The sequence below is a fragment of the Pleurodeles waltl genome, chromosome 5 (assembly GCF_031143425.1).
Source record: "Pleurodeles waltl isolate 20211129_DDA chromosome 5, aPleWal1.hap1.20221129, whole genome shotgun sequence".
NCBI classification, from domain to species: Eukaryota; Metazoa; Chordata; class Amphibia; order Caudata; family Salamandridae; genus Pleurodeles; species Pleurodeles waltl.
This window is the reverse complement of record NC_090444.1, coordinates 1355056126-1356209558: the sequence shown is the minus strand read 5'-3', so window position 1 is coordinate 1356209558 and position 1153433 is coordinate 1355056126. Positions and strand designations below refer to the sequence as shown.

Here is a 1153433-nt window from a genome sequence, read left to right as displayed (position 1 = left end):
CACAGAGCCTCCCCCCTCAGGAAACACCAGCACAGCAACCACCCAGCGGGCCCCTGCCACTGTCCCCAGGACACGTCAATCAGCAGTGTGTCCACCACTACAGGGTCCCCAGGCAACCCCACAAACCCAGGATGATCAGGGACCTGGGGTCAGTGGCAGTGGACACATGGTTCAGGGGACAGAGGCACAGGACAACAGGGAAGCTAGGAGGACTGCTGTGCGACAGGGGGAGGACAGGCCCAGGGAACCCACTCTCCAGGAGGCACTCACCAACATCCTGGGAGCATACCACCATTTCCGGGAGACCATGGGTCAGATACTGGCCAAGCTGCAGGAGACCCAGCGGCTGCAGGAGGGACAGTACCTGGGGATCAGGGAGGACCTCAAACTCATCTACACAACCCTGGTCACCATTGCAGGGGTGCTGGGTGACATGGCCAACACCATGAGGGAGGTAGTGGCACACCAATGGGCCCCTGACACTAGCCAAACAGATGAACAGCCTTCCATCTCTGCTCGCGCTAGTGGACAGAAGGCCCCGCCACAGGACCAACAAGCCACCAGCACCCCACCCCCTGCAGAAAGAGAACCACCCTGCAAACGGTACCTGCGATCCAGGCAGAAGCCAGAGAACATTGTCAAGACCCCTGCCAAGAAATAAGACTCTCCTGATTGTCACCCTTCTGTCCCACTCTGTCACCCTGTCCACCATGAACTGCCATTGCTCCCCTTCCTATGCCCCATTGGACAATGCACCTGTGATACCAAGAGACTGGAATCTACCCTCAACTGTCCTCCACCATCAGCCCAGCCCATTGCACATCCGCCTCTACTTATGAGCATGTAAATAAACACCCTTGGAACAAATACATATCTGGAGTCTGTCAAATGATTCAAATATGTATTAGTTCAACATAATCAAAGCATTGCAAGTTAGATGTACAGTCAAATATACTTTGAAATGAACTTTGGTGGGCTTTAAGTGGCCATAGACTTAGGGAAATCAGGCTGCCATGTACAATGTCCAACAGATAACTGATAACTTAAGTTAAGTTACAGTGTCTCACCGGAAATACTGCTGTATTATGTTGCTTCTGTTGTCAACATCTTCTTCCTCTGCCTCCTCTTCCTCACTGCCCACAGGCTCTGCCGCTGCCACATGCCCATCTCCAGACTCATCCTCCTGCAGAGATGGCACCTGCCGTCTCAAGGCCAGGTTGTGCAACATGCAACATGCAGCGATGATCTGGCACACCTTCTTGGGTAAGTAGTACAGGGATCCACCTGTCAGATGGAGGCACCAGAACCTGGCCTTCAGGAGGCCGAAGGTCCTTTCATTAATCCTCCTTGTATGCCCATGTGCCTCATTGTAACGTTCCTCTGCCCTTGTCCTGGCATTCCTCACTGGGGTCAGTAGCCATGAGAGGTTGGGGTAACCAGAGTCACCTGCCAATATCGAGGGGCAATTTTTAGACACATACTAACCCTTAGGGACAACCCCATATCGAGACACCAACTTATACTGTGTGGGGGCCTTGGGCTCACCTATTAGCCACACCCGGTGCCTCTGGAGTTGGCCCATCACATATGGGATGCTACTATTCCTCAAGATAAAGGCGTCATGCACAGAGCCAGGGTATTTGGCATTCACATGGGAGATGTACTGGTCCGCCAAACACACTATCTTCACATTCAAAGAGTGATAGCTTCTTCTATTCCTGAACACTTGTTCATTTCTCCCAGGGGTGGGGGGGGGGGAAATGCCACATGTGTACCATCAATGGCACCAAGGATGTTGGGGATATGTCCCAGGCCATAAAAGTCCCTGTGGTCAAATCCTTCACCTGACGGAATACGATGTAGCTGCGCATGTGTTTCAGCAAGGCAGACAACACTCTGGTCAACACGTTGGAGAACATTGGCTGAGACATCCCTGATGCCATGGCCACTGTTGTTTGGAAGGAAAATGAAAATGGAGCACTGACAGGACCTGCACTAGAGGGGGGATACCTTTGGGCTTGCAGATAGCTGACATCATGTCTGGCTCCATTTGGGCACACAGTTCTTGGATTGTGGCACGATCAAGTCTGTAGGTGATGATAATGTGTCAGTCCTCCATTGTCACAAGGTCTATCAGGGGTCTGTACACTGGAGGATGCCATCATCTCATATTCAGCCTCAGCGGTTGAAGCCTATGGAAGAAAACGGTGAGCAGACGGTCATATTCACACATCTATTGCACTAATTATGAATTTCGTCCCTTACAGAAACAGTATGTGAATCCGACAATCAGTTTCTGTGACAATGTCTGCTGTGACCCAGTTAGGTGCCATGGCCTGTGCCCCCCTGAAATGGCCTGCTGCCTGACCTGTGAGGAGGGACAAGTGGAAATGAGGTAATTCCGATGGCGTTGTGCGCCGTCGCGGTAGGCGGTCGATGACTGCCACGCAACCTCGCATTGGTTATCATTGGGCCCTATGGGTTCCAGGAGCCAATGGCGATGTACGCTGGCGGTGACAATACGCACTGCCGTGGACATCACTGCCATTTTGTCTCTGTTCACTCACTTGCTACCTGACCTTCAACAGGAGAGGACCTACACTGCAAGTGCTTCTGTGACCTGTGTCTGGAAGCAACAATGGCTCATGTGTCTGGGGAAAGGGCCCTTGCCTTCACTGCGGAGGAGTTGGAGAAACTGGTGGATGGGGTCCTACCCCAGTACACATTACTCTATGGTCCTCCAGACAAACAGGTGAGTACACTGTGTGCATGACGCGTGGGCCATAAATGTATGGAGTGCTGTGTTTGTAAGCCACATGTTGGAGGAGGCAGAGGCGTCCTGGCCAGAGTGCAGCATGTAAGGTGGTCAATGTATGTGCGTCAGGGGATGGGAGGGATCTGTTGGTCCATGAGTGTGACGGTCCGGACGGTTGACTAATTCACTTTTCTGCTGTATTTTCCATGCAGGTCAGCGCCCATCAGAAAAAGGGTATTTGGTGTGCCATCGCCAAGGAGGTGCGGACCCTGGCAGTCTTTGACAGGCGGAGCACCCACTGCCGCAAAAGGTGGGAGGACCTGCGTCACTTGGCAAAGAAGACAGCGGAGGCCCAGCTGGGGCTGGCCTACCAACGAGGAAGGGGTGCCCGTCGCACCATGACCCTCCTGATGTTCCACATCCTGGCGGTGGCCTATCCGGAGTTGGATGGGTGCTTGAGGGCATCAAGGCAGCCACAAGGGGGTGAGTACAGATTCAGAATCCAGACTTTGCGCGCGTTAAGAGTTACCTGGGTGGGGGATGTGGGCTATGGGTGCACCTAGGCCAGGGTGAAGATGCAGGGTAGGTCCCTTGTTGGGCAGGCTCTGAGGCACTCCTACCCCAATAGTGTTAGTAGACATCTATTACAGGGCAGGGTCCTGTGGGTTTCAGGTGTGCAGCTAATGGCGTTAGGCATTGTACACCATGGGCTGGTGACTATCTCAGTAACTGGTAGTGCATGGCCTAGTGCATAGGACTAATCCCTGTTTGTTGTGTACGCCAACGGTGGTGTTGTTGCTGGCATTGACCAAGTGTATCCTCTGTCTCTCCCCCCACTTTTTGTTTTGTTACCCTGTCCTTGTGTGCATTAGCATCATCTGGTAGAGGAGCAGAGGCACCTGAGATGGAGGGAGCTGCATCCCACATGGGCCTGTGTACTGTTGAGGAACCATCACCTGCTACTGTGCCATTGGAGCTTGAGGTATCTGCATTTGTTGCCGTTGTAGCATAATTTGCGTTTGTGGCTGCATTTGTTGTGGTTGCAGTACCTAGAAACATGGCACCTGCATCTGTTGTGGGGGAATTTGCATTTGCTGTGGAATCTGTATTTGATTATTCATGTTCTGGACATTTAAATTACGATTCTGAATCCTCTGTCCTTTCAAATTTGGAAAAGGATTGTTTTAATTCATCTGCACAACACCTTCCTGTATCATCATTGGACACTCCCATTTCCAATGCCCGAGGCCCCCACAATCGTGACAAGCTAACATCTTTTTCATTGTCTGCATAGCACCTGAATTAACATTAGTATTCAAATTGGCTCCGGCAACACGATTTCCATTTCCACTTCCATCACATTCTCTACCTCTCGCCTATCCCTAATTCTGAATCACCTGCATGTTTCCCTGTTGTGGGGAAATCCCCGGTATTCCTAATTGTGCTGCTTAAATCTGCATCGTCATTGCCTTTTCCTTCAATTGTTTTTGCTTCATTTCAATCACTACAATATGTAACAAACTGTAATACTTCATCAATTGGTTTTGCTTGCCAGCAAATCAATTGACTCTTAATCTTGTGACCAATGTCAGGTTTCAATCCTTCAATAAATCTGAATACAAAATGAATCATGTCTTTAGGTTCAATTGTTTCTCTGCCACTGTGATATTTGAATGCCTGTAGTAACCTATCATAGTATGCATGTATCAATTCTTTTGCTTCCTGTGCTGTCCTATCAATTCTCTGCCAATCAATGCTTTTAGGATAGATTCTCATTTTCAAAAATGCAATCACTTTGTAATAGCTTTTCATTAAATCAGAAGATGGAGCACCTGTAACTGGATCTCGTGGAGATCTTGTTGGCCAGTCAACACTTCTTTTACATTCAACCCATAAAATAGCTGAAACCACTATTTATTATTTAAATCCTCCCACAGGCATTTTGTGATTTTCACAAACCTATCTGTCTGCTGCTACCCTTCCACTGGTTTCTCTCTCAATCTTGGATACTCATTACTCCAAGGAACATGAATAGAAGTCCCTCCAGGAATTTCTCCCATTGGTCATATTTTTACTGGACTATCAGCCTGCTGTGTATCAGTACAGTTCAAATTTGCAGACTCTCTTTTCTTCTAATCTATTTTTTTTATCAATCTGCCTTCCCTTTTATAAAATGCTCCCCAAGTTTGAATATTTTGGATTAATTCTCTAATGTGAATTTTCATTCCAGTTGATATCATGTTCTCAATGTCTTTTTAATCAAATTCTAACCTGTAACCTGTAGCTCATTTTCAATGGTTTGAATTTGTCAATATCTACTTCATATTTCTGTGCAAGTTCTGATAATTTCTGATGTGCCAATTATGCACTATTGGTGACACATTTACACCTGAAGCCTAACTCATCTTCATTATATGAATCAATTCTAGTTAATTCAAGCGTTAACTCGATCATTTCATTTAAATCTAATTTTAATCTTGCTAGATTCAGTGTTCTCTCCCGCTCAGCAACTGTTTTCACTCCGGTCACTTTTCCCAACAATTCAGTTAAGTGTTGAGCTGTTAAGCCTTGTAATGGAACATTAGTTTTCACATTGGGCACACATTGTGGAGTAATACATGGAGTCTCAGGTGTCATCAGAATTGAGTTTGAATTTGAATTTGACTTCTCCAGGTCCTGGAATAAGTTAAGTCTACAAGTGGACCTGTTCTGTCAAAAATCTGATTAGTTGGAGACATAACTCTTGCAGTAGCATTGAGTTTCTTCCTTTCTGCATTTGTATTGAAAATATTCTGTACATTATTTGTATTAATACTCTGAGCATACAATGAAACAACTGGACTAATTGCAACAGGAACTGTCAGTGCTTCTGGACTTGATGGAGCATTCTTATTTCTCGAGTAAATTACTCCAGAGCTCTGACCTGTAAGTAGTGAGGAAGTCTATTGCGTTACTGTTACAGGAGTATACCTTGGCATTGTCTGAGCTTGACTAACAACTTGCACTGCAGTCGCAAACTTAGGTGTAGACTCCACCTGGGATATCACTGAATTTCTAACAATCTGTGGTGTCACTGGTACTGTAATACTTAGTGCAGAACTTGCAATAGGAATTGCAGAATAAACTACAGGTTAAGCTACTGTTTAAATCGCAGGAGTCTGAGTACGTATAATAGCAGGAACATTAGTTGCGACCTGTACTTGGCTTTGTGTTACCACAACTGGAGGTGGTGCACTTGGACTAATACAAGTACTTGGACTTGTCTCTTGTGCTGCATATGTAGGAGGACGATTTCTCAAAAACTGCATTATAAATTCAACAGCATCTGAGTCACTAGCATAAGTCAATGATTTTCTAGCTTCATCTGACTTTGACTCATTTTCCTCAGGCTCCTTATTCTTTTTATTTGTCTTTGGTCTGACATTGCTCTCCTTCTCATTCTCTTGTGTTATTTCAGGATACATTTTAATACCCTGTAAAGTTTCAGTTCTCCAAAATTTCTACTCATTGTCCCACTGTGCCTCTAGCAATGTTTTCTCCACTTGTCTCATTCGCCTTTCACATTTTAATTGTTCTTGTTGTTTGGCTACTAACTCCCATCTCAAATAGCTAAGGTTTCAAATTGTGCTGGTCTCGGAAGGGGCTTTCATTTGTAAAGTACTATTCTCAAATTTTCTGACATTCTCATATTAAAACTTCCATGAGCAGGAAATGCTAAGCTCCCTTCCTTCTCCGTTATTTGAACCACTGTTTTTACCAAATATATGCTGAGGGACCTCTCTTCAATTACTATGTATGCGGGTGTCCCTTCTGGCAGGGCAATCTGTCCTATTCTGACTTTAATAAAAGCATCTTCTCTTATCGCACTCTTTAACGCTTTCAAATTTTTCATTTTTACCTTTAATTGGCTTGAACCTATGAATTAAATTCAAAACAGGAAGTAATTCAATCCCAAAATCCTTTCCCCTTGCTTCTCTCAACCAATAATGAACAGCTAGTGTCCACTAATCCGTTTGCAGCTCCTTTTCAACAACCGACGAAATCTCAGCACAGACCTAGTGATGTCACACCCACTCACACAGCAGCTGTCAAAGCCTCGCGGACTCACCCTTCAAACTCGATTCACACAGAAAACTAAATGCAAAATATTGAGAGCACCAAAGAAAAAATCAACAAACTTACTTGTATGCTTACTACAGGTAGAGGCACAATCACTTTGGAAACTTTACAGTTATTTCAATTGTGGCTTTTAGCTCTAATAACTACTCATCCAATTTTAGCTTTCTCTCATTCGCAAGTAAAACTCGACAAGCAAATTTCACCCTTGACTAATACTAGATCCTCCTTGAGCTCTCAGGAAAAAAAAAACAACAGACAAATTATAACAACAACCAAGTGTCTCCTACACTTGTACAATACTCTGGAGTCTTAGACCAATGCAGGGTCCACATGCCAACAACCAGGTGGGCAATTTTTTAGCACAAAGCACTGCACTCATTTGAAGTAGGATGACTTCCCTACACTTATACTTTGAAGTAGGAAAACTCCCTAACAAACTACGTTGGAGTACTCAAACTCCCTATTTCTCTCATACATCACAATTCACATGCAATTTTCTAAAGCATTGCAAGCGCAAGTGATATTCAGAACTCAAACACTAGGAACACTGGGATTATACCAAAATTCATCTAAACAAGCATTGGGAAAACCACATTTCATCTGACCAAGCATTGGCAAAACCAAATCTCTCAATTCTCTCCTATTTAGATAGAACCATCAAAACGAGGATGCTTCCCTCTTATTGAGATGGAACCATCCTCTGCTATCAAATTCTGTGAGCGTGAAAGACCTTATGTTATCTTATTTATTTAAGACAAGGTATTGCATATAGGGTAAGTCAGCTATTACCCTAAGAGGTTGACTCGGATCTTTGGACTCAGACAGGAGTGAGAGAACATCCAATCACACACTGTGAACCAATAAAAATCAAATATATCATCCAATAATCAAAATATTCAATTTGGAGTCATTAATCTATACGCATCATGATCTATTTAGCCATGAATCATCACACCAATTTAGTAAGGTTTATACATTTATTGCCCTTTAGGTTAACAATGCTAAGATCACGTAAGTCATGTGCAAAACCAAATGATAAAAGTAAAAGTACAAAAACATCCCAGGCTGTCCAAAACATCTAAAGAATCTCAATCTGGCCAAAACATTTATCATTAGACACTTCAAAAGAACAATGCAACATAACAACAGAATCAAGTGTAAATAGATACAGTATACATTTAGGTTATGCAGTTGAATTAATCACAATAAATTAATAAACAATACAATTTAAACATTGGGTCAGACATCCCTAACTATTACTCTAATTGTAAAGCATGTGTGGGCTTTATATAAAAATAAAAATAAGACTAAAATTCATTTAGAAAACATCTAACTATGGCGCTAACCAAAAATATGCAGTTGTATTTTCTGAAAGGAAAAAATCTGCAAGAAAGACAAATGCACATTTGTTATACCTCTCCTAAATGGATCAGCAGGCAGCTATGTGTTCATCAATGGAACATCTGGTCTTCATTGAGCATCGTCAGTATTAGAAACATGAATGAGGAAACAGTTCAGTAAAGTTTGGGCCTAGTATAACTGGACTGTTAGAATCATAAGCAAAGAGCGCATCAAAAGAAACAAAGCTTTTTTTCAAACATTTCAGGGAGCCTGTGTGTGCACGGCAAAAACCTATGTGTTTCTTTTTCTACAGCGCCCACACACTTCCCAAAGCATTTTCAAAAAACGAAGTGGAGCAACTAAAAGTAAATAATAATAAAATGTGTATTTGCTTTTAAAATACATACCATAACAATTTGGGAGCAGTGTTTTCAAGCAAGTTGCAACTCCTATCCCTAATGGCCGGTGATGACCACAGAGAGATTTGGGATTCCGTGGCGGAAGCCAATGAGGTGCAGAGCCTCATTGCTTGCCAGCTGTCCTGTGAAGATATGGCCACAGAAGTATAATGAAGGAACAAAAACAAAACATTTTTTAAAGCATTTCAGGAAGCATGTGTGCACCTCGAAACCTATTTGTTTATTTTTCTAAAGCGCACACACGCTTCCTGAAGCATTTAAAAAAATTAAGCAGAGCGACTAAATGAAAACCACAAAGCTCAAAGCAGAGCAACTAAAAGAAAATAATAAAAAGTGTGTGTGTGCGTTTAAACTACATACAGCAGCCGCAACGATTCAAGCACAGCACCAAAAAAAATAGAGGTGGTCGAGCCGCGCCGTGCTGAACAAAAGAAAGGCACGCCCACCGAACTTAAAGATAAAGCGTGGCGTGCCATGCTGATCATGGGAAACAAAGGGGCATATTTATACTCTGTTTGCGCCGGAATTGCGTTGTTTTTTTTACGCAATTCCGACGCAAAACTAACTCCATATTTATACTTAGGCGTTAGACGCGTCTAGCGGCAAAGTCCATGGAGTTTGCGTCATTTTTTTGCGTGGACACCTACTTTGCGTTAATGAGGTGCAAGGTAGGCGTTCCCGTCTAAAAAATTTACTCCGAGGCATGTGCGCCGTAATTACACTCCCGGGCAAAATTCACGCCCGGGAGTGGGCGGGTCCAAAAAAATGACGTACTGCTGCTTTTGCGCCGTTTTTTAGCGCCTGGACAAGGCAGGCGTTAAGGGACCTGTGGGCTCTGAAGGAGTCAAGAGGTGCCCTCCCATGCCCCCAGGGACACCCCCTGTCACCCTTGCCCACCCCAGGAGGACACCCAAGGCTGGAGGGACCCATCCCAGGGACATTAAGGTAAGTTCCGGTAAGTACTTTTTTTTTTCTTTTTTTTGTGGCATAGGGGGGCCTGATTTGTGCCCCCCTACATGCCACTATGCCCAATGACCATGCCCAGGGGACAGAAGTCCCCTGGGCATGGCCATTGCACAAGGGGGCATGACTTCTGTCTTTGCTAAGACAGGAGTCATTTCTATGGGGGTTAGGAGTCGAAAAAAATGGCTCAAATCGGGTTGAGGCGAAAAATTTGCCTCAGCCTGACTTGCCCCATTTTTTGGGACGCCCAAGCTCCATATCCCCCTACGCCGGCGCTGCCTGGTGTACGTCGTTTTTTTTCATGCACACCAGGCAGCGCCGCGGCTAACGCCGGCTAACGTCATTGATTAAATACAGCGCCCTTAGCGCTTCAGAATGGCGTTAGCCGGCGCTAATTTTTTTGACGCAAAACTGCGTTAGCGCAGTTTTGCGTCAAAAAGTATAAATGTGGCCCAAAGACTTCAGACGGACAACAGCCAAAGTTGCAACCAGAGCTAAATAAACAAGTACCAAAGACACAAGCAGGAAACAATAACCGGGCTGGGAATGGGAGGGAGGAGAAGAAATAGGACCTCAGTCATACTGCGAACAGCAGACAGGCACTAATTAAGTTTAATTAATCTGTGCTTGGTCCCTGCCCACTGACAGAACCGGAAGTGAAGTTTGGCCAGCACTGGCCAATTACGAAGGCTGAAAAGAAGAGGGACTCTGCAACCAACAAATGGTGAGTCAGGGGCGAGCTCCAAGCCCTTTTCTAACTACAACTGTGTGTCACTAGCAATACGCATGCCCTAGCATATGCTATCGCAGGCTAGACCCTAAAAAAGACCAGGATTCCTTAAGAGAAATATTTGGTTTGATGGTAATTTATTTTAGGTTTTGACTGTTGCTCTAGGGCCTAATAGTTTGTATACTGGCTTGCTCACATGACTCCTAGGCACTGGAAAAGGTAGCTGTTTGCAGTGGGAAAAGATGAAGAAAACTGAATTTTATTGTGCTTTTAATACAACTGAGAAACCATCAACCAGGTTCTGGCTCCTCAGCAAACAGAATGTTGCATTAGTGGTGTGTAGTATTGTTTTTAAATGGAGGCTTGGGGGGAGAGAAGGGCTTGCCCGGTCTTATCGGCTTGCCCGGGCTTATCGGGCTGCTGTGGAATGGTCCACGCGCTCGAGGGGGACTGGAGGAGGTTCCGGATGGGGCAGTGTCTAGGGCAGGGGTATAAAAGGTAGGGGCTGGGTGTGGGCGGCCTCTTTGGCCATTGTCACACCCAGTGGGCGTTTGTCTTCGTGCCCTCCCTCCCTCCCGTGAATTTTTCTTCCTTTCCCTCTTTGTCTTTCCTTAGGTTGGGGTTGTCATTCCCGGTTCTTCCTGGTTTCTTCTTCCCCTTGGGCAGTAGTTAGCTATTTGAAGTTTTAACAGGGCAGGTCTGTTTTTGTCTGTTTTTGTTTGTGGTTGCCTACACTTTGATGGACTTTTGATGTTATGAAGGGGGTGGTTATGCCGCTGGTAGTCAGGTCTGGTGGGGCAGGGTGGGTTTTTTGTTTCACCAAGCCCTTTCGGGGGGGGAAGGGGTCAATCAGAAAAGATGAGAGGGCAGGGAGTTTTCACAGGCAAGGGTAACTGGAGATGGTGGACAGCAGGACAGATGGGTTAATGGGTTGGTCGGGTCAAGGTGGGGATGGGACAAGGGGTAGTGCGGAGGGGTCAGTTTGGAGGGAGGGGAGGGGTTAGGTGATGAATTTGTATTAGTGAGGTTTGGGTAGTTTTGTGAGGCTTTTATGCCAAGGTTGTATTTTATTGCCAGACCTGTTCTATTAAAGCGGCCTTTTATCCCTTTCAAATGAGTGTCGTGGTCATTTCACTGTTTCAGCCTGATAGTTACAGTTTTAAAGATCCCAACATGAAAAGTGGTGTTGCCTATTTAAAAAAAAAAACAAAGAAGACAGGACAGGCTGAAAACGTTACACACGAAATGGGGCCACTTGGTAATTGCATTTACAATTCTACAAAGCGGTCTAGTTAATTTCTAAAAATGACTGTTTCACACGCCATACTAAAATAAACTCTGTTGACATACTTTGTCAAAATTGGTTCTTTTAATTGCATTGCATTTAGTATTGGCAATGCCGCTAGTTTGACTTTAGCATAAACAGGTATACTCCAAGCATCATTAATGTTATTGTAAACACCCCCAACACAAACAACAGCTGTAAATCAGGTGGCAGCAGTAGGGGGAGATGGCGAAGGCAAAGGCTATTGTCTCACACACACACACATACCAGGGAAAACGCAGGCAGAAACGAAGCACGTTTTTCCACCAGTGAATAAATACACGACGGCAAATGAGCTGCAAGCAGGAAGATGAAGGAGGAGAAACAAAACAAGCTAAACTGGCGGGATATGAGGAAAGAAAGAGACAAGATGAATGGAGAGAATGGAGATGGGTGAAAAGAAGAGCTAAAGCGCTAAATGGAGATGGGAGATGGATAGAAGGCAAAAAAATTATGTTGAAGGGATGGTATCAGGGTAGGTTATGTTATGTTATGTTAAAGGAAGTTTTAAGACGCAATAAATGCCCAGAGGCGAAGCTTAAGGAAAAGGCTGCGAAGAGATGGTGAAATAATGGCTTTTCATGTACCATATAATTCACCACAAATTAACTAGCTAATCCTTGGTTCGTCAAGGGTCGCAATCCACAAATGTGGGCCACTGTCGCAGGGGCGTAGGAGGCAATACATTTCTGGGGGGGGACAGGGACTGCCTTGGGGACTTTCAATCAACCCTATACAAATCGCTTGTTGTTTGCCAACTGCGGGCTCCGATAAATATACACAATCATATATATTGGAATTGAAATAGGGAGAAAGGAAGGCATGTTTTCACAGTCTGAAAGTATCTTTTATTGTTATTTTCATTCACAAAGTAATTAGCTCAAATCTGAAAATAACATGTTGATTAACCTTGCATCTTCATGCACCAAGCTAATAAACGTAGGAGGGTAAAAAAGAAGAACATACACTTTGTGCCCCACACCCATCATGCCCTTCGCCTTATGCCAATTGGAACCGCACTGGAGATATCAAAAGCGATTAGGTACAAGAGTTGTAAACTCTGCTCAGAAACCATAGTTCTAATAACACGTCTACTCCTGTGTGCGATCTTGGGAAGCTCAGCTCCACATCAGTCATAACTAGAAGCATTTCAACTGAAGAAGCTCTTGGAGTTACAGGCTATATAAACATGGATTCTTCCATCTCTGTATAAACTGCAGTCACTAATTTCTTTAGAATCGGCTGTTTGTGATGCACCAAGTCACTGCGTATAAAGAAAAAGGCATTCACTGATTATAAAGAAAACATCAGAAAATGACCATGATAGGCTTATTACAGTCGAGTTCTGACATTACAGTGCCTTCTGCCAGAGCTAGCAGCCAAGGTGAAAGGCAGATCAGGTCACAGAGCATAATTAATGCAGCTGTTTAAAGCAAAAAATGGAATGTTGCTTTTCTTTCTTCTGCTCTACTTTAATAGCTTGGAATGACAGAATCTATGCTCTAAGGTTTTAAGTGGTTTGTGGGAAAGTTGGTGGTGTGACCATGTATTATATGGGGTAAAATGCCCCCTGCGTACATAAGGATATTACAAGTCACCTTGAAGTTCATACCTTATAAACAGGCATTGGCAAAGCCAATAGGTCTCGCCTATGCAAGTTCTATTGCCTTTGCCAATGTGTGTAAGCCATGCTGTACACTAGTAAGACTACTATTCAGCATGTCTCGAAGTTAATGGCATAAAGGAGAATGATGTGTCGTCGACAGGTGTGGCGTAGTGTCATGGAGTAAGTAGAGTGTTCTAGAATGGAGCAGTAAACTAACTTTAAAGGAACAGGGGTCCCTTGAATAAAATGCAACATGACTCCCATAAACAATGATATTAAAGTAGTATGCAAATGGAATGTTTCATGCTTTTATTCAATCAAAATATAAAAGATCAAATGTAGTGGGAAAACATCAACAGGGAAAATCGAGAAAGACTAGTATTCGGGCACTACATAAGTTATCTGGATGACCCAAAGTCACCAATTACAAGAAAAATGTAACAAGTAACCTATATAGTACAGTGGTTTGGAGGAGGCTGGCCTGGTTTGTAGTGGGTACCTATGGTACTTACACCTTATACCATGTCCAGTTATCCCGTATTAGTGAAATGTAGGCAGTTTCTAGAAGCCAGGCTCTCTAGGGGTAGCTGTAGCCAAGGCTCATCTAGGAGACATGCAAAGCTCATGCAATACCAGTGTAGTCACACTCACACACACATGAAAGAAAATACTCAGTGTTACAAAAATAAAGGTACTTTATGTTAGTGATACAAATGCCAAAAATACCATAGAGACTATACTCCCTTAGGAGGTAATACATCAATTATATACACTAGTAAGCAGAAATAGCTGTACAGTTAGAAAACAGTGCAATTAGTGAAAATCACAATGGTTAGAAATGGGCCTGGGGGAACACAAACCATATACTAAGAAAATGGAATGCGAATGCCGGTTTCCCACCTAGGAAAGTGTGATGTGTAGAGGGGCGCTGGGAGTGTTAGAAAACACCAAAGGTAAGTAATAGAACCCACCTCAGATCCTAGGAAAGCAGGAGTAAATCACAGTAACGTTCCTAGAACACACAAGAACACGAGAAAGAAGATAATGCAAGAACCAGAAGAGACTTCAAGACACAAAGGGTGGACTCCTGGACCTAAAGACCTGTTGAAGAATGGGACTAAGTCCAAGAAGCCCAGAAGAGTCCAGGGAGGACAGGAGCCCCTGCTAACCCAAATCAAGGTGCAAAAGAAGAACCACTGGTGAAGAACAACAGTCTGTACTGCACCCAAGAAGAGGAATGCCGGTTACTGGTTGGTGCAGATGATATCCCACACCGGATGGATGATTGCAGTGTGGTTTGTGTCGCTGGATTCCGATAACAAGCCTTGGCACACGCAAAGCTCACGGTTAGCAGAAAATGCCACGGCCCGGGACCAGGAGGAACCTGGTGGACTCTACCCAGGAGGGGAAGTCGGAGGGGGCTCTCAGCAACTCACAGAGCCCACATAAGACCAGGCAGCGCACATAGAAGTCCCCCAGCATGGGGACAAAGGAGTTGCAAAAGGAGGCCCACGCAGCACAAAAACAAAGGATCCCACGCCGCCAGAGAACCACTCAGGAAGCTGTGCATCACAGGAAGGAGTGCTGGGGACCGGAGCTACATTGTGCACAAAGAATTTCGTAGAAGGATGCCAACAAGCTTTGGCAACTGAAAAACACGTGGTGCACAGGGGTACTGTCTTGGATGGGAAGGCAAGCTCTTACCTCCATCAAAGTTGGACAGTAGGATGTCAGGACCATCAGGACCACTTCAGTCCACCACCCGTGATGCAGGATCCATGCAACTCGTCAGGAGAGGGGACCCACGCAGATGGTCGTCATTGCAGAGAGGTGCCTGCTGAAGCAGGGGAGTGACTCCTTTACTCCAAGGGAGATTCCTTCATTCTTCTGGTGCAGGCTGAAGACAGGTTGTCCTCTGAGGATGCACGACTGGGAAACAGTTGCATTTGCTGGCAAGAGCTGAAGATACAATGTTGCAGAAGTCGTCTTTGCTTCTTTGTTGCAGTTTGTGGGGTTCCTGGAGGGTCCAGATGCAATTTCTTCTGTGAGAAGGTGAAGTAAAGGATGCAGAGAATTCCTTCTGGAGTCTTGCAATCCGGATCTGAATAACCTCCCAAAGGAGAGACCCTAGGGGGATTGGTCAGCTAAACAGGCAAGCACCTATCAGGGGACGGCTCTGACACCACCTGCTGACACTGGCCACTCAGATGCTCCCAGAGTTCGCTGCCAACTTGGAATCCAAGGTGGCAAAACCCAGGGACCCTCTGGAGGAGCTCTGAGCACCACACCTGGGGTGGTGATGGACAGGGGAGTGGCCAGTCCCCTTTCCTTTGTCCAATTTTGTGCCAGAGCAGGGACATGGGGGTACCTGAACCGGTGTAGACTGGATTATGCGAGGAGGACACCAAATGTGCCCTTCAAAGCATTTCCAGTGGCCTGGGGAAGGAAGCTACCCCTCCCAAGCCTGTAACACTTATTTCCAAAGAGAGAAGGTGTAACACCCCTCTCCCAAAGGAAATCCTTTGTTCTGCCTTCCTGGGCTTGAGCTTCTCAAGCAACAGGAGGGCAGAAACCTGTCTGAGAGGTGGCAGCAGCTGGGGCTGCCTGGAAAACCTCAGAAGGCTGGAATGGCAATACTAGGGGTCCTCTAAGGAGCCCCCAGAGTGCATGAAATCATACAATCAATGCTTGCAAAACCCTTGGGGTATGATTCCAACATGTTTGATACCAAACATACCTATGTTCGGAGTTACCATTATTGTAGCTGGACATAGGTAGTGACCTATTTCCAGTACACGTGTAAAATGGCATCCCCGCACTCACAAAGTCTGGGACAATGGTCCTGGAGGTCATGGGGGCACCTATGCTAGTGCAGGGGTGCCCTCACACACAGGTGCTCTGCACCCTGCCCTCAGGGCTGGAGGACCTGCTATAGGGGTGACTTATAAGTGACCTGGTGCAGTGTAACTGGCAGTGAAAGGGTGCATGCACCTTTTCACACGGGCTGCAATGGAAGTCCTGCCGAAGCCTTTGCATGGGCTCCCTATGGGTGGCAAAAGAAATGCTGCAGCCCAAGGGATCTCCTGGAACCCCAATGCCCTGGGTACCTAAGTACCATATACTTGGGACTTATAAGGGGGCACCAGTATGCCAATTTTGGGTGAAATACTGGGTTACCAGTATGCAACAACCATAATTTCAGGGAGAGAGCATAACTATCGGGGTCCTGATTAGCAGGATCTCAGTAGACACACTCAAACCCACTGGCAAACAGGCCAAAAGTGGGGGTAACCAAGCTAGAAAGAGGCTACTTTCCTACAAGGTTAGCATCCACAATAATGATTTACAAGCTTTTATACACCGACTTTTACAAGAATGACTCAAATAGTGAATCAAGAAGTAATTAGCTCAAAGTGCCTATGCTTATGCCAACTTATGTACAATATCACAAATTCAAGTCAAGGTACTTTGGCAGACAATATTTCAATCCCCTAGACAAGTATCGGGATCATCCTAAGCCTTCGTTAAGCTTGAGCTAAAAGGATTACAGAGTGCTTGTAACCAAAATGGCGAAGATAAATCTGACTCACGTCTCATATGAGTGAGAAGGCAATCAACGGAGATCTGAATCTCTAATCAAGCGCCAATGCCATAAAGTAGAGTGGAGTAGTGTCAGAGTGTAATAGAGTGTCTCAGAGTGGAGTGGCAGAGTGTCGTAGAGTGGAAAGGCATAAAGAAGAGTGAACTGGAGTAGAGTGAAGTAAAGTAATGTGAAGTGGCAAAGAGAAAGTTGAGTAGAGTGTTACAGTGAGCATAGTACATTGTTGTATAGTGAAGTGGCACAGAGGGTTGTGCAGTGGCGTTGAGTAGAGTATCGTAGATTGAAGTGGCATAGAATGGTGTGGAGTGGCACAGAGTGGAGTAAAGTGGAATGGAGTGGCGTATAGGGAGTTGTGTAGGGAGTTACAGAGTGGAGAAAGTGTTAGAGTTTAATGGAATAGAGTGTCAGAGTCTAGTATCATGGAGTGTAATGTCAGAGTGGAGTTGGGTGGTCTAGAGTGAAGTGGCATAGAGTACAGTGGTGTTAAGTAGATTGGTGTAGAGTGTAGTGGTATAGAGTGCATTGGTTTTGAGTAAAGTGGTGTAGAGTGCATTGGCGAAGACTGCACTGGTTTAGCGTACAGTGCAGTAGCGCAGAGTGGTGAAGAGTCGAGGGGCGCAGGGTGGAGAGGCACAGCATGGATTGCAGTGGTTCAGAGTGCTGTGTCAGAGTGATGCGGTGCATGGTAGAGTGGAGTGGTGCAAGGTAGAGTAGACTGGTGTAGAGTGCAGTGGTGGAGTGCAGTGATGCAGAGTAGAGTGGCATAGAGTGTAGTGGCATATAGTACATTGGTGTAGAGTGCAGTAGAGTGGCATATAGTTGAGCGGTACAGAGTAGAGTGCCGTGGTGCAGAGTAGAGAGGAGTATAGTTTAATGGCAGAGTGCAGTGTTGCAGAGTAGAGTGTCATAAGGGCAGTGGTGTAGAGTAGGGTGGCATAGAATACACTGGTGTAGAGTGCAGTGATGTAGAGTGATGCAGAGTAGAGAAGAGTGGCTCAGAGTACAGTGGTGCAGAGTAGATTAGAGTTGCATAGAGTGCTGTGGCATAGAGTAGATTTCTGCAGAGTACAGTATAGTGGTGAAGAGTAGTTTGTTGCAGAGTGGAGTATAGTGATGTAGAGTGCAGTAGCATAGAGCGGTGCAGAGCAGATTGGAGTGGCGCAGGGTACATTGGAGTGGTAAAGGGTAGATTGGACTGGCATAACATAGAGTGGAGTTGCGTAGATTGCAGTGGCATAGAGGAGATGATTTCAAAGTAGAGTGAAGTGCCCTACAGTGGAGTGGTGTAGAGTAGATTAGAGTGCAGTGGTGCAGAAAAGAGTACAGTGGCATTGAGTGCAGTGGTGCAGAGTAGAGTGGCGTGGAGTTCAGTGGCAGAGAGTGCAAAGTTGCAGATTAGAGGGTCGCAGAGTACAGTGGTCTATTGTATAGTGGCATAGAGTGCAGTGGCATAGAGTTCATTGGTTTTGAGTAAAGTGGTGAAGAGTGTGCTGGTAGAGTGCAGGGGTGTAGTGTGCAATTGTTAGAGTAGAATAGCAGAGATTGCAGTGGCATAGTGTAGAGTGCTGAAGAGTAGAGTGGTGTAGAGTGGATGGTACAGCATAGATTGCAGTGGCGTGGTGTAGAGTGGAGTGGTACAGCATAGATTGCAGTGGCGTAGAGTAGCACAGAGTGGAGAAAAGAGGTATAGGGTGCAGTGACATAGGGTAGATTGTTTCAGAGTAGAGTGAAGAAAAGATAGAGAAAAGATAATATACTTCAATATGCTTAAGTATGAACGATAACAACATAAATAATAACGCTAGGCACAATGGCCCAAAATGAAATATGGCTTCTCCCTGTTAGCCACCCTATAATCAAGCCCTTCATTACCTAGATAACAAAACATTAAACATAAATGTTAGAAAAATATACCCTTCTAATAGCTAAATTGTTGTGTGAAAAGGTCAAATCTGGGCTCAATCTTGACTTCACTGTTTCACCAACTGGGGTGATCTTAATCAAATACAAATATTGTGTTTCACAGAATCTCCTTTCTAGCCTGCAGGCATCAGGGTGAGTGGGATTCTGTTTCCTCTTTAGATCTTCCTCATTGTCTTGCAGCTCCTCTTGAAGGCCTCCTGCAGTGCTCCTCTTCAAGGTGGCAGGTGATGCAGACAGTAATCATCCAAAACTCTCCTCCTCCTCGTGCGCTTTGTTCTTATGAGCACCCTTAATGCCCACAGCTGTGAACAGGACAAACAAAAGGGCAGAGGGCGCAGGGGGCCTCCTGGCTCACCTTCATTCTGTTCCCATCAGATTGGAGGATGGTCGGTACAGGGCTATTATAAGTAGCGCTTTTGTGCGCTAATGGCCCTCTGAATAATAGATGTGAGAGGGGAAATTAGTTTGTCCCCTTGTCCCCCCCACCTTCGTCCCCTGTGTCCCCCACCCTCCAAAATCTGGGGGGGATACATCCCCTGCGTCCCCCACACTTCCTACGCCCATGCACTGTGTGTAGTGCCACGCCCTATTTTAGATCTTGATACAACCCAGTTGACCATTTCGTTGCAACACCAGAATTCCAGTTGGACACGTTCGACATTATACGAGGAAAGCCTGTTATTATTCAAGCAACTAACCAGCATGTCTCTTTGAAATTCAGCCCACGCAAAATGAGCGGGCATCTGCAGTTTTTCCATATCCGGAGAGATCGGTACTTATTGCATTATTCCTTAATAATTATCGCCATTCCGGCATGGCTGCTGCATCACATTGGACACATCTACGTCAACAGTCAACATCTATAATTCACACAAGTGTCACAGGTCTCAGAGGGCCTATTATGCCTCTTTTGGAACACAGGCTGCTTAATTCTCTTCATTTTCCTTTGGTGTGGTGACTCATCCTCCGCGCTGCCTCTCAATATGACTCATTTTCGAGGGCTATTTTCTGTCTCGTCGCCTCCTTGGACTCTGCTTCTGGAAAGCACTTTGCCTCAGTTGCTAAATGTCACCGATTGCACAACCTCACCAGCTGGCAAAGCGCATGAAACGGTAGCTGTGTGCGGAAGTTTGTGTAACTGCTAGGAATACTAATTGTGAGTTAAATGCTGTACACGTGGGGACTGACAAACAGCTGCAAAAAACAACGAGGTAACATCCTCTAATTGCATTTCATATTAAGACCAAAAAGCAGAAGGCTAAATATTTTAGTCCCTTTCATAATCCCTTTTGCATAAAATCGAGATTTTACAGTATTTTTCAAATTTAGAGCAGCGGTGAGCATGGGAAAACAAGTGACTAATTTTGAGCCCAAAACAGCCTTTGATGCTTAGTTGAGGTACAATATTTATGTAATATTTCGTGCATTCGTGCAAAGGCCATGCTGTTAAACGCCTCCAGTGTGGGACACTTACAGAAATATTGTCATAGGTTTGTCAGAGACGGTAACCACACCCACCTAACGGCGAATCCAGCCAATACACGCTTAAAAAAGGATGGTATAACAGTGGGTCATTAACAGCACTGTCATTCTCCCTCGCAGCACCGGCTTATGAATTTTGTTGGCCTTAGGACTCTGTGCATTTTACCACTGCTAACCAGTGCCAAAGTACTCTTCTCAATATGGTAGAATTGGCTTATACCCCAATTGGCACATTTAGTTTACTTGTAAGTCCTAGTAAAGTGGTATTACATGTGCGCAGGGCCTCTAAATTAAATGTTACTAGTGGGCCTGCTGCACCCATTGTGCAACTCACCTAAGTAGCCTTTTAAAACATGTCTCAACCCTGCCATTGCAGACTGTGTGCAGTTTCAAATTGCCATTTCACCTGGCGAAATAAACCTTTCGCCAGGCCTAGACCATCTATTTTAATACATATGTCACCCCTAGGTTAGGCCCTAATTAGATTGAATTGGAAATTTGGTGTTTAGTCTATAATTATATATTAAAACATGATCTTTTTTTATAAATTGGTTTGGGATTTGTCTTGTGTTTTCACTTCAGTACTGTTGGTGTGCTGCATACAGTCTTTACACATTGCCTCCAAGTTAAGCCTGACTGCTTTTGTGTCAAGCCACCAAAAGGTTAAACACAGGTTAATTTAGTGAGCTTTGTGGTTCAACATGACAACGATGGTGGTTGTTGCCTGAGAAGGGTTTCACCCCCTCAACAAATAACCCAATTCCTCACAGCTGGCCTTTGAATCAACAGCACCCTAGGTGTAGGCCAGGTCAGCAGCATCAGGCTTCACTTCCAGGGTGATGTTGCTGGCCACCAAGCCAATGTGAAACAGGTCCCGCTGTTGCCACTCACAATTATTCATAAAACTCTTACTATTGTACATAAATTTGATATTACCCCATTGATAGATGTATTTATTCTATCGACCCTGAAAGGAAAGTCATCCTTGCAAGGATTGAATAAGTCCCAGGGACAAGTGCTCAACTTGCTGATCTATCTAACTGTCTGATTCTAGTTTTCAAATTTCCCCGAAATATGCCGAGCACAAATCCCAAGAAAAATATTTGGGGGGACTAATTAGCATATACAATCCACAATAACATCACTAGATGTGGTATCACTCCATTACTAGCACTCCGGACTTTGGACCTCATTTACAAGGCCCTCACAGCATACTGTGCGAACGGAGCATCATTTTTTGACACTCTGGTGGCTCAGTGTACCTGCCCTTGTTAGCAAGGCCACACAAAGACACCTTGCATGGCTTTCATGGCCTTGTAAATTTGCCCCTGTTTTACACATACCTCTGTGTGAAAGGGGCATTCCATGGTTGTTGCTGTGGGTGATCCTAAGCAACTCTTATGGAACCTGATGGAATCTGACGCATTCGCAGATTTACAAGGCTGGGAATGGATCAGATTCCCATGCCACCTCAGGGATGGTGTTAAAGTGGCACAACGGGGAGTAATAAAATTTGAAGCACACATAACGCCATTAATGATTGTTTATGTGGAGGAGGGACACCATGGAGCAAGGGTGCCAGCGTTGGCTCTAGGCAACGGTTTGTGCGCCAGTGCAGAGGAAAGAACAGGGATGCATCGTATTTATAGAAATATGACTCATCCCTGCACCTTCAAAATAATGTGGCGCAGCAAGCTGGCTTGCAGCACAACGCTGCATAGTTTCCTTGTAAATGAGGCTCTATGTTTGTTGCTGTCTCATCAGGGGAGTCCTAGAGCGCTCAGGCTGCATCTGTCCAAGAGGAAAGTAACGTTTCTGACCAGTGCTTTTAAGTGCTCTTGTTTACCACCACGAGGGACACCATTACCAGCACTACATGCATTGTTTGTTGCTGCCGCAGCAGGGGAGGACTGCAGCACCCAGCCTGCATCTGTCCAGGAGGAGGGACGGATTTTTGACCAGTGCTTTTAAGTACACATGTCCACCGCGGCGTTGGATGTGCCGGGGTGAAGACTGGGCCAAGAACGGGCCTATCTGCACCTGTCGGAGCCTGGAGGAGGCCAAGCCAGGCCTACTCTTTTGGTCCTTGACTCTGGGAGTAAGTGAAAGGAAAGTCTGAGAGTCCAGAAAGCCTAGGAAGAAAATGGTGCCAACTTAGGCCTCTTAGCCCGTGTCAAACTCAAATTGTGATATTACCTTCACTACCCTCCACAATCTTGCCAGTTATGGGAAAGAGGAAATTAACCCAAACCATAAGCAGAGGGGTCCTCTCTATACTCCCTCTATTAACTCTTACCTTTCTTCAGCTATGGGGACCATTACCACCAAACTCAAGCTAGTTGAGGATTGCATCAACGCCATGAAAAGACTGATGAAAGAAACATCAACACAATTTGAAACACAGCTCCCGAAAGACAGCATTGGCTCTACAGTCGTAGAAGCTGAAACTACCTTGGGGCCAGCTCCATCTACTAATACAACATTTCAGGGAATTAATATAGGCAGATTTGGAAATCCTTGTATAGTCCATGATCAACTGGATGATAACTCCCCTGCATGTCTCTGTCCCCCAAAAATTGAAGCCAACAAACCCCTCCATCTAAGAGGAAGCAAGAGGAAGGGAAAGTACAAACGGATCAGTTAGAGACAAAATATCAGAATCAAGTAACCTCGCTAGAGTCTGTAGAAGGATTCAAACTGCTGCTTCCCTGCAAGTTCTCAACTCCATTGGAAGGAATGAACACAATAAAGGCACACAAGACTGTCATAGCCCATCTGTCATAGCCCATTATTTGCATTTGTAGAGGTCATCTAGCGGAACTTCCATTGGGATATCAAAAGGCAGATCACGGGGCATATTTATGATCCCCTAGCGCCACCGGAGCATCACTTTTCATGACGCTCCAGTAGCCCTGCTCTGTATTTACAAGGTGGCGTTAAGTCACTTTTTGTGGTTTAACGCCACCTTGTATATACAACCCCTTCACACACAGCCCTTTGCGTGGAAGGGGCGTGTAATGGGTGTTACTGTGGGCGTGCCACAGCAACACCCATTGCATTTTGACACTGCCTTAGATTTATGAGTTTTCTTAAACCTGAGGCAGCACCAAAATAATCTAATGCCGCCAAGAGGTGGCATTAGCAAGGCGGAACAAGGAGGAACACTTTTATTCCTCCTCATTTTTTGCTTTTTCTGTGTGTGCTGCTTTCTGCAGCACACATGGAAAGAGCTAAATGCCAGAAATTATTGTTTATGTGTGGGAAGGTGTCCCTTCCTGCACATAAACAATCATTTGAAAATAACATATTGGCACGTCTGTGTGTGCTGCATTCTGCAGTACACACAGAAGTGCCAACTCGCCATTAATGATTGTTTATGTGCAGGAAGGAACATCTTCCCGCACGTAAATAATCACCCCTACCAACACAAACATCCATGCACAATGGTGCAAAGATACCTGCGTTGGCAGCTAATTTAAGCACACACACAGGGGACAACACAGGGGTGCGCCATATTCAATTCAATACTGTGCATCCCTGCATTGTGAAAATTACAGAGTACGGCACTGCCCATTTTGGCGCAGCGTCGCACTCTGTCATTTTCCTATAAATCTGGGCTCAAATCTTTGGCCTATAGAGTGCAAGCTCTGACTGAGTCACAGACTTAATTTGCGATGGGAAATGTTGGATCACAATGAGACAATCTCAGTGAGCGCCAGCCCTCATCCCATTTTTACATTCGCTTTCCCTCTCCTATCTGTATTAAACACCCCCAAAAGAATAAACTTTAAAGAGAAGAGCAATGCTAATTCGGATTATAGAGCAGTTTCTGCATGCCCCTCCCCTTTTGAAGTGCCCCACAGTCAGCTCCGACAAGTATATCATAGAGGCAGACAAACTGTGCATCTTCACCTCACCCCTGGGTGTACTCCACATGTCTTTGTTCTGGAGGGGGCCACTACTTTGCTGAAGATACACATGAAGATTATGAGGGCCTAAAAAACAAAGTATCCCATTGTTGCAGGAAAAGCACAGGGTGGCCAACAGACCTAGTGGATGTCATTATAATGGCATGTAAACTATATTGCCTGGGCCCATCACCAAAAGATTCTAAGGGAGATTGCGTAGTCATATATTTCAAGGACCCTCTTTTAGTGAGTTCCCTGCTGCGCCGTCTGGAGTATTTAATGAATAAGCAGGGCAGGATCTGTGCCCTTTCTTTGGGCTCCATCTATTGCCCACCTTCTACAAGGGCTTTTAATCCTATTAGGCCCAGGTCCCATAACAGCACATATACCCTTGGCAATCGCCTCTAATAATCATTTTATGCCATTATCTGAGCTTTCTGATATTGATTGACTAGCCCCAGCCTTAGTTTATCAATCAATTGAAACTGCACCTGTCACCACGCCTAATTCTGCAAGTCATACGATGGCCCTAACCCAAGTTCGCCAATCTAGTGGACCCTCACCTACAACTGCCCCTGATCCCACAAAACATCCAATGGAATAATTTAACCTGAACACAACACAGGAGGCAGAAGAAGGTTTATATGGTCTTAAATCATCATCCTGGAACTCAGTGAGGGCCTATCAGAAAATGGCAGCTGATGTTCAGCTACAACCAACTAATGATTTAAATATTATAACTTGTCATGAGCCACCGGTCACAGACAAGTTCTTTATGGATGGCTATCACTCTTTGCAGGAGAAGTTATTCTTGTCTATGAGGCAAGCAGCAGGGGCTGAGGTCGCAAAAGTGGATTCACCTGGGCCCATTATTTTTCCAGGCCAGGGAAAGGCTCCTCTGCACAAGGTATTGAAGTTGTTATTCTATTAGATGAGTCAAACTATTTGGAGGCTGATGAGGAGCCGTGTACAACCCAAGATCCTTCCTCTGCACAATGCAGTCTTAGTCTCATCTCCTAGAACACAATGGGAGCCCACTCCAAAACTGCAAATTCGGAGTGGATTGTGTTTATCAGTGCCTTTAGAATAATTTGCTGGCAAGAGACATGGATGATAGAAATCTTCTATACTGCTGGGTACCATGCTTTCTTTCAACCAGATTTTCCCTCAAAAGTAGGAAGAGCAAAGGGTGGCTTTGACATTTTTGTCTCAGTCAAAGTTATGGCATGTCAGGTTTAAAAACATTGGTCCCCCCCCCCGGTTTCTGATAACCCTTTTATCATTCTTAGTTAGCCCTGACATTATGTTAATTCATTTTTATTTTAATGTTTTTAATCGGAATGTGAAAGAAGCAATAGAGAATTTTGACTAGTTTTAGAAGGTTTTTATCAGGAAACAAATCGTACTGTTGCTTTGAGGATTTTAATATCACTTTATGTCATTACAGTGATATCACTGTGGGTTGGTCTTACAAATTCAAAGGATTAAATTGTCACTCATTTTAAGCATAGTATCTACAGTGAAGCCTAAATACTCTCATTCTGAAATATAACATAATCTTTGCCAGCTACATGTTTCTTGGGGAAAAAGCCTGCTTGCCAACTTTTCTGGGTATCCACTCTGGAAGCACCTTTGACTACATAGTGATATCGACTGAGCTTTCTCCCTTACTTACAGATTTTCGAGTGGTCCCTAAATGTACAAGGGATCACAACCCTATTACTGTCCTGCTGGTATCCCACACTATATCAAAAGGTCTTAGAATCAAGGATGGGCTAGGGTATTCTAAGAACAAAGGTTAGAGGATCAAATGGGATACCATCAATCCCATCTTTTGTAATGGTGACATTGTGTCCAGAAATTTGGCCTCTATTTTTACTTGTGTTTCGGAGGAGTGTCAGCCCGATTCCATTCAATGTGAGTTTAGGAACATATGCATATCTATATCGGGTAACCTGACCTCTGCAAAGTGCCCTAGTGAGCCTCCTTTTTTGATGGTTCAACGCAGCCTGTTCCGCGTCTAACAAAAAGCTGCAGGTGGCTCTTAAATCTTACCCACGCATCAAATAACAGGTTAAAGATACAAGAAGACTATATAAATCTGCCACAGAGGAGAAGAAAAAAAAAAAAGAAACAAGGTATGGGATTATTTTATAGTGGCAGGCAGAATTAGGTATAACTCAAAGTTCTGGGAAGTAGTAAATGGGCCTTTTTTTCCGCTTCAGATGTGCCAAAAACTGAATGCCTAATTCCAGCTGACTCATGGGTGTGTCACATATTGAAAATCTTTCAATCTGAAGCGATTTCTACTACCTCAGGAATTAGTCATAACTTGTTACCAACTAAGCCTAAGAGCCCCTATTGGTATCCCAGAAGTAATTATAGCAATTGAGAAGTGTGTCCCCAGGATGGCACTAGTTCCTGACGGTGCCCCAGTAGACGTATTCAAATCAAATATAAATTTGTGGGCCCCCTTATTAACAATCAGTGACAGGCTATATTCTAGATTCTTGGAAGACAGCTATAGTGGTCCCTATTTTTAGGTGACAGATCCCTTCCATCCTGTTGTAGACCCATCTCATTATTGGACTCCAGTGTTAAGAACCTGGGGCGCATACTCCTGATCCGTCTGGAGAGCTGGGCAAAGGAAAATAACATCTTAATGGAGGCTCAAAATGGTTTTAGGCCAGGCATTAGCACGGTTCATGAGTGCGTCATCTGCTATCTTATTGCAGGAAAATATTTCAGGGCAAAAGGGGGAATCGGTACATTTGGCCCTTCTTGATTTATCAAGTGATTTTATTTAGTGAACCGCTCGAAGTTATGGGATTTAATGAATAAGATGGTCATTGAAAATAACTTGTGATACTTATTAGGTGCATACATCAGCACATATCAGCACAGGTTTGTTACAGCCTCTTGGAGGAAATGTACCCCGCACATTAGTTCCACCAGGGGGATCAGATTGGGGTGCATTTTTCTGCTCTACATAAACAGGATAAACAAACACCTGGTGGACAAAGGGAAAGATATGCCTTGCAGGTAATGCAATAGATACCCATCTTATTATACACAGATGACGCAGTGTTTCTCATCCTTACTGCAAATGGCCTGCAGAGCTTTTTAGATAAGTTTTGTCTTATATGGACGAGTAGGACTTTTAGGTAAATCATTCAAAGTCGTACATTATGAACTGTGGTTGTTCAAGCTTGAAATTAAAGCGTTTTGTGATGGGGGCGCACCTTGCAAAGAATAAGGGCCTGATTTAGATGTTGTTGGTAACTGTCCCACCACTGACTTTTCAAATGAAACCCGTCCACCGCCATGACTGTCCGCCCACCGTATTAAGATGTTGGTGGTCCCATAGACAAAACCCCACATTCAAACCATCGTCTTCACCAAGAAACATCACCTGCATCAACAACTGTAGAGGGAAAAGTGGCTGCTGGTGGGACCCCAGCCACCCTTCCTGCCATGCAGATTTGGATGTGGCTTACCGCCAAGAAATACGTGGCGGACATACCTCCAATTCTGAGTTGGCAGATATGGAGGCAAAAGGGGTGAAAACTTACCTTTTTTCCCCATTCTACCTCAGTCTTTGAGTGGACAATATCCACCATCAGTGCTGCCACTGACCCACAGAGAAAACACAATGCCCCTGTCAACAGACTCAAAGGTAGGGACGCCACATTGCCAGTGTACCTTGGGTGGGAACTGCAGGGGAGGTCGGGACCCCCCCAAGGCATATACATGTCCCTGTGACATACATATGCTGAAGAGACAATTGTGTAACACATGGCTGAGGATACACTGGCACAACATGCATATCACACACATACACAACTGTCATTGTGGTGTTATCCTTCTTTGCAAAATGAATGCTGGTACTATAATGATGGCATACTCATACTGGACAACGGTGTCCATGTGTGCCCATTGCAAGGGGACCTGTACCAGTAGGTTTGTGCTATCAGTTGTGTATGTGATTCAGTATGATTGTGTGTGTGGATTGGCTGGTTGAGGTGGAGGGAGCTGGGGTGGGTGGTGTGGTTTTGTCTGTATGTGTGTCACTTGTGTTGCCATGGGACATTGTTGTTGTTGTGTGTTGGACATTGTTGTGATGTGTGTAGTTGTGTGTGTGTTTATGTAGCTGAGTGTGTAGTTGTGTTGGTTGTTGTAGTTGTGTTGTGTGGGGGTGCAGTGTCAATGGTGTATGTATGTTGTGTCATGGATATATGGCGATGTGTGTTTTTGGCATGTATGGGTTGTGTTGTTTTGAAATTGTAATGGATGATGGTGTGTTGTGTAGTGTGTAGAGCAGGGGGACACATATGGTGTGTCACCTCTATTCCATAACCATTTTATGAAATCCACTGGGTCCTGCCACCTTGTCCATCTGTCAGCATTTTGTTGCCGGTCCTCAGCTTGCAGAGCTGTAAAATTCAAATACTGCAGGTGGAACACCATCATCTTGACAGTCTTCTCGGGTGCGCAGCCGACGCAGCTTGGCGATAACACTGCCAAGATCTAAACCAGGCCCTAAATCTTTAAACTATCTGAGAATCATTTTTAGTTCATCTTTTATTTGAACCAACCTTAAGATCCCAACAATTATATAGGAATATTGAAGCCATATTTAGATTTGCACACAAACAGGCATAAACCAATTAAAGAGATGCTGTGTCTGTACAAAAGTAAATGCATTTTGGTTGGGGTCTTTGGCACAGCACTTTGTGGTTATTGTGATGTAGGGACTCTCCAGCGTGTGGAAAATCATGGTACTCACAGACTGTTATCAGCTGACAGGGCAACTGCCACTTTTATATGTCATGAGTAACTAGGATTAACGTATCTGGAGGACCAAATTGGGCTTGCTCCTCTATTACTCTGGATTAAGAGCTGGGGATCCCCTGAGGCATGTCACACAAGAATCTACTTATCCAACTGTCTGTGTCTTAATAGGGCAGATAAGATTCCTTGGCTCACTAATCGGAGGAAAACTTTCCAGTCCTTAGGTCCCATAGATCTATACAGTGACCCTTTTAAGATAACACTGAAACATAAAGAAATAGTAAACGAACAACACTTACACCTTTGCTCGAAGAAGCGTTTGGAGATCGCCCATAAAAAAGAAGTCTATAGGAAGATATGCACTGATTTCAACAACTAGGAATATAGAACTTTATCTAGCCTGGTTTCCGAATCACTCTGATCACTTTGACATTACTTTTTTTCAATTAGGTACATTGCACTTTAAGTTGGGTTTTCCTTTGCAAGGCCACTGGCAGCATAACACCTACATGCCATTGTGATAACACTTCCAAGTAAAGTACAAGTCACCTTATCTTGTTTTGCACTTTGTACACAGTACTGCAGTCCATTTTTCTGGTTCCCATCCTGGGTATCACCAATTTGAGACAATACAAAGAGGGGCTTCTGTTTCTGCAGTGCCTTGGTTCAATAGAGATCTGTATTGCAATTTTAAACTTCATAAGAGTGGCTTTTAACATTAGAAAACACTATGAATCGTTATGTTTATGATATTAATATGCTCTACATATTGCCTAAAATGTTTTTTTGTGTTTCTTGCGATAATTTTACATCAATGCAGCTTTAGATTCCACTGCATTTAATGTGTATGCTACTCTTATGGCTTAGGTTGAATAAAGATTAACTTGACATCGCAAAGTCATAGTTTACCCTTATAAAATCCCCGATTTAAAACTGAACTGACATATTTTGTAAGTCCTTGCTATATGGTTCAGAAAAGCTTCCATGGCATGAACAGTTAAACGTCACCTGTGGACTGCAACACTTATTGTGACATCCAATAGTGTAACAAAGGAACCATGCCACAAAGGAGGCAAATGCACCTGTTGCCAGGGAGGCTTTGTGCTCTTTCTTAGCGTTTGCCGAGCACTACACACAGTTTGTCTCTGGTTACTCAATTACAGTTGGGCTCTTGAAATCTCTGTTTAGGAAGGGGCAATGGTTTCAGTGGTCTGATGTAATGCAATCTGCTTTTGAAAAGGTGAAAGAGTTGATTGTAGAATCTCCAGCTCTCACTGCATTCTCTGAAAATTGCCCCTTAATAAACACAGTTGATGGCAGTCTGCAGGGTCTTAGGGCAGTCTTGAGTCAAATGGTGGGGTGTACAAAGAACAAACAATGGCATTTGCCTCCAGGTCATTGAGATAGTTCAAAGAGTAATACAGCACAATTGAACGTGGAGCCCTAGCATGTATCTGGCCAGTTCAAAATGTATGTGTGTTGGTGTTACACATAGACCATAAGCCATTAGTTTCCATGTTCACTGGGGAATGCACCACAATGTGTCTGCAAAGTTGACTAGGTTGGTGTCATAATTGCATGAATACTTTTTCACCATAAAACATTTCAGACGGTAAAAGTTTCCGAGCGGATTGCCTTTTTCGCACACCGCTACTTGAATTTGACAAAGAATGTGATGTAGACGATGTTGGTGTGTTGCTTCAGTTGATGCTGTGTATGAATGTGATTGCCATGATAAAGGCCGAAACGCGTCGACAATACAGACTTTGGAGGAATGCCCTTGGAATTTACAAACCAATGATTAGAAAAGAAATGGATGGTATCAAAAATATACAGGATGAATATCAACCTAACAAATTATACCCAAATACATTACCTCAATTACAAAAGACTGCTAGCTAGAAAAGAGAAGCAGCGTGCATAGAAAAAAGACTCAAGTGCCAAAACTTTCCTTTTTTTTTTTTTTTTTTTTTTTGTGATTGTTCTAAATTGGTGACAAAATTGGTGTTGTATGTTGTACATGTTGTATACGTGGAATATGTTTTTATTTTGTATTTTCTTATTATTTATGTCAAAATATATAAACATGTTCTGATCGGTGGTGGGGAAAGCTACAAAAGAACAGACTAAAAGTTTTGTGAATAAAATAGAAAATAAGGGGGTCATTTTGACCTTGGCGGACGGCGGAGGCCGTCCGCCAAGGTACCGCCGCTGAATGACCGCACCGCGGTCAAAAGACCGCGGCGGCCATTCAGACATTTCCTCTGGGCCGGCGGGCGCTCTCCAAAAGAGCGCCCGCCGGCCCAGAGGAAATGCCCCTGCAACGAGGACGCCGGCTCAGAATTGAGCCGGCGTAGTTGCAGGGGTGCGACGGGTGCAGTTGCACCCGTCGCGTATTTCAGTGTCTGCTTAGCAGACACTGAAATACTTTGCGGGGCCCTCTTACGGGGGCCCCAGCAGTGCCCATGCCATGGGCATGGGCACTGCAGGGGCCCCGCGGCACCCCCTACCGCCATCCTGTTCCTGGCGGGAGACCCGCCAGGAACAGGATGGCGGTAGGGGGTGTCAGAATCCCCATGGCTGCGGAGCGCGCTCCGCAGCCATGGAGGATTCAAAAGGGCAGTGGTAAACCGGCGGGAGACCGCCGGTTTACCCTTTCTGGCCGCGGCTGAACCGCCGCGGTCAGAATGCCCTCGGGAGCACCGCCAGCCTGTTGGCGGTGCTCCTGTGGTCGGTGACCCTGGCGGTCACCGGCCGCCAGGGTCAGAATGACCCCCTAAGTGTCTTCGAGTGAATAATTTATTTTTTCACTTAGGATTTATGTCATGAGATATATCTAACTTGCCTCTAATTGTTCAACCGTATTTCAGCCCAGATACATAGGCGTTACAGGGCTTCCCCTCCTAGGTTAACATTACCCTTGTGTAGAGATGAGGCACTGTTAGTTAGCCGGAGCAGAACCCGGATTGGAGCAGCAGGTGTCACCTGTAGTGGGTTAGACCCAGTCTCCCACACCACAACCAATTTTGCCACTCGAAATCCAGTAGTCTCATTAGAATAATGAGAGCATGCCCGACATGGCGCTGCCAATGTTTGGTCCGGGCTCTAATTTTTGGGTCCTCCTGAGTATCTCTGTCTCACTATATACAAAGACACCTCAGTACTCTATATACGGAGACATCTGTGGTATTGAGGATTTCCTCCTCTGCTAAGTAGGTCATCCTATCTGATGCTGAAGGTTGTTCAAGCTTGAACTCTAAAAGGATAATCCCCATTTGTTGTGCCTATCACTGAACAAACTTACCGTCATTATGGCGAATCCACAACAGGTAGTGATTGCAGTCAATATGAGACAACCCCTGAATTCACATTTATTGCCAAATGGCCTAACGGCCCAAGGGGGTCCAGTCACATTTGTTGTTGACACAGATGCAGCATATAGAACAGAACTTTTCTACTCTTGGGTCACATTTCCAGCAGTTGATGGGAACACAAACACAGTTCATCACTATTCACTTGCAAACGTACCTGGACAATACAGAGCATTTGCATATTTAGAAATACCTCTATCTTATCATGAACATAATAATTGGCCTGATGGTGCCCTACCCCACACGATCTTACAGTCAGGTTAGGTCCTCTAAGTAATGATGGTCCTACCTGGCCTTTATTGGCCACTTATACACCTCATTCTGCAGTAGCTGAGGTTTGTCACTTTTATACTGAACTGACAGCAATATACAGACGATTAGTACAGTTTGTAATGCAAACATTGAATACAAACCCAGTGCAACCACATGCTGTGACGCCAGGTATTAACCCTGCAACTGTACATTCAGCTATGGGTAAAGTACCCGCCAAACGAGAGGAAACTCCGTTCTGGTTAGCTCAAAAAATAAATGTACTGGAAGCGGTATTTCCCCATACGGCACTTCAAGATAAACATAGAATTCTAACGATGTGCTTGCCATTTGGGATGGTCCCCACAGTAGATAATTGTAATACTTTGGGCACAGTATTTGCCACGGTCTATACTACCGCACACGGTACACCGACACTTGACAATTTACCAGAAGTGTTGAAGCAAATTCAAGATGAATACAGGGATGCCCGTCCCTGGACTTGGGGATGCAATTATTGGGCAATTTTGACGCAGTATCCTCCATTATTTTGAGCAATCTTAAAGGTAAAGCAGTCGCACTAGTGGTGCGCATGTGGCTCTGTGATGTTCCTCAACAGGATCAGGAATGCGAGCTGCCCAAGATTATCACAGGGACATATTCTAGTATTAGTCAAGATAGTCTAGGGGCTAGACCAACTAAACCACAATTTCAGGGCAAATCTAATAAAGATTTTTCCAAGCAAGCTCCTGAGGGTAATAAGAAATGCTGGGATAGAAAACAACAAACGCCTAAAAAAGAGGGGGAGAATCTCCCCGTATGGAGACCTCGCAGAATAGATATAATCTCTGAAATAGAGATAATATAAAAACGCCTGATAGAGATCAATACACTGATGCACAACAATCTTGTTCCTTTCAGGACTCATTGGAGAAACGCAGTGAGAGAGGTGGGCGATCAGAGCGGAGAACAGAGTACGTGAAACTGAGAAAGGAATCACAGCGCTCATCAGAGGTTTCTGGAAAAAAGGAAGAGAAACCTCCCCTACAAAAACACCATTTTAAAAGAAAAAAGTGGCAGCAGTTGCACTACGACATGCCGCTCAAGAAGAGAGTCCTCTTGAAGAACAGGAAGTGGGCACTAGCACTGCTAGACAGCGCAACAGAGGTCACAATAGTTCGCCGGAGTCTTCTAGAGCATCTGGAGGTGAAAGCAGCTGATGACTTTCTACAAGTAGGAACTGCAGACTTGCGTGTCTCCACGCCTGATAGGGTCTATAAAGTAACATTACAGTTAGAAGGAGACATTGAGGGCCGTATTTATACTCCGTTTGCGCCGAATTTGCGTCGTTTTTTTCGACGCAAATTCGACGCTAAACTAACGCCAACTAACGCCATATTTATACTATGGCGTTAGAGGCGTATAGCGCCAAAGTTCCCGGAATGTGCGTCATTTTTTAGCGTGAACCCCTTCCTTGCGTTAATGATATGCAAGGGAGGCGTTCCCGTCTAAAAAATGACTCCCAGGCCTTTACGTGGTATTTATACTCCCGGGCAAAAGAGACGCCCGGGAGTGGGCGTGGCTAAAAACGGCACATTTGCGCCGCTTTTTAACGCCTGGGTCAGGCATGGCGTTAAGGGACAAGTGGGCTCAAAATGAGCCCAGAGTGCCCTCCCTTGCCCCCAGGGACCCCCCCTGCCACCCTTGCCCACCCCAGGAGGACACCCAAGGACGGAGGGACCCATCCCATGGACATTAAGGTAAGTTCAGGTAAGTATTTTTTTTTTTTTTTTGTGGCATAGGGGGGCCTGATTTGTGCCCCCCTACATGCCACTATGCCCAATGACCATGCCCAGGGGACAGAAGTCCCCTGGGCATGGCCATTGGGCAAGGGGGCATGACTCCTATCTTTACAATGATAGGAGTCATGTTGATGGGGGATGGGCGTCGAAAATAAATGGCGCAAGTCGGGTTACGATGATTTTTTCGACGTAACCTGACTTGCCCCATTTTAAGACGCCCATGCGCCATTTTCCCCCTACGCCGGCGCTGCCTGGTGTACGTGGTTTTTCTCGCGCACACCAGGCAGCGCCGGTCTGCTTGCGCCGGCTAACGCCATTCAATAAATACGGCGCCCGCATGGCGCTTCAGAATGGCGTTAGCCGGCGCAAAACTTTTTGACGCTAAACTGCGTTAGCGCAGTTTAGCGTCAAAAAGTATAAATATGGGCCTGAATGCGCAATGGACGCAATCTTTTGGGATCGCCTGGTAAATATATATGATATCTTATTGGTCGAACAAGATTGGCCACCTGAATTTGTCTGTACCTGCCCGTATATGTGGAAGAGATTATTAAACCTTCTTTCTCGCCCCTTGTTCTGGAGGAATTCGCAGAATCCTATGCCATCGACTGGGCATTGGCACAGGCCCCCGCGTTATATTGCAACCATGTAGGATGGGATAAGGAATCCCCTTACCACATAATACCTATAAAAAAATTAACCTCAACCTCAATATCCAATAAAATATGATGCGAAAGCACCTGTGAGAGAAATTCTCACACAACTAGAGTACCAGTTCTCAGATACTTGCAGACAGACATGCTTGCAGCACAACATTTACACACAAGGGACAACAAAGCACACTTGGTCATCAGAGTAATTGCTGGTGCCATCGGTTTTGCCTATGTACCTTTTAATGAGGGTGAGACCGTCCTGATAGCATATAGATCACATTTATACTCTGCAGCAGACCAACACTTTGCTCCCACTGAGAAAATTCTCACTGGTGTTCAGATGGCTGTCGATAAAGAAAGACCTCTAGCCCAGGGCAAACGCATTATTGTTGTTTCTCCCATCCCAGCCCTAGAGGCTGTCACAAAAGCCATTACATCCAATTTGGATCCAATGGGCCATTTCTTTGACAGCCACTGATGTAGATTACATTTTTGACCCAAAATTACAAACTCAAGAAATTTTGGAATACAAACTAGAATACCCAGTTCCAGCAGACACACTGCCTATTGAACAATATCAGAGTCATGTACATCAATCGCTCTGCAAAACCTGCAATTGGCACAAAGCACCAATACTCCGCTGCTTGCGCAGTCGTAAGTGGCTACATGGAGGATAATAAATGTTGTCCCCTACATACATTTACGCAAACCCTAGGGGATTGCACAGCACAACTAGCACTTGCTTCTGGTATGGATGTAAACTGATGTCTTAAACAGGGTTTGGAATATAACATGACACCACAGTGTACAATTGGGGTCACTCAGTTTTTGTTATTAAGAGGCAAAAGGGGACACTCTTCTTTGTTTCCTACCTGGTTAAAAGCATGATCAGGTATTAGAGACAAAGTGGTTGGAATTTTTTTTTACAAAGGAACAAGTTGCCTCCAGAGTGGCTAACAACAGAGGCGGTTTTCCCGTTAGGGCACAGGGGCTATGCGCCCCTGCTTTGTTATACCAAGAGTGAATCATATTCTTTTATTCACTCTTGGTATAAACAGAAAATGCTGTCTAGAAGCAGCCCAATGCAGCTCTGCTAGAGAGAATGTTTGACGTCTGGTGCAGGCACACAAAGGTGAAACCCCCCAGTCCTGGCCTCAGATCCCTGATAGGCCTCAGTTCCTCCTGATCTGTGAAGCATCACAGATAATGTTTAACACAGTTGTTGCAGCACTAAGCCTTGCAGTGCCCCAGGCCACAGGCTACATGTCACTCAGCCAGTCAGCCGACCCTTTCCTAACTCATTTCAGATGGCTGCAGAAAATGTGAGCGAACCCTCCAAGTAAGTGAGCCAGTCTTATTCACTGGAATCCAAGCGAAGGATTACGCCCCACCACTTTTAATGGTCACCAGCCACATCTGGCTAACAAACAAGCAAAACATGACACATTATTTTTGTAGGGGGCACAATAGTCACAATGATGTCATGGTTGGGGACTATTGTGGTATCTAGGATACGGTTGTATTTTGGATACCAGCTGCACACTCACAGTTTTGAGATTCAAGAATGTGGATTTTGCAATTGGCTACATCTCCGTGAGGTGCAGTTGTACATTCCTGTTCTCCAAACAAACCTCAACTTACACATCCTGTTTTGGAATGATTACTACAATTTGTCGGCGAGTTGGCTGAAGCTGTGGATGCTGGGGAACAGGAGAATCTAAGCATTGATTACTGGAATGAACAATGCTGATTTTACGTGGATTTAATTGGCTACGTTTCTTGACGTTCACATATGTGTCATTGCAGTGGGACGTGGACGTACATAGCAACGTGCCACCATTTTATTTTGTTTTTGTGTGATGAGTTCTGTGTGTCACACATTGCTGACATTTCACAAGGCCCATCGGTGATGCGCTCACCGTTTGCAGTTACTGCAGTATGCACACACATTGCTTACATCCTGGGAGACTGATTGGTGATGCGTACACAATTTGCATTTAATGCACTACATAAGGATTACATGAAACACATGGGAAAGCAATTGAAATTGAAGTAAGTGTATCAGTGATACATACACCTCGGTAATACAGCATTTTACACTTGGTACATTGGTAATGGGCATAAGTAATACGTGCACTGTTTGAAGTACTCATCTTCACATTCATACAAACAATTTGTATTGTTCTATAATACTAGAAATATATGTTCACAAAATGGCTATGCCGAACACTGGATGGACGCCTCCGGTACCATTTCTTTCAAGGGCTGGAGAACCTATGATGAAGTGGTCAAATTGGAATAACTACTTCCTTAATTACATCTCGGCAATTGAAGAGGAAAATGAGGAAGAATTTTCAGCAAAAACGAAGAAAAGAGTATCACTGCATAACCTAGGTCCAGAAGGTCAAAGAACTTACACTCTTATAGAGAAGAAAACAAGATTAGGGAGTGGAACTGATGAATTTACAGAAGCTATCGCAGATTTATACGCTTACTATAGGCCCACAGTTTGCGTAGCTATAGACAGATTCAATTTTTTCACCACAAACAACATAAGATGGAATCTATTGAAGATTATGTAGCTGAATTGAAAAGATTAGTGTTTACATATAAATTTGATAATCTACATGATGGCTTAATTAGAGATCAAATAGTCATGCACTGTAATAATAGTAGTATTCAAGAGAAGTTATGGGTATGTGGAGAAGCACCATTGAATGAAATAGTAGCAATAGTGAAGAAAGGGGAATTATCAAAAAGGTGAGCCACTACAGCACTTATAGGAACAGGTGAAATGTAATTGCTTTGCAAATTAAAAAATAGCAAGAGGAGTAATAAGAAAAATAGAAAGGAGGGAGGAAAGAAGCCTGATGAAAGGGGGCATGAATATGAAGACAAACACCTTGTATGCTTCAGATGTGGAAACAAAGGTCATATAGCAAGAGATAAAAAAATGTCTTGCCATCAAAATTAAATGTTCATTCTGTGGCATTATGGGTCATTTTGCTAAAGGTTGCAGGAAGAAAAAAGTAAAGGGGTCACTGTCAAGTTTATAATGGGGGATGAAGTTGAATAACTTGAGAGGGAGTGTGAATCACAAAGCGATGATAGTATCCTAAGTATTGATGATGCAGTAGTAGGTGTGGGTTGTACTATGTGGAATAAACCTGTATGTAATGTGACTATTGAGGGCATCAAATTACAAATTGTGGCAGACTTGGGTTGACCCTACACTATTATTTAAAGTTCAGTGTGGGAAGACAAATTCTCTGAAATATTTAAGGGAAAATTGAAACCCACTGATGTACACCTTGTTACATTCACAGGTAAAGAAATCCCTATGCTAGGGTACAGAGAAGTCAAGATTGGGTTCAAAGGAAGAGAGACACAATGGAAGTTATATATAACTGAGAGAGGTCCCTCAGTATTAGGGTGGATTGACCAAGGTAATATGGGAATTAAACTGGATCCTAATAATAAGGATCAGGTAATGTTGGGTAAGCTTATAATCTCTATGGAACGAGAGTTGAAGAGGCGTTTTCCTACTATATTTTTAGGTAAAATGAGAAAGTTGGAGGGATTTTGGCATAAAATAGTACTTAAACAAGGTGTGAAGCCCATTAACCATAAAGCAAGGAACATACCACTGAGCATCGAAGACAAAGTTATGGAACATTTGGATGATTTGGAAGACAAGGGTTAACCCCTTCTGTGCCCAGGACGTAATGGTTACGTCCTGAGGCACAGTGCTCGTGTGCCCAGGACGTAACCATTACGTCTTGGGCACAGAGCCCAGAGGGAGCACTAGGGCTCCCTCTGTGGGGTTCCTCCCTACCCCCCCAAGGCAGGGATGGAAGGGGAAGACCTTCCCGTTCCACCCCCAACCCACCACCACATGACGTCAGCGCAGGATCGCGCGCTGATTGTCACAGAAGGCCTCCTCCATGCAAAGCATTTCTCTTCTGATCACGTGGAGGAGCCCCGGAGAGGCTTCAAAGGGAAGGAAATTTATTTCCTTCCCTTTGAAGTCTCTCTGAGCATTTAAAGCCGGCTTTTGAAATGCCCACTAGACACCAGGGATGTTTTTAAAAAAATGGAAAATTGGCATAAGAGAGCGACCACTTGGGCAAGGGTCGCTCCTAGAGGGGGCATTTTTTTTAAAGGCCTTTTCTGCACCCCCTGGGGGCAGAAACCTCTAGACACCAGGGATATTTTATTTATTTATTTATTTTATTTTTTTGATGTTAGAGGTGGGGAGTGACCCCTTAGGCAAGGGTCGCTTCCATAGGGGGCAAATTATATTTAGGCCATTTCTGCCCCCCTTGGGGGCAGATTGGCCTATTTTTATGAGGCCAATCTGCCCCCAAGGGGGACAGAAACCACTAGACACCAGGGAGTTTTTTTTTTTTCGTGAATTTCACGCAAGGGGAGCGACCCCTTAGGCAAGGGTTGTTCCCCTGGGGGGAAAATTCATTTTAGGCCATTTCTGCCCTCTTGGGGGGCAGATCAGCCTATTTTATTTAGGCCAATCTGCCCCAAAGTGGGGCAGAAACCACTAGGCACCGGGGATTTTTGTTGTTGTTGTTGTTTTACAGAAGGGGAGCGACCCCTCAGGCAAAGGTCGCTACCCTGGAGGGGCAACTTGTATTTAGGCCATTCCTGCCCACTTTGGGGGCAGATCGGCCGATTTTAGGTCAATCTGCCCCCAAGGGGGGCAGAAACCACTAGGCACCAGGGATTTTTTCTTTTGCGCCAATGTCATGCAAGGGGAGCGACCCCGTAGGCAAGGGTCGCTCCCCGGGGAGGGATGGGGGGGCGGGGGCAAATTTATTTTAGGCCATTTCTGCCCCCCCAGGGGCAGATCGGCCTATTGTTATTTTTTTGTTTGTTTTTTTAGAGATGGGGAGCAACCCATTAGGCAAGGGTCGCTCCCCTGGGGGGCAAATTGTATTTAGACCATTTCTGCCCCCCTTGGGGGCAGATCGGCGGATTTTAGGTCAATCTGCCCCCAAGGGGGCAGAAACAACTAGGCACCGGGGATCTTTTTCTGGCGCCAATGTCACGCAGGGGGAGCGACCCCGTAGGCAAAGGTCGCTCCCCAGGGCGGTTAGGGGGCAAATTTATTTTAGGCCTTTTCTGCCCCCCCCCCGGGCAGGCTGAGCTAGAGGCCAAAATCCACAGGTAGGCACTTTGCAAAAAACACCTCTGTTTTATTTGAAAAAAATGTGATGTGTCCACGTTGAGTTTTGGGCCATTTCCTTTCGTGGGCGCTAGGCCTACCCACACAAGTGAAGTACCATTTTTATCGAGAGACTTGGGGGAACGCTGGGTGGAAGGAAATTTGTGGCTCCTCTCAGATTCCAGAACTTTCTGTCACCGAAATAAGAGGAAAAAGTGTTTTTTTTGTAAAATTTTGAGGTTTGCAAAGGATTCTGGGTAACAGAACCTGGTCAGAGCCCCACAAGTCACCCCATCCTGGATTCCCCCAGGTATCTAGTTTTCAAAAATGCCCTGGTTTGCTAGGTTTCCCCAGGTGCCGGCTGAGCTAGAGGCCAAAATCCACAGGTAGGCACTTTGTAAAAAACACCTCTGTTTTCTGTGAAACAATGTGATGTGTCCACGTTGTGTTTTGGGTCATTTCCTTTCGTGGGCGCTAGGCCTACCCACACAAGTGAGGTACCATTTTTATCGGGAGACTTGGGGGAATGCTGGGTGGAAGGAAAGTTGTGTCTCTTCTCAGATTCCGGAGCTTTCTGTCACCAAAATGAGAGGAAAAGGTTTTTTTTGGTCAAATTTTGAGTTTTGCAAAGGATTCTGGGTAACAAAACCTAGTCAGATCCCCACAAGTCACCCCATCTTGGATTCCCCTAGGTGTCTAGTTTTCAAAAATGTGCTGGTTTGCTAGGTTTCCCCAGGTGCCGGCTGAGCTAGAGGCCAAAATCCACAGGTAGACACTTTGTAAAAAACACCTCTGTTTTCTGTGAAAAAATGTGATGTGTCCACGTTGTGTTTTGGGCCATTTCCTTTCGTGGGCGCTAAGCCTACCCACACAAGTGAGGTACCATTTTTATCGGGAGACTTGTGGGGAACACAGACCAGCAGAACAAGTGTTATTGCCCTTTGTCTTTCTCTACATTTTTTCCTTCCAAATGTAAGGCAGTGTGTAAAAAAGACGTCTATTTGAGAAATGCCCTGTAATTCACATGCTAGTATGGGCACCCCGGAATTCAGAGATGTGCAAATAACCACTGCTGCTCAACACCTTATCTTGTGGCCATTTTGGAAATACAAAGGTTTTCTTGATACCTATTTTTCACTTTTTATATTTCAGCAAATGAATTGCTGTATACCCGGTATAGAATAAAAACCCATTGCAAGGTGCAGATCATTTATTGGCTCTGGGTACCTAGAGTTCTTGAGGAACCTACAAGCCCTATATATACCCGCAACCAGAAGAGTCCAGCTGACGTAACGGTATATTGCTTTCAAAAATCTGACATCGCAGGAAAAAGTTACAGAGTAAAACATGGAGAAAAATGGCTGTTTTGTTCACCTCAATTTCAATATTTTTTATTTCAGCTGTTATTTTATGTAGGAAACACACTTAGGATCTACACAAATGACCGTTTGCTGAATTCAGAATTTTGTCTACTTTCCAGAAATGTTTAGCTTTCTGAGATCCAGCATTGGTTACTCACCCATTTTGGTCACTAACTGGAAGGAGGCTGAAAGCACAAAAAAATAGTAAAAATGGGGTATGTCCCAGTAAAATGTCAAAATTGTGTTGAAAAATTGGGTTTTCCAATTCAAGTCTGCCTGTTCCAGAAAGCTGGGAAGATGGTGATCTTGCCACCACAAACCCTTTGTTGGTGCCATTTTCAGGGAAAAAAACACAAGCTGCCTTCTGCAGCCCTTTTTTCCCATTTATAAAAAAAAACACAATTTTCACTGTATTTTGGCTAATTTCTTGGTCTCCTTCAGGGGAACCCACAAAGTCTGGGCACCTCTAGAATCCCTAGGATGTTGGAAAAAAAAGGACGCAAATTTGGCGTGGGTAGCTTATGTGAACAAAAAGTTATGGGGGCCTAAGCGCGAACTGCCCCAAATAGCCGCAAAAAGGCTCGGCACAAGAGAGCGAAAGGGCCTGGCAGCGAAGGGGATAATTGACCCAATAGACAGTGCAAAGTGGCTAGCTCCACTGGTGATAGCTTGCAAGTCTAATGGAAATATAAGGTTATATGCTGACCTTAGAGATTTGAATAGAAACATTATAGTGGATAGTTCTCCTCTTCCTAGAATTGAGGAGCTTCTTTCTCATGCTAAAGGTTGTAAATGGCTCTCTACCATCAACCTCACTTCTGGTTACCACCAAATTATGTTACATCCCCCTAGTAGAGATTTGACATCGTTCTTCACCCCTTTTGGTTGCTACTGGTTTGTGCAAATACCATTTGGCTTGGCATTGGATGCTGCGGTCTTCCAGAGACTTATGCATAGGTTATTCAAAAACGTCAAGGAGGTAACATATTTTCAGGATGACATTTTTGTGATGGGTGAAAACAAGGAGGAGCATGATTTAAGGTTGGAAAGTGTAACGAAAAGATTGGCTGACAAAGAGCTTACAGCAGAAACAGGCAAATGCAAATTTGTGTTAAACTCACTATCATATTTGGGACATGAGGTAGGAGACGACGGTATAGCTCCTAAGAAGAACCTAATAGAAGCCATCAGTAAGTCTCCATCGCCAATTTCCAAAGATGACATTAGAGCATTTTTTGACTGTTAGACTTTTCATCCTTGGTGTGGTCTCCCTTAACTTTTTCCCTGTTTCCCAGGTTGTTATGTTATGTTATGTTATAATTGCTTATATAGCGCCTAAACTGCCCAGAGGCCTCGTAGCACTTATGCTGCAACACGGACATTATCACCGTCTATATTCGTATAGGGATTAAGCTTTAAATAACCAGGTTTTCAGGGCCTTCCTGAAAGGAATCTCTTGTGAATTGGATCTAATATTAAGAGGAAGGCTATTCCAGAGTATAGCCCCTTAATACGACAAAGATCTTCCTCCCCATCTTGCTTTCTTCACTGTTGGATCTGTGACCAGCATAGCCTTAGGAGGATCTAAGCGGTCTGTGCGGGATGTAAACAGATGTCAGGGTTTTGAGCATTTCAGGGCCATGATAGAATATAGCTCTATGAATGTGGCATAAAGCATTGAACTGAATCCTTTTATCCACTGGGGGCCAATGTAAGGATGAAATTCCGGCCTGTATGGAATGATGTTTAGGTGTATTTAGAAGTAAACGTACAGCTGGGTTTTGTACCCTCTGCAGTCTTTGTATCACATATCTTGGTGATCCTACAAACAGGGCATTGCCATAATCAAGACGGGAGCCTATCAGTGCCAGAATAACCAGTCTCCTGGCAAGTAAAGGCAGTATTGTTAAAACCTTCCTCAAAGTCCTAAGCAGAGCAAAGGAGGTTCCAGCTATTCTGTTGGCGTGTTGTGACATTGAAAGTTGGGGATCCAACCACACCCCAAGACTTTTAATGAGACATTTAGGGGGCGGGAGAGTGGGTACTCCTATTGATGTGCTTGGATTGATAGAGGGGGCTTTTGTTAGCCCAAAGAACATGACTTCCGTTTTTTCATCATTGAGTTTCAATTTACTTCCTGACATCCATGCAGCAACTTCTTCCAGACAGGGACCCAGTGCTGTCCCCATGTCCGGGTGAGTATTGGAAAGGGAGACAATCAGTTGAGTATCATCTGCATAGGACACCAAGTTCAGTCCAAATGGCTCAACAATCTCTGCTAAAGGTCGCATGTAGATATTAAAGAGTAGCGGGCTCAGAGCAGACCCCTGTGGAACACCACAGTTGCTGAGAGTACGTCAAGAAATACACGATCTATCCAGAACCTGGAAGGATCTTCCATGAATGAACGAAAGAATCCACTCCAAGGCGACTCCAGAGATACCACATCCTTGCAATCTATCTTTAAGGATATTCAGATCAACCGTATTGAACGCCGCACTCAAATCTAAGAGGATGATTGCTGTTTCAATTCCTTTATCCATCCTCTTTTTTGCTTCTTCTGTGATCGCAATCAGAGCGGTTTCAGTCCCATGCAGTGGCCTAAAACCCATCTGGGTGGGATGTAGAAGCTTTTTCTCTTCCAGAAGAGTAGATAACTGAGTATGTACATACGTTTCTGCAAGTTGTAGGTAGCAATGAAATCGGTCTGTAATTAGACAGTAATTTAGAATCCAAATTAGTTTTTTTTTGGAGAGGCTTGACAATGGCCTGTTTCCAGGAGTCTGGTACAGTACCAGAAGCTAGCGAGGTATTAATAAGATTTGTGATTACCGGACCTAACACTGGTATTCCCATACAGAGAATCTGCGGGAGCAGGATCCAGTGGGGAGCCTGATTTACTTGACTCCAGTAATTTAGTAACTTTATCCAGACCAATCGGAATAAAATTTGTTAAAATAATTTCTTCTCTAACCTCCTGGTTCATTACCACCTGATCTCTAGTAAGGGTGTTAGGGAAGGAAACATAAATATCCTGAATTTTATTTTTAAAAAAGCTTGCGAGATCCTCCACATGACGCTGCGGGGACTCCATAATTTCTGGCTCCTCCGTTGGGTGAATAAGGTCTTTTAAGGCATTAAAGATCTCCTTAGGAGAGTTAGCTGCTGCTTCAATTTTACCAGAGTAATATGTAGCCTGTACCTTTTTAATTTCTGAATGATATGCTTGGATCATATTCCTATATTCCTTTTTCCAGGAGTCATCTTGGGTGTGCCGGCATTACCTCTCTTGCTTCCTACATTCTCTTTTCATCTCAAGTAGGCTTGCGGTAAACCATGGAGCTGACTTCTTTCGTGGCAGTTTTCTAGCGGTAGAGAGGGGTATAATTTCCTCCAGGCTATCCTCTATCCACTTATTTAGGGAGTGAGTAAAAGTAGTTATATTATTTGTGTTTAGGTTTCCTGGTCTCTTCTTCTCCAATGAGTTAATAAACTCTGTGGCCTCTAGTTTGTGCCATTTCCTTCTATGTAGTGGGGTTCTGATAATCATGGTCTTATATCGAGAAAAGGTTAATTCTAGCTCTAGCAGAAAGTGATCTGACCATGCTAACGGACGGGATGATAGAAATTCTAAACCTGACACATTGGAGAATACCAGATCAAGTGTGTGATCTCTATCATGAGTAGGGCCCTGAATTAACTGGACTAGATCACAGGCCTTCATATCTGCTATTATCATCTTAGTCAAAGCTTTATCTTCATTTTCTGCATGTAAGTTGAAATCTCCCAGCAATAGCAAGTTTGATTTAGTACATACAAGTTGCGAGACAACAACAACATAGGTTGTTGATGTGTGCTGCACTCAGTTCTTGCTGTTTTTTTTTACTCTGGGCACTTTACCACTGCTAACCAGTGCTAAAGTGCAAGTGCTCCTACACAAAATGTGTATGTAATTGGTTTATCCATGATTGGCAAATTTAATTTACTAGTAAGTCCGGAATAAAGTGCACTAGAGGTGCCCAGGGCCTGTAAACCTAATGCTGCTAGTGGGCCTGCCACCGACCTAAGTAGCTCTGTAATCACATCTCAGACCTGCCACTGCAGTGTCTGTGTGTGCAGTTTTAACTGTAAATTCGACTTGGTAAGTGTACCTACTTGCCAGGCCTAAACCTTCCCTTTTCTTACAAGTAAGGCACCCCTAAGGTAGGCCCCAGGTAGCCCCAAGGGTAGGGTGCAGTGTATGGTTACGGTAGGACATACAGTAATGTGTTGTACATGTCCTGACAGTGATTAAAGTGTAGATTCCCTTTCGGAGTGGATAGACATGTGGAGTTTGGGGTCTCTGAGCTCACAATTTAAAAATACATCTTCTAGTAAAGTTGATTTCAAGATTGTGTGTTTGAAAATGCCACTTTTAGAAAGTGAGCATTTTCTTGCTTAAACTATTTTTGTGACTCTGCCTGTTTGTGGATTCCCTGTCTGGGTCAGTTTGACAGATGGGCTGGTTGCACCTTTCACTGGACAGTGACGCAAAGGGAGATGGGGTGTAGTCTGCATTTCCTGATGAGCCATCTGTGCTCGGAGGGAGGGGAAGAGTGGTCACTCACACCTGAAAGGGCTGTGCCTGCCCTCACACAATGCAGTCTCCAACCCGTGGTGTCTGTCTGGGGCCTGGCCTGGGCAAGGCAGGATTTCACAAACAAGAGAGACTTTGCTTTGAAGTAGGTCTACTTCAAAGGGGAAAATGGGTATAGGAGGGGCACCCAAAACCACAGACTTTAGAACATTTCTGGAAACAAAGAGGAGCCTTTGCCTGGAGAAGAGCTGAGGAAGAAGAGCTGTCCTGCCTGTGACTGTGCTTTGTGGAGCCCTCCAGCAGTTGCTGCTTCTGCCTGTGCAAGAGGACAAAGACTGGAATTTGTGTTGCCTTCCTTCTTGTGAAGAACTCTACAAGGGCTTGATTTAGAGCTTGCCTCCTGTTGTTTGAAGTCACAGGGACAGCAAAGATTTCTCTCTGCCAGCACCTGGAACTTCTGCTGAGACTCCTACTCTGCCAAGTGGTGCCCATCCAGTTCCTGGGACCCTGAAAGGAGAAGCTGGCAGCTCAAGAGTGAGAAATCCACGCACCGACCACTGTGTGGGGAAAAGATCATTGCAACTCCGATTTGTGGCTGAAAAATAGATGTGCGCCGGCTTTGCGGCTGTAAATCGACACTTGCCTTCAACGCGACCGGAAGATCAACGTCTGGAACTGGGGAAACAACGTGCAGCATCGCTGACGGAGGCTGGTGAGATCGCAACCCCCGCTGTGTGGTTTTTGGATCATCATGAGGCTGGATTTCCGACGCAAACACCTCTGGGCATGTAAAAACGATGCAAGGCCTGCCTGGACCCAAGAGTGCTGACCGGATTGACGCATCACTCTCCTGCAGAGAGAAGAAACGATGCACACCGATCCGACTAAAGGAGAAACAACGCATGTTCTCGCTCGTGAGTGAAAGCGGCGCATCGTAATCCCTTGTTGATGTACATTCGCCCGTGCTGGGTAATTTGTGACGCACCCAAGGTACATTTTCACGCTAACAGCGTTAGCGTTGTGTTTAAATTTACATGAAGACTTTTTTTTAATTCATAGTGATAACTTGACTTGTGTATTGTGTTTTTTTGTTGTTTTGGTCTTGCTTTGTTTAGATAAATATTCTCTATTTTTCTAAACCTGTGTTGTGTCATTTTGTAGTGTTTTCATTAAGTTGCTGTGTGTGTTGGTACAAATACTTTACACCTAGCACTATGAAGTTAAGCCTACTGCTTGTGTCAAGCTAACAAGGGGGTGAGCGGGGGTTAGCTGAGGGTGATTCTTTTTTACCCTGACTAGAGTTAGGGTCCTTGCTTGGACAGGGGGTAACCCGACTGCCAACCAAAGACCTAATTTCTAACATTGGCCTAGCAGAATTTTATTCTAAATTTGTGAAGAATTTTGCAACAAAACTCGCGGTTACGACAATTGTTGAAAGCCAAACAAGTTTTCAACTCGGATGGTGAACTGCAAAAAGATTTTGAAAATATCCAAAATTACATCTGTACAGCAAATCATTTGCAAGGGTTTGAATTGGGAGCACGTAGCACAGCAACTACTGATGCTAGTGTTAAGGGTGTAGGAGCAGTCTTAACACAAATTTCAGAAACTGGAAAGGAACATACCATTACAGATGCTTCTAGGTCTGCTTCAGTAATTGAGAGAGAGGTGTTGGCAGCAGTGTGGGCTCTAGAGAGGTTTAGGCAATATTTGTGGGGTACTAAATGTGTGATACTCACAGATCACAAGCCTCTAATTAAGGTGCTCACATCTAGTGGGATGTGAAAGCTACGCCATGCATAGCTAGGATGACACTTAGGCTACTAGATTTTGTTTATGATGTAGAGTACTTACCGGGAAATAGGAACAAGGTGGCAGATTATTTGAGTCAATCTCCTTTACCATGAATGAGCAAATTCATATGGCAATGGTTAATGAAGGAAGATTGGGTGATCAGTTACATGGAAGATGAGGATTTGGTCGCCATCAGGTCGTACATTGTTGAAGGATGGACAGAGAAGAGTAAGTTACAAGAGGAATGTAAAAGGTTTTGGGAGATTAGAGAGGAATTGTCTTTTAGTTATACAGGCCACATTCCTAGAGGTGAGAGAGTATTACCACGCAAGAGGTTGAGAGAGAAAGTTATGCATCTTTGTCATGAGGGACACTTAGGTATTGTGAAACTAAAAAAAAAGGTGAAATCATCATATTGGTGGCCTGGTATTGGCAAGGATGCAGAGAGGATTGCAAGAGATTGTGAATTCTGTTGTAATTCCGATAAAGCACAATTTATGTTTCGTCCACCATTAGGAAACAGGACATGTCCGGATAATTCCTAGGAGGACCTCAGTGTAGATATCTTAGGACGCATTCTTAATTTGTGGGGTGTGCCCAAGCACGTGTTTGGGGTTATAGATAATTACTCTAAATAGCCAGAATTTGACATTTCAGAAAGCATTGAAGTGAATGTCTTGATTGAATTTTTGGAGAAAGTATTTTTGCATGAAGGTATACCTAACAAGTGATAATGGACCACAATTTGTAGCAAGAATATTTCTTGATTTTCTTGCTAGGAATGGGGTTGAAGGTAAACGGACACCTAACTACCATCCAGCAGAGGGTATGACGTTGTGGAGAGGTTCAATAGAGTCATGATGAGAAGTCTGCAAGCTGCCATCAGTGCAGGTACAGACTGGGAGAAGGAGGTGGCTAAAACCATGGGCTTATAGAATTACACCCACAGTGACTGGGTATAGTCCCTTCCGTATACTAAGAGGAAGAGAACCTCTCACAAAAGATAATAAGGCGTGGATGAACTTGAAGTTGTTTAGCAGATGGTCTCCTTCAGTAGAAAGGAAGAATTTACACGGAATGCAAGAGATGTACAAAGAATATTATGATAAAAAACAAAGTATGAAGGATGTGCATCTGGAACCAGGTAACTGGGTCAGAGTGAAACCAGGGTGTAAAGTTAGAAAAGGGGATAATACATTTTTTAAACTATTGCAAGTAAAGGAAGTATATGCGAGATCTGCGTTGTTAATTGATGAGAATGTATGGCCTTTCAGCAGAATGTCAAGATGCAACAACATTTTAAATTGGGAACACGATAAAACAAACCGTGTTCTAACGCATGAGTGGATATGGGATGAAGGTAAAGGTACATCAAGAATATGAACAATTTACAAATTACAAGGAGGAGTTAGGTGGTAAACAATAGTAACCAGACAGTGAAGGGTGCTGATGATGCCAGTTCGGAAGTTAATGTTCCAAGAGATGATAGCAGTTGTAAATCTACACCGATTTGCATATAAGTTAAATTACCCAATCAGTTTGGTGATTTTGTATTGAACTTATAAGTAGTGATGTTTGTACGTTTTCTTCACACTGTATGACTAAGGCCATGAGAATGTAAACAATTTTTAATATGATTGCATTTCTTCATATGTTATGGTTGATCTTGTTTTGTTGAGAAGATGTGGTATGTAGGATACAGTTGTATCTTGGATACCAGCTGCACGGTCACGGGGATGAGATTTGAGAATGCAGATTTGGCAGGTTGCTAAATCTCCGTGAGCTGCGGTTTTACATTCCTGTTCCCCAAATAAACCTCAACTTACAGATCCTGTGTTGGAACGATTACTACAACTATGTCCTGATCAAGCGTCCTATCAAAGTCACAAACGGTGAGTCTGTGTTTTCATCCCCTACAAAGGTTTGCAAAGAGGCAGCTTTGCTGGAAGGTAAAAGTTGGTGGAATAAAAGACATTTAGGCCATCTTTATGACAGTGGCGATAAAAACCGCCTACCACTGCGGCGTCGGCTGCCAAAAGACCATCGCCATGGCTACCAGCCATCCGCCATATTATGACCGTAACCCGAATTCCACCAGAAGGATGGCGGAATTCCAGCTGCGGTCATGGTAGCGGATGGTGATAAGGTGGCACTGCTGCCAGCAGCAGCGCCACACCAGTAGACCACCGCAGACTGTATCATGGGCAATGAAACGGCCTGGCAGTGTTCTGCTGGCAGACCCCCTGAAATCAGGTAAGTTGGGTGCTCCAACAGGGGAGGAGGTGGGGGTGTTGTGTGGGGTGGTGTGTGTATGTTTGTGTGTGCATGAATGCAGGTGTGCATTGCATGTGGTATGTGTGTGCATGTGTGGACATGTGAGTGCGTGTGTTGTGTGAATGCGTGTGTGCTTGTATGTATGTCAGTGTGTTTGGATGTGTGTGTGAATGGATGTATGCATAAGTGGGTGCATGTGGAGATGAGTGTGTGTATGAGTGTGTGTGATGGTGTGTGAAAATGCGTGTATGTTGGGGGTGGGTCTGGAGAATGAGGGGGTGGGGTGGAAATCTGGAGAGGAGGCAGGGAAGACCCCTATCAGTGACAGGGAAGGAATTCCCTGTCACTGATAGTGCCTACCACCATGGTTTTTGTGGCGGTAAGGAGACCACAGAAACCATGGCGGTAGGCGGGGTCATAATCACCCGGGTGGGCTAGTGACGGCCACCTGGCTGAAGACTGAAGTCTCCAGCCTGACAGCTGTTACCACAGTGGCGGACGGAGTGGTACATTGGCGGTTTTGGCTTGAGCCAAACCACCAATGTCATATTATGGGGAAAAGTGCCACCAGCCTGTTGGCAGTACTTTTTTCCATAATACCGCTGTCCGCCAGGGTCATAATGAGGGCCTTGGTGAGATGGACACAGCAGCATGCCACCATCATTAGCAAAAAGAAATATTCTAGTATTGACATAGATTGGGCACAATAGTTAAAGCCCACAGGTGAACCTGCGAGAGAGACTGATGGAGGTTCTGCTAACTCTTTTGTAGCTGCTGGTACTAGATCATGTGAAGTAAGGATAACTCAGAGGTTTAATGATTTTGTTATGTATTAACGTTGATCTCTGTTTAGTCTTCTCACTATCTTGTAGCTGTGACAGGTTGTATTTGCATTATCTTCTTCACATATAGGTTGTGTTGGCATAGAATTACTTGGTAAAATGTACTACCCATTTATTTACGTATTAATTATTGTTTATTTGTTTATTCTTTCTTACTCCTCTTATTTTGGGAGGAAGGTGATGTGGTATTGTGATGAATATAATTGTGCCTTGTACATCTCTTGTGCAGTTGGAACAATGGGCATGGATTTCTGCACACCGTCAGTTCCTGCAAGAGTCCAAGCAAGCTGGTCCTTGCCTGTCATGGGGTCGCCTGTGAACTTCAATAAACTACCTTCAAGTTCCTTCCTGATGTCCGTTCACTTACCTTACGTACTTCACCACGCTTTGGTCAACAGTCAGGTTTGGTTGTATTAATGGGAGGAAAAACGCTGGAACACAACCACATTTTTCCAACTATTTCCCCCAACAATTCCGCTCTTTTAGAAGTGTAAATGAGGGCACCTTGGTTTAATCTTAAAGAAACCCAAATGTAAAAAAAAAAAAAACTCAGATGTAGACTGACAAAAACACAACACATTGTGCTAACTGAGCATCAGCATAGGGTTTGGTGAGTTTCCTTACCTTTTTTCATTTCGGGAAGATTGTTAGGCACAAGAAAAACTCTGCAGCCAGTGATGGATGGAAGGAGGGTCTAGTTGCTGCAGGGATCGAGTCCCGGTGTCCTGGGTCCTGAATGGCACAGGATTGACGGGGGCCCAGCTGCTGAGGGAATCAAATTCTTGCTTCCCTGGGTCCCGATGGGGCTGGATGCAGACATCTGGTCCTTGATCCCTGAATCGCCAAATGGAGAAATCTGGGACTTGCTTCAGATGGTCCTCCTTGCTTGGTTCTCAACCTGGCTGACACCTAATGGGAACCTGCACCCTCTTTGCTGCTGTACTGACAAAGAAGAAAGGGAAAGCCTTCTCAAACTGCACTTTTAAAGGACTTCTCTTCCTTCCCTCCACACGGCACCCTGAATTGCCGCCATGGCTTGTCACTGCTAGTGAGAAATGGTAATCAAGTGAGCACGCACAGCAGAATGGAAATACTGTTTATGCTCACATTCTTTTGAAATCCCAACATGCTTCATTGAGTTCCGGTACTCTTCTTGGTCACCGGGAAATTCCGGTACTCATGTGGGGGAAAAAAGTGTTAGTACCTGTGAGTACTGGCCCACTTCAACACTACAACTACCAGCTCATTAGTATTATAATTAGTGACTCTGTCTCTCATACTTATTTCCTCCATCACTCTGTTAGCTACTGCAATCCAAGACAAAATTAGAGTACCTCTCTGCCCACTCATGTATAACACAAAAAAGCTTCTGGTATAGGTCCATAACAACAAGTATAACAAACGCCCTTACAACAATGAATGTTCCTTCAGTGTGGCGTGCTACTAATCCAGCACTGCACTTCTGTGCCGCACGATGGGGTATGAAGCGCTTGATAAATGCTGTGCTACAATACAGTACACTAAAGCCTGCTTCACAGAGCTACACAGACACGCGACTTTCTCACCCTGTCTGTTAAAGATGCATCATATTTGAGCAATATGTCACACATCTCGTCTCTTTTTCTAATTCTTTTTGCTCGTCACTGCTATACTCTTCACAGTTGTGCCTCCACACCCGCCATGTCCATTCTATTTTGGCATGCTGCTCTCCCCCACCACCTCTTAGCTCAACTGTTGGTCAATCCCCGCTTATGTGTTTTTATTATTATTTTTTTAAAGTGCTGACTAGTTCCCAACACACCCCTGTGCGGAGGGTTTTTCTTTTTATATTTGGGGCAGGTCGGATTCAAGTCTTCAAACTATTTTTCTCCCCAGAAGATATCCAGGACAAATGTGACCGTTTTTACCACCACGTTTTGGACTGTAAAGGTACTCCGGTTAAGTGGTTTTCAACAAAATATACAAAAGGATGGCAAAATAAAATTTTACAAAATATGAGGAAGAAAGTACTCTGCAAAAAGTGTTTTTTTTTTTAAAAAAGGCATAATCAAAAGGTTTGCTAATGTACGATGGTCCTCTTGAATGCTTTCAGAAACAGGCTCAAATCATGTTTCTGCTACAGGTTTTGCAATTTTCTTTCAGTGCTGGTTAATATTTCCAATATTTTCGGATTCTAACTTCTTGTTTTTGGTAAATGAAAGAGGTGTGAAACACATGGGTCAACACAAAAAGATATGTATTTCTGAAAATAGACAGAATTCTAAATTTAGCAAGGAGTTACCTGTGTAGATTACACATTGATTTCCCCAAAAATTAATTGATGAAAAAATACAAATAGGTGGCAGTGTTCATCTTTATCTTGTATGCATTGGAAGCTGGTATTCAAAACTAATATACTGGTGCCGTCAGATCAGCCAACAATGCAAGTCTTCAATGCAAAACAGTCAGTAATTTCTTGTTCGAGAAGATGACCTGCTCCTTCCTTCCCAGTCCCTGACTCCAGGCATATTACTGGAATTGGAGAAACAAGTTAGCAGAAAGGAGAATCCTCCAGGCCCCTTTGTAGGGACAAATTAGTCCAGAAAAGCCTTCTAAAAATTCAGGCTGAATAAAGAAGAAAATGAAGCATCAATATACTGGGTCTTGTTTTTCAACGTTTAAAATCAAAATGATTCTAGTTTTAAATTATTCTCCTTGACTTGATCAAGAAACAAAAAAGCTGCTTACCTTTAGTAACACTTTTGCTGGCAGAGACGCTAACTAACTGCAGATTCCTCACCTTAGAATATTCCCCAGGCATCAGACTGGATCTGGAAAATCTTGAACAGAACCTCTTTGTGCTGGTAGGTGGCATTGTTCAGCTCTATTTCGTATTTATCAGAAGTGACACCTCAGTGACTACATAGGCGCCACACCAGCGCAGTGACATCAGTTTCTTTTGTGGCTAGTTGCATGCCACAAACACAGAGCCATGTAAAAAACAATCTCATTGTGTGACCAGTGTACAGTGTTTAAAGGGATCTTTTTGGGAAAAGAGCCCAGTTTGCAGATCAGAGAGAATGGGAGGGTCTGTGAGGGATCTGCAGTTGGATAGTCTCTCTACTAGATAAAGCTTTACTGAAGGTAAATGTAGGAAGCTGGCTCTGTATAGTACTCTGTAAAGTAAGATATAGTGTGCACAGAGTCCAGGGGTTCCCCAGAGGCTTAACAGAGGCTACAGTTGATAATACTAATGCTCTCTTTTGTGGTAGTGTGGTCGAGCAGTTAGGCTTATCAGAGGGTAATGCAAAGCATTTGTTCATACACACACACAGAAAATAGAAGAAGCACACACTGAATAACTTAACTCCAGACCAATGGTTTTTATATTATAAAAATATATTTTCTTAATTTATTTTTAGAACCACAAGATTCAAGTTGCAGGTAAGTACTTTAAAAGGTTGTATTTCACACAGTATCAACAGTACTTGGTTTGAAATAGGTAAGTATTACAGTTTTTGAATTATTGGCAATAAGCTATTTCAAAAATGGACACACTGCAATTTTCAAACAATTCCTGGGGGGAAGAAATGTTAGGTCGGTTTACAGGTAAGTACAACACTTACAGTTTCAGTCTCCGGGTTTTAGGAATTCCCCCGGTTGGGGTTCATGTTAACCCCATACGCCCACCACCAGCAATACGGGGTGCAGAGGTCAAAGTTGAGCAAACTTTACATGGGCTCCTAAGGCGATGGGGGTACTTGGAATTCAGTCAGCCAGCAGGTAAGTACCTGTGACTCAGAGGGCAGACCAGGGGGGATTAGAAGAGCACTGGAGGGACCACAATTAGGCACTAAACGCACACCCCCAGCGGCACAGGGGTGGCCAGGTGCAGGGTGCAAACAGGATGGCGGGTTCCCGATGCTAGTCTATGACCTCGGGGTCACTCAGAGCCTGCAGATGAGGTCCAGGGGGATGTCTCGGCCACACCACTGGTCCGACAGGGAGGAGGGTCACCTGCTGAATGTTGAGGCACTGGGGGTTGGTGTAAGGAAATGCCTCCTTGGCATGGTTGCCCCCTGACTTTTTGCCTTTGCTGATGCTAAGTTTACAATTGAAAGTGTGCTGAGGCCTGCTAACCAGGCCCCAGCACCAGTGTTCTTTCCCTAACCTGTACTTTTGTATCCACAATTGGCAGACCCTGGCATCCAGATAAGTCCCTTGTAACTGGTACTTCTAGTACCAAGGGCCCTGATGCCAAGGAAGGTCTCTAAGGGCTGCAGCATGTCTTATGCCACCCTGGAGACCTCTCACTCAGCACAGACACACTGCTTGCCAGCTTGTGTGTGCTAGTGAGAACAAAACGAGTAAGTCGACATGGCACTCCCCTCAGGGTGCCATGCCAGCCTCTCACTGCCTATGCAAGTATAGGTCACTCACCCCTCCAGCAGGCCTTACAGCCCTAAGGCAGGGTGCACTATACCATAGGTGAGGGTACCAGTGCATGAGCATGGTACCCCTACAGTGTCTAAACAAAACCTTAGACATTGTAAGTGCAGGGTAGCCATAAGAGTATATGGTCTGGGAGTTTGTCAAACACGAACTCCACAGCACCATAATGGCTACCCTGAAAACTGGGAAGTTTGGTATCAAACTTCTCAGCACAATAAATGCACACTGATGCCAGTGTACATTTTATTGCAAAATACACCCCAGAGGGCACCTTAGAGGTGCCCCCTGAAACTTAACCGACTATCTGTGTAGGCTGACTAGTTCCAGCAGCCTGCCACACTAGAGACATGTTGCTGGCCCCATGGGGAGAGTGCCTTTGTCACTCTGAGGCCAGTAACAAAGCCTGCACTGGGTGGAGATGCTAACACCTCCCCCAGGCAGGAGCTGTAACACCTGGCGGTGAGCCTCAAAGGCTCACCCCTTTGTCACAGCACCGCAGGACACTCCAGCTAGTGGAGTTGCCCGCCCCCTCCGGCCCCGGCCCCCACTTTTGGCGGCAAGGCCGGAGAAAATAATGAGAATAACAAGGAGGAGTCACTGGCCAGTCAGGACAGCCCCTAAGGTGTCCTGAGCTGAGGTGACTCTAACTTTTAGAAATCCTCCATCTTGCAGATGGAGGATTCCCCCAATAGGGTTAGGATTGTGACCCCCTCCCCTTGGGAGGAGGCACAAAGAGGGTGTACCCACCCTCAGGGCTAGTAGCCATTGGCTACTAACCCCCCAGACCTAAACACGCCCTTAAATTTAGTATTTAAGGGCTACCCTGAACCCTAGAAAATTAGATTCCTGCAACAACAAGAAGAAGGACTGCCTAGCTGAAAACCCCTGCAGAGGAAGACCAGAAGACAACAACTGCCTTGGCTCCAGAAACTCACCGGCCTGTCTCCTGCCTTCCAAAGAACTCTGCTCCAGCGACGCCTTCCAAAGGGACCAGCGACCTCTGAATCCTCTGAGGACTGCCCTGCTTCGACGACGACAAGAAAAAACAGAGGACACCGGACCTGCTCCAAAAAGACTGCAACTTTGTTTCAAGAAGCAGCTTTAAAGAACCCTGCAACTCCCCGCAAGAAGCGTGAGACTTGCAACACTGCACCCGGCGACCCCGACTCAGCTGGTGGAGAACCAACACCTCAGGGAGGACCCCTGGACTACTCTACGACTGTGAGTACCAAAACCTGTCCCCCCTGAGCCCCCACAGCGCCGCCTGCAGAGGGAATCCCGAGGCTTCCCCTGACCGCGACTCTCTGAAACCTAAGTCCCGACGCCTGGAAAAGACCCTGCACCCGCAGCCCCCAGGACCTGAAGGACCGGACTTTCACTGCAGAAGTGACCCCCAGGAGTCCCTCTCCCTTGCCCAAGTGGAGGTTTCCCCGAGGAAGCCCCCCCTTGCCTGCCTGCAGCGCTGAAGAGATCCCTTGATCTCTCATTGACTTCCATTGCGAACCCGACGCTTGTTCTAACACTGCACCCGGCCGCCCCCGCGCCGCTGAGGGTGAAATTTCTGTGTGGGCTTGTGTCCCCCCCGGTGCCCTACAAAACCCCCCTGGTCTGCCCTCCGAAGACGCGGGTACTTACCTGCAAGCAGACCGGAACCGGGGCACCCCCTTCTCTCCATTGAAGCCTATGCGTTTTGGGCACCACTTTGAACTCTGCACCTGACCGGCCCTGAGCTGCTGGTGTGGTAACTTTGGGGTTGCTCTGAACCCCCAACGGTGGGCTACCTTGGACCAAGAACTGAACCTTGTAAGTGTCTTACTTACCGGGTAAAACTAACAAAAACTTACCTCCCCCAGGAACTGTGAAAATTGCACTGTGTCCACTTTTAAAGTAGCTATTTGTGAATAACTTGAAAAGTATACATGCAATTGAAATGATTCAAAGTTCCTAATGTACTTACCTGCAATACCTTTCAAACAAGATATTACATGTTAAATTTGAACCTGTGGTTCTTAAAATAAACTAAGAAAAGATATTTTTCTATAACAAAACCTATTGGTTGGATTTGTCTCTGAGTGTGTGTACCTCATTTATTGTCTAGGTGTATGTACAACAAATGCTTAACACTACTCCTTGGATAAGCCTACTGCTCGACCACACTACCACAAGATAGAGCATTAGTATTATCTATTTTTACCACTATTTTACCTCTAAGGGGAACCCTTGGACTCTGTGCATGCTATTCCTTACTTTGAAATAGAACATACAGAGCCAACTTCCTACATTGGTGGATCAGCGGTGGGGTACAAGACTTTGCATTTGCTGGACTACTCAGCCAATACCTGATCACACGACAAATTCCAAAATTGTCATTAGAAATTGATTTTTGCAATTTGAAAAGTTTTCTAAATTCTTAAAAGACCTGCTAGGGCCTTGTGTTAGATCCTGTTTAGCATTTCTTTTAGAGTTTAAAAGTTTGTAAAAGTTTGAATTAGATTCTAGAACCAGTTTTAGATTCTTAAAAAGTATTCCAACTTTTAGAAGCAAAATGTCTAGCACAGATGTGACTGTGGTGGAACTCGACACCACACCTTACCTCCATCTACAGATGAGAGAGCTAAGGTCACTCTGTAAACTAAAGAAAATAGCAATGGGCCCCAAACCTACCAAAGTACAGCTCCAGGAGCTTTTGGCAGAGTTTGAAAAGGCCAACCCCTCTGAGGATGGCAACTCAGAGGATGAAGATAGTGACATGGAGGGAAATTCCCCCCCTCCAGTCCTACTTAGGGAGAGCAGGGCTTCTCAAGCCCTGACTCCACAAATAATAGTCAGAGATGCTGGGTCCCTCACAGGAGGGACCAACAACTCTGAAATCACTGAGGATAACCCCAGTGAAGAGGACATCCAGTTAGCCAGGATGGCCAAAAGATTGGCTTTGGAAAGACAGATCCTAGCCATAGAGAGGGAAAGACAAGAGATGGGCCTAGGACCCATCAATGGTGGCAGCAACATAAATAGGGTCAGAGATTCTCCTGACATGTTGAAAATCCCCAAAGGGATTGTAACTAAATATGAAGATGGTGATGACATCACCAAATGGTTCACAGCTTTTGAGAGGGCTTGTGTAACCAGAAAAGTGAACAAATCTCACTGGGGTGCTCTCCTTTGGGAAATGTTCACAGGAAAGTGTAGGGATAGACTCCTCACACTCTATGGAAAAGATGCAGAATCTTATGACCTCATGAAGGGTACCCTGATTGAGGGCTTTGGATTCTCCACTGAGGAGTATAGGATTAGATTCAGGGGGGCTCAAAAATCCTCGAGCCAGACCTGGGTTGACTTTGTAGACTACTCAGTAAAAACACTAGATGGTTGGATTCAAGGCAGTGGTGTAAGTAATTATGATGGGCTTTACAATTTATTTGTGAAAGAACACCTGTTAAGTAATTGTTTCAATGATAAACTGCATCAGCATCTGGTAGACCTAGGACCAATTTCTCCCCAAGAATTGGGAAAGAAGGCGGACCATTGGGTCAAGACAAGGGTGTCCAAAACTTCCACAGGGGGTGACCAAAAGAAAGGGGTCACAAAACCTCCCCAGGGGAAAGGTGGTGAGACAGCCAAAAATCAAAATAGTAAAGAGTCTTCTACAGGCCCCCAAAAACCTGCACAGGAGGGTGGGCCCAGAGCCTCTTCACAAAACAATCCTGGGTACAAGGGTAAAAACTTTGATCCCAAAAAGGCCTGGTGTCGAAACTGTAGTCAGTCTGGACACCAAACTGGAGACAAGGCCTGTCCCAAGAAAAGTTCCACTCCAAACTCCAATCCAGGTAACACTGGAATGGCTAGTCTCCAAGTGGGATCAACAGTGTGCCCAGAGCAAATCAGGGTCCACACTGAAGCTACTCTAGTCTCTGAGGGAGGGGTGGATTTAGCCACACTAGCTGCCTGGCCTCCTAACATGCAAAAATACAGGCAGCAGCTCTTTATTAATGGGACAAGTGTAGAGGGCCTGAGGGATACAGGTGCCAGTGTCACCATGGTGACAGAGAAACTGGTTTCCCCTGGCCAATACCTGACTGGAAAAACTTATACAGTCACCAACGCTGACAATCAGACTAAAGCACATCCCATGGCAATGGTAACTTTAGAATGGGGAGGGGTCAATGGCCTGAAACAGGTGGTGGTCTCCTCAAACATCCCAGTAGACTGTCTGCTTGGAAATGACCTGGAGTCCTCAGCATGGGCTGAGGTAGAACTAAAAACCCATGCAGCCATGTTGGGTATCCCTGAACTGGTGTGTGTAAAAACAAGAGCACAATGCAAGGCACAGGGTGAAAAAGTAGAGCTGGAGTCTGGAAAAATGGCCCAGCCTACCAAGAGAAAAGGAAAGTCAGTTGGGAAACCAACTGCAACACAGTCAGAAAAAGAGAACCTCTCTTCTCAGGAAGAAGTTCTGCCCTCTGAGGGAACTGAGCCTTTGGAGCTTGAACCTTATCAGGTTGAGCTCTTAGGCCCAGGGGGACCCTCAAGGGAAGAGCTGTGTAAGGGACAAGAAACCTGTCCCTCTCTTGAAGGCCTTAGGCAGCAAGCTGCTGAAGAGTCCAAGGGCAAGAAAAATGGAACACATAGGGTCTATTGGGAAGATGGACTCCTGTACACTGAGGCCAGAGACCCCAAACCTGGTGCCACTAGGAGAGTGGTAGTGCCTCGGTCGTTCAGAGAGTTTATTCTGACCTTAGCCCATGATATTCCCCTTGCTGGGCATTTGGGACAAACCAAGACGTGGGAGAGGTTAGTCAACCACTTCTACTGGCCCAATATGTCCCAGAAGGTTAAGGAGTTTTGCCTTCCTGCCCCACCTGTCAATCCAGTGGTAAGACAGGTGGGCACCCAAAGGCCCCCCTCATTCCACTTCCAGTGGTGGGGGTCCCCTTTGAAAGAGTGGGTGTGGACATAGTTGGTCCACTAGAACCTCCCACAGCCTCAGGAAATATGTACATCCTAGTAGTAGTGGATCATGCTACTAGGTATCCTGAAGCTATTCCCCTTAGGTCGACTACTGCCCCTGCAGTAGCCAAGGCCCTCATTGGTATCTTTACCAGAGTGGGTTTCCCTAAGGAGGTGGTGTCTGACAGAGGTACCAACTTCATGTCAGCATACCTAAAACACATATGGAATGAGTGTGGAGTGACTTACAAATTCACTACACCATACCATCCACAAACTAATGGCTTAGTTGAGAGATTCAACAAGACATTAAAAGGCATGATCATGGGGCTCCCAGAAAAACTCAAAAGGAGATGGGATGTCCTCTTGCCATGTCTGCTTTTTGCTTACAGAGAGGTGCCACAGAAGGGAGTAGGATTCTCACCCTTTGAACTTCTGTTTGGTCACCCTGTAAGGGGACCACTTGCTCTTGTTAAAGAAGGCTGGGAGAGACCTCTTCATGAGCCTAAACAAGACATAGTGGACTATGTACTTGGCCTTCGCTCTAGAATGGCAGAGTACATGGAAAAGGCAACCAAAAACCTTGAGGCCAGCCAACAGCTCCGGAAGTTTTGGTATGACCAAAAGGCTGCACTGGTTGAGTTCCAACCAGGGCAGAAAGTCTGGGTTCTGGAGCCTGTGGCTCCCAGGGCACTCCAGGACAAATGGAGTGGCCCTTACCCAGTGCTAGAAAGGAAGAGTCAGGTCACCTACCTGGTGGACCTGGGCACAAGCAGGAGCCCCAAGAGGGTGATCCATGTGAACCGCCTTAAGCTCTTCCATGACAGGGCTGATGTAAATCTGTTGATGGTAACAGATGAGGATCAGGAGGCAGAGAGTGAACCTCTCCCTGATCTTCTATCATCAGACCCAAAAGATGGCTCAGTAGATGGGGTGATCTACTCAGACACCCTCTCTGGCCAACAGCAAGCTGATTGTAGGAGAGTCCTACAACAGTTTCCTGAACTCTTCTCCTTAACCCCTGGTCAGACACACCTGTGTACCCATGATGTGGACACAGGAGACAGCATGCCTGTCAAAAACAAAATCTTTAGACAGTCTGACCATGTTAAGGAAAGCATCAAGGTGGAAGTCCACAAGATGCTGGAATTGGGAGTAATTGAGCGCTCTGACAGCCCCTGGGCTAGCCCAGTGGTCTTAGTCCCCAAACCTCACACCAAAGATGGAAGGAAAGAGATGAGGTTTTGTGTGGACTACAGAGGGCTCAACTCTGTCACCAAGACAGATGCTCATCCAATTCCTAGAGCTGATGAGCTCATAGACAAATTAGGTGCTCCCAAATTCTTAAGTACCTTTGACTTGACAGCAGGGTACTGGCAAATAAAAATGGCACCTGGAGCAAAAGAGAAAACAGCATTCTCCACACCTGATGGGCATTATCAGTTCACTGTTATGCCCTTTGGTTTAAAGAATGCCCCTGCCACCTTCCAAAGGTTGGTGAATCAAGTCCTTGCTGGCTTGGAGTCCTTTAGCACAGCTTATCTTGATGATATTGCTGTCTTTAGCTCCACCTGGCAGGATCACCTGGTCCACCTGAAGAAGGTTTTGAAGGCTCTGCAATCTGCAGGCCTCTCTATCAAGGCATCCAAATGCCAGATAGGGCAGGGAACTGTGGTTTACTTGAGCCACCTTGTAGGTGGAGGCCAAGTTCAGCCACTCCAACCCAAGATCCAGACTATTCTGGACTGGGTAGCTCCAAAAACCCAGACTCAAGTCAGGGCATTCCTTGGCTTGACTGGGTATTACAGGAGGTTTGTGAAGGGATATGGATCCATTGTGACAGCCCTCACTGAACTCACCTCCAAGAAAATGCCCAAGAAAGTGAACTGGACTGTGGAATGCCAACAGGCCTTTGACACCCTGAAACAAGCAATGTGCTCAGCACCAGTTCTAAAAGCTCCAGATTATTCTAAGCAGTTCATTGTGCAGACAGATGCCTCTGAACATGGGATAGGGGCAGTTTTGTCCCAAACAAATGATGATGGCCTTGACCAGCCTGTTGCTTTCATTAGCAGGAGGTTACTCCCCAGGGAGCGGCGTTGGAGTGCCATTGAGAGGGAGGCCTTTGCTGTGGTTTGGTCCCTGAAGAAGCTGAGACCATACCTCTTTGGGACTCACTTCCTAGTTCAAACTGATCACAGACCTCTCAAATGGCTGATGCAAATGAAAGGTGAAAATACTAAACTGTTGAGGTGGTCCATCTCCCTACAGGGAATGGACTTTATAGTGGAACACAGACCTGGGACTGCCCATGCCAATGCAGATGGCCTTTCCAGGTTCTTCCACTTAGAAAATGAAGACTCTCTTGGGAAAGGTTAGTCTCATCCTCTTTCGTTTGGGGGGGGGTTGTGTAAGGAAATGCCTCCTTGGCATGGTTGCCCCCTGACTTTTTGCCTTTGCTGATGCTATGTTTACAATTGAAAGTGTGCTGAGGCCTGCTAACCAGGCCGCAGCACCAGTGTTCTTTCCCTAACCTGTACTTTTGTATCCACAATTGGCAGACCCTGGCATCCAGATAAGTCCCTTGTAACTGGTACTTCTAGTACCAAGGGCCCTGATGCCAAGGAAGGTCTCTAAGGGCTGCAGCATGTCTTATGCCACCCTGGAGACCTCTCACTCAGCACAGACACACTGCTTGCCAGCTTGTGTGTGCTAGTGAGAACAAAACGAGTAAGTCGACATGGCACTCCCCTCAGGGTGCCATGCCAGCCTCTCACTGCCTATGCAAGTATAGGTCACTCACCCCTCTAGCAGGCCTTACAGCCCTAAGGCAGGGTGCACTATACCATAGGTGAGGGTACCAGTGCATGAGCATGGTACCCCTACAGTGTCTAAACAAAACCTTAGACATTGTAAGTGCAGGGTAGCCATAAGAGTATATGGTCTGGGAGTTTGTCAAACACGAACTCCACAGCACCATAATGGCTACCCTGAAAACTGGGAAGTTTGGTATCAAACTTCTCAGCACAATAAATGCACACTGATGCCAGTGTACATTTTATTGCAAAATACACCCCAGAGGGCACCTTAGAGGTGCCCCCTGAAACTTAACCGACTATCTGTGTAGGCTGACTAGTTCCAGCAGCCTGCCACACTAGAGACATGTTGCTGGCCCCATGGGGAGAGTGCCTTTGTCACTCTGAGGCCAGTAACAAAGCCTGCACTGGGTGGAGATGCTAACACCTCCCCCAGGCAGGAGCTGTAACACCTGGCGGTGAGCCTCAAAGGCTCACCCCTTTGTCACAGCACCGCAGGACACTCCAGCTAGTGGAGTTGCCCGCCCCCTCCGGCCCCGGCCCCCACTTTTGGCGGCAAGGCCGGAGAAAATAATGAGAATAACAAGGAGGAGTCACTGGCCAGTCAGGACAGCCCCTAAGGTGTCCTGAGCTGAGGTGACTCTAACTTTTAGAAATCCTCCATCTTGCAGATGGAGGATTCCCCCAATAGGGTTAGGATTGTGACCCCCTCCCCTTGGGAGGAGGCACAAAGAGGGTGTACCCACCCTCAGGGCTAGTAGCCATTGGCTACTAACCCCCCAGACCTAAACACGCCCTTAAATTTAGTATTTAAGGGCTACCCTGAACCCTAGAAAATTAGATTCCTGCAACAACAAGAAGAAGGACTGCCTAGCTGAAAACCCCTGCAGAGGAAGACCAGAAGACAACAACTGCCTTGGCTCCAGAAACTCACCGGCCTGTCTCCTGCCTTCCAAAGAACTCTGCTCCAGCGACGCCTTCCAAAGGGACCAGCGACCTCTGAATCCTCTGAGGACTGCCCTGCTTCTACGACGACAAGAAACTCCAGAGGACACCGGACCTGCTCCAAAAAGACTGCAACTTTGTTTCAAGAAGCAGCTTTAAAGAACCCTGCAACTCCCCGCAAGAAGCGTGAGACTTGCAACACTGCACCCGGCGACCCCGACTCGGCTGGTGGAGAACCAACACCTCAGGGAGGACCCCTGGACTACTCTACGACTGTGAGTACCAAAACCTGTCCCCCCTGAGCCCCCACAGCGCCGCCTGCAGAGGGAATCCCGAGGCTTCCCCTGACCGCGACTCTCTGAAACCTAAGTCCCGACGCCTGGAAAAGACCCTGCACCCGCAGCCCCCAGGACCTGAAGGACCGGACTTTCACTGCAGAAGTGACCCCCAGGAGTCCCTCTCCCTTGCCCAAGTGGAGGTTTCCCCGAGGAAGCCCCCCCTTGCCTGCCTGCAGCGCTGAAGAGATCCCTTGATCTCTCATTGACTTCCATTGCGAACCCGACGCTTGTTCTAACACTGCACCCGGCCGCCCCCGCGCCGCTGAGGGTGAAATTTCTGTGTGGGCTTGTGTCCCCCCCGGTGCCCTACAAAACCCCCCTGGTCTGCCCTCCGAAGACGCGGGTACTTACCTGCAAGCAGACCGGAACCGGAGCACCCCCTTCTCTCCATTGAAGCCTATGCGTTTTGGGCACCACTTTGAACTCTGCACCTGACCGGCCCTGAGCTGCTGGTGTGGTAACTTTGGGGTTGCTCTGAACCCCCAACGGTGGGCTACCTTGGACCAAGAACTGAACCCTGTAAGTGTCTTACTTACCGGGTAAAACTAACAAAAACTTACCTCCCCCAGGAACTGTGAAAATTGCACTGTGTCCACTTTTAAAGTAGCTATTTGTGAATAACTTGAAAAGTATACATGCAATTGAAATGATTCAAAGTTCCTAATGTACTTACCTGCAATACCTTTCAAACAAGATATTACATGTTAAATTTGAACCTGTGGTTCTTAAAATAAACTAAGAAAAGATATTTTTCTATAACAAAACCTATTGGTTGGATTTGTCTCTGAGTGTGTGTACCTCATTTATTGTCTAGGTGTATGTACAACAAATGCTTAACACTACTCCTTGGATAAGCCTACTGCTCGACCACACTACCACAAGATAGAGCATTAGTATTATCTATTTTTACCACTATTTTACCTCTAAGGGGAACCCTTGGACTCTGTGCATGCTATTCCTTACTTTGAAATAGCACATACAGAGCCAACTTCCTACAGTTGGTTTCTCCAAGGCCTGGGGGCTGTGGGTGCAGTGTGTTCTTAGGCATCGGATATCTTCGTCTGGAGCTTCGCAGTCGGGGGGGGTCCTTGGGATTCCCTCTGCAGGCGTCATTGTGAAGGGATGGAGAGGTCAAACCAGAGTGGGCACTTGCTCGCAATTGCCTGGAGACCTTCTCTTGCTGTGGCCCACTTTGACACGGGCCATGGGCGTCGGGTGCACAGGGGTCAAGACTCACACATCTGGAGTGAGGTGGGAGTCCTTGGTTGTTGGTTCCTTTGGACAGAGCCGCTGTCCTTGGGAGTTCTTGGTCCTTTTGGATGCAGGGCAGGCCTCTGGAGTTGGCAGAGGTCGCTGGGTCCACTGGCCACGTCACTGGACTTTTTGCAGGTTCTCTGAAGCAGGAGACAGGCCGGTATTGCTGGGCCAAAGCAGTTGTCATCTTTCTTCTTCTCTGTTGGGGGTTTCAGCTTAGCAGTCCTTCTTGTAGGTCGCCAGGTATCTGACAAGCTTGGTTCAGGGAAGCCCTTAATAACTAGATTTAGGGGGCATTTGTAGGGGTCAGAGGGCAGTAGCCAGTCTCCCTGAGGGTGGCTACACCCTTTCTGTGTCCACTCCCTTTGGGGAGGGGGGCACGAATCTAACCCTATTGGTCCCTGTCCTCCAAACCAAGATGGAAGATTCTGCAGGGAAAGGTCACTTTACCTCTGGGCACCCTAGGGGTGGTGCCAGCTGAAGTGGTCACTACTCCTTATTTTTCTTAAGTTTCCCGCCGGACTGGCCGCTAAGAGTGGGGCTTTGTCCGGGGTTCGGGCATCTCCACTAGCTGGAGTGCCCTGGGGCACTATAACATGAGGCCTGAGTCTTTGAGGCTCACCAATAGGTGTTACCGTTCCTGCAGAGGGTGGTGTAAAGCACCTCCACCCAGATCAGGCTTTGTTTCTGGCCTCAGAGGGCACAAATGCCTTCACCCCATGGGGTCAGAAACTTGTCTCTTAGTGGCAGGCTGCCACAGACCAGTCAGTCTTACACTAGAGGATTGGGTAAAATACAGGAGGCATCTCTAAGGTGCCCTCTGTGTGCATTTTTTAATAAATAGCACACTGGCATCAGTGGGGGTTTATTGTGCTGAGAACTTTGATACCAAACTTCCCAATGTTCAGTGAAGCCTTTACGGAACTGTGGAGTTTGTAATGACAAACTCTGAGACCATATACTTAATATGGCCACACTGTACTTACAATGTCTAAGAAATAGACTTAGAGGCTGTAGGGGCATAGTGCTCATGCAGCTATGAAATCACCTGTGGTATAGTGCACCCTGCCTTAAGTCTGTAAGGCCTGCTAGAGGGATGTCTTACCAATGCCATAGGCAGTATTTTGTGGGCATGACGCCATGAGGGGGATGCCATGTCGACTTTGCCTTTTTCTCCCCACCAGCACACACAACCTACAATGGCAGTGTGCATGTGTTTGGTGAGGGGTCCCTTAGGGTGGCACAGCCCATACTGCAGCCCTTAGGGACCCTCCCTGGTCACAGGGCCCTTGGTACCACTGGTACCGTTTACAGGGGACTTATCTGTGTGCCAGAGGTGTGCCAATTGTGGAAACAATGGTACATTTTTAGGGGAAGAACACTGGTGCTGGGGCCTGGTTAGCAGGATCCCAGCAAACACTCAGTCAAGTTAGCATCCATATCAGGCAAAAAATGTGGGGTAACTGCAACAAGCGCCAGTTTTCTTACAGTAAGTAAGTTATTTTTCGGATAGACACTTCTAGCCACAGATTTCTCACCTTAGAATAGATACCCAATCAATATCTTCCCAGAGATGGGTCTGTGAACTGGCTTAGATCGAAAAGTCCTGGAGGACCAAACGGGTGAAGTATCCATCAAAATGACCCTGACTGTCCAGGCAGTAGTGCTTTGTGAACGTATGGAAAGACAGCCATGTGGCAGCTTGACAGATGGCCAGGACAGGTTACCTGCAATCTAATGCAGTAGGGGCAGTTTTGGCCCTGATTAAGTGGGAACACAAGCCCTTAGGCTTCACAAGTGTGTAGCAGATTTTTATGCAGAGTACTACCCATCTGGAAATGGGTTTTGTTTGCACATCTTTGGATTTCTTTGCTCCAGTGAACCCAATGAAAAGATGATCATCCACCCAGTGATCTTGTTCCGAGCCCTTTTTGGGACAAATGATGGAGACTGCCCTCTTCTTTTGATGAAAAGGCAGGCAGAATAATGCTCTAGCCAATGTGTCAAGGGACGACCACCTTTGGAAGGAAAGAGGCATGCATTCAAAAGACGAGTTTGTCAGGGAAAACATTGGTGCATGAAGGCTGGACCAACAGAGCCTGAAACTCACTAACCCTCCTGGATGATGTAATGGCCGCCAGGAACAATGTTTTCAGAATCAGGGGAAACAGGGAGCAGCTATGCAGGGACTTCAAGGAAGAACACATAAGAAGAATATGGACAAAAAAAGAGGTCCCATAGGGGCATCACAAAAAGAGGAAGCAGGAACAGGTGTTGCAAACGGTTTAAAAAATGAGTCACAACTGGTGACTTTAATAGGGAGAGTATGTCCAGCAGCCACAAGAAAGCCAAGACTGATGACAATTAACCTCTAAGGGTGCCCGCAGCAAGGCCTTGACTGACTAAAGAAACAAGAAACAATAAAACCCCAAACACAGGTGTAGAAAGGGGACCCACATGGTGTGAGGAGCACCAAGTCACAAACTTACCCCAAAGTCAGAAATAGACAGTTGTAGTGGAAGGATGCCTGGTTGCCAAGATGACATCACAAAGTCCAGGAGATCAAAAAGTCATCACTCAATCTCCAAGCATGAAGGTGAACCATACGCAGGTTCGGATGCTGGATTATGCCCTATTGCAGTCTGGGCAGCCTGACTGGTGGAACAGATGTTCTAGCTCAGTCCTGGCTACCATACCCTCCATGGCAAACCGGAGCCACTAGGATGACTTAGGCCCGGTCGGTCCTGATCATCTTGAGAATTTGAGGCAAAAGTGGTATCAATGAAAAGGAGTACAGGAGCCCCAAGTCTCACTCAAGGTGGAAAGTGTCTCTAAGCAAGAGCCTCTTTGGAAACTCCAGGGCACAGAAGTGCTGACATGCACGTTCTCGGCAGTGGCAAAAAGACTTAACCAAGGTTCTCCCCAGTCTCAGAAGAAACCTTGCACCACAGGCATCAATGGCTAATTTCATCCACCCTGGATTTCTGAGATCCTGCCAGGTGCTGTACAACCAGGAAAATGTCCTAAAGCTCGAGCCAGGCCTTGGAGGCTCAGAGCCTGCTGGCACAGGGTTCATGCCCCATTGTGCCCTGTTTGTTGCAGTACCACATGACAGTGGTGTTGTCTATAAACACCTCAACCAGCCTTTCTCTGATGGATGGTGTTAGACCTGACAGCCTTAGGGTGGTCACCCCTTACTTTTTGCCTGCCTCCTTCCACTTTCTGGGCACTGTTTTTGATGGTTTTAGAACTCTGCACTGCTATCCAGTGCTAAAGTGCATGTGCTCTCTCCCTTCAAACATGGTTACAGTGGTTCACCCCCAATTGGCTTATTTAATCTATTTATAAGCCCCCAATAAAGTGCACTATATGTGCCAGGGCCTGTAGATTAAATGTTACTAGTGGGCCTGCAGCACTGATTGCGCCATCCACCTAAGTAGTCCCTTAACCATGCCTTAGGTTTGCCATTGCAAGGCCTGTGTGTGCAGTCTCACTGCCACTTCAACTTGGTATTTAAGAGTACTTGCCAAGCCTTAAACTCCCTTTTTTCTACATATGTCACCCCTAAGGTATGCCCTAGGTTGCCCGTAGGGCAGAGTGCTGTGTAGACAAAAGGCAGGTAGTGTGCATGTGTGGTATACATGTCCTGGTAATGTAAAACTCCTAAATTTGTTTTTGCACTGCTGTAAGGCCTGCTCCTTTCATAGGCTAACATTAGGGCTACACTCATATATTGTTTGAGTGGTAACTTCTGATCTAAAAGGAGTCGGAAGGTCATATTTAGTATGGCCAGAAGGGTAATATAAAATCCTGCTGACTGGTGAAGTTGGATTTAATATTACTATTTTACAAATGTCACTTTTAGAAAGTGGGCATTTCTCTGCACTCAAATCCTTCTGTGCCTTACAATCCACGTCTGGCTAGGTTCAGTGACAACTCCCTTGTGCATTCACTCAGAACAACCCCAAACACAGGATGCACAGACTCACTTGCATATATCTGCATATTGAATGGGTCTTCCTGGGCTGGGAGGGTTGAAGGCCTGACACTTACATGTCAAAGGACAGTAGTCTGCCCTCACACAAAGGACTGCCACATCCCATACTGGGACCCTGGCAGACAGGATGGAACTAAAAGGGGACCTTGTGCACTTCTAAGCCACTATTTGAAGTCTCCCCCATTTCAAAGGCGCATTTGGGTATTTAAACAGGGCCTCTGACCCTACCAAGACAGACACTACCTGGGAAAGAAACTCTGCACCAGAACCTGCAACCTGCCAAGAAGAACTAACTGGCTGCCAAAAGGACTCACCTGACTGCTTTCTGAGAAGGACTGCTGCCTTGCTGTTGTCATGTTACCTTGCTTCTCTCTTGCTGTGCTGATGGAGTGCTCCCCAAGGGCTTGGATAGAGCTTGCCTCCTGTTCCCTGAAGTCTCTGACCAAAGAGACTTCACTCCAGTAACTAGACTCCCCGTGCGGCGAAACTTCAATGCACCGCCTGCCAAAAACAATGCACAGCCCACATTGCGGTGAGAAATTCACTGCACGCCGAACCGGAACGATGCAGCCCGACTTTGTAACGAGAAGATCGACGCAGCACCAGCGTAGCTACTGGATCAACGCACAGCCGAGTCGGAACAACACAGCCCAAATTCCAGAGAGGAATCGTCACAGCGCCTGCTGTGTTGGAGAAATTTCCATACCCACCGAATCAACACAGTATCTGTGACTTTGCTCCGCAAGCCCAGGATTCCATGCATCGAACCCGGGATGTTCAAAAACCCAGCAACCCAAAGAGGAACCAAGTCTGCACTCCGGAAATCAACACAAAATCTTCCCATGTGTGAAAAATAACGACGCAAGTCTGTGTGCGAAGGGGCGAAACTGATGCACCGCTCCCAGTTTTCCACGCATCGACTCCTCTGCGGTCCCTTGCGGAGATTTTGAATGCAAGGCAGGTACTTTGTGCTTGCAAGAGACATTTATTGTTTTTAAGAGACTAAAGACACTTTATATCACTTTTAAAGTGATATCTCAAAATATACTTATTGCATTTTAATTGATTTGACCTGCATTGATCCAAATAAATATTATAGATTTTTCTAAACACTGTGTGGTATATTTTTGTGGTGCTATACTGTGTTATTGCATGATTTATTGCACAAATACTTTACACATTGCCTTCTAAGTTAAGCCTGACTGCTCAGTACTAAGCTACCAGAGGGTGGGCACAGGATAATTTGGATAGTGTATGATTTATCCTGACTAGAGTGAGGGCCCTTGCATGGACAGGGGGTAACCTGACTGCCAACTAAAGACCCTATTTCTAACAGATGGAATTAAGGTTTTCTATGCCAAGAAAAACACTCTCAACTCTACCAACAAACTGATGTGAAACAAACTCCACCAGAGACCAGAGTTCTCTGTTCTCCACCTTTTCCTAAATTGCTGTCCCTACCCAATAGTGATGCATCTGTCACCATGGTGAACTCTGGGTGGTGAAGGGCGGGGTGGTCTGCTACTGACCCACTCAAGGTTCATCAGCTACCACTGCAGATCATTTGAAATTTCTTTCAATAATTGGACCAGGTTGGTTAGATTCCCCTGATACCCCACCCACTGGGGCTTGAGGTCACACTGAAGAGCTGACAAATGCCAGCAGGAATGTTTTACATGCAGGAGGCCATGAGACCCAGCAGCCTCAGTGTCAGTCTCACCAAAATCCAGTAGGATAGACATGGAACTGCACTGTGTCCAGAATGGCTTCAATGAAGGGATCCTGAGAGGGAGTCAGGTGTGAGTTTTGCATGTTGATGGTGAACCCTAGTGAATGAAGAAAGTCCACCAAATTGAGGTGAGCCCACCCTTTCAACAGCCAGTCATGGATGGAGGGGAATACTGGAACCCCTAACCTCTGCAGATGGGCTGCAACCACCACCATCACTTTTGTGAATACCCGAGGGGCACTAGTGAGGCCAAAGAGGAGCAAAGAGAACTGGAAATGCACATTGCTCCACAGTGAATGGAAAGTAATGCCTGTGGGCCTGCAGGATGGGGATGTGAAAAGATGCATCCTGCAGGTCCAGCACTACCATCCAGTCTCCAGCATCCTGGTCAGACAGGACCGGAGTCAACATGGGCATCTTGAATTTCTATTTTTTTCCCGGAAGGAGTTGAGAGGACACAGGTCTAAGATAAGTGAGAGGCCTCCATCTTTCTTCAGCACCAGGAAGGAGCAGAAATAACAACCCTGCACCACTTCTGGTGCGGGCTCCCTCTCAATAGCTCTTTTGGCGAAAAGATCCTGCACTTACTGACAAAGCAAGAAGAGATGGTCCTCCATCAGCAGGGATGGTGTGAGGGGTGGAGATGTTGCAAAAAATGCGAGGGCTTACCCCTTTGGGGTCACCCGAAGAAACTACATGTCAGATGTAATCAGTGAACACTGGGGCAGCTAGCACCTGATTCTGCCGCCAATGGAAGGGCTTTGCTGGTTTGGGGACTGCACGCTGGACTGGCTCCCATGTTCCTTTCTGAGCTCCATTGACTTGTCATTAAAGGGGCTGGACAGGGTGCTTGACTGGGTGTGGCTTGTACTGGGGCCACTCAAAGTTTCCCATTCTAAGTCTGCAGTAGAAGGAAAAGGACTGCTGTTGTGGTTGGGTTGAGAGGAAATGGACAATGATTTTGACAGCGAGACTGCTCTTGCAAAAGCATTTGCATGTTGCACCAAATTTGTTGCCAAATAGGCAGGTGTCTTAGATGGGCATGTCAATAATTGAAGACTGGACTTCACCAGAGAACCCAGTGGATATTAACCATGTGTGGTGAAGTAGCGCCATAGCATTACCTAGGGAGTCTGGGGTATTCAGTCCACACCAGATGGCAAACTTTTCTGCATTCATCATGTCCACCAGAGGTTAGTTGAGGAATGCACTGCATGCCTCAGGCATCAAACGAAATATCTGCACAACCGAATCCCACAATGCATGGGACTATCAGCCCAAGAGGCATGTGGTGTTCACTGACTTCAGGGCAAGGCTGGTGGAAGAAAAATGCACTTCACAAAAAGGACCTTCATCTTGGATTCCCTATCCAGTGGTGTGGTAGGAAACACACTTGGGTTCACCTGTGCTGCTGAAGCCTGCTCCACCAGGCTCTTAGGGGAGTGGTGCTAAGAAAAGAAGGCTGGGTCTCCTGGGGCAGGACAGACAATTATGTTGTGCACAGGAGCCCCTGTGCAAAGTTTCACCCAATCCCCCAGAATCATGTCAATAAGGGCTTCATTTAAGGAGAGAATAGTTTCAGATGAGCCTGCTCCAAGATGAAGCACCTCTGTCAAGACATTTGCTCAAGATTTTCTGGACTCAGTCTAACATCTGGAGATTAATTCTACGGTGAGAAGCCAGCGGTTAGAAGCCTTGATCAAAAACATGTGAAGGTCAAAAAGGCCTTCCTAGGAATTGTCTTCTATCTAGAGAAGGAAAGATCTGTTTTAGGATATTCATGAGACATGCAATCTAATACAAACTTTTAGATTTCCAGAAAAGTAAGCAATTTTAAAATCATATCACTGGGTGAAAAGGTCCATCTAGCTTGCCAGCAATTTCAACATTTGGCTTGCAAGATAAATGTATATTCCACGGATCACTATATACAGTTAAGTGACATTTTGTTCCAAGTAAGAAATGCCACCATTCCCAAAAAGCTTCTTTAATAGCTAAAATGTCTTCTTCCACTACAGAATAATTTACTTCAGATGAAGTTCATTTTTTGAAGGAGAATTATAATGAATGTCCTTTTTCCTGATCGTTGAGCTGAGATGAACTTGATATCAAGGCTTTCAGAGGTATCTATCTCTACCACAAATTGTGTAGAAACACTTGATTGTTGTAAAATTGATACTTCAATTTAACTTAATTGGTTTAAAAGCATGATCAATTGCTTCAGTCCAATGGCAAGCCTAATCCCCTTTAATAATTTGAACAAGGGCGTAACAAAATCAGAATAGTGCTTGATTAATTTTCTTTATAATTTCCTAACCCTGAACAACACCGAGCCTCTCTCAAAGAGTAAGGAATCTTCCAATTTACTTTTCGATTGTCCAAAGCAAGTCAATTAGAACATATCACAAAGTTAAGAAATTCTATTGAGGTTTGGTGAAAGACATAGTTTTAGGTGTGGCCTAAAAACAGCTCTAGCTGTGTTGCCAGACTCATGTTTTCCAAAAAATATACAAAAATACATGTACATATATGAGCTCCACTCAACACTCTTTTACCATTGGTCTGTCCAAAGGTCACTCAAATTATGCTCCCTCCAACCACAGCACAAATTATTACTGAACCAGCCCAATTCAGTCACTGGATGCTTTAACCTTGAGTGACTGTAAATTGTCCTTGCACATGTTTACATACATGCATGGGTCCAAGAGTCCCCTGCCATTTCGCAGTTTTCAGCTTTAAAAAAACGGAGGTGGTATTTGTTTATTATTATTTCAAGTTTGTTCTAACTTTAGAAATGTGGACGGCGTGATCATTTTGTATATTTTGTAACCTAATGGCCACATTTGTTTTATCATGCAAACATGTTGTACATAGTAAAACATGTTTTGAAGCGATTTCAGCAAATCAGCTGGATGTGCCAGAAACCGAACACACGTGAGAATGAAATGCATCTCCGTCTGTTCTAGGCTCCTGCTCGCACTCGCTGCTTGCTTTATGAAATTATGTAATCTGGCTTTGTCTGCAGAGAGTGAAGGAGGCTTGGCTCCCTGCCACTGCCTTTCTTCTGCCCTTTCTTGTTCTACCTTTTACCAGGGATGGGGTCTTTTTGTCATAGGCAAAATGCAGTTTCTGCTTTAAGGACAATGAAGAGTGTATGGGCACGTTTTTAAGGCAGGGCCTCTCTACCCTGTTTATCTATGCTTCATACTACAACACGACAACAATAGCATTTGCAGACAATCCTTTATTTACAGGGGGCAGCTTTTACAAGGTCTTGATACAGGGCACTGCCACATGGATTCTTGCTGAGCTGTGCTGCTCTGCGTCAAAAGAAAAGGGCAGGAATGTGCTGCATCTATGAAAATTGGTGTTAAGTGGGAACACCCACTGTAATGCTCATGATGTGCCTCCCTATCGCAGTGTGAGGCAATGCAGCAACTTGCGCTGTGTTGCCTCAGTCCATATCTACAAGGCCATGTAAAGCCACGCAGTGTGGATTTACATGGCCTTGTAGATATGGCTCTGGAGTGTGCGCCACAGGAACATCAAAAAAATGACGCTCCTGTGGTGCACAAGGGCATGTAAATAAGCTCCATTGTATGCTGTAACACCTACTGAGTCACAAAGACGGCTCTGCAGGAAAACAAGCATTTGCAGTGTTGAAAAAATGCATAACGCATCACATATGGAGAAGAATACTAATTCATGAGTGTGAAAAATCATATTGACACTCAGCTGTGCAGTACATAAAAATGTGTCAGGTAGTAGCAGGAACATGTTCAAGCATATATGAGTAATTGTTCACATAGACAAAAGTAACATATCACTGCACAGGAACAAAATATACATTCATGCTTACTGTACCTGAAGGGTATGGAGTTAATATAAGGCAGAAAAATGAATTACTGCTATTTGGAAACATTTTTTTTTTTTTGCTGCAGATAGAGAAAAAAGGTATATGGAAGGGCTTTAGTTATATTCAGGGGCACTGGAATTATGTGCCAGGAAATGACCAAATTGTAAGGCAGGGTTCACCAAATGTATGAGGCAAGTAAAGTCCAATTAGGCATTTCCAGCACCATTAGCTCTAAGTCTTGCAAATGCGAGGCCAATTCACTGCAAATGCTTGTATTGTCTGGCCATAGAAAAAGCCTTAGCTGTCTCAAAAGACTACTGTTCGCACCCCAAAAATACGCACATAAGATACATATGCAGAAAAGTGTCCTTCATTGGTCTATTAAATCGTTGTTCACATTTTGCTTCTGCCCTTCAAACCACACAGCATGGAGCAATGAGGCTTTTCACTTTACCTGTGCCTGCACAAAGCTTGTATAGATTGTTAATATCCTCCTAGAAATAGTTGCTCTTTCGTCCGTAACAAAGCTGATTCAAAGTGCGTTTTGTAATGCAGTTTTATCTTAAGTATAAATACCTTCTTGCTTTCCCTGCACTTCTTTTTAATATTTATGTTACTAAGTGACTAAGTGATATTGTAGCTTCTTGCAATGTGAGTGGTTGGCAAGGTGATGATTTCTTCTTGTCTCCTTCACAAATAATAACACAAAGCAGAGTAGAACTAAAAGGTTTTTTTTTTACTTCACTAGTAAAGCAGCCGCATTGGTAAATGTTCATTGAATTTTAAAAATCACATACATAAGCCAGCCATGTTTAGATGATGGACTATTTTTTTCATGTTTATTTTTGCTTTTATGCTTGCACTAAAAATTAACTCCTGCACCAGCTTGCCAAAGGCCCCGCCGATGGTTTAACCAATGCTTATTCTGGTTTGGCTACTAATTTATGAGGACGATGGGAAACTACTAATTTATGAGGGGGTGCTACTAAATTATAAGGACGATGAGGAAGTTCTTTAACGTGTTCCTCATGTTTAGATAGAGCCTTAGGGAAAACAATTAAAATACCATCCCAAAAATCTACATAGGGCGATCTCGGAACCAAAATCAACCCCGGCAAAAATGTTCAAACTAGCCCTGCTCCCTTCCTCCTCTCTCCTCGACTTCTGTGCTCTCCCTCGTTTTCTCTATGATGGAGCAGCACCCCGCCCCCTTTTCTCCGCCACCTTTAATACTGGCCTAATATGGCTTCAGTCTACCAAGAAAATGTCCGATGAAAAACGGACAGTCTAGACCTGAATCTACAGTTGTATGAGAGAAAAGAGATGCAAATGTTGCATCCATGCACTGCTGAAAACCTGCTCGTCGATTACAGAGATAAAAGACAAACATTTTGACCAACACAAAGTTGCATTGGTTCCTGATCAGAGTCTGAGGATTTTACTGGCGAAGAGCTACAAGCCGACTGTATAGACAATTTACTAATGGCTTCGTTATTTCTTCTTTCCAGGCATCTTTCCTGGATTTGACTGTCAATATAAATTATTTAAGACAGAAGTCTGGAAAGATTTAGTTTTGAAGAATCCTGCTAATTTATCTATTAATCCATTTCAAAATAAGGTAAATATTGTAGACTCTGTCAAATGTCTCCTTATCTAAGGACATAACTTGGTGATGTCAAATTGCAACTACAGTGATCTTTGGGGCAACTGAGGCAGCGCTCCTTTTGTCGAATATTTTCAGTCTTGTCTCTCAAAAATCGTTTTACAGTTATCCAATAAAGGACTGTTGTCTGTTATCAAGGTCGTGGCCCAGGCCAAGGCATTGCAGGTTATACTACTAATGGTGAATCTCATCTTGGAATTATCTGCTGTACGTGCAAGCTGCTAGAAAGTAAAAGGAATAAGACAGGTATCTAAATATTCTGTACATCTACTTGAGTTTCCGCCACACTTGATTTCAGTGAAGTTCGTAAGTGGAGGCTCTACAGAATTTTGGTGAGGCTAAGCTAAAGATTGACAAAGTATTTTTCGTGGTACGAATTTGAGCACCTGTCAAATGTTCCTAACCTTTATTTATTAAAAACATCAATTGTTATTGGCATCACTTCTGTCAGATCAGTCAGCAAGCAAGCCTTCATTGCAACACAGTCACTAACTTCTTTTTCGAGAATATGGCCTACCATTTCCTTCACCACTCCTAAATCCAGGTCGATTACTGGAATTGGAATAACAAAGAAGAAGACTGCAGAATTCTCCAGAACCTCAGAAATTTAAAAAACGGATTACAGAAAGATCTTTTGAAGATTCCGTAGGAATAAAGAGCAGAAGAATGCAAAGACAGTCCTGGAGCTGAAATCTCCCCTGGAATGAGCAATAGCAAAGGCAAACCTGTAATGCATCAAGAAGAAACTCCGACCTCATTACAAAGTAGATGACCTGGCAGTAAAAAATAATGGCCCCTGAAAGTATTTCCACCATGATGGAATAGGTTGCTACAGAAGAAAGCAGAAGAGGAAAAATATATTCCCAGTGTAATCCCTGCCATGAAATTAGTCTCTATATTCTCCCAGAATTCAGAGTTATTTTGCCATAAAACACTAAGACTTGCCCATGGGGGACACAGTGAGGCCAATAGCCTCAATGGAGCCAACACAGGACTCCAAAAACCACAGTCAGCAGACGCAGTAGCACTTTCAGAGGTAACCATCCAATTATCAACAGCCTTTCTCTCCTCAGTGGATAGGCAACTCACCCAGGCGGACCACAACCAAGCACAGGCTCTCCACGGCGTCCGTGGACGACATTCCCCATCATGTGAGACCACATCGTCCCATACTAATGCTCTAGACGGCTCATGGAACTCAGGCAAATGCCAGTTAGTGCTGTCAGAAACTTCAGGTGACAGGGATATATCATGTTTGTCAGTTGTTTAAAAAACTGCAATAAAATAGGCATCAACCAAGCTGTCGCTAGTAATGATTTTTCATCGTGTTTTAACCATGCATAAATTCAAAAACTAACATTTAAAGATTAAAGCATTTGTGTGAAGGAAAGTTGTGCACTTTTGCAATGTACCTGGGAATATGAGTTTAGGAGTAGGGGTTATTCACAGTACTCTGATTTTGGAGTTGCCCATAATATCAGGTGATTGTGGGCCTTCCACAAAATGTGCTCTTTAGTGCACACTGACTTAGATTTGGAAGCCAAAGATGTATAGAAGTACAGTAGAAAATGACAAATGTTCTGTTTCCACACTTTTCACAGTAAAACGATATCCACAATTGTGAGTATTACTATTACTGAGGACAATAAATGTTTAAAAATACACCACTAAAACATCAAAATGTTTTATTTAAAATACATTGATTCTTGGGGAGCGGTAGCTGCAGCATTTGAGTCTGGGGTTGACTTGCACCCAAGGTAAATTACCAACCACATATATTTCTGTAAACTAAACTCTCAGGATATTCTGATAGCCTTGTGTGGATCCCAATTTGTTTTTCCAAAATACCCTGCAAACATTAAGCTTTGACTGCAACCACAGATTTCCCTCAAAGTTCTCTGAGGGAAAGTTCTGAAACTGGCATAGACCAGCAAAGATCCCACCACAGAGCATCCCCACACTTCTCCTAATACAAATGGTACCTCACTCGTAGATTTCTTCCTTGAATTTCAAAAATTGTGGGGAGGTGAGTGTTAGACTAGCCATTCTTGGCGTGGTCTCTCCTAACCTTTTGCCTCTGTTTCCCAGGTTGTTAATGTGTGCTGAACTCTGTTTTTGCTGTTGTTTGATACTCTGGGCACTTTACCACTGCTATCCAGTGCTATAGAGCAAGTGCTCCTATGTAAAATGTATCTGTAATTGGCTTTCCATGATTGACATATCTGATTTACTAGTAAGTCCCTGGTACTGTACACCAAAGGTGCCCAGGGCCTGTAAATCAAATGCTACTAGTGGGCCTGCAGCACTAGTTGTGCCACCCACATTAGTAGCCCTGTAAGCATGGATCAGACCTGCCACTGCAGTGTCTGTGTTTACAGTTATAAACTGCCAATTCGACTTGGCAAATGTACCCACTTGCCAGGCCTAAAACTTCCCTTTTTATACATGTAAGGCAACCCTAAGGTATGCCCTATTTAGCCTCATGGACAGGGTGCAGTGTATGTTAAAGCTGTGACATGTATTTATGTGTTTTACATGTCATGGCAGTAAAATACTGCTAAATTCTGTTTTAACTGTTGCAAGGGCTATCTCTCTCATGGGTTAACATGGGGGCTGCCTTTAAACATCATTAAAGCGAAGATTCCCTTTGGGAGCAGATAGAAATATGGAGTTTAGGGTCTCTGAACATACAGTTTAAAAAAACATCTTATAGTAAAGTTTGTTTTCAGATTGTGTGTTTGAAAATGCCAGTTTTAGAAAGTAAGCATTTTCTTGCTTAAACCATTCTGTGACTCAGCTTTTTTGTGGATTCCCTGTCTGGGTCAGTTTGACCGTTGGGTTGCTTGCACCTCTCTCTGGACAGTGACACAAAGGGAGCTGGGGTAAAGCCTGCATATCCTGATGAGCCAACTGTGCTAGGAGGGAGAGGAGTAGTGGTCATTCACACTTGAAAGGACTGTGCCTGCCCTCACACAAAGCAGTCTTCATCTCCCTGATGTGTGTCTGGGGCATGGCCTGAGCAAGGCAGGATCATGAAAACAACGGAGACTTTTATTTGAAGTAGGCCTACTTCAAAGGCAGAAAGATGTATACGAAGAGTCCCAAAACCCCTGAAAATTAGATCACTTCTGGAATCAAGAGGAACTTCTTGTAGGAGGTGTAGGAAAGTACCATCTTGCCTGGCATGTTACCCCCATTTTTACTTGTGTGTCAGTTTGTTTTTGCCTGTGTCACTGGGATCCTGCTAGCCAGGACCCCAGTGCTCATAGTTTGTGGCCTATCTGTGTTCCCTGTGTGGTGCCTAACTGTGTCATTGAGGCTCTGCTAACCAGAACCTCAGTGTTTATGCTCTCTCTGCCTTTAAAATTGTCACTGCAGGCTAGTGACCACTTTCACAAATTCTGATTGGCACACTGGAACACCATTATAATTCCTAAGTATATGGTACCTAGGTACCCAGGGTATTGGGGTTCCAGGAGATCCCTCTGGGCTGCAGCATTTCTTTTGCTACCCATAGGGAGCTCAGACAATTTTTACACAGTTCAGTCACTGCAGCCTGAGTGAAATAATGTCCACATTATTTCACAGCCATTTTACACTGCACTTAAGTAACTTATAAGTCACCTATATGTCTAAACCTCACTTGGTGCAGATTAGGCGCAAAGTTACTAAGTGTGAGGGCACCCTTGCACTAGCCAAGGTGCCCCCACATTGTTCAGGGCAATTTCCCCGGACTTTGTGAGTGCGGGGACACCATTGCACGTGTGCACTACATATAGGTCAATTCCATATATGTAGCTTCACAATGGTAACGGTGAACATGACCATGTAACATGTCTAAGATCATGGAATTGTGCCCCCATGCCCATTCTGGTATTAGGGTGCCAATCCCATGCATTCCCGGGGCTCCAGCATGGACCCCAGGTACTGCCAAACTAGCTCTCTGGGGTTTTCACTGCAGCTACCGCTGCTGCCAACCCTCAGACAGGTTTCTGCCCTCCTGGGGTCTGGGCAGCCCAGTCCCAAGAAGGCAGAACAAAGGATTTCCTCTGAGAGAAGGTGTTACACCCTCTCCCTTTGGAAATAGGTGTTAAGGGCCTGAGAGGAGTAGCCTCTCCTGGCCTCAGGGAAAGCTTTGAAAGGCACAGATGGTGCCATCCTTGCATAAACCAGTCTACACCGGTTCAGGGATCCCCCAGCCTCTGCTCTGGAGTGAAACTGGGCAAAGGAAGGGGGAGTGACCACTCCCCTGTCCATCACCACCCCAGGGGTGGTGCCCAGAGCTCCTCCAGTGTGTTCCAGACCTTTGCTATCTTGAATGCAGAGGTGTGAGGGCACAATGGAGGCCTCTGACTGGCCAGTGCCAGCAGGTGATGTCAAAGACCCCTCCTAATAGGCAGAAGCAGTCACCACCCGCAGAAGTACATGAACAGGCACTCCAGGCATCTGAGCACAGCAGTCGTCTCAACACTACAGAAGAGGGTCCCACGAAGTCGGTGGTCAACTCAGCAAGTTGAGCAATGCAGGACGGAGTGCTGGGGACCTGGGCTATGCTGTGCACGAAGGATTTCTTGCAAAAGTGCACAGAAGCCGTTTGCAGCTTGTTTTGCTTTCCTTATCTCATGACTGAGCTGACAAAACTTCTCTGGAATGGACTTCTTAGTTTAAATAAGACATTTATTATTATTACTTCACCACGAGGTTCCTGAGAGACGAGATTAGTAGGTTGGAAGCACACGTTTAAAAGTAGTCGCAGCAATGAAAGCAAAATATATCAAAAAAGTAGTCACAGCAATGAAAGCAAAATATATCAAAGTACTTCTCAATTGCAAAGTACACAGCAAATACATGTGATTATATTATAGCATAACTTCAAAGCAAAGAATAAAAGTCAAAATTCATCACCGTAGGGCCTATCGCTGCTTGTCATCTTTCTCATGCCTGCAAGTTGACGACTCCTGTTCAACTGAGAGAAAGAGATTTTCCACCCAAATGGGAGGTCAGGCAGCTGACGTCCGCTCCTGACTGAAGTCCTGGAAAATTCCCCTTTGCTGCTGCCCAGGGACACCGTTAAAAAGCCTGCTAACAGGCCCCTTAGTCGAAACATGCTGGCTCAATGGGGGAACCGAACAAGAGTTTGGAGAGTGGCCAAGACTTCAAACTTTGCTCGTTCACAGGCCGGATTGAGAAGTAAACACAAAATATACGCTCTTTTATCACGTTAAATACAGCTTGGTCTATCATGTGAAAAAACACAGCTCATCTGCAATGTCTCAACTGCAATGTCAAACTCCACGTTAAAGCCAATAGGTAGCTAAACTGAATACAAAATGTAATGTCTAATGCCATGTTAAAGCCAATAGACAGCTAACCTAAATATCAAATGTAATGTCTAATGCCACGTTAAAGCCAATAGGCAGCTAAACTCAATACAGAGTGTAATGTGCTACTGATGAACATTGAAAAACTAATATGCGCAGTGGTGAAACACTAAGGGCCTGATTCTAACTTTGGAGGACGGTGTTAAACCGTCCCAAAAGTGGCGGATATACCACCTACCGTATTACGAGTCCATTATATCCTATGGAACTCGTAATACGGTAGGTGGTATATCCGCCACTTTTGGGACGGTTTAACACCGTCCTCCAAAGTTAAAATCAGGCCCTAAGTCATTGGACAAACACAATTAATGGCATAACATCTCCACCCTATGACCAACGACTTCTGTTTACATTCCTCTTAATTCAAACAAAAAAACAAAAACATTAAAAAACATTATAAGGAAATCAGATTTGAATGATAAAAGCAATCACTGTAAAGCAATGGAAGTGGATTAACATATTGATCTCACAACCTTTCACATCAGATACACCTACAATGAAAAGACTGAAGCTTATATACTCTGACTGGGATACTAACTGATTGAATAGTGTCCCTAAAACAGCAAGTTGATGTAGCATGAGTTCTACTCATGTAAAGGTACAGGGTCCACCTGAAAGGTTTGCTGGAATGTAAGTGAAAGTCAGAGTTCCACATGAAAAAACAGACAGTTAACTGGCAATGTTGCTTAGTTCCAGTGGAAGAATGTAATCAAACAAGTTGACAAACTTTATATTGACCCCATGTAGAACTTGAACTGCAGGCGCCAGTTACGCAAAATGGATCCATGGGGTTGGTACTTTAATCAATCAGGTTCAGGTTGGGGGTGCGGTCCCTCCCCTGACCCCACACGCAAACACCCGAAGGGAGACCACGCAGCACACTCATGGTCACTGGTGAGTCGTGGCAGGATCTGCAAAAGAAAAAAGTATGACTTTTCTTGCAAATAACATTTGTCATCTGGAATGTGCCCTTCTTCCTTTCCTTGTTTTATAATCAGCAGGATGTTTTTGGGGCTCTTTGTTATAATTTCTGCAGGTTCTGGAGGGTCACCTGGGGATTCAACCCACACCTTAGCACTGAGGTTTTGATCTGCTGCACCACAGCTTCCCTTTCCTTGCACTGTCAGAAGGGCTGGCGCAGACTCCTTCCTTACCAAACCTCCATTCACTGCACTTATGACAAGATGGGCAATTCTGTCTCAAATCTGTATGAATGAATCAGATTCTCTTCTAGTTATTAGCATCATTTTGATTTCGACTTGGTAATCTGCAGCCATCACTCACCCTAAAACCTGATCAATTTGCCATATCTGTCCTGATACCTTTCATCTCCCCAACTGATCTTTGACTGTTTGTGGGACAGATCTCTGTTGTGCGTGCTGGCAAATAGGTCATTGCAAAAGCACAGTTTTTATCAAATCTAGGGGAATGTGCATCTCTCTAATCTCTGCCCACCTGTAAGTGGCTTTTTCTCCCAGATGTCCACATTTCTGGTGCACCCAGTTAGCCATCCCCACTACGTCAGAATTCTGGGTAGACACTTCTGATTTTGCACTTTTCTCTTTAACATCTGCAAGGGAATTGAACCAGTTATGTACAAGCCATGTGGAAAACCAAACGGCTAATCCATTGGCAGTGAACCAAGAATCAGTGTAAAAATGACACATCTCAAGCAGCTCTTACTTTAAAGTCTGACACACATTGTACAACTCTGCATATTAGTTACTTTTTCATTCTCCTGTGGTAGACAACAACTTTTCAGTAACTGGATTGTGTAACACTGCTTTCCATTGTCTTTTAGTACTCATGCATTTCAATGAATCATTATTCAAACAAACACGTTTTTTATCCTCAGGGGACAAGAATTCAAATGGTGCACTCAATTTCACTAGTGACTCTTTTACCTGTGATACCTCCTGCACTCTCTGCTGTTCCTGTAAAGGGACTTGTGACACCTGTTCATGTAGGGCTGCAGTGACTCGAGCCCTGTTTTGTATGTACCAGATCCAGTGTGTGATACTAGCCTCCTGTGCCTGTCCTATACTGTGAGATTTAGGTGAACTCATCACCCACTGCATGATTGATAGTTCAGGTTTCAGAATTACATTATAATTTAATGTCATTTGCTCAGTATTCACTAGAGCCCAATAACAAGTCAAAAGCAGTTTTTTAAAAGGAGTACAGCACTCCACAAAGTCAGATAGTTTTCCAATCCAAAGTTCCAGGGGCACCCTTGTCCTCCCTTGTTCCTGATTTACATGTAAATCACTGTTTCCCTCTTGCACTGCGCACAAATCTAAAGTCTGTTGAATTATTTCATTTGCCAAATCAAAAGCATGCAGCTGCTTCTCACTCCTTACAAAGTCATGTTTTTTCCTAGTTACTTTGTACCAAAGTGTTAAGATTTTACTCAGATGAGGGCTATACTGTTTCCAAAAATCAAACAAGCTCATAAAACTCAATGTCTCTTTCTTAGTGCAAATAGTAAGAGACTCTAACATCTTTTGTTTTACCTGTGAAAACATCTGTCTCTTTTCTGGATTCCACTGAATTCCCAGAAACTGTACATTAATTTTACACATTGTACTTTGCAAAAGCGGTCTGAATATAACATTCTCAACTTCATGCTCAGTGTAAACTTTTAAGGAATGCACTTGAACTCCCACATTTTTTAACCTCCTCATTACTGGAATGGGAAAAGCCAGATTCTCCTGCAACAGCTTTATAAATTTCAGTTTTATCTTGCAACAATTTGTTCTGGCTAATTTGCTCATGTAAATTCGTATTTTCATGTTCTAACTGCTTACATCTCTCATGCATTTTTCAGTAAGCAGACATAAGTATCCAAACCCCTCTGTCAAGAACAAAAGGGACATCATTTCTTTCAAAGAGCACATTTTCTAAATATGAAAACACTTTTGCTTTATCCAAGCACTCATCCCAAGACTCACAAAGTCCTGATAAACAAGAAAACATGTTTCTCACAGCACCATAAGGCAGTTTACCTTCACATGCATTTTCAAACATGGTCTGCCAGGCTTCTTTCATTCTCTAAACAACAAAAACAATTACACCTTTAAATCGTGCACCTCCAATCTCTAATTCGACTCCCAGACTGACGACTAATGCCAAAATGTTTTGCTTTCCTTATCTTATGACCGAGCTGACAAAACTTCTCTGGAATGCACTTCTTAGTTTAAAGAAGACATTTATTATTATTAATTCACCACAAGGTTCCGGAGAGATGAGATTAGTAGGTTGGAAGCACACGTTTAAAAGTAGTCACAGCAGTGAAAGCAAAATATATCAAAGTACTTCTCAATTGCAATGTACACAGCAAATACATGTGATTATATTATAGCATAACTTCAAAGCAAAGAATAAAAGTCAAAATTCATCACCGTAGGGCCTATCGCTGTTTGTCATCTTTCTCATGCCTGCAAGTTGACGACTCCTGTTCAACTGAGAGAAAGAGATTTTCCACCCAAATGGGAGGTCAGGCAGCTGACGTCCGCTCCTGACTGAAGTCCTGAAAAATTCCCCCTTTCTGCTGCCCAGGGACACCGTTATAAAGCCTGCTAACAGGCCCCTTAGTCGAAACATGCTGGCTCAGTGGGGGAACTGAACAAGAGTTTGGAGAGTGGCCAAGTCTTCAAACTTTGCTCGTTCACAGGCCGGATTGAGAGGTAAACACAAAATATACGCTCTCTTATCACGTTAAACACAGCTTGGTCTATCATGTGGAAAAACACAGCTCATCTGCAATGTTTCAACTGCAATGTCGAACTCCACGTTAAAGCCAATAGGTAGCTAAACTGAATACAAAATGTAATGTCTAATGCCATGTTAAAGCCAGTATGCAGCTAACCAAAATATAAATGTAATGTCTAATGCCACATTAAAGCCAATAGGCAGCTAAACTCAATACAGAATATAATGTGCTACTGATGAACATTGAACAACTAATATGCGCAGTGGTGAAACACAAAGTCATTGGTCAAACACAATTAATGACAAAACACAGCTGCAGATCACGCAGTACACAGGATTACTGTCTGGCGTGGGGAGGCAAGGACTTACCTCCACCAAATTTGGACAGAAGGACCACTGGACTGTCGGGGTCACTTGGATCCAGCTCCTGTGTTCCAGGGACCACGCTCGTCAAGATGAGAGGGGACCCAGAGGAACAGTGATGCAGAAGTTTGGTGCCAGTGTTAGCAGGGGGAAGATTCCGTCGACCCACAGGAGATTTCTTCTTGGCTTCCAGTGCAGGGTGAGGACAGACAGCCCTCAGAGCATGCACCACCAGGAAACAGTTGAGAAAGCCGGCAGGATCAGGCGCTGCAATGTTGCTGGTAGTCGTCTAGCTACTTTGTTGCGGTTTTGCAGGTGTCCTGGAGCAGTCAGCGGTCGCTCCTTGGCAGAAGTTGAAGAGAGAGATGCAGAGCAACTCTCGTGAGCTCTTGCATTCATTATCTGACGAGAAACCAGCAGGAGAGACCCTAAATAGCTCTCAGAGGAGGATTGGCCACCTAACCAGGTAAGCACCTATCAGGAGGTGTCTCTGACGTCACCTGCTGGCACTGGCCACTCAGAGTCCTCCATTGTGCCCTCACACCTCTGCATTCAAGGTGGCAGAGGTCTGGGACACACTGGTGGAGTTTTGGGCACCACCCCTGGGGTGGTGATGGACAGGGGAGTGGTCACTCCCCTTTCCTTTGTCCAGTTTCGCGCCAGAGCAGGGACTGGGGGATCCCTGAACCGGTGTAGACTGGCTTATGCAAAGAGGGCACCATCTGTGCTCTTCAAAGCATTTCCAGAGGTTGGGGGAGGCTACTTCTCCCCAGCCCTTAACACCTTTTTCCAAAGGGAGAGGGTGTAACACCCTCTCCAGAGGACATCCTTTGTTATGCCTTCCTGGGACTGGGCTACCCAGACCCCAGGAGGGCAGAAGCCTGTCTGTGGTTTGGCAGCAGCGATAGCTGCAGTGAAACCCCCAGAGAGCTAGTTTGGCAGTACCCAGGGTCCATGCTGGAGCCCCGAGGATGCCTGGGATTGGCACCTCAATACCAGATTTGGCATGGGGGGACAATCCATGATCTTAGACATGTTACATGGCCATATTCGGAGTTACCATTGTGAAGGTACATATAAGTATTGACCTACATGTAGTGCATACGTGTAATGGTGTCCCCGCATTCACAAAGTCCAGGGAAATTGCCCTGAACAATGTGGGGGCACTTTGGCTAGTGCCAGGGTGCCCTCACACTTAGTAACTTTGCACCCAACCTTCACTAAGTGAGGGTTAGACATATAGGACACTGATGAGTTACTTAAGTGCAGTGTAAAATGGCTGTGAAATAACGTGGACGTTATTTCACTCAGGCTGCAGCGGCAGTCCTATGGAAGAATTGTCTGATCTTCCTATGGGTGGCAAAAGATATTCTGCAGCCCATAGGGATCTCCTAGAATCCCAATACCCTGATGGAATGGTGAAAAATGGTCACTAGCCTGCAGTGACAATTTTAAAAGCAGAAAGAGCATAAGCACTGAGATTCTGGTTAGCAGAGTCTCAGTGACACAGTTAGGCACCACACAGGGAACCCATTTAGGCCACAAACTATGGCTAGCAGGATCCCAGTGAGACAGGCAAAAACAAACTGACACACAAGTAAAAATGGGGGTAACATGCCAGGCAAGATGGTACTTGCCTACACCTCTGCCAAGGAGAAGAGCTGAAGAGCGAAGGAGAAGTGTTGCCACTGTCTGTGACTGTGCTTTGTTGGGCTATCCTGCAGTTGCTGCTTCTGCCTGTGAAAGGGAATGAAGACTGGACTTTGTTGTGCATTCCTGCTTGAGAAGAATCTCCAAGGGTTTGAACTGAGCTTGTCTCCTGTTGTTGAAGTCTCAGGGCCATCAAAGACTTCCCCTGCCACCACCTGGACTCTCTGCTGAGACTCCTGTCCTGCCAAGTGGTGCCCTATCCAGTTCCTGGGCCCTTGAAAGGTGAAGTTGGCAGACAAGAACTGAAAATCCACACACAGACCTCTGTGCAGGGACATTTTTAACGAACCTTCCATGACGCAGCTGATAATGCGCCGCAGGCTTCACGGCTGAAATTAACACTCCACCTGCATCGCGGCTGGAAGATTGACGCAACACAGCTGGAGAGGCAATGCGCAACACCCGCTAACGGAGGCTGATAATGACGCAAACCCCACCCAGCGCAGTTTTGTGACACCGTGCGAATGGATTTTCAACGCAATATCTCTGGGTGCAGAAAATCAACGCAGAGCCAGCCCACACCCGAGGTTCCTGTCCGGATCGATGCATCGCTCTCTTGCGGGAGTGAAGAAATGACACACGCTGACTGACCAGAGGAGGAATTATGCACGATCCCGCTTGCTAGTGAGAAATCGACGCATCACTGACTTTTTCAACGCAAACTCACCCATCAAATCAAATCAAATCAAATCATTAACATTTATAAAGCGCGCTACTCACCCGTGCGGGTCTCAAGGCGCTAGGGCGGAAAGGGGGGGTTATCGCTGCTCGAACAGCCAAGTCTTTAGGAGTCTCCGGAAGGCGGAGTGGTCCTGGGTGGTCCTGAGGCTGGTGGGGAGGGAGTTCCAGGTCTTGGCCGCCAGGAAGGAGAAAGATCTCCCACCCGCCGTGGAGCGGCGGGTGCGAGGGACGGCAGCAAGTGCGAGGCCAGCGGAGCGGAGGGGGCGGGTGGGGACGTAGAAGCTGAGGCGTCTGTTGAGGTATTCCGGTCCCTTGTTGTGGAGGGCTTTGTGTGCGTGGGTGAGAAGACGGAAGGTGATCCTTTTGCTGACTGGGAGCCAATGCAGGTGTCTCAGGTGTGCGGAGATGTGGCTGTTGCGGGGTACGTCGAGGATGAGGCGTGCCGAGGCGTTTTGGATGCGTTGCAGGCGGTTTTGGAGTTTGGCGGTGGTCCCGGCGTAGAGGGTGTTGCCGTAGTCCAGGCGACTCGTGACAAGGGCGTGGGTCACGGTTTTTCTGGTGTCGGCGGGGATCCAGCGGAAGATCTTGCGGAGCATGCGGAGAGTGAGGAAGCAGGCGGAGGACACGGCGTTGACTTGCTTGGTCATGGTGAGAAGAGGGTCCAAGATGAAGCCGAGGTTGCGGGCGTGGTCTGCGGGGGTCGGTGCGGTGCCGAGGGCCGTGGGCCACCAGGAGTCGTCCCAGGCGGACGGGGTGTTGCCGAGGATGAGGACTTCCGTTTTTTCAGAGTTCAGCTTTAGGCGGCTGAGCCTCATCCAATCTGCGACGTCCTTCATACCCTCTTGTAGGTTGGTCTTGGCGCTGGCGGGGTCCTTGGTGAGGGAGAGTACAAGTTGGGTGTCGTCGGCGTAGGAGGTGATGATGATGTCGTGCTTGCGTACGATGTTGGCGAGGGGGCTCATGTAGACATTGAAGAGTGTCGGGCTGAGCGATGAGCCTTGAGGTACGCCGCAGATGATCTTGGTGGGTTCTGAGCGAAACGGAGGGAGGTAAACTCTTTGGGAGCGGTTAGCGAGGAAGGAGGCGATCCAGTCCAGGGCCTGGCCTTGGATCCCGGTGGAGCGTAGGCGGGTGATTAGGGTGCGGTGACAGACGGTGTCAAAGGCAGCCGAGAGGTCGAGGAGAATGAGGGCGACTGTTTCACCGTTGTCCATCAGGGTTCTGATGTCGTATGTGACTGAGATGAGGGCGGTTTCCGTGCTGTGGTTGGTTCGGAATCCGGTTTGTGAAGGGTCGAGCAGGTTGTTGTCTTCCAGGAAGGTGGTCAGCTGTTTGTTGACGGTCTTTTCTATTACCTTGGCTGGGAAAGGTAGAAGAGAGATGGGGCGGAAGTTTTTCAGGTCGCTTGGGTCAGCCGTAGGTTTCTTTAGTAGGGCGTTGACTTCAGCGTGCTTCCAGCATTCGGGGAAGGTAGCAGAAGAAAAAGAAGAGTTGATGACGGTCTGGAGGTGCGGGGCGATGATGTCGTCGGCTTTGTTAAAGATGAAGTGCGGGCAGGGGTCCGAAGGGGCGCCGGAGTGGATAGAGTTCATGATGGATTTGGTTTCTTCCGTGTTGATGTGGGTCCAGTTGTTGAGGGTGGTGTCCGGGGAAGCGGGTTCAGTGGTGTATGGTTGGGTCTGGTGTCCGAAGCTGTCGTGGAGGTCGCTGATCTTGCGATGGAAGAAAGTGGCGAGGGATTCGCACAAATCCTGTGAGGGCGTGACGGCGTTGGCGCTGGCGCTGGGGTTGGAGAACTCTTTGACGATGCTGAAGAGTTCTCTGCTGTTGTGGCTGTTTTTGTCTAGTCTGTCGGTGAAAAAGTTCCTTTTGGCAGTGCGGATCAGGTGGTGGTGTTCGCGTGTAGCGTTCTTGAGGGCGGTCATGTTGTCAGCGGTGTGGTCCTTGCGCCAGGCCTTCTCAAGGGCACGACAAGTTTTCTTTGATTCTTTGAGTGTGTCAGAGAACCAGAGAGGTTTTTTGGTGTTGGTCTGTCGATGCGTGCGTTTGAGGAGAGCAAGGTTGTCAGCGCAGTTGGAGATCCAGTTTGTGAGGTTGAGAGCTGCGTCGTTGGGGTCGGTGGTGAGGGTGGGTTGGTTGGCGGCGAGAGCGGAGAAGAGTTGCTCTTCAGGGATCTTGTTCCACTGTCGATGAGGGATGGGTTGAGTGCGGAGGTGGGAGGTCTCGCGTCGGAATGTGAAGTGGACGCAGCTGTGGTCGGTCCAGTGTAGGGCAGAGGTGTGGCTGAAGAAGACGTGTTTGCTGGCGGAGAAGATAGGGTCGAGCGTGTGTCCGGCGATGTGGGTGGCGGTGTTCACCAGTTGTTTGAGGCCGAGGTTGGCGAGGTTGTCGAGCAGGGTGGTGGTGTTGGGGTCGTTGTTTTGTTCCAGATGGAAGTTGAGGTCGCCTAGGAGGATGTAGTCCGGTGAGGCGAGGGCGTGCGGGGAGATGAAGTCGGCGATGGCGTCGCTGAAAGAGGCGCGAGGTCCGGGAGGACGGTAGACGAGGGATCCTCTGAGGGTGGTCCTTGGGTCGGTGCGAATCTGAAAATGCAGGTGTTCAGCGGCGAGGGGGGGGTCTTCGGTGGAGGTGGTGACGCTGATGGAGTCTTTGAAGATGATGCGACACCTCCTCCTACTTGGTTGGTGCGGTCTTTTCTGGAGATCTTGTAGCCTTCGGGGATGGCGGTAGCGATGTCTGGAGCAGAGGAGGCGTTCATCCATGTCTCCGTGATGAAGGCGACGTCCGGGGCTGTGGAGTCCAGGAGGTCCCAAAGTTCAACGGCGTGCTTGTGGACGGAACGAGCGTTGATCAGGATGCACTTGAGGTGGTTGATGGCGCGTGGGCTTGTGGTCGTGGTAGTTGCGTGGTGGAAGATGCGTTTGCAGGAGTTGCAGGCGAAGGGTCCATGGGTGCGTTTGGGGTGAGCTAGGAAGCAGGTTTTGGAGCGCCCTGGGTTGAGGGCGTGGAGGGTGGTGGGGTCGTAGCGGATCAGCGGGGCTTGGGGGAGCTGGGGACCAGGGGTCGTGGCGCTGGGCGCGGGCCAGGCGCGGACGGGCGCAGACGGGCTTGCCTCTGGCGCGCCTCCGGCGCGCCAGCGGCGTGCCCGCTGCGCGCGCCCGCTGCGCAGTCGCGCAGCGGCCTCCATAAGAGGTAGGAGGGGGGGGGAGGGGTCAGCTGGGGGCGAATGGGAGCTGGGGGGCGGGGGCGTGCAGGAGGTCGCGGCGGGAAAGCGCGAGGGAGGGGGGGGACAGGTAGAGTGAGAGGAGCTGGGGGAGGGGGTTTAGGGTGGAGGAGGGTGAGTGTTAGGAGGTTTGGAGATTAGGGAGAGAGATAGGAGTAGGGTTGTGAAGATAGGGGAGGGGGGGTTGTAGAGGTGGGTGAGGGAGAGAGGTAGAGTGAGAGGATAGGGAGATAGGTAGTAGAGGGGGTGGCGGGAGGGGGGGAGAGATAGAGAAAATAGATAGAGAAGTCGATAGATAGGGAAATAGATAGATAGACAGATAGGTAGGTAGGAGGAGGTGAGAGTGTGGGAGTTAGATAGTGAGATAGGGAGCTAGAGAGATAGGAAGATAGGAGGAGTGAGGGAGGTAGATAGCGAACGGGTTAGCTAGGGGTGAGAGAGGGGGAGGCGAGTGAGGGAGGGGGATGAGGAAGGAGCAGGAGGGCAGGCTCGGGGGAAGAAGACGGAGGAGGTAGAAGAGCCGAAGACAGGAGAACAGAAGACAGAAGAACAGAAGACAGAAGCACAGAAGATCGGAAGAGCAGAAGAACAGAGAAGAACAGAGAAGAACAGAGAAGAACTGAGAAGAAGAACACAGAAGCACCGAGAAGAACAGAGAAGAAGAACACGGAAGACCGGAAGAACACAGAAGAACAGAAGGGAAGAACAGAAGAACAGAAGAGAAGAACAGAAGAACACAGAAGAAGATTGCAGAGGGGGGGCGAGGAGGAAGAGACAGAGAGGAGGAAAAGAAGCAGGAGAGAAGGTGAGTGGCGCGGGGCAGGGCGAGGGGCTGGGAGGAGGGGGGTACTTACAGTTAGGTGGGTCTCAGGAACACAGGAACTCGGGAACTTGGAGGAGCTGCAGCGGCAGGGGGAGCGACCTACCCTTGGGTCAAGGGTCGCTACCACTGTCGCGCAGCGGCCTCCATAAGAGGTAGGAGGGGGGGGGGAGGGGTCAGCTGGGGGCGAATGGGAGCTGGGGGGCGGGGGCGTGCAGGAGGTCGCGGCGGGAAAGCGCGAGGGAGGGGGGGGGACAGGTAGAGTGAGAGGAGCTGGGGGAGGGGGTTTAGGGTGGAGGAGGGTGAGTGTTAGGAGGTTTGGAGATTAGGGAGAGAGATAGGAGTAGGGTTGTGAAGATAGGGGAGGGGGGGTTGTAGAGGTGGATGAGGGAGAGAGGTAGAGTGAGAGGATAGGGAGATAGGTAGTAGAGGGGGTGGCGGGAGGGGGGAGAGATAGAGAAAATAGATAGAGAAGTCGATAGATAGGGAAATAGATAGATAGACAGATAGGTAGGTAGGAGGAGGTGGAGAGTGGGGGAGTTAGATAGTGAGATAGGGAGCTAGAGAGATAGGAAGATAGGAGGAGTGAGGGAGGTAGATAGCGAACGGGTTAGCTAGGGGTGAGAGAGGGGGAGGCGAGTGAGGGAGGGGGATGAGGAAGGAGCAGGAGGGCAGGCTCGGGGGAAGAAGACGGAGGAGGTAGAAGAGCCGAAGACAGGAGAACAGAAAACAGAAGAACAGAAGACAGAAGCACAGAAGATCGGAAGAGCAGAAGAACAGAGAAGAACAGAGAAGAACCGAGAAGAACAGAGAAGAAGAACACAGAAGCACCGAGAAGAACAGAGAAGAAGAAGAACACAGAAGACCGGAAGAACACAGAAGAACAGAAGGGAAGAACAGAAGAACAGAAGAGAAGAACAGAAGAACACAGAAGAAGATTGCAGAGGGGGGGCGAGGAGGAAGAGACAGAGAGGAGGAAAAGAAGCAGGAGCAGGAGAGAAGGTGAGTGGCGCGGGGCAGGGCGAGGGGCTGGGAGGAGGGGGGTACTTACAGTTAGGTGGGTCTCAGGAACACAGGAACTCGGGAACTTGGAGGAGCTGCAGCGGCAGGGGGAGCGACCTACCCTTGGGTCAAGGGTCGCTACCACTGTCGCGCAGCGGCCTCCATAAGAGGTAGGAGGGGGGGGAGGGGTCAGCTGGGGGCGAATGGGAGCTGGGGGGCGGGGGCGTGCAGGAGGTCGCGGCGGGAAAGCGCGAGGGAGGGGGGGGACAGGTAGAGTGAGAGGAGCTGGGGGAGGGGGTTTAGGGTGGAGGAGGGTGAGTGTTAGGAGGTTTGGAGATTAGGGAGAGAGATAGGAGTAGGGTTGTGAAGATAGGGGAGGGGGGGTTGTAGAGGTGGGTGAGGGAGAGAGGTAGAGTGAGAGGATAGGGAGATAGGTAGTAGAGGGGGTGGCGGGAGGGGGGGAGAGATAGAGAAAATAGATAGAGAAGTCGATAGATAGGGAAATAGATAGATAGACAGATAGGTAGGTAGGAGGAGGTGGAGAGTGGGGGAGTTAGATAGTGAGATAGGGAGCTAGAGAGATAGGAAGATAGGAGGAGTGAGGGAGGTAGATAGCGAACGGGTTAGCTAGGGGTGAGAGAGGGGGAGGCGAGTGAGGGAGGGGGATGAGGAAGGAGCAGGAGGGCAGGCTCGGGGGAAGAAGACGGAGGAGGTAGAAGAGCCGAAGACAGGAGAACAGAAGACAGAAGAACAGAAGACAGAAGCACAGAAGATCGGAAGAGCAGAAGAACAGAGAAGAACAGAGAAGAACAGAGAAGAACCGAGAAGAACCGAGAAGAACCGAGAAGAACCGAGAAGAAGAACACAGAAGCACCGAGAAGAACAGAGAAGAAGAACACAGAAGACCGGAAGAACACAGAAGAACAGAAGGGAAGAACAGAAGAACAGAAGAGAAGAACAAAAGAACACAGAAGAAGATTGCAGAGGGGGGGCGAGGAGGAAGAGACAGAGAGGAGGAAAAGAAGCAGGAGAGAAGGTGAGTGGCGCGGGGCAGGGCGAGGGGCTGGGAGGAGGGGGGTACTTACAGTTAGGTGGGTCTCAGGAACACAGGAACTCGGGAACTTGGAGGAGCTGCAGCGGCAGGGGGAGCGACCTACCCATGCAGCTTTGTTTTGACGCTACCCAGGTACTTTTGTGCGCTAACAGCGTTCTCACTGTTTTCTAAGGATTAAGACTCTTAGGTGGTCATTCCAACCTCGGCGGGCAGCGGTAGCCGCCCGCCAGACGGGAACCGCCATTTGGGCGCTACGCGGTCAAAAGACCGCTGCCGGCATTCCAACCCTCCCGCTGGGCCGGCGGGCGCTAACCATGTTAGCGCCCGCCGGCCCAGCGGGAAGGAGGCCTGCAACACAGAAGCCGGCTCCGAATGAAGCCGGCGGTGTTGCGGGCGTGCGACAGGTGCAGTTGCACCCGTCGCGCTTTTCACTGTCTGCTAGGCAGACAGTGAAAAGTTTCATGGGGCCCTGTTAGGGGGCCCCTGCACTGCCCATGCCACTGCCCCAAGACACCTGTTACCGCCAGCCTCTTCCTGGCGGTGACAACCGCCAGAAACAGGCTGGCGGGAAGGGGGTCAGAATCCCCATGGCAGCGCTGCTTGCAGCGCTGCAATGACGGATTCGCCCAGCCGGGGCAAAAATGGCTGGAAACCGCCAGCCCCGGTTTTCTGACCGCGGCTTTAGCGCCGCGGTCAGAATGGGCAATGAAGCACCGCCAGCCTGTTGGCGGTGCTTCCGTCATCCGCGACCCTGACCGCCATGACCCCCTTATTCTTTGAAAATTCCTAATGTGACTTGTGTATGTTGGATTTTTTTTGTTTTGGTCTAGTTTTGTTTAGATGAAATTCCCTATTTTTCTAAACTTGTGTTGTGTAATTTTGAAGAGTTGTCACTGAATTACTATGTTGGTACAAATACTTTATACATTGATTCTGAAGTTATGCCTGCCTGCTCGTGCCAAGCTACCAAGGGGGCGAGTGGGGGTTAGCTGAGGGTGATTCTCCTTTACCCTGACTAGAGTGAGAGTCCTTGCTTGGACAGGGGGGGACCTGACTGCCAACCAAAGACCCCATTTCTAACATTGGTGATCAGCAGTTGGGATTGGAATTGTATTTATACTTGACATAAAGTGATTTAGTGTACACTGCTTTTTCAGTGCAGACCATTACGTGACCACATACAGCTTGATTTTGCTTTTTCTCTTAATGATTGTTTTTTCTACTTCCATATTTTTGTTGATCTTTTGATTGACTTTTGAACTTCATTGGGAACTCTTTTTTCTACTTTAGAACTTGCACTTTTGTTGATTCTTCATCATGGCTCAATCTGGAGATGCATCAGATAGAGCTGTTTTGATTTAGGGAAACTAGAGAGCTATACAGGTGCCCAGCTGAGGCAGTTCTGCAAAAATCTTGCTTGTTCCATTAAGGGTTCCACCAGGAAGGAGGAGCTGCAAAAAGCACTGAGGGCCTGGGTAACAGCCAAGGAAGCTAAGGGGCACACTGTAGGAAAGTACACTCTTTTTGGCATGTTCATCCCAATTTCTGCCTGATATCAGTGTGTTTGACTGTGCCACTGGGATCCTGCTAACCAGGACCCCAGTGCTTATGCTCTCTCTCCTCTCACATTTGTCACTACATACTGGTAACCCAGTATTTCATCTCAAATTGGCATACTGGTGCCTCCTTATGAGTCCCTAGTATCTGGTACTTTGGTACCCAGGGCATTGGGGTTCCAGGGGATGCTTATGGGCTGCAACATTACTTTTGCCACCCATAGGGAGCCCATGCAAAGACTTCTGCAGGATGACCATTGCAGTCTGTGTGAAAGGGTTTATGCATCCGTTCACAGCCATTTTCACTGCACCAGGTCACTTATAAGTTACCTATATGTCAGGCCTTCCAACCCTGAAGGCTAGGTGCAGAATACCTGTGTGTGAGGGCACCCCAGCAATAGCAGAGGTGCCCCAATGTTGTCCAGGACCATTTTCCTGGACTTCAAGAGTGTGGGTACCCCATTTGACAAGTGCACTGGACATAGGTCAATACCTATGTTTAGCTTCACAATGGTAACTCCCAATATGGCCATGTGTGGTGTCCAATACTTGGGAATTGTAGCCCAATACTGATTCTAGTATTGGTTTTACAATTCCATGCACTCTGGGGGCTCCACACTGGACCCCCAGTACTGCAATACCAGTCTTCTGAGGTGTTCCAGGCAGCCCCAGCTGCTGACACCTCATAGACAGGTTTCTGCCCTCCTGTTGCTCAACCAACTCGAGCTCAGGAAAGCATTTCCTTTAAGGGGGGGGTGTTGCACCCTCTACCTTTGCAAATAGGTGGTACAGTCATGGGAAGGGTAGCCTCCCAGAGCCTCAGGAAATGTTTTTAAGGGCACAGATGTTGCCCTCCTTGCATAATCCAGTCTACGTCAGTTCAGGGACCCCAGGTCTCTGCTCTGGCGAGAACCTGGGCAAAGATAAGGGGAGTGACCACTCCCCTGTCCATCACCAACCAGTGGAGGTGCCCAGAGCTCCTCCAGAGTGTCCCTGGGTTTTGCCATCTTGGATTCCAAGGTGGGGGGCACTCTGGGAGTATATGAGTGGCCAGTGCCAGCAGGTGATGTCAGACGTCTCCCCTGATGGGTGCTTACCTTTGTAGCTGACCAATCCCCCTTTCAGGGCTATTTAGGGTCTCTCTCCTGGGTGTTCCCTCAGATTCAGACTGCAAGACTCCAGCAGGAATCCTCTGCATCCTTTACTCCACCTTCTACAGACAAAACAGCTTATAGACCCTCCAGGAACCCAAGAAACTGCAACAAAGAAGCAACAATGACTTCTGCAACATTGTATCTTCAGCTCCTACCAGCAACTGCAAACGGTTTCCAGGTCATGCATCCTCCGAGGACTGCCTGTCTTCAGTCTGCACCAGAGGAACAAAGGAATCTCCCTTGAAGTGAAGGAGTCACTTATCTGCTTCAGCAGGCACCCCTCTGCAGCAACAACCGGTGGCGTGGGTCTCCTATCCTGACAAAGTGCGTGGATCCAGCAACACAGATTGTGGACTGAAGTTGTCCCGACGGTCTTAAGGTCCAGCTTTCCATCTTTGGCGGAGGTAAGAGCTTGCCTCCCCAGGCAAGACAGTACCCCTTTGCACCGTGTGATTTGCAGTTGCCAAGACTTGTGTACGACCTTCCATGAAATTCTTCATGCACAGCACCGCACAGCTCCGGCCCCCAGCACTCCTTCCTGTGATGCACAGCTTCCTGGGTGGTTCTCCGGTGGTGTGGGATCCCTTTGTGTCTGCTGCATGGGCCTTCATTTGCACCTTCTTTGTCCCCGTACTGTGGGACTCCTGTGCGTGCTGCTTGGTCTTCTGAGGGCTGTCTGAGTTGCTGAGAGCGCTCTCTGTCTCCCAATCCTGGGTAGAGGCCACCAGGTCCCTCCTGGTCCCAGGCAGCACCATTTTCGGCTAACCACAAGCTTTGCGTGAGCCAAGGCTTGTTGGCAGATTCCAGTAACACAAACCAGACTGCAATCATCCATTCTGGGTATCGGGTGGCATGGTCCACCAAGACCAGGATGAACCTGTTGCCCACGGCTGTCTTGGGATCCAGAGGCCCCACAATGTCAATACAAACCCTTTCAAAGCGGTACTAACTACAGGAAAAGGTTGGAGGGGAGTTTTACATTTACCCCCACTCTTGCCACTTGCCTGACAAGTTTGGCAAGACCTGCAATGAGCATCTGAGTGCCTGCGCATTAGGGGCCAATAAAAATGGGTGACAAGCTATTCAACGGTCTTGTCCTGCCCCAAATGTCCAGCTAAAGGCACATCATGAGCCAGACCCAGAAGGAAGGCTCTGAAGCACTGGGGTACCCAGGGTTACCAACCTTAGGCTCACTATACATGAGGCCGTCCTCCCAACAAATCAGGGGAGAACCTGGCTCCTTGCCAGCCACCTGGTCTGCAACCTGCTGCCGCAAACCCACTAGAGTAGGGCATGTTTTCTGTCCCTCACAGAATGCCTCCCTGGTGGGTACCCCTTCTTGCTGCTACTGTGACAGCGCAGGGACCTCCCCCAGCTCAGCCACCTGTTCCCTTGCAGGCTCTGGGGCATCACCATCAAGCTCCACCTCCTCCCGGACCGTAGGAACTTCTGGGGGCGGTTTCTCCCTCCACCTGCCCTTCCTCTTTTTGGCAGTCCCCTGGGCCACTGTTTCAGGCTCCAGGGGCTCCTGTCCACAATGACGGGCTGCCATTGACCTGGTGGATACGTATACCCACCTAGGCAGACCCAACATCTCTAAGTGTGACATGTGTTCCACCTCCTTCCAAGGGGAGTCCTCCAGGTCACTGCCAAACAAACAATTCACAGGCATGGCTTGACTCACAGCTACCTTCAAGGAACCTGAGACCCCTCCACATCATTTAAAGAGAACCTGCGCCACTCTGCACAGGTGCTCTGAGTTGTCCACTGCAACTACTTGGTGAAGTACATGGGGATCTATCTGCTCTTCAGACACCAGGTGACTCCTCACTGTAGTTACACTGGCTCCTGTGTTTCTCAGAGCCTCCAGCCTCTGTCCATTGTTGGTCACCCACGGCCTGTGCTTTTTGAGTGTTCTCAGGCAGAAGGGTTCTCTGGACCATTTCACTGTCCCCCAGTGAGACAAGGGTCATCTCAGCTTGCTCCCACCCCCCTGGAATCACCTCCTCCCCAAGTGCTACACTAGCCAAACCCTGGGACTGTGCACCAGTGGGTGCCAGTGTACTCTTGGGGCATTTGGGGTCCCCCCTCACATGACCCAGCTGGTCACATGCATAACACTTACATGGGGACCTCCTTCCACAGGTTTCCCTTTGGATAACCATGGCTTCTTTTTACTGGGAGCTGGGAATCCTTACCCTAGGAACTAGGTTGGGGCCTTTTAGAGAACTCCCCCGGTTTACCCTTACCCCCCCCCTTTTCTTCTGAGAGGGACCCTGCCCACCCACGGCGTGGTCTCCCCCATACCAGTTCTGGATCCTTGTGCTCTCCCAGTAGTCTGCTTCCTGCACAAGCTTTCTGGGGTCAGTCAGCTTGCTGTCAATTAGGTGCTGGTGCAGCTCTGGAAAACAAACTGTACAAGTGCTCCCAAGCAATTAAATTGTAAAGCCCCTGTCATAAAGAGGACCCTTAAGGGGATCCTGGGAGCCCGCAAATCCACCAGGTAGGTGATTTCACTCTTGCGCTCCACCACCTCAAATGGCCCAGTCCACTTGTCCTAGAGCACGCTGGGCTCCACTAGTGCCATTAACCACACTTTCTGTCCTGCCTGTGACTGTGCTTTGTTGGGCTATCCTGCAGTTGCTGCTTCTGCCTGTGAAAGGGGACACAGACTGGACTTTGTTGTGCATTCCTGCTTGAGAAGAATCTCCAAGGGCTTGCTTCCTGTTGTTGAAGTCTCAGGGCCATCAAAGACTTCCCCTGCTAGCACCTGAACTCTCTGCAAATACTCCTGCCCTGCCAAGTGGTGCCCTATCCAGTTCTTGGGCCCTTGAAAGGTGAAATTGGCAGACAAGAACTGAAAATCCATGCACAGACCGCCGAGTGGGAACATTTTCAATGCACTTTCAATGAAGCAGCTAATAAATAGCACACCACCGGCTTCGCAGCTGAAACCAAAGCTCCGCCTGCATCACGGCTGAAGATCAAGAGACAATGCGCAACACCCACAAATGGAGGTTAATAACAACGCAAACCCATTCAGCGTGGTTTGTGATACTGTGCAACCAGATTTCAACACAACATCGCTGGGTGCGGAAAGTCAACGCAAAGCCTTCCCACGCCTGAGGTGCCTGTCCGGATCGACGCATCGCTCTCTTGCGGGAGAGAAGAAACGATGGACACTGATGCGACCGGAGGAGGAACGACACAAGACCTCGCTTGCAAGTGAGAAATCAATGCATCGCTGGCTTTTCTCGACGCACACTCGCTCATGCGGCTCTATTTGACGCTACACAGGTAATTTCGTGTGCTAATAGCGCTCTCACTGTTTTCTAAGGATTAAGGGGGCCATTATGACCCTGGCATTCGGCGTGAATATGGATAAAAGTACTGCCAACAGGCTGGCAGTACTTTTCTCCATATTAAGACATTGGCAGTTTAGATAAAACCAAACTGCCAATGCACCACACCGACCGCCACGGCAGTAACGACCGCCGAGCTGGAGACTTCACTCTCCAGCCTGGCGGCCGTCACTCGGTCACCTGCGGAATTATGACCCCTCCTACCGCCATGGTTTTCGTAGCATCCACAAAAACCATGGCGGTAGGCACTATCAGTGACAGTTAATCCCTTACGTGTCACTGATAGGGGTCTTCCCCGCCCTCTCCCCTGGTTTCCCCATCCCCCTTCCATTCCAGATCCCCCACTCCCTACACGCCCCTCCCTTCATACACGCATACACACACCCATGCCAACACACATCCACGCATGCATACATCCATTCACAGACATACATACATACACGCACACTCGCATTCACACAACTCAACATACACGCACTCACACATCCATACATACACACACACACAACACGAAACACACGCCTGCCAACAGGCACGCACAGACATCCACACAAACACACAGCACTCCCTACCCCGTCCCCTGTCGAAGCACCGACTTACCTGTTGTCAGGGGGTCGTCCAGCAGGAAACAGGATGTGGCGCTGCTACCAGCAGCAGTGTCCGTCAACAGAACACCGCCAGGCCGTATTAATGTCATAATACGGCCTGCAGCGGTCTACTGGCGTGGCACTGCTGCTGGCAGCAGCGCCAACTTACCGCCATCCATAGGCATGGCCACAGACGGATTTCCGCCATCCTTCTGGCGGAAATCCGGCTGTGGTCATAATACGATTGATGGCTGGCAGTCGCGGCAACGGTCTTTTACCGTCAATGTTATGAGGGCCAAAGACTCTTATTCTTTGAAAATTGATAACTTGACTTGTGTATGTTGGATTTTTGTTGTTTTGGTCTTGTTTTGTTTAGATAAATATTCCCTATTCTTCTAAACCTGTGTTGTGTAATTTTGTAATGTTTTCACTGAATTACTTTGTGTGTTGATACAAATACTTTACACATTGCTTCTGAAGTTTAGCCTACCTGCTTTTGCCAAGCTACCAAGGGGGTGAGCGAGGGTTAGCTGAGGGGGATTCTCCTTTACCATGACTAGAGTTAGGACCTTGCTTGGACAGGGGTAACCTGACTGCCAACCAAAAACCCCATTTCTAACAGTGAGTAGCTGTGATATTTGGGCCTGAATTGGCTGGCACACAGGGAAACATATCAATCTTAGACATTTATTAAAACTAGACAGCCAGGAGAAGCCTGGAGATGTGGCTTGCAAGGATCCCATTACATTATCTTACTAAGAATGCCTTAATAATGTCAATGATTGGGTTAAAAAACTCAACTTCTTCAGTTATATGACAGAAAATTCCAAGAAATGCAGCCAAGAATAGAAACCTTTCTTTCCTGCCTTTTCACACTTCTTCTGTTGAAAATGTACTCCACATTTGTGGGTGGGGCTATCACACCTGACAGGAACCAGTCAAAACCTAGACCGTGTTTAGTTAATGCATTGTTAGTGTAGTCTACACATGGTTACAGTTGTCAGCCATTTCTACGATAAGTGTTAGGCCCTTCCACACGTGGGGTACCAGAAAACAGGATGCTTAGTTCTTTTGTCATGGGCTGGAAATGCACAAGACGTTTGTCACATAAATATGGGGAAAATTGTGGTTTTGTACCTTTCTCTCACATTTGCAGGGTAATTCTGCAGAAGAAATGTGTTGGGATTCATGGAAGCCACACCACCCTGGAGTCCCTGAGGTCGCTAATGTTCACAAATGCCCAGGTTTGGTAGGGTTCCCCAGGTGTCAGCCGCACCAGAACTGAATACTACAGCAGCCAGGACCCCAATCGCAAGCAAGAACAAACTCTAGTTTTGACTTTTGAGATTGCAGGGGGTGTTACTTCCCTCATTCTGCCTTCAGGAAGATTGGTGCCTCAGGGTATGGCCCAGTGCAAACACGGACTAGCGCTCCAAACCATTAATCTTTTCCCTTGTGGGCTAGTGGGTTTCCTGCCCTTTATGGATGGGCAGATTCATAGTTAACCTCTCAATCTGCCCACAAAAGACCAAAAAAACATCCAGGACCTGCAGAGTTGAATGGCCATCCAGTGGCAGTATGGAGTAGGCTACCTTTGTTTACATTTTGTCCCTGTTGTTCTAGTGGCCTTTCTGCTCCCTTGGTAGGAACACTGGGTGCTTCACCCCCTATCTGCCTATACCAGGGCTGCAGGAAGGCCACCAGACATCCTGGGTAAAATGAGTAATGGAATAGGCTGAGAGATTTCCATTCCCAGAACTGGACTGAGTCCTCCACCTCATGCTCTAGACAGGCTTTCATTCTGATTGGGAGCAGACTGAAAGGCTTACCTGCAATCTACCTCACCAGAACAGCAGAAAGCCCACAGGACACCAGAAATAGGTGTCACAAAAATTAATTGTGTGGTGCGACTGGCATGACTTGGCCTTGGGAACTGTTCCAGAACACAACCTTTTTTGCATTTCCACCTGCCCCCCCCCCCCAACCCCTGGAATGCAGAAGGGGGAGTTTACTCATATTGTAGTAGCCCATAGGTCCAACTTATGCCCAAAGAAACTAAATGTCCTCTGACATCCTATGAAGAATGGGTGCAGTGTTTGGGGTCAGAGCTCCAGGGGATGTGATGTGTTGAGCATTGGGATGCACGATAACCTACCCCATTCCTTTTCTTAAATTCCTTTCCCTGGTGCCTTGTGTGCTCTCTGCCCCTCTCTACCCCGGGGCTGGGTGCTTGGGTATAAACGCCAAATCAGCCTCCAAGTGCAGAAAGGCTGACTGGGCCCCGCGAACGGATGGCCCACCAGATCATATTAATTTATTCTTTGTCCATTGTCTAGTGGGCTTTCTGCCAACCTGAGGAGGAGAAGGTGGAACTCCCCCTGTCTGCCACATAAAGATATAAAGTCTGCCCTTTCACCAGGGGTAGAGGGACTGGCCTGATGGGCAGGAAGAGGTTGGCCACCAAGTCTAAACATTTTGAAATCCCTCCCATAGGAATCTAGTAGGCTTTTTGCCCCACCAATGACACCCGAGGGGGAAGGGTGCTCAAAGAGGTGGTGGGGAGGTCCCTTGCTAAAAACACAACTGGCAACACATTATATTACTTTCTTTATTCTATCTCTGGTGTCTAGATGGCTTTCTGTGTCCTGGGATGCAGATTTGGGATACACCCTCAAATCTGCCTACTGGGGAGCACAAATACTGTATTGGGCTCATGGTTGGTGGGTGGCCTGATGCCAGGATTGGCATACCACCAAATCAGCATCCCAGGAGGTCAAAGACTGGCTTGGACTTGGGAGGTGACAATGTCAGAAAAGACTACCCCCACTTTGTTACTTTTTACTCTATCACTGGAGTCTAGTGGGGTTTCTTCACCGAAGGTGCAAATTGAGTGTAAGCCTCCAAATCTAAAGAAGCAAAAAGACTGCCTTTGTCCCACAGGTCAGGGCCAGCCTGATGCGAGATGGATCATCTCCGCACCCTATTTCTTTTTAGGTCGGAGCCTACGAGACAACGCAGCTGTCTGGTTTGTTAAAGACATCTTGAAAACATTCAGAAACCTTACCTGGTAATGCATTCCGTTGATTACAATTGGCTTTGTAGTTTATAGTTATGGGCTGTGCAAATGTAATGGTCATTTCAGCTGAAAATGAGTTGTCAATAATGTCAGTGGGCTCCCACACCATGCATACTCCACTCAACGTCACTCTACTCTGCAGCACTCCACATTACACCACTCCACCCACTGCATTCTACTCCACACTGCACTACCACACTGTAAGCCACTAAATTCTGAACTGCTTCACTCTATACCCTTCCACTGTACTCTGTTCCAATGCACTCTTCACCACTGCACTCTACAGCACTCCAGTCTGTCACTCCAATCTACTCTGCACAACTCCACTCTGCACCACTCTACTCCTCTGCCAATGCAGTTCACTCTGTAACACTTAACTCTATGCCCCTGCACTATATGCTAGTTCACTGTATGCCATGCTAATCTACTCTATACCACTGCACTCTCTTCCGCTCTACTCTGAAACTATCTACCCTATGCCAAAGCACTCAATGCAACTGTACTCTACGACACTTCACTCTATTCTACTGAACTCTATGCCACTCTACCCTGCACTACTAGTGCACTCTGTCAATGCACTCTAAACCACTATACTCTGCATCACTGCTCTCTGCACCACTGCACTCTGTGTCACTCCACTCTCTGCCATGTTGTGCCACTCTACTCTACACCATTGCACACTACGCAACTGCACTCTATGAAACTCTTCTGTGCACCACTCCACTCTACACCACTGCGGTCTACTCTGCATTTGACAACACTGCTTTGTACCCCACTGCACTCTACTTCACTATACTCTGCAACACTCTATGCCAGTGCACTCTAAACCAGTTTATTGTATGCCACTCCACTCTACAGCACTCTGTTCTATGCCCCTGCACTATAATCTGCACCACTGTGCTCAACACCACTGCACTTTACTACATTATACTCAACACCACTCTACGCCACTGCACTCTAAGTCAATGCACTTTACTACGCTCTATGATGCAACACGTCACTCTATTCTGCACTACTGCATTCTATGCCAATGCATTCCATGTCACTCTACTATATATCACTATTCTACACCACTGCACTCTGCAGCACTCCACGCCACTTAACTCTGTCATTGCACTCTTCAACATTTTGTAGTACTCTGCACTACTCTACCCCACTGCACTCTGTTACTCTACACCATGCCACTCTACCCCACTGTACTCCATAATGCAGCACTCTAATCTACACCACTGCATTCTATGACGCTACATTGTACGCCACATTATTCTATGCTGTTGAACTCTACACACTCTGCTCTTTAACACTCTATGCAAATGCATTCCACACCATTACACTCTGCTCTATGCCACTCCACTGCATGCCACTCTACACAATTTTACTCTATGCTAGTCCACTCTACAAAACTCTACTCCACTCTGATGCCCCATGCTACTCTCCTCTATGCCAGTAACTTTTAGCCCTGCTGAGCAGTACCCACACTGTTGTACAACATGGCTAAAACACATTGGCAAAGTCAAAAGGTCTTGCATAGGTGAGGCCTATTAGCTTTGCTAATGTTTGTTCATAGAAAGCTTTTCCTTGGTGTCAAGTCGGTTTCTGGCCTTCTGTAGCAAGCAAATTGGGAATAAACTACCGAATATGTGCTCCACCACTGCTTCAATAACCTGTTAGGCTAAAGCTGCTTTCAATTCCATATTGAGTGACATCAGAGCACAAGAGCTGGAAAATATTGTGTGCTGAAATAGAAGTTCTCCTTTTGCAGCCCGAGATGAAGGTCAGAAAAGTGAATCCATCTTCTGCATGCACTAGGGGGAATCTCTGCCTTTAGCATGAGGACATGCATTCATGTTCCATGCAGTATTCTGTACTAAAGGGCTTAGGGCAACATGTACAAAGCTTTTTTCTCATTGCAAACGGCCCGATTCACAGACAATTTATGGAAAATCTGGAGATGCGTAATATGTAAGTACAAGGATCTTGCATTAAAACATTTGATTGTTGCTTCAGAGGCTTCAAAAAAAACTTTGCAAACGTGAAGACATCTGACCAATTTGTTGCTTTTGGAATGCTCTACCGATTTCCTTCCATTGTAATTTGTTTGGATGCCAAATCATCCTAAGAGTATATACTTCATAATGTGGTCACCATTATCCTTCATAGCTCATTTACACCATCTGGAAAACATGGGCGAAGAAACTGGTCTAAAAGATGTCATGAATGAAATAGACAACTGCCCTGCAGAGGGGGCGGTTCAGCGTTGATAGAGTGAGTTGTGTTCTCCATGCGCTCCTGACCAGTCTCTTAAATCTCCCATCATCCTGTTGCGACAGCTAGAACAAACAAACCTCACTTCCACCAAGAAGATGCGGGTAGTCGTCTTCGACACCCTCAACTGACCATTGGTGAACACAGCTGAGCAGAGGATGGGGCAACTTTGAAAATAGCAGTGGAGCTGAAAGTAAAGATGCCAGCTGTGAGGTTTACAGTGCTGCCGAGCAACCATCCTGAGTCTGATAGAGAAGAGGTGATGAAGTGCAGGATAGAGAAGAGAGACTGGATGTGGAGGTGTGTAGTGTGGTCAGTTTTACGTATCCTTTGCGCATTAGCTTCAGGCTTTAGGCCTTTGTGCATTTTGCCCTGGATGTATTTTATTCCTTTGCTCGCAGCTTAGAGCCTCTGTGCACTTTGCTCTAAATGCTTTTATTCGGCTTCGTACTATTATTTTTCAAATAACCAGTTCTACGGTCTTGTTTTATTTTTTATATCACACTGTTTATCCTACTTCAGCACTGGAGTTCTCCATAACACATTCCTGTTCACTCTGTGCTTGAGTCAAGTATACAGTCTGGTACATTGCCGATAGACGTGGTAGGAGTTTAGTCTTTGGCATTCCTGCGTAGGGCATTTTGTGATCACGCTGACATGTTAGTTATAAAAACACTTCCTTGTCCCAATACACGCGAGAGGGAGATTCCGACCAGGGAACCACAACTAGACGCTGACTGCCTCGTTGCAGATGCCGAAACCAGATCACAGGCCTTTGCTCAGGTATGAGGGCTGATGTCTCCCCAGGGATTCAGAAAGGCAAGTTAGAAGCTTAACATGCTGTGCTCGAAATAGAACTAGCTGAGAGAGAGTAGAAATTGTTAAACACCATGCTAGCGTTGTTCTTATGTTTCACTCTCCTCGTGACTATTTCAATCCTACTGTGTTGTATGGATCTGGTTATTGCGGCTCACGCCTTAATATCTAAAATGCAGTTGTTTTATTAAAACATTATATAAAACTTATACTGCCTTTGTCATTTGCATATGAGATCATATTGTAAATGAGAGAGTTGGTTTGGATCTGAGTGACCACAACTTTCCTGAGAAGTTCCAAAGATGTCATGTGCTCGGCTGCCCAATCATCTCTTCCCTTTTGGAGAAATGAGGCACTGCTAGTTAGCCGGAGCAAAACCGGGTTTAGGGTGACGGAGGTCCTTCCAAGTGGGTCCGACTCAGTCCCCCACACCGTGAACGATCCTGCTGCCTAGAAATCTAGTAGTCTCATTTGGGATAATGAGAGCCCACGCGACAGGTGGATCCTTTCCTCTGTGTTGGTGAGTGGTGTAGCATTGGGGGGGTTGGTGTGTTGCACTCCTCCCCCAAAAATGCATTCTGTAGTAAATAGTTGGGTACAAGTGCTTGCAGTCAGGTATGGTGAGGTGTAGATTTCACAGAGGATTTTTACCTATACACAGACAAAAACACACATGCACACACATTCTGTCTTGCTTCTGTTTTGTAGGTCTTAAAAATGTTGCTTGGTTTGAAAAATATTGTGTTTTAAGTACTCCTAACAACACTCACTGCCCCTTGAGCCCTCCTTGTGTTTTGATTCGCATATAATATATTTTCACAAGATATGCCAGTGTTAATGTCGGGAAATCCGAAGTTCACACCCCCTTAATCTTAATGACCACACTACGCCCCTTGTGTTGGTCATTAGGCAGAGAGAAGAGGGGGCTGTGCCTATCTCCGAGCCTAGATGATCAGGGTGAGGACCGAGTAGTGAATTGGAGATGAAAACAAGGAGAACAAACAGTGATTTCACATTGTCGGACAAGAGAGGGAAACTCAGTGCTTTGGCCCTCGGCATGGAGGTGAACAATAAAAGGTGTTTTAAGCAGTGTGTGTGAGTAGAGTAATAATTTGTATTAATTCGTATGAACATAGTATTACCATGTGATTCTGGAATGTAAGATAGATTTTTATATAGCATGTTAACATTTGTCACTATCAGTGTCTTTTAGTGTATGTACTGTATCATATATTCTTTACAGCTCTGATGAAGTTCCCTGTAGGGAGGATGCACGTTGGCTGGGCTTACATTGTGTGTTTCTTGTTGAGTAAAATTGAGAATAATCACATTTATTACCTTCCTAACCGATCATGCTCAAGTTTACTTGATAGATTCACATAACTTTTTGTCACGCCATTATAACACCACAGACGTTTGAAAAGATAGCATGACTCCTGAGTCTTTGAAGAGAATATTACTCCTGAACAGAATTTCTGACTATTGTATAATTTGGTGTGCCTCACTTTTGTGTGCTTACTTCACATAACTATGTTAGAGGATGAGGCATTTAAAGAGTATATTTCACAGAAAATCAGAGAACTGTTTGTGCTCTGCTGGTGGAATGGAAAGCTGTTAAAGTCATAGTGTGTGGGCATTGCATCCAATAGACTATAGCTATGAAGAGAAACTATAAAAACTGTTTCCAACAAGACACAGCATACAAGATTCTGCTGCAATGGCATTATACCCCTGCTCTCTTTCACACTATCTATCCTACAACTTCTTCCCTGTGCTGGCATTGTGGTACTCAAGAAGGTGGTTTTCAACATATTTGGTGGACTTGGCCCTTCCCCACCATATTTTGGAAGGCGATTTTGAGTCATATCAAGGGCACACTGGGTTACCCAATACAGTCAGACTATCAAACATTCATACTGGGGCTCTGCCCAACCTCTGTAGCGGACATGACATATGCAGACTGGAACCTTGAAAGCCACATGACCAGAACAGCTAAACAGCTCATACCCCACGCTTGGAAATTTCCCCCAGTTCCACCGGTAGCATCTTGGTTCAAGCAGCTTTGGCATACCATAGCCATAGAACAAATGACCCATAAACAAACTTTTTACCAATCAGACGTCCTGAGCCTGTGGACACCTGTGGCAGCTTTTTTGTTACTGGATTGTATGACACTGCCTTCCAATGTCTCTTGGCCCCCTCATACTTTGCTGAACCATCAGTGACCTATTCATGCTTCTTGTCCTCAGGGGACAAGGACTGAAATGGCTCACCCCACTTCACTGACAAAACTCTTGTGTCTGGCACCTCCTGCAATACCTCCTCATCCTCCCTGGGGGCCTGTGTCACTTTTTCATGTAAGGTCATAGTTACCACTGGTCTCACCCGGGTCCTGTCTTGTATGTACCATTTCCACTTAATGATACTTTCTTCTTGTGCATGCCCTATTCAGTGATTTTTGGGTGAACTCAACACCTACTGAATTATCAGAATCTCGGGCCTCAGAATCACATTGTGCCCTATTGTCATCTGTTCAGTATCCACCTGAGCCCAATAACACGCCAGTAACTGTTTTTCAAATGAAATATACCGCTCTCCAGCGTCTGGCAACCTTATGGCCCAGAAACCTAGTGGCAGAAACCTCTTCCTTCCCTGTTTTTGTCACACACGTCAGTTTGCATATTGCCCCTGAACTGTCACATGTAACTCAATATCTTCCTTCTGTACTGGCCACAAGTCCAAATCATGTTCTATGGCCTCCTTTGCCAGCTCGAAAGGACACTGCTGCTGCTCTTTCCAAACAAACTCATGTTTCTTCTGAGTCAGTGTGTACACAGACGTGAGCGATATGCTGCCTCCAGAAACCAATTAATCCAATTAACTGCTAGGTTTCCTCCTTATTATGGGGTGTAGCGTAGCAAATTCCAGTATCTTTTGTCTCACTTGTGGCAACACTTCCCAATGCACCTGATTCCTTTAAATTCCTAGGAATTTCACATTTAGGGAGGGTCCTTGTACATTTTTGAGATTTATCTCTCACCCCTTGCTTTGCAAATGTTACACAATTCTGTCCAACTGAGTCTGCTCCTGTTCTTATGTTTCTCCCTATGTAGGAGAGTACCCTCCTTCTGGCATGGTTACCCCCACATTTTGCCTGTTGTCAGCAAGTTGATTGTGTTCACTAGGATTGTGCAACATGTATTATGCCACTCATGGGGAGCCCATGCAAAGTGTGTCTGCAGGCCTGCTATTGCAGCCTGCGTGAAAGGGTACATGCCCCCTTTTCACTACAGGTTACTGCACCAGGTCACTGTAAGCTACTCCTATGGTAGACCCTCCTAACCCGGAGGCAGGGTGCAGGTACCTGTGTGTGAGGGTACCCCTGCATGAGCAGAAGTCTCCCCACAAACTCCAGCTCCATTTTCATGGACTTCATGAGTGCAGGGACACAATTGTACGTGTGTACTGGGCAAAGGTCACTACCTATGTCCAGCTACATAATGGTAACTCCAAACCTAGGCATGTTTGGTATCAAACATGTTGGAATCATACCCCAATACTGTTGCCAGTATTTTAAATATGATTCCATGCACTCTGGGGGCTCCTTAGAGGACCCCCTGCATTGCTCCTACCAGCTTTCTAGGGTTTTCCAGGCAGCCCAAGCTGCTACTACCCCTCAGAGAAGTTTCTGCCCTCCTGCTGCTTGATCAGCTCTAGCCCGGGAAGACAGAACAAAGGATTTCCTCTGGGACAGGGGGATAAGACCCTCTCCCTTTCGAAATAGCTGTTACATGGCTTGGGAGGGGTAGCCTCCCCAAGCCACAGGTATGCTTTGAAGGGCACATTTGGTGCCATCCTTGGATAAACCAGTCTGCACTGGTTCAGGGACCTCCAGTACCTGCTGTGGCACGAAACAGGCTAATGGAAAGGGGTGACCACTCCCCTGTCCATCACCACCCAGGTGTGGTGCCCAGAGCTCCTCCAGAGGGTCCCTTGATTCTGCCATCTTGAATCCTCCTTTGAAGGGCTATTTAGGGTCTCCCTCATGGGTGGGTCCTCAGATTTGGCTTACAAGATTCCAGCAGGACTCCTCTGCAGCCTTTACTTCAACTTCTGGCCACTGGAACTGCGACTGGAACCTCCAGGAACTGACAATCTGCATCCACGACACAGACTGTGCTTGCAACCTTGTTTCCATGACTCCTGCCAGCTCCTGCAACATTTTCCCATCCTCTGAGGGCAGCAAGTCTTCAGTCTGCATGAAAAGAAAGAAGGAATCTCCCTTTGAGTGAAGGAGTCGCTCCCCTGCATTCGCAGGCACCAACTGCAACAATGAGCGGCTGCGTGAATAGCCTCTCATTATGAGCTGCATGAATCCTGCATCATAGGTGGTAGTCTGGAGAAGTCCCCTTGATCTTCTATATCAGATGTCCAACTTTGGTGAAGGTAAGCCCTTGCTTTCCCATGCCTAACAGTACCCCCATGCACCGCATCTTTGCAGCTGCCAAGGCTTGTTGAGATCTCCTCCAAGGTATCTTCAGGCTCAATGTAGCCCCAACCCCAGCGCTCTTTCTTGTGATGCACAGTTCTCTGTGTGCTTCTCCTGCGGTGTGCGAACCTTCTTCAGTTATGCTGTGTGGGCTCCTCTGCAACTCCTGGATCCTCTTCCAGTGGGCCTCCTGTGGGGGCTGCTTTTTCATCTGTGGACTCTCTGTCTTGCTGAGGGCCCCCTGAAACCCCCTTCATGGGTTGAGTCCTCCTGGGCCTTGTTGGTCCCCAGCAGCTACACACAACTCTTGCCTTTGCCAAGGCTTGTTGGTGGCTTTTCCAAGCCACAGATAGATTGCAATCTTTCATCCATCGTGAGACGCGGACTGCATCCTCCACAAACGCTTCACTGACTCCAGGGCTGCATTGCTGACCATCTTCGTCTTACCGTCGATGAACTCCCGCAACTACAGACGGGTGGTAGTGGCTCCTGCCACCACCAGACACTTCTGCGACTTCTGGACTTGGTCCCCTTCTTTTTCAGGTCTTTCTCTTCGGGATTCCTCCACTGGTTTCTTGCAGTCTTGTCTGGGTGTTGCATTATTCTTCTTTTCAGTCCTTTTGGTGGTTTGGGGAAAATCAAAACTACCAAAAGACTGAAAAGAAGAATATCTAAGGGGAAAATCCAGTTGGGGGGCACTGTGGTACTTGCCTTTGGGGTTTCCTAGTTCCCCCAGCTTCCCTCTAAGGATTCCACCTACCTGGATGGGGGTTCTACATTCACATTCCATTTTTTTAGTATATGGTTTGGGCTCCCCCTAGGGTCACTATTTTCTATTGCTATTTATGCCTATTTATGATTACCAGTGTACATATTTAGTGTTTTACCTACTTCCTTTGGGGGTAACTGCCTACCTAGTATTTTTTGGTAATTGTGTCACTAAAATAAAGTGCCTTTATTTTGATACACTGAGTGGTTTATTTTATGTGTGTAAGTGCTGTGTAACTACAGTGGTATTGCATCATCTTTGCATGTCTCCTAGATCAGCCTTGGCTGCTCATCCACAGCTACCTCTAGAGACCCTGGCTTCTAGACATTGACTACATTACACTTATAAGGGATACCTGGACCTGGTATAAGGTGTAAGTACCATAGGCACCCACCACACACCAGGCCAGCCTCCAACATTGGTGGTGCTGCAGTGGGATAAGCACTTGCAATTGCCTTACCACTCTGTCACATGGTACTTTCCACAGGAAAGACCACTTACTGACTAGGGGTACACACTGTACTTAGTATCAGGGAATTAGGCACATATTTATAAGCCCCTAGCGCCACCTTGCCACACATTAGCGTACTTTGTGCTACATTATGCCAGAGCCAGGTAAAACGCATGCAAAGGGGGCACAGATGGGAGCACCCTGCCTTACACTCCAGCATGCAGTCAACCCCATTGCATCATGGTAAATGCAGTACAAGTTTGTTTTTACTCCATAAAGTAGTCTGAAGTTTTTCACCTTAGTGGGTGCAGCTAGTGCTGTATATCTCTGGACATGTGTTTCTGGTTTTAGCCCTTCATCAGCAGAGAGCTCTATGCAAAGTGTGCATTCCCCGTTTGGGGGGGGGGCTGAAAAAATAGCGCAATGAAATATAACAAATTTCCTTGCGTCATTTTTTATGAGAATTTTAATGCCTGCTCAGAGCAGGAGTTAAAAAGGGGCTTCCATTACTTATAATTGGCCCCTATGTACTCTGCGGGAGTAGCACCAATATTTTGACGCTACTCTTGCAGAATACATCAACAGTGTCATAAAAAATTACGCTATTGCCCCTTACCCTGCACCGTGGTGTACCGTATTTTAAATACACATGTTGGCGGTAGTGGGGCTAAAAAGGGCTCAAGAAAAGTGGCGCTGCTCACAGCGTAGCACCATTTTTCCTAAATATGCCCCACAGACTATTACGTTTTGGTAAGATAGGGGTTTAGGCATAGCCCTAGCTCCACACTTCTGTAGGGAAACTAAGAGTTTGGATAGTTAGGAACACCTACACCACTCTAACAACACATCATGGCCCTCATTACGACCCTGGCGGTTGGTGATAAAGTGGCGGTAATACCGTCAACAGGCCGGCAGTAATAAATATGAAATTAAGACCACGGCGGAAACTGCCCAGACAGACAGCCACTTTAACACACCGACCACCAGGGCGAAATCAACAGGCACTATGGCGACAACCACATACAGCAAGGCGGGAGACAATGTTCTGCCAACGGAATTATGAGACACCACACTGCCACCTTTTCTGGGGCGTTACCAACGACATCAAAAGCCTGGCAGAAACAGATTTCAGAAGGCAAAGGACTCACCTGTGGAGACTCAGGAAAGAACCATGCCGCCATGGAGCCCGAGTTGCATGTGTTCCCCAAGACCTTCTACCTTCTGCTCCATTATGAACACCAACGCCGGCGAAGATGACCACAGTGAGTACTGCCGCCTAGCGGTGAGGAAAAAGAGAGTGACACACACAAGCAACATGCCCACCCCCAATACCATACACACAAGCAGATGCAGTAACATAACATATTCACCCCGTACCCCTCAGGAATAATGCAAAGACAAAAGGAATTGATTAAAGTGAGTGTAATTAGATAAAATACTATAAATACGTGCATCAAAATCAACAAGTATACACATATTTACAAATGTGGGGACACTGCCCAGTTCTCAATGTCCGTGGGCCACAGGGCCATATCACACAGTCCAAGGCCCCACCTTACTCCTGCAACAACACAGAGAGAACACTGCAGGGGCATCAGGTCGAAAATAGACAGGCACCTCAGCTGGAAGATGGTACAATGCCACTGGTCCTGGAGGGACCAACTTGCCCTGAGCTTAGTCTTGGGGAGTGCAAGGCAACAGTCTCTCAAGTGGGCGATTTGCCCACTGCCTGGTCCTGGGGATTGCAAGGCCACAGTCTCTCAAGTGGGTGATGTGTCCACTGCCTGGACCTGGGAGTGCAAGGCCACAGCCTCTCAATTGGGTGACTTTTTCCATTGGTTCTGGAGGGGGCATTGTGCCCAGTGAGCTACTTCCTGTGGAGGATGGGGTGAGTGGATGGCTTTTTCCACTGGTTCTGGAGGGGGCATTGTGCCCAGTGAGCTACTTCCTGTGGAGGATGGGATGAGTGGATGGCTTCTCCACTGGTTCTGGAGGGGGCATTGTGCCCAGTGAGCTTCATCCTGTGGAGGATAGGTCGAGTGGATGGCTTCTTCCACTGGTTCTGGAGGGGGCATTGTGCCCTGTGATGCAGATCTTGGGGAGTGCAAGGTCACAGTCTCACACCTGGGTGTCAGACTCACGGGAACTGCTGGGGCCAGGCCGCACTACAGCCCATGGAGGCAGGACTACACGCTGTCTGCAGGTAGAGATGGCTGCTGAGTGGTGGTGCTGAGGGTGGAGCTGGCAGTGGTGGAGGGAGGCTCTAGCCCTTCCCATGCAGCCCGAGATGGCTGCCCACTGGGGCTGCTGCTGCTGGCAATGGTGCTGGAGATGGTGCTGGCAGTGGTGGGGGAGGCTCCAGCCCTTCCCCTACTGCCCTCTGGATCTGCTGCTGCTGGCAGTGGTGCTGGTGGCATTGCTAGTAGTGATGAGGGGAGGCTCCAGCCCTTCCTTGGCAGCCTCAGACGGCTGCCCACTGGGGCTGCTGTGGTGGCGGTGCTGGCAGTGGTGGGGGGAGGATCCTGCCCTTTCCTGCAGCCTCGGACGGCTGCCCACTGGGGCTGCTGCTGCTGGCAGTGGTGTTGGTGGCAGAGCTGGCAGTGGTGGGGGTAGGCTCCAGCCCTTCCCCTGCAGCCTCAGACGGCTGCCCACTGTGGCTGCTGCTGCTGGCAGTGGTGCTGGTGGCGGTGCTGGCAATGGTAGGGGGAGGCTCCAGCCCTTCCCCTGCAGCCTCGGACAGCTGCCCACTGGGGCTGCTGGCAGCGGTGCAGGTGGTAGTGCTTGTGGCGGTGCTGGCAGTGGTGGGGGGAGGCTCCAGCCCTTCCCCTGCAGCCTCGGACGGCTGAACCACCATGGTTGGTGGTGGGGGCTCCAACTGAGTCCCAGAACCAGGCCTCATGTCCTTCCTTTCAGCAGCCGGGGATTGCTCCTTGCCCTTCAGTTTAGCAGCTAGGGGTGTCTCCTTGCCCTTCCTTTCAGCAGCTAGGGGCACCTCCTTGCCCTTCCTTTTAGCAGCTGGGAGTGCCTCCTTGCCCTTCTTTGCAGCAGTTGGTGCAGGCACCCTTTCAGTGTGGCTGCCTGGTGCCCTGGATCCTCTCACATCTGAAGTAGCTGTGGACACTACTGTGCCCATGGATTGGGTGGCTGAGGTGTTTGCCTGGGTTTTGACTGCCCTGGCCTGATGTGAGGGATGGAATGGGGGAGGGAAGAGGTCAATGGTGGAGAGGAAAAGCTTATTAGGGTCATTGGGGTGGGAAGAGGGAGATGGTTTGGGAGTGGAGGAAGAGGGAGTGGTGGTAGGATGTGTCAGTCTGCTGTGTTTGGGTGCAGGTACATGGGCTGGATGCTGTTGTGAGGTGGATGGCTGTTGGGTGTCTGAGTGCTTGCGTTTGTGTACTTTGGGAGGAGGGGACACAGATACAGTGGGTGAGAACACAAGGGACGTGTGCATTGAAGTGGGGGTGGTGACTGCCAGTGAGGGGCGTGTGCTGTTAGGTGTGCTGGTGAGGGGGGTAGTGGATGAGGATGTAGTGCATGCAGGTGTGAGTGGAGACGCAACTGTGAGGGAGGTGGACGACGAGGAGAAGGGGGCCACAGTGGAGGCAGTGGATGTTGGTATGTCTGATTCTGGATGGTATTTGTGTGAGTGTCTGTGGGATGAAGTGTGGTGCTTGTGTTTGCCATGTCCGCTCTTGTGTGTTGTACTGGGTGCATGCCTGGGATAGGTTGGGGTTGAGGGGAACGGGATTGGATAGAGGAAGTTGGAGGGGGGAGGCTAGAAACAGGGACAATGTCTGCCATCAGAGAGGAGGCCAGAGCCTGGATTGATCTATGTTGGGCTGCCATGCCAGTGTGAATGCCCTCCAGGAAAGCATTTATCTGTTGTATTTGGGCTGCCAGCCCCTGGATGGCATTCACAGTGGTTGACTGCCCAACAGAGATGGATCTCAGGAGGTCAATGGCCTCCTCACTCAGGGCAGCAGGGCTCAATGGGGCAGAGCCTGAGTTGCCTGGAGCGAAGGAGATGGGCACGGGAAACTCGCTGAGGGGCTGCTGGGAGGGTGGTGCTGGTATGGGGGTGGCGGCTGTACCTGTATATGGGGTGGGCACAGAGGTGTCTTCCAACACCAGGGAGCTTCCATCGGAGGAGGAATCCGTGTCAGAACTGTCCCCTCCTGTCTCCGCTGTGGTGCTCCTCTCGCCCTCCATCCCACTGGTGCTCTCATCGTCGGTGGATTCGGCATCCTGGGTCCTGTAGGATGCAGCTCCCTCCGTCGCCGGTGCCTCTGCTCCTCCACCAGATGATGCTAATGAACATAAGGACAGGGTGACAAAACAAAAATGGGGAGGGAAGAGGCAATGGATACACTTGGTCAATGGCACCAACAACAGCACCGTTGGCGTACAGGAACCACTCACACACACAGAGAACAGCCCTATGCACTAGGCAATGCACTACTAGTCACAATGCTAGTCACCAGGCCATGGATAGGGACACCTATCACCAATTGCAGCATACCTGAGACCCCTGCCCAGTAGTGGATGCATACTAGCTTGGTTGGAGTACTTTCACATCAGAACCCTGCCCAACATGGAACCAACCCTGCTATACCAGGCCTGTCCTGGGGCACCCACAGGACCCATTCCCCCCCATGATCCCACTCCACCATGCGAAAGTTGTATATTGGGGCACTGTACTCACCCCCTTGTGGCTGCTGTGATGCCCCCAAGCGCCCATCCAGCTCCGGATAGGCCACTGCCAGTATGCAGGCCATCAGGGGAGTCAGGGTTCAACGAGCACCTCTTCCTGGTTGAGAGGCCATCCCCAGCTGGGCCTCTGCTATCTTCAGTGCCCAGTGTCACAGGTCCTCCCACCTTTTCCGACAGTGGGTGCTCCACCTGCCGTAGACCCCCAGGGTCCACACATCCTTGGCGATGGCACGCCATTTACCCTTCTTTTGATGGGCGCTGACCTGCAGGGAAATGGACACAGGTAAAGATATTAGTCCGACTGTCCTGCCTGTTACACTCATGGCCCACCATGCCCCTTCCCATCCCCAGTAGCACAGATATGGCCCACCATACATGCTGCACTCTGCCCAGGCCCCATCCACCACCCACCCCCTACATGAGGCCTTCACTCACAGCACTCCATGAATTCACGCACCATGCATCGTACTCACGGTGTACTCAGCTGTTGGTCTGGATGCCCAAACAGCATTCGCTACCCCATCCACCAGTCTCTCCAGCTCCACTGAGGTGAAGGCAGGGGCCCTTTCCCAAGTCACACGAGCCATGGTCAGTTCCAGACACAGGCCACAGCAGCACATGCAGTGTAGGTCCTCTACTGTTGAAGGTCAGGAAGCAAGTAAGTGAACATATAGAAAATGGCGGTGACGTCAGCGGCAGTGCATACCGCCACAGCCGGCGTACATCAACAGTGGCCACTGTACCCCATAGGGTCCAATGTTAACGAATGAGGAGTTGAACATCGGTTTTCGACCGCCTCCCACAACGGCGCACAACGTCAGTGGAATTGCCTCATATCCACCTGTCCCTCCATCCAGGACAGGCGGACGCCACTTCAAGGGGGGCAGGCCATGGATCCTGACTGTGTCACAGTACACAAATGCACCATTTGGACATCTCCAACAAATTAACGTTACAATCACAACATGCATTGAATTGTAGTGGTTGGAATTAAGAGATAATGACCAGCTGCCCACCATTTTGCCCCCTAGATCGCAGATGAATAGGAGATGGAGACATCCCCCGTGTACAGACCCCTGGTGGACTTGGCAACAATGGAGGACAGGCACATTATCCTCACCTATAGAGTGGACAGGGCCACAATCACCAAGCTGTGTGCCCAATTTGAGCCTGACCTAATCTCTGCTATCCGTCAGCCCACCGGGATCCCCCCTCTTCTGCAAGTGCTATCAGTGCTCCATTTCCTGGCAACTGGCTCCTTCCAAGTGACAGTGGGCTTGGCAACAGGAATGTCTCAGCCAATGTTCTCAAATGTGCCGACCAGAGTGTTGTCTGCCCTGATTAAACACATGTGCAGCTACATTGTTTTCCCCCAGGTGGAGGATTTGGCCACAGTGAAAGCTGATTTCTATGCAATGGGACATATCCCCAACATTATTGGGGCAATTGATGGAACACATATTGCATTTGTCACCCGCGAAATGAACAGGTGTTCAGAAATCAAAAGAGCTTTCACTCCATGAATGTGCAGATGGTGTGCCTGGCAGACCAGCACATCTCCCACATCAATGCTAAATATCCTGGGTCTGTGCATGACACCTTTATCCTGAGGAATTGCAGCATCCCAAATGTGATGGCTCAACTCCAGAGGCACAGGGTGTGGCTAATAAGTGAGCCCTGGTTCCCACCCAGTACATGTTGATGTATGGGTATGGTGTGGGCCCTAAGGGTTAGTGTGTGGCTAACAGTTCCCCTCGATATTTGCAGGTGACTCTGGTTACCCCAACCTCTCATGGCTCCTGACCCCTGTGAGGAATCCAAGGACAAGGGCAGAGGAACGTTACAATGAGGCACATGGGCGAACAAGAAGAATTATAGAGAGGACATTTGGCCTCCTGAAGGCCAAGTTTCATTGCCTCCATCTAACAGGTGGATCCCTGTGCTACTCACCCAAGAAGGTCTGTCAGAGCATCGTGGCATGCTGTCTGTTGCGCAACCTTGCCTTGCGTCGCCAGGTGCCTTTTCTGCAGGAGGAGGAGGCTGGAGATGGCCGTGTGGCAGCAGTGGACCCTGTGGACAATGAAGATGAGGAGGCAGAGGATGAGGACAACAGAAGAGCAATAATTCATCAATACTTCCAATGACACACAAGTAAGACAGTGTAAATTCACATTTAATTGATAGTTTTGTGTTTGACATTGTCACTGGCAGGCTGTTTTCCCACTTCTATGGCCACTCACTGTACCCTTTGGCATCTCTATTTGCAGATATTTGTGTCCCACTATCGCTCCTGGTGTGTTGCTTCAGCCAACTAGAGGTCTTTACTATGTATACATTACTGTACAGTTAAATTGCAATGTTTAAACCTTGTTAAACTAACTCCATACTTGTATTTTTTCAAAGGGTGTTTATTTAAGTGCTAAGAAGTAGTAGAATAGGCTGGGTTGATGATGGAGGAAAGTCCAGGGCAGAGTCCAGTCTATTTGTATCACAGCTGCATTGTCCAAGGTGGCATAATCAATCAATCAATCAATCATAGCATTTATAAAGAGCGCTATGTACCCGTCAGGGTTTCAAGGCGCTGAGGGGGGGGGGGGGGTAATGGCAGTTCAAGGTGGACAGGGTGACAGAGTGGGACACAAGAGTGACAATCAGGAGAGTGTTATTTCCTGGCGGGGTCTTGGCAATAGTCTTTGGCTGTATTGCAGGGACCAATTGTGGGGTGGTTCTCCTTCTGCAGGGGGAGGGGTGCTGGTGGCCTGTTGGTCCTGTGGCGGGGCCTCCTGTCCACTAGCGGCAGTGGAGGTGGAGGGCTGTTCATCAGTTTGGCTAGTGTCAGGGGCCCGGTGGTATGCCATTGCCTCCCTCATAGTGTTGGTCATGTCTCACAGCACCCCTGCGATGGAGACCAGGGTGGTGTTGATGTCCTCTAAGTCCTCCCTGATCCCCAGGTACTGTCCCTCCTGCAGCCACATGTTCTCCTGCAACTTGTCCAGTATCTGGCCCAGCGTATCCTGGGAATGGTGGTATGCTTCCAGGATCTCACTGAGTGCCTCCTGGAGAGTCGGTTCCCCGGGCCTGTCCTCCCCCTGTCGCACAGCAGTCCTCCCAGCGTTCCTGTTGTCCTGTGCCTGCCCACTGACCCCAGGTCCCGGATTTTCCTGTGTTTGTGGGGTGGCCTGGGGTCCCTGTAGAGGTGGACACACTGCTGATTGACGTGTCCTGGGGACAGAGGTATGGGCCCGCTGGGTGGGTGCTGTGGTGGTGTTTCCTGAGGGGGGAGGCTCTGTGGTGGTGTGAGTGTGCCTGGGTAACCGACTGTCCGGAGGTCCCTGATGGGCCAGGTTGGTCATCCCGATCCAGGCGAGCAGAGCTGCTGTCATCACTGTGGGCCTCTTCTGGAGGGGGACTGGATGTTGCTGGCACTTCTTCTCCGGTAACATTGGCTGGGGTACCTGTGGGGATGTGAATGCAAAGTTATTGTTTCTGTGTGTGACATATTATGCATGGGTGTGTTGCCTTCTATGGTTGTTGTTGTCCTGGCAGATTTGCCTTGTTTGAGTTGTTATTTGGTGGGCTATGTGATTCTCTCTAGTGTGCTAGCAGTGGTGATAGGTGTCCATGCAGGTCTGTGTGGGGTGTCCATGCATTGGTGTTGCATGCAGGTCTTGGTATTTAATGAGTGGGTTGTGATGGTGGGGTATGTTGGAGGGGGTTAAGTGATGGGAGTGAGGGTGGGGATTTGTGATGGCATGCAGGTGGAGGGGTGATAGTAATAGAGGTTTGACTTACTAGAGTCCAGTCCTCCTCCTACTCCTGCCAGGCCCTCGAGATGCAGTATTGCCAAGACTTGCTGCTCCCATGTTGTTAGTTGTGGGGTGGAGGTGGGGGTCCACCACCAGTCCTCTGTACAGCGAGTTGGTGTCTTGCTGCCACGGAACGCACCTTTACCGGAGGTCGTTCCACCTCTTCCTGATGTCATCCCTTGTCCTGGGGTGCTGTTCCACGTTGTTGACCCTGTCCAAGATTTTCCGCCATAGCTCCATCTTCCTAGCAATGGATAGCTGCTGCACCTGTGCTCCAAATAGCTGTGGCTCTACCTGGATGATTTCCTCCACCATGACCCTTAGCTCCTCCTCAGAAAACCTGGGGTGTTGTCCTGGTGCCATGGGTGTAGTGTGAGTGGTGTGGGTGAGGGTGTGTGGGTGATGTGTTGGGGTGCGTGATGTAAGGTGCGTGGATGATGTATAGGTGATGATGATGAGGCTCTTGGTTGTGTGGGTGTTCTTGCTGTATGTCTCTCTGGTGGAAATTCTTTCTAGTCATAAAGGGTTGTGGGTATTGTGGGTGTTTGTTTTATAGTAGTGTGGGTGTGTGTGTATTTGTGTCAGGTGTGTATAGTTTGAATTGTCCAATGTGGTGTAGTTTTGTCTGAGTGTGTGTATTTTGAGCGCAGCGGTATGTACCACCAATGGTTTACCGCCATTGAATGTCTGCCACAGTGATTTGTGCGTCATAATGTTGTGGGCGTAGTTCTGTTGGCATAACGGTGTGGGTTTGGATACCGCCAGTTTATCACTGACCTCTGTGCTGGCGGACTTGTGTGTGTGGCTGTATAGTGACGGATTGGTATGTGTGTGTCATAATATGCTTGGCGGTTATCCTCCGCCGCGGCGTTATGTTGGCGGCAGTCAGCATGGCGGTAAGTGGGTGTAGAGGACGTGGTATAGCGATACCGGAGGGGGGAAGTAAATAACTTTATCGGAGTCACAATAATTTGCAGTAATGGCCTTTTATTAATGTTTGGGGTTGTTTTAGAATCTTATATATCCACAGTAGTCATTATCATCTTCCCCTTTTTGTCCTTCTCCTTGTTATCTCTCTTCTTTCTCTTCTTCCTGTCATTCTTGTTTAGTCTTTTAGTGCCTCCACCTCTCTTTTCCTCTTTTAGGGTGTCTCTTTCCAGGATGGAGTCTCGTCGACGTCAGGATGGAGCAGCGGGGACCCGTCAGGCCAAAGGAAAATAAAGAAGACGAAGAAAACGGTAAGAGGTTTGTTCTGGTTCATATATGAAATGGTTAGAGAGTGAAAGTGCAGAGGAAACAAAACAGAAATGGTATGTGCCCAGTTTCTCACCACTGTGCCCTTTGTGCTCGTTGCTTTTAAGGAACAACAAACACGTTTGTACTCTATCTCTCACGAGTCCGTTGCTTTCACAGAGCTCGCCTTCCTAAATGCATGTTTTGTGTATGTTAGTAACAACGGGAAAAACAACTGAATATAAGATAATATGGCTAGAACTTGGGAAAAAATAAGGAAATAATGTTTTTACTGCAAAGGCCTTACTTAAATCTTCTTTCCCGACGTTCGCCCCACACAAAAAATATTTCCTGTTACAGTGGGATTTACCGCCAATGTCATATAGAGGGCCCATATCTTTAGTGGGGAATATATCCCAGGCCATGGACTCACCATATGTGGGTCTTATCTTCCAAGAGCTCAGGGAATTGTGCTCTGAAAGGAACCTAAAGACAGGTAGGAACTCTAATAAGAGTCTACTCCTAGGCCTCCTGCTTCAGGCTGACCAGGACAATGCTGGCAGTCAGGAGAAAGAGGATGCGGATTCTCAACCCCAGTTTTGGAAAGGCAGGATTTAGACACTAAAGAGGGTTGACAGGGTCCCTTAGGGGATCACAGAGTCCTTAGTTAACTCCCCAGTCCTGCTGAGAGCACTACTGGTAGTGGGAGGGAAAGCCATACAAGTAGGCCCCCCTTTGTGCCCAGAGGGTTGGTTGAGAGGGTAACTAAGAATAGGGATAGATCCTCCTCTGCTCATTCTCATGTTGTTCCAGTATCTGAGGGGACACACTGCTCAACTTCAGGTGAGGAGTCCATAGACAGGGAGCTCTGGCAAATGAGACTGGAGGAGGCCAAGCTAAGGCTGCAGCAGCAGCTAGCCCTAGATAGGGAGGCCTTGGCAGTGAATAGAAATAGGCAGGGTTTGGGGTTAGCACCCCATGGTGGCAGCAGTTTTAGTTTCAGTGAGTCTAAGGTCAGGTATGGCTCTTTTGACTCCAGAAACATGAGCTATGTGGTCTCCCCCACAAGGTGAGGGATGACATCTACAAGTGGTTCACTACTTTGGAGAGGGTCTGTGAGGTACACAGGGTCCCCCAAAGACAGTAGGCTGCTACTTTGTGGCTCTCCTTCTCTGACAAGGGTAGGGACAGACTCCTAACTCTCAGGGAAGAGAATGCAGAAAACTACTCACTGCCCAAAACAGCTCTTCTGGATAGGTTTGGCCTAACCACTCAACAATACAGGATCAAGTTCAGGGAGACCAGGAAAGAGTCCTCCCAAGATTGGGTAGATTTTGTGGCCGATCTGTGAAAGCTCTGGAAGGCTGGTTGCATGGGAGCAAAGTCAATGATTATCAGGGCTTGTACAACGTAATACTGAGAGAGCATATTTTGAACAACCGTGTGTCTGATTTGTTGCATCAGTACCTGGTGGACTCTGATCTAACCTCTGCTCAAGAATTGGGAAAGAAGGCAGACAAATGGGTCCGCACCAGGGTGAGTCTAAAAGCTCACACTGGGGGTGACCACAAAAATAAAGGTACATGTAAGCACCAGGAGAAAGGTAGGGACAAAACTGAAGAGTCTTCATCAGGCTCACACAATTCCTCTGGGGTTGGGGGCAAATCCTCTTTCTCTTCCTTCAGCTTCAAAAAGCCTGGTGTTATGTCTGTAAGAACAAAGGCCACAGGCCAGGAGACAGCCCCTGCCCTAAGAAAGGCACCAAGACAACCACCACTACCAACCCCACTCCTACTGCTTCTAATGCCCCTAGCAATAGCAATAGTGGTGGGACTACTAACAGTAGTCAGTCTAAGGGTATACCTGGGCTCACTTTATGGACTGTAGTGGGGTCTGGATTGGTTAGAGAGACAACTGAAGTAGTGTTAGTCTCTGATGGGGGCCAACCTTGCTGCCTGTCCCCTTAATATGGGTAGGTACAGGCAACATCCTCTGTTAAATGGTGTTGAGGTTGAGGCCTACAGGGACACAGGTGCCAGTGTCACTATAGTGACTGAAAAACTGGTGTCTCCTGAGCAATACCTACTTGGTCACCAAGACCAAGTGACTGATGCTCATAACAATAGTGTGTGCCACCCAATGGCAGTTGTGGATTTCATCTGGGGGGGTTACTGGTCCTACAAAAGTAGTGGTGTCCACATACCTACCAGTAGAGTGTCTACTAGGGAATGGCTTGGAGTCTTTAGCTTGGGCTGACGTGGAGTTAGAAGCCCATGTGGCAATGGAGGGCATGACAGGGCATATTTATGTTTTGACTAGAGCACAGGCCAAGAAGCAAAAAGATCAGGAAAACCTGGAGCCTGGTAAAATGGCCCAAGAACTTCCCACACCTAAGAGTAGGAAGGGCAAAAGAAGTGCCCCCTACTCCACTCTCCAGTGAGGATTCAACCCAAGAGGGGGAAGAATCCATTCCCTTTGTAGAACCTACTCCAGAAGAGCTACAGGCTGACACAGCTAAGCTCATGGGTGCAGGGGGGCCTGCCAGGGAAGAATTCGGTAGGGCACAAAAGACGTGTCCCACCCTGGAGGACTTGAGGCAGCAAGCTGTCAGCCAAGAGGCAGGGGATGTCAGTGGCACCCACAAGGTGTATTGGGAAGACAACCTCTTATATTCAGAGCCAAGGGAATCCAAACCTGGTGTCACCAGGAGGACAATGGTCCCTCTTCAGTACAGAGAATGTTCGTTAACCCTAGCACATGATATTCCCCTGGGGCAAAGCAAAACTTGTAACAGACTTGTCCCTCGCTTTCGCTGGCCCCATATGTCAGAAGAAACAAAGGAGTTTTGGCACTCCTGTGTTACCTGTCAAGCCAGTGGCAAGACAGGTGGCACTCCAAAGCCCCCTTAATTCCACTTTCAGTGGTTAGTGTACCCTTTGAAAGGGTTGGGTGGGTATTGTTGGCCCCTTAGACCCTCCCACAGCCTCTGGGAACAGATTCATTCTGGGGGTGGTGGCTATGCCACCACGTACCCAGAAGCTATTCCTCTGAAGATCTTTTCAAGAGTGGGTTTTCATAAAGAGGTAGTGTCAGACAAAGGTGCAAACTTCATGTCTGCATACCTGAAAGCCATGTGGAAGGAGTGTGGTGTTACTTATAAATTCATCACCCCTTACCACCCCCAAATCAATGATTTAGTAGAGAAGTTTAATAAAACTCTCAAAAGCATGATCATAGGACTATCTGGAAAACTCAGGAGGAGATGGGATGTCCTACTCCCATGCTTTATCTTCGCCCATAGGGGCTAAAGCCAATTTGAACCTCTGTTTGCGCACCCTGTTAGGGGTCCTCTTGCTCTTGTGATAGAAGGCTGGGAGCAACCTCTCAAGCTTCCTAAGCAAGACATAGTAGACCATGTACTTGGCCTCAGATCAAGGATGGCTGAGTATATGAAGAAGGCCACTAAAAACCATAACGCCAGCCAATAGTTGCAAAAGCAATGCCACGACAAGAAGACTGTACTGACTGTATACCAGCCAGGAGAGAAAGTGAGGGTCCTGGAGCCTGTGGCACTTAGGGCACTCTAGGACAAGTGGAGTGTTTCCCACACAGCAGGGGAGAAAAGGGTGAGATTACCTACCTGGTAGATCTAGGCACTCCCAGAGGCCCCCTCAGGGTGCTTCATGTGAACCACCTAAAGCCCTACTATGACAGAGCTTATATGACCCTGCTCATGGCCACTGATGAGTGACACGAAGAAAAGAGTGATGCTCTCCCTGACCTCTTCTATCACAGTGCAGCTGATGGCTCAGTTGATTCGTTAGTCCTTACTGACTGGCCCTCTGAGTCATAAAAAGTAGACTGCAGAAATCTCCTGGGGCAGCCCTCAGAACTGTTCTCATTGACACCTGGTCAAACCACTTGGTGTGAACACACCATTGATACAGGGGGACAGTTTGCTAATAAAATGTAAAATTTACAGGCAACCTGACCATGTCAGAGACTGCATAAAATCTGAGGTTCAGAAGATGCTAGATGTGGGAGTCATTGAGTACAGATTGCCCCTGGGTAGTCCAGTGGTTCTGGTCTTCAAAACTCACTCCCAAAACGGAAAGAGAGAAATAAGGTTTTGTGTGGACTATAGAGGCTCAACACTGTAACAAAAACAGATGATCATCCTATCCCTAGGTCAGATGAGCTAATAGAAACACTGGCATTTGCCAAGTATTTGAGCACATTTGATTTAACTGCTGGCTATTAGCAGATTAAATTATCAAATGATGCTATACTCAAAACAGCATTTCAAACATTCGAGGGCATTATTACGTTAAATGAATGCCCTTTGGTCTGAAAAATGCACCGGTCACATTTCAGAGGCTACTGAATAATATCCTCCAAGGATTGGAAGCCTATAGTGTAGCTTATCTTGATGATATAGCTGTCTTTAGTTCCACCTGGGAGGATCACCTGATCCACCTGTGGAATGTTTTGGAGGCTCTACTGAAAGCAGGCCTCACTATCAAGGCCTCTAATTGCCAGAAAGGGCAGGGGAGGGGAAGGTTGCATATCTAGGCTACCTGGTAGATGGGGGCCAGACTCAGCCACTGCAGGGGAAGATTCAAACCATTTTGGATTGGACTCCCCCTACTACTCAGACCTAGGTGAGACACTGTTTAGTCCTCGCTGGGTACTACAAGAGGTTCATTAAGAACTATGGCTCTATTGTAGCCCCTCTTAATGACCTCACCTCAAAGAGAATGCCCAAGAAAGTTATATGAACAGCTAGCCGTCAAAAAGCTTTTGAAGATCTCAAACAGATCATGTGCTCTGCACCTATTTTAAGAAGCCCTGACTACTCAAAGCAGTTGATAGTTCAGACAGATGCTTCTGAGGTAGGGGTTGGGGCAGTTTTGTCACAATTTAATACAGAGGGCCAGGATCAACCTGTAGCTTTTATAAGCAGAAGGTTGACCCCCAGGGAAAAGTGTTGGTCAGCCATAGAAAGGGAGGCCTTTGTTGGGTGTTAGGCTTTGAAGAAGCAGAGGCCATACTTATTTGGCACTCACTTCCTTATTCAGACAGACCACAGTCCCCTTACATGGTTAAAACAGATGAAAGGTGAAAATCCCAAACTGCTGAGGTGGTCCATATCCCTACAAGGAATGGACTATACAGTGGAACATAGACCTGGGAGTAACCACTCCAAAGCAGACGGACTCTCCAGATATTTTCACTTAGACAATGAAGATTAATCTGGCAAGGTTAGCCTTATTGTCCTTCATTTGGAGGGGGAGCAGTATAGGAAAGAACACTCTTTCTGGCATGGTTACCCCTACTTTTTGCCTGTTGTCAGTATTTTTTGACTGTTTACACTAGGATCTTGCTAACCAGGATCCCAGTGACTATGCTCTCTCCCTTTAAATTTGGTTGCTTGGACCACACACATCGCACATTTGGCATACTGGTGCACCTTTGTAAGTCCCTACTATGTGGTACCCAGGTATTCAAGGTATCGGGGCACCAAGATCCCCCATGGGCTGCAACATGTATTATGCAACTCATGGGAAGCCCATGCAAAGTATATCTGTAGGTCTGCCATTGGAGCCTGGGAGAAAGGGTGCATGCATCCTTTTCACTACAGGTCACTACACCAGGCCACTGTAAGTCACCCCCATGGTAGGCTCTTCCTAGCGCAGAGGGCAGGGTAAAGGTACCTGTGTGCGAGGGCACCCCCGCATTAGCGGAGGTGCCCCCACAAATTCCAACTCCATTTTCATGGACTTCTTGAGTGCAGGGATGCCATTTTAAGCGTGTACATGACATAGATCACTACCTATGTCTAGCTACATAATGGTAACACCGAACCTAGGCATGTGTCGTATCAAACAAGTCATAATCATACCCCAATGCTGTTGCCAGTATTGGAAGTATGATTCCATGCAATCTGGGGCTCCTTAGAGGACCCACAGCATTGCTCCTACCAGCTTTCTGGGGCCCAGGCTGCTGCCACCCCTCAGAAGGGTTTCTACCCTCCTGCTACTGCTTGATTAGCTCAGGACCAGGAAGGCAGGACAAAGGATTTCCTCTGGTAGAGTAGGGTAACAAAATAGGTGACACATGGCTTGGGAGGGGTATCCTCCCCAAGCTACTGGTATGCTTTGAAGGGCACTTTTGGTGTGGTCCTTGCATAAACCAGTCTGCACCGGTTCATGGACCTCTGGTCCCTGCTCCGGCATGAAACTGGAAATTGGAAAGGGGAGTGACCACTCCCCTGTCCATCACCACCACGGGGGTAGTGCCCAGAGCACCTCCAGAGGGTCCCTTGATTCTGCCATCTTGAACCCAAGGTGGGCAGAGGCCTCTGGGAGCAGCTGAGTGCCCAATACAGGCAGGAGACATCAGAGTCCCCTCCTGATAGATGGTCACCTGGCTAGGTGACCAAACCCCTTTCCAGGGCTATTTAGGGTCTTCCTCTTGGGTGGGTCCTCAGCTTCAGCTTACAGGATTCCAGCAGGACTCCTCTGTAACCTCTACTTTGAACTATGGCCACTGGAACTGCGATTGGACCCTCCAGGAACCGACAATCTGCATCCACGATGAAGGCTCTGCTTGCAATATTGTTTCCACGGCTCCTGCCAGCTTCTGCAACTTTTACCTGGCTGTGCATCCTCTGAGGGTGGCAAGTCTTCAGACTGCACGAGAAGGAAGAAGGAATCTCCATTGGAGTGAAGGAATCATTCCACTGCATCCACAGGCACCAACAGCATTGACAACTGGCTGCGTGGATCTCCTCTCATCCTGAGCCGCATGGATCCTGTATCACAGGTGGTGGTCTGGAATGGTACCCTTGGTCTTCTCTGCCAGCTGTCCAACTTTGGTGAAGGTAAGCTCTTGCCTTCCTAAGCAGCACAGTACCCCCATGCACCGTGTCTCTTGCAGCTACCAAGGCTTGTTGGCATCTCCGCCAAGAGATCTTCAGGCTGTGTGTAGTCCCAGGCCCCAGCACTCTTCCCTGTGACACACAGCCCTCTGCATGTTTCTCCTGCGGCGTGGGACCCTTCTCAATTGTGCTACATGGGCTCCTCTGCGACTCCTAGGTCCTCTTCCAGTGGGTCTCCCGTGGGGGCTGCCTTTTCTTCTCTGTCACCTGAGACTCCCTCCCATGGGTTAAGTCCTACTGGGCCTTGCTGGTCCCCGGCAGATCCACTTTTCCTTTACCACAGCTCTTGCCTTAGCCAAGGTGTTGGAAAATGGGTTATTGGTAAGGGCAGGTAGGTACCTACACCTAGCAACAAGCCACTAACCTCCACCTAGGTACAGTTAGGTCTCAGTAAATTAATCCCAGCTCAACCCTTGGTAGCTTGGCAACGAGCGTCAAGGCTTAACTTAGGAGACAGTGTGTAAAGCATTCAAATATCACAAAACAGTAATTAAATAAAACACAGGAAACAGTTTAAAAATCCAAAACCAATTTATAAAAATAGTTTATATTTTTATCTTTAAAATGACACAAAAACGATTAAAATCGGTTCAGGGGAACCGGAGATATGAATTTTTAAAGTATTATTATTTTTCTAGCGCTTAGAAACAAAAAGCGCCAATCGGGTCATCTGGTTGCACCAGGACCGGGGCAAAGTCAAAGTTTCAGGCCGACCGCGATGGAGCCCTGCTCGGCTACAAGTCGCGGGAGGCCTCGGTTAAAAAGTTACCTTCTGACTTAGTCTTTATTTTGAAGTTTTTCTTCACCGGGACGAACCTGCCAGTTGAATCCGACCTCCTGGAGCCCTTGTCCGTATACGCGATGTGGGTTTCCTCGGTGGTGATTTCTACCTTCGGACTCAGTCGTTTTTTCGAGATGAAAATCCTTCGACAGGGGTAAACCTGGATCTTGATCCGACGTCCGTGGAGCCCTTCTCGGATACGATGGCTGGGAGGTCCCGGTCAACTTTTTATGTTCGGACTTAGTCTCTTTTTCGGATGTTTTTCTTTACCGGGACGAACCACGAAGTCAGGCCGGGTCGCGGTTGAGGCAAGCCGGCTAGAATTTCCGCGGCGGGTCGGTCCCTCTCTGGAACTTTTTTACAAAATGTGTCAAATCTTCTCCAAACTTCTGGGGCTTCACCCAGATGTTCTTTTAAGGTTCTTTTGGGGTCCACAGCTCACCCCAAGGGTCCAGAAGTTCTGTGATGGTCCTTGGGGGGTGCGGACTTCAACTCCCAGAATGCACCTGGCGCAAACTCCTTTTTGGCCACTGGGCAGTGGTCAACTGGTCTCTTTTTTAGGAGTTGGTGCAGGGGACTCTGGATAGCAATTTTTCACCTGTAGCAAACAGGGAGTCCCTCCTTGAACCAGTTGAAGCCAGGCAAAGTCCTTCTTGTGGTGAAGCCCAAGTGTGCAGCTGGTGCAGTCCTTCTGAGTGCAGGGTCCAGGTGCAGGCCAGGGGTCCAGCAGGGCAGTCCTTCTTCTCCTTAAGTTCCTTCTTCTTGAAAGTTGGCGGGGATCTGAGGTGTGGGGGCAGGTCTGCCAGTTTTATTCTTGCTCCTGGGTGAAAAGCAGGGGGGCCCTGGTTCTCCAATCAGGTACAGGGTCGTCCCCCTGTGATGACCACTTCCTGGGAAGTGTGGCAAAAATCCATCCCAAAAGGCAACAGTCTCTAAAAATCCAACATGGCTGAATCTGATTTTTGGAGGTTACATCTGGCTGAGCCCACCCACTGGTGTGGCTAAAAATCATAAACACACCCCTCTCCTGCCCTCTCCTAATCTAATCAAGGGGGCACCTAGCTGTCTGGGGTTGCAGGATGTGGGGGTGTTGCTGGGTGCTCCAGATGTCCTTCTCTGCCTTTGAAGACCAGTTTGGCAGCCCTCCCCCTTCCTGCCTCACCATCTGCTGAGGGGAGATTCTCTCCCCCAAGCACATTCCTTTGTGTGAAGCCAGGCCACTTCACACCTCATCAAAGTAGCCTGGCAGAAGCTGCTGCAGGCTGGCCAATCAGAGCACAGCAGCAAAAACAATGCAGAGCTGAAATTGGCAACTTTTTAGGTAAAGTCTAAACTTTTTACCTGAACAAGTTATATTAAATCCAACAACTGGAAGTTGTGGGATTTATTACAACAATTAATTTGATACCAAATTCTTGGTATGTAACATTTAAGGAGACTTTAAAATTTAAAATAAAGTCTGCCCATTCTAGCCTATGAAGGCCATTTACTTCAATGAGGGAAAAACGAATTTGGCTGTTTTTACCTCACCAGGGCTTATAAATCTATTTTTATAAAGTCCCTGCTTATAGTTACATGGCACCCAGCCCTAGGGGCACATAGGGCACACCTTAGGGGTGACTTATATGTAAAAAGAAGGTAGTTTAAGACTTTGGAAGTACCTTTAATTCCAAAGTCGAATTTGCATATAACTAATTTAAAAGCAGCCAGCAAGGCAGGCTTGCTTTTAAAATGACACTGGGCACCTCAGCAGTGCACCTAGGTGTGCACCACCTATGCTGTGGTCCCTAAACCTACATGCCCTACCATATACTAGGGACTTATAGGTAGGTTAACTTAGCCAATTATAATTAGCCTAATTTGCATATCCATTTTACACAGAGCACAGGCCCTGGGACTGGTTAGCAGTACCCAGGGCACAGCCAAGAGTCAGTAACCACCAGTACCTATCCAAAAAGAGTGGGGGTGATCAGGCAAAAAAGGAGGACTTTCCTACACTGCCCCCCCCCCAGATGAAAGGTGATGGGTACTAACCTACACCCTGGTAGTCCTCATCAGCTAAGTGGAAAAACCTGGAAAGGCCATCTGCATTGGCATGGGCAGTCCCAGGTCTGTGCTCCACTGTGAAGTCCATCCCCTGTAGGGAAATGGACCACCTTAACAGTTTTGGGTTTTCCCCCCTCATCTGCATCAACCATCTGAGAGGTCTGTGGTCAGTTTGTACACGGAAGTGAGTGCCAAACAAGTAAGGCCTCAACTTCTTCACGGACCAGTCCACAGCAAAGGCCTCCCTCTCAATGGCACTCCATTTTTTCTCTCTGGGGAGTAGTCGCCTGCTGATGAAGGCAACTGGGTGATCATGGCCCTCTTCATTAACTTGTGCTAACACTGCCCCAATCCCTTCCTCTGAAGCATCTGTTTGCACTACAAACTCCTTGCTATAGTCAGGGGCCAGTAACACTGGTGCTGAACACATAGCCTGTTTTAGGGTGTCAAAAGCTTTCTGACACTCTGGGGTCCAAATGACCTTCTTGGGCTGTTTCTTGGAGGTAAGCTCAGTCAGAGGGGCCACTATGGTCCCAAAATTCTTAACAAACCTCCTGTAGTACCCAGTCAGGCCAAGAAAGGCCCTGACCTGAGTCTGGGTTTTTGGAGCCTCCCAATCCAGGATAGTCTGGATCTTGGGCTGGAGAGGTTGTACATGGCCTCCACCAACAAGGTGGCCCAGGTACACAACAGAGCTTTGCTCTATCTGGCACTTGCTTGCCTTGATAGTCAGGCCTGCTTGAAGCAGGGCCTGAGGCACTTCCTTCAGGTGGACCAGGTGGTCCTTCCAGGTGGAACTAAATACAGCTATATCATCCAGATAAGCTGCACTGAAAGATTCCAACCCAGATAGGACTCTGTTCACCAACCGTTGGAAGGTGGCAGGAGCATTTTTCATGCCAAAGGGCATCACCTTGAACTGAAAGTGGCCCTCTGGTGTGGAAAATGCTGACCTCTCCTTAGCTCTTGCACTTAAGGCAATCTGCCAATATCCTGAGGTCAGATCAAATGTGCTCAGGAATTTGGCAGCCCCCAACCTGTCAATGAGCTCATCAGCTCTAGGTATGGGGTGAGCATCAGTCCTAGTGACTGCGTTTAGACCTCTGTAGTCCACACAGAATCTCAATTCTTTCTTCCCACCTTGGGGATTAGCTTTGGGCACCAGTACCACTGGACTGGACCAAGGACTATCAGAGGGCTCAATTACCTTGAGGTCCAACATCTTAGCCACTTCAGCTTTGATGTTGGCCTTGACCTGGTCAGACAGCCTGTACAGCTTGTTCTTGACAGGCAAGCTGTCACCAGTGTCAACATCATGGACACACCAATTGGTGAGTCCTGGGGTCAGGGAGAACAGACTAGCAAACTGTCCCAAAACTTGCTTACAGTCTTTTTGTTGCTGGTCTGTCAATTTGGGAGAGAGTACCACTCCCTCCACTGACCCATCTTTTGCCTTTGAGGACAGGAGGTCTGTCAGAGGTTCACCCTCCTCCTCCTTCCCTTCATCAGTGACCATTAGCATGGTCATGTCTGCCCTGTCCTGGTGGGGTTTCATCCTGTTAACATGCAGGATCCTGTGAGGATTCCTGGGGGTGCCAAGGTCCACCAAGTATGTGACCTCACCTTTTTTCTCCAGAATTGGATAGGGCCCAGTCCACTTGGCCTGTAGTGCCCTAGGAGCCATGGGCTCCAAAACCCACACCAGCTGTCCTGGGTGATACTCAGGCTGGGTAGCCTTTTGATCATGCCAGAGCTTCATGAGCTCCTGGCTGGCTTCCAGGTTTCTGCTTGCCTTCTTCATATACTCAGCCATGCGTGACCGCAGGCCCAGTACATAATCTAGCACATTCTCCTTGGATTCTTTGAGAGGCTTTTCCCAAGACTCTCTCACCAAGCACAATGGGCCTCTTACAGAGTGCCCAAACAGTAACTCAAAGGGGCTGAATCCAACCCCCTTCTGTGGCACCTCTCTGTAGGCAAACAGCAGGCATGGGAGGAGGACATCCCACCTCCTCCTGAGTTTGTCAGACAAACCCATGATCATGCCCTTCAGGGTCTTATTAAATCTTTCCACGAGACCATTGGTCTGTGGGTGGTAGGGGGTGGTGAACTTATAAGTAACACCACACTCATCCCACATGGCTTTCAGATAGGCTGACATAAAGTTTGTGCCCCTATCTGAGACCACCTCCTTTGGGAATCCCACTCTGGTGAACACACCAAGTAGGGCCCTAGCCACTGTGGGAGCAGTGACTGTCCGGAGGGGTATTGCCTCAGGGTACCTGGTGGCATGGTCCACTACCACCACAATGTACCTGTTACCTGAAGCAGTTGGTGGGTCTAGGGGACCAACAATGTCAATCCCCACCCGCTCAAAGGGAGTCCCAACCACTGGCAGTGGTATCAGGGGAGCCTTTGATTTGCCTCCTGTCTTGCCACTGGCTTGACAGGTGACACAGGAGCTGCAAAACTCCCTGACTTTTTCTGACATTTGGGGCCAATACAAATGGTTGACCAGCCTGTTCCAGGTCTTGGTCTGTCCCAAATGACCAGCTAAGGGGATATCATGGCTTAAGGTAAGGAGGAATTCTCTATACTTCTGGGGGACCACTACTCTCCTAGTAGCCCCTGGTTTGAGGGCCCTTGCCTCAGTGTAGAGAACTCCATCCTCCCAGTAAACCTTGTGGGACCCACTGGTATCCCCTTGTTCTTGCCTGGCAGCAGTCTGCCTCAGGCCCTCAAGAGTGGGACACTCTCTTTGTCCCTGGCACAAATCTTCTCTGGTGGGCCCACCTGCCCCTTGCAGTACTGCCAAATCAGGCATAGTTTGCAGGGAAAGTGTCACTCCCTCAGAGTTCAGATCCTCCCCCTCAGGGTTGGATTCTTCCTGACCCTCTGTACTTGTTGGGGCTGGCAATCCAGACCCAGTGCCCTTTCTCTTTTTCCTGGAGGCTTGGCCCATTGTTCCAGGGTCCAAGTGTCCAGCACTTCCCTGTTGTGCTGCCTGTGACCTGGTCACAGCACACACCCATTCAGGGAGGTCCAGCATCTGTGCATGGACCCTTCTCTCCACTTCTGACCATTCAGATGCTTCAAGATCATTTCCCAGCAGACACTCTACTGGGAGGGCAGGAGCTACAGCTACCTTTTTAGGGCCAGTCACACCTCCCCATTCCAGACTCACCATAGCCATGGGATGGAGTTTGGTTCTGGTATCTGCATAAGTCACCTGGTGGAAGACACCAGGTAAGACCTGCTCTGGAGAAACCAGCTTTTCTGTGACCATTGTCACACTGGCTCCTGTATCTCTCAGAGCTTCCACTTCAGTCCCATTGACTTTAGGCCTCTGCCTATACCTCTCCATGATGGGAGGTAAGGTGGCCATAGTTGCAATGTCCACCCCACCCACGGATACTAAAGTGACCTCAGTGTACCCTGATTCCACCCCTGGGCCAACTTCCACCCCCAACCCTACACTAGCAATCCCCTGGGATTGCCCACCAGTGGGGGGCTTCTTGGAGCAGATAGCATCTCCTCTTTTGTGTCCAGGTTGATGACAATCAAAACACTTGCCGGCCTTAGCAAACTCCTGAAACCTTCCTGCTTCAGCAGGATCATAATTCTTTCCCTGATACCCTTTCCCTTTACAAGTGAATTGGCTCGGGGCTCCCCCTCCCTGAGAAGTTTTTGGGGACTCTTGTGAGGACTCTTTGGGCTTTTTATCATCTTTCCCCTGGTTCTTCCCCTGAGAAGAACCATGTCCTCCCTTTTTCTGATCACCCCCTGGGGGTTTCTGGTTAACCCTAGTTCTTAACCAGTCATCTGCTGCCTCCCCCAGCTCTCTGGGGTTGGTCAACCTAGAGTCTACAAGATACTGGCGGAGCCTCTCTTGGACACAATTAGTTAGAAGGTGCTCCCTCATAATCAAATTGTACAGCCCCTCAAAGGTACTTACCCTGTTGCCCTGTATCCAGCCCTCCAGTACCTTTACTGAAATGTCCACAAAGTCCACCCAGGACTGGGTGCTTGTCTTTTGGGTGTCCCTAAACTTGAGCCTATACTGCTCTGGGGTCAGACCAAACTTTTTAGTCAAGCAACTCTTCATACTGGGGTATGAGTCTGCATCCTCCCCACTCATGGTTAGGAGCCTATCCCTCCCAGAGTTGGGAACTAACTCCCAAAGAAGTGAACCCCAGTACTGAGGCTTGACTTTCCTCATCTGGAGGGCCCTCTCAAAGGCCCCCAGCCACTTATCTATGTCATCCCCCTCTACATAGGCAGGAACCACCCCTTTGGGTAATCTGGGGGCAAAACCCCCACCCTGGGACACCTCAGCCTCTTTATCGCTGCCACCATCTCTTTTCTCTTTGCTTGCCCACTTTTTCTTTTCTAGGGCCAGCTTCTCTGCTTCCAAAGCTATGTATGCTAGCTGGGCCTCCAGCTCTCTTTCTCTGATGGATGGGTTCTCTCCTCCTGAAGGGACCCCCTTCCTACCACTAGCTTTGGGTCTGCCCCTAGTGACTGTATCTACTGAGGACCGTTCTTCCTCTTCCTCACTTAGGCTCGGATGCCTTTCCTCCCCTGAGTGGTTAGAGTTAGCATCTTCCCCTTTTTCTTCCTCCTCTGGAGCTTCCTCTGTCTCTACCTCTTGGGCCTCAGCCCATGCTGTCAGGGATTTAATCAGGATTTGCTTCCTGAGATCAGTGGTTGCAGGCAACCCTCTCTCAATACACAACCCCCTAAGCTGGACTACTGTCAGTGTGGGTAGGTTAGCCAGATCAAGCTCCATGGTTCCCTAGTTTTGTGTCAACAAAAACTTTTTGCAAAAATTGGAAACAAGAATTTAGAAAAATTACAAAAATTCAATAATTGAAATTAATCCAAATTAATAATTAATAAAAAAAATTTAAAAAAAATTTGTTTCCACTAAGACAATTTAAAGGATTTTTTATTTGTTCTACTTAAACTGTAACGTGATACTGAACACAAGTACAGGATCCCACCGCTGCCACCAAAAATGTTGGAAAATGGGTTATTGGTAAGGGCAGGTAGGTACCTACACCTAGCAACAAGCCACTAACCTCCACCTAGGTACAGTTAGGTCTCAGTAAATTAATCCCAGCTCAACCCTTGGTAGCTTGGCAACGAGCGTCAAGGCTTAACTTAGGAGACAGTGTGTAAAGCATTCAAATATCACAAAACAGTAATTAAATAAAACACAGGAAACAGTTTAAAAATCCAAAACCAATTTATAAAAATAGTTTATATTTTTATCTTTAAAATGACACAAAAACGATTAAAATCGGTTTAGGGGAACCGGAGATATGAATTTTTAAAGTATTATTATTTTTCTAGCGCTTAGAAACAAAAAGCGCCAATCGGGTCATCTGGTTGCACCAGGACCGGGGCAAAGTCAAAGTTTCAGGCCGACCGCGATGGAGCCCTGCTCGGCTACAAGTCGCGGGAGGCCTCGGTTAAAAAGTTACCTTCTGACTTAGTCTTTATTTTGAAGTTTTTCTTCACCGGGACGAACCTGCCAGTTGAATCCGACCTCCTGGAGCCCTTGTCCGGATACGCGATGTGGGTTTCCTCAGTGGTGATTTCTACCTTCGGACGTAGTCGTTTTTTCGAGATGAAAATCCTTCGACAGGGGTAAACCTGGATCTTGATCCGACGTCCGTGGAGCCCTTCTCGGATACGATGGCTGGGAGGTCCCGGTCAACTTTTTACGTTCGGACTTAGTCTCTTTTTCGGATGTTTTTCTTTACCGGGATGCACCACGAAGTCAGGCCGGGTCGCGGTTGAGGCAAGCCGGCTAGAATTTCCGCGGCGGGTCGGTCCCTCTCTGGAGCTTTTTTACAAAATTTGTCAAATCTTCTCCAAACTTCTGGGGCTTCACCCAGATGTTCTTTTAAGGTTCTTTTGGGGTCCACAGCTCACCCCAAGGGTCCAGAAGTTCTGTGATGGTCCTTGGGGGGTGCGGACTTCAACTCCCAGAATGCACCTGGCGCAAACTCCTTTTTGGCCACTGGGCAGTGGTCAACTGGTCTCTTTTTTAGGAGTTGGTGCAGGGGACTCTGGATAGCAATTTTTCACCTGTAGCAAACAGGGAGTCCCTCCTTGAACCAGTTGAAGCCAGGCAAAGTCCTTCTTGTGGTGAAGCCCAAGTGTGCAGCTGGTGCAGTCCTTCTGAGTGCAGGGTCCAGGTGCAGGCCAGGGGTCCAGCAGGGCAGTCCTTCTTCTCCTTAAGTTCCTTCTTCTTGAAAGTTGGCGGGGATCTGAGGTGTGGGGGCAGGTCTGCCAGTTTTATTCTTGCCCCTGGGTGAAAAGCAGGGGGGCCCTGGTTCTCCAATCAGGTACAGGGTCGTCCCCCTGTGATGACCACTTCCTGGGAAGTGTGGCAAAAATCCATCCCAAAAGGCAACAGTCTCTAAAAATCCAACATGGCTGAATCTGATTTTTGGAGGTTACATCTGGCTGAGCCCACCCACTGGTGTGGCTAAAAATCATAAACACACCCCTCCCCTGCCCTCTCCTAATCTAATCAAGGGGGCCCCTAGCTGTCTGGGGTTGCAGGATGTGGGGGTGTTGCTGGGTGCTCCAGATGTCCTTCTCTGCCTTTGAAGACCAGTTTGGCAGCCCTCCCCCTTCCTGCCTCACCATCTGCTGAGGGGAGATTCTCTCCCCCAAGCACATTCCTTTGTGTGAAGCCAGGCCACTTCACACCTCATCAAAGTAGCCTGGCAGAAGCTGCTGCAGGCTGGCCAATCAGAGCACAGCAGCAAAAACAATGCAGAGCTGAAATTGGCAACTTTTTAGGTAAAGTCTAAACTTTTTACCTGAACAAGTTATATTAAATCCAACAACTAGAAGTTGTGGGATTTATTACAACAATTAATTTGATACCAAATTCTTGGTATGTAACATTTAAGGAGACTTTAAAATTTAAAATAAAGTCTGCCCATTCTAGCCTATGAAGGCCATTTACTTCAATGAGGGAAAAACGAATTTGGCTGTTTTTACCTCACCAGGGCTTATAAATCTATTTTTATAAAGTCCCTGCTTATAGTTACATGGCACCCAGCCCTAGGGGCACATAGGGCACACCTTAGGGGTGACTTATATGTAAAAATAAGGTAGTTTAAGACTTTGGAAGTACCTTTAATTCCAAAGTCGAATTTGCATATAACTTTAATTTAAAAGCAGCCAGCAAGGCAGGCTTGCTTTTAAAATGACACTGGGCACCTCAGCAGTGCACCTAGGTGTGCACCACCTATGCTGTGGTCCCTAAACCTACATGCCCTACCATATACTAGGGACTTATAGGTAGGTTAACTTAGCCAATTATAATTAGCCTAATTTGCATATCCATTTTACACAGAGCACAGGCCCTGGGACTGGTTAGCAGTACCCAGGGCACAGCCAAGAGTCAGTAACCACCAGTACCTATCCAAAAAGAGTGGGGGTGATCAGGCAAAAAAGGAGGACTTTCCTACACAAGGCATATTGGTGGCTTTTCTATGTACTCTTATCTGGCACAAAGTGTAAGTACCATAGGTACCCTCCACACACCAGGCCAGCTTCCTACACCCTGCACCATCACCTCATCAATGTAATGAGAAAGCTGCACCCCTGGAATCACAGGTACTTCATCCAGGTGTTCTGCCACCAGCCGGTGACAAATACAGCCATAGCCCATAGGAAGTTTTGAAAATGTAAATTATCTCCTGTTTTACGAGAAGGAGAATTGCTCTTGTTTCTCAGGCGCCAATAGTATAGTAAAGAAAGCATTGGCAATATCAATTGTTGCATGCTAGTCCTTTTATGTCTTTGTGTCATTTCAATTAAGGTAATGGTGTCTGGGACGGCAGCAGTCAAAGGGGGTGTACATGTATTCAATTCTCGTTAAGCAACTGTAACTCTCCAGCTACCATCCAGTTTGCACATGTGCAACACAGGTTTATTCCACTCTTTAGTGACCATGGCCACCACCCCTGCCTCTTCCAAATCTTGTATATTTTTACTGATCTACTCCGGAGATTCGGTGCTGTTTTAAATGAAACACTGTGGTGGCTGGGGGAACCTTTACCAGAGGTATATTTAAATGACCCACTGCTGTGGCTGAGATGTATCTTTTTGACCCAAATTGATAGCACCCATCATCCAAATATGGAGTCATCTCCTTCAGAATATCAATTCAGGGATGTATTCAAAGAGGTGCACAATCATGGCAGTGTACTCCCTTTTTGGTGTTTTCCCTATTTTCATTTGGATCTTGGTTTGCCCAGTAGGGGGTTTCTTTTCCACTTAACCCTGTAATCGTGTAAGGCTGTCCTTTGAACTTTTTTGAATTCCATATATCAAAGAGGCCTCCGCTCCTGTATCCACCAGGACTTGGACCTTTTGCACATTCCTTTTTTTCCAATGAATTTCTGTGTCAGCATGGGGTCTATTATCTTTACGAGCCCATCCCTGTACTGGAGCTTGGCGTACTTCCTAATCTGATTTCAACCTGTTGACTTTTGCAAAAGTCAGATCTGAATAAAGTTTTGATACTTACAGGGTGGCTCCTCTTCCCACCTATTTTCCTCAATTAACCAATCTGTGCCCAAGTCTTCCACTTCCCTTACCTGGTGGAGCTATTTCTCTCTCCCTCCTTTTCATCCTTCGCTTCTGACTTGCCCGGACTCATCTGCTTATTATCTTGCTTGTTCACTTTCCTGCTCCCCTCTTTCCTGTCCAGCCCTCACTTTTGATACATTTCCCATAGGCTCTTGGTATCTATTCCATCTGTCTGTTCTTTCTTCACACCATCCTTCAACAATGCCATGAACATATCTCTCCTAGTTACCCTATTGTTGTGTGTGCGGCCCTCAGATCGGGAGGCTGTTTCAGTCCTATCCACTCTCCCAACTCACAGACTGTTTCAAGTACATCTTTGAGCCCATGTCCTGTCTGATTAATTAGCAGAGTCATTATCACCTGCTTATAAGCTGAGGGAGCTAAATTAATTATTTTGTTTCATACGAACACAGTCAGTGGTGCCTCCAACAAATTGTGAGTCTCATTCAGGAGAACAGCAGTTTTCACACCTTCTTCCTTGAGTCTCTGCATAGCATCTCTCAATGTATACCAGAGTTTATCATTTGGTGGCCAGTCTGACTCTGTATGGTATTTTTGATTACACCCCACAACTGCTAATAGTAACAGGCTAATTTAATTGTCATCCAGATTACCCCTACATTCTGCCTCTACAGTGGGGTAAAACTGTAAACTTCGCACTTGTATAGGGCACTACTCACCTGTTAGGGTCTCAAGGTGCTGTACACATACCGCTGTGGAACCCCTCCTGGCTTTTCCCTATGAGGCACCCACTCCTGGACAGCTCCAGGGTGAAGACAGGCATCCAAGCGCTGTGAGGGCCGTTGTGGAGATTAAGCAAACTATTGCCCAGAGTTACAGATTGGGACCCATTAATTAGATTAGGCACCAAGGCGAGAATTAGCTGGTCCAAGGGAATTGAGCCCAAGACCCGCCGAGGTGGGAATTGGACCCTGGTCCCGGGTGAGATCTCTGCATCAGGGTCTGCCGCTCTAACCATTGTACCACACTTCTCCACATTGTGCTAGGTGTGCAAAACTTTGGTGTGTTTTCTACATCTGACATCACTTAATTGCGTTTCCATCTGCTCACGTTCCTGTTCTATCTGAACACATTTCTCATGTATTTTATGATAAGCACAATAGAGGATCAAGCCTCTCAGACCTAACGTGCTCTGTTCTTCTCCTTTTTCTATTGGCACTTTCTGCAAACAAGCCAACACATCGGTTGGCTCTGCATCTACCATAAGCGCATTCTAGTTTACACTCAAACCAGCACATTGAGATCACTCATGCATCCGCATACCATAAGGGGCTATTTCCCATGCCAGTATTTCATTTGGTATTTGGAAAACTGCCTTCGTCTTTTTGCCAAACATTTTTCACTTTAATCTTTTAGGGCCAGATGTATCATGCGATTTTGCATTTGCAAACGATGCGAATCGCAAAATTCATCCGTTTGCAAATGCAAAAATGCCTTTCAGAATGAATGAAAGGCATTCGCAGTGCAATTTTAAGGAATCGCTAAAATAGCGATTCCTTAAAATTGCGACCCCATTTAGAGAATCGCAAATTGCGATTCTCTAAATAGGAAATTGCAAATAAGGAATACTTATTTGCGATTTCTTAAGCACATGTATCAAGCATTTCCTAAATGCAAATTGGGCATTTAGGAAATGCAATTACCACCAACAAAAGTTTGGTGGTAACCATGTGCAAATTTTAAAAATGCATTTTAAATGCATTTTTAAAATTGACATGTAGCGCACACATGCCCCTAGGGCATGTGTGTGCTTCACATGTCCATAAAAACATTTTTGGGGTGCAGCAGAGGGGGCCTTAGGCCCCCAGCACCCTGGGATTTGCATTTCCTAAATTGGGAATTCCTAACTGGAATTCACAATTTAGGAAATGCTCAACAATTCGCAGCAGGCCCATAGGTGTAAATGGAGTTGGATTCTCTATTTGCGATTCGGTATTAGCATTTGCGAATTTTAAGAAATCGCTATTACCGAATCGCAAAAATCATACATACCATTTTGCATTTCTTAAATAGCGATTTCTTAAAATTCGCTATTTAAGAAATGCAATTTGGTTTTTTGATACATCTGGCCCTTACTTCCTATCTTGCAAGTGAACCACAATGTACTGCTTCTTACTCCAGATAAGTGGTCACAATGCCAAAATAATTCAGCACTCTTAGTATGAATAATGAATTTAAGGCACTTCCCAGATATCAAATAAAGACCATACAATTATATGAGAATATTCAAAGATAAATGCATATATTAAGTGGCCAAGACTTTAAAAGAAATGTGGAATGCATCAACAGAGCATGTATACATGGGCTAAATAATCAAAAAACTACTTCACCAATTGAGTTAGAGTCATCTTCCTCACCAGTGCTTCTAAGGGAGCCCTCAGATCAGTCAGGCAGGAGACCCGATCAGGATCACAAGTAGATCCGTGGCAACGAGTCCGTTCAACAGGCAAGCTCCTGTCTTAGCGCCAAGCCTCCCCATCTTTGATACCTTAAAACACCTCAAGAAGAGAGTTCTAGAACCCCTTACCCTCTATTATGAAACTAAAAGTGGGTTTACTTCATCTGTGCCGGGCTGTGTCCCCATAGAAGCTGGCCAGGCTCCCAATGTTTGTTCTGAGACAGATGTGTGCATTCCTCTGGTAAAAGCAGTCTCAACCTTGTGAACTCTTATTGAGTCCGCATCCCACATTGTATATAACAGCACTGTCGAACTCTGGGCAGGGGAAGAGAAAAACAACTTCTATGAGGAAAAAAAACCTGTGCTGCCCTGCAACTACCAAAGACACAAAATGGAATTACTCAAACAATATGGAGTTGATTGTCAAATGATGGTCAAATCTACATAGCATCACACCAGCTGCCTAGTACTGGTGTGCTGATGAGTTGCTCCAGTAACACCTGTGTCAGGTAGCATCGGCCTCAGAGACGGTGCTGTGGGTGTAGTTGCTCTGTTTGGATACTCTTGGAGACAGGTGGGTTCTTTGATGCTGGTACCACTGAACCCCATGATAGGAAGTTGTGGTGCCATGATGGGTGGGATTTATGTTAGCCCAAACCATCATGGCTTCCATTTCTTTGTTGTGGACTTTTCTTGCCCAGTCCAAGATGACGTTATTTTACTTCCTGATTTCAGGTTCTTTTCCAGGTTAGGGCATACTGTATAATCAGTGCAACACTACTCTGGTGTGCATGACAACGCTTCTGGGTAATTCTGTCTAGCTAGTCTCATGCCCCAATTTTTCTTGTACCACTTTTTCCTCCCTATTGTCCTGCCTTTGTCCATCCAGTTTTCTTATTCTAAGCCTTATTTTGCATTGAAATCTCATGTTGCATACTGCAGTAAGCTATTGTTTTAGGCATCTGTTTGGAGGTTTCTTTCTGCACTTGGTTTTTTTCTGCCTTTGGCATTTTCTTTAGAAGGGACCACTCCGCCCAATGTTTTTCAAGTCACTGCTTGTCACAGTGGCTTCTGCAGGTGATCACCACATTTACAAAGCCACAACATATTGATTGGTGAAGCATCCAGCATAGCTGGCACTTGAGAAATGGAGCTTGAGAGTGAGGTGAAGGAGGCAATAAAACAGATATGAAGGGGAAAGATGCCAGACACAGATGGCATGCCACTTGAATTCTACCTGACTAATAGTGATAACCTAGCTTCACACCTGACTAGAGCCCTTGAAAAAGAGGTACTCCCAGCTACATCTTGAGGGCACTGAGTGTCAATCTCCAAATTACTCCACAATGGAATAAAAAAGTGTCTCATGAGCCCAGTTCACACTTAACCTAAACTACAAAATTCCTAACTCAACAATTGCATGTATTCTTGTTGCCACAAATCCATAAAGAGTAAAATTATTTAGTTCCTATGAGAAAAGACACTTCAACTATCAGGAGGCTATTTAGGGCCCAGAAAGGAAACGGTGAGGAGCTTAGGTAGAACACAATTATATTGTCAATTTACTTGGAGAAAGCATTGGGCATGACGAGCTAGATCTTTTTTTCCTACAGACCTATGAAAGATGGGATTTGGAGATAATTGGCTAATATGGTATGAGATTGCTTTACTCTGAGTCAATAGCAAGGATACAAACTGGTAGACTGGTCGCACGTTTATTCAGTATTTATCAGGGTACTAGAAAGGTGTTCACTTTTTCCTCAATGTGCTTTTCCTTGGTAATAAAATGGTTTACAGATATAGGGGGTCATTACAACCTCGGCGGTCTTTTTACAAGACCGCCAAGGGACCGCCGTGCTGAAGACCGCAAGTGGTGGCGGTTTTCCGCTCGGCGTATTATGACTGTTGGCAGCTCTCCGTCGTTTTTCCGACGTAGAACCGCCAACAGCCATAGTGACAGGCGGCGGGCAGTGGAGGTTGCTCCACCTCCACCGCCATGCCAACAGAACACCGCCCACCGAATCACGTCCTGTGATTCGGCGCGGCGGTGTTCTGTTGGCGGTATGGTGTCGGCGGAGTTGCCCCCATGGCTCCTGTCCCCTCCCGGAGGATCGACGGAACAGGTAAGTCGATCGTCCGTTAGGGGAGGGGGTGGGGGGGCGTTGTGTGGGTGCATGGGGATGTGCGTGGGTGTATGTAGAGGGGGTGTGTGAGTGCGTGTACGCTTGCGGGGGTGTTGCATGTTGTGGGAATGAGTGCATGTATGCCTGTTGGTATGTCTGTATGGATGTGTGCGTGTATGTTTGAATGTGGGTGTGCGTGGATGTTGGCATGTATGTCGGTGTGTGTGCGTGTATGTGTGTTGGGGGTGCCTGCGTGCGTGTCGGGTGTGTATGTTTAAGGTAATGTCAGGGGTCGGGGAGGGGGGTCCTGCCACCTTTGGGGGGGTGGCAGGAGTGGTGGGGGGTGTAGGTGAGGGAGTCGGGGTGGAGGTTGGGGGTGGGGGAGACCCCTATCAGTGCCAGGGAAGTAATTCCCTGGCACTGATAGTGCTTACCGCCATGGATTTCATGGTGGTTCCTACCGCTGGAAATCTACGGCGGTAAGCCGGGTCAAAATACCGGCGGCGGTATTGTCACGGCCGCCGGGCTGGAGACCCTGGTCTCCAGCCCAGCAGTCGTCTCCACCCTGGTGGGCGGAACGGAGAAGCAGCAGATGACCATGGCGGTAACCGCCATGGTCATAATCCACAAAAAAAGACCGCCAGCCTGTTGGCGGTCTTACCGCCGCTTTAACACCGTCCGCCAGGGTTGTAATGACCCCCATAATGAGGTAGGAGAGAGGAGTCCAAAGAGAGACACACTACCTGTAGCCTTGCAGTATGCAGACAACAAGCTGCTTTGTTTGAAGGATTGTGATACAGGTATTGGTCAATGATAGAACTACAAAGAGTTTAGTACAATTTTGGACCTTAACATCAATTGGTCCAAGACAGGTGCGTTTACGGTATTAACAGGCAAGGAGACTTGGCCACGATTATTAGCAGATCGTATAATATAGTGGGAAAGTCACTCATTTATGTATATTTGAATTAAAATAGTTCATAGTGATGATGCTGTTAGGTTGTCATTGACGCTGCAGTGACCCCCTTAAGAGGGTGTGCATATTCTGGAAGACTGTTGGTAAAGAGTCATGTAGTCTTAACTACGTTAGTCATATTTCCTACACTCGGTTAATACCAATATCTACGTTTGTATATTGACAAACTAATGTTTGCCAATATACAAACGTAGATATTGTTGGACCTGGCATCCTTGGTGTGGTTTACACTCTCATTTTTGCTGATTTCGTTTTTGCTGGACACTGTGCACTTTACTACTGCTAACCAGTGCTAAAGTGCTTGTGCTCTCTCAAAACATGTTAAAATTGGCCTATACCCAATTGGCATATATAATTTAATTTTAAGTCCCTAGTAAAGTGTTGCTACTTCTGCCATGGCCTGTAAATTAAATGCTGTTAGTAGGCCTGCAGCACTGATTGCGCGCCCTCTTAAGTAGCACTTTAAACCTGCCTCAGGCCTCCCATTGCAACATTTGTGTGCAGTTTTAAACTGCCCCTTCAACTTGGCAAAATAAACCCTTTTGCCAGGCCCAAACCTTTCTTTTGAATACACATAAGTGACGTTAAGTTAAGGCCTGGAACAGCCAAGAGTGCAGGTGCAGTGTATTTTAAATGGTGGACATGCACTTTTAAGTTTTCATGTCATGGTAGTGAAAAAGTCATACATTTATTTGTCTCTTTTGTAAGGCCCACCTTTCTCATAAGATAGCATTGGAATTACCATATTTCATTTAATAAGCTGTAACTTCAAAATGGGAACAGGTACCTCATTCATGTTTGGTATCTTTGGAATTGTAATGAAAAATCCCAACTAATGATGAAGTTGGATTTTAAATTAAAATTTTGAAAGTGCCACTTTTAGAAAGTTGGCAGTTTGCTGCCTCAGTTAATTGGTGCCTGTAGCCTGTCTCTGGGTCACACAACTGGTTGTAGCTGACAGTTGGGCTTTGTGTATTCCTCCCAAACAACCATGCACAATAGTGAGCTTAGGTGTGCCTGGATCGGCCATCACTAGCAGGATGGGTAGAAGGAGCTGGACACAGCCCCACTTACACTTAAAAAGGCTGTGTTCTGCCTTCGCACAAAGTGCTGCCTACCCCTTGTAGTTAGTCTGGAGCCAGGGCACGGAAGGCCGGATTCCTGTGCACTTCAATAGCATGTCACCAGAAGCTTCTCACCACTTCTAAGACACAACTGGGTGTACAAATGGGACCTCAGACACCAACTCTTCAGTACACCTCTGGATTTGTGCATACTATGCCATGAAGATGGACTGGTGTGCTGCTGAAAGGACTGAAACTCTGCGGGACTGCTGCTCTACTGTGCTGGCCTGCTGCGCACTTGCCTAAGTGAGAAGGAATGGATATGCATCTGTTGAATCAAGGACCCAAGAGTGACTCTAAGGGCTAGTTGCCTGGCCTCCTGTCTTCAGCCTCAAGGGAAGAAGGCTCCAACAACTTAGACCCCAGCACCTGGGACTCTGCCATCTGTGAGTCTACCCTGCTAAGTGGTGCCACCCCAGTCTTGGACCCTTGGAAGTGGGTCTAAGATGCTCTGCTAGCCTCTGCGGATAAAATGGACCAAAGCATTTTCTCTTATATGTGGTGAAACCACGAGCAGAACTGACACATCAATGCTGCTGCATAGATCGATTCCATCACAAAGACCTGCATCACATCGCAGCCCATAGCCTCATCAGAACCGCCACTGTGTAACATGTTTGGCGCAGGTCCTTGCATCCCTCGTTTATGGCAGGATAGACAATGATGTAGGACCTTGCTCTGCAGCCTCACCTCATCTCGGAACCAATGCATTGCTTTGACTGCATGATACATCTTTGACAAGGACCCTCGCAATGCTCCACAAACCAGGATTTAAGGTACTTTGATCAGCAGGCCTAACTGGGTCCTTGTAGCCGGCCTGTGCTTCATAGAGGTTGGCCTGAACTATTTTCACTGAACTCTTTCAACTTCTATATCGCCAGTTCTACTGATCAGATTTTTGTTTAGTCTTTTTTTTTTATTTATTAAAAATAACTATTTTTCTATCTTGGTGTGGATTCTCTTTATGTTGTGTTTTTCACATTATCACTGTTTGAAGTGTGGAACACTATACACATTGACTCTAAATTAAGCCTGCCTGCTCTGTGACAATCTACTAGACGGTTGAGCACAGGTTAATTTAGGGTTGGATTGCACCTCACCATGACAAGGATTGTGGTTTCTGCTTGACCAGAGCTCACATCCCAGTCAACCAAGAACTCAGTTTCTCACAGATAACAAGTTGAAAGAAATTGTGGTGAATTAAATTGAGGTGTTGATAAGAAATCTAATTTGGGTGGAGGAGAGGTACATTGTGCCGCTTAAGGTGTTTAAACTACTAATAGCCTAAGGAGGGCTGAAAGTCCCTCATTTGGAGGCATATAGTTTACCAGCCCAGATAGGTTGGTTAGCAAGATGGATGTATGGACTGGGGAGCTAGGCAGATGGGAAACCATTGCACATATGAAAGCGTTGGTGTTATCCATTACTGGGCTCATGAGCAACCTAAACTGGAAAAGATGGTACTGAAGACCTGGAAATGCAGTGTCAGATTAGCTTTGCAGGTCCCACACAGTACATTAACGATATGGTTGGTGAGCCTCCCTAATAAGCAGGGATACTTCACTGCTGCCAAAATGGCACTTTGGTTTAGAGTGGCAAGAGGTACGGGGAGGAAACTGCTATGTGACAGTACACTTGAAGACGCTGGAGACATTACGAGAGGAGCATGATCTACAGGCAGACACATTTTTGGTGTCTGGAGCAGTGTGAAGTGTGTTTAAGAACAAACAGGGCACTGACAATACATGAAGTGCTGAATTAAATACCCACATTATGCAACAGTCATAACATAATTATGTGGTTGTACAGTGCCATTATGAAGGTGAGTGATTGTGAACTGGACAGTCTAAAAAAGGATTGGACATCTTACAACACAATGTCCAATGATTTCTAAACTACTGATATCACTTTTAAAATCGATGTTCTCATTCTTGTCGCATCTGAAACTTTCCTGAAGAATAACAAGCACAAAAGCATTGCCTTCTTGGTGAAGATTTTTTTCTTTTTTAATATTAAATTGTCATGCCAGTTCCAGAGAGTATGAGTCACGTGGCTATAGCCAGGATCCTCCTTGTGTGGCCGAGGTTTTCTATATAGGGACTAAGGCTGCGCCAGGCACAGCTCCAATATGATACCTCGAAGATCAGCCCACCTTTGCCAAATTATTTGATATTTTTGGAGCATACCCACACTTGGTATATTGATCTCTCCAGGACCATACAATGTCCCATGCCTTTAGCCCATTTTGTGGTGGATGGAGCCATCTCTGATGTCCACTCTTGTGCTATATCCCTTTTTGCTATCATCAGACCTAGCCACAAAAGCACCTTATGATATCTAATTCCTCCAATGCTTAGTGTCGCTAGGGGCAGTCCAAGTATCCCTCCCAAGGCACCCATGGCATGATACCAAAAGGTCTTGAGAACAGAGCAGTGCCAGAAAGTGTGCATCAGGCTCCCCTCGGAGTGGTTGCACTGCAAGCAATTGTTTGAGAAGAGTAGCCCCATCTTGCACAATAGAACCCCAATGAGGCGTGTGCCACGTAATCGTCTGAACTGTATATGATGGTACTGAGACGCGATCACAGCATCTGTGGCGCAGCCACTGCCTCTAACCAGTCCTCATCGTCTAATGGACCTAAATCAGTCTCCTAGGCCTCCCTCACCCCAGTCTTGTTGTCGGGCACATTTCTAAGAGCATGCCATATGTTTCAGACAGCTTATGTTCTTTGATGTTAGTCAAAAACCGTTTATCTCGCAGGGGGGATCATTCTGGGATAGCTGCCTCTGTTTGTAGGTAAGGTGTGAGCGCTGTCTAGCTGAAAACCATTGTGTTTAATGTATACTTAACAATACACACTGCGTCTTAAGCCTCTCCTCTCATTCGCCTCAAAATGCATTTCATGGTCTCATAATGTATTTTAGCAAGATATGCCAGCGTGATTGTTGGGATATGTGAAGTTTACACTCCACAAATCTTACTTGGCAAGCTACGACCCTGCTCCTGATGAAGGACTATGGCACCTGGTCTCGAGCCCAATAAATGCACTTTTGACATAGCATTACTTTGAACTTGATTTACCTACATGCGAAACTGAAGACATTTTGCTCTGCAGAAATTTCTTTTCACCAAAGGAAGAGTGTCTTTTGTACGGGGCAGGGAGTGACGATAGTTAAACTTCCAACCACACTAAAGTATCTTGTTATCGTTCACTGAAGTAATCAGTCAGGGAAGCTTAATCACTGAGTATCAGTTCCTAGAATTAACAAGTGTTACAGCTTTTACGTGGATGTTGCATGCAAGGCTTTTAACTTTTGTTCTAGGCACGTGCACTACACATTACGGCAATATTTAATCAGAATTAGTTTATTTTAACGTTTGCTGTTGTCCAAAGATATGATAGCTGCATCAAATAACATTGTTTGCTGCTCAGTAGTGATGGATTTGTTTTCCCTTTTACCGGAGTGTTATAGTTCAAAAGTCTGATTATGAAGAAACATAATGATTGTTATAGATTTTCTGAATTGGATGTTATATGAATCGTATGATGTGGAATGAAGATATATATTGTGAAATGGAGACAATTCAAGACAGTTTATTCGTTATCTACCACCGCCCCTGGCAGGTTATTTCCCTCCCCCGCCCAAGCGGGTGGTGTGACTGGTGCCAAAGGCTGGAAGTATGTAGTAGTAAAGCATTGCCGCAGTGAGACAAACTCTGGGAATGTCAAATCATTTCAGTGGCAGAGAAGTAATACCAAGATAACTGAAATGGTTTTACAAACAGTGGAGCGTGAGCCGCCCAACCCCACACATGTTAAAATAACACTTCACAGGAAAACTCTTTCTTTCTAATTCTTTTAGTTCCTGTACACAACAAAAGTATATTCCATGAGTCCATAGTACAGGTTTAATCCCATATCTTCCACTCAGAAGAAAATTCCATTCTCTGAGGTCTACTGGCAGCTGGTAGCCTCTGCTGTCACCCAGGCCCTCATAACTAGTAGACCTGACTACAGCAACACACTACATCAGCATCGCCAACTTTCTCACGCAAAGACTCCAGTCTAAACCCTCCAAAACACCACCACCAGACTCATCCTAGACATCCCCAGAGGCACTCACGTGACCCCTATATCACTAAATTACATTTGCTATCTATCCAGAAACATTGCCAATTCAAGCTGCTCCTGCATGCCTACAAAGCCTTCCACAACACCAGAAGGTCATACCTCAATAATCAACTTCAACTCTACCAACCTTCCCGACAGCTAAGCTCTACCTCTCTCTGGCTTTTCCTCGTGTGGGTCCCCCCACATCTGCAGAAGCAAGTCATGAGAGCACGCCTTCTCCCTCGTCACCGCTGTTGGACCTGGCCCTTTTTGCAGGATTACCTCAAAACGTTTGCCCTCGTCCTCCTATTTTTATGACCTTTTTGTTGGCCTTTTGTCTCTGGTCACCTTACCACAGCTCATCAGTGTTAAAGTGCATGTGCTCTCTCCTTTAACCATGATATAGTAGGTTTACACCTGTTTCTCCTATTTGATTTAATTATAAGTACCTTATAAAGTGGTATACCACATAACCAGGGCCTGTGCATTAAATGCTACTAGTGGGCCTACAGCACTGATTGTGCCATCCAAAGAAGAAGCCTGTCAAACCTGTCTCCGGCCTGCCACTGCAGTGCCTATGTGTGAAGTTACTTGTCACTTCGATTTGGCATCTAAAACTACTTGCCAAGCCTTAAACTCTCCTTTTATTGCACATAGGTCACCCCTAAGGTAGGCCCTAGGTAGCCCTATGGGCAGGGTGCTGTGTAAGTAAAAGGGAGGATGTGTACTTGTATGGTTTGCATGTTCTAGTAGTGACAAACAGCCTATTTCATTCTTCACTACTGTGAGGTTTGTTCCTCTCATAGGTAAGAATTGTGAATAACCTTATACCTTATTAAGGGGTAATTCCTGATCATAAAGGAGCAGATTTTTCATGTTTGTTATGGTTAAAATAGTAGTGATAATCCTGCTGGTGTAGTTGAATTTCACATTAATATTTTAGAAATGTCACTTTTAGAAAGTGGGCATTTCTCTGTGCTTATTACTCTGTGTGCTTTGCAGCCTGTCTCTTATCCACATCTGGGGCAGTGCCACTTGGTGCATACTTTCAGACAGCCACAATACAGGTAGAGCTGTGCGTGACAAGGGATACACCTGCATTTATCTGCATACTGATAAGTTTTCCTGGGCTCTAAGAGGTCGTTCACACTTTACATTTGTATAGGTTTAGTCCTGCCCTCACACAAAGGGCTGATTTACACCCTACCGATCGTGTAGAGCCTGGGCTGGACTAAAAGTAATTGTTGCGTGCTTCTAAGGGTTCTTTTGAAGTCACCCCTAGCATCAAAGACATTTTTGAGTATAAGTACAGGGCTCTGACCCCATGCTTTGTAACCAGATGCTGCTGGCTCTGCAAACTGCACATTGCCAGCAGACTGCTGTGCTGCCAGGAGGAACCACCATTGGGATTATTTACTTTGCTGTGCTGACCTGCTCGGCTACTAGAGGAACTGCCACTCTTCTACAGGTTCCTCTATGTGCTAACCTGCCTGCCACCCCCTGTTTGCTCCACCAAGTGTTCTTCAAGGAGTACAGCACATGTTGAGCACTCTTGGTTCTCTCCAGATTACCAGGGTGTGTCATCCAGGAGTTGTGAAAGACTGCTCCCTGTTTTCTTCCAGCACAGCACATGTGACACGCTTCATCAACTCAAAAACCTGAAGTGTGGGCATCCCTGTAAAGGAGCTATCCTCCAGAATGTGTGAGTGCTGCGTCTGCTCTGGCTCTGGTGGTAGTACATGGTGAGCGCTTTTCATATCCCCACTCGGAAAGAAGGAAGCTTTGTACAACATTTTTCCCCACTCGCACCGCTTAGGCAGAGCGTGCATGAGCCCACAAGCCGTATTTCTGATGGGTGCATTGCATCGATGACCAGGGCTTCCTCATGTCACCGCTTAGGCAGAGCGTGCATGAGCCCACAAGCCATATTTCTGATGAGTGCATTGCATCGATGACCAGGGCTTCCTCATGTCAATGCTGGCCTTCCCCGGAGAGGTGAAACCACCCTCAACGCTGACATCGACCACTTCAAGGAGAGGCCACAGCACTGGGAGAAGTCACCGCCTCTGGTCCTCCCAAGGTTCTGGGCACTGGCCGCTGCACTGTGCATTCACAGCCAACTGCATTTAGGCAAAGAAAGTGAGCGACCCAGCGAGATCTCAACATGCTCCCCATCTAGGTTAGTTTCGTCCAGGTCTTGAGAACACTTGTTCCGTTATGGCATTGTGGGGTTAACCCTAGAAGGAGGGCCCAGAGAGTGGCATAGGATCAATTCTAGGAACAATATTGGGTTACCATAATAAATGTAGTTGGCGTGCAGGTTCTCTGGTGCCCTACACTGTATCCTAAGTGCAATTGGGTCCACAGGGATTTACCATGTGAAATACAGTAGGAGCGCAGGGGTGCTAAAACCTATGTTTTAATATAATGTATGTGATTCATTCTAACAGCCTGCATTACCTTTAAAATATTCATAATGAATGTCGTGGCCACCTTGTTTTCTATAGTACAAACGAAGGATATACTTAAAAGTGCATTCACTGTGATACTTGACAATTTGCATAGCTTACAAAATTTTTATGACTCATTTCGCTTTGGCCCTACCTTTTGAATAATACAGAGATCTATTTTTTTTAAAAACCCTATGTGGAGTCTGTTTAGTCATCTATTCAATGTTGTTATTGTATGAGTGGGCTGTACAAACGCTTTACACATTGCCTCTGATGATAAGCCTGTCTTCTCTGCACCAAGCTACCAGAGGGTGAGCACAGGCTATCCTTAGTGTGTAATTTACTTGCCCTGACTAGAGTGGTGGGTTATGCCTGCCTTATGTGCATACTCTAGCCAACCAGAAACCCCATTTCTAACAACCGCCAAGAACTGGAATTAATTTCCTCAACTCATCAGGATCGCTACTTCACTCCTTAATTTCCGCAAGAAACTGAAGACCTGGCTGTTCAACACACCCAACCTAGGGTCCTAATCTACCACCCGGATACCCTCACGGGTGATAAACTGCACCATACACGTCAAGATCTTTCTTTTTTTAACAAACTGTTTTATTGTTTTGTCAGCAGGGTAAACAATACAAGGGCTGGACATATATCTGATTTCCATTATCTGTGTGCACAATCCCAAAAGAGACTAATCATATAAAATCGCAGTGGGTATTATAGCAGGAGGTATTGATTCAGAGTTACATAATCAACTAACCTTGTCATGAACATATAGAACTATAGCAAATCATTCTGGGAAGGCTCTCATCCTTTCGAAGGGGTATAGCAACCAAGGAGCGGCGGTTGTATTTGTCTGGGGAAAGAAGGAAACTGAGGCCTAGGATTCCTCAAAGAGTGTCTGCAATTCATGCAAGAGTGTGTCCCATGCCGGTGAAATGGGGATCTTGCGTAGCCCTCTAACCTCCTCCCTCCTGAGGGCTTGTGTATCTTCTTTACCCCATTTCAGTGTTTCTGCAGCCCAGAATGTTACGTAGGGGAGGTGTGTATCTTTTCACCTTATAGCGGTAGCTCTTCTGGTCATAAGTAGGGCTAAGTTAATAAATCTATTGTTGACGTTGTTTGACTTCTTACGCTTGAACAATCCTATGAGGCCTATTTCCATAGTACAGAGGTTCTCCCTTCCCGTGATTGCGGTCAGAGTGTCTGTTACCAACTTCCATAACGCCTGCACATTTGGACATGTCCAGAATATGTGTCCCATATCAGCGTGTTGCATCTTGGACAGTGGGATGAGCTACTGTAGATTCTATGTAAGCTATGACCTATGTAGAATTTATGCTGTAGGTATTGAAATCGAGCATTGTGGGTGACCGTACGCAGGTAGATGAGTATATAGCCCACTCTTTCTGCATGAAGTCTCAACCAATATCCCCTTCTCAGCATTGTCTAATGGGTTGTAGGATGTCATGTGGCGTTTTGGACAATCCACCCGTGAACCATGTGACTAGACGCCCTCCACTACCCATCACACGAAGGGCATGGACCAGGGGATGTGTTTCCGGTGTTGTGTCTACAATTTGCCAGTTTCTCTGTAGTTCAGCTATTAGAGTGTGATAAGCTAGGAAATGGCCTGTTGGTAGGCTGTGAGCGGTGCTGAGTTGTTCAAATGTAATGAGGACAGTGTCATGGAACATTGCACCCAGGGTATTTACTCCCTCCATTTCCCAAAGTTCTAATCCCTCTCTTCCCAAGAAGTTCCTGGGGGGGGGGACATATCGAGCTGATATGGATCTCAGGGGAGTACGGTGTTTGTGCCTGAGTGAGTTCGATGTTTCTGCTCTAGCTATTGTATGTAATGGGAGCTTCCTTGTAGGCAGCAGTAATTAATGTATCGAGCAGCATGCATAATCAGGCTCAGGAAAGCCTAATTCTACTGTGTTGACTTGCCAGCCATTGAGATGGCTACTGTAGCTGTGCAGCCAAATAATAATGCTTAAAATTAGGAACCTCCAATCCAACCCTGTCTACAGGAAGTTGGAGCTTCCGGAAGACACTGCACTGATGCCTGCCATTCTTAATGAAGGTTCCTAGAATGCTATGAAGCATATGAAATGTGGAACTTGGTATATGTAACAGCAGGTTGTGTAAATAATAAGGAAGCGAGGGAGCATCACCATTTTGGATGCGGCAACCTGGCCCTGCACCGTGAGTGGCAGGATGCTCTAGAACGTCAATTGTGGCTATAAGGAGGTGACAGCTTGGGTGAGATTGTCATCTAAGAAGTCCCAGGAATTGTGGTATATAAGAATACAAAGGTAGCAAAATGTTTACTGCTCCCATTTCAGAATATGGGGACCCACCATAAAATGTTGTGGTGGGGATGCCGAATGGATGGGGAACAAACATGTCTTCACCCAGTTCATTCCTAATCCCGAGCCTCGCAAAATTGGGTCAGGATAATTTCTTTGTTGCCCAACTCCTGGCGGATGTTGCAGATTATTATAAGGACATCGTCAGTATAAAGGGAGGTGATGTACAACATCTCCCAATTGGACACCCCAAGTTTCAACTTTTTGTCACAAACGTTGGGCCAGGGACTTCATCGACATTGCAAATAGTAGCGGTGACAAGGGATATCCCGGTTGCATACCGCTGCTTATCTCTATTGGTGTAGAGATGATCGGGCCGATCTTACCTCAGGCTGTCGAGGCAGTGTAGAGTAACTGGATGAGGTTTAATAAGCACCTCGGTAGACCGAATTGCAAGAGATTTGCATAGATACAGCTCCAGTCCATCGTGTCAAATGCATGTTCGAGGTCTATCACTAAGGAGGTAGCCTATGGCCTGAGTGATGGGGCTAGTTCCAGTATGCAGTACAGTCTATGGATGTTTAGTGTAGTGGAACGTCCGGGGATGAAACTGTTGTGGTTAGTGTACACCAGGTGGGGAATGTGTTCTGTGAGATGGTCAGTAGGAAATCAGTACCTTTCTGGGATAGTTACCTTCACTTTTTTACCTGGTGTCAGTATGTTTAGACTGTAGTACACTGAGATTCTGCTAACCGGGACCCCACTGTCAGTGTTCTCTACCCTAAATGTAGTTGCAAGTTAACTTTCACACCCACAGTTGACATACTAGTGCACCCATGTAAGTCCCTAGTATATGGTACTTAGGTACCCAGGGCATTCGTACACCAGGCACCCCCCCCATGGGCTGCAGCAAGTATTGTGCCACCCATGGGGGCCCATGCAAACTGCGACTACAGGCCTGCCATTGCAGCCTGCGTGAAATGGTGTATGCACCTTTCATTCCAGATATAAGGTTTACCTTATATCATGGTCAGTGCACTCTGATGTTGTAAACCACCCCTAAGGTAGACCCTTTAGCCAAGAGCAGGGTGCATGGTTTCAAGTGTAAGGGTACACCTGCATTAGCAGAGGTACCCCTACACACCCCAGACTCCATTCCCTGGGCTTTATAAGCGCAGGCAAGCCATCCTAAAGTATGTAGTGGACACTGGTAAACACAGGTGGTCCAACTACATAATCGCTTCACCGAACATAGGCATGTTTGGTATCAAACATGTAGGAATCATGCAACTACACTGATTCAAGTACTACTTGCATGATACCATGTACTCTGGAGGTTCACTTGGGATCCCCCAAAGTCAGCCTGTACAGCCTTGGAGGGTCTGCATGCCAGCAGATGCTGCTGCCGACCCCAGACACTGTTCTTCCTTCCTACTACTTAACTCAGGCTGGGAAGGCAGAACAAAGGATTTCCTCTAAGATGAAGGTGTGACCACCTCTTCTTTAAAAACAGATGTCTCTGGGCTGGGGTGAGGGTGCTATTGAGCAACACCAGACTGCTTTGAAGGGCACATTTGGTGCCATTCTTGCATAAATCAGTTTGCACCAGTGCAGGAACCCCCTGTTCATGCTCTGGCATGAACCCACACAAAAGGACAGGAGAGTGACCGTCCCCTGTTCAGCTCCTCACCTAGGGCGATGCACAGAGCTGTGCCAGATGACCACTTGATTCTTCCATCTTGAAAATAGATGTGCAGAGGCCCCTCAGAGCATCTGACTGGTTATTCCAGCTGGGTGACGTCCCTGACACCCTCTGGTAGGTGGATCATTGCTGTTAGTCTCCAACCCCCTCCCTGGGTTACTTACGGGCTCCCCTAAGTGTAGTACCCTAGATTCATCTGCACAACTTCAGGTTCCATCTGAAGTATCCTCTGCAAGACACTTCTGTAACCTAGACATTGGAACCGCTGCTGTTCTTTGCTGGAACCAGAAGCAAGACAATAACCAGTAAGAGGGCTCCTATTGCAACTTTGTTTCCGAATTCTGCAAAGACTTCTGCAACCCCGTGGCCGTGCATCCTCCAGAGTCACTGGGACTCTGCCTGCACTTAGGAAAGCAAGAAGGAATCTCCCTTGGAGAGAAGGAGTCACTCCTCTGCATCTGCAGGTACCTCCACGTCAACAGCCGGCTTGGGGATCCTACTGGCCTATGGAAAATGAAAGGCTCTAAAATACATGTGGTGGTTCTGTGGCTCTACAGAGAACCAGTAAGACCTATTTTTCTTGCAACTGGGAAGTTTGTGGTCTCTCGCTGGGGCTGCTTGGCTGGAAACCCTGTGCACTGCATCTGCTTGTCTTTGCCAAGGCTTGTTGGCTTGTTAGTCTAAAGACCTCCTAAATCCAAGACGCTCCAGCCTCCAGCACTCTCCAGCTCCAAGAACAATATCCCCTCTGCAACTCCTGCGACGCAGGCATCCCTCTTTGTTGTGCTGCTGAGGCCTCCCTCTGACTCCCTGTGCCTGCTGCCAGAGTATCCAGTTGGGGGCCACAACGTTTTCTGCTGGCTCTCTTGCTTGCTGAGGGCTGGTCCTGACCTACCTACCAAGGTTGGATCATCTAGAGTTTGGTGCTCCCCACAGATCCTGCAACTCTGTGCATTATTTCCCTGCATTTGCCAAGGCATGTTGGTGGTCCCGCTGACTACTGGCTCCTCTGAGGCTCGAAGACCGACATGGGACAGCTTGTGGACTACTTCTAGTATCTTCCTGCATCACCTGGATTCTGCAGCTGCACTCCTTCGTACACCCTTCTATAGGAAACCATTACCAAGAAGGGTAGGCATTGTCGTCCTGCACTGCCTGGGCACCTCTGGTTGGTCTGGACTCTGTCCCCTCTCTCCTTAAGTTCTCTTTTTCCAAAATTCATGCCTGGTTTCCACTGATCTGGTCCACGGGTCACGATAGCAGCTCGACAACTGAGATCCCAATTGACTTCCTTGGGAGGGTCCGACACAACTTCACCGTACGCACCTTGGCTCCCTGGATTAGGTACTCCACTGTTCTGGGTATCCATGGGTGGGGGCATTATCCAACCTCCATTGTCCCAACGGGTTTGTTCAGGGTTCTCTGAGAAGGGTCCTGAAACGCAAAATCTCCAATCGCGACTTCCCCAGGTTAGCCTATGGACACTGACCCGAGATTTCTACTCTCGCCTCGGGCGCCTGGGGAACCCTACCTACTTACCTTTGGGGTTTTAGTACTTACCCAGTCCTAAGGGTCCTTGGGTGGCAGTGTGGGCGAGCGTGCAAGCGCTCTGACCTGTTGTAAGTGTTGTGGGCTTTTAACCACCCCCATCTCAGGACCATCACTTTCACTCATTGGTAGGCTTGCCTTTCAAATATCATTTGACCTCATTGGTAAATGCTTTAGGATTGTCCCACCTTGAGGCTATTTTTCTCATGCCTTGCAGACTACCACTGTAACATGGATTATTGCATGATCACCAATATACTTTAGGGTAGGCGAGCAATTTTTTTTTTTTTGTCTCTCCCCTACCTGCAGCATGGCGGCCATGGCCCTCACAGCACAAACAGGCACATTAGCGTGAACTTGATAGGCGGTATTGAAGCAATGGTCACATTGTTTACAGTTACCTAATCAGAGTCACTTTTTATTGCTCTCCCTTTGTGCTTTACACAAAACAGAAATCCTGAAAGCCAACAGACTCTCCCGGCACAGAGGGAGAGCCAATACTAGAATATTCACTGCACTCTGAAAAATCGCCCCATAATGCTTTGCAGGGCATTACTTTTACAAACCATTTTTGCCCATAACTCAACCTGTGGTGGTCCTAGGGCAATGGGACCACCACCACAACATGTTCTTTTTGTCTATATCGTCTCTGGGTCCCCACACTAAGTTAGTGGGGACCACAAAATAATAACCCCTCCCACCATTCACTTTCTTTTTAAGTGCTCTAATGGCTGGAACTTTTGTTTTACAGCTGAGAGTAGTTTGTGTCTAAGAGCTTTGTTTGTAATATTATTGCTATAGGTATGCTACTCCTGAAAATGTGTAATCCACTATGTTCTCTAGGGGCTAAATATGTGGTTATGTTGCATTATTTAATGACATTTTCTTTTTGTGTGGTTATGTCATCTAGGGGTTAATTATATAGTTACATGACTATGTTTCTTACAAATGCTATTTTCATTTTGGTGTTCTCCAGGGCTGTTTTAAATATTACAGTCATATCAACATACTTAAATATTCCTGGCACATAGAAACTTGCCCCATAATGCTTTGCGTGGAATTACTTTGACAAAACATGTTTGTTCCAAGGACAGTGGGACCACCAACCAAAATGTTCAGCACAATGTGCTCTTTCTGTCTATGTCACGTGTGGGTTCCCATACTATGTTAGTGAGGGGGCCTTAATAATAACTCTCCCATCATTCAGTGTCTTTTTATGTGCTCTCATGACTGAAACTTTTGTTTTATAGCTGAGAGAAGTTGTTTTATGGGCCTGGTTTGTAATATCATTGTAATAGACCTGCTAACCTTGAAAATGTGTAATCTACTATGCCCTCTAATGGCTAAATATATGGTTATGCTGCATTACTTTCACATGGTTTTTACATTGGGTTAAGCCCTTTATGGGCTAACAATATGGTTACATGACCATGTTTCTTAGAAATGATATTTTTGTTATGGTGTTTTGAGCATTAAAGTCCAATGCCAAAAGTTTATTTCTGAGAAAGGTAATATATGTGTGTGTGTGTATATATATATATATATATATATATATATATATATATATATATATATATATATATATATATATATATATATATATATATATATATATATATATATATATAATATAAAGTATATATGTTTTACTAATCTCTCCTTATTACAATTATGATCATGATGCAGGCCATCTTGATATTCTTATTACACTATGATTGTTTGAACACTCTTGATATGTTTGGGTGACCCTTCTAGTTTATTTCTCCTCTGTGGCTGTCCTGTGTCTTTTTTGAGGAATTGTGTTAGCCAGCCAGCAACTCTGATGATGGGGTGGTGAAAGTGGAATTCTATTGGAATTAGCATGGCAGATTTAATTTTCATTTTTTGCTGCAGATAGAGGAAGAAGGTAAGTGGAAATGCTTTATTTATATGCAGGGCCCCTTGACTTATATGGCAGGAAAAGATGACATTATGAGGCAGGGTTGACCAATTAATGTGGCAAGAAAAGTCCAGTTATGAGTTTACAATGGCAATAGCTCTAACTTAAGAAAATGTGAGACCTATTGCATTGCAAATGTATGTTTTAGTACATGGTTTGTCCCCCCCCCCCCTTGGGGCCCATGGTATTTGATGCCTTTACTTACCTGTTGCTAAGTATATTTTTGTATAACCATACCTCCAGTTAGGAGACATACCAAAGTTAGTTCTAGAGTGTGTGTTATAACAAATATTGCATACTTTTTTAACACTGGACTCAGTACAGGGTGCTCACCTGCAGGTGCACACCATATACTGAGCCAGCCTCCTACAACCGCCAGCTAATGTTTTACTGAGTATTTTATAATCCGTGCTTAACATTGACAATGGGCAATATGAAGTTACCTCGACTGGGTTTCATCAGGGAAACTATAAGGGACTCAGTGTGGGTAGCAATCTCTCCTCTGTGAGGACTGTTTGGTACAGTTCTAGCAGCTTAGGCACCAGAATGTTGTCATAGGCTTTTTAAAACGCTACTGGTAGGCCATCTAAGCCTGGGGTTTTACCCTTAGCCAAACTGCTAATGGATGCTCTCGGCTCCTGTTCTGTGAGGGGCAATTGCAGTTCCTTACAGGCCATTTGATCAAGTGTTGGTAAGAAATCACTCAAAAGGTCTGTATAGCAGCAGACCAATCAATGAAAGGTGAGTTATCGAGTGCCTTGTAATAGGAGGCATGGATATCCAATTGGTTAGTGACTGGATGGGCCAGAGTTTGGTCAATCATACTGCTCAGTGCAGTGGAGGAGTGCACTACAGATTTGCCGACCTCTGCATGCATTTTGGCTTGATAGGCCCTGAAATAAATGCACAGCAGCAGAGTTATCAGTTGGGCATGGCGGTCCCTGATATTCCTAAGCATGCACCGAATCGCAGGGCTGTGCGTAAGTCCACTTCTAATTTGCCCAACGTCTGTTCAAGGGTTGTTAGTTCCCCCCTGTGGGGGTTTATCTCTGACACTCCACACTTTACCTTTCATAGGGGTAGAAACCTGAAAAATATTTTATGTCCTAGTTACCCTTCTAAGAAACCGAGTGAAAATTGGCTTACAACTCGCACAAGGGGTTTATACAAATGTGGTCATTGTGGGATGTGCAAATGGGCTCGCACTGGTGTTTGTACTTTCACCAGTAAAATTAGTGAAGAGTTTTGTATACTTTTGAACATTACTTGCAATAGTAACTTTGTAATCTACATTATTGCATGTAAATGTGAACTTATATACATGTAGGGAGTACGATCAGACCATTGAGAGGGAGGATAAGTGAAAATTACAGGGCCTTGAGACAGGATGACATCCGTTACCCTACTGTAGTGCATATGAGACAGTGTCCTGAGCAGGGACTCGTTAAAAGTTTCAAATTTTTTGGTTTTGAATATGTTCACAAAGATCCACATAGGGGTAATAGGGAACTATACCTTAGGAAGCACGAATGTACTTGGATTTTGAGACTGTGAGCAGTGGAGGAGGGTTTAAACACCATCATGAATTGGAATTATTTTTAGGCAAGTAATTATGATATGGTTACTTTATGTTTGGGTATGCATCTACTGTTTATATTCTACATTTTTCTTTCATGATTTAAATTGCACGATTTAAGATTATGATGCTAACCATTTTTTGCAATGTATGTTTATCAACCTCATCACGATTAGATATTATTACCTCTCCAGATGTTGATATATTTTCTACATTTCTCATGGTCCAACTGTGTGCGTTTTCATGTTGTAAAGTTTTCATTTCTTTGTGAAAGGGAGATATTCCTGGGCGTGCTGCTTTTCATCCTTGTGAAGGTGAAATTAATGGGAGCACATTGGTGCTGATTAGTTGGATTGTTGTTCGTTACTCAACACTTCTAAGATGGCGACCCGATTGCCGATTTTTAGTCCTTCATTTGTTTTCAGCCGCCGGTATTTAGCACGTGATTTGACATCAAATCGGTTACACAATTTAGCGGCGTACACGCCGTGCGGGAGCACCTTTGGGAAGGCTACTTAATTTTTTTTTTAAACTGTAGGATTGTTATGTTGTTATTTGACTGTTTTTTGGAGTGTTGTAGATTATTTAGTAAATAGAAGAGTACATGCCATCTGTCACGTTGTTTGAACTCATAATTGGAGGTTTAGCCTTGCCGATATGTGCAAGTAAGAGCTACTCGCTTCCATTAAAGATTCGCGTGTGTTTTATGTATGCTTAGCGGCTATGCTACGCTTTGTATGGGGTTGAATTTGATCTCATAAGTACATGGAAAAGTTTACAAAATAGGACATTATGGACTAATTTTGAATATTTTGGGTACTTTTTATTTCCTAATGACATTTGATTGGTATATGGTCATAGTGGGGTGATTTTGTTTGAATGCCAAGCTGATTTTATTTATTTTGTGACCCTTGCAGAAATAGAATTTGAATCTTGTGTTTTTCTGGAATGTGGTTATATGACACCCTTAATTAAAGCTGTATGAAGGCGATAGTGGATTTTGAGGTTTAGACTACTTTTTCATAGGTTTTTGTCTGTTGATCTCACGTTGGCATTATAACTGTTAAGACATTTTGGTTTCTCCTTTATGGATTCCACATCTTTTATTGGAACTTTGATTGATTGGTTTGTTCACTTCATTAATATGGTGGCAGCATGTTTTGTGGATATCTCTCTACACAAATTGGTGCTGTTTTGTATTACATTTTTTCACACTTGAACAATGATCTTTGTTCACTGCCCACCCCTATGATTTTTTATTTTGGGTTCATTTGTAGGTTCCATCACAGCTGTGGAGTTTTAATGTATTAATTTTCCACTACATATATTCTTATGTTATTGCTGATGTTGTTATCATAATGGTTATTTTTCGATGGTGATGGGTAACATTTAGTTGTGCATGCTAATTGGCATACAGTCAGAATTAAACTTCTAATTTTAGTTAATTGTATTGGTTGCAGCCCTGAGGAAGTCATTGTGAGTATTGTTCACACGACAAAACACGTGTTGGCTGTTTTGGATCTTCCAAAATTCTCAAGAATGATTTTGAATTAAATGAGAAGACTGGTTACATCACAAGATATGGACGATGTTTCTTTCTGTACATGTGTGCCTTGGAATTTGTCCTTTGCTTTATCTCTTTGAGAAGTTTGGAAGAGTGGGGTGGGTCCTCCATCCGAGAGCACAGTGAGAACATATTTTTTGTTTAGCAGCGACGAGTGGTGGAATAGCCGTGAGCGTCAGTCCTATTAAAACACCCACCTATTCTACAGTGTTTTGTCCCTATGTACATCCACCCTTACACCCACCACTGCATTTATACTGCAGCCCCGGAGGACCATTTTTAATGCTTCCCATCTATGGGTCTGGACTTTGTTGTGCCCCAATTCTCCGGGTCAGTGTGTCTTGAAAGTAGTTGTGAAAAGCACTATCTTGTAGGAGCACCGGTTGAAGATACCAGGTGTGGACAGGTGATCAAGTAGCTCCCCAGACTAAATGCAGCTGCAGGGGGTTATGGTCAGAAAACGTCCACCTAGATTTTACCCAGTTCGCATTAATGGCTTGGTGGCACAGTATGCTGTCAAGTCTCACTTGTAAATCATGGGATGGGAATAATATGAATAGTCCTTAGTGTCCCAGTAAAGGACGCACTAGCTGTCAAATAGCAAGCAGTGTATGAGCCTGTTAGAAATAGGGTCTCTAGTTGTCAGTCAGTTTACACCCTGTCCAAGTAGGGACACTTACTGTAGTGAGATTTAGTGAGATACATAGCTCAGATAACCCCTGCTCACACCTGTGGTAGCTTGGCACAAGCAGACTTATCTCAGAGGCTACGTGTAAACTATTTTCACAAACACAGAGTAACACAGTGAAAACACCACAAAAGGACTCCACAACAATTTATTAAAATAGCCAATATTTATATAAATTAAACAAGACTAAAACAACAAAAATCCAACATACACAAGTAAAGACCTCAAATTTTAGAGTACAAGGAGTCTTAATCCATAAGAATCAATAGACTTGTTCTAGTACAAAGTACCTGGTATGTGTCAAAAATAAATCCGCAGGGGTGAGTGTGTCTCGGAAAAGCAAGAGATGCATTGATACCTTACTCGCAAGTGAGACTGTGCGCTGATTCTTTCCCTGACGGGTAATCAATTCGTCGATTCTATGTTCGCATATCTGGACAAGCAACCTCGAGTCCATGCAGTGATGTTGAAGATTTTGAAGCCCCAGGATATTGTGTGGAAAATCTGGAAGCATGGCAACGGTGAAGCCACACTAAGCTGGCAATGTGTCGATTTCTGCAGCTGCCAGGCAGGCACTTCAATGATTTTACAGCTTCAAGGTGGGTGCTGCATCGATTTTTCTGCTGTTCGGCTACGGTGCGTGGATCTTCACTCAGGTTCTGCTAGCTTCTTCTTCCAGGGACTGGATGTGGCACCACTTGGCAAGTCAGGGGGTTGCAGCAAGAGAGCTCAGGTGCCGAAAGATTATATCCATAATCTCCCTGAGACTTCTTAGGAGGAGGCAAACTCAGTCCAAGCCCTTGGAGAAACGTTACAAGCAGGATACACAGCAAAGTCCAGTCTTTGTCCTCTCTACGGCAGAAGCAGCAACTGCAGGTCAAGTCAACAAAGCACACACAGCAAAGGGGCAGTACTCCTCCTCACAGCTCTTCAGCTGTTCACCTTGGCAGAGGTTCCTCTTGATCCAGGAATTTTCTAAAGTTGTGGGGTCAGCAGTCCAATACTTATATTAATTTCTGCCTTTTGAGCAGGAAAACATCAAAGGAAAGTCTTTGTAGTACACAAAACCCCACCTCTTCCTTGCCCTGCCCCAGACACACTAAGAGGTTTGAGACTGTATTCTGAGGGGAAAGGCACAGCCCTTTCAAGTGCAGGAGAAGGCTCCTCCCTCCCATTCTAGCCCATGAAGAATCATCATGATATGCAGAACACGCCTCAGCACCCTTTGTGTTACTGTCTAGAGTGAATTCACAAACGGCCCAACTGTCACTGACTCAGATGTGGATTCAGCAGCCAAGCAGAGGCACAGAATGACTAAGCAAGAAAATGCTCATTTTCTAAAAGTGGCATTTTCAAACAGACAACATAAAAACCAACTTTATCAAAAGATAGATTTTCAAATTGTGAGTTCAGAGACGCCAAACTACAGATCTCTAGCTGCCTCCAATGGGAAACTGCACTTAAATGATATTTCAAGGCGATTTCCATGCTAACCTAAGGGAGAGATAGGCATTGCAATAGCAGAAACCGAAATTGGCAGTATTTCACTACCAGGACATGTAAAACATCAGCACATGTCCTACCTTTTAAATGCACTGCACCCTACCCATGGGGCTACCTAGGGCCTACCTTAGGGGTGACGTACATGCACTAAAAGGGAAGGTTTGGGGTGGCAAGTGGGTGCAAAACTGCACACACAGACACTACAGTGGCAGGTCTGAGACCTGCTTACAGGGCTACTCATGTGGGTGGCATAATCAGTGCTGCAGGCGCATTAGTAGCATTTGATTTACTGGTCCTAGGTACCTCTACTGCACTTTACTAGGGACTTACTAATAAATCAAATATGCCAATCAGGGATAACCAATCATAATCACAATTTACACAGGGAGCACTTGCACTTTAGCACTGGTCACCAGTAGTAAAGTGCCCACAGTACCAAAAATCAGCAAAAACAACGTCCAGCATAGAGTCAAATATACAGGAAGCAGAGGCAAAAAGACAGGGGAGAACATGCCAAGGATGCCAGGTCTAACAGAGCCATTGTGTAAGGTTTGCTGCAGTCACTACGTCCCTGCGTATTAGCCACTGTGTATGTTCTCATTTTGTGAGGATCACCATGAGACGGGTGAGGAAGGTTTGTTGGGCCAGGTAAGGCGCATATATACTTCCCAGCAGGAGTGGGCAGCCATCAAGCAGGCCTGCCACAAACACATATCTGCCCTAGGGATCTGCTTCCATTGGAATGGATTTGAAGAGGACAGTAGGGCGCACCCAGATTAAACACTCTGTGCAAACCCAGAGTATGTAGTGCAAGATACATTGCCCACACCATCTTTTTTGTAATCGTACATCTTCGCCCCCTGCCACATGGGTTTCCTGAAGAAGGTAGATATGAGTCCTGAGGAGGCGCATGTACTGTTGGATTAAGTGTTGCTTGGGTGCTGATCCGATTCCCCGTACATTCCAGGTAAGTCCTTGTAGTTTAGTCATGACTTGTGGATGATTTGGAGGGGGTATATTCAACCGGTGCCGGTAGCCTGAGCAATATATGACCTGCAAACAAAAGAAACATTAACCCAATCCTAACTCCCCCCCACCCACTGGCAGCCGCAACTTCTTCAACGTGATGTGACAAGATGAGATCGCCAAGCAATGTGTCCAGGTGTCTAAAGAAGCTCCAGGGGGCTGAGGGGGGCTGCAAAGAAATAGAGGAGCTGGGTAAGATAACCATTTTGGAAAGAGCTATTTTTCCCAGTGGTGGCCAGGGGCAGACTTTTGCAAAACTGCACTTGCAATTTGAGGGCCGAGAGGGCCTTCCGTAGGTTACCCTCATAGGTCGGCAGTAGTATGGCAGAGATGAATGCCCAGGTAATAAACTGTGACTCCTCACCAGCCAAAGGGTTCCCCCAAGCTGCACCTTGAGTGGGGTTGCATCTGGGTGGAGCAGGTATACACAAGAATTGGTCTAGTTAACCCGGAGACCAGCTGCTTGTGAAAATGCTTGGAGTGTAGAATGGATGGTGGTAAGGTTAGAGCAAGTGTCACAAAGATATAAGAGCATATCGTCTGCATACATGAACACTACATGATTTCCGTCATCCAGGGGGATCTCCCATTCTTCATCGTCCCGGCGGAGCCTGATGGCGAGAGGCTCCATAGTAACCACAAAAAGCAGAGGGGACAGAGGACATCTCTGCCTAGTGCCTCCCCATGGTAAAGGACAGGTACATAAGAATGCCTAAGCAGATTCTGGAGTTGGGATTAGTCTACAGTAATGTTGTGTGCCCTAAAAGACACTCCTCTACAAATCAAAACTACCTAGCATTGTAACCAACAATGGAGGTCGTGGCCTTTTACTTCTCATGTCCCAAGACCCAAACTACTATAGATCCTGAGCAACTGGGCCAAGTGCCGCTTCTGCACTTGACTTTCAGGTTAGTGGTGTCCGAGCAGTCCAAGGCTCCTTCAGGGACGGGGGTTGATACATATTAATGAATATGACATTCACAAACAATTACATAGTCTCTCTGAGGTCAGGGCTCCCCACTGGACCTTGCTCACTCCAATGCTCTCCTCTTACTCTCAGGACACACTGGTGTTGGCAAGCTTGCAGGCAATGGTACTCCAAGCTCCAGAGCTGATGATCTTGGTTTCCCTGGGTGATGTCCTCTCACCCAGCCGGGACACTAGCAGGCCTTAGCCCCCTGTCCTGGCCACAGACAGAAGTCTTGCAGAGTTTCCCCTTCTCACACAGGCCATCTGGCTGCTTGGCAGATGACAACTTTTGCGGTCACAAACTTCCCTTTTTATAGTCCATTAACAGACGCCAAATGTGATTTAGGGTCCGAGGCACTGAAGTTTTATGTTGGGATTTTATTTCTTATGAAATATCTACTCTCTCACTCTCTCTCTTTAAAAGCATTCTACCACAGTAGGATCAACTCCAAAGCAGATAGACCCACATCACAGGCTATGGGAGTGACTACAGTTCACAGCTTCAGGTCATCCACAGTGATATGTGCATTAAAGGTTAGCCCAGGGATCCCAGCCCTATTATTTATAATTCTCTTATCAGCTCCATCTTCTTCCTGAGATGTGCCCAGGCCCCTTGTGGCCTCCCACTGTATCAAAGAGCACCCTTTGAAATCTAGAAGGCAAGCCTGGCTCTCCTCTACCCAGCGTGTTACCCATCCAACTTAAAGGAATGCAGTAATACACAAATCTGTCTGGGGGGATTTCACTATGAAGACCTGGTCTCCCTAAATGGAACTAGGAGTCCTCCGTGCAATGGACCATTTGCAGTTACAGATACATCCAGTGTATAAGTACAACATACACACAATGCACAGCTCTGTGTCCTCCATGTACCGTACTACTCGTAACCACACATAAAGCCAGCACATCCATTTAACATGAACACACTGCCTAGCACTGTATTCCTTGTGCATTGCACCACTCCCAGGTACACCTTTACCTCTTCATATGCATCCAGCATGCACACACTGCACAGCACTACATCCTTCTTGTATTGTAGCACACATACACCCAGCATATGTATTCAGCATACACACACAACACTTCATGAGCCTTGCACTGTATCTTTCCCAGGCACACATACACAACAGATATACCACTCCTGCATTGCACAGCACTGCAAACGGATGTTGGCCAAGGGATGAGTTAAGCACACAGCAGTATAACTTTAAAATTAGTGAGCCTATAGGCCTCACTCCAGTGACACAGGTTAACAAGGAGATGTTCACTCTTTCAGATCACTACACAGTATATTGCCACCACAGCGCTTGTGCCGCTTACCTCTTGGTGAAGGCAGTAGCCTTTCCCCATTATAAGGGTAGTGCATTGGGTGTCGACCCTGGTCAAGGAAGACTGTAATTCATGTGTACGTCATGGCTCACACTCATGCAAAATCCGTGTTTGCCTATGAAAACAAAAATCAGTATTAGGGATCCAGACATCAGTACAGTTGGGCACTCAGAGCAGAGGTGCACATCCATTACCAATGCAAAGGACTTTTCCATCCCAACAGGCATCAGAGATGGTATGGAGGGAATGTGTGCCAAACCTTTAATGAATTGCATAATAAGTGATGATTTAAGCAAGGATGGTTGGTCCAGCAAACTCAAAAAGGCTGAAAGAAATGATAAATACGCTTTTACAGTGCCCTCTGCAGGGCCTTGCTGGCTGAATAGAGAACAAATAAAAAAGGTTTGAAATTTGGCAACTCAAAGCAGTAAATATACCACTTGTGTTTGGGATGAGAAGAATGCATGAGGCCCGATGTCAAACAAGGGTCAGAGCCGTCCTCACCTAGACACAAAGGCCCTCCTGGCCTAAAATCGGGATCATATCCTAAATGTCCCTGCCTCACAATGGTGGTAAAAAGGCCTGTAACACCACTGGCAGCAGGCACAAAGGACCTCCACTCTTCACAAATTGCCAAAGATCTCCCTCCAGAGTGAAGTTATCATTCCACACCATCAAGGAGCCAAAGACCCAGCGAAGGCCATAGCTATGACCAGTTAAGGACGATCTGCAGACTGTACCAAATTTGTACTGGGAAAAAGGCCCCAGTTCAGTGAAGCTTAGGCTTCTGGTGGCCAGCATGAAATGGAAAAGATAACCCCACAGATTAATTAGAAGATAATGTATCTGGGGGAAAAGAAGCCCCTGTGGGAAGAGGGGATGAGGGTAGCTCTTCCACCCCAAGCACTAGTGCACCCAAAGAGGAGGGGACCTGGCATTAGCCAGGCTGACCAAATGATTGGCCTTAGAGAGTCAACTTTTGGAAATTGAGGAACAAAGAATAGAGTTGGGCCTCAGACCCATCTTTGGTGGCAGCATCCAGATATTGAAAGAGAAACCAACCTTTCAATATTAAACTCCCAAAAGGAGTTGTCCCCCCCTTTACAGAAAGGGATGGTATAGTGAAATGGTTTTCTGCCTTTGAAAGAGCCTTCATTGGATGGGAAATTGAGACAAAACACTGGGGCACACTGTTATGGGAGTTATTCTCAGGAAAGTGCAGGGATAGGCTCCTGACACTAAATGAGGCAGATCCTATGACCTCATGAAGGGTACCCTGGTTGAGGGGTTTGGATTGACAACTGAAGGGTACCACAATGTTCAGAGAGGCTTGAAAAACCCAGAACCAAACTTGGGTAGAGTTTGTGGACTATTCAGTAATAAGGTACAAGAGTATGATGGGCTGTACAACCTATCCATGAAAGAGGATCTCCTGAGTAATTAATACAACGAGAGGCTACATCCGTAGCTGGTAGACCAAGGTACACTTTCCTCTCAAGGGAAGGTAGACCACTAGGTCAAAACAAGGGTGACCAAAACTATCTCTGTTGGGTGAGCAAGCCCAAAAGAAAGAGGGCAAAAAGCCCCCACCAAAGGAACGATGGAAGCCAAAACAAAAATAAAGTGTCCCCAAAAACCTGCATAGGAGGGTGGGCCCAGAGACTCCTCACAGTCTAGGGGTGGATACAAAGGAAATAACTTTGATCCCAACAAGGCTTGGTGTTATGATTGCAGAAACAGAGGGCACCAAATTAGAATTCTTAGCTGTAAAAAAAAAAAAAAAAAAGAATGCCTCTGTTGTGTAGTCATTCTAGTTATAGCTCCATGCATGGTATTTTAGCATACTAGGCCTGCCGCTGTGCACTTTAACCTATATATATTTTATTCAGCTTCATTTTATTATCCTTACAATAGCCACTTTTGCGGTCTTGTTTTATTGCACTCTATCTAGCTGTTTTTGCCTAGGCCAGCACTGTGTTCTCAAACAAGACATTCTTGCTCATTCTGTGCTTCTTTCAAGGCTGTAGTAAGATAGGTTGCTGATGAACGTGATACAAGTTGTGTCTCTGACATTCATAGAAAAACACACATCCTGACGTATGGACATTTTCTCAGAACATCAGTTGTTTTTTTATCAAAACACTTCCCTGTCCCACGTTAGAGGGAGAGTCCAGCCAGAGAACCACGACTGTATGCTGATTGGCAAACGCTTCGCACAGCTGCTTATGCAGACTTCAGGCCTTTGCTCAGGTTTGGGGGATGACGTCTTGCAAGGGTAACCTGAAGGGCAGAATTAGAGCTTAACATGCTGTGCTCTATTATAGCCTAGGTAGAAAGTAGACTATTGACTCTAGTGACAAGATGGTAACGTTCTTTCTATGCTTTACTCTCCTTGTCACCATTTAAATTTTGTCATGCTGTATCGTCCTGATTATTGCAGCCCATGCTTTGCTATCTAAGATGCAGTCGCTTCATTAAAACGTTATTGAAACATATAATGCCTCTGTTTGTCATTGTGTATGGGAGACTAATGTAACTGAGAGAAACGGATGAGATGAGATCTGTAGGAAGTTGGCTCTGTATTTCAAAGTAAGAAATATCATGCACAGAGTCCAAGGGTTCCCCTTAGAGGTAAGATAGTGGCAAAAAATAATAATTCTAATGCTCTATTTTGTGGTAGTGTGGTCGAGCAGTAGGCTTATCAGAGGGTAGTGTTAAGCATTTGTTGTACACACACAGGCAATAAATGAGGAACACACACTCAAAGACAATTCCAGGCCAATAGGTTTTTGTATAGAAAAATATATTTTCTTAGTTTATTTTAAGAACCACAGGTTGAAGATTTACAGTCAATAATTCAAATGCACATCCCTAATCCTATTGGAGGAATCCTCCATCTGCAAGATGGAGGATTTCTAAAAGTCAGTCACCTCAGCTCAGGACAGGACACCTTAGGGGTTGTCCTGACTGGCCAGTGACTCCTCCTTGTTTTTCTCATTATCTCCTCCGGGCTTGCCACCAAAAGTGGGGCCGTGGCCAGAGGGGGCAGGCATCTCCACTAGCTGGAGTGCCCTGTGGCGCTGTAACAAAGGGGGTGAGCCTTTGAGGCTCACCACCAAGTGTTACAGTTCCTGCAGGGGGAGGTGAGAAGCACCTCCACCCAGTACAGGCTTTGTTACTAGCCACAGAGTGACAAAGGCACTCTCCCCATGTGGCCAGCAACATGTCTGATGTGTGGCAGGCTGGCAAAACTGGTCAGCCCACACTGCACACTGGAAGTCGGGTATGTTTTCAGGGGGCATCTCTAAGATGCCCTCTGGGGTGTATTTCACAATAAAATGTACACTGGCATCAGTGTGCATTTATTGTGCTGAGAAGTTTGATACCAAACTTCCCAGTTTTCAGTGTAGCCATTATGGTGCTGTGGAGTTCGTGTATGACAGACTCCCAGACCATATACTCTTATGGCTACCCTGCACTTACAATGTCCAAGGTTTTGCGTAGACACTGTAGGGGCATAGTGCTCATGCACCTATGCCCTCACCTATGGTATGGTGCACCCTGCCTTAGGGCTGTATGGCCTGCTAGAGGGGTGACTTATCTTTGCCATAGGCAGTGTGAGGTTGGCATGGCACCCTGACGGGAGTGCCATGTCGACTTAGTCATTTTCTCCCCACCAGCACACACAAGCTGGCAAGCAGTGTGTCTGTGCTGAGTGGGGGGTCCCCAGGGTGGCATAAGACATGCTGCAGCCCTTAGAGACCTTCCCTGGCATCAGGGCCCTTGGTACCAGGGGTACCAGTTACAAGGGACTTACCTGGATGCCAGGGTGTGCCAATTGTGGAAACAAAGGTACAGTTTTAGGGAAAGAACTTGGTGCTGGGGCCTGGTAGCAGGCCTCAGCACACTTTCAAATCATAACTTGGCATCAGCAAAGGCAAAAAGTCAGGGGGTAACCATGCCAAGGAGGCATTTCCTTACAAGACCTGAGTGACCACAGTTTCCCTGAGAAATCAATTATGTCTTGCACTCGGCTGCCCAATCATCCTTGCCCTTGGGAAGAGATGAGGCACTGCTAGTTAGCTGGAGCAAAACCCAGATTAGAGCGACAGGTGTCACCTGTAGAAGATCAGACTCAGTCTCCCACACCGCAGGCGATACTGCCGCTCAAATCCAGTAGTCTCATTAGAATAATGAGAGCCTACGCGACACCTCTAGTCAACCTGCAGTAATTGAAGTTACTACTAGGAACCCACTAAAACACCTATTCGATACAGTATTTAGTGAATATCTATAGACCAATAAATCAGATTCTAAGGACAAAAGAAGGCCAGCAACAAAGAAGACCAAAGGCTTGAGAACTGAAGACCTGCTGGACCAAGAAAAGGCACAAAATCCTGCCTGCTGCACCCAGGACTCGACAATCACAGGTGAGGGATTGTTTGGACATTGGAAAGACTATACAAACCCCCAGAGGACCTCCACTCTTCACAAATCATCAAAGCTCTCCCTCCAGAGTGAAGTTATCATGCCACACCATCAAGGAGCCAAAGACCCAGTTAAGGCCACTTCACTGACCGGGCAGCTAACCAAGGAACAGGAGACTGCAGCCTGATGCAACTTTGCCTGTTAGACTGTGAGGACAAACCCTGCCAGTGTGTCAAGTTTGGTGACACTGCACCCTCCAGTGGCCAGACCGTGCAATAGCCGTAGGTGCTGGTCACCGTACATCGGCCACCCAGAATGACCAGGAGGAAACCCCAGTCGAGGGACTTCAGGAACCACCTGTACCTCTCACGAGAGTACCCCTGCTGATCTGCAAATGACCCTCAAAGAGACCTACATCCTGCTTCCAAGGGGACCTTTATGCACAGCTCCTGGCTCACCAATTTGCTCTGCACCTGGCTGCCCTGCACCGAAGATCCAGCTGTGACCTAATGATCTCCCATTCCTTGCGGCTTCAACACACCTCAAGGGGATCCACCGGACATACCTTTAAGTCCACCTGTGCAGCGTTTTTTGAAGTGGTCCCCCACAGGGGTCTGGCACAAGTGCCAACAACTTTCTGCAGCTTCTCCCGCCAAAATTTCTCCAGCTAGTCCATAGGGCCCACTGATGACCTCAACTTGCCTGCAGTAGGAGAACTTGGTAAACGCACTGCCTGCTTTTATATGCATCTTTAAAGAATTTTCTCTGTTTATTCCTATGGTGCGTAATTATGCAAAAAAGACAATTTTGAATAAAACTTCAAAAATTCATGTTTAAAAAGTACTTACCTGATTTTGATGATATTGGTATTATTTTTTTTTATAAAAATCTGAAATATTTGTGTAAATTGGTTTCGAGTTAATCTTTTGAGTGTGTGGTCTCATATATTGATACTATGAGTAAAACAAATGCTTTGAACTTCTCCAAAATCAACCTAACTGCTTGAACAAGCTACCATAACAATTAGAGCATAGGTAGTATATTTTTACCTCTGTAAACCAATGTGTGGTTGCCTGGACCCACTGCACAGTGTGCCTAGCTTTGCACTCCACAGAGAGGGCCAACCTCCTACACTTTGCAAGCATGAACATTGTTTTCTGGGTCCCCTATTCTGACCCCAAGTGGACTGGGATGCCTGTTGTTGCACTGCTGAGCCTTGACACTGCCTGAAGGAAAAACACCCAGGGATTCATTGAAAGGGGAAGAACTGTTGAGGATACTGACTCACAGCTGTAGAGAGACCAGGTTTGCTCTAATCACTTTGAATTGCTCAAGCACACAGTTGGTCTTATCGCCAAAGAATTTAGATCCTTCAGAAGGTATATCCATGACTGATGCATGAATATCACTCGGGAAGCCCATGGATCTCATCCACGTGTGGCACTAGAGCACCACACTAGTACTCACCTTTCAGTCAATGCAGTCAGTTGTGCCCAGACTTACTTGGCTACATTCTGGCCACCTTGGATCATCTGCACCTAATTAGCGGGTGGGAGAAATGGGGTTGTTGGTTAACTGGAGTGTGGTCAAGCAACAGCCACAATCCCTTCCTGGGTGAACCACAAAAAGTCACTAATTTAACCTGTGCTTAACCCTGGGTAGCTTGGCACAAAAAGTATTTATACAGCACACAAACAGCAATACAGTGAAAACACAACACAATAACAAACCCAAACCAATTTAGAAAAATAGAGTACATGTTAATAAATTGTCACCAAAACCATCAAAACCCAATCAGCGGAACTGAAGCTACGAATTCTTAAAGCTTAGAAAATGGCCACCTGAGAATCTTCAGCACCACAAGCAACACAACAAGGGGGCCAGGAGTGGATGGAGATCTCTTGGGGGTTCAAGACTCACTCAGGCTGGCTCCAGTGCAGGCTCAAGATGGTGGGAGGCTGGTATGTCCCTATGGCTCTGAACAGGAGGCCAGATAAATTAGCCCTTGGAGTCACTACTGAAGTCCTGGGTGCAAGTGAAGATGTAGGGCCTCACAGCAGGACTGGCCTCTGAAGGATCAAGAAAAGCAGTTCTTCCAGGTACAGCAGCAGTCTTGTAGAGTGCACAGCAGGTCACAGCTGTAGGCAGTCCTCAGAGTCCTTCACAGGTCCAGTATTGAACAGATGAGTAAGTCTGGGAGCCCTATTTGTATACCCTCATGCTCTACTCCTAGAAGTTGGGAGGAGTTTCCAAAAGGGTTATGTGAAGTTCTAGAAGTTTTCTGCCTCCCCTACCCCGGCTCCTAGCTGACTGCACTGACAATACAGGGCCATTAAGCCTGTTGTGTGATGGCAGGGTCCAATCTATTCAGTTGCAAGTGGTGCTGTGCTTAGCTCTGCCCTCCCATCAAGTCAGTTGATGGCCCATTCAGGCTCTGCTAATCTCACTATTGTGTGACTGTCTGGGGTGAATTCACAAAGTTTCAACTGTCAGTTACACCCAGTTATGTGGCCCAAGGCAGGCTGCAGGCACAGAGGGCAGGAAAATGCCAACTTTATAAAAGTGGCATTTTTACACTTATAATGCTAAATCTGACTGTACCCTTAAACAGTGTTCATCATTACAAGTTCATAGATGCCAAACGTGATATATCTACCATCTCTGGTTTGGGAATTGCAGCTATGGGAGGGGTAAGCCTCACAGCAATGAAAAAATGACTGTGGAAGTTTTTCACTGTACGGACACGTAAAACTAAAAAGTACATATCCTACCTTTTAATTCCACAGCACCCTGCTGCATGGGCTACCTAGGGCCTACCTTAGGGGTGACATAGGAGTTTAGGGTTTGGCAAAGGCTTTTAAATGCCTTTCCTTAGTGGCAATATATGTATGTATGTATGTATTAAAAAGCAAGGTTTGGGCCTTGCAAAAGGGTTTGTTTTGCCAAGTCAAAAGGGCAGTGAGACACTGCTTTCAGGCTGCAGTGACAGGCCTGGGACATGTTTTAAGATGCTACTTAAGTGGGTGGCACAATAAGTGCTGCAAGCTCACAGGTAGAATTTAATTTACAGGCCCTGGTTATTTGGTATACCATTCTACAAGGGATTTGTATATAAATTATATATGCCAATCAGGGATACATCAATCAAACCTTGTTAGAGGTGTGAGCACAAACACTTTAACACTGGTTAGCAGTGGTAAAGCTGACAAAGTACTAAGGCCAGCAAGCAAAAATCCAGCAAAAAGTAGGAGGAGGAAGGCAAAAAGTTTGGGGTGACCCTGTTGAGAGGGCCATTTTTAACAGTGGGAAATTCTTCCAGGATTGCTGGTAGTATATAGCTCAATGGCTTCTTGTATGTCTATATAAAATTGTTATCATACTGAGGGGGAAATTCATCACCACCATCACCAAAAGCTGGTTGGCTCTGGTCAGAGTCTGATCAGAACAGCTGATGTGAGAAAAGAAGGGCATCTTTTAGGCAAAGGCACCAGAATGTATGGGGTGGCATAGGGACTGAGCTTCAATGCAGCTTTTGCTGAGGTTGAGACAGATTCACCTCAAAGACAACAGAACTATGGGATAGGCATACTCCTCTCCCATGGTTACGACTGTGAAATGTCAGGAACCACCACAGATCGTAGTGCTAGGTGCTGAACTCAAAATGGGTACAGGAGACACAGACGATGCAGGGAACAGACCCACCTGTAGTATCTTGACTAGAGGCACATCTGAAGGAGCTGGTAGGAAACTGAAGATGCAGAGCATGGCCCCCTTAAATGCTTTCATCTTTTGTAGTGTTGCTGAGGGAAAAGGGAATTTTGGAAGTGCATCAGAATCAGTGAAGGAATCACCTCCTTGGTAAGTAACCAGAAGTAAGCCCACTGGGCACCTTGATATCGTCTCAGCTTCTCAGTGGCAAAGTGGCAAGGCTGGGATGAGACCCACTTGGACTTCTTGTGCTTCTTTTTATATTTTGACTTACAAGAAGACTTCAATTACAGCAATGACCTGTCGTGGCACAGTTCAGAGAGCAGGAGTGAGTCTGTATCCTTAACTTTGAGAGGGAGCTGCTCTTACGCGAATTCCTTCGATGCTCACTGACGAGCATCTTGGCTTTGCATTTTGTAGCTCATGTTTGGGTGCATCAGGGCACACTATTCACAAAACTGCGTGTGGTCTGACCCTAAAAACCAGATAGACACCTTGTGGGGATCTGTCAGAGACATTTGTTTGCAACAGTACAGAGAAGACCTAAGCCTAATGTTTTAGGAGGGGATATATTGGCTTGTACACTGGAAATAATCTGTAGAGAAAGAAGCTGGTCAACGGAGGAGAAAAAGGAGCTAGCTTTGGATCTGTGTACAATGGCACAGAAAGAAAGGATCTGATGTCAGTGTGTTTTGGTGGCACCTATATGTGGCTCCAGTCATCATTTCTGGGATGGAGTGGAGTAGTCGCAGAGTCACTTGACACCACCGACTGGGGTGCAAGGGTTGTGGTGGAATTTATTCCAGATCCAGTATGTTAAATGGGGATATTCTAAAAGAGAGGAATCTTAGAGGAATCCGAGTTGGGTACAGGCAGCATTTCAGTTTGTTGATGGAAAACCTCAAAGATGTCAGGATTTCAACCGTTGTCCAGAGGTGGACTATGACTGAATGCAAGTAGTGTGCCTAGCGCTACAAGTCACTGAGGTATAGGAACAGAAGTTTCAATGACCTCCGAAGGTGGGCAGGAACCACAGCCATTCTTTTTTGCAAACACCCAAAGGGCTGAGGTAAGGCCGGAGGGGAACATGGCTAATTGGAAGCATTCTGACCCCACTATGAACTGCACATAATACTTATGGGGTTGCAGGAAGGATACATGAAAAAACATGTCTGGCAAGTCTAGGGGCACCATCCAGTTTCCTTGATCAAGAGCAGAAAGTATATGACAGGGTGTGAGCATTTTTAATTTGTCTCTCTGCAGAAAGACACTCACAAGGCAGAGGTCCAGTATAGGCCTGAGACCTCTGTCGTCCTTCTGTATGAGGAAGTCACATCAATCAAGGAAAATTGAAGAGAAATTAATAAAGGTGTGCGAATCACAGGCCTGTTATCTTTAACTAGATGGATTCCAGCCAACATCCCCACCGCATGGACAAGATCATCCGGAAAGACTCTATCGTACCTAGATTACACACTGGTTAATTCCACACTGTATAAACGGGTGAGTAATTTTAGAATCTTGGAGCAGGCAGAAAGCGGCCATAACCAGCAGACAATTCTGATATGGTCTATAGCATGTAAGCTGGATAAAGTGGTATGACTTATTGGGGAAGTTGAAAGTTAAAACCTTATAAGACTGAAATGGTCCTCCAACTCTATTAAAAGCCAAGCAGAAGAGGTTCTGTGGAGACAGGAGCTCGTGAATATGGGGATCACAAATTTGACATCAGACTGGGAGGTCTTCACCAAAGACCTCACGAGCTAGTGCCCCGTGGGTAAAACAAGAAAGGGAGTCAAACTGAGGCATTGTAAGGACGTACATTTGCCACGTGCAATCTGTATAAAGAAAGCAGCTGTAAGTAAGCTGCTAAAGCAACTTCGAAAAGACCCCGAGGATGGAGCACTACTTAGTACACTCCGGGAGCAAAAGAAACTTCTAAAAAAGGACAAATGGTGTTTTAGAAACCTTCAGCAGGAAATGCTATGGACCAAACTACACTATGCAGCAGGATTATCAGACTCAAAACGTTTCTGGAGATTGATTACCTACATCGAAAAAGGTCCAAAACCTGCTCATAACTCCATTATAACCGAGGAAGCCTGGGCTAGCTACTTGAAAATACATTTCAGGGGAAGCAACACCAGAAGAGAAATGCAAGCTCAATGGGAGAAAGATGACTCCAATACTCTGAAGATCACCGCGTCAGAGATAATAAAGATCATTGGGAAATCCTGAACTGACTGTGCGCCCTGTCTAAATGGACTACCACAAGCACGATTTTCCAGCCGCGATGTTTATTTATGTTTTGTCAACTGGAAACATTCTGGTCAGTTGAAAGGGCTCAATAATCCTCCCTGTATACAAGGGGGGAATGGCTGCCTCCCCAAATAACTATAGATTAAATGCCCTCCTAGATGTGGATCTTAAATACTTCTTTACATGCCTGTTGCAGCACGTAGAGTCATGGGCAGCTGATAATGGCAAACTCCCAATAAATCAAACTGGCTTTGTCAGAAACTAGGGTACAATAACTATTCTCCTGGTTCTGGGTCTGACCATCAAGAGAGCAAAGGCAACACAGACCCCATTATACATGTGCTTCATGGACTTTAAAACAGCTTTTGACTGTGTATCCAGCAGTAACTTATGGACACAATTACAGTTATGGGGGTTACCCTCAAATATTTTAAACAATATAAGATTATTGTATTTCGGGTACATGGGTAAAGTTTAACCTCGGAGTTGGCTCACATTTATCTAGGCCCGTTAAAACAACAGTTGGTCTAAAACAAGGTTGCGTCTTAGCCCCGATTCTCTTTAATCTTTACATTGTAGACCTCTCTACAAGGCTAAATAGTTCGGCTATAGGGGGATATCAGTTATCCAACATGCTCTGTGCAGATGATTTGCTCTTCCTAGGCAATTCCAGAATAGGAATACAAAAACTGATGAGTAGCCTGGGAGGGTATACAAAAATAAATGAGATGGATATAAATCAGAATAACACAAAAATGATGGCCCTCAATCGCAGGCCCTCATATCAACGTAAATGGTATCTAAACGGTAAGATAATAGAGGAAGTGGCCACCTATAGGTACCAAGGGGTCACAATAGACTCAAGAGGGAATTATGCATGTCACAGGGAAGGGATAATGAATAAAGCACAATCACTTATTTAAGCCTATGGAACTCTAGCTAAGACCATTTGTGAGCATACCCTTAAACTCCCAACAGCAGTAATGAGAGTAAAACTATTGCCAATGCTTGCATACAGCATGGAAATAATGAGGGGGGGAGGGAGGCAATACTCCTGGATAGACTCTTGGTAAAATCATATAAGCATGTCTTCCAACTACCCAAAGCCGCATCACCAGCCCAGGTTATTAGAATTCTCCCTAGTAAAGCAGACTTTAGCTAGACCAGCGGCGTTTATCAAATGCTGTCATAAGTTGCGCTTGCCTCAGATGGGATACTGGCTAAACTAGTATGGCAGGAAATCAACCTTGAAAGGGGCAATAGTAATTATAAGGAATACCTGAAAAAAAGCCCCAGGCAGCTGGAGCTGGTTGATGCATGGGATCAGTCACTGTCCTGCCCAGCATTGAAGAAAGTTGTGAATAAATTCAGTAAATTGCATAGCTAGCTAGAAGATAGGGAAGAACTGGCCAAGAAGTCCCATGGCTGGTTAGTCCTCAAATTGAATAAAAAAAACAGGGAAACACTATTGATGGCCGAACCCTATGCCTTAAAAATTAAACAACTTTTTTTTAATTGAGGCTGGGTGAGATGCCTACTCTTGACCTTATGTCTAAATGGAAGAATGAGACACAAAGCTTTATTCAGGAATGCCGTGTATGCCATCAGGCAGTAGAAACATTAGAACATATGGTTTTCATTTGCCTAGCCTTTGTGAGTCAAAGGAAAAAAATGTTGAAGAATGAATTTAATAACCTAGGAATCAGAACATGTAGACAGGCCTTGATTGAAGCGCTTGATCCCAGCGAAATACTGAATGTCAAGCTGGTTCAGTTTCTGGAAATTTTTACTTCATTCACTACACCATCCAGAACCTAGGAATGGCGTAGGGAATATGTCTTCGCATAGTTTTAATCACGTTTTACATGCCCATAGACATCCCCAGGGGGGTTTGTGGGCCTAAATCACATAATTCTGTGCTTAGTTGTGATTTTAACCATGTCTCACATTCGTTGATAGTCATATGAGGGGTTATGCGTCTATGGTACAGATTATGTTCCTATGTCTTTTAAAAATGATTTTAACCATGCATTATATTTGCAAATAGTCATATGAGCGGTTAATGCGTCCATTGCACAGATTATTTTCTTTGTCATTCAATCATGATTTTAACCATGTTTTACACTTGTCACTAGTCATATAGGGGGATTATGCGTCCTTTGTACAGACTATGGCCCTCATTACAACATTGGCGATAAAAGTCGCTTTATGCCGTGCAGAAGACCGCCAACACACTGCCGCGGCAGCGGAAATCCGCCACAGCTATTATGACCCACAGCTCGGAATCTGCCAAAATTCAGACACCCACACAAGTCCGCCATACCAAAGGTCAGTGATAAACTGGCGAAAACAAATCCTCCACCGTCACGCCAACAGAAATACACCCACACTATCACGACACGCGCTCAAAATACACACACATATACAAAACACAGCCACATTGGACAATTCAAAATACACACACCTGATACACATACACACACCAATCCCACACACCCATTACAATATAAAACACACACCCACATCACCCACAAACCCCTACGACAAAATTACCGAGAGAAGGCCAGAGAGAGACACCACAAAACTACCAAGCATCCACAGGCACACAATACCATCACCCACATAACTTCCATGCACCTCACACAACACACCACTAAATATCACCCCACTTATCACTACACACACCACCCCACACATCACCCACCCCACCCCATGGCACGGCAAAGACACCCCAGGTTCTCAGAGGAGGAGCTCAGGGTCATGGTGGAGGAAATCGTCCGGGTAGAGTCACAGTTATTCAGATCACAGATTCAGCACACCTCCATAGCTAGGAAGATGGAGCTATGGCGCAGAATAGTGGACAGGGTCAACGCAGTGGGACAGCACCCAAGAAATAGGGATGACATCAGGAAGAGGTGGAACGACCTACGGGGGAAGGTGCGTTCTGTGGTCTCAAGACACCACCTTGTGGTTCAGCAGACTGGCGGCGGACCCCACCTCCTCCCCCACAACTAACAACATGGGAGGAGCAAGTTTTGGCTATTCTGCATCCTGAGGGCCTCGCAGGAGTAGATGGAGGAATGGACTCTAGTAAGTCAAATCTTAACTATTACATCCCCCACCCTACTTGCATGCTATCACATACCCCCACCCTCAACCCCACCACTCCAACTCCTCACAAATGTCCCAACATCACAAACCACACATCCTAACACCAAGCCCTGCATGCAACAACAAAGCATTGACACCCATCACCAAACATGGCCACTGCACATACCCATACACCTCCCTAAAGCACCATCACACAAGGTCCCACACAGGAATGCAAGCACTTGGGTACACGGTCACCCACCCTTTGCACACCATGGCACACACAGATGTAATAAACATCCTTTTATACCCCTGCAGGACCCCTACCCAACGTCACCGGACAGGAGGGTCCACACATGTTCACACCACCAACAGAAGAGGCCCACATTGATGACAGCAGCTCTGTCCAACTGGATCTAGATGACCAGCCTGGCCCATCAGGGACCTCTGGACAGTTGGTTCCCCACACACTGGCACAGGCCAACACAGAGCTTCCCCCCTCTGGAAACACCAGCACAGCACCCACCCAGCGGGTCCATACCTCTGTCCCCAGGACACATCAAGCAGCAGTGTTTCCACCACTACAGGGAACCCAGGCTAACCCACCACCCCATCAACAACAGGGACCTGGGGGCAGTGGTAGTGGGCACACAGTCCAGGGGACGGAGGCCCAGGAACACAGGGGAACTGGGAGGGCTGCTGTGCGACAGGAGGAGGACAGGCCAAGGGAACCCACTCTCCACGAGGCCCTCTGCAACATCATGGGAGCCTACCACCACTCCCAGGAGACTATGGCAACGGTACTGGCCAAGTTTCAGGAGACCCAGCGCCTGCAGGAGGAACAGTTTTTGGGTTTCAGGGAGGAACTCAGATCCATCAATTCCACCCTGGGCACTATCGTAGGGGTGCTGAAGGAAGTATTCAACATCAGGAGGGACACTGTGGCACAACAAGGGGCCCCTGACACTAGCCTGGACGATGAACTGCCCACCACCTCCGCTGGTGCTAGTGGACAGGAGGCACTGTCACAGGACCACCACACCGGCACCCCACCCCCTGCAGAGGAAGAACCACCCCGCAAACGGTCCCTGAGATCCAGGTCAAAGACAGAGAACGATGTCAAGACCCCCGCCAAGAAATGAGACCGCCCTGAATGTCATCCTTTTGTCCCACTTTGTCACCCTGTCCGTCCTCAAACTGCCCCAGCTCCACTTCCTATGCCCATTTGGGCAATGCACCTGTGAGAATAATATACTGGACTCTGCCATGGACATTCCTCCACCATCACCCCTCACCATTATTTAGCACTTAAATAAACACCCTTAAAGCACAAAACAATCTGGAGTCTGTCTGTGATTTCGAAATAGTGTATTAGCAATTACAGTGTCAAAATGCTCTTTCAATTGTAATGTCAACATACCTATGTCACATAGCTCTAGTCCATGAGGAAACAAAGCAGATGTCACACAGTGGGACCCACATCTGTGAAATGGTAAGGGAAAGTGACAACTCAGTGACCATACACTGGGTGTAAACGACAGACAGTAGAGAGGTAGTAGTGTTAAAGTAAATGTAGTAGGCAGGGTTGTCTTCTTACCTGTGTCTCACTGGAAGTATTGCAGGATGACTGAGTTCCTGTTGTCAATGTCCTCTTCTTCTGCTTCCTCGTCTTCACTGTCCACAGGCTCCACAGTTGCCACAACATCGCCATCTGGACCATCCTCCTGCAGAAAAGGCACCTGTTGTCGCAAAGCCAAGTTGTGAAGCATACAGCAGGCCACGATGATCTGGCCCACCTTCTTTGGTGAGTAGAATAAGGATCCACCTGTCATATGGGGGCACCGGAACCTGGCCTTCAGGAGGCAGAAGGTCCACTCTATAATCCGCCGAGTTCGCCCATGGGCCTCATTGTAGCGTTCCTCTGCCCTTGTCCTGGGATTCCTCACTCGGGTCAGTAGCCATGACAGGTTGGGGTAACCAGAGTCACCTGCAAATGGCGAGGGCAACTGTTACACACACACACTAACCTATAGGGATATCCACAGACCCAGACAACCATTTGCACTGACTTGCTTCCAGATGCTCACCTAATAGCCACACACAGTGCCTCTGGAGTTGCCCCATCACATAAGGGATGCTGCTATTCCACAGGATGTAAGCGTCATGCACTGAGCCAGGGAATTTGGCATTGACATGGGAGATGTACTGGTCTGCCAAACACACCATCTGCACATTCATGGAATGATAACTCTTCCGGTGCCTGTACACCTGTTCACTCCTTTGGGGGGGGGGGGGGTACCAAAGCCACATGTGTCCAATCATTGGCACCTATGATGTTGGGGATATGTCCCAGGGCATAGAAGTCACCTTTCACTGTAGGCAAATCCTCCACCTCAGGGAAAGCGATGTAGCTCCGCATGTGTTTCAGCAGGGCAGACAACACTCTGGACAACACGTTGGAAAACATAGGCTGGGACATCCCTGAAGCTATGGCCACTGTTTGAAATGGCCCACTTGCAAGGAAATGGAGCTCTGACAGCACCTGCACTTGAGGGGGGATTCCTGTAGGATGGCCGATAGCTGACATCAGGTCTGGCTCCAGCTGGGCATACAGTTCCAGGATTGTGGCACGATCAAGTCTGTAGGTGATGATCACATGTCTTTCCTCCATTGTCGACAGGTCCACCAGCGGTCTGTACACCAGAGGATGCCGCCATCTCCTCACATGTCCCAGTGGACGGTGCCTATGAAGGACAACAGCGAGCACAGAGTCAACCAACTCAGAGGTACGTAGCCACAGCTTACACAGAACACAAATCATAATCCGAAATTTGGCCTGTATGAGTGTTGAGGCAAGGCCTATGTATGTGTGACGCAGTTAAAAATTAAGCCATGTGGGCCCCTGAAATGGCAGATGCCTGACCTGTAAAGATGGACAATGGGATGTGAGGTAACTGCGCTGGCGTTGTACACCGTCGCGGTAGGCGGTCGAAGACCGCGGCGCAATCCTGCATTGGTTAACATTGGACCCAATGACGATGTACGCCGGCGGTGACGGTACACACCGCCGCGGACGTGACCACCATTTTCTATCTGTTCAATCACTCGATACCTGATCTTCGACAGGAGAGGACCTACACTGCAAGTGCTGCTGTGACCTCGGTCTGGAAGAGACAATGGCTCATGCGTCTGGGGAAAGGGCCCCTGCCTTCACATCGGAGGAGTTGGAGAAACTCGTGGATGGGGTCCTCCCCCAGTACACGCTACTCTACGGTCCTCCAGACAAACAGGTGAGTACACTGTGAGCATGCTGTATGGGCTATGCCTGTGCGGAGTGCTGTGGATGAAAGATGGGGGGGGATTGAGGCATGCATGAAACGACGGTGAGTGCATGTGCCACATGTCAAGGGTAGGGAAGGGGGCCAATGACTGACAGTGCAGACGGTTATATCTTCTCCTTTTCCCTTCTACTATTCCTGTAGGTCAGCGCCCACCAGAAGGCGGCTATTTGGCGTACCATCGCCAAGGAAGTCCGGACCCTGGGGGTCCACCACGGACAGAGCACCCACTGTCGTAAAAGATGGGAGGACTTTCGCCGCTGGAGCAAGAAGACGGCGGAGGCCCAGCTGGGGATGGCCTCTCAACATGGGAGGGGTGCCCGTCGCACCATGACCCCCCTGATGTTCAGGATCCTGGTGGTGGCGTACCCAGAGTTGGATGGGTGCTTGAGGGCGTCACAGCAGCCATAAGGGGGTGAGTACACTCTCATTCTGCTGATTTTGCGCGCAGTGGAGGTGTCTGGGTGGGGGAGGTGGGCTGTGGGTTTCACGAGGCCAGTGCGAGTGTGCTAGTTAGGTCCCCTTGTTCTGGCAGACCCTGTGGCACCCCACCTGTGTACAGTGCCAAGTACACCTAGTCAGGCTCATGTGACATTCATGTGTGCAGATGTCGGCCATAGCCTTGTAGGCCATGTCCCAGGGATTGAAGAGTGGACCCCAAGTGCGTGGTGTAGTGCAGGGGGCTTCCGTGTCTGTTGTGTCCGCCAACGGTAGGCACCGGAGCAGGAGGGAGCTGCATCCCACATGGCCCTGGAGGGCGACAATACGGACACGGATTTCACCAGTGGGACAGAGGACGAGGGGAGCTCCACGGCGGGGACAGGAGCTGACACCAGTGATACAAACTCGTCCTCTGATGGGAGCTCCCGCATCTACAGGTACAGCCACCACCCCCCCCACCAGCACCGCCCTCCCAGCAGCCCCTCAGCCTTTGCCCCGTGCCCGCTTACCCAGGAGGGTGGGCATCACCTTCGCCCCAGGCACCTCAGCCCCTGCCCCAGCCACCCCTGCTGCCCTCAGTGAGGAGGCCATTGACCTCCTCAGGTCCCTCACTGTTGGGCAGTCTACCATTTTGAACGCCATCCAGGGTGTAGAAAGACAGTTGCAACAGACAAATGCATTCCTGGAGGGCATTCATTCTGGTCAGGCGGCCCTTCAGAGAGCTTTTCAGACTCTGGCCTTAGCACTGATGGCAGCTATTGTCCCTGTCTCTAGCCTCCCCCCCTCCAACTTCCTCCACCCAGACCCAATCCCCAGTACCTTAGCCTATCCCCAGCACACCTTCAGACCAGCATGCACACACCTTAACACACAAGGGAAGCTCAGGCAAACATAAGCACCACAAATCCCACAGGCACTCACGCAAGCATCACACACATTCAGACACACCAACATCCACTGCCTCCACTGTGTCCCCCTCCTCCTCGTCTCCCTCCTCCCTCCCAGTCTCGTCTCCACTCACACCTGCATGCACTACATCTACAGCCACTACTTCCATCACCAGCACACCCACAGTCACCACCCCCACTACCATTTACACGTCCCCTGTGTCCTCTCCCAGTGTGTCTGTGACGCCACCTCCCAAGATACACAAACGCAGCCACACACCCACCCAACAGCCATCCACCTCATGACAGCCTCCAGCGCATGCTCCTTCACCCAAAGTCACCAAACGAACACCTCCTACAACCACAACCTCTTCCTCCACTCCCAAACCCCCTCCAGCTACCCGTCCCAGTGTTCCCAAAAAACATTTCCTGTCCAGCCTTGACCTCTTTCCCTCACCTCCCCTACCCCGTCAGTTTCCTAGGGCCCGACTCTCCAGGTCCCAACCTAGCACCTCAGCCACATCTCAGGCACCAGTGGTGCCTGTAGTCACCGAAATCTGGAGTGCACCAGGAAGCCTAAAAATGTTTTTTTCCAAACTGACCTTTTGGACCCGCTTTGGTTCCCCCTCAATTTTGACATGTTTTTTGGCTCTTCCCTGCCACAGGCACTTGGCCCACCTACACAAGTGAGGTATCATTTTTACTGGGAGACTGAGGGAAACTTTGGGTGGTAGGAAATTTGTCCCAGTGTAGGCATTAGGCATTAGGAGGAGCTGTCACCGATATGTTTGTCTTTATTTCTTTTTTGACTCTTTTTTGATTGTTTGGGACACACTTTCTCTACTTTATATCTCATGTGAGGACATGCACGCGGATGTCATGACTATCTTAATGTTACTGTTCTTTCTTTTTTTTCTTCTTATTTTTCTTCTTTTATTAAATAATAGATGTCACCCTCCTTGTTAATCTCATTCACACGGTATCTCTCATGTTATTTTGCTTTGTGTTATGGAATATTAGCTTGTATTATGGTGGCCTTCTGTGTAATCTAATGTTTCTACTATTTATTATGTCACGCAAAGTCACGTATTTTGATAAGGTTTTCTCACAAAAGTCACGGCGTTAATGGTATTAGATGTTCAGTGGGACGAGTTCGATTATAATCATGGTTATCATTTATATTTCTTACAGCCCTGATGAAGTCTTTGAGAATATTAGTCTCATAGGACGAAACACGTGTTGGCTGTTGTTGAATTATGGATATTGGTTTCCAAGGATGGTTATTGTTGCTCTAATGGATTTTGCATCTCAAGATTAAATTGAACCTTTGCCTACTATCCCTGTCCGACTTTTATTTGATGGCTTATCAAGTCTTGACACATATGGAGGACTGAACTTTATTCATGAGTGCCCTGGTATCTGTTGATGTAGCTAGAGGCATCTGTATGAGGGGTGTGCCTCAAACATGTACCATGGTATATGTGTAATGCAAATCCCTAACTCTGATATGCCAAGGCACACAGAGCAGCTTTGGGTGGTTTTCAATGTCAAAACACTTCAGACTAACGCAACCCTGTGCATAATACTGTGCAGCATCACTGTGCGCAAGGGAGATGGCCCATGTGTGTTGTGTGGGTGTTTCCATTAAAACTGTCATGGTTGATGACATATGTCATGTATACCAAACAAAGGAAGCCTGGAAATGTGTCCCAAAAATAGTGCCCGCCAGCTGATGTACAAGAAGGATAAGTAACTGTAGTCCCCTGAAGTCACTTCTGCTTCCCAGGGCCTAAATGTGCTCTTTTGCCAAAATACTGTGCAACATTGCTCTTTCCCAGTGGCGCATTGCAGTGTAGACAGTTGACGATGTGCTACACTGTGCCACCTTCCTAATTTCCTAGCCCCCCCATCATGTGCACATAGTGGGAACAAAGTACAGCAACATATAGCTAATGATTTCACATACTGGCATTCCTACACTAATCCATCAATGTCAGAGGCTACAAAACATCTGTGAGCAATAATGTGTCACTTAGTTCTGTGTCCATGAACGGACCCACACCATCTGCACTGGTTAACAAATCATGTTGAAAACCATGTGCATGCCAGACAAGCCCATATTACTACAAAGGCTACACAGTAGATACGTGTGAGGCGAGTGTCTCCTCAATGGTATACCTACTCTTGGTATCAGTCAAAGGTCCACATTTTCAATGGTGCAATAACACATACTGTGGTAATGGATAAGTGTGTAACACATGCAAGTGCACCTGTATTTTGTCCAAAGTTACAGGACCAAGACTGGAAGAAGTATATGCAAAGTCCATGTGTGGACATGCAATTTAATTGTAGGCTCCTGAAAGGGTTAAATATAAATATTGTGTAACTTTGTGACATCAAGAGTACAAAACAGACATATGTCTCACCCATACTGACAGTGTAGGTGCATGCACATATACATAGGGATTAAGCCACATTGACATATGTAAGCAATGAGATAGTTCACCGGTTTTGTTGTGCAAGTCACCCAAATTAAAAGCATATCAATCCAGCAATGTGAAACTCAAAAAGTCTACGACAACACTATCAAAAATGTCATACATCAGTCATTAACATAGATTAAAAAGCAACCGGTAAAAGGCATTACAGTGTATTCGAGATACCAATGTCAACATTCAGTGGTCACAGCATTTCCCCTACAAGTTAGAGTCAAACACATATATATTAAAAACCAAAGTATTGTGCCTAGGTTTGTTATAGTACGTGAACCCGGGACCCTAGTCGCACCACGACAGGTACTTCCAATTCATGAAGTAGGGAGTGAGTGTTGTGGGAGAGGTATTTAGGAATTGTTTCTGGTTGTGCTTCGTCTACAGGTGCAAATACCGAGCGTGGTTACAAGTGGATTACACAAACTCATTAGATGCATCACATGGGGAATGGCTGACATTGCTCCTTCAAGAGACACCAAGGGCGGGTGTAGCCTTGAACACACTTACAGTCTTATCCTGGAATGTCAATTGGTTACTATACAAATTCAAAAGAGGGGCGGTGCTTAAAGCAGCCTTGTGGACCAATGCGGACATGGTAATGCTTCAGGAAACTCAACTCATGGGCAATACGTGCCCTTTTGTCCCCCAAAGGTGTTACAATAACATGTTTCACTCTGGTTTCCACCAGGGTTCTTGGGGAATGGCCATCTTGATTTGGAGTTGTGTCCGGCAAGGTGAGTGGGACGGTTGGGGTCATTAGGTGGGGTATCGGGCACTCTCCATGAAAGGACCTCTTGGTGATCTGCGTCTATGCCATGCCTCCTTTGGCCATAGATTTCTTGGCCATACTGGGGATCTCATTAGGAACTTGCCGGAGTCAGTGTGGGTGATGGGGGGAGATTTTAATGTGGTATGCCATGGGAACCTTGACCGTTCATCGACTGCCGGGGGAACTGGTAGAGATCCCACACTATTGGCAATCTTTGTACACAACTGGAACTTGATTGATGTGTGGAGGGCACATCATCCTAGCAAGCGGAGATATGCCTTTTACGCTGGGACCCATCGCTCTTTCTCTAGACTGGCCTATTTCTTCATGCATGGTTGGATGGGCCACCGGGTTCAAGATGTGAGAATATGGCCCAAGGACTATCGAATCACTCGCAGGTGGTGATGGAACTGACTTTGGGCTGTGAGAGGGTGGGCTTTAGATGGAGACTGGATTGCTGGTGCCTCCAACATGAGGAGGTCAGAAAGCTGTGCCAATAATCTTGTCAGCAATTCCCCGGTAGTGTAGCCATTTTTAATGTAGCTTTATGCACGTTTGATTAACGTGTTAGGCCTCTGTGCACTTTGCCCTAGATGCATTTTATTTAGCCTTGCACTGTTATTCTACTATAACCAGTTTCACGGTCTTGTTTTATTTCCTTCTAACACACTGTTTAGCTTACTTCAGCACTGAGTTCGCAAACAATACATTTTTTCTCACTGTGCTTCAGTCAAGGATACAGTCTGGTACATTGCCGATAGACGTGGTAGAAGTTTAGTCTTTGTGGTTCGTAGACGGTACACATTCTTACGCAGGAACATCGGGGTGTTAGTTCACATCAATAGTATAAAAACACTTTCTAGTCCCAGTACACGTAAGAGGGAGATTCCGACCAGGAACCCACAACTAGACGCTGACTGCCCTGTTGCAGATGCTGATCCCGATCACAGGCCCTTGCTCAGGAGAGACAACGTAATCTAGTTGCATTATGATAGCGTTATTCTTATGTTTTACTCTCCTCATTACTATTTCAATCCTACTGTGTTGTATGGTTCTGTTTATTGCGGCTCACGCCTTGTTATCTAAAATGCAGTCGTTTTATTAAACCAATCTTTAAAACTCAAACTGCCTTTGTCATTTTTATATGAGACCACACTGTGTATGAGAGAACTGGTTGGGATCTGAGTGACCACGACTTCCCTGGGAAGCACTAAGATGTCATGCGCTCGGCTGCAAAATTGTCTCTTCCCTTTGGGAGAGATGAGGCACTGCTAGTTAGCCGGAGCTCAACCCGGATTTGGGGTGACAAGGGTCCTCCGCCGTGGGTTAGACTTAGTCCCCCACACTGCGAACGATCTTGCCGCCCAAAAATCCAGTAGTCTCATTAGGATAATGAGAGCCTACGCGACACCATGAAGGCAATAAGGGATCCGTTACTTATAGCAGTACCCTCTGGGAGGCCGAGAAGACCATAGTGCGAGGTCGTCTTATTAGTTATTGTAAGGTCCAAAGCGACAGGGTTAGGCAGAAGGTGGAGTACCTGAAGGACCGCATACTCGCTCTGGAGAACCAATATTTGCTAACGCAGCAGCACTACTTCCTACTGCAAGACTTACTACACATCCAAACCGTGTTCTGTCAGGAGCTCACACAGGATGTGAGAGAGGCATGGATGGCAAACTGAAGTACAATTTACCAGTGATGAAGTAAGGCCAGCAAAATGCTACATTGGTTGTGTACTTCGCGAGAGCTGGGTGTTTCAGTGGCCTATTAACTAGTGGATGATGGATCTCGAATAACAGGGAGAGAGCATATTGCGGGGGCCTTTGCGGCTTACTACTGTTTGCTGTATAGTGTCAACCCACTGAGCCCCTATGGAGACTTATCTTGGTTTGTGGAGGAACTGACAATGCCGCGTTTGACCCCAGAGCAGAGCGAGGCTTTAGAGGCCGATATTACCGGTGGGGAATTATGAGCCACCCTAGCCCAAGTACATGCAGCTAAAGGGCAGGGCCCCAATGGTATCCCAGTCAAGTTCTGGTGCCTGGTATGGCAACAGGCTATCCTACTTTTATTGGAGACCTTAAGGGAGGCTCTGGAGAATGGGCGAGTTGCCCCCAGATTTCCGAACCGCTGAGATAGTAATTGTACCCAAACAAGGCACGGAAGTTACGCGCTTCGAGGACTTCAGGTCAATCTCACTTGTCAATGTGGAGGTGAAAATCTGGGCCAAGATGCTTTCTACCCACCTGGTGAGAGTTGTCACCCATCTAGCACACCCAGTTCAGTCAGGATCTATAGGTCAATAGGCCATGCAACACAATCTCAGAAGAGTATGTAATGGGATTGCCCTGAGCAAGGTCTTCCAGGGTAATAGAGCTCTTCTATCCATCACCTTTTGGAAGGCATTTGACTCGGTGGACTGGGTGTTTTTGTTTGCTCTTCTTGGGTTTGGTGCCAAATTTATACAATACATGCATCTCCTCTATACTGGCCTGGTGGCCAGGGTGTGGGTGAGGGGTGTGGTGTCAGATTGTTTCCCAGTAGTACAGGGTACCTGGCAGGGGCTCCCCCTATCACTTTTGCTTTTTGCTCTAGTGATAGAACCGCTGGCAGCATGGAAGAGAGTCGATGTGCTCTTTCGGGGTTTGGAGTGGTCTCAGGAGGTAGGCGATAGAATCTCCCTCTACGCTGATGACGTCCTGCTGTTTATGACCAATGTGGACATATCGGGTCCTAGGGCGCTCCAGATCATGGATGTTTTTGGGGCATACTCTGGCCTCCAGATGAATGCCCATAAATCTGCGATATATCCTATTGCCCCCTGCCTGACAGACATGTCGTGGGCGGTGGGAATACCGGTCCTCCCACTCAGCTTTAAATATCTGGGGGTCTATGTCACAGATGATGCAACTTGCTCATATGGCCAAAATCTGGCACCTCAGCTGGAGGTTCTTCAGCTGGATGTGAAGTTGTAGTCCACCCTTCCGCTGTCCCTATTGGGGTGCTCGCCATTTTTAAAATTGTTTCCCTTCCCTGTCTATTGTATTGATTACATAATCATCCATACCCAATTGTTAAGGCCTTTTTTGGATGGGTCAGTGCCCAGATCAGAGTCTTGTTATGGGGCAGTGGAAAGCCTCACATGGCCCTGAAGCAATGCTGCAGACACTCAGTTGAAGGAGGGATAGCTACCCCTGACATGCTCCTCTATTATTGGGCGGCCCACATGCTCATAATTAATGAGTGGTGGTTCCAGGGCTTTTGTGATCCAGCGTATGCAGTGGAGGGATGGGCAATGGGTGATCGGGATCTGCTACATATGTTTTATTGTGGAGGGGCACCGGAGGGGCTTCCGCCTGCCACCTGTGTGGTGTTTGGCATTTGGATAGAGGGGCCATGAAGGGCAAGGGGTGGGCAGATTGTCTCACCTTGGAGACGTCTTCCACAGGTGCAGCCCTTCAGGGTTTCTCAACATTGGACACTATCAGTGTCTCAAAATGGGGTGATGTGGACCACAATGGGACATTTGAGTCCTTTCAGTACAAGACAGGAGTATGACTTGAACCATACACAGTTTTACCTACAGCTTTGTAATGCTCTCCTTCCCTGATAAAAAAAGGAGGTTGACATGCCTGAATTTTTCCAAATGAAGGCTAGAATTCTCCTCACAAATTTCAAGGAGCACTAATTGTCCAAAATCTATAAAATGTTGCTACGTATGTTATGCCATTAATGGAGTTTGACCAATGACTTTGTGTTTCACCACTGCGCATATTAGTTGCTCAATGTTCATCAGTAGCACATTGTATGTTTTGTTCAGTTTAGCCGCCTATTGGCTTTGACATGGCATTAGCCATTACTTTCTGTATCCAGTTTAGCCGCCTATTGGCTTTTACATTGCATTAGCCATTACATTCTGTATTCTGCCTATTGGCTTTGACATGATGTATCCAGCTTAGCTGCCTATTGGCTTTGACATGCTATTAGATATTACATCCTGTATCCAGCTTAGCTGCCTATTGGCTTTGACATGATATTATACATTGCATTTTATATTCAGCTCAGCTGCCTATTGGCTTTGACATGATATTAGACATTGCATTTTGTATTCAGCTCAGCTGCCTATTGGCTTTGACATGACACTAGACATTGCATTTGATATCTAGGTTAGCTGCCTATTGCCATTAACGTGAAGTTAGACATTGCAGTTGAGAATCCAAGTTGTATTTTTCCAAGCTGTGTTTTTGCACAAGATGAACCAAGCTGTTTTCTTCTCACAGTAGACTAGACCTGATAAGCGAGGGTACATTGGGTGTTTTTCTCTCTGCTTGAGCTTGGGAAGAGGAGCAGTCTAGGAGATCTGGCCAGTCTCCAAAGGCTTGCGTAGTTTTCCCGAGTCTGAGAGGAGGGGGCACACCTTTGTAACAGATGTCACAGGCTTCAGAGAATTAGATTCAAATCTGCCTGACTTCGTGCTGGAACTTGGCGCCAGTTGCCAGCATCCCGTGTGGGTAGATAAATCTCTTTCTCGCAGCTGACAGGAGTCATCAGCTTGCAGACCCTAGAAAGATGAAGCTGTAAATAGTTTCTCACACGGTGAAGTATTTGTTTTGCTTTGCATTCAATATCTTATAAATATAACCTGCTGTGTATATTGCAAACTGTGTTTTCATTGAAAGTGTGCTTGAAATCTACTGGTTCGCCTCTTACGAAATTGCGGTTGGGGAAGAATTAACAACAATAAAAGTCTTCTTTGAACTCAGAAGTGCATTCTTGATATGTTATGTAAGTGCTGAAAACGTGAAAAGAACAGAAGCACTGCATTTGGTACCAGGAATGGGGTGGTTAAGGGGTTTGACGAATTGATAGATTTCTACGTGCACACTTTAAAAGTGTAATTGTTTTTGTTGTTTGGAGAATTTCAGAAATTGTTTTTTGTTGTTTGGAGAATCACAGAAGCACGGCAGACCATGTTTGAAAATGCATGTGTTGTTAAACTGCCAGATGGTGCTATGAAAAACTGTGAATTGTTTTCTGTTTGGAGAATTACAGACGCACGGCAGACCATGTTTGAAAATGCATGTGTAGCTAAACTGCCTGATAGTGCTTTGAGAAATAGTTTTTATTGTGATGAAGCATATTTAGAAAATGTGCCTTTTGGAAGCAATGATGACAGAAAGGTTTGGATACCTTTATCTGCTTACAGAGAAATGCAGGAGAAATGTAGGCAGTTGGAACATGAAAATGTGAATTTACGTGAGCAAATTAGCCAGAATACATTAATTCAAGATAATGCTGAAAGTTATAAAAATGCTGTTTTAGAAGAATCTTTCTTTTCCCATTCCAGTAATGAGGGGGTTAAGACAGCTTCGAGCTGCTCTGAGCCTTCGTGTGAGCCAGGGTTTTTGGCAGTCAAAGTGCATTCCTTAGCTGATAACACGGACGAGAACGAGAGAGCTCAGAATGTGATTTACGAGTTACCGTTGCAAAATGAAGTAAAAAGAAAGATTTTAGAGTTTCTTACTGTTTGCATTAAGCAAGAGACACCGAGTTTCATTAGCTTGTTTGATTTTTGGAAACAGAATAGCCCTCATTTGAGTGAAATCCTAACACTTTGGTATATGGTCACTGGGAAAAATAATATGCAGCTGCGCGCTTGTGATTTGGCAAATGAAATAATGCAGACTTCAGGTTTCTGCGCAGTGCAAGAGGCAAACACAGATTTATATGTAATTCAAGAACAAGGAAAGAAAAGAGTGCCCCTAGCTAGAATCATACATTGGATCTGGTACTTGCAAGACAGGGCTAGAGTACCACAGGTAAAAGAGTCACTAGTGAAATTGTGTGCACCATTTGAATTCGTGTCCACTGAAGATAAAAAGCATGTTTGTTTTACTAATGATTTATTGACTGAAATGTTGTTTTATGGCACAGGAGAAGGAACACCGTTGTACAATGTGTGTCAGATTTTAAAGCAAGAGCTACGTGAGATGTGTCATTTTTACGCTGATTTTTGGTTCATTGCCAATGGTTTAGCAGTTTGTTTTTCCACATGGCTTGCACCTAACTGGTTCAATTCCCTTGCAGATGTTAAAGAGAACAATTCTGAGAGAGAAGTGTACACCCAGAATTCTGCCTTAGTGGGGATGGCTATGTGGGTGCCCCAGAAATGTGAACAGCTGGGAGAAAAGGCCATTTAAAGGTGGGCAGAGATGAGAGAGATGCACATTCCCCTAGATTTGATAAAAACTGTGCAGCACGCACAAAAGCAATCTGTCATGCAAGCAGTCACAGAACAGTTGGGGAGAGTAAAGTTACCAGGACAGGAATGGCAAATTGATCAGGTTTTAGGGAGAGTGATTGCTGCAGATTACCAAGAAGAAATCGAAATTATGCTGATAACTAGAAAAGAACCTGATTAATTCATACAAATTGGAGACAGAATGGCCCAAATTGTCAAAAGTGCAGTGAATGGAGGTTTGGTAAAAAATGAGTTTGCCCCAGCCCTTCTGACAGTGCAAGAAAAGGGAAGCTGTGGTGCAGCAGATAAAAACCTCAGTGCTGAGGTGTGGGTTGAAGCCCCAAGTGATCCTCCAGAACCTGCAGAGAATATAATGAAGGGCCCCCAAAACGTCCTGCTGATTATAAACCAGGGAAAGAAAGAGGAAGGGTGCAGTTTAAATGACAAATGTTATTTGCAAGAAAAGTCATACTTTTTTCTTTTGCAGATCCTACCACGTTTCGCCACTGTCCCTGAGTGTGCTGTGTGGTCCCCCTTCGGGAGTGTGCGTGTGGGGTCGGGGAAGGGACCGAACCCCCAACCTGAACCTGGCTGAGTAAAGTGCCAGCACCATGGATCCATTTTGCGCAAATGGTGCCTTCAGTTCAAGTTCAACTTGTTTGATTGCATTCTTCCACTGGAACTAATCAACCTTAACAGCTAATTGTCTGTTTTTTCGTATGGAACTCTGACTTTCACTTATCTTCCAGCATACCTTTCAGATGGACCGTGCATCTTTACATGAGTAGTACTCATGCCACATCAAATTGCGAACACTGTTGAATTAGAGACACTATAATCTCATTCAGTCTTTTCTGTGTAGATGTATCGGAGGTGAAAGGTTACAGGGGTGTGGAATTTTTTAAAATATCTACTTGTCCAGGGGACAGGTTGCTTCTCAAATCTACTTGTCCTATAAAATGATCTACTTGTCCCTTTGGTGCCATGTAGTGTGGCGCCAAATTATGCCAGCAATCTCATTATGTAAGAGCTCTGATTATAACCTCTCTGATATGCCAGGGCTACTACCATAGTAGGGCTTGAATACTTGAAGTTTCAATCCCTACTGTAGCAATGTCCTTATTTTGCCACCTTTCTGCAGATCTGCATACTGGGGCTGGAGGAAGCAGTAAGCAATAGTTCCAGGGCTGGAATGCCTTTGAGTCTGCAAACCTACTAACCTGCACGTTTTAAAGATTTTCACCAGCTTCTCTCTAATATTTTCCCATAATAAGAAAGGTTGGACATTTACTCTTGCCAATGGCAGAATTAGAACTTCTTCCAGGCTTGGGAAGAAAGTGGCTAGAGGGAAAATGAACTTGCAAATGCTCAATAGATTTTCACATGAGGTAATCTACACATGCGTATTTACCCATGCTAAAATACAGTTCACAAATATTTTATAGGGGTACGACATATACCATGGGCGCACTTTTGTGACTTTCTTTAAGAATCTGGGGCCACATGTAGGTAGGTTCAGATTTGCGACCCGCAAATTGCAAGTCAGAGCGAGTCGCAAATCCGAATGTAGGATGGTGTCCCTGACACCATCTGTGATTCGCAAGGGCTTCGCAAATACCCACCTCATAAATAATCAATTTGCGACCCTCTTGCGAATGGCGGCCCTCACAGGGATGGTGGCCTGCTGGAGACAGCAGACCACCATGTCTGTGACTGCTTTTCAATAAAGCAGTTTTTTTTTTTTTTTTTTTTTTTGTAATGCAGCCCGTTTTCCTTAAAGGAAAACGAGATGCATTACAAAAACGAAAAATGAAACGTTTTCGTTTAATTTTTTCAGAGCAGGCAGTGGTCCATAGGACCACTGCCTGCTCTGAAAAAATGTTTACAGTGACATTCACAATGGGGAAGGGGTCCCATGGGGACCCCTTCCCTTTTGCGAAAGTGTTAGCACCCATTTGAAATGGGTGCAAACTGCGATTGGTTTGCGCCCGCGTTCGCAGAACAATCCTACATTGCACTGCGAGTCGCAATTAGGAAGGGAACACCCCTTCCTAATTGCAAGTCGCAAACCCGTTTTGCGATTCGGTAACCAGGTTACCGAATCGCAAAACTGTGTTTGTGCATCGCAATGTGCTTTTTGCACGTCGCACACAGCGAAAGTCGATGTTTGCGACATGCAAAAACCAGCCTACATATGGGTCTTGGCCCCTAATTAGGTCTGGTGTTAACAAAGACATTTTGTTTTTATTAAACTTCTATTTCTCTCTCTTTCGGCTGGCTTTGCTGTGAGTGATTGCATTCTGCCCTTCCACAAGGAGTAGTTTTGTTCAGTGTCAGGAACTACAGTGGCAATCAGTGACGTAACGAAACTGGAGGGTGCCCCTTTGCAAAGAACATGGAGGAGCCCCCTATCCAGACTCACTCAGGGCAGGTGCTGTGCTGAAGGGGCCCCCTGGAGGGCGGCTGCGGGGCCTTTGTTATGCCACTGGTGGCAACGTGTGCTTTTAGAGTTCAAAAACGTTTTGGGGAGTTTTTGCCAGTGTTTGTTACAATGTTGAGGGCCTGGTAGCTCCCTCAACAATAAAGTGTTACAAAAGCCATGTCAAAACAAGACATGCATTGATGAAACTAAAAGACTTATAAAAATATGTCAGATCAGTTGGCTTTGTCAGTGTTTGTTTATTTTCATGCTTCCCATAATCGTGTTGAAAATGGTTACACTGATTTTCCGTTAGAAATATTTTTGGGAAATACTAGCATGCCTCAAAACATTTTACTAAATGACACTTCATTTGCATCTAATCAGAGAGCATTCTGGGAGCATTATACTTAGCCTCATAGCCTAAACTTTTCAAACATGTGTATACACGTTTTTTTTTTTTGTACTGGAACCAACGTCAGTAGTGAAGTGTGACCTTAAAATATTTATTTACAGCACTCACCCTAATAATGAAGGTTTTCAAATAATGAACCATAAATACAAGTTCGAACAGCATTGTCTTTTGGAAACACTTTACCTCAACTGCAGAGAGTTCCACTCTCTTTAAACAGGCAGCCAGAGGGTTTGTGCTGCAGAGGGTTGGGCCTACTTGTCCCAAGGACAAAGTAAACATAAAAACTTGTTGCCCTTGACCCCAAACAAGATGTCCCGGGCGTCGGGCGATAGGAATTCCACATCCCTGGGTTATGAGATCTGTATGTTAATCCACTTCCATTGCTTTACAGGGATTGCTTTGATCATTCAAATCTGATTTGCTGATAATGTTTTTTTGTGCTAATGTTTTTTGTTTTTTTTGTTTTTGTTTGAAACAAGAGATATGTGAAACAAAAATTCATTGGTCAAAGGATGGAATGTTATGCCATTAATGGAGTTTGACCAATGACTTTGTGTTTCACCACTGCGCATATTAGTTGCTCAATGTTCATCAGTAGCACATTGTATGTTTTGTTCAGTTTAGCCGCCTATTGGCTTTGACATGGCATTAGCCATTACTTTCTGTATCCAGTTTAGCCGCCTATTGGCTTTGACATTGCATTAGCCATTACATTCTGTATTCTGCCTATTGGCTTTGACATGATGTATCCAGCTTAGCTGCCTATTGGCTTTGACATGATATTAGACATTGCATTTTGTATTCAGCTTAGCTGCCTATTGGCTTTGACATGCTATTAGATATTACATCCTGTATCCAGCTTAGCTGCCTATTGGCTTTGACATGACACTAGACATTGCATTTAATATCTAGGTTAGCTGCCTATTGCCTTTAACGTGAAGTTAGACATTGCAGTTGAGAATCCAAGCTGTATTTTTCCAAGCTGTGTTTTTGCACAAGATGAACCAAGCTGTTTTCTTCTCACAGTAGACTAGACCTGATAAGCGAGGGTACATTGGGTGTTTTTCTCTCTGCTTGAGCTTGGGAAGAGGAGCAGTTTAGGAGATCTGGCCAGTCTCCAAAGGCTTGCGTAGTTTTCCCGAGTCTGAGAGGAGGGGGCACACCTTTGTAACGGATGTCACAGGCTTCAGAGAATTAGATTCGAATCTGCCTGACTTCGTGCTGGAACTTGGTGCCAGTTGCCAGCATCCCGTGTGGGTAGATAAATCTCTTTCTCGCAGCTGACAGGAGTCATCAGCTTGCAGACCCTAGAAAGATGAAGCTGTAAATAGTTTCTCACACGGTGAAGTATTTGTTTTGCTTTGCATTCAATATCTTATAAATATAACCTGCTGTGTATATTGCCAACTGTGTTTTCATTGAAAGTGTGCTTGAAATCTACTGGTTCGCCTCTTACGAAATTGCGGTTGGGGAAGAATTAACAACAATAAAAGTCTTCTTTGAACTCAGAAGTGCATTCTTGATATGTTATGTAAGTGCTGAAAACGTGATAAGAACAGAAGCACTACATTGTAACTTACCGGACCCGATGGAGGGAGTCCAGAGAGCGTGGGAGGGGGAACTGGGACCTTTGGTGGGTAAAGATTGGAGGGAGGCAGTAGAGGCCCCTAGAGATGCAGTTATAGCCTCTCAGTTTTATTTGATACAATTGAAGATACTTCACAGGGTCTATTTCAAAAGGGCTAGTCTCCATCACATGGGTTTGATTCCTATGGGTACCTGCCTAAGGTGCGGAGATTAGCAGGGAGATATACCACATACATTATGGCATTGCGGAGGGTGGACTAATTTCTGGAGGGGCAGTGGAGAGACTTGAGGGGGGTTTCGGCTATGAAATTCCCCGCTATCGGAAACATATATTGCTTCACATCACAGAGAATCTGGTAGGGTACACAATACAAGAAGGCGCTTGTTTGGTTGGGGTTGGTAGTGGCCAAGAGAGACATTGCCAGGGCCTGGAAGGCGGCTGAGGACACTTCGGTGGAGTTGTGGGCCAAGAACATAGACCACTGCATGGGGCTGGAATGTCTGATATACCAGTCCTGTGGATGCCCCCAGAAACATTATAAGATATGGAAAGATTGGGTATATCACAGAGGGATACAGCTGGAGCCCTGAAAGGCACCCACATCTCGTCAGCTAGATCTAGGGCTCACCATGTTACAATCATGTCATCAGACCTGTTTAGTAACTTGGGGCAATACCTCTCATAAACCAATTACAAACAAATAGAAACACAATGTGGTGAAGTATGGTGCATTAAAGGGACAGGGAAGCCACATTTCCAAAACCAAATTGATCATTACTTTCCTCATACACTTAAGCAGCGCAGAGAGGCTCAGCTAGCAGTCTTGCTGTGGTCTGCATCAGCAAAGTGTGTTACAGATGGAACTCAATGACGTTTGGAATACAAACCAAGTTTCAAACCCGAGACAAACCTCACATTATAGAGTGCATTACCAATGTGGTAGCATTCAGAATGGCAGCATTTTGCCTGAACTAATGTTGTTGCAGATACCATCAGATATAATGAGTGACAGTGGTCGTGGACAAAGGCCTAGTGTCACGTGAATATGTAAAAGTTGTAAAGAACGAATACATGCAAGTGTGGCTTTCCTCAAACACAGCACATGTGACTCAGTTCCTGGCTACAGTGTCCCATATACGACAACATGCTACAATAGATGATGGCACTATGGCCATGTATTGCATAGCAATGCAATTAGGAACAAAGTCTAGTAAAAAAAACAAAAAAAACAAGATAAGCAAATTACATTGTACAGTGAGTAACTAGCCAGAGAGGCATGTACTTGGAGATGTTTATGCTAACATCTGAACACTTGAAGAATACTGAGATGTCAAGAATGTGATTTAACTATGTCAAAAGTCAGACACACTAACTCTTTGTACATAGACAGATGGAGGGATTTGGATATGAACTTAACTTTGCATGGCAAGAGTTGCTTACCTCTGACCTGAGTGTACAAGTATATAGCTGAGAGGATCACAAATCATGTATCATCCCAAAGGGGAAATGTAAGGTGAGTATGTGCCATTACATATGCCTGTGTCAGGGATTGAAATATCCTTGGACCAGGAGGTACACACAAAGGTCTGCCCTCAGAGTAGCTACTAACATTGACAGCAGTAAAACAGTGACCATGTGCACTTGGCAGCACTAAGGTAATTTAACATCACTAGTTAAATTGATCATTTGCCCATGCTTCACTGCAGTGATGCCTAATGGCTCCCTCACCTATTCCAAAGGTCTATTGCTATGTGTGTAGTGCTTTCCTCTTATTTAGTTTCTAAGCACTAACATAACACAACAGAAATGCACTTCTGAGGTCAAAGAAGACTTTTATTGTTATTTTATTCTTCCCCAACCACAATGTTTATGAATGAATGACGAATTAGTAGCTTTCAAGTCCGCGTTAATCAAACAAAATATATCAGTTTGCAATATACACAGCAGGTTATATTTATAAGATATTGAATGCAAAGCAAAACAAATACTTCACCGTGTAGGAACTATTTACAGCTACATCTTTCTAAGGTCTGCAAGCTGATGACCCCTGTCAGCCGCGAGAAAGAGTGATTCATCTACCCACACGGGATTGCTGGCAGCCTGCGCCAAGCTCCAGCACGAGGTCCGGCAGATTCGAATCTGACTCTCTGCAGCCTGTTACATTCGTTACAAAGGTGTGCCCCCTCCTCTCAGACCTGGGAAACTGAGCAAGCCTTTTGGAGACTGGCCAGGTCTCCAAGACTACTCCTGTTCCCAAGCTCAAGGGAAGAGAAACGACGCCCATGTACTCTCTCTTATCAGGTCTAGTCTACTGTGAGAGCAAAACATCTTGGTTCTCTGGTGCAAAAACACAGCTTGGAAAAATACAGAACTCCACGTTAAAGGCAATGGGCAGCTAACCTAAATATCAAATGCAATGTCATGTTAAAGGCAATAGGCAGCTAACCTAAATATCACTAGTGTCATGTCAAAGCCAATAGGCATCTAAGCTGAATACAAAATGCAATATATAATATCATGTCAAAGTCAATAGGCAGCGGAGCTGAATACAAAATGTAATATATGATATCATGTCAAAGCCAATAGGCAGCTGAGCTGAATATAAAATGCAATGTATAATATCATGTCAAAGCCAATAGGCAGCGGAGCTGAATATCATGTCAAAGTCAATAGGCAGAATACAGAATGTAATGGCTAATGCAATGTCAAAGCCCATAGGCGGCTCAACTGAATACAGAAAGTAATGGCTAATGCCATGTCAAAGCCAAAAGGCACAATACAGAATGTAATGACTAATGCAATGTCAAAGCCCATAGGCGGCTAAACTGAACAAAACATACCATGTGCTACTGGTGAACATTGAGCAACTAATATGCGCAGTGGTGAAACACAAAGTCATTGGTCAAAACAAACTTTATCAAATGGCAGGACATTCCGCCCTTTGACCAATGAATTTTTGTTTCACATATCTCATATTTCAAACAAAAAAAAAAACATCAGCACACAAAAAAACATTATGATCAAAGCAATCCCTGTAAAGCAATAGAAGTGAATTAACACATTGATTTCATAACCTTTCACATCAGATACATCTACATAGAAAAGACTGGGCAATTTTTTTTTCTGAATGAGTCTCTAATTCAACAGTGTTAGCAATTTGATGTGGCATGAGTTCTACTCATGTAAAGATGCACGGTCCACCTGAAAGGTTTTCTGGAAGGTAAGCAAAAGTCAGAGTTCCATACGAGAGGGGAAAAAAAAAAAAACACAGCAAACAAGTTGAACTTGAACTGAAGGCGCAGTTTGCGCAAAATGGATCCATGGTGCTGGCACTTTACTCAGCCAGGTTCAGGTTGGGGATTCGGTCCCTTCCCCGACCCCACACGCACACACCGGAAGGGGGACCACACAGCACACTCAGGGACAGTGGCGAAACGTGGTCGGATCTGCAAAAGAAACAAGTATGACTTTTCTTGCAAATAACATTTTTCATTTAAACTGCACCCTTCCTCTTTCTTTCCCTGTTTTATAATCAGCAGGACGTTTTTGGGGCCCTTTGTTATATTTTCTGCAGGTTCTGGAGGGTCACTTGGGGCTTCAGCCCACACATCAGTACTGAGGTTTTTATCTGCTGCGCCACAGCTTCCTTTTTCTTGCACTGTCAGAAGGGCTGGGGCAGACTCATTCTTTACCAAACCTCCATTCACTGCACTTTTGTCAATTTGGGCCATTCTGTCTCCAATTTGTATGAATGAATCAGATTCTTTTCTAGGTATCAGCATAATTTCGATTTTTCCTTGGTAATTTGCAGCAATCACTCTCCCTAAAACCTGATCAATTTGCCATTTCTGTTCTGGTAACTTTCCTCTCCCCAACTGCTCTGTGACTGCTTGCATGACAGATTGCTTTTGTGCGTGCTGCACAGTTTTTATCAAATCTAGGGGAATGTGCATCTCTCTCATCTCTGCCCACCTGTAAGTGGCCTTTTCACATTTCTGGGGCACCCACATAGCCATCCCCACTAAGGCAGAATTCTGGGTGAACACTTCTCTCTCTGCATTTTTCTCATTAACATCTGCAAGGTAATTGAACCAGTTAGGTGCTAAAACATTATCAAAGAACCAAAAATTAGCATAAAAATGACACATCTCACGTAGCTCTTGCTTTAAAATCTGACACACATTATACAACGCTGTTCCTTCTACGGTGCCAGAAAACAACATTTCAGTCAATGAATCATTAGTAAAACAAACATGCTTTTTATCTTCAGTGGACACGAATTCAAATGGTGCACACAGTTTCATCAGTAATTCTTTTATCTGTGGTACTCTAGCCCTGTCTTGCAAGTACCAGATCCATTGTATGATTCTAGCTAGGGGCACTATTTTCTTTCCTTGTTCTTGGTTTACATGTACATCAGTTTTTCCTTCTTGCACTGCGCAGAAACTTAATGTCTGCATTATTTCATTTGCCAAATCACAAGCGAGCAACTGCATATAATTTTTCACAGTGACCATATACAAAAGTGTTAGGATTTCACTCAAATGAGGGCTATTCTTTTTCCAAAAATCAAACAAGCTAATGAAACTCGGGGTGTCTTCCTCTAAAATCCTTCGTTTTACTTGTGCATTTTGCAACGGTAACTCGTAAATCACATTCTGGGCTCTCTCGTCCCTGTTATCAGTTAAGGAATGCATTTTGGCTGCCAAAAACCCTGGCTCACACGGAAACTCAGTGCAGCTCGGAGCTGTCTTAACCCCCTCATTACTGGAATGGGACAAGAAAGATTCTTCATTTTTATAACTTTCAGCATTATTTTGAATTATCGTATCCTGGCTAATTTGCTCACGTAAATTCCTATTTTCATGTTCCAACTTCCTACATTTCTCCTGCATTTCTCTGTAAGCAGATAAAGGTATCCAGACCTTTCTGTCATCATTACTTCCAAAACACACGTTTTCTACATATATACAACGGGAATTATTTCTCAAAACAACATCAGGCATTTTAGCTACACATGCATTTTCTTCTGTAATTCCCCAAACAGAAAACAATTCACAGTTTTTCTTAGCACCATCAGGCAGTTCATCAACACATGTATTCTCAGACATGGTCTGCCGTGCTACTGTGATTCTCCAAACAGAAAACAATTTCTGTAATTCTCCAAACAACAAAAAACAATTACACTTTTAAAGTGTGCACTTAGAAATCTACTAACTCGTCAAACCCCTTCTTAATCACCTCTTAATGACCGACCCCACGACTCCAGGTACCAATTGTAGTGCTTTCCTCTTATTTAGTTTCTAAGCACTAACATAACACAACAGAAATGCACTTCTGAGGTCAAAGAAGACTTTTATTGTTATTTTATTCTTCCCCAACCACAATGTTTATGAATGAATGACGAATTAGTAGCTTTCAAGTCCGCGTTAATCAAACAAAATATATCAGTTTGCAATATACACAGCAGGTTATATTTATAAGATATTGAATGCAAAGCAAAACAAATACTTCACCGTGTAGGAACTATTTACAGCTACATCTTTCTAAGGTCTGCAAGCTGATGACCCCTGTCAGCCGCGAGAAAGAGTGATTCATCTACCCACACGGGATTGCTGGCAGCCTGCGCCAAGCTCCAGCACGAGGTCCGGCAGATTCGAATCTGACTCTCTGCAGCCTGTTACATTCGTTACAAAGGTGTGCCCCCTCCTCTCAGACCTGGGAAACTGAGCAAGCCTTTTGGAGACTGGCCAGGTCTCCAAGACTACTCCTGTTCCCAAGCTCAAGGGAAGAGAAACGACGCCCATGTACTCTCTCTTATCAGGTCTAGTCTACTGTGAGAGCAAAACATCTTGGTTCTCTGGTGCAAAAACACAGCTTGGAAAAATACAGAACTCCACGTTAAAGGCAATGGGCAGCTAACCTAAATATCAAATGCAATGTCATGTTAAAGGCAATAGGCAGCTAACCTAAATATCACTAGTGTCATGTCAAAGCCAATAGGCATCTAAGCTGAATACAAAATGCAATATATAATATCATGTCAAAGTCAATAGGCAGCGGAGCTGAATACAAAATGTAATATATGATATCATGTCAAAGCCAATAGGCAGCTGAGCTGAATATAAAATGCAATGTATAATATCATGTCAAAGCCAATAGGCAGCGGAGCTGAATATCATGTCAAAGTCAATAGGCAGAATACAGAATGTAATGGCTAATGCAATGTCAAAGCCCATAGGCGGCTCAACTGAATACAGAAAGTAATGGCTAATGCCATGTCAAAGCCAAAAGGCACAATACAGAATGTAATGACTAATGCAATGTCAAAGCCCATAGGCGGCTAAACTGAACAAAACATACCATGTGCTACTGGTGAACATTGAGCAACTAATATGCGCAGTGGTGAAACACAAAGTCATTGGTCAAAACAAACTTTATCAAATGGCAGGACAATGTGACACAGTCACCCCAGACCTACACCATGTTTTCTGAAATATGTGTGCATAATAACACATCTGAGCCTGTGCAAGTGTAGGAGGCTGGCCTGGTGTGTTGTGGGTACCTATGGTACTTACACCTTATACCAGGTCCAGTTATCCCTTATTAGTGTAATGTATTCAGTGTCTCGAAGCCAGGCTCTCTAGAGGTAGCTGTGGATGAGCAGCCAAGGCTTATCTAGAAGACATGCAAAGCTCATGCAATACCACTGTACTCACACACATGAATGAAAATACTCAGTGTTACAAAAATAAATATATTTTATTTTGGTGAGACAAATACCAAAAATACCTTAGAGGCTATATTCCCTTAGGAGGTAAGTAATACGTCAATTATATTCATTAGTATGCAGAAATAGGCATCAAAACAGTTAGAAAACAGTGCAATTAGTGAAAATCACAATAGTTAAAAATGGGCCTAAGGGGAGCACAAACCATATACTAAGAAAGTGGACTTCGAGGGTGGGTCCCCAACCTAGGCAAGTGTAGTGTGTAGAGGGGAGCTGGGAGTACTTAGAAAGCCCAAAGGTAAGTACCAGAACCCACCCGAGCGACCAGGAAAGCAAGAGTAAATCACAGCAGGTTTCCTAGAACACACACAAAGACGAGAATAAGAATTATGTAAAGACTGCAAGACAACAACAGTGGATTCCTGGACAAGAAGCCCTGTGGAAGAAGGGGACCAAGTCCAATAAACACAAAAGAGTCCAGGAAGAGCAGGAGCCCCTGCTAATCTGGATGAAGGTGCAAAAGGAGAACCACCGGAGGAGAAGAAAAGTCAGTACTGCATCCAACAAGATGAAGTCTGGTTCCAGTGATGCAAGTTGGAGGGTGCAAGTGAGGTCCCACGCCTGATGGAGGATTGCAGTCGGATTTGTATCGTCGGAGTCCGCCAACAAACCTTGGCACACGCAAAGCTCGCGGTTAGCAGAAAATGGTGCTGCAGGGGGACTCTACCCAGAAGGGGAAGACAGAGGGGGCCCTCCGTGAGAAAGAGAGCCCACAGAACACCATGCAGCACACACAGGAGTCCCACAGGACGGGGACAAGAAAGTTGCAGAAGAGGCCTAAGCAGCACTACGACAAAGGTTCCCACGCCACTGGAGAACCACCCAGGAAGCTGTGCGTCGCAGGATAGAGTGCTGAGGGCTGGAGCTTTACGATGCAGAAAGATCTTGGAGGAAGGATGCCAACAAGCCTTGGCAGCTACAAAATATACTGTACACGGGGGTACTGTCTTGCGTGGAGAGAAAAGGTCTTAGCTCCACAAAAGTTGGATAGCTGGAAGAGAGGACCATCAGGACTACTTCCGTCCACCACCCAAGATGCAGGACCCAAGCAGTTCAGCAGGAGAGGGGATCCACTCAGCCGGTCGTCGTTGCAGTTGGTGCCTGCAGAAGCAGGGGAGTGACTCCTTCACCTCAAGGGAGATTCCTTCTTCTTTCTGATGCAGGCTGAAGATGGGCTGTCCTCAGAGGATGCACAATCAGGGAAATGTTGCAGTTGTTGGAAGGAGCCGGAGATACAATGTTGCAGAAGGCATCTTGCTTCTTTGCTGCAGCTTGTAGGGTCCTGAAGAGTCCAGATGCAGTTTTTTCAGTCAGAAGTCGAAGTGTAGAATGCGGAGGACTCCTGCTGGAGTCTTGCAGTCCAAATCTGAACAGCCACCCAAAGGAGAGACCCTAAATATCCCTGAATAGGGGATTGGTCACCTAACCAGGTAAGCACCTATCAGGGGAGGGCTCTGACGTCACCTGCTGGCACTAGCCACTTAGATGCTCTCAGAGATCTGTGCCAACCTTGAATCCAAGAGGGCAAAATCCAAGGACCTTCTGGAGGAGCTCTGAACACCACCCCTGGGGTGGTAAAGGACAGGGGAGTGGTCACTCCCCTACCCTTTGTCCAGTTTCCTGCCAGAGCAGGGACTGGGGGTCCCTGAACTGGTGTAGACTGGTTATGCAATGAGTGCACCAGAAGTGCCCTTCAAAGCATTTCCAATAGCTTGAGGAGGCTACCCCTCCCCAGCCTGTAACACCTATTTCCATAGGGAGAGGGTGTAACACCCCTCTCCAAAAGGAAATCCTTTGTTATGCCGACCTGGCCTTGAACCTTTCAAGCATCAGGAGGGCAGAAACCTGTCTTGGAGGTGGCAGCAGCTTGGGCTGCCTAGAAACCCTCAGAAGGGTGTAGTGGCAATACTGGGGGTCCTCTAAGGAGCCCCCAGAGTGCATGGAATCATACACCCAATGCTTGCAAAAGCCTTGGGGTATGAATATAACATGTTCGATACCAAACATGCCTATGTTCGGAGATACCATTATGTAGCTGGACATAGGTAGTGACCTATACAAAGTATTGGAAAATGGGCCTGGAGTTCGTGGGGGCACCTCTGCTAGTGCAGGGGTGCCCTCACACACAGATACTTGGCATCTTGAACCAGAAGGCCTACCATAGGGGTCACTTATAAGTAACCTGGTGTAGGCAAAAGTGGCAGTGAAAGGGTGCTTGCACCTTTTCATGCAGGCTGCAATGGCAATCCTGCAGAACCCTTTGCATGGGCTCCCTATGGGTGGCAAAATATATGCTGCAGCCCATAGGGATCGCCTGGAACCCCAATGCCCTGGGTACCTAGGTACCATATACTATGGACTCATAAGGGGGCACACAATTGTTGGTGAAATACAGATTTCTGGGAGAGAGCATAATCACTGAGGTCCTGGTTAACAGAATCCCAGTGAACAGAGTCAAACACACTGAAATCAGGCAGAAAAAGGGGGTAACCATGCCAAGAAAGAGGGTACTTTCCTACAGCAAGACAGACATAACAAAGTTTGCAATGTGGAAAAGTATGCCCATGCTGAATGTGTGTGTGCTGCTACACTGTGTTCATCTTCAGACACTTTAGCACAGTCCAAAGGGAATGTAGTTCCAAACAGTGTGTGATGACTGGGTATGTGTGCTACACATCATGATGTTTGTTTCCGTCATACATATGCGGATCACAGAATAGTCTCCATAATGTCCTGTGACTGTAAACAGAGGGGCATATAATGGGCATGCCCAAACAGTGCAGCACAGATAGTGGGGAATTTTATTTGGGGCATTATTATTTTTAAAGCTCTGAGAACTATTACATTTTTGCACATTTCTGTTGCAGGGCTGGAAAGGGCCCGTCACAGCCCGTACCTCAATTGTGGTGGCCATCTTAGGTGCCCTGCTGTTCCATTTTACACTGAGGGCAGGAGTCAAGTTATTTTGGGGACTTCCACAGCTTGCGATCTATAGGACGGCCACCGCCATTTAAACCAGTCAGGCCGCGGACGTGCAAGGGGTGAGTGGGGCAAGTGGCTTTGGGCTCTGACACTCTGGATGGCATAATGCAGCTTTTTATTGTTCTACTTTTTAATTGCATCTTATAATGGTCAGAGATCACTGCATGGTATTTTAGCCCTACCCAATTTAATTTTTATTGGGGCTTTTTGGCTGGGCCATTACTTTATTTAAAGCACTGATAGAGATTACATTTTTGCACATTTCTGTTGTGGTGCTGAAAAGGGCCCGTTTCCTCAATTGTGACAGCCATCTTATGTGCCCCCAGTTCTATTTTACACTGAGGGTGGGCTGTCTAGCTGCTCTGGGGACTCACAGCTTGCGATCCATGGGACGACCACCAGCATTTAAACGAGTTGGGTTGCGGACATGCACAGCGGGCACGCGGCGCACCTAAGGCAAACCTGTCTGTGCCCGGCCCAGAACAGGGGCTGGTGAGGCTGCCGATTTTAGCCCAGGGGAGACCCGTTTCTAGTACTCGAGACAATCCTTATTAGATCTGGCTCCCCAGGTGAGGTGTGACGGAGGGGGCTGTGCTACCCCATGTCAGCTGGTTGGTTGGACCTGATGGAACTACACCTGGATGCAGGAGGAGCTCAGGCCTGAAAGACCACAACCTCTCTCGGCCAATACCATCAGGGGTAGTGAGATAGAAGAAAGAGGGCGGAATGCAGGCACTTTGAGCAAGTATAGATGTGGGTTGATTAACGGTTGTTCCCTCATTAAACACAGTGTAGAAATCTGTGAGACCATTGTAGCAATGGAATTGAGAGGATTGTTTGTGACTGAGACATGGGCCAGGGAAGACTCTGGCCCTAATATTGTTACAGCCACTCCTCTAGAGTTGAGTCCACAGGCTTGATAGGTTTGGCCGGAGGGGAGGTGGTGTGGGGCTCTTTGCCCTATAGAAGTAATGTTAACCGCACATTAGAACTGCTTAACATGAGACTGGGGCTATGCCAAGGTGTCCTTTTTCAACTTCGATATAGAGATGCTACCTGGTTGGAGGGTATTTTGATTTACTGTCCTCCAGGTCCTAAACAACAATTCCTTCAGAATTGGGAGCTAGCAGTGTAATCGCTGATTACATCAAATAAATGCATTGTGCCAGGAGATTTTCATTTTCAATTACAGGACAAGTTGGACAACAATACTAATACCCTTCTCGATTTTATGACTAACTTTGGCTGCAATTTAGGGGGCAAGTCTGTCACCCACACAGCGGGCCACAGCTTGGATGGGATTTTCACCAGGCATGGGCATCTTACTTTTACTGGTAGTCAAGTACTTGATTGGACGGATCATAGTTTATTATCCTTTGAGTTTGGGGAAGGGGCAGAATAGAGCGTAGACCTTTGAGCTCTATGAAGGTCAGAAATTGGGGAAAAATTGGGGGACAGGCCTTCTCTCGCTCTTGAAAGACATTCGGTTTTGGAAGGAGGGCAACAAGGCACACTGGTAGAGAAATATAACCAATGGGTCAGGGCGGCGGAAGATATTGTCCCGAAGAGAGAGGATAGATTGGCTGGTAGCAGGAAAACTTTAGCCCCTTGGTACACACTAAGGTGCTTAAGGACCTTCAAAGATTGTACAGACATCAGGAACACAAATGGAAATTGGATCAGGATTTGACAGAAACAGCCAAGGTTAGGGGACTTCTATGCAATTATGAACAGACCATAAGGGGAGCTAAAGTAGACTTCTTTTCACAAAAGATTAAGGCTTCTGTTTATGTCACAAAATACATTTTTTAAAGTGGTACATTCTCTAGCATCCCCCTCTATTTTTCAGGATTTAGAGAACTTGCCAGTGTTCTGTGATAAGGTTACAGGGTTTTTTAAGAATAAAATCCTGCAGATTAATTCTGATTTCCCTCAACATTCCTCAAATCTCGCAAATAATGTTTCTGAGGAAGATGGAGTAGTGGACAGTGGGGCGTCGTTAGCTAGGTTCACTTTGCTTTCAGGTGTGAGGATCAAGTCTCTTATTGCGGGGATCACTTCTAGCTCTCTGGATGATGCCTGGCCTCCTAAGGTTTTATAATTGGCCCCTGGATCTTATTTCCAAGGTTCTGGAAGTGACCTTTGCAGAGGTGTTAAAGCTGAGGGTATTTCCTGCTACATGGAAAGAGGAGGTCTCTATACCACTAAAAACAAATCTGGGGATGACTCTGCTGATCTGAAAAAATTACACCTGATCTCTCTTCTGCCTGCTCCAGCTAAGATTCTAGAAAAGGACCTTTATTGTGAACTTGCTAACTATCTTGTCAAGCATAGTTGTCTTGATCCTTCCTACAATGGGTTCCAACAGTTCCACAGCACAGAATCTGCCCTATTTGCCACCTTTGATTCTTTACGCAGACAAGTGGACAGGGGGCAGTAGCCATCTTGCTACTTTTGGATCTGTCAACTGCATTTGACACCATCTCCCCTAAGTTGATAGTGCAGCAGTTACAACAGTCAGGGGTAAGAGATTCTGTACTAGATATATTTGAGTAGTTTTTGATTGAGAGATCTATTACAGTTAGCTGCAGAGACTATAGAGCTGCCCCTTTTCAGCTACCTTGTGGTGTTCCTCAAGGGTCGTCCCTCAGTCCAACCCTTTTTCAATCTGTATGTGGCACCCTTGGCGAAACTGGTTTGATCACATGGTTTCCAGGTCTCTTCGTATGCTGACGGCATACAGTTTATTGCGTCTATCAATGAGTACTGGGAAGAGGTTGCTGACAGGTGCCACATTTGTTATATGGAAGTAAATCGATGGATGAGCCAACACTGGCTGAAAATGAACGGGGAAAAGACAGAGATTCTGGAATTTGGTTTAGCTAGGTAGATTTGGTGCAGAGTAAGAGAATGCAGTGATTTGCTACATATTGTGGCACTCGCGATTAATATCACTTGTCTGGGCTACTTAAGCTGGACTGGTTATGCTCAAACAATAGGCTAACAGATTTTCTAAACACATTTACCATAGTGATTTTGTGCATGTGCCACACATATTGTTTCAGACATATAGCCCAGACTGCAGATGTGTCAGTACCACAACATCACATGGTGGATGTTGCCTAGTTTAGTTAGCAAACAAATGGTAGCCAGACAATCACAGGTGCCTTATTGGTCTTACACCATATCTTTCATATTCATCCAGTTAATCTGTAAGCTGGCTGCCACATATTCAGTAGACTGGCTTAACCAGCCAGTCTGTGTGCTTCACTGAGTGTGTGTTGTATTTGAAACACATCTTATGGCAGAAATCCAGACAGATAGTCTGAATGTAGATTTTGTGCACAATAGGGAATACAGTAGCGCTGCTCATAGGCATAGTGACGCTATACAGTTGACAGCAATCCACATATACTGCAGCTATCTGTGTTCACCCAAGCATACTACAAACCTCCAACAGAAAAAAAAAACTTCTAAATGTCTGTACTCATAATATTGACGTGTTTCACACATAAATAACTTGGCACTCAATATGTCACCACTAAGATGGTAAAAACGTAACAAATATGGGCGCTAAAGATTGACACAACAGCAAATATTAAACCTGCCAGGTTAAAAAAAGAGGAGTAGGGAAAGTGAACCCAAGGTGTGCTTTCCTGCATTGCACAATTCCCTACAGACAATAGGGCTATTGCGCGAGTCAGAACCCACACATCAACCCATTTGCCTGTTGCATTGCCACAATTGCGCGGGCTGCAAGCCATGCACTGATGCCAATACATTGAAAACAACTCATTGGTGCTAATGAGCAGTGCGTTGCTCATGCATTGTAAATTTTTGTTCCGATGCTTCGTAAAAAAACAACACATTTGTATAAAACGGGAAGGAAAAACCCAGGAAGTGATGCAATGGGTGTGGCCAGCTACAAACTAGGAAGTGTGAAGTTACTTTCATTTTCTCTTACTTTCTGTTAGTCTGTGCTTGGGATTGGAGGTGTTCAGAGAGTGTCTGAGAGATTATCTAGCATTTCAGTCTTGTCAGTGTGCGTTCTGTCCATATTTTGTCTCTATATCATACATATTTCATCCTGTGTCATTGTTTTGTGTAAATATTTGTCATCGTATTGTCTACAGTAAGTCATTTTGGGGTTTGTTTGTTGGGGTAGTTAGAGTTTATAGTGAGTTTATTATTGAATTTTGTGTTTTGGGGAGTGTTAGTAAGATGTCTGGGAGTGGTAGGAATTCTTCAGAGCCAGAGTTGGGAGGACGGATATGGCTGATAGTACATTATCTGTCAAGGATGCTGGCAGCTGGTGGGAGGGTGAGCCAGGACTACCCTGCAAAGGAGAAAAAGGATAGCTGGGAGCATGTGCACTGGTACCATTGGTAGACCATCAAAATTGCTAGAACCACCACACAGATGAAGCACAGATGGGCTGATGTAATATCATGGGAGGCCTATGTCATCAACCTCCTTGGACTTGAGATTGGTGGACCCTTAGGTATGTATGTAAGTTCAGTCTGCCTTTTGTGATGTCCTTTTGTCAGTAATACTAAACATAAACGTACTGTACTTCATTTGTGTTTTCTTCCATATTGCAACGTGCAAGATGTATATAATGATATATGTAGATAAGGAGATGATGTAAAGTAAGGGAACTTAACCTCAGGGTGCCTACACAAATCAAATGTAAAGTAAGCACAGATTGAATTGCAAGATTCCCATGCCCTGCCACAAGTGGCTCTTCAATGGTTCGTGGGTTGTACTTATAACTGAAATACCAAGATTTATGGGTATTTCCTAAGGTAACCTACAAATTCCTAGAACACTCAGGTGGTCATTAGGGGCCTGGCTATTTCCCATGACCCTATTACGAGGCTGCACACCACCAGGATTTCCGGGGTGGTCGCACAAAAAGTCTGGCGGAAAACAAATCACTGAAAAGGGAACACTCACCTTCAGGAACACAGGCACGTCTGCAGGGACCATGGCATGCGAATGGCAAGTCTTCCCAATGCTCCTGCTGGCCATTGAACTCCAGGACCAGCGTTGGTGACGAGGACACCAACCGCAAGTATAGCCACCTAGCACACTCTTGACGGAAGAACATTCGTACACACACACGACACGCCACGACCACACAAACACCTGTACCACAACACACACACAGCAAATCACATATTTACAACACATACATGTGGAAGGAAAGCCATGACAAGGTTGTTATCAATGACACCAAGGGTGCAGTGGTGCAGATATATTAAAAAAGTTAGAACTGCAAAGAATAACAATGTAGAAAAAGTCCAAAATGTCTATAGTGCTCCTAGCACACTGGGCACAGAGTAAGCCCCTAACTTTGCAACTGACTGCAAACTGCTGGCCTCCACTGGGCAGGGGCATCAACGGGGCATGCAGGTACCTCAGGAGTAAGGGGGAGCCAGGGGTGAGGGTTTGGGTTTGGAGGGGGGGTCCCTAGGCTCGGATTGGGGGGGGTTGGACTTTGAATTGGATTTTGGGGGAGTGGGCTTGGGTTTGGGAGGGGTGACTATGGACTTGGTGGGGGTAGAAGTCTTAGGTGGGGGAGGGGCATGGCGACAATCAGAGGAGGACTGGGAGGTCGAAGGCAGGGGTGTGGGGAGGGTAACAGGGCACTTGGGGGGTAGAGACTAGTTCACTGGTAGGGGACAGGGAAAATTCATGGCGGGAATGTTTCTTGGGTGCACGTGGACAGTCATGGCAGAAAGGTATGGGAGTTGAGGGAGTGGCTGAGAGGTGTGTACATGGAGGTGATTTGGGTGCAAGTGCGTGCGTGGATGCCATGTTTGTGCTGGTTGACGTTGGGTGGGTGACTGTGGGTGTTTAGATGTAGTGGGAGGAGGAGGGCAGGAGCTGCCAGGAGATGGCAGAGGGGATGTGTGAGTGAATGTTGTGGTGTCTGCAGGTAGGATGGGTGTGCTGCATGTGGGGGTGTTGACAGTTGTTCTGAGTGTGCATGATATGATATTGTGGTGACGGTGGCAGTGAGGGCACTTGTGACAGGATCTGGGGCTGATGAGGTAGTGACTGCAGGTGTGAGTGGTGTAGTGCCTGTGAAGGGGGAGGTGGTAGGGGAGTCGGTGTAGGGAGTGGATGTTGTCATGACTGCATCAGAATGTGTGTGTGCATGGCGGTGGTGGTATTTGTGGTGCTTATGTTTGTCCTTGCATACTGTGTCTGTTGATGTGGATGCATTTGGGTCAGAAAATGTGCCTTAGATGGGTGATGGGAGAGGGATGTGGGACTGGGAACAGGTAGCTGGAGGGAGGAAGGAAGAAGAAGGGACACTGGCTGCCTCTGCAGGCCAGCCAGGACACTGTGAATGCCTTCCAGGAACGCGGTGGTCTGCTGCATCAGCAATGCCAGTCCCTGGATGGCATTCACAATGGTTGACTGTTCCACAGAGATGGACCTCAGGAGGTCAAGAGTGACCTCATTGAGGGCAGTAAGGCTGACTGGGGCAAGGGCAGAGGTGCCTGGGGCAAAGGAGATGCCCACCCTCCTGGGTGAGTGGGCACGGGCAACTGGGTGGGGAGCTACAGGGAGGGTGGTGCTGGAAGGGGGGGGTGGCAGACAAGGATGTTACTGGAGTGGTCCCAGATGGGTCTGCCACCGCCAGGAAGCCAGGAGGAATCTGAAGATGGTGTGGTGTGGCTCCGTGGCACTCCCCTCACCCTCAGTCCCACTGGTCCCCTCGGCTCTGGTGGAATCAGCCTTCTGGGCCCCATGAGCTGCAGGTTCCCCACTCACTGGTTCCCCTTCTCCTTCACCAGATGATGCTGATGCACACAGAGAAGGAGAGGTAAGGAGGGTGGGAGAGAGACAGGGCGCAATGGGTCAATGCCAGCACAACAGTCACACAAAATAACACCATTATCTGCTGCCATGTCATGGCACGCCACACCCTCACCTATACATGCTACAACACGGGGACACTATGGAGGAAACTACAGCTATGGTGATGTAAACTGCTGATGATGGTACAATTGCACCCATATACTTGATGTGAGTCACACTTGCCTAGTCCTTGGCAACTCCACATAGCCATTTAGGAAAACAATTCCCATACTCCTGAATCAACTGAATCCTGCATGGGTAGGAAGCATGCCTCCTAAGCCACTGACAACTATGCCTCAACACACATACAGTATATGGCACCAGATTGAGGACTCACTTATCTCTTCTGGCACAGTGGTAGGCAAATACAGATAACAATGCCCTGACACCTCAGGGGTACTGATGATGTTGGCAGGAGCTGGGTTCCCAAACCTGATTTAGGGTGACCACACAAATTACACACTGGAAGTAATTGCCCTCATAAGACACTTTCTACATGGTATGGGCACATATTTGTGATACGAATCTTGCCAGGGTGGCTGATACCCATAGTGGACAGGCAACTTCCTAGTACCTACACTACAGCTTCCCACTAGTACTCAAACCAAACCCACCTAAGCAACACATTAATGAGGTGAGAGTGTGTACTTATCCACTTCTGGCTGCTGTTCTGCCCTCAAGCACCCATCAGTCTCAGGGTAGGCAACTGCCAAAATGCAGGCTATTAGGAGGGTCAGGGTCTGACGGCACCCCTCCCTCGTTGGGAGGACATCCCCAGCTGGACCTCCGCAGTCTTCCAGGCCCAGCGTCTCAGGTCTTTCCACCTCTGTTTGCAGTGGGTGCTCCGCGGGGCAAGGACCCCCAGGGTCTGCACTTGTTTGGCGATGGCCCGCCAAATCCCCTTCTTCTGATGGGTGCTGACCTGCATGGGAGACACAGACAGAAGGACAAAGTCACGTAGAGTGGCATCACAGGGACAGCAGTGGACAGAACACATCTCACGCCCACACTCATATGTCTTCCTGTCACTTATGCTCAGACTCCTCACCCATCTCCATGCATCCACTCTATCTGCTTAGTTCCAAAACCTTTCATCCAAATACACATCACTATCGGACAGGACTGTGACATTAGACTCACCTGCTGCACTGGTGCCCCATACAACCGTCCATAAAGGTGGAGGACCCCGTCCACAAACTTCTCCATTTCTTCCTGGGAGAAGGTTGGGGCCCTATCACCTGCAGGATGTGGCATCATGGCTACCAGAGTCAGAACACAGCAGCACACACAGCGGAGGTCTTGTGTACAGGAGTTTCAGAAGTCAAGTGAGCATTGGCACATGAAATGGTGGCCACATCCGCCGCGGACATCACAGTCACCAGGGATCATCACTGGTTCCAGTTTCCCATAGACAACCATATTATCCAATAAGGAGTTGCACAGTTGTTGCAACCGCTATGACGACTAACGCCGGTCTGTACGAGGTCACTTCCATCTGGTCTGTGCATGCAGGACAGGCGGCTGCCATTTTACATGTATTTACTGAATAGTGGCTGAATGTTAGGTGCATCACAGGTGACATTTGGTGACTATTTCACAGCTTTACTGTGTCCACACAGTTAATGCAGCTTCTTGCGACTTCTCCCCCTCCTATTCCCAGAAACAGTGCAATGTTGAGGATGAGACATGCTCCCGTGTACCGGCCCTAGTCAACCTTGCCACCCTGGAAGAGCTACACGTCATTCAGGCGTATCGTCTGAACTGTCAGACCATCATGGATCTGGTGACCCAGTTACAGCCTGATCTGTTGCCTGACATCTGACATCCCAATGCTATCCCTCCCACAGTACAGGTGTTGTCAGTCCTCCACTTTCTTGCCACAGGGTCATTCCAGAAGACAGTGGGCTTGGCAGCAGGGATGTCACAGCCAATGTTCAGTAACATTTTGAGGGATGTACTCTGTGCCCTAATAAGACATCTGCCCTGCTACATCAGGTTCCCAAAACGTGCTGATTTAGCCACTGTAAAAGCTGCCTTCTACTATTTGGCACATGTCCCTCATATGATAGGGGCCACATATGGAACACACATTGCCTTAGTGTCACCCATGAGAAATGATCAAGTGTTCAGGAACTGAAAAAACGTTTATTCTATCAACGTGCAGGTGGTGCATCTCGCTGACCGAAAAATATCTCCCAAGCGACAGCCAAGTTCAGTGGTTCTGTGCATGAGTCCTTGATTCTGCGGAAGAGCAACATCCCACACATAATGGCACCACTACAGAGGGACTGGGCCTGGCTCATCAGTATGTATACATTTGTATGTGTGCCCCCTATACACTCAACACTCTTTACACCCTGCTGTATCTCTCTCCCGATCTTGACATGGGTCCTACCTCTGTACACAAAGGTGACTCTGGCTACCACAACCTTCCCTGGCTACTGACACCTGTGAGACATCCGACTACAGATGCAGAAAACCGTTTCAAGGAGGCCCATGGTAGTACAAGGCATTTGATCAAGAGAACCTTTGGGCTACTGAAGTCCAGATTCCGGTGTCTACACATCTCCAGAGGTGCCCTACTCTACAAACCACTGAACGTATGCCAGATTGTTGTTGCCTGCTGCATGCTACACAATTTGGCCCTGATATGTCTATCAGTGGAGTTGTTACTGTGCACATTTCAGTGTAATTCTCACCCTACTGTTGTGTTGCTTACTTGTGACATGTCAGAGCATTTCCATTGTTACCTGAACTGCCATATCAACCACAATATATGTGCGAAACATTGTGGTGTCAATAGTATTGCTGCCTATCCTAAGAGTCCACATTGGGAGACAGTGCAACATTACTGTTTATGACTGTGGAACATGCCTTAAGTTTAGGTGTATCTGCTGGGATGGAAGGACCATTGGGGACATGGGTCTGACATGGGCATATGGTTAGAGCTGGCACTTGCCATCTCACCCTGGGGACATTGTAATTGCAGTGCATATGTGTGTTGTGTGGGCATATTTGACTACGATAGTGATTGTTATTCCTGTCTTGTTCTACTTGCAGGGAATTTGTGTGGTGTACTCTGGTTCCTGCATCACCTGTTGCCTCACTTGACATGTCTCCAGCCTCTGCCTACTCCACCATCATCCTTGCTGCATATTGCTCTCCCTCCTGTCACACTCACACACTTTTGCAGGACAATGGGTTGACAGTTAAAAATGTTATGCCACAGTAAATGGTACTTCTTACAATAAAGCATGTAGATAGTAGTGCTCAATAGTGTTGATTTGTGACTGACGCGTGCAAGGGGTGATGAGTGGGGTAATGGTGGGTGAAATCATCAATGTAGTTAGCCCAGCTGTGGGTAGTCCAGGTCCACTATAGGGGGCCATGGGAGAAGGGAGAGATGACAGTGGACAGTCAACAGGGTGTCTCTGTGGCACACAAGGGAGAATGTTCAGGAGAGGGTCACTTCCTGGCGGTGGTGTTGGTCTTGGCATCAGTTCCTACAGGATGTCTGCTTGGACGTCCTCGCTTGCGTGGGGGTCCCTCATGCTACAGGGGGAGGTATACTGGTGGTCTTGCAGGGCCTTCATTCCACTAGTTGCTTCTGTAGTGGAGGGCTCTGTTGGGATGTGGATAGTGGAAAGGGCCTGCTGGTGGGTGGAGGACTCACGTAGGATGCTGGTCAGTTCCTTCAGCATCCCTGCAATGTAGGCCATGGTGGCACTGAGTACCTGCCACTGCTGCATGGCCTCCTGATGGTGCTCCTTCTGCAGCCTCTGGTTCTCCCGGACGGTTGTGAAGATGTGGCCCACTGTATCCTGGGTTTGGTGGTATGCACCCAGGACTTGGGAGAGGGCTACCTGGGCAGTTTATTGTTGTGGCTGCCGCATCCTTTGGACCATAGGTCCCCTCCCGCTACCCCTGGCCCCGTGTACCTGTGCCCCTGGCATAGTGTGACCACTCCCAGAAGCATCAGGACATTCATTGTCTTGGGTGTGTGCCCTGGACTCTGGCACCTGTACTGTGGGGCACACTTTGATCGAGCAGTCCCTGGGCCACTGGTTTGGGGACGAAAGGCTGGCTGCGGTATAGTTGTCACATGGTAGGGAGAGTCCGGTGTGTCCAGGGTGGGGCTGCTTGGTATGGACTGACCAGTCAAGGCAAGTCATCATTGTCCAGACATCCACTGGGACCTTCACCCTGGGAGGGCTGTCTGATCTTGGCATTCGCTGGTGGTTGGCAGTGGCAGCGGGACCTCGGGATCCAAAGGGAGTGAGTTCAAATTTGGAGATGCACTTGTTGGCCACATCGTGTGATGCATGGTATAGCCTGACTTGCTTCCAAGTGATGGCAATGACAACTGCAGTATTGCAGACATTGTTTGGGGGGTGCAGATTGTGCCATTGTTTCCAAATACCATTGATGGTTGAGGATAGTCGATAACATTGCTGTCATTGCCATGTGTTGGAACACAGTTGAGGCAACCAGTTGGTGTGGCATGTGGTATGGTTTCCCATGCAGGTGTTCCACTGTGAATTGGGACTGTGATCCACTGATATGTAGGGAGTGATGCATTGTGGGAGTTGTGGTGCTTGGCATTGTAATTGGTACCCATGCCTTAGGGGGTGACTTTATGGGGATGGTGGCAGTAGGGTGGTGTGGCATTCAGGGGAGGGGTGTGGGGTGCCTGGAGGGTACAGAAGTGTGGGATGAGGTGGATTGGGGAGTGATGGTTGGTGGGGAAGCATGCTGGGCAGGAGTGGTTGGTGCCTGGGGGATGTTGTTGACTTACCAGAGTCAAGCCCTCTGATGATTCCAGTCAGGTCCTCAGGATGCATGATGTCCAAGACCTTCTCCCAGGATGTTAACTCAAGTGGGGGAGGTAGAGGCCTACCGTCAGTCTTGTTAAGGGTGATCTGGTGTCTGGATCCCATGGAACTCTGTTTTCCTTCCCAACCATGTTTGCTAAACCTGGGCTCCGAACAGGTGTGACTGTGCTGAGTGTGCAGGGTGAAGGTGCCTGTGGTGTATGGGATCTGTGTCCTGTTCATAGGCATCGCAAGGGATTGTGGGTGTGTGTTTGGGGGGGGGGGTGTTTTATAGTGCTGTGAGCAGGTGTGTGTGGTTTGTGTCTCAGGTGTGGGTGTTGCCTACGTTTGGTGGTACCTTTTTGAACAGCGGCAGTCCGCAGCGCCAATCGTGTTCCATGTGCATGGACCGCTGGGCAGGAAACTGACACGTAATAGGGTGGACGGAATGGTGTCGGCGGGGCTGGTGGTCGGACAGTCATTCTTTTGCCGTCGGTCGGCGTGGCAGTGTTGAAATTGTGGCTGTATTTGGGCGTTTTTCACTTTCTGACTCATAATACGGTGGTCACTGTACCATCAGCACTGTTGGTATAGTGGCGCTATTCTGCACAGCAGTCTTGCCTGGCAGCCGCTAAAGTCATAATGAGGTCCTCAGTGTTGAAGGCTGAGCTGGAGATCTATTTCCATAAAGCTTGTATGTGTACTCCGCAATGTGTGCTGCACATGTACACTGATTGCTCTGCCTCATGAAAATCTACATGTGCAGATTGTGCGTTTTTTCAGTGCAAACAAACAGCATTGTTCATGCTGCCAAGGCATGCAGCCTTACACAAAGATGGAAGGTACAACAACGTAATACTACTAAGCACTCTGTGCACCACTGCCAGTACACCCTTATATGGCCTATATTATGTTACATATAGTGTGTGCCTGTCCTTTTCCATCATAACACCACTCAGTTACTCCTAGGGTCAATCATGTCACCCATGTGTCATGGTACACAGGAATCTGACATAATGCTGCCCAGCATTACTAAATACATCACATCCTTGAGGCATGCTTCAGGCATGCCATGATGGGCACATCTGAACTTCAGCATCCAGCCAGCTGAGGTCTGCAAGTGGACTAGCTGCATGGAATTATCTGGTCATATTGACATATGTGTGTTTAAGCTATTCTGCACATCTGAAATACTGGAATAGCATAACTTGTTTTGAAATATGTAAACATTTGCAAAAGTGATGTTTACAATGCAAGGTCCTCATTCATGTCTTCTAGGTAGACATCTTCCATTTACAAGGGGAGAGGTGGACTCCTTCCAGGACCCCAGTGCTACCAGTAAGTGTTATAAGTACATGTATGTACCACTTTGATATCTGAGCGTGATCTATGTGATCACGCCCAGAACCTGCCCAGATTCTTTAAGAATGATCAAGCAGTATATAAGCAGGCCCACAGGAACTAAACAACTTGACATTATTTTTTATAGTGCCACATCTATAGTCATGTTGCTTTGGCCATAGTGAGCATCGTCCAGCACAAACTGCATGGGTTCCTCACAAACACATTATCTCAAAGACAAATGGCACAAGCCCAACAATTCTGTAGTCAACAAATCCTGTAGCACGGTGAATTGTGTGTTGCTAAGCAGGTCTGGGCAGGGTTCTGTTGTATATGTCCAAAATTGAGCATGATGCAGGGGTAGCTGATGTGAAATATTTATACACAGGCACTTTTACCAAACATGGATAGGATAGGTATCATGGAATCAGATCCACAGAGTGTGATTATACAACATATGTTCAATCAACATGCAGCATTACAGGATAAGACACACTGCATACTTTAGCGCTCTCCAGATAAGAAGACTCTTTAGTTTTACTAAACATAAGAGTGGGCAAACATAACTGCTGTGTTACAAATAATATGCTTGTAGAAAACATAACTGTCCCTGTAGCAGTATTTAAAAAAATTAATGCAGAAATGTGTAAACATGTATGACAGTGTTATCTGGGTTGCCATCACAGTCTAGCCAAATTTGAATATGGCAGTTGCAGTATCAGTTTTTGTGATGGGCCTACATCTTTATAAGTAATTTATTTTGGCCATGACAGACAACAAATGAAGTAGCTACATGTGTGTCTGTTCATGAGTTTGTTTATTATTGGATGGAATATAGATCTTAGATATCTTAGCCACCCACAAGTAATGTCTTGTAATCCTGCCTCAGTGGTACTTGAACCTCCCTTAGAGTCATGGTCCAAGGGTCCATGCATCATATCCGAAACATTTTTTGGTCAGATGAGTAGTCCGGCAAGCATACACACACTACTGAGATGCTATATACAATTTATAATGTATGCATCTGAATGCAGCCTTGGGATGATGTGTGTACATAAGCATGTTTAAGTATGACTCCCCATGATTTTCCTTATAAGTCTGAAGCAGGAGATAAATGTTACATTTCTGTACAATTGCCGAGGGTACATTTTAGTACTGTTGCCTAGTCTTGGTCTACATGAGATACATGACAACCTTCTATCCATTTATTAACTATCTGACACAGAACACGTGAAACAGCAATATGTGCAGCCTTGTGATACTTCAGAAGTGGTATTCTACTCCAAGCCACACTGCCGGGACTGGATCACTTTATCCACTTACACTTATGTTGATTATCAATGATGAGCACATTTGCATGACAACTCAAAATATCAAATTAGGAAAAACAGGCCTATGTGTTCAATTTTAGATATGGGCATCATCATGAGTGTGAATTTGTGTCATGTATAATCTGGTATTTATCTCATTGCGACTACTCTTACATTTTATGCACCTACACAGATGGCACATGACTCAGTTTTCCTGGTTCAAGTAGGGGATGCCTATGTAGTGATATTATATTGTCCATATATTCATCTATATTGCTGGTATTAGTCTGGCCAGAGGTACATGATTCTGGTACAAGATCAGACTATTTATCACAGATATCATGTATACGTACTGCATTTGCTAATTATTTTTTCCATTATCACCTTAGGCAACATGACAGCTGAAGAGACGAGAACATTTGCAATGTGCTGTGAATGATACCGCCACATTAAGAATGTCTCTAAGGCCTACCAGAAGAAGCACAAGCTCTATGAACGTGCAAAGATAGCAGTGTCTTGGAACGTCCCTCGACTGACTACACCTGCAATGGCAACTTCTGCCACAAGCCAGGACACAGCAAGAACACAGCAAGACCAAGCCAGCAACAGGCCCCCTAAACCCCAATACCACCAGCTATCCCAGCAGCCACACAGCAAATACCCACTTGGACCAGGAGGCCCAGAAGGAGAAGGGTACGCATCTTCCGCTACGCCATAATAAAGGAACTCAGGAAGGTGAACCAACTGGAGCAGGCCAGTTTACAGCAGAGAATGTCTAACATGGAGGACGTCATGGAGCAGCTCTCACAACTTTTTATAGACATTTTATTTTACAATGCTTTATAGTTTTTTTTTCTTATTGCAGTATATTAATAGCTAAAGTAATAGTTAATACGATGTTTCGAATAGTTCGTTTTTAGATTTTTATAGTGTTTTATATGTACAATTTTCTATCTTTTTCAATATTTATAAGGTTTTAGTGGGTGGGGTTTATGTTTAGGCTTTGTTAAAAAAAAATATGTATATGTCGAATTTTTTTTGTATTGTGGCATTATGTGTGTTAAGGGGGCTTGAGGTTTAACATGTTGTTTGTGCGTGGTATTTGAGTAACTGTAGGATAAGTTGAGTTAATTTTAGGCAGTGTTAAGGTTAGTTAGCTTAGGATGGGTAGATGTAGTTAGTTTAGGATAAGTTTATATAAGGTAAAGTTTAGGTTAGGTAGTGTAGTTTAGGTACTTTTTGCTTTCTTACATAGATATTTGATTAGTAAATCTATTTATGCTTTCACAACCTCATAATTACTGCATCATTGTGAGTTTCTATAATTGAGTATGTTGAGTTGAGTACATGGTACACCTATTGCCCTGCAGTCTTTAAAGCCGCATATTTTGTGAGAGGCCCATGGTCAACAGGTAGTGTATTTCACATATGAGTCAACTTAGGACTATTTGACAATCTTAATGCATTGTAAGTGGTCGTCTTCGTGTGATGTGACATACATGCCAACACAGATACCAATTGTAGCATTGTGTGTGAAAGAGATACACCATGTATAATTTAGATGGTTTTGTGACAACATACGGGCTGTGCTAGGACACACACTAGTGCCTGCCACTAACACACACACACTTGCACCATTCTGCATGTAGGTACTTGTTGTTAGGTGGTAACAAATCATGCATGTGCTCCCCTCCTGCCTGGAGTACATCAATAATCCTTGGCAATGAGTACTTGCCAAATGTGGCACTACATGCATATAGCTTTGTGCAAAGACTTGCAATATTTTGAACATAGAAGAATACTATTTCCTCTTAGCCTGGGGAGGTGTTGCTTTGTTACAGGATCTGTGATCTATCTCCAAATCAGTAATGTGTATGTATATTGTACAACTGATATAATGCATGGTTACACTGACACTTAATACATGTGAGGCCTCTCAGACAGAGAAACATTTGTCCTACATATCCCAGTCCACCTTTCTACACCATTTATCATTAGTAAATGGACCTCCCATAATATGGTTTTGCATTTCATGCATACAGACATGCAAGGTGTTGGACTGACCTTGTATGTACTTGTGCAGCATAGGTATGATGCTAATTCTGCAGAATGTTACCCATGGGTACCTGCATATTATCAGTGTAAGGATATTTAACGATCTTTAGGGTCTGTAGGGGTGGGTTCAGTGGTACAGAGGACTCAGACTCTGATTTAGGCCCTATGAGGGCGTAAACGCCATTTATTTATTATAGTAAGGTGATTGTAGAAATAACGGCTTTACTTCTTTATAGTCTCTCTCTGGTGTTGCTCTGTTGTTGGTTTGGGTTGACTTGTATGTTTCTTTAATGTTCTTTCTTTCTCTTTTAGGTGGCGAACTCCAGGTAACTTCTTCTTGGTTCCCGTGGGCTCTCGGAGAAACAAGAGGATATGTCTAGGTAAGTGGGATGGTAGTTTGTTATCTCTATTATCTGTTAGTAAAAAGGGAGGGGGTATGTGAGAGAAGGAACTATAGGAGATAGTGATGGCAGGGTTAAAAGAAGAGAAGTGAGGGTGGAGTGGACTATTATTGTGGCTATTGTATACTGGTGATAGGGTGGGAGAGGTGATCTGTGATGTCCCAAATCCCTGATACCCAAAACGACCCTCCCTGTTCCCTTCCTGCCCTCCCCGGTCTCCTGTTCCTTCCTTCCACCACCCCTGGCCCCTTTACTGACGGTGCCCCTTTAATATGGCCCGTGCCTTGTTCAGCCACGACCCTCCTGGGTCGTGGCAGGATTTCTCGCCTCCTCGCGGTTTCTTCTCAGCTCCACCGCTTGAGCTGGGGTTCCTTTCCTCGACACTCCGTTCGGTCACCGTGGCCTCTGGTTCTCGTGGTTCGTCCGTCTTCCTCTCTCCACCAGTGTCCTCGCGTTGCCCCTCGGTGTCCTCTCTTGTCTCGGCGTTTTGTTCTCTTCCCGCTGCGGCAACCCGGAAGTCCGGTGCCGGGCGAGAGCCCCGCCCCCACGTGTCTCCTTGACGACGTGGGTCGGGAACGGAGGAGGTGTGCGGCCGGCGCCATGACCTCGCGTCGGTAGGCGAGGTGGATGACACCCGCCTACAGGGTCTCTTCATTGTAAGCATTGAGGCTATCATATGTGCTTGTTGATGTAATCTACAGAGCTAGAAATATGTGGATGAGTGAAACATTTTCATTGGGTCACACGCCCGATTTTGACCATGTAGACATCTGGGTGTTTAATCTGGCCTTTTTACTGTGTGGCAGTCCAGTAACTGAAGCTTCTTTTCACACCATGACTTTCAATTGGTAGACAATACAGTGGCAGTGTATTATATGATGTGTGGGCATATACAACAACAGCAGATGAAAGTGCCTGTAGCTCAATCTCCTTGAAATGCTAAAAAGATGAGTGTGTATGTATACATAAACCATGGCACAAGTAGGCATTTCTGGAACAGACATCCAACACTCAGGGCTATAGCAGTGAATTTATTTACATGTGTGGGTTGGACACCATGAGCATTTTTACATGTTTTTGAAGCAACAACACAAAAATTGACAACCAGCTGGGGCAGCCAAATGCACAATGCAAACACAGCGTCAGGCTCCCAATGCTTTCCTATAGGGGGGTGCCGGGGGCCACAAACATGCTGCAGGTGAAGTCCAGGGGGTCGGTTCCGGGAAATCAAAAGCTAGATAAGGAAGGGAGCTGCCTGCTGGATGATGCTGCATCGAAGGTTGAATTCCCAAACGCCAGAGGGCTGTGGGTACAGGGGTACCTTTTGGCATTAGGAACCTTCGTCCAGTTCAGTAGTGGTCGGGGGGGGGGGGGGTCCTCTGGATTCAGGCTACAGACGTCATCCTGGTGGACAGAAGGGTTCATACCAGGGTGGGCACTTGCTCAGAATTGCCTGGGGACCAGCTCTAGTTGGTTGGGCACCTGGACACAGGCCATGGGTGCAGAGTGGACAGGACTCACGGATCTGGGGAGGCATTGGAGTTCTTGAATGGAGTTTCTTCTTGGACATGCGTGTGTCAATGGGAGCTCTTGGTCCTCTTGCAGGAGCTCCTCTGGAGGCTTTTCAGAGGTGCTGGTCCTACACAATGCATCGCCTTCTTTTTGCAGGGATTTAGAAGCTGGAGTCAGGCCGATAGGGCTGGGGCCAAGTCAGTTTGCGTATGCAGTCTTCTCTGCTGGGGAGTCAGCTAAGCAGTCCTCCTTCTTTCTTCCTGTGAGGTCACCAGGAATCTGATGAGCTAGGTTCAGGGGAGCCCTTAAATCCTGGATTTAAAGGCGTTTCTGGGGTCAGAGGGCAGTAGCCAATGGCAAGTGTCCCTGAGGGTGGCTACACCCTTCCCGTGTCTATTCCCCTTGGGGAGGGGGCACAGACAAAACCCTATTGGTCCCTGTTCACCAAACTAAGATGGAGGATTTTGCAAGGAGGGGGGTCACCTCAGCTCTGGACACCTTAGAGGTGGTCACTCCTCCTTGTTTTCCTTAATTTTCCCGCTGGACTTGCTGCCAAAAGTGGGGCTTTGACCGGGGGGGGGGTATCTCTACTAGCTGGAGTGCCCTGGGGGCACTGTAACAGGCCTGAGCCTTTGTGGCTCACCACCATGTGTCACAGTTCCTCCAGGGGGAGGTGTGAAGCACCTCCACCCAGTGCAGGCTTGGTTTCTGGCCACAGGGAGCACAAAGGCTCTCACCCCATGTGGTCAGAAATTCATGTGGAAGTGGCAGGCTGGCTCATACTGGTCAGTCCTGCTCTAGCAGTTTGGCTAACATAGAGGGGGCATCTCTACGATGCCCTCTGGGTGCATTCTCCAATGAATCCAACACTGGCATCAGTGTGGGTTTATTGTGCTGAGAAGTTTAATACCAACATTTCTAGTATTTAGTGAAGCAATTATGGAGCAGTGGAGTTCATAATGGCAAACTCTCAGCCCATTGACTCAGTATGGCCACACTGCATTTACAATGTCTCAGAATGGACTTAAACACTGTAGGGGCCTATTGCTTATGCAGCTATGCCCTCATCTGTGGTATAGTGCACCCTGCCGTAGGGCTGTTAGGCCTGCCAGAGGGGTGACACCTATGCCACAGGCAGTGGTTTGTGGGCCTGGTGCCATATCTACTTTCTCTTTTTCTCCCCACCAGCACACACAAGCTGAAATGGCAGTGTGGATGTGCTTGGTGAGGGGTCCACCAGGGTGGCATAATACATTCTGCAGCCCTTGCGGACCTTCTCTGCCCACAGGGCCCTTGGTGCCAGGGGTATGCCATTTGTGGGAACAATGGTTCAGTTTTTTGGAAAGAACACTTGTGCTGGGGCCTGGTTAGCAGGACCCCAGCACACTCTCAGTCAAGCTGGCATCAATATCAGGCAAAACGTGTGTGGGGGGTGACCATGAGACTAACCTTTCCTAAGAAAGTCTTCATTGTCTAAGTGGAAGAACCTGGAAAGGCCATCTGCATTGGCATGGGCAGTCCTAGGTCTGTGTACCACCGAAAAGTCAATTCCCTTTGGTGAGATGGACAACCTCAAAACTTTAGGGATCTCACCTTTCATTTGCATTAGCCATCTGAGAGGTCTGTGGTCAGTTTAAACAATAAAGTGAGTACCAAACAAGTATGCCACCTGAGAGGTCTATGGTCAGTTTGAACAATAAAGTGAGTATCAAACAAGTATGGTCTCAGCTTTTCCAGTGACCAAACCACAGCAAGGACCTCCCTCTCAATGGTACGCCAACGCTGCTCCCTGGGGAGTAACCTTCTGCTAATGAAAGCAACAGGCTGGTCATGGCCATCATCATTGATCATTGGTTTGGGACAGGACTGCTCCTATCCCATGTTCAGAGGCATCTTTCTGCACAATAAACTGCTTAGAATAAACTGGCGCTGAGCACATTGCCTCCTAGGTGTCATAGGCCTTTTCACAGTCAATAGTCCAGTGTACTTTTCTGGGCATTTTCTTTGATGTCAGTTCTGTGAGGTGGGGGGGTCACAGTGGATTCATACCCCTTCACAAACCTCCTATAATAACCAGTCAAGCCAAGGAATGCCCTGACTTGAGTCTGGGATTTTGGAGCTTCCCAGTACAGAATTGTCTGGATCTTGGGCTGTAAGGGTTGCACTTGGCCTCCACCTACAAGGAGGCCCAAATATACAACTGCGCCCTGCCCTATCTGCCACTTTGATGTCTTAGTAGTGAGGCCTACTGATTGCAAGGCTTGAAAACCTTCCCCCGGTGGATCAGGTGATCCTGCTAGTAGGAGCTAAAGACAGCACTATCATCTAGATATGCTGCACTAAAGGTCTTCAAGCCAGCAAGAACTTGATTCACCAACCTTGGAAAGGTGGCAGGGGCATTCTTTAAGCTGAAGGGCATAACAGTAAGCTGATAATGCCCATCAGATGTTGTATTTTCTTTTGCTTCAAGTGCCGTCCTAATTTTCCAATACCCTGCTTTTAAGTCAAAGGTACTATGGAATTTGGCTCCACCTGACCTGTCAATCAGTTAATTTGCTCTTGGTATAGGGTGAGCATCTTAGTGACAGAGCTGAGAGCCCTATAGTCCATCTTCAGAATGAGGTTTGGGGACTACGAGTACTGGGTTAGCCCAGGGACTGTCAGAGGCCTCAATAACCCCTAAAGTCAGCATCTTGTGGACTTCCGCTTTGATACTCTCTTTGACTTGTTCAGGCGGTCTGTATATTTTTGTGTTGACAGGTAAACTGTCTCCTCTGTCCACATCATGAGTACACAGGTGAGTCTGTCCAGGGGTCAAAGAGAAAAGCCCAGCATACTGCTACACGACTTAGCTGCAGTCAGCTTGCTGTTGGGCATCAAGGGTATCTGAATAGACAACTATATCAACTGATCCATCTTTAGGGTCATTTGAGAGGAGGTCAGGGAGAGGTTCACTATCTGCTTCCTGCTGCTCATCAGTAACCATATGCAGGGTTACATATGCCCAGTTACATATGCCCAGTCAGAATGGAGTTTGAGGCAGTTCACATGGATGACTCTTTTGGGTTTCCTGCTAAATTCCCATTTCTACCAAATAGGTGACCTCACTCTTTTTCTCTAGGATAAGGTAAGGGCCACTATCTGTCCTGAAGTGCTCTGGGAACCATAGGCCATACCTTCTGCCCTTTGTTTGAATTCTACCAGTGCAGCCTTTTGGTCATACCACTGCTTCTAGAGCCGTTGGCTGGCCTCAAGGTTTTGGATGCCTTTTCCATGTACTCAGCCATCCTTGAGAGGAGGCCAAGCATATAGTCCACCACATCTTGTATAGGCTCATGGAGAGGGCTCACCCAGCCTTCTTTTAGAAGTGGTCCCCTTACAGGGTGTCAATCATAAGTTCAAAGGGGGAAAACCCTAGTCCCTTTTGAGCAGACATGGCAGGAGGACATCCCATCTCCTCTTGAGTTTTCAGGAGCCCCATGATCATGCACTTCAGTGTCCTGTTGGATCTCTCAACAAGCCCATTGGTTTGTGGCTGGTATGGTGTGGTGAACTTGTAAGTCACCCCACACTTATTCCACATGTGTTTGAGGTAAGCTGACAAAGTTTGCATCTCTGTCAGAAACCAACTTCTTAGAAAACTCTACTCTGGTAAAGATACCAATCAGGGCCTTGGCTACTACAGGAGCTGTAGTAAACCTAAGGGGAATTGCGTCAGGGTATCTGGTAGCATGATCCACTACTATCAGTAGGTACTCATTCCCTGAGGCTGTGGGTGGCTCAAGTGGACCCAAAATGTCCACACCAACCCTTGCAAAGGAAACTCTCACCACAGGAAGCAGAAGGAGGGGGGCCTTTGGGTGGCCACCTACCTTACCAGTGGCTTGGCAGGTGACACAGGAGTAAGAAAACTGCTTTACCTTCTTGGACATATTGAGCCAACAGAAGTGGTTGACAAGGCTACTCCGTGTTTTTGTTTGTCCCAGATGCTCAGCTAGGGGGATGTCATGGGCCAAAGTTACAATAAACTGCTGAGGCACTACCACTCTCCTGGTTGCAACAGGTTTGGGGTCTCTGGCCTCAGTGTGAAGAAGTCCATCTTCCCAATAGACCCTGTGGGAGCCACTGACATCGCCCTTCTCATGTGCAGCTGCTTGCTGCCTCAGGTCTTCAAGAGTGAGACAAGTATTTTGTCCGTGGCACAGCTTTTCCCAGGAGGATCCCTCTGGGCCCATGAGCTCTACCTGGTAAGGATCCAATTCCATGGACTCGGTTCCTTCAGGGGATAAGGCATCTTTCGGAGAAGAGAGGTCTTGTTTCTTGTGCTGCTCAGAAGCTGGTCCCCCAGTCTTGCCTTTTCTCTTGGATGGTTGGGACATTATTCCAGGCTCCACCACTTCTTTTTCACTCTGTGCTCTGCTCTGTGCTCTTAGTTTTACACACACACAAGTTCAGGGGTTCCCAGCATGGCTGCATGGGTTTTTAGCTCTACCTCAGCCCATGCTGAGGACTCTGGTTCATTCCCTAGCAAGCATTTCACTGAGACTGCAGAAGAGACCACTACCTGTTTCAGGTCAGTAGCTTTGCCCAATTCTAAAGTCACCATAGCCATGGGATGGACTTTAGTTACATTGTTAGCACTGGTGACTGTTTGTTTGTCCAGCCAAAGACTGTCCTGGGGAAACCAGTTTCTCTGTCACCATGGTGACACTAGCACCTGTATCCCTCAGGGCTTCTACCTTTGTCCCATTAATTAAGAGGTGCTGCTTGTATTTTTGCATGTCGGGGGGTGGGGCGGCGAGACAGCAAGTGTGGCTACATCTACCTCAGAGACCAAAGTAGCTTTGGTGTGGATATCGATTTGATCTGGGCACACTGTTGATCTCACCTGAAGACTGGCTATACCAGTAATAATTGGAGCAGTACTGGGGGATTCTTTTTAAGACAGGCCAAGTCTCCAGTTTGGTGCCCATGCTGTTTACAACTGTGACACCAGGCCTTCTTGAGATCTCTTGTACCCACTTGTGGACTGTGAAGAGGCTCGGGCCCACCATACTGTGCAGGTTTTTGGGGCCCTTGTGAAGACTGTTTTTGTGCTTCAGTGTCTCACCACCCTTCTCTTGGGGAGGCTTCGTGACCCCTTTTTTTTTGGTCACCCCAGTAGAAGTCTTGGTCACCCTTGTCTTGACCCAATGGTCTGCCTTCTTTCCCAATTCTTGGGGAGAAATTGGACCTACGTCTACCAGATATTGATGCGTCTTGTCATTGAAGCAGTTAGTTAAAAGATGTTCTTTCATAAATAAATTATAGAGCCCATCATAGTCATGCAATCCACCACCAGTTATCCAACCATCTAGTGTTTTCACTAAAGAACAAGTTAATTACCTTCGGTAATGCCTTATTTGGTAGAGACACAGACTCCTGATCTTAGAGTTCTCATCCAGGTATGAGACTCGATATGGAAACGTTTCCTCAGTAGTACCTCTGCGCGTCGAAAGAGAGCATCCAGCGACTCTGCAGCGACATTGTCCACGGACATGATTTCAGCAGAGTGCATATATTCCCTCCTTCGATGTGCTGACGTCAGTTTCTTCAGTGACTTGAAGCCGCAGACCAACGCGGAGGCACAGAGAAACTGGCAATGGAACAGAAAAACAGTGCAATAGTGTATATGCCAACCAGAAGAAAAAGAGATGTCTTGAGACATAGCAGAACAGCAAAACACCCAAAACCACCGTAAGCGAGACTGAAGAGTACAGTTCGCAATCAGGGAGGATAGGTGGGTCGATAAGGAAACTGCGGCTAGTCTGTGTCTCTACCAGATACGGCGTTACCAAAGGTAAGTAACTTGTTCATCTGATAGAGACAACTAGCCGCAGAATACTTAGCAATCCCAACTCAAGGCAAGGACCACACCAGTCTTGCAAGAACAACCCAGTAACACAGAGGAAGAACCAGAATCGAGACAGAGTGTCGAGAGAAAAACATAAAGGACTTATACTAGACAAGTGAACTGCAATTCCTCTGGGGAAAAGCGAAGTTGTGGCTGGTAGCAAAAAACCTCAACCAGTGGCGAGGGAGCAACCACCCACTTAGTGGAGGGACACTGGGAACAAACCAGCAGGATGAGAAGATGGAACCCTGAGGTACAAGAAACACATACATTCAGGTGATATAAAACGTGTAAAAGAGCCAATGGTGAAAGACTAGCATAACTGTGACATATGAAAATCTCACAGGCAGAAGGAGAAAGGACTCCAGTCAGAGAAGCAAATGAAGACAGGATGGTGGGCTACGACAGAGCAGAGAAACAGCACAAGGCCCAAAAAGGACAAGAAATTGGGAAAGACTAGGAAGGCCTTGTGCAAGTGAAAAGTGTATAGACATACACCAGGAAGGGTAATGAGAGAAGAGGAAAGAGAGAGCACTGAAGGAAAACCGGAACAAGGTAAAAGGAGCAGACGCTGCAGTATGAGCTCAGAGCAAAAATGGAGGCCAGAAAACCAGACGTCAGGGAAACAGAAGAATCAAGGCAAAGAACTGTGCAGTAGGAAGCACAGAGTACAACGGAAGGAGCCTACTAAAATGTAAGAATGTTGGCAAGATGCGAACCCGTAGAGAGGGATAGCCTGCTACACCAAAACACAGACCTAGCCACCAAGCTAGAGCTCTTTAAAGTAAAGACACCTATTTATAGCACTGCGCAAGGAATATGAAGGGAGGAAGATATGGCATCTGAGACCCATAAAGAGAAAAAAGTACAAAAAGAGTGAGGGTCTGTGAACAGGTCCCAAAGGACAGAAAAAGACATTGGAAAACAACTAAGGCCCATGATAAGCACAAAAAAAAAGATAGGAAACATGCAAGGTGTCAAGAACACCAACAGTAAGAAAAATTCACAGAACCATCCCGGAGGCCGAAGGACAGAGGGTGGTGGAGAAATCAGACAGGAGAAATGGCAAGTAATAATGACCAATCGGTCAAAAACACTAGGGAAGAAACCCTAGAAGCATGCCCAGAAGGGGACCAGCTCATGTAGTCTACAAAATACCAAACAATGGAAGTAATATCGACAACAGGACTCAAAGGGTATAATACCTCCCAGGCCATCACTATGAACAAGGAAGGCGAGGGACTAAAAGGGCACCAAGAAAGTCGTAAAGCTAGAAGAAGACAGTAGTGGTGTTGTGTAGCCATTTTAGTTATAGCTCCATGCACATTATTTTAGCAAAACCAGGCCTGCCGCTGTGCACTTTAACCTAGATATATTTTATTCAGCTTTGTTTATAATTTTAACAATAGCCACATTTGCGGTCTTGTTTTATTTCTCTCTATCTTTGCCTAGGCCAGCACAGCTTTCTTAAGCAAGACATTTTGTTCACTCTGTGCTTTTCTCAAGGCTACAGTAGAATAGGTTGCTGGTAAACGTGGTAACGCTTTGTCTCTGGTATTCATAGAAATATACATATCCTTACGTAGGGACACTTTCTCAGAACATCAGCGGTTTTATTATAAAAACACTTCCCTGCCCCATACACATTAGAGGGAGATTCCAGCCAGATGACCACAACTGTATCCTGATTGCTGAATGCTTCACTACAGCTGCTTATGTAGACTTCAGGTCTTTTCTCAGGTATGGGGGATGATGTCTTCCTAGGAGAACCTGAAGGGCCGAACTAGAGCTTAACATGCTGTGCTCTAATATAACCTAGGTAGGAATTAGTATATGGACTCTAGTGACAATTTGGTAGTGTTATTTCTATGCTTTACTCTCCTTGTCACAATTTTAATCTTGTCATGATTTATCGTCCTGGTTATTGCAGTACATGCTTTAGTATCTAAGATTCAGTCGCTTCATTAAAAACCTTATTAAAACATATACTGCCTCTGCTTGTCCTTGTATATGTGTGAATAATGTAACTGAGAGAAACGGATGAGATTGGAGTGACCACAATTTTTCCTGAGGAGTCGGCTGCCCAATCATCCCTGCTCTTTGACAGAAATGAGGCACTGCTAGTTAGCCGGAGCACAACCCAGATTGGGGTGACAGGTGTCCCCTTTAGTGGGTTAAGACTCAGTCTCCCACGCCTCAGGCGATTCTGCCTCTCAAATCCAGTAGTCCCATTAGAATAATGAGAGCCTACGCGACAGTGGAAGTAGCACCATACCCCACCTAGTGAAGTGTGACATGGGGGGTGTGGTGATGAAAGAGAAAGCGTCTCCAGGAATGAAATCCAAAAATAAAGGAAACCATGTGAAGGCAAAAAAGAGGAACCACACTGCCTCAAGAAGAGGTAGTAGGAGAAAAGAACACACAACATCCTGCAGAAAAGAAAGCAAGAACCCGTGAACAATAGCACGGAGAGCCAGTGCCTCGAAAGGCAGAAAGCACAATCAGTGTGCTAAAGCAAAATGGCCTGGGGAGAAACGTGAGCTACAGCGAACACCAAATTCCTGCAGCCCCTGACAGCAGTGAAGTGAACCCCTGTCCTGGGGAGCCTGTAACACCAGAGACAGAAGACTGCACCACTGAGCCACAGCGCCCTGATCCCAAAAGACAGGGAGTGGAACCTGCAACAAGCACAATATGATCTTGTAGCAGGGTAAAAAACAGAAAATGTAATTTGGAAAAGAAACCTTCTCCTAGGAAGGAATCCAGAGATAGAGAACCTACCAAAAGTAGGCAAGAATTGGCTCCCAAAGGAGTACAACAATATATATCCACATGGGGAATAAAACAAGAGAAATGCATAAAACAGCATCCACTACTAAAAGCTCAAATAGCGAATGTCCAGCCCAATCTCTTAGCAACAAAGTCGAAGGGTAAAATGTCCATAGTAAATCAAAGGAGAGGCACTGGGGCAGGTACGCCCAACAGAAGAAACCCACAAACCGTGGTAGAAAAAGACCAAGCAAAGGGTGCCTTTCCGCCAGGAATCAGGCCAAATGAGAAAAGGGCACTCTGCCCTTCTCAAAAGTAGAGACACACCAATCATGGCAAAACCACGCCGAAGGTAAACAAAAGGGAGAGTAGAAACTCGCCAAGAAATCATAGAGGACCATACTGTTATTGCTGCAGAAGCAACCCAGTGGACAAAGGAGGCTGCACCAGCCGAGCACAAGATATGCTCTGGAACCACTGCTCCGCTGGAAGGAGCAGCAGAAAAGAAAAGCGCTGAGTGCACCAAAAACGTGGATGACCAAAGTGCAACCAAAATATGAGTCCGAAACAACTCAACTAACTTAATAAACACTAGCACAATAGAAAAGGGGTGGGAATACTCACACTTGAGAGGAACATGACAGTTCCCATAAAGTCGCAACAGATGAGGACGTGTGGTAGAAGAGGAAGGACACTAGTCCCCACCATGGGAATCACAGAAACGACGCAGACAGAATCTTCATGCGCCCCAAAAAGCGATTTGCTATCAAATGGCATATCAAGGAGAGCATCTCTCACTGGAGGCGGGAAATTGGAAGCCGCTAACCAAGCCCTGTGATGTATGGCAACAGAAGCAGCCATGATCCTTTCAGTGGAATCAGCAGAATACATACCGGAGCGAACTGCAAGTCGAGCAGCCTGTTGACCATCTCTAATCAAATATGTCAGAGAAGTGCAAACATCACAGAAAGCGATAGGAGTAAACATTCCACAGTGGGAAAAGCGAGCCAACACACAGGAACTGTTGAGGGAACGAAGAGCGGTACTAGAAGGGGCAAAAATACAACTGCCAGCAGCATCCAGCTGCCGAAGTCCCTGTGTGGCAGGGCAGGTGGAACTGTTCCAGAGCAGGAACACCGAAAGCAGTTTGAGTAACAAGCCCTGAGGGTTAGGATGGTGGCAAAGACATAAAGGGTCTGCTTGTGCTGGCCAATGCCTGTGTGAAACAGAACGATCCACCGAAAGACCAGAGACAGGCTAAGTCCAGACACCTAAAAGGATGTTGTGGTGAGCCTTGCAAAAACTCAGAACTGGTTCGGTGTCATAGTAATCCGGGTTAAAAAACAACAATGGATCAATAGATAACTGCACCATAGGAAGATGCAAGTCCAAAACATCAGAAACCTGCCTCAAAACATTGGGGAATACAGTGCTGGCTCCCGTCGCCAAGCCAGGGGACAAGAGCAGACTAGACACAGGGAGGAGTCTAGACCACTAGCATGTCCCAAATCAAGCACCCAATCCGAGGATGAACCTGGAATGAGCCCCAGAAGGGGAGCATGAGGAAGTGCAAGGGGGTCAGAAAGTGGGCCCAGCACAGAATCCCCATGTAAAGTCCCCGGCACCGCTCCCGGCATCGATTTTGACCGACAACGAGTGGGGGAAGCTTCCTCGGAAGTGGCATTGTCTGACTCCAGAGATATCCATATAGGTGCGTCGAGCAGAGTCGATGGGTCCAACGGCACCGTGTGGGTCATTGCGACAAGAGGATCAGGCGACGGAGGTCGTACGAGGCCGTACACGGATCCAACTCCAGAGTCAAATAAGAGTGTGTGAGCAGGCACCGGGGTGGAAACTGTTGGCGAAGACCCTGCCAAAACACTCACCATCTCCACAGGGCCGGAAGGCGCTCCAGAGGGAGGGGAAGGACCAAAGATAGAATGAAGGGACGTATAATAACGTTGCATTTGGTCCATAGTCACCCCGGCGCCGGGAAATGGCGAAAGGGATGGTTTCGACACAGGCGTGGACTCCACTGGAGGAGAACGAGACTGCGGAGACGATGAAGAGCGTGCAGGCACCTGGGAAGACCTACCTGGAGATGTCGAGGGTGCAACTGAGGTCGATGGAACCATCCGAGAACGACTTCTGGAGCGCTCCAGGACCACAGAGACGGACTGTGACCCGGGTGCGAAAAGAATGTGTCTGCCCACATCACAAGGAGCTTCATATGACACTTCCTCAAAGATTTTGGCTTCAGAAGATGGCAGGCGTCACAGTCATTGGCATCATGATGAGATCCCAGACACCCCAAACAGACAGAATGAGGATCCGTGTCCGACATCTGCTGGGAACAGGATCCACAGGGCTTGAATCCAGAAGGCATATACACTATATACTGGTAGAGATATGTATTTTTTTTTTTAAACCATCAGGTTGAAAAGGCAAAAAGGGTATGAAGTACTTCGATATACCGGATACGCATTGCTGCGCTTAAAAGAAGAAACTAACATCAGCGTATCAGAGGAGGGAATATATGGACTCCACTGACGTCATGTCCGGGGATGACGTCGCTGCAGAATCGCTGAAAGCCCTCTACCGAGGTGCAGAGTTCCAACTGGACACGGGCCGTGGGCATCGGGTGCAAAGTGGACAGGACTCACGGATCCGGGGAGGCTCTGAAGTCCTTGGATGAGGTTTCTTCTTAGTCAGGGCCGCTGTCCACAGGAGTTCTTGGTCCTCTGGGGTGCAGGTAGTCCTCTGGAGGCTTTTCAGAGGTTGCTGGTCCTGCAGGGTGCGTCACCTTCTTTTTGCAGGGCTTTAGAAGCTGGAGACAGGCTGGTAGGGCTGAGGCCAAGTCAGTTTGTATCTCCAGTCTTCCCAGTTGGGGATCAGATTAGCAGTCCTCCTTTCTGCTTCTAAGGTCACCAGGAATCTGATGAGCTAGGTTCAGGGAGCCCTTAAATTGTGGATATAGAGGCGTTACAGGGGTCAGAGGGTGGAAGCCAATGGATACTGTCCCGGAGGGTGGCTACACCCTTCCTGTGTCCACCCCCAGGACATAGCTGTTTGCTTCTGCTTGGTGGGAGCCGACAGCTCCTACCAAAGAAAAGGAAACAAACTATGCTTTTTGCTAGTGAGAGCTGTGAACAGCCCTCCCTTGCAGAAAGCGGAGTTTTCATCTATCTTCCCAGCCTTTAAAGCAGCTCTCTGATTGTGAGAGCAATGCCAGCTTCCGGGATGAAAGAGAGAGCAAGATTGATATTGCAATGGTCTCTCCATACAGTGACTTCACTGTAGCAAAATGTTTGGTTCGGATGTTACACCTAGTTTTGCAGCACGGAGACACTTGTGGCCCACTAGTAAAGCTCTTGGACTTTCAGCCAGTAGCCTTAAGGTTCCAATCCTGATATATCATGGTGGTATGTCTGTATAATTTCTTGTGTATTTAAATCGTAACATTCGTAGTGATGGAACATTTACGTCTTTTTGCCATCAAAATCTGTGGGTTGAATTTCAGTTACATCTGGGCACTGCAAAATAGAGTCACCTGTGGCCTAGTCACACTGAAGGTTGTGGGTTCCAGTATAGGTGTGACAAGCAAGTTACTATTTATCTGGTAGAGACATATTCTAGTTGCAGATTCCTTATCTTAGTACTTTCCCCAGGCATCAGACTGTATCTGTAGATTTTTCTTCGAACAGTATCCTTGTGTGCCGTCAGGTGGTGTTGTTCTACTCCGAATCTGTCGATGGTGTTGTGGTGACAGACTCATACATAGGCGCAGCCTCGCCACGGTGACATCAGTTTTATTTTCCACAACTTTCTTGCAAAAGCGCAGAGCCATGAAGAACACTGAAAATGGTGTGCTAAGGCCCTGAAAAGGGAATCCCTGTTCCTAAAGAACAAGTTACTTAGCTTTGGTAACAAAATATCTGATAGAGGCATATTCTAGTTGCAGATTCCTTACCTTAGAATTTCCCCCAGGCATCAGACTGGATCCAGAGATTTTTCTTCGCGCAATACCCTTGTTCGTCGGCAGATGGCGTCTGTCAACTCTGCGGGCGTCGTGATTGGTGTGATGACATCGGGAGTAGTATATAGAAGCCGCCCTCACGCAGTGACGTCAGTTTCTTTTAATGACTTTCCACGCCAAAGCGCAGAGCCGCTAAGCTCACTGAAAGCAGGAAATCCCTGCCATACACAGTTTTAGTTAAAATGACAATAAGCTATTTTAAAAGTGGACAGTGCAAAAATCAACAGTTCCTGGGGGAGGTAAGTAAAGGTTAGTTTTTCAGGTAAGTAAGGCACAAGGTCAAGCTCCTGGGTATAGGCAGCCCACCGTTGGGGTTCAAGGCAACCCCAAAGTTACCAGACCAGCAGCACAGGGCCGGTCAGGTGCAGAGGTCAAAGAGGAGCCCAAAACACATAGGCGCCTATGAAGAACAGGGGTGCTCCGGTTCCAGTTTGCCAGCAGGTAAGTACCTGCGTCCTCAGAGGGCAGACCAGGGGGATTTTGTAGAGCACTGGGGGGGGGGGGGAGACACAGGTAGGCACACAAAACACACCCTCAGCGGCACAGGGGCGGCCGGGTGCAGTGTGCAAAGTAGGTGTCAGGTTTTGTATTAGAATCAATGGCGGGACCCCAGGGGTCACTCTAGCGGTGCAGGCAGGGCACAGGGGGGCTTCTCGGGCCAGCCACCGAGTGGGCTAGGCAGAGGGTCACCTGGTGGTCACTCCTGCACTGAAGTTCGGTTCCTTCTGGTCCTGGGGGCTGCGGGTGCAGTGCTTGGTCCAGGCGTTGGGTTCCTTGTTACAGGCAGTCACAATCAGAGGGAGCCTCTGGATTCTCTCTGCATGCATCACTGTGGGGGTCAACGGGGGGCCGTCTCGGGTTACTCACAAAGGTTGTAGTCACCTGGGAGTCCTCCCTGTAGTGTTGGTTCTCTGGAGCTCGAGCCGAGGGCGTCGGGTAAAGTCTCAGGCTTCCAACGGGAAGAGTGAGTTCTTTGAAAGTTGCTTCTTTGTTGCAAAGATGTTGCTGTGGATGAACAGTGCCGCTGTTCTCTGGAGTTTCTTGGTCCTTTGGGTTTCAGGGCAGTCCTCTGAGACTTCAGAGGTCGCTGGTCCCTGTCGGATGCGTCCCTGTGTGGTTTTCTTTGAGTCAGGAGACAGGCCGGTAGGGCTGGGGCCAAAGCAGTTGTCTCCGTCGTCTCTGATGCGCTTTCAGGTCAGCAGTCCTTCTTGATTCAGGTTGCAGGAATCTGATTTCCTGAGTTCTGGGGTGCCCCTAAATACTAAATTTAGGAGTATGTTTAGGTCTGGGGGGCAGTAGCCAATGGCTACTGTCCTGGAAGGTGGCTACACTCTCTTTGTGCCTCCTCCTTGAGGGGAGGGGGGCACATCCCTAATCCTATTGGGGGAATCCTCCAATCTCAAGGTGTAGGATTTCTAAAGGCAGGGGTCACCTCAGCTCAAGACACCTTAAGGGCTGTCCTGACTGATGGGTGACTCCTTGTTTTTCTCATTATCTCCTCCAGCCTTGCCGCCAAAAGTGGGGGCAGTGGCCAGAGGGGCGGGCATCTCCACTAGCTGGGATGCCCTGGGGTGCTGTAACAAAAAGGTATGAGCCTTTGAGGCTCACTGCCAGGTATTACAGTTCCTGCAGGGATTACCCATTACAGGCTTTGTTCCTGGACACAGAGTGACAAAGACACTCTCTCGATGTAGCCAGCAACTTGTCTGGTTGTGGCAGGCTGGCAGAAACTGGTCAGCCTAGTACTAGGAGTCATACTGGTATTCAGGGGGCATTTCTAAGATGCCCTCTGGGTGCATTTTACAATAAATTCCGCACTGGCATCAGTGTGCATTTATTGTGCTGAGAAGTTTGATACCAAACTTCCCAGATGTCAGTGTAGCCATTATGGAACTGTGGAGTTTGTGTTTGACACACTCCCAGACCATATACTCTTTATGGCTACCCTGCACTTACAATGTCTAAGGTTTGGCTTAAACACTGTAGGGGCATAGTGCTCATGCACATATGCCCTCACCTGTGGTATAGTGCACCCTGCCTTAGGGATGTAAGGCCTGTTAGAGGGGTGACTTATCTATGCCACAGGCAATGTGAGGTTGGCTTGGCACTCTGAGGGGAGTGCCATGTCGACTTAGTCATTGTCTCCCCACTAGCACACACATGCTGTGAGGCAGTGTGCATGTGCTGAGTGAGGGGTCCCCCAGGGTGGCATAATATATGCTGCAGCCCTTAGAGACCTTTCCTGGCATCAGGGCACTTGGTACTAGTGGTACCAGTTACAAGGGACGTATCTGAGTGACAGGGCTGTGCCAATTGTGTAAGCAAAGGTAAAGTTTAGGGAAAGATCACTGGTGCTGGGGCCTGGTTAGCAGGGTCCCAGCACACTTTCAATCATCATCAAAGGCAAAAAGTCAGGGGTAACCATGCCATGGAGGCATTTCCTTACAGGCCAGAAGACTTTGAGGATGATGAACGGTGGTGACTCTGCAAGCTGTCTCAAGACTTTTCTCTCGAGTGAGACCGGGAGCGATGTGGAGTTGAACGCTGGGCCTCCGTGAGCTTTGAGGACTGAAGGAAAGTACCTTCTTTTTGGCATGGTTACCCCCACTTTGTGACTGCTGTCAGTGTGTTGTGACTGTTCACTGGGATCCTACTAACAAGGACACCAGTGACTGTGCTCTCCCTGTAAATTTGGCTGCTTAGGAATTTGCACACTCCACAATTGGCATACTGGTGCCCCCATATAAGCTCCTTGTATATGGTACTTAGGTACCCAGGGCAGCAGGGCACCAGCATGTATTATGCCACCTGTGAGAGGCCATGCAGAATGTGTCTACAGGTCTGTCTTTGCAGCCTGCGTGAAAAGGTGCATGCACCGTTTCACTACAGGTCACTGCAAGTCACCCCTGTGGCAGGCCCTTCTAGCCCATAAGGCAGGGTGAAGGTACCTGTGTGTGAGGGCACCCCTGCCTGAGCAGAGGTGCCCCTGCATACTCCAGGTGGCCACTTGATTCTGACATCTTGAATCCAAGGTGGGCAGAGGCCCCTGGGAGCATCTGAGGGGCCAGGTCAGGTAGGTGGCATCACAGCCATCTCCTGATAGGTAGTCACCCTGCCAGGTGACAAATCCACCTTCCAGGGCTATTTAGGGCCTCCTTCCAGGGTCGGTCTTCAGATTTGACGTGCAAGATTCCAGGAGGAGTCCTCTGCATTGTTCACTTCATCTTCTGGCCACCGGGACTGCAACTGGACCCTCCAGGAACCGACAATCTGCAACTCCAGCGACAACTTCACTCTGCAACATTGTTTCTCCAGCTCCTTCCAGCAACTGCAACATTTCCCTGGCCGTGCATCTTCTGAGGGTGAAGAGTCTTCAGCCTAAACAAGAAGTAAGAAGGAATCTCCCTTGGAATGAAGGAGTCACTCCCCTGCATCTGCAGGCACCAACTGCAACGACAACCGGATGTGTGGATCCTCTCTCCTGTGGAACGGCATGGATCCTGCATCACAGGTAGTGGTCTGGAGTGATCCCCTTGGTCCTCTACCAGATGTTCAACTTGAGCGACAGTAAGCCCTTGCCTCTCCTTGCAAGACAGTACCACCGTGACTCTTGTAGCTACCAAGGCTTGCTTGTTCCTCCTCCAAGGGATCTTCAGGCTCCGTGTAGCCCCGGCCTCCAGCACTCTGCCCTGCAAAGCACAGTCTCCTGCCTGCTGCTCCAGGTGTGCTGAGTGCACCTCACTGTGACTCCTATGCCTGCTGCCTGTGAGTTGCCTGTGGGGGCTGCATCCTTGTCTTCCAACTCTCCTCACTGCTGAGGGTCATCTGGGACTTCTCTCCTTCGGTTAAGTCCCCCCTGGACCTTGCTGGTCCCCGGCAGCTCTCCATCAGCAACTTTTGCCTTTGCCAAGGCTTGTAGGTGGTTTTCCAACACCACTGACTGACTACAACTCTTCTTCCTTTGCAGGGTATCACCTGCATCACCTCTGGAACTCTTCTACTGCTCTGGTGCTGGACAGCTGACTCCTTGTCTTCATTGTCTACCTGATCCTGCATCTCCAGAAGGGTGGGTAGTGGCTCCTGCCCCAACCAGACACTTCAACTTGAATTGTACTTGATCCCCTTCTTTTGCAGGTCCTCTTCTGTCAGGATCCACTGTTTGTTTCTTCCAGTCTTGCTTGGGTCTTGCACAGTCCTTTTCTAATGTTTACCTCTGGGTTTGGGGGAAAAAAACAGGCACTTACCTCTTCTCTTCTGGTCGCTGGGGGGCACACTGGTACTTACCTTTTGGGGTTCCTAGTTACTGAAGCTCCCCTCTACAGATTCCACTTTCTTGGGTGGGGGACTGCCTTTCACATTCCACTCAATATATGGTTTGGTCTTCCCCTAGGGCCTTCACTATTTTCTATTGGTTTTACTATTTGCTGTTGCTTTCTATGCTAATCACTGACTTCCAATGTATATATAATAGTGTGTTTACTCACCTCCTAGTGGCGCATTGGCTATACGGTATTTTAGTATTTGTGTTACCATAATAAAGTACCTTTATTTTTGTAACACTTGGTGGTTCTTTCATGTGTGTAAGTGCTGTCTGACTGTAGTGGTATAGCATAAGCTTTGCATGTCTCCTAGAAAAGACTTGGCTGCTCATCCACAGCTACCTCTAGAGAGCTCTGGCGTCCTAGATACTGTCTACACCTCACTAATAGGGGATACTTGGACCTGGTATAAGGTGTTAACACCATAGGTACTCATCACACACCAGGCCAGCTTCCTACAGGAACAGCTCCCTCAAAGCCTTCCGGTGCACAGCCCAGCACTCGGAGCACGACTTAGGGTCATGATCGCGCTTCAAACACCATAAACAGACCCAGCGTGGATCCGTTACCAACATCATGCAGTGACAGTCCTCACATGGTTTGAATCCGGTTTTCAGGGACATCACTCGACGCACCAAAAGTCACACAAAAAACACAAAAAAAATCAGTGCGTGGTGCAGAAAGAAAAGAACTGAGGTCACCGAGGCGGCGCCTATGTATGGCCCGATGTCATCAAAGTGACCATTACACCGATGACAGACGTAGAGTCGACTGACACAACCTGACGGTGCGCAAGGGTACTGCTCGAAGAAAAATCTCCAGATCCAGTCTGACAGCTTGCGGACATTCTAGGGTAAGGAATCTGCAACTAGAAGTCCCTATCAGAAAGCGTTTTTTCCCCTACTTTCATATCTAATTTAAATTTTGAGGTAAATACTGAAAGGTGATGTCACTATTTTTAAATGCTAAATACATTTTGCGTTTCATTTTCTCCAGAAATATCTCATTCTAAGTATATCATTCATCAAAACCTAAAAACTCTGTCTATCCCTCTTTCTCTCACTCTCTCTATTTCTTTCAACTCAAACACTGACACACCCACTCACAGACCCACTCAGACTGACGCACCCATTCACAGACCGACTCAGACACTGACCCACTGTCAGACCTACTCAGACACTAATGTACCCACTCACAAACCCACTCAGACCTTCACACACCCACTCAGAGACCCACTCTGACATTCATGCACCCACTCACAGACGCTCAAGCACACACTCAAATTCCTTATGCACCCACTCAGACCTTCTCAGAACCTCATGCACCCACTCAGACCCACACATACACACTTACACACCCACTCAGAATGTCACACATACACTCACAGAACCACTCAGACCCCATGCCCCCACTCCCACAACCAGATACTCTCACACCAAGAGAGACAGACACTTTGGTCACGTGCAGTGTGAAGTTGGGTGGTCATAGAGGATTGGCTGCAGGGCCTGGCCACAGGCCAAAGGCCATGCACGGCAGTGGTTCGATTAACATACAGTAATTAAAATTACTTTATGTTAAAAAAAAAAAAACTATAACAACTCACTGAAAAAAACAAAGGTTACAGGGACGTTATAGTCGGGAAACAGAATTAAAAAACTAAGAAATTCACTGAAAAAAACAAAGGTTACCGGGATGTTATAGTTAGGTTCGAAATTTACTTGTAGAAAAGTGTAGAAATTCAGCAGTTAGAGTTAACTGCAGTAATTATAACTTGCGCATTTGGCATGCACTGCTAATTACCTCAAATATTACAGCAGTCATGACAACTTGTAAAACATCACAGGAGACATTAGCAGTTCATTTTTTGAAGAAGAAACTGCATGGCGGAGGTGCAATTTATAGTTACCTCAGGGCGCGAGTTACTGTTACTTCAAATAACTATAACTGCTGAATTTCTATGCTATTCTATGAGTAATTCAGAACCAAACCATAACATCCCTGTAACCTTTGTTTTTTCAGTGAATTTCTTTGTTTTCTTAATTCTATTTCCTATGTCTCAGTAAACCTTTCTTTTTTTCAGTGAAAATATACATATAATATATACATATATCTATACATATATCTATATACCACAACAATGTAAGTTAAAGTTCCAATGTAATGCAACAGGTTGTAAAGGTCATCACGTGGTGTTACATGCATGGTAACATCCAACCGCATGGTCATACAGTCAGTAGATTGAAAGGTCTACTTTTCTCTGGGGTAGGATTTTTGTGCTAATAATCTCTGCACAGATAAAAGTATGAGCACCTGCAGCCAACAGAACATTTTTTGTTCTCTTGCCTGCACACCTTAAGTACTTACTTGAAGACATCGGCTTATGCTGTGTCTTAGGACCTGAGCAGGCCCAAACACCACACAGGCCACATCTCTTGAGAATTAACTAACTGCATGAAGCACTGCCTTCTTGGAGGAAAGGGTATACACACCTGAAAAGCCAGAAGCCACTTATGTGCCATCTGCTCTTGTTGGCTATGCACCACATTATCAGTGGCCTGCCACTGAAACGTACTGGATAATTAATTATTTTCCCCATACCACATAAAAAGGTCGACAGTCATTCCTACCTCATTGATTGCTTTCTGGGCCCCTGATGAGATTCATGGACTGCATGTTGAATCAATCCAGATTATTGCATTGGGATTTGCCTGGACTGCCATCATCATAATCTCAGCCCCACCCTCCCTCATGCATCTGATTTCAAGGGTTATTGTTTTTTGATGGTCCTTGCACCACTACGTTTTCCATGGACACTGAGCGTTGTCACAAGCTGAGTAACACACATTTGACCAACCTCCTAACTCTAGGACACCAGTGTTTTTAACAACGGCCCTAAACGTAATTACTAATTTAACTTGGTCCACCCTAACTTCCTCTTTTTGCATTGTTTCTACATGTTGGACACATCTTCTATTCTTACTTTGGCACAAACATTTAGGAAGTGGCTGTCAAAGCATTCGATAAAGCAGTGTGTTTGTTTAGAAGCAGTTAATAGACTACACTTGCATTTAGCTCAGTTTATATCCCTAGGAAGACAATACCTCAGATAAATAACGCCTTTAAGAAAGAACACATCACACTTCTGTTGTTGCATTTCTGTTTACTTCACCTTTGCATTGTTTTTTGGTACTGTTCAAACTAGGCCACTTACACAATGTACAAGAAATGTATTTATATGACGGCAATTCCAAGTTGGCATATACATTGTCTTGAGTACTAGCCTCTCTTGGGGACCCAGGCGCTAACAGTGTAAACATCGCTTAGCCTTGTGATTCTAGACGCTTCCTTAACATACACAACCAAACAAAAACCCCGCTTTAACATGACGGGTGAAGCAAAAAAATATAAAGAAAGAACAGAAAAGAAAATGAAGACGATGTGGGTCCAACCAAAACTCCTAACCAATACATATTAAATATTCATAGAACAATTTAGCATGCTGCATTTTGAAATAAATATAGGAACACAGGCACTCGGCAAACTTGGGCACAGGTCAGCAGACATTTTATCTAAACCACAGAATGCGTTTAATGTGTACGTACACAGTAAGGGCGCTATACCTCTGGGGAGAGGGTTAAGAAAGGTCCCCCAAAAATTCAACTAACAGCAGAAGCACTTTTGAAATTAGATCTGTGCTTCAGGGCTGAAGGTGACATGGACATTCCAGGCTCAAAATATCAATTAGCACATTTTTACACAGAAAGACAGTCTACAAAAAGAATTAGGACTGAAGGAATTCATGTACCTTTTTAAATCTGGTTGAATATCTATGATGATCTGTACGATTATTTTATTAAAGATCGAAAACCACAGGACTTCAAATATTGAAATGCATGGGCGATTATAAGTCTCTGTAGAATTCTTTCATTGGGTCATTCATTGATCGTGAATAATAAAAATTAAAAAAAAGTGCGGTATGCAAACGCGGCAATTTCAACTAGCCTTTACACCCGGTACATACTGGGTCGTATTCAACATGCACGAGATTGGAGAAACGTTTTTACTTCAGCAAGAATGAGCAATGGAACGCCAAAGGATTGCTAAATAAAAATAAAAAAATGCAGTATTGCTTGTGAGGATGTATGCATTTACTACTCCCGTCCTTTGTTTTCATAACAATCGCCGCATTTTTGTAGCCTAGTGAAATGTATAGATCATGACAAATATAGCCCGGTCGCAAGGCAGGAGTTTAACCTATTACTATGTCCAGCAGCTAATCACTCACACTGCTTGATCCAATTCTCAAACCCTTTTCTTTTCATGGTGATGAGATCATTCGTTACCTCGCAGGAGACGTACTACAAAATATGCCTTTTTTTCTAAGCTGGAGCCTGTCAATATTGCGCTTTGTTACTTTTCCAAAAATTGTTTACAATATTAATCGCCTTTCTGGTTGGTGTAAATCATTGATGACGATGGTATTGCTGCTGCAGTCTTTCTCCAGTCAATGCTTGTTCCACATTGGTCTGGCAACTGGCCCCTTTGTTGTTCTTTCAACTATGATAAACTCGTCAGGATTTCCCAGAGCTCTGTAGTGCATTAACAGATCCTGTACTGCGCACTCCTCTATCTGCAAGTTTGTTAAGAAAAAACATGTTATGCATTGACTTTATTTATATGATACGCAGACTGCAAAGCTATTCCCAATTAAACGAAGGTTACATACCTACCTGTCAGCTACATTGTTTTTAACATATATTTCTGCCACCTTCAATATTTTCAACACTTGTGATTTTTTAATATGATGGTTACAAAAACGTAAATATTTTTTTTTTCACTGTAATAGGTGATAAATTGAGAATACAATTAACAGTTCAACACTGAAATTTGCCAGTTATTTTAGTGAGCTCACTTTAACTGGTGCCTCTGTTATGCACTGGTTATGACCTCACGTTTCATCACTCTATTAAGTGTCATCAGTAATTACAGCGCTGATGACATAATTAAGTCATTGTGTCAGCCTCTGTTAGACCCGTCAGTCTTAGAGTGGTCTTCTCCAAAACGATCTGCCTGCTTGCCTCATATTTTTGAGGATTCTTTTTGTTGGCCTTAAGACTGAACATTTGACCACTGCTGATCAGTGCGAAAGTGCACGTGCGTCTCCCCTAAACATGTAATGTTTAAATAAACAATGGTCCCTAATTGAGAGATAAAAATATATATATACGCATACCGGAGAACAATCATACCCATATGAACAGTCCTATCAGCACAATATATATTTTATTAGCAATTAATTTACACAAAGAATTGTAAGTGGGAAAAAATGTTCAATAAGAACAGATTCAGGCAAACTTGTGGCAAAAATAATTACATGTGATAAGTCACAATTCAACAAAAACACAGCATAGCCCTTACACATGTAATGAGCAATTCACATGGGGTCAAGGTGTCAAAGCCGTTGCGAGCGTTTTAGCAAAACTAGGATCATCCTCAGGACTAAAGTAAAAATAAGCCTTAGGGCACTGAACATGGAAGAGAAACTACATTAATATGTACTGAGCAGTAAAGATGTCAAGCAGTAAAGATGTCAAAAAGCACAGTTACTATAAAAGTAGGACAGGACTAATAAACTTAATAGAAGGACAGCAGTGAAAATAACACTGTTGTGTCAATCCACGAGGAGAATCGGTATCGGGCAATGCTGATGTTAAGAGGCCAGATGTTCAGAACTCCCCCCGAAACACGGTAGCATTGGTGTTTATACAATTAGCATATTTAATTTACTCGTAAGTCCCTTGTACGGGGTTTAACATACACCTAGAGCTTGTAAACTGAAAGCTATTAAGTGAGCCTGCAGCACTTGCTGTGCCACCCTCTTAAGTAGCCCTGTAAACATGTCTCAGGTCTGCCACTGCAGAGCCTGTGTGTGCAGTCTGACTGCCACTTCGACTTGGCATTTAAAATCCCTTGGCAAGCCTTACCCTCACCTTTAAGTACATATAGGTCACCCCTATGGTGGGTCCTAGGTAGCCCATACAACAGGGTACTACATAACTACAAGGTAGGACATGTACTTTTACGTTTTTCGTGCCCTGGTAGTGAAAAACTCCCAAAGTAGTTTTTCAGTATTGTGAGTCCTGCCCCTCTCAAAGGTTAACATTGTGAATTCTTTAATACACTTTTAAGCTGTAATTCCTAATTGAGAAGGAGTAGCTATTTCATGTTTCACATAATTTGAATGGTGATGATAAATCCTCTTTACTGGGAAAATTGGATTTAACACTACAAATCTAGAAATGCCAATTTTAGAAGGTGGCTATTTCTCTTCCTCTGCAGCTCTGTGTGCCTGCAGCCTGTCTCCAATACACATCTGGGGTTGCCCCTTCACTTTGTGCATTCCCTCTAGACAGCCACAAGCACAGGAAGGGTTTGTGTGTTTGAGTGCTTATATACATTCGGATGACTCTTCGTGGGCAGGAAGGGAGTGGGGGATTGACACTCGCACCTGAATAGGCAGTGCCTGGCAGCACACAAAGGGCTGATTACTCCCTACCTATAGTCTGGAGCCAGAGCTGAGGATGAAAGGACACTTGCACACTTCAAAGACCATTCTTTGAAGTCACCCCCATTTCAAAGGCACAACTGAGTATAAATACTGGGTCTGTCAAAGCATCTAGAGTTTGTGACCAGGATCGAAGTACTCTGTTCCTTGGGCCAGTGTGGCTCCTGTATCCGGCCCGCACTCAATCGTGGTTGGTTTGCACTACCCACTTTGCCCCGGTCCAGCACGACCTCAAGTAACCCCTAAAGTACTATTTGCTTCTAAGCGCTATGTTTACACTTATTCTTTACAAATTCATATCTCAACTTCTACTATTTGGATTTTTATTGTTTTGATCCTGATTTATTTATAAAATCATAATCCTTTTTTCTAAACTTGTGTGGAGTCTTTTTGTGGTGTTTTCATTGTGTTACTGTGTGTGTGTTGCACAAATACTTTACACATTGCCCCTTTAGATAAGTCTGAGTGTTCTGAAGTCACCCACATGTGATTGATGTTACCCGCTTTTTACTGGTATTCATCAAGTTAACAAACAAAACGTCCTTATAGAATTTAAGAGAGTCAACTCCTATTTAAACCTTGAACATTCTATAAGAAGGAGTTTGTACTCTATTCACCTTAATGGGTTCACTCAAAGACGTCACATGGCCCACTAAGTCAGGAGATTGAGAGAAATGCATTTGCAACCATTCCTAGTTTGGTAAAATACAGTACCAACATTCTCGAGATTAAAACAATGGCACACACCCTTAAAGCCATGCTTACAATTTACAATTCCACCGTGAGTTAAGATACCTCTAAGTTCATCAAATCTGCATTCTACATTATTCAACATTCTGCAATGCCACAAAATCTTCATCAAAGTTCTGGAAATAAACATCCACACCTTATAAATGTCCTCATTACACAGAATCCATCAACACCACTGTGTTATCACAATTTACCACGTGCGCAACACCATTTTGTTAGAGTGCACTGACAAGTATGGGGGCTTTGAAGAAAGAGCTTGAAACTCAGTTACTCTGTGAGCAGAAGTGATGGCAACAAGAAAGACAGTCTTGAAAGTGAGGAGCTGTAGAGGACAATTGTGCATCGGCTCAAAGGGAAAACATATTAAGTAAGCAAGGACAAGACCGAGGTTCTACTGAGGAATGACAAATGGAGTGGGAGGAAATAAATGGGTGAGACCTTTGAGGAATTCATTGACAATAGGAGACTTAAAGAGTTAGGGCTGATCAGGTAACCTGAGAAAGGCTGAAATAGCCGATAAATACCCTTTAAGGCTGCCCAAAGCAGAGCCCTGCTGGGCTAAAGAAAGAATGAACAAAAGAACCTCAGATTTTTTGATACACCAGGCCACAAATGTATTCCAACGACAGGCGTATGCAGTTTTGGTGGAGGGACGGCTGGCTGCCAAGATAACGTCACAGACTTCGGGTGGAAGGTCAAAAGCTGTCAACTGCTGCCGCTCAATCTCCACGCATGAAGGCAGAGATTGGACAGGTTCCGGTGGAGAACCGTTCCCCCTGCTGCTGAGAGAGAAAATCCTCCTGAAGAGGCAGTCTGAGTGGAGGATCAGTGGCCATGCTCAATAGCTCTGGATACCATACTCTCCGTGCCCAGTCCAGAGCCGCCCAGAGAACTTGGGCCCGGTTGTTCCTGATCTTCTTGAGAACCCTGGGTAGAAGTGGTATAGGCAGAAAGGCGTAAAGGAGGCCGTAGTTCCACTCAAGACAAAAAGCGTCTCTGAGTGAGTGCCGTCTTGGAAACTCCAACACGCAAAACAGCTGACATTACACATTCTTTGCAGAGGCGAACAGATCTAACCAAGGCTCTCCCCACTGCTGAAGGAAACCTTGCGCCACCTCCGGATGGAGATGCCATTCGTGATTGGCTATGCATTCATGCCTGAGTTTGTCTGCTCTGGCATTCAGAGAGCCTGCCAGATGTTGAACCACCAGGGTAATGTCCTGATGTTCCAGCCATGTCCAGAGGTGCAGTGCCTCCTGACAAAGGGTCCAGGACCCTACTCCGCCATGTTTGTTGCAGTACCACATGGTGGTAGTGTTGTCCGTGAACACTTGCACTACTTTCCCTTTGAAAGAGGGAAGAAATGCTTTCAATGCAAGCCTGATCGCCGGACCTCCAGAAAGTTGATAGGGAGCCCAGACTCCACCGGAGACCAGGAGCCTCGGATCTCAGCCTCTTCCATGTGGCCGCCCCAACCAAGAAGTGACGCATCTGTCACTATGGATAGATCTAGCTGGGGAAGGGAGAGGGATCTACCGTGGACCCAATGAGGATTTGAAAGCCACCACTGCAGGTCTTTCGTAGTCCCCTCTGAGATCTAGACCATGTCAGTGAGATTTCCCTGATGCTCCGCCCACTGGAACTTCAAGTTCCACTGCAAAGCCTGCATATGCCATCTGGCATGTGTTACTAGCAGGATGCAGGAGGCTATGAGGCCCAGCAGTCTCAGAGTCAGTCTCACGGAAACCCAAGAAAGGAGCAGAAAGATCGGAATCATAGCCTGAATATCTTGGACTCGCTTTCCAGGAGGATAAGCCAGAAACTGCACTGTGTCCAGAACAGATCTGATGAAAGGGAGTGCCTGAGAGGGAGTCAGGCGTGACTTTGGCACGTTGATAGTGAACCCCAGCATGTGCAGGAGGCTCACTGTAGTCTCAAGGTGGGAGATGACTTTCTGAGGCGAGTCCGCCTTCAATAGCCAGTTGTCGAGGTTGGGGAAGACTGAAACCCCTAATCTGCGCAGATGAGCTGCAACCACGGTCATCACTTTCGTAAACACCCGAGAGGAGCTGGTAAGGCCGAAGGGGAGCACAATAAACTGACAGTGCTCGTGACCTAACACGAATCGCAGATAACATCTGTGGGCAGGCAGGATGGGAATGTGGAAATAAGCATCCTGCAAGTCCAACACTACCATCCAGTCTCCTTGTTCTAAGGCAGACAGGACCCGAGCCAGGCTGAGCATTTTGAATTTCTTCTTCTTGAGGAAGTCATTGAGGTCCAGAAGGTCTAGGATAGGACGTAAGCCCTTGTCCTTTTTCGGCACCAGAAAGTAGCGGGAATAACAACCACAACCTACTTCTGGCACAGGGACCTTCTCAATAACTCCCTTGACCTCTAGTTCCCTGTCCCACACCCACACCCACAAGGGATTCTGTGTCCCCGGCCACGCAGCGGCTGAGCAGCATGGGTGGCATGGTGGCTGGGTTGGGGATGCGACAGGGAGCCCCTTCTGTGGCCACGAAAGGGGCAAAAGGCGGACTGTTGGGGGCGAGGGGCAGTGGAAAGGCCAAGGGACCGAGTCGTAGCCCGAGAGTCCTTGAACCTCTCCAAGGCCGAGTCCACCTTGTCTCCAAAGAGATCGGAGCCATCAATGGGCATGTCCCTAAGAGACTACTGGACATCCCCTGCAAAACCAAATGTACGCAACCAGGTGTGGCGCCTCAAGGCCACCGTCATCACAACCTATCTGCCCAGAGAGTGGGTCGTGTCCAGCCCACATCGGATCGTGAACGTCGCTGCATCTCTCCCTTCTGTAACAGCCTGGGAAACAATAGCACGGGCCTCCTCCGGTATCTGCGGCAGAACTTGTGCAACCGAATCCCACAGAGAGTGGGTATAGAGGCCCAAAAGGCATGCAGTGTTCACGGACTGCACCGGGAGACTGGAGGAAACAAGCATGTTCTTCCCAAATTGTTCCAGCCTTTTTTATTCTCTATCCAGGGTGTGGAAGGGAATGCACCCGAGGAAGAGGAAGCCTCGATGACAAGACTCCCAGGCGTGGGGTTGTTGGGACAGGAATTTAGGGTCGTTTGGGGCGGGCTGAAGGCGGCACGCGCAAGTCCTGTTAACAGGCGTCCCTGTGTCGGGTTTGGACCATGTACCCAAGAGGACATTGGTGAGGGCTTCAATAAATGGCAGAAGGGACTCAGATGTGGAAGCCCCTGGCTGAAGCACCTCCATTAGGAGATTTGACCTGACCTGTACAGTAGGCAGCTCAAGGCCAAGGACCTCAGCCACCCTACTGGCCACCACAGATTAAGTCACTCCCTTCGCCGTAGCGACGGTAGGAGTAGACAGCATGCCAGCATCTGGTGAAGTGTCCAGGCCACTGGCCTCGCCCAACTCCTGTGTCCAGTCCACATTAGAGTCATCCTGGTATTCATAAGGGTCCATAGACTCCTCCAATCCTTCCCCGAATTCGTACCCATAAGAAAAAGGGCGCAAATCAGTCCTGGGGTGAGTAGGCCCCATCGAAGACAGAGATGGCGTCGGGTGACGCCGTTCCGACTCGGAGCCATTGGGGATGAGGATCGGGTCGACGTCAATGGTGGGTACCACCGAAGTAGGGAGCATCGACAATTGAACCGGCGCCGGAGTGGATCTGGAGGGGACCTTGGTGGCCAGAGCCGAAGCCGCTGGCGTGTAACCCAAAGGCCCCCGGACCAAACCCCTTGGGCCCGAAGGAGCCGTATCGGGGTTGGCCTGCCCAAAAATGAGGTGCATGGCCTCATAAAACTTTTTCAATTAGGCGGGGGTCGCTCTGGCTCCCGGAAATTCGGGGAAGCGCGGAGCGGATCCAGAAGCAGGCTCCGAAGATGGAAGCCTCCAGTGTTGATGCTCCTCCTGTGTCACATCAGCTGAGCGACGGGGTGAAGTCGAAGGGTAACGGGACCACTTTGACTTCTTCTTCTTCTTACCTGGGCCCGAAGACTTGGAGGATGAATAACGGTGGTGTCTCCGCAAGCGGTCTCAAGACCTTCCCCTCGAGCAAGGCCGGGACCTACGTAGAGTCTAGCGCCGGGCCACCATGAGCTTGAGGGACCGCTCCCTCAAGGCCTTCGGGTGCACAGCCCGGCACTCAGAGCATGACTTAGAGTCGTAGTCGCGCTCCAAGCACCACAAACAGACACTATGCGGATGCATCACCGACATCATGCGGTGACATTCCTCGCATGGTTTGAAACCGGTCTTCGGGGACATCTCGACGCACCAAAAACTCACCAAAAAACTCGACAAAAGGGTCGAAATCAGCCAAAAAGAGACCAAGGTAGCTCTCCGGATCAGCACATGGCCCAAAAAGAAAATAACTGACGTCACTATGCTGAGGCAGCATCTATGTACTACTGCCAACATCATCGACTACAACGCCAGCGATGCCTGCGGAGTCGTCCGAGGCCACCTACCGACACGCAAGGGTATTGCTCGAAGAAAAAATCTGACGCCTGGAGAAAATTCTAAGGTAAGGAATCTGCAACTAGAAGTCTTTATCAGATTGTTTGGTATACGTGCACAGAGATGCCGACCCTCTTGACACCATGCCCTGTTTGTTGCAGTACACACCTACATAAGTTATGAAATGCTAATGGGGCAGGTGATGGCGAAACCTGCTGCCAACCGGGTGCCCATGGTGGTACAGAGGCAGATTAAGAGGGTTTGGAGGCTGCTGCAAGGGGGTGGAGCAGACTTACCAGATCCCTGGCTACCTAACCCACAAGAGGAGCGAAACTACAGGGGTTCACTGCGAAACCCAAGGGCATGGCCGTAGCCTGCGAGTCTTTAAAGCGATTGAGTGCCAAATATGCCTGGCCTCTGAAGAGACGGATGCCAAAGGGCATGTCCATAAGGGAACTTGGACATCCTCTGAGAAGCCTCTGCACCACAATAGCATAGGAAGCTCCTTCCTCTTTAGCCACAGTAGGAGGAGAAAGCATACCAGTATTTGGTGAAGTATCCACTGGCTTCACTCAGATCCTCACGACAGTCCATTTCTTCCTTGTAAGGCTGATAGTGATCAAAGAAACTTTATTCGATTGTTTTTAGCAATCATAAAAGTCATTATACATAAAAAACAATTTTCAGAAGAAGAAGGAGGAAGGATGCAAAGAATAAAATACGTATAAATATAAACAGGTAAAAATTTAAAAAAATAAGAAAAAGTTAATAAACAATTTGATTAAGAGAAGTAACAAAAAAGACCTCAAATATAGTACTTGGAAGTTTCACCCATTTGCCTCAAGACATTTTCTGGCCTTAATCACTGAACACAGGAACAAGGCTAATCCATTACAAACCATAATAGATGGAAGGGATAAAAGATACAAGAAAGCTGGACGACATTGTTTAAAATGCATTAATTTTAAAAGTGGTATCACAAACATTTTCCTAAAAGTTGAATAATATTTGCAAAAGAGAAGTGTGTGCATTGTATTTTGGTCGGAGACATTATCACAGGGACATTTTTCCAATTGTGAAGACCAGTCATTGATCAGGGGGAAACCAACAAGGCGATGAAAGGACTCTAGTCTCAAACGCGTAAGGACAAACCGATGTCTTGGGTTTGTGACTTTGCATAAGTATGGTTCCATGCCATTCGTTTGCTGGTATCATATGGTTTCTCCTGACACTATATTTATTTGCCTCCGCGTCCCATCTCAATTCAGCCAGATGGGTGAGGCAAGTGTTTTTCAGGTCTTTCCTGGAAATTGTTTTCAATTCATCTGGGGTAAAAAACAGCTCAGGGTGGCCTAGTTTAATAAGAAAGTGCTTTATATAATTTAGCCATGGAATTTTGGACGGGTAAGTAAGTGCTAGGGCATCTACTATGATAGCCCTATTCAACCTCGCAGGATCTGAGGTCCATACTTTATGCTAAAGTAGGATTGGTTGAACACGAATGAGGTCTGTAAGGTATGTTACTCCCATTTCTGAATGGCATACTACTGTTGATGTTGATTGCGGGACACTTAGGACTGTTTTCAGGAGAGCGTTTTTGGTCAGCTGTAAAGTAGTGCAGTCTCGATATCCCCAAAGTCCAGCCCCGTACAGTGCTACTGAGACACATTTCGCATTGTAAAGAGTCATCATGTCTTTGGGAATTACTCTCCCCACCCTTTTAGAGAAGTTTTTTACCGCCATAACGGTTTTCGTAAATAACAATTTTCTCGCTTTTATGGCTTGTACCCATGTACCTTTATCATCGAACACAATGCCTAAGTACGAAAATGTCCCCGTGTTGACTAGTTTTGCACCTTTTAAGTCTGTATGGCAATTCTTTGTGCGGCGTCTGGGATATATCATAGAAAAAGTTTTAGTGTGATTAATTTTGAGGCCCAAACCGTCCATGCAGTTATCAAAGGTTGTAACTAATCTTTGCAAAGTAACTGGGGTGCGGGCCATCAGAACGGCATCATCCGCATACAAGAGGGCTGGGATCTTCCGAAAGCCTACTTGTGGAAGATCACTACAGGCATCAGAAAGGGTCCCCTCTAAGCCGTTAATATACAAAGCGAACAATAGGGGAGCTAACACGCAACCTTGACGCACCCCTCGTTTAATGGGGAAAGATGAAGTACATTCCCCTGGACGCCCATAGCGCACCTTGGCGTTAGCACCTGCGTACAATTCCCTGATAAAATGGACTATGGTGGTATCGACCCCCATGTCCAGCAAAATGGGCCACAATTGTGAATGCACCACACAGTCGAATGCGGAAGTTAAATCGACAAATGCAAGGTATAATGCTCCGGGCTTGGCCCTTGTATATTTACCAAGTATGATCTCTAAGTTAAGAGCCTGTTCCATTGTCCCTATGCCAGCCCTAAACCCGTATTGTAGATCAGAGAGGATGCGATTTTCCTCCATCTAATCTTGTAATCTATTTAAGATGATACGTCCCGCAATCTTTGCAAGTGTGTCAAGCAGTGAAATAGGACGATAAAATGCAGGATTATGGCGATCTCCCTTTTTATAGATTGGAATAAATTTAGACTCAGCCCAGGTCGAGATGAAAGTAGTTGAACAGCAGGCGCGTAGCACCTGCGTCAATAGTGGACCCTAAAGAGAAATATTAGATTTATAGATATCAACTGGGACTCCATCTGGGCCTGGGGCTTTTCCGCTTTTACTTGCGTTAATAGCGTCAGTGACCTCATTTAGAGTAAATGGTAAGATGAGGTCATAGGAGTCTAGTTTAGGGTGATTTATTTCTAGTACCAAATTTTCTGAGGAGTATATGGCGGAAAAGAAGGCAACCCACTCTTCTTCCGTGATGGCAATTTCAATTTTTGGTATTTCTTCATCACATAGGAGCGGGGAGTTCACAATTTTCCAGAATTTTACATTATCGTTCCGGATGCTCGCATCATAGAGGGATTGCCATGCCTCATTTTTTAAGTTCTGTTTTCTTTTCTTTATGGCATTTTTATACTCCTTCCTCTTTAAACTTAGTTGGCATTTATCCTGGTTTTGTGAATGTAAGTGGCATTTTAAATTCTTACGAGCTTGTGTGCATTCAGCATTGAACCAGCCTTTGCCCTCTTTCGCTTTCGATTTACTAAAAGTTGCCTTAAGAGACTGTTTTATACCAGCCGTAATTACCATGAAGGCGTTGATACGGTCTCGTGGACTCGTGTTGTCTGCAAGGCAAATATTAAATTTGTTAGCATAATTGGTCACTAGTCGGTTCATAAAACCTATAGGTTCAATGTCTGACCACCGGATGGTGTAACCATTTCTTGCTCCCATTTCAATATTTTCTACTATCTCTTCCGTGTCCCTATGTATAAAGGCGTGTTGGGGAAATGTAAGGCCTAGGATTTGAGGGTTATGGTCGCTGAATATGGTGTCTTGAATGTTGTAATCAAGTACATAAGGAAAGAGGTTATTGGAAAGTAGAATAAAATTAATTATCGTGTTGGCTTGCCTACCGTTAAAAGTGGGTTTCAATTGTGACCTACCCTGAGTGAGGCAGTTGCATAGGATGAGGTCAAGGCTAAATAAAACTTCATTCAACGAGTTGCCTGAATTGTTGTGTATGAAGTGTAATGAATCATCTTCACCATCAGGGGCGTGAGGGCAGTAGCCCTTAGTTGAGCTGGGGCACAGGTATATATTAAAATCGCCTCCCCACACAATATAAGATTGTTTATTTGAAGAGTCACATATTTGATCTATATCATCCTGGAGGAGGTTGAGTATTAATCGAAGATCTTGAAAAGATACATTATTATAAAAATTAATGACCACCAGTTGTGCAATATTTTTTAAATGACATGAAAACACTTGATAAAACATGTTAGATATTAGAGCAATGTCCTTAATTATATCACACTTGTTGGATATAAAAGTGCACAAACCACCCTTAGCCCTGCCCCGTGCAGAAGGACCGGCAGGAGTATGTAGTGTCCTATATCCATTTATGTGAATCGGATTCACAGACCAGGTCTCTTGGAGGCATACCCAGGGAAAAAGCTGAATGTATTTTAACCAGGCCTCATTCTCCACCTTAGATCGGAGGCCAGCCACACTCCAGAATAAAAATGAAAGATGGTCTTTATGCATTGTTTTAGCCTGGCCAGCAAAAGACTTATCAGTTATCTGAGTTTTCCCTGAAGTAGTAATGGTTTCTGTGCATACCAAAGGAGTCAAAGCACAGGTAGAAGTTTTTTTTGGTAGGGCTCTTAGAAAGAATTCGTCATTGACAGATTGCCTAGAAGAGGGTTCCATATTCAATCGTTCTTCTCCAGTGTCTGCTGCCGAATTGTCTGCAACCAGATGGGCGAGGTCCAGTATTTCTGTAAGGTGCTTGAGTCTGCAGGGTTCCTTGTCGGATAATAGTCAATCAGTATCTTCCATACTGAGCCCCCAAAATCTGTTCACGGTAGGAATCATATATTGCGACTCAGGCCTGGTTCTTTGATCCTCAAAACAAAGGCCAGGTCCATCATAGTTTTTGGTGCTCGTATTAAAGAAACCCAGAGGAAGCAGGGCAACACCATGGTCGGTAATCTGATGTGGACTTAAACTTCTTAAGATATCTTTAACCAGCGTAGGGGTTTTAAATGAAAGAACCACGCAATCGCCCTTGAATATTTTACGATTTCTACCCACCCATTTTACCCTTCTGACCATCTTGATGTCTTCAAAAAGTTTATTTGTCAGGCCAGGTTTCAGGCGAGTTGCAATCCAGTGCAGGGCCTTGTTCCTCAGAGCTGCCCATGATTCCCCCGTGCTCCAGATAAAGTGTGGACATTGGCAAGGACTGCCACATAGGGGGTTGCCGCAAGCGGGAGGTCAAGTATATCTCTCCCGGTTAAAGGGGCACCCTGATAAACTTTAGGAATAATTACGTGTTCCCCTCTTTTTGGCGATATTTTGTGGGATTGGGCATTGCCAGTTCTTTCGGGTGAGGCACAGGGGTCAACTTGTCTTTGGGTAATCTGTGAAGTGGGTGGTTGGGTCTGGTGCGTTAAAGGGGGCCTGGCGTTGAAATCAGTATAACAAAGCTGTCGTGCAGTTGAAGTTAAAGGGTTTATTAATTGTGGATTCAGTGTTTTAAGCAGATAATCCATTTTCCCCCTCCAGTTGGGTTAGACGTTCCATTACTTGATCAAAACGTGTACTAACTAATTGTTCTAGAGCAGTCAATGGCACTGCGGTACTAGTTTTCCCTTTCACTGTATGAGGTTTATTCTTATGGTCAGATTTTTGATTTTGAGTGCAAGTTTGAACATTTTGGATACATGCATTGGGTTGTACTTTCGAGGAGCCATGTCTAGGGTTCACAGGCGGCTCTTGTTTGGATGGTATATCCTTCCTTGCTAGTTGGGGTTTCCTCTTACGTTTTGGTGAGGGAGGATGGTCATCACCATCTGAAATAAAATCAATTGTATCTTGAATACAGCCATTAGTAGTTTTAGACTGGATTTCACTTCCGAAAGGCTTTGACGGATGTTCAGGAGTTGTTGTTAAAGGGGGAGGGTTAGGGGTTACTAATGACCTATTCTGGGTGAGTATTTTCCCCTCAACATTGGTGACCTGTTTGTCGATTTCTCCCATTGCTCCCGAGATGAATTTCAGAATTGACGTATGGTTTTTTTGAAGTGAAATATCATTTACACTGGGTTGTTTCCTTTTTCCCATTATTACTAGCTGCCTTAAGCACAAAAGTTCTATGATAATTGACTGCTAGGTAAAAGAAAACTTAAAAGGTGGAATAACAAGCTACTGCTTTTAGAAAGATGGAGGTGAAGAAAGGCGAGATGCAGGCTACAGAAATATAGTCACGGAGGGCCAAGGGAGAGAGACACTGTACCTGTTTTGGAGATATAGATACCAGGTCCTGAGCTCGCGGGGAAGATCTCAGGGGGGTGGCCCAGCCCAGCCTCTGCCGGGCAGAGGACGGGCACGCCCTTGGCCCGGGCGCCGCCCGCGCGCGTCCCGCAGAGCGGGAGCGCAAAGATTGATTTAAAGGGCTCCTGCCCTTCTGTTCACTGCTGCCGCCTCCTCCGCTTGCCAAACCATCTTCCAGCACAGCGGGAGCGCGAAGATTGATTTAAAGGGCTCCTGCCCTGCTGTTCACTGCTGCTGCCGCCTCCTCCGCTTGCCAAACCGCGCTTCCTGCAGAGCGGGAGCGCGAAGATTGATTTAAAGGGCTCCTGCCCTGCTGTTCACTGCTGCCACCTCCTCCGCTTGCCAAACTGCGCTTCCCGCAGAGCGGGAGCGCGAAGATTGATTTAAAGGGCTCCTGCCCTGCTGTTCACTGCTGCCGCCTCCTCCGCTTGCCAAACCGCGCTTCCAGCAGAGCAGGAGCTCAAAGATTGATTTAAAGGGCTCCTGCCCTGCTGTTCACTGCTGCCGCCTCCTCCGCTTGCCAAACCATCTTCCAGCAGAGCGGGAGCGCGAAGATTGATTTAAAGGGCTCCTGCCCTGCTGTTCACTGCTGCCGCCTTCTCCGATGCCAAACCGCGCTATTGTACAATCCTAGGGACCCAAATTTGTCCACATCATGAGACCGTAAGGCTGATATTCTAAAGGGTCCAGTGACCCCTCCCAGTACTTCCCAAGGCCTAACCTCAGGGAATAGGGCTCAGGATCCAATCTAGGAGGCAAAGCTCCTGCTGGAGTCTGCGCTGTGTGATGACCATCTGGCTCAGTGTCAGAGTCACTGATGACAATGGGTATAGCGTCGCAGACATCGGGGCTGGCGCCAGGGAAGGTCGCAATGGTACGACTGGTGCCAGCGTGGACGTTCGCCGTCGGTTGGACTCAACCCCGAACCCGAAGTAGGGGCGACTTCCTCCAAGCCCAGGATCCGGTTAGCCTCCGATATTGACTTTACCTGTCACAGTTGATCCTCCCAGCGAAAAACAAGGCGGAACGGATGGCCCCACGAGTAGGACACCGCCAGCTCGCGCAGGTGCTCTGTGATGGGCTTAAACTCACGCCGTCTTTGCAAAGTCCGAACCGAAAGGTCCTGGTATAATTGAAGCTGATGTCCTCTAAAAAGGACCTGTGGAAGATTGCGCGCCTTTTGCAGTATACTTTCTTTCAGCCCAAAATTATGGAAACATGCTAAGATATCTGGTGGGCGATCCCCAGCTCCTCCAGGTCGGCCCACGAAGTGGACTCTATCGAGGGTGATCTCCCGGGTCTCTTCAAGTTCTAGGACCGAGCGAAACAGCGCCACCACGAAGGCTCCAATGTCCTCCTTCTCCGTCCCGCGTGGCACTCTAATGCGGATGTTATGTCTGCGCGACCGGTTCTCTAGGTCCTCCACCGTCATCTGTAGGAGATCCTGCTGCTCTCGCAGACGCAGAACCTCCTGCTGCAGGTCCGCCACCTCCTCACCGCGGGTAATTTCACCATCCTCGACCTGCGTCAGCCGCTCACCCAGGGATGAAAGCTCAACTCTCAGCTCCTTCACCTCAAGGGATATGTCTTTGCGGAGTGCGTGGAGGTCACTCCTAAGTGATTGAAACAGGGAGGTAAGAAAGCCCTTGGTGACTGGAGCTGCCTTGTCCTCTCTCACTGTCTCTGGGGTCCTCGTGGTCGGCGGCTCCTCCAGAACCCCTTCTGGCACCAAGCGCCCACGCTTGGGCTTAGAGGTCGCCATCCCTTCCGCCCACTCACTGCCAGTAAGCCAGTCTCCGACAGCCCACTTCCCAGAGTCGCCACAGGCCACTTCCTCTAGGCCTCAATCCCTCCAGGACATCAACTCTCCAAGCTGCAGATAGTCCTTGGGCCTCCTCGTGGCCCTGCTCACCTCCGCTCCTACTATGGCCCTCACGTGCCGTCCGCTTCACTGGACTGCAGTCCTGGTCCTCTTCGGCGATCAGGGAGCTCAGCTCCAGGTCCAAATGTCAGGTGGACCCACCGATCCGCTCCCTCTCTCTTCTTTGGGATTCCTGGACAAGGCCCAAAATGGTCAGCCCGGTCGTCACCCGGGCCCTACTCCAGGCCCCCACCGGGCCTCTAACGCTGGTCTCTCCTCGCCGCGGGGGCGCAGCTCCCTCCAGGGCATCGCCGCACCCCCTCACCCAGTCAGCAGCCTATCAGGCTCGTGCTCGCGGCACAGACAAGCCCGCGGCCCCCTGGGCTCCACAGCCTCCGGCGCCGGTCCGGCACTCCCGGGTCCGCGTTCCTCGGGTGCGGCGACCTCGCACTCCACGAGGTCGCAGAGAGTCCCAAATGTCCCCGGGGTCCCAGGCTTCACATCGGGGCTCCTCCGGCCGGCCTGCCCCGCATTCAGACAGCAAATTTCGGGCCCGGGCGGCGGAGCTCGGACCGACACGTCCGCTCACGCCGCCATCTTGGCCACGCCCCCACAAATACTTTAATATGATCAAAACAAATCATTACACTGGGTGATGCAATTTCCACACACTTTCGTCTCTGCACTGTATAGTTTTATTCGTAAACTGTATGTCTGTGCAAATATAATGGTCATTTCAATTAATAATGTGTTGTCTGTAATTGAAGCGTATCACACCATGAATACTCCACTGTATGCTACTCTGCACCACTCCACCCCACTGCATTTTACTCTGCACAACTTCACTTTACACCGCTCCACACCACTACACTCTGCAACACTCCACTCTATGCCACTGCACTCCACGCCTCTCTACTCTACCCTGTACCACTCTACTCTATGTCCATGCACTTTTCGCCACTCTACTCCACACCACTGCACTCTACACCACTCCAGTCTAGGCCACACGAATCTACTCTGCACAACTCTACTGTACGCCACTGTACTCTACACTACTCTGCAACATTGCACTCTAAGCCACTGCACTCTATGGACTCAATGCACAAATAGATGAAGAGAGCTCACTTAAAGCCCCTGTGGGTATGTATGTTTATGTATTTTTGCAGACTAATAACGAAAAAAGGTCTTGGCAAACTCCACATCTAAAAACACTTAACGTGAGTCTACTACAGGAACTGTGACAACTTGACCTGGAAGAGTCCAGATTATTATCTGCATACCACACAAAAACATTGCTTCATCAGTGTAAGAAGATTCTGTGGAGGGGCAATGTACTGACAAAATGACGTCCACCACCCTGGTGGCAACTGAACGGACTCAGCTGCCCCCGCTCAATCTCCAAGCATGAAGGTGGAAGCCTTAAAGATTGGGTTTGAGAACAATTCCCCCCCAACTGAGAGACAAGGCCCAGCCTGAATGGTAGTCTCAGCAGAGGATATGTGGAAAAGCACAGAAGGTTTCCATACCACACTCTTATTCTCCAAACCATGGTGATCAGAATAACTTTTGTCCGCACTTGGATCTTCCTTAGAACCTGAGAAAATAAGGGTATTGGGGGAAAATGAGTAGTACAGCTGGGAGTTCCACCTCAACTGAAACGTGTCCCCAATGCTCCCTTCAATGGATACTGGAGGGTGCAGAACTGCTGGTACTCAGCATTTTCCAGGGTGTGAAAGAAGTTCACTCGAGCAGCGCTACACTAGGTGAAGATGTCCTGGACCACCTGAGGTAGAAGAAATAAATTGTGGATGGCAAGATAGCGCTGGCTGAGGCATTTGGCTCTGCCATTCAAAGACCATGCCCAGTGATTGGTGGGGAGTCAGATGTCATGGTGGTGTGTTCAAGACTATCATCTCAACGGTTTGTGGTAAGAGGAGTTAAGACCTTACTCCATCTTGCTAGTTGATGTACCACATCAATGTTCAGTTATCCATCAATATCTGGACGGAAGAAAACCTTGGATGGAGTGGAGGAAGGCCTTGAGAGTCAGCTAAATCACCCGCATTTTGCATCAAACTGTTGGTAGAACTTGTTCTTCTGGAGACCAGAGGCCTCTAATCGCCAGTTGGACCTCCCACTGTAAGGTGGAAGCATCAGTCACTAACTCTGTCCCAGTCAGATGGCAAGTAAAGACGATTCCACAGCTCAGGTTTGCCTCGTTTCTCCACCAAAACACTCTTGCTGCAGTGTTGGGGCAGATCATGATGGAATCCAGAGGCAGCACTGCAAGGTTCTCATGTGCCAACGTGCCTGCATGACTAGAAGAATGCAGGAAGCTAGAAGACCTCAGAATTGCATGACTCTCAGGACTGGGACTTGCGTGCCTTGCTGGAAGGGTAGGAGCACTCTTCGAAGCTGGTTCTGTATATACTATACCAAAGTAAGGTATAGTGTGCACAGAGTCCATTGGATCCCCAGAGGCCTTACAGAGGCTAAAGTAGATAATACTAATGCTCTCTTTTGTGGTAGTGTGGTCAAGCAGTTAGGCTTATCAGAGGGTATTGCTAAGCATTTGTTGTACACACACAGTGAAGGAATGGGCACAATCTCAATGACTAACTCCAGGCCAATGTTTTATGCATCACAAAATATACTTTGTTACTTTATTTCTAGAACCAAAATACAAGTTACTTACCTTCGGTAACAAAATATCTGGTAGAGACATATTCTAGTTGAAGATTCCTTAGCTCAATTTCCCCAGGCGTCACACTGGATCCAGAGATTTTTTTCTTTGAGCAGTACCCCTGCACGCCGTTAGGTGGGGTCGGTCGACTCCACGGGCATCGCTGGCGTCGTGGTCGTATATAGGCATCACCCCGGTGCACGGACATCAGTTTCTTTTCACAACTTTCCACGCCATTAATGCGGAGCCATGAAGAACACAGAGAATGGTGTATCAAAACTAGGGCCCTTAAAGGGAAGTACCTGTCCCTAGAAATCAGTTCGCAGTGCGGGGAGAATGGGCGGATCAGTAAGGAATCTGCAACTAGAATATGTCTCTACCAGATATATATGGTTACCGAAGGTAAGTAACTTGTACATCTGATAGAGACTTCTAGTTGCAGATTCCTTACCTTAGAATAGATACCCAAGCAATACCATCCCCAGTGGTGGGCTGCGAAAAGAAGATCACACCAAATAGTCCTGCAGGACCGAACGACCAAAACAGCCGTCCCTGCGGACCTGACTGTCAAGGCAGTAATGTTTGGTGAACGTATGTATGGACACCCAGGTTGCCGCCTGGCAGAAAACCAGGACTGGAACTCAGCGTGCTAATGCTGTGGTAGCAGCAGTTGCTCTGGTTAAATGAGCACGCAAACCCTCAGGGGGTTGGTTTTTCACCAAAGCGTAGCACGTCTTGATTTAGAGGACTACCCATCGCAAGATGGTCCTCTTCTGCACCGCCTTCCCTTTCCTCCCACCCACATAACCCAAAAAGAGTTGATCATCCACCTTGAAAGCTTTGGTACGATCTAGGTAGAACGCCAACGCTCTTTTTGGATCCAGATGGTGGAGTCTCTCCCCCTCATGAGTGGGATGTGGGGGTGCGTAAAAAGTAGGCGAGGTGATAGACTGGCCTATGTGAAAAGGCATTACCACTTTGGGAACAAAGGAAGCCCGGGTACGAAGCACACTTTGTCAGTGTGCACTGTTAGGAATGGTGGCTTCGAAGAAAGAGCCCGACGCTCACTCACTCTGCGAGCAGAGATGATGACAATCAAAAAAGCTGTTTTAAGGTTCAAGAGACAGAGGACAGTTGTGGAGCGGCTTGAAAGGGCCATACATAAGATATGTAAGGACCAAGTTAAAATCCAACTGGGACATGATGGACGGGAGGAAACATATGAGTGAGACCTTTAAGAAACCTCCCAACAATGGGAAATTTGAAAAGAAAAGGTTGGGCAGAAATGGCAGACAAATATCCCTTGAGGGTGCCCAGAGCAGAGCCCTACTGGGCAAGAGAGAGAATAAAGAGGAGAACCTCAGAGAGGTGCAGATTTGTTGATACGCCATGCCACAAATTTCTTTCAATGATAGGTGTAGGACAGCGCCACTGTTGGCATGGTTACACCACAACTTGTTGCCTAATGTTGATGCCAACTTTGATTGAAAGTGTGCTGGGACCCTGCTAACCAGGCCCCAGCACCAGTCTTCTTTCCCTAAAACCTTTGCTTCCACAATTTGCACAGCCCTGGCACACAGTTAAGTCCCTTGTAAAAGGTACCCATGGTACTAAGGGCCCTGTGGCCAGGGAAGGTTTCTAAGGGCTGCAGCATATATTATTCCACCCTAGGGGGCCCCTCACTCAGCACATGCACACTGCCTGGCAGCTTGTGTGTGCTGATGGGGAGAAAAATGCAAAGTCGACAGCACCTCTCTCAGGGTGCCATGCCCACACACCACTGCCTGTGGCATAGGTAAGTCACCCCTCTAGCAGGCCTTACAGCCGTAAGGCAGGGCACACTATACCACAGGTGAGGGCATAGCTGCATGAGCAATATGCCTCACAGCGTCTATGTCCATTCTTAGACATTGTAAGTGCAGGGTAGCCATATTGAGTATATGGTCTGGGAGTTTGCCATTACGAATTCCACAGCACCATAATGGCTTCACTGAATACTTGGAAGTTTGGTATCAAACTTCTCAGCACAATAAACCCACACTGATACCAGTGTGGGATTTATCGAAAAATGCACACATAGGGCATCTTAGAGGTACCCACCTGCTAGTTTAGGACTGTAGGACTGATCGGTCTGCGTCAGACTACCACTTTCAGATAAGTTTCCCGACCACATGGAATGAATGCCTTTGTGCACTCTGTAGCCAGAAACAAAGCCTGTCCTGGGTGGAAGTGCTTCATAACTTCCCCTGAAGGAACTGTAACACCTTGCAGTGAGCCTCAAAGGCTCAAGCCTCGGATTACAGTGCCCCAGGGCACTCCAGCTAGTAGATATGCCCGCCCGCCCCGCCCCCCACCCCCCTCCGGACAAAGTCCCACTTTTGGCAGCAAGTCCGCCGGGAAAATTAGGGAAAACAGGTAGGAGTGGCCACCCCAGCCAGGACCACCCCTAAGGTGTCCAGAGCTGAGGTGACCCCCTCCCTGCAGAATCCTCCAACTTGCTTTGGAGGACAGGGACCAATAAGGATAGGAATGCCCCCCTCACCAAAGGGAGTGGGCACAAGTAGGGTGTAGCCACCCTCAGGGACATTAGCCATTGGCTACTGCCCTCTGACACCTAAAACGCCCCCAAACCTACGATTTAAGCGCCTCCCTGAACCCAGCTCACCAGATTCCTGGCGACCTACAAGAAGAAGAAGGACTACTAAGCTGAAAGCCCCAGCAAAGCAGAAGGAAGACGACAACTGCTTTGGCCCCAGCTCTACCGGCCTGTCTCCTGCTTCAAAGAACCTGCAAAAAGAACAGCGTTGCATCCGGGACCAAGAGACCTCTGACAACTCCAGAGGACTGGACTGCACCCAAAAGGACCAAGAATTCCAGAGCACAGTGGCTCTGTCTAAAAGAAACCTACAAGGACTCCCACCTCACTCCAGATGCATGAGTCCTGTCCCCTGCGCACCCGACGGCCACGGCCCTTGCCCAGGTGGTCCACCCAGCAAGAAAGGGTCCCCAGGCCATTCGGAGCAAGAGCCCACCCTGGGTTGAGCCCTCCAAGCCTCCACAACGACACCGCCCTTTCCAATCTGTGGTTTGCGCAAGAAGTCCCCCCCGAACCTCGTCTGCAGCCTCAACCCCCGGGGTCCCCTCATGGAGTTGCATTGAAAACCCGACAGCCTGTTTGCACTCTGCACCGGGCCGCCCTAGTGCCACTGAGGGTGTGTGTTTGGTGCCTACCTGGGGTACCTTCAAGTGCTCTCTTGAACCTCCTGGTCTGCCCTCCGAGTCGCAGGTACTCATCTGCTGGCAGATGGATTCTGAGTACCCCCATCTCCATAGGAGCCCACGATAATTGGGTGCCTCTTTGACCTCTGCACCCGACCGGCCCCGTGTTGCTGGCAGTGGTGTTTGGGGTTAACTTGAACCCCCAACAACGGACTACCTAAAACCCGGAGATAAGAACTGTAAAATGAATACTTACCTGTAAAACTGTACAATCTTTTCTTACCCCAAGAACTGTTGAAAATTGTAGTGTCCAATTTTAAAATAGCTTTTTGCCATTTTAAAGAAAACTGTATATATTGTTGATGCCATTCAAAGTCCTGATTATATATATGCAAAGTACCTTTCATTTTATGTACTTACCTGTAAACGGAATCTTGTGGTTCTAGAAATAAATTAACAAAAGATATTTTTCTATATAAAATCCTGGAGTTTAGTCTGAGTGTGTTTCTTCTATTTGCTTGTGTGTGTACAACAAATGCTTAACACTACCTTCTGATAAGCCTAACTGCTCGACCACACTAGCACAAATAGAGCATTAGTATTATCTATTTTTGCCTCTGTCAAGCCTCTGGGGAACCCCTGGACTCTGTGCACACTATATCTCATTTTGATATAGTATATACAGAGCCAGCTTCCTACAACAGGTGTATACCATTTGGGTGGAGGGACACGTGGCTGCCAAGATGACATTACAGACTTCAGGTGGAAGGTCAAAAGCCGTCAACTGTCACCGCTCAATCTCCACGCAAGGCGGCGGACACTGGACAGGTTCAGGTGGATAATCGTTCCCTGCTGCTGCAACAGAAGATCCTCCAGAAGGGGCAGTCTGATCTGAGGATCGATGGCCAATAATCATTAGCTCCGGATACCAGACTCTTCATGCCCAGTCCAGAGCCACCAAGATTACTTGGGCCCGGTGTTGCCTGATCTTCTGCAGAACTCTGGACAGAAGTGGTATTGGCGAGAAGGCGTACGGGAGGCCTGAGTTCCACTCTTGACGAAAAGCGTCGCCAAGCGAGTGCCGCCTTGGAAACTCCAACGTACAAAACAGCCACCATTGTGCATTCTCTGTGGAGGCGAACACATCTAATCACGGCTCTCCCCACTGCTGAAAGAGACGTGGCGCCACCTCTGGATGGAGATGCCACTCAGTATCGACTATGCGTTGACGGCTGAGTTTGTCTGCTCTGATGTTTAGAGAGCCCACCAGATGTTGAACAACCAGGGAAATACCCTGGCGTTCCAGCCATGTCTAGAGGCAAAGAGCCTCTGGACAAAGGGTCCACGACCCCACTCCGCCTTGCTTGTTGCAATACCACATGGCGGTGGCGTTGTCAGTGAACACCTGCACCACTTTCCCTTTGAGAGAGGAAAGGAATGCTTTAAATGCAAGTCAGATTGCCAGGAGTTCCAAAAGGTTGATGTAGAGCCCAGACTCCGTCGGAGACCAGAGGCCTCTGATCTTCACCTCTTCCATGTGGCCGCCCCATCCCAGGAGCGATGCATCTATCACTAATTTGAGATCTGGTTGGGGAAGTGAGAGGGATCTGCCGTTGACTCAATCTGGATTTGTCAACCACCACTGAAGGTCTTTCGCAGTACCCTCCGAGATCTGAACCATGTCAGAGAGATTCCCCTGATGCTGCAACCAATGGAACTTCAGGTCCCACTGCAGAACCCGCGCATGTCATCTAGCATGTTGGACCAGCAGGATGGAGGAACCCATGAGGCCCAGCAGCATCAGAGTCATTCTCACCGAAATCCAGGATAGAGGCTGAAACATCGGTATCATAGCCCGAATATCCTGGACTCACTTTTCAGGAGGATAAGCCCGAAACTGCACTGTGTCCAGAACAGCTCAGATGATAGGGAGTGTCTAAGAGGGAGTCAGGTGTGACTTTGGCACGTTTATAGTGAACACCAGTGAATGCCGGAGGTTCGCTGCAGTCTGGAGGTTGGAGGTAACTTTCAGGGGCATGTTCGCCTTCAATAGCCAGTCGTCGAGGTAGGGGAAGACTGGAACCCCTAACCTGCGCAGATGAGGTGCAACCACTACCATCACTTTCGTCAACACCCGAGGGGCGCTGGTAAGGCCAAAGGGGAGCACGGTGAACTGAAAGTGCTTGTGACCTACTACGAATCGTAGGTAACATCTGTGGGCCAGCAGAACGGGAATATGGAAATAAGAGTCCTGCAAGTCCAACGCTACTATCCAGTCTCCAGGGTCCAGGGCAGAAAGTACCTGAGCTAGGGTTAAAATCTTGAACTTCTTTTTCTTGAGGAAGAGATTGAGGGACCGGAGGTCTAGGATAGGGAGAAGGCCCTTGTCCCTTTTGGGCACTGGAAAGTAGCGGGAATAGTAACTACGACCTACTTCTGGCTCTCTATGGGTCCCTTGGCCAAGAGAGCCTTGACCTCCTTGTGGAGAAGTGCTAAATGATCCTCCGATAGATGATCGAATGATGGTGGCATGGCTGGAGGAGAAGTCTCAAAGGGGAGGGAGCAGCCCCTTCAGACGATCTGTAAAACCCACCTGTCCGTGGTAAGCGATTCTCAGTGGGGCAGGTGATGGCGAATTCTGCCACCAACTGGTCCTGGATGTCCCAATGGACTAGGAAGGTTTATAGGCAGTGGAGGGGGTGGACTAGGCGTCCCACTGACTCCCAGAGCCACAAGCTCATTGGATCCCGCATCCACGCAGGGTCTGTCCAGCAAGAGCGGGTCAGTGGCCCGGTGGAAATGAACGCGGTTGGGTGCCCCTTCCATAGCCGCAAAAGGTGGGCTGGGGGGGGGGGGGGGGGGGGGCGAAGAGCAGCTGCGAAGCCAATGGACCGAGCCATAGCTCGGGAATCCTTAAAGCGCTTGAGCGCTGAGTCCGCCTTGTCTCCGAAGAGACGAGTGCCATCAAAGAGCATGTCCATCAAAGATTGCTGGACACCCCCCAAAAAGCCAGACGTCCTCAACCAGGCATGGCATCTCAATGCCACAGTCGATGCAACCTATCTGCCCAGTGAGTCGACCGTATCCAGTCCACAACATATCATGAACTTAGCTGCGTCTCTCCCATTTGTCATGGCTTGGGAGAGAACATTCCAGGCCTCTTCCGGAACTTGAGGCAGCACTTGTGTGACTGTACCCAGAGAGAATGGAAATAGCGCCCCAAAAGGAATGCAGCGTTCACGGACCACAGTGCTAGACTGGCAGAAGATAACATCATCTTCCCCAAATTGTCCAGTCTTTTTGATCCCCTCTCTGGGGAGTGGTAGGGAATGTGCCACAGCATGATGAAACCTGGATTACAAGGCTCTCAGGTGTTGGGCAAGGAAATTTGGGTCATTCGACTCAGGCCGGTGGCAGCAGGCAACCGTCCTATTCACAGGAGCCCCTGTGCTGGTTTTGGACCAGGTCCCCAGTAGGATGTCAGTAAGCGCTTCGCTGAAGGGCACAAGGGGTTCTGAGTTGGAGGCCCCAGGCTGAAGCACTTCAGTCAGGAGGTGAGGCCTGACCTCCACAGAAGGGAGCTCGAGGGGCAAAACTTCAGCAGCCCTTCTCACCACCACAGAACATGACGCTCCCTCCTCCGTAGCCACTGTACGTGAAGAAATCATGCCAGTGTGAGGGGAGGTGTCCAACCCACTGGCATCACCCAAATCCTGTACCCAGTCCATGTCATGGTAAAGCTGTTCTTCTAAAGGGTCCAGCGACCCCTCTACACTATCCCCGTATCCATACCCAAAGCAACAGGGTTCAGGGTCAACCCTGGGCACAGCAGAGCCCATGGAAAACGGAATCGGCGTCAAGTGACTTTGTTCCCTCGTCGGGGATAAGTGTAGGGTCAACGTTGATTTTGGGCTCAATCAGTGCAGGGAGCGTCGATGTCTGACCCAATGCCAGGGAAGGTCACGTGTCACAACTGGCATCGGGACAGATCTAGAAGTGGAGCCTGAGGTGCCCTCTGGAGTCTGGACCGAATCTGCCGACTTGGAAGCAGAGAGGGCCCTCACGAACTCTCCTGGGCCCGAAGATGGGTCAGGTTGCCCAAAAATGAGGCGCGTGGCCTCATAGAACTCTAAGTTGGGCAGGGGTAGCACCGGCTACCAGAAATTCGAGGAGGCGCGGAGCGGATCCAGACTGAGGCTCCATAGACGGAGGCCTAGAGCGTTGACACTCTTCTTGCATTGTGCGAGGGACAGGGCGAAGTTGAAGAACATTTTGCCTTCTTCAACTTCTTCTTATCCAAATGTCCAGATGACTTGGACATAGATGAATGGTGGTGACTCCGTGACTGGTCACCTGACCTTCCTTTCGAACGGGACCAGGAACGATGCAGAGTCAAGAGTTGGACCGCCATGACCTTCAGGGACCCCTCCCTCAAAGCTTTCAGGTTCATGCCCTGACACTCGGAGCACGAATGCAGGTCGTGGTCGCGCTCCAAACACTAGAGGCACACGAGGTGCGGATCCGTCACCGACATCATGCGGTGACAGGAGTCATTGGGCTTGAAACCAGTCCTTTTGGGACATCCCTCGACGCAAACCAAAACACATAAAAAACAAATTCAACAATATGTCATAGTTAGTAAAAAAACGACTGTGGTAGCTTTTCTCTGCATCTGCGCATAGGCTGGCACGGAAAGAAAAGAACTGACACTGGCGCGTCGTGGTGGCGCCTATATACAACAGTGATGTCATCATGGTGACCAGGATGCCAACGACGTCCGCAGAGTCGATCGACGCCACCTACCGGCACGCAAGGGTGCTGCTTGGAGAAAAAAAATCTCTGGATCCGGTCGGACACCTGGGGAAATTACAAGGTAAGGAATCTGCAACTAGAAGTCTCTATTAGATAGGATCTTTGTTACAGGTAAGTACAGTTTAAAGAACGTATCACTTTCAAGTATCAAATGCACTTTGTTTAGAATTCTCAGGTAAAACAGTTTACAAGTACGTAATACGTTTCAATTTTAAAAGTAGACACAGTGAAATTTCTCATAGGAAGCAATGCAATCCAAGGAGAAGTAATAACACAATTTGCAGGGTAAGTACTTGACTTAGGATCCCAATCTTCGGGGGTTAAGGTGCCCACAGGGTAAAGTTTAGGGGAACACCAAGGGTGCACCACCAGCAACACAGGGGTGCCTGGGTACAGAGGTCAAAGTTGGTGCTAGGCACCCAATGGAATCCTACGGGGACAGTGGGGCACTTAGAAAGAAACAGCTTGCAGATAGGTACCCGCGACTTCAGGGCACAGACCTGGGGGGCTTAGATCAGCACGGGGGAGGGGGCACAGGTCAGCACCAAATACACACCCACAGGGGCAGCCGGGTGCAGGGAGCAAACACAGCAATGGGCGTCCAATGCTTTTTAATGAGGGAACCCCAGAGGTCACAAAGATGCTGCAGGTGTTGTCCAGGGAGTCCACTGAAGAAAACCAACTGCTGGCAGGTAGGTAGAGAGCCCACTGGACATTGCTGGACCATTGGTTGGGTTCCCCAAGGTCAGGGGGTTGCGGGGTACCTTTAGGTGTCAGAAAATCTTCACTGGATCGGGTCGCGGTCAGAGGGGTCCTCTGGATTTAGGCCGCAGGCATCATCGTGTTGGTCAGGAGGGGTCAACCCAGGGTGGACTCGAGGTCAGACCTGCCTGGGGACCTTCTCTGGACCTGTGGGCCACCTGGACACGGGACGTGGCCGTCGGGTGCAGAGTGGGCAGGACTCATGGATCCGTGGCAGCTCCGGAGTCCTTCTTGGAGGTTTCTTTGTGGACAGGGCCGTCGTCCTTGGCAGATCTTGGTCCTTAGGTAGGCAGGCAGTCCTCTGGGGGTTGGTAGAGGTTGACAGTCATGCGGTATGAGTGGTCTGGTAGCAGGAATCTTGAAGCTCAGCCGGTAGGGGTGGGGCTAAGTCAGTTGTCATCTAGAGAGTTCTCTGTTGGTGCTGCTGGTGCAGCTCTTCAGTACTTCTTTTCAGGTTGCCAGTGATCTGAAGAGTAAGTTTCAGGGGGTGCCCCTAAATACTAGATTTAAGGGTGCTACAGGGGTCACAGGGCAGTAGCCAATGGCTACTGTCCCCGAGGGTGGCTACACCGTTCCTGTGCCCACTCCCTTTGGGGAGGGGGGGCACAGACCTAATCCTACTGGCTAACGCCCTCCAAAGCAAGATGGAGGATTCTGCCAGGAGGGGTTCTCCTCAGCTCTGGGCACCCTAGGTGTGGTCCCAGCTGGGGTGGACACTCCTGGTGCTTACTAATTTTACCGCCAGATCTGCCACTAAAAGTGGAGCCTGGACCGGGGGCGGTCATCTCCACTAGCTGGAGTGCCCTGGGGCAGTGTAACAGGAGGCAGGAGCCTTGAGGCTCACTGCCAAGTGTTGCAGTTCCTGCAAACAGGAGGTGTAGGAAAGTCACTCTTTTTGGCATGGTTACCCCCACTTTTTGCCTGCTGGTCGTATGCTTTGACTGTTTTCACTGGGATCCTGCTAACCAGGACCCCAGTGATTGTGCTTCCTCCCTCTAAATTTGGTTGCCCAGGACTTTCACACCCCACAATTGGCATACTGGTGCCCCCATATAAGCCCCCTAGTATATGGTACTTGGGTACCAAGGGCACTGGGGCACCAGGGGTTCCCCATGGGCTGCAGCATGTATTGTGCCACCCATGGGAGCCCATGCAAAATGTGTCTGCAGGCATGCCATTGCAGCCTGTGTGAAAAGGTGCATGCACCCTTTCACTACAGGTCACTGCACCAAGTCACTTTAAGTCACCCCTATGGTAGGCCCTCCTAGCACAGAGAGCGAGTACCTGTGTGTGAGGGCACCCCTGCATGAGCAGAGGTGCCCCTATGAACAGGAGCTCCGTTGCACTGGACTTCATAAGTGCAGAGAAGCCATATTACCTGTGTATTCGACACAGGTCACTATATGTGCCCAGCTACATAATGGTAACTCCGAATCTGGGCATGTTTGGTATCAACTGTTTGCCAGTATTGGTTGTATGATTCAATGCACTCTGGGGGCTCCTTAGAGGACCCCCAGCATTGCTCCTACCAGTCATCTGGGGTTTCTGGGCAGCCCACGCTGCTGCCATCCATCAGACAGGTTTCTGCCCTCCTGCTGCTTGACCAGCTCAAGCAGAGGAAGGCAGAACAAAGGATTTCCTGTGGGAGAGGGAGAGGGAGGTAACATCCTCTCCCTTGGAAATATGTGTTGCATGGCTTGGGAGGGGTAGCCTCCCCAAGCCACTGGTATGCTTTGAAGGGCACACGTGGTGCCCTCCTTGCATACGCCAGTTTGCACCAGGCCAGGGACCCCGGTCTATGCTCTGGTATGAAACTGGACAAAGGAAAGGGGAGTGACCACTCCCTTGTCCACCACCCTAGGGGTGGTGCCCACAGCTCTTCAGGTGGCCACTTGATTCTGCCATCTTGAATCTAAGGTGGGCAGAGGCCCCTGGGAGCATCTGAGTGGCCAGGTCAGGTAGGTGATGTCACAGCTCCCTTCTGAAAGGTAATCACCCTGCTAGGTGACCAATCCCCCTTCCTGGGCTATTTAGGGTATCCCTCTTGGATGGGTCCTCAGATTCAACGAGCAAAATTCCACCAAGAATCCTCTGTAACGTTTACTTCATCTTCTGGCCACTGGGACTGTAACTGGATCCTCCAGGAATCTTCAATCTGCAACTACAGTGATGACTACGCTCTGCAACATTGTTTCTCCAGCTCCTTCCAGCAACTGCAACATTTCCCCAGCTGTGCATCCTCTGAGGACAGCGAGTTTTCAGCCTGCACAAGAAGTAAGAAGGAATCTCTCTTGGAGTGACAGAGTCAATCCCCTGCATCTGCAGGAACCAACTGCAATGACGACAGGCTGCGTGGATCTGCTCTCCTCAGGAACTGCGTGGATCCTGCATCACAGGTGGTGGTCTGGAATAGTCCCCTTGGTACTCTCTACCAGCTGTCCAACGTGGGAGATGCTAAGCGTTTGCCTCTCCTTGCAGGACAGTACGCATGTCGTCCGCGATTCTAGCAACTACCAGGGCTTGTTTGCTCCTTGTCCAAGGGATCTTCAGGCTCCGTGTAGCCCTGGCCTCCAGCACTCCTTCCTGCAAAGCACTGTCTCCTGCCTGCTGCTCCAGTGACTCTTCAGGTGTGATGAGTGGGCCGCACTGTGACTCCTGTGCGTGCTTTCAGTGGGTTGCCTGTGCGGGATGCCTCCTTTTTTTGTGGCTCTCCCAGCTGCTGAGGGTCACCCCGGATTCTTCTCTTTAGGTCGAGTCCCCTGGACCTTGCTAGTCCTCTTCAGCCTTGCAAACCACCTTCTCCATCTCTTGTCTTTCCCAACGCTTGTTGGTGATTTTCCAGCACCACTGACTGCATCTCAACAGCCGACGTGGGATATCACATGCATCACTTCTGGGACTTCTCTTCATCTCCTGTGCTGCACTGCTGATCATCTTTGTCCACCGTCAACCTGGTCCTGCAGCTACCGAAGGGTGGGTAGTGGCTCCTGCCACGACCGGACACTCCATTACAAACTGGACTTGGTCCCCTTCCTTTGCAGGCCCTCTTCTGTCAGGACCCACCTTTGGGTTCTTCTGGTCTTGCATAATCCTTTTCCAAAGTTCTCCCATTTGTTTTGGGGAAAACCAGGTACTTACCTCTGCTCTCCTGGTCGTTGGGGTCACTCTGGTACTCACCTCTTGGGGTTCCTAGTTCCACCAGCTCCCTTCTCCTGATTCCACTTCCTTGGGTGGGGGAACGGACTTTCACATTCCATTTTTTTTTTGTATATGGGTTGGCCCTCCCCTAGAGCGGTCACTATTTGCTGTTGCTTTTGCCAATGCTTATTGCTTTCTATGCTATTTACTGATTGATAATGTGTATTTAATAGTTTGTTTACTTACCTCCAGTAGGGGATTGCCTATTCAGTATTCTAGTATGTGTGTAACCTTAATAAAGTACCTTTATTTTTGTAACTCTGTATGGTTCTTTTATGCGTGATAGTGCTGTGTAACTATAGTGGTATTGTATAGCTTTGCATGTCTCCTAGATAAGTCTTGGCTGCTCATCCACAGCTACCTTTAGAGAGCCCTGGCTTCCTAGACACTGCCTACACTTCACTAAGGTGATACGTGGACCTGGTATCAGGTGATAACACCATAGGTGTTCACCACACACCAGGACAGCTTCCTACACTCATCTGGAATCCAAGCCTGGGTTCCATCTACCTGGTCCACCTGGGTCTCTGTAGCAGCTGGACAGCCAAGGTCCCCATTTACTTTAACAAGGGGTTCCGACACACCTTCACCCCTATGCACCTGGGCTCCATAGTGTAGGAAATCCACTTCTCTGGACATCCACGGGTGGGGACAATCTTGAACCTCCCTTGTCCCTCGGGGTCTCTGGGAAGGGTCCTGACACACAAAAACTCTAACCACGACTTACCCCATGTTATCCTATGGTCACCTGACCCAGGGAAACATTTCTGTACACGGGCGCCTGGGCAAACCTAGTTACTTACCTCAGATGTTTTAGTACTTCTCCAGTCCTGAAAGGCCTTGGATGACAGTCTTGGTTAGTTGTGACTTTCTTATCCCATGGATTTCCTTCCCCATAGGGCCCTTTTTTATGCTTTTACTTACCTGTTTCTAAGTATATTTTTCTGTGTACATATATCTTCAGTTGGGAGATATACCAAAGATAGTTTATGGCCTTTTTTTAAAAAAAATAATACATTATTTCTCTCACACTGGTGTGGTTCTTTTTTGTGTGAACATTACTGACTGACTTTTTTTGGTAATTGCAATTGCTTTACACCATCTCCGATCAGCCTTGGCTGCTCTCTACAGCTACCCCATGAGAGCTTTGGTTATTGTGAACCACTAACACTATCACTAAGGGTTGCCTGGACTAGGTGCAGAGTGCCTCACCTGTAGGTGTACATCATAAACATAATTAACTTGAGCAACAAAGTTCTTACGGAAACCCAAAAGAAAGTAATCAATAAGAGCCTTGGGTTTGTGCCCACACCAAAAGATGAACCCTTCTGCCTATGACTTGAAATAGCGGAATTCTTTCGCAGGATTAGACTACAAGTATTCTTTTCCACAAGTGAGGGAACAGACCCAGAAAGAGATAGGGAAACCAACAGAGGGTTCCATAATAAATCCTCTTTCACCCCTGCTATCCAACAACTACCACATGAGGTGGCTACCTTTGAACAGGCAATAAACCTTGGCTTAAGATCTATATCACAGAATAGCCAGGGGATGTTCCAGAACTTCAGCAAAGCTGGGAGAGAGGCTCTAGAAGACCTGAAGGCAGATAATTCTGAAATCATCAAACCAGCAGATAAGTGGGAGAAACAGTTATCCTACCTAAGGAAATGTACCATACAGAGTGTAAAAAACTTCTGGAAAATACCTTGCACTATAAAAAACTGTCAAGAGATCTAACACCTGAGATCAGGGAAGAAATAACATTCTTAGTACGAGGGGGCACTGACAAAGGGTGGATAACGGAGAAGGAGGCATCCTTCACATTAAAAAATAACAAAAAGAAAAAAGCAACATATTTTTACATCCTGCCTAAGGTTCATAAGAATAAACTGCCCTCTCCGGGACGGCCCATAGTGTCAGGCATATGTTATAAACTGGAACCTCTTTCCAAGTTTGTGGATTTTGAAGCAAATTGTTAGCACAATGGGATCATACTTAAAAGACACAAAAGATATTCCCAACAAACGTGGCAATGTGATCTTTGACCCAGACAGAAAGATATTACTAACTCTGGAGGTCGAGTTCCTCTACACCAACATTCCCCAAGAGGAAACACTGAACGTTATTGAACAGCTCCTTATCCCCAGACAGGAGAACAAAACGATGCCAGCAGAATTCAAACTGGACTGTGCACACGTGGTTCTTACAAGAAACATGTTTGAATATGAGGGGGAATTCTTTCTACAGATACATGGGGCATCCATGGGCAGCACCTGTGCCCCCAGCCTGGCCTGCCTCCATGTACACAGTTTTAAAATAAAATTTGTATACTCGGAAGACAATCCATTCTTGAACCATATGTGATTATGGAAAAGATACAGCGGTGGTATCTTAGTTATCTGGCATGGCACAAGGAAAGAGGCTGTTGAATTCACTGACTGGCTGAACAGGATGGATCCATTTCTTAAATTCAGCATGAGTAACACTGAGATACCATTTTTGGATCTAAGAATTTATCACGAAAGTGGTGTCCTTAAGATAGAGGTGTAAAATAAACCAACTGACAGAAACAGTCTGTTACGGTACAATAGCTTTCACCCATGGGCCCTAAGGGAGGGCCTCCCTATAGGACAGTTCCTGAGTCTAAGGCACAACTGCACTGAACAAATGAAATATCAACAACATGTGGATAAGCTTTCTGCAAAATTCATAGAAAGGGGCTACCCAGTGAGGACCATTGATCGCAAGGAAACATGCCAAAAACAATGACAGAGAGGCCCTATTAAGCATGTACGAGCCACCCTGGAAACCAATACCTCTATGTGTAACTAGCTTCTGCCCTAACTCCAATGCGGTAACAAAGTTGATCAAAAAACACAGGGGCATCCTGAATTCTGGGAATCTAAGGATGGAACAACCTCTCTTTTCAGATGCAGTAAAAATCTCAGGGACGTGCCGGTACACACACAACCAAAGAAAAAGAGCATAATTACCCCCAAATGACACTATGGAACACCCCGACCCCAAAAGGACATCAACTTTGTGGGGGATGTGGGGTTTGTGGTCTAACAAAAAAATGCAAAACAGTGGATCTGGGTCTGCCCAGACCTTGAGTATCAAACCAGCTAACAAATTGTAATTCACGTGATGTGGTCTATGTGTTATGATGTCCTTATAATCTTCTTTACGTGGGTGTGACAACAAGGAAGGTAAAAACATGAATCACCGAACACAGGATTACAATCAGGTGCAAGAGGGACAAAATTAAGCTCACCAGACATTACACTGAAATGAATCATACACCAGACGACATCGAGTGGATTGTCATAGAGAAATTGGAGTACAGAAATAGTGATATGAGTAGGGCTCATTAAATATTAACAGAGGTGGGTCTTTAGATTACAAACAGACACACAGGGTCTCAATGATGACATCCAAGGAGTTTCTTTACTAACTGATGGACAAAACACTGCTGAGATCTTCCCTGTTGCCTATGGCAGGATGAAATCAGGGTCCTCATCATTGTATTGCGAAAAACAGGGATATATGGGGGTGACTCTGTGACACCCTTGGACTAGCAGAAACTACTATCATTGCACAATATATTGATTACACTTTAATAAATGGACACATAGCTCTGTGACTATCAAATGTCTCCAAGGGCGCTCCCCCCAATGTGGTATTGAAAAAATGGGGACATATGGGTTGACTCTATGACACCCTTTGACTAGGAGAAAATCAATATCATTGCACAACATATTGTTTATCCTTTAAAAAAACTTTAACTTTAGTCATTAATGTGGCTGAAAGGAGCCTTTATCACATCACCAGAAATTAATGTCTTCTCACTGCTTGACCATGCTGGTGTGTAAATGTCTCAAAGGGTGCTCTCCCACCATTTAGAGCAAGCGGAGACTACAATTCCCAGAAGGTACTGAGTCTCAGGAGCATCTTGTAAACCTAACTCTGGTGACCACGCTGGTAAAGAGTGATGGGCATGGTGCATAATTGCCCGCTAGGGCGTTCCCCCTTTCTTCAGTGCAAGCAGGAACTACAGTCACGAGAGGCCACTGTGGGCCCGGATGAGTCTTGTATTCCAAAACCCTCGCGACCATGTTGGTGAAGGAAGCATGGCAGGGTGCTGTTGTGGTATTATAGAAACTTGCAGCTAGTCTGCCCAGAGGTGGGCAGTTGGGGTTACAGAGGATTCACCATCAACCAATGAGCGTGAGGCAGCTTGCCCCAAACCACTGGCCAGTTTTTACGATAAATAGGTGACGGATGCTGCACTAATGAGAATATGGACCTTAAAATCAGTGACTGGTAGGATGACTGTACTATGGGACCTTAAAACCAGTGACTGATAAGATGACTGTACTATGGGTCGGCTATTCCAGGAGATAGGGCAGGCTACTAGTGGGTGCTTCTCCTTGACAAAGTGAGTACTACCTAATGATGGATGAGGGGGTGGGGAGCGACCGCACAGACAGTATGTTAGGCGCTTGGTACTGGGCACAGTAACCAAATTTTTAATAATTCAAGCTGGGCGCCCCATGACACCATGGTATTTAATGTTAAGACAGTTAAAACAAGTATGCTATTCACATGTACTTTGACCTTGTGTCTAGAGTGTGACTATAGGAGACGTCCCCCGGAACAGACCATGAGGCGAATGGGTCACGAAATATAGTTAACTTACCAGGGATCCACATACCCCAGATTTGTATGTTTTTGTTTTTTACTCACGTATACTCTGCCGACCAGGCCCTCGCCAAAGTCCCCCGCATCTGAAAAACCACAGCCGGACGTAGATCCTTCTCCAACATCGCTGCAAAGACCTGGAACACCCTCTCCATCCACCTCAGGCAATCTCCCACCCTGTCTCAGTTCAGGAAGGACCCCCCAACCTCACCCTTTTTCTCCTCCCCAGCGCATTGACACCCTAACAGGTGAATAGCCGCGCTCTACAAGTCCCTTATTGATTGATTACTTGTGCCTTGTATGTCAGTGTGCCTTTATTACATGTGCCATCACTCATTTTAAAAACAGAGAAATGTGCCTCCCAAAAGGAGACAATTCAAGAAAATCACACCAATAGCGGGTTAGTGATGATTTTAACTTATGTTTCCCATTTTTATATTTGACAGGGGGTTCTAACAGAAGTAAGAATGAAAGCAAGGTAGGTTCCACCACTTGTAATTATTTACAGGAAAGGAGAGCCTCATTGCTCTCCCTTCCTTAAAACAAACTGGGTGAAGGTCCTATATATAAGCCCTGAGGAATGCTCAAGACCTTTGCAGGCTAGTAGTATATGGCCATAAACATGTCGGCAGACAACATATAGGGGTATATATTGGGCATAAAACTCATGGACACCTCCTCATAATACTTTGATGGTGTCATTTTAATCATATCCAGGGTAACACCTTAATAAAAAACAACACTTGTGTGGATTACCCTGATATATGTTTAACTTTAACTGGACCAGAGTCTATTGTCCAGCTAGTTGATATCTGAGAACTCCCTCAAGATAGCTCCTCTTGAGGTCGAGTCCGCCCTGGTAGTATCCTACCAGCGTGGGACGAGGTGGGTGATGATGAAGCATGTGACATTACGTAAGTGAGCCCACCTCATCCAAATCTTTGCGATGTCAGGGAACTCCTGAGTAGGAAGGGTTATAATACACCAATAGCCTCTTAAAAGAAGAGATATAGGTCAGTTCATTATGAGTACCACACACTATGTTTGTTGATAGAACTGAGGCAAGCATGGCACTCCATCGAGCCTCTTTGCTCTCTCCCCTTGTATCTAACACCATAAATTGATCCAGCCTCCTACAGAAGTCATGCCTCCTGTCAGTGCAGGACGATGCCCCATCAGCTCTGAGTGGGAGTCGGGGTGAGAATGGCGCCACCTGCGTCAGCATCGGGACGGGCCCCGTGGAAGGTCGAGGTGGTGCGATGGTATGACCGGTGCTGGTCCAGATCCATCTGTGGATCCAAGGGGCCTGACTAGCACTGGGGGTGGACCCACAGGCAGGAAACTAGTAAGCACCCCTCGCAAACCTGCGGTGTCCAAAGGGATGCTGTCTGTCTCAAATGACAAAGCTCCCTTGTCTCGTCTGAAGACCATGACTGACGGGCCAAAGTCGAAGACCTCTTTGACTTCTTGTTCTTTTTTTGGGATTTACCAAAATGTCCAGCCAACTGACTGCGACCTTATCCTGGGACCTTCATCTCAACCATGATCGAGATGGTCATGGAATCGCATGTTGAGCAGCAAAGAGCTTCAGGAGCTGCTCCCTCAATGCGATGGGGTGCATGGTGTGGAAGTCGGCGTAGATTTACAAGTCACTGTCACGCTCCAGATGACCGTCTAAAAAGGTGCAAGTCGTTCACTGACCGGTGCCACAGGGCTTGAAGCTGGCCTTCCTACTGGACATCCCTGCCACACCACGAGAGGATTTCTAAAAAATAACTTCAACAAAAGTCAAAAACATCTCAGTCAAACATTGACTGATGGTAGCTCTCTCTGGATCTGCGCTAACTGGTGTTGAAAGAAAAGAACTGACATCAGCATGCTAGGGTGGCACCTAAATAGGCACCACGATTTTCACTTCTGGTACGGATGACGTCAACAATGCGAAACCGAGCTGAACAAGGGCACCTCCTGGCGTGTAGGGGTACTGCTCATCCAAATCCAGTCCGACGCCTGGGGATAATTCTAACGTAAGGAACCTGCAAGCTAGAAGTCTCTATCCGATTTTGCCAAACACACAAATCATAAAGGTGGATTTTTCTTATATGAAAATCCTAGTTGCAAAGGTTAAAGTCTGCCAATTCTAATTCTGCTAATCAGGACTTCATTTTGTTCTAGTAAATAAGGTAGCACACCCAGTTAGATGAACAAACGTGTTTGAGGCTTTGTCACACATTAAGGCCTACTTTAAGCAGAATGAAGGACGACAAGCATATGCTCATAACTACAGTAATCCAAGTGTTTTCTTTGTGCACGGTTCATTTAGATGGAGAAAGTCACAATATTATCAGTCGGAAGAGAGGAATCTGTTTAATCACAAAGTTGTTTTGTATTTTCAATAGCTTTGTAGAATGATTTTAATTTTGTTAAAATTGCAGTTCTATGTTACTTTATAATCCTTTACCCTAAACTAATATATTTCAACAAAATAACTGCAAATTATAATTAGCGTCTTTAATAACATTTTAATTCTACCATTGTTAATGCAGACTAATTAGTTGGTCACTTTTCATATTAATGATCTGTTGAATATTTTACCTGAATCAAAGCTAGAGGTTTCTCTCTGCTTCTGATTAGTGCCGCTTCTTGTTGTATCTCCTCTTCTACAATAGTTGCAAAAGTAACTGGCGCTGTTGGCGCAGGACTAGCCACTGAGGTCAAAAGCCAAGGACTACAAAAAGATAATACACTGTAAATATTTAAGGGAATTCTTATTAAAACTATTTTGGTTAAAAACATGCATTGAACCAAAGGTAAAAGTGCCTTACTTAAGAATATCTGGCTGTAGGACATGCGAGTTATGGTGTGCTTCTGAATCTGGACTTATGTTCATTGGGGATCTGAAAAATAAAAATTAGTGAATACTGATCAATAAAAATGTAAGCTTCGAAAACATCAGCAATATACATGCTTGCTGTCTTCCCAAAGGAAGAGACAGCTGGAGTAGATAAAAAATACACATTTTTGGGTGTACACGGCAGCATCTTCATCATCTCAACTGAAATTCAGCTGTGGTACCGAATATTTAAAAAATGCATATTTGGGGCAGCATATACGATTATAAAATCAACTGATGGGATAAAGAATATTTTGCAGTCTCCTTGGAATCTGGACATGACTGGAAAGATCCCTCTGGTAATGTGCCCCCTGAGACTTCAGATCCCACTGCAGAACTTGCATATGCCATCTGGTGTGCTTCACCAGCAGGATGCAGCAGGCCATTAGTCCCAGTAGACAATGAGACCTGAGCAGAGAGGCTGAAACATTGGAATCATAGCCCAAATGTCCTGGATTCTCTTTTCCGGGAGAAAGGCACAAAACTGTTCTGTGACCAGAATGGCTCTGATGACGGGGCTCATCTACAGTCAGGTGTGACTTCGGAACATTGATGGTGAAACCCAAGGATGTTAAGAGGTTCGCCATAGCCTGGAGGTGAGTGACGACTGCCTGGGGTGAGGTAGGGGAAGAATGGTATCCTCGAGCTCTGAAGATGAACTGCAACCATCACCATCCCTTTTGTGAAAACCCAAGGGGGGCTGGTAAGGCCAAAAGGGAGCACTGCAAAAGGAAAATGCTTGCAAACTACCGTGAACCGCATGCAACACCTTTGGGACTGCAGGACTAGGATGTGGAAATAAGTGTCCTCAGGTCCAGCGCTACCATCCAGTCTATAGGGTTGAGGGCAGACATAACTTGGGCCAGGGTGAGCATTTTGAAATTGTCTTTCTGCATAAAGGCACTGAGAGGGCAAATATCTAAAATGGGATGGGGCCCCATAATTTTTCAGAACCAGGAAGCAGCATGAATAACAACCAAACTAGGTTCAGGTGCCAGAAACCTCATGGCTCCTTTGGATAAAAGGGCATGCATTCCTGCTGTAAGAGAGACAGACAGTCATCCTTCAGCCATGTGAAAATGGGGAAGGTGTTCCGAGGAGTAAAGAAGTGGTAAGATGTAACCCTATGGAAAAATTTGCAGGACCCACTTTTCCAAAGTTATTGTCTGCCACCATGGCAGAAAATGACAGATTTTGCCTCCGACAGGGAGGATGTGCACATCAAGGCATGCTAAAGAGGATTACAGGGGGGTGTGGCAGAGAGATGCGTAGAAGACTGGGCTGTCCCTGTTGTCCTCTCCTGTGTGCACCGAAGCCCTGCAAAAGCTAGGGAAAGGCTGTGTCGAATGGGGTTCTTGGCAAAAGTGCTGAGGTGGCTGGCAGGTAGAGAGGCCCAGGGATCACTCTGTGGCCCTGCTATCTTTGAAGTACTTCACGACAATCTGGTTTGTCTCCAAAATGGCGGGAGCCATCAAATGACAAGTCCTTAAAACTGGTCGGGACGTCTCCTGAATATCCAGTGGACTGCATTCAGGTGATCCTACAAATGGCCACAGAGGTGCCATTAGTCATACCAGCGGGAGTCAGTGGTATCCAAACCACAATGGACAGGAAACTTGGCTGCCTCAAGACCATCCTGCATGACCTTGGAACGTATGGCCATCTTCCAGGCCCATGGGCAATACTTGGCTACTGAATCCCATAAGGTGTGAGACTAGCAGCCTCAGAGGCAGCTGGCGTTTACCAAGCTAAGGGGCAGACTTGTAGAGGAAAACGCATGTTTAAAAAAAAATTCTATCCTCTTTGATTCTTTGTCAGGGGTAGTAGTTGGAAACAAGTTTAAGTTTACTCTACTAGCTGAAGCCTGAACCTCAAAGCTCTGATGAGTGCGGTTTTGGGTGAGAAAGCCTGTGTGGCCACATGCCCCACAAAGAGTTGTTCATCCACCCAGAACTCTTTTGTGTGGTCAAGGTCAACACTCTTTTTGGGTCCAGTCAATGGAGTCGCTTCTCTTCCTTCGAGGGATGTGGTGGAGCAAAGAAGGTGGACAGGGAGATGTTCTGGCACAGCTGAAATAGGGTCACCACCTTAGGGAGGAAAGAGGCATGAGTGCAAAGCACTACCCTGTCTGAACACATGGTGAGATACAGAGGTTTCACCCTCCTGGCAGATGTTATTGCCACTATGAAGGCTGTCTTGATGGTGAGCTGCTAGAGAAAACAATTGTGTAAGGGCTTAAAGGGAGCACACATTAGAAATGTGAGAACCAAATTTAAGTCCCACTGAGGCATGATATAGGGCGTAGGAGGATACAAATGTACAAGCCCTTTAAGAAATGTGTTTACAATAGGAGATTTGAATAATGAAGGCTGATAAGGCAGCCGAAGAAAAGCAGATAAGGCACAAAGCTATCCCTTGAGAGTGCCTGTAGAAGTTGGCTCTGTATATACTATCTCGAAGTGAGAGATAGTGTGCACAGAGTCCAAGGGTTCCGCTTAGCGGTTGACAGTGGCAAAATTAGATAATTCTAATGCTCTGTTTTGTGGTAGTGTTGTCGAGCAGTAGGTTTATCAGAGGGTAGTGTTAAGCATTTGTTGTACAATATATAAATGAGGAACTCACACTCAAAGACTTAACTCCAGGTCAATAGTTTTTATATAGAAAAATATATTTTCTTCATTTATTTTAGAACCACAAGATTCAAGATTTAAGGTAAGTACATAAAATGCAAGGTACTTCACACAGGTGATTATAGAACTTTTATTCAAAGCAGTAGTACACACAGTTTTAGTTAAAATGGCAATAAGCTATTTTAAAAGTGGACACTGCAAGAATCAACAGTTCCTGGGGGAGGTAAGTTTGGTTATGTTTCTCAGGTAAGTAAAGCACTTACACAGTCAGTCTCCTGGGCATAGGCAGCCCACCATTGGGGGTTCAACGCAACCCCAAAGCCACAGCACCAGCAACACAGAGCCAGTCAGGTGCAGAGGTCAAAGCAGGGCCCAAAACACATAGGCGCCTATGGAGAACAGGGGTGCTCCAGTTGCAGTCTGCTAGCAGGTAAGTACCTGCGTCCTCGGGGAGCAGACCAGGGGGGTTTGTAGAGCACTCGGGACAGCCACCAACTGGGCTAGGAAAAGGGCCACCTGCTGGTTACTCCTGCACTGGAAGGTGCTGGGGGTCCTGGGGGGGGAAGTGCTTGGTCTAGGCGTTGGGTTCCTTGTTACCAGGCAGTCGCGGTCAGGGGGAGCCTCTGGATCCTCTCTGCAGGCGTCGCTGTGGGGGTCGACTCAGGGTACTCACGTCGTCATAGTTGCCTGGGAGTCCTCTCTGCAGTGTTTGTTCTCTGGAGCTCGAGCCGGAGCCGTCGGGTGCAGAGTGAGATGTCTCACGCTTCCGGCGGGAAGAGAGAGTTCTTTGGAAGTTGCTAAAAAGTTGCAAAGTTGTTGCTGTTTTTGAACAGTGCCGTTGTTCGCTGGAGTTTCTTGGTCCTTCGGGTTCAGGGTAGTCCTCTGAGTCCTCAGAGGTCACTGGTCCCTGTTGGATGCGTCGCTGGAGTCTGGAGACAAGCTGGTAGGGCTGGGGCCAGGTCAGTTGGTGTCTCCATCGTCTGCGGGGCTTTCAGGTCAGGAGTCCTTCTTCTTTGTGTAGGTTGCAGGAATCTGATTTCCTGGATTCAGGGTCGCCTCTAAATACTAAATTTAGGGGTGTGTTTAGGTCTGGGGGGCAGTAGCCAATGTCCTGGACGTTGGCTAAACCCTCTTTGTGCCACCTCCTCCCTGAGGGGATGGGGGGACATCCCTATTCCTATTGGGGGAATCCTTCAATCTCAAGATGGAGGATTTCAAAAGGCAGGAGTCACCTCAGCTCAGGGCACCTTAGAGGCTGTCCTGGCTGGTGGGTGGCTCCTCCTTGTTTTCCTCATTATCTCCTCCAGCCTTGCCGCCAAAAGTGGGGGCAGTGGCCGGAGGGGCGAGCATCTCCACTAGCTGGGATGCCCTGGGGTGCTGTAACAAAAGGCATGAGCCTTTGAGGTTCACCGCCAGGTGTTACAGTTCTTGCAGGGGGGAGGTGAGAAGCACCTCCACCCAGTACCGGCTTTGTTCCTGGCCACAGAGTGACAAAGGCACTCTCCCCATGTGGCCAGAAACTCCTCTGGTTGTGGCAGGCTGGCAGAAACTGGTCAGCCTAGCACTAGAAGTCAAACTTGTATTCAGGGGGCATCTCTAAGATGCCCTCTGGGTGTATTCTACAATACATCCCACACTGGCATCAGTGTGCATTTATTGTGCTGAGAAGTTTGATACCAAACTTCCCAGGTTTCTGTGTAGCCATTATGGAATGGTGGAGTTCGTATTTGACAAACTCCCAGACCATATACTCTTTATGGCTACTCTGCACTTACAATGTCTAATGTTTTGCTTAGACACTGTAGGGGCATAGTGCCCATGCACTTATGTCCTCACCTGTGGCATAGTGAACCCTGCCTTATGGCTGTAAGGACTGCTAGAGGGGTGACTTACCTATACCACATGCAGTGAGAGGTGGGCATGGCACTCTGAGGGGAGTGCCATGTTGACTTAGTCATTTTCTCCTCACCAGCACACGCAAGCTGTGAGGCAGTGTGCATGTGCTGCGTGAGGGGTCCCCAGGGTGGCATAAGACATGCTGCAGCCCTTAGAGAACTTCTCTGGCAACAGGGCCTCTGGTACCAGGGGTACCATTTACAAGGGACATATCTGTGTGCTAGGGCTGTGTCAATTGTGGGAACAAAGGTACAGTTTAGGGAAAGAACACTGGTGCTAGGGCATGGTTAGCAGGGTCCCGGGCATACTTTCAGTCATAACTGGCATCAACAAAAGGCAAAAAGTCAGGGGGTAACCATGCTAAGGAAGGCATTTCCTTACAGTGCCCAAAGCAGAGCCCTGCTGGGCAAGGGACAAGATAAACAGAAGAATGTCAGAGAGAGAAGCAGAAAGATCATCAATAGATCTTTCTGTACAATAATATGCAAAGTGTTTCCAATGGCAGGCGTAAACCATCTTGGTCGAGGGACGCCTGGCTGCCAGAACCACTGAAAAGACTTCAGGAGGAAGGTTGAAGGCTGTCAACTGCCGCCGTTCAATATCCACACATGAAGGTACAGAGTTGACCAGTCCGGGTGGAGAACTTTCCCCTGCTGCTGCAACAGAATATCTTCCATAAGGGGCAGCCTGATCAGAGGATCAATGCTCATTTTCAGAAGCTCAGGATACCACAGTCTCCGTGCCCAGTCTGGAGCCACCAGGATTTCTTTGGACCAGTCGTTCCTCATCTTCTTGAGAACTCTTGGCAGAAGTGGTATGGGCAGAAAGGCGTACAGAAGGCCTGAGCTCCACTTGCAACAAAAAGTGTTGCAGAGCGAGTGCCGCCTTGGAAATTCCAACATACAATACTGCTGACATTGTGCGTTCTCTTTGGAGGCCAACAGATCTACCAGGACTCTCCCCACAGCTGAAAGAGTCCTTGTGCCACCTACGGATAGAGACGCCACTCGTGATTGCTAGGCATTGAGGGCTGATTTCTTCTGTCCTGCCATTCAGAGAGCCAGCCAGGTGTGGAACCACCAGGGCTATGCCCTGGTGTTCCAGCCATATCTAGAGAAGCAGGGCCTCTTGACAAAGGGTCCACGACACCCTGTTTGTTGCAGTACCAAATTGTGGTGGTGTTGTCCGTGAACACCTGCACTATCTTCCCTTTGATAAATGGAAGAAATGCCTTAAATGCTAGCCGGATCGCCCAGAGCTCCAGTAAGTTGATATGGAGTCCGGATTCCATTGGAGATCTCGGATTTCCACCTTTTCCGTATGTCCGCCCCATCCCAGAAGTGACGTATCTGTCACCACTGGAAAATCTAGTAGGGGTACGCAAAGATGTCTGACACTGACCCAATTATGGTTCATTAACCAGCACTGCAGAGTTTTGCAGTTCCCGTCGAGATCTGAACTGTGTACCTGAGATTTCCCTGATGCTGCACCCACTGGAACCTCAGGTCCCACTGCAGAGCCCTCATAGCCAACTGGCATGTTTTACTAACAGGACGCAGGAGGCCATGAGGCTTCAGAGTCTGTCTCACTGAAATCCAGGGTTTAGGCCGAAATATTGGAATCATCACCTAGATATACTGGACTCGCTGCTTGCGGGAATAGGCCCGAAACTGCAGGGGTGGTCCTAGCTGCAGTGGTCACTCCTCCCTTTTTTACCTAATTTTTACCTGCTGCCAAAAGTGGGGCTTGGTACGAGGGGTAGGCATGTCCACTAGCTGGAGTGCCCTGGGGCACTGTAACAGGAGGCCTGAGCCTTGGAGGCTTACCGCCAGGTGTTACAGTTCCTTTGTTCCTGTCCCCAGAGAGCAAAAAGGCTCTCACCCAATGGGGTCAGAAACATGTCTTTCAGTGGCAGACTGGGACAGTCTGGTCAGCCTTACACTAAAGGGTTGGGTAAAATACAGGGGCATCTCTAAGATGCCCTTTGGGTGCATTTTGCATTAGATTAAACACTGGCATCAGCGTGGGTTTATTGTGCTGGGAAGTTTGATACAAAACCTAGGGAACCTCGGGAGGAGCTCTGAGCACCACCCCTGGGATGGTGATGGACAGGGGAGTGGTCACTCCCCTTTCCTTTGTCCAGTTTCGTGCCAGAGCAGGGACTGGTGGGTCCCTGAACTGGTGTAGACTAGTTTATGCAAGGGTGGCACCAAGTGTGCCCTTCAAAGCATTTCTAGTGGCTTGGGGAGGCTACCCCTTTCAAGCCTGTAACACCTATTTCCAAAGGGAGAAGGTACAACACCCCTCTCCCAAAGGAAATCCTTTGTTCTACCTTCCTGGGCTTGAGCTTTTCAAGCAACAGGAGGGTAGAAACCTGTCTCTGAGGTGCCAGCAGCTGGGGCTGCCTGGAAAACCTCAGAAGGTTGAAATGGCAATACTGGGGGTCCTCTAAGGAGCCCCCAGGGTGCATGGAATCATACAACCAATGCTTGCAAAAGCCTTAGGGTATGATTCCAATGTGTTTGATCCCAAACATGCCTATGTTCTGAGTTACCATTATGTAGCTGGACATAAGTAGTGACCTATGTCGTCCCCGCACTCACGAAGTCTGGGAAAATGGGCCTGGAGTTCATGGGGGCATCTCTGCTAGTGCAGGAGTGCCCTCACAAACAGAGGTAGTTAGCACCCTGCCCTCAGGGCTGAAGGGCCTGCTATAGTGGTGACTTATAAGTGACCTTGTGCAGTGAGAATGGCAGTTAAAGGGTGCTTGCACCTTTTCACGCAGGTTGCAATGGCAGTCATGTAGAAGCCTTTGCATGGGCTTCCTACAGGTGGCAAAATATATGCTGCAGCCCATAGGGATTCCCTGGAACCCCAAATCGCTGGGCACCTAGGTACCGTATACTAGGGACTTATAAGGGGGAACCAGTATGCCAATTATGAGTGAAATACAGACTTTTGGGAGAGAGAGCATAATCACTGAGGTCTCGGTAAGCAGGATCCCAGTGAACACAGTCAAACACACCGACATCAGACAGGTAAAGGGGGTAACCATGCCAAGAAAGAGGGTACTTCCCTACAACAGGCCTCTCTTAGTTCCCCTTACCAGTCCAATGGCTCCATGTGGGTTTCTAGAGGGTCCAAAGACCTCTCCCATTCCTCACCAGTGCCTGGCTTATCAAGTAAATGGTCAAACATAGATCTACAGCCTGTGGGCGCTGTCGGTGACAAAATCGGCATTGTGCGACGGTGTTCTGTCTGTGATGAGAATAGGGCTTGCGCCACCAGTGGGTGCCGGTGGTGCCGAGAGCTTCGACATCGGGAGGGGTGCTAGAAATGGTCCACTGTGTGCAGCCAGCGCTGTTCCAGATCCATGAGGCCCCATCGAAGCCGCCGCCGTAGAACCTGAAGGGGCCTTTGCCGACTAAGTGGGGCCTGAAGACGGTACGGTGGGGCCGGCCCGCTAAAACACGAGGCGCATTACATCATAAAACTCTAAGTTGAGCGGGGTTGCTCTGGCTTTCGTAAAGGGAGGAAGGCAAGGAGTCGGCCCTGGCATCAATTCTGCTGAACCGTGCCTGAAACGTTGATGTTCCAGAGATGCTTCGTCGGCCGACGGGCAAGTCGAAGTCTAAGTCCACTTGGATGATGACTTTTTCTTGCTCCTCTTCTCCGAGTGCCTGGAGGACCTTGAGTGGGACGAAGAGAACTTCAGGCTTCTGGAGCGGTCATGCAACCTTCTCCACGACTGGGTCCCCTGAGGAATCGTGCCGGCTGATATCAACTGCTGGATCATTAGTAGATTCAGGGACTGCTCCCTCAAAGCTTTCGGAGCCATGGCCTGGCAGTCTGAGCACAACTTCGAATCGTGGTCGCGCTCGAGACACCACAGATTTACCTGGTGTGGATGCATCACCAGCATGGCATGATGGCAGGTGCCACACAGCTTTAATGTAGTCTTTCTCTAGATCATTCTCACATGGACACAAATTCTCGACAAAAAGGTTAAAAAAAGACAGAGGGTAGCTCTGTTCCGGATCTGCACTTAACCGGTGCTGAAGGAAAAGAACTGACATACGCGTGCTTGGGTAGTGCCTTTATAGGCAACTGTGACGTCACAGACAGCTCCAACGACGCCACGCAGATCCGATGGACACCTCCCTAACGGCACCGCGCAAGGCTATTGCTCAACCAAAGTTCCAAATTCCAAGCCGACACCTAGAAATTCTAAAGGTAAGGAATCTGCAGCTAGAAGTCTCTATTAGATATTTTGCAAAGTTTAGAAACTTATCATATAGGGCACTTCAGAAAGATTATGTTTCTATCAGAAGTATCATAGTATATCAGAGTATTACCCTCCCAGGAGTGGGAATAATTAGTACTGACTGACCCAGGAAGTCATGCAGGACAGCCCTGACAAAGTATTTGTGAAACAGTGCTTGGGCTGTGAGATAGTTACGTTTAGTAAAGGTATGTATGGAGGGATGTTCATATGGCCGTCTAGCAGATGCTACCAGAACTCCTCAACTGAGAGCCACAGACGCATCTAATGGAGTTGGCACAAATTCCCTCCAGATGGCCATTCTTGGCCAAGCGATTGCAGATTGATATTTCTAATACCGTAAAGTGAAATGGTGTTTGGTCACTGCCCTGCCTTTCTTGGCTCTGACAGAGGCCAAAAAGAACTAATTGTGCATTCTGTCCTGTCAAGTGTGACTGATACATTCATAGAAAGCATGTCTGGGGTCCAACCTATCCAACACCTCTTCCTCCTTGGTGGGATGGGAAGGAAGGGTTATCGATTGGGACACATGAAAGGAAAAAATCACCTTGGGCAAGAAGTTTGAATGGGTACACAGGAACAGGTTTTCTGGCTGATAAACTGGGAAAGGGGTATGAACTGAGAGGCCCTGATGTTCTCAGACCGTGTGAGTTGAAATTATTGTTACAAACAACAGGGTTTTTATGAAAGAATTCGAAAGGACAACCGTGCTTCAGCTCAAAGGGGATACCATTAAAAAAAAGTCAACGCAAGATTCTGATCCCAATGAGGAAAAATTAACTGAGTAGGAAAAATAGGTGAAGCAAAAGTGTTACTAAGGGGAGGGGGGGTGAGGGGGGGGGGGGCACAATAATGGCCTATTTAACAGGAGTCAGGGTTTCTGACTTATACCACTGCCCAAGTTTGTTCCAACAACTTGCAAAAACGGATTTCTAAATGGGTTATCTGGAACCCAGGATACCATTTGCAATTTAGTCATGGAGACATCCTGAGACCAAACGCGCTCCCCATGGCACCATTCAGAGTGAAGTGTTTGACATAATGTAGGAGGCTGGCCTGGCTTATAGTGGGCACCTGATGGTACTTACACCTTGTGCCAGGTCCAGTTATCCCTTATTAGCAGATTAGCAGTGTTCTAGCAGCTTAGGCTGATAGCGGTAGCTATAGCAGAGCAGCTTAGGCTGAACTAGGAGACATGCAAAGCTCCTACTATACCACTTATATCATATAGCACTATATCATAAGAATCACAATACTCAGTTACAAAAAATTAAGGTACTTTATTATAGTGACAATGTGTCAAAATATACACACAAACTAAAATCTGGTAAGTAAACAGTTAGAAAAGTAGTGCAAACACTGTAGAATACAATAGGATGCAATAGGCCTAGGGGCAACACAAACCATACACTAAGAAAGAGGAATGCGAACCACTTAGGGACCCCAGGCCTATTGTAGTGTGTAGAGGGTAGCTGGGAGTGTAAGAAAACACTAAGTGTGTCCAAGATACCCCAACCCAAGACCCTGAAAAGTAGGAGTAAAGTTACCCTATTTCCCCAAAAACACACAAAAGTCGTGATAGAAGATTCTGCAAAGACCACAACTGACTGCACAGCACTGAAGACGGATTCCTGGACCTGAGGACCTGTAAAGGAAGGGGACCAAGTCCAAGAGTCACAAAAGTATTCAGGGTGGCCGGGGGGGGGGGGGGGGGGTGGAGGGAGGGTTCGAGCCCCAGATGAAGGTGGAAAATGGCTGCCTCCGGGTGGAAGAAGCTTTAGATTCTGCAACAACGGAAGATGCCAGGAACTTCTCCTTTCCACAGAAGATGTCCCACAGCATGCTGGAGGATGCAGAGTGGTTTCCACGCAGAAAGACCGCAAACAAGCCTTGCTAGCTGCTAAGGTCGCGGTTGCTGGGCCCAGGAAGGACCAGGAGGTCGCCCCTTGGAGAAGGAAACAGAGGGGGCGCTCAGCAAAACAGAGAGCCCATGCAGAAGCAGGCAGCACCCACAGAAGAACTTGAACACGGGTTCAAGAAAACTGAGCATGGCGGTCATCTCAACATTACAAAGTAGGGTCCCACGAAGTCGGTGTTCAACTCAGCGAGTTGAGCAATGCAGGACGGAGTGCTGGGGACCTGGGCTGTGCACCAAGGATTCCTTGCAAAAGTGCACAGAAGCCCTAGCAGCTGCAGTTCATGTAGTACACAGGATTACTGTCTGGCGTGGGGAGGCAAGGACTTACCTCCACCAAATTTGGACAGATGGACCACTGGACTGTCGGGGTCACTTGGATCCAGCTTTTTTTATTTTTAGAGACCACGCTCGTCACGATGAGGGGGGACCCAGAGGACTGGTGAAGCAGAAGTTTGGTGCCTGCGTTAGCAGGGGGAAGATTCCGTTGACCCACGGGAGATTTCTTCTTGGCTTCCAGTACAGGGTGAAGGAAGACAGCCCCCAGAGCATGCACCATCAGGAAACAATTGAGAAAGCTGGCAGGATTAGGCGCTACAATGTCACTGGTAGTCTTCTTGCTACTTTGTTGCAGTTTTGCAGGCGTCCTGGAGCAGTCAGCGGTCAATCCTTGGCAGAAGTCGAAGAGGGAGATGCAGAGAAACTGTGGTGAGCTCTTGCATTCGTTATCTGACAAGAAGCCCACAGTAGAGACCCTAAATAGCTCTCAGAGGAGGATTGGCCACCTAGTCAGGTAAGGACGTATCAGGAGGGGTCTCTGACGCCACCAGCTGGCACTGGCCACTCAGAGGCCTCCATTGTGCCCTCACACCTCTGCATTCAAGATGACAGAGGTCTGGGACACACTGGAAGAGCTCTGGGCATCACCCCTGGGGTGGTGATGGACAGGAGAGTGGTCACTCCCCTTTCCTTTGTCCAGTTTCGCGCCAGAGCAGGGGCTGGGGGATCCCTGAACCTGTGTAGACTGGTTTATGCAAGGAGGGCACCATCTGTGCCCTTCAAAGCATTTCCAGAGGCCAGGAAAGGCTACTCCTCTCAGGCCCTTAACACCTATTTCCAAAGGGAGAGGGTGTAACAGCCTCTCTCAGAGGAAATCCTTTGTTCTGTCTTCGTGAGACTGGGCTTCCCAGACCCCAGGAGGGCAGAAGCCTGTCTGTGGTTTGGCAGCCGCGGTAGCTGCAGTGAAAACCTCAGACAGCTGGTTTGACAGTACCCGGGGTCCATGCGGGAGCCCCGAGGATGCATGGGATTGGCACCCAAATACCAGATTTGGCATGGGGGAACAATTCCATGATCTTAGACATGTTACATTGCCATATTCGGAGTTACCATTGTGAAGCTACATATAGGTATTGACTATATGTAGTGCATGCGTGTAATGGTGTACCCACACTCACAAAGTCTGGGGAAATTGCCCAGAACTATGTGGGGGTACCTTGGCTAGTGCCAGGGTGCCCTCACACTTAGTAACTTTGCACCTAACCTTCACCAAGTGAGGGGTAGACATATAAGTAACTTTTAAGTTACTTAAGTGCAATGTAAAATGGCTGTGAAATAACAGATGCTTTTTCACTCAGGCTGCAGTGGCAGTCCTATGTAATATTGGTCTAAGCTCCCTATGGGTGGCAAAAAATGCTGCAGCCCATAGGGATCTCCTAGAACCTCAATACCCTGGGTACCTAGGTACCATATACTAGGGAATTATAAGGGTGTTCCAGTGTGCCAATCAGAATTGGCAAAAATGGTCACTAGGCTGTAGTGACAATTTTAAAGGCAGAGAGAGCATAAGCACTGAGGTTCTGATTAGCAGAGCCTCAGTGACACAGTTAGGCACCACAAAGGGAACAAATTCAGACCACAACTATGAGCACTGGGTCCTGGCTAGCAGGATCCCAGTGAGACAGGCAAAAACAAACAAGTAAAAAATGGGGGTAACATGCCAGGCAAGATGGTACTTTCCGTCACATAAAACTGACATTTTCCTGTTCGGGAATGTGGCGGAGAGATTCACAGATAGACAACCCAAGAAGATCATTTAGGGTCCACAGTTCCACACTGCCCTTCCTGTTTGATGAAAGAGAAGGTTATGGTGTTATCCGACAGGATCTGAAAAACAGGTTACTTACCTTCGGTAACGCCTTATCCGATAGAGGCAATATCTAGTTGCAGATTCCTTACCTTGCAATTTCCTACGGCGTCAGTCTGGATACGGGGATTTTTCTAGAGCAGTACCCCTGTGCACTGTTGGGTTGCATCGATCGGCTCTGCGTCCCACATGGGTTTTGTCCGCGCTGGATACGACGTCACAGGTCTTCTATAGGCACCACCCCGGAACCCCTATGTCAGTTTCTTTTTACAACTTTCTGTGCCAGAAGCGCGGATCCATGAAGAACACTGACCACTAATGGGTCAAAATCAGGGTCCTGAAAGGGAAGTCCCTGTCCTTAGAAATCAGTTCACAGAGCAGGGAGGATGGCTGGGTCAGTAAGGAATCTGTAACTAGATGTGGTGTCTACCAGATAAGGCGTTACTAAAGGTTTAGTAACTTGTACATCTGATAGCGACATCTAGTCCTTACCCTAGAATGGATACCTAAGCAATAACCATCCCCAGAGGCGGGTCTGCCAACTAAAATCATACTAGGAAGTGCTGCACAACCAAATGGGCAAAGTGCCCGTCCCTATGGACCTGACAGTCCTGGCAGTAGTGTTTGGAAAACGTGTGCAGAGATGCCCACGTTGCTGCCTGACAGATGTACAAGTCCAGAACTCCGTGTGCTAACACAGTGGTTGCAGCTTTAGATCGGGTAGAATAAGCATACAAGTCCTCAGGGGGTTGTTTCCTATCCAATGCGCAGCACATTTTAATGTAGAGTACAAACCATCTGGAAACGGTTCTCTTCTGCACTGGCCAACCTTTCTTTCCACTCACATAACCAACAAAGAGTTGATCATTCACTCTGAAATCTGGTACGATCAAGGTAAAACGTCAATGCTCTTTTTAGGACATAGTCTCTCCTTTTCCTTAGAAAGGTGTGGTGGTATGCAAATAGTAGGCAAAGTGGTAGTTTGGCCTACATGGAAAGGAGTGACCACTTTTGGAAGAAAGGAGGTCTGTGTGCGAAGCACCACTTCGTCAGGTAAGATGGAAAGGTAGGGTGGCATAGATGACAATGCTTGCAGCTCACTTACCCTGCGGTGAGAAGCCTGAGATGATAACTCTGGAAAGGCTCGAAAGGAGCGAACATCACGAATGTTAGAACCAATTTAAAATCACATTGGGGGCATAATGAATGAGGAAGGAGTAAATATATGAGTAAGGCCTTCATGGAACTTTTATACAATAGGAGATTTAAACAAAGAAGGCTGACCAGGCAGCTGTGAGAAAGCAGAAATACCAGACAAATAACCTTTCAGAGTGCCCAAAGCAGAGCTCTGTTGGGCCAACAACAGAATAAATAGTAGAACCTCAGAGAGAGGGGCATAGAGGTGGTCTACAGACTTGTCTGTGCATGACGCCACACATTTCTTCCAACAACAGGTGTAAACCATTTTGGTGGAGGGATGACTGGATGCCAAGATAACGTTACAGACTTCGGGGAGAAAAGTCACAAGCTGTCAACTGCCACCGCTCAATCTACAAGCGAGAAGGCGGAGACTCTACAGGTTCAGGTGGAGAACCCTCCCCTGCTACTGCAACAGAAGATCCCCATGAAGGAGCAGTCTAATTGATGATCATGTTCAGTAGCTTGGGATGCCAGACTCTTCTTCCCCCGTCTGGAGCCCTGGGGCCGGTCGTTCTTGATCTTCTTGAGAACTCTGGGCAGAAGTGGTATGGGTGGAAAGGCGCACAGGAGGCCAGAGCTCCACTTCGCTGAGCGAGTACCTCCTTGGAAACTCCAAGGCGCAATACTGCTGACATTGCATGTTCTGTGCAGTAGCGAACAGATCTAACCAAGTCTCTCCCCACTGCTGAAAGAGTACTTGCTCCACCTCTGGATGGAAATGCCATTCAAAGTCGACCAAGCATTGTCGGCAAGTTTGCCTGCTCTGACGTTCAAAGAGCCAGCCAGATGTTGAACCACCAGGGAAATGCCTAGTTCCAGCTATGTCCAGAGGCACAGAGACTCCTGATGAAAGTGTCCACGACCCCATCCCTCCCTGCTACTTGCAGTACCACATAGCAATGGTATTGTCCGTCAACACCTGCACTACCTTCCCTTTGACAGAGGGAAGAAATGCTTTCAATCCTAATCTGATCGACTGGAGCTCCAACAGGTTGATGTGGAGGCCAGACTCCACCAGAGATCAGATGCCTCTGATCTTTGCCTGTCCCAGGTGGCTGCCCCATCCCTGGAGTGATGCATCTGTTACTATTGTCACATCTGGATAGGGAAGGGAGAGGGATCTGCCTCTGATCCAATCGCGATTCATTAGCCACCACTGCAAGTCTCACTCAGCTCCCTCTGAGATCCGGACCATGTTGGAGAGATTCCTCGGATGCTGAGCCCATTGGAACTTCAGGTCCCACTACAGAACCTGCATATGCCATCTGGTATGTGTACCTAGTAGGATGCAGGAGGCCATGTGGGCCAGCAGCCCAATCTCATTCTCACTGAAATCCAGGACAGAGGCCAAAATATCAGTATTGTAGCCTAAATATACAGGACTCACTGCTCGGGACGATAAGCCGAAACTACACTGTGTCCAGAACAGCTGCGTTGACAGGGAGCATCTGAGAGGGAGTAAGGTGTGACTTCAGCATGTTTATAATGAACCCCAGTGAATGCAGGCAGTCTGCCATGGTCTGGAGGTGGGAGACCACAACCTGGGGCGAGACCGCCTCCAGCAGCTAGTTATCGAAATAGGGGGAAGACTGAAACCCCTGATCTGCGCAGACGAGCTTAGACCACTACCATCACCTTGGTGAACATCTGAGGGCAGCTGGTAAGGCCAAAGGGGAGAACAGTGAATTGAAAGTGCCTGCGGCCACCGTGAACCGGAAGTAACATCAGAGGATAAGCAGGATGGGAATGTGGAAGTAAGCATCCTGCAAGTCGAACACTATCATCCAGTCTCCTGGGTCCAGGGCAGATAGAACCTGAGCCACAGTGAGCATTTTGAACTTCTTCTTCGGGAAGAGACTGAGGGACCACAGGTCTAGGATAGGTTGGAGGCACTTGTCCTTTTTGGGCACCAGAAAGTAGTAGGAATAACAACCACAACCTACTTCTGGCACAGAGTCCCTCTCTGTGGTTCCCTTGGCCAAGAGAGGCAAAACCTGTTCGCAGAGAAGTGCCAAGTGATCCTCAGTCATCTGATTATAGGATGGTAGCATGGACAGAGGAGTAGTCTTGAAGGAGAGGGAGTAGCCTCTTCAGACTATCTGCAAAACCCACCTGTTTGACGAGATGTATTGCAAGTGGAGCAGGTGATGGAGAATCCTCACCTATTGTGGGGGAGAGTCAGACTAGGAAAATTTGGAGACAGCTATGGGAGGGTGAGGGTGGGGATGAATTGGCCAGAATGCTGGCACCCTTATCCACAAGGTCGGTGGATCCCACATCCCCGGCCTTGTAGGGGCTGGGTAGCATGTGCAGCATGGTGGATGGAGGGGAACAGACGTGGTGGGACGCCCCTTCCGTAGCCACAAAAGGGGTGAAAATAAGATTGAGGGGGCGAGGGGCAGCCACGAGACTCAAGAACCTAGTTGTAGCATCAGAATCCTTGAACCGCTCGAGCGTTGTCTGCTTTCTCTCTGAAGAGACAGGTGCATGTCTATAAGGTTAGCTTGGAAATCCCCGAAACGCCAGACTTCCTCAAGCAGGCGTGGGGCCTCAGGGCCATTGTCGATGCAACCATTCTGCCAGTGAGTCGGTCATGTCCAGTCTACATCTGATTGTGAACTTTGCTGAGTCTCTTTCATAAGCAAAAGCTTGAGAGAGTACAGCTCGGGCCTCTCCTGGGACCTGTGGTAGTACCCCCTGCCCAGCAGTATTCCACACCGTGTGGGAGTAACGACCCAAAGTGAATGCGATGTTCATGGATCGCAATGCCAGGCTGGAGGAAGAAAACATCTTTCCCATCTTTTTACCAGGTTGGTCCAGCCTCTTGGATTTCCTATCCGAGGGTACAGAAGGGAACGCACCGTGGGATGTAGAGGCTTGGATAACCAAGCTCCCAGGGGTGGGGTGTTGTGTCAGGAACGCTGAATCAGTTGGAGCAGGTCGATGGCAGCAGTTAATAGTCTTTTTCACAGGAGCCCTTGTGCTGGGTTTGGACCAGATACCCAACAAGACATTAGTAAGGGCTTCATTAGAGGCAAAAGGTTTTCACAGGATAAAGCCCCAAGCTGAAGCACCTCTGTCAGGAGGTTAGTCCTGACTGCCACTGAAGGCAGCTTGAGGCCCAGGACCTCAGCTGCTCTTCCCACCACCGAGGAATAGGATGCTCCCTCCTCCATAGCCGTGGTAGGGGGAGAAAGTGTGCCAGTGTCAGGGGAAGTATCTAGACCACTGGCTTCACCACGGTCCGTACGTCAGTCCAAAGGGTCTTGTAGCTGGTTTTCTAGTGGGTCCAGCAAACTCACATTCCTCATCAGACCCCAATCCAAGAGAATAAGGGTGGGGATCCGACATAGGGGGCAAGGCCTGTGTTGAAGTCTGAATTGGCGTCCGGCTCCCCGTTGGAGTGAACAGTGAGGAAGGGGGTTGATGCTGCCCAGGGGCACAGGCAGAGTCTGGAGTGCCAACGTTGGAATGGATCCATGGGGGCCCTCTGGAGCCAAAGACGACGGCACAGAACCCGAGGAGGCCCATTCTGACCTTGTGGGGCCCAAGGGTGCTGCAGCATCATTAGACTGCCCAAAACTGAGGAGCATGGCCTCATAAAACACTATGAGCTGGGTAGGGGTAGCTCCAGCTCCTGGAAACTCGGGGAGGCACAGAGCCGAACCAGACACAGACTCAGAGAACAACGCTCTTTTCCCCTTGTCACGTCGGCAGACGGACAGGGTGAAGTCAAAGAATGTTTGTTGTTCTTCGATTTCTTCTTGTGTCTCGACTTACCCGATCGTCCCAAGGTCTCAGAGTGGGACGACAATGAGGGGGGGCTCAACTAATGATCCAGGGGCCATCCTCTCAACCAGATCGGGACGTACATGGAGCACAGCACCTGGCCGCAAGGAGCTTTAGGGACTGCTCCTTGAAATTTTTCATATTTATGCCAGGCATTGGGAACACAACTTCAGGTTGTGGTCGAGCTCCAGACACCACAGGCACACGAGGTGCAGATCCGTTATGGACATCGCCCTATGGCAGGATCCACAGTGCTTGAACCCAGTTTTAGGGAAAGACATCCTCGACGCACCAGGAGTGTAGTCACTCAAAAACTTTCAACAAAAAGTTTAAAAAGACCAGTCAAAAACGTCTGAGGTGTAGCTTTTCTTCAGATGAGCGCTAGGCTGGCGCTGAAAGAAAAGAACTGACGTTAGAGCGACAGGGTGGCGCCTACGTAGGACCTGCTACATCATATCCAACGTAGAGCTGATTGATGCCAACTAACAGCGCGCAGGGGTACTGCTCGAGAAAAATCTCCAGATCCAGACTAATGTCTGGGGAAATTCTAAGGCAAGGAACCTGCAACTAGGTGTCTCTATCAGACTGGCGCTGCATGAGATAGAAAGTAGAAAAGCCTTCATAGCAAGGTGGAATGCCACATCTGTCACATTTATATGCAGATGCTGGTCCCAAAGAACAAAGGCCCCACACCATCGAGACACCCAAAACTGTGTCCCAGCGCAGCAGGGAGGCATAAATGACTAGAGTAGCAGAGGGCTGACGGGCGAGCCATCTGGAGATTGGGGTGGTCCACCCACACATGGAGGTCTTAGCAGCTAAAAGGGAATATCCATATCTGAGCAAAGAGGCTCCCATAGTGATGGGCCATCTGGTACTAACAGAACGCATGAGTCATAAAGGCCAAGCAAAATGAGGAACATGTTGGACTGGGAAATGCCTTTGAGTTAAAACACTGGACTTCATGTACAGCACTTGTCAATGAAGGTCAACCTCTGTTTTGGAGTGAGGAAGGACGTCTGCGTATGGAAATACATGAACTCCCAGCTGCCTCAGTAACCTGGCCAAATGTACCAGCAGTTTCATGAAAAAAAGAGGCTTAATTGTCAGCCCAAACAACATGACTGTGTAATAGTGGCATCAGGTAACATCTGTGAGCAGGGACAAGTGGAATATGGAAGCAGACACTCTGGAGATGCAGTGATGCCAACAAAGCCCCTATTTTCAGGAAGGGTGTGGCAAAGCCCTTGCAGATCAGATGGATGACCCAGCAGTCTCCCGAATGAGAAAGAATGTGAGATCCAGGAATCTGCAGGAAAATGTATCCATTAGAATGTGTTTTTAGAATAATTGCACAAGACATCTCAGAACAGAGCATTGTACGGTGCTGTTCAGGCTTCATCAAGGAAAGTGTCCTTGCCCATACCCGGGTTAAGTTTTATTTTAAATACTCAGACCCATTTTCTATTGAGCATTGGTGGAGACAATCCAGTGGCGTGGGTGAGACACTTTGAAGTCTCTGTCTTCAGGGATGATGCTGTCTTTGGCACCAACAGAAAATTCACCTCAACTGATAAAGGGTTTTTATGATTTCTGAAAAGTTAAAAGTCAAAATAAATGCCGTAAACTAATGATCTTTGGCAAAATTCTGCAGTTGTTGGCAAAATTTTAGTTGTAGTTGAGGGGTGGGGGGGATCTAAGATGTCAAACACCAAATTAGAAAAATAACACTTCTTTTTACATATACTTTGAAACCATGAACTTCGTCACAAGGTGTGCACGTTTTTAAGTATAAATTATTTTCACTTGCAAAAGTGGACACAGTGCAATTTCAGAGTTCTCCAATGTTATTCTAATGGAGGAAAAACAAGTTCAGCAAACAGGTACTGTATGGTGACTTATGAGACCAATCTCTGAGACTTAAGATGAGTATTAGGCAAGGGTCAGGACCACACCAACACGTCATTCCAGGCAGCACTGGGACAGCCAGTGCAGAGGTGTAGTACATTGTCGGGTGCCCATTGTATTTAAACAGGGATTGGTCTCTGTGGAAATAGGCTGCAGGATCTAGCTAGGAAGCCAGTCGGGGAAAACCAGTAGATAGGTAACATGTGGGGTGCTCTGGGATGAAGGTGCACCTTTGGTCCTCTTCACTAAGGCCCAGGGGCGACGGATGCAGGAGTGTACTTTGGTGTTGGGTTTCTGTCCCAGGAGCATTCGCGGATAAGGGGTCCTGTGGTCTGAGGCTGCACGCATTGATGTGGAATACTGGAGGGGAGAAACCACACGGGACTTGAGGTCAGATGAGCTGGGGGATGTCATGGACATCAGGGGCCCCACTTCAGCTCGCTGTGGGCGATGGGTGCGGTGGTTGCTTCAGGTATTGGGTTTCTCTTACCACAGAGGCTGCCAGAGAGGGGGCCTGCGTGTAGGGGCTGCTGGCGACTTCGGGAGTCCAAGAGGGGTGAAACTTGTTGGCACCGAAGCTTCACTCCAACTCAGGAGGGTGATGACGGGTGCAGTTGCGACTTCAAGTGTCAGGTCATTGTGGTTCTAGAGCCTGCAGAGTCCTTTCTTTAGAGTTTGTTGGGGAGCAAGTTCACTGCTTATGGAAGTCTTGAGTCTTTTTCCAAGTCAGCCGGTCTTTCCGGGCTTTTGAAGGATCAGCTGCAGGCCGAGCCATCTTTTGGTGCGGTGTCCTTTGAGGGTTGCAGATAGGCCGGCAGGGTTCCTACCAGGTCAGCCTCTTCTTTTCTCCTCTTCTGCTGGCGTGACTCTTTAGTGTCCTTGGGGTCCTTAGGTCATCAGTGTAGAAAAGTACCCTCTTCTTTGCATGGTTTCCCACATTTTTTGCCTGTTGTGAGTATGTTTTTAACTTTTTTCGCTGTGATCCTGCTAACCAGGAACCCAGTGACTTTGCTTAGGACTTTGCACAGCCCACAATTGGCATACTGGTGCCCCCTTATAAGTCCCTAGTACATAGTACCTAGGTACCCAGGGCATTGGTGCACCCAGGGTTTCCCATAGGCTACAGCATGTATTGTGCCACCCATGGAAGCCCATGTAAAATGTGTCTGTAGGCCTGCCATTTCAGCCTGTGTGAAAAGGTGCATGCACCCTTTCACTAAAGGTCACTGCACCAGGTCACTGCAAGTCACTCCTATGGCAGGCCCTCCTAGCGCAGACAGCAAAGTGCAGGCCCCTACGGACTCCAGCCCCTTTGAACTGGACCTCGTAAGTGCGGGGAAGCCATTTTACCCGTGTACTGGACACAGGTCACTCAATACCTGTGTCCAGCTACATAATGGAAACTCCAAACCTGGGCATCTTTTCCAGTATTGGTTGTATGATTCCATGCACACTGGCGGCTCCTTAGAGGACCCCTAGCATTGCTCCTACCAGTCTTCTGGGGTTTTCTGGGCATCTCAAGCTGCTGCCACCCCTCAGACAGGTTTCTGCCCTTCTGCTGCTTGACCAGCTCAGGAAGAGGAAGGCAGAACAAAGGATTTCCTGTGGGAGCGGGAGGTAACACCTTCTCCCTTGGAAATAGGTGTTATATGGCTTGGGAGAGGTAGCCTCCCCTCCTTCAATAAACGGGTTTGCACCAGCCGAAGGATCCCTAGTCCCCACTCTGGCGCAAAACTGGACAAAGGAAAGGGGAGTAACTACTCCCCTGTCCATCACCACCCTAAGGGTGGTGCCCAGAGCTCCTCCATGTGGCCACTTGATTCTGCCATCTTGAATCCAAGGTGGGTAGAGGCCCCTGGGGGCATCTGAGCAGCCAGGTAGGTGACGTCACAGCCTCCTCCTAATACGTGGTCACCATGCTAGGGGACCAATCCCCCTTTCTGGGCTATGTAGGGTCTCCCTCTTGGGTGGGTCCTCAGATTTGACGTGCAAGATTCCAGCAGGACTCATCTACATTGTTTACTTCATCTTCTGGCCACTGAGACAGCAACTGCACACTCCAGGATCCGACAATCTGCAACTTCAGCGACAACTCAGATTTGCAACATTGTTTCTCTGGCTCCTTCCAGTAACTGCAACATTTCCCTGGCAGTGGATCCTCTAAGGGTGGTGAGTCTTCAGCCTGCTCAAAAAGTAAGAAGGAATCTCCCTTGGAGTGCAGGAGTCACTCCCCTGCAACTGCAGGCACTAACTGCAATGACGACCGGCTGCATGGATCTTCTCTCCTCCAGAGCTCTGTGCATCCTGCATCACAGGTGGTGGTTTGGAGTGGTCCTGTTGGTCCTCTCTACCAGCTGTCCCACTTGTGAGAGGGTAAGCCCTTGCCTCTCCTTGCAGGACAGTACCCTTGTGCACAGCAACTTTTGCAGCTACCAAAGCTTGTTTGTTTCTCCTCCAAAAGATGTTCAGGCTCCGTGTAGCCCCAGCCTCCAGCACTCTTTACTGCAAAGCACAGTCTCCTGCCTGCTGCTCCAGCGACTTGCAACACTCCTTCAGGTGTACTGAGTGGGCTGCACTGCGACTACTGTGTCTGCAGCCCGTTGATTGCCTGTGGGAGCTCTTTCCTCTTCTTGTCACTCTCCCCCTCCCTGGGATGAGTCCCCTGAACCTTGCTGGTCCTCTTCAGCCTTGCAAACCTTCTTCTCCGACTCATGCATTTGCCAAGGGTTATTGGTGGTTTTCCAGTACCACTGACTGATTGACTGCATCTTGACCATCGACATGGGCTATCACTTGCATCACTTCTGGGACTCCTCTTCAGCTCTTGTGCTGCACTGCAGACCTTCTTCGTCTACTGCTGACCTGGTCCTGCATTCACAGAAGGGTGAGTAGTGGCTCCTGCCACCACCGGACACTCCATCACAAACTGGACTTGGTCTCCTTCCTTTGCAGGGCCTTTTCTATCAGGATCCACCTTTGGGTTCTTCCAGTCTTGGCTTGGCCTTGCACAATCTTTTTCCGAAGTCCTCCTGTTGGTTTTGGGGAAAACCAGGTAATTACCTCTGCTCTCCTGGTCGCTAGGGGTCACTCTGGTACCCACCTCTTGGGGTTCCTAGTTCCTCCAGCTCCCTTCTAACGATTCCACTTACGTGTGTGATGGACTGTCTTTCGCATTCCACTTTTTTAGTATATGATTTAGCCCTTCCCTAGGGTTCCCACTATTTGCTATTGCTTTTACCAATGCCTATTGCCTTCTATGCTATTTACTGATTGCTAATGTGTATATAATAGTGTGTTTACTTACCTCTAGTTGGGCGATTGCCTATTCAGTATTCTAGTGCTTGTGTTACTATAATAAAGTACCTTTATTTTATTAACAGCGTGTTTTTTGGTGCGTGTAAGTGCTGTGTTACTATAGTGGTATTCCATAAGCTTTGCATGTCTCCTAGATAAGTCTTGGCTGCTCATCCACAGCGACCTCTAGAGAGCCCTGGCCTCCTTGACTGTAGGAAACATGCTCCGTATTTATTATAACAAAATGAAATATAGTGTTTACAGAGTCAAGGGGTTGCCCAGAGGTTTAACAGAGGCTAAAGTAGATAATACTAATGCTGTCTTTTGTGGTAATGTGGTCGAGCAGTTAGGCTTATCAAGACACGCAGCCTGCAAAGGCAGCCTGTTATGTGTTTGGTCAGGGGCCCCTGATGGAGGCACAATTCGTGCTGCAGCCCTTGGGGACCCTCTTTAGTACTGCATGACCTAGGTACCAGGGGTACCATTTACTAAGGACTTATAGATGGTGCTAAAGGTTTTGCCAATTGGAGAAACAATGGTGCAGTTTTGGGAAAGAGATCTGGCACTAGGGACATGGTTAGCAGGAACCCTGTGAACTTTCAGCCGAAATTACATTAGATACCAGGCAAAAAGTGTGTGTAGGGAGGGGGGTAACTATGTCAAAAGAGGCACTTTCCTACAGGAAAGCAAAATCGGAACACTCTGTAATTCATAAGTGTGACGGAAATAGAAATATTATTAGTATCAAAACAAATCAATACACTTTAATTGGGGATGCACAAATGATACATAGTCACAGAAACCCGATTTCTACACATGATTTGTGTGCTATATAGTTTTATCAGCAACACTGTACTTCTGAGTAAAGTTAGGGACCATTTCAAAAGGAAAATATGCGGTCTGTAAATGTAAATGAGCTACCACACAATGCTTTAGTTACTTTCAAAATTTGTCTCACCCCATGCCCATTAAAGATAGGTGGGTTGCTAACGTTTTTCGCTCTAAAAAGTGGTTGTGGTTCTAAAAGGTAAAGGAAACACTGTTTTTAACAACGGATGCATTTTCAAATATTTTGTGTGATGGCTCTGGGTATGGAAATAAAGATTGACAAATAGAGATTTGTCAATGTGTCTTCTCGGATGCTGAGGTGGCACACCAACGTAATTTGACAGCCGTAGTCTGGCTATGAACAGGAAGAACAAGTTACTTACAGTTGAACACTCTTTTTGGTGGATACTTTTCCTAACCAGAGACTCCTCACTTTCTGAATATTCCCAGACACCAGACTGGATTCATAAGATGTACAACAATGCTACTGCTCACCAGGAGGTGGAGCCAGGTGATTTCTCATCAATGCCATTCTGCTCAAAATGTCATGGATGGAGACCTGTATAAGTTCATGCATGCGCACTGTCAGTTACGTTCATGAATTCTTCAGCGCCCAGAAGACTGAATAAACCAGTGTACAGATTCCTAGATTGGGATCTTTTTAGAAGGAAGAGCCCATACTACAGAATGGGGAGGTAGGAGGGTGGTAAGAAATCTGCAGTTAGATAAGGTATACAACATAAAGAGCATTACCAAAGGTAAGTCAGTTGTTCTTCTAATGTATACTTCTAAACACAGATTCATCATCTTGTGAATAGATACCAAAGCAGCACCTTCAAAGTTGGTGGGTCTGTGGAATGGCTCAAACTAGAAAGTCCAGCAGGAACTTTTGGGCAAATGGCCAACCTAGACAGACATAACTGTTGAGGCAGTAGTGCTTTGTGAATGTGTGCACTGATGAACACATAACATCCAGGACAGGTACTCTACTTGTTATTGCAGTGATAGCAGGCTTTGGATCTGGCGGACTGAGCCCACTGGCTTTCAAAAGGCTGCTTCTTAGCCAATGTATATCAGATCTTAATGCATAGGACTATCCATCATCAAGTGATGATCCATTTCTGCACAGCTATGACCTTCTTTGCCCTAGAGAAACCCACAAACAATTGACCGTCCACAAGATATCCAGGAGTAAAAACTTAACACTCTTAGGATCCAGACAATGGAATCTTTCTTTCTCTTTTGAGGCATGAGGCTGAACAAATGTGGTGGTCAGAGTGACTGCTTGTCCAATGTGAAAATATATTGCTAGCTTAGGTAGGAATACAGCTTGTGTCTTTAGCACCAGTTTGTCTGAGAAAAAGGTGGTAGAAAAAGGAGGTGGAATAAGAAGGCATAAGGAGGCTTGACCCAAAAGGCCTTAAGGTCACTTAGTTGATGTGCAGATATCGCCAAGAGGAAGACAGTTTTTAGGGTGAATAGGTGAAATGAACAAATGTGCATTTGTTGAAAAGGGGCACACATCAGAAAGGTGAGGGCTAAATTCAAACCCTACTCTAGCACTAACAAAGGCATTGGTGGAACATATGCTGCAAATCTATTATAAAATGTATCACAACCGGTCATTTCAATAAAGATGGTTGGTACGGCACATGTAAAATGACCCATGCCACCTCTGGGTGCAATCGCCGTCTGTGATCTGCTAAGCGTTGATGACTGAGTTTGTCCACCCTGGCGTTTAAAGATCCCGCCATGTAGTGTACCACCAGGGAAATCCCCTGATGAGCCAGTCAGCTCCAAAGACACAGAGCATTCTGGTACAGGACTCAGCAGTCCACCCCACCCTGTTTATTGCAGTACCACGTGACTGTGTTATAGCCTGTGAGAGTCAGCGCCAGCCTCCCTTTGATCATGGCCTGGAAGGCCTTCAACGCTCAGCTAATCGCTCGAACTCCAGTAAGTTGATGTGGATGAGCGTCAGAATCCTCTGATCTTCTCTACAAGATGACTTCCCCAACCCAGTAGCCACCGTTAACTCAGTGTGGGGCAGAGAGAAGAATCTGCCACTGGTCTAATTGCAGTTGAGCGGCCACCACTGCAGATCTTTTGCAGTCTCCTCTGACACCTACGTGGTATCGGACACCTTCCTCAGGGGCTAGGCCCATAGAGACATCAGGTCCCACTGCAAATCTTGCATGTGCCATTAGGCATGGCCAGTGAGCAGGATGCAGGAGGTTCGTATGCCAAGAAGCCTGAGAACCATCCTCAAAGACCCAGTACTGTGGACTTGTCATTCCAAAGGAAAGGCCCAAAAGTGCAATGTAACCAGGTATGGTTCCATCCTTCTTTGGCACAAGAAAGTGGCAGAAATAACACCCATTCCACACTTCCAAGCCAGTACCATCTCTATGGCTACTTTGGCCAAAACAACCTGCAATTCCTGGCTAAAGACGGATAGGTGGTTCTCTGACCATAGGTGGCAGGTGTGGTGGGTCAACAAGGAACAGCAGGGTGTGGTGACGCTGGACAAACCCCATGACCCGTTTGTCTGATGTGATTTGCCACCCCTCGGAGAAAAGGCTGATCCTGCCATCAGTTGTATAGCTGTGTGTCACTAAAGGCGTACTAACAAGTCTTTGCGGTTGTTACTGGAGCAGCAGAAGACTGGGAAAAATGTCTCTGATGACTGGGTTGATGTCTGCTAGACCCATGGCCTAACTTCAAAAGGGCTAGGAAGACTGTTGTTCTGGGTGGGAGGTCTGTTACTGATGATATAATAGGCTCCTAGCATATCCCCTCAAAGGACAAAATGGTTAAGGGGATTATCAGACTGGAGCTGGACCAATCCAGTGTCAGATGGGGTGACCAATCACTGATTTCATAAAATCCCACGTACCAGTTGTCTGCATTACAAGGAGGGGCAAGATCTTCCTCAATATCTGCTGTGCAGTAGTGGGACTACAGCTGAGTTCAATCGGTTCAGCATGAGCTGTGTAAAATAAAGATTTTCAAGTCACTTTGATCAAGCTGAAACCAGCTCAGTCACATAGAACAATTAGCTGGGTGTTCTCCTCTAGGGGTGGTGCCAGCACTGATGAACAAGCGGCTTGAATGGGTTTCAGCACTGAGCCAAAGGTGGGTTTGAGGATTCAAGATGGTGCGGAGTGCACACCTGCCAGCGTTAAGATGACTGGAGAGCCCTAATTATCCCTGAGGCCCAAAGGCACATCAGAATGAATTGGAAGCATGCCAAAGATGAGCAGCATAACCTCATAAAAAGCTTCAACTTGCTGAAAGTTCAGCGATGGGTCCAAAAACTCAGGAAGAATCAGGACCTGAGATGGAATCAGCACTTCAGTGGTAGAGGAGTAAGACTGAGAGGCACAGTGATGCTCTCAAGCCTTCTTCGAAGAGTGACGAAAACGGGAAGAGTCCCTGCATGGGCTTCTTCTGTTTCTTCTCTGTCTTACCCGAATACTTAAACCGTGAAGAAAATTGGCCTCAGGTATAACTACGGGAGCGAGATTGTGTTCAGAAGTGGGTCTTCACTCTCAATTTTGACTTGGAGCAGGGCGTGGGCAGAGCCTTACAGTGCTTTGTTGCATAGAGTGGCACCTCATGATCTTGGATGGGTCTGGGTTTCATCTGAGTGCAGTACTCACAAGCCTTGGAGTCATGCCACAAACCGAAGCACTAAAGATGCATGTTGTCACAAACATGTGATTGTGACAGTCACTATGAGGCTTAACCCCTGTAGCCTTAAGGGTGAAATCCCCTGCACACGGGAAAAATGTGAATGTAAACAAATCTCTTCACAAATGAAGAAAAAAGCTCAACCTTCTGAAAGAAAACAAATGAGGACACAGTAGGTATAACCTGATTCACTAGCCATGGTGCTGGGGTGCCCCTGGGGCCCCACCAGGCAAAAAACAAAAATAAACTTTTTGCCTCAAAATCGTGGCTGACCCGTGAATTTGTGCCAAGAATTAAATAAATAAATTAAAAAAAAACACCACATGTTCTCCAGTGCTTGTTAAAAATTTGGACCCCAGATGGGCCAGGTCCTGGGGGCAGAAGGTAGACAGGTAATGTAAGGGGTAATAAAGACCCCTTGCGACCCAAGCCCCCATTTGGAAGCTCTCAAACTTGTCCCCAAGTCCCCCTGTGCAGCCTATTTCTAGGTGGCCTTCCTTCACTGTAGCACACCCAGCTATAACTTTACCAGAACCCAAATCCAGGTGCCTCCCAACGATCTGCAGTGGTGCTTTAGACCTTGGGACCCCAGCTTCTCCAAACCCAGAAGGTGAACCCCTGAAACTGACAGTACTTACTGTATGCATTACTGACCTCCTTTTCCATAGGATTGCATTGTGCACAAAGGCGCACAAGTTTGAACATTTTACTTACCTGTAAGAATTAACACTGCAAACAGTACTCTTTAACAAAGTTCTTGGTGTTCAAACATTTATAAAAAGTAGTATTATTTTTCTAAATTGGCCTCGGATTTATTCTTTGAGTGTGTCTCATTTGATGCTTTTGTGAGCACAACAAATGCTTAGCACTGCTCTCTGATAAGCCTAACTGTACTACAACAAAAGAGAGCGCTTGTGTTATCTACTTTTGCCTCTTTCAACCAACTGGGGATCCATTGGACTCTGCATGGTGTATTTTTTTTTAGTGCACCATATAGAGAGCCAGCTTCGTACACATATATACACATTTGTATACATACACACACACACACACACATATATATATATATATATATATATATATACATATATACACACACACACACACTTATATTTTTGTTTGATAAACCAAATCTTCTGTCCATCCTAGATATATCGTTAACAACTTGATAACTTGTTCTTGAGACTCCTTTATTTATACAAGGAACAGGAAAGAATACAGAGAGAGCTGGTGGTCAGCATGACCAGAAGCAGATTGTCAGAAAAAGTCCTTATTTCCCTTAAGTGAGAGAAGTAAAGCAGATATTTGTTAAAATTCGCGAAGCCCTTAGCCGGATTAAATACTTCAGGTTATTCAGGTTACTTCAATCCAGAATGTCTACCTGAACCACAGCCAGGGATAAAGAGAAGAACCAAGAAGGCAAAACTCCTCTACCCGCAGACCTGAGAAAAGATGCCATAGTGAAGGTGCACACAGTGAAGACATTCACATAGCCACCTGGAAGATGCGTAACACTAGAAGACACCTGGAAAAATAAGGAATGGCGACTTTCCCTCTAGTGCATAAATCTGAAGACCCTCACAAGGCTTCTTCTTAGCAAAGGTATAGAATAACATGATATAAAGAACAATCCAATGCAGTATGTTTTTTTTGTTTTTTTGTAAACAGCCTTCCCCTTTTTGCATTGGTGAATAAATACAAAGAGAAGGCCATCCACCCAATGATCTTTATTCATATCAAAGTAGAAACTAAGGGACCACTTAGGATCCTACCAGTGTAGCGTCTTGCCCCCTAGACGGATGTGGCAGACAGAAAAACAAGAACAGTGTGATGTACTGCCTCACATGGGAAGCATGCCCTAGCCAACAATTTTTCAGGAAAGATGCGGTTAATGGCAGTTTAACACAAAGCCATTGGAGCGCATGGTCATGGTGTGCAGAAGTAACAGCAGTAAAAACAATAAGGAAGATTGTTTTCAGAAAAAATAACCTAAGGGAACAACAGTGAAAAATGCACAAAAGTGTGCCCATCAATCAATGTTAGCAGGGTCTGCTATATTTCTAAAGCAGCCATGTCTTCAACTCCCACACTACCTTAGAATGGAAGCAATATAATTCCAATGTCTGGGGGAGGCTCTACTTCAATGTCCATCTAGTGCTATGCTTCACCAGGAGGATCAAATAAAGTCTCCCACTGGTCTCTGCAGCCACACACTTACATACAAAATGAGTCCTACAACTAGTCACTAATCACACAATACACACAACAGAATATCAGTGTAGGGGTTGGGCAATATATTCAAAGGGACCTTTAACTGAGTGAGTTCTTCAGGAACTACAGTTATCCCCTGAAGAAAAAAAAACAGTCTGAACAGGACTATTAATTGGAAGAATAGTACACTGCTACTTCTGCTTAATGTATATTTACTAGGACATGGATAGTAGCCCAATGTCAGTTAGAGGGTACGGTTGATGAGCCTGCCAGACCACAGAGCTGCCTAGGCCTACGCGCATCAACCTGACTGCTGTGTGCTAGGCCACAAAGTTTTGAACCACCTGATAACCTACAGTTGGCAAAACTCCAGAAAGGGATGCAAGCCTGTAATACCACTCAGGGGACATTTCCAGCACAGCTTGAAGAGATAGATATGAGGTTCTGAGGTGATGACCATATTGCCCAGATGGGTGGGTGTTATTTCAGAAGCAAAATATGTAATTAGTCAATCTCCAAGTCAGTATAGCCGAAGTTGTTCAGGGGCTTTCATCAGTCCTCGTCCCTGCTCATGTTTGGAGAAAGAAAGACTTTGTGAGACAGCTTCTCCTAGAAATTGTTCAAATACAAATGGGAGCGTTAATCCAGGCACTGAATATTTAATGTTGTTTAGGGCACCTAAAAACACAACATGGCATCAGCACCAACCAAGCAAAAACGACAATGCAAGACATACTGGCTCTTAAGAGTACCTGTGTTTGACAAATGTATATCTGTCTTCAGGTTGAATATTGGTTCCCCGAGTCATGCCTAATGCTGATCCAAATAAAGGTTAATTAACAGACAGAGGTCAGAAAAACCTTCTCTACATTGAGAGAGAAATTCATTTAAGGACAATTGTTATCAACCCGTACGTCTGACTTCATAAGCTAACTGTCTAGGTAAGGAACAATCTGAATGTTTACCTCTCCTAGCAGCTGGAATCTCAGAGTAAAAACTATTAAGAAAGATCCAATGCTAAAAAGCAAACATCCAAACTTATCATATTCTCCGGCATCAATTCCTCTCAGAAGGGAACATCTTGTGTGGATGCAATAATGGATGAGCCATACATGAAGAAAACAGCTTATGTGGATGCCACGATAGGGGATCTGCACATCAAGAGAAGCCAATACATTTATTTACTAATCCAGTGACATTAAAATCTGTGAAAGATGAGCATTCTGAATTTTTCCTTTCTGGTAATATGCTGAGCAATCTTATGTCTAGAAAATGATGACATACTTCTTCTATCAGACATTTCAAATGAGGTGAAATAGGGGAGTTCATGAAAACAAATTCCTGGAAAATGGCAGGTTCCCATATGAATAGACCACCTATTCATGCCACTGGTCTCTGTTTATGGTTCTCAAATTCTTCAAGAAGCTTGGTACTCTTCCTTCCCTCTCCCACCCAATTTAGAAAAATATACATCAGGCAGAGAATCATGTAGCCGAAAATCAGTGGCCTGCTGACAGTCCCTTGGGAATGCTCTGCTTTCAACTGCCTGGTTATACTATTTATGCTGCTGGTGTTGACTTGGCAATCTTTGTTTTTGTCAGTAGGGAAAACTGTAGTGCTCAAACCTCCTACAAAGAAGCAATTGAAAACTGAAGTGCAGGCAGATAATAATGCATAACAGTAATAGCACATAAAATTAGCCACTTTAAGGCATGTGTCAAAGTACATTAGCAATTTGTTTCACTAACATAAGTTTGTTAGATTTTCTATTGAGAGCTAAAAGGGCTAGAGATCATACATTGGCCTAGTGTTTTGAAAATCTCAAATTCTTCAACTTAATCTCCACAATCCACACATCATCAAACAGCATATCAATCAACCAGATTTACTCATTAACTGAAAATCCCGTAGAGCACATCCATGCATGACGACCAAGCATAACATTTTGGTCCATAGATTGTGCAACAGTATTTACTATGTGAACTCCCATTCTGAATGTTTGATGTTTAAGCTTCTAAGTAGTAACTGAAAATCAGATCAAAAGTACTTTAAAAATGGTCAGGAAAATATACTGTGAAACAGCTAATTTGGATATTCCTCATAGTGATGCTTGTGTTTCGGCTGGAGGCAGAGACTGTGGATGGGTAAAACTGCTAGAGAGAAAATACTTATGACACAGTGAATCAAGTTTCTGATAACACAGAGGAAACAACATTAGGACAAGTGTTACTGTAGGATTAGCCTTCAGAAATGTAAATTCCCTATAGTCCCAGTCGACTACTCCTGACAATCTCGTTGCTGACCACCAGAGCACAAGGACAAGTTACTTTCATTCGGTAACGATTTATGCGGCAAAGACTATCTAACTGCAGATTCCTCACTTTAGAATACTCCATATTTGTTAGACTAAACCAGAAAAATCGTAAGCAGTTCCCCTGTGAGGGATCGGTGGAGTCAATTGGCTCTTCGTCGAACCTGTCCGTGTCTGAATTGACGTTGAAGTGCCCTCATAAGAGGAACCCCGGAACACGGACATTACCCAGCCACAATAAAAACCAATATACTCACAATCTTGCTGGATCTTTTGGGAAAGAGCCCTAATTTGCAGAGCAGGGGTGATGGGTCATGAATCGGCAGTTAGATAGACTCTCTACCAGATAAGGAGTTACCAAAGGTAAGTAACTTGCCCATACAATAGAACTTTCTAACTGCAGATGCCTCACCTTAATACCTATGCAATACCTCCCTGGACATGGGACTCTGAACAAAGGACCAAACTGGCAGAATGCCCGTCACACCAGACCGGACAGTCAAGGCAGTAGTGTATGGTAAGCGTGTGCAAAAACGCCCATGTGGATGCTTGACAAATGTCCAGGGAAGTGTCCCCGCAAACTAATGCAATGGTGACTGGCTTGCACCTGGTGGAATGAGCATGCAGCGCTTTAGGCGGTTGTTTTTAAGCCAGTGCATCAGAGATTTGGATACAAAGCACAATCCACAGCGAGATGGTGCACTTTTGAACAGCCTTGCCCTCCGTTGCCCTGCCAAACCCAATAAAGAGCTGATTGTACACCCAGTGGGAAAGAGTGCGATCAATGTGAAAAGAGAGAGCTCGTTTGGGGTCTAGGGGATGGAGTCTCTCCTCTTTCTTGGAGGGGTGAGGTGGGCATAGAAAGCAGATAGAGTGATACTCTGGTTAATATAGAAGGGAGTGACCACTTTTGGAAGAAAAGAGTCACACGTTCTGAGGACCAGTTTGTCAGGAAAAAAAAAAGCAATATGTCAGGGTCACGGAAAAATCTTGAAGCTTACTGACTCGCCTGGCTGATGGGATGGGCACATGAAAAGCAGTCTTGATTGTGAGGAGCCAGAAAGGACAAGAATGAGTCCATTCAAAAGGAGTACACATAAGAAATGTCTGAACAAGGTTGAGATCCTATTGGGGCATGATAAATGGGGCATGAGGAAAAAGATGCTGCAAGCCTTTATGGAAATGAGTTACAACAGTGACTTTAAAAGGGAAGGTTGAACCGTCACCTGCAAGAAGGCTGAGGTGCCCGACAAATAAACGTGGACAGTGCCAAAAGTTTTTTTCGGGCAATATAAAGAACAAATAGCAAAACCTATGACAGAGGTGCAGAAAGGTGATCCACCGGGTGGTGTACACCACCAAGCCACAAACTTCTCCCAACAGCAGGTGTAGATGAGTTTGGAAGGAGGACGCCTGGCTGTCAAAATAATATCACAGACTTCAGGAAGAAGATCAAACACTCTCAAATGTCACTGCTCAACCTCCACGTATGAAGTTGAAGAGTGTTGCTTCAACAGGAGGTCCTCCCAAAGAGACAGCCTGATGGGAGGAGCAATGCTCAAGCTCAGGACACTGGACAACACACTCTCCAATCCAAGCCCAGTCCGGGGCCCTTTCGGTCCAAGTCTTCTCAAGAGCTTGGGGTAGTAATGGTTTTGGCACAAAGGAGTATAGGAGTTCTGACTCCTCTAGTGACAAAATGCATCTCTGAACGAGAGTCGCTGTGGAAACTCCAACGTGGAGAAACAATAACACTGCGTGTTCTTGGAAATGGCGAACAAATCAAGCCAAGGATCATCCCACTGTAGTAAAAAGTGTGTGCCCCCTCCAGGAGCAAACAATTTGTGGCCTGCCAGGCACCACTGGCTGAGCTCATCTGCCCTGGTACTCAAGGAGCTCGCCAGGTGCTGAACAGCCAGGAAAATGTCCTGGTGCTCCAGTCAGGTCCGCAGATGTACAGCCTCTTGACACAGTGCCCACAAACCCACCCCACCCTGTTTGTTGCAATATAACATAGTGGGGGTGTTAGTTGTGAACACCTGAACAAGCCTCCCCCTGATGGACGGTAGAAAAGCCTTCAGTTCCAGACAGATGGTGCTCAGCTCCAACAAACTGATGTGGAACTGAAACTCTGCAGGATACCAGAGTTCTCCACCTCTCCCAGATGACTGCCCCAAGCCCGAAGTGACGTATCTGTCACCACTGTGAGATCTGGAAGGGGAAGGGAGAGGGGAAAGGGAGAGGGGTCTGTTGCTGACCTAATTGCGTTTTGTGAGCCACCACTTTAGATCTTTTGCAGTTTCCTCCAATATCTGGACCAGGTCAGAGGGATTCCTCCGATGCTTTGCCCACTAGGACTTCGGTTACCACTGCAGAGCTAGCATATGCATGCTTTACTAGCAGGACACAGGACGTCATGAAGCCCAGTACCCTCAGAGTTAGTCTAACTGAAATCCAGGCTAGAAGCTGAAATATCGTTATCATAGCCTAAATATGCTGGACTCGCCGCTCTGGAGGATACGCCCAAAACTGCACTGTTTCCAGAATGGCTCCGATGAAAGTGAGCGACTGCGAAGGAGTCGAGTACAACTCTGCCATATTGATGGAACACCCTCTCTAGCACTGGCACCACCTCAATGACCTCCTTGGCCAAGAGGGCCTCCATCTCCTGGTGGAGAAAAGCGAGAAGGTCCACTGTCAGCTGTTCTTGAGATGGTGATAAAGTTTGGGGGGCATCCACGATTGGTAGGATGTACCTCTTCCACACTATTTGCAGTACCCACCAGTCGATGTAATGCTGGACCATTGGGACAGGTGATGTTGGATCCTGCCTCCCACAGGGTGAGAGTGTGCCAGGTGGAAGGCATACTAAAAAGCCTTGGGAACTGGATAGGGTGGAGAAGTGCAGGACTGAGCAGCTTGCTGAGTATTGTTCCCGCATCCTTTTTGGGCTCTGTGGCCATTCCCTGAAGGGACTGGGACAGCTGTTGTACTTATTGACGCTCAAAATGTCCCCTTGCATGGCAGGGACAGAAGGGTTGTTGTTACGGCTGGGTCAAGAGGCCCAAAGATTGAGCTGTGACCCTGCTCTTGCGAAAGCATTTGATCACTGCGTCAGCCTTCGCACCAGACCATCAGAACCCATCAGGGGGCATGCCAATCAGGAATGGTGGAATATCCCCCAAAAACCCAGTGGACCATAATCAAGCATGGCGATGAAGAACATGTTACTTACCCTTGGTAATGCCATTTCTGGTAGAGAAAGGATCTAGCGGCAGATTACTTACCTTAGAATTCTTCCCCAGGCATCAGATTGGATCCAGATTTTTTTTCCCCAGCAATTCCTCTGCGCGTCGGTAGAGGGTGTTGTGCGACTCTGTAGCGTCGTCGTCCATCGGATGTGACCTCAATGGAGTCCAAATCTCCTCCCTAACGCGCTGACATCAGTTTCTTCTGTGACTGTTTTTCGTGCCAAAACGCTGAACCAAAGATACAGAAAATATGGAAACAGTGCGCTAAAAAAAAAAAAAAGAGATATCTCTGTCTTAATCAATTACGAGCTCACAATGAAGGCATCTTGATGCCAAGAAGGGATCTCTGAGATAAAAAGAGAACGTTTTCCCTGAAAGTTAAGTCCCTGTTTGTAGAAATCAGTCCACAGAGGGGAGGGAGTTTGGGTGGTTCGGTAAGGAATCTGCAGCTAGATCCAGTCTCTGACAGATAAGGCGTTACCAAAGGTAAGTAACTTGTTCATTTGATACAGATAGCTAACCGCAGACTCCGTACCTTAGAATTAGATACCCAAGTAATATCAGCCCTGGAGGAGGATCTGCGGACAGATTTGAGGCAAGGAAGCGCTGAAGGTCCAAAAGGGCAAATGCCCATCACAACAGACCTGACTTTTCAGACAGCAACGTAGGTAAACACTGCGGGTAAACCCATGCTGCTTTCAGGCATATATCCAGGACCGGAACGCCGCATTCTAATCCAGTGGTCGCGGACCTAACTCTGGTAGAATGAGCGCACAAGCCATCAGGAAGGTTCATCTTGGGCGATGCACAGCAGATTTTAATGCAAGCAACTAATTCTGTGAAAGGATACGGACTAGAACAAGGCGGTCAGAAGTTGAGGACAGATACCCAAAGACTTTTAATAACACCTATAAGGCATGTAGAAAATGCTCTACAAAGAGCAGGGTACATACCATACCATACCGGTACCATCTCTTGAGCATGAAGTCCGTCTCAAGAGAAAAAGAAAAAGAAAACCTGTGTCAACAAGTGCTAAACCCACTTAGGGTCACAAAGAATATACATCTCCCAGACAGCATACAACAGAAAGCAATCAGTAACAGAGAAACCATAGGAATACCTGCAGAGGCAGGAACACTGCAGCAGGTGCCACCAGCAGATGAAACGGTTCAGACTGAATGAAAAAAGGAAGCTGGAACTTGGCTCAACAGGAAGTATAGGACTCTACATTACAATATGTCCATCTGTAAGTCATATAACATACATATTTACAAATCTTTTCCATCCTGGCTGTCCCTGAGGTGTTGTAACGTGGAATCAGCATGAGTGCCGAACCAGCGGACTCCACCGAAGGGCATGTCAACAAAAGTGGATCGGACAGCCTTCGAAAAGTCAGAGTGGAGCAGCCAGGCATGATGGCACAGCGCTATAGAGTGAGCCATAGATTAGCCAACTGAGTTTGTGGTATCCATGCCACACTTTATGACAACCTGAGCTGCCTCTCGCCCATCCTGGAGTGTCTCAGCGAGTTCGCTCAGAGTACCCTCTGGAAGCAATGGTAGCAAGCACGCCACCGAATCCCACAATGCCTGGGAAAGACGACCCAGAATACAAGAGGTATTTATAAACTGCAGAGCTGAGCTGGTTGAGGAGAAATATTTTGTCCACAAGTTTCTAGCCATCTGGACTCCTTTTATGAAGGAACATTTCGGAGGATGCTGAGGTCCGAAGAAGCTGCAGCAGCCTTCACCACAAAACATTTCAGAGTCTGGTGCTGGAAAAGAAAAGCCAGGTCTTATGGGACACTTTGGTGGCTATGGGCTATAGATCAGTCCACAGGTACCCCCGTAGAGGGCTTAGCCCAGGCCCCTAAAAGAAGACATATTGTGCCTCAAAATATGGAAGCAAAGGCTCTATTCCTTTTGGGCGGCTCTGGTAAAGCACTGTTACCAGAGGGTCAGTGGTCACCTCTACAGAAGGAAGCTACAATTCTAGGACTGCAGCTACCCTCTTCAACACCTTGGCGAAGGAAGAGCTCACCTCGGTTACAAGGCTGAGAGGGGACAGGAGGTCCAAAGCCGGTGAGGACTCTAGGCGACTAGCCTCACCCAATTCTGTCAGCCAACTACCTTTCAGAGGAGGCTGGCCAGTCTCGTTTGCAGGGTTGCTAAACCTCATCTCCTCTTCTTCACCAACAAAAGTCTGTTCCTCTGAAGGGAAAACAGCAAGAAATTGATGAAAAGTAGGAGGAAAGGTACCCAAGCTGGGTGGCATCATTGGCGCTGCACCCAATGCCGTCCAGCATCAGATTGGCGGCATCTCAGCGTCAAAGGTAATCGGTTCGGCATCGACTGGTGCCACCGACAGATCATACTCCTGAGCAGTAGGTGGGAACCCTGAAAGGCCTGTACAGATCAGAGTACAGATCCAGAGGGTCTTTCTGACGCCGACGGCCAGTCTGCTGGCGTGGGATCAGGTAGGATACCTCCCACGTCCTTGGGGCTAGGAAGTGCACCAGAGGGAGGATGAGGTCCAAAGATGAGATGAAGGGAAGAATAACAATCCTGCATCTGGACCAGAGTTGCCCCAGCTGCAGGGAAATCAGAGAGGCCCAGGTGGACTCATGCACCGGCTACTCAATCGGTGATCTGGAGAGGGCATTGAAAACACCAGACTTACCCGATGAAGGCCGATGCCGTGACTCAGACTGCTTGCGTTTTACAGTCTGCTCCTTCAATATCGAGGGGGACGTACAATCGAAGGAACTGCTTCTGGAACAAATTTGCAGTCGCTCCCTGGACTTGGGGCGAGAGTGATGATGGTGCAGGGCCTCCACCACATGCGCCATCAAGATCTTCATATGTTGTTCAGGCAATGCCTTCGGATGAAGGCGACGACAGGAGCAACAATCCTCGGAATTGTGGTGTTCCCGGAAGCATCACAAGCAAATAGTTTGGGGGTCCGTGGCCAACATATGACTGTGACAGGACCCCAAAGGCTTAAACCCCGAGGACATGTAGAGAAAAAGGGGCACACTGTTCCCTCAACAAAATACGTTTTATCGGGCTAGGCCAACTTGGTCTGAGGAACTCCGGATCCGTGTTGAAGCACAGAAAAGAAGGAATTGACGTCAGCACGTCAGGGATTATATGGACTCAGTCAACATCACATCTGATGGGCGACGCCGCTACTGAGTCGAGCAACTACCTCTACTGAAGTGCAGAGGTATGGCTGGCAAAAAAAACTATCTGGATCCAGACTGGCACCTAGGGAAGAATTCTAAGGTAAGAAATATGCAGATAGATGTCTCTATCAGATGCATCACCGCAGAAACCATGGCCCTACCAAGGGAGTCCGTGATGTTCATTGTACACTGTATTGCAAAACTAGTCACATCCCCGACATCCAGTGAAGCTTGTTGGAGGTTAGTTTGGCCATCCTCAGGCAGCCTGTGAAGCAGGTGCACGACCGCATCCCACAACGCATGGAAATGGTGGCCCGAGGCATGCCGTCTTCATAGACCGCAGTGCAAGGCTGGTGGAAGAAAAGATGTGCTTCCAGATTCCTTATTTGATGGTGTGGTAGGGAACGCACTTAGGCTGATTTTGGGCATGGAGGCCTGGACCATCAGGCTCTCCAGGGAGGGGAGATGGGAAAGGAAGGCTGGGTCCCCTGTGCAAAATGTAGCACAGGCCTCTAGCTGAGTGTCGGTGAGCGCTTCTTAAAGGTGAGCAATGATTCTTGGACACCTGCCCTCAACTGACGCCATTCGACTTGACCTTAGCTGCACAAAGCTGAAGGTGATGGACCTCTGCAGCCCTGAGCATCACTGTGGCAAAGAATATGTCTTCCTCCGAAGCCTGGCCTGGTAAGGAAAAGCACGGCAGTGTCTGGGAAAGTGTCTACTCCACAGGCATCTCCCAGTTCCTCATACCAGTTTTCCTTATCAGCAGGGTATGGCCTGGTCGGCATCAGGCTCAGGAATCATGATAGGTGAGTCATCAAGCAGCACTGTATGGGACAGAGCCGGGGTAGGAGGTGGTACCCGAGAGATGGATGCTGTGGGCATGGCTGCTGTCCAGGGCGAAACTACCAACGCTAACCCAGATGGGGCACCTCTCTGCTCTGTGGGGCCTGAAGGTCAGTTTGTAGTAGATTTTAATACAGAGAATGACCCATCTGGAGGTGGTCTGCTTCTGCACTGCCTGACCTTACTTCGCACTCACATATCCGAGAAAGAGTTGGTCATCCATCCGGAATTATTTAGTATGATAAAGGTAGAACTCTTTTTGGGTGCAGGTGATGGAGTCTCTCCTCTTCCTCAGAACGATGTGGGGGTGCATAAAAAGTAGGCAAGGTGATAGACTGGTCTACATGAAAGCCGCCTGGGCCAGGAAAAGGATAAACAACAGGATGTCGGAGAGAGGGGCAGAAAGGGGGGGGGTCAACAGACTTCTGGGCACCATGCCATAAATTTGTTCCAACAATAGGCGTACACCGTTTTGGTGGAGAGATACCAGACTGCCAAGATTATGCTGCAGATTTCAGGAGGAAGGTCAAAAGCTGTCAACTGTCACCGCTCAATCTCCACGCAAGAAGGTGGAGCGTAGATAGGTTCGGGCTCAGAACTCTCCCCTCCTGCTGAGACATAAGATCCTACTGAAGGGGCAGAATGATCAGAGGATCGATGGACATGCTCAACAGCTCGGCATGTCAGACTCTCCTTGCCCAGTCCGGAGACACAAGGATTACTTGGGCCCGGATTTTCTTGATCTTCTTATGAACTCTGGGTAGAAGTGGGATGGGTGAAAATGGCGTACAGGAGGCCTGAGTTCCACTCGAGACGAAAAGCGTCTGAGCTATTGCCGCCTTGGAATTTCCAATGCGCAAAACTGCTGACATTGTGTGTTCTTTGCAGAGGTAAACAGATCTTATCAAGGCTCTCCCCACTGCTGAAAGAGCCCTTGCACCACCTCCGAATGGAGATAACATTTGTGATCCGACAGACATTTTTGGCTGAGTTTGTCTGCTCTGGCATTCAGAGATCCTGCCAGATGCTAAAACATCAGTGATATGCCCTGCTGTTCGAACCACGTCCAGATGAGCAGAGCCTCTCGACAAAGGGTCCATGACCACACCCCGCCCTGCTTGTTGCAGTACCACATGCCAGTGGCATTGTTCGTGAACATTTGCACCATCTTTTCCTTGATAGAGGGAAGAAATGCTTTTAAAGCTAGCCGGACCACACAGGGCTTCAACAGGATGATGTGGAGTCCGGATTCCGCAGGAGATCAGATGCCTCTGATCTCCACCTCTTCCAGATGGCTGCCCCATCCCAGGAGTGATGCATCTTTCACTACTGTCAGATCTGATGTGGAAGGGAGAAGAATCTGCCTCTGACCCAATGGCGAATTGTTAACCACCACTGCAGATCTTACACCGTTCCCTCCAAAATCTGGACCTTGTTGGTGAGATTCCCATGATTCTGTGCCCCACTGGAACTTCAGGTCCCACTGCAGAGTCCGCATATGCCATTGGGCATGTGTCACCAAGCAGGATGCAAGAAGCCGTTAGGCCCAGCAGCCTCAGCGGCGTGCTCACCGATATCCAGGATAGAAGCTGAAAAACCAGTATCATAGCCTGAATATGCTGGACTCACCGCTCGGGAGAATAAGCCTGAAACTGCCCTGTGTCCAGGACAGTTCAAATGCAAGGGAGCGTATGAGAGGGAGTAAGTTGTGACTTTGGCACGTTTATAGTGAACCCTAGCGAATGCAGGAGGTTCGTCGTAATTTGGAGGTGGAAGATGACAGCCTGGGGCGAGCCCACCTTCAACAACCAGTCATCGAGACAGGGGAAGAATGAAACCCCTGATCACCTTGGTGAACACCCAAGGGGCGCTATTAAGGCCAAAAGGGTGCACAGTGAACTCAATATGCTTGTGGCCTACTGTGAATCACAAGTAACGTCTGTGGGCAGGCAGGACGGGGATATAAAAATAAGCGTCCTGCAAGCCCAATGCTACCATCCAGTCTCCTGTGCCCAGGGCAGATAGAACCTGAGCCAAGGTGACCACCTTGAACTTCGTCTTGAGGAAGAGACTGAGGGATCAAAGGTCTAGGATAAGGCAGAGGCCCTTTTCCTTTTTAGAGACCAGAAAGGAGCGGGAATAGCAACCACACCTATTTCAGGCACAGGAACTCGAGGGGCACCTCAGGATCCAGTCCTGGATCCTGACCAGCGTCTGTCGTACCACCCAAACCTTCCACAATGTTGGTTCCAGCGCCATCCACTGGGGCACCTGACTTTGACATGGAGTTGGATAGACGCCAACAGGAGCCTTGCCTCCTAGATTCGATCCTGAGACCATTTACTATGGGTTAGGCCTCGGGATGAATTAGGGGGGTCGTTGGACCCTTTAGAATACTAGCCCCATGAAGCTATGGACTGGCCTGAAGACTTGGGTGAGGCCAGCGGGCTGGATACTTTTCCAGACACTGGCATGCTTTCTCTCCCTATTGTGGCTACAGAGGAGGGAGAGTCTTATGCTATGGTGGTGAGAAGAGCAGCTCAGGTTCTGGAACTTCAACTGCCTTCAGTGGCCATTAAGACTAATCTCTTGACAGAAGTGCTACAATGGGGAGCTTCCACCTCAGAACACCTGCTCCTGTTCAATGAGGCCCTTATGGATTTTCTACTGGGTACCTCATCCAAACCCAGCACAGAGCACATCCATCAAGGAAGCTTGTACATCCCTGAAAAGCTAGACGTCCTCAACCAGGAGCGGTGTCTCAGGGCCACTCACAATAAAACTGCTCCTCCCAGCAAGTCAATCATGTCCAGTTCACAACAGATAGTGAACTTCGCGGAGTCTCTACCATCGGTAACAGCCCAGGTCTCCTCCTGGACCTGTTATAGCACTTGTACAACCATGTCCCACAGAGTGTGGCAATAACGGCCAAAAAAGGCATGTGGTGTTCACTGACCACAATGCAAGGCTGGCAGATAAAAACACCATCTTTTCAAGTGAGTCCAACCTTTTCCCTCTCTAGTCCTAGCCTCTTGATATACCTCTGTAAAATAAAAATAAAATAAAAAATAAAAAAGTCCTGAGATTCTCATTTTTGATTTGTGTTTTTGGATCATTAGAGAAGTAATTTAGCTTGGTTAGACATTGTTAATCCAGTCCAATTTTTTCTGGACGAAATTTTTTAAAATGGCAGATGTGTTGCAGTGATGATGTAATATCTCGGGAACCAGGAGACCTATATACTTCATTTTGGTGTCAAAACATAGGTTTTGAGGGTCAAGCAGTGTTATAGAGACAGAAAATAACTTTTCAGAGCAACTCTTCCTTCATTTTCCAAAATGGTGGCTCTATAATGTGTTTTAGACATCATATTGTTAATTTATTTTAATATTGCTTTTGTTTCAGGTTTTCTGTTGAGTCCAGTTCCTAAACATGAGCGAAGCAGATGGCAGCAGAGGATCATTGCCTCCTGACAGAGTGATGCTAACTACAAAATCTGAGGATTCCTCATATGCCAAACTAATCTGAAAGAAAAGCTAAAATCAACTGCAGCTGGACAGAAGATAGTTTGAAATGCTGGAGAAATATGGCAAGACAAAGTTTACAAAAGACTGATAATGATGGGTGAATAGGATCAAATGTTTTATCACTGTAACAACAAGTGCTAAAAGTTGTATACAATGGAAAAAACCTGGGAAAACTGTCAAAAAATAGCAGAAACTAGTAAATCAAAAGAATCCGAGTCTTTTGAGAAAGCAACAACAACCAAACCCAGTGCCCATCCACTTTGAAGATCGATGGCTACCCTCCGTCCACCTCCAGCAACTGATCAGAAAGCAAAGGATCTTCAATGTGTTATCTGTGGTTTAGTCAGAACAAGGGCCAAAAGGACTGATGAAAGAACAAAGTACTGAGTATGTGAACATGTTATTATCTGCAGCTAGTTTGTTCAAAGACGAAGATTTCAGCCGAGTAGCTGACCCAAACAGTAAGGTGAATGTATTTGAAGCTGATTTGTATGCCCACCCGAACTGCATACATTCGAAAATATGAATATACAGCAGCACCGTAACAGCCAGCCTTCAGTTAAGTTTGCACTCTTTGAAAATCACACTAAGTTTTAAAGCCACTCTTGAGTGCTGGCTATGGAGTCACACAGTGAGAGCAGAGAAATAATGGTCACCATCGATGAAACTGTATTGATCCATAATAAATACAGTATATACAAATATTAAAAGAATATTAAAAATAATTAATAAAAAAGTTCCAGAACATCCACTAGGATGCCCATTATGAGGAAATCAGCATTTAAAAATGTACTCACATTTGCAATCACCCAAGTCCCAGGCAACATTTGTAAATATAGTAAGGCTGGTCTCACCTGCGTAAAACCTTGCCCTTTTAACAAAGGTACAATGTAGCGAGACCTTGGGTCCTGACAGTACTTGCAACTCAACAAAAAATGGAGCATGGGTGGAAGTGCCATCACATCTGCAAGGGCCTAACCAGCCAAAGCATCCCTTGGGAAGTGCCAGATACGAGTGCAGCTAATTTAACTTAAAACAGATTAGCAAACACATTTCCTTGTTATTTTTCACCAATAAAAGAAACAGATCAGTGTCCCATGTAGTAGTTATCTGGACATAGAGATGAACTGTAGGTCTCTTTAGCTCGCACTCTTCTCTAAGTAGTACGGAGCTCTCCCTGAAAGAATTTTTAACCCACTTAATGTCATTTTTGACTAGACATTCAGGATTGCGAAAGACACCTTCTCTGCCCAGTTTTGCAAAGGAATCCATAACATATTTGAACCAGGGGATTTTCATTGTGTGGGTTGTACGTAGACAATCTTGAGTGACTGAAAGATTTAACACAAGCTCCTCCTTATACCAAGACCTGAGCCAAGCCAGCAGTGGCCGTAATGCTATGGAGTCGCTCAGGTACTTAACCCCGGGCTCCTCATGAACGGCAAACGTTACAGCACATTGTGGTACACATGAGAAATGTTTTTAAAAATGAATTCTCTTCAATCTGAATTTCCTGTTCAGGTAGATGACCCCATAACACACTTCCGTACAAATCTTGGAAATACATTTCGAATCATAAACTTTCATTAGTCCCTTGAAAGGATGCTCTAATCTAGCCGCAAAGCTGAAAATAGCCTCTATTGACCTCCTAAACTCTGTTTTTTTGCCTCAATCAGAGGCTTCCAGTTTGAACTGGAATCAAACTCCACACCTAGACAGGGAAAGCTCTCAACCTTGGTAAGGGGGGCCGTTTAACAGAGAGGACTTATGTTTTAAAGGTCTTGGGCCCACCACCATATTATACAACTTTGACAAATTTGTAGAGAGGGCTACGTCCTTCAAAAGCATTAAGTAACTTCTACAAACCAATAGCAGTTCTTGTAATTAATATTAAATCACCTGCGTATAACAGCACTGGTAGAGGCTGGAAACTGATTAATGGGCAATCAGACTTGGTATCTACTAGCGCCTTCCCCAGCCCATTCAAATATAAACAGAATATAATAAAAGGGGCCAAGAAGCACCCCAGACTTACTCTAAGTCTCGTTTTAAAACTATGTGAGCATGTCAGTTCAGCCGAGTATCTTACCTTGGCCAGAGTGCCGGATTGAGATCGCGTAAAAAATAATAAAATATTTGGGTTGACCCCCACATGTAGCAGAATATTACATAACTTAGCCCTGTTTACCCAGTCGAAAGCAGACAAGGTAAATAGTCTCAGACCGGGAAACTGTATATTTGCTACTTACTAGGAAAAGATTTAAACACTGTTCTATCGTCGACTTGCCCTGCTGAAACCCATATTGACACCCAGCAATAATGCTTTTTTCTGCAGCCCAGGACTGCAACCTCTCCAGTAGCACCCTCCCCAAAACATTTACTAAAGAGTCGATTAGTGAGACAGACCTATAACATTCCAGCTTACTCTTGTCCCCTTTCTTAAATACCGGGGCAATGGTGGATAAGGACCAAGAGGATGGAGGACCCATCCTGACAGCCGCATTCAGCATTAATATTAATATCAGTGCCCACACCTCAACATACAAGACAAGCAAGTCGGGTATTCCATCGGGTCATGAGGAACAATTTTGGACTAAAGATGTAATAAAAGAGCCTGGGTCCACTAAGGACCATCTAGCCCGTATCCCTTGAGCCTGAGGCAGTAACTGAGGCACCTCTTGCTTAGGTGAAACTTCATTTATTGTTAATCTCGGGCCCCTCAAATTCAACTCAAGTGGGTTATGGTCACTACAAGGATGCCTCACAATTTAAAAGTTACTGATCAAGGGAAGTAATGTCACAGAAATAAAAGTATAATCAATGACAGAAGCACATCCCTTACCGCATCAAGAGGAATTGTTATCCTGTCCAAAGCATGCACCAAATTAAAATCATTCAGCAGGGTCATAATCTCAATCCCTCCCCGCATGTGTAGTAAATGAAGCACCTTTAACAAACAACCAGTGAAGCACAAACCAGCACAAGAACTCCAAAAAAAACCTTTCACCTGAAGAACTTAAATGAAAAAGGTGTCCTCACTGAAAACTGCTGCGTTGTGGACTATATGTAACAGCTGCGAAAGGTCAAGATTTTATCCGTGCAAAACTTTGGAGAGATCGTTCAGACTGTTCTACAGATATCAAAGTCAGTGTGCACATTGCAAGAACTGCACGTTGTCTTTGACAGTTAGCTTGAACTATCTGTCAAAGAATGTGAGAGAATCAGACAAATGTGTACAAGTGGAACAATTGACCTTGCCTGCATCAATAATTCGACACCTATACCTGTGCAACTTGATAAATGCTGGTCATCAACATTGAACAAGATGAACTTGGAGATGTTAACTCGTCAAAGCATTGCTGATGCATCAGTGAACAATGAATTTACAATTATTGCTAGTGGAATGGTTGTCAATGAGGAGTTGGTGCCTGTAGAGCTATATTTAAAAGGTACAGGCCATAATGTTCAAGAAACGAATAGCAAATTGGAGGATTTGCTTCGTGTTGTGCCACATGTTGAGCGGGCTGTTCGAAATGGTTCAAACAGAGTCATTGTACTGTCAAATGACACATACATTACTGTGCTACTTACATTTGTTACAATGTTTACAAGTCAAGGACTATCAGAGATTATGGATACGTTATAGAACAGGCGAGAAAAGACACTGAATCCTGTTTCACATTCTGTACAAGAAACCTGACCCAAAGAAGCCCAGTATCTTATCAAGGCACATATTCTTACAGGTGATGACACTATGAGCAAAACTGGAACAAAGCTTAGAGCTTTAACTGCTGAATCTTAAGTTTCAAAAAGGATTTGCAGAGGCAAAATAATGTGACTTTAAAGATGTAGAAAAATACCATGTGCATGTGTGGAAAATGAGTTCTGACTGTCACATTTGACGATCTTCGGTACAGCGAGTTCAAAAGGTCAGTCCCGCTAAGTGACCTTCCACGGACATAATATTTTGTGTGTGGACACATTAAAAGCGCATTCTATTGATCAGGAGATATTTAAATGTTTTGCATTTGGTTGGGAAGATAATAGTGGGGTGCTAAAACACAATTTCTGAAGCCTCTATCCACAGAACTTACAAGTGCATGTACTTGCAAACCCTATGCTACAAAAAGAGGTCCCTGTCGATAAGCTTTTCTCAAATGTTCAACAGTCTGCAAATGTTGCCGAAACAAATAAAGTGAACTATGAAAATGTGCCTAAACAGGAGTGAAACCTTATTTTTTCATATTCAGATCATAAACATTGTTTGGATTATACATAAAAGGATTAAAAAACATTATTATTGGTTTCATTTCTAGATATGTCTCTTCTTCCTCTATTATAGCTGCCATTTGGGAACATGGCAGAAGGCTTGCTCTGAAGAGTTATTTTCTGTCTCTAAAAGACTACTTGAGCCCTAAAACCTATGTTTTGACACCAAAATAAAGTATGTGTGTGTCATGGTTCCTGAAATATCACAGCACTGCAACACAGCCGCCATTTTTGAAAATGTCAGGCAGATTTAGGCCCGGATCAGCAATGTCTACCCAAGCTAAATTACTTCTCTAATGATCCAAAAATACAAATCAAAAATGAAAATCTCTGGACAATTTTTTTGACAGAAGTATATAAGGGAACTGGGATTAATCTAGAATAGAATAAGCAAACGTTAGATCCTTCTCTACTGCTTCACATTTTTAAGTTTCTTACATTAGCCGATTTTACTGTGTGGGCCAATGACTTACATTCACCAGCCACAAGCACATTGATGTAAAAGTGAGGAACCCTGTACCTTGTTCACAGCGTGTGCACACCAATGTACAAAGCAAGGCATATGAACAGCATGATCTTTATTATAAATTAATAAGTTACTTACCATTGGTACATACTTTCTGGTGGATACTACAACCACAAATTCCTCATCTCTAGAATATCCCCTGGCATCAGACTGGATTTGGAAGCTTCCAAAGCAGTGCTCTGTTACATTGCTAGGTGGTGCTGTGCAGCTTTCCACTAACTTTGCCCCCGGAAGTGACAAAGTGTAGCAGCATGTAAGCGCCACATCAGCACCAGTTTCTTTCTTGACTCCTCCTGCACTCTTGAATGTGGAGCACAAAACCTTTGGGGATACCAGTGCGCAGGTTTCTAACTTCAGAACTTTTCCGATGTTAAAAAGAGACCACTCCACACGAAGGGGAGCATGGAGGACAGTGAAGAATCTGTGCTTAAATAGAGTAGTCACCAAAAAGAAAGTTACCAAGGGTAAGCAACTTCTTCTTCTGATAAGTACTTATCACCCCAGATTCCTTATGTATAGAAAAGATACCACAACGGTACCTCCCAAGCTGGAAGGTCTGTGTAGTGGAAGTCCTGCAGGAGTGAACGGGCGAAATGCCTTCCTTATTGGAGACAGCTATCTGAGCAGTAGCGCTTTGTGAATGTGTGCACGGACTATCAAGTCATGGACTGACAGATGTCAAGGACAGCCAATCTTCATGTCAATTGAGTGGTGGCAAGCTTGGCCCTAACGGAATGGGCACTCAGACCTTCAGGAGGTTGTTTTTTGGCCATTTGCATAGCAGATCTCAATGCAAATGACTACCCACCTTGACAAAGTCCTCTTCTGCACCCCTTATAGTTTGTTACCCCAGGGTACCCAATAAAAAGCTGACCGTCCACCCAGATGGTCACCGGTCCGTTGATGAAAGCTTAAAGCTCCTTTGGGAGACAGACTAATTTGAGTCTCTCTTTTGAGGGGGCAACTGGGGCAAAGAATGTTGGGATGGTGTTGATTTCACTAACGTGAAAATGAGTCACTACTATTAGCAAGAAGGCCATCCTAGCCCTTCACCATGTTTTTCAGGAAAAAGGTGGTGAAAGGTGGTTGCACCAAAAGAGAGTGGAGCGCAATTACCTGACAAACTGAGGTGATCGTAATGATGAAGATGTTCTTTAGGGACAGAAAAAGCAACTGTGCAACGGCTCAAAGGGAGCACACATAAGAAAAGTTAGGATCAAATAAATGCCCCACTGTGACATCACAAACTGTTTGGGAGGAAATGTGTGTCAAATGGTCTACAAATCTCATCACAAGTGATTTAAACATGGATGGTTGGCCAGGTAAATGTAGAAAAGTCAAAATAACAGACAAATAAGCCCTAATGGTGCCCAATGAAAGCCTTTGCTGGGCCAAAACAAACAATAAATCTTCCAACAATTTGGTTCATGATGGGTCAGTGTTGCGGACTCCACACCAGCCCATAGATTTGTCCCTGTGTCCGATGTAAATGGACTTTGCAGAAGGATGCCACACAGCATGGATACCATACACAGCCTTAGGAGGTAGATTGAATGCAGCCAACTGCCACAGTTCTATCTCCTCGCTTGAAGGTGTAGGCTGTGCGGCCCAGGTGCAGGTCTCTGTCCTTTTGCGGTGACTGAAGATACTCCCAAAGAAGACATGCTCATGCCCATAGGTTCCTGGCACCACATTTCCTGTCCCAGTAGAGGACCACTAGGATGACTTGGGCCCCACTGTTGGAAAATGCCCTCTGCCACCCTATGGTGTAACCACCATTTGTGATCAGTCAGACGCTGCAGAATGAGCTCGTCCACCCTGGTGCTCAAAAATGGCACCAGATGTCTCCCTGTCAGTAAGATGCCTTGACACCCCAGCCAACTCCAGAGGCACAAAACCTCATGGCCAGGACCATTCTTGTTGCAATACCACATGTAGTTTTGTGGCCATGAGAACCTGTAACAGCCTCCCCTTCATAGAAGTTCACAAGGCATTCAACACTAGGCATATGGCCCCCAAAACCAAAAGCTTGCTATGGATTTGGCAAGAACTACAGTCCTCTGTTCTTTACCTCTCCCAGATGACCTACACAACGAAGCAGCAATGCGTCCATCACCACCATCAGCTGTCGGTGGGGATGGGAGAGGGATATGCTGCTGGTCCAATTGCATTCTATTAGCTACTGCTCCAAATCTTGTGCAATCTGTTTCAAAAACCCAGATGGACTATGACAGGTTCCTTTGGTGCTGGCCTACTGTGAGCCTTCAGATTTCACTGCAGAGCCCTCATATGCCACCTGGCATAGTCGATGAGCAGGACGACAATAGGGCAGAATCACTCTCCTTCCGAGGCTGAAACAGCTGGATGACAGCCTGAATGTAAAGGACACATTGTGACAGGGGAAAGACTGGAATTGCACCATATCCAAGACGTCACCTACGACGAAAAGCCTCTGTGAAGGAGTCAGGTGCGACTTCTGCACATGGATCATAAACCCCAATAATGTCAGGAGACTCGCTGCTGTCTGGAGATGGTGTGCCGTGACCACTGCCATCACTTTCATGAACACCAGAGGGGTATTGGAAATAAATCAGGGTCTACCTTGCTGGTGGAAAGCCTGAAACACCAGGCCAGACCTAAGGGAGTTTTGGGGAAGTTGGGGATCAACCCAGTATAAGAGGAAGTATCAAGGCCAGTAGTTTTCTCTTTGTTCAGGTACAAACTGTCATCAGTATAACAGAGGAAAGCCATCTCCATCATCTACGTTGTCATTTCCAAACTCTGATCAGAGTCTAAACTGAAATAGTGGACCTGAGCTCTGTGGTAGAGGCAGTGTTGTGTCTGAATTTCACTGTATGGCAACTAGGTGTGTCGGAGTGAAATTAGGGTTTAAGCTTGGTGGGGCAGAGATAGATTTGGCTCAGAATAGGGAAATTCCAAAGGGTCTCCCTTTTTACGCCGGTGGAATCAGGACAGGTGTCAACATTGAAGAAACTGGCACAAGATGTGGAGCAAGAGTGGAAGTCTGCACTGGAGTCAGTGTGGAACCCGAGGTGGATTTGAGAGGCACAGATAAAGCCCAGGACAAATTTGCCAACGATAAGCTCACTGGAGGCAAAGACCTTGATCTGCTGTGATGTCACCAATGACCCAGAGAACTCACCGTGCATCTAGATCAATTGTAGAATCAGCTCCACAACTGTCAATTAGAGATCAAGAGTGAAACAGAGTGGCAAGCTTAACACCCTTGCAACTTCTCTAAAAATAGCGAATGTCGGCATAGGGATGAGTCCTGCTTGGCCTTCTAGGGGTGCTTCCGCTTCGATTTGGACTCTACCATGCCAGAGACATACCATGGGAAGGGCATTGACAATGGGAACAGGTCTACGCCCTCTACTCCAAGCGGGACTTGCATGGCTTTTTCCAATGGCCTGCGGCTTATAGATTTGCTTCATGGCAGTTGGGTTCACAAGGTCACATTCTTCACATACCATGGAGTTGCCCTGCAACCTACATGTGTTTCCAATGGCCACTGCACTGTCTGAACACTGTTGTTTTAGGTGTGGACATCATTCCCTTGCACACTGAATTTCAATTGTTTTAAAGAAAATGGGCCAATCTGAAGAAAAGGGGAACAGAGCTCCAGATCCACAGTCGAAGGCGTGAAAAGAAAGGAACTGATGTCAGCTCGCAGGGGTATCGTTTATTTGCGGTTCATCATCATCACTTCTGGCACAGAAGAAATTCAACATAGAGCCTAATGGAACTAACTAGCAGCGCACCAAAGCGCAGCTGTGAAAGGTTCTGCATCCTGTCTGGCACCTGGGAATATTCTAAGGGTGAGTAATCTGTGGTCAGAAGTATACATCAGGATGATTAATTTCTAATCAGTTATACGTTTTGGTGTTCTAGTCAGATAATGTAGCTATTTTTCTAATTAAATTATTGTAAAACAATTATCAAAGTCAGACAGTTACCACTCCTTGGCCACCCCAGTTGTATTAAAACACAATTTCTCTGAGATCACTGGTACGTCTCTTTCTGCCCGCCAAGCATAGGCACCTCATTGGGCTCTATGGATGTCGAGAAATCAATGTTCCTTAAAACATATTTTTACGTACTGCATAATCTAACAGAGAAACAAAAGTGATCTGTGCTCAAGAGCTCTCATGGTGAAAATAAGGGTACAATGAGCAACACCTATGTACAAATTACAACTAAAGGCCAATAAGGAGCACATGTTTGTTAATACAGGATTATTCATATGTGTACCGAAGGCCTAATCGAAACAGCATTTTTGTTTTGTTTGTATTAATTACAAATATAGATCACAGCTTTTTCAGATTGGGTGTTACATAGTAGTTTGAAACTGACTACTAACAAAGTGGAGATGGCAATATAAGGGGGGCTGCCACAACCTGGACATCAAAATGGTGCCAAATAACTTGGGCCCTTGTCCACAAAGACTGTAAGGAATGTAGGTGTAGGTTCAGTTTTTTTTACTTCCAAATTCTTAAGAAAATCTTACCCTTTCGCCCACAACATATAAACTACCAAATTCTACAGACAGTTATAGGCTCATTTACTGACCATTCTAATGCTCTTTACCCTGAGACTTCCGTTCTACGGTCACCCACCAACTTGAGTTGGATCGAATTCCATAAGTTCGCCTTGTGCCCAAATTGCTATGGTGTACCCATATTTCCAGACATCTTCATAGTTTACACTGGCATGTGTCTATTTCAAGGCTCTGTGCAACAGAGATCAGATCCATCCATTAGCTGGCAACTCTCTTGCTTGGTACTTCCCAACACACACTGAAAAATCATAATGGGCCAATTTATTGAAGGTTCCCAAGATTACCAAAACAGCCTTCTCCTAACAGGCCACCTTAAGAGGTGGTTGCAGGCTTTACACATTCTATTAAAAAAAATACAAAAAGTAACTAAGTGAGAAATCTTTTAAGCAAGTTTAGGGATTCCTTGAATTGAAAAATAATTTATATTCCTGGATAAGCTCAAGAGGCATACTAGGTGCTAATGAATGACTAGGCAGTGATGCACGGACAGCTCATTTGCGGGGTCTGCTCTGAAGAATATAAAGGTAAAGAATAACAGCAAAATAACAATTCAGTTACGGTCAAAAGGCAAAATACTTCACCTTAATGATTTGTGAGCTTCCAAGTCTTCTATTCCTGTGAACCTAGCTTTACCATCTTGTGAAGGACTACTTGCAAGGACTGATGTCTGATCTTCCAACATAACATCACGAAAGGAATTGTGAAACAAAGAAGGTGATGTTGCCGCCCTATAAAACAAAAACATTTTATGTGGCAGTCAATCCTGTATTCAACATTTTATAATATGCCTTCAAAGAGTTGCAAATTTATCAAAACATCATCTGACAAATGCACTGAAGTTTCAAGGTGAGGTATTTGGATTGCACTATGCTGCTGACAAGAAATGAGGCTGTCGGATTAAAAAAAAAAAAAAAAAAAAAAAAAAAAAAAAAAGTACAACATCAGAAACATCCGTAGACACTGATTGGGCTAATGCCTTTCAGACACTGAAGACCTAATGAATAAAGATTACCTCTCAAATCGTCAAAGCAATCTGGATCAAAACAAGTAGGTTCCATATGTTTTAAAGAAAAACATAGCAGGTTCAGGTGCTTCATTGTATTATAATTCTATACGTAGTTACCCTCTTGTCTACCACATACAGCCCAAAAGTACCATTGCCATCTTCCTTTCTGGAGTTGTTTCTGACTGTGTGAAACATGCCAGTTAACACTCACCTTTCGAAAAACACCCATTGACCCAAACATGGTGGTAAACTGCTGCTAAATCTCGAACCTCCCTCTTTAAAGCAAAATTAAGGAAAAAAATATTCTTCAAGAGTATGTGGAACTAAACCTCCTTGTCTTGACCATAGCCCCAGGCGTAATCTTAAATTTCGCTCACGGACTTGGAAGAATTTGGTGACTCAGCGTTACTCTGTTAATGCAGAGTTCTGGCTAAATTCCACCAATCGCTGAGTGGTGGAATTTTTTTCCTGTTTGAGCAACACAATGACAACAGGAACAGCGCAAGCCTCCAGAAAATAAGCTGGTGAGCACACGCAAGATATGGCATCCCCTAGCATGATTTCTGGTCGCTAGGAAGCTTTCTGACATGATTTTCTAACGCAAGCAGTTTCGATCAGAGGGCTGCTTCTCGAGTAGATTTTCTCATCAAGAAGCAGCAAGAGCAACTCAAGATAGTTTCCAGAGTAGAAATTCTACCCGAATGGATAGTTCAGGTAGATTTTTATTTTGTGCAAAACAATTTTTTGTATTTCCCTTTTTTTTTACCTAACAGGAAGGAAGTGCAAAGGAGACTCCAACTTCTTCCTGTCCAGATGGCCCCTTCCACAGCTTTGCCCACTCCTCGGTCTCTTTTCATTTGTATTTGGAGGGGAAAGGATAACTCTCCCTATTTGCAATCCTTGCTGCATCCACCATTGGATTTGATGGATTTTTTCTGAAAAATTAATTAAGTTAAAGAACTTTTGCATAAGTTTGTTGTTTGATGGAGGGCATACAACAATATATATATATATATATTTTTTTTTTAACCTTTTGGGGTTTTTTCTTAAATTTTTAGCATTTGTTTGTGGCCTACAGTTGCAGTAGGGGCCTATATTGCATTCAACTTTTTAGGTTTTTTGTTCAAGGTGAAAAAGTTTGGGGGCTGGCAGCCTGGTTTAAAGTATTTTTTCTCCATTTTTTTCTTGTTGTTTGTGAATTTTACATTATTTTGTTCATATTACTGTCTTAGCCTAATCTACTCATGGTCGACAAAAAGCCAGCACTAGGCATTGGGAGTATATTAAAGAACTTTATCCGTGCTGTATTTAAAAAAAAAAAAAAAAAGATTTATTGATTTATGGATGGCTTTGCGTTAAAAATAAAATGTATTTTTTTGTATTTTACTTTTTTCTGCAAAGTGTTAATGCGTATTTCACTGGGGTAATTTTTGATGCCTTGGGGTGTTTATGGCTGTGGGATTTCTAAAGCTGACAATGTTTGTTTCTGAATTACTGGTAGTGTTTTCGTCTTCGTTTATCATGTCTCTTTTCTTTGCTTAAGGGTGGGTGGGAAGGGGGGTTGTTTGTTGCTATAGGCCAACAATGCGTCTTTGTTCTAGGCCTACTCTGTTCTCCACAGCCAATGTGCTGGGCTTTTGCCATAGGACTGCACATGTTTTTTGTTGTCCATGCCTTGCCATGTGGCAGGGCCATTTTGTGTAGCCAATGTGCTGTGCTTTTGTCATATACCTGCACATGCTCTTTGATGTCCATGACTTCATCTTGGTGGCCACGTGGCAGGGCAGTAATTGTTTTGTAGCTAGTGTGCTTTACTTTTGCCATAGGACTGCATGTGTTTTTTGTTGTCCATGCCTTTGTCCTTGGTGGTAATATGATGGGGGCATTATGTGGGACCAGTGTGCTGTGCTTTTGCCGTATGTCTGCATGTTTTCTTTGTTGTCCAGGACATCACCCTTGGTAGCCATATGACAGGGCAGCCATTTTGTGTAGCCAATGTGCTTTGATTTTCTGTTCTTTGATGCCCAAGCCTTCTTGCTCATTGTTCTGAACACGAGGCCAATGGCCATTTTGTATAGCCAGTGTGTAAGTTCTTCTCAAAGCCATTTTCTAGGGACATTAATAGAAGAGGCCTATGCCTTTTTGTTTTTATGTTCACCCCCCAAATATGAGTTTAGCATGTTTGAGAAGGATTTTAATACAGTGTTTTTATGCTTTTTTTCAATTTTTCCCTGTGCCTCCTTGCCTCCCACAGGATTTCTCATAGTCCCGAGGGAAACACCAGCATTTTTTGTTTAATTACTTAATTTTGCCCTGCCCGAAATAGGTCACAGGTGCACACTGTCCATAATGTTGTAAACATTATTAAATTTTCCTTTGCAGCACCTGGATACAATAGGCCATAGGCACATACCAGCAATAAATGTTTTAAGAATTAATCAATTTTCCCCTGTACCACTTGCCTGCCAAAGGAGTGTCATATGACTTAGAGGCACATACAGTAAGCGTTTCAATCTTAAGTTAACATAATAGTATGTTTTACGCACCATTTGGAATGGATACACTATAGTTAATTTTTTGTGATGGACTCACTAAATTATATTGTCTGTAGATTTAAACTACAAATGCCACATATCCCAAATTGTTTTTTCATCACACACAGTGCTGCCAGACAGGAGGTCGGCAGTGACACCACCTGAGCCCTCCTCTGCTTCCGGTTATGAGGCTAAGCGGCAACTGCCACCGCTAAGAAAGAACGTGAAGATGGGCCAAAAGAAGGGTGTTCCTACCAAGAAAATGGCCAGTGAGGAGGAGGAGGAGAAAGATTGCCACCACTGGCATGTCATCATCTACCCTTTTCACAAAACATGGTGTACCTGCTACGTCCTCCTCTAGGCAGCAAAAGGTGGGAGCAGCACTTCCCCATCAATGACACTACACCAACCTAAAGCTAAGCCCATGTCTCTCATTGATGCAGCCGCTAAAGTTATGGGGACGAGCAGTGAGACTGAAGCAATTGTAACACAAAAGTGGACAACGGAAGCTAGCAACAGTTCTTCCTGATGTCGGAGCAGAACAGGGCCCGTATTATGGAATGCAGTTTACTGTCCTTGTTTGTGCCAGGCACACCTTTCAAAAGGTTTGCTTGGCGCAAACAAGGAGAATGTGGCGTATTATATTAAACGTGCTGCCCCCAGGGCAGATGCAAATTCACGCTGCCCTGGAGGCAGTGCATTCAAGTGAAAAACAGAGTGGCTGCTTTAAAACCGCTCTGTGTTTCACTGGGCAGGCGGCCTGCACTTTTAAGAGGGATTAGAGATCCCCTTGCAGGCAGGTGCAGTGAGTGATTGCACCTGCCTGCACTGGGATGTTTGGAGGGGGTGCACAGAACCCCTTTTTCTTCCTCCAGAGAGTAGCCATCAGGGGCAAACAGTTCACCGCCTGACAGCTTCTTTGCTTCCGCTCATGCGCATATAAGACACAGAGCAAAGGGGTTCCCTCATTTACATGGGGCAATGCCCACCGGAAAATGAGGGAACACCAACTGGTGATAGAACTGCTGCTATATGTGCACCAGTGCAATCTGTGTTATAGAAAGGGCCACCCACTGCTCTTTCTGTAATACCAAATTGCCCTAGGGGACACAAAGCGGGTATACATAACCGTCGCTCCCCAGGGCACTTCTATAAAATGGCCCCAGGAGGTTGAGCATCCCGCTGAGTAAGATGTTGGTCTTTAACCATTGGCTTCACAATCTCCAGCAAGAAAAAGAAAGGGTACTCCGCTATCTTCTTGAAGTCCCTCTTCTGATGATCTGGACATAGATTGGACACCGGCCGAGTCTGAGACCCGCCATGACAGACAAGGGAAAAGTAAAGATCCAGTAAGCCTTAGAATTATGGAAAGAGATGAGCTAGTTATTGTCACTATGGTGGGCGTCTCAGAGGACACCAATATGATCTCTCCCATTCAACCTGCTCAGAGGGATGTGGTTCCACCACCACCAGCTTCCATATTTATAAAACCCCCACCAAGACCTGCACCCACCATTACCACAGATGAGGTATCCCCTACAAAGAGGCAAACTACACAGATACTTACCACCGGTTCTTCAGGCATTACCAGTGGCACACTACAAAAGTTATCTTCCCCAGTTTGGCAATTCTTTACTGTTAGCAAGCAGGAGGATAACATTGTAATATGCTCCACTTGCAAAGCGAGTGTTCCTCGAGGTAGGCCAGGTTCACACTATACAGGGAGTGCAGAATTATTAGGCAAATTAGTATTTTGACCACATCATCCTCTTTATGCATGTTGTCTTACTCCAAGCTGTATAGGCTCGAAAGCCTACTACCAATTAAGCATATTAGGTGATGTGCATCTCTGTAATGAGAAGGGGTGTGGTCTAATGACATCAACACCCTATGTCAGGTGTGCATAATTATTAAGCAACTTCCTTTCCTTTGGCAAAATGGGTCAAAAGAAGGACTTGACAGGCTCAGAAAAGTCAAAAATAGTGAGATATCTTGCAGAGGGATGCAGCACTCTTAAAATTGCAAAGCTTCTGAAGCGTGATCATCGAACAATCAAGCGTTTCATTCAAAATAGTCAACAGGGTCGCAAGAAGTGTGTGGAAAAACCAAGGCGCAAAATAACTGCCCATGAACTGAGAAAAGTCAAGCGTGCAGCTGCCACGATGCCACTTGCCACCAGTTTGGCCATATTTCAGAGCTGCAACATCACTGGAGTGCCCAAAAGCACAAGGTGTGCAATACTCAGAGACATGGCCAAGGTAAGAAAGGCTGAAAGACGACCACCACTGAACAAGACACACAAGCTGAAACGTCAAGACTGGGCCAAGAAATATCTCAAGACTGATTTTTCTAAGGTTTTATGGACTGATGAAATGAGAGTGAGTCTTGATGGGCCAGATGGATGGGCCCGTGGCTGGATTGGTAAAGGGCAGAGAGCTCCAGTCCGATTCAGACGGCAGGAAGGTGGAGGTGGAGTACTGGTTTGGGCTGGTATCATCAAAGATGAGCTTGTGGGGCCTTTTCGGGTTGAGGATGGGGTCAAGCTCAACTCCCAGTCCTACTGCCAGTACCTGGAAGACAACTTCTTCAAGCAGTGGTACAGGAAGAAGTCTGCATCCTTCAAGAAAAACATGATTTTCATGCAGGACAATGCTCCATCACACGCGTCCAAGTACTCCACAGCGTGGCTGGCAAGAAAGGGAATAAAAGAAGGATATCTAATGACATGGCCTCCTTGTTCACCTGATCTGAACCCCATTGAGAACCTGTGGTCCATCATCAAATGTGAGATTTACAAGGAGGGAAAACAGTACACCTCTCTGAACAGTGTCTGGGAGGCTGTGGTTGCTGCTGCACGTAATGTTGATGGTGAACAGATCAAAACACTGACAGAATCCATGGATGGCAGGCTTTTGAGTGTCCTTGCAAAGAAAGGTGGCTATATTGGTCACTGATTTGTTTTTGTTTTGTTTTTGAATGTCAGAAATGTATATTTGTGAATGTTGAGATGTTATATTGGTTTCACTGGTAATAATAAATAATTGAAATGGGTATATATTTGTTTTTTGTTAAGTTGCCTAATAATTATGCACAGTAATAGTCACCTGCACACACAGATATCCCCCTAACATAGCTAAAACTAAAAACAAACTAAAAACTACTTCCAAAAATATTCAGCTTTGATATTAATGAGTTTTTTGGGTTCATTGAGAACATGGTTGTTGTTCAATAATAAAATTAATCCTCAAAAATACAACTTGCCTAATAATTCTGCACTCCCTGTAGTACTGAAGACCAATCATCCCATCTTAGAAAGTGTCATACAATCTATCAGGAGGAGCACCTTAAAAAGAAAACTATTGGTGGCGATGATGAGAGGGGAAGCAGCTCAGTTCACAGTGATAGAAGAAAGTGATCATCGGGAAGAAGAGGATGACAGCTTTACACAAAGCAGCTGTCAGCTATAGTGTGCCAGCATCACCCACATCAGCATCCTCCAATGACACAGACACCGTCACCTATATTGATTCCCGCAAGACGCACATTGAATCTACCAAGCTCTGATTCTCTCCGGAAGTTCCTGTGTCAGTGGCACAACAAAAGAAAAACAAAATCCAAGCTACAGACATGTTTAGGAAGGAAGAGTACTATGAACGCAACCACCCAACAGCATGTTTGTACCACAGGAAGCTGGCTAAAATTTTAGTTGCGGACCTCCTCCCTTATCCTTTTGTGGAAGGAGTGGGATTTTTTTAATTTGTGGTGGCCATCTACCTGGAATAGAAGGTTTCCAGCTGGATCTATTTTGCCAGGGTTGCTGTGCCAGCGTTCCATTATGATGTACTGCAATTGGTTTGCCAAGCAGTGCAGCAGTGTGCTGTTCAGGCTATCTACCTGACAACAGACATGTGGACCAGCTGTCAAGCAACTGATTACATGTGTATTACTGCATTCTGCATCTTATTTTAAGGGGTTAGGCAACCGCTATCTGCACGTCTCAGCAATTAAGAAAGCTTTAAAAGCAATTGGCAGCATGCCACAATAGAGATGTTCACCATGGAGAAATCCCAGGCAGCTGCAGAGTTTAACAGCCAGGAGTTTGACCCAGAGGTCTCCGAATTGGATCTGTTGCCACGGACAATGACAGTATTATAGTCAAGGCCATGGCAGATGGTGGATATTTCAGGGTCCTGTGTTTGGCGCATTGCATCATGCCGTGAAGGATAATCTTCCTCAATAATCCTATAGTGTTAGCTCACCTCACACGCATCATTCGGAACAGGTGGGACCTCGTTTTGTGATGTCTTCCTTGTTAGTGGTAGCCCACCAACATTAAAAAGGTCCTTTGGGAAACCCTGCAATAAGTTTTTGAACACAGAGAGGAAGCAGACATTGCTTAATCTATTCAGGTAAGTAGTAATTAAGAACTTAATACTGAAGTTGTTCTTGAGAAGGACAGCATAGGATTTTTATGTACGTTGTACGACCCATTACTGGTCAACAATTACAGAGGGCAGGACAAGGGCAGTAACTAAATATTATAAAAGTATCACGGATAGGTGGCTTGGTGCTGCAAAACCTCCTCAAGCAATAAAGTCAAACATATAGTCAGTTTTCCATTCCCACTCTGGTAGCAGTGTTTACTGGCTGCAGGAAGAGGTAAGTAACCTACAGAAGAATCAATACATGGCAAGGGTCTTCGGGTAGGGAAAGTCTAGGGGAAAAATAGATGTATAGTACAATGTGTGACAATTTCAGAGGACCACTTCTTGAGCTTGTCACTAAACCACAATGCTATATTAACAATGCATAGACAGATAATAAAGATAAAGGCCCCTTTATTTAATTTTTTTTAACATAGGAAACCTACCCTCTCCACCCATAACAGGCCCAACCCCCTCCATGCAAAACCCCCAAATTTTCCCTAACTCCTCTTATCAACCTCCCCACCCCTAACAGGCCCATTCCCCTCCACCCCCAAGAAAACACCCCCAAAATATCCCTTTGCCCAAATCCCCTTTCCGCCCTCTCCACCCTCAACAAGCCTTCCCATTAAAAAAAAGTTCCATAAAGGAGGTCTTTGAGGACATCAGTTACTTCCCGGGCCACGTTCTGCAGGCAACGCCTAATGAGAACCAGCTTACGAAGGACGTGGTGGAGAGGGTGGGTGCCCAATAGTTTCCTATGGGAGTTTAGTTCTCTCGAGGACAGGCTGCAGGCTCGGACTAGGAGGCCAGTCAGGGACAACAAGGTAGGTAGGTAGTAGACTTGGGGGTGCTCGGGGACGTAGGTGCACCTTTCATACTTTTCTCCAAGCCTCCGGGGAAACAGATGCAGGGGCGTCCTTAGGCATCGGGTTTCTTCGTTCGAGAGCACTTATGGTCAGGGGGTCCTGCATGCTGCGGCTGGAGGCATCGCTGGGGAGTCCAGTGTGGGGCCAGGAGGGGCCCAGGTTGGAACTGAACTCAAGGGAGCCGGTGGAAGTTGTTGGCACCAGTGACCCAACTTAGATAGGGAAAGGGGCAATGGGTGCAGTGGTTGCTGGAGGTGTCAAGTTTTCTCTCAACACAAGGCTGCAGGAGAGGGGGCCTGCATGCAGGGGCTGCAGGCCACTTGGGGGAGCCCAAGATGGGGGAGACCACACTTGACCCGTATTCTGGATAGCTGGCAAAACTTGCCTGCACCGTTGGTTGTGGATGTCGAGTGCAGAGGTCACTTTGGGTGTTGGGTCTTTGCTGCTGAGTCTTTGTTGCAAAGCAGAGCTGCTGCTCATGGGAGTCCTGGGTCTTTATGGAAGGCAGACAGTCCTCCTGGGGGTGGGGGTGTTCAGCTGCAGGATGAGTCGTTTTTTGGGTACAGTCCATCGAGGTCAGCAGGCAGGCTGGTTCCAAGTCAGCTGCTGCTTCTTTTCCTCCTGTGCAGGTGCAATTCTTCTTTGTCCTAGGCTTCTTAGGTCATCTAGTTATGAGTTCTAGGGTGCCACCTAAATACTCAATTTAAGGACGTTACAGGGAGTGCCAGGCAGTAGCCAATGGACTGTCCACCTTTTGGGTGACTACACCCTTTCAATGACCACTTCTGCTGGGAAATGGTCATAACCCTAGTGGCCTAATTCCCTCCTAAAAAGTTGGAGGAATTTAAAAAGTAGTGACCACTTCAGCTCGTCTACCTTAGTGGTGGGACTGCCATGAAGTGTGCACATCACCTAATCTGCCTAATTTTCCACCTGTGCAGCCACAAAAAGTGGAATCAGGACAGGTGAGGATGTCATCATTTTTTTAGTTCAAAGCGTTAACGTTGTCACTGACATATTCACCTAACTAATAATATTACTTTTGTTTTTTTTACAGTGAATTTCTAAGGTTTTTAAAAAAATGTAAAGTAATATTTATATTTTATGAGCATACATAAAGCCAATCCCCCCCAGAGACAGCCAAAACTCACGCCTCTGGCCATGCACGGCAGGGCGTTGCCAACTGGGCCTGGCCTAGCCCACCCTGAGGCAGCCAAACCCACATCCCCAAAGGCAGCAAGCACCATGTTGCGCATAGCGTTTCGTCGTACGTGCCATGGGGTTGGCCACAGGGTTTGGCTTACAATCAGGCCTTGCGTCCAACTCTTTGCAAGCAGCCAACCCCACACTGCCCACAGCCTTTGGCCGTGTGCAGCAGTGGTTAGGACACAGGGCTTGGCCGGCCACCAAACCAAACCCTGTGGCCAAACCCCTAGCAGGGTGCCTAACCAACATCGCGCACAGCTTTTGGTGGGTACAGTGTAGGGTTGGCCTTCTGGCAACGGGGACCCCATCCGCTGGGGCCAAAACATATATATTAGGGGTGGAGTGTGCAGCCCCCGAACCATAATTGGCTCCGGAAACCCCATCTCCGAGGGCCCAGCTCCTGAACCATAACTGCCCCCCGAAACCCCATCTCTGAGGGCCAGCGCTAATAAAATGAGGGGGTACCCCCTCCCCAAGCCTTCAAAGGCATTGGGGACCCCACCTCCGGGCTAAAACCAACTGAACAGGGGAGGCGGGCAAGCAGCCCCCCTCCCAAAGCCTTCTTGGGCCCCAGGAACCACATCCCTAGGGCCAAAATCTGAGGGGAGAGGGTTGTGTAAACCCCCCCCCCCACCCCCCCCTCCCTGTCCCCTGGGCCCAAATATAATAGTATAAGGTTGGGGGGGGGAGACAAGTGACACCCCTTCCTAAGTTTTACTAGGCCATGGGGAGCCCATCACTTGGTGCCAAACCAAAAAAAAAAAGGAAAGGGAGGCCATGTGTCCCCCCGCCTCGAGTCTTCATAGACTCAAGGGACCCCATCCCTTGGGGCCTTTTTCTGATTAAAAAGGGAGGGGGGTGCACAGCTATTCTCTCCAAGCCTTATCAAGACCTGGGGACCCCATCCATTGAGCCAAAGTCAATAAACAAGGGGAAAGGTGCTATATGGCCCTCTCCCCATGCCTTCATGTGCCCCAGAGACCGCATCACCAGGGCCAAATTTAATAAGTAGGGGGAGGCAGGCATGCAACCTCCCTTCCCATGCCTTACTAGGCCCTAGGGCTGAATAAGTAATAAAGGGGGTGGGACACAAAGCCACTCTCCCTGAGCCTAATTAGGGCCCAGGGGCCCCATCTCCTGTGGCTGAAATGTATATGGGGGGCTGCAGGTAGTCTAATCTTTAGCGCCATCAGACCTTGCTTATTTTAAATAAACAGTGTATTTTTTTGCCAAGTTTTGTGTAGGGTATACACTGTTCCTAGGAGATACTTTTTAATGCTATATATTTCCCATGAGAGTTTCACTGTCTGCAAACAGATGGATACAGATTAAACTCTCCTCAGAGTGAATACTGTTTACAGTACCGTCTCCGCTATTCAATCAACTTAATTTCTCAATGTAAACTCAGTGGCTGACAGGGGTTTGATGCACATAAAAGCTGTCCGTAGTAGGGCATTCATTTTGGAACAGATGTTCAGTATTTGTGGGAACTTAGCTTTCTCAGAATAGTTGCATACAGATTGAACACATTATGCTACGAGGGTTTTCCATTTATCTGTAGTTGATTGTTAACGTGAACTATGCTACCCGTGAAGAGTATAGTGTAGGACCAATGTTGCACATGACCCATGCTTTCTACACTTACAGGAGTTGTATCCGTGATGGCATTAATGATGCCTCACATTCTTCTTAGCTAGTTTGAACTTACTTAATGCCATATTCATTTGTAGAGCAATATGTGCAAAAAGAAAGCCTGGATGGTGACATCACTGATGTTATAAAAGATGTCATAGTCCATGTAATGAATGATGTAATATGTGAGGTCATAAGCAGTGTATGGCAGGCGCGCAAATTCACCTAACTATAGCGTTAATCTTTGTTTTTTTTCAGTGCATATATATATAAATATATACACAAACACACATATATACATATAAATATATATCTGTATATAAACACAATTACTCAAATGGACAGGTTACTTGCCTTCGGTAACGCCTTATCTGGTAGAGACTATATCTAGCAAATTCCTTACCTTTTAATTCTCACCAGGTGTCAGGCTGGATTTTCGTGAGCAATACTCCTGCGTGCTGTTAAGTGGTGTCGTACAGCTCCGCGTCCGACTTTGTCTGTGCCAGAAATTACACTGCAATTCCTATATAGATGCATCTTAATGCAGAGTACAATCCATCTGGAGATGGTCCGCTTCTGCACTGCCCAACCATTCTTCGCATCTACATACCGTTCAAAGAGTTAGTTATCCAGCTGGAATTCTTTTCTACGATAAAGGTAGAATTATATCTCTCCTCTTCCTTGGGAGGATGTGGGGATGCGTAAAAAGTAGACAAGGTGATAGACTGGCCTACATAAAAAGGCGTGACCACTTTCAGCAGAAGAGAGGCCCTAGTGCGAAGCATCACTTTGTCAGCATAGACAGAGAGGCAGGGCAACTTGGATGGTAAGGCCTCCAGCTCGATCACCCTGTGGGCAGATTTAATTGGCACCAGGAATGCAGTTTTCAATGTGAGAAGCCTGAGGGGACATTTGTGAAGAGGCATGATGGGATCGCACATCCAAAAAGTCAAACACAAATTAAGATCCCACTGGGGCATAATGAATGGGGATGGGGGGGGAAGAGATGAGTAAGACCTTCCAGGAACTTGTGTACAATAGGGGACTTGCACAAAGAAAGTTGATCAGGCTAATGAAAGAAGGCAGAAACAACAGATAAATAGCCCTTAAAAATGTCCATAGCAGAGGCTTGCTGGGCAAGGGAATGAATCAACAGTGGAAGCTCGGAAAGAAGGACAAAAACAGACTTGTCCGTGCACCATGCCACAAATTTCTTCCAAGGACAGGCGGAGGAGGGACGACTGGCTGCCAAGATGACATTACAGACTTCAGGAGGAAAGTCAAAAGCTGTCAACTGTTGCTGCTCAATCTCCAGCAAGAAGGCTGAGAGTGGACATGTTCGGGTGAAGAACCCAACACTGCTGCTGTGACAGATCTTCCCAAAGGGGCAATCTGATCAGAGGATTGATGGACATGCTCAGCAGCTATGGGATACCAGACTCTCTGTGCCCAGTCCAGAGCTACAAGGCTTACTTGAGCCCGGTCATTCCTGACCTTCTTGAGAACTCTAGGCAAGAGTGGTATGGGTGGAAAGGGTTATAGGAGGCCTGAGTTCCATTGGAGACAAAAAGCATCTCCGAATGAGTGCCACCTTGGAAACTCCCGCGATCAAAACTGCTGACGTTGTGCGTTCGCGGCAGAGGCAAACCGATCTAACCAAGGCTCTCAACACTGCTGAAAGAGACCTTGCACCACCTCCGGATGGAGATGCCATTCGTTATCTGATAGGCATTTTTTTCTGGGTTTGCCAACCCTGACATTCAGAGAGACTTCCAGATGTTGAACAATTATGGATATGCCCTGTTCCAGCCGTGTCCAGAGGTGAACAGCCTCTTGACAAAGGGTATACAACCCCGCCCTGCTTGTCGCAGTACCACATGGCAGTGGTGCTGTCCGTGAATACCTGCACCATCTTTCCCTTGAGAGAGGGAAGAAAGGCTTCTAATGCTAGTCGGATCGCACGGGGCTCTAACAAGTTCATGTGGATGCTGGCTTCCGTCTGAGACCAAATTCTTCTGATCTCCAAGTCTCCCAGATTGCCTCCACATCCCAAGAGCGACACATATGTCACTACTGTCAGATCAGCGTGGGCAAGGGGGAAGGATCGGTCTCTGGCCCAATCGCGGTTCGTCAACCACCACTGTAATTCCTTTGCAGTTCCCTCTGAGATCTGGACCATGGCTGAGAGATTCCCCTGATGCTGCACCTAGGTCCCACTGTAGAGCCTGCATTTGTCATCTAGCATATGTCACCAGCAGAATGCAGGCGGCCATGAGGCCCAGAGCCTCAGAGTCAGTCTCACTGAAATCCAGAGTAGAGGGTGAAACAGTTATCATAGCCCGAATATCCTGGACTCTTCCCTCAGCAGGATAAGCCCAAAACCAGAACGTGTCCAGAACACCTCCGATGAAAGGGAGTATCTGAGAGGGAGTCAGGTGTGACTTTGGCACGTTTATAGTGAACACCAGTGAATACAGAAGGTTTGCACTAGTTTGAAGGTGGGAGCAACATTGTGTGGCAAGTTCACCTTCAAAAGCCAGTTGTCAAGATAGAAGTTTGAAACCCCTGATCTCCACAGATGAGCTGCAACCACCACCATCACCTTGGTGAACACTGGAGGGGCCCTGGTAAGGCCGAAGGGAAGCATGGTAAACTGAAAGTGCCCGAGGCCTACCGTAACTCGCAAGTAACTTCTATGGGCAGGAAGAACGGGAATGTGAAAATAAACGTTGTGCAAGTCCAACGCTACCATCTAGTCTCCTGCGTCCAGGGCAGACAAGATCTGAGCCAACGTGAGCATTTTGAACTTCTCCTTCTTGAGGAAGAGACTGAGGTCTTGTACGTCTAGAACAGGGCGAAGGAGCTTCCACGTTCCAGGCCACCATCAGCTTTAGGGACCACATACTCAAAGCCTTCAAATTTATGGACCGGCCCTTGAAGTACGACTTTGGGTCATGGTCGCACCCCAACAGCACAAGCACACTAGGTGTGGATCTCTCACGGACATGGTCTGGTGACTGGAACTGCAGGGCTTGAAAACTGTCTTACTAGACATCCCTCAACACACCAGGAGTGATCTGAAAAAAGGATTCAACAAAAAGTTGAACTAGGCCAGTCAAAAACGACAGAAGGGTAGCCCTCTTCGGATCAATGCTGGCTGATGCGGAAAGAAATGAAATGACGTCTGCAGCCTGGGTAGCACCTATATAGGAACCGCAATGTCATTTCTGGCGTGGATAACACCGACGACTGACTCAGAGCCGATCAAGCCTACCTACCAGCATGCAGGGGCACTGTTCACGAAAATCGCTCAGATAAAGTCTGATGCCTGGGGAGAATTCTAAGGGAAGAATTCAAAAGTAAGGAGCCTGCAGCTATAAGTCTCAATCAGATATACCTATGTAATTTCTAATTAATACACTCATATTCTACATTAATATATTATATTTCTATATAATACTATTGTGAATAATTAATGTGCACACATATAAAATGTAAAATGTATTTATTTTTATGAATACAAAACATAATATGCATTATATATATATATATATATATATATATATATATATATATATATATATATATATATATATATAAGGAAAATGTCACTTACCTAGTGTACAACTGTTCGTGGCATGGTCTGCTGCAGATTCACATGCTATGCATATTCTGCCATCTAGTGTTGGGCTCGGAGTGTTACAAGTTGTTTTTCTTCAAAGAAGTATTTTCAAGTCACAGGATCGAGTGACTTCTCCTCTTCGGCTCCATTGCGCATGAGCATTGACTACATGTTAGATTGTTTTCCCGCAGAGGGTAAGGTAGGACGGAGAGTATAAAGAAAACAGAGGTCCATGCAAATGGAATATATATGTATATATTTAGAAAAAAATGATTATTCACCAAGCTCCTCAACCTTGATGCCTAACAGGTCCTATTTTAGATCCTGATCCAGGATGTCCGCTCCAGTGATGCATCATCTGCTGTTGGGTGTGACGGATGCCGGTGGTGCCACACTCACCCCCAGGGCACCCGATGCTCTCACAGGGCTTAACAATCCCTTGGCCTGCCACCGACATGTAGAGAATGTGGTGCTGCACCCAGAAGGTGTGTACAGCTACCTCCGCCTCACCAAAGAAAGGGGAGGGCTGCACTCCTTCCCACCAGCATCCCCCACAGGGGATGCAGGTGGCAATGCCTGCATCCACCATCAGGAGTCAGACTGGGATGGGAATGGAAACAGGAGGATAGAGAGAAAAGGCTAGGAATAGAAAACAAAATCAAAGTACGAAAAAGTCATAATAAGTAGGAAAACTAATGTAATAAAATAAAGTAAAAAAAAGGATGAATTAAAAGAAGTGTGATCAGATGGGGTGCAATGGATGTGATTGGGGAAAAAGCAGAATACAAAACTATGCAGGAGTAGACCAGATAAGACAAAATGACTGACGGCTTGCATACCATGTGGTCCTCTTCACACTGTTTTTTCAATGCAGAATGCACTACTGGCACTAAATCGCAAGGCAAGCAGCGAGACATGTATTTTTCGGTCTACTGGCAGAACTCGGCTATATCTTGCAGAGTTCTGATGTAACTCCACAGAATTACACAGAGTGAAATTCCACAAGTTCCTCCTACCCCACTTGACCATCAGCCTGGTTTCAGATGAGTGAGCAGCAGTGAAAACACCTTTTCCAGCATTAGGCAAGATCTTCTACCAGTAAGCGATGACAAGAAAATAGGTCACAGTCCGACCTTTCCATTGCCTGCAACACTGATGACACTTCTTGGTCATATCTGGAGTCCGTTTGCAAAGGATCAAATTATTTCTAATCTACTTCAGCTATAGGTCATGACTGGGTCAAGTAAATAATGCATCTCAGACTGCCTTGCAGCATTCTTCAAGATCATTCTCCTGTCTCATGATGCTTAAAGTTCACTTAAGTGTATGGCCCAAGACACAGCTTTTTAAACAGTATTGGTCGATCTTCAAAAAAGTTTGACAAAGATAGAAAAATGTGTTTATGCCTGGGCAACAATCCTGTGAATCGAAGAACAAGTTACTTAATTTGTAATGCTTTTTCTGGTAGAGTCTCAATCTAACCGCAGATTCCTCACCTTAGAGTATTACCCAGGTGTTAGACTGGATTCTGAAACATCTAGTACATCTAGGCACAGGCAGGTGGCATTGCCAAGCTTTGAATAAGCGGTGTCAATGACATTGCGGTGCCTGTGCAGGCTCCACCCTAGCATGCGGACATCAGTTTCTCTCATGATTAGTTATTGCGGAGTCATGGAAAAACCAATATTACTTTCATGACCAGTGTGCAGTATCGAAAGTATTATTTTGAGCAAAGAGCCCAGAACGCAGTATAGGGAGGGAGGGAGAGTTGGTGAGGTATCTCAAGTAACTTCTTCTCCTGATAGACTTCAAACCGCAGATTCCACACTTTAGAAAATACCCAAGCAATAACTTCCCAAAGTGGATCTGAGAACTGGCTTAGTCTAAAAAGTCCTGGAGGACCAAACAGATGAAATGCCTAATATGACAAGCCTGACTGCCCGAGCAGTAGTGCTTTATGAACGTATGGATGGGCATCCATATTGCAGTTAGGCAGATGTTGAGGACTAGTACCGCTCGTGCTAATGCAGCAGTGGCTGCTCTGGCCCTAATGGAGCGAGCTCAGAAGCCCTCAGGGGGTTGCTTCTTCACCACTGGACAGCAAATTATTATGCAGAGTACTATCTATCTGGAGATGGTTCATTTCTATACAGTGTTGCACTTCTTCACTCCGTTAAACCCAGTGAAGAGCTGATCACCAACCCAATGATCTTTGGTGCGATCACTATAGAATGACACATCTTTCACAGTCTAAATGATGGAGTCTCTCCTTCTCCTTGGATGGATGAGGTGGAGCATAAAACACAGGCAGAGTAATGCTCTGGCCAATGTGAAAAGGGAGGATCACTTTCAGAAAGAAAGAGGTATGCTTTTAAAGGACCAGTTTGTCAGGGAATAAGTTGGTGTATGGAGGATGGACGACAAAACCTGAAACTCGCTCAGCCTCCTAGCTGATGTATTGGCCTCCAGGAACATCGTTTTCAGAGTTAAGAGCCACACAGAACAGCTATGCATGTGCTCATAAGGAGGAACATGTAAGAAAAGTAAGGACTAAATTAAGGTCCCATTGAGGCATCACAAAAAAATTAGAAAGGATCAAATGTTATAAACCTTTCACAATATGTGACTTAAAAAAGGGAGGGCTGATTCGGCACTCACAAGATAGTTGAAATGGCTGACAAATAACCCTTGAGGGTGCCCAGAGAGTGGTCTTGCTGGGCTAAAGAGAATACAAACAGCAAAACCTCTGCAAGAGGTGTACAAAGGGGGTCCACAAAGCATTAGGAAAACCAAGTCACATACTCATCCCAAAAGGCAGACAGACAGTTGGATCTGAATCTCTGTGCATGAAGGCGGAGCATGCACATGTTCGGTGAAGGACCGTGCTCTGTTGCTGTGACAGGCGGTCCTCCAGAAGGAGCAGCCTGACCAGAGGGCAGATGTTCATGCTCAGGAGTTCTAGTTTACGGTACTCTTGATGCCCAATCCAAAGCCACTATAAGACTTGGGCCCAGATGGACCTGATCTTCTTGAGAGCTCTGGGCATGAGAGGTATTGATGGAAAGGTGTACAGGACTCCTGAGTTCCACTTGAGGTGGGACATGTCTCCGATTGAAAGCCGTTTTGGAAATTCCAGTGCACATAAGTGCTGGCATTGTGCATTCTTTGTGGTGGTGAACAGATTGAGCCAAGGTTCTCCCCAAGTCTCAGAAAAGGACTTTCACCACCTGGATGAATACTTCATTTATGATCTGCAAAGCACTGATGGCTAAATTAGTCTGCCCTGCCATTCAGAGATTCTGCCAGGTGGTGTACGACCAGGAACATGTCCTGATGTTCCATCAATGTACAGAGGCAAACAGCTTCCTGGCAGAGGGTCTACAACTTCTCCCTCCCAATCTGTTGCAGTACCTCATTGCAGTGGTGTTGGCATAGAGTGCCAATGCTCTGGCACCAGGTCGAGGGATTTGGACTGGCACAGAGAAGAGAAGGACGACTTCGACTTCTTGTTGGAGTTACACAGTGATCGGGGTCAAGACGACGACCGTCTTGAGCAGCCTCTGCAAACGATCCTGGGACAGTCTCTGTGACTGGGATTGAGAGTGTTGTGGGGTTGACTGACACCAGGAGATCTGGCACTTGAGGTACCGTTCCCTCAGCACCCTTCGGATTTATGGCGCAGCAATCCTCACAAGTGTTAGAGTTGTGGTCACGCTCCAGACACCAAAGGCAAACCAAATGTGGGCCTGTCACAGACATCTGCCTAGAAAAAGGCAACATATGGTTTGAACTCGGTGGGCTTCTTGGGAGACATTCCTAGCACACCAGGAGAGGGAAATCTCAAAAGGCCTCAACAAAAGTCAAGAAAGAAGTCAGCCAAAAAAAGACTAGAGTTAGCTGCCTCTGGATCTGTGATAGCTGAAGCGGAAAGAAAAGAACTGATGTCAGCATGTGGGGTGGTGCCTATATAAGAACAATGTACATCACTTTCAGCATGGAGCCAAACACAACCACCTAGCAGGGCACAGGGGTACTGCTTGAAATTTCGAGATTCAGTCAGATGCCTGGGGAATATTCTAATGTAAAGAATCTGTAGCTAGAGGTCTTCATCAGGAATCTTCTTCTAATGGATACTTCAAAGCATAGATTCCTCACCTTTACAACTGGATCCACAGCAGTAACTCCCAAAAGCGGATGGTTCAGGGATTGGAACGAGATGAGGAAGTCTTGCAGGACTGAGCAGGCAAAATGGCCTGCACATCAGCTCTATCAAGCCAGTATAGTAGTGTTTTGTGAATGTGTGTTCGAATGCCCAAGTCACAATCAGTCAGGCATCAAGAATAGGCTCCTGCTTTTGTTAATGCTGTTGTAGAATGAGTCTCCAAGAAATTACATCTTTGTCAAGGTGGATAGTTCTGTTAGTCACCATCTGCTGCATGTTGTCTAAGCCCTTTTCTGCACCACCCTCCCATTTTTTTGCTTGCTAGATTCCCACGAACAACTGATGAACAAGTTACTTACCTTTGGTACTGCCCTGTCTGGTTATCTAGCTGCAGATTCATTACCTTGAACAGACTATCTAGCTGCAGATTCATTAACTTTGAATATCCCAAGGCGTCAGACTGAATCCAGAAGATTTACATAGACGCCACATTGGTGTGCTGACATTTACTTTTGCGACATTCCATGTCAGGAGGGTGGAGCCATGATAAGAACTGACCAGTGGTGTGGAAAAGACTAAGACCCTGAAAAGGTTGTACCTTAAACCTGAACTTGTTCGCAGAACGGGGAAGACAGGAGGATCAGTAAGTCTCTACCAGATAAGGATTTACCAAAGGAAAACTGTTCATGTAACAGAGACTTCTAGCTGCAGATTCCCTACATTTAAAAAGATACCCAACCAATATCTGCCCAGATGTGGTTGAACTCCATCAAACAAAAAAGTCCTGCAGGACCGAACGGGCGAAGTACCCATCACTAGGGACCAGACTATCCAGGCAGTAATATTTTTTTAATGTGAGCAGGGATGTCCATGGCGCTGCCGCATCGATATCCAGGAGAGGAACACAGTGGTTGCAGCTTTGGCTCTGGCAGAGTGAGCCTGCAAAGGGCAGTTATTTGGCCAGTGCCTAGTAGATCTTAATGAGCAGGACAATCTATTGTGTGATGGTTTTCGCCCGTACAGTTTTCCTTTTTTTATTCCCACATAGCCCATGGAATGGAGGCTTTCAGAAAACCAGGTTGTCTGGGTAAAAGGTAATATAAGGAGGGAGTGCAAAGAACACTAGCAATTGGCTGACCCTCTTGCCCAATGTAATGGCTATTAAAAAAGGCAGTTCTAATGGTCAGTACCCTAAACAGGTGACGGTGCAGAAATTCAAACAGTGCAAACATGAGAAAGGAGAAGACCAGGTTGCGGTCCCACTGAGGCATGATGAAGGGCATAGGTGAGAACATATGTTGGAAGCCTTTGAGAAACCTAGCCAGAACTGGTGACTTAATAAGAGAAGGTTGGTCTGGCAACCGCAAGAATGGCGAGATGGCAGACAGGTAACCCTTAACTGTGCCCACAGGAGAGCTCTGCTGGGCCAAAGACAATGCAAACAAGAGAACTCATGAGAGAGTTGAAGATAGGAGGTCAAGGGTGGGAAGAACAGCATGACACAAATTTCTCCCAACGGCAGGCGTGTATCGACGTGGTGAAGGGATGCTTGGCTGACAGAAAGAAATCACAGACTTTGGGAGGAAAGTTGAAAACTGTCATTTCCAGCTGCTGAATCTCGATGCATGTATGTGGAGGGTGCACAGGTTTGGATGCCGAACCCTGCCCTGTTGCTGCAACAGAAGAGCCTCCCAAAGAGGCAACCAGACCGGAGGACCGATGGTAATGCTCAACAGCTCGGGATACCAGACTCTCCATGCCCAGTCTGGAGCCACAAAAATGACTTCAGCTTGGTCATTTCTGATCTTCTTGAGAACTCTGGGCGGGAGTGGTATTGGCAGAAAGGCACATAGGAGGCTGAAGCTCCACTCAAGACAAAAAGAGTATCCAAGAGAGTCGTCTTGGAAAAACCAGCACACAGTACTGCTGACATTGCACATTCTTGGTGGTAGCAAACAGATCCAACCAAGACTCTATCCACTGCAGAAAGAGACCTTGCAAGACCTCTGGGTAAAGAACCCATCCATGACTTGCAAGGCATCTTTGGCTGAGATTGTCTGCTCTGGTGTTCAAAGATCCTGCCAGATGTTTGACCATCAGGGAAATGTCCTGACATTCCAGCTCGTCCAGGGCACAGTCTCTCGACACAGGGTCCACAACCCCTGCTCTCTTTGTTGCAGCACCAGTTGGTGGTGGTGTTGTCCATGAACTCCTACACCGGCCTTCCCTTGATCGAAGAGGCTTTTATCACCAAGCGAATTACATGAAGCAACATCAGGTTTATGTGAAGCTCAGGCTCCATCAGAGACCAGAGTCCTCTGTTTCCACCTCCCCCAGATGGCCACCCCAGCCCAGGAGAGATGCATCTGTCACCAATGTCAAATCTAGTTGGGTAAAGGAGAGGGGTATGGCACTGACCCAATCACGGTTCATCTTTTGCACTTCCCTCTGAGATATGGACCATGTCTGAGAGATTTCTCCGATGCATCGCCCACTGGGCCCTCAGGTTCCACTGAAGAGCCCTCATATGCCAGCGGGCATGTGTCACCAGCAGGATGCAGGCACCTATGAAGCCACACAGCCTCAGAGTCAGTCTCAGTGAAATCTAGGATAGAGGATGAAACATTGGCACCCTAGCCTGAATATCTTGGACTCTCTGTTAGGTAGGATAAGCCAGAAATTGCACTATGGCCCTCATTATGATTTTGGCTGCGGCCACCTGCCAAACTCGTATCCTCGTACTGCCACCTGACCAACAGTATGGCCAGAACCCCGCCAGCCCTATTACAAGTTCACCGCAGGGCCGGCCGTGAACAGGGTCTTAACATTGCCACCGGCTCGATTACAAGCCAGCGTCAATGTTGCGGTGCGGCAGGTGCAGCAGCACCTGTCGCACTTTCCACTGCCCGTAATTCGGACAGTGGAAACCACAACAGGGCTGTCAATGGTGGCCCCTGCACTGCCCATGCCAAGTGCATGGGCAGTGCAGGGGCCCCCAGCACCCCCATTCCACCAGCCTTTCCATGGCGCTCCAACCGCCATGAAAAGGCTGGCGGAGGTGGGAGTCATACTTCCCCAAGGCGGCACTGCAACCAGCGCCACTCTGGTGGATTACAACCGCCAGGCTGTTGACTGGCAGCAACCTGGCGGTGTTGGCAGTTGGACCGTGAAGGCTCTTCCACGGTCGTAATGTGGCGGTCAGAACGCCACAACCGCAGTGGTACGACAGTCACCGCAAGTCTGGCAGTCTTAAGACTGCCAGACTCTTAACGAGCGCCTATGCCTAAAACAGCTCCGGTTAAAGTAAGGGTCTGAGAGGGAGTCAGGTGTGACCTTGGAGTATTGATAGTTGTTAGAACTGACAGCCTTCCCCCAACTTTTTTCCTGCCTCCCTCCATTTTTCTAACCCTGTTTTTGGTGATGTTAGGACTCTGTGCACTTTACTAAGGCTGACCAGCGTTAAAGTACATGTGCTCTCTCCCCTAAACATGGTAACATTGGCTCCAACCCAATTGGTATATTTAATTGACCTGCAAGTCCCTAGTAAAGTGCACTAGGGGTGCCCAGGGCCTGTAAATTAAATGCTACTAGTCGACCTGCATTGACTGTGCCACCCACATAAGTAGTCCCTTAACCATGTCTGCCATTGCAAGGCCTGTGTGTGCAGTTTCACTGCCACTTCGACTTGGCATTCAAAACTACTTGCTAAGCCTTAAACTTATTTTTCTACATATAAGTCATCCCTAAGGTAGGCCCTAGGTAACCCATAGGGAAGGGTGCTATGTAAGTAAAAGGCCCGACATGTACTTATATGTTTTACATGTCCTGGTAGTGAAAAACTCACAAATGTGTTTCTCACTATTGTGAGGCCTGTTCCTCTCATAGGCCAGCATTAGAACTGCCCTTATGTACTTTTAAGTGGTAGATTCTGATCTAAAAGGAGTAGCCCTGTCGTCTTTAGTATGGCCAGAATGGTACTAGAAAATCCTGCTTATTGGTGAAGTTGAATTTAATATTACTATTTTAGAAATGCCACTTTTAGAAAGTGGGGATTTCTCTGGACTTACTGTCATCTTTGCCTCACAGGCTGTCTCCAATCCATGTCTATGCTGGTTGACCACCCAATCAGCCATAAACATATGACACTCAGTCACATCTGCATTCATCTGCATACTGAATGGGTCTCCCTGGGCAGGAAGGATGGAGGAGCTCTCACATTTCAAAGGCCAGTGGGCTGACCCCATTCAAAGGACGGATAACCCCCCCAATAAGGATCCTAGCAGACAGGGCTTGGCTGAAAGGGGAACTTGTGCACTTCAAAACCACCCTTGAAGTTCCCCCCATTTCAAAGGCATTTTTGGGTGTTAATTATATTAGGTCTCTGACCCCACCAAATCAGAAACTTTAGGATCTACCACTGGACTCTGTCAAAGGGACTGCCTGGCTGCCCAAAGGACTCATCTGGACTGCTGTACTGGAAGGACCGCTGCCCTGCTGTATGCTGGCCACTGACAGAGCAAGAAGAACTCTGGCTTCCTCCAAAAGTGCTCTCCAAGGGCTTGGATTGAGCTTTTCTCCTGTTCTGAAGTCCCAGGGCCAACAAAGATTTCATCTACTGGCTTCTAGCTAGTTCACCAACTTAAGTGACTCTGAAACCGGCAATGCTGCCCGAAGTGCACCGCTGCCTGCTCCAGTTTCCTCGCTGAACGCAAAGACTTCGGCCTACAACGTAAGTCTGACGTCACCGCGACGCAACTGAAGTCCCATGATGTGATCACAAAACTGCGAAGTCGATACATCACATCTTGACAAACTGGATTCAACGACCCCGCCGGGCCAAAAGAAACTGATGCCTTACTACTGATGCCGCATCAGCTCCCCTGCAACCAGACGGAACTGATGCCTCACCTCCCCTGCCTCGCAGTAAGGAACCAACGCCACACCTCCACACTAGCTGTAAGGAACTGACACCGCACCGGCTCCAGCATGTCTCACCTCCCCAACTCCATGCAACGTCTTGTTTAATCGTTATCAAAGGTACTGCACCTGGAGACTGTGAGCCGCACAGGCCCCAGCACCAGTGATCTTTCCATAAACTGTACCATTGTTATCACAATGGGCACACCCCTGGCACACAGCTATGCCCTTGTAAAAGGTACCAGTGGTACCAAGGGCTCTGTGACCAGGGTGGGTTCCTAAGGGCTGCAGCATGTATTGTGCCACCCTAAAGGGCTCCTCACCAAGCACATGCACACTGCCCTTGCAGACTGCGTGTGCTGGTGGGAAGAAAAAGGTAAAGTCGACATGGCACCCCTTCCAGGGTGCCATGACCACAAACCACTGCCTGTGGCACAGGTAAGTAACCTCTCTAGCAAGCCTTACAGCCCTAAGGCAGGGTACACTATACCACAGGTGAGGGCACTGCTGCATGAGCAATAAGGCCCTAAGGTGTCTAAGTCCATTCTTAGACATTGCAAGTGGAGTGTGGCCATATTAAGTACATGGGCTGGAAGTTTCATTAAAAACTCCACAGCTCCATGATGGCTCCACTGAAGTATGGGAAGTTTGGTACCACAAATCTCAGCACAATGAACTCACTCTGATGCCAGTGTTGGATTTATTGTAACATGCACCCACAGGGCATCTTAGACATGCCCCCTGTATTTTAACCAACCCTTAGTGTAAGGCTGACCCAGTCTGTGCCAGCCTGCCACCAATAGACAAGTTTCTGACCCCATTGAGCCTTTGTGCTCACAGGGGACAGGAACAAAGCCTGCTCTGGGTGGAGGTACTTCACCCCCCCCTCCCCCTCCCTTGCAGGAACTCTAACACTTAGTGGTGAGCCTCAAAGGCTCAGGCCTTAGGGCACTCCAACTAGTAAAGATGCCTGCCCCCAGACCAAACCCAACATTTGGAGGCATGTCCAGTGGGAAAATTAGGTAAAAAAGGGAGGAGTGAGCACTGCAGCTAAGAACAACCCTAACGTGTCCACAACTGAGGTGCCCACCTCCCTGCATAACCCTCCATCTTGTTTTGAAGGGTAAGGAACCAATAGGATTAGGAATGTGCCCCCCTCTCCAAAGGAAGTGGGCACCGGAAGGGTGTAGCCACCTTCAGGGACAGTAGCCCATTGACTACTGTCCTCTGACCCTTGTAACGCCCTGAAATCAAGTATTTAGGGGCTACCCTAAACCTAGCTCATCAGACTCCTGGTGTCCTCAAGAAGACGACAACAAGGACTACTAAGTTGACCCCAGCAGTGAAGACTCCAGATGACAACTGACTTGGCCCCAGCCCTACCGGCCTGTCTGCAGCTTTAAAGACCCCTGCTCCAAAAAGGTGATGCATCCTTCAGGACCAGCGACCTCTCCAAACCCCTAGAGGACTTTCCTGCCCAGCAGAGCTCCAAGAACTCCTGAGGACAGCGGCCCTGTCCAAAAGAACCCATCAAAAAGGACTCCAGACTCACCCTGTATCTGCTAGCTCTGCCTATTCTGCACCTGATGCCCACAGACCGAGTGGGGTCAAGGTAGCTCACCAGTCCAGATAAGGTCCCCAGGCGATTTCGACCTCGAATCCACCCTAGGTTGACCCCTCCTGACCAGCACTATGACACCTGCAGCCTGAATCCGGAAGGCCCCCCTAAGCAAAGTACATTTGATACATATGCTTGGTACCTATTGACAACTATACTTAACTGTAACAAAGATCTTTTTCTAGAAAAAGTGACAAACTATATTTTTGCTACATAAAAAGCAATTGGCCTTGAGGGAGTCATTGAGTGTGTGCCCAATTTCTTGACTGTGTGTGCGTGTACAACAAATGCTCTGCACTACCCTATGATAAGCCTAACTGCTCAACCACACTACCACAAAAAAGAGCATTAGTATTATCTACTTTAGACTCTGTTAAGCCTCTGGGGAACCAATGGACTCTGTACATACCATACCTCATTTTGGTAAAGTATATACAGAGCCAGCTTCCTACAAAAGGAACTAGCTAGAGCTCTGCTGTCCTTGAAGCACACTAGCGCTGAATCCACCTTGTCTCTAAAGATGCAAGAGCCATCAAAGGGCATGTCCTTGAAGGAAGCCTGGACATCACCATGAAAAAGCAGATGTTTTCAGCCAGTAGTGGCGCCGCAAGGCCACCATTGAACTCACTGTACCCAGCGAGTCGGTAGTGTCAAGTCCACATCTGATACAGAACTTAGCCACAGCTCTCCCATTGGCAACAGCCTGAGAGAGTATGGCCCCAGGTCTCCTCCGGGACCATAGGCAGCACTTGCGCAACGGAATCCCAATACGCACATGATGTTCACCGACCACAGGACCAGGCAGGCTTACCAAAGATGTCAAGCCTCTTGGGTTCCCCATTATGTGGGGTGGTAGTGAATGTGCCAGGGTGAATGCAGGATGAGGAGGCTTAGACCATTAAGCTCTCTAGCATGGGGTGCGGAGTATGAAAACTGGGATCCCCAGGTGTGGGCCAATGATGGGGGTTCAAGCATCCCATTCACATGAGCACTTGGACCAGGCCCCAAGTAGGATGCCCCTAAGAGCTGCATTGAATGGGATTAAGGGTTCTGAGGAGGTGATTCCCAGCTGAAGCAACTCTGTCAAGATAATAATCTTGACTGACACAAAGGGTGGGTTAAGGTCCAGGACCTCAGCCCTCTGTGCTCCATCACCGCAAAAGAGCTTCCTTCTTCTGTAGCCACAGCAGGAGAGGAAACCAGGCTAGTGTCACGTGAGGTGTCCAAGCCACGGGCCTCACCCAGTTCCTCATACCAGTTGTCCTCCTCAACTGGGTGTTCTCCATAAGTGTCCACAGACCCCTCACAAAAGTCTCCTTCACACGCCTATCCATCAAATAAGGCACTGGCTTTTGTCCAAAAAAGAATTTCCTCAGTCAGCACCAGATGTGGCACTGCACAATGCCCTCCTGGCTCCATGTCTGAGGCAGGAATGACAATGAGGATGGTGTTGCCTTGAGGCCTCTGTGGCACTGGCACTGGAGAGGTGTAGAGGAAGTCTTGATCTTCCTAGCAGCCTGCTCTAGATCTAGTGAGGGATCATCGGGGCTCGACCAGCACCAAGGGCGAAGCTGCCGGCATTGTCCCAGTAAGGACCCCTCCCGTGCCCATGGGGCCCAAAGGTGCTGCGGACGGGGCAGGCCACACAAATATGAGGTACAAGGCCTCATAAAACTCCTTCAGCTGGGTGAGGGTTGCTCCAGGGAAATCAGGTAAGTGCAGAGCAGACCCAGGCCCAGGCCCTGCTCAGTCCCCAAGCATGTAAGTAAAAGTTGCAGAGACTCAGAGGAAAGACCCCACCCTGTTGCTGAGGCAGGAGTTCTTGTAAAGTGGTAGCATGATTGGAAGACAAATATTCATGTTTAGAAGCTCTGGGTACCATACTTTACTGATCCAGCCTGCAGAATATTAATATGACCTGGACCCAGTCTGTCCTGACCTTCTTCAAAACTACTGGCAGCAGCAGAAACATGTACAAGAGACTCGTGTCCCATTTCAGTCTAAATGTATCTCACAGTGACTATACATGATGGAGATGCCAATAAGCACTGGTGCAGGCACTGGTCATTCTGGACAGTGGCAAACAGATCTAACAAAGGCATGTCCTATGGATCAAAGGTACCCTTGCCACCCTAGGGTGGAGATGCGACTTGTGATCCGTCAGCAGATGTCTGCTCAGCTCGTCTGCTCTTAGTTTCACAGACCCTGCAAGGTGCATGGTTACCAGAAAGTTGCACTGCTGGCCCAGCCACCTCCAGAGATAAAGGGTCTCCTGTCTCAGAATTTGGGACCCTGCTTCACCCTCCTTGTTGCAGTATCACATGGCGGTGGACTTGTCTGTGAAGACCTGCACCACTACCCAAAGGTCCAGAGGGCTAACTGGGAGCTGGTCTCAGCTAGTCACCTGAGGCATCTGATCTCCACCTCAACCAGGTGACCCCCCTCTGATCTCTTCTTCCATCAGGTGATGCCCCTGCTACCTCCCCCCAAAACCAGTAGTGAGGATGTAGCACAACAATGAAGTGTGGGTTGGGAAGTTAGAGTGCTCTGCGGCAAGTTAGGCTGGCGCTCGTCTGCCCCCACAATGTCCTCCATCGTTCTTAGGTAACAGCAAGTTGCATGAAAAGCACCACTCTCCTCTCTACACAGCCATCTATCTGACATTACTGGTCTCCTTCCAGAAAGGAAATGTAATACCCTGCCTCCTACTGGCTGAGCTTGGGTCTGTTAGGGCAAATTAACGCAGCATAGTAACCACTGCATCAGGGGAACAAGAGTTGTAGGACAGTTGCCCATGCTCGTGCAATCAGCTGCTGAAACTGCCTCTGCCTCAAAGGGCTGGGCCTGCTGTTGCTGCATAGGTAGCAAATGACGGCAATAGCTGTAAGTTATCCCTCTTGAAAAACCCCAACACTCCATGTAAGTAGTAGAACTGCTTGGCAGGAGAGGAGTCCCAATGATTGTGATGTGGCTCCAGTGTCCTTAAATCGCTTGTGTGCCAAATCAGCCTTCTCTCCAATCTACAGCCCAGCAAAGAGAATGTCAGTAAGAGATGCTTAGAAGTCCCCTGAAAACCGGGTTGAGATTGCAATATGGTGTGCCCTGTAAGCACTACGCTGGTACCACAGCTTTGAACACACAGTCTAAGGTGTCCAAGCATGTATGTAAAACAGACTTAGCCACATCCCAGACATCATGTTTCATTTGAGACAGAAAGGCCATGAGGCCTTTAAGGATGGTCAGCAGGATTTTGCTGGTTAAGTCGTATAAAGCATGGGTTTATCTGCCTAGAATGAATATTTGTTGAAGGATCTCAAGGCTGAACTAACCCTCACGCATTCTTACATGATTTGGGGTTTTGTGCTAGGCTTTTTTACGATGTTGGTGCGTTTCCGAGTGAGACCGAGACTTCAAGCATGATCGGCTCACTGAACTGCATACATGTTGGGGTCTGTAACTGACATCTGCTTCCTGAAATCAAGGCATGGTTTGAATTCCGTAGATTTTTTGGGGTAGACATTTTCTGGTACACTGTCTCGTGTTTTTGGAGGACAAACAAAATTGTTTGTGGAATTCTGGCTTCATGTCGAAGGGCACTGAAAGCAGGGAACAAACGCCAGTGTGCAGGAGTGGCATACATTTATGCCTCCGCTCCGTCACTTCTGGGGCAGTACAGAGCCACTGTGGAACCACACAGCGCCACCCCACTGGTTAATAGGAACATTGCTGAAAAATTCTCTAGATCCAGTCTGGAGCCTCAGGATGTTCTAAAGGTGAGGAATCAGTGGTTAGGAGTATGTACCAGAATTAATCTTCTACACGACTTAAACTGAAGTGTGTGAGCTATGCTAGTCAAAAGTGCAGGAGAGCATATGCAACAACCAGTTAGTTGTGTGGGGAGGAGATGTCCTGACCACCAATAACACAGAAATATTTTGATCCTTAGGTGCTACACTTCAGCAAGACCGCCCTGACAACGTCAACAGAATTATTCAATTCCATTGACAGATAACTTAATTTACAAAGCTGATTTCGAGAAAAAAATGTAAAAACGAATATTTTAAATAAAAATAACCTGTTTATCAGTATCCCAGGCAACCTGTGAGATTCGGTCAAATTGTGAATCATGTTTTGAAAAAAGTACGATCAAAGACACAATAATGGAAGATACACTGAATGGGACCTTTTTGATCACCTCTAACTTTTTACCCATTTCAAAAAAAAATTACGTAGAAATCCGCGGCCAGAAATTCTAATCTTGTTTCTAAAACTACACGTAATATTGCAGTTACACATTTACTTCGACCTCAAACAAACAATGCCAGAGGCACGTCACAAAAGATAGCGCCATAAGACAAAGGTGGTAAGCTCCTACTTCAAAATATCCTAGAGAGTGGCATGAGCCATAGGCAGTACAAAATCTGCATGGTAAGAATAAAGAATGCTGGCTTTATGCCAGTGTGCCTCAACTTTGTATGGTAAACAGTATGACCCAGCTGCATAATGAACACAAAACAGACGCTATATTCAAACTTCATACATTATGCATGCAACTACATTTTATCAATTCGGATACTAAATCTTAAGAATTTGCAATGAATTATGATCAATGTTTTTCTATTACAAAGCATTGCTATTGGAAAATGTAATGAAGAAAATACTGTTTTAAATGTTTTAATGAATTCTCAGTGGGGTAGCCAACGGTCTGGGGCGCTGCAGTCAGACAGTTTTATTAGGCTTTTGTTTAAATGTAAGTGAAAGAATGAAACTGGCATCAGAAAATACACTTTACTATTCAGTAAATTATATGCATGCCTAAATGTATGTAGGCTGAAAACATAGTGGTTTTACAGTACTTTTCTTGCAGTATGATAGTGCAAGATTCGATATGGTGCTCACTTGTTGCTGATGGAAGCTTTCTGATTTAGTAGGACGGTGTTATATTTCTTTCTCATACATACCATGTTTTTACTGGTTGTGAGGAGCTGGTGGATGCTGGCGGAGCAGATGTGACTGGCATGTTCTCAGAGTTGTTCACTACTACACTGCTATCCTTAGTAGACATTGCCATCATTTTCCTTTGTTTCTGAGAAAGCTTCGAACCATGTATAACAATCTTGCTTACCCTGAAAAACAATACGAAGATAACATTTTCAGCACACGTGAAGCAGGCATTTTCCAGCACCCATTCCTAAAGGACAAAGAGAAATAACGAAAGTTAATTATTGCTGTAACATGATCTAGACTACACACGACTGCTCGAGTCTTCATAAACTTGAGGGGTCGCTCCGAAATTGTTTGTTAATTTCTCTAAATTGGATGCAACTGTATTTATGTTCCCTTAAAAAACTGTAAAACGCCCCATTTGTCCAGGAAATGCTTAAAATCACACATAGCACGCAACCGGAGATAAAGACTTGCTTGGTTGACTAAATTAGGCCATAGTCGTTTTTAAATGCAACCTCTTTGAAATACCATTTTCAAGTAAGCGCTTTTCTATAAAATCCTGGAAAACTGGTGCAAATACTCCAAATGTTGATAAAATGCTGGAATCAAATGCCTTAGTTTTACAATACTTGGTGTTCAATATGCATTTACAGCCCCAGTCTTCTGTATCTTTCATGGGTCCTTAAGACCAGTGGTGGCTGGTGACATTTGAAAATGGTGGAGTGCAAAAGTTGGGTTTGACTTTATGTAGCGAGCAAGTCTAATGGACAAATGTGGGGTTCAGGGTGGGTTCTCCCCCCAAGAAAAAAATTAATAAAAGATGGACAAATGGTGCATTTGAAAGCACAGTTTATAAAGCAGTGTGAATATATAGCCTTGAAATGTTAAACACATTAAAAACTGCTTCATATCTTACTGCAACAACTTAAGACCCTTTAAAGTGTGTGCTTGCCCAGTGTCTTGCACTGCATGCGGCATCAACTTTGGGAGAAAATGTTCTAACCAGGAATCGGGAAGCACTCACAGCTGCTGGCTGCACTCAGTCACACAGAAATGTGTGCAGACAGGTCTTTAAGTGGAATGAACAAAGTGGGGGCTCTCTAAAAGGGACATGCCAAATACATTTCTACGATTTCCTTAGTGTGCCACCTGATCCATATTTTGGTTTCTCTCAGAGATGTTATTGCATCCAGAAATATAACATACCAACTGATATACACCTAAAACTTGTCAGTCCTATTGGCTTTGCCAATGGTTATCTGGTTAAGATAAATGAGGAACAACAATTATTTGTTATAAACATTTAACATTGGAAATGTTTCAATTCTGAAATTGTGAGATTACATCTCATCCATCTGCACGTTTTCAACCTCTTCTCTTTCCTCTTCAGCTCCCTTTTTTCACTCTCGCCTGAAAGCACTTCCTCGCATCTCCCTCATTTTCCCATCTCAAACCTACACTGCAATCATACACATTTGAGCACTTTATTTCCTTTTGCTTTCACCTTCTAACTATTTTGACTTCTTTGCACAACCTTCGCACACATTTACACTGAATTTAAATTGTAACTGGCATATATAGCCGTTCCTCTGTGTGCTCTGCCGAGGCGCCAACCCACTGACAGGCACTGTGCTTTGCCAGCTTCAGCATCAGCGCACTCAATCAAAGCCCTTCATAAACACCTGGCACAAGTCTAAGTATGCACTATTGAATAGTAATAAGATGCAGTAAAAAATAGAGACATTCAAATCATTCACAGAAATTCACTACATAACTACCTCAGCTCACTAGTCCACAAAAAATAACACACCAGCACATCAAAATATCACTTGCACAACTTCAGACTATTTTCCATCACAAAACAGAAACAAACTCCCACTCCCATCCCCAAGACTACACAGATAATACAGATTCTAAGCCATTTTTAATCCCAAATCTTCTATGTTCACCAACACCTACCAGAAATACCCCAACACAATAAGACCCATTTATCCGCCTCTCGGCAATTGCACAATTTATAACCTTAAAACATGGCCAACATGCTTCACTGCCAAACCTAACCTATACACCTTTCACCCTAATCAGACACAAATAAAATAAACAACATGCCACTCTTTACAACTTCCCATCACCAAGCCTATTACAAAACAAGGCTACCCTACAAAAACACAGCTCACAAACTCACTTTAAACAACCATCTCCAACACCTACACATGCAGACCAACAAAATGCCTTCTAAACCTGCCAGATGAGGGTTAAGATACAGACAACCAACATTATGGCTATCCTCATACAGTTAATACCAACACTAATAATACACTTGCTACAAGTTCAAAGAGTACTTACTCACGCCTCTAGCAAACAAAGTCACACCACCACTAAAACACTGTAGGAAACTACTATCTTGCCTGGCACGTTACCCCAATTTTTACTGTATGTATGTATAGTTTTGCCTGGGTCACTGGGATCCTGCTAGCCAGGACCCCAGAGCTCATAAAGTGTGCCCTGTATGTGTTCCCTGTTTGGTGCCTAACTGTATCACTGAGGCTCTGCTAACCAGAACCTCAGTGTTTATGCTCTCTCTGCTTTTACAATTGTCACTACAGGCTAGTGACTAATTTGACCAATTCTGATTAGCACACTGGGACACCCTTATAATTCCCTGGTATATGGTACCTAGGTACCCAGGGTATTGGGGTTCCAGGAGATCCTTATGGGCTGCAGCATTTCTTTTGCCACCCATAGGGAGCTCAGACAATTCTTACACAGGACTGCCACTGCAGCCTGAGTAAAATAACATCCACGTTATTTCACAGCCATCTTACACTGCACTTAAGTAACTTATAAGTCACCTATATGTCTAACCCTCACTTAGTGAAGGTTAGGTGCAAAGTTACTTAGTGTGAGCTGTTCAGGGCAAATTCCCCAGACTTTGTGAGTGCGGGGACACCATTACACATGTGAACTTCATATAGGTCAATACCTATATGTAGCGTCACAATGGTAACTCCGAACTTGGCCATGTAACATGTCTAGGATCATGGAATTGTCACCCCAATTCCATACATCCCGGGGGCTCCAGCATAGAGCCCGGGTACTGCCAAACTAACTCTCTGGGGTTTTCTATGCAGCTACCGCTGCTGCAAACCCTCACACTGGTTTCTGCCCCCCTGGGGCCTGGGCAGCCCAGTCCCAGGAAGGCAGAACAAAGGATTTCCTCTGAGAGAGGGTGTTACACCCTCTCCCTTTGGAAATAGGTGTGAAGGGCCTGGGAGAAGTAGCCTCTCCTGGCCTCTGGAAATGCTTTGAAGGGCACAGACCGTGCCCTCTTTGCATAAGCCAGTCTACACTGGTTCAGGGATCCCCCCAGCCCTGCTCTTGCAGGAAACTGGACAAAGGAAAGGGGAGTGACCACTCTCCCGATCAGCACCTCCCAAGGGGAGGTGCCCAGAGCTCCTCCAGTGTGTCCCAGACGTCTGCCATCTTGGATGCAGAGGTGTGAGGGCATAATGGAGACCTCTGAGCGGCCAGTGTCAGCATGTTACGCCAGAGACCCCTCCTGATAGGTGCTTACTTCTCTGCAGCCAATCCTCCTCTGAGGGCTATTTAGGGTCTCTCCTGTGGGTTTCTCTTCAGATAACAAATACTTCTCTTCGACTTCTGCCAAGGATAGACCACTGACTGCTCCAGGACGCCTGCAAAACTGCAACAAAGTAGCAAGAAGACTACCAGCAACATTGTAGTGCCTCAACCTGCCGGCTTTTTCGACTGTTTCCTGGTGGTGCATGCTCTGAGGGCTGTCTGCCTTCACCCTGCACTGGAAGCCAAGAAGAAATCTCCTGTGGGTCGACGGAATCTTGCCCCTGCCAACGCAGGCACCAAACTTCTGCATCACTGGTCCTCTGGGTGCCCTCTCATCCTGACGAGCGTGGTCCCCGGAACACAGGAGCTGGGTCCAAGTGTCCCAGACAGTCCAGTGGCCCTTTTGTCCAAGTTTGGTGGAGATAAGTCCTTTTGGAAGACTTCCTTTGTGCACAGCCTAGCCCAGGTCTCCAGCACTCAGTCCTGCATTGCCCAACTCGCTGAGTTGGACTCCAACTTTGTGGGACCATCTTTTGTTGTGCTAAGATGACCGCCGTGCTCAGATCTTCTGAACTCCTGGTCAGGTGCTTCTGCGGGTGCTGCCTGCTTATGCGTGGGCTTGCTGAGCGCCCCCTCAGTCTGCTTCTCCAAGGGGCGACATCCTGGTCCTTCCTGGGCCCTGGCAGCACCCAAAATCCTCAACCGCGACTCTTGCACCTTTCATTGTTGCAGAATCTTCAGCTTCTTCCACCAGGAGGCAGCCCTTTTGCACCTTCATCCGGGGTTTAGTGGGCTCCTGCCCCCCCTGGACACTTGAGTGACTCTTGGACTTGGTCCCCTTCCTTTGCAGGTCCTCAGGTCCAGGAACCCGTCTTCAGTGCTTTGCAGTCAGTTGTTGTCTTTGCAGAATCCCCTATCTCGACTTTACTGTCTTTCTGGGCTAGTAGGGTAACTTTACTCCTACTTTTCAGGGTCTTGGGGTGGGGTATCTTGGACACCCTTAGTGGTTTCTTACACTCCCAGTGACCCTCTACACACTACACTAGGCCTGGAGTCCATTCATGGTTCGCATACCACTTTTGGAGTATATGGTTTGTGTTGTCCAGAGGCTCCCCCTGACCGCGACTGCCTGCTTCTAAGAACCAGACGCCTGGTAAAGACACTGCACCCGCAGCCCCCAGGACCGAGGGATCTGACCTACAGTGCAGAAGCGACCCCCAGGTGGCCCTCTCCCTTGCCCAGGCGGTGGCTCCCCCCTCCCCCCCTTGCCTGCCTGCTTCGCTGCAGAGACACCTGTGTCTCCCATTGAAACCAATTGCAAACCAGACGCCAGTTTTCACTCTGCACCCGGCCGCCCCCGTGCCGCTGAGGGTGGCATCATATTATCACAAACAACAAAACTCCCTTTGGTACTGATTTTTGCTCTCAGGCTGGTGCACCGCAGGTGGGACTATTCCCCCTCGAAAACCTGCTCCCATTGAGAGCCCAGTCAACTCCATTAGATTCGTATTAAGTGACTTTTCATCAGATAAAGACCCGGATCCAGTCTGTCAAAACTCTGAACCGGTCATGTTTCCAATCTTCAAAGCTCGACCAAAGGCAAATATCTTGAGCAGTACCTAGGGTACCATAGTACAAACTCCAACATGTAAAAGTAAAAAAAAAGTAAAAAGGTCCAACAAATCAATACGGAAACATCCTAAAAAAAAGGTCAGAGAAAGATACGATTCTCTGAAGATCAATCTGGCCCGCAAGATCCCTAAACCCAGAAGGTTCCAGTTCTACATTCTCACCTTACACCTACCATTTCTCAGTCAATGCCCGAACCTCATCAACACATCAGCAACCCTGAAATGTTCGACGCAATTTTGGCTCAAGAGCCAACTGTTTTTCAACTAACTAGGTCATCCTTAAATCCCTCTGCACAATCCTTTGGAGCAACTTCAGGACTCATGCCTACCCAGGCTTGGTCGCAACCCATCAAAAGGGGACAGGGTTGTTACCCTGAGGACACCTTGACTTTAGACTTCATGCTCTTATTTGATAATGATATCTTTTTTTAACAGATCTCAATTGTTAAAATGCTTTTCTGACATTGAACCTCTTAGACTGATTGAAAGTAGGGATATTCACTTGGTCTCTCTAAGGGCCTCCGATTTTGGTTCCTTGTCTCAAGTATCCCTTTTCTCCAAATTGATTGTCAACAAAATCTTAATTAACTTAGAGTCTCTACAATGTAAAGGTATTGATGTAGTTCCTGTCTTGAGCGGGTTTAAGGTTAACTGAGTGGGACCTCCAGTTTCCTGATGGGGCGTGGAAACCTACCTTCCCAGTCATCCCTTTTGCTAACCCTGACACTATTTTTCAAACCTATCAGGACTTAAACGAATCACCTGAGGGCTCATGGCCGAGAAGTATTGTTTAGGGATTCCCCAGTTTGTCCGCCTCCTGATTCAAGCACTAATCCCCATTCTTAGAATGGGCTACTGGCAGTATTAAGCAGTTCTGCTACAACTTCCCGGCTAACAGCTCCATCAATGTAGCAATGAGCTTACCCTTATATCTTGGAATGCGGCAGGTGTAAAGTGTAAAGGGCAAGAAATTGACTTTCTGGACTCCTTAAATCCTGATATAATTTGCCTCCAAGAAACCTGGTCTATTGGGGAGTTGCAGTTTAAAAATTATTACTCTTTTTGCTGCAAGGCCACCCCCTCAACGAGGGGTTATGCCAAGGGAGGGGTTGCATGTTTGTTGTTGAAAAGGCTGCATTAGCAGCATGAATGTTTTAGAGACCCCAGTAACCTGTTTTTAGCTGTAACCTTACACTGCACTGGAGTTGGAGACAAGGTAACCTCCCTCACTTTGATTAACTCTTATGTCCCCCCTAGAGTCCCTTTTAACAATCTTCTAGTCAAGGTATTTTATTACATTAAGGAGCTTTGCACCAGGGATCCAGGAACCCAAGTCATTATGGTAGGAGATCGACATTGTAAGTTTTCTAACCTGGGGCTTGCATCCTTTTGGGATAAGGAAAAGGAGGAACCATTTGGACTACCTCCTTGTATTGTTCCTCACAAAATAAGGCCTGATAAGCGTGGGAAGCTCTTTCTTGAGAATCTGAGGGAGAATGATTGTATTGTTGCTAACGGTAGACTCCCATCTGACTCCTCAGACCATTTTACACAAGTCACCCAGGGGTGCTGCAATCCTGGACTACGTGGTATTGAGCTATCATTCTTTTTCTCTGTTAAAGGATATGATAGTATTACAGACTACCCTTAGTGATCATAATATTTTGGTTGCCTCTCTTGACTTGAAGGCGCAATATGCCGATTCATGGAGTTTGGCAGGGCAGCACCCCCAGCTTAATGTCAAAACTGGAAGTACATATTAGTCCCCGGGTAGTTTCAAGGGGCTCAAAGGTATCCTACAAAGTACCCTGAATGATCTCGGCAGATGGGTAGGAAAAGTAATGGAGGTTTTTACTGTTTTTCTGCAACTGTTTGTTTTGATTCCCCGCCAGAAGCCCTAGAATAATCATATAGCAAAACCCCGCTCCCTACTATTATTGAGTAGAAACATTAATGCTCTAATTCGTAAACAGTATTGTTGTGTAGCCATTTTAGTTATAGCTCCATGAACATTATTTTAACACACTAGGCCGCTGTGTACTTTAACCTAAATATATTTTATTCAGCTTTGTCTTATTATTGTTACAATAACCACTTTTACAGTCTTGTTTTATTTTCGTCTCTCTGTTTTTGCCTAGGCCAGCACTCTGTTCTCAAACAAGACATTCTTGATCACTCGGTGCTTCTTTCAAGGCTACAGCACGGTACATTACCGGTGAACGTGGTAGAAGTTTAGTCTCCAACATTCGTAGAAAATACACATCCTTATGTAGGGACACTTTCTCAGAATATCAGTTGTGTTATTATAAAGACATTTCCTTGTCCCTTACACGTTAGAGGGAGATTCCAGCCAGGGAACCACGACTGTATGCTGATTGCCGAATGCTTCGCTATAGATGCTAATGCAGCCCGCAGGCCTTTGCTCAGGTATGGGGGTTGATGTCTTCTCAGGGGGACTTGAAGGGCAGAATTAGAGCTTAACATGCTGTGCTCTAGCCTAGGTGGGGATTAGTCCACCGAAAATAGTGACAATATGATAGCGTTATTTTTATGCTTCACTCTTCTCGTCACAATTTTAATACTGTCATGTTGTGTTGTTCTGGTTATTGCAACTCATGCTTTGCTATCTAAGATGCCGTCATTTTATTAAACTCATTATTGAAACATATACTGCTTCTGTTTGTCACTTATATATGAGACTGAATTGTAAGTGAGAGAACCGGATGAGACCTGAGTGACCACGACTTCCCTGAGAAGCCAAGTATGTCATGCGCTCGGCTACCCAATCATCACTATACTTTTGATGGGGATGAGGCACTGCTAGTTAGATGGAGCAAAACCCGGATTGGAGTGACAGGTGTCACCCTCAGTGGGTTAGACTTAGTCTCCAACACAGCGGGCGATTCTGCTGCTCAAAATCCAGTAGTCTCATTAGAATAATGAGAACCTACGCAACAGTATAGGGATCATACAACTGTGAGGCCATCCCAGCTAGGCATCTTAAAAAGAAGGAGGAGGAGGTTAAAAGTGTGCCTAAAAAAGGATGCTACAGATAGATTCTGGGTTGCAGTAAGAGAAGCAGCCTCTTCCAACCACCCTAGGAGGTTTTGGTCTCTGATCGCAGAGGGGTGTGGTACCAGAACCAGGCCCCTCCCAACGTCCATCAACGAATTAAGCTGGTCGGCATTTCTATCTGACCTTTATGCTTCTAATGGGACTACAGTGGAATTCTCCCAAACCAGTTTAGATTCATCATATTCATATCCCACTATAAAAGAAATTGAGGCTGCTATAAGAAGAATGCGTAGTTCTGCCACAATGGGCCCAGATGAAATTTGAATACAGTTAATAAAACACAACATATCCTCCTGGTGTAGGATTTTATTCCCGGTCTATCAACTTTGCTACAAAGCCAGGAATGTCCCTCAATCCTGGAAGGGTAGCATCATTGTCCCTTTGAATAAAAAAAGAGGATCAAAGTTGCCCTGGCAATTACCGCCAGATTGCACTTCGTTAAAATCTTTACCAAATTTCTGCTGTCACAGATTAATGATTGGGCAGAAAGGTATAAAATTATCCCCTTGGAGCAGTCAGGCTTCAGGAGAAATCATGGCACAATTGAAAATGTCTCATAAGACAGAGAGCATATCTAGCACAACCAAAGGAAGTCCCAATCCGAAGCTAACGGTCTGAATGCCTTGTATAGGGCAACGGGGAGAAGGCACTTTAAACACCTCTTAGAGGTTTATCGGGGGAAGTTACCTCCATCTCTACTGTACAGTATAGAACATATTGCGGTATCAAAATGGGTCTTTCTCCATAAACTCGAGGGACGTGTCTTAAGGAATATCTTAACTGTAAACTCTGCCTTTTCAGCACCAATATTAAGACTTGTTTGGCTTGCCCAGTTCCTTTACTCAAGGCCTGGCTGCAGTAATTCGCTGGATGTGTAACCTGATGACGTGCAGTGATGGCTCTTTGCAGTCACTGCTAAAAAAATAAAATATTAGCTGGTCATAGAGCAAAATATACCATCTGCAGGAATTTTCTATATGCCATGTATCAACTACAATTAGATCCTTCTGCAATTTTTACTCTCTCCAGCACTGCTCAAATCCACACTCTGGAAAGCAACTTAGGTGGCTATTTTCCGCCAGGACAGCCAGGCCTACGCACACAGGCAGAGTTTTGACACAATATCCGATTCCTTAAGGCCATGGGTCACACAGCCCTACCTCATCTGGAACATGTCTCATGGTGTGAGAAGATTCTGGCTCCTGCTGCGACAGGGGCAGCTTCCCCTTTATACATTATATGCCAGATGATTTGGTTCCTCCGCTATTTGTAATTTTTGCCATAACAGTGTCCAAGATTTGAAACATGTTTTAATCTGCCCGGCCTTATTGCTTCATCGCCGCAGGTGGCTGCACTCTATCTGTTTGACTTTTTCCTTTATTACTGCTTCCAATTTATTACAAGCCCTCCTCATCCTGCCAAATGAAATGTTTTGTGCTAGAGTTTTTAACTATTTTAAGTGTTTCTTAACATTGTACTAGTTTAATCAACTTGTTTACTGAAGTTTAATCCTTTTTATTTTCATTACAAATAAGTGATGTTTTATGTGGACCTCCACCGGAGTTCCGTAACATGATAAATAAATAAACTATGCAGGGCGATGCACATATGTGGGTGTCTCTTGGAACATCTAATTGTGTCCACTGATACTTGATATGTGTATGGGTGATCAGGTGTGAGCAAAAACACGAGGATAAAACCTTATTTCCCTCACTTTGCAAAATGGTTGGAGTCATTTTCTACCATTAATCACCTCCTGTCCAAAGGCATAGGTGTGTAGATCCCTAGCTTTCTAAAGGACAGATGGCTGCTTTTAGAAAGAAAAAGAAAAAAAAGAAGAAAAAAAAAGAGCCCCCCTGTGTTGTCAAAGGGAAGGGGGTCAGGCTATCCCCACATTTCAGCTTTAGAGTTAGGGACTTCATTGTAGTTAGGCATGAGAAAAAAAAGATATTTGGAGTTAAGACAACTTTTTCAAGACTTGAAATTGATATGATCATTGCTGCATTCTCCAAAATAGTCACAGTCCTATTATACATAGATATTAGAGTAAGAGAAATATAACATAAGTTTTGGAAATGTTCTACCCTTAATACATTGAAGAAATGTTAGTTAAGTTGTTTGAATGTTATTATTAAAACAACCAGTAAACTTTAACAACCCACAGCTCTTATGCTCACTCAAGTCACACATATAGACATTAGTGTTCTACAATAGGGAAAACATGTTCAAATTGCTTAGATTTAAGAGTGATGTATCCTCTTACATTTATCATTTTTACAGCTTTTTTTTTTCTTTTTTTTTTTTACTAACCCAGGATTTGTCTTGAGTGTCCTTCCTTGCTTTTGCATACTCTCTTCAAGTTCCATGATGGCTCTTAGATCTATAGCTGGAGGGCTGGTTGGGCTGAAAAAAATGTACATTATTCAAAATGTGTTTTCAAAAGTACTCAATTGAATTGCCTTTATTCATACAAAGATTGTCAATAGTAGCATCTATATTATTTTTAACACATATCTTGGCAGATCTTTAAATGAAACCATTGAAGAAAGACTATTTACAGCAACATCAATGCTTGCTTCATTGTTTCAGTGCACAGCAGATCTTCTATTTCAATTCTTTATTAATTTTGTTAAACTGATTAAAAAATACAGCACAAATTTCACATATTTGTTACTATATAAGGCAATACATTGACAGCAACCAAAATGCAAACCTCTCTTCAAGGAGCATAACATGACACCCTAGAGGGGTTGATAGTGTTAAGTAGGTCATCAATAAGCATAAAGAGTATAAATTTCAGACTACGAAAATGGAAAATGACTGAACATCAAATAAGTGAGGAAGGGAAAACGCTAATGGGAATTAGAGTGGTCCCTCTCAGTGGGGAAACAAGGATAAGGACAATCCCACCGCCAAATGCAAAATTACGAAGTTCGCATTAGTAGTCCTTTCGGCAACCTTTAACACATGGCAGGCCTTTCCACTTAAGAAATCTATGGCGAAATATGGAGTGGGCGGGACGCCTGTCCAGCAGGGCTGAACAATGTTGCAGGTTGGTATCTAGGTATCCACTAGAAAAGCGAGGATGTCAAGTAGGAGGATCTCTTAGGTATCAGGGGTAAGGCAGAGGGTGTAGTGTACTCTTGGAGAGGGAAGAATTATAAGTGCTGTTAGCACTAAAGAAACAAGCACCAGACTTCCCCAAAGGTCTGCAACTTGTTATTTAACTTGTAGGTCATTCTCTCAAACAGTACCATGTCATTGATGCAGTCCAGCTAGGCCTGGAATAAGGGGATTTTTTTATTCGCCAGTGGTGCAACATCACCAGTATGGCCATGCCAAGGCTGTAGAGAGCCCTAACATGTTGCATCATCGAGGGGCGGTCAGAAGTAATGTGTCCGAGGACCAATCGGGCGGTTAACAGATAAGTCACCCGCAACTCCCTTTTCAGGTTGTTCTACATCTATGCTCAGAATTCACTTAGCCTGGTGTATTTCCATAATAAGTGGACTATTTCACAATCCCTTTCACCATATCTCCAACAGCAAGAATGTGTGCTGAGGTGGGCACTGCACAATTTTGCCAGGGACCAAAGCTATGGGTTCTGTGCCACGCGAATTGTGGGCATAGTGGATCTTACTGTAGTGGACTATCCATCTCAACTGTCCTAATCTGCACAGCCTTCACTTCAGAGAACTCTAGAAAAAGTTGTTTGTTGACTTGATAATCCTTAGTATGATCAATGTAAAAGTTCAAAGCGTTTGAGGTCCAACTGATGGAGCCTCTCCTCTTTTGAGTGGTGAGGGGGAGAATAGAACGCTGGTAGAGTGATGTACTGTCCAACAAGGAAGCGAGTTGCGGCTTACGGTAGAAAGACCGACTGAGTCCTCAGCACCAATCTGTGTGGAAGAAAGTGGTGAAGGGCAGTTGTACACAATGCCTGCAGTTCGCTCATACAATAAGTTAGCATGATTGTAAAGACAAGGGTCAAGGTCAGGAAATGCAATGAGCAGCTATACATAGGCAAAAAGGACGAACACATGAGCATAATCTCACCGCAGCATCACAAACGGCTTGGGAGGGCACGTGTCAAAACATTTATAAATCTCATCACAGAAGGTGATGTGAAAGAAGACGGTTGGTCCAGCAAGTGTAGAAAGACCAAGAGGGAGGACAAATAGACAAGCTACTTACCTTCAGGAATGCCTTAGCCGGTAGAGACTGTACCTAGCAGCAGATTCCTTACTTTAGAATTATCCCCAGACGTCAGACTAGTTCTGGAAAACTTTGGGTGAGCAGTACCTCTGAAGACAGGTAGGTAGCATCGATCGGCTCTGCATGTCTCGTCTGCGTCCTCTGCTACAGAAGGTAAGTAACTTGTCCATCTATTAGAGACTCCTAGCTGCAAATTCCTTACCTTAGAATAGATGCCCAAGCAATAACATCCCCAGAGTTGGGTCTGCAGACCAATTTCAAACCAGGAAGTCCTACCAACAAAGTGGCCATTACTTCAGACCTGACTGCCCAGGCAGCAGTGCTTTGCCAACATGTGCAAAGGGGCCCACCTTGCTGACTGGCTGATTTCCAGGACTGGAACTCCGCGTTTTAACACAGTGGTTACAGCTTTAGCTCTGGTTAAATGAGCTCGCAAACCCTCAGAATGTTGTTGTTTGACCATTGTATAGCAGATCTTAATGCAGAGTACGACCCAGCTGGAGATGGTCGGCTTCTGCATGGCCCGCCCTTTCTTCAGTCCAACATATCCCACAAAGAGTTGGTCTTCCACCCAGAACAACGCTCTTTTTGGGTCCAGACAGTGGAGTCACTCCTCCTCTTTAGAGGGATGTGGAGGAGTTTAAAAAGTATGCTGGACGAACGATTGGCCTACATAAAATGGAGTGACCACTTTCTGGTGAAAGGAGGCTTTTGTGAGGCTAGATGGTGAGGTGAGGAAGCTTGGATGACAAGGCCTGAAGCTCAGTCACTCATTTGGTAGATTTAATTACCATGAGGATGGCTTATTTAACTGCAAGGAGCTGAAGGGGATAGTTATGGAGATGCTTGGAGGAAGCACACATCAATAATGTTAATACAACATTAAGGATCGACTGAGGCATGGTAAATGGCGAAGGAGGAAAGGGATGGAGAAGACCTTTGGGAAACCTATTTACAATAGGGAACTTTAAGAGGGATGACTGGTCAGGCAACCACAAAAAAGGAGAAATAGCAGGTAGGTCTGAACAGTGCCCAGACTTCAGGAAGAACGTCAAAAGCTGTGAACTGCCTCTGCTCCATTTCCACGTAAGAAGGTGGAGACTGGATAGGTTTGGGTGGAGAAACTTCCCCTACTGCTGTACAAGAGCCTCCCAAAGGGGCAGTCTGATCGAAGGATTGATGGCCATGCTGAGTAGCTTTGGATACCAGACTCTCCGTTCCCAATCCTGCACCCACAAAAATAACTTGTGCCGTCGTTCTTAAGAACTCTGGGGAGAAGTGGCATGGGCCAGAAGGCGTACAGGAGGCCTTATCTCTACCCGAGATGAAGGGCATCTCCGAGTGAGAGTCGCCTTGGAAATTTCAGCATACTGCGCTACTGACATTGCATATTCTTGGCAGCAGTGAACAGATCTAACTAAGGCCCTCCCTACTGCTGAAAGAGGCCTTGCACCACCTCCTGTCGGAAATGCCATTTGTGATCCACTAGGCATCTTCAGCCAAGTTTGTCCTCCCTGGCATTCAGCAATCCTGCCAGGTCTTGAACACCAGGGGCAATGCCCTGATGTTCCACCCATGTCCAGAGATGCAGTGCCTCTTGATAAAGGATCCTAGTCAAAGTTGCTTTCCATTGTGGTACGAGCCTCATTCATTGGCTCCTCCCCTTCCCTCTTGGCACTCAATTGGTCTGGAGGCCCTGCTGCTCCACTAAAAACCACCCTACACCTTACTGCCCTGGAGGCACACTGCTTATCTGCTGGCCTATGAGTGAGGACCCACCTCCCCTCTGTACAACCTGCTGCCTGACTCCTACTGTACTTTTGCCACCATGTGCTGTTATTGCCCACACTGACCTGCCATCCACCACTGGCCCACCAATATGTTGCTTAACTATCAAGTAAGCATACTAGAGGGCTCACTGCGCTGACCCCCAGTGACCTATGACAGGGTGTGTGGGGCTGCTTGTCCTACACTTCAACGATTTCAGATGTGGAAGCAGGCCCCAACAAGTTGTTGCTTCTTCACTGTTCACTGACTGGGAACAACTTCCCTGGTTCCTATACCAGGCAGACCTCCTACTGCCTGTTGCTCTGCAACTGCTCAACAGTGCCGCAGACTGGACTGCTCGTGCTGCGTTGCCACACTTACCTTGCCTAGCACTCGCAAGAAGACCCAGTTCCTTCTCAGTGCATGGGTCCTCTCCACTAGCTGCAGAACCTATTGCTTAACATGGGATGCACACACTCTGGTATCCAAAGCACCCCTACACATGCTATGACCACATCCTCACAGGGGCCTGAGAGTACCAACCCTACAGACCGAAACACGGACTCTGTGCCCAGAGAAGGCAAACTGGATGCGGTTCTGGCGGTGATAGAGAACTCCTGTATCTCAAGGGAACACAAGATAGACACTGCTACAGCGGATCTCACCCTACTGCGTGCAGACCACAACTTGACAAAGTCTGAAATGTTGAGCAAACGATCTCCACGATGCAACCATAAGCCTGTGAGATGGACAAGTGACTGCATGCCCAGCAGGAGACAGCTGAAGATGCAAAGGACATCCCCTTAGGAACATGAGCGTTGTGGATTACCTGAAAACACTGAAGGACAAGATTTGTTCTCTCTTAAGGAACAATGGCTATGCAGTATTCTTCCACTGACTGCTCTGTCACCCTTCTTTTCGAATGAATGGGCTCACCAGGTTCAGCGAGACAGCCTCCACCTGAAGCGAACCCCAGGCCTATGATGATCCACCAACTGCACTATCAGGACTGCAATTTAATTCTACAGGAAGCTGCAAGCTACCAGACTTAACAGTAGACAAACTGCGGATCATGATATACCCAGATCATACCCTGGCGGTGCAGCACCAGCAGAACTCCTTTCATGCAGTTAAAAGGCACCTTGTGTGCTAGAAATCAGATACTCGCTCCTTTTCCCGGCAAGACTGCGTGCAATACATGATGGCTAGATGTAATTTTTCACAGACCCTAAAGAAGCTTGGAATGATGTCCCCCACTGGCTTGGAACTGCATCCGCCCTCATCGAGGGAGGACGCCGTCTTCACAGTTGCTGGGACCGCTCTCCGAGACCACTCAACACTCCAAAAAGATCGAACAGATGATTCATGAGAGATGTATGGCCTACAACGATCTGTGACCTACCACCCTTGTCTGACCTCGATGAAGAACTGTCTAAATCTTCCAGTGATGACAGCTCCTCTTTAGCCTGGCCTTCCAAGGTGGACTCGGTTACACCTTCCCAAGTAACACCACAAACTGCTGAGGACCTTAGGTGAGTTCTGTGAACTGTACAGTACACTTTTTACAACTGTGATACATTTTATAACGGTATATTGTGTCTATGTTTGGTGACATGGTTAATGCTTTCATTTGTCCCACTCCCTCTTTCCCCCTCCATCCCCTCTCTCTCCCTGCTCTCACTATTGTTACCCCCCTTCCTTTGCCCTCCCCCTTATTTTTCTTTTCCCCCCAGTTTTTTTTATCCAACAATATGTATTTAACTTGTATGGAATGTTCAATTTGTTACCATGAGTATGTTGCTGCACTTTGCTGTTCCCATTTTGTTGGTAAGTGACGTGTGGCTGGCTACACTGTGATTGACCTGAATAGCATGGAATATTCATGCACACCTTTCCCCCGCACACCCCATTTTTTTCCCATCACTTTGTCCTCTGTTCATCCAAAGATGCACATCTTGATTGTGAGGGGGGCACAAGATATTACCACAGACACACTATTGATTATCACTGATTGCTTGAATGTATGCATGGTTAGCTGCACTATGGCAAACCTGTATAGCAGTTTCTTCACCCTCCACCACTCTCACGCAAAGCCCACTCCCTTTGTCAGTTGACCAACAGATCTATTTACAAAGTTTGGGCAGATACATGTTGTCCCTCTGCCCTTATAGTATTTTTTGTTTGCTGTTAAGCTGTTATATTGGTTTCAGTCCTAGTTAGTTTCACTGTCTGTGCCTGCTCCTGTTAGGCACTGCAGAGTGGATACCACAATCCCCTCACAGATGCCCCCCCTACCACTCCCCCTTCATATGCAGCACCTAGAGCTATGGTTAATATGAACATACTCACTTGGAATGTCAGGGGAATGCCCACTCCCTTGTGAAGATATGCAGTTTATTCACATTTATGATGCCGCTCTACACATATTGCACTGCTGCTAGAATCTCACTTGACACTAGCTGAAGCCGCAAGATTGCGGAGGCGCTAGCATGGACCAGTGGTCTCCACAATCTACTCCACATATGCCAGGGGCACCCTGATGCAGATCAAGGCAAGCGTTTCCTTCAAAGTGACTCCATTGAATGTGAATACCAGAGGCTACTACATTCTAGTGGACGTGCATCTTGAGTGACACTGCATGCTTACTGGATCTATCTATGCACCCAACTCTGACCCATATGCGTTCCTCACCAAATTGACAGGGGTATTTTCACACTGGAATGGGATACAATTGCTCCTTGGCAGATATTTCAATAGTGAGCTGCTTTTACCCCTCCCTCCCCCACAGAGTCGTCCTGTCCAACGCCCAAGAGCTGCCCGCCTGGCTCGAACATTGGTGGCTATCTGGCATATGGAGGCTTCGCAATGTACGCACCAGGGTTTATTCCTTCTATAAAGCCCCCACAACATGCATATCTGCATAGACTACCTTGGTACATCAGACATCCTTTCCCACATCACATACATCAATTTTCTAGACCGCACCCACTCAGACCACAACCCCCAGCACTTTTGATTGAACTCTGATGCTAAGCACACCCCCTGATCCCCACATGGAGGCTGCATCTGATATTGCTGGAAGACCCACCTTTTAGGTCCTCACTGGGAGTGGCTATAGTGGCCCACTTTGACATTAATGCCAACACAGCCTTGGCCCGATTGCTTGAACTGGATACCTTTTAAGTTGCTAACATAGGCCACTGCTTAGGATACATGTTGAATGTGTAAGATGGACACTTGACAAGGATATAGCCCGTATTGAACAAGACCTGCTTGGCCATGAATCACTAGTTCTCCTTATCACAGAACATGGGAGGCGTCTACTTCTAGCGAAGCTGGAGCATGCTGTACTCCTGAGGCACCGCCGATGTCTCATTTACACTGTTCACACAGCCAAGAATCATTTGGAGGTAGACAAGGAGGGCTCACTTTCAGCGTGGCTTATCTACCAGGGATACCCAAGACACCCTATACTGGCTCCTTTCTCCGCACTCAGAAGGCCAGTCAGGTCAAAATGATGAGTTATTACACCTCCATGCATACCTCAGCTTGCCCTTTTGCCAGATGCTACTGACCCCTTCCTAACCGCCATACCCCTATCCAACATTTCCCCTGACCAGCGACTTGAACTGAATGGTGCTATTTCCCCATTCAAGATCCAGGAAGCCATATGTGCCCACACCACAGGAAAGACCCCAAGTCCGGATGGTCTGCTGACTGAATTTTATAAGGCCTATGCCCCACTGTTGGCCACCCCCTTTAGATGCTGTATGATGAAGCTCTTCAAGCTGCCTGTTTGCCACCCTCACTCCGCGAGCTACTGCTAACCTCCCTGCCCAAGCTGGACCCAGAGCTCACTGTCTTAGGTTCATACACCCCCTTGAGCTACTCAACAAGGATTACAAAATATTAGCCAAAATATTAGCTGATCATCTGCCCCACTCGTGCCCGCGCTTATACACCCAGCCCAGAATGGGTTTGTCCCAGCCAGGAACACGTCTCTTAACTCAGGAAGATTCTTTAGGATCCTGGAGCATATTCCCCCCAGTTGACCATGGTTTGGCTGCCTGTATGCTGGATCTTGAAAAGGCATTTGACTCCTTAGATTGGGAATACCTGTTTGCAGTCCTTCCCAGTTATGGCCTGGGCCCCATATGTATTCATCTGATGAAATTACACTACACCCACCCTCTAGTGAGAGTTAAAACTAGAATCCTGATCTCTGACCATATTACGATCCATAGGGGTACTTGACAGGGATGCCCATTGTCTCCCCTTCTCTTTTCTTTGGCCATTGAAGTGCTAGCAGCCGCCCTCCGTGCACATAGGCAGGCCTGGGAAATCCTGATGGGAGACGGGCTACACTCTGTTTCACTCTACACCGATGATTTACACTCATACGCTTGTACTACTTGTGCTTCTTTTATGGTTTACCAGACTTCGACCTCAATGAAGATCTACTGTAGAAAGGACTTCTAGGGTGGAAACAGGAGCTTTCCTTTGACTCTGGGTGGTCATGGCATGGACTCTTCTGGTGTTTGGCAAAGTCGCTACTGGCTTTGGATTTGAGGTCAAGCACCAAAGAGAAATCTGGTGGGGACCAGTCGCAGACATTTGCTTGCCACAGTCCCTACAAGGTTTGAACCTGGTGGTGTTAGGGTGATAGTCTCCCTTGCACACTGTTATTAGAATGTCAAAATGTTAAGATAAGGAGTCTCAAGAATACATGAGGGGTAGCTTAGATCGGCATCTGGTGGCGTGGAAAACAGGAAATAAAGTCAGTGCACTTGGGTGGTGCTTATAAACAGCATCATACACAATGTCACTAGCAAAACACTGGCATGCTTTAAGTTTTGTGGATCCAGTCTGACGCCTGGGGAATATTCACAAGTTAAAGAATCCGCAGTTAGAAGTATCCAACTGAATATTCATCTTTGAGTGGGTATTGAGACCACTTGCATTATTAAAATTAATGTAGAGGCCAGTTTCTATAGAACGGTGACAGGCACATCACTTACCTGGCTAGCTGAAAGTTTGAAACATGCATTTCAAATCCATCCGAATCCAATCTAAAAACGTTATCCATGCGCCTAAGCTTGTGCCCTCGGAGGTTGTTCAGCAAAGGTCGCTTGAACACGACGGGCTGATACCCTCTTTTTAGCAGAAGCAGGGACTTGCTCAGTTAAGACCACAGCCGTTACACAATTGGAGCAATTCTGCAGGTGGCATTGCCGAATTCCTCAGTGATGTAGTGATCGGATCACTGGCGGCATCACGAGCCTGAATGTGGTCGAGTTGAAGGCTGTGAAGGCAATGCTGCGACAGTTGTGCAAGTCTGTATGGGGTCAAAGAACATGAGGGCTGTAGCTGATTTGGAAGCAGATACAGAGCTTCTGAACTCACTGAGAGCCACAGGCCTACCCAAGGAGGAAAGAGATGTGAAGATGTCAAGCTTCAACTTACAGAAAGACACTACCTGAAAGGCACTGGCAGACAAAGAAGGAGCCTCAGCTTGGGGTAGAAATACAAAGACGACATTGGAGTCAGAACTGTGCAGCTGATTCTTGCATCAGTCCTAAGAACAAATGTGATGACGAAAGAAGGAGGGATGATCTCCTTCCTATGCATTTTTTGTGATGAGAGGACCCCTATGAGGAATGCGCCCTCTTAAGTGATTTGCTCTGGAAGGGAGCTCTAGTGTACTGGCTTATCACAATGACCCGGCATAAATAGCTTCACATTCTTCTTCCTTATAACCACTGGGTGTATGAAAGCATATTTGTGAGAGATTTACAGTCCATAATCTAATTCCAGGCAACACACAGATGAACGGCAAGTCAGAGAAAATGTATGGCCTTTTTGCAGCTCTTACAGGGCTTAAAACCCCAAAACTTAAGAGGTAACATTTTACCTACAAAGCACTTGGAGTTTAGAGGGAGCTCTGGGTGTGTTTGAAAGGCATGGATAAACGAAATTTATTCCAGTGAGCGTAGTGGTCCTTTAAACAGGCCCATGGTATTGCGTCCAGAAGTGGGATGTAGGCATGGCTGAAGCCATATTATACGTTATGGAGGCACTGGGAACCCGTGCTGTGTGAAGAATGTAACTATCCTGTCTGCTGCCTAGGGATATTCAAAAAGTGAAGAAGTCGTGGGAAGAAGTATTCATCAGAAATAAATCCTACTTTTAAATTAAATCAGTGATAATGCCTATCCCCTGAGACACAGTTGGATAAAACAGTCAGAAATATATTCACGTAATAAAGAATATGTTAGTTCCTTTATTTAAATGCTTTACCCATAGCACGTTTGGGTTTGTAAGCTAAGGAATGGCATAATATGAAAAAACAAATACCTGAATGAGGACGCTATCCAACTGCCAGAGTTTAGAGATCCACTTTGGTTGCCAGGTACAGATAGTGGGGTAGATCGTTTAGTTGTAGGTGTCTTTTCGTATAATTTCAGTTCCAAATTAGGATTTGCATTTTGTGGATTCGAGACACAAACTTTGCCTTTTGTCTGCACAGGTAAATACATTAAGCAAATTGTTCAAATAATTCAGAAGGCAAATGAGTAAATACAGCAAATGTAATAAGAATCACAAAAGGTTTACAATTAAAAGCTACCATTGATATTCAAGACGTAGAGCCAAATTAATCTCCATCATTAAAGCAAACAGCGAACAAGCAACTCTCTTGGACGGACAGTAAGAATGTGAATAACTTGCTTTTACAGACGTCAGTCTAAAGTAGGAGAGTATGGCCATGGTTTTAGCACACATACGCACACTTCTTTCTCATTTAGTACCGTGTACTGCATTAGAAATTGTGATCTATTGAGGGTTTGCATTCTACTTTACCATTCAAGAGGACCATGGAGGACTCGATGCACTTTCATGGCTCCTTTAAGTACAGAGATATACTTTATCATCATCAGCAATATCATCTCGGACCTCTTCCAAAGGGCACCCTGAGGATGGATGCACATTACCTGTATGCCATGACATAGTTACTGCACTCTTACTAAGTCCCTCCAAGGAATTCCTGTCCATGCACATGTAGCTATATATGGTGCAATCACTGGATCATGGTATTGATTCATTTACACATACATACAGATTTACACATATAAAGTAACGTTTTGTATTTCACAAGTACCAACTTTGCGCCTATTCCATGAGTATAACAGTAAGGGGTACACAGAAATGTGCGGCTCCTTCCGTCACACAGAAGTGTTATAGGACAAAAATATTGGAGACACTTCTTGCATTTCTCAGGGAAAACCCATCAAATCTCAATGTGTCTGTTATGCTTTATTAAGCATCGGATGTTTATAAAAAGCTATTTCCGTGCATTTCTTGCCGGTTACTACAGAGGACCAAAGCTGGTATATGTGCAAGATTTTGGATATTAACCTAATATTCTAGTTTTCTGAAACAGGTTTAATCGGATCCTGACCCACTGCTTAAGATCAGTGGCTTTCACCACCTAGAGCAAAGACGCCCAAAGGCATGCATGCCTGTCTAATCTAGGTGAAGTTTGTGGGTTCATCAAGTGTGGTGTCACCAAGGAAAGAGGATCTGCTAGTTATGTAATGGGGTGATACTTCTTGTGTATATTCCACCATTCTACAGCAGCACCTGCTATGCACAATGCTGAGAACTTTGATCTCAATTCTCACATTCACAGGGAGCCTGGTATACTCTTTCAAGGTGGACGTGTTTTAAGGCCATGAGTCACGCACATTCTGGTCATCTGGTTTTTAATTCTTTTTCAGTCTGTCAAGAAGATTCTGTCTGTGCACTTGTGTGCAGATGATGCTACAGAAATCTAAGTACGCCGTTCTCAGTGCCTGTTTGCTCTATTCAGTGGTTAGTAAGGTGGAGTGGAATCATCATTTAGCACCTCCCTCCTCATGAAAAATTGGTAGACCTCAAGGGGCTACAAAATTACAAGGGAATCCCAAACCCCTACTAACTAGCAACATCGTAGAACAAGAAAAAAATCAGATAACCTGAGGGAAATCTGAAATATATAGTCTATTCTGTAAGTATCAGCTATGACTCAGACCCTTAAAGAGTGGGACAAGCAGTATGGAAAACATCACATATCCCCGGATGAAGGTCATCTGGCACTTCTGATGCTCCTTAAATTAACTCTCTGCAGCCCCCCCGCACCCCCCCCCCCCCCAGCACTGCAGAGGATTAAACTTTGTTTGGAAAAACTGAACAGCAATTTCAGGAACAGCAACAAAAGTGATCACATCATCTCTTTAAAACGTCAGCCAACATATTAGGTGTGAGTGAGCAGAGCCATAATGGTTAAGGGATTTCAGGAAAAAATATGCTCCAAGGGTGATAAACTTCACCCATGCTAGTTAACATCTTTATGTGCCATTTGAATCCATAATGTATACTGACATGGAAAATGTTTGAGAAGACCAAGGCATTATCACTGATCACTGGTTCATGTCTGTTACATTATAAAGAAAACTACAGCTGTGCTAGCAGTACTTAGGTTCTAGGATTGAGTTGAATTGAGGAAACAGCAATTCTATCCTATAGGTCAAAAACTCTGGAAACTGCAGTACTATTGCAGAAGCTTGTACAGACCTATAGGTCAAGGGCAAACATTTCTCATATGTTGCTTACAAATCTTAGGATCGAAGAGTCCTTTTGTTGGAGTGTTTCAACTACGGCAATGTAATCTACACTATCCTTCAAAAACCATACCAGGCACCAATAAGTAGGAAAATTAATTAGATGGCCAATGTTTGTGACATCGATGTGTGAATAATCTGCAAAAGCAGTCCACTGGACACAAATCCAGTCTGAAATCAAATAAACACCCTCAACATCATACATTAGGCCTTCAGGAAAAACCTGCAAAAAAACCTGCACAAAAAAACCTTTCTATCTGGAACCTACTAGAACAAGATACTTAAGTAAGTGTTTGAAAAAAGAATGGCTTCAAAAGCACACAGCAATCACGTAACCGTGTTGGTTACCGCATATTGTCTGCTGGCTCGATTCTTACTGTTAAACCACAGTGTAGAGCCTAGGCTCCATCCATTCAATAACCATCGTCTCTGCCCTGCCACTATTATCCAGAATTGAAGCTAGGTTTCAACAGACTCCAATTTGAGGCACCTATCTCAAGTAATCACAATTCTTTTCAAGGTGAACCACAAAATTCACTAAATAAGCGTGCTTGACCGTCTGGTAGCTTGACATTAAGCAGTGAGGCTTAACTTAGAGGCAATTAGTAAAGTATTTAATGAGTACTCAAACAGTAATAAAGTAAAAACACAAGAACACAACATAAGAAAAAACAATACCAGTTTAGAACATTAGAGTAAATTCTATTAAATAAAATTATTATTTCTGTTAGAGACTATCTAGCAGCAGATTCCTCACATTTCAAATATTCCCCAGGCATCAGACTGGTTCTGGAAACTTTTCAGCAATACCTCTGCCTGCTGGTAGGTGGGGGCTCTGTGACTCCAGACTGAGGCCACTCCTGTGTGCTGATGTCAGTTGCTTAAAAGAATGTCCGCACCCCAGACACAGCCTCAAAAGCAAATTGGTGTGACAAGTTTGTAGATTCCTAGACTTGGGATCTTAATAATGGATAGAGTCAAACCACGGAATGACAAGGATGGGAGGTTTGGTTGGGAATCTGCAGTTTGATAGTTTTTCTACCAGAAAGAGTGTTACCAAGGTAAGTAATTTTTTCTGTGATAGACTTCTAGCTGCAAATTCCTCACCTTTTGAATAGATACCACAGCAGCACCTATTTAGAGGTGGGTCTGAGGATGGACTTAAATCAGAAAGTCTTGCAGGAAAAAGCAAGAAAAATACCCCTCTCAGCAAACCTGACTGTCCACCCAACAGTGCTTCCTGAATGTATGGGAGGACACCCACATAGCCACCTTACAAATGTCCAGGACAGACTCCTCGTGCAAAAACAGTGGTAGCAGCATAGGCCGTGGTAGAATGAGCACACAGTTTTTCCAGGGGCTGCTTTTTAGCCAGTGCGTAGTAGTTCTTAATGCAGATCTCTCCTTCTGCACAGCCTTGACTTTTTTCGTGCCAGAGAAATCCATAGAGCTTATCATGCACCCAATGTAAAAGCTCAGCACTTATCTGGGGTCCCAGCAATGGAGTCTCTCCTACTTCTTAAGAGTGGCGAGGTGGAGCTTAGATTGCAGGCATATTGGTGTTTTGACCGATGGCATCACAACTTTGGGCAAGAAAGGTGCCCTTGCCTGCAAAACTCACTTATCTGTGAAGAATGAGGCATACTTGGAGTTGGCACAGAGCTTGAAGTTCACTTACATGATGGACCAATTGGCACAGAGCTTGAAGTTCACTTACATGCTGCACCAATGTTGTTGTGACGTGGATACAGTCCCAAGGGTGAGAAGGAGTAAGAATCAGCCGTGAAGAGTATCAAAGAGAGTGCACATCAAACATAAGGACTAAGTTAAGGTCCTACTGTGGCATGACAAAGGCAGAGAGAGGAAACGCATGTAAAGCTTTCAAAAAGTAAAAAATTACTGGAGAAACACAATGAGGCTGATCTGCCAACCGCAAAAAAGATGAAAAAGCAGAAAGTTATCCTTTATCTGTGCTGGGCTAGGGCTAAAACAAATATCAAAACATCAGATAACTTTGCCTGGAGGGGGTCTGTTTCCCAAGTACAGCACCAAGCCACAAATGTGTCCCAACAAAAGGCATATACAGTTTTTGTCGAGGGATGCCTGGCTGACAAGATGACATTACCCACCTCCAGAGGAAGGTCGAAGGTGTTCAGTTTTTACTGCTCTATCTTCAAGCATGAAGGTGGAGACTGAAGGCACAGGTGCAGAACCCGGTCTTGCCCAACAAGTCCTCCTATAGGTGCAGCCTGATCATAAGACTGACACTCAAAACTAGGCGCCAGTGATGAATCCAGACTCACTTGGATGTCTTACTCCCAGTCATTCCTGATCACCTTAGAACTCGAAGCAGGAGTGTCAGTGGAGAGGCAGACAGAAGTCCAGAGTTTGAATTCAGATGGAACGGAGCAAGATTTGTCTTGTAAAATCCAACATGCAGAAGTGCTGCCACTGCACATCCTCAGCGGTGGCGAACAGATTGAATGAAGTTTCTCCCCATTTGCAGAAGGAATCTTGCACCACCTCTGGGTGTAACTACTACTTGTGATCCGCTAGGTACAGACAGATAAGCTCATCTGCCCTGGCATTCAATCAATTCAAAGGAAGAGGGTCACCTAGCACAAAGTCTGTGACCTCACCATACCCTGCTTGTTGCAATACCATAGCGGTGTGTTGTCCATGATCACCTGTACTAGCCTCCCCTTGATGGAAGGAAGGAACGCTTTCAATGCCAAGCGAATGGCCCTAAGCTTCAGAAAGTTGATATGAACCGGGGACTCCGATCTCCACCTCTCCCAGGTGGCCACCCAACTCAGAAAAAATACATCTGTCAGCTTTGGGTGGCGGAAAATAATCTGCTGCTGAACCAGTCTTGGTACTGTAACCAAAAACATTTTTTTGCAATCTCCTCTGAAATCTGAACGTTTTTGGACAAGTCCCCTTGATGTTAGGCCCACTGGCACTTCAGATCCTACTGCAGACTCAGCATACGCCACCTGGTGTACTCGACCAGCAGAATGCACAAGCTTATTTCACCCAACATCCTCAGAGTCCACCTCAATGAAATCCAGGACTGAGTCTGAAATATCATATCATAGCTTTAATGTCCTGGGCTCTCTTCCATGGATGGAAATCACAAAATCTAACTGTGTTCAGAAAGGCTCCAGGAAAAGGAAGCATCTGAGGAGTCAAGTGTGACTTTGGCACGTTGACAGTGAACCTCAACGATAACAAGTGGTTTTCTGTAATCTGGAGGTGGCTAACAACTTCCTGTGGCGAGCCTGCCTTCAAAAGCCAGCCGCTGAGTTAGGGAAAGACTGACATCCCTGACTTTGGAAGGTGTGTTGCCACCACTTTTGTTAACACCAGAAGGGCACTGGTGGGAACAAAGCTAATGAAAAATGCTCCTGTCCCACCATGAACTGCAGGTAGCATCGAAGGGCATGCAACATGGTGTATGGGACCAGGTGTCCTACAAGTCCAACACCAGCATCCAGTCTCCAAGATGGAGGACAGACAAGACCTTGGTCAGTGGCTGCTTGGTGGGTGGTGGACTGGGCAGCCCGTTGACCTTAATTGTTGGGGCGTCGAGCAACAGTGCATCAACAGCAAAACTGTTGGGGCCTTGTGGAGGTTGGGTTAGACTGGTGGTATGAGACACATCTGTCAGATCCGAGAAAGGAGTGGTAGCGTTGATGCAGTTGGTGAGGTGCGGCAGACAAGTCCAAGGATCGTGCAATGTCCTTGTTCTCTTTGAACCACTCAAGTAAGGAGTCTGGCTTGTCCCCAAACAGGTGAGTCATATTGAACGACATATCCACAAGGGACTGAACATCACCCAAAAAAACGGCAGAGAATGGCAACACTGGTGCCAGTGGCCCACCAGATGGAACTGGTGGTGTAAGCCACAACAAAGTGTGAACTTTCCCATGCCACAACCCTTGTGGAAGGCCTGAACAAGGACAGATCGAATATCTTTGGGGACCCCTGGAAGGAATTAAGCCACCGAAACCCAGAGGGCTAGGAAATAGCACCCCACTAGACAGCAGGCACTCACTGATATAAGCGACCGGCAGGTGGACGAGAAGACCTTTTACCCATATGTCTCCACCAGTTTTTTCTCCCCATCGGGGGAGTCATAGGGAATGTTTTGGAGTTAGTCTTACATGCATACGGCTGCACCACCAACCTTTCAGGGGAGAAGACCTGAGATAAAAATGCAGGGTATCCCAAAGCCTAAAGGTGGTATTGTGAAATATGGTATGGCCATGTCCCCAACAAAGTATCCATAAGGGCCTAGTTATAAGGCAAGAGGGGGGGTCAGTGGATGCTTGTTCCGGCTAAGGGACTTCTGTATGAACAATAGCTTTGACTGCCAAGGTGGGAAGCTGGCGGTCAAGGACTTTGGCCAAACTACACATAATACTATGTTGTAAGAGGCACTCTCTTCAGTGGCAGGAACAGGGGATGAGAGGAGCCCAGAATCAAGGAAGGTATCAAGAACAATTGCCTCCTTCAGGGAGTCATACAAATCCTCCTTGTGATAAGGGTGGCCAGTCTCATCACCCACATCGTACTCACTATCTGAATCCATGCAAAATAGGGTATGTAGTGTGTGTGTTCATCTTGGTGGAAGCACACCCAGCCAAGGAAGGGGGGCCTGCTAAGCGGTCGAACAGTGCTTCGGATGAGGTAGAACTGGGGACCAACTCAGCATCAGAGAAGACAAATCGGGCCTCGTCTTCTAGCATCTATGCAGTTAGCATCTGCAACAAAGTCATACTGGAGGCAGAGTCTAGACTTTGAATTGGAGTCGAGGCTGGAAATGAAGGCAGTCCTATAGGTGGCTCTGAGGATCCAGCTGGAGCCGAGGGAAAAAAATTAACCTGTCAACGTTAATCCAGGTGGAGAACCTCTTGCTTCTGTGGGGCCTGCAAGAGAAAGGATCCAAAGAATCAGAGGATGGCCTAGCAGGTCACCCCAATCTGTTTAAGAGTAGCAGATGGCCCTGAGAACTCTGGTTGTGCTGGAATAAGTTGTGGGATCACCTGTGAAGTCAAACAAGTTTGGGAGTTGGATCAAGAATGAGATGTATGGCACTGTACCCCGCACATTCTCAAAGAATCGTGAGTGGCAGGAAGAGGCGGAGTCCGGCTTAGATTTCTTGTGATTTTTCTCTGACTTAAGCAAAGATTTTTATTGAGATGAAGACCGACTCCTGGAACGAATCCTGTGACTTCTTGATCTTGAACAGGGCTGGGATCGGACTTTCTACTTGGACAAGCGTCATCGCAGAGTTTCCCCAGTGCTTGGGAAAGTAGAGTTTAGTATTGAGATCTCATATGGGGCCTTCGGGTTCATCAATGCGCAGTCACTGCAGGCCTTAGAGTCAAGACTTGTCCCTAGGCACCACAGGCAAAACAGTAGAGATTTTGACACAGATATTTGTTTGTGAAAAACCTTACAAGGTTTAGAACCTGTTTAGGAAGATGACATGTCCCTTGCACACTGTAAAACAATTTTTTGATTGAGATGAGGGTCTCAAAGTGACAAGAGGTAATTCCAGATCCGCGTCTGGTGGAGTGGAACAAAAGAACTGATGTCAGAATGCAGGAGTAGTACCTAAAGAGGTTTTGGATGCTATTTTCTAGAGCAGAACAGCATCAGGGTGGCAACTGCATGGGGATACCTATCGCCGTGCAGAGGTACGGCTGGAATATTTCCAGATTCAGTCTGACTCCTGGGGACTATTTAAACGGTGAGGTCTCTATCAGAAAGAGGGAGCTGAAGAGCAGGAAAAGAAAATGTAAGAAATGGGAAAGGTAAGAAATGGGACAAGATGAAATTAGACAGAGAGGATGGCTCTAGAGATAAAAAAATATTAGGATTGTAGCACAAACAGGTAAATATTTCACTACAAACTCTTTAGGAATGCTTGCCAAGGATCCAAAAAGAGCCTAGGCACATGTTGTAGGAGGACAAAATATTTTAGAATGGTTTTTGAGCTCTGAAATGGCTTGTGAGGATCAGGCTTTGACGAAGGCATCTAAGGCAGCAAATTACATGGGTTAGTTGCCTGTGTAAGGAACATCAATCACTGAAAGGGTGACTTCAGCTAATAATATAATGTGCGAGTGGATGAAGTACGCTCTGATTAAGCTTGGGCTGATGCCAACTCAATACCTGCTAAGGTTTATAGACAGTAAGCGAAGAGATGTTGTACCATCTGGGACTTGGATTCACTGAGTACTTCAAGATTGAAATGAGTGATTGAGAGGAATGAGGCTGAGAATTTTGATGTCTTGAATCAGTTGGTTGTTAAATAGAAACTCCCGGAAGAGCCCTCTCCCTCACGCCGGAAATATCTGTCAGATCTCACAGAGATATATCTAAATAAGTTTGCAGTGTTGGCTGACAAGTGATTAACCAATAGGATTACAAAAGGGCTGGGAGAAGCATATTACTGCCTGAGGGTGAGAAAACAATTCACAAACTAGTTCTAAACTGGAAGGTCCAGCGCAATTCCCAAAGTTTCAAAAGGAAGAAAGAGTCAAAAAAGGAACTGGGTTCTTGGTCAAGAAAAAAGGAAGGATATGTTAGGACATGAAAGTTCTTTCAAGTATAGGGTGAAGGAAAAGTTACTTAACTTGAGTAACACTCTTTCTGGTGGATACTTTAAGTATCTACAGATTTCCCGCCTTGTCAATATTCCCCCAGGTGTAAGACTGGATCTGGAAAAAACAAAAGTAGTACTTCTGTATGCCGGTAGATGGTGTCCTGTGACTCCACACCAACATCGTTCTGATGAAGAAGTGACAAGTGGGCCTCTTACAAGTGCCACATGGGGGGGGGGGGGGGGACTGACATCAGTTGCTATCACAATCATGTCATCTCTCATAGATGCAGAGCCTACAAGAATAATTACTTTACCGGTATAAAGATCACTAGTCTGGGACCATTCCAGGTGGAAAAAAATAATTTGTCAGAAAGGGGAGGTGAGAGGGTGGTGAAGAAGCTGGGGTTAGCTTAAATCTCTACCAAAAATAGTTTACTAAAGGTAACTTGTTCTCTGGATACCTCTAACCTCAGATTCCTCACCTTGTTTATAAATACCAAGACAGTACCTGTAGGAAAGTGCCATCTTTAAGGCATAGTTTTTGCCCGTTCAGTGCTTGGACTGTTGTTGACTGGGATCCTGCTAACCAGGACCACAATGACTTTACACCCACAATCGGCATACTGGTGCACCCCTGTAAATCCCTTGTATATGGTATCTCTGGTACCAAGGGCATTGGTGCACCAGGGGTCCCCTATAGACTGCAGCATGTATTATGCCACCCATAGAAGCCCACGCAAACTGACTGCAGGCCTGCCATTGCAGCCTGCTTGAAAGGGTGGAAGCACCCTTTGATCGCCAAACCTTACCACTGCACTTAGACATTGTACGTCACCCCTCTGATAGGCCCTTCAGCCCAAGGTCAGGGTGCATGTCTCTAAGTGTGAGGGTACCCCTGCATGAGAAACTGTCCTCTTTCGCACTGTCTTACTTTTTTTGCCCCTAGCGAACCCACTGAAAAGCTGATCATCCGCACGATGTTCCCTGGAAGGATAGATATAAGAGCTAACAGCTTTTTCAGGTTACAATCGATAAAGTCTCTCCTCCTCTTTCAAGGGGTGAGGTGGATAGAAGAATATCAGGACAAAAATACTTTGACTAACATGAACGGGAGTCACAACTTTCGAGAGATAGGAGGATTGGGTTCTCAGAAACAGTTTATCTAGGTACAATGTGTTGGTATGGCATGTTGTCGGCTAGGGCTTGCCATTCGCTCACCTGCTGCACCAACATTATAGCAATGAGAAAAACTGTCTCTAGGAAAAGGACTGCAGTGGACAGCTAAGCAGGGAGGACACATTAGGAATGTGAGGACCAAGTTGAAATCTCATTGAGGCATAATGAACGAATAGGGTGAAGACAGATTACAAACCTATCGAAAGACACATCACACTAGGTGATTTAAAACAAGAGGGCTTATCCTGCAACACCAGGAAAGCCAAAAGAGCTGATAAGTATCCTTTAACTATGCCCAAAGCAAGTCCTTGCTGGGCAAGGAACAACACAAAAAAGCAATACTTCAGAAGGTTTAGCTTGACATGGGTCAATCTGCAGAGTAGAGCACCAAGCTACAAACTTGTCCCAACAGCAGGTCTACACCAATTTGTTGAAGGGATGCCTGGCTTCCAAGACGATATTGACAACCTGGGGAGGAAGGTCAAACACAGTTAACTCATGCCACTTAAGCTCCAAGCATGGAGATGAAGATTGAGCAGACCTGGGTGTAGAACCCTGCCCTGTCCTGCCCTGCTGATGAGACGGAAGATCCTCCTGAAGTGGGATCCTAATCGGAGGGCAGATGCTCATGCCCTAGAGTTCGGGACACCACACTCTCCTTGCCCAGTCCTGAGTCACTAGGCTGCCTTGAGCTCGGTCATTCTTGATCTTCTTCATAACTCAATGCAGGAAAATGCAGTACTCTTAGATAATGAGTGGGTTGGAAGCATTCTATGGAATGCTATGAGGTCAGTTTTGGAATAGTTGTTTTTAGCACACCTAAGCTGACGTTCTGGCACTGAGATGCTGTGTTGTATGGAAGCTTCACACATAATAAATGTATACTTAAACATTCTATCATAAGCAATGTGTCTACTTGAAAGGTGACTGCCTCATCTTTTTGTCGGGGGATGAGGATCCAGTGGAGCTGCTAAAGCCCCACCGCTACATTTCGGGACAAACGAAAGAGTTACTTACCTTCAGTAACGACTTTTCTGGTGGATACATTAGCTACCTGTGGATGCCTCACCTATTGAATACTCACCTTGCGCCATCATCCAATGGAAATCTTCTTCCTAGCTTCTGCACGTCGACGAGGACGTCAAAATTGCCCACGCGACGCCGTCTGACGTCATACAGGCAATAAGAGGTTCTGGCCGACGTGCCAACGTCAGTACCAACATTTATTTACGTGCCTGAGACTAATAGGCCATTGAGACAATCAATCAATTAACAATATTTAATAACATTCAAGATAAAAACATCATTCCAAAAACTCAAGATATATATATTTTTTTAAATAAATAAATACATAAATAAATATATACAGTATATGTACAAGCCCTCAAATACCAAGAGGAGCACACCCAAGAATAACTTGGTTAGACCAGACAGGCAACGGGGAGGCGGGTGGGACCGTGAGGAATCCACAGGTAGCTAATGTATCCACCAGAAAAGTCGTTACCGAAGGTAAGTAACTTGTTCTTCTGATGGATACAACTACCTGTTGATTCCTCACCTATTGAACAGAGTCCCAAAGTAGTACCGCACTCTGTGGAGGGTGCCTGAATGGTCAAACCAAGAAATCCTGCAGCACTGACCGTGCAAAATGGCCATCCCTCCTAACCTCAGAATCCAAGCAATAATGTTTCGCAAAAGTGTGGAGGGATGACCAAGTTGCGGCCTTGCAGATGTCGACCACAGGAACACCCCTAGCCAAGGCCGAAGAGGCTGACTTAGCTCTGGTGGAATGAGCTCTTATTCCATCAGGGGGTTCTTTCTTTGCTAGAGAGTAACACAGTTTAATGCAAAGAAAGACCCACCTGGAGAGTGTTCTCTTGTGGACTGCCCTTCCTCTCCTCTTTCCCACGTACCCGATGAAGAGTTGATCCTCCAACCTGAAATCCTTCGTTCTGTTCACATAACAGCTCAGCGCACTCCTCGGGTCTAAGCGGTGTAGTCTTTCTTCTTCTTTCGAAGGATGAGGCGGAGGATAAAACGAGGAAAGAGTAATTGTTTGGGCCATATGAAAGGGTGAAACAACCTTCAGTAGGAAAGCAGCCTTGGTCCTCAACACCACCTTATCCCCATAAAAAGATGTAAAAGGGGGTTTAACAGATAGAGCCTGCAGCTCACTCACTCTTCTTGCGGAAGTAATTGCAACAAGGAAAACAGTCTTCAGAACCAATAACCTTAAGGGGCAAGAATGCATAGGCTCAAACGGTGAACCCATAAGGAAAGTCAAGACTAGGTTTAGATCCCACTGAGGCATAATGAAAGGAGTGGGAGGAAATTTGTTAATGAGACCTTTAAAAAATCTTAGCACTATAGGGGATTTAAATAGAGAAGGCTGGTCCGGAAGACATAGAAAGGCTGACAGGGCAGATAAATATCCCTTGACTGTAGCCACTGCACAACCCCTCTGTGCCAGGGATAACGCAAAAGACAAGAAATCCAATAAGTGGGCACGTAGGGGGTCAATTTGCTTCTCTCCACACCAATTCACAAATTTAGCCCACCTATTAGCGTAGATAGATTTAGTGGAGTGTCGCCTGGCCGATAAAATAACATCCACTACGTCAGGTGGGAGAGAAAAGGAACTCAGGTTGCCCTGTTCAATCTCCAGGCATGAAGGTGCAGGCTCTGGAGGTGGGGGTGTAAAACCTGCCCCTGCGACTGCGAGAGGAGGTCTGCCCTGAGAGGGAGACAGAGCGGTGGGCACAGAGAGAGTTGGAGAAGATCCGAATACCATACCCTCCTTGGCCAATCCGGAGCTATTAAGATGACTTGAGCCCGGTCTTGGCGAATTTTCCTCAAAACTCGAGGAATCAAAGGTAGGGGGGGAAACGCGTAAAGCAACTGGTCGCACCAGGACATCTGAAACGCGTCCCCCAACGCTCCTTGTACCGGATACTGGAGGCTGCAGAATAACGGGCAGTGCGAGTTCTCGCGAGTGGCAAACAGATCTATCCGAGGGATCCCCCACATCTGGAAGATTTGACGGACTTGATCCGGATGGAGCTGCCACTCGTGATCGGTCGAGAAATGACGACTGAGACTGTCCGCACGCACGTTCAAGACTCCGGCCAGATGATTTGCTACCAAGCAAATCTGATGGTCCCTTGCCCAGGACCAAACCCGTAGAGCTTCTCTGCAGAGAAGGTACGACCCTACTCCTCCCTGTTTGTTTATATACCACATCGTGGTAGTATTGTCCGTCAGGACCTGAACTGACTGACCGCGAAGGGATGGGAGGAAGGCTTTGAGTGCAAGACATATAGCCCGCAACTCCAACAGATTTATATGAAACATCTGTTCCACTGGAGACCAAAGACCTTTGATCTCCAGGTCCCCCAGATGAGCTCCCCACCCTAGAGTGGAAGCATCCGTTATTACTGTGGCCACCGGTGGAGTTTGCGAGAACGGCTTTCCCCGGGAAAGATTGCCGTCCGCAATCCACCATTTTAAATCCGCAGCAGCATCTCTGGAGATCTTCACCGAACCCTTGAGATCCCCTTTGTGTTGAGGCCACTGACTTCCGGAGGCACCACTGAAGAGCCCTCATGTGCCAGCGAGCGTGAGTGACCAACAGAATGCAAGAAGCAAACAGACCGAGCAGGCGTAGGACCTTGAGTACTGGAACGACCGCTCCACTTTGAAACATTGGAACCAACGCCTGAATGTCCTGAATCCGCTGAGGCGGAGGAAAGGCGCCTGGGGCCATCTGCTGAAAAATTGAGAACATCGCATTCAAGAATGCGGAACTGTCGGCTCCAGGGGCCGGGAAAGCTGGGTACTGAGGAGCCTGGGTCGGAGGCAACATCGACGCAGATCCCGGTGTCTGAAGTTGGAGAAAACTCTGGATGCCGAGGAACCTCGAATACCGAAGGAGGATTCACAGGCGATGTCGGCGAAGTCGGGGATGTCGGTGATGCAAACGGCGTCTGCGGCTGGGGAGAGACGGTGGGACTCACTTCCCATGTCTTCCGGCGTCGAGTCGAAGGCGACCTCGAACGCGATCTCTCCCTACTCGACTGGCGCCGAGATTCCCGACAGCGCCGGGAGTCACGATAACGCCAATGCGACTTCGGAGAAGATGACTTGCGATGCTGTTGCTTTTCTTTTTTCTTCGACTTCGCCAAAAAGAGCTTTGCTTTTCGCTCCTTTAAGGCTTTTGGATTCATCCATTGACAAGAATCGCATTTGTCAACGTCATGGTCGGAGCCAAGACACCACAGACAGTCAGTATGTGGGTCCGTAACCGACATTTTGCCACCGCACTCATTGCAGGGCTTGAATCCAGATTTGTTTTGCGACATTCTATCTTGTCTCAAAGAAGAAAAAGCAAAAATAACTGTAACTACGTTGAGTAGTAACAATAGCTCCCTCAAAGAATAACCGTTGTTCGAATGGTGCGGAAAAAAGGGAACTGACGTCGGCGAGGGCCTCTTATTGCCTGTATGACATCATACGGAGTCGCGTGGGCAATTGTGACATCCTCGTCGACGTGCAGAAGCTAGGAAGAAGATTTCCGTCGGATGCTGGCGCAAGGGGAGTATTCAATAGGTGAGGAATCCACAGGTAGTTGTATCCATCAGAAAGGACCATCGACTTGAAGGCTCACTTGGACAGATGAGAGCATTATTCTCGGTGTTTAATGAAACAATTTTTTTTTTAAAAGTTCACTCACCCGTGGAAGTACACCATCTTACAGCAGTGCCCTCGGTAAACTCCTCTTAGGTCTCTCACGGACCTAGAGGCCTAAGAAACTGTGCTAGCTTGCACATAAAATGTTTCATGAAGGCTATCTTGTGCATTCCAGGGCCAGCAATCGATGTGCTCCAAAGATGCTGCATGAGATTTACGGCATCTACATCATGCCATTTTGGCCGCCAAATGTGTTTGGGAAGCTCTGCAGAGTGAACGCAGCAAGTAAATAGCCACAGTCGTCCTACCAGGTATGCTGGACCACTTCATGCCATTTTGGACACCAGATTGGTTTGGGGGAAGTACTGTTTCATCACAACCACTACCATTTCATAATTTAAAGTTATGTTTCTAGATTTTCTGCAAAAGTGAGCAGTTGTATTAAGGAACACACTCAGTGACTTGCACACTTCATATTCCTAGCATATCAGTGTTGTCTGTGAATATATTTCAATGCAGTGACACAACACCTTCCTCAAATGTCTATACAGCTAATACTGAAGTTGTGTGAAGAGGAGAATGCTTAGTGATCCACACACTTTATTCCACAAGTGTCAGCCTTTTTGGTGCTAACTTTATGCAGCCTTGAGCAGTTAAAGACATCATCAGTTTGACAGTAGTCCTATTGAGGAATTTAAGATTGTTTAGTGTTTACATTGTTAATTTTCCTTCCAGTGCAGTGATGCACACTCAGTACAACTAAACTATTGTCAGTGATGTACACACTTGCCTTTCAGTGCATTGTCTTTGAATCTACAGTATCATTGACTCTCCTTTGGTAGTATTTTATTTCACATTTCCTAAAATATGCAATCAGTAATTTCATCTCCTCCATTCTTAGATTATCCTGAAGAACTCCCTGTAAATTGGAGGAACTGGGTTGATGCATTCCAAACCTACCTGTGTGCTATTGGGGCATCTAGCTTCCGTCCTAAAATATTTACTTTTGCACTCTATTGGTTTTGAGGGTTGTGCAATTTGTAAATATTTACCTGAAGTGGACAGAGGGGAAGGTGAAGTCATTGATGAATACATGAAAGCCATAAAGAAACTGGTGACAAGATTTGATGTTCAACCATGCATAGTTGAGTTACGCCATACATGTTTTTAGAAAACAACTTGTAGGCAAATAAGTAGAATTGTACAGTTCAATTGGTTTGTGACCCAAATTTATTAGTCACTGTTCCAACAAAATAACTCAACAAAAACTGTTATCGTCAGGCAAAACAAAACTTGACGATACATTAAAAGCAGAGAGACTTCTCAGATCTCAGTAAAAGAGTTGGAAGAAAAAACTGACAATGTTAAAGTGGTGAGACAAAAGGTGGTGCTTGTTAAAGGCATTAGAGTTAAAGATGTAAGGGAAGCAGTAAGCTTAAGTAAGAATTTTTTCAGTCAAAATAATTTCTGCTTTAGGTTTGGAAATCCCGCATATCTCAAGCGTGGTAGGCTTTGATCAGCAAAAGTTATCACAGGCAGAAACTGCAATAAAGTGGGACACTTTGCCCATGGTGTGTCAGGGGCAAAAGAAACATTCAAGTAAAGAAATCAATGTGGTCACTGAGGGTTCAGATGAAGTCAGTGACAATAGTTTTGACAAACTACAGAGCAACTTGAAAGATATGGTCCTTTTTATACTCTTCTTAGTCAGTCGTGTTATGCGCTGGTCTTGGTTGACTTTTACTCCAAATGGCCTGAGGTGAAATTTGTGTCTGAACACAATGCCAAGGTGGTGATTGAATTGAATCTTTGAAGAAGGTTTCTATGCAGGAAGGTTCTATAGAAATTTTAGTATCAGATAATGGTGCCCAATTTGCTAATTAAGAAGTAATGATTTATTTTTTTTAGGAACAGGGGATGTTAAACATTTGAGAACATCGCTGTGCAAAGGTCAAGTCGAGCGCAAACAGGTGTTGCGCACCATGCTGTGGTTTTTTCGTACTAGCCCACAGAGTTGTACTTTGGCATATCATTTTGAGTTGTTGAGCAGCAGAAAGCCTTCTACCAAGGTATACTTGAGCTGGATGGGAAAGTGGGAAAAATTTGGTGTGTACTGGAGGAATGTGACGTGAAAGTAAAAGAGAGGTCTGCTGAGACAAAAGCTAGGCAGAAGTTAGCCTACCACAGTTGTGGGTGAGTATGTGATGTTAAGTATGGAGTAGGCGATAAACAAGTTACTTACCTCTGTTAACGAATTATCTGGTAGAGACATATTCTAGTTGCAGATTCCTTACCTTAGAATTTCACTCAGGCATCCGACTGGATCTGGAGATTTTCTTTCGAGCAGTACCCTTGCGCGCCATCAGGTGGTGGTGTTCGAATCCGTTGTTGCTGTGTTCGCCATGATGACCCTGCGGTTGTATAGAAGCGCAACCCCGGCACGATGACGTAGATTTCCTTTCACAACCCTCCACTCCAGTAGCACGGAGCAATGAAGAACATTGAGAATGGTGTGCCAGAACAAGGACCCTGAAAAGGGGAATCTCTGTCCCAACAAATGAGTTCACAGTGCGGGGAGGATGGGTGGGTTTGTAAGAAATCTTCAACTAGAATATGTCTCTACCAGATAATTTGTTGCTGAATGTAAGTAACTTGTTCATCTGATAGACACTTCTAGTTTCAGATTCTTACCTTAGAATAGATACCCAAGCAATGCCATCTTCAGCATGGGCTGCGAGCCAAGATCATGCTAGAAAGTCCTGCAGGACCCAACGGCCAAAGTAGAAGTCTCTGCGGACCTGACTGTCCACGCAGTAAAGCTTTGTGAATATGTGCAAGATGAACTCGTTGCTGCCTGGCAGATATCCAGGACAGGGACTCCGTGTGCTGAAGCTGTCGTGGCAGTGGTTGCTCTGGTGGAATGAGCACACAAGCCCTCAGAGGGTTGCTTCTTTGCCAAAGTGTAGCACATCTTGATGCAGAGCAACACCCATCGCGAGATCGTCTGCTTCTGCACTGCCCACCCTTTCTTCTCACCCACATATTCTAAAAAGAGTTGATCGTCTACCTGGAAATCTTTGGTACGATTGAGGTAGAACGCCAATGTTCTTTTTGGACCAGAAGGTGGAGTCTCTACTCTCCTCAAGAGGTGTATGGGGGTGTGTAAAAATTAGGCAACATGATGGCTTGGCAAACATAAATGGCGTAACCACCTTAGGAAGGAAGGAGGCCCTGGTACGAGGTACAACTCTGTCAGGATGGACAGATAAAAATGGTGGCTCTGAAGAAAGAGCTTGAAGCTCACTCACTCTCTGAGCAGAGGTGATGGAAATGAGAAAATCAGTTTTTAGTGTGAGTTGTCGCAAAGGACAATTATGTAGAGGCTCAAAAGGGGCACACACACTGGGGCATTATGAATAGGGTCAGTGAGAACAAATGGGTGAGGCCCGTTAGGAACCTCCCAACAATGGGAGACTTGAACAAGGAAGGTTGATCTAGCAGTCTGAGAAAGGCCAAGATGGCAGAAAAGTAGCCCTTAAGGGTGCCCAAAGCAGATCCGTGCTGGGCAAGAGAGAGGATAAGCAGTAGAACCTCAGACAGAGGTGGAGAAAGGGGATCAACAGACCTATTGGTACACCATGCCATACATTTGTGCCAACGACAGGCGTATACCGTTTTGGTGGAGGGGCGCCTGGCTGCCAAGATAATATTACAGCCTTTTAATATTTCGGGTGGAAGGTCGAAGGCTGTCAACTGCTGCCACTCAATTTCCATGCAAGAATGCAGAGGCTGGACAGGTTCGGGTGGAGAACTGTCCCATGTTGCTGTGACAGAAGATTCTCCCGAAGGGCCGGCTGTTCGGAGGATCCGTGGCCATCGACGGCTGAGTTTGCCTGCTCTGGGGTTCAGAGAGCCCGCCAGTTGTTGAACCACCCTAGTGTTCCTGCCATGTCCATAGACGTAGAGCCACTTGACAAAAGGTCACCGATCCTACTCCACCCCACTTGTTACAGTACCCCATGGCGGTTTTGTTGTCAGTGAACACCTGCATCACTTTCAATTTGACAAAGGGAAGGCATCCATTCAATGCAAGTCTGATCACCCGGAGCTCCAAAAGACTGATGACCTCTGATCTCCGTCTCTCCCATGTGGCCGCCCACTCCCAGGAGTGACGCTGGTTGGAGAAAGGTCTCGATTCAAAAGCCACTCCTGCAGATAAAAGCAGTTCCCGCCGAGATCTGGACCATGTCGGAGAGGTTCCCCTGATAATGTGCCCACTGGAACTTCAGGTTCCAATGCAGAGACCCCATATGCCACCTGGTATGTGTCACCACCAGGATGCAAAGCCATTGAGGCCCAGCAGCCTCAGAGTCATTCTCACTAAAATCCTGGATAGAAGCTGAAAAATCAGTATCATAGCCTGAATATCCTGGACTCGCTTTTTGAGAGGATAGGCCCAAAACTGCACTGTGTTCAGAGCAGCTCTGATGAAAGCGAGCATCTGAGAGCGAATCAGATGTGACTTTGGCACATTTAGAGTGTAACCCAGTGAACGCAGGAGGTTCACTGTAGTCTGAAGGTGGAAGACTCCCGTCTGGGGCTTGCTTGCCTTTAACAGCCAGTTGTCGCGGTAGGGGAAGACTGAAATCCCTAACTGCGCAGATGAGCTCAAACCACCGCCATCACTTTTGTGAACACCTGAAGGGCGCTGGTAAGGCTGAAGGGAAGAAAGGTAAATTGAAAGTGCTCATGACCAACCGCAAATCGCAATTGGCATCTGTGGGCTGGCAGGATGGGTATATGGAAGTAAGTGTCCAGCAAGTCCAATGCTACTAATCCAGTCTCCAAGGTCCAAGACAGACAGGACCTAAGCAGGGTGAGCATTGTGAACTTCTCCTTCCTGAGGAAAAGAATGAGGGCCCGGAGGTCTAGGCCTGGTCTGTCCTTCATGGTCACCAGAAAGTAGCATGAATAACAACCACAACCTACTTCTGGAGCAGGGACCTTCTCCATGGCTCCCTTGCCCAAGAGACCTGTGACTTCCTTGTGTAGGAAGTGCCAAATAATCCTCCAGTAAGCGGTCATAAGACAGTGTCATGGGCGGAGATGTAGTCTCAAAGGCGAGGGAGTAGCCCCTTCAGACTATTTGCAAAACCCACCTGTCCGGCTTCACAGTGGAGCAGGTGATGGCGGATCCTGCCTCCAACTGGTCCGGGATGGTGCGACTGACTAGGAGGGTTTGGAGGCTGCAGCGGGGATGGACTGGGCAAACCTTTGCCTCGCTGACCCAAGAACTTGTGGGATTCCACGTCCACAAACCTTTACAGCATGCGCAGGCTCGGTGTCTGGCAGAGAAAGGAAGCGGGATGCATAGGCATGAAAGGGGGAAAGAAACTGACTCTGCTGGGAAGGGGCTGCTGCGAGGCCAAGGGACAGAGCCGTAGACCAGGACTCAACCAGGCATGGCGCCGTAAGACCACCATCAATGAAACGAACTGCCCAGTGAGTTGGTCATGTTTAGCCTACAACGTATCGTGAACGTGGCCACATCCCTCCCATCAGCAACTGCTTGGGAAATGACGTTGGGGGCTTGTCCGGGATCTGCGGCTGCACCTGTGTGACCGTATCCAATAAGGTATGGGTATAGCAGCCCAAAAGACAGGTGGTGTTCACGGACCGCAATGCCAGAATAGAGGAAGAAAACCTCTTCTCTCCAAGCTGATCCAGTCTTTTAGATTCCCAATCCGGAGGGGCAGATGGGAATGGGCTAGATGAGGAAGAAACATGGATGACAAGGCTCTCAGGTGTTGGAACAGGAATTCAAGGCCGTTCGGCGCAGGCCAATGCCCCTGTGCTGGGTCTGGACCAGGTACACAGAAGGACATCCGTGAGGGCTTCATTAAAGGATAACAGGGGTTCCGAATTGGAAGCTCCAGGATGAAGCACCTCAGTCAGCGGTTAGTCCTCACTGCCACAGAAGGAAGCTCAAGGCAGAGGACCTCAGCTGTCCTTCCCATCACCACAGAATGCCATGCCATGGAGAAGTATCCAGACCACGAGCCTTGCCCAATTCCAGTGCCCAGTCCATTTCAGGATACTCTAGTTGGTATTCTAGAGGGTCTAGCGACCCCTCCAAACTCTCCTCATACCGGTACCTTTAGTACAGAGGGTCAGGATCCAACCTGGGGTGAGTAGACTCCATCGAAGATGGATCCGGCGTAGAGAGACGCCGTTCCGACTACGGGTCGTCTGGGATAACTACTGGGTTGATATTGATTGTGGGTCTGACCGATGTCTGGAGTGTCAACGTCTTTGCGGGTGCCAGGGAAGGTCGCGATGGCATGACCGGCATCAGCACGGATCCAATAACTGATCTGGAGGGGTCCTCAGTAGACAGGGCCAAAGCTGCCATCACAGAACCCGAGGGACCCCCTTGTAACCTCACAGTGCCCAAAGGCACCAAAGGGGGGTCGGTCTGCCCAAAAATGAGGCACATGGCCTCATAAAACTCTCTCAGCTGGGGAGGGGTGGCTTCGGTTCCTAGAAACTATAGGAGGTGCGGAGCCAACACAGAAGTAGACTCCGTGGAAGTAGGCCTACAGCATCAACACTCTTCCCATGCATCATCCGAGCGATGGGGTGAAATCGAAGAACATTTGGCCTTCTTAGACTTCTTCTCCTTGTGACCCTAGTGTTCTGAGGGCTTGGAGTGGGACGAGGAGTGAGGGTGACTCTGCGAGCAGTCTCATGACCTTTCCTCTTGAACGATACCAAGAGCGATGAAGAGCCGAGGCCTGGGCCACAATAACCTTCAGGGCCAGCTCCCTCAAAGCCTTCGGGTTCATGGCCTAACACTCGAAGAACGACTTCGGGTCATGGTTGCACTCCAGGCCCCAGAAGTACACGAGGTGCTGGTTCGTCACCGACATCATTGGGTGACAGGAGTCACACGGATTAAACCAGATCTTCTGTGACATCCTTGACGCACCAAAAGATTAAAAAAATGTTGTCACAATGATTGAAGTTAGTGAAAAAATGACTAAGGTTAGCTCTCTCCGAAGTGCGCATAGGCTTCTGCGGAAATAAAAGAACTGACGTTATTGTGCCAGGGTCGTGCCTATATACAACGTCATCTCGGTGACAACGACGGATGCGAAGTCGACTGATGCCACCCGACAGCACACAAGGGTACATGGCTTGACATGGACAGGGCGGAATATGTGGCTCTCCGACTGCGGCAATCCTACTATGTGGGTGGCAACAGATGCGGCTGCCTTTTGGCAGCTAGACTTAAGACCCAGAGCCAGTCGGCGGCAGTGACAACGATTTGGATTCCGGAGAGATCGGTGGCAACGAGCGATACACAGATCGCCTTGGCCTTCCGCAGCTTCTATCAGGCCCTGTATTCATCCCATTGGGCCGACCCAGGGCCCTCGCTCTGTTATCTTGAACAGGCCCACACAACTAAATTGGCGCTGGCAGATGAGGCGCCTCTCGAGGCCCCCATCAGGCTGGAGGAGGTCATCTCAGCAATAGCTTGACTTGAAGCCTTGAAGTCCCGAGGGCCAGATGGCTTTCCTGGATCCTTCTACAAAACGTTCTGCAGTAGTCTGGCACTGATCCTGACCTGACTCTTTAACAACATCAAGGGCCCGGGGGACATGCCACCATCAATGATGGACGCAGGCATAGTGGTCATTCCGAAACCCGGGAAAGAACCAGGGGAGTGTAGCTCCTACTGACCTACATCATTACTAAACGTTGACTTCAAGCTGCTTATGGGTATCCTTGCAGCCCACCTGAACCCGCTGATGACTGGTCTGGTAGATCCCAACCAGGCGGGCTACATCCTGAGCCGACAATGTGGAGACAACACGAAGCAGCTACTGCACACAGTGGACAAGGCACAGCATGCAGGGCGGAACTTAATGCTGCTCAGCATAGATGCTGAGAAGGCCTTCGACCGTCCAATGGACACAACTCCACGCAACGCTTGGACACTTTGGCCTGGGGCCCTGGTTTCAGGCCTGGATAGCGGGTGCCTACAGCCAGCGGAGGGCCTCAGTTAGGGTTAACGGGGTGACCCTGTCTCAGAGGGTCGCGGGACTCGCCATGGATGTCCGCTGTCCCCTCTACTCTTCGCTCTATATATATGGAACCTTTCACGCAGAGAGTGAGGGATAGACCGGAAATTACAGGGATCAGATTTGGAGGGGAAGAGTACACTATTGCGCTTTGTGCAGGCGACATTGTGATGACACTCGACTACCCGTTTGTGACTTCGTTTACAAGAACAGGAAACTCCCTGCTGCATGAATGGGGGGCGGAAGCTATTGAGATCCCATTCTTAGTTCCACACCCGTTGACAATAAGCTAGCGCTCCTGTGGATGGAGGGGACGGTGGTGGGCAAGTTGGGGGGGGGAATGCAGGGGGATTGGGGGACCGGCCTGTTGCCTGTTTCTCCTCGGGGACTGTTGTGTGCTGTGATACCCGGCTGTGCCTTTGTCTTTTTTCCCTTTCTCCTTTCCTCATGTTTAAAATATTTAATAATGAAATTTGAAAAATAAAAACAAATACAGAATTATTTTTACTCTTACTCAATATTTATAATTTTGGTTTTGTTACTTTTATTGTATTCTTTATTTTAAAGAGTGGTGTTTTGAGGTAGATTTCTGGTATTCCAGGCAAGCAGGGTGTTACAGCAGTCAAGGTGGGCTGGACGATGTGTTCTGAAGTCATGTTCCGAAGATGCCCCTCCTTTGCAGAGACAGTCCCAGGCTAGCAGGATCTTATTAGCAATGTGGCGTCTTGAAGACTTGTCTGAAGAATGGGACTTGCACTACTTCTGAGTTGGTTTGTGAATCCATCATGGTTCATTACTTTGGAAGATTTGTGTATTTCAGCTTCCTTTTTTCACTAGCAATCAATATACTCTGTAATGAATGGGTCTCAGCTTTAACTAGGCCTCTGACGTCCAGATCTGGAATGCAGAAGGACAGTTATTTATGTGGTTGGTTTATCTGCTGGAAGATATCTTCAACCAAGCCACTTGTCCTCTGTGCACTGGATTATCTTTGTGCTCTCCTAGTGACGGGATGGCATGTAGAGATTGAAGATGAAAATTGACAGGATGGCACACAACAGGCTATCCCACAACAGGTCAATTGGAGGTGCTTTGAACTCAAAGCATTCATTGAGAACAACTGGTGTATGCATTACTAAGTGGTAAGAAAACTTTAAGGAAGGTGCCAAAGCAGGGCTAGGTGGTTGACTAATGAATGCAACAGGGGTCCAAAAGAATGAGGAGAGACAGGGTACCAATGACCTTGACAAAGAGGGTTTCTATAAACAATAAGAGGTCAGCTGTATCAGGGCAGGCTGTTTGTATCCTGATCAAATGTTAGTTCGGTAGGAGCGAACCGGTCTTGTTTTGCTTATGTAGTTCCTCTGTGACACGCTTCTCAATGGTTTTGAAGAGGAAGGCGAGGCAGCAGACTTGACAGTTTTTGAAGAGACTGTCAAGGTTAAAGTTGACATTCTACTACAGAGAAAGCGTCAATCTGATTTCAAGGGTGTCAAGGATGGTGCTTTATGTCAGGAAGCAGTATGTTTAGTAATGTCCTTGATGCTCCACCAGTGATTGATGTCAGTACTGAGGAATGGATAATGTTTTTGCATAGCAATTTTGCAAGAGGTGGCTTAAGGGAGTCGCGGAAGCAAACGAGGTCCTGCAAGGTAAGACAGTATTATGTAGTTGATTTGGGTGCATTCTAAGAAGGTACAGGAGGGTTACTTGTTGAATTCTTCAGTCTGTGAACTTCCCGATTTTGCTTATTTGCTTTTTGATAAAGTTGATCACATTTCACTTGTTAGACAAATGTTTCATTAAAGCAGTGGTTCTTAGCCTATAGTCTGGGGACACCTGAGGATCTGCAAAGCCTGATCAATGTATCAATACTGCTTAGACAAATAATATTAACCGATTAATAAAGTGTACATAAATAAGGAAGCAAAACTCACAATTGGATATTTTAAGTTGTTCTGTAAATGTTATTGAATTTGAAATTTGAGGCTAAAGATTAATTTAGTAACCTCAGAATGATTCATGGGAGCAGTAGGAGTGTATCAAATAGAATATAGTATGGACAGTGACTGCGCTCATTTGAATTTAAAAGCTCCATCCTTTGTCTTCAAATTGATTTTCTTTATATTTGTAAATTAAATTGAATATTTCATATTTGTTTGGTGATTGCTTGTTTCTGTATTTTTTGTGTATTGTTTTTGCAGTTCAAATCATAGAAAATGCTTAGGCCAAGGTTTTTAGCTTCCAGTAATGATTAAGTGGGAGTTCTTGGATTTCAATAATTATTGGGGGGGAGGGGGGCAGGTGCCTAAGAATGATTAATTGGGGGTCCACAGAAGTCCAAACGTTAAGAACCACTGCGTTAGAGGATTCACAGTGTGACTGACAAAGTGCTTGATGGCTTCAAAATCACTCACAATAATGAGTGAAATTCTTAAATCTGAACTACTTTCAGACCAGTTGGACTAGTCTTTGGAGCTGCAAAACTTTTATTGTAGGCATTGAAGTCAATGTATTGGCTGTACCACAATACCATGATGTGGGGCATCAAGCCATGAGACTTGATACAGTGAAGTTGTAAAAGATAAACAATAAGAGAGTAACTATATGGTTCACAATTAAAACAACCCAAAACAAGAACAGAAACCAAGAAAGGGCTATTTAAGCCATGAAATGAGCCTGTGACAATTCTGTTTTAGCTTAGAAAAGCACTTGTTTTTTTTGTGACTGTGTTCATGGTGTTTATTTTGTGTTATCTTTCTTGATGACTTTTCAGTTTATGGCCTTAGTAACATCATATTGTACCTTTCACTCATGAATTTGATCTCTGTGAACTCTTAGGTGTAGAAAGATGCCAATAGCTTAGGTTGTACAGAATGAGCCTTCATGGGAGCATACATTTCTAACTGCATGAAGACAAAGTTAACTTTGGTAATGCTCTTTCTGGTGGATACTATGTCTGCAGATTCCTTACTTTAAAATATTTCCCAAGTGCTAGAATGGATCTGGGTAACCTTTCTTCAGCAGTGCTCCTATGCAACAGAAGGTGCCACAGTACAGGTCCATGCTGGCTTCATACTGCTCCAGAAGAGACAGAGCAGAGGCACACATAAGTTCCATCCCTGCGCGTAGATGTTAGTTCCTTGTATTTCTCCTTTTACTCCTTAAGACGTGGAGCCTGAACAATATTTGGTACCTGTGTTCTAAATATTACTTGGCATCTTTTTAGATGTTAAAATTAGGCCACTGCATAGAACAAGGAGGTGGGAGAGTAGTGATGAATCATTAATCTGTGGATAGCTAGAATATCCACCAGAAAGAGCATTACTGAAGGTAATTCACTTGTTCTTCTAATTGATAATTCTCACTTCAGATTAATTACCATAGATAAGATACCAAATCAGTAACTCCCCTGGTAGATGGTCTGTGAATTGGACTCAGATAAAATGTGCTGCAGGACTTAGCACGCAAAGTACCTCTCCCATCAGGCCTGTCAGGGCGCTAGTGGTTCATGAACATGTGGACAGACTCCCATGGCCCAGCCTGGCAGATTTCAAGGACAGGTACTCCATGAGCCAAAGCAGTGATAGTAGCCTTCATCCATTCAAGAAAGGGATCACCAACATTACAGGGCAATTTCTTGTCAAGTGCATCAGCAGAACTTGAATTGAGACAGAGGACTATCCACCTCGACATGTCCTCTGCTGCACAGTCTATTCTTTCTTTGCCTCTTAGAACCACACAAAAAGCTGACCAGCCACATGGTATTCTTTGGTACAATCAATGTAAAAGTTCAAATCCCTTTTTTGGGTCAAGCCAATAGTGCCTCTAGTTCTCTTTTGTGGGGTGAGGGGGAACAGAGAACGCTGGCAGAGTGATGGACTGCCCAATATCGAAGGGACTGCTTTAGTCAAGAATGCTGCCCGAGTCCTCAGCACCATCTTGTCCATAAAAAAGGGTGAGTATGGTGGTTTCATTGAAAGTGCCAGTGGAACACTCATGTGACTGGTTGAGGTAATCACAAAGTCAGGAGGTGCAGTGAGCAACTGTGCATTGGCTAGAATGGTGTACACATGACAAATATCAAGACCAAGTTATGGTCTTATTGTGGCATAACAAACTATTTGTGCAGGAACATGTGTGCCAATCCCATCACAACAGGTAATTTAAAAAAGGAGGGTTAAGCTGGTAAATATAGAAAGCCTGCAATTCCAGTATATTTATATGGAACCAGGCTTCCATCAGACACAGGAGTCATCTGATATCCACCCCCTCAGATGATCTTCTCAGTTCAGCAAGAACTTGTCCATCACTACCATCAGCTATGGGTGAGAAGGAGTGCCCTTCCACTGGACCAACTAAATTCAAGTCACCACCGTTGTAGATCATGGCCAGTCTCCTCTGAGACCTGGATAACATATGTCAGATTTTCTTGTTAATGGCCCCAGTGGGATTTCGGATTCCATTACAGTGTCTACATGTGCCACCCAGTAAAGCTAACAAGGAGGTCACAGGAGACTAACAGACCAAGAAGACACAAAGCTGCTCTCACTGAGAGCCAGGACTGAGGCTGAAATATCAGGATCATAGCCTGCATGTCCTAAACACACTGCAGCAAGAGAAGCCTGTGAACTACACTGTCTCCAGGATAGCTCCAATGAATGGAAGCCCCTGCAAAGGAGTCAAGTGCAACTCTGTCTTGTTGATAGTGAACCCCAACAATCTGAGGAGGTTCGTCATCATCTGGAGGTGGCTTACGACAGTCTGTGGCCTTTAGCAGATATTTGTTGAGGTAGGTGAAAACAGGCAATCCTGACCACTGAAAAAGAGCAGTGACCACTGCCATCATTTACAAGAAAACCCGGGGCGCTGGTGAGGCTAATGGGAGCAGATCAAATGTTCCTGGCCCACCTTAAACTTCAGATAATGTCTGTAGGACAGGTATATGAAAATAACATCCTGCAGGTCCAAGGACACAATCCAGCCACCTGGGTCCAGGAAAGGATCTGGGACAGTGTGAGCATTTTGAATTTGTCTTTCTGTTGCAGGGCATTAGAGGTTGAAGGACCAGCATTGGCTTTGGGTCCCCAGTCCTACTTCAACACTAGAGAATAGCAAGAGTACCCCCTCAATAACACCCTTAAAAAGTAACAATCGCACCTCCTGCAGCAGAATGGACAGGTGCTCTTCTGAAATTCACTCTGATGTGGGGGGAATATTTGGCAAAATAAAACGGAAGGGCAGGTCCCAGCCATGTTGAACGACTTGTAAGACCCCTGAATTGGACATGATAGATCGCCACCCTAGGAGGAAATGATGAATCTTACCCACCCTGTATAGGTATGCACAAATAATGGCCAAATAAAGTGGGTTTTGTGGCTGCGGCAGCAGGCTAAGGGGAATGTGAGGACTGATGTGCCTTCTGGCCTGCACACTGCCTGCTAGATGCATGTCCACCGCCCTGAAAGGAATGGGGATGCTGCACATATTGGGGAGGCTGTCTCTGCCTCTCCGTCAGCCCTATGGAATATTCCCTGAACCTTTTCAATTAGTATAGAAACTGCTTGGCAGGTGTCAACAGACCCACAGAGTATGCCATGACTAGTTTCTTTAAAGTACTCCAGAACAGTGTCTGTCTTCTTATTGAAAAGCTGTAACGCATCTAAATGCACATCCATGAGGGAGGACTGTTTAATATTGGGAAATCCTATAGAGAGCATCCGCATGAGTTAACAAAGTACAACACTGGTGCCAAATGCCCGCCGCGAGGAATCAGTAGCATCTAGGCTAGTGAGGTTAAACAACTGGCCGAGGTTGTACATCATGAGCTGATTCAGCCAAAGAAGCCCTAGAATCTTCGGGACCACCTGCAAGACCTTGTTGGCCATGAGGAAAACGCAAGCTTGCCAAAAGCCTCCATCCTCTTGGATTCTCTATGCACAGAAGCTGCAGGAAATGGAGTGCGATTCACTTTACTAGTTGAGGCCTCAACCATACGGTCCTCTGAAGTAGGATGTTTGATAAGAAAATCTGAATCGCCAGAAGATAGCCTGTGAGGCCTGCCTATTTACTAGTGGTCAAGAAAAGGGTTTTGACAAAGTAGCTACCAATGTATCAGTGAGGGCCTTGTTTAAAGGAACCAAGGGCTCAAGCTGCAAGCCTTCTGCTGGGACATTTGTTTTGGTCTTAACTTAGGGTAGCTGCAAATCCAGAACCTCAGCTGCCCTCACAACCACCAATACAAAGGAAGCACGTTCTTATATTGGTGGCTCAAGTAGCGAGTCAAGCCCTGTCTCAGGAGAGGTGTCAGGCCCACTGACCTCTCACAAATCCATGCAAAAGGCAACATCTGTGTGGTGAGGGGCAAGAAAGCCAACCCTATTACCACCACCATCATCTAGACATCCTGGGTTATCCTAATCTAAATCAGAGCTAGAAAGATAAAGGAGTCTCTGCTAGTGTGTACATCCTTGTAGAAGCATTGGGATAGAGTCCAGGTCTATGAACACCAATTGTACTTTTATAATCTGATAATATGACATCAGCTGAGACTCAACCAAAGCTGGTTTGGTGTCTGACATCGGTATCAGTATCAGAGACTCTTCCAGAGCCAGAGGCATTGGTACTGACGTCTAAGTGGAAGGGTCGAGCCACAGTGGAAGCCGACATCGGCAGTGGTATGAGACCTAAAGTGGGTCTAAAAGAGAGCTCGGAGTATTGACTCGCCAGCAGTTATAAGGCTGGTAGCCCAATTGTTCACTGGAGTGCAACAGAGCACCAAAGGGAGCTGAAAGCACCAACAATCTGCAGGATCTTCTTCAAGGCTTCAATCTAACTCAATACTGCCAATGGCCCTGGAACGTTTGGCATTCCCGGAATCAGCAAGGAATCTGCTCTGTGGTGGGAAACCTAAAAAGTGAATGGCTCGCATCATGACGCCCTCACACCTTGTCTTAGGGTTCAGAATGGCAGGATAGGGTTGAGCCCAGCTTTGCTTACTTATGTTTGTGCTTGGACTTCCATTATGACTTACTTGAGAACTTTGAAAGCGGTGATAACAGCTGATTGGAACAACCTCAGAGTAGAATCGATTCAATGCTTGCAACTTAGAGTGGGCCTTTTTCTTGTGTTTGGAAATTTACAGCTTTGCCTCCTAGTCCTGGATTGTCTTTGCGTGCATGCTTCATTAATTTATGACTGCGTCCAGAGAACACGTGAGCGTCCATGGCCAATGTTTGTATTCTCAGTTGCAGCACGGTTTTAAACCTACAGTTTTTGGTGGGGGCACTGGGAGGGTGGGTTAACTAGCACACTGCATTTCGTATCTAGAAGTCATCGAAGGACTGAAAAAGTGGGTGGGGGCCTGAATGATAGGAAAGGACATCTGCGTTTGGGGTGGCTAAGCTCCATTAATTCTAAGGTGGTTCGGAGCCAATGTGAAGCCGTATGGTGCCACCAAGCAGCACACTGGAACACTGCTAAAGAAAAGTCTGGGCCTGAAGATTACTCTAAGGTGAGGTCAGGTTAGAAGTATCCATTAGAAGAAGAATAAGAGGGTGTTAAGTTAAGAGAACACATTTGTACAGAGATCTGATTAAGTAGTAATTGCAATCAGGTCTTGCTACAGAGCGGCTGTAGGAAGCTGGGTTCTGGTTGCATTAGCCCCCCACTTTTTGCCTGTTTTTTGACACAACTTTGTCTGGGGTACACTGGGTTCCTGCTAACCAGGTTCCAGTGTTCCTTCCGAAAAAACAACATCACTAGTCACTTCCCCACAGGATGGCCTGCAAATCTGCATTACAAGGCAGGGGAGCTTCAGAAAGGCCCATAATTTTTGGCATGCAGATCTGGTTTACCTCAGAAGAGAGATGCCCGACCCCCCCTGCCAGAGGGCCCATTTGGCACCTGGACAGGCGCCAAATGGGCCCTCTGGCAGGGGCCTGTCTCCAGACTCCTAGAACCTGCACAGCGACGCATCCAGCGGGACCAGCGACCTCTGAGGACTGACCTGCACCTAAAGGACCAAGAACCTCCCCCACCCACCCACAAGGACAGAGGCTCTGTCCAGAAACAATAGCAAAGAAAGCAACTTTTAAGAGACTCCAACGTCCCGCCAGAGATGTGAGTCTTCACACTCTGCATCCAACGCCCCTGGCTCGAGTTCAGGACAACCAACACCGCTGAGAGGACTCCCAGGCGACTCCAACCATGTGGACACCCTGAGTCGACCTCCCTGCACCCCCACAGCGACCCCTGCATAGAGGATCCAGAGGGTCCCCCTGACCGCAACTGCCTGGTAACAAAGGAACCCGACGCATGGACCAAGCACTGCACCCGCAGCTCCCAAGACCGAGAGGAACCACCTACCAGTGCAGGAGTGACCAGCAGGTGGCCCTCATCCTAGCCCAGTTGGTGGCTGGCCCGAGAAGCCCCCCCTGTGCCCTACCTGCACTGCCAGAGTGGCCCCCGGGTCCCTCCATTACATTCTACGACAAACCCGACACATACTTTGCACACTGCACCCGGCTGCCCCTGTGCCTCTGAGGGTGTGTTTTGTGTGCTTGTGTGTGTCCCCCACCCCAAGTGCTATACAAACCCCCCCCCCCCCTGGTCTGCTCCCCGAGAACACAGGTACTTACCTGCTAGCAGACTGGAACTGGAGCACCCCTGTTCTCCATAGGCACCTATGTTATTTGGTCCCTCCGTTGACCTCTGCACTTGACCGGCCCTGTGTTGCTAGTGCAGTGGCTTTGGGGTTGCCTTGAACCCCAAACTGTGGGCTGCCTATGCCCAGGAGACTGTGTAAGTGCTTTACTTACCTGAAGAATGAACCAAAACGTACCTCCCCCAGGAACTGTTGATTTTTTTTCAGTGTCCACTTTTAAAATAGCTTATTGCCATTTCAACCAAACCTGTGTGTACTACTGTTTTAAATCAAAGTTCTATACTTACCTGTGTGAAGTACCTTAAACTTTATGTACTTACCTAAAAATCTTGAATCTTGTGGTTCTAAAACAAATGTTTCTATATAAAAACATATTGGCCTGGAGTTAAGTCTTTGAGTGTGTGTGTTCTCATTTATTGCCTGTGTGTGTACAACGAATGCTTAACAGTACCCTCTGATAAGCCTACTGCTCTGCCACACTACCACAAAATAGAGCATTAGTATTACAGAATCTTGCCACTATCAACCTCTAAGGGGAACCCTTGGACTCTGTGCACACTATCTCTCACTCTGAGATAGTATATACAGAGCCAGATTCCTACAGAAAGTCTCTGTTGTTCACAAGATCCTGCTTTGCCCAGGCATGGCTCCAGACTCACACCAGGGGGTTGGAGACTGCACTGTGTGAGGGCAGGCTCAGCCTATTCAGGTGTAAGTGACCACTCCTCCTTCCACTCCAGCGCAGATGGCCTATCATAGTATGTAGGCTACACCCCAGCTCCCTTTATGTCACTGTCTAGAGGGGATTCACAAACAGCCCAACTGTCACACTGACCCAGACAGGGAATACACAAGCAGACAGATTCACAGAATGGCTTAAGCCAGAAAATTCACACTTTCTAAAACTGACAATTCAAAAACCAAGTTTACTAAAAGGTGTATTTTTAAATTGTGAGTTAAAAGACACCAAATTCCACATTTCGATCTGCCCTCAAAGGGAAACTGCACTTAAAAGTTATTTAAAAACAGCCCCATGTTAACCTATGAAAAGAGATAGGCCTTGCTACAGTGAAAAACTAATTTGGCAATATTTCACTGTTAGGGCATGTAAAACACATCAGTACATGTAACACCTTTAACATACACTGCACCCCTTATGGGTGGCTCACATATATTAAAAAAGGAAGGTTTGGGTCTGGCAAGTGGGTACACTTGTCAAGTCGAATCGGCAGGTTAAAACTGCAAACATACACTGCAGTGGCAGGTCTGAGCCATGTTTACAGGGCTACCCATGTGGATGGCACAATCAGTGCTACAGGCCCACTATTAGCATTTGATTTACAGGCCCTGGGCACCTATAGTGAACTTTACTAGGACTTACTAGTAAATCAAATATGCCAATCACAGAAAAGCCAATTACACATACATTTTACACATGGAACAATTGCACTTTAGCACTTGTCAACAGTGGTAAAGTGCCCAGAGTAGCAAAAACAGGGTCCAGCACAAAGTCAAAACATGGGAAGCAGAGGCAAAAAAAGACAGGGGAGACCATGCCAAGAATGCCGTCACTACCACAAAACAGAGCAATTGGGGTGTCATTTGGGACTCTGTAATTCCTCTGGGGTTTGCTGAACTCTTTACACTGTGCACCTCTTTTTGGTTCTCCTTATAGAGAGGCAGGGTCCTACAGTGGCCGTTAGCTAAATGTGAGTTACTTGTCTAGAAAGTTTTGGACTGATGGGGGCTGTACTATGGTCTGTCCACTCTATTGGTAGACTGGAAGGAAGCATGAAAATTAATAAGCAGGTAGGTTCTGCTTTTTGGTGTGGGTCTGAAGTAAGTTGTCTGATGTTGGACTGATGTTGGTTGTGTTCAGGGAGCAATGAATTGCTTCTTCCACAGCCTTGATTGTTGCATTCCGAGAGATGTTGCAACAGCTAAAAATGTTGCTGGAGTGGTTGAAAGAGTCTGAGGTTATAATATTGACGCTTTTAGCAGTGAATTTGTAGCTAGGTCTACCTTTTATGACAGCTGAATTGTGATAGAGACTACAGGTGTGGGTAGAGGTGGGGTTGAGAAAGATTTCAGTGAAGGAAGGTGTAGCCAGTTTCCATGCTGAAACAGTGCCTGCAGTTTCAGTTGCTTCATTCCAGTTAAGTAAATGGCTAAACTGCAGAAGCTCTCTTATCAGTCAGATTGTAGGAAAGTTCCACTGTTGGCATGGTTACTACCCCCACCGCACGTTTTGCCTAGTGTTGATGCCAACTTCGATTGAAAGTGTGCTGGGACCCTACTAACCAGGCCCCAGCAGCAGTGTTATTTCCCTAAAACTGCACCTTTGTTTCCACAATTGGCCAATTGGCACAGCCCTGGCACACAGTTAAGTCCCTTGTAAAAGGTGCCCATGGTAGGGCCCTGTGGCCAGGGAAGGTCTCTAAAGGCTGCAGCAGGTAATATGCCACCCTGGGGGGACCACTCAGCCCATGTACACCGCCTTGCAGCTTGTATGTGCTGGTGAGGAGAAAGACAAATTCGACACAGCACCCCTCTAATTTTCTGACCACATGAGGTGAGGGTCTCTGTGCACTCTGTGGCCAGAAACAAAGCCTGCCCTGGGTGGAGGTGCTTCTCACCTCCCTCCTACAGGAACTGTAACACCTGGCGGTGGGCTTAAAAGGTTCAACCCTCAAGTTACAGTGCCCCAGGGCACTCCAGCCAGTGGAGATGCACGCCCCCTGGAAAAAGCCCCACTTTTGCTGTCAAGTCAGGCGGGAAAATTAGGGAAAACAGGGAGGAGTGACCACCCCAGCCAGGACCACCCCTAAGGTGTCCAGAGCTGGCCCCCTCCCTGCAGAATCTTCCAACTTGGTTTGGAGGAAAGGGACCAGTAGGGATAGAAATGTGCTCCCATCCCCAAAGGGAGTGGACACACAGAGGGTGTAGCCACCCTCAGGGACAGTAACCATTGGCTACTGCCCTCTGACCCCTAACACTCCCCTAAATCTAGGATTTAAGGGCCTCCCTGAACGCAGCTCACCAGATTCCTGGCGACCTACAAGAAGGACTGCTAAGCTGAAACCCCCAGCAGAGAAGAAGGAAGACGACAAATGCTTTGGCCCAAGCCCTACCGATCTGTCTGCTTCAAAGAACCTGCAAAAAGACCAGTGACGTGTCCAGCGGGCCCAGCGACCTCTGCCAACTCCACAGGACTGCCCTGCACTCAAAAGGACCAAGAACTCCCGAGGACAGCGGCTCTGTCTGAAGAAACCTAAGGACTCCCACCTCACTCTGGATGCGGGAGTCTTGACCCCATGTTCAGGTGGTCCATCCAGCAAGAGTGGATCCTCAGGTGATTTCTAGCAGGTGCCCTGCCTGGGTTGACCTCTCCATCCCTCCACGACGATGCCTGCAGAATGAATACAGAGGACCCCCCCCCAGGGAGCTCCAAACGAAGATATCAGACACTTAAGAACACACTGCACCCACAGCCCCCAGGCCTTGGAGAAACAGTCCCCCGGAGCCTCAACGTTCAGCAGGCAGCCCTCCTCCCTGTCCGATCAGTGGTGTGCCTGACACACCCATCTGGACCTCACCTGCAGCCTCCTAGGATACCTAAGGATGTGTACTTACAAATGGATTACATAAAAAACAAAATAAAATTACAAAAATAAAGACACCACCACCCGCGCGCACGTATGTCAATTATTTTCCTTCTGCACTGGTTAAGTGCAGGTCTGGGATCGAGCTACACTCTGCCTTTCTCTCGACCTTTTTGTCAAAGAATTTTGGTATCTGTGTGAGGATGTCATCGAGGAAGAAGGTGTTCAAACCATGTGGTGCCTGCCATCGCGCCATGTCGGTAAAGGACCCCCACCAGGTATCTGGTGCCTCGACAGAGACCACAATGCGAAGTTGTGCTCCAACTGCTGGGCCATGGCCCCGAAAGCTTCAAGAGAGCGGTCTCTGAAGCTCATGACAGCCCGGCAGCTCGACTTCGGTTTGCGCAAATCCTAGGAGGTCATGGTCCCACTCGAGGAGGAAGTCCCGGGGCAGCTCCAGGACCCCCAAGTCCTCTTCTTCACACTTAAGGGCCTTGGGGCACTCGGGGAAGAGGCACAAGAAGAAGTCCAAACAGACTTCGACTTCACCACACCCGACGGCCGACGAGGCGTCACAGGAACTTTACGAGCAAGGTTTCGCAGAGCCGATGACAGGGCCAACTTCGCATCTCCCCCCTTATTCGGGAGCCGGAGCGGCCCCGCTTAAATTAAAGACTTCTACGAAGCCATGTGCCTCGTTTTTGAGCGGGCTGCCCCAGTGGGTATGTCTTCAGACACTGCAGTGTCAGCAAAAAACCCATCGGGTTCCATGTCGGTGGCTTTGGCGCCATTGGGGACCACGGGATCAGATATCGGATCCAGACCTGCACCAGTTCCACACAGTCTGCCTCCTCCGGCACCGGTCCTGATGTCGATGCTTTCCCCACGGCCAGCGCCCACCGTTTTAAGAGCCCCATCCTCATTCCAGATGATGCAGACATTGTACAACACCGATTTCAACTTCTACAGCACCGACACCGCCCATATCAGTGCCGGAGGCTTATTTTGAACAGCCAGGAAGAGGTGAGGAATGGGAGGGGTCTGAGGAACCTTTAGAGTATGGATTAGAGGAGCAGGACTGGTATGAGGACCTAAGGGAAACCAGTGGACTGGATACTTCTCCAGATGCTGGTATGCTCTCACCTCCTTCTGTGGCTATGGAGGAGGGAGCATTGTATGCCATTGTGGTGTGCAGAGCAGCTGAGGTCTTGGACCTTGACTTGCCTACGATGCCGGTCAGGACTAAACACCTGACAGAAGGGCTTCAGTCGGGGATTGCTACATCGGAGCCAATGTTACCCTTCAATGAGGCCCTTACTGATGTCCTGCTGGGTACGTGGTCCAAACCCAGCACGGGGTTCCCATAAATATTACAACTGGCCGCCGCCATCGACCACCTCCTACCGACAGTTTCCTCACCCAACACCCCACCCTGGAGAGCTTAGTGGTCCAAGCCGCCACTTCCCATGGTGCCTTCCCTTTCGCTCCCTCGGATGGGGAATCCAAGAGGCTAAACCAACTTGGGAAGAAGATGTTTTCTTCCTTCAGCCTGGCATTAAGGTCTGTAAACACCTCATGCCTATTGGGATGTTCTTCCCATACTTTATGGGATACAGTGGCACAGGTGCGGCCCCAGGTCCTGGAGGGCATACAGGACATTCTAACTCAGGCTATCAAGGATGGGAGAGATGCAGCCAAATTTACAATTCGGTGTGGTTTGGACACGATCGACTTGCTGGGCAGGGTGATTTCATCGACAGTGGTCCTTCGTCGCAATGCCTGGCTTCGTACCACTGGCTTTTCGGGGGATGTCCTGGCAAATCTGATGGACATGCCCTTCGATGGTTCACGCCCTTTTGGAGAAAAGACAGACTCGGCGTTTGAGAGGTTCAAGGACTCGAGCTATGGCCTGATCCTTGGGCCTCTTGGCACCCGCTCACCAGTGGTCTTCCTTTTGCCCCTTTCAAGGTTTCGGAAGGTGATAGGTACCACGCCACCCACAGGTCAGCTTCACAACATCCAGTGGGAGGACGAGGTCATGATGTCTTCAGACCCAGATGGTCTAGCCAGAGGTCAGCCACGACCCAGCCCCCCCTCTTCTGCAACACCGAAGCCCTCCTAGTATGGTTCTGCAAGACCATATTCGTTCAGTTTGAGGGAGGATTCAATTTCATCTCACTCTATGGTGGTCCAGAACTTCGGGCAAATGGGTCTTGCATATCATACAGAAGGGCTATTCCTCCCCTTCCAGTCTTTCCCTCCCTCTATCTCTCCATTGAAAGAACGGCTGATGGAGGATCATCTAATCTTGCTCAACGAGGAAGTTACGGCTCTCTTGGCCAAGGGAGCAAAAGAAAGGGTCCCGATGTCAGAAGTAGGCAGTGGTTGTTATTCCCACTACTTTCTGATTAAAAAAAAAAAAAAGGTCTTCACCCGATCTTGGATTTAAGGGATGTCAATCTCTTCCTCAAAAAGGAGAAATTCAAGATGCTCACTCTTGCTCAGGTCTTCCATGCCCTAGACTAAGGTGACTGGATGGTAACGTTGGACTTGCAGGCATGCATATTTTCACATCCCTATCCTGCCCGCCCACAGGCATTACTTGCGGTTCAAGGAGGGCCACGAGCACTTTCAGTTTACTGTGCTCCCCTTCGGTCTCACCAGTGGCCCTCAGGTGTTCACCAAGGTGAGAGCGGTGATAGCAGCTCATCTGTGCAGGTTAGGGAAATCAGTCTTCCCCTACCTCAACGCAATGACTGGCTGTTGAAGGCTCCTATGCCCCAGGCTCTCGTCACCCACCTTCAGACTACGGCTGACCTCCTGCATTCGCTGGGGTTCACTATAAAAGTGCCAAAGTCACATCTGACTCCCTCTTAGAAGCTCCCTTTTATCAGGGCTGTTCTGGAGACAGTGCAGTTTCGGGATTATCCTCCCGAACAGCAAGTTCAGGATATTCAGGTTATGATACCGATGTTTTGGCCTCTATCCTGGATTTCAGTGAGACAGACTTTGAGGATGTTGGGTCTCATGGTTTCCTGCATCCTGTTAGTCAAACATGCCAGATGGCATTTGAGGGTTCTACAGTGGGACCTGAAGTTCCAGTGGACACAGCGTCAGGGAAATCTTACTGACAGTTCAGATTTCGCAGGGAACTTCAAAAGACCTGCAGTGGTGGTTAGTGAACAGTAATTGGGTCAGAGGCAGACTCCTCTCTGTTCCCCAGCCAGATCTCACTGTAGTGACAGATGCATCACTTCTGGGATGGGGCGGACATCTGGAAGAGGCAGAGATCAGAGGCCTCTGGTCTTTGGCGGAATCCGGACTCCATATCAACTTGGTGGAGCTGCGGGCGATCCGACTGGCATTGAAAGCATTTCTCCCCGTTGTGAAAGGGAAGATGCAGGTGTTCATGGACAACACCACTGCGATGTGATACTGCAACAAAACAGGGCGGTGTGGGGTTGTGGATCCTTTGACAAGAAGCTCTGCCTCTCTGGGCATGGATGGAACAGCAGGGCATATCCCTGGTGGTTCAACACCTGGCAGGTTCTCTGAATGCCAGGGCGGATGAACTCAACTGACAATGCCTTGCTGTAGGAAGTTGGTTCTGTATATACTCTCTCAAAGTGAGAGACAGTGTGCACAGAGTGCAAGGATTCCCCTTAGAGGTTGATAGGTTCCCCTTAGAGGTTGATAGTGGCAAAATTAGATAATAGTAATGCTCTTTTTTTGTGGTAGTGTGGTCAAGCAGTAGGCTTATCAGAGGGTAGTGTTAAGCATTTGCTGTACACACACAGGCAAAATATTAAGAAACACACACTCATGACTTAACTCCAGGCCAGTAGGGTTTATATAGAAAAATATAATTTCTTAATTTATTTTAAGAACCACAAGATTCAAATTTGAGGTAAGTATATCAAATGCAAGGTACTTCACACAGGTAAGTATAGAACTTTGATTTAAAACAGTAGTACACACAGTTTTGGTTAAAATGGCGATAAGCTATTTTAAAAAGTGGACAAAGTGGAAAAATCAACAGTTCCTGGGGGAGGTAAGTTTGGTTAGTTTTCTCAGGTAAGTAAAGCCTTTACACAGTCAGTCTCCTGGGCATAGGCAGCCCACCACCAGCAACATAGGGCTGGTCAGGTGCAGAGGTCAAAGGAGTGCTCAAACAACATAAGCGCCATTGGAGAACTGGGGTGCTCCGGTTCCAGTCTGCTTGCAGGAAAGTACCTGCGTCCTCGGGGAGCAGAGCAGGGGAGTTTTGTAGAGCACTGGCGGGGGACAAACACAAGCATACAAAACCCCCCCACAGCGGCACATGGGCAGCCGGGTGCAGTGTGGAAAGCAGACGTCAGGTTTGCTATAGAAAGCAATGGAGGGACCCGGAGGTCACTTAGGCGATGCAGGCAGGGCACAGGGTGTCCACATCATTTGAGTCGCCTGGGAGTCCTCTCTGCATTGTTGGTTCTCCTGAACTTGAGCTGGGGGCGTCGGGTGCAGAGTGTGAAGACTCACTCTTCTGGCGGGAAGTGAGAGTCTCTAAGTTTGTTTCAAAGTTGCAAAGTTGTTGCAGTTTCTGAACAGTGCTGCTGTTCTCCAGAGCTTCTTGGTCCTTTAGGTGCAGGGCAGTCCTCTGAGTCCTCAGAGGGCACTGGTCCCGCGGGATGCATCGCAGTGCAGGTTCTTTGAGTCTGGAGACAGGCCAGTAGGGCTGGGTCCAAGTCAGTTGGTGTCTCCGTCATCTCTGCAGGGATTTTAGGTCAGCAGTCCTTCTTTCTTCAGGTTGCAGGAATCTGATTTCCTGGGTTCAGGGTTGCCCCTAAATACAGAATTTAGAGGTGTGTTTAGGGCTGGGGGGCAGTAGCCAATGGCTACTGTCTTTGAGGGTAGCTACACTCTCCTTGTGCATCCTCCCTGAGGGGAGGGGGGCACATCCCTATTCCAATTGGGGGAATCCTCCAAACTCAAGATGGAGGATTTCTAAAGGCAGGGGTCACCTCAGCTCAGGGCACCTTAGGGGCTGTCCTGACTGGTAGGTGACGACTCCTAGTTTTTCTCATTATCTCCTCCGGACTTGCTGCCAAAAGTGAGCGCTGTGTCCGGAAGGACGGCCATCTCCACTAGCTGGGATGCCCTGGGGCGCTGTAACAACAGGCATGAGCCTTTGAGGCTCACCGCCAAGTGTTACAGTTCCTGCAGAGGGAGGTGAGAGGCACCTCCACTCAGTGCAGGCTTTGTTCCTGGCCACAGAGTGACAAAGGCACTCACCCCATGTGGCCAGAAACTCATCTGGTTGTGGCAGGCTGGCAGGAACTGGTCAGCCTAACACTAGGAGGAGTCGGACTGGCATGCAGGGGGCATCTCTAAGATGCCCTCTGTATGCATTTTTCAATAAATCCCATGCTGGGATCAGAGTGGATATATTGTGCTGAGAAGTTTGATACCAAACTTCCCAGATTTCAGTGTAGCCATTATGGAACTGTGGAGTTCGTAACTGACAAACTCCCAGACCATATACTCTTTATGGCTACTCTGCACCTACAATGTCTAAGATTTGGCTTAGAAACTGTAGGGGCATATTGCTCATGCAACTATGCCCTCACCTGTGGTATAGTGCACCCAGCCTTAGGGCTGCAAGGCCTGCTAGAGGGGTGAGAGGGGTGACTTACCTATGCCACAGGCATTGAGAGGTGGGCATGGCACCCTGAGGGGAGTGCCATGCCAACTTAGACATTTTCTCTCCACCACCACACACAAGCTGTGAGGCAGTGTGCATGTGCTGAGTGAGGGGTCCCCAGGGTGGCATAACACATGCTGCAACACTTAGAGACCTTCCTTGGCTACAATGCCTTTGGTACTTGGGGTACCATTTACAAGGGAATCATCTGTGTGCCAGGGCTGTGTCAATTGTGGTAACAAAGGTACAGTTTAGGGAACGAACACTAGTGATGGGGCCTGGTTAGCAGGATCCCAGCACACTTTCAATCGTAACTGCCATCAACAAAAGGCAAAAGGTTAGGGGGTAACGATGCCAAGGCAGGCATTTCCTTACACTTGCAGATCACAAATGGTATCTCCATCCGGAGGTGGCGCAAGGACTCTTTCAGCAGTGGGGAGAGCCTTGGTCAGATCTGTTCACCTTCACAGAGAACGCGCTTTGTCAGCAGTATTACGTGTTGCAGTTTCCAAGGCAGCAATCGCTCAGTGACACTTTTGTCACTGGTGGAGTTCAGGCCTCCTGTACGGTTCTCCACCCATACCGCTCCTGCCTAGAGTTCTCAAGAAGATCAATAACGTCCGGTCGCAATTCATCCTAGTGGCTCCAGATTGGGCACAGAGAGTCTGGTATCTTGAGCTTCTCAAAATGAGCATCAGTCCTCCGATCAGGCTGATCCTTTGGGAGGATCATCTATCGCAGCAGCAGGGGAGGGTTCTCCACCCGAACCTGTCAACTCTGCACCTTCCTGAGTGGAGATTGAGCAGCGGCAGTTGATGGCTTTTGACCTTTCTCCGAAGTCTGTAAAGTTATTTTGACAGCCAGGCGTCCCTCCAATAAAACGGTATATGCCTGTCGTTGGAAACGCTTTGTATATTATTGTACAAAAAGGTCTATTGATCCTCCTTCTGCTTCTCTTTCTGATATCCTTCTCTTCATACTTTCCCTTGCCCTGCAGGGCTCTGCCTTGGGGACTCCTAGGGATATCTTTCGGCCTTATCAGCATTTCTTCTGCTGCCTGATCAGCCTTCTCTGTTCAAATCCCCCATTGTACATAGATTCCTCAAAGGGCTTGTGCATATGCTATCTCCTAAGCCCTTTGTTATGCCCCAATGGACTTAAATCTGGTCCTCACATTTCTGATGTGTGCTCCCTTTGAGCCTTTGCACAACTGCCCCTTCCGGCTGCTCACATCAAGACAACCTTCTTAGTGGTAATAACATCTGCCAGAAGAGTGAGTGAGATGCAAGCTCTTTCATCAAAGCCACTGTATCTCGCTATCTATGCAGACAAGGTGATACTCAGAATTCGTGCCTCTTTCCTCCCCGAAGTAGTGACCCCATTCCATCTGGGTCAGAAAATCACTCTGCCCAACTTCTTTGCTCCACTGCATCCCTCTAAGGAAAAGGAGCAACTCCACCGACTGGACCCAAAAAGAGCGTCATTGTTCTACCTTGACTGCACAGCAGAGTTCTGGGTGGATGACCAACTCTGTGGGGTACGCTGGAGCAAAGAAGGGTCTGGCAGTGCAGAAGCAAACCATTTAGTGCTGGGTCATTCTCTGCATCAAGATCTGCTACGCATTGGCCAGGAAGCAGCCTCCTGAGGGCTCATTCCACCAGGGTCAAAGCTGCTACCAAGGTGCTAGCTCGCATTCCAGCCCTCGTGATTTGTCAGGCGGCAACGTGGGCATCTTTGCACACGTTTGCAAAACATTACTGCCTACACAATCAGGTATGGAGAGATGGACACTTTGCCCGTTCGGTCCTTCAGGACTTTTTAGTGTAAGTAGAGGTATCCGCAGCCCACCACAAGGAGGTTATGGCTTGGGTATCTGTTCAAAGGTATTGAATCTGAAGCTAGAAGCCTCTATCTGAATAACAAGTTACTTACCTTTGGTAACGCATTATTTGGTAGAGACTCTACCTAGCTCCAGATTCCTTACACCCACCCATGCCTACCTGCTCTGCGGATATGTCTAGTAGGGTTAGGTTTTATCCCTTTCAGGGCCCTAGTTTTGCACAGACAAAATGTTGGTTCTAGCTATGACTCTGCGCTTCTGGCATGGAAGTTTTGTGGGTAAAAGAATTGACGTAAACACGCTGGGGTGGTGCCTTTATAGGCCACCCTGATATTGCAGACAGCTCCAACGACGCTGAGGAAGCCATGCAGAGCCAAACGACACACAAGGATCAGAATGACGCCACCCAACAGCACCCGCAGGGTATTGCTCAGGATAATATTCCAGCTTCAAAGCGGACACCAGGGAATTCAAAGGTATGGAATATGCAGCTAGAAGTCTCTATCAGATACATTATAAAGTCTCTTTGGGAAATAAATCTCCTAAAAGCTTACTAGCTTTTTTCAAACGTGAAGTTCCAGCACTAAAAAAAAATCTTTTATGTGTGTGTAATAAAATGCAGCAGATTACCAATTATTCACTAGAGGGCTGCAAACCGCCAAGAGAGCTCACATGATCCGTGGACCTCTGAGAAAGCCACTAACCTGATAAAGGCTCCCAACTGTAATGGTACAAGCAAGGAGAGGACGATTTGATAACTGTGCTAATTCATTGAAAAATGTGCTGTGAAACTTCATTTTAAAACTGAATCTCACTACTCTTACTTAAAAGGCACAAGTACTTACTGAACAAGTGGGGTGAAGCCCAAGTTGCTTTATACCAAATTCCACAATGGGAATCCTATTCGTAAGTGCGGAAATAGCTCTTCTACATAATCTAAACTCTTCCCGTGAGCCAATTTGTAATCTATGTTAATGCACAGCATAGCTCATCTTAAAGTCCAGTATTTATTTTTTAGCACTAGAGAAACTTAATAAAATGTCAATCAACACCATGTTCTTAAAAGGCAGAGCTAGTCAAAATGTGAAATAGCACAATAGAGCTCAGCACCAGCTGCACATATCCAGTGACTAGTAAGCCTAACATTTCATCCACCCAACCATTCTTAGCCCCAGCGATTGTGTACGGTTTGTGCACTAGAGATAAAGAATTGTCCTTTGTGAATCCATACCTTAGAGGTCATCCCCCTTGGAAGATAATTATTTAAGATGGCAGCATAGCAGACAGTTTAAGCAGCAGTACATGGAGTGATGCAAAATGACTGAAGTGGCCAAGTGCTGAACTGGTACAGTATGGTTCACCATGGATTCAGGAGGGGAAACCGCTCTTAAAGGAAGGGTGGCAGCAGAGCTCACAGAGCCTGCTGGGTGTCCAGAACTGAAAGACGGTGGACAAGTCTTCAGAAGGAGAAGGCCAGAGACAAAATTGAGAGCTGTTGACCTGGCGGGGCTAAGAGCTTAACTGTTACTGGCTTTGGGACTGAGGGATTGAGTAGGCGGGGGAAGAGTTGTTGAATAAATGCTAAGCAGGCATAAGGCAGCAGAAGGCAGCAGAAGGCAGCGATACAAGGCAGGAACAGGCACCATCCTCCAGCCACACAACACTGCAAGTATGCCCTTGGTAGTCATTCCCTTATAATGACGGACATAATGTAGCACGATTTGAATTCCTCTGTAAGAACTCTACCCGTAGTGTCCTTAAGGGACACAGGGATCAGACTGTGACTGGGAAGGTTTTTATTACTTTTTCGAATGACCGTCAACACCCATTACTTCTTTTGAATAACTATGGTTGCATTATGCTTGTGAAAGGACCTACATCAGTGTGTCTCTAGAAGAAACAAAATAAATAGGAACTGATATCACTGGAACGGTTTCTTAACTTTATTGTCCTGCTTCGTCACATCCAAGGTGACATCACCTTGACCTAAGACTGATGGTTAAGAGCACCACCTAGGAGAAAGTGTAGAGTTTTAAGAATCGTTTGAATCCACCTTGAAGATTGGATATGGTTCATAACTAGGAATCAGAGGCATGAACTACCATTAGAAACACATATTAATCTTACTTACAATTAACATACTTTAGAGACATATTTAATACATCATCAATGTGTTATTAGATTTCCAAGTTGAGTCAGACTTGTTATTTATTTCTGTTTAACTTTAACAAAGAGGAAAAGGCGAATTGATAATACACATATAAATAAAAATGAAAATATCAGACCTCCGTTTTTTCATGGTAAACTGTGCTCAGAAAGTCAGGTGACTGTAAGTCTCTGGGACTTGCAGCTCCAGCATAGCTGCCTTCAGAATCGGAGGTCTGTACTTCTTGAAGTGACTCTTCTGAAAAGGTTTTATCCAAATCCATCAAACCTAATACCAAAAAATACACATTAAATTAAATATACATGAAACAAAAAAACTGTGTGCTTGAATCTGAAAGACTGACTACACAAGGTCCCTTACCGTATGAATTATGTTATTTCTTTCCTGCACCAACAGCAGTTATTGACTTGAAATGATGTTTCTACAACACTTAACGGATGACACCTAAACTTAAACACGCTTTGGATGCCAATATGTCTGGGTTATTTTATAGGTTAAAGTGCATCTTAATTGATTGCACAGTTTGTGTGTGTATAGTCGTATGGATGGATGTGTGCGAGAACGAAACAGCAGTTGGATGTATGTTTGTAACTGTGCACTAATAATGGGTAAGAGTTGGTGGGTGGAGAGATAGGCGAGTGTATGTATGAATTTTTCAATAAATGGATACAGCGACTGACTACTGGATGAATGGGTGACTGTATGGATGGATGGATGGATGCAGACCGACCAGATCACCATTACCCTAGCTTAAACATTTCACATGAGTGGACACCATTGTTCCAAAACAGCTATATCATGTCAGCAGTACGCACGTTTATATTTGCCCCAATCTTACTAATCCTAAACACGTTTGTATTTGTCCCTTCACTCCTTAGTAAAACTTAGCACACGCTTAGCTGTGTCTCATTACTCATTCTCCCTGAATCTTAAGTTAAGATAAATTACATAATAAGTCGAATACTTTTTTTAAAAATGGACTTCATTAAGAGAGGGGCAGGAGTTAAGGGCCGGTGAGAATCTGCAGGTAGGTCAAGTATACATCAGAAAGATCATTACGAAGGTGAGCAATTTGCCCTTCAGGTGGATATTTCTATTCGCAGATTCCTGACCTTTGAGGTCTGTTTCCAAGCACTAAGAGAGGCGGTGGGTCTGAAAGGAAGGATTAACAAGGGAATCCTACAAAAGTGAACAGGTGAAGGACGCATCCGTGCACACCTAGCAGTCCAAACAATAGTGCGTGATGAAGGTGTGGAGGGGTGCCCACGCTACTGCTTTATATATGTCCGCCAACGGCACTCCTCTCGCTAGGACTGCTGTGGCAGACTTTGCTCTGGTAGACAGGCTCACCTTCTTTGCTAGAGCTTAGTAAATCTTTATGCACCACAGAAAACAACGAGAGGGGTTTCTTCTGGCCTCCCTTTACCTTCCTTTTGCCCATGTAGCCTATAAAAAGCTGACCTTCTATTCAAATCTCTTTTAGTGCGGCCAATGTAAAAGCTGATTACACATCTATGGTGTAGCCAGAGTAGCCTATTGCTCTTCTGCTTGACGTGGAGGGGGATAAAAGGTGGCAGAGTGCTAGGTTAGCTGAGATGGAAGAGAGACACCATCTTTGTTAGAAAAGCCAACTCAGTTCGGTGTTCTAACTTGTCTTGGAAGAAACATGCAAATGGTGGACAAACACTCAAGACCTGCAGCTAACTAAAGCGACAGGCCGAAATAACAGCAAGCAAAAGTACGTTCTGAAGGTTATGAACCCCCGCTGACAACTATGCAAAAAGCTCACAGGGAGCCCCTATTGAGAACGTTACACTAAGTTTAGGTCCTATTAAGGAAACCCAAAAGGAACAGGTGGAAATAAATGTCAGTACACTGGCGACAAACCGGGATAGTTGATCTGGGATGTACAAAAATGATGAAACAGCCACAATAAATCTTTTGACTATTTGAAAGACATTCCCCTCTTGGGATAAGGGCAATCAGAACTGCAATATAGTGGCCACATTTGTCTCCAGAGGGTCAATAGTTTTATTAGAACACAATAAATGTATTTGTCCTCTGTGCCAAAATAGACTGACATTCAATGGCAGACAAGCTGATAGGATAACCTCACCCACTTCCGGTGGGAGACAGAAAGCACTGTGATTGTCCCGCTCAATCTCCAGGCATAAAGTTGCAGGACTCTGGAGCCCGAGCTGCAAAATATGCGCCCCTCCCATTTCGGGAGTACCTCCACTCTGAGTAGAAGTCATAGCAGAGCAGATAGTGAGAGGTGAAGGTCTATGTGCCACACCCTTCAAGACTTCAACTGAAATGAGGCGCCCTACAATCGATGCTGGAGGGCACAGATCATAGAGCAGTGAGCGTTCCCATGAGAGGCAATGGTGCTCCACTGGGCGAAGAGACTCTGAACGACGTTTGGATGGAGACATCAACTGTGATCCATCTACATCGAATTCTACAGTATAGCCCACATTAAACCAGAATTTTCACAGAAAATTCAACTTCTAAATTAACGTCGCCAGCTGAGGTTGTTGTCCCTGATGTTTATCTGCCCATCTAGAGGGTTGGCAATCATCTGCTGCCCCTGTTGGCACTCCCATGAGCAAATTCTCAACACTTCTTGACAAAGGTGGGATCCATTACTATCATGAGCACTGCCGGAGGAGGAGGATAAAAGGACCTCGTTGTGAGGGCTTTTGTTCTGCTTCCCAATGTGCTAAATCCTTTGTAGTGCTCTTAAAGATCATGGCAGTATTTCTTACATCTCCCTGCTATTGCAACCACTGTCTTCAGAGGTACCACTGAAGAGCTCTCCTGGGCAAATGTGCATGAGTGACCAAGAGAATACAGAAGACCAACTGACCAAGCAGGCGCAGAACCATCAGTACTGAAAAACAAGCTCCCGGGTGAAACATCAGAATCGTGTTAAAAATGTCCTGAATCCTCTATGTATGAGTGAATGTAGAGAGCTAGGTAGTATCCAGTACTGTCCCTAAGAACTGGAGGCACTGTGAGGGTTCCAGGTGTGACTTGGGTATAATGATCAAAAATCCCAGGTCGAACAACAGAGAAGTCAACTTTTGCAAGCGGAATGACACCATATGCGGCAAACCGGCATTTAGCAGCCAGAAGTAGAGGTGCAAACAGGGATCTTTGCCTTAGAGTACCTAGGATAAAACTGTCTCGTCTACTCCCTCCAACTCCTAAGACTGTGTATCTGGGGGATCTGTGGGGAATGTCTCTTGGTATAGGTATAGTGGTAGACAAAGCCTAAATCACCAAGTTCTCAGGAGAGGGATGAAGAGAAAGAAAGGCTGGATCATTTAGAGCGGATTTCTATCTTCATGCAATAGCCTTGTTCATTGCTTGTATAGTGGTAGGGCGTGACCAGGGTTCCCGCCACTGGATGCATAGCCCTTATTAAACAAATTTCACAGTTTACTAGAGAACTCTAATTGGGACTTGATTAAGTTGGAGAAAAAAAAACTATTTAACAGAGAAAGGAGGGAGAGAGGGTTGGTGAGCAATCTGTGGTTAAATAGAGTATTCACCAGAAATAGCCTTATCAAAAGCTAGGAAACTTTCTTCTGATGGATAATTGTAACCAAAGATTCCTCACCTTGTGGATAGATACCAAAGCCGAGCTGACACAGGTGGTGAATTTGTGAAACGGCTCGGATCAAAAAGTCTTACAAGACAGAAGGGGGGAAAGTGCTCCTCCTATCAAACCTGGCAATCCACACAACAGTGTTTTGTGAATGTGGGAACTGATGTCCACATTGCAGCCTGGCAGATATTCAAGACAGACAACAGCACACACCATTGCAGTGGGAGTAGTCTTGGCTATGGTGGAATGGGCCTGCAGACATTCCAGGTGCTATTTCTGGGCCAAACAGTAGCAGATCGTTATGTGAAAGACAATCCAGCTGTCAATGGTCCTTTAATGCCGTGCCTTTCCTTACTTTCCTAGAAATGGAGTCTCTCTTCCTCCTTAGACAGATGAGGCAGGCTGATAGACTTCCTGATGTGGAAAGGTTCAACTGCTTTCAGGAGGAATGTCACCTTAGTCGCTAACATGAGCTTGTATGAAAAGAAAGTGGTGTATGGTTGCTGGACAAAGTGCTTGTAGCTCACTCACGCAAAGAGCTGATGTGATTTCTGTGAGGAACACGGTCTTCAAGGTCAGAAATCTTAGAGGGATCATGTGCATTAGTTCAAATGGGATACACAGGAGAAATGTGAGAGCTAGTATGAGATTCCATTGGGACATTACAAAAGGATTTGACAGAAATGTGTCTCAGAATCACAAAAGGCAATTTGAACTATAAACTGCAAAAAGACTGATAAGGCCGACAACTTTTAACCATGGCCACAAGAAAGTCTGGCTGAGATAATGATAGGGAGAAAAGAAGGACATAAGATAACTTGGCTTGCAGAGAATGAATGTGCTTAGAACACAACACAACACAACACAAACTTCTCCCAGTGTTCCGCGTAGTTCGTACAGCCTCGGGATGGCGATCAAACGCAATCAACTGTCAACGCTCTATCAGCATGGAGGTGTACGTTGTGTAGGCTTGGGTGCAGGATTCTGCCCTGCTACTGCAACAGAAGGACCTCCCGAAGAAGCAGTGGGATCAGAGGACAGATGCCTGTGGACAGACGTTTCTGTTACCACACTCTCCTGGCCCCACTGAGAGCTATTATGATGACTGGGACCGGTCATTCATGAACTTCTTCAGAACTTTAGACAGCAGCAGTAGAGTTGGAAAGGCGTACAGGAGTCCTGAGCTCCAGTCCAACTGAAAGACATCTCTGAGGAAGAACTTCCGTGGGATCTTTAATGTGCACAGCAGTAACGAAAAGTGCGTGCCAGGACTCTGCTCATAGATGGAAGATGCACTGCATCATCTATGAATGTAGCTGCCATTCATGATCCATTAGACAATGCAGGCTGAGTTTGTCCACCATAGGATTTAAAGGTCCTCCTAGGTGTTATACGACCAGATAGATACTCAGATGACTCAACCAATTCCAGAGGCACAGAGCCTCCTGGCACACGACCCAACTCAACCCTGCTTGCTGCAATACAACATGGCAGTGCTGTTGTCTGTCAAGGACCTTTCACTTGGTTTCCCCTTGATGGTTGGGAAGAAAGTTTTAAGTGCCAAGCAAATTGCCTGCAAAGCCAAAAGAATGAGGTGGAGGAAGGTCTCCGCCAGAGACAAAAGACCTCCGATCTCAACCTAGATCCCCAACTTAGAAACAATGCATCTGTCATGACTGTTAGTTCTAGGTAGGTGAGTGAGAGGGGTCTGCCATCCGTCCAGCAGCCACTACTGCAGATCTTTCGCAGTCTCCTCCAACACCTGGATTAAATCCTAGAGGTTCCCTTAGTGCTGAGCCCACTGAGACTTCAGATTCCACTGCAGAGCCTGCATGTGTCACCTGGCATGGGCAACTAGCAAGATGCAGGAGGCTGAAAGGCCAAGAAGCCTCAAAACCACTCTCACTGAGGCCCAGGTCAAAGGCTGAAATATCGGGATCATAGCAGGAATATGCTTGACTTGTTGAGGTGTAGAGAGATCTCAGAACAACATCCTTTCCAGGATGGCTCTGAAGAAGGGGAGCCTCTGCAAAGGAACTGGGTATGACTATCACACTGATGAAGAATCCACAATATTAAAGGGCTGGCTGTCGATTGGAGCCAATCATTGTGGTATGAGAAGACTGGTGTTTCCAATCTCCAAAGATGGGTAGCTACCACCACCATTGCTTTAATGAATATCCTAGTAGGTCCTGGTAACATGAAACGGAAGCACCGACAAATAAAAGTGCTTGTGGCCCACCTGAAACCCCAGGTAGCATCTGTGGGACTGCAGGACAATGCAAATAGGAGTCTTGCAAATCCAGCACCACCATCCAGTTGCCTGTATCCATGGCAAGCAAAACTTGGGCCAGAGCAAGTATCATGAACTTGTCTTTTTTAAGGAAGAAGTTCAGAGGGGAAAGGTCTAAAGTAGGACAAAATCTGCTGCTCTTTTTTTGGCACAGGAAAGTAAGAGGAATTGCAACCAGTCCTGATGTCTGATGCTGGAAACCTCCCTATAGCTCCCTTGTCGAAGAGAGCCTAGACTTCTTTCCAAAGGAAGGGCAAGTGGTCCTCTGGAAGTTTGTGTAGCATAAACAGCATGTTTGGGTTAATGAAACGTTTAAGGTTTATCTATCCTGGATAATTTGAAGAGCCCATCTGTCCGATATGATGCTTGGGCTGATTGAGCAAAAAATTATCAGTCCTCCAACTGAGTGGCAGTGCACATCTGACAGCAAATTAAAGGGGTTTGGCCGTGGCAGAAGGGGTGGGATTAGGCAGGGTTAAGGGGGTACTGAGTGGTGCATTGCCCCTGGGGGCCTGGATGCTGTTGTCCAGATTCCAGACCTCTACCACAAAAGTCTTGCAAGGTCTCTTGTTGTGGAGGCAGATGTCAACATCGACTTTGCTTAATGCTCCTTTCAAGTCTCAAAAGGGGCAACACCCATACGGACAGTGCAAGGCCAACTGAGTGTGCTGCGGCTTTACTCTTTTTAAAGAGCTCCAAGAGAGAGTCCGCTTGCCCCTGAAGATATGGGTGTCATCAAATGACATGTTCATTAATGAGGTGTGGACATCGCTTGAAAAGCCTTTAGATCTGATCCATATATGGTGTTGAAGCACCAAGCTGGTGCCAACTGCCTAACCCAAACAGTCAGTAGTACATAATTAGCCGCATCTGGGTCACCTTGTTTTAACTGTTGGAGACTGGCTCAAATGTCGCCCAGGACTATGAGCAAGATGTTGCTTATCATGTCTGTTGGAAAATGGGTTATTGGTAAGGGCAGGTAGGTACCTACACTTAGCAATAGGCCACTAACTTCCACCTAGGTCCAGTTAGGTCTCAGTAAATTAAACCCAGCTCAACCCTTGGTAGCTTGGCAACGAGCGACAAGGCTTAACTTAGGAGACAGGGTGTAAAGAGTTCAGATATCACAAAACAGTAATTAAATGAAACACGGGAAACAATTTAAAAATCCAAAACCAATTTAGAAAAATAGATTATATATTTTTATCTTTAAAATGACACAAAAACGAATAAAATCGGATAAGGGGAACCGGAGATATGAATTTTTTAAGTATTATTGTTTTTTTAGCGCCTAGAAACAAAAAGCACCAATCGGGTCATCTGGTTGCACCTTGACTGGGGCAAAGTCAAAGTTTAAGGCCGACCGCGATGGAGCCCTGCTCGGCTACAGGCCGCAGGAGGCCTCGGGCAAAAGTTTACCTTCGCACTAAGTCTCTTTTCTGAAGATTTTCTTCAGCGGGACGAACCTGCCAGTCCAATCTAACCTCCTGGAGCCCTTCTCTGGATACACGTCGCAGGAATCCTCAGTGGAGATTTTTACCTTCGGACTTAGTCGTTTTCTCGAGGTGAAAAGCCTTCGACCGGGGTAAACTTGGATCTTGATCCGACGTCCCTGGAGCCCTCCTCGGATACACTGGCTGGGAGGTCCCGGTCAACTTTTTACCTTCGGACTTAGTCTCTTTTTTGGAGATTTTCTTTACCAGGACGAGCCTGCAAATCAGGCCGGGTCGCGGTTGAGGCAAGCCGGCTAGAGTTGCTGCGGCGGGTCGGTCCCTCTATAGAGCTTTTTTTCAAAAGTTCTCAATACTTCTCCAAACTTCTGGGGCTTCACCCAGATGTTCTTTTAAGGTTCTTTTGGGGTCCACAGCTCACTCCAAGGATCCAGAAGCTCCGAGATGATCCTTGGGGGTGCGGACTACAACTCCCAGAATGCACTTGGTGCAAACTTCTTTTTGGCCACTGGGCAGTGATCAGCTGCTTGATTTCTTCAGGAGTTGGTGCAGGGGACTCTGGTTAGCAATTTTTCACCTGTAGCAAACATGGAGTCCCTCCTTGAACCAATTGAAGCCAGGCAAAGTCATTCTTGTGGTGAAGCCCAAGTGTGCAGCTGGTGCAGTCCTTCTGAGTGCAGGTTCCAGGTGCAGGCCAGGGGTCCAGCAGGGCAGTCCTTCTCCTTTGGTTCTTCCTTGTTGGAATCTGATGGGGATCTGAGGTGTGGGTGCAGGTCTGCCAGTTTTATCCTTGCTCCTGGTTGAAAAACAGGGTGTCCTGATTCTCCAATCAGGTGCAGGGTCCTTCCCCCTGTGATGACCACTTCCTGGGAAGTGTGGCAAAAATCAATCCCAGGAGGCAACATTCTTCAAAAATCCATCATGGCTGAATCTGATTTTTGGAGGTTACATCTGGCTGAGCCCACCCACTGGTGTGGCTAAAAATCATAAACACACCCCTCTCCTGCCCTCTCATAATCTAATCAAGGGGCACCTAGTTGTCTGGGGTTGCAGGATGTGGGGGTGTTGCTGGGTTGCTCCAAATGTCCTTCTCTGCCTTTGAAGACCAGTTTGGCAGCCCTCCGCCTTCCTGCCTCACCATCTGCTGAGGGGAAATTCCCTCCCACAGGCACATCTCTGTGTGAAGCCAGGCCACGTCACACCTCATCAAGGCAGCATCAGTGAGTTTAAAACTCTTTACCTGAACAAGTTATATTAAATCCAACAACTGGAAGTTGTGGGATTTATTATAACAATTAATTTGATACCAAACTATTGGTATCCATTACTTAAGGGGACTTTTAAAATTAAAATAAAGTCTCCCCATTCTAGCCTATGGATGCCATTCACTACAATGAGGGAAAAACGAATTTGGCTGTTTTTACCTCACCAGGGCTTATAAAACTATTTTTATAAGGTACCTGCTTATAGTTACATGGCACCAGGCCCTAGGGGCACATAGGGCACACCTTAGGGGTGACATATCTAAAAATTAGGTAGTTTAAGACTTTGGAACTACTTTTAATTCCAAAGTCGAATTTGCATATAACTAATTTAAAATGACAGTGGGTACCACAGCAATGCACTAATGGGTGCACTACCTATGCTGTGGTCCCTAAACCTACATGCCCTACCATATACTAGGGACGTATAGGTAGATTAACTTAGCCAATTATAATTAGCCTAATTTGCATATCCACTTTACACAGAGCACTGGCCCTGGGACTGGTAAGCAGTACCCAGGGCACAGCCAAGAGTCAGTAACCACCAGTACCTGTCAAAAAAGTGTGAGGGTGACCAGGAATACCTGCATGTGCTTGGACTTTCTGCCTGGAGGAGTAATGGGAAAAACTATTGAGGTTGGCCTACTTGTGATGGTTTGAATTAGGCTTGATGGTTCACATGGAGCTGGCCTGTGTTGTCTGGCAATTTTTTTTTTTTATTGACGGGGGGCTTCATTGATAGGAGTCTGCGGCTCTGAGTAGGCCTGCTATGGTTGCAGGACCTCTGCGAGGACACTGTTTTTAATCTCCCCAAAATGTAGCTGGAAGAAAAGGACCTCCTTCGGATTCCTGATGACCATTACAACAGATGCTGATTCCTCTGTGGAAGTACTAGGTGGACAGTTGAGGCCAGAGTCAGGAGAAGCATCTTGGCCACCGCCTTCCTGGAGATCCAAAAATAAATTCTCCCCATCATATAGTTGCTATTAGTCATCTCCATCATTCCTTGTTGCTTAGCTCTAGGACTGAGAAATGTTGTGGCAATGGAAGTGCTCCCTCCTAGTCGGACTGTGAGCAAAGCAGAGATAGGTGCAACTTTGACCAAGGTAGCGTGGTATTCACTTACGAGTCCAATAACACTGTAAGCTCTTTCCACAATCATTAGTGGGATTTGTGTCATTGCAGGTCTCCGCCCATAAGAGAAGTCAGTGTTGACCATGGCACCAGGACGGACAAGTCTGTGTTGAGGATGGATCCACCCGCTGTAACCCGAATGGAGGCCTCCTCTGATTGTGGGGCCAAAAACAAGCCAAAGAGATGTGGTAAGATACCACTAATCCAAAACATGTCCTCTTTGAAGGACTGATCTACTGCAACGTTGACAAAGGCCCCTGGGAACTCTGGCTTAATAGGGACTAGCTTGTTAATTATTCTATGTTCAGAGATGGAGACCGAGAGATACCCTTATGTCCATGTCAATTTTCCTGAAAAGAGCAGCATGAAAATCTTAAGTGTTTCTCCGATTCTGACTTACCTGAAGATTTTGAATGAGATGATGATCTCTCTTAGTAATGGCCTTAGAAACAAGAATACATCAGTGTCCTCGACTTTGAGCGGGATTGGGCCTTGTGAGCTTTCATGTGATGCTCAGCGAAGTACAACTTGGCCTTGTCGGCCCATATGTCCATAGATTCATTTGAGCGCCGTCGCACCGTGTTTTTGAGTCATGCGAGGAGCCCACACACCACAGATGAATCTTGTAGGGGGTCAGTCAACAACATGTTTGTAGCAATCCTTACAGGGTTTAAAACCTGTAGTTTTGGAAGCCGATAAGTACTTTGCAAACTGGAAAAAAATTGGGAAAAAATTTATTCTGTACGAAGAGCACTCACTCAAGGGAGGTATGGATCCAATGTGTTGTCATGTGATTACACCTACCAGCGCATGAGGTAACTACTGAGAAAAATCACCAGATTCAGTCTGGTGCCTGGAGGTATTCCCAAGGTGCATAATCTGCAGTTAGAAGTATCCATATTCTGTTTTAAGTTTAAGATGCCATATCTTTTCAGCATGCAGTTTTGCTAAACATTTTGCACTCCACTTTTTGAGCAACCTACAATTCCTATAACAAATAGCACCATGACAAAAGGACATGCTAAGAACCAATTCCCTTTTACCACAGCATTTGCAAACAGAATCACTTACATTTTCCAAACACTTTCCATTCCTCTTCCATAGATGGCCAACAAAACTTAAGTCAACATTTCAAGCAAAGTTGAGAGGTCAACTTCCATTTATATCTGAGTCTGGCATTGACCTTTCAGGAACCTATTTACAATAGGGCATTTGAAAAGGGTTGGCAGGTCTGGCAACTGCAGAGATGATGAAATGACAGGAAGATAACCTTTTAATGTGCCCAAAGCAGAGTCCTGCTGGGTCAATGAAAAAATAAACAGAAGAAACTGGGAAAGGGGTGCAGATATAGGATCAACATTTTTATCTGCACACCATGCCATAAACTTGCTTCAACGGTAGGTGTAACCCTTCTTGGAGGAGGGACGCCTAGCTGCCCAAATAAAATTTCAGACTTTGGGTGGAAGGTCGAAAGCTGTCAACTGTCAATGCTCAATCTCCATTTTCAGGCATGACGGCAAAGCATTTTCATGTTTGGGTAGACAATCCTGCCCTGTGGCTGTGACAGAAGATCCTCCTGAAGAGGCAACATAATCAGAGGACCGACGCCGACGCTCAACAGCTGGGGATACCAGACTATCTATACTCAATCCTCAGTCACAAGAATTACTTGGGTCAGGTTGTTCCTGATAATCTTGGGAACTCTGGGTAGGAGTGGTATTGGCTGAAAGGCGTACAGGAGGCTGGAGCTCTACTCGTTATGAAAAGCTTCTCTGAGCAACAGCTTTCCAGTGCCGACAACGTCATTTGGAGCTGAACGATGCCACCTACTGATGCGCAGGTGTACGATGCATCAAAAGTTTCCAGATCGAGTCTGATGCTTGGGGGTATTCTCAGTTAAGAAATCTGCAGCTAAAAGCCCCTATGAGAACATTAAAAGGAATTATAAGGAGCATTAAAACACATCCATTATAAGAAAAAGTAGCTTTTAACGAGCTGTATAGTTGGGTCTGGAGATGGGTAACTTGGATGCCAGCTCTACAAAAAAAGATCTAGATTGTCATATCCAATGATGCCATGGTAAATACTGCCACAATAGTAATCACCAAAATGAGCAGTCATGACACGATTTACGTTGCATTGTCTCAGTCTTTTGATTAAAGTCAGTAGTAAAATACAGATTTTGACTGTTTAATGCATGAACAATAATGTGTGTATGTTGATACATGGCACTTAAAAAGGCAAGCTGTTCTTCACCACAAAACAATGATATGAACCAACCCAGAATACATCCTAGACATATTCTGCAATGTTGGATGTGCTGCACTCCATCTCAAGCCACAAAATCCAAAACACTTTAACTAAGTCATGCACAACCCAAACTGGCTAAGTTATGCTCAACAGCACACTGCTCAGCTATTAGACTCAGGAACTTCTAGAATAAATTTTCAGGATAAATGAGTAAGTCATCCTCGCAAGCAGACCAAAAAAGCAAATTATTTCTTAAATATGCCCACCAACAAGAGAACCCACAATGAAAAACATTAAGCAAGGATTGGTTAAAAGCTGTTATGTCAGCAACAAAATATATCAAATTAGTGCATGTGACTCATGTCATTTCAACCGGATAACTAAAATCATGTGTTTAGTAACTCCAGTCTGAACTTTACGTACAGACTTGTCATCTACGTCTCGAAAATGAATCCAATTTGATTGGCTAATGTTGGTGAACAATACAAAATGTAAAAAAGTATACTTTTGCATTTCTTTGTAAGAAATCAGCATGATAAAGATAATGTACAATTAAATGCATAACTCATTGTATGAAGTTAAGTGAAAGAAAAAACATGAAGACTTGAAAAATGTAACGAAATACAGAAACCATATTAAAAAGCAAAAAAACGTACATATTAAAAACCTGTTTAACGTAAAACTGATTTTCTAAAACAAAAGAAAATCCTTAAAACATAAAATTGAAACAGAGTTAAGGGTAGCTAATGTTTTCATAGTAGCATTGTCATAAAACTGTTAAGTAATTCGAAAGTTAGGATCATGCTATACACTTCCAGTTCTGCCATACATGCATCTAAAATTGCACTTTTATCACAAACCTCTGGATGATGGGCTCTGTATGATGTCCGAAACAGTATATCCTCCAGAGCTGTCCGATCGCCTTCTCTGCTTCCTTTTTACCTTTGATTTGGCTTTCCTGAGAAGCATTTCCCTGAAAAACACCATAAGTCAATAGCTATCTCATATAAGAAATGTATTTGAAAGAGAAAAGTAGAGAATGTGTGGCAATTAGGCCCATGCACTCAGAACATGCTAATTCATGTTCCCTCTCTTCAATGCCTCTTAGTGTTATATATTGAGGTTAGAAAATAAATTAATTACTTATTTGTAAATCAACTTCCCCAGTGTAGGTATCTTACAGCTATCCACATGCTTGAATCTTTCCCTTTTCGTCAGGCTGGGAATCACCTGGAACTCTTAATTAGCAGTAAATTATTTCATAGCAAATCCAACTTATTTGAAGCAATCCAAACGTCAGCCAGTGAGGTGGAAGGTCTAGCGTCCCTTCTCTGACCTAGAAGTCCAGATAGCTCAGATTTCATAGCACAACGTGTGAGAACAGTAAATAATGAATAAGCCTCTGACCAGGGTAGAGGGAGGATTATGTGTGAATATGTGAAATATACAAATGCCTGGGAACTGAAATAACAGGGGCATTTCTTCTCCAACATTCTATCTTTCATAAATTCACATTCTTGCAATTCTTGCATCAGAATACTAAGCAGTGCATACCAATTATAATAAATATGATAGTGCACAAAGCAGGCTCACGTTCATTGAAAGAGGTTACTGAGGACAGTCTCAGATTTTGCGTTCACATCAAGTTAAGAGTGCTTTGAGTGTGTGTGCCTGCTTATCCAGATAGCTGCCCAGCAGATGTCTTGCAGTATCACATGAACGCAGAGTGCTGCAGTTGTCTCTGTGATGGAAAGCACCTCATTTGCCCCAGTAGTGGACCTTTCGCCTTGTTGTGGCATCCAATATGCTGTTTATTCCCTGTGTGGACTGGGGACAGTTGGTCAGAAAAGCAAATTACTTTTGCCTTGTTCATGTAAAATTTGATGCTCCTGTGCACATCAAGCAAGAGCAATGACGTTTCTGCTGACACTGTGGAATTTGGGAAGAGGGAGCACAAGATGACAGGCTCCTCCAGGGGGTCTGTAAGGACTGTAGGTATGAATTTAGGATTTGTTTGCCCTTGTTAGAAATGGGGTCTCCGTAACTGGCAGAGGTATACACCCTTGTCTAAGTAGGGATTACAATCCTAGTCAGGGTACGTCACACTCAATCTAAATTATCCTGTGTCCACCCCTCTGGTAGCTTGGCACTGAGCAGTCAGGCTTAACTTAGAAGGCAATATGTATTTATACAATAAATCATACAGTAACAGTGAAAACACCACAAAAATACACCACACAGTTAAAGAAAAATAGTTGATTTTTATCCGAATTAAAAAAAAGGTCAAAACGATAAAGATTCAATGAACACAAGTTGAAATATCACATTTGCAAGTTTAAAAAGTCTTACATCTTAGAAATCAACAGTTGTCTCTTGATTACACAAAGTACCTGGTTTGCGTCAACAATAACACACAAAGTGACCGCAGAGGAGGAAATGTGAAAGGTGCATTTCTTCTGCAACCTAATCGGCTCCCTGAGGTCCATAATAGGTCTTGACTGTGTTTCCATCCTTCTGGAAAGAATCTGGAATAAAACCCTTGATTTCTTTGTGCTTCTGGGGCCATCTCTAATGCTTTTTTGAGAAGGAGGAAGAGAATTCTCTGTTGCAGCTCCCTCAAATGACCATTATGTTTGTTCTTGGATGAAACTCTAAAATATGACCAGAGTGTACAATCTGCCCTAACCATTGATCCACTGTTCTAGATTCTCATCTGTGGGAATAACAGGAAATTCTCCCTCCTATCCGCTGGGGTTCAGATGCATAAAGGGGGGGGGATAATGGTGGTGGTGGTGGGGGGAGGAAGTGGGGCAGTCGCTGTTAGAAGACAAGCTTGTTTTTGGTTGTCTTGGGAGTACATTTGTGAAGCGCTCCTTTTTTGGCTGGAAGATCTACCATACCCTTGTCTGTGGTTCTAATGGGAGTATAACCCTGGCCTTAACATCCAAAATTATTGAAACCTCTTCTGTAGGTCTTGGATCTATTTGTGCCACATACATTTGAGAAGTCAGGATGATAATACTGGAGGGCTCCAATGTTCCTTTAAATATTTGTATCTGTTTTAATATTCTGTAAGGATTCAGCAACAGGTTTCCCAAACAGACTGATTCAATGAAATAGCATGTCCATTAGCTTTGCATGGAGCTTAGATGAAAATATGTGGATCACAGTCTTCTCAATACAGCTGCTCCTGTGAGCTGCCACAAGTCTGCACTGCATTTGAAACATCCATTCTGGCATCAATGATGGCCACTGAAGTTGTTGCAACCTCTTTACCTACAGCTCTAGCAATGTCCCTCTTATTTTCTGATATGAGGTCAATCAACAGTAAGATGTCATGTCACACACCATAGTAGCCTAAAATATCCAAGGTGTTAACAGCCTTGATTCATGCTATCACCATGGAACAAATCTACGGCCCAAGCGGTCTATGCATCTGCCTTCCCTATTATGGTGTGTAGTAGTAGTCATTGTCACGGAAACTATGACAGAGTCTGGTTTAGGATGGCCAGTAAGGAAGGCCAGGCTGTCTCTATGACCCTGTATTTCTTTGTCAAGTAGGACAACACTTCTGACATGGTGGCTGCTGTCTTCATCAATTTTAGGCCTTCTTACCAGACAAAGTCCAGTAAAGGTATTGATGTATTAGCTCTAAGTGGTTGCTCTTTAATGTCATATAGGAAGCATTGTTGCGCCATAGGGGTCTATGGTAGATTACATTTTTTAGTTGCTTAGATCATGGTAATGGGTTATATCATCAGGCAGTGAATCTGGCTGGACGGGTGATTTATCACCTTCTTTTTGTAAAATATAAACATCCCAGTCATAACTAACACAATTATATGGCAGTTTAATCAATCAGTCAATTTATAGAGCACTGTTTTTCACCTGTGAGGGTATCCAAGTGCTAGCAGGGTCCAGTGATTCAGTCAAACAGCCAGGTCTTAAGCAACTTTTGGAATTCCAGTAGATACAAGGACATTCAGAGATGTAAGGGGGAGGTCGTCCCACAACTTGACTGCGAGGTAAGAGAAGAAGCATCCTCTACTCCCACTTCAGCAGAGCTGGTAAAAATTCAGGTGGTGGCTGACGTAAGATCCCCTTCTTCCCCAAATTTGGAGTAATCTGTACAATTCTCATCTCCCATAGCCTTAGGAGTGGTTGTGACCAGTGTTGGTGTGACTGTCTTTGGAGGGTGGTCTGCCGGAGGTGAAGAGGGTGGAGATGGTATAGGAGGTGGTGGTAGTAGCAGAGTTGGTGATAGAGGCAATGGTGGAGGAGGAGTGAACATTCCAGAGGGCTGCTGAGGAATTCGCATTTGAAAGGTGTCCTTCAACAGTTGTAATGTTGTGAGAAATACAACAGGTATTTGTAACACTTTAGAACATGTTTAGGCACGATAAGATGAGTAGGGCTGAGTATGATCAGCTACAAATGCCTGTGACTGGAAGTCACGGTCCTGGTAAACCTAATCATTTTCTAAGACATCTACCTGAAACACCAGGTAATAGACATCAAGCTGCGTAAGGCTACAAGCAGTTTCAGAAACGCTGTAATCACTGATGTCCCCTTCTATTCAGAATCAAGAATCAAAGTGTGAAGGCTTGCTGTCACTTAAATAGTAAGGAAGTGACTGAGGTGCAAACAATTGCCATCAACGGGGTGAAGGTCGGGAGAAGACAGTCAGAGCCGCTGTTAACGATGGTCTCTACGTTGAAAGTGATATTGCCGACAGAGCGTCAGGCTGTCAACAGTGATCCAGACGTCAAGGAGGTTGCCATCGTCTACTCATGGACAGTGGTGTTTTGTTTTGTGTTGTCCACAGTGATGACATGGAGGTCGCTGGCAGAGGCTGAAGATCAGTGAGGAAATTCATGGGACTAGCTCTTCACACGGATTACTGAGCAAGACTGTTGTTCTTCCTGCTTGGAGCATTTTTCTGAAAGCATTTCAGTCTGTTTCTGTGGGGAGGTGGCTGCAGAAGTTTTAGGATTCAGGTCCAGCTCTGGGAAACCTACACTTTTACACCTTTGCGCCATCTTTGTGGATGACACAGAAACATGCCCAGTGAAGGGGGCACCCCCCTTAAGAGGGTATTTGTTTCTTTTCCAGGACTTATAGGGCCAACCTCCTCTATCCTTCAGAGTCTTTGAAGGAGAGAAAGAATGTCACAGTGTCAAGGCCTGTGTGCTGGGTAAAGGCGGTGAATACATTGTTTGTGGGTCATCAGTGTAGATGTTCTTCTGACTGTAGGTAGAGAAGGATTTGAAAAGAGATTTACTTTTCTCTCCCAGTCAAAATGACAGCTGGTGACTGAGGTTAGGTCTCCCTAGTCCAGAAAATTGGACAATTACCAGATATTTACCCCCAAAGCAACTCACAGACCACAGAAGGCTGAAGAATGGCTGGCTAAGCTCCCAGGCAAATCTGAAAGTATCAGGAATAACGTCAATAAATGTTTAGAGCAGAGCTCTTCACAGGGACTTCTGCATATGCAAGTGGCAGAAATCTGAGTTATGGTGGCCTCTAGTGGTAGTAGGAGAAGTAGCACTTTCACTTCACTGGCTGAAGTTTGAGTTGCTTTGAATGAGGTGGAGCTGCTACTAAACAAACCCTTAAGTTGAGGTATATGGCTACTTCAACACTGCAGGGATGATTCAAGCAGGTGAACATATGCAAGCTCCAATGCTCGAGAATTCCCAGATTTTTGCCTTTACCATGTGAACCCACTGTGACCTAGTAAGGGGATAAGAAGTACGACATAAGTATGAAGCGCATGTGTGTGTGGACTAGACACTTCACTATGTTCACCAGAAAAATCAAGAAACACCACTGGGATGATGAAATCATACCTTCAACCTCAATGGAGGACCTCATTGAGAAAAATCAAGGTTAGAGGAGTAGATCAATGTGGGTGGACAACTGTGCCCCAGTTAATGCACATCCTTTGGTGCACTTCAAAATGACTCTCACCAAAAGTTTAATGACCAAGACTAAAAAACCTAAACATGCTAAGCACTGTAAGTCATATACATTTGATTACAAATGAGAGGGAAGACTGGGTATAAAACATGCAGATTGCTTATATCAGTAGTAGGAGATACTATTTTTTGGCCAATATTTATTTATTTTAAAGATTCATAACGCACTTCATGTCACCTAGATATGTTTCAGATCATGCAGAAAATCAATACCACCATGAGTAACTTCTGACAAACTTGCAATGATTACAAATGATGTATGGCACAGAAGCACAGAAACTGTAACTCACTTATATGGAAAGGAAAGATAATGGAAATCAAGTATGCTCTTTTCCAGGAAAGAAGCTTTAGGTTACAAAGGCTAAATATTTAAACAGGTTTTGGCTTAAAGCAGAGAAGCAAATGAGGTGAAGTTTGATGTAGTCAGTCGAGCTGTTGGAGATGTCAGAAGAGAAGAGCTTTCAGACGCCAGGCGTTAACCTGACTTCCTGATAAGATCACATGAAGTAAAAAGTAAATCATGTCAACAACAGGGTACCGAGGGATATTTATTCCCTTGGCAGTGCCAAGTGGTACAAATGCAGCCAATTACTCCTAGACTCTGTGCTAGATGCTGAGGTTTTAGCAGTCTCCAGAATGTCCATGTAGTCAAGACATGCTTAGGCAAGCAATGGTTAATTTCCAGGCCCCACCACATCCCTGCTCTCTGGATTTAGAAAGAGAGCGGGAGGTGGGAGAGAATGTGGTAGCAGCACCCCAGCTCATTTCACCCTCTCTCTCACCTTTCCTACAATGTCACCACCAACAGAAATGAACTAAGAGATGGGGATTGGCAAGAGAAGAACAATGATTGTTCCTAGTCCATCCAATTCCAATCCCCACTTCCTGTTTAAATTTCACACGGCTCCTTTGCTTCACAATGTGTCTCTAATAAAAAAAAACATTTTGAACCAAATAAAGAAGCTCTGCGTGTCACACGGTGAGGATGCAGACACTGTTTGGAATTTTTTTTCTTGTCCTAAGAAAAAAATCTAGACGGCACCAGGGTTCTTTCTGTGGTACAGAAACACACTTGTACCCTAGCAGGAAGCCAGGCGTGGCTTGAATTGTTTGGAGTATTTCTTCCCCTCACAAAAAACCCATTAAGTGTCTGAAATGTGGTTGTGCCAAACAAACAACCAAATCCAAACTTGGTCTTGCTCCTTGCAGGGGAAGAGAATTAAAGGAAAAAAGAGCCATGAGTCACAATGTTTCCACCTGTAAATTTGTGCACAAACGACAGATCCTCACAAATAATATTCTATTATATCTGACAGACTGTTTAGGAGGCATGCATCATGTTTGTAGGCCACATCTGTGATCATGTGACATTAATATAGAATCAATGTGGTCTTCACAGTCACACTTTTTTGGCCTACTAGGCCTGTGCAATAGGTCAATCTGGTGGGATTCAGTTTCTTTCAGAATTGTGGGAATGCAGGATGTTAGGACTTTTGCCATTTGCATAAAGTTTTGGTGTTTATTCTCACAGAAAAGTGAAGAAATGACAACTTATTAATAACATAAGTTGACATTTGCAGGAAACTCTTAGAAATGAAAAACACATTTGAATTCATTAGCCACACAAACCTGGATACCCCTGTGCAAATGGTTTTCAGTCAAGGGTTGGTAAATTCTCCTATCAGCTGGCGAACTCGGGGCAAATATTTGCAGTCAACCCTCATCAAAAACATTTTCTGGTGTTTATTGGGTGGATCCCTGCTCAAACCAATAGATCTTTAATATTCCAACACTCAGGAAACACAGATTTTGGTCAAGTCTTTTGAGACATGCTACTATGCGAGTTGCACTCCAGGAATCTGCGATATATTAAGCAAAAAATGCTTACTAGTTGCCCAAGAGTCTTGTTTAGTGTCATCTCTCTGCCAGCCAATCAGATTGATATGTAGCTGTTTAACACATACTGCTGCAGTATGTTTCTGTTAAGGTCATGGGTAATACTTGTGACTGAAAGACAAGTATTCTAAACGGTCGTTTCACTCAATTATTTTCCAAATTTCCTAAATGTACTACACTAGTTTATTGTGTGTGGATATGATGACCTCACTCTCAGGACCCCCAAGGAACAAATTTGGGGATCAAGCCTGGGCAAGAATATGTTACCTTGGCAAAGGAGACTGAAAGAAAATATTCTTGTTTAACAAAAATGCTATCAAATCTGACAAACTTCATGTTCTGCATCATTTTCCAGCCAGCCAATCATGGTTAGAAAGGTCAGGCACAGAGAGAGTTTTAGAACCCTTAGGGTGCGTAGATTTTAAAAATATACAGTTGAGGTACGTTCCATACAGCCCATGTGTGATCCTGCAGTCAAAAGATAGATAGCCTGAACAAGCATTTCTCTTGCAGTTGCTTTCCAAGTGTTCAAAATGCACAGCCTCTAGTTTATTGACTTGGGCACCATGAACCCAAAGAAAACCCATACATGTCTAGGACCTCACGCTCAGAAGAACAAAACTGCGAGTCAAGGCTTGGCGGGGATACGTTCCTGTGCGAGGGAGACTGGACAGAATTTCCATTGTTTGCAAACAAATCACGATGAAAAATCTGACACACTTCATTTCCAATATCTTCCAACAGGTTGAGTACAGATTTACTTCTCCTAGAATTTTTTGGCAACAAGAAGACAATGTCATGGGTACAATCTAAAGCTGGCCATGATCATATTGGCAGCTTTAGTGAGTTCCCACTAGGACAAAGAAATTTCATCCATCTGTCCTTGCTGTTTTGAAAGTGTAATTAGAAACCCAGTCACTCCTTCATGCTTTTTATAAATAGTTCCATTCCAGTTATATTTACCTGATTTTCCATCACAGCACCAGTCTTTCTGACAGTGCATTTTCCAACGTACTTAAACAAGCAAAGTCTACATACAATATTTATATTTTATTAAGTAAATAAATATATAGTAGGAATAAATGTTATGTGACAAAATAAGAAAACGTCAACTTACTGAGAAGTTTGATCTGTAATGTCTTCTTCTTTTAGAAGGACAAAGTTCTCCATAGCTTCAGTGTCCAAGTTTCCAATGTCTGGTCCATCATTATAAGGTGTAATAATCCTCCTTTCCATTGCTGGAATCTACATTGCCAAACAAAATGCAGTATGTCAGTTTCCACCAGCAATGTACTATGATAAACAAGTTTGCTTTCTTATATCCTTATGACATTGTGTCTTGTGAACTTGTCATTTTTTTTTTTTTAACATCACCTTCGAAATTATTCTATAATAGTATGGGTGCTTCCTCGCTTAATTTTTTGACTTTACATAAATTGTGGATGCTTATATAAATCAGTGACTGACTACACAACCAAATAAAAAGACAAGTAGCTCTCCTTAGGCCACTCAATACATGTTTTGCATGTACATTTTTCACTGTGCCGCTCATAATTACTTTTGACACAAGTGGAAACAAAAGATTCATTTGAAGTTTCTGTTTGAAGGTAGGAACATACATTTATTTATACTTATACAACACATTTGTCCCACCCAAAAACAAATTAACAAATACTGTCTGCAAAACATATATGTTTAATCTTGAGCCGATATGGCTTTATTTGAGGAAGGCAGCATAACTGAAGCACACGTAAAAATACAAGTGAAATTACTAGTGGCAGGTGAAGCAAGATAGTTAATGGATTAAAGGTAAGAATGGATGGCTCATTTAGTTGAGTATGCTGCCCTCTTATGCATGTGCTACTGAGGTGGCAAGAAGAGTATCAGCTGACACATAGGAACCCATCAATATTTCATCTGCCCGTGCCATGTTACATAAAGTCTAACCTACTACAGCTTTAACTGCCTCGCCAACCTTGCTTAGTGAAAAAAAATTAAGTAAAACATACATAACTATATAGGCACTAGAAGAGGGACTTTAGCTTAGCTCTCTTTATCCAGTGGTCTGTTCCACTGTCATATATATCTTGCTTCCACGCACCACAGCATAAAGCAAGGAGGACTTTCTTATCCAACTTTAGTTATTGGCTCTCACGCCACTTCCATGAGGACATGAATCTAAAATGAAGTGCGCTTTTGTACCCTGGCAAGTGGGCGGGGGGCCCTCCTTTATGGCAGAAGAGCGTTGCCCCCCGCCAGCAGCAGAAGCTGCAAAAAGGCTATAGTAAAAACATAATAAACCCCATTTATTATGTTTTTACTATAAAGGGAGTGGGGCAACGGGCGTGACAGGTACAGAGGGGGAGAGCAGCACTTCCCCCCTCAGTGTACATGTATGTTTGGCCAGCCGTCTAGGGCGGCCACACACACATGCGCACTGTGCTCTCTACAGCCTGGCACAGCTGAGCACAGGCTCCCAGTCTGTGAGAGAGTGCCCCAGCTGGGCGCTCTCAGCCATCCTAACGCTGCTCTGAGCAGCGTCAGGATTGGCTGCAGGGCAGGCTGGGAGACTGTGCCTGCAATGCAAGATGGAGCTGAGCGCTGGCGGTGCAGAAAAAAGGTACGTTTTATTATTTTTATTAATAAATGTTGTTTTTGTTCTCTATTTCCCTCCCCCCTGCACTGCACCATCCCTTTTCTCTCCCGCAAGCCACGCCTGCAGGTGGGTCAATACTTCACCATGATTTTCATTGTTATTGACACGCATTTTATCTTTTCAGCCATATTTGTGTGTTTAAAATATCTCTACAGCTTACAGTAATTCAACACTAGTAGTCAGGGCCACTGGAATTACGTGGATAACTAAATCATGCAATAAGAAAAGTCAAATAATGTGACACATTTTGTGATAATATCATATCAATATTTTGTCAGTTTAACACGTTAACACTATCTGAGCAAAGGCTTCACCTGAATAGTACCAGTTGAAACCCAAACACAGTAATAAGCAACAGAAAAGTCAACCTCTGCGAAGGACCTTAAAAACTGTGCAGCAACACTTGTTCCTGCATTGAAGCAAACTTATTTTTGTGAGAATCTGTGGTGTGTGCAGCAGATGATGGATTATGCGCCAAAACCAAAATCCATAACTATGCAGAAAACACTACAGCCACAAAGACACATAATTCCAGTGGCCCTGTTAATAGTGTATTTCCTTTGCACCAATACAAATAATATTTTCCAGTGATGTGCATTTGAACTAAGAAGGGTTTATATGCCTGTAATACACTGCAATAAATCATTTTCTTTCCACTTCCGCCGCAACGAAGGGAGGTGGAAATTTTGCTGAGGAACCAACACTTCAACCTGTAATAATCAATGAGGTAATAGGCCAGGTGACAGGACTAGAATTTTAAGTGAGTTTATCGGAGACAGGTTTTTCTTAAATGTCCATCCTTCAATGTCCCAATTATTTGACTGCATTTGCAGGATCGTAGAAGCTTGCAATTCACATAGAATTGCCAGATTCTGCACCAAATGTTTACGTTCCAGGGAGTCCTAAAATAGGAGGTAAAGTTGCATTCTGAGAGAAAAGTGAGTAAAGAAAAGTAAGTAAAAGAAAAGTGAGTAAAGCAAACTCCACCTTCTATAACCTCTTGGAGGTTGTGAGTCAGCTGATCAGCATCATCATGTTTAGAATAAAAATAAAAAAAAATCAGTGTACCTTTGCATTGTTTAGGCTTGTGTTCTGTGAGCCAATGTAACTTTTGGAACTTCCCTAAAGTACTGTGCAGTTCGTACCAAGTGATTCACATGCTGCGTTCAGATGTAATTCTAGACCAGTTATTTGCTTTATATAATTAAGTTCTGCAACCAACGGAACACTCTACACAATTACGCTTCTCAATAAAATTCCTTAAAATTATGTGTTGGAAATGGCCCTTTTTGCACGGTTACCCAAGATTTGTGCCTTCCATCTATATTTCTGACCTTGCTTTTGTTAGCTTTAGGACTCTGGACACCTTTTCTTTGCTGAACAGTGCTAAAGTGCAGGTGCTTTGTACACTAAAAATCATATCCACAATTGGCATTTTTAATTTACTTAGAGGTCCATAGTAAAGTGCACTACATGTGCCCAGGGCCTGCAAATTAAATGCTACTAGTGGGCCTGCAGCACTGATTGTGCCAACCACATAGCTAGTCCCTTAAACATGTCTCAGGTATGCCATTGCTTGGCCTGTGGGTGTAGTTTCACTGCCACTTCGACTTGGCATTTAAAACTACTTGCCAAACCTTAAATTCCCCTTTTCTTCCCTATATGTCACCCCTAAAGTAGGTATCAGGGAGCAGTGTATTTGAAAGGTAAGGAATCTAAGTCTGAGTTTTACATGTCCTGGTAGTGAAAACTGCTAAATTCATTTTTAACTACTGCTTGGCCCACCTCCCCAACAGATTAACAATGGAATTGCCTGAAAAAATATTTTTAAGTGAAATTCACAATTGGGGGAAGGTAGAAATTTTAGGTCTGGTGGCATTTTCTTACTTTAAATATTGTGTGCCTCTGCCGGTCTCTGAATACACGTTTGGGTGGGGTGACAGATGGACTTCGTGCATTCCCTCTGGACAGTCACTCAAAGGGAACTGGGATGTGACATTTGCATCCTGATGGTCCATCACCAAGCTGATAGGCCTTTTTGTGGTAAATTGGGAGAGAGGAGTGGACATTTGCACCTGAATAGGGTTGTGCATGCCCCCACACAAAGAACTGCATACCCCCTGTAGTGTGCCTGGAGCCAGGGAAGGAAAGGCAGGGACCCTGTGATCTTCAAAGGCCTCTTTGCAGTCTTCCTCACTTCAAAGGCACACTTGGGTATAAGTACTGGACCTCTGACACACAAAATGAGTTCACGAAGTTAGTCCTGAGGAGAGACTGCCAAGAAGAGGAGCTGTGCTGCGAGGAGGGACTTTGCAACTTGCTCGGCTGTGTTGGCCTACTACCAGCTGCCTCTTGCCTGCCAGTGAGAAGGAATGAACCTACTATCAACAACCTTTTGAATCCTAAGTAACTCCAAGGGCATGCTGGCTTGACCCCTGTTCATGAGGTCTCAAGGCCAAAGACTTCACCTCCCTACCGCTGCTGTGGGACTCTGCAACCCGTGAGTCTGGCTGCTGAATGTCAACAAGAATCAACATGTGCCTGATTGGCAGCATATTTTGTGACAGATAGAGCACTTCGCTTTATTAGGACCAAGCGCTCTGTTTTGCCCAGGATCAGTGCGTGGCTGATCGCCAGGGTGTTTTGTGAAAGAACAGACATTTTCGTTCATCAAGAATAGCGCGCTCAGTTTCGCTAAGGACCCATGCTTCCTCTCCACCTTGTGCTTCAGGACAATACTGCAGGATAGTGGGTGCCAAGGAAGTTAGTCGCATTCCTTGCAGATGCATTGCCTGGGCAACAGAGATCGGCACCTCTGTGTTCCTTTTCTTGCCATCGGACTGCCAAGTCTGTCTCAACTACACGAGGACAACCCAGTGCTGCCACACCACCTTCTGGCCTGGAGAATAGGTACTCTGATGTGAATCAGACCTGCGAGGTCCCCGTGGCTGGCCTGGGCACTTGTGGGCAGCTGAGATTTCCTTAATACCCCAGTACCAAGGTCCGCAGGAAGTGACGCTCGCAGTGCCTATATAGATGCCACCCAGGTGCCCTGACATCAGTTTCTTTTCACGACTTTCTGCGCCAGAAGCACTGAGCCATGAGGAACACTGACCACTGGTATGGAAAACAAGGGCCCTGAAAGGTTAACAGCCCTGTCCCTAGAAACCTGTTCACAGTGTGGGGATGTTGAGAGGGTTGGCAAGGAATCTCCGGCTAGATAGAGTCTCACCCAGATAAGGCCTTACAAAAGTAAGTAATTTGTTCATCTGATAAAACCATAACCTCCTTACCATAGAATAGATAATCAAGAAAAATCAACCCCAGAGGTGGGTCTGTGTACCAATTTCAGAAAAGGAAGTCCTGCAGGACCGAACGGGTGAAGTGCCCATCCTGACAAACTCAACTGCCCAGACAGTAGTGCTTTGTGAATGTGTGCAAGGAGGAGGATATGTGAGGATATATGGGTGTGTTCCAATGACCTTAGTGCTGATGCTAGCCCTAACCTGGCATAGCACAAATTTTAAGACAACTTCCATAGACAGTGGAAATGTATTGTCTGCATTCCTGTGCATGGAAGGGGAGATCCAAGGTCACAATCCAGTCAGGTTGGTTCACAGTAGACAGGATCCAGGTAGCATGGGAATTATGAATTTGTCTTTCTACAGGAAGGCATGCAGAGGCCAGAGGTACAGAATAGACATAAGGGCCCCACCCTTCATCATAACGGCGAAATTTCAAGAGCAACACATCCCTCCTCTTTCTGAGACTGGTACAATCCAGTGTGGAGTAGCAGCATCCAGGGCAGAAAGAAAAGGTAGAGCACAGCCATTTTGAAGGTTTTGCAAGACATTTGTCTTACATAACAGCCAGCCAAAGAGGAAATGTTTAATCCTTCCACTCACCAGTTAGACATGCTCCACTAAGGGCAACCTAAAGTGATTTGGGGGCCGTAGTAGCAGAGGGAAAGGTACTGAAGGACTGATGCTGCTGCAGGCCTACATGCTATCTGCTAGAACCCTGCCCATGGCTTCAAAAAGACTAGAGAGCTGCTGCACTGGTGGGAAAGGCTGTCGGGATCTATATGCCAACCCTTTGTGATAGCATCTGAACTTTCTGTGACAATGCAGGAACGGTTTAGCATGGGCTCAAAGTCCCAAATAATGTACTGTAGCTCTACTATCCTTAAAATGCTCAAACACAGATTCTGCCTTCAAGGAGGCCAGTACATCAATGAAGAATCCTGTGGAAAGCATCTACACGTGGCAATGAAATACAACACTAGTACCGTCAGCTCTACCCAGGCAATCTGTAGTATTCAGACCCATAAAATAGTTGGCCTAGTCTTGTCCATCATGAACTGTCTGAGCCAAATAGGCCCTTAGGTGAATGTGAAATATCAAATGTAGATTTATATAGCGCAGCTTATCACCCCGGAGGGTCTCAAGGCGATGTTCCGTGGACACGGGGAGATTAAGTGATTTGCTCAGAATCACTGGACATTGCTCCGATGCCCGAACCCTTATCTCCAGCTCCTGAGGCAGTTGCTCTGACCGCTGCACTACATCCTCTCCAGGACTGCCAGCAAGATTCCATCGGCTATGTCCATGAAGGCATGTGTGTAGCACTCAGCAAACATAGCATTTTTGCTACCACAAAGCTAGGTTGGCAGAGAAAAACATACGCTTGCCAAACACCTCAGTCCTCCTGGACTCCCTTTCCGGCGTAGTTGGAAGAGTTAGGGCTCACCTTACGGGTTGAGGCTTGCATGATTAGGCTCTCTGCAGTGGAGTGCTTTTAGAGAAAATCCGTATCAACAGGTGTCAATCTGTGACACCTGTCTACCTGCCTATTCAGAGGGGAAAAAAACACAAGGCTTCCCCAAGTAGCCAAAGTATCAGTGAAGGCACTGCTCGGTAACAAAATAACTGGGAGAGACCTATTCTAGTTGCAGATTCCTTACAACTCACCCATCTTCCCCACTTGCGAACTGATTTCTAGGGACACAAATTCCCCTTTCAGGTCCAGAGCTCTGGCGATCTCAGTGTTCTTAAGCAGCTCTGTGCTTTGGCATGGAAAGTTGTTAAAAGAAACTGGCGTCACTGCGCTAAGGCAGAGTCTATGTACTACTTCCGACATCATCACGGCGACATCGATGCCAACGACGCCCGCAGAGTAAACCGACGCCACCTACCGATGTGCAAGGGCATTGCTTGAAGAAAAATCTCCACATCCAGTCTGACGCCTGGGGGAATTCTAAGGTAAGGAATCTGCAACTAGAAGTCTATATAAGATTTGGTCTGCCTTTGGGTGCATGAGGGCACACTTATCTCATGACTTGAATTTGGGGCCTGAGACAGATATAAAAGACATCTTGTGCAGTCTGTGACTGATGTGCGTCCTGCAGTCATGCTATGGTCTGAAAACTATAATTTTGAGTAGGGCATCGCTCACTCGCACACCGGTTTTAAATTTCTTGGAAGTCTTCTGAAAACCAAAAGAAAGGAACTGACTTCAGTGTGCAGGGGTGGTGCTTTTATGTCGCTCTGTTCATCACTTTCGAGGTGGTATAGAGACAGTGCGGAGCTACACAACGCCATCTACTAGAGTGCGGCAGCACTGTTTTCTGGATCTAGTCTTGTGCCTGGGGATTAATAAAAAGGCAAGGAAACTGAAGATAGAAGTATCCATTAGACTATGTTAATTATGTAAAATGTGGTTAGTGACCACTGGCAGGACAGATATCCAGGAGACATCAAGGGACGCGAGGGGGAGACAATGAAGTGATAGGACAGCAACTTCCTGGCTGCAGGAAGAAACAGGGAGGTCTGCATGGTAGAAGGGTCCTCATGAGCAAACTCAAAGAAACAGATGGCAGAGACAGTGAGGAAGAAGCAGTATAAGATTTCTAGTGTAGGTGAAGGGTGGAACAAGGAGCAGGCACAGATGTGCACTGATTCGAGGGCAGACTCTGTGACAGCTTGGCTGGTCATGCTGGCAAACCAGGAAATACGGGGTAGAGGAGATGGCAACAGCAGAGAACCAAGTGGAGGAGATAAGTGCTCAATGCTCAGCAAGACCCAGGGGAGGACACTGAGATCTAAACACCTTGGTTTCAGGACGAGCAGTGGTGAGCCATAAGTGAGAAGGGGTGGAAGACATAAAAGGGATACACAGTGATAAACGGGCACTGCTGCTGGCACCAGTGGAGACCAAGTGTGACAGAAACCTTTGGAAGGAATGTGTGAGGCAAGTGCTCAGGTGTAGCATTTAGTCACTATAGGAAAGGTGGTAGTTAAACCGAGGCAGGATCCAGTCTTACTTGAAGTAACTTAATATTTTGTGCCCTCCGACAAGGAACTCAGAACATTTTCCAGTCTGACATCTGACTGGAAGAGACCACAGAACAGGGGGGACTGAACCACCTAAAAAAAGGCTTACTGGAGGATTATTTGAGGATTGCATCAATCATGTGATATTGAGGACAAAAGAGACTCCAATGACCAACACTGTTGAAATAAAGTGATGTGGATATAACCCTGGCTGGTTCTGAGAGTTACTGATGTGGCAATTCTAAAATTACGTTACCATGTAACATTTTAATTGAAAACCACATCAGAATTACATGTGTACATCAGTTCGGGTAAAAACTTAACAGAAAAAAAGTTAAACTGCAAAGTTACACAATAAGAGATACTCACCATTTTTCTATACGCAACAGAGAGTTCCTTCAGTACATCATCACTTAGAACATCTAGAGTCCTTAAAAACAGACAAAAATGGGTTGATCTTATTAAACAAAGGTAGGAATTACGTAAAATGTAAGTGATTCTTAGTCTGAGCGTTATTATGTAAAATGAGAAGTACTATGATCACTTTCAGCCCTTTCAGCAGCAAAAAAGGCTTGTTGTTCAATTCAACTCGCTAAGCTATTGACTTTTTTGTTACAGGGCTTCTCTTCAGAGGTGTTGAGAGAAGAGGAAATGTACTAGAAATCATTGCATTTAAAAAAATACAAATAAGATAAAACCACAGAATATAACTATAATCACTTTAATTAACCTGAAAATCGTTGGCTGAAATGCAACTGCACTTGATTGGCAATGCTAGAGAAAAATTAACATGAATTCAAAGTGCAAAGAAACGACAAAAGCATCTTAACTGCATTCAGAATGAAAAATAGAATAAAATCCTGTGTGGTGACCCAAGATTGTATTATTCATGCACTACAGTAGCTCTCTCAGACTAAAGAATATTGCCAAAAACTGGTCTGGCAAGCGATGCCATAATGTCTTGAGCCTGGAAGCACCGCAAGCAATGTTTTGCAATAAGAAGGATATACCTTTTATGGAAAATAGTTTTGTTATCATACAATCTCTAAAGTAATACGTTTGTCAAAATCGTACCAACAACTTGATATAAAGACTAATGAAGAAATGGTGTGGTGTCTGCTCAAGACAATGACAGATGAACCCAGGAGCTGTAGGAGTACCTTATTTTTCAGGCTGTGTATAGATGCAAATACACTCTACAAAACAATAGGTCACTGGCCAACACTAAGGAAATGGCAACTTGGGATGTTCCAAGCCACCAAACTTGGTCACACACATGGCAAGTAAGTTCAGCATGTTAGCAGAGAAAGGTATTACGTTCAGTAATGTTCACAAAGTCTTTGGATGATCAATGCTATATTATTTCCAGATGCAAATTCAAGCAGTTGACTAATCATGTCTTTGGGATGTCCTAAGTAATGTGGATCCTGTAGCTTACTGGGCCATAGCACTCAATCTGTAACTCATTGATGAAGGTCAAGACAGATTAAATTGGTCTTGAGTTGTTTGTATTCCTGTTCACAGGGGATACCGCCTAGCAGTTTGGGCTCGATAATCCATTTTTGTCAGGACCAAAGTTGATTTACATATGGCTGCTACCTTCCTGGAGTAGCAGCATGAGATACAAATCATGGACTTGATGCAGTCAGCAATAATTCCCAGTGGGCGTAATTATTTTGAGCACCCTACCCCATCACCTTTTTGTTTACCCAGATGCAAATTTGTAAATGTTAGAACATTTTGACACATAGGCAATGAAAAGCTCTCCATTCCTACATCACAGAAAATGGGTAAGTCTACAGGTTTCAACTCATCTTTCATTAATACCATCTGCAACATGAACACCCCTGTTGTTAACAAACTTGGGATTTTGTTCAGAGAATATGCATCTCAGAATTGCTAAATACTGTTTAGTGTTGAGATACAATATCCAAGAACGGGCAGATCTTGGAAATCGCTACGGCCCTATATTTTCTGATACCTGCGTTACATGCATGTTGCTAGCATATCACTACTAGCTTTTCAAAAAGTCTTCAAGAAGACTAGGTGTATCACACCTTGTTACGAAGAACTAAGGTATGTTCTCTGTAGCAATAATCAAGATAAGTTGGGACAGTTAGAAAATGCCTTGGAAAAGCTTAACTTCTAAAATAAAATTAGTCTATCTGGGATCTAAAGAGCTACAGATGTATTTTAAGACCCAGTAATAGCACATAAGGAGAACTGAAACTCAATCCTATACATTAACTGCAGAAAAATGCATTTTGTAATTCACAATAACATCCATTTTTGACTGATGTTGCTGTTTTTTGACTCTGTACACTGAAATCCAGCTAACCAGACCTCAGTAAATGTGCTCTGACCCCAAAATATGTTGAAATTGGCTGTACTACTAATTGGCATATTCAACTGACCTATTAGTACCAAGTTTATGGTACAGCAGCTACCCATGGGCTGTAAGTTGAGTTTCACTAATGGACTGCAGCACACACTGTGCCACCACTAAAGTGACCATAAAACATGACTGAAGGCTTAAAACTGTAGCCTGTCTGTGCAGCTTTAAAATGCAAACCCGAATTGACAACATAATCCCTTCTGACAGGCCTAACTTCTACTATTAAATATTAATGTCACCCTTAATACCCAATAAGGCAGGTTACCTGATAGTTAAATGAAGGAAATGTAAAAGTTCAATGCCCTCACAGTGAGAAGGGCCCAAAGATACTTTCAATGTAACAGGGGTAACTGTTCCATAGGAAAGCACTGTGAATTAATATTAAAATAGCTCTGTCTAATAACCACCTAAAAAGTTAATTCCCTGACTTCTTAAAATATTTATTACAAATCCAATTCATTGGTAAAGTCTGGTTTGTAGTAATATTTTACAAAAGGTATTTTTAAAAAGTAATCTTTTGCCTGCCAAAGGCCTCTAGAAGGCCATTTGCATGAGCTTCCAAATGTCCCCCAGGAGTCAAATAGCTCAGTGATGAGATGGAAACTTGCTCCCAGAGCTGAGACAAAGACTTTGGATGTTGAAGGGTGTGCTGTTCCTTTGAGAGGATGACCATCTGGCCAGTGCTGAGGAACCTAATTATCTTCTTATAGGCCTACCATGTCACAAACAGATGTACTTAACACCTGAGCCGGTCCCCACTCCCGTCCTTCTAGCCCGCAGGCACCAATCATGGAGGGAGAGAAGCTGCTCCCGGAAGCAGTTTGGGGTGGCCACAGAGGAAGGGTTGCTCATTTCCCTGGATACACCTCTAGGGTTGGTATAGGAGTTATGCACATGGGAAATAAGGTTTTAGCATGTTGGATTTAGGTAGAGAGGGGCACATTTTTCCTATTCGTTAGGGAGGGGGCAGGACTCACCTCCACCCATGGGCTATTGCCAGGCTTATGCCCCTGGGTACCCTCTTCAAATCACTGCTGGACCTGTGGAAGACAGAAGAAGGACTGCACTTACTGTGGAGACCTAGGAGGAGAACCTTAATTACTACAACTGCTCCCATGTGTACTCTGCACTAAGAAGTGGACACTAGGGGCCAGTTGGCTGACCCCCTGTTAAGCTACATGGCCACAAAAGCTGAAAGATGCCCACTTTCCTGGAGGAACACAGCTGAGCACTTTCTTCTGGACCTGCCCTGGACGCTGCTGGTGGCTTCTGTTGGAGTGAGTCCTGATACTTAAGTGCTGTTCCTGAGCACACTTTTCCTGCCTAAAAGTAAGATATGGGCCTTAGAAACTTATTAAAGACTTTTAGCCTGGAGAATCAACAGATGACTGAGGACAACCTGATGGTGCATCGTCAGTGGGCATGACTTTGTCACAGTTCCTGTTACAGTGTTATCTGCAAATCAGTTTCAGTTGGCCTGGCGCCGTGCAGCATCCGAAGATGTGAAGCCTTCCGATTGGCAGAATCAGACTTCCAGAAATCCTCCAAGTCAAAATTTGTAAGGTCTGACCTGGCCCAACACAAAGCCGTAGCTGATGAATGACAAATTCCTGGCTGCAAAATCTGAAATATTCCAGCTGTAAGCTTTTCTCACCTTCGTTGACCACTTTGCTGAGACTTCAAACAGTGGCAACCCATTGACATCTACCCCATCTTCAGATCAAACCTGCTGCCTTGCCCAACTGGAGTGAAGACTCTACCTTCTCAGAAAATGCCTTATTACGAAGGTAACTCTATGACAAGAACCAACTTGGTCCTAGTATCCAACCCATGCTCCGTCATCGGCCTAAAATCGTGCCTAGCTACCAGGTCAAACGCAACTCACACAGAACCAACAGCAGAATGAGAGGTACGCAACAGTGAAAGGGGATGGAAAGCCAAACAACAGTTTTATCTAAGCTAGACTAATACTTGTGATGAAAACTGTTAAATATACAGAAATGTTATAGTTTACATGTTGAGCAGGAATCTTTCCCATGGGAGCCTTTATGTAGATGAACTGGGAACATATCTCAGTTCCCATCAATCTCGTTAACATAATTACCCAGCATTCAAAATCTTCAACAAGGGACCAACTAAATCAATCCACAACCTAATCAAAATAACCTAAACAATCAACAGGATCATGAAATTAAACAGCCGCCCCTAGCTAATATTGGGACAATGAATGCTCCTAGAATAGTTGCTGACATGACAAGGCCATATCGGAGGTACCAACCATTTCCATAAATACAAACTGCTTTTGTTGTGGGCCAGGGAGGGTTTTCTGTGCCCCTGGGACATCTCCCTGCTGCACTGATAGCTGAATCACAATTTAAATGTTGATACAGGAGCAGTTGTGTAATGTCCCGGTCATCATTCTGCTGCAAGGACTGGTAGTGGATAAAGTGACATTAAGCATGTGGGCAGGAAGTGGAACAGGATGTACAACTGATTCCACAGTCCTCCTGCTGCAAAACCTTGTGGAGGATGACTGAAACAGCTGTCAGCTGCCCAGTATAACATTTTTCAGAGGCACTCATCTCACATTTGGTCCAGTCAGGGTGGCAGAGTCAGACCAAAGGTCTTGAGCAAAGCCAAAGGGATTCAATGGCTCCCTGAAAGTGGCTAAATGAAGCCCTGAAGAGAAGCTGCTGCTAAATGAGAACCTGTGATAAATGTGTCCCATTACAGTCTACAGAGGTTTTATACTCTGAATCGTTGGTTCAGCTAGTAAGATTTTCCAGTTTTGCTCAATCAGTGAATTCCAAGTTGCCAACAGTCTATTCCAGTGCCATACACTCAGCAATGACTAACTGGGCCCTACTCTTTGGCCAATGTGGTATGCTTTCAGTGACTGGTGCCTTCCACCACATGAATACTGTACACTTGGTGAAGAACACTAGCAGCTCTATAAATTTAAATAGATTATTTGTTTATATTCTTTCGGTCATGGGAGTAAGCACACCTGTGGGTTATAAATGCCCTGTTCATCACCTCAATTCTGCTGGCATGTCACACTGGACTGGATCATCTGGCAGAATCAAAGACCATGAGAGATTTGCACTTACCAATCAGCATCTGAGTCTGGTTTACATTCATAAACGTTGAGTGGCATCAGTGTAAGAAAGATGTAGCACAGACACTTGAATTGCACCAACATGAAGTGAGTAGTATAGGATACTTTTGGTGGCTATGACAATACCGTATCCCATTCATTGTGCACAAGATCACTGTCTACGTCCACAGTCTGTTACACAGTTTCACTTGGAATCCTGCATTGTCATCTAAGCTCAGCACAAATGTGTAATTGTCCACCTTCCATTGTGAAAATGGGCCTGCCCTCTGTGTGCATCTTGAGTCTACTAATAAAAACTGTAGGGAAATCTGAAGGCATATTTCTTTCCAAGACAAACCACAGAAATCGGAGGCATACACAGCTCACCCCATGAGTGTAAAACCTCTGCAGTCCCACATGGGCACATCAGTTCGGAGGTCGTTTGTAGCAAAGAGGGGGAGTACCTATAGGGAGTAAGGTGGGTATGCTGATGTGTATTTAGGTCTCTCTAGTCCAATGCTCAAGCATTAATGTGCTTCTAACAATGAGGGAAGAGGAGAGCTGGGATTCTATTCACAGAAAAATGATGTCAGCGTCTCATCACATTAGTAAAAACAGTGCAACACTCAAGGCACACCTTTTTTCTCAACACAATCTTACCAATTTTCATAAACAATGTAATATTCACATTGATAGTATGCGACTGAGTAAACCCTCCTGTGCCAGAAATCAACAGTCTTTGGGGCTCTGGCCCTCCCTATAATCACACACTATGTCAGTGAGGACCTGGGCATCAATATAACTAACAACACTCCATGTTTGCAGGGAATTGAACCTAACTACTATCACACATCTCTTTGCAAGACCAGGGAAATACTATGACACATCATCTCTGTGGAGACCTGCACATTAATATGACCACAAGCTATCTCTGCTGGGACATGACCATCAATGTAATCAATCACACAGTATCTTTGCAGGGAATTGAACATGAGTATCATCACACGCTATCTCTGCAGGGACAGGGAATGTCTATAATCACACGCTATCTCTGTGAGGACCTTGACATCAATATAATCAAGCACTAATTCTGTGGAGACTTGAAAATTACTATCATCACATACTATCTCTGCAAAGACATCTAAATGTCTATCATACAAGACTGTCCCTACTGGGACTTGAACTTGACAGTCCTCAAACATTATCTACAAATCCATAATCACTATCTGGGCCTCCCTGTTATCACTCACTATCTAGTTGGAGTTTTGTTTTACTATAAGCACTCAATATCTCTGTAGGACTTGAGCATGACTATAATCACACATCTCTGCAGGCATTTGGCCATCACTGTTATCACATACCATCTCTGTACGGACATAAGCATGATTATTGTAATACACCACATCTCCTGGAACTTGCACATTTGTATCATAAAGCTCTTTATTTAGGGATCGGAATATGATTTTGATCACACACTATCTCTTAGGGGACTTGAACATAAATATAATCACACACTATCTCTAAACACTAGGGGATTATTTACAAACCACCGGAGCGTAATTTTTTTTTTTTTAATGCTCCTGTGGCACACAGTGCAGACCCATATCTACAAGACCACGTAAAGCCACCATGCAAGACCTTTCCAGGCTTTGTAGATATGGTGTTATGGGGATCATTATGAGTTTGGTGGACGGTTTTTACCATCCGCCCACTTCCGATGGGGAGGTTGCTGCCACACAGGCTATCTCCCCGCCGGCCCCATTAAGAGTTTCCCACTAGGTCAGCGGGCGGAAACATGCTACAGCATTGTCTACGGCTCATAATCGGCGGCAATGCTGTAGCCTCCAGGGTGCACCAGCACCCTCACAATGTTCACTGCTCACAAAGCAGACAGTGAACATTGTGATGGTGGTGGCCAGGGGAGCCCCTGTACTGACCATGCCAAGAGCATGGGCAGTGCAGGGCCCCCCGTGTGGCCCCCGCACCTGTTCTCGGTCATCATTTTCATGGTGGTGGTACCGCCATGAAACCGCTGGCGGAGGAGGGGGTCGTAATCCCAAGGGCAGCGCTGCCCTGGCGGATTAGGACTGCCACCACCTGCATACCACCGGAATCTCTGATCCTGGTGGAGTTGGCGGTTCCCTGGCGGTCTAGTGACCACCAGACTAGTAATGACCCCCTATTTGTGTGGCAACCTGGGCATAACTCTTAATCACACACTATCTCTGTGGGGACCTGAACATGTCTATAATCACACTATCACTGTGGGGACCTGGGACTTAGTATATGTTAGAACACAATTTCTGCATGGACTGCAGCATTACTATTATCGTACACTATCTCTAGGGAGACTTAAACATGACTACAACTAAACACTTAGGGCCTGATTAAGAGCTCGGCGGACTGTTTCCACTGTCCGCCAAACGTCCGACAGGGAGGTTGCTGCCAGACTGGCTACCTTCGCGCCAGGCCCATTAAGAGTTTCCTGATAGATCAGCGGGTTGAAATCAAAGTTTCCACCCATTGGCCTAGTGGGAAACAGCATACAGCATTGTCTCCTGGCCGTAATTGAGCCGGTGGCAACGCTGTAGGCTGCAGGGTGCACCAGCACCCTCGCAATGTTCACTGTCTGCTCGGCAGACAGTGAAAATTGCGAGGTTACTGTCCAGGGGGACCCTGCACTGCCCACGCCAAGTGAAACTGCGTCAGTTTTCCTAAAGCCTTTACATGGTGGTGCTAACGCCATGAAATGGCTGGCGGAGAAAGAGGTCATAATCCTCAGGGCAATGCTGCTCGCAGCGCTGCCCTGGCGGATTAGGATCGCCAGACCGCCGGAATCCCTGATCCTGGCGGAGCTGGTGGACCCCTGCGGCCCGACCACCAGGGCTGAAATATGGTGCTTGGGCCCCCGCATTGGTGCCAGACTTTTTGTAATGAGGGCCTATATCTCTAGGGACCTAGTCCTGACTATAGGAAGACCCTATGGTTTGGAGGGTTTGAACATAGCTATTATCCTTCACCATCTCTGTGGGGATTTGAACACAACTGCAACACTATCAGTGCGGCCACCTCTGCATCCCTCTAATGACACACTATCTCATGTGAATTTAACATAACTATAACCATACACTATCTCAGTGGGAACTTAAGTGTTAGATAAATCCCACACTATTTCTGTGGGGACTTGAACATGACTAAAATCACACTATCACTGGGGGGACCTGGGAATTACTGTAATAACACACTATTTCTGATTGATCTGCAGCATGAATATCATTGTACATTATCTCTAAGGGGACCTGAATATGACTATAACTAAACACTATAGCTCTTGGGGCCGGGGCATTACTATAATCAGCCCCTAACTTTTGGAGGGTTCAAACATCACTATCATCATACACTATCTCTGTGGGGATTTGAACATAACTATAATCGCACAATATCTGTGTGGCAACCTGGGCATCACTATAATGAGACACCATCTCATGTGGCGTCAACATATCTATCATCACACACTATCTCTGAGGGAACGCAAAGATAAATATAATCTCACACTATGGTTAGGGGGACTTGAGAGTGACTATAGTTAAACACTAGAGCACTCATTACGAGTGTGGTGGTCACTCGACCACCAGACTCGAGGATGGCGGTCGGTCCAAGCGCCATATTCTAACCCTGGCGGTCGGGCCACAGGGGACTGCCAGCTCCGCCAGGATCAGGGATCCAGACAGTCTAGCAGTAGGTGGTGATCCTAATCTCCCACTGCAGCGCTGCTCTGGGGATTACGACCTCGTTCTCTGCCATGGGGGAGAAGTGGGAGGGTTAAGGGAGTGAGACTGTCCAAACCGCTGTCCACCTGATCCACAATGTTGGTGGATCCTGTGCCATGCCCAACACAGTGTCTGGCCAGGAATAGGCAAGGTTGGAGGCTTCTTTCCTTGCCACGAAAGGGGCAAAAGGCAGACTGGTGGGGACGTGGAGCTGCAGCGAGGCTCAAGAACCTGGCTGTAGCTCGAGAGTCCTTAAAGCACTCAAGCGCCAAGTCTGCCTTGTCTCCCAATAGATGGGTGCCATTAAAGGGTATGTCAATCAAGGAAGCTTACACATTCCCTGAAAAGCTAGAAGTCCTCAACCAGGTGTGACGCCTCAGGGCCACAGTCGATTAAACCTCTCTGCCTAGGGAGTCAGTTGTGTCCAGTTAGCAATGGATAGTGAACTTCGCCTGAGAGAGTACATCCTGGGCCTCCTTCAGGACCTGTGGCAACACTTGTGCAATTACATCCCACAGCGTGAGGAAACAGAGGCCCAAAAGGCATGTGTTGTTCACAGACCACAATGCAGACTGAAGGAAGAAAACCTTCTTTGCAAGCGAGTCCAACCTTTTGGATTTCTTATAAGGGCGTGAAAGGGAACATGCCATGGGAGGTAGAAGCTTGGATAACCAAGCACTCAGAAGTGAGCTGTTGCATCACAAAACCTGGGTCCCCAGGAGAGGGATTATAGTGGCAGGCATTTGTCTTGTTCACAGGATCCCCTGTGCTGGGTTTGGACCACTTACCCGGTAGGACATCTGTGAGTGCCTAATTAAACAGGAGCAAGGGTTCTGAGGTGGAAGCTCCCGGTTGCACCACCTCTGTCAGGAGATTAGCCCCGATGGCCACCAAGGGTAACAAGGCACAGGACCTCACTGCCCTCCTCACCACCATAAACTAGGAAGCTCCCTCCTCCGAAGCAACCGTATGGGGAGAAAGCATGCCAGTATCTGGAGAAGTATCCAGTCCACTGACTTCAACCAAGTCTATACGCCAGTCCATAGGTTCTTCGTGGAGCTGGTATTCTAAAGGGCCCAGCGACCAATGCCATTTATCACCAAAAACAAACCCATAGGAAAAGGGCTCAGGAACTGACCTAGGAGGCAAAGGTCCTGCCAGCGTTGGAATCTGCGTTGTATGACACCCATCTGGCTCCGTGTTGGAGTCAGGGGATTACAATGGGGATGGGCCTGCCCATGGGTGCAGAGGGTGGTGGGATTGTCGGCGTCATGATCGTCGTGGAAGGTCTGGGTGGCATCAAAGCAGGTCTGGATCGAGGACTGGATCCTTGGATGTCCCTCTGCGCTGAGGCCAAAGCCAATAGAGGGGAACCCAAAGGGGCCCCCCTTCTGACTACGCGGACCTAAATGAGCACCAGCGGTGTCAAACTTCCCAAAAATGAGGCACATGGCCTCCTAAATCTCTAAGCTGGGCAGGGGTCGCTCCGGCTCCCAGAACCTTAGGGAGCAGGCCCAGGCACAGGCTCCTCAGAGCGAAGACTAGACCATCGACACTCCCTCGTCTTGTTGGCCGACAGACGAGGAGAAGCTGACTAATACTTTGACTTCTTAAATTTATTTTTGTGCCTTGAATTACTCAATCACCCTGAGGACTCTGGAGTGGGACGACAATGATGGAGAACTACGCGACCGATCCTGGGACTTTTGTTTCGACCGAAACCACGACTTGCACGGAATTGAGCGTCAGGCCACCGTCCACTTTGGGGAACACTCCCTCAAAGCCTTCGGATGCATGGTCAGATACTTGGAGCATGACTTTGGGTCATGGTAACTCTCCAGGCACCAAAGATACACGAGGAGCAGATCCTTCATGGACCTCACATGACAAGATCCACAGGGCTTGAAGTCAGTCTTTCTGGATAACATCCTCAATCCACCAGGAGTAGAATACTCAAAAAAATCTTTAATAAAAAGTTGAAAAAGCCAGTAAAAAAATGACTGAGGGGTGGCTCTCTTCAGATCAGCGCTTGGGGGCACAGAAACAAAAGAACCTACGTTAGAGCACCCTGGTAGCACCTATAAAGGAACCGCAACATCATGCCCGCCACAGATGATGACGGACATAGAGCCGATCAATGTTACCTAACGGGGCACAAGGGTAATGCTCATCAAAATCACCAGATCTAGTCTGACGATTGTGGGAAATTCAAAGGTAAATAATCTGCAACTGCAAGTCTCTATCAGATCAGTTTATCCATAGTGCATTGCCTTTGGATTGTGGGTGTTGAGGCCTGGAAGAGAAGCTTTGGCATTCTGCATTTTCTATGGTGGTGAATAGGTCTATTGTTGGTGCCCCCACCACTGAGACTATATATCTGTATGGTTTGTGTGTGTATTTCTAACTTGTGTACCTGTTGTGCTCTGCTTAGGAGGTCTGCTAGGGAGTTGTCTAGTTGTGCTACGTACTGTGCTAGAAGGTCAACTGTGTGCCTGATGGCCCATTTGCAAATCACTTGTTTTAGTTGAAATAGTTGTAATGAATGGGCCCCCCCTCCTTTTTGAATGTAGTACACTGCAGTCATGTTGTCTGTTCTAAGAAGGACAGTTTTCCCTGCTATGCTGGGTAAGAATGCTTTGCGAGCCACCTGAATGGCTAGTATCTCACAAATATTGATGTGTAGTATGCTTGTTGTGGAGTCCAGTGTCCCTGTATCACAATGTCCTTCATATGAAAACCCCAACACATGAGTGATGCGTCTGTTGTAATTGTCACTTGTGAAATTGGGTTCCTGAAATCTCTTCCCAGCTATATGTTCTGTGAGTTCCACCACTGTAGTGCCTGATGGACTCTGGGTGAAACCAACACTAGATCTTCCATGTTGCCCCTCGCTTGTGACCACTGTGATGCTAAGCACTGTCTTAGGGGTCTCATATGTGGTCTTGCATGTGGAACTATTGCTATGCAAGATGTCATCACACCCAGCAGGCACAACACGGTTTTGACTGGAAGGTGACAATGTGGCCAAAAAAAGAGCCAGTTGGTTCTGGAGACTGAGAACCCTCAGTGCAATGGCGTATGCTTTTGCTTTGATCAAATTGAGTATTGCTCAAAGATAAGGTTGTATTAGGAGTGGATTCAGATATGATTTGGTGGCACTGATTGTAAACCCCAATTTGTTTAACAAGTTGATTGTGGCTTGGGTAGCCTGTAGACATTTGCGCTTGCTGGAACTCTTGATCAGGCAATCATCAATTAAGACATGGAGATTTACACTTCTTAGATGTGCAGCTACTACTGCTACAAATTTTATGAACACTTGCTAGTTGGATTTACCCCAAATGGTAGTACTTTGATTTGATAATGATGTCCACTTCCCAAAAAGCATAGACATTTGCGATGTGCAGGGTAAGTTTGAATATGAAAATATGCTTCTTTCAGATCTAACACTCTCATGAAGTCGTCTTCGTGTAGCAATGGTATTACATCTTGAAGGGTTACCACGTGGAATTGTTTGGATATAATGAAGTGATTGAGGGGGCATAAGTCCAGCATTGGACACAGTAGGACATTGTTTGGGGTATTAGGAAATATAGTGAGTATACTCTCTTGTTGTGATGTTTGAGACGTTGTCCCATTTATCACTACCATTTGTAGTAAGGCTTTTATTTCTTCCTTTACCAAATCTAGATGCTATGGATTAAAAATTTGCCTCTTTGGTGGAATATTTGGTGATTGTTGTCTGAATTCTAGACAATATCCCTGGCTGATGATATCCAACACCATTCATCTGATGTCATGTCTGGCCACAACTGATCAGGTTGGGGGGTGATTCTTTCGAATTGTCAACTCCCGGTCCAAACAGATGTTCTCCATTCCAAAGGGTGCTAAGAATATGCTGTTGCACGTCTGGCTTGAATCTGGATATACGAATAATTCATTCCTCTTGCAGCAGTGTCTGCACTATCTGATGGTGGCGGTAGAAATTTGTCTGTCTTCAACCACTAAATCTTCTACTTTCTTTTTATATTGATCTAGGAGGTGTTGCATTTATTCTTGCATTTCATCCCAAGTTGCCCTATTATACCTTGACAGCCTTCGCACAGAATTTACAATCAGCCAGTGGTTGGTGTGTCCTGTAGCCGTTCTTTAGCCTGCTGTGTCTATGTACTCACCCTGCTCGTCAGGAGGTGGCGGTTACCCAGTGCCCTGGGATGCTGTTCTTTCTTGTTGTTGTGACTACTAGGGAGCCTGCTGAAGTATGGCCCCTGATGTACATTGAGTCAGAGGATGAAGGTCTGGATTTTCTTTTGATTCTTGGAGTAAATACACTGGATTTTAATGGGTCCTTAAATATTTATTTTGATATGTTTATCACTGACCCATTCAAAGGAAGATACTGTACTGTACATTCAATATGAGATAGTGTTTCAACTAAAAATCAGTTTCTTCCTCTGTCTGCATTGGAAGCTTGTGATATTCTGCAGCTCTCTATATGACAGTTTGATATGATGAAGTGTCGTGGTGAAGCGTTTGCAGGAACTGGTAGTTCTATATCCGCGTCAGGCATAACCATATCATAAATCAACCTCATGGGTCTGGACTGAGTTGTGTAGCTCCTTAAAACCTTGTGAATAAGAATCATATCCCTGTTGAGGTGTATTTCCACCCTCATCTTCATGTGTAGGTGAAGATGATGATGCAGGTTGTGGAGACAGAGACTGTTCAAATACAACAGAATGTATGGCCCTGTGTTTAATAGCCCCCCGCTTAGGGGGGGGGAATAGTGTCACTTCTACGTCCTGTGCATGTCTTTTGCCTGTGTCCGTGAACTGTTTTTTCTGCTATATTTATGCAGGCTCTCAAAAATACTGCCTTCCTCTTCTGTTGGCATTTGTGTTAGAGCTGTTTTCGCCTGTTTCCCTGGCACCCTTTTTACAGCAGAAGGTGGCGCCCTTGTTGTTCCCTCAATTGGAGTGAGGACTGGCCCAGACCTCGAACAGTGTCCTTTTGGTTTTTGCTTTATCGATGACCAGGGGTATCTAGATTCAGAGTAGCTTAATGCTGAACCTTTCGTCGGATCCAACGACTTCTCCGCCATCAAAGCCGGTTTTGTCTTCTTCGGCGTCGATATCAATATGGGTCTCGGTAGTGAAGTGGTGTTGGGTGCCATCCCCAGATTTTGGCCTTGATGCCCAATCAACAACATTCTTCTTTCTTCTCGGCTCGGGGGCATGCTTGCGGTGTTGACCGGACCTTGAGTGTTGTGTATTGTGGCCTAAAGGGGGAGGTGAGTATAATATTTTCTTAAGTTTGGGTGGGTTGATCGTGCTCACAGCCCTTGGAGTCAACTTTATCTTTGGTCCCAAACTGAGGACACCATTGAAAAACACTTTTCTCGCCTCCATTACCCAGAGATGAATATTCTCAACCAGTGTGCAAATCAGTTCCGTGTAGATTTGATGCATACACTCAATGTATACACCCTTTCCAGCGTGTATCAGATTCGTCAGTTTTCTTTTGTTTACATCTCCATAGGCCTCGTGGGCATCAAAACTGAAGAGATCAGACAGACTGTTCGAGTCAGATGGCAGAAAAAACAAATCTAACAAAGGAACCAATGAACATGCTAAATGCCTTGAGAAGGAGGAGATACAACACCAACCATAAAATCTCTTCAGGAAAAACAACTTGCCCAACACTAGATGGCAGGTGAGTGCATATCATGTGTATCCGTAACACATGCTACAAATATTGGCTTTCACCCTTGCCCACTTTGCCAGGTTTCTTTAGTTTAATCCAATCCCCTACCAAGATTTTCCCCAACTTTACTTTGTTTTGTTTTTTATCATAATGACTCTGCTTTATCCCAAGTGCCCGTCACTTTGTCTTACATTTTCCACAGTCCACTGCTCAATTTCTGAAACAATCATCCGAAGTTGCACTTAATTCTTGGACTGCGACCCTGCTTTCTAACAAATGGTCCAGTCGCCTCATTCATAGTAAGTCTTCAAGCCCTAACACAACCTTTGCTGCTTGCACTTCCCAATCCAGACCTTTTCGAATAGTTAGTTGAATGGCTCCTTTCAAAACCCTAGTAAATCTTTCCACAATACCAATTCTGCTTGGACTATATAAAGCTGTTGTATTATGCTTTAAAGCTAGTCTTTCAAAGAGCAAGTTAGGATTCTTTGACACAAACTGTAAACTATTATGATTTAACAGTACAGCAGAAATGCCCTCAAATGAAAATACCTGATGTAAAACTTGCAAAACAGTGCTCATATCTACCTTCTCCAAGATTCCTTCAAATGGCCACCTAGAGATCTTGAAAATGACAACATTGATATTCTTGGTTCAATGTCCATTTGGACCCATGATATCCACTGTCACAGATCCCCACAGGTTTTTGGGCATATCATCATTACACTATGGTAGCTTTAATGTTTTTAAGGTTCTATCGGCATCTGAACAGTCAATACGCTCTCTTACTATTTCTCTAAAAGAATATATTCATTCCAGGACACCAATATAATAGTTTGATTACCTGCTTTTTCCTCCAAATAGTAAAATGATCTTCTTGTCCCCGTTCAATTTGGAATAAGGGGGGGGTGGGGGGGGGGTGGAGGGGAATGGAGATGGGCATGTCAGCAAAAAATGATGGCTGCTTAGCATGAAGCTCCATTGCCATTCTTACATATTTAGGGATGGACACAGAGCTGGAGAGAGTTTCACATCAGTGAGATGGGACATGTGGGCGGAGGGTTTCACTAACAAATCTGGATCTGGTGAACCTTCCTTGTGGACCAGCCGACAATGCATTTCGGCAGTGGCAGGCTTCAGAAACCTGGTGACATCAGTTGCTGCTGGAGAGCCTGCGGCAACAATCGCAAACTTCCTGTGAAGACGGGTGGCAGCAGGGTATCCTGTGGCCTGGTGAGACTTCCGTTCCCCTAGTCCCCACAGGCAGGGCTGTGGATTTGGCTCCCGGCATGAAGTGCACTCCCTAAGTAGGGACAGCACACGGACACTACAAACGAATCATGTACATTCAACTTGATGTACAATGTAAGAGTTTATGGTTATTGATGACATGAAAGGCTGGTAAATGCTTAACTGATAAATGGGAGGACTGCTCATGGTCTATGCACGTATGGACCCTTGCTGCTATTAATAACTGGACCCCGGCTAGACTGTGTGACTGAGGAAGCTGCCATTAACTGGAAATATGCACCCCTTAAGGAGTGCTTTTGTGTGGATAGGTGAAACAAAGCAAGCTCCTATTTAACCAGAGGAAGCCGACACATCCTCCTTCTGACATGGGTGGCACAGATGGACGGGCCTCGAGACTCATAAGGAATCTGGGACAGCATACTGCTGGACCTGACGGTTGGGTTGTAGTCTATTGATAATAAGAGAGACTATGTCATCCAAATTGAACCAGATATCTAAACAACTGGATAAGCAGATCGCTAGGCTAAACAGTGTAGGAAGAAAATATCTGATTAAAAATATGACACAACATTGTCCAGCTGAATTAAATGGAAAAATTGCTTGTCACACCCACTGACAAAAATGATGACTTGGAGGTGAGTTTGCACAGCAACAATATTAGGATGTTGGGCTTGGCTGAATCCACAAAACATTGGTCACCCTGAGGGCTATGTTGAAGGATTGCCATCAGACATCTTTAACAGATAAAGCTTCACACATATATTCTTCTATGAATGAGCCTACCGGTATCCCTGGGCCTAAGCCCACATCAACCGCCTGTAACACCACCCAGGCTGATAATTGTCAGGCTCCTGAATTCTCGAGACCGGGATACGATATTATGCATAGCAAGGCCCTCAATGACATCAGAGTGCAGTACTGTCCATTTTCCCCGATTTTACACAATTATTCCAAGCTGCACAAAAGAAATACTCCATGGCAGAAGCATCAAGTGTGGATGCTACATCCACCAAGACTGAAGACTTGACTTTGAACATAAATCCCATGTGTTTGCCACTGCGGCCGAGGCTTTATCTTTCCAATCTGGGTGAGCGAGGAAGAAATTAATTTTTTCTACGCTCATCCTAGGTGTTCTCTTATTCCAAATTGAACTAGACATTTTCAAATTAAACGTAGTAAAAAAATGTAGCAGGTAATTACACCGGAATTGTAGAAAACAAAACATTCAGCTGAGGTACAATATGCATTTTCATCTTAGACACCCTGATTCTTGCAGCACAAAGATGGATTCATGCAGTGCTTAATTTATAAATAAAAACGTGCTGGTGCTCTAAGACCTCCTCTTAAACATGCGGCTGCTGCAATTAAATGTGTGCGTACGGAATACTGAGGCGGTGTAATCCTGAAGCCATCTCGGGCCTCTTCAATCCACATAAAGCCACTCCCTTCCCCCTCAGCTCACTCTTGCAGCTATCTACTTTCTCCCTTTGTAACACTTTTTCATTTTTCCGTTCCTCCGTCTTTCCCATGTGTGTCTTTTGCGTGCAGCAAATGCTTGATGGCAGAAGAATAAGCCCCGGCCCTAAAAAATAAGTGCCAGTGCTCAGCACCGGAAACAACAAGCACACATTAAGCACTGGGTTCATGCTGTTTAAGGTTAGGTAAACGCCTGGAATAAACAAACCATACCAATTGCCTCAAATTAGCTAAGGGATCAATCAACTTGCTAAGAAGCCATTACATCGTACAGTGATTTTGTAAGGTGGGCATAAGATCTAAATCTCCTGATACATACTCCATTTTACATCCGCTAAACCTGCAATGCACAAAATCATAAGGTTTGAAAGTGCAAAATAGTTTTTTTTGCCATGTATTAAACCCAATCTGAGTCGGAAATGCATTTCTCATTCAAAAAACTGGTTCTGCGACTAATTGGAAATGTCATTTTGGAGGGGACATAACATTTTTCATCACCTTCTAACTGTGATAAAGAATGCCATTTATCAGTTGTTTCCGGCTGCAATTGCAAACCATTGAAAAGTTCCTGACTCCTCAAAGGAGGTGGTAACAAACTAACAAAGGGGATGTTTTCCCTGTTAGACAGCTTCTCCCAGTAGGAATAGTGTTAGGTGACCCCAGGTGGAGCATGCGACAATTGCCCGCTCCCTCTGATATGTTCCTAAACAGAATATGTATTTTTTTAAGCTGAACCGGTACCTCGAAAAATGCAGCCTCTTTGAAAAAAAAAAAGAAATCTTGTTTGGGAAAGCAAACAACAGGATGGTGGACATCTGTTCTTTGTAGGACATGACCCCTATGCTTATAGCAATCACAGGGGATTGAAAAACACAACCTGTCTAATTAATATTCATTCAGCAGTTTAGTCAGTGATCTACTGCTACGAGATATTTTGCAAGGGTACCTATGAGCAAACAGATGGCACTGAAAAAAATCAAAGAGCAGCCACAGAAAAAGCTGGTCCACAATCTGCAATCACATTTTGCAGTCTGTCTTTTAGTACATCAGGCCCCAAGCATTTTATCTGTTGAAAAACTGACAAGAACTGTTCATGCCCTGCCCTGCACATTTGATTACCTTATGATGCTTTTTAGCCCATATAACTCACCCATGCCCAGCCAATCCTTTGTTTGGTAATATGTTCCGGGACATTGTTGGGATCTGTGCCATTATCTCTCAGAATGAACTTTTTTCTGACATGCTCGATGGATATTATACAACATGCACAAAACAAATCATCATGCATCTACTTTGAAGCTTGAGAAGTACCCAATGGACTTTTGTTGCCTGTGTAACACACATTAAGTTTGTAAGCATTTGATTTTGTACCCAGTTTTAAAACATGCCATTAAGGTTTTATTGGTCTGGTCCAAATGTATTATTACCTTGCTTCAAGCAAAGCAGCCATGTTTAAACTGATAAACTGCAAACAGGATAGCTTCAACTGCTCTGCATTATACATCGCTGCAAACTCCAGAAGCTCTGCAGCATTCTTTAGAGTAACTGTGAGGGTAAATATAAAATAACACTGTCAGAAACACAGGGAGCAAATAAATATAAAAGTAGAACTGATATAAGAATATATAAAAAGTGACTTAAAATAAAAACAACGTGAATGTTGTTTAAAAAGTGATTTCTCGTTTTGAAAAATACCACCAAGTATACTTCATGTTCAAGAAAATATTCATCAGCAGGCTTAAATCTATAAATATCTATAAATGAGAAATGTACTTAAGGCCCATTGGATTGGACATACCTCCTTGACTACAATCCCCTGGAAGATAAACTGAAAGTTGATTGCTTAGGCAGAGGAGGAATCTCAAGACTTTTTTTACACATTATCACCTAACACTTTGGGCCTCTTCTCCAGTTTGAGGTACAAATAGGAAGAATATTGGGGCCCTTTGGAGGATGTTGATAAAAGGGATGCCCCGATGACACCTCAGGAGTTAGCCAGGTCATCAAGACTGCACATTTGCAATGATGTGAGTTTTGACCACTGACTCCATGTTGCACGTAGCCTAGCAGCACACAGTCACATTAGGGACCACCAGCTTCATTTTGTCTATTGACTTTATTTTAGCATTAGCCACTGCCATGTTAAAAGCTGTAAGTAGTTTTCCACATTGTATAATGTGCACATGTTTTATTGTTCGTGTTCTCAGACAGCAGGGACAGTCTTGTTTTTAATTGGCACCTTGGGATTGTGGCAAAGCCCGACGTGTTTTTTTCAAAGCTGGCCTAAAGCAATCAGCATTTTTTGAATGAATAAACTTCTCCAGGGAGAGGGAGGTTCTAAACTTTTCCTCTCTTGTTTGTTCAAAGTATAAGAGGCCGAGACCAGATGGACCGGGGACAGAGAGTGTTTGCAGATCTCAGGCATATACAGGATGCTGGAGTGTGTCGTCCTTTCCGTGAGGATAATTGATCTCTCTCTCTCTCCTCGATCGATTCTGTGATCTGGCGATCTGATGCTGACTAAGAGAGAAATGAAGCAGTGATGCCCTTTCCTCATGGTGATGCATATTTTTTAATTCATTATTTGATTTGCATTATAATATAGATACATACATTTGCTGTGTATATTGCACTGGGGAATCATTTGTACATTCTTTCATTTCATTGCTGTGACCATTTTTAACCGTGTGCTTTCAGCACGGGAATCTCCTTTTAGGAACCTTGCTAGTGAAATAATAAATGTCCTCTTTGGACTAAGAAGCGCATTCCAGAGATTTTTGTCAGTGCATGAGTGTTTCAGCTTGGTTATTAGTGAAGCAAACAACGTTATATAACTTAAGTGCTTACACAAAGCATTGTCCGCTACAATGAGGCTTGCCTAAGACTGTTTCAACAATGCATTAGATGTCACACAGAGAGAAGCACCTTCTTTCACGTGATTCAGGGATGTCATTTGATACAGGCCTACTGTCGAACTACAATCCAATACTATCCAACGTGTCAGGTAGTCCACAGACATCTCACCTAATGAATACCACTGGAAATACTAGAAGATGTTGGGGGCCCCGGAGCGGAGTGAACATTGGTAGGGATGGGTGGTCTTTTAGCAACAAGACAGAGCGAAATATGTGATGCCCAAAACTCCTCCAACATTGCAAGTGGTTCAGAGGTATAGTCAGTTGCTGGCAGTTAGGGTAATCAATCTACCGAGCCAGAGGTTGGCCATATAAACATAAGAAAAATGGAGACCACAGTATTTCATACTTTTTCCCTAACTCAGCATTTATTTTCACAGTATTCAACCATCAAATGCTAAGATTTTTTAATCATGCCATTATAGTTGTTTCAGTTGTGAAGATGTGAAAGATGCGTCTTGGCAGTTTGCTCATCCTTAGAAACTTCCCAATGCGATGGGACAGAGTCAATGCAGAGGAAATGAGGAAAGTTGTAGATGACTTGTGCATGTGTTGATTTGACTAGCAGTACCTATAAGATTTGAAATGAGGCAACCTACATCATAGAAATATAGTGTGGATCTACAAGAGACACCTTTTTCAAGGCAATACATTTGAGAAAATTTTGACCAGTTCACGTAGCACATTTTTATGCAGAGGATTATCCATCCAAACAAGGTCCTCTTTTGTCTTGTCGTGCCTTTTCTCACACCAAAAAATACTACAAAGAGCTGACTGCCAACACAATATTACTTCATGAAGTGGATATAAAATTAAGGAAAATTAGTATCTCTTCCTCCTTGAAGAGATGAGGCAGTGTAAAGAACTCTGGCAGAGTGATTCATTGGCCACTGTGAAAGGGTGTCACAAGATTTAGAAGGAATGCTGCCAGAGTTCACAACTCCAATTTGACTGGTAAAAAGTGGTGAAGGATGACTGTACTGACAGCACACCTGCAGTTCACTCACTGTGCTGGTGTGATGGCAATAATGAATATGTTTTTCAGATTTAAGAGCCTCAAGGAACAGCTGTGTATCATTTCAACAGGTGTACACCTAAGAAATGTCCAGACCATATTAAGGTCTCAATGACGCAACACAAATGCCTTGAGAGTGGGAAATGTTTCTTAAAACTTTTAGAAAAAGCATCACAACTGGTATTTTAAACTCCAACCTTTGTCAGGTAAACCCAAGAATGCCTTGGAAGCCCAGGTTAGCCCAGGTATAACCAAAAAACAAACACAACATCAGAACATTTAGGATGTATAGGGTCTGAGTTTCAGGTACCACACCAAGTGACAAACGTGTCCCAGGTCCCTGCATTGACTGTGGATGGGCATCTGGCTACAAGGATGATATTTCACCACCTTGGTCGCAAGTCAAACGTAATTAGCTGCCACAGCTTAATATCCATGCATTTAAATGTAAATTCTGGGGACTTGGATATAGGACTGGTCAGAGAATAAATGCTCAGACATAGGAACAATGAATAATTACCATACTCTTCTGTCCCAGTTCAGGCCAATTAAAATGACTTAGCCCCAGTCCGACTTGATCTTTGTCAAAACCTGAGACAGGAGAGGTAGTGGAGGAATGGTGTACAGGAGTTCCTCCTTCGCTTGCAGCTGAAATGAGTTACTTAACAAGCACCTTGGAGGAAACTGCAATACACAGAATTGACACCAAGTTCTCAATGATTGCAAGTAGATCCAGCCAAGGCGTGCCCCATTGATCCAAGACTTAGAAATCTCTTGTGGTCCTCCAGAAGACACCTCCTCAATTCCACTTCTCTGGCACTCAGTGACTGCAGTCGGTTGCGGGCAACCAAGGAAATGTTCTGCTGTTCCAGCCACCTCCAGAAGCATACCACCACCTGGCAGAGAATACAGGATGCCACCCTACCCTGCTTGTTCAAAACTACTTGATCATATTGTCCGAGAGTACCTGCACCATCCTTCATCTGATGAACAGCAGGAAGGCTTTCAGGCCCAGAATAATAACTTGAAGCTCCAACAGGCTGATACAAAACTGGTGTTTTTCTGGTGACTACAAAAGCCTCTGATCTTTACCTCCCCAAGCCAGTAGAGACACATCTGTCACAACTGTAAGCCCTGTGTGGGGAAAAACAAATGGCGTGCAGCCGGTCAAGTTTAGATCTACCACTCACCACTGAAGATCCTGTGCAGTATCTATTGAGATCTGGTTGTAGTCAGGCAATGGACCAACTGGAGACCCCTGCTGCTTCTTAGTTACAGCAGACGTAGCCAAAAGTGCACTGAATATCCGCATTATGACCACTTTGAAGGCCACTATCTGTCACAGAGTTGACAGCAGCCTGAAGAACTCAAGACACACTGTGACCACCCCTAGAATTGGTTCAGATTATGAAGGGGTGCAGCCTCCATCCGCACACCCTAGAGCTTTCTCAACTGACTTAAAGTTACTGGATAAGGATGAGTCCCACTTAGTCTTTTGTGCTTATACTTGGACTTTTGACATGGACTTACCCGAATACTTAGAGTGTGAAGTGGTCTTCCACCAGGAACTGCCCAAAGAGCAGAGTTGGGACCTCTCGTTTTGCTGAGCAATGTAAAGTTTTGTGTCCTGGCTCCGGTGGCCTATGGGCACACAAGAGCACTCTTGTTGAACAACTTTGAGTCATGCTTTGAGACCAAACACTGGAAATGGACCTCATGTGAGTCTGTGACTGACATCAGTTTCCTGCAGTCTTGACAGGACTTGAATCTGGTAGTTTTCAGTGGGATAATGTTCTGTGACACACACTGACATAATCTGGAAATCCCCAGAAAACGGGCAAGCAAGCAGAGCTTCAGATCTGCATCAAACGGCACTGAAAGAAAGTAAGTGACATGAGCATGTAGGGGTGGCACTCATATTCAACTATGCTTCATCTCTTCAGGGAAATACAGAGTCATGCAGTTCCATTTATCAGTGTACAGGAGCTTTGTTGAAGAATTCTTAGCATCCAGTAGGACGACTAGCCATATTCTAAAGGTGACTAATCTGCGGTTAGAAGATTCCACCACACAGAAGTTTTGCTCTAGGGGAGGGACAAACTAAGAAGGGGAAGTAACACCATTGAAAAAGAAGGAAACAAATAAGAGACAAGAAAGCCAACCAAAGGAAAGCAATGGGTTGGCTCTAAGTGCACCCTAAATTCTGTAGATGAGACTTAAAAAGCCTATTTCAGCTATGTTAAAGCATCAATGGAGAATTTGTGCTCTTAAATTCATTTTGGAGAAGAGCTCAATACAAACAGAGCTTGCCACTAATTTTTTTTTAGATAGTTGGCCAAACAGACACACTTGTTCCTCATTGGTATTTGTGGAGTCTCATTCTAGGAGATGCAGAGTCTACATGTTGGGAGTGAATCTACAGATGATTTAAATCACTGGCACCTTCCATTGCTGCCTTTCCCCTTTATGTCTCACTATCCTACTTATTGCTTTCCATGCAATCAAGACCATATGATATTTGGTGATGATAGCAAACTGGGAAAAGCTCCCTCACACAATTTTACAATCCTCTTCCTGTCATGCCAAGCCTCAACCTGGGATCATATTTATAACAGAGAGAGATACACAGCTGACTCACAGGTCTAAGAGGGAGGGTGAAATAATTAGACAGACATTCTCTCAAGGCCCTGCTCTCATAAGGTATGAGCTAGGCCCATAGGTGTCTCTCTGTTTCACCTCTGCATTTCCTTTCCTAACCCGAAAGCTGTCTATTTCAAACTCAATGCTGCCTACCCTCTCTGGATAGCACTGATGAGGTATTGTTTTGTTCCACCAAACTAATTAATACTTAATCAACCATTTTATTTGATGCTGGGCACCCAAACCGAAACCCCCTGCATCAGATGTGTGGCACTGAATGACCCACAAATACATGTCTATAACAAGTAGACTGATTATTTGTTGACACTCACTCACTTCTGACAAATGGGTTCAAGCTATAAAGACTGATGAGGATTGAGATCTCATCCAACAGTTTGGTATACAGTTGCTTCTCCATAATGTTTTGAGTCTGTAATCAGGCGGTGGTCACTGGCCCAAGCCCCGGATGACTCTCTGCTGTCACTATGTATCATACAGAATGACTTACTCAGTCATAGACCAACGTCTTTGATGTACAGTGGCACTACAGACAAAGCTGAACATGATTCTCTAGCCTTCTGACCACAAAAGGTGTTTAAAATGCTCACTACTGTAACCTGTGTGAGCTGAACATGTTAATGGTGGTGTGCTGCACCCCAGCAAGTCTCTCTCAAAGAACAGGGTACATAGCATGAGGCATCAATGGCCGCACAAGCAAGTCACAGAACCTCAGAACTGACCAGCCACCACCACCAGCATGATCAAATTAGTGAACAGTGGCAGAAGTCCCTATGCAAAAAAGAAAATCCATGCTTCATATTTTAAGGTATCAATAATAATTAAAACAACTGTTTTTGTCATAGCGTGTAAGAAAGGACTCTTCCTGAGGGCCTTACATTTATGTAGCCACCGCCACCCTGTCTGGTCAGATAACTCAAGCAAGTTCCACAGAAATCAAAATAGCTATGTTTTCCAACTAGGAAGCCTCATGGGGATAAGTGATTGGTTCAACCGCAACATTCTCTCAATTATCGTGGAGGGCACACCAGTGTTTCCCTACATCACTGCCCAGTATAAGCTACACATTTCCCATAAATTTCTGATCCAATAATTCTTCATTTCCCCTGAAATATCCTTGCTCAGAGGATGCTACATTTTCCTCAAAGTCCTTGCACATAGCACAACGTTCTACTGTAAAACTGTAATCAGTCAGGGTGCACTAAACTTGATTTTGCGAGTGGTGAAGCTGGACAGATTTGCCCAAGGATAACTGATTTGTGTTTTTTTTTTTTCAGGAAAGAGTAGCAAAGAGCAGGTCTTCACTGCACAGCTAGCTGTGCCATCCATGTGAGTTTGGCTACAGTCACATCTAGTGCACTCCAAATGGGAACATCATGCTACTAAGTGACTCTTCCAGAATGAGAGGTTGAATGTTAACCAGGGGTACTCCAACTGTATAGGAGCAACTCAGCAGCAGTATTTCGGGAAGCACAGACAGACAGGAGGCTTAGAACAGCTAACAGGCCACTGTGAGTGTAAAACCAGACTAGTGTCAGCACTGGTGGGATATTTGGGTAGCATGGGGTTTTGGGGGGAGACGTTATAACAACCTAGGGAGCAGACCCCTTATTTAAATGATAAAAACTAAACTCTGAATGAATATCTATATGTGTGGAGTACTTTTAATGTAGTACAGAACTGCAAACTGCTATGGGTTGGTGTACTGACACTGTTGGACAACATCTACATCCAGTCCTGAAGCCAGCTGAAATACAGTAGGTAATAGCTGATTGGGTCTGTCCAAAAGCCCCTTTCTGTATGTAGGTAAATGGGTATGCTGTGTGTTGCTGTATATTTTGTGATGACATGATTTCTCACCAGATGTCTCACACAACCCGTAGTCTGATAGAGTCCACTCAGAACTGGGAGGACGAAGAGCAGTGAGGAATCTGAGGTTAGACAGAGTACGTACCAATAAAGAGCATTATCGAAGGCAAGACAATTGTTCTTTTGATGGATACTTTAACTGCAGATTCACTACCTTTAGAATATGTACCAAATCAGAACATTCCAAAAGGTAGAGGCTGCACTGAATGGACTTGAACCAAAACAGTCCTCTCTGTAGACCATCCTGTTGAGGCAGCAGTGCTTGGTAAATGTGTGCGAAGACACCAATGTTGCTGCCTGGCAAATGTCTAAGACAAGAGCACCCCTTGACTACATTGTTGAAGAAGCTTTGGCTCCTGTGGAACGAGAACCTAAGCCCTCAGAAGGCTCCTTCTTGGACAAGGCATAAAACAGTCTTAAAACCCCCAGGACAATTCAACTCCACTAAGTCTTTTTTTTGTACTGCATTCTACTTGTTCGCATCTGCAATGCCCACAAATATCTGGTTGTCCATTTGGTATTCATTCGTACATTGAAGTAAAATCGGAGGGCTTTTCCCAGACCAAGCTTGTGAAGCTTCTCACCTCTTCAAGGGATGTGATGGAGAAGAAAAAGCTGGAAGGGTGACTGACTGATCTCCATTCAAGGTCAATATAAACTTTGATAAAAAAGAAAGCCTGAGTTCTCAGCACCAATTCTGCCAGGAAAAAAGTTGTGTATGGAGGATCCACTGACCGTGGCTGCAGCTCACTGACATGGAAGTGACTGCAATACAAACACTGCCTAGATGGTGAGAAGTCAGAGAGCACCTGTGAATGGACTCAAACTGTGTACACATTAGAAACATGATGACTAAATTACAGTTCCAACTGAGGTGTGACAAAGGGCCATGATGGAAACCTGCGTCAAACCTTTTAAGAATCCCATCATAACCAGTGATATGAATAAATAGATCACAATGACAAAAAGGCCTAAAAAGTCAGCATATAACCTTCAGCTGTGCTCACCACAATGCCTGGTTGGGCTAAATATAATGCAAATATAGGAAAATCAGATAATTTGTGTAGAAGGTTACCTCTTTAGACCACGAGAACCTGTGAGTCTTGGTATGTGCATTTAACTTGTGTCACAGTTTACTAACCTTTTTGGCCTCAGTTGGGAACTTACTCTGCATGTGTTCTAGGGGTGATCCCATGGTGGTACCTGGGTAGTCTTTAGAGGGGACAATTACTCAACTAGGTTTTGCATTCTTTAGGAGATTTTTAAGTTACACGTTCTCTGTTATTTTCTGTGACTTTTCTGTTAAGTTGCTAGCTTTTCTTTTTTTAAAGACTTTTTCTCTCCCTGGCAACAGGAAGTATGTACAAAGGAACTACCGGATCTCTATATGGGAACTATATACACACACGAAGTTTACCAAACCCAGTCTGGTGGAGGAAGATATCCACCAGGGGATTCCTAGATCGAATGAGCTCAATGTTATTCACAGATGCATCACAAACAATTAAACAAGAGCATGAAGGGACACAATCCTAGGAAAAAGTGAAATTGTTAGATCACAACAGCCTGCAATTTGGGGACAAAATAGCAACCCTTACTTTGGCAGCAAACAACAAATTGTGCATATCAGCAATTTCTTCATGTATGCATTAAACATTGACAACAACACAACAACGATGGCAAAGCAAGCACCAACACCGTTGCTCTTCGAGGGTCATCGCATCACCTTTGTAACAAACTATTCACAGGCCACCAAAGCCAGGAGCAAGAAGTTTATTGCTCTCCGACCCCAGCTCTGCTGCTTTGTGAATTTGCAGGTCTTCCCATCCACAGTGACCCTCATGTGAGCTGGGTCTAGCAGACTTCACTTGAGATCAGACTCATGATAACTTGAGTCCTGCCTGGAAGACTTTGAGGACTCTTCCATTGACACGAGGGCCCCTTCAAGCACTTTCACCGTAATACCGCCAGTCAACAATGCCTGGTTCTCAGCCTTCGCTCCCAGGCGCCAGAGACGCTATTAAAACCCTCCCGACAGCACCAGGAATGCAACTGGTAGGGCCTTAACCAGGTGGTGTAGGCCCTGAGCAAAGGAGGGGGAAAGGGCAAGTCTTGTTCCCTCTCAAGCAGTCAAAGCGCTCTTCTGTGCGAACAACAACCTTCTCCTCCTCTCCGACCAGTCATGTCCATTGCAGATTCTTTCTCCTGCCACTCAGGAGTAAAATAAACTGGGAAAAGAGTGAGGCTTTGCAGCTATTGAGAAGAACCTTCAGGGAATATCTACAAGCTAGGGATACATGGTGGGTGCCCCAGGGCACTGATACCTAGGCATCCAAGTGGCTAGTAGCCTTAAGAGAATAGTAGAGGACAATCTCCTTAAAATGGCAACACATTAATCTTCCCCCCTCTAGGGCAGAGTGCAAACCGTAAAGATGACGGTAGTGTCCAGGTACAAATATGCCCTCATTAATAGAAACGGACACTTGATCATACATCTTGAGTGGCTGGTGCCCGATACTAATGGCTGCCAGACTGTGGGCCAACAAAGCAGCTGGTGGCCTCTGCCTACTGCACATCTCCTCTTATTTTCTGACCTTTCGACTTTTCCAGATCACACCTCACCTGGGTGACCCCACAAAGGCACCTGGTAACATATAAAATGCCACCTCACTGGCGGTCCACAGGCACATCTCTTCTGTGATATGTACAGCCGTCACACCCTCCTAGGTGGCCTAACACCATTCTCACAGCCACAGCTAGGGCACCCTCCGTACTGCCTGAGAGCAATTTTAATGTGCTAATTGGAATGTGCAATGGTGAAGCCCATCAATCACCTCCTCAACAAAGGCACTCTTAAACATTTCCCTGCACTCAGAGGAGAGTTTGACTTCACCCACGGGACTACTGGAAACATTACCAGCTATCTCACTGCCTCTGGTCCGTAATAGGCCTCTTCTACTAGAACTCCAAAACCTCCCCTCTCTTTTAATACCTCAGACTCTGGGGTGGATATAGGGGACTGGTCTTTAGTTTGTATGGAGTGCTTAACAGAGGTCCCCACTTGAACCCTACACTGGCCTAGACCCGCACTACGTGGCAGGTTGCCCTGGGCAGAGATTAAACTTCCGATGACTTGGCAAACCTGCTTCACTCCCAGGGAACCCTGCCTAAAATCTTTGTACATCAAAACATTACATAATTAAAACTAGTAAGTGAATAAATTACATTGGGCGAGCTTCCTTCCTCACAACAAATGTTGGATATGCACAGAGGAAGTGTGAGACTCATATATATACTTTAGAGTTGTGAGAGGATACAATCCTGCTGGGCGTCAATATGGGCTTGCATACAATGGTTCCACCCCCAGTATGTTCACCCCTCTACACACCAAGTCCTCCACAATGAAGTGGCTGATGCCCCTGAAGGGGTGGAGCCCTTTCTTCCCTTGAGATTAGGTGCTGTTTGTTGTGTTACTTCCGGCGTACAGAGGATTTTTGCCATTCCTGGAGTTAGTTTGTCTCCTTTGGGGGACGCAAAGACACTATGCTAACTATGTCCACCTCGAGTTGCTGGTTGACGCAGGCTGTCAGGCATACGGTTCTCTGGATTTGGTTCCCCCTTCTCTGCGCAAGGCAGGTCCACTAGATCAGTCTCGACTTCCTGGACAGAAGCAGGTGGTGTTTCCATTGAAGCAATTTATAGGGTGGCTACCTGGTCATCTTTTGACACATTTGTAAAGCATTATAGTTTGGATGTTGTTAACCTAGTAATTTTGGGGTTTGACCACTGCTCTGCAGAAATGTGTTGTTCTGCTAAAAATAAAGATAGGTCAGTCCAAACCTACTTTTGTCTCTGTTTTGTGATTTCCTCAAGTTGTTATGGCTGGGATGAGGAAGACCGTATGAAGGGGTAAAGACTTATTTTATTTACTGGGAATCTACATTATTCCAATTAGGTCCTCCTTGTCCCAGTCAACAACCCTCTCTTCCTTTCCTTGAGTTTTTTTTTAGCTTATGAACTTATAGGAGGAGAGAGGAAAGGGTGGAGCTTTTGTCCATGATATGGACACAGAAAAAGGACTAAGCATGGCAGGTCCCAAATCAGGGTGCTGTCCCACCACATCTCCCCGGGCCAAAGGACTAGTCAAGAAACCGGTTGATGATCCATGGCATGATGTTCCCGGACAGAGCTCCATGTTCGTTACCCCTAACCGTGCTGCTATCTACCACGCAGCTCGCCGTCACAGTTGTTTCTTGTGTTCCCACACTACATCACTGACCACGAAGCAACTACATCCCTATACAACCTACAATTCATTAGGCATTCTTTCTGATCCTATCTGACTCCCTTGCCTCATCCGTTCTCCCTCCATATCCCACATCAATTCCCATCCCACCCAACTGTTGCTCGGTTATTTGATTGTTACACTCCATGATTGCCACTCTCTACCATGAATGACTTTCCAAGAACCAGCAAAGCCTTGAAATACACACGTTCAAATTTTCAAGGAGTGACTGCTGCAGAGATAGCACCTCCTCAGCTAGCTTAGGGTTGAAATGGACTCCGTGCCTGGCCTGCTTGACTTCCTAAGCATTGTTGTCCCTGGAACGGGTCCGCTATGCTGGTCCTATGCTGTATTATCTTTGCAAATATACAAAAAGGTTGCAGAAAAATATACGTTCAAGGTGATTTATGCCTTCCAGAAACAGGTAAGATGCAAAACAAGGAGGCAGCACAGAAGAGAAAAACGTTTTTCATAAAGAGTTTTTTGTTACATTTCACATTTATATTACTTGTTACACTGGGCATGGATAACTCACGTTTTTCTGCAATAGCAACTTCACATATCTCCTTCAGTCGAGTAACAAGCAACTGATCAGCAACCACAAGGACATTACAAATAAATTCTACATTTTGAGACTCTGGAGAAAAAAAAATAAACATAGATCACCATAAATCAAAGACACATTTTCAAATGAATGAAGTAATATTTATTCCGCGTGCTCTTTTTCTTAAACAACTAACCGTCTCAGTTCAAACACAGGCGAGTAAAACCACTCAATAAAACTTACAGCACTGATTGGAGGAGATGGCAACAGTAAAGTGAAGAAAGCAAAGCTGTTAGTGTGATTTGAGGAAAGAGACTCGTAATAGCATTTAATTAAACAAAAACATTTCTCAAAGAACTTGAATATGATATCTTGTAATCAAAGACGACGTTACGGCTACTGATACAAAACCTATCACTGATTGGGTTCTTCCAATACTGTGAAGAGGATGAAAAAACTGGGAGACATCACATCTTACTGTCTTGTGACCTATTTTGTCAAATAAAGAAATATGTCTTTGAGGAAGTTCTTTTAGAGGAGGAGGATCAATATTCAGACTGATTTTGTACTGTTCTGAAAAGTCCGTTTTGAGTTCATTGTGGCAAGAATTGTTCTCTGCTACATTACCAATAATGGGAAATCCTGGCCTTTATAAACATACGCAATGTATTACCTGACTGCACACTAATTGAGAACAGACGATATGTTCAACAGTCTTATAAGACGACAGCAAGGCTGGGTATCATTATATGACAATATTTACTAAACTTGATTAATTTACATTTTTGATTATTTTAGAACTATTTTATTCAAGAAGCAGGCAATGGTCTGTTTAAATCGGCGGGAAGCTAGCCAATAAATGTAAGCACAATCCTCTCTTATGGAAAATATCAAGGGCATGCCATTTGTTATTAGTTGAGGAATGTTGGAATAAGTGAACAGTTAAACTTGATCACAGGAGTTTAAATCTACCGCATAAACGGGATCTCTTTTGGTCTAGGTATAAAGCATAGTTTTTAGAAACAGAATAAAAAAAGGTTTATGATTCACACAAAGTACTAACAAGTTCTGTGAACAACAGCTTGAAATATTTAGATGAAAGTCAGTGTATGGTTTGGAATGAATGCAAATGTTTGATTGTTATTTAGCTGAAACGACAAACATTTACAAAATACTTTCATTTTTCAAAAACTTAATTCTGTTTTTAGAAGAACATACCAGTGTTGTGAAATATGCTTATCTAAGCCTGATTTGCAGCCCCAACACTAACCTTGTCATATACTAATTCCATACCTTTTTAACTCGAGGTCTAGCGCCAACATTAAGCTTAACACAAACCCTAACCCATGCTCCTTGTTTTTATTCTTACCCTAAACCTAAACACAACAATAATCTTAAAACCAACTTCTATCTTTACCCATACCCTTGCTGTAATCTTCAACCTAAACAATTTCCCAAACTCTTATATTAACCTTAAACGTCATCCTGTCACTTGCTAACACCCTTTCTTTCACTACACAAAAACAAGAAGTAAACATTCTAAAGCGTAAAGTTCTGTAACATTATCAAAGCTTTCCCCACTTAATTAAACTCTTGATTTCAAACTATTTTTTTTTCAAATTAAATTTCAAACTGCGGGTCTTTTTAACAACATGACCCAAAGTTTATGACATGGCCCATGGTGAAATTATCACTTTTTTCTGGGTGCTGACATACACATTTAGGACACATCTGCGTTATCTCTCACTCCACAGTTCAGGACAGAGTTAGCCATTTCATCTACTACACTGTACCTGAATACAAAAGGATCTGTAAACTCAGATCCCCGCCCAACACCTGCCTGAGCAAGAATCAGAATTCCGAGTACAACACTTACCATCCTCTGCAATTTTACCATGCTAAATTTTGGAAGGTCAAGTAGAGACATTTACAAGGGGAAAAACTTACGGCAAATTCTGATACATGGCTAAATTAATTGATTTTCCAATTTGGAATATAATTTGTCTATTGCCAAAGGAAAACTAAGAATAAGAAATATGTACTGCACGATTAATTACTGCACCCCATGGTGCTGTTATTTATTGCAGCACCCTTACTTTCGCCACAAGGGTTTGTGGCCTTTGCGCTTAATCTAGCTAGTGTTACGACCAACGCTTTGCACACACTTCAGGAAACGCATTTGCATGAATGCCGGTTGATCCTGCCCAAAGCTTTTATTTGAAGCGGGTAAAGTAGATACATTGAACACAAACTGAATAAATCAACTGCAAAAGGCTCTGCCGTTAAACCTTTGAAATTGTAACTGTAACTGCATTTATGTAGTTCTTACTATCCCTGATGAGACATTGAAGTGCTTTATGATGAGTAGAACGCTACTCTGGAACCAAGCTGTAAAGCAAGTTATTGGGATTAGTTTTTGTCCTCTCAAGAAAAATAATCCATTCATTTTCTCCAGTTTCACTGAAGTAGATTAAAATGATTACCAATTAGATGTGATCATTAGTCAGGCTATGTAATTTCAGTCCATGGTTGCCGAGATAGATAAACAAGCTGGCGGAGGTCAAGTATTGTTAGGCTGCAGGGATAGGGTTTTTACAAAAGAGGGTTTGTGATCTATGAAATGAGGTGTGATCAATTTTCTGAACTACAACAACAGAGAGAAAGACAGAACGGAATGCCTAGAAGGCTACTCTCAAAATAGCAGGCATGCAGAGGATAGAATGTAAGGAGAGCGTCACTCTGAAGAAAGTAAGGACAAGAATCAAGCAGAAGTGAGTCAAGATCAATTTTCACACATGATTGTAGGAGTACAGTGGAAGAAGGCTTTTTGAGATAGCCAACAATCTGAAAATATAAACTGTAGAAAGAAACAACACTGTATATAGTGCTCTGTGTTGTGGCAGATAGATTAAACATGTGAGTCCAAGTGTACATATCATTTAAACAAAGGGCCAGATGTAGCAAAGGTTTTTACCCATTCTGGGTCTATGGGAAAAAGTGTTCGTACATATGCCCCAAAGAGCTGGAGCCTGCTTTGTGCCAAGCCTAGAAGAGACCTTTTAATCCACCTTGGCACAGGTTCTGGTTGATGCGCAAGGGGAGTTAGTGCAGAAAAAAGGTATTTCAGTTATGTATTAAAGGCTACTTCACTCACTCACTAAAAATACGTTATTCCATCAATGATAAATATAAATATGCTAACAACCAACAGGGTTGTGCTTCAACAGTGTTGCAATGGCTCCTACAGTTGTGGCATGCTCTATGAAAGGCAAAACTAATTTCACATTTTTATTTATGGACTTTTAGGGAAACCGTGGTCTAGGCTCTTATTAATAACCCTAAATTTTGCTCATCCCTCAATGAAAACATTACTTACCTTCGGTAACAATCGTTTTGATGGATGCTCTAACTGCGGATTCCTCACCTTTCAAATATGCCCAGGTGCCAGACTGGATCCAGAAGCTTTTAACAGCATTGCTCCCATGAGCCATTATGTGGCGCTGCGAAGTTCCATGTTGGCTTCATTCCACCCAGGAAGTGATGATGGAGCTGCATACAAGAGCCATCTCTCCATGCCAATGTCAGTTTCTTTCTTGTATCGTCCACATGCTCAGAAGGGGGGGGAGGTGCACTAACAATAATCAGAGGTACAATGCACAAATCTCTAGTTTGGCACCTTTTTATACGGAAATAAAGAGGAGGAGGGAGGACAGTGAGGAATGTGCAGTTAGATATCGACCAGAAATAGCATTACCCAAGGAAAGAAACTTACTCTTTTGATGGAAATCTTTACCTGAGATTCCTTTCCTTTAGTACAGATAACAAAGCAGTATTTCCTAAGGTGGTGGGTCTGTTGACTGGTTCAGGGCAGAATCTTTTGCAGGGCCAAATGGGTGAAATGTCCATCCAGTCAGACCTGGCTGTCAAGGAGGTAATGCTATGTGACGTGTGTGCCTACGCCCACATCAACACCTGACATATGCCAAGGACAGGCACTCCACATACCAGCTTAGACCTCAATCCCTCTGGTGGCAGAGATGCACAGAACTATCCACTGCAGCAGGGTACTTTTCTGCACTGTCCTAAATTTGTTTGCCCCTCAAACTCCCACAAAGAGCTGATCGTCCACCTGATAGTTTTCGGTGTGATCAATGTAAAAGCTTATAGCTCTTCTGGAAACCAGCAATAGAATGAGGCAGAGCAAAGATTGTTGGGGGAGGGATGGGACTCCATGGATCTCAACACCTCTTTATCCTGGAAAAAAATGGTGTATGATGGCTGTACTGAGTGCATGGAGTTCACTCATGTTGAAACCTAAAGGGACACACTCTTCAGCGTCAGGAGACAACACAGACTGCAAAGTATGGGTTCAAATGGTATGCATATATAGAAAGTGAGGGCCAAATTAAGATGGCATCACAAAGGGTGCTGGAAGAAACAAAAACCTCATAACAATGGGTTTTTTTGGACAAGGACAGTTACTCCGGTAAACATAAAAAGCCCAAAAGGGCAGAGAGATAAATTAACTGTGCCCAATATAAGTCCTTGCTGGCCAGAGATAAAAACACATAGGTTACCCAGCAGTTTAACCTGTAATAGGTCAGTATTCTAGGTCCCGAACCAGGCTACAAACATATCCCAGCACCTGGCCTAGACAGACTTTGCAGAAGGAAATGAGATTGCCAGGATGACATCTAAATCTTCAGGAGGAAGATCTAATGCAGTCAACAGCCAGTACTGAATCTCCAAACATGGAGGTGCAGATTAATCAGGTTTGAGTGTAGGTCCCTGCCCTGCTGCTGCCACAGGAGTTCCTCCTGAAGCAGAATTCTGACCGGACGATGGATACTCACGCTAAGAAGCAGCAACAGAAAGGCATACAGGAGTTCCATGTTTCACTATTTTGCGAATGAGTCTTCTTGGAATCTTCAGCACACACACTTTTTGCCGTTGCATGTTCAGTGATAGCAAAAAGTCCTAGCCAGAAACCTTCCTATTGCTGGAAGATGCCCTGTACCTCACCAGATGCTACTGGTTGAGTTCGTCCTATCTGGCTTTCAAAAATCTTCCTGGGTAATTACAACCAGGGATAATAACCTGACACTCCACAGACGACAGATCTTTGTGCCTGGGGGGTGAATGTTTGCCTTGTTCAGCATTCCGTCCATGGGAACAGTCCCATGGCATTCCATCAAGGGCTAGGGTATGCCCAGACATGGGTCCGTTGCTCACTGTGCCACGAGCTTCAAGCTAGCCTGGCTGATAATGGGTGATACCTCGAAACCGGTCCCAGGATGATGGTTTCCGGTCGAGGGAGGACCTGGCCTGGCAGTTCGGGTTGGACTGTTCGCATGGGGAGCAGGGTCAAGACTGATTGGCATATGGCTGGGTCCAAACTGGGGTGGCCTGGTGAACAAACGAATAGTGGATTAAACCCTGATCTTTGTGACTGGGTGCAATTGGTTACATTGTTCAGCATTCAATCCATCATCTGTTCTTTTTCTAGGGGGAAGGTAGCACAATTCAAAGACAAACCGCCACGGGCTCATGTAATACACACATTAGTCCATCAATGTGTTGGAATACACGTTGTAGGGAATAAACTGGCTGATGAAACAGTCAAGCAGCTGCTATTACTCATTATTATACAAGGGTGGATTATGAAAACTTGACTGTCGTGTATGCCTCAGCTGAAAGCAACCTCTTACACAAAGCATATCCAGCAAAATACTCCTACCACTTGAGTGGCCAAAACATTCCTTATGTAACAATGCCAGGGGGGTGATCGTGTTAGCCTCAATCAATTCTGTAGGCTAGAATTAATTCAAGCAGCGCATGAGATGTTGCTTCTGCCGATGCCGGTGAGGCGGCTACTATCTCATTACTACAAAAACACTATTTGTGGCCTGGTCTATACAAGCAGACCAAGCAATACGTCTTTAGTTGTGACATTTGGCAGTAATTTAAAGGTTCCACCGTTAACCACTCACCGCAGGCATAGACAAGCCTATGCAATGTGTGTTCCTAGACCACTGTGGTCCTTTAAATTTAGATGTTGCGGGAATCTAAGATGGCAGCCGGTTGTTCCGGCTGATTCGCCCCGACCGCTCCGGCCCACCCGTCGGAAGTAACGGCTCCTCCACACCTACCGCGCAACTGCAACACGGACCGCTGATGCAGGCGAACTGCGGTCGCTGGGCGGCGTGAGGCAGGACCGACGGCGCTTTAATAAGCGGCAGAGTGTGCCGCGGGAAGAACGGGGTGCTGCGCTCGCCCAGAACCGCACGACCCTGCTGGTGGGGAGCGCTCTTTTGTTTGATGATTGAGAGCGACCCCGTCGTTTTTTGGGGGCGGCCTTCGGCGCTTGGGGTTTCCTGATGGCACCGAAGCCCATTAGGACACCCCGGACTTCGTGGGCGCGCCAAAATCCAGACCCCACAGGGGGGGGGGGGGGGGTAAAAGGGACAAGAGACACCCGGCCCCCTGCTCCAAGGAACACACCAACCATCGTGGGAAAGGGGCCCAGCAAAGCATACCAGGGACGGAGAAAGCTGCAAGGAACTCTGTCTCGGTTCCAACGATGTTTGCCAATATGATGAAAACTAAACAGACACCTCTGGAGAAGGCAGCACCTGACATACAACTCAGCGTGGCAGGAGTCGGTGGAGGGCAGGTATCTGCATCAACTGCGCTATTTGAAGTACCTGTATCTGTATCTAGCGCAGGGGGCACAGAAGTAGTCAGCCCAGAGATTACTGGCATGGGTCCAAGAAACAGTAGGGAAGTGGGGGGGCTCCCCCCTGTTTGGGGATGAAAAGACATCTGAGCAGGAGTTAAAAGTGGGGCTTCATGAACCAAATCAGGGAGAAATTAATGTACAATCTCGCAGTTTAGCTAAGGACGTTTGCTCACAAGGAACGGAGGACAAGGTTAAACATCTAGCGATATCTGAGACCATCAGCCCAGGCCTAGCTCAGAGAAGAAAAGAGGTGAAACCAGTTGGGGCGAACAGTGATCAGGGACTGTTAGATAGGGCAGAAAGTTTTTTTTCCCTGTCCGATCAATCTAGGGACTCAGATCTAGACGAAGAAATCCCACTAACAGACTCTGACATTGAATGGAACTCCGCAGCAAGCATCTAGGGATCTAACCATCTGACATGCAGAAGGAAATCGTTGGAACAGACCAGCTCTAGGCGTAAGTTGGGGTCTAAGCTTAGGGGGGAGCAACCCAATCCTCAAGACGAAGTTTGTGAGATGCAGTGGGACTATACCGGTACCCAACAGGCCTTTCTGAAGGTAGATATGGTCGGCAATACTTCAATACCCCCTGCTATGGACGTCCCGGCTGAGACTCCTTCGCTGGAGCTTATTTAACGTACAATGGTCCATAACCTCGAGAAGGCCCAGAAGGAGAGTAGGAAAGTGAAATTGGCAAATAGACAGTTACATCTATCCATCAAAAAAGTGGTTAAATCCTGCCAGGACACTGGCACGCGTATTGCCTCAATGGAGGCTCGCACTGAGGAGCTGGAGTCTCGCACTGAGGAGCTGGAGACCGAAGTCAGAGCGACAACTCAGACAGCTTAGATGGTGACTCAGGGGCAACAAATCTCAGATATCCAGTGTAAACTTGAAGATGCTGAAAACCGCCAGCGGCGGAATAATCTGAGGGTTTTGGGCATAGCCGAGGGCCTTGAGGGGCAGGATACCAGGGCCTATGTAGTATCACTCTTTAAGAAAGCGTTCCGAGATCTTCTTGAGTGGATTTGGGAAATGGAGATTCAGAGAGCACATTGATTTCCGCTAATGAGAAAGAGACAGACATTGGACACTAGGAAAGACAGAGTTATCCAAGGGCCATCATTGTATATTTTGGTAATTTTTTACTGCAACAGGTGGTGTTTGAAAGGACTTGTCCCAACTCAAAGATGACTGTGGAAGGGGTATCTTTTTTTTTTTACTAGACCAGACTTCGCTCACGCCACAGTAGAGAGACGGTGGCGACTTAGGCAGATGATTGCTCTGTTTCATGAATTGGGGGCGGAAGCTTACCTGTTGAGCCCTGCGCATCTGAAAGTCATTTATAAATCAACTACACAATTGTTTCTCTCAGAAATCAAAGCAGGGGAATATGCACAGCAATTGAAAAGTGGTAAAACTTAGGGGGGGGGGAATTGTGTTTTTAGGTTGGGGGTATGATAGATGCAATACTTGAAGAAAAGAAAAAAAAAAGTGTATATCTTTCCCCCCCTGCACCCCATTGGTGACAAAGTGGTTGGGATGAGTACTGCCTTTCTCTCTTATCTTTTTCTTTCTTTGTATAGGGTAGGTGGGTGGTGAGAGGGGTACACTGTAAGGTGCAAATTTGTATAGGTGGTTTAGCACGGGTGGGTCGACGGGATGGGCGACTTCCATCTTACGGGCCTAGTAGCCTGGCGATTCCATTTGTAGGGGTGTGGGTGAGGGGGGGTGTCAGGGAAGGGTGGGGGGGGGTTTCGGGGGTTGGGTGGTAAAAGGAATAGAGGGGGTGATGGGACACACAGCAGGAAGAGTGGGGATGTTGATTATCAGCTCCAGGGTGTTCAGGTTGTGGAAGTATCAAAGTTGATTGGCTGGTCCAGGGTAGCCAGGAGGAACAAAATGTATAAAAATGGGGCAGGAGAGTGAATTACGCATAACCACGGTAAATGTTTGAGGGCTCAATAATAGTAAAAAGCGGCAGCTGGAAGGGGAGGTTTTTAAGTCTTGGAATGCCGACATTATTTGTATGCAGGAAACACACATTGCAGGTACACAAAAGCAGCTAATGGAGTTTTATGGGTGGAAATTAGTGGTATATATACGTCAAAATACAACCACTAGAGGGGTGGCTATTTTAACTTGAATCAGATCTCCGTTTATACATAAACAATTTGAGGATAAACTAGATAGGCTGGCCCTGCTGGAATGTTCTGTTAGAGGGCTGAAGGTAGCTATATGCTCCATTTATGGATCGAATGTAGATGATCCGGAAATTTTGGAGTTGCTCAATTTGGAACTTACTTCATGGGCAACTCCGGTCATAATGTGTGGAGATTTTAATATACATTTGGATAACAAAGAACCCATTCAGGAACAAATGTTATACTTGGGTAGAAAAAGCAAAGTCTTCATGGCACTTCAGACATTGGCTGTTAATCACGGTTTGATTGATGCTTGGCAGCGGTGCTGCCCGCAGGATCCAGGGTTCACCTTTTCCTCTCCACATAAGAAATTAGTTAGGTTAGATTACTTTTTTGTGTCAGCATCCCTGCAAGAGCGAATAAGGGTTGACAGATTACCCAGAATCATATCAGATCATAATCCATTGGTTTTAGCGATGGAGGTTGGGAAAGAGGGGCCGCAAGTTAGGCCCTGGACGTTTGATAGGGCACTATTAGTTGATCCAGGTTATATCCAAAAAATTAAAGAGTGGATTCCGGAATTGTTTTTAGATGAACCAGGGCTCTGCCCCCCGCCAGACAGTATGGGACACATTGAAAGCAGCTGTCAGAGGAGAAACTTTGAGGTATGCAATAAGAAAGGAGAAAATACGCACGGATCAATGAAAATTAATACAAAGTTGGTGATAGCAGAGCAACGATTAGGGGAGGCGATCTGGTGTGAAGTAGAGACCTCTGATATATTGTGTAGTTTAAATGTTATTAAGGCGGAGGCCACTAAGATTTTTATGGAAAGGGTTGCTACTAAATTTCTGGTGCATCAGCAGAATGTTATGAGTATAGTGGGAAAGTTGGGCAACAGTTAGCCTTAAAAATAAGACAGAAGCAGGTTTTTGGCAATATTAATAGCCTAGAGAATGAGGAGGGGCAGTTGGTCCACAGCGGCCCAGAGATTATAGAAGCACTTAGACGATTTTATCAACAATTATGGTGGGTGATCTAATTCCATTAGAATTCTACAAGTTATTTTTTCTTGGAGTTACGGAACGAGCTGTTCAGCTTATTTATTGAAATACAGGCAGGGGCCCCTCAACCGACCTCCGGGGAGGAGGCCAAGATTGTAGTTTTTCTGAAAAAGGATAAAGAACCTTGCCTCCCCGGCTCATATCGCCAGATCTCTCTAATTAACAGTGATGCCAAAATCTATGCTAAAATGCTGGCCAGCAGATTGAGCTCAGTGATTTCTGGTTTAGTATCTCCATGGCAGCACGGTTTCATCCCAGGGAAAAGCACGGCAGATAATGTAAGACAGGTTATTACGTTACTTGATGCTAGGGCCACGAGTAAGCTTCCAATGGCAGTAATACTGCTAGATGCAGAAAAAGCGTTTGATCGGGTTCATTGGCCCCTTCTATGGGCAGTGTTGCGTAAGAACAATATCGGTCCTGGTTTTGTTAAAGTAATCCAGCAGCTCTATCATAAACCAATTGCTATGTTACAAATTTCCGGGCTGAAATCAGCTCTAATCATTATTCAGAGAGGTACTTGGCAAGGCTGTCCGTGCTCACCATTCCTCTTCGCTTTATACATTGATCCCTTGATAAGGAAACTGATAAGAATTAATCAGATTACCCCAGTATTATTGAAAGGGGGAAGCAGAAAGATTCTAGCATATGCGGACGATATTGTTGTGGTTTCTTCTGATTCCATGACTGCTATATCGGAAATAGAGCAGGAAGCCGTGCAGTTTGGGAAAAGGTGTGTCTATCTATTGAATAAAAGTAAATGTCAAATATTAGTGAATGAATGGGCAGATTTTAAGGATGAGCGTATAAAGACTCGGTTCAGTATTTAGGTGTTAAGTTGACAGCAAATCTTGACGAATTAGTTAAAATAAACCTGGCCCCGGTCTTAACTAAGACTAGGAAAGATCTTTCCCGTATTAATAATCTACACCTATCACTCATGGGACGGCGCAATGTGATTAAAATGATTTTTTTTTTACCTAAAGTGCTTTCTTTTTTTTAGAACAATTCCGCCAGAGGTTGGGCAGGACTGGTTTAAACTAATGGAAGGATTAGCTAGCAGTTTTATATGGTCCTATACAAAACCACGCCGGGCCTTCCGTTTTATGACGCTTCCAAGAGAGAAAGGGGGGTGGGCACTCCCCAGTTTTAAACTTTACTATCTGGCGGCAGTATTGCAGTATGCACAGTCACTTTATGTCATGGATAGATCCAGGCAAGATACCCTCCCTTCGATTTATACCTTGACCTTGGGTAAAGAAGCAGACAGTTTTTTTTTTACGGATTTTGGAACCTAGTTTTTATAAAAAGGTTAAATTTAAGACAGTTTACTCTGCATTTAAAGTTTGGACTCAGGTCAAACGTAAGATAGGGATGGGACGAGTCTGTTACTATATTCCTTTGTGGAATACCCCAATGTTTCCTTCAATATTTAAAGACCACTATTGTTTGAGATGAGCTAGCCATGGTATCCACAAAGTCGGGGACCTTTTCCTTCCTGACTGATATTTTAAATCATTTGAAGATTTAAGTGCAGAATTTTCTCTAGATAAAAGAGATTTTTTTAAATTTCTAAAGACCAGGAATTTTCTATCAACTGTTATGACTCAAGGTCTTTGCATGGACAAGATCAAGCTGATGGAGGCTTGTGGTCAACCCACTAGATGTGGTATCCTGAATCTGTATCCACTTCTTTTAAATTTAATACAGGATGACATGGCTTTACTTGTTAAAAATTGGGAAGGGCGGGTTGGTGCTAAAGAGCTAGAGGTTTGTGAATCGATAGAAATGGCACAGACCATCTTATTGTCCGCAGGCCCTCAAGCTCAGCATTTTATCGTTCTGTACAATCTATACTATACACCGGCTAAGATTGCGAGCTGGGGGAAGACTGTTAGTATTACCTGCCCGCGATGTGGTAGCCTAAAAGCAGATCTTTGTCATATGTTTTTTTAGTGTGTAAAACTGTCAAACTTGATCGCCGCTATATCGGATATTTTGAAGAAAATATTGAAACAGGCAGTTTGTCATCTCAACTGGTTTTGCTGGGGGTTGACCATTCAGTGTGTAAAAATCAAGATAGATACCTCTTGTTTGTAGCAATGTCTGTATTACGCAGCTGTGTAGCATCTTACTGACAGGATATAGATCCCCCACGGTTTAATCAATAGTTTTCACGGTTCTTATCCACTTATCATTTGGAATACAGTCTGTATGAATTAAAAGGTGCTGCAGCAAGGAAAAAAAGGTGCCAGAATTTGGGCACTCCTGGCCTCATGGCTTCAGGGTCCTGAGAATGCTCTAGATAAAAAATTAACTATGTACGGGCTCTTAAGCGTTATAGATCGCAATAAGTGATTAGGGAGATTCTTGTATAAAACTAGGATACTGATGTATTCATGTATTTATGCGCCAATGATGTATCCTGCTGTGTGACCAAAAAAAAAATCAAAAAAATAAATAAATAAATAAAAATTAGATGTTGCATACAAATATATTCTACTTCTTGCTGTAGACTGCTTCTCCAGATTCCTTTGGGTGTGGCCACAACGATCAGCTGGCACTCGCACTATTATTGAAGATTTGAAGGTCTTCATCAGGACTTATGCAGTTGCTGCATTCCACTTGGACCAGGGCCCTGCTTGTGCTTCAAAAGCTTACAGATGACAGCCACCACATGGCTTGACCCTGGCCTTCTTGGACGACATCCTGCCATACCAGGAGGCAAACCTCAAAAAACTTCCACAAAACATTGAAAGAGGCACAGTGAAAAAAAAGACTGAAGTGGTAGCTTTTCCTGAATCTGCGTTGGCTGGTTCAGAAAGAAAAGCACTGAAGTTGGTGCGCCTGGGTGGCGCCAATATAGGTGTCGCATATGTCACTTCCAGTGTGGACCACGCAAGTGGAGCTGATCAATGCCACCTACTGCCAACGCAGGGGTAATGCTCACGAACCCTGTCTATAGTCCTTTGGCCAGAAGGGTCAGCACTTCCTACTAAAAAATGGAGAGAAGGTTCCCCCATCATTCATTGAGTAGATGTTGGAATGTGCAGAAGGGATGAAAGAAAGGGGAAGTTGGCATGGGGGGCATGCTGGCCTTGGGTCCGGGGGCGGTGAACACCACAGCCTCTACTGTTCAACTGCTGAGTTCCCCTGCTACAGTGGGGTAACTGACAGCATGGAATGCCTCTACTGAACCCACGAAAGGACTGGTGGAATTGCTGATGAGGTTGTTAGGCAGAGGGTGAAAGAGTGAGTGTTAGCCTTAATCTCCTTGAAGCATGCAGAGGCAGAGACGGCCTTTCTCTCCCCCCCCCCCCACAAACAAGCGAGTCCCATTGAAGAGCGCAGCCCTCGGCAAAAACTGGACTTTGGCAGAAAATCCGGTGGATTGAAGCAACGCATGGTGGCAAAAGTTGACACTTGTGCCTACTGGCCACCCAACAGAGTCAGCAGTGTCCAAATCACAACGAATCGTGCACACTGATGCATCACAATATTCCTGAATTGCCTGTGAGAGGACAGCTATAGAGTCTTTTGATACCCCACTGTGGACTTGTGCCACCGAGCTCCAAAGGGCATGGGTGTAGTGGCCTAGCAGAGAGGAGGCATGAATTGATCCAAGGGCCAAGCTGGCAAAGGAGAATGACCCCTTTCTGAATGTCTACACTCTTTTGGATTCCCAATCAGGGGGCGTGGTTGGGAAATTGTTGAGGTTATTCTGGCTAGTGGAAGCTTGCATCACAAGACTCTCAAGAGAGGGATGCCAGGACAAAAAGGTCAGATCACTCGATTCAGGAAGGTGGGCCATAGCAATCTGACACCTCACCGGAGGACTGGTTCAAAGCTTAGCCAAAGCCCCTAGGAAAGTATCTGTCAAGGCCACAATAAATGGGAGAAGAGGCTCATAAACAGTCTGGCCCATCTGCAGGACTTCAGTCAGTACATTTGCTTTCATCTCCATGATGGGGAGGTAGAGGTCAAGCTTATCTGCCGCTCAACGCATAACAATGGCGTAGGAGGACAATTCTTCTGTGGCTGGTACTGGAGGAGATAAAATGGCTTTTACCAGGGAGGTGTGCAGCCCAGTATCCTACCAGGTATAGGGCAGAACAAACTCATCATCCTGCTCATCATCATTGTCTGAATCTGTTCCAAAAAGGGAGGGAGTGAATGTTTGCCCTGAGGTAAAGCCAGCGCCAATACTTCAGTCAAAGTAGGACTGGTAGTAAAAAAGACAAAGGGAGACACTAATTTGGGTGGCAAATTAGGCATCAGCGTAGCTGAGCTTGGGGTGGTGATGGAATCCAAAGTTAACACAGTTACTGGAGCAGAGGGCAGAAGTGGCTGGGAGGGTCCTGCAGACACTCAGAGTGAACCCACTGGTCGTAATTCAGGAGAAGGGGCTTTCAGCGATGTGGGCCGGAATGCACGCCATAGGGAGTCAGCAAGATTTGAAGAGCTGTAGCACAGCTGTGTGGAACTATTAGATCCGGTACGAAGTGGAGGAAGGCCCCAGGAATTCTGGTAGGGCCGAAACCGGCTCTGAAGCTGTCTGACTTCAGGAACAGAACTGCTGGCACCACCCACTCACTTTGTCAGGGGAGTGGGAATGGAGAGAAGGAGCAGAACTCTGTGACAGCTTCTTATGTTTCTTGAGCTTCTAGAGCACCTACTGGCTCCAGGAACGGGAGCAGTACAGGATCGAGCCTTGGAGCAGTCCTGACATTGCATGTTTTTGTGATTGGTGACGTAACCTTTTGTCTCACGTTCATTGATGGCCTTCAGGTTCATTGATACGCAGTTCTTTGTGGCTCGATTCCATACACAACACGCACACCTGGTGGTGATCTGTCAGAGACACTGATTTGTGACCGTCCCTGAGTTAGGATGCAAGGTCATCCAGAGAAGGTCTATGACCACGTCACCTGTTTGTTTACAGTTGGGCAAGAAGCAAGGTTTAGCCCAAGTGCCCATGAAGGTGTCTGACAGAGTCTCATTTAAAGGCAGTAGGGGTTCAGACGAGGATTGTCCAATTTGCACCACTTTTGTGAGGATGTTTATTTTTTTCCTCTCAACGGAAGGCAAATGTAAGACTACAGCCGCCAGAATAATACCCTTGGTGAATGAAGCAGACTCTTCTGTGAAAGGGACAGTAGGGAAACCTATGTCAGCTCTATGTCAGGCGAAGTGTCAAGCCCACTGGCCTATTGTAGGTCTAGATAAAAACTGTCATCATACCGTGAAGAGAATTCATCCCCACCATCACCAAAACCTAGTTGGCTCTAGCCAGAGTGTGATCCAAAAAGTGGTTGGAGGGCTGTGTGTGGGTCATGGGGGGGGGGGGGGGTGGGGGGGGGGGGACGGGGGGGGAAGGTACAGGGGGATAGGGGACTGTTCCTAAGCAAAGGCGTAGCACTATCGGAGTCAGATTGTATGGGCACCAGGTGTGTAGGAACTGAGCCAGAATGCAAGTCCAGATGGATTCAGTTTGGAATCGTACAGAACAATGGGATCGCAGGAACCAGAATACATTGTGGTTTCTGGTCATGGAGATGAAGCAGCTTCAGGAGACATAGGCTGCATTGGCAATGGCCCTGATAGTGGTAACCCGACTGGAGGCCCCATGGACACAAATGGCCAAAAGGTATGCCAGAATGAACAAGTAGGATGCTAAACATGAGAAGTATGGCCTTCTTAAATTCCTAAATCTGCGGTAGTTTAGACCACAGGCACCCTGATGTCCTTGAGAATGGAGAGGGTGGGGAGAGAGCTGCTTGGTCTTCTTTACTTCTTTTTGGATTTTAACTTATCTGAAGGTTTGGATTGTGTGACTAGCCCTGAGAGGTGGTACGACTTTGTGTCACTGACTTCAAATGGAAGTGATTGTACAAAAAGGCCCAGTCCGAAGGAACTTCCGTAGGGATAAAAAAAAGGTTTTTTTTGTATGAAAAACCCTCATCCCCCAGGGTTACCCCTTGGTGACATGCTTCATCATTGTGTTTCCTCCTGTTCCGCAACAGAATGAGGCATGCTGCGACCGACAGAATACGTGGGAGCACTGCTGGTTTCAACAATGTGAATGCTAAAAGGGATAGGAGTGGTGGGGTCTTGGTGAGTTAAAAATACCGCCCTCTGGACGATATTACAAATTTAATACATCTCCCAGGGGTGGTATGGTTAAAAGGGGATGCTGGGAGGGGGGTATGTTATGTACCTTACCTCCTAAATGGTCTACATGTTTGGAGTCTACCCCTAGACTCCTCATCAGGACCAAGAGGAACTCCCTAGTGTCTCTCCTTGTACACCTACCACTAATGAAATTACTGTTACTACATGCTCTGTGGTGTGGTTAATATATACAACCAAATTAAATTAAATAATACCCATAGGTATCGATGTTCTGCTCGACAAACTTTTAGTGTCTACGCTATTTGCCTCTTAGATCCTCATGAGGGGTGTGTGCTTTTAGTCACACATTTATCAAAGTGACACTCCCGCTTACAGCCTAATTCTCACCTCAACAGGGTCCGAAAACACAAATGGAAGTGGCCTTTAAGTAACTACCTGCGGTGCTCAGCAAAATACAGCTTGGTTTTGTGTTCCTAGATTGCCTTCAAGTGCTTCAGGATACACTCTGCGCACAGCTGCAAAGTCATGGTCTGACTTCAAGCACCAGTTACGCACCTTGTGGGGATCCATCACAAACATTTGTTAGCACCAGTCTATACAAGCCTTAAACCTTGTAGTTTTGGGAGGGCATATGTTCCCTAGCAAAGTGGTAAAAAATTGAAGCTGAAAAGTTAATTATCGGACAAAGAAAAGAAGGAGGTCAGTCTGGATTCATGCATGAAGGCGCAAAAAGAAAGGAAATGAAATCAGCACGCTAGTGTGGCACCTCTGAAACCATAATTTCTACGGAAGGGCAGAGTTAATGCAGTGCCGCACAATGCCACCTGCTAGCATGCATGGGCTATCCCGAAAAATCTTCTGGGTCTAATTCAGCACCTGGGGATGTTCTAAAGGTGAGGAATCTGTGGTTAGACATGTACAAGTCAACGTCGTCTCTTCGTCATGCTTAAACACCTTCCAACTCCTGCGGAAGATTTTCAAATGGATTCCCCCTGACACGAAGTAGAGTCACACACACACACTCATAATTAGCAAACTGAACTATGGCAACGCACTCTATGCAGCATCACCAAGAAACTTCAATCAAGGCTACAGAGAGTATAGAATGCTGCAGCCAGACTCATCCTGGACATCCCCCGACACAGCCGCATCTCCTCCCACCTCAGAGACCTACACTGGCTCCCAGTCAACAAGCGCATCACATACAAACTCCTGATCCACACCTACAAGGCACTGCAAAACATAGGACCGGCATACCTCAACCACCATCTCACCTTATTTGTCCCCAACAGCTCGCCCTTGCAGCCGTCCCCAAGATCCAGAGAAGTACAGCAGGAGGAAGATCCTTCTCCCACCTAGCAGCCCAGATATAGAACACACTACCTCTCAAGCTCAGGCAGACCGCATTACTGAAGCAGTTCAGGAAGGAACTCCAGACCTGGCTCCTCAACTGAGCAGCACACCCACATACAGCGCCTTGAGACACTATGGGTTATTAGCCTCGCTCTACAAGCCCTTGACTGACAAATCCTTAATTGACAAGAGAAACTACTGAATAACTCTCAGGCAAGATTGACCAACGTGGACTAGCAATTATTGGGGTGAGGATTACAGTTGTCAAATTAACTTGGTCTTGAATATGCAAAGGCCCTACAAAATGACTTCTGTCACAAGCTACGGTTTACAAAACGTCTTATTAATATAAGCATAAAACACACCTACCATGCAACCTTTTGTCCTGCCTTCCAGAAACAGTAGAAATCCCAGGTGTTCACCATTTACCTCCCTCTAAAAGTGAGAAGTACTGTAAACATGCCAACTGTAATGTTACCTATATATGAGGTCACCTGTATCTCACTTCTTTTGTAAAGGCTCACACAAATGACACAAGCTTCCACTCCTCCCTAGGGGCTGGCCTGTTCTAAATAAATGCCCCCAATAAAATAAAGTAAATAAGCACAATAGACATGTTTTCACTGAATTGAAACAAATACAGTTTTCCAAAAGCAATGTTAATTAATATGAGAAGAAAATTAAATACCTCTGACACAGAGATCGCTGCATACATTTTTAACAAAACCTATTTAAACCCCATATAAGGGGTCAAGCTCTTAGAAACCTTTTGAAAATCCAAAGTGTATACCTTTTACAAACAGAGCATCATCTGTATAAATATAGTCCAGGATGACTCGCAGGATGTCAGAGTGTATGGGCATTTCCAAGGCTGCAGAGCAAGAAGCCTATTCAAATAGAGGATTTTTCAAGCATTAAATCTAAAAAAGAACTTTCTTTCTAAAAGCATCAACAAGTACTGTTAAAAGGATGGCTACACCAATATGATAAGCGTTTTATGCAAAACATTGGATTTCATTTATTAGAAAACAAAATGTAGACATTTTATCTGATTCATGCAATTTTTAATCAAATTCCTTTTAAAGTGTTGCTTACCTGAAAGTCTGCCTCTCTTCAGCTATAATTTGTCCTTAAATGATCTATATTTGTTTATTTCTCCCAAAAATAAATCTACAATAAGACTTTTGAGGGCCAGTATTTTTCCACCAGCAAGCCCAATAGCATCAGCGACATAAAAGCGGAACTTGGTAGATTGAGAATTAAATGGTTATTCCAGCCCCATCTTCCATGTGTTTAGAAGAGCAAAAATTAAAAATAAATACATTATAGGTAATTTAACATGGCTTAGACAGGTTTACTTAGCATCGGCGAGAAGCAAAAAATAAATAAAAAAAATAAAAAACACAGGAAGATCTTGGGATCCCTGCCCCCTTTATAAACATCATTAGGAGAGGGACACTTAAGGTTGGTGCAAGAGAGGCAGTGTAATAAGGCCAGCTTTTGGGTGTTGGGAGGCTTTCTAGATCATGGGGTATCTGGGAAGAGGTGGACCCACCTCAAATAGTACACAGGGGTGTGGATTTAATAAAATAGCTACTTGTCTATAGGACAGGTTGCTTCTTAGATCTACTGTGAAAAATCTACTTGTCCCTTTGGTTCCACATAGTGTGGCAACACATTCTGGCAGCAATCGCATTATGTAAGAGCTCTGATAATAGCTTTTCAGATTATGCCAGGGCTACTACTATAGTAGGGCTTGAATACTTGCAATTTCAATCCCTACTAGAGCAATTTCCTTATTTTGCCACCTTTCCGCAGATCTACATACTGGGGCTGGAGGAAGCAGTAAGCAATAGTTTCAGGGCTGGAATGCCTTAGACTCTGCAAACCTACTAACTTTCATGTTATAAGGATTTTCACCAGCTTTTCTCTAATCTTTTCCCATAATGAGAAAGGTTGGAAATTTACTCCTGACAATGGCGGAAGTAGAAGTTCTTCCAGGCTTGAGAAAAAAGTGGTTGGGGGGGAAAGTGAACTTGTAAATGCTCAAAAGATTTTCACATGACCAAATCTACACATGTATATTTGCTCATGTTAAAATACAGTTCACAAATATTTTCTAGGAATACGATTTCCTGGTCAACTTCTGTAGTTCTTGTGAATTCATGAAAGCCACTAATTCAAAGACATATACCATGGGTGCACTCTTGTGACTTTCTTTAAGAATTGGGTCTGTAATTAGGTCTGGCATTAACAAAAACATTTTGTTTTTATTAAACTTCTATTTCTCTCTCTATCTGCTGGCTTTACTGTGAGTGTTCTGCTCTTCCACAAGGAGGATATTGGCACACAACGTAACTTTGTTCGGTGCAAGGAACTACAGTGGCAATCAGTGGTGTAACAAAACTGGAGGAGGCCCCCCTGCAAAGAACATGGAGGAACCCCCCCCCAATCCAGACTCACTCAGGGAAGGTGCTGGTTCTGAGGGGTCCTGTGCGACCTTTGTTACACCACTGGTGGCAATTTGTGCTTTTTGAGACCAAAATCTTTTTTTTTTTTTTTCGCTTTACCACTGTTTATTACAATGGTGAGGGTCTGGTAGCTCCCACAAAAATAAAGTGTTACAAAAGCCATGCCAAAACATGACAAGCATTGACTAAACCAAAAGACTCTCAATTTTTTTCCGGATTGGTTGACTTTGCCAGCGCTTGTTTATTTTCTTGCTTCCCATAAACTTGTTGAAAATGGTTACACTGATCTTCCATTAGGAATATGTTTTTTGGAAATCCTAGCATGCATCAACACATTTTCCTAAATGACCCTTCAGGGAAATGGCACCTAAAATGTCATAGTGGCAAAACGTTTTTTTCTACTTGCATTGTTTTCTGAACATTTTATTTTGAAAGCAAATAATCACTTGCTTACAAGCTTCTACAAATATTTGCATCTAATCAGACAGCATTCTGGGAGAATTATACTTAGCCCTATACTGTTAAACTTTTCAAACATGTATACTCTTTTTTTATTTTATTTTTAACACTGGAACCACTGTCAGTAACGCAGTGTGGCCTTAAAACGTTTATTTACAGCGCTCACCCTAACAATGAGGCTTTCCATTAATGAACCATAAATACAAGTTTGAAGAGCATTAACATACGGACACACACATTACCTCAACTGTAGACAGTTCCCTTCCTTGTACACTGGCAGCCAAAGTATTTGTACTGCAGGGGGTTAGGCCTACTTGTCCCAAAGAAAAAATAAATATGAAAACATGTTGCCCATGACCCCAAACAATATGTCCCGGGCGTGAGGTGATAGGAATTCCACATCCCCGAGTACATAAGAGGAAGTAGAAGGACTGAGAAGAAGTAGTGTCTTGTGAACGTGTGCAAGGATGCCCACATTGCTGCCTGGCAGATGTCCAGGACAGGAACTCCGCGAGCAGTGGTAGCAGCAGTTGCACTGGTGGAGTGAGCACGCAAACCCTCTGGGGGTTGCTTCTTTGCTAAAGTGTAGCACAGTTTGATGCAGAGCAACACCCATAGCTAGATGGCACGCCTCTGCACCGCCTTCCCTTTCTTTGCACCCACATATCCGACAAAGAGTTGGTTGTCCACCCAGAAATCTTTAGTACGATTGAGGTAGAACGTCAATGCTCTTTTTTGATCCAGACAGTGGAGTCTCTCCTCTCCATGAAAGGTATGTGTGTGTAGATAAAAACTAGGCAAAGTGATGCCCTGGCCTACGTGAAAATGCGTGACAACCTTAGGAAGGAAGGAGGCACTTGTACAAAGGACCACTTTGTCAGGGTGGACAGACTAAAATGGTGGCTTGGAAGAAAGAGCTTGAATCTCACTTACTCTGCAAGCAGAGATGATGCAATGAGAAAAACAGTCTTGATTGTAAGGAGCCGCAAGGGCCAGTTGTGCAGCAGCTCAAATGGGGCACTCATAAGTTAAATTAGGACCAAGTTCAAGTCCCACTGGGACATAATAAACGGGTGAGGGTGAAAAAATGGGTGACTCCCTTAAGGAACCTTCCAACCTTCCCAATGGGAGACTTAAATATGGAAGGTTGGTCTGCCAATCTAAGGAACGAGGAAATGGCCTACAAGTAACCTTTAAGGATGCCCAAAGCAGAGCCCTGCTGAGCCAAAGAAAGGATGAACAAGAATACCTCAGAGAGAGGTGCAGGAAGGGGGATCAACAGACTTGTTGGTAAACCATGCCACAAATTTATGCCAACAACAGCAGTCTACTGTTTTGGTGGAGGTACACCTGGCTGCCAAGATAACATCACAGACTTTGGGCAGAAGGTCAAGAGCTATCAACTGCTGCCGCTCCATCTCCACGCAAGAAGGCTAAGACTGGAGAGGTTCGGGTGGAGAATGGTCCCCTGCTGCTGCAACAGAATATCCTCCCAAAAGGGCAGTCTGATCGGAGGACCTGTGGCCATGCTCAGTAGCTCTTGATACCATACTCTTCATCCCTGGTCCGGAGCCACAAGAATGACTTGGGCCTGGTCGCTCTTGATCTTCTTCAGAACTCTGGACAGAAGTGGTATTGGTGGGAAGGCGTAAAGGAGGACCGAGTTCCACTCTACACGAAAATTGTAGCCGGACGAGTGCCGCCTTGGAAACTCCAACACACAAAACAGTTGACATTGCGCATTCTCTGCAGAGGCAAACAGATCTAACCAAGGCTGTCTCCATTGCTGACAGAGGCCTTGTGCCACCTCCGGATGGAGAAGCCATTAGTGATTGACTATGCATCAACAGCTAAGTTTGCCTGCTCTGGCGTTCAGAGAGCCCGTCAGATGTTGAACCACCAGGATTATGCCCTGATGTTTTAGCCATGTCCAGAGGCGTATAGCCTCTTGACAAAGAGTACACAACCCTACTCCGCCCCGCTTAGGGGTAGTATTGTCTGAACATTTGCACAACTTTCCCTTTTAGAAAGGGGAGAAATACTTTCAATGCAAACATGATCACCCAGTGCTTCAAAAGACTGATGTGGAGCACGGACTCCGCCGGAGACCAGAGACCTCTGATCTCTGCTTCTCCCATGTGGCCACCCCACCCATGGAGTGTTGCATCTGTCACTACCATAACATCTAGTTTGGGAAGGAAGAGACATCTGCCGTTGACCCAATCGCAATTCAAAAGCCGCCACTGCAGGTCTTTCACAGTTCCCTCCGAGATCTGGACCATGTTGTAAAGACTCCCCTGATGCTGCACCCACTGGAACTGCAGGTTCCATTGCAGGGCCCGTATATGCCATCTGACATGTGTCACAGCAGGATGCAGGAGGCCATGAGACCCAGCAGCCTCAGAGTCAATTTCACGGAAATCCAGGATAGAGGCTGAAACATCGGATTCATAGCCTGAATATCCTGGACTTCCTTTTCGGGGGGATATGCCTGAAACTGCACTGTGTCTAGTACAGCTCTGGTGAAAGGGAGATTCTGAGAAGGAGCATAGTTCTAGTGAACCCCAGCAAGTGCAGATGGTTCATCATAGTCTGAAGTAGGACCCTAGAAGTAGGCTTCGTAGTCTGAAGGTGGGAGGCAACCTTCTGGGGTATGTTTGCCTTCAACAGCCAATCGTGAGGTAAAAGAAGACTGCAACACCTAACCGGCGCAGATGGGCTGCAACCACAGCCATCACTTTTGTGAACACCCGAGGGGTGCTGGGATCCCGGTAAATTTAAAGTGCTTGTGACCTAACGTGAATCGCAAGTAGCGCCTGTAGGCAGGCAAGACAGGTATATGGAACTAAGTGTCCTGCAAGTCTAACGCTACCATATAGTCTCCTGGGTACAAGGCGGGCAGAACCTGAGCCAGAGTGAGCATTTTGAACTTCTCCTCCTTAAGGAAGAGATTGAGGGCCCAAAGGTCTAGGATAGGACGTAGACCCTTGTCCTTTCTGGGCACCAGAAAGTAGTAGAAATAACAACCACAACCTACTTCTAGCGCAGGGACCCTCTCTGTGGCTCCCTTGGCCAAGGGCCAGATGATCCTCCTGTAAGCAGCTGTAGGATGGCGGCATGGCCAGAGGGGCAGTCCCGAAGAGGAGGAAGCAACACCTTTGGAGTATTTGCAAAACCCACCTGTCCGTCGTGATGGATTCCCAGTGGGGCAGGTGATGTTGGATCTTGTCTCCAACTGGTTTGAGATGGTGGGATGGACTATGAAGGCTTGGAGGCTGCAGCAGGGACAGGGGTGGACTGGGCAGACCTCTTGTTCCCTGTCCCACAGGCCCATGGGATTCCACGGCTGCACAGTGGCTGGATAGTATGAGCAGCTCTTTGGCTGGCATGGAAATGAGGCGATAGGGAGCCCCTTCCGTGGCCACGAAAGGGGCGAAAAGCAGACTGTTGGGTGAGGGGCAGCCGCTAGGCCAAGGGACTGAGCTGTAGCCCGTGACTCCTTGAACCTCTTGAATGCCAACTCCACTTAGTCTCTAAAGAGACGGATGCCATCGAAGGGCATGTCCATGAAAGAGTGTTGGACATCCCTCCAAAAAACACACGTCCTCAATCAGACATGGCATCTCAAGTCCACTGTCAACATAACCAGTCTGCCCAGTAAGTCGGTCATATACAGCCCACAACAAATTGGGAACTTAGCCGCATCCCTCCCACCACCAATGGCCTGGGAGATGATAACCCAGATGTCGTCCAGGACCTGCAGCAATACCTATGCAACCATATTCCACAATTAAAGGTGTAGCGGCACAAAAGGCATGCGGTGTTCACGGACCCCAATGCCAGACTGGAGGAAGAAAACATTTTCTTCCCAAGTTGATACAGTCTTTTTGATTTCCTATCTGGGGGGAGCAGATGGGAATGCGCCAGAGGAAGAAGAAGCCTGGATGACAAGGCTCTTAGGTGTAGGGAATTGGGACAGGAATTTAGGTTGTTGGGCGCAGGCCGATGGCGGCAGGCAACTGCCCTATTCATAGGAGCCCCTGTGCTGGGTCTGGACCAGGTACCCAGAAGGACATTCGTGAAAGCTTAATTCAAGGGCAAAAGTGGTACCGAAGTGAAAGCCCCACACTGAAGGACATCAGTCAGGAGGTTCATCTTGACTGCCACAGAAGGTGTTGTGTAGTCATTTTAGCTATAGTTTTATGCACGATATTTTAGCGTACTAGTCCTGTCGCTGTGCACTTTAACCTAGATATATTTTATTCAGCTTCATTTTTATTATTTTACCAATAGTTACATTTGTGGTCTTGTTTTATTTTCTCTATCTAGCTGTTCTTCGCCTAGGTTAGCACTACGTTCTTAAACAAGACATTTCTTTCGTTCTGTGCTTTTCTCAAGGCTGTAGTAAGATAGGTTGCCAGCAAAAGTGGTATGTTTAGCCTTTCTTGGAACATCAGCTGTTTTATTATAAAAACACTACTTTGACCCATGTACGTTAGAGGGAGATTCCAGGCAGATGACTACGTCTGTATGCTAATTGCTTCGCTGCAGCTGCTTATGTAAATACAGGCCTCTTGCTCAGATATGAGGGATGATGTGTTTCCATGGGAACCTGAAGGGCAGAGTTAGAGCTTAACATGCTGTGCTCTAACATAGTCTAGGTAGAAACTATTCTTAAAAATCGTAGTGACAACATGATAACGTTACTTTTGTGTTTTACTCTCCATGTCACAATTTTAATCCCGTCATGCTTCATTGTCATGGCTATTGCAATACATGCTGTATTATCTAAGATGCAGTTGCCTCAATAAAACCTTATTAAACTAAACTTTGCCTCAGATTGTCCCTGCATACATGAGACTAATGTAACTGAGATAAACAGATGAGATCTGAGTGACCACGATTTCCCAGAGTCATGTGTGTCATGCGCCCGGTTGTCCAATCATCGCTGCTCTTGGGTGGAGATGAAGCATTGCTAGTTAGCCGGAACAAAACCGGTGCAGGATCCCACTCAGTCCCTCGCAATACAAGTGATTCTGCCATCCGAATCCAGTAGTCTCATTAGGATAATGAGAACCTACGCAACATAGCGCTGCCAATGTTTGGTCAGGCACTTAATTTTCGGGTCCTCCTGATTATCTCTGTCTCACTACATGCAAAGAGACCTCAGTACTTTTTACGGAGACGTCCATGGTATTGAGGATTTTCATCCTCAGCTAAGTAGGGAGGACCTAATGAATGCTGTAGGTTGTTCAAACTTGAACCCTAAAAGGATAATCCCCTTTTGCTGTGCTTATCTCTGAACAAAATTTAGCAGTCATCATGGCGAACCCGCAACGGGTAGCAATTGCAGTCAATATGCGACCGCCCTTTACTGCACATTTATTGGCACATGGCCTAATGGCCCAGGAGGTCCAGTTACATTTATTATTGATTCTATGACGACGGAGTTGCAGTATTTTACTGTATTTGAAAGTAAGGATGTTTATCAATCCAAAGATAATTATGGTGACATGTTTTGCTATAACTATTATGGACATCATTTCATTCACAGAGCAATTACTCCGAAGACTGTTTTTAATTACACACAATGGGAACATTGTCCGACTCCACCACAAGGGAGTTCTAAAACATGTTCTGAAAAATTTACATAGTTCTCTAGGCACAATGTTAAAAATGCTGAGTCCTATTATTTCAAATTGCCAATGATGGAAAATGTACATATATTATTGACAGATACAAAATTCATTTATTCAGATTCCTTTGTTTCCCGGTTGGCTACGGAAGGCTATGAATATTGGTTAAAGTCGTTTGACTTAAAAAGTGTGTGGGGAACAAAAACTGGCAAATAAGAGGAAATGAAGCTTAGTTTAGAGCATGCCTGATACCTGTTCAAATGATATTTTTAAATGAGACTGTACAACAAACAAGTAGTTTAGGCTTAGCAAAAATTAAGGATTTGAATGCACCCAGTATTCCTGCCCCTGCAAAATTTTACAAATGGCAAACGTTTATCAATGCAACAGAAGATCAGCTCAATGAATGGGTCCAAAATGGCACGTTTAATGCTTCTCTTTCACGTCCTGGTGGGTGGTTATTGTGGCCAATAGATACCAATGGGTGTCATAAACCTTTTGAAAACTCCACTGGGGTTTTAGAACAAGTAGGCCTGACCCTCGCTATGTGTCATCTGAACATGCGGGTACCGTAACAACATACAGTGTAGGGAAGCTATGCCAGCAATGGTTGAACATTTCCTCACTAGATGCTGTTGGAGAACACCTCAGTCTCCTGTCTAATAATCATGATCTAAAGAGGGCGGGACGGCCCAAGCCCGGTTGAGAAGCCAATGAGTGCACTGCGGTGCGTGGAATCCAGTGCTCAAAAGCCATCAGAATAGCACATTTTTCTGTGGCTGCAGAAATGAGTAAAAAGTACAATGTGGCTGTGTTTCTGAAAATACCACCTCCATTTGACACCGTCAAAAAGCAAATTCTTGGTGCCAGGTGGACTGCATGTATCAAGGCGTTTAATGACCTCACAGATGCCCTAGAAGAAGTCGATGATAAGAAAATAATTAAGTATTTAAAGATCCTTGCCATTGATGTATAAAAAGTATAAAAAGTGCTGAAGAAAATCTTGCAGACTGGTAGGATATCATACTGTCAGATCAAAGAAGCATTGAGTTCTAATTTCAATCCAAAGCCAAATGTCGAATATGAAAAGTACACTTTCAATCAAGCAAGACAGCAAGCTGGTGAAACAATGGATAGGTTTGCTTGAAAGACTTGACATGCTCATCAAACACTGCAAGTTTAGTGAATTTAACGATACGCCTCAAAGTCATTGATGGCTGTCTTTCAGACTCTCTCAGAAGACCCATGTTGAGAGATGCTTAGTTTATCAAAAATACTAATGGTTGCAAGAGCCAATGAAAGAGGATGTTGACAAGCTGCTGCTCTGGAAGCTGAAACAGCGAAAAATGAATCCACTTTGGACATGAAAAGCAAGCACAAGTACAAGATAGATGCACACAAATCAAAATCTTCAAAGAAAAAAAACGTTCTGCTGGTTTTAATTTCCCCATGAAGGTAAATGTCTAGCCACAGGACATACCTGCAAAGGTTGCGGGAAAAAGAAAACACTTCATAATGATTTACAGAGCGAAAGAGAAATTAAATACATCAGAGCGAGAAGAGAAAATGGACACCAGAAGGCGCCAGATTCATTCTAGCCACACCCACAAGGCAAAGAAGTAGCACCAATTACGACAAGTAGGAATTAGACAAACTTGATCGTTGTCAAGCTCACCCTACAGAGGCTACTCAAAGTCATTGTCAAGCACAAGTGATGAAGATGCACGTGCAATGATTATTTCAACCCCATGTTGGTTTGGCGGCTTGCAAAGAAGAACAAAAAACAACTAAATTCAATTGGACACTGCCACAAGATTACAATAAAAGTTGCCCCATTTTTTTTATCATAGACAGTGGTGCATTGAATAACATCATGTCAGTCAAGGAGTCAATAGCCTGTCTCCTGTGCCAAGCCTCAACCCATCAAACACAAAGGTATACACGTGGGCTGCCTCTAAACTGTTGCAGAGTCAAGGGTCATTTATAGCGTCAATGAGACATAAAGAAGTGTCAGTGCAAGTGCCAATTCACGTTCTTCAAGAAACTTTGTCCAGTGCATGCTTACTCTGTTTTGCCACTGCTGCCGACATGGGACTGATATCTCTCAATTACAACCTTCGCACTCAATCTGAAATTGTGAGTCAGTTTCCATCCTCGTTTTGTGGCCTAGGAAGGCTCAAGACAATGAAAGTGTAACTTCACATTAACATTCACTCTGTTGCCCAGTAGCACCACAGTCACTTTTCACTTGCAGTAAGCTGTTGAGAAGGAAGTAGAAAAGCAGTTGAAGTATGACATAATTGAGCGCTCCACCAGTCCTTTGCCATGGGTTTTGTCCATAGGCCAATGAAGCTATTGAGAGAGAGAAAAAGACATCAAGGTCCACACATAGCGGACATGATCAGGCAACTGAATGGAGCCAAAGCTTTCTCCTCTCTTGACCTGAACAAGGGATATCATCAACTCGAGTTGGAAAATAACTGCAGGTATATCACAAATTTTTTGACTCATGATGGTTTGTTTAGATTCAAAAGGTTGTATTTTGGAGTGTCATCATCTTCAAAATATTTCAGCATGTTATCCGTCAAATAATTCATCCTGTCATGCATGCTTTTAATTACACTAATGGTAGACTGGTATTTGGAGCAATGCAAGAGGGGCATGACAAGGCTCTTAAACAAGCGTGCCAGTAACTTGCTAATGCAGCTCTCTCTCCGAACGCAGCAAAATGTGATTTTCACAAGACCAAACAAATTCTTTTGGCATATATTCTCTGATGTGAGAATACTTTTGGCCAGGATAAATTGCAAGCATTGTCAGCCACCTGTCCCCCTCCACCACAAGAAGTCATCATGCTGCTATAATTCATAGGCATGTCCAGTTATTGCTCAAGGTACATTTGTGACTTTGCTACAGTGAGTGCCCCATTGAGAAAGTTGACAGAACGAAATATCCCGTTCCATTGGTTTGCTGAACGTGGTGAATGCTTCAAAAGAATGAAACATGCAATTGAGAATGCAGCTGAGATGGCCTATTTTGACCCCAAGTTAGATACTGACATCACAGTCGATGAAAGCAAGGTGGGGATGGAGGCAATCCACGCTCAACATAATGATTATCCGAATGCTCTGTGATACACTGTGGCCTATGCCAGTCAAAGCCTGTCTGACATAGAACGTGCTTATTCTAAGCCTTAGAAAGAAAGTCTGGCTGTAGTGTGGGCCTGTGAACACTTTCAAGTGTTTCTATGTGAAAAACGTTTCACTATCATTACAGACCACCAAGAATTGCTCACTATTTTTGGAAACCCAAAAACCAAGATGCCCCCTCCCAACGAGAGGTGGGGGTTGTGACTGCAAGAGTACAACTATTCAACTGTCCGCAAGTCAGGTAAACATTAGAACCCTGCTGATCACTTTTCACGGCTACCACTGCACCATCACAGTGCACCATCCAAAATGGCAGAGAAGTTCAAAAACTTCATTGTGTGGTCCAGCACACCAGCAGCCTTACCCACTGACAGATTATTGCTGCTAATAATGCTGATAAGAACATGCTTATCCTCAAATACATCATTTCAGCTAAATCGTGGCAGAAGAGCACTCAGCATATTGCTGATTATGTTGAATAAAAAAAATACAAAAATCAAGAATGTACAGGATGAACTGTCTGTGTCCAGGAAAGTTATTGTATTTAGAGGCTAGAGAATCATCATACCTGAGGGCCTGACAGTAAGTCACTGAACTAGCCCATGAAAGACATTGCGGCCACCAAAAGAGCCTTAAGAGAGCCTCAAAGTGATGCAGCTTCGATTGACAATGTCTGACTGGGTCCTCTAAATTTGGGAAAGAGTTGCAGTTTATCTCTTTGGGGCCTTAGGAAACAGACATCTTGTGGCAGTCATTGATGAATATTCACATTTTCCTTTAGAAGACAAGTCATCATCAGCAACCCTGAGCGTCTTGATAATGTCTTTGCAGCTGAGGTATCCCTGCCATTCTTAAAGCGGACAATGGTCTGCCGTTCAACAGCAAAGAATTCAAGGAGTTTCTGGTCAGACTAGATATCATGCATCAAAAGAGTACACTTCTGTAACCTCAAGCCAATGGTGTCATGGGTACCCTCAAAAGGTTAATTCAACGAGCATCGGTGGAGGACATCAGGCCCTGTGTTAAGACTTCCATAGGTATCGTTCAACTCCTTACTCCACAACTGGTGAGAGTCCTGCCACCTTGATATTTGGGAGAGTCATTGGAACCAAACTGCCACAGTGGACAATGTACCGAATTTTGAATGTTGATAAGGTTCGTGTGACAGACACTTCTTGAAAGTGCAAAAAGAAAATATATGCCAACCGGCATCAGCAAACTCAGGAAGGCATCTTTGATGAAGGAGACTGGGATCTGGTCAAACTGTAACAAAAGTGGAAAAAACACTCTATTTGCTGTCTATCTTCTGTGGATGGTGATAAGCGCATTGTTCCGTACATTCCAACACACAGGACTCGTCACATTTTAAGCACCTACCTCAACATTTGTCAGCTCCTGCACTTATGAATGAGGAAATCCTGCCTAACAGTCCAGATCAAGCATGAGAACTAGTACTGGTGCCATCAGTGCATAATCAGAGTGCATCTCAACTACTTCATACCACTTGATCTGGCCGACTAGTGCGAGCATCTCAATGACGTACTGAAGAAATATATTGTGACTGCTGTTTATATATATATTTTTTTAATTTAACAAAGGGGAAGCTCTAGTGTCATTTTGGTTCTAGGTGGATTCAGTAGAGGAATTACATAACTTGCTGGGAAATGTTAAGGAGTAGTTATTAATAGTTATGACATGATCAGTGAGTGGTTTGTGATCATCTGCTGAGGAATAAAGACATCTATTACAGAGCTGTGTGTGTGGCATGATCCTTTGCATGCTCACGGGCTAGGGAAGACACAACACCGTTCACCATGGGAGAGGCAGTTCCTGAACCTCTGCAGCCTTTTTGATGCCCACAGTTAAGGAAGGTACCTTCTAGGGTGGTGGTCAGAGGGGTTTTTCATCTCTACCTGCAGAGATGTGTCAAAACCACTGGCATTTAGAACAGCCATGTAATCCACTCTGTCTTAGTCCGCAGGAGGAAACAACTTTCCTGATCAATGCTGTCATAGTCACATATGTGGAATGAATTGAGGCATATGAACGCTGTTGCAGTCCAACCCAAACCTCTAGCAGAAAAAACACTGAGCAAGGTCCTCAGGTGGGTGTCATTCCTGCACCGGGTCCCCTTTTACAGTTTATTGCACTCAACATTAATCTTAGTCATAGATTCCAGGTGTAGTGCAGGAGCTGGTGTTTGTTTTGCCGCTACTGGCTGAGTGTTGGGCTCTGGTGTTGATCTGAAGGAGTGCCCTGCAACACACATCTGAGGTAGACAGCTACCGCTACTAGAGGGAAGAGTAGAGGAGATCTAATTGTAAATTGCAAACAATATCTAGGCATAGAGTGCCTCTTCTTATGTTTCTTGTCTTTGCCCCCGGAAGATTTGGAAAAATGTGATGAGTGCAACTTTGATCTCAATATAAAGCACGACCTGCACAGAGCCCGGAATTTATCACTTGCAATAGAAGCAGGTTTGCCCTCCATTTTTTGATTACTTTTGAGTTAATGAGGCCATGCTGGCTGCATGACTTGGAGTCATGTTTCATCCCTAAACACCACAAACAGACGTTATCGGACATGGACATCTGACCATGATAGAGGCAGCAGCATTTAAACCCTGAACTTTTTGCAGGTGATATTTTCCCTACAACTGCAAAGAGACAGTTTTTTTTAATGAAATACTCAGACAGCAGCTGTGGATCTGCAACAAAGGGCATCGGGTGGCAATACAAAACTCCAGCGACATCCTGCCTCTGCAATAACCCAGGATAAGTCAGAGCAGGCACCATCTGCTGGGTGCATGAGAGCTATTGCAGATTTTTCTCTAACAAATGTTTCTTTATGGTTAAAGCTGTAGCTACCAGGTGAGTCTGAAAGAGGTGACTGGTATTAAGAGGTGACTTACTTTGACAAGCACTGGAGTTCCAAGGAGCAAAGCAGTTGAAGGGTTGCCCCATCAATTATGTGAGGATTACATCATTTAAGTTTGAAATGGGGCTCTGGCTCTTAAGAGGAACACCATTTTTAAGGCCTTCCACAAAAGCTTCAATTACATGGAATTTGAAGATGGATGTCTGTTCCCTACTATGCATGCATGCTACAACTGTAATCAAAAGTAGGCAGATGGCAGTGTATGCTGAGGCAGCCTTTTGGAAATGCAGCAGATGGGGGTCTGTTTATTGATGCAGTAGTGGACAAATCTTTTTCAGTATGCAGCATTAAAGGCATGCTTAAAGGCTTACATGCGTCGTGGAGATTCCAGAGTTCAAGCGACCCAAATTCCAGATCCTCAGGTGCCAAACTGCTAGGTTGACCATTTGGGTTCCTGTGATCTGGGTGTCTGAGCTGCTCCTGATGCTGCATGAGAAGGTCTAGCGACAGAGGTATTTTCTCCAGTGGGCAGATCGACATTTCCAGGACCATGGAGTACCAAGATTGTCTCGCCAAGTTGGCACCCTATGGGTTGAAGGCCATGGAAAGCAGTGTCATTTTGCTGGCCACATACACAACAAGTGTGACAGGAGGTAAACCCTGAGCAAATATTCCAAACCAGTTCATTCACAGTGCATTGCCCATAGACTGTGGGTACCTGGAGGCGAAGCTTTCACATTCCGAGTTTTCAAAGGTTCCAAAAAGTCAATGGTTGGTGTCCCCCATTAGTGCAAGTTTCTGTTGGGGACTTATATGTTCAGTTTCCCTTCGTGAATTTGTTGAAGCAGGTCCGCAAAATCATAGTCCACTCTCATTAAGTATTTACTAGCTAGCAGAGCAAGTTTTCAATGCCAAGTCTCCTAGGTCAGTGAACCCCTATTTCTGGATTTAGTACTTGACTGTCATTTGTCCATCATTATGAGGATTGCTCTGCCCTCAATGAGCTTTAGGAAAGCTGTGAAGTCTAAACAGATGGTCAAGAGTTCCAGGAAGTTGATGTGACAGCCTGGTATTGTGCAGTTTTGTTGCCCTGGTCACATGGTGGAGAAGAGCTCGCCACCCTGTGCATCAGGTTTAGATGGCAATTATTATGTGTGGAACGGAACTGAGAAAACGCCTGCAGAGCAACACATTGTTGCTGTTCCACCATAGGAGAGTATGCTGAGACTTAGCCTTTACCGCTGGATCCATGCACTGGTCTTCAGCTTGTGACCACTACCTCACAAGGCACTCACTCTTCTGGGCGCATATCCCGCTTGGCGTGTGGCACTATGGCACTGCACAATGATGATGATGCCATCGTTCCACAGGAGATGGGATATTTTCATATTGATGGTGAACCTTAGCCTGTGCAGTAAGGACACCACTGTGAATGTACACTAGGCATTGTTGTCTTCTGCTTTTTTTTTTGGTCAGCCAGTAGTTTAACTAGGGAAAGGCGTAACAGGCATTCCTGCACAGGTGATTGGCCTAAAAGCCAGAACCTTTCTGAGTACCATTTGGAACATAGCGACTTCAAAAGGCAGTAATTAACTGGACGTACAAAGGTAAAAATGAAGTTATAGTTAGATTTGGTTCCAACACCGTAAGATAAATTAAAAAAATAATGACATTCATTAAAAAAATACACCATTTCAGTACAGTTTTAATTACAAAATAAAACTGAAAAAAACACTAACATTTGTAAGTTAAGGTTAGCGCCACAATCCATTACAGCTGTCCGCACAACCCATAACACACACTCCAAATACAATGTTTTTACGCACCGAACAGTTATACCTATAATTAAGAACATCTAAAAACATATTCATTAACAATACATACTCAAATCAACAAATAGTACAATGATATACAATACACATTAGGAAGGGCTGCATAATTGCCTGAGTCATTAAAAAAATTTTGTTTAGGAGAACTGTAATGCATCTATCAATCAATATTTCAAAAACTAACTCGGGCAAATTGCTGAATCACCATACACTAACTGAACCAATATAACAAGTGCTTAGGCACTATGGACAAACATAAACCTGATATTATCAAGGTCTGTACCAGTTAAAAAACAGATATAATAGCTAAAACAAGCATTTGGCATTTGCAATGCAACGGGTCTCGCATTATGTCGAGTTAGAGCTATTACCGCTGCCAACTCCTAACCAGACTTTTCTTGTCACATTAAATGAAAAAGAAAAAAAAAAAAAAAAAACGAGCACTATTGCGCTGCGAAATAAAGTGAAAAAGTAGTCCAGAAACCATACAGCCTCGTATGTGTCCAGTAGTTTACCTTGCTCTTGAGGAGGACTAAACACAGGAAAAGGCATGACCTATGCATGCCTTTCACAAATGAAAACAAGCGGATTTTAAAAGGCAAGCCCACGAGCCAATGACAGTGACTCACGTAACATGGGCATGGTTAAAATCCCACTAAAGAGAGATTAGAAGAGGAATAGAGTGTTTTGCGCTCGCCCCTAAAAATAAAGCTACTACTCCAAATCAGTCTGATAGTTTACGTTTTCATGATAAATTCAAGGACACGGTTTTGTGACAATCTATTTACCTCAATCCATGTGCTGCTCAGCATGCTGTGAAAATATTCTACAATGAAAAAAATGTAGGTGTTAATTAGAGCAAAGAGAGAAGCCCCTTTAAATCCAGTTCAAAAATACATACCAAGTCTTGCACAGAGGACACACTTGTGGCACTGGAACTCCTTTCCATCTTGTGAATTAAGGGTGATATCGCAGAGAAACCCACTATAGCAAAATGTGGCAAATAGACAATTAAATTACTATTTGGATGCTGCATACATTTCTACTATAAAAGTAATCATGCCGCAAAAATATTACCGCACCTTCTCATTTCATTTAACGCATGAACATTCTAAATCAAATCTACACATTTGAAACTACTTGCCAAGCTTTAAATTCCACTTTTCTTACATACAAGTGACCCCTAAGGTAGACTCTAGGTAACCCATAGGGCAGGGTGCTATGTAAGTAAAAGGAAGACCATGTGCTTATACGTTTTACATGTCCTGGTAGTGCAAAACTCCCAAAGTCGTTTTTGACTACTGTGAAGCCTGCTCCTCTCATAGGCCAGCATTAGAGATTCCTCAACAGTTTCGCAGAAATATACTGATGAAACCATAGCAACAACATCAACAAAAACAACATTTCCAGTGGATGACATGTCATGGGCTGGCCCTCACTAGAAGTACAGGATACAACCATCAGGAACAGTACACAGCATGTGTATCTGCAGCTACATATGCCATCGCACACACACATATATATATTTTCCACATATATATATATATATATATATATATATATATATATGGAAAATGTCACTTACCCGGTGTACATCTGTTTGTGGAATGTAGTGCTGCAGATTCACATGCTATGCATAGCTCTTCCGACATCTAGTGTTGGGCTCAGTTTTACAAGTTGTTTTTCTTCGAAGATGTCTTCTCGGAGTCACGGGATCGAGGACTCATCCTCTCGGTTACAGTGCGCATGGGCATCGACTCCATTGTTAGATTGTTTTCCCGCAAAGGGTGAAGGAAGGAGTGATTGTATTCTTTTACTCAAAGAGATGTCCATGCAAATGTAAATGTATATACAGATGTACAAATGTTAAAACTTAAACGACTACAGGCTTCCGGGGAGGAGGGAGGGTGCATGTGAATCTGCAGCACTACCCGTCCTGCTTTTATGAGGGCCATAAATCATTATGTCATATTGTTGTTATGAGTGATTAAAATTGTGATGAACGCTATATCTCCCCTGAGATTAGCAGACCTTGGGTTTGTGATTCACATTGATACATTTGTGTCATATATCGATTTGTATCTTAACAACCTTATACTTGATGATAAATTTCCTGTTACATGCCGTTCACTCCTTTGCTTTCAATCAGTCTTGTGTTTTGGTCCTTTGCCGTTATTCCTTTTTTTAAGTAGGAGGGTACTCGTTTCCCTTTAGGCTTAACTCGCTACCTTGTTTAATCCTTGTGTCCAGCTCTCCGGCGGACCAGGGCTGCGAGTGCAGTGTTTCTGAGTACCTCCCCCGACTGCCTTACCCTGCCGTGAGACATCCCAAGGTAAGTAGCCCTGCCACCCGGCTGCATTGGGTGTGGCCTTTGTAGTTCTTTATCTCTCCTTTCCGCCACACCGCCTTTTGGGTTACCGCTCAAGGGCGGCTCCCCCTCGGAGTTATTTGCAGCCTGCTAGCTGTAAGGCGGCCCATAGGTTATTCCAGAAAACCTCTGTCCCTTGGTGGGACAGGTGTACCCAATACGTCGCAAAGTATTCTGGTCTCTGTAGGTTGATCAGCCCATGCCTAATGCTCTCCCAGCCGTTTTGGATGCAAAACTTTTTAGCTGCCACATTCAGTTTTTTCTGTGACCTATCCAATGCGCCCGCTGAAATGGCCCCCCTCCAATTCTTTCTGGGAATGATTTCTGACCAAATCAAAGTGGCATTGCCCAGGCGCCTTGCTGCTGACGCGAGGTTTGACCTAATGCTTTCCATCAGTCATCTCCTGCCAGGCTGCGGCAGTTCGTTTCCCCCCAGGTGTATTATCAGCACGTCGGGTTCCGGCTGTTGGGAAGTGTTCCCATTTCATGCCTGGGAAACTGAACCATTTTAAGTTTGTCCGCTGTGGGCGTTGACCGCACGTGGGGCCGCCCGACTCCCACCAGGTCTGGGTTCTGTGCACAAAAGAATGCCCGAATACCCATGCCGTTCTGTATTCACCAGCATGTGAAAAAGGACAATGTGGGTCTGGTTGTTGCGGATAGCACCGATCATCTCTACGCTGTCTCCTGATGTTAGCTTTGTAGGCATTGGAGCTCCATCTCCTGACTGCTTTTATGCCAGGCTCTGGCATGCCGTGACGCGCTGCTGTAGTTGCCGCCCCTATCCTGAAGGACTGGGTGCCAAATTTGTTAGCGGGGAGCCCCACGCTAGTCAGTGCCCTCCTGAGTACCGCTTTGAACTGGAATATACTCAAGCAGTTCCCATTCTTGTGTTTTAGGAGTGCCCCTTGCCCCTCTGGACTTAGCTGCAAGAGCTCCTGTGTGCTGCAGACTGGGCATACTTTGTGGTCATCTAGGCATTTCAGCTCTACTTTTGCCCCGGTTTAGTACGATTGAGGTAAAACGCCAACGCTCTTTTTGGGTCCAGACAGTTGAGTCTCTCCTCCTCATGGGAAGGATCTGGGGGAGTGTAGAAGGTAGGCAAAGTGATGGACTGGCCTACATGAATTGGTGTAACCAACTTAGGAAGGAAGGAAGCTCTAAAGTGTAACACTTCTTTGTCAGGGTGTACAGACAAATATGGAGGTTTTGAAGAAAGGGCCTGAAGCTCACTCACACTGCGAGCAGAGGTGATAGCGACCAGAAAGACAGTTTTGAAGGTGAGGAACCGCAAGGGACAATTATGCATTGGCTCAAAGGGGGTTCACATCAAATAAGTAAGTATAAGATTAAGATCCCACTGAGGCATGATAAATGGAGTGGGAGGAAATAAGTGGGTGAGCTCTTTTAGGAACCTACAAGAGGAGATTGAAAGAGTGAGGGCTGATCAGGTAGCCTAAGAAAGGCGGAAATGCAGATAAATACCTTTTAGGGGTGCCCAAAGCAGAGCCCTGCTGGGCTAAAGAAAGAATCAACTGAAGAACCTCTGACAGAGGGGCAGAAAGGGGATCAACAGATTTGTTGGTACACCATGCCACAAATGTATTCCAACGACAGGCGTATACAGTTTTAGTCAATGGACGCCCGGCTGCCAAGATAACATTGCAAACTTCGGGTGTAAGGGCAAAAGCCATTAACTGTTGCTGCTCAATCTCCACGCATGAAGGCGGAGGTTGGACAGGTTTGGGTGCAGAACCGTTCCCTGTTGCTGCGACCGAAGATCCGCCCGACGAGGCAGTCTGAGTGGAGGATCCATGAACATGCTCAATAGTTCTGGATACCACACTCTTCGAACCCAGTTCAGAGCCACCAAGATGTCCTAGGCCAGGTCGTTACTGATTTTCTGGAGAACTCTGGGCAGAAGAGGGATAGGCGAGGAGGCGTAAAGGAGTACGGAACGCCACTCGAGACGAAAAGCGTCTCTGAGCAAGTGACGCCTTGGAAACTGCTGACATTGCACGTTCTCTGCAGAGGCAAACAGATATAACCAGGGCTCTCCCCACTTGTGAAAGAGACCTTGCGCCACCTCCGGATGGAGACCCCATTCATGATCGTCTGTGCGTCGACGGCTGAGTTTGTCCGCTCTGGCATTGAGAGAGCCCGCCAGATGTTGAACCATCAGGGTAATGCCCCGATGTTCCAGCCATGTCCAGAGGCTCCTGAAAAAGGGTCCAGGACCCTACCCGCCCTGTTTGTTGCAGTACCACGTGGCAGTAATATTGTCCGTGAACACCTGTGCCACTTTCCCTTTGAGAGAGGGAAGGAATGCTTTCAACACAAGCCTGATTGCCCGGAGCACCAGCAGATTTATATGGAGCCTGACTCTGCCGGAGACCAGAGGCCTCTGATCTCCGCCTCTCCCATGTGGCTGCCCCAACCCAGAAGTGACGCATCTGTCATTATAGAGAGATCTGGTTGGGGAAGGGAGAGGAATCTGCCGTTAACCTAATTTGGATTCAAAAGCCACCACTGCAGGTCTTTTGCAGTCCCCTCCGAGATCTGGACCATGTCGGAGAGATTCCCCTGATGCTGCGCTCACTTAACTTCAGGTCCCACTGCAGAGCCCGCATATGCCATCTGGCATGTGTTACTAGCAGGATGCAGGAGGCCATGAGACCCAGCAGCCTCCGAGTCAGTCTCACTGAAACCCAAGACCGAGACTGAAAGATCGGAATCATAGCCTGAATGTCTTGAACTCGCTTTTCGGGAGGATAAGCCCGAAACTGCACTGTGTCCAGAACAGCTCCAATCAAAGGGAGTGTCTGAGAGGGAGTCAGGTGTGACTTAGGCACGTTTATAGTGAAGCCCAGCATGTGCAGGACGTTGCCCATAGTCTGAAGGTGGGAGACGAATGTCTGGGGGTGAGTCCGCCTTCAACAGCCAGTCATCGAGGTAGGGGGAAGACTGAGACCCCTAACCTGCGCAGATGAGCTGCAACCACCACCATCACTTTTGTGAATACCCAAGGGGCGCTGGTAAGGCCGAAGGGGAGCATGGTAAACTGAAAGTGCACGTGACCTAACTCGAACAGTAGGTAACGTCTATGGGCAGGCAGGATGGGGATGTAGAAATAAGCGTCCTGCAAGTCCAACGCTACCATCCAGTCTCCTGGGTCTAAGGCAGATAGAACCTGAGCCAGGGTGAGCATTTTGAATATCTCCAAGTAGTTCAGGTCCCGAAGGTCTAGGACAGGACGTAAGCCCTTGCCCTTCTTTGGTATCAGACAGTAGCGGGAATAACAACCACAACCTACTTCTGGCACAGGGACCCTTTCTATAGCTCCCTTGGCCAAGAGAGCCGCAACTTCCTGGCGGAGAAGCACCAAATGATCATCCTGAAGATGATGGAAGGATGGTGGCATGTGTGGTGGTGCAGATTCGAAAGGGAGGGAGTAGCCCTTCGGAATGATCTGCAAAACCCACCCGTCCGTGGTGATATGTTCCCAGTGGGGCAGGTGATGGCGGATCCTACCACCAACTGGGTGGGAGTGAGGGCACGACTAGGAGGGTTTGGAGGCTGCAGCGGGAGCAGAGGTGGACTGGACAGACCTCTGGTTCCCTGTACCACGGCCACGTGGGATTCCGCGTCCTTGGCCACACATAGGCCGGCCAGTGTGCGTGGCACAGTAGCTGGGTAGAGGACACAACAGGGCGCCCCTTCCGTGTCCACAAAAGCCACGAAAAGCGGACTGTGGTGGACGAGTGGCCGAGGAAAGAGCCGTAGCCCGGGAATCCTTGAATCTCTCCAAGGCCGAGTCCGCTGTGACATCAAAGGGCATGTCCATGAGTGACTGTCTGCCCAGAGAGTCGGTCATATCCAGCCCACAACGGATTGTGAACTTCGCTGCGTCTCTCCCATTGTTCAGTGCTTAGGAGACGATAGAACAGGCCTCCTACAGTATCTGCGGCAGGACTTGCGCAACGGTATCCCACAGGGAGTGGGTATAACGGCCTAAAAGGCATGCAGTGTTCACAGACTGCAGCGCTAGAATGGGGGAAGAAAACAACGTCTTGCCAAACTGTTCCAGCCTTTTGGATTCCCTATCCGGGGGTGCAGAAGGGAATGCACCTGAAGAAGAGGAAGCCTGGAAAACAAGATGCTCAGGCGTGGGGTGTTGGGACATGAATTTTGAGTCGTTCAGTGCGGGTCGATGGCGGCGAGCGATAGTCCTGTTCACAGGAGCCCCTGTGTTGGGTTTGGACCATGTACCCAAAAGGACATCGGTGATGGCCTCATTGAATAGTAAAAGAGGTTCTGAAGTAGAAGCCCCAGGCTGAAGTACCTCCGTCAGGAGATTAGACCTGACTTCTACAGTAGGTAGCTCAAGGCCGAGGACCTCAGCTGCCCTACTGACCACCATACCATAAGTTGCTCCCTCTGCTGTAGCCACGGTAGGAGGAGACCGCATTCTAGCATCTTGAGAAGTATCCAGACCACTGGTTTCGCTCAAATCCTGTGCCCAGTCTATAGCAGGGTCAGCCTGGTATTCATAAGGGTCCAGGGACCCCTCCAATTCCTCCCCATATTTGTACCCATAGGAAAGGGTCCGAATCCGACCTGGGGAGAATAGGCCCCACCGAAGCCAGCCGACGCCCCTCCGACTAAGTCGGCGGGGATAAGAATTGGGTTGACGTCGATAGTGGGCACTACCGATGTCGGGAGTGTCGATAATCGACCCGACACCGGGGAATGTCTTGAAGGTGCAACCGGCGCGGATCTGCGCACGGATCCAGAGGTGACCTCGGTGGATGGGGCCAAAGCTGCCGACGCAGAACCCAAAGGCCCCTCAGCCAAACCCCTTGGGCCCGAAGGCACCGTATCGGGGTAGGCCCGCCCAAAGATGAGGCTCCCGGCCTCGTAAAACTCTTTCAGTTGGGCGGGGGTCGGTCCGGCTCCGGGAAACGTGAGGTCGACCCAGACGCAGGCTCCAAGGACGGAGGCCTAGTGCGTGGACGCTCAGCCCACATCAGCCGAGCGACGGGGTGGAGTCGGAAAGCGATGGGACTTTTTAGACTTCTTCTTCTTCTTACCTTGACCCGAGGATTTCGAAGAAGACGAGTGGTGATGACTCCGTGACCGATCTCGAGACCTTCCACACAAGGCTTGAACCCTGTCTTCAGGGACATCTCGACACACCAAAGTCATACACAAAAAACTTTGACAAAAGGTCGGAGTCAGCCAAAAAATAGCCTATGGTAGCTCTTCTCCGGATCAGCAATTGCCGCGGAAAAAACTGGCGTCACAGCGCGAGGGCGGCATCTATGTACTACTCCCGACGTCATCACAGCAACCATGATGCCTACGGAGTCGGCCAACGCCACCTACTGACGCGCACGGGTATTGCTCGAAGAAAAATCTCCGGATCCAGTCGGACGCCTGGCGGAAAATTCTAAGGTAAGGAATCTGAAACTAGAAATCTCTATCAGATACACATGCTATGCGTAGACTACAAAGCAGTTAGTCCTCCCAAAAAAAGCGGTGGCTAGCCTGTAGGAGCTGAAGTTGTTTGAAATAGTGTTCTTAAGACAGCTCGGCCTACAGTGGCTTGTTGCTGTGAGAAAACATCAACACAGTAGTGTTTTGTAAATGTATGAGGAGTGGACCATGTAGCTGCTTTACATATATCAACCATTGGTACGTTTCATAAAAATGCCATTGACGCACCTTTCTCTCTTGTAGAATGTGCTCAAGGAGTGATCTTTTTGCTTTGATATAGCATGCTAAACCTTGTTTTGATATAGGATTACCTTTATGTGGTTGTTGGAAAGCAACAAAAAGTTGACTTGTTTTCCTAAAATCTTTGGTTCTAGCTATATAGTACATAAGAGCTCTTTTGAGATCTAGGGTATGAAGAGCTCTTTCTGCCACAGAGTCTGGCTGTGGAAAGAAGACTGGCAATTCCACTGTTTGGTTGATGTGAAACGGAGATACTACTTTTGGATTTGTTCTAAGTACAACTTCATATTTGTGCACTTGGAAAAAAGGTTCTTCAAGAGTGAACGCTTGTATCTCACTAATTCTCCTTAAAGAGGTAATAGCTACAAGGAAGGTGACTTTCCATGTTAAAAATTTATTATGACAAGAGTGCATGGGTTCAAAAGGTGGTCCCATGAGTCTGGTAAGTACAATATTTAAATTCCACGATGGAACAGGTGGTGTGCTAGGTGGAATAATGCATTTTAATCCTTCCATCAAGGCTTTAATAACTGGAACTCTGAACAGAGAAGTATGTTGAACAGTCTGCAAGTATGCAGTTATTGCAGGAAGGTGTATTTTGATGGATGAGAAAACCAAATAAAATTTTTGCAAATGAAGTAAATAGCATACAATATCTTGTATAGATAATGTAAGTGGATCAGTGTTTTTAGATTGACAGTAGTAAACAAATCTTTTCCACTTGTTTCCGTAGCATTGTCTAGTAGTAGGTCTACATGCTTGTTTAATTACTTCCATACATGCTGGTGGAAGTTTTAGGTAACCAAATTCTATGACTTCAGGAGCCAAATTGCTAGATTGAGAGCATTGGGGTTTGGATGCCTGATTTGACCTTTGTTCTGTGTCAACACACCGGGTCTGTTTGGGAGTTTGGAATGAGGTACTACAGACAGATATAGAAGTGTTGTGTACCAATGCTGGCGTGCCCATGTTGGTGCTATGAGAATCATGGTGAGCTTTGTTTGAACGTAGTTTGCTGACCAGAAAGGGAAAAAGTGGGAGAGGGGGAAAAGCGTAAGCAAATATCCCTGACCAATTGATCCATAGAGCACTGCCCTTGCATAGGCGATGTGGGTGTCTGTATTCAAAGTTTAGGCATTTTGCATTTTCGCTTGTTGCGAATAGATCTATCTCTGGTGTTCCCCACTTCTGAAAGTACTTTTGATGTACTTGGGAGTGAATCTCCCACTCGTGTGTTTGTTGGTGATTTTGGCTTAGGAGATCTGCCAGTTGATTATCTATCCCTGGAATGTATTGTGCTAATAGATTAATAAGATTGTGAACTGTCCATTTCCATATTGTTTGGGCTAGTAGGGACAGTTGAGATGAATGTGCCCCGCCCTGTTTATTTAGGTAATACAAGGTTGTCACATTGTCTGTTTTTATTAGAACATTCTTCTGTTTGAGAAAAGGTTGAAACGATTTTAGGGCAAGAAATACAGCTAATAATTCTAAGTGGTTTATGTGAAGCTGTTTCTGTTTGGCATCCCATTGCCCTTGAATGGTCTGATTGTTGAGGTGATCTCCCCAACCGATGATTGATGCGTCTGTTGTGATTATGGTCTGAGGCACAGGGTCTTGAATGACCGCTCCTTCATTAGATTGCTGCAATTCCACCACTGAAGGGACATATGTGTTTGGCGGTCCATCAACACTAGATCTTGAAGTTGACCGTGTGCCTGCGACCACTGTTGCGAGAGGCACTGTTTTAAGGGCCTCATATTTAGTCTTGCATATGGAACTATAGCTATGCAAGATGCCATCATTCCTAGAATCTTCATGATAAATCTTACAGTATATTGTCGATTTGGCTGTATGTGTGATATGAGATTTTGGAAAGCTTGTATCCTTTGTGTATTTGGGTAAGCTAGAGCTTTTTGAGTATTCAGGATAGCACCTAGGTAAGGTTATACCTGTGCTGGTTGAAGGTGTAATTTTTGGTAATTGAGAGTGAACCCTAGCGTATGCACGGTTTCGATCACATAATGAGTGTGTTGTTGACATTGGATAAATTTGCATCATTTTATTAGCCAATCGTCTAGATATGGAAAGACGTGGATGTGTTGTCTTTTTAAGTAGGCTGCTACTACAGCTAGACATTTTGTGAACACTCTTGGAGCTGTTATGCCGAATGGCAACACTTTGAACTGGTAATGTTTTCCTGCTATGACGACCCTGAGGTATTTTCTGTGAGCTGGATGGATGGGTACGTGGAAATACGCATCTGAGGTTTAGAGCAGTCATCTAGTCTTGTTTTTGTAGTAGTGGAATGACATCTTGCAGAGTTACCATGTGAAAATGTTCTGACAGGATGTATAGATTAAGGGGCCTGAGGTTCAAGATGGGCCCGAGTGTGTTGTCTTTTTTGGGAATGAGGAAGTAAAGTGAGGATACTCCTGTCCCTTTTTGAGAAGGTGGAACCAATTCTATTGTGTGTTTTAATAGTAGAGATTGTACCTCTTGTTGCAACAGAACGCTGTGTTCTGGGGACAACTTGTGGTATCGTGGTGGAATGGTTGGAGGGATGGAGATTAATTCCAGGCAATAGCCACTGCGGATAATTGATAACACCCAATTGTCTGTGGTGATATTTTGCCAATGAGAGAGGAATTGGTGTAGTCTTCCCCCCACAGGAGAAGCGTGGAGTGGAAGGGTGGGAAGGAAGTCACTGCTTAGGTTGTGTAGTGGTTTGTTTTGAGGTTTGGAATTTACCTCTGCTCCTAAAATATTGTCCTCTATAGGACCCTCTAAACCCCCCTCTTTGATATTGGGTTTGTTGTCCCCGCTTTGTTTGGGAGGTGGAAGCATCAGAGAACTGCGGCTTAAAACCCCCTCTACGAAAGGAGCCTCTAAAATGGTGTGGTGTATAAAGCCCCTATTGCTTTCGCAGTATCTGAGTCTTTTTCTCAGTTTCTCAATAGTGGTGTCTACTTTTGGGACAAATAGATGTTTCTTGTCAAAAGGAATATTAAGTATTGCCTGTTGAATTTCTGGTTTAAAACCAGAGGAGCGCAGCCATGCATGACTTCTAATTGTGATGGCAGTATCAGCAGCATCGAGGGCAGACCTTATCTGGTTATTGCTTATAGCTTGTCCCTCTTCCACAACCTGTTAGGCTCTCTTTTGATGCACCTTTGGTATGTGCTGTATAAGATCTTGCATCACGTTCCAATGGTCCTTGTCATATCTGGCTAAAAGTGCCTGAGAATTGGCAATTCTCCATTGGTTAGCCACTTGTGTGGTGACACTTTTCCCAGCTGCATCAAATTTCCGACTCTCTTTATCAGGAGGAGGTGCGTCTCTTGATGATTGGCTGTTTGCTCTTTTCCTTGGCGCACTGACTACCACTGAGTCTGGAGGGACCTGATGAGTGATATTGTCTGGGTCCGTAGGGGCAGGCTTATTTTCTTTTATCAATTCTAGGGGTGATGACCCTAGCTTTGACAGGCTCATTAAAAATGTGGTCAGCATGTTTAACCATTCAGTGCAACATCGGGAGACACTGGCCCCGGAATGAGTGGAAGTTAGGGGTTAAGAATGCATAAGTACTCCATGAAAAGCTGCTGCTCTAGAGATCACTTGAGTGGAGGCAGTGGTGTCTTCTGGAGGAAAAGGTTTAGATGGGTAGAGGTCCGGATCATTGTCTGGAATGGGATCAGGGTCATAGAGATCCCATGGGTCTACTGTATCTCCATGTGAACATAATTAATGTATTGGAGAAGGCAATGGTGGTGGACTATTGTGAGGTGAAAAAGAAAGCTGGGGAGAGTGAGGAGGAGAAGTAGGAAGAGGTACTGGTTTCTCCTTTTGTTTCTGCACCTTTGCAGGTGGTTGAACAGAATCTAACTCCTCTTGAAGGGCCAGCTTTCTTTCGGACTTTAAAGGAGGTGCAGTGACGATTAGTCCAGTCTACTTGTGTATATGGATTCTCGATTGTCTTTCAGCCATAACCTCTAAAATTGGCTCAATCTCAGTCTCTTCTTCAGAAGCTTTATGAGATTCCAGCATAGGCTTTGAAATTTGCTTTAATTTTCTCGAAAGTCCCTGTTCCTCTGTGTATGAGGATTTTTTCGTCTCCGAAGTTTGGATCTTTTTCAGCCCCGAAAAAGTAGTTTGCTGTTTCGGCTCTGAAACAGAGTGCCGAATTTTCAACTCTGAGGAATGTTTTTTTTTTTACTGGAGTCTGAAGCTTAAGTGGATTTACTCGACTCTGAGATGGACGGAGGAGTGGCCTTTTTCGACGCCGACCCGAAGGTCAATCGCCACAAGTCTGTTTTCGCGCCGAACTATTGCCTTTCGGCAGCGGTGTACCCAAGGCCTTTGGATGTTTTTTATGTAGGAGTGTAGGGGCAGACATACTCACATGCTGGCCAGCTGCGATGGGTCTATCATCTTCCAATTCCTGTTCGGAGTCAGTGTCTCGGATGGAGACTGCTGTCTGCGCCTGCTCTTCCTCAGTGACATCGAGATGTTCGGTGCTTTTCGGTGCCATTTCCAGTCTTCGGGCTCTGCGATCTCTCAGGGTCTTCTTTGGTCGAAACGATCGACAGGCCTCGTACTCTTCCTCCCGATGGTCTGGAGAAAGGCACAAATTACAAACCAGGTGTTGGTCTGTATAGGGGTACTTCACGTGGCACAGAGGGCAGAATCGGAATGGAGTCCAATCCATCAGGCTTTCCACGCGGTAGGCTCGAAGAGGCCAGAGTTGGGGTTGCACACGCCCAGAAGGGCAAGATGAAGGTTCCACCAGTACTACCCGGTCGATGCTAGATGGAAAACGCGATCGAAACAGTACCGGCAAATACGTTTTTTGAGGTTTTCTGATTCTAAATCTCAAAACGAAAGGAAACACATCCGAACCCGAGAGCGGAAAGAAAACAATATAACAATGGAGTCTATGCCCATGCGCACTGTAACCGAGAGGAGGAGTCACTTGATCCTGCGAGTCCGAGAAGACTTCTTTGAAGAAAAACAACTTGCAACACTCCGAACCCAACTCTAGATGTCAGAAGAGCTATGCTTAGCATGTGCTTCTGCAGCTACACATGCCATCGAACATATTTTATATATATATACACACACACACACACACACACACACACACACACACATTCATACACAGTAATAACTAGTAATTAGCATTAGTAAGAACTACAGGGGAGGGCCAAACCATTAACTAAAATCATGGAATGCAAAGGGAAGTCCCCCACCCAAGGATATGGAGTCATAAGAGGGGAACTGGGAGGACACGGGACCCAAGAGGTGAGTACGTAGGTGACCCACAGCGACTATGAGAGAAGAGCTAAGTACCTGGTCTTCCCAAGGACTAACAAGAGGACTTGTGCAAGAACAGCACCAGGCCAGAGGAACTAAAGGGTGCATTCATGAAGAAGACGACCAACAAAAGAAGGGGACAGAGTCCAGTCCACTATGGAGGATCCAGACGGGTCAGGAGCCACTACCCACTCTTCTGTGGATGAAGATCCTGGACTACGGGGGAAGAAAATCAGTTGTGGAGCTAAGGAGCTGCAGAGAAGTCCTTGGAGCCATGCAGACGATGCCCCACGTCGGTCACTGGATTGCAGTCGGTCAGTGGTCAGAAGGACCACCAACAAATCTTGGCAAATGCAAATTGGAGCAAAAGAGGAGTTGCAAGGCTGAAGAGGACCAACAAGGTCCAGGGAACTCAACCCTTGGAGGGGAGTCCTGGTTGACCCTCTCCGGTTGGGAGAGCCAGCAGAAGCATTCACAGCCCCCCCACAGGCAACCCACTGGAGCAGGCACATTAGGTTGCAGTAAGGCCCAACCAGCATCCCTGGAGAGGAGCCGCACGTCGCTGGAGCAGCAGAGGCGAGACTGTCTTTGCAAGGATAATGTGCTGGAGGTCATGGCGACTCGAAGCCTGAAGATCCCTTGGAGCAGAAGACAACAATCCTTGGTCGCTGCAAGAGTCATGGTGCACACGGGTACTGTCCTACAAGGAGAGGCAAGGGCTCACCATCTCCAAAAAATGGGCAGAGAAGACCAAGGGGGGTCACTGAAAGACCTTGTGTTGCAGGATCCAAGCAGTTTCAGAGGAGAGCAGATCCACGCAGCTGGTCGTCATTGCTATAGGTGCCTGAGATGCAAGGGAGTGACTGCTTCACTCCCAGAGAGATTCCTTTTTGCTTCCTGGTGCAGCTGAAGCTGTGCCGTTCCCAGAGGATGCACAGCCATGGAAATGTTGCAGTTGCTGGAAGGAGCCGGGAAAACAATGTTACAAGGCAATGTCGTCTCAGGAGTTGCAGTCTTGTCGGTTCCTGAAGTGTTCAGTTGCTGTTCTTGTGGCCAGGAGCTGAAGTAGACGCTGCACAGGAGTCCTGATGGAGTCTTGTATGCCGAGTCTGGGGACCCACCCGCAATGAGTCCCTAAATAGCCCTAAAAGGGGGCTTAGTCACTCTGCACAGTGACCACCCATCAGAGGGGTAACTGACATCACTGACCTGGCCACTCAGATGCTCCCAGGGGTCTCTGCACATCTTGTTTTCAAGATGGCAAAACCCAGTAGTCACCTGGAGGAGCTCTGGGCACCATCCCTAGGGTGATGGACAGGCAAGTGGTCACTCTCTTGGGGTCCCTGGCTGGGTCAAACTGGTTTACACCTGGTTTATGCATGGAGGGCACCAAATGTGCCCTTCAAATCAAACCGGTAGCTTGGAGAGGCTACTCCTCCCAAGCCTTGTGACACCTATTTCCAAGGGAGAGAGGGTGTTGGCTCCCCTCTCCCACAGGAAATACTTTGTTCTGACTTACCCTGCCTGAGCTGGTCAAGTAGGAGGGCAGATACCTGTCTGAGGGGCTGCAGAAGCTTGGGCTGCCTGCAAAAACCTTGAAGACCAGAAGGAGCAATAGTGGGACGTCCTCAAAGGAGTCCCCAGAGTGCATGTAATCATGCCACTACTACTGGCTTTAGTATTGGGGTATGAGTCTCGCATGTTTGACACCACACATGTCCAGGTTTGGAGTTACCATTATGTAGCTGGACACAGATCCCTTGGAGCCTGTGGCCAGTACATGGGTAAAATGGCTACCCCACACTTATGAAGTCAAATGCATTGGAACTGGAGTTCAGAGGGGGCACTTCTGCTCATGCAGGGATACCCTCTTACACAGGAACCTGCACCCTGCCCTTTGGGCTGGTACGGCCTACAGTAGGGTTGACTTACAGTGAGCTGGTGTAGAGACCATGCACCTTTTCACGCAGGCTGCAATGGCAGACCTGAAGAGACATTTTGCATGGGCTCCCGTGGGTAGCATAATACATGCTGCAGCCCATGGGGGTTCCCTGGTGTCCCAATGACCTGGGTACCTAAGTACTATATTCTAGGGATTTACAAGGGGACATCAGTATGCAATTGGTGAGTGAAAAAAGGTCCAAAGTAACCAAATTTGGGGGGAGAGGAGGAGGGTGGGGGAAGAGGGAGAGAGAGCGAGAGAGCGAGATTGAGATTAAATGAGTTCTCAGGAGGGGAAAACTGGCAATCAAGGTACAATCAGAACTTAGAAAGGACTGAACAGTCCTCAGCACTAGATCTAAATGTCATCACCCATCCAATTTTACACCATACATTCCTAACAAACACCCCACTTTTCACTCAGGCCACTCTATCAGGCCAAAATATCACAGTCAAAAGAGCCCCCATCCTCCAATGAGATAGCAAAATGAAACAGGCTCAAGGAAGGTAAGCATATACATCCTTCTCAGTATTAAGGTCGTTTTGCTGTGGAGTCTACTTTATGATTGAGCATGGTCAAGTCGTACCTGCTTTTCAGAGGTTGTCATCTATCCACAGTGTCATTTCCAGGAGCCACAACTTAAAACTTAACTTCTGCTCCACTGGGATGTAATACAACCAGAGGAACAGAGAGGAATTATCGGGTTCTACAGGGCTTTCCAGGAAAGAGTCATGGGCTTTTCACCAGGAGTAGAACAATTTGGAAACATTTACCTAGTCCCAGGAATACATTGTTTTTTAGGGAGCCATCTGGAATATACTGTTTCGGTCAAGTGTTGTGAATTTGGGTGAGGATCTGTTTAGCTTAGTTTGACAGGCTAACTCTGGCAACTGGTAGTAAGTATGTATATATTGGTATTTTGCAATTATTGTACGTTTTGCATCACAGATGTCATTTGTAAAGAAATCACATGCCCCTGATTTGTTTTTTTTATGATTAGTAGTTTTGTGCTTCTTAACAAAGGTGTATTAGAAAAGCTCATGAGTTATTTGCCATAGGACCTCAAATAGGGGTTCTGTAAGCATATGCATTCATCACTCAGGATACTCTACAATTCAGTAGTAGTCCACACAGCCTTTTCAGAATATGGAGAACACACATGGCTAGCATAAACTAGTTATGTTCAAGGAAAGACCAGAGGAATGGTTGGTAAGGACAGCATACATTTTGGGACGAAACAGGCATTCTAGTGCAGGCATTTCAACAGGAAGGATCTGCTCTTATAAACATCATGCCTGGCATAACCATAAATCTTTTTTTTTTTTTTTAAAAGCACATACCAAAACAGTATATAATGGATACATTTATCAATGTAAATTGGTACACCCGGGAGTTTAAATCCCAAAATAGTTTCATGTGTCTGTTCAACATCAGTTTTGCAAGATCTATTGGGCCCCATTACATTTTTACATATGCCACAGGTTCCCAAACACGCTTTTGATCTCATTTCCTGTAGTATATGGGTAAGGAAAAACCAGTGTTTCCCAAAATGTATTAATATTTGTATTACTTCTACTAAAATGTGGCTACTGAACTGGATTTGCTTGAAAACTGTCAATGCATCCAACTGCTAGATGTACTGGAATTAAATGAAAATCTACTGCATATTCAGTAATCAATATTTTATAAGTACCATTTATTCTGGTTCAGCTTCGGTCTGTTACCACTTTTCTTATTGACAACTTTTATTTTTCCATTTTCATATCTTACCCCATCCAGTCTGCAATGCAAAGATAGAACATACATGGTTAACAATGTAGTAAACTTGTTATATAATACAAAACAAAAACGTAATTCAATATTTCCTTTTAAAATGTATTTGAATGTAAATACATTGAAATGAATACTTAAATGCAACGTACAAGAGCGGTGAACAATAATGAAAGGGGAATTTCAGCATCAGTGAGGAAAGAGGTTTAAAAAGAACACTTGATTTAACTTGAGCTGGGCTGAATAATGTTGCTGGGAGTATTGAGTTGACCTTTCTTTGTAACCACAACTTTACTGGGATTAAGCAAAGAGCTTATTTAGAGTTTGACAGATGTGAGACATCCACCACAAAGTAGCAGAAGTCCCATGTGCCCTATTTAACATGCACATAGACTGTAAATAGATCAGACAGAACATGTCCAACTTTTTAATGGATTTCTTGCATCTGCCAAATTCTAAATAAAGCCCAAAAAGGCTTGTAAGAAGGGGCATGGTTAAGCACCAGACCAAGATTGCACACTAAATTTAAGGCCCTGCTGAGAAAGGCAAAAATGATATAACCCTGGCATACCATGGGCTGAACTAGACGCATTCACACCCATAATCTGCATAACAGGTTAAGTGTCCAGAAGTAAGTATGTCAGAGTGATTCAGGGGCACCGGCTGCTGCTCCTGTTATCCCAGTCTAGAGGTGGAGCAACAGATGACAGCGAGAGGGTGGCGAGGCTTGACGGGATGACACAGCAAATGCATATCAGCAGCATTCGACTGAGCCAAAGCATTGGTTTTCATTGGGAGTGAGCAACCAGGTCAGTTTTGGCAGTGACTGTAACAACGCGGACTAGGCTGGCGGAATGCTGGAACTAGTAAGCTCCATGTGATGGGCAGGGCCAGGGATGCGCGGATGCTGGGGGCCTACAGGCTATTCGGGGTAAGAAGCGCGAGCTGTGCATTGGGTGGGATTTTTTGGATCCTCAAGCAAATACTCCAGTGGCTCCAGGGAACATTGTGGACTGAGCCTCGACTGCCTTCGTTATTGCTAGATTGATGGTAGGTTGCTCTCTCAACTGGTGTGTCCACCTCACTCATACACCTAGCACCAGGAAGGCATGGTTGGGAAGCTTCTCACCTTCTATAAATACCAGGATGGCTCGTAATAAAAGCCCCAACACAGTGCCGCTCAACAGACTGGAGAAAAAGTCATTCCACATTGCCACACAGGGTGACTGCCCAGGAACGAGTGCTGCTCTACGCCCCAAAGCTACAGGTGGCCATAATCAATCCCTGAGAGTATTGATGCAAGAGGTCAGAGAGGCGAGATTAGTTCATTAGCATAAAATTGATATTGTGTCACTCAACATCAATCTCACATGTTCTGGCCTTTGAAAGATGTCAGCCAGAGTTGGGGTATACCTGAGTGCACTCTGGAAGAACATGTTTGTGCTATAAAACAACTTGAAACAGAAGTTTGTCAGCTTACTGATACCAGCCAGCACCTGCACACAAGGGTAGAAGATGCAGAAGATAGATCAAGGTGGAATCATGTACGCAAGGTAGGCCTACCTGAAAAAAATGAGTGCAGAAATGTTGAACAATAAATCGAGGGCTTGTTTGAAACTATACTGCAACCTAACCAGTTGTCTAACCACTTTGTGGTGAAAACAGCTCAGTGAGTGCCACCCAATCACAATGCGTGACCCAAGCCTGTGATTGTGAGACAAACAAGAACTACAGGGACCGCAATGCACTACTAAGCCCAACAAAAGTGAAGAGATACGGGGACACCTACTACCTTCCACGTGAGATCTCATGTCATCCCCATTATGTACTAGACTGAAGACTGTACAGGTCCTAAATGACTAGCATGGAGACTGGACCCATGGGATATTAGAGAATGGGACAAAAAAATACCTACTATAGGCAACAGAGGACTATTTTGAGAAGAATAATGGCTCAGTAAAACTGAAGACAACACTGTGGAAAGCATGTAAAATGGTAATTTGGGAACACCCCATATCCAAGATAGGTGGGAAGGGGAGGAGGACAGGAGGTGGGTGCAGGTGAGAAAATCCACCATCAGACAGATACTTGAAACCATACCCGAGACAGCACAGACGTTTGCAACCTACCTGGAACAAAAGTATTAGAAACACTAACTATATTCTTGAGATATGCAGGTATTGGCAAAACTGGCACAAAACAGTGGCATATTTAACCACTGGATGGACTAGAAGTGTCTGCTGCAGTGGTCTAGTTCGGATTTTAGATATCTGAGAATATTTATGACTAAGGAGTCCAAATATATATGAGCCAAAACCTGAATCGAATTGTCACTCAATACAAAGGAAGATGTCGCCCACTGGAGAAAGCTCCCGATGGGGATGGCTTCACAACATATGTTTTATCTATATTCCTTTATGTGCTACAGAACAAGCCACATGAGGTCCCATAAAGATTCTTTAAGACTGAACATGGACACATCATCGCTACAGGATGGTGTTGCATCAGATCTGAAGTTATAATATTGGGCAGCTCAGCTTTCGGTGGCTAATGAATGGGCATTTGGAGTACACACTTATGGTCACTGCTCTCCACAGGCATGGGATCTTGCAAATATTTCCCAGCACTCGTTAGCAATTACGTACCACCCCTAGATAAATTAAAAGACACAATATTTGTATTATTTATGACACTAACTGGAGAGAAACATGTAAATAAACAAGGAAGGGCGCTATCAGATCGGGCTTCCACCTCATCCAACTTAAGATATTACACCCTGCATTGTTGCCCTAGGACCAGACTATACAGAATTAACAGGCCCTCTAAAGATCGATGCTTGCGCAGGTGCAATAAATGAGGGAACATGATCCAAGACTAGCTGCAAAACTTTTAGGGAGGGGTAAATGGCTATCTAAAGGGGGTCGACAATTGATCTGAGCGCACAGGTGGAATGTCTGGGAATGTGGGACAGCAGATGATGCCCAAATATACACTTGTGTTATGCAATATTGCCCTAATGGTGGCTAGTAGAGAGATACTGTGCTGTTGTGAGGGTGTCAGACTATCTTAAGTGGTACACTAGGCACAGAATATGGACCGATGTATGCAGGTGTAGAAAACTCTGTACTAACCACAAGGATGCGGAAGGAAGTCTGAAAACAATCTGGAGCTCATGGAAGGGGTCCCAACAACACGAAGTATGAAATTGATAACCAACCTATGCTGTAAATCCCTACAAGGGAGGCGCAGGAGCAAAATATATGTTTGAGGACATGTGGAGCCCGGAACACCCCCAAGGATGCTGCTGGTCCATGTTGTATCTATGCATCTGGAGATGTAAACCAGTAAAATTTTCTTTTTCCTTACTGTTTATGTATGCATACTATTAAAAAATGAATAAAATGTATATAAAAATCAGTAAGGCTTGTAAGACATTACAAGTTTAAACTGAACCTACGCCTATTATATGATGATCCAGTGCTGTCCAATCCTGTCAGGATAATGGCAACTATAATACTGCGATGTTAGTTCTTGCTATAATGAAAGCAAAATGTAATGATCAGTTTGCCAGATCAAACGGCGACCTGGGTCAATACTAGATTACAAGACAACACAATGCATGTTATTACGCTACACACAATGGAAACTTAAGGATATATCACTTCAGTGAAGTAACCACTAGCTTTTATTGCCTTTGTATCCCTGTGTTCTGGAAGGGAATAATGAAGTGCCATATTAAAAAATAACCCACTCACAAAAAATATAGTCAAACTTCAAATTACAGACAATTCACACAAGCTTAAACCAGTAAAGAAGAATAACGCCTAGAGATCAGTTCTATGTGGGAGAAGGAAAAGTAATAAAAGGTGATAATACACATCACTCTCGATTGGGCTCCATGTTAAACCAAGGCTTGTAGGCAATGCAGAAAATAAGGTGAAACACTTGACTGAGCCTGGCTCTTCTCTCCATTCTACCGCATTCACTCACAGATCAGCCTCACATTTAACCATAGTTCCTGGTAAAAGGCACTTAAAGGGACAAGATCATGTTCTGGAAATGTTTACCTTTAGCCAAACAACAAAATTGGTTCAGTTGAGTTTCAGATGAACAGTTGACTCTGTTGGCTACTAATGTGAACGCATGATCAAATAATTTATACCACACTCCCATTTCACCAATTGATGTGCGTCTAAAGAAACCATGTGGCCAAGTTATTTACCTTCAGTTACTGTATCAAACTGCAGATTCCTTCTGAATTCCCCCATGTGCCAGACTGAATCTGGAACCTTTTTCAAAAAGTGCTCTCATGCGCCAATAGGTGGACAGCGCAAAGCCATATGTAGGTGATGTCTGAGCACACTGACATCAGTAAGCTATGTGTGCTATTAGACACAAAGCATCAGCAACAGATTAAAATCATGACAGTATGTAGAATCTACAAGGCATCTCAAACATCTAGCAGTTCACTCCACAGAACTTGGAGCAGTAGGGGTGGTGAAGAATTTGATGCAGTATCCAGCAGAAAAACTGTTCCAGAAGAGAAGTAACATGTTCTACTGATGGAAGCTTCCAACTCAAGATTTCTCTCATACTGAACAGATATCAACATATCAAAGCAGTCCTTACCAAATGATGTAGAGAATTGGAGAAGCGGAGTTCGCATCAGGAAATCCTGCAGAAACGAGTACCTTTTGGCGCCGGGTATCTTCGTCTCACGGGGGTCCTCTGGATTTAGTCTTTTTAGGCATGGCCGTGGTGGACAGGAGGGGTCACCAAGGGTGGACACTAGGTCAGAATCGCCTGGAGACCAGCTCTAGTCCATTGGGCCACCCAGACACAAGCTGTGGGCGACGGGCACAGAGTGGGCAGGGCTCTGGCGGTTTTGGAGTCCTTTGTTGGAGTTTCTTTCTGGACAGGGCCGCTGTCCACATGAGATCTTGGTCCTCTGGTGTTCAAGCAGTCCTCTTGAGGCTTTTAAGGTCATTGGTCCTGGAGGATGAGTTGCCTCTTTGTAGCAGAGGCTTCAGAAGCTGGAGACAGGCCGGTAGGGCTCGGACAAATCCGTTAGTTTCTTCAGTCTTCTCTGCTGGGGGTAAGCTTAGCAGTCCTTCTTGTCATCTTCTTGAGGTCACAGGGTCAGAGGGCCGTAGCCAATGGCTACTGTCACCGAGGGTGACTACACCCTTCCGGTGTCCACTCCTTTTGGGGAGGGAGACACAGACCTAACCTTATTGGTCCTTGTCCTCCAAACTAAGATGGAGGATTCTGCAAAGAGGGGGACACTTCCGCTCTGGACACCTTAGGGGTGGTCCTAGCTGAAATGGTCACTCCTCCTTGTTTTTCCTAATTTTCCCATCAGACTTGCCACCAAAAGTGGGGCTTTGTCTGAGGGGCGGGCATTCCCACTAGCTGAAGTGCTGTGGGGCACTGTAACAAGAGGTCTGAGCCTTTGAGGCTCACCACCAGGTGTTACAGTTCCTGAAGCGGGGAGGTGTGAAGCACCTCCACCCAGTGCAGGATTTGTTTCCGGCCACAGAGAGCACAAAGGCTCTCATCCGATGTAGTCAGAAAAGTGTCTGGAAGTGGCAGTCTGGCACAGACCGGTCAGTCCTGCATTAGAGGACTGGTTAAAATACAGGGGGCATTTCTAAGATGCTATCTGGGTGCATTTTCTAATAAATCCAACACTGGCATCTGTGTGGGTTTTTTGTGCTGAGAATGTTGATACCAAGCTTCCCTATCTTCAATGAAGCCATCATAGAGCTGTGGAGTTTGTAATGAAGAACTCCCAGCCCATCTACTCAGTATGGCCACACTGCACTTACAATGTCTAAGAATGGACTTAGACAACGTAGGGGCATATTGCTCATGCAGCTATGCCCTCGCCAGGGGTATAGTGCACCCTGCCTTAGGGCTGTAAGGCCTGCTAGAGGGGTGACTTACCTACGCCACAGGCAGTGGTTTGTGGGCATAGCACCCTGAGAGGTGTGCCATGTCGACTGTCTTTTTCTCCCCACCAACACACACAAGCTGCAATGGCAGTGTGCAGGTGCTTGGTGAGGGATCCCCCAGGATGGCATAATACATGCTGCAGCCCTTGGGGACATTCCCTAGCCACAAGGCCCGTGTTACCATGGATTCCTTTTACAGGGGACTTAACTGTGTGCCAGGGGTGTGCCAATTGTGGAGACAATGGTAGAGTTGTTGGGAAAGTACACTGGTGTTGGTTAGCAGGATCCCAGCACACTCTGTCAAGTCAGCATCAATATCAGGCAACAATTGTGGTGGGTGGGGTGAACCATGCCAAAAGGGGTACTTTTCTACAAGGAGCCTGATTAGTGAGTCACTATTTGGAAGGTTCTCCATCACTGTGCGCAAAACCACAACTCTAAGCTTTGCTGTCTGTCAGTATAAATTGTATTAGTGGTACTGCCCCACAGAATCTGCATGCTTCCCCTTGAGATGAATGCATGAAAAGCCTTCAAGTCACGATGGATCACCCACAGCTCAAGCACATTTATGTGTTGGCAGGGCTCCAACATAAATAAAAGTTTCCACGCCCTCATGTCGTTCAAATGAGCTACCAAGACCAGTGATGAGGCACAGAGGACCACAGCTACCTGAGCCTGTGGGGAGATGAATAAGCGACCCTCATTCACCTCCACCAACGTAGATCTTGAAGCACAGTACTCCTTGGAGTTGCTGCCATCGTCTCCTCAGACCCCAATAGAAAGTCATCATTTGTCATCTGGAGTGAGGCACCAATAGGATGCACAAGGCCATAAGGCCTAAAAGGCGCAAGTCCAGTAGAACCAGGAATCTGAGCTTCAATAAGACACTTTGGAATCATTGCCCAAATATTCTCAGTCCTCTGAGGAGGAAAGGCCTTCATAAGAGTTGTGGTGACCACAACTTTAATGAATGCCAGTCTCTGTGCAGGAGTGTAGTTAGACTTTTTAGAACTGATGAAAAAGTCAGGTCATGGAGAGGAGTATCTGCCCGCTGGAGATGTTCCTGCACTAGAGGCAGGGACTCCACGTTCACCAGCTAGTTTTCCACGTATGGAAGTGCATGTACACACACTGTACACACCCACCAACAGCACTATAAAACACACATAACCCACAAGTCTTTACAAACGCGAAAACCTAGCTACACGTTGCCAGCCTAAACATTTACAGAACTGTACACACAAACCACAAACACCTATACACCTGTCACGAATTGCACATCATACACTATACCTCAACACCTAACACACAACAACACTGGACACAAGCACTACTCCACAGCATCCCACATACACACACACACACACACACACACACACACACACACACACACACACACACACAGCATCCCGACAAAACATTCCACCCTCTGCACAACACACACACACTACACAATAGGCATGCCCCCACAAAAGAACCCTATCTAAACACAAGGGACGACATAATAAAGGGGTGGAACGGCCTAAGGGGGAAGGTGCATGCGATGGCATCCAGGCACCACATTGTCATCATAAAGACTGGCGGTGGACTCCCACCTCCTCCCATACAGTTGACAACATGGGAGGAGAAAGTCTTGGCTATCCTGCATCCAGAGGTCCTCAATGGAATCACTGGAGGGCTGGACACTGGTAAGTCACCATTACTACACCACTACCACTGATACATTCATGGCATGTCACCCTGACTTCCTTCATCCCACTCTATCCCAAACAGAGAACCACTCCCATAAACACCCTCAACTGTGTACCTCCGCATTCCCTACCCACTGCAAGCACACCCCTAAAAGCTCAGCATGCACACACAATAGTAATGTATGAGCAGCACGTAGCAGTACCAATCCCACAATCCTTCACCATACACAAACCAAAGGTGGACGAACAGCACCCATCCCAAAGGGAAAGCCAGAAATGCTGAATATGCAACTGACAATGGCTGTAACAAATCTCATACATGTCCACAGGTACCCTAGCCAATGTCAGCGGACATCATGTGCCACATCAACCCAGTTCTCCACCAGAAGAAGGCTCCAGTGATGACAACAACCCTGGATGTCTGGATCTAGAAGATCTCCCTGGCCCATCTGGGACCACTTGTAAGTCGAACACCACAGGCAACACCCAGTCCACCACAGGGCACCCCACATTGGACTCTAATACCACAACAGCCACCGAACATCCCCAAACCTCTGCCCCCAGGACACAGTGTGCCCACCTGTAAAGGGACCGGAGTCGACACCACACAGGCAAGACGATGAAGGTCCTGGTGTCAGTGGGAGCGCGCAGACAGTTCAGGGGACACAGGAACAGGGACCCAGAGCCAGTGGGAGAATAGCTCTGGGCCAAGGGGTGGGCCAAACCAGGGAACCAACTGCCCAGGAGGCACACTCGTATGTCCTGGGAGTGTACCAGAAATCGCAGGACAGGATGGGCCAGGTACTTACCATCTTGCAGAAGAACCAGAGGCTGCAGGGGGAACACCACCAGAAGGTCATGCAGCTGTTGCAGGCCTTAAATGGCAACCTGGCCCCCATTGCAAGGGTGCTGAGTGACATGGCTACCATCATGCATGACTACACAACACACCAGCGGGCCCCTTCCGCTAACCAGTGTACTGACCAGCCGTCCACATCTGCTGCAGCTAGTGGACAGGAGGAGCTGCCACAGGACTCACAGGCCACCAGCACCCCTCCATCTGCAGCAGAAGAGTCACCTAACAAACATTCCATGCGACCCAGACAGCCACCAGAGAATGTAGCCAAGACCCAAACCACTGCCAGGAAGTGAGCCTACATGTCTCTCTTGTGTGCCACTGAGACACCTTGTTTACTTTGGGCTGCCATTGCTCCTTTTCCTATGGCCCCCTGGATAATGGACCTTTGCTACAAACCAACTGGACCACTACACTTAAGATTCCGTCCACCATCACCCCACTACACTGCACTATCCCTTCCTTTTGACAATTCAATAAACACTTAAACACAACTGAATGTTTTGTGCTTTAATTGCAACAATATGCAATGTATTGACCTTTGTTATCCTGTGCAAATGTAACGTAATATTGCATGGTCCCGTGCTTGCTATGCCACCAGATTCAAGCTAGCCTGGCTGAAGAAGGGTGATACCCTGAAACCGGTCCCAGGATGCTTGTTTCTGATCCAGGGAGGACCTGGCCTGGCAGTTCGGGCTGGACTGTTCCCATGGGGAACAGGGTCAAGACTGGTTTGCATATGGCTGGGTCCAAACTGGAATGGCATGGCAAGCAAAAGAACAATGGATTAAGCCCAGATCTGTGACTGAGGGTGAGTGTTTGCATTGTTCAGCACTCTGTCCATCATCCTTTTGTTTTGCTAAAGGGCTCTTGAAGGCAGCACAGCAGGCACAAGGGAGTGAGTACACAACTGTGTTGAATTCTTTCCTGATGCCTGCCTCAGTGTTTCGGTGCAAGGTTCTAGTCAGTGTATGGCCCAATATGCCTGTGTAGCTACTCTTGTAGAGTTCTGCTTAGCAATGGTGAGTGGTATGTACATTTGGTATTGGCAATTAGCTTGTATTCCTTCTTCAGTAGAGCCCTACATCCTGACTCATCAGGGTTGTTGTGATGTGCTGATGTCCACTGCCAAGGTGGTGTGACCTGGCAATTGCACGTTGTGCAGTCATTTTGTCGGAATTGTGTAGCTGTGCCTTTGTCAACAGGCAGACATAGCTTGGTGAGTCCCAGTAAGTGTGCAGATGGTAGTGTCTGAGTTCAGTTCTGCTTTTGTTACCAGGCAATGGTTTGGTATTGTGGTTGTTACTACACAGTGTTAGTTCCAGAGAGTCATTGTGATGTGTATGCCATGTGCTGTTATTGCAGTAATTGACCCTGTGCTCCCTTTCTTCCTCCTCCACTCCGTGCCAGTACCACCCTCCCAGTAGCCCTCCACCCAGCTACCCATGTCCGCTCACCCAGGAGGGTGGGTGTGTCCTTTGCCACAGGCACCTCAGCTCCTGCCCCAGCCAGCCCTGCGGCCCACACCGAGGAGGCTATTGACCTCCTGAGATCCATCTCTGTAGGGCAGTCAACCATAGTGAATGCCATCCAGGGGCTGGCATCCCGGATACAGCAATGCAATGCCAACCTGGGGGGCATGCACGGTGGGTTGGCTGCCCTACAGCAATCGTTTCAAGCTCTAGCCTCCTCATTGATGGAAGCCAGTGCCCCTTGTTCTTCCATCCTCCATCCAACTACCTGTTCCCAGTCCCAGAGCCCTCTCGCCCCACCCATCCTAAGCACACAATCAGACTAGCATGCCCACAAGACAACAGACAGGACTCACAAAGACAAGCACAGGCACCACAGATTACACCACGAGTGCGTACACACACACACACAGCCAACACTCAGGTGCACACACAACAGCCACTGCCTCCGTTGTCTCCCCCTCCTCCTTCCTCAGTCACACCAGCACTCACACCTGAAAGCACTGCATCCTCAGTCCCAGATCCTGCCACCTGTAAGCCTTGCCCACAGTCACCACTACAGAAGACCCACAGACTAGCACCCCATTCACCACATACCCAGTCACCTCCACCACATGCAGCACACCCACCTCGCTTGCAGACACCACAACATACATGCACATGACCTGTTTCTCCTCTCCCACCCTGTCTGCCCACCCTCCAAAAACACATAAACGCTCCCACTCAGACACTCAACAGCATCCACCTCACACACGCACACTGTACATGCACCTGCAACCCAGTCCAGCACACCTACTCCTCCTACAACCACCCCCTCTACCTCTGCTCCCAAACCTCCTCCTACACTCCGCCCCACTGTACCTAAAAAACGTTTTCCTTGCCCGCCTTCACCTCTTCCCTCCTCCTGACCCACCAAGTGTTGTCTGGAAAAGGAAGGTCTCGCTGCCCAAGCCCAGTACCTCCAGCTCCCAGTCCTCTCATGGCCCCACTCGTGTTACATATGTCCCTCCCCCAGCTACAAAACCTCCCAACAAAGGGCACAGGACAGCCACTCTGACCCCCGCTCCAAGCACACTCCTCCACCCCCTAAACGGAGGAGAAAAGGCCCACTCCCTCCCAAATCCAAACCCAAGGACCCCCATTTCCAAGAAAAGCCACCCCACCCCCTGAGGTACCTGCCTTCCACATCGATGTCCCTGCCCAGTGGAGACACTTGAGCTATAAGGAGTCAAGTTGGGCCTCTCACATTGCCATGTGTAGTGGCATAGACACTCTTGGACTGGCCAATGGCTCTTTGTGTATATAGTTCAATGATTTTAATGTTATTGTTATTCCCAAAGGAATACAGTAGTTGGAACAAAGGTATTTGCCCTGGCTTTTTTTTCTTTTTTTTTTTTTTTACTTCTGGCTTCTATTGTGCTTTTCAGCGGATTGTTCTCTGTGTGTGGTATGTGTGCGTGGTGTGTGTATGGTGTGTGTTGGGTCTTGTGGGTGTGTCACTCTCCCCGCCCTCCTTTAGGTGCTAAGCGGCTGTACTCACTCACCGTCTTCGTAGGTACAGCATCAGCAGGGTTTCCAGTTCGGATTCCATGGCGGCCGCGGACTCCTCTGTGTACCTGGATGTGTCTCCTTTTACATGGGTTGTTTCCGCCAGGCTTTTCATGGCTGTGGTCCCGCCCCGGAAATCCTGGCGATCTGCTCTGTCGTAATATGGTGGGCGGTGAATGGTGCTCCGCCAGCCTGAAGATGGCAACCGCCATGGTCGGTGGCCAGACAGCACTGGCAGTTTACCGCCGTGGTCATAATATGGTGGTCTTCACCGCCAGCCTGACGGCAGTACTACCACCATCGCCGGTGTGCCTGCCAGCGGGCCTAAGTGTTACAAGAATATATTTGATTCTATTGCCAAATCCGATTAATTATATCTACATGAATGTTTTGTAAATTCAGGCGAATATTTATTGAAAGTTAGCGATGCCTTAGTGTCTTATTTTGACGCTAAAGAGGCGCTAACTTAACTCGATATTTATGTTCTGATGCTAGACCTGTCTAGCATAAAAATATCAGAATTAGTGCCATTTTCAGGAAGCACCAACCCACCTTGGGTCTCATTGCGACAATGAGATGCGAGATGAAAGGTAGGTGGTCCCTTCCTAAAAATTACTCTAGCCCCCAATCGCCATATTTACCTCTTGATGCTGAAATGACAGGCAGCATGGAGGCGGACCTAAAGAATGGTGCTAAGCCCGATTAGCGTCAGAATTTAACATCTGGTCAAACCAGGTGTTAAAGTGTTTGTAGGCCCATTTCCATGGGAAAACACCATAGAATGGGCACACAGATGCCCACCCCAACCCCCAGCATCATCACCACCACCCACACCAACAGGGACACTAATGGAGGAGGGAGCCCATCACAGGTAAGTGTATGTGTGTGGTGTGCCACTGGGGGCTCCTTACATGGACCCCCCGTTGACACTGGGTATGATGGGGTTGTTCTGGGGACACTGGTCCCCTGTGGTGGGCATTGGGGTTGTGGTAATGACTCCTGTCTATACTTATTCAGGAGTCATATTTTGGCTGCTGGTGCGTCAAAAAATTATGCTAGGCTGACTAGCGGCAGATATTTTGCCGCTAATCAGGCTACCATCATTTTTGACCCACTAGCAACATTTCCCGTAACGGCAACCATCACCGGCTAGCATCTTTTTTTTTGAGACATTAACCATTCTTTAGCACAATTGTATGTCATCTGTTAAACATGGCGCACGGATGGCGTTAGCTCATGTTAATAAAAATTACACACACCTGCGCCAGCGCAGTTGTGCTTAATTTTTCATAAATATAGGCCTTAATGTATAAAGCATATGTAAATCAAAAGTATACGAGAACACTATTTGGCAGGACTCCAAATTTGCAACAGTTGTATTTATTTGAGTACGGTTACAGGGACTATTTCTAATTTATCTGTGTGTCCCCCGGCAGCCTCTGTGACAATTCACAATTATCCATATTATATTCTATTCATTAGTCGATCCATTTAAAAAAAAAAAAAAGAATATACACCGGGTACCCTGTGGAGGCCCCACCATTTACTTAATTATTCCCCTCCATTTCAGTACCAAGCTCATTAGCTCAGCCCCATTTCATTTCACTTCACAACGTGAATGGTCATGTGTTAGAGGTTTCTGACCAATGTCAAGTTACACCGTTATTCTTTCAAATGGAAACTCAAAAGTAAAAACGAAAACCAGTTTCAGATATTAGTACGGCACCCCATACAGTAACCATTTTTCTCCCATTCTGTAGTTTGTTTTTCATACTGAGCAGCTTTCCCCTTCATTACAGATGCCACTTATTCTCTTCGGCGCATGCTCCGATTTTCACAGCAGTGGATCATGTAACCACAACTGAGCTTGCATGTCCTTTCAATTTTGGAGGCGTTTCTCTCCTGATGTATGCATTTACAATTCTTCCTTTCCAGTAACTATTTCATACGTAGCACGGGAAGAATTTTCAATTATGACCTCCACTTTCATCACTCAGTTATTGTTACCTGCCCTTTACTTTAGGTAATAGCCTTTCATCTACTTTAAGTGCTGCCATTGCCACTAATTCGAACATTGGCTCCACTTCACATTTTATTTATGTAACAATTCAATTTGCGCTCAAGCTCTTTATCCCGCTTATATGTATTTTTTTCACCAACTCATGGATGGCCTCTGCCTCTTTAAAGATGCACATACAATCTTGCGGAAGATCTTTATGAATGCAATGCATGAATTTAGCAGCCAACTGCTAAGTTCACTGATGATTGTTGGGGCTATAAGACGTGAAGTCCGAACTTGTAGAGAAAATCAAGTCTGCATGGCAGCTTCTTGTGTGGTCTCTCAGACATGTTAAGAAGATCTGTGAAACAATCAATCAGCAATTTGTATAGCGCTGTCTATCACCCATAGGGTTTCAAGGCACTGTCATGAGGGTGCTGATCAGTTGAAGAGCCAGGCCTTGAGGTCCTTCCTAAACGGATTCAGCAAGGGGGGCCTGCCTGAAGAGGATTAGTAGCTTGTCCCAGGTCTGCGCTGCAAGGTAGGAGAAGGATCTGCCTCCCATTGTGCTCTTCCAGATTCTAGGGGAGGCGGCGAGGGAAAGCTGAGAAAATCAGGGTGTAGAAAGATAGGCGGAGGTTGAGGTAGGCCGATCCACTGTTGTGCAGAGCCTTGTAGGCATGTGTCAGGAACTTGAAGGTGATGCATTTGTTGATGGGGAGGCAGTGCATGTCTCTAAGGTAGGCAGAGATGTGGCTGTGTCGGGGGATGTGAATCACCAGTCTGGGGCTAACAGAATGATTCTTGCTTTGGAACAACATAGTCTGAACAGCACTGTTGGAATCAGTTGGATGAGAGGGAACGTGCAACAAAATCTTTCCGACCAATTGATCAAAAGGGCATTCCCCATGGTTCCTGGTTGATAATATCTTAAGATGAAGTTTAGATATTTCAGGATAATGCCAGTCCTAGAAGCGGTTTTGCAGTACTTGGCCATTGAGGATTCAGTTGTGATTCTTTTGTGTCACAAGATTTAGGTTATCTCCTAGTACGTTCTGAATGCCTGGCTGATTGAATCATTCCATTCTTGCCGATAACCATTTCCACATGGTCTAAGACTCCATAGACAACTGTCTAAAGCATAATCCTCCCTGCATGTTCATGTAATTCATTTCAGTTGTAATGCCCTGATGAATAAGGGTTAAATATGTTATGAAAAAAGGGAGGAATGGTTTGAGAGCTATATAGACCGCTCTCAACTTCAAAAATGATAGGACTTCTCCTTCTCTGTCCATGCTGCCTGTACCTGTAGATGGTCCATATAAGCATCTCACCGTAGAAGGGATGGATCCGTTACTACAGTCTGAGAAATGTGGCGGACGTCTTAACAGAGAAGTAGTTGGCAAGGAAGATATTCACATCGTATTGTTAAGACGTTCCTTGAAACATGCCTGGTTTTGCCCAAAGAGGTTCTACTCAACCTAAGCTAAGGGCCTTGAATACCCATATTCCTTTTGTTCCTACCTTTTGTCCTTTAAGTAATCAGGTGGGCAAAATAATTAAGAGGAATTGGGGAATTCTACACAATTATTATATATTTACAGAACTCCCCTTTTTCTTACAAAAAGGTAGTACTCTGGGCGACTACAAGGTGCATGCTTTGACTTGGACTTCACTAATTAACATCAATCAGTCCATTACAACCCCCTGGGGCTTACCACCTATAGTTGGCCATTTTAAATGCAAGAACTGCACTGTTTGTCCCCAGACCATGAACACTAGAGAGTTTAGGGTGGGTACACAGTCATACCTTTTAAAACAGTTTAGTAGCTGTCGAACCAGTAATGTCATCTATGCTATTCGTTGTCCGTGTGATATACTCTACATAGGACAAACTATACAGATGGTCAAGACTCAGATCATACAGTACACACGAAGAATCCTATGCAAAGTGGAGAGGGCCCCTTCAGTTTCCCATTGCTTGACACAACCACTCAGAAACGGACGTGATTTGGCAACTTATTGACCAGCAAGTCCTCCCTCTGCATTGAGCGGCTCTGACAGTTACTGCAACGGTGTTAATGTCGCTGGATCGAACAATGTGACAGGGGAAATAATAGACTGAACACTCTTGACGGAAGAGGCATGAAAGGAGAGGAAAGACCTTTCCTGTCTCTCTCAGCATTCCTGCTGCCCGATCGCGATGCAATTGAGCAGCAGAAATGCCCACTAGACACCAGGGATTTTTGTTTTTCATATATATATTTCAATAAGGGGAGTGGCCCCTTGGGCAAGGGTCGCTCCCTAGGGGGACAATTATTTGTTGTTAGGCGATCTGCCCCCAGGGGGGGGCAGAAACCTCTAGACGCCAGAGATTATGCATTTTTGTTCTTTTTTTTTTTTTTGCAGGAGGGGAGCAACACCTTAGGCAAGGGGCGCTTCCCTGGGGGCAAAATATTTTTAGGTAATTTCTGCTCCCCCTTGAGGGCAGATCGGCCTATTTTTATTAGGCCGATCTGCCCCCAAGTGGGGAAGAAACCACTAGACACAAGGGATTTTTTTGTTTTTTATACTTGCGCATAAGGGGGCAAGGGCCGTTGCCCGGGGGGCAAAATATCTGTAGGCCTTTTCTGCCACCCGGGGGCACAGAAACCTCTAAATACCAGGGATATATATATTTTTTTAATTTACTTTATGTTTTATGTATGGGGAGCGACCCCTTAGGCAAGGGCAAATTGTATTTAGGCCATTTCTGCCCCACTTGGGGGCAGATCGGCTTATTTTTGGAAGGCCAGTCTGCCCCCAAGGGGGGAAGAAAGCCCACCATAGGCCAGGGAAGATTTATTTCTCAAAGTAAGAGGGTGAGTGTACGGCGATACCCCCACCCAAAATAAATGGGGCCAAAGTTGTTCTGTTAACTCCGATCCACACCCCGTGGAGGCAGAACGTCTACTAGATGACAGGGAATTAAAAAAAAAAAAAAAACAGTGGGGTAGTGGCTACCAACTAGTATGGGCCTTGTTATGCCCCCACCCAAACTGAAGGGGGTAACAGTCTTCCAGCTCTCCCCTCGCACATTCAAATATCTTATTCCCACGGCAAGCAAGAGGACATTTGATTATTCTGGGTTTTGGTTTTAGATTTGGGCCATGAGAGCTTGGCTAACTCTCAAAATCGTCCCACTTAGAATGGTGACGGCTGCACTTTTTTGACTTTGGGACGCAGCCATGTAGAAAAATCCACAAGACCTAGACGGATCTGAAAACAAAACATCTGGGTAACTCCAGGGTGGTGCGATTCACATGCACCCGCACCATTTTCTTACCCAGAATGCCCTGCAAACCTCCAACTTAGCTGGAAATCACACATTTTTGCAATGGAACCTTCTGGAATCTGCAGGAATCCACAAAATTCCTACCACCCAGCATTGTCTCATCTACACCGATAAAAATTCTGCTGCACTTGTGAACCTAACAATGTCCTTTTTCAAACTGCCCATTTGGACCCGCCTTGGTTCCCCCACAATTTGGATATGTTTTTGGCTCTTCCCTGTCACAGGCACTTAACCCACCTATACAAGTGAGGTCTCATTTTTACTGGAAGGCTGAGTGGAACATTGGGTGGTAGGATATTTGTCCTGGTGCGGTGATCCCACAAAGAATTGTGGGAAAAATGATTTTTGTTAGCTAAATTTGGGGTTTGCAAAGGATTCTGGGTAAGAAAACATTGGGGGATCCACGCAAGTCACAGCTCCCTGGGTGTCTAGTTTTCAGAAATATCTGGGTTTGGTAGGTTTCCCAAGATGGCTGCTGAGCCCAGGACCAAAAACACAGATGCCACTGCAAAAACAAGTAGTTTTGTATTTGATAATTTTGATGTGTCCAGATAGTGTTTTGGGGCATTTCCTTTCGTGGGCACTAGGCCTACCCACACAAGTGAGGTATCATTTTTATCAGGAGACTTGGGGGGACGCTGGGTGGAAGGAAATTTGTGGCTCCTCTCAGATTCTAGAACTTTCTCTCACCAAAATGTGAGGAAAAAGTGTTTTTTTGACCACATTTTGAGGTTTGCTAAGAATTGTGGGTAACAATCTGGTGAGAGCCCCACAAGTCACCCCATGTTGGATTCCCCAAGGTGTCTAGTTTAAAAAAATGCACAGGTTTCCCTAGGTGCCGGCTGAGCTAGAGGCCAAAATCCACAGCTAGGCAATATGCAAAAAACAGCTCTGTGTTTTTTGGGAAAATGTGATGTGCTCATGCTGTGTTTTGGGGCATTTCCTGTCGCAGGCGCTAGGCCTACCCACACAAGTGAGGTACCCTTTTTTATCGGGAGACTTGGGGGAACGCTGGGTGGAAGGAAATTTGTGGTTCATCTCAAATTCCAGAACTCTGTCACCAAAATGAGGAAAAAGTGTTTTTTGGGCCAAATGTTGAGGTTTGCAAAGGGTTCTGGGAAACACAACCTGGTGAGAGCCCCACAAGTCACCCCATCCTGGATTGCCCTTGGTGTCTAGTTTTCAACCATGTGCAGGTTTGGTAGGTTTCGCTAGGAGCCAGCTGAGCTAATGGCCAAAATCCACAGCTAGGCACTTTGCAAAAAACACGTCAGATTTCAATGTGAAAAATGTGATGTGTCCATGTTGCGTTTCCTGTTGCGAGCATTAGCAAGTGAGGTGCCATTTTTAACAGGAGACTTGGGGAAACACAAGTGTTATTGCCCCTTGTCTTTCGCTAAATTTTTCCCTTCCAAATATAAGACAGTGTGTAAAAAAGACGTCTATTTGAGAAATGCCCTGTGATTCACATGCTAGTATGGGTAGCCCGGAATTCAGATATGTGCAAATAACCACTGCTTCTCAACACCTTATCTTGTGCCCATTTTGAAAATACAAAGGTTTCCTTGATACCTATTTTTCAGTCTTTACATTTCACCAACTTAACTGCTGTATACCCAGTATAGAATGAAAACCCATTGCAAGGTGCAGCTCATTTATTGGCTCTGGGTACCTAGGGTTATTGATGAACCTACAAGCCCTATATATCCCGGCAACCAGAAGAGTCCAGCAGGCGTAACAGTATATTGCTTTAAAAAAAATCTGACATTGCAGGAAAAAGTTACAGAGTAAAACATTGAGAACAATGGCTATTTTTTCACCTCAATTTCAATATTGTTTCATTTCAGCTGGTATTTTCTGTAGGAAAACCTTGTAGGATATACACAAATGACCCCTTGCTAAATTCTGCATTTTGTCTACTTTTCAGTATTGTTTAGCTTTCTGGGATCCAGCATTGAATTCACACCCATTTCTGTCACGAAGTGGAAAGAGGCTGAAAGCTCAAAAAATTGTAAAAATAGAGTATCTACCAGTAAAATGACAAAACTGTGTTGAGAAATTGGGTTTTCTGATTCAAGTAAGCCTGTTCCTGAAAGCTGGTGATTGTAGCACTGAAAACCCTTTGTTGATGCCATTTTCAGGGAAAAAACATCAGCCTTCTTCTGCAGCCCTCTTCCCCCATTTTTTTGGGGAAAACATTTTTTTTGCTGTATTTTGGATAATTTCTTGGTCCCCTTCAGAGGAACCCACAAACGCTGGGTACCACTATAATCCATAGGATGTTGGAAATAAGGACGCAAATTTGGCATGGGTAGCTTATGTGGACAAAAAGTTATGAGGGCCTAAGTGCAAAGTGCCCCAAACAGCCAAAAAAATAAAAAATGGCCTGGCACCTGAGGGGGAAAAGGCCTGGCATCGAAGGGGTTAAGCCAGTAACAGTGACATAATATACGCTCTACACATTATGTGTTATTGGTTTCTTTAGGTGTTTATGATTTAATCATATTCTCTTTGGGGGATTGAGGGCATACTCTGAGGCAAGATTTGTTTTTGTTTTTTTAAATGACCGGCCTGCATTATAAATTTGTTACCATTTGCATGCAGGTAAACGTGATGAACTATTTTGGATCATTCAGCTAAGGGTGGTTTCCACACTTATTCAGTACATTTTTTAAGACTGATCTTTTTAATTTTTAGATACCTGTGATTTATTCGCTCGAGTCTGTAGTTATTGCCACATTCCTTTAAGCCTCACATAAGACATACTTGGGTTGGACCCCCTTGATTGGTTTTTGCTTTCTGGACCTCTACTGATTTATGTAGATTAGTGTTGCTTGAGAAATCCTGCAATAAACCATCCTATTAGTTAATGATACACTGCAGTTAATTAATTTATTTTTAATTCTTAGGTTTTTAGGACGATGTGTACTTTGTACAGAACGCCACAGTAATTATCTTCTGCTACAGTTCTCAGAAGCATGTTGGGGGATTGGTCCTGGCTGCTGCCTCGATTCATTTTCTTTAATGGGCTTCACTGCAACTCTCTCCAACTTATTTCTCAGGTCGGTGTTTGTTAGATATACCATCTTCTTTACACAGTCCCTGGACCTTGCTCTGCCATCTCTAATTCCCTTTCTTTTTTCTTGACAGCACTACATTATCTATGCATATTACTGCCCTGATGATGACTAATTAAAAATTGGGGTCAAAATGCCATCGACATCTTGTAAGGAGATGCCTCCTTGGCATGGTTAGCCCCTACTTTTTTGCCTTTACTGATGCTAAGTTGTGATTTGAAAGTGTGCTGGGACCCTGCTAACCAGGCCCTAGCACCAGTGTTCTTTCCCTAAACTGTATCTTTATCTCCACAATTGGCACAACCCTGGCACTCAGGTAAGTCCCTTGTAAATGGTACCCCTGGTACCAAGGGCCCTGATGCCAGGGAAGGTCTCTAAGGGCTGCAGCATGTCTTATGACACCCTGGGGACCCCTCACTCAGCACATGCACACTGCCTCTCAGCTTGTGTGTGCTGGTGGGGAGAAAATGACTAAGTCGACATGGCACTCCCCTCAGAGTGCCATTCCAACCTCACACTGCCTGTGGCATAGGTAAGTCACCCCTCTAGTAGGCCCTCACAGCCCTAAGGCAGGGTGCACTATACCACAGGTGAGGGCATATGTGCGTGAGCACTATGCCCCTACAGTGTCTAAGCAAAACATTAGAATTTGTAAGTGCAGGGTAGCCATAAGAGTATACGGTCTGGGAGTTTGTCAAACACGAACTCCACACTTCCATAATGGCTACACTGATGCCAGTGTGCAATTTATTGTAACATACACCCAGAGGGCATCTTAGAGATGCCCCCCTGAATACCTACCCGACTTCTAGTGTAGGCTGCCAGCTTGCCACACACCAGACATGTTGCTGGCCACATGGGGAGAGTGCCTTTGTCACTCTGTGGCCAGGAACAAAGCCTGTACTGGGTGGAGGTGCTTCTCACCTCCCCCTGCAGGAACTTTAACACCTGGCGGTGAGCCTCGGAGGCTCACCCCTTTTGTTACAGCGCCCCAGGGCATCCCAGCTAGTGGAGATGCCCGCCCCTCCGGCCATTGCCCCCACTTTTGGCGGCAAGGCTGGAGGAGATAATAAGAAAAACAAGGAGGAGTCACCCACCAGCCAGGACAGCCCCTAAGGCGTCCTGAGCTGAAGTGACCCCTTCCTTGAGAAATCCTCCATCTTGAGTTTGGAAGATTCCCCCAATAGGGTTAGGGATGTGCCCCCCTCCCCACAGGGAGGAGGCACAAAGAGGGTGTAGCCACCCTCAAGGACATTAGCCATTCGCTACTGTCCTCCCAGACCTAAACACACCCCTAAATTCAGTATTTAGGGGCTCCCCAGATCCCAGCAAATCAGATTCCTGCAACCTGAAGAAACAAGAAGGACTGCTGACCTACAAGCCTGCAGAAGGAGGAGGAAGACGACAACTGCTTTGGCCCCAGACCTACCGGCCTGTCTCCAACTTCAAAAACCTGCTCCAACGACACAAACAGGGACCAGCAACCTCTGAAGCCTCAGAGGACTGCCCTGGACTAAAGGACCAAGAAACTCCCGTGAACAGCGGCCCTATTCTAAACCAGCTACTTCTTTGCAGCAAAGAAGCAACTTTGAAAGACTGCACGTTTCCCCCCGGAAGCGTGAGACTTCACACTCTGCACCTGACGCCCCCGCTTGAGATCCAGAGAACAAACACCTCAGGGAGGACTCCCCAGCAACTGCGAGCCCTTGAGTAACCAGAGATGACCCCCCCCCCCAACTCCCACAGCGACGTCTGCAGAGAGAATCCAGAGGCTCCCCCTGACCGTGACTGCCTGTAACAAAGGGACCTGACGCCTGGAACCAACACTGCACCCAAAGCCCCCAGGACCTAAAGGAACCGAACTTCAATGCAGGAGTTACCCCCAGGCGCCCCTCTGCCTAGCCCAGGTGGTGGCTGTCCCGAGAAGCCCCCCCTGTGCCTGCCTGCACCGCCAGAGTGACCCCTGGGTCCCTCCATTGTTTCCTACCTGAAACCTGACGCCTGTTTACACAATGCACCCGGCCGCCCCTGTGCCACTGAGGGTGTGTTTTGTGTGCCTACTTGTGCCCCCCGTGCTCTACAAAACCCCCCTGGTCTGCCCCCCCAAGGACGCAGGTACTTACCCGCTGGCAGACTGGAACCGGAGAACCCCTATTCTCCATAAGCGCTTATGTGTTTTGGGCAAGATAGTGCTCATAGCCAAATAGTGGAATTATACACCTGTAAATCTACCACAGATTTCGAAAGCAAAGATAAAACCTACAATAACCATATTAATACACACATCTGTAAAAAAAAATAAAAAAAACAACAAGAAAAGGTCCAAGTCTGTAAAAAACTGTCAAGTATACACCACCTAAACCGTTTTGCAGTAACAATAATAAGGTGCAAATACAGGGTTATCTTGTAATGGGTGAAAAATATGCAACCCCTGAGCATTTTTAACCGACATCCATGTTGACGTGCCTGGAAGTATGTTCAGGAATGAGAAAAACATGTAAATTTAATGATAATACTAAGTGACATACCTGGAATTTAAGCTGCTGAGTCCAAACTTCTTTGCAATACCTTGCAGCATTTTTACTGGATTGGCATCTTCAACAATCCCTTTTCCCTTCTTGGTGGTCTTTTGCTTGCCTTTCTGTCTTTCGTAATCAGCCTGCACTTGGTTACTTTTAAACACTTCATATGCAGATTTTCCATGGCAGTCGTCAAGGAAACTTACTTTCTGCAGGTCTGAAATTAGGCAGTCTTGCTGATCCGTTGTTTTATCCCTTTGTATAACGTTAGGTTTGTACCCAGGGGTTAGAAGGTCGCAACTATCTGTATAAATGTATTGCAAAAGGTATGTAAACAGCTCAGGATTCACTTTCTCCACCACAAAAAGGTCACACCCAACAGCATCTTCAGACTTCTGATAAATATCCAAAGTATGATGATCAGTGCTTTCATTCGAAAGGAAAAGCTTTCTGAAGAAATCAGAACGCATTGCCAAGATATATTTGTGAACCGAGAACATTCTTGTACCGAGTTGAAATGTAACATCATGGATGCTGTCCATCTCATCCATTTCATTGAAAAAACTACCAAATTCCTCTGCAAACGTTGATGGAGACACAGAAGGAATTTCATAAAGGCTAAAGTAGAAACGAGAGTAAAAAACAGTTATGTAAAACTGAAAATTAAATTCTTTCACAAATATATGCTGGAATGAAACAGACAAGCCACTTATTATAATTCGTATTTATGTGAAGGTATAAGAATCACAAAGCTTTTCATAAGCTTGCATATGTATTGTAACTGCCACTGTAAAGTCTTTTTTGACTTGCTTGCATCGTTGGCACCGTTTAATGAATCTCCACAAAATGTTTCACAAAAAGTGTGTTGATGATTCTTGTCGCACAGAAAGTTTGGGAGTAATCCTTCAAGCCGGGGCAACAAAAAAAAAACCAGCAGAGGGGTGGTGGTCAAAAAGTCAAAAGGTTGCGTTTACCATGTTAATTCCCATAGGATCTTTGAACACAACTACAGCCCGAATCACTGGACAGAAATACACCAAATTTAGCAGAAAGCTAGCTTTCCGTACCCAGATTGAGGTTTCACTTATTTCGTGTAAATCTGTTTAATAGATTTGGAGACATTAAAGGGAAAATAAATTTGTATACCTAGGGCAGCCAATCCTTTGCGACTTCATGACTCACAAAGTGGCAAGGAATATAGTTTAAATATAGTTTGAGTCCTAACAAAACTGCACAACCTGTTTTTAACAGTGAAACGTCCACATACCTGATTAGGTCCTTACAAGCATAGACCTGTTTTAATTGGTGGCAACCTACGATCTACGTAATTAAGTCTGTGGAGAACGACACCTTGTACAATATTCATTTAAAACACCTCTAAGTCTTTTTTGCGCTGGCAGTCCAGGCAGTCCCCTTTGAGGATAATACATCTGTCCAACAGTGCGCAATTTGGTGAGGAGGCAACAGATCACCATTTGATACCCTAGAAACACCTTTAGTATTCTCTCCAGTTGATGGGTTAGTGTAGGGCACACAGATAATAAAAAGCACTAGGGTATGCGGTGATGTGTTCCTAGACCCCTGCCCGCGGGTGCCCTCAGCACGTCCCATCGTTTTGCACTCATTTTGAGAATCCAACATGTTTCCTCACTAGGAAATATATACATTCTTAAAATATATATTTAAAAAATGTACACGTTATCATGAGCTAACGAATAGTATTTCGTTTTCTGGTGCCTTACTTATACCTACAGGACTAATTCAGGCACACTGATTATTCAACTGTATTTCTTGGGAGTTGCCCACATTTTTCCTTTTGGTGTGGGACATGTGGAGGTAATTCTGTGTTTTTTCCCTTTCTCCTTTCTAAACACAGAAGAATTACGGTACTGTAGCTTTCTGAAAGGCTTTTCAAGTAGTTACTTTTGACTCAAGAAGGCCGTCTAGGAATGACGACGTACTACAGCTTTCAAAACAAATCCTCTAGAAAAGTCTTTGGGTAGCGCAAGTTTGTGAAATACATTTCAAGAAATCGTTTCTTAATTGTGAAACGTTCTTCAAGCTGTTACATTTGAACCTAAGAGAGACACACAGTAAATTGCTTTATAGAAAACATGCATATTGTGAGAGATCTGGAAGACCAGTATGGATGGGTAAATTTGTCTACATAACAATTGGCTACAGGTTTGTTAAAATAACGTTTAGCTGTACTTTATCTTTGTGAAAGAAGTTTCAAAGATCTGCATCCGACACAAGAGGGACATCTATTAGCTCCTTGCAGTGCTGTAACTTTGCAAAAAGCGAGACCTATTGACTTTTGCCAGTGAATGGCTAAACACGGTACAAAGCACTAAAGGCTGACATGCTCCTATTATGATCACTCAACAATTTATAACACAATCGCCAACAGTTTTAGGGAACAAAAAATGAGGATAACCATTTAAGATTTTCTTATTTACGTCAGATAACAAGTATAGAAATGTATTCCTTTATTTGAGTCTTTACTTGTGCCTCAGAGTTTGAGTGCGCGGGAAGCGCTGCGAGCAGGAAGGAGGGGGCAGGAGCCCTTTAAAACTTTTCCCGCGCTCCCGCCGTCGCGGGAAGCGCTGCGAGCAGGAAGGAGGGGGCAGGAGCCCTTTAAAGATTGATCGCGCTCCCGCCGTCGCGGGAAGCGCTGCGAGCAGGAAGGAGGGGGCAGGAGCCCTTTAAAACTTTTCCCGCGCTCCCGCCGTCGCGGGAAGCGCTGCGAGCAGGAAGGAGGGGGCAGGAGCCCTTTAAAACTTTTCCCGCGCTCCGCCGTCGCGGGACGCGCGCGTGTGGTGCCCGGGCCAAGGGCGGGCCCGTCCTTGCCAGGAAGAGGCAGGGCAGGGCCACCCCCCTAACATTCTCCCAAAGAAGTCTGGATCAGCTAGCCCAATTGGACAGGGCCGCCTAAAGGTACTGTGCCAGTGATTACTCTTTTTAAATAAAAGAGGGTCCGCGGGGAGTGCGCCTTTGGCGCTGCTGTGGAGGAGCACTAATTACTAGCTGAAGGACTCACCCCCCCCACGCAAGGATTGACTTAGGCGGTTCCCGCACAAGGTATAAATCAGGCCTATAACTCTATAACTGCAGTAGTTTTTGGTGTGGTTAAAGGCTCTGACTGGACACTTGAACCAACTAGGGTCTGACTATAATCTGGCTCTATTTTCTTTCCCCCAGACAAGGGACCTGAGTTTGATATATCTGTTAAAGTAATTTACAGTGACCTATCCTGGACATAGGGACTAGCCTGTCAAAATGGGAAAACGCAAGGGAGAAAATGGGGGAAGGCAAACCACCCAGGAGGCCCCCCCACCCAGGCTAATAACAAGCTACCTCACGTCTGTAATGGGTGCCATTGAGACAGAGATAGGGAGGGTAGAAGCTACCCTAGAGTCGTCTCTTGAGAAAGCAGGAAAGGCTGGGGAGGGGGGACGGAACCCGTCGGCAACACTGCTGCCAAGTAAGATTAAGGAAAGAAACCCCTGTGTAATAACTGCAACTGATTTAATCGATCTAATTACTCCTACAACCCCAGATAGTCCACCCTAAAAAAAAAGCAGGCAAATAATCCCCCCCCAAACGGCACTAACCCCCATACACCAAGGGGGACTTCCCGTAGATAAGGAAGGCTTTCGAGAGTCCTCGTCAGGAACTAAGAAGACCAAGAGCAAATGTCCCTCTAAAACCCAAAAAATAAAACAAACTATAGGGAAACAACCAAAAGATAGTAAAAATCTGGATTCAACTAAAACTTACCTTCTGGAAATTGAAGACCAACTCAGAGACATTAAAAAGCTATGCTCACTAGTTCTGGAGAAAGTGGCCGTCCTCGAACAGAAGGTTGAATCTATATCAAATATAAAACCCGAACCACCAAAGGCAGAATCTCAGAACATTCATTCCATTCCGGAATTTTTACCAGCCCCACCTACTCACCAACATCAGAACTTTAGAATATCTCCTATCCAGAACCCAATCCAAAAACCCTTGAATGCAGAGGCCCCACAACATTCTACAAACCCACAATATCAGCGGGACATAAATAAACGGGAAGGCCGCCGGGGCCAGGAAACTATAAGTATTCAGGCAGCCCGCCCAAGGATACCTTTCGCATGTACCCCGTATGTTTTAATCTTGGAAAATGCCCCCATACTGGAAAGCACCCACCCCGAATCCCATATGTCTCTATTGAATAAAGTGACGCATTGGGTAGAAAAACACACGGGAGGGCGGGTTGACTTCAATAGGGACATCTTAACTATAAGAAGGGTACCTTGGGTTGGCTCATCCACTAAAACATCACCCGGGGACTGTATTATAATAAATTTTAGGACCCCCCGGACTGTTAATGTTCTATATCACCATCTCTCATCTATGAGATCACCCGTAGGGCCTATAAGAGCCCAACTCCTGACAAAGTTTATCCATCCATTATCAAACCCATGTCATTCTGATTCAACCTATTCTGGATTTCAGAATCCCACTAACCCTGGTCTCTCTAACCCCTCTGATACCGCCCTGACACTATCTAATAGATATGAGACCCTGACCTCACTAGAGCAGTTAGATTGACAATCACTAACTGACCCATCCTTGCAAGACCCTCTGGAGACAAACATACTCTCACAGTCCCCCCTAGAATCTAAAGGAGTCCCTAACATAGGTGATATACAGGGTACGACACCCCTAGGGATTATTTCATGGAATGTTGCAGGTCTAAAATCAAAAATTGGAAACCCGGATTGGATAAATTTAGTGATGGGAAATCTTATTATTTGCTGCCAGGAGACCTGGCTCACAGAATCACCACATATAAATGGCTATACCACATACTATGTCCCTGCAACCAAGGCCCAGGCAGGCAGAGCTAAGGGCGGTCTGGCTATCTTTTTATCTGTGGAGGCTGGAAGGACGGAAGCATGTGTTGTAGGTAAATCGCCTTTTTTTCTGGCCCTATCTCTGAAACTAGAAGAATCATACGATATATTACTGATCAACTATTATAACAACACCTTTGATAACTCGGATACTAGCGTGGTCAGTAGCTTGGAGACCCTAATACATAAGGTAACAGTATCTAGTAAAAAGGACATAAGAATAGTCTGGGTTGGTGATTTTAATGCCCATCTCTGTGAGCCAGAACTCCTCGACTGCTGCGGACTCCTGGACGAGAATGACATTCCCATTCAACACTTCAAACACTCCCCGTACGGGAATGCCCTCAACTCTCTGATAACAGTAAACTCCCTTTCCTTTCCCACACCGGTTACTCGAGGAATACCAACTTTTGTAAGGGGGGACACTCACACCACTATTGATTATATTATTAATTCTAGAGAATTGTCCCCTATTACAGGTCAATTCAGGGTTACCCCGACCTGCTTTAGTGATCATAACCCCTTATCCATTATGATTAACTTAGATCTGACAAATGATCCAAGCAGAGGGAAGCGACACCCTCCCATGAAGCTCTCATCCCAAAAAGGGCTCACAATCAAATGGGGAAAGATAAACAACAAAAACATTTTTAGTGATGTTTTCTTGAACAAATGGCCAGATGTTATGACATCCCTGGACGACAATAAGGCCCCACACGAAATTATTCGGGCATTCTCCTCCCTAACAAATTACATGGCAGAGAAACTACAGCCTCAACGAGCCAATAAAGCCCGTGGCCCAAGATGGTTTAACCACGCATGTACCTCATCTTTAAGCAAGCTAAAAAAAACAATCAATGCATCCCCCAAAGATCTACAAGCAATTAAGATTGCCCGGAAAAACTATAAAGAAGTTCTTGCCAAAAGGAAAGTTGATCTAAGTGAATCTGCGTGGGAGGAACTGATGACTGCAAGCAAACTCACAGATACAACTGCATTCTGGAGATAGCACAGAGGGTCTGCCCTACCGCCCAATCTCTTTGCTGGATAGTTCAGTCAAAATTTTGGGCCGGGTAATTCTAAATAAGCTAGAAGAATGGGCGATTGATACCCACTCCCTCTCAGAGGTACAATTTGGCTTTCGCCCAGGGGTGGGCACAGTCCAGAAATATACTAAAGCCAAAAGGGGCTGTATACACTTAGCATTTATGGACCTCTCCTGCGCTTTTGATACAGTCAGCAGGGAGAAATTGTGGAAGGAAATGTTGGATTTGGGCGTGGATGAACACATAGTTATATTACTCAGTAAACTTCACGCCTGCACAGAGGCTCGGGTCCGTTACTCCCGGGAGGGAGGTCTGACAGAGAAATTCCCCTCACAAAAAGGGGTCAGACAGGGTTGTGTTCTTGCCCCTTTTCTCTTTCTCCTATATATAAATGGGCTGGAGAAATTTCTTTGCGATCTAGGAAAAGACTCCGCAGTTATTAATAACTCCCCAATCCCTGTACTTTTATATGCAGATGACGCAGTTTTAATTTCAAGGACAGCGAATGGCCTCCAGATTTTATTGAATGCTTTTAATACCTTTATGAGGAACCTTGGCCTTAAAGTTAATAGAACCAAGTCATTTGTCATGAAGTGTGGTCCTAAGTTAGCAAAAACGAAAAAATTTACTTTAAATGAGCATGAGATACTTAAGGTCCCACATTTTACGTATCTGGGGGTCCCTATTGATGTAGATTTTAACTGGAAGTTTTTAGTTAATACACGCTCAATACAATTCCAAAAAAACATTGAAGCTGTTTTTAGATTTGCAAGAAGACTACGACATAAACCTGTTAAGGAAATGATGACTGTCTACACTTCTAAATGCCTTTCCGTCGCGACATTTGGAGCTGGGGTCTGGGTGCATGCAGACTGCACAGGGCTCCAGATTATAGAAAACAAATTCTTAAGAAGGCTACTATCAGTCCCCCAATCTACACCAATAAAGTTCGGTCACAAAGAAGTAGGTCTAAGATACATATCCAGCTATATAAAACTTCAACCTCTCATATTGTCGATAAAAATCTGGACTAAGCCTGAAACGCTTCTATGTAGAAAGGTGATACAGGATTCCCTTCTTCTGTCACGATTTCTAGATATACCCTGGCTTAGATATGTTTACCTTACTCTCCTATCATTAGGACTAAGTGATTTTTTCCTTAAACCAGATACCTTAACAAGACAGGACATTAATAAGGTCAAAGACATATTCTGGCAGAAAAATCAGGACACTGACCCAGCCTCTTGCTTAATGAGCCAACGGACAAGATTAGAGACACAACAACTTCAACCGAAGCTGTACTTGACCATCATTAATCATGAGCAAAAAAGGTTTTTACTCACAAGACTACGCCTAAATACCCTACATTATCTGGTAGCATTCCCAGTTGCCGGAACCTGGTTTAAGATCCTCCCTCCCTGTTGCTGCGATGGAAAGACAACTCAAAGTACATTACATTTTATGCTTTTTTGCACTTTATACACTACGCCAAGAAAAAGGTTTCTACGTCCGTTATTTCAATCTAACAGTATCAGAACTAGCCAACTTGCTTACTCCCACTTACATGATTTGGGAACTATGGACATAATCCAGGCTGTGCAAAATTTTATACATGCTGCTTTTGGTGTTCGGAAAATGTATTAACAGTGTTTTTAGAAATTTTTATGATTGGAAATTCTGTATGTTATTTATTTATTTTATGTCTTTAATGGTCTTTTTGCACCGAATAAAGTAAAGAATGATGAATGAGTGCTACACAAAATGTAATAAGAAACATAAGAAGACGTGCCGTACAAACATGTATATATAACGCTTAATCCTGCAACAAGTCAAGAACATTTCCCCCAAACGGACACTAAAGCACCGGTGTCGCAAAAAGCAGAGAGAAAACCCATCTCCAGTGCTAGTTCTCTTTTACGGGTATCTTCAATAAGTGTATATATTCCTCGATATCCTCACCTATGTTTCAGCACCCCGAAATAATGGTTATGATTTTTGTTTATAAAAACACAAACATTTTTCCATAATATAGTCTTGCCACAAGCAGTAAATTGTTTCACATAGCGGCTAAGATTGTGGTGTGTCCTACAGAAGTGTTCAAGCTCACTTCTTCAAACACAGCACAAACAGTAATATTCTTTTGCAGGTGTCTGGAAATGTTAAAAACAAATTAATTGATTCCCAAAATGGATTAGCTCCATTTCATGCTCCATTCTGTAGCCTACTTGGCAAAACCAAAAGTTCATCATCCACAAAAAAATGCATCATTTGGGTTGCAGCAAAGATAACGGCAGGATTAGCCTCCGGATGCTTGCATTTAGGGCAGACATCCTCTTCTTGGGATTGTATGAAAGTCAAAGATATTTGACCATAAGATGCTGTAGACAATCCCAAATGTGTTCCAAGGAGACACATTTTAATGTCTGTGAGAAATTGGGCTTTTGGATGATTGGGCTGTGAGCCCTGATCAAGCAACAACCAGAATCCCTTCAAGGGTGAACCACAAAAACTCCCTACATAAACCTGCACTTAACCCTTTGTAGCTTGGCACCATAAGCAGGCAGGCTTTACTAAAAAGTAGTGTGTAAAGTATATATGTAGCACAAACAGAAATATAGTGAAAACACAACACAAGAAAAATCCCACGCCAATTTAGAAAGAGAGTACATTTTAATAGTTTTATCTCACACCAAAACAAAAAAGATCCAGTCAGTCGAACCACAGTTATAAAGTTTTAAATTTATTAGTAAAAACTAGTGCCTAAAAGATCAAAGCGCCAACCACAGACATCTAGTCACACGAGATCAGATCAAAGTAAAAAAATATAGCTGACCGAGATGGAGCAGTTTGCATAAAAGAAATGGACTGGGCCCGGTCAGCACTTACCTTCAGACTAAAAAGATATTTTGAGGAAAAAAATGCTCTGAGAAGGTAAAGTTTAGCCGGGCAAGGCTGCAGGAGGTGTCAAAGGAGGGAGTGTCAAAGGAGGGAGCTTCATAGTCAGGTAGCTTTGGGTTGAACCCGCAGTGTAGACTTCTACATTCACACTTAGGCCCTAATTATGACTTTGGCAGTCTTCCAGGAAGACTGCCAAAGCCACGGGCGCCAGGAGACCGCCAGTGCTGGCAGAGGGCTGTAGCTGTAGACAGTTTCACAAGGCCGGATACCCCTTTGGCAAAGAACCGCTGAACAGGATTTGCTGCTAGGGGATGAATGTAGCAGGAGACACCACAAATTCAATCTGACCAATGACGCAACTCAGGCGGATAGGCAATCAGGTTGGTCCTGATCTTCTCCCGCTTTTTAGCAGTTTTTGGCTAAAATGTGTCCCTGTGGCTCTGAAAAGCAGGCCCTGATAACTGTGTTCACAACAAGGAATTGGTAACAAGGAACATGTTATCATATGGGGATATGAGGTAAGGAAAAGAGCTTTGATGAGAATGATTTTGCCCAATTGTCAGACAAAATTAATTGATATGATAAACACAGAACTTGTCTTGAACTTCAGACTAATGAAAATGGAATAGGCCATATGAATAATGTGTGGTTCAGACATGAAAATCTATTCCTGGTCATAATATTTAGGAAAGTTCATCACTCAAGCAATCCCAAATCCATAATTTCCGCATTAAAGATCCAGAACCCTTATTCTGATCACATATTACCAAAAGGATCTAGCAATTGAATACCGCAAACAAGTCTAAACCGAATCTACAAGGCATGTCTCACAATGTAACAAATTAAAAGTTGACAATTCAAAGGTTAACTGCAAAGCAAAAAGCTGTTCACAAACTCAGATGAGAATGGAACTTTAAAAAAAAAAAAAAAAAAAACACCAATGATCGTTCTGTTTATTTTAAGGGTTGGTAATGTAGCCTAGGATTTCAGAGGCATATATTTCTTGATAGTTTGATTATCAGTGGGTAGCGGTTCTGAAAACAATTCTATTCACCACACTGAAAATAAAAAAATATTAACCTGAATATGGAATAGTATGGATCCCTCACTTTAATTTTATTTGAAAATATCATACTTACTTTGTTTTAGGATCAGACTGCAAAACAGCAAAGTTACATCCATTAGGATCTGTGGTTACACTAACAGCTCTGTGGACATGAGGCAGCCTCTCAAGTCTAATTCTTTCATGCACAGTGTTTAGATCGCAGTGTCCAAGTGAATCACATAATGATTTCTGTGGGGCTGGTATAACATCTGACAAATGAAAAACAGTAGATGCCAGAGATTAAGAGCAATACAGATTTTTTTTTTTTCAAAAGTCACACGAAGAAATTATTGATTTAATTTTCAAATCTATAATTAACAAAGAACATCATGAATGCAAAACACCCAACTATTCACATAATGGCAATCTACTTTTTTTAAATTTATTTAAAGAGCTACACTATTAATTTGGTTAATGGATTGGAACATTAGGAATAACTCGGTAATGATTCAAACAGTCTGGCTTAATACCCATCTTTTAATAAAGTTCTTCCATATGACAACCTGAGTAAATGGGAACAAGTGAGAGATGGAATGCTTCAATGAATACCAGTCACTGGTAATTGCTTTGTGTGACTTTCAAGTCAATTGTTTTCTTCCTCACTATGCCGCTACAGACATGGACCAACCTTACCAAAATTAGACTAGATCTTGCTTCAGCACAGACACCCCAGTCTTAAATGCCATTCCACACTCCCTGTGACCAGTAACAAAAGCAATTCTGTCTCGGTTTTTGTTCATGCTGGTTTTCATCAGAGAGGTGCAGCTAGGGTTCAATGGCATAGCAAGCACAGGACCCATGTCTAAGCACACTCATTTCATTTAGGATGTGTTGGACTTAGCCCTCTCTGCAGGGTCATCCCCAAACCTTTTCTTTTCACCCGTCTGCTTTCTTCACTTGCTTCTGTTGGTTTTTAAGACTCTGCGCACTTTACCACTGCTAACCAGTGCTAAAGTGCTTGGGCTCTCTCATTAAACATGGTTTAGTTGGCATACACCCAATTGGCACATTTAATTTACTTGTAAGTCCTTAGTAGTAATGCATGTATCCAAGGCTTGTAAATTAAATGTTACTAGTGGACCTGCAGCACTGATTGTACCATCCACTTAAGTAGCCTTTATAACATGTTTCATGCCACCACGTGCAGCATGAGAGTGCAGTTTTTAACTACCATTTCGACCTGGCAAAACAAACCTTTTTCCACGCCTAAATATTTGTTTTTCCTAATTATAAACCACTTTTAGGGTAGGCTCCAAACAGTCCAGATCGCACGGTGCAATGCAAGTTGGACATGCACTTTTAAGGTTTAAATGTCCTGATAGTGATGAAATACTCCTGAATTTGTTTTTGGACTACTCCAAGGCCTACCTCTCCCACAGGGTAACATTTGGTGAGTTTGGATCTGAAGAACTGGAAGCTCTTTTCAAGAGTGAAGTAAGCATTTAAGTCACAACTTTGAAAATAGTGCATTTAGAAAGTTGGCATTTTCTTGTCCTAACCATTTGGTGCATAGAGCCTGTAACCTGGGTCACATGATCGGATGTAGCTAGCAGTTAATCTTTGTGTATTGCTCCCAGACAGTGAGACAATGCGGGTACAGGTGATAGCGAGATGGGCCACCTCTGACTTGATATGGGGGGTGTGGCGCTATCAGCTTCCTGCGCATTACAAAGCATCTGTCCTAGCACACACTCAAAGGGTTTGACACAAGTCTGTTGTGCCTCCAGGCAAGCTGGTGCCAGGGCACAGCAGTTGGAAGTTCCAAGCACCTTTGAGGGTGGAAACCTCCAGAACCTTTTCCTACCACCAAATATAAATATTAGACCCTCAGACACAACTCCTAAATATACCTTTGGACCTGTGTAAAGACTCAAAAGGATTGTTGTGCGGCTCTGTTGCAAAAGGACTGTTACACTGCTGCCTGAATGAGAAGGACTAGACTTGTTTATTGAACCCAGGACCACCAGAGTGACTCCAAGGGCTAGCTGACTGGCATCCTGAACCTCAGGGACAGAAAAGACTATGGCCACCTTAAACCCAGTACCTGGACTGCTGTGATTTTTCCCACCCTACCCACAATGTGGTGTCAAACCAGTGCTGGACCCTTGGAGGTGGGTCTGCACGTACTCTGCCAGCCCAGCTGTGCTCCTTTGGGACGAACAGATGTAGCACAACGTATACCTTGAAGCTGATGTGCAACGCATCCCCAATGATGGACCCCACAGCTCGCCAGAACACCCCTGTGCGCCACATCCTCGATGCCAGACTTTGCAACGCAAGCCCTCGTCTATGGCATCCTTGACGACTATGCAGGACATTGCATCGCAGTCCACAGCTCCTCAGAACCACTAATGTGCAATTTAACCTCAATGCAGGGCCTCGCCAATGCACAACACTTCCTCGATATAGGATCTTGCAATGTTTTGCAATCAGGATTTAAGGTACTTTGATCAGCGGGATTAACTTGGGCCTGTATCCAGCCCAAACACCATTTCGGTCAGCCTGAGTTTGCGACTTTGTCCCGGTCCGGTACGACCAGATAACCACAGTTGCTACTTTATGCTTTTAGACACTAACTATACTTAAATGTTTAAAATTGCTTACCTCTGGGTCTACGGATTTTGGTCTCAAATAAGTTATTACATTTTACTCTATTTTTTTTAATTGTGTAAGTGGGCTGTTTCTTGTGTTTTCACTATATTTCGGTTTGAAGGGCTGCATAAGTATTTTACACATTGCCTCTAAGTTAAGCCTCATTGCTTTGAGCCAAGCTACCAGAAGATTAAGGTCAGACTAACTTGGTGTTTGGTTGTGTTTCAACCTGACAAGAATTGTTACTGCTGCTGGCGCTGGCTATGATTGGTTGTTACCCCTGACAGCCTTAGGGTGGTCTTCCCACACACTTTGCCTACCACCTCAATTATTCTGATCTTGTTTTTGCTGGCTTTAGAACTCTGCACTTTACTGTTACTAACCAGTGCTAAATTGCTTGTGCTTTCTCCACTATAACGTGATAATATTGGCTTAACCCCAACTGGCATATTTAATTTACTTATAAGTCCCTAGTAAAATGCACTACATGCACCCAGGGCCTGGAAATTAAATATTGTCTGTGGACCTGCAGCACTGACTGGCCACTTAAGTAGGTAGAAAACCATGTCTCATACCTGCCACTGCAGAGCCTGTGTGTGCAGTTTTACACTGCCATGTCGACCTGGAAAAATAACCCTTCTGCCAGGCAGAAACCTTTCTTTTTTATACTATTACCTCACCGCAAAGGTAGGCTCTGGACAACCCAGAGAGCAGGGTGCAATGCATTTAGAAGGCAGGACATATACTTTTAAGTTTTACATGTCCTGGTAGTAAAAAAACTCCCAAAGTGGGATTACCTTAATACATTTCATAATGTATAACTCACAATCTGGAAGAGATAAGTTTAAGTTTGGTGTTTCTGGATTTACAATCTAAAATCACAACTTATGGTGAAGCCGGATTTTAAATTGCAATTCTGAAAATGCCACTTTTAGAAAGTTGGCATGTCCTTACTTTACTTCAAAAACGAAAAGAGGACTGGGAGATTACTCGGTCCAGTGTACATACTCCCAATTCATGATGTATCAATCAACAGAGTACACTGTTCCAAAACAAGACAAGACAACGCAGAAAAACTTTAGGTGTCTCAGGTATGAGTAAAAGTAATTACTTTTTGGCCAGTCGCACCTTAGAGTGAAGGACCATTATTTCCATAACTCTAGTTGTGTTTTTAATCTTGACCAGCGCTTCCTCATACTAATAAAATTGGTTTTTAAGGGAACGTCAGAGCCAATGTAAACTTTTTTTCTTAAATTTTTTCTTTGACTCCAGCCTTGTTCTACCCTTTACCCTTTCTAAAATTCTGGCAAAGAGGCCCCCACAAGGGTCCCGTCAGACACTGTAGTGCGAGGCTGACGAGGCACAAGCCCAATGATGATACATGAGGGACTTTGCTTCTGAATGTACTCATACCTGAGACACCTAATGTTTTTCTGTGTTGTGTTATCTTGTTGTGGAACAGTGTACTCTGTTAATTGATACATGTCCTTACTTTAGCCATCTGGTGCCTTCTGACTTTCTGAATGCACCTCTGGGCTGGGAGACAGCTGGGCTTTATGCATTCCCTCTATGCAACCACACACAAAGGGAGCTTAGGTGTGAAGTGATGGGCCATCCACCTCCTGATGGGACATACTGGGCAGGATAGGAGGGAGAAGCAGGCCACAGCCTCACACCTACACCTGAATAGGCTGTGTTCTGTCTTCATCCTGTCTTGTAACCCAGACAGGCTGCAAGAACCAAGTGGCTAAGAAAAGAAAATGCCAACTTTCTAAAAGTGGTACTTTCAGAGTTGCAATTTAAAATCGGACTTCACCATAAATTGGGATTTAAAAATTCTGATTCCAGAGATACCAAACGTGAAGTGAACTCTTCCCTTTTGGAAACTGCATTTATAAAATGTAATAAGGCAACTCCATTGTTATCCTATGAGAGAGATCGGCCTTGCAGTAGTGAAAGACTAATTTAAGAGTTTTTCAATACCAGGATATGTAAAACGTACAAATACATGTATAACTCTTTAAATACATTTCACCGTGCCATCTGGGCTGGACAAGGCCTAAACTATGGGTGACTTGTATGTATTAAAAAGGAAGGTATAGCCCTGGCAAAAAGTTTACTTTGTCAGGTTGAAATGGCAGTTTAAAATTGCACACACAGGCTCTGGAAGAGCAGGCCTGAGACATGTTTAAAGGGCTACATAAACGAGTGGCATGATCAGTGCTGCAGGCCCACTAGTAGTATTTAATTTACAGGCCAGGCCAGGCCCAAGCCACATGTAGTGCCACTTTACAATTACAGACCAGGCCCTGCGCACATGTAATGCCAATTTACTAGGGACTTATAAGTAAATTAAATATGGCAATTGAGTATTAGCCAATGTTACCATGTTTTAAGCAGAGAGCACAAACACTTTAGCACTGCTTTGCAGTGGTAACTTTTACAGAGTCCTAAAGCCAGCAAAAAAATGAAATCAGCAAAAATAGGAGGTCTGAAGGCACAAAGGAAGGGGCAAACTATGCCAAGGATGCCAGATCTATCTAATACATGTTGTCTGCAAAACTGTCAAATTAGAGAAAGGTTGCATAGGTAATTGATGTCTGTGGGGAACATTTGATTATTCCACAGAACAGATGTTGAATATTTTACTGTAGAAAAAGTAGCATTTCGAATCTACAGAAAAATATGCAAAAATATGCGTAAATAGTTTTATATTATTACAAAAAGAGGAATACTTGTAGAATTTAACTAGAAATATTTTTTCTTACATCAGAGCCATAACAAATAATATAATATATCACACCACAGTGAACAGATTTATTTTCAACAATCACGAATGATAAGAACACAATGCTTCTGAAACGTGGAGTCTCTGTTCATTTCATGCACTGCTCTCTTCAGATGTACCTTATGAGGTATGATGTCTGGGTCTTAGTCTCTCCTAGCCCCTTTGCTAACCTCTCAGCAGCCTTTCTGTTCCCTGGTTGTAGGGGAACAGAAACAGCACCACCACCACATAAATTCTTTGCACTCTTTTTTGAATGCTTGCACACATACCAGTCAATGCAAGCAGATCTGCTGTGCTATGTTACCAAGGATAGAAGACACTGGGTGACTTACTGGCCTGGGCTTAGCAACTATCCTCCAAAGACTCTACACAGGTGGCACATGCAGCCTAGCTGAGCTACTAGTAAAATTAACGAATACCTCGGTCAGCGAGTGCAATATCGGTAGTTTGTATTAATAGCAGTCACTGCTGTTGAAAATCCTTATCCCCACTCATCCCACTTTCCTTTCCCGGACATCTCTGTAGCTTTCCTTTCTGGAATATTGGGTAGAATAGTTTAAGTATCCTTTGATCACACATTAAGTAGATACATTTAAATCTATGTAGGAGTTTAAAAAGACCAAGAACAAATCATTTTCTGATTTACGAGCTTAGGCATCTCCTACTGCAGTCTCTTTATAATGCAGCAATCTGATCACACCTTGTGCTCTGCAGTGGCCGAAAAAGGATATCAGCACATTGAATATTAATTTACCAGCTTTGTAATGTATATCTGTGTAATACCTTAGTAGCCATGATACAAAGAATGAAACAGAAATGGGCTGTAGGTAAAAATATTTATATATGTCCTCACCTTTACTTTCTGTTATTGCTTTGACTTCTCCATGCCACTTCCCTGAGAATCCTTCTCCATCATGTGTGACAAACATGAGTCCATTCTTATTTAAAGCTACGTCAGACATGAAAACTTGCCGTGAATAAACCCAGCGACACTGCTTCATGGTGCTACTTGGGGACCTCCAACAAAATACCTGAAAAAAAGGGCATAAGCTATCTCATTAATCTACTACATCTGCCACATTTCACCTGTTACACAATTAAGTGTTTTTACCCTCTGCTATGGGCATTCATGTCAATTAATTACAGCCTACAACTGCAGGCCAGAGTAGAAAGCTCAAAAACCTGATAGTGGAAAGTAATGACCAAGAATTACAAAAAACAAAAAGTCCCCCGAGCCTCACCCTGAGCCCACCCTATTCAAACACTAAACTCAACATTGAGGAATACATTTTCACTATACCAGACAACCCTAGAATGCAGCTAATATCAGTAACAATCTGCAATAATTAAGAGCGCCATCATGGCACTATAATATTTAAACCGTTGAAGAGAGAATGTGGAAATTCAAACTAGAGGTTGGAGATGTAAAAAGCTCAGTTTCATTCTAAACAGCTTCCAATATGCCACTTTTCCAAGATATATTAACTTAGCGTAAAGTCTTAAAAGTCATCTCTTTATACTCCAACTTAAAGACATGCCTCTCTCAAGCAATTCAAAGGTGAACCTATCAATGACTAGCATTGCATGTGAAAAAAAAAAACGCTGCCCTCCTTTCCACTCTTGGTGCTTCAATTCCAGTCTCAGATGTTATATATGTTGTAAGTAAATAATGTTCCTGTTTAAATGTTCCTACACTTCTTCTTCAACATTAGTTTGCTTGGGCTGCTCCCCTTTTTTCCCAGTGATATATTTCCCTTTTTTTATTTGTAGAGGACTTTATCTGCGTGATCCACTTTCTTAGATTTTTAAACTCTCCTTCCTGTTCTTGCATTTCCTAAGGCTTTTCACTGGTGCCCTACATGACTTCCTTGTAGGTGGTATATAGTTCTTATATGTAGTGGGTACTTCAAATGTTTTAAAATCAACATCGGAGGTTTAGAGATACAAACTGTTGAGTTGTCTTCACTTTTAGACGTAACCTCAGTGTCCACCACTATATTTCCTGTACTGTGGTTCCCTTATTTCCTACCACTGGTCTCACTAGGGTTGGCATGCAATCATTTATTGTTTTCTAATTCTGAATCAATATCACGCAGTTGTGTTTTCTGAGATTTTAGAATATCTTTATTTAGTACTATTGCTTCAAATATTCCTTGTAGGGGTTTCTGCATTATTAACATTATATTCAACATAAATGATGATGGGAAAGCTAATATCTCCAAGTTTAAACAGGAACGTTGAGATGATACTCTAGCTTCACGATTATCCATCATGATTCTTTGCCCCAAAGAACCACTAGCCTTACCCTTGTGTTGGGATTCCTACCTGTACTCTCCCAGTTTCCAGCCATATTCCATTATCCCTTCTTGTGGCATTACATTTGTCATTGGCAAGAGTAGATGAGGTGATGAAATCAGGGACTTATTACTGTACATAAGCTGTAATGCATTTATAAAACCAGATCTTGGCCTAGATCAAGATTCGCCATGGTCTAATGTCTCACTTCCGCTCTGCTTGAAATAGCTTCTTTAAAGACATCCATTGCTTTGTTTCTGCCTCTTTTAGTACATTTCACGTACTGACTTTGTTTGGGGGCATTCTTAGAGCTTGCAAACCACTTGCCTAGTTCTATTAACTACTCTCCTTCCTTTTGGTGTGATTAGTTAACAAGATGAGAACTTCTGCTAGTTCTAAAGACTCTTCACTCTCTTCCTCTTAGTCACTTGTCTCCCTTCTGAGTATTATTCTTGCATTTAGAAGAACTCCTGGGCCCCTTCAATTCACCAATGTTTGTTCCATTATACCAATACATCAATGATGTAAGGTGTGAGGCAAAGTTGGACAACTACTTCCACTTATAGTTCCAAACAAAGGCAGAATGAAGCAAACAATGGTGACAAGGCTTCACATACACTTACCTCCTCCCTCCTTACTAGCCTGCTATTTTGCTGCTGCCGTCTCACCTTGCTGCTTGTACAGCTCCGGCCAACTCCAGGCACGTCTCTAACCGTGGCATGTAAAGTCCAGTCCTCTGTACCTCAATATAAAGTTGTTAGCCTTTGCAGGTGGCGTGCACACTCTGCTGCATGCCAGGGAGCAGAGGAGCCTGCAATACAGAAGAGTGGTGCAGCAGAGCAGACACACTAGCGGTATCGCAGTCTTGCAAAGACTTCTGCTGAACTGAGGGCTTTGAGCTCTGCTATGCTCCTTTAGCCTTCGGTTGTTGTCATCGTTCTCTCAATTGGGAGAGCAAAAAGGAACACAGAAGTGGAGCTAGATGACCAGTAACCACGGCTGTTACTCCTGTGGCTGTGAGCATGGACGATTGGGCAGCATGTGAACAGCTGCCTAATTACTCACATGTAAGTTCTTAGAAGGAGGAGTCAACATTGTCATTCAAGAGTCATCACACGTGGAACCCTTCTGTCATTGCTGGGTCTTCTCCATCCATTCTGACTAGTGACGTATCTGGGATGTTGATTGGCATGACTTCTGATTTCTTAATTTTGAACTTACTCAGGCCCAGATGTTGAGGGGAGACTTTTTTCATGCATATGTTGGTATGTATGAGACAGCATGGAAAGGTCATCGGATAGTCAAGTACTCGAGTATAGAGAATAAGAGCGTTCTGATGCCTCTTACTTGATCTTCAGTTGTGTGTTGCCTCTCCCAAACGATGATTAGATTGAAGAGCACCGCTGACAACATGCACCCGTCTCACATCGGTCTTCACATCTAAGCTATACTCACTATCTCCCACATTGCAGGCAAAATTATCATAGAAGCTCTTGATGATAGCTATCTTTTGTGATATTCAGTGGGGTTTTGGTAAACACCACAGGCGGTCATCTTGGATACTGTCAAAAGCTTTCTCAAAATCATTGAAGATAATATATTGTAGTCTGCCACTCTTTACACTGCTCTCTGATGCTCATTGCATAGAGGAAGGATCTGATCCTCACCCCCTCTGCCCTTGTGGAACCCAGACTGTTATTTTCATAACTGTTTGCCCAAGTTACTCTGGACTGACAGAAGGATAATTCCACTCCAGTTGCTACAGTCGGTTAATGCTCCCTTCTGTGGGATTTTTGATGGCAATGTCTTGGTTACAGTCATCTGGCAGTTTCTTTCCCTCCCAAACCGATGGAAACAATGGTTGGAGAATCTTAGCTGATGTTTCACCAAAAGTATTGCTTGGTGGATGCACCAGGGCACGCATGCAAAAGGTGAAGAGGCCCAGGGATGGGATCTCCGATGCCTATTTAGGCTTGGGGAGGGTGCCGTGGAGTCCCTTGCGCTTTTGTAAGGTGTTCAGCCCTGGGGTGTGGGTCTGCATGGCCTACTAAGGCTCGGGGAAGGTGGGTGGGTGCATGCCCCCCCCTTGCCTTATCAATGGAATTCATCCCCAGGGAATTGACTCCACTGGCCCTTTAAGGCTCAGAGAAGGGGACAGCCTGAACCCTTCCAAAATAAATTCAGCCCAGGGGAATGGGATCCGCAGGGGCTATTAAGCCTTGGTAGCCTCGGGGAGAGGGGCTGCACACCCTCTCCTCCTACTAATGGAATTTAGCCCTGGGGCTGTGTGACCAATCCCCTTAGCTTAAAAAAAAAAAAAAAAAAAAAAAAAAAAAAGCCCTGGGAGATGGAGTCCCAGGAACCACTGTTGCCTTGGGAGGGAGGCATGTGCCTCCCCTCTTAAATAAAAGAGAAAAAACGAGAAAACAAACAGAAAAGGCCCCTGGAGATGGAAGTCCCTGAAGCGGCCCCTTAAAAAAAAAAAAAAAAAGGCTCCAGGAGATAGGGTCCTCAGGACTGAAGTGGCTTGGGGAGGGACACTGTGCCAATGGGTTGATCGGAGGGCCTTGCCGCAGCCCATGCGTTGCAGCTAATACTACAATGTCTGAGGCTTGAGGCCAAGAATCAGTTATGCACATCCAAAGGGTCATCACAACGGGGTGGGTTATGGGGAGGTGTACTTTACATATGGTAATAAAGCATTACTTCACTTAAAAAAAAACTAGAAATTCACTGAAAAAAGCAAAAAGTTAAAGTAATATTATATTTATGTGATAATTTCAATGACAATGTAACATTTTAAACTCAAAACACCACTGAAATTTACCAGTTAAAGGTTTAGTTATAGCAAGTAACTATAACTCATGCCTTTGGTAACTATAAAGCGCACCGACCTATTACATCTCTCATCACATCTCCTATGACATCACGGAAAATATTGCTGCAACATTTGCAGTGATATTACTGATGAGAAAACTATGCATGGTAGAAGCGTGACTTTTAGTTAGCTTAGGGTACAAGTTGTAGAGAACTATATCTGGTGAATTTCAGTGTATTTTTTTAATTTAAAACATTACATTGTCACTTAAATTATCACCCAACTATAACATGACTTTAACCTTCATTTTTTTTCTGTGAAAATATATAGGTTTCATGCTAAAACACATTCTGGTCCTGTTTTGGATTGAATAAAACATTCCCACAGAGTGCCTGCCTTCCTTGAACTGTTGGGAGAACGTATGGATTTTATATTTGGGAGAACGTATGGATTTTTTTAATATATATATATATATATATATATATATATATATATATATATATATATATATGTCACTTACCCAGTGTACATCTGTTCGTGGCATGAGACGCTGCAGATTCACATGCTGTGCACATCCCGCCATCTAGTGTTGGGCTCGGAGTGTTACAAGTTGTTTTCCTTCGAAGAAGTCTTTTCGAGTCACGAGATCTAGGGACTCCTCCCCTTTTGGCTCCATTGCGCATGGGCGTCGACTCCATCTTAGATTGTTTTCCCCGCAGAGGGTGAGTTAGGAGTTGTGTATATAGTAATAGTGCCCATGAAATGGAGTAAATATGTATGTACATAATATGGTTAAAAGTGATATATTTACAAATTTACAAATGTTCAAGACCTTTTCTCAACTTAAAACGGCTACAGGCTCCCGGGGAGGTGGTAGGGCGCATGTGAATCTGCAGCGTCTCATGCCACGAACAGATGTGCACCGGGTAAGTGACATTTTCCGTTCGATGGCATGTGTAGCTGCAGATACACATGCTGTGCATAGACTAGTAAGCAGTTATCTCCCCAAAAGCGGTGGTTCAGCCTGTAGGAGTTGAACTTGTTTGAAATAAAGTCCGTAATACTGCTTGTCCTACCGTGGCTTGCTGTGTTGTTAACACATCCACGCAGTAATGCTTGGTAAATGTATGAGGCGTAGACCATGTGTCTGCCTTAAAGATTTCCGTCATTGGTATGTTTCCTAGAAAGGTCATGGTAGCACCTTTCTTTCTAGTTGAGTGTGCCTTTGGTGTAATAGGCAGTTCTCTTTTTGCTTTTATATAACAGGTTTGAATACATTCAACTATCCATCTGGCAATGCCTTGTGTGGATATTGGATTCCCTGTATGAGGTTTTTGGAAAGCAACAAACAATTGTTTTGTTTTGCGAATTTGTTTTGTTCTATCAATGTAGTACATTAGTGCCCTTTTGATGTCTAATGTATGTAATGCTCTCTCAGCTACAGAATCTGGTTCTGGAAAGAACACTGGGAGTTCCACTGTTTGATTTAAGTGGAACGGTGATATGACCTTAGGTAAGAATTTTGGATTTGTTCGTAGAACTACTTTATGCTTGTGTATTTGAATAAAGGGTTCTTGTATAGTAAAGGCTTGTATTTCACTTACTCTTCTGAGAGATGTGATAGCTATTAGAAATGCTACTTTCCATGTTAAGTATTGTATCTCACATGAGTGCATGGGTTCAAAAGGTGGACCCATGAGCCGTGTTAATACAATGTTGAGGTTCCACAAAGGAACTGGTTGTGTTCTTGGTGGGATAATTATTTTCAGACCCTCCATAAATGATTTTATGACTGGGATTCTGAATAATGAAGTTGAGTGCGTAATTTGCAGATAAGCTGAAATTGCAGTGAGATGTATTTTTATGGATGAAAAAGCTAACTTTGACTTTTGTAAGTGAAGTAGATAGCTTACGATATTTTTAGCAGATGCATGTAATGGTTGAATTTGATTATGGCAGTAATAAACAAATCTTTTCCACTTATTTGCGTAGCAATGTCTTGTGGTTGGTTTTCTAGCTTGTTTTATGACCTCCATACATTCTTGTGTAAGGTCTAGGTGTCCAAATTCTAAGATTTCAGGAGCCAAATTGCTAGATTCAGCGATGCTGGATTTGGGTGTCTGATCTGTTTGTGTTGAGTTAACAGATCTGGTCTGTTTGGCAGTTTGATATGAGGCACTACTGAGAGGTCTAGTAGTGTTGTGTACCAAGGTTGTCGTGCCCAAGTTGTGCTATTAGTATGAGTTTGAGTTTGTTTTGACTCAATTTGTTTACTAGATATGGAAGGAGTGGGAGAGGGGGAAAAGCATATGCAAATATCCCTGACCAACTCATCCATAACGCATTGCCTTGAGAGTGAGCCTGTGGGTACCTGGGTGCGAAGTTTTGGCATTTTGCGTTTTCTTTTGTTGCAAATAAGTCTATTTGCGGTGTTCCCCATCTTTGAAAGTAAGTCTTTAGTATTTGGGGATGAATTTCCCATTCGTGGATCTGTTGGTGATCCCGAGAGAGATTGTTGGCTAACTGGTTTTGAATTCCTGGTATGAACTGTGCTATTAGGCGAATGTGGTTGTGAATCGCCCAATGCCATATCTCTTGTGCTAAGAGACACAACTGTGTCGAGTGTGTCCCTCCCGGTTTGTTCAGATAATACATTGTTGTCATGTTGTCTGTTTTGACAAGAATGTGTTTGTGGGTTATTATAGGTTGAAATGCTTTCAACGCTAGAAAAACTGCTAGTAGTTCTAAGTGATTTATATGAAGCTGTCTCTGCTGAGTGTCCCATTGTCCTTGGATGCTGTGTTGGTTGAGGTGTGCTCCCCACCCTATCATGGAAGCATCTGTTGTGATTACGTATTGAGGCACTGGGTCTTGAAAAGGCCGCCCTCTGTAAGTTTATAGTGTTCCACCATTGAAGCGAGGTGTATGTTTGGCGGTCTATCAACCCTAGATCTTGAAGTTGACCCTGTGCTTGTGACCATTGTGATGCTAGGCAAAGCTGTAAGGGTCGCATGGGTAATCTTGCGTTTGGGACAATGGCTATGCATGAGGACATCATGCCTAGTAACTTCATCACTAATTTTACCTGGCACTTTTGTTTTGGGTGCATGGCGTGTATTACGTTTTGGAATGCCTATACCCTTTGTGGACTTGGAGTGGCAATCCCTTTTGTTGTGTTGATTGTTGCTCCTAAGTACTGTTGTATCTGGCACGGCTGTAGGTGTGATTTGTTGTAGTTGAGTGAGAAACCTAGCTTGTGAAGGGTTTCTATGACATACTTTGTGTGTTGTGAACACCGTTCTTGCGTATTGGTTTTGATTAACCAATCGTCTAGGTACGGGAAGACATGTATCTGCTACCTTCTGATATGGGCTGCCACTACGGCCAGGCATTTTGTAAAAACTCTTGGCGCTGTTGTTATTCCGAATGGCAACACTTTGAACTGGTAATGTACACCTTGGATTACAAACCTTAAGCACTTTCTGTGAGAAGGATGTATAGGTATATGGAAATACGCATCCTTGAGGTCCAGTGTTGTCATGTAGTCTTGTTGTTTGAGCAATGGGATCACGTCTTGCAGTGTCACCATATGAAAGTGATCTGATTTGATGTAGATGTTTAATGTTCTGAGATCTAAGATGGGTCTTAGAGTTTTGTCTTTTTTGGGTATGAGAAAGTACAGGGAGTAAACTCCTGTTCCTTTCTGATGAATTGGTACTAGCTCTATTGCATCTTTTTGCAACAACGCTTGGACCTCTAGTTGTAATAAATCCATGTGTTGTTTGGACATGGTGTGTGTTTTCGGTGGGACATTTGGAAGGAATTGTAGAAATTCTATGCAATAACCCTGTTGGATAATGGCTAGGACCCACGTGTCTGTTGTTATTTCCTCCCAGTTTTTGTAAAAATTGGTTAGTCTCCCCCCCACTGGTGTTATGTGTTGGGGATTTGTGACGTTGAAGTCACTGTTTATTTTGTGGTGTTTTGGGACTCTGGAACTTCCCTCTAATTTTTGGGAATTGCCCCCCTCAGTATTGCCCCCGAAAACTTTGATATTGACTCTGGTAAGTGGGTCTTGTTTGTGAGGTTGAGGGTTCTGTGCTCTGTCCCCGAAACTCCCCTCTAAACTGTGATTTACGAAATGTGCCTCTGCTCTGTGGGGAGTAGAGTGCGCCCATGGCTTTGGCCGTATCTGTGTCCTTTTAAAGTTTTTCTATAGCAGTGTCCACCACCGGCCCAAACAACTGCTGTCCGTTAAAAGGCATATTCAGCACCGCTTGTTGAATTTCCGGCTTGAATCCTGAGGTGCGTAGCCATGCGTGTCTCCGTATGGTGACTGCTGTATTTACAGTCCTAGCAGCTGTGTATGCTGCATCCATTGCTGACCGTATCTGATTGTTAGAGATACTCTGGCCTTCTTCCACCACTTGTTGTGCTCTCTTTTGGAACTCTTTGGGTAGGTGTTCTATGAAATGTTGCATTTCGTCCCAATGAGCCCTATCATATCTAGCCAGCAAGGCCTGTGAGTTGGCAATGTGCCATTGGTTGGCTGCCTGTGCCGCGACCCTTTTCCCCGGTGCGTCGAACTTGCGACTTTCCTTGTCTGGTGGTGGTGCATCCCCCGAGGTGTGTGAGTTCGCCCTTTTGCGAGCTGCCCCTACAACCACTGAGTCTGGTGTTAATTGCTACGCGATGTACAGAGGGTCTGTTGGTGGTGGTTTGTACTTTTTCTCCACCCTTGGAGTAATGGCCCTGCCTTTCACAGGCTCCTGAAACACTTGTTTTGAGTGTTTCAGCATTCCCGGTAACATAGGGAGACTCTGGTACTGGCTATGTGTGCTCGACAGTGTATTAAACAGAAAGTCATCCACTATTGGTTCTGCGTGCAGGGTGGCATTGTGAAACGCAGCTGCTCTTGACACCACCTGTGTGTAGGCAGTACTGTCCTCAGGTGGTGACGGTCTCGCTGGATAACAGTCAGGACTGTTATCTGATACAGGCGCATCATAAAGATCCCATGCGTCAGGATCATCCTGACTCATTCCTGTATGAGTTGGAGACTGCATCATTGGTGGAGTGGCTACCGGTGATGGTTGTGGTGAGCGTTTTGGTGATAGTGGCGGAGTTATTTGTTTTGCCACCTTTGCTTGTGTTTGCTTGTCTTTATCTTGGAAGGCAAGTTTCCTTTTAATTCGTATTGGAGGGAGAGTACTGATCTTTCCTGTGTCCTTCTGAATACACAATACACACAAACATCCAAACATGCATACTCACACGCAAACATGCAGACACGCACTCACTTCAACATCCATTCACTCACATGATTACACCACAACACTCAAAATCACATTTACACACGCACACACATACATACATACATACACAAACGCAGACACCACACACACACACAAACAGCCCCCATACTCCCACCCTTCTCCCCTGTCGGACACCTGACTTACCTTGTCCGGCAAGGAGGTCGCCATCAGGGAACGAGAAGGGATCCATCCGCCAGCAGGACATCACCAGGCCGTACTAATACTCTTAATACGGCTGGCGGCGTCCTACTGGCGGGGCGGTGCAGGTGGTAGCAATGCCAGAGCACCATCGCCCTCCAGCATGGCTACTGACGGATATCCGAACACAGTGTGGCAGAAGTCTGGCAGTATCCATAATATGGTGGACGGATGTTTGCCTCTGCGGCAGTATGTTGGCAGCAGTCAGCACGGCAGTATCAGAAAAATACCGCCAATGTCATAATGAGGGCCATAATGTCTCCACCAGAATGGTACTGTGTATAAGAGACCAAATGGGCAATCTTCAGGAGGATTGAACAAGCGATAGCTCAAGCTTTTGCAGCCTTTTACAAGGACCTTCACAACACACCGTCCACTACCTCTGACGACTGTAGAGAGGTCCATTGTTTGGGAAATCCCCCTGCCCACCATCTCACCTTCCCTAACCCTCGACTTGAACCAATACTTGACGAAGGAAGAAATAGATGTAGCTATATCAGAACTCAAATCGGGGAAGACCTCAGGGTCTTGATCGACATCTGCAGATGGACAGGTCTGCCACTCAGCCCAATGGGCGCACCGCACTTCTCAAGATGTGGCTACCCCGTTACCTCTATGCATTAACAAATTTCCCATATTTTATATCCCGTGGATAGTTATGCTCCCTGACCTCCAATATCCCCTCCTTTATATGGGCTGGAGAACGACATAAGGTGGTCTTCAACTTGGCGAGGAAGTTCCCTCTCGATAGAGGGATGGGAATACCAGATTAGTATGCCTATTATTTAGTTACACAACTAGTGCCAATCAATGAATGGTTTACTTAAGGGTGGGACTCCAGCCTACCCACTAGAACTTTATTTACTGGAATTCGAAGGGCTTCTGGTTTACTTGCATGGAGACCCAGTGCCGTCAGAGACTCCGTCATGTACCCAGGGTGTGATACACTCTTAGAGAGTGGCTTTACGCCTGATAAGGTGGTATCAACGCCTAATAGGTCTGAGTCCTCCATGGCGGGGCACATGGTTGCAGCAGCTGTCAACCCTAACAGGGTTTTGACAACGGGACCACATAGGAATCACATACCTGCGAAATATTTACAAAGGAGACAAAGTGATGTCCTTCCAAGACTTACAAGAACAATACACCCTAGCAAACACACAATTCTTCTGTTTCCTACAACTAAGACCAGCCTTGAGGACACACCTCCCCTTAGACACTCAAATCCCAGAATACAGCCTTCTTGAAGCTAAAATATTAATGGGGTGTCTGGAACGGAAGATGATAACCCAAATGTATCGATCCCTACTCACTCATGCCTCGGATGCCTTTTGAATCCCTTAGGCAGAAATGGGTACACTGGATCGGCGACAAAATGACAACACCTGGAGGGAAGCTCCCAGAGAGCTAGCAATATCCATGCGATTGGGTATGATACAAATTACTTCCACGCTACCTACCTGTCCCCAGCACGCTTACAGTGAATGCTCCCAGGGACTTGTTCTATCTGTACAAGAGGCGGGATTGCCCAGGAGTCACGGGAGGGGTGGCTGGAGCTGGCTGGGGAGTGGTGGAGATGGGTACAGAGATATCAGAAGTCCTGGGATGCTCAATCGACCTAACTCCCAAGATAGCACTGACTGGAGGAATTAAGAGGCTCAGGAGCTGATTACATTTTTATAGGGGCGGCCTGCTTGATAGCCAAAAGAGATATAGCCTGCGCCTGGAAACAGTCTAAACTCTTTTCGATACCAACATGGCAGGCAGGGGTTGACTGGTGTGCTCACCTTGAAAAAACGAAACATGACAAAATTTGAGGGAAATGGTGGGCCTATCACAATTTGTCAATGTAGCATATTTACGTCATGTAGAGACTTTCACGCATTCAGAGTCAAAGATCTCATTGATTACTGCTTGTTCCCTGGAATGCAAGGAGGATGCAGACTGTTGTAAAAATAAATAAGTTGGTTATGAAAAAATACATATATTAGTCTCAGCATCACTCTGATTTTTTTCTGCTAATGATGACTTGGCAACACTTAAAATTAACATTTTACTATATGCTTGCAATAGAGTGTATATGTTTGTAAGCTGAATAGGATCAACATAAAAATAAAATAAAAGAAAAAAAAACAGTACTTACTCTTCCAGCTTGATCCAGTGCAAGTATACATATTTTCTGCCCACCGTTCTCTTTAAGATGCTGAGGATCAGATTTGTGTTCCAGAAATCCACCAGAAACAAGGATCTTTTTCAAATTCAATTGTCTAGCAAAATGGAACAAAATCCTTATGCTATGTTACACTGAAGTCAATCTGACAACAATAACAGTACCTTTATGAGGCAATTAAACAGATATTCTTTTAAGCCTAAACATGATGCCAACGTTGCTCATCTCAGAAGAACAATGTATACATTTATGATATACATTTTGAAGTTTAAATACTTACCTTAATTAGATTTTTCAGCTCATGAATCTCCCCAAACACCAGACTGGATCTGGAAAAGTTTTAAATCACTCTCCTTCACTAGTAGGTGGTGCTGTGGCTCAAACGTGAAATCAGTACCTCCCACATGTGATGGCTCATAGCAGTTCAAGGTGCTACCGAAACTCTGACATCAGAAGAGGATGAGGAAGAAAACGAATGCTTCTAGTCACGGTACCCCTCAAAGGCATTGTGCTCCAAATAGTCAGGGAAAGCCAATGATGGAGTCAAGAAAACAGATGATACTGTAAGACGGTAGCCTCAACGTTTCTGAACCTCCCAAGATGCTTACGGGCATACTCACAGCAGATTCCAGGTCTGGGCACTGTTGAGTCTTCACGAGAGGCAAGAAATCATGTTCGCCAAAAGGTGCGAACATCAAAGGCTACATACAGCACATTCATCAGAACACCTCCTTGAAGGTTCAAAGAGTGAAAACAAGTAGGCCCATAAAGGATCTCGGTATACCTGGCGACCAAGTCTATGAAAGTAAGAGAGGACGTAATAAGTTGTTTAGCCACAAACTGACCTTGGAACCTGGAATTTTTTGAACTTTATAATAATATTCATGTAATCCTTCAATCCACCTACTGATACAAAACAAAGCCGCCCCATATTACTTCAAAGTGTCCACCTCCACTCAAATGTGTAACGAAAGGGGATTTGTGATATTTTGTCTCATTGCACAATACTGTAATATTTGCAAGAACATCGACTATGCAGTGCTCCTTAACATGTATTAGTCGGAGTGGACATTCCAGGTTGAGTCAGTTGAAGTTGGAGCCAGGAGCTGTACTGGCAGTGGCTGGATTGTATAAAAGACTGAATTATCTAGCTCCAAACTTGAATGCTTCATCTTGGCAACAAGCAGGAAACTGTCTTCTGACACGTCAACACATCAACTCAAGAACTTTAAACAGCATTCCAACTGCTGCCAAACCAAAACCTTAAATTTCCAGAGTAAGCATCAAAACCCTGCCTGTGCCAGCTTTTCCTCTGATGGCCTCTTCACTCCGCTACTTTGGGCGGGAAAGCCTTAAGCATATTAGTTAAACAAGCAAATGCAGGTAACTGCACATAGCATTAAACTGATCTCACCTCATCCTGCGCATATGGAAATTAGACTGCATAGTATATAGCTGTGAAATTGCCTCTGTGGCAAATCCTCTTTTCTGAGTGGTGTTTGATATTCAATTCACCAATATTCTATCGAGCGATCCCTTCATTAGTTCGGGAGTGGGGGGCATGTGTAATCTATGAGATATTGTTATTCTCTGTTGGTTTAAGTGAACTCATATTCAAGAGGCGCTGAAAGGTAAATAGTGCAGAAACTACAAAAGTTATTGTCTTTCTCAACAGTATATCAGGAATTTTGGATTCCTTACTGACAATGGCCCTTAATGGGTGTCAAGGAAAAAGGAAGAATATTTAGCCTTTGAAGGTATTAAACACAAAACAAATGCTTTATAACATCTTGAAAGGGATGGAACACTAGGAAGATTTAGTTGTGTCAGTATACAATGCATAAAAAATGAAAGCTCTGTGGAAGAAACTGGAAAGGTGGATTGGTGACAATTTTTTATAAGCATACCAGTATACTCAGCAGTCGACAACGAGAAAGGTAACATTTTAATTCTTCAGAGGACGGAAATGCAATAGAAAATTGTCATCTAGTTTGGGGACATTGGGTAAGGGACACCAGGGTAAGGGAAGCAATATGAAGTGGGAATTCGACAATCATTTAGATAAAGACGAGGCAAGTAGGTATGATCACACAATTTATTTTGATTCTCATAAAGCAGTTTCAAAACAGAAAATAAAAGTGGGAGATGTAGTCAGTTATGACTCCTATTCACAGGCAACGTGGTTCAAACATTTGTGCACTTATGAAAGTTCTTAAATTACTTCACAATGCAGTAAAAGTTGATGATGAGAAGATATGGAATCTCATACTACTGTTTAAAGGGAGTGGAGGGTAATAGCTGCCTCTTTCTTTTACAGCGATCAGAGCATATGGAACATTGGTGTCTGGAGAGTGACTTTATTATAAGTTTAAGTTCCTAATCTCTGTATAATTTAACGATTACATGGTTTTATTCAGTTTTTGGTCTCTTTACAGTGTTGGGCATACGTTATGCTTTGCTTTCATTTGCTGGAAGGAAAGATCTGTGGCATTTTGTCTTGTTGCATAAAACTGCAGCGTTCCGTAGGAAGGGTTCATCTGAGTAGACATTCCATGTTGAGCAAGCGGAAGTTTGAGCCAGTAGCTGTTCTGGAGGTGGCTGGAGTTTTTTTAAATAAAGAATTGATTACCTACTCCAAACTCAAGAGTTTTTTTATCTTCAAAAGGAGCCACCATCTGTCTATCTGCCAAAGAGCATGAAAATACTGCTGCAACAAGCACATGGCACTGCAGGACTGAAGGGCCAGGTCCCCAAAGAAAACAACTTCTTCCCTACCTACTTAATCTTCAGTGATACTATGTTACATAGCAAGGAGAGACCGGGACCGGCTCCTGCAAAAACAGGATCCCAAAGCCCTAGCCTCTCAAATGCCAGATGAGAAGACATAAATGTTACGTCAGCAGGAGTCAGTCTGCTGGTGACAAGAAACTGGACAGCCTCCACAGAAAGTGACATAATCAAGCCAGACATAGTTAAGTCTAACAGTGCCTCATTGTTAAACCTGTTAGCCTTAGGGTGGTTCTTCCCTCATCCTTTTTCCCCATTTCACTCCATTTTTGAAGAAATTCGTTTTTGTAGGCCTTTAGACTCTGTGCTCTTTACCACTTCTAACCAGTTCTAAAGTGCTGTGCTCCCTACCCTAAACATGGTTGAATTGGTTTACACCTGATTGGCATCATTTAATTTAGTTCTAAGTCCCCTATAGAGTGGTATACCATATGTCCAGTGCCTGTAAATTAAAAGCTACTATTGGGCCTGCAGCACATAGGGGTACCCACGTAAGCAGTCCATGTCCTAGGTCTGCCATTGCAGCCTGAATGCAGTTTTAAACTGCCAAATTGACTTGGCAATATAACCCGTTTATGAAGCATAAGACTCCCATTTTATTGAATACAAGTACCTCAAAGGTAGGCCCTAGGTAGCCCAGAGGGCAGAGTGCTTTGCATTTAAAAAGATGGACATGCATGTTTAATTTCTACATGTCCTGGTAGTGAAAAATTCTTACATTTGTTTTCACTGGTGTGAGGCCTACCTGTCTCACCAGAGACAGGTAGCCTTTTCACAAGTGCAGACTTTTGACTGAATATTTATACCAATCTTCTTCTCCGACCAAGCACTGCATTGCTCCTCCCCTTTTCCCCTCTTACCAACTGCCAAAAACCCCTAATATTCCATGTTTTTATCACCTCCATCATTGCGTCCCAATTTATTTTAATGTATTCTCGTTTCCTCTGTCTTATCAGCATCTTATAATCCTGTTTTGCTTGTTGAAGCTTTTCTTCTTTAACAGCAGAGGGTCTTTTCTTATAATCCCTTAGTAATCTTTGCATCATATCTTTCGACACCTACATTTCTGATTAAACCATACTTTACTATTATTCATCATATATGGTTCTCCCTTCCTCTTTCCCTCTCAAGATATTTTTAATTTGCTTTTAAGGCAATTGACCATTAACACAATACCCTTATTATAACCTCTGAATATGTCATTTGGGTCTTCTTCCATATTAAGGATGGGATAGTTTACAAGCAAATTATTAAGTGCTTCTAGACTGCTATCTGTTAGTCGGGTCGTTACCCTACAGGGATACTCAACCAACGCTATCAGTGCCTTTTCTCTTTCTTTTTTAATTTTATCGGCTGAGCGTATTGTTATTTGGAGCGGCCAATGATCACTGCCCTCTATATGCCCAACCTCAAAATTTTGCACTTCTCAAAAAAAACAGGTGTTTACAAAAGCATAATCAATAGGGCATTCCTGATTACCTGTTCGAAAAGTCTTTTTGGCCAGACAATCGTTCTTCATACGCCCATTTAGGAAAAACATGCCCAAGGATCCTAATGTTCTTGCTAAGGACAAATCACGAGCGGAGCACCCAACGTTTGGAAAGATACTTCTAGGGATTTGTGCTGCTGCCAATAGCTCCTTATATAAATTGTCACTGCCATTAGGATCAAGTTTATGATTAAAGTCTCCCAACATTAAAATAAGATGGTCAGCGTTACCAGTGCATAATTATTTCCTGATCTTCCTCGAGCAGTCCTTGTTGTGTATTATAATCAAACACATTCCCCGGTTGAATATAAACGTTGAGAATCAGAAGCTGTTTAGCGCCACCTATTACATTGTAGAGATCTACCTGGCCTGCCAATAGCCAATGACATTTCGTTTTTATTTCTATGAACTTCTCCGCTATTCTGGTAGAGGCTAGGGTTATTAGTCCCCCTGATGCTCGTCCTGACCCTTGCCGAGTAGCTCCCCTAAACAGCCCCATGAAACCATCCACTGGTTCCCGATCATCACACATCCAGGTTTCTTGGAAACACATTACATCGTACTCTTCAAGCTCTCCTTTAAACCGCTTTTGTTTGTTATAACCTCCCAGATTCCAAGATAAAACCAAATGGCTGTGCGCGGGGCTTAATTCCTAATCCACATCACTCAACTCACCCCTACTATACTCATCACAGGGATTTACAAAGGGTTCAAAACAATCCCTCCATTGTGGGTCGTTACATTCCGAGGCTACAGTCACACTTAAACTAACATTGTTTCCATCCACACGCCTACTGCAATTTTTATTATATGACAGATTACATTGGAGTTGATTTGGGAGCATACCTGCATGTCATCTAAGGGCGCGCCTATCGTGCATCACTTCCTTTATCACGTTTCCCTGCACTACTCTTATACCTTCTTTCATCAGCTCCGCCTCTGCTTGTAATACCAATCGCCTAATGTAGTCAGAGTAAAAGAATGCTTTAGTCACCTCTACCCCCTCCGGACTTAATATAAATCCTATTTGTTTTATATCATTTGACTCGATCTCACATAGGCTTGGGCACGAGGCCATAACTTCTAAGAGACGGGAACGATTTAATGGTTTTAACTTCGTTAGGCGTTTCCTCCCAATTTCTCCTCTCCACTGCGCCAAATATATCCACCTTCCTTTACTCCCACCACAACTTTCCTGCTCTTTCTTATTCTCAATGCCTATACATGAAAATAGGGCCCCGCTTTTCGCTGGGCAGGTTGAGTTAGCTACTTCTCTGCTCCCCCTCCTTCTTTCTAATCTCTTGATAATGTTCTCTCCCCCCGATCCACTATTTTGCTCTCTTGATTTTTCTACTATTTACATATCCACTTCCACTCCTTGTCTACCCTACTTTCTTTCTCCTCGCCAGCTAACTTCTTTGGATATACTAGGCACTATTTGTAACGTGACCCCTTGCTTTGGGGATATGGCTCCCCTACCTGGCCTTGAGAGGTTGTCCTGAACAACCTGCCCTAACTTCCCCTTCCTGCTGTTTTACACCCAACATTACCTCGCTTGCTTTGCTTCCTATATTTAGATTGGTAGGGTAGCCTATACAAACTATTACCCTTTCTCCTCCATCTCCGATTCCTCCTTATCACTGACATTGGATGTTTGGAAACATATACTGGAGGGTCATTTAATGCCTGTAATGTGTGAGCTATAGCTATTTCTCTTTCTTCGTTATTTTGTTCTGGGGTATCTAGGGTATCTGTTTCGGTTTCTTGATCCCTCTTCTCCAAAATAGGTCGTACTAAAGCAGGCATACTACCATTAATACATTTCAACTCTTCAGTAATCCCTTGTAATTGACTTTTATGGGATTTCACCAGACTATTATTTGCCGTCAGTACCTCTAATATCGCTTACAGGGTCTTTTGCATTAGGAACATTACATCTAATAGTGACTCTGCGGGTACGGCGGTGGTAACTAACGCAGATACAGACTGTCTACCCAGGGGTAAGGATGGCAAAATTACATCCAGTTTACTCCCCTCTCCGACAGGCCCCCCCCCCCCACCTCTTAAGTTATCCTCCCTCTCATCCATTCTCTCAAAACCAAGGCTGGTGCTGGTGCGGGATGGGGGTCCCTCTTCTAATCTTATACTATCCATAACACGCAGCAGGGGGTATTGGGACGAGGATTGCCCGGGCTCCAGTGAGACCTTATGCCCATCTACCTCTTCGAACTCCTCCCCTAGGAACACTCCCCCTATCTGCGATAAGTCTGATGCTTGAAAATCATTTATCATAGGACAGCCTATTCTACTCGGATTAGAATTCAACATATTACCCTCGGACGCTAGTAACATGTGGTGCGTTTTTTTAAAGTACTTCCCAACAAACTCTCTGATCGATACCCCCAGAGGGGTCCCGGAGGGTTTTTCACCACTGTCCCCATTGTCTCTAGAATGGTCCTCCTGGTCCAGCAACTGTGGTACATTTCCTCAGCCATCTCCAAAGCCTTCTTCACAGTTTCCGTACAGTGTCTCCGAATGCTGGTGTTCCCCCAATGTTTATTTTGTTTTAAAACCTAACTTCTGCCCCTTCTTTGCGCCACGTACTCAGGATTTACTCACCGGCATTCTGAACACTACGCACTAAATACTATACTCTGTGTCCAGAAGATAGTAAATAAAAATAACAACATTTCCACAATGATCCAATGATCCAAAATTCGTCACAGTATTCCATGAAATTCCACTTTACTCCCTTACAATTTCAGCAGCTCATGAGGTTGTAAGGACCGTCGAGCACATGAGCAGTGGAGTAAAAAAGTAGAAGAATAAGACACAGGGTGAATAAGTAGGAGAATGGCGGCTTTTCCTCGAACACAAGCTGCCTTGGCCTCTGCTCGAGGGCACGAGTCCAATTCTGGTTGACTGCTGCACCCTGCGGTCTAAAACTGAGCTTCCACTCCGAATACTTTGGGTCGGGAGCAGTACTCTTGTTTAATTGATATATATCCTTTCTATCAATATCCTTGGGCGATACCCTTTGGCATCCTGGCTTCTTAGCTCTATCTCCCTCCTCTCCCTCCTTCAGCAGAGATAGACCCTCTCACCCCCTCACGACAGGGGAAGAGATTAGGCGCTGAGAGAGGTATAGTGGTATAGAGGGCTCCGATCTACGGGCAGGGAGTGACAATGCGAGGGGTGCGTAACACAGGGGGCACTGGGGGACCCTCCACGTAGGAAACAGCAAGAAGCAGCAGGAGAAACCGCGGCTCAAAACCCAGAGCTTAATACCTTGTTACCGGGCGTATAGTCAAGGATCGGGCTTGCCTCACTCCTTATGGTCCTCTAAACGCCCACTGGCCCTATGCGGGAGGCCACCCCCCTCCCCACTGCACAGGCCACTGGACTCAAAACAATTTTCAGTTTTTTTTATTTTTTTAAAGAGGTCTCTCCAAATGGTCTCTCCAAAAGCCACGGGCCCGGCTCTACACAGGGAGGCGGAAGGCGGAAAGCTGGAGGCACACCTACCGCAGGGCTACCGCTGGGCTGATGACTGCTAGCTGGCCGATGTAGCTTCAGGCAGGCGGGCAGAAGTGCCCTACAAGCAAGGATGGGCCGGGGACAAGGGTGATAGCAGCATGCCGGTCGAAACGCCGGTTGAAAACGCCTCCTAGCCGCTTCAACCGTCCCTGCACCCGCACCTCTCCTGTCGGCCAGATTGCGTTCTGCGCACTCCTCTCTGTGACCGCGAACCACCCGGCACGTCCAACGTCTGCAATGTCTGCCTCCGTCTCGTCTTGCGCGCACAGAATCTGCTCCCCGCGAGTGGCACAACTCTAATTCAAAGTCTCTTCTGCTTAAGATATCCAATGCTTCAAACACTGCTTGCGCATCATTCAGACCTCGATCCGCACCATTCATACCTCGATCCCCTGGGTCACATGACTGGGTGTAACTGACAGACTGACTTTGTGAATTTCGCCCAGACAGCCACACAAAAAGGATTAGGTGTGCCTGAATGGGCCAGCGGCTGGCAGGTTTGGGTTAAGCCCCACTAGCAACTTAACAGGCTGTGCTCTACCTTCACACAAAGGGTTTATTAAATCCATGTTGTCTCTGTGGCCATCTTGCAGCCAAGGCAGGGGAGTCGGAGATTCCACGCTTTTCAAAGAGAAACCTCTAGAAATGTCTTCCAACTTCAAAGAAGGAATCCGCTATAAACATAGGGCCCTCAGACTCACTATTGTGTTCACTTTCTGGACCTGAGGTAGAACTGTGAGGACTGCCCTGCTGCTGTGGGCTTCAGAAGACTGCTTTGCTGCCTGAAGCCTGGCTTGAATCCTCAGAGGCTAGCTCTGCTGTTTGAGCCCTGCATCTCCATCTGAACGGAGGACTACCAGAGTGACTCCACAGGCTAGTTTGCTGGTGTGCTGTTCAGAGCCACAACATCATAAAAAGTCTACAACCATCTTTAACCCACTCCTGGACCACTGGATGGCTCAGACAGCAATGCCGAACCCTCCCCCCACCCAGTGGTGTCCCTCCAATCTGGGACTTTTGGTTGTGGTGCAAAGGTGCCCAGCTAGCCGACATCTAAGACTTGGAACTTGGAATAATGTTGGCTAAAACTGCTCTGAGAACCGAGCGGAGACCGGGACCAAACAGATCGTTGATCTGGCGAAGGTGCATCATTGGTCGGCCTGACTTTGCGGCTGCTCCTGCTACATTCTTCTCCACAGCAGCAAATTCTGTTCAGCTGTTCTTTGCAAACGTTTAGACTCTTGGAACTTTCTTACGCTTTAGCCTCCAGCCTCATCTTGCTGGAGATTTAAAAAGTGACTAAGACTGAAAGTTGAAATCTTCACCTCAAATTTCTCGAGCTGCTCCCCGACAAAAATGTTCCTGCCTCAGTCAACACCTGTATCCTTGCCCCACTGATCATTACCTTCTCAGAATGTTTTACTTGAAAATTCTTCTAAGTCAGAAGGTAAGCACCCACCGGGCACAATCCACTTCTTGTATCCAACCAGCGCTCCATCACGGTCGCCCATATTTTTCCGCTTTGACTCTGTCTTATATGACTAAATGTCTGTGGTTGGCGCTTTGATCCTTTAAGCGCTAGTTTTTACTAAAAACATTTTAAAAATCACAATTCTGCTTCTACTTATTGGATTTTTGTTATTTTGGTGTCAAAACATTCAGTAAAATGTTCTCTGTTTCTAAATTGATGTGGGGATTTTTCCCTGTGTTGTGCTTTGATTTTATTATCTGTGTGCTACATAAATACTTTACACGTTGCCTCCAAGTTAAGCCTGACTGCTTTATGTGTCACGCTAGTCAGGGTTAAGCACAGGGTAATTTAGTGACATTTTGTAGTTCATCTTGCCAGGGATTGAGACTGTTGTTTGATCGGGGATCACACTCCAGTCAACCAACAACAATTTCTAACATTCATTAAAAGGCTACTCAGGCTCTCGTTTGGAGAGGTAAGAATGGAAGACGTGAGTAAAAACTGTTTGCCTTAAACACTGCAAATGGTAAAGACAATTACAGGCCCTCCGCTACTTTGCCCAAATCTGCCTTGAAAGACAGGCAATCCGCTGAAGTGAGCACAGACGGACAAGAAAGGACAACCTTAGAATAAATAATGAAGTCACTGGGGTTCTGAGTACCCAAAAAGGGGCCATCTTCAGAGTTAGAATAAGTGGTGATGTAACCTTCTAGACATGAAAGCCCTTAACTGAAACTTGATCAAGGCCATAGGATGTTCTGTTGTGTTCAAAACTAGTCCAAATCAAAACGGTTCAAAAAGGGGAACCAGAGCTTGTACTGCAGACAATGTCTACATCAGCACAGATGTCAAGGCATATGGTAAGGTGTCTGCAGCAGTAAAGGCTGTTGACGTTAGGACAGCACCAGAAGTGTCAATGGTGTTGACTGGCACTAGGAAGAACCCACTGGTAGAGACACAGTGAAAAGTCCCACTGTCACCTTGGAGCCTGAAAGTGCAACAGACTGAGCAGATGAGTGTGTGGAGTCCCTGTGTTATTCTTGGGGGCTTGGCACAAGCTACTATGCCTTTATCAGATAAAAGTACCTTTGGAACATGTGCAGCAACACCAACACAGTTAAGAAAAATTAGGTTAACATTTCTTTAGTTAAACAAAGACAAAGTTTATTAAGCAAATTGACTTAACTAAAGAAATTCAGATGTAGTAATCATGAATTATTAAACAAAAATCCATAGATAACAAATGGAGGGCAAGATACAATACATGTCACTGTGGTGAAGCTGACAAGAACCTAGGTGCCCTCTGAGACCTGTGTAGTATTGGAAGAGGATAGGTAAAGGCAGTTTGTAGACACAAGTCAATTGTTCTAGAGAACTGGGATTTAGGTACTGTGACTGGCCAGCAATTTATTAAGGTCAACAAATGATCTGTGGTTCCTCACAGTCACAGGTTTTCCCTTAGAACTGTGGTACTTTTCTGGAAGCTGGAATTCTGAAGCAGGGAAAAGCAAAACAGCAGTGGCCAAAGCAATGCTGAACACAGCCAGATACCTCTATTTGGAAACCCCCTGTAGCCTTGATCTTTGGAAATAAGCCAGGAAAATGTAGATGTAAGCATTTTGTTTTTGAGTAAGCCTGGCTACATCCACACACCTTATAGAGAGGAAATGTTGAAATTCTTCAGAATCCCTAAACTTTCCTTGAAGATTATCTGGAAAGCGGACTAAGTGTTCAAACAGTGAAAAGGCTTGTCACAATTTCCAGACCGGCCTACAGTCAAATGTCTACTTGATACAGGTTTTCTGGTTTTGTGCCAGAGGGACAGAGCTTTTGCGATCTCTTTTTCATTTTCTCAATTTTGAAAAGAAGATCTTTAAAGGAAGAAGGCACATATAGTGAATATATGTATCCCTTTTTAAAAGAGGTTTGGTCTATCCTCATTAGCCCTTGAAGCAGCTTTCAGTTCTAGACATTCAGGGTAAATTAGGAGACCTTCTCTACACATCCCTTAATCAGGGAAAATGAGAAGTTTGTGTCTTAGAATAGAACTCCAATATTTTCTGCTAGATTATCTATCCACTGAAACCAGTTCTGAATCATGTTTTAAAGGGCTAACCCAGCGGGATTAGCAATGACACATTTGCAAACCAAGGAAATGTTCTGCCACAAACCCTGCCTGGTTGACTATTTTGTGATCCAGTTACTGTCCCACAATGGTGTCGTGCTGTAAAGGCATTCCCACAGAACACTGCGGTAGATCTGAGCTTTTCTTAGATTTCTTTCTCTCTCTGCTACCAATCCTGCCCAAGGCAAGCCCATTGTTACCTCCAGGGGATAAAAGAAAAATGCCATCCCTTCAGGACATTTCTGTTCCCACACCATGTATAGAAGGGGTCCTCCAGTTCCACATAGCCACTTCCTCTCTAAAGAAAGGAGTATGAGAAGTCCTAATGACAGACAGATGTGGTGTGAATGCAGGCTAAACTGACAGGAAGGTCTTTGTGGAAAGAAGTATTTGAAGACTGCCTGATGCTCAACTTACTTCAGGAACGAAGTGTAGAAGACAGCAATTATCTTTCAGTCAAAGGATGATCTGATAGAGGGAAAGGAATAATCCATCTGGTTCACATTGGTGAAACTAACTGGCAGGTATCTAACAACTACACAGAATGGACACAATGGATTTATGTTATCTGCACATTGTGAAAACGGAGGAACCAAAAGGTTTATAAATATTACTTTAAAAATGTTATGTGCACATTACATGGATTCCAAAAGCCTGGATGACCAATTATGACGTGACTTAGACTATCCCCAAAATTGACAATCATGCTGGCAATCTTCAGTATAATACGTGCTAATCTCTCTCATGCCAGTCTTTATAACGTGAGGGGCTGTGAACTCCATGAAAAATCACCCCGCTGCATGACTGTTGTTTCCCGTAACCCTACCTCCTGCAAGAATGCACACACTGAATTCAATCACAGCTCCTGCTCTATGACTGAACAAGCACTATCATACAATGATCAGGGACCGCAAGACATGCACAGAATGGGTAGGGCTGGAACAGGAATGACATCCCGAAGAAAAGGGCTCAATGTCATGAAAATGATAACTGCACAACAGCCATTTAAAAAAAAAAAAAAAAAAAAAAGAGAAATGGCTACTTCCTCCCTCTTCCTCCTAACACAAAGTCCAAAGAAGCACCTTCTTGGATCTAATACCACAGAGACTCCAAAGGCCTTCTACAAAGTCACCAAAATATATTGAAACAAACATACCAATATGACAAAGAGGGAGCATGAAGCCTTGAAAGAATATCTTAATAGCCTCATTAATATCAAGGAGGAAACCTTTTATGTGAATTATGGACCGGGCCTCCAAAACGATCAATGTCTACCTGACACCAAGACAGCAACCAAAACATTGTCTTCCACATCAGGATTCTAGTTTTTTTCTAGATCTTCTATATCTATTTCTACTTCTCATTTAAGACACTCAATTGTTAGAACAGTTTTCTGGTGATCTAGTACCTCAGAGAATGTGAAAGTGCCTCGTTAATCCATGGTTGGATATTACTGACAGCTGATGAAATCCAAGTTTCTAACTACCCTAGGTTTCAAATTACTCTACCATTTTCATTGCAAAGTTAAATTTTCTCATTTCCTTCTGGATGTGATGGCTTTAACTAGGCCCTTAAAATTCACACCAGTGACAAGAGGCAATCTGCAGCTTTCCTAAATAAATTCTATATCACCATTGTTTAATGTGTTCGTCATGAGTTGATTCTGCTACACCTACAAAGTCTAAAAGGATTCATTGCTTAAAAGACATGCCACTTTTTGCAAATTACTTAATTGCTGCATCAGTGAAATATCAAACAACCCCTATTCTTGCATGGCTGCTTTAGTTCACAGAATTCATCTTACACTATTTAAGTTACATGTTTTGCTCTTTGTAGGCAGTCTTTTTCACATGACGAATTTGCTTTTCAAATGAAAATGCAGTGCAGACCATTTAGCTTTCCTTGACCACGGCCTCTCACAAAACCTCCTACTTTGCTTTCTAAGTCTCTAAACTATTCCCAGTAGAGAACAAGACACAGCCAGAGGACAGGGCATGAGCTTCTTAATGATTAGACTGGGTCGTTGAATGTGCTTGCTAGAAGTGCTGAATGTGGAGGCTAGAAAGGGAGGGGGCAGTTTGCCTCTGCACCATCAGTCTCATGATTCGAACTGAAAGCTCATACTCATGGGATTGTTTATCTCATGCAGCCTTCCTCATGGCCCATGTTCTTGGGAATCACAATACTTAGTTAAATGCTCCAGAATATTGGACGTGACCAGATAGTGCTTAGTGATCATTAGTGTTGTCGTTTAGTAGTGATTGTCTCCGTGCCACCAACAAGCCAAAGCCTCCTTCACAGATCCTTCTTAGATCCAATATTGCTTGCTACAGCTAATGTAAAGTTGTCTATGTTTTATTTACATTTTGAACATTAAGAGAAAAAACAAAACCTTGGTATTTTATGAAATAAAATGTGACAAAGAAGTAGAACTATAAACCTTGACAGTTATAGGACAAAGAGGAAGACACAGGTTACCATATCACTGAAACTAACACAAAAACAAAATGTGCTTACTTTTATTAAAAAAAAAAAAGACAGTTTAATAGAAAAACATTTATATATCAAAAATGTCATACATTATTTGTCAAAACAATAAATGTATTCGTATTAGCTTTATCTACAGCTGTATATTCTGGCAATAGCCGTACCTTGAGGCTAGCTTCTTGCACTGATAATCCGTAAGCAGGTAAACGTCTCCTCTTTCGCTGACACAAACTGTAGCACCATCACTTGCAGCAACCAGCGAGATAGAGATGTCCTTATGATGTAGGGCAGAGACTTGGCGAGGACTGATGACACATTTCTCCCCATTTGGATCCAGCAAATATCCTTTGAAATATAAATTTTAACATCCTTAGCTTACTTATTTTTTGAGGGGTTTAAAATAGTATCTCCTGTAAAGATGCCAGAAGTGCACAATAAGTACACTCTACAGTCATGGTAACTTCAAACAGAGCTGCAGAAGACTACTTCATAGTGAGGGGGAAGTATACAGCTTTTCAAAATCTGATGAATGTTATTTGACTTTCTTTTTTGCAAAGGAGTCTCCCTAGCCCAAACCATGCAGACCACCTAAAAAAGACCAGAAGAGCCCATACCAATAGGGAATCACCAATTGTGGCATACACGCAGATGGAAATTGGCAGTGTCTAGTATCAGAGATGAATCTACTGGAGTCTAAAATACTGGTAGACTAAAGGAGTTACTACTTCCGTACCTTGGGATCAACTTCCCTTAAGAGGGCAGATGGGATTTTCAAGAGGGAGGAAGATCTTTCCTCAAAGAGCTGTATCTCTGAAGACACCATTTGCAGTTGAGTTTTTTCGCTTCCACAGCTATGATAACATAGGTGGAAAAAAATTGCTCAACAAATCAGGGATTCAAATACTTACATCTCTGCAATAATGCAACAACTCTTGATTTGCAATGTTTAGATCAGTGAAGCCTCACCTAATTAGCTTTTTTTTAAAACTTTTTTTCATTTTTCATTTCATAACATCAGATAAAAACGTCTACACAACAAGCAGACTGAGGTCTAATACTGATAACAAGCCAGCAGTCAGGTTAATATCGCAAACAGTGTTTGCAAACATACGTAAATAGAAGGTGGTTGATCTTCAAGGGACATCTGGTGGTGGGCTACTCAGGAATTTGTCTGAGACTTCTCAAAGTCCTGTGTAGGCATCACAAACGGGAGCCAGGTGAGTGCAGGACCATATTTGGTACTTCTGTGGCTCAGTACCCTTGACGACTGTGTGACCACAGGGACGAGCCCTCCCGCCCCCTGATTAATGGGACTGTTACCCTAAGATGGGAACAGTGGCCTGTAAGGAGAAGAGTTAAATATACTCACTATGCATGCAAAGTAGGGTTGCACGTCAAACAAAAAAACTACAGTATACCTTACCGAGGCACTGTATGTACAGTATGTCCTGATGAAAGCCCTAGAACAAAGTAGACGTAGAATAGGGGCTATAACATGTAGACGATGAACAGAGGATCATAGGGCCATTATATCGAAAGGAACCCACAGAAGAGCAGTTTTTAATCTACATCCCTCCAGATCATCAATAAAGGGATACCTGGGTCTGCAGGAGGTATTTTTAGTTTTCTGTTTCCGCTGTCACAGGCTATATCCAAAAGCACTCTCTGGGATAGGTTGAGCCCATCCTAGCTTTTAGGGGCCAGGATGAGATCAGATGATGAAGCATGCAACTACTAGAGTGGGAGAGTCTACTATATATATTTAAAAAAATCTTTTGGAGGTGACAGGACATCTACATGGAATTAGGCTTTTGTCAGGCAAGGAATACCCTATAAGTTGTAGCTTACAAAACTTCAGCAAATATGGGATTCTCATACCTCCCTCAATAATTGTGTTGAATAACTCACCAACTACATACCGTCTTAACAAACTTGTTCAGACAAGAGCCAAGCTGGGGCAATCAAAGTTAAATACTCTAATACTAAATGTACAACTGTTCACACACAAAAAAAAATAATCTCTTGACCTTATATTAGCCCTATCAAACATCCCCAGTTACACGCCTCTAGCTTTGTATTAGAGTGATAATTTTATCACCCCATATAAGATCGCTCTACTTCATCCCCACCCCTTATCAGAGCCAGGCTACTTCCACTGTGCAAATGAAAATATCTATCAGCCATGTCTATGATGATCTACTTAATCCAACAATTTCTGAAGCATGGTCCAAACTAATCTAAAAAAGCCAATATCAACTTTAAATTCTACTTCCACTACACATTGTCTTTAGTGGTTAAACTTGCCCCCCCCCCCAAAAAAAAGATCTTTCAGAAACCAAGAACAAATCTAAACAACAAAACAAAACTACCCATGTCATTAACAAAAGTCAAAAAGATGTGACTAACCCTAAAGCTTATTCCAATCGAAATACAAAAGCTCTCGATTTCCTATCGAAAATACAAAAAGGACAAACCCAGTAATGGCATAAACTGAAGGGTCTCCAAGCCCTGATACTCACCCAAGGGCTCGACAATCTCTCCTTCCTACAACTGCCTTTGATATTCTTCCTCTTCCAAGAGACGCAAGGCCTTCCAGCGTGACCTCAATCGAGCCTCCAACCTAGACGTCGAAATGGAATTTGCCGATGTCGAAGACACCAGCTTCAACACCAGACGAGGCACCAGAGAGGAGGGTTGACTCTGCTGGAATCCATCACCCGGGTCCGGCACAGGTACGGATCCTAATGGCGCCGAAGATGCATTTGACTCCACCATCGGCGCCTGCTGATGGGGTGATGATATCGGCGCCATAGATCTAGTTGGCAAATTCATGGGATTCACAGCACCTCGAGGCAATGTCATCAGTGCCGGTCCGGTACCCTCTGCCGGACAGAACGGCATAAACGGCACCGCCCTTTACGGAGCTAGGGAGCCCAAAGAAAATGCCAATGGACTCGTGGGACCAGCCGATGCACCAGCAGGTGCCATGGCGTTGAACATAGTAAACATGGCATTCAAGAATGCCTCCGGATCTGCTCCCGGAGCCGGGAAGGCAGGATACCGCTGGTCTTGTTGCACCTGTACTTGCTGACCATCTGACTCCTGAGCAGCAGGTGAAAACCGTGGACTGTCCTGAGGTGCCACAACCTCAAAGACGGACGGTGCCGGAGAAGCCTCAGGACTCACCTCCCACGTCGCAAACGAGATGGAGACCTTGATCTTGATCGGCTCCAAGCTGAAAGGGGCCGAGAGTCATGACGGCGCAGTTTCCTATGCTTCTTCGAAGAAGCATGGGAAGAGGATCTTCTATGGCTCCTATGACCATTCTTTGCTTTTGCCAAAACGTTTGGCCTCCCTTTCCTTTAAAGCCTTAGGATTCATGCTCTGGCAAGACGCACACTCCTCGACGTCATGCTCAGAGCTAAGGCACCGAAGACAATCATCATGAGGATCAGTGACCGACATGCGACTGCCGCACTCTCTGCAAGGCTTGAAGTCAGACTTCCTCGGGGAGACATTGTAACTACAAAGAGCAACAAGAGGAAACCTCCAACAGAAGTGAGAGCTAGGAGAAAACTGTTAGCGTCGAAGGCACGGAAAAAAGGGAACTGACATCAGCACGCTGACGAGGGCTTCTTATTAGCACAGTGACGTCAGACAGAGTCACGTGGAGCCATGCAATTGTGACGTCCTCGTCGACGTGGAGAGCTGGGAAGAATATTTTCCATCAGATGCAGGCGCAAGGGTGAATTCATAAGGTGAGGAATCCACAGGTAGTTTGTATCAATCAGAAAGTACTAATCCTGGAATTACCAAGTTTATTGCCAACACTGCTGCTTTGTAATCCTTCTCTAGAAACCTATTTTCACTTTTAAAAAACCACCACTGAAGCAAGGCTGCAGGAACACCTACTCCAATTTCTCAGACAGATAAAAAATATTCCCTCCATCATCTACCTCCATTTACCCTCACACCATTGACAGCCAGGATCTTCGCTTACTAATCAATGTATTTGTACACTTTTCACACTGAATACCTTTGAACAACGGCAGTTTTGTTATCTTCTTTCAGTTTTATGCAAAAACCCTTATAATTATTGTTTCCTCATCTCTTATGTTTTATGGTTAACAAAATGTATTTTAAATGTATGTGAAAAATATTTTTTCAAGTATTTCTAATGAAACATGATGGCTACTTCCAAATACTACTCAAAATATGTTTTTTTTTTACAAATTCTCATTTTATGTAACATATTATTCACTTCTTAACTCAGACAATTATAACCACGTCTTCTATAACTTAGTAAAAGCTGCAGGCCCAATGACACTTTTATTACCTCTGAATAGATTTAATTTCAGTAAATTATGCCCTTCCAGAAATTTGGCTCTTACACCTAGGCACAATACTTTATACACGTTCTTAATGTTTGACACAGATAACATGTTCAACAAGGCAATATGCTAGTACCTACCTAGCTGGCCACCATTCAATCCCATTGTATATATGGCTTCTTTAGTCCAAAGAACAGTATGAAATCTTCCAGCAGCAACTCCAACCACTGATCTCCCTTTTAGATTTTTAGCAATAACCTGCGTGGGAAGGAGAAGTTCACCACATAAATGAAACAAACATAATATAATAAATAGGATTAAAAGTTACTTCCTACACTATAGGTAAACAGTGGAATAGTACAGATGAAAGATTATTTGCTCCAATTCCATGGAAGAAGTGTTCAGAATAACATATGGTTTGTAATTCTTCTTCAGACCTGCAAGTAGATGGTACTGTCCCAGCAAGGTGAATTGCTTTACTTCTTTCCTTCCACAAGATTAGAAATAATGGAAGCATCAAACTTAGTAGGTGAAGCTCTTCCTCAAAGCGGTCAGGTCCCTAAATATTACAGAAAGAACACCAAACATAGACCTTAAACTAATCAGAGTCATAAAGAACGGAACATAATGGGTTTATTTAGAATCCCAATTTTATTATGAAGCCTGTATTCTTTTAGAGCTCTTAAAAAGTAGTATTCAAGAGTTGTAAAATATTAGAGATTGTGATGGGGAAGTCTAAATGAACAGAAATACATTCACCAGGGACCAACAACTGAATACTATATATACTGATGCTGACATCTGAACAGATGACATGCTTGTGCTAAAACATCTCTGACTGGTGTCCAGGTATTGATGCTCTGCAGCTGCTTTCTTCTCCATAAAGGTATTTTTCTATTACTCTTTGAATGATTCAAGATAGCTCCACTGCTGCGTACCTCAACTTTTCTCAAAATCTGTAAAAGTGTGAAACTTAAGTAAAGAGATTGTTTACATGGAAGGTAATACTAACTTTAAATTGAGATAAAATGTGATGATAAAGGCTAAAAGTATCAGAATACCATGGGGTCTGTCTGGGCAAAAATACCTGAATACTTTAAAAGCTGAACTGTCTTTTCTGAGTAATAATGGACCACTTTCCCTTAGCGTATTCACCACTAAGCTAATGAACAAAGCAAATGGGTTAGACTACATTCCCAGTGCACTGGCTCACTGTTGAACTGACAACCTCTAAGCTATTAATTCACCTGAGGAGCTGAGAAAAGCTGGTGAGTTGGAAGATACTGCACAGCCTTTATGGAATTTACCGAGAGAAGTCTAAGTGATGAAAGGGCTGAAGAAAAGCTTGTGCCCAGAGAGAGCTGCTGAAGCACACCCTGAAGGGGGCTGTTAAAGGGGCTTGGTTCAGCGCTGACGAAACCTCCAACTTGCTAGGTTGGTTTCACAATCTATCGACTTTCAGGCCTAGCCAAGTAATTAAAGCTGCATTGAGCCACCAAGGTGCCTGCTCCAGGTCAAAGGTTTCAGCACAGCAGTTCTTTGCATTTTAAGTCTTTGAGCACATTCCATTCAAGATCAATTGTGTCTTAACCAACTGTTTCTCTTCAGGAGTAGTTACACTGAACCAAGCCCCTTTAACAGTGTCCCATAGCAGGTCTTTAGGCACAAGATCTTCTGACCCTCAGCCATCAGGATTCTCAGGGCAAGTTCCACCGTGGCAGGGCAGCACCATCAAACAGGGAGGATTGCAGCTCCTCGGAGCTGTGGCTTTAAAACCACAATTCTCTAACAGGAAAGCTCTTCTCATTTGAAATGTCTAAATATTACTGTGGACATGAGGCACAAAATTAATGTGCGCAGTTCTGAAGGCAAGTTCAGGAGATAACACTATTCAATATGCTGGGATTTTGCCTTCAAGTAAATTTGTACTTTTTTTGTGCTTCAACTTCAAAATACGTTCTGCCCTTACAATGGTTCAAGCAGAGAGTTTTATGGTAAATACATTTACTACCAGCAGTAATCCCGAAGGAGTTCAACAGAACTCTCATGTAAATTCTAAAGTTATAGTTATGTGTTAAATTGATTGTTTACGCACCACCTTCAAAACTCTCATGCAACACTCAGCTTTCACGCCATCCCAGCCCACAGGAAGACAATACCATTAAGTCAAGAAAGAATGAGTGCCCCTGTCAAGGACGGGAGCAACTCCTCTCTTACCCAAGCACCTTTTCAAGCACACATTTGTTAATTCACACCACATAACAAAAAGCAAGCTTTTGGAGTAAAGTCCTAACTTCTGCAAAATTTGGTGTAATCCTACTCAGTACTATTTTTTTTTTTTAATCAATTCCCAAAATTTCACATGGGAATTATAATCGAAAAATTAATGTTTTCGCCCTAATAAACTAAACAAAACATGTGAAAGGATGGGGAGAGGGGGAGGGGTGCAAAGAAAAATGAGGGGTCCCAAAAAAAGTGTAAAATCCAATGCATTTTCCACAGACTTTTGTATTTCGCTAGTGCGAAAAGCATCAGACGGATTTTGACAAAATGTTGCTGCATTACCTATTAGGGTATACCAATTATTTTGTGGGGTAAAGTAGGTAAGTAGAGTAAGTAATTATTAAGTTTTAAGGTTTTTTATCGTGGTGACATCTGTTGCTGTGGTAGTACAGCAATGTATAGCAAGTCATTAGGTGACTGGCTAATGACTGCCTTTACAAATGCTTAAGGCAGCCATGTTGTTTTGAGGTCGACTTTTAAAGTATTGAGTTTGGTATTTTTCCCATAGCAATTACCACTTCACTAAAGTGGTCATAGGTAGGGAAAAATATTTATAAGTTTCTTTATAGTTAAAGAAAAAAAAATACTAAATACTGTGATACCCAAAAATAATTTACAAATATTAAATATTGGAAACACACTGTAAGACACTATTTTAAAAAGATAGTGCGCTAAAGTATTTTCTATGTTTTTATATATTAAATATTCACAAAACTTTATGGGTTAGCATTTTAAATACTAACAATTACTACACTACTTAAAAATAAGATGCAGTTCACCACAGACTGCTATAAAAATGTATAGAAAATTACAAACAAAAATATTAACCTAAAAGTACCTAAAGATTACCACTTACAAAGGTGGTAACAGGTAGTGAACAACAATAAAACCTAATACTTACCTATATATAAGACCCTAACAGAAAACAGCAAAAATGAGATTGCAGAACAATGCAAATTTGTTATAAAATCTACATGGCTCTCTTCTACCTTTGGTAAACAGAGTCATTAACCAATCACATAATCCCTTTTTAGCCTTATTTACCATGGTTTCTGTGACCTTACCACAGTATACCGTGACATAATATATCATTACGTTTTGTACAACTTCTAAATTTAACATTTCTAACACTATTTACATATACTACCAAAAAGTAACATTTACACATTACAATATATATTTCGGCCATATAACACTGCATACTTTACCACACTTCAACTGCAGTTACACACTCCACTCTATTTTATTTACTGTATGCCACGCCACTTTACGACACTCAAGTATACAACACTACACTGTATGCGAATCCACTGTACATCACTACACTGTACTCCACACCACTCTAGTCTATGCTATTATACTCTTTATCACTCAATTGTATTACACTCCGCTGTATGCTACTTTACTCTACACCCATATACTGTACGCTTCCCAACTGTAAGCTACTGTCCTGTATGCAACTCCACTGTACTTGATGCTATTGAATTCTGCCACACTTTATGGTATGCTACTGCAGTCTATGCTATTCCACTGTATGCCACTTCTCTGTGCGCCACTCTACCATAACCAACAGTATGCTAATACACTTCACAAAAATTAATTCTACGTTACTCCAGTAAACTCCACTCCATCTCAGTATACTGTATGCTTCTACTGTTAATCCTATTGAACTCTACCCTACTTCACTGTATGCCACTCAACTGTAGGTCACTACATTTAACACCAGTAAACTGAACTTTAGTCCACTTAACAGTACTGCAGTATATGCTACTCCACAGTACGCTATTACGTCATATCCCACTCAACTGTATGCCACTCCACTACATGCCATTTCACTTTAACATGCTATACTGTACCTCACTCCACTCTACGAAAGTCCACTATCCACCACTTGACTGGACACCACCCCACATTATGCTACTCCAATCTACGCTAATTGAATTTACACCATTCCAGCGTACCACACTCCACTGGACGCAACTGCACTGTATGCTATTCCAGTATATGATATTTCAGTGTATGCCACTACACTGTACAACACTGAAATATATGTCACTCCACAACAGTACACTGTAATCCAAGCTATTCAACAATATTCCACAGTATGCAACTCCACTCTATGGCCTTCCACTGTACTCAGCTGCAGTATACACCAGTGAACTCTACCACAATCCACTGTAAGGTATTAAAGTTTACACCACTACATTGTGCCCCACTCCACTAAACGCCAATCCACACAATGTTACTACAATCTACTCTTCTACAGTTAACCCTATTCCATTATAAGACACTCTACACTACTCCACTATATTCCACTGTGCGCCTTAAGACTTAATTCCAATACACTGAGCGTTATTAGACTCAACACTACTCCACTCAATGTTACTGCAATTTATGCCAGTCAACTCTATGCTAGTCCACAACAGGCCACTTCACTGTACCCTATTAAACTCTGCCCCACTCCAGTGTACACTAGTCCCCTGTGCTGAATGCCACTGTAAACCATTCAAATCCCCACCATGCCACTGTACCCTATTTGACTTTAGGCTAGCACACTGTACCATACTCCACAGTAGTCCACTATTCACCATCTAACTGAATGCCACTCCAGTCTACGCTATTCCAGTTTACACAACTCCACTAAAACCACACTCTATTGTACACTATTGTACTATACAATATTACATAACATAGCCCTACACTGTAAAAGGCTGCAGTCTACGCCGCTCCACTATACACAAATACACCATACGTCAATCCACTCTATAATACCGAGAGGACGTACCTCCATTGCACCGCACGATATCCAACGCTATACCACTCCAGTGTATGCTACTCCAGTCTATGCCACTTTACTATATGCTCTTCATTTCTCCGCCACTCCACTATATGACATAGTCACTACTCAATCCCATTTGACTGTACGCCACTCCATGCAACTCCACTCTACGCCTCTTCACTGTATGCTATTCAAGTGTTTGCCATTCCAGTCTACTTCATTCCACTTGACTCCACTCTACAACACTATACTGTACCACAGTACACTTAACCACACTATCAGCCACTATGTTGAACCATGTGTCATTTCACATAACTGCACTGGAAAACAAACTGTACGATTAGTAAAACATTAACATTATAAAAAACCATCTAAGTTCACCCCCCAAAAAACAAGGATTTAAGATAAGTTATATTTAGAAGTTATGGTTAAAAAAAAAAGAAACTTTGTTTTGTATACAAACCCAACTAAAACTTACACAAATATAAGAATTCTGAAAGTTATACTTCTCTTAAATTTATGCACCACTTATGCACTTATTTCTTGTCACAAACACAAATTAAACAACACAAACATTATTCATTCTAAAGTTACAGTTGTGTCAAATTGATCGTTTATGCACCACCTTCAAATAACTAAGTAACACTCCGTACTCAGTTCTGTCACCTCACTTGTCACACTATATTAACTATATTTTGTCACTGTACTATGTACTGTACCATTAGCTATAACTTGTTACTGTACCATGCACTGCAAATCAGGTAACTTCAGATGCCAAAAGTATTGCTAATAATTCAATGATTTCATTTCCTAGAACTTATCTAATAAGCAGGGGTATAGGTAGTGCATGGAGAAGGGGTTAGTTACATTTAATGTAGTGTGGCGAGTGAGGTGACAAGACTATACAGAGGTTTCCAAACTAGAACATCTTTAAACTTTGGCTGTTTCTTTTGGTATGATATACGACATGAGACGTTAAATAACAATTGATAACGTTAAGTGATAACACCATAGTTATATAAAGCATGGAGTTACTGAGTGTACATGTGTGAGTTCATAACATTGAAATAGCTCAAGCCTGGGAGGCAAGTGTGATTAATAAAGTTTAGGGGGGCATGTATTACTACATGCTAAATAAGGTAAAGGCTAAGAACCCAATGTGGGTTGCTGAGGTATTTTTCAAAGTAGGTTGTGTTTGAAAAGCAAACACTGTTACAAACAAAATCTGAGAGAAAGGCCAAGGCTTCTATAGATAACAGATTATCCACCTGTTGCTATATAGGTTAATTCCCTATGGTAAATAGTTGCAATACAGTGCTACTGACAAATTCTACGCAGTGAAGGACGTTTAGTTCCAGCACTTTGCAGAAATTTTAAGACATTGCAGATTGTTGAATAATGTAGAATGTAGAGGTGTCTCACATAGAAAGGGTTTATCTCACACAAACAGAGACATGGCTCTATGGTTGTATGCCACCGTGCACAACTCAGGAATGTGTGTAGTGTATTTTACCAAATTACAGAGGGCTGTCCATAGGGCCAGAAAGGTGGTTTCTTTTCTGTGGCAAAATCATACCTGTCAATCTCCTGACTTAAAATTGCAGTTGATGGTACGTCTTTAAGAGGGTAATCCCATTAAGGAAAACAGAAAATTTGCCAAAAGTGTTGTGCTTTGACACAACCTATACATTTTACATATTCAACAATGTGCAATGCCTCAAAATGTTCAGTGAAACCCCAAGTAAACATCCACCCCTTACAAACATTCTTGATACAGAGAACTTGTCAATAGCACTGTATTACAACTATTTAATATGGGCATGTGCCCAGATATCCACTGGAGGATAATGAATTGCCAACAGCAGCTTTGGTCTTTCTCAAAGATTTTTTGTAACAGTCATTGTCTTTAAGCCGCAACCTATGTCCAAACATACATCTGCAACCTACATAAGGTTTTCTGAGCTTATGCCTTGTTTAATATGGAGCAACACATGAACCTCAAACTCTAGCGATTTGTAAAAAGAGCACTATATAACCCCTTCTCTGCCCAGGACGTAATGGTTCCGTCCTGTGGCACAGTGCTCGTGTGCCCAGGACGTAACCATTACGTCCTGGGCACAGAGCCCTGAGGGAGCGCTAGCGCTCCCTCTGTGGGGTTCTCCCAGATCCCAAGGCAGGGATGGAAGGGGAAGCCCTTCCCCTTCCACCCCGTCGCCCCGCCCCCCTCTGTGACTATCACAGAGGCTCCGTGATCGGAAGAGAAATGCACAGCATTTCTCTTCCGATCACGTGGAGGAGGCCGGAGAGGCTTCAAAGGGAAGGAAATGAATTTCCTTCACTTTGAAGTCTCTCTGAGCGTTTTAGCAGCCGGATTGTAAGCAATCCGGCTGCTAAAACGCCCACTAGACACCAGGGATTTATTTTTCTTTAGGAAATTGGCATGAGGGAGCGACCCCTTGGGCAAGGGTCGCTCCCGGGGGGGGGGGGGGGCATTTTTTGTGAAGGCCTTTTCTGCGCCCCTGGGGGCAGAAACCTCTAGGCACCAGGGATCATTCTTTTTGTAGAGGTGCGGAGCGACCCCTTAGGCAAGGGTCGCTCCCCTAGGGGGCAAATTATAAATTATATAAATATATAATATATAAAATATAAATAATTATTATATTTAGGCCATTTCTGCCCCCCTTGGGGGCAGATCAGCCTATTTTTATGAGGCCAATCTGCCCACAAGGGGGACAGAAACCACTAGACACCAGGGAGTTTTTTTTTTTGTGAATTTCACACAAGGGGAGCGACCCCTTAGGCATGGGTCGTTCCCCTGGGGGAAAAATTTATTTTAGTCCATTTCTGCCCCCCTCTAGGCGCCAGGGCAAATTTTTTGTTTGAGTTGTTTTTTTTTTGTTTGTTTGTTTTTTAGAAATGGGGAGCGACCCATTAGGCAAGGGTCGCTCCCCTGGGGTTAAATTGTATTGAGACCATTTCTGCCCCCTCAGGCGATTTTAGGTGAATGTGCCCCTGGGGGGGCAGAAACAACTAGGCACCAGGGATTGGTGTGTGTGAGTATGCATGTGTTTTCTTTAGGGGGGCAGCCCCTTGGATAAGGGTCGCACCCCAGGGGGGCACATTTCTGTTCGCATTATCTGCCCTATTTTTGGAAGGCCCATCAGCCACTGGGGGGGGAGGGAGGTTAGAAAGCCCAACAGAGGCCAGGGAAGTTTTTTTTTTTTCAAAAATAAGAGGGACCAAAGTTGTTCTGCCCACCAGTGGGCAGATGGGGCAATTACCCCAGATCCACACCCCGGGGGCCAGAAAGTCTACTAGATGCCAGGGAATTTTAAAAAAAACAAAAAATATTGGGGTGGTGGCTACCAACCAGTATGGGCCTGGATACGCCCTCACCTCAACTGAATGGGGTAACAGTCTTTCAGCTCTCCCCTGCACTCTAAAACATCTTATCCCACAGCAAGCAAGACATTTGATTATTTGGGGTTTTAGTTTTACATTTGGACCATGAGAACTTGGCTTACTCACAAAATCGTCCCACTTGGAATGGCGAGGGCTGCACTTTATGGACTTTGGGACGCTGCCATGTAGAAAAATCCACAAGACCTAGACATATCTGAAAACTAAACATCTGGGTGATTCCAGGGTGGTGTGTTTCACGTGCCCCTGCACCATTTTTGTACCCACAATCCCCTGCAAACCTCCAACTTTGCTGGAAATCACCCATTTTTCCCACGTTTTTGTGATGGAACCTTCCGGAATCTGCAGAATCCACAAAATTCCTACCACCCAGCATTGTCTCATTTATACCGATAAACATTCTGCTGCACTTGTCAGCCTATAAATACTTTTTGCAAACTGCCCTTTTGGACCCCCTTTGTTCCCCATCAATATAGACATGTTTTTGGCTCTTCCCTTTCACAAGCACTTGGCCCACCTACACAAATGAGGTATCATTTTTACTGGGAGACTGAGGGGAACAATGGGTGGTATGAAATGTGTCCCAGTCCTGTGATCCCACACAGAAATGTGGGAAAAATGTGATTATTTAGCTAAATTTGAGGTTTGCTGAGGATTCTTGGTAAGAAAACATTGGGAGATCTATGCAAGTCACACCTCACTGGACTCCCTCGGGTGTCTAGTTTTCAGAAATGTCTGGGTTTGGTAGGATTCCCTAGAAAGCTGCTGAGCCCAGGACCAAAAACGCAGGTGCCCCCCTGCAAAAACAGGTAGTTTTGTATTTGATAATTTTGATGTGTCCAGATAGTGTTTTGGGGCATTTCCTTTTGTGGGCGCTGTGTTTTTTTGGTCAAATTTTGAGGTTTGCAAAGGATTCTGGGTAACAGAACCTGGTCAGAGCCCCACAAGTCACCCCATCATGGATTCCCCTAGGTGTCTTGTTTTCACAAATGCGCTGGTTTGCTAGGTTTCCCCAGGTGCCGGCTGAGTTATAGGCCAAAATCCACAGGTAGTCACTTTGTAAAAAACACCTCTGTTTTCTGTGAAAAAATGTGATGTGTCCACGTTGTATTTTGAGCTATTTCCTTTCGTGGGCGCTAGGGCTACCCACACAAGTGAGGTACCATGTGTATCGGGAGACTTGGGGGAACACAGATTAGCAAAACAAGTGTTATTGCCCCTTGTCTTTCTCTACAGTTTTTCCTTCCAAATATAAGGCAGTGTGTAAAAAAGACGTCTATTTGAGAAATGCCCTGTAATTCACATGCTAGTATGGGCACCCTGGAATTCAAAGATGTGCAAATAACCACTGCTTCTCAACACCTTATCTTGTGACCATTTTGGAAATACAAAGGTTTTCTTGATACCTATTTTTCACTTTTTATATTTCAGCAAATTAATTGTTGTATACCCGGTATAGAATAAAAACCCATTGCAAGGTGCAGCTCATTTATTGGCTCTGGGTACCTAGGTTCCTGAGGAACCTACAAGCCCTATATATCCCCGCAACCAGAAGAGTCCAGCTGATGTAACGGTATATTGCTTTCAAAAATCTGACATCGCAGGAAAAAGTTACAGAGTAAAACGTGGAGACAAATGGCTGATTTTTTCACCTCAATTTCAATATTTTGTTATTTCAGCTGTTATTTTCTGTAGGAAACACTTGTAGGATCTAGACAACTGACCCCGTGCTGAATTCAGAATTATGTCTACTTTTCAGAAATGTTTAGCTTTCTGTGATCCAGCATTGGTTTCTCACCCATTTTGGTCACTAACTGGAAGGAGGCTGAAAGCACAAAAAATAGTAAAAATGGGGTATGTCCCAGTAAAAAGTCAAAATTGTATTGAAAAATAGGGTTTTCCAATTCAATTCTGCCTGTTCCTGAAAGCTGGGAAGATGGTGATCTTGCCACCGCAAACCCTTTGTTGATGCCATTTTCAGGGAAGAAACCACGAGCTGCCTTCTGCAGCCCTTTTTTTCAATTTTTTTAAAAAAATAACTAAATTTTCACTGTATTTTGGCTAATTTCATGGTCTCCTTCAGGGGAACCCACAAAGTCTGGGTACCTCTAGAATCCCTAGGATGTTGGGAAAAAAAAAAGGACTCAAATTTGGCGTGGGTAGCTTATGTGAACAAAAAGTTATGAGGGCCTAAGAGCGAACTGCCCCAAATAGCCAAAAAAAGGCTCGGCACAGGAGGTGGAAAAGGCCTGGCAGCGAAGGGGATAATTTTCAACAAGCACAATCACACTTGCCTCCAAGGACTTACAATATTTCCACGCTTATGAATTCAGACATGTACACTCAGTAATTCTAAGATGCGTATGATTATGGTGTTATCAGTAAGGTCATCAGTGATGTCATCAATGATTATATTTTATCATGTCAGGAGTGATGACAATTTGTATGGTCATAAGCAGTGCAAGGCGAGGGCACAAGTTACAGTTAGTTCGGAAAACTATAACTGGTTAATCTCAGTGTTTAGATTTTTTTTTAACATGTCATTTTTAAATTATTTCAACTCCCAACTAAAATATAACTAACCTTTAGGTGTTTTTCAATAGGGTTCTCAAATACAAAAGGTAGTTATAGTTTGGACTATGTTTCTAGAAGAAAAGCATTTTTTGGTTTGGTATTAACTTTGGCAGACTCTAAGTCCCCCCGCCCCCACCACCCCACCCCACCCCCGTCACCTCCCACCCAATACCACCCCCCCAACAAAAAAACAAAACAAAAAAAAAAAATCAATACCTCAACTTCTTCCAGGAAAGTTTTGGGGTGATTTATACAAGGGAGCCAAGAAAAAGGGTTAAGGCCCCAGAACATGTTTTCCCCATGCAATTTTCCACAGGAAAATTCAACAATACTTTAAAAACAGCTGACCAGAACTACAACAGAATGTTAGATTTATTTTATTTTACTACAGAGCTATGGATCGTCTGTAAATTTGTGTAATTGTTTTCTTAAAACTAGGTTTTGGCCCCGGACATCCATTTGGGGGCCCTCTACCAGGCACAGTGTGGGGAGGGCTTCCCTACCCTGCCTCCTATGTTTTTTTTATTTTTATTTTTAAACAAATTTTCATGACACCAGATTGAGTCCTAAAACGGCTGCCACCACATCTTTGTTGATGTGGAGGTAGCCAATCAGATCTGATCTCTAAATCTGCCCTCCTTTGATCCTCAGCGGCTTAAGATGTACAAATATTTGAACCTTAATTTCTCAAAAACTATTGAAAGTATTATTCCAAGAAGCACAGTTTCTGAGTAAAGATCTAGCTTTCTGCCAAATTTGGTCTAATTTCGTTCACTTGCTTTGGCACTGTTTAAAAATCCCTAGAAAAATTGCATGGGGAAAGTTTGCTTTGGGACTCCTTTTTCTCGTAGCCCTTGCTTCACAGGTCAACAAACCTTCAAGGAAGGAGCTGAGGTGGATGAAATTTTTGTGTGGAAGTTTTGTGCAGATCTGTCAAATGGCGCAAAGTTATTAGCAAACCAAAAAATACTTTTCCAACTTCAAGTAGTTCCTAACTATAAACTAAAAAGTATTTCAATAAATTAAGTCAGATTACTTTAGAGGTCAGTGGAACCATCAGGTAGCCATTTCAGAATTCTATTTTTTGCATTGTTGAAGGCAGTTATACCATTACAGGATGGCTACCATATTATGCCATCTTAGAAAACAAAAAAAGTAGAACAAAACAGACATCACATTGCATCATATTACGAGCAGAAGCAATGTCATGCACTGACTAGAAATAGACAAGAAAGCCATTTGGTAACATCTATCACACCTGGCAACCTTGGCATGGTTTCCCTTGACTTTTTGCCTTCGGACCTCCTACTTTGCTGGCCTTAGAACTCTCTGCACTTTACCAGTGCTAACCAGTGCTGAAGTACATGTGCTCTCTGGCTCAAACATGGTAACACTGGCATATCTGATTTACTTAAGTCTCTAGTAAAGTGCACTAACTGTGCCCAGGGCATGTACATTAAATGCTACTAGTGGGCCTGCAGCACTAATTGTGCCAAACACTTAAATAGCCCTTCCAACATGTCTCAGGCCGGCGGCTGCAGAGCTTGCGATTGCAGTTTTAAACTGCCATGTAGACCTGGCAAGTTAACTCTCTTGCCAAGCCCAAACCCTTTTCTCTAATACATATGTCCCATATGGACAGCCCAAGGGCAGGGGCAGTGTATTTAAAAGGTAGGACATATACTTTTAGGTTTTACATGTTCCATTAGTGAAACTCTCATGTTTGTTTTCACTACTGCAAGTCCTCTTTCTCCCACAGGATAACATTGGGATTACCTTATTACATTTTATTAGTGTAATTTCCGATTGGGAAGAGATGTGAAAGTTTGGTGTCTCTGGAATTGCTATGCAAAATCACAATTTAGGATGAAGATAGATTTTAAATTGTAATTCTGAAAATGCCACCATTAGAAAGTTGGCATTTTCTTATTTTATTCATCTGGTGCCTCCTGCCAGTCTCTGGATACACATCTGGGGTGGGTGACAGATGGTTTTTGTGCATTTACTCTAAACAGCCAGACAGAAAAGGAGCTTAGGTGTGATTGAGGGGCCATCAACACCCTGAACACCCTGATGGGCCATCAACACCCTGATGGGCCATCCTGGGCAGATTGGGAGGGAGGAGCTGACACACCTGAATAGGATGTGCCCTGTCCCCATGCAAAGGGCTGTAAACCCCCCCACCCCCTGTTGTGAATCTGGAGCCAGGCAAGGAAGGGTAGGGACTCTGTACACTTCAAAGGCCTCTCTTTGAAGTCTCTCCCACTTGAAAGGCACAACTGGGTATAAGTACTGAAACTCAGAATCCACCAACTCAGTACACTTCTGGACCTTTGGATACTCAATCAGGAAGAAGGCCTGCTGTGCTGAAAGGATGCCACTATGCTAGCCCCCTGTTCTGGTGATGTATCGCCGCTGATGTGGGGATCAAGGCCATCACATTGCTGACAGGGCAGTGCATCGCCTCCATTTCCAATGCACCCATGTCTGTGTGGCTCAGACCAACGCATCGCCTACATCTTAAAGGATCAATGATGAAGCATCATCTCCCCTGCTCCTTACATCTCCTTTGATGCAATAGCGGCCCAAGGCTGGTCCCTGTATCTGACCCGTGCTCCATCGAGGTCAGTCTGAACTTTCAGATTTGACCCAGTCTAGGGGAACCACCTAGCCCCAGTTCGACCTTTATGTTTTTAAGCACTACGTTTCAGTTTATTCTTTAAAACTTATTTCACGTTCTACTTATTGGATGTTTGTCATTTTGGGCTTGTTTTGTTAATTAAATTACGTTGATTTTTCTAACCAGGAGAGGGATCTTTATGTGGGTTTTTTTCACTGTTTTACTGTTTGATTGTTTTTCACAAATACTTGGCACATTGCCTCTTATGTTAAGCCTGACTTCTCTGTGCCAAGCTACCAGGGGGTGTAGACAAGATAATTTAGGGTGTGTTGTGACTCTTCCTGACTAGGATTGTGGTTCCTGTGTGACATAGTGCATACCTCTGTCAACCAGAAATACAATTTCTAACAAAATGAAAGAGCCAGACCCAGTTATAAAGCTCTCTTTTGTGACAATGCCATCTGGTGCCCTATATGCAGTGGGTTTTACTCGCCGGGCTCATGTCGCCTTTCCCTAGTGGCTTTGTTTGTTTTATTTAATCACATGGAAAGAGTATGGCCCTGGGCAAATCTTAAGTACCAGCTAGTAATGTTTATGCCCCTCGCCTGAGTCATTCATTTCATGCCTGTTATCCTGATAGACCACGCCCGGTGGGTCATTCATTGCGGAGTGGCTTCGGGGGGGGGGGGACAGACACCCCTATCATGACTCCATTTTGTGCCCTATGTGCCGTGGAGTTTACTCACCTGGCTCACGACACCCTTTCCTTGTGGCGCCTTCTTGCCCTGAGCACTCCCAATCAAGCTTCCCTAGTGGCGCCTTCTAGTCTTGACTCCCATAACTTCCCTCTCAGCAAGCCTGAACAATTGACCCTCCTATTCCATTGTTTTGCAAGCGTAGGCTAGTTTGCACCTACAGATATCACGTCAATCCAGGATAGTTACATTTCCAATATAAACCATAGAATTGCACCATCATGCACTTGATGTTCAGTTGCACTTGTTCTTTGTCAATTATCAACTGCACATGCCAATCGCCAGTCCTCATATCTGTTGCGTGTAACACATGATTTTCCTCAGGTTCATTGTAATATTCCACATGTCCATGTGAGACATGTGCCTTTCTTCAACCCTCCTTACTTCCTTTATAAATACAACCCCCACCGAAAATGCATAGGCTCTTGGCCTCATCCCAGTCCTGCGCAAGTCTCTTCCGCCACTCATTTCTCCAGTTGCCCGGATCTTACTTCGTTCCTGTCCAGCGCAAGCTACATCCCTGCACTCAGCCAGAGTCGCCCCGAACGCTTAGCACTCTAGTCTTCAAAGTCCTTCTGAAGATTCTGTGATCCAGGCATCTGCAATGCCTCCAGTGTCTTTCTTCGTGAAGATATGAGTCTGCCTCCCAAAGTCTACTGCATCAAGTTTCCTGTTGTCTTCGGATTCCTGTTCTAGTACTGTTTTGGCTAAGTACCTTACCCACAGGTTAGTGTGTACTAATCCGTAGGTTAAACCCAGTTGCCAAAGACTGCTACCTTTATACTTGTGTGCATGTGTTTGGAATTTCAACATTGAGGGTTCAGACCCCCTCCCTTGAGACGCAGCCCTCCAGACTCTCAATCCAGTAGTCTGAACTCTATTGCAACTGAACTGAAAGTTACTTATGTGTTTTCTTGACATGTTGTACCAAGTACTTCGGGAGAACCTTTTTTAGCTTTAAGTTGTATTGGAGTTTCAAGTAAGAATATGCATGTCCCGAAGAACCTTAAAATTTCAATTTTTTTCTTGAATTTGTTTTTTACTCTCTCTCAAGCCACATTTATGATGAATTTTTTAAGTGTTCAAATAGTGTAAATAGATAGATCAGCTAGAATTGGGAACCTATGGGTACTATTGTCTCTTGCTGTTTTAGTGCATCACACCTGCATTGAGGATATGAGGTACATCGAGTTCCAACCCTACTAGGCAGAGCACGAGACAGTCAAGCAGTTGTCACAGTGACACAAGATCCTCTTTTATTTTATCCCTTTCCCTCCATCCCCCAGAGGCAGGGGATGAAACAAAGGCAGACTTCCCCTTTGTACAGTCCCAGGTGAGTGTGTGATATCTGTAGTGAGACTGCAAACAGGTAGCAACATTTTACCTAATTTGAGCAGGGTAAAATCACACTTGTTTTTATCTGTGGCTTTGTTTATGTGCAGTGCTGCAAGAAGTAAGAATGCAATACCATATCATAGTGCTTAGTTTCAGTTTGTGCTTTACCTTGGATATCATTAGCACAAATCTAGAATACTCAACACGTCTTGAAAAACGGGTATTTTTAAGTTAGATGTATATTGGCCCGGTGGTTTTCTCCCTACTAAGAATATAGCTTATTTAACTGCAGCTGTTTTGATTCTTAAGAAAGGCTCTCAGTCCTTCACCTAGTATCCCATGCAGCAAATTAACAACACATTTCTCAACAACAAACAGGCTTTTTTTCAACTTTTAGCTGAACCATGGTATATACTGATCAAACGTTTACCTGTTTGGGCACACTGCAGTTGGACGGTGGTGGAAGGATACCAAGTTGATGGAAGGTATTTATACCAAAAGAGTAAACTAGTCCATCTTCTGTTAAAACCACTGTATGATCCTTTGCTGCTGCCACCTGGACGCATTTGTGGCCAGTCAGACCTTCCACCAGTTTTGGCACCTGAGACACACAGAGAATTGGCAGATCAATTACATTTGATTTACAATAGGTAACTGAAGCTGCACAAAATATAATCATCTATCACTATCCCCTATTGACATAAAATAAGTAAGCACAAAAAATGAAAAAAGGTGCGTGAGATCAGTCACCCTATATACCCCCTAACCAAAAATCAATCCTTGATTCTATGTTCAAATAAAATATTGTGTAGTTCATGGACAAGAGCACGCTTGCAAGCTGTCCGCCTCACAGGACAGATTAAATCTATACTTATGGATCAAATTTAATTGTTCTCTTTTGGTAAAGTTTGAAGCGTGAGGATGTCCTGTTCATAACCATATATTATGATATACGTCTATGAGGTACTGAAATGCTATTGAATCTCTTGCTACATGTGTGGTGTGATGAGCATCGAAGTGTGACTGCAATCACAGACTATAGTTTATAAACCCTGAAGAAGTCCAGAGCATATTAAATGCGTTTGCTTTGGCTGCAATCAAATTTGATTTTTTAAAGAAGATTGAGAAAATAAAGAAGGGATTATGAATCTCATTTTGGAATTTTTCCAATAAGAGTGAATAATGGACATTGCTTACCATTATGTGATTAGTAACGCACTCAGATTGTTACATAAACTGGAGCCTGACTGATCCTTTTGAGTGCTGAGAAATAATTTATTCAAACATTATGCTCTTATTTAAGCATCAGGACAATAGACAGCAAATTAAGTATATTGTTTAAAAAAATAAAAAAAATAAAAGATAATGTTCAAAGTGAACACAAAAACTACGTCTTTAAAAAACCACGATTGCTGCTTACCACGCTCACATACATGTGCAAAGAGACACCCACAATCCAAACTTTTGCAGTGGTACATTATCTGGCTTTCAATAATAGGTTAGCATTTGTCAGGGCCTCAGAAAGTAAAAGTGAGCTAACATTTGCGTTAAAGCATGTTTTAAGAATTTCTTTTTTAAAAACCTCTGAAAATAAACCTCAGCCTAAAGTTTACAGACACATAAGTCACAAATCCTCCAAATCGAAAACTGCAGCAAGCAAAGTGGCGAACAAGTTACTTATCTTCAGTAACACTTTTTCTGGTAGATACTCTAATCACCAATTTGCTCAGCTCTTAAATTCCCCGAGTCTACAGTCAGGATGTGGAAACTTTTCAATACATGATTAGGTGGTGCCTTTAGACTCTGCAGCGACCACATCCTACTTCTGGAAGTGACAGGGCAGAGCTACATAAAGGCAATGCAGATGCATGATGAGGTCTGTTTACAACTAAGTATTCTACTCCGACACGTGCAGAGTCAGTGACAGTGTGCCAGTGTGCAGAACCTAACCTGGGAGAACGTCACTGGAACAGGCCCTGGGAAAGATTGCAGTCACGTGAGAAGAGTACTTATGGATCCAGGACCAGATCGTGGTGGCCCAACTAGCACTGAGGGCAGACTCTATGACGGCAATTCAGTGGGGAACCCACCTATTACTTTGGGTCTGAAGGCATTCCAGAGGGGTTGGCTTGCCCAAAAATGAAGCGCATGGCCTCAAAAAATTAGTCGAATTGGGCAGGTGCTGCTCCGTCGCAAGCAAAGACAGGGAGGCAGGAAGGGGACACAGAGGCAGACTCCATGTGGGAACGGGGGCCCAGATTGACATCGTTCCCACACCTCAGCCAAGGATTTGGACCGGTGCCGCCGACATGTCACACCAGATCTGCCACCAACGCTGTAGAATTTCAAACTCAGTCTTCCTATAGAAAGGCCTGACTCCGACACTTTATAGAAATTCCATAGAATTATACCGATCAATAGTAAAACTTTTCAGAAATAAAAATGTCTTATTTCCTCTGCAGTGCAGTTTCTTCCACCCTAGACAGGGTATTTAGATGCCAAACTTACATTTGTAATGACAGGGTGCATTTTTCTCTAGTACTCAGGGGCCTAGTCACAAAGGTAAACTTGCACGAGTAAATCCTCTACTTTGGACTATTCACCATTTACTATTTAAAGCTACTCAAATTTGTAGATGTTTTCACTGGAGCCTAATTTGCGAGTATAAAGTAACCATAAAGGGGTATTAAGTCCAGCACCACACACGGCCAATCATTGATAATGCAACATCCTCCCATAAAAAATAAACGGAGGCAAGGACCTAGAATCCCTTAAGAAAAATGCTAATTACAATTAATAAAATTAAAATGTCGACTTTTTCAACATATACATAAATTAAATTGAATGTTAAAAAATGTATATACATTTAAAACATAGCACTTTTATTTCCACAGTGTGGGAAGGAGAGAACGCCTGCAAACACTGGCATCTGACAGGATGCAGTACTAGCCCCATGCACCATGGAAAGGAGAAACACTCAATGACAAAGTGAAACCGAGAAGTGTTGGCCAATGAAAAATACAGACACAAGAGTGACAATGAAGCCAACCAATGGCAAGTAATGGCCAGGCTATCACCCCGTTTTAGATTTTTTTTTTTAAAGGAACAAATTATCTCACAAGTTACAGCACATGCACTCTCAGGCAAGATCTAAAAAAAAAAAAACCTTTCAGTTGGCTTTTTGGTTGCAGGATGAGTTAACAGTGACCGTGAGTACATACTACAACTATGGAAAAATATTAATTATGAGACTGATAACTAAGTTAGTTACCCCATTTTCTCATGTATAAAACACAAAGATAATGTTACAGCTAAGTAAATTAAACTGCTGAAAGTGTAGTGTTTTTGATAAATGCAAAGTAATGGCAGTGAACTGAAAGCTATCACTAGTCATGGGGCAAACATCACGAGCTGCACCGCAAAAGCTTACCTTGTTTACAATTAGATCTGATGTTTCACATAAGTAGCTTAGGTTCTGCTGTTTAATTTGTCTGGAGTTTCATATATAATGGAAAGATACAATAATAATAATAAATCAACTCCGGAGCCGTGTGTGTCTCAATGAGCGAATAGCTGCTTCCCCGGTTCACAGACACAGTGGGAGGCCTCTGAGTTCAATGTGGTTTTAGGGTCAAGCGTGCTAGCTTTCTAGCCTTTGTTGTGCTGGTCTTAAATGCTTAATTTTTACTGGTGCATTTTGTGACGTGCCCCTCCTTTGTGTGCTGAGTTCCCTCCCCAATCATTTTAACTAAGTGAACATTTTTGTTGGCCATCACACTACGTCACACGTCCTCCTGTTACAGCGTGTGATGACCTCTCCTCTGGATTCAGTTTAGCTTTCATCCCAGTAGTGATCCTTTTTAGACATACATGCAGAGAGCCAATAACTCTTGCGCTCACGCTCATGATGGCAGTGGCACTTTCAATCAGCTTGGTTTTGTTGTAGTGAAAGGAAACAGGCTGAGAAGTGTAAGAAACTAGTTTTGAAAAGCAGCTCAAAGTATCTGTAGACATTGTGGCTGAAGAGCATAGCTGTGTGGGAGGCTCCTCCACTGCTGAAAGCCTGCCCGCCCAGGTGCTGGATTTGGGACACTGCAGAATGTGAAAATGCAGAGGATATTTTTCACTGTCACAGACTTTTGTCAAGTAAATTGAGGGACACTTATATGCCTAATAAACAGTTGAAACAACTAACAGCAGAATGTCGTTTCTGCCTGGTGTACTCGCAGAGCACGGCATATTGGGAGAGATCAGGCGCTAGAGGGCATGTATTTATTAACACTCATTTGGGTCAGCAAGTGTAACACCAGTAGCAGTACATAGAAAAGAAGTGCCAGCAGCAACTTTATTAGTGATGTCTGTTGAAAAGAAAGATTTTGCCTTATGGGCTGGTGCTCATTTCTTCTGTAGGCGGATGCAGAGTACACATACAAAACACAGTCATTGACAGTGAAGAGAACCAGTAGGTGAAGTGGACTGATCTAATGCCCCATGCTGCATGCTATGGTGGGAGGAAACAAAATGTGACCAAACCAACGGATGATGAGATAGCGCCCAAATGCCTATGTATGTATTTCTTATTACGACTTTTTATTTTTTTTATTTTAGACATGAGGCTGGAGAGAGAACTAAAGCTTTCTTGGTCAGACCGTAAAAACGTAATAAATAAAAGTATATGCAAACATAAATACATACATAAACAAAGAGGCTTTTTGTCACCCCTCTTCATCCACTAGACTCAAATTGGCACTCCTTTTTAGCTTCCACCCACCGAAGGATAAAGTATAGCCAAACGATTCAGCCCATTTCACACACTGGCTCTCTTGCACTGAAAGTGATGGAATTCTGTCTGTTCATTTGCACATATCTGCTTAAAAGTAGTGCTCTTCAGCGACAGGGATAATAAGTTGTTTTTTTCTGTTATGGCCCCACAGCTCTGCACAGGGATTTTTACTTTTAAGTTTTTTATTTTTATTGTATAAACTTGCATCCTTGCCTAGACCAGGACTACTGACTTTGCCCTAAACTTGTTTAATAAAGGATGTGTCTAAAAATAAAAATAACTGTTCACATAGCCAATCTCAAAACAGATCCTCAGTTATGTTCACCCTAGACAGCCAAACAAGCTATTTGCCAGCTCCTTAATGAGTCTGATTGCACCACTTTAGACTTTTATTGGCCTTGTATCCTGACAGCATGTAAAACTCCTATATAACTCCAGGGGCTTTGTTAAAAGACAGACTGTGGCAAAAGTACAATATTAAGCAGTCAGCATGAAACAGTTTAATGCTCAGTGTGTTAAAGAAAAGTATGTTAAAATTTGAGAGAAGAAAGGAATGATGACACCTTCCCTCCTCTAGTCATCAGAACTCCAGTATACCTGTTGAAGTCAATATGTATATCACCACTTTTACTTTCTGCTGTTTATATAAAAGAACAACAAGTTCAATAATCTGGTCAGGCAGGCTAAAATACATGGGTTTCCCTCAAGCACAACCTTCTACAGTCGAAAGCCTTGTTAGCAACCACATTCCTAATGGGAGATTCCATGGTTAAGCATTATCAACCGAGTGGATGGCAGAGTAGTTTAACAGGCACGTACCACTGCTGGACTGTGTAACTTAATGCCCTGAAGCACTACCCAACCTACAGAACAGAATCTTAGTATAAACCTTCATGTCACAGTCGAGCATGCATTCAGGGCGAGAGGACGCAAACAGATAGGTAAACTCCCCTATTTTTTTTTTATCATCTCCACCTGTGCTGCATACTAAAATCCAGGGGTTAGCCCTCCAAATCAATTTATTCAACAGTAGCTCAAACAATGACACAATTACCTCACTGTTACCCATTTAGGGCCTGCTTCCTTTCAAACAGCTGATTCTTCAAAACTACATATTTCAGCTCTAGGAGTCAGATTGGACAACTCAGGCTCTTTGAGTAGCAGCTGCTTGATAGTGGCCCCTCCATTCTGAATAGAGAGCATCATAAAATTACTGAAAGGCTCTAAAGGTCTTACTGGTATCAGAGAACACCAGACCAAAGGTCCAATCATTCACTTCAATAATCTTACTAACAGATTCTCACATTTTCAAATGCTGGATCAGCTCAGAAGTACAAACATTTCCCTGAATAAAGCTGCTTACTGTTATACAAATCCACATACTACATAAATGAGGAAAATCCATCATCTCAGTTTGCTTTTGCCTCTAATGCTGCATTGATGACTCATGTAGGAAGCACAATTTCAGTGCAGAATCATTTCCCTGGAATTTAGCTAGCACTCTTTTTATTTCTTGAGCAAATGACAAGAAATCACTCTCTGAGCCAAAGTTTCAAAGCAACCCCTAGGGACAATTTGCTGACCTAGAGCTACACTAAACACAGACTGCAATAATCTTGAATTATTATTCTCTAAATTAAGGATCCTACACATTCAGTCAATAAAGAATACCCAGAATAGGAGAATGACCTTTTTCATCCAAAACAATGGGCAAAAGATCACACATAGGCAGAGACCACTCTGCATCACAAACCCCAGGTTATCAAGCTAGAATAGATTTTTGAATAGTGATTATGCTTGGCCAAGTAGAACGCATAACCTTAGAAATAGTAATTTCGGAAGTCTATGTACATATCTCACCTTGGTAGGCAGCGATGGCTTTTTTATTGTATAATCTACTCTACTGAATACTGAAGACTTCCACAACTCTTGGGAAAGACATATCACCTCTTGTACATTTTGTTACATAGCTGTGAGATGTTTTAAACCACATACAATTATCAACAGTATTTAACATAAAATAGTGCAATGATGAAAACCAACAAATGTTACCAAGTATGTTTGCTCATCTCCATGACCAAGACGTCCACCTTGACCATGTCCACAAGTGTAAACCTGTCCTTTCTGGGACAGAAAAACAGAATGGAACTTGCAGAGAACCACCTACAGAATAAAAATTCAAAAATCAATATTAGTAGAAAATTAGGTTTGCCTGAAATCAATATATTCCTATCAATACCACAAATAAGCATTCTAGAAACATGTTTTACCACAGAAGATACTGCACACAGCTCTAGCTACATATTTAAAAATCACATCAGTTAAAAGTAAAAGATCCCTTTAAAAATTGCAAACATTCAAATTCTTGATTGACAGAAATCACAATTATACAATCACATAACAATGGTGTGAAAAGGAAAGTGCACAGCCTCAGTATTACACAAAGATAAGTCAAATAACTGTATAATAACACCATCACACAAACTAATAATCTTCAATTACATTTCTGCGACTGTTACCATTGGGGTTTTGAGTTAGACTCTGGATCCTAAAAGTGATCATGGTTGATGCAAAAAGCAAAAAAAAAGAAATGTATACATCAAAATTGGAAAGGGCCACATTCTGTTGACATCAATCACTGGGTAATGGAAACCTGCAAACTAGGTACTCTAGAAAGATTGACTTACTCATTCTTATTTAAAACTAATGTTTCTATATGCTATGCAGAAGGTAATATAACGCCTAAAGCTAAGATTTGCATTTAAATGTGTCTTCTTTGCCAAAGAAAAAAAATCAATATGTATAAATAAATTCTGCTACATAATGTATTTCCATTCTAGAGAAATGTATTCTTCTTTTGAAGTCTATGTATTCCACATGTAACAATCTTGTTCATGAGAGGAGACAACATTAATGTTCATGTATTAATATTAGTTTAAGCTCAAAGTCTTATGCTATCCTATATCACTTGTAAATTTGTCACGTCTATATAAAATCTAAAAGAAATATACAAAAAAAAACAAAAGAAAAAAAAAAAAAAAACACATTTTACATTGTCATTACTTATCGAATCCTTACAAAACCTACTGATCGCGAGCTTCAGTCAAGTCAAACGTTTGAAATGTTCTGCATAGTGAAAACAGACATAGCAAATGTTATTGAAGGTTCAAAAATCACATTAAGCATTGGGCTCCTAGCTTAACCATACCTGCAAAAATCCCTATGGGTAACTTTGTAACGAGTGTTACAGAGACAGTATTTTTGCATTTATATTTAAGGATGAAATGCAAATTTAGATTTTATCCAAATCAATAAAAGGCCTAGTCTCAATCTGATATCCTTCCCAAGACATTCCATTTAGATTTCAACAACAACAACAAAACATACTCCTGGACTTTACTATTACCCTTCTTTCAACCACATTTCTGTTGAGGAAAAACATAACTACAACTTTTATTTAGTTTTTTTACGGTACAGAAAACTGAACAGTATAGATCAGTATTTAACTAACTGTTTTAACACATCCAATTTGAAACAAAGTGTCATTTTAATGGTGTATGCGGTGGCACCCAAACTTAACTGTGGAGAAGATCAGCTGCGCATCCTGGTGCCCGGGTGGTTGACAGGAGAGAGGAGTGCTGGAGCTGCACAATGTCTGAACCGTGCTGCCTGAGTGCCTGTAGAGCCATTGGAGTCACATAGGCAGCCCGGGAGGATGGAGGAGAGTGACATGGAGCCCAGTTGGTGCAGAAAGCGGGAAGACCGTTTGGACTGCTGGCGCTGATGCATGAGTAAGTGAGAGGCTGGCAGTGCCATACCATCGGCAGCCCAGAGGGGCAGCTGCCAGCTGAACAAAGCTAGGTGGTAGGGGAGACTGCCACAAATCACAGCGGGGACATGCTGCAGGTAGGCCCCATCTCCCGGAGAGACTGCGATATCAGTAATACGGCAGGAGCCAAGAATAGCACAGACTTAGTTGTGTACTGAAAATTAACATGCAGCCATAATGAAGTCTTCAAACAGAGGCAGGATAAGACAGGGGTGGCTCCGACGGGGGTCAATGCAACAACAACCGAAAGCCTGAAAAACCCGGCTCCCTTCAAAGCTCCTCGCACCCACTACAAGCAAGTCACTGTGCCTTGGAAGGATCTGGCAGACTGGGGGGGAAGGGTCCACTTGGGACTGCCTGGCAGATACATGGTGAATCTTGGGCCTACCCCCACCCACCCATTTTCAAACCTTGGGACTCACTAGTAGTGCAACCTTACCTACCTGCCAGGGTGGGAAATACTGGTTTCCCTTTGCCCTGCCATTTTTTAACAAGATGGACAAAGATAAAGCACGGATAGACACACAAAAACAAAAGTAGACCCATGTACTGCCACAGGGATAGGTCGAAGAGGTGAGGACCCATCAGAATTTGAGAGAGAACTTACAACACAGGTGCTGGGGATCCCTACGGGTGCCCAAATCCTGGTGGCAACCGAAACCTAGCAATCAACATTGGAGACAAAAATAAACAAGATGTCAAGGCCAGTTAACCGGACAGGACAGCCTCCTGTGGCCACTGTAAGCTCGCTAACAGAGATTGCCAGAATGCTGACTGAGAGGGCCAAAAACACTGAGGGTTGCTCGAGCCACCACAATTTCTGCTTTGTAGGATTCCCGGGGGAAAGACCGGAGACCTGTTTCTGGAAAGATGGCTAAGACAGCGATTGACCCCTCTGCACTTTCTGGGTTTTTCATAGTGAAAATAGCTTATAAACATTTGGCCTCAGGACGCCCCAGGATGCACTGCCATAAACATTGATAGCAAAACTCCTCAACTACAGAGACCAGGATACAATTCTGCATGAAGTTAAAGAGTTCAGTGATCCGATCTTTGGTAAGCAGGCTACCTGCGTAGACCTGGATGACACACATCAGGGCCAATGCCTCCAATAATCCTTTACAGCCCTCAAACAAAAGTTGAAACCTATGAATACGAGATATATACTCCAGTTCCCTGCAAAGCTAAAAGTACTAAATAAGGACAAATTGCACTTTTCCACAACTCCTGAAGAGGCCTGGGAATAGGAAGAAGTACACAATGGAAGCGCCCCCACCTTTAGCCTCGATGAGTGGAGACTACCGTCCATGGACCCGAAGGAGATGAAGGACTCTGTCTGACGAACACCTGGGAGACAGGGTACACTCCGTCTGTTCTTGGTTGGCGATCTGTAAATATGGAATCCTGGGTACTGAAGGCTGACAGACAGGAAGAGAGGAGGCCAAAACATTGATGGAGACTGTCGCAGCAGCAACAGCACAGACTGAAATACTTACGGAAATGGTGGAAAATATATCAAACTCACTTGATGAGAATGACCCATGTATGAGTGGCTGACACTCCAGGGTGGAAAAGAGAACTGATTTTGATCAGGACAAGGAGAACCGAAAGACCCGGACCCCACAATGAGAATTGGACAATAATGGAACTGCGTTTGTGTCTGGCCTGCAAATACGGACACTTCTGCAATGTGCCCTTGGCCGGCCCCCTCCAAAGCAGTCCAGTTACCTGTGAACATTGGGGGATCTGTTGGCATCACCACATGCCTGCAACCAAAACTTCTGATCTGTTTTTTCTGTATTATTACTGAGTTACTAAGAGTTGTTTTTTCTTTCGGTTGTTAAAGTTCAAGTGTACACAGTACAGAACCCGGGGTGACACTTTCCTCTCGCCCGGAGGGGACAGTATACTTTCCCATAAGGTGGCAGGAAGTTGGATGTAACCCACATTTATAGACATAAATAACCATCAGGGAAGCAAACACTGTACATTATGTAGTTTTAGTGGGGGAGAGTAGTTAAGACACCTGTTATTTATAACTGGAAAGACAGTTTCTAGCAAGAAGTGTTTAACTTGTGGGTGGGGGTTTCTCTGTAGTTGGGAGAAAGTTTAGTTGGTTTAGTGAAATCGTAGTCTTATGCCCGAACAAAACATCTGGACAAGGGAGGCTGTGGGGAAAGGACTCGGAGATGGAGTGGAGCTGTACCTGGACAGGCCAGGACATTCCTGGAGGATGGTGGGTGAGATAGAATGACAACTTCAATTAATAAGCTCACTTGGAATGTCCAGGGACATTACACTTTTTATAAAAACACAGGGTGCAATTGTTCCTTCAATGGCAGGGGGTATGGATAGCATTCCTCCAATAGATGCACTTGTTGGATAGAGAGGAACAGAAGTTGCAGAAAAAATGGACGAGACTGTCACAATGCTCGACCTCCTCCAACTATGTACGGGGGCTCTCGATCTGGATTGTCCCAGGGGTCCCCTTCTAGATGAGATTTGTTAAAGCAGACATAGAAGGGTAGATACATGCTGCTGTATGGCATCCTTGATGGTAGTGACCGGTGCCTGCTTAATGTATACACCCCTAATGCAGATAACAGGGATTTTTATGTTGGCTTTGTGGAGAAACTGACCCCCTACCTAGATACACCATGCATATGAACAGGAAATTTTGGCTTTGTCCTGGATGAGGCAAGCAGATAGGCATACCCCCAAACAGAGAACAAAGCACGATATGACCGCTATACTTATGGAGATAATGACAAACTTTAATTGAGCAGATATTTGGAGGGAAACACACCCAAGTGGGAGGATGGATTCATGCTACACACCGGTTCATCAAATAGTAGAGATTACTCTTTTCTACTCATAAAGCCAATTGCATATTGGTTGGGAAGGATACGGTACCTTCTACTGGAATACAGCATGGGGAGAACAGGACACCGCGTCCCACTGTGGAGATTATACCCTGAAGATCCGCAGGACGACGCCTATAGGAAAAGGCTCAGGAAAGCACTGTCTAGCTATACAACGTAATTGAACAACCACAGCCACCAGAGAAAGGAGTTGGAGGCTCCTGAAGTGGACATGTGGGGAAAGTGTCTCACTGGAGTCTATGGTACATGGAAACAGTTGGCATGAGAAATGATGAACTGCGAACAGCAGCTAGGCAACATACAAGAAGTTGATACAGCAGGGGCTGCATGTTCTAGGTGTTAGATAGCCACTAGGTGTAGCCTCTGAACAGTGGGATCAATCAGATTGATTCACAAGACATGAGAATCAACAAAATCTTCACTCCGAAGAAGACCGGTTGTGCTGCTTATTGGCTTAGCTAATTGAAAGGGAAAGACCACCCCTGGTGATACTAGCCCTGATTCGGCCTGATGGTGAGGCTACAGCCACGCAGATGAGGATTAACAAGCTATTGAGGATGCATTAACAGGATCAATATCGAGAACCTGCATCGCACCAGCCATCTCAACTGATGCCGCCTGATGCTATATTTAAAGCCCCAAAAAAATGGGATGAGGCACGTCCGGAACCACTGCCAGATATAGAGAGCACGTCCAAAGTGCATAAGGTGGACAGTAATGGTAGGTTTAAGACCACACAGTTCTATTATTTGCACCAAGTCTACCTTACACCACACAGTCTACATAAAATCTCTCCCATAAAATCTGAAAACCACCCATGCTGACATTGCGCACCAGTGACATTAGTGCACATGACTTGGGGCTAAGCAGAACTACAAGTTCTCTGGAAGACAGTTGTGGGGAAACTCATGACAGTGCCAAACCTCTGGTTGACTCTTACAGATAAACACTGCATGTTTGGTTTGGTGGATCCATGGAAACAAGGGACAAAAATGCATATGTTTGCATTATTGTGATTGCTCCTGGCGAAAGCACGGACTGCCATATATTGGACTGCACTTGCAACCCATTCCTGGTGCAGTGGGTTGTTGCAGAGGAAAGATGATTGCACAAGGTGGGAAAAGATGAGAATGCAATAGGAGACCGGGGACTGTGGACAGAGATGTTAAGAGTAGGTGGGGGCGGCACCAGAATCAGAGGGATCTCAGCCTGCAAGGGCTGTGGAAAGATCCCCGGGAACATAGACACTCCTCAGGAAATTGAGACACAGGGTAGTGTCTGCAGGTGAGAGGAGGTAGGCTGAGGGGGATAAAGTCAGCCCCTCCCCACCCCGTAGCCCACAGGAACGGATACTTGGGTAGGCAGTCACCCTTGCCTATGACATGATCAAGCTGCAATAGTTATAAAGAAATGCCTCTTCTTATTTTGGAAATAAAAATGACAATGATCCAATGCCTCCAAGACTATACCCCATTATTAATGATTGCCATAATATAGAGCATGTGACTGATGATGCTGAGCCATTGACGTTTTTTGCTGCAGTCTGTATTATTATAAAAAAAGAAATGATAAAGAACTATTTACAAACCACTCTGCCATGTGACCAGAACCCCTTAATAACAATTTTAGACCAAGGTGAAAATTAACCCATTGTAGGAAAGTGCTTTCTTTGACCCAGTCACCCCCCCCCTTCTCAACTTTTTACCTGATTTCTGGTGAAATTTTGACTGAAAGTGCACTAGGTTCCTGCTAACCAGGACCTCAGTGACAGATTTTTTTTACACCAAAATGCACAGTTGTTTTTCCAAATTGGCAAAACCTTTAGCACTCACTATAAGCCTCAAGTAAATAGTGAAAACTTGTTGGCCCTGACCTTAAACAACATGTCCCTAGGTGTTGTGCATGCCCGGGGGTCATTCCCACCAAACAGCTCATGCAAGGTATAAATATGGCAACTGTAGGCACCAATTACAGAACGCTCCTGGATACCCAGGACAAAGACATGGAATCTAAAGGTCGTAAGGCTGACCTCCTGTTCAAGCTACTGGAAGACATCAAGCTAAAAGCGACCTAATCCTGGAAATACTCAGCAGCCTATTTGCAACCGGAACTAGACTGGACCCTTCTTTTGGCCTCTGACTGACACCCTGTAAGTTTTCAAGTGACTCCTCTTAGGTCCTGTGGCTTCCGGAGTGTAGTCAAGTGGTGAACTGGGACTTAAATGGCTAAGTCATAAGGCAATATCTTTCACCAAGACAAACCTGGTTGGTCTATCTGATCCACGCTCCATCGCGTCCAGCTTAAAATTATGCCAAGGTAGCCGTTTTCGGCAACCATTGACTATTATTGGTACTTTGTGCTATTTGGCACCATTCCTACTTAAAACATATAAAAATTCACTAGTTCCCCTTATTGGATTTTTATCATTTTGGGGTATTTGTTATACAGTCACAATAAATTACGTACGACTGTATCAGGTCAACAAACTTCAAGATACAGGGACTTAGTCCGTCTACACCATCAGGAAATACTGACAATTCCTATCTAGGTCACAGTGCCTCATCTGCACTTATAAACTTAACAGGGTACCAGATGGTATCTGCAACCTCAATCAAGACTACTCACATTCCCAAGGAATTGTGGAAACAGATCTGCCCTTTCATTGTCACTTTGTACACTTAAGGCAAGACACACGAAAGATATGAAAATGTCTTTTCAAACATTTATTACAGTAGTCTTAACACTTCAACCATGCTAATGTTACTGTGATGGTGCACTCCTATCTGTTACTATGTACTGTATTGAGAGCATAGTGGGAGTATGCTCTGTCGGATCAAACTGAATAGGCCATCCCAGACTCCTGGGTAAGATATGCCAAAAAGCCTGGGAGCCAGTATGGTGCGCTTGTAGGTAGGTTATTGTCCCTTGCAGGGTAGGGGTCAGAGTCAAAAGGGCTGCATCTCAGTCACAGTGCACCGTGTTCCAGGACAAGCCTAGAAGTGCTCCCTCTCACGAACGTAGCACAGAGACAGTTTTAATAAAGAAACATCTGTATAAAAAGGCTTCTTCTCCCCACAGAGGAGGAACAAATTTAGAATACTTTCTGAAACCTTATCGTAGTATCATAGATTGATCACTATTGCGCTTTCGTGAACACCAGGAGAGTATTAAAAAAATAGAACTCTTAACGGATGACTAGGTAAAAAAATGGGTGTCTAAATAGAGTTGTCTGGTCAGTGAGTTTTGACCACATGGGTGAGTTCTGAGCATGTGGGCGAGTGTAGCGAGTGAGGCAGGTGACGGAGGGTAAGCATATTGAGCTGAATAGCCTGGTGACGGTGTTGAGTATCTGAGTGAGGGAGTGATGTGAGAGGCTGCTGGATTGAGTGGTAAGGTTGGTAGACGTTCTGCGTTGGAGGTAGGGAGTGGATAAATTGGGTGGATATTTGGACAAACGGGTAAAGTGGATGGATGGTTGAGCTGGATGGAGTTCACGGATGAAACGTTTGCTAAGTGAATTGGGAGGGCGAGTGTCTAAGTAAACCAAATGGTCATTATGGGCTCTGCTGGCAGCTGAGTAGGAGTGATGTTGGTGAGTAAGGGAGATAAGTGAGTGAGTAAGTGGCCTTAATGGATTAGCTAAATGAGTGGATGTGTGTGTTGTGTAAGCAGGTGATTTACTTTAAGTGGTGTTGAAAGTTGAGGGTTAGGTGACAGCATGAAGGAAGGAGGTGTTAGACAAGCTGGGTGGTGTTGAAGAATTGCATAGTGAATTGAGTACGACGGCAAATATACGACTAGAGCTGGATGAGTGGGACAGCTGAATGAATGGGTAAGTCTAGGTGAGTGTGACAAGTGGGACAGTTCAGACCATGGGTGGTTGAGTGAATAGAAAGTGTGGGTGTGTCCAGCTCAGGCTGCTCATGTTAGGTGAACACAGTGGGTTAGACAGAATTAGACAACATCAGTGGGTGGTTAAATAAACTCAACGGCTGAGTTAAATAAGTGAGTGATGAACGAATAGGTTAAGTGGATGACACTGAGAATGTAGCATGTTTTGGTGAGTGACTTAGTTAACTGTGTGCATGGGTGGATACACGAGCTTATGGATCAGTTTGGGTTTTTAGATGAGTAGTCTGTGTGAATTTCGGGGGATGGCATTGGGTGGGTGAGAATTCGGTGGGTATTAAGAGACTGAATGAGTAAGGATGAGTTATTTGGTGACTGAGGGAATGCATGAAACATGCCTTAACTGACTTTACATGGCTAAACGGGTAGGCGAAGAGTTGTGGCAGATGTTCAGAAGGAGGAACTAGGATTATTTTTTCTATGGCTCGCCTTGAGCCTTTTTATATTGCACAACAGATAAGAGTATTCAAATTAAATTGGGGGGTAGGGGGCAAATAACATTGCATACAATAAAAGGTGTCATCCACTTCAGGATTCTTAGACAACTTGAACTTTGTTTTCTAAAACCATTTTATTGCAAAACAGCCATTATTAACATGTACCTATCTAATACCCAGAATTTTAAATACCTGTTTTATATACACTCCTGTCCGTGAAAAGAGATCCACCAATTCTGGGTGATGTTTGCTTTGGTGTCCACCATGACCAAGGGTGAAGTTGATGTTGTTTCCCCAAGTATATAGCTCAGTGAGATCTACAAGAAGCATTGTGATTATGCTGTTAATCTAAAAATATCAATGCCTTTTGTACAAGATAAATGTGTACATTTTCTTCTCTTACCACTGCTATTAAAGGTTATGTGGGTCGGTCTGTCCTTCATTACCAAGTCCAAGGGCGATAAACCTTCTTTATCATGAACACAAAGATTTCCACCATTCTGAAAAAAATTGATAAGAGTTGGATATGATCTACATTTGTTAGGTACACGTTATTGTTCGCTTCCAAACAGGCAATGTACTGGGAACCCCAGGGAGGTTTACAGTTAAATTGCTGGTTTAGCAATGCTGCGTGGCAGAAGAAAAGCATATTTAAAACAAATCGTTACAAAAGATAAGTAACTCGTTCATCTAATAGAGACTTCCAGTTGCAGATTACTTACCTTAGAATAGATACCCAAGCAATACTATCCTCTGTGGTGGGCTGTGAGCCAAGATTATACTAAAAAGTCCTGCAGGACCGAACAATCAAAGTAGCCGTTACTGTGGACCTGACTGTCCAGACAGTAATGTTTTGTGAACGTGTGCAGGGATGCCCATGTGGCTGCCTGGCAGATGTCCTGGGCAGGAACTTAGTGTGCTAACGCTGTGGAAGCAGCAGTTGCTCTGTGGAGTGAGCACACAAGCCCTCAGGGGTTTTCTTCTCTGCCAAAGCCTAACACACTTTGATGCAAAGTAGTACCCATCTTGAGATGATATGTGTAAGGAAATGCCTCCTTGGCATGGTTACCCCCTGACTTTTTGCCTTTGCTGATGCCAAGTTATGATTTGAAAGTGTGCTGGGACCGTGCTAACCAGGCCCCAGCACCAGTGTTCTTTCCCTAAACTGTACCTTTGTCTCCACAATTGGCACAACCCTGGCACCAATGGCCCTGATGCCAGGGAAGGTCTCCAAGGGCTGCAGCATGTCTTATGCCACCCTAGGGACCCCTCACTCAGCACATACACACTGCTTGCCAGCTTGTGTGTGCTGGTGGGGAGAAAATGACTAAGTCGACATGGAACTCCCCTCAGGGTGCCATGCGTACCTCACACTGCCTGTGGCATAGGTAAGTCACCCCTCTAGCAGGCCTTAAAGCCCTAAGGCAGGGTGCACTATACCACAGGTGAGGGCATAGGTGCATGAGCACTATGCCCCTACAGTGTCTAAACAAAACCTAAGACATTGTAAGTGCAGGTTAGCCATAAGAGTATATGGTCTGGGAGTCTGTCAAACACAAACTCCACAGCACCATAATGGCTACACTGAAAACTGTGAAGTTTGGTATCAAACGTCTCAGCACAATAAATGCACACTGATGCCAGTGTGCACTTTATTGTAAAAATACACCCAGAGGGCATCTTAGAGATGCCCCCTGAAAACATACCTGACTTCCAGTGTGGGCAGACTAGTTTTTGCCAGCCTGCCACACACCAGACATGTTGCTGGCCACATGTGGAGAGTGCCTTTGTCACTCGGTGGCCAGGAACAAAGCCTGTACTGGGTGGAGGTGCTTCTCACCTCCCCCCTGCAGGCACTGTAACACCTGGCGGTGAGCCTCAAAGGCTCACCCCCTTTGTTACAGCGCCACAGGGCATCCCAGCTAGTGGAGATGCCCGCCCCTCCGGACACTGCCCCCACTTTTGGCAGAAAGGCTGGAGGAGATAATGAGAAAAACAATGAGTCACTCCCCAGACAGGACAGCCCCTAAGGTGTCCTGAGCTGAGGTGACTCTTACTTTTAGAAATCCTCCATCTTGCAGATGGAGGATTCCCCCAATAGGATTAGGGACTTGCCCCCCTCCCCACAGGGAGGAGGCACAAAGAGGGTGTAGCCACCCTCAGGGCCAGTAGCCATTGGCTACTGCCCTCCCAGACCTAAACACACCCCTAAATTGAGTATTTAGGGGCTCCCAGAACCAAGAAAGAGAGATTCCTGCAACCTAAAGAAGAAGAAGGACTGCTGACCTGAAGCCATGCAGTGAAGACGGAGACGACAACTGATTTGGCCCCAGCCCCACCGGCCTGTCTCCCTACTTCGAAGAAAACTGCAACAGCGACGCATCCAACAGGGTCCAGCGACCTCTGAAGCCTCAGAGGACTACCCTGCATCTAAAGGACCAAGAAGCTCCTGAGAACAGCAGCCCTGTTCAAGAAACTGCAACTTTTTTTAAACAAAGAAGTAACTTGTAAAGACCACACGTTTTCCGCCGGAAGCGTGAGACTTTCCACTCTGCACCCGACACCCCCGGCTCGACCTGCGGAAAACTAACACTACAGGGAGGACTCCCCGGCGACTGCGAGCCCGTGAGTAGCCAGAGTTGACTCCCCTGAGCCCCCACAGCGACGACTGCAGAGGAAATCCAAAGGCTCCCCCTGACCGCAAATGCCTGCTTCAAGGAACCCGACGCCTGGAAAACACACTGCACCCGCAGCCCCCAGGACCTGAAGGAACCTAACTCCAGGCAGGAGTCGCAGGACGACGTGACTCAAAAGACGTCTTTGGGAAAAAACAAACAAGTTACACATGTCTGAGACAGACATTAGATGGCAAGAATATGAAGTGCAGGTGCATCTACAGCCATACATGCTACAAATAAGGTATATACATTAAGACAAGGTAAAAAGAGTACAGTGGTACTATTTTACTCAATATAAATAGATCTGTATATAAAAATAGATAGACATACGATTCACAGGTGCAGCAACGATTGAAGGAGACTCCAATCAATATCCTTGTGAACTGTGCCATGCACTACCCTTTGCTGGTAGGTGCCAAAGACAATGAATCTCATTTCTGAACGTAGATCAACTCATTCTACCCATAGGCAAGGCCACTGAAACCACATCACTTTAAAGGAGATGTATACAGCTGTTCAGACCTCGCTTCATAGTTTTGTGAAGCACCCCTTTGGGGATTCGGATGCCTGCCATGCAGCAGTTCATCAGTCATGGAAGAGGCATGCATTTTATTGCAGAACCCTACATAACATACTACTAAATTGACAACTACTCCTTGAAGATAAATAAACCTTCGGAATAAAAGTATGCCAAGAGCTTCTGACCAATATAAAACTGGGCCAGAAGAATTACAACTTCAATTGTTATACCTCTTACAGCTGGAATAAACAAGATGGTAAATCATAGAATTATTAAGTATTAGTAGTAGTAGTAGTAGTAGTAGTAGAGGTAAGAATAAAACCACATCTCATGTTATACATTTTTAGATCTAGTCTGATATACCAAAATATTAGTGGATTAGGAAATGTAAAACTATCAAGATAACTTAGATCAAATAGTTAACATGATATAAGTGACATGGCTATGATCGCCAGACCAATGCAATACCATTATTTTAAATTAATGTGTCTGGGAGCTCCTTAGTTTGAAAAGTACATTAGGTTGTCTGAGGCCTGAAAGAGCTACTTACGGAACAACAAGTAATTTAGATTCTTTGTTTGTGAATTAACACAGAAAGATATATTGGAGGTATGAATCAAGACACATGGAAAACAAAAACAAATTACCTTTAAGAGTGACATGGCGCAGTCAATGTGTCCATAGAAGATACTTCTATGCATGGGCGTCCATCCAGATTCTTTGTCTTTCACATGAGGATCTGATCCTTTGATTTCCAACAGCCAGTCCAGCACAACTTTCTTACCACAGGAAGCACAAATATGGAAGACATTTCGACCAAAGTTATCCTTCAGTGTGGTAGCATTCCAGCAAAATGTAGCCAGAAAGGCCTTTATCTGACTTTCACTTCCTCTGGTCACAACAGAAATAATATCTGTAGCATGCTGAAGGGAACGGCACTTTGGAGTGCACTCTGGCCCCAACGAGCCCATCCTCAAAAGACCTTCACACCCCGTACAACTCAAGAAATTAAGCCAGCGGGACACAGCATCCTCTACATGGATTACCCAGGTAACGGAGCTACTGAGTAGGAACCTCAGTTAACAAGTACTGCCTCCCATAGCAGCAACATTTATCAGCTTGCAATTCTTAGATTTGGCACGTAGTGATTGATTCAAATATTAAATATATACATATAAATCTTTAAGGTGTACAGTTCAGTTTTTAAAAAAATATAATGTATTACCATTCCAGGTTTATCAAAAATTATATTTCTAGGAGCTGGCAAAAAAAGTGATGGGGGTGGGGAGACCTCCTCCTCCACCCCCCACCAAACTGTCCTAATTTTAAACCTCCATGATTGCTTGGGACATCTGTAAAGAAAAGAAAATGAGAGAGATTAAAAAATAACCACCAAGATGCAAAGAGCATTGAGCAAATATAACTGAAGCATGTATGTTTGTAACACAGCCAATTTGCCACTTATCTATTACGCCGGTACAAGGCGCACACCCAACAAACTTGCAACGATCTAAGAAAGAAGCAAAATAGCTTTGAAGAAGCCTGTTCATGCTTCAAACTATTTACAATAGCAGCTAATGTTCACATATACCCACACTCAAAGTTATAACCTTACTCCATATTAAGAGCCCAATACTGATGTAATCATTATGGGGTCTGCTGCTTCCAAGTCCCCACTTTGGTCATCATGTGACCACTTTTCAAGCAAATCCTAATATGAGCGCTCAGTACGTCCAATCAATAATAGTTTAGCTTAATCCGTATCATCAGTATATCCAAAACAACAAGCATTCTTTTAAGATGCCATTCGGATTTTAAAAATGTTATGAATTTCACTTTACTCTTCTTATTTTTTCAAATTTGAAACACAAAACTAAGTTAATATATGTACTGCGGCACAATATGAATAAGCAGAACATCTGATTCAGAGGCTTAGTTCATTTACCAAATCATGTATGGTTTAAATAGTTTTCATATGTCTTTTATTATATAGCTATATTTTGTATGGTTATTTACAGCCTTGAGAAAGACCCTAAAGGGGACGAAACATGTCGGCTGTGTTTGCAAAAAAGACCCATGGTGAATAAAAATGTGTTCAATGGAATGTTTTAATTTTGGAAAATAAAAATACATTTTTAAAATCTGAATAGCATCTTCACTGGACACTTGTGTTTGGATATACTCATAATATGATATGAATGAAACTAAACTACTATTGATTGTACTTACCGAGTGCACATTACTTTAGAATCAGACTGTTCATACACACTAACTGAAGAATTGAACAGACATGTCGACATTCTATTGCACAAAAGTGAAAGTGATGGGGCTAAAATCAGTAAAGTAAGAAAGCAGCAATATGCTTCCAGAAGGAAGAGAACAGAGCCATAAAACCGAATTCCCATTGCAGGTAGAAATGCCTCAAGGATTTTTAGGTTGACAGTTAACAATGTCTGTCTTACCATTAAAAGAAGAAAACTATTAGCTGCAAAAGTAAAAGGACAACCAGAAAGCCAGATGGGAAATGGCAAGCTTAGCCAAAAAATTATGCATTTCGGCACCCACTGTGACTGCCCACGACACACATATTCCCAGCCATCAAAAAAAAAAAAAACGCAGAAAAAAAAAAAAAGTATGCGTGTTCCTATCCCAGAGGGGCATGTCAAATCTATCAGCCCGCTCTCTACCCCACAGATGTACACCAACATTTTCCACTGCCCCCAAGAGGCACAGCAGTCCTTTCAACACCATCTTCTGAGAGGAACAATAAGCTCCTACCATCATTCTGGAGTGCCGGGTGGCAACCTACAAGCCACCAGCAGCCTCCCACAGCAGAAGTCCAGCATTACAAAGTCTGTTGACGTTTGAGAATTCTAGGAACCAAGGTTGGACTGCTGCGGCACCCCAAAGCAGAAGCGGGGATACTAGCAGGCCTCAGGGGTCAGAAAGACAGCCTAGATGAAGGCAAGTTTATTAAAGAAAAAAAAAATTATGCGAATGGTGTGTGTTTGTGGTTGCTCATGTACATCTCACTGCTGTGTGAGCATGTCTGCGAGAGTGAGCAAAAGGCAAAATGCTAGCCCTGGTATAACGATGGTAATTCTTGACATGTAATGTGCATTCGAGGCACAATGGTGCCCCTTCCGGGTATAAATGTTGGCACTTATACAATAATGGTAATTTGGGTATAATACTATGAGCATGAACAGCATGACTCATCAATCTGGCATAATGCTGACCATGGCCTAATGGGGTAATTCCTGGAATATTAAGGGCATCCATGGTATGATGGCGGCAAAGCAGCAATGTAAATAATTATCACATGAACATCAAGCATGCCACGAGAAGAGGAGCACCAGAACACGTAAACATGTTATGTACATGCTTAGCAAACATTACAAAAATCAGGACACTTACGTGTTTGATGGTACCTTTGTTTTATAGGTAGACTCAATAAATGTTAAACCTGAAGCATTTGTAAATGCTAGTTGAAATAAGTGTCTCTTGTAGTTGTAGGGTTGTATATTTTAGGCCCTGTGCACTGTCTGGGTTAGCCTCAATTTGTGTTCTTCTCAAACTTGGGCTACATCAGGAAACCAGTGAATACAAATTAATCACTCCATTTAACAGAGTTTTAGAGTAGAGTTAGCTAACTTTGTTTAAAAAAATAAAAATAAACAGACTGTGATCTTGTTGGTGAGGTAGGGGAGCCCAAAGCGCTACTGTCCTAGTGATGAAAGACTACTGTCTTTTCCAGGCGTTAAGGAGCATGAGTGTGACGTGGCAGCAAAGTGTGTAGTTATCAATAAAAGTGAATAGGCCTCTTTACCCGTCACTGTAGTGAGTTCTACCAGCTCACTCATGTAAAGTGCAACTGCTGTGCGCTTAACTCACCCTTGGACTACATCAGGTTAGCATGTGCATAGTGTGCATGTGCTGGGTGTATGTATGCCTGTGAATGGTACAATACATGGAAGATTCTGTGTTCTGATCTGGAGGATTATGAGGAGTTAGATGAATCCCTGAATTGCTGCATTCCTGTGAGCTGGGTTGGACACACACTGGAAGAGTCAGACACATCAAGATACGCCAAAGGGTGGTCTTTAATTAAGAGAGAGATCACTGAAAAGGAGCTGAGCACATCTCAGGAAGGAGGCTCAACTATCAGAATACAATGAAATAACGAAAAAATAAATTCATTAGCTAGGGAAACATGCAAAAGCATGGTCTTTTGGCGAGGGAGAGTACCCCGGTAAGACATTAGCTAGTATCATCAGGCAGCCTTGGGCAGCCAATAGTACCATATGTATAGCAGAAGTAGACAGTGGCTCCAAATTTGGAATAGAAGAGATAATCGGGACATTTCTGAGCTATTACACTGCCCTGTACTCATCTCAATTCTGTAGTACGAATGCACAAATCAGCTCATATCTGGAGAAGACAGTCAAGGTGTGGCTGCTGGGCACTAGGAGAATTACACTAGGTGACATTAATGAGGTAATAAAGGAGTTACCTACTCGCAAAGCCCCAGGTATGTATAGATTTCATCCAAATTATACAAACAGTTTATAGATCTTTTGGCTCCATGCTTTGTTCGCATTCTAGCCAAACATATTGCTAAAAAGCCGCTCCCTCTGCTGCCTACCTAGTCATACCCAATCAACTGAGATTTGTATTGAGATGCTCAACTTCGCACAAATTGGTAACCTTATTTGTTATTTTACACTAGTTAGATCCACTGATGAATGTTGTGGCCATCTTTTTAGACTCCACAAAGCAGTGAGAGCACCTTTCGCTGTGCAGTGTTATATGGGCATGCAGAGATAGTTTGTAAACTGTTTGTAGGAAAGTACCATCTTGCGGGCATGTTACCGCCATTTTTACTTGTGTCTCAGTTGTTTTGGCCTGTCTCACTGGGATCCTGCTAGCCAGGACCCCAGTGCTCAGTTTGTGGCCTGAATGTGCTCCCTGTGTGGTGCCGAACTGTGTCACTAAGGCTCTGCTAACCAGAACCTCAGTGCTTATGCTCGCTCGGTCTTTAAAATGGTCACTGCAGGCTGGTGACCATTTTTACCAATTCTGATTGGCAAACTGGAACACCCTTATAATTCCCTAGTATATGGTACCTAGGTACCCAGGGTATTGGGGTTCCAGGAGATCCCTATGGGCTACAGCATTTCTTTTGCCACCCATAGGGAGCTCAGACAATTCTTACACAGGACTGCCACTGAAGCCTGAGTAAAATAACGTCCATGTTATTTCACAGCCATTTTACACTGCACTTAAGTAACTTTTAAGTCACCTATATGTTTAACCTTCACCTGGTGAAGGTTGGGTGCAAAGTTACTTAGTGTGTGGGAACCCTGGCACTAGCCAAGGTGCCCCCACACAGTTCAGGGCAATTTCCCTGGACTTTGAGAGTGCGGGACACCATTACAAGCGTGCACTACATATAGGTCAATACCTATATGTAGCTTTACAATGGTAACTCCGAATATGGCCATGTAACATGTCTAAGATCATGGAATTGTCCCCCCATGCCAAATCTGGTATTGGGGTGCCAATCCCATGCATCCCGGGGCTCCAGCATGGACCCCGGGCACTGCCAAACTATCTCTCTGGGGTTTTCACTTCAGCTGCCGCTGCTGCCAACCCACAGACAGGCTTCTGCCCTCCTGGGTTCTGGGCAGCCCAGTCCCAGGAAGGCAGAACAAAGGATTTCCTCATAGAGGGTGTTACACCCTCTCCCTTTGGAAATAGGTGTTAAGGGCTGGGGAGGAGTAGCCTCCCTCAGCCTCTGGAAACGCTTTGAAGGGCACAGATGGTGCCCTCCTTGCATAAACCAGTCTACACCGGTTCAGGGATCCCCCAGCCCCTGCTGTGGCATGAAACTGAACAAAGGAAAGGGGAGTGACCACTCCTCTGTCCATCACCACACCAGGAGTGGTGCCCAGAGCTCCTCCAGTGTGTCCCAGATCTCTGCCATCTTCAAAGAAGAGGTGTGAGGGAACGGTGGAGACCTCTGAGTGGCCAGTGCCAGAAGGTGACATCAGAGACCGCTCCTGATAGGTGCTTACCTGGTTAGGTGGCTAATCCTCCTCGGAGGGCTATTTAGGGTCTCTCCTGTGGGCTTCTCTTCAGATAACAAATGCAAGAGCTCACCAGAGTTCCTCTGCATCTCCCTCTTCGACTTCTGGCAAGGATCGACCGATGACTGCTCCAGGACGCCTGCAAATCCGCAACAAAGTAGCAAGACGACTACCAGCAACATAGTAGCGCCTAATCCTGCCGGCTTTCTCGACTGCTTCCTGGTGGTGCATTCTTTGAGGGCTGTCTGCCTTCACCCTGCACTGGAAGCCAAGAAGAAATCTCCTGTGGGTCGACAGAATCTACCCCTGCTAATGCAGGCACCAAACTTCTGCTTCACCGGTCCTCTGGGTCCCCTCATCTCGACGAGCGTGGTCCCTGGAATAAGGAGCTGGATCCAAGTGAACCAGACAGTCCAGTGGTCCTTCTGTCCAAATTTGGTGGAGGTAAGTCTTTGCCTCCCCACGCCAGACAGTAATCCGGTGTACTGCGTGAACTGCAGCTGCTAGGGCTTCTGTGCACTTTTGCAAGGAATCCTTCGTGCACAGCACAGCCCAGGTCCCCAGCACTCCATCCTGCATTGCTCAACTCGCTGAGTTAAACACAGGCTTCGTGGGACCCTCCTTTGTAGTGTTGAGACGACCGCTGTGCTCAGATTTCTCGAACCCCTGTTCTTCTGCGGGTGCTGCCTGCTTCTGTGTGGTCTCTCTGTGCTGCTGAGCACCCCCTTGGTCTTCTCCCCAAGGGGCGAACTCCTGGTCCTTCCTGTGCCCGGGCAGCATCCATTTTCTTCAACCGTGACCTTTGCCGCTAGCAAGGCTTGTTTGCGGTCTTTCTACGTGGAACAACTCTGCATCCTCCAGCATACCGTGGGACATCTTCTGTGCAAATGAGAAGTTCCTGGCATCTTCTGTTGCTGCAGAATCTTCAGCTTCTTCCACCCGGAGGCAGCCCTTTTGCACCTTCATCTGGGGTTTAGTGGGCTCCTGTCCCCCCTGGACACTTTCGTGACTCTTGGACTTGGTCCCCTTCCTTTACAGGTCCTCAGGTGCAGGAATCGGTCCTCACTGCTTTGCAGTCAGTTGTTGTCTTTGCAGAATCGCCTATCACAACTTTAGTGTGTTTCTGGGGAAGTAGGGTAACTTTACTTCTACTTTTTAGGGTCTTGGGGTGGGGTATCTTGGACACCCTTAGTGTTTTCCTACACTCCCAGAGACCCTCTACACACTACACTAGGCCTGGGGTCCCTAAGTGGTCCGCATTCCACTTTCTTAGTATATGGTTTGTGTTGCCCCTAGGCCAATTGCATCCTATCGTATTCTACAGTGTTTGCACTACTTTTGAATTGAGTATTGAGTAGTCTGTTTACCACAATCTTGATTGTCTCAGCACCCATAGCTAGCAGCTATGGAGGGGGGAAGGGTTAGGGCCCAGATCTATTGGAGAGCCACAATTAAGACTATGAATGGCTGCTAGAGAGTCTTTCAAGGAGACAGAACTGAAGGAGCGAGAGCAGCCAGACGCCTCTGTCGCTATCTAGTAAAGTACAAACAGTAGGAGGGTTGGGGGGGTCATGAATTTAGACATACTGGCAGCCGCTGCAATCTTGTCTTCATAAAAACTTTTTTTGCTATCTTAACTGAAGCATATTTTCCTAAAGTTGTCCAATAATCTGCTTTATCAGCCACTTGCAACCCCTTGCGTCATTTGCTTGCTACAATTGCCCAGAGACTTCTATAAGAGGCAAGCATGTCGGTGTACCGAGGGGCAGAGGGTCTATGTCTGCCAGATTTCCAGATCTTAACAGGGGCCAGTTCACGGACTGCTGTGCGGATCCATTTATCCATGATAATGTTGTCAGTTTCAATGTTTCCCACTAGCTTGGGAGTAGATTCTAAGAGGGAGTCATCTTGTTTAGCTTTCCTCTAAGGCCTGCATGCAAGGGGGACCTCCCCTACCTGTTCAGCTAGCCATGGTGTGGCAGGCAAGCTAAACTTAACTAAGAAGTGATCTGTCCACAATAAAAGGAAGAGGTATCTGCAATCTAGTATTGGAAAAAAGGTAAATCATGCTACTTGCCAGATGAGCGGGCTTCAAAACATATTGGGTCACATTAAAAGAGGACATTGCGCCCATCAAAGAGAGTGCTTCTCTGGTTGTTGGGCAGTCTATATGACTAAATCCCCAAGCAACAGGAAATGCATGAGCCTAAGAGCCAAATAGGAAAGCGCTTCCACTAACAAATTTAAAAAGGCTCCCGCCGGACAAAGAAGTCTGTAGATCAACACACTACCCACAGTTTGTTCAGAAGAAAGTGACAGATAAAAACGCAAAGGCTCAGCTCCTAACTCCTAAATTTGTTTTCCACTACTGCGAGGCTTGCTCCTTTCATAGGATAGCATTAGGGCTCATATTTAGTATGACCAGAATGGTAATACAAAATCCTGCTTATTGGCGAGGTTGGATTTTATATTACTATTTTAGAAATGCCACTTTTAGAAAGTGAGCACTTCTCTGCACTTAAAATCCATCTGTGCCTTACAACCTGTCAACGTCAGGGCTGGGCTTCCTTGTGCATTTCGCCCAGACAACCACAAACACAGGATACTCAGTCAGACCTGCACTCATTGCATACTGAATGGGTCTTCCTGGGCTGGAAGGGTTGAGGGCCTCACACTTACATTTCAAAGGCTAGTGGCCTGCACTCACACAATCGACTGCCAAACCCTCTACTGGGATCCTGACAGACAGACCTGTACTGAAAGGGGAACTTGTGCACTTGAAATAACTCTGAAGTCTCCCCCACTTCAAAGGCATTTTTGGGTATATAAACTGGGTCCCTGACCCCACCAGCTCAGACACCTCTGGACCTGAACCTGTAAAGAGGAACTGCTCGGCCGCCCAAAGAACTCATCTGGACTGCTTCGCTGTGATGGACTGCTGCCCTGCTGTTGCGCTGCTGCCCTCTGACTTTGCTGAGAAGTGCTCTCCAAGGGCTTGGATTGAGCCTGCCTCTGTTTTCTGATGTCTCAAGGCCAAAAAAGACAATCTCTTCAGGAAACTCCTCAGCGCCAAAAGGCGACGCACAGCCAGCCAGAAACGTTGCACAGTGGTTTTGAGACAGAGAATTTGCTGCACAGTTGAGCCGGAACAAAGCAGCCCAACTTCCAGAGTGAAGTATCAACGCAGCGCCTGCCTTGCGGTCAGAAATTCAACGCACAGCCTACCGGATAAACGCACAGCCGAACCAGAATGACTCAGCCCGACTTCCCGAGTGATGAATCGACACTGCGCCTGCTGTGAAATGGAAAATTTGATGCCTCGCCTACCAGATCGATGCAACGCCTGTGACTTCTTCCCGCACGCTAAGGATTTCCCTGCATCGTCCATGGGCATCAAAAAGATCCCCCCATCACAGTGAGGAACCAGGACTGCACGCCGGAAATCGACACAAAGCCCCTTGCAACGTGGAAAGAAACAACACATCGCCTGTGCTGGATTGGAAAATCCGACACACACCCTGTTTTTCCACGTATCTCCTCCTCTGCGGTCTCCATGCGTTACTTTTTACACAAACCAGGTACTTTATGTAAACAAGAGACAACTGTCGATTTCTAAGATTTAGGACTTTTTAATCTTGCTATAGTGATCTCAACTAGTGCCTTTTGAATCTGTATTGTTTTGACTTTAATTTAACCATATACATATTATATGTTTTTCTAAACATGTGTGGTGTATTTTTGTGGTGTTTTCACTGTGTTACTGTATGAATTATAGCAAAAATACTTTACACATTGCCTTCTAAGTTTTCTGACTGCTCAGTGTCAAGCTACCAGAGGGTGGGCACAGGGTAATTTGGGCTGTGTGTGACTTGCCGTGACTAGGTTCGTGGTCCCTATTTGGACAAGGGTGTATACCTCTGCGACCTGGAGACCCCACTTCTAACAAAGGGTCTGCCTCCAAGATCTGCTCAATGGTCTGTAGTTTTATAAGGCAGCTCGGACTGACATCTATCGGATAGCAATGCCAGACCAGGTCCCAAGGATGCTCTAATGGGTCATGATTAAGACACTTGTGTGCTACACTACACACCACTATAACACACAGTTACATACGGGAAACGCCACTGGCCTAATAAGGATAATTTAACTTAACATGGGCATTTAGAAAAATCCCTAACAGAGGAACCAGTGACTATCACAAATGATGTGCCAGGGTTACAAGATAATCCAACAACCTTACAAAACCTGATACAGAGAGCATACCTAGCAGGGCCACCAAAAATCTTTATATGGTGTACACCCCAATAAAAATTCCAGAAACACTAAAGATTATGTGAAACCCTTGAAAGCATTCTAACTCTTGTGGGATGAAGTTTGCCATTTCTGGGGACAGCGCTTTATACACCAAGAAAAATCAAGGGACAGCCCAAGCGCTTGAAGAAGTGTCATAGAATTATACATGATGACAAATACTTACCAGACTCAGATGAAGATCCACAACATAAGGAGGCTGGTTTGTGTGCTTCGGAAGGAGAGTAACTATGGGGAGAAAAATAGTACATTTAATAAAGCACATCATGTGTGCAGCATACCACTTTTTTGTAGCACAAATAGGTGAATATCAAGAGCATTTGGGGGCAATAGTTTTGCAACCACACTGTGAAGGGAATGGTGAGAATGCTGCAGTACATGGCATATCAAGGTAAACAGTGTGAACAACACAGGGTACCAGTGCAAAAGCTGCAAAACACAGCTTGAAGCACAACTAGAACATCACCTAAAATGACAAAACCTGGGTTTATACAGAGAACACCCAAGAAACTGCTCAAGGACAAAACCAGATTAATGACAACTAAAGAGACGGTCACAGTTTAAGTATCTTCACAAACATGCAGATTAATATGGCTGGGGAATAGAGCAGTGGCAGGAGATTTCTAGCCACCTTAATTTGGTCAATACTATCCTCTCCCCTTTAGGAGACCAGACAAACCTGAAGGAAGCTAGTGACATGCCAAATGATCTATGGCTAGCACAGCTGACCTGCACAATAACAAGTTTGTCATACAGAAAAATAGGAGCAAACAGCAATGTGACAATAAACATAGAGGTCGAAGAAGCTTCTCCTCTACAGAGCCGAAACATGTTCTTTCCTTCTTCCCATCTGACTAAGAGGGTTTGTCACTCAACCTGGTTTATTTCTCAGGCTCAGGAGAGGCCAAGGAGAGGCCCAGAAGGGAGATAGTAAGCAGTAAACGGAATCCTGAATGGCACTGCTGTAGTCACTACCTAAAAGCCTTAGACCCAACCATCTTAAATTATATGGGGAGTATAAGGATCGCTTTGCAGAAGGGGCTAGGGAACTCATGAGGAAATGTTTTTGTGGCTTGCACTTCGTCTGCTGGTCAACTGCTTTCCTCACACCAGAGTCTAGGGAGACCTTCATTATTCCCTATCAGAGAAGAGACACTGAAGTATGTTTTTTTCCATGGGTGATGGTACTTTACTCATAAATTGGACTATTTCAAGGAGAAGCTAGTAGAACAACTCATTAACAAACCAAGATACAGTTTATGGACAATGAGCTTCTTCAATTAAATAAGGGTAAAAAAAAGACACTAGCATATTTAACTCACTACAACACACAAGCAAGCAGTTGAAGGAAATGTTCACTGACATACTTCATCATTCAACTGATTGCGAGCAACGGATAGACTTGGTCTTTCAGCTAAACATCACAATAAAAGTTGACAGGGACACAACTAGTTCCCCCACAAGGCTGTGAAAAAGGTCGAGACAAACAATGACAATCATCTAAAGTCAAGAAAATAATGTACAATGGCTTTGCCCTCAGAAGAAAGAAAAGAGATATTCATAGAATATTTCTCTGTACTGTAATGGGTAGACGAGATGCAGTTACACATTTTGGAGAGGGCATACCACTACCAACTTAATAAATCAACTCTGGCTAGGTAAAACACAGTTGAGGGAATTTTTGCTTACATACTGGTTACTATAGCTCAAGGAGCAGGAACTAACACATACTTCTATATGTATTGCAAGTAGTGCCAACAACTTTAAAATAAAGACAATATCATAATAACATTTCCAAATCAATTTAGAAACAAGGAAGGTCAGGTCAGGCTTCTAAGTACTAGCTCGGGTGTCTAGGTACCACGCTGCTCTCTTTAGATAAGGTCTCCTGCAGGGTCCAGTGCTCTGCAGGTCAGTTATGCCCTCTTGGAATCAGAAACCTTTCTGCTTGGTTTGTCCATGAATCACGCAAGCAGGAGGCCACCCATTGACCCTTGAAGAGCAGTCCTAGTCCCTGCAGGAGTGATGAGCCCTTGACATCATGTGGAAGTCCTCTCTGTCCAGCAACAGGAAGGAGTCTTCTTCTAGTAAGGTCTTCTTTATGCAGTCTTCCTACATACAGCAATGTTCTCAGGAGGTGCCAGACATATTATATACACTAGCCAGTGATTGGAGAAACTCTACTACCCAGTCCTACCAATTTTCTTGCAGCCATCCTACCTTATGTTGCAGTACTTACTCTTGTGCTTACTATAAAATTACCCAGGAACCCTTTGTTTTAAGGTGGAAAAAGCCAACTGCCACAGGGCAGTTCTGTCTTCAGCGCCTCATCCACTCCTTTATTTAGGTGAGCTCTCGTCCTGTTTAACATGGCCAAAACTAAACCGGTCTCTCTCCCTTGCGGTTACTGTAGTATGCCAGCTCAAAATGATCTGAGAAATAAATGTGAGAAGTCCTCCCTGAAATCTCCAGTTAAAAACAGGTAGTGCAAAAGCAGCACTTTGTTCTGCCAACTGTTCCATAGCTAATCCCTGCTAAGTCTTCAACAGTGAACATCCATTTGCTCTGATTAGGTTCAGAGCCTTACCTTTGTCCTCAGAGACATTAACTCTCATTGCCAAGGATGTATATTCCAGATTTGAAAGTGTGATGAGAAGCAGCCCTGGTTTTAAGTCAGTTCTTACTCGGGCAGCCTATATAAAGTAGGAAACAAGTAATGCTGAATCTTTTTTAGCATTTACCGAAAGAAGAGGTAGGAAATAAAGGTTTTATTTACAGCTAGGCCCTTTCGGGAAACAACTATAGCAAGGCCTACACAGTGAACCAGCGGTTTGGGATTTTATTTCACTGCAAGAGAATACTAATCCAAATAAACAGTGTACTCTAGTTGTATATTTTGACACTCTCTAGGGTAGACTGACATCAATATATAAATAGGCTTTTCCTACATGGCACAGCTCTGTGGTGCATTTAAACTGTATTTGCACATCAGTCCGTATCTGGTCTTTCATTGTTAGTTTATAAAGGGACGTGTTAGAGGTTCGATGGACTCAAATTAGATGCAAATACATCCTCATAATCAATAAACATGATCAAACATTCTTTGGAGTCAGAAATCTTTACACAACATGAACCATAAGGTCACAAATAACCACACCTTTATGTAAAACTTAGAACGTTTATTTCCCTATATTAGCATTGCTAAAGTCACATAAATTAATCTCAAAACCAACTGATAAATGTATAAGAACACTGGTTGACCAAATCTTCTAAAGAGTCTCAATTTAGCTAACCCATTGACCATTAAATATTCAAGAGTTACAGTACAAATTTAAAGCAAGAATAGAAATAGCATGCATCTAGATTCTCAGTAAATGAAAAACATCAGCTCTTGCGATAATACTTTGAAAACAGTTCTGGGTCTCCCTAACTAACCTGATTAGAACAGCATGTTTGGACTTCATGCAAAATAATTTAGCCAAGGTTAATTTGGAAAATATCTAACTATGGCTCTATCAAAATTAGCAGCTGGTACCCAGAAACAAAGAACAAACTTACAACAAGAACAATAGCATTTTTTTATACTTCTCCTCATATGGATCAGCCAGCTGTGATTATCTTCGTCAGTTGGACATCAGTTCGGTCAGCATCAGCAACGGGCAGTGAAAGGTAATGGTTCAGAAACGGGGACTCTAAGCTATCTGAACCATTTAGGAAGCAACGTCTAAAGGATCAGCATTCAGCATTGGAATGTTAAGACATTTCCACAATTTTATTAAACAGTGCAGTTTAATATGAGGCTGTGCAGACTAGGCCCAAACCTCGCCAACTTAAGGCCTCTAATTAATAAAGCAAAACACATAGTGTAAAACCATTAATATAGCATACTACCACAAATGTCTAAATGCAGACACTCAATTAATATTATTATTCATTTAATAAAGACACCTCGTAATAAATGGCGGCCACCCAAGTGGGCACATTTTCCAAGTAACATATTAATTTCTATATTAGTCAAATTCCATGCAAATTCTTTATCCAAAATACATAAATTCACTAGTGAATAAATTCAGTGTTCACAATCCCTCCTCTGATGACTTAATATGTCATCACACTTTACATTATCCCATACAAATTTTTGTTCACCTAAAATTTGTTCTCCCTTTTATTTTTTTACATTTTCTAATTTTCTCTCAAAAGCCATTATAATTTCTTCCCTCCTCTGATCATTTCTCAGTTTCCCCATTTTAATCACATGAAACATTTTATAAATTCCCATGCTCCAATTATACAAATCACAATAAACAATATTATCTGTATTATTTTCAAAATTATCCCTTTCCCTAGATTGCCAAGCCAATTTCCCCCAGAAGTAAAAAAACGTTTGCCAACATTTTCCCAAACTCCAGCTTCCTTCAAATCATCAGTCAGATTGTTAATAAACCTTCTAATTTCTTTAATATTGTTAGGTATATTTGAGCAACAATGTTGCGAGTTCAGCATTTTACAAACTCCGTCCTCCTTTGCCAAAAAGGATGTCTAACGCAAGGAGGTTCTGAAGAGTTATTGATTTAACTGCAGTCATTTCTGTGTCCATTGGGATCATGGCTCCTGAAAAAATTGTCAGCATGTTATCCACAATAGTAGACAAGTTTCTAATTTTCAGAGAATTCAGAATAACTCCTATTGAAGGAGTTATTGCTCCTGATATGTCTCCGATTATGCCAGAATAAGATTGTCGCTTTTGTCCAACATGGTGTAATTCAGTCACTTTAGGTATCTTATTCAGGTTCTCAAGTTGATAAACCTTTGTGAATACTATCCCCAAATAACACGTGCCATGCCATCCTCTTGGAAGACTGTAATATGCATTTCATCCATAGATGTAATAGACTCCTGGAACGGCTGGATCTTGTCCATTTAACATGAACGTCCATTTACTCTCAAACAAAAACACATGTTTACATTTACTCATTCCCACAAAAACGTATCAGTTCTAGATTTGGGCCTATATACACACACAAAGCTTTCCTATGTGTTGTGCATCTAAAGCTAACCTTTCTTGTGTCTATGTCACTAAATGCATGATCATTTCTAAATGTCCTTTTCTCTAAGCCCTTCTCTAACTTCTCCTTCAAAGCCTTTCTCCTGTCATCAGTACGGTCCAAGAAACTATTTTCTAAAGCTGTAAGCAACCATGTGAGATTGTTCCTGTGAGCATAAGGCGTGCCAAATGTCAATGTAGGTTCAAAGAATCCTCTCACTAATTCTATGGCGTTTTCCTTAGCTACTCTGCTCAAATACTTAATTATAGAAACAAATTACAAGACTACATCATAGTTTGAATAGAAGTACTGAATGTACTCCTGGTTATAAAATCTTGTTAGTAAACGACTACAACTTATTCCAGAAGTAAGAGGCAAACTATGGTAAGTAACTCCTTCCTCAACTGATAAAGGAATCTGCATGCAGACATAATCTCTCGCATCCATCGTCTCAACATATTCACATAGTAAGGTGTGGCACTGGTCCCTCAGTCGGTGCCACCATGCCCTCTCCTGACCTGCCCTTCGGTTTTGGCCCTTCCCCACCTTTATGGTGGAGCAGCTGTCTTGCCAATATCCCCTTTCGTTTTCCCTGACCCCTTGGTGGCAGGTGTTTTCGGCTTCTCCCTCCAGGATGTGGGCACCTTTTTCACCTTGGCAGGTGGCGAAATGTCCATGCCCTTGCTCCGTGGCACACTGGCAGCCCTGATGGTTGGCGCACTCCATGACCCCGAAGTTGCTGGCACCACTGTGCCTGGGGATGTGGTGGCTGAGGTGCTGGGCTGGGACCTGGAAAGCCTGGCCCTAGGGGGAAGGAAGGGGGGGGGGAACGGGGGGGGGAGGGTAAGGTATAGGGAAGAGGTCAATGTTAGCCAGGAAATTTCTTTTAGACACACTGCGACGGGTAGATGGAGGGGGTTTGGGAGTGGAGGTAGAGGTAGTGGTTGTAGGAGGGATACGTCTGCTGAATTTGGGTGAAGGTGCATGGGCTGGAGGCTGTTGTAAGGTGGATGGCTGTTGGGTGGGGGTATGCCTGCGTTTGTGTAGTTTGGGAGGAGGGCTCACAGACACACTGGGAGAGGACACCTGGATGTGTGAATGGTAGTGGGGTGGTGAGTGCACATGAGCGGTGTGTGGTGATGGGCGTGCTGGTGATGGAGGTAGTGGCTGAGGATGTAGTGCATGCAGGTTTGAGTGGAGACAAGACAGGGAGGGAGGAGGGAGACGTGGAGGAGGGGGACACAGTGGAGGCAGTGGATGTTGGTATGTGTGCATGCGTATGATGCTTGTGTGAGTGCCTGTGAGATGTGTGGTGCTTATGTTTGCCTGAGCCACTCTTGTGTGTTGATGTGTGTGCATACTGGTCTGATGGTGTGCTTGGGACAGGCTGAGGTACAGGGGATTGGGTCTGGGTGAAGGAAGTTGGAGGGGGAGGCTGGACACAGGGACAACGGCTGCCATCAGTGCTGAGGCCAGAGCCTGAAATGCTCTTTTTTGGGCTGCCTGGCCAGAATGAATGCCCTCCAGGCATGCATTTGTTTGCTGCAAATGCCTCTCAACACCCTGGATGGCATTCAGAATGGTAGACTGCCCAACAGTGAGGAATCTCAGGAGGTCAATAGCCTCCTCACGGAGGGCAGCAGGGCTTACTGGGGCAGGGCCTGAGGTCAAGGAGATGCCCACCCTCCTGGGTGAGCGGGCAGGGGACACACGCTGAGGGGCTGCTGGGAGGGCGGTGCTGGTAGGGGGGGTGGTGACTGTACCTGTTGATGCAGTGGGCACAGAGGTGCCCGCCACCGCAAGGGAGCTCCCATCAGAGGAGTCGTCGCTGGTCTCTTCTCCTGTTCCCGCTGTGGAGCTCCCCTTGCCCCCTCCCACTGGTGGCTTCAGACTCTGTTTTTTCGCCCGCCAGGGCCAACTGGGATGCAGCTACCTCCTGCTCCGGTGCCAATGCTCCTCCGCTTGATGATGCTATTGCACACAAGAATAGGGAGACCACAAAAAGGGGGGGGTAGACAGGAGAAAGAAATGTTCAGTGCATGCAACACCACTCCCGATGGCGGACACAACAGACACAGCAGCCCTCTACACAACGCCATGCACTTATAGTTCCTAGATTTATCACATGCCCATGGGGTACAAGGCCTAAGCCCAATTGCTGTTCACCTGGAAGTCACAGGAGCCTGACTAGGTGTAGATGGCACTAACCACTAGTGAGGTTGGGGTGCCACAGAGCCTGCCTCACAAGGGAACTTGCCTACCAAGATCGCCCTGGCCTAGGGGAACCCACTGCCCACCTCCCCCATCCAGACACCTCGTAATGCGCGCAGAGTCAGCTGAATGAGAGTGTACTCACCCCCTTGTGGCTGCTGTGATACCCTCAAGCGCCCATCCAACTCCGGATACGCCACCGCTAGGATCCAGAACATCAGGGGGGTCATGGTGCGACGGGCACCCCTCCCACGTTGGGAGGCCATCCCCAGCTGGGCCTCCGCCGTCTTCTTACTCCAGCGGCGCAGGTCCTCCCATCTTTTACGGCAGTGGGTGCTCCGTGTGTGGTGGACCCCCGGGGTCCGGATGTCCTTGGCGATGACACGCCAAATAGCCTTCTTCTGGTGGGAGCTGACCTAGAGGAATAGTACAGGGGGAAAGGAAAATCATTACCCGTCCGGACCGTCATACTCTTTGACCCACGTTCCCCACCCTTGCCCTGATGCACATACACTCGCCGTCCGCACATGCAGGCTTCAGCCCCCCCCCCTCATTTATCTTCCATCCACACCACTCCAAACAGGTATTGCCCATGCAGCATGCTCACAGTATACTCACCTGTTTGTCTGGAAGACTGTACATTTGTGTGTACTGGGGGAGGACCCCATCCACTAGTTTCTCCAACTCCTCTGAAGTGAAGGCAGGGGCCCTTTCCCCAGACACATGAGCCATCGTCGCTTCCAGACGCAGGTCACAGCAGCACTTGCAGTGTAGGTCCTACCCTGTTGAAGGTCAGGTATCAAGTGAGTGAACAGACAGAAAATGTCGGTCACGTCCGCGGCGGTGCGTATCGTCACCGCTGGCGTACATAGTCATTGGCTCCACGGACCCAAGTTAACCAATGCTGGATTGTGCTGCGGTCTTCGACTGCCCACCACGACGGTGTACAACGCCAGCGCAGTTACCTCATATCCCCTTCTCCCACCTTACAGGTCAGGCAGCCGCCATTTCAGGGGGCCACATGGCATTAATATTAACTGTGTCACACCAATGTAGGCCTTGAATACACACTGTTACAGGCACATTGCGGATTAATAAATGTGTGCAAATTACATTTTGTGATACCTCAGTATTGGCTGACTCTCTGCTCGCTGTTCTCCTCCATAGGGCACGTCTGCTGGGGCAGGTGATGAGATGGCGGCATCTTCCGGTGTACAGACCGCTGGTGGACCGGTCAACAAATGGAAGAGAGACACATAATAGTCACCTACAGACTTGATCGTGCAACAATCCATGAACTGTGTGCCCAGTTGGAGCCAGACCTGATGTCAGCTATCCACCATCCCACAGGAATCCCCCTTCTAGTGCAGGTCCTGTCAGTACTCCATTTCCTGGCAAGTGGTTTCTTCCAAACAACAGTGGCCATTGCATCAGGGATGTCCCAGCCAATGTTCTCTAACGTGTTGTCCAGAGTGTTGTCTGCCCTGCTGAAACACATGCGCAGCTACATTGTGTTCCCTCAGGGGGAGGATTTGCCCACAGTGAAAGGTGACTTCTATGCCCTGGGACATATCCATAACATCATTGGTGCAATTGATGGGACACATGTGGCCTTGGTGCCCCCCACCCCCACAGGAGTGAACAGGTGTACAGAAACCGGAAGAGCTACCACTCTATGAATGTGCAGATGGTGTGTTTGGCAGACCAGTACATCTCCCATGTGAATGCCACATTTCCTGGCTCAGTGGATGACGCTTACATTTTGAGGAATAGCAGCATCCCTTATGTGATGGGGCAACTCCAGAGGCACTGTGTGTGGCTAATAGGTGAGGACAAGGACCCTATACAGTGTGAATAGGTGTCTGGGTATGGGGTTGTCCCTAAAGGTTAGTGTGTGTCTAACGGTTGTCCCTCCATATTTGCAGGTGACTCTGGTTACCCCAACCTGTCATGGCTACTGACCCCAGTGAGAAATCCCAGGACAAGGGCAGAGGAACGCTACAATGAGGCACATGGGCAAACTAGGAGGGTGATTGAACACACCTTCGGCCTCCTGAAGGCCAGATTCCGGTGCCTCCATATGACCGGTGGGTCTCTCTACTATTTAAAGAAGGTGTTCCAGATCATCGTGGCCTGCTGTATGCTGCACAACCTGGCTCTGCAACGCCAGGTGCCTTTTCTGCAGGAGGATGGCCAAGCTGGTGGTCTTGTGGCAGCTGTGGAGCCTGTGGACAGTGAAGAAGAGGAGGCAGAAGAAGAGGAGATCAACAACAGGGACAACATAATCATGCAATATTTCCAGTGAGACACAGGTAAGAAGATGTCACTGCCTCCAATATATCATACTATTATTGGAGCTAGCCTAAGTCTGTCATTTTCACTCAGTGTATGGACCCTGACTTGTCACTTTGCCTTTCCATTTCACAGATGTGGGTCCCACTGTGTGACCTCTGCTATATTTCCTCCTGGCCTACAGCTGTGTTACATCAATATGTGCACAAGTAAACGGACATTGCTATATTCCATGGTTATTGCAATTACACATTTGTGAAAGCACAGACTGACTCGATTGTTTTGTAATTGAAGTGTGTTTATTCCTGTGCAAATAAGTGGAGGGGGTTGTAAAATGGGCAGGGGGGATGGAGGAGGAATGTCCATGGCAGAGTCCAGTTTATTTGTTTCACAGGTGCATTGTCCAAAGGGGCATAGGAAGTGGAGCAATGGCAGTTGAAGGATGGACAGGGTGACAAAGTGGGACAAAAGGGTGACATTCAGGGGGGGGGGGGGTCTCATTTCCTGGCGGGGGTTTTGGCAATGTTCTCTGTCTTGTTCCTGGATCTCAGGGACTGTTTGCGGGGTGGTTCTCCATCTGCAGGGGGTGGGGTGCTGGTGTTGTGTTCCTGTGGCGGTGCCTCCTGTCCACTAGCGCGGGCGGAGGGCTGTTCATCGTCCAGGCTAGTGTCAAGGGCCCCTTGTTGTGCCACAGTGTCCCTCCTGGTGTTGACAAGGTCTTGCAGCACCCCTGCAATGGTGACCAGGGTGTTGTTTATGGACTTCAGGTCCTCCCTGATCCCCAGATAGTGTTCCTCCTGCAGCCGCTGGGTCTCCTGAAACTTGGCCAGTACCGCTGCCACCGTCTCCTGGGAATGATGGTAAGCTCCCATGATGTTGGAGAGGGCCTTGTGGAGAGTGGGTTCCTTGGGCCTGTCCTCCCCCTTTCGCACAGCAGTCCTCCCAGCTTCCCGGTTTTCCTGAGCCTCTGTCCCCTGAACCGTGTGCCCACAGCCACTGCTCCCTGGTCCCTGATTTTCTTGGGTTGGTGGGTTTGCCTGGGTTCCCTGTAGTGGTGGACACACTGCTGATTGACATGCCCTGGGGACAGAGGGATGGACCTGATGTGTGGGTGCTGTGCTGGTGTTTCCTGAGAGGAAAGGCTCTGTGGTGGCTTGTGCCAGTGTCAGGGGAACCGACTGTCTCGAGGTCCCCGATGGGCCGGGCTGGTCATCTTGATCCAGTTGTGCAGAGCTGCCATCATCACTGTGGGTCTCTTCTGTGGAGGGACTGGATATGTCTGGTACCTCCTGTCCGGTGATGTTGGGTTGGGGTCCTGCAGGGGTGTAAAGGCATGATTATTGCGTCTGTGTATGCCATTGTGTGCAATGGGTAAGTGACCCTGTACTCCAGTGCTTGCATTCTTGTCTTGGTCCTGGTGTGATATTTGGTTTGGGGTCTGTGTGTGTATCTGTAGTGGACATGCTTTGGTGATGGGTGTCCATGCTATGTGTTGAATGCAGGGCTTGGTATTGGGATGGGTGGGTTGTGATAGTGAGGCATATGTGAGATGCTGGAGTGGTGGGGGTGAGGGTGGGAGATTTGACTTACCGGATTCCAGTCCTCCTGCTACTCCTGCGAGGTCCTCAGGATGCAGTATTGTCAAGAACTGCTCCTCCCATGTTATTAGTTGTGGTGGAGGAGGTGGGGGGTTCACCGCCAGACCTCTGTACAGCAATCTGGTGTCTGGAGACCACGGAACGCACCTTCCCCAGTAGGTCGTTCCACCTCTTCCTGATGTCATCCCTAGTTCTTGGATGCTGTCCCACTGCGTTGACCCTGTCGACAATTCTGCGCCATAGCTCCATCTTCCTTGCAATGGAGGTGTGCTACACCTGAGATCCAAATAGCTGTGGCTGTACCCGGACGATTTCGTCCACCATGACCCCGAGCTCCTCCACATAGAACCTGGGGTGTTGTTGAGGTGCCATGATGTGGTGTGGGTGATGTGTGAGGTGGTGTGTGTTGTGATGTGTGAGGGGATGTGTTTGTGTGTGTTATTTGAGGTGCGTGGATGTTGTTTAAGTGATGGTGTTGTGTGTCTGTTGATGCTGGTGTTGTTTATGGTGTTGTCTCTCTCTGGTGTGGTTTCAGAAATCTGGTAGTAAGGGTTTGTGGGTGATGTGGGTGCGTGCTTTATATTGGACTGGGTGTGTGGGTGTGGTGTGTGTATGTGTGTCAGGTGCGTGTATTTTGAACTGTCCAATATTGTTGTGTTTTGTAAATGTGTGTATATTTTGAGCGCGGCGGTTTGTTCCGCCAATGGAATACCGCGGTTGATAGACCGCCGTGTGGATTCGTGATAGTGTGGGCGTATTCCTGTTGGCTTGACGGTGGAGGTTTTGTTATCGCCAGTTTATCACTGACCTTTGGTGTGGCGGACTTGTGTGGGTGCCTGGATTATGGCGGATTCCGAGCTGTGGGTCATAATAGCTGTAGCGGAATTCCGCAGCGGTATGTTAGCGGTCTTCTGCACGGCGGTAAGCGGCATTTACCGCCAGGGTTGTAATGAGGGCTGTAATCTTTTCACTTTTTAACATTGAATCTGATATCTTAAACTCTACCAGTTTCTCTAACGTATCTATGAATTATTTTGATCTCTTAAGGAGACTACCTATCCAATTATTTTAGCGCAATCAAAGGGAACAAAGACTCTATGGTGATATCTTAGGGAAACTAACCATCCTACTCGTTTACTTGTTTCTAAACTTTATGGTGGCCTCTTAAGGAGACGTAACCAGGCAAAGAACCTTATGATGGTCTCTTAAGGAGACAAATCAAATTTCATTGTTCCTGCCTGGGAGGTTCTCCGTCACCTCCAGCAGCCCCTGCACCCCGCAGTAGTCACCATGGGTAGTGACAATACAGGAGGTTAAGTGTTGTGTCTGATTCAATCATGAGTCTCCAGTAGAGGCCCCCTTCGCAAGTAGGACAATGTGTAAGTGAGCTGGCTCTTGTTGTATAGGCAGGAGAATGCGGTGTGGAGGTGTTATAGTGGTAAGGCTGAGCCGCAGAGCGGCACTCTGCTGCTCTTGCCCCTCCCCCACAAAAGTCACTCAGTCCCCCCCTGCACCTCCCCCTTCCCGGAACACCACTGAAGGTAAATAGGTAAGTGTAGAGGGTGAAAGGTCATGTTCTGTATTGTTCATGCAATACCAGGTGGGAAGGAGACACCAGTGGGGACTGGCACATCACTAACTGGCCCCACTATCTGCAGGTCAGGGCCCAATACACATAACTTTTGGCCTGACAACAGCACCCACTGTTCCAGACATTCAGGCATTAAGGATGAGGTCATACATTCTGGCATCAATTGGTGTGCCTCTCGGGAGGCAGCCCCGCTCCTAGAAGTGAGGTGTGGCAGTTTCTTGTCCCAGGAAAGGAGGCAGGGGACCAGCTCTAGAACATCAAGAAGGGAAGGAGAGAAGAAATATCCACCAGGGTCGTAGAGCTCACCAACCTTTGGGCCCAAGTTCTAATGAGGCCGTTGATAATGATCTGGGGGTGCGGGTGGTGATAGAGTCGGAGCGTGCCACAGTCTGTAACCTCCTGCACAGCTCCTCCTCAGATGGCAAGTGAGGAACCAGCAACAGTTCTTGGGAGGTGGAGTGTTACTCGCTCTGGTCAGTACCCTGAGGCAGCTGCACAACAGTCTCGAGGGTCGCACCTCCTATAGTAGGATTCCCAATCTCCAACAGGACCGCAGCAGGGTGGGGTGGATTGGATTGGAGTGGGTTGACTGGATGGATTGGAGATGGGGTGGAGAGTTATTGGATTGGAGTAGAGTGGGGTGGAATGGACTGAAATGGGGTGGTGTGAACTGGGGTAGGATAGGGTGGGCTGGAGGGGTGACTTGAATGGAGTGACGTACACTTGAGTGGGATGGACTGGATTGGGCTGAGGTAGACTTGATTGGCATGGGGTGAATTGGATTGGCTTGGGGTGGATTGGACTGGTGGGGTGGGATTGAAGTGGAGGGGATTGGGGTAAACTGAAGTGCAGGGGGGTGGAATGGACTGAGTGGGGTGGGTTGGATTGGCGAGGGGTGGAATGGATCCATGTGGGGTAGATTAAAGTGGTTTGGAGTGTGTTCAAGTGGAATGGCGTAGGGTGGATCACTGTGGACTGGAGTGGGGTGGATTAAAGTGGATTGTATTGGAGGGGGATGGACTGGGGTGGTGTGGGTGGATTAGACTGGAGTGAGATGGATTGGGTATCTTTGGACTTGACTGGAAAGGGGTGGATTGGATTAGAGTGGGTTGGGGTGGATTGGAATAGGGTAGGTTGGATTAGAGTGGGTTAGACTGGAGTGGGGTGGACTGGACCAGAATGGGGTGGATTAAACTGGAGTAGGATGAACTTAAATAGGGTGGATTAGATTGGGGTGAGATGTATTGTAAGGGAGTGGGGCAGATAGCTTTCTGCTGGAGTAGGTTATTTGGGATTGGAGTGGTGCAAGTTGGAAAGGGGCAGGTTGTTTTGAATTGAAGTGGGGAGATTGCTTTGGATTGGAGTGGGGCAGATTGCTCTGCATTGGAATGAGGCGGAATGCAGTGGGACAGATTGTTTTGGATTGGAGTAGGGCAATGTAAGGAAATGCCTCCTTGGCATGGTTACCCCCTGACTTTTTGCCTTTGCTGATGCCAAGTTATGATTTGAAAGTGTGCTGGGACCCTGCTAACCAGGCCCCAGCACCACTGTTCTTTCCCTAAACTATACCTTTGTCTCCACAATTGGCACAACCCTGGCACCCAGTTAAGTCCCTTGTAACTGGTACCCCTGGTACCAAGGGCCCTGATGCCAGGGAAGGTCTCTAAGGGCTGCAGCATGTCTTATGCCACCCTAGGGACCCCTCACTCAGCACATACACACTGCTTGCCAGCTTGTGTGTGCTGGTGGGGAAAAAATGACTAAGTCAACATGGCACTCCCGTCAGGGTGCCATGCCAACATCACACTGCCTGTGGCACAGGTAAGTCACCCCTCTAGCAGGCCTTAGAGCGCTAAGGCAGGGTGCACTATACCACAGGTGAGGGTATAGGTGCATGAGCACTATGCCCCTACAGTGTCTAAGCAAAACCTAAGACATTGTAAGTGCAGGTTAGCCATAAGAGTATATGGTCTGGGAGTCTGTCAAACACAAACTCCACAGCACCATAATGGCTACACTGAGAACTGTGAAGTTTGGTAACACACTTCTCAGCACAATAAATGCACACTGATGCCAGTGTGCACTTTATTGTAAAAATACACCCGACTTACAGTGTGGGCTGACTAGTTTTTGCCAGCCTGCCACACACCAGACACGTTGCTGGCCACATGGTGAGAGTGCCTTTGTCATTCTTTGGCCAGCAACAAAGCCTGTACAGGGTGGAGTTGCTTCTCACCTCCCCCAGCAGGAACTGTAACACCTGGTGGTGAGCCTCAAAGTCTCACCCCCTTTGTTACAGCGCCACCGGACATCCCAGCTAGTGGAGATGCCCGCCCCTCCGGACACTGCCCCCACTTTTGCCGGCAAGGCTGGAGGAGATAATGAGAAAAACAAGGAATCACCACTCTCCAGTCAGGAAAGCCCCTAAGGTGTCCTGAGCTGAGGTGACTCTTACTTTTAGAAATCCTCCATCTTGCAGATGTAGGATTCCCCCAATAGGATTAGGGATGTGCCCCCTCCCCACAGGGAGGAGGCACAAAGAGGGTGTAGCCACTGGCTATCCTCCCAGACCTAAACACACCCCTAAATTAAGTATTTAGGGGCCCCCAGAACCGAGAAAGATAGATTCCTGCAACCTAAAGAAGAAGAAGGGCTGCTGACCTGAAGCCCTGCAGTGAAGACGGAGACAACAACTGATTTGTCCCCAGCCCCACCGGACTGTCTCCCTACTTCGAAGAAAACTGCAACAGCGACGCATCCAACAGGGTCCAGCGACCTCTGAAGCCTCAGAGGTCTACCCTGCATCTAAAAGACCAAGAAGCTCCCCGAGAACAGCGGCCCGGTTCGAGAAACTGCAACTCTTTGCAACAAAGAAGCAACTTTTAAAGACCACACGTTTCCCGCCCGAAGCGTGAGACTTTCCACTCTGCACCCGACGCCCCCGGCTCGACCTGCGGAAAACTAACACTACAGGGAGGACTCCCCGGTGACTGCGAGCCTGTGAGTAGCCAGAGTTGACTCCCCTGAGCCCCCACAGCGACGCCTGCAGAGGAAATCCAGAGGCTCCCCCTGACCGCGACTGCCTGCTTCAAGGAACCTGACGCCTGGAAAATACACTGCACCCGCAGCCCCCAGGACCTGAAGGAACCGAACACCAGTGCAGGAGTGACCCCCAGGCGACCCTCTGCCTAGCCCAGGAGGTGGCTACCCCGAGGAGCCCCCCCTGTGCCTGCCTGCATCGTTGAAGAGACCCCCGGGTCTCCCCATTGATTCCTATTGAAAACCCGACGCCTGTTTGCACTCTGCACCCGGCCGCCCTTGTGCCGCTGAGGGTGTACTTTCTGTGCCTGCTCGTGTCCCTCCCCGGTGCCCTACAAAACCCCCTGGTCTGCCCTCCGAAGTCGCGGGTACTGACCTGCTGGCAGACTGGAACCAGGGCACCCCTATTTACATTGAAGCCTATGTGTTTTGGGCACCACTTTGACCTCTGCACCTGACCGGCCCGGAGCTGCTGGTGTGGTAACTTTGGGGTTGCCTTGAACCCCCAACTTTGAACCCTGTAAGTGTTTTACTTACCTGTGATCTTAACAATTACTTACCTCCCCCAGGAACTGTTGATTTTTGCAGTGTCCACTTTTAAAATAGCTTATTGCAATTTTTGCCAAAACTGTACATGCTATTGTGATAATTCAAACTTCCTAAAATATCTGAGTGAAATACCTTTCATTTAAAGTATTGTTTGTAAATCTTGAACCTGTGGTTCTTAAAATAAACTAAGAAAATATAGTTTTCTATATAAAAACCTATTGGCCTGGAATTTGTCTTTGAGTGTGTGTTCCTCATTTATTGCCTGTGTGTGTAAAACAAATGCTTAACACTACCCTCTGATAAGCCTACTGCTCGACCACACTACCACAAAATAGAGCATTAGAATTATCTCTTTTGCCACTATCTTACCTCTAAGGGGAACCCTTGGACTCTGTGCACACCATTTCTTACTTTGAAATAGTACATACAGAGCCAACTTCCTACAGGCAGATTGTATATGGGTGGATTGGAGTGGAGTGGACTGCAATCTGGGGTGGATTGGATTGGGTTAGAGTGGGGTGGGGAGGACTGGATGGAAGTGCGGTGAGTTGGATTGGTGTGGGGTGTATCGTTTTGGATTGGAGTGGGGAAGACTGGAGTGGGGAGAAATTGTTTTGGAGTGGGGTAGATTGTATTGGGGTGGACTGAAGTGGGTTGAATTAGATAGGAGTGGGGTGGATTGGGTTGGGGTGGGGTGTACTGGATGGGAGTAGGATGGATTGGAATGGGGTGAATGCGGATGAGTGGGATGAAGTGGGGTGGCTTCAACTGGGGTGAGGTGGATCGGATTGGAGTGGGGCATATAGTTTTGGACTGGAGTAGGGCAGATTGTCTTGAATTGGAGTGGGGTAGATTGGGGTGGGGCAGATTGTCCTGGATTAGAGGGGGGGCGATTGTTTTGGATTGGAGTGGGGCAGATTGTATTTGGGTCGATTGGAGTGGGGTGGATTGGAGTGTGGTGAATTGGATTGGAGTGAGGTGAACTGGATGGGAGTGGGGTATATTGGAGTGGGGTAAATTGAGATGGAGTGGGGTGTTTTCGATTGGGGTTAGATGGATTGGTGTGGGGCAGAGTGGAGTGGGACAGACTGTTTTGGATTAGAGTGGGGCGAATTGTAGTGGGGCAGATTAGACTGAGGTGGGTTGGGAAGAATGGATTGGGGCGGGCTCCAATGCCTTTACTGTGCACAACAGACTCACAAGTGAGACGCATGCGCTAGCTCGACCCTAAAAATGACAAGGGGCAACCTAGAGTTGTGCACCATATTCGAGGCATTGTGGCTCCTGGTGTGGCAGTGAGGGATACAATGTTGTATTGCTGATTAGATATTTTAAGGTGAGAGCACTTTGTGAGTTAGAGTTATCCGACCCTTTTGCATTAATCTTTAAGGAAATTTCAAATGGAAACTATACTTCAGGGAGCTCAAAGACTCAGTTTTCAGAATGTGGCAGATAGAATTCTTGAAGATGTGGAGCCACAGAGGTTATTTATCAGGACCATGGACAGGCTTTACCGAGTGGCCAATGAGCACTGCTGACTGAACTTGAACTTACTATTTAATGTTCTCTCAACCGTTTTATTCACTTTTATACAAGCACTTCTTTTGAGCACTCTATTCGAACACAAGGGCAGCAACCATTGTATTTCAAGCAATATGTATATATTACTGATTCTTAACAGATTTAGATTTTTTAGCATAAATTTGCCACGTTAATTATTTGTTAATGTTATGTTTTCTCTTCTGTTGTAGCATGATGTTTTATTTCTCACTGTGTGCGATCAAGGTATACAAATTGATATGTATACTTAATGCGTCGTATTTGTAGGACAATTCTGACATGTACTGCAGTATGCCCAGGTCCTTTGACTTTCTGAGTCACCCCATTGATTTGTAATGGCTTTCTATAGCGGGTCATATAGCACTCTCGAAAATGGTGATACCACCCCGTCTTCTGTATTATTTTGTTAACCTCTCTGTGCTCAACTCCTTACTTATTACCCTGGTGTCAGGGTCGGGGCAACGAAGAGTGGGCCTCCCTAAATTACAGCTTCCCCCATTGGAGGGTGAATGGGCGTCCCAGATCCCAGAGCCTATTGTTATGCAGGTTAACTGTAATGGTTGTCTTACTGGTTGGCTGGGTTCCATTTAGCAGAAATGAATTACACGCCACAAATGCTATAAATGGGCAAAGTACATACTTTACTACTAACAGGACCAAAGCGTCCCTTTAAGCTACCATTATTATTGAATAACACACATATTTTGGAAACAGGCCCTCAAATGTGCGGCTACTAATACACACTACTCTCCCAATATACCACTTAGAGGTATCCCCCACCACACTGGGCCTCTTACCGCCCACTGCTTAGAACATTGGGGATCGTCTGGAATACATACACTAGTAGATATGTTTAAGGAAGAGACACTCCTGAAACACCAAGACTTCATACTGCAATAAGGGCTATCGGACTCCTTATTTCTGACCCATGCTAGCATCTACCACTATATTCGAATACACTGGACATCAACAGGGGTGGAGTCCAATACACACTGCTTGATTCAGGCAGTCTATGAGATGGGGACAAGAAGACATCTAGTAAAATGGCTCCATAAAGGCTTGCGCACGCACTTGCACATTTCATTGGCGCCACTGCGTACTCGATGGGCGGAGGATCTTGGTCGAGCACTACATGATGAAGAATGGCAGTTTTATCTGTAACATCCCAGCTTAATTCCACGAAACCGCTGATTCAAAGTCACCCAGTTTTCATTACTCCACAGGGCGCACCCCACCCCTCCAAAACTACATAGGGTACACCCAGCGGTCTCCCTGCATTGCCCTAGATGTCGCTCTGCCCCCCGCTACCCTAATGCATATGCTCGGAGAGCATCCATCCCTGCGATCTTACTGGACAGCTGTCCACGATACCCTGTCAGACGTAACTGGTGTCCCTTACTGGAATTCTGCAGAACACTGTATACTGGGCCTCTATTCATGCCCGAAAACCTATAAAACTTTGCCATGATTAATAGACTTAGCACTCTTATTAGCCCAAGTGTTAAATAACCAGGCGCTGGAGGTCCACTAGGGAACCCCTCATTGACTGTTGGTGTGAGGAAGCATTGCACTGGGGGGCTGCAGACGGATGCCCACTGCATAGAGAGGAGCACTGGGGACTCAGTAAGCGGCCTATTGTTTCTGTGTGGGCTGGCTTCTTAAAAAGTCTTTGAATTTTATGCAGAATGCGACTAGTAGGTAATGAAAGAAAGTGAAGACCGGCCTACTGGAAGCAGTAATTGTTTTTCTTTTTTTTCCTCTCCAGGTTCCTCTCCCTCACTTCAGCTCCGAAGCGTAGACAAGGACATCCACGTAGACATTTGGTCAGACATGATTCAAGACTATTTGACATATCTTTAGCCTTTCTCCTTCTCCTGCGGGGGCCTGTGAATAGTTATTTCTCATCAAGAGACCCTATAGGCATTAGGATTGCTGGGGTTAAGGTGTTAACACTGTTAGTAACCGCTAATGTACAAATTCTTGTCTTGTCAGTACACATAGGTTACCAATTATATACTGTGTGGTGATAAAAGGATTTACTAATTTCTATGTTATATTATTGGACTGCTCGCCAACACTGTTTACAATGTGTGTCTCGAGACTGCCTCATGCCCGGCTAATTCATGCTCACTTCTGTGCTGTTTCCTAGAATGACATGAAAAGGCGTTATATGCTAGTTTGTTATAACAAAAAATACATAAATAGAGGAGTCTTGCTGGACTGAAGAAAATAGCCATTGCTAATGTTCATGAAGCAGATGTTATATTGTTTACATCACGGAAAAGCACATTACACTTTTCATGCTGGCATGCTTGAGAGGACATTTGGAAACAGACTTTTGTTCTGAGAGACAGTCCACAGTTCCAATTCACAATGGCCAACTAAGCATAACCCATGAATTAAATAAGGAACAGGTGTTATATCTTATATATCATTAACAATAGTGCACTATATGCATCTGTTAAGGACTACCAATAAGGCAAACACTAACCATGTTCTAGGATGATAAGCAAGTGCTGACAACTGATCTAAAAAAAAAAAAGCCAGAGGTTGTCATTGGGCTAAATATCATGCATTGCTTGGCACATTTAATAGGAAGGGCAAACAAAAATGCTGCCACACACATATTGCCTTATAGATCAAGAGCCAGGTGCACGCATTCCATGAAATCAAATCTATGCCTTAAAAAACAGGGAAATTAGTACCTGCAACTCTAATCAGATATGTATCGTGGCAGAACTTAATTTGCCATATGTAATGGCAAGTAGCATTCCTGCCCATCTTTGTACCTATAGATTTAATGAACAGTCAACTGGCCTACTCCCCGCACTATTCATGAAGTGCAAAATTTGTAGGCTTTGCTAATATCTACCAATGCATCAAAGATTTTTCAAAGGAAGTCATGCTCACCTTATGTCAAATGAAGAAAGGGGAGGTAAAGTGAAAAACCGGAGAACAATTTTACACAGCAACATTCTAAAAGGCACATTACCACAACAAATTTAGTTACAGGATAAAATGCTGTTATTAAGGTACAAGAGACATAGCAGCTACTCAAAGCTAATATAGGAGAATTACTAAATCTTAATGTGTGCACGCAAACAGATGCAGCTTGGGAAGTTGCAACATTCATGAACGTCTTATATGATACAGAAGACCATCCAACAACATACCACAGCATCCCTGCGATGAGGAAGAACTTCATACATTCTCGCTGGGTCAACAGAGACACTCAGAAGACTAGCCAGTAGCCCTATGAGACAATCCCAGACACTTAGGGAAGTTTCTATAACATCACAAGTGTTCTTATAGCACGATGTAGGTAGCCATGTTTGGGGCTTGCTATACAGTATAAACCCCACCCGTGCATGTGCTTATCATAAGCTTTCCAACAGAAGAAGTACAGAGATAATATATAATACAATTCTGAAGTTTAGAGACGATGCACAGGCTCACCTATTACAATACAGAAACTTACCCAAGTCATGTGAAGAACAGCAGCATCGGGTTTTGCCGATTTGTTTCTGAAAAGCAGTACCTACAAGAATAGAGCAAGTAAACAGTTCATTTCATGTGCAGAACATAATCCACGTATCTAACAAAAGGTTAAACACAAACATTTGGAGTTGATTGTTTTGAGTGCATACCGTACCATGAGTCAGAGGTGTGCACTGCGAAATGTACCAGGGCTAACAATGTGCAAGCAATCTGTGAATATCTCAGGGCACCGGTGTGTAAACCGCGAAAAGTGCAAACTAAATTACCCCGTAAGAATCTCAAAACAGTATGTGCGTTTCTTTGGCTCAATTCAAGCCCAGAAAAAAAGAACACAAAAAGGATTATCAAAGATTAAGTCTCTATTAGAAATATGAACTTTAGGCATTTGTAGGTGCTAATGCAATTCTCTTACTTTTATGCAACATGACAATCTTCAGGGAATGTGCATGCCTAAGTAAATCTGAGGCAGTGCAGATTTTATGCAGACATGGATTACTGTTCAAAGCAGCTAATAATATAAGTCAACCCTGCTTTTGGTGGTGACCTGCACAAATAATAAGCACCTGCAAAGCCAAAAGGTCTCTGCAGTGAAACCTAGTGGCTTTGTCAATACTTTTTTCTGGCTTAGGTAGCTACTCTGAATGTGTGCATATTCAAAGCATTCTAACTGTATTCAAGAGATGGTCACCACATATGCACAAGCATCCACAGCAGTCATCTTTAGGAGCACTTGTAATCTTTTAACAAATATAGCAGAAAGCGGACCTCTGTGGATGAGGGTGGAGGTGTTCGGTGGACATCCACAGTGCCATCTTTGAAGCCATTGATATATATATTTTTTTAAGCAAATGTGCGTGCATACATAACAGCAATGTTTGAGTGTATTGTGGTTTATTTGTATAAATACTGCCCAAGCTCACTACACAAGATGCGCATTTTGGTGGCAGCCATCTTGGACTGGATTTTGTTAAAACCCAACCATACTATACAAAGGTGCCCACCGCCAGCATATGCAAAAATGGGCAGCCATCCTGAAAAGTCCAAAAAGATATTAAGATGGGCGCCTGCTAATAGTGCAGTAGGAGGCAAACACTGTCACAAAAAAAGAAGATTCAGGGGGTAAGGGATTGCTGGTGAAGCAAGGAGAGGAGGGACATTGAGGGAGGGAAGGAAAGGAAAAATAAGGAACTGCCGAGGGCAGAAAAAAAAAAAAAAAAAAAAACAAAAAAAAAAACAGTTCCTCCAATGCACTGCAAAGCAAAGTCTTGACATCAGCAGCCGAAATATACCTGAACCAGTCAGAACTTTGTGAGGTTTGAATGCTCCTGGGAAAGAAACATAAGAATTGTGAGGGAAGCCATGAAATCAGAACAGAAGTGAGACAGCCAATAGAGACATCCAATTATGAGCAAAGACTGCTCTTTGTATATGTAATGTATTGGAAACAATAGGTCAGTTCAGCCAAAGCTGTCAGCAGGCAGGGCCTAAAAAGGAATTAAGAAAAAATGAGGCTCAACCAGAAATTATCTTCTTTTGATCTTCAATGCTTAGAGTCTTAGAAACGATCATAAATGAGACAGTACCGGCCAAGAGTTCAATAGCGTTACATGTTACATTTAATTCTATATGGATGGTCAACATAATCAAAAGGTATTTATTAATATATTGGGTCACCTGAAGAAAATATTTATTGAGACACACCTAAAGAGTAATTCTCCTTCAGGGGCGTGGCCACGGAGCTGAGCATGGCGCACGCTTAACCGCTCGGCTCCGGAGGGGCCGACTTCAAACGTATGCCTAGACGCGCTGGGGCGGGCAGTGTCGCGCTCAAAGTGGAGCGGAACGACTGCTGAAGACGTGGGGAGACGGTGGCGGCGCGGCTTGGCCCCCGGGGTGAGCGCCTGGGTTCCCGGGGCCGATCGGGGCTGCGGAGCGGCTGCGGCCTAGCTGACGGGCGGGGCCGCCCCGCGCTGAATTGAGGTGCCGCTGGCTCGGAGCGAAGGAGGAGGTGAGCGGCGATTGCGGGTGGGGCCACTGGCGAGGGGCCGTTGCCCCGGGGGTGGCCCCCTGCGGATTCGTGTGGCCCGGCGGGGATCGTGCCCGGGGGCCTGCTGGCGGGCTGTGGCCGCGGTCCTGGGACGTGCGGCGTGCCGCGCCGGGCGCGGAGGCTGTGCGCGGGCCCGCCCCGAGGTGTGAGGGGCAGATCGGAGTGCCGAGTGGGGACGCCGGACGGAGTGAAATTGGCCTCCCACCCGGGAGACGGGGCCTGGTGCTTCCCGGCTGCGGGGGCACGGACGGTGAGGAGACAAGGGGACAAGAGGCGCCCCGAGGAGGACTGATAGGGAGCCCGCTTCTCCTGTGCCCCCTGGGGGCCGTACGACTGCCGTTGCCCGGGTGCCCCCTGTATGGTGGCGGGGGGGCCCCCTGTGCCTAGGACGGTTCAAGTTGGACGCTGATCGCCCGTCGCGGGGTGTGGCGGCGAGGGTCCGCCCCGTGCTGATTGCTGTTATCATCCGAAATTTGAGACTGCGCACCATTGTTGCCCGGGGTTGGGGTCCCTCCTGGCTGCTGGAGACGGCGCGGCCTTGGGGGCCTGCCGCGGCTGCCCCTCCCGTGCAGGGCGGCGCGGTCTTGGGGGAGGCGCCACCCCTGACCCGATCCAAACCACCTTGTTTCCGACTGCGCCGCTGGTGGGGACGCTCGGCGGAGGCGAGCTACACGGCGACATCGAGGATCCTGGGCGCACCTGCTTACTGTGGCCCAACGAGCTGGAGATGACTGGCTTGGTGTCTGAGACTCCTCCTAGAGCGACCAGAACCTGAGATCTTGACGGCAACAGATTGGGTGAACGAGCAGGCCAACAGCAGGCAGCATAATTACCTGCGCAGCGCGCCGGCCTCGCTGAGACGCCCTCCTCTGCATATCCAATGCCCTCCAAGGGCAGACACAAGAACAAAGCCATGGAAACCATGACACTGATACCAATGGCGGACAACGAGCTGACCACACAGAGCCAGTCACAAACCAAGGTTCAGGACACCCTGGACAAGATACTGGGTGCCATTGAGGACACCAAATCCACTCTACAGCGTGACATTAATCAGGTGGCGATAGAGGTGGGGCTATTGAGAGCCGACCACCACAAATTGGCCGACAGAGTAAAGGAGGCAGAAGCAACACTAGAGGAAGTTGTTCCAAAACAAGCAGAAGTATCAGCGGAGGTGACCTCTCTGGCAGACAGAGTGGCGAAGCTCGAACGGCGAGCTGAGGACGCAGAGGGCAGAAACAGGAGAAACAATATTCGCGTGGTGGGTCTCCCTGAGGGGGTCGAGGGGACTAACATGGTGGAGTTTCTGGAGAAATGGCTAAGTACGGTTGTGGCACCAGGATGCCTGACCCCCTTTTATTCATTGGAACGTGCACACCGGGTGCCGGCTAGACCGCTTGCCCCTGGCAGACCGCCCCGGGCTGTAATTGCTAAACTCCTGCACTATAGTGACAGAGACATCCTTCTGCAGAAAGCCAGGGAATTGGGTCCGTTTAAAGTGGCCAATGGCGAAGCAACACTGTTCCCTGACTTCACCTTGGAGGTCCAAAACAAGCGTGCCTCCTTCCTGGCCGTTAAAAGAACTTTACGAGAAGAAGGGATACAGTACTCATTGCTCTATCCAGCAAGACTACGAGTGATTGTGGAGGGGAAAACCACTTTCCTCCAGACTCCGGAGGAGGCATGGGAGTGGCTTGAGAGCTCGGGGTCGGGCCCGGCGCGGCCTGCGCCGGGGGGCCGCGGTGGGGGGGGGTCCCGGCGGGCCCTGAGAGGGAGAAGGCCGGGGGGCGGCCGACGGCTAGCACCCACGCAGGCACAAAGGGAGACTGGAAAGAGAGAAGCCCTAAAAGCGGCAGCCAAGATGGGAGTGGAATCGTCTCCGCCGGCGGTCTCTGAAGAGGAATCAGAAGACATAGTGGTGTCCTCGCCCGAGGGCTCTGGGGGATCGACTAGTGCGCCGGAGGTAACCCCACAAACGGCTGATGAACTGATCTAAACAGAACCCGCACCGGCGCTGAAAGGCGAGTCAAGATAAGAAGTACGGTGGCCCCTCCGGACCTGGCCGCCCCCCCGGACCTGTTTCTCGCCTGTCAACCCTGACCGGCGAGTATTGACTTGATGTGTTTGTGTGATCTGCAGTGTTGTAGGACTTATTGGGCAGCCTACAGTTTTGGAGGCGCCCTGGGGAAGGGGAGTTGTTTTTTTTTGTTATTAGTTATACCGGCTATATGTGCGATGTGGGCTGATCATAATGAAGGTGCAAGCTTCTGGGGGGCTTGGCCGGGGCCGGGGGCGCGTAGACTCCATGTACAACGGGTTCTAAGAATACGATGGGGGGCTACAACACTATGACCTGGAACGTTAGGGGGATGGGCACTCCGAGTAAGCGACATAGAATTCTTTCCTTTTTAAAAAGAAGAGGGGTGCATATAGCTATGCTACAGGAGACTCACCTCGCGCCCGGAGAGGGGGAGAAATTACGGAGGAGATGGAGGGGTCAGGTATTTGCCACAGAATATTCAGCTTACGCAAGAGGAACCCTAATTTGGATTAGAGCGGGAGTTCCATTTGTGCTAGATTCCTCCAACATAGACAGGGAGGGAAGATTTGTCATTCTAGAAGGGAAACTACAGGGGCTCCAGTTGACCCTGAGTTGTATATACGCCCCCAACCAGGAACAAGCATTATTCATGACAGGCCTGTCTGGGCATCTCACTCGTCAATGCACGGGGGAAGTACTAATAGGAGGAGACTTTAACGCAGTGCTTGATATCGACCTAGATAGGTCTAACCCCCCACTGCAGGGAGCAACATCAATTAAAGCAGCAAAAAAACTAGCAGAGTGGCTGGACGCCTGGGGACTGGTGGATGCTTGGCGGCTACAACACCCTGTTGCCAGGGATTATTCGTTTTACTCGGGCCTCCACCAGGTACATACTAGAATCGACAGAATAGTTTGCACAGCAGGGCTGGCCCGAAATATGACCCACGCGGAGTACCTTGCCCGCACAATATCTGATCATAATCCTCTATTGATGACATTGAATGTATCTCGGGACAGACCTCCTATACCGGCATGGAGAATGCTTCCGTCGGCCTTGGAGGACCAAGCGTACAGGGAGGGGGTACAAAGCTACTTAGAGGAACACATAGAGGATAACCGGGGATCCACTTCCTCCAGAGGCATAGAGTGGGAGACACTCAAGGTGGGGACGCGGGGTCATTGTCTGGGACAGTCAGTGGGGATAAAACGTACACTTGAGAGAGAATTAAACGCACTGGAGAAGGTCATCCACGAGGGGGAGTTGAGACAGGGCCCCACAAGACAAGCGGATGAAGAGTACGAGAGTGCGCGTAGGGAGCACTCCCGAATAGAAGAGCGTCTTAGATGCCACAGTGTGCAAAGATACTTGGTATCCATGCAATCAGAGGAGGGGAGATCCGGTAGACTTTTGGCATGGCTAGTGCGCCCGAATGGTGATAGTGGTCCTATTGCAAGTGTATTGGACAGGGGCGGGACACGCAGAATTAGTCCAGAATCCATTAACGACGCATTCAAAGATTATTATACGTACTTGTATAGGAAGCCCACAGACTTGGAGGTGGGGATCCTTGATGGTTTCCTAACTCGGATGTCTCTGCCGGCTTTGAGCCCGGAGGACGGGGCCGGCCTGGGGGGTCCAGTGACTGCAGAAGAGATAAACGAAGCAATCACGCAGCTGGCTCCTGGGAAGACCCCGGGCACAGATGGTCTTCCGATGGATTTTTATAAAAAGTATAAATCCTTATTAACTCCCAGACTGAAGGAAATGTATATGGAGGCGGTAAAGAATGGGGTGCTCCCTTCCACGCTCCGTGAAGCATTGGTTGTGCCGCTCCCAAAAACAAACATTAGTGATCCATCGGTGACAGAATTTAGACCACTATCAATGCTAAATAGCGACTTTAAGATCTTGAGTAAGATACTAGCTAATCGGTTACTGCCCCTTATGCCGACCCTGGTGCACCCTGACCAGAACGGTTTTATTCCTGGTCGCAGCACCTCCTTGAATCTTAGGCGGATTTTCTCTATAATGCATATGCCTGATGAGGCGAAGCCACCAGCCGGGACCTTGCTAGCTGTGGACTTTGAAAAGGCCTTCGACTCGATCAGATGGGATTACTTGAGGGCGACAATGTTAAAAATGGGCCTGGGTGGTGGCTGGGTTGCCTGGGTGGACCTGTTATATTCGTCCCCATTGGCAAGGGTCAAGACGGGTAGGACGGTCTCAGCTGCTTACCCAGTGCATCGGGGAACTAGACAGGGATGCCCCCTGTCTCCATTGTTGTTCGCGTTGGCGATGGAACCCTTAGCGGCGTGGGTGCGAGGTGAAGGAGCGGGCAGAGGGATTCGGTGGGGACCAGGGGATCACATTATCTCGCTATATGCAGACGACATTTTGATATACCTTAGAGACGGGGCGAGTGGACTCCCCTGGGCCCTGAACGTACTTGAGGAATTTGGTTTAGTATCAGGATTAAGACTTAACCGTAATAAAACATATGTGTTCCCCCTGACGTCTGGATATGGTCGCCCCATAGCGTGCCCGGTGGACCTGAAATGGGCTCCGCGTACATTTAGATACTTGGGGATCCAGATCTACCATGGTATGGCTGACCTAAGAGAGGGTAACCTAGGTGGAGTGCTTCGTTCGCTGAGATCATCAGTAACATTCTGGCGCTCTTTAAAATTGTCAGTGATGGCTAGAGTGGCGCTATCCAAAATGATCATGCTCCCCCGACTGCTCTATTACTTTGCCAATTTACCGCTGCTAATACCCCGGGCATGGTTCCGTGATCTGAACACATTGCTTAGAGAACTAATTTGGGATAGTGGGCGAAGACGTACCACTCTCGTGACCATCTGCAGGCCTCCCCAAGCGGGAGGCCTGGGGGCACCTGACTTTGAGGCATATTACCTTGCATCCCAATTGCAGTGGATAGCCGGGTGGCTTACGGGTCGGGGCCAATTGGATTTATATACGGCCCAGGGAGTGATTGATACGGCGTGGATTGCGGCAAACATGGCAAACAGGAAGTTAACTCTCCCTGGGAACAACATAATGATAAAAGTGGCAATAGGATGTTGGAAAAGATGCACGAAAAGAGTAGGAGTTGGTCACCCGTATTCTCCAGCTCTGCCGCTGGCAGTACTTGCTATAGAACCCAGGGGGAGGGGGCCGGGAAGTATGGGACTCAGTCATTGGCTAGCAGCGGGAATAGAAGTAGTGGGAGGACTTTTCAAAGAGGGAGTCCTGAGGGGATTTGTTGACTTGATGGAGGAGGGTGTTCCCGGTGGACAGTTTCTACTGTACGGGAGACTGGTACATACCCTTAGGGCTCACTGGGACACGGCAAATGCGGAACCTGACACACACGGGGTCTTGCACTCACTGATGACATTAGGTGAGGAAACACGTCTCATCACCAAGATATATCGGTCCCAGGTTGAGGCAGCTTTAGACCCCCTACGTTCACTGAGAGGAGGCTGGGAGGGCACGGTTGGTCGAGAACTCACAGACTCAGAGTGGAAAAAGATACTGGCTTACCCCCGGATGGTGTCCCGTAATACACGCTTAAGGTACCTTCAATATAATTACCTGCATAGAACATACCTCACACCCCACAGGCTGTTCCGTATATACGGTGGATCTCCAGCGACCTGCCCGAGGTGCGGGGGGGGTGGGGCGAATTTCGACCACATGGTTTGGACTTGCCCGGTGATCCAGACTGGCTGGAAGGAAATGTTGACTACCTTAACTGAATTGCTTGAGGTTGAGTTAAGACCCAGCCCCGAGATATGCTTGCTGGGCCTTGGACCAACGGCACTCCGTGGAAAAGTGAAGGGGTGCTTTTTGGACCTCACCCTGGCACTATATAAGAGACTAATCTCGAGGGGCTGGAAAGCTGCGGGTTGTCCTTTACTGACTGTCTGGGAGAATGATACATTAACGTGGGCTAGAGCTGAATTACAGGTCCTAAAAGCAGAAGAAGCCAGGAGTATCCGCCGGGTTCCCATAGCTCCGGGGTGGGAGAACTTAGTGACGAATTGGGAGAGTATAACTAGGAGATTGGTGAACCCAGCAAGAGAAACCAGCGACTCCCAACCCACGCCGAGGTCGGAGCCAGGCGATTGTAGCACATAGATAGGCGCCCAGAACAAACCCGACCTCCACGTGGCTTTCATTAAGTGTAGAGGCCTGAAGGCAGCTGGGCCGTGGATCCCCACCTCGCCATCGAACATGATAGGCAGTGTGCGTGCCCCTCCGTCTACACGGCGCGTCCCTGCGCCCTGGGTCGATATCACCCCCTGCTTAAAATTAAAATAAAAAAATGGATCTGACATAGCACCTTCAGTTCAACAACTATAAAAATCATTTGCACATAGCCGCATGGTTGGCCCTGTGTGGCCTGTTCTTGTTTATTCCTGCCTCTTCCTCCTTCCTCCCACACCCAATTGGGTGGCACCTAACCCTCTATATCATTATTCCAAGTTACAAGGAAGAAGGGGTTTAAACCTGTTGCTTGACTATTGCTTATGCAGAACAAAGAGCTGTAACAAAGAAAAGTGATTGAATAAGTAAAAGAGTAACTGGTTGAATAAAGACAAATAAAACGACTGTTAATAAAGATTGAGCAATAAGCGAAAAAGTACAAAATAAGAAGCAGATATAAAAGTGCATGTGAAATGAATAAATATGTAACGTTGTAATAGCAAAATGTTAATAAAAATATATTCTAAAAAAAAAAAAAGAGTAATTCTCCTTCATAGAAAAAAGGTTATACATTTCACAAGTTAATATTTCACTCATAAACAAAGCAATTACCATCTCTCTGAGGAGTAATAAGCAGGAAAATAATTCATTTGTAAAATTGAAATCAGTGCAGATTGTCAAAAACCATCCTATAAAAGAAAGTCTGGAAAAGTAAATGGATATATGAGAGAAAATATTTCCTTTTTATAGAGATGTGGTTGTTCTGCTCCTTTTGTAGTCCAGGAAACTAAACAGGATAAAAAAAAAGACCGGAGCAGTCTCAGATCTGATGTTTTTAAAAAGGTTTACCAGCTTTTTAAGACTATTTAACCTCTTTTTTTATGTATAGAAAGCTCTCACACTCTTTCAATGTACTATCCAAGTATACCTCATATCTGCCTTCACAAACCTTCCAAACACCTCTGCTGGTCCGGACTCCTACTTGCACAAATCCCACGCTTCAGAAAACCAGATCCAGTGGTTAAGTCTTCTCCTACAATGCTCCTTACACATGGAATGACATGCAGCTACACACAAGAGTCTCCTCCTCACTTCTTGAATTCTGCAAGAAGATGAAAACTTGGCTTTTCAAGTAGTCCCACTAGGTCCTCAGGGTGCCTAGACTCGAACCTGCTCAGAGCCAGGAAACCCTCCTGGTGATAATGCGCTCTAAATATCTGTATTACATCACAACAGAAGATGTGTTGTTTAGGTAGAGACCTAAAATGTGGGCCTATGGCAGTAATAACATAGAAATAAAGGCAATTTCTTTGATCTTGTGCAAATCAATTTTTCTGTGACAAAACTTTGACTTCTAAATACGGAGGATTATCAATTAATTCATTATTTTAAAAGGGTTGCTTTCCACATAGAAGAAAATTATTGAATGGAGCACATAATTAGAGCTTATGCACATCCAGAACCCTGCTGTATAGTTTTTACTACAAAGTGCTCAAGCTCCATGTAATGAAGTTTGTTATCTTCGCAGAGAGATTTAGACAACTCTTAATCCACACTTTACTATTGATATTTTCAGAGCAATAGTCACATACTGATGCCAGTTTTAAAATCACTGAATTTAACATTTTTATTTGATTGACAGCAGGCATCAGAACAACTGCCTAAGGTTGTGCTTTGTGGACCTTTGAAACATAATCAGTCAATTTATTAGCACTTTCACCAGACTTTCTACTTTCTGGTTGAGCAGAGTGATATGCCTATACGAGGCAGTGTTTTACTAGCTTACCTCCTTTATGTATCAGCACTATGTTGGCCATCCAGAGGTCCTGAGGAAAGGATCCCACCTTTGTAGCCTTATGAAAAATATCACTAAGAGGGTCCATTAGTTTACTTACCAGGCTTTGAAAAAAGTTCAGACAGGAATCCGTTGGGGCGAGGATCCTTTCCTACTCTACACTGAATTATTGCCACCCTAATCTCTTCAATTTTAATATTTCCATCAAGCATCTGTCTGTCATCATTAACAAGAACAGTGGTTGGAATGTGCCAATAAACTTGCAACACTCCTGTCCCTCTGCTCCCCCCCCCATCTGAGAACTATATAGGCTCCCCAGGTAAGTTGCAAATATCTCCGCCATTCTCCCCTGCAGTGTGGACCATAGCTCCATACTTATCCTCTATGTAGGGCATCCATTGCCGGCCACCTCCCTATGCGCCAACCACGCTAACAGTTTACCTGCTTTATTATTGACCTTATATTGTCAGTGTTGCTTGGCCCTATAGTACGCTTGTTCCTCCTGCTTCACCAGCCTTCTATACTCATCCACGGTGAGGGCACTTTTGTATATCAAGTTGGGCTGGGCAGTCGTAAAATCTCCACCTACCAGTTTCAAAAGTTATCTTCCAGGGTTATGATAGTCCTAACCTGTTCCTTCTTTCCCCACTGGAACACAAGAGATGAGATACCCAGTGATCACTGCCTTATGTGCTTCCCAATCATTAGCTTTTGATTGGACCAAAAGTGATGTTCTGTTGTCGCCGCAGGAACAGTTTAATCTGTCAGTTCCCTGGGGTCCAAATGCCAACCCTAGTGGATAGGGTGGGTCGGGGTCATCAATCATGTGATCAGTGGGGAGTGGTATAAAATTCCCAGTGCCACATAGTGTGTGTGTGTGGTAGAACTGCTGCCTGTGTCCCAAGTGTGAAAACGTAGTCCAATAGTGATACAGAACGGCTTTGTCCGAAGTATTGCCTGCCATTAGGATTTTCCTCCCTTCTTAGATCCACCAGCCCCTGGCCTTCGTGAAGGTGCGAAAACATATCTTTCTCCCTCACCCTCCAAAATTGTCTACATTCCCCAAAGTATCCCATCATACTCTCGTCACATCGGGATATTGAAATCTCCCCCACTAAGTGGAGCAGTCACTCTTAGCTTCCCTACAACCTGCCCCTGTAGCCCCAGTGGGAGATACCAGGAGGCCACAGTCAATTGCTTTCCCTCCCTACCCCACTCTTCACAAACAAAACAACCCACCCGAGTCAGTCCATATTTGTGGACCCATAATGCGAGGAATCTTCAAGGCAGAATTTATACTCCCTGCAACCCTCTTGTGAGTCAAGACTGAGCTAATATTTAGTATCTGCCCGTTCCCAGAAACCCACAAATGTTCCCTACCAACCAGGTTTCTTGCAGAAAAACAATATCGGGATTGTGTCTGCACAGAAATTTAGATACCCCCCTCCTTTAGCTTATGTGCCAGCTTATGTAAATGTACAAACCAAGATAAGACTTTGAGCCCCTTCCTGCACCCATTGGTCTGCCACTGTGTAGTCGTATGTTTCTGTGAGTAATGAAGAGTCCTCAGAGTGCCCCTGTTTTTCTGAGAGTGCCTGTCCCCATAACGTGTCGGTCAACCCAGTCTGCTGTATGAACTCCATACATCATGAAACCACTGTTTTGAAACAAGCCGCGTCCCCAGTGCTCAACGTTAACAGTTGCCCTCCCATTACTTTTAACAAACCTCAACATGAATTTCTGTGTTCTATGTCTCCTTCCATCACCTATGTAATGGAGTGTCACTCAGTTTGTAGGAGTGTGTTCTATGTCTTTAAATGCACGCCACTGAACTTCCACCCCCTCAACCGTAGTGCCACGAGTATCAATGTTTAATCAGGGTGGCCATGGTCTTATTGCTTCATCCTCTCCTGCATCCAATGCCACTACTGTTGCCTTGTCTCCTGGCCTCCTGACACTTTGGTGATGCACATCTATTTCCTGCTCATATGTTTTCCACCGGTCTCCTGCCCTCGAGCCACTCCCAGGTCTCTTTCTGGTGAGCCAAAAAACCAGGAGAGTCCCCATGCCAAAACCTTCAAGAACACCTGGACAATTATCATGTATTGCAGGTTTGGTCTCTGAAGGTTCCACTTCACATTATTGAAGAATCGGCATCAGGCATGTACCTCTTGGGAGCAGTCTGGGAAAATCATTGTGTGGTTCTCAAATTTTAGGGGACTTCACTGGCAAGCTGCACTTAATGTATTGCGGTCCCTGAAGATGAGAATGCTGGCCAGGAGGGGCCACTGTCTGGCTCTGGGCTTGGGCATGGCACCAGGCATCCGATGTGCTCACTTGAATACAAACTGCGGCAATAGCGCTAGAGTTGATTGTGTGAAGCACCAGATTTCCCATAAAACACTCCATGGCTGTCCCCTCTGCTTTTTCTGATACGCTCAACAGGTGCACAGTGTTATGCCTTTTCTCTCCCTCAGAATCTTTGGCTCTGGCATGTACTCAGCGGGTTCTCTCATTAACCTGGTGCACCTCTGCTTTCAGGGTTTGAATGGACTCTGTGTGTCTGTTAGAGTGACCTCTGGAGATCTTTCTCATATCTGTGCACAGGAGATTGATATTCACTGCCACTGTGTTGATTTTGTTTTCAGGGCCGAGCAGGTATCCTGAATGGCAAGCAACAATTGTCTGAGGGAATGGTCACCCTCTCGCACCTGCTCCTGGGCCTGTTGTGAGCTCTTCCCCCTCCACCACTCTACCGCAGAATGTATGCTTCTAAATTCTACTGGCCTGCATGGGTTTGGTAGATTTGTTGCACACCATTTTCCCAAGTCGTGCATAAGGTTTTCTCCACAGAGCTAAGAGCTCGGTTCCAGGTACAGTTCCCCACCAGCACAAATATACCCAAGATCTCACTCCACTACTGCAGATGGCCCATGCAGTCACCATGGCCGTCAGGCATGCAATTAGTCTTCAGGGCTCAGGTCTAGCTACCACCTGCCCTATACAGCAGTCCTGACTTGGATTTTGGCTGCAGCACACCCGAGATTGGCCCAAATTGTGGTGTTGCATCATCCTTCCCCCAGCAGTGTCCCATCCACAGGCAGGCACCTCACCTTCCACCAACTGGGAACGACTGCTGTCAGCAGGGAGGCCACGGATGGCAGGCGATTCACTACTTCATCAGCCACAGCTTGCAGTACGCTTCTCAATCCACCATGGCACCCACACCACAACAGACAGCAAAAATGTTGACAACTGCTACATCAATACTGGATATATATATAACATTTGAAACTGTGACACGTATATAATTAGTAAAACAAAATATACTTCATCTAAGTGAGGAAATAATAAAGAAACAGAGAAGTTTAAAGCCAAGCCTATTAACACCTTAATTGTATAGTTTTCAGTCATTAAAGTGGAGCTGACCTAATTTGCTAAAGAAAACAAACAGAACAAAACAAATATTAATTTGAAGTGATAAGCTGTGGTCTAAGTGGTTTTCCTGGAAACCCAAAGCAGACCCCTGCCTTCATTCCCTGGGTATACATGAAGTCCTTGTTCCACTGCAGTAACCCAAAACACCCCTGCAGGGCTCCAAATCCTGGCAACTTCTTAACTGTTCTGGCAAAGTGTGTCAAACAGATTTGGGAATGTCATAACTTCATTTTTACCCTCTAAATTATTTTTAGTTGTCTGAAGAGCTTTCCCAGAGTGGTGCATACATGTCAAAGGGTTGAATGCCTAGAGATGTATTTTTCCTGAGTACTCAGGAGCACATCCAATCACTGATTTGTGCACCAGTGTCAGTGCCTTTAATTTGAACCTTCCCTCACAGGGGTTTAGTGCAGCTTTTTCAAAATGTATAGTGTGTGTGTGTCACCAATTGCATTTATTGTTGTAGCTGATGAATTTTGCATTTTCCGAACACTGATTTTAGAAATCTTCACAAAAAACGCAGAATGCAAGTCTCAATGGTGCTCTACTATTTTTGTGCATACAGTATTGCTATTTTACAGTAAAAAATAATGGCGGAGTTGGTTTCAGAACAAGATGATGATTGCTGGTATTTGAAATCAGATTGTTAACTTGAGCATTGACTTATAGTCTCAAATTTAAAAACTTTCTTGTGGCATTCACTTTGTCATTAACATTATATTATGGTATTTTCTACCAGTATATCGGATAACTTCACCTACACAGTATTGTACAATGTTACAGAGCAAATTAGCATAACCCTCAATTTTTGTTAATGTAGACTAAAGTAAGTATAGTCCATCTATTGTTTAAGATTGCTTAGTATCTTCTTTGCCTCTCTCCTAACTTTCTTTGGTCCACTCTAAACAATGCTTGATTATTGTCAGCATAGCTGTGAACGCAGACTGCCCCAGCCAATAAGAGATCATGAAAGTATACCAAACAAATACTTAAAAGCAAAGGGAGATACAATGAGGATGTTTGTGATGGACCACATGGCACTTTTTTCTGTTTGACATAATTTGACCAATTTTTATTCTGGTCTACATTTTGATAGAACTAGACTTGTGCATCTATCCGCAGCCCTCACCATATAAAGATAGGGCAGTTGAAGGCTGCTGATAAATTCAGGAACGTGATTAATGTTTTTACACATCCTCCATTATGTTATAGGTTAGGTTTGTGTTTTTGGTTCGGTTACAACTTGTCACAACAATATTGATGAATAATAAATAAATAAATAAATAAATAAAAACAAATTAAACGTACTGTTTACTGTTGTCATTCTACAATCGGCATGGCACTTGTATGATCTACATGTCAAAACCAATAAAGGCAAATTTACTTAGCAAAGCTAACTCTAAAGCCAGGAGGTAGGCTTACCTTTTCAGAACCAGTAAAGGCGCTCAAACTTCAAATCATTCAAATCTGCCTACAGAGGTTACAAGGCACACTGTTAATTGTTTGCTATTTGTATTTCTCTGCTCTTGTTTTAGGTGTTAGCAACCATTAGTCATGAACAATAAATGCTACCAATTTGTAACAAAATATATATCTAGAACAGTGGTTTTGTAAAGCCTTGATTTTCAAGCATACTGATCAGTGAAGATGAACGTCTGTTTGTGAACTATTTAACCCTTTCTCTTTACCCCAACCACCCCACTTTTGACGCAGTAGTGGGGTTTGATAGCCCAACACTGCACCCAGGTACTGTCATAGTGGACTTCACATAGGGTGTGCCTGGAGTATGTGGACCTCATCTCAGCCTACTACTAGGCAAAGATAACATTCTCAGACATTTTTTAAAATGAGTCCCCCACCCCAAGGGGGTCCAAGGTAATGTGGCTTGTATGGATCCTACTATATTTTCTTACCAACAAGACCAACACAGAGACAAAACAATATCTAAATAAATGAATTGGATTTCCTCTCACTTTCCACAGGGGAGGGTTGCAGTATTTGGATCCCAAGTTGGCTGTTATCCAGTGAACCGTATGAACTTGGGACATTTCCAAACCTAAAGACAGAGGGGAATCCAGATGAGTGTGCCTTTCACAGATCTCTGCATATTTCCTGACTCAAACGGTTCTGCCAATGTCAAACTATGGGGGAATAAAAAGGAAGTCCACACAATGTGCGATTTCGGGCAAACTTCTATTGTGTATTTTGGATAAGAAAAAAAAACAGTGGCATTCACACAAACACCACCACCATGCAAGCTCCTGGTGTGACTTTTCAGAAATGTTTGGGTTCAGAAGGCTAACATGGATACCAGCAAAACCTATGATCAAATACCACACCTACCTATGTCGCCAAAATGATTTTAAATAAAGAATAAAAGAAAGCATCTTAATGTTCCCACTTTACATTCCGGGCCTTTTCACACGTAATAAGCCCATCCAAAAAAGTGAGGTACTGTCAGAAAAAGTGAGGGAACAATGGGTGGAAGAGCAGATTCCAAAATTTTGCTTTTCAGAAATGTGAGCAAAACTCATGTTTTGTTGTCAGCAGGGCACTCTCACATAAGAAACAATTTGTGGGATCTACGAAAGCCACACGCCCTTTACTTCCCTGGGAGTCTAGCTTTAAAAGTGTCTGGGCTTGATAAGTTATATTTGGTGCTGGTCAATATACCGTAGCTACCCACATACCAAGAATCAATTTAATTAAACTAAAAATCTTGATGTTGCCATGGTGGATCTTTCCTTTACTGTGTGGTAGGCCCACTCACATGTTGACTACTATTTTTTTTATCTGGAGAAGCATCGGACACAGAAAATATGTGATATTTATTATCTAGTAAATTTCTTTGTATTTTTGGCTTCCAAATGTATATCAGTGTGCATAAAAGAGCACATTTTGTAAAATGCCCTATGAATCACATGATATTATGGTGATGCCCCAAGTTTAGAGTGATATGAATAGTCCCTATTCCTAAACTCAGATTATTGGGCACATTTCTGAAATAAACACCTCTCCTTTATATGCCTATTTTTTATTCAACTGATTTTTCATTATAAATCAATCTTGGTCAAAATATGAAGACAAATATTTATAAGACGCAGCTCAGTTCATGCCTCTGGATATTGGGTGTTTTATATATCAACAACGAAAAGATTATGATAAATATAAAAATGTATAGCTTCTACAAATTACCATCAGACCAAATAAAAATATTGATTTAATTGTCACAGAGGATCTAAATTAAATTTGTATTTCTCCTCCCTGTTTTTACCTCTTCTTGGCGTTTTCCTCATCCTCAGTGCAACACATTCTAGTTGTTTACTAGGCCATGTCTAACACTCAAAAGAAGCCTACAAAATAGGCGCTGCTCCACATTCACATCAGACCACAGGCCTGAGCCTGCCCTAAACTTACAGAGGCCATGTACAGGCTCTTGATGACCGCCGGGTACTTTTCAAGGACTCCCTATAATTTTATTTCTTTGTACTGCTTTTCTGGTAGTGTCTAGATCCTGCAATGCACAGTTGACTGGTGTGAGACTGTATTTTGTTTGTTCCTCTTTTAACTGTATTGATTTCCATGTAGTGTCCCGGCAAGGGAGCTTGCCTGGTGGCACAGGAACTGCTCGGCTTTTTGTTTTGCCACCATTGTTATCCTCCCTTAGGCTTTTTCTCATCTTGACTGCAATGTGCTCACATGGGTTAGGAGACCAGGCCCACCAACAACAGAGGCCTACAAAATAGACATCAGCAGAGTGCCAAAGGCAAGTCCATCTGCATTCAGGCAGCACTCAGAGCCAGACCCCTTTTTAACCTGCTACATGCCAAAGAGACAGAATTATGAGGAACTCGTCATTGTACTCTATCAGTACTCTTCTTGCAGGTCCTGTCTCTTGCACATCAAATAGCCGATCCGTTGACCACCTCTTCATCTTGTTGCTGGCTCACACCCTAGAAAAACACATCAGCCTAAAATGCTACCTGATCAACGCTTGCTCTTAGCTAAACACAGACCTCGTGTATTTGACGTTATTACTGAGCACAATTCAAAAGCGCTACTCCTTATGGGAACCAGGCTAACCATGCTTCCATGCAGGACATAACTACCACTGTCCTTCTGGAATACTCGCTGATCCATCAAGAATGCACAGAGACTAGTGATCATCTACAGATTTTACCTCACTGGTACCTTTCTGTGAGAAAGTGGATTATTTTTTGAGGTGGTCGATGGTACACCACAAGGAATAACAGCACCTTCTTGGTAGGTACAGTAAACGTTTTAGTAATTTAAACCTGAGCTCAACCCTTGGTAACTATGGCACCGAGCAGACAGGCTTAACTTAAGAATATGTGTAACATGTTTAGAAGTAGCGTAATAGATTAAAACGTTGGAAACACAACATAAATCCCACTCCAATTTATGAAATTAGAAAATAGTTAAATGAATAGAATTACAGCAAAATGACAAAAATTCAACAAGGGGAACGAGAGATATGACTTTTTAACATTTTAAATAAAAGCAGTGCCAAAAGTGCATTTAGTGCCAACCAGTCAACTGGTTGTGCTCGAACGTGATTTAGGATCGACTTAAGGCTGACCGTGGCAGATGGCAGATCAGATACAGACTCTGAGATTGGCCCAGCTTGAGGTTTTTGGCAGGAAAGCACCCAGCAGGAGAAATTAAAAATTGGTGCAAAAGGAAGGCTCCTCATCAGCTGGATACTTATGGCCCCTTTGCCCCCTGAAGATCTATACTTCCAGGACTGGGGCCGTATCTACAGAATTTAGGGACTACAATTTCCTAATTGCAATTCTTACTGAATCGCCATTACGAAATTGCAGTTTCTAATGTACAAAATAATCATTTCTAACACTTGTAATTGGTTCACAAATCTACCTACCACATGAATATTAATGAGGTACGTTGCAATTTGCGACCTATTAGTAATTGTCTGTGACTGTTTTCAAATAAAGCATTTTTTTTTTTTTTTTTTTTTTTTTTAAATGCAGCCAACTTTCTCATGGACCACTTCAAGCTCTTAAAAACGATTTGTTTCACAATTCACAAACGGGTTGGGCGTCCCTTGGGGACCCCTTTCCATTTGCTAACAATTACCTTTGAAGAGGGGGGAGAAAAAGATGGGACTAAGGGGGTGGGGGGAGGAGGGTAAAATAATGTTTTGCAACCATAATTCAGTAGCAAAACATTAATACATACCAATATGAATCTGTATCTGGGGAAGCGCTGTGTGATCTCTGGAGGCGGGGCAGGAGCCCTTTAAAACTTGTTTGCGCTCCCGCCGTCGCGGGAAGCGCTGTGTGATCTCTGGAGGCGGGGCAGGAGCCCTTTAAAACTTGTTTGCGCTCCCGCCGTCGCGGGAAGCGCTGTGTGATCTCTGGAGGCGGGGCAGGAGCCCTTTAAAACTTGTTTGCGCTCCCGCCGTCGCGGGAAGCGCTGTGTGATCTCTGGAGGCGGGGCAGGAGCCCTTTAAAACTTGTTTGCGCTCCCGCCGCCGCGGGACGCGCTGTGTGATCTCTGGAGGCGGGGCAGGAGCCCTTTAAAACTTGTTTGCGCTCCCGCCGTCGCGGGAAGCGCTGTGTGATCTCTGGAGGCGGGGCAGGAGCCCTTTAAAACTTGTTTGCGCTCCCGCCGTCGCGGGAAGCGCTGTGTGATCTCTGGAGGCGGGGCAGGAGCCCTTTAAAACTTGTTTGTGCTCCCGCCGTCGCGGGAAGCGCTGCGTGATCTCTGGAGGCGGGGCAGGAGCCCTTTAAAACTTGTTTGCGCTCCCGCCGCGCGGGACGCGCTGCGTGATCTCTGGAGGAGGGGCAGGAGCCCTTTAAAACTTGTTTGCGCTCCCGCCGTCGCGGGAAGCGCTGCGTGATCTCTGGAGGCGGGGCAGGAGCCCTTTAAAACTTGTTTGCGCTCCCGCCGTCGCGGGAAGCGCTGTGTGATCTCTGGAGGCGGGGCAGGAGCCCTTTAAAACTTGTTTGCGCTCCCGCCGTCGCGGGAAGCGCTGTGTGATCTCTGGAGGCGGGGCAGGAGCCCTTTAAAACTTGTTTGCGCTCCCGCCGTCGCGGGAAGCGCTGTGTGATCTCTGGAGGCGGGGCAGGAGCCCTTTAAAACTTGTTTGCGCTCCCGCCGCGCGGGCGAAGCCCGGGCCAAGGGCGGGCCCGTCCTGCGCCCGTCAGCGGCTGACAGAGGCTGGGCTGGGCCACCCCCCTAACATCTATCTCCCAAGAAGGCCATATTGTACTCAGTCCCTTTTGCTAGTTCCTACTCTGTCTCCCCAGTCAGCTGCTCCATTTAATCTGACACCTTATCATTTAACCCTGCACCTACACTAACACCAGATGGGCAAAAGGAAAGCAATAGAGGCAGGGGCCGGGGCAGTACTAAAAGCCAAGCGAAAAAGGCATAAGCATGCTGCTAGCAATTGCGTTATGGATAGAATCGACTCTCTCCTGGGCGAATGCAACGGAATACTAACTAGCCCCCAGGGAAACATTTCTATTGCAACTGGGGAGGGGCCCACTTCAACTAGCAGGAAGGAAGGTTCCATGAAAATCGCTGAGATTTTCATGAAACGTGGGCAACAAGTTACTGACACTACAGGGGCGGGTGAAAGTAGGAACGTTATCACCCATGCGGCCCCCTCCCTAGCAGAAGACCTACCACTTGCCATCAACGATTCCATCCAGCTCAGTAACCGCTTCAATCCCCTAACCAACCTCCCTGAATCACGCGACGACATCAACCCAGACACCCTGGCAGATGGGCCAGCAGCAACCAACACGCACTCTCCTCATGTAACCCCACAGCATATCGAATACATACAAGCTCTAAGGAAGGAAGTCACAGAACTCAAGCATATGGTTAACTCATTACTTGCAATAGTAAAACAGCTAACCCACGCAAATAACACGACCACCAGTAACCTTGCCCAAAATCCAATCCTATCAGGCATCACAACAAACTCGCCCAACTCCTCTGCTTCTAGCCACGCTGGCGCTCACCCTACCAAAGAAAAGACCATGAACTCCCACCAGTCTCCCCTCTTCCACAATTTAGGCATAGGAAATTCACTAGACATCTATCATAATACCCTCAAACCCATGAGCAACACCGCCTCAAAATACTCTACGCAACCTGCCACTGACCAGTCCCATTTAGGTAATATAGTTCTAATGGTTAACGTTCCCAAGTTAACCACATTGGCGCGCAAGGAAGGGGTAGACTATCAAAAACAAGGCAATCCACTGGATTCGCCATGTTAGAGGCTGCCGATCCATAATACGTGAGGACCTAATTACCGTAGTACGACGGCCAGACCCGGGAACTCACTTTGATATCCTAAAACTGACACTCAAGAACAGGACCATGGCGAACAATCTGGTGGCCCTAGACGCAAGAACAAGCCCACCTGCACACTCACGCATCCAGTTTAAACAGCCCAGGTCACCCACGCTCCACAAGGAACGCCAGAGTTACCACCCAGCAGAAAACCTATCCCCTCTTGGTAAACATGATTGACTCACAGCCCCACCTAAAATCTATGCAGGCAAACCTTGCAACCTTCCAACATCCATCACCCCCAGATCCTCCTTTTACCCCACCACTGTCTGTCCATGTATTCACCCCCCTACCCATGATACCGCGACCATTTCCGGCTCACCGAGCAATCATGACAACGATGCTCCACCCATCTTGCAGGCACATTGCCCACCAAACCTAGAGCTGCTGTCTAGGCCCGCAAGCATCTCCTTGATCAGGACCAGGCCTGTTCCAACAGAGGAACATCACCAACCACCACAAACCTCACGGGCAAACATTGGCATCAACCCATCCCTGCTCCCCCAGCCACATCTGCCAAACCAACCCCTGACAGCCAACCTCAAAAACCCCGGGCATTTAGGTAGGACAACTCAGTCACAATCTGGGGTACGACTTGTCTCATGGAACGTGGCAGGTCTGAAACCTATTCTTCCCCTTCCATCCTTCTCCTCATTTATTGACGAACATGACATATGTCTCCTACAGGAAACATGGTCACTCGACCCACTCTTCCGAACAGGCTACTCAAATTTCCACATCCCCGCTGTGGCCAGCACGAGAGGCAGGCCCTCAGGGGGTCTGACCATCTGGATCAAAACATCACTTAGCTGCCATATATCACAGCTACCTACCGCCTCTCCCGACCTGTTAGGCCTTCGTCTATCCTTTGGGCCGGACTCTGTGGTGAACATCTTTAATATCTACGCTCGAGGGGTCAGGGGGGGTCAAGTCTCCAAAACCCTCTGCGCCCTCGTAGCCCTCTTACAAAATTATCCCCGCCATCATAAAACCATTGTGGCTGGGGACTTCAACGTCACATTCGAACCCCTTGACTGGGACGATCTCAGGTCCACCCGCGAGGAAGATCAAGTCTAGTCTATCCCCGCCCTGTCCATTGCACCCATCAAAAGGTGGACGTCGGTTGCGATTCAGGTAAAATCATTGACCATGGAGTTTGGACTCAGGGCGCTAAATGGCAGAACTAATTCAGACACCAACGGTAGTCACACATACAACAAAACGAACCACACCAGCAGAATCGATTATTGCCTATTCGATATAAGATTATGGCCTCTAGTCATCGATATGACAATCATCGAAAGGACCGAAAGTGATCACAACCCTCTTTCTGTCCACACATTAGCCCTAGGTAACCTCCCAGCCACGTCTAACCCCGCAGCAGTAGCACCCGAGGGTATTAACCTGGCCAACAACAAAAGACACCTAAAATGGGTCAATATTGTGGCCCGGCCCGCACTCATCAATGCTGCCAACAACACCCTAAAATCCACACTAAGGGACCTAGAGGCAGGTTCTGCAACACCCCACCAGGAAATTAGCTCAATCCACACCTCCTGTTTTAGGGATATCGCAACCCACTTCTCAGCACCCCCAGCCCACGACGACAAACGACCCAAAGCCAGGCACCGCTGGTTCAACAAAACGTGCCGGTCCCTAAACAAGCGCCTAGTTCAAGCCATTAAATCCAAGGACCCCATCGCCATCCGCGTAGCTAGGAAGTCCTATAAATCTGCAATATGCATAGCCAAGCATGATCAAGATAGCAAATGGTGGACATCACTCAGCGACGCTGTGCGCGAGAGAAATTATAGTCTGTTCTGGTCCCTGGCAGCGCGAGGCCCCGAAACCAGTGGTTTGGACATCACAACCAATATTGCCCCAAGAGACTGGATAGCCCACTTTAGTAGTCTGTACTCCCCTGATCATGATAGCCCCACCTCTGTTTGTACGGGCCCCCTCCTATTTCACTCGTTAGCACCAACCACCGCAGCACCCCTGTTGTTCTCCCAAAGTGATATAACTTACTCTTTAAGCACTCTAAAACGCGGCAGGGCCCCTGGTTCAGACTGCGTCCCAGCAGACCTATTCTCAACAGACCTAGCATCCTGGTCAAGATATCTCACCATTCTAGCTAACGCAATAGCATCTGGGGCGCCAATTCCCGACTCTTGGAAAGCGGCCATTGTTATTCCAATCTTTAAAAAGGGCGACAGATCTCTTCCCTGTAACTATAGACCCATTAGTCTAATTGACTGTGTCCAAAAAGTCTTCTGCCACTGCCTCCTAGGGAAGATAGAAGAATGGATAATTGACCACGATATCCTTAGCCCCCTCCAAGCCGGTTTCCGAAAGAAGATTTCCACCACTGATCAAGCCCTCAGATTCCTATTATTATATTGGAAAACAGTGTTCATCGGTAAAGGCAGCCTTTATGTAGCTTTCGTGGATCTCAAATCTGCTTTTGACCTAGTACCTCGCAACAAACTGTGGGTCACTCTCTCTCGGATGGGAATCCCGGAACACATCCTTGCCATTTTGATACGACTCCACGAGGACAACTACGCACAAGTCAGGTGGGGCAACAAGGGCCAACTTACCGATAGAATCCACGTCTCTAGGGGTGTGCGGCAAGGTTGCGTACTTGCCCCGACCCTCTTTTCCCTGTACATCAACGAAATTGTCCCCTCCCTCCTCAGACTGCAGGCTGACGCACCTTCACTTGGCACACAAAAAATCCCAGTCTTACTCTTTGCCGATGACACTCTCTTGATATCTAAGACCCCTAGTGGTCTAAGGAAACTCCTTGCGTGCTTCGAGCATTTCTGTTCATCCCAGGGACTCGAAATCAACGCAACGAAAACCAAACTAATGACCCTTAATCCCCACAGATCTTTCAAAGGGAAATTTACTCTAGAGGGCTCCTCACTCGAGAAGGTGGGCATTTTCAGCTACCTGGGCATAACACTCACTGACAACATGTCCTGGAAGCCACACATAGGAAAACAAGCCCTTAAATTAAGACAAACAACTGGGGCTCTACTAAAAAACTTCCACCTCTCACACACAAAACCAATTCGCCCAGCATTACAATTATACGAAGCCCAGGCAGTTTCCTCAGCGCTCTACGGGGCTGAACTTTGGGGTTATACCAAAACCCAAGACCCAACCACCGCTGAAAACAACTTCTTAAGAAACCTTGTGTCCCTTCCGCTAAGCACCCCACTGTTCCCTCTTTTCAAGGACCTCGGCATCAAACGCATTGGTCACAAAGCCCGCCTGCGACCTCTGCTGTACTGGCGGCGTCTCTGGACCACTCCGGAACTTGTCATCTTCACCGAAGCTCTACAGGTCATCCTAAAAGCCGACCACCTGCACAGAATCCCCTGGCTACGATCCATCAAGGATTTACTCCACTCTATCGGGCTCGATGATCTCTGGAACTCACCAGCCACGTCAGTCTTTCCCTCGAAAAGCGAACTAAAGAAACTTTACTGGCAAAGGGCCAACAACGAAGACACTCGGGCTGCACTCCACACTACATTATCTTGTGACTTTGCCAACCTAAAAGAGTCATGCAAGTACGAAACTTTTTGGGACCTAATCACGGCCCCAAGGGAAAGGAAACTGTACTTCCAGCTCCGCATTGGAACACTCCCATTAAGACTTTTCACCAGCAGCTGGTCACACAACGAATCCACCGCATGCCCTGCTTGCAAAGCCCCCGTGGAGAATCTCCCTCACCTCCTTTTTGCATGCCCCGCGTATACTGCCCCCCGTAGGAAATGGCTGGCCCCGGCATGCAGACTACTGGGAGCACGCTGCTCTGCGCTAGCTCTGCGAATCCTTAGATCAGACACCAGACCAACGCTAGTGATCGCTATCGCCAAATTCCTCGGAGCTTGTTGGCTTATTAGAGGGAAAACTCTCCTGGACAAAGACTCCAAATAAGACTGTCCCAACATCCTGCAGAGTGCATTTCACTTCATTTCATTTTTTCTAATTTCATTCCATTTTATTCTATCTCATTTTTATTCCATTTTAATTTTTATTTATATTTCATTCCCTTTTATCACCATATTTACCTGCAATTTTATTTTATCATGTGCATTTATTTGTATTTATTACTGCTCGCGCTTTTTTGGCTCTTGTAGCCGCAATAAAGCTTCTTTGAATTGAATTGAATCTGTATGTGGAAAGGACACCAAATACCGAATCGCAAAAAACAAATAGCGATTATTTAACTGGTTACCAGATCACAATTTGTGCTTTATACATATGATAAAGCATTATTGTGGCCAGAAACTGCCCGATTCTTCAGATCAGACAGCTTCCCACTTCAACAAATGCTTTGTACATATTTTTTGTATCATTAACAATGGGTACAATGTAATTATACTTTTGATTACATACCTACACAATGATATTGTGCTAGTATTTTTTTAACAAGTTTCTTTTGACATGTAGAAGTTAGTATTCCTAACCCTTGATAACTAGACTTCAAAATAGGCCTGGAAGCCATGCTTTCTAATATGGATGCCTTCCCCTGCACATATCACAGTTCATTACTTCTGCAGCATACAGTCAAGCATAGTCAGGTTTGTTTATTTCCACTGGCGTTCTTACTCCTGTTCTCGAAGAAATCTTGCTTGCTTGGTCACAAAACTGTATCTTATCTCAAGGTTCTTCCGCTAGATCACTGCACCCAATGCATTCATAATAGTTTACTGTTGTTCATTTACCTACTTTGTTCTACCATCTCCGGATGACATTAACAGAGTGGGCTGAACCAATATTCATGTAGTGGGGAATAGTGCTTAGACTCTAAGGAAATATGGTGTTTAGTAAAATAGTGTTCTGATTTGCTAATAATATGCTACATTTACTCACATGGTGAACCCACACTTTCTATTCAGTTCCATGAGAAAATGTTCTATATAATAACTCTTGATTTTCGTGGGGAGCCAGAGAACTTGCGAGAAGACTTTCAATTCCCCTAGAGATGCTGCTCATTTCTCTATTGATTATGCTGCTCGTTATGGACTCATCATTATTTTGATTTTGCAAATATTCTGTAATGTTCTATTTTTTGACAGCCTTCATGGCAACAATTCTGTTCCGTATCTTTCAAAATTTGTAATAAAGTCTATAAATTGATTCTGCCAGCTGACCACTGGAGTCCACTTCTTCCTCCTGGGTGCAAGTGGGGAGCAGGTCCCAACAGCAGGTTCAGCCCTTCTTCTGTCTTCTACAGGTCTAGCAGTATTCTGAAGAGGGTGCCTAGGGGTGCTACAATTATACCTGCCACTAGCCTGTGGGTGGTGGACCTCCTGAGACCTTCCAAACCAAAAGGGAAAATGTTCCCAGGGGTAATCCTACCCACGTTTGTAAACAGTTACGATGTGCCCCACTGCAGACAATCACAATGTGCCCCTCTTTGCCCAAATCCAAGTTGGTGAAACCTTTCCCCTTTATGTCCACCCAAGAGGCGTGGCCAGGGAAATGAGTAACCTCTCCCCTGTGAACACCTCAAACTAATTCTGACGAAAGTTCATCTCCCACTGGGATTGATACCTGCCTGGCTGTCAGAAAATAGAATGGCCCTGTTTAGGTGTCAGATAACATTTGCCTGTGACAGAGTAGATTACTTTGAAGTTAATCATGTTAATGGATGCAGCCCAGATGGTCACCCTGCCAGAGAAACAGATCACCTTTCCATACTCTAACCCTTTGTCTAAAATCTAGGAACAAGTTCACACCTCATCCAGGGGTCTATTCAAACTACTGTGTGAAAGTTGGAGCACATCCAAATGGACCTCCAGAAGATTCAGGTAGGGAAAGGTAGCTTTCTGAAATAACCTTTACTAAAATATTCATTACAAATAAGACTTTATAAGTGAATTGGGCATGTAATATATATGTCACGCAATCCAAGAGTGAAATGTGTAGATTGTTCCTAGTCAGAGATAACATTATTAAATATGGCATTGTAATACTTTCCTATGGAAGAGCCAACCTCACAATGAAAATAGTTTTTGGTACCTTTTCACTGTAAAGACACTAAACTTTTTTATGTCCAACTTTTCAATACCATGCAGTCTTTCTTACGGGCAGCAAGACCTACTTATTGGTGACTTATTCATATTTAAAAAGATAAGTTATGCCTGACAAATGGTTTCACAGGTCAAATTTACAGTTTTGAAAATGCACAGCCAGGCTACAATGGTAGGCCTGCCGTCGTATTTGTACTGTAACTGTAGCAATGGGAGCTGCAATCTTCAAGTGACTTTTGACTTACAGGCCCTCAGTAGACTTTGTACCATATACCAGAGACCTATGGGTAAATGAAATATGCCAATTATGAGTATAGCCAATTTCAACAAGCTTAAAGGGTCATGGTCCATTCCCTAGGGGGCTGGTAATCAGAGTCCCATGGCACACAGTCAAAACGTCAGCATCATCAGTCCAAACAAATAGGGATGATAATACAAAAAGACACATTTTCCTACACCATGGCAGCAAAGTACACAATGCTAAGGGACTGATTTTCTTCTTCGAAGACCAACCAACTTGCTTGCTTTCAGTAGGTCTATCACCTGCGGGGCTCTCTAGAGCAAATTCACTGTCTCCTTAACTGAGGCAGTAGCATCTAGATCCTCAAATTTTCCAACTTCTCCATCTCAGCTGATTTTAATATTCATGAAGCCAGGCAAATATTCACAGTGCTACATTTGAGGGCCCAATGCAAGGATTGAACCGGACAGTGTTAGTCTTTGCTCCAGCATACAGAGCAGTCCACACTCTAGACCTCATTTTCCTAATTGCCGCAATAACTCAATAGAATAGTCCATTCCTCTTGCATGATGAGGCTAACTGGCACTGCCTTTTCAATCCCCACTCAACAAACACCCCTCACCTAATGTCTTCCACACCAAACATCTAAAGTATGATCTATGGACAATGAGTAAAACCGAACCGTAGTGCTTGCCACTGCCCCTCTCTCTTTCACTGACATAATACCTGAAGATACTTTAAGCTGGATCTTTTCTACTCTGGATATCGTAACTCCACTTATAGTTAGAAGGCCTCTACAAAGTGCTCCTACGGCCCACTGTTATTCTGAGGTGTGGACAGGCAAAAAGATACTTGTGGGTACTTGAACGCATTTGCAGGATCAACTATCATCCTGCAATCAAACTTCCTTACACAGCAGCAATTAAAAATGACTAAACTATGCAAGAAAGCTCAGGGTTATTTTTAATGGGAGGGGGCACATTTACTTCCTCTTCCAACGCCAATAGTAAAACATTCAATATAGTAAAATCTGTACTACAACCCTTGGCCTGAAGAAATTAATTTCTCCTTCCAAAGATCTCTTTTCTTTCAGGACAAAACTGCTATTATTCGTAACAATTTCACTCAACATAGGCCCCTCTCTGCTGCACTTCTTCTTAGGCTCTGTGGTAGAGATTCAGAATGTTATTTCATCCTGCCTCTGGCTTCCAGGAGGAGCCATGTTTTCCTTGCGTCTTTAAACTGGCCCAGGAATCAATAGTCCTGTACCTGTGCCAGCTTCTAAATTCATCTCTTACTTTGGCTACGGTACTAGCACACTAGAAACAAGCCTCATGTCCTACCTTTCTTTAAAACGCCATCCTTAGTCCATACAGTAATGTCCAATTATAGGCCCACTTTACTGCTTCTGCTCGTTTCCAAGATTTTGGAAAAAACTGTAAATTGACAATTCTCTCATTTTTAGAAACACACCTTGTGTTGATGAAACAGTGTCTGGCTTTAGGCTGTTATTCAGCAGAGAATCAGCTCTTTTGTGGGCACTGGATGTGTGGGGTCCATCCTGGATGGAGGAGGATCAGCCGCATTGATTCTTCTAGACTGCTCTGTGGCCTTTGACACCGTCTCTCACTAAATCTTACCCACATACCTTTAAACCTGGGGGATCATCAACACTGCCTTCAACTAGCTCTCCTCTGTTCTCTCAAATACTTTTCCTCTCCTCCTTCAACCCCTTCAAATCAACAGTTCATCAACTGAAGTATAAAATACCATAGGGCTCCTGACTTTTTCAACACATGTATGACCTCTTTAGCCCAGGTAGTCAAATCTTATAGTTTTGCAAATGCATACTAAACTAATGACATACAGCTGACAGTGTCTATACCCGAGGACATCTCCTCTACCAAAGAAAATTTTAAGTAATGCCTCTCTTCTGCAGCACTAGGGAAGCACAATAGTTTCCTAAAACTTTATTTAACCCCTTCCCCGCCAGGGACGTAATGGTTACGTCCATGGCAGCGCCCGTGTGGCGCCATGGATGTAACCATTACGTCCTGAATGCTGCCCTCGGGAGAAGCGCTAGCGCTCCTCCCGAGGGCTGCCCCCCCACCCCTCTAGGTCAGGGCTGACAGGGGAATCCCTTCCCCTTCAACCCCCGACCCCCCCCCCCCCACCCCCCCCCTGTGACGTCAGCGCGCGCTGACAATCACACAACCTCCCCCATCGTGCTGGAAGCAGAGCTTCCAGCGCGATCAAAAGAGAAATGCTCCTCATTTCTCTTTCGATCACGTGGGGGAGGCCCGGAGGGGCTTCAAAGGGAAGGAAATTTATTTCCTTCCCTTTGAAGTCTCTCCGAGGGTTTCAAAAGCCGGATTGCTTGCAATCCAGCTTTTGAAACCCCACTAGACACCAGGGATTTTTTTTTTTTTTATATGTAATTGACAGAAGGGAGCGACCCCTTGGGCAAGGGTCGCTCCCAGGGGGTCATTTTTTTTATGGCCTTTTCTGCCCCCCCTGGGGGCAGATCGGCCTAATAATAGGCCGATCTGCCCCCAGGGGGGGGCAGAAACCTCTAGACACCAGGGATACTTTTGTTTTTTGATTTGTTTTCTTTTGTGTTTTAGGTGTGGGATGCAACCCCTTAGGCAAGGGTCGCTCCCATAGGGGGGAAATTATATTTAGGCCATTTCTGCCCCCTTTGGGGGCAGATTGGCTTATTTTTATGAGGCCAATCTGCCCCCAAGGGGGGCAGAAACCACTAGACACCAGGGAGTTTTTTTTGTTTGTTTTTCACGTAAGGGGAGCGACCCCTTAGGCAAGGGTCGTTCCCATGGGGGGCAAATTTATTTTAGGCCATTTCTGCCCCCCATGGGGGCAGATCAGCCTATTTTTATTAGGCCGATCTGCCCCCACGGGGGGCAGAAACCACTAGGCACCAGGGATTTTTGTTGTTGTTGTGTTTTACAGATGGGGAGCGTCCCCTTAGGCAAGGGTCGCTCCCCTGGGGGGCAAATTGTATTTAGACCATTTCTGCCCCCCTTGGGGGCAGATTGGCCGATTGTAGGTCAATCTGCCCCCAAGGGGGGCAGAAACCACTAGGCACCAGGGATCTTTTTTTTGCGCCGTCACGCAAGGGGAGCGACCTTGCAGGTAAGGGTCGCTCCCCGGGGGGGGTGGGGGGGCAAATTTATTTTAGGCCATTTCTGCCCCCCTGGGGGCAGACCGGCCTATTGGTATTAGGCCGATCTGCCCCCGGGGGGGGGCAGAAACCTCTAGGCGCCAGGGCAAATTGTTTTTTTTGTGGTTTTTTTTTTGTTTGTTTGTTTGTTTTTGTAGAGATGGGGAGCGACCCATTAGGCAAGGGTCGCTCCCCTGGGGGGCAAATTGTATTTAGACCATTTCTGCCACCCTTGGGGGCAGATTGGCCGATTGTAGGTCAATCTGCCCCCAAGGGGGGCAGAAACCACTAGGCACCGGGGATTTTTTTTTTGGCACCAATGTCACGCAAGGGGGAGCGACCCCATAGGCAAGGGTCGCTCCCGGGGGGCCAGGGGGGTTGGGGGACAAATTTATTTTAGGCCATTTCTGCCCCCCCTGGGCCCGGCTGAGCTAGAGGCCAAAATCCACAGGTAGGCACTGTTTTCTATGAAAAAATGTGATGTGTCCACGTTGTGTTTTGGGCCATTTCCTGTCGCGGGCGCTAGGCCTAACCACACCAGTGAGGTATCATTTTTATCGGGAGACTTGGGGGAACGCTAGGTGGAAGGAAATTTGTGGCTCCTCTCAGATTCCAGAACTTTCTGTCACTGAAATGTGAGGAAAACATGTTTTTTTAGCCAAAATTTGAGGTTTGCAAAGGATTCTGGGTAACAGAACCTGGTCAGAGCCCCACAATTCACCCCATCATGGATTCCCCTGGGTTTCTAGTTTTCAAAAATGCGCTGGTTTGCTAGGTTTCCCCAGGTGCCGGCTGAGCTAGAGGCCAAAATCCACAGGTAGGCCCTGTTTTCTATGAAAAAATGTGATGTGTCCAGGTTGTGTTTTGGGCCATTTCCTGTCGCGGGCGCTAGGCCTACCCACGCAAGTGAGGTATCATTTTTATCGGGAGACGTGGGGGAACGCTGGGTGGAAGGAAATTTGTAGCTCCTCTCAGATTCCAGAACTTTCTGCCACAGAAATATGAGGGACATGTGTTTTTTTAGCCACATTTTGAGGTTTGCAAAGGATTCTGGGTAACAGAACCTGGTCCGAGCCCCGCAAGTCACCCCTCCTTGGATTCCCCTAGGTCTCTAGTTTTCAGAAATGCACAGGTTTGGTAGGTTTCCCTAGGTGCCGGCTGAGCTAGAGGCCAAAATCTACAGGTAGGCACTTCGCAAAAAACACCTCTGTTTTTTTCCAAAATTTAGGATGTGTCCACGTTGCGCTTTGGGGTGTTTCCTGTCGCCGGCACTAGGCCTACCCACACAAGTGAGGTATCATTTTTATCGGGAGACTTGGGGCAACGCTGGGTGGAAGGAAATTTGTGGCTCCTCTCAGATTCCAGAACTTTCGGACACAGAAATGTGAGGAACATGTGTTTTTTTAGCCAAATTTTGAGGTTTGCAAAGGATTCTGGGTAACAGAACCTGGTCCGAGCCCCACAAGTCACCCCTCCTTGGATTCCCCTAGGTCTCTAGTTTTCAGAAATGCACAGGTTTGGTAGGTTTCCCTAGGTGCCGGCTGAGCTAGAGGCCAAAATCTACAGGTAGGAACTTCGCAAAAATCACCTCTGTTGTCTTCCAAAAATTTGGATGTGTCCACGTTGCGCTTTGGGGCGTTTCCTGTCGCGGGCGCTAGGCCTACCCACACAAGAGAGGTATCATTTTTATCGGGAGACTTGGGGGAACGCTGGGTGAAAGGAAATTTGTGGCTCCTCTCAGATTCCAGATCTTTCTGCCACAGAAATATGAGGAACATGTGTTTTTTTAGCCAAATTTTGAGGTTTGCAAAGGATTCTGGGTAACAGAACCTGGTCCGAGCCCCGCAAGTCACCCCTCCTTGGATTCCCCTAGGTCTCTAGTTTTCAGAAATGCACAGGTTTGGTAGGTTTCCCTAGGTGCCGGCTGAGCTAGAGGCCAAAATCTACAGGTAGGCACTTCGCAAAAAACACCTCTGTTGTCTTCCAAAAATTTGGATGTGTCCACGTTGCGCTTTGGGGCGTTTCCTGTCGCGGGCGCTAGGCCTACCCACACAAGTGAGGTATCATTTTTATCGGGAGACTTGGGGGAACATAGATTAGCAAAACAAGTGTTATTGCCCCTTGTCTTTCTCTACATTTTTTCCTTCCAAATATAGGAGAGTGTGTAAAAAAGACATCTATTTGAGAAAAGCCCTGTAATTCACATGCTAGTATGGTCACCCCGGAATTCAGAGATGTGCAAATAACCACTGCTCCTCAACACCTTATCTTGTGCCCTTTTTGGAAATACAAAGGTTTTCTTGATAGCAATTTTTTACTCTTTATATTTCAGCAAATGAATTGCTGTATACCCGGTATAGAATGAAAACGCACGTCAGGGTGCAGCTCATTTATTGGCTCTGGGTTCCTCGGGTTCTTGATGAACCTACAAGCCCTATATATCCCCGCAACCAGAGGAGTCCAGCAGACGTAACGGTATATTGCTTTCGATAATCTGACATTGCAGGGAAAAGTTACAGAGTAAAACGTAGAGAAACATTTATGTTTTTTTCACCTAAATTTCAATATTTTTCTTTTTCAGTTGTTATTTTCTGTAGGAAACCCTTGTAGGATCTACACAAATGACCCCTTGCTGAATTCAGAATTTTGTCTACATTTCAGAAATGTTTAGGTTTCTGGGATCCAGCATTGGTTTCATGCCCATTTCTGTCACTGACTGGAAGGAGGCTGAAAGCACAAAAAATTGCAAAAATGGGGTATGTCCCAGAAAAATGCCAAAATTGTGTTGAAAAATTGGGTTCTCCGATTCAAGTCTGCCTGTTCCTGAAAGCTGGGAAGCTGCTGAGTTTAGCACCGCAAACCCTTTGTTGATGCCATTTTCAGGGGAAAAACCACAAGCCTTCTTCTGCAGCCACTTTTTCCAATTTTTTTGAAAAAAACAAAATTTTCCCGGTATTTTGGCAAATTTCTTGGCCTCTTTCAGGGGAACCCACAAAGTCTGGGTACCTCCAGAATCCCTAGGATGTTGAAAAAAAAGGACGCAAATTTGGCTTGGTTAGCTTATGTGGACAAAAAGTTATGCGGGCCTAAGCGCGAACTGCCCCAAATAGGCAAAAAAAGGCCTGGCACAGGAGGGGGAAAAGGCCTGGCAGCGAAGGGGTTAAATAAAACTACATTATTTTCTTCCAGAAACCTAACTGCATTTGACCATCCCATTAGTGTCTTGGATGAACTCAGTCAGTCTCCAACTCCTGCTAAGACCGTCTGGGGATCATACTTAATGAAGAGCTATCATTTAAATCTTAAATTGCCATCATATCTGCCACATGCTTTATCCTATTAAATGTATTGACATCCACCTTACATCTACACAGGCGGGGTTGGTATACAAAAAGTAGTCAAACACTCTTACTCATTCTCCTATATGGTCAATACATTGTAATCAAAGAGCATATATCAATATAATGAGTGGTGATCTCAGGTATGTACAATAAATGTGATGGTAAAAAGATTTAAAAAAAATAAATTTAAAAAAACTAAATAAACATCCTTTACTAAACAACTCAATGAGCAAAAAACATGATTTACAGAGTCTTTTTAAAAATAATCAACAAAAGCACAAATATGTCAACATCCTTGGTCAAATGGAGAATTCAGCCAACGCGTAAAGGGGTAGTACATCCTTTGATTACCGCACACCTAGACTACGGGAAAACTCTAACTAGGGCTCTCAAAATATCTCACTCAGCGGCAGCAGGTCCTCCAGAGTGCTCTGGCAAGACTCATTCTAAGCATTCCTAGCCATCAGTCTGTCTCTTTACATCTAAAAAAATAAAACCTTCACCGATTTAAAATTCAGAAACAAATCGTACATAAATCCCTCTTCAACACTTCATGGGCCACAACAAGAAAAAGTTCTATCCATCATCAAACCCCTATCCAACCATATATACCTGCCCAGTCCCTCAGACCTCCTGGCGGCAAGCAATTCGAAATTCTCTCCTTGCAACACTGTAGGACAGGTGGCTAGTCCTTCACACAACTAGCTGTGCAACACTGGAGCTCGATCCCAAAAGAACTCTGCGTTGCCACACAATAATCAGCAAGAAGCAGATTATTTGGCTGCTTACCAAGTCTCCCTTAACCATCTGTTCTCGGTCCTTCCAGCCAGCATTAGATGCTTGTGATGTCCTAAAGTAGGGCAGGTGAAGTGCTTCGTAAATTTTTCATTTACCACCTACTTCCGTTTCTCCTCCTCTAGAAAATGCAGGCTAAAAAAAGATTGGAGTCTCTATACACTCGCTCACAACCACCTCCTATGGTCTCTCTCGTCTGTAAATCCACTATTCGATCCACCTGCCCTTGACTAAGGCCTCCTTTTGACCTCATGTTGGGCAACATTAAAAGTGTCTTATGTTAAACTAACACAAATCCATGTAATCTCCACAACACAGGATGTACATGGTTCCACTTTGCAAACCAACTCTCTGAACAGACTGCATGCCCAGTATTGTGTAGAGCCTATTACTGCCCAGGTGACTAAGTCTTGCATCAATACCAGATGAGCTCAATTCACCAGGTCACCCATCTGTACCCTGACTGAGTGGCTGCTTCAGCCTTAGCGTCCATGACTGGTGCCTAAATCGTTAAGGACAATCAGGATTGGTGGGCGCAGTCCGGCAATCACATCTTTGATGATTAGAGTAATGGCATCTTCTTGGAAACGTCCTCAACCATGTGTTGTAAACAATGCAGACGTTTCCCACACAAGCGTAACCATGCTTGCCTAAACAATGCAAGGCTGTTTCTCTGCCTTAACCACGCATGTGCTGAACTACGCATACGCATTTGCATGGTTAAGACACAGAAACAGCTATGCTTTGTTCGGGAGAGGACCCTGTGAGGTAAGTGGGGCTGGGGAAAGTGGGGGGTTGACTAAGGGATTGGGATGGGTGGGGGGCTGCGCTGGGCTATATATATATTTTTTTTTAATTGGTGGGTTTTTTTTTTTTTTTTAAAGAATTATGGTTGGGGGTTGTGTTAGGGGTGGGAGTGACGCAGTGAGGTAAGTGGGGCTGGGGCAGAGGTTGGGTGGATTAAGGGATTGGGGAGGGTGGGTGATGGGTGGGCTATTTTTTTTTTTTTTTAAGGGGCGGGTGGGAGTTTGGGTATTTATTTAAGGAGCTAGGGTAGGTGGTTGGGCTAGGGGTGGGAGTGACGCGGTGAGATAAGTGGGGCTGGGCTATCTTTTTTTAAGGGGTGGGGGATTTGTTTTTTTAACCTTTTTACTGCGGGTCACGACCAGTGGCCGACACCAGGGAGGGGGTTAAAAATCCTCCGGTGCAATGCAATTTTTTTTTTTTCGCATCTCCATCCCGCCCCCCTCCCGCCCCCTTGTGACGTCTGACGTCACAGTTTTTCCCCACCGGAAAAGAAGAGAAGCAGGTAAGCGTTCGCTTTTTCTCCGGTGGGGAAAAAAAAGGGCAAAACGGCCTCACCAGATGCCAGAGAGGTGTCGATGGAAAGGGGAGGCTCTCCCCTTTCCATCAATGCCTCCCTGGCACCGTTTCCTGGCCATGGATCGCAGCGCAGCTGCGATCCATGGCCAGGAAATGCCCCTAGGCACCAGGGATCTTCTTTGGGGCAATATTTATTTATTCCCACTGTTTTGGGGGGCGATCGCGCCCCCCACAATTATTATTTTATTTTAACTAAAAAAAATGAAAACAAAATGGCGGGGTCGGCCCTTAGAACACGGGCCGACCCCAGGGGCAAAGAAAAAATGTGTAGTTTTGCCTGGGGGGGCCGATTGCCCCCCCAGGGTAAAAACAGGAGAAACAAAAACAAATTGTTGGTGGTCAGCCCTTAGGGTGACCATCAATGGGGCCATTATTTTTTTTATACATGTGTGCTTTGCCAAGGGCAAGCACACATGTATGAAAAAAAAAAAGTTTGTGACATGAGTGTCTCGTTTTCTCTCTCACGCTCTCATATATATGTACTCGTTCGTGGGCTTGCCCTTCAAAAATCCTTTGATTACATTGGAAAATGGTTTACCTTTGTCCCTCCTTGAGGAGGTTTTGTTACCGCCTTGGCCATCGCCCCTGGTACATGGCTAATTGCACTTTTGCTGTTACGTTTAACTGCGAGCGAACTTCTTTTCCTTTTGTGTATCTCTTCACCTGATGCTCATGGTGGCCGTGGTGCTGTGAATCGGCTCTTTTATGTGAAAGAGTTTAACTTTCAATTATCAATTTATGTGGCAAGAAAAGTTGGGTTAGGAGTTTATAACGCTAATAGCTCTAACTCGAGCAGATGCGAGACCCGCTGTATTGTAAATGCTTGTTTTTCTTTTGAGTGTTGTTTTATAATGGTGAACAATTTCACCGCACTCCACAAGGACCGTGATCAAGACTCCTTGGTGAGTTGAAACACGTTGGTGGTTATTGACTGCAATAAAATACACGTTTATTTGTACCTCGTGGAGTGCAGTGAAATGTTTCGGCATTACATAATTTTTAGATTGGTCTTCTCTGTCACTGGGCACCGGCAGTGGAGTGTGCCGCCCAGCAACCCTTCAACCACTTTGTTTCTAAACATACATATATATACATATATATATATATATATATATACACATGCATGCAACACAAATTGGTTAAAAGATTGTTGTGCAGCGCACTCCACTGCCGGTGCTCAGTGATGCGGGAGAGCAACCTCAAAAATATTTTGTGGAACAAGAATCTCACTGCACTCCACGAGGTTCAAATTGACATGTTTTATTGCAAGTATAAACAATGAAAGGAAAGAGGGACTCATTTACTGTGATCAAGACTCCTTGAGAGTCGAAACGCGTACGTGGCTGTTGCTTGCAATAAAAGATGCCAATTTGAACCTCGTGGAGTGCGGCGAGATTCTTGTTCACACTATATATATATATATATACACATACATACATACATGTCTTTTCTGTAGTGGCAGTTGCCATAAAGTACCGCAGATGGTTTATTGTCCTGCTGCAAAGTAGATACATTTATATGTACTTAGCTGAGTGGATTAGTAAAGGCAAGCGTTACCTGCGCTTTAAAACAAATGTAATGCAAGGAGGACTATGGAGATATGAGTGGCACTTTTGCTGGGTAGTACTGAGGGAATTAGAAGAGGAGGTAAAGCACCAAAAATGACTGTTGCACAGGGTGTGTGGTAAGGTGAAGTAATACATTCTTTTTTTGTTTTTTCAGTGCTTTAAGAGAATCTGCAGAATTGGAGAAGAAGCGAAGGTAAGGTGACGACATTTCCTATTGTACACAACAAACATACCCACAAGCAATTTTGTGACTATTTGCCTTCTACGTAGGCTAGTAATTTAGAGGGACGGTTTAGCCAGTTGCAGAGATGGCGTCTCGTTGGATGACTGCTGATCAAGCCCTAACTCGGGTTATGGACGACAGTTCTGATGTAGGCTCAGAGACTGAGAGAGCAGACACTGAGACAGCATCTGAGGGAGAGGACAATGGGGCAGATTCTAGGAGTGATTTTTCAGTTGGCGGAGTCCCATCCGACGACACCACTTCCAGTGAGTCTGAAGGAGACAATGACGACATCCGTGCTGTCCCTTCGCAAGCACATTCTGGGCAGCGGGACCACATTGGGTTAGCCGAACCCAGAGAGCACGTGCTTGCTGCCGCAAGCACAGAGAGAGTGCTCTCTTGGCAGCCCCCCTGTTTGGTTCAGCCCCAAATTCCACCTTTTACTGGTGACGCTGGATGTAAAGTCGATACAGCTAACCTTTTGCCAGTCGACTACATCTATCTATTTTCGGATGTTGACTTCCTTCAGAAAGTTGTGCAGCAAACAAATTTGCGTGCAGAGCAATTTCTGAGGGAGCGCGGAGGCACTCTAGGGCCCCGTTCTAGGGCACGCCAGTGGACTCCCACTTCGCTGGCAGAGTTGAAGATATTTTTGGGCCTTACGCTCAAAATGGGGTTAGTGCAGAAACCCACCTTGCAGTCCTACTGGACGACTCACACGGTTTGAGTAACGCCCATCTTCGCACCATGCATGAGCAGAGATCGTTTTTTGTTACTGCAGCGCATGCTGCATTTCAATGACCATTCTGCTGCATTGCCCCGGGACCATCATGATCATGACAGGTTGTTCAAAATTCAGCCTGTCGTGGAACATTTGTCTGTCAGGTTTCCAGAGATCTATACTCCTGGAAAGAATATAGCAGTCGATGAGTCCTTGATCCTGTACAAAGGATAGCTGCTTTTCAGACAGTACATTGCGAGCAAAAGAACTTGCTATGGCATAAAGCTGTACATGCTGTGTGAGAGCTCTACTGGCTATGTGTAGAGCTTGAGAGTGTATACAGGGAAGGATTCTACCCTAAACCCTGTAGGTTGCCCTCCCGCGTTAAGGGTTACAGGTAAGATTGTATAGGAACTTGTCCAGCCACTTCTTCAAAGGTTATAACCTTTATGTGGACAATTTCTATACAGGAGTAGAGCTGTTCAGTGAGCCCTACAAAGCTGGCACTGCGGCCTGCGGTACAGTTCGTTGTAACCGCAAAGGATTCCCGAGGGAGCTTGTTTGCAAGAAGCTCCTGAAATCACAGAGTACTGCATTGCGTTCTAACGAACTGCTTGCAGTCAGGTTCCTAGATAGACGTGATGTATACGTGCTCACTACAATTCATGATGAGAGCACTTCTCCCATCACGGTTTGGGGTCAGATGGCCGAAGTCCACAAGCCCATCTGTATACTCGATTACAAAAAGTACATGGGCGGAGTGGACAAGAACGACAAGGTTCTTCAACCATACAATGCGTGTCGTAAAACTCGCACTTGGTACAAGAAACTGTTTACCCACCTGATTCAGATGGCAACATATAATGTGTATGTTGTTTACCGTCAGACAACCACAGGAAGACTCATGACTTTCCTTGACTTCCAGTTGTCTGTAATTGAAAGCCTCACTGCTGTTACAAAAGAAGCAGCAGCCTCCACCTCATATGTTCTGGAGGATGTGGCAAGGCTGCAGGAGCGACACTTTGCTGATCGCATTCCTAAAACACCCAAAAAGGATCGTCCATGTCGTCGCTGTAAAGTGTGCTCGAAGCATGGAAAGCGGCAGGAGAGTCGGTATTACTGTCCCCAGTGTCCATCACAACCAGGCCTCTGTATCCCTACTTGCTTTACGTTGTATCATACTAAAGCAAAGTTCTGGGAAATCGACTGAAGTTGAGCTGCCGTTGGGTAATCCTTTCAGTGGCAGTGCATGGATACCGAACGTCCATGGGCCACTGCTTCGTTAGGCAAGGAGCCACAGAATTTTACTTCATCATGGACTTCCTTTTGGCGTGGTCGGTGTTCTGTCCAATTAACATGCATTATATTCCCCCTACTGCATATACTAGTGGACAGAACATATGCCACATTGCCACGGAGTACCCTTTCTTCACCTGCATGTCTACCTTACTTTCAACGGTAGATATGCTCTCTCAGTTCGAGGAATCACTTTGTACGGCATACTTGGAAACCCCCAACTTGCTTCCACAAAGTAGTATAGGTTCACTTGGCTATTATACAGGATTAGCCAGGACTCTGATGAGAACAGAGACATGGATGGGTAAGGAAAGCTTATGGTAGGAGTGCCTTCACAGGGTTATTGCACAGGTAGAAGGCAGATAGTAAAGGTAGTACAGGTGTACATCATCTACACCTATGGATTCAAACCCATTGGTGCCTTCCCAGCACTGAAGGAGAATGACTTGTATAGGTCAGTGTTTGACCTGCTTTTCATGTTCATCCTCCATCAGAACTTAGTAGATGTTCAGTTTGCTGTATAAGTGCATTATAGTCCCATCACTGCACATAATGTTGGCTGGGACATATGCTACGTTCTTATGGACTCCCCTATGTACCAAACACTACCCTTTTTCATATCCTATGACCTTCTCTTTAGGGAACATCATGAGAAATCCCAAGCATGTCTCCCTTAGTTTCAAAGGTAGATATGCTCACTCAGTTCGAGGAATCGCGTTGTACGGCATACTCGGACACCCCCAACTTGCATCCACAAACTGGAAGGAGTTGGATTTAGCACAGAGAGTGCATTAAAGGCGAATGAAAAACATGTCTTCCTGAGCCTCAGGTGTTTGTGTCAGGAGTCATTAGTAAAGGTTCGTTATGCATGCATTTGGTAAGGTTAAGGAAGAAGGAGGCAGTTACTTGACAGGTGGTAAAATGTAGTCAAACGTATTCCGTTCTGTGGCGTGTGAATGTGATGGGCCCTTGTCTGGCAGCGGAAAGTTAATGTGAGTGCAGTGATTGGTTGGATTGGGCCCGTGGCTGGCGATATGAAATGGTTGGTTGGTTGTGCGTGAATGGCGTGTGAATGGACCATAAAGAGGTTGGTGCCTGGACGCGGCTTTATGGCCCACCTTCAGAAGGCTTGGTTTCAATATTCAGATACTTTGATAAGTAATCATGCTTTGAAACCATAATTTCTGGAGGTGCTAAAACCAACCAGTGTGAGTGGTGGGTTAACTTTAACAAACTAGTACCAGGGGAGTCCAAGGGTGCAGGACTTGCGTGGCTCTCACCAGTTTTCCTTCACCCAGAATCCCCTTGAAATCACAAAATGTGCTCAAAAAACTAATTTTCCTTGCATTCCAATGAGCAGAAGTCCAGGGATCTGCATGGATCCTCACAATTCCTACCACCCAGTGTTTCCCCACTTGTCCTGATAAAAACATAACCCCACTTGTGTGCCTGCGCCTAGTGCCTGCTTCAGGAATGAATCACTCCAGGGTTAACAGTAGACCTCAAGCAAGGACTACCATTGACCCTTGTGTGATCCATTCCTGTTGCGGGCGCTAGGTCTACCCAAACAAGTGAGGTATCATTTTTATCGGGAGACTTGGGGGAACGCTGGGTGGAAGGAAATTTGTGGCTCCTCTCCGATTCCAGAACTTTCTGTCACCGAAATGTGAGGAAAACGTGTTTTTTTAGCCACTTTTTGAGGTTTGCAAAGGATTCTGGGTAACAGAACCTGGTCAGAGCCCCACAAGTCACCCCATCTTGGATTCCCCTAGGTCTCTAGTTTTAAAAAATGCACAGGTTTGGTAGGTTTCCCTAGGTGCCGGCTGAGCTAGAGGCCAAAATCTACAGGCAAGCACTTTGCAAAAAACAGCTGTGTTTTCTGTCAAAAAATGGGATTTGTCCATGTTGTGTTTTGGGGCATTTCCTGTCACGGGAGCTAGGCCTACCCACACAAGTGAGGTATCATTTTTAACGGGAGACCTGGGGGAACATAGAATAGCAAAACAATTGTTATTGCCCCTTATCTTTCTCTGCATTTTTTCCTTCCAAATATAAGAGTGTGTGTAAAAAAAAAGGTCTACTTGAGAAATGCCCTGCAATTCACATGCTAGTATGGGCACCCCGGAATTCAGAGATGTGCAAAAAAACACTGCTCCTCAAAACCTTATCTTGAGCCCATTTTGGAAATGCAAAGGTTTTCTTGATACCTATTTTTCACTCTTTATATTTCAGCAAATGAATTGCTGTATACCCAGTATAGAATGAAAACCAACTGCAGGGTGCAGCTCATTTATTGGCTCTGGGTACCTAGGGTTCTTGATGAACTTACAAGCCCTTTATATCCCCGAAACCAGAAGAGTCCAGCAGACATAACGGTATATTGCTTTAAAAAAATCTGACATTGCAGGACAAAATTACAGAGTAAAACATAAAGAAAAATGGCTGTTGTTTTCAGCTCAATTTCAATATTTTTTTATTTCAGCTGTTATTTTCTGTAGGAAAACCTTGTAGGATCTACACAAATGACCCCTTGCTGAATTCAGAATTTTGTCTAGTTTTCAGAAATGTTTAGCTTTCCGGGATCCAGCATTGGTTTCACACCCATTCCTGTCACTAACTGGAAGGAGGCTAGAAGCACCAAAAATAGTAAAAATGGGGTATGTCCCAGTAAAATGCCAAATTTGTGTTGAAAAATGTGGTTTTCTGATTCAAGTCTGCCTGTTCCTGAAAGGTGGGAAGATGGTGATTTCAGCACCAGAAACCCTTTGTTGATGGCATTCTCAGGGAAAAAACCACAAGCCTTCTTCGGCAGCCCTTTCTTCCCTTTTTTGGGGGAAAAAAACGAAATTTTCACTGTATTTTGGCTAATTTCTAGGGTATTTCAGGGGAAAACACAAACTCTGGGTACCATTAGAATCCCTAGGATGTTGGAAAAAAAAGGACGCAAATTTGGCGTGGATAGCTTATGTGCATAAAAAGTTATGAAGGCCTAAGCGCGAACTACCCCAAATAGCCAAAAAAGGGCTCAGCACCGGGGGGGGGAACGGCCCAGCAGCTAAGGGGTTAAGGGCTTAGGGTGGGGGTAGGTTTATTTTTTTTTTTAATGGCGATGTAGGGGATTTGGGTATATTTTGTTTTATTGGGGGTGGTGTAGTTTATTTTCAAAGGGGTGGGGGAAGTCAAAGGAAGGGAGGGAGGAGAGAAGAGGAGGGAGGATTGGGAGAGGACACGGTGAGGTAAGTTGGGTTGGGGCAGGGTTGGTGGGCAGTTTTTAGCGGTCGGGTGGATTTAGGGTGGGGCAGGGATGTTGGGGTGCTTTCGTTTATAGGTTTGGGGGTTGGAGTATTTTTTTTTATGGCTCAGGGTGGGTGGGGGAGGTCGGGATAGTTTAATTTTTTTCTGGCTTTTTTGGGGTAGTTTACTTATTGGGGCAAGGTTTTAGGTCTCAGGGCGGGTGGGGAATGTTGTGGTAGTTTAGTTTTTAGGGGTGGGTGTTTGGGGGAGTTTCATTTATCTATTTATTTTTTAGGCCTCAGGGCAGGTAGTTTATTTTTTAGATGGAGGAGGGGGCATGGGGAGGTTGTGAGTAGGAGTTTTTTTTATCTTTTTTTTTCCCCAGTGTTGTTTAGGTGTTAGTGGTGATATGACAGAACCACAGATGCCTTTTCCACACATGCCTTTCATAGGCATGCTTTTACAACGAAAATTAAAGTACAAGGCATACGTAAAACAACTCAGTGGTTGTTCTGATTGCGTTAAGGCACGTGTGGTTCCAGCATGCGTGGTTCCATCATACAACCGTGGCTCTGGGCTCTAGCTTCAGTCTCAGGGCAGTTGGAAAACAACAGCAGCATTGGCATGACAGCTCGTTTCATAATGTCACAGTACAAAGTTAAGGCGAAGTAAATAATCTCTGCACCTAATAAAGGCCAGTGGGTTATATCACTGTCATCTAATTACATTTTGAGAGGAGCTGATAGATGTAGAGACCTTAACCACTGGGGGGGGGGGAGGGGGAGGTATCCTGGTGAGAGTTTGGTGTGAACGCGCAGTTGCAATGATGATAAATTGGTCTGAGGCACAGAAGCTCTGTATTACAAATGGAATGCAACAGCTGTGTCATGCACGGTTTTCAATTTCAATAATGTCCTTGTAGAAATTGACAACTATGTTAAAAGATGCCAGGAAGTCAGAAGTTTAGAGGGACATCTTTTTGGTGAGTGATCATGTGCGACACTACAAATTTCGAATTACGTATAAGGAATTCTATGTCAGGACCAGAGGCTTCGGATTATGATTTCTCTTTCTTTACTGAAAGAACACAGCAGCCAATAAACGTTTAGTTAAATCAAAAACTACAAAACCCAACATTCACAGTAGTCCGTTCTCACCAATCGCTGGTCTACAGTCCATATAAATGTCCTTGACTCTTAAGTCCTTCCTTTTTCTTTGCTGCTGCAGCCACTAGTTAAGTGATTGTCATTGTCTTATTTAACAGTGATTGTTTTAAAGAAGTTCTTTATTTGTTCATGGCTGTGGAGCAGGAGCAGGGGTGAACGGTACTTGTTAACTCCAGTTTGGAGGTGTGTGGCTCCCGCGCAATTTTGATTTCCTTTTTGAGATCATGTGCGTCGAGCGCAGAAGTGCCGGAGACGCCGGCCAAGCACTGGGAATTCCCTTCTGGGCTTCCCCATGCTCGGTCGGGTTATTTGCGGCTTCTGTAGAGCTGCTCAAGTGCCGGTTTCAGAGAGACTAGTCCTATCTCTATTTCCAAATCACAGGAGTTCCTAGGCGTCTAAGCTTCGGATCTCGTCAGCGGTGGAGCATGCGTCTTGGCAAGCGTATTTATTCCCCTGAGAATGCCCAACGGAGTGGTAAATACCGACAAAAGGCTTTGCCTTAGGGAAGTTTGGCAGGTGCTCCCTCCACTTCTTATTGGGCCATTTTGAGAGTTTTCTCTCCTTTAAACTGGAGTTTTTTCTCCGTTTTTGATACCTGCTGGGGCTCCTTCCCACCCCTTATTGAACTCCTTCTTTACTCTGCATCTCTGAGATGGCTTATTATGCAGAAGAAGATTAATTTTATCAGCAAGAGGCCGAGGAGCCCTATGATAATCAGATGGAGAAAAGATTGCTACAGGTCCTGGGTCACCATGTGCAAAACTCTATCAAGCCCTTTACTTAGCTTTTGGTGCGCTTTGGACAGAGAGAATTGATGAGCAAACCCTCTCATGCTAGAGTGCCTGATACTATGATTGCAGATGTGAGTCGGATCCAGAAGGGTTCTGGAGGACCTAGATCCTCGGCAGGGATCTTATCCCCGATGGCTTCTTCGGTCCTCAGAGACCATGAATATGAACAGGAAATATCTGAGATCCCTAGAGAATTACACTCTCAAGGTATGCTGGGTCAAGCGGACTCTCAGTCTTATGCTTCTCATACCTCTGATTCGGAGAGATCGAGATGAACCCAAGGTGTCGGGTAAGAGGAAACGTAAATCCCATCATTCATCTGACAAAACATCGGTTCAGAGGAACCTGTTTTTCGATCCGGAGAGTATTATTCATCCGAGATCCACCGAGTGAATTCCCTCTGTGGAGGTGGCGCACTATGTCCAAGACAGGTTACGCAAGGGATCTGGCAAGGATTATCGCAACACACTGTGTTCTGAGTGCCCCTGTCCTTCCTTGTTGGGCAAAGTGGCAGATACATTAGAATTAGACCCTTGTATGGCCACTTTTCTTAAGAGATCCACAAAAGATCCTAAAAAGGGATTAGACTGAGCCTGGAGAGGCTGTCAGGATAAACTTCTGGATATTTCTGGTCCTCTCATGAAGATCTTTGAGTTAGTGGTTCAGGCCAAAGAGAATAATTCACCTTTAGATCCTAAGGAAGTTCTGGAGTGGGCGCAAAGAGCCGTTTGCCTCCTCGGCAATGACAACTGCCATGTCAATGGAGCGACGCAAGTCCTTTTCGATGAGGATAGACTCCAAGCTAGTAGAGTTGGCGTCCTCCGAACCAGGTTCTCTGGCTAATGGTCTCTTATTTGGAGACAAATTTGTTAAGGACCTCAGGAAATACATTTCCACTTTTTCCACCCTGGACAAGGCTCAGTCCTCCATGAAGACGATGTTCAGTGGTGGCCTTTTTCTCAGAGGCTATAGAGGCAGAGCGTCAGGCTGTGGATTTTATCAGGCCTCCGCCACTTATGCACACAGAGGCCGTGGTTCCTACCAGGCCTCTTCCAGATTCTACCCCTCCCACAGGAGAGGTTGAGGTAGTACCCATTGAGGTGGAAAGAGAGGAAATGACAATAGTCCAGACTTGGCAGCAACAGGTGAGAATAATCTCCTTCTCCGAAGTCTATTTGGGGGGCAGGCTAAGAGAGCATTTACAAGCTTGGAGACAGATCTCTCAGGATCCATGGATCCTTCAAACTGTGATGGGTTATCAGTTTTACTCCCCTCCCAGACAGTCATTCCTTCTCCGCTCCCTTTTTCCCAAACAGAGAGCAATTTCATAGACGTGGAAGTGGCTTCGCTTCTTTAGAAACGGGTGATAGTACCCACAGAGTTGCACCCTTCAGGATTCGTCAGCACAATCTTTCTCGTGCAAAAAAAAAAAAGGAGGAGGGTATCGGTTGGTTCTCAATGTAAGAGAATTCAATTCCTTCATAATCTATCACCATTTCAAGATGGAAGGCATTAATCTTTTAAGAGATCTGTTGTTAGAAGGGGATTGGCTGGTGCGTCTGGATCTCAAAGACACTTTTTTGACAGTACCAGTTTTCGAGCCACATCGCAGATTCCTGCAGTTTTGCTGGCGAAACCTATGGTTCTAATTCGCAGTCCTTCCCTTTGGTCTGTCTTCAGCCCCTTGGGGTTTCACCAAGTTGATACGTCCTGTAGTATAATGTCTTCGAGAAAGGGGTGTATGTCTAATTATTTATCCAGACAGTATTCTGATTATGGCACAAACAAGAGCTAGTTCTTGTCTAAATTGGACTAACCAAATATTGCAAGATGTGGGTTTTTTGATAAATTCAGACAAATCCATCATCATCCCCTCACAACGTATAGAATTCTTATGCTTCCAGGTCGATTCTGTCAAGGCACAGTTGTGACTTCCTCTGGCGAAGCATTCTATGATCAAGAAAAGTTACAGAGAGACCTTGCCTCTCCGAATATATCCTTGGGGACTCTGGCAAGGTTGTTAGGCTTTCTAGCTTCATCTATGCAAGCAATATTTCCAGGCCCCTTACATTACAGAGCCCTTCAACGACTAAAGAGTCTTCATCTACACAAGAGTCTAAGTTATGCAGAGCAGATTTCTTTGACAGAGGAGGCTCAAGCAGAGATATTCTGGTGGTTGGAGCACATGGATGCTTGGAACAGAAGAGCGATTTTCACCTCGGTTCCAGAGATAGTCATAGAATTGGATGCCAGCCAATGCGGCTGGGGTGCACGATGTGGGACAGTAGAGACGGGGGCAGGTGGTCTCCAGTGGAACTCTCGCTCCACAATCAATTGTTTGGAACTTCTGGCAGGAGCTTTCGCAATTTGCTCTCTGTCTCCCCATAAAGCCAGTTGTTGCATAATGTTACATATGGACAACATCTTGGCGGTGCGGTATATCAATCATTTGGGCGTAACCTGGTCAATAATGGCAGAGATTGTCAGGTAGTCAAGGAGTTTTGGCATTTTTGCCTTCATCATCAGATTTCAGTAATGGCAAAATACATTCAGGGACATTCCAATGTGATAGCAGATTGGAACTCTAGGTTTTTGAGGGAAGGCAGCGACTGGAAGCTGCACCAGTCTGTGTTCTTGACTATTACGAATCATTGGGGGAAGTGTGAGATAGACCTCTTTGCGTCTCGCCTCAATTCTCAACTCCCTCTATTTTACCGCTGGATGCTGGATCTGTTAGTGCTCGCGACGGATGCTTTCCTTCAGGTCTGGACGACCTCTCTATCGTACGCCTTTCCCCCCCTTCTCCATGATTCAGAGTACTCTCTCAGGTTCGGAGACAGGGGGCGGAGATCATTTTGATAACACCTCCGTGGAGAGCTCAGTCGTGGTTCCCGGTGGCACTGTCTTGTGCTCGCCTGATCCATCAGCCGTTGTTTCCCTCGTTGCTTCTGGATCCGGGACACCTACCTCATCCTCTACTGTAGTACTGCAGGGCCTGTTGTCCCTTATGGCGTGGAGACTTTCAGGGGACATTGGCAAATGATGAATGTTTCAAGAGAGGCTATCTTCTTTTTATCCCATTCCTGGGCACCTTCCACTCATAGAAGGTATGAAACTTCCTAGAAGCGATGGATGGGTTGGTGCAGTGAACGGAGTATTGATTCCCTGGGGGCCCACATTAGCATGATTATCAATTTTCTATCAGATCTAGCTACGCAGGTGTTAGCCTATAGGACTATCAATAACATCAGGTCAGCTCTTTCAGCAGGGCATCCTCATGTTGACGGCAAACCGGTGGGCGAACGCCCGTTAGTTTGTAAGCATTTAAGGGGCATCTGGATGGTTAAGCCCCCTCTGCCTAAATATTCAGTTCTATGGGATGTTAACATTGTACTTTGTCTTCTAAGAAACTGGCCATGTAATGAAGATTTATCAAGTAAGCAATTGTCAGCCAAACTTAGATTTTACTATGTCTTATTTCATACAGAAGAGTTTGGGATACAAGAGCCCTTGACTTAGCAGGAAGAGCATTTATTCCTTCGGCATTTCCTTTTCCATTTCAAGACGTACTAAGACTGTTTCAAAAAGTATATCTAATCCAGCTTTTCCACATCATCCTAAATTATGTGATGTTCAATGTATAAAGGCATACGAAGATTGCACTCGAGAATTTCGCAGAGATGTTCGAGGATAATTACTTATTTCCTTACAGAGACCATTTTCATCAGTATCATCAGCCACTTTAGCTAGATGGGTCAAATTGTTGTTGAGTGAAGCTGGAATTGAGGTCTCCTCCTTTGGGGCACATTCCGTGAGAGGGGCTAAGGCCTCTAAGACTTTTGGAGCTGGTTCCCGCTTGGAAGACATAATGAATGCGGCTGATTGGTCTTCTGATACAACATTTAAAGTGTTTTACCATAACCCTATTGTAGATGTAGCTTTGGTTGTCGTGGATCGGCTTTGAACTAGCATAATCCGAAGCCTCTGGTCCTGACATAGAATGAAAGATTTTCTAGCTTGCGTGTCAAGAATTTTCAATTCTATTGAAGACACAGAGGCAAGGATTATCCCACCCTTATGTGATATGTATTTAAGTAATATGTTTGATATTTAGTTCATTTATTAATGTATCAAAATTGGTGATGCATTTTTGATATATGTATCTAACATGATTTCCCACCCTTTTAGACATTCTATATATGGCACTACAGATCTGTTTTTTTCTTTAATGGGTAGCATACCAAGAATGCCTAAGGATTTGATGTTTCAATGATCAGAACAGTTGGACTGTGGTCGGTTGGAGTCCTAGACGGAGTTTCTGGTTGGTTTCAAGTTTTGATTCTTCAGGTAGTTTATGTTGTTGCAAAGAAAGAGGAAGGACTTAAGAGTCAAGGACATTTATATGGACTGTAGACCAGGTATTGGTCGTAATGGACTACTGGGAATGTTGGGTTTTGTAGTTTTTGATTTAACTAAACATTTATTGGCTGCTTTGTTCTTTCAGTAAAGAAAGAGAAAGCATAATCCTCGCCTCTGTGTCCTTAATACAATTGAAAATTCTTGACGTGCAAGCTAGAAACATTACATAACAGAGACCTAGGCACTCGAATAAGAGTTTAGGACTATAGCATTCAATATTACAAAGTTTGTAAACTTATATTTCAGTAATTAAAAATCACATTGTGCATGCAAATGAACAAAAATCCAGTGGAATTCGTTTGAGTGAAGAATCCATCTTTTAATGTAACATGAAACAGCCAACACGTGTTTCGTCATGGGAGTGAGTGCTCCCCGTGACTTTTTCAAGGCTGACAAACACATCAAACATAAGACATATACATATATGAACAGAAATCACAACATGCAATATACATAACTTACAAGACTAATATAAATTAACCTACCACAAATAGCAAGTAACAAAATTTATTAGTTATATTATCAAATTCAAACTCAAAATCAAGAGCCCATTATTAAGTCTATTTACAACAATCTAATAGTCACATAGACCCGTGTATTAGCCCCATCCAGTGTGAAAGTGAGATAGAGAAACCAAGGCACAACCCGCGAAAAAACATATAATAGTGATACTGTTTCAAAATAGAGTCCAAGCAACTGCAATCACAAACAATATAATAACTGTAAAAATACTAAAGAACCAAACTTTACTAAAAAAACAAAACCAAAACGGTGCGCACCCAAGATAAACACCAATTGTGTGCCAAAAACTCCCAAGATGTATATACAGTGACCCAAAACAATTTAAATCATACCTCAATAAGGTGAGGTACGGAAACTATCAATATCCCAAAGTACTTGACCAATTAATAAAAACCACTCTGCAAATAAACAATGTAAAACATATAAGAAAAATAACGAATAGAAAAATATAGACACCCATGAGTCCCACCAAAATCCAACATAAAACACCTACCCGCCAATAGTCATCTAAATGTGCCTACATATAGAGTTGATAAGTGTCCTCCACACCTAAGGCAATAGATTAAACACTGTTAAGTTGATAAGTAAACAGATCTGGTCATGCCATCTGGTAATGTTAGCCGTAATATCAGCATGAGTAATGATATAACAAAAAAGACTCTCACCCAAGTGCAAAATTGCATCAAATACACACAAAACGGAGCTCAAATTGCCAGCTCCGACGACCGAAAGCAAAGAAACCTTCCAATCGGCCGCCATTCTTTAAATTGCATCGTATCTGGCGCGCATTGAAAGCTAAAGCACGACCGCTACGTTTCTGACGTCCCAAAAAATCAAACCGGCAAAGCACAGGCGCCATCTTTGTAGGAGGAACGCTATCGACGAGCGCTTCCCCCGTAACCTATAATTGTGTCTATTGACAGCCACACTTCCCCGCAAGTACATGGTAAGAGAAAAAAAATCTACCACAAGAAAATTGAAATAAACAGCAGACCAGAAGAGGACAGAATAGAATAAAAAAAGGAAAAATAAAAATAAAATTAAGAAAAGAGGGTCACTGTCACCACTACATTAAACAAACAAAAACAATCACCAATGCACATTCGCATTTAATACTCATACATACCTGAAAAATATATCTACCCTCTATTGGTAATGTGACCTATACCTAAGGTCAAATCACGTTTGTGCCTCAGTCCCTACCCCACAAATCAAACTAGAAGGTCGCGTATTAGTTAAAAATAAGTTAGACAAAAAGGAAGTAAAAAGCATAACCTCTGTTAACAGTATGTGTAGATATCATCTTATAGCAGACATTTGAAGATGGAGAAGGCCACTAGATATCATTACATGATAATTTGATGAAGGTGAGATATAATGTATTTATTGCTGTAATGTTGTCAAACAACTTATGTCATCATTATTAGTTCATGCAGATTACGAAATTCCAAAAAACACAATAATAGTCCAGAAAAAGGGAATCCACTCATAAGCAAGGATAAGATAATATATGGTATAAAAGTATCCATACATTTAATAGTATTCAATCAATCCAAAAAGTATTCCATCTCATAGTTTGAGTTAAGTCCCATTTCTAATCCAATGACATTCCCTCTTTCTCAATTCTAACTCCCTGTTCCCCCCACATGGACTGGCATGGACCATCTCAAAACCAAAGTATTCAAAAGTCTGCGTGTCCGTCTGCCTGGGGCAATTACTCATGTGTGTGACAATGGGATAACGCTCATCCCGCTGTCTCAGAGCTCTATAGTGTTCACTAATTCTTACTTTAAGAGATCTTATAGTACTGCCAATGTAATATAAACCACATTTACATACAATCATATAGATGACAAAACAGCTGTCACAAGTGATGTGGGAGGTGATATAAAATGTATCTCCCATCAGACTGTCAAAAGTGAAAATCCCTGATCTGCTCAATTTACACACCCCACACCGACCACACTTAAAAAAAACCTTGCTATGGGTGGTGAGCCAATTGTCCTGTTGAGATGTCAGTGGATAACTGGGACATAAAATATATTTAAGTGTTCTACCCCTACGATAAGTAAAGATAGGTGAATCAGATATTTGATCCTTGAGAGTTGTATCCGCCTTGAGTATGTGCCAGTGTTTTCTCATACATCTTCGAAGGGCCACTGAGGCAGGAGTATAGTCAACTACACACCTTACACTGCTATCTGATAATTTATTTCTATGTCTCAAAGTGTCAGCCCTGGATAAGCGACCAATTCTACTACATGCTTTCTCCAGAATACCAGTAGGGTAACCCCATAACTTAAACCTGGCCGACATGTCCCGAATATTGTCAGTAAAGTCCACTTTCAAGCTACAATTTCTCCTGGCACGTACCATTTCCCCATAGGGAATAGAGTAAATCTGTTGTCTCGGAAGTGCACTACTAGCGTGCAAAATTGAATTGCAGGCTGTACTTTTTCTATATAAGCGACTCTCAATCCTATCATGAAAGATGAAGAGTTCCACATCCAAAAAGGTTATATTGGTTTTAATGTGTTCCCAAGTGAACCTTATATTAAAATGATTGGAGTTCAAAAAGTTGACAAATTCATTAAGTTGACTAATGTCCCCAGTCCAAATCATGATGCAGTCGTCGATATGTCGACCCCAAAATAGTATATTTGAGTTCCAAGTTTGTGCCTCCTGACCCCAAATCAATTTATGTTCAAGGAACCCCATAAAGAGGTTTGCATATGCTGGTGAGAAGCGAGATCCCATTGCTACACCCCTTTTTTGACGAAACCACTCACTTTTAAAAAGGAAGAAGTTATTATCTAAAATCATCCTAATCATATCCAACATCATGGTAGTATGTCCATACAAGCTAGCCGATTGACTGTATAGAAAGTGACATTGGGCTGTCATGCCTAAATCGTGATCGATGCTTGTATATAATGAAGTGACATCTAACGTCACTAATGTCATACCTTGCTCCCAAGTGATGTCACTCAGGATACCAAGAATGTGCTTGGTATCCTTAATGAAAGAGGGGAGATTATTAACAAACGGCTGTAAAAAGATATCGACGTAACTCAGATAGCCTCTCTGTTGGGCCACCCATTCCTGATACAATGGGTCTGCCCGGAGGAGAGCGAGAGTCTATGTGACTTTTAGGTAGAGTGTAAAGACAAGGATATCTAGGTCTGAACACACACAAGTACATGTACTCGTCCTCCCTCAGTAGCTGTTGGTCCAAACAAAGTTTCAAAAATCGATTGATCTTATTAGAGAGACCTGGTATAGGATTGGTCTTAATTTTCTCATAGCAATCTGGATCACTCCACTGGCGATCTCTGATTCATAATCATAATAGCTAGAAACATTTTCATTCTCTTACTCAAACTCAGATCTGAGCGGTTAGGAAAATAAAAATGGATCTTATGCATACAGCAAACGAATGCCCCGTACCATTATGCAGCATACGGCACAGGATCTGCTGCAGCCTTTATGAAACTGAAGTCATTTAGTAGATAAAGACCATACTATATTCGTAGGGAGAACTGGCATTGATAGCACAGCATTTTGATAGAAGCGAGCAGTGTTAATCTCCAGAGTTAAACATTCCCACTATATGAATTATAAAATGAAACCGATACTCATGTCACATACTGTAGGAGTCTATCCCAAATAAGATTTTCAGGAGGGTTCGCAACAAGTTAGAAGTGTCAGATACTGCAACAGGCCTACCGACAAAGGAGAGCAGTGGTTATGATCTGGTCCCGTTTAAAACTCCAAGTATTCTGCAGCTCTTTTGATAAGTTCCCTAGGGAGTATTTACATAAAAGCAAGTGAAAATATTACCTTCAACACAATTGAGCGTAAAATGTGTATACTTTTAGTGCGGTAAGCAACTAGACTAACACAACAAAAGTGTCTGTGGCTTTACTTGGCATGACAACACTAAGATTCCATCCCCCAACTACTCTCTCGTACTAATAACTACGGGGCACATTAATCTGCGGGTATTAAATGGAGAGGTCTGTTTTGTGACGAGGAACGGTTTCTCACAAGACACTGAAGCGGTACACACACACACCCACGGAACCATGAAAATATCACTAGGATGCACTTATTTGCTTGCTGTGTGGTTGTGGTGCAAATATTGACGCGGTGTTATTTTTTATTTTTTTTGCAAAATAATTTGGAGAGACAGTGCCCAATTGCTCTATGCGTTATATAGCTCCTGTGACTCTGCAATATGTGTGCAGAAGCTGTCAGGATGCAGCGAGGTACTCTGGGAACAATTACGAAGTCCCCGGACGCACGGAGCAAACATGTCAACTCTTTCAAATAAGAAAGGAACTTCTAGAACGTGGGTCTTACCTCCCGTCCCACGGCAGAAGATATTTAAAGGTCCATTAGCCTGTACTTCGCAGCTGACTCAACACAAGCCAACTTCCATATATGTGAAGAACAAGGAGGGACGTAATCAGAAAGCTGGGTTTAAACTGATTGACAGGCTGAAGGGCGGTACCTTCCGCCAGTGTAAATCTTCCTATTGGTTAGAAAATTACCCGCCCCGAAAAAAATGACCTATCCACGTCTTTGCTTCTGCACCGGAAAAAGGTTGACACTTGCTCCGGAAAAGGTAGACCAGTAATAGTGAGCCGGTATTCTCCAGCTTTTAGAACATTTCTGAGCTGCTGTCCAAATTGTTTTCTTTTAAACCACGGTGTGACAGTGTCAGATTAGATCCGAGCTTCATGGCTAACATGTGAATGCCAGTCCATCAAAATATCAGTAAAGTTATATCACACACTGTTTGACAGTTTCCATCGTACTTCAAACGTTGTAACTTTTGACCGAAGCGCCCATTTACAAGAGTCTTGTGCTTGATTGCAACTTTGTGCGTTCTTAGCACTCCGAAGGTGTTTGTGGGGAGCGGGTCACTATGATTCATGTTGCGCATTTTTGAGTTTTATTCTAAGTCCCTATTCTCCATAACAGGCCATTTTAAAAGATATAACTTGCCCCACTGTCGAGCGTATCCAGTGTGAATAATATAAATACTATTAATATTAATATTAATACACTGTAGAAATTTTAATACGTCGTGAGGGCCACACCTAGGGCCCGACGATAATAAATACGCGTGCACTCGGTTGCTGGTTCAGGGAGAAACTGCGTCAGCACAGCCCTGTACCTTATTACATAATCTCGGTTCCGCGTTCCATCCAGACATGCGGAACTGATTAAAAATGAATGGAGAGTCCGGGTGGCTCTCTACATCCCTCCCATGTTTTACTTCACACAGAAGAGAAGAGAAAACAGACCATAAAACGAAAAACGCAAGGATGAGATATACGCATACAAAATACCAAACAGAATAAAAGGATACAACGTCCCAGGGATGGGACCCAGTTGGTGGGCAAACAACGATGACCGCATGTTGGCCCCTAGGAACCCAACGTACAAAGTCTTTTAGCTGACTGTTCGGCACCGGGTTGGGGCGTAGATGATAACGTCCACCCCTTAGAAGGGATCCTTCTTGGCCGGCGTTTTCACCCAGAGGGTGGCGGGCACTAGGTGCCATCACCGGAGCATCCCCTCGCTGCACCTCTTCAGCAATGGGTTCAAACATCGAGTCGTCGACATCTCCATCCTCCCCGGACATGAACAGAGCCCCTGCTCTCTTGAAGTGTGATGCGTTTCTGGTGACCCACTGACTGCCTCGTGTAGCTGTCACCATGGCACCCCTCATACTGACGACCTGCCAGGGTTCGGGCTCAAATGGAGTCTGGAATTTCCCTCCTGGCCGGCGATTCTTCACTACTACCTTGTCCCCTTCCTGAAAGCCCCTGTATCGACCTCGCCGTCAGTGGCCTTTCGATTGGTACGTTCTCTGCGCTGCTGAGTGGCTTCAACATCCAGCTCGGGTGATGTCCATTGAGGACCAGCTGGGATGCAATCCAGAGGGGGAACTTTAAACATCAAGGTGGCCGGGGCACACCCTGTAGTACTATGCGGGGTCTGACGATAAGCACTCAGAAATTCTTGTAGACATTTCTCACTGTCTTCTCTTTGTTCAACACCTATTCTGAGGGCTCGGTTTAGAGTTCGCATAAACATTTTGACATCCCCATTAACCTGCGGCCAATAGGGCATGACCTTGCGATGATGTATAGCTAACCCTTCTAGGTAAGACCTAAACTCCTGTCCATGGAACGGTGGGCCGTTGTCTGTTCTGACTTCGTCAGGGAGGCCAAACATGGCAAACGCCTTCTGAAGTACCGGCCTCACATTCTCAAATGCAGTGGACGACACAACATCAACAACGGGAAACGTTGTGCAAGAGTCAATGAGGACGACGGCGAGCCGCACGTCCGGAAAGCTCCCAAAGTCCATACTCACTTTTGTCCATGGCTTCAAACTAGCCGGCTCAGTGACTACTGGACAGCAAGGTGGTTCCCCTGATGTGATTACACAGGAATGGCATTTTCCCACCAATTCATCCACCTGGCTGTCCATGCCAGGGAACCACACCTTTGCCCTCAATCTTGCCTTGTTCTTTGCAGCGCCTTGATGGCCTTGATGTGCTAGCTCCACTACTTTGGTCCACAAACTCTGAGGCAGCACAATTCTTCTTCCCCAAAGGACCAGTCCTTGCCCATCCGTGGACAACTCATCTCGCACCCTCCACATCCCTTGCATTGCTGCTTTACATTCATGATTGGCCACTTTAGTCTTTTCCAGGAAGTGCTTCCATTTCCTGTGATCAAGTGCTTCTTTGACCTGGTTGAGTGCCGTATCCGCCTTGGTGGCGTCCACAATGTCTCTTACACTCAGGGCTTTGGGACATGCCGATTGCACTACCATATTGAAAAATACCTCCGTGCTCTCCTCGTCTTTCCCTTGAGAGTCATCGGTCATGATTGAGGAGGGGTGGCGAGACAAGTAGTCCACCGGGTTGTTCACTCCCGTCCGATAGATGACAATAAACCGGTAAGGTTGCAGCAAAACAGTCCATCGCTCTATTCACGGGGGTGCCAAGCGAGGGCACCCGGCAAACAGTGTGACTAAAGGCTTGTGATCAGTCACCACCTGGAATTCTTGACCATACAGATACAAGTGAAAATGTTTACACGCCCACCGAATTGCCAAAGCCTCTCGTTCTATCTGGGCAAATCGGGATTCAACCGACGACAATGCTCTGCTGGCGTATGCAACCGGAAACCACTCCTGGGGGTTTTGCTCCTGTAGAAGAACAGCACCTAGCCCTACTGGACTTGCATCTACCACCACCTCAGTACGTCGGTGAGGGTTAAAGTAAGCCATCGTTGACTTATCTAGCAGCGCTGTCTTGATGTCAGCAAACGCCTTGTCTGCTATAGGGCTCCATTCCCACGATGCCCAGTCTTTGTAAGCTGTCTGAGGGGTTCCGCCATGGTCACAAGTTGCAGAATAAACCTTCCACAATAGGTTGCCATGCCCAGGAAGCTCCTAACTTCTGTGGTGTTCTTCGGAATCGGCACTTGACTGATGGCATCCGCTTTACGAGGGCCCACTTGTAGACCATCTTTTGAAAAAACATATCCAAAGAACTCCACTGACGTCTGATAGAATGCACACTTGTTCTTGTGGAGTGTTAACCCTGCCTCCGATAACCTCTGTGGTGTAGCCCTGAGGTGTCGATGAAGTTCTTTGCAGATTTTGGAGTAGATGAGGATATCATCACTCAAATTGATCACCCATTGCAGCCCTGAGAGCGTCTCCCTAATCACATTTTGGAATACTTCGGCGGCCGAAGATACCCCAAAGCTCAGTCTCTTGTATCGCCGAAGCCCCACGTGCGTTGAAAAAGTAGTGATATTCCTACTGTCAGGTTCCAGCTGATGATACCCTGCATTGAGGTCCAATTTCGAGAACCACTGTGCACCATTCAGATCCGGTATGATATCATCCATCGTAGGCGTTATGTGCCACTCTCTTTTGATGGCCTTATTGGGAGGTGCATATCGACACACAGACGGATGGTGCCAGGTTGCTTGGGTTTTGGCGCTATTACCAACGGCGACACCCATGGTGTGGGTCCTTCTCGATCACTCCTTGGTCTTCAAGCAGCTGTAGTTCCTTTTCCACGGCTGGTCGCAAATGAAACGGAACGCGTCGGTGTCTGAGGGCAACGGGCGTAACTCTGTGATCTATGTGTAACTTGACACTTTTACCTTTGAGTCGCCCCAGTCCTTCAAAGAGCTGTGGGAATTCGTTAACCAAGCGTTCAGCGTGGGAGTTATATACTTGTCGCGCAAAAAATACTAATTCTAGCTCTTCCGCGGTGTGGCACCCCAACAGAGTGCCTCGGTCTCCAGCCACCACATAGAACCTCGCCAGTGTTGACACCTGCCCGCTGGACACTGCCACCTCCACCGTGCCCTTTAGAGAAAGCGCCTCGCTGCCCCCATAGTTGTAAATTTTGGTGGTAGTTGGGGCAAGCGATGGTGCAGGGGTTAACTGCCTGAACAGAGTCTCATCCATCACATTCACAGATGCTCCTGTATCTATGAGCACCGTCGCCAATTTGCCGTTGATATGGACATTGCTCATGGGTGGCGGTCGCTTTTTCTGTTGCCTCCCCCCGGTGAACGAGATCACAAAAATGTCTTCGTCTTCATCCTCTTCGAAGACTGGAGTTCTTTGAGCCGTGGTCTCACCAGATTCATTAGTCTCTTTGGTCTTGCTTCTAACCTTGGTGTCCCTTCCTTTCTGGTTTCCTTGCCAGCCTCTTCCTGACCTACACGCTCTCGCAAAGTGGTTATCTTTGCCGCACTTGTCACATGTTTTCCCTTTCGCTGGGCACACCATTGGTGGTTTGTGATCATACCCGCAGCTTCTGCAGGTCCGTGCGTTCTGTCTGCCAAAATTCGCCTTTCGTCCTGAGGGTTGCTGAGTTTGGATGGCATCTACCTGCTCTTCTTTCACCTGGACTGGATGTGCGGTTGGCGCAGCTGCCAGTGATTGTCCCCTTACTGCTGCCATGGCATCCGCCCTCACCGCTGATAGCTCATGTAAACGCGCCAACACCAAGATGTCGTTGAGGGGCATACCTTGTTGGCGTAGGATGAGCTTCTTTAGTGCATTTGATCGTTATCCTTGAATAATCTGTGCTCTAATCTCCTCTTGTTGGTTAAGGCCTACACACAAGCTTGCTAGCTTTCTTAGTCGTGCGTAGAACATGTCCATTGACTCAGTATCAGTTTACTGAGCCTGCCGGAGTTTGAAACGCTCAAAGTCTGAATTTAGTTGTGGGTCAAAGTGCTTGTTCAGAGCTTCCACTGCCGCATTGAAATCGCCAGTGTTAGGGAGTGCATCAAATAGTTCTTGCAGCTCCTCTCCTCCCATGAGCAGCATGAGAGATCTGCGCACCGCTCCATCTATCTCTCTGGTGGCGCAGAAGTCATTTTCTAATCAGTTTAGCCATAGGCACCACCTTGGCGAGGCTGTGTCCGGGTCAATCAGTTGGCTGATTGGAGGCAGCGGCGTTACTGAAGAGTGAGCACTGGCGCCTGCTTGCGCGGGCAACTGGGGTTTTTCCTGCGGTGGGGCACACATGATGTTCTTGTTCTTATTGTAGTGGTATGTCTTTTTATTTTATTTTTTTCCACACGTATTCTTCCTACTCTGGAGTGTTCTGTACTTTTAATGTGTTGTACCCCTTCCTCTATCCTTTTGTCAAAATATATATACTCTTCTTATTATTATTTTTTTCTTTTCTCTGGGGCTGTACTTGATTATTAATGTCCACTTTTCCTTTTTTTTTTTCCAGTTCCTGCCCCCTGTTGTTTAGGAATATCTTTCTTCCTTTTTTTTTTTTCTCTTTTTTTTCAGGGCCCTCTGCCCTTCTTACTTGACTGGGGCTCCTGCCCTTCTAGCTCCTGTGCTGCGTTCCCCTCCCTGGGGAGCACAGCCCGAGCAGCGTGCTGCCTGGAGGTGGGGTGTGCGCGTGTGTTGAGCCACGCACAGCCTCCACATGGTGCTGCCGGGCCTCCGGTGTGAGCGCTGTCTTGGATTCAGTGCCGGGGTGAGTCCGCTTGCAGCCTTTTCTTTTCTCAGTGCCTGTGTGCCTTTCAGGCCGCGGCACAACCTTGCAGGTCTCTGGGACACAGTCGGGAGATTTTGTTTTCCAGCAGGGAGGCGGGGCGCGCCTCACAGATCTGGGCACGGCGCGCTTCTTGCCTTATCAGCTGAGCGCCCGCCTGGCCGCACACGTCCTCGACGCCTTCTCAGCAGGGCGCAACGTCGTTCAGGGAGAAACTGCGTCAGCGCAGCCCTGTACTTTATTACATTATCTCGGTTCTGCGTTCCATCCTGACACGTGGAACTGAATACAAATGAAAGGAGAGTCCGGGTGGCTCTCTACAGAAATCACAATGTGCGATTCCTTAAAGGGCTTTGTACATAAGAAAAGCCCAGTTTGCATTTCCTAATAGCGATTCAGACCTCTAAGAAATGCAAATAGGGTTCGTACATCTGACCCCAAGCCTCTTACCAATAAACAATACAACTTGCATCAACAATGCAGTCGATGCAGCAGGCGAGACCTAAAAATAAAAAATGCGCCTACAGGTCAACCAGGAACTCATGTTAATTAAGTTCAGTTCAGGAATATGCAGTAAGCTGACATCAATAAGAGTCATGATGGAGCGGGTTGGAGACCTTTTTCGATCACACAGGTTGTCTGTGAACGGGGCCCTGGAATTATGCAGCAAATTATGCAGCAGGTAAATTATTAGGCAAAAAAAAGCCAAATTATGTAGAAAAATGCATAACATTTTATAATGGTATCACTTCATTATTTCAACATTTTTAAACTTGGTAGCCCTGTATGGGTATTAGTTGCACTTCATTAGTAACAGTTTAACATCCAAATATAACAATGGTCAACAGAAAGGTGACCAGGGCAGCTTTGTAAAGGGCCTTTACAGAGCAGCAACATGTGTTGCTGCATTTTTAGTAACCTTTGAACCATTAAAGCTAGAATTTTTTTTTTAAAACCTGCAGATTATGCTGCAAATGTTGCATCATGTGGCAAATCTGCTAAATTTATAATTATGCAAAAAGTGTCATGGTAGCATGATCGCATAATTCCATTGACTCTACCTGTGGGATTCAACTACAAGAAAATAATATGCATCATATGAACAAAATTCACAAATTCAAATGTGTAAAAACACTTTTCACATCAGAAGCTACAAGAAACAGATCAGTCATCCAGCAGTTTGAAGCTTATGAAGCTTAGGCCAAGAATCATTGCTCAGATAACTGGATGGCACCTGGTGATATTTAGTTTAAAAGGCGGAGCAGAACATGCAGAAAGTCTACAACACAACTGAGCGTAAAAGCCTGCAGAGGGAGACAAATGGCAGGAAAGCCTGAGGCCTGCAGTACAGCTATGAGGCTCCTAGTGGGACGAGACCACCATGCACACACACAACATAGCCAAGAGAGCATACCTTCCTAAAGTCTTTAACCTGTGGTCATTGGAAGTGCCCACAATATACATGGCTAACCCACCAAGTTACACATTTTACATGGATGCTGCACCCAGTGTAGGGATTACGATTAGTGTAAAAATGAGTGTTCTCTAAAACATGTTCAACCTCCATCACAGATTATTTGAAGATGAAAGACACCTAGCACTGTACCTCTCAAAGAAGTGTGCCAGAGTTATACATTCTTCATAAACAATGCTCTATGCGCCCTCAAAGCAAACTCTAAATTCTCAACCCACAAATCACATTAAATGCTCCGAGAGTATCCAAGACCTTTTCTTTGGGTTCCACAGCAGTCAGAAATAATTGCCCAACCAGTGCAAAAACGTTATTTGTTAACTACCACGCTTTTCACACAATAGTAGCAGTATTGTTATTTGGACATTTTTCGTTTAGTTTCAGGTCATCTTGACAGTGGGCTGCGATCTGCCCAATGTCGTTCATTTTATCAGTCTCCGACCATTACTCAAGAAAAGTAGTTATTAAAGGGGTTTAAGCTGGCTTCGTTTTTTACTGGCATATTTAACACGAAGATTTACATTTACTGCCCTGTAGCTGTCTGCTCCTACGGTTTAGCCAAAAGGTTTACTGTCCCTGTTGGTTTTTAATGTGATGTAGGTGTTGCACAGTGTCTGTTGGCAGTTCTTGGCATACTTAAGGTTTGCACTGGGTAATGAATTTTATTTGAAGTCGACCTCAAATAAACTGTATTACCCAGTGCAAACCTTAAGTATGCCAAGCACTGCCAACAGACACTGTGAAATTCCTACATTACATTAATAATTAATTTTATTTAAGGCAGACTTCACTGTGCTCACCAAAAGTGAGGTTTACTATGCAGTGTTATAATAATTTAAATTTAAAGTGACAATGCACTGTAGGAGCAATTAAATATCTCATCAGATTGCCTGCAATCATTATTTTATCACACCTCAGAAGCAAGATATCCCGTTGAGATTATGACAGAAATAATAACAGCGTGTCTGGTTCACTGACATTTCAAGTTCAACATCTACTAACTAACCTGTGGGGTTTTGTATGCAGCAGTTGGCATTTCTATTTCAGCATATCGTTTTAGGTTGTTGGAGCGTGTTTTTCAAAAGCAATATTAACATGAAAGCCTTGCAATGTATTGTGTGATAAAGCTGCATAAAAATTGTGTTAACATAGAAAATAATGCACACATTTGAAATGTGCCCACGGGGAGTGGCTACCAATGTATACGAAGACTAATGAAAGTTATTAACATTGAATTAATTATGTACTAATGTTTTGAATTTGTATTAGCATATCATAATTAGAGTCATGTATTAGGAGTTTGCTCATTAATCATTAGGCCTTAGCTTAGCAAGGGTCTGGGCCTAGTTGCTTGGTCTCGTATGAAACGGTATTTTTGTAACGTATAATGTGCTGTTTCCTGAAGGACACAAAGCTGTACTTTTCCAGAAGTTAGATGTGTGTAGCCGTAATAAATTCTTTCTCATGAGAACCGACTTGCTCAAGGAGACATTCTTGCTAAATACAACAGTGTAATTCGTAACAGGTGCAAGGCTGCCTGGAGTACAAGAAAACAATGGGGACACTGACTGGAGCGCAAAGTGTAACTTTTCTTACCTGACCTTCCAACCGATGAAGACGTCAATAACATGGACCAATCAGCGACATGAGAACTGTGGTTTGTGGAAAATTCTGCCGAAGTGCGTGGAGAATTATTGGACAGAGATAAAGATGCACCAATTATTATCCAATGAGGAATTATGGACTAATTAGGTAGTTTTGATTTAACGGAGTGACCCAAGGAGAGACTGAGCAGAGCAGAGATGCAGAGAGACAGAGACTTGATCGTTTGCTTTTGCTTTGTCCTGATACTTTAAAAATCCTCTATCCATTCCTACTTATGCTTACTTCTCCTCCATATGAGGGAAGAGTCCTATTCCTTAGCTATGCTATATTGAGACTTTGCCCCGTCCTATATGTAGGAAGCTGGCCTGGCTTGTAGTGGGTACCAAAGATACTTACACCTTGTGCCAGGTCCAGTTATCCCTTATTAGTAGAATAGAGGTGTTTCTAGCAGCTTAGGCTGATAGAAGGTAGCTATGGCAAAGCAGCTTGGGCTGAGCTAGGAGACATGCAAAGCTCCTACTATACCACTTATATCATATGCACAATATCATAAGAAAACACAATACACAGAGTTACTAAAAATAAAGGTACTTTATTTTTATGACAATATGCCACAAGTGTCTCAGTGAGTACCCTCAGTAAGAAGGTAAGTAATATACACAAGTTATATGTACACAAACCACAAATAGGTAAGTAAGAGTCAGAAAAGTAATGCAAACAGTGTAGAATTACAATAGTTAATAGGCAAGCATAGGTCTAGGGGCAACACAAACCATATACTCCAAAAGTGGAATGCGAATCACAAATGGACCACAGACCTATGGGAGCTTGTAGAGGGTCGCTGGGACTGTAAGAATACAGTCAGGGTGTCCAAGATACCCCACCCCAAGACCCTGAAAAGTAGGAGTAAAGTACACCTACTACCCCAAAAGAGCACAATAGTCGTGATAGGGGGATTCTGCAAGAACAACAAAACACCAGCAGTGCACTGAAAACAGATTCCTGGACCTGAGGACCTGCAAAGCAAGGGGACCAAGTCCAATAGTCGCGACAGTGTCCGGGGGGGCAGGAGCCCAGAAAACCCCGGATGAAGGTGCAAGGAAGCTGGCTCCGGATAGAAGAAGCTTGGAATTCTGCAAGAACGAAGAGGACTAGGAACTTCTCCTTTGGATGGAAGATGTCCCACGTCGCGATGAAGGTTGCAGAAGTGTTTCCATGCAGAAATACTGCAAACAAGCCTTGCTAGCTCCAAGGGTTGCTGTAGAGGTTTTTGGGTGCTGCTGAGGACCAGGAAGGACCAGGATATCGCCCCTTGGAGGAGGAGACAGAGGGGGCGTTCAGCAACTCAGAGAGCCCTCACAGAAGAAGGCAGCTCCCGCAGAAGTACCTGAACAGGCACATGGAAGATTTGTGAACCGGAGTCCATGCAGAGTTACAAAAGTGGGTCCCACGACGTCGGAGGCCAACTCAGCGGGTTGGGCACTGCAGGACGGAGTGCTGGGGACCCATGCTAGGCTGTGCACGAAGAAAATCCTGGAAGAGTGCACAGAAGCCGGAGCAGCTGCAAATCACGCAGTACACAGGTTTGCAGTCTTGTGTGGGAGGCAAGGACTTACCTCCACCAAACTTGGACTGAAGGATCACTGGACTGTGGGAGTCACTTGGATAGAGTTCCTGTGTTCCAGGGACCACACTCGTCAGGATGAGAGGGGACCCAGAGGACCGGTGATGCAGTCTTTTGGTGCCTGTGTTAGCAGGGGTAAGATTCCGTCGACCCACAGGAGATTTCTCCTTGGCTTCTGGTGCAGGGTGAAGGCAGGCGACCCCCAGAGCATACACCGCCAGGAAACAGTCGAGAAAGCCGGCAGGATGAGGCGCTACAAAGTTGCTGGTAGTCGTCTTGCTACTTTGTTGCAGTTTTGCAGGCGTCCTGGAGCAGTCAGCAGTCGATCCTTGGTAGAATTCTAAGAGGGAGATGCAGAGGAAATCTGGTGAGCTCTTGCATTCGTTATCTGAAGAATTCTCCAAAGCAGAGTCCCTAAATAGCCAGAAAAGGAGGTTTGGCTACCAAGAAAGGAGGATTGGCTACCAATAAGGTAAGAGCCTATCAGAGGGAGACTCTGACGTCACCTGCTGGCACTGGCCACTCAGAGCAGTCCAGTGTGCCCCTAACACCTCTGTTTCCAAGATGGCAGAGGTGTGGGGCACACTGGAGGAGCTCTGGGTACCTCCCCTGGGAGGTACTGGTCAGGGGAGTGGTCACTCCCCTTTCCTTTGTCCAGTTTTGCGCCAGAGCAGGTCAGGGGGATCCCTGAACCGGTGTAGACTGGCTTATGCAGAGATGGGCACCATCTGTGCCCATCAAAGCATTTCCAGAGGCTGGGAGAGGCTACTCCTCCCCAGCCCTTCACACCTATTTCCAAAGGGAGAGGGAGTAACACCCTTTCTCAGAGGAAATCCTTTGTTCTGCCTTCCTGGGCCAGGGCTGCCTGGACCCCAGGAGGGCAGAAACCTGTCTGAGGGGTTGGCAGCAGCAGCAGCTGCAGTGGAAACCCCAGAAAGGCAGTTTGGCAGTACCCGGGTTCTGTGCTAGAGACCCAGGGGATCATGGAATTGTCCCCCTAATACCAGAATGGTATTGGGGTGACAATTCCATGATCTTAGACATGTTACATGGCCATGTTCGGAGTTACCATCGTGACGCTATACATAGGTAGTGACCTATGTATAGTGCACGCGTGTAATGGTGTCCCTGCACTCACAAAGTTTGGGGAATTTGCCCTGAACAATGTGGGGGCACCTTGGCTAGTGCCAGGGTGCCCACACACTAAGTAACTTGGCACCCAACCTTCACAGGCAGGCCTGTGTAAGAATTGTCTGAGCTCCCTATGGGTGGCAAAAGAAATGCTGCAGCCCCTAGGGATCTCCTGGAACCCCAATACCCTGGGTACCCCAGTACCATATACAAGGGAATTATATGGGTGTACCAGTATGCCAATGAGAATTGGTAAATTTAGTCACTAGCCTGCAGTGACAAATTTAGAAAGCAGAGAGAGCACAAACACTGAGGTTCTGGTTAGCAGAGCCTCAGTGATACAGTTAGGCACCACACAGGGAACAAATACAGGGCACACACTATGAGTACTGGGGTCCTGCCTGGCAGGATCCCAGTGACAAAAGGGCTAAAACAACATACATACAGTGAAATATGGGGGTAACATGCCAGGCAAGATGGTACTTTCCTACACTATCTCTGCTGATGGCGAATCGACTGATATCCTGAGGATGAAGACTGAAGCTGTTTGCTGATCTGTTGGATTGGTAACTATCTGATGCAAAATTGTAATTGTCTGTTTGCCTTTCCTTTCTAGGTACCAACTGCTATTTTGACAGAGGCCATAGTTAGATGGTTTACCAAATTCGTGTTTGCTAAAATGTTTTGCTTGAAGCCCAACATGCTAATGCTAATTTGAGGTTAGTTAAGGCGTTCACAATTATCCGGTGCAAATAGACAAATGACTGAGTTCTTGCTTTGTTGAATCATGTATTACTGGGACTTTGCTAAGTTGCTTCGTATTAATGCCGTGACTAAATGCTGAATAATATTCTCCATGCATTGATTTATTCCGTTCTAATTAAAAATCTGAAGAATTGCTAATGAGATGAATTGCTAATGAGATTAACAGAGATGAAATTAGATTGTAACCAATAGGGATATAAATATCCTAACATGTAATTAGTTTGTTGTGGTTATTCATGACTGAAAGGTCATGGTGTGTTCAATTATTGAGTCTTATCAAATGTTATTGATTAACTTGTTGATTAGCTACTGTGAATATTGATTGGGCTATTGATCTATTGATTTGTGATGCCAAAAAGATATCTCGTACTGAGAAGTCCCTGAACGTGGTCCAAAGGTTCATTGACCTAGGCGTGTCTCCTTGTAAGTTTACTTATCAAGGCTTTGACGCGCTATCAAGGTCAAAGCTGTTCATGTAGGAATAAGACAAAACAACATAGAGCAAGACAGCTATGGTTTGAATCCTAAATCATAGAATGTAAAAAGCACAGCAAATATCTATACATAAAGAAGGATTGCGAAACATATTCAGGAAGCGTGAAGAATTTGACTGCCAGGTGGGTGGGCCTTTAATCACAGAATACTGTGATTGGCTGGGCGCACAGCACTGACAATGAACGTTCCACCTACTCTGTGTTGCGGGTTCCCCAGTTATCAGCAAACTCAGTAATTCACACTTCGTCTGGTACATCCCACACACAAACCTTAATTGGAACTAAACTTATTTCATGGTGTTGAAAGCTGTTTCAAAGTGGATGAACACAGTACTGGGGGCTTGGGACACTGATAAGAGCAAACATAAAGGAACAAGCATTAGTAAATGCAAGAATTAGTGCTACAGCCAATAGAAACGAGGGAGAAGTAAGTGGCAAGCACAGGAACCAATGGAAAGCAAGGGGCCGGCATGTGAGCCTCTTTTAAGATTTATTTTAAGTACAATAGATTTCACAATTACAGCACAAGTGTTGTGCAGGCAAAACCTAAAAAACAACTTTGGTATTCAAATGGAATAAACATAGCTGCCAAGTTTCCAGATTGCTTATGAGTGACATTTTCGTGGTTTTAGTGTACTTATTGGTGACATTCAACTGTCAAATGTGTTACACCTAGAAAGATGTTTTCTCACGAATAAAACCAAGCAGCTAAAACAGTGGAACATGATATATATCAGAAATTGTGCCTTTTAGGCAATAGCACGCTGTAAAAAATCTTACAACTGCAGCAAACCTCTAAAATGGAAGGTCACTATTCTACTGCCCTTTTCTAAGAGAATCCTCAGGAAAAGCCAGCATTGTGTCTTTGGTTAAACCCCCAAAAAAATCCCAACTGTTTACGGGGCTAGGATATCATCTTCAAGGGTATCTATTAAATATAATTTTTTCTCAGACAATGAATAGCGGTTTCCTTTTCACACTCACCTCACTAGTATGTCTAGCTGTTCTTGCTCTTTGATTCCTTGGTGCACATTGCTAAATATGATGGGGATATTGCATTGGCTGTAACCTCAGTACATGACATTCGAGGGGCAGCCTATTAGATTTCATTGGATGATGACAGCTTGGCTTTTACAGCTGTCATCAATAATGTCAAATGAGATGTCATCAGTTACGTAATAAATGATGTCAAAGTGCATGGCGAGGGTGCAAGTTATAGTCAAAGCACATTATTATATATATATATATATATATATATATATATATATATATATATATATATATATGTATATATATATATTTATATATATATATATGTATATATATATTTATATATATATATATATATATATATATATATATATATATATATATATATATATATATAATATTATACACACACATATATACACACACATACAAGGAGCATCATAATATAATATATGTATAAATTACATGGAATTTAAAAAACATTGCCATTAACAATTAAATTCCATATAAATTACCATACATTTACAAATATAGTACTTTTTAATAACAACTATATAAACAAAATAGAAACACATTCCGTAAAGTTAAAATTCTACACTGATAATAATAAATATATTTAACCAATATTAGAACATGTGTTGGAGTCTGGGAATAATAGGTATAATATTCATACTCCAGTTTATGCAACAATAGAGAAAGTGTAGGATTTTGGCTGTGTTAAATATATCATTACCCTCCAACCACTGCAACAGTAGGGAAACGTTGGACTTTGGATGGGTTATTTACAATTCCCATTACAGTATGTGCTATAGTATGGAAAGCATTGAACTTTGGAGGGATTAAATTTACTATTCCCACTCCAGTATGTGCAGCAGTAGGGAAAGTGTTAGACTTCTTAGGGAAACAGTTTACTATTCCCCCTCCATCCTGTACAACAGTAGGGAAAGCGTTGGACTTCGAAGGGAGTGATGTAGGAAAGTAGCCTCTTTTTAGCATGGTTACCCCCACATTTTGCCTGTTGTCAGTGTGTTTTTTACTGTGTTCACTGGGATCCTGCTAACCAGGACCCCAGTGACTGTGCTCTCTCCCTTCAAATTTGGTTGCTTAGACCACACACACACCCCACATTTGGCATACTGATGCCCCCTTGTAAGTGCCTGGTATATGGTACCTAGGTACCCAGAGGACTGGTGGGGCACCAAGGGTTCCCCATGGGCTGCAGCATGTATTATGCCACCCATGGGGAGCCCATGCAAAGTGTATCCGCAGGCCTGCCTTTGCAGCCTGCGTGAAAGGGTGTATGCACCCTTTTCACTAAAGGTTACTGCACCAGCTCACTGTAAGTTACACCTATGGTAGGCCCACCTAGCGCAGAGGGCGAGGTGCCAGTACCTGTGAATGAGGGCACCCCTGCATGAGCAGAGGTGCCCCCACTAACTCCAGCTCCATTCCCATGGACTTCGTGAGTGAAGGGATGCCATTTTATGCGTGTACTGGACATTGGTCACTACCTATGTCCAGCTACATAATGGTAACGCCAACCCTAGGCATTTTTGGTATCAAACATGTCAGAATCATACCCCAATACTGTTGCCAGTATTGGAAGTATGATTCCATTCACTCTGGGGACTCCTTAGAGGACCCTCAGCATTGCTCATGCCAGCCTTCTTGGGTTTTCCGGGCAGCTCAAGCTGCTGCCACGCCTCAGACAGATTTCTGTCATCCTGCCACTTGATCAGCCATCTCAAGCCGAGGAAGACAGAACAGAGGATTTCCTTTGGGAGAGGGAGAAACACCCTCTCCCTTTGGAAATAGGTGTTGCATGGCTTTGGAGGACCAAGCCACTGGTATGCTTTGAAGGGCACATTTGCTGCCTTACTTGCAAAAAACAGTCTGCACCCGTTCAGGGACCTCAAGTCCCTACTCTGGCTAGAAACGGGACAATGAAAAGGAGAGTGACAACTCCCCTGTCCATCACCACCCCAGGGGTGGTGCCCAGAGCTCCTCCAGAGGGTTCCTTGATTCTGCCATGAATCCAAGGTGGGCAGAGGCCTCTGGGAGCATCTGGGTGGCCAGGTCAGGCAGGTGATGTCAGAGCCACCTCTTTATAGGTGTTCACCTGGCTAGGTGAACAATCCCCGTTTCAGGGCTATTTAGGGTGTCCCTCTTGGGTGGGTCCTCGGATTCGGCTTACAAGATTCAAGGAGGACTCCTCTGCAACCTCTAGTTCGGCTTCTGGCCACTGGAACTGCGACTGCACCCTCCAGGAACCGACAGTCTGCATCCACAACGAAGGCTATACTTGCCACATTGTTTCCATGACTCCTTCCAGCTTCTGCAACAATTTCCCAGCTCTGCATTCTCTGATGGTGTCAAGTCTTCAGCATGCATCAGAAGGAAGAAGGAATCTCTCTTGGAGTGAAGGAGTCACTCCCCTGCATCCACAGGCACCAACTGCAATGAGGACCGGCTGCGTGGATCTCCTCTCATACTGACGTGTGTGGATCCTGCATCACGGGTCATGGTCTGGAGTGGTCCCCTTGGTCCTCTCTACCAGGTTTCCAACTTTGGTGGAGGTTAGCCCTGGCCTTCCCACACAGGACAGTAACCTCATGCACCGCATCTCTTGCAGCTACCAAGGTTTGTTGACATCTCCTCCAAGGGATATTCAGGTTCTGTGTAGGCCCAGCCCCCAGCACTCTTCCCTACAATGCAGGTGGGACCCTTCTCCAGTTGTGCTGCATGGACTCTTCTGCAACTCCTGGTTTCTCGTCCAGTGGGTCTCCTGTGGGGGCTACCTTTTTTTCTGTAGACTCTCTGCCTTTCTAAGGCTCCCTCCTAGATTCCCCCCCGGGATTGAGTCTTCCTGAACCTTGCTGGTGCCCGGCAGCTCCACTTTCGCTACACAGTGACTTCTGCCTTTGCCAAGGCATCTTGGGGGCCTTTCCACGTCTCTGACTGACTGCAATCTTCCATCTGGAGTGGGACATCGTCTGCATCCTCCAGGAACTCTTCTCCGGCTCCAGGACTGCATTCCTGAGCGTCTTCGTCCTACTGTCAACCAACTCCTGCAAGCAGAGACGGGTGGGTAGTAGCTCCTGCCACCAACAGACACTCCTGTGACTTCTGGACTTGGTCCCTTTCTTCCACAGGTCTTCCTTTTCAGCAATCCACAGCTGGTTTCTTGCAATATTGGTCTGGGTGTTGCATTATCTTCTTTTTATTACTTTTGGGTGGTTTGTGGAAAATCCAGTAACTTACTCCTTTCTTCCTGGTCGCTGGGGGGCACTGTGATACTTACCTTTGGGGTTTCCTAGTTCCCCCAGGTCCCCTCACAACATTACACTTACCTAGGTGAGGGTCCTGCTTTCACATTCCATTCTTGTAGTATAAGGTTTGGGCTCCCCCTAGGGTCACTATTGTCTATTGCTATTGCACTGATTTCTATTGCTATTTACACTTATTCCTGATTACTAGTGTACATATCTAGTGTGTCACTTACCACCTATTGGATGGTTGCCTCTGTAGTACTTTTTGGTAAATGTGTCACTAAAATAAAGTATTGCATGAGCTTTGCATGCCTCCTAGATAAGCCTTGGCTGCTCATCCACAGCTACCTCTAGAGAGCCTGGCTTCTAGGCACTGCCTACACTACATTAGTAGGGGATACCTGGTATAAGGTGTAAGCACCTTACGTACCCACCACACACCAGGCAGGCCTCCTACAGGTAATATTTACTATTCCCAATCCAATCTGTTCTTCAGTGGGAAAAGCTTTAGACTTTGGAGGGGTTAATTTACTATTCCTACTCCAGTCTGTGCAACAGTAGGGAACATTTTAGACTTTTGAAGAGTTACATTTATTATTCCTACACCGGTATAAACAAGAGCAGTAACCTTATTAATTTAGAAAAAATACACAACTCTTAATATAAATGTTAGAAATTGGGTTTCTGGTTGGCAGAGGTATGAACCCTGTCCAAGCAGGAACTACAATCCTAGTCAGGGAAGTCAAATGTACACAATAAAATTAACCTGTGCTCACTCTCTGGCACAGAGGACCCAGGCTTAACGCAAGAGGCAATTTGTAACGTATTTGTGCAACACGTCAAACAGTAAAACAGTGAAAACACCACAAATCCAATTAGTAGAACTCAAGATATGATTTGTTTAAAAAATAAACTTAGTTGTAGTGCTTAGAAGCATAAAGCACCAACTGGGGCTATCTGGTCACGCTAGATCGGTTCAGGTTTGAAAAGTCAGGCCGACCATGATGGAGTGCGGGTCGGACACAGGGATTAGCCTTGGCCCATTGAAACAGTACCTTGGACGTCAAGAGCAAGATGCAAGAAGCAAAGGAGACTATGCGCTGGTGTAGATCTGCACAAACTCTGAAATACGTCGGGAATGGAGGTGATGTGTTTGTGTTCCTGATCCTCGCAGTAGCAGTGATGTGTAGGCATCGATGGTGATGCGATGTCTACAATCATCGCAGCAACGGTGATGCATCAGCATCAAGGAAGATGCGCCTGTTCCAAGCAGTGCAACAACATTGATGCATGGATTTTGGACTGGGGAATTACTTTGTACCCACGTCCTTGGGCCCAGTACTGGATTGGCACTACTTGGCAGGGTAAGACTTGCAGCAAGCAATGTCCAATTACTGGAGGTCATGAGTTGGAAGTGTTTTGTGTCCCTGAAACTTCAGGAGAACAGGAGACAAGTCAGCAAGTCCTTGGACTCACTCTGGTTCTGGGTTTAAGATTTGTGGGTCCAGTCCTTCTCTCTTCCAGGCAAGGAAGAAAGCAGGCAGTAGGTCAGCACAGCAAGAACGCAATTCTTCCAAAGCAGCAGTTCAGCTTTATAGCAGTCCTTGTATCAGCACAACAGTCCTTCCTGGCAGAGTGTCCACAGGTCCAGAAGTGTACTGAGTTGGTTATGACAGAAGTACAGTTCTTATACCTAGTGGTGCCTTTGAAGTGGGTGAGACTTCAAAGAAGGGCTTTTAAGTGCACTGAGGTCCTCCCTTTCTGCCCTGGCTTCAGACTCACTACAGGGGGTATGCAACCTTTTATGTTGGAACAAGACACTGCCTATTCAGGTGTAAGTGTCAGCCCCTTCCTCCCATCCTGCCCAGGATGGCCCATCAGGACGTTGATGGCCCATCAGTTACACCTAAGCTCTCTTTGTGTGTGGCTATCTAGAGGGAATGAACAAGTCCAGCTGCCTTCTCACCCAAGATGTGTATTGGAGGCAGGCACACAGTGCAAAGTGCAGGAAAATGCCAACTTTCTGAAGTGACATTTTCAAAATGATGATAATAAATCTGTCTTTACCATTAAAGAGAATTTGTTCGTCCATCAACCTTTTGTGTTGCTAAAGTCACTGTAAATGGCCAGGGTATGCCCATATGTGAGTCTCTTGCTCACTGTGCTACTGGATTCAAGCTAGGCTGGCTGATGAGGGGTGATACCCCCAAACTGGTCCCACAATACTTATTTACAGTCCAGGAAAGACCTCGTCTGCCAGTTCAGGCTGGATTGTTCTCATGGGGAGCAGGGTCAAGACTGACTTGCACATGGCTAATGTCCAAACTGGGATAGCATGGTGAGCAAAAGAACAGTGGATTCAACCCAGCTCTTTGACTAGGGGTGAGTGTTTGAAAAGTTTCAGCACTCCATCTATCAACCTTTTGTATTATAATTCCATAGGTGCAAAACATGACAGGTCTACTACTTCTCAATCAGCAATTACAACTTTTTAAATGTAATTAGGAATCCCAAATGTTATCCTATGAGAGGGGTAGGCCTCATCGTAGTTAAAAACAAACTTGAGCGTTTTCCAGTACTAGAACATGTAAAACCTAAAAGTATATGTCCTTCCTTTTATTTACATAGCACCCTGCCCTATGGGCTACTTGGGCCCTACCTAGGGGTGAGATATGTACTAAAAGGAGAGTTTAAGGCCTGACAAGGGGTTATAAATGCCAAGTTGACATGGTAGTGTAGTATTGCATTCAGGCAGCAATGGCCGGCCTGGGACATGTTTTAAAGTGCTACCTCAGTGGGTGGCACAAGTAGTGCTGCAGGCCTAAAAGTAGCATTTAATTTACAGTAAACATCCTTTATGCCGAATTTTTTATAACGAAGTCCTGGTTAACGAAAGCGGAACAACGCTTTCTTTAACCACGACTTCGTTATTTTGTGCCTTAACCACGCATGTCCTGAACAACAAACATGCATGGTTAAGGTACAAACAGGAGAGTCGGCTGAGGAGGACGACGCAGATGACAAGGTGACGACTCAGGTAAGTGGGGGGTTTTAGGTTTTGGGGAGGGGGTGGGGGGTCAGGGGGTTTTAGGTTTTGGGGTGGGGTTGGGGGGGTGGGGTGTTTTTGGTTTTGGGGAGGGGGTGGGGGGTCGGGGGTTTTAGGTTTTAGGGTGGGGTTGGGGGGGTGGGGCGTTTTTGGTTTTGGGGAGTGGGTGGGGGGTCAGGGGGTTTTAGGTTTTGGGGTGGGGTTGGGGGGTGGGGTGAGGGATGTAGGGTGAATGGTGCCTATTGCTAATGATTTTATCAGGAATGCCTTTACAACGAAATATCGTTGTTAAGGCATTTGTGGTAAAATCATTAGTAGTAAAGACGAGGTCGGTGTTCCGACCTCGTTGTTAAGGTTAGTAGTAGTTTAAAATTCGGTGTTCCGTCAAATAACCTTAATTTACAGGACCTGGGCACATGTAGTGTACTTTACTATGGACTTACATGAAAATTAAATATGCCAATTAGGTATATAACAATTAAACTATGTTTAGGGAGAGAGCACATGCATTTTAGCACGGTCAGCAGTAGTAAAGTGCTTAGAGTCCTAAGGCCAACAAAAGTAAATCAGCTAAAATGTTAGGCAAGCAGGCAAAATGTTTTGGGTGTTGCTTGATGGTGGATTTACCATAAAAAACTAAGTACAAGAGGTCTGGCAAAACAGGAACAGTTCGTTTAATTAAAGATTACGGGTGGGAGAGCAGTTACAGAGCTGAGGTCTGAGGACTGTTGCTTGATGTACACTTGTTTGCAGTAGGTTTTTATATATTTCTCTGAATACCATAAAGCAATAAAAACATTATTTTCGTGGCTAAAAATGGAGACGTAAATAAAGTCCCTGATAATGAAAGCAGTTTGGGCTCAACCTTGCATGGACACAATGTGGGCCAGTGAGTATGTGTCCAGATGACCGGCCTAAGGGATGCATGGTTGCTGTGTGTCCTGTGTTCTGTTTGGCTAAGTATTCCTAACTACATGTGGCATGTAACTTTAAGGTGTTTTTGGGAACGCACGCATCCCTCTGGCCCTGTGTGTGTTATCGGGGCCAATCTCCAGGGACCATTGTGGTGTCGCTGCACCTATCTGTGGGATCTGATCTAAGTTTTCCTGTTTATGCGGTTGTCTGCCGGCTAAGTATTACCCCACCTGTGATCTTTCAGATAATGACCTCAGGACTAGGTCTTAGAGCCTGCCTGACCACGTACCTATGTGCCGGGGCTGACAGAGAGTTTACGACAGGGGGATTTAATAATGGTGATGCAACTTTGTTCATGTATATGAATGTATTGCTGTGTGAATCAACATTGATTACTTCAAAATTAACAGGGGAGAGACCTCGCTAAGGCTGTCAGATCTACCACGTGCCCCCCCAGCTGAAAGTGGGGAGAACTACCCAGTCTACTAGGAGTTCACATCGCTAAGGGGGAAGAACCTAGCGAGACCATCAGCAATGGCATGGTCTGAACCAGTTCTGTGTTCCACCGTAAAGTCCATTCCCTGTGGGGATATGGACCAACACATCAAATTTGAATCCTCACCCCTCATTTCATTGCCATCTGAGGGGCCTGTGGTCTGTTAGAGTATGGAACTGAGTCCCAGACGGGTATGATCTCAACTTCTTTAGTGTTGAGACTACAGCAAAGGCTTCCCTTTGAATAGCACTCCATCTCTGTTTCCTGGGAAGTAACCACCTAGAGATTAAAGCTACAGGTTGGTCTAGGCCCTCGTAATTGAGCTGTGAAAGTACTGCCCCTATGACATGCTCTGAGATACAATAAATTCCCCAGGAAAGTCTAAGGCCTTGAGCACAGCGGCTGTGCACATGGCTTGTTTTCAGAAGCCAAAGGCTTTCTGGCATGCCTCAGTCCAAATCATATTTCTGAGCTGCTTCTTGTAAGCCAGCCCAGTCAAGAGGGCAACACTAGTCCCATATCCCTTGACAAACTTCCTTTAGTACTCTGTGAGGCCCATGAAAGCCCTCATCTCAGTTTGGGTTTTGTGGGGCTCCCAGGACACAATAGTCTCTAACGTGGCTTGGAGGGGCTGCACCTTACCCCTGCCCACCAGGTGTCCCAAGTACACCACAAATCCCTGCCCTATCTGGCAGTTGTGAGAAGGGGCCTCTTTTTGACATAGCTAGCCCCCCACATTTTGCCTGATGTGGTCTAGAAATTGTAGTGCCCAGGTCCCCAGTTAAACAGGTTCCCTGGGCCAGAGCTCTTTCCCTAAACTGTTGTGATGCCTTGGCACAATAGGATACACCCTTAGCTACTACTGCAAGTCCCTAGTAAAAAGGGTACTTAGGTACCCAGGGCATGGGGTACTATAGATAGGCCCCTGAGGGCAGCAGCACTGAACGTGCTACCCCCTAGGGCCATGGATCCAGATGCACCCAGCACTGTCATTGCAGGCTGAGTGTCCTGGTGCAAACCTAAAACACCAACTCGACATGGCACACTGCCTGTGTGTCCTCTCCACATACACTGCATGTACTATGGGTAAGACACACTTCTGGTGGGCCTTACAGCCCTAAGACAAGGTGCACATATTATATGTGTGGGTTTAGCTGCATGAGCAATATGCCCCACTGTGTCCTTGCCAAACCTGGGACAGAGTGAGTGAACAGAGCAGCCATTTTAATATAAGTGCTAGACACTGCTCAACGCGAGTTTCCTAGCTACATGATGGCCACTCTGAACCTGGGTTCAAACAACTCAGAATGATAACTCCACACTGGTGCCAGTGTTGGATTAATTATAAAACGTACCCATGGGTCACCTTAGAAGTGCCCTCTGCAAAAGCTAAGTACCCTGGCATGGTTGTTGACTGGTTCTATCCAGCCTGCCACCTCCAGATACCCAATCTACAAACCTTGGGGGAGAGCCCTGTCTCTCTGGTTTGCAGAACAATGCCCTTCCTGGGTGGAGAAGCTAACACCCCCTACCTCAGGAATATGCACTGCCCTGGTGACGAGCTTCAAAGGGCTAACCGCCTTTGAATCTCAACGCCCAGGTCTGCTGCTAGCAGCAGATGGTCACTCCCTTTGCGAACCCCCACTTTTGGAGGAGCAAAGGCAGGAAACTACACAAGGAGTAGGAGGAGTGGTCCCACCTGGCATGCACCGCCCCTAAGGTGTGGCCTGCAAAGGTGAGCACTCCATTTCATTTTCGTCCATCTTAGATGGAAGGAAAATAGCCATTCAGGGTTAGGGAAGTGCTCTTTACCACAGGAAGTGGTCATTATTTTGGGTGTAGCCACTCAAAGGTATGTGTCCTATTGGCTATTACCAGGTTCCCCCTAAAACACCCACTAACCACAGTATTTAGTGGGCACCCCTAGACCAGATAGGCATATTTGAAGGACACAAAGAAGACCTGCACCAAGAAAACCTGTGGATCTGCCGCACAAAAAATAGGTGCCAAACCTTGCCTGTAGCACCCAGGAGCCAACAATCACTGCTGTGGAGGAGCACCAGTAGCCCAAGAACTCCCTCCAGGGTGAAGGTACCACTCTGCAACAAAGAAGAAACCAGCAACCAAGTGAGGGTCACTTCACTCACTGGCCACTAACCAGGAAGTCACAGCCAGATCCTACAAAACACCAATGACCACAAGGACAAACCCTGCAAGTGTGCCAAGTTTGGTAGCACTCTACTCTCCAGTGGTCGAACCGTACCAAATGTCTGGGTACTGGTCAGCTGACATCAGACACCAGGAAAACTAGCCCGCCTGAGGTTGAAAAAGGACCAGGAGGAAGCCCCAGTCAAGGGACTTTGGGAACACCCTGGACCTCTTGCCAGAGTGCCCCCTTTGTCCTGCAAACAACCCTTGAACCGACTTACCTCCAGCTCCAAAGGACATCTTTGCGTATAGCTCCTGGCTCACTGATTCACTCTGCACTCGGCCGCCCTGTGCCCTGCAGCAAAGAACCGGCTGTGCTTTAAGCATCCCCCACCCCTTGCAGCCTCAACACTCCCAGGGGACCTCAAGGAGCCAGGAGCCACCTCTAAACTTCCCTGTGCGGTGCTTTTCCAAGTGGTCCCTCGCAGTGGCCCTGCACCAGCTCCAGACACTTTTCATCGGTGCTCTCACCGGGAGCCACCTGAACTTCTCCATCTGGCACAGTGTGTCCACCAACAACCTCAACCAACCTGCAAAAGAAGAACTTGGAAACACAACTGTACAATTTTAAATGCATTTCCATTGATTCCTATATATAGTGCGTAATTACGCACAGAAAGACAATTTTTTATTAAAGTTCACAAATCCATATCTCAAAAGTACTTAACCAATTTTCATCATCTTGGTCTTAAAAATGACTTAAACATTTGAAGTATTTTTATAAATTGGTCCTGAGTTATTTCTTTGAATGTGTGATTTGAAAGATTGATACTGTGAGAACAACAAATGCTTTGCACTTCTCCAAATTTGGCCCAACTGCTTGACCGCGCTACCTTAACAATTAGACCATTAGGTGATTTAGTTTTTACCTCTATAAACTAACGTGTGGATGCCTGGACCCCTTGCACAGTGTGCCTAGCCTTGCACACTACATAGAGGGCCAAACTCCTACAGCACTTGCTGGCCTTCATAGGCCTGCATTCTGGAGAGCCTGAATCACTTCCTGCAGGTAAAACAGGTGGTCTTTCTAGCTGCTACTGAAGTCAGCCAGGATGTGGTTCACCAGCCACTGAAAGTTGGCTGGAGCATTCTTGAGTCCAAAGGGCATCACCTTGAACTGGTAGTGGCCCTCTGGAGTGGAGAAGGCTGACCTCTCCTTGGATCCTGCAGTTACTGCAATCTACCAGTATCCCGAAGTAAGGTCAAAGATACTCAGGAACTGGGCAGCCCCTAACCTATCAGTCAACTCATCAGCCTGAGGATGGGATGAGCACCAGTCTTGGTGACTGAAATAAGCCACCTGTAGTCCACACAGAGCCTGAGTTCTGGTGTAGTGCACAGTGAGGCAGCCTTTGGTACCAGCACCACAGGGGTGCACAATGGGCTACTGGACTTCTCAATCACCCCCAACTCCAGCATTTAGAGACCTCATATTTGATGCTGGCCCTCACTTTATCAGACAGTCTGTAGATTTTATTCTTGATGGGTGTTGTCTTGTGTCAATATCATGGGTACACAGGTGCCCTTGAGGGTCTTGCCGAATGTCTGAACAAGCCCATTGGTTTGTGGATGATAGGGTTTGGAAAACTTAGAAGTAACTCCACACTCTTTCCACATGGACTGTATTTAAGCAGACATACATTTGGTGCCCCCGTCAGATATTGCATCTTTGGGGAAACCTACTCTGAAGAGACTCCCCATTAGGACCTTAGCCACTGCAGGTGCAGTTGTGGTCCTCAGAGAGATAGCCTCTGAGTACAGTGTGGCATGGCCCACCAGAACTTGGGTAAACCTGTGGCCAGAGGTGGTCTGGGATCCATGGGCCCAACAATGTTGATGCTCAGCCTTTCAAAGGGGTGCCAACGACAAGCAAGGGATTCTAGTGAGCTTTCAGCTTCTGTCCTGTCTTCCCACTGGAATGGCAGGTCAAGCAGGTCCTACAGAAAGTATCTGAGGAAACCTTCATCCAGTGCTAGTAAAAGGGGGTGACAAGTCTGGCAAAAGTATTTTCCTGGTCCAGATGCCCTGACAGGGGTATCATGTGAGCCAGTCCCAGTAGGAAGGCCCTGTAGTGCTGTGGGACCACCAGGAATCATGGTGCCCCATGCCTAGGTTCATACGCTCACTGAATAGGAGGCCATCCTCTCAATAAATGTGCTGACTCCTTGAGGCTTCACCAGCTGCCTGGGCTTCAGCCTGTTGCCACATGCCACATCTCTACAAATCCCATAATCCACTGCAAAGCTAAATATTACTATTAGAAATTGCATTAAAAACTATAAACCACTTACAATTACAAACTATATTAAAACAAATAACAATTATACAAACAATAGTACAACAAAATTAATATATGAACTAAAATATTAAAATAATTAAAAAATAATACTTTTTACAGCTATACTATTGAAAATGAAATTAAGAATAATGATATACTTAACAACAATGTTACCTGACAAAACAATATTTCTACATCACAATATTTTTGTATCACAATATTTTTTTCAGTAGTTCTGTCTCCCAATATTTACAGCTCAATATTTTGTCCAAATACTGACGGGGACTAGCCTGCTGCTAGTGGTGATTCACTGACGGGGGAGGGGACCTTAATTGGCCCTTTGATCCAGCAGAAGCTGCAGAAGCAGGGTCCAGGACACTGACAACATCCTGACAGTGAAGTCCAACAAGAGTGTGTGCCACCTCCACCACAGTTTTTCTGCCAGTGCTGGGGGCTGCTGAGGTGGGCTAGCACTGCAGGACTTTGAAAATACCCTACTTGCAGACTCCATGCCACATTGTGAGCGCAAGTTACGTCCTTACTGCCAATCACAAGGGTGGGCTGATATTATGCACTGTAAAGGCACCACTCTGGTGGCAGAGGGCTGCTGGCAAGCTAAAAGAAAGCTGCCACTCACTGCCTGAGTGTCTGCCTCTGGCCAATCAGACTGATTGTAGTCACAATCAGCAAGGCACCGACCGTCAGATCCACATGGGCACCCAGCCAGGTCCACAATTTTTTTATATTCAGAGAAACACTTGGCACATTCTCAGACTTTGCTCTTAATAAATCTTAATTCTCCCATAAAGGGCCATAGTTCATGTTATATAGATTGCACTGCAAACAACAGAGACGTAGTTCCTTTAAGCTCAGTGCACTCATTGCCAATGAGGTTGCCGTTTAAATGCAGCTCCTCCTACAGCATGCCTTGTGCCGTGGTGGGGGCCACTACAATGCGTGACTATTGCATTTTAGTGTGGTGATGGTAAACCAACTAAAAAGCATTAGGCTAACGCCTGATGGGTGGCACTTGAAATGGCTGCACTTCTCAGTAACCACCAACTGCTGCACGACCAGGGTCCATAATACAGTGGCATTTCCATGCAAAGGGTATGCAGCCCCCTTACTAATGGATTTCCTTCCACCCTAGTTTTTATATATTAGTCTAGTTGGAAATGTAGCACCAGATTACTCAGTTTTAGTCCGAGCCTCTCCTTTGGCCAAATTAAACGCTCTTGGGGAATTGCTTTTTGAATGTATTAATGTCCTCCCTCTCTGGCAAGATTGGGAGTATTAAGAATCAACTTAAAAGCTGCTAGTAAACGTATGGTTAACAAAATGGACCTGTTATTACCCAGGGGAAATAGAAGCCCAGGTTCATGGTTTTATTAATCAAAATGCAATATGGTGGTAAATATACAGCCTTTGCAGCACATAGCAGTGTGCTGCAGTCTTAGGTTGACTAATTGAGAAACTGTTTGAACCTGGGCAAATCATACTCTACCTGTGTCTCTGTCCACTTATCTGATAATATATCAGTACTTTGAAATAGGCTTCATAGAAGTGATAAACATCAAGGGCATACTCACATAACAGATCCCAGCACAATTTTTATTCACACATTCATGGGTATTATTCCACTGGATTTGTGTCCCAAAATGTGAGTATGCTTCTGAATCTGCATTGTGCAGATCACCTCCTGTGCTGTATCTCATCTGCATCAGCCACTGACATGCAGGTCTTTTTACAGCTTATAAGGGCCTGAAAGAGTGAGAGTTGCTTGTCCTTTTAAAGGTTTAAAAGTGCTGGGGAACCACAATTTGGGATGAGGGCCATCCAAGTAATGTTTTTTTATTCTTTTTGCAACATCATGATGCCTTAGAGAAAAGGCAATGCCTTAGGTAGCAAATGGAAAGCCAAGTTAGCAGCTTCTCCTCCTCCTAATTAATATTTGTGTAAAGAGGAGTGTTGCCGCCCGAAGTGACCAAATAGAAGTAAAAGTGTTGTAAAAGATGACTTCAATAATTGCTCTGGCTAGAGGCAGTCACTGGTTGATTCAAAACCCACAGCTTTCCCTTCATTTTGGGGAGTCATGGTATCCTACTAGATAGGAATTCCCTTATAAAGAAAGTATTTTAAGTTCTAAGCATGTGCATGTAATTGATGAAAATATGTATACAAACATCAGGAGCCTTTCTACTTCAGACTAAGCTGACAGACTGTGCTTCAAATTGTCACTGAAACAAAGTGCTGACCCTCCAAGGTTGGTAGGAGAGAAGAGAGAAGTTTATTCACAACCACACATACAGAGGGACTCATTGCGACTTTGGCGGTCTTTTGGGAAGACTGCCGTGGTGGCGGCTGCCAAAAGACCGTCATATTGGCGGTAATCTGACCACAGTATTACGACTCACACTGTGAAGACCACCAAAAAACAGCCCAAAATCTGAAAACTCCAGGCCATCGAAGGACGGAAAAGAGGCGGTCCCGCCACCAGCTCGAAAAAAATCCACCCACCAGTTTGCAAGCCACAGATCACCACATTGGTTCTTCCATAGCAGAAAATCATTGGCGGTGCAAACCGCAGCGGTCTCAACTCACATCAGTCAGAACACATTTCCATACTGGATAGTTTGAATAACCCACGCCTGACACAAATCCACACAACCGACACACCTACTCACTGCACTATATAACACAGCTCTACACAACTCACAATCCTTTGCAACCAAAACACCATTCAGATACTCAGAGAAGGCCAAAATATAGAAATAGCCCTCTTACACTATAGGTACACATACACATGTCACTCAGCACACACCCCTCATCAGCATAACTAACACAATACACATATCACTAGCACATGCAATCCTCTGCAACCGTCTCCCACTCACAACGCAGCACCCACACATCACCAATTACCCAACACTGCACCCTTACACTCACAACACCCCCACGCACTATCTACACAACCACTATCATATCCCCACAAAAACACCCACGTTTCACAGATGACGAGTTGAGGGTCATGGTGGATGAAATTGTCAGGGTAGAGCCACAACTGTTTGGAGCACAGGTCCAACAAACATCAATCACCAGGAAAATTGAGTTGTGGCAAAGGATAATCAACTGAGTCAATTCTGTAGGCAGTCATTCACGCACAAGAGACGACATGGAGGAGGAGGAACGACCTACAGGGAATGGTCCGTCCCATGACATCCAGGCACCAGATAGCCATGCAGAAACTTGCGGTGGACCCCCACCTTCTCCTCCACAGTTCACATCCTGGGTGGAGAAGGCATGGGCATACTGCATCCTGAGGGCCTGACTGGAATACCTGGGGGACTGGAGTCTGGTAAGTACCCACAACATTCATGTCACACAATTGACTAGTCCTGCATGCTTCCTCGCCACCCAAATCCTCCCTAATTAACTAATTGTGCTACTACACCTCTCACCTAATCACCTAATGCCCTTCTCTTGCATGCCACCTCTTCACTCATCCCAAATGCCCTCACAGCCCTTGGCAATGGCACTTTAACTACAGGCTGATCGGATCACTACGACTTCCAGAACGCACCAACCCATCATTGTGAAAACTTATATTGTGTATGTCACATCACATTTTATGCATGTATGACTAATGTACTAGCTATAACAATTAGATTGTTCTACTGAGGACCAGTATATGGCAATGACTGCAATAAAATGGCACACACACAATAGTAACCAATGCAAAACACAGCTAATGCTCTGTTACCATTCCTAATGGCCACAGATCAAAGATCCCAAACCTTAAAGAGACAGACCTGGTCTGGAAAGTAAGATGGCAGACTCCATGCACATGCACAACATCTAGTAACAGGACAGTTTCCCCTACATACTCACATATTGTATACCCACTAGGACACTTTGGTGCATCTCTAAGGTGAGACAACTAGCAAGTCTGACTATTCACTAGGTAACAGAGCTGAACAGTCATGTCATATATCAGACATATTCAGATTGCAACTGTAGGTAGGTAGCCTCTTTCTAGCCTTGTTACCCCCACTTTTGGCCTGTTTATGAGTATATGTCAGGGTGTTTTTACTGTCTCACTAGGATCCTTCTAGCCAGTGCTCATAGTGAAGACCCTATGTTGTCATTGTTTTTGATATGTGTCACTGGGATCCTGCTAGTCAGGACCCCATTGCTCATAGGGTTGTGGCCTATATGTGTTCCCTGTGTGGTGCCTACCTGTATCACTGAGGCTCTGCTAACCAGAACCTCAGTGTTTATGCTCTCTATGCTTTTAAAATTGTCACTGCAGGCTAGTGACTAATTTTACCAATTCTTTGAGGGCACACTGGAACACCCTTATAATTCCCTAGTATATGGTACCTAGGTACCCAGGGTATTGGGGTTGCAGGAGATCCCTATGGGCTACAGCATTTCTTTTGCCACCCATAGGGAGCTCAGACAATTCTTACACAGGACTGCCACTGCAGCCTGAGTGAAATAACGTCCACGTTATTTCACAGCCATTTTTCACTGCAATTAAGTAACTTATAAGTCACTTATATGTCTAACCCTCACTTAGTGAAGGTTAGGTGCAAAGTTACTTAGTGTGAGGACACCCTGGCACTAACCAAGGTGCCCCCACATTGTTCAGGGAAAATTCCCCGGACTTTGTGAGTGCGGGGACACCATTACACGCATGCACTACATATAGGTCAAAACCTATATGTAGCGTCACAATGGTAACTCTGAACATGGCCATGTATAATGTCTAGGATGATGGAATTGTCACCCCAAAACCATTCTTGTACTGGGGGTACATGTCCATGCATGCCCAGGGCTCCAGCATAGAGCCCGGGTACTGCCAAACTAACTCTCTGGGGTTTTCTCTGCAGCTACCGCTGCTGCCAACCCTCAGACAGGTTTCTGCCGCCCGGGGCCTGGAAAGACCAGTCCCAGGAAGGCAGAACAAAGGATTTCCTCTGAGAGAGGGTGTCACACCCTCTCCCTTTGGAAAGAGATGCGAAGGGCCTGAGAGGAGTAGCCTCTCCTGGCCTCCGGAAATGCTTTGAAAGGCACAGAGGTGCCCTCCTTGCATAAGCCAGTGTAACCAGGTCGTCACGTCTCTGGCTACACTACAAGCCCCTGGAACGCATCGGCAGTACCCCGGGGGAACACACCAAAGCAAAGTCCACCCAGAACAGAATCCCAACCCGGACATTCGGGTTGGATCGATGTCACCGGGACCAGAAAAAGAGAAGACGGAGGCCGAAGAGGCGCGCGATACAGGGGAGCAGAGTGAGGAGAGGAGCGCGAACCGGAACGTGCGGAGCAAGAAAGAAGACGATTGAGGAGCGGAGCAAAGACATTGGAGGCGAGACACCAACCCGGACAAGACTGCTGGACGGATGGACGCGCCATGTCCCTGGAGGGGCGTGGCTCTCTCAGGTACGATCGTGTCTTCGATTAAGTTATTCCCGTTGTGGAGTAGTAACAGGAGTGAGAGGGACATAGCAGGGGAGGGACCCGAGGAAAGGACCCAGGAAAGCGAGTAGCAAGGACTCAGTGCATGTAAAACTAATCAGCCCTATAAAAGAGCAATAGTACAGACACTTATTTTTTTTTGCACCTGATCGAGAGCACTTGTGGGTTTTTCTGTCAGCTTTCCAACCTTGACCCGGTCACCTCCCCCCACCTGCACTGCCACAAACCCCCCCCCTTATCACACTCCCTAATAGTAACCCAAACCTAGAAGGAACCCCAGAACCCTACACTTACCTATTTCTCTGTTTCTCCTGGGTCACCCAACATCTTCTGAATCGGAGCCATTCCTGGTTATCCCGCCGAACCACATCCACAGCTCAGAACGTCCTGAGAAGAGAAACCTATAAGAGAAAAGAAGAATCCGTTACATCAAGGAAAACAACCAAGGAAAGGAAAAGACCCTGAGAACTAAAATGGAGGAACTAGAGGGAAAGAAGGAGTTATTAAAACACATCCAGAAAGATAAAAAAGAGCACTTGCGCAGCATACCGTGTCTAGTGGCTCCTTAATTCACCGACTCTATCAGGGTTCTGACCTGAACCCACCACAGCCAGACTACACCGGTTCAGGGATCCCCCTAGCCCTGCTCTGGCGCGAAACTGGACAAAGGAAAGGGGAGTGACCACTCCCCTGACCAGCACCTCCCAGGGGAGGTGCCCAGAGCTCCTCCAGTGTGTCCCAGACCTCTGCCATCTTGGATGCAGAGGTGTGAGGGCACAATGGACAGCTCTGAGTGGCCAGTGCCAGCAGGTGCCACCAGAGACCCCTCCTGATAGGTGCTTACCTTTCTCTGTAGCCAATCCTCCTCTGAGGGCTATTTAGGGTCTCTCCTGTGGGTATCTCACCAGATAACTAATGCAAGAGCTTACCAGAGTTCTTCTGCACTTCCCTCTTGACTTCTGCCAAGGATCGACCGCTGACTGCTCCAGGAGGCCTGCAAAACCGCAACAAAGTAGCAAGAAGACTACCAGCAACACTGTAGCGCCTCATCCTGTGAGTCAACGGAATCTTCCCCTTGCCAACGCAGGCACCAAACTTCTGCATCACCGGTCCTCTGGGTCCCGTCTCATCTTGACGAGCGTGGTCCCTGGAACACAGGAGCTGGATCCCAGTGTCCCGACAGTCCAGTGGCCCTTCTGTCCAAATTCGGCGGTGGTAAGTGTTTCCCTTCCCACGCCAGACAGTAATCCTGTGTACTGTGTGAACTGCAGCTGCTAGGACTTCTGTGCACTTGTGCAAGACTTCCTTTGTGCACAGCCTAGCCTAGCACTCTGTCCTGCACTGCCCAACTCGCTGAGTTGGACTCTGACTTCGTGGGACCCTCTTTTGTTGTGCTGAGTTGACCTTCGTGCTCAGATCTTCTGAACGCCTGTTCACATGTTTCTGCGGGTGCTGCCTGCTTCTGGTGGGCTCTCTGTCGTATTGTTGAGCGTCCCCTCTGTCTCCTCCTCCAAGGGGCGACCTCCTGGTCCTTCCTGGGCCCTGGCTGCACCCAAAACCTTCAACTGCGACTCTTGCAGCTAGCAAGGCTTGTTTGTGGTCTTTCTGCGTGGAAACAACTCTGCATCCTCCAGCACGCTGTGGGACATCTTCTGACCAAAGGAGAAGTTCCTGGCACCTTCCGTTGTTACAGAATCTTCGGGTTCTTCCACCAGGAGGCAGCCCTATTGCACCTTCATCCGGGGTTTAGTGGGCTCCTGCCCCCTTGGGCACCTGGGTGACTCTTGGACTTGGTCCCCTTCTTTTACAGGTCTTCAGGTCCAGGAATCCGTCTTCAGTGCTTTGCAGTCAGTTGTTGTCTTTGCAGAATCCCCTATCTCGACTTTACTGTCTTTCTGGGGTAGTGGGGTAACTTTACTCAGGGTCTTGGGGTGGGGTATCTTGGACACCCTTAGTGTTTTCTTACACTCCCAACAACCCTCTACACACTACACTAGGCCTGGGGTCCACTTGTGGTTCACATTCCACTTTTGGAGTATATGGTTTGTGTTGCCCCTAGGCCTATTGTCTCCTATTGCATTCTATTGTGTTCTACACTGATTGCACTACTTTTCTAACTGTTTACTTACCTGATTTTGGTTTGTGTGTATATTTTGTGTATATTACTTACCTCCTAAGGGAGTATATCCTCTGAGATACTTTTGGCATATTGTCACTAAAATAAAGTACCTTTATTTTTGGTAACTCTGAGTATTGTGTTTCTTATGATATAGTGCTAAGTGATATAAGTGGTATAGTAGGAGCTTTGCATGTCTCCTAGTTCAGTCTAAGCTTCTCTGCTATAGCTACCTCTATCAGCCCAATCTGCTAGAACACCTCTAATCTACTAATAAGAGAAAACTGGACCTGGCACAAGGTGTAAGTACCACAAGGTAACCACTATAAGCCAGGCCAGCCTCCTACATTGGTGGTGCAGCGGTGGGATAAGTACTCGTAACTGCTTTACCACTTTGTCATTGGTGCTTTTCATAAGAAAAGCATATACCAAATACTTCAGAATATACACATTAACCTAAACAGTTTAACTTTCCTTCTCTAAAACTTTCTAAAAAGTTTCTGAAAAGTTTCTGAAAACTTAAAAAAGTTTTCAAAAGTTTGGATAAGTTTTTCTCTGTTCTTTTAAAAGTTCTAAAAAATGTTTTTCTCTCTTTGTCCTACACCTTTTCTGTCATGTCTACAGTAGAACGTACTTCCACAATTGTCCAGGCAACATATGGGAATCTAAACTTTAAAAGTTTGAGGGGTCTCTGCATTGAAAGAGGTTTAGCAATTGGAAAGAATCCTACGAAAGATCTTCTCAGCCTTCTCCTAGAAAGTGACCAGAACCAGTCTGGCCCATCCCAGGATCAGGAGGTAGAGGAGGAGGGTACCCAGTCAGACTCAGAGGAGTCTCCTGAGGTTGCTGGGGAGGGTTCTTCCAAGTACCTGTCAGCTAGCAGGCCACCTAGTGACAATGGTAGTGGGAGGGGGGTCACACATTAGTAGGGCACCTTTCACTCCTAAAGACCAGGTTACTAGGGTCCAGTCAGTTAGGGACAGGTCCAACTCTGCCAATTCCCACAAAACTTCTGTGTCTCACAATTCCCAAGCCTCCCACCCTGAAGATAACTTAATGGAAAGGGAACTCAGAAAGCTGAGCTTGGAAGAGGCCAGGATGAAGCTTAAACAGCAGCAACTGGCCTTAGACAGGGAATCTCTGGATGTGGAAAAGGGAAAGGCAGAGGTTGGGGTTAGTTCCCCATGGTGGCAGCAGCAGTGTTTTTGATAGTAATCATGTTAGAGAGCAAGATTCCAGAAACCTGCATAAGTAGTCCCCCCTTACAAGGAGGGGGATGACATTAACAAGTGGTTTGCTGTACTTGAGAGAGCCTGTATGGTACAGTTGGCCCCTCAAAGGCAGTGGTCTGCTATCTTGTGGCTATCTTTCACTGGTAAGGGTAGGGATAGGCTCCTTACTGTCAGAGAAAGTGATGCTAATAACTACAAAGTTTTGAAGGATGCTCTCTTGGATGGATTTGGCTTAACCACTGAACAATACAGGATTAAGTTCAAAGACACCAGAAAAGAGTCCTCTCAAGACTGGACAGACTTTATAGACTGTTCAGTGAAGGCCTTGGAGGGTTGGTTACATGGCAGTAAGGTGACTGACTATGAAAGCCTGTATAATCTAATGCTGAGAGAGCATATTTTGAACAATTGTGTGTCTGATTTGTTGCATCAGTACTTGGTAGACTCAGATCTGACCTCTCCCCAAGAATTGGGAAAGAAGGCAGACAAATGGGTCAGAACAAGAGTGAACAGAAAAGTTCATACAGGGGGTGACAAGGATGGCAAAAAGAAACATGGTGAGAAATCTCAGGATAGGCATGGGGATGAGGGTAAAACTAAAGATCCTTCTTCAATCCTAAACACTCTTCAGGGGGTGGGGATAAATCATCGTCTTGCTCTTCTTCACAACCCCACACATTAAAAAGCCTTGGTGCTATGTGTGTAACAATAAAGACCATAGGTCAGGGGATAAGTCCTGCCCAGGTAAACCCCCTGAGCCTACCACCACTAATACATCAAACTCTAGTACCTCTAGCAGTAGTGGTAATGGGGTGGGACTGCTGGCAACAGTCAAAATAAGGGTGTGGTTTGGTTCACTTATGAGTCCATCGTAGAAACTGGGATAGTCAGTCCCAAGACAGTTTCTGTCACACCTGGTGGCCCTGGCCTTGCCACACTGGCTGCTTGTCCCCTTACAATGGATAAGTACAGGCAGACAGTTTCAATAAATGGTGTTGAGGCTCAAGCCTACAGGGACACAGGTGCCAGTATCAGTTTGGTGACTGAAAACCTAGTGTCTCCTGCACAGCACATAATTGGACAACAGTACAAGATTATTGATGTCCATAACTCCACTAAGTTCCTTCCCTTAGCTATAATTCAGTTTAGTTGGGGTGGAGTCACTGGCCCTAAGCAAGTGGTAGTATCACCTACCTTACCTGTAGACTGTCTCTTAGGTAATGACCTAGAGGCCTCAGGTTGGTCTGAGGTGGAGTTTAATAACCGTGCAGCCATGCTGGGTATCCCTGAGGAATTGCTTCCTCTCATTTCAGCTGAAATGAAAAAGGAAAGGAGAGAAAAAGGCCTGAAAACTCAGGATCCATCTCCAACAACAGGTAAAAAGGGCATCAAAGTATCCCCTGCCTACCCTGCCATTCAGGATACCATTCCTGTGGTGGTAGAAACCTCTCCTGGGGTGGCACCTGTACCATGGGATTCATCAACTAACACAGCTGTACTCCCTGAGGTAGAAGTACCTCTCTGTGGGATAACTAATATTGGTGAGAACAAGTGCACCACTTTAGTTAACATGGAACATCCCTCCAACCCTCCCAGAAAAACTTTAGTGCAGCAACCCTGGACTGCCTTACAACACTTAGGACAGCAGCCCTGCCCTAGTGTGAAGCTTATAGGACAGAATCCCTGCCCTGCTCCAACTCAAGAGACACAGCAACCCTGTTCTCTCTTACAGCCATATGGCCAAGGTTTTTGCCCAGCTATGGCTTTACTGAGACAGAATCCCTGTCTGGCATTCTCATCATATGATATAGGTCCAGTGGACAATTCCCACTGCTATAAACTTAAACACACTAATAGGAACCCTGAGAATATAACTTCACATTGTTGGCTAGCTAAAAAACTTCAAACAGGGTGGTTTACATCCCCACAGGGAAGTAACCATATAGTGGATGATAAAAGGGGTAACCAATCTATTGCAGAGCTACTCTCCAATTATCACCACTTAGACAATAAAGACTCAACTGGCCAAGGTTAGCCTTATTGTCCTTCGTTTGGGGGGGGGGCGTGTAGGAAGGTAGCCTCTTTCTAGCCTTGTTACCCTAACTTTTGGCCTGTTTGTGAGTATATGTTGGGGTGTTTTTACTGTCTCGCTTGGATCCTGCTAGCCAGGACCCAGTGCTCATAGTGAAGACGCTATGTTGTCAGTGCGTTTGATATGTGTCACTGGGATCCAGCAAGTCAGGACCCCAGTGCTCATATGTTTGTGGCCTATATGTGTTCCCTGTGTGGTGCCTAACTGCATCACTGAGGCTCTGCTAACCAGAACCTCAGTGTTTATGCTCTCTCTACTTTTAAAATTGTCACTCCAGACTAGTGACTAATTTTACCAATTCTTATTGACACACTGGAACACCCTTATAATTCCCTAGTATATGGTACTTAGGTACCCATGGTATTGGGGTTCCAGGAGATCCCTATGGGCTGCAGCATTTCTTTTGCCACCCACAGGGAGCTCAGACAATTCTTACACAGGACTGCCACTGCAGCCTGAGTGGAATAACGTCCACGTTATTTCACAGCCATTTTACACTGCACTTAAATAACTTATAAGTCACCTATATGTCTAACCCTCACTTAGTGAAGGTTAGGTGCAAAGTTACTTAGTGTGAGGACACCCTGGCACTAGCCAAGGTGCCCCCACATTGTTCAGGGCAATTTCCCCGGACTTTGTGAATGCGGGGACACCATTACATGCATGCACTACATAGAGGTCAAAACCTATATGTAGCGTCAGAATGGTAACTCCGAACATGGCCATGTAACAGGCCTAAGATCATGGAATTGTCACCCCAATACCATTATCCCCTGACCAGCACCTCCCAGGGGAGGTGCCAGAGCTCCTCCAGTGTGTCCCAGACCTCTGCCATCCTGGATGCAGAGGTGTGAGGGCACAATGAACAGCTCTGCGTGGCCAGTGCCAGCAAGTGACGTCAGAGACCCGTCCTGATAGGTGCTTACCTTTCTCTGTAGCCAATCCTCCTCTGAGGGCTATTTAGGGTCTCTCCTGTGGGTATCTCACCAGATAACGAATGCAAGAGCTCACCAGAGTTCCTCTACACTTCCCTCTTCGATTTCTGCCAAGGATCGACCGCTGACTGCTCCAGGATGCCTGCAAAACCGCAACAAAGTAGCAAGACTACCAGCAACATTGTAGCGCCTCATCCTGCCAGCTTTCTCAACTGTTTCCTGGTGGTGCATGCTCTGAGGGCTGTCTGCCTTCACACTGCACTGGAAGCAAAGAAGAAATCTCCTGTGGGTTGACGGAATCTTCCCCCTGCTAATGCAGGCACCAAACTTCTGCATCACCGGTCCTCTGGGTCCCCTCTCATCTTGACGAGCATGGTCCCTGGAACACAGGAGCTGGATCCAAGTGTCCCCGACAGTCCAGTGGCCCTTCTGTCCAAATTTGGTGGCGGTAAGTCCTTGCCTTCCCACGCCAGACAGTAATCCTGTGTACTGCATGAACTGCAGCTGCTCAGGCTTCTGTGCAGTTTTGCAAGACTTCCTTTGTGCACAGCCAAGCCCAGGTCCCCAGCACTCTGTCCTGCATTGCCCAACTCCCTGAGTTGGACTCCAACTTTGTGGGACCCTCTTTTGTTGTGCTGAGTCCACTGTCGTGCTCAGATCTTCTGAACGCCTGTTCAGGTACTTCTGTGAGTGCTGCCTGCTTCTGCATGGGCTCTCTGTATTGCTGAGTGCCCCCTCTGTCTCCTCCTCCAAGGGGCAACCTCCTGGGCCCTTGCGGCATCCAAAACCTTCAACCGCGACTCTTGCAGCTAGCAAGGCTTGTTTGCAGTGTTTCTGCGTGGAAACAACTCTGCATCCTCCAGCACGCCGTGGGACATCTTCTGACCAAAGGAGAAGTTCCTGGCACCTTCCATTGTTGCAGAATCTTTGGCTTCTTCCACCCGGAGGCAGCCCTTTTGCACATTCATCCTGGGTTTAGTGGGCTCCTGCCCCCCCGGACACTTGCGTGACTCTTGGACTTGGTCCCCTTACTTTACAGGTCCTCAGGTCCAGGAATCCCTCTTCAGTGCTTTGCAGTCAGTTGTTGTCTTTGCAGAATCCCCTATCTCGACTTTACTGTCTTTCTGGGGTAGTAGGGTAACTTTACTCCTACATTTCTGGGTCTTGGGGTGGGGTATCTTGGACACCCTTAGTGTTTTCTTACACTCCCAGTGACCCTCTACACACTACACTAGGCCTGGGGTCCATTCGTGGTATGCATTCCACTTTTGGTGTATATGGTTAGTGTTGCCCCTAGGCCTATTGTCTCCTATTGCATTCTATTGTGTTCTACACTGATTGCACTACTTTTCTAACTGTTTACTTACCTGATTTCTTTGTGTGTGTATATTTTGTGTATATTACTTACCTCCTAAGGGAGTATATCCTCTGAGATACTTTTGGCATATTGTCACTAAAATAAAGTACCTTTATTTTAGGTAAATCTGAGTATTGTGTTTCTTATTATATAGTGCTAAGTGATATAAGTGGGATAGTAGGAGCTTTGTATGTCTCCTAGTTCAGACTAAGCTGCTCTGTTATAGCTACCTCTATCAGCCCAAGGTGCTAGAACACCTCTAATCTATTAATAAGGGATAACTGGACCTGGCACAAGGTGTAAGTACCACAAGGTACCCACTATAAGCCAGGCCAGCCTCCTACAGCAACGGTTCAAGAAACCTGTACCCAATTAGTATGACAGCTCACAACATGAATTAAGGTAAACAAGTGAGAGAGTTGTATGTACAACTAAGGTATGCTGTGCTGCATCGTTCAATGTCATTGCAGGGAATCATGTAAAACCACTGTCTGCACCTTGCAAATAAGCAACCAAACACATATTCTAACGTGAACTCATTGTCTCATCCCTACAAAGGTAACCTTGTGATTGCCACCGTGGAGCGGATACTTGGGACTGTCAGTCCCCCTCAGGATGAAGGCCCCAGTGAGGACAACACATCTGGATGTCTGGACACTGACGAGCAACCAGGCCTATCTGGGACACCCGGTCAGTCTACGACTCTCAGCTTCACCCTGCCCACCTTTACCCCTCACAGCCCTGTTGCATCAACATCACAAGCAACCATTCACCCCAAACCTGTGTTCCAAGGACGGTTCAATCTATTGTGTGCCCCACAGTACAGGAACCTGAGTCTAACCTTGAGACCCCTGACAATGATGGACCTGCAACAATTGGGAGTGGGCACACTGTGCCAGGGGTACAGGCACATGGAGGTAGGGTGCATGGGAGGGATGCTTTGGGCCAGAGTATGGGGCCTCAAAGGGACACAACTGACCAGGAAATCATATCCCAAGGCTTGGGAGCATACCAAAGTTGCCAAGACAGGATGGGCCAAATCATCACCATGTTGGGGCAAAATCAAAGACTGCAGAGGAAACACCACCAGGAAGTCATGCAGCTGTGACAGGCACAAAATGCCCACATGGCTACCATTGCAGGGTGCTGAGGGACATCAATACCACCCTGATGACTTTCTCTACACAACATCAGGCACCTTCCACTAGCAATGTTACATCTGTCCCTTTTACATCTGCGGCAGCTAGAGGAAAGGAGGCCATGCCAGGGAAACCTTATGCCTCAGACACCCCTCCCTATGTAGCTGAAGAGCCCCCCGCAAACATGGATGTCCACCCAGACATCCAGCTGGAGCAGGTGCAAAGACCAAGGGGGTGATTCTGAGACTGGCGGGCGGCGGAGGCCGTCCGCCAGTCTTCCCCCGACAAAATACTGCTCCGCAGTCGCAAGACCGCTGAGGGTATTTTGAGATTTGCCCTGGGCTGGTGGGCGGCCGCCAAAAGGCCGCCCGCCAGCCCAGGGCAAATCTACCTTCCCACGAGGACGCAAGGTGCGACGGGTGCAGTTGCACCCGTCGCGTATTTCAGTGTCTGCTTTGCAGACACTGAAATACTTTGTGGGGCCCTCTTACAGGGGCCCCTGCAGTGCCCATGCCATTGGCATGGGCACTGAAGGGGCCCCCAGGGGCCCCGCGGCACCCCCTACCGCCATCCTGTTCAGGATGGCGGTAGGGGGTGTCAGAATCCCTATGGCGGCGGAGGGCGCTCCGCCGCCATGGAGGATTCTCCCGAGCAGCGGAAAGTCGGCGGGAGACCGCCGACTTTCCGTTTCTGACCGCCAGCCTGTTGGCGGTGCTCCCGTGGTCGGTGACCCTGGCGGTCACCGACCGCCAGGGTCAGAATGACCCCCCAAATCCCCTGCCAGGAAGTGAACCTCTCCTGATTTGTCACCCTTGTGTGCCACAGATACACCCTGTTGACTGTCCAAGGACACAAGACTTGTGTAACCAACTGGAGTAGCAGCTACCCTGATGAATACATCAACCATGACTTCACTCATCACTTTTATTTTCATTTATGCACTTTAATTTTTGCTGGTAATCTCTTGATATGCTCAATAAATCGCACTTAAACACAGCTGCTGTGTATGTGGCCTCTATAATACATGTACAATAGTCATGCTTGCCAACTGTGGTCTGGTCATGCACCCCTGTATCTAACAGCCAGTGTAATGGTCATCAGATGGAGGCTCCTGCAGCAGGAAATGTCACAGAACAGATGTCAGAGAGGTTGAAATCCAGGTCAACACAATTGTATAGTCAGTATTCCAATCTGCAAATAGAGCATGACAGAGAGTACCATCAGGATGTAATCCATGGTATTATACAATGCACATATACAGGTGATAGAAGTCAGGTTCATGCCAAACAATCTACAAAGCAGGGATATACAGATAGGTCCTCTATATCAGCAGGTAGAGGCTATTTAAATACCCATACCATGACTACAAATTCACATATCCCATGGAACACACAAAGAACAAGACAGAGGAGCACGGTACTCAAAACATGCGCTAACATAGGCCTCATACCTGCAGGATTGTTAGTCACCTGTGTCAGTATACAGTTATATGGACTTGGACAGCAAAGTTAGAACACAAACACAGCTAGGACCCATGGCTATTACAAAGTACTCCACCCATTGTGAAGCGAGAGGCTATGATCCAACCTTCAGACATGTGCCACAAACTTCACTTGACACGTCATACACCATTTAACATCCTCCTCAACCTCCCAGGAAAATGGAAAGGGCTAAACATTAATGACCCCACTTGTATGGATGATAAACTATCAAGATACCACCCGACTGAAACTAAACTCATGTAACCAGGTATCTGTAAGGTACATCTCTCATGTCTGTCAGCAATCACCATTAGCTACTGACAATGAATCCCTCAAGCCTAGGCTGCATAGCCAAACATGACATAGCTCAATCAATGAGTGGGAGGAAAAGAGGATAGGAGAGTGCATGATACATACCTCAAATCTGAGATGTGATTACCAGAAGTGTATGTCAGCATCTGCTGAAACAATACATGGAAAAGCAGAATATACTGTCCTGTACACATTACAAACTATCAGTCTGCATCCACAACTCACACATAGGCGTTGGAGCGCATGACACCCCCACTGATGAAGAAACAAATGAGGTGTAATGGCAGCCATCTACTTCATGTTGTGCACATTCATCACAACAAGAGGTCCAATTCACATACCTGTATATCAGTTGAAGTAGTGAGTGATGAGATCTGCCATAGAGTTACCTGCTCCTTCTTCCTCAGGCTCTTCCTCCCTTGCCATATCTGCACTTACAGACACTGGTCCAGCTGCCTCCCCCTCACCTGCTAACAACGGTTTCTGACGTCTCAGGGCTAGATTGTGTAGCATGCAGCAGGCAACAATAATTTGGCATAACTCGTGGGGCGAGTACAGAAGGGCTCCTCCAGATAGGTCTAGGGACCTGAATCTTGCCTTCAGGAGCCCAAATGTTCGCTCGATTACAAGCCTTGTCATCCCATGGGCCTCATTGTAACCGAGTTCCCCTGGCGTGGTTTTGTACCTCACTGGTGTCAACAGCCAAGGATGGTTTGGATAGCCTGATTCACCTGTGAACACAATGGTTGAACAACTCAAAATTGTGCGTGGTACTGGCTACATTGTGATGACAGGGGACATAACTCGCAAACACATACTACAATGGAAACTTACTAGCCAGCCAGGCCCTCTTAAGTTTGGAGTCGTGCTATTAGCTGTTGGACATTGCTGTTCCACATGATGTAGAAGTCATGCACAGATCCTGGATACTTGGCTGTGACTTGTGAAATGTACTGGTCTGTCAGACACACCACTTGAACGTTGATTGAATGGAAGTTCTTCCTGTTCCTACACACCTGTTCATTGGCACTGGGAGGGGCCAAGGCTATTTGGGTGCCAACAGTGGCTTTTACCACATGTGGAGTGTGCCCCAACTCCATAAAAGTCCGCCTTCACATAGGCCAAATCGTCTCAGTGGGGAAAACTGGTGTAGCTGTCCAGGTAGATCAACAATACATCCCTGCTGTTAAAGCTACTGTCTTCTGAAAGGAGCCTGTGTCCAGGAAGTGTAGCACTGACAAGACCTGAACGATGGGAGGTATGCCATAGGGATTGCAAATGACAGGCATCAGATCTGGCTCCAACTGAGTACAAAGATCCATGATGGTATGATGATTAAGACGATATGTCTGGATGATATGCTTGGTTGTCTCACTCTCCAGATGGCAGCATAACTATCTTGGGAAAAATGGAGGGTCAACGAGTTATGCAGTATGCACGCAACATGTACACTTTGTTTATTACCTCATACCTCACACGTAGCATGTGTAGAGGATGCCTAGTACATCTGACATATAGTACAGCCCATAAATATGCACCGATTTCACCCTCCTTGGTGCGCATTGGCAACTATGACAATTGGATTATACATATGATACTGATGCAAGAGGATAAGTTTGTAAGACTAAGCTGTCCTTCAGTATTCACACATATGTCTTGGAATAGATCAATATCTACCCGTGGACAATGAACCTATGAATAGCTCTACAAAGTCATCACCATATTTACACACTCAACACAACTTTTACTTCACATTTGCACAATATGTTACACAATTATGATGGCAATACATACAGATATACAGCATTTCAGGAGAGTAAGTGGATAACGCAGATTTGTAAACACTGCCATCTATGAAAAGTGCACAAAATGGCAGGCACCTTACCTACTGTACTAGACAGGTGGAAATGAACTAAGTCCCCCAGCGGAAGTCGTCATGGCGATAGGCGGTCGCAACCACCGTGCAACTTGCCATTGGTAAACATTGCTGCCTTTGGCAGACTTGGGTCAATGGCAATGTCTGCCGGTGGTGACACTCATGTACATGGCGGCCGTGACCACCATCTTCTGTACTATTGCTCACTTGACTCCTGACACTGTTACCAGCAAGACCTCCACAATGTGAGGGGCTGTGTACTGCCTCTGTGAGCCCTCATGCCACGTACTGCAGGGGATAGGGCCCCTGCCTTCACCCCAGAAGAGCTTGAGAGGCTAGTGGAGGAGGTCCTAACCCTGTATGGACAGCTAAATGGGGCACATGAGGAGCAGGTGAGTCCAATGTCCTAGCCATGTGTGATAGGTGTTCTGTGTGACGTTGCATCAGGCATGTGAACTTGTGAGGGTGTTAATGCATAAAGATGGCATAATGTGAAGACATATGTGCAGAGATGATGTGAACATGTGCCTACTTGCTGTGACCTATGTGTACTGACCACTCCTATTGGTATGACGCATGTATACATGACTTACTCGTGTTGTCTCCATCATCCATGCAGGTCAACACCCATCAGAAGAAGGGGATTTGGCATGTCATCGCCAAGCAAGTGCAGGCCCTGGGGGTCTACAGCAGGTAGAGCACCCATTGCAGAAAGCGGTGGGAGGACCTTAGACTCTGGGCCTGGAAGACCGCTGAGGCCCAGCTGAGGATGTCCTCCAAAAGATGGAGGGGTACCTGTCAGACCCTGACCTCCCTAATGGCCTGCATTTTAGCAGTGGCCTACTCTGAAGTGGATGGGCGTTTTAGGGCAGCACAGCAGTCACAAGGGTGTAAGTACTGACTGACTCCATGTACTTGAATAATCTTTATTTGCATGATTATTTAAAACATTTGCAAAGAGCACAATAGTAGAAAATATGATAAAACAACGACCAAGCTAAAATTACACTTCACGACATCTATCGTCGTGCTATTACCTAAAGTTCTCTTGGACTAGAGTGCACTTAAATCACCAAACTTGGTTATAGTTCTAGAATGCTGAATGACGTGTAGATGATCTTTAAAAAATGTAACATATCCACATCTTATGATACATATTAGTTACTTGTTACATAAGAAGGATTACCTGCACCTATTAAAATTTTAGAATCTGGGTGCGCTTATGAGAGCTTATTAGAGGGAATTATGTCAGAGTCGCCACAATGTGTATAGAGTGTACAAACCTACACAACATAAATAAAACAAACTTGTTATAAGCATAAAATAAAATTATTGCCTAAAAAGAGTATAATAAAATACTCCAAAAAATTGAAATAGGCCAAATCTATGACAGTGTGTATAAATTTTCACTAAAAATAAAATAAAACAGAAATACAAATATCCTGCAATGCATAATCCACCTCCATTTGGGTCCTGCCCCATGTGGCAGTGTACTAATGTTCAGGGTCTACGTTGGGTCTTATATGTAAGTGCAATTGCCCTTTTTGAAACTATTCCTAGTCAACATTTGGGGGTGTGCGTTAGCCACTTAGTTAACAACGTGGCTTTAGGTGCTGCCTCCCGCTTTTTAATTCCTGTAAGCTGTTGGGCATGTGCTTGTAGTAGGTTTTTCATCATGATGATGAAGAATTTCCCAAGACGGGCCAGCTATATGTGAATCTCTGCATTAATTTGTATTTAACGGCTTTTACATGTCCTTAAACCATATTTCATAAAAAGAGGTTTTAAAAGTCGATGTTTCTCTGAGGCCAAACCCGAGCAGCAGCATATTAAATAACAAATGGATTCAGTGTGATATTTACATAGAATACATTCCTGAGAGTGGCGCCACATTGATTTCCAACTGTATCTAAACTCCCAAGCTGGTAACATTAAGAGAGGCATATGTAAAATGCTTTGAAAAGTTTGAGCTCCCAGGGATGATGTCATATACGGCTGAAGGTTAGAGACACTATACGACTAGGCTAAACCCTCTGCCACCCTGATTTCCCTGATTATGGCAATGTCCTGTTCTCTGGAGATTTGCGTGCTGTGATCTTTCAGTATATTTTTCAAGAGGGCCTTCGATATTAGGGGATCCGATGAATATTTGGGGACTAGATCAAAAAAGCCCTTGGCATGCCTGAGATAGGTGGCCCAGCTGCTGGAAACATCTTCAAAGATTACTTTCAGCGAACCCCTCAAACTGTCGGTATTGGCCCATTTGAGACTGCATGAAATAACTTAATTATGCCCATTTTGCAATTTATGACCATACTTGTTATGTTAAATTCTAGGCGTATCCCTGCATGTCTAGTGGATTTAGGGATTTGAAAGATCCTTTTGTATGCTCTCATTTGACATTTCTCCAGAGTTTTTGTTATCCTGCCTGGGTATGCTAAATGACCATAAGTAATAGTGGGTAGAAGTTTTGCTTTTATAACTCTCCTAATTGATTTGGATGTAGGGGCTTGGAGCCGGAGATAGAGTTAAGCTAAAGCGTAGGTGGTTCTCTCTGCCTTTGTCCTTAGTTCTGTTGCCTTGTGTACTATTTTACAGGCAGTAAATAGCCATACGCCACGTTACTGGTATTTTTCTTCCGTGTCTATTCGTAAAGCACCAAGCTTCCATGCTCTTGGATATTTCTGCGACTGGCATCCGAACAACTTGGTTTTCACTGCATTAACCTTCAGAGCGTTTTTTTCATTGTAATCATGCCACCAAGCCCCTTTTCAAGCCCAGTTGAGTCTGGGCAAGCAGGACTAGATCATCAGCATATTGGATTATTGGAAGCACTGTCTTTTCCAGTTTTGGGGGAAATGTATTTCCTCTGAGTAGGTCCTTACCAAGATTGAAAAGGGTGGGAGCAATGACACAACCTTGTTTTAGGCCTTTGTTAGTATGTATTATTTTGGTCACATGCATGTTCGAAACCTTTACTCTCACCCATGTGTCAGAGTAGAGTGCCATTATTGCCGCCAGTAACTTCCCTGGTATCCCCAGGAGGCCAGCTTCTTCCAGAGTATGTGGCATACTACATTATCAAAGGCCACACTGTAATCGATGAAGCACACAAAGAGTGGTTGAGCAGCTGGTTTCAAGTTTTTTTATCCTAAATATACGAGAGCCAGCACATTGTCTAGGGTGGATGAGCATGGCCTAAATCCTGTTTGGTACATTGGTATAATGTTATTTTCTGTAATCCAAAGTTCCAATTCCCGAAGCAAAGATCCTTGCAAAGGCCTTGCCGTCCACATCTAATAGGGCTATTAACCTATAATTTCCCAGGAGAGTAGAGTTACCCTTTTTAAAAATGGGATGCAATAATGAGCCTTTCCAGGCTCCAGGAACGTCTGATTTGACGTAGGCAGTTGTTGAAGACGTTGGTCAAGGTGGCTGCCCAAAGGTCTTGGTCATCCTTAAATATGTTCCTGGGTAGACCATTTGGGCCTGGAGCTCCTTTCCGCCTAATGCTATTTAGGATCATTTCAGTCGACTAGGCTGTGACCGTTAATGTAGTGTTTTCTAGACCTTCAAGATCAAGTTGCCTCCCCATAGTACCCTTGGTTTCAATGCGTCCTGGATCCACATAAAGGGAGCACACGTGTTTTTCCCAGACACTGGCTGCTATTCCATTAGGCTTACCTGCTGGCCCCTTTTCTAGGGCATTTATGTAATTCCAGAACTCTCTACTTTTGTTAGGGGACAACAGAGCTTGTAGGTGGATCCAGCGTTCTTCAATCTCCTTTTGCTTCAGTTTCCATACCTTCCCCTTAAGATCTTTCCTCGCCTGTCTCCTGAGGGTTTCTACAGCCAAGGATTTGTTCCATCTGTATCTTTTTTCTAGCTGCCTACATTTTTGTTTGCTCTGAACATATTCCCTTGTTGAATTGGGCAGCCATACTTTTTGTCTGTTGGTGTTGATGAGCCCTTGTTGAGCTGGTCCGCTTAATGAGGAATGTAAGGTTTTGATCATATATGCCCACTGTTTACCAAAATTGCTAATCTCTCCTTCTAAGGTAGGGGGTTCATATGCCTTCTTCCAAAGCTCGTATTTTACCTTATCCTTCTCACTCCATTTGATTCTCTTTGTCAATGGACACAGGTTAGATACGAGTTGCTGGCCACTAGCTATGTAGGTAGCCAGACTTGTTGCTTCCAAGGTGATTTCTATTGTAACGGGTTGTGATCACTCTCAGATCACCTCATAATTTAGGCATCTATGCCATAGGGCCGGACTCAGGAAAATATAATCTAATATAGAGATATTTTTAAATGTTGGAATAGATGGGCCCTGCCTCGTCGTCTTAACATGTGATGATCTCAGTTGGTGTTCTGTAAAAAAGGTCTCTAGGGCGGATCTCGAAGAATCTCCGGGGAGACTTGCGCCCTGCCCAAGTTGTCGAGTGTTGAAATCACCTGCAATTAGAAGTTCATGTTCTGGGTACTCATATGCATATTCCTTTAGTGTAGACAGGATTGACTTAAGTTTTGTCTGTTTAGTTTTTCAGTTAGGACTCTATGTACTTTACTCTGTTAGTTGGGTGTTTGCTGTCACACTTTAGCAACTGTGACCCTGTAGGAGGTGCTACATGTATGTTGACTCCTGGGAATACATAGTACTCAAGTTGCCTGTCTAATAGATGGAGATCTGGCCTTAGGGTTCTGCATGTGTATGTTTGGATCACCAGTATCAAGGAATTTCTATGACTGCATGAGGAGATGCCCAATTGACAGTGCCAGCTAAAAATAAATGATATAAATGTATGTAACCTGCTGTATCATCCTACCCATCTAGAATTTCCAGTCCAGGTCCATTATTCTGGATATATATATATATATATATATATATATATATATATATATATATATATATATATATATATATAGGTTTGGGTAGCAAGAGTCACCTGCAAGTATTGAGGGACAAACATTAACCTTACACAATGCTATGGGGACAACACCTGAAAGCATACACTGACATACAGTGGGTGGGGACTCTGGCTCACCTATGAGCTGCACCCTGTGCCTCTGTAGTTGGGCCATCACATTTAGGATGCTGCTACTCCTCAGGGCGAAGGCGTAATGCACCGACTCAGGATACTTGGCAGTGACGTGGGAGATGTACTAGTGCACCAGGCACACCATTTGCACATTCATTGAGAGGAAACTCTTCCTGAACACGTGTTCATTCTGGCGGGAGGGACAAACACAGTATGTGTACAGTCAATCACACCAATAATATTGGGGATATGCCCCATTGCATAGAATCCTGCATTCACAGTGGCGAAATCTTCCACCTGGGGGAAAGCAATGTAGCTGCACATGTGTTTCACCAAGGTAGACAATACCCTTGCCAGCACGATTGAGAACATTGGGTGACATCCCTGCTGCCAAACCCACTGTCACTTGGAAAGAACTAGTTGCCAGGAAATGGAGCACTGATAGCACTTGCACAAGAGGGGGGATCCCAGTGGGATGATGGATAGCTAATATCAGGTCTGGCTTTAATTGGGTTGTCTCCTCCTCCTATTCGTCCGCAGCAGTAGGTATCTAAGGAACACAAGAGTGAGTAGGCTGTCACAATTTGAACAATGGAACCACCACCTCAGTGTACATACAGCATTAATGTGATGGGACAGTGGGATGGTAATGTATGCACAATTCTAGGCAATGACGCAGTTATGGATAATCTGATTGTTGACCACCACCATGAAATGGCGACCACCTGGCCTGTATCTTGGGAGAGGTGGAAGTGAGGTAACTCCACTGATGTCGTGTGTCGTGACAGAAGGTTATCTTGCACCGGCGTGCAATTCCTCATTGGCTAATATGGGGCTCTATGGAGTACAGTGGCCAACGGGGATCAGCGCCAGCAATGACGGTGTACACCGCAGTGGACGTGACTGCCATTTTCCATCTCAATCCTCACTTGCTTCCTGACTTTCCACAGGACAACACCTACACTGCGTGTGCTGCTGTGACCTGAACCTACCATGGCCCGTGTGATCGGGGAAAGGGCCCCTGCCTTCACTTCGATGGAGTTGGAGCGACTGGTAGATGGGGTCCTACCCCAGTATGGACTGCTGTATGGGCCTCCAGACCAACAGGTGAGTACACATTGGGCACGATGCATGTTGGAAGGATGCATGGAGATATGTGTGCAAGCATTGTGTCATTGAGGGGGAATGTCTGGGGGTAGTGTACATGGTAGGCACCAGGCGATGTGTGTGCCAATGGGGATGGAAACAGGATTGGTGGGCCATAAGTGTGAAAGGCTGGATTGTACGTGTAATGGAGTCCTCCCATCTGTATCACCTCTGCAGGTCAGCGCCCATCAAAAGAAGGGATTGTGGCGTGCCATTGCCAAGGACTTGTGGACCCTGGGGGTCTACAGCAGGTGGAGCACCCATTGTTGGAAAAGGTGGGAGGACCTGAGATGCTGGGCACGGAAGACCGCGGAGGCCCAGCTGGGGATGGCCTCCAAACCAGGAAGGGGTGCCTGCATACGAGCGGTGGCCTACCCAGATCGCGATGGGTGCTTGAGGGCATCGCAGCAGCCACAAGGGGGTGAGTACAGTGGGCGTTACAACAATAATTGGTAGGTGGCATGGGATCCGGGTGGTGGGTGTGAGTTAGTGGGTGCCCCTTAATGCCAGGTCAGACATTGCAGCGTGATCCAGGTCAAGGGTAATGTATGTGTAGCAAATCCAGGTAACCTAGCTAGGTTGCATTCCATGTCAGACAGGGCTTAGTGGGTCCCAGGAGGGGTGCAGTTGGCGGTGGTTGGCCCTCACCTTGCTGTGGCTTCTAGCCAATTGAACGCCAGTGCTATGCATAGTGCTCAATCCTGTGTGTGAGGGTACTGTGTATGCCAATTGTGGTGTTGGTGCTGTAATCGACCCAGTGCTCCCTTTTTCTCCATCCCCCCCTTTCTCTATCATCCTGTTCATGTGTGCATTAGCATCATCTGCCGGAGGAGCAAGGGCACCTGCAACAGAGGGAGCTGCATCCCACAGGACCCAGGAGGCAGAGTCCACTAATGCCGATGGAACCAGTAGGACAGAGGGCGAGGGGAGCACCATCGCAGAGACAGGAGGTGACAACAATGACTCAGATACCTACTCCGATGGAAGCTCCCTGGTGGAGGCGGACACCTCTGTGACCACCCCAGATGCAGGTACAGCAACCACCCCCATACCAGCACCGCCGTCCCAGTAGCCCCTCAGTGAATTACACATGCCCGCTCACCCAGGAGGGTGGGCATCTCCTTCGCCACAGGCACCTCAGGCCCTGCCCCAGTGAGCCATGCTGCCATGAGTGAGGATGCTATTGACCTCCTGAGATCCATCCCTGTAGGGCAGTCAACCATTGTGAATGCCATCCAGGGGCTGGCATTCCAGATGCAGCAATGCAATGCATTCCTGGAGGGCATCCACGGTGGATTGGCGACACAACAGAGATTGATTCAGGCTCTGACCTCCTCTCTGATGGCAGCAATTGTCCCTGTTCCTATTGTCCCCCCTCCAACTACCACTTCCCAATCCCAGTCTCCTCAACCCTAACCTATCCCATGCATACATAAAGACGAGCATACACACAAGACATCACACAAGAGTGGCACAGTCAAACACAAGAACCACACTTCATTCCGCAAGCACTCAAGCAAACACCAGACAGTTGCACACACAACCACATCCACTGCCTCCACTATCTCCCTCTCCTCCTTCTTCACCCGCTTCACAGTCACGTCCAAACTCACACCTGCATGCACTGCTTCAACATCCACCACCAGCATCACCACACCAAACAGCACATACACCTCACTAGCAGACACCTCCACAACATCCATCTACATGCCCCCTGTGTCCTCTCCCACCCTGTCTGTCCCCTCTCCTAAAGGACACAAATGCAGGCACTTAGACACCCAAAAGCCATCCACCTCACATCAGCACACTGTCCATGCAGTTGCACCCAAGTCCAATTGGTTGTACTCCTCCGACAACCACTCCCTCAACCTCCACTCCCATCCCTCATCCCTCATCCCTCATCCAGCCCCACCGTCCCTAAGAAGCTTTTCCTTGCCCAGCTTGACCTCTTGCCTCCCCCCTCCCATCCTGCCCATAGGAGCAGGGTCCCAATGACCCAGCCTAGCACCTCAGTCAAACAGTCCACGCAGCCAGTGGAGGCACCTCCTAGTCGTGGAGGCAAGACAGTGAAGGATCCCACTCCACCAGCCAGGAAGGGTAAGAATCCTACCCCACCAGCCAGGAAGGGGAAGGATCACACTCCACCAGCCAGGAAGGAGAAGGATCCCACTCCACCGACCAGGAAGGGGACGGATCCCACTCCACTAGCCAGGAAGGGGAAGGATACCACTCCACCAGCCAGGAAGGGGAAGGATCCCACTGCACCAGCAAGGAAGGGGACTGACCCCACTCCACCAGCCAGGATGGGGAAGGATCCCACTCCATCAGCCAAGAAGGGGACAGATCCTACTCTACCAGCCGGGAGGGGGAAGGATCCCACTCCACCAGCCAGGAATGGGAAGGATTCCACTTCACCAGCTAGGAAAGGGAAGAAGCCCTCACCTCCTGCCAGGAAAGGGAAGAAACCCACACCTCCAGCTGAGACACAGCAGCCCTCGCCTCTGACAGAGGCTGCCCAGGAGGCCCCTTCTCCTGCTGAGACACAGCAACCCTCACCTCCTGCAGATGCTGGCAGGGTACCAAAACCACCACCACCAGTGGGCACGGGCCCTCATCCCCTGCTGAGACACAGCAGCCCTCGCCTCCAGCAGATGCTGCCCAGGAGGCACCTTCCCCAGCTGAGACACAGCAGCCCTCACCCACTGCAGAGGCTGCCCAGGAGGCACCTTCCCCAGCTGAGACACAGCAGTCCTCACCTCCAGGAGAGTCTGGCAGGGTACTAACACCACCACCACCACCAGTGGTCACGGAGACCTCACCTCCAGCTGAGACAATGCAGCCCTCACCTCCAGCAGAGGGCATGTAGGCCACCCTCCAGGGACTGGTGTACAAGGGGTCTCCTCCAGAACCCATGGACAAATACCCCACCTGAGAGGCTGTGATTTTCACCCCCAGCAATGAGTAATGGGCCTGGAGCCCCCTCCAGAACCAGTGGGAAAATACCCCACCTGAGATACTGTGACCTGGCACTCCCCAGCAATGAGTAATAGGCATGGAGCTCCCTCCAGAACCAGTGGGTAAGTACCCCACCTGAGAGACTGTGACCTTGCACTCCCCAGCAATGAATAAAGGGCATGGAGCCCCCTCCGGAACCAGTGGGCAAGTACCCCACCTGAGAGACTGTGACCTTGCACTCCCCAGAAATGAGTAACATGCATGGGGCCTCCTCGAGAACTAGTGGCCAAGTTCCCGACTCCAGCTGAGGTGCCCCTCAACACCTTTCCCCTGAGCTGCCTGCTCACTTCCAAAATGGTGCCCCTGCACAGATCTGTGCAGATGTTGTCAGGAAACAAGTTGGACTTTGGACTGTGCCCTGTGGCCATATGGGCCCTTTGTACTTTGGACTGGGCATTGGTCATTTCTCGACAATTGTACATATCTCTTTCTAATAAAATTAGTTCATTTGGTGGCTGTTCACATTCAATACATTCTCAGTACTGCCTTACTGTAGTCCTTGCATTTTTATGATGTGTGTCCTGTGCCATTGTTTTTCGTCTGCAGCTGGTTGTGTGGATGGTGGGTGTGTCTGGTGTGTGTTGTGCATGTGTGTGTCACTCTCCTTTTCCTCCCTCCCTCCCTTGTGTCCTAGGCGGCTGTACCCACCGTCGTCATCTTTGTCTGCATTGGTGTTCCAGGTGGAGCAAGGCATAGAAGAGCATCAGGAAGACTTGAAGTTCCGGTTCCATGGCAACATTGATCTTCTCTGTGTCTTTGATGGTCAGTCTTTCATCTTCTGTGATGTGTTTCCGCAAGGCTTTTGATGGCATTGGTACTGCCCCGGAAATCGTGGCGAATTGCAGTGTCATGATTTGGTGGGCGGTACCCTGTCTTCTACCTGGCTGTTGTGGCTACCGTCGTGGTTTTAATGCTCTGGCGGATAGTGTGGTACATTGGCTGGCTATGGGAGTTCTCACCGTCATGGTCTTAATTTGGCAGTAATTAACACCAGCCTGTTGGTGGTATTACGGGCACTTTAACTGTCACCGCCAATGTCATAATGACAACCTTTGTCTTTGATCTCATCCGTCTCGATTTCACCCTTCTTCCTTTTTCTTCCCCACATCTCTGACAGGTACTTTTGTCCCCTGCAATTTTACCTACTTTTTGTCAAAACCATTTGAATCCCTCTCATAAAAAGAAAAAATGCATATCACACAAATTAAAGGAATTAATATCAGTGTTAGTATAGTTTTGAGGATTTCTCCTCCAAACCTACCAAACTATTTGCCAATTTTTGAAAATCCTCTCCCTGGTGCTTCCTAAGCATTTGTCTTCTCTAAATCCTTCACTGCATGATAAATGTCTGTCATGTTAGTTATGAACGTATTAATCAAGTTACTTGCATCAAACACATAAGTACAGCATTGCTGAACATGAAGCATGCCACCGGCTCCACCTTCTTTCGCTAAATCTACAGCAAGCCTTGCTTTGTAATATCATAGCTCACAAGGCTGTAAGCTCTGTATTTACAGCAGCTAAAGCACTAGCCATGTTAGTAGGAAAGTAGACAGTTTTCTAACCTTATTATTTAAAACTACACCTTCAGAAGGCATTATAGCTCCAAATATATCCCTTACTACTTGTGAAGCACTGGGCTTATTTTCCCCAAAACCTTTTACACTTATATAATCGATGTCATCTATAGAATATACCTTAAGCAGCAATAAAGCTAAATAGTATCTCCCTACTCATTTAGTAGAAGCTGGAAATAGACAGTCCTTCCTTTCTGCAAATATAATAAATGCCACTGACAATAAGTTATTTCCCTGACACAACCACATCACTAGCTCTGAAATATTGTACACAATCACTCCAACCCACCATTTCTAGCCTTTGAACATGATATTTCACCCCTACACACATACTCTAGGCTAAATTTAAGATTGATTCCTAACCCCCAAAGCTTCTTCTTCCCTTTCCCAACCAATTCTTTCCTTTCTCCTTTTCACACTCCTTCTTTAGCCTTAAATATTTGTTCATTCAATAAAATCTTTCTCAACCCTATTCAACTTACATGAAGCCTTAAAATGAATCAGGTTAGTTTTATCAATTTATGTGACATGCCTCATGTAATGATACATGCAATACACATCCCTGCCTGCGAATTTAAAAACTAGGCACATCATCCAAGGACAATCAAAATTAAGAAATAATACTCATAATGATCTTGACGATAAAATTAATTCATATTCACACTACAAGAAAGAGAATAAGTGGCAATTAGTGATAAGTGATGCTTCCAGCCCTAAAAGGTGGAAGACACACGCAAATATAACAATTGTGGACTCCCATTACACTTGAATACTCACTTAATAATCTAAATAATGTGTCTGAAAAATATCCTTCAGACTCATCCTTCTATAATAATATCAGACTAGGGCCCTGATTCACAAAGGGCCTCTGCAGTCGTGGAGGAGGCCCCGCAGTCGTGGAGGAGGCCCCGCAGTCATGGGGGAGTCTCTGCACTTGTGGCAGAATCTGCTTAATCTCATTGTGGTGATTCTGCCACAAATGTGGAGACTCCCCCATGGCTGTGGGGCCTCCACTACGAGTGCGAAGGTTCTTCATGAATCAGGCTCTTAATCTACAATTCTTTTGGATTTGATTAAAGCTAATGTGAGCTGAAGCAAGCTCAATAGGAGAGCTAAGACTCACTAGTAAACCTACTAGTGGTCGACACCATGATTTCCCTCAAGTGAAATCAAAAAGAAAAAGAAAAATGAAATAGTTGCTACTAATAGGAAACCATGACTTCGACTGGATAGCTAAAAGGAAATTCAACTCTTTAGATGGATGTCTGTAGGAACCAAATATTCTTGTCTGGTTACCTAAGATGCAAAATATAAATCTTAAACCATGTGGACGTATGGGAACTGAGTACATTTCTCAAGACATTTACTTAATCCTTAACTGTGGCAACATTGTTCATGGAGATTTCCCAAACACATCTTGATGATTTTCAGTTTCCTACATTTTCAGATCAAGATTTCTTTCAATGAATGAGGTCTACCCAGGAGCTGAATACCTTTGGTTTGACACAATAAGTCCCCTAGTTCTTCTGATGTCTGGTTGTTCACCGTCACTGAATATTTGCACTGATCTTGAATTTGACTCTGTAAGACTCTGTAAATCTGTGGCTGTTGTCATCACTTCTTCCCCAGCTCATCTCACTCTCTTGTCACGGGAGGCATGTATCCAGTGTGGCAATCCCTTAAAAGAAGTGCTTGTCACAAAGATAACTTGGAAGAGTCCTTTTCAGTGCAGCTCAAGAATTGTTTTCCTGAAGTATGTTGTCACCAAAACCCAACTGCCTGGACTGATGTAGTGGCACAAGTCTTGCAGGTGGGGATCACCAAGTCAACCTGATGAAAAACAGAACACAGCACATCAGCCAGTCCTTTATAGTAGTCAACAGCCATGAACTCTACACAAGCACAACTGAAGACACATACAGAATTCTCATGGCTCCCCCATTAACAATTGGGAGTGCTTTAACCTCTTAGCTGCTGGGCCTTCCCTCCCCACCCCCAGTGCTGAGCCCTTTTTTGGCTATTTGGGGTAGTTCGCACTTAGGCCTTCATAACTTTTTGTCCACATAAGCTATCCACACCAAGTTTGCGTATTTTTTTCCAACATCCTAGGGATTCTAACGGTACTCTGAGTTTGTGGGTTCCCCTGGAGGAGACCAAGAAATTAGCCAATACATATACAGCAAACATTTTATTTTTTTCAAACCAATTGGAAAAAAGGGCTGTCGAAGAAGGCTGAAAATGGCATCAACAAAGGGTTTGCAGTGCTAAAATCACCATCTTCCCAGCTTTCAGGAACAGGCAGACTTGAATTAGAAAAACACATTTTCGACACACTTTTGGCATTTTACTGGGATATACCCCATTTTTACTATTTTTTGTGCTTTCAGCCTCCTTCCAGTTAGTGTCAGGAATGGGTGTGAAACCAATGCTGGATTCCGGAAAGCTAAACATTTCTGGAAAGTAGACAAAATTCTGAATTCAGCAAGGGGTCATTTGTGTAGATCCTACAAGGTTTTCTACAGAAAATAACAGCTGAAATAAAAAAGTATTAAAATTGAGCTGAAAAAAACAGCCATTTTTCTCCACGTTTTACTCTGTAACTTTTTCCTGCAATTTCAGATTTTTGAAAGCAATTTACTGTTACGTCTGATGGACTCTTCTGGTTGGGGGATATATAGGGCTTGTAGGTTCATCAAGATCCCTAGGTACCCAGAGCCAATAAATGAGCTGCACCTTGCAATGGGTTTTCATTCTGTACTGAGTATACAGCAATTCATTTACTGAAAAAACAGAGTGAAAAATAGGTATCAAGAAAACCTTTGTATTTCCAAAATGGGCATAAGATAAGGTGTTGAGAAGCAGTGGTTATTTGCACATCTCTAAATTCTGTGGTGCCCATACTAGGATGTGAATTACAGGGCATTTCTCAAATAGATATCTTTTTTACACACTGTCTTACTTTTGGAAGGAAAAATGTAGCGAAAGGCAAAGAGCAATAACACTTGTTTTGCTATTCTGTATTTCCCCAAATCTCGAGATGAAAATGGTACCTCACTTGCATGGGTAGGCCTAATGCTCACGACAGGAAACAGAACATGGACACATCGCATTTTTTAATTGAAATCTGATGTGTTTTTTGCAAAGTACCTAGCTGTAGATTTCGGCCTCTAGCTCAGCCGACACCTAAGGAAACCTATCAAACCTGCGTATTGTTGAAAACTAGACACCTAGGGGAATCCAAGATGGGGTGACTTGTGGGGCTCTCACCAGGTTCTGTTACCCAGAATCCTTTGCAAACCTCAAAATGTGGCCAAAAAACACTTTTTCCTCAAATTTCAGTGGCAGAAAGTTCTGGAATCTGAGAGGAGCCACAAATTCCCTTCTACCAAGCGTTCCTCTAAGTCTCCTGATAAAAATGGTACCTCACTTGTGTGGGTTAGCCTAGCGTCCACGACAAAAAATGCCCCAAAACACAAGTGGACACATCACATTTTCCCAAAGAAAACAGAGCTGTTTTTTTGGAAAGTGCCTAGCTGTGGATTTTGGCCTCTAGCTCAGCCGGCACCTATGGAAACCAACCAAACCTGTGCATGTTTTACAAATAGACACCTAGGAGAATCCAAGATGAGGTGACTTGTGGGGGTCTCCCCTTGGTTCTGTTACCCAGAATCCTTTGCAAATCTCAATATTTGGCAAAAAAACAACTTTTTCCTCACATTTCAGTGATAGAAAGTTATGGAATCTGAGAGGAGCCACAAATTTCCTTCCACCCAGCATTCCCCTAAGTCTCCCGATAAATATGATACTTCACTTTTGTCGGTAGGCCTAGTGCCCGCGACAGGAATAGATCACACAACGGTCAATGGTGGTCCTTACATGTGGCAACTGTTGACCCTGGGGTAAACCATTCCTGACGCAGGCACTAGGTACAGGCACTCAAGTGGGGTAGTGTTTTTATCAGGACAGGTGAGGAATCACTGGGTGGTAGGAATTGTGTGGATCCCAGCATATTCCTGTAGTTTGTGTGACAGAGCTTTAATTAACATTTCTGGTTTGCAGGGTATTCTGGGTAAGGAAACTTTGGGGAATCCACACGTCATACCTCTGTGGACTTCCCTGGATGTCTAGTTTCCACAAATGTCTGGGTTTAGTATGTTTCCCTATATGGCCGTCGAGCCCAGGACCAAAAACACAGGTGCCTGCCTTACAAAACCAGTTAGTTTTGTGATATATAATTTTGATGTCTCCACAATACGATTTGGGCAGTGGAATTTGGGGCTGAACTAAATTAGGAAGCTCCCATGAGAGCACTCTCTCTCTGTGCTTGCCGCCGCATTCACCTGCTCTCTGGATTGGGCTAACCCGTTATTGTCCCTTTGCACAGACTGTGCTTGTGAAGGGACAGCAGGACTGTCCTCATCACCTCCCTCATAATTACTGGAAGAGGAGTTATCGAATGGGACTCCTCCGACTGAAAAATCACTCTCAGAGTCTGCACCATTGTCCTATCCCTCAGATGCTGTCTCAGTATCTGCTGTCTCAGTCTCTGATTCTATGTCAAAGCTGTCCTCTATAACCCGAGTGAGGGCGTGAGCAGCAGTCATCCAACAAGATACCATCTCTGCTACTGGCTAAACTGTTGCTCTAAAACACTAGCCTACATAGACAGTCACAAAATTGCTGGTATGTGTGTGATACGTGCAACAGTAGAGCTCACCTTACCTGCGCTTCTTCCCTCAATCAGCCCATTCTTTCAAGACACTCAAAAACACCTTGTCACATACCAATCGTCACAGTCTTTAGCACCTCTAGCGCCAAGTCCAACAATCATTATTGATGCTCCCATGTCCTCCTCCTCGGATTCCCTCTCTACCACCCAGCAAAAGTGGCCTTCATCTCTCCATAGCCGCCCCGCACATACATTTCATTTGTGTTATAGCGCAGGTAATGGCTGACTTTACTAATGTACTCAGCTATTTACATAAAATACAGTAGGCATATAAACCTTCTGCGCTTCTTTATGGCACCAAAACTGCCACTAGACAATAGTCTGATCCTTTTGTAGCAGAAACACAATCACAAGACTTACTTGACTTTTCTATTGCTGCCTAAAAGCTACTTCAACTGACCCGTTGCTGCCTAAACGCGTCAGTTGAAGTATGTGCATCGCTTTGAAGAAGCAAGCTGCAACCACAAGACAACTGGTGGCAAATATATATATATATATATATATATATATATATATATATATATATATATATGTATATACATATATATATATATATATATATATACACACTTATATATATTTATGTATATATAGATATATGTATATAGATCACTTTTATATGTGGGTAAAGTTTCCCTGGGGGCCGATTGCAGCCCCCAGGATAACCACACATGCATTGACAACAGTGATCTATATATTGTGTATATATATATATATATCTATATCTATGTAGATAGCTATATCTACGTAAATAGATATATCTATCTACATAGATAGATATATCTACGTAGATCTATATATTTTTTTAGTAGCTGTAGTTTCCTTGAGGGCCATAATGGTGCCCAGGTAAACCATACAACTACTAAAAAAATCATTGCCCCACAGGGGTTCACCCTGCCCATGGGTGACCCCCTGTCAATTTCTGTTTTAAAAAAAACAAATGTTTAGCCCCTGGGGGGCACCATCTGGCACGATCGGCCCCCACAGGGGACACCTACCTTTAGTAAAAAAATAAAATTTGCCGGGGGGGGGGGGGAGGGGGGTGGTGGCTGAGGGGCGGCCCCTTTGCCAAGGGGGCCGCCCCCCAAGTGAAAACCCTGGTGTTTACTGGAAGGCCTCATTTGAAAGGGGAGAGACATGGAAGATCTTCCGTGTCTCCCGGGGGGAAGGGGGGTTTAAAAAAAAATCCTCTGGTTGTGACCTCCACCAGGGAGGGTGTGGGCATCTGCCGCCCTAAACGGGATAAAGGCTCATCAGAACAAGGATAAGAGCATCCAGTCATATCAAAGAGGTAGAGGCACACACATTTACCATCTTGGATTTCACAGTGCCATTAATCTGTTCCACAAAGACTGGAGCCTCTGGCCTATAATTACAGTGGAACCTCTGGTCAATATTCAAAGCTACACACAACAATTTCATCATCTCATTTCTAAAATGAGTGTCACAGTCTGACTCCATAGAAACTGGTAGACTAAATTGAGGGATTAATTCCCTCAATAATTTGGCATCAGTAAGTCTATTACACCTTCTGTATACTTCAATCCAATGGGAGAACATACATACTATTACTAGAATATAATATAGCCCTTTGCATACAACTTCTCGACATAAGCCAAGTGCATGCAATTGAAACGACCATTAGACTTCCATATTTGACTCATGGTCACAACTGCACTTCCGCCCCCATTTAACTACTGGCAAATAATGCACCTTTATCACAGAATCTCAGCAATGGCACAGAAATGAGGGTTGTACCAATAGTTTTGGAATTTGTAAGCCATTGCATCCCTTCCTAAGTGTGTAGAACTACGAAAGTGTCTGGCCTTTAGGGAAAGCATAGCATCAGGTACAACAGGTCTCCCATCCCTCGAAACTCAAATCTCACTCTGATTCGTTACACAATCAGACCTGGATGCTGAGGATGAAGGATGTTGAGGATGTTGTGGATGCTGAAGATGTGTGGTGAACTTTCCCGGGACCACCCTGGGGTCCATGAACTTCAAGGTGTCATCTCCGGCCTCAGACCTTGATGTCCACGTTGCAGCACAGGAATCCATTGCAAGTTCATTTGCCACTGCTTACTTCACACAGGTAAGCAAATCATTTTCTTTGTGGGACCAGAGTCCACTTTGACTCAGGCTATGGATCTCACAAACTTGGGGCCCCCTTGGGAAGGTCTGAACTTGGTCGCTCAACAAGCAATTCTTCTTCCAGTGGTGAGCAGGCATTCCGGGCATCTGGGCTTTTGATGCGTTCAGGTTTGTTTAGCTTTTGTTGGCCCTGAAGCTTAACAGGGATTATTTTGCCATGTTGAGTTGGCAAGTTTACAGCTGTCCAACTAGCCTGCAGTGTAATATGCAAAGCAAAGGAAACCAATGGATAACAAGGGACCAGGGGTATGTATTATCAGCAAGGAGCATTGGTTGCTCATCAACATGAGAACAGTAACACTGGGGTGCAATCATGCCCATATAAATATTCCAATCAACATATATCAAAAAACATATACTTTAATTTTGAAGTAATACAAAAATAGAAATGAGTGGGGGAAAGACAAAACCAAACCAAACAGTATCAATGAGAAACTCAGACATATATGTGACAATAATCAATCCACTGCTTCAATCACAATTCTGAAAAAAATCATTACAGCCACTATATACAGTAGTAGAAATGGAAAAAGGTTGGCGTGTCAAAGTCAACAACATTTTGATCCTCCGCACAATGCTGGACTCATCATCAGGACATATAAATAATCATGCCCGAGACTGAACTGACCATTGAACAATGAGGCAAAGGGTCACAGAGGAAAACAAGATGAAAACAAAGACAAAAGAAGAAAAAGGGAGAAAAGGGGAAAAAGGAGACAAAAAATGAAGTTAGTAATTGGACCTCCACAATTAGCCTATATATATGGGATTGGTACAAGCACCACCACACTTTGGAGATGTAATCTGTGCCCAGCACAAATCTGTATTATGTTTGAAACATACAGTCCCATTTTGTTCCATCAAACTCTTTCTTAGCATCAAGTAACAGTGCTAAGCTCCCAGACTGGATGTCCCTGGACAATCACAGCAAATGTAAAAGTGTGTACAAATGGGGCCTTGAGTATCTGGCATCTCAGTCTGGACTGTTGCAATTGGAGCAGGGTCAAGACTGATTTGCATATAGCTGCTTCCAAATGGGGGTGCCTTGGTGTGCAAAATAAGGATGGAATTGGGATGCAGCACTAGTGATTACAAATGGCTGAGATTATTTCAAGTATTCCACCTACCACTTTTTCGAATACCTCAGTATCATGCCCTAAGTAGGAAAGGTGAGCCCAGATGTGGGTCCTGTGCACACTGCCACTGGAACCAAGCCTTACCGGACTGATTAATTAAAAAATTCCATCCATCACTTTTTTGTATTCTTGAGTATATGCCTGGCACAAATTGCACCCAAGAGAGATGTATAAGTATTGTGGTGATTGTTTGAGTCTATTTGCTATGATTTTAGTCAGGATGTTTATGTCTACATTCAGTTATGAAATAGGGACCTGACTGCCACAGTGCCGGTCTGAGGAGGGTATAGAAATTAAAGCTTTTTTGGAGACAGATGTCAGTAAAAGTATGGTCTACACATCTTTGTACATCTCATATAAGAGTTCATATAATGTGTCCTCCATATCTCTACACCACCTGTAGAATTTACCCAGGAAGCCATCTTCCCCTGAACTTCATCATAGGGCAAATTTGATATTGTGAACATTGTTTCTTCTGCAGTGATTTGACTTGCTAAAATGTCTCTCCAGTCTGGTGCACATTATGGGAGTATAAGGTCTTGGAAGGATACCACCATAGTGTCATTTTCGGATTTGAACCCTATACAGGTTTTTGTAATATTTTACAAAGGTGTACGTTTTTATTATGATAGACTGATAAAGTCTGCCTTCCTATGTCTAAGTCGGGCAGTGAGAAGTCTTCCGGCTTTTCTCCCCTGTTTGTAGTCATGAGCTCTCAGCTGGTGGAGTGTATGTTCATCTTTGGATGTGTAAATAGAGTTCAAAGTAAATGTAGTCCTTCTTAGTTGTCAGTGATTGAAAGTCTGCTTCTAAAGAATTCGTTTTTCTATTTTAGTTTTGTTTTTTGGTAACAGCATCTATCATGATCTGCCCTCTAAACACAGCCTTTCCAGGTGCCCACAGGATGCGTGGAATGCTAACTAAGCCAATATTCTATTCCATTCATGTTTTAATATGGGCCTTTATTGATTTTTTACAGTAATTTATACCAAGTGATATCCAATCTCTAGGATTTCCTAGCTGGTAATGTTACACTCCATTCTTCTGTTAATCAAAAAAGGGCGTGGTCAGTATTCTGTATTCAGTCTTTCACAGTCTGTAAGTCAGTGTGAAGGACATATTCTTTATGCAAGAAGGTACTTTATGAGCAACAGAGAAAAGTGTTTTCCTTAGCAGATGAATGTAATCTATTGGGTTAGCGAGGCCTCTAATAGATCTTTCATTATGGCTCTGTCAGTGTTACTTGGGGTATCGCTCATAACCGTCCTGTATGATACTTGGTCTGTCAGCACTTTTTAGTATAAAAGAGACAACTCCTGGATTTAGGCTATAGGTGAGTATTTAAAGACAAGAGTCTTGAACTCAATCACAATATATCATGTAAACTCAGGGAAACCACATAGGAAAATCCATTCAAGAAACCCCATGCAAGACAAGATTCAAAGAGCAAACCATTAACGTTTATTTAAAACTTTAAAATCATTACAGAAGACAAAAGGGTGTATGGTTAGTCAATCAATTAAAAAATATGCAAAATGCAAATAAGAAAATCATTGGCAGCGGAAGCTGAGCCCTAATTAGTAGCCAGAACCGAATATTGTCTATTTTAAGTATAAATTGCTAAACATACTTTGATGGAGTCTACACTCTAAGATGACAGAGAAGGTACCTGGCCTACATTCCAAGCCACAAGTTTTATTCACTTTTAGACAAGGAGAATCAGTAAATGTGGTTTGACAAAAAAGAAATATTGAACTACCCAATAGTAAAACCTAAAACATATCACATGATGGGGGCGTGGATTGCAGCCCTCGTGTGAGCTCCATGGAGCCACCAGTCATCACAGCCTTGAAATCCGTGATGCAACCACTTTGATGGCATTGTCTGAGAGGGGAACTGTTGAGGAGCCTGACCAGTGAGTTGCACGGTGCTGGGGGCCCGGGAGTACCATTTAACTATGATCGGGGTTCCATGTTTTGTGATCAGGCGATTTTCAAGATGGTGCCCCCCAAACTTTTCCTTTCCCAGCTGCTTCATTATTGATGCTGAAACATTGAGATTATTCACAGGAGCGCCTAGATTCACCTCACAGTCTCTTTTATAATTTGATGGCTATTGCGCTACAGCTATAATTATTCTGCAAAGCGTGGAAGTCTTTTCCCCTGTTATGGGCTTGATACACACTTCCTACAGACTTTTTGTTTGAACTACAAACTGCCATCTTTTTTATGGCAGTGACTACTTGAACTTTACAACATTTGATATGATCCTCATGCCTGATGTTATTTCAGTGTGCTTTTTAGATGCTTTTACTTCTTGATATTTTTACCATATACCTTTTGGGAGAGCTCTTCTGATCCCTATCCTACTTGCTTCACTAAATGGCATATGTACTTTCTGAGTGCTCGTCAAAAATAGGGAAAATGTTACTTATGGTCTATGTCAATGTCAGAATTTGACCAACAGCCATTTTCATTTTGTCTGTCCCCCTGGAGCTGTGGTACAGTTTTCTCCTCGTCTCCTCCCCCCTGACTTCATCTTATGCCATGGTGGGCTCCAAAAAGTCTGGACCAAAGACACTAAGGAGAAACTAAAATAAACTAAACAAGATCCCCCACTTCCTAACTCCCCTATCAAATGTAAATTGTGAGATAATTCTGCAATGGATGTCATTCTATCTAAATTAAATGATGTGCATGACATTGTGCAAAGCACTAAATCTAATATGGATCTCCATCAAGTGGAGGTGGCGGCTATCAGGAAAGACATGAGTGACTTAAACATCAGAGTTAATCATGCTAAAGGCAGAATAAGCAACGTGGAGGATCGCTCAACCTCCCATGAGAAACACCTTCAAAAAGTAGATAAGGCTGTATCCTCTCTCAAAAGAGATGCCACTAACATGGATGATCATAACAGGAATGGCACTCTTAGGAGCTTTGCTCCCCCCAAGGGAGTGGAGGAGAAAGCTACATCTATGATAGAGATTCCATAGAGAATTTGAAATAAAGCCCCCTAACGGATACCCCCTTTCCAACATAAACATTCTACAACCCCTTGTCCAGTTGGTTTTAAACCCCTACGTCTTCCCCTACGTCTTCAGCACACATATATTATACTTGCCCAAGTGAGGAAATCCAGAGGGATCTCTTGACAAGGAACTAAGATTTCTATTTACCAAGGCTTTACGAGACTGTAGTAAGGAGGAAGGGCTTTCTGGCACTACAAAATAGATTGACTGGGAACGTCCCATTTTCTTTTGCGGGCTCCTCTCTGTGCAGGATCGTCTATGGGGTAAGTTGCAAATCTTTGATGAACCTTCAGAACTTGTTACTTTTTGGATAATACCTATGGACAAATGGAAGAGAGTGGCTCTGGGGGATCCTTGAATTACTCTCAATCTTGATGTTTGCTAAATTCAACTGATGTATTCTTCATTTCTGATGTGGTCATTGCTTTTGCATTTATCAATTATATTATTTATTTTTCTTTGATTTCTAATGGACTTCAGTTTCTCAATGGTGAACTATTCCATATTTGCTGTGTTTTTTTTTAAAATATAGATATGTGGAATTTTTCGATTAATAGTTGTATTTTTTTGTTTTCCTTTTTCACTTCATGTTATATATTCATTTCATTTTTGTATTTCACTTTGCAGTGTGGAGAGGGGAGGAGATGGGGGCTGGGGAAGAAGAAGGTGAAGTCCTTTCCTCTTCTTCTTCCTCCTCTTCTCTCTTTCCTCTTTCAATGGTTTTCTATAAATTTTTACTAATTTCTTTTGCAATAAATAACAGATATTTGATTATTTTGTTTAAGTAATTTTCCCTTGCTTACTAACAGTTTATGTTCGAAAAACCTTCTCTATACGGATTACTTCTCTGCAGTTCAATAATCCAGCCCATTCGATATATTTTTGATTTAGGATGACAAGTCAGTATTGTGTGATCACTGACCCTTTATATCACCCCTACAGAGATTTGCATGTTTTTATCAATGCGATTTTGTTAAAAACGTTTGGCGTGGTGGTTTTCCCAATTTTTGGTCGCACATGGCTGTTCCCACAGCCTCCTAGGATTATTCCCTGGCTAGTTAAGAAAAGAAGGGTGTTATCACAGTTGTTACAAAATGGTCTGATCTTTCGATTATTTTGGTGGACCAGGATAATGAAGTAAGGCAGGCTATAGGTGGGATTTACCATGGTGATGGTGAGCTATATCCTGCTAATATCTATGCTTCTAACGATTATGATCTCCAATTTTAGCATAGTATCAACTCTAAGCTTAATGCTTTACCTCAATCAGCAAAAATTGTTGTAGGAAGTGACTTTAATATTCCCATGGATGTTCTTCTTGACATGAATTCACCATTCCATTATAAACATCTGAGGTCTCATAAGGCAATGCTCAGTCAGTCTATGCATAACGCATACTTTAATGGATGTTTTGCGTTTAAAGAACCCCAAAGGAAGTGATTTAACTTTTTTCTCTTCACCCAATAATTCTGCCTATAGGATTGATTACATTCTGCTCAGTGCTGGTTTAGTGCAGGATATTTTGGATTCCACAAAACAACCTATTCTAGTGACCGATCATGTTGCTATCACTGTGTCTTTTGTTTTCTCCCCTGCAAGCTCTGAGTGGGGCTTGTGGAGAATGAACACTGAACTACTTGATTCTGAGGAGGACAGAATGCGGCTGAGTAAGGAATTCTCCCAATTTCTGAAGGAAAACTCTGGATCAGTTTCCTCCCCAATAGTCTTATTGGATGTTTGGGAATGTGCCAATAGGGGTTTCTGTACTAGTCAGATGGCTAATAGAATTAAGGGTATCGAGGATATCAAGGCCTTTTTGGCCTCTCTTAGTAAGATAGTTAAAGACAAGACCTCTGTTTATAGATTTTTTAATATTGAGATTAAACAACTCAAATATGAATATAAACGCATTATCAGCAAGAGAGCGTATGTAGCAGTAGAGGTTCAGAAAAGTCAAAGATGTAAAAAAGTATTCTATTTAAACAAGAACGTAAGTCCATAGCTGCAAATCTTAAATTTAAACACAATAATTCTATTATTTAGGCACTTATGTATTATCAGGGGGGTTAGAAAATGAGTTGTTGGTTCTCCGGGGTGTGATCCCTGGTTAAGCAACAGCCACAACCCCTTGCAGGGTGAACCACAAAAAGTCACTTATTTAACCTGTGCTTAACCCTGGGTAGTTTGGCACACAAAGCAGTCAGGCTAAATTTAAAGGCAAAGTGTTAGGAAGTTATACAGTACACAAACAGCAACACAATGAAAATCCCAAACTAATTTTTGAAAAATATAGAAAATCTTAATAAAGTATTTCTATGATTTACCATGATGCATTGGGGCTGACGTTTTGCTGGAGATGAGGTAGTGTGCTCCCTTTTTTGTTTCTCAATAAATTATTTGACAACAAATCCATTAAAATCCTTTTGCGCCACAACCAAGGGTTCAGGAATGGATGGAGACTGCTTGGGGGTTCCAGACTCACTCACGCTGGGTCCAGTGCGGGTTCAAGATGGTGGGATGCTTTTATGTCTTTGTGACTCTGAACAGGAGGTCAGCTAAACTAGCCCTTGGAGTCACTTCTGAAGTCCTGGGGGCAGGTGAAAATATAGGGCTCCACCACAGGGCTGGCCACTGAAGGGTAAAGGCAGGCTCCAGACAGCAAAGCAGTCCTTCCAAGTACAGCAGCAGTCTGGTCGAGTGAACTGCAGGTCACTGCAGCAGCTGGTCCTCTGAGAGTCTCTCTGCAGGTCCGGTAGTGAACTGAGGAGCAGGTCTGAGAGCCATAATTTTATACTCCTGTGCCCTGCTCCTAGAAGTTGGAAGACTTTTCCAGAAGGATTCTGTGACGTTCCAGGTATTTCCTGTCTCCCCTGCCCTGGCTCCTAGCTGGCTTCACTAACAATATAGGGTTGTTAATCCTATTGTGCAGCAGCAGAGCTAAGCCCATTCAGATGTAAGTTCGGCTGTACTCAGATCCACCCCCCCATCCTGCCAGTGGAAAGGCCTTTCAGGCCCTGCTAATCCCTCTCTTTTGTGACTGTCTGGGGTGAATCCAAAAAGTCTCAACTATTAGTTACACCCAGTCATGTGACCTAGGCAGGCTACAGGCACAAAGGGCTATGGGCAAGAAAATGCCAACTTTCTAAAAGTGGCATTTTCAAACTTGCCATGATAAATCTGACTTTACAATTAAAGAGGGTTTATTATTACAAGTTCATAGATATCAAACATGGCATATCTACCTTCTCTGGTTAAGGAATTACAATTGATTAAATTTAATAAGGAATCCCTCATGTTATCTATGGGAGGGGTATGCCTCACAGGAGTGAGAAAACGGAATTTGGGAGTTTTTCAATACTAGGACATGGAGAACTAAAAAATACAGGCTCTACCTTTTAATTACACAGCACCCTGCCCTGTGGGCTACATAGGGCCCACCTTAGAGGGGACTTACATGTAATAAAAGGGGAGTTTAAGGCTTGGCAAGGGGTTTTAAATGACAAGACAGCATGGCTGTGGGACACTGCAGTGGCAGGCCTGGGACAAGTTTTAAGGTGCTACCTAAGTGGGTGGCACAATAAGCGCAGCAGGCCCACTGGTAGCATTTAATTTACAGGTCTGGGGTATATGGTGTACAACTCTACAATGGCCTTACACATAAATTAAATATGTTGATCAGGCATATGCCACTCAAACCATGCTTTAGGGAGTGAGCAGAAACACTTTAGCACTGGTTAGCAGTGGTAAAGTGTACAGAGTTCTAAGGCCAACAAGCAAAAATCCAGAGGAGTAAGGCAAATTGTTTGGGGTTACCCTGCAGAGAGGGCCATTTCCAACAGGGGGTCACTAAAACGAAGACAGCGGACATCCTAAAGATTTTCAAAAACTTTTATGAGCTTCTTTAAACTCTGAAAATTGGAGCTTTGGGAGAAGCATTCACAACCTTTCTTAACTCCCCCTTGGATGCTGAAAACAGCCCTCCTAATAAACTGATCAAATTGGGAGAAAGTGTACAGGCAATTAAACTTATTCCTGGGGGCAAGGCCCCTGGGCCGGGTGGCCTCCCAGTTGAATTCTCTAAATGTAGTTCCAACACAGTTTTGGAATCCTTGTTACATCACTTTGCCGTGTCCGGCGTAGTTACAGGTACTACTGAAGAAGCTACTATAGTTGTAATTCCTAAAGAGGGGAAGTACCATCTTGGCCCTAAGAATTATAGACTCATTTCCCTCTTGAATATGGGTGAGAAGATCTATGTGAATATTTCTGTGAAATTCCTGGGGTCCGTTATCCTAAATTAGTTCATCAGTCACAGGGTGGATTTGCTAAGGGGGGAGTAGCTTGTGATAGCACTCATTTTATCTGTCACATTATTGAGAAAGCAGCTCTTCCTGATTCCCTGGCCTCTGTTGCAGTTGCCTTGAATACTGGAAAGGCTTTTGATAAGGCATATTGGCCTTTCCGTAAGGCTGCCCTGAATCGCTATAATCTAGGTAATATTTTTACTTTAATGGTTAATTCCCTTTACGCAAACCCCATTGTTAGAATAAGGATTAATGGGGTTCTTTCTTCCCCCTTTCATTTACTCCAAGGTTCTCATCAGGGCTGCCCTCTATCTCCATTGTTATTTCTTTTGGCTATGGATCATCTGCTGGTGCTGTTTAATGACTCTCCAGACATTGGAGGCATTACGTTTTGGCTCACATACATTTAAAACAGCTGCTTAGGCGTATCCTTATATTTTCTGAAAACCATGATAATACTGTTCCTAAAGTACTTTCTATAATCCAATCTTATGTAAATGGAATTTTCAGGATACTCGTTGAACAGAGATAAGACAGAGGTTATGCCTTTAAATATTTATTCACCACACAAATCAAAGGGGAGAGAGGTACTTCTCCTTTTCTGCCCTCCCACATTCATTTTATCAGAAAAAGGAAGAATAATGCTAACTCCTGTTGAGTCAGGGGGCCCTAGCACACTCTCACTGTGTGGCTACAGACAGATGGCAAGCAATGTAATCACCTGGTGGGTAAAGATATCCCTCTCTCCTCCCGAAGTGGGACAAGTTGTCTAGAGGTGACACAGAAGTGGAATCTCTAGTCCCGAGGAAGACCGAGTGACCCATTGGGGCAACAAGAGATGGCCGAAACATGCTGACAAGAGAGCAAACAATAGGGCTGAAGGGGCATTAATATCCCTACATAATCACTGTTAGTGATTATAATTCTATCCAAGGGGTTCAATATTAAAGAGGAAGGGGGACTCCCTTGAGATTGGTTTAGCAGTAATTGTTTTGTTCTGTAGAGTAGATCCCAATATGTGTTTGTGTAGTGTGTCCTCTAATCTTGTTTGCTCCATTCCTGACGATGGTTTGTACGGGGGTGTTGAAGCAGGCCCGATGTTAGTACGTGTTGCTCTATACTATTTTAATGATAATATCAGAAAATCCATTCCAAAAATTGTTAATCATGTTCCAAAAAAAGGCATCTTAGAGGGGTGAGTCTGATCTATTATTTCCAAAAATAAAAGATCTTTTTTGAAGAAAAGTCGTGCACACCTCATTTGGTAGCCCACAACTGGGAAAAAGGGCATTTTAAATAGAAGAGAGTGCTGGACCATTGGAGCAATGTTTTTTAATATTATTATGAGGTGTTCTTCTCTACTATCTGCAAAATTGCTTAGCATTCCTTGATTATGTGAGCATGTTGTTAAGATTAGGTTTCCCTTTGGATCTGAAGAATTTTTGTACTTATATTTGATTTTACGTTTTCTGTTGCTCTTTAATGTACGTGGCATTTCCATGTCTGGATGGGTCCCTTGACACTCACTGTGAGGTTTGCGTGTATTGTGCTTTTCTTGCAAAATCAATAAAATATCTGGCACAGAAAAAAAATCGCACAGTATCATGCTTTTTACTCTACTTCTAATGGATAAGCCTGCATTACATCTTACAAAGAAAACAAAAGCATAATTCAACCTATAAACAGCACCTCCGTTTGTCCAGAGGAAAAGGCCTCTAGTCAAATACATTCACACTTCTTCCTGAACGAAAGAGCATCATCAATCAATCAACTAGGGGGGTCTTGGAGAGCGCAAACTTGTCACACAGGGGTGTTCTTCAGGTGCTGAGATAAAGCTGTGGGTCTTGCCTGGCTGTTGATGGTTGAAGAACCAGGTCTTGAACTGCCTTCTGAAGTCCTTCAGGGTGAGGGTGGTGCGTGGGTGGAGGGCGTTCCAGGATTTTGGGGGGTGAGGTGGGAGAAGGAGCATCCTCCTAGGCGTTTGCAGCAGATGCGGGGATGTGGACTTGGGCGAGGGTGGCTGAGCAGAGATATCTGGTCACGGTGGAATGAGATGGCTGTTGACATAGGTGGTTCCAGTGTTGTGGAGGGCCTTGTGGGCAAGCATGAAGAGTTTGAAGCTGCATCTTTGTGGATGGGGAGCCAGCGGAAGTCCCTGAGGTGGGGAATAATGCTGGTTCTTCTGGGGAGGTCGAGGATGAGTCTTGCAGTGGCGTTCTGGGTGATCTGGATGTGGTTCAGGAGCTGCTTTGTGGTTCTGGCATAGAGTGTGTTGCCGTAGTCAAGGCAGCTGGAGATGATGGCCTGAGTGACCGTCTTCCTGGTAGAGATGGGTAGCCATCGGAGAATCTTGCCAAGCATGCGGAGGGTGTGGAAACAGGCAGTGGAGATAGTGTTGATCTGTTGTTTTATGGACAGTTGGGTATTAAGGACGATCCCTAGATTGTGAGCATGGCAGGAGGGCGTGGGTGGGGGATGGAGGGCAGCGAGCCACCATAAGTCGCCCCAAGGGGATGGCTTGTTTCTGAAGAGGAGGATCTCCATTTTGTCTGAGTTTAGCTTGAGGCAGTTGGTTTTCAGCCAGGAGGCGATGTTGGTCATGATGTTTTGGAATTGGTTTGTGTGGTGGTGGTGTCATCTGTGAGGGAGAGGATGAGTTGGGTGTCGTAGGAGATAATGTTGAGTCCGTGGGTGTGTGGGACGCTTGCTAGAGGAGTCACGTAAGCCTTGAAGAGGGTGGGGCTCAGGGAGGAGCCCTGGGAATGCTGCAGATGATGCCTTTGGGGGTGGAGAGCAAAGGTGGGAGGGGGATGCTCTGTGTTCAACCGGAGAGGAAGGAAGCAATCCACTTGAGTGTGTTGTCTTGGATGCCGATGCCGTGGAGTCTGGTGATGAGGGTGTGGTGGGAGACAGTGTCAAATGTGGCAGAAAGGTCAAGGAGGATGAGAGCTGCTGTTCCCTGGAGGTCGAGGAGTCATCTGATGTCATCAATTGCTGCGATCAGGGTTGTCTCTGTGCTGTGGTTTGGTGAGAAGCTGGATTGTGATGGGTGAAAAAAGTTGTGCTCGAGGTAGTCTGTGAGCTGGAGGTTAATGGTCTTTTACAGGACTTTGGCAGGGAATAGGAAGAATGAGAGGGGAGAAAGTTTTTGAGTTCATTGGGTCACTGGAGGGTTTCTTCAGGAGGGGCTTGACTGCGGCATGTTTCCATGCATCCGGGAAGGTGACTGTGATGATGGAGGTGTTGAGGATTTCTCTGAGGGGTGCTCTGATTGCTTTTTTCTTAGGTTTCAGAGATGATGTGGGCAGAGGGCCACGGGGAACCGGGTGTGGATGGAAGTCATGATGGCAATAGTGTCTTTGGTGGAGAGCTGTTTCCATTCAGTGACCCAGTGAGATGGGTTACAGTGCATCAGGGTTTGAGGTTGGCAGGCTGGGGATCATGGACGTAAGTGAAACATAAAAATAAAACTGTCACTATGCAATCAAGACCATTGAGCTGATTGAATTTTGTACAATTGTCTTGCTTGCTTATGCAACAAGAAGCATTCTAGGATAGTCCTACCGTAACATTCATCTCGATTCTGGGGACATCACAATGGTGAGTCCCCTGCATTTCCAGTGCATTTTCCTGTTGAAATGCTTTGGATGTGGGAAAGGTTGAGATCAGAAACACTTTCACATCTGTTTCCGCAGTTTCTGGGATGCAGTGGGAATGGATGTTGTCTTCTTTCAACCTGTCCTCCATGTCCATAAGTTTCTTTTTCAATTTCCAAATATTGGCGCCCCATTCCGGGATGTCAGACATGCGTTCCTCTGCATTGTACATTCTCTTCTCAAAGCCAGGTGTCCTTGCATGAAGGGATGACATTTCTGATATGATGGACTTAACTTCAGTTGTCAATCCTACAATTCAGATGCCTACTGAGCGCAGTCTTTGCCCGACAGTAGTGATTTTCCTTATTATTGTCTCTAAGGTATGTCTGACTGTGAAGAGGATGACAACATGGGAGATGATGATGGGGTGGACTAGGTCCCTCCCACCTCTTTCGTGAACAAGGGTCGTCTGGAGGATTTAGTGCTTGACATCCTGCTTGAGGATGTGCAATACACTATGGAGGGTTGAATCTATGTGGTGTATCCTGTTGGTATAGTCTCTATTACCATCAGAGTCTGAGCTCTTTGATGTTGCTACTGTGAAGCATCAGACAAGGACATCAATGATCCCATCTAGACAGACTTGCACAGTCAGTGGGTGAATCCCATCACCCAGTTGTGCATTTCACATGAGCCATCTTACCTTGTGGGCCAGGGCAATCTGGGGGAAGTAAGTGAGTGGGTATAGGCAAATCATGTACTACATTGAGCTTATCTTTCCTTAGAAATTTTAGTTTTAGTGTCTATAATGCCCCGAGCTTTGGTCACTTTTGGAAATTGGGTTACTGGTTGAGAGGGTGAAGGTAAAGGCTTGTGGTTTGTGGCGATTTATGTGGAGCACCTTAAGTGGTTTCTAGGGGTATTGAGAACCACCAGGTAGGTGGCATCCCTCTCCCACTCCTTCACCTCATATGAGCCTATCCAACAGTCATAACACTAGGCTCTACGGGCTCAATGACCCAGACCTTCTGGCCAGGTTGAAACTCCACCAGAGTGGCATTCTGGTTGCACCAATGTTACATTACCTCTTGACTGGCCTCAAGATTATCTTTCACCTTTTCCAGAAGCTTTGCATCTGATTATGGAGAGCCAGCATGTAGCTGACTACATCCTGAGAGGGGTTATTGGGAGCTTGCTTTTATTCCCTCTCAGAAGCCTGAGAGGTCAGTCTCCAAACAGGGTGGACACACAGGAGCTTGAATGGGCTAAACCCAATCCCCTTCTGTCGCATCTCCCTGTAGGTGAATAGTAGGCACCCCAGTAGAAATGCCCTGCAACACTGAGGGACTACCAGCACATAGGCTTCCCAAAGTCCAGGAACCTTAGGCTCACTGTATAGGAGGTAATTCTACCAATACATGAGATGACCTCCAGAGGTATCACCTGCTGCCTGTGCCTCAGCCTGCCAACACTGTGAACTCCTGAACTTTGTAGAATTCCTCCCTGGTGGGCACACCCAAACAATAGATTCCAATGGGCCTAAGGGGGAACACAACCATATACTAAAATAGTGGAATGCGAAAGTCGGTTTCCCACCTTGTCATGTGTAGTGTGTAGAGGGGCTCTGGGATTGTAAGAAAACACCAAAGCCCAGGAAAACAGGAGTAAATCATAGTAAGTTTCCTGAAACACACAAGAAGTTGTGATAGAAGATTATGCAAGAATCAGAAGGGACTACAAGACATCAACAATGGATTCCTTGACCTGAAGACCTATGGAAGAAGGGGACAAAGTCCAAGAAGCACTGAAGAGTTCAGGGAGAACCGAAGCGCCTGCTACAACAGTCAAAGATGCAAAAGAAGAACCACCGGTGGGAAGGCAAAGTCAGTTATGCACCCAAGAAGACAGATGCGGGTTCCTGGTTGGTGCAGGAGATGTCCCACGCTGGATGGATGATTGCAGTCTGATTTGCATTGCTGGATTCTGCCAACAAGCTTTGGCACACGCAAAGATCGAGGTTAGTGGAAAATGGCGCTGCCCGGGAGCAGGAAGAACCTGGTGGCCTCTACCCAGGAGAGGGAGGCAGAGGGGGGCTCTCAGAAACTGAGAGAGCCCTCAGAAGACAAGGCAGTGCACACAGGAGTCCCACAACATGGGGACAAAGAAGGTGCAAATGGAGGCCCAAGCAGCACAACACAAAGGGATCCCACGCCACTGGAGAACCACTCAGGAAGCTGTGCGTCGCAGGATGGAGTGCTGGGGGCCTAAGCTGTGCTATGCATGAAGAACTTCTTGGACTCCCTTGACAACTGCAAGTCACAGAGTGCACAGGGGTACTGTCTTGTGTGTGGAGGCAAGCTCTTACTCCAACCAAAGTTGAACAGCTGGACGTTGGGACTGTCAAAGTCACGTTAGTTCACCACCTGTGTTGCTGCATCCACGCTCGTCGTCTGGAGAGGGGACCCACTCCACTGGGCGTCGCTGCAGAGAGGTGCCTGCTGAAGCAGGGAAGAGGAGCTGGACACTGGACCAACCCCAAGAAACCCAGGGGACCTCCAGGCTTCAAGAATCACCCTAATCTCCCTTGAGGCACCACTCAAAAACCAAGCAAGAACCAACAAACTGGTGAGGGTCACTTTACCGATTGGCTGATATTTCCCCAACTGAAAGTTGCAGCTGGACCCGATGACACACAAATGTCTGCCTGGATGTGACCTACAGGTGCCCCAAGTTTGGTGGCACTGCGCCCTCCAGTGGCCGAGTTACACCAATACCCTGGGTACTGGTCAGCTGACGTCGGACAACCAGAAAACCAGCTCCTGCGGAGCTGAAAAAAGATCAGGAGTCGAGGGACTTCAGTGACACCCGGACCTCTGACCAGAGTGCCCCTGTTGTCCTGTAAACGCCTCCAGCTCCAAAGGACTCTGTTGTGCACAGCTCCTGGATCTCAAACTCCGGCATCTGGCCGCCCTGTGCCCTGCGACAATGAACCAGCTGTACTCCACAGGTCCCCAACCCATTCTGACCTCACCAGCCCAAGCGGACTCCCAGGCACCATCTTTAAATCTGCAAACCAGCTCCTTTTCCAAATGGTTCCGCCAGGTGGCCCTGTGCCTGTGCCAAGAGACTTTCCAACGCTGCTCCTGCCGAAACCAAAAGCCACCTGAGTTTCTCCAACTGGTATAAGGTGCCCACCGACTGCTGCGACCATCCTGGATAAGAAGAGACTGGTAACTCAACTGTATGATTTTCAATGCATTATTAAAGGTGACTGTGCATTGATGCCAATGGTGTGTATTACGCACAGAAAGACTAACTATATTGAAACTTCAGAAAGTCATATCCCAACAAGTACTTAATGTATCTTAAAGCTCTTGGTCTTAAAAAGTATATAAAAATCTGAAGTATATTTATAAATTCTGGTCTTGAGTTATTCATTGAGTGTGTGTGGTGCATGGTTGTATTTTTGAGTACAGCAAATACTTAGCACATCTCCTGGATTAGCCTAACTGCTCGACCAGCTATCTTAAAGTTGGAGCATTAGGTGGTCTACTTTTTACCTCTGGAAACCAATGTGTGGTTGCCTGGACCCCCTGCACAGTGTGCCTAGTTTTGCCCAGTACATAGAGGGCCAGCTTCCTACATTTGGTGTATCAGTGGTGGGATAAAGACTTTGGATGTCACTATGCGTGGCGGTGCAGGACCGCCAAATTATGACAAGGGTAGTGAACTGGCTACGCTGCAGCCAGTTCACCACTTGTACTGCCAGGGGAGTAGGACCGTCTGGCTGAAGCTTGTCCACCTTCCACCGGGTGGTCCACCTAACACTGCCTGCAGTATTTTGAGTATCCTTACCACCAGGAATTCCGTGGTGGCAGACCCACCACGAAATCCCTGGTGGTAAGGATACTGGCGACAGGAATACTCATTTCTGTCGCCACTACATGACTCTCCAACCAGCCCCTCCATGTCAGAAGCCACCCACCCCCACCCCATCAGAAGCCTCCCACCCAACCAAGCAGTGACCCTCATCCCTGTACTGTACCCCTGCCCCCATCCATGTACACACACACCACACATACATATATACACGCATACATCCATGCACACTCACACACACATGACCACATGGCCATGACACTCCCCCCACCCTCAGCGTACATGCTGTCCTACAGACACTTGCACACACACACACACAAACACCCACAACACCCCTCCACACCCCTCCATTCACACAGACACCCCCATTCATGCACAAAACACTCATACCCCCCTCCCCTGTCGGTCGATCACATTACCTGGTGGTCGTCCGGGAGGGAACGGGGTCCATGGAGCCTGCTCCGCCACCAGTGTCCCGCCAATACAACACTGCTACGCCGTCTACAATGTAGTAATACGGCAGGCGGTGTTGTGGTGACGTGGCGGTGGCGATGGATCAGGCTCCACTAGACCGTAGACCGCCAGTATGGCTGCTGGCGGCTACCTCACCAAATAGTGGCAGTGAGCAGCCAGCAGCCATAATATGGCATTTGGAAGACCACTAACATTGGCGGTCAAGTTGCGGGCTTAACTTTGGCGGTCTGTGAAAAAGACCACCAAAGTCATAATGAGGGCCTTTGTGTTTGCTGATACCACTTTTTCAGTTGTGTAAACACATGAATAACTCTCTAAATTGTCTTTAGATAATTGTTTTTCATTTTTCTAATTGACTACCAATTTTTACAGATTTCTTAAAGTAATTATTAGGGCCCTGGTCAGGTCCCTACAACTTAGAAAAAGTTTAAAAGTCTTTTCTTTAGTTGGTTATTCAAAAAGGGGAATTCTAAATTCTAAAAAGGTCCCAACTTTAGTAAGATAAAAATGTCTGATACAGAGGTCAGAACCCAGGAGCTCAACCTGGAACCTTATGAGGCTTATTCTTATGACCAATTAAAGGGACTCTGCAGACTATTCAAATTTCAGATTGGAAAGAGTCCCAAAACAGAGAAACTTAGGTTTTTTGTGGCCCAGTATGGAAGAGATCATCCTCCAGATGAAAATGATGATGATGCATCTGTGATGGGTGAAGATCCTATGGAGAATGGGGATGAGGGTAGCTCCTCTTCCCTCAGCATCTCCAGAGCAGCCACAGAAACAGATCTGGATATTGCCAGGCTGACCAAGAGACTGGCCTTAGAGAGGTAGCTTTTAGAAATAGAGAAACTAAGAAAAGAGTTGGGCCTATGACCCATCTCTGGTGGCAGCATACTAATAAATAGGGAGGAAAAGAAACCTTTCAACCTAAGACTCCTGAGAAGGAAATGATATCCAAAAATGGCTCATTGGCTTAGAGAGAGCCTGCATTGGAAAGGATGTCCATAAGAAGCACTGGAACACTCTATTATTGGAATTATTCTCAGGAAAGTGCAGGGATGTCCCCTGACACTGAGTGAAACAGATGGTAAATCCTATGATCTCATGAAGGGTACCCTAATTGGGGGCTTTGGATGTACCACTGAGGAATACTGCATAAAATTCAGGGGGACTCAAAAATCGCAGAGACAGCCCTGGGTAGAATTTGTGGACTTCTCAGTAAAAATGCTAGGTAGTTGGCTAGAAGGCAACAAGGTACATGATTATGAAGGGCTGTACAATTTAATGATGAAAGATCACCTTTTGAGTAATTGTGTCCAAGACAAGTTGCACTAGTAGATTTGGGGCCAGTCTTTCGCAAAAAGCGTTTGGGAGGAAAGCTGATCATTGGGTGAGAACTAGCGTGTCCAAAACTTGAACTGGAGGGGGTGACCAAAAGAAAGAGTCAGGGAAGCCCCCCCCCCCACAAGAGAAAAAGATGGAGCACCCTAGAAATAAAGAAAAGGGGCCCTTTGGCCCCCAAACATCTGTCCAGGTGTGTGGGCCCAAAGACACCTCACAAAACAAAGGTGGGTATCAGGGTAAAAACTGGGATGCCACTAAGGCAAGGTGCCACAACTGTCAAAAGACAGGGCACCACACCAAGGATACTTCTTGTCCCAAGAACAGACCCACTAGCAAGCCCCCAGGGGTAGCCAGTGTAGCTATTGGGGATGACTCCTCAGATGAGTAGGTCCTCATAGCCTTTAACTAGAACGGGAGCGCCACAGGTGAGTTGGAGATTCCAGAGGGGATTAACCACTTCCACCACCTACTGGTGAATGGAATCCCAACCACTGCCCTGAGAGACACCTGTGCCAGTCACACAATTGTGCATGACAGGCTGGTGTTCTCAAACCAGTATATCCCAGGAGAGACCGCCAGGGTAGGGGTTATCCCAGGGAAAGTCACTGATAGGCCAGTAGCTGCAGTGCCTATAGAGATGGATGAATCCCTTTGCTGGAGAAGGGCGGTAGTCAGTACAGACTTCCCCCTTAACTGTCTCCTTGGAAATTACTACCCAGAGGTTGGTCAGAGCCCTAAAGAGGAATTGGTCCAGTGCCAGCCCCCTCCTAAGGATTCTGAAGTGAGTGCAAGTAGGCCCTAGAAGAAAAAGGGAAAGCAGAAGAAAAGGAAAAGTGGTCAACCTTTAACTAAGGCACCAGAGAGCCAAGGGGTTTATACTCCATTAGGGAAGAACCCCACTGTTGGAACTGTGAAGCCCAGGGTGACTCCCAAGACAGCCTGACTAGTCAGACGCCTGCTCAGCCTGAGTTGGTAGTTCCTCTGCTGGTAGAAAAGAGAGAGGAAGGAGGAGGGTGTTCTCTGCAGGATGTAGAGATCCCCACTCCCTTACAGCAGACAGGCACCCTGAACCCAAAGAAGCCTGTAAGGTAGCCCTGTCCCCTGTGGGTATGGAGCTAAAGGTTTTTTTCTGGGCACTGACAGCTAACAGTGGTCTCTGATGGGTGTTAGCCTTCATGGCTACACTGTCCTTGACATGGTGGTCTGACCCCATACCAAATAGCAAGTTAAGCCCCCTCACCCTGTTGGTCATAGAGGGGTTACTCCAGTTATGGGTAGCCTCTTTGGGTAAGCTGGGGGTTGCCCTGGCTAAGATAGCAGAGGTGGATTTCTCTGACCCCAAGACAGAAGGAAAAAGTGCAGACACTGGTGGTACAGGTATGACATTTAAAATTGGGTCCTGTAGCTGTAGAGGTGGGTCAGTTCCCCAATGGGAATGACCTGGACAGTAGGCCCTGCAACTAACCAGCCTGCCTCCTTTCTCTTCCTCGTCTGACAGACTAGGAAGCCACTCCCAGATATCGGTTAGTCTCCTGGCCTGTGGGCTGGGGGGAGTCGTGTGAGAGACTGGCTCCTTGTTGCAGTACCCCCCCACTTTTTGCCTGGTCTCTGAATGCAATTTGGACTGGAGTGCACAGGGATCCTGCTAACCAGGTTCCCAGTGCCAGTGTTCTTTCCCTAAACCATTGTACAAATAATTGTATACACCTTTAGCTACCACTGTAAGTCCCTAGCAAAGGTACTCAGGTACCCAGGGCATGGGGTACTATGGGTAAGCCCCTGAAGGCAGCAGCACTGATTGTGCCACCCTCAAGGCCATGCATCCAGATGCACCCAGCACTGCCATAGCAGGCTGAGTGACCTGGTGGAAACTTAAAATACAAACTCGGCATGGCACACTCCCTGTGTGCCCTGTCCACTCTACACTGCATCTGTTATGGGCAAGTCACCCCTTTAGCAGGGCTTCCAGCCCTAAGGCAGGGTGCACCATACTATATGTGAGGGCATAATTGCATGAGCAGTATGCACCCATTGTGTCCTTTGCCAAACCTGGGACATAGTGAGTGAACAGAGCAGCCATTTTAATATATGTACTGGACACTGGTCAATAAGAGTTTCCCAGCTACATAATGGCTACTCTGAACCCTGGGTTGTTTGGTATCAAACAACTCAGAATGATAAATCCAAACTGGTACCAGTACTGGATGTATTATAAAATTTACCCAAGGGTCGCCTTAGAGGTGCCCCCTGCAAAAAAAAAAAACTATCCTGGTATGGTACTGTGATGGGTCGCCTCGATCTGACCCACACCCTTCTCAAGCTTGTTCTGACACTGCCACTTTTACCACAGAGGCTACCCGGGAGGACGGCCCTATCATTGGTCCTCTGCCGCCACCGCGGGACCTGACGGTGGTTAAAACGAGGCTTCATCCTTCTTCCGGAGAGGAAGCCGGGAGTTGGAGCTGGAGTACACTGGAGCTAACAAACGACAAGGAAAGGACAGATCGAGAGGACGATGACCGAGGAGACACAGAAACCGCTTTCCGGACGAGCGGAACGACGTTCGGATTTGGAGCAGAGGAGTTCCGTTGTGAAAACGAAGACCGCTGGCCCTGGGGAGCCTATAATTGAGCCGCCACGCTTCAGGAGAAGCGTGACTAATCCAGGTACAGAGGTGCGGGATGGGAAAGAAACAATCGGGAGGTGAAGAAGAGTGGGGAAAGGAAACGGGCACTACATGGGGAGCACTGACAGAAAGGGGAGAGAGAGAAATAAACACAAAGAAAGAAACAAGTCTAAACAGTCATATAGAAGAATACAGGGAAAGACAAGGCACCAACAAGACAGAACAGGTCTAAGTAAGAAAAAGGACCAAGACAGCCGGGAAACCAGTACACGTGAGATATTGCAGAAACAAACAAGGAGAGACGAAAGGAAAAGTACGAGGGCAAAGAAGAACCAAGCACGCAAACATTAGGAGAAGAGGGGAAGATAGGAAAGAAGCCAGCAAGGAGAGTGAAAGAAGAGAGAGCGAGGGAGAACCAGGGAGGGAAACAAGAGAGTGACAAGAAAAAAAACAGGGAAAAGAAAACAGAGAGGAAAGGAAAAGAAAAGATAAAGAACTCCAGACCCAAAACCTACAATTACTGTGTCTATTCTCTTCTGTTTCCCCACGCTTCCCGCGAGGAACTGGAAGAAAGAAAGAAGAAGACGAGATATAGTGTCCAGAAGGGGGACGTCATCACAACCTTCCAATTCACAACAACTATCCTCTATCCATACCATATATACTGTTTAAAGACCAATAAAGACAGCCTACCTACACCAAAACCACGCAGTCTGGTGTCATAAATCAGCCATCCTCGTACAAAGTGGTGTCAGAAGTGGGATTTTGAACCGGTTGACCTATAAAGAAGATGGAGGAAAAACCCACCATGGCGGATGTAATTGCTCAACTCGCAGAAGGACAACGCCATCTCCAGTTGATGTGGGAGCAACAAATGAAGGACGCTAAAGAGGAGAGAGAGGCTTTACAAACAGCCCTTAACAGTCAGGCCACAATTATGGCCAACAATCAACTGGTCCACGAAACTGCCCTGAGCAAAGTAACGGAAACCATTGCTCACACAAAGGTACATACGAATGTACCCAGCAGTGTGCTCCAAAAATATCAAGACCAGGAGGATCCTGACTCCTTCTTTCTTAATTTCGAGAGGGTGGCCAGCTCAGCCAGTTGGCCCGAAGATAAATGGGGTCAGTATATTGCCCTACCATTAACCGGACAGTTACAAGCAACATATCAAGCCATAAATCCTATGGGTACACTGCTGTATAAAGAGATCAAAAAGACCATCCTAGAAAGAATAGGGCTGGACAGTGAAAGTTATCAGAACAAATTCCGACACATGAAATGGATGTTACAGGAAAACCCACGTGCCTTATATTACACGGTTCAACACGCTGCTGGGTGGTGGTTGCGGCCCACAGAAAAGACTCAGGAGGAGATGTTCGATGTCATAGTACTGGAACAATTCCTGGATGCCCTGCCTCCGTCCACAAGGAATTGGGTTCGCCAACACCCCGGGTTGAGCAACGAAACGGCCATTAAATTAGCCTGTGCCTTTCACAGAAGCCCGGATTTTAGAGCCAATCCTAACAGAAACCCAGTACCATCCTCTGTGCGTCCAAGTATAGGGAAAGGAGTGCTTCCCAGACCTCCGAGTTCACATGAACCTGAACGAGTACGTATACCCCATCCGACTCCAGCCTCATTTCCCTCAAACGGCCCTCAGTGTTATAATTGTTCGGAATGGGGTCACATCCACGGTTTTGTCCTAAAAAATAAGACATGGAAGAACCGATGGAAATCGGTGTCACCAAAGGAAGGGTATTCTGGGCAGGAGAGACAAAACCTACATATACGCTCCCCATTCTTCTGAACGGACAGGAGAAAGTAGCCCTGGTTGACTCGGGTTGCAGTCAGAGCGTGATAAGACAAGACCTGGTGGGGCCAAGGCAAGCCGTGCCCCAGGCCCATTTATTAATCGCCTGTGTCCATGGAGACCAATCCTATTATCCAGTAGCTATGATTAGGTTTCAATGGAGGGGTGAGGAGGAACCCCTCAAGGTAGGGGTGGTGCCACATCTCGAAGAAGATATTAATATCGGGACAGATTATACGGCCTTCCCACGGTTGTTAAGTAAAGCAGGGGAGGAACACATGATGAAAAAATGGTGGGAAGAAGTACCCCATGATACTGAGGTAGGTGAAACTCGACCTGTCAAAACCCACCTAAGCAAACGACAGAAAAGAGTCCAGAGACAACAACATTGGGAGGAGAACCGTGGGAACATTGACACGCCGGGAGTCACGGGAAAGGTATATACCGTGGCGGGTGATTTTAGACAAAAACAGAGGGAGGACCCCTCCTTAAAGAATGCATGGGCAAAGGCACTTAGCACTGAGGAAGTAGGGGCAGGACCTACATTTCACATCCATAATAATCTTTTATATAGGATACCCCAGTCAGGAGATAACCAACTGAGACAATTGTTAGTCCCTGGCAGCTACCGAGCACAGGTTCTGCAGTTAGCACATGGTGAAAAAGAGGAAGGGCATCTCGGAAGAGACAAGACCGAAGAGGCGGTACTCCATCGCTTTTATTGGCCTGGTATATATGGGGATATACGTAGGTTCTGCCAAACTTGTCAGAAATGCCAACTCTATAATCCGGTCACACAACCCCCTGCCCCGTTACAGCCCCTCCCGGTCATAGAAACCCCTTTTTCTCGGGTGGGAATGGAGCTTATTGGTCCCCTCACTCCGTCTACTAGAGGGAAACAATATGTACTGGTGTTGGTTGACTATGCCACTCAGTATCCTGAGGCAATTCCTCTCCCCAGTATGCACTCAAAGGTAGTAGCGCAAGCAATGATTGAGTTTTTTTCAAGGGTCGGTTTCCCTAAAGAAATCCTGACTGATCAAGGTACCCCTTTCATGTCCCGTCTTATGGGAGAGGTCAGCAAAACCTTGGAAATAAAACAAATCAGAACCTCAGTGTACCACCCCCAAACTGACGGTCTAGTGGAACGATATAATCGGACTATTAAATCATTACTTAGGAAAAGCCTTGCAGAGGACAGAAGGGATTGGGAAAGTAAACTACCACTTGTACTTTACGCAATACGTACCCACACACAAACCTCCCTTGGGCATAGTCCTTACGAACTATTATTTGGCCGAACCCCTCGAACCCTCCTAGACATGTTAGTTGAACAGTGGGAAGAGACAGACGAGGAAACTAAGGACCTCCTGTCCTGTACTAAAGAATTGAGAGAGAATCTGCAGTCCGTTTGGGATAGGACACACGATAACCTCCGTGAAGCCCAAGACAAACAGAAGAAGAGTTACAATACTAGAAGTGTGCTCCGTACTCTTAATGTCGGGGACAAGGCTCTGATCCTTCTCCCCAGTATTGAGAATAAATTGTTAGCCCGATGGCAAGGACCATACGAAGTATTAGAACAGATCAACCGCACAACGTATAGGTTGGCTCTGCCCCAAAGGCCTCATAAAGACCAGATTTATCACATAAACCTGTTAAAAAAATGGCAGGAGATTGATGGTATACACAAAATTCAACATATCACAACAGATCATAGAGAAGACATACCATATCCCTAATTTTTCTCTTCTCAAACCCTAGAGGACAGCAAACCCCTGATCAATACCTCCCTTATTGAGTCGTATAAAAACTCTCTATCTCAGACAATTAAATCCTATGCAGACGTTTTTTCTCGACAGCCCGGTCATACTACATTAACCGAACACAGTATCCAAACTAAGAGTGAGGCAATAGCACGACAAAGACCTTACAGAATTCCTGAGGCCAAGAAAACCGTGATTGAACAAGAAGTCCAAAACATGTTACAGACAGGTATTATAGAACCGTCCAGTGGTCCCTGGTGTTCTCCTGTGGTGTTGGTACCCAAGCCAGATGGGACTACTCGCTTTTGTGTAGACTACAGGAGGGTCAATGAGCTTACTTACTTCGACGCATATCCCATGCCTCGCATTGATGAACTATTGGAGAAAATAGGGCACGCCAAGTTCATGTCTACCCTAGATCTAACGAAAGGGTATTGGCAGATTCCTTTAAAAACAACAGACCGAGAAAAAACCGCATTTGCGGCACCTTCCGGGTTGTATAAATTTACTGTCCTTCCTTTTGGGTTGCATGGGGCCCTTGCCACCTTTCAAAGGTTAATGGATATGGTCTTACGTCCCCATCACTTATATGCGGCAGCATACTTAGATGACATTGTGATATTTAGTGACTTGTGGTCTGACCACCTCCAACACTTGACAGCAGTGTTACAGGCATTAAGGGAAGCACAATTAACTGCCAATCCAGAAAAGTGTAAACTGGGATTTACCTCTATAAGGTATTTATGTTACGTCTTAGGACAGGGGCAGGTCCGCCCACAAATGGAAAAGGTGGAAGCTATACAACAGATCCCAGTACCGACATCAAAAAAAGAAGTATGTGCCTTCCTTGGTCTCGTCGGGTACTACAGACGATTTATACCCGGGATTTCCACCATAGCTAAGCCCCTTACTAACTTACTGAAAAATGGGTCCCCTAAAACCTTTTCATCTTTATCCGAGGCTAGCATGCGTAGTTTCCTCAGGCTCAGGAATGCGCTGTCTACTGATCCTATGTTGTGTTGCCCTGACTTCAGTAGCCTGTTTTATTTACAAACTGACGCTTCCGGAGTTGGGCTAGGGGCTGTGTTGTCTCAACCGCAACCCGATGGTTCTATTCATCCCATCTAATACATTAGTAGGAAGCTTCTCCCGCGAGAGCGGCACTATCCCCCCATTGAAAAGGAGTGTCTGGCCATTAAGTGGGCTATTGAGTCCCTCCGTTATTATCTCAGTGGACGTCCCTTCACCCTCTTGACGGATCATGCTCCTCTCACCTCGCTCGCTCGCAATAAGGATACCAACCCTAGAATCCTGAGATGTTTTCTTTCTCTACAACCTTTTTCTTTTCAGGTACTCCTCTCTCCGGGCCGTCTCATGGTGAATGCTGACTTTCTCTCCCGTTATCCGGCTACTGAGCGGCAAAGACAGACGCTCTCTAGGGGGAGTGTTTGTGATGGGTCGCCCTCGATCTGACCCACACCCTTCTTGAGCTTGTTCTGACACTGCCACTTTTACCACGGAGGCTACCCGGGAGGACGGCCCTCTCATTGGTCCTCTGCCGCCACCGCGGGACCTGACGGTGTTTAAAACGAGGCTTTATCCTTCTTCCGGAGAGGAAGCCGGGAGTTGGAGCTGGAGTACACCGGAGCTAACAAACGACAAGGAAAGGACTGATCGAGAGGACGCTGACTGAGGAGACACGGAAACCGCTTTCCGGACGAGCGGAACGATGTTCGGATTTGGAGCAGAGGAGTCCCGTTGTGAAAATGAAGACCGCTGGCCCCGTGGAGCCTATGATTGAGCCGTCACGCTTCAGGAGAAGCGTGGCTACTCCAGGTACGGAGGTGCGGGACGGGGAAGAAAGGAGCGGGAGGCGGGAAGTGAAGAAGAGTGGGGAAAGGAAACGGGCACTACACGGGGAGCACTGACAGAAAGGGGAGAGAGAGAATTAAACACAAAGAAAGAAACAAGTCTAAACACTCATATAGAAGAATGCAGGGAAAGACAAGGCACCAATAAGACAGAACAGGTCTAAGTAAGACAAAGGACCAAGACAGCCGGGAAGCCAGTACACGTGAGATATTGCAGAAACAAACAAGGAGAGACGAAAGGAAAAGTACGAGGGCAAAGAAGAACCAAGCACGCAAACATTAGGAGAAGAGGGGAAGATAGGAAAGAAGCCAGCAAAGAGAGTGAAAGAAGAGAGAGCGAGGGAGAACCAGGAAGGGAAATAAGAGAGTGACAAGAAAAAAAACAGGGAAAAGAAAACAGAGAGGAAAGGAAAAGAAAAGATAAAGAACTCCAGACCCAAAACCCACACTTACCGTGTCTATTCTCTTCTGTTTCCCCACGCTTCCCGCGAGGTCCTGGAAGAAAGGAAGAAGAAGACGAGATATAGGGGGTCATTCTGACTCCCGCCGGCCGCGGTAACCGCGGTGCCGGGGGGAGCCGCCAGAATACCGCTGCGCGGTCAGAAGACCGCCGCGGTTATTCTGTGTTTCCCGCTGGGCTGGTGGGCGACCGCCAGAAGGCCGCCCCCCAGCCCAGCGGGAAACCCCTTCCCACGAGGAAGCCAGCTCTGAATGGAGCCGGCGGAGTGGGAAGGGTGCGACGGGTGCAGTAGCACCCGTTGCGATTTTCAGTGTCTGCATGGCAGACACTGAAAATCTTTTAGGGGCCCTCTTACGGGGGCCCCAGCAGTGCCCATGCCATTGGCATGGGCACTGCAGGGGCCCCCAGGGGCCCCACGACACCCCTCACCGCCATCCTGTTCCTGGCGGTCGGAACCACCAGGAACAGGATGGCGGTGAGGGGGTCGGAATCCCCATGGCGGCGCAGCAAGCTGCGCCGCCATGGAGGATTCCTCAGGGCAGCGGAAAACCGGCGGGAGACCGCCGGTTTTCCGTTTCTGACCGCGGCCATACCGCCGCGGTCAGAATGCCCTTGGGAGCACCGCCAGCCTGTTGGCGGTGCTCCCGCGGTCCCCGGCCCTGGCGGTCCATGACCACCAGGGTCAGAATGACCGCCATAGTGTCCAGAAGGGGGACGTCATCACAACCTTCCAATTCACAACAACTATCCTCTATCCATACCATATATACTGTTTAAAGACCAATAAAGACAGCCTACCTACACCAAAACTACGCAGTCTGGTGTCATAAATCAGCCATCCTCGTACAGGTACTAACTGGCTCCAGCAAGCTTGCCACATCCTGACAGCCAATATACAAACCTGAGGGAGAGCCCTGTCTCTCTGGTTTGTAAAATAATGCCCTTCCTTGGTGGAGGAGCTAACACCCCCTCCCTCAGGAGTGTACACCGCCCTTGAAACTCTATCCCCAGGCCTGCTGCTGGCAGCAGATAGCCTCCCCCTTTGCAAACCCCAACTTTTGGAGGGAGCAAAGGTGGGAAACCACACAAAGGGTAGGAGGAGTGGCCTCACTGAGCATGCACCACCACTAGGGGCTTGCAGGCGAAGTGGTCCCTCCATTTCATTTTCCTCCATGTGGAATGGAGGAAAATAGTCAATCAGGTTTAGGGAAGTGACCCTTCCCACAGGAAGTGGTCACTGTAGTGGGTGTAGCCACCCAAGGGTAAGTGTCCCATTGGACACTACCAGGTTCCCCCTACAATGCCCTAGAATTGGATTGGAAACCACAAAGAAGACCAGCACCAAAGAATATCCAAAGCAAGAGACCTGTAGACCTGCTGCACATAAAAAGGAGCCAAACCCTGCCTACTCACCCAGGACCAGAAAATCGCTGCCGAGGAGGACCAACCCCAAGAAATCCAGGGGACCTCCAGGCTTCAAGAATCACCCAGATCTCCCTTCTGAGTGGAGGCACCATGCAAGAACCAACAAACTTGTGAGGGTTTCTTCACCGATCGGCTGATATCTCTGCAACTGGAAGTTGCAGCTGGACCTCACAAATTAACCGATGACCCCCTGTTGTGTCCTACCGCAATCCAGGAGACAACAATATGGGAGGGATGAAAAGCAGTACCAGTCTTTAATCTAAGAACTTCACCTATGGACACAGATACTGAGTCGTTATTAAAGAAAGGGCTGTCATTTATCCCTACTACTTCCATCAACAAATTTGATCTTCTCTCTGACCTGCATGCCTTTTTTCGAAGAATCAGGCTCTTTAGATACTTTGAGGGCAAAATAGACATTAGGGAATCAAACTTATCTGGATTAAAACCTACCTCCACTTTTACTCCCCACCTTGACATGGTGGGTCCCGAAGTCAAAATCTCCGAGAACATAGTGTTGAATAAGATTCAATCTTTGTTGAAATTTGTTCCGAGACCATACTTTAATCTAAATCAAGGAGAACATCAAGCCTTGCAAAGACTACAAAAAGATAAACACATCACAGTTAAACCGTGTGACAAAGGAGGGGGTATAGTACTGTTGGAAACTGAAACCTATAAATCTAAGATTCAAACTATGCTAAATCAATCAGAATACTACCAGAAAACAGGAAACAATTGGCATGAACGAGTCAAGAGAGAGATAACTAGCATAAGCGCCGAAGCCCTAGAAAATGGAATCATATGCCAACAAGAATTCCAATACCTTAATCCAGCGAAAACCAGGACCCCTGTGTTCTACGGGGTCCCTAAAATACATAAAAACAAGATAGACTCCCCCATGAGACCTATAGTCTCCACTATAGGGGCATTGACAGAACCTCTATCGAAATACTTTGAGAAATTCCTGAATCCGCAAGTAGCCTTACTTCCAGCATTTATTCGAGATACTAGCCACATTATTGCCAAATAAGAAGGTCTTCCTTTCAATTCGACCACACAACTATTAGTAACAATGGACATTGAGGCACTATATACCAACATCCCGCAGAAAGAGGCGTGGCTAGCAGTTGCACGCCTCTTCGAGAAAGAAGGTAACACAGAACATTCTTCCTTCATTTTACAGTGTCTCAATATTGTCCTACGAGAAAACTTTTTCGAATTTGATGGCCAGACATATCAGCAGAAGAAAGGAGTCAGTATGGGAGCTGCCTGTGCCCCAAGTGTAGCCAACATCTATGTTGGCTCCTTCGAGGAAACCCATATCTACAATGAGATGGCACCATTCTACGAAAATGTTCACTTCTGGTCACGTTTCATAGATGATATCTTCTTTATCTGGACAGGTGAGGAAGATTTATTAACAGACTTCAGTCAGTGGATCAATTTATGTGATCCCAACCTCAAGTTTACTATTCACACCAGTAGAAATAAAGTTGAATTTTTGGATATTTGGATTGGCCATAATAATTCCCAACTTGAGATGTAATTGTTCACTAAACCAACAGCTAGAAATACCATATTGCACTATGACAGTTTCTACCAGTCAGAAACAAGGGATACCCTTCAGCCAATTCCTACGGGTCCGTAGAAATTGCTCTAGCATGAGTGATTATGAACACCATGCAAACATTTTACAACAGAAATTTATTCTACGAGGATATCCCAGAAAATGTATTAGAGACTCATACAAAAGAGCTAAATACTATAACAGGGCGAGTATGTTCGAGAAACAAAATAAAAAATCCACACCTTCCATAGTCTGTGTAATTCAACACTCAAATCTCAATGAAAAAATCAGGAAAATAATTCTTGCCAATTGGCACATTCTCAATAGTGATTCTAATCAAGCACTACTAGAACGTCCTCTTCTATCCTTTAGGAAAAACCAAAATATTTCGAACAAACTAGTGAGAGCCATTCTACCCAAAAATGAGACCTTCTGTCAGAAGTCGATACATGGGAATCAACCTATCACAGGCAACTACAAATGTGGTAATTGTAAGGCCTGCCCGAGAGCCATCGTGGGCAACGTATTCTCGTGGAAATGTACCAATCTTCAATTATCGGATATGACCAATTGTAAAACAGCCAATTGTATCTATTTAATCAGATGTCCCTGCCCTCTCCTATATGTAGGAGAAACTGGAAGAGAAGTCAAAGTTAGAATATTGGAGCACAACTCCAATATTCGAAATGGCAAAGAGAGTGCCCTGCTGGTTACACACTGGATACAGCATGGACATAAAATCGAGGACCTCTCCTGGACTGTCCTAGAAAAGATTAAGAACTCTGGAAAGATAGAGGATCATAAAATCCGGAAAAAGAGAGAAGTCTTCTAGATTTTTACACTAGACAGCTGTGAAAAGGGATTGAATGAATATATCCCTTGGGAAAATGCCATTATATAAATTTAATTTTTACGTAAATTAGAGCACGACATTAATATAACCTATCTCCCACTATAAGATAGATATACTTTCTGGTAGTTACTTTGTTAGATATTAACATCTATATCATTAGACCCTAGAGTGTATTCCACAGAACCATCTGAACTAATAATATCTTTTGTGCTTTGAATCACATTTGCAGAGTTAGCTGCTAATTGAGCCCATAGTCGGGTTTCATCTAGTGTTTACTTTACTGATTAGTGAACCATTTGTATATATGTATAGGTTTTTGACAGTATCTATTTCTTGATACCATTCTTTTAGTAGATGTATTAAATAGCATATAATCATTATCTTGTTTCTACCTTTCTGGCGTCCTTGAAATACTCCCAATATGGCGGCCGCGCTAGACCGCCCACCTTTTTTGCACCTCCGCGGCCTAGTGGAACCGGGAATACTATTCTACAGCCGCATAAAAACACCCATGAGCAGCGGCAGCTGACTCTAGTCAGCAGACGCGGGATGATTGAACGTCGTGATCGGTATTTACCTAAAGCTCTTAGTTCTCTTTTGTCTGTACTCATACTATATTCATTTCATCATTACTTGATTATACGGTGTGAGTGACCTAAAGCAAACAGCTCAATTATTTTGGCCCTTCTTCTCTCCTTGTTATTTGTAATAGTCTAGTTTATCATATCCAGGCATACATACCCCGGACTTACTCTGTATGCCGGCACGATTTTGAGGACCCATAAAACGGACCATATGGACCTAATTCCAACAGCTGTTACCAGCCAATACTTAGGTGAATTTCAGCATTTATAAATAATAGCAGTAATATATATTTATTACATCGTCAACATGCAATATCTATTTATTTATTTATCTATTACGTGGTTTCTGTTATTTATTTAGCTTATTTTCCTGTATAACAATTGGCATCATCACGCTCTGCATTGAGGCAGAAATGGCCGGAAAAACATTGCCCTAAAAAAACGCTAGACAAGACTCTTCAAGTAAGGTCTTTCTCCACCAGAATTTATCACTTCTATCATCTTACACACACCAAGCTGCATGTACCTACTAAAGGGAACTAAAGCATGCTGGTAGCACAATGTAAGGCACCCTTCAATTATGATATACTAACTATCGGTTTTCTTAGTTGCATTCGGCATGTACCACAGTAACTAATTCTACATGAGTCACCATTATGTTCTTCGATTAAATGACTCTGGTTTTCATTCATCCATATTTCATATTTTATTACTAATAACACTATTCAATGTCCATTTTGACCCTTTGGGCACGTATTCTTGATAGCATAATATGTCACCCTCAATAGATATATATGTAAAATATAGATAGGTGACTTCTAGTAAACTAGCACGATGACTCATGAAAATTATTGTATAATTTTTCTATCAGATTTCTTGACTGCATTATCAAAAAATACATTACAAACCTATAATCAATCTGACCAGAAGATTTGGCTGCTAAGACTAGAGCATCATTGAACAGTACCACTGGGAACGGCCCTGAGGAAGGTGGCCCATAATATCACAAAACACCGAAACGCGCGTAAGCCTTGGTCCCTACGGTACCACTTGGATAGAACTATGTTAGCATTGTTTGTCTTTTTGTGTATTAGAGCATTAATACCAATGTATTAGAACAATTTATATTTTCATATCTTTATTATCTAAAATTGCTTTAGCTTTATTATGTTATTTGGATTAGTCTTTTTTGATGTGCTGTTTCACTTGTAAATAAGACACGTTTTTTCATCCGCCTAGTTTAGTGTGCATGTAGTATGCTTGATTTAGGTGCTTCGTATGTCCCCCCTTTTTTTTATATAATGTATATTTTTCATGATTGTATTATTATTGAATAATAAAATATTTGTATCCTTAAAATAATTTTATATAAAATTATGTAATAGGATTACTCTATCTGTGACGAAGTGCCTAAGTATAGTAGCCTAATATCATGAGTATAAAACTGGTCAGTAATATATAGTTATTATCATTTAAAACCATAGTGTTGGTTCATGAAGATGATGGTATCTTCATGCTTATTTGAGTAGCTCTTATAGTAGTTTTTCTCTACATGTGTCCTACAAGTGTGCCAGGTTTGGTGGCACTGCACCCTCCAGTGGCCAAGTTATGCCAATACACTGGATATTGGTCAGCTGACATCGGACAACCTGAAAACCAGCTCCCTCTGAGCTGAAAAAGGATCAGGAGGAAGCCCCAGTCGAGGGACTTCAGGAACACCCCGGACATCTGACCCCTCTGATAGGATAACATTGGGGATTCCATGTTACAATTGATAAGTTGCAATTCCTGATTGAGAAGGCGTGGACCTGTCATGTTTAGTAGCTATGGCACTGTAATGACAAATCCTCTTTAATGGTAAAGTTGGATTTATAATCACAGTTTTCAAAATTAACTTTTCAAAAGTTGGCATTTTCCTGCTTTTAGCCCTGTGTGCCTTCAGCCTGTCTCCAATACACATCTGGGGTGGGGTGACAGCTGGACTTCTGCATTCCCTCTAGGCAGCCGTTGACAAAGAGGGAGCTTAGGTGTGACTGATGGGCCATCAACATCCTGAGGGGCCATTCTGGGCAGGGTGGGGGGAAGGGGCTGACTCTTACTCCTGAATATGCAGTGTCTGGTCCCCACACAAAAGATTGTCTATCCCACTATAGTGAGTCTAGAGTCAGGACAGGAATGGAGGATCTCTGTGCACTTCAGAGTCCTTCTTTGATGTCTCCCCACTTCAAATGCACCACAGGGTGTAATAACTGGACTTCAAACACCACCATCGCAGTACACTTCTGGACCTGTAAATACTTTGCCAGGAAGAAGGACTGCTGTGCTGCTACAAGGACTCCTATACTACTGGACTGCTGCTCTGGAAGACCTGCTTTCTTACTTTGCCGCCCCGCTGCCTGCTGCCTTACTTGCCTGGGTGGGAAATACTGGATACACAACTCTTAAACCTAGTACCAGAGTAACTCCAAGGGCTTGCTGGCTTGTCTCCTGTTCTTCTGAAGTCTCAGGGTCACAAAAGACTTGCAACTCATCACCTCCGACACCTGGACTTCTCTCGCTGCAAGTTGTGCCCTGCCAAGTGGTGCCAATCCAGTCCTAGGTCCTTGGAAGTGGGTATAAAGTGCTGCTCCAGTCCAAAATTCACACATTGAGGCCAGTGCATGCTCAAAACTGGTGCATCCCCATCAATGCTCACACACACTGCTGCTGCAAGGATTGAGGACACCGCCGTTGATGTTGACACATTGCTGTGAGAAACAGGAACACTGCAGTGCCAACTACACAATGCATCGCCTCCATTCATAACACATCTCCAACTTTGCGCAGCTCTGAGCCAAAACATCTCTTACATCTTTGGGATCGATGTCAGCGCATCACCGCCTTTGCTCCTTGCATTTTGCTCTCCATTCAGCACACCTCAAAACCAAAGTACTGTTTCAGTGGGTCAAGACTGGTTCCTGTATTCAACCAGCGCTCCATCGCGCCTGGCATGACTTTTCAGATTTGACCGGGCATAGCGCGACAAGTTAACCCAGGTTGGCGCTTTAGGCCTTTAAGTACTACAACTAAGTTTATTCTTTAAAAATTAATATCTCAACTTCTACCTACTGGATGCTTGTTGTTGTGTTCTTGTTTTGTTCATCAAGTTAAGTTCTATTTTTTTAACCAGGTGTGATCTTTTTTTGTGTGGTGTTTTCACTGTTTTACAATTTAAAGTTTTGCATAAATACTTAACACATTGCCTTTTATGTTAAGCCTGACTGCTCTGTACCAAGCTAACTGGGAGTGAGCACAGGTTAATTTAGGGTATGTGGTGACTTACCCTGACTAGAATGGTGGTTCCTGCTTGAACAAGGTGCATACCTTTGCCAACCAGAAACTCAATTTCAAACAGGGGTGAAACCCCACTCATGCAGGATCCACAAGCTCTGTCAGTGTGAAACACAAGCAAATCCCAAATTAACCTGTGCCTAACCCCCTGGCAGCTTGGCACCAAAACTGTCAGGCTTAACCTAGAGGCAATGTGTAAAGTTTTTATGCCTAAAAACACAAAGTGCCACTCACGGTTATCTGGTTATGCAAGGCAGCCTGAAAGTCAAAAGTTCAGCCCGCCTGCGAGGAGTGCAGGCTCGATAGATGGACTAGGTTAGTCCACTGAAAGTGTTACTTTCAAAGTCCATCGCAAAGTGTTGCATTTGCAGTGGAAGCGATCCTGAGGAGCAGGAAGAGCCTTGCGGATGGTCGTCGCTTTAGTGTGGAGGTTCTGTTGGCTGTCTGCGCCCTGCCTCTTGAGTTGTTAAGGGCCTACCCTAGGGGTGACTTATCCCCTTCACTGCCAGGCCTTTTCCTCCTCAGGTGCCAGGCCTTTTTTGGCTATTTGGGGCAGTTTACGCCTACGCCCTCATAACTTTTTGTCCATATAAGCTACCCACACCAAATTTGCGTCCTTTTTTTCCAACATCCTAGGGATTTTAGAGGTACCTAGAGTTTGTGGGTTCCCCTGAAGGAGACCAAGAAATTAGCCAAAATACAGTGAAAATATTGTTGTTTTTTTTTTAAAAAGGGACAAAAGAGCTGCAGAAGAAGGCTTGTGTTTTTCTCCTGAAAATGGCATCAACAAAGGGTTTTCTGTGCTAAAATCACCATCTTCTCAGCTTTCAGGAACAGGCAGACATGAATCAGAAAACCAAATTTTTCAACACAATTTTGACATTTTACTGGGACATACCCCATTTTTACTATTTGTTGTGCTTTCAGCGTCCTTCCAGTTGGTGACAGAAATCGGTGTGAAACCAATGCTGGATCCCGGAAAGCTAAACATTTCTGAAAAATAGATAAGTTTCTTAATTCAGCAAGTAGTCATTTGTGTAGTAGATTCTACCAGGTTTTCCTACACAAAATAACAGCTGAAATGAAAAAAATATTGAAATTGAGGTGAATAAAATAGCCATTTCTCTCTATGTTTTACTTTGTAACTTTTTCCAGCGAAGTCAGATTTTTTAAAGCAATATACCGTTACATCTGCTGGACTCTTCTGGTTGTGGGGATATATAAGGATTGTAGGTTCATCAAGAACACTAGGTACTCAGAGCCAATAAAGGAGCTTCAGCTTGTAATGGGTTTTCATTCTATTCCGGGTATACAGCAATTTAGTTGCCGAAATATGATGAGTGAAAATAGGTATCAAGAAAACTTTTGTATTTCCAAAATGGACACAAGATAAGGTGTTGAGAAGCAGTGGTTATTTGCACATCTCTGAAATCCGGGGTGCCCATACAAGCATGTGAATTACAGGGCATTTCTCAAATAGTTGTCTTTTTTACATGCTGTCTTACATTTGGAAGGAAAAAATGTAAAGAAAGACAAGGGGCAATAACACTTGTTTTGCTATTCTGTGTTTCCCCACGTCTCCCGATAAAAATGGTACCTCACTTGCAGGGGTAGGCCTAATGCCTGCGACAGGAAACAAAACATGGACACATTACATTTTTATGTTGAAAACTGACGTGTTTTTTGGAAAGTGCCTCTCAGTGGATTTGGATCTCCAGCTCAGCCGCCACGTAGGAAAACCAATTTTTGAAAACTAGACACCTAGGCAAATTCAAGATGGGATAACTGTGGGGCTTTCACCAGGTTCTGTTATCCAGAATGCATTGCAAACCTCAAAATTTGGCTCGAAAAAACTTTCTCCTCACATTTCGGAGACTGAAAGTTCTGGAATCTGAGAGGAGCCACAAATTTCCTTCCACCCAGCGTTCCCCCAAGTCTCCAGTTAAAAATGGTGCCTCACTTGTGTGGGTAGACCGAGTGCCCGTGACAGGAAATGCCCCAAAACACAATGTGGACACATTACACTTTCCCAAAGAAAACAGAGCTGTTTTTTGCAAAGTGCCTAGCTGTGGATTTTTGCCTCTAGCTCAGCTGGCACCTAGAGAAACCTACCAAACCTGTGTATTTTTAAAAACTGGACACCTAGGGGAATCCAGGGTGGGGTGATTTGTTGGGCTCTCTCCTTTGCAAACCTCAAAATTTGGCAATAAAAACACTTTTTCCTCACATCTCGGTGAATCTCAGAGGAGCCACACATTTCCTTCCACTCAGCATTTCCCCACGTCACACGACAAAAATGGTACCTCACTTGTGTGGGTAGGCCTAGTGCCTGCGAAAGGAAATGCTCCAAAACACTATGTGGACACATCAAATACAAAACTAACTGTTTTTGGAGGGGGGACCTGTGTTTTTGGTCCTGGGCTCAGCAGCCATACAGGGAAACCTACCAAACCCAAACATTTCTGAAAACTAGACACCCTAGGGAATCCAGGGAGGTGTGGCATGCGCGGATCCCCCAGTGTTTTCTTACCCAGAATCCTCAGCAAACCTCAAATTTAACACAAAAAAAAATCACATTTTTCCCATTTCTGTGTGGGATCACCACACCGGGAGAAATACCTCCCTTGTGTAGGTGGGTCAAGTGCCTGTGACAGGGAACAGCCAAAAACATGTCGAAATTGACAGGGAACCAAAGCAGGTCCAAAAGGGCAGTTTGAAAAAAAAACATTTTTAGGCTGACAAGTGGGGCATAATTTTTATTGATATAGATGTGACATTGCTGGGTGGTATGAATTTTGTGGATTCCTGCAGATTCTGGAATGCTCCCTCACAAAAATGTGGGAAAATGTGTGATTTCCAGCAAAGTTGGAGGTTTGATGGGCATTGTGGGTAAGAAAATGGTGCGGGTGCATGTGAAGCACACCACTCTGGACTCACCCAGATGTTTAGTTTTCAGATGTGTCTAGGTCTTGTGGATTTTTCTACATGGCAGCGTCCTAAAGTCCAAATTGTGTAGCCTTCGCCATCTAAGTGGGAAGATTTTGAGAGTTAGACAAGCTCTCATGGCCCAAGTGTAAAACCAAAATCCAAAATATTCAAAAATGTCCTCTTGCTTGCCGTAGGATAAGATGTTTTAGTGTGCAGGGGACACTGTTACCCCCTTCAGTTGGGGTGGGGGCATAACCATGCCCATACTGGTTGGTAGGCACCACCCCACTATTTTTTTAATTCTCTGGTATCTAGTAGGCTTTCTGCCCCCCCGGGGAGTGGATCGGGGGTAACTGTCCCATCTGCCCACCGGTCAGCAGAACAACTTTAGCCCCATTTATTTGGGGTGGGAGTATGGCCTTACCCCCACCCTCTTTTTTTGAAAAAAATATCTTCCCTGGTCTCTGGTGGGCTCTCTGCCCCCCTGGGGAGCAGATGGGCCTTCCAAAAATAGGCCAATTTGGTAGATATGGCCAACAGAAATGTGCTCTCATGGGGATTGACCCTTGCCAAGGGGCTGCCCCCAAAACAAAACACACACATACACAAACACCAATCCCTGGTGCCTAGAGGTTTCTGTCCCCCCCCAGGGGCAGATTGGCCTAATTATAGTAGGCCCATTGGCCCCCGGGGGGGCAGAAATGGGCGTAAAATAATTTGCCCTCCTGGGGAGCGGCCCTTGCCCAAGGGACCTCTCCCCTTATAGATAAGCGATCGGGCAGCAGAAATGCTGAGAGACACATAAAAGGAGAGGAAAGGCCTTTCCTCTCCTTTCATGCCTCTCTCGCACCCTCCACATGATCAGAGGAGAAATGCTTTTGCATTTCGGAGGGGTAGGCCTCTGATGAGATCAGCGTGTGATCGCGTGCTGATGTCATGAGACGCCGGGGGAGTCGGTGGGCCGAGGGGGCCGGGGATAGCCCAGGGGAGAGGGTGCTTGGCCCTGGGGGGGAGCACTAGTGCTCCCCCTGAGGACCCATAGCAGTACAATGTGGTCTCGTCCTCGCACCAGACAACCGTGGCCGAGTGCGAGACCAGCTCATCCTGGGAACCGTAGGTTTTATATGTATTAAAAAGGAGTGTTTGGGCCTGACAAGAAGCTGGCTTATTCCCCCGTTTTTTGAGTGCCTTCTCCTTGCTTTTGCCTTGTTCTCGCTGCTTTCTCCTTGCTTTTCCTCTCATTTTCTGTGTGCCTTTTCCTTGCTTTTTACTCCATTTTTTGTGTCCCTTCTCCTGGCATTTCCCTCATTTTCACCGTTTTCTCCTTCTTCTTCCCTTATTTTTTTCTGTGCTTTCTTCTTCCCCTTCCCTCATTTTCACTGCTTTCTCCTTGCTCCCCCCCGCTGTTTGTGTGCCTTCTCCTTGCTTTTCCCTCATTTACACTGCTTTCTCCTTGCTTTTTCCATCATTAGCACTCGTTATTTCCCAGCTCCTGCCTAACCACTCCCACCACCTCCCAGCACCCCTCCCTCCTCCCAGGACCTACTTAATGGAGGCTGTATTAGTGCCACCTCATTGAACAGGCCTGAGCCCAGCTCTCCCCATGTTGGTGCATCGCTCTTGCTCCTGCCTTCTTCTTGCTTTTCCCTTGTTCTCACTGCTTTCTCGTTGCTTTTCCCCCTGTTTTGTTTGCCCTCTCCTTGCTTTTCCCTCGTTTTCACTGCTTTCTCCATGCTTTTTTCGTCATTGCCACCTGTTATTTCCTGCCTCCAGCCTATGCCCCGCCCACTGCTTCACAGCACTCGTCTCTCCTCCCAGGACCTACTTAATGGAGGCCATAAGTTTGCCTCAGTGAGCATGTCCCAGGCCCAGCATTCCCTGTGCTGCTGCATTGCTCTTACTCCTGTCTTCTCTCTTTTTCCTCTGTTTGTTGAGTGCCTTCTGCTTGCTTTTCCTCCCATTTTGGGTGCCTTCTCCTTGCTTTTCCCCTCATTTTCACGTCTTTCTCTTTGCTTTTCTCGCATTTTCGGAGTGCCTTTTCCTTGCTTTTCCCTTGTTTTCACTCCTTTCTCCTTGATTTTTTCATTGCTTTTTGAGTGCTGTGTCCTTGATTTTCCCTGGTTTTCACTTTTTTCTCCTTGCTTTTTCCCTTGTTTTTGTGCGGCGTCCCCATGCAACTCTGGACCAGCACCTCACTTCCAGAATTCCAACAGGACCGCAAGTCTTGGCTGTTCAAATGAGCCTCTGGGACCTGCAAGTGCCTGAATATCCTGTCAGGTGATAAGTCGCGTTTCACAAACCCTGGTTTATTGATGTTCAAAGTACCTTTTCAAAGACATGATTCTGTGGCCTATTGTAAAGACAATAGAAACTAGGGAGTTTATCTGCTCCCAGGGTTTGGTGAAATCCAATCGGACGCTGAGTATGAGAAATGTATCAATTGTTGCACCCTATGTCTTAGCAGATTTGTATTAGCATGTATTCCTCGAGCAGTTAGGATTTTCTAAGATTTTCTTTAGGATTACCTCTTTTGAGGAGAAATCCCCTTTCTGTCCTTCTCTTTTCCAGAGATGACTGTTGATTTATAGCTGAGAATACTTTCCAGCTTGCAAGAGTCTCTGTCGCCTAAATGCTAAGGCTTCATGCCACAAAATTTCTATTCTCTCATCAGTACTCTTCCTTTCGGTTTCTGGAATTACACCTGTTGTTGCATATTGAAGAAACTGCTATTCTCATGCTTATTCTAGATTAGGGAATTCCTTTGTGGAACACACTTACTGTATTATCTCTATTTTATTTGCAATACTCACTAACTTGTTATTTTACCTTGTTCTGAAATACCGAATAATGGATTATGTGAATCTGTTATAATGATGACTGAAAGATTAATATTTACTGAATAAAGCTATTTACTTCTATTAGATCTGTCAGTAAAACCTTTTAACTCACACCATCTCTCACTAGAAATTCTTGTCAGGTCTCAAATGGACATCACTGTTCATGTTGTTTGATATAAATGATAGTTCCTTCCCAATTCTCCATGTTGACAAACAGAAGTCCATTCGACCAATGGCTGGGAACATTTGATTATTATACTGAGATTGAAGAATATCTGCTGCGTCACAGGTGAATTAAATTAGACAATTGGATATTAGCCAATTTTACCATGTTTCGTGGAGAAAGTACATACACTTTAGCACTGATTAGCAATGTCCTTAAGCAAACAAAAATCAGATGAGCAAAATTTCAGGAGGAATGGAAAAAGGTTTGGGGGAATACCACCCCACAGCTGACAGGTATAACAGTCACCCTTTTGTTGAACTCAATGTGGAGTGTGGGCTCTATTGAGTGCCTCTCCGGTCCGTCTGTTCCACTACAGGTTCTATTTTTTAATTTTTTATTTGAAGACATATACATACAAAATAGATGCAAATACAGTACATCAATTCCCCCACATACAATACTCAACAATGAATATTTAATGCAATAAAGTCAATAAAGTGCTAAATGTAGCCTGATATAGATCAGGTAAAATTCATACAGTGGTATCTTCAAGCCATCGTGCAAATGGAGCCCAAATAAAGTTGGCAATCCGCCTTCGATTAGCTCCCTTAATTGCGTAGCAACTCTTCTCAAAATAATACTTTGTGCTTAGGTGGGCTAGCCACCGATTAAATGATGGAGGCTTTGGTTCTAGCCAGTCCGATGCAATACAGCAGCGTGCCACTGACATGGCTAAAAACAAAAACCTCCGCAGCTGAGATGGATACTCAGCATCATCGACGCCGAGCAGCACAAGCTGGGGGGTAACCACCACCTCCTGTCGGCAAAGGCTAGAGACAAAATGAGCCATATCTCTAAAAACTTATTGCAGTTTGTCACAGCTAAAAAACGTGTTCCAGGTCAGACATCTCGCTTTTACAGCGGGGGCATAGCACCCCCCTTCTGTTACCCCCATTTCGCTAACTTGGCCGGTGTGTGATATAATTGAAATAATGTTTTATAATACTGTGCTTGCGGGCCGGCCGCAAGCAAAAGGCGCTGACCCATATCTAAAGAAGTCAAGAAAGTAGACTCAGATGCTCCAATACTTCGGGCCCACCTCTCAGCATGATTGCTAGATCCTCTGCTAATGTACCAAGCAAAAGTGGATATATAGAACGAGCCTGCCACTTTGTTTGGCTATATAATACCTCAAAAATAGGAATTCTATCCCCCATTAAGCCGTTGACGTGGACTGGCGTTTTTGCAAAAAGTCCCTTATTTGTAAGTATTTAAAAAAATCTGTGCTGTCAAGCTTAAATTCCTTCGTCAACTCTTCAAACGTTTTGATATGGGCCCCTACATAAAAATCGCCAATGTACCGAACACCCTGTTGTATCCATTTGGCGCACTGTTTATCCCTGAAAATATCGGGGAGTATTGATGAATTCATGATCGGAGAATAGGAATTTATGCATTCTATTCCCATACGGGTTTTAATCCTGGTCCACACCCTGTAAGCCGCCCAAACAGTCTTAAATTTCACTTTTTTAAAATAAATTGGTCTCAATATTCCTCATCAAAGCCACAGGTTCTAAATGCGTGTTTCGGTGCTTGCAACGTGCATCAGGTTAAAAGCTATTCATTTTCAGTTAGGGGGCCTGTCTAAGTCTGTGGGCTTCAAACTGGGGTATGCAGGGGAAGTTTTTAGTCGACGGATTTCCCCCAAGGTTCGGTGCTATATCGAAGCAACAGGGGCTAGGGCTTACCTTCATCGGTTTGTGGATGGACATTCTTGTGGGCCCACCACCCCTGCTGCCAGTGGTCACTGTGCCCTCCTCCTTGTATTCAGTCTCTATGTATAATGGGCAGGGTCCCCGGCTGCCACAGTGTCTTGGCAGGGCCTCCCCACATCTCTCCATGCTGCAGTTAGATGGGACAGGCAAGTGCTACATCTGTCAGCACACAGATCTCTTCAGAGCTCTGATACTCCAGCAGGTCATGCTTTGAATCGGAGGAGAGAGAATCAGTTCACTCCAACGATGGTGGAGTTTATTACCCCTTCCTACTCTCCCTTAGTGTGGAATCAACAATGTCGGAGCATTCGCTCTTTTGGGCACCATTGTGTATTGTTATCTCTGCATGCTTTTATGGGTCCGTCCATAGACAAATCACGGAGCTCTATTTAAAGGTGGTAATCTTCCTCGTGGTCCGTCCCTGCCCCTTCCCTGACTTTGTGTGAGACAGGGAGTAGAGCCTTTCTGTTCACAAGGATGTTTGGTGTATCTAGATGCTGTGATTTATTCAGATACCCCAGTACTATGCCGAGCGGAGCCTTGAAGGTGTGGCACCATCTTCCTCTGTGTCTAGACTACATATACCTTTGAATGTTTATTTTAGGAATATTCAGACAAAAATGTTCACTACCTATTGGAACGAGCCCACCACACCACCAGCTGCTGCTTGTCCTTAAAGTAAAGTTGAGGACCATTTATTAAAAACAGCCTAGCTGTAATGTGTGACATCTTCAATACATTCAGGTATTTTAGGCAGCAGCTTGTAGGAAATGCATAACAACAAGACCCAGAATGATGGGTAATAAATGACTGGGTACAATTGCTGTGCAAGTGAATCATACACAGCTGGTCGTGTTTAAAATAGAGAATCAAATTGACAGGAGGAGTACAGGATCCTGTTATTTGGGATACAAATAATTCAAGGAAATAAGAAAAGTTGTATATTTGAAATTCCTATGATCTAAAGCAGAGGGGCGTCATTATCAGAATCATTGTCTATAAAGTGGTGCACGAGGAGGCAGTATGCCAAGTCAATAAAATTGCTAGCCATTGGATGTTTCTGTGTGGCTGACATCTTTGGACAGTCCCAGATTTAGGACTAGTCCCCTGCTGGTTTAGGGCTGCCTGTTTGTATGTGATTACATTGCTTCTCATTAGCATCTCAAAATATACACGTGCAAAGGGCTGTTATGCATTACAGTTTCTCCATTAAACCTCACTCTTCCCAGTCTCCCAAGCAATCAAAATGTTGGCTACTCAGACTCTTCTACATATCAAATGGTTTCAGTATAGAGGACAATGCAAGGAACATAAGGCCTGATACACTAATATCTGGTCACAAAATACTGGTTGCAAACTGCAACTGGTAATTTTCCATCTAGTAAAAATTTGTAGTAACTGACGTTTGTACTAGCAGTTGGTTTTTACAAATTCGAATCCTAGTGGGTCGGAGTCAGACCCATGTCGTGACTATTAATGAGGTAGGTCGCAAATTTCAGTACACATTTCGATTAATGCCTTCACATTGATGGTGGCCTACTTGCTTCAGCAGACCCCCATCTCTGTGACTGCATTTTAATAAGGTAAACTGTATTTCCTTAAAGCAAACTGTGCTGCGCTTTTTATTTTTTATTTTTTTATTTTGGTAGTTTGTAGTGCTCCCCTGCACCACTGCCTACTCCCAAAAAAGTTTCAAATTCACAAGGAAGCAGGCCCCAAGCTACCCCTTCACGAAATGGAAGGGGTGCCTTCCAGACCATTTCTCCTTTGTGTTTGGGTTACCACCCTATCCTAGGGATCAGTAACTTTGCAATGGTTTACAACTAGTTTGGTGCTAAATCATTGATAAGAATGGATAGGAATTGCTATTTGAAAGGGACGGCTACAACACGTCACTTCCAAATAACAATTTGTTATCCCATTTAAACCTATTTTTGGAGTGGGCAAAAAGTTATTGACTCCTAAAATGAATTTAGTACATTGCTAAAACACTGTTTCGGTATCAAACTCCAAATTGGAGCTTTGCGACCGAAAAACTGCTGTGTAGGTCTGGCTTCTGCTGTGCACGGGTTGGTCATAATGGAGTAGTCTCGTCTTGACGGTTACCATTATGAGATAATAAGTTCACATTAACAAACCCTAGAATGCAAGGGATTTAGAAGTTTAGAAAAGGTAATAGATTAATGACATTATACATGCACTTAAAGAACTGTTCTAAGGAAATTTACGGACCACACAATATAAGGCCGTATTTTCTGAATTTTACCACACTACTTGAACATTACTCATTTCATCTCTCTGTGATAAAGTGTCACACTCAATGTCACTCAAAATTCAATGAAATGTCACATATTAGCAGACTGAAACGTGAAAATGTCACACAAAATCAAACTGAAAACTTGGCAGCTATGGAACAGATTGGAGTTGCACTGCTTCTAATGTTACTGTGTATGTACCGTTATGTTTCATCTTTTCCTTTCATGTAGTAACTTCTGTGCCCGGGGTGATATTCATTTCAGTATTCTATTATTCCTTCATTCACTTTCGAATTACTTGTTATGGCTGTTAAATGCATGTACATTAAACATATATAATAATATTAGGCGCATGTGCAAAAATACAAACAATAACTTCAAACTTAAAGTACATTAATTTTATAATTGTTCAGTTTTTTAAATCTTATTTACAATAAAAGTATTAATCTTATGTATGAAACATAAATGAATAAATACGTAGGAAAATATTTATGTTAAAAATAGTAACATTAAGCGAATGTGCGCAATAATACAAAATAGGATAAAAATCAAGTTTGTTCTTTAAATAATAATGCTGTAAAGGAGCTCTGAGAGTCTGAGAGACTACGATGGTATGCAAAGTTTTCCAGTTTGAGACTGAGTGGCTAAAAAAGATGGATGTGAAAATGTGAAGGCCAACCAAAGGCATCTGAAATTGTGCTCAGAATGTCAAACTGACTATTACCCTCTTCCTCTCAGACAAAGAGGAAGTTTGACATGCTTTCAGGGTATCTGGGGCTAACTGGGATTGAGGGTTTGAAGGGCCATCTGAGGTCCAATGGGAGCTCTTTGACAGCACTCTAATGATTTTTTATAGCTGGCTGAGCGACATCTTGTAGTTTCATAGGGTTGGCTAGGGTGTCAAAGGGGTGTTTGAAGGTCCCTTGGGGTTACTTGGTGTGTGACAGCTGGCTGTGGGTCTATAATAGCTGTCTAGGGCTCTACTGGTTGTGACCCAGGGCCAACTGAAGGCCATTGAGAGCTGGTTGGATCTGTCCTAAAGCCAGTTGCAGGTCTTTGTGGGTCAAAAAGAACTGCTCAAGGGATTGTAATGGGCTCTGAAGTTGCTTGATGGTTATCCGAAGATTTCTGGTGTTTGCTGAGGGTAAACATATGGTATCTTAGTGTCATTTGAGGGTGTCTGACTGATGACTGAGGGTTTCTGAGAGAAAGCATAAGTTTGTTAGCTGATTTAGGGTCTCTGAGGGTCATAAAAGAGGTTTGAGGACGGGCAGAATGCACCTATGGCTATCCTGTGGCCTATTTAAGATGAGCTGAGAAAATCTGAGTGCCAAATGGGAGGGTCTCTGAGATCCAGAAAAGAATGGTAGAGGGTATTCTAGGACAGCCTGAGAATGTCTGATGGTAGGTTAGAGGGATTTGAAGAATTGGTGTCTGAGGATCAGCTGGGGCATCACAGGCCACATGAGAGCCAGCAGAAGGATTTTGTGGGCATGTTGATACAGATTCAAGGTTGTATGTTAGAATATCTGTAACAAAAATATAATTTGACATAAATATTGTGGTCTAAATATCTTTTCCAAAAATATCCCGTTGGGTGTATGTAGGAGGCTGGCCTGGATTATAGTGGGTACCTGATGGTACTTACACCTTGTGCCAGGTCCAGTTATCCCTTATTAGTTGATTAGTAGTGTTCTAGCAGCTTATGCTGATAGAGGTAGCTGTAGAAGAGCAGCTTAGGCTGAACTCAGAGACATGCACATCTCCTACTATACCACTTATATCATATAGCGCTATATCATAAGAATCACAATACTCAGAGTTACTAAAAAATAAAGGTACTTTATTTTAGTGACAATGTGCCACAAATATCTCAGAGGATATAGGGCCAGATGTAGGTAGCCGTTTGCATGGTGCAAACTGCGAAAATCGCAGTTTGCGCCATGCAAACAGCCTAACGCGATGCTCATTCCCAAATTGCGAGTCGGACCCCTTCCCCTTTGTGAATGTCGACAAAAATATTTTTTCAGAGCAGCCAGTGGTCCTATGGACCACTGACTACTATGAAAAAACGAAACCAAATGGTTTCGGTATTTTTTTCATTTTGCAACTCGTTTTCCTTTAAGGAAAACGGGCTGCAAAGTGAAAAAAAAAAACTGCTTTATTCAAAAAGCAGTCACAGACATGGAGGTCTGCTGACTTCAGCAGGCCACCATCCCTGTGATTGCAAGGACTCGCTATGGGGTCGCAATATGCGACCCACCTCATGAATATTGATGAGGTGGATCTTTGCGACCCCATAGCGTCGGACAGACTCGCAATTTCCGAGTCGCAATCTCGGACCTACCTACATCTGGCCCATACTCCCTTAGGAGGTAAGTAAAATACACAAAATAAACACAAACCAAAATCAGGTAAGTAAACAGTTAGAAAAGTAGTGCAAACACTGTAGAATACGTTACGATGCAATAGGCCTAGGGGCAACACAAACCATATACTAAGAAAGTGGAATGCAAACCACTTAGGGACCCCTGTGCTAGTGTAGCGTGTAGAGGGTCGCTGAGAGTGTAAGAAAACACTAAGGGTGTTCAAGATACCCCACCCCAAGACCCTGAAAAGTAGGAGTAAAATGATACTACTTCCCCAGAAACACACTAAAGTCTTGATAGGAGATTCTGCAAAGACCACAACAGACTGCAAAGCACTGAAGACGGATTCCTGGACCTGAGGACCTGTCCAAGAGTCATGAAAGTGTTCAGGGGAGTCAGGAGCCCACTAAACCCCGGATGAAGGTGCAAAATGGCTGCCTCCGGGTGGAAGAAGCTGAAGATTCTGCAACAACGGAAGATGCCAGAAACTTCTCCTTTGCACAGAAGATGTCCCATGGAGTGCTGGAGGATGCAGAGTTGTTTCTTTGAAGAAAGGCCGCGAAGAAGCCTTGCTAACTGCAAAGGTTGCGGTTGAAGAAAGAGGGTCCTGCCTGAGCCCAGGAAGGACCAGGAGATCGCCACTTGGAAGAGGAGACAGAAGGGGCCCTCAGCAACACAGGCCATGCACAAGAAGGCAGCACCCGCAGAAGTACTTGAACACAGGTTCAAGAAAACTGAGCACAGCGGTCATCTCAACACTACAATGGAGGGTCCCACGAAGCCGGAGGTCAACTCAGTGAGTTGAGCAATGCAGAACGGAGTGCTGGGGACCTGGGCTATGCTGTGCACAAAGGATTGATTGCAAAAGTGCACAGAAGCCCTAGCAGCTGCAGTTCACACAGTACACAGGATTACTGTCTGGCGAGGGGAGGCAGGGACTTACCGCCTCCAAATTTGGACACTTGGACCACTGGACAGTCTGGGTCACTTGGGTCCACCACCTGTGTTCCAGGGGCCGTGCTCGTCCGTATGAGAGGGGTACCAGAGTACCTGTGAAGCTGAGGTTTGGTGCCTGCTGGTGCAGGGGGAAGATTCTGTCAACCCACAGAAAATTTCTTCTTGGCTTCCAGTGCAGGGTGAAGGCAGACTGCCCCCAGAGCATGCACCCCCAGGAAACAGTCGAGAAAGCCAGCAGGATTAGGTGCTAAAATGTCGCTGGTAGTCTTCTTGCTACTTTGTTGCAGTTTTGCAAGCATCCTGGAGCAGTCAGCGGTCGATCCTTGGCAGAAGTCGAAGAGGGAGATGCAGAGGAACTCCGGTGAATTCTTGCAAGTCGTTATCTGAGGAAAAGCCCACAGGAGAGACCCTAAATAGCCCTCAGAGGAGGATTGGCCACCTAGTGAGGTAAGCATCTATCAGGAGGGGTCTCTGACGTCACCTGCTGGCACTGGCCACTCAGAGGCCTCCACTGTGCCCTCCTACCTCCGGATTCAAGATGGCAGAGGTCTGGGACACACTGGAGGAGCTCTGGGCACCACCCTTGGGGTGGTGTTCGACAGGGGAGTGGCCACTCCCCTTTCCTTTGACCAGTTTCACGCCAGAGCAGGGACTGGGGGTTCCCTGAACCGGTGTAGACTGGCTTATGCAAGGAGGGCACCATTTGTGCCCGTCAAAGCATTCCCAGAGGCTATTAGAGGCTACTCCTCCCCAGCCCTTAACACCTATTTCCAAAGGGAGAGGGTTTAACACCCTGTCTCAGAGGAAAACCTTTGTTCTTCCTTCCTGGGACTGGGCTGCCCAAACCCCAGGAGGGAAGAACCCTGTCTGTGGGTTGTCAGCAGCGGTAGCTGCAGTGAAAACCCCAGAGAGCTGGTTTGGCAGTACCCAGGGTCCATAGTGGAGCCCCGGGGATGCATGGGATTGGCACCCCAATACCAGATTTGGCATGGAGGGACAATTCCATGATCTTAGACATGTTACTTGGCCATATTCGGAGTTACCATTGTGAAGCTACATATAGGTATTGGCCTATATGTATTGCACGCGTGTAATGGTGTCCCCGCACTCACAAAGTCCAGGGACATTGCCCTGAACAATGTGGGGGCACCTTGGCTAGTGCCAGGGTGCCCTCACACTTAGTAACTTTGCGCCTAACCTTCACTAAATGAGGGTTAGACATATAGGTGACTTATCAGTTACTTAAGTTCAGTGTAAAATGGCTGTGAAATAACGTGGATGTTATTTCACTTAGGCTGCAGTGGCAGTCCTGTGTAAGATTTGTCTGAGATCCCTACGGGTGGCAAAATAAATGCTGCAGACCATAAGGACCTCCTGGAACCCCAATACCCTGGGTACCTAGGGACCATACTCTAGGGAATTATAAGGGTGTTCCAGTGTGTTAATTGGAATTGGTGAAAATGGTCACTAGCCTACAGTGACAATTTTAAAGGCAGAGAGAGCATAAACACTGAGGATCTGGTTAGCAGAGCCTCAGTGACACAGTTAGTCACTACACAGGGAACACATTCAGGCCACAACTATGAGAACTGGGGTCCTGGCTAGCAGGATCCCAGTGAGACAGGCAAAACAAACTGATACACAAGTAAAAAATGGGGGTAACATGCCAGGCAAGATGGTACTTTCCTACACAACTGCCCCCCCCAAACGAGGGCCAATAAGGCTAACCTTGCCCAGATGTGTCTTCATTGTCTATGTGGAAATATCTGGAGAGTCCATCTGCATTGGAGTGGGTACTCCCAGGTCTATATTCCACTGTATAGTCCATTCCCTGTAGGGAGATGGACCACCTCAACAATTTAGGGTTTTCACCTTTCATTTGTTTAAGCCATAATGGAGGTTTGTGGTCTGTCTGAGCAATAAAGTGAGTGTCAAACAGTTATGGCCTCAATGTTTTCAGTTCCCAGACCGCAGCAAAGGCCTCTCTCTCTATGGCAGACAAATGCTTTTCTCTAGGGGTCTTCCTCCTGCTGATAAAAGCAACAGGTTGATCCTGGCCCTCGGTGTTAAGCTGTGATAGAACTCCCCCTACCCATAATTCAGAAGCATCAGTCTGGACTATGAATTTCTTGGAGAAACAAGGGCTTTTTAGGACAGGTGCAGAGCACACGGTCTGTTTAAGCTCATCAAAAGCCTTTTGGCAGCCAGCTGTCCACAATACCTTCTAAGGCATTTTCTTGCTGGTGAGGTCATTAAGAGGAGCTGCAATGGAGCCATAATTCTTGATGAACCTCCTGTAGTACCCTGTGAGGCCTAGAAAGGCTCTCACCTGGGTTTGAGTTGTAGGGGAAGCCCATTCCATAATAGTCTGGATCTTCCCCTGCAGTGGTTCAATCTGTTCCCCACCTACCAGGTGGCCCAGATAAAACACTTTCCCCTGCCCTATCTGGCACTTTGAAGCCTTGATAGTGAGGCCTGCATTTTGCAGGGCCTCCAAAACATTCCATAGGTGGACCAGGTGACCATTCCAGATGGTGCTAAAGACAGCTATATCATCTAGATATACTGCATAAAGGCTTCCAACCCTTGCAGGACTGTGTTCACCAACCTTGGAAAAGTGGCAGGTGCATTCTTCAAACCAAAGGGCATAACAGTGAACTGAGAGTGCCCTCCAATGGTGGAAAATGCTGTTTTAGGTTTAGCATCTTCTGACAACTTAATCTGCCAATGCCCTGCCGTTAAGTCAAAAGTGCTTAGATACTTGGCAGACGCCAGTGTATCTATGAGCTCATCTGCCCTGGGTATAGGGTAAGCATCAGTTTTGGTTACTTGATTGAGACCTCTATAGTCAACACAAAACCTCATTTCCTTTTTACCATCTTTACTATGAGGTTGGGGGACAGGCACCACCGGGCTAGCCCATGGGCTTTCTGAAGGCTCAATCACGCCCAGATCCAACATTGTCTGTACCTCTTGTTTTATGCAATCTCTGACATGGTCAGGCTGCCTATAAATCTTACTTTTGACAGGTAAACTGTCTCCAGTGTCGATCGTGTGCTCACACCAGGTAGTTGTACCTGGGATCAGTGAGATGAGGTCAGAAAACTGACCTAAGAGATTTATACAGTTGTCCTTCTGCTCAGCAGTAAGGTAATCTGCAAGCACAACTCCCTCCACTAAGCCATCAGCTTCAGTGGTGGAGAATAGGTCAGGGAGGAGAGGGTCATTCTCTTCTTCCTGCCCCTCATCAGTTGCCATGAGCAGGGTTAAGTCAGCCCTGTCATAGTAAGGTTTCAGGCGATTGACATGGAGCACCCTAAGGGGACTCCTGGCAGTGCCCAGGTCTACCAAGTAGGTAACCTCACCTTTCTTTTCAACAATGAGATGGGGTCCACTCCATTTGTCCTGGAGTGCTCTTTGGGCCACAGGCTCCAATACCCAAACCTTCTGTCCTGGGTGGTACTGGGTCAGGACAGCCTTCTGGTCATGCCATTGCTTTTGGAGCTCTTGGCTGGCCTGAATGTTTTTACTGGCCTTTTTCATGTACTCAGACACCCTGGATCTTAGGCCAAGCACATAGTCCACAATGTTTTGCTTGGGAGCTTTTAAAGGTTGTTCCTAACCCTTCTTCACAAGAGCAAGGGTACCTCTTACAGGGTACCCAAAGAGGACTTCAAAGGGGCTAAAGCCGACTCCTTTTTGGGGTCCCTCCCCATAAGCAAAAATGAGGCATGGCAACAGGACATCCCATCTCCTCCTGAGTTTTTCAGGGAGTCCCATAATCATACCTTTGAGAGTTTTATTAAACCTCCCCACCAGACCATTTGTCTGTGGATGATAAGGAGTAGTGAACTTGTAAGTTACACCACACTCCTTCCACATAGCTTTGAGGTATTCAGACATGAAGTTACTACCTCTGTCCGACACCACTTCCTTAGGGAAAGCCACTCTGGAAAAGATTCCCAGGAGGGCTTTTGCCACTGCAGGAGCTGTAGTGGTCCTTAAGTGTATAGCTTCTGGATACCTAGTGGCATGGTCCACTACCACAAGGATAAACCTATTGCCTGAAGCTGTTGGAGGGTCAAGGGGGCCAACTATGTCAACCCCTACCCTTTCAAAGGGCACCCCGAACACTGGCAGTGGAATTAAGGGGGCCTTAGGGGGGCCAGTCTTGCCACTGGCTTCGCAAGTCACACAGGAGCGACAAAACTCCTTAGTGTCCTCTGACATGTGAGGCTAGTGAAACAATGGAACAAGTCTGTCCCAAGTTTTACTCTGGCCCAAACGCCCAGCCAAAGGAATATCATGTGCCAAGGTCAGAAGCAACTCTCTATACTGCAAAGGGATGACCAATCTCCTGGCAGCTCCAGGTTTAGGGTCCCTTGACTCAGTGTAGAGGAGGTTATCTTCCCAATAGACCTTATGGCTATCAGTGATGTCCCCTTTCCGCTGTTTGACAGCTTGCTGTCTTAAACCCTTTAGTGTGGGACAGGTCTGCTGTGCCACACTTGGCTCTTCCCTAGCAGGCCCCCCAGCACCAAAAAGCTCAGCAGTGTCTGCTGCCAGCTCATCTGGTGTAGGTTCTGCACAGGGAGAAGATTCCTCTTCCTCAAAAGTGGAATCTTCTGGAGAGGGAGGGATAGTGGGCAAGGATTTACCCTTTCTACCCCTAGCTTTTGGGACCACTTGATCCCTTGTTCCAGGATCCACGCTTCCCTGTCCTCTTTGCTTCTGGGCCTGAGCCCTTGTGAGAGCAAAGATATGCCCTGGAATGCCCAGCATTGCTGCATGAGCCTCCAACTCCACTTTAGCCCAAGCTGATGTCTCCAAATCATTGCCTAGTAAGCAGTCTACAGGTAAATCAGTGGCTACCACGACTTTCTTTGGACCAGTAACCCCCCCCCCCCCCCAGTTGAGATTCACAACAGCTGTGGGGTGGCTAATAGTGTTGTTATGAGCATCGGTCACTTGGTACTGCTGACCAAGTAGGTGTTGATCAGGGTGAACCAGTTTCCCAATCACCATAGTGGCACTGGCTCCTGTATCCCTGTAGGCCTCAACCTCAACACCATTTATTAGGGGAAGCTGCTTGTACTTACCCATATTAAGGGGACAAGCAACTAAGGTGGCAAAGTCAATACCACCATCAGAGACTAAAACAGCCTCCGTGGTCTCCCTAACAAGACCAACCCCAACTACGTTACCAATGGTGAGCCCTTTGATTGGCTATTTGTAGTAGACTTCCCACCACCACTGCTATTACTAGGGGCACTAGAGGATGCAGTTAGGGTTGTGGTAGTGGGAGCCTTGGTGTTTTCTTTGGACAAGTGGAATCACTTGCCCAATGGCCTTTTCTCTTACATAAATAGCACCATGGCTTCTTTTGATCGTTAGAAGAGGATTTGGACCCACCTCCCCCAGAGGATTTTTGTGGGCCTGATGAAGACTCAGAACTCTTTTTATCTTTGTCCCCACCCTTGTCAGAAGACTTACCATCCTTCTTCTTGCCATCCTTGACACCACCTTTATGAACTTTTCTGTTCACTCTTGTTCTGACCCATTTGTCTGCCTTCTTTCCCAATTCTTGGGGAGAGGTCAGATCTGAGTCTACCAAGTACAGATGTAACAAGTCAGACACACAATTATTCAAAATATGCTCTCTCAGGATAAGATTATATAGGCTTTCATAGTCAGTCACCTTACGGCCATGTAACCAACCCTCCAATGCCTTCACTGAACAGTCTACAAAGTCTGTCCAGTCTTGAGAGAACTCTTTTCTGGTATCTCTGAACTTTATCCTGTATTGTTCAGTGGTTAAGCCAAATCCATCTAAGAGTGCATCTTTCAAAACTTTGTAGTTGTTGGCATCACTTTCTCTGACAGTAAGGAGCCTATCCATCCCTTACCAGTGAAAGACAACCACAAGATAGCCGCCCACTGCCTTTGAAGGACCAACTGTACCATACAGGTTCTCTCAAGTGCAGCAAACCACTTGTTGATGTCATCCCCCTCCTTGTAAGGGGGGACAATTTTGTGCAGGTTTCTTGAATCTTATTGTATTACAGGATTACTACAGGGAGTGCAGAATTATTAGGCAAATGAGTATTTTGACCACATCATCCTCTTTATGCATGTTGTCTTACTCCAAGCTGTATAGGCTCGAAAGCCTACTACCAATTAAGCATATTAGGTGATGTGCATCTCTGTAATGAGAAGGGGTGTGGTCTAATGACATCAACACCCTATATCAGGTGTGCATAATTATTAGGCAACTTCCTTTCCTTTGGCAAAATGGGTCAAAAGAAGGACTTGACAGGCTCAGAAAAGTCCAAAATAGTGAGATATCTTGCAGAGGGATGCAGCACTCTTAAAATTGCAAAGCTTCTGAAGCGTGATCATCGAACAATCAAGCGTTTCATTCAAAATAGTCAACAGGGTCGCAAGAAGCGTGTGGAAAAACCAAGGCGCAAAATAACTGCCCATGAACTGAGAAAAGTCAAGCGTGCAGCTGCCACGATGCCACTTGCCACCAGTTTGGCCATATTTCAGAGCTGCAACATCACTGGAGTGCCCAAAAGCACAAGGTGTGCAATACTCAGAGACATGGCCAAGGTAAGAAAGGCTGAAAGACGACCACCACTGAACAAGACACACAAGCTGAAACGTCAAGACTGGGCCAAGAAATATCTCAAGACTGATTTTTCTAAGGTTTTATGGACTGATGAAATGAGAGTGAGTCTTGATGGACCAGATGGATGGGCCCGTGGCTGGATTGGTAAAGGGCAGAGAGCTCCAGTCCGACTCAGACGCCAGCAAGGTGGAGGTGGAGTACTGGTTTGGGCTGGTATCATCAAAGATGAGCTTGTGGGGCCTTTTCGGGTTGAGGATGGAGTCAAGCTCAACTCCCAGTCCTACTGCCAGTTCCTGGAAGACACCTTCTTCAAGCAGTGGTACAGGAAGAAGTCTGCATCCTTCAAGAAAAACATGATTTTCATGCAGGACAATGCTCCATCACACGCGTCCAAGTACTCCACAGCGTGGCTGGCAAGAAAGGGTATAAAAGAAGGAAATCTAATGACATGGCCTCCTTGTTCACCTGATCTGAACCCCATTGAGAACCTGTGGTGCATCATCAAATGTGAGATTTACAAGGAGGGAAAACAGTACACCTCTCTGAACAGTGTCTGGGAGGCTGTGGTTGCTGCTGCACGCAATGTTGATGGTGAACAGATCAAAACACTGACAGAATCCATGGATGGCAGGCTTTTGAGTGTCCTTGCAAAGAAAGGTGGCTATATTGGTCACTGATTTGTTTTTGTTTTGTTTTTGAATGTCAGAAATGTATATTTGTGAATGTTGAGATGTTATATTGGTTTCACTGGTAATAATAAATAATTGAAATGGGTATATATATTTTTTTGTTAAGTTGCCTAATAATTATGCACAGTAATAGTCACCTGCACACACAGATATCCCCCTAACATAGCTAAAACTAAAAACAAACTAAAAACTACTTCCAAAAATATTCAGCTTTGATATTAATGAGTTTTTGGGTTCATTGAGAACATGGTTGTTGTTCAATAATAAAATTAATCCTCAAAAATACAACTTGCCTAATAATTCTGCACTCCCTGTATAAAGAATACCGCTGCTGCCACCATGGGGAACTAATCCCAACTTCTGTCTTTCCCTCTCTACATCTACAGATTCCCTGTCTAAGGCCAACTGCTGCTATCTCAGCTCCAGTCTGGCCTCTTCCAACCTCTGCTTTCTGAGTTCCCTGTCTAGGGTGTTATCCTCAGGGTGGGAAGCTTGGGAATTCTGAGACACAGAGGAAATGTGGGAATGTGCAGAAGTGGACCTGTCTCCAACTACCTGAACCCTGGTTACCTGGCCTTTTGGAGTGAAAGGTGCCCTACTAGTGTGTGAACCCCTCCCACTACCAGTGTCACTAGGTGGTTTGTCAGCTGATAGGTCTTAGGAGGAACCCTCTCCAGAGTCCTCATGGCCCTCCCCTGATTCTTCCTAGGTACCCTTCCCCTCTACCTCCTGATCCTGGGATGGGCCAGACTGGTTCTGGTAACTTTCTAGGAGAAGGCTAAGGAGAAGATCTTTGGTAGGGTTCTTACTAATGCTTAAACCTCTTTCTATGCAGAGACCCCTCAAACGTTTAAAGTTTAAACTACCATTGGTTGCCTGGACAACTGTGGGGGTGGTCTCTACTACAGACATAGTTTTAAGAAAGAGTTTAAGATAGAGAGAAAATTGTTTTTAGAAACTTTTAAAGAAAAGAGAAAAACTTTTCAAACTTTTGAAAACTTTTTAGAAAGTTTTTAGAAAGAGAGTTAACTGTTTAGGTAAACTGTGTATATTTGGAATATGGTTTTCATATGAAAAGCACCCAGACAAAGAGGTAAAGCAGTTACAAGTACTTATCCCACCACTGCACCACCAATGTAGGAGGCTGAGCTGGCTTATAGTGGGTACCTGATGGTACTTACACCTTGTGCCAGGTCCACTTATCCCTTATTAGTAGGTTAGTAGAGTTCTAGCAGCTTAGGCTGATAGAGGTAGCTATAGCAGAGCACCTTAGGCTGAACTAGGAGACATGCAAAGCTCCTACTATACCACTTATATCATATAGCAGTATATCATAAGAATCACAATACTCAGAGTTACTAAAAAATAAAGGTACTTTATTTTAGTGACAATGTGCAAAAAATATCTCAGAGGATATACTCCCTTAGGAGGTAAGTAAAATACACAAAATATACACACAAACCAAAATCAGGTAAGTAAACAGTTAGAAAAGTAGTGCAAACACTGCAGAATACAGAGGATGCAATAGGCACAGGGGCAACACAAACCATATACTAAGAAAGTGGAATGCGAACCACTCAGGGACCCCCGGCCTAGTGTAGTGTGTAGAGGGTCGCTGGGAGTGTAAGAAAACACTAAGGGTGTCCAAGATACCCCACCCCAAGACCCTGAAAAGTAGGAGTAAAGTTATACTACTTCCCCAGAAACACACTAAAGTTGTGATAGGAGATTCTGCAAAGACAACAACAGACTGCAAAGCACTGAAGATGGATTCCTGGACCTGTGGACCTGTAAAGGAAGGGGACCAAGTCCAAGAGTCACGAAAGTGTTTGGGGGGGAGGAGCTCACTAAACACCCGGATGAAGGTGCAAAATGGCTGCCTCAGGTGGAAGAAGCTGAAGATTCTGCAACAATGGAAGATGCCAGGAACTTCTCCTTTACACTGAAGATGTCCCACGGAGTGCTGGAGGATGCAGAGTTGTTTCTTTGGAGAATGACCGCAAACAAGCATTGCTAGCTTCAAAGGTCGCAGTTGAAGAAAAAGGGTGCTGCCCGAGCCCAGGAAGGACCAGGAGGTCGCAACTTGGAAGAGGAGACAGAGGGGGCCCTCAGCAAGACAGAGAGCCCATGCACAAGAAGGCAGCACCCTCAGAAGTACTTGAACACGGGTTCAAGAAAACTGAACATGGCGGTCGTCTCAACACTACAAAGGAGGGTCCCACGAAGCCGGAGGTCAACTCAGTGAGTTGAGCAATGCAGGACGGAGTGCTGGGGACCTGGGCTATGCTGTGCACAAAAGATTCTTGAAAAAGTGCACAGAAGCCCTGGCAGCTGCAGTTCACGCAGTACACAGGATTACTGTCTGGCGAGGGGAGGCAGGGACTTACCTCCTCCAAATTTGGACAGTTGGACCACTGGACAGTCAGGGTCACTTGGGTCCACCACCTGTGTTCCAGGGGCCACGCTCGTCAGGATGAGAGGGATCCCAGAGTACCAGTGATGCTGAAGTTTGGTGCCTGCTGGAGCAAGGCAAAGATTCTGCAACCCACAGGAGATTTTTTCTTGGCTTCAAGTGCAGGGTGAAGGCAGACAGGCCCTAGAGTGTGCACCACCAGGAAACAGTCGAGAAAGCCAGCAGGATTAGGCGCTACAATGTCGCTGGTAGTCTTCTTGCTACTTTGTTGCAGTTTTGCAGGCGTCCTGGAGCAGTCAGCGGTCGATCCTTGGCAGAAGTCAAAGAAGGAGATGCAGAGGAACTCTGGTAAATTCTTGCAAGTCGTTATCTGAGGAAAAGCCCACAGGAGAGACCCTAAATAGCCATCAGAGGAGGATTGGCCACCTAGTGAGGTAAGCATCTATCAGGAGAGGTCTCTGACGTCACCTGCTGGCACTGGCCACTCAGAGGCCTCCACTGCGCCCTCACACCTCTGGATTCAAGATGGTAGAGGTCTGGGACAGACTGGGGCACCACCCCTGGGACGGTGATCGACAGGGGAGTGGTCACTCCCCTTTCATTTGTCCAGTTTCACGCCAGAGCAGGGGCTGGGGGTTCCCTGACCCGGTGTAGACTGGCTTATGCAAGGAGGGCACCATATGTGCCCTTCAAAGCATTTCCAGAGGCAGGGAGAGGCTACTCCTCCCCATCCCTTAACACCCAGTTCCAAAGGGAGAGGGTGTAACACCCTCTCTCAGAGGAAATCCTTTGTTCTGCCTTCCTGGGACTGGGCTGCCCAGACCCCAGGAGGGCAGAACCATGTCTGTGGGTTGGCAGCAGCAGTAGCTGCAGTGAAAACCCCAGAGAGCTGGTTTGGCAGTACCCAGATCCATAGTGGAGCCCCGGGATGCATGGGATTGGTACTCCAATACCAGATTTGGCATGGGGGGACAATTCCATGATCTTAGACATGTTACATGGCCATATTCAGAGTTACCATTGTGAAGCTACATATAGGTATTGACCTATATGTAGTGAACACATGTAATGGTGTCCCTGCACTCACAAAGTCTGGGGAAATTGCCCTGAACTATGTGGGGGCACCTTGGCTAGTGCCAGGGTGCCCTCATACTTAGTAACTTTGCACCTAACCTTCACTAAATGAGGGTTAGACGTATAGGTGACTTAAGTGCAGTGTAAATTGGCTGTGAAATAACATGGACATTATTTCACTTAGGCTGCAGTGGCAGTCCTGTGTAAGATTTGTCTGAGCTCCCTATGGGTGGCAAACGAAATGCTACAGTCCATAGGGATCTCCTGGAACTCCAGTACCCTGGGTACCTAGGTACCATATACTAGGGAATTACGAGTGTGTTCCAGTGTGCCATTTGGGATTGGTGAAAATGGTCACTAGCCTATAGTGACAATTTTAAAGGCAGAGAGAGCATAAGCACTGAGGTTCTGGTTAGCAGAGCCTCAGTGACACAGTTAGTCACTACACAGGGACACACATTCAGGCCACAACTATGAGCACTGGGGTCCTGGCTAGGAGGATCCCAGTAAGACAGGCAAAACAAACTTACATACATGTAAAAATGGGGGTAACATGCCAGGAAAGATGGTACTTTCCTACAGTGTAGACTTCCTGTTATTAACTCCAATGAGGCAATATATTTGTTAACAATATTGGGGACACAATAGTTTTGTCAGACAATATTTAGGTCATAATGTTCAGGTAGCATGCGAAATTGATGAGTTCCGAGGGCCAGCTGAGCTGTGTGAAGTATGAAATGACAAAAGGGGATTGTTTCTTTTTCCGGTTTTTGTTGAAAGAAATATCTACATTATAAACAAGCATGAAACATATTCTTGGGGTTCCATAATTTTTCATCTGTCTTTTGTTTGCTTGCAGGATTCACACTATACAGATGAACACACTTATATGCATAGTGCACCTGTAAAATACTCCTTTTGAAGGAGGAAATCCTGCTTTTAACCATTTAGTAAGTCACCCTCAGCAGACCTTCCAGCCAACAAGATAGGGTGCCTATTGTGTAAAAGTGGAACAGGCAAGAAAATAGTGTTGACATTTTCCTACAGGGCCTAACTCTGAAATACAATTTTCACATTTAGGGCTGTGGCATTTTCCAAAAGAAAAGTTAAAGTACAAAGTTCATTCAACCACTAATTTTAATATTCTTACCTGTCCAATTCAATGGTGAAATTGGATTTTTGATAAATATACAAGAATCATAATTTTTAATAGTTATACTTTTTCTGCCTCAAGCTCTAGTAAGACTAATTACCCCTAGCAGGTCTGCAGAGCTCCCTGTAAGTGTGTCCTTCTTATGTAGTGTAAGATGCTGCTCCTAGAGCAGAGACCATAGTTTGGGCTATGCATTATAGGCTGGGTGATGTATGTTGCCCAGAGAACCCAAGAAGAGGCATTGAGGAGGACTCAGGAACAACATTCACATGAAAAGAACCAGAAGAACGCCTGTTCTCTTATGCTTTAGCGATAAATGGCACCTGGAAAAGAACATTCATTTGATCACAGGATACACTTTACTCCTCTTGACTTGAGTCTCAGGGAAGACAGGAGCTGGCCAAAGAACCAGTGTGGGGTGGTTGAGTGGCAGGCGACTGCTCATTCCTCTAGGCATAACCCTTAGTGTCCCCCATCTTCCTCCAAGGGCAGAAAGGTTCTGCCATGTTGGATTTCATTGAGAATGGTTTACGATGGAAGTTTGCAGTAAGGCCAACAGGAAGTGCAGACAAAGAGCAAAGGGTTACTCTTTCAAACTTTTTATCAATTGGTCAGAGAATATCCAGAGTGAAACATCGGCTATTGAATTGGACGAAAGTAACTTCTCAACCCATGCTCTTCAGAAAACATCCAGACCTTTTGGAAGATCAAAAGATGAAGACCCCTACTGTGTGTGACCTGTGTGGAGACCTGAAAGGTTGACCCTAGTCTTATTTGTACCAGGATCGAGAACTGGACACCAAGGGTCAGTTGGCAGATCTTCGGTGCTGCCAAAAGGTGGAAGGGGCCTTTTCCTGCAGTGACTAGTTGACTAGTGGCAAGTAAACCCTGAATGGAATGTGATGGTGGTTGTAGGTTCTCGACTCTAAAGGCTGTCCATGTGGTCCTGGAAGCCTTTTAAGTAACTTAGAGGATCTAGAAAATCTTTGATCTCTGGAGAACTGGGATTAGTGACCCAAGGCTATATACCTAAGGTGCAATCTCGGAGGGTAAAAAATTAGTTTAGTACTGCTCAAAGCTCTTTGATGCGAGAAAGAAGACTTTAGGGAACCCTCATTGACAGGTATCCTGCTTCAGCACCACCTTCCCCTCTGTAGCTTACAGGCTAGTCCTGCTGTATGTTTTGAGCTCCAAAAAGCTACTTAGGGCCCAATTTATATATTAGCAGTATGTATACTCAATCCAACAGAGTAGTCGTACCACCAATATGAAGGCCCTTCTGCAAGATTTAATTGAGGGTGGACCTTCAGTATGGACGCGGTGGAGACTACGCTATGTCCATCTTGGCCAAATTTCTCCAAAGGCCCCGGGGAGTAAAGGCTGTCTGAGAAATGGCTACATGTTCACCCACCCAATTTAAATGAGCGGACATGTCCCCATTTTTTCCCGTTCCTTACTAGCAGGTTAAACCTGGTGGTAAGGAACAGTAAAATCTTTAGAATGCTTCCCTCTCTAGCAGAGAAGAATTCCACAGTGAGGGGAGCATAATTTTTTTTCTTTTAAAAAATAAATTCCCAATTTGGGATCTTCTTTTTGAAAAAAATATACTGTTTTCTACCAGGCTGCATCATTCTGACGTATCACTGTAGAAAAGAGTAAAAAGCATTGACAGTAACCGCCGTAATGGTGATTCCTGCCAATGTCTTGTTAAATGAATGTCATGGGGATGGAGTAATTTACCCACTGTTATTTAATCAGGCCCTTAGTTTACACATAGAAACCTTGACTAAGCAAAAATGGCAAAAGTATACAGCTAACAAGAGGACTTCACTGAGCACACAATCTGGATTTTTCCACTCAGAGATTTTCCCACCAAACCCAATGGCTTCACCAGGACCTCAGCCAACGGGTATCAGACTTTGAGCAGACTTTGTCAGATTTCAGGCTTGAATGGCTGGAGGATTTTGACCTCTAGGAAAAAGACGTGGTGCCTCATTACGAGTTTGGCGGTTGGTCCTCCAGATTGCCATGTTGGCGGTTCTGAAAAGACTGCCCTATTACGGGTTATACAGGCAGGACCGCTGACTGCCAAGCAAAAATGGCAGACCACCAGCGGCGCGGCAGCCTGGAAATAGGCAGTCCGACAACACCACGACCAGCCACCAAGCATATTTCAAGCACATAGTCACCGTGGCAGTCCCTTCATGGCAGTCAGTCAATGGCAGTCTTAAGCACAGTGGTTCATGGTCAGCAAAATAATAGACAACTGGAGATTGGATGAATTTGTAAAACAACACAGCTGACACACATTGCCACAGTGGACACACCTGCAAAGGACACTATAAAACAAACTACTTCACAGACCACAATCCTTTGCATTTCCAGTGCAAAACATAGAAGCCAGAGCACCTTATTTCCCAAACATTACACAGATTAGGCATCCTTTTTTTATGACCCCGTAGGACACCCTGCACACACTTTTGGCCATCCACACCCTTTTGCATTTTCCCTGTTTAGTCACTGTCACCTGTTTTTTTTTCATACTATTTCATGTTAAAAAAATACCTGTAGTTCTGAAGATAAGTAAGAGTCATTGTGGATGAAATCCTAAGAGTAGAGCCGCAATTTTTTGGAGCACAAGTCCAGCATACTCCTCTCAGTAGGAAAATGGAAATGTGGGACAGGATAGTCGACAGAGTGAATGCTGCAGGCACCACCCTGCACACAAAGGCAGACATCAGGTAGAGGTGGAACAACCTCAGGTGCAAAGTCTGTTCCCTGGTCACCAGCAGCAGGCCAAAGAGACTGGAGGTAGCCCTCCCAGTGCCCCATTACATCCCTTTCCTTGGGAGCAGAAGGTCTTGGCCATACTGCTTGACAGGAATACCTGCGGGAGTGGAGTTTTGTAAATCACAACACAAAAAATGTCACCATGTATCTGAGAATAAATACTGTCAATCTGTATTGTTTGACCCAACAGCACAACTTCCAAGGCCCATCACATGCCATAAGTCAAAATGAGCCCTGTCTTTCAACATCCAGTAATAATAGTGGGGCTCTGCTATGTCTCAACATGTAAATGTATTCCCAAACCCAAATGCAGTCTGCAAACAGATAAGTAATACCAAGCTTTTGTATGTTGTCTGTAGTAGAGAGAGTTACCTGATTGCAACTCCCGAGAGGCACTGTTTCTAGTACTCCAAAACCCAACCCAGTGGTCACTTGTTCAATTACCCCTGTTTGGCAAATCACAAATGAACTTCACTCACCTGGGAGGATACTATTTGTCAAGTGTGTGAAGTAGAGAACGTGACCTGACTGTCACTCCTAGGAGGCACTGTTTCAGTAACTCCAAACACCAGACCAGATTTCACTTGTACACACACCCGTGTTTGGTAAATCTTAATTTGTTTACTCCTCTAGGAGGATACCATTTGTCAAGTGTGGAAAGTAGAGGGAGCGAACTGACTTGCAAGGTCAGGAAGGTCCTGTGTCTGTAAATTCAACCCCCAGCCCAGTTTACACTTGCTCACAAATGAATTGTACTCACCTGCAGAGATCCCATTTATAAAGTGTGTGTAGTATAGGGAGTGACATGACTGCTGAGGCCAGGAGGCTCTGTTACTGTTATGCCACTCACCAGTCCAGTGTTCTCTTGTCCAAATACCATTGTTTGGCAAAACCACAAATGAAGTGTACTCACCTGGGGAGATCACATTTGTATAGTGTATGAAGTACAGGGAGTGACGACTGCACTGCTGAGGCCAGGAGGCTCTGTGTTAGTTCACTCATGAGCCCAGTGTTCTCTTGTCTAAATACCATTGTTTGGTAAAATGAACTGAGTTCACCAGGGAGGATACTATTTGTCAAGTGTGTGAAATTGAGGGAATAACCTGACTGCAAACCAGACCAGTGTTCACTTGTCTAAAGACCCCTGTTTGGCAAATATCAATTGTCGTTTACTCACCTGGGAGGTTGCCATTTATCAAATGTGGGAAGTAGAGGGTGTGACCTGACTGCTAAGGCCAGGAAGGCCCTGTGTCTGTAAATCAAACCACCAGCCCAGTGTACACTTGCCCAAATACCCCTGTTTGTTAACTCTCAATTGAAGTGTACTCACCTGGGAGGATAACATTTGTATATTATGTGTGTACTAGAGAGAGTGACCTTACTGCAACTCCCAGGAGGCCTTGGGTCTCCAACTCCTAACACCAGACCAGTGTTCACTTGTTCAAAGACCCCTGTTTGGCACCTCCCAATTGAGGTTTACTCACTCAGGAGGATACCATTTGTCAAGTGTGTTAAGCAGTGGGAATAACCTGACTGCAACTTCCAGGAGGCACTCTTTCTCTGACTCCAAACACCAGACCAGTGTACCTTTTCTAAAGACCCATTTGACAATTCTCAATTAAAGTGTACCTGAGAAGATACCATTTGCTAAGTGTTGGGAAGTAGAGGAAGTGACATGACTGCAAAGCCCAACAGGCCCTGTAACTCTAACACCAACTACCAGCACAGTGGCCACTTGTCCAAGTACCCTTGTTTGTCATCTCTCAAATGAAATATACTCACCTGAGACTGATAAAGCACAGATCATGCCCAAGTCAGTGACGTGTGTGTCAATATAGTTCCATCTTGACTTGCTAGCCCACAATGAAATATTGGAGGACAGGAATGACACCTTCCCCAGTGTGTATAACAAGTAATCATAAGGCCTCAAGTTACATCACCAGATTGTTATTGGCAGCAGGCACAATCATACTGCACTAAGCGCATGTTGACTCCAGTCACATATACTACAAAGTCCTGAGTATGCCTGCCTCATATTCAACTAGGCCTCCTAATGGACAAAGCCATATCTTGTCTAGCCACTGTTTTGCCTGCACTGGTAGCAAGATGTAATTTTCAGGCAATCCTCCCAAGTGCTAATGACCTGAACATTTTAGCAGCAGCTTGAGTAAAAATGAATTACCATGCTTCACACGTCATGCAAATACACCCAATACCATGGTTACTTGTCACAATAGGATTAACTGCAATGTAACTTTGTACTAGGTCTCTACTTACTGTAACACTAAACCGTTAGATGTCACAATACAACCAGTAACATTGTATGTTTTACATCAAATGGCCAAGCTGTCACTAGGCACACAGAGACCACAGAAGGGACTGCCACTACCCCCCGAATACAGCCCTCAGTGAAGATGACACCCCTGGACATCTGGACGTGGAAGACGGTTCTGGTACATCTGGGCAACCTGTTCAGACGACAACAGTGAGTCTCACTGTGGCCGCAATGTCACCTCACAGCCCAGTTGCTTCAGTATCACAGGCAACCATCTGCCCCCCAACCTGTGTCCCTAGCACAGTGTTTATAATTTTGTGTCCCCCAGTCCTGGATCCTGAGTTACAGCGCAACACTTCCCACAATGAGGAACAAGTTGGAGACGGCACCCTGTGGCAATGGCACAGGCCCATGGGGGTAGGTTGGATTGGAGGGATGCTGTTGGCCAGCAGGGTGAGGACATGGGGCTGCTGTCAGCCAGGACACCATCAGCCACATCTTGGGGGGTCTATCAGGAGTCCCAAGGCGTGATGGGGCAGGTGTTGACTGAACTCCGGGAAATCAAGCAGCTACGGAGGGACATGCACAGATACATGCGGGAACAGATGGAGGCCCACATTACCAACATGACCTCCCTAACAGGTGGGCTGGGGGACATTCATACCATCCTGAGCAGGGCTTTTCAACAACAGTCTATCCATTCCTTTGACTCATCAACAGCAGCCACTTCAACATCGGTGCCAGCCACTGAAAGGGAGGCCCTGCCTGAGGAATAACCAGCCCCAGACATCCCTGTCTCTGTAGCAGCAGATCCCTCCCCCACACAAACGGGGACATCCTGCAAAGAATCCAGGCAGTGTGGATGGCAAGACATTCACCACTGCCAGCAAGTGACCTCTTCCTAAAGGATCTCCTTTGTGTACCACATATTCACTCTATTGGCTGATCCTCAACCACCTACCAGTCCCAATGGGAGGAGTACTCTGGATTAGGGACTCCCAATGGTGTGGCATCCACTCCAATGATTTAATTCATCGTGACTGACCCCTTCACTTTACATATTTTGTTTTTTTGGTCCAAAATGTATTTTCTGCATTAGCATTGTAATAAATTCACCCATCATAAACTCAATGTCTGCTATATAGAGATGTAAGGCGATGTGAACCATACGATGAAGACACAAGCTACTTGTACAAGCATGGTTATGTTCCACAGTGTCCAGCTCTGGATTACAACCATTATACAAAAACCCATTAGTACAAGTGTCTGGTCAAACCAAAGCCCTTATTCCAGTGTACAGCACAGCAGTAGGTTGTCAATATTTCTGGATTTTTAGAAACAAGAATATTTGACTCATACTGAGTCAAAGTACATATTTCAAGTTACAGACGCCCAGGCCACAGAAGGAAAGGACTTGTCACACATTGTCCTGTAGAAGAGGCAAACATTAAAGTGGTTGATGACAGCAGCTTGAACTGTATCACATACCACACCAAAGTAATCCAACATCACATAATGCTAGAAACAAACAGATGGCAGTGCAGCAGTCCCCGATCACAGACCCATCCTAATTCAATGCTCATGCATCTGGCGGTATGCACAAACATATGTCAGTGTTGTGGCACATGTACTGTGGCCTGCAATGATGAAACACATCTACAGCTAAATACAGGTCATACAAAAACAGTGTTTAGCCAATGTGAAGGAAAAATTACTTGGACAAAAGCAAGGACTACATTTTTTCAGACCACATGATGACCCAAATGATGCATAAGGCCCACCACAAGACACAAAACAAGTTCAATGTGCACTTCCATACCTCCACCCAAACTGTGCAAATTGTCTTGGTTCAGATCTCATACATCCAAACTCTCTGACCTACATTACCCAGAACAGTCCATGCCCATTTTATATGTCAAAACAGCACCAGATACCTATCAATGTCACGAATCTAAAATGCCCACATGAAGATGCCATGGTGAAACAAGGAGTATAGGCTTGAAACCATACCTATGACACAAGTCACATAGCAAGCTATTGTAAAACTAAGAATATTGCACGGAAACTGACACTAGTAAAAAAAACATCATCAAGATGTTGATGTACCAAAAGCTATCTTATTAGGCAGTCTTTGGATGATTAATGAGGAGTATCCAAAACACTTCTCACAACTGCAGTTCATCATACAGTCACAGTCATGGTGTCACATTACACACTTACACTCATGGAAAGTAGGTGTTGATGAGATCTTCCTGCAAGTCAGCTCCTTCCTCTTCACCAATGCCATCCTTGCTTGGCATTTCAAGAGTCTCACATAGTGGCACTGTAGGCCCCCCTCCTCTGGGATGTACAGGATATTCCTCCGAAGTGTGATGTTGTGGAGCATGCAGCTTGCCACAGTAATCTGAAACACTTTCCCGGGTGAGTAGGCAACAGTTCTACCAGTTCAGTCAAGACAGTAAAATCTGGCCTTAAGGAGCCCAAAAGCCTGCTCCACTGTCTGCCGTGTTTTTCCATGGGCCTCACTGAAGCGGACTTCTCCTGGCATATATGGTTTCCTCAGCGGCGTCAACAACTGAGGACGGTGTGGATATGCGAAGTCTCCTGTCAAGGAATGGGATATAAGTGCAACAATGAGTTACTCACTTCATGATTGTAACATCTGACATTGCACACACACACACACAAGACAGACGTGATTTACAGAACAGCAAGGCCCTCTCTGGGTGAAGATGTGACATCACTTGGGGTACGGTGTTGTTCTGCATTATGAAGGAAATATGGGCTGAACCAGGATAACAGGCAGAGGTATATGAGATCTAGAGATTTGCCTAACAGATAACTTGCTTGTTGATGGAGTGGAAGTTCTTTGAGTTGTGATAGGCTTGTTCAGTGGCCTGCGGTGGCACCAAGCCAACATTTGTGCCATCAGTGACTCCCACCACATGTGGGAGGTGGACAAAACTATAGAAGTCCAACTTCACATTGGCTAAATCCTCACTTCAGGGGAACCTAATATAGCTGACAATGTGTTTCAACATTGCCAAGATGAAATCCTTCAACACCAGACTGAATATAGGTTGGGACATCCCAGCAGATAGGGCCACTGTATGTTGGAAGGGCCCTATGGCTAGGAAGTGCAATACTGACATGACTTGTACAATGGATGGTATGCTGGTTGGAAAACTAATAGCTGGAATCAGATCTGGCTCCAACTGAAGGCATATGTCCACTATTGTTTGTCTCTATAGGCGGTATAACATAATAATGTCATTGCTCCATGGTTTGAAGATCTGACAGTGGATGGTAGACAGGAGGTTGTTGCATACTCCCTCTCCCACTGTACCTATGAGTGACAAGACATGGTTTCTAACATCAGTCAATGTGTCCACAGCAACATACTTGATGCATGCCAACAATATCAAGTGACAAAGCATTTCTGACTGGATAGAAATGACACACAGTACACACCACAGCTGGCTACTATGCAAGGGTCACATGTGACCGCCCCATAGTTTTCAACACGTGTCCACAACATGGATTTGGATGAAACTAAAAGATGTGCTACACAATTGCCCCTTGAAATGTGAATTTATATTCCGACCACCAAAATGGCTGTCGGTTGTGGTGGCATGTGGACCACTGTTAAATGTCATCTGTGCCCTGCAACAGTCCGCAATGGTGGTTGAACAGAAGGACCTACCTGACAAGACAGAATAAGGATGTTTGTGATGCAACAAAACATATATTCTATGTGTGAAGTAGTTTATAAAGCCTGATACAGCATTTAAGGCAGCTAAGATGGTGGATGTCTGACTTACTCCACTGGACATTAGGAACCAGCCACGACCACCAGCAGAAGTCATCAGGGTGGTAGGCTGTTGCAATTGTGGCGGACACAGCCATAGGTTAATGTTGTTGCCTGTGGCGGTTGTGGCCCAATGGCTGTGTCTGCTGGCAGTGCTGACTGCATACATGGCAGGACGGGAACTGCCATGGTTCGCAAATTCACTCACTTGAGTCCTGACACTCCACGACCTAAGCCATGCCCAGCAGGTGAGAGGGCTCCTGCCGTCTCCCCAGAGGAGCTGGCGAAGCAAGTTGATGAGGTCCTACCCCAGTGTGGACAGATCTATATCCCACCAAAGGAGCAGGTAAGAATTTCATAGCCACAACTGATACTGTTCAACAACATCCTTTCCATCCTCACAGGCAACAATGTGCCTCTGTGTGCCAGTTAGACTTTTTGTGTGTCAGTTGTTGCAGTCTGTGTGGCATCAATGGCATATACATGATGCAGGTATTGGTGGCCAGTACTATATGTTAACTTCAGTCACATTGTGTTGTGTAAGATTTGTGGGGTTCTAGATCCTCCTTTTGTTGGATGCACCTAACTTGGTAAGGAGACTTTACTGCCATCCACTGACATATTTTTCTGTACAATGTTTGTAAATGTCCAACAGAATGTATGTGCATGACAGCATGAGCTGTGCATGCATTTTGACTTAGTCATTTAAGGATCTTGTAAGCAATGTGCATAGTACCACCGATCTTTCACCCCACATCTGGCCTATCCTGACTCACTCTGCCCTTCAGGTTGCCACACACATCGCATGCCAAATTGTTAATGGCCACATGATGTACTGGCATGCATAGAAGGGATGGAAATGGAGTGGCATGTAGGTTCTGAATGCCCAGTCTGCAGAGACCAGGGCATGTTAAATGTATCTCCCAGTATGGGACATAGTCCAGGCAGTGTTAGAGTCACTGTGGCTATACAACTGTGGCACTGTGCCCACTCCTACTACACCAGCAGATCCTGTCATATGGCCAATATGAGGCTCTAGTGGCAAAATGTGCCCTGAAAGCCTCAGTCCATTAATTAGATTAGGAATGCGTACTGAGGTAAATCCATGAACTAGTCCATATGTGCATTTAGCATCATTGTCGATGTGTGACTTTGACTCATGTCAAGTCCCTTACTCCCACAAATCTGTTGTCATCTTCACAGAAATCATATTTGTCCTGTACAGGCTTATTGCACTGATGACAGTCCCACAGTGCAGACACTTTGTTGATTCATTTGAAGCCATGACATGTTAATCAGTAGCTTGGTCACATAGCAGAAATTGTACAATATTTGTAGGGCAGACACATATGTGAAAAGGAGTGTTCTGTGTTCAGGTACATACCACAAAACCAACCTCCTGAAGTGGCATGAATCTGCATTTGGTAGGCCACATGTCCACACATGTACAAGGAAGACACTTTCTGTACCCACCATGCCAGCCCCTTCATTGTCACTCAAGTGTAAGAGTGAAGTCTGCACTATGGCGGTTGCCTGTAGGGACTGTATGCAGTGAGCCAATCTCACAGACTGTGAATGTCTTGGTCCAGTCAGGCCTTAGTTGTTTACCCTTCACAAGCCACAAATGTGTGTAGTGTTTCATTGTGGCTCACATCACAGTACATGTTGCTGGAGCATGGGCTACCTGATGTCAGTAGGTCTACTTAGTCATTGTAGGCCCTGAGCAAGGTACTGGGTTAGTCTGCAGATGGATATATATGTCTGTAGTCATGTCCCTGTGCTTATGGGATTGTGTGCTTTACACTTGTGGTGTATTTACCAATTTAACATTTCTAGTTTGTTGTTTCTGACATGTATGTGACTCAACCATTTGTGCGGAATCTGGGGATTGTTATCACTTCATTTATCTTTTGCATCCATGCAGGTCAACGTCTATCAGAAGGAGTTATTGGGAGATATCGCCCAGAAGGTGCGGACCCTGGGGCTCCAGAGCTAGTGGAGCGCACCCCGAGATGCTGTGCGCATAAGATCGTGGCGGTCCAGCTGGGCCAGTCGCCCACCGTCGCAAGAGGTGGAAGGACCAAAGATGCTGTGCGCAGAAGATCGTGGCGGTTCAGCTGGGCCAGTCAGCCCAACGTGGGCGAGGCACACATCGGACCATGACCCCCCCAATGTCAATTATCCTGGAGGTATCCAGACCTTGATGGGCATTTGAGGGGAGCACAACAGCCACAATGGAGTGAGTACAGGGCATAATCCTGCCTGTCACATTGCCATGTTAATGTGTTAGGTTCTGACATCTCCCCCTGATTATTAGGAATGTGCCATGTGTGACACAGTAATTGAGTGCCTGTTTGTGTAGATATGCAATGTGATGCATACTGATGTGCCTTTCCTGTTGGCCCTGGACCTAGGACACAACTATGTGCAATCCAGAAACAATTTGCTCTCTTGGGACAACATATGGCTTTGTAGATTGATCAATCAAATACTGTTTGTTGTTGTAGTGGGTGTAAATTCTATGCTACAGACCACTATTCATCAGTGTTACAGATTAAAGGAAAGAAAGTTTTGGATCACTGTCCTCAGCCATGTGTCTGGTCAAATGAGTATATTGGCATCTGCTTCCCAGAGGCTACTTGTGTTCAGCGTGTGACAGATGCTGGTACCTCACTACTGTCTGTAATGTGAAGATGGCCATCATTCATATGACAGAGCATACATTGTTCTTTGGGTGCAGCCACATATCAATATTTTCTCTTGGTAAGTGGGGAATGTCCATGGACGTGATTTGTTTCCCATGACTGTTGCTAACATTCCTTGTGCCTTCATGTTGTCATGTATCCTTTCACTTTTGACAAAATGTGTATGCTGCTGTTTCATACATTGTCTACCTGTGTTCATGGGATGATTCCTGTATTCCTTCACAAATATGTTCATGCCAACCTGTGTGTAGAATTGGACATTTGCAATGGGAGGGAGTACATTGTATGTGGTGCCACAGACAGGAGTGTGTCACTGTGGATTCTTGGCTGACGCATGCCCTCAGCTGTCATTGCATATCATTTGGCATGTACAACTGCTGTAGCAATGAGGGACCAGCCGTGTATGAGTAGATGTTTTAGCCACAATGTGCATTTCCAGGCAATTGATGTGGCATCATGTACCAAAGTACACTGCACATGTGTAATGGGGAAGGTTTTTTACCTGACTGTTGGCATGCATCATGGAATGACTTGAGGGTATGTTGTTGGGTACAACCATTCATCCACACACATCTGGGTTTAGAGAACCAAAATAGAGACAATGATGTAGTTTCCCATTGGGCAATATGTTGAGGGCCTTCTACGGGTACTTGCAAATTTCTGTGTCACACCAACATACAAGGGACCAATTGCTTCTACTGATGCATTCAGAGTATGTAAACGTAAGGGGTGCTAGACATTAGTTATGATTTCTCTGGGGCTTGCTGATTTATTGTGTTGTGGATTTTAGGGACCTATCTCCCTGACAGTTTACACAATGTCTACAGTGTACATTTGTATGCCAAATGTATGGCCTATCACACCAACATTGGTACTCCCTCGATGACTCCACTAGTATAAATTACACATGTTGTAGTGTGCGTTGTGGATATCTTTCCAGTGTGACATGAGTATTTCCATGTCAGCTTCCCCAGGCTACTGTACTGTTGTCAGCATCATGGCATGTTCTGGTAGCATAATTTCTGATTGTTGTGTTATTGTATATGTACAAATAACGAAGTCTGCATGACCTTGTGTGGGATCTGTGGGAATGCAGTTGACATTGGCCTAATATTGTATGACAAAAGGTAACCGAGGTATGCTCCATGAGGCAAAGCATTGAATGTGATGTGGTCTCCTACTTGTTCAGTAGCATTAAAGGTGATGTGGTCTCCCACTTGTTCAGTGGTTACTGTGATTGCACAGATTCACTTCAGCCATGCAATTGTAGTTGTCTGAGATCCTCATTTTCCAGTGGGCTACTGTTGATAGTTCAGATGGCACGCAGACATATGGTATGGTACATTAAAGGGCCACTTTGGTGATGTATGTTGCTGGGGCCTACTTGTCATCATGGTAATGTTTGCTAATCAGAGCTGTTGTTCAAGTGTGATCAGGGGCATGTGGTGACCCTATTTCTCCTTGTTTTTGCAGCATCAGCCCAGGCAAGTGAAGGAGACAGGGCACAGCCATGTGGGGAAGCATTTGCCCACGGTACCTCCGGTTAAGACACCACCGACACAGAGGGACCCAGTGGCCCAAAGGGTGAGCAAAGTCTCACGGAAGAGACTGGATCTACATTCTCATCATTGGGTTCTTCCTACAGTGGGCACTCCATAGTGGTGGCGGACTCATCGGGACATACTCCAGTACCATCCTTGTCCACCACCCCCAGTTCTATCGCCACCTTCCCTGTTGCTCCCCCCCCCCACCAGTTGGCTGTGCCTGCTCACCCAAGAGGGTGGGCACCTCCGCCCCAGCCCCTGTTACCCCTGCTTCCCTGTCTGACTATCTCTGTTGGGCAGACTGCCATTGTGGATGCCATCCAGGGGTTGGCTAACCAATATCAGCAGACCAATGCTCTCCTGGAAGGCATTCATGGTGGCATATCTGGCCTGCAGAGATCTTTTCAGGTTCCAGCCTCCTCACTGGTGGCAGCCAGTCACCACCCACATTCCGTCCCTCCTCTACTGCCCTCTCCCCAATCCAAAACTCTTATTCTCCTACCCATCCCAAGCACACAGACACATCTGCATGCACCCACCTCGAACCTCCACAAACAGCACACATAAATATAAACACCACAAGGCCCCCCACCAGCACCCACACATACAATATCAGCATACCCACAGGCACCACTACAACATGCAATGAAACACTCACCACACCTGCAGACCCCACCCCAGCAGACACACAGACATCCACTGCATCATCATACTTACAGACACCACCCCAACAGGCACACAGACATCCACCACATCCATCGTACCTGCAGATGCCACCCTAACAGACACACAAACACCCACCACTACCAGCATACCTGCAGACACCACCCCAAGAGACACACACATCCACCACTCCCGCATCATCCGGCACCTCCACCTCCCAGCCCCCCAAGGCATGCCAGCACCCACACTCACACACAGAACAGACACCACCCAAACGTCTCTGTTTTCCAAAGGAAAGCTTCCTTTTTTAACTTGCCCTTTCCTCTGTTCCCTCCACCCATGTCCCAAACCTGAGGCCCCGCCCACATATCAACCCATCCCTTCCACATCCAAGTCTTCCCTGTCCCACCTGCCCCCATGCACCCTTTCCCCAAGAAGAAGCCTACCTCCCCTAAGAAACAGTCCACCCCTCCCAAACCCAAACTGACCCATTCCAAATCTGACCCCCCACCCCAAGGATGATCGCTGAGATGTCTGCCTGCCTAGTTTATGCCCTTTCCTGTGGAGGTTCCCTGGCAGTAATAGGAGTTATATGTGGACACAATACTGTGCACTGGCAATCTTCTGGACTGGTCAGTGGCCTTTGATCTTCTGCATTTTGTTTCAAATAAACCCAAACAGTTGTTTTTTCGGGGGTACACATTTGTCCTGTGATTCCTTTTCTCTCCTTTATGTTGTTCTTATGTAACTTTTGTTCTATGTCTACAGTTGTATGTTCCACCCTGATTGATGATCCATTTGCTGTTGTTTGCAACATCTGACTTTGTGGGCAGTGGTGGTGTCACCCAAAACAAAGGTGCGTGTTGACTGTATGGATATGTGGGTGTTAATGCAACTGTGGTGTCATTGTATTTGTTGGACCTGGCTTTTTGACAGGGACATCCCCAAACTTTTTGCCTCCTTCCTCCTATTTTTTCTGACCTGTTGTTGTTGGCTTTTGACCTCTGGGCACTTTACCACTGCTAACCAGTGCTAAAGTGCATATGCTCTCTGGGTAAATTGTACTACTGATTGGTTTATCCATGATTGACTATTTAATTTACTTGTAAGTCCCTGGTAGAGTGCACTACATGTGCCTAGGGCAGGTAGATTAAATGCTACTAGTGGGCCTGCAGCACTGGTTGTGCCACCCACCTCAGTAGCCCCTTAACCCTGTCTCAGGCCTGCCATTGCAAGGCCTGTGTGTGCAGTTTCACTGCCACTTCGACTTGGCATTTAAAAGTACTTGCCAAGCCTAGAACTCCCCTTTTACTACATATAAGTCATCCCTAATGTGTGCCCTAGGTAACCCCTAGAGCAGGGTGCGGTGTAGGTAAAAGGCAGGACATGTACCTGTGTAGTTATATGTCCTGGTAGTGTGAAACTCCTAAATTCGTTTTTACACTACTGTGAGGCCTGCTCCTTTCATAGGCTAACATTGGGGCTGCCCTCATACACTGTTGAAGTGGCAGCTGCTGATCTGAAAGGAGCAGGAAGGTCATATTTAGTATGGCCAGAATGGTAATACAAAATCCTGCTGACTGGTGAAGTCGGATTTAATATTACTATTCTAGAAATGCCACTTTTAGAAAGTGAGCATTTCTTTGCACTAAAATCTTGTTGTGCCCTTCAATCCACGTCTGGCTAGGTTTAGTTGACAGCTCCTTGTGCATTCACTCAGACACACCCCAAACACAGGGTACTCAGCCTCACTTGCATACATCTGCATTTTGAATGGGTCTTCCTGGGCTGGGAGGGTGGAGGGCCTGCCCTCACACAAAGGACTGCCACACCCCCTACTGGGACTCTGGCAGACAGGATTGAGCTGAAAGGGAACTTGGTGCATTTCTTAGAGACTCTTTGAAGTCACCCCCACTTCAAAGGCACAACTTAGTATAAAACAGGGCCTCTGCCCTACCTCATCAGACACTTGCTGGAGAAGAAACCTGAACCAGAAACTACATCCTGCCAAGAAGAACTGCCTGGCTGCTCAAAGGACTCACCTGTCTGCTTTCTACAAAGGACTGCTGTCTTGCTGTTGCCCTGCTGCCTTGCTGAACTCTTGTCTGGCTGTGAAAGTGCTCTCCAAGGGCTTGGATAGAGCTTGCCTCCTGTTCCTTGAAGTCTCAGGACCAAAAAGACTTCTGCCTTTCACTTGGACGCTCCGTGCGCCCAAAATTTCGACGCACAGCTTGTTTCGCGGCGAGAAAAACGCCGCACACCGACGCTGATCGACGCGACGCCCTCGGGACGATCGAGACTTCGACGCACAACCTCGCAAGGACAAAGCCGCCCGACTTTCCAGGAGAAATCGTCGCGACGCCTACCGTGAGTGCGAAACTTTGACGCACGGCCTCGCAAGGACAACGCCGCCCGACTTCCAAGGAGAAATCGACGCGACGCCTGCCGTGAGACCAAAATTTCGACGCACGGCCTCGCAAGGACAACGTCGCCCGACTTCCAAGGAGAAATCGACGCGACGCCTACCGTGAGATCGAAACTTCGACGCGCAGCCCCGCAGAACGACGCGCAGCCGGAAAATAAGCAGGAGAATCCACGCACAGACCCGGGACTTCTGGTAATCCCCGCGATCCACAAAAAGAGACTGTCTGCGCGCCGGAAAACGACGCCCGACTCCCCCGCGTGGAAAAGAACGACGCAAGTCTGTGTGTGCTGAGAGGAAATCGACGCACACACCCCTTTTTCCACGCATCTCTTCTCCTGTGGCCCTCTGAGGAGATTTCCCACCAGAAACCAGGTACTCTGTGCTTGAAAGACACTTTATTGCTTTTTAAAGACTTAAAGACACTTAATATCACTTTTCAGTGATATCTTTACAAATTCGTATTGCAACTTTGATCGTTTTGACCTACAATTACCCAGATAAATATTCTATATTTTTCTAAACACTGTGTGGTGTATTTTTGTGGTGTTATACTATGGTGTTGTATGATTTATTGCACAAATGCTTTACACATTGCCTTCTAAGTTAAGCCTGACTGCTCGTGCCAAGCTACCGGAGGGTGAGCACAGGCTGATTTTGGATTGTGTGTGACTTACCCTGACTAGAGTGAGGGTTCTGGCTTGGACAGAGGGCAACCTGACTGCCAACCAAAAACCCCATTTCTAACAGTATTGTGTTATGTTTTATATGGTAAGTATTTCATCTTGTGTTGGCCAATGTCAGCATGTATTGTATTCGACTTGTTCCCCTGATATTGATTGTAGATTTTTCTCATGTGCGGGAGCTCAAATTTTGTTTGTGCGTTTGCACATGGGGGTGTTCATTTGTGCTAGCTTCCTTTGCATTTGACTGTGCATGTGTCGATTTTGCTGTGTGTACATTGCAGCTACTTCATCTAGATGTATAGCCCATGCTGTTGCTGTTGTATTTGCTTTCTTGACTTGCACTTTCATGTTATGCAGATATTCATGCCACTTGGCTCTAGTATTGTGTGTCCCAGAGCTTTTGAGCTGCTTTAATGAGCAGCAGTAGCAGCAGGACATGTGTGATGGGCTCTATGATGGCACAGGATGTTTGACGCTGCCCGCAGGTGAGTTGCTTCCTTTGTACTCTCCGTTTCCGCCTAATTCGACATAGTTATTGGACCACTGCAGTCACACTGATGGTGTGCAACCTCACAATTTGTCTGGGGGAAACATTGGTTCCACCGGCCTGTCTGTGCTGCCTCGTGACTGTGGTGGACTGTGCTGCCAGGTAGTGCCAGCAGGCCATGGTGGTCTTTGTTTCTTAGGACCAAATGGCTCATAATACAGTGGTCTGACGGCCAAGCCGATGGCAGTCAGACTGCCACATGGCAGTGAATAGACAGCCAATCTAGTAATGAGGCCCTAAGTCAGAAGGGAACTTTCTTGACTGTTACCTCATAGAAGGCTTAGCTGCCATGAGTGCTACATATTCGGCCGCAGCTGGCACCTAGGACAGTCTACCACAGTCATAGATCTGATTTTGTTTCGTAGTGCTTTTTGCTTTAAACACATTTAAAATGCATATCTCTGGTTACACTTATTGGATTTTCTTTAATGATTGTGGTGACATTTTTCTTGATTTTTAGAAATTGGTTGTGATATTAATGTGTAGTTTTCTGACTGTTTCACCGTTTTGGAACTAATGAATACTTTGCTCATTTTCATCAGATGAAGCATTTTTCTCTGTGGCATAGCTACCTGTGTTGAGACTTGGGTTAAATTATTGAAACTATGGCCCTCATTACAACCCTGGCGGTCGGTGATAAAGCTGCGGTAATACTGCCAACAGGCCGGCAGTAAAAAAAATTGAATTATGATCACGGCAGAAACCGCCAACACAGACAGCCACTTTAACACACTGATCGCCTCGGTGGTAACTGCCAACAGCCAGGCGGAAGACAATGTTCTGCCCACTGTATTATGAGAGGCCAATCCACCACCTTTTCTGGGGCGGTACCAACGCCATCAAAAGCATAGCGGAAGCAGTACACAGAAGGAAAACGACTCACCTCTGGACACTCAGGGAACAACCATGACTCCATGGAGCCCGAATACAGGTGTTACCCATGCTGGTCTACCTCCTCCCACACCAGGAATACCTACGCCGGCAAAGAAGACCACAGTGAGTACTGCCGCTTAGCACACGGGAGGGAGGGAGCAAAAAGAGAGTGACATACACACGCAACACGCAACATCTCCACCCCCAACACCATACACACAAACAGATGCAGTAACGTTACATATCCACCCCGTACCCCTCAGGAATAATGCAAGGACAAAATGATTTGAAGAAAGTCAGTGTAATACGTAAAAATACTATGAATAAGTGCAGCAAAAACCAAACGCATATACATATTTACAAATACAGGGACAGTGCCCAGTCCATAATGTCCGTGGGCCACAGGGCCATATCACATAGGTCAAGGCTCCACTTGACTCTTGCCTTAATACGGAGAGAAAACTGCTGGGGCATCAGGTCAAAAATACACAGGCACCTCAGAAGGAAGGGGAACGGGGGGCACCTCAGCTGGAAGATGGCACAACACCACTGCTCCTGGAGGGGGCTATATTCCCACTGCTTGGTCCTGGGGAGTGCAAAGCCACAGTCTCTCAAGTGGGTGGTTTGCCAACTGCTTGGTCCTGGGGAGTGCAAAGCCACAGTCTCTCAAGTGGGTGGCTTCTCCACTGGTTCTGGAGGGGGCTTTGGGGGTCATTCCAACCCTGGCGGTCGGTGTTAAAGCGGCGGCCAAACCGCCAACAGGCTGGCGGTAAAAAAAATGCAATTCCGACCCTGGCGGAAACCACCAACAGAGACCGCCACTTTAACACACCGCCCGCCACGGCGAGACAAACAAACAGTGCGGCGGTCACCGCCAACAGACAGGCGGGAGACAATGTACCGCCCACCCTATCACAACCCACCAATCCGCCACCTTTTCCGGGGCGGTAGCCCCGCCGATAAAAACACGGCAGAAACAGACATTTCAAATGGAAAACGCTCACCACCATACACCCCACGAGGAATCTGGACAGCATGGAACCCAAACTACACATCCTACCAGCCATTGTCTTCCTGCTCCTCTACCAGGAGCACGAACGCCGGTGCAGAAGACAACGGTGAGTACTGCACCTACGACACAGGGGAGGGGGGAGGAGAAAATATTACCGGGACACACATACGCGACACACCCACCCCCACCCTCACCCACTACAACACACACATCAATGCATAGCAACACATCACAGTTACAACCCCAAACCCCCCGGAAGAATGCAAAGGCAAAAGGAAATGATTATAAATATAGAATTATATTGTAAGACTGAGTATAAAATATATCACACATCTATAACTTTATATACATAAATTGTCCAGTCCGATATGTCTATCAGCCATTGTTCGTGGGCCACTGGGCCAAAACACATCGGCAAAGCCCACACAGGATACCTGCCTCCAACAGAGAGAACACTGCAGGGGCATCAGATAGGAAAACTACAGGCACCTCAGGGGGAAGGGAAGGGGGGGCAACTCAGCCAGATGAGTCCACGACGCCAGATCCACGAGGGGCCTCCATGGCCACTGTGCCATCCTGGGGAGTGCAAAGCCACAGTCTCTCAAGTCTCTACAGTGGGTGGCTTGCCCACTGCCATATCCTGGGGAGTGCAAAGCCACAGTCTCTCAAGTCTCTACAGTGGGTGGCTTGCCCACTGTGCCATCCTGGGGAGTGCAAAGCCACAGTCTCTCAAGTCTCTACAGTGGGTGGCTTGCCCACTGTGCCATCCTGGGGAGTGCAAAGCCACAGTCTCTCAAGTGGAGAACAGTCTCCACTGGTACTGGAGGGGGACTAGTGCCCAGAGTGCTTCGTGCAGCCCTGCCCGACACAGATGCGAGCCTGCCCCTTCCGCCAATGGGCCAGCGGTTCTTGAGATGAAGGGCCCAGTTCAGCGGTGCTTGAGACGGCGGTGCCCTGTTCAGCGGTGTTTGAGACGGCGGTGCACTGTTCAGCGGTGCTTGAGACGGCGGTGCCCTGTTCAGCGGTGCTTGAGATGGCGGTGCCCAGCGGAGCAGTGCTTGAGATGAAGGGCCCAGTTCAGCGGTGCTTGAGACGGCGGTGCCCTGTTCAGCGGTGCTTGAGACGGCGGTGCCCAGCGGAGCAGTGCTTGAGATGAAGGGCCCAGTTCGGCGGTGCTTGAGACAGCGGTGCCCTGTTCAGCGGTGCTTGAGACGGCGGTGCCCAGCGGAGCAGTGCTTGAGATGAAGGGCCTTGTTCAGCGGTGCTTGAGACGGCGGTGCCCAGCGGAGCAGTGCTTGAGACGGCGGTGCCCAGCGGAGCAGTGCTTGAGATGAAGGGCCCTGTTCAGCGGTGCTTAAGATGAAGGGCCCAGTTCAGTGGTGCTTGAGACGGCGGTGCCCTGTTCAGCGGTGCTTGAGATGGTGGTGCCCAGCGGAGCAGGGCTTGAGATGAAGGGCCTAGTTCAGCGGTGCTTGAGACGGCGGTGCCCTGTTCAGCGGTGCTTGAGACGGCGGTGCCCAGCGGAGCAGTGCTTGAGATGAAGGGCCCTGTTCAGCGGTGCTTGAGACGGCGGTGCCCTGTTCAGCGGTGCTTGAGACGGCGGTGCCCAGCGGAGCAGTGCTTGAAATGAAGGGCCCTGTTCAGCGGTGCTTGAGATGAAGGGCCCAGTTCAGCGGTGCTTGAGACGGCGGTGCCCTGTTCAGCGGTGCTTGAGACGGCGGTGCCCAGCGGAGCGGTGCTTGAGATGAGTGTCCTGGTCAGCGGATCCGGCCCAGGCATGGATGTCACTCGCCACCTGACATGTGGCTGGCGGGGCCTTCCTGCCCATCTGTCTGGTGGCTTGCGGGGCCCTCCTGGGCTGCAGTACCCGACCTGTGGGTGTCCTCCTGCACACCTGGGATGGGGCTGGTGGGGCCCTCCTGGCCAGCTGGCCTGCTGCCGGACTTGTCGGGCGTGCTGTCCTTCCCACCCTTCCCTGTACGCTTGTGGCCCTTTCCCACCTTTGGCGGTGTGCCAGGTGGCACCCGACTTCCTGCCGGAGCCAATGTAGGGATTTTTGTCCCTGGGGTCTTTGGTCCCTCGCGCCGGGCACTGGCAATCTTAGGATGCTTTTCCGGGGGTGGGCTGGCCGTGCCTTGGCTCCTAGCTGAACTGGATGCCCTTGAGGGTGGGGGACTCCACAGTCCATGGACAACAGTCTTTACAGGTCCCGGTTTTGTGGTGGCTGAGGTGCTGATTGGAGTCTTATGAGATGGACAGGGTGGGGGAGTTGTAGGAAAGAGGTCAAGTTTGGAAAAGAAAAGCAATTTGGAAAGAGAGGGACGGGTAGGTGTAGTGGGTATGGGAGTGGAGGAAGAGGATGTGGTTGTAGGAGTGTGAAGTCTGGTGTCTTTAGGTGCAGGTGCTTGGGCTGGAGGCTGTCGTGAGGTGGATGGCTGTTGGGTGGGTGGCTGCCTGCGTTTGTGTAGTTTGGAAGAGGGGGTGACAGACACACTGGGAGAGGACACAGGGGACGTGTAAATGGTAGTGGGGGTGGTGACTGCACGTGTGCGGAGTGTTCTGGTGGGTGTGCTGGTGATGGACGTAGTGGCTGAAGATGTTGTGCATGCAAGTGTGAGTGGAGACGTCACAGGGAGGGAGGAGGGAGACGAGGAGGAGGGGGACACAGTGGAGGCAGTGGCTGTTGGTATGTCTGCATGTGGATGTTGCTTGTGTGAATGCTTGTGTGATGTGTGGTGCTTATGTCTGGATGAGCTTCCCTTGGGTGTTGAGGTGTGTGCAGGCTGGTCTGTAGGTGTGTCTGGGATAGGCAGAGGTACAGGGGATTGGGTCTGGGTGGAGGAAGTTGGAGGGGGGAGGCTAGAGACAGGGACAATTGCTGCCATCAGTGCTGAGGCCAGAGCGTTGAACGACCGCTGATGGGCAGCCTGACCCGAATGAATGCCCTCCAGGTATGCATTACTCTGGTGCACCTCTTTTTGTACACCCTGGATGGCATTCAAAAGGGTAGACTGCCCAACAATGATGGTCCTTAGGAGGTCAATGACCTCCTCACTGAGGGCAGCACGGGCGACAGGGGCAGGGTCTGAGGTGCCTGGGGCGAAGGAGATGGCCACCTTCCTGGGTGAGCGGGCACGGGGCAAATGCTGAGGGGCTGCTGGGAGGGCGGTGCTGGTGCGCTGGGTGGCGGCTGTACCTGTTGTTGCGGGGGGCACGGATGTTGCCGCCACCACAATGGAGCTCCCTTCAGAGGACGAGTCGCTGTCACTGACATCAGCACGAGTCCCCGCTGTGGAGCTCCCCTCGCCCTCCGTCCCACTGGTGTATTCGGACTCCGTTGCATGGCCCTCCAGGGCCATGTGGGATGCAGCTCCCTCGTGCTCCGATGCCACTTCTCCTCCGCCTGATGATGCTAATGCACACATGATCAGGAAGACCACAAAAAAGGGAGGGGAGAAGTAAAGACATGTTGAGTGCATGGATTACTGCTACCGTTGGCGGACAAGACAGACACAGAAGCCCCCTGCACTACGCCGCGCACTTGGGGTCCACTACGCAATCTGTGGGACATGGCCTACAAGCCTATGGACGACAACTGCACACATAGATGACACAGGGCCATGGATACCTGTACTTGGCACCCTACAGAGGTGGGGGGCGGGGGCACAGGGCCATGCCTTACGGAGGGGCCTAGCCTACAGAAATCGCCCTGGCCTAGGGATACCCACAGCCCTCCTCCCCCACCCAGACAACTCCACTGCGCGCAAAGTCAGCAGAATGTATTTGTACTCACTCCCTTGTGTCTGCTGTGATGTCCTCACGCGCCCATCCAAATCGGGGTAGGCCACCGCCAGGATCCGGGACGTCAGGGGGGTTAAATGACGACTGGCACCCCTCCTACGTTGGGAGGCCATCCCCAGCTGAGCCTCCGCCGTCTTCCTGCTCCAGCGTCGGATGTCCTCCCACCTCTTCTGGCAGTGGGTGCCCCGTCTGTTGTGGACCCCCAGGGTCCGGACGTCCTTGGTGATGGCACGCCAAATCGCGACTTTCTGGTGGGCGCTGAGCTATGTGACATGTACAGGGAGAGAAAAATTGTCATCACCTTCTGCATGCTCGATGTGAGTGGCCCCCCCATCCCCACCCTTGCCATGTGGCACATGCTCTCATCTGTCGCTTGATGCATGCCTCAATCGCTCCCCTCCCCACCATCTTTCATCCACCCCACTCAACCCAGGCATTGCCCACTAAGCATGGTCCCAGTGTACTTACCTGTTGGTCTGGAGGACCGTAGAGTAGCGCATACTGGGGGAGGACCCCATCCACAAGTTTCTCCAACTCCTCCGCAGTGAAGGCAGGGGCCCTTTCCCCAGTCGCATGAGCCATTGTCTCTTCCAGACCGAGGTCACAGCAGCACTTGCAGTGTAGGTCCTCTCCTGTCGAAGATCAGGATCAGGTATCGAGTGATTAAGCAGATAGAAAATGGGGGTCACGCCCGCGGCGGTGCATACCGCGGTGGTGCGTACCGCAACCTCCGGCTCACATCGTCATTGGCTCCTGAAACCCATAGGGTTCAATGTTAACCAATGCGGCTTTGCGCCACGGTCTTCGAGGAGAGTGGGTTCCCTCGGCCTGTCCCCCTCCTGTCGCACAGCAGCCCTCCCAGTTCCCCTGTTTCCCTGTGCCTCTGTCCCCTGGACCGAGTGCCCACTACCACTGCCCCCAGGTCCCTGTTGTTGTTGGGGTGTTGGGTTAGCCTGGGTTCCCTGTAGTGGTGGACACACCGCTGATTGACGTGTCCTGGGGACAGAGGTATGGGCCCGCTGGGTGGGTGCTGTGCTGGTGTTCCCAGAGGGGGGAAGGTCTGCTGTGGCCTGTGGCTGTGTGAGGGGAACCGACTGTCCCGAGGTCCCCGATGGACCGGGCTGGTCATCTAGATCCAGGGAGACAGAGCTGCTGTCCTCACTGTGGGCCTCTTCTGGGGGGTGGAGTGGACATTTGTGGACCCTCCTGCGTGGTGACGTGGCGTTCGGGTCCTGCAGGGGTATAAAAGTATGGTTATTGTTTCTGTGTGTGCCATAGCGTGCAATGGGTGGGTGCCCGTGTACCCCAGTGCTGGCATTCCTTTGTGGGGGCTGTTGTGACGGTGGTTGGGGGGGGTTGTATGTGTATGTGCAGTGGGCATGCTTTGGTGATGGGTGTCCATGCTTTGTGGACGCATGCAGGGCTAGGTGTTGGGATGGGTGGGTTGTGATGGTGAGACATTTGCAAGGAGTAGGATGTGATGGGGGTGAGGGTGAGGGTGGGGGTATGAGTTGGCATGCAAGTGGGGTGGGGGGAAGAAGTAGTTAAGATTTGACTTACCAGAGTCCATTCCTCCGCCTACTCCTGCGAGGCCCTCAGGATGCAGGATGTTCAAGACTTGCTCCTCCCATGTTGTAAATTCTGGGGGAGGAGGTGGGGGTCCGCTGCACCGCGATGTTGTGCCTGGATACCATGGAACGCACCTTCCCCCGTAGGTCGTTCCACCTCTTCCTGATGTCGTCCCGATTTCTTGGGTGCTGTCCCACAGCGTTGACCCTATCCACTATTCTGCTCCATAGCTCCATCTTCCTGGCAATGGTGGTGTGCTGCACCTGTGCCCCAAACAGCTGTGGCTCTACTCGTACAATTTCCTCCACCATGACCCTGAGTTCATCATCAGAGAACCTGGGGTGTCTTTGCGGTGCCATGGGGTGGTGTGGGTGATGTGTAGGGTGGATTGTGTGGTGCTAAGTGTGGTGATGTGTATTGTTGTGTTGTGTGAAGTGCGTGCAAATATTGCTGGGTGACAGTGAATTGGGCATCTGGGTGCTCGGATGGCTTTTCTTGGTGCGTGTTCACGAATCTCTCGGAGTGGAGGTTTGTGGGTGATGTGGGTGTGTATTTTATATTGTAATGGGTGTGTGGGAGTGGTGTGTGTATGTGTCTCAGGTGTGTGTATTTTAAATTGTCCAATGTGGTTGTATTTTGTAAGTGTGTGTGGATTCGTGTGTCGTGATAGTGTGGGCGTATTTCTGTTGGCGTGACGGTGGAGGTTTGGTCATCGCCAGTTTCTCGCTGGCCTTTGGTGTGGCGGACTTTTGTGGATGTCTGTATTTTGGCGGTTTGACTGTTGTGGGTCAGAATGACCGTGGCGGTTTACCACGGCCGCGGCGGTGTTATGGCAGTCTTCTGAACGGCGGTAAGCACCTTTTACCGCCGAGGTTGGAATGACCACCTTTGTGTCCAGTGAGCTTCATCCTGGCAAGGAGGGGGTGAGTGGATGCCTTCCACCACTGGTTCAGGAGGGGGCTTTTTTGCCCTGTGATGCAGCACTTGGGGAATGCAAGGTCACAGTCCCTCTCCTGGGGGTCAGACCCATTGGATTTGCAGTGGGCAGGATGCCTGACACTCCATGGAGGCAGGACTATGGTCCATCCGCCAGCGGTGAGGGCTGCTCAGTGGTGGCAGTGGTGCTGGTGGTGGTGCTGCCAGTGGTGGGGGGGGCTCCAGCCCTTCCCCTGCAGCCTCCGGCGGCTGTCCACTGGGGCTGCTGCTGGCAGTGGTGCTGCCAGTGGTGCAGGTGGCGTGCAGGTGACGGTGCTAGTGGCGGTGCCACCAGTGGTGGGGGGAGGCTCCTGCCCATTCCCTGCAGCCTTCGGACGGCTGCCCACTGGGGCTGCTGCTGGCAGTGGTGCTGGTGGCGGTGCAGGTGGCGGTGTAGGTGGTGGTGCTGGCGGCGGTGCTGCCAGTGGTGGGGGGAGGCTCCAGCCCTTCCCATGCAGCCTCGGATGGCTGCCCACTGGGGCTGCTGCTGCTGGCAGTGGTGCTGGTGGCAGTGCTGGTGGCGGTGCAGGTGTTGTTGCAGGTGGCGGTGCTGGCGGCGGTGCTGCCAGTGGTGGGGGGAGGCTCCTGCCCATCTCCTGCAGCCTCGGACGGCTGAAGTGCCATGGTTGGTGTTGTGTGCGCAGATTCATCTCCAGCACCAGGCCTCCTATCCTTCCTGCCTGCAGTGGCCGGCCCTTTGTCATTGCCCTTGGCAGCTGGTGGTCCCTCCTTGCCCTTGGCAGCTGGTGGTCCTTTTTTGCCCTTGGCAGCTGGTGGTGCCTCCTTGCCCTTGGCAGCTGGTGGTGCCTCCTTGCCCTTGGCAGCTGGTGGTGCCCTCTTGCCTTTGGCACCTGGTGGTGACTCCTTGCTCTTGGTAGCTGGTGGTGCCTCCTTGGCAGCTGGTGGGGCCTCCTTGCCCTTGCCAGCTGGTGGTCTCTTCTTGCCCTTGGCAGCTGGTGCAGGCACACTGGCAGTCCTGGCCGGTGTCTTCTTGGTGCCTCTCACACCTGCAGTATCTGCCGAAACTATAGTAGTTGTGGACTGGGTGGCTGAGGTGCTGGCCTGGGTTCTGCCCACCCTGGCCCGAAGTGAAGGACAGGGGGGGCAGAGAAGAGGTCAAGGGTAGAGAGGAAAAGCTTTATAGGGACACTGGTGCGGGAAGAGGGTGAAGGTTTGGGAGTGGAGGAAGAGGGAGTGGTTGTAGGAGGTGTATGTCTGCTGAGTTTGGGTGCAGGTGCATGGGCTGGATGCTATTGTGAGGTGGATGGCTGTTGGGTGTCTGAATGCTTGCGTTTGTGTTCTTTGGGAGGAGGGGACACGGACACAGTGGGAGAGGACACAGGGGACGTGTGAATGGATGTGAGGGTGGTGACTGCCAGTGAGGGGTGTGTAGTGATAGGCATGATAGTGATGGAGGTAATGGATGAGGATGTAGTGCATGCAGGTGTGAGTAGAGACGCTACTGGGAGGGAGGTGGACGTCGACGAGGAGGGGAACACAGTGGAGGCAGTGGATGTTGGCATGTCTGATTCTGGGTGGTGTTTGTGAGAGTGCCTGTGGGATGATGTGTGGTGCTTGTGTTTGCCTGAGCCACTCCTGTGTGTTGTCTTGGGTGCATGCTGGTCTGATGGTGTGCTTGGGATAGGTTGGGATTCAGGGAAATGGGACTGGGTAGAGGAAGCTGGAGGGGGAGAGGCTAGAAAAAGAGACAATGGCTGCCATCAGGGAGGAGGCCAGAGCCTGGAATGATCTCTGTTGGGCCACCACGTCAGAGTCAGTGCCCTCGAGGAATGCATTTGTTTGTTGCAAATGCCCTGCCAGCCCCTGGATGGCATTCACTATGGTTGACTGCCCAACAGAGATGGATCGCAGGAGGTCAATAGACTCCTCACTCAGGGCAGCAGGGCTGACTGGGGCAGGGCCTGAGGTGTCTGGGGCGAAGGAGATGCCCACCCTCCTGGGTGAGCGGGCATGGGAAACACGCTGAGGGGCTGCTGGGAGGGCGGTGCTGGTACAGGGGTGGTGGCTGTACCTGTAGTTGGGGTGGCAACAGAGGTGTCTGCCACCACCAGGGAGCTTCCATCGGAGGAGGTCTCACTGTCAAAACTGTCCCCTCCTGTCTCCACTCCCCACTGGTGCCCTCACCGTCGGTGGATTTGGCTTCCTGGGCCATATGGGATGCAGCTCCCTCTGTTGCCGGTGCCTCTGCTCCTCCGACAGATAATGCTAATGCACACAAGAACTGGGTGACAAAACAAAAAGGAGGGGGAGAGACAGAGGATACACTTGGTCAATGCCAGCAACACCACTACCGTTGGCGTACACAACACACAGGGAGCAGCCCTATGCGATGCACTACCAGTCACAATGCTAGTCTCCAGGCCATGGAGAATAATGCCTAACACCAATAGCAGCATACCTGAGACCCACAGATCCCTGCCCAGACGTAGATGCCCACTAGCATGTTTACATCAGACCCTGCTCAACATGGAACCTACCCTGCAAAGTCCGACCTGGCCTAGGGGCACCCACAGGCCCTCATCTTCCATCCAGAGAACACCCCACCACGTGCAATTTGCAGAATTGGAAACTGTACTCAACCCCTTGTGGCTGCTGTGATGCCCATCCAACTCCGGATAGCCCACCCCCAGTATGCGGAACATCAGGGGGGTCAGGGTTTGACGGGCACCCCTTCCTCATTGGGAGGCCATCCCCAGCTGGGCCTCCGCCGTCTTCCTTACTCAGCGTCTCAGGTCCTCCCACCGTTTGCAACAGTGGGTGCTCCGCCTGCCGTAGACCCCCAGGGTCTGCACATCCTTGGCGATGGCAAGCCATATACCCTTTTTCTGATGGGTGCTGACCTGCAGAGAAATGAATATAGGGGAAGGGATCAGTCATACCATCCGGCCTGTCACACCCATGGCCCACCATATCCCTCCCATCCCCTTATGCACATACATTGCCCACCATACATGCAGCACTCTGCCCAGGACCCCTCAACCACCCCCCCTTACACGAGGCCTTCACACACAGCACTCCATGCATTCATTCCCCATGCATCATGCACACAGTGTACTTACCTGTTGGTCTGGAGGCCCATAAAGCAATCGGTACTGGGGTACGACCCCATCCACCAGTCTTTCCAACTCAGCAGCGGTGAAGGCAGGGACCCTTTCCCCAGAGACTCGAGCCATGGTCGCTTCCAGACACAGGTCACAGCAGTACTTACAGTGTAGGTCCTCTCCTGTTGAAGGTCAAGTAGCAAGTGAGTGAACAGATAGAAAATGGCGGTCACGTCTGCAGTGGTGCGTACTGCCACCTCCGGCGTACACCACCATTGGCTACTGTATCCCATAGGGCCCAATATTAACCAATGAGGTGTTGCACAGCGGTTCTCGACCACCTCCTGCAACGGCGCACAACATCAGCGGAATTACCTCAATTCCACCTGTCCCTCCACACAGGACAGGTGTCCGCCATTTCAGGGGGGCAGGCCATGGCACCTAACTGCGTCACAGCAGACATAAGCACATTTTGGAACTAAACATCAACATACTGTTTCTGTCACAACGTGCAATGCATTTTACTCTGAGGATATGTTTGAAAATGACCATCTGCTCACCGTTTTGCTCCCTAGATTACAACCGCGGAGGATGAATAGGAGACGGAGACCCCCCCGTGTACAGCCTGGTGGACTTGGCAACAAAGGAGAACAGGCAGATTATACTCACCTACAGACTTTATAGGACCACAATCTCAGAGCTGTGTGCCCAATTGGAGCCAGACCTCATCTCTGCTCTCCGTCACCCCACTGGGATCCCCCCTCCTGTGCAAGTCCTATCACTGCTCCATTTCCTGGCAAGTGGCTCCTTCCAAGTGACAGTGGGCTTGGCAGCAGAATGGCTCAGGAATGTCTCAGACAAATGTTCTCAATAGTGCTGACCAGAGTGTTGTCTGCCCTGATAAAACACATGCACAGCTACATAATTTTCCCCCAGGTGGAGGATTTGGCCACAGTGAAAGCTGACTTCTATGCAATGGGACATATCCCCAACATCATTGGAGCAATTGATGGTACACATATTGCCTTTGTCCCCCCCAGGAGAAATGAACAGGTGTTCAGAAATCAATGAATGAACTCTATGAATGTGCAGTGTGCCTGGCGGTCCAGTACATCTCCCTAGTGAATGCAAAGTATCCTGGGTCTGTGCATGATGCCTGTATCCTGAGGAATAGCAACATCCCATATGTGATGGCTCAACTCCAGAGGCACAGGGTCTGGCTAATAGGTGAGCCCATGGTCCCAACCCAGTGTATGGGTGTGGGGTTGACCCTAAGGGTGAGTGTCTGGCTAACAGGTATTCCTCGATATATGTGCAGGTGACTCAGGTTACCCCAACCTCTCATGGCTACTGACCCCAGTGAGGAATGCCAGGACAAGGGCAGAGGAACGTTACAATGAGGCACATGGGCGAACAAGAAGAATTATTGAATGTACCTTGGGCCTCCTGAAGGCCAGGTTCAGGTGCCTCTATCTGACAGGTGGATCCCTGTGCTACTCACCACAGAAAGTGTGCCAGATCCTCATGGCATGTTGCACGTTGCACAACCTTGCCTTGAGACGCCAAGTGCCTTTTCTGCAGGAGGATGGGGCTGGAGATGGGTGTGTGGCAGCGGTGGAGCCGGGGACAGTGACAAAGAGGAGGCAGAAGATGAGGATGTGGACAACAGAACAACTATCATTTGACAGTACTTCCAGTGACACACAGGTAAGACACTGTAACTTCACCTTCCATTGCTGTTTTTTGTACTGAATTTTCTCTGCCAGGCTGCTGTTCCCACTACTATTGCCACTTACTGTACCCTTTGACATGTCTATTCACAGATATTTGTGCCCTACTCTGGCTCCTGGTGTATTGACTGCAGCACATTACAGGTCATAGCTATGTCTACATAACTGTTCAGTCTAATTGCAATGTCTACAGATTGTTTAACAAATACATCCTTAAATCATTTGCCATACTCCATATGTGTAGTTTTTCAAAGGGTGTTTATTTAAGTGCTGAGAAGTAAATGGGGATGTACAATGGGCTTGGGTGATGGTGGAGGAAAGTCCAGGATAGAGTCCAGTCTAATTGTATCACAGGTGCATTGTCTAATGGGGCATAGGAAGGGGAGCAATGGCAGTTCAAGGTGGACAGGGTAACAGAGTGGGACACAAGGGTGACAATCAGGAGAGTCTTATTTCCTGGCAGGGGTCTTGGCACTGTTCTCTGGCTTCTGCCTGGATCGCAGGGACCGTTTACGGGTTTGTTCTCCTTCTGAAGAGGGAGGGGTGCTGGTTGCCTGTTGTTCCTGTGGCGGGGCCTCCTGTCCACTAGCGTCAGTGGAGGTTGAGAGCTGTTCATCGGTGTGGCTAGTGTCAGGGGCCCGTTGGTGTGCCACTGCCTTCCTCATGGTGTTGGCCTTGTCAGCCAGCACCCCTGCAATGGTGACCAGGTTGGTGTTTATGTCCCTCAGGTCCTCCCTGATCCCCAAGTACTGTCCCTCCTGCAGCTGCTGGGTCTCCTGCAAGTTGGCTAGTATCTGGCCCATCGTCTCCTAGAAATGGTGGTATGCTTCTAGGATGTTGGTGAGGGCCTAATGGAAAGTTGGTTCCCTCGGCCTGTCCTCCCCCTGTCGCACAGCAGTCCTCCCCGCTTCCCTGTTGTCTGGTGCCTCTGTCCCCTGAACCGTGTGCCCACTGCCACTGACCCCAGGTCTCTGCTCGTCCTGTGTTTGTGGGGTGTCCTGGGGTCCCTGTAGAGGTGGACACACTGCTGATTGACGTGTCCTGGTGACAGAGGTATTGGCCTGCTGGGTGGGTGCTGTGGTGGTGTTTCCTGAGGGGGAAGGTTCTGTGGTGGTATGGGTACCCCACTGTCCGGAGGTCCCTGATGGGCCAGGTTGACCATCCTGATCCAGGCGTGCAGAGCTGCTGTCATCACTGTGGGCCTCTTCTGTGGGGGGACTGGATGTTGCTGGCACCCCCCATCCGGTGACGTTGTGTGGGGGACCTGTGGGGATGTAAATGCAGTGTTATAGTTTCTGCATGTATCATCTTGTGCATGGGTATGTTGCCCTCTATAGTTGATACTGCCTTAGTGTGAGTAATTATTTGGTGGGCTAGGTGTTTGTCGCTAGTGTGCATGCAGTGGTGATGTTTGTCCATACAGGTCTGTGGATGGTGTCCATGCATTGGTGTTGCGTGCAGGGCTTGGCATTGAGATGAGTGGGTTGTGATGGTGGGTTGTATGTGAGGTTGTGGAGTGATGAAGGTGAGGGTAGAGGTGGGGGTTTGTGATGACATGCAGGTAGGGGAGGTTGATAGTAATATAGATTTGACTTACCAGAGCTCAGTCCTCCTGCTACACCTGCCAGGCCCTCAGGATGCAGTATTGCCAAGACTTGCTCCTCCCATGTTGTTAGTTGTGGGAGAGGGGGTGGGGGGTCCACCGCCAGTCCTCTGTACAGCTATCTGGTGTCTTGCTACCACGGAACGTACCTTCCCCTGTAGGTCATTCCACCTCTTCCTTATGTCATCCCTTGTTCTTGGGTGCTGTCCCAGGGCGTTGACCCTGTCCACAATTCTCCGTTATAGCTCCATCTTCCTTGCAATAGATGTCTGCTGCACCTGTGATCCGAATAGCTGTGGCTCTACCCTGATGATTTCCTCCACCATGACCCTTAGCTCCTCCTCTGAGAACCTGGGGTGTCTTTGTGGTGCCATGGGTGTAGTGTGAGTGGTGTGTGTGAGGGTGTGTGAGGTGATTTTTTGGGGTGTGTGCTGTGAGGTGCGTGGATGGTGTATGGGTGATGGTGCTCTGTGGCTCTGGTTCAGTGGGTGCTCTTGGTGTGTCTCTCTCTCAGTTAATTTTTTTGTTGTAAAGGGTTGTGGGTAATGTGGGTGTGTGTTTTATAGTGGTGTGGGTGTGTGGGTGTGGTGTGTGTATGTGTGTAAGATGTGTGTAGTTTGAATTGTCCAATGTGGTGTTTTGTTAGGTTGTGTGTATTTTGAGCGCAGCGGTATGTACCGCCAATTGTTTACCGCGGTTGAATGTCCGCTGCGGTGATTTGTGGGTCATAATGCTGTGGGTGTAGTTCTGTTGGCGTAAAGGTCTAGGTTTTGGTACCACCAGTTTATCACTGACTTTTGGGCTGGCAGACTTGGGTGTGTATCTGTATAGTGACGGATTTCTATGTGTGGGTCATAATACAGGTGGCGGTATTCCACTGCGGTATGTTGGCAGCAGTCAGCATGGCAGTAAGTGGGACTTACCGCCAATGTCATAAAGAGGGCCTCTATGTTTAGTCTGACACATCTATAGACATATTACTTGTAGTGGACTTGCTCCACCGCAACTAATGACCAATTTTCTTCCAGTTTACGTATAGGAAGTACATTCTGACAGGGTACAGACAACTGTCAGAATGCTCCCTACCTGTGAATCTCTTGTAGGCAGATAAATCTCTCAGTGCTTTAACTGTTGATATGATGCAGTTTCCTGACTGGAAATTCCAGATTTGCAGTACAAGCTTTCCGGTCTTGACAAAGCTCTGCAGATGACCTTCCTGCACTGGAAATCCCTAAAAGAAGTACAGTTGATTGACATACAAATAGGTAATTGGATAGACTTCTGTCAAGTAAATCCTGTGTAGACCGTTCAATCTGTTATTTCAACTAGCTGTCAGGTGTGCATCTCTAAATGGAAATTCCATAACTTAGTACACTCTTTCAGGACTAAAACAGATACCAGGATTTGTTCCTGCCTTGGAAATGCAATATTGGCAGCACAATCTGTCAGAGATCAACCAGTTGACAGGGTATACTCTTCTGACCACTAGTGCAATCTGTCAAGGGTCAAGCTCCTGAGATTATATGCTTCCCCACTGGAAAACCATGCAGAGAACTCAGCCTGTGAATGCGCAACTAAATCACACAATGCTCTTGCTTCGTTAGAAATATTTGAGTGACATTGCAATTTATCATGGTTTGGAAAACTGACATACTGCTTTTCTCTCAGTCGCAATATCTGATTTGCAACACACTGTGTGTCTAGCTCAGTTTGTAAAGGTTTGAACAGCTAGCAAGATGCCCTTTATCTACTAGAAAATTATGTAGGCAGGTACATTTTTCAGGAGTCAAACTGACAAGATGTGCTTCTCTGACTGGAAATCAAAGGAAGGTGGTGCAATCTGTCATTGGTCGAACAACTGATAGGCTGAACTTCCGCCATTTCTATCTAGACATCTGGGCGCTCTTGACCAGGGCAAAGTCAAAAGTTTAGGCTGACCACGATGGAGCGCAGGCTATCTATAGGGACCCGGTTGGGCCTCCTGAACCAAAGTAACTTAAATCCAGTGTCAAAGTGTTGTGTTGGTTCCAGACCCCGCTGTTGAGGAGATACAATGATTTGCCTCACACAGCCAAGGAGAGGTGTCAATATTTCCCATGCAGCGATGGCAATACGTTGGTGCCGAGATCCAGTGGAGTTTGTGTACGGGCTCCGTATGTATTGATGTTGAGGTTGTGCGTTGAGTCCGATGAGTGCAGAAACTGTGATGTGTAGGATTGTTGTTGTCGTCAAGGCTGTCACTGAACGGGATGAGAGGACCTTGTGCCGAAGAAAGCACCACACTATCGGTTCTGATGGCAATGCACCTGTTCTGTCCATGCAACAGCAGCGATGCGTCGATTTTGGCAATGCAACAGATGATACATTGGTTCTGCTTAGGCCAACTTCCCAGGGTCCAGGACTACAGTGGTATCACTTGGCAGGGAAGAGTCACAGATGCCAGAGTCCAGGTGCAGAAGTAGATTGGTTGGAAGTCTTTAATGTCCCTGAGACTTCAGATCAGGATATGTTAGAGCAGACAGCCTTAGTATGGTCTGCCCCCAAACCTTTTGTGTGGTTGCCATACATTTTTGCTGACTTATTTGACCCTAGGACCCTGAGCACTTTACCACTGTTGATCAGTGCTAAAGTGCATGTGCTTCCTCCCTAAAACTGTGTTTGATTGGTATATACGTAATTGATATATGTAAATTACTTATAAGTCCCCAGTAAAGTGCACTACTAGTGGGCCTGCATCACTGCTTGTGCCACCCACTTAATTAGCACTTTACACAATTCTCCCAAACCTGCAGTTGCAGCCTGAATGTAGTGTCACACTGCCATGTTGAACTGGGATTTAAAATTAAAAAACCCTTGCCAGGCCTTACATTTTTTATTACAAATAAGTCATCTCTAATGTAGGTCTTAGGTAGCCCATAGGGCAAGGTGCTATGTAATAAAAGGCACAACATATATTTTTAAGTTGAACGTGTCCTGGTAGTAAAAACCATCAATTCCTTATTACATTCAATAACCAGTAATTCCTGATTGAGAAGGAGTAGATATTTCATATTTAGTACCTATTGAATTGTAATGATAAGTCCTCTTGAATGGAAAAGTCAGATTTATTGTTGCAATTTTGAAAAAGGCACTTTTAGATCGCATTTTCACAGCTTCCCTTGTGCATTTCCTATAGACTGCCACACACAAGGGGAGGTTAGATAGGACTGATGGACCATCAATATAATGATGGGCCATCCTGGGCAGGATGGGATGGAGAAGCTGGCCACAGCCTGAAACGTATACCTGAATAGGCTGTGTCCTGACCCCCCAGAAAGTACTGCATACCCCCTGTTAGACTTGGCATCCTTGCGTGGTTCCCCTAACTGTTTGTCTCTGCTTCCCAGGTTGATGTGTGCTAGACTCTGTTTTTGCTGTTTTCGATACTCTGGGCACTTTACCACTGCTAACCATTGCTAAAGTGTAAGTGCTCACATTTAAAATGTATGTGATGTATGTGTAATTGGCTTATCCATGATTGGCATATTTGATTTACCAGTAAGTCCCTAGTAAAGTGCACTAGAGGTACCCAGAGCCTGTAAATCAAATGATACTAGTGGGCCTGCAGCACTGGTTGTTCCACCCACCTTTGTAGCCCTATAAACATGGCTCAGATCCGCCACTGCAGTGTCTCTGTGTGCAGTTTTAAACTGCCAATTCAAATTGGCAAGTGTACCCACATGCCAGGCCTAAACCTTTCCTTTTCAAGTATGTAAGTTACCCCAAATATAGGCCCTAGGTAGCCCCCTGTGCAGGGTGCAGTATATGCTAAAGGTGGGACATGTACTGATGTGTGTTATATGTCCTGACAGTGAAATACTGCTAAATTCAGTCTTCACTGTTGCAAAGCCTATCCCTCTCATAGGTTAACATGGGGGCTGCCTTTAAATATTTAATTATTAATAACGTGTAGATGCCATTTGAGAGCAGATATAAGTTTAGAGTTTGGGGTCTCTGAACTCATAATTTAAAAATACTTCTTTTAGTGAAGTTGGTTTTTAGATTGTTAGTTTGAAAATGCCACTTCTAGAAAGTAGGAATTTTCTTGTTTAAACAATTCTGTGACTCTGCCTGTTTGTGCATTCCCTGTCTGGGTCAGTTTGTGAATCCCCTCTAGCCAGGTAGACAAAGGGAGCTGGGGTGTAGCCTGCATATCCTGATGAGCCATCTGTGCTAGAGTGGAGGGAGAAGTGGTCACCTGAATGGGCTGTGCCTGTCCTCTCACAATGCAGTCTGGGGCCTGGCCTGGGCAATGCAGGATCTTGTGAACAACAGAGACTTTCCTTTGAAGTATGCCTATTTCAAAGGCAGAAAAGGGTATAAGTATTGGACCCAAAACCCCTGTAAATCAGATCACTTCTGGAACCAAGAGGAATGTCTGTGAAGGAGAAGAGCTGAGGAGAAGTGCTGCCCTTGCCTGTGACTGTGCTTTGTTGGGCTATCCTGCAGTTGCTGCTTCTGCCTGTGAAAGGGGATACAAATTGGACTTTGTTGTGCATTCCTGCTTGTGAAGAATCTTCAAGGGCTTGAGTTGAGCTTGCCTCCTGTTTTGAAGTCTCAGGGCCATCAATGGCTTCATCTGCTAACATTTGGACTCTCTGCTAAGACTCCTACCCTGACAAGTGGTGTCCTATCCAGTCCCTGGGCCCTTGAAAGGTGAAGTTGGCAGATAAGAGCTGAATATCCACGCACAGAACGAAATGCGAGAAAAATTTTGACGCACCATCTGCAACATGGCTGATAAACGATGCGCCGCTAGCTTCGTAGCTAAAATCGATGCTACACCTGCATCGCAGCTGGGAGATTGATGCATCGTGGCTGGAGAAACAACGCGCAGCACCTGGTTGCGGCTGCTGATAATGACGCAAACCCCACGCAGCGCGTTTTTCTAACACTGTGCAACAGGATTTTCCAAGCATCATCCCTGGGCGTCAAAGTCAACCTGACTCTGCACGGATTCGAGGTGCCCTGTCCTGAAATCGATGCAGCGCTACCTTGCGAGGGAGAAAAACGACCTATGGCTGACCCAACCGTAGAAGAAACAATGTACGTATTTCCTTATGAGGAAGGAATTGATTCTTTGCTGCTTTTTCTGACACATGCCCGCCCGTGCTGCTTTATTTTTGACGCTTACCAGGTACTTTGTGCAAAATCATCGTTTCCATTGTTTTTTATGGAGTAAGACTCTTATTCTGTTGGAAATTCATACTTTAACTTGTGTATGTTGGATTTCTGTTGTTTTGGTCTTGTTTGATTTAGATAAATATTACCTATTTTTCTAAACTTGTGTGTTGTCCATTTTGGAGTGTTTCACTGTATTACTGTGTGTGTGTTGGTACAAATAATCTACACATTGCTTCTGAGTTAAGCCTGCCTGCTCGTGCCAAGCTACCAAGGGGTTGAGTAGAAGTCTAATTATAATACCCAGTTGTGCCTTTGAAATGGGGGAGATTTCAAAGAAGGGATTTGAAGAGTACAGAGGTCTTCCCTTCCTGACCTGGCTCCACTTTCGCTACAGGGGGTGTTGGAAATGGGGTCTTTGGTTGGCAGTCAGGGTACCTACTGTCCAAGCAAGGACCCTCACTCTAGTCAGGGCAATGGAAAAACACACCGCCACCTCCTCCCCCACAACTAACAACATGGTAGGAGCAAGTCTTGGCGATCATGCATCCTGAGGGCCTCACAGGAGTAGCAGGAGGACTGGACTCTGGTAAGTCAAATATTTACTACTGTATCCCCCACTCTACCTTCATGCCACCACAAACTCCTAGCCCTACCCTCACCCACATCACTCCACCACATCACATATACCCCACTATCATAACCCACCCATCCCAAAACCAAGCCCTGCATGTAACACCAATGCATGGACCCCCACCACAGACCTGCATGGACACCCATCACCACAGCAGGCCCAGTAGTGAGACTCACCCAGCCCACAAAATCACCACACACATAAGCCAAAGCTGACAGGGAAATCACAACCATACAGGGAAACACACCCATGCCCAAAATGGCACACGCAGATACACTAACACTGCACTTGCATCCCCACAGGACCCCTAATCAACGTCACCGGAGAGAAGGTGCCAGCTACATCCAGTCCGCCCCAGAAGAGTCCCACAGTGATGACAGCAGCTCTGCACGCCTGGATCAGGATGACCTACCTGGCCCATCAGGGACCTCTGGAGAGTTGGTTCCCCTCCCACAGTCCCAAACCACCACAGAGCCTCCCTCCTCAGGAAACACCAGCACAGCACCCACCCAGAGGAGGAGTTGGAGAAACTGGAGGATAGGGTCCTACCCCAGTACACGTTACTCTGCGGTCCTCCAGACAAACAGGTTAGCACACTGTGAGCATGATGCATGGGCCATGAATGTATGGAGTGCTGTGTGTGTAAGCCACATGTTGGGGGGGGGCAGAGGCATCCTGGTCAAAGTTCAGCATGTAGAGTGGTCAATGTATGTGCATCAGGGGATGGGAGAGCTCTGGTGTGCCATGAGTCTGACGGTCCGGACCATTGACTAATTCCCTTTTTTGTCCATGCAGGTCAGCGCCCACCAGAAAAAGGGTATTTGGTGTGCCATTGCCAGGGAGGAGCGGACCCTGGGGGTCTTTGACAGGCGGAGCACCCACTGCAGCAAAAGGTGGGAGGACCTGCGCCGCTAGGCAAAGAAGACGGCGGAGGCCCAGCTGGGGCTGGCCTCCCAATGAGGAAGGGGTGCCTGTCGTACTATGACCCCCGTGATGTTCCGCATCCTGGCGGTGGCCTATCCGGAGTTGGATGGGCACTTGAGGGCATCACAGAGGCCATAAGGGGGTGAACACAGATTCTGAATCCAGACTTTGTGTGCATTAAGGGTTACCTGGGTGGGGGATGTGGGCTATGGGTGCCCCTAGGCCAGGGTGCAGATGGCAGGGTAGGTCCCTTGTTGGGCAGTCTCTGAAGCACTCCTACCCCAATTGTGTTAGTGGACATCTACTATTGGGGAGGGTCCTGTAGATTTCAGTTGTGCAGCTAATAGTGTTAGGCAATGTACCCCATGGGCTGGTGACTAGCTATGTAACTGGAGGTGCATGGCCTAGTGCACAGGGCTGCTCCCTGTGTGTTGTGTACACCAACGGTAGTGGTGTTGCTGGCATTGACCAAGTGTATCCTCTGTCTCTCCCCCTCCTTTTTGTTTTGTCACCCTGTCCTTGTGTGCATTAGCATTATCTGGCGAAGGAGCAGAGGCACCGGCGACAGAGGGAGCTGCATCCCACATGGGCCTGGAGGCCGAATCCATCAATGGTGAGGGCACCAGTGGGACGGAGGGCGAGGGGAGCACCACAACGAGGACAGGAGGGGAGACCACAGACAGTGACTCCTCCTCTGATGGAAGCTCCCTGGCGGTGGCAGACACCTCTGTGCCCACCCCAACAACAGGTACAGCTGACACCCCCCCTACCAGCACTGCCCTCCTAGCAGCCCCTCAGCATGTTACCCGTGCCCGCTCACCCAGGAGAGTGGGCATCTCCTTCGCCCCAGGCACCTCAGGCCCTGCCCCAGTCAGCCCTGCTGCCCTCAGTGAGGAGCCTATTGACCTCCTGAGATCCCTCACTGTTGGGCAGTCTACCTTTCTGAATGACATCCAGGGTGTTGAGAGGCATTTGCAACAAACAAATGTATACTTGGAGGGCATTCATTCTGGCATGGTGGTCCAACAGAGAGCATCTCAGGCTCTGGCCTCCACACTGATGGCAGCCCTTGTCCCTGTCTCTAGCCTCCCCCCTCCAACATTCTCTACCCAGGCTCAATCCCCTCAACCCCAGCCTATCCCAAGCACACCTTCAGACCAGCATTCACCCAAATCAACACCCAGAAGTGGCTCAGGCAAACACAAGCACCACACTTCATCTCACAGGCACTCACACAAGCACCAAACTCATGCAGACACACTAACATCCACTGCCTCCACTGTGTCTCCCTCCTCTTCTTCGTCCACCTCCCTCCCAGTAGCGTCTCCACTCACACCTGCATGCACTACATCCTCATGGCACGCCTATCACAACACACCCCTCACGAGCAGTCACCACCCCACAACCATGCACCTGTCCCCTGTGTCCTCTCCCAGTGTGTCTGTGACCCCTCCTTCCAAAGTACACAACTGCAAGCACCCACCCACCCAACAGCCATCCACCTCACAACAGCATCCAGCCCATGAACCAGCACCCAAACTCAGCAGACAGACACCTCCTTCAACCACTCCCTCTTCCTCCACTCCTAAAGCCTCTCCCTCTTCCCGGCCCAGTGTGTCTTAGAAACTTTTCCTGGCAAACATTGACCTCTTCACTACCCCTTCCCCCGTCCTTCTCCTTGGGCCAGGGTGTCCAGAACCCAGGCCAGCACCTCAGCCACCAGGTCGCCATCTGCTGTGGTACCTACAACTCACAGAGCCTCAAAGGGGCACCCGTCAGCCCAGCCAGTGTGCCACCAACCCCTGCAAAGGACAAAAGCATTCTGCCACCTGCCAAGGTGAAGAAGGGGGCAGCATGCAGAAAGGCCAAGGAGCATGAACCACCCAGCAAGACCTCCTCCAAAACTCCAGCTGCCAGAGCCAAAGTCACACCACTATCTGCCAAGGTGAGGAAGGGGCAGAAAAGACCAGCACAACCACCAGCCCTGCCACCTGCACCGCGGCCAGCACTGCCAGCAGCTGCGCCGCAAGCACCGCCGAAAGCACCGCCGAAAGCACCGCCACCTGCACCCCCACCTGCACCGCCGCTAGCCCCACGACTGCCAGCAGCAGCAGGCCCAGTTGACAGCCATCTGAGGCTGCAGGAGAAGGGCTGCAGCCACCCTCTACCACTGGCAGCACCGGCACTTGCACCACGGCCAGCACCGCCATATGCACCGCTGCCAGCACCGCCACAGGCCCCGCCGCAAGCACCGCCATCTGAACCGCTGACAGTAGGACCACTACCAGCAGCAGCAGCCCCTGTGGGCGTCCGTCCGAGGCTGCAGGAGAAGGGCTGGAGCGTCCCTCCACCACTGGCAGCACCCCCACCAGCACCAGCACTACCACCTGTCTGTGGCCGTAGCTGCCGCCGGATGGATTCCAGCCCTGCCTCCATGGACTATAATGCAACCTGGTCCCAGAATTCTTGTGCCTCAGACACCCAGGTGAGGGACTGTGAACTGCCACACCCCAAGTGTTGCATCACTGGGCACAAGGCCCCCTCCAGAACCAGTGGAGAAAGGCATCCCCTCACACAATCCTTGGCAGGATGAAGCACACTGGGCACAAGCCCCCCTCCAGAACCAGTGGAGAAAAGCATCCACTCACCCAATCCTTGGCAGGATGAAGCACGCTGGGCACAAGGCCCCCTCCAGAGCCAGTGGAAAAAGGCATCGACTCACCCAGTTCTTGGCAGGATGAAGCACACTGGGCACAAGGCCCCCTCCAGAACCTATGGAGATAGGCATCCACTCACCCAATCCTTGGCAGGATGAAGCACACTGGGCACAAGGCCCCCTCCAGAACCAGTGGAGAAAGGCATCCACTAGAGACACTGTGGCTTTGCACTCCCTAGGACCAAGCAGTGGGCAAACTACCCACTAGACAGACTTGAGAGACTGTGGCTTTGCACTCCCCAGGATCAAGCAGTGGGCAACCCACCCACTTGGGAGACTTGAGAGACTGTGGCTCTGTACTCCACAGGACCAAGCAATGGGAAAACCACCCACTTGAGAGACTTGAGAGACTGTGGCTTTGCACTCCCCAGGACCAAGCAGTGGGCAAACCACCCACTTGGGAGACTTGATAGATTGTGGTTCTGCACTCCCTAGGACCAAGAAGTGGGCAAACCACCTACTTCAGAGACTTGAGAGACTGTGGCTTTGCACTCCCCAGGACCAAGCAGTGGGCAAACCACCCACCAGAGACACTTGTAAGACTGTGGCTTTGCACACTTTAGGACATCGCTGTAGGCATGGAGCCCCCTCGAGGAGCAGTGGCGTTCTTCCATCTTCCGGCTGAGGTGCCCCCCCCTTCCCTGTCCCCCTGAGGTGCCGGTGTGTTTACGACCTGATGCCCCTGCAGTGCTCTCTCGTATTGAGGCAGGAGTCAAGTGTGGGCTTGGCCCATGGATTTTTGGCCCAGTGGCCCACGGACATTTTGCATGGACAATGTACGGCCTTATGTACATATTGTATATTTTTGTAAATACTGTTTCTCAAATTCTTACGTATGTCTGCCTATTTCTAATATATCAATGATTTAACTCAATTCCTTTTGTCCTTGCGTACTTCCAAGGGGTTACAGGATGTAACTATAATGTTGATGCATGTGTTTGTGTGGATGGTGTTGTGGGTGAGGGTGGGGGTGTTGCGTGTGTGTGTCACTCTCTTTTTCCTCCCCCCTCCCCTATGTGCTAGATGCAGCACTCACCATGGTCGTCACCGCCGCCTTTGGTATTCCTGGTAGATGAGGATGTAGACCAGCATTGGTAGGACCTGCAGCTCGGGCTCCATGACACCCTGGTTCTTCGTTGAGTGTCGAGAGGTGAGTGGTTTCCCTTCCAAGTCCTGTTTCCACTGTGCTTTTGATGGCGTTGGTACCGCCCCGGAAAAGCTGGCGGATAGGCGGGTTGTGATGTGGTGGGCGGTACATTGTCCTCCGCCTGTCTATTGGCGGTGACCACCGCGGTGTTTGTTGCTACCGCCGTGGCGGTCGGAGTGTTAAAGTGGCTGTCTGTGTTGACAGTTTCTGCCGTGGTCGTGATCCCATTTTTTTTTACCACCGGCGTGTTGGCGGTATTACTGCCGCTTTAACACCGACCGCCAGGGTTGTAATGAGGGCCTTAATCTGTGATTCCCTATTTTGGGTTAGAAATAGGAGAGGGGGAGTCATAAAAAGTAAATATACATACTGTTAGACCTGACAGCCTTAGGGTGGTCACCCCTAACTTTTTGTCTGCCTCCCTCCACTTTTTGGACACTTGTTTTTGCTGGTTTTTAGACTCTGCGCACTTTACCACTGCTAACCAGCGCAAAAGTGCATATGCTCTCTCCCTTTAAACATGGTAACATTGGATCATACCCCAATGGACAATTTCATTTACTTATAAGTCCCTAGTGGTGTGCCCAGGGCCTGTAGATTAAATGCTACTAGTGGGCCTGCAGCACTGATTGTGCCACCCACTTAAGTAGCTCCTTAACCTTGTCTCAGGCCTGCCATTGCAAGGCCTGTGTGTGCAGTTTCACTGACAATTCGACTTGGCATTTGAATGTACTTGCCAAGCCTGAAACTCCCCTTTTTCTACATATAGGACACCCCTAAGGTATGCCCTAGGTAACCCATAGGGCAGGGTGCTGTGTAGGCAAAAGGCAGAACATGTACCTATGTAGTTTACATGTCCTGGTAGTGTAAAACTCCTAAATCCGTTTTTACACTGCTGTGAGGCCTGCTCCCTTCATAGGCTAACATTGGGGCTGCCATCATACATTGTTTGAGTGGTAGCTGCTGATCTGAAAGAAGTAGGAAGGTCATATTTAGTATGGCCAGAATGGTGATATAAAATCCTGCTGACTGGTGAAGTTGGATTCAATATTACTATTTTAGAAATGCCACTTTTAGAAAGTGAACTTTTCTCTGGACTTAAATCTTTCTGTGCCTTACAGTCCATGTCTGGCTGGGTTTAGTTGACAGCTCCTTGTGCATTCACTCAGACACATCTCAAACACAGGATACTCAGCCTCACTTGCATACATCTGCATTTTGAATGGGTCTTCCTGAGCTGGGAGGGTGGAGAGCCTGCTCTCACACAAAGGACAGCCACACCCCCTAATGGGACCCTGGCAGACTGGATTGAACTGAAAGGGGACCTGGTGCACTTTTAAGCCCTCCCCACTTCAACTGCACATTTGGGTATATAAACAGGGCCTCTGTCCCTTCCAACTCAGACACTTCTGGAGAAGGAAACTGGAACCAGAACCTGCATCCTGCCAAGAAGAACTGCCTGGCTGCCCAAAGGACTCACCTGAGTGCTTTCTGTGAAGGACTGCTGCCTTGCTGCTCTCTGGCTGTGGTGAAGAGGTGCTCTCCAAGGGCTTGGATAGAGCTTGCCTCCTGTTCCCTGAAGTCTCAGGACCAATAAGACTTTACTCTTGCAACTGGACTCCTTGTGTGGCAAAACTTCAATGCACAGCTTGCCAAAAAGGACGCACAGCCTGCCCCGAGGTGAGAAATTAACTGCACGCCGAACCGGAACGACGCAGCGCGACTTCGCAAGGATAAGATCGATGCAGCGCCTGCATTGCAACCAGAACTTTGATGCACGGCCCACTGGATTGACATGCAGCCGACCTTGGATGATGCAGTCTGACTTCCAGAGGGGAAATCGACGCAGTGCCTGCCGCGTGGGAAAACAATTCCACGCAATACCCACCAGATCGTCGTCGTGCTTGTGACTTCTCTCTGCAAGCCCAGGATTCCACGCACAGACCCCGGGGCGTCTGAAAACATCCTCAACCCGGCGAGGATCCACAACGAGCACCAGAAATCAATGCAAAGCTGTCCCTGCATGGAAACTAAATGACGCATCGCCGTATGCGGCCCAAGAAATCGACGCACACCCCTTTGTTTCCACGCTTCTCCTCCTCTGCGGCCCTTTGCGGAAATTTTTCATGCAAACCAGGTACTTTGTGGTTGAAAGAGACTTTGTTTGCTTTAAAAATACTTAAGACACTTTGGGGGTTATTCTAACTTTGGAGGAGTGTTAATCCGTCCCAAAAGTGACGGTAAAGTGACGGATATACCACCAGCCGTATTACGAGTTCCATAGGATATAATGGACTCGTAATAGGGCTGGTGGTAAATCCGTCACTTTTCCGTCACTTTTGGGACGGATTAACACCTCCTCCAAAGTTAGAATAACCCCCCTTATATCACTTTTCAGTGATAGCTCTACATTTACTTATTGCATCTTTGATCGTTTTGACCTGCAAATATTCAGATAAATATTATATATTTTTCTAAACATTGTGTGGTGTATTTTTGTGGTGCTATGTTGTGTTATTGTATGATTTATTGCACAAATACTTTACACATTGCTATCTAAGTTAAGCCTGACTGCTCAGTGCCAAGCTACCAGAGGGTGGGCACATGATAATTTGGATTGTGTGTGACTTACCCTGACTAGAGTGGGGGTCCTTGCTTGGACAGGGGGTAACCTGACTGCCAACCAAAGACCCCATTTCTAACACATGCCTCCTAGAACAATCAATGTTTTCATTTCTACTCTAGTGGTGGTATGATTAAAAGTGGGGTGGGTGGAAAGGGTGGTGTGCAATGTACCTAACTTTCCAGTACAGGGTGCTACATGTTTCAAGCTGCAAGACCTAAAAAGCAGTTCAACCCACTTGGATGACTGCTTGGAGGACACAGAGGACCGCTCCCGGTGCAACAACTTATGATTTTTGGGATTTCCTGAATGAGCGGAGGGGCCCTCAGTGGAACTGTTTCTGAAGGATTGGAACATGCCTGCCATCTGATTATCTACAATATTTTATAATAGATCAACCTCACAGATCCTTGCACCTGAGCCACAGCCTGGAGCCCCATCTAGCGCAATCATTGCACAACTGTTTAACCACCGGGACATCGCTCTCCATTATGCACTGACACATGGTCCCCCACAATACGAGAATGCAGACATTCAGATTTTCCCGGATTACACCAGTAAGGTCCAAGAACTTCACAAGAGTTGTCTGTCCATCAAACGGAGAATGTGAGACCAACTTATCAAATACAGACTGATCTTCCGGGCACACCTAAGAGTCCAATATAATGGAACGGTCCTCTTCTTTGAAACCCCAAAGGATGCCTCGGACTGGCTGGGCTCCCAATGGTGGGGGGATGAACAATTCCAAGAGTGGCACGAACCCAGGTGTAGAAACAGCCAGAAACCTAATCGCTGCAGAAAGAACTCCTTGCAGCAACAGAGTACACCTCAGAAACACACTACTGAACATATCCTGGTAGCAGAAGATATGAAACTGCATGCAGAACGTGTATCATTGGAAAATGCAAACCGCTTTACTCTGCTAGGCCAGCTGCCTGACTCCCATGGCTACAGGGTCCTGCTGTGCTGAATGGCCCTCAGACCAGCTTGAAAGTGTAGGACATGATCGAGTCGGCAGGTAGTGCAGTGAGGAAGGGGGAATGCCCTTGGAAGACATAGGGAGTATATGGACTCTAACACAGACTGCTACTCGCAATTTTGAAGATGCTGCAAAAACCTTTACAGGGTGATACTTACTGCCTAGGTTGTAGGGGTCTGCAACCCCGGCCTCAGTGGATTCCTCTTTCAGGACATGCGACAAGCGAAGACCAAGGTTTCGGTGAGTATATCACATTAAGTGCAAACAAAATTTATCTCTGCAAACACTAGTTCTTTGGGATGGTATTTTAAGGTGGAATTTATGACCTTCCTGGTGGATAGTTGCACAGGAGAGGGTTACTGGCTACTGCCTGGGGAGGGGGAGAAGTTGGTGAAGTTTTACTTTTTGTTGCTGATCCCTGCCATATTTTTTTTTTCTTCGGGCAGTCATCATTGTTCAACTTGTTGACTCTATCAGTATACAATTATTGTCATTTTGTGTGTTGTGGGGGGAAGCATTTGAGATGGGGGACACAGCAGTGAGGATTCTGAGTGGCCTTTATGGGTCAGGGAACGGGGACTGTGATAACGCCCAATGTCTAACACAAACTCGGGAACACAATATAACATATCAGGGAATGTGAGAGGCCTAAACAACACACTGAAGTGCAACGGGATTATAGCATACCTCAAACGCTACAGAGTAGCAATAGCATTTCTTCAGGAAACTTATATATGGGGGGACTCCCTCAAATCCCTTCAGAAACGGTGGTGGGGCAAGAGTTGTGCAATATCTTATTCTGGGTGTGCTAGGGGGACTTTGCTCTGGACAGTACCACGGGTCCCCTTTCAAACCACAAGATATGTGACAGATCCAGAAGGGCAATACACTATCTTGGAGTGCGGTTTAGATGCCCACAACCTCTGTCTTATTAATGTTTATGCACACAACATAGATGATGGGGACTTTTTGGGCTCAGTAATTGGGGCAGCGGAGATTTCACCAATGTCTAAAATCATTGTGGCTAAGGATCTCAGCTGTGATTTGCATGGTAACTTAGACAGACACCCCCCAAGATTGGGTGTAAACCCCGGCTTAAAGCCTCAGTCCACCAAAGCCTACACAGCCTGGCTTGCTTGATATATGGCACCACTGAAATCCCCACACTCAAACATATTCTCACCACACCCCAGATATGGACACTCACAGTTGTCTCGATTATTTTTTCCTTCAGGCGATGGCTGCACACCAAGCCCTGCACATCCAATATTTAACTTGTTACATCTCTGACCATTCTGCACTTTTATTAACTCACTTCCTATTAGGCAACCACCCAAAATACAGCTGTGACTATTTAATATAGAATCCCTATCCAACACATCATTTAGGGACACTGTGGACACAGCAATATCTCTCTATTTTGGAGAAACTGGGGAACTGCGGGCAATAGAGGTGTGGAGTGGGATGCCCTGTAGGTGGTGATCTAAAAATATAAATTATACGGCCTGTGGGACCACCTAGAAAAATGCATGAAAAACAGGGCTAGGCATGGGTGGTATACAGAGGCAGATTATTGGCTAGGCTGCTCAAATTGGATATGGCACCAGAGTCCACCCTTTCGTTGCATGACCACAATGGGCGAGAAAGTGCACTCACAACAGGCTATTAATGAAGTATTCACAGAGTATGTGCGGAGAGTATACGAATAGCCACAATTCCCAAGAGAAATGGGTGATTTGTACACCTACCTCCATATGCACGGCAGGTACTCCCTGATTGATGTGTGAAGCCTTAATCTCATTAGTACCTAAGCAGGGCAAGGATCAGCTAGACCCGGAGTTCTATAGTCTATCACCCTATATCTATGCTCAACATGCACTGTAAGCTTCTTAGTCATGTTTTGGCAGCCCACCTTCTCCCATACCTTCTCTGTCTAGTCCACGAAGATCAGTCGGGATTTATTCCCAGAAAGAACACCCTACATAATATATGACGTCTGACCCATGTGATCCAGACTCCGCACATCCAGGAGGGCTCTTATGCGCTGACCTTCCTGGATCTGGAACAAACTTTTGGCTCCATTAATTGGGAATTTGTCTAGAGAGTGCTACAGAGGGTGGAAGTTGGCTACTCCTATGCAACTTAGATCAAGTTGCTTTACACACATCCACGGGCTCGAATTTGTATGGGACGACATATTTCTAATGAATTAATCTCACAAATTGGCACCAGATAGGGGTGCCCCTAGTCTCCCCTAATTTTTGCCACAGCTGGCATGTAGACTCCAGCAGAGACTTGGAGGCTGGGGTATAACAGCGCATGCGATGGAACATACAGTTTCCTTAAATGCAGACGATGCTCTGATATATTTGAGGTGCCTTAATATAGCAGTTCTGATCCTCTTGAATGGTATGCAGGAACATTGGCAGTTCTCGAGGCTCAGGGTGAACATATCCAAATCGGTACTCTTCCGACTAGTGAACTTGGTTGGCCGCCCACCTGAACAGTTACTCACGTCTATCCTGCCTTGAAAGTCAGACGGAGTTTGGTACATGGGTATCCACAATGCTCACCAGTTTTACGATCTCAATATGGGATGGATCCTACGGGGCCTTTATACCATTTTGGAATATACTCACCCTTTCCCTAATGGGTAGAATTGCTTTCTTAAAAATGGTGATACTGCCTCGATGTTTATATGTAATGCAGTGCTCCTTTCATTAAATCCCCCCGGGTGGTTTTTAGAGAGCTGGTTGAACTGGCTATGGAGCTTTTGTGGCAGGACTAGAGATGCAGAGTAAACCTGTCAGCCCTTCATCGAGAATAGGAAAAGGGAGGTATGAGGTTTAGAATTTCCAGATTTTGGAATGTATTTGTTTAATTTAATTGATTCTGTCACTGCAAAGTGTAGCAAATTAATATAGATGTCACTTACTCTGGACATTGTGAGAATTATTTGAAAATCAACTAGAGAGTATTGGTCTAAGTCCCTTGTTGGCATTTTTACTGTTATTCATTTATACACAAGTCTACATGGTCATACTGGGTTATCCTTTTGTTTAGTATTAACTTTCTAAAAGTGGCATTTTCAGAATAGAAATTTAAAATCCAACTTCGCCATATGTTGTGATTATAAATTGTGATTCCAGCAACACCAAACTTGAAAAGTTGATCTCTTCTACATTGTGAATAGAACTTGCAGTAGTGAAAAATGACTTTGGGTGTTTTTCTGTACCAGGACATCTAAAGCTTAAAAGTACATGTTCTACCTTTTACATATATTGCACCCCTCCCTCAGGATATCCAGGGACTACGTACTTTACATATATGAAAAGGGGAAGTTGAGCCCTGGCAAAAGATTTATTTTCCAAGGTCGACATGGCAGTGTAAAACCAGACCTTATCCATGGTTAGAGTGCTACTCAAGTGGGTGGCACAATCAGTACTGCAGGGCCACTAGTAGCATTTAATTTACTGGCCCAGGTCACATGTAGTGCACTTTACTAGGTAAATTAAATATACTATTTTGGGATAAGCAACTGTTACCATGTTTAGGGGAGAGAACACAAGCGCTTTAACACAGGTTAGCAGTGGTGACACTAACAAGAACAAATTCGGCAAAGTTGGAGGCAAGCAAGCAGAAAGTCTGGGGGAAGACCACCTTAAGGCTGACAAGTCTATTACAGTTCTTGTAAGATATCTGTGCCTGTTTTAGCCAATTCTTTTTAGGAATTGTGGGAGTAGTTAATTTGTTAAAATGTTTAACCAGCTCAGAATAATATGGCAAGTAATCTCTTCCAAAGTAAAGAAACTCATCAGGGCTTGTAACCTCCTTAGTGCATTTAGAGGTAATAAAGTAGGACAGCTATGCAGGACGTTAGGTGCCAATTCTTTACTCTCACTTGATAATTGATATCCATGGAGAATCATAGAGAGATATGTAACTTTAGTTTTTTTCAAGTTACTTTTATACCCGTATTGGCATATGACTGTCACTATCCTATCCAACCTATCTAAGGCTTCAGCTAAGTCATCAACTGTAATGTAGATGACATCAATATATGATAGCATCTCAGGATCCTCTTGTAAGATCACCAAAATCCATGCTGTAAAGCAGCTAGGGCAATTCCTAAACTGGAATTCAGGCTCTACATTTTGACAAAAACATTGATTAGCTATATCTAATATAGTTTTATATTTTTTCCTGGCTCAATTCTTTAATCCAGTGCTGTGGACATTTTACACACATGTGTGAGTGTATGTGCATTAAGAGTTCTATAATCTTAAACTATTATATCTGAATTGTCAGGTTTTAATACCTGAAAAAAGGTATATTCATGATGGAATGCTAAGACATCTTGACATTGTAATTGATCTAAAATAGTTATTATATTTCACTTATCCCCTGGTCTAAGAAGATGTTGAGCTTGAGCCTAGGGCTTACTCCTGCAGGGAATTACATATATATATATAAATATATATATATCAGATTCTTTGTCCCGCCACTCTTAGGCCCAGATTTATGTGAGCCTAGTGCCATTCTAATGCCACATTAGTGTCATTTTTTACACTAATGTGGGGTTAGAGGGCCAAAAACGCTGCACCATATTTACAAAGTGGCTCAATGCTTGCAATGCGCCACTTTGTAACCCCTTGTGCCACATTATGCCTGCGCCAGGTATAATGTATGCAAGGGGGGTACCGGTGCTAGGAGGTCCAAAAAATGGCACAAACAAATCTATGAGATTTCTTTGCAGAATTTTCATCTGCATTTTTTAACGCCTGGTAAGAATCTCCCATGGGCAATGCAGGGGCCCCCTGCCCAGCACCGTTGGAATGCGCACTGTCTGCTTTGCAGACAGTACGCATTCCGAGGGTGCTTTGTGCTTTGGGATTGGCCTCGGCTCACTTAAGGGAGCCGAGACCAATAATGTAGCACTGTTACTGCTGGGAAGCGGCGCAGGAACTGTATAGTACAATGTTCCTGCCAGTCAAGCCCGATGGGAACATTGTAATATGCTTGGAAAGGTGGGCGCCACGCCATGGCAGTGGCATCCTCCCCCTTAGTTTGGTTGTCCGTGGTGGGACCGCCAAACTCATATCATGTTCATCTGATGTCTCAACCTGTATGGTTTCTGTAATTGAAGTCACCAACAGATGTTGTTCGAATTATTGTCACATCTGCTGCACTGTCCAGAACACTACTGCCCAAGTCCCATTCCACACCCATTACATGACACAAAATCGACCAGCAAAACATTGATTCACCACATTATTGCCAAACTATAGTTTACTAAAAACATCATCGCCCTATATAAAAACAAGTAATGCAAAAATATAGATAACAAAAATATTGTTGTTAAAAATATCTAAAATACCACAAAAAAATAAAGAATAACAAAATATTGTTACGTTAGGTAAATGCACAAAATAATAAGAATGTTGAAAACAACAAAATCGACTACAAAAATATTGAAATAAATTAAAGAAATAAACCAATTCATTTTCGAATAATAATAAATTAATTAATTTTAAACCCAAAAAATAGCAAAACTCAAATAGCACATTTGGGGCTACATGTACGAAAGTCAAATTTTGCGACTCACAAATTGCGAATTACTCTGTTTGCGATTCTCAAGGGGTGTCGCAAATGACCTACCTCATGAGTATTCACGAGGTAGGTCGCAATTTGCGACCCCATTGGGAATGGCCGCCGTCACAGGGATGGAGGCCTGCTGGAGACAGCAGACCACCATGTCTGTGACTGCTTTTTAAATAAAGCAGTTTTTTTTTTAAATGCAGCATATTTTCCTTAAAGGAAAATGAGATGCATTTCAAACACAAAAAATGAAAAGTTTTCTTTTCATTTGTTCAGAGCAGGCAGTGGTCCACAGGACCACTGCCTGTTCTGAAAATATATTTTCGCTGCCATTCACAAAGCAGAAGGGGTCCCATGGGGATTTTTCCCATTTGCAAATGGGTTAGCACCAGTTTGAAACTGGTGCTAACTGCGATTGGTTTGCGACCACATTCGCGGTCACAAAACAATCATACATGGGACTACGACTCGCAATTAGGAAGGGAACACCCCTTCCGAATTGCGACTTGCAAACTTTTTTTGCAATTCGGTAAATAGATTACCGAATCGCAAATATGGGTCTGTACATCCCAAATTGCATTTTGCACATCGCAAACGGCCCGATTCGCAGTTTGCGACATGCAAAATGCTTCATACATGTGGCCCTTAGAGTGTTGGAGTAATCAAATAAACACAAAAATGATTTTAAACATATATATTTAAAACCATGAATAATAAATAAATGATTTAACTAATTATCCAACTATTTAATTAAAAACATAAAATGCTATAAAACTTATAAAGTAACATCTACACACCGATCATGAATTAAAAATACAATCTTAACTTATATACACACACCAAATAACACAAGTACATACAAGCATGTCACAGTTAAACATAGTTCTTAATTAGTGTGCACTAAATAAGGAACAAACTGCCCAAAAAAACATGCATTAAACACAGAGTAACTAAGAAAATTAAATAAAAAACAAAGTAAACAATAGGACTCTTAAACATAATAAATTAAAAAGAAGCAGGCAAATCACCTAAACCAGGCAGCAAGAAAAGCTACACCTAGAAAGAGCAGACACTCTGCCAGATTCTGCATTGAAATTCCAAGAGCTACTCTACAAAAAAGAGACCATCTATCAAAAAGTAGCTACAATTAAACAACTAACTACAAATGAACCCTAACTATTTGCCTAGCGCTTAATCTAAAATAAACCACAAAAAAATAGTTTTTCTCTAAATCTCCAAACTTTAGGTACCATTACAATATGATAAGAATAACCCCACCCTGGTCACTAAAAACACCAACTTTCAAAACAACAAGGTCACCAAACAGACTGAAAATATAGGTAAATACAATAAATGTTTAACACCTTAGCTGCTTGGCCTTTTCATCCCTAAGTACTGAGCCCTTTTTTATCTATTTGGGGTAGTTCACGCTTAGGGCTCCATAACTTTCTTTCCACATAAGCTAGCCACGCCAAATTTATGTCCTTGTTTCCAATAGCCTTAGGATTCTAAAGGTACACAGGGTTTGTCCATTCCCCTGGTGGGAACTGAGAAATTAGCCAAAATACAAATAAAATTGTTTCTTTGGGGGGGAAACATTAGGAAAAGGTGCTGCAGGTGAAAGCTTCTGCTTTTTTCCCTACAAATGGCATTAATGAGGGGTTTGTGGTGCTAATATCACCATGATCCCAGCTTTGAGGAACAGGCAAACTAGAATCAGAAAAGCAAAATTTTCAACACAGTTTTGGCATTTTACTGAGACAAACCCCACTTTTCCTATTTTTTGTACTTTCCACCTCCTTCAAGTTAGTACCAGAAATGGGTGTGAAAACAATAGTGGATCCTGTAAAGCTATACATTTCTGAAAAGTAGATGACATTCTCAATTCAGCAGGGTGTCATTTGTGTAGATCCTCAAATGTTTTTTTGTGCAAAGTAACAGTTGAAATAAAAACACATTGAAATTGAGTTGAAAAAAACAGCCATTTCTGTCTACATTTTCATCTATAACTTTTTCCAGCTATGACAGATTTTAAAAAGCAATATACCGTTACATCTGCTGGACCCTTCTAGTTTTGGGAATATACAGGGCTTGTAGGTTCACCAAGAACCCAAGGTACCCAGAGCGTATAAATAAGCTGCACCTTGAAGTGGGTTTTCACTGTGTACCGGGTATACAGCAATTTATTTGGTAAAATATAAAGAGTGAAAAATAGGTATCAAGGAAACGTTTATTTCAAAAATGTGCACAAGATATGGAGTTTAGAAGCAGTGGTTATTTGCACATATTTGAATTTGGGAGTCTCCATACTAGCATACTAGCATGTGACTAACAGGGCATTTCTCAAAATAACTTTTTTCTTACACACTGTCTTACATTTGGAAGGCGTAAATGGCAAGAAAGACAATTGGTAGTAACACTAAATCTCCTATTCTGTGATCCCTTAAATCTCCCAATAAAAACTATACCTCACTTGTGTGGGTAGGCCTAGTGTCTGTGACAGGATACACCCCAAAACGCAACGTGGACACATCACATTTTCACACTAAAAACAGACCTTTTTTCAACGTGCCTACCTGTGGATATTGGGCTCTAGCTCAGCCAGCACTTAGAGAAACCTAGCAAACCTGTACATTTTTAAAACTAGACACCTAGGGGAATCCAGGATGGGGTGACTTGTGGGGCTGGCACCCAGAACCCATAGCACGCCTCAAAATTTGGCTAATAAAACACCCTTTCCTCATGTTTCGGTGATGGAAAGTTCTGAGGGGAGCCGCAAACTTCCTTCCCCCAGCATTCCTCCAAGTTTGTGTGTAGGCCAAGTGCCCGTGACAGGGAAGGGCCCAAAACATATGCTGGCATAATGATAAATAAGGTGAGTGTACTAATTAGTCCTGGGACCTGGAACCATTTAAGGAAACTTATGTAACTCGGATATTTCTGAAAAGTAGACATCAAGGGGAGTCCAGGGAGGTATTGCTTGTATATATTCCCTAGTCTTTTTACCCTGATTACCCTGCAAAGTTAAAACACTATTTTTCATTTTTCCTCACAGAAATGCAAGGAAAATAGTTTTTAAACAAAATTTGCAGGGGATTCTGGGTCAAGAAAAGCTGGTGAGAGCCTCGCAAGTCCTGCACCCCTGGACTTCCCTGGTACTTGTATGTTAAAGTTAATCCACTACTCACACTGGTTGGTTTTAGCACCTCCGGAAATTCTCGTTTCAAAACATAAATCACAGTATCTGAATATTGAAGCCAAGACCTCTGAAGGTGAGCCACAAAGCCTCTTCATGGCCCCACCGTTTTATGGTCCATTCACATGTCATTCATGCACCAAACTTTCAAACCACTGGCCACGGGTCCAGTCCAATCGATCCTTGCACTCACATCAACTTATTGCTTCCAGACAATGGTCCATCACATTCATACGCCACAGGATGGAATACGTTTGACTACATTTAACCACCTGTCAAGAAACCAGCTCCTTCTTCCTGAACACTACCGAACGCATGCAGAAGAAACCTTTCCTAATGGATCCAATTACAGCCACATGAGTCTCAGGAAGACAGGTCTTTTGTGCACCTTTAGTGCACTCACTGTGCTAAATCCAACTCTATTCAGATTGTGGATGTAAGCTGGCAGTGTCCGTAAATGCCCTGTGAGGCCCATTCACCGAACTGAGTGAGCATATATACATTTGAAACTAATGCAGACATGCTGGGGAATTTACGCAAAGTTCCCCAAAGAGAACATCATAAACTATGAAGAAACATTGTGTTTGGCACACAGGGTAGTCTGTGAGAATGTAGCATATGTCCCACCACCGTTATGTGCAGTGCTGCAAATGCAATGCACTTATCATACCTCAAACAACATCTGACGGAGGATTAACATGGCAAGCAGGCCAAACACTGACCCATATTTGTCATAGTAATTCAGTTTGAGAGGTGCACCAATGGGTTTGAATCCATAGGTATACATGATGTGTATCTGTACTACCTTTACTATCTGCCTTCTACCTATGCAATATCCCTATCAAAGCACACATAGCATACGCTTTTCTTACTTGTTCATGTTTCTGTCCTCATCAGAGTCCTGACTAATCCTGTGTAATTGCCAAGTGAACCTATACTAATGCCTTCCATTCCTAGCTATATGAAGCACAAGAAAAAGTTTTTCGTGCACTATCAGCGCACTTACTGTCCTAAATCCAACTCCTTCCAGTTTGTGGATGAAACTTGGGGTTGTCCGACTATGCCTTGTAAAGCCTATTCCTCGAACTAAGGCAGACATGATGGTGAATAGTACCTAAGGTCTCTAAAGTAAAAAGCCAAACAAATATCTTGTGGGACTCATTCATTAACAATTTTGCTTTGAAAGTAAAGCTACAAATTGAGTTTGCACACTTTCAAACAAGTAGAAATGTTAGGCATTTGTTTGACTTATTACACTTACTCTGGTTCTTATTGGCAATTAGGATGGTCCTTATGTGGCATACATATGTTCCCTAACAAGCTCTTCAAAATTCAGCAATACATTTTAAATTTTGCTGCACATGTGACTCCATGACAATGTGGCATATGTTCTGTCCAATAGTATGTACAGTGTGGGGACTACGATGCTTGGACTAAAATTCTGTGGCTGCTTGCCTAACAAAGTAATGGCCCGTGGAGGTTAGGTATCCATGCACAGCCATTGAAAAGGTTACCCAACAGCAGCTCCACCTCACTCAATTTCCCAGAAGTTTGCTTCAGTATGATACAATATAACGTAAGTAGGAAAACACAGGGCTGGCTGAGTTTGGCACTGGAGACAGTAAACACAAGTCTCCTGCCTCTTTCCCTGCTTCAAGTACACTTTACATTGATGACATGACATGACTGATCTTTTTTGGGTGCTTTAGGACTGCGATCAGCAAAGTGTTGCTCCTGCAGCCTTGCCACATCCTCCAGAACATATGAAGTGGAGGCTGCTGCTTCTGTAGCAACAGTGAGGCTGGCTTTCACAGACAACTGAAAGTCAAGGAAAGTCATAAGTCTTCCTGTGGTTGTCTGACGATAAACAACGTATGCATAGTATTTTGCCATCTGAATCAGATGTGTAAACAGTTTCTTGTACCATGTGTGTTTTTTACGACTCACACTGTATTTTTGAAGACCCTGGTTGTTCTTGTCTACTCCGATGTACTTGCTGTAACCAAGTATGCAGGTGGATTTGTGGACTTTGGTCATAGGACTCCACACTGTAGTGGGGGAAGTGGTCTTTCATATGAATTGTAGTGAGCACATACACATCATGCCTATCCTAGAACTTGACTGTGAGCACAATGCAGTACTGTGGGATTTCTGGAGCTTCTTGCAAACAAGCTCATGCAGGAATCCTTTGCGGTACAACTAAATGTGCCACAGGCCACAGTGCCAGCTTTGTAGAGCTCATTGAACAGCTCTACTCCTGTATAGAAATGGTCCATATAAAGGTTATAACCTTTGTGACAGAGTGGTTGGACAAGCTTGCATACAATCTTTCATGTGACCCCTAGTTTGGGAGAGTAACCTACAGGGTGTTAGCTGGAGTCCTTCCCTGTATACACTCTTAAGCTGTACACATAGCCAGTCGAGCTCTCACACAACATGTATAGCTTAATGCCATAGTAAGCTCTTTTGCTTGCAATGTACTGCCTGAATGGCAACAATCCTTTGTATCGGATCAAGGACTCATCAACTGCTATATTCTTTCCAGGAGTATGGATCTCTGGCAGAGAAATGTTCCATGACAGGCTGAATTTTGAACAACTTGTCATGGTCTGGATGATCTCAGGGCAATGCAGTAGAATCATCATTGAAATGCAGCTTGCACTGCAACAGCGCAAAATTATCTCTGCTCATATATGTTGCGAAGATGGGGGTTACCGAAACCGTGCAAGTCACCCAGTAGGACTGCAAGATGGGTTTCTGCATTAACACCATTTTGAGTGTAAGGCCCAAAAATATCTTAAACTTAAATTGGGAGTCCACTTATGTGCCCTAGAACGTGGCCCTAGAGTGCATCCATGCTCCCTCAAAAATTGTTCAGCATACATATTTGTTTGCTGCACTCTTTGCTGAAGGAAGTCAACATCCAAAAAAGAGATGGATGCAGTCAATTGTCAAAAAGTTGGCTGTATGGACTTTACATCCAGCATCACCAGTGTAAAGTGGAATTTGAGGCTGAGCAAAATTGGGGGGCAGCCAAGAGAGCTTGCGGCCGCACACACCCACTCTCTCAGTTGGGCTAACTTGCTGTTGTCCCACTGCACAGACTGTGCTTGCAAAAGGATGGCATGACTGTCCTCATCATTTCCCTCAGAATCACTGGAAGAGGAGTCGTCGGATGGGATTCCTGTTCTACAAACTACTGCACTGTATTGCTCTGGCTTCATTTACAAGGCTCTGATCCTAAATGCTTTATTTACAACACCACAAAAGAGGGTCCAATTCGCAAACTTTACTTTTTAGTACGTTTAGTAGTAGAGCAATAATGTTATTCATTTAGTACAGAATGATCTTTACTGGCCTATGGGCTATGATCCACGCCTCCACCTCTCTTCTCTTTTCTCTGTGGAGATCTCCGCATACATATGCATATGTTTTTGCAGTATATGTCGGAAGGACAGCGGAGTGCCTGGAAAAAGAGGAATACTTATGACAAAATGGATTTAAAAATTGGAGGGGTCTAAAGATGGGTAAAATCACTCTCAAATTCTGCTCCATTGTCCTCTCCCTCAGGTGCTGTCTTAGCATCTGCTCTCTCTCAGTCTCTGATCCTGCCTCAGAGCTTTCCTCCATAACCTGAGTTAGGGCTTGGGCAGCAGTCATCCAATGAGACATCATCTCTGCTACTGGCTAAATTGTTCCTCTAAAACACTAGCCTACATACAAGGCAGATATGGACACAAAATTCCTAATTGGTGTGTGTGTGGTGTGTGGAACAGTAAATGTCAGTGACCTTACCTTCACTTCTTCCCTCAATCAGCAGATTCTCTGAAGACACTGAAAGAAACAAAAAAGACACTATTACTCCACCTTGCCACAAACCCATCATCACAACCTTTAGTGCTGGTGGCACCCAGTGCGCCAATCATTTGTTGTGCTCCCCCTCCCATGACTTTATCTCCCCTTTCCACTGATGCCTCCCTTTTTGGCCTTTTTTCCCCCTACTGGAGTGGAGAGAGGACACTTGCCTTCTCCTTGATCCTCTGGTGGGGAAAATCTAACGTCAGCGTGCCTCGCTGTGCACTGACGTTACAGATGGTGGGGAGATTTGGAAGCTACTATTCCACATCTCCCAAGGGTATTTAAAAAAAAAAATCCTTCAAAGCACCAGAGTATTTTTTAAAGCCCACCCTGATGTCGGCCAATTGATGTGGCCTGCACCAGGGAGGGTGTGCGTGTGTCTGCTATTGGCTGACTCAGGCAACCAAGTTGGTAATAACTCAGAACCCCTGAAAGTTTAAAAAATAATAAAATAAAACACTCCTAAAACTAATGTAACTATTGCTTTAAATATAAAACTAAAACAAACCTCCTCTATCCAACAGGCAAAAAAACACACACCACCTGACCCGCATCTCGAGTCAACACAGCAAAGAAAAAAACAGCATGTTAACAGGACAGTAGAAAAGTAAATATAAAAATTAAACATTGAAAATGCATTTAAAACTGTTAACTGTAAATTACAAACATTATACTTCTAAAATTTGCAGATAGAATGTCACTATGCCACCCGATTCAAGCTACCCTCGCTAATGAGGGTTGATAGCCCAAAACCGGCCCCAGGATGCCTGTTTCTGGTGCTGGGAGGACCTGACCAGGCAGTTTGGTCTGGACTATTCCCTTGAGGAGCAGGTTCAAGACTGATTTGCATATGGCTGTGTCCAACTGGAATTGCAGCGAGAGCAAAAAAAAAAAAACTGATGGATTTAGGTCCAAATCGCTGACTGGGGTGAATATTTGGCATTGTTCAGCGTTCCATGCTTGCCATGCCACCAGCTTCAAGCTAGCCTAGCTAAGGATGGGTGATACCCTGAAACTGGTCCCAGGATGCTTGTTTCTGGTCCAGGGAGGACCTAACCTGTTTTTTCAGGCTAAGCTGTTCCCAAGGGGAACAGGGTCAAGACTGATTTGCACATGCCTGTATTCAAGCTGGAATGGTGTGGTGACCAAAAAACAAATGGCCCAGGTCTCCGACTGTGGGTGAATGCTTGGGATTGTTCAGCATTTTAGCTATCATTTGCTCTTTTTGCATAACCATTTTAATCAAAACATTTGAGAACACCTCCACAAAAACACACTAACGGGCATATTTATGGGCTGCATGCTCTGCTTTTGCATCACTTTTTATGATGCAATGGCAGCCCAAACCTTGAAGTCATATTTATGAGGCCACACAAAGCCACTTTGCATGGCTTTTAATGGCCTCATAGATATGGAGTAATGTAAGGCAGGGCAAGCGCAAATCGCTGTATTGCCTTACTTTGTGCAAGGGAGGCGTGTTCTCATGGCAACACCCATGCAGTTTGGCGCATCCCCAGATTTACAAGACCTTGTAGACATAGGGATGTGCAAAAACATTACCCCTCCTCAGGAGAGGCGTAACAAAGAGAAATATCTTTATTTATCCTCTTTTTTCTCTTTCTATGTGTGCTGCATTCTGCCCCATAATTGTTTTTTACAGTGAGATGCCCCTTCCTGCACATAAATAATCCCGCCCACTATGCAGACACCCTTACTCCACGTTGTATAGGATAGGGCCAGCAGGAACACCCAGGGAAGGAGGCTACTCTAGGACACATATCACCTTGCAAATGCCCATAAAACAACAATTTCACAGGAAATGGCCCTTCAGGTATCTCTGGGACATACAATACTCAACACAAATGACATGCCTATCTGCACAATGTGGAAGTGCAAGTCGACAAAGCACATACAACTCCAACTGCATGGGACATACCTCAATTTGAACTACTGCAAGGTACATGCAGCTAAATGGACACATGCACAGTCTAATGCAAACAAAGGTAACACAATTGAACACAATCCATGTCTGCACAAACAAAACTCAAGCTGACACACAGCAGATGAATACATAATCCGTATCAGGGGGACAAGTCTAACACACATGCTCACATTGGACAATGCAAGATGAAATACCATAACAAACAGTACAAAATGCCATGACACAACCATTGTATTTACACCCACATAGCCATACACTCAACATATACCCTTGTCTTGGTGGACACCAGCTCTGTGCACAAACTCAGATACTGCAAACAACAGCAAATGGATCAGCAAGCAGGCTGACACACACACAAGCGTAGGCACGCAACACAAGTTTCTCATTAACAACATAAAGGTAGAAAATGAATTGCAGGACAATGAACATATATATGAGGGAATACAGGAATCATCCCATGAACACAGGTAGACAATGTATGAAACAGCATCGTACACATTTCGTCAAAAGAGAAAGGGCACATGCCAACATGAAGGCACAACGAATGTAAGCAACAGTGATGGCACACAAATCATGTCAATGGATATTCCCCACTTACCAAGGGAAAGTATTGATCTATAACTGACCCAAAGAACAGTGTAAGTTCTGTCACATGTATGTTGGCCATCTTCACATTACAGACTTTTGTGAGGCACCAGCACCCATCATACATTAAAGACAGGTGGCCTCTGGGTGGCAGACACCTATATATTAATTTACCAAGACACATGGCTGAGGACAGTGACCCATCACTTACTTACCTTTGGCCTGTAACATTGAGGAGTAGTGGTCTGTTGTAGGAAAGTACCATCTTGCCTGGCATGTTACCCCCATATTTCACTGTATATCTGTTGTTTTAGTGTATGTGTCACTGGGACCCTGCCAGCCAGGGCCCCAGTGCTCATAAGTGTGCCCTGTATGTGTTCCCTGTGTGATGACTAACTGTCTCACTGAGGCTCTGCTAACCAGAACCTCAGTGGTTATGTCCTCTCTGCTGTCCAACTTGTCACTTACAGGCTAGTGACCAATTTCACCAATTTACATTGGCATACTGGAACACCCTTATAATTCCCTAGTATATGGTACTGAGGTACCCAGGGTATTGGGGTTCCAGGAGATCTCTATGGGCTGCAGCATTTCTTTTGCCACCCATAGGGAGCTCTGACAATTCTTACAAATGCCTGTCACTGCAGCCTGAGTGAAATAACGTCCATGTTATTTCACAGCCAATTACCACTGTACTTATTTAACTTATAAGTCACCTATATGTCTAACCTTCACCTGGTGAAGGTTGGGTGCAAAGTTACTTAGTGTGTGGGCACCCTGGCTCTAGCCAAGGTGCCCCCACATCGTTCTGGGCAAATTCCCAAGACTTTGTGAGTGCGGGGACACCATTACACGCGTGCACTGTACATAGGTCACTACCTATGTACAGCGTCACAATGGTAACTCCGAACATGGCCATGTAACATGTCTAAGATCATGGAATTGTCACCCCAATGCCATTCTGGGGAGACAATTCCATGAACCCCAAAGTCTCTAGCACAGACCCGGGTACTGCCAAACTGCCTTTCCCGGGGTTTCACTGCAGCTGCTGTTGCTGCCAACCCCTCAGACAGGTTTCTGCCCTCCTGGGGTCCAGCCAGGCCTGGCCCAGGAAGGCAGAACAAAGGACTTCCTCAGAGAGAGGGTGTTACACCCTCTCCCTTCGGAAAAAGGTGTCAGGGCTGGGGAGGAGTAGCCTCCCCCAGCCTCTGGAAATGCTTTGATGGGCACAGATGGTGCCCATCTCTGCATAAGCCAGTCCACACCGGTTCAGGGATCCCCAGCCCTGCTCTGGTGTGAAACTGGACAAAGGAAAGGGGAGTGACCACTCCCCTGACCTGCACCTCCCAGGGTAGGTGCCCAGAGCTCCTCCAGCGTGCCCCAGACCCCTGCCATCTTGGATTCAGAGGTGTGCTGGCACACTGGACTGCTCTGAGTGACCAGGGCCAGCAGGTGACATCAGAGACTCCTTCTGATAGGCTCTTACCTGTCTTACTAGCCTATCCTCCTTCCTAGGTAGCCAAACCTCCTTTTCTGGCTATTTAGGGTCTCTGCTTTGGGGAATTCTTCAGATACTGAATGCAAGAGCTCACCAGAGTTCCTCTGCATCTCCCTCTTCACCTTCTGCCAAAGGATCGACCTCTGACTGCTCAGGACGCTTGCAAAACCGCAACAAAGTAGCAAAGACGACTACTGCAACCTTGTATCGCTTCATCCTACCGGCTTTCTCGCCTGATTCCTGATGGTGCATGCTCTGGGGGTAGCCTGCCTCCTTCTTGCACCAGGAGCTCTGAAGAAATCTCCTGTGGGTCGACGGAATCTTCCCCCTACAACCGCAGGCAACAAAAGACTGCATCACCAGTCCTCTGGGTCCCCTCTCAGCACAACGAGCGTGGTCCCTGGAACTCAGCAACTCTGTCCAAGTGACTCCCACAGTCCAGTGACTCTTCAGTCCAAGTTTGGTGGAGGTAAGTCCTTGCCTCCCCATGCTAGACTGCATTGCTGGGCACCACGTGATTTGCAGCTGCTCCAGCTCCTGTGCACTCTTCCAGGATTACCTTTGTGCACAGCCAAGCCTGGATCCCCGACACTCTAACCTGCAGTGCACAACCTTCTGAGTTGTCCTCCGGCGTCGTGGGACTCCCTTTTCTGACTTTGGGTGGACTCCGGTTCACTCCTCTTCTAAGTGCCTGTTCTGGTACTTCTGCAGGTGCTGCCTGCTTCTGTGAGGGCTCCCTGACGTGCTGGGCACCCCCTCTGTCTCCTCATCCAAGTGGCGACATCCTGGTCGCTCCTGGGCCACAGCAGCATCCAAAAACCCTATCCGCGACCCTTGCAGCTAGCAAGGCTTGTTTGCGGTCTTTCTGCATGGGAACACCTCTGCAAGCTTCTTCATGACGTGGGACATCCATCCTCCAAAGGGGAAGTTCCTAGTCCTCTTCGTTCTTGCAAAACACCAAGCTTCTTCCATCCAGTGGCAGCTCCTTTGCACCCTCAGCTGGCATTTCCTGGGCATCTGCCCACTCTCGACACTGTTGTGACTCTTGGACTTGGTCCCCTTGTCTTACAGGTACTCAGGCCCAGAAATACACTGTTGTTGCATTGCTGGTGTTGGTTTTCCTTGCAGAATCCCCCTATCACAACTTCTGTGCTCTCTGGGGGTTGTAGGTGCACTTTACACCTACCTTACAGGGTCTTGGGGTGGACTATTTTTCTAACCCTCACTGTTTTCTTACAGTCCCAGCGACCCTCTACAAGCTCACATAGGTTTGGGGTCCATTCGTGGTTCGCATTCCACTTTTGGAGTATATGGTTTGTGTTGCCCCTATACCTATGTGCTCCTATTGCAATTTATTGTAACTTTACACTGCTTGCATTACTTCCTTTTGCTATTACTGCACAATTTTGGTATTGTGTACATAGATCTTGTGTATATTTGGCATCCTCATACTGAGGGTACTCACTGAGATACTTTTGGCATATTGTCATAAAAATAAAGTACCTTTATTTTTAGTATATCTGTGTATTGTGTTTTCTTATGATATTGTGCATATGACACCAGTGGTATAGTAGGAGCTTTGCATGTCTCCTAGTTCAGCCTAAGATGCTCTGCTATAGCTACCTTCTATCAGCCTAAGCTGCTAGAAACACCTCTTCTACACTAATAAGGGATAACTGGACCTAGTACAGAGTGTAAGTACCCCTTGGTACCCACTACAAGCCAGGCCAGCCTCCTACATTGGTTGTGCAGCTGTGGGATAAGTGCTTGCAACTACTTACCACTTTGTCATTTTGTACTTTTCATAAGAGAATAATATACAAAACAAGTTCAGTGTATGTACACCTAACCAAAGAGTTTTGTTTTTCTTCTCTTACACTTTCTGCTAAGTGCTGAAAAGTACTCCTAAACTTCCTAAAAGTTTCAAAAGTTTGAAAAAGTTTTTTTTCTGTTCTTTAAAAAGTCCTGAAACTTTTTCTCTCTTTTCACTGTCTCTAAACCTTCTTCTATCATGTCTGATGTAGTAACTTCTCTTAAAATGGTCAATACAACATATGACAATCTTAACTTTAAGAGCCTAAGGAGTCTCTGCATTGATAGAGGTTTAGTGGTAGGAAAGAACCCTTCTAGAGAATTTCTGTCTAAGATGCTTATTGAGAATGATAAGGTCCAGGGTGGCACCTCATCTGAAAAGTTAGTAGATAGCTCACACTCTGACTCGGGGAGCCCCTTGAGGGAGTGGTACAGGGTTCTCTTCCTAATCTGCCCCTTAGCAGACCACCTAGCAATGCTGGTAGTAATAGAAGCTCCCATCATAGTAGGGATGTTTTTGTTCCTGAAGGCCAGGTTGTTAGAGTGCAAGCTGTTAGAGGCAGGTCTCCCTCTGTGAACCCAATATTTCTTCTGTGTCCAAGCATTCCCAAACCACCCACCCTCAAGACAAATTGTTAGAAAGGGAACTCAATAAGTTGAGAGTGGGAGAGACCAGACTGAAGCTTAAACAGCAACAGCTGGCTCTAGACAGGGAATCCCTAGATCTGAAGAAGGAGAGACAGAGGTTGGGGTTTGGACCCCATGGTGGCAGCAGCAGTATTCCTGATAGCAATCCTGTGAGAGAGCATGATTCCAGGAATCTGCACAAGATAGTTCCCCCTTACAAGGAGGGGGATGACATTAACAAGTGGTTTGATGCACTTGAGCGGGCCTGTATGATACAGGGGGAACCTCAAAGGCAGTGGTCTGCTATCCTATGGCTATCTTTCAATGGAAACGGGAGGGATAGGCTCCTTACTGTAAGAGAAAGTGATGCCAATAATTCTGCAGTTTTGAAGGATGCACTCTTGGATGGATTTGGCTTAACCACTGAACAATACAGGATTAAGTTCAGAGAAACCAGGAAAGAATCCTCACAAGACTGGGTAGACTTTGTTGACTATGCAGTGAAGACCTTGGAGGGGTGGTTACATGGCAGTAAAGTTTCTGACTATGAAAGCCTGTACAATCTAATCCTGAGAGAGCATATTCTGAATAACTGTGTGTCTGACTTGTTACACCAATATCTATTGGACTCAGATCTGACCTCTCCCCAAGAATTGGGAAAGAAGGCAGACAAATGGGTCAGAACAAGAGTGAACAGAAAAGTTCATACAGGGGGTGACAGGGATGGCAAGAAGAAGGATGGTAAGTCTTCAGACAAGGGTGGGGACAAATCTAAAAATGAGTCTTCATCAGGCCCACAAAAACACTCTGGTGGGGGTGGTGGGTCCAAATCCTCTACTAGTCAAGTAAAAAAGCCTTGGTGCTATTTATGTAAACTAAAAGGCCATTAGGCAACTGATGCCAGTTGTCCAAAGAAAAGCACCAAACCTCCCACTACCACAACCCCTTCTGCAACCTCTAGTGGCCCTAGTAATAGCAGTGGTGGTGGGAGCAAACCTACTAATAGCCAATCCAAGGGAGTAGCTGGGCTCACTTTTGGTAATTTAGTTGGGGTTGGTCTTGTTAGGGAGACCACAGAGGCTGTGCTAGTCTCTGAAGGGGCCATTGATTTGGCCACCTTGGTTGCTTGTCCCCTTAATATGGATAAGTACAAGCAACTTCCCCTAATCAATGGTGTTGAGGTTCAGGCCTATAGGGACACAGGTGCCAGTGTTACCATGGTAATAGAGAAACTGGTACACCCTGAACAACACCTACTTGGTCACCAGTACCAAGTGACAGACGCTCATAACAACACTCTTAGCCACCCCATGGCTGTTGTGAATCTCAACTGGGGGGGGGCTACTGGTCCAAATAAAGTTGTGGTTGCTTCAGATTTACCTGTAGACTGTCTACTAGGAAATGATTTAGAGACATCAGCTTGGGCAGAAGTGGAGTTGGAGGCTCATGCAGCAATGTTGGGCATTCCTGGGCATATATTTGCTTTGACAAGGGCTCAGGCCAAAAAGCAAAAAGGACAGGGTGACTTGGATCCTGGAACAATTGAACAAGTGCTCCCTAAAGCTAGGGGTAGCAAGGGTAAATCCCCACCCACTACCCCTCCCTCTACAGATGATTCAACGTCTGAGGAAGAAGAATTTCCACCCTGTGCAGAACCTTCACCAGAGGAGCTGGAAGCAGACACTGCTGAGCTTTTGGGTGGAGGGGGGGCCTGCCAGGGAGGAGCTGAGTGTGGCACAGCAATCCTGTCCCACATTAGAGGGTCTCAGACAGCAAACTGTCAAACAGCAAAATGGGGATGTCAGTGACTCACATAGAGTTTACTGGGAGGACAACCTCTTGTACACAGAGGCAAGGGACCCAAAACCTGGAGCAGCCAGGAGATTGGTCATTCCCCTGCAGTACAGAGAGTTCCTCCTAACTCTGGCACATGACATTCCTTTGGCTGGACATTTGGGTCAGATTAAAACATGGGAAAGGTTTGTCCCCCTGTTTCACTGGCCTAGGATGTCAGAGGACACAAAAGATTTGTGTAAGTCTTGCGTGACCTGCCAAGCCAGTGGCAAGACCGGTGGCACTCCAAAGGCTCCCCTTATTCCACTACCTGTGGTTGTGGTTCCCTTTGCAAGGGTAGGGGTTGACATAGTTGGCCCCCTTGACCCTCCTACTGCTTCAGGCAATAGGTTTATCTTGGTGGTAGTGGACTATGCCACAAGATATCCTGAAGCTATTCCTCTAAAGACCACTACAGCTCCTGCAGTGGCAAAAGCCCTCCTGGGAATATTTTCCAGGGTGGGTTTCCCAAAAGAGGTTGTATCAGACAGGGTTAGCAACTTTATGTCTACATACTTGAAGGCAATGGGGAAGGAATGTGGTGTAACATACAAATTCACCACACCTTATCATCCACAAACAAATGGACTGGTAGAGAGGTTTAATAAAACTCTCAAAGGAATGATAATGGGACTCCCTGAAAAACTGAGGAGGCGATGGTATGTCTTGTTACCTTGCCTCCTTTTTGCTTACAGGGAGGTACCCCAAAAAGGAGTGGGCTTCAGCCCCTTTGAACTCCTATTTGGACACCCTGTAAGAGGTCCCCTAACACTTGTGAAGGAGGGTTGGGAACAACCTTTAAAAGCTCTTAAGTAAGATATAGTGGACAATGTACTTGGCCTAAGATCCAGAATGGCGGAGTACATGAAAAAGGCCAGTAAAAACCTTCAGGCCAGCCAAGACCTCCAAAAGCAATGGCATGACCAGAAGGCTGTTCTTATTCAGTACCAACCAGGACAGAAGGTGTGGGTATTGGAGCCTGTGGCCCCAAGAGCACTCCAAGACAAATGGAGTGGACCCCATCTCATTGTTGAAAAGAAGGGCAAGGTCACCTACTTGGTTGACCTGGGCACTGCCAGGAGTCCCCTTAGGGTGTTCCATGTCAGTCGCCTAATACCTTACTATGACAGGGCTGATCTCACCCTGCTCATGGCAACAGATGAAGGACAGGAAGAAGAGAGTAACCCTCTCGCTGATCTCTTCTCTTCCACAGAAGAGGATGCTCTATTTAAAGGTGTAGTTTTGGCAGACTATCTTACTGCTGAGCGGAAAGACAACTGCATAAATCTCCCAGGTCAATTTTCTGAACTCTTTTTAACTGTGCCAGGTACCACATCTTGGTGTGAACACACAATTGATACTGGAGACAGCATGCCTGTCAAAAGTAAAATCTATAGGCAGCCTGACCATGTCAGGGACTGCATAAAGCAAGAAGTTCAGAAAATGCTTGACTTAGGAGTGGTTGAACATTCTGAAAGCCCATAGGCCTCTCCTGTGGTGCTTGTATCAAAGCCTCACTCGAAAGATGGAAAAAGGGAGATGAGGTTTTGTGTAGATTACACAGGTCTCAACCAGAGGATGCTAAAGCAAAAACTGCATTTTCGACTATTGGAGGGCACTACCAATTCACAGTAATGCCCTTTGGTTTGAAAAATGCACCTGCCACTTTTCAGAGGTTGGTGAATACAGTACTGCAAGGGTTGGAGGCTTTTAGTGCAGCATATCTGGACGATATAGCTGTCTTTAGCTCCACCTGGGATGATCACCTGGTCCATCTGTGGAAAGGTTTGGAGGCCCTGCAAAAGGCAGGCCTCACTATCAAGGCTTCAAAGTGCCAGATAGGGCAGGGGAAAGTGGTTTATCTGAGACACCTGGTAGGTGGAGAACAGATTGCACCACTTCAGGGGAAAATCCAGACAATCATGGATTGGGTTCCCCCTACAATACAGACCCAGGTGAGAGCCTTCCTAGGCCTCACTGGGTATTACAGGAGATTCATTAAAAACTATGGCTCCATTGCAGCCCCACTTAATGATCTCACTTCCAAGAAGATGCCTAAAAAGGTATTGTGGACAGCTAGCTGTCAGAAAGCTTTTGAGGAGCTCAAACAGGCCATGTGCACTGCACCTGTCCTAAAAAGCCCATGTTACTCCAAGAAATTCATTGTTCAAACTGATGCATCTCAATTAGGGGTAGGGGCAGTCTTATCACAACTCAATTCTGAGGGCCAGGATCAACCTGTTGCTTTTATCAGCAGGAGGTTGACCCCTAGAGAAAAGCGTTGGTCTGCCATAGAGAGGGAGGCCTTTGCTGTGGTCTGGGCACTGAAGAAGTTGAGGCCATACCTGTTTGGCACTCACTTCATTGTTCAGACAGACCACAAACCTCTACTTTGGCTAAAACAAATGAAAGGTGAAAACCCTAAATTGTTGAGGTGGTCCATATCTCTTCAGGGAATGGACTATACAGTGGAACATAGACCTGGGAGTACACACTCCAATGCAGATGGACTCTCCAGATATTTCCACTTAGACAATGAAGACTCATCAGGTCATGGCTAGTCTTATTGTCCTTCGTTTTGGGGGGGTTGTGTAGGAAAGTCCCATCTTGCCTGGCATGCTACCCCCATATTTCACTGTATATACTGTATGTTGTTTTAGTGTATGTGTCACTGGGACCCTGCCAGCCAGGGCCCCAGTGCTCATAAGTGTGCCCTGTATGTGTTCCCTGTGTGATGACTAACTGTCTCACTGAGGCTCTGCTAACCAGAACCTCAGTGGTTATGCTCTCTCTGCTTTCCAAATTGTGACTAACAGGCTAGTGACCAATTTCACCATTTCACATTGGCATACTGGAACACCCTTATAATTCCCTAGTATATGGTACTGAGGTACCCAGGGTATTGGGGTTCCAGGACATCCCTATGGGCTGCAGCATTTCTTTTGCCACCCATAGGGAGCTCTGACAATTCTTACACAGGCCTGCCACTGCAGCCTGAGTGAAATAACGTCCTTTCATCGTCTCAATCCAGATAAACCAGGCCCTAGAGCACGCCTGGGAGAGGGGAGTACTGTCAACACCAGGACAGTGCGCGCTCTATGGGCATCTAGAATGCAAAAACCCAACACTCGCAAGATAATGTAATTTATGCATTGTGATGATATGTTATTGTTTAACCTTTTGCATTGCAGAATTCCATCCAAAAGATTCATTTTTAAGGTGCTTATAAATACTGTACATTTGCAATGTATTGCTGCAGACATTCAGAGTGTGTTAGGGTCTGGTCCCTTTCCAGGGCCTTCTAGAGACTTTCCCTGCAACATGCCTGGGCATGGTTCTAGGCTGGGCCAAGACTCTATAAAGAGAGTCAGCCCAACTTCCACTGCTCACTATTCAGAGGTCCCGGTGCAGAGCAGCAGCTTCTTCCTGAGCTCCTGTCCCGGCAGCCTATTTGGATTTTCCAGTCTTCTGCACTCATCTCTCATTGGTGATCACTGTTTCCAGGCGGTAAGATGGTGTTTGGACATTTCCCAACACCGTAATTGAGAATTTTCATATTCTTGATTTTAATTCTTAAATGAATAACAGATTACTTGTGCGCTGCCATTGTTTGACATTTGTATGGTGGTTTGCAAATAGGGAGGACGCGCAATTTATTCCATAAAGATTTGACTTCGTTATTACATGGTTGTTCATTGCGCGCTGATATTTCTTGACATTTACATGATGTTTTACGAGTTGGCAAGATGTGCAACTCGTTTCATGAGCATTTAACTTTGTTGTTCATTGCGCGCTACCTTTTCTTGACATTTACATAGTGGCATTTGAATCTGCGAAACGCGCGATTCACTTCTCGTGTGTAATTCATGCTGTTCATTGTGCGCTACCATTTTCTGGCATTTACATGGTAGCATTCGAATCGGCAACACGCGCGATTCTTTCCTTGAGTGTTTTTTCATGTTATTCATTGTGCGCTACCATTTCTTGGCATTTGCATGGTGGCATTTGAATCAACAAGACGCGCGATTCTTTCCCTGAGTGCTTTTCATGTTGTTCATTGTGCGCTACCATTTCTTGACATTTGTATGGTGGCATTTGAATCGGCAAGACGCGCAATTCTTTCCTCGTGTATAAATAATGTAAATTACTGTGCGCTACTATTCTAAGACATTTTCTTGGTAGCAATTCAAGTTGACACGTTGCGTGATTTATTCCTTGAATCAACGCTGTGTGATTTCATGGTGCACAATCCTTTATGGTGTTTAATACTCATATAAAAATCAGCAATGTGCGCAAATCACTTCCCAATGTTTTTTCTGAGATGAACACAACAATACCAGAATTCTAGATGTAATGCTGTGTGTTCCTGATATGTATTCTTAAAAGGAGATTCTTATGGTTGTTTTGAAATTGCTCAGAGTGTTTCCTGATTCTCATGCTAAAGAAAGTACTCGAATCTGAAAGTCCTATTTAACTTTTCCTGTTTCCTCCTCAGGTATTCGGCCATCTAAAGCCTAGTCAGTTTCAGGACTATTCTAGGGTTGTTCATGTTTTTTGGAAAAGACGAAGCTTAGAGTTGTAGCATGGTACTGAATTCATGAGATGTAATTTTGATGTTGTGTTTTAACCTTTTGCTTCCTACAGGTCTCCTTCCCAGCTGTTCCCGTCCTAATCTCCTTTTCCCCACTTGGACTCTCTTAGACTCTGTGATAAATCTAATCAGAGTATTGGAGCTGTCTTGTGGTGGAAGTGTTGGGAACGTGCACAGACCCCGAGGATCTGGTGACTCTGACAGCTGGGGAGGAGTAGCCTCCCCCAGCCTCTGGAAATGCTTTGATGGGCACAGATGGTGCCCATCTACACCGGTTCAGGGATCCCTCAGCCCTGCTCTGGCGCGAAACTGGACAAAGGAAAGGGGAGTGACCACTCCCCTGACCTGCACCTCCCAGGGGAGGTGCCCAGAGGTCCTCCAGCGTGCCCCAGACCTCTGCGATCTTGGATTCAGAGGTGTGCTGGCACACTGGACTGCTCTGAGTGGCCAGGGCCAGCAGGTGACGTCAGAGACTCCCTACCTGTCTTACTAGCCTATCCTCCCTCCTAGGTAGCCAAACCTCCTTTTCTGGCTATTTAGGGTCTCTGCTTTGGGGAATTATTCAGATACCGAATGCAAGAGCTCACCAGAGTTCCTCTGCATCTCCCTCTTCACCTTCTGCCAAAGAATCGACGCAGACTGCTCAGGACACCTGCAAAACCGCAACAAAGTAGCAAAGACAACTACTGCAGCCTTGTATCTCTTCATCCTGACGGCTTTCTCGCGTGTTTCCTGGTGGTGCATGCTCTGGGGGTAGCCTGCCTCCTTCTTGCACCAGGAGCTCTGAAGAAATCTCCAGTGGGTCGACGGAATCTTCCCCCTGCAACCGCAGGCAACAAAAGACTGCATCACCGGTCCTCTGGGTCCCCTCTCAGCACAATGAGCGTGGTCCCTGGAACTCAGCAACTCTGTCCAAGTGACTCCCACAGTCCAGTGACTCTTCAGTCCAAGTTTGGTAGAGGTACTGCGTGATTTGCAGCTGCTCCGGCTCCTGTGCACTCTTCCAGGATTTCCTTTGTGCACAGCCAAGCCTGGGTCCCCGACACTCTAACCTGCAGTGCACAACCTTCTGAGTTGTCTTCCGGCGTCGTGGGACTCCCTTTTCTGACTTCGGGTGGACTCCGGTTCACTCCTCTTCTAAGTGCCTGTTCCGGTACTTCTGCGGGTGCTGCCTGCTTCTGTGAGAGCTCCCTGACTTGCTGGGCGCACCCTCTGTCTCCTCATCCAAGTGGCAACATCCTGGTCCCTCCTGGGCCACAGCAGCATCCAAAAACCCTTACGCGACCCTTGCAGCTAGCAAGGCTTGTTTGCGTCTTTCTGTGTGGGAACACCTCTGCAAGCTTTTTCACGATGTGGGACATCCATCCTCCAAAGGGGAAGTTCCTAGTCCTCTTCGTTCATGCAAAACACCAAGCTTCTTCCATCCGGTGGCAGCTACTTTGCACCCTCAGCTGCCATTTCCTGGGCATCTGCCCACTCTAGACACTGTCGCGACTCTTGGACTTGGTCCTCTTGTCTTACAGGTACTCAGGTCTGGAAATCCACTGTTGTTGCATTGCTGGTGTTGGTTTTCCTTGCAGTATCCCCCATCAAGACTTCTGTGCTCTCTGGGGGTTGTAGGTGCACTTTACACCTACCTTACAGGGTCTTGGGGTGGGCTATTTTTCTAACCCTCACTGTTTTCTTACAGTCCCAGCGACCCTCTACAAGCTCACATAGGTTTGGGGTCCATTCGTGGTTCGCATTCCACTTTTGGAGTATATGGTTTGTGTTGCCCCTATACCTATGTGCTCCTATTGCAATCTATTGTAACTTTACACTGCTTGCATTAATTCCTTTTGCTTTTGCTATTACTGCATAATTTTGGTATTGTGTACATATATCTTGTGTATATTTGACATCCTCATAGTGAGGGTACTCACTGAGATACTTTTGGCATATTGTCATAAAAATAAAGTACCTTTATTTTTAGTATATCTGTGTATTGTGTTTTCTTATGATATTGTGCATATGACACCAGTGGTATAGTTGGAGCTTTGCATGTCTACTAGTTCAGCCTAAGCTGCTCTGCTATAGCTACCTTCTATCAGCCTAAGCTGCTAGAAGCACCTCTTCTACACTAATAAGAGATAACTGGACCTGGTACAGAGTGTAAGTACCCCTTGGTACCCACTACAAGCCAGGCCAGCCTCCTACATCTGTTGCATAGAAATTACACACAATACAACAACAAACAGTACTGGATTGATCAATGTACCTAGCCATATGTCATCCCTGAAGAGCAAGTGGCTTGTTGAGTCTACCCAGTTGTTTCCTAGGTCCCTGGGCCAATAGGCAAGGCACATCAGTATGCACCACATGACATGTCTACACAAAGAATCACTCATGTACTGTTTGACAAATAGCTCATCCCTAATTGTCAGGGTGAGCTGTCAGAACCTAACTCATTCAGTTGGCAATGTGACAGACCGGAATATTTCCTGTACTGACCCCTTGTGGCTGCTGTGCTATGCTCAAACGCCCATCAAGCTCCAGATAGGCCACCCCCAGAATGCAGGTCATTAGGGAGTCATGGTCCGGCAGGGACCCCGACAGGCACCTCCCCCCCACATTGGGAGGACACCCCCATCTGGACCATAGCGATCTTCTGGGCCCATTATCTCAGGTTCTCCCAACTTTCCCTGCAGTGGGTGCTCCGTCGGCTGTGGACCCCCACGGTCTGCACCTTCCAGGCAATTGCTCTTCATAATCCATTCTTTTAATGGGCGTTGACCTGCATGGATGCAAAAGACAAATCAAGAGATCATAATCACAAGTTTCATCACAAATGGTTGAGTTACATACATGTTGGTAACATCAAACTAGAACTTTCCTGTTTGTCAATACTCCCCAAGTGTCACACATAAAAGCCAATAAGTACAATGACATGACTGTAGACATACATTTTTCCATCTGCAAGCTACCCTATTACCCTGCTCAGGGACTACAATGACTAAGCAGGCTTACTGACATAAGGTAGCCCATGCTCTAGCAACCTGTACTGTGATTTGAGCCACTATGAAAGACATCACACATATGTGGCTTCTGAAGGGTAAACTCCTTAGGCATGAATCGACCAACACATTCACACTCAATAAGAATGACTCACTGCATACAGTCCCTACTGACAGCTGCCAGAGTACAAACTCAGACATTGCACATGAGTAACAATAAAAGGGACAGGCATTGTGGTTTAAAAAAATGTCTTCCCTGTCCATGTGTGACATGTGCAGTAACAAATGCAGACTCATGGCCCTTCAGGGGGTGGGGTTCTGTGGTATGTACCTTTATCACAGAACAGTCCTTTAGACATATGTGTCCATCCTACAGAGATGGCATCCAACAAACAAAGGCATGCGTTGTAGAGTTTCTTCTATGTGACCATTCTACTGAGTCACATATTATGCCCTCCCAGGAATCGACACACTGTCTGCACTGTGGCACTTATGCAATAAGCCTGTACAGGACAAATTTGACCCATGGGAAGGTAAAAACAGAGCTGTGGGAATAAGGGACCTGTCATGAGTCAAACAAACAAATGCACATATGGTTTAAATTAATGACTAACCTCTTTACCCATTCCTAATCTATTCAAAGGAATGAGGCATTCTGGGCAAGATTTGCCACCAGAGCCTCATATTTGACACATGACAGCATCTGCTGGGGTACAGGGAGTGGGCACAGTGACACAGTTGCATAGCCACAGTGACTCTACCCCAGCCTAGACTAGGCCGCAAACTGGGACATCCATGTGACAGGCCCTGGTCTCCGCAGGCTGAACTGAAAGAACCTACATGACCCTCCATTTCCATCACTTCCATGCATGACAGTATATCATGTACTCAACAGCAATATGGCATGTGGTGTGTGTGGCCACCTGAAGGGCAGAGTGAGTCATTTTATGCCTTCCACACAACAGTTTAGCAATGGAAAATGTTTAAGAAATCTGTGGTACTGTACACTGCTCACATTACTCTCAACTGACTCATGCAACATGCATATTCAGCTCATGCTGTCATGCAATACATGTTGTTAGACATTTACAACAATCATGAGGAAAGAGATGCCAGTGGATGGCAGTAATGTCTCCTCACCTAGTTATGTACATCCAACACAAAGAGCCCAAAAACCTCACGCAACAGTGTGACTGAACCTAACATTGGCACTGGCCACCAATACCTTCACATTGTCCCTCCCATTGATGCTACTCAGACTGCAACAACAGACAAATGAGTAGTGTAACTGGCACACATGGCCATATTGTAGCCTGTGAGGAGGGAAAGGATGGTTTGGTACAGAGAATATTGTGCACATGAGGTACTTACCTGCTCCTCTGGTGAACCATACAGCTGCTCATACAGGGGTAGGACCTTAGTCACTAGCCTCTCCAGCTCCTCTGGAGAGAAGGCAGGGGCCCTATAACCCACTGAACATGGCATGATAGCCTCCAGAGGTGGTACACAGCAGCTCAGGTCCTGGAGGTCTTGGTGGCAGCAGTGGCAGGAGTCAAGTGAATGAATCTGCAGAACATGGCGGTCACGTCCGCCACATACGCAGTCGTCACTTCCAGAAGGCACAGCCACGGGGCTGCGACTGCCACTGGCCACAACATTAGCCTATGGCTGTGTCCACCATGGTTGCAACCGCCTACGGCCATGACAACTTCCTCCAGCAGTCATCGGTGGTTCCTAATGTTCAGTGGAATAGGTCTGGCAGTAGCCATTTTGGTGGCCTGAAATGCTGCATTGGGCTTTAAAACCTGTGTCCCACCTCCGAAAATGTATTCTTGACCACACAGACATGCTTATTCTGAATTGTCATGTAGGTTCTACTAATCAACCACCATTGTAATATTTTGCAGGGCACAGATTGTCTTTAACAGTGGGGCACATTCCACCACTGCCGAAGGTTATTTTGGCAGTAGGGATATCAACTCACATTTCGAGAGGCACTTGTGTTGCACATCTTTGAGTTTTGTCCATATACATGTTGTGGACACATGTGGAAAACCATGGGGGTCACATGTGACCCTTGTGTTATTTGCAGCTGTGATATGCACCGGTTGCCTTGTCTACCCATTCAGAAATGCCTTGTCACATGATATCATTGACATGCCTAATGTATGTTGCTGTGCACACACCAACTAATGCTAGAAATCATGACTTGTCATACATAGGTACCCTGGAAGTGGGAGGATGTGACAACCTCCTGTCTACCGTCCACTGGCAGATCTTCAGACCATGGAAGAACGCCACATTATCCTCCTTTACAGTCTGAATAGGCAAACAATGGTGGACTAGTGTCATCAGTTGGAGCCGGAACTAATGCTAGCTATTAGTTATCCAGCCAGCATACCATCCATTGTACAAGACATGTCAGTATTGCACCTCCTTGCCACAGAATTCTTCCAACATACAGTGGCCCCATCAACTGGTATATCCCAACCTGTGTACAGTCTGGTGTTGACGAATGTCCTCTCAGCAATGTTGAAACGCCTGGACAGCTATATCCAGTTTCCCCAATGGGAGGATTTAGGTAGACTTTTATGGTTTTGATGCATCCCATGTGGTGGGGGCCAATGATGGCACACATGTTGGCTTTGAAGAACCAGAACCTTATGGGCCTGGCGGCGCAGGGTACGCCTGAAATCTCCTTGGATTCACCTGCCTCAACTAACAGAGACACGGGACACTCTGTCAGGCGTAAAAGATCAGATTTTATTAGCTGCAGCTAGTACAGTTGTCCAAGAAGTACACAAGGTATGTTCTCAGGAGACTGCCACTTTACTTTGTGGCGCACAATCTTATATACCGTATAAAAACATTTATTAACTACATACACTCCCAGAACACATAGAAAGGAGCCAGTAAGAATAATGTAAAGATAGAACAGAGCCAATAGAAATGTCGGAAAACAAGACAGAACAAAGTATCAAGTGACTTAAGGTTGCCTCCCCTCCAGCTGTGTTTGTCACCCCTCCCTTGAACTAATTCATTAACCGATCCACAACGAAGTTGCATGTGGTGCGATAAGTTTGTGTGCGTTTGGAGGACAGTTGTGAAATGAGAGAATACTAGCAAAGGACAGCGAAGGCCAGACGATAAGATAAGATCGGCGGAGAATAGTGTGAGCCTACAGATAGTTGAAACAAGGATTAGAAAACCAGACAGGGATTAGTGTACTCGGTCAGACCTTAATACCAGTCTTGTAAAGATAGAGGCAGAAGACTGTTTTGAACACCATGTTGCAGAATAAGCAGAAAAGGCAGAATGGACTTCGTTCGCTGTGCTGCCTGAGTGAAGGCAACATAAAATGGCGGCGGGCCACAAAATGGCGGGTCGATACGATCGTATTAAAAATCGAATTTCCTCAGACCCTCCTTTTGCCAGAACTCAGGCAAGATACATAAACTCATGTTAATCTGAGTCGATGTCTATGGCCATGAGGTCATCAAGCTGTTGCTGTACCATCATTTTGATATTCTCTGTTCTTTGTGACTTGGGTTTGGGAATACATGCAGTAGCACATAGGTTGCAGACGGCAGGACCGCAGTGCATACAAAGACAACAAGAGAATATAAAAGCTAAAATTACTCCAAAGAATGTCAATACCTTCCAACCCCATTTGGACAGTAATCCCCAAAACCACTCTGAAAAGGACCAATCTCCTTCGTCCTGATGAATCGACTCGGAGATTATGTGTAACTTAGAGATAGCTTGGTATACTGTCGGAGCGTCATTAGGTATGAAAATACAGCAACTTGATCCGATCAATTTGCATACTCCACCACGGTCCGCAAGAACAAAGTCTAAGGCAACACGGTTCTGCAAGGTCATAAGACGATCAGCCTGTAGTTCAGCTGTAATGTTACTTAAAGCTCCTACAGTGATGTCTATGGTGGTTTCTACGACACGAACCAATTGCCTTATATTTCTGCTGTTGGCCATTGGACCCCAGAAGGGAAGAAATCCTTTGAGGAAATCTCCTCCCTCTTGTCCTGCTGTGTCTTTCGAATCCACAATCCCTCTGCCATATCTATTTTTATGATGGTTCGCAGGAGCGGTGTATGTAGGGGGAAGAAGAAAGGCTATATAACAAGTACCAGAAAAATCAGCTGGCAACCATGTATAAGCCCTATCGTGGCAAACGAAGTATGTACTTTGAGATGGTACTAACGGCGGTGAATTCAGGGCTGAATAAACATATGTATGGGAACATAAACTTTCTCTTTGTCCGGTGTTTGGAGTTCTACCATTTACTTGCAGACAGAAATTTCCTTGTTGGGGTATGACCCGTATCGGAGGAGATTTTCCTTGCTCAATCTTATCATTGAGGCTGGAAATGTAATCAGTTATGTTCCAATTGGTATATGCTTTTCTTTCATCTATGGAAGCTTCACTTTTTTCCATGATTTTAGCCATAGCTACCATTCCCTTTATCAATAAACTATGACTGAAATCTGAACCAACACTATGTGAACTGACAGGTTGTTTAATTTTACTTTGATATGCATTATTGAAAATGACAAAATAAGCCCAAGCGGAACCTTCATAGGAGAATGGAAGAACTAAATATGGCATTCCTTTTTCTACCGTATGTGGTATGAGTCCACACACCCAACAGTCAGTTGTATTGATCACTAACTGATGTTGATGTAACAACTGGACGAAGGAATTGTTAAAGTATTCAGTTCTTCTGATGAGTTCATGCTGGGGAAGAGTGTGAAATAGGTGCGGAGAGATAGTAGAAGAAGATGTAGAGGTAGGAGAAGAGACAACTTTTTGCTGCAGAGTAATAATGATCCAGTTTACAGATGCCAAAAGAATACACGACAATATAATGACGCATAGAGCAATACTACAACGACTATATATTTCTTTACAATTATTCTTTACATTTTTACTTTCTCTTTTGTCTAATGTAGCCTCCATCTTTCTAAGTGGATGCTCACGGCAATCTTCCTCAATCACTGTAGTCACGATTATCTACCGTCCTATGACACTGTGAGGTCCTGCAGGCCTATTGCCACTTACTCAGGTCGTAACTAAGACTCCTACCGTGACCCTGCAACCGGGATAGAGTACTACATAGGAGAGAAAGTTACAAGTTCTTTGGTCTTGGTCTCAAATTATAGCGTTCTTGTCCAGAGGCAGTCTGGTTTTGAAACAATGTTCCTGGATTTGTCGTGTTCAAGCGTCGATGCGATGGTATTGCTTCTTGAAGGATGTCGTCGTCCTCTTTCTCAGAAAGTGTTCCAATTAGACGCGCATCACTGAATGGTACAAATTGCGGGACTTTCTCACTTTCAGAGTCACTGATGCCTCTACGGACCCACTGATCGAAAGGCAAAGGCAAAGGCACTTTCTTGCAGTGCACGGCATGCACCCAGTTTTTCTTTCCTTCAACTTTAACTGCTGTTCTTGTGGTCAAAAGAACCAGGCGTGGCTCTCTCCATCTGGGCTCCAAATTTCTCTGTCGTTGGAAATTTTTCGTGCAGACCCAGTCACCTGGTCGGATGGAATGACCTGGGTCTCTGGAAGCCTCTGGTAGAGCACTCTGAACCTGTTGATGAAGAACACGCAATTTAGTTGTAAGGTCATGCAAGTAGTCAATCAACATCGGGTATGGCAAGTCTGAGTATTTCTTAGGGCGAGGAACTCCCCATACATTAGCTGGGCGACCAAATATCACTTCGTAAGGGCTAAGCCCCAAACGAGAGTGTACTGCTGTTCTGGTGGACAGAAGAGCCAATGGTAAAGCATCAGGCCAATTAAGTCCTGTGCTAGCTTGCACCTTAGCAATTTTAAGCTTCAAGGTTCCATTGTAGCATTCTACTAAACCAGCCGACTGTGGGTGATTCGCCGCGTGGAACTTCTGTTTTATGCCAAGACCGGCACAAACTTTTTGCATGACTTGACCCACAAATTCGCTCCCATTGTCACTCCAGACAATGCGCGGCAAACCAAACCTAGGGAAGAATTCTTTCAAAAGTATTTTGGCAGTTGATAAAGCAGTATTGTCCTTCAGAGGGTAGGCTTCTACCCATCTAGAAAAAGCACATACTACCACCAGAACATATTTGAGGTTGTTGCATCGTTCCATGTGAATATAATCGATCTGCAACACCTCAAATGGATATGTTGGAGGAGCAAAATGACCTGCTGGAGTTGGGGTTCCCTTTCCCGGATTGTACATCAAGCAAACAATACAATGTTTTACTACATTATTTGCACACTTTGGGATTCCCTCATTTTGCCACACTGGAGCCAGAAGTTTACATATTCCTTTTGCACTTAGGTGAGCTGGACCATGTGCCATAGTAACTACAGGTAGTACATAAGCATCTGGTAACAGCCAACGTTGATGTTCTGATAATTCAACCCAACATCCCATCTCATCTAACATTCCTGTACTTTCCTTCCACTTTCTCAACTCATTCTCCGTAGCCTCTCCTTGAATTGATTTCACACTCTCTACTGTATCTTCACACATTCCCTTTTCTCTTACGCAGTTTGCGGGACCTACAACATACATTCGACTTGTGTTGTCTCTAGCTGTCTTTTTCGCTACCTCATCTGCAAATGCATTTCCTCGACCAACATCGTCTACAATCTTTTTGTGTGCACTACACTTCACGATCGCTATCTGAGTAGGCATTGTAAGTGACTCAAGAAGTTCAGTCACTAATTGACCATGTTGTATCTTAGTACCATGGGAAGTAAAGAATCCTCTTTCCTTCCATAAACGCCCAAAGTTAAACGCTACACCAAAAGCGTATTGGCTATCAGTGTACACGTTTACTCTTTTTCCTTCGGATAACACACACGCTCTAGTTAAGGCTATCAATTCAGCTGCCTGAGCTGAATTATGTCTAATGCGTGCTGTCTCCACAATCGTATGCAAAGTGGTAATAGCGTAGGCTGAAACTGTATCTCCATTCGGGAGCTTGAAACAAGAACCATCTACCCATAGTGTTCCATCTGGATTCACTAATGGCGTGTCTTTTAGGTCAATTCTACCCTTAGTCTCTTCTTCAGTACGGAGAAAACAATCATGCTGTTCAGAGACATCTCTCTCTTCTGGAAGAGGCAACAAAGTAGCTGGATTCAGGGTATTACATCGTTTGATGTGTATGTGACTAGCCAAAAGCGTCAGCTCATATCCGGACAACCGAGCACTCGTAAGATGCTGCGTTTTTGTCCTATTTAGTAAAATATCCACTGCATGTGGCACCATAACAATGAGAGTATTATCTAGCACTACTCCAGCAGACTGTCGAATAGAAATTGCTGCTGCCGCTGTCGCCTTAAGACAACTAGGCAATGCTTTAGCTACTGGATCTAACGTAGCTGAGAAATATGCGCATGGTCGCTGTTGATCTCCAAAACGCTGCGTTAAGACTGACAATGCACAACCCTCTCTTTCGTGGACATAGAGCGTAAAGGGCTTACTGTAATCAGGAGTACCCAATACAGGAGCAGAACACAAAGCAATACGCAAATCAGTAAAACTCTTCTGACACTCGTCAGTCCACGGAAGAGGCTGAGGCGTATCTTTTAAAGTTAGCGCCAACAGCGGTTTAGCCAATAAAGAGAAATTCGGAATCCACTGTCTACAATAAGAAGTAATGCCCAAAAAGGCACGTACCTCTCTTTGTGTGGATGGGACTGACATTTGTGCAATTGCCTGAATTCGTTCGGGGGTCAATCGTCGTCCCTCCTTTGACAAGAGATGACCCAAATAAGTCACCTCGCGACAGACATATTGTAATTTAGAAGGGGAAACCTTGTGATTCAGATCAAACAAATGACGCAACAGTGCAACGGTCACGTTTTTGCAAATCTCCTCTGAATCAGCGGCAACTAATAAGTCATCCATGTACTGAATGAGAGCGGCACCGGACGGTAAGGAAAAAGCATCAAGATGACATTTTAGAGCTTGACTGTAAACAGAGGGACTTTCACAATAACCTTGAGGTGCGCGTTTAAACCGGAAGCTTCGGCCTCCGAGGGAAAAACCAAAAATATCTCTACTCTCTTCGGCGATGGGAATACTAAAGAAAGCATTCTTTAAATCGATAACTGAAAACCAAGTCGCTGTAGAAGGTATCATCGTCAACAGAGCAGTGATATCTGGGACTACAGGAAACTGCGGTACGACAATCTTGTTTACCTCCCGAAGATCAATTACAAAACGATAAACAGGAGGCTGAGAAGGATCAGTGCGTTTAAGAACCGGAAGAACAGGACTGTTACATGTATTTCCTCTCGTTTCCTCAACCACACCCTTCTGAATCAAATCATGGACAATTTCCAGAAGTGCTTTCTCACCTTCAGTAGAGATTCTGTATTGCGGAATACGTGGCATTTCAGCATTGGGCTTAAGAGTAACAACATAAGGTGGGATCTCAAGACAACCAACGTCATTCGGACCCGTAGCCCAAAGCGTTTCGGGAAGAGAAAGCAATTCAGGTGGGAATTGATCTTTTGATAAGTACATTGGACTAGTCATTTTCTGTCCTAGAGTGAGGTATACACCAGAAGGTGAACAATATATCGTAGCATGCATTCTTTTTAATAGATCTAAACCCAACAGATTTTCACCACAACCATTCGTCAGAAGAAGTGGAGCTTCTAAATCATAAGGGCCTATTGAAACAGGCAAAGGGCAAGAAACTGGATTGCGAACAGGGGCGCCAGAAAATCCTACAGATACATTTGTTAAGCCAGACAAAGGTGCGCCAGGGAGTTTAGAATGAATGATAGAGCTTCTCATGGCACCAGTATCTAAAAGAAATGGCTCTGAAACACCCATTGTAGTGACATTAACATAAGGTCCATTCTGATCCACTGGAATTGACATAACCCCCTTACTTTGTCCATGGCTGTCCTATTCAAAATGAAGACTTTCATTCCCTCCTTCAATATACTGATCCTCACTGTAATACTGTGTAGACCTAACATTTTGCTGGTCAAAGTAATTTCCGGAATTTGGAGGAACAAAAGAACGCTGCCCTTGGGTTAACACACCTCGACCTCTACCTCTATTTGCTGACTGAGAACCACCACGACCTCGTGAAGCAGATGTTGTTCCATTACGCTGCAACAATGCCGGACAACTGTTCTTAAAATGACCTTCCTCCCTACAATAAGCACATTGATTGGGACCTAGCAAAGGTCTTGGAATGAATGGTTCAGGCTTTTGATACAACCTCTGAAACTGCGGAGGCTGTTGAAACTGAGGCTGAACATAACGAGGAGGATAAGCCTGTTGCAAGAGAACTTTAGTTTTTAATTCTTTCGTCTTTTTCTCTTGTTTTTCCCTTTCTTCTTTGTCTCTATTTTCATAATATTGTGCAGTAGCCAATATCTGGGCGGAAGAAGAAACTGCCCATGAACTCTCGGAGTCTTTTAGCTTGTGTGATAGTTCAGGAAGCAAGTTATATACGAACTTATCCACAAATAATCGCTGTCCCCCTTCTGTAGCCATATCTTGACCACTGTGATCAATGAATGTCTCCTCAAATCGGGTAAAGAAATCGGAAACACTTTCATCTTTCTTTTGTTTACATGCTGCTAGCTTATCCCAATTAACTCTCAAAGCAGGCATCATTGTTTTCATTAATGTAATAATCCTACCAGGGAGTTCTGAGATCAAAGCGTCGGGCTTTGCACCACCTACTTGACCTCTATCTGCGGCAATAATAGCGTTCCAATCGCCGCCTAATTCTTGAGCGTGATCCTCTCTACGAATTTTAGCCCATATTGTCTGTGGAACTACATTTCCCATCAACATGTCAATATCTGCTAGATTCATAGTACATGCATCAACTGTTTGCGACAACTCTTTATAGTAACCAGCAGGATTTTTGCGTGGATCTGGTAGTGACTGTTTAAGTGCTAAAACTTCAGACCTTTTCCAGGGGACATGTATCCATATGCGCTGAAAATGCGCAGGAATAGCTGGATTAGCACCTGCTGCTGCAACTTCTTCCTTCCATATTGGAGAAACCTCTCTCATGGAATAGTTTTTCAGTGCTGTCCTAACTGAAGGATCAGAATCAGGAAAAGTCTGTGAGAACAATAGGGATCTGAAAGAAATAAGTGTTCTGACAGCGTTTTCAACCTTAGGACCCACAATAAGTCCTTTGTCAAAGTCAGCCTGAACATCTAACAGATCCTGTGGGACCGAACCCAAATTCATATCCTCCCATTCTTTAGCGAGAGTATCGCACATAACTTTAAAAACATATCTCTGCGTAGGTGCATTCCATTGCAGAAAGGTGGACATAATATCAGACGTACTATATTGGGGACCCTTCTTGATCCATCTACAAGCAAGTGAGTCCAATTTTTCTCGCTCTTCGGAGTCTGGGAATTGACTACGAGACTGTCTTCGAGAAAAAGCTGGAGACACATTTAAAGCTTCAAAGAAAGGTGATAAGAGACCAGAGACAGTATCGGTAAATCGCTTACGCGTAGATGGAGAATTTGACATAAGGATAGGGGACAAGGTATTAGGTGAATTAACTAAAGGAGCATTAGGAATTGCCAAAGGAGCAGAAGGCAAAGGAGTTAAAGGCAAAGCTGGCATAGGCAATACTTGAGGAGGCACGTGTGGAAAAGCTGGAGCAGGCGGAAGCACAACTGGCGGCTGAACAGGCTGTAACATCGGGGGTGCATTAGCACCTTGTACATAGGGCGGAGGCAATTTCAATAAGTGGGACATTAAGGAATCTTCCTCAAAATCTTTTCTTTTATCAAGGGAAGAGATAGGCAACGTCGGATAGCATTTATCTATTGCCATTCGATGCTGTCTGTCTGAAATTTCCATTGCATTATCTATTTCATCATCTTTGAATTGCTGAGCAGCCTGTATAATCGTCATTCCCTGTGTTTTCCTATCTCGTTTCGCTTGTTTAATTTCTTTCTGTTTGGCTTCCTAACGCCAAAGGCGAAAAGAGTCAAACATTGCCGGCCGGGCTTTTCTTTTAAATAACGTTGCTTCTAAATTATCTAGCACATCAGTTTCGAAACTACCATTTTCTGGCCATTTTAAAACACCATCTTTCTTTGTATATCGGGTCCATGTTTTATTAAAGGCAATAGGACCAACACCATGTTTAGAATAGAGCTCATATGTGGGAGTTCCAACCGAAGGAATCGGACAGGAGTCCTCAAGCTGGGAGTCCCTATTACAACCAAAGCAACAAAGTTTTCCAAACTTAGTCAGACCAGACATCTCACGATTTTTACTGGCTGTTCACAAACATCAAGGGGGTAAAACTTTCAGTTTACACAGCACAAATGCACTTACCCCTCGGCTTTGGCCACTGCAATGGCCAAATCTAAGGACCTAAGGACAAAACAAAGACCAAAATTTGTGGGCGCGACCCACCAAATACTTAACTAAGGATGTCTTCTTACACCAACAGAGGCCCGTCTATCGTCTCGCTTTACCATACATCATCAAAGAAAGGGCCAAGGCAGGGCGGCAGTCAGGGCAGCAGTCGTCAGTAGCCGTCAGGAAGGAGTAACCGCGCTGAAAAAGACCTTCGGACCACTTCGACATACAGGGGTCGCTTGACGTGGCTCGCGATTCCTCCAGAATTTTCCCGCGGGGTTCCTCACGACCTTCAGGCAGAACCGGTACCGCTGAAGCCGCCCCACGTTGGGCGCCAGTTGAAGAACCAGAACCTTATGGGCCTGGCGGCGCAGGGTACGCCTGAAATCTCCTTGGATTCACCTGCCTCAACTAACAGAGACACGGGACACTCTGTCAGGCGTAAAAGATCAGATTTTATTAGCTGCAGCTAGTACAGTTGTCCAAGAAGTACACAAGGTATGTTCTCAGGAGACTGCCACTTTACTTTGTGGCGCACAATCTTATATACCGTATAAAAACATTTATTAACTACATACACTCCCAGAACACATAGAAAGGAGCCAGTAAGAATAATGTAAAGATAGAACAGAGCCAATAGAAATGTCGGAAAACAAGACAGAACAAAGTATCAAGTGACTTAAGGTTGCCTCCCCTCCAGCTGTGTTTGTCACCCCTCCCTTGAACTAATTCATTAACCGATCCACAACGAAGTTGCATGTGGTGCGATAAGTTTGTGTGCGTTTGGAGGACAGTTGTGAAATGAGAGAATACTAGCAAAGGACAGCGAAGGCCAGACGATAAGATAAGATCGGCGGAGAATAGTGTGAGCCTACAGATAGTTGAAACAAGGATTAGAAAACCAGACAGGGATTAGTGTACTCGGTCAGACCTTAATACCAGTCTTGTAAAGATAGAGGCAGAAGACTGTTTTGAACACCATGTTGCAGAATAAGCAGAAAAGGCAGAATGGACTTCGTTCGCTGTGCTGCCTGAGTGAAGGCAACATAAAATGGCGGCGGGCCACAAAATGGCGGGTCGATACGATCGTATTAAAAATCGAATTTCCTCAGCTTGGTCCCACCGCAGGCCAATGAACAAGTATACAGCAACAGAAAGAATTTCCATTCCATCAATGCGCAAGTTGTATGTTTGGGGGTTCTCTACATTTCACAAGTCTGTGCCAGTTATACGGGTTCAGCCAATGATCCTTTCATAATGCAGAACAGCGCTATAATCCAGTTGATGTCACAGCTGTACCGAGGGAGGGCCTGGGTGGTTGGCAAGTCACATCGGTTGGGAGTGTGTGCGCTACAACGATGAATTGAGTGACTCATTGTTGCACTTATATCCCATGCCTTAACAAGAGACTCCACATATCTAAATCGTCCTTGGTTGTTGAGGCTAATAAGGAATCCAGCTACAACAGGGGACGTCCGTTTCAATGAGGCCTATAGAAGAACAAGGGGGGCAGTGGAGTGTGCTGTTGGGCTTCGAAAGACCAGATTCTGCTGGCTTGACTGGACTGCTGGAGCCCTTCTCTACTTACCGGAAAAAGTGTGTCAGATCACTGTGGCATGCTGAATGCTCCACAACATCGTCCTGCGAAGCAATGTCCTGCACATCCCAGAGGAGGGGCAGCCCTCAGTGCCACCAGGTGAGACTCCTGAAACGCCAACTGAAGATGACAGTGGTGAAGAGGAAGAAGCTGATTTGCAGGAAGATCTCATCAACAGCTACTTTTCACAAGTGTAAGTATGTCTTGTGATGTCATAACTGTGATTGTACAATGTACTGAAGTTCTGAGACTGTGTGGAGTTGAGTGTTTTGGCAACAGCAAGGGAGCTGATACTCTGCAATATTCAGCCAAAGGGTGCTTGATGAGTTAGCCTTTGACGTATCCCCATCTTGATGATGCTGCTTTGTTTGTGACAGTCGCATTGCAATGTTATTCCATTTCCAGGTACTTGCTATGTAATTTTTGTAATAGGTATGTTTTTAAGTCCATACCCCTTGTTTTATCTTTGTACAGGTACCTTCATCATGACATCCTCATGTGGGCATTTCAGAGTTGTGACATTGGCAGGTATCTGATGCTGTTCTGGCATAGGAAGTGGACATGGATTGTTCCAGGTAATGTAAGTCACAGACTTGGATGTATGAGACCTATGCCAAGGCAACGTGTACAGTGTTTGGGTGGAAGGTCTGAACTACACATTGTACTTGTTTAGTGTGCCATGTTGGGCCAATTGCATCATGTGTGCAATCATATGGGCATGTAATCTGTGGTTAATTGCGAGCAAGGCATCCACCTTTCACATTGGCTAAACACTCTTATTGAATGACCTATATGTAGCTGTAGATACGTTTCATCATTGCAGTCCACAGTGCTTTTGCCACAACACTGACATATAGTTGTGTCATACCACCAGATGCAAGGAATGTTGTACTGCCCTCTGTCAGTACCTTGGTTTATGTGATGGTAGATTACTCTGGTGTGGTATGTGATAAGGCTGAAGCTGGTGACACCATTCACTTTTCTGTTTGCCTATTGTACAGGATGATGTCTGACAGGGCCCTTCCTTCCATGGTCTGGTGGGCTGCACCTAGGTCTGTGCATCTTGACTCATGAGTCAGTCATTCTTGACTATGTCAGTCCAGGCATTTCAACTGGCTATGTGCTGCACAATGCATTAAAATGTTTGGTGTGACCAGAAACTTGATGCAATGCGTTTTTGTGTGTTGGCAGTAATCCTTAGCTGGACACTGTGCCTGTAACATATCCCTCCTTGCATTAGTATCTTGTGTCATCCTCATTTGCTTCACATTGTCTTTCATCTCTATATAGCAAAATGTGGGACAGAAGCAAGCAGACAACGACATTGTGATAGGTGAATTTATTGGAAATTTGTGCAGAATATAAATTGGGACATGATGGAACAGAAAAGTGAAGGGTTCATTGATGGTGGATTAAATCAGTGGAGTAGATGCCACACCACTGGAAGTCCAAAGTACAATATACTCCTCCCAGTGGAAATGGAAGTTGGTTTAAGAACAGTCAACCGAGTGAATATGTGGGACACAAAGAAGGTCATTTTGAAAGAGGACACTTGTTGATAGTGGTGGGTATCTTGCCACCCGCACCTCCTGGGTTCTTAGCTGGATGTCCCTGCTTGTGTGGGGGGAATCTGCTGCGACAGAGGCAGGGGTATCTTGGGAGGGTTCTTTCCCTGACAGGGTCTCCCTCCTAGTGTCTAGCACGATGAAGAAGGGCACGGTGGAGATGAACCTAAGAAAGGGGCAGAGTGTTGTTGTCGATCCTTGCTCAGGGTGGTGTTAATGTCCCTTAGAACCCCTGTTAGGGAGGCCATGTTGGTATAGTGAGCCTCCCACTGTTCACAAATTTCCTGATAGAAGTCCCCCTGCAGCTGCTTCATTTCCCAGGGTTCAGAAAGGACATGGCTCATCACGCAGTTGGTGCCTGGAGACCAGGGAATGGACCTTGCCCCTGAGGTCATTTCACCTCTTCCTAATGTCATTCTTTGTGCGCAGGTTGGTGCCTACAGCATTCACTCTGTCGACTATCCTGTCCCATATTTCCATTTTCCTACTAAGAGGAGCAGTTGGACTTGTGCTCCAAACAATTGTGGCTCTATTCTTATGATTTCATCCACCATGACTGTCAATTCATCCTCAGAAAAATGTGGATTTTTGGAACATGACATGGTGGAAAAGAAAAAAAGATAAATGTGACGGAGACTTACCAAAGAGGGTAAGTGTAAAAGGGTGTGACTGGACAAAAAGTGTGTGCTGAGTGTGAAAAGAGAAGGAGAGAAAAAGTGGTACCTAGTGTCTGCGCTGTGACATAAATAATTTGCTCTGCCATCATGTTGCAGTGTAAACACAAAGGATTCTGGTGTGTGAGGGAGTGTTTTATAGAGGCCTTTCCAGACGTGTCCAGTGTGACAATGTGTGTCAGTTGTGTTGTCTTCAAATCCATCCAATGTGTCATTGTGTATTACTTTGCTAACCGTGAACCGCAGTGGTTCGGATCTGCATTAGCTGACCACCCTGGTTGTCCGCCATTATGACTTTGGAACTGTAATACGGTCAGTGGTTGGTCGCAGTGCTGTCGCCGCTGAAGGTTGGACTGCCTATTTCCGGGCATCCGTGCTGCTGCCAGTCTGCCTTTTTTGGTTGGTGGTCTGGCCTGTATAAATCGTAACAGGGCGCTATGAAAGACCGCCAACATGGTGGTCATTTCTGACTGACAACATAGCGGTCTAGGGTTCTGACTGCCAAACTTGCAATGGGGCCCTAAGTCCCTTAATGGACTATTTTTAAGACCCTTGGGTTGACAGATTGCACCATTCTGGCCACAGGTGTCAAGTTTTCGATGCCATGGTGGAATGTCCATCACTGCAGCATGGCCCAACAAACCAAAGAAACAATGAAGTGCAAGGATGGCACAATGCCTTCCTCATCACAATATGCCAAAGATTTCCTACCCTATACAGGTTCCAAGTAACCCTAAATAAAAGAACAATACTACTGAGAACTAAGAATAGAAAAATATTTAAAGCATATTTAACCTAAAATATCCACACAGACCAATGAAATGTATGAAATGCTACAATACAAAGTAAAACTCTTTATATATTGCAAATGCCTCTGCTAGTTGGAACACATAGCAAGGACACTACTTTGAGAAACTGGGTTGTTGGTTGAGTCAGGTGTTAACCCTGCTCGAGCAACAGCCACAATCCCTGTCAGGATGAACCACAAAAGTCAATAAATTAACCTGTCCTTATCCCTCTTGAAGCTTGGCACAAAAGCAGTCAGGCTTAACTTTGAGGCAATGTGTAAAGTATTTATGTAGCATACAAACAGTAGTAAAGTCAAAACACTACTCAAGAAAAATGCCACACCAATATAGAAAAACAGAGTACAATTTAATAAACTATTTGACATCAAAATGATAAAAATCCCATTAGTAGAACCTGAGTTTTTTAAGTTTAAGGGAAAGAATAAAGTCTAAAAAAAAATATTCCAACCATGGGCATCAATTCACACAAGACTAGGTCAAAGTAAAAAAATATGGCCAACCGTGAAGGAGCACAAGCCAGATACAAAAAAGTTAATGGAGCCCAGTCGGCACTTACCTTCAGATTTAGAAGAAATTTCAAAGAAAAGTTCTCTGACAAGGTAAAGTTCAGTGGTGCAAGCATGCAAGTTGTGTTTGAGGAGGGAGTGTTGTTAGGGAGCTGCTTGACAAAGTCACGTTGAAGAGTTCTACATTCACACTTAGGGCCTGATTTAGATTTCAGCAAATGGGTTACTCAGTCACAATGGTGATGGATATCCCATCTGCTGAAATATAAATCCCATTATTTTCAATGGGATTTATATTTCGGCAGAAGGGATATCCATCACCGTTGTGATGGAGTAACCGGTCCACTGAAATTTCAAACAGGCCCTTGGTCTCTTTCTTGGAAGTCAAACATCTCCATAGGGACAAGGCTGGAGGCAGTAGCTGCCAAGAGTTCCAGAAGACTGGAAACCCCTTTGGCGAAGGACCGCTGAACAGGATTTGCTGCTGCGGAGAAGAATGTGACAAGAGCTGCTGTCATGTTCGGCCAACCGGCGATGAACCTTGGTTAAATAGATGAGCAGTTTGGTCTTGGTCTTCTCTTGTTTCTCAGAACAGTTTTTACTCAAAACATTTTTAAGTCCCAAGTTTGGGATTTTGGTTACCTGTGCACTTTTGAATCCTCCACAAGGGTCCAGGACTGAAAGGGCACAACTTGGGCCGGGGTTCAGAATTATCTTAAACTGGGCCAAGATGTGGGTTCAAGAGGGTTGGAACCTTTTCTGTCCCTAAGGCTATGATCAGGAGGCCAGCCAAATAGCCTTTGGAGCTGCTCTTTTAGTCATGTATTCAAGAGATGAAACAAGGCTCAAGCAGTCCTTTGAGGGTTCAAGGCAGGTTGCGGGTAGCAAGGCAGTCCTTCCAGGTGAAGCAAAGCATTCTTGTGGAGTACACAGCAGTCCACAGCAGTAGACAGTCCTCTAAGAGTCCAGAAAATAACCTGAAGAGTGAGTCTGATTATCCAATATTTATACCTGGTGCCAGCTTTGAAGTAAGAGCTGGTTCTAGAGAATTCCTCTGGAAATGCTTGAACTTTCCTGACTCCCCTGGATCTAAGCTGGCTGCATGAACAATGCAGGGGTGACAAGTCCTTTGTGTGAAGATAGAGCACAGCCTTATCAGTTGCAAGTGGGGCTGTGCCCAGCTCTGCCCGATCCTGCCAGTTGATGGCCTGTCCAGGCACACCTGATCCCTCTATTGTGTGGCTGTCTGGGAGGAATAAGCAAAGTCTGACTGCCATTCATTGAACCCACTAACAGGCTGCATGGACTAAATAGTTAGGGCAGGAAAATGCCAACTTTCTAAAAGTGGTACTTTCAAAATTGTATCTTAAAATTCAACTTTACCACTAAAGAGGACTTTTAATTACAGTTACATGGAATGTTCACCTTTTGCCAATCAAAAGTTAGCACTCAATAAATGTAACAAGGCAACCCAATGTTATACTATGGGATAGGTAGGCCTCACAGTAGTGAAAAATGAATTTAGGAGTTTTTCACTACAGGATAGTTAAAATTAGGTCCAGCCTTTTAACTCAAATGCACTCTGTTCTGTGGGCTACACAGGGCCTAGATTTGAGGTAACTTGCATGCAATTTATGGCGAGTTTAAGACTTGGCAAGGAGGTTATTTTGGCAAGTTGAATTGGCAGTTTAAACTGCATTCAGGCTGCTATTGCAGGTCTGGAACGTGTTTTAAGGGCTGCTTAAGTGTGTGGCACAATTGTTGCTGTAATTTACAGGCCCTGGGTGTAGGAAGCTGACCTTGTATATACTATGCCAAAAGTGTGCACAGAGTCCAGTGGATCCCAGAGACTTTACATAATACTAAAGCTCTCTTTTGTGGTAGTGTGGTTGAGCAGTTAGGTTTATCAAAGGGTTGTGCTAAGCTTTTCTTGTTCGCACACAGTCAAGAAATGAGGCACACACTCAATGACTAAATCCAGGCTAATATTTTATGTACCAGAAATATACTTTGTTGCTTTATTTCTAGAACCAAAATGATCTTTGTTACAGGTAAGTACAGTTTCAAGAATGTATCACTTTCACGTATCAAATACTCTTTGTTTAGAGTTCACTGGAAAAACAGTTTACAAGAGAGTATACTTTTCAATTTCAAAAATAGACAGAATGCAATTTCTCATGCAAAGCAATGCAGTTCTAGGGGAGGAAAAGTAACAACACAGTTTGCAGGTAAGTACTCAACTTACAATCCCAGCCTCAGGGAGTTAAGGTGTTCACACGGTAAAGTTTAGGAAGGCACCAAGGGTGCACACAAGCAACACAGGGCCGACCGGGTGCAGAGGTCAAAGTTGGTGTTGGGTGCCGAATGGAATCCTAGGGAGACAGGGGACACTTAGAAAGAAACAGCTTGCAGGTAAGTACCCTTGACTTCAGGGCACAGACCTGGGGGGTGTAGATCTACACTTGGGGGGCCACAGGCCAGCTCCAAACACATACCCTTAGCAGCACAGGGTCAGCCGGGTGCAGGGTACAAACACAGAGTTGGGCTTCCAGTGCTTTTCAATGAGGGAACCCCGGGGGTCACAAAGATGCTGCAGGCGTGGTTCAGGGAGTCGACTGAAGAAAACCAACTGCTGGACAGGTAAGTAGAGAGCTCACTGGATGTGGCTGGACCATTGGTTGGGTTCCCCAAATCCAGTGAGCTGCGGGTGCAGGTGTACCTCTAGGGGTCAGAAAATCTTAACCAGATCCAGTCCCGGTCAGAGGGGTCCTCTGGATTTAGGCTGCAGGCATCATTGTGTTGGTCAGGAGGGGTGAAGGTCAGAATCACCTGGGGACTCCCTCTGGTCTGGTGGGCCACCTGGACTCAGGCCGTGGGTGTCAGGTGCAGAGTGAACAGGACTCATGGTTCTGGGGCGGTACTGGAGTCCTCTGGAGATCTGGGTCCTTGGGTAGGGAGTCAGTCCTCTAGAGGTTTTTAGAAGTTGCTGGTCCTGCAGGATGAGCTGTTTTCTTGTAGCAGGAGTCTTGAAGCTGCAGACAGGCTGGTAGGGCTGGGGCCAAGTCAGTTGTCACCTGGAATCTTCTCTGCTGGTGGGGCTCTTCAGTCCTTCTCCTTCTTTTCAGGTCGCAAGGAATCTGAAGAGCAAGGTTTAGAGGTGCCTCTAAATACCAGATTTAGGGGTGTTACAGTGGTCAGAGGGCAGTAGCCAATGGCCACTGTCCCTGTGGGTGGCTACACCCTTCATGTGCCCACTCCCTTTGGAGAGGGGGCACATTCCTAATCTTATTGGCTATTACCCTCGAAAACAAGATGGAGGATCCTGCCAGGAGGGGTTCACCTCAGCTCTGGGCACCCTAGAGGTGTCCCCAGCTGGGCTGGACACTACTCCTGGTATTTACTAATGTTCCTGCTAGACCTGCTGGACCTGCTGTCAAAAGTGGGGCTTGGTCCAAGGGTGGCCCTCTCCACTAGCTGGAGTGCCCTTGGGCACTTGAGGCTCACCGCAAAGAGTTGCAGTTCCTGCAAGAGCAGGCTCGGTCCCTGACCCCGGAGAGCACAAAGGCTCTCACCCCACAGGGTGAGAAACTTGGCTGTTAGTAGCAGGCTGGCACAGACTGGTCAGCCTTACACTGAGGGGTGGGTGAAATACACAGTTGTCTCTAAGATGCCCTCTGTGTTTATTTTTCAATAAATCCAACAATGGCATCAGTGTGGATTTATTGTGCTGAGAAGTTTGATACCAAACTTCATAGTCTTCTGTGAAGCCATCATGGAGCTGCAGAGTTCTCAATAACAAACTCCCAGCCCATGTACTTAATATGGCCACACTGCACTTATAATATCTAAGAACAGACTTAGACACTGTAGGAGCATATTGCTCATGCAGCTGTGCCCTCACCTGTGGTATAGTGCACCCTGCCTTTGGGGCTGTATGGCTGGCTAAAGGGGTGACTTACCTATGCCACAGGCAGTGGTTTGTGGGCATGGCACCCAGAGAGGGATAACATGTTGACGTTACCTTTTTCTGCTTGGTGAGGGGTCCCTTAGGGTGGCAGAGTACATGCTGCAGCCCTTAGAGACCCTCGCTGGCCACAGGGCCCTGGTACCCGTTTACTTTTTACAAGGGACTTAACTGTGTGCCAGGGGTGTCCCAATTGTGGAAGCAATAGTACAGTTTAGGGAAAGAACACTGGTGCTGGGACCTGGTTATCAGGATCCCAGCACACACTCAGTCAAATTAGCATCAAATATCAGGCAAAAAGTGGGGGCGGGGAGTAACCATTCCAAACGGGCACTTTCCTGCACTGGGTATGTGGTGTACCACTCTTAAAGGGACTTATAAGTAAATTTATATTCCAATAGGGTGTAAGCCAGTTGTTCCATGTTTAGGGATGACAGCACAAGCTCTTTAGCACTGGTTAGCAGTGATAAAGTACACAGAGTGCTAGAGCCAACAAAAATAAATGTCAGCAACAAGTGGAAGGTAAAGACAACAGGTTTGGGGGAAGACCACCCTAAGGCTGACAGGGCTAACAACTACTATAAACCACCTAATCATCCAAATGAAATGCTCATTCCTCATAATCCTACAGAAAGCAACACAATATATTTATTTATAAATATTATTTAATTTATTTGCATTAATCACTGTAAATCAAAATCTGTAATTAAACCATATCCATTAACATTAATAAAAATAAGTAAGGTTAATAAATGAGTACATTTGTAAAATGAAACACAATAGCACATATTTTAAAAAATCCAAAGCAGCAAACATAAAATAAAAAAAAATGCACGATACATAATAGTTTTTAACAAATTACAGAATAATACAAAAAACAACTATATCAATCATTTCCCACCAAAAATTAAAAAAAATTAAATCTACTTATGGTTCTCTAGCTTTTCAGCACTCTGTCTTATTTGAAAGATTTTTGGCAATGGTAGTGACCAACCTTCATAATTTCCCTGCCGTCTTCTGGTGCGGCCTTAGAGAAATTACGAAGGTTGGTCACTACCATTGCCAAAAATCTTTCAAATAAGACAGAATGCTGAAAAGTCAGTAACATATAGTGTAGACCTTAAAGATATGGCGGTTCTTCTTGAACAAGATTGCCCCTGTAAGGCATGGTGATTGATGTCATTGATGACTGAAGACGATCAATAACTTTGGAAATTATTATCAAAGAAATAAATGTAAGAAATAAATCGGAATTGATAGGTGCTTCCAGAATAGAGAGATTTCCAGTCCTGATGATGACCGGCTGCTGATTTATATCTGCATAAAGGGTTGAAACGTCGACATAAATTGAGTGTGGATTGATGTTAAATAACCTAGTGACTTCAGGACTCCTGGATTGAAGGATCCTTCTGGAAGTTCACGCCCTATTTTTAACCACATTTTCCTGTATATATTGTACATAACACTGGCACCTTTTGCATCACAATATTCACCTTCACTGTGTTTTTATCCTTAGGAGCACCTATTACTTAATAACAACCATAAGAAATTTGTGATTAAATTATAAGATTGAAATGGATGATTCGATAAAGAAATAAAATATGAATTAATTTAAGGATACCGGATTAAATATATGTGGTTACTTTGTTTGAGAAATTAATCTTGCCGTGGAAGTCAAGGCATACACTTCCCCCCTTATTTGGACCAATTATCATTCTTAATGTTTATCTACCCAGGTCTAAGGGTTATTGGGTCTGCCTCATTTTTGTGAAATTATTACTTAAAATGGTGGCATTATCTCACCTCCTGTAATTCTTTGGGGCTGTCCCGCTTTAGTAGCCCCAGTCCTTCTTCACCAAATTGACCACTATTGCTACGGCGTAGAAGGGTAGCGTTTTCCACCTTCCAATGCCCGACATTGCAGGGGGGCTGGCGGCCCCAGACTTTAAGTCTTACTACTTAGCAGCTCAACTACAGTGGCTCGCAAGGTGGATAGAAAGCCGTCAATCTCCTGATGAGTACATAAATGGCTTTACTCCTACCCAAGATTCCTTACTTAGGCTTGAGTGAAGGTGCCTGGTACATCCAAACTACCCCTGCAGTCCTACCAGCCCATGCAGAAATGCTGGGCATGCTGCATAACAAAGACAGATATTGGGATCCTGTATTCTCCTGAGTTCCCTTTGACTGCCATTCTGCTGCTCAAGTGGGATAATCAATGGAGAGGGCTAAACACCTGGGTTGAGGCAGGAGCCACCAAGATAGGAGACCTTTTCCGGGACTGCACTTGAGTTTCCTTTGATGATTTTAGAGAGGAATTTGGTATACCGGGAGGTCATTTTTTATTACATTAGTCTGCCCACGCAGTTATCCATCTGCGCTGGAAGATGGGGAAAGCGGAACCTCATGAACATACTTGCTGTACATATGTGCTTCAGGCACTGGGCACATTCAAAGCAGTTACCTTCTTTTATTGCTATTTGCAAGCTGACACTGTGTGGCTTCTCGATGCCGTTCTAGTTAAGTGGGAGCTAGATCTAGCTGCCCCGATTCAGGGGAGGGACTGGGAGATCATCCTAGAGAGAGTCCTGAAAGTCTCCAGGAATGCAAGATTTAAGCTTATTAATAATTATACCTTGCATCAGGCGTACCTCTCCCCATATAGAATCAGGGATGTGGAATTCCTATCGCCCGACGCCAGGACATATTGTTTTGGGTCAAGGGTAACACATTTTCATGTTTATTTTGTTCTTAGGACAAGCATGCCCAGGCGTACACACGTTTAAAAAGTTTAACAATATGCGGCTAACTATAATGCTCCCAGAATGCTCTCTGATTAGATGCAAATTTTTGCAGAAGCTTGTAAGCAAGAGTGATGATTCTTGCTTTTCAAAATAAAATGTTCAGTAAAAAATGCAAGTAGGAAAAAAGAGTTTTGCTACTATGAAATTTTAGGTGCTATTTCTTTGAAGCGTCATTTAGTAAAATGTGTTGATGCATGCTAGTATTTCCAAAAAATATTGCTAATGGAAAATCAGTGTAACCATTTTCAACAAGATTATGGGAAGCATGAAAATAAACAAGCACAGGCAAAGCCAAATGATCCAACATTTTTTTGTGAGTCTTTTGTTCTCGTTGTGGAAGAGCAGAATGCTATCACTCACAGTAAGGCCAGCCGATAGATAGAGAAATAGAAGTTTAATATAAAATAAAATATCTTTATTAATTCCAGACCAAATAAGGGACCTGATTCTTAAATAAAGTCACAAAAGTGCACCCATGGCACATGTCCTTGAATTAGTGGCTTTCATGAATTCACAAGAACTCACAGAAGTAGACCAGGAAATTGTACTCCTAGAAAATATTTGTGAGCTGTATTTTAGAACAAGTTCACTTTCCCTTCAACTACTTTTTTCCCAAACCTGTAAGAACTTCTACTTCTGCCATTGTCAGGAGTAAATTTCCAACCTTTCTCAATATGGGAAATGATTAGAGAAGAGCTGGTTAAAATCTATAACACATGCAAGTTAGTAGGTTTGCACACTCAAAGGTATTCCAACCCAGAACTATTGCTTACTGCTTCCTCCAGCCCCAGTGTGTAGATCTGCGGAAAGGTGGCAAAATAAGGAAATTGCTATAGCAGGGATTGAAATTGCAAGTATTCAAGCCCTACTAGTGTAGTAGCCCTGGCATAATCAGTAATGGGATTGCTGCCATAAGTTGTTGCTGCACTACATGACACCAATGGGACAAGTAGATTTTTTTACAGGACAAGTAGATTTAGGAAGCAACCAGTCCCATGGACAAGTAGATATTTTATTAAATTCCACACCCCTGAGAATCATCAAATATTTTGGCACAACAGAGGCGGCCTGTCATAGGTGCAAGCTGCTGGATGCATCATTCCTGCCTATGTTCTGGGCATGCCCCAAATTGGCCCCTTATTGGGTGGAGATCATGAGATTACTGGCAACGATCATGGAGAAAGTGGTCCCAACCACTCTGGCTCATTGTCTCCTGCATTGGTTTTCCCACACCTCCAAGAATAAGGTGACTAGCAAATTTCAGGATCTGGGTCTGTCGTAGTTTGGACTCTTGCTCTAGGCAAGACTGCTGGTTAAAGGATGACAGTACTTTTGCTTGTAGGCGACTATGCCTATCCTACAACAAATCACAACTGTTGTCCCAACCTTGCCGGCTTACTGGCAGCACCTCACCAGAAACCCATTAGTAAAAGGTGATTTGTGGCAGCCTTTACACATGGACTCAAGAATAAGACATCTCAGGGAGTGTCGTGGTTAGACGGAGATTACCCCTTTCTCACAGATATATCATGTCTCATACAAACACAGGCAATGACAAAGATGCAGCAAAGTTTCAATAGTTTTTATTTAACACAACTGCAATTTGCAATATGTTGCATGGGCTGCAATGATTAGGATAATGAATAGTGCAAGAAACAGAATTGTGAAGACAAGAGTCATTATTACAAAGACCCCCACCATCTTGCAATGTATGTAAAAGACATACAAGATGTAATATGCCCTAATACCCTAATGTGACAGGCCTACCTCCTACCTGAAGGAGAGCTGGGTTTGCTAAACCTAATCTGCCAATGCCATGTCCATGAGAGGAGCCCCCAACCCTCGTTACCTTGGAATGAGGCCTCTATCTCAGACTCCGCAGGGACACGAAGACTGGGTGCAGCATCGGTATCAGCGATGGTGGCGATGCCCTCTGGTCAGAATCCCTCTGATTATCTGTCTCAAGTGTAATGTATTTATACAGATCTACCAGTACCCCTGACGTAGGTGTGTTCCCAAACATTAGATAACAGACATGCTTGGGATGGCAATTATTATAAACAATCCCTCAAAAGTATAGAGAGGGAAAATCCCTAAGTGTGAACACCTACTGTTTGTTTGTCTTTATTGCTTGATCTTGACGCCTTAGCGCGGTGGCACTGATAATGCAAAGCAAAACAAGTGGCCTAACTATAAACAAGGCAGCCATCTTAGATTAATTAAATAATTAAATGGGCTAAGACAGAGCAAGCTAAGTAGGTTAAGAGTCACTAGTTGACGGGGGCACGAGTCTGCAAGCCAGAGGCTAGGCTAACTCCTGTTATCCCATTAAAACAAACTAGGATTCACTACACCCTCCTCATTGCAGTAACAGGTACGACGAAGGTACAGGAACCCAAATGCTAAATTGCTCTGAACTAAAAAGCTAAAAGCATCAAAACTAGCTTAAAAAACTCTTTAAAATGTGTTTTAAAAAAATGTAAAACAGTTCAGCTAAAATACATACAGAGATGTTAATGTCAACCACGACAAGCACAGCGTGCCAAAGCAAGTTCATTGAAATGCATAATGTTAATTGGGAATGGCAAGCCAGTTCATGAAATTATTTGCTATACGCATGATCTCGAAGAGTGTCATCGAAGTCCCCAACCAAGGACCTCAAAAATGAGTCAACATCATCTGATGTTAAATCGAGTGCTGGGCGGACAAACGGATCGACAGAGCAGTAGTGAGCAGTACTTTCTGGTGTAAAGTCATCCGTTACAGTGCCGTCATCCATGGTAGATCTCAAAACGGAAGGCTCATGGGTTGCCTCGCGGAGCAACCTCAGTCTCAAGGGGCATGACCGTGTATGAACCCTCATCGGGGACATCAGCAGTTCGTGGTCCACAGGAAATGCCGATGCAACAGCAAGACAGAACATAGGCAGATGTTCAAAGAGGTACCATATGCAGCGGAAAACTGGTTGTACACACCAGAGAAGGGGCTGAAATTACAACGACCAGTAATGCTCCAGTTCCACCAGCAAGGGTGCACCGAAGATCCGAACCATGCGTTCATGGCACAGCGGAGTTGGTGGGAGTGGCTCCATTGCTCTGCGTAGCTGGAAAGAAACAACCACTGCGAATCAGAAGAAATAGCAGTAGTAGTCCGCCAATCAAAGCCAAAATAATTGGAAAGCCACCAAACACACTTGAAAAGAGTGAGTGGATGGCCGACGGGATGACGCCGAATACACTCTGGAAGATTGACATGAAACCAGACCCGATAACCTTAAAAAAATGGACAATCCCAGTAGTGCTCGAAGCATTGAATATTCTGGATACCAGTTCTCCAAAGTGCTTGGGGAAGTTGGTATTTAATAGGGATTCTATCTCGGCTGATGATGTCGCAACCTGGAGAGCATACGTCTCCTTTGCGGATGTCAAGGCGACCTGTTTTTGAAACAATAGCGCCTTTAGCCTGCTCAGCTTGCCATAGTTCACATTACTAGTATCTATGTGGGGCCACATGTCAGATACTTTTATTTCTCGTGTGGGGGGGAATAAAACATGTCCACAAAACGTAACGACCTTTGAGACCGAGATTGTGTAGGCAATTCCTGGTCACATGCCGCAATAACTTCGATCGTTCAGTACCACATAACTTCCATTGGAAAGTACATGAAATACTGGGCGAATCAAAGGGACGGGAGTACCCTTCAGCAAACAGGCTAAGTTTGTGACCCCCGCATTGCATAGACTGTGAAGGGACACCTGCTTTCATATTATTGAATGACTAACAGCAGTCTCACATTCGCTTCCGCTAAGAAAGACCTCTGTTTCGCCGTTCAGACTTTTATAATCAAAGGGCAACTCCCACTCTTCCTTAACAAAGATATCTCCTAGTTGCTCGTACCTTCCCACTGCAAGATGTTTCAGGCAGCTCGTGAAACGAAAGGTCAAAATGGGTAAATTAATTATGCCATGTAAGAGCCAGATAGTTGAAGGACCCTCTGCTAGAGTAAAGGGCAACTTATCTAATTTTTCTACATGAAGCATGGTGAAACTAGCCTCCCTTTTGGCCATTGTCTGTTGTTCTCTGGAAAAATTAAATAGCAGTGAAGAATTCACTCCCGTTAATGTACTTCCATGGAATACGGCCATTTTTCAATGTCTGTAGAGTCCAGCCCAGCTGCATGATGGAACGTAGCTGTGTTTGTCCATGATATAACCGGGACAAGTTTGCCTGAGTGATATCAATAGCAGACAACACTATGGTGGTCATTACAACCCTGGCAGTCGTGTTAAAGCGGCGGTAAGACCGCCAACAGGCCGGCGGTAAAAAATGTGAAATCACGACTGTGGCAGAAACTGCCAACAAAGACAGCCACTTTAACACTCTAACCGCCACGGCGGTACAAACAAACAGCGCGGCGGTCACCGGCAACAGACAGGCGGAAGACAAAGTACCGCCCACAGTATCACAACAGGCAATCCGCCACCTTTTCCGGGGCAGAATCACCGTGGATAAAAACACGGCGGAAACAGGAATACTGAAGGAAAAACGCTCACCTCTACACACCCCACGAGGACGCCATGGACCCGGAACTCCAAATTCTACCTGTAATAGTCTTCCTGCTCCTCTACCAGGAGCATGAACGCCGGTGGCGAAGACCACGGTGAGTACTGCACCTACGACACAGGGGAAGGGGGAGGGAAAAAACAGGGACACACACACGCAACACCCCCACCCTCACCCACTATAACACACACAGTAATGCATATCAATACATCACAGTTACACCCCCCAAACCCCCCGGAAGAATGCAAAGACAATAGAAAATGAGTGTAACCATTGTAATATATTCAAAGCAAGAAGGCAGAAATATATATATATATATATATATATATATATATATATATATATATATATATATATATATACACCATTTACGAAATGTATACCAAGCATAGTAGTCCAGGTAGTGCTCTAAGAAAGTCAGTGGAACACTGGGACCACACGGTATGGGCGAGGCCCACACAAGATCCCCGACCATGACGGAGAGAACACTGCAGGAGCATCAGAGAGCAACTAAACAGGCACCTAAGGGGGAGGGAAAGGGGGGGGCACCTCAGCCGCTTGAGTGTACGACGCCAAATCCACGAGGGGGCCACATGCTCACTGTTCCATCCTGGGGAGTGCAAAGCCACAGTCTCTCAAATCTCTACAGTGGGTGGGTTGCCCACTGTCCAATCCTGGGGAGTGCAAAGCCACAGTCTCTCAAGTCCATACAGTGGGTGGTTTGCCCACTGTTCAATCCTGGGGAGTGCAAAGCCACAGTCTCTCAAGTCTCTACAGTGGGTGGTTTGCCCACTGTTCAATCCTGGGGAGTGCAAAGCCACAGTCTCTCAAGTCTCTACAGTGGGTGGGTTGCCCACTGCCCTATCCTGGGGAGTGCAAAGCCACAGTCTCACAAGTGGATAACAGCCTCCACTGGTCCTGGAGGGGGCATGGTGCCCAGAGTGCTTCATCCTGCTAAGGACAGAGGTAGTGGATGACAGTCTCCACTCGTTCTGGAGGGGGCATGGTGCCCAGAGTGCTTCATCCTGCTAAGGACAGAGGTAGTGGATGTATCTCTCCACTGGTTCAGGAGGGGGCCTTGTGCACTGAGTGCTTCATCCTGCTAAGGACAGAGGTAGTGGATGACAGTCTCCACTGGTTCTGGAGGGGGCATGGTGCCCAGAGTGCTTCATCCTGCTAAGGACAGAGGTAGTGGATTACAGTCTCCACTCGTTCTGGAGGGGGCATGGTGCACAGAGTGCTTCATCCTGCTAAGGACAGAGGTAGTGGATGACAGTCTCCACTCGTTCTGGAGGGGGCATGGTGCACAGAGTGCTTCATCCTGCTAAGGACAGAGGTAGTGGATGAATCTCTCCACTGGTCCTGGAGGGGGCATGGTGCCCAGAGTGCTTCATCCTGCTAAGGACAGAGGTAGTGGATGACAGTCTCCACTGGTTCAGGAGGGGGCATGGTGCCCAGAGTGCTTCATCCTGCTAAGGACAGAAGTAGTGGATGACAGTCTCCACTGGTTCTGGAGGGTGCATGGTGCCCAGAGTGCATCATTCACCCCGTGACGGACTCAGTTGGGTCAGTGCCCTTGCCGCTCATGGGCCAGCGGTGCTTGAGATGGTGGTGCCCTGTGCAGCGGTGCTTGAGATGGCGGTGACCTGTGCAGCGGTGCTTGAGTCGGCGGTGCCCTGTTCAGCAGTGCTTGAGATGGCGGTGCCCTGTGGAGGGGTGCTTGAGATGGCGGTGCCCTGTGCAGCGGTGCTTGAGATGGCAGTGCTCTGTTCAGCTGTGCTTGAGATGGCGGTGCCCTGTTCAGCGGTGCTTGAGATGGCGGTGCCCTATGCATCGGTGCTTGAGATGGCGGTGCCCTGTTCAGCGGTGCTTGAGATGGTGGTCTCCATTGCAGGGTCTCAGCTGCTGGCGGTCCTTCAAGGCCCAGAGGAGCTTTTGCTGGCGGTCCTTCATGGCCCAGCGGGGCTTTTGCTGGCGGTCCTTCATTGCCCAGCGGGGCTAGTGCTGGCGGTCCTTCATGGCCCAGCGGGGCTAGTGCTGGCGGTGGCCTCCTGGGCAGGTGGGCTGGTGCTGGCGGTGGCCTCCTGGGCAGGTGGGCTAGTGCTGGCGGTGGCCTCCTGGGCAGCTGGGCTGGTGCTGGCGGTGGCCTCCTGGGCAGCTGGGCTGGTGCTGGCAGTGGCCTCCTGGGCAGGTGGGCTGGTGCTGACGGTGTCCTCCTGGGTAGATGGGCTGGTGTTGGTGGTGGCTTCCTGGGCAGCTGTGCTGGTGCTGGTGGTGGCTTCCTGGGCAGGTGGGCTGGTGCTGGCGGGCCCCTCCTGGGCAGGTGGGTTAGCGCTGGCGGACCTGTCCTGGGCAGCTGGGCTTGTGCTGGAGGTGGGCTCCTGGGCATCGGGAATGATGGTGGTCTTCTCCACCGTGCTGCTCTTCCCAGACTTGCCGGGTTTCTTGTGGCCCTTCCCCACCTTGGAAGGTGTCACAGCTGACTCCCACCGGGACCACTGGGAGCGGCTTTGGTGGCTGGAGTCTTCCCCCTCTCCCGCCGGGCACTGGCCAACTTCTGATGCTTCACAGGTGGGGGACTGTCTGTGCTGTGGCTCACTGTGCACTCCAGATTCCGGTGACTACAGGCACCACTGGTCCCGGAGATGTTGTGGCTGAGGTGCTAGTTCAGGACCTATGAGACGGACGGGGTGGGGGAGGTGTGGGAAAGAGGTAAAGGTTGGATAGGAAAAGTTTTTGGGACACACTGGGCTGGGACGGGTAGCTGGAGGGGGTTTGGGAGTGGGGAAGAGGTGGTGGTTGTAGAAGGTGTACGTTTGGTGACTTTAGGTGAAGGTGCATGTGCTGGAGGCTGTCATGAGGTGGATGGCTGTTGGGTGGGTGGGTGCCTGCGTTTGTGTATCTTGGGAGGGGGCGTCACAGACACACTGGGAGAGGACCCAGGGGACGTATGAATGGTAGTGTGGGTGGTGACTGCACGTGAGCAGGGTGTGGTGGTGGGTGTGCTGGAGAGGGACGTAGTGGCTGTAGAGGTATTGCATGCAGGTGTGAGTGTAGACGAGACTGGGAGGGAGGAGGGAGACGAGGAGGAGGGGGACACAGTGGAGGCAGTGGATGTTGGTGTGTCTGCATGTGTGTGATGCTTGCATGCATGCCTGTGGGATGTGTGGTGCTTATGTTTGCCTGGGCTTCCCTTGTGTGTTGACGTGTGTGCATGCTGGTCTGTAGGTGTGCTTGGGATAGGCTGGGGTACAGGGGATTGGGTCTGGGTGGACGAAGTTGGAGGGGGGAGGCTAGAGACGGGGACAATGGCTGCCATCAGTGCTGAGGCCAGAGTCTGAAAAGCTCGCTGAAGAGCCGTCTGACCAGAATGAATGCCCTATAGGAATGCATTGGTTTGTTGCAACTGCCTCTCTACACCCTGGATGGCATTCAAAATGGTAGACTGCCCAACAGTGAGGGACCTGAGCAGGTCAATGTCCTCCTCACTGAGGGCAGCAGGGGTGATTGGGGCAGGAGCTGAGGTGCCTGGGGCGAAGGTGATGCCCACCCTCCTGGGTGAGCGGGCACGGGGCAAAGGCTGAGGGGCTGCTGGGAGGGCGGTGCTGGTAGGGGGGGTGGCGGCTGTACCTGTAGATGCGGGGGGCACAGATGGTGCCACCACCACAAGGGAGCTCCCATCAGAGGACGAGTTTGTGTCGCTTGTGTCAGCTCCTGTCCCCGCCGTGGAGCTTTCCCCGCCCTCCGTCCCACTGGTGAACTCTGAGTCCGTAGTCTCGCCCTCCAGGGCCATGTGGGATGCAGCTCCCTCGTGCTCCGGTGCCACTGCTCCTCCGCCTGATGATGCTAATGCACACAAGAACAGGGAGACCACAAAAAGGGGGGGAAGACAGAAGAAAGACATGTTGAGTGCATGCATTACAGCTACCGTTTGCGGACACGACAGACACAGAAGCCCCCTGCACTACGCTGTGCTCTTGGGCTCCACTGTTCAATTCCTGGGAAATGGTCTACAGGGCTATGGACGACATCTGGACACATAGATGACACAGGGGCGTGACTAGGTGTACTTGGCACTCTACAGAGGTGGGGTGGGGTGCCACATTACCCGTCTTATGGAGGGGCCTTGCTTACGGAACTCACCCTGGCCTAGGGAAACCCACAGCCCACCTCCCCCACCCAGACACCTCTACTGCACGCAAAGTCAGCAGAATGAGAGTGTACTCACCCCCTTGTGGCTGCTGTGATGCCCTCAAGCACCCATCCAACTCCGGGTAGGACACCGCCAGGATCCTGAACATCAGTGGGGTCATGGTGCGATGGGCACTCCTCCCACGTTGGAAGGCCATCCCCAGAAGAGCCTCCGCTGTCTTCTTGCTCCGAATGTCCTCCCATCTTTTCCGGCAGTGGGTGCTCCGTCTGTGGTAGACCCCCAGGGTCCGGATGTCCTTGGGATGGCACGCCAAATATATCTTTTCTGGTGGACGCTGACCTACATGAAATGTACAGGGGAAAATGAGAAGTTATTACCAACTGCACCGTCAAAGTGATTGGCACCCATCCCTACCCTTGGCATGTGGCACATGCATTCACCGTCTTTCATGCACTCAGCACTCTCCCCCCTTCCTTCTTACATCCAGCCCTCTCCACACAGGCATAGCCCATACAACATGCTCCCTGTGTACTTACCTGTTTGTCTGGAGGACCGTAGAGTAGCGTGTACTGGGGGAGGACCCCATCCATGAGCTTCTCCAACTCCTCCGATGTGAAGGCAGGGGCCCTTTCCCCAGACACTAGAGCCATTGTCTTTTCCAGACCGAGGTCATAGCAGCACTTGCAGTGTAGGTCCTCTCCTGTCGAAGATCAGGTATCGAATGATTGAACAGATAGAAAATGGTGGTCACGTCTGCGGCGGTGTGTACCGTCACCACCGGCGTACATCGTCATTGGCTCCTGGGACCCATAGGGTCCAATGTTAACCAATGCAGCATTGCGCCGCAGTCTTCGAACCGCCTACCGCAACGGTGTACAACGCCAGCGCAGTTACCTCACATCCCATTGTCCCACTTTACAGGTCAGACAGCCGCCATTTCAGGGGCCCACATGGCTTCATTTTCAACTGCGTCACACATACCTAGGCCTAGACTCATCACACATACAGGCCACCTTTTGTGTATGATTCGTGTTCTGGGTAAACTGTGGGTACATACCTCTGAGTTGTTTGACTCTGTGCTCGCTGTTGTTCTTCATAGGCACCGTCCGCTGGGACATGTGACGAGATGGTGGCATCCTCCGGTGTACCGACCGTTGGTGGACCTGTCGACAATGGAGGAGCGACATGTGATTATCACATACAGACTTGACCGTGCCACAATCCAGGACCTGTGTACCCAGTTGGAGCCAGACCTGATGTCAGCAATCCACCAACCCACAGAAATTCCCCCTCAAGTGCAGGTGCTGTCAGTGCTCCATTTCCTTGCAAGTGGGTCTTTTCAAACAACAGTGGCCATAGCATCAGAGATGTCGCAGCCTATGTTTTCCAATGTATTGTCTAGAGTGTTGTCTGCCCTTCTGAAACACATGCGGAGCTACATCGTTTCTCCTCAGGTGGAGGATTTGCCTACAGTGAAAGGTGATTTCTATGCCCTGGGACACATCCCCAACATCATAGGTGCCATTGATGGGACCCATGTGGCTTTGGTCCCCCCCCACAGGAGTGAACAGGTGTACAGAAACCGGAAGAGTTATCATTCAATGAATGTACAGATGGTATGTTTGGCCGACCAGTACATCTCCCATGTGAATGCCATGTTCTCTGGCTCAGTGCATGACGCCTACATCCTGCGGAATAGCAGCATCCCTTATGTGATGGTTCAACTCCAGAGGCACTGTGTGTGGCTATTAGGAGAGCACCTGGAAGCAAGTCAGTGGGAATGGTTGTCTGGGTCTGGGGATATCCCTCCAGGTTAGTGCGTGTCTAACAGTTGTCCCTCACCATTTGCAAGTGACTCTGGTTACACCAACCTGTCATGGCTCCTGACCCCAGTGACGAACCCCAGGACAAGGGCAGAGGAACGCTACAATGAGGCCCATGGGCGAACTAGGAGGGTGATCGAGCGGACCTTCGGCCTCCTGAAGGCCAGGTTCAGGTGCCTCCATATGACAGGTGGATCCCTATTCTACTCACCAAAGAAGGTGTGCCAGATCACCGTGGCCTGCTGTATGCTTCACAACTTGGCTTTGCGATGACAGGTGCCTTTTCTGCAGGAGGATGGTCCAGATGTCGGTGTTGTGGCAGCTGTGGAGCCTGTGGACAGTGAAGACGAGGAAGCAGACATGAACAATAGGGACTCAGTGATCCAGCAATATTTCCAGTGAGACACAGGTAAGAGTACAGACCTGCCTACTACATGTAATTTAACACTAATACCTCTCTACTGTCTGTCGTTTTCACCCAGTGTATGGTCACTGTGTTGTCACTTTCCCTTATGATTTCACAGATGTGGGTCCCACTGTGTGACATCTGCTTAGATTCCTCATGGACTAGAGCTGTGTGATATAGGTATGTTGACATTACAATTGAAAGAGCATTTTGTCACTGTAATTGCTAATACACTATTTCGAAATCACAGACAGACTCCAGATTGTTTTGTGCCTTAAGTGTGTTTATTTAAGTGCTCAATATTGGAGGGGGTAGTGAAATGGTGAGGGGGGATGGCAGAGGAATGTCCATGGCAGAGTCTAGTCTATTAGTCTCACAGGTGCATTGCCCATATGGGGATAGGAAGTGGAGCTGGGGCAGTTTAAGTGTGGACAGGGTGACAAAGTGAGACAGTAGGATGACAATCAGGGTGGTCTCATTTTTTGGCGGGGTCTTGGCATCGTGCTCTGTCTTTGTCCTGGATCTCAGGGACCGTTTGCGGGGTGGTTCTCCTTCTGCAGGGGGTGGGGTGCTGGTGTGGTGGTCCTGTGGCGGGCGTCCTGTCCACTAGCGCCGGCGGAGTTGGTGGGCAGTTCATCATCCATGCTAGTGTCAGGGGCCCCTTGTAGTGCCACAGTGCCCCTCCTGATGTTGAGTACTTCCTTCAGCACCCCTACGATGGTGCCCAGGGTGGAGCTGATGGTTCTGAGTTCCTCCGTGAAGCCCATATACTGTTCCTCCTACAGGTGCTGGGTCTCCTGAAACTTGGTCAGTACCGTTGCCATCGTCTCCTGGTAGTGGTGGTAGGCTCCCATGGTGGAGGAGAGGGCCTCGTGGAGAGTGGGTTCTCTTGGCCTGTCTGCCCCCTGTCGCACAGCAGCCCTCCCAGTTCCCCTGTGTTCCTGGGCCTCCGTCCCTTGGACCGTGTGCCCACTGCCACTGTCCCCAGGTCCCTGTTGTTGTTGGGGTGGTGGGTTATCCTGGGTTCCCTGTAGTGGTGGACACACATCTGATTGACGTGTCCTGGGGACGGAGGTATGGGCCTTGCTGGGTGGGTGCTGTGCTGGTGTTGCCAGAGGGGGGAAGGTCTGTGGTGGCCTGTGACTGGGTGAGGGGAACCGACTGTCCCGAGGTCCCCGATGGGCCGGGCTGGTCATCTAGATCCAGTTGGACAGAGGTGCTGTCATCACTGTGGGCCTCTTCTGCTGGTGGTGTGGACATGGGTGGACCCTCCTGTCCGGTGACATTGGGTAGGGATCCTGCAGGGTTATAAAAGGATGGTTATTACATCTGTGTGTGTCATGGTGTGCAATGGGTGAGTTACCGTGTACCCCAGTGCTTGCATTCCTGTGTGGGACCTTGTGTGATGATGGTTTAGGGGGTTGTATGGGTATGTGCAGTGGGCATGCTTTAGTGATAGGTATCCATGCTTTGTTGTTGTGGGTCGTTTGTGACGTTGGGACATATGTGAGGAGTTGTGGTGCTGGGGGTGAGGGTGGGGGTATGTGATAGCATGCAGGTAGGGTGGGGGATGTAATAATTAAGATTTGTCTTACCAGAGTCCATTCCTCCACCTATTCCTGCAAGGCCCTCAGGATGCAGAATCGCCAAGACTTGCTCCTCCCATGTTGTTAGTTGTGGGGGAGGAGATGGGGGTCTGCTGCCAGTCCGCTGAACCGCCTGGTGGTGTCTTGAGACCACGGAACGCACCTTCCCCCCGTAGGTCGTTCCACCTCTTCCTGATGTCCTCCCGATTTCTTGGGTGCTGTCCCACTGCGTTGACTCTGTCCAATATTCTTCGCCATAGCTCCATCCTCCTTGCTATTGAGGTGTGCTGCACCTGTGATCCGAATAGCTGTAGCTCTATCCGGACGATTTCCTCCACCATGACCCTGAGCTCCTCCTCCGAGAACCTGGGGTGTCTTTGCCATGCCATGGGGTGGTGTAGGTGATGTGTGGGGTGGAGTGGGTGGTGATAAGTGTGCTGGTATGTAGTGGTGTGTTGTGTGAGGTGCGTGGAAGTTCTGTGGGTGATGGTGTTGTGTGCCTGTGGATGCTGTTGTTCTTGCTGGTGCTGTCTCTCTCTGGCCTTCTTTCTGAATTTTTGGTTGTTGGGGTTTGTGGGTGATGTGGGTGTGTGTTTTATATTGTAATGGGTGTGTGGGAGTGGTGTGTGTATGTGTATCAGGTGTGTGTATTTCAAATTGTCCAATGTGGCTTTGTTTTGTAAGAGTGTGCGTATTTTGAGCGTGGCGGTGTGTACCGCCAATGGAATACCGCTGTTGAAAGACCGCCACGTGGATTCGTGTGTCGTGATAGTGTGGGCGTATTTCTGTTGGCCTGACGGTGGAGGTTTTGTTTTCGCCAGTTTATCACTGACCTTTGGTGTGGCGGACTTGTGTGGGTGTCTGAATTTTGGCGGATTCTGAAATGTGGGTCATAATAGCTGTGGTGGAATTCCGCGGCAGTGTGTTGGCGGTCTTCTGCACAGCGGTAAGCGGCTTTTACCCCCAATGTTGTAATGAGGACCTATATTTGATAGTGAAGAAATCCTGTTGGACAGAGTATTCATGCCTTTGTCGGCAACAGCTAAAGCCCTCTCTAAACTTTCCTTATCCAATTGCCTTAAACGCGCAGCAGCCTCAATCTGTGAAAGTTTCCAGATTTCATTGTACATAGCATATAGGAACCTTTTCGAGCGCTGTTTTCTTGGACCCAGCAGAAAATCCTGCAAGTCTACATCTTCAGAAAGAGTGTTCGGATGTTTCTTAACTGCTGCTAACGTGTTGGTATGTACCCATTGCTGGCACAGTTTATCCACACTGTATGTCGTAATTATACCCATAGGTTGACCCGATATAAAGCGAGGGTCTGGCCTGTTAGTTGAAATAACCCCTGAAGAGTACAAGAAACGCGATTGACACTCATTAGTGTCAGTGGGCCATATTATCCACCTGCCGGGACTGGAAAGTGAAGAATTATAGGTACCAGCCTTAACCATTGCATTTGGCCTTTCCTCTGTGATATTAAGGAAGTATCACCAATCTTTAAACCTTGCCAGAGAGGGAATACTGGGCGTGTTCATCTCTTTAATTTTTGCTAACCCCAGACATGACGTCTGCTGTATAGTATCATTTAAGAAAATCATTTGAACAGGAATCAGGCATGCTCGAAATAAAGCCTCCCTACCCTGTATCTGCCAAACTTGTGTTCCCCATACACTTTTCAAGTCAATAGTGCTCTTCCAGTATTCGTAACCTTCAACTGCGGGCCGGGAAACAAATCTAAATAAATCAGTTTTGTGTCAGTTAGCAAAAATTTTCTAATTTGTGCTGGAGGTATTCTAAAATAATACGACTCTGCTTTTTTTGTGTCATGCCCCGAAAAATATGTAAATTTATCACTATAGTATTTTTGGCTCCCCACCGGTGGTGTAGAACAGTGTTCCCACTGTGTGTAATTTAATACTGGCCTGTATCTAGTGGCACGGTGTAGGTAGTAATGGCCCCAATTGTTATAGCAGAACATTTCCACATAATTCATTGTATGTTCATATACATCATAACTTTCAAATACGGAATAGTCCTTTATTTCATTTAGCATGGAATCAATTGTTTGGACATCCCAATCATCAGAGGCAACATCAGGTGTAATTACATCTGTCATTGAAATTTTGAACACGTATGGTATTTGAATAATCTCTGTAGGCCCGTATATATCAAAGGGAACTTTGTCCCACACAATCCCATCAGAAATCGGTATTGCTGTAACATTTACATGGGACAAGTCTCTCCGGACCTTATGTGAGGAATGATATGGAGTTAAAACTTCATCGAATACAAACAAAGAAGGGCTAATATGTCGGGAGGGTTTAGAGAAAAGTTGGTCTTGTGTACGGTACTCCCATCATAATACCAAAAAACTGGAATTCCCTAACATTGGACACTACCATGACTCTGTGTCCTTATTATTAATATTATTGGTGTACATTATTGGACTGGCAATTGTCTACATTATACATATTTTTTGGACATGTTTGACTCGTGATTTAAGATTATTTTGACAATTTGAATTGACTAACAATATTCCACATAGTTATGGTGATTACCTGTGTCCTCATACTTAGGACTTTCTGTTATTGGACATGTTTGAGCCATGATTTAAGTTTGTCCTGAATAGTTTGAATGGATTTATGATCCTTGAGATATTTATACTTGTTATGTATGACATGTCATCTATACCTATACTTAGTTGACTATAGTAGCCTGGACCACTGATGCTTATCGCTATCCCGATGGGGCCCATCCTTTAATACAAGGAGGGTAAGGATTCATCCTCTGAATTGAGAGGAGTCTGTTTGATTTATATTTCACAGTGTGATACACTGCACATTAGAGTTTCTCACTGGAATGAGCTCACTGTGCACATGGTTATATTTGTATTTTGAGTCTGTTTTTTTGCTCTTTGTAGGTATTTGTGGTAGAAAGAAATCCTGTATTGGGTTATAACATGTGGATTAGGTACATTTTTTGGTCGTGATGAATCGCACCGATCTTAACAGACATTTTTTGCGAGAAACATGTTGACCCCGATGATAGAAGTATAGTTAGTTCTGTACTCTAACTCTCCACATTCCCCCAATTCAGGGACTGACATTTTTTTTGTTTCTGAGGGTGGACTAGACATTACTTCTAATCCTTACCCACACTCTTTTTTTAATCATGACAGGAGTCTGGGTTGATTAAATACGATATTTCCAGACCTCTAGCCATTTTTATTTTCACATACTCATATACCAATCCCACATACTAGCACTCAGCTACTGGCGTTCTTTACACTCAAAATATCTCCGGAAAAGAGCCCCCATGAGGGTCCCGTCAGGCATTGCAGTGCCAGCCTGACAAGGAGCAAAAGCCCGATGATGAAGCATGTCAACATTTGGTGAGTGAGGGCTCTTGTTCTAATAAGAGCAGACTCATAGACTCTATTACTTACTGTATACATTTGTACTAGTCTATTGGCTGGAACTGTGTACTTTTGTTTTTTTGGTTAAAACTTCATCAACAGGCTCAACAGAGGAGCGATCAGGAATATAGTGACCATTTATGAGTAAAAAGAAAACAGTCACAAAACCAAGCCATAAAAATAATGCTGAAAATGTCAAACAGAACCATAAATAGTTCCACAGGTGTTTCAAATAGTTATTTTTAAGCCATTGAAACAGCTTACTTCTTGTTGAAACATTGTCAGTCACAGTAGTGGATGAGTCTGAAGAAAAGTCATCAATGTCAATGAAATAGCCAGAGGCAGTCTCTTCAAACACGGAAGCCGGTGCATTATCTGTACTTTGGTCCACTTCACGTTGAGGCTCTTGGTAGACAGTGTCAACAGTCTGTGAGGTGTTTGTGTAAAAAACAGCCAAATCGTGGACTGGAATGGTCATCGAAGTGGTGACTGGAACTAGGAAAAGTTCATTTTCCGCCTTCCCCATGGTTGAGGGGGTGTCTGGAACAGCATTGGACATTGTTGCATAGTCCTTAGTAGTGTTTATTTACCCTACTATGTAGATATATGTCCTGTTGGGTAGTGAGAGGGGATCGGGAACCACCCAAGGGACCTCTTGGTCTACTGTGAAGGATCGGCCACATGGTGTAGTTTGATGTCATCAATGGAAATCAATCTGTTCTTTCGGGAACCAGGCAGTGGTGGTAAGATGAGAGTCCTGGTACCTTGAATTCCCAAGACCGGCACAGGTGCTCTGTATGATGGACCGAATTCCTTCTTCACAGCGATCTTCTCACAAACCAGATCCCCAACTTTAGGAATCCAGCCAGTCGAAGTTTTTGCTAAATCCCTTATTCCTAAGGTGGCAGCACTGGTAGATGATTTATCATCACAAAATTGCTGAAGCTCCTGTAAGACAGTGAGACGTTCATTTATCTCAAATGGTGTTTCTGATGCCACCATATTAGTGGCATCAAGATCTGGGACATACATAGTTATCCCAAAGAGAACCTCATAAGGAGTGCGTCCCCCCCAAAGACCGTCTTGGCAGATTATTCAGTGCTCTCTGGACCAGATGTAGGTGATGAAACCAACTGCGGCCTGAACCTAATACTTGAGCTGTTAAGGACTGCTTTAGATCAAGATTCCACCTCTCCACAAACAAATTTCCCTCAGGATGGTATGGTGAAGAGTAATGGAGTTCAACACCCATCATCCCCATGGTGTCCCTGAATGCCTTAGAGGGAAACGTAGGACCCTGGTCTGAGTGGAATGGTGCAACCGCATATGTAACGATAAAGATCAGCAAGTCTTTTATAACAGTCCGAGCATCAGCCGACCGCTGTGGCCATACCCACAGGAATCTAGAACAAGAATCTACAGCGACTAGAACATATTTGTATGCACCATCAGGCTGTAAGGGACCACAATGGTCCAGGTACACACACTGTGGTGGCCTAATGGACACTAAGAGGGATGTCTGCGGTGGGCATTTGATATTAGAGCCCTTTATCTGCTGGCAAATGTCACAGCAAAGGACATATTTCTTTGTCTGTCTACATAGACCAGGCCACCAGAAGCTTTTTTGTAAAAGTGTTTTTGTGGCCGATATACCAGCATGTGCAGAAGCGACACCCTCATGTGCTGCTTTTACTAGATCTAATCTCTGGTCTTCGTTGGGGATCACTCGATCTCCAACCCCAGGAATTGTTGCGTAGGTAACATTCTGTGCACTGATATGGTAAGTATAGTTTGTAGGGTATCCCTTTGGAAGGGGCTTGCCTGCAGCCGAAGCTTTCACAGCAGTCAGTATTTCATTCACCAATCTCGTTTGTGAACGGGTCACTGCAGCCACAGAAGCCGTAGCTACTGTAGATTTGGCCGCTTCATCAGCCAAGGTATTGCCAGTAACGTGTACTCCTACATGTTGGTAGTCCAATGTATGTACTACATGGACACACAGTAGCTTATTTTTAAGGTCAGCCACCCTCCCCTACAATATTTTGTGTTTAATGGTGTTCCCTTTAGAATCTCTAAACCCGTTCAGTTTCAATTTATTAAGATAATCGTTGTAGGACTGAACGCAGTAATATGAGTCACAGACTATTAAAGTCAGGCATCCTGGCTCAGTATGTTCGAACGCTAGTATAAGAGCTTTAAGTTCAGCCAACTGAGCTGTGCAGTCTCCTAAGGTCTGCGTGTAGGTATTGTGAGGGTGGAAGACTCCAACTTCCATCACTCCGCTCACGGCTGTGCAAGCTGCTGAGTATTGATGTTTAGTACCTACAGCCGGTTGTGCTGAACCATCAGTGTATATGACAGCATGGTATCTGTCTAGTGGCAAGATATTTAGAGGAGCGGGGTACTCTTGTTCGTAATGGAGAAACTCTTGTGTTTGAAGTTTTGTATCAAAAATGTAATCGACATCATTGGCGGTCAGAGACGTTGCCCATGGAATCCAACGTGGATGTAATGCTTTAGCGTTCGGAAGACTTGCTTTGGTGACAGCCTCTAAGGCCGGCACCGTGGAGACAACAATAATACGTTTCCCCTGGGCAAGTGGCCTCTCTTTTATAACGGCCATCTGAACGGCCGTCAGAATCGTTTCTGTAGATGCAAAACGCTGTTTTGCCTTAGATATAAATGTGATTTATATGCTATGGGTACCGTGTCACCCTCGTTGAAGGTGACATAAGTAAATCCAATGGCACCAGCAATTATTCTGATGACCAAATTTGCTTTATTATCATGTGTGTGTAAGTGTTTAGCTGCTAGCATGTCCTGTTGCATTTCCCTAAGGATGCGTGTGTGTTCAACTGTCCAGTGTCTGCTAGAAAAATTGGGCTGAACCAAGTCATAAAGTGGCTTGATACATTGTGCATAATCTGGAATGTATGTTCTGCCAAAATTAAGGAAACCTAGTAATGACTGAAGTTTCTTAAAGGTGTTAAGAGGGCGCAGTTGAGCACATTTCTCTATAAAGTGCGAGGCCAGGCTTTTTCCCTCATTTGATAGCTCATATCCCAGGAACAGTACACTGAGAAAGGCTATTTTGCTCTTTTTAAAGTTGAATTTGTAACCGAGGTCTGCAAATCCCAAAATGATCTGGTCGACCCTTGCAAGATGAATGTCGAGGTCGTCGTCTGTGAGATATATGTCATCCACATTGGATAACGCCTCGGAATCAATATCATGTAATATTGATGTTACACAGGCTGAAAATAGCCCCGGGCTATTCTTATGTGCTAAGTTCTGGCAGAAAAAGCCATTAGATATGTCTAATGTTGTTTTATATTTTTTACGCACCATATTGTTTATTAGTGCTGTGCTATGTGAGTTTTGTATAGCATATGTGCGCGTATGACTATTTAAATGTCTATAATCAATGACTATTCTGTATGAATGGTCCGGCTTTGCAACAGGGAATAACAGATTATTCATTGCAGATGTACAGGCCTCAATTACTCCCTGGTACTCAAACTGGGTGAGGATATCCCTCACCGGAGCTTTCGCTTCATGTTTAACAGGATATTGTGGCTGCGGTTGGGGTGTAGACCTAACAGGAATAACATGACAAGGAGACTCCTTGTCCCAACCTACATGATTGAGATATATAACGCAGGTGCCTGTGCTAAAGCCCATTCAGGAGCATAGGCTTCTTTTTCTGCTTCCAGAACAAGATCGGAGAAAGAAGGCAAAATGACATCTTCCCCATGCAGGAGCTTACGGACGTGCTCAGGTGGCCAGTCTCTTTCGGCCAATGGGATATCACTAGTAAGTTAATCCCAAAAAATCACACTAATGGTGCGCTCCACGTCTCCCTCTATCTGAATTTTTAAGTCAAAAACCCTGTCGGGTGGGAGAACGCGGCCGTCCGCAATTTCAACTGCGATGAAATCGCTAGTTGCTGCTGACATATCGTGACCTCTGCTGCACTGTCTAACAGAGTCACTGCCCATGCCTTGTTCTTCAACAGTGTCCTCAAGTATACAGGCATTTTTAGCTGTCAGTGCTGCCACCTTTTTCTTTTTAAACTTTGGCTTTTGTTGAGGAGTCTTTTCTTCTTTTTTAATGGTAGACTGCAGCGAGTCTTTCTTTTGTTTCACATATTCAGGACGTCGATCTGGACGGCCCCCTCTCTCGCTATGTAAATCCGGTGCATCCTGAAAGGAACGAGAGGGACGCGAATCAGTATATTTGTCTGGAGTTTTAATGTTCTCCCTATTTCTGAGATTGTACCTCCTTTTGGAGTTCTCCAGGTGTGGAGAATCAGCTCTCTTATTTCTTCTATCTTTAAAATGTTTTTGTTTGTCCCAGCGCTTCTTAGGGCCCTCTTGTGCCTGCTTTGTACCCTCCTTATGGGTGGTATGTTGTAACTCCAATTTCTTTGGCTTGGCTCCCAAACTGTCCCTCCCTATACTAGTATAGGTATTGGAAATAATTTTCGGTAGCTGTCTCTCTTGTTCCTGCTGTGGAGTTTCCCGGAGACGCTGGCGTATTGCCAGTGCTACCGCTTCCCCTTTAATATTACTGAGTATTATTGAGGAAACTGCGTCAAAATTACGCATTAATTTCATCCCCAAATCCAAGGCTGGTGCAGCCCCATGCTTATTTTGTATTTGTTTTAACACTTCCGGTAAATTGGCAAGTGTTGGGGTACCATGTGTGGTAGTGTATATAGCAGCGAAGACTGTACCCCATGTGGCGCAGTCATCCACCGAGGGAACCATCCCAAAGGGCAAGCACATAGTGAGCAGTCTATGTTTTTCCTGTGGTCCCGTATGGGGAAACACAGCTGATTAGATTTCTGGGCAATCCAGAAAGGGATTTTTTCCTGTTCTGCAGGTACTTTACCCATGATAGTATGTACTGTTTGTGGATTAATCCCAGTAACCAATTGGTAACTACCAGGTGCTGGCGGTGCTGGACGCACTGGTGCGGTGTTCAATGTTCGCATTATGAACTAGTCGTCTATATAATGTCACTAATTCATTATATAAATCTCACAGATCTGCTGTTGTCATATGTTGTATGCCTGGGTGAGGTGTGTATGTGGCAAACATAGGCCACGTTGGTCTGTCATTACATAAGGGACCTAGCCTCACTCTTTGTAGTACATGTGGTAGGGCACCTTCAAACCAGTTCTGGTGCTCTTGGTTTGTGAGCAAAATTTCATGTTACCGGTATGCTTGGTACCGTGGAGGTACGTTTGCAATTTCATATGTGTGGAATGTATGTGTTCTCTGGTCCACCTCAGGAAAGTTGACCCAACAGTAAAATGTTTCTGTTTGGTATGCTTCATTAGCCTCTATTATAAGAGTAACATCCCCGCCCTCATCTATAAGGCCATGCGTTAATAAATGTTGCGTTAGAGCTTGTCTAGTATTCTCAGGAATGTCACTGGCAGCAGCCATTTTTGTTTAGAAAAATGGAACACCAAAATGGGGAGTATAAGTCCTTTTATGAGTTCGAGCTCGAACAACCTACAGCTTAATCAGGTGTCACCTTTTCAGCTGAGAAGGAATTCCCAAAGACCACGGACGTCTCCGTGTAATGGTACTTAGGGTACCTGTTTGTGAGACAGTGATAGTCGCGGTATCTGTAAATTAGTGCCTAAATACCATCGGTGGTGGCGCCATGTCGTAGTTTGGACTCTTGCTCTAGGCAAGACTGCTGGTTAAAGGATGACAGTACTTTTGCTTGTAGGCGACTATGCCTATCCAACAACAAATCACAACTGTTGTCCCAACCTTACCCGCTTACTAGCAGCACCTCACCAGAAACACAATAGTAAAAGGTGATTTGTGGCAGCCTTTACGCATGGACTCAAGAATAAGACATCTCAGGGAGTGTCGTGGTTAAACGGAGATTACCCCTTTCTCACAGATATATCATGTCTCATACAAACACAGGCAATGACAAGGATGCTGTGAAGTTTCAATAGTTTTTATTTAACACAACTGCAATTTGCGATATGTTGCATTGGCTGCAATGATTAGGATAATGAATAATGCAAGAAACAGAATTGTGAAGACGAGAGTCATTATTACAAAGACCCCCACCATCTTGTAATGGATGTAAAAGACATACGAGATGTAATATTCCCTAATACCCTAATGTGATAGGTCTAACCTACCTAAAGGAGAGCTGGGTTTACTAAACCTAATCTGCCAATGCCATGTCCATGAGAGGAGCCCCAACCCTTGTTACCATGGAATGAGGTCTCTATCTCAGACTCTGCAGGGACACGATGACTGGGTCAGCATCAAGACGACGTGCAGCATCTGTATCAGCGATGGTGGCGATGCCCTCTGGTCGGAATCCCTCTGATTATCTGTCTAAACTGCAATGTATTTATACAGATCTACCAGGACCCATGACATAGGTGTGTTCCCAAACAATAGATAACAGACATGCTTGGGACGTCAATTATTATAAACAATCCCTCGAAAGTATAGAGAGGGAAAATCCCTAAGTGTGAACACCTACTGTTTGTTTGTCTTTATTGCTTGATCTTGACGCCTTAGCGCGGTGGCACTGATAATGCATAGCATAACAAGTGGTCTCACTATAAACAAGGCAGCCATCTTAGATGAATTAAATAATTAAATGGGCCAAGACAGAGCAAGCTAAGTAGGTTAAAAGTCACTAGGTGACGGGGGCACGAGTCTGCAAGCCAGAGGCTAAGCTAACTCCTGTTATCCCATTAGAACAAACTAGGATTCACTACAGGTCTAATACTAGCCAAGGGTGGGAGATAACCATGCGGTGGAAGAGCCATAGCGAGCCATCCTTATTGTTGTGGAGACATGAATTAGAAAAGTGGGCCAGATGTGAGGAAACCCTGCTCCTACATCGAGAAGCATGCAGGGGAATAGGCTGATTACAAATTGCACAGACCTGGGAATCACTTACTGACGGTTTGATAGAGCTAGAGGCACAGTAGAGAGAATAAACACAAGGACGCACCCATGACACTCAGGCCCATATTTATACTCTTTTCGCCCAGCATTTGCATTATTTTTTTACGCAAAAGCAGAGCAAACTTACAAAATACAATTATATTTTGTAAGTTTGCGCCGTTTTTGCATAAAAAAATGACACAAATGCGGCGCTAAAAAAGTATAAATATGGGCCTCAGTTGTTCCTTGCACAATCGATCAAACAGGCAAGCTTGCCCGGGCCGATAGCCATCAGCATTAGCGGATTCATACATTGGGGAATTATGTATTCCACTAAAGATAGACTTGATGAACTCTCCAGAATTTTACACATATAACCAACATCGGACCGACGGGTGGGGGGGGGGGCGGGGGGAGAAGAGAGGAGGTTGGGGAGTGAAGCTACCGTAATGATAAGGGCAAACAGCCAAAATTGTGTGGCAAAATGACCTGACTAAATGCATCTGTAAGAGCTCTGCCTGTTTTGTGCTAAATGACAGAAGCATTGCGTGACGAACTGCAGTTGTTGTCATGATTTGGAAAATTTACAATAAAATCTGCTTACAAGAAAAACTACAGCAAGCTAAAATAGATGTAGTCTTCAATACCTTACAAAACGCTTACAGAGTGTATCTTTACACGTTAAAAACGTCATTGATTTGCTAACATCGGCCATTTTTAGCTATCTATCTATTTTATTTTGATGGCAAGGTCTAATTTTGGCCTAGTCCGACCTTGCAGGAGATTGGACAGTAGGGAGTAATGTTCCTGTTTCCCGCGAACCAATAGCATTTCGCTATCGTTAAACTACGACTTCTACGTGGTGTGTACCATTCTAGCGGACAATATTAGGTTACTTTTCACTTTTTTAAAATAATATATTTATCCGAAATAAAGATTCCGTCACAGATTGAGATATGTAAATTGTACAGTAGGTGGCGCCACGCAAACGGCTATTGACTTTGTGACTAAAGGGGAAGGCTACACTTGCTGTTTTCTTCTCCCTTTCTTCTTGCAAACAACCCTCGCCTGAGCGATAGATTTAGTACATGAAAAGCAAGTACTTGTTTATAAAAGGAACTCTAATGGAATCTTGTAATGTATATTATACTGCCTAGATGTGCTCCTTTAGAACTAAAGGAAATGTGTACAAATAGTGTATTTCCTTCATTAAATTAATCTACCTTTTATAGATTCCAGTAAATAGACTGGCTTAAAAAATAAATAAAAAAACATAAGGTGACCAGAAGACAGCTAAACGCGGGTTTAACAAACCTACTGTTACAAAAATAACACTCGGGACTCGCGGCCAGTGTCAAAGGGCGCGTGTAAGAACGGACGAGCCTACGTGGCTGGAGAACTTTTACTATCTGGAACTGTCGAGTCTATTACTGCACTAACAAAGCACCCAGCAGAGAAATGTAATTTCTATGGTGCCGTTGTTGTATTTTGCAGACAAGCATTAATGACATTTTGAAAGGCAAATGTCCTTTGACTTTTCCTAGCTCTCGACTGGCCTGTTCAGTTGCGCAGCGCGGGGGTGATGTATCGCGCGGCAATACAATACTCGGACACTCGAGTTCCCTGTTATGGGTCACGAGACAAACTTCCTCGCGCTTTTTATTAACAAAACTCTTCACGTCATGGACATTACCATCATGTCCAAACGCGCGATACCATAAATGGAATGTTCCACCTTTGGTCACCCAGCATAACATTCCTCATTTACCTTGACAAAACAACAAAACACTCAAATCAAAATTGCAAACATAGACTACTGGGGAAAATGAGAAATCTGCATAGTTTGCACCACATGTGAACTTGCTGAAAAAACAAAACTGAGCTAGTGATTAGCCCAGTATAAATCCTCATAGTCAGGTAGAAGCCTCTGACCTGAGCCTCAGATGGTATCGCTCTAAGCCAGAGGCGTAGAGGTGTTCTGCACTGACTCGTTTACTTCCTGAGCCAGAAGACCAGGGCAATCACTTCTGGTCAGCTCTGTCTTTCCTCCTGATGGAAGTTGACCCAAAACTTCGCCTAGCGACAGACCAGCTGACTCCAAAACCTCCACAGAGTATTGATCAGCTTTATCTTCGTCAGTTGCACCTGGATCGCTAGTTAGAGGGCTACAAACACTTCTGATTTCTGAATCAGGTACCTGGAACACTTAAAAAAAAAAAAACATTTCTTGTGATGCAGTCATGGCCTTTCTGAGCCACAATCTTAGTACCTTTGATGACAGTCACAACCCAAGGTTCCTTTTCAAAAGGCAGCAAGAATTTGCTACCATGTTGTCGACTTTTACCAGAACTAGATCCCCAACATGGATTTCCCTGTTTCTGGCTCACCTCTTCCTTGAAACACGATCATGTAGGTCTCTTATTCTTGATAAAGCCTCAGCTGCCTGGCCAATGACCCTGGAAGATTCCCTCACATGAGGGATGGTATCCCCCACCTGCTGGTTCATGCACAAAGTTCTAGGAGGTATTCTGGTGGCTGCATGAGGAGTGACACAGTAGTCACGGAGAAAGGCATAGGTCGCGCAGTCTATCCTCCTGTCAAGGGCCACAGCAATTCGTAACACTTTGTATAGTGTTCTCATAAATCTTTCTATTTCGCCATTAGCCCGAGGCCACCAAGGAGTTATTTTTCTGTGGCCAACTCCTCAAGACGCCAAATAGTCCAGAAACTCCTGACTGGAGAAGGGAAGGCCCATTGGCAGTTCATAGCTCACTAAGTAGTCCGTAAGTGGCCATTACTTTCTCCAGCCGAGGAATTTCCACATCCTGATATTTTTAGAAATCATCGATCACCACAAGCATGTGGCGACCATCGGGTAGACTTCCAAAATTGGCACTGGGTCTGAACCAGGATATGAAAGGTATTGTTTCTGTGATTATTGGCGGTGGAGGCTCGGCTGAGCCAACTACTTGACATATCGAACAGTGGCGCACTGCCCGTTCAACCTGATCATCCTAACCTGGGAACCACACATTACTTCGGAGCCTGGGTTTCGTTTTCACCACCCTTTGATGTGAAGAATGGGCCAGTTCTACTACTCGCTGCTGTAAAGAGCCAGGAATCACCAACTGTGGACCTCTCAGAAGACATCCCTCTGGGGATACAGCCAACCCATGTCTGACCTTGTGCAACGAAGTTAGAGCAGATGAGCATCCACAGTCTTCCTAGACACATAGTGGAGAAGTTGATGCCAACTTTCAGAAACCAGGGCAGATATAGTTAAATGAAGACACTCACCTTTGGCAGTTGCAGTCCTGATCTCCTCTAGAGAGATGGGAAGAGGTCATGATCTTTCCACCACTAAGCGCACGTACTCCTCCGTATCATCTGCATCAGAAGCCGCAAGCGAGGTGGCTGCCCTTGCATGTCGAGACAAGTAATCTGTGGGATTCTGGGATCCAGGCCGATAAACTACAGAGAAGCGGTAATCTTGCAGTAGGATCCACTTCTCAATCCTGGGAGGTGGTTTAGAAGAGGAACCACTAAAAAGAGATTTCAGCAGCTTATGGTCAGAGTGAATGATGAATGGCTGACCATAAAGATACAAATGGAAGTGGTGACAGCACCAGTGGACAGCTATGGCTTCCTTCGCAATTTGAGAATAATGTTGTTCAGTATCGGTGAGCGCACGGCTGGCATAGGCTACGGGAGCCCACTCACCATCACTTTGTTTCTGAGACAGAACAGCCCCTAGTCCAGTGGGACTCGCATCAACAGACAGTTCTCACTCCTTGTTGGGGTCAAAATAGACCAGCGTGGTGTGTTCGGACAGAGCTGCTTTGGTGGCTTGGAATGATGTTTCCTGATCGGGGCCCCACTCCCACACACTATTGGATTTCGTTGGTTCTCTCAGTAGGGCAGTCAATGAAGTGGGATTTTTGATGAAACTACCACAATAGGTGACCATTCCCAAGTAGCTATGGACACCAGGGATGTTCATGGGGGCTGATGCTGACTGAAAATCCTACACCTTGGCTGGATCAGGCATGACTCCCTCTCCTGAGAACCAATAGCTAAAAAAAAGCAATCTCCCTTTGCAGGAAGGCACATTTTTCTTGATGTAGAGTGAGACCACTCTCGGAGTCGAATAAACGTGGCTGTCAGACAGTTAAGGTGTAATTCAATGGCTGGTGTGTGCACCAGTATGTCATTGGTGACATGGATGACTCCTGGAAGTCCAGTTAGCACTCCTCTGATGGTTTCCTGAAAAACCTCCGCTGCACTAAATATCCAGAAACTTAGGTGCTTATACCTGCATAGGCCTATATCAGTAGAGAAAGTTGTTATGGTCTGGGACTCTGGAGCTAACAGCAGTTGATGGTACCCAGCTTGTAGATCCATCTTGGAGAACCAAGAGACAATGGTGGTCATTACAACCCTGGCGGTCGGTGTTAAAGCGGCGGTAAGACCGCCAACAGGCCGGCAGTAAAAATTTTGCAATTACGACCGTAGCGGAAACCGCCAACAAAGACAGCCACTTTAACACTCCGACCGCCACGCGGTACAAACAAACACTGCGGCGGTCACCGCCAACAGACAGGCGGAGGGCAAAGTACCGCCCACAGTATCACAACAGGCCAATCCGCCACCTTTTCCGGGGCGGATTCACCGTGGATAAAAACACGGCAGAAACAGTATTCCGAAGGGAAAACGCTCACCTCTACACACCCCACGAGGAACTAGGACACCATGGATCCAGATCTCCAAATTCTCCCTGCGATAGTCTTCCTGTTCCTCTACCAGGAGCACGAACTCCGGTGGCGAAGACCTCGGTGAGTACTTCAAATACGACACAGGGGAGGGGGGCGGGAAAAAACAGGGACACGCAACACGCAACACCCCCACCCTCACCCACTACAACACACACACTAATACATATTGATACATCACAGTTACACCCGCAGTTACACCCGCAGCCCCCCCGGAAGAATGCAAAGACAAAAGGAAATGAGTGTAACCATTGTAATATATTAAAATCCAGTATGCAAAAATATACAGATATACACTATAAACAAAATATACACCAAGCATAGTAGTCCAGGTAGTGCTCCAATTAAGTCTTGGCCCACACAAGATCCCCGACCATGATGGAGAGAACACTGCAGGGGTATCAGAGAGCAAGAAAACAGGCACCTCAGGGGGAGGGAAAGGGGGGGCACCACAGACGGTTGAGTGCACGGTGCCAAATCCACAAGGGGGCCACATGCCCACTGTTCAATCCTGGGGAGTGCAAAGTCACAGTCTCTCAAGTCTCTACAGTGGGTGGGTTTCCCACTGTACAATCCTGGGGAGTGCAAAGCCACAGTCTCTCAAGTCTCTACAGTGGGTGGGTTGCCCACTGCTATATCCTGGGGAGTGCAAAGCCACAGTCTCTCAAGTCTCTACAGTGGGTGGGTTGCCCACTGTACAATCCTGGGGAGTGCAAAGCCACAGTCTCTCAAGTCTCTACAGTGGGTGGGTTGCCCACTGCTATATCCTGGGGAGTACAAAGCCACAGTCTCTCAAGTCTCTACAGTGGGTGGGTTGCCTACTGTACAATCCTGGGGAGTGCAAAGCCACAGTCTCTCAAGTAGATAACAGTCTCCACTGGTTCTGGAGGGGGCATTGTGCCCAGAGTGCTTCATCCTGCTAAGGACAGAAGTAGTGGATGACAGTCTCCACTGGTTCTGGAGGGGGCATTGTTCCCAGAGTGCTTCATCCTGCTAAGGACAGAGGTAGTGGATGGATCTCTCCACTGGTTCTGGAGGGGGCATTGTGTCCAGAGTGCTTCATCCTGCTAAGGACAGAGGTAGTGGATGACAGTCTCCACTGGTTCTGGAGGGGGCATTGTGCCCAGAGTGCTTTATCCTGCTAAGGACAGAGGTAGTGGATGGTTCTCTCCACTGCTTCTGGAGGGGGCCTGGTGCCCAGAGTGCTTCATCCTGCTAAGGACAGAGGTAGTGGGTGACAGTCCCCACTGGTTCTGGAGGGGGCATGGTGCCCAGAGTGCTTCATTTTGCCCGTGATGGACTCAGTAGCGTCAGTGCCCTTGGCGCTCATGGGCCAGCGTTGCTTGAGACGGCAGTGCCTTCAGCGTTGCTTGAGACGGCAGTGCCCTGTTCAGTGGTGCTTGAGACGGCGGTGCCCTGTTCAGCGGTGCTTGAGATGGCGGTGCCCTGTTCAGCGTTGCTTGAGACTGCGGTGCCCTGTTCAGCGTTGCTTGAGACGGCAGTGCCCTGTTCAGCGTTGCTTGAGACGGCTGTGCCCTGTTCAGCGATGCTTGAGACGGCGGTGCCCTGTTCAGCGGTGCTTGAGACAGCGGTGCCCTGTTCAGCGGTGCTTGAGATGGCGGTGCCCTGTTCAGCGGTGCTTGGAGCGGCGGGCTCCTTTGCAGTGACTCAGCTGCTGGTGGTCCTTCATGGCCCAGCGGGGCTTGTGCTGGCAGTCCTCTCTAGCCCAGCGGGGCTTGTGCTGGCGGTCCTCTCTAGCCCAGCGGGGCTTGTGCTGGCCTCCTGGCCAGCAGGACTGGTAGCGGTGGCCTCCTGAGCAGGTGGGCTGGTGCTGGCGGTGGCCTCCTGGGCAGCGGGGCTGGTGCTGGCGGTGGCCTCCTGGGCAGCGGGGATGATGGCAGTCTTCTCCGCCGTGCTGCTCTTCCCAGACTTGTTGACTTTCTTGTGCCCCTTCCCCCACCTTGAAAGGTGTAGCAGCTGACTCCACACTCCCACCTGTAGCCCTGGGAGCAGCTTTGGTGGCTGGAGTCTTCCCCCTCTCCCGCCAGGCACTGGCCAACTTCTGATGCTTGACAGGTGGGGGACTGTCTGTGCTGTGGCTCCGTGCCACACTGGCTGCCCTGGTGGCCAGTGCACTCCAGATTCCGGTGACTACAGGCACCACTGGTCCCGGAGATGTTGTGGCTGAGTTGCTAGTTCGGGACCTAGGAGACAGACGGGGTGGGGGAGGTGTGGAAAAGAGGTCAAGGTTGGACAGGAAAAGTTTTTGGGAGACACTGGGACGGGTAGCTGGAGGGGGTTTGGGAGTGGAGGAAGAGGTCGTCATTGTAGGAGGTGTTTGTTTGCTGACTTTGGGTGAAGGTGCATGCGCTGGAGGCTGTCGTGAGGTGGATGGCGGTTGGGTGGGTGTGTGCCTGCATTTGTGGGCATCACAGACACACTGGGAGAGGACACAGGGGACGTGTGAATGGTAGTGGGTGTGGTGAGTGCACATGAGCGGGGTGTCGTGGTGGGTGTGCTGGTGATGGCAGTAGTGACTGTAGGGTAGTGCATGCAGGTGTGAGTGTAGACGAGACTGGGAGGGAGGAGGGAGACAAGGAGGAGGGGGACACAGTTGAGGCAGTGGATGTTGGTGTGTCTGCATGTGTGTGATGCTTGCGTGAGTGCCTGTGGGATGTGTGGTGCTTATGTTTGCCTGAGCTTCCCTTGTGTGTTGACGTGTGTGCATGCTGGTCTAGAGGTGTGCTTGGGATAGGCTGGGGTACAGGGGATTGGGTCTGGGTGGAGGAAGTTGGAGGGGGGAGGCTAGAGACAGGGACAATGGCTGCCATCAGTGCTGAGGCCAGAGTCTGAAAAGCTCGCTGAAGGGCCGCCTGACCAAAATGAATGCCCTCCAGGAATGCATTTGTTTGTTGCAACTGCCTTTCTACACCCTGGATGGCATTCAAAATGGTAGACTGCCCAACAGTGAGGGACCTGAGGAGGTCAATGGCCTCCTCACTAAGGGCAGCAGGGGTGACTGGGGCAGGGCCTGAGGTGCCTGGGGCGAAGGTGATGCCCACCCTCCCGGGTGAGTGGGCACGGGGCAAAGGCTGAGGGGCTGCTGGGAGGGCGGTGCCGGAAGGGGGGGTGGCGGCTGTACCTGTAGAGGCGGGGGGCACAGATGTTGCCGCCACCACAAGGGAGCTCCCATCATAGGAGGAGTCTGTGTCACTGGTGTCAGCTCCTGTCCCCGCCGTGGAGGTCCCCTCGCCCTCCGTCCCACTGGTGAAGTCCAAGTCCGTAGTGTGGCCCTCCATGGCCATGTGGGATGCAGTCCCCTCGTGCTCTCGTGCCACTGCTCCTCCGGCTGATGATGCTAATGCACACAAGAACAGGGAGATCACAAAAAGGGGGACGACGACAGAAGAAAGACATGTTCAGTGCATGCATTACCACTACCGCTGGTGGACACGACAGACACAGAAGCCCCTTGCACTACACCGCGCTCTTGGCCTCCACTGTTCAATTTCTGGGAAATGGCCAACTAGGCTATGGATGACATCTGCACACATGGATGACACAGAGGCATGACTAGGTGTACTTGGCACTCTACAGAGGTGCGGTGGGGTGCCACATGGCCTGCCTTACGGAGGGACCTTGCCTACGGAACTCGCCCTGGCCTAGGGAAACCCACAGCCCACCTCCCCCACCCAGACCCCTCCACTGTGCACAAAATGAGCAGATTGAGAGTGTACTCACCCCCTTGTGGCTGCTGTGATGCCCTTAAGCGCCCATCCAAATCCGGGTACACCACCGCCAGGATTCTGAACATCAGGGGGGTCATGGTGCGACGGGCACCCCTCCCACATTGGGAGGCCAGCCCCGGCTAAGCCTCCACCGTCTTCTTGTTCCAGCGGCAAATGTCCTCCCATCTTTTCCGGCAGTGGGTGCTCCGTCTGTGGTAGACCCCAGTGTCCGGACGTCCTTGGCGATGGCACGCCAAATATATTTTTTCTGGTGGGCGCTGACCTACATGATTTGTACTGGGGGAAGAGAAACTTATTACCAACTGCACCGTCACAGTCATTGGCCCCCATCCCTACCCTTGCCATGTGACACATGCACCCCCCGTAATTTCATGCACGCCACACTCTCACCCCTTCCTTCTTACATCCACCCCTCTCCACACAGGCATAGCCCATACAGCATGCTCCCTGTTTACTTACCTGTTTGTCTGGAGGACCGTAGAGTAGCGTGTACTGGGGGAGGACCCCATCCATGAGTTTCTCCAACTCCTCCGATGTGAAGGCAGGGGCCCTTTCCCCAGACACTCGAGCCATTGTCTCTTCCAGACCGAGGTCACAGCAGCACTTGCAGTGTAGGTCCTCTCCTGTCGAAGATCAGGTATCGAGTGATTGAAGCGATAGAAAATGGCGGTCACGTCCGCGGCAGTGCGTACCGTCACCGCCGGCGTATATCGTCCTTGGCCCCTTGGACCCATAGGGTCCAATGTTAACCAATGCAGCATTGCGCCGCGGTCTTCGACCGCCTACCGCGACGGTGTACAACGCCAGCACAGTTACCTCACATCCCATTGTCCCACTTTAAAGGTCAGGCAGCCGCCATTTCAGGGGTCACATGGCTTCATTTCCAACTGGTCACACATACCTAGGCCTAGACTCAACACACATACAGGCCACTTTTTAGATTATGATTGGTGTTCTGTGTAAGCTGTGGGTATGTACCTCTGAGTTGTTTGACTCTGTGCTCGCTGTTGTCCTTCATAGGCACAGTCCGCTGGGACATGTGAGGAGATGGGGGCATCCTCCGGTGTACCGACCGTTGGTGGACCTGTCGACAATGGAGGAAAAACATGTGATCATCACATACAGGCTTGACCGTGCCACAATCCAGGAACTGTGTACTCAGTTGGAGCCAGACCTGATGTCAGCTATCCGCCATCCCACAGGAACCCCTCCTGAAGTGCAGGTGCTGTCAGTACTCCATTTCTTTGCAAGTGGGTCATTTCAAACAACAGTGGCCATAGCATCAAGGATGTCCCAGCCTATATTTTCCAACATGTTGTCCAGAGTGTTGTCTGCCCTGCCGAAACACATGTGGAGCTACATCGTATTCCCTCAGGTGGAGGATTTGCCTACAGTGAAAGGTGATTTCTATGCCCTGGGACATATCCCCAACATCATAGGTGCCATTGATGAGAGACATGTGGCTTTGCCCCTCCCCCACAGGGGTGAACAGGTGTACAGAAACCGGAAGAGTTATCATTCGATGAATGTACAGATGGTATGTTTGGCCGACCAGTACATCTCCCATGTGAATGCCAAGTTCCCTGGCTCAGTGCATGACGCCTACATCCTGCGGAATAGCAGCATCCTTTAAGTGATGGGGCAATTCCACACCGTGTGTGGCTATTAGGTGAGCACCTGGAAGCAAGACAGTGGGAATGGTTGTCTGGGTCTGGGGTTGTCTCTACAGGTTAGTGTGTGTCTAACAGTTGTCCCTCGCCATTTGCAGGTGACTCTGGTTATCCCAACCTGTTATGGCTACTGACCCCAGTGAGGAATCCCAGGATAAGGGCAGAGGAACGCTACAATGAGGCCCATGGGCGAACTAGGAGGGTGATCGAGCGGACCTTCGGCCTCCTGAAGGCCAGGTTCCGGTGCCTTCATATGACAGGTGGATCCCTATTCTACTCACCAAAGAAGGTGTGCCAGATCATCGTGGCCTGCTGTATGCTGCACAACTTGGCTTTGCGACGACAGGTGCCTTTTCTGCAGGAGGATGGTCCAGATGTTGCAGCTGAGGAGCCTGTGGACAGTGAAGACGAGGAAGCAGAAGAAGAAGACATGGACAACAGGGACTCGGTGATCCAGCAATATTTCCAGTGAAACACAGGTAAGAATACAAACCTGCCTACTACATGTACTTTAACACTACTACCTCTCTACTGTCTGTCGTTTTCACCCAGTGTATGGTCACTGTGTTGTCACTTTCCCTTACTTTTTCAGATGTGGGTCCTACAGTGTGACATCTGCTTTGTTTCCTTATGGACTAGAGCTGTGTGACATAGGTATGTTGACATTACATTTGAAAGAGCATTTTGCCACTGTAATTGCTAATACACAATTTCGAAATCACAGACTGACTCCAGATTGTTTTGTGCTTCAAGGGTGTTTATTTAAGGGCTAAATATTGGAGGGGGTTGTAAAATGGTGAGGGGTGATGGTGGAGGAATGTCCATGGCAGAGTCCAGTCTATTAGTCTCACAAGTGCATTGCCCAAATGGGCATAGGAAGTGGAGCTGGGGCAGTTTAAGGATGGACAGGGTGACAAAGTGGGACAGAAGGATGACAATCAGGGCGGTCTCATTTCTTGGCGGGGCTTTTGGCATTGTTCTCTGTCTTTGTCCTGGATCTCAGGGACCGTTTGCGAGGTGGTTCTCCCTCTGCAGGGGGTGGGGTGCTGGTGTGGTGGTCCTGTGTCAGTGCCTCCTGTCCACTAGCGCTGGCAGAGGTGGTGGGCAGTTCATCGTCCAGGCTAGTGTCAGGGGCCCCTTGTAGTGCCACAGTTTCCCTCCTGGTGTTGAGAACTTCCTTCACCACCCCTACGATGGTGCCCAGGGTGGAATTGATGGCTCTGAGTTCCTCCCTGAAGCCCAAATACTGTTCCTCCTGCAGGCGCTGGGTCTCCTGAAACTTGGCCAGTACCGTTGCCATCGTCTCCTGGGAGTGGTGGTATGCTCCCATGATGTTGAAGAGGGCCTCGTGAAGAGTGGGTTCCCTGGGCATGTCCGCCCCCTGTCGCACAGCAGCCCTCCCAGTTCCCCTGTGTTCCTGGGCCTCCGTCCCCTGGACCGTGTGCCCACTACCACTGCCCCCAAGTCCCTGTTGTTGTTGGGGGTGGTGGGTTAGCCTGGGTTCCCTGTAGTGGTGGACACACTGCTGATTGACGTGTCCTGGGGGCGGAGGTATGGGCCTGTTGGGTGGGTGCTGTGCTAGTGTTTCCAAAGGGGGGAAGGTCTGTGGTGGCCTGTGACTGGGTGAGGGGAACCGACTGTTCCGAGGTCCCCGATGGGCCGGGCTGGTCATCTAGATCCAGTTGGACAGAGGTGCTGTCATCACTGTGGGCCTTTTCTGTTGGTAGTGTGGACATGTGTGGACCCTCCTGTCCGGTGACGTTGGGTAGGGGTCCTGCAGGGGTATAAAAGGATGTTTATTACAGCTGTGTGTGGCATTGTATGCAATGGGTGGGTGACCGTGTACCCCAGTGCTTGCATTCCTGTGTGTGACCTTGTGTGATGATGGTTTAGGGGGGTGTATGGGTATGTGCAGTGGGCATGCTTTAGTGATGGGTGTCCATGCTTCGTTGTTGCATGCAGGGCTTGGTGTTAGGATGTGTGGTTTGTGATATTGGGACATTTGTGAGCATTTTGAGTGATGGGGTGAGGGTGGGGGTATGTGCTGGCATGCAGGTAGGGTGGGGGATGTAATAGTTAAGATTTGACTTACCAGAGTCCATTCCTCCACCTACTCCTGCGAGGCCCTCAGGATGCAGAATCGGCAAGACCTGCTCCTCCAATGTTGTTAGTTGTGGGGGAGAAGGTAGGGGTCCACCGCCAGTCCGCTGAACCGCCAGGTGGTGTCTTGAGACCACGGAACGCACCTTCCCCCGTAGGTCGTTCCACCTCTTCCTGATGTCCTCCCAATTTCTTGGGTGCTGTCCCACTGCGTTGACCCTGTCCACTATTCGCCATAGCTCCATCTTCCTTGCAATTGAGGTGTGCTGCACCTGTGATCCAAATAGCTGTGGCTCTACCCGGTTGATTTCCTCCGCCATGACCCTGAGCTCCTCCTCCAAGAACCTGGGGTGTCTTTGCCGTGCCATGGGGTGGTGTAGGTGATGTGTGGGGTGGTGTGTGGGGTGATAATTGTGCTCATATAAAGTGGTATGTAGTGTGAGGTGCGTGGAAGTTCTGTGGGTGATGGTGTTGTGTGCTTGTGGATGCTAATATTGTTGATGGTGGCCTTCTCTTGGTGATTCTGGTCGTAGGGGTTTGTGGGTGATGTGGGTGTGTGTTTTATATTGTAATGGATGTGTGGGAGTGGTGTGTGTATGTGTATCAGGTGTGTGTATTTTGAATTGGTCAATGTGGTAGTGTTTTGTAAGTGTGTATTTTGAGCGCTGTGCGGCGGTGTGTACCGCCAATGGAATACCGCGGTTGAAAGACCGCCACGTGGATTCATGTGTCGTGATAGTGTGGGCGTATTTCTGTTGGCGTGACGGTGGAGGATTTGTTATCGCCAGTTTATCACTGACCTTTGGTGTGGCGGACTTGTGTGGGTGTCTGAATTTTGGCGGATTCCGTGCTGTGGGTCATAATAGCTGTGGTAGAATTCCGTGGCCGCAGCGGTGTGTTGGCGGTCTTCTGCACGGCGGTATGCAGCTTTTACTGCCAATGTTGTAATGACCATCAATGTCATCTACAGTGGGTGCTAAATGCCACTCTCTCCTGATGGTCAAGTTGGGCAGGCGCATCTTTACCCAGATCCTGACTACACCTGGTTGTTTTGGTTTACAAGCGATGACAATCGGGATCACCCAGGGTATAGGGCCCTCCACTTGTTCAATAATGTCTGCTTGCTCCAACTTCCTCAGCTCAGCCTAAACCTTCGGGCACAGATGGAACGCCACTTGACAATGCTTCAATGCCACTGACTGGACAGAGTTGTCGCTATGTAAGTGTATCAGGCAATCTCTCAAACAGCCGATCCCTTTAAACAGCTGTGCAAACTCGGCCAGGATGTCATCAACGCCCCCAAGATGCACACTGAAGGCAAACGATTTAAGGTTGAGATGCTCTGCCATCCTGCAGCTCAGAAGCATCCCGGACCCTGTCCTTGTCACATACACTTTGGTGCGTGTGGACCACCCCTCATGTGCGATGTCTGTTGTGAAAACCCCTGCCAGAGGTAAAGGTGTAGAAGAGCCAAAGACATACACTTGAATGGTGGTGGGCCGCAGAATTGGCTGGGTGGGAACGGTCTCCAATACAGATTCGCCGGAATGTTAATGGACGCTCTTTTGTTGATTAGAGTAGGAACTTGGTGACGTAGGAGAAGTATGGTCCACTTCGGGGTGCATCTGCGGGGATACTCTCCTGGTTGCATGATGTGCACAAAATGGACTGTCCCTTCATACTCGTCATCGTCATCCATGTCATGGTCCGCCTCCCTTGCCACTGGGGTTTGCACTAGGTTAACAGGTTTAGGGCGTGGTTGTTTTTGATGTGAAGACGACCGACACCCCTTGGTGAAGTGGTTCATTTTGCTGCAGTTAGAGCATTTCTTGCCTTGGGCTGGGCATGGCCCTTGATGAGGGTACAGCCCCCCACACAGGTAGCACATTTGGGGTCTTGTGACAGGCTTTTGGTGAGTCTTTTTCTTGTCCGTTGCTGTAGATGCTACTACATTGACAGGTTCTGCCTGTATTAGGTGTTGTAGCACTGCCTCCATGTGTGCAGCGTGCAACTTTGACAACTCTTTCGATCAGCCTATTGTGAGAATGTTGGCCTTGGACATCACAGGCACCTGCAGTATGTTCTCCCATAGCTTAACTGAAGCACAGCCCTGCATAAACTGTGCACGGATTTCAACATCCCCATCCGGCAGTGTACAGGTACTTGCGAGTTCCTTAAGCTTTGCATAGAATGTGTCGACAGATTCATCCGGGAGTTGCCTGGCCTTGCGCAGCAGGAATCACTCATAGTATGGGTCCACCAGGGGTTCAAAATGTGCTGTGAGGGCGGTTTTGAGAGTCTGGTAAGTGTAGGGTGAGCCTTCTTTGACCTCCGACATTCCTAGGCTGTCAATTGGGGTACCACCTAAATGTAGTATCAGGGGGCGACATCTGTCCTTATCCACCGCTATCGCTGCAAAGTACTTCTCTAGTCTCTTGACCCAGTCTTTCCAGTGGGCTGCCTGTGCTGATGGAGGGCCCTTGACAACAAAAGGCTCAAGAGCTGGTATGGATGCCATTTTGTGTGCAGGATCGTGAGACCGTGGGTGGGAGAGATGCATCAACTTTGAGCTGTGACCTTCAAGGTTATGGGGTGTGCTATCCCTTCTCACCTGCTTCTGCCGAAGTGTTAGATTGAACTTTGTGAGTCACTGTGCATGAGTCTTGGTTTGCACCTGGTAGATTTGCAAGAGGTGTTTTGTCATACCTCCTTTGCTGTTGTTATTTCTGGTTTCCTTTTCACTTGTATTATTAGGTTTGTCTTTTATTATTTCATTTTTTTAAATGAAAAAATAAATAAAACTGGTGTGGCCCCAGTGCCTACCCACAAAGTCACTCTCCCCTGGCTGAGAGAACAGTTATTTTGGAATGGAGGCTAGGCAGCATGCAATTGCTGGGCTTCAGGAGCTCCCTTTATAGATCTGGGAAGTGTCCTTGATTTTCCTGGTTAGGCTGAGCAGGTAGCGCTTCCTCCGGGGGGCAGGGCAGCCCTTATCCATGTGCCAAGGAAGGGGGACGGGGCAACCGTTCCCATCACACAAACACATACCGGCATAGAAGAAAAGCAGAGCTGGGTGTTCCACGTAATGTTTCCGTTCACGTGGTGGAGCTGCATGATGCTTCACCACGCCGCAGGGACAGCGGTAGCTGTCCATCTGCCCGAAACCAAAGCAACGTGTTGTGTTCTATGACGTGCAGCTGAGTGCAAGGCACGTATCCCAGGCAGGGTGACAGGCAAGAGCAGGCAGCGTTAGGTCACAAGGGCCTGGGGATGCTCTTCCACTATGCTCATCGCCAATTTGTTCAGTTGCGCAGCACAGGGGTGACTCGGACTTGGACACTTGAGTTACATGTTCTGGGCCATGAGGCAAACTTCCTCGCCCTTTTTATTAACAAAACCCTTCACGTTTTGGACATTACTATCATGTGCAAACACGTGGGGCACATCATCAATACTCCCCCATTGTGATACAACATTGTGCGAGGTAAAACACTTCAAAGAGAACTGACTGAAGAGAAAACTAAAATGCAATAGTCAAGTAGAAGGATCTTCAAGCAAGAAAACACTGTTAATCCCTATATTATAGGAGGAGAACAAGCCATCTATGTAACATCCCATACTAGGATTAGGTCTAGAACACCAACACCAGGGCAACCAGCTATATGTGTAAATGTTTATTCTTCTGCACTTTTATAAAGTGCAAACTCGACCAGAAGGTATTGGAGCGCTTTACATGAACACCAATTACATTTCACAAGGACACATTCATTTTTGGTAAGCACAGGGAGATTAAGGACCTGATTATGACTCTAGTGGTTGGACCACCACACTGCCAAGGTGGCAGTCGAGAGGATGCTGCAAAGCCTGTGGCCTCCCAACTGCTGCATTACAGTGTTCCTTCGGGGCTGACAATGCAGTTCAATTCAAGAGAGAGCCGAAGCCAATCCTGGCTGCACTGACTGCACCACCAGCAAGTGAAGCGCATTGTTGCCATGATCCAAGTCATGCATGGCAGACAGTGTGCACACCGACTGTGCTGGCAGGGATCCAGTGTACTGCCCATGATATGGGCAATTGTCGTCCTGGTGCCCACTCCTGCCTTTCTGCTGACCTTTTCATGGCGGTGTCCCTTCCATGAAAAGGTTGGCGGAAGGGCAGGTCGTAATGTGTACAGCGATGCCATTGCCAGCAGCGCCACCATTGTGTGCCGCTCTCTTGACTCCCTCTGTGGGTCAGGAGTCGGCATCAGATTGACCACCCGAGGATGCAGTGGTCACCAAAGTTGGTATGACAGTCTTGGGACCTCTGCACTCATAATCGGCCCCTAAGTGATCTACCCCGAATCACAGGATGTTTAATCTATGCAGAGACTTCACCCTGGTTCCCCAGCTCTAAAGGCTGCAGCTCTGGCCGTGATGCCATACGTATTGGTTCTCAAAGATTGTATTGTCTTGAGTAATGCAGTGTTTGCAATACAACTTTGCAGGATATTGGCAAGGAGAAGTGAGCGTCAGAAACCCTTATTGCACATGAACTTTCCTACCAAAACAGCATCATGGCTTATACTCTTACAGTACTAAACCTCTGAAAGCAACAAAAAAAAAAAACACAACAAAAAAACCACAATCTCTCTCAAAGAATTTCTACGTTTGACAAGCTACTGGTAAAGGCATTTTAACTAATGCAATTAACTTCACGCTGCGTGGGAGAGAAGTAATGGGGCTGGTGGTTAGAATAGCTCAATTATTTGGTAGTGACCTCTTAGAATACAATGGGCCAGATGTATCAAGAATGCCTTTTGCGAATCGGAAATAGCGATTTTAAAGAAATCGCTATTTCTGATTCGCAAAATTCAATGTATCACATTTGCGATTCGGTAATAGTGATTTCTTGTCGGCCCATATTTGCGAATGTTTTGCATGTCCCAAATTGCGAATTCCTAACTGGAATGCGCAATTTTTGGAAATGCAAAGTCCAGGGTGCTGGGGGCCTTAGGCCTCCTCTGCTGCACCCCAAAATATTTTCTTACAACATGTAAGGTGCATACATGCCAAAAGGGCATGTGTGCTTTACATGAAAATTTTAAATGCATTTTAAAAATTTGCACATGGTTACCACCAAGTTCAACTTGGTGGTAAATAGCGATTCCTTAATGCCTAATTCGCATTAAGGAATTGCTTCTTACATGTGCTTTAGAAATCGCAAATAAGGAATCCTTATTTGCGATTTCTTATTTAGAGAGTCGCAATTTGCGAGTCTCTAAACAGGGTCGGAATTTACAGGAATCGCTAGTTTAGCGATTCCATAAAATTGCTTTCAGAATGCCTTTGATACATTCTGAAATGGCTTTTTGCATTTGCAAACAGGCATTTGCACCGTTTGCGAATGCAAAAAGCTTTGATACATCTGGCCCAATGTGTACTAAAATGTTTATTCACTTGATTACCCATTAAACAATACAATACTGAGAAGCTTTGAGTTACAGCATAGGGTGGAATATATCTTGTATTGGTTGTTACATGAACATTGCTTCGCTAATAGATTAAAGGGAACAATATAGTGCACTGTCATAATACTTTTATATTTAGCTGACAATCTGCTCCTTTTCTTGCAAAGGCCCAGTGAAATGCTTTCACAGATGATGAAAATACTCACAATCTGTAGTGAAGCCTCTTATCTCCAATCTGCAGGGTGAGCAACTTGGAGGGAGGCTTGATTTGCAGCTGAGGGTGGCAGGCGATTGCTTCCAGTATTTGTGTATGATGATGGCTCTCAATGAATGGCACTACTGGGAGCTCAACGTTGTTCCACTGAAGGTCAGAATGCGGAGAGACATGGGTGAGTGGTCAAAGCGGCACCATTCGATAGTGGGGAGAGGCGCTTTCTTCAAGAAGGTGGCCCTTATTGGGTTCCTATATGTAGTACAACACTACCCCTACCTATTACTGCCTGCCTTCTTTGTGGACCTACAAGTCCAGATCTCCAGTTTTCTGTGGGCGGACAAGGCTCCTTGGGTCTCTTTCGGGAAATGCAGATCCTCCCCATTTGAGGCAGGGCTTGGTTGGGCAGACGTAAACCTGTACTACTGGGCGTCCCAGCAGATCAACATCAATGACTGGTATCAATCTGATAGAGATGAGTAGGTGCATAAACCGGAACTGGATTTGATCCACCCATATGGGCTGCTCTCAGTGCTTTATGGCAAATTGTCACCCTACTCACTACCCATTAGTCGCATTCCCCAATGCTAGTACTTGACGCTTTGACACGTGATGTGGATCGGCAAGTTCACCAGAGCGACCCCCTCATGGCATGGGACCTGGATATCCGAATCGGCTGGGCTGGCTGGCTGGCTGTGACACTTGGGACCTAATCACTATCTCCACACTGGAGAATCATTGCAATCCAATAAGGGTAACCAGAGATATGCATTTTAAATGTATTTAAATCAAAATGCGCTGAGAAACAACATGGCATCTATGGGTGTGGTAGACTGTATCCTAGGTGCCTGCTGTGGCTGAATATTAGCACTCATGGCAGTTTATGTGTGCTGCTAGTGTGTGTTGAGGTGGGTACTTGTGGCTGTGTCTGTGTGCTTGGGATAGGTTGGGAAAGGTGGATTTTGATTGGGAAGAGGGAGGTAGAGGAGGGACGGAATGTGGAGGGAGACTGACTGCCACCAGTCAGGAGGCCAGAGCCTAAAAAGTTATCTGTAGGCCAGATATGGCACTATGAATGCCTTCCAGAAAAGCATTGGTTTGCTGAAGTTGGCTGGCCAACCCGGGAATGGCATTCACAATGGCAGTCTGACCAACAGAGATATTCCTGAGGAGGTCAATAGACTTCTCACTCAGGGCAGCAGGGGTAATAGGGACTGGGGTGGAGGTGCCTATGACCAAGGAGTCGCCCACCCACTTGGGCATGGACAACTGGGTGGGGAGCAACAGGGAGGGTGGAAATAGAATTAGGGGTGGCGGACAAGGATGGTACTGGAGTATGTCCCAATGGGTCCGCCATCACTAGAGAGTGGCCACTGGAGGAAGAATCCAATGATGAGGGACAGATTTGGGCTCCTCTGTGGTACTCCCCTCTCCCTCCGGGCCACTGGGTCCCTCTGTGTCAGTGGTGTCTTGACCAGAGGTACAATGGTCAAATGTTTCCCCACTTGGCTTTGCCCTGTCTCCTTCCCTTGCCTGGGCTGATGATACAATTACAAAGAAAAATAGGGACATCCACATGTCCCTGATCATGCTTGAACAACAGCTCTGATTCGCAAACATTACCATGATGTCAAGTAGACCCCAGCAACAAACTCCACGAAAGTGGCCCCTACATGTACCACCACCATATGCATACATACCATCTGAACTGCCAACAGTTGTCCAGTGGAAAAGCAGGATCTCAGACAACTCCAATTTTAAGGCTGAAGTTGTGCAATCACAGTAACCATTGAGCAAGTAGGAGACCATATCACCTTCAATGCCTTCAGTGCTTTGCCTCATGGGTCATACTTCAGTTACCTGTTATACAATATTAGGCCACCAACTGCATTCCCACTGATCCCACACAAGGTCATGCAGACACTTATTTGTTACATACACAATAACACAATAATAAGAAATAATGCTCCCAGAACATGCCATGTTGCTGATAACGGTACAGTAGCTTGCAAGTACTCATGTCACACTGGAAACATGTCCGCATTGCACACTTCACCATATGCAATTTGTCCCAATGGAGTCATGGATGTAGTACCAATGTTGCTCTGATAGGACACGCATTTGGCATGGAAATGTACACTGTAGATATCATGTACAAATTGTCAGGGATATATGTCCCTGAAATCCACAACACACTGAATCAACAAGCCCCAGGGAAATCACCACTAATGTCTAGCACCTCTTACATTACTCTGAATACATCAGTAGAAACCATTAGTCCTTTAAATGTTGGAGAGACTCAGAGATTTGCAAGTACCTGTGAAAGGCTCTCAACATGTTGCCTATTGGGAAGCTACATCCTTGTCTCCACTTTGGTCCTGCAAACCCAGATGTCTGTGGATGGATGGTAGTACCCAACTACATGTGATTTGAGCACCTGTAAGTCATTCAATGATGCATACTAAGTCAGGTAAAAAAACAACCTTCCCCATTACACATGTGCAGTGCACTTTGCTACATGATGCCATAACAATGGCCTGGAAATGCACATTGTGGCTAAAATAACCTAGTCATACACATATTTTCCTTCATTGTTACCGCAGTTGTACGTGCCAAATAACATGCAATGACAGCTGAGGGTGTGTTTCACCAGGAATCAATGGTGATACACTCCTGTCTGTGGCACCACATGAAATGTACTCCCTTTGCAAATGTCCAGTTCTACACACAGGCTGGCATGAATATATATGTGAGGGAATACAGGAATAATCCCATGAACACAGGTAGACCAAGCATGAAACAGCAGTGTACACATTTTGTCAAAAGAGAAAGGGACAAGTCAACATGTAGGCACAAGGAATGTTGGAAACAGTGAAGGTGCACAAATCATATCCATGGACATTTTCCACTTACCAAGGGAAAATATTGATATGTAGCTGCACCCAAAGAACAATGTATGTTTTGTCATATGTATGGTGGCCATCTTCACATTATAGACAGTAATGAGGCACCAGCACCCGCCACATGCTGAAGACAAGCAGCTCTGGATGGCTGATGCCAAAATACTCATTTGACCAGACACATGGCTGAGGACAGTCATCCATCACTTTAAACAGCCATATGTTGCCCCTGGAGAGCAAATTGTCTGTGGATTGCACACAGTTGTGTCCCAGGTCCCTTGGCCAATAGCCAAGGCACACCAGTATGCTCCACATTACATATCTACACAGTCACTCATCTACAGTGTCACACATGGCACATCCCTAATTGTCAGGTGGAGATGTCAGAACCTAACACATTAACATGGAAATGTGACAGGCAGGAGTATGCCCTGTACTCACCCCCTTGCGGCTGCTGTTCTCCTCTCAAACTCCCATCAAGGTCTGGGTATGCCACTGCTAGGATGTGAGACATTAGGGTCATCATGGTCCAACGTGTTCCATGCCCATGTTGGGAGGATAGCCCCATTTGGATCGCCGTGATCTTCTGTGCCCAGTATCTCAGGTCTCCCACCTCTTGTGACAGTGGGCACTCTGCCAGCTGTGGACCCCCAGGGACCGCACTTTCCTGGCGATGGCTTTCCATATCTCCTTCTTCTAATGGATATTGACCTGCATGGATGAAAAAGACAAATAAAAAAGAGAGAACAATCCCAAGTGTTGGCACAGATGGTTGAGTCACACACATGTAAAAAAATTACAAGCAAGACATTTTAAATTGATAAACACACAAGTGTAAAGCACATAAGCCCATATGTACAGGGGCATGATTACAGACCTATATATCCATCTGCTGACTATCCCAGCACTCTGCTCAGGACCTATGACTAAGAAGGCCTACTGACATCAGGTAGCCCATGCTCCAGCAACATGTACTGTGATGAGAGCCACAATGAAACACTACACACATATGTGGCTTCTGAAGGATAAACTCCAGAGGCCTGACTGGACCAACACATTCACAGTCTGTGAGATAAACTCACTGCATACAGTCCCTGCAGGCAACTTCCATAGTACATACTTCACCCTCACACTTGAATGACAATGATGGGGCTGGCATGGTGAGTACAGAAAGTGACTCCCTTGTGCATGTGTGGACATGTTGCCTACCAAATGCAGACTTTCCACTTCAGGAGGTGGATTTTGGCTGATAGATACTGGTAGCTTAGCAGAGCAGCTTAGGCTGAACTAGGAGACGAGTGAAGCTCCTACAGTACCACTAGTGTCATATGCACAATATCATAAAACAACACAATACACAGATATACTAAAAATAAAGGTACTTTATTTTTATGACAATATGCCAAAAGTATCTCAGTGAGTACCCTCAGTATGAGGATAGCAAATATACACAAGATATATGTACACAATACCAAAAATATGCAGTATAGTATTAGAAAACAGTGCAAAGGATGTATAGTTACAATAGGATGCAATGGGGACACATAGGGATAGGGGCAACACAAACCATATACTCCAAAGTGGAATGCGAACCACGAATGGACCCCAAACCTATGTGACCTTGTAGAGGGTCACTGGGACTGTAAGAAAACAGTGAGGGTTAGAAAAATAGCCCACCCCAAGACCCTGAAAAGTGAGTGCAAAGTGCACTAAAGTTCCCCAAAGAGCACAGAAGTCGTGATAGGGGAATTCTGCAGGAAAGACCAAAACCAGCAATGCAACAACAATGGATTTCCAGACAAGGGTACCTGTGGAACAAGGGGACCAAGTCCAAAAGTCACGATCAAGTAGAGAGTGGGAAGATGCCCAGGAAATGCCAGCTGTGGGTGCAAAGAAGCTGCTACTGGACAGTAGAAGCTGAGGATTCTGCAAGAACAACAAGGGCTAGAAACTTCCCCTTTGAAGGATAGATGTCCCACTCCGTGGAGAGTTGTGCAGAAGTGTTTTTCTGCAGAAAGACCATAAACAAGCCTTGCTAGCTGCAAAGCTCGCAGTTGGGGTTTTTGGGTACTGCTGTGGCCCAGGAGAGACCAGGATATTGCCAATTGCGTCAAGGGACAGAGGGGGTGCCCAGCAAGACAAGGAGCCCTCTCAGAAGCATGCAGCACCCGCAGAAGTGCTGGAACAGGCACTACGAAGTGGAGTGAAACAGTGCTCACCCGAAGTTGCACAAAGGAGTCCCACGCCGCCGGAGGACAACTCAGGAGGTCGTGCAATGCAGGTTAGAGTGCCAGGGACCCAGACTTGGCTGTGCACAAAGGATTCCCTCAGAAAGTGCACAGGAGCCAGAGTAGCTGCAAAACACGCAGTTCCCAGCAATGCAGTCTGGTGTGGGGAGGCAAGGACTTACCTCCACCAAACTTGGACTGAAGAGTCACTGGACTGTGGGAGTCACTTGGACAGAGTTGCTGGATTCAAGGGACCTCGCTCGTCGTGCTGAGAGGAGACCCAGAGGACCGGTGATGCAGTTCTTTGGTGCCTGCGGTTGCAGGGGGACGATTCCCTCGACCCACGGGAGATTTCTTCGGAGCTTCTAGTGCAGAGAGGAGGCAGACTACCCCCACAGCATGCACCACCAGGAAAACAGTCGAGAAGGCAGCAGGATCAGCGTTACAGAGTTGCAGTAGTCGTCTTTGCTACTATGTTGCAGTTTTGCAGGCTTCCAGCGCGGTCAGCAGTCGATTCGTTGGCAGAAGGTGAAGAGAGAGATGCAGAGGAACTCGGATGAGCTCTTGCATTCGTTATCTAAGGAAATCCCCAAAGCAGAGACCCTAAATAGCCAGAAAAGAGGGTTTGGCTACTTAGGAGAGAAGATAGGCTCGCAACACCTGAAAGAGCCTATCAGAAGGAGTCTCTGACGTCACCTGCTGGCCCTGGCCACTCAGAGCAGTCCAGTGTGCCAGCAGCACCTCTGTTTCCAAGATGGCAGAGGTCTGGAGCACACTGGAGGAGCTCTGGGCACCTCCCAGGGGAGGTGCAGGTCAGGGGAGTGGTCACTCCCCTTTCCTTTGTCCAGTTTCGCGCCAGAGCAGGGCTGAGGGGTCCCTGAACCGGTGTAGACTGGCTTATGCAGAAATGGGCACCATCTGTGCCCATGAAAGCATTTCCAGAGGCTGGGGGAGGCTACTCCTCCCCTGCCTTAACACCTTTTTCCAAAGGGAGAGGGTGTAACACCCTCTCTCTGAGGAAGTCCTTTGTTCTGCCATCCTGGGCCAAGCCTGGCTGGACCCCAGGAGGGCAGAAACCTGTCTGAGAGGTTGGCAGCAGCAGCAGCTGCAGTGAAACCACGGGAAAGGCAGTTTGGCAGTACCCGGGTCTGTGCTAGAGACCCGTGGGATCATGGGATGGTGCCAACAATGCCAGGATGGCATAGAGGGGGCAATTCCATGATCATAGACATGTTACATGGCCACATTCGGAGTTACCATTGTGAAGCTACACATAGGTAGTGACCTATGTGTAGTGCACGCGTGTAATGGTGTCCCCGCACTCACCAAGTCCAGGGAATTTGCCCTGAACAATGTGGGGGCACCTTGGCCAGTGCCAGGGTGCCCACACAATAAGTAACTTTGCACCTAACCTTTACCAGGTAAAGGTTAGACATATAGGTGACTTATAAGTTACTTAAGTGCAGTGGTAAATGGCTGTGAAATAACGTGGACGTTATTTCACTCAGGCTGCAGTGGCAGGCCTGTGTAAGAATTGTCAGAGCTCCCTATGGGTGGCAAAAGAAATGCTGCAGCCCATAGGGATCTCCTGGAACCCCAATACCCTGGGTACCTCAGTACCATATACTAGGGAATTATAAGGGTGTTCCAGTATGCCAATGCAAATTGTTGAAATTGGTCACTAGTCTGTTAATGACAATTTGGAAAGAAATGAGAGAGCATAACCACTGAGGTTCTGGATAGCAGAGCCTCAGTGAGACAGTTAGTCATAACACAGGTAACACATTCAGGGCACACTTATGAGCACTGGGGCCCTGGCTGGCAGGGTCCCAGTGACACATACAACTAAAATAACATATATACAGTAAAAAATGGGGGTAACATGCCAGGCAAGATGGTACTTTCCTACAGGGCCCACATGTCATTTTTTTTTTACGTTTGTGGATGTCTCAGACGCATTTGCTAAATTGTTTTTTAACTAAATTTTTGATTGAGTTTTTTTTTTTCCATTGTCCTTAAATGCACCCTGAATCAACATCTATATATGACATGGACTGTGCTGCAGTGTGGCATATTGGGTATGGTCACATGGGGTAGTCCATGCAACAATGTGATGAGGGTGTGATTGGTCTGTTCTACCAATGTGTATGTCACAGAGTCAACAGCATGCAAATAGTTGCACGTTGTGCATATATATATGTATGTGTGACAACAGTGTATACACATATGTTTGGCAGTCAGTGCAATGCAATATTTAGGGTTTGTGATTGTGTATTTTGTTTTTGAATGTGATGTGTGATGTTATTATACAGAGCATAATATTTAATACTACATACACAGATCAAGCATTGTTGATGATGGGTGAACCAATGCTACCTAGGAAATGTAACCCAACAACTGTCTCCGTATGAAGATTTGGAGTTTATGGAGACTTGTGTGTGGCCTACATATATGTCTGACAAGTGTACATCTTTGGTACATACTGTGTATTACACACCCTTCCTACATTCCACCCAGATTATGATTTGATCACAAAAGTTTGATTTAACTCATTGCATTTAGCAATGGTTGTTGGTTTTGTGTGGTGGACCTACAGCCCTAGCTGCATGTGTTCTCATCCATACTGAAGTGCGTGCCACAGATGTGTCCGTGCAATGTGTGAGGTCATGTGTACCCTGTGCCAGGATTGGGCCCCCTAGCAGTGGCAGAACAGATTACCATAGATGTACTGCTCAAGCCCAAATTCTTCCACTGCATGTTATACCTGGATAAATTATGATGACAATTGTTACCAATGATGTTCCCCCCCTTGTCACACATGTTCCATGCAGCCATTGCAACTCTCACACTTGTGTTGTGACAGTGTTCTATTCCAACATGACTAACTTTCTAATTTTGGACATCCACTACCTCATGTGTGGGCCCCTTGCATGCTTCCTATTTGGACATGATGTGGTTGTACAATATATGTTGTGGTCAATAGGTTGTGTCCTTCAGTTGTCACATACCAGTGATAAGGCTAGTAGTGATGTGTGTATGATGGTGGCAGTACAATCTTACACACCACATGTTGCAACAGTACTTTTCAGATTCCTGTTTGTAATATGCTCCCTGAGGTTAGACTCACAATCCTATGGTATATACCGTGGAGATTGAAGAGACCAAAGCAGGATTGGTTGTATAAGTGAACTGCACATCCCAGCCATTTTGACATGTGTCATTACAGATGAAGTGCAACACTTAGGCCATTTAAATGAGTAAGTGACAATGTACAACACAGCCCCAACATTGGCAGCACTATGCTGCAACATTTTGACTATGCAGGAAGGCATCATGTTAGACATGTTACTAGGCAACACTTTGTTGTCCCCTGACAGTACCAACCTTGCACCAAGGTGCTTGCCTAGCAGCCCTGTGGAGGTGGATGTATCTGTGCAGGAAGGGACACCTCCCTATCCATATGCTGTTTTGATGGACCATTGGCTCTTTCTGTGTGTGCAGCAGTATGCAGCATGCATTGGATGGCATATTCATATGAGTTCAAATCACAGTCTATCAATCAAACAGCAGCCCTGGGGTAATGTTTGATGTTGGCACTGCCTCAGGTTTTAGGTGCCACCTACATCTGAGTTATCAACCTCATGCTATATAACTTGTGGTGACAGACCTGCAGCAACACACATTGCACACCCCTTCCACGCTAAGTGCTACGTGGGAGGGTGGCTGCTTTCCAATGTGGCTTCAAGTCACAAAAGAGTGGTCATCCGTCAACTTGTACATACAGTGCAGGCCATGACAATGGCACTGGGAGCTCTTAAATAGGTCCCTTAGTGATCCTGAGTAACAGCTGATGTTTGTGCCAGCCATCAGGTGTCCAAGGGTATGTATCCCATTGTTTTAGGTTAATCAACATTACTACCAGTGTCTCTCCTATCTTACAAAATGTGCTTCAGCCTTTATACTGTCAACACATGTACAGTGCAGGCTATGAGATGGAGCTCAGCTACTTACCAAATGTGTCCCTTGGCACAGTGCATGTAAGGTCAGTGATGTCCTAAATACTCCTACAGGGTCCCACTATTGCATCCACGATCTGCACTGTCTAACAGAGACTCTGCCCCATGGTGGGCCATTAATTGTTTATGGCACTGACATGATGGTGTTGTGGGTCTGTAAGTGGTGCATGTGAGATGCCACTACAGTAGGTGTGGTGCCACTTCTCAAAAATCTGACACATGGTATGTGATGGGCATTGATTTTGTATTCTTATGTGTCTGACCCAATGCGTCAGGCAGATGTATATGCACACTATAGGAAAGTCATGTATGTGTTGATGATATGTAGTTGGTATTGGCACCAGTTGTCTGGCATTTGATGTTTGTTCTGGCAGTGACTTGCATGGCATGATTTGAGAGAACTGTGCCTATGTGAGACTTACGTACCATGAGCATTGTGTATGCCATTGACATTGCTGTGCTATTCATTGTTTGGTATACAGTGTGTGAAGTGTTCTAGTAGGCAACCTGTGGGCACTTGTAGTAGTTTGTGTAGTTCGTCTGTTGGCAAAGGGTATAAATCTGCACCTGTCCTTCATGTGGTGTACCTGTCAAGTTATGGGTGTGTTACGTAAACGTGGGTGTATGCATTTGTGGTGTGCACTGATTGTGCTGTACTGTGCCACGGTGCATATGTGTTGTTACCTGCACATCTGTGTTACCCTGGCCATGAATTTTTGGAGAGGTGTATGTCTTGTGTGCCCTACAGATTGTTGTGTTTCGTGTATATTGCTAGGTTTGTTGACTTACCCACAAGTAGGCCATTTCCATATTGTCCATCCTGAAAGTGTTTGTTGATCCTGCTGTGCCGGAATATGAAGGCATCATGGACATTCCCAAACGTTTGTGAATAGTCCCCGGTGGTCCACTATGGCCTGCACATTAATGGAATGCGTGTGCTTGCGATTCCGGTTTAAGTGCTCTGTTGCTTCAGGTGGCACAAGTCGTACATGGGTACAGTCAATTGCACCAAGCACATGCGGGAAGCCATGAAATTGGTAGAACCCCTGTTTTTATTTCTGGGTGTTGGGGAAGCTGATGTGGTGGTGTGTCAGGGAGATTATTGTTTCTAACACCTTTGGCAGGAACACAGAGAATAAAAGTCTTTCCCTAGTAGACAATCTACAGGTAGGTCTGTGGACACTACAACTTTTTTAGGACTAGTCACCTCCCTACCTCCCCCCACTCCCCAGTGAGATCAGCAACTGCCATAGGGTGGCTCACAGTATTGTTGTTGGTATCAATCACTTGGTACTGGTGACAAAGTAGGTGTTGCTCGGGAGACACCAGTTTTTCAGTCTGAATTATTATTCTGGCACCTGTGTCCCTGTAGGCCTCAACTTGAACACCATTTATTAGGGGTTGTTGCTTGTACTTATCCATATTAAGGGGACCAGCAACAAGGGTGGCAAGGACAATGCAGCCTCGGTGGTTTCCCTAACTAAACCACCCCCCACTACACTTCCCAGAGTTAGCCCTGCTACACCCTTGGATTGACTATTGCTACTATTAGTAGTAGTGGAAGGTTTTTTGCTTTTCTTAGGGCAAGAGCTGTCGCCTGCCCTATGGCCTTTGTTTCTACAAATATAGCACCAAGGCTTTTTATTCTGATTGTGATGTGAAGAGGATTTAGACCCACCCAGAAGAGTTTTGTGGGCCTGATTAATTCTCTTTTCTTTGTCCTCACCTTTGTCATGTGACATACTATCCTTCTTCTTGTCCTTGTCACTCCCTGTATGAGCTTTTCTGCTCACCCTTGTTCTGACCCATTTATCTGCCTTCTTTTTCAATTCTTGGGGAGAGGTCAGATCTGAGTCTACCAAGTACTGGTGCAACAAGTCAGATACACAATTATTCAAAATATGCTCTCAGTAATAGATTGTACATGCCATCATAGTCAGACACTTTGCTGCTATGTAACCAGCCTTCTAAAGCTTTAACAGAACAGTCCACAAAGTCGACCCAATCATGTGAGGCCTATTTTCTGGTCTCCCTGAACTTGATTCTGTATTGTTCAGTGGTGAGACAAAACCCAACTAAGACTGCTGTTTTGAGTATGGTGTAATTGTCTGCATTTTCTCCTCTGACAGTGAGAAGTCTGTCTCTCCCCTTGTCAGGGAAGGACAACCAGAGAATTGCAGCCCACTGCGTTTGATGGAACCTGTGGACTCCACATGCCCTCTCAAGTACAGCAAACCATTTGTAAATGTCATCCCCCACCTTGTATGGGGGAGCAATTGTGTCCAAGTTTCTGGAATCCAAGGAGTCCTCCCTGACTCTGTAATCCCTGAAACTTGAGCTGTTGCTGCTGCCACCATGGGGTGCTAACCCCAAACCCTGCCTCTGTCTCTCCACTGTCAAGGCTTCCCTATCTAGGGCTAGCTGTTGCGGCTGCAGCCTAAGCCTGGCCTCCTCCAGTCTCAGTTTTCTGAGCTCTCTATAGAGTCATCCCCTGGAGTTGTACAGTGGGATCCCTCACACACTGAAGTGACATGGGAGTGGGCAGAGGTGAATCTTTCCCTAGTCTTAGTGACCCTTTCTACCTGTCCTCTGGGTGTAAAGGGAGCCCTGCCTGTTTGACTTCCCCCCAACTACCAGCTACACCAGTCGGTCTGCTAAGGACTGCAAGATCCTTTGAAGAAACCTCCCCTGGGCGTAGAATATCCTATTCTGACTCAAGGGGTTATTGTCTCCTTCCTTTTCCTCCTCCTCCTCCTCCTGGCTAGCCGCATGATCTTGGTCATCCTGGAGGAGAAGGCTAAAGAGCAGACTCTTCTTAGGTTTCTTTCCCATGTCCAGCTTACTCTCTTCAATTCCTTGACAATCTGTCCCTCATAAGGAGAGTTCATTACCTCAGAGCTAGGTCCAGCTGTGGACATGGTGTTTGTTAGGAAAGTGTAGGGTGTGCCTAACCTACCTAACCCCTAGTCTCTTAGAAAGAAGTTTGGAGCAAGGACTTTGCCTATACCCTAGCTTGCCTAAACTTTAGAGACTAGATTCCTGCACTAGGCATTATGTATGTCTCTAGGTAAGGAGTGGTCTTTCCACTGGAAAGCACCAGGAGACAGGGTGATAAGGCAATTGCAAGTACTTATTCCACTGCTGCACCGCCAATGTAGGAGGCTGGCCTGGTGTGTGGTGGGTAGCTATGGTACTAACGCCTTATACCAGGTCAGGTATCCCTTATTAGTGTAATGTAGTCAGTGTCTAGAAGCCAGGCTCTCTAGAGGTAGCTGTGGATGAGCAGGCAAGGCTTTTCTAGGAGACATGCAAAGCTCATGCAATACCACTGTAGTCACAATTAGTACTTACACACATGAAAGAAAACACTCAGGCCCTCATTACAACCCTGGCGGTCGGTGGTAAAGCAGCGGTAAGACCGGCAACAGGCCGGCAAAAACAAAAATGGAATCACGACCATGGTGGAAACCGCCAACATAGACAACCACTTTAACACTCCGACCGCCACGGCAGTACAAACAAACAGCATGGCGGTCACTGCCAACAGACAGGCGGAAGACAATGTACCGCCCACACCATTATGAGAAGCCAATCCACCACCTTTTCCGTGGGGTTGATTCAACGTGAACAAAAACACAGCGAAAGCAGGACTTGGAAAGGAAAACGCTCAGCTCTACACACCCCATGAGGAACCAGGATGCCATGGAGCCGGAACTCCAAATTCTACCTGCCCCTGTCTTCCTGCTCCTCTACCAGGAGCACAACTGACGGCGGCGACAACCACGGTGAGTACTGCACCTACGACACAGGGGAGGGAGGGAAAAGAGAGTGACACACACACGCAACATGCAACACCCTCACCCCCACCCTCACACACAACACACACACCAATACATGTCGAAACATTACATTTACACCCCCAACACCCCCAGGAAATGATTTGAACGATTGTAATCAGGAAAAATCCATTGCTCAAAAATATACATACACTATTAACAAATATGTACACAAAGATTCCAAGTCCATGTACTGCACCTACATAGTCCGTGGACCACTGGGCCTAAAATGCATGGGTGAGGCCCACACTCAATACCCGATCCAAACGGAGAGAACACTGCAGGGGCATCAGATCGAAATAAATAGGCACCTCAGGGGGAAGGGAAGGGGGGCACCTCAGCCGGATGAGTGCACCTCGCCAGCTCCACGAGGGGGCTCCATGCCCATTGATGTATCCTGAGGAGTGCAAAGCCACAGTCTCTCAAGTCTTTACAGTGGGTGGTTTGCCCACTGCTTTATCCTGGGGAGTGCAAAGCCACAGTCTCTCAAGTGGATAACAGTCCCCACTGGTTCTGGAGGGGGCTTGGTGCCCAGAGTGCTTCATCCTGCCAAGCACTGAGGTAGTGGATGTATCTCTCCACTGGTTCTGGAGGGGGCGTGGTGCCCAGAGTGCTCCATCCTGCCAAGGACTGAGGTAGTGGATGTGATACTCCACTGACGGTGGGCCAACATGGAAGCTGTCCAGGCCCCTGGAACTGACCACCAGCCTTGTACGACTGACCACTGGGGATGACAGCCATGTCTTCGGTGGTGCCACTGGCACAGGATGTGGCGTGGCCGCTGGCGGTGCTGACGGCGGCCTCAGTAGCGGCGGTGCTTGCGGAGCTCATTGGGCAGCGGTGCTGGTGGGTGGCTCAGTGAGCGTGCTGCTGGCAGCGGTGTCCTGGGCAGCGGTGCTGGTGGGTGACTCAGTGAGCGTGCTGCTGGCGGCGGTGTCCTGGGTAGCGGTGCTGGTGGGTGGCTCAGTGAGAATGCTGCTGGTGGCGGGGTCATGAGCGGCGGTGCCCGTGGCGGCGGTGCATGTGGCGGTGCTGGTGGTGGTCTTGCCCGTCGTGCAGGTTGGCGGCGACTTCCCTTTCTGTCTCTGGACCTTCCCCACCTTGGATGGTGGTGCAGCTGTCTTGGCACTCCCAACTGTAGTCCTGGGAGAGCCCTTTGTGGCAGGTGTTTTGGCCTTCTCCCTCTGGGCTGTGGCCAACTTCTTTTGTTTATGAGGTGGGGGAACGTCCTTGGCCTGGCTCCTTGGCACACTGGCTGCCCTGCTGCTTGGCGCACTCCAGAAGCCGGTGACTGCTGGCACCACTGTTCCCGTGATGTGGTGGCTGAGGTGCTGGGTTGGGACCTGGAAAGGCGGGCCCTAGTGGATGGAAGGGGTGGGGGAAATGTAGGGAAGAGGTCAAGGTTTGCCAGAAAAAGTTTTTTAGACAAACTGGGACGGGTAGATGGAGGGGGTTTGGGAGTGGAGGAAGAGGTAGTGGTTGTAGGAGGTGTACGTTTGCTGACTTTGGGTGAAGGTGCATGGGCTGGAGGCTGTCGTGAGGTGGATGGCTGTTGGGTGGGTGTGTGACTGCGTTTGTGTAGTTTGGGAGGTGGGCAAACAGACACACTAGCAGAGGACACAGGGGATGTGTGAATGGTAGTGGGGGTGGTGAGTGCATGTGAGTGGTGTGTGGTGATGGGCGTGCTGGTGATGGACGTAGTGGCTGAAGATGTAGTGCATGCAGGTGTGACTGGAGAGGTGACAGGGAGGGAGGAGGGAGGCGTGGAGGAGGGGGACACAGTGGAGGCAGTGGCTGTTGGTATGTCTGCATGGGTATGATGCTTGTGTGAGTGCCGGTGGAATGTGTGGTGCTTATGTTTGCCAGATCCATCCTTGTGTGTTGAGGTGTGTGCATGCTGGTCTGATGGTGTGCTTGGGATAGGCTGAGGTACTAGGGATTGGGTCTGGGTGGAGGAAGTTGGAGGGGTGAGGCTGGACACAGGAACAATGGCTGACATCAGTGCTGAGGCCAGAGTCTGAAAAGCTCGCTGTTGGGCTGCCTGACCAGAATGAATGCCCTCCAGGCATGCATTTGTCTGTTGCAACTGCCTCTCTACACCCTGGATGGCATTCAGAATGGTAGACTGCCCAACAGTGAGGGATCTGAGGAGGTCAATGGCCTCCTCACTGAGGGCAGCAGGGCTGACAGGGGCAGGGGCTGAGGTGTATGGGGCGAAGGAGATGCCCACCCTCCTGGGTGAGCGGCCACAGGGCACATGCTGAGGGGCTGCTGGGAAGGCGGTGCTGGTAGGGGGGGTGGCGGCTGTACCTGTAGATGCGGTGGGCACGGAGGGGCCCGCCACCGCAAGGGAGCTCCCATCAGAGGAGGACTCGGTGTCGCTGGCCTCAGCTCCTGTCCCCGCCATGGAGCTCCCCTCGCCCTCTGTCCCACTGGTGAATTCGGAGTCCGTAGTTTCACCCTCCAGGGCCATGTGGGATGCAGCTCCCTCCTGCTCCAGTGGCACTGCTCCTCCGCCTGATGATGCTAATGCACACAAGAACAGGGAGACCACAAAAAGGGGGGAAAGAAAGTAGAAAGACATGTTCAGTGCATGCAATACCGCTACCGTTGGCGGACTCTACAGACACAGCAGCCCTCTGCACTATGCCATGCACTTAGAGTTCCCTAATTAATCACAGGGCCATGGGGTACAAGGCCTATGCCCGATTGCTGCACACATGGAAGTCACAGGAGCCTGACTAGGGGTAGATGGCTCTTAAAACTGGTGGGGTGGGGTGCCACATAGCCTGCCTCACAAAGGGACCATGCGTGCAAAACTCGCCCTGGCCTAGGGGAACCCACTGCCCACCTCCCCCACCCAGACACCTCCCACGCATGCTGAATCAGATGAATGTGACTGTACTCACCCCCTTGTGGCTGCTGTGATGCCCTCAAGCGCCCATCCAACTCCGGATATGCCACCGCCAGGATCCGGAACATCAAGGGGGTCATGGTGCGATGGGCACCCCTCCCACATTGGGAGGCCATCCCCAGCTGGGCCTCCGCCTTCTTCTTGCTCCAGCGGCGAAGGTCCTCCCATCTTTTACAGCAGTGGGTGCTCCATCTGTGGTGGACCCCCAGGTCCGAACTTCCTTGGCGATCGCACACCAAATATCCTTCTTCTTGTGGGCGCTGACCTACAGGAATAGTACAGGGGAAAAGGAGAAACTATAACCGCCCGGACCATCACAGTCATTGGCCCACGTTACCACCCTTGCCCTGACGCACATCCACTCACCGTCATTTGAAGCACGCCTCACTCCCCCCCCATCTCCCATCCACACCACGCCAGACAGGCATTGCCCATACAGCATGCTCACTGTGTACTCACCTGTTTGTCTGGAGAACCGTAGAGTAGCGTGTACTGGGAGAGGACCCCATCCACTAGTTTGTCCAACTCCTCCGATGTGAAGGCAGGGGCCCTTTCCCCAGACACTTGAGCCATTGTCGCTTCCAGACTGAGGTCACACCAGCACTTGCAATGTAGGTCCTCACCTGTCGAAGATCAGGTATCAAGTGAGTGAACAGACAGAAATGGAGGTCAGGTCCGCAGCGGTGCGTACCGTCACCGCCGGTGTACATCGTCATTGGCTCCTCGGACCCATAGGGTCCAATGTTAACCAATGCAGGATTGCGCCGCGGTCTTCGACCTCCTACCGCGACAGTGTACAACGCCAGCGCAGTTACCTCATATCCCATTGTCCCACCTTACAGGTCAGGCAGCCGCCATTTCAGGGGGCCACATGGCATTAATTTTAAATGCGTCACACATATCTAGGCCTTGCATACACACTAAGACAGGCACATAGCGGATTGACAAATGTGTGCAATAAAGTTGTGTTTTCGTACCTCAGTGTTGGCTGACCCTCTGCTCGCTGTTCTCATTCATAGAGCACGTCCGCTGGGGCAAGTGAGGAGATGGCGGCATCCTCCGGTGTACAGACCGCTGGTGGACCTGTCGACAATGGAAGAGCGACATGTAATATTGACCTACAGACTTGATCGTGCCACAATCCAGGAACTGTGTGCCCAGTTGGAGCCAGACCTGATGTCAGCTATCCGCCATCCCACAGGAATCCCCCCTCTAGTGCAGGTCCTGTCAGTACTCCATTTCCTGGCTAGTGGGTCTTTTCAAACTACAGTGGCCCTAGTATCAGGGATGTCCCAGCCTATGTTCTCAAACGTGTTGTCCAGAGTGTTGTCTGCCCTGCTGAAACACATGCGCAGCTACATCGTGTTCCCTCAGGTGGAGGATTTGCCTACAGTGAAAGGTGACTTCTATGCTATGGAACATATCCCCAACATCATAGGTGACATTGATGGGACACATGTGGCCTTGGTCCCCCCCGCAGGAGTGAACAGGTGTACAGAAACCGGAAGAGTTACCATTCAATGAATGTGCAGATGGTGTGTTTGGCCGACCAGTACATCTCCCATGTGAATGCCAAGTTTTCTGGCTCAGTGCATGATGCTTACATTCTAAGGAATAGCAGCATCCCTTATGTGATGGGGCAACTCCAGAGGCACAGTGTGTGGCTATTAGGTGAGGACATGGACCCTATACAGTGTGCATAGTTGTCTGGGTCTGGGGTTGTACCTAAGGGTTAGTGTGTGTCTAACAGTTGTCCCTCGACATTTGCAGGTGACTCTGGGTACCCCAACCTGCCATGGCTACTGACCCCAGTGAGGAATCCCAGGACAAGGGCAGAGGAATGCTACAATGAGGCACATGGGTGAGGGTTATAGAGAGGACCTTCGGCCTCCTGAAGGCTAGGTTCCGGTGCCTCCATATGACAGGTGATACCCTCTACTACTCACCAAAGAAGGTGTGCCAGATCATCGTGGCCTGCTGTATGCTGCACAACTTGGCTTTGCGAGAACAGGTGCCTTTTCTGCAGGAGGATGGTCCAGATGGAGATCTTGTGGCAGCTGTGGAGCCTGTGGACAGTGAAGAAGAGGAGGCAGAAGAAGAGGACATAGACAACAGAAACACTGTGATCCATCAATACTTCCAGTGAGACACAGGTAAGAAGACATCACTGCCTCCTACATCTGATAAAATTGTTTGACCTCTCATTTGTCTGTCACGTTCACCCAGTGTATGGACCCTGATTTGTCACTTTCCCTTTCGATTTCACAGATGTGGGTCCCACTGTGTGACCTCTGCTATGTAACCTCATGGACTAGAGCTGTGTGACATAGGTATGTTGACAATACTATGGACATTGCTATTTTCATTAGTTATAGCTAATACACATTTGTGAAAGCACAGACTGACTCCAGATTGTTTTGTGATTCAAGGGTGTTTATTTAAGTGCAAATTAGTGGAGGAGGTTGTAAAATGGTCAGGGGTGATGTTGGAGGAATGTCCATGGCAGAGTCCAGTCTATTTGTCTCACAGGTGCATTGTCCAAAGGGGCATAGGAAGTGGAGCTGGGGCAGTTTAAGGATGGACAGGGTGACAAAGTGGGACAGAAGGATGACAGTCAGGGTGGTCTCATTTCTTGGCAGGGGTCTTGGCATTGTTCTCTGTCTTTGTCTGGGATCTCAGGGACTGTTTGCGGGGTGGTTCTCCATCTGCAGGGGGTGGGGTGCTGGTGTCGTGGTCCTGTGGCGGTGCCTCCTGTCCTCTAGTGCCGGCGGAGGTGGAGGGCAGTTCATCATCCAGGCTAGTGTCAGGGGACCCTTGTGTTACAGTGTCCCTCCTGGTGTTCACAAGGTCCTTCAGCACCCCTACAATGGTGCCCAGGGTGGTATTGATGGACTTGAGTTCCTCCCTGAACCCCAAATACTGTTCCTCCTGCAGCCTTGGGGTCTCCTGAAACTTGGCCAGTACCGTTGCCATCGTCTCCCCAGAATTATGGTGGGCTCCCATGATGTTGGAGAGGGCCTCGTGGAGAGTGGGTTACCTGGGCCGGTCCTCCCCCTGTCGCACAGCAGCCCTCCCGGTTCCCCTGTGTTCTTGGGCCTCTATCCCCTGAACCGTGTACCCACTACCACTGCCCCCAGGGCCCTGCTGTTCTAGGGGTGGTGGGTTAGCCTGGGTTCCCTGTAGTGGTGGACAAACTGCTGCTTGACGTGTCCTGGGGAAAGAGGTATGGGCCCGCTGGGTGGGTGCTGTGCTGGTGTTTCCTGAGGGGGGAGGCTCTGTGGTGGCCTGTGCCAGTGTGAGGGGAACCAACTGTCCTGAGGTCCCAGATGGGCTGTTTTGGTCATCTAGATCCAGTTGGACAGAGCTGCTGTCCTCACGGTGGGCCTCTTCTGTGGGGGGAATGGACATGTCTGGAACCTCCTGTCTGGTGACGTTGGGTAGGGGTCCTGCAGGGGTGTAAATGCATAGTTCTAGTATCTGTGTGTGCCATGGTGTGCAATGGATGGGTGACCCTGTACCCCAGTGCTTCCATTCCAGTGTAGGAGCTTGTGTGATAATTGTTTAGGGGTCTGTGTGGGTATGTGTAGTGGACATGCATTGGTGATGGGTGTCAATGCTTTGTTGTTGCATGCAGGGCTTGGTGTTGGGATGTGTGGTTTATGATAGTGGGACATATGTGAGGAGTTGGAGTGATGGGGTGAGGGCGAGGGTGGGGGTACGTGATAGCATGCAGGTAGGGTGGGGAATGAAGTAGTTAAAGATTTAACTTACCAGAGTCCATTCCTCCAGCTACTCCTGCGAGGCCCTCAGGATGCAGTATAGCCAAGACCTGCTCCTCCCATATTGTTAGTTGTGGGGGAGGAGGTGGGGGTCCGCCGCCAGTCCTCTGAACCGCAATGTGGTGTCTTGAGACCATGGAACGCACCTTCCCCCGTAGGTCGTTCCATCTCTTCCTGATGTCATCCCATGTTCTTGGGAGCTGTACCACTGCGTTGACCCTGTCCACGGTTCTGTGCCATAGCTCCATCTTCCTCGCTATGGTGGTGTGCTGCACCTGTGATCCGAATAGCTGTGGCTCGACCCGGATGATTTCCTCCCCCATGACCCGGAGCTCCTCCTCAGAAAACCTGGGTTGTCTTTGTGGTGCCATGGTGTGGTGTGGGTGATGTGTAAGGTGGTGTGTTTTGTGATGTGTGGGGTGATGTTTAGGGGAGTGTAGTGTTTTGTGCGTGGATGTGTATGTGTGATGGTGTTGTGTGCCTCTGTATGCTGGTGTTGTCTTTGCTTTGCTGTCTCTCTGGCCTTCTTCGGATTTTTGGGTAGTAAGGGTTTGTGGGTAATGTGGGTGTGTGTTTTTTATTGTATTTGGCGTGTGGGAGTGGTGTGTGTATGTGTATCAGGTGTGTGTATTTCAAATTGTCCAATGTGGTAGTGTTTTGTTAATGTGTGTGTATTTTGAGCGTGGTGGTGTGTACCGCCAATGAAATACCATGGTTGAAAGACCGCCGCGTGGATTCGTGGGTCATGATAGTGTGGGCGTATTCCTGTTGGCGTTACGGTGAAGGTTTTGTTATTGCCAGTTTATCACTGACCTTTGGTGTGGGGGACTTGTGTGGGTGTCTAGATTTTGGCGGTTTCTGAGCAGTGGGTCGTAATAGCTGTAGCGGAATTGCGCGGCCACGACAGTGTGTTGGCGGTCTTCTGCACGGCGGTAAGCGGCTTTTACCGCCAATGTTGTAATGAGGGCCTCAGTGTTTAAAAAATAAAGGTACTTTATTTTGATGAGACAAATTGTCAGAGTCACCAGATCCTCGGGATCTGTGCACGCTCCCAACACTTCCACCACAAGACAGCTCCAATACTCTGATTAGATTTGTCACAGAGTCCAATTGGGGAAAAGGGGATTAGGGAGGAAACAGCTTGAAAGGAGACCTGTAGGAAGAAAAAAGTTAAAACACACAAGCATCAAAATAATCTCTCATGAAAAACAGTACTACACTATGACTCTAAGCATCATCATTCTGAATACATGAATAACCTTAAGAATGAATCTTATAAAGACTAGACTTTTTTGATGACTGAATACATGTGGGAGAAAATAAGAGGAGTTAAATATAACTTTCAGATTCAAGTACTTTCTTTAGCATGAAAATCAGGAAAACTATCTGAGTAAATTCTGAACCTTCGTATAATTCTTATTTTAAGAATACATATAAGGAGCACACAACATTTCATCTAGAACTCTAGACTTCTTTGTTCTCTCTAAATGTTGAAACATGAATGGCGCACATTGTAGATTTCCACAAAGGTATTTAAACCCCCATAGAAGGATTGAGCGCCATGAATAGATTCAAGGAATAAATCATGTGACTTGTCAACTCGAATACTTCCAAGTAAATGCCTTGGATGGTAGTGCACAATGAACAACATGAATAAAGCACGAGGAAAGAATTGCGCGTCTTGCCGATTCGAAAACCACCATGTAACTGTCAAGGAATAGTTGCGTACAATGAACAACATGAATAAAGCACGAGGAAAGAATCACGCGTCTTGCCGATTCGAAAACCACCATGTAACTGTCAAGGAGTGGTAGCGTACACTGAACAACATGAATTAAGCACGAGGAAAGAATTGCGCGTCTTGCCGATTCGAGTGCCACCATGTAACTGCCAAGAAATGGTAGCGCACAATGAATATCATGAATTAGAACACAAGAAAAGAATTGCGCGTCTTGCCGATTTGAGTGCCACCATGTAACTGCCAAGAAATGGTAGCCCACAATGAATATCATGAATTAGAACACAAGAAAAGAATTGCGTGTCTTGCCGATTTGAATGCCAGCATGCAAATGTAACGGAAAAGTCCAAACGCACATTCACACATGCAAGAGCAAATTATTTTAGCAAGAAAAAAGTAGGCCCAAGAGTTCGAGAGTCATTGATACGAAGTCGGGGACCCAGCCCAACCTCCGTCTTACCGCCCTGATCAAGAATCACCCAACGAGTGAAAGGGCGAGGCCTGGAAAATCAAAGTAGGCCACCGGAACAGGAGCGCAGGAAGTTGCTGCCGCTCTGCACTGGGACCTCTGAATAGTGAGCACGTGGAGCTGGGCTGGCTCCCTTTTTTAGAGTCTTGGCCCAGCCCACAACCACACCCAGGCATGCTGCAGGGAAAGCTTCTAGAAGGCCCTGGAAAGGGACCACACCCTGACTCACTCTGAAAGCTTGCAGCAATAAATTGCAAATGGACAGTATTTATAAGCACCATAAAAATGATTCTTCAGGACTGAATTCTGCACTGCAAAAGGTTAAACAATAACATATCATCACAATGCATACATTACTTTATCTTGAGAGTGTTGGGTTTTTGCATTCTGGTTGCCCGTAGGGCGCGCACTGTCCTGGTGTTGACACAAATACCAAAAATACCATAGAGACTATTCTCCCTTAGGAGGTAAGTAATACACAAATTATATACACTAGTGTGCATAAATAAGCATAAAAACAGTTAGAAAACAGTGCAATTAGTGAAAATCACAATATTTAGAAATGGGCCTATGTGGAGCACACACCATATACTAAGAAAGGGGAATGCAAAAGTCAGTCCCCTACCTAGGCAGGTGCAGAGTGTAAAGGTGACCTGGGAGTACTAGGAAAGCCCAAAGGTAAGTACCACAACTCATCCCAGCGACCAGGAAATCACAGTAAGTTTCCCAGAATAGACACAGAAAAGTAAAAAATAATGCAAAACCCAGAAGAGAATGCAAGACACCAACAGTGGATTTCTGGACAAGAAGACCTGTGGAAAAAAGGGACCAAGTCCAAAAACCACAGAAGAGTTCAAGAAGGGCAGGAGCCCCTACTCACCAGGATGAAGGTGCAAAAGGAGAACCACCGTAGAAGAAGAAGAGTCAGCATTTTAGATGAAGTCATGTTCCTGGAGTATGCAGGTGATGTCCCACGCCGGATGGATGATTTTAGTTGTTTTTGCGTTGCTGGAGTCTTCCAACAAGCCTTGGCATATGCAAAGTTTGCTGTTAGCAGAAAATGGTGCTGCCAGGGCCCAGGAAGGACCGGGAGGACCCTACCCAGGAGGGGAAGTCAGAGGAGGCCCTCAGCAACACAGAGAGTCTACAGAAGGCCAGGCAGCGCACATAGGAGTCCCACAGGATGTTGACATGAAAGTTGCAGAAAAGGCCCATGCAGCACAACAACAAAGGCTCCCACGCCTGCGGAGAACCACGCAGGAAGCTGTGCGTCACAGGATAGAGTGCTGAGGGCTAGAGCTTCAAGATACATGAAGATCTTGGAGGAAGGATGGCAACAAGCCTTGGTAGCTGCAAAGGTCACGGTACACGGGGGTACTGTCTTGCATGGGGGGGGAAGCTCTTAACTCCACCAAAGTTGGACAGTTGGAAGAGAGGACCGCGGGACCACTTTAGTCCACCACCTGCGATACAGGATCCATGCAGTTCAGCAGGAGAGGGGATCCACGCAGCCGGTCATCCTCGCAGTTGGTGCATGCAGAAGCAGGGGAGTGACTCCTTCACCCCAAGAGAGATTCTTTCTTCCTTCTGATGCAGGCTGAAAACAGGCTGTCCTCGAGGATGCTCGGCCAGGGACATTTTGCAGTTGCTGGAAGGAGCCTGAGATACAATGTTGAGGAGATGTCTTGTTTCTTTGTTGCAGCTTGTAGGGTCCTGAAGAGTCCAGATGCAGTTTCTTGGGTCAGAAGTCAAAGTGGAGGTTGCAGAGTATTCCTGCTGGAGTCTTGCAATCCAAATCTGAGGAACCACCCAAAAGAGCAACCCTAAATAGCCCTGAAAGGGGGATTGGTCACCCTGTTGGGTGACTACCTATCAGGAGGGGACTCTGACGTCACCTGCTGGCACTGGCCACTCAGGTACTTCCAGAGTTCCCGGCCAACCTTGAATCCAAGATGGCAAAACCCAGGGACCCTCTAGAGGAACTCTGAGCACCACCCCTTGGGTGTTGATGGACAGGGGAGTCGTCACTCCTCTTTCCTTTGTCCATTCTCATGCCAGAGCAGGGACTGGAGGTCTCTGAACTGATGTAGACTGGGTTATGCAAGTAGTGCACCAAATGTGCCCATCAAAGCATTTCCAGTGGCTTGGGGAGGGTACCCCTCCCAAGCCTGTAACAGCTCTTTCCAAAGGGAGAGGGTGTAACACCCCTCTCCCAAAGGAAATCCTTTGTTCTGCCTTCCTGGTCTCCAGCTTCTCAAGCAACAGGAAGGCAGAAACCTGTTGGGAGATGGCAGCAGCTTGGGTTGCCTGGAAACCCTCAGAAGGCTGAAATGGCAGTAACGGGGATCCTCTAAGGAGCCCCCAGAGTGCATGGAATCATACAACCAATGCTAGCAAATGCCTTGGGGTATGATTCCAACACGTTTTATACCAGACATGCATATATTCGGAGTTACCATTATGTAGCTGGACATATGTAGTGACCTATGTCCAGTACATGTGTAAAATGGCGTCCCCGCACCCACGAAGTCTGGGAAAATGGGCCTGGAGTTCATGGGGGCACCTCTGCTAGTGCAGAAATGCCCTTACACACAGGTACTTTGCACCCTGCCCTCTGGGCTACAAGGCCTGCATAGGGGTGACTTATAAGTGACCTGGGGTAGTGAAAAATGGCAATGAAAGGGTGCTTGCACCTTTCTATGCAGGCTGCAATGGAAGTCCTGTAGAACACTTTGCATGGGCTTTCTATGGGTGGCAAAATATATGCTGCAGCCCATAGCGATCCCATGGAACCCCAATGCCCTGGGTACCTAGGTACCATATACTATTGACTTATAATGCGGCACCCGTGTGCCAATTGTGGGTGAAATACAGAGCTTTGGGAGAGAGAGCATAATCACTGGGTTCCTGGTTAGCAGGATCTCAGTGAACACAGTCAAGCACACTGACATAAGGCAGAAAAGAAAAGGGGGTAACCATGCCAAGAAAGAGGGTACTTTCCTACATGATCTGTATCCTGGTCATTCTCAGATGAGTAAACCTGAAATCTGACTTAGCAGGCAAGAGTTTCTGATCAGGTGATCACTGGTGTGTGTTTCTGAGTTGGGGAAACAGTGCCTCCCGGGAGTTACAATGATGTCATTGTCTCTACTGCACACGCTTGATAATTTTCATCCTCCCAGGTGTATGGAGTTAATTTGGGAGTTCTCTACTAGATGTTTTTAGGCAAGTGAAACAGGTTTAGTTCTTGTAGTTAGGTAAACGGGTCAAATTGTGCTTTGCATTCTATTCACTCCCTCTACTTCCCACCATTTTCAATATGGTATCATCCCAGGGGAGTGTACTTCAGTTGGCATTTCACATACATTTTGTGAGCCTCTGTGCATCTCCCCTGTGTCCTGATACAGCCCAGTGTTCAAGGATTGGAAAAAGACCTAGGTAAAGAGCCTTGAGATTTTACTGGGTGAATAGTATTATTTGTTCAAAAGTGTTTATTTTAGCTAACTGTGTCTGTTTTACTGTGGACTCTCTGTGTTTCAGGCAGCCTGGCCTCTTTTAAAGTGGTGTTTTTTTTAAATAGTTTTTGCCGTGACTGTGTGAATTGCCTTGCTAGTTTGTGGCACCTCCCCCTTTTTCTCTTCTAAGTAAAAAGGCTACATACATCTTGCAGAGTGTGTTTTTAGGAGACTGTTTTAATCTGTTTCTGTGATTTAAATTGTGCTTATAAACTGTCTGCCCCCCTGTATTTTTGCCTTTAAAAAGCCCAATTTCAGAGTGCGCGCCCACCAGTATTCCAGTGTTTTGTTTCTTAAACAATCTCTCCCTTACCTGGAAAGTAGACTCTGCTAGCTTGAAAGTGTGGATTCAGCCTGTCTGTATCGAAGGAGATTGTGAATAGAGCAGCAGTTGCCTTTCCCCCTGACTACAGTGACTGGACTTCAGTTAACTTGCTCCTTATATAAGTTCCTATTGGTTGTTGCATATGTTGTTGTGATAGGTTGTTGGGAGATGGTCTTTCATTGGTTTCTGGCTCCAGGGCTGGGGATATGATTGGTGGATAGGGCTGGGAATCTGATTGGCTGTTGGTTCTAGGGCTGTGATTGGTGGATAGGGCTGAGAATCTGATTGGCTGTTGTTTCTAGGGCTGTGATTGGTGGATAGGGCTGAGATTCTGATTGGCTGTTGGTTCTAGGGCTGTGATTGGTGGATAGGGCTAAGAATCTGATTGGCTGTTGGTTCTAGGGCTGTGATTGGTAGATTGGGCTGAGATTCTGATTGGCTGTTGGTTCTAGGGCTGTGATTGGTGGATAGGGCTGAGATTCTGATTGGCTGTTGGTTCTAGGGCTGGGGCTGTGATTGGTGGTCAGGAATAGGGCTATGATTGGTGATTAGGGCTGGGTCTCCCATTAGTTGTTTGAATCAGGGCTTGAAATTGGATTGGCTGGGGTTAGGACCAGCTTCATATTGGCCAGTAGGGCTATAAAAGCCTAGGACTCAGGGCGTCTCAGCCCGGGCGTCGAGGCAAAGGGAGGAGAGGACAAGGGCAGTTGCCTGTTTGGGCCTGTTTAGGACAGGTAGGGACTAGGGCCTAGGGCCAGAAATTCTGCCCAATTCTCAATTGACCAGTTTCAGCCCCTACACATCCCTTGACATGCTAACACATTATCTACAAAGACATCCAACTCATGCATCACAAACTGACCACAGACAGATTGCATTGTCACATCACCCAACACAATACCCTTTATACAACACATATACACATATCCCCCACAACTACAACAGTCAAACACCTGCATTCTCACTGCAAACACTACTCTGTCCACTCCCACTAACACAACCTGCCATCACCCACATAACACAAAACTACAGTATACATTTCTCTCAGTCTCAGCCTTTCAGATACACACTCTCTGCTCTTACTAACCAATAACACTATCTGCTGTTTGCTCCACACATACCACCTGTCATCATAACAATGCCCAAACCCTGCCTTCAAACACACCAACTACAAACAGTCTTCCCCTCTCTTCACCAATTACACACAACCATACAATCCCTACATTTCACTCCACCACACATATTACCTCTACCAATCATCGCAACTAACACTAACTCCCCTGGCACACATCCATCACCTCTTACACACCTCGTATATTCATCTCCAAAACACATCAACACCCCATCTAACACTCAAATTCCACTCACTAGCACAAACTTACATACAAATCCCTCACCAAAAACAACTACACCAATATCCCCTCTCACTATTCCACAAAAACAATACTGACCCCAAACATCAGCACATCAAAGCAACACAAACTTACATTACACTTATCGTCATACCCACTCCCACCCTCAGGACTACACAAAGAATACAAATTCCATCCTATCTCCACCCCTTCTTTCTCACTCTTCACAAACACCTACCACAAGCACACCAACCCAGCAACTTTCTTTCACTCTCCTCTCCTCCATTTCACAATTTAGAGCCTTACATCATGATCCACATGCTCCTCCACCACCCCTAACCCATACTTCATCCACACTAAACAAACGCAAACAAAATAAAAAACATGCCACTCATAGCAACCTCGCATCCCCTTGTCTATTACATAATAAAACTACCCTACAAAAAACAGTACACTCCTCATGGCTCCCTCAGCCACTAAGTCCACCACCCACACACATAGACCCAACAAAATGCCTCCTTAACCTGCTGAAAGAGGAGCACTATATTGAAAAGCAAGACTATTGTGAGCCTCAATCAGTTATCACAACTAGCAAAACTCCTGCTTCAAGCTCACATTATACTACTTACCCTTCTCCTAAACAAAACAACGCTACCACTAACACACCTTTTTTAAACTGCCAGCTCATAAATGCTCGATCACTCTAAAAAAACAAGCACCACATCTACGACCTGCTCACAGACACACAACCTGACTTACTATTCATAACTGAATCCTGGTTGGGAGATGACATGGCCTCAGTGTTGCACGAAGCCGTTCCTCCAGGCTATCAAACCATCACACAAACCCGTATAGGCAAGAGAGGAGGTGGACTAGCTATTATATTCAAACAGGCATTGAACCTCAGTAAAACAAACAACATCTCCATACAAGGTTGTGAAGCCCTCCTTACCAGATGCACCCTACTCCAACTTCCTCCTGTAACTTTCTCCTCCTTTACAGACCTCCACCTAACAACTCCATATTCTCAGAAGCTTTTATAGACACAGTCTCAAACCTAATTACACTATACTCCAACCTATGCATTCTTCGGGATCTAAACATTTGGTTCGACAAACCCAATATGCCCCATCCAAAAGCTATCACCACTGTCCTAGTCGCATTGAACCTACATCAGATTGTACACAATCCCACACACATCGCTGGTCACACCCTAGATGTCATTTTTGCCAAGCCTGAACTAGTTACTATTCATAGCATCACGCCAATCATTTGGTCAGACCACCATTTGATACCTTTCCGACATGCAACTCCACAAATCAACACACCCCACAACTACTTACATACATACACCTATCGACCATGAAGCAAACTCAATTTGGATGACTTAGAAACACAACTAACAGCCAACACAGATCTAAATACAATTAATTCTGTGCCAAAACTTTATGAGTGGCTACAGGAAGCTTTTGATAACCTAATACCGCTCAGAAAAACTCAACATAACAAAAGAAAACCAACACCTTGGAGAAACACAGAACTTAAAAAGATAAAGCAACAAATCAGAAAGTTGCAGCGGACCTGGCTCAAAACAAACAACGGTCAAGACAAACTGCAGCTACACAAACTTAACAGGATATACAAATCATCAATCAAAAAAGCTAAAAAAATGTACTACTCAGACAGAATTCAAAATGCTCAATCTACAACCAAGGAATTTTATCAAATTCTCAATGAATTTCGAAAACCTACATGCTTGGAAGGAAGTCATTCCACTACTCAAGATTTTGCAAACAAATTGGCAACTCACTACACAACCAAGGCAGACACATTGGACTCCTATTTAAAACAGAAGAAAACCTCAGCACCAACCCCTTTCCTAAAATACCCTCTAAGAATAAACCAACCCAACCTCTACAGTCCTTCAAACAAATATCCCAGGATGAATTTATGGATTTGGTCAAAGCAAGCTGACCTTCTGGTTGCCCTTCTGACCCTTGCCCACCACAAATCTTCAAGAACATTCTTCTATCTACTTCTGCTGCCACACCTGTAAGAAGAATCATCAACAACTCTTTAACTTCAGGAACTTTCCCTGTAGACCTGAAAAAGGCATACATACGACCTTTATTAAAGAAAACAAACCTAGACCCGCAAGACCCCAACAACTACAGACCAATCACAAATGAACCTTTCCTGGGCAAATTGATAGAAAGAGCAGCTTTCGCCCAGATAGCACAATTCATTGTAGACAATTCTATACTTTCAGACTTCCAAACTGGATTCCGCCCAGGAAGAAGCACTGAATCGGCACTCATAGCAATCTGGGATGATCTTAAAAACACAGGCGACCGAAATGGAGTTGCTGCACTACTTCTCTTGGACCTCTCAGCTGCCTTCTGATACCGTTGACCATGACACCCTAATTCAAAGACTTCACGAAGCAGGCATACAAGGGATTGCTCTCGACTGGATTACTTACTATCTTCAAAAAAGATCAAATATCATCCACTCGCCCCCCCTTCTCGTCCGAACCCTACCTCACAAAAGCAGGGGTCCCCCAAGGGTCAATCATCTCACCTTTGCTTTTCAACATCTACATGATATCTTTACCAGAACTGATCAATGATTTCCATCTCACATGCTACAAATATGCAGATGACACACAAATACTACTTAAATTAGAATGCCCCAAAAACATTGAAAACTCACAAATCTTCAGTTGCCTCGGAGCCGTTGATCAGTGGATGTCCTGGAGCCATCTCAAACTAAATATCTCCAAAACAGAAATACTCCTTTGTGGTGACTGGAAAAGTTATGACCCTCTGTGCGTCTGGCCTGACGATCTCGGACCACCTCCTCAATTATCCAAGGAAGTTAAAAACCTAGGAATCACCATGGATTCCAAGCTGACTATGAATGCCCAAGTGGACAAATTAGCACGAACAAGCTTTATCACCTTGAAGACTTTACGACGCATCTTCCCCCACCTCTGATTTCCACACAAGGTGCAAGCTACTATCTCGCTTGTACTGTCCAAACTGGATTATGCCAATGGCCTCTATCATAGATCATCTCTATCTGTTATGAAAAAACAACAACGTATCCAGAATTCTACAGCCAGGCTACTATTACATATAAAGCCGCAAGCCCACATCTCCCCTGCCTTGAGAGCACTACACTGCTTACCGGTTGCCAGAAGATGCACTTTCAAGCTGCTTTGTATCACCCACAAAGCTATACATGGAACAGGACCGCTTTTTATCAGAAACAAGAGAACCAAATACATCCAACAAAGAAACCTCCACTCAAGATTGTCACCCCGCCTTAGAACACCACCATACAAGAAAAAGACTATAGGTGGTACATCCTTCTCCGTTCAAGCAGCCAAACTATGGAATTCATTACCCCCAACTATAAGAGCCACAGAAAACTTTCTTATCTTCAGAAAACTACTCCAGAGTTGGCTCTTTCCTTCTTAACCACCATATTCAAACAACTATGAATTGCATATGCCTATGTTGATAAATATTTTTTTTAGATTATGTGTATATTTCTAGTTATGTATAGTTTCTATAGAAAATATGTATCGCTACTATGTCATAACAATAAAATACACACACACTCTTTAAACCTGTTTGACTAAGTATATTTTACCCATGGTTCTAATTATGTATTGTATGTGCATATGTGTGTGTATTCATGTGTGTGTGTATGTATATATATATCTATATATATATATATATATGTATGTATGTATGTGTATATGTTGTTTCTGTGCTTGGCATGTTCGTGGGTCATTGAATGGCTCCTGGGTGGGTTGTTATACTAGATATCTATGAATTCCTGCTCTCATCTTATCACACTTATCTACCCATCATCATATGTCATGTCTCTATCAACCTATCCTCCATTCTCACTCTGACTCATCCCAAATCCTTTCTACTACTTTCATCTCCTAAATAACTCTGCCTAAGCTCTTCCCTCCGCTTCCACATCTAACTCACCAAACCTTACTTTGCTACCGTGACCTCCCACACAACCCTACTAAATTCTCCTGCATTTATCTCACCCTGCTACTATGCTCTCCCTAACCCTACCACATACTCTTCCCTCCTCCATCCCCCTTTACTCATTCCAAGCCTTTCGGTTGAGTAAATTAAGGAAATACTCCCAATTAACACTTCTGGATTTCTTTCCTCCTCCACCCCTCCATTACTACAGTCATTCTAACTAACAAACTCTCATATCCGCGGCTCAAATTAACTCATAATAATACTAAAACTGTTCTCATTATTTCCTGATACTAATCCATCACTAATTCTTGTTGGGTTCCAGAGTACCGTGCTACTCACCGAAAATCGCTTCGACGCCTCGTCATGGGTAGTAAGCGCTATATAAATACAATTACAATACAATACAATACATGGCTATTTTGGCATAAGGACCCTGGGCTTGTGTCTAGAGTGAGGGATATAGAGCCTCCTGGCCTTAGCAGTCAGGTCACCCTCTCCACTACACACACATTGCAAATTATATCCTCACATCTGATTAAACCTACGTTGTCATTTGCTAAACTGGGCTCATTAATCTAATGTACACTGTTATGGTGTTTGGATCCAGAGAAAGTGTGTCTTCTTTGTGTTGCAGACAGGTTATTCTATATACTTCACACACTTGACTAATGTCATTTCCCCAGGTGAGTAAACGTCATTTGTGAGTTGAGAAACAAGGATATTTGGACAAGGGAACACTATGTTGGTTTTTGGGGTTATGGAAACAGTGCCTCCTGGGAGTTGCAATCATGTCACTCCCTCTACAGCACACTGTCTATACATATGTCATCCCCCAGATGAGTAAACTTCATTCGGGAGTTACCAAACAAGGGTATTTTGAGAGGAGGACACTGTGCTGGTGGTTGGGGTAATAGTATCAGAGCCTCCTGGAATTTGCATTCATGTCAGTCCCTTTACTACACACACCATCCATATTGTGTTCCCCCAGGTGAGTACACTTCATTTGTGAGTTGACAAACAAGGGTATAGGGGCGAATGAACACTGGTCTGGTGTTTGGAGTTACAAAAACAGTGCCTATTGGACTTTGCAGTCATGTCACACTCTCTACCACACACACTTGACAAATAGTATACTCCCAGGTGAGTAAACGTCATGTGTGAGTTTACTAACTGGTGTATGTGGACAAGTGAACACTGGGCTGGTGTATGGGTTTGGAGAAACAGGGGCTATTAGGCTTTACAGTCATGTTACTCCCTCTACTTTCCAACAGTTAGCCCATGGTACCCTCCCATTTGAGTACACTTCAATTGTGAATTCACAAACAGGAGTATTTGGAGAACGAGTCACTGCTGGTGGTGGGAGTCATTATAGCAGGGGCTCCTGACAGTTGTAGTCATGTACTACACACACTTGACAAATGTTATCCTCCCAGGTGAGTAGACTTCAATTGGAATTTAACAAACAAGGGTATTTGGTGAAGGAAACACTGGGCTACGGGTTTGGGTAACAATAAGAGTGCCTGCTGGGAGTTGTAGTGATGTCAGTCCCTCTACTACGCATACTATACAAATGTTACCCACCCCGATGAGTACACCTCAATTGTGAGTTGCCAGACAGGAGTCTTTGAACAGGTGAACACTCGAATGGTAGGTGAAGTGACAGTAAAAGTGGCAAAAGGGGAGCTATGGGCATGCATGACGTAGCATTTTGGTGACATTTGTAGTGTTGTGACTTACCAGACTCAACTTCCCTAGGTATTCCTGTCAAGCCCTCAGGATGCAGGATAGTCTAGACCTTTCCCTCACAGGGATAGAGTTGTAATGGGGCACTGGGAGGGCCACCACCAGTCTTCTTGGCCTGCAGCTGGTACCTCGAGACCAGGGAACGGACCTTGCCCCTGAGTTCATTCCACCTCTTCCTAATGTCCTCCTTTGTGCGCTGGGTGGTGACTACAGCATTTACTCTGTCAACTATCCTGTTCCACATTTCCATTTTCCTACTGAGAGGAGTATGCTGGACATGTGCTCCAAATAATTGTGGCTCTACTCATATGATTTCATCCACCATGACTCTCAACTCATCCTCAGAAAAATGTGGATTTTTGGAATGTGACATGGTGGAAAAGAAGAAAAGAGAAATGTGACAGTGACTTACTAAAGAAGGGAGGTGCAAAAGGGTGTGGCTGGAAAGTGTGTGGTGGGTGTGAAAAGAGATGGTGAGAAAAAAGTAAATAATTTGCTCTGGCTTCAGTGTGTTGCAGGGTAAACGCCAAGGATTGTGGTGTGTGAAGGGGTGTGTTTTATAGTGATCTTTGCCGGTGTGTCCAGTGTGGCAATGTGTTAGCTGTGTTGTTTTCAATTCCATCTAATGGGCTGTTGTGTATTACTTTGCTAACCGGGAACCACTGTGATCGAACTGCCATTGGCTGACTGCCATGGGTGTCCGTCACTGTGACTTTGAACTTGTAATACAGTTGTGGTTGGTCACATGCTGTCGGCGCTGGAGGTTGGACTGCTTACTTCCGGGCCTCCACGCTGCTGCCAGTCTGTCTTTTTTGGTTGGTGGTCCTGACTGTGTAACTCGTAATAGGGTGGTCTAAGAGACCACTACATCGTGGTATTTTCAGGACCACCAACATGGCGGTCTGGCAGTCCAACCGCCAAACTTGTAATGAGGCCCTAAGTCCCCACAGGTGCCAACTTTTCAATACCATGGTACAATGTCCAGGAGTGCAGCATGGCCCAACAAACAAAAGAAACAATGAAATGCAAGGATGCCAAAATGCCTTCCTCACCACAATATGCCAAAGACTTCCTAACCTATACCAATTCCAATTAATCCTAAATAAAAGAACAATACTACCAATAACTATGAATATAAAAATATTTAAAACATATTTAACCTAAAATATCTAAACAGACCAAAGAAATGCATGAAATGCAACAATGCGAAATACAACCCTGTATATATAGCAAATGCCTCCACTAATCGGAAAACACAGCAAGAACACTACCTTGAGAAACTGAGTTGTTGTTTGAGTCATGTGTTAACCCTGCTCGAGCAACAGCCACAATCCCTGCCAGGGTGAACCACAAAAGTCCCTACATTAACCTGTGCTTAACCCTCTCGTAGCTTGGCACAAAATCAGTCAGGCTTAACGTAGAGGCAATGTGTAAATGTGAGAAAGTAGCCTCTTTCTAGCCTTGTTACCCCCACTTTTGGCCTGTTTGTCAGTGTATGTCAGGGTGTTTTTACTGTCTCACTGGGATCCTGCCAGCCAGGGCGCAGTGGTCATAGTGAAAACCCTATGTTTTCAGTATGTTTGTTATGTGTCACTGGGACCCTGCTAGTCAGGACCCTAGTGCTCATAAGTTTGTGGCCTATATGTATGTGTTCCCTGCGTGGTGCCTAACTGTCTCACTGAGGCTCTGCTAACCAGAACCTCAGTGGTTATGCTCTCTCTGTTCAAATTGTCACTAACAGGCTAGTGACCAATTTTACCAATTTACATTGGCTTACTGGAACACCCTTATAATTCCCTAGTATATGGTACTGAGGTACCCAGGGTATTGGGGTTCCAGGAGATCCCTATGGGCTGCAGCATTTCTTTTGCCACCCATAGGGGGCTCTGACAATTCTTACACAGGCCTGCCACTGCAGCCTGAGTGAAATAACGTCCACGTTATTTCACAGCCATTTTACACTGCACTTAAGTAACTTATAAGTCACCTATATGTCTAACCTTTACCTGGTAAAGGTTAGGTGCAAAGTTACTTAGTGTGAGGGCACCCTGGCACTAGCCAAGGTGCCCCCACATTGTTCAGGGCCAATTCCCCGGACTTTGTGAGTGCGGGGACACCATTACACGCGTGCACTACATATAGGTCACTACCTATATGTAGCTTCACAATGGTAACTCCGAATATGGCCATGTAACATGTCTATGATCATGGAATTGCCCCCTCTATGCCATCCTGGCATAGTTGGCACAATCCCATGATCCCAGTGGTCTGTAGCACAGACCCTGGTACTGCCAAACTGCCTTTCCTGGGGTTTCACTGCAGCTGCTGCTGCTGCCAACCCCTCAGACAGGTTTCTGCCCTCCTGGGGTCAAGCCAGGCTTGTCCCAGGATGGCAGAACAAAGGACTTCCTCTGAGAGAGGGTGTTACACCCTCTCCCTTTGGAAAAAGGTGTGAAGGCAGGGGAGGAGTAGCCTCCCCCAGCCTCTGGAAATGCTTTCATGGGCACATTTGGTGCCCATTTCTGCATAAGCCAGTCTACACCGGTTCAGGGACCCCTTAGCCCTGCTCTGGCACAAAACTGGACAAAGGAAAGGGGAGTGACCACTCCCCTGACCTGCACCTCCCCTGGGAGGTGTCCAGAGCTCCTCCAGTGTGCTCCAGACCTCTGCCATCTTGGAAACAGAGGTGCTGCTGGCACACTGGACTGCTCTGAGTGGCCAGTGCCACCAGGTGACGTCAGAGACTCCTTCTGATAGGCTCCTTCAGGTGTTGCTAGCCTATCCTCTCTCCTAGGTAGCCAAACCCTCTTTTCTGGCTATTTAGGGTCTCTGTCTCTGGGGAAACTTTAGATAACGAATGCAAGAGCTCATCCGAGTTCCTCTGCATCTCTCTCTTCACCTTCTGCCAAGGAATCGACTGCTGACCGCGCTGGAAGCCTGCAAAACTGCACCATAGTAGCAAAGACGACTACTGCAACTCTGTAACGCTGATCCTGCCGCCTTCTCGACTGTTTTCCTGGTGGTGCATGCTGTGGGGGTAGTCTGCCTCCTCTCTGCACTAGAAGCTCCGAAGAAATCTCCCGTGGGTCGACAGAATCTTCCCCCTGCAACCGCAGGCACCAAAGAACTGCATCACCGGTACCTTGGGTCTCCTCTCAGCACGACGAGCGAGGTCCCTTGAATCCAGCAACTCTGTCGAAGTGACTCCCACAGTCCAGTGACTCTTCAGTCCTAGTTTGGTGGAGGTAAGTCCTTGCCTCCCCACGCCAGACTGCATTGCTTGGAACCGCGACTTTTGCAGCTACTCCGGCCTCCGTGCACTTCCGGCGGAAATCCTTTGTGCACAGTCCAGCCTGGGTCCACGGCACTCTAACCTGCATTGCACGACCTCCTAAGTTGTTCTCCGGCGACGTGGGACTCCTTTGTGCGACTTTGGGTGAGCACTGTTTCACGCATCCTCGTAGTGCCTCTTTCTGGCACTTCTCCGGGTGCTACCTGCTGCTGACAGAGCTTCTTGTCTTGTTCGACGTCCTCTCTGTCTCCTGACGCAATTTGCGACATCCTGGTCCCTCCTGGGCCACAACAGCGTCCAAAAACCCTTACCGCACAATTTGCAGCTAGCAAGGCTTGTTGGCGGTCTTTCGGCGGGAAAACACTTCTGCACAACTCTCCACGGCGTGAGGGATCCGTCCTCCAAAGGGGAAGTCTCTAGCCCTTGTCGTTCCTACAGAAACCTAAGCTTCTACTGTCCAGTAGCAGCTTCTTTGCACCCACAGCTGGCATTTCCTGGGCATCTGCCCATCTCCGACTTGCTTGTGACTTTTGGACTTGGTCCCCTTGTTCCACAGGTACCCTCGACTGGAAATCCATCGTTGTTGCATTGCTGGTTTGTGTCTTTCCTGCAGAATTCCCTTATCACAGCTTCTATGTCCTTTTGGGAGCTTTAGTGCACTTTGCACTCACTTTTCAGGGTCTTGGGGTGGGCTATTTTTCTAACCCTCACTATTTTCTAATAGTCCCAGCGACCCTCTACAAGGTCACATAGGTTTGGGGTCCATTCGTGGTTCGCATTCCACTTTTGGACTATATGGTTTGTGTTGCCCCTATCCCTATGTGTCCCCATTGCATCCTATTGTAACTATACATTGTTTGCACTGTTTTCTAAGACTATACTGCATATTTTTTGTATTGTGTACATATATCTTGTGTATATTTCCTATCCTCTCACTGAGGGTACACTCTAAGGGCCAGATGTAGGAAACTGTTTGCGAGTCGCAAACGGCAAAATTTGCCGTTTGCGAGTCGCAAAACGCAGTTTCCTATGCAGAAAGGTGTTCCCTTCCTATTTGCGACTCGCAGTGGGATGCAATACCATTTGCGACTGCGTCGCGGTCGCAAATGGCATCGCAGTTACCATCCACTTCAAGTGGATGGTAACCCACTCGCAAATTGGAAGGGGTCCCCATATTCATGAGGTGGGTCATTGCGACCCCATAGCGAGTCGCAGTCGGTGTCTGAGACACCGTACTGCATACCAAATTGCGAGTTGCAATTTGCGAGTCGGATGGACTCGCAAATTGCAACTCGCAATTTGGTTTGTTGCTACATCTGGCCCTAAGATACTTTGGCATATTGTCATAAAAATAAAGTACCTTTATTTTTAGTATAACTGTGTATTGTGTTTTCTTATGATATTGTGCATATGACACTAAGTGGTACTGTAGGAGCTTCACTCGTCTCCTAGTTCAGCCTAAGCTGCTCTGCTAAGCTACCATTATCTATCAGCCTATGCTGCTAGACACCCTATACACTAATAAGGGATAACTGGGCCTGGTGCAAGGTGCAAGTACCCCTTGGTACTCACTACAAGCCAGTCCAGCCTCCTACAGTAAAGTATTTATGCAGCATAGAAACAGTAGTAAAGTCAAAACATTAAACAAGAAAAATCCCATAACAATTTTCAAAAATAGTGTACATTTTCATAAACTATTTGACATCAAAATGATTTAAAAAAATGGTAGAACCTGAGTTATGAATTTATTAAAGTGTAAGGTAAAAAATAATGGCTAAAAAATCAAAATATCAACCATGGGCATCTATTCACATAATACTGGGTCAAAGTAAAAAAATATGTCCGACTGCGATGGATTTTCAAAATTGTACCTTACAATTCGACTTTACTATTAAAGAGGACTTTTAATTACAATTTTTCAGACACCAGATGTAGGAAGATGGCTCTGTATATACTATATCAAAATGAGATATAGCCCCATATTTATACTTTTTGACACCAAACTGCGCAAATGCAGTTTTGCGTCAAAAAACTTAGTGCTGGCTAGCGCCATTTTTTAGTGCCGTCTGGGTGTCATATTTATACCATGACGCAGGACAGCGCTTAAAACTGGTTAGAGTCAGAATTTTTTAAGTTAACCATTGGGCCTAGTCATAGGGCAAAATTATGTTAATGCCGCAAAAATGACTCTAAACTGTTTTACGGCACGTAAATTTGTCGCAAAACGGATATGCACCATTTGTATTTGCATTAGCGTCAACTTCAGGTGCCAATGGAGAAAACATTGCAAAGGAGAAGCAAAATGGTCCCAGAAAGCCAGGAGACACCCCAGGGTGATCCTATACAAACAGGAACCAGCCAGGAGGACACACACAAGTCTCAGGGAAGGGAGAAGAAAAAGCACAAGTTTTGTTTTAGTGCAAAGGAGCATGAAATACTTGTGAGAGAGGTGACGGAGCGCCAACATCAACTCTTCTTCACCTCCAAATTGCCAGTTGGCAGGAGAGAGGCAATCTGTCAGCAGATAGTTGACAAGATCAACAGTGTGGCAGAGGTGAGGAGAACCGTAACTGAGTGCAAGAAATGCTGACATAATTATAAATGAAGGACAAAGGAGAAAATGGCAAGGAACAGGAAGGCATCACTGCAAACTCGAGGTGGAAGTCCAGCACCATAAGAGGACCTGGACGAGATGGTGGAGATGGTTGCAGCTGTCATCCTGGAGGAACTGGTCGTTGGAATCACAGGACAGCGCAGACTACCAGGAACCACCACAAATGCAGGGTAAGTTGCATGGGGTAAATTCATGCTAAATTGTCAAGTGCAAGAAGGGTGCAAGAAGTGCACTCACTGCATGTCAAAGGGGAGCAGATTGACTCATTGCACATGAATCAAGTTGCACCATTCAAACGTAAGCAACACATGTACATGTACATGTACGCCTTGGGAGTGCCATGCACCACAACACATACACAGCGTGGACATATGTCAAGTCACCAGGGCTAAATACCTACACGTACATATGCAGCACATAGGATAGAAGGCATGTCTAATGACATCACAACATCCCTTGCATGTAGTCAAAAAAACCCTACCAACATGACCAAGACATCAGAGACTAGGAAGTCAAAGTCCATACCATTCCTGGGGTTACATCATGGTGGTGTCCCTTGCAGTAACACCTTGCATCTGCCTTGTCTCATTGCCAAAACATATGTGTGCTGCATTTTACAGCACACAATTCATTGCAACCTTTTCCAACAGTACCCAGACATGTGCCGGTAGCACCACCACCTGCACATTAACAACACATTCTTATAAGACAGCCACCACTCCATCATGCAGTGAGGATGCCGCTCTGGGTGCAGGAAAAAGTAAACTGGGCAGGTGCTGTGTGAATTGCAGGGTGGCCCTTTATCACAGGAAACATGCCACTACCCAGTGTTACCAAACTGGTGTAGTGTGGAGCCACACATTTTGACACTGATCAGAACAGTGCCACTAGAGAAAATATGTACTACAGATTGCAATCTGTAGGTCACAACAAATACAGGCTGAGCCCACAACTACTCTGACACAAACATGTGAGACACATAGGAATGGGGAAATAGCCACACAAATACAACACATGGTGTATGACTGAACATAATGGTGTACAATTTCATATTGACAGGTGGGGGGTGGTGCATGGGCAAGTCTGGTGTTGGTAAGACTGCCAGTTCAGTGTATCCTTTGAGGCTGGCAGTATGAGCTAGACGTTGGGATGGCGGGTGGAAATCTGTCTGCTCATGGTAGCTCTGTGGGGCAGTTACCACAACATTGTTGATGGATCAAATAGAGTCAGTGCCAGTCTTGGGTTGCATTGGGTGTGACAGGACACGCTGCTCTTAGCCCTGCAAATCAGGTAGTGGAAAGCGCAAAGGGGCTGGGCATGCGGCCCCCTGCACTGCCCATGCCAGGTGCATGGGCTGTGCAAGGGCACACCACATCACCACCAACCTTTGCATGGGGGTTTCACCGCCATGCAAAGGCTGGTGGACAAGCGGGAACATACCTGCAGGGTAGTGCTGATCGTAATACTGGTCTATTGTCGTCATAAGACAGGTGGCATTGCCAGTCTGTAAGCTGCCAGCAACCTGCGAGTGCAAGGCCATTGGCCCATCGGGCATTTTCCTTGGACAACACGTGCCACTACCACCTGTTCTGTTGGGGGTGGCCACATAGACAGTGGCAGTCAGGTGGTCATAGGACTGCTGGATTTGTAATGAGGGTCCATGTATGCACCTGTATGACTACATGCAAAATCACCATCAAACTAGCTTGAGGCCCTGACCTAAGTTCAACTTTAGTCAACTGGCTATGTCTATTATTATTTTACCATCAGGCACTGTTGTGTAGAAAATGATGTACACAGCAACAAATGATAACCATGCTGGCCATCCCTGGGTCCACCCCTGTGCCTGGGTAATTTTGCTGCCCTGCAACAATGATGCATCTCTTCCATCATAATGCAAGGATGGCTGCATTGAGGGGGAGATCATAGTTGTGTAGGAAGGAGCACCTTCCAGCATAGACAGAAACTGAAATGGAAATCTGCCAGGTCCATGTGGGCTGTGCAATGTAGCACACATACACACACATCAACATGAGGAGCAATCAAAGCAAACAATAGCATACTATCTTGCCAGTGCCATCCCTGGGGTGGTGTAAGGTTTCAGTACTGCCCAGGTGTATGTGAAACATGTAAGACTGGGACAGGGGCATATTGCAATGTGTGTTGCTGTGGCTAGACCACAGCAACACCCATTTCAAGGCCCTACCATGCAAATGGTTGCATAGGAAGGGTCCACAAGAACAAGTAGATATGATGCAGTCAGTTGTGCCACCTGAGCTTACCCTCATGTGATACTGAGGTGGGGCAAAGTGCTGATAGACTGCAACTATGATGTACAGGAAAAATGTTTGGGAAGTAAAATGACTATTAGCCTCCAATAGCAAGTCAGTGTCGTGACATGTCAACTGCACAACATTGAAAGATTGATTTTACACCATCTCATTGCAGAGGATGATGGCTCTCCTGCTGATCTGCCTGTCCTGGAGTACTGCAATGACCTGGATGACCAGCTGACAACAATCAGCCAAGAGACCCTCCAAGAAGTCCTGGTATCCCTTCAGACACCACCTCCAGTTGCAAGGAGGACAAATAATGAAGCAGCGATCCCAGATGCCCTACCCAAAACCCCAATAGTAGAATCTGCCAGCACTGACACAGCTGAGGACTCTGAGGAACCAGGGACGAGTTTTGAGAGGACAATGGTAAGAGTCCAGCAGGAGCTGGCCAAGCAGGTGCGGGTATGTAGGGAGACTGTGGCAGCCAGTGCCTCATTAACGCCAGTGAACATACAGCAGCCAAACAAGGCACACACTCCCCACTGCATGGAGTCTAGCTGGGAGAGGCCACAACAACTGCCCTCCCAAACTGGCAGCAGCGTGATTGAGAACAAGCTGGACTCCATGCCTGGGGAAGTGGCCTCCCTCAGGGCAGATATGGCTGCCTACCACAGGGATGTTGCTGCTTTCCTGAAAAATCAGCAGCTCCTCCTTGCTGCAGTAATGCCATATGTTGTTCCACAAATAGCAGCTGATAGGAATTGGGATTCCACATCTTCAACCATTGAAGGCCCCATCTCCCTCCCCACCACCACCATCAAGGGCAGAGGAGACACCACATGCATCGGAGAATAAAGATGTGGAACAGATCAGCTTCACTCGTAAGAGTTCCCAGTAGCACCAGCCCATGCCACATGAGCAGGGTTCTCCTTTGTCTTGTGCTTGAGAGCATGCCAGTGTTAGCACAGTTGGATATGTGCACTCTTCACCAACATACTGTTGACCTGCTTGCTATGGACTGTCATTGTTTGTCACTTACCAATTGGCAATTGTTGTTCCCCCGCACTTAACAACACTTCACCCAAGCATGTCCCATGACAACTCCCTCAACACTGGACTTGTATTGTGTCACAATTGTATGGATTTTACAAATGGGGTCACTGACCTAGACATTGTAAATATCGCACTACAACACTTGTAAACAGACATCTTCTACACAATCAGCATGCCTTCATGTGTTGTGATCCATATACTATACTTAGTAATTGTGATGTGCGTATCTATCTCATTGATCACAGAATATCGGTACAAGAGTGGGACTGTGGGGGCACAAAGATACACACAAGGTCCCTAACATGACAAAGTTTATTCTTGTCTAATCCACTACAAGCAATTCACTGAGTATGTCACAAATGTAGAACACATGTATGCTTCACTCACTATACATGGCAGGAATGGCTGTAAAACAGTTCTAGGGCAATATCCTCAGCTGGGAGTACCAGTAGAACACATTGGTATGATACAGAGGTACCTAACCTTATTAGTGATTGACACTGGTCAGTTTTGCAGGATATAGTTCCAATGTAGGCTGTTGTCAGATGTGCCACAGTTCCTGACATTCCTACACAGGACCCCAACACTGACAGCTGAAGTACCACACCTACCTGTCCAACACAAAGTAAACATAGTCATCTTGAGTGGTGGGTACACTAGATGGCAGATGTATGGACAAGTAGATGTGTTGTTGCTGCCAATGTGACAGCTCAGTTGTCGATAGGTGATGCACATGTCAAGAGAAGTATTTGGAGGACGGAATCCCTAGGCCAATACACAATTTGCACTGTGCACTAATGGGAAGACCCTGAGACACAAGCATATAACATAAAATGTATAGGAGTATGCAAAAATGTTCATTAACATTTGAACTAACCTAAAAAATAAATAAAACCTAACCTATCCTAAAGTAACCTATCCTAACTGTACTTAACTAACAACTAAAGCTATCTACCCTATGCTAAACTTAACTTGCACATTGAATACCACACTCTAAACATTGGCCCCCCAACCCCTTTATGTTACAAGACACATGCAGGACAATTTATACTAATAACACAGATAGACTAACTAATCCTAAACAAATATATATACATTTTTTATTTTTTATTAAAGAAAACACATAGGTACTCCAACATGACCCACCCACTAATTAACACATAATAAGTAAAATACCCACCCCCAAATACACTTATCCCATCTAATTTACATACCTACACTAACCTAACACTAACCCCCTAAATCCCACAATAAAATAGATTAGAACATCATAAGGGAGTGGACAGAACTTGGAGGTGGCAGATCACCTCAGAGTCAAAGTTTTGCCTTCTTTAGTTTTTTTTAATGTATTTAAACATCTTCTTATTCGCGGCAACCTATCCCTCCAAGCTTTCCAAATGTTTTAGTATGAGGGACACATCCCTCTGCAGGTCCTGCAGCAACTGTGTCATAATGGCAGCAGGTGGTGTGGGCTGTTGCGCTGCTGTGGTTACTGTTGCAGCCGATATTTTTGGTGTGGTGCCAGCTGTGTCCCCCTGCACTGCTGATGTGCTTGGAGCCTGCTGAACCTTCTTAGGCAGTGTGGGGGCCCCTTGTGGGAATGCTCGCCATTCCCCTGTTGCCTTCTCTGCATGGAAGCGGTGAGCCATGCGTCTGAACCCAGACTCCACTGCCAGGATGTGGTGATACCTCACTGCCCTCTTCTGAAAAGTACACAGCTCATCATTGGTCATGTTGGCAGCTGTAAAATGGAGACACGCAACCATCAGTGCCAGCATTGTGTGGAGTCTGTACAGATTAGTAGCTTACACTGCTACAGCTAATTACACATGCAATCCAACTCACATTTCAGAAAAGACAATGGACCTGATAAATGTAACGTCAACACTGCCTTTGCATCATATTTTTGACGCTGCAGCAGTGCAAACCTACAAAATGAACCAAAATTTTGGAAGTGTGCACTGCTTTTGTGTAAAATAATTATGCAAAGGCAGCGCTAACTTTACATACATCAGGCCTAAACTTCCTCATCATCTGTGTCTACTTCCAACCATACATCATCAGTAACTAGGACATGTCATTGGGAGGATGGATGCTGTTGGTAACCATAAGGGGTCAGAGCTGATAGGTACATGTGCAAGCCCGATCAACATGACTGTCACCTACACTGTGCACATCACATCTAACTACAAATTTGGTATTCCTCTCTCCCTGAGCCTAAGGGGGGGGTGGCCATGCTATCCATCATCTCAACTGTCCTGGTCATCCACCAAGGCCTGCCCACTCATACATGGAGACAAGGAGTGGACCATGTGTTAAGAGGGCTGCCAGCTAGGAAGCTGGTATCCATTGGTAAATTACATCTACATTCATGTGTCCAGGTGTAGACACCCATCAATACCGGATCTGCCACTACTATTATTTTCACACTCACTTCCATGCCAGAGCACGTTTGGCATTGACCTGCATGCAAGCCAATTACATTCCACAAAAGTGAAACATACATGGAGTGCAAAAGATGGAGCGCTATGCTGGGGGACAGTTGCCAGCCCAGTCCTTCACCTTCATGACAATACAGGGATGCACCAAATTAGGATCAATATGGTGGATCTCTGTGTTGTGAGAGTAATGGAGTGTGGCACTTTTCTCACACTGTTGCACGCTGTCATCCTTCGTTGCATATGGCCCTACATGCGTCTTGTCACCACCTTGTATACCCAATGATGGCCATTGTGCCTCACGAGCCTCACAAGATGTGACCCTCTGGTTGTGCTTGGGGATCCTTAAAATGCGCCATGTGTCACCATCCAGCCTACTTTGATATCTGATCATTGGACAGCTTATCACATCTGGCATTGAATTCAACACACATGACTCACTCACACCAAACCCTGGATTACTTCACAGTACATACATTATCACACTTACTGGATACATCTGGGTCTTCGAACCGCGCCACTTCACCAATCCTGTAGGTGGCTGGTCCACCTGTAGGACATGAATGGTAAACCATGCTTAGTGTTCAGTCAGAGTCACTGCAAGTGGACAACAAATTGCAGTGTGAACTAGTTGAGGAGTGAGCTAGTCATCCTAGTGGAAATCAGTGCAACAGCTACACATTATGATCACACAATGACACAGACACTCAGGTGAGTTAGAGCCACACATCTGAACACTAGCACTGGACTCGATATTCCTGTAGTGCTATTCCCTGCAACATTCATATGAGGCATTGTCATGCAGCTGTCTGTGGGCACAACACCTCCGTTGCCAAATGGGACTGATTGGTCATGTATTTTCTATCTGTGGGCTATGCTATGGTTGTAGCAGTGGCAGGACCATTTTCACACCCATGGCATTTCTGCCTGCAACAGATGTATGTAACAACTATGTCATCATCATAGCTCACAGACACGCTGCTACCCTGGGATTGTGTGAGTATTGCAAGGTGTTGGGGATTTGCATCACAAACCCTGCAATGAACAGAGTTAAATGTGTGTGCCATCACAAGACATACACACTTAAGGAATTACCATGGCTGTGGACTCATGTGCAGTTGTTTTGTCTACCTGTGCATTGACTGCATTGTGACATGTATGTACTGCAACTAGTGGTTGGCCTGCCATTGTTGCCATTGTACACTATTGTCAATCCAGTGAGGGAGAAGTACATGGGCTTAGACATAGCGTTCAACACAGACACACTTGCTCTGTTGTCAGAGGATGCATCTCGAATTGCAGGTTAGTGAGTGATGTGACAGAGATGGAGCTGATGCAGTGCAGCCTCATGCTGTCAGTGAGGAGTTGTAGGCCAGTAGAACAGACTCTGCACGTGTGTGGTTTGGGGGCGGTAGAGGCAGTCTGTGACAGAACATGAACTGGAACAGTAGTCTCTTCTCAATTCATGTTCAATCTCCATTATATGGCCTTGCCCAAAGACACAGAGGGGCCAATAGGACAACAGTGAGGCAGGGCCTGGGACTTGAGTAATGAAAAGTGAATGGCGCCTTTGCGTCATTTTCCAACGCATATGCAATGCTGATTTACAAATAATGTGTTTGCCGTTAATTTTGTGCTGCTAATGCGTCACACAATGATGCACGGGCGGTGCTACCCTCTCATGATTCCGGCCCCTAGTGCTGCCCCACATGATGTGTGCCCCTTCGCACCCCACTGTCAACACCAACTATACAAATCGGCACAATATGGTATAAGGGGGAGTTGTGTAGTAAAAATATGACACTACCCTGGCGCTTTGCAAGACTTATAACTCAGGTACTTAAGTTTGTCCTGCAAGGCACCTAGAGGTGCTTTGTGATAGAAATGTGGCTCAACTGAAAGTCTGCAATGATCATGAATTGATTAAATCATGACTGATGTGGCAAAGTTGTCTAATGGTATTAAATGCCCCATACTCATTTCCCCCTAAGGTGGGTAAACCCCTTTTGCTAACATAATGGCTGGGACAGGGGTCATGTGCGTGAAATGTTGACAAAGTTGCACTATGTATGCATTGTGTAAATTTGTTAACACAATTCAGGGAAAATATGGTAGACTGGCGGTGCCTTGGTGTTGCATACATGGCACTATGCCGGGGCACAGGTGACGCTATGGGCTCTGAAATGTGTGCCTTCGTGATGGTTGTGCAGGACTCATCAGACATCTGACCTGCATTGGTATCATTGTTGGACATGTGAACTCCAAGCATGAACTGGTGCAGACAACCTTCATACTGGTTGCATACCGCCTGCCCACAAGCATTAGATGCAGCACTCCAGCTCACCTGCTACTGTCATTCAAGAGCAGTGAACAGTCAATAGTATGCCAATGGGAGACTCACCAACAGTTCTGCCGATCTCGACCCCCAGGTGAACGAGCAGATCCTGCTCCCTGGCCACCAGATCTGCCCAGCGATGCTTCAGCTGGTACTCATTCCTGCTGGCCTTGTAAAATGCGCTTCAGGTGATGGAGCACCTTGCCCCATCACAGCAGCCTGGCCTCGGTCCGGTAGCCGAGTATCACCCAGCCACCCATTTCAAGCATCATTGGCAGGTAGTGTGATACCAGCCATACAAAACCACCAAGCTCATCTGTTGACATTCTGGTCATCCTCCCCTTTCTAGACATGTCGACTGATGGTCAGAGTTGACCCCAATTAGTAAGAATAAAAAAGAACACCGGACAGACACCCCACAGTACAAATATAAAACTGGACAAAAACTACACAAAACCACAAATTCTGGGACAAAATGCACACACGTATCAACTGGACACGACACAATGGACACCACAGACTTCCAAACACAACCAAGAATCAACCCCTAGTTCCAATACAGAACCAAACAGTCACAAAGGCAAAGACTGTAAAGAGAAAGTGAAACTACAACCACTGTACCATGCTTGTAGACAGGATTTCCTATTACATCACTTCCTGTCCCCATGCGTCACGTTTTTCAGTTATGCGTGTTTTAATTTGATGCATTTGACATCTGCGTAGTTATTTATAGACGCAGAATGCACGTGCGTCGTTTACATTGATGCATGATGGTTATGTGTCGATTCCACAGAAGGCTGCAATAAGAGGAGTGTGAACGTAGAATTCATGCTAAGGGCCCATGTGTCATTTTCTTTGCGTTTGCGGATGTTTTAGACACATTTGTGACATATTTTTTAACTCATTTCTAGATTGTGTGTTTTTTTGCATTGTCCTTACATGCACTCTGATACACCGTACATATGACATGGGCTGTGCTGCAATGTGGCATATAGGGTATGGCCACATGTGAAAGTCCATGCAACAATGTTGTAAGTGTGTGATTGGTCAGATCCACCAATGTGTGTGTTACAGAGTCAACAGCATGCAAATTCTTGCATGTTGTGCATATATATGCATGTGTGACAACAGTGTGTCCACATATGTTTGGCATTCAGTACAATGCAATACTTCTGAAATTTGATTGTGTATTGGAATGTAATGTTGTCATACAGAGCATCCTTTTTAATGCTGCATACGCAGGTCAGGCATTGTTGATGATGGGTGAACTATTGCTACCTAGGAAATATGAATTGACATCTGTCTCCGTATTTGGATTTGGAGTTTATGGAGAGCTGTGTGAAGACAGCATATTTGTCTGACATGTGTACATCTTTGGTACATGGTGTGTATGGCACACCATGCCTGCATTCCACCCAGAATATGGTCTGATCACAAATTTTGGATTTCACTCATTGCATTTATAAACGGTGTAGGAATGGCCCTTGTTGCAGTTACCCACCACATTTTGCATGATATTGATGCTGACTTGACTGAGAGTGCGCTGGGACCCTGCTAACCAGGCCCCAGCACCAGTGTTCTTTCACAAAAAATGTACCATTGTTTCCACAATTGGCACACCTCTGGCACACTGTTAAGTCACTTGTAAAAGGTACCAGTGGTAGCAAGGGCCCCGTAATCAGGGAAGTTCCCTAAGGGCTGCAGCATGTGTTGTGCCACCCTAAGGGACCCCTCACCTCACACATCCTCACTGCCATTGCAGATTGTGTGTGTTGGTGGGGAGAAAAAGGCAAAGATGACATGGCATCCCCTTCAAGGTGCCATACACACAAAACACTGCCTGTGGCATAGGTAAGTCACCTCTCTAGCAGTCCTTGAAAGCACTAAGGCAGGGGCACTATACCACAGGTGAGGGCATAGGTGGATGAGCAATATGCCCCTACAGTGTCTAAGTCCATTCTTAGACATTGTAATTACAGTGTGGCCAGATTAAGTATATGGTCTGGGAGTTTGTCAAAACAAACTCCACAGTTCCAAGAAGAACAGAAGAAGAAACCTCTTTTGAAGGACTCCCCCCTCACCCTAGAAGTGTGAGTCTTAATCACTCTGCACCAGATGCCCACGGGCTAAGTCCAAGTGGCCCAACCGACCAGAGAGGACCCCCCAGGAAAGGACGACCAAGAACTCAGCCTGGGTTGACCTCTTCACTCCTCCACGACGCCACCTGCAGAGGGAATCCCAAGGACCCCCTTGATTGCGACTACCCTGGACGAACTTAACCGATGCCAAAGGACCCATTGCACCTGCAGCACCCAGGCCTTGGAGAAATTGACACCCAGTGCAGTGACGATCAACAGATGACCCTCTTCCCTGTCCGACTGGTGGTGTGCCTGAGACACCCCCCCAGATCCTCGCCTGCAGCACCTGAGTGACCCACGGAGTCCCCTCATAGAGTTTAATTGGAAACCCGACACCCTGTTTGCACCCTGCACCCGCCCGCCCTAGTGCCGCTAAGGGTGTGGGATTGGTGCCTACTTGGGCCCCTCCAGTGCTCCTCCAATCCCCCCTGGTCTGCCCTCTGAGCTGCGGGTACTTACCTACTGGCAGACCGAATTCCGAGTACCCCCTGTCTCTATAGGAGCCAACGTTAAAGTTGCTCTACTTTGACCTCTGCCGGCCAGCCGGCCGGCCCTGTACTGCTGGGGGTGGGTGTTTGGGTTTGACGTGAACCTCCCAATGGTGGACCTACCTATAACCTGGAGATTGGAACTGTAAGTCGCTTACTTACCTCTAAAACTGTACTTTGTTTTCTTCCCCCAGGAACTGTTCTAAAAATGCACTAAGTATCCCCTTTTAAAATAGATATTCTCTGTTTTCTTAAAAACTGTTTATTTGACTAAAGTGAAACAAAGTTACATTGATATCTATGCGGTCTTGTGATTCTAGTAATAAAGTAACAAAAATATATTTTTCTATATAAAAACTATCTTTCTTCTATTTCTTGTGTGTGTGCAACAAATGCTTAACACTACCCTTTGATAAGACTAACTGCTTGACCACACTACCACAAACAGAGCATTAGTATTATCTAGTATTGCCTCTGTCAAGCCTCTTGGGGAACCCCTGGACTCTGTGCACACTATATCTCATTTAGATATAGAATATACAGAGCCAGCTTCCTACAAATGGTTGTTGTTTTTTTATGGTGGATCTGCAGCCCTAGCTGCATATGTTCTCATCCATACTAATGTTCATACCACAGACGTGTCAGTTCAATGAGTGAGGTCATGTTTACCCTGTGTCCAGGTTGTGCCCCATCACAGTGGCAGGATAGATTACCATGTATAGACTGCGCAGGCTCAACCTCTTCCATTGGTTAATATCCCTGGGCAAATCATGATGACCATAGTTACCAATTATGTCCCCCCCAGTCACACATGTTCCATGCAGCCATTGCAACTTTCACACTGAGTTGTGACTGTGTTCAGTTCCGACATGACTTAGGTGGTCATCGCAACCCTGGCGGTCGGTGTTAAAGCGGCGGTAAAACCGGCAACAGTCCGGCGGTAAAAAATTTGGAATTATGACCGTGGCGGAAACCGCCAACAAAGACAGCCACTTTAACACTCCGACCGCCACGGCGGTACAGACAAACAGCACGGCGGTCACTGCCAACGGACAAGCGGAGGACAATGTACCGCCCACAGTATCACAACAGGCCAATATGCCACCTTTTCCGGGGCGGATTCACCGCGGATAAAAACATGGTGGAAACAACCATTTGAAAGGGAAAACACTCACCTCTACACACCCCATGAGGAACGACGACACCATGGAGCCGGAACTCCATATTTTCCCTGCGATAGTTTTCCTGCTCCTATACGAGGATCAACAACGCCAGCGGCGAAGACCACAGTGAGTACTGCACCTACGACATAGGGGAGGTGGAGGGAAAAACATAGGGACACACACAACCAACATCACAGCCCCCACCCCGACCCTCACCCACTACAACATACACACCAATGCATATCCAAACATTACAGTAACAACCCCCAACCCCCCCCGGAAGAATGCAAAGACAAAAGGAAATGAGTTGAACCATTGTAATATATCAAAATACAGTAACCAAATATATACATATATATATACACATAAAACAAAATATACACCACGATTAGTAGTGCAGGTAATGCACCATTCATTGTCCGTGGACCACTGGGCCCAAAATGCATGGGCGAGGCCCACACTAGATACCTGATCAAAACAGAGAGAACACTGCAGGGGCATCAGATAGAAATACAACAGGCTCCTCAGAGGGAAGGGAAGGGGGGGCACCTCAGCCGGATAAGTGCACCACGCCAGATCCACGATGGGGCTCCATGCCCATTGATGTATCCTGGGGAGTGCAAAGGCACAGTTTCTCAAGTCTCGACAGTGGGTGGTTTGCCCACTGTACCATCCTGGGGAGTGCAAAGCCACAGTCTCTCAAGTCTCTACAGTGGGTGGGTTGCCCACTGTACCATCCTGGGGAGTACAAAGCCACAGTCTCTCAAGTCTATACAGTGGGTGGGTTGCCCACTGCTGCATCCTGGGGAGTGCAAAGCCACAGTCTCTCAAGTCTCTACAGTGGGTGGTTTGCCCACTGTACCATCCTGGGGAGTGCAAAGCAACAGTCTCTCAAGTCTCTACAGTGGGTGGGTTGCCCACTGCTGCATCCTGGGGAGCGCAAAGCCACAGTCTCTCAAGTCTCTACAGTGGGTGGTTTGCCCACTACTGCATCCTGGGGAGTGCAAAGCCACAATTTCTCAAGTCTCTACAGTGGGTGGTTTGCCCACTGTACCATCCTGTCGAGTGCAAAGCCACAGTCTCTCAAGTCTCTACAGTGGGTGGTTTGCCCACTGTATCATCCTGAGGAGTGCAAAGCCACAGTCTCTCAAGTCTCTACAGTGGGTGGGTTGCCCACTGCTGCATCCTGAGGAGTGCAAAGCCACAGTCTCTCAAGTCTCTACAGCGGGTGGGGTGCCCACTGCTGCATCCTGGGGAGTGCTAAGCCACTGTCTCTCAAGTCTCTACAGTGGGTGGTTTGCCCACTGTACCATGCAAAGCCACAGTCTCTCAAGTCTCTACAGTGGGTGGGGTGCCCACTGCTGCATCCTGGGGAGTGCAAAGCCACAGTCTCTCAAGTCTCTACAGTGGGTGGTTTGCCCACTGTACCCTCCTGGGGAGTGCAAAGCCACAGTCTCTCAAGTCTCTACAGTGGGTGGGTGGCCCACTGCTGCATCCTGGGGAGTGCAAAGCCACAGTCTCTCAAGTCTCTACAGTGGGTGGTTTGCCCACTGTACCATCCTGGGGAGTGCAAAGCCACAGTCTCTCAAGTCTCTACAGTGGGTGGATTGCCCACTGTACCATCCTGGGGAGTGCAAAGCCACAGTCTCTCGAGTGGATAACAGTCTCCACTGGTTCTGGAGGGGGACTGGTGCCCAGAGTGCTTCATCCTGTGCAGGACAGCTGGAGTGGATGCATGTCTCCACTGGTTCTGGAGGGGGACTGGTGCCCAGAGTGCTTCATCCTGTGCAGGACAGACGGAGTGGATGCATGTCTCCACTGGTTCTAGAGGGGGACTGGTGCCCAGAGTGCTTCATCCTGTGCAGGACAGATGGAGTGGATGCATGTCTCCACTGGTTCTGGAGGGGGACTGGTGCCCAGAGTGCTTTATCCTGTGCAGGACAGATGGAGTGGATGCATGTCTCCACTGGTTCTGGAGGGGGACTGGTGCCCAGAGTGCAGCACTCACCCCGTGATGGTCCCAGTTGCGTCTCTGCCCCTGCCGCTAATAGGCTAGCGTTGCTGGCCTTGGCGGTCTTTGCCCTGTTCAGCGGTCCTTGCCCTCTACAGCGGTGTTTGCCATGGCGGTCTTTGCCCTGTTCAGCGGTGCATTCCATGGCGGTCTTTGCCCTGTTCAGCGGTGCTTGAGTTGGCAGTTTCTGACCTGTTCAGCGGTGCTTGCCCTGTTCAGCTGTGCATTCCATGGCGGTCTTTGCCCTGTTCAGCAGTGCATTCCATGGCGGTCTTTGCCCTGTTCAGCGGTGCATTCCATGGCGGTCTTTGCCCTGTTCAGCGGTGCTTGAGTTGCCAGTTTCTGACCTGTTCAGCGGTGCTTGCCCTGTTCAGCGGTGCATTCCATGGCGGTCTTTGCCCTGTTCAGCGGTGCTTGAGTTGGCAGCTTCTGACCTGTTCAGCGGTGCTTGCCCTATTCAGCAATGCATTCCATGGTGGTCTTTGCCCTGTTCAGCGGTGCTTGAGTTGGCAGTTTCTGACCTGTTCAGTGGTGCTTGCCCTGTTCAGCTGTGCATTCCATGGCGGTCTTTGCCTTGTTCAGTGGTCCCTGGCCTGTTCAGCGGTGCTTGCCAAGGTGGTCCTTCATTGCCCAGCAGGCCTGTGGCTGGCGGACCTTCATGGGTCAGCTGGGCTGTGGCTTGCAGGCCCTCCTGGCCAGTGACGATTGGACTGGCCTCCTGGGCAGTGACTCCTGCAGTGGCCTCCTGGCCAGTGACGATTGGGCTGGCGGTGGCCTCCTGGGCAGCGGGGATGATAGCGGACTTCTCCGCCGTGCTGCTCCTCTCAGACTTTGGAGATTTCTTCTGCCCCTTCCCCACCTTGGGAGGAGTCACAGCTGAGTCGACACTACCCCCGGGACCCTTGTGAGAGTCTTTGCTGGCTAGAGTCTTCCCCCTCTCCCGCCGGGCACTGTCCAACTTCTGGTGCTTCAGGTCACAGCAGCACTTGCAGTGTAGGTCCTCTCCTGTTGAAGATCAGGTATCGAGTGATTGAACAGATAGAAAATGGCGGTCATGTCCGCGGCAGTGCGTACCATCACCGCCGGTGTACATCGTCATTGGCTCCTGGGACCCATAGGGTCCAATGTTAACCAATGCAGCATTGCGCCGCAGTCTTCGACCGCCTACCGCGACGGTGTACAATGCCAGCGCAGTTACCTCACATCCCATTGTCCCACTTTAGAGGTCAGGCAGCCACCATTTCAGGGGCCCACATGGCCTCATTATCAACTGCGTCACACAGACCTAGGCCTGGTCGCGCAACACAAATACAGGCCAGATTTTGTGTATGAATGGTGTTCTGTGTAGACTATGGGTACATACCTCTGAGTTGTTTGACTCTGTGGTCGCTGTTGTCATTCCTAGGCACCGTCAACTGGGACATGTGAGGAGATGGCGGAATCCTCTGGTGTACCGACCGCTGGTGGACCTGTCGACAATGGAGGAAAGACATTTGATCATCACCTACAGGTTTGACCGTGCCACAATCCAGGAACTGTGTGCCCAGTTGGAGCCAGACCTGATGTCAGCAATCTGCCATCCCACAGGGATCCCCCCTCAAGTGCAGTGCTCCATTTCCTTGCAAGTGGGTCATTTCAAACAACAGTGGCCATAGCATCAGGGATGTCCCAGCCTATGTTTTCCAACGTGTTGTCCAGAGTGTTGTCTGCCCTGCTGAAACACATGCGGAGCTACATCGTTTTCCCTCAGGTGGAAGATTTGCCTACAGTTAAAGGTGACTTCTATGCCCTTGGACATATCCCCAACATCATAGGTGCCATTGATGGGACCCATGTAGCTCTGGTCCCCCCCCACAGGAGTGAACAGGTGTACAGGAACCGGAAGAGTTATCATTCGATGAATGTACAGATGGTATGTTTGGAAGACCAGTACATCTCCCAGGTAAATGCTATGTTCCCTGGCTCTGTGCATGACGCCTACATCTTGCGGAATAGCAGCATCCCTTATGTGATAGGTCAACTCCAGAGGCACCGGGTGTGGCTATTAGGGGACTCTGGTTACCCCAACCTGTCATGGCTACTGACCCCAGTGAGGAATCCCAGGACCAGGGCAGAGGAACGCTACAATGAGGCCCATGGGCGGACAAGGAGGGTGATCGAACGCACCTTCGGCCTCCTGAAGGCCAGGTTCAGGTGCTTCCATATGACAGGTGGTTCCCTATTCCACTCACCAAGGAAGGTGTGCCAGATCATCGTGGCCTGCTGTATGCTTCACAACTTGGCTTTGCGAAGACAGGTGCCTTTTCTGCAGGAGGATGGTCCAGATGATGGTGTTGTAGCAGCTGTGGAGCCTGTGGACAGTGATGAGGAGGAAGCAGAGGAAGAAGACATTGACAACAGGGACTCAGTTATCCAGCAATATTTCCAGTGACACACAGGTGAGAACACATTCCTGCCTACTACAAGTACTTTCACACTTCTACCTCTATCCTGTCTGTCGATTTCACCCAGTATATGGCAACTGAGTTGTACATTTCCCTTACGGTTTCACAGGTGTGGTTTACAACGTGTGTCATCTGCTTAGATTCCTCATGGACTTGAGATGTGTGACATAGGTATGTTGACATTACATTTGAAAACGCATTTTGTCACTGTCATTGCTAATACACATTTTCGAAATCACAGACTGACTCCAGATTGTTTTGTGGTTCAAGGGTGTTTATTGAAGTGCTCAATATTGGAGGGGGGTTGTAAAATGGTGAGGGGTGGTGGTGGAGGAATGTCCATGGCAGAGTCCAGTCTATTAGTCTCACAGGTGCATTGCCCATATGGACATAGGAAGTGGAGCTGGGGCAGTTCCAATATGGACAGGGTTACAAAGTGGGACAGTAGGATGACAATCAGGGTGTCTCATTTCTTGGCGGGGGTCTTGGCATCGTGCTCTGTCCTGTTCCTGGATCTCAGGGACCGTTTGCGGGGTGGTTCTCCGTCTGCAGGGGGTGGGGTGCTGGTGTGGTGGTCCTTTGGCGGGGCGTCCTGTCCACTAGCGCCGGCGGAGTTGGTGGGCAGTTCATCGTCCATGCTAGTGTCAGGGGCCCCTTGCAGTGCCACAGTGTCCCTCCTGGTGTTAAGTATCTCCTTCAGCACCCCTACGATGGTGCCCAGGGCAGAGCTGATGGTTCTGAGTTCCTCCCTGAACCCCAAATACTGTTCCTCCTGCAGCCGCTGGGTCTCCTGAAACTTGGCCACTACCGTTGCCATCGTCTCCTGGGAGTGGTGGTAGGCTCCCATGATGGAGGAGAGGGCCTCGTGGAGAGTGGGTTCCCTAGGCCTGTCCGCCCCCTGTCGCACAGCAGCCCTCCCAGTTCCCCTGTGTTCCTGTGCCTCCGTCCCCTGGACTGTGTGCCCACTACCACTGCCCCCAGGTCCCTGTTGTTGTTGGGGTGGTGGGTTATCCTGGGTTCCCTGTAGTGGTGGACACACAGCTGATGGACGTGTCCTGGGGACGGAGGTATGGGCCCGCTGGGTGGGTGCTATGCTGGTGTTCCCAGAGGGTGGAAGGTCTGTGGTGGCCTGTGACTGGGTGTGGGGAACCGACTGTCCGGAGGCCCACGATGGTCCGGGCTGGTCATCTGGATCCAGTTGGACAGAGTTTCTGTCATCACTGTGGGCCTCTTCTGTGGGTGGGGTGGAGATGTCTGGACCCTCCTGTCTGGTGACGTTGGGTAGTAGTCCTGCAGGGGTATAAAAGCATGATTATTGCATCTGTGTGTCATGGTGGCAATGGGTGGGTGACCGTGTACCCCAGTTCTAGCATTCCTGTGTGGGGGCTTGTGTGATGATGGTTGAGGGGGTGTTATGGGTATGTGCAGTGGGCATGCTTTAGTGATGGGTGTACATGCTTTGTTGTGTCATGCAGGGCTTGGTGTTGGGATTGGTGGTTTGTGTTATTAGTACATTTGTGAGGAGTTGGAGTGATGGGGGGGCGAGGGTGGGGGTCTGTGATAGCATGCAGGTAGGGTGGGGGATATGATAGTTAAGATTTGACTTACCAAAGTCCATTCCTCCACCGACTCCTGCGAGGCCCTCAGGATGCAGAATAGTCAAGACCTGCTCCTCCCATGTTGTTAGTTGTGGGGGAGGAGGTGGGGTCCGCCACCAGTCCGCTTTACCATGATGTTGTGTCTTGAGACCACGGAACGCACCTTCCCCCGTAGGTCGTTCCACCTCTTCCTGATGTCGTCCCGATTTCTTGGGTGCTGTCCCACTGCGTTGACCCTGTCGACAATTCTTCGCCATAGCTATGGAGGTGTGCTGCACCTGTGATCCAAATAGCTGTGGCTCTACCTGTACGATTTCCTTCACCATGACCCTGAGCTCCTCCTCAGAGAACCTGGTGTGTCTTTGCCGTGCCATGGGGTGGTGTAGGTGATGTGTGGGGTGGTGTATGTGGTGATAAGTGTGGTGATATGTAGTGGTGTGTGGTGTTTTGTGCGTGGAAGTAGTGTGGGTAATGGTGTTGGGTGCCTGTGGCTGCTAGTTTGTGAATGGTGGTGTCTCTCTCTGGCCTTCTTTCTGAATTTTTTGTCGTATGGGTTTGTGGGTGATGTGGGTGTGTGTTTTATATTTTATTGGGTGTGAGGGAGTGGTGTGTGTATGTGTATCAGGTGTGTGTATTTTGAATTGTCCAATGTGGCTGTGTTTTGTAAGAGTGTGTGTATTTTGAGCGCGGCGATGTGTACCTCCAATGGAATACCGCGGTTGAAACACCGCTGCGTGGATTCGTGGGTCGTGATAGCATGGGCGTATTTCTGTTGGCGTGACGGTGGAGGTTTTGTTTTCGCCAGTTTATCACTGACCTTTGGTGTGGCGGACTTGTGTGGGTGTCTGAATTTTGTAGGATTTCGGGATGTGGGTCGTAATAGCTGTGGCGGAATTCCGCGGCCTCTGCGGTGTGTTGGCGGTCTTCTGCACGGCGGTAAGTGGCTTTTACCGCCAATGTTGTAATGACCCCCTTAATTTCTATTTTTCCACATCCCCAACCTCAGGTGTGGGCCCATTGCATACAGCCTATTAGGACATGATGTAGTTGGGTGTGATGAGCTATTGATTAGCAAGTTGGCAATGTGAATATACAAAATCTGTTGTGGTCCATGGATTATGTCCTTCAGTTGTCACGTACCAGTGATAAGGCTGTAAGGGATGTGTGTGATGGTGGCAGTACAATCTAACACATCACATATGATGTCACAACATCACTTGTCAGATTAGTAACTGTTACATACTCCTTGAGATTAGACTCACATTCCTATGGTATATGTAGTGGATAATGAATAGACCAAAGCAGGATTAGTTGTATATGTGAAGTGTTTATTTACAAATTTTACATGGTGATTTCAGTGGTTCTTATGTGTAAAAGTTGTCAACAATATGCTGTCTCCGGCATACCCTAGCAGCGGTGTTGTGCTGTTCCCCCTCCATATCATCAGCACCATCCTCCTCCTCCTCCTTAGGCAGGTCAACAATCTGGTTGTACATTGGCACGTTCATTTGTACACAAATGTTGTGCAGGATGGCACATGTGATGATAATTTTACACACAATGGGTGGGGCATAAAGGAGGCTACCTTCTGTCAGGTCCAGGCACCTGAATCTGGATTTCAGGATGCCAAATGTCCTTTCCACCACACTGCATGTCAGATGGTGACCTTATTGTAGGCACACTCTGCTGCTGTGTTTGGGTTTGCAAATGGGGTAATCTCCCACGGCTGCATGCCATAACCCTGATCCGTTGCAAAGGATAAAAGATGTAAATTGTTAAAGCTTGCAACAGGTTTGTTATGTAGCATGGCAGTTATCAGTTGGAGTTGGTTGTGACTCAGACATGTTTGTGGTATGGTGGAGTTCCCGACCTTGTGCTAAGTTTTACTAGCACTGTCTTGTTGTACATGACAATCTTAGGAATTGGCTCAAGGACCTGGGACATATAATTAGGATTCCTAACTGATGCTCAGTATGTATGTACCATGTGTTGTGTAGTGCATCTTTGTAGCAGTGCGCTATCACTAGAGGAGACATGACACATCCTTGCAACAAAATGGGATAAGATGTAGTGACAACATGGTAGTGCCCTACAAAGCCTGGACATCCCAGCCATTTTGACATGTGTCAGTACAGATGAAGTGCAATGCTTAGGCCCATTTTAATGAGTGAGTGACAATGCACAACACAGCTCCAACATTGACAGCGCTGTGACAGCGCTGTGCTGCATCATTCTCACTATGCAGAAATGCACCATTTGTAATATGTTACAAGGCAACCCTTTATTGTCCCCTACGCTGGCGACTAATATGCAACCGTGCACCAAAACTGCCAATCTTGCACCAGGGTGTTTGGCTGGCTGCCCTGTGGAGGTGGATATATCTGTGCAGGAAGGGACAATTTGCTCTTTCTTTGTGTGTAGCAGTATGCAGCATGCATAGGTGGAACATTCATATGAGGTAAAATCACAGTCTATTTCCTTATTGCACCCTGCAAACAACACCCCTGGGGTGGTGTTTGATATTGGCACTGCCTCTGGTGTTAGGTGAAACCTACCTCTGAATCAGCGTCATCATGCTATGTATCTTGTGGTGACACACCTACGGCAACACACATTGCACGCCCCTCCCATGCAAAGTGTTGCGTGGGAGGGGCCCTATTTACAATGTGGCTTCAAATCAAAAAAATCCACCAACTTATACATACAATGCAGGCCATAACAATGGCACTAGGGGCTCTTACATATCTCCCTTAGTGATCTTGAGTGGCAGTTGATGTTTGTGCCAGCCATCAGGTGTCCAAGGGTGTGTTTCCCATTGTCTCTGGATGATCAACATTACTACTAGTGTCTCTCCTATCTTCCAATACATGAATCAGCATTTATACTGTCAACACATGCACAGTGCAGGCTATGGGATGGGGCTCAGCTACTCTGCAAATGTGTCCCTTAGCACAGTGCATGTAAGGTCAGCGATTTCCTAAACACTCCTAGAGGGTCCCACTATAGCATCCATGAGCTGCACTGTCTAACAGTCACTCTGCCCCAAGGCGGGCCATTTATTGTTTACAGTACAGACATGATGGTGTTGTGGGTCAGTAAGTGGTACATGTGAGGTGTACTACAGTAGGTGTGGTGCCACTTCTCACAAATCTGGCACATGGTATGTGATGGCCGTTAATTTTGTATTCCTATGTGTGTGACCCAATGCATCAGGCAGATGTTTATGCAGGTAAGTCAGATATGTGTTGATAAGATGTAGTTGGTATTGGCACCAATTGTCTGGTATTGGATGTTTGTTCTGGCAGAGACTTGCACGGCATGATTTAAGTGGTCTGTGCCTATGTGTGACTTTTGTCACATGACCATGGTGTATGCCATTCAATCAATCAATCAGGCATTGCTTATAAAGCACAGCTACTCAACCGTAAGAGTAAGAGCGGGGGAGGTTGTGTAACTACCATCAGTGATGTGGTTCTCCAAAAAGCCATGTCTTCAGTTCCATTGTGAAGTTGAGGAGGGAGGTAGTTTGTCTGAGGTGAAGCGGGAGGGTGTTCCAGGCTGTGGCTGTGATGTGGGAGAAAGAGCGTCCCCCTGTTCTTGATTTCCTGATGGGGGGTACTTTGGGCGAGGGAGAGCTGGGCTGATCGGAGGGTCCTGTGGTTTATTGACATTGCTGTACTATTCTTTGTTTGGTGTAATGTGTGTGCGAAGTTTATGTAGTAGCCAACCTGTGGGCACTTGTAGTGGTTTGTGGACAACTTCTGTTAGCAAAGGGTACATAGCTCCACCTGTCCTTCATGTGGTATGCCTGTCAAGTTGTGGGTGTGTTATGTATATGTGGATGTATGTGTTTGTGCTGTACACTGATTGTGCTGTACACAGCGTGACGCACATGTATTGTTACCTGCACATCTGTGTTACCCTGCCCATATGTTTTTGGAGTGGTGTATGTCCTGTGTGTCCTACAGGGTTGTTGTGTTGTGTGCATATTGCTAGGTTTGTTGACTTACCCACAAGTGGGTCATTGCCTTATTGGCCATCCTGGAAGTGTTTATTGATCCTGCTGTGCCTCAATATGTAGGCGTCATGGACGCTACCAGGATACTTGGCTAAAATGTTTGTAAACAGTCCACGGTGGTCCACTATGGCCTGCACATTTATGGAATGCATATGATTCCGGTTTCTGTATAAATGTTCTGTTGCTGCAGGTCAGACAAGTCAGGTGTGGGTGCAGTGCATTGCACCCAGCACTTGCGGGAAGCCAGCAAATAGGTAAAATCCCTGTTTTATCTCCTGCTGCATTTGCTGGGTGTTGGGGAAGCAGATGTGGCGGAGTGTCAGAGAGATGATTGTGTCTAACACCGTTGGCAGGAAGACCCAGAAAGATGGCTGTGAGACACCAGCAACCAGTGCACCTGTTGTCTGGAATGAGCAACTTGCAAGCATATGCCAGAAAGTTAGCAGCCTTGTGACAGGTAGTATATTATGTGGTGCCTGCAGGCTGGCTGTGATCTGTGGCTCAATGTGGTGCAGCAGGTGTAGTATGGCTTGCCGGTTGAGTTGGTATGTCCAAATGAGATCTTGTTGCCTGAGGCCAAGGAGGGTTGTCCTGTTCCTGAACATCCTCTCCTGCCTTCTGCGTTGCCTTTGTGGGTGCTGTAGTGGTGGTTATGGTTGCTGCAATAGTGGTAGTGGTTGCTGTTGTGGTTGTTATCCTCTGTGTCGTCTCCCAAGCTGGAACAGTAACACTTCCATCTTGTCCTATGGGTTGCCAATTTTGCTTCTGTGTTTTTTCCTTAAGTAGTGGTGTATGGGCCCTATTTTAATGCCCGGTCTGACCCAGGCGTTAACATTTGATGCAAATCGGGGTTAACATCATTTTTTGGGTTCCGCCTCCCACCCATGCGTCATTTTTTCATGGGTGGATAAATATGGCCATAGGGGCTTAGAGTCATTTTTTGGACAGTAACACCTACCTTGTAGCTCATTGACGCAATGTGTTTTCACACATCCAGAAAATCACGTTAACTCCAATAATTTGACGCTAGTTGGGTCTAGCATCAAAATATAAATATTGAGTTAAGTTTGCATTGGAATAGCATACAAAATGACGCTTTTTCAGCACAAACTGAGTATAAATATGGACCGTAGTGTGCACAGAGTGCATGGGTTCCCCAGAGGCTTAACAGAGGCTAACGTGGATAATACTAATGCTCTGTTTTGTGGTAGTGTAGTCGAGCAGTTAGGCTTATCAGAGGGTAGTGCAAAGCATTTGTTGTGCACACACAGACAATAGAAGCACACACTCAACTCCAGACTAATGTTTTTTATATAGCAAAAGTATATTTTTTTAGTTTATTTTTAGAACCACAAGATTCAAGTTGCCGGTAAGTACTTTAATAGATTTGTATTTCACACATGCATCAACAGTGCTTTGTTTGAAATCGATAAGTTATATAGTTCTTGAAATATTGGCAATAATCTGTTTTTAAAATGGGGACACTGCAAATTTCAGAATCAGTTCCTGGGGGAAGAAAACTTAGATCGTTTTAAAGGTAATTACAAGTACAACACTTAAAGTTTCATTCTCTGGGGGTTAGGAAGTCCATAGGTTGGGGTTCAAGTTAACCCCAAAAACCGACCACCAGAAACACAGGGTGCTGAGGTCAAAATGTGTCAAAATGTAGACAAAATTAACATGGGCTCCTACGGAAACTGGGGGCTCTTGGTTTCAGATCTGCGTTGGAGGGCAGACCTGGGGGATTTAGAAGAGCACGGGGGCACAAGTAGACACCAAACATACACCCTCAGCTGCACTGGGGCGGCCAGGTGCAGGGTGCAAACAAGATGTTGGGTCTCCAATGATTCTCTATGAGGGCACCCAGAGGGTCAGTCAGAGGCTGCTGGTGAGGTCCAGGGGGTCGTCTCGGGCAAACCACAGACTGGACAGGGAGGAGGGCCGCCTGCTAAACGTTGCTGCACCAGGTGTTGGTTTCTCCAAGGCCTAGGGCTGTGGGTGCAGTGGGTCTTTAGGTGTCCGATATCTTCGTTCGGAGCTTTCGCAGTCAGGGAGTTCCTCGGAATTCCCACTGCAGGCGTCATCGTGGAGGGGTGTAGAGGTCAACCCAGAGTGGGCACTTACTCGGGATCGCCTGGGATTCTCTCTAGCTGGTTGGGCCACCTGGACCCAGGCTATGGGCGTCGGGTGCAGAGTAGTTAAGACTGACTCATTCAGAGTGAGGGGGGAGTCCTTAGTCGTTGGTTTCTTTTTGGACAGGGCCGCTGTCCACTGGAGTTCTTGGTCCTTTTGGGGTGCAGGGCAGTCCTCTGGAGCTTGGTAGAGGTTGCTGGTCCCGCTGGATGTGTCTCTGTTCTTGTGCAGGTTCTTTGAAGCAGGATGAAGGCCGGTAGGGCTGGGGCCAAGTCAGTTGTCGTCTTCCTTCTTCTCTGCTGGGGGTTTCAGCCATGCAGTCCTTCTTCTTCTTGTCTGGTTGCCAGGAATCTGATGACTTCGGTTCAGGGAGACCCTTAAATCCTAGATTTAGGGGCGTTTTAGGGGTCAGAGGGCAGTAGCCAATGGCTAGGCCTCTTTGTGCCCACTCCCTTTGGGAGGGGCGCACAAACCTAATCCTATTGGTCCCTGTTCTCCAAACCAAGATAGAGGATTCTGCAGGGAGGTGGTCACTTCAGCTCTGGACACCTTAGAGATGGTCCTGGCTGGAGTGGTCACTCCTCCCTGTTTTCCCTAATTTTCCCGCCAGACTTGCCACAAAAGTGGGGCTTTGTCCTGGGGGGCAGCCAGTTACACTTTCTGGAGTGCCCTGGAGCATTGCAATCCGAGGCGTGAGCCTTTGAGGCTCACAGCCAGGTGTTACAGTTCCTGTAGGGGGGAGGTGTGAAGTGCCTCCACCCAGGACAGGCTTTGTTTCTGACCACAGAGTGCACAAAGGCTCTCACCCCATGTGGTCAGAAACGTGTCTGAAAGTCACAGGCTGGCATAGACCAGTCAGTCCTACACTAGCAGTTTGGCTAACATACAGGGGGCATCTCTAAGGTGCCCTCTGTGTGCATTTTTCAATAAATCCCACACTGGCATCAGAGTGGATTTATTCTGTTGAGAAGTTTGCTACATTGCACTTACAATGTCTAAGAATGGGCTTAGACACTGTAGGGGCATATTGCTCATGCAGCTATGCCCTCACTTGTGGTAAATTGTACCCTGCTTCATTGCTGTAAGGTCTGCTAGAGAGGTGACTTATCTATGCCACAGGCAGTGTTTTGTGGGCATGGTAGCCTGAAAGGGGTGCCATGTCGACTTTGTCTTTTTCTCCCCACCAGCACACACAAGCTGCAAGGCGGTGTACATGTGCTTGGTGAGGGGTCCCCTAGGGTGGTATGATATTTGCTGAAGCCCGTGTGGACCTTCCCTGGCCACAGGGCCCTTGGAACCATGGGTACCTTTACAAGGGACTTAACTGTGTGCCAGGGTTGTGCTAACTGTGGAAACAAATGTACAGATTTTGGGAAAGAACACTGGTGCTGGGGCCTGGTTAGCAGGATCCCAGCACACTTTCAATCAAAGTTGGCATGAACAAAAGGCAAAAAGTGGTGGTGGGGGGGTAACCATGCCAACAGTGGCACTTTCCTACACCAGACATGAAATGTTCACTTGTTGCCAACCAAAGGTGAGCACTTCATAAATGCAATAAGGCATGCCAATGTCATACTATGGGAGAGGTAGGCCTCACTGTAATGGAAGCTGAATATAGGAGTTTTTCAGTACAAGAATATGTAAATCTTAAAAGTATGTGTCCAACCTTTTAACTCGAATGCAACCTGCCCTGTGGGTTACAGAGACCTAACTTGGCATAACTTGCATGCACTTTATGGGGAGTTTAAGACTTGGCATGGGGGGGCGTGACTATGCACGATGCGAGATGGCCACATAGTCTACCGGCTCGCAAAACCTCAGAATGAATGCCCTGTAATCCACCTATAAATCCGGACCAAAGTTGGGGGGCACGCTGACTGATGAGGGCTGAGGGGGCCCGAGACCCGGCCGGCTGAGATTCGGAGGTTGCAGAGCGCTGGATTGACGGCACAGCCCGTGGCCCAGTCAGTGAAACAAACAAAATGATGGGCGGCAAAACCTTGGGCAGATGTGGGCCAGTAGAATGAGCAGCAAGGCCCCCTGAGAGGTGGAGTGCCCTCTAAGAAGAAAAAAGGAGAGTGCCAGAAAGAATGGGAGAAGGCAGACAGAGCAGCAGCACCTCCGGTTCTGGACGCACCGAATGTGTGGGGCCTGTGGAGAGGACCCCGAGAAGACAGAATCATGAACAGATAGGCCAGCAGAACTTGTGAGGCCTCCACGGCACCCTTGAGCCTGTGATGTGCAGCGAGGCACATCGCGGGTGAAGGTAGGTGCCGGTGGGGGCAGCACACGTGGGCTGGAGAAGTTCAAGGCAGCAACGCACCCCCGGTAGCGGCATTAACAAAGAAGGAGAGGGAATGGCAGAGGCTGGGGCACCTGGTGGCTGGATGAGAGAAGGGCCTAGCCCCTGGGAGGAAGCGAGCCCAGCAGGACAACGGGGGGCCGGGGCAGTGCACCGGTGGGGGAGGAGAGCACCAAAAGAAGCTGGAGGTGACAGGTAGGGCAACCAGCACATCGGGATGAAAGTGGCGTTTGAGGAGTGAGACCTGAGGAGTAGGCCCAGAGAAGTCAGATCTGGGGAGTCCCAAGAGGGAGTAAGGGCTCCCACAATGCCCCTGGAGCCCACAGGGTGCAGGGTGGCGCTCTGTGGGTGAAAGAAGGGCCCAGAAGGGACAAGACCGGTAGGCTGGTGAAGAATAGGGCAGGAATATGCCCCCGGTTGCAGGCTGGTGAGAGGCGAAGAACAAAGGGGTAGCAGTGACACCCCCCAGAGAAAGGGCCCGACACGGGCACCCAGAAGAATTGCGGCTGGAGCAGTACTACAGAGCAGAGCCCTAATGCTGAGCCACCCTAAGCCAAGTGCAAACTGAGAGGGGGCAACATAGGAGGGACGAAGCTGCTGGAGCACCCTGTGGAGGCACCCTCAGTGAGGAATGGGCACCTCCGGGAGTTGATCCCTATCCGGGGGGCCTGGAATCCAAGGGGTATCAGCCCTTAAAGACTGGAGTGGCAAGCCAAAGCACCTTGTCCAAGGAAGGGGTCCAAAGGATACAGGAGGGGAGCCTGATACCATGGGAGGGACACAATCGAGGCATGCAGGCAGCGCAGACAAATAACCTGGACAAATACACCGTGCAGGTGAAGACAGCTGCAATGGAGAGGGACAAACCAGTCTCCATGGGGTGAGGGGGTTCCAGAGAGTGGAGTTCCTTTGCTGTATGAAATTATGGAGGCCATACAAGCGCTTAGGAGCAACATTGAGTCAAAAACTGACGCAGTGACAATCAATGTTAATCTATTGCGAACGGACCTCCATAAAGTACCGGACAAGATCACAACGGCAGATAGCCAAATTAATGGGCTTCAAGCTGTAACTAAAAGGTTGGAAAAGCAAGTACTAGGCCTGACCAAGCAACAGGAGGTGGTAGCAGCGAAGCTGGAGGATCAGGAGGGGAGAGCCCGTTGTAACAACATAAGAATAATGGGAGTTCTGGAAGGGGCAGACGGGTGCAGTACAAAACTGTTTATAGAGGGTCGAATCCTAAATAAACTGGGCCCAAAGAGACTGTTTTATTACTTCACCATCAAAAGAGCACATAGGGTGCTGGCCAGGTGCTATCAGAAACATGCATGTAGAACTGGAGACTAGTGAAACGGGATACCCAGATGGAACCTAATCATACTCCTAGGGGTTGGGAACCTGGGGAGGGAGCAGCAGAGTGTTCAACCCAGACACTTACAGTAGTTACCAGACCACATAGGGTAATGAGTATCAAGTCCTAGAATGTGAATGGGTGGGGAGCAAGATCAAGAAGACAGTAGTTTTACATTACCTCCGATGAATGGCACCAGATGTTGTCCTCCTGCAGGAAAGGCACCTCAGAGGGAATAATTACAAGGCCTTAGACAGATTCGGCTATACTCTAGTGGTTGGGTATTCTTCTTAAGAGGGCACTGCATACACGCTTGCCCACTCCTACACTGACCACCTGGGACGATTTGCGCCAATCACGGGACAATGGGAGGGTCTCACGCTAAACATATGCTCAGTTTATATCATCCCGTGTCTGCATGGAGCGACCTTGCAGGAAATTGGGACCTTGTTGCTGGAATTACTGACTGGGGTCCTTATAATGGGAGGTGAGATGAACGCGGTGTGTGACCCCGAGGTAGACAGAAAGGAGTGTATGTCCCACCCCGGGAAAGGGGGGCCACTGAGGTCGTTTGTAGATGCGGTAGGTCTGGTGGATATTTGGTGAACACTTCACCCACAAGAGAGGGCGTATACATACTACTCCACCCCATGGCAGTTTTTCCCATATTGACCACTTACACACACATTGTAGTCATGTTGGCTACTTTGGCGAGGCCCAGCAATGCGCATGGGGGATTTCCGGCCACTCACCAGTGATGGTAACACTGAGGGGACTGTTACAAGGTCATACACTCACACCCAGAATCGATACTTGGTACCTGAAAGATCGGGACTTCAGGAAGAGGTTAAGGGAAGGGGCTGACCTCTACTTCAGGAAAAATACAGGGTCAGTGGCATCAAGATGTGTGACACAGGAGGCCTTTAAGACAGTCCTCCTTGGACAGGCTCAGGTGTTGATTGGGGGAAATAAAAAGGAGAGAAAGTTACAAATCAAGGCGCTGGAGAAGGAAGTTAGAGTGCCGGAGGCCGTCTGCCTGCGGACAGCTCCCAGGAGCTATGCCGTAAATTGCTGGCAAAGCAGGCGGAATTAAGTGATCTGGCTGAGGATGGTGCCATAAAGTATGCCCTGGCCACTCAGAGAAGGCTGTATGATATTGGTGACAAAGCGAGCAAGCTATTAGCGTGGCTAGATAGAAGAGACAAAGAAGAGCGGGGAGTACCAGAGATAGTGGATCACTTGAGAGTGACAAGACCAGAACCCAGAAATAGCTGAAGCCTTTGTCTTCTACTATGAAAGCTTATACGCCACTAGGTCTCCTATGACAGACAAAGACTGTGACGACTTTCTCAAAGATGTGGCCCTTGTGTCCCTTACAGAGGAAGAGCGGGAGGCTCTGGTAGGTGATTTGATGGCGGAGGAGGTAGGAAGGATGCTCAGATCTTTGCAATCTGGGAAGGTGGCAGGACCAAATGGGCTTCCAGTGGAGCTCAATAAAGGGCTGGTGAGTAAAGTGGCCCCATAACTTACCACAATGTACCCGGAGGCACTGATATACCAGCAACTTCTGGCTGATCAGAGAACAGAAACTACTGTGGTCATACACAGAGAAGGGAAGCCGGTGACGGCGTGCACATCCTATAGACCTATATCCTTGTTGAAGTTGGAGGCGAAGGTGTTAGCTAAGGTTCTAGCAACCCGGTTGCAGACAGTGATCACCGCTACAGTTAATCCTGATCAATTGGTCTTTGTGCCCTGTAGAAGCACCCACCTTAATATCAGTCACTTATATGGAGGGTTCCACATGACACAGCCTCCAGGGGCCACCCAGGCAGCCTTTTTGGCCCTGGATGCCAAGATGGCATTCAATACATTTGCAATACTTCAGAAGATGGGATTTGGTCTTGTGAACGGGTCAAACTGCTCTACCAGAAACTACTGGTGAGATTGAGAGTAAATGGGACGGCTTGAGTTACAGAGGGGAACAAGACAGGGATGTCTGATTTCCCCATGCTCTTTGCGCTGGCCCTAGCGCCACTTGCAGCCTGGATGCGACAGGACCCTTTGGTCCGGGGAATTTCGGGAGCGGAGGCTGGGAAGAGCGCATTTCCCTACATACGGATGATGTGTTACTATATGTCACAGATCCAGTTCTTTCCATAGATAGACTTCTGCAAACCTTCCACATTTTTGGAGAACACTCAGGGTATTACATAAACTAGGATAAGTCCATGCTTTACCTCCTAGCAGGAGAGACACCCCCAGTCTACTTCCCCATATCATAATTCCAATCGTATCTGCTGGTGTAAAATACCTTGGGATATATATATAATGTGAGGCCCACAAGAATTCCTCCAGAGAAATTTGGCCCCACAGCTGGACAGGTTAGAGAGGGATGCAGAGCACTGGTGGCAACTGCTGCTAACACTCATGGGCAGAGCGGCTCTGTATAAGATGATGACCCTGCCCCGGCTATTGTATGTTTTTCCTGTGGCAATCCCAGTGGGGGTCTTCAAACCAGATTTCAACTGGTGCAGCTTCGGATTTTACATAGATCATACCTTTCCTGGGAGCGGTTGCAGCAGATGGGACAAACTCTTTCAGAAATATGTGTGAGAGGGTGCAGGATGACGGGGACATTCTATCACAGTTTATGGGCTGCCCTCTGATACAGTTCTTCTGGAGTGAAGTGGTGAATGAAATGACGCAATTCACTTGAGGGACGGTCCAGAAGGACCTTAGATGGCTACTCCTGTCAATTCTGGTGGATAATACATGGACAAAATATCAATGCATATGGCTAAATTTAGCAGCAGTGGTGGCTAAGCAAAATGTGGCCAGGGCATGGGTGGCCTCACTCTGGCTGGTAGTGGAGGAATGGGTTGCAGATATGGACTGGTGCTGTGGAATGGAGAGGGTAGTTTACCAAAGCAGGGGTAGCCCCAAGAAATGGGAGAAGGTATGGGGCCAGTGGAACGCCACCCAGGGCCTGTGAAGAGAGGGGAGAGAGAGGAAGTTTGTGAGGCCCAAAAAGGGGGGAGCGAGACTTGAGCACTTAGCTTGGTGAGATGATGGGGAAAGGAAATGGGCCAGGGTTGATCCTGTTTATAAAGATTTTGTGTTCAGTCGTGCCCATTCACCAAATGTAATTTCATGTCTCCGAAGTGTATGTTGTGTGACACAATGTTTAATAAAAAGAATGTTAAAAAAAAGCCTTGGTAAGGGGGTTATTTTGGAAAGTTGAATTGGCAATTTAAGACCGCATTCAGGCCACAATTCCAGGCCTGAAACATGTTTTCATGGGCTGCTTAAATGGGTGGCACAATAGATGCTGTAATTTACAGGCAAAGGGTATACGGTATACCACTCTAATAGGGACTTATCAGTAAATTAAATATGCCAATCGGGTGTAAGCCAGTTGTACCATCTTTAAGGGAGACAGCACAAGCACTTTAGCACTGGTTAGCAGTGATAAAGTGCAGAGAGTGATAGAGCCAACGTAAACAAATTTCGTCAAAAAGTGGAGGGTAAAGACAACAGGTTCAGGGGAAGACCACCCTAAGGCTGAGAGGGATAATAACCACTATAAACCACTTAACCATCCAATTTAAATGCAAACTTAATAAACCTACAGAAAGCAACACAATATCTTTATTTATAAATATTATCTCATTTATTTGTATTAATCACAGTGATTAAAAATGTGTAATTAAATAATTTCCAATAACACTAATAAATAAAAATAAGTAAAGTTAATACATGAGTACATTTGTAAAATGAAATATGTAGGAAAGTACCATCTTACCTGGCATGTTATCCCCATTTTCACTTGTGTGTCAGTTTGTTTTTGCCTGCCGCACAGGGATCCTGCTAGCCAGGACCCAGTGCTCATAGTTTGTGGTCTAAATGTTTCCTGTGTGGTGCCTAACTGTGTCACTGAGGCGCTGCTAACTAGAACCTCAGTGCTTATGCTCTCTCTGCTTTTAAAATTGTCACTGCAGGCTAGTGACCATTTTACCAATTCTGATTGGCACACTGAACACCCTTATAATTCCCTAGTATATGGTTTCTAGGTACCCAGGGTATTGGGGTTCCAGGAGATCCCTATGGGCTGAAGCATTTCTTTTGCCACCCAAAGGGAGCTCAGACAATTCTTACACAGGACTGCCACTGCAGCATGAGTGAAATAACGTCCACGTTATTTCACAGCCATTTTACACTGCACTTAAGTAACTTATATGTCACCTATATGTCTAACCCTCACTTGGTGAAGGTTAAGTGCAAAGTTACTAAGTGTGAGGGCACCCTGGCACTAGCCAAGGTGCCCCCACATTGTTCAAGGCAATTTCCCCGGAATTTGTGAGGGCGGGGATACCATTACACACATGCACTACATATAGGTCAATACATATATGTAGCTTCATAATGGTAACTCTGAATATGGCCATGTAACATGTCTAAGATCATGGAATTGTCCCCCCGTGCCAAATCTGGTATTGGTGTGCCAATCCCATGCATCCCCAGGGCTCTAGCATGGACCCCGGGTACTGCCAAACTAGCTCTCTGAGGTTTTCACTGCAGCTACTGCTGCTGCCAACCCACAGACAGGCTTCTGCCCTACTGGGGCCTGGGCAGGCCAGTCCCAAGAGGGCAGAACAAAGGATTTCCTCTGAGAAAGGGTGTTAGACCCTCTCCCATTGGAAATAGGTGTTAAGGGCTGGGGAGGAGTAGCCTCCCCCAGCCTCTGGAAATGCTTTGAAGGACACAGATAGTGCCCTCCTTGCATAAGCCAGTCTACACCGGTCCAAGGATCCCCCAGCCCCTGCTCTGGCGTGAAACTGGACAAAGGAAAGGGGAGAGACCACTCCATTGTCCATCACCACCCCAGGGGTGGTGCCCAGAGGTCCTCCAGTGTGTCCCAGACCTCTGCCATCTTGAATACAGAGGTGTGAGGGCACAGTGGAGGCCTCTGAGTGGCCAGTGCCAGCAGGTGATGTCAGAGACCCCTCTTCAGATAACGAATGCAAGAGCTCACCAGAGTTCCTCTGCATCTCCCTCTTCAACTTCTGTCAAGGATCGACCACTGACTGCTCCAGGACGCCTGCAAAACCATAACAAAGTAGCAAGACGACTACCAGCAACATTGTAGCTCCTAATCCTGCCGGCTTTCTCGACTGTTTCTTGGTGGTGCATGCTCTGAGGGCTGTCTGCCTTCACCCTGCACTGGAAGCCAAGAAGAAATCTCCTGTGGGTCGACGGAATCTTCGCCCTGCTAACGAAGGCACCAAACTTCTGCATCACCAGTCTTCTGGGTCCCCTCTCATCTTGACGAGCTTGGTCCCTGGAACACAGGAGCTGGATCCAAGTGACCCCGACAGTCCAGTGGTCCTTCTGTCCAAATTTGGTGGAGGTAAGTCCTTGCCTTCTCAAGCCAGACAGTAATCCTGTGTACTGCATGATCTGCAGGTGCTAGGGCTTCTGTGCACTTCTGCAAAGAATCCTTCATGCACAGCATAGCCCAGGTCCCCACCACTCTGTCCTGCATTGCTCAACTTTTTGAGTTGACCACCGGGTTCGTGGGACCCTCCTTTGTAGTGTTGAGATGACTGCCTTGCTCAGATTTCTTGAACCCCTGTTCAAGTGCTTCTGTGCGTGCTGCCTGCTTCAGTGTGGACTCTCTGTGCTGCTGAGCACCCCCTCTGTCTCCTCCTCCAAGGGACAACCTCCTGGTCCTTCCTGGGCCTGGGCAGCACCCATTTTCTTCAACCGTGACCTTTGCAGGTACCAAGGCTTGTTTGCAGTTTTTCTGCATGGATTTAACTCTACCTCCTCCAGCACGCTGTGGGACATCTTCTGTGCAAAGGAGAAAGTTCCTGGCATCTTCAGTTGTTGCAGAATCTTCAGCTTCTTCCAACCAGAGGCAGCCATTTTGCACCTTCATCCGGGTTTTAGTGGGCTCCTGCCCCCTCTGGACACTTCTGTGACTCTTGGACTTGGTCCCCTCCCTTTACAGGTCCTCAGGTCCAGGAATCCGTCTTCATTGCTTTGCAGTCTGTTGTGGTCTTTGCAGAATCTCCTATCACGACTTTAGTGTGTTTCTGGGGAAGTAGTATCACTTTACTCCTACTTTTCAGGGTCTTGGGGTGGGGTATCTTGGACACCCTTAGTGTTTTCTTAGACTCCCAGCAACCCTCTACACACTACGCTAGGCCTGGAGTCCCTAAGTGGTTCGCATTCCACTTTCTTAGTATATGGTTTGTGTTGCCCCTAGGCCTATTGCATCCAATTGTATTTTACAGTGTTTGCACTACTTATCAAACTGTTTACTTACCTGATTTTGGTTTGTGTGTATATTTTGTGTATTTTACTTACCTCCTAAGGGAGTATAACCTCTGAGACATTTGTGGCACATTGTCACTAAAATAAAGTACCTTTATTTTTAGTAACTCTGAGTCTTGTGATTCTTATGATATAGTGCTTTACGATATAAGTGGTATAGTAGGAGCTTTGCATGTCTCCTAGTTCAGCCTAAGCTGCTCTGCTGTAGCTACCTCTATCAGCCTAAGATGCCAGAACACTACTAATCTACTAATAACTGGACCTGGCACAAGGTGTAAGTACCATCAGGTACCCACTATAAGCCAGGGCAGCCTCCTACAAAATACAATAGCACATATTTAAAAAAACGTCCAAAGCAGCAAACACAAAATTAAAAAATGCATAATAGTTTTTACCAAATGTCAGAATAATACAAATACCAACTGAAGCAATTATTTCCCACCCGAAATAAAAAGTTAAAATTAACTTACTGGTCTGTGGCTGGTGTATGTGATACTTCTCCAATCCACTAAAAAAAATCCACAAAAATAGAGAAGGTAAACCAAAAAATAACCAAAAGGTAAATCTATAAAACTATTCCAGATTTCTACAAAACCTTACAAACTTGAAAAATGTATTTAAAAACGGCACCTAGAGAACCATAAAATAAAAATACATTTAAAGGTAATCTTAGTTAAAATTTAACCAAAATACTTTCCTTTAAAAATGCATCCAAATCTAAGGAAAGGCTTCCACTCTGACTAAAAACCCATAATACACACATTATACCAACCATCACAGAATATAAACCCCTAAAACTTAACAAACTATAAAAAATATAATTACAATCTATATTCAACTCTTAATACTAAGCAATAAAAGTAACTACACTGAAAATACTACACTAAGGCCTACCTTACTTAATTATGTATCTACAAAATGCAACCTAACACAAAACTACACTTTGACAACAAATTATTACAGTATTCTTCAGTGACTACCCCTTCTCACAGCCCACATTCTGCTGAACCCCCAAATGATAAGTTAAACGTTCTCTCGTCCCATCCACGAACCAGAAGCAGGGAATAATGACCAACAGGACTCACACTTGCCTAACAGTGAAGTTAATAGACTAAAAACTAAAGTCAGCTGTAAAAAAACAAAAATGGAAGAAAAAAAACACTGTTATGATAGAAATTAGTGAAGTCTTAAAAAAAATATCAAATGCGCCTTAAGAAACATTGTAAAAATATTTTAAAATGTATTAAACATGTTACAAATAATTTTTAAAAAGTATTAAATAGTACTACAACATTCTTACAGAAAACTAATTTACAATAAATACATTAGTTTAAAATATATACATTAAAATAGTATAATCTATTAGAGAAAGCTTTCATTTTTCTTTTTTCAATTAGAAACATCTATGTGAAAAAATAGAGTTAAAATTATAGTTTGCAGCACAAAAATGGCTGATAAATGGAAGTGAAAAAAGACTATGGTGTGATAGAAATGAATGCAAACTCTAAAAAAAAACACAAATATAAAATGTACGTGTAAAAACATCTTAAATGTGGTAAGCGTAATTTGAAAATACTTATTACATTTTTTTTTATAAAATTCTTATAGTAAACTAATACCACTAAATAATATGCATTGAAAGAATGATTTTATTACCAAAACAAAATTTTAGTTGTTCTATTAAACTTGCATGTTTGAAAAATCTGAAATTATATAAAATAGCATGTGAACTAAATATGTGTGCGATAAATTACAATATATAGTGCAACATTTATGAACATCAAACAATAAATATGTAAAACATACTCTGCAACAAACGTATGTGAAAGAATGTTTTTGATATTTTTTGTAAATAAACATGTCTGTAAAACTGAAAACAAATATGTATTTGTTAAATATTTTAAAAATGTATTATTAAATATATGTCAAACTACACAAGTGTATGCTACTTTGAATACTGTAAAAACAGGAAAAGTAGTTGAACCCAAAATTTTGAGTCTGAAAAATGTATTTAGATTGTATCCAGTCTTCTGTGTAGAGCAAATTACTATGTTTGCGCTTGTGGCACTCGAGCCTCTCTGTGGCCCCTATTGCTCCCAGCATGCCTAAGGATGGGTATCCCAAATCATGGAAATGGGCACTTGTATACTTGAAACTCATTTGCCTTGTGCCCTTGTCCCATGCTGCAATTGTGATTTTAGAAGTTTGCAGGTGTAGTCATCCTCGTTAATTCTTATTTCTTGCCTTGCCTTGCCTTGCCTCCCTTCTTCCACTGTTGTTTGTCTCTTAGGGCTTGGGGATGCTGTTGACTGCACTGGCCTGACATTTTCCTTCTTACTCATGCAGCCTACTTCATCCCCTCTCTTTAGTGTTGGTCATCTTTCAGTGGAGACATGCATCCCTAGCTTTGGGATGCATCTTGTCTGGATAGTGAGTCCCGTATGGTTATACTCAATGTTTCTATAATGTTATGGGTTTATCCTAGGGAGGGAAAGGCTGACGATCCCTGCAGTGTTGGCACTGTCTTGGGCTGAGGCTTTAGGTGCGCTGAGAACACACTAAATGACAATGCCTGGACAATTAACTACATTTTTAAGTAGGCCATGCCATCAAGTCTCATTTAGTCTGGAAAAGCAGCTATCATCTTGGATATCTGGGCACAACTTCCCCTGTGCTCTAAGGCATCTTTGCTAGGCAATTGCGATTCAATGTTGTGTGCAGCCAGGACATTACCAGCCGGAACTAGGATTTCCTATGCTAAAGACCTCTTGTTTCCTTTGGATTGTATTCAAGGATGTTGGAGATATAGAGAAGTATTTCTGAAAGTGGTGTGGTTTGGTGGAAATGAACTTTGAACTATTTGAACATGTTTTATGAACTCGTGTAATACTAGGGATTTTCACTTGAGAGCTAGCCTGTGATGAACAATGTAGGCTTTTTAGGTCAGGGATATTTTTCTCATGTTATGTATACGTGTATAAGGAATTCGAGTTCTAGTCTGTTACACAAATTGCTGACATAAGAAATACCAGAATATTTAATATGTTCAATTACTGTTGCAGTGCTTCAAGAGTCATATAGCTAATCTTCCAGAGAGACTGCATTGTGATAAATCTTGAAGTAGTAATAGGTAGACGTGCCAGTGAACATTATTTGTATGTGCAGTTTCAGGAATAACAAGTTCCACATCAAAGTGCATGAACCCCTTCCATAAATCTAGTTAGGAACTAAATGCATCAGGATATCTTCCCTTTCATATCTTAAATACACCTGTCCCTTTTCCTTTTTCTACACTTATTACTTGGCCTTGATGGCTTGGGTCCAGAGTTCTGCCCAATTCATGCTGTTGTGGCCATTCCGACAGGCACCCACCTCCTTTAGCAGCATATATAGTAGAGCTAATTTTACGCCCATTCAATTAACTCAACTTCAAAACACCCTCCTACTTCTAGTCTCTTCCTTCCCTTAGCCATCAACTTTATACTGGGGGCCCTTAATTCCTCTCCTTGCTACACATGCACAATGCCTTTCCTTATAAGTGTATAATGTGTTTCTGAACCTGCCATCAGCCTTGCTATCTATCCATCCACTTTGATTTCACGATAAGGGGCATCTTGAGGGTGCCTATTCTTAATATCTAAAACACAAATTAATTTGCCTGGTATCAATTTCTTCCTCCTCTTTCTGTTCCCAACGACATGTATTCTTTTACCATATCCATACCTTTACTCTCCTTTTACTCTACACACAAGGACATGATGTTCATTTTGTTTACACCTCTTACACACCAAATTTAATGTTGGGTAATATTTATCAATTGCTATACATCCCTTAAACCTGCATCTGAAACATGTGAAACATGTGTAGTCTCTGGCATTGTTGCCCTTACCTTTGTCTGCTTGGCCCAGGTCTCTTTACATAGATCATTGTCTTGTTTTTCTGCTTCGAATTGCATTTCCTGAACACTTACCTGTTATAGCCTTTCATATTAAGATGTATTATGTCATCAGACATATCTTCTAGTCTTTTGGTTATTTCCACTGTCTTGTGTCACTCCAAGTCCTTTCCTAATAACTATTCCGCTCGTTTCCTTCTTGCAAGCTTTGCACTATCTAACCTTGTAACATCTCATCATTGAAGATTTGTAGTTGCAGGTGGATGCCAATTTCCGTAAGGTGGCTCCAAAGTCATCTACTGTCTCTGTTGGCATTTGTATTCTACCTAAAAATCAGTACCTTTCTACTATTCTATTTTTTTTTGTCATACTTTGTGTCAAGTTCGTTCATAGCGAAACTCATATTCATCCATTTCTTTTTCACCTTGAACATCTACTGGAGGAGGCGGGAAATGTTTAAAACTCTCTTTTCCTTCCACACTGAATAGTGTTTAAGTATGGAAAGCTTGCCAGTGAAAATATCTCCTCTGATTGCTTGCAGATATTCTTCAAAGCCTGCTCCTATTTTTCACAATCTACTGTTGGTGTCCACGAGACATTTTTAAAAACAGAGTGGGTGCTGACTTTCCCTCCATAGTGGATGCGATGCTGTTTTATTAATGTAATACTACGAGGATATTGTGGTAGAATTCATTTATGGTCAGTTAAATATTTGTCACTGAAAGGTAATTTAGGTGTGTGTCTCCATTTTAGACACAGGTTTCCATTTTTCCTTTCTATTTTTCCTTACTGTCAAGACCTTCTATGGTTTTGTTCCAGCAACTTCATCTGCGGTATATAGGGGACACTCACTGGGAACTATCACAACGCTCCTATTTGCCCCTCTTGCTGAGACCCTGAAAAAACTCTCTCCGGAGAGAGCAAAGCATGTGGCAATGAATCTGCAACATGCTTTGAGGTGCATGCACTCACACAACTGTAACATTTCCATTGAGGTTTTCAGCTAGCACTGTGCCATCATAATTTTAAGACCATCAGTATGTTGTTCTCTTACTCTGACCTTGTTAAGGTGTGACTTAACCTTCCCTTGAAGTCTTGCATATGGCAGCTTGTCTCCTGCGACACATTTGACTAATGCCACTCCGGCTGATTTTAATGGATGTTTTAGCTTGATTGGGCCTGATCCTCTGCAGTTTCCTGACTTAGGGCTCGAAATATATATGTTGGCGGTAAGCTTACTCTGATGCAACTATGACGGAGTACGCTTACCAACAACATAACGGTCTGCCCACCAAATTTGGATGTGGGTGGACTTTTGGTGTAATCACAGTGCAGACTACTCAGTCTATGCCATGATTAAAGCCCTCCGACAGTCCTATGAAGTAAGGGCTGTCCGAGTCAGACTCCAAATCCGCCCGCCTAATTTAAATGGGCGAATTTAGAGGTTGGTTTTCAATTCCGATCACCGCCAGGAGAAAACCCTGATGGTAAGGGGTAGTGAAAACTGCTAAATGGTCCCTTGCCATGGGAGAGGACCCCCATGGTGAGGAGAACAATTTATTTTTCATTTTGAAAAAGAAAATCCTTCTTTGGGAATTTCTTTCTGAAAATTAAAAAGATAACAGTTTGGTGCACAGCTCCATCATGTTGATGGAGCCCCGCACCAAAGCGCACTAAGTACTGACAGGTACCACTGTAGAGCAGTTCCTGGCAATGCTTTAAGAAATGACCATCTGCTTGCTGGTCATTTCTAAATCTGGATGATAGTACCTCCACCGGGGCAATGGCGCAATTTACTCCAGCACCCTGGTGGAGAAACAGGCCATCTGCCAGATTATAAACCTGAACCTTAGTCAGTTGCTACTGGCCACCATTGCAATGGAGTACTCCTCATTCTGAGATGGAAATAGTATAATACACAGGTCATGTCATCATTAGGAGGACCAGACCGGGTATCGCGGTTGGGAACTCCTTCATAGATTCTTTCAGTTCATGACATAATAGAACATTACCAAAAATCTAAGCGGAGAGGATGTGGCATTATGACCAGAGCTGCTGAATTTGGACCTGGGGAACTAGGTTTGGGTCCCAGGTTTCATCTCGACATTCTGTGATTCTGGGCATATCACTTAATTTCCCCGTGCCTACAAAAACTTAATATGACCTTGTGTAATGTAACTGGTGCTCCTGGTCAAGTTTGCGCTATATAAAACTGCAAAAATAAATACAAATAAAATATTTAGCTAACACTAGACTACTGACTGCTTTTAAATATAGAACTAAATGCCACACCCTGCTCTTCTCGTTGATCCCACTGATTTTTGCAAGAGGGAAAAACATGTTACAGGAGATTTGGGTAAAAGCATAGAAAGCAGACACTGTCAGGCCACCTACTTTAACAATGAGAGCACTCAACAGCTTCCTGCTGCTGCCAGCTGTGCGAGTCCTCTTAGGAGGTATGAACACTAGGCTAAGTGTAATAGTTACCTCATTAAATGAGCGACCACTTCTTCATGGTGAACAGAAGTGGAAATTGACTGGACTAGAGGGTCATGAGATGAGTCTAGCATTGGAGAGGTGGTGCGTTACTATGCTGAGCTAGGTGGCTGAGACTGAGAGTTGCTATTCCCAGAAGACTTTGTGACATCCAGATCTCGTAGAAACAGCAAGTCTCTGCAACAATTTTGTTATGCCATGTTGTCTTGTATGACAGGTTAAATGTATTCGTAGGACACACATGTCACCGGGAGGGTATCCTAGCACTAATGGACCTGCTGGGTCCTGGCTGGGGCCTAGTTGAAGAGCCAGGCTTTGCGTTTCTTATAAAACTCAAGGACAGAGCAACTGGCTCTGATATGCAAGGAGAGGTCATTCTAGGCTTTAGGAGCAAGGTACGAGAAAGCTCATCGTCTGGCTCAGCAGATGCAGTGGTGTGAGCTAACTGGATGATGGCGTTTTCTGAATGGTGTGTGAAAGCAAATGTGGGTATTTAGGTAGGTGGGACCAAGGGTGTGAAGTACCTTGTAAGTGTGAGTAAGATGTTTAAAAAGTGCATGTTTGTGAATAGTGAGTCAGTGAAGCTTTTTGAGGTGGTTGGTGATGTGAGGAGGCGGGTGGGGAGTTGGAATGTGAGCCTGCCTGCTCTGTTTTGAGTAACATGAAGACATTTGGTAAGGTGTGCAGGGATGACAACACAGAGAGTGTCACTTTAGTTGAGTTTGCTGGTTATTAAGTCATAGGTGTCTGTTCTCCAGACATCGAGGGAGAGCAACTTGCAGACCTTCTTGAGGAGCTTGAGGGTGTGGAAGCAAGAGGATGCCATGGTGCTGACTTTGCCAGTAATTAAGACATCTGTTTGCCCACCATTATGCTGAGGTTCATATCTTGAGGGGTGGGGTTGGGTGTTGACTTTGCTGGTCATCAGGAGTTGTTTGTCTACCATTATGCTGAGGTTCCTATCTTGACTGGTGGGGTTGGGTGCTTGACCACCCTTGGCTAGCCACCAGGCTGGAGTCCAGAGAGAGGTACCCTTTCCAAAGAGTATCACTTCTGTTTGGTTACTTTTGAGCTTAAGATAGTTGGCATTCATCCAGATGGCACTTTGAACATGCAGTTGGCAAAGGTGGTTTGGTATAGGACGTGTAGTCAGTAAGGGAGAGAATAATTTGGGTGTCATCTGCATCATGTATATGCTAAAGAAAATTCAGATGAGTGAGGATCGCTGGGAGACTCCATAGATCAGATTGGTGGCCATAAAGATGGAAAGTGCCAGGTTGACTATGTGTACCACATGACGAAGGTATTAATCCACTGGAGCTCAAGTCCTCGTATTCTGGAACCGTGGAGGTGTTGAAAGAGGATGTGGTGTCAGACGGTGTCAAAGGCGGCAGTGATGAGGTGGCTTTTGGTGCTGTATCTGACCTGAAACTCAATCGAGAGGTGTCGGGGAGATGGTTGTCTGTGAAATGGTCTGATAGGCATCTGTTGATTAGTTTTTCAGGGACTTTTTCTGGGTACGGAAGCAGGTCAGTAGGAAGCAAGTATCCTAAGAGGGGGTGCATGGTGGCATGTTTCTAAGCTTCTGAGAAGGTGACAGAAGTTAGGGTATTTTTGAGGATCTAGGGAAGTGTGGGTCAGATGGGCTCGAGTCCTATGGTGAACATGAAGTGAGGGTATGGATCCAAAGGGGCTTCAGAGTCGATGGATGACATGGTTGAGGCTGTTTCTGCCAGCACGTCAGGGCCACTCCTTTGTGGATCATCTTGTTTGGGTTGGAGGGTGGTGAGGGATGATGGGGTGGCTGGCAAAGTTCTAGATATTGATAGTTGTATCAGTGAAGAAGTAGTAGAGCATTGTTGGAGCTGTTTGTTTTGCAGGTAGTGAGGGCTGAGTGCATGGTATCTTTGGTTAGCTGGTATTTATGGCTGAGGGCTGATTTGAAGGTTCATTTGTCATTGTCATCTTGCGTGTGCCTCCAGGGGCATTCTAGCTCCTTGCAGTGGTGCTTGTAGAAAATGAGGTTCTTTGTATACCATCTTAGTTGCAGCCATGTTCTAGAAGTGCCTGTGGTTTTGAGTGGGGCCAGGGAGTCAGCACAGGAGGTGATCCAGGTTTTGAATTGAGTGATGGATTATGGCAGATCATCTTGCAGTTGAGTAGTTGATTTGGAGTTCAGTAATCAGGCTTCTTCTGAAATTGTGTTCTAGCTTCTCCACATGATTGAGGCTGATTGCATATAAACAACACTGTTAAAAAGCAGACTAATCATTTGAATGGTAATAGTAAGACTGTGCTCACTCACCAGTTTCCCTTTCAAAACTCACTGTATTTAGTTCAGTTCAAACCAACAAGACAGATAAATAAAATGTTCAACTTCTCTGGAATGCTTGTTGTAGCAGCGTCTGCAAAGGATGTGATCTCAGGATGGAGAAGGAGAGATACTAAGGTGCTTGTAAAATAAGCAAAAGGGAGTAAAGTGGGAGGAGTACTATGTGGTAAGGTGTTTGAAAAAAAAGGGATTGAAACGGTTAGTGGAATAAGGGCCTTGAAAAATGAGCACATGGCAGAATGAGAATAAGGGGCTTATAAAAAATGTTAAAGCTTGAGGAGGAGTAACCGGTTTGTAAAAATAGAGTGGCGCGTGAGGGGGAGTAGCCAACATGTGAAAAATGGAGTTAGGCATGATAGTTGAGGTATTACGAGGGGAATTGACAGTAGTGGCCAAAAAAGAAGCCTTTGTAAATAATGTTTTCATCAAGAAAGGCTTTCACCAGGTTTCCTCAAATTGGTGAAACTTATTTTTGAAAAAAAGATCATCAATTGTTTTGATAAAAATATTTCTTCTGAACAACTTTTATTAAGCGTTTTTTGCCCAAGACAAATGTAATTTTAGTCCGTTTTTAAATTTATGAATGATTATTTGAATATATGAGAAAAGTATACGATGAACACCTATTAATACAATGAATATATTAATAGTATGTAATCAGAATTGATTTCAACACAGGACATGGTTTCACATAATGAAAATAAATGAAAAGTTATCAAGGCCTTTGTGGCTCATTGTTTATTCTAAATGATTCAATAATGACAAGATAATGTTACATAAGCTAAGAAAAAAGACCCAAATTTACAAAGCCCCAGCATTTCCATCGCAACACTTAAGGCAGTGCAAGGCAGCTCAAGGGCTTCAATGAGATTTACTAAGTCATGCAAAGACACCTTGCTTGGCTCTGTGTTACTTAGCAAATCTGGAGTAACACAAGGCAGCACAAGTTGCTGCCTTCAGTTAGTCTGCCCTGGGAAGGCATTACATGGGTGGAGCGTGGGTAGTTTTTGGTATGTTCCCAGATTTCCTAACACCTGTAAACCTGGAATTGTCAAAATGCTATGCTTCCCCTGATGAGGCATGACAAGGAGAGGATTATTTTTGTGCAGGAAGGTGTTCCAAGGGTGCCTGCATCAGCACTTGGCTGCACTCAGTGTACTAGTGCAATGAGAAAACAGGAATGCATCATATCTTTGTAGATATGGGTAATTCCCTCTGTCTCCCTTTCACACAACGAAGCGCAGCAAGTTGTCTTCATGCATTGCATTTTGTGGGTTGTTAGTACTTCTGCCTCGAGGTGTGATGTGCAGGAGAGGAACTTCATGACAGAAGACTGAGAAAGGCCATGCAGAATTATATGACTAACTTTTTTTGGAAAGCTAAGGGGATGGGCATTTAGTCTTTGATTGATAGGCTCATCAGCCTCCTTGCCTACTGTGACAAGAATTGCAGGCAATGCTATTATGTCCAACAGCTTTTTTAAACTATGATTATTGAATTTTAACAAGTTACAAAGCGTACACTGTTGCTTGAAGGCACTTGGGTACTTTTCATTCCAATATGGTGCATACAGGTCTCCATCTTTACAATGATCATCCCACATTCACTCCCCCTCACACACCTCTCCCGACAACCTAGGGTGATGGGAATTCCGTCTTGTGGGTTCCTCTCCATCTCTATACCTCCAGTGAGGTCTGGTGTCCTTCAGTCCGCATCTTCCATAACACTCCTCCTTCTGAGGGCATCTCCTTACCTGGTGGGCCACCTCCTCTGCTCTGATGCACGAGTGCATGCTGGATGCTAACTCATACTGCATCATTGTTGCACCCCAGTAGCACACTATGGCCCTCATTATGACATTGACGGTAAATCCACGCTAGACTGCATTGCTGGGTACTGTGTGATTTGCAGCCGCTCCGGCTCCTGTGCACTCTTCCAGGATTTCCTTCGTGCACAGCCAAGTCTGGGTCCCCGACACTCTAACCTGAAGTGCACAACCTCCTGAGTTGTCCTCCGGCATCATGGGACACCCTTTTGTGACTTTGCGTGGACTCCAGTTCACTCTTTTTCCAAGTGCCTGTTCAGGTACTTCTGCGGATGCTGCCTGCTTCTGTGAGGGCTCCCTGACCTGCTGGGCGCCCCCTCTGTCTCCTCCTCCAAGTGGCGACATCCTGGTCCCTCCTGGGCCACAGCAGCACCCAAAAACCTCTACTGCGACCCTCGCAGCTAGCAAGGCTTGTTTGTGGTCTTTCTGCATGGGAACACCTCTGCAAGCTTCATCACGACGTGGGACATCCGTCTTCCAAAGGAGAAGTCCCTAGCTCTCTACTTTCTTGCAGAACTCCAAGCTTCTTCCATCCAGTGGCAGCTTCCTTGCACCCTCAGCTGGCATTTCCTGGGCTCCTGCTCACTCTCGACACTGTTGCGACTATTGGACTTCGTCCCCTTGTCTTACAGGTACTCAGGTCCGGAAATCCACTGTTGTTGCATTGCTGGTGTTTGTTCTTCCTGCAGAATCTCCTTATCACGACTTCTGTGCTCTCTGGGGGTAGTAGGTGCACTTTACACCTACCTTTCAGGGTCTTGGGGTGGGCTATTTTTCTAACCCTCACTGTTTTCTTACAGTCCCAGCGACCCTCTACAAGCTCACATAGGTTTGGGGTCCATTCGTGGTTCGCATTCCACTTCTGGAGTATACGGTTTGTGTTGCCCCTATACCTATGTGCTCCTATTGCAATCTACTGTAATTTTACACTGCTTGCATTACTTTTCTTGCTGTTACCTGCATAATTTTGGTTTGTGTACATATATCTTGTGTATATAACTTATCCTCATACTGAGGGTACTCACTGAGATACTTTTGGCATATTGTCATAAAAATAAAGTACCTTTATTTTTAGTACGTCTGTGAATTGTGTTTTCTTATGATATTGTGCATATGACACCAGTGGTATAGTAGGAGCTTTACATGTGTCCTAGTTCAGCCTAAGCTGCTTTGCCATAGCTACCTTCTATCAGCCTTAGCTGCTAGAAACACCTCTTCTACACTAATAAGGGATAACTGGACCTGGCACAAGGTGTAAGTACCTCTGGTACCCACTACAAGCCAGGCCAGCCTCCTACACCACCCATGCACAATATGTCACACACAGAAACAATAACACTGCATTTACATCCCCACAGGTACCCCAGCCAATGTCACCTGAGAAGAGGTGCCAGAAACATCCAGTCCCCCCCAGAAGAGGCCCACAGTGATGACAGCAGCTGCGGTCGCCTGGATCTGGATGAACAACCTGGCCCATCAGGTACCTCCGGACAGTCAGTTACCCAGGCACACTCGCACACCACCACAGAGCCTTCCCCCTCAGGAAACACCACCACAGCACCCACCCAGCGGGCCCATACCTCTGTTCCCAGGACACGTCAATCAGCAGTGTGTCCACCACTACAGGGACCCCAGGCCACCCTACAAACCCAAGACAATCTGGGACCTGGGGTCGGTGGCAGTGGGCACACTGTTCAGGGGACAGAGGCACAGGACGACAGGGAAGCTGGGAGGACTGCTGTGCGACAGAGGTAGGACAGGCCCAGGGAACCAACCCTCCAGGAGGCACTCACTGCGATCTTGGGAGCATACCAACATTCCCAGGATATGCTGGGCCAGATCCTGGACAAGTTGCAGGAGAAGATGTGGCTGCAGGAGGGACAGTACCTAGGGATCAGGGAGGATTTGAAGGCCATCAACACCACCCTGGTCTCCATTGCAGGGGCGCTGGCTGACATGGGAAACACTATGAGGGAGGCAGTGGCACAACAGCAGGCCCCTGACACTAGCCACACTACTGAACAGCCTCCTATCCTCTGCTGCTGCTAGAGGATAGGAGGCCCTGCCACAGGACCAACAGGCCACCAGCACCCCTCCCCCTGCAGAAGGAGAACCACCCCGCAAACATTCCCTGCGATCCAGGCGGAAGCCAGAGACTATTGCCAAGACCCCGCCAGGAAATTAGACTCTCCTGATTGTCACCCTTGTGTCCCACTCTGTCACCCTGTCCACCTTGAACTGCCATTGCTCCCCTTCCTATGCCCCCTTGGACACTGCACCTGTGATGCAAATAGACTGGACTTTCCTCCATCATCACCCCAGCCCAATGCACTTGCCCCCCTACTCCGTAGCACTTAAATAAACACCCTATGAAAAAATACAAGTATGGTGTATGTCAAATCATTTAAAAATGTATTCATTTTTCAAGTTTCAAAAATTTCAATTCAACTGTATAGTAATGTTTACATAGGAACGACCTGTAGTTGGCTGCACTGAACACACCAGGAGCTATAGTGAGGCACCAACATCTGCAAAAAGAGATGCCAAAAGGTACAGTGAGTGGGCATAGAAGTGGGAATTCACAGCCTGCCAGTGACAATGTGAAACCATAAACTGTTAATGGAAAGTGAAGTTAGACTGTCTTACCTGTGTGTCATTGGAAGTATTGACGAATGACTGCACTTCTGTTGTCCTCATCCTCATCCTCTGCCTCCTCATCTTCACTGTCCATAGGGTCCGCTGCTGCCACACGGCCATCTCCAGCCTCCTCCTCCTCCTGCAGAAAAGGCACCTGGCTGTGCAAGGAAAGGTTGTACAACATACAGCATGCCACAATGATCTGGCAGACCTTCTTCGGTGAGTAGCACAGGGATCCACCCGTTAGATGGAGGCAACAAAACCTGACCTTCAGGAGGCTGAAGGTCTGTTATATAATCCGTCTTGTTCACCCATGTGCCTCATTGTAACGTTCTTCTGCCCTTGTCCTGGGATTCCTCACAGGGGTCAATAGTCATAAGAGGTTGGGATAACCAGAGTCACCTGCAAATATGCAGGGACAACTGTTAGCCACACACTCACTCTTAGGGCTCACAACATACGCGTACACCAACATCCACTGGGTGGGAACCAGGGCTCACCTATTAGCAACACCCTGTGCCTCTGGAGATGTGCCATCACATTTGGGATGCTGATATTCCACAGGATAAAAGCATCATGCACAGATCCAGGATGTTTAGCATTGACATGGGAGATGTATGGTCCCCCAGGCACACCATCTCGACTTTCATGGAGTGAAAACTCTTTTGATTTCTGAACACCTGTTCATTTCGCAGGAGGGTGAAAATGCTATATGTGTCCCATCTATTGACCCAGTGTTGTTGGGGATATGTCCCATTGCATAGAAGTCAGCTTTCACTGTGGCCAAATCTTCCACATCATACCGCTGCGGATGTGACCACCATTTTCTATCTGTTCACTCACTTGCTACCTGACCTTCAACAGGAGAGGACCTACACTGTATGTGCTGCTGTGACCTGTGTCTGGAACCGACCATGGCTCGTGTCACTGGGGAAAGGGCTCCTGCCTTCACCTCGGCAGAGATCGAGAGACTAGTGGATGGCGTCCCACCCCAGTACAGACTGCCGTATCGGCCTCCAGACCAACAGGTGAGTACACCGTGAGTACGATGCATGGGGCGTGAATGCATGGAGTGCTGTATGTGCAGGCCTCATGTTGGGCCCTGGGCAGCGTGCTGCACGAATGCTGGGCCATGTCTGTGATAATGGGGATGGGGCATGGTGGGCTATGAGTGAAAAAGGCAGGACGGTTCGACTAATACTTTTCCCTGTGTGTATTTCTCGGTAGGTCAGTGCCTATCAAAAGAAGGGTATATTATGGTGTGCCATCGCCAAGGACGTGCGGATCCTGGGGGTCTACGGCAGGCAGAGCACCCACTGTCAGAAACAGTGGGATGACCTGAGACTCTGGGCACAGAAGACGGCGGAGGCCCAGCTGGGGATGGCCTCCCAACGAGGAAGGGGTGCCCGTCGAACCCTGACTCCCATGATAGCCCGCATACTGGCAGTGGCCTATCTGGAGCTGGATGGGTGCTTGGGGGCATCACATCAGCAACAAGGGGGTGAGTACAGTGCCCTTCATTACTACTTAAGCCTGGTGGGTTGGTATCTGTGGGATGCTGGTTTACAGTGGGTACCTAGTGGTACTTACACCTTGTGCCAGGTCCAGTTATCCCTTATTAGTAGATTAGCAGTGTTCTAGCAGCTTAGGATGATAGAGGAAGCAATAGCAGAGCAGCTTAGGCTGAACTAGGAGACATGCAAAGCTCCTACTATACCACTTATATCATATAGCACTGTATCATAAGAAACACAATACTCAGAGTTACTAAAAATAAAGGTACTTTATTTTAGTGACAATATGCCAAAAGTATCTCAGAGGATATACTCCCTTAGGAGGTAAGTAAAATACACAAAATATACACACAAACCAAATTCGGGAAAGTAAACAGTTAAAAAAGTAGTGCAAACACTGTAGAATACAATAGGATGCAATAGGCCTAGGTGCAACACAAACCCTATACTCCAAAAGTGGAATGCGAACCACGAATGGAACCCGGGCCTAGTGTAGTGTGTAGAGGGTCGCTGGGAGTGTAAGAAAACACCAAGATACCCTACCCCAAGACCCTGAAAAGTAGGAGTTAAGTTATCCTACTACCCCAGAAAGACAGTATAGTCATGATGGGGGATTCTGCAAAGGCAACAACTGACTGCAAAGCATTGAAGACGGATTCCTGGACCTGAGGACCTGTAAAGAAAGGGGACCAAGTCCAAGAGTCACGCAAGTGTCCAGGAGCCCACTAAACCCTGGATGAAGGTGCAAAAGGGCTGCCTCCGGGTGGAAGAAGCTAAAGATTCTGCAACAACAGAAGGTGCCAGGAACTTCTCCTTTGGTCATAAGATGTCCCACAGTGTGCTGGAGGATGCTTGTTTCCACACAGAAAGACCACAAACAAGCCTTGCTAGCTGCAAAAGTTGCGGTTGAAGATAATGGACGCTACCCGGGCCCAGGAAGAACTAGGAGGTCACCCCTTGGAAGGCGAGACAGACGGGGCACTCAGCAACAGAGAGAGCCCACGCAGAAGCAGGCAGAACCTGCAGAAGCACTTGAACAGGCGTTCAAGAAATCTGAGCACAGCGGTCATCTCAAAATAACAAAAGAGGGTCCCATGAAGTCGGTGTTGAGCAAAGCAGGACTGAGTGCTGGGGACCTGGGCTATGCTGTGCGCGAAGGAATCCTTGCAAGAGTGCACAGAAGCCCTAGCAGCGGCAGATCACGCAGTACACAGCATTACTGTCTGGCGTGGGGAGGCAAGGACTTACCTCCACCAAATTTGGACAGAAGGACCACTAGACTATCGGGGTCACTTGGATCTAGCTCCTGTGTTCCAGGGACAATGCTCGTCAAGATGAGAGGGGACCCAGAGGACCAGTGATGCAGAAGTTTGGTGGCTGCATTAGCAGGGGAAGATTCCGTCGACCCACAGGAGATTTCTTCTTGGCTTCCATTGCAGGGTGAAGGCAGACAGCCTTAGAGCCTGCACCACCAGGAAACAGTCAAGAAAGCCGGCAGGATGAGGCGCTACAATGTTGCTGGTAGTCTTCTTGCTACTTTGTTGCTGTTTTGCAGGCATCCTGGAGCAGTCAGCGGTCGATCCTTGTCAGAAGTCAAAGAGGGAGATCCAGAGGAACTCTGGTGAGCTCTTGCATTCGTTATCTGAAGAGAAACCCACAGGAGAGACCCTAAATAGCCCTCAGAGGAGGATTGGTTACCTAAACAGGTAAGCACGTATCAGGAGGGGTCTCTTACGTCACCTGCTGACACTGACCACTCAAAGGCCTCCATTGTGCCCTCACACCTCTGCATTCAAGATGGCAGAGGTCTGGGACACACTGGAGGAGCTCTGGGCACCACCCCTGGGGTGGTGATGGACAGGGGAGTTGTCACTTCACTTTCCTCTGTCCAGTTTCGCGACAGAGCAGGGGCTGGGGGATCCCTGAACCGGTGTAGACTGGTTTATGCAAGGACGGCACCATCTGTGTCCTTCAAAGCATTCCCAGAGGCCAGGAGAGGCTACTCCTCTCAGGCCCTTAAAACCTATTTCCAAAGGGAGAGGGTGTAACATCCTCTCTCAGAGGAAATCCTTTGTTCTGCCTTCCTGGGACTGGGCTACCCAGACCCCAGGATGGCAGAAACCTGTCTGAGGGTTGGCTGCAGTGTCAGGGTGCCCTCACACTTAGTAACTTTGCACCTAACCTTCACCAAGTGAGGGTTAGACATATAGGTGACTTTTACTTTACTTAAGTGAAGTGTAAAATGGCTGTGAAATAACGTGGACGTTATTTCACTCAGGCTGCAGTGGCAGTACTGTGTAAGAATTGTCTGAGCTCCTTGTAGGTGGCAAAAGAAATGCTGCAGCCCATAGGGATCTCCTGGAACCCCAATACCCTGGGTGCCTATGTACCATACACAAGGGAATTATAAGGGTGTTCCAGTGTGCCAATTATAATTGGTAAAAATGGTCACTAGCCTGCAGTGACAATTTAAAAGACAGAGAAAGCATAAGCACTGAGGTTCTGGTTAGCAGAGCCTCAGTGACACAGTTAGGCACCACACAGGGAACACATATAGGGCACAAACTATGAGCACTGGGGTCCTGGCTGGGATCCCAGTGAGACAGGCAAAAACAAACTGACACACAAGTAAACATGGGGGTAACATGCCAGGCAAGATGGCACTTTCCTACAGTATCCGGGTGGGGGAGGTGGGCCTGTGGGTACCCCTAGGCATGCCTGACATTGCACAGTAGGTCCCATGTTGGGCATGGTTCCTATGTGAAAGTCCTCAAACCAAGCTAGTAGGCATCCACTACTGGGCAGGGCTCTGTGGGTCTCAGATATGCTGCATTTGGCGTTAGGTGTCCCTATCCATGGGCTGGTAACTAACATTGTGACTGCTAGTGCATTGCCTAATGCGTAGGGCTTTTCCCTGTGTGTGACTGTGTTGTGTACGCCAACGGTGTGTTGGTGCCGCCATTGACCAAGTGTATTCTTTGTCTCTCCCCCCCTTTTTGTTTTGTCACTCTGTCCTTATGTGCATTAGCATCATCTGGCGGAGGAGCAGAGGCACCGGTGATGGAGGGAGCTGCATCCCACAGGACCCAGGAGGCCGAGTCCACAGACGGTGAGGGCACCAGTGGGACGGAGGCCAAGGGGAGCACCACAGCAGGGACTGGATGGGACAGATGGAAGCTCCCTGGTGGTGGTGGACGCCTCTGTGCGCACCCCAGCTACAGGTACAGCCGCCACCTTCCGTACCAGCACCGCCCTCCCAGCAGCCCCTCAGTGAGTTTCCCGTGCCTGCTCACCCAGGAGGGTGGGCATCTCCTTCGCCCCAGGCACCTCAGGCCCTGCCACAGTTAGCCCTGCTGCCCTGAGTGAGGAGGCTGTTGACCTCCTGAGATCCATCTCTGTTGGGCAGTCAACCATTGTGAATGCCATCCAGGGACTGGCAGCCCAAATGCAACAGACCAATGTATTCCTGGAGGGCATTCACACTGGCTTGGCGGCCCAACCGAGATCAATCCAGGCTCTGGCCTCCTCTCTGACAGCCATTGTCCCGGTTTCCACCCTCCCCCCTCCAACTTCCTCTACCCAATCCCATTCCCCTCAACCCCAACCTATCCCAAGCACACAGGCAGACGAGCATGTCCACAGGACAACACACAAGAGTGGACATGGCAAACACAAGCACCACACATCATCACACATGCACTCATCCAGATGCAGATATACCAACATCCACTGCCTCCACTGTGGCCCCCTCCTCCTCCTCGTCCATCTCCCTCCTAGTAGCGTCTCCACTCACACCTGCATGCACTACAACCTCTTCCACTACCATCATCACCAGCACACCTATCAGAGCACACACCTCACTGGCAGTCACCACCCCCACATCCATGCACATGTCCCCTGTGTCCTCACCCACTGTGTTTGTGCCCCCTCCTGCCAAAGTATACAAACGCAAGCACTCAGACACCCAACAGCCACCCACCTCACAATGGCATCCAGCCCATGCACCTGCACCCAAACACAGCAGACAGATAACTCCTACAACCACTTCCTCTTCCTCCACTCCCAAACCTTCTCTTTCTCCCCTTCCAAATATCTCTAAGAAGCTTTTCCTCTCCACCATTGACCTCTTCCCTAGCCCTTCCCTCCCTGTCCCTCACGTCAGGCCAGGGTGACGAAAACCCAGCCAAGCACCTCAGCCACCCAGTCCACGGGGACAGTCGTGTCCACAGCTACTCCAGGTGGGGGAGGATTCCGGGCACCAGACAGCCATACTTAATGGATGCTTACACCAAGTGCTGCAAGGAAGGGCAAGGGGCCACCCCCAGCTGCTGCAAGGAAGGGCAAGGAGCCACCCCCAGCTGCTGCCAGGAAAGGCAAGGAGGCAGCCCCAGCTCCTGCAAGGAAGGGCAAGGAGGCAGCCCAAGCTGCTGCAAGAAAGGGCAAGGAGACCTCTCCAGCTGCTGCCAAAAGGAGCAAGGAGCCATCCCCAGCTGCTGGCAGGAAGGGCAAGGGGCCTGCACCAGCAGGTAGAAAGGGCAAGAGGCCTGGTGCTGAGACTCAGTCGGATCCCACACCATCAACCATGGTGATTAGGCCATCCGAGGCTGCAGGGGATGAGCTGGAGCCTCCCCCACCACTGCCAGCAGTGCCACCAGCACCACCACCAGCAGCAGCAGACCCAATGGGCAGCCGTCTGAGGCTGCAGGGGATGGGCTGGAGCCTCCCCCCACCACTGCCAGCACCGCCACCACCACTGTCACCAGTGTAGTCCTGCATCCATGGGCTGCTCTGTGGCCTGGCCCCTGCAAATTGTGTGGGTATGACACCCATCTGAGAGATTGTGACCTTGCACTACCCAACTTCTGCATCACTGGGCACGATGCCCTCTCCAGAACTAGTGGAGATGTCATCCACTCACTCCATCCTCCCCAGGATGAAGCTCACTGGGCACCATGACCCCTCCAGAACCAGTGGAGATGCCATCCACTCACTCCAACCTCCCCAGGATGAAGATCACTGGGCATGATGCCCCCTCCAGAACCAGTGGAGATGCCATCCGCTCACCCCATCCTTTCTAGGATGAAACTCACTGGGCACAATGCCCCCTCCAGAACCAGTGGAGAAGCTAACCACGTGAAAGACTGTGGCCTTGCACTCCCAAGGACCAAGCACAGGGCATGTTGCCCCCTCCAGAGCCAGTGGGCAAGTCACCCACTTGAGAGACTGTGGCGTTGCACTCCCCAGGACTGAGTAATGGGCATGTTGCCCCCTCCAGGACTAGTCGCGTTCTGGTTGAGGTCCCCCCGTTCCCCATCCCCCTGAGGTGCCTGGCTATTTTCAACCTGATGCCCCTGCAGTGTTCTCTTCATGTTGTTGCAGGAGTGAGGTGGGGCCTTGGACTTTGTGATGTGGCCCTGTGGCCCACGGACATTGAGGACAAGGCAGTGTCCCTTGCATTGTAAATATGAATATACTTTTTTATTTGGATGCACGTATTTCAACTATATTTATCTTAATACACTCTTTTTACTCTTAAGTAGTTGTCCTTGCATTACTCCTGAGTGGTACGGGGTGAATATGTTATGTTACTGCATCTGCTTGTGTGTGGTGTTGGGGGTGGGGTGGTTGCATGTGTGTGCCACTCTCTGTTTCCTCCCCTCTTCCCCTGTGTGCTAGGTGGCTGTACTCACTGTGGTCGTCTTCGCCGTCGTTGGTGTTCGTAGTGGAGCAGGACGTAAAACAACATCGGAAAGACATGCAACTCGGGCTCCATGGAGGCGTGGTTGTTCCCTGAGGTCTCCACAGGTGAGTCGTTTCCCTTCTGTGCAGTGCTTCCGCCAGGCTTTTGATGTCGTCGGTATCGCCCTGGAAAAGGTGGCAGATAGGTGTGCCATTCTACTGTGGGCAGAACATTGTCTTCCGTCTGGCTGTTGGCAGTTACCGCCGTGGTGCATGTTGATTCTGCCCTAGTAGGTGGTGTGTTAATGTGGATGTCTGTATGAGCTGTTTCCACCGTGGTCATAATCCCGCATGTATTATCGCCGGCCTGTTGGCGGTATTAATGCCACTTTATCACCGACCGCAGGGTTGTAATGAGGGCCTATATCTCCCCATGTTGCTGAAGAGACGCATTTGCCTGCATAGTGCTGGCCCCTGAAATGCCTAACATTACCAGCTGGGGCTGAGCGCCACAGACAAACCCAGAAGGGAGGAGATACTGCTGTTCAATATCCCTTAATGCACAGGTATTCCCAGAGGATATGAACCAGAGTTTCACACAGGCAACATCCCCGAGGCATTGATCGTTATTCATTTGTCCCATCTTATATATTTTGGTTCTCGTGTAGTATGTTCTGTGGATAATTTTAGACTAGATCAGCCTAAATTCTACCTGAAAGACCATCTCCCAGGGCTATCAATCAATCAATCAACAATTATAACTCAGGGGTTCTCAAGGCATAGCTGGGCGACGCGGGTCAGTCGAAGAACCAGGTCTTGATGTCCTTTCTGAACTCAGTCAGCAAAGGGGGCTGTCTGAGGTGGAGCGGCATTGTGTTCCAGGTCTGAGTGGTGAGGTGGGAGAAGGATGTCCTCCAGCTGTGCTCTTCCAGATCCCGGGGATGGTAGTGAGGGCCAGTTGCACTGAATGGAGTTGCCGGGAGGGGGGTCTAGAAAGAGAGGCGTGGTTGTGGTAGGCAGGTCCGATGTTGTGGGGGCCTTGTATGCATGGGTCAGGAGTTTAAAGGTAATGTGTTTGTTGACGGGTAGCCAGTGTAGGTCTCTCAGGTCATCAGAGATGTGGCTGTGATGGGGGATGCCTAGGATCAGTCTGGCCATGGCGTTCTGTATTAAGAGGAGTCTTGATTGGAGTTTTTTGTTGATTCTGGCATAGAGTGCATTGCCATAGTCGAGTTTACTGCTGACGCGTGCATTGGTGACTGTTCTTCTTGTATCGATGGGGATCGACTTGAAGATCTTCCAGATTAGGGGAAGGGTGTGTAAGCAAGATGAGGAGACAGCGTTGACTTGGCGGGCCATGTACAGTGACAAGTCGAGAATGAGGCAGAGGTTGTGGGTGTGGTCAGTTGGAAGTGGGGCAGTTCTGAGGCTACTAGGCCACCAGGAGTCATCCTAGGTAGAAGTGGTGGGGCGCAGGATGAGGATCTCCATCTTGTTCGAGTTGAACTTGAGGCAGCTGTCCCTCATCTATTTGGCAACTGCCTTCATTCCGTTGTGAAAGTTATTTTTGTCTGTTGATGGTTCATCGGTGGGGGAGAGAATGAGCTGTGTGTCTTCAGTGTATGAGACGATGTTGAGCCCATGGTGTCTGACGACCTCAGTGAGCGGAGTCATGTAGATGTTGAAGAGGGTGGGGGTCAGGGAGGAGTCCTGGGGAACTCCGCAATCTGGTTTCAGTTGGCTTTCTGGTAATAGATTGGAGCCTAACTCTCTGGGTTCGGCTGTTGAGGAAGGAGCAGATCCACTCCAGGGCTCTGGCGCAGATGTCTGCGTCGTGTAGTCTGGTGCACAGGGTGTGTGGGAGACCCTGTTGAAGGCAGGTGAGAGGTCAAGGAGCATAAGGGCAGCTGTCTTGTCATAGTCCAGTCGGGTGCAGATGTCATCTGTGGTTGCTAAGAGTGCGGGTTTGGTGCTATGGTTGCTCCTGAATCTGGATTGGGAGGGGTTGAGGATGTGGTTGGCTTCGATGAACTCAGTGAGCTGCGGGTTGATTGCTTTTTCGATTACTTTGGCTGGAAAAGAGAGCAGTGAGATTGGTCTGTAGTTTTTCAGCTCTGTTGGGTCTGCGGAGGATTTCTTCAGGAGAGGGTTTATCTCTTTGTGTTTCCAGGCATTCGGGAAGGTTGCGGTTTCGTTGGAGCAGTTAATGCTACAGCATAGTTCGGAAGCAATGATGATGCTGGCTTGATTTAAGATGTGGTGGGGCATGGGTCGGAGGGTGCCCCAGAGTGGTTGGTATTCATGAGCTTGAGGTTGTCTTCTGGGGTGAGGAGGGTCCAGTGCTCCACAATCGGTTGGTGATAAGCACCTGTGGAGGTGCTGGTGGGCAGGGGGACGGCCTTTACTTGCGATTCCTTCATAGATGTTCTGACTTTCAAGTGGAAGAAGGTGGCAAAGCTTTTGCAGAGGCCTTGGGAGGGTGGGATGTCTCTGCTGCCCGTGTCAGGTTTTGTGAATTCCTTGACTATGGTGAAAAGTTCCTTGTTGTTATGCGCATTGGTGTTGATTCTCTCCTGAAAGGCTGATTTTCTATTTAGTCTGATGAGCCGGTGGTGTAATGTGACATGTTTGAAGACTTTGTGGTCTGCTTAGCTTTTACTGCTTCTCCACTTTCTTTAAAGTCATCTGCATGCGCTCTTGGATTCTTGAAGGTCGGGGGAGAACCAGCTGGGTCTCCTGTGGTGTTGATTGCCAGCGGGTTTCCTTAGGGGTGCTAGGGTTTTTATGCCATCGCTGATCTATTGGAGGAGGTTGTGGTTCAAGGCATTGGCATCCACGGTGTCTGGTGGTGGGGAGTGATGGAGCGTGGTCGTGAACTGGGCTTCGGTGACCTTAGTCCAGTTCCTTCGCAGGGATTTTGGGTAGGGTGCTGTTCGACTCCCTTTGTGAAGAAGTGGACGCACTGGTGGATGATCCAGTGGAGTTCAGAGGTGTGTGAGAAGGTGATGTGGTTTCTGGAAGAGAAGACAGGGTTGAAGGTGTGTCTTGCTGAGTGCATGGTGAGGTTGACCAGTTGCTTGAGTCCAAGTGTGGCAAAGTTCTCCATGAGGGTAGAGGTGTTCGGGTCTCTGTGGTTGTCGAGGTAAAAGTTGAGGTCGCCAACGAGTATGCAGTCTGTTGAGGTGAAGGCATGGGAAGTGATGAAGTTGGCCAGTGCTTCGCTAAAGCGTGGGCATGGTCCAGAGGGGTCTGTGGATGAGAATTCCATGGAAGGTGGTGTTTGAATTAGTCTAGATCTGAAAGTGAAGGTGTTCGGCGATGGGGTCTGGACGCTGACACTTGTCATAAGGCAGAGTGATTTTTTTGTGGACGATGGTGACACCTCCTCCTGGTCAGTTGACACAGTCTTGAGGTATGATCTTGTAGCCGTCAGGGATGGCAGTGGCATTGTCCTGAGCGGAGGATGTGGTTATCCAGGTCTCTGTGAGGAAGGCAACTTTGGGGGTGATGGAATCGATGATGTCCCAAACTTCTATTGTGTGCTTGATGAGGGAGCGAGTGAGTAGTGAACATCTGTGGTGTCCAGGAGGTCCAGCATAGGTGGGCTTTAGGGTACGAGGACAGGTGAAGGTGCATTAGTGGCAGTAGAACGGGCCTTGGGTGTCCTTGGGCGGGCAATTGAGCCTCTGGTGTTAAGTGCGTGCAGGGTACTGGTGTTGTATCAGTGGATGGAGCGGTAACCAGGGTCTGCGGTGCTGGGCGCGGTCCAGGCACAGATGGGTGCAGACTTGCCTTTGGCGCACCAGCGGCGCACCTGCTGCTCGCAGCCACAGAGCAGCCGCCATTAAGAGGGAGAGAGAGATGGGATGAGTCCCTCAACTGAGAGGCTCAAGGGTGGGAAATACGGCACTGGGATGGGGGTGGGGCCACAGGGGCAGCCGGGGAGACTTGGGGAGACATGGGATCGGAGAAAGGAGGAAAACAGCCAAAAAAGAGTTAAAAAAACAGAAAGAAAGGCAAAAAAGCAAAAAGGCAGAATTCAGAAGAGAGAGACACAGAAGACAGCCACTAGGCCACCAGGTGGAGTTGCACAGGAGACTGATGCCAATGCTGACCAGAGGTCTGTGAAGTTGCTCCTTTGACCGCTAAGTGGCCGCCATTAGGAAGGGGAGGGATATGGGAGAGGTCGCTCAGCTGGGAGGTGGAAGGGCAGGTAACACAGCGCTAGGAGAGGAGCGGAGCTACAGAGGCAGCAGTGGCAGGGGTGGTGCGGGGATCAGAAAATGGAGGAGAAAAGGCAAAAAAGACTTAAAAAAAGAAAGGGTTGAAAGTGCAATCCGGGATGGACCTCTGTTATGTTCAACATTAGCCTCCTTGTTCAAAGCAGGTTGCAGGTGTAAACCATCCTTAAAACTTGAATTAAACTTTTCTTCTCTTGCTGTGTTTAGCATAGTACACCAAACACACAAGGGTGAGATTAATAAAAATGATTTCGTCAGAATGATGCAAAATTATATTGTTGTTCGCACTTCTTTTCAAAGTTGCAGGCACTGCTTTGTTTGTTTTTATCATAGTTAATACTCATGTTGTATGCACTAGTCTACGATGATGATTTTATCATAAATCTTTAAAATGTGTCCATTGTTTGTGTTCTTTAGTGGGCCTTTCTTGTGTTATCTCATAGAATTGATCTTTACCGGAAGCACTACAGTCAGTTGTGGTGTGGTTGCAGTCCAACTGGCTTTCTGTCTCTGGTTGGTATATTGTCCTTAGTGCAAGGGGGTCTAGAAAGCCTATTTCCTGGCCTTGTTTGGGAAGATCCAGAAAATGCATGAATAGACTAGTGGACTAGGAATGTGTGATGAAACATTAAATATTATAAGATGAGTAGTTTATAAAAATCATTATGATTCATATGATATGTAGACAAACAGTTTATTATGATACAGTTAGAAAATGCCATTCATTGTGTGTGCATAATTATTGGGGCTCCACTTTATAATCCACTGCAGATAAGAGATTCTCTGGAAGCTTTGTCTTACTCCTAATACTTCCTGCCTGACACTGCATAATACACTGTAAAGGCAGTGAGAGGCACCTGTCAGTTATGCTTTTGTCTAAAAAGGATACATTTCCTTTCATGCCGAACCCCAATATTCTGTTAAGACAACATGGCACCCAATCTGTGGCATGGCTCTTAAAGGATTGTATCTGCCAGATGACATTTTTCCGTCATATTGCTAATGTGAGATTTACATTCGCTCCAAGAGATTCACTCCTCTGGAGGCTTTAGAAACCTACCATGTTATATGTGGACAACTGCTGAATATGATTCCTCTTCTAGATTTGCCTCTAACTCCAACTGCTAACTAACGTGTTTACTTCTTTCAATGTACTGCAGAATGGCGATGTAGAGGCTGAATTAAAGAAACAGACAAATGTCAAGTTTTATATACAGCCTTTTCAAATGCGTCACAGGAACATGAGCAAAGTTTGCTCCATGTCCAATTTGCAGAACTGTCACCAGTTCTCTTATACTTGAAAATCACGAAAAGGCATGGAAACTACATATCCAATTGTGATATTGAAAATAATATTTCTCCAACATTATAAGCAAATACATGATGTGTTGCTGGCCACAGTAGGCAAGAATTACACAAACATTAAGCATACAGCCAATCATAGTGGATTAAAATCTTGTGATATCAGATGGCAACAGGTAAAGTGGTGTTTACCTATCCTGCTGGCTGGGATCATGAAATGTCAATACAGAGATTTACACAATACCTGCCCGATGGATTGCAGGCCTCTGGCCTCAGCTATATGTGGCCATCAAAATGCCTGGCTGTTGCTGGGTGACTGAAGCAATAAGGGCCACATTTATACTTTTTGGCCAAACCTGCGCTAACGCAGGTGTGCGCCAAAAAGTATAGCGTCATTACAGGCCTGTTGGAAAGGGTGCTAACAGGGCCGGGGAGGCGTAGGGCTAACCGGGGCTGGTGTGCCAAAATATGGCACTACACTGTTTAGAGGCAAATAAATTGCGTCTAGGCAATGTAGCGCCATTTTCTGACGCACAAGCCCCATGGACATGGCTCATGTCTTAGTAAAGATAGGAGCCATGCCCCAACCCCAATGGCCATTCCCAGCGCACGAATGTCCTCATTGGGGCCAGCACCATGCAGAGGGCCCCAAGTCAGGGCCCCTGAGCGGCATTGGACAAAAAAAAGATATACTCACCCCGACTTACCTTTGGATCTGTAGGTGACCTCCTGGTGTGGTTAGGGGTGGGTGGAGGTGGCCCTGGGGACAAGGAAGGGCACCTGTGGGCAATTTCCATGGTCTCCGACCATGAAAATCTGCCTAGAGGTCCCCTAACGCCCATACCCACGTTTTAAATAATGGCGCAAAGCAGGCTTAGCGCCATTATTTAAGGCCCTCCTCCTCCCATGCGTGATCTTTGCACAGGAGAATAAATGAGACGCTAGGGCCTTTGAGGCATTTTTTTCCCCAGGAACTCCACCTTGCATCTCATTGACGCAAGGTAGTTTTCTGCAGGCAAAAAATGACGTTAACTCCAATATCTTGGCACTAGACATGTCTAGCACCAAAATATAAATATGGAGTTAAGTTTGTGCCGGATTTGCGTAAAAAGATTATGCCAATCTGGCACAAACAATGTATAAATATGACCCTAACTGTCACGTGAGGTGGTTTTGAGCAAGTCTTGCATTAATAGCTATTTAGCCGAGAAATTAGTTTATCTGAGGTCATCCAACTTCTGCCCACACTCTGCAGGCCTTTGTCATTGAATATCACGGGACATGAAAAAGACAAGGTAGACTCCACACAAAATAAAATAGGCTTCCACAGAGATACCCTCTCCAAACCCAAAGGACCTACTCCGCTCAAACTACCAGTTGGTAAGGAGCAGCTAAAGGAATTTTTACATAAATACATCAGGGCAGTTTTATGGAATGCTCCTGACATTACACATTAATAGATAATGCAGATTGGAATCAGTCTGAAGACAATGCAATATTATCTTATTTCAAGAAACTTGAGAGACCGCTCTGATGCTTCTTTTAGGGTTCCACCTATGCCATCTACTTCCGGAATAAAAAAGGGTGGTTTAACTATATTGATACCTGTCTCATCAAACTGAAGAAGCAATACGCTGCCCACAAGGCACTTTTGTTAAGTTATTCTTCATCCCCCAATAACTTATTCCCCTTGGCTAACTAAGCTAAACATAGCACTGAAAGGGGCCTATTCAGGTTATATAGATAGCTCACACCTGCATACCTTTTTAAACACTAGACATAGGGTTCAATAAAGAGACATCATTTGCTGGTACTGTCCTCAGTTGTCAGCATCTCTGTTCTTGACTGGCAGACAGAGGCATACTGCACAGAGGACCTGGTGTGGGTTCTCTGCAGCCTTTAGCAATAAATGTGATTAAACCTACCATTTGACCCTCAACCTCAAATCCCTAGAGTGAAGTTCCTCTCTCCCTGCCCAATATGCCCACATTTTAAAATGTAAGAATGAATATAGGTTTTAATACTTTTTTAATAATATCATTTTAAATAAATTGCATGGATAACTTTCACATGATTTTTCTTTTTTTAATGGATACTATATTCTCTGCTGAATTTGGGAATGGGACATATAGGGGGTCATTCTGACCTCGGCGGTAAAAGGCGCTTACCGCCGGTCAGAAGACCGCCATAACACCGCCGCGGCCGCGGTAAACTGCCACGGTCATTCTGACCCGCAACTTGCAAACCGCCAAAAACCCGACATCCACAAAAGTCCGCCACACCAAAGGTCAGCGAAAAAATGGCGATGACCAAACCTCTACCGTCACGCCAACAGAAATACGCCCACACTATCACGACACACGAATCCACGCTGCGGTCTTTCAAACGCGGTATTCCATTGGCGGTACACACCGCCGCGGTCAAAATACACACACACATAGAAAACTCAGCCACATTGGTCATTTTGAAACACACACACCTGATACACATACTAACACCACTCCCACACACCCAACACAATATAAAACACACACCCACATCACCCACAAACCCCTACGACCTGAAATTATTGACGAAGGCTAGAGAGAGAGCACAGAATAGACAATCCCACAACACAGAGGCACACAACACCATCACCCACACAGAATCCACGCACCAAACACCACACACCACCACACGCACCACACTCATCACCACAAACGCCACCCCACACCTCATCCACACCACCCCATGGCACCCCAAAGACACCCCAGGTTCACTGACTCAGAACTCAGGGTCATGGTGGAAGAAATAGTCCGTGTAGAGCCCCAGCTCTTCGGGGCACAGGTGCAGCACACCACAATTGCCAGGAAGATGGAGCTATGGCAAAGGATAGTGGACAGGGTCAACGCGGTGGGACAGCATCCACGCAATCGGGATGACATAAGGAAGCGCTGGAACGACCTACGGGGGAAGGTGCGTTCCTTGGTATCAAGGCACAACATTGCGGTGCAGAAGACTGGCGGCGGACCCCCACCTACTCCCCCAGAATTTACAGCATGGGAGGAGGAAGTCTTGCACATCCTGCATCCTGAGGGCCTCGCATGAGTAGGCTGAGGAATGGACTCTGGTAAGTCAAATCTTCACTACTGCTTCCCACCCCCACCCCACCTGCATGCCAGCACATACCCCCACCCTCACCCCCACCCCCATCACACCAACTCCTTGCAAATGGCTAACCATCACAACCCACCCATCCCAACACCAAGCCCTGCATGCGACCACAAAGCATGGACACCCATCACCAAAGCATGCCCACTGCACACACACATCACCCCCACAAGCCACCCTCACAAAAGCCCCCAAAAGGGAATGCCTGCACTTGGGTACACGGACACCCACCCATCACACGAAATGCCACACACAGAAGCAATAACCATACCTTTATACCCCTGCAGGACCCGAACGCCACCACACCGCCACGGAGGGTACAGAGATGTCCATCCCACCCCCAGAAGAGGCCCCCAGCGATGACAGCAGCTCTGTCTCCCTGGACCCAGATGACCAGCCCGGCCCATCGGGGACCTCTGGACAGTCGGTTCCCCACAGACAGCCACAGGCTACACCAGACCCAACCCCCTCTGGGAACACCAGCACAGCTCCCACCCAGCGGGCCCATGCCTCTGTCTCCAGGACACGTCAATCAGCGGTGTGTCCACCACTACAGGGGACCCAGGTTGACCCACCACCCCAACAACAACAGGGACCTGGGGGCAGTGGTAGTGGGCACACCGTCCAGGGTAACAGAGGCCCAGGAACACAGGGGAACTGGGAGGGCTGCTGGGCGACTGGGGGGGGGGGGCACAGGCCCAGGGAACCGACTCTCCAAGAGGCCCTCTCCTCCATCATGGGAGCTTACCACCACTCCCAGGAGACGATGGCGACGGTACTGGCCAGGTTCCAGGAGATCCAGGCACTGCAGGAGGAACGGTACATGGGATTCAGAGAGGAACTGAGGAACATCGGTTCCGCAATGGGGACCATCGTCGTGGCCCTTAACCAGATAGTCACCACATTGCGGGACCATGTGGCACCCCAAAGGGCCCCTGTCACTAGCCCAGGCCAGGAACAGCCTACCACCTCCGCCGGCGCTAGTGGACAGGAGGCCCCCACACAATGACAGGCCACCAGAACCCCACCTCCTGCAGAAGAAGAACCCCCCGCAAGCGGAACCTGAGATCTCACAAGAAGACAGAGTAGGATTGCAAGACCCCTGCCAGCATAAGATACCCCCTGATGTCATCCCACTGTCCCACATTGTCACCCTGTCCAACCTTTAACTGCCCCTGCTCCATCCTTCCACAGGCATATGGACAATGCACCTGTGAGACTGAGAACTGGACTCTGCCATGGACATTACTCCACCCCCACCCATCACCGTTTTACAATCATGTACCTATATGTAGCACTTAAAATAAATCACTCATTGCAGTCAAAATAACAGGAGTCTGCTTGTATTCTTAACAAATGTATTAAACATAACGGTGCAATAATGTCCAGTTACTTTGTGATGACAACATACCAATTTCAATAAGCTTTTGTCCATGGGCAAACAAAGCAGAAGTCACGCAGTGGGTCATACAGCTCTGAAAAGGGAAGGGAAAGTCACAAATCAGTTAACAGGAACTGGGGGGAAACACAGACAGTAGAGACGCATGAGGCCTTAAGTAAATGTAAAATGGCGTAGGTGATTCTTACCTGTGTGCTACTGAAAATATTGTTGTATGGCTGTATCCCTGTTGTCCGTGTTGTCCCCGTCGTCTTCCTCCTCTTCACTCACCACAGGCTCCACAGCTGCTACAACACCACCATCTGGACCATCCTCCTGCAGAAAAGGCACCTGGCGTTGCAAAGCAAGATTGTGAAGCATACAGCAGGCCACGATGATATGGCACACCTTCTTTGGTGAGTACATTAGGGATCCCCCTGTCATATGCAGGCACCTAAACCTGGCCTTCAGGACCCCGAAGGTCCTTTCTATGATCCTCCTAGTTCGCCCATGGGACTCATTGTAGCGTTCCTCTGCCCTGGTCCGGGGATTCCTCACTGGGGTCAGTAGCCACAACAGGTTGGGGTAACCAGAGTCACCAATTAGCCACACACGGTGTCTCTGTAGCTGTTCCATCACTTAAGGGATGCTGCTATTTCGCATGACATATGCGTCATGCACTGACCCAGGGAACTTGGCTTTTACATGGGAGATGTACTGGTCAGCCAAACAGACCACCTGGACATTCATCGAATGATAACTTTTTCTGTTTCTGTACACCTGCTCACTTTCTTTGGGGGGAACCACAGCCACATGGGTCCCATCAATGGCACCAATGATGTTGGGGATATGTCCAAGGGCATAGAAATCACCCTTCACTGTAGCCAAATAGCCCACCTCAGGGAAAATAATGTAGCTCCGCATGTATTTCATCAGAGCAGACAACACTCTGGACAAAACCTTAGAAAACATAGGCTGAGACATCCCAGATGATATGGCCACTGTTGTCTGAAAAGACCCACTTGCCAAAAAATGGAGTACTGACAGAACCTGCACCAGAGGGGGAATCCTTGTGGGTTGGCGGATGGGGGACATCAGGTCTGGCTCCAGCTGGGCACATAGTTCATGTATAGTTGCTCTGTCAAGCCTGTATGTAAGTATGATATGTCGTTCTTCCATTGTCGACAGGTCCACCAGCGGTCGGTAGACGGGAGGATTCATCTTTCTCCTCGCAAGTCCCAGCGGACGGTGCCTAGGAAGGACAACATGGAGCACAGAGTCAAGCAACCCACAGGTTCGTTCACACAGCTTGCACAGTACACGAATCGCTATGCATTGAAAGGCTTGTATGAGTGGCAATGCAAGGCCTAGGCCTGTGTGACGCAGTAGAAATTATGCCATGTGGGCCCTTGAAATGGCGGCTGCCTGACCTGTGAAGTGTGACAGTGGGATGTGAGGTCAATGCGCTGGCGTGGCACACCGTGGCGGTAGGCGGTCGAAGACCGCGGTGCTAAGCCGCATTGGTTAACATTGCAGCCTATGGGTTTCAGTAGCCAATGAGGATGGGCGCCTGCGGTCGCGGTACGCACCGCGGCGGGCGTGACCGCCATTTTCTATCTGATTAATCACTCGAGACCTGATCATCCACAGGATAGGAACGATACTGCAAGTGCTGCTGTGACCTCGGTCTGGGAGATACAATGGCTGCTGCGACTGGGGAAAGGGCCCCTGCCTTCACCTCTGAAGAATTGGAGAAACTTGTTGATGGGGTCCTCCCCCAGTATGCGCTACTCTACGGTCCTCCAGACCAACAGGTTAGTACACAGGGTGCACGCTGAATGGGCTATGCCTGTGTTGAGTGGGGTGTATGTAAGATGGTGGGGAGGGGAGCGAATGAAAAGTGCAACGCACGAAAGATGAGAGCATGTGCCACATGGCAAGGTTGGGGAGGGGGGGGCCACTCACATTGACCAGGCAGAAAAGTGATGAGATTTCCTTTACCACCCTGTACATGTCACACAGGTCAGCGCCCATCAGAAGATCGACATTTGGCGTGCCATCGCCAAGGACGTCCGGGCCCTGGGGGTCCACAACAGACGGGGCACCCACTGCCGAAAGAGGTGGGAGGACATCCGCCGCGGGATCAGAAAGACCGCCGAGTCTCTGCTGGGGATGGCCTCCCAACGTAGGAGGGGTGCCAGCCGCCAATTGACCCCCCTGATGTCCCGGATCCTGGCGGTGGCCTACCCCGATTTGGATGGGCACGTGAGGACATCACAGCAGACACAAGGGGGTGAGTATCATCACAATCTGCTATCTTTGCGCGCAGTGAAGGTGTCTGGGTGGGGGAGGAGGGCTGTGGCTATCTCTAGGCCAGGACGCATTCTGTAGGCTAGGCCCCTCCGTTAGGCATGGCCCTGTGCCCCCGCCCCCCACCTCTGTAGGGTGCCAAGTACAGCTATCCATGGTCCGGCCTCACCCATGTGTGCATTTGTCGTCCATAGACCTGTAGGCCTAGTCACAATAACTGAGTAGTGTACCCCGATTGCGCGGCCTAGTGCAGGGGGCTTCTGTGTCTGTCCTCTCCGACAACGGTGTTGCCAATGCATGCACTCAACCTGTCTTCATTTCCCCCCCCCCCCCATTTTCTTTGTCTTCCTGTTCATGTGTGCATTAGCATCATCAGGTGGAGGAGAAGTGGCATCGGCGCACAAGGGAGCTGCATCTCACATGGCCCCGGAGGGCCATGCAACAGACTCCGAGTACACCAGTGAGACGGAGGGCGAGTGGAGCTCCACAACAGGGACCCGTGGAGACGTCAGCGACACCGACACGTCCTCGGAAGGGAGCTCCCTTGCGGTGGCGGCAACATCCGTGCCCACCGCCACAACAGGTACAGCCGCCACCCAGCGCACCAGCCCCGCCCTCCCAGCAGCCCCTCAGCCTTTGCTCCGTGCCCGCTCGCCCAGGAAGGCGGGCATCTCCTTCGCCCCAGGCACCTCAGGCCCTGCCCCAGTTACCCCTGCTGCCCTCAGTGAGGAGGTCATTGACCTCCTCAGGACCATCATTGTTGGGCAGTCTACCCTTTTGAATGCCATCCAGGGTGTAGAAAGGGAGGTGCATCGGAGCAATGCATACCTGGAGGACATTCATTCGGGTCAGGCTGCCCATCAGCGATCCTTCAACGCTCTGGCCTCAGCACTGACGGCAGCCATTGTCCCTGTCTCCAGCCTCCCTCCTCCAACTCCCTCCACCCAGTCCCAGTCTCCTGTTCCTCTGCCTATCCCATCCACACCATCAGACCAGCCTGCACACACCTCTACACCCAAGGGCAGCTCATCCAGACATAAGCACCACAGATCCCACAAGCATTCACCCAAGCAACATCCAGATGCAGACATGCCAACAGTCACTACCACCTCTGTGTCCCCCACGTCCTCATCTCCCTCCTCCCTCCCTGTGACGTCTCCACTCACACCTGCATGCACACCACCATCAGCCAGTACTTCCATCACCAGCACACCCTCCATTACAGTCCGCACATGTGCAGTCACCACCCCCACTGCCATTTACACATCCCCTGTGTCCTCTCCCAGTGTGTCTGTCACCCCCTCTTCCAAACCACACAAACGCAGGCAGCCACCCACCCAACAGCCATCCACCTCACGACAGCCTCTGTCACAAGCACCTGCACCCAAAGACAGCACACTTGACTCCCTTACAACCACATCCTCTTCCTCCACTCCCATACCCATTACACCTACCCGTCCCTGTCCTTCCAAAGTGCTTTTCCTTTCCAACCTTGACCTCGTTCCAACCACTGACCCACCCCCTCCATCTGGTAAGAGTCAAAAAAGCACCTCAGCCACCACCAGCCCTGCATCTACTAGGACCATAGTGCAGGGCTATTGGAGTCCACCAGCTCCTATGGCAGGAACATCGGCCAGCAGCAAGGGGACAGCCAGCCCACCCCCTGGGAAGAGGACAAAAAAAACTAAGGGCCGGCGCAACAAGCCTGAGACGGCTGCCACCAAGGACAGTAGCCTTGCCCCGTCACCTGCCACATCATCAAAGGGAGGCAAGGGCCACAAAGCTTCAGCGAAGGAGGACAAGGGCAGCAGGGCGGAGAAGTCAGGCAGCAGGCGAGCTGCCCAGGAGGGCCCCACCAGCCCCATTCCGGTTGTGACGGACAACACCCACTGCCCCAGGACTCCATCACAGGAGGGCCCCGCGACCGCAAGGTCGGATGGCGACTGAGCGGGAAGTCTTGGCCAGGTCTGGCTCCCTAGAAACACAGGACAAGCACCGCTGAACAGGGCCCCACCGTGAGAAGCACCGCTGAACAGGGCCCCGCCGTGAGAAGCACCGCTGAACAGGGGCCCGCCGTGAGAAGCACCGCTGAACAGGGGCCCGCCGTGACAAGAACCGCTGAACAGGGCCCCGCCGTGAGAAGCACCGCTGAACAGGGCCCCGCCGTGAGAAGCACCGCTGAACAGGGCCCCGCCGTGAGAAGCACCGCTGAACAGGGGCCCGCCGTGACAAGAACCGCTGAACAGGGCCCCGCCGTGAGAAGCACCGCTGAACAGGGGCCCGCCGTGAGAAGCACCGCTGAACAGGGGCCCGCTGTGAGAAGCACCGCTGGACAGGGCCCCGCCGTGAGTAGCACCGCTGAACAGGGGCCTGCCGTGACAAGAACCGCTCCGCTGTGCCCTTCCTGCCAAGCACCGCTCCGCTGTGCCCTTCCTGTCAAGCACCGCTCCGCTGGGCCCTTCCTGTCAAGCACCGCTCCGCTGGGCCCTTCCTGTCAAGCACCGCTCCGCTGGCCACCGCCATCTCAAGCACCGCTCCGCTGGGCCCTTCCTATCAAGCACCGCTCCGCTGGGCCCTTCCTGTCAAGCACCGCTCCGCTGGCCACTGCCGTCTCAAGCACCGCTCCGCTGGGCCCTTCCTGTCAAGCACCGCTCCGCTGGGCCCTTCCTGTCAAGCACCGCTCCGCTGGCCACCGCCGTCTCAAGCACCGCTCCGCTGGGCCCTTCCTGTCAAGCACCGCTCCGCTGGGCCCTTCCTGTCAAGCACCGCTCCGCTGGGCCCTTCCTGTCAAGCACCGCTCCGCTGGCCACCGCCGTCTCAAGCACCGCTCCGCTGGGCCCTTCCTGTCAAGCACCGCTCCGCTGGGCCCTTCCTGTCAAGCACCGCTCCGCTGGCCACCGCCGTCTCAAGCACCGCTCCGCTGGGCCCTTCATCTCAAGCACCGCTCCGCTGGGCCCTTCCTGTCAAGCACCGCTCCGCAGGGCCCTTCCTGTCAAGCACCGCTCCGCTGGGCCCTTCATCTCAAGCACCGCTCCGCTGGGCCCTTCCTGTCAAGCACCGCTCCGCTGGGCCCTTCCTGTCAAGCACCGCTCCGCTGGGCAACGCCGTCTCAAGCTCCGCTGGCCCATTGACAGTGCCGGTTCTGTGTCGAGCAGGGCTTCACGTAGCACTCTGGGCACCATGCCGCCTCCATTAACAGTGGAGTCGGTAATCCATCTGATGGACTGTGGCTTGCCACTTCCCATGATGGAACAGTGGGCAAGCCACCCACTGTAGAGACTTGAGAGACTGTGGCTTTGCACTCCCCAGGATGGCACAGTGGGCAAGCCACCCACTGTAGAGACTTGTGAGACTGTGGCTTTGCAATCCCCAGGATGGGACAGTGGGCATGGAGGCCCCTCGTGGATCTGGCGTCGTGGACTCATGTGGCTGAGGTGCCCCCCCTTCCCCCTGAGGTGCCTGTAGTTTTATCATCTGATGCCCCAGCAGTGTTCTCTCCAATGGTATCTGGTCTCCTGTGTGGGCTTTGCCCATGTGTTTGTGCACATTGGCCCACGGACTATGGAACTTTGACAGAATGGGCAGGACTTATTGCCTATGTATATATTTTTAACTATGTTCATTCCTTATTTTGTATCTTCCATATTGCATATTTCCCATAACTTCAATGGAGCTATATTATACATATATTTTAAAGATCATTTTAATTGTGTCTTTGCATTATTCCGGTGGGTTTGGGGGGTGTCACTCTGACTTGTTGCTCTGCATTGGGGTGTAGGTATTTGGGGTGGGGGGGTGGGTGTATGGCGTATGTGTGTGCCCGTAAGCTTTCCTCCCCCCCCCTCCCCTGTGTCGTAGGTGCAGTACTCACCGTTGTCGTCTGCGCCGGCGTTCGTACTCCTGGTAGATGAGCAGGTAGACAATAGCTGGTAGGATGTTTAATTCGGGTTCCATGCTGTCCTCCTTCCTCGTGGAGTGTGTAGAGGTGAGCGTTTTCCCATTCGTAGTCTGTTTCCGCCGTGTTTTTATCGGCGGGGCTCCCGTCCCGGAAAAGGTGGCGGATTGGTGAGTTGTGATAGGGTGGGCGGTACATTGTCTGCCGCCTGCCTGTTGACGGTGACCGCCGCGCTGTTTGTCTGTCCCGCTGTGCGGTCGGAGTGTTAAAGTGGCGGCCTGTGTTGGCGGTTCCCGCCAGGGTCAGAATTCAATTTTTTTGACCGCCTGCCTGTTGGCGGGTTGGCCGCCGCTTTATCACCGACCGCCAGGGTTGGAATGACCCCCATAGTTCCATGATTTTGGCAGGCAATTTTAATGTTACAATTGGTCAGGTGGTATTGGGTTTAAGCATCACAATTAATCTTTACTTCAGGAAGGGATGGCGGTCCACAGGGCTGCAGGGAGGTCGGGTGCCCCTGCATACAATTCTGTCCTTGACCCGGGGAGGTGGCAGTCCCCATGGCAGCAGGGGTGCGCAGCCCCTCGCAAACACATTAAAACATTGTTCTGTCCTCGGAGGTGGCGGTCCCCAGGCTCCGGGTGGAACCACTCACCCCCATATTATTCTTTCTCATTGCCCCAGGGAAGTGGTGGTCCATGGGGCTAATAGAATCCCTAGGAGGAGGACCCTGTTCACCCTCCCTTTTTGATGCCCCCGGGACTTGGCCACCCGGGGGCTTCATTAAAACAAGTGCGGGAGCCCACACTTGTTTTTTTCTTTTTACATTTTTGCCATATCTGCGGATCTGCTGTGATTCATGGTAAAAATGTAAAAAAAAATGCTTTTTTGCTCGGTGGGGCTCCCTTTGGGACCCCAGCACCAGAGCTAAGGGCTCAGGGTGAGTCCGCTGAGCCTTTGTGTCCCTATATTTACAAATTTGTTTTTTTCTTTTTTTATTTCTAAAAAACTACAGAACGGCTGATCACCACATGAAGAAGTTGGTGGACCGACCCGCCATTCTACAGGTGTCCTGGCCAGGATCCTAGATACTGACAGCGGAGCAGGTTACAATCAGCCAGGGCAGAGCTGAAATCAGTGCTGCTCTGCTGATCACAACCTTGTCCTCCACCAGCCTTTTCATGGCAGTTTCACTACACACATAGAAAGAGGAAAACCCCTCTTGGGATTGTTTTTGTGCAGGAAGGTGCCCCTTCCTGCACAAAAACAATCATACCTGCACTATGGTGCAAGGGTGTCTGCATTGTTGCACAGCAGCAATTTGAACACCAGCACAGGGAAAAAGGACAGAAATGCGCCATAGTTCGGAGATAGTTCACATTCCTGCCCTTTTGTTGTGACGCAGGGCAGCACAACAAGAAGTCTTATGGCGCTGCCCAGCACCAAAACATTGTAAATCTGGCCCTGTGTTTCTGTCAGTCCCTGCCATTGAATGGCTGGCAGAAACAGCAGTCATGGGGGCACTGAGTTCAGCACTGCCGTGGCGGAACGCAAGTCTGATTGCCACCAGTCTGTCAGGAACCTTGTTCCTAGCAGTGACAGTGGTCCCCTGGCGGTCCGGCCTCCAGGATCGTAATGTGGTGGTGGGGCCACCTGGAATGCAGCGGTCAGACCACCACTGCAAGTCTGGAGGTCCTTTGACCGCCAGACTTGTAAGAAGGTCCCAAATCACTTAAAATTACAAACTATTTTTCATGCAAAAGAATTATAATTGTACTAACAATTGTAACAACTAACATTAATATATTAACTAAATATTTAAGAGACATTATTGTTTACAACTATATCACTGAAACAATTTGAAAAACAGTGATATTCAAGATTCAGCTGTTGTTTGGAAGGTTGGAAATAGTTCCTTATTTAACCATGAGTGTGGGCACTACCTTCCCAGTGCATCTATCAGGCACTGACCAAATCTGAAGAGGCATTAAAAAAATCCTCTGGTGCTTGCACCAGAGGATTCCTTTTTTTAAAAGGGTGGGGAGAAGCAGAACTGCTTCTGCTCCAGCCCCAGTTCCCCTCCTGCCTTTCCCCAGAAATCCATAAAAGTCCTACCACCTAGCTTTACCCCACTTTTGGCGATAAAAAAATGACATGAATGGAGCAAACCAAGGTCAGTGCGAGTCCCCTGGTTAGATCTGTTTCTGTTGCGGGCATTAGGACCAGCCACACAGATGGTTAGATGCTGAGTTGTAGGATTTTTGTGGATTCTGGAAGTTTCAATCACATTTTTTTTGGGCGACTTTGGGAAACGCTGGTTGGTAGGAAATATGCAACTCCCTGAAGATTTCCTCACAGAAATGTGTGTTTTGTTTAAGTTGAAGGTTTGCAAGAGCTTCTGGGTAATAAAACCTGGGGACAGCCACCAAAGTACCCCCACCCTGGATTCCCATGGTTATCTAGCTTTCAAAATGTGTAGGTTTACTAGGTTTATCTAGTTGCTGGCTATGTTAGGGTCCAAAATCCACAACTACCCACATTGGAAGAAAATGGTCAGCTTTCAGTGGAAAAATGTGATGCACCCATGTTGCATTTTAGGCTATTTCCTGTTGTGAGTACAAGGCCTACCCACACAAGTGAGGTACCATTTTTATTGGGATACATGAAAAATTGCTTGGAGGTAGGACATTTTTGGCTACATGCAGATTCCAGAAGTTTTAGTCACAGATATTTAAGGGAAATGTGTGTTTTTATTCAGAGTGTGAGGTTTGCAAAGGTGCTCTCAATATGCATTTTTAATTTACTTTTAAGTCCCTAACAAAGTGCACTGCATGTGCCCAGGGCCTGTAAATTAAATACTACTAGTGGGCCTGCAGCACTGGTTGCGCCACCCACATAAGTAGCCTATAACCATGTCTCCAGCCTGCCACTTCAAGGCCTTTGTGTGCAGTTTCACTGCCACTTCAACTTGGCATTTAAATGTAATTGCCAAGCCTTAAACTCCAGTTTTTCTACATATAAGTCACCCCTAAGATAGGCCCTAGGTAGCCCATTAAGCAGGGTGCTATGTAGGTAAAAGGCAGGACATGAACATGAACATGTGTGTTCTATATGTCCTGGTAATATAAAACACCTAAATTCATTTTACACTGCTGTGAGACCTGCTACTTTCATAGGATAGCATTAGGGCTATGCTCATATACTATTTGAGTGGTAGTTTCTGATCTGAAAGGAGTAACCAGGTGTAGGAAGTTGGCTCTGTATGTACTATTTCAAAGTAAGAAATAGCATGCACAGAGTCCAAGGGTTCCCCTTAGAGGTAAGATAGTGGCAAAAAGAGATAATTCTAATGCTCTATTTTGTGGTAGTGTGGTCGAGCAGTAGGCTTATCAGAGGAGTAGTGTTAAGCATCTGTTGTACACACACAGGCAATACATGAGGAACACACACTCAGAGACAATTCCAGGCCAATAGGTTTTTGTATAGAAAAATATATTTTCTTAGTTTATTTTAAGAACCACAGGTTCAAGATTTACAAGTAATACTTCAAATGAAAGGTATTTCATGTAGGAACTTTAGGAACTTTGAATTAGGAAAATAGCATATACAGTTTTCACATAAATGACATATAGCTATTTTAAAACTAGACACTGCAATTTTCAACAGTTCCTGGGGGAGGTAAGTGTTTGTAAGTGTTTTGCAGGTAAGTAAACCACCTACGGGGTTCAAGTTTGGGTCCAAGGTAGCCCACCGTTGGGGGTTCAGAGCAACCCCAAAGTTACCACACCTTCTGTCCCCTGGGCATGGTCATTGGGCATAGTGGCATGTAGGGGGGCACAAATCAGGCCCCCCTATGCCACAAAAAATAAATAAAATACTTACCTGAACTTACCTTAGGGGGTGATTCTAACCCTGGCGGTCGGTGTTAAAGCGGCGGCCAACCCGCCAACAGGCTGGCGGTAAAAAATATGGAATTCTGACCCTGGCGGGAACCGCCAACACAGACAGCCACTTTAACACTCCGCCCGCCACGGCGGTACAAACAAACAGCGCGGCGGTCACCGCCAACAGCCAGGCGGCAGACAATGTCCTGCCCACACTATCACAACTCACCAATCCGCCACCTTTTCCGGGGCGGGAGCACCGCCGATAAAAACACGGCGGAAACAGACTACGAATGGGAAAACGCACACCACTACGCACTCCAGGAGGAAGGAGGACAGCATGGAACCCGAATTAAACATCCTACCTGCTCTCGTCTACCTTCTCATCTACCACGAGTACAAAGTCCGGAGCAGACGACAACGGTGAGTACTGCACCTACGACACACGGGAGGGGGGAGGACGAAAGGTTACGGGCACACACATATGCGACCCCCCCCAACTATGTACACACCAATGCAGAGCAACAAGTCACAGTGACACCACCCAAACACCCCTGAAAAATGCTAGGACATAATCAAAATTGGAATAAATATTTATGTGCCAAAAAGCTCCTGAAAATTATCGTACAACCATGAAAGATATTTACAAGAAAACAAATGATATACACATCAGTGTATAACTGAAGTAACAAGTCCTGCACATCCTACGAATTCATCATGTCCGTGGGGCAAAGTTTTGAGAAACAAGGGCAAAGCCCACACAGGAGACCTGAGTCCTTTGGAGAGAACACTGCAGGGGCATCAGATGTAAAAACTACAGGCACCTCAGGGGGAAGGGAAGGGGGGGGCACCACAGCCACATGAGTCCACGACGCCAGATCCACGAGGAGCCACCATGCCCACTGTACCATCCTGGGGAGTGCAAAGCCACAGTCTCTCAATGTCTCTACAGTGGGTGGGCTGCCCACTGTACCATCCTGGGGAGTGCAAAGCCACAGTCCATCAGGTGGATGACAGTCTCCACTGGTCAAGGAGGAGGCATGGTGGGCACAGTGAACCATAAACAGTGCTTGAGATGAAGGGCCCAGCGGAGTGGTGCTTGAGAAGAAGGGCCCAGCGGAGCGGTGCTTGAGATGAAGGGCCCAGCGGAGCGGTGCTTGAGATGAAGGGCCCAGCGGAGCGGTGCTTGAGATGAAGGGCCCAGCGGAGCGGTGCTTGAGATGAAGGGCCCAGCGGGGCGGTGCTTGAGATGAAGGGCCCAGCGGAGCGGTGCCTGAGATGAAGGGCCCAGCGGAGCGGTGCTTGAGACGGCGGGGCCCAGCGGAGCGGTGCTTGAGATGAAGGGCCCAGCGGAGCGGTGCTTGAGATGAAGGGCCCAGCGGAGCGGTGCTTGAGACGGCGGGGCCCAGCGGAGCGGTGCTTGAGAAGAAGGGCCCAGCGGAGCGGTGCTTGAGATGAAGGGCCCAGCGGAGCGGTGCTTGAGACGGCGGGGCCCAGCGGAGCGGTGCTTGAGAAGAAGGGCCCAGCGGAGCGGTGCTTGAGATGAAGGGCCCAGCGGAGCGGTGCTTGAGACGGCGGGGCCCAGCGGAGCGGTGCTTGAGAAGAAGGGCCCAGCGGAGCGGTGCTTGAGATGAAGGGCCCAGCGGAGCGGTGCTTGAGACGGCGGGGCCCAGCGGAGCGGTGCTTGAGAAGAAGGGCCCAGCAGAGCGGTGCTTGAGATGAAGGGTCCAGCGGAGCGGTGCTTGAGACGGCGGGGCCCAGCGGAGCGGTGCTTGAGAAGAAGGGCCCAGCGGAGCGATGCTTGAGATGAAGGGCCCAGCGGAGCGGTGCTTGAGATGGCGGGGCCCTCTTCAGCGGTGCCTATCTTCACGGCGGGGCCCTCTTCAGCGGTGCCTATCCTCACGGCGGGGCCCTCTTCAGCGGTGCTCCTCTCCACGGCGGGCCCTGTTCAGCGGTGCTCTTCTCCACGGCGGGGCCCTGTTCAGTGGTGCTCTTCTGCACGGCGGGCCCTCTTCAGCGGTGCTCTTCTGCACGGCGGGGCCCTGTTCAGCGGTGCCTATCTTCACGGCGGGGCCCTGTTCAGCGGTGCTCTTCTGCACCGCGGGCCCTGTTCAGCGGTGCTCTTCTGCACGGCGGGCCCTCTTCAGCGGTGCTCTTCTGCACGGCGGGGCCCTGTTCAGCGGTGCTCTTCTGCACCGCGGGCCCTGTTCAGCGGTGCTCTTCTGCACGGCGGGCCCCCTTCAGCGGTGCTCTTCTGCACGGCGGGGCCCTGTTCAGCGGTGCCTATCTTCACGGCGGGGCCCTGTTCAGCGGTGCTCTTCTGCTCCGCGGGCCCTGTTCAGCGGTGCTCTTCTCCACGGAGGGCCCTGTTCAGCGGTGCTCTTCTCCACGGCGGGGCCCTGTTCAGCGGTGCTCTTCTGCACGGCGGGCCCTCTTCAGCGGTGCTCTTCTGCACGGCGGGGCCCTGTTCAGCGGTGCCTATCTTCACAGCGGGGCCCTGTTCAGCGGTGCTCTTCTGCACCGCGGGCCCTGTTCAGCGGTGCTCTTCTGCACGGCGGGCCCTCTTCAGCGGTGCTCTTCTGCACGGCGGGGCCCTGTTCAGCGGTGCCTATCTTCACCGCGGGCCCTGTTCAGCGGTGCTCTTCTCCACGGCAGGGCCCTGTTCAGCGGTGCTCTTCTCCACGGTGGGGCCCTGTTCAGCGGTGCTCTTCTCCACGGCGGGCCCTGTTCAGCGGTGCTCTTCTGCACCGCGGACCCTGTTCAGCGGTGCTCTTCTGCACGGCGGGCCCTCTTCAGCGGTGCTCTTCTGCACGGCGGGGCCCTGTTCAGCGGTGCCTATCTTCACGGCGGGGCCCTGTTCAGCGGTGCTCTTCTGCACCGCGGGCCCTGTTCAGCGGTGCTCTTCTGCACGGCGGGCCCTCTTCAGCGGTGCTCTTCTGCACGGCGGGGCCCTGTTCAGCGGTGCCTATCTTCATGGCGGGGCCCTGTTCAGCGGTGCTCTTCTGCACCGCGGGCCCTGTTCAGCGGTGCTCTTCTCCACCGCGGGCCCTGTTCAACGGTGCTCTTCTCCACGGCGGGCCCTGTTCAGCGGTGCTCTTCTGCACCGCGGGCCCTGTTCAGCGGTGCTCTTCTCCACGGCGGGCCCTGTTCAGCGGTGCTCTTCTCCACGGCGGGCCCTGTTCAGCGGTGCTCTTCTCCACGGCGGGGCCATGTTCAGCGGTGCTCATGCAGCAGGTCAAGGGAGCCAGACCTGGCCTGCACTCCCTGCTCAGTCGCCCTCGGACCGTGACGTTTCTGGACCCTTCGGGGACGGACTCCTGGCCTCCTTAGTGTCCTCCTTCCCAGCTGGGATGTGACATGTGGGGTCCACCTTCTCCACGCTCCTGCTGCCCTTCCGCTCCTTTGATGGGGCTCTCGGGCCCTTGCTCCCCTAGATGGTGTGGCTGGTGAAGTGGCCGCACATTGCTCCTTGGGGGCAGGCCTGTCAGTCCTCGCACGGCGGCCCTTGTTTTTGCGGGTCCTCTTGCCGGGGGGGGGGGCTGGACGTGTCCTTGCTGCTGATCGATGTGTCACTGCTGGCAAAGGGTGGACTCCAGATCCCATGCACAACAGTGACACGCGAAGCTGGGCTGGTGGTGGCTGCAGTGCTCTTGGGACTCTTTGCAGATGGAGGGGGGAGCTCATCGGAGGGAAAGAGGTCAAGATTAGCCATGAAAAGCTTTTTAGGTCCAAGGTAAAGGGTAGGAAAAGTGGTGATGGGAGTGGAGGAAGAGGATGTGGTTGTAGGAGAGTCAGGTGTGCTGTCATTGGGTGAAGGTGCTGGTGCTGTAGGCTGTCGTGAGGTGGATGTCTGTTGGGTGGGTGGCTGCCTGCGTTTGTGTGTCTTGGAAGAGGGGGTGACAGACACAGTGGGAGAGGACACAGGGGACGTGTACATGGCAGTGGGGGTGGTGACTGCACGAGTGTGGACTGTACTGGAGGGTGAGGTGGTGATGGAAGCACTGGCTGATGTTGGGGTGCATGCAGGTGTGAGTGTAGACGTCACAGGGAGGGAGGAGGGAGACGAGGAGGAGGGGGACACAGAGGTGGTAGTGACTGCTGGAATGTCTGCATCTGGGTGTTGCTTGGGTGAGTGCTTGTGGGATCTGTGGTGCTTGTGTCTGGATGAGCTGCTTTTGGGTGTTGAGGTGTGTGCAGGCTGGTCTGATGGTGTGGATGGGATAGGCAGAGGAACAGGAGACAGAGAAAGGCTGGAGGCAGTAAGAAGAGGGAGGCTGGAAACAGGGACAATGGCTGCCGTCAGTGCTGAGGCCAGAGCAGTGAACGCCCGTTGATGGGCAGCCTGACCCGAATGAATGCACTCCAGGTACGCATTGCTCTGTTGCACCTCCCTTTGCACACCCTGGATGGCATTCAAAAGGGTCGTCTGCCCAACAATGAGCGTCCTCACCAGGTCAATGAGCTCCGCACTGAGGGCAGCAGGGGCAACAGGGGCATGGGCTGAGGTGCCTGGGGCGAAGGAGACGCGCGCCTTCCTGGGCGAGCGGGCACGGAGCGTAGGCTGAGGGGCTGCTGGGAGGGCGGGGCTGGTGCGCTGGGTGGCGGCTGTACCTGTAGAGGCGGGGGCCCGGATGTTGCCGCCACCGCTAGGGAGCTCCCATCTGAGGACGTGTCGCTGCTCTCACCAGCGGTCCCCGTCGTGGTGCTCCCCTCGCCCTCCGGATCACTGGTGCCCTCGGTGTCTGTTCCTGGGCCCACCGGGGCCTTGTGTCCTGCAGCTCCCTCGTGCTCCGATGCCAAATCTCCTCCGCCTGATGATGTTAATGCACACATGCACAAGAAGATGAAGAGAAAGGGTGGGGGGAGAAAAAAGAAGACCAGGTTGAGTGCATGCAATGTCAACACCGTTGGCGGAGAGGACAGACACAGGAGCCTCATGCACTAAGCCGCGCATTCGGGGTACACTACTCAGTACTACTGACTAGGACAACAGGCCAAGAGACGTCAAACGCGCACATGGGTGATGCTGGACCTTCAATGGCTGTACTTGTCACCCTACAGAGGTGGGGGCCGGGGGCACAGGGCCATGCCTAAGGGAGAGGACTACACTACAGAAAGCGCCCTGGCCTAATGTCACCCACAGCCCTCCTCCCCCACCCAGACGCCTCCACTGTGCAGAAAGATAGGAGAATGTGCTGATACTCACCCCCTTGTGTCTGCTGTGATGTCTTAAAGCGCCCATCCAATTCAGGGTAGGCCACCGCCAGGATCCGGGACATCAGGGGGGTCATGGTGCGACTGGCACCCCTCCTAGGTTGGGAGGCCATCCCCAGCAGTGTTTCTGCGGTCTTCCTTGTTCCGCGACGGATGTCCTCCCACCTCTTGCGGCAGTGGGTGCCCCGTCTGTTGTGGACCCCCAAGTTCCGGACTTCCTTGGCGATGGCACGCCAAATCTCGATCTTCTGATGGGCGCTGACCTATTTGACATGTACAGGGTGGAAAGGAGGAAATCATCAATGACCTGCATGTTAGATGTGATTGGCCCCCCCCACCAACTTTGCCATATGGCACATGCTCTCATCTGTCGTGCGTTGCACTCCTCATTCGCCCCCCACCCCACCAACTTACATCCACCCCAATCCACACAGGCATAGCCCATTCCATGTGCACCCGGTGTACTCACTTGTTGGTCTGGAGGACCGTAGAGTAGCGCATACTGGGGGAGGACCCCATCCACGAGCTTCTCCAACTCTTCAGACGTGAAGGCAGGGGCCCTTTCCCCAGTCGCAGCAGCCATTGTCACTTCCAGACCGAGGTCACAGCAGCACTTGCAGTATAGGTCCTCTCCTGTGGATGATCAGGTCTCGAGTGATCAATCAGCTAGGAAATGGCGGTCACGCCCGCGGCGGTGCGTACCGCGACCGCCGGCGCACATCGTCATTGGCTCCTGAAACCCATAGGGTTCAATGTTAACCAATGCGGCTTTGCGCCGCGGTCTTCGACCGCCTACCGCCACGGTGTGCCCCGCCAGCGCATTGACCTCACATCCCATTGTCCCACTTCACAGGTCAGGCAGCCGCCATTTCAAGGGCCTACATAGCTTAATTTTGACTGCGACACACAGGCCTAGGCCTTGCATTGCCACACATACACGCCGTTCAACCCATTGCCATTCTTTAACTGTGCAAGCTGTCTGTACGTACCTGTGGTTTGCCTGACTCTGTGCTCCATGTTGTCCTTCCTAGGCACCGTCCGCTGGGACTTGCGAGGAGAAGGACGAATCCTCGAGTGTACCGACCGCTGGTGGACCTGTCGACAATGGAAGAACGCCATATAATACTTCGATACAGACTTGACCGTGCCACTATCCATGAACTGTGTGCCCAGCTGGAGCCAGCCCTGACGTCCCCCATCCGCCAACCCACAGGGATTCCCCCTCTGGTGCAGGTTTTGTCAGTCCTCCATTTTTTGGCAACTGGGTCATTCCAGACAACAGTGGCCATGTCATCTGGAATGTCTCAGCCTATGTTTTCAAAGATTTTGAGCAGAGTGTTGTCTGCCCTGATGAAACTCATGCGGAGCTACATCATTTTCCCAGAGGAGGGTGACTTGCCTACAGTGAAGGGTGATTTCTATGCCCTTGGACATATCCCCAACATCATTGGTGCCATTGATGGGACCCACGTGGCTTTGGTACCCCCAAAAGACGATGAGCAGGTGTACAGAAACAGAAAAAGTTATCATTCGATGAATGTCCAGGTGGTCTATTTGGCTGACCAGTACATCTCCCATGTAAATGCCAAGTTCCCAGGGTCAGTGCATGACGCGTATGTGATGCGAAATAGCAGCATCCCCTATGTGATGGAGCAGCTACAGAGACAACGTGTGTGGCTAATAGGTGACTCTGGTTACCCCAACCTGCCTTGGCTACTGACCCCAGTGAGGAATCCCCGGACCAGGGCAGAGGAACGGTACAATGAGGCCCATGGGCGAACTAGGAGGATCATCGAAAGGACCTTTGGCCTCCTGAAGGCCAGGTTTAGGTGCCTGCATATGACAGGGGGATCCCTGATGTACTCACCAAAGAAGGTGTGCCACATCATCGCGGCCTGCTGTATGCCTCACAATCTGGCATTGCGACGTCAGGTTCCTTTCCTGCAGGAGGATGGTGCAGATGGTGGTGTTGAAGCAGCTGTGGAGCCTGCGGAGAGTGAAGAGGAGGAAGACTCAGAGGACGACACAAACAACAGGGACAGAGTAATAGAACAGTATTTCCAGTAGCACACAGGTAATAATCACCCATGCCATTTTACATTTCCTGAAAGCCTCCTGCATCTCAACTTTGTCGATTTCCCCCCAGAACTATAAACATGATGTTTGATTTTCCCTTCCCTTTTCTGTGCTGTATGAGCCACTGCGTGACCTCGGCTTGGTTGGCCCATGGACTAATGCTAAGTTACCTCGGTATGTGTAATTCACAATGTTAATAATACGTAATTGATATGCAATGTGTCATACATTTGTAAATAAGACAGGCTGAGTCCTGATTGATTTCAGTGCAATGTGTGATTTATTATTAGTGCATAGATATTGGTACATGATAGTGAAACAGTGATGGGTGGGGGTGGAGTAATGTCCATGGCGGAGTCCAGTTCTCAGTCTCACAGGTGCATTGTCCATATGCCTGTGGCAGGATGGAGCAGGGGCAGTTCAAGGTTTGACAGGGTGGCAATGTGGAACAGTGGGAGGACTTCAGGAGGTATGTGATGCTGGCGGGGGACTTGACATCCTACTCTGTCGTTTTTTTTTATCTCAGGCTCCTTTTGCGGGGCGGTTGATGTTCAGCAGGAGGTGGGGTTCTGGTGGGCTGTCGTTGTGGTGGGGCCTCCTGTCCACTAGCGCCGGCGGAGGTGGTAGGCTGTTACTGTTCCTGGCTAGTGACAGGGGCCCTGTGTGATGCCACATGGTCCTGAAACGTGTCCTCTATACGGTTCAGGGCCTGGACTATGCTCCCCATAGCGGTTGAGATGTTGCTGAGTTGGTCGCTGAACCCCATGTAGCGTTGCTCCTGCTGTGCCTGGATCTCCTGGAACCTGGCCAGTACCGTCGCCATCGTCTCTTGTGAGTGGTGGTAGGCTGCCATGATGGTGGTGAGGGCCTCTTGGAGAGTGGGTTCCCTGGGCCTCTCCTCCCCCCCCCTGTCGCACAGCAGCCCTCCGAGTTGCCCTGTTTCCCTGGGCCTCTGTCCCCTGGACGGTGTGCCCACTCCCACTGCCCCCAGGTCCCTGTTGTTGTTGGGTTGGTGGGTTACCCTGGGGGCCCTGTAGTGGTAGACACACCGCTGCTTGACCTGTCCTAGAGACAGAGGCATGGGCCCGCTGGGTGGGAGCTGTGCTGTTGTTCCCAGAGGGGGTTGGGTCTGCAGTGGCCTGTGTCTGGGTGAGGGGAACCGACTGCCCAGAGGTCCCCGATGGTCCGGGCTGGTCGTCAGGTTCCAGGTCGACAGAGCTGCTGCCATCACTAGGGGCCTGTTCCGGGGGTGGGATGGACATTTCTGGTCCCTCCTGACCGGTGTGTTGTCGTTCGGGTCCTGCATGGGGTAAGAGGGTATGGTTATTGTTTCTGTGAGTGCATTAGCTTGCGTTTTATGGGTGCCCTTGTCCCCCAGTGCTGGCATTCCCTTGGGGGAGGTGTTGTGAGGGTGTTTTGTGGGGGGGGGGGATGGGTATGTGCAGTGGTCATGCTTAGGTGATGGGTGTCCATAGTTTGGGGATGGCATGCAGGGGTTGGTGTTGGGTGGGTTGTGCTGGGGAGACATTCTCAGGGAGGATGTGTGCTGGGGGGTTGGGGGTGAGGGTGGGGGTTAGCATGCTGGGGGGGGGGGTGAAGTGGTTGGCCTTGTACTTACCAGAGTCCATTCCTCTGTGTACTCCAGCCAGGCCATCAGGATGCAGGATGTTTAGTACCTCTTGCTCCCATGTTGTGAATTCGGGTGGAGTGGGTGGGGGTCCCCCGCCAGTCTTCTGCACTGCGATGTTGTGTCGCGAGACCATCGAGCGCACCTTCCCCCGTAGGTCGTTCCATCGTTTGCGGATGTCCTCTCGATTTCTGGGATGCTGTCCCACCGCGTTGACCCTGTCCACGATCCGCTGCCAGAGCTCCGCCTTCCTTGCTATGGTGGTGTGCTGGACCTGTGAGCCGAAGAGCTGGGGTTCCACTCTTATGATCTCCTCCACCATGACCCGGAGTTCTTGGTCCGAAAAGCGTGGGTGCCTTTGTGGTGCCATGGGGTGGTGTGTATGAGGTGTGGGGTGGTATATGTGATGATGTGTGTGTTGGTGTGTGGTGCTTTGTGCTTCTATGTGGTGTGTGTGATGTTGTGGTGTGCCTCTGTGTGTCTGGCTCTCTATTCTCTGATGTGTCTCTCTCTCCTTCGTCTCTGGTTTTTGTTGGTAGGGGTTTGTGGGTGATGTGGGTATGTGTTTTATATGGTATTGGATGTGTGGGAGTGGTGTGTGTATGTGTTTCAGGTGTGTGCCTTTCAAATTGTCCAATGTGGTAGGGGTTTGTAAAGGTGTGTGTATTTTGACCGCGGCGGTGTGTACCGCCAATGGAATACCGCGGTTGAATGACCGCCGCGTGGATTTGCGGGTCATAATGGGATGGGCGTATTTCTGTTGGCGTGGCGGTGGAGGTTTGGTCTTCTCCAGTTTACCGCTGGCCGCTGATGTGGCGGACTGCAGTGGAGGGCGGATTTTTGGAGGTTTTGCAGTTGTGGGTCAGAATGTCCGTGGCGGCTGACCGCGGCCGCGGCGGTATTGTGGCGGCCTTCTGACCGGCGGTAAGCGGCTTTTACCGCCGAGGTCAGAATGACCCCCTTAATGTCCCTGGGATGGGTCCCTCCAGCCTTGGGTGTCCTCCTGGGGTGGGCAAGGGTGACAGGGGGGGTTCCTGGGGCATGGGAGGGCACCTCTGGGCTCTTTCAGAGCCCGCAGGTCCCTTAACGCCTGCCCTGACCCAGGCGTTAAAATCCGGCGCTAATGCAGGTTTTTTAGACCCGCCCACTCCCGGGCGTCACTTTTGCCCGGGAGTATAAATACGACGCATATGCATCGGAGTCATTTTTTAAGACGGGAACGCCTACCTTGCATATCATTAACGCAAGGAAGGTGTTCACGCAAAAAAATGACGCTAACTCCATGAACTTTGGCGCTAGACGCGTCTAACGCCAAAGTATAAATATGGAGTTAGTTTTGCGTCGAATTTGCGTCGAAAAAAACGACGCAAATTCGGCGCAAACGGAGTATAAATATGCCCCTTGGTGTCTCTGTCTTCTCTGCAGGTTTTTCAGTTCAGCAGTCCTCTTCTTCTTAGGTTGCAGGAATCTATCTTGCTGCGTTCTGGGAGCCCCTAAATACTCGATTTAGGGGTGTGTTTAGGTCTGGGGGATTAGTAGCCAATGGCTACTAGCCCTGAGGGTGCCTCCTCCCTGAGGGGAGGGGGGCACATCCCTATCCCTATTGGGGGAATCCTTCATCTGCAAGATGAAGGATTTCTAAAAGTTAGAGTCACCTCAGCTCAGAACACCTTAGGGGCTGTCCTGACTGGCCAGTGACTCCTCCTTGTTTTTCTCATTATCTCCTCCGGCCTTGCCGCCAAAAGTGGGGCTGTGGCTGGAGGGGGCGGGCAACTCCACTAGCTGGAGTGCCCTGGGGTGCTGTAACAAAGGAAGTGAGCCTTTGAGGCTCACCGCCAGGTGTTACAGTTCCTGCAGGGGGAGGTGAGAAGCACCTCCACCCAGTACAGGCTTTGTTACTAGCCACAGAGTGACAAAGGCACTCTCCTCATGTGGCCAGCAACATGTCTGGTGTGTGGCAGGCTGCGAAAACTAGTCAGCCTACACGGATAGTCGGTTAAGGTTTCAGGGGGCACCTCCAAGGTGCCCTCTGGGGTGTATGTTACAATAAAATGTACACTGGCATCAGTGTGCATTTATTGTGCTGAGAAGTTTGATACCAAACTTCACAGTTTTCAGTGTAGCCATTATGGTGCTGTGGAGTTCGTGCATGACAGACTCCCAGACCATATACTCTTATGGCTACCCTGCACTTACAATGTCTAAGGTTTTGCTTAGACACTGTAGGGGCATAGTGCTCATGCACTTATGCCCTCACCTATGGTATAGTGCACCCTGCCTTAGGGCTGTAAGGCCTGCTAGAGGGGTGACTTATCTATACCTGTAGGCAGTGTGAGGTTGACATGGCACCCTGAGGGGAGTGCCATGTCAACTTAGTTGTTTTATCCCCACTAGCACACACAAGCTGGCAAGCAGTGTGTCTGTGCTGAGTGAGGGGTCCCCAGGGTGGCATAAGACATGCTGCAGCCCTTAGAGACCTTCCCTGGCATCAGGGCCCTTGGTACCAGAGGTACCAGTTACAAGGGACTTACCTGGATGCCAGGGTGTGCCAATTGTGGAAACAACGGTACAGGTTAGGGAAAGAACTCTGGTGCTGGGGCCTGGTTCGCAGACCTCAGCACACTTTCAAATCATAACTTGGCATCAGCAAAGGCAAAAAGTCAGGGGGTAACCATGCCAAGGAGGCATTTCCTTACACCAGGTCATATTTAGTATGGCCAAAATGGTAATAGAAATTCCAGCTCATTGGTGAAGTTGGATTTAATATTACTATTCTAGAAAGGCCACTTTTAGAAAGTGAGCATTTTTCTACACTTAAATCCTTCTGTGCCTTCCAATCCACGTCTGGCTAGGTTAGTTGACAGCTCCCTTGTGCATTTCACTCAGACAACCCCAAACACAGGATGCTCAGTCACACCTGCACACATCTGCATACTGAATGGGTCTTCCTGGGCTGGGAGGGTGGAGGGCCTGACACTTACATCTCAAAGGACAGTGCCTGCCCTCACACCATGGACTGCCATACCCCCTACTGGGACCATGGCAGACAGGATGGAACTGAAAGGGGACCGTGTGCACTTCTAAGCCACTCTTTGAAGTCTCCCCCACTTCAAAGGCACATTTGGGTATTTAAGCAGGGTCCCTGACCCTACCAACTCAGACACTTCAGGACAAGATACCTGCAACCTGCCAAGAAGAACTGCCTGACTGCCCAAAGGACTCACCTGACTGTGTTTCTGCAAAGGACTGCTGCCCTGCTGCCCTGCTGCCCTGCTGCCCTCTGGCTCTGCTGAGAAGTGCTCTCCAAGGCCATGGATAGAACTTGCCTCCTGTTCCTTGAAGTCTCAGGGCCAAAAAGACTTCATCCTGCAAAGAACTCCTTGTGCTGCAAACATTCAAAGCACAGCCTGCCAGAAACGACGCACAGCCTGCATTGCGGTGAAGAAATCACTGCATGCCAAACTGGAATGACGCAGCCCGTCTCTGCAAGAGGAGATCGACGCAGCGCCAGCGCTGCAACTGGAACTTCGACGCACGGCACACTGGATCGACGCATAGCTGAGACGGAACGACACAGCCCAACTTCTTGCGAGAAGAATCGACGCAGCGCCTGCCGTGCAACAGAAGTTTTCCCTCATCGCCCAATGGATCAGCGCAGCTCCTGTCATTTTGTCCTGCAGGCCCAGGATTTCTCTGTATCATTCCCGGGATGTTCGAATACCCCACAACACAAAGAGAATCCAGGACAGCGCACCAGGTATCGACGCAAAGTCTTCCCGTCATGTAAAATTATCAACACATCGTCTGTGTCCGCCCAAGAAACCAACGCATACCTCCTCGTTTTACACGCATCTCATCCACAGCAGTCCCTTGAGGAGAATTTGAACGCAAACCAGGTACTTTGTGCTTGCAAGAGACACTTGTTGCTTTTTAAAGACTAAAGACTCTTTTTATCATGATCTGAAGTGATATTTCAACGTGTACTTATCAAATCTTGATCCTTTTGACCTGCATTTATCCAGATAAATATTCTTTATTTTTCTAAACACTGTGTGGTGTATTTTTGTGGTGTTATACTGTGATATTGCATGATTTATTGCACAAATACTTTACACACTGCCTTCTAAGTTGAGCCTGACTGCTCCGTGCCAAGCTACCAGAGGGTGGGCACAGGATAATTTGAATTGTGTGTGACTTACCCTGATTAGAGTGAGGGTCCTTGCTTGGACAGAGGGTAACCTGACTGCGAACCAAAGTCCCCATTTCTAACAGAAGGCATTATGTTAGGAATATAATTATTATTCTTAAACCTCTCTATGACTGAAATGTAATTTAATTTGACTTTATTCCCCACTGTTATTGAACAAACATTTGTACCATGCTTTACAACGGGCATTGTTCACTTCGTATTGCCCTTTCTGAAGGACTGGGATATTTTAAACCCTTTACATTTGTGTTTTGTGACTGTTGGCCAACCCAAACTATAATGTTTTTTCTCTTTTATTTTTTTTAGAAATGACTGGTGTAAATATCTGCAACAATTTACTGAAATCTAAGAGGTTTATCAGATGTAGAGTTGATTTTTGTGCTGTATTCACCTTTGACTTGTTGTGGTCTATTTAAGATAAAATATTGAGAACTGATTGATTTATTTGAGTCTTTGAGGTTTGTATATGATTAACTTGTAGAGTAGCTCCTAGACCCAGGGATAGTACCTGTGAATAGTTTAGTAAGAGCTAAGATTAGCACAGATTTAGCTAGATTTCTGGAAATCAAGTGGTCTCTCGGGGGGAAAGTGAGGTATTAAAAACATGTAAGAGGTTATGGCATGGTTCTCCAGGAGCGAGCTAAGTTTTGCCTTGCATGGAAAGCCTGGACATTCGTTAGGTGAGACATTATCGTAACAGCAGACTCAGGATGATTGTAAATAAGTGTTCATGTTTTCAACAGCGATGCTCCACAGACTGAGAATGAAGATATCATTTTGACTAAGAAAAATTATTGTGGACCAGTCATCCGAGGCTGTGAGAAAGTACAGGAGGATTAATAATGCATGCATGGAAATGTGCTTGAATGAACACATGACAGAGGAAAGTCAACCTGGTTGTTCAAGTAAAGATGTCCCAAATGTGCAGTCATCAGTGTTTTGTATACAGAAGTCTGCACCTCATAGAAGTCGGGGGATGTAGCACTGACCAGGGCCCAGCATGCAGGTAATGGAGCTTCGTCAGGGTGCCAGAATTTTCTCTAAGTGTGTCCCAAGGTTAAAGTGGTGTTAGGGTTTGGTGAAAATGTTATTGTCAACATAACGTTTTAAACTAAAAAAGCACTGAAATTCAAAAGTTGGAGTTATCTCTAGTAACTACAACTTGTATCCTAAAGTAACTATAACTTACGCCCCCACAATGTGAGTTCCCCTGTCCACAAACGTGTGGGCAGGGAAGCAAATGTCTGCTCCCACCCGATGGGATAATTTTTAAACCTCCTGCAGAGTGGGAGCAGGCATGCCTTCCCTGTCTGCGTTCCTGTGAGCAGAAAAGGCATGTTTGCCCCCACCCTACAGGAACTTAAAAAATGCTCCCACCTGGTTGGAGCAGACATATGTTTTCCTGTCTGCATTCTCCTGGGCCGAGAAACGATTGTGTTCTAGGGGTGTGCTTTCAGGGACACAGTAATTGAGCCAGCCCCTCTCCCATTTAATTTAAGATTGGCAACAGGGAATGGGGTCCCTGAGGTCTAAAAAGGCTTTGGGATGGGGGGACCCTTTGCTCGCTGTCGGCAGCATGCCCCCTTATAGTATTTACTTTGGCCATGGGGATAGTGTCTCTGGGGCCCATACAGGCTCAGGGAGTGGGGAAGCATACCCCTCCCCCTTTTTTCAAGAATTGGCTCCAGGGTATGGGCTGTAAATGGCTTAGGACGGAGGGCCATGGAACCACCTACCTTTTGGTTAAATCTCAGCCATGGGGATGTGGCACAGGGGCTCACTGATGCTCAGGGAGAGGGTCACTTGCCCTTCCCAATTCACCTCAGAGGAATGAGATCCAGCGGCCATAAACGGCCTAGGGAGTGGGGTCATGGCCTTCCTCATTTTTATTTAAATATTGGCCCCAGGGAATGGGGTCCAGGGGCCTAGATGAGGATCAGAGAGGGTGGCAGTTCACTCAGTCCCTTTTGATTTTCACAGCAGTCACAGGCCACCTTTTCATTTTTTTTAAACACTGCGGTCCCATGTGAGTCCTTCAGGAGTCCTTCAGGAATCCTGCAGGATCATGGCATTAAAAAAATATATATTTTGGCCCCAGGGAGTTCCCTTTGGGACTTCTCCATTGGGCCTTGGGTGGCAGGGGATCTCTACCCTGCACCATTACATAATTTTGTATATGTAAACTCATGACATGGCACAAAGAGGTTCATTATGAGGCTGGTGGGCCAAGGACTGCCAGACTCGAGGTGACAGTCGGACCATCGCACTCCTGGTGTTCAGACTCTCACATTACGACCCTGGTGGTCAGACCAAAAGGGGACTGCCGTCACTACTGGGAGCATAGTTTCTGATGGGCTGATTGTGGTCGGAGTTGTGCTCAACCATGGTGGCGCTGAACACAGCCCAACCCCAATTACAGCCAGCCTTTCCACAGCAGGGAGCCTGCCATGGAAAGGCTGGTGGTAAGCCAGTGCTGGGGAACGCCTGGGGGGCCGCTGCAGTGCCCACGACCATGGCATGGGCAGTGCAGGCCCCCCACCGCGCAGCCCCGTTGGAATGCATACTGTCTGCAAAGCAGACTGCACATTCTGAGGGTGCTGGGGTGCTGCAGCCAATACAGTAGTACTGTTCCCGCCGGTCAGCCCAGCGGAATGTCATATTACAATGTTCCTGTCGGTCAACCCCGTGGGAACATTGTAATACAACCCGGGGGTGAGGGGGTGCTACCGGCATGATGATGGCGTCCTCCTCGCGGCTTTAGCGGTCCTGTGGTGGGACCGCCAAAGCCGCAAGCAGGCCCTAACTCCCCAAGTCTTCCAAAGGCTGTCTGCAACATTTTTGTTTATGTTGCAGTCAGCCAATCAGAGTGCTCACTCCAGAAGAAGCAAACTGACCCAAGGGCAAAAAAGCCCCTTGGGCCAATCAGAATGCTCTATTTTTCAAAAGTGCATTCAAGGGACTCTCGCAAGAGTACCACAAACCCAAACCATCCAGATCTACAAATATTTTTACCTCAGTATTTCACAAACCACGGTACTGATTTTCTGCACCAAGATCTAGCTAGCTTCCTGCCAAATTTGGTGTGATTCTATCCAGCAGTTTTTGTGGTAGTGCTTATTGAAAAAGTCTAGGGAAAGTGAATGAGGACTCTTTTTTTCTCAGCCCCCCTTTTGTGAAGATTCATCAAATGGCAACAAAGTTATAAGCAAACCAAAAAACACTCTTCCAATGGCAATGCAGCCTTAACTATAACTATCCAGTGGTGATATATATATATATATATATATATATATATATATATATGGAAAAACAAAACGGCTCTCGAAGGCACCGCGCTCCAATTACCGGTGCTACTGCTGAGAGCGAGCCAAACCAAAAACAATGTGTCAATCAAGGATTAGCAGTGCACTCCATTAGGGTTAATAAATCTAGCATTTCATTTCAAGCTGGAAACAAAGAACGAACAACGCGTTTCGACCGTCTGGTCTTTTTCGAGTTCGAAAGATCTTGTTACTATTACAACTTCTATTTATAGTGACAAACAGTGCTAATTACAATGCATGTTGGGACTCGTGGTTCCAAACCACTACATCTTATGTCACAACAAAAAACAGGCATAAATACTCTGCTGACCACTATGCCCATAACCAGATGCTTCTTGAAATGATTGATATTATTTTGTCCAGAAACTATTTCTTGTACAACACCAGGTGGTTCCAGCAAATACAAGGGACGGCGATGGATTCCAAATCTGCCCCATCTTATGCCTGTCTCTTTATGGGCTGGTTTGAAAAACTCCATGCATGAGGTAAACACGCCTCCCCCTGGACGGAATTTATTGTATTCTGGGGGAGGTATATTGATGATATCATTTTGATTTGGAATGGGTCCATAGAACATCTTACCTTCTATCATGCCTTCCTTAACGATAATCCGTATAATGTAAAACTCAGTCTCCATTACAGTAGGGACACTATTGATTTTTTGGACATAAGATTTTGCATACAACATAATTCTATTCAAAGTGTTCTTTACAGGAAGTCCACTTCTTACAATAGCCTCCTTCATGCGACCAGTGTGCATCCTTCTTCTGTAATTAATAATATTCCTTTTGGTGAGATTGGACTAGTCAAACAGAGATTTATCAACAGATGCTATAATCACAGGATCCTTTCTAAAGCAGAACAACGTATTATGAGTACATCTAGAAAGGACACCTTGACCATGAAAAATAGGGGAACAAACAAAAAACACCCAGAACACTTGTCTTTTGTGATTAGATACACGGTCCACAGTCAGGGTATTTATGAAATACTCAAACGTCACTGGCAATTGCTTACTGATTTGCCTGGACTCAAAGGGTCCCTTCACAAAGCACCTCAGATCACCTACCGTAGAGGCAGGACACTGAGGGATTATCTGTGCCCTAGTTATGTTTCTGTACCTAATGCTACTACATGGCTTCCTGCCAAGCCTTCTGGTTTCTACACATGTCATGAATGTAATGTTTGCGTTTTTGGTCTGGACAAACCAGTACTTTTTGTTACAACAACACTGGGATTTACACTATTAAAAGTTTCATTAATTGCAACACCAAATTTTTGATCTACATTGTAGGGTGTGCATGCAATAAAATATATGTGGGTAGCACTATAAGACCTCTTAAACACAGTATACAGGAGCACGTACGTGTCATTAAGAATAATGACAATAGGTACCCACTGTCATCACACATGGCACTGGTCCACTCTCAAGACAATTTGATTTGGTTCCAAGGGATTGACCATATTCCACAAAACCCTAGAGGAGGAAATAGAGAACTGCAATTACGAAGGAGAGAGGCAGCTTGGATATGCCGTTTACGAGCAGGTGAGCTGGGACACAATACAGACCATGAATTTCATTATTACTTATAAGATGTTTTTGGTCCACCATATATTTACACAATTAGGTTTATATGATCACTGAAATACACGCCCCTTTTTTTGACTGTTGTATATTGGAGTCTTTTGCAATCAATTCATTTGATTGACCATATGTTTTATAAGATCTCTTTCTATGTATGTGTTAATAGAAATGCAAATTCAATAATGCTACATGTATCTTCTATTTTCATGTAAGTTGGAGCTTTCCATAAAAATCTTTTTGGGGTTAATCAAATAATTTTTCATTTATTCTATTTTCCCATTATCATGAAAATAGGCTCTCTCTAGGAATAATTAAAAACTGTATTGTTATTTGTTTTATAATTTCATATTTCTCTATTGAGTTGGATGATATTTTTGTGATAGCATTGTTGCCTTGTTGGGACCAGCACTGGCTCTTTTACTCTTCATTTTGTGCTCTTTCCTATTCTGGGCTCCTTACTGCTTCCTATTTCTTCCCATTCCATCCGCTCTTTTACATTTCACTATTTCTATTATATATTTCTCAGTTTTAGATTTTTCAAGTCCTTTTCTATTAATATTTGTTTTGGTTTGTTGTTGTCTTTTCTTCCATGTGCCCAAATTACCAGGTCTGTACTCCTCTTGGGTAAGTTTTTCTTACTTCAATATGGCCGCCACATATCGATCAAAATATGACGACAGTTTTTTCACAGTCTGTCGTCTATTTTTACAAGTCTCTTCCTGGCTTGGGTGGGACTTTCAAGCAACCGGTGTTCTTTCCATTAAAACTCACCTACCTGGACGCTGATTTTTTACACTACCAGCGGGACGGACGGCACACGGCCGGGCCCGGCTATACTCTGAACTCCGGCCCCAGATATTATTTCAAGTGCCGCGCGGCAATCTACTTTGTTGCTTTTTCCATAAACGGTGGGACAGGCGGCTTACGACCGGGCCCGTCTGGCTTTTCAATTACCGGTCTCAGATATCACTTCGACCGCCGCGCAGCATTGTACTGCAGAATTCTTTTGCAGGTAAGGCTGAAGTAGCCTTTACCTCTAAACGCAGCTAAAACCTAGCAACTCTAATTTGTTTGTTGATGGTGCAGTTTGCGTGTTTAATTTATGTTGATTTACTACACACTGGGGAACATAGTTTTTACAGTGGTCCCTCTAGTTATTACTGGCACTTATATATCTAAATGCCCGTTCTTTTCACCCTCCCTATTTCCTCCCTTTTTCCTTCTACCTTGACTTGCGTTTTGGGAGGATAATGCCATACATTTTGTGTCCGGTTTTGCAACTAGTGACCTCTGCTTTAGACTACATATATCGTTATAGGTTTGCTCTTTTCTTTTCTTTGTGAATCAAACTATTTTTTGTCTCATTTGGAGTACGACTTTGGTACGTCTTTTGACTTGAGATTTAGGGGGTCATTCTGACCTCGGCGGTAAAAGGCCCTTACCGCCGGTCAGAAGTCCGCCATTCTACCGCCGCGGCCGCGGGAAACCACCATGGTCATTCTGACCACCAACTGTGAAACCGCCAAAAACCCGACATCCACGGAAGGCCGCCTCATCAGCGGGCAGCGATAAACTGGAGATGACCAAACCTCCACCGCCACGCCAACACAAACACGCCCATGCCATTCTGACCCACGAATCCACGCAGCGGTCTTTCAACCGCGGTATTCCATTGGCGGTACACACCGCCGCGCTCAAAATATACACACAGCTCCAAAACACAGCCACATTGGACAATTTGAAATACACACACCTGATACACATACAAACTCCACTCCCACACACCCAATTAACTATAAAACACACACCCACTTCACCCACAAACCCCTACAACCACAAATATCTGAGAGAAGGCGCAATACACAGAGAGAGCACAGGGAACGCAAAGCACAACACACACAGGAACACAACATCATCACCCACACTACATCTACGCACACATCACCACACATCACCACGCACATCACCACAAACACCACCCCACACCTCATCCACACCACCCCATGGCACCCCAAAGACACCCCAGGTTCTCGGACCAGGAACTCAGGGTCATGGTGGAGGAAATTATAAGGGTAGAGCCCCAGCTCTTCGGCACACAGGTGCAGCACACCACTATAGCAAGGAACGCTGAGCTATGGCAAAGGATCGTAGACAGGGTCAACGCTGTGGGACAGCATCCCAGAAATCGGGAAGATATCCGAAAGCGATGGAACGACCTACGGGGGAAGGTGCGCTCGATGGTGTCGCGACACAACATCGCTGTGCAGAAGACTGGCGGCGGACCCCCACCCACTCCACCCCAATTCACAGCATGGGAGCAAGAGGTAGTAAACATCCTGCATCCTGATGGCCTCGCTGGAGTACACGGAGGAATGGACTCTGGTAAGTCGAATCTCAACTACTTCACCCCCCCAACCACCAGCATGCCAACCCACACCCCCACCCTCACCCCCAATCTCAAACCCCCAGCACACATCCTCCCTGCCAATGTCTCACCAGCACAACCCACCCTAAACAACACCAACCCCTGAATGCCAACACAAACCATAGACACCCATCACCAAAGCATGACCATTGCACATACCCATACACCCCCCCAACCACCCTCACAACACCTCCCACAAGGGAATGCCAGCGCTGGGGGACAAGGGCACTTAAAATGCACGCCATGGCACACACAAAAACAATAACCACCCTATTTTACCCCTGCAGGGCCCGAACGCCAACACACCGCCACGGAGGGTCCAGATTTGTCCATCCCACCCCCAGAACAGGCACCCAGTGAGGACAGCAGCTCTGTCGACCTAGAACCTGATGACCAGGCCGGACCATCGGGGACCTCTGGACAGTGGGTTCCCCACACACAGACACAGGCCACAGCAGACCCAACCCCCTCTGGGAACACCAGCACAGCTCCCACCCAGCGGGCCCATGCCTCTGTCTCCAGGACAGGTCAATCAGCGGTGTGTCCGCCACTACAGGGCACCCAAGCTGACCCAACACCCCAACAACAACAGGGACCTGGGGGCAGTGGTAGTGGGCACACCGTCCAGGGGACAGAGGCCCGGGGAAACAGGGCAACTGGGAGGGCTGCTGTGCGACAGGGGGGGGAGGACAGGCCCAGGGAACCCACTCTCCAAGAGGCCCTCACCACCATCATGGGAGCATACCACCACTCCCAAGAGACGATGGCGACGGTACTGGCCAGGTTCACCGAGATCCAGGCACAGCAGGAGGAACGCTACATGGGGTTCAGCAATGAACTCCAGAACATCGCTACCGCTATGGGGACCATAGTCCAGGCCCTCAACCGGATAGAAACCACATTGCGGGACCATGTGGCACCACAAAGGGCCCCTGTCACTAGCCAGGACCAGGAACAGCCTACCACCTCCGCCGGCGCTAGTGGACAGGAGGCCCCACCACAACGACAGGCCACCAGAACCCCACCTCCTGCTGAAGAACAACCACCCCGCAAGAGGAACCTGAGATCTCACAGGAAGACAGAGTAGGATGCCAACACCCCGCCAGCCTAAGATCCCCCTGGATGTCATTCCACTCCCACATCGTCATCCTGTCCAACCTTGAACTGCCCCTGCTCCATCCTTCCACAGGCATATGGACAATGCACCTGTGCGACCGAGAACTGGACTCTGCCATGGACATTACTCCACCCCCACCCATCACCGTTTTCATATCATGTACCAATATCTAGCACTAAAAATAAATCACTCATTGCACTCAAATCATTCAGGAGTCAGCCTGTATTATTTACAAATGTATAACACATTACTGTTCAATAATTTTCAGTCAACTTTGTGATGAAAACATACCGATGTCAATAAGCATTAGTCCATGGGCTAACCAAGCAGAAGTCACGCAGTGGGTCATACAGCACTGAAAAGGGAAGGGAAAATCAAACATCAGTTTAAAAGAACTGGGGGGAAATACACAAAGTAAAGATGCAGGAGGCTTTCAGGAAATGTGAAATGGCGTGGGTGATTCCTACCTGTGTGCTACTGAAAATACTGTTGGATAACTGTGTCCCTGTTGTCTGTGTCGTCCCCGTCGTCTTCCTCCTCTTCACTCTCCACAGGCTCCACAGCTGCTACAACACCACCATCTGGACCATCCTCCTGCAGGAAGGGCACCTGACGTCGCAATGCCAGATTGTGAAGCATACAGCAGGCCACGATAATCTGGCACACCTTCTTTGGTGAGTACATCAGGGATCCACCTGTCATATGCAGGCACCTAAACCTGGCCTTCAGAAGGCCGAAGGTCCTTTCTATGATCCTCCTAGTTCGCCCATGGGCCTCATTGTACCGTTCCTCTGCCCTGGTCCGGGGATTCCTCACTTGGGTCAATAGCCAAGGCAGGTTGGGGTAACCAGAGTCACCAATTAGCCACACATGGTGTCTCTGTAGCTGTTCCATCACATAGGGGATGCTGCTATTACGCATAACATACGCGTCATGCACTGACCCAGGGAACTTGGCATTTACATGGGAGATGTACTGGTCTGCCAAACAGACCACCTGCACATTCATAGAATGGTAATTTTTCCTGTTTCTGTACACCTGCTCATCGTCTTTTGGGGGTACTAAGGCCACATGGGTCCCATCAATGGCACCAATGATGTTGGGGATATGTCCAAGGGCATAGAAATCACCCTTCACAGTGGCCAAATCAACCTCCTCAGGGAATACAATGTAGCTCCGCATGTATTTCGTCAGGGCAGACAACACTCTTGACAAAACCTTAGAAAACATAGGCTGAGACATCCCAGATGACATGGCCACTGTTGTTTGGAATGATCCACTTACAAGGAAATGGAGTACTGACAGAACCTGCACCAAAGGGGGAATCCCTGTGGGTTGGCGGATGGGGGACATCAGGGCTGGCTCCAGCTGGGCACAGAGTTCATGTACAGTGGCTCGGTCAAGTCGGTATCGTAGTATAATATGGCGTTCTTCCATTGTCGACAGGTCCACCAGCGGTCGGTACACGCGAGGATTCATCCTTCTCCTCGCAAGTCCCAGCGGACGGTGCCTAGGAAGGACAACATGGAGTACAGAGTCAAGCAAATCACAGGTACGTTCACCACAGCTTGCATAGCACGCGGTTATCTATGTATTGAAAGGCGTGTATGTGTGGCAATGCAAGGCCTAGGCCTGAGGGACGCAGTTGAAATTAAGCCATGTGGGCCCTTGAAATGGCGGCTGCCTGACCTGTGAAGTGGGACAATGGGATGTGAGGTCAATGCGCTGGCGTGGCACACCGTGGCGGTAGGCGGTCGAAGACCGCTGTACGAAGCCGCATTGGTTAACATTGAAGCCTATGGGTTTCAGGAGCCAATGACGAGGTGCGCCGGCGGTCGCGGTACGCACCGCCACGGTACGCACCGCCGCGGGCGTGACCGCCATTTTCTATCTGATTAATCACTCGAGACCTGATCTTCCACAGGAGAGGACCTATACTGCAAGTGCTGCTGTGACCTCGGTCTGGAAGTGACAATGGCTGCTGCGACTGGGGAAAGGGCCCCTGCCTTCACGTCTGAAGAGTTGGAGAAACTTGTGGATGGGGTCCTCCCCCAGTATGCGTTACTCTACGGTCCTCCAGACCAACAGGTAAGTACACTGGGTGCACATTGAATGGGCTATGCCTGTGTGGAGTGGGGTGGATGTAAGTTGGTGGGGTGGGGAGCGAATGAGGAGTGCAACGCACGACAGATGAGAGCATGTGCCACATGGCAAAGTTGGGGAGGGGGGGGCATTCACATCTAACATGCAGAAAAATGATGGAATTTAATTTCCCACCCTGTACATGTCAACTAGGTCAGCGCCCATCAGAAAGTCGACATTTGGCGTGCCATCGCCAAGGAAGTCCGGGCCCTGGGGGTCCACATCAGACGGGGCACCCACTGCCGCAAGAGGTGGGAGGACATCCGCCGCGGAACCAGGAAGACCGCCGAGTCACTGCTGGGGATGGCCTCCCAACCTAGGAGGGGTGCCAGTCGTACCCTGACCCCCCTGATGTCCCGGATCCTGGCGGTGGCCTACCCTGATTTGGATGGGCGCTTGAGGACATCACAGCAGACACAAGGGGGTGAGTATCTGCACATTCTGCTATCTTTATGCGCAGTGGAGGTGTCTGGGTGGGGGAGGAGGGTTGTGGGTGTCATTAGGCCAGGGCGCTTTCTGTAGTGTAGGCCTCTCCTTTAGGCATGGCCCTGTGCCCCCGCCCCCACCTCTGTAGGGTGCCAAGTACAGCTATCCATGGTCCTGCATCACCCATGTGCTCGTTTCTTGTCCCTATACCTGTTGGCCTAGTCAGAAGTACTGAGTAGTTTACCCCGAATGCGCGGCTTAGTGCATGAGGCTCCTGTGTCTGTCCTCTCCGCCAACGGTGTTGACAATGCATGCACTCAACCTGTTTTTATTTCTCCCCCCACCCTGTTTCTTCATCTTCTTGTGCATGTGTGCATTAGCATCATCAGGCGGAGGAGATTTGGCATCGGAGCACGAGGGAGCTGCAAGTCACAAGTCCCCGGTGGGCCGTGGTACAGACACCGAGGGCACCAGTGATACGGAGGGTGAGGGGAGCACCACAACGGGGACCGGTGGTGACACCAGCGACACCGACACGTCCTCGGATGGGAGCTCCCAGCGCACCAGCCCCGCCCTCCCAGCAGCCCCTCAGCCTACGCTCCGTGCCCGCTCGCCCAAGAAGGCGGGCGTCTCCTTCGCCCCAGGCACCTCAGCCCCTGCCCCAGTTACCCCTGCTGCCCTCAGTGAGGAGGTCATTGACCTCCTCAGGACACTCATTGTTGGGCAGTCTACCCTTTTGAATGCCATCCAGGGGGTAGAAAGGGAGGTGCATTGGAGCAATGCCTACCTGGAGGGCATTCATTCGGGTCAGGCTGCCCATCAACGATCGTTCAATGCTCTGGCCTCAGCACTGACGGCAGCCATTGTCCCTGTTTCCAGCCTCCCTCTTCTAACTGCCTCCACCCTGTCTCTGTCTCCTGTTCCTCAGCCTATCCCATCCACACCATCAGACCAGCCTGCACACACCTCAACACCCAAGGGCAGCTCATCCAGACACAAGCACCACAGATCCCACAAACACTCACCCAAGCAACACCAGATGCAGACATACCAACAGTCACTACCACCTCTGTGTCCCCCTCCTCCTCGTCTCCCTCCTCCCTCCCTGTGACGTCTACACTCACACCTGCATGCACACCACCATCAGCCAGTGCTTCCATCACCAGCACACCCTCCAGTACAGTCCGCACACGTGCAGTCACCACCCCCACTGCCATTTACACGTCCCCTGTGTCCTCTCCCACTGTGTCTGTCACCCCCTCTTCCAAGACTCACAAACGCAGGCAGCCACCCACCCAACAGCCATCCACTTCACAACAGCCTACGGCACTATCACCTGCACCCAAGGACAGCACACCTGACTCTCCTACAACCACCTCCTCTTCCTCCACTCCCATCACCACTACTCCCACCCTTTACCTTGGTCCTAAAAAACTTTACCTCTCCAATCTTAACCTCTTTCCCTCCCCTGACCCACCCCCTCCATCTGCTAAGAGTCCCAAGAGCACCTCAGCCACCACCAGCCCAGCTTCGAGTGTCACTGTGGTGCATGGGTTCTGGAGTCCACCCTTTGCCAGCAGTGACACTTCTATCAGCAGCAAGGGGACAGCCAGCGGCCCCCCCAGGCAAGAGGACCCGGAAAGTCAAGGGCCGCCGTGAGAGGACTGACACGGCTGCCCCCAAGGACCAAAGTTCGGCCACTTCACCTGCCACAACATCCAGGGGAGGCAAGTGCCAGATATCCTCTTCTAAGGAGCGAAAGGGCAGCAGGGCGGAGAAGTCAGCCAGCAGGAGCGCGGAGCAGGAGGGCCCCACAAGCCCCATCCCGGCTGTAAGGGAGGACACCAAAGGGCCCAGGACTCCGTCACCGAAGGGTCCTGCAACTGCACGGTCGGAGGGCGACTGAGCAGGGAGTCCAGGCCAGGCCTGGCTCCCTTGAATTATTGGACAAGCACCGCTGAACAGGGCCCTGCCGTGCAGAAGAGCACCGCTGAACAGGGCCCCGCCGTGAAGATAGGCACCGCTAACAGGGCCCCGCCGTGCAGAAGAGCACCGCTGAACAGGGCCCCGCCGTGAAGATAGGCACCGCTGAACAGGGCCCCACCGTGCAGAAGAGCACCGCTGAACAGGGCCCCGCCATGCAGAAGAGCACCGCTGAACAGGGCCCCTCCGTGAAGATAGGCACCGCTGAACAGGACCCCGCCGTGAAGATAGGCACCGCTGAACAGGGCCCGCCGTGCAGAAGAGCACCGCTGAACAGGGCCCCGCCGTGCAGAAGAGCACCGCTGAACAGGGCCCCGCCGTAAAGATAGGCACCGCTGAACAGGGCCCCGCCGTAAAGATAGGCACCGCTGAACAGGGCCCCGCCGTGCAGAAGAGCACCGCTGAACAGGGCCCCGCCGTGCAGAAGAGCACCGCTGAACAGGGCCCCGCCGTGCAGAAGAGCACCGCTGAACAGGGCCCCGCCGTGCAGAGGAGCACCACTGAACAGGGCCCCGCCGTGAAGATAGGCACCGCTGAACAGGGCCCCGCCGTGAAGATAGGCACCGCTGAACAGGGCCCCGCCGTGCAGAGGAGCACCGCTGAACAGGGCCCCGCCGTGAAGATAGGCACCGCTGAACAGGGCCCCGCCGTGAAGATAGGCACCGCTGAACAGGGCCCCGCCGTCTCAAGCACCGCTCTGCTGGGCCCTTCCTGTCAAGCACCGCTCCGCTGGGCCCCGCCGTCTCAAGCACCGCTCCGCTGGGCCCCGTCGTCTCAAGCACCGCTCCGCTGGGCCCTTCCTGTCAAACACCGCTCCGCTGGGCCCTGCCGTCTCAAGCACCGCTCCGCTGGGCCCTTCCTGTCAAGCACCGCTCCGCTGGGCCCCGCCGTCTCAAGCACCGCTACGCTGGGCCCTTCCTGTCAAGCACCGCTCCGCTGGGCCCCGCCGTCTCAAGCACTGCTCCGCTGGGCCCCGCCATCTCAAGCACCGCTCCGCTGGGCCCTTCCTGTCAAACACCGCTCTGCTGGGCCCCGCCGTCTCAAGCACCGCTCCGCTGGGCCCTTCCTGTCAAGCACCGCTCCGCTGGGCCCCGCCGTCTCAAGCACTGCTCCGCTGGGCCCTTCCTGTCAAGCACCGCTCCGCTGGGCCCCGCCGTCTCAAGCACCGCTCCCCTGGGCCCTTCCTGTCAAGCACCGCTCCGCTGGGCCCCGCCATCTCAAGCACCGCTCCGCTGAGCCCCGCCGTCTCAAGCACCGCTCCGCTGGGCCCTTCCTGTCAAAAACCGCTCCGCTGGGCCCCGCCGTCTCAAGCACCGCTCCGCTGGGCCCCGCCGTCTCAAGCACCGCTCCGCTGGGCCCTTCCTGTCAAGCACCGCTCCGCTGGGCCCCGCCGTCTCAAGCACCGCTCCGCTGGGCCCTTCCTGTCAAGCACCGCTCCGCTGGGCCCCGCCGTCTCAAGCACCGCTCCGCTGGGCCCTTCCTGTCAAACACCGCTCCGTTGGGCCCCGCCATCTCAAGCACCGCTCCGCTGGGCCCTTCCTGTCAAGCACCGCTCCGCTGGGCCCCGCCGTCTCAAGCACCGCTCCGCTGGGCCCTTCCTGTCAAGCACCACTGGCACAATGACAGTGCCGGATCTGTGTCGAGCTACTGTTCACGATTCACTGTGCCCACCATGCCTCCTCCTTGACCAGTGGAGACTGTTATCCACTTGAGAGACTGTGGCTTTGCACTCCCCAGGATTGAACAGTGTGCAACCCACCCACTGTAGAGACATTGAGAGACTGTGGCTTTGCACTCCCCAGGATGGCACAGTGGGCAAGCCACCCACTGTAGAGACATTGAGAGACTGTGGCTTTGCACTCCCCAGGATGGCACAGTGGGCAAGCCACCCACTGTAGAGACATTGAGAGACTGTGGCTTTGCACTCCCCAGGATTGAACAGTGGGCAAGCCACCCACTGTAGAGACATTGAGAGACTGTGGCTTTGCACTCCCCAGGATTGAACAGTGGGCATGGTGGCCCCTTCGTGGATCTGGCGTCGTGGACTCATGTGGCTGTGGTGCCCCCCCTTCCGTTCCCCCTGAGGTGCCTGTAGTTTTGTCATCAGATGCCCCGGTAGTGTTCTCTCCAAAGGACTCAGGTCTCCTGTGTGGGCTTTGCCCTTGTGTTTATACACTTTGGCCCACGGACACTTAGAATGCCATCAAATGTGCAGGACTAATTGCCTCGGTTTCTCGATTGAAGAAAATATTTATTTTATTTTTTGTGATTTTTTAATTGCTATTTGACCATGAGTTATCAGAGGCTATTTTTTACATAAATTTTGATTCACAATTTAATTATGTCTTTGCATTTTTCGCGGGGGGTTGGGTGGTGTCACTGTCACTTGTTGCTCTGCATTGGTGTGTACATAGTTTGGGGGGGGGGGTGGGGGTCGCATATGTATGTGCCGTAAGCTTTCCTCCTCCCCCCTCCCCTGTGTCGTAGGTGCAGTACTCACCGTTGTCGTCTGAGCCGGAGTTCGTACTCGTGGTAGATGAGCAGGTAGACGAGAGCAGGTAGGATGTTTAATTCGGGTTCCATGCTGTTCTCTGTCCTCGTGGAGTGCATAGAGGTGAGCGTTTTCCCGTTCGTAGTCTGTTTCCGCCGTGTTTTTATCGGCGGTGCTCCCGCCCTGGAAAAGGTGGCGGATTGGTGAGTTGTGATAGGGTGGGCGGTACATTGTCTGCCGCCTGTCTGTTGGCGGTGACCGCCGCGCTGTTTGTTTGTACCGCCGTGGCGGTCGGAGTGTTAATGTGGCGGTCTCTGTTGGCGGTTCCCGCCAGGGTCAGAATTCCATTTTTTGGACCGCCGGCCTGTTGGCGGGTTGGCCGCCGCTTTATCACCGACCGCCAGGGTTAGAATCACCCCCTAATTCTTGCTATCTCACATTGCTTTTCTGGCCACTTATGGGAATCTGGACCTTTTGGCAGTGGGATGTTTCTCTTGTTTCTCTATAACACCATGCATGCTTCTTTCCTTATGAGAAAATTCACTCTATTACGTTTTCGTACACAAATTTCTTACGTTGTACTTCTTGAACCCTATTTCTGACTCTTGCACTGATCCTTGCCAGTTCTGTCGATCATGCATGATCTGACATTGTTCGGGACTATTATATTGTCCACATTTTGTCTCTTTGTTTTATTGCTGTACATTTACAAAGTAACTTTGTGTTTGTTACATTTATGCAAAGTAGCATTCTCTATGTTATAGTGTTTTTGCTCTTGTTACCCTGTTCATGTTATTTTTATTTTTATCTTACGTTGTTGTGGTTTTATGTCACTTTGCAGCCCTGAAGAAACCCTTTTGTATTGGGCGAAACACATTGGCTGTTTCTTTTCCATGAACCCTATGCTGTAACAAGTTCCTTACACTAATTAAAAGTCTTTGGGAAGAAATCTACAGAAGCCTTGCACTGTTATTTACTGAATACTATTGGACTTTTTACATTTACTGTGTTTTATTGGATATTTTGGAGTGGTGCACACCCTACACGTTCTGTATTGTTGGGGTTCTCTCTTGCCTCTTAGGCTCTTTTTTGCAGCAGGGGCCTTGGTGGAGTTGCACACCTTAGGGTCTATATAGCCACTATTGTTACACGCTTTGTGATTCACTGGGTACGAAAAGGGATTGTTGCGTTCTCTTTAGGCCTGCTGCATTTCATCTTTTTAAATTCTTTGTTAAGGCCCTTACACACTTCCTACCCAAATTCAACATGTCATGGTTCAAGGATAATCGTGAAGAACTGGCAAGGGACCTTTTTACACACGCAACTGGTTCAGTTTCAACTAGTACATTTACACGCCAGACCGATAGTTTAAAGGTAAACTTTTAAAAATTAGAAAAATTAAAAAAGCAAAAACTAGCAAGATGGTGGGACGGAATCACCTTACAAAAATATCTAGATAACCAAAAAATACCTAGAGGTCTTAGAAAGTTGATATTTCCAACCCATGAGGACCTAGATGAGGAAGCACTCAAGGACTGGGAAGACAATTTGCAAAATGCATCATTTAATATGATGCGCATTTTAATAAAACATAATGATAAAAAGGTCACTAAACTGCAGGGTGACATAGAGACACTGGAAAAAGAGATTGATGAACTTCCCGAAAAAGACTCTATCAAAAAGAACTATGAGATCCTGAATAGGATAGTAGACAACTATCAAATCTATCTTCGGGATAAAAAATTACGTAAAGTCAAACGTGATGACCTTGACTATAAATTAGGTAGAATCTATACTTTTGCTCAAAAATATGATAATGTTAAGGTCACTGAACCTGCAACTAATAGGGGCACACACTCAAGCGATACGGATCTTTCTAGTGGTAGCTCTATCTCCTCTCTGGACAGCAGTGCTCCTAAAGAAAGTTGTCCTTTTAAGCAAACTCCCCATAGTGCCTCAAATGTTTTAGTCGAAATGGAACGACTACGTCTTGGAATAAAAACAAACCGGAGAGAAACAAGACCAGAAGGGGTGGCAAACAATGAATAAAAGGTTCAGAAAAACAGGGGGTTCGTACCCGCTCCAAGAAGGATTAGAACTAACCCCCTCTAAGGCAAGTGAGCCGGGGGGATTTGACGATTGTCAACCTATCTGACCGTCCCCTGAGTAAAATGGAATGTAATTTACTGAAGAAAGGCTTGGGTTTTTGTCCCACACAGACTAATGAATAGGTTGAAATTTTTGTTGACTTCTTCAAATTTACTCATCAACTGAAATTGAAGAATTACTTTTCTTCCCGCTTTGGTGAGCATCATAGTAGTGAAGTCCCTACATCTCAGACTGTGGATCATATTGGTGATGATACCCATTTAGTGACTGAATCTATATCGGACCTACATGATATACAACTACTCATGTCTTTACAAGATGGTGGAGAAATGCCCATTGAGGACATCAGAATGGATTTAGGAATTAAGGAGGATCTCAATATTACTAGTGGCCTCAAATTACGGTCAAGTTTACACCTATCAATAAACACAGCAATATTGAGTTATTTGCGAATAAGGTTTCATCTGACCTTTTCAAATATTTGAGCACGCTCAAAATCAACTGGCGGCAAAAAGACAATCTGTCTACGCTAGAACGTAAGGCCCTCGCCAGCCTAAAAAATGACCAGACAAAGGCGGTTTACGTAGTCATTATGACTAAAAGTGACTATATGCAGGAAATAGATAGGCAATTGTCTGACAATGCCTGTTACAAATGTCTCACTACTAATCCAATTCTTGAACTGACAGAATACATCAACAACAAATTGTGGGGGTGGTATGAACAGGGCCTACTCTCTGACCATGAGTACAAATATCTTCTTATGAAACATCCGAGATATCCTTGCATATATATCCTCCCGAAAATACACAAAGATGGTAACTTCCCTCCAGGTAGACCTATTATATCGGAGATCGACTCTCCTACTGAGAGGCTATCTGAATTTGTGGACCTCTTTCTACAAAGGTTTGTTTGTAATTCACCCTCATTTATACAGGACAGTAAAGACATCCTCAATAGGTTTGAGGACTTTCCATGGTCAGATGACCTTTTATTTGTTACAATGGATGTTAGTAGTCTTTATATTTGTATCCAAAAATCTTTTGGACTGTTGGCTGTTACCCCTTATTTAAATACTCGCTCTGCTGACCACCATGCACATAACCAGATGCTTCTTGAAATGATTGATATTATTTTGTCCAGAAATTATTTCTTGCACAACACCAGGTGGTTCCAGCAAATACAAGGGACGGCGATGGGTTCCAAATTTACCCCATCATATGCCTGTCTCTTTATTGGCTGGTTTGAAAAAATCCATGCATGGGGTATACGCGCCTCCCCCTGGACGGAATTTATTGTATTCTGGGGGAGGTATTTTGATGATATAATTTTGATTTGGAATGGGTCCATAGAACAACTTACCTTCTATCATGCCTTTCTTAAAGATAATCCTTATAATGTAAAACTCAGTCTCCATTACAGTAGGGACACTATTGATTTTTTGGACATAAGATTTTTCATACAACATAATTCTATTCAAAGTGTTCTTTACAGGAAGTCCACTTCTTGCAATAGCCTCCTACATGCGACCAGTGCGCATCCTTCTTCTGTAATTAATAATATTCCTTTTGGTGAGATGACACGTGTGCGGCGTAATTGCAGTACCGATTACCATTTTTGTGAACAGATTGTACTAGTCAAACAGAGATTTATCAACAGAGGCTATAATCACAGGATCCTTTCTAAAGCAGAACAACATATTATGAGTACATCTAGAAAGGACACCTTGACCGTGAAAAATAGGGGAGCAAACAAAAAACACCCAGAACACTTGTCCTTTGTGATTAGATACACTGTCCACAGTCAGGGTATTTATAAAATACTCAAACGTCACTGGCAATTGCTTACTGATTTGCCTGGACTCAAAGGGTCCCTTCACAAAGCACCTCAGATCACCTACCGTAGAGGCAGGACACTGAGGGATTATCTGTGCCCTAGTTATGTTTCTGTACCTAATGCTACCACATGGCTTCCTGCCAAGCCTTCTGGTTTCTACACATGTCATGAATGTAATGTTTGCGTTTTTGGTCTGGACAAAACCAGTACTTTTTGTTACAACAACACTGGGATTTACACTATTAAAAGTTTCATTAATTGCAACACCAAATTTGTGATCTACATTGTAGGGTGTGCATGCAATAAAATATATGTGCGTAGCACTATAAAACCTCTTAAACACAGAATACAGGATCACATACGTGCCATTAAGAATAATGACAATAGGTACCCACTGTCATCACACAGGCACAGGTCCACTCTCAAGACAATTTGATTTGGTTCCAAGGGAATGACCATATTCCACAAAACCCTAGAGGAGGAAATAGAGAACTGCAATTACGAAGGAGAGAGGCAGCTTGGATATGCCGTTTACGAGCAGGTGAGCTGGGACACAATACAGACCATGAATTTCATTATTACTTATAAGATGTTTTTGGTCCACCATATATTTACACAATTAGGTTTATATGATCACTGAAATACACGCCCCTTTTTTTGACTGTTGTATATTGGAGTCTTTTACAATCAATTCATTTGATTGACCATATGTTTTATAAGATCTCTTTCTATGTATGTGTTAATAGAAATGTAAATTCAATAATGTTACATGTATCTTCTATTTTCCTGTAAGTTGGAGCTTTCCATAAACATCTTTTTGGGGTTAATCAAATAATTCTTAATTTATTCTATTTTCCCATTATCATGAAAATATGCTCTCTCTAGGAATAATTAAAAACTGTATTGTTATTTGTTTTATAATTTCATATTTCTCTATTGAGTTGGATGATATTTTTGTGATAGCATCGTTGCCTTGTTGGGACCAGCACTGGCTCTTTTACTCTTCATTTTGTGCTCTTTCCTATTCTGGGCTCCTTACTGCCTCCTATTTCTCCCTGTTCCATCCGCTCTTTTACATTTCACTATTTCTATTATATATTTCTCAGTTTTAGATCTTTCAAGTCCTTTTCTATTAATATTCGTTTTGGTTTGTTGTCTTTTCTTCCATGTCCCCAAATTACCGGGTCTGTACTTCTCTTGGGTACGTTTTTCTTACTTCAATATGGCTGCCGCATATCGATCACAATATGATGACTGTTTTTTCACAGTCCGTCGTCTATTTTTACAAGTCTCTTCCTGGCTTGGGTGGGACTTTCAAGCAACCGGTGTTCTTTCCATTGAAACTCACCTACCTGGATGCTGATTTTTTACACTACCAGCGGGACGGGCAGCACACGGCCGGGCCCGGCTATACTCTGAACTCCGGCCCCAGATATTATTTCAAGTGCTGTGCAGCAATCTACTTTGGTGCTTTTTCCATAAACTTTGGGACAGGCGGCTTACGACTGGGCCCGTCTGGCTTTTCAATTACCGGTCTCGGACATCACTTCGACCGCCGCGCAGCAGTGTACTGCAGGATTCTTTTGCAGGTAAGGCTTAAGTAGCCTTTATCTCTAAATGCGGCTAAAACCTAGCAACTCAAATTTGTTTGTCGATGGTGCAGTTTGCGTGTTTAATTTATGTTGATTTACTACACACTGGGAACATAGTTTTTACAGTGGTCCCTCTAGTTATTACTGGCACTTATATATCTAAATGCCCGTTCTTTTTGCCCTCCCTAATTCCTCCCTTTTTCCTTCTACCTTGACTTGCGTTTTGGGAGGATAATGCCGTACATTTTTTGTCCGGTTTTGCAACTAGTGACCTCTGCTTTAGACTACATATATCGTTGTAGGTTTGCTCTTTTATTTTATTTTTTTATTTTATGCTTCCGAGCACTTGCATATTGTGAATCAAACTATTTTTTGTCTCATTTGGAGTACGACTTTGGTACGCCTTTTGACTTGATTTCTTGCTATCTCACATTGCTTTTCTGGCCACTTATGGGAATCTGGACCTTCTGGCAGTGGGATGGTTCTCTTGTTTCTCTATAACACCATGCATGCTTCTTTCCCTATGAGAAAATTCGCTCTATTACGTTTTTGTACACAAATTTCTTACGTTGTACTTCTTGAACCCTATTTCTGACTCTTGCACTGATCCTTGCCAGTTCTGTCGATCATGCATGATCTGACATTAGTCGGGACTATTATATTGTCTATATTTTGTCTCTTTGTTTTATTGCTGTACATTTACAAAGTAACTTTGTGTTTGATACATATATGCAAAGTAGCATTCTCTATGTTATAGTGTTTTTGTTCTTGTTACCCTGTTCATGTAATTTTTATTTTTATCTTACGTTGTTGTGGTTATATGTCACTTTGCAGCCCCGAAGAAGCCCTTTTGTATTGGGCGAAACGCGTTGGCTGTTTCTTTTCCATGAACCCTATTCTGTAACAAGTTCCTTACATTAGTTAAAAGTATTCGGGAAGAAATCTACAGAAGCCTCACACTGTTATTTACTGAATACTATTGGACTTTTTACATTTACTGTGTTTTTTTGGATATTTTGGAGTGGTGCAACCCCTACACGTTCTGAATTGTTTGGGTTTCTCTCTTGCCTCTTAGGCTCTTTTTTGCAGCAGGGGCCTTGGTGGAGTTGCACACCTTAGGGACTATATAGCCACTATTGTTACACGCATTGTGATTCACTGGGTACGAATAGGGATTGTTGCGTTCTCTTTAGGCCTGCTGCATTTCATCTTTTTAGAGTCTTACAATATGAACCACGTGCTCCACCAGCTTCCCTAACCCATACTCTTTCCACCCTAAACAGACACAAACAAAATAAAAAAACATACCACTCTTCACAACTTCACATCCCCATGTCTGTTACACAACAAGGCTAATCTACTAAAACAGTACAACTCACTGTCTCAGTCTCAAATGCTATCTCCACCACCAACACATGCAGACCCAACAACTTGCCTTAAAAGCCTTCTGGATGAGAAACTGGATATAAAAACACTAGTTCAAACCTCATACAGTTAATACCAGCACTAATGATACACCTTCTACAAGTTCAATATATACTGCTCACTCTTCTAGAAAACAAAGTCATACCACCATCAAACACAATTGCTCGATCACTCTCTAAAAACAAGCACCCCATCTATGAATTACTCACTGACACACAACTTGACTTACTCTTCATACCTGAATCATAGTTGGGAGATGACATGAGTCCAGCTCTGCATTAATCCGTTCCACCAGGCTATCATACTATCACACAAAATTAGATAGACAAAAGAGGAGGTGGATTAGCTGTTATATTCAAGCAAACAATAAATCTCAGCAAAACAGACAACATTTCCATACAAGGTTTTGAGGCCCTCATCACCAGATGCAACTCTTCACCAACTTCCTCCTGTAACTTCCTCCTCCTTTACAGACCACTACCCAGCAATGTAACAGTCCCAGACACATTTCTAGGCACAGTTTCAAACCTTATAACACTACAACTCAACCTATGCATTCTTGGGGACCTAAACATGAGGTCTGACAAACCCAATATACCCCATCCAAAAACTATCATCACTGGCCTAGTCACACTGAACCTACATCAGATCAAAACACAATCCCACACACATTGCTGGACACATTCTCAATGTTATTTTTGCAAATCCAGAAATAGTAACCTTTCAAAGAGTTACTCCAGTCACATGGTCAGACCACCATTTGGTAGCTTTCCAAAATAAAACACCACAAATCAACACACCCAAGACCACCTTTCATGCATCCACCTATCAACCATGGAACAAACTCAATTTTGAATATATAGAAACCCAACTAACAGCAAACACAGATCTAGACACAATAAATTCAATTTAAAAATGTTATGAGAGGCTACAAGAAGCTTTTGATATCCTAATACCACTATGAATAACAAAACAGGACAAAAAGAAATAAGCAAATTGGAGAAATAATGAAGTAAAAAAGATAAAACAATAAATCAGGAGGCTTGAACGAACATGGATCAAAACAAACAGAAATCAAGACAACCTTCACCTACGCAAACTTAAGAGAATATACAAATCAACAATCAAGAAAGCTAATTATAGGTACTATTCAGACAGAATTCAATATGCTAACTCTGTAAATAAAGAATTTTATAAAAGTCTCACCAAATTTCAAAAACCTAAATGCACGGAAGGAACTCAACCAATTACTCAAGAATTCAAAGGCAAACTGGCAAATCATTACACATCCAAAGCAGACACTTTGGACTTCTATTTAAAACAAAGGAAAACCACCAACACCAACCTGTTTCCAAAATTCCCTTCCATCTCCGATTTCCAGCCTCTGCATTCCTTCAAACAAATGTCACAAAGTGAATTTATGGATCTGGTCAAAACAAGTAAGACTTCCCTTGTCAACCACACATTGTCAAAAACATCCTTTTATCTACCTCTGCTGCCATGCCAGTAAGAAGAATTATCAATAATACTTTATCTTCTGAAATCTTTCCTGAAGACCTAAAGAAGTTATATGGAAGCCTATTATTAAAAAAACATAAACCTGGAACCGCAAGACCCCAAAAACTACAGACAGGTTAGAAATGGACCTTTCCTGGGAAAATATTTTTCAGACTACTAAACTGGATTCCTCCCAGGAAGAAGCACAGGATCTGCCCTCATCGCCATCTGGGATGACCTTAAAAACACAGTATACTGCTATGGAGCTACTGCACTACTTCCCTTGAACCTTTCAGCTGGACCTGACACCCTATGACAAAGAATCTACAAAGCTGTCATAAAGGGGACTGCTCTCGACTGGATCACATCCTACCTTCAAAACAGAACAAATGTCATTAATGCTCCCCCTTTCTCATCCAAACTGTGCTTCACAAAAGCTGGGGTCCCACAAGGCTCATTCATCTCACCCATGATTTTCAACATTTACATGAAGTCAATACCGGCAATGATTAATTAGTTTCAGCTCACATGCTAATGACAAACACATACTCCTTAAGCTAGAAGGTCCCAAATACATTGGAAACTCACAAATCGTCAGTTGCCTCAGAGCCATTGATCAGTGGATGACATGGAGCCATCTCAAACTGAATGCTTCCAAAATGAAAACACTCATGTGTGGTGACTGGAAAAATTATAATCCGCTTTGCGACTAGCCTGACGATTTTGGACCATCTCCTAAAGTACCTAAGGAAGTTAGAAACCTTGGAATTACCATGGATTCCAAGTTAACAATGAATGCCCAAGTGACAAATTAGCAATATCAAGCTTCATCACCAGGAATAGTCTGCGACACATCTTCCCCCACCTGGAATCTCCACACAAGGTCCAGGCTACAATCTCTCTTGTACTGTCTAAACTGGATTACGCCAATGTCTTCTAGAAAGGAAAATCTTTCTCTACTATGAAAAGACTAAAACGGATCCAGAACTCTGCTGTCAGACTGCTACTGCATGTAAAGCCACAAGACCACGTCTCTCCTGCCTTGAACCCGGTTACCGGTTGCCAGAAGATCCACCTTCAAGCTACTTTGTAGCACACACAAAGCAATAGATGGAACAGGACCACTTTGTTATCAGGAATAAAATCATCAAATACATTCAACAAAGGAACCTCTGCTCAAGATTGAAACCTCATCTCAAAACCCCACCATACAAGAAAAAGATAATTTGTGTGTTAGACTTGGCAACTTTTGCTGTGTCTCCCCTGTCTTTTTGCCTTCTGACCTCCTGTTTTTATGGTATACTGGACTCTGTTTTTGCTGGTTTATTGTCTCTGCGCACTTTACCACTGTTGATCAGTGCTAAAGTGCAAGTGCTCCCTGTGTAAATTGTACTGTTGATTGGTTCATCCATGATTGGCCCATTTGATTTACTAGTAAGTCCCTAGTAAACTGCACTAGAGGTGCCTACGGCCTGTAAATCAAATGATACTAGTGGACCTGCAGCGCTGGTTGTGCCACCCACATGAGTAGCCTTGCCTCAGACTTGCTACTGCAGTATCTGCATGTGCAGTTTTAAACTGCCAATTTGACCTGGCAAGTGTACCCACTTGCGAGGCCTAAACCTTCTCTTTTACTACATGTAAGGCACCCTAAGGTAGGCCCTAGGTATTCCCATGGGCAGGGAGCAGTATATGTTAAAGGTGGGACATGTTTTTGGTGCATTTTACATGTCCTAACAGTGAAATACTGCCAAATTCGTTTTTTCACTATTGCAAGGCCTATCTCTCTCCTAGTTTAACATGGGGGCTACTTTTAGATATTCTTAAAGTGCAGATTCGCTTTGAGAGCAGAGAGAAAACTTTAGTTTAGGGTCTCTGAACTCACAATTTAAAAATACATATTTTAGTGAAGTTGGTTTTTAGATTGTTATTTTGGAAATGCCACTTTTAGAAAGTAGGCATTTTCTTGCTTAAACGATTCTGTGACTGTTTGTGGATTCCCTGTCTGGGTCAGTTTGACAGTTAGGCTGTTGTGAATTCTCTCTAGACAGTAACACAAAGGGGGCTAGGGTGTAGCATGCGTATCCTGGTGATCCATCTGAGCTAGAGTGGAGGGAGGAGTGGTCACTCACACCTGAAAGGGCTGTGCCTGCCCTTACACAATGCAGTCTCCAACCCCCTGGTGTGTGTCTGGGGCCTAGCCTGGACAAGGAAAGATCTTACAAACACTTGAGACTTTGCTTTGAAGTTTGCCAACTTCAAAGGTGGAAATGGGTATAAGTATTGGACCCAAAATCCCAGACTTCTAGAATCTTTCTGGGAAGAGCTGAAGATCTGGAGGAGGAGTACTGTCCCTTTGCTGTGTTGCTTTGCTGGCCTGCAGCTGCTGTTTCTGCCATAAAAGAGAGCAAAGGGTGAACCTTGCTGTGTATCTTGCTTGAGAAAGCTCTCCAAGGGCTTGGAATAGAGCTTGCCTCCTGTTGGAAGTCTCAGAGACACCAAAGACTTCTGTTTCCTTGACTTGCAACACTGGGAACTGTGTATTCTGGGCGGCTGTAAGAGAAGAAAAACTGCTGCAATGGCGTTAACAAAGCCACTGGCCCACACCGTGACCTGCCAGTGCCACACTGAGCCACACTGCCCCGCTCTGCATCATGACCCTGGTCTTACCGATGCCGTCATCGGACGACTTCACCGAGCCGCTGCGTGCACTGTGACCTGTGGGCCCACACTCCGGCATTGCATGGTCACACCGCAGCCTGGGTATCCCCAATGATGAAGTTTCTGCGGATGCCGATGCCTGAACCGTGACCTGTGGACACCACTCGTGAGGCGCATGAAGCATCGTCCCATCCCGCACCGCAGCCCTGGTCCACTGACAGCAGCACCATCAACTCCAGTTTCGTCAACAGACGTCCCTGGCTGCCCCGTGGCCCGTAGATGCCGCCCGGAGCATACCGGGGCTTCACTGCCAGCCTGGGCCTACCGACAACAGTTCTTCAGCAGCAACGACGCCTCTGCCTGCACCGTGACCTGGTGACACCGCACAATGCACCGCCCCGCTTCACACCACAGCCCAGGTCTCACCGACACCGCTGGACACTGTCACTGAGCCGCTGCCTGCACGGTGACCTGTGTACACTGCCCATCGCATCATCCCGCTCACACCACAGCCCCAACGCCATCCACACCAGCGCTCCTGACTTCATCAGCCCAGAGTTTGATCAGCAACACGTGTGACTTCAAGGGCCTGACGACTTCCGCACCAACTTGGGAACGACACCGCAATGCCAGAGACACCGCTCTCTGGAGCTCAACGCGAGGATCACGATGCCCTGCAAATCCAAAGGTTCTGTTTGTGGGGCTTCCCAACACTGTAGCTCGCCTGCGACGCCGTGGCCATCTGACCTGTCGGCTTTGTTGATCACGATGCCGTGATAGCCCAAGGTGGAGGTATCGACTTCAAGGAACTGTATTTTTAAATTAAATCTTACAAAATTCATATCTTTAACACTGTATGTTGGATGTTTCTTGTTGTGGTCTTGTTTTACACAGCTAAATATTGGCTATTTTTCTAAAACTGGTATGGTGTCCATTTGTAGTGTTTTCACTGTGTTACTGTGTGTTATGTGCAAATGCTTTACACATTGCTTCTGAGGTAAGCCTGACTGCTCGTGCCAAGCTACCAAGGGGGTGAGCAGGGGTTATGTGAGCGGGTATCTCCAGTATCCTGACTAGAGTGAGGGTCCCAACTTGGACAGGGTGCAAACCGACTGCCAACTAGAGACCCCATTTCTAACATTGTGGTACATCTCTTTCTTTCAAGCGACCAAACTTTGGAATTCATTGTCACCCATTATACTATTCATGGACATCTATCTTATTTTCAGAAGACTACTCAAGAGTTGGCTCTTTCCTACATAACCACCATACTCAAACAGCAATATACTGCATATCCCTATGTAGTTA

General features: G+C 46.4%; 1 protein-coding gene across 3 annotated transcripts; it reads right to left on the bottom strand.

Moving 5' to 3' along the window:
* Nucleotides 1–251319: 251319 nt before the first annotated feature.
* Nucleotides 251320–739216, bottom strand: IBTK (inhibitor of Bruton tyrosine kinase). 3 transcript variants are annotated; one of them, XM_069235618.1, is made up of 31 exons: nt 739101–739216; nt 684901–684960; nt 663704–663765; nt 653785–654489; nt 650343–650439; nt 650132–650256; nt 640935–641045; nt 634530–634700; nt 618474–618591; nt 614167–614347; nt 600080–600203; nt 588164–588341; nt 581965–582139; nt 571990–572598; nt 549454–549540; nt 533303–533385; nt 533190–533227; nt 516771–516867; nt 498539–498640; nt 486689–486806; nt 467939–467999; nt 459699–459826; nt 451565–451677; nt 438820–438968; nt 393883–394046; nt 383857–383949; nt 373273–373437; nt 342903–343049; nt 289969–290040; nt 289739–289871; nt 251320–252809 (listed from the first exon to the last, which is right to left on the bottom strand). In XM_069235618.1, the coding sequence occupies exons 4-31, from the start codon at nt 654106–654108 to the stop codon at nt 252684–252686; spliced, it is 4089 nt and encodes a 1362-aa protein (XP_069091719.1). In that variant the 5' UTR covers nt 654109–654489; nt 663704–663765; nt 684901–684960; nt 739101–739216; the 3' UTR covers nt 251320–252683. The 3 variants fall into 3 exon arrangements, with proteins under 3 accessions (XP_069091719.1, XP_069091721.1, XP_069091720.1); XM_069235620.1 differs by having other exon boundaries at nt 654363–654489; nt 739101–739204; XM_069235619.1 differs by lacking the exon at nt 739101–739216 and adding an exon at nt 699877–699898.
* Between the last annotated feature and the right edge of the window lie 414217 nt (nt 739217–1153433).

Coding starts and splice junctions, on each gene's coding strand:
- IBTK (XM_069235618.1), bottom strand. CDS start 654,108: ATGGGCTCGTTGGGGCCAGAGTGCACTCCAAAGTGCCGTTCCCTTCAG. Junction 459,827..467,938: donor CTGTTGCGTATAGAAAAATG/GTGAGTATCTCT, acceptor TTGGCAATGTAG/ATTCCAGCAATGGAAAGGAG. Junction 343,050..373,272: donor TCACAACCAGTAAAAACATG/GTATGTATGAGA, acceptor TTTGTTTTATAG/GGCGGCAACATCACCTTCTT.